At 43.0% G+C, this 1013278-nt stretch overlaps 8 protein-coding genes and 1 pseudogene across 20 annotated transcripts; 7 read left to right on the top strand and 2 right to left on the bottom strand.

The window, feature by feature from the left end:
• Positions 1-560: 560 nt before the first annotated feature.
• On the top strand, positions 561-59400 carry LOC144604853 (golgin subfamily B member 1-like). Its single transcript, XM_078419617.1, has 23 exons — positions 561-738; positions 8294-8403; positions 10650-10802; positions 13560-13715; positions 15729-15896; positions 16204-16326; positions 17722-17835; positions 18352-18637; positions 20313-20422; positions 25679-25793; positions 27142-27221; positions 30885-30969; positions 31578-31669; positions 33561-38950; positions 42195-44133; positions 45434-45612; positions 46097-46232; positions 48153-48293; positions 50062-50223; positions 51708-51802; positions 54723-54857; positions 56069-56177; positions 56617-59400. The coding sequence occupies exons 2-23, from the start codon at positions 8302-8304 to the stop codon at positions 56746-56748; spliced, it is 10002 nt and encodes a 3333-aa protein (XP_078275743.1). The 5' UTR covers positions 561-738; positions 8294-8301; the 3' UTR covers positions 56749-59400.
• Positions 59401-67769: 8369 nt separating this feature from the next.
• Positions 67770-114978, top strand: hcls1 (hematopoietic cell-specific Lyn substrate 1). Its single transcript, XM_078419613.1, has 16 exons — positions 67770-68161; positions 74231-74314; positions 78619-78692; positions 90754-90883; positions 92018-92128; positions 93262-93316; positions 94006-94116; positions 94523-94633; positions 100811-100921; positions 102418-102473; positions 103208-103277; positions 104560-104708; positions 105901-106161; positions 109175-109310; positions 110742-110810; positions 113625-114978. The coding sequence occupies exons 2-16, from the start codon at positions 74231-74233 to the stop codon at positions 113759-113761; spliced, it is 1665 nt and encodes a 554-aa protein (XP_078275739.1). The 5' UTR covers positions 67770-68161; the 3' UTR covers positions 113762-114978.
• Positions 114979-120716: 5738 nt separating this feature from the next.
• Positions 120717-140416, top strand: rabl2 (RAB, member of RAS oncogene family-like 2). 3 transcript variants are annotated; one of them, XM_078419616.1, is made up of 9 exons: positions 120717-120864; positions 122959-123158; positions 125387-125416; positions 126981-127060; positions 129265-129344; positions 130745-130856; positions 131747-131844; positions 133575-133658; positions 137189-140416. In XM_078419616.1, the coding sequence occupies exons 2-9, from the start codon at positions 123052-123054 to the stop codon at positions 137258-137260; spliced, it is 663 nt and encodes a 220-aa protein (XP_078275742.1). In that variant the 5' UTR covers positions 120717-120864; positions 122959-123051; the 3' UTR covers positions 137261-140416. The 3 variants fall into 3 exon arrangements, with proteins under 3 accessions (XP_078275742.1, XP_078275741.1, XP_078275740.1); XM_078419615.1 differs by lacking the exon at positions 120717-120864 and adding an exon at positions 121170-122055 and having other exon boundaries at positions 137189-140415; XM_078419614.1 differs by lacking the exon at positions 120717-120864 and adding an exon at positions 121170-122694 and having other exon boundaries at positions 137189-140415.
• Positions 140417-240804: 100388 nt separating this feature from the next.
• shank3a (SH3 and multiple ankyrin repeat domains 3a) lies at positions 240805-797833 on the top strand. Of its 8 annotated transcripts, none has more exons than XM_078419611.1 (24): positions 240805-240997; positions 357692-357941; positions 416836-417039; positions 420386-420457; positions 437791-437899; positions 443141-443292; positions 445902-446069; positions 449809-449925; positions 471078-471155; positions 487010-487076; positions 495866-496187; positions 533691-533854; positions 555297-555410; positions 588900-588975; positions 634422-634504; positions 663957-664081; positions 682738-682891; positions 713326-713406; positions 744398-744421; positions 752916-753043; positions 756549-756654; positions 758047-760381; positions 783171-783226; positions 784389-784409. In XM_078419611.1, exons 2-23 carry the CDS (start codon positions 357699-357701, stop codon positions 783196-783198), a joined length of 4950 nt encoding a protein of 1649 aa, XP_078275737.1. In that variant the 5' UTR covers positions 240805-240997; positions 357692-357698; the 3' UTR covers positions 783199-783226; positions 784389-784409. The 8 variants fall into 8 exon arrangements, with proteins under 8 accessions (XP_078275737.1, XP_078275736.1, XP_078275732.1 ...); XM_078419610.1 differs by lacking the exon at positions 784389-784409 and adding an exon at positions 781527-781561 and having other exon boundaries at positions 783179-783209; XM_078419606.1 differs by lacking the exon at positions 783171-783226 and having other exon boundaries at positions 588912-588975; positions 784389-797833.
• LOC144604744 (ATP synthase peripheral stalk subunit b, mitochondrial pseudogene) lies at positions 401478-416363 on the top strand (annotated as a pseudogene).
• Positions 797834-814466: 16633 nt separating the features above from the next.
• Positions 814467-843693, top strand: arsa (arylsulfatase A). The gene is made up of 12 exons (XM_078419603.1): positions 814467-814548; positions 817141-817444; positions 819468-819607; positions 820724-821027; positions 823051-823190; positions 824305-824608; positions 827051-827510; positions 828431-828600; positions 833885-834009; positions 834663-834790; positions 838220-838322; positions 838784-843693. Exons 6-12 carry the CDS (start codon positions 824373-824375, stop codon positions 839080-839082), a joined length of 1521 nt encoding a protein of 506 aa, XP_078275729.1. The 5' UTR covers positions 814467-814548; positions 817141-817444; positions 819468-819607; positions 820724-821027; positions 823051-823190; positions 824305-824372; the 3' UTR covers positions 839083-843693.
• A 14616-nt stretch (positions 843694-858309) lies between these two features.
• Positions 858310-892362, bottom strand: LOC144604759 (protein tyrosine phosphatase domain-containing protein 1). Its single transcript, XM_078419390.1, has 13 exons — positions 892184-892362; positions 890520-890600; positions 890066-890184; positions 886560-886697; positions 882269-882885; positions 880729-880962; positions 879502-879645; positions 876619-876720; positions 875460-875540; positions 871940-872050; positions 870771-870869; positions 870186-870239; positions 858310-858372 (listed from the first exon to the last, which is right to left on the bottom strand). Exons 1-13 carry the CDS (start codon positions 892360-892362, stop codon positions 858310-858312), a joined length of 2022 nt encoding a protein of 673 aa, XP_078275516.1.
• Positions 892363-909919: 17557 nt separating this feature from the next.
• Positions 909920-966946, bottom strand: LOC144604848 (inosine-5'-monophosphate dehydrogenase 1). 4 transcript variants are annotated; one of them, XM_078419599.1, is made up of 16 exons: positions 966851-966946; positions 950134-950232; positions 935405-935453; positions 934474-934575; positions 932728-932802; positions 932401-932607; positions 931495-931582; positions 930904-931103; positions 930483-930573; positions 924576-924671; positions 922020-922163; positions 918323-918467; positions 917703-917846; positions 917020-917103; positions 915513-915529; positions 909920-913372 (listed from the first exon to the last, which is right to left on the bottom strand). In XM_078419599.1, exons 2-16 carry the CDS (start codon positions 950229-950231, stop codon positions 913272-913274), a joined length of 1641 nt encoding a protein of 546 aa, XP_078275725.1. In that variant the 5' UTR covers position 950232; positions 966851-966946; the 3' UTR covers positions 909920-913271. The 4 variants fall into 4 exon arrangements, with proteins under 4 accessions (XP_078275725.1, XP_078275726.1, XP_078275728.1 ...); XM_078419600.1 differs by lacking the exon at positions 915513-915529 and having other exon boundaries at positions 966851-966944; XM_078419602.1 differs by lacking the exons at positions 915513-915529; positions 917020-917103.
• Positions 966947-986674: 19728 nt separating this feature from the next.
• cdhr5-rs (cadherin-related family member 5, related sequence) lies at positions 986675-1013049 on the top strand. Its single transcript, XM_078420131.1, has 17 exons — positions 986675-986755; positions 991296-991409; positions 992820-992990; positions 994594-994802; positions 995382-995444; positions 997844-997936; positions 998810-998896; positions 1000140-1000250; positions 1000464-1000634; positions 1003143-1003233; positions 1003860-1003966; positions 1004412-1004612; positions 1006238-1006369; positions 1006585-1006663; positions 1007815-1008002; positions 1010341-1010361; positions 1011331-1013049. The coding sequence occupies exons 3-17, from the start codon at positions 992924-992926 to the stop codon at positions 1012969-1012971; spliced, it is 3261 nt and encodes a 1086-aa protein (XP_078276257.1). The 5' UTR covers positions 986675-986755; positions 991296-991409; positions 992820-992923; the 3' UTR covers positions 1012972-1013049.
• The last annotated feature ends 229 nt before the right edge of the window (positions 1013050-1013278 follow it).

Genomic DNA, 1013278 nt, shown 5'->3' with positions numbered 1-1013278 from the left:
CAGTGACAAGGTATGAACATTGACTTCTCCAATTTTAGATAGTCTCTCTCTGTCCCTTCCCCAGATCTCCCACTGTCTTCCTGTCTCCACCTATATCCTTCCTTTGTCACGCCTCCCTGACATCAGTCTGAAAAAGGGTCTCGACCCGAAACGTCACCCATTCCTTCTCTCCTGAGATGCTGCCCGACCTGCTGAGTTACTCCAGCATTTTGTGAATAAATACCTTCGATTTGTACCAGCATCTGCAGTTATTTTCTTACACTACGCATTGAATGGTGAAGCGGGCTCGAAGGGCCTACTCCTGCACCTATTGTCTATTAATTGGCTTGATGTAAATGTAAAAATTGTCCCTAGTGTGGGGAGGGTGGTGTTAATGTGCGGCGATCGCAGGTCGGCGCCGACCCGGTAGGGCGAAGGGCCTGTTTCCGCGCTGTATCTTTATCTTTGCCAGTTTACTTTAGTTTAATTAAATTAGACTGGCCTACTCCCCGGGTTGCCATGGCGACGCTCCCGGAAGTAGAGCTGCATTTTGGTTCCGGGCCGCGGTGCTGATGTGGCTGCTGTTTGCTCGGAAGTGGCGGAGCCCGAGTGGCGGGCGGGCGGTCACTCGAGGGCGACTCGGACGGTCACCGCCGCGCCTTCTCCTCTGACCGGCAGCGTCCGACGCAGTCCTGCAAGCCGGCTTCCTGCCAGGGACGGAGCGGACACTTTGTGGCGGCCCAGAGAGAACAAGTCCGGGTAAAACATGAGAGACGCAGTGGGCCCACGACAGATCCCGATCCCTGCCTGATCCTGGCTGGAGAGGGCTGGATAGGGTAGGGGGGTCACCCAGTTACAGTCCAGGAGTGGAGATCGCCAAGATACAGTCTAGAGAGCCCAAGACAAGTGTGTGTGGTGGGTCAACCAGATACAGAATCCAAGAGTGGGGATCATCCAAGAACAGAACCAGAGAGACCATATCTTGTGGGATGGATGTTGGATCACTTTGATGGCTGAGTCAGGAACGAGGAAGAATATTTGATACTAAAACTGGGAGGGTTGGTTATTTGAGGGTGAGTCGCCTGAATAAACAATCTAGAGCTTGAACAGGAGAGATTCATCTTGAAGCTTGAGCTTTGACAGGGGCTGATCATCTTAACATCAGAGCCTGGAGCTGTGTACGGTTCTCAGAACGCAATGTGGTGGGTTGATGGTCATTTGGACAATTGGCATGGGTTGGGACTAGAATCTCAGATAGCGTCTGAGTAGTCCCTAGATAGCTAGTGGCTGCTGGTGAGGAGTGTGGGAGGAAAAGAGACATTGAAATGTGGGAAGGATGAAGTGGGTCACTCAGATACTTCTATCCCAGAGGGTGTTCCTCTAATGATTGTCCCTCTGTGTATGGCATAGGATCAAACAGATATCAGCAATTGGGAGGGTTAGGAGGGTCCTAAATTCCAGGGACTTGGAAGGTTGTGGGATCGCCCTAATATAAAACCTGGAAAGAGGAGATTGTAGAGTGTCCAGGAATGGGGAAGGCATCTTTGTGGAAGTTGGTCACTCAGATTCTCGAACCGGGGTAATGTTTTATTTTGGAGGGAGGAGGCGTAGGGTCACTGGGACACTGATGACAGGAGGATGGGGAGAATCACCTGACACCAAGGTTGGAGTGGGAGTGCAACTCCCACTCAGCCTTCCAGCCTGTATTTCTATTCCTTTCCTCATATTTTTGTCTACAGTGTTGTCCCAGTGACTTTAGTCAGTTGTGGGATCCAGGCTATAAGTACTCAGTAAAGTATTTACAAATGGGGTATATTAAACAACCTGTGAACAATCTATATAGAAAATACAGCATTTATTTGTCCTTGTTCCATTCTTGCAAAACTTCTTCCTTCCTCCCCCACTTTCTCCAGTGGAAGTGGGAGTGCAGGATTACTGGAGGCTTGGAGAATTCAAGTACTGGGTTTGTCATGCAGAGAGTACAATACAATACAATACAATACAATATATCTTTATTGTCATTGTACAGGGGTACAATGAGATTGGGAATGCGCCTTCCATACGATGCAATAAATGAATGAGCTAATCAGTATAAATTTATACAACCCAGTGAAACAAAATTAGAAACAGATTTAAAACAGTATAAAGTTCAAGTAGGTCTGTGCTAGTTCACTGCGATGTGACCATCCGGCTCAGCAGGACCAGTTCATAGCAGCTATTGCCCTGGGGATGAAGCTGTTCCTGAGTCTGGAGGTGCGGGCGTAGAAGGCCTTGTAGCGTCTGCCCGATGGTAGAATTTCGAACAGACTATTGCAGGGGTGTGAGGAGTCTTTGTGAATGCTGGTGGCTTTTCTGAGGCATTGTGTGTTGTAGATGTTCTCCAAGGCTGGTAGCTGTGTTCCGATAGTCTTCTGAGCTCTGTGGACTACCCGCTGAAGAGCTCTCCTCTCTGCCTCCGTGCAGCTGAGGTACCACACAGGGATGCCATGCGTTAGAATGCTCTCTATGGTGCAGCGGTAGAAGGTCATCAGCAGGTCTTGGTGCAGACCAGACTTTTTCAGTGTTCTCAGGTAGAACAGTCGTTGCTGTGCCTTCTTGACCAGCGCAGTGGTGTTAGTGGACCATGTGAGATCCTCCGAAATGTGAGTGCCCAGAAACTTGAAGCTGGACACTCTCTCCATACTGTCCCCATTGATAAAGATCGGAGCGTATTCCCCATTGTATGATCTACGGAAGTTGATGATCAGCTCCTTGGTCTTGGAGGTGTTTAGGGACAGGTTGTTAACTGAGCACCAGTCCGCCAGGTTCTGCACCTCCGCTCTGTAGTTTGTTTCATCACCGTTGGTGATCAGCCCGATCACCGTTGTGTCGTCTGCAAACTTGCCAATAGTGTTTGTGTCAAATGCAGGAACACAGTCGTGTGTGAATAGGGAGTAGAGCATGGGGCTCAAAACACAGCCCTGTGGTGTGCCAGTACTCAGGGTGATAGTGGAGGACAGGTGCGGGCCCATTCTCACTGCCTGCGGTCGCTCTGGACACAGAGAGGGTGCCCCCAGCCATACTGCATGGGGAGGGGATGTCAATCATTTGATTATCTGACACCGGCACTGTTGGAATGTTGGGCATCGGAAAAGCCAAGTGCTTGGGTATTGGAAAAGGGTGTTATGAGTTGGTACTGTAATGTAGGGTGAGGGAAAAGGAGCGATTGTGGTCTGTGCTACTTAGCTTTGTGCTCCTGCTGCTGGTCTATATTTAGGCTGGCATTGCTATTGGAGTTATTGATCTATGCTAGTTCTGACTAGCCCCGTGATATCAATCCTTACATGAACAGTGCACCTTTTTTCTACCAACCCAGCTCACCCCATTGATACATTGTCTTAATTAGAATTGCTTAAAATTCTAATAAGGAAGAAGGGAGAGCAGGTTTCTGCCTAGTTAGAGGTTGTGGGAATTGCTTGAACCTTCTATGTTTCAAGGGTGTTGTCACTTAGGTCAACATACATCAGATCAACACAAGCATTCACATCTTTGCTGGAATAGTACAATCTCTCTGGCTGTGTGCACCTCTGATGTGGATTGGTTTATTACAATATTTGTCATCTGTGCTGCAACAGATTCATGTTCAAAGTCCAGGAGTTTTATGATTCTTTTGGAGTCGCAGGGACTCGGAATTCGAATTCCATCACAGCAAACTGTTAAAATGCAATCAGTGATTTTGTTCATTTGTGAGTTGTAAACAGAAATTCTCATCAATCCCGTGGACCATAACAATGTGGATAGCAGCTGAATGAATACTGCTGCTTCTATTTATTATGCTTTATGATATATCCTTCCAGTTGATTCCAGTACCACAGTATTGAGTGGGTTCTAAATCGTCTGTGACATGGTCTAGTAGACTACTTGGTTGTAAAACATTCAGCAAATACTTTGGATGTTCTCCTAAGTTAAGCTGGATATCAGTGGTGCAGGCACAGTAAACTGAATGGGGTCCTCTGTGCCTCCATAATTCTAATAGACATAGAGACTGTAAAGTACTTTGTTTGCTGGGAATGCAGTTATCAAGAGATTTGTTTGCAAGGCAAGCGGTAGAAATCCACAGGATTTGTTCTGAAAGCTAAAGCAAGTCACTTGCCTTGAGTTATACTTTATCTTATTGCTTGAATTTTTGAATGGATTATTATTGCCATCAGGAGAATTTACAATTATATAACTAGAAACAGGCCGATTAGGCAGCATCTGTAGGAAGAAAAACAGGGTTAATGTTTTGGGGTGAAACCTCTACATCAGAATTAGAAAAGAGGGAAAATGGGTTAGTGCAGAGAGATAGGAATGGGATGAATAGGACAAAGGGAATATCTCTAATGGGGTGAAGCCAGAGTTGCCTTAATATGCTGTTTGCAACAGATATTGATTTGTAAAGACCAGAAGGGAAACTGCACTGAGCAAGGCCAAGGCAAAAGAGTAGGCCAAGGCAAAAGAGCAGGAGTGAAGGTTCTTCAAAGTGGGCTGTGCATTCATGAAAAAGAGGTGGCAGTGAAAATGATGGTAGTTATAAAACAAAAAACTGCAGATGCTGGAAATCAAAAATATAAACAAAAAATGTTGGAAACACTTAGCAAGTGATTCTACATCTTTGTTAAAAGAAACATAGTTAACGTTTCAGTTGAAGGCCAGACGTGTGTACATTATTCCAAATGTTGCTGACCAGAGCTCGAACAAGGTTTAACAGTATCACCACTTTAGACATGCACTTCCAGAAATAAATCTACATATGGTTAGCATTTCTATTGTTATGCCGACATACTGTACTATTTACATGATTTATTCATCGTCTCGCAAGAACCATTAACTATTCTAACCTACTGTATCTTATTTTCCATGGGAAAGCTAATGCTTCCAGTTTTCTGACCAAAGTGCATCACTTCACATTATAATTTATTTATCAATTAACCACCTAACACGAAGTTTTCTTTACTGTCATCTAATATCAATGCAGTCTAGGTTTCCATCATTAACTACAGTGGTATATAACACAGGCTTAAAATAAGTCACATATATAAAAATACATGTTCACCCAGCTCTTGGACCTAAATCTCTTATATTTAATCATAGATTTATATTTGTTCAGTTTTAATCAGTGAAAATTGTCTTTCTACTCTGTTGCATTCTTTTATAATATATAAATGCATGTTAAATAACTCCCTATGATCCACTATTCTAATAAAAGCAGCCTTGGATCTTGAAATCATCATTTTGTTACGTGTTGTTCTCTTGCACCAACTAACATAGAAACATAGAAAATAGGTGCAGGAGGAGGCCATTCGGCCCTTCGAGCCAGCACCGCCATTCATTGTGATCATGGCTGATCATCCACAATCAGTAACCCATGCCTGCCTTCTCCCCATATCCCCTGATTCCACTAGCCCCTCGAGCTCTATCTAACTCTCTATTAAATCCATCCAGTGATTTGGCCTCCACTGCCCTCTGGCAGAGAATTCCACAAATTCACAACTCTCTGGGTGAAAAAGTTCCTTCTCATCTCAGTTTTAAATGGCCTCCTCTTTATTCTAAGACTGTGGCCCCTGGTTCTGGACTCCCCCAACATTGAGAACATTTTTCCTGATATGTTTATGAATCCCTGCTGTCTGTCGCTTCATTGAGCCCAAAATTGCATGATCCATAGAGATGCGAGATTCTGTAATTTGGAGCAAAAAATAAACTTCTGGAAGAACTCAATGTGTCGAGCAGAATCTGTGGGGGTGGGGGTGGGGGTGGAGGGGAGGGGGTGGGGAAGAAAGGAAGTATTGACTTTTAAGGTCAAGACACTGCATCAGGACGGAGAATGCAGAAGGAAGATAGCCAGTATAAAGCGGAGAGCAAGAGAGATGAGACAGGGGCCATCTTGGAGACAACTGCTGAAGGTGCTGGTACTTTGTTGATAATTGAAATCTTGATTAACTATCCTATTTGGAATCTTATATTTTTGATATACTGCCAGAAAATCCATTTAATTGTTTTTTTATTGCAATGCAATGGTGATCTCATCAGGACGTTTGTAACTACGGCATAATTTCTACCACTTGCATATCAGCCCTCTGTTTTCTGACTGGAAGTCTGAAATCAGTGATGTGTTGTAGGGATCAATACAATGCTGTTATCACAAAATGCTGGAGTAACTCAGCAGGTCAGGCAGCATCTTGGAGAGAAGGAATGGGTGACGTTTTGGATCGAGGCCCTTCTTCAGACTGATGTCAGGGGGGGCGGGACAAAGAAAGGATATAGGTGGAGACAGTGGGAGATCTGGGAAGGGGAGGGGAAGAGAGAGACAGAGGAACTATCTAAAGTTAGAGAAGTCAATGTTCATACCGCTGGGCTGTAAGCTGTCCAAGCGAAATATGAGGTACATTGTTGAAAAGTCATTTATCAACCGCCTATTATATGTAAATGCAACATATTGCTGATTTTTTTATAGTTGTGCAAAGCATTTCAATTCTGAGTTTGAGCCTTCCGCTTTGGGCATTCCTTTACCTTGACTCTGAAGTCTCTGGATCTCTTATTCATTGCTTTTGGTAATTAAAGGAATACTTTGTTCAATTTTCTCTTGATTCAAAGTTGACGACCTCATATTTGCCTATATTGAAATTCATTTCCAGTATTGCCATTCACTGTGCCATAGACAAACTTGATTCATGAAATTGCAATATTATTTATAACTAGTGAATAGTTGCAACGTGGATAGATTTTCACCCATTTATCTGTCTTAAAAGTTGTTATAGTACCTGCTTCAACTACCTCCTCTGGCAGCTTGTTGCATCTACCACCACCCTCCACGAGAATCTTGGAATCTTTGCTAGAGTCTCGGTTGATTTATTGACAAATACCTGTTAAAGAAATATCTGTATATTGCACAGGAATTGCCTTTTCAATCACTTGAGCCCCAATTTCTCAGTAAGTTATGCTAATGTTGATTAGTATCTCAACTCCATCTACCTGCATTTACTTTACATTGCTTCAGACTTTTCATGTCTATTGCTCTGAACCTTGAAAACTCCTTTTTGAATGGTTTAATCTCTAGCTTTACTAGTTAGCCTGACATCAGCAGCAGAGTAAATGCTGAAATCTATGATTAAGAAAACTGTGACATCGTACTTGTAAAATAGTAATATGACTAGGCAAAGACAATATGGATTTCTGAAATGGAAATCACATTTGGAAATTCTGTTGGAATTAGTTGAGGTTGTAACTAGTAACTAGTTAAATTCATAAGTATGAACCAATTGATGAGGTGTATCTGGACTTCCAGAGCACCAGTGATAAGATGCACAGAAGAGATTATTATGTAAAATTAGTATGTGTAATTTTAGAGATAATATGTACAGATATGATTAAGAGTTAGCTTGTGGCACAAAAAGCAGGTTAGAAACAAGGTTCACTTTTGGATGGAGAGACTGTGACCACAGGCCCAGCTGTGGGTTGTCACCAGAATGGGTGCTACGGTCCTGACTATTTGTAATCTATATCAGTGAATTGGATGAGGGGCTCAAGTATAATATTTCAAAGTTTATTGACGATTAAGTGCTTAGCAGCAGTCTTTCCTGGTGAAATTGCAGAGACTTCAGGTGGGTAGAGACAGACTTAGAGAATGGACAAGCACATAACAGGTCGAATAAAATGTGGAATAAATTGAGGGCATCTACTTTGGTAAAAAAAAGTAGAAAGGCAGAATATTTTTAAATCGTGTGTGAGTGAAACGTGTTGCAGTTCTGAAGGACGTGAGTGTTCTATACAAATTACTGAAAGTCAATATACAAATTCTGAAAGCAATTAGAAAGGCAAACAGAAGACTGGTCTTTCATTGCAATTTTGAGGACATCTTGCCTTAATTGAATAGGGCCCCAGTGAAAACACATCTGGAGTATTGGGGTCTGGTCTCTCTACCTTAGGAAGGCTATATTTGTGATGGAGGGAATATGCATCACATTGATGGTAGGTTTGTCATGTGAGATGCAATTAAATAGTTCAGACATGAATGCTAAGTTTAGAATAAGAACTAATCTCAGTGAAAAAATCTTATTGAAGTTGTCAGGGTAGACACAAAGTTGATGTTTCCCCCAGCTGTGGTATAAGATTTAGATTATTGAATGGCAGAGCAGATGTAAGGGGCCAAAAAGCAAATTTCTGTTACTTTTTTTTTGCCCTAATTTTTTTAACTTTAATTATGCTAAGCTGGAACATCGCCATTTGCTTCCTACATCTTTACCCAGTCTTTTTGAGAGAGGAATAAGCGAATATTTTGTTTTTGTTTATCATGCAGCTCCCATCATGTTGAGTCGCCTGTCTGACCTGGCAAAAGGAGTCAACACTGTGCTGCAAGACCTCTCTGGGGAAGATGGTGGAAATGCGACTAATGCATCCCAAGGAGATGTGAGTAGTATGAACCCTGGGTAGATCAATAATGGAGGAGGCAGCTGCAGTTCCTCTGTCAAACAGGTGTTGGGATTGGGAGGTAACTTCTATGCTGTTGTGTGTCATAAAGTAATATTGAGGTATACAATGGGAATGTAAAGGAGCAGTAATTATCTCTTTGAATAGGTTTGTGTTAGAATTAACAGTAATGGATCCACCATGGATGAATCAGGATCAGTCTGGTAATAAGGTGAGAAATGGTTTTCAAAGTTACTGTCAGTTATGTTTGAAATGTCTGTTACCCTGGAGATGGAAAGGATTGTTGACAAAAATAAACAATAGACACCTGTAAATGGGTATTATCAGAAGCCATATTTGGATCAGAAGCAGAGCTGAAACCGTATGTTGCCTCAGTGTGACCAGCAAATATTTTTCATTAAATTCCTACACTGTGGACAGACAGATTGCTGTGTGAAACACAAGACCATTTACTCTGTAACAGTGCAACAACGGTTCATTAGATTCCTGGATTGGAAGACTATTCAATGAGGAGAGTTTATGTAAAATGCACTATACTCTGGAGTTTAGAACATTGAAAAAATATTTAATTGAAGCATGTTTGACTGTATAGATGCGGCAAGGCAGCTTACTTGCTGCAGAGTTCAAAACTAGAGTCAAGATCTCAAGAAAACAAATTGATTATTGATGGAAATTTATTTCACTGAGGTCATAAGGTCATAAGTGATAGGAATTGAATTAGACCATTCGGCCTATCAAGTCGACTCTGCCATTCAATCATGGCAGATCTATCTCTTCCTCCTAACTCCACTCTCCTGCCTTCTCCCCATAACCTCTGACACCTGTACTAATCAAGAATCTATCTCTGCCTTAAACAGTGAAGAAAGCTAATGGAATGTTGGCCTTCACAACAAGAGGATTTCAGTATAGGAGTAAAGAGGTTCTGCAGTTGTATAGGGCCCTGGAAAGACCACACCTGGAGTATTGTGTACAGTTTTGGTCTCCTAATTTGAGGAAGGACATCCTTGTAATTGAGGCAGTGCAGTGTCGGTTCACGAGATTGATCCCTGGGATGGCGGGACCGACATATGAGGAAAGATTGAAAAGACTAGACTTGTATTCACTGGAGTTAAGAAGGATGAGAGGGGATCTGATAGAAACATATAAAATTATAAAAGGACTGGACAAGCTAGATGCAGGAAAAATGTTCCCAATGTTGGGCGAGTCCAGAACCAGGGGCCACAGTCTTCGAATAAGGGGGAGGCCATTTAAAACTGAGTTGAGAAAAAACTTTTTCACCCAGAGAGTTGTGAATTTGTGGAATTCTCTGCCACAGAGGGCAGTGGAAGCCAAATCACTGGATAGTTTTAAGAGAGAGTTAGATAGAGCTCTAGGGGCTAGTGAAATCAAGGGATATGGGGAGAAGGCAGGCACGGGTTATCGATTGGGGACGATCACCCATGATCACAATGAATGGCGGTGCTGGCTGGAAGGGCCGAATGGCCTCCTCCTGCACCTAGTTTCTATGTTTCTAAACCCACTGACAACCTCCACAGCCTTCTGTGGCAAAGAATTTCACAGATTCACCACCCTCTAACGACAGAGATTTCTCCTCATCTGCTTCCAAAGAGAATGTCCTTTAATTCTGAGGCTAGACCGCTAGTCCTAGACTCACCCACTCGCGGAAAAGTCCTCTTCACATCCACTCTATCCAAGACTTTCACTATTCTGTATGTGTCAATGAGATCCCCCCTCATTCTTCTAAATGCCAACGTGTACAGACCCAGTGCCGACAAACGCTCATCTTAGGTTAGCCTACACATTCCTGGGCTCATTCTTGTAAACCTCCTCTGGATCCCGTCCAGAGCCCGAACATCCTTCCTCAAATATGGTGCCCAAAATTGCTCACAATTAAGGGTTGATATTGTTTGTAATTATTTATTCCTGAGACCTGTGGACGTTCGGTCAAAGAATATGTTGAGAAGAAGACAGATTTGGGGCGACTAAAGGAAATGAGAACCACAAGTGGGAAAGTAATGTAGATGTTCAACCATGCTTGTATTAAATGGCAGAGCAAACTTGGGGGGCCATTTCACTTGGCCTAATATTATTTTGTAATCTTACTGAGCTATATACAGGGCAGTGTTAAAGGGTAAAATTATTAACGGATTATCCAGTAGGCTACACCCATGTATTGACTGCTTGTCTGATTTCTTCCCATGTTTGAGCTGTTGTTTTGTGTGTAGGAGACCAGTCACCAGACTGAACTGGAGATCAGTGGTGAAGCATCAGAAGATGTGGTGGAGCGCCTGGCACACACTGAGCAGTTGGTCATTCAACTTAAGGAACTTATACGCGAGAAAGACTTGCAACTTCAGAGTAAAAATGTTGCATTAAAGGTATGTTATAGGACCAAATTTTGTCTGGAGTTTTAGCCCAAATCCTTTTTGGAACTAGCATGCCCATTATAATACCCCCCTCTTGTACCCATTGACAATTATATCAAACAATTGTGATTTAATCTCACTGTCAGACTGTCACACCCGCATTGGTCTCTTCAGCCACCTGCTCTAGCCGAGGTGTGGAGCAAGCAGCCAACTAGGATGCATCCCCCATGGTCAGCCATGACCGAGGGGGCCTAAGAAAGATGTGATTTGATAGAAGATGTTCTAAATAAACCAAAATGCTGGAAAATCTGGAAATATTCAGCAGGTCAGGCAGCATCTGTTTGAGGAGAAAAAAGGTTAATGCCTGAGGTCAAGGATCATTTATCATGAGATCAGGTCTGATATCACTCCTGTGCCAGATTATTTTTAAAAAAAGAGAAAAGCTGCAGAAAGCTCTGCACAAAAGGATTTGGGGTTGATCATGCATGAAGCACAGAAAATCAGCACATATATGCAGATAAAAGGGATGTTGATGCTTTTTTAAAAGGGGTTGCAGTATAGAAGTAGGGATATCTTGCAGCAACATTACAAGGCACTAGTGAAACGACATCTGCAATACTTGGATAGTTTTTTTGACTCATCATTGAAGAAAGGATATTATTTAATGAAGAGGTGGTTCTGAGAAGCTTTACTGAATGGTCTCAGGTATGGAGCAGATATTTCCTGGGAGAAGGGTTTAATGAGGTTGGAGCTCTATTCATTAAAATTTAGTTAAATGAGAGGTGATCTGATTTGAACCATATAACAGGTATAACAACAGGTATAACAGAGCTTTATTTGTCGTTCGGTACCGAAGTACCGAACGAAACTACATAGCAGTTATAGAAAAAAAAAAGAACACAAGACACATAACCCCAACACAAACGTCCATCACAGTGACTCCAAACACCCCCTCACTGTGATGGAGGCAACAAAACTTCCCCTCTCTTCCCCACGCCCACGGACAGACAGCTCGTCCCCGACCGACCCGCACAGTCCCTGCACCGTGCGCTGAAACGTCTCGCGGCCGAACCGGGCGATGAAAGGCCCGCGACCAAGCCTTGCGCAGCTAAGTCCCGCAGCCGAGCCGCACCAGCGGTGAAAAGTCCCGCAGCCGAGCCGCACCGGGCGGTGTTAAGTCCCGCAGCCGAGCTGCACCGGGCGGTGTTAAGTCCCGCAGCCGAGTTGCACCGGGCAGTGTTAAGTCCCGCAGCCGAGTTGCACCGGGCGGTGTTCAGCCCCGCAGCCGAGCTGCACCGGGCGGTGTTAAGCCCCGCAGCCGAGCTGCACCGGGCGGTGTTAAGCCCCGCAGCCGAGCTGCACCGGGCGATGTAAAGCCCCGCAGCCGAGCTGCACCGGGCGATGTTAAGCCCCGCAGCCGAGCTGCACCGGGCGATGTAAGTCCAGCGGCCAAGCCGCACCGGGATATAAAGTCCAGCGGCCAAGCCGCACCGGGATGTAAAGTCCAGCGGCCGAGCCGCACCGGGGGATGTTAGGCCCCGCAGCCGAGCCGCACCCCGCGCCGTGAGGAAGAGAAAAGTCCCACCCCCCACCCACCCCCCACACACCACCACCCCCTCCCACACATACACAACCAAAAAATATATATAAAAATCATCCCAACACCGACACTCAACAAAAAAAAGACGGACAGACTGCTAGTCAGCCGCTGCCGTTAGGCGCCGCCACCAGATATGGGATTCTTGGCTCGGTGAGGGTGGGGTAGAGGGCTTGGCAGAGTAAATACAAAGTGGATATTTCTTTGCATGGGAAAGGCCAAAACCAGAGGGCTTGATCGCAGAATAAGGGGGCACCACTTTAACAATGAGCTGAGATAGAATTTCTTCTTTTAGAGGGTTGTGAGTCTTTGGAACTACTTGCTACAGAAGCTGTGAGTGCAAGAGTCTTTGGGTATTTAAGGCTGAGAGAAATAGATTTCTAATCAGTAAAGGGATCAAAGGTCATGGAGAAAAGACCAGAAAGTGAACATTAGATCAGCTATGATGGGTGCGCCTCGAGGGACAGAATGATCTATGCAAGTTCCTGCTTTGTATGCCCCCACCTCTACCAATACAGTGTCATTTAATGCTGCAAGAGTCTTTCCATGATTACATCTCTCCCAATGTATCTCTCCACATCTTCTTCAACATTCCCAATTAGAATTAATATATTGAATTTTTTATGGCCCATAGCTTTATGTTTCCCCAAATGAAAAAAACTTGTTTTCTGACTCTAATATCTGAAACTTTTTTCCATCAAATTATTTCTAATATTTTCTGATATGTACTATTTATAAGCCTGCTATCATATTTCCAAATCTTATTTGCATCTTCATCAGAGCATTTATGAAAAATATATCTTTTATAATAGGGTCTGGAACTATCCACTGCACCCAAGTGTAATTTGGACCTGAACCGCTTCTCCCCCCCCCCCACCTTTTTCCCATCATCCATCTTGGTCTGTGTTATCCTACATAAAGCAGGACTTGTAATAAAAAGGAACTGCAGATGTTGGTTTACACCAAAGATAAATGCTGGAATAACTCAGTGGGTCAGGCAGCATCTCTGCAGAAAATGGATAGGTGATATTTCGGGTCAGGAATTATCCATTTTTTCCAGAGGTGCTGCCTGACCCGCTGACTTACTCCAACATTTTGTGTCTATCTGGAGCATGTCTTTACTGATCTAAGCAACGCCATTTAATAACAGTGAATATGGAATTATTTCACAGGAGGAAAAGGAGCTCTGTGATGCCAGACTATCAAAGCTAAAACTACAGGCAAAGGCAAAGGTTGCATCATTGAATACCCGGATTGTAGAGTTGCAGAAACAGTCAATTCCCACAACATCATCGCAACCACCAAGGACGGACGAGCATGGTGTTGAAGTAAGGAGGTGGATTTGAATGCATTTAAGAATGTGTTGTGATGGCTCTGTCCTTGTGAGTTAATACTTGTGCACAAGACATGAGTTAATGGAATCGGATTCATCATCAATATTTTGGAGTTTTCTGTTTTTCTAATCCCAAGCATAATCAATATATATTTTTAAGAATGCGACTTGAGAATCAGAGTGCAGGATTCCATAATGTTCAGACCAGGGAAAAGAGTGTGAGCAACATCAGAAATAAGTGATGAGAAATTAAAGTTGATACAATACAGCGCACCGACTAACCCCTGGTATATTATACACGTAACCTTCTAATGTGGTTTTGGAGGAGAGATAGGAGGTTGACTAGAAAGTATCCTATACTCTGTTTGGCAACAAAGGTCAACAAAAATGGCATTTTAATCTAAGATAGCCATCAGAGACCGTTTATGGACCCCAGGTCATGGAGTTGTACAGATACACACCCTTTTCAAAATGCTTCACCTTGTATTCTTCCTATTAGTAGCAACTGATTACTAAAATAACAAGCGGGTAAAGGTGGAATCAGAATGCGAGCAGATTTCCTTTTTAATTTTTGTACGTAACCTGCTCTGAAAGGATTAAAGCTTCTTGGATTCGGATCTATTTACTGTCAACTTCAGTTTGTTAATCCCTCCATCACTTTGGCCTGTGGCTCTTGACAGATGTTTGTCAAGATTAGGAGGCCGTTGGTTGCTGTGATTTAGTTAAAAAAAATTGTTGAGCAGGTGGCAGACTCAAAGATATCCTTATCATAAATATTCTGTTAGCTATGCCTCTAAAAAACAATTCAGCTCTCGACCTATCTTAGCCATCCCTAGTTTGGAAACCTCACTTCATGGCATACCATTCAAATGCACTAAATGCTTTATTTGTGCACTGTGAACACCTTGATTGTATTGTCTTTTCTTTGGGTAGCACAGAAGCAATTTTTTTTTAGTGTAATATACTAAGCTAAATTTAGATTTCATGTGAAGGTTATCAACATAGCATTGGTAAAAGTGGAATAAATCTAACTTGGAGTAAGCTAGAGCCATCACTGACTAAGCATGGTGCGATGCTGTGCAGGTGACCACTTATAAGGATAGCTGGTCTTGTTTAGTTCCCTGGTGACTAAATTAACAATTAACAATTGAGTAAAGGTAGAATCAGTGTGGGAGCAGATTTTTCTTTAATCTTTAATTTGACCTGCTTTGAGAGGATTAAGGTTTTTGGATTCTGCTCTATTTATAGTCTACTGGGATTTACTGAAACCCCCCCCCCCCCCATTTCACCTATTGGCTCTTGACTTGGAAACATTTGGAATTATTTGCTCTGGGTGGTCTAGTTTTATATTTCATAAATTAAACCACTAGCTGATACTTAGTAGAATGACTTTATCATAGAGTCATACAGGACGGAAATAGGCCCTTTCGCCCAACTTGTCCATGCAACTTGTCCATGCCAACCAAACTACAACCAAATGGGACATGAATGTACCCGCCCTCATCAGTAATAACCTGGGCCAGGATAGAGTGAGGGTGCTGCAATAAAATTTTATCTGTGATCATTATTTATCAACCTCACAGTAAACTAAATATTGCATGAAACTGCATAACTGTACCTTGATATAGCACAGGATAGATATGAAATAAAGATGCTTTTACAGTATCCCGCTAAACATTCTCAAGGCAAGTAGAGGAGTGTTAAGTATAAACTAATGCTCTCTCTTTTGAATTATCAACATTTCTGGGCAGACCATGATTTAAATAGAAATGACAATTTATGCATTGCTGCATTTCATAAGATGCCATTCTCCAATGTGCCGTTTTGGAATATACTGAAGTAAAATGGGGATTTGAATGAGGATTCTTAAAGCACATTTCACTTAATAATCCTGACCCACTGAAGTCATCTGCTAAGCCTTTTTAGAATTGATGTTAAATAATTATACGAACCTAAACCGCAGCTCATCTACGTTGAACTTGTTTTTCCTCTTAAACTACTTTGACAGGGGAATGTGGAGCATCCGTTGCATGATAAGATTGAGCAGCTCAAAGGTCAACTTCAGAAACAGGAAGAGAGTTATATGTCTCTGCAGGCAACTGCTGAGAGTATGAAGGAACAGCTTCAGGCTACCGATGAACTTCTGAAGCAGAAAGAAGCTGAACATGCACAAGAGGTAAGGGACTTAATTGCTGTGAAAGAAAAAGTAGAGCACTGGGTAATATATCCTCTCCATTCTGCCATTAAATATTCACAGGACAGGTGGAGCATTGGCCATTTCAATCTCAGGTAGTCATTTTGAAAATTTAGTGAATTATGAATTCAAAGGAATGTTATGGTGCAGGAATTAATTCAAAAAATAAAACATTCAGACAAATTTTATTCAGCACCTGTGCAGCTGACTTCTCGGCCCAGATAATATGTCTCTTTGATTCTTTCTGTAGCCCATGCCCAGCCTTTGATTGTGCTTTCATTCACAACAGCTGCTGTCACTTCGGGAGGTCATTCTGGAAAAGGATACACGATTTGAAGAATGCATTCAAAAACATGAGGAGGAGCTGGTACAACTAGCATCTGGCTCTGAGGTCAACAAAGATCTGCAACAAGTAAGTGTTGTTGTAGTAGTAATTAACTAATATTTACAGAACATTACTAGGAAGGAAAAAGACGAGATGAAAGAGTGAGAATTATCTTCAAACCGAAGACGGGTAACAATAAATAGAAATGATCAGCTGAACAAATATAGATGAGAGATGAGTCATCCCCCACCCCACAGTCTGAAGAAGGGTCTCGACCAGAAACGTCAGCCATTCCCTCTCTCCTAGATGCTGCCTGACCTGCTGAGTTACTCCAGCATTTTGTGATACCCCACCCCACATGATATTTACAATATTTGACATTTTAATTAGACTAAATTTGCTGATGCTACAAAATTTTGAACGTAGTTTTTGAAATAATTTGTATTCACAGGAAACCTGTCAGGATGTTGCAACCTTTTTCATAGCTTCTTCAAAAGTGTTAATCTTTAATGTAATGCGGGAGCCAATTTATGCTTGCTCCCACAAACACCAATGACCAGATAATCTGGTACATTTGTGTGGGTTGAAGTATAAATATTGATGAACACCAAGGCAAACTCCTACTGTTGAAAATGGCACAATGGTGTTCATCTGAAGGGCATGTGAGGCTTTTGGTTTAATATCCTATCCAAATGTCAGCACCTCAGACGGTGCAATGTATCTGTATTTTCTCACTGAAATTGTATTAGTATATTGCATATCAATTTGAACCCATGGTCAAGATGAAAGTCCAACTACAGAGCAACAGTTTGCAGGTTGAATATTTTCAAAAAAATTCAGACATTTGTCAATGGGCTGAGAGAGTACAATAGGGGAGCGTGAAGAGAAAGGGGTAACAGTAAATAGGTATAGAACAGGGAAGGTATCTTCTGACACCAAATTCAAAAGTTTGAAGTTATTATTTAGCTCCTTGTGCAGGCATTTATTCAGTGTGATACAATTAGGAATGAGACAGATTCAAGGTCTGTGGCATAATGAGAACAGACAAGGCCAGGGTTATACAGCTTTGGTTGCCTAGACTTTACGGGATAAGAGTGACAATGCTACTCTAGGTTTAAATTAACTGAATTTTGTAGAGATTCCAATAAAATCTGTTTATAATGTGATTTTCGGGAATCAGTTTATTATAGTATATGTGTATGGTGAACGCCTCAACGTGAGTGTGTGGCAGTGTGTGTACAATGTGGTGGTATGTGTTTTCATTCCACTCTTATAATCATTCCTCAACAAACTGTTGATCAGTAATACCAAGAAAAGAACAAATAGCTTAAACTTTTCTCTTCTGTCCACAATAACTGTATGATTTGCAATAATTTCTGGGTTTTGGTTCAGATTTGCACCACCTGCAGTATTTTATTGTTTGTGGTCTTTTCCTTTAAAACCCTCTTTGCTTCGTTTCTTATGTGTCATGTTTTACCTCAGACTATAAAATCTTTGCAACGAAAGCTGGAAGAGAAGGAGGAGGCCTTACTGGGACGGACCCTTGTGGTGGAGATGCTACAGCAAGAGATGAATAAATTTGATGGGGAGAAACAGGTATTGTAACCCACCAATCCGGAATGTGCAGCTTTATGCACAAGGGTGCCTTCAAACAATTATTTTCACTTTTTACTCAAACATTAGGTTCAGTTGTGAAAAAGCAAGAAGTACCAAGAGTATCAGGAATTGGGTTCACTCTCAAGACATCCTTAATTGACTTTACAACTGAGCATCGTAAAGTAGCATTCATCAGTTAGTTCAAAATTAGTCAGATTAATGGAAGACTGGAACTGCATTAAAACCAGGCTGTAAAACATGTAGGAATCCAACATCTTCAGTTAAGAGACCAACAATTTCATGGCCCCGATCTCCGTTATTTCTGTTAAGGATCCGCGTGTAAGGTATCTTTTCAAATTATCTTTTCAAATTATGGAGAGGAGGGAAGAATGAGTTCAGACACTCCAAAATCCCTATTTTGGATTTCGAGATCGAAGAATTGAGATCGAAGAATTGTTCTCATATTTGAAATTTTTGAAGCAGGAATTGAAAATCTTATCTGCCACTTGTTTTCAGGTTTTCAAAGAGAAGCTGCAAGATGCAGAAGTCAACTTTGAGACTTTGAAAACTGCATTAGATCTGGAGAAAGTGTCAGGCGAGACACGACTAAAAGAGGTGATGGAAAAACATGAGACGGAATTAACAGAGAAAGACTGTACGCTTAAGCACCTGGAGCAGGTCCTGCAAAGTGCACAAACGTCTTGTGCTGAACTGACAGCACAAAATCAGGAGCTGCAGAGTACAATTGAAGCTCGAGATAAAACCTGCAAAGACCTGGTTGATGAAGTGAAACAGTTACAAGGTAAGTAAGATCTTTCTTATGTTAGACACAAAATGCTGGAGTAACTCAGCAGGACAGGCAGCATCTCTGGAGAGAAGGAATGAGTGGGGTTTCGGGTCGAGACCCTTCAGACTGATGTCGGGAGTGGGTGGGACAGAGATAGAATGTAGTCTGGTGGAAGAACCGGTAAGGGGAGGGGTTGGAAAGAGAGGGAAAGCAAGGGCTATTTGAAGTTAGAGAAGTCAATGTTCATCCGCTGGGGTGTAGTCAGAGACAGTAAGACTGGTGGGAGAAGTCGGAGACAGTAAGACTGGTGGGAGATCTTTCTTATGATCTCTCTTTACAGAGGTGCTTACCATTTCCTTTGAATTAAGTACAACCTTGCATGCTTTGATGCTTTTATCAAATTTGATTTTCTACCTTGTAAACATAATATATTCACATTTAAATATGGATGAACAAGAACATTTAAAAATAGTTTAAGAGTGATGTTAATAAGCACATGCATATTGTCAGAATTCTGGCATTGATCAGTCACCGTATAAAAATTTCAGGTCTTAAAAGACAAAGACGTGAACTATTTGGCTGTGGATGTGGGAGGCATGATCAGTAAGTTAGCAGGTGATTGGTGAAGTTGTTGAGAGTGTGGAGGGCTGTCTTAGGCTGCAGGGTGATTTCAACCTGTGGGTGAAATGAAGTGAGAAATGGCAGACAGAGTTTAATCCAGATATGTGTGAGGTGATGCATTTCAGAACACCAAAGAGGCTAGAACACACATCATGAAGATAGACACAAAATGTTGGAGTAACTCAGCGGGACAGGCAGCATCTCTGGAGAGAAGGAATGGGTGACGTTTTGGGTCGAAACCCTTCTTCAGACTGAAGGGTCTCAACCCAAAACATCACCCATTCCTTCTCTCCAGAGATGCTGCCTGTCCTGCTGAGTTTCTCCAGCATTTTGTGTCTCCGGTTTAAACCAGCATCTGCAGTTCCATCCTACACATCATGAATGGTAGGTTCCTTGCAAGATAGAAAGGATGTAATAATGGTGAAGAAGATGCAGCGAAGATATACTGGGACGGATCTTTCCAGTTCTTGGGAGACGCTGGGTCTATTTTTCCTGGGGAGGAGGACGTTATGAGGGGATGTCATTGAGATGTATAAAATTCTGAGGGGTCAATGGCGAGTACTGTGATGCACTGCTTGAGAAAGTGAGGAGCAAAGTCACTGAGGATATAGGTAGTATCTTGAATTCATGAATTGTCTAGGCGTGGCAATTTACAGGCCAAATATTGGAATATGGATAAATACAGACAAGTGCACATTGGTTAGCGTAAACATGGTGAGCCGAATTATCTGATTTCTTGTAACATGACTCCGTGACCCTATTTGACCCGCTCAGTAGTCAGGTAGCATCTGTGGCAAGACTAACCAGATTTAATGTTTTAGGTTGAAAACTCTGTGTCAGAACTGGAAAAGAGGCAGAACAATTATTTTCAATTTGCAGAGAAGGTGGGATGGGTAGGCAAAAAGAATCTCTGCGGTATCCAGAAGTATTTTTGGCGTGTGGGATATATACTGTTTAAATAGCTGTGTAGCCCTGTATTTATATATTGTCATTTTATTTTAGAAGTAAGACCTGCAGGACAAAACGGAGAGAAGTAAAATTGAGGAAAAACTTTTTTTTTCTCCTGCAGATGGTCTGAAGAAAATTGAAGAAAGTGAACAATCTGAAGCTGACCTCGCATTGCAAAAGGAAGCATCTGTCAGAATTCATGAGCTTGAAGACAAAGTTCAATCACTAGAGGTCAGATACCTATAACCTGAAACAGGTTGGAAATGGTAGTGTGGGGAAAGGGGAGGGGGTAGGACTGATTAATTGCTATATTAGAAGTACTCATGGATTTGATTAATGGTGGTTACTTTGTGTGTTGTAATAATTCTATGATTCTGTAGATCGAGGAGAAAATAATTGATGTAAAGTAGATTCAGTGATCCGGTGTTAGGATTGTCTTGTTAGGTGCTTGGTGTACATGATTGTATACCAGCAAGTGGGATGTTTAGGGCTCATTCAACATTGAGGTACTTTAGATGCTGCCTCATCAATCTCTGTGAGCCCTCAGCAATAGCTGGCAACTGATTCAGTAATGATACACTGCCCAGTGTCAGAGATCAGGATGTCCAGTTTTGATCGCTGCTCTTTGTTGAGTTTGCACATCTCATGTTAAGAGTTGCTGGGATGTTGCAGCTGAACAGTAATAGCCTAGTCGGTGGTCTTGCTGGAAAAATATATTCATGTAAGTGTAGTAAAGCAGGCAAGATAGAATTGATCCAGCTTCTGTTTGTTTTACTTATACTTTCACATGCAGAGTGGACTTTGAGTTGCAGGATGGCATGAGTTGAATGTACTCCATGAGTGAGAGAGTGGAAAGAAGGATATCTGCTGATGGAACTAAAATAAAGGAGTTAAATATTTTCTATCAATATTGGCAGTATGTGACAGGAAAGATTGTGAGCTAATGTAATATGGTATTTTATGAATAATCGGTTGTAAATTAATCTGCAAACACCACGTGTCTTACTTACAGCTTTCACTCCCTTCTTTGATCTTTCTTTCTTCTGTCTCTATTTGTTGGGTTTGCCTATTGGAAAACAAATGTATACTCTTGACAATGAGGAAGATCTTTTCATTGTTCGTATAACCTTTGCTTTTCAAATGAAGCCTTGCAATTGCCATCTCCTCACACTGCATCCCTGCACCCTGTCCTTGCAGTGGGGTCTCGCCTGCATTCATTGTCAAATCCTTTCCCAACAGTACTGATACTAAGTGGAATATGACTACATGGCACTGACTGCAGTGTGGTACTTTACCAATGCTTTGTGCTAGAAGCTGCATTTTGGTTGGTTGTTGATGCAAAACATCACAACAGGGTTCAATGAAAGTGGTCAGAAATGGAAGCTCCATCGGAGCTGAACCTACTGTAGTATCCCATCCAAGCCTGCCAACCCAGGATAATTGAGGGCTTGAAGGCCTGCTGTGTGTATTAACATATTCTGGAGGGCTTTTGGATGCCATTTCATAGTACCTTGTTTCAGTCTGAAAATGAATGCACTGACCTTGCAAAGTATTGAGGCTTTATTAAGTTTCTCTTGTTTTGTGCCTTGCTGTGCATTGTCTTGGCATATTGTAAGGATAAATGCAATATAGATTTGAGTGTCTTAAATAAGGTAATAACAGCATTGACACCTAGATTACAGCCTCAGACCTGCAGCTGAGGAGTGATTTCAGTACCCCGATTAAACCGTAAGCAGCTTAAGTTGCAAATTGTTTCCACCATTTATATCTGTTAGGTTTCAATCTTGCTTAGGCAGTCTGTCTTCACTTGTTCTAGTTATTTCCAGCTGCTGAGTGAAACAGGAAGCGCTGCAGTATAGTGCAGGTCATTCCTGGGGTACAACAGGGATCTATCTGTTCCTGTGAATAGATTATACCTCGAACAGTTCGCATGTCGTAAATATTTCTGTGAATCATGTTCATGCAGCATTGCTTGCAGCCCCAGAGCAACTGGTAAATCCATCCAGCCAGTTTCCCAAACGTTTGCTTGTATGTACAGGCTTTGCGTGGGTTAGATGTTCTTAAGATGGGGAGGACCTGTAACCCTGTGGGATACCGAATCCACATATTTTATTGTAGCCTCTGCTATTTGTATGACTGCATTTGTCCTTATCATTCTCGTTAACATTCACCAAGTCCCTTTTTGTTTTCTTTCCCAATAAAGTGCATCTTCCAAATCTACTCCTTAACTTGGTCTTCGTTGCTCATCATTCCGAATGTCAGCTTCCATCTTCAAATGCTAATTCACGATGTTTTTTCTTGTTTGCACGTCATTCCATATCTGTTGCCTTACCTCTGAAATGTCCTTTCAGCCATTTCCCCCTTGATCTCTCTCAAATCTCTACATCTTTATTTCACTCTTAAAAGCCTTCTTGAAACTTGCATACTTAGTCCTCACTTCTGACCCTTCTACTGCATCTGTTCAAAGTTAGTTTTCTTCAATCATTGTAGAACTTTTCCTAAGAATTAGTGCTGGTGATGTAGGAAGTTTTCAGTGCTTTCATTACCACTTCTAATGTTATACGTGGTCTATCAAGCACAACAAAGTTCAAAATAAGTTCAAAAAGGTATGCAAATAAAACTTTAAATAAAACTCAAATGGCTGTTAGATGTATACCTCTAATTAGAAATAGAGGAAGATCCTGAGGTAAGTCTTAAATAGTTTATTTCTGCAATAAAAGGTTCCATATTTCTGTTTCTTGAGTCTTCTGCAAATTAGTGATTTTGGGACTCGACTTAAATTGTACTTTTTGAAACTATACCTTTTCTGCATTCTGGCTGAAGGTCTTGCTTTCCAATTACTCAATTTTAGTATTTAGGCACCAATATTGCCTGGAACTTCATTTTCTGATCCCAATAATATTTTTGAGCAGACCTCTTTGGCTGGTGAGTCCCAAGACCTCCATGTTTCATAAAACATACGACAATACAGCACAGGAACATGCTTGGCCCACAATGTCTGTGTTAACTTTTTTTTACGCTGACCAATTCTTATCTGTCAGATCTAATCTGTATCCCGCCATTTCTTGCATATCCATGTGCCTGTCCAAAAATATCTTTAAATACCACTATCGTATCTGCCTGCACGACCACCTGCATAAGCGTATTCCACACCCTTGCCGCCCACAGTGTAAAAAAAAACTTGGACCACACATATTCATAGAACTTTGGCCCTTTCACCTTAAAACTCTGCCCTCTAGTATTTGATGTTTCCATCCTGGGCAAATCAATGTGTACAATGTTAGCTCCCTCTTGGTTAAAGTCTCTTCACTGGTTAGATAAGGGAAACCTTTCAGTCTTTATTATAAGAACATTTAACATGGGATAGATTGACCTGGTCGCACCAAAGTTCGATGACTCCCAAACTCTATCTTACTCCCCTTTAAATCTTCTATCCTGAACACTACTCATTGCTATCATGAATGTGCAAAGACTTGCTCTCCAATCCCTTGAATAGTTGACCCACAGATTCATTACCCTTTGAACAAAGGTATTAAATCTAATTTTCTGATGATTGAGATTCCTCTTGACTTGATGCACCAGTTTATGCTATTTGCTGTTATGGGAAGCATTTTATTATCCTATTTTGTTATGACATAGAAGGAAGCTGTTGAGCTCATTGAGTCGAAACTTGCTCTCGGAACAATCCCATTTCCCCACCTATTTTCCTACACCTGTGATCCTTCATTCCCCTACCAGTCTGGTTCTCCTGCTACCCACATACATTAGCTTTAATGAACAATATATATTTAAGCTACCAGCATATCTTTGGGATGTAGAAGGAAACATACAGTGAAAATCCACGCAGAGCAAGCAAACCTCACAGCACCACTGATCTGGATTGAATTCAGAGAGCTGGAACTTCAAAACAGCATTACCAGCTGCTGTTCCAGTGTCGGGCCCAATTTGTTTGGGTTAATTTTATCTGCAACCCTCCCATTTCAAATATTCCAAAAGGTGAATTTCTGTCTTAAGTCTTTCAGTTGTCTCCCAAGTCTTCCTTCATTGATGTCATTGCCAGACTCAGAACAGCTTTTTCAATAATTATAATGCAAATCAAGCCATTGTTTTGATAGGTGCTCTCAACAAAGAACCTCCAAGTTAGTCAGGGACAGAGAGCTGTTTTCATCAGTAATTTTTCCTGGAATGTAAATGCAACTGCGGCACGGTGGCGTAGCGGTAGAGTTGCTGCGAATGCAGCGCCGGAGACCCGGGTTCGATCCCGACTATGGGTGCTGTCTGTACGGAGTTTGTACGTTCTCCCCGTGACCTGCATGGGTTTTCTCTGAGATCTTCGGTTACCTTCCACACTCCAAAGACATACAGGTTTGTAGGTTAATTGGCTCAGTGTATGCGTAAATTGTCCCTAGTGGGTGTATCTCTAAACTAAACTAAACGAAAAAGTCTTTCTTCTAATATTCAAAGTCTTACAATTGTATGTACTTCCTATAAAATATTCTGCTCCAAATCTGTAAGCCCACATTTATAACAGCGGTTGTAATCCTATTGTAACTTCTTGCTTTTCAGTTTCATATCCTAGTAAAATGTCATAAGACGACCACCCCTGTTTCTTTTCATGAACATTAGATCTAATTACCATTTTTTTTTTAAATCACTCAAGTGTGGATGTTACCAATAAATTCATAGCAAGTCCACAATTACCATTTCAGAGGGGAGGTCTGAGATAATCATAAAAACCAGATCAGGAATTGCATAAAAGCCAGATCCGGTCAAAACAATAGAATTACTTCCCAAAAAGCCATTTGTGAACAACCCAAATTCTGTGATAATCCAATAATTTCAGGTTATCCATTATGGGTAGAAATTTGTAATTAGTTTGTTTAATTAAATTTGAGTTTTGGGCTCCAGATCGTTTATTCAGATTTTTGAGATACTATTAGAATTTGACCTCACCCTTTGTGTAATGTAAATATATCATGTTAAAAATAGCACATGAATAAATAAATGGAAATTGTATTCCCTTAAATTGATCTCCTCAATACATTGTTGCAGAAGATGAATATGACAACATCAGATATGTCACCTAATTTCTGAATTTCCTGCTGTTGTAATTTCTGGCCAGAACTTTAAGCTAATATTCATCACTGAAGCTGCCTATGAAAATATTTTGAATGGAAAATCTACATGTAAACTGTTGGCTATCCTAATGCTGTTCATGGCTTTAGCCAAAAGATGGTCCCTGAGATGAATTTTATATAAGCATCATTGTATCTCACATAATCATCATTGCATCTCAAGTTAGGATCATTATAAATGTATATAAAGCAATCTCATTTGTTCAACTGCCGGGACCAATATATTTCTTTCCTAAAAAAAAATCCTAATGTAGATCTCTTAGATCATCTGATTTCAGATTATATCTCATCCCAAAATTATTGTTTATTTATTTTTTCTCCTATTCAAACCCACCCCTTCATCACCATCTAGACTGCTGCCGAAGAACAGTTCGTGACATCTCAGAACAGAATGGCTGAGTTAGAGGAGGAGAAGGGAAGCCTATTATGGAGGATAGTAGACTATGAGGAGGTCAAGATGGAAAATGGTAAATGTATTTAAAGTTTTAAAGTAGACGGATAGTTATATAATTATTTTGCTTTTGTTGGTTGAAGTAGGTTCGTTGCTTGGGCTTTGGGAGAGTGCCTTGCTCGTTTAATGGTCTCCTTCAATGAAACTAGGAGAGCATTCCAGCAACTGCGTGTTCTTTTGCCCAAAGGACCACAAGGCTCTCAAAATGTGAAGAGAGTGACTTTCTCCATATAGACTGTGAGATGTAGCACATACCTGCATTTTTCTATAGTGTGAGTGTAGCATGTGGTGCAGGAATGAATTCATCAATTTCAGAAATGACAGATGGAGGTGCAAGAAACTACACATTCTCGTTTACAAAACAAAAATACAAACTGTTGGAGTAACTCAGCAGGTCAGATAGCCTCTCTGGAGGACATGGATGGGTGAAGTTTTGGATCAGGAGGCTTCTTCAGGGATTGCAGTAGGAGGGAGAAAGCTCACTCAGAAATGTCACATGCTTGATGCTGCAAATCAGAATCTCATTTCCATAAATTAAAAAACCCCAGAATATGCTGGAAACACTCTGTGGGCCAGGCCACACCTGTGGAAGGAGAAAATTACTGCTATGCATTAGAAATCTTTCAGAACTGGGAAAGAGACAAAAAGAAGTTAGCTTTCAGTAGAAGAGAAAGTGGGGAAAAGATCTACCAAGCAAGTGGAATATCTCGGACAGGATGAATTCAAAGGGGTTCCAGGTTGCATCACCAGCACATTAAACTGTTTTATTTGCATAATATATTGTAAATGGCAAGAATATGGGATGTCTAGCAAACCAGACTATTCCACAAGCTAGCAATGGGCCTCATTGTTGCAAAGTACCCACATATGCAACACAGACAAAGAAAAACAATGTGCTGGTAACATTTGCTGCATTTACAAGCTCTATCAGAGATCTTCCCTTTGTTCTATCCATCTCTTCCCACATCTTTCCACCCACTGAAAATTAACTTTTTCTCTCTTTTCCAGTTCTGACAGAGTCCCTGAACTGAAAATTAACTGTTTCTCCTTCCACAGATTCTGCCTGACCAGTATTTTCTGTTCTTAGTCTCGTTCATTTTTGCACTTTATCTTGTGAAACAGATTTGCAATCTAACTATCATTCCTTGCATGCATCCCCTCCTTTCTGTATAGAATTGAGCAGAGGTGGGTCTGTTTCCTGCTTGTATATGGAGAACTGAAGACCTATCTTCTAATTATGCAGCATTATAAGTTGCATTAAGGCAGGGATTAATAATGCTTGAATTATAGTTTATTGAATCTTGATGTGAAATATGTCATTACTAGAGGCCAGAACTGAAGAGCTGTTTATTTGTTTTTCATAGAACATCTGCAAGCCAGGATGGAAGAACTTGAAGAGCATGGGGCTATGATTTTGGCTCAGCCCACTGAAACGTATACACAGGTATGGGCTGAAAATGGCAATTATGACATCCTTGTTCAAAAAGGGGTGTAAAACGTGTCTGGTGTCAACGGGCCGGTCAGTTTAACCTCAGCATCAGGAAGCTTTTAGAAACAATAATCAGTGTAAATATTCATAGATACCAGAAATTTAAGTTGACAATTGCAAGCTAGTGCAGATTTGTAAAATGCTAATTTTATTTCATTAATGATTCATTAATGATTATATTTTTGATGAGGTAATAGAAAAGAATTTTTAAGGGAGGTGCAGATAGGATATAGTGGTAAACCATAGGTAGACACAAAATGCTGGAGTAACTCAGCGGGTCAGGCAGCATCTCTGGAGAGAAGGAATGGGTGACGTTTCGGGTCGAGACCCTTTTTCAGACTGATGTCAGGGGAGGGGGCGGGACAAAGATAGGATGTAGTCGGAGACAGGAGACTAGTGGGAGAACTGCGAAGGGGGAGGGGATAGGGAGGGGAAGCAGGGACTACCTGAAGTTAGCGAAATCAATGTTCATACCGCTGGGGTGTAAACTGGCCAAGAGAAATATGAGGTACTGTTCCTCCAATTTGTGCTGGGCCTCACCCAGCGTCAGAGCCAATGGAGGAGGCCCAGGTCAGATTGGGAATGGGAGGGGGAATTGAAGTGCTGAGCCACCAGGAGATCAGGTTGGTTGAGACGGACTGAACGGAGGTGTTCAGCGAAACAATCGCCATTCTGTTTTACATTGGAGGATGGTGGATTGAAGGTTTGGTATTGGTATTGTTTTATTTTCATTTTAGTGCTGCGGCTTTAGGTGTGCAAACTTAGGTGTATACATTTGTGGATGATAGCTTGAAAATATGGTTAAAAAATAAGGGTGATGGTAATAGGTTGCAAAAAGACAAGCTGACTGAATGAAGGTTGGAAGATGAAATTTCATACAGTGAAGTGATATACTTTATATCAGAAAGAGTAAGAGAGATAGAATTGAAATGGCTCAATTCTAATGGACTAAATGGATCAATTAGCATCCATCTCTGCTACAGTATTCATCAGTGACTCCATGGATGCCAAATCAACTGCTTATCTCCAGGTAACTAGTGCTAGAACTATCATCTCTGCTCAGTGTTAATGATGATTCCACGATTGTAGGTATCATGAAGGGCAGGATAGTAACATCTGTTTGCACACTTTGGAGTCATGACATGGTGCAGATGTTTTCTTGGGTAGGTTAGGAGATCTGAAGCTCAGGAGTTCCTTGTGGCTCACTGTCAGTAGAACTTTGGGGTAAGAACAAAAAATGCTGGAAATGCTCAGCAGATCGGGGAGCATCAGTAGATAGAGAAACAGAGTTAATGTTTAAATCAGTGAATAAACAATTGGCAAAAGTTAGAAATAATAAAAATGTACGTTCCAGCGAAATGGGCACAGAAAGAACAGAAAAGATTTTAATTGCATGGAGACCAGGAATTATTTTGGAATTTTATCACTGTTATAAGGGAGTTGCAAGAGGTGATGATGTGAAATAAATGACCTGATAATTTAAATTTCATTGTTTGCAAGCTCTTTTTTTTCTCCTCTTTTCAAATGACAGTTTAACATCCAGAAAATGCCACCTTTAGCAGTTCAGTATTCCCAATTGCTGCACTATAATGCCAGCTTAAATTGTTGATTTCAATATTGGTGATTGGGCCATGAAATTAATACGTTATCTTTTTAATTGCATCCATTTGCTCAGTTGAGAGAGTGGGGATGAGAAGAAAGGATTTTGTATGGAAGAGTTAGAATATGAGATTTGGAACTTTAGAAGAGTTAGGGTACTGGAAGATTAGATTTCATTTAGAAGGATAGGGTGTATAGGCAATAGACAATAGGTGCAGGAGTAGGCCATTCGGCCCTTCGAGCCAGCACCACCATTCAATGTGATCATGGTTATATTCAAAACAAAATGTTCACAAGGAAATATTTTTTTTAAATTAGGGTGGAAGGAGTTGTAATAGCACCATATTTAGTTGGAGGATTGTAAATGATTGAATAAACCACAGTACAGCTGTGCAGTCATGTTCTCCGGTCAGCAGTGAGTTAACTTGTTATTATAGACAATAGGTGCAGGAGTAGGCCATTCGGGCCAACACCACCATTCAATGTGATCATGGCTGATCATTCTCAATCAGTACGCCGTTCCTGCCTTCTCCCCATACCTCCTGACTCTGCTATCCTTAAGAGCTCTATCTAGCTCTCTGTTGAATGCATTCAGAGAATTGGCCTCCACTGCCTTCTGAGGCAGAGAATTCCACCGATTCACAACTCTCTGACTGAAAAAGTGTAAAAGGAATGGATGTGCTGATCTTTCACTATCCTTGGAATTTCTTCTGGGCAGGGTGATGTGGGTCTTTAATGATAGTTAGCTGCATATTTTGAGACAGTGCCACCTGTAGATCCTTCCATGACAGGAAGATCAGTACCTGAGTTGGACTGGCCAATGTCTAACACTTTCTACAGCCGCTTTCAGTCCTGGTTGTTCGAGTTACTGAACCAGGCTGTGATGCAGCTGGTCAGTATACTGTCTGTCATACACCTGTAGAACTTTGATAGAGTATTAGGGGGCACACCAAATCTCTTCAAACATCTAAGGAAGTTGAGGCATTGATGAGCAACCTTTGTGATTGCATCAATGTGCTCAGCCCAAGACAGGTCTTCAGAGATATGCATGTCCAGTATCTTGAAGCTGTTGACTGTCTCCACCACCGCCCTGTTCATGGACATTTTTTGGATCCTTGGCTTTCCCTTCCTGAAGTAAACAATAGGCTCCTGGGCCTTGCTAATATTGAGAGCAAAATTGTTGCTCTGACACTGTTCAGATTATCAAATCAAAGTGCAGGAATAACTGCAGGTCGGGCAGCATCATTGGAGGATATGGATCTGCAACGTTTCAGATTGGGACCGTTCTTCAGTCCTCCCCCCTCCCCCCCCCAAAACGTTGCTTATCCATATCCTCCACAGATTCTGCTTGACCCTCCGAGTTACTCCAGCACGTTGTGTTTTACTCAAGATTCAAGCATGTGCAATTTGTTATGTCTCCATTTTACTGCTCCACTGCCAAATCTTGAAGAGGTTTTCTCCTCTCGCGCTTTAGGCTTCTCGCTACTCCCCTCTGAGAATTTAGTTGCTCTCCTAATCTTCAACCATGTTCTGTCTGAACTCGCTACCACGGCCATTGTGTTTGAGTCTGAAGAAGGGTCCCAATATGAAACGTCACCTATCCATGCCCTCCACAGATGCTGCCTGACTCAACCTTCCAGCATCTGCAGTTCTTTGTGCTTCAATCAGATTATCAATATCCTTTTTTTTTCTGATTAATCATTACTCCTTATTTGTCCAACAACGTTAATAAAAGATGGTGTAGGAGCTATGTCTGACTACACTGTCTTGGGTAAAATGAGATTACAGAAAGGGATTGAGTTCACAGACTTGAGATGCTCTTGTGTTGATGGTTATCGAGGAGGAATTGTTGTTGGCAATTCTTACTGATTGTGGTCTGCCAACGAGGAAGTTGAATATCCAATTGCTGAGCTGCATGGTGGGCTTCATTAATCTTATAAAATGAGATTATGTAATTTGATTGTCATCACTGCAAATCATTATTGAATATTACTTATGTTTGAAGTTTTCTTTGTTTAGGCTAAAGATACTGGCACCAAATTATTGGAAACTGTGGTACTGGACCAAGCAACCCAATCTGGAGACATTTCACAAAGGAACGCAGGTAATGATGGTGCTTGAATGATAATGGAGAAATTGTTAGCTGTACTTGAAGAAAAAAAATAGCTGTGAACAGTAAATACTTGAACAATACTTCTACTTGAAATCGCCTTCTAAGTCTATGAAAGAAGATCATGTGTTGCTTGGAGATGTTACGCATTCAGATTTCCAGATGAGTCCTCAACCTATAATCAATCACCCCAAAGACTTACAGGTATGTAGGTTAATTGACTGGGTAAATGTAAAAATTGTCCCTAGTGCGTGTAGGATAGTGTTAATGTGCGGGGATCGCTGGGCGGTGCAGACTCGGTGGGCCGAAGGGCCTGTTTCCGCGCTAAATCTATCTTGAAACAGGCCCTTCATCCCAACTTTCCCATACTGACCATAGCCAGGGGTCTGAGTGGGCATTGGCCTGGAGCCTCACTGGATGCTGATTTTTTTAAATCAGTTGACCTGATTTTCAAGCTGACATCTCCAACCTGACATTGAAAACTGGAGTCATTCCCGCTGCTGGCAGTGTGTAATGTCGCAAACATTCTAGTGGAAATTTAAAAATATATTCCAAATATCTAAACTCAGAGGTTGATTATAAACAAATATTTAACTTTTCAGAGCAGGCTGGCAACGTAGAGAATCTTCAGGATGTCCCAAAACCACATCTTTTGGATGTCCCAAAAGAAGCAGCAGAACTGATGGAAGTTCAGGTACAGGAACCTTGTGTTGTACCTTCCCTACTGTCATGATTTTCAATTTCAGCTTCATTTCGTGGCAGTCCTGTCTCTGAGAAGCTTCAGAGTGAGGAGATACATAAATACAAGTCTTGGACACACTAGGGACTGCAAATATTGGAATCGAGCAAAATACATTAGGAATCTAGCACATCAGGCAGCATCTGAGGATGGAAGTGGACAGATGACCATCTGGGGATGGAAGTGGATAGAAGTTGGATGGTCATGTTGCATTTGTAGCATAATGAATTCTGAAGTGTACAGACACATCCTAGAAATTGTGGACACATTGGTGATCATTTTCCAATTTTCTATAGATTAAGTGTTCTATAGATTCAGGATCAGTTCCTGTGGATTGGAGGGTAGCTAATGTTCGCCCACTTTTTAAGAAAGGAACAAGAGAGAAAATGGTGAATTATAGACCAGCTAGCCTGACATCAGTGGTGGGAAAGATGCTGGAGTCACTTATTAAAGAGGTAATAATGGCGCATTTGGATAGCAGTAAAAGGGTTGGTCCAAGTCAGCATGGATTTATGAAGGGCAAATCCTGCTTGACTAATTTTCTGGAATTTTTTGAGGATGTGACAAGTAAAATGGATGAAGGAGAGCCAGTGGATGTAGTGTATCTAGACTTTCAGAAAGCCTTTAATGAGGTCCCACACGGGAGATTGGTGAGCAAAATTAGAGCACATGGTGTTGGGGGTAGAGTGTTGACATGGATAGAGAATTGGTTGGCAGACAGGAAGCAAAGAGTAGGAGTAAATGGGTCCTTTTCAGAATGGCAGGCAGTGGCGAGTGAAGTGCCGCAAGGCTTGGTGCTGGGTCCACAACTATTTACAATATATATTAATGATTTGGATGATGGGATTAGAAGTGACACTAGCAAGTTTGCAGATGCCACAAAGCTGTGTGGCAGTGTGAACTGCAAAGAGAATGTAAGGAGGTTGCAGGGCGACTTGGACAGGTTGAGTGAGTGGGCAGTTGCATGGCAGATGCAGTTTAGTAGATAAATGCAAGGTTATCCACTTTGGCGGCAAAAACAAGGAGGCAGATTATTATCTCAATGGTGTCAGATTAGGTAAAGGGGAAGTACAAGGACACCTGGGTTTCCTTGTACACCAGTCACTGAAAGTAAGCGTGCAGGTACAGCAGGCAGTGAAGAAAGCTAATGGCATGTTGGCCTTCATAACAAGAGGATTTGAGTATAGGAGCAGGGAGGTCCTTCTGCATTGTACAGGGCCCTGGTGAGACCACATCTTGAGTATTGTGTGCAGTTTTGGTCTCCTAATTTGAGGAAGGACATCCTTGCTATTGAGACAGCTTAGGTTCACGAGGTTAATTTCTGGGGTGGCGGGACTGTCATATGAGGAAAGATTGGAAAGACTGGGCTTGTATTCATTGGAGTTTAGAAGGATGAGAGGGGATCTTATACAGATGTATAAAATTATAAAAGGACTGGACAAGCTAGATGCAGGAAAAATGTAGGCCATTTAGGATTGAGATGGAGTTGTGAATCTGTGGAAATCTCTGCCATACAAGAATATAGGAACTATATTTTACTTGTTCCCCTCGTGCCTAACTTTAGAATATAGTTCCATCTCACATGGAGAACTATAGCTTTATTGGGGGAAAATGCAGGGTGGTGGAATTGCAAGAAGTGTTCCTGAGTTTATTCCAGAATTCTGGCTGATGGTTTCTTTGCTAATGTGAAGACAAAGGAAATTGCAAATAGACAAGAAGTCTGAATTGTAATGTATCTGGCTATTTATATCCCCTGTCTGATTTAACCAAATATTCACCATTTCTGAACTTCTCCTTGTACAGCAGTAACTGAACATCTACTTTTACTTTTTTCTTTTTAATTCAGCACATTGAAGCAAAGACTGAGGAAAGCATTGAGGTTGATTCCCTGCTGAGGGCCAGTTCTGACAAAGACAAAGAGCCTGCTCCAGTTACACATCAACTGGCAGAAGCCCAAAAGAATCAGCAGGTGTTGGACAGGCAGCATTCACCATTGTCAGAAGAGGGGATTGTCTGCCAACAAAGTTTGGAGGATAGAAATCAACTTATACCTGAGCAACAAGAAGCTATGTTGGCCATAAATGAGAATTTTAACATAAATGCAGAGACGAAGGAAGGAATGAGTACCATCATGATGATGAAAGAAACGGCCAGTTCAGGTGAAGTGGAGAGCACGATGGTTTCTGTACAGCTGGAGGGGAAGACTACTTCTGTTGTTCAAGTAGAACAGAGGAGTACAACAGTTGTCCATCTAGAAGAGCATATCTATTCCACCACAGAAATGTACAGATCTGGGGAACAACTGGATCACAGCTCCACCACACACGAAGGATTACAAATGATCTTAGGAAATGAGCAGGATAGTGGAATTTCAGGAAGTATTCCTGAGTTTCATGTGGTTCAAAGCAAAGAATCTGAGAAACTGCAAGTGCGCATACAGGAACTTGAAAAGAACCTGGAAGAGGTGGAGGGCTCCTACAGCAAGCAGCTGGAGGATAAACATGAGGAATTGATGAGGTTAAATCAGGTCATTTTGGATTACAAGGAAGAGACAGTGAATGCAAAGGAAGCCATTAAGAACCTGAGTGAAGAGAAGAACGAGCTTCTCAGTCAGATTCAACATTATAGTGAAGAATTGTCCACATTACCTCAATTAAAAGAAAAACTGACAAAAATGGAGGAAGAGGCTGTTGATGAAGGGAAAAGGAGCCTTTTGGTTTTAGAAAACATGAGTATGCAGAATAGCTTATTGCAAGAGCAGTTTTGCAGTGCAGAAAATGAATCGAGGTCAAAGGATATGAAAATTGAAGCTCTGGAGCAGGAGATGGACATCATCCAGTGTCAGGTCACTGAGCAAGGGGTAGTCATTACAGGTTTGAGAGGTGAGTTACAAGAGAAGGAAGAAGCATCCTTGAACATGGAACAGCTTGTCAAAGATGATAAATCCAAAATTGAGGAGCTTCGACAGAAGGTGGCTTTCAAGGAGCAGGAATTGCTGTGTGCGCAGCAAAGTCTTTCTGAAAATGTAAGCAAAGTTCAGCAACTTCAGGTGAGTCTGTCAGAAAAGGATGGAGAAATAGCTGAGGTCACTATGCGTATGTCCGAGAAAATGGTAGAATTGAACGAAGATAAATTTTCATTGGGGAACCAACTGAAACAGTTGAAGGAGCAGCTGTTGTTGCTGCAAAGAGAACAGGAGAGTAAAGAAGAGGAGAAACCCATCAGTGAGCATGAGCGATCCACCAAGGATGAAGAACAGACTGACCTTTCACAAAGTAGCATCGACAGATTTGACCTGTTACAAAAGGAGAAAAATGGTTTACAGAAGCAAGTAGAAAACCTAACAAAGGAGAATGAGCAAGTAAAAAGAAAACTACAAGCAGCGTTGATAAAGAGGAAAGAGCTTTTAAAAAAGGTGGAAGAAATGAAACAGGAAGCACTGAATAAAAACTTTGAAACACAGGAAAGCTCTCCATCAGGAAACGAAGCGGGATGGAGTGACCTAAAATCTGCAGAGATAGTGATGCCATGTGAAGAAACTCAGATCCAGGATCAACATACAGTTGATCTAGTTAGGACGCTTTCAGAGAGAGAAGCAGATTTGCAGAATGTTAGGAAAGCTCTCCAAGATCAAGAGGATGCTGTTTGTCACCTTCAGAATTTGGTAGAGGATCTGCGACAAAAGCTCCAGGAAAAGGCAGATAAGGTGAATTCACTGGAAGGAACGACGTTGCCCAAGCAGTTGGCCATTCAACAGGCAACATTACAACATGAGATGGAAGAGAAGGATGGTAAGAACGAGGGCACAGAAATAGATTCTGAAACTGTACCTGAGCTCACTGCCTCAGTGGAAAGTTCAGTAAAAAGTAAGCAAAGTGAGCTTGAGACTAAGCTCTCCATTTTGGAACAAGAGAAGGATCAGCTGCAGAAGAAGCTTCAGGAAGCCGTCAGTTTGCGCAAGGACACAAGTAAAAAGGTTCAGGAGAAAAATAGACTCCTTAGGGAACAAGCGAAACAACAGAAGCAGGAATATAATGCTTTGCTTGAGAATTTCAATCAACAAAGTCAGGAGAAAGTAAGAATTTGTGAAGAACTTTTAAGAGTGAAAGAGCAGCTCCAGCTATTGGAAGAGGAGCCTCCTTCAGCTGGAGAATTGCATCCAGGAAAACTACCACGGAGGAAGTCTGAGGAAGCAAGTATCCCAAAGAAGGAATTGCTGGAGAGGGATCAGCATTTAGATTGGGGCTATGAGTTGGTGGAGTCTTCGAAAACAGAGGTGGTTCAGGCACATGGAGAAGTATTTGAACCAAGAAGTGAAGATCCTTTGAGGGCGCGATTGAGGGAAGAACTTGAGATGGTCGCCAATAAAAAATATGAACTTGAATTAAAAGTGCAGCTTTTGGCAGATCTTGAACAGAGAAATATGGAAGAAACAGCAATGTCTCAGGATAAAATCTCTGAGCTGCTAGAAACCCACCGTTTGGAGAAGGAAGAGTTACTTAAAGAAGTTGAACTTCTGAGAAAAAGATATCAGAACACAGAATCACATGCAGAAGCTTTAGAGACAACCACAGCAGAAAGTTATGTTTCTGAAGACACGGCCATTCTAAGTAAGCAATATGAGGAGTTAAAAGTAATTTTGCAGAAAAAAGATGAAGAAAGAGAATATTTCTATATTCAGCTGCAGGAAAAAAAAGCACTTTTAGATAACCTGGAACAGAAGCTCTCTGAGAAACAAGATTTTGTAAATACTCTACAGTCTCAAATGGAAGAGCAAGCTAAAGTGTTTGAAGACGAAAGAAGACTTCTTCAAACAGAGATCTTGGAAATTCGGCAAAAGCAAGAAGAAGATACTGAAGAAGCAAAGTCTAAACAACAAATGCAGAGGAAGCTACAAGCTGCCTTAATCTCACGCAAAGAAAATTTGAAGGCAAACAAATCACTAAAGGAAGAGCTGGACAATGTAACAACATTGAAAGAAGGATTAAGTTGGAAGCTGAGCGAAATGGAGCAGGCCGCAGAAGACCTGAGTCAGGATAAAGAAGACCTGTTGACAAAATTGTCAAATCTTAAGGAGCAAAAAGAAAAATTAATCATAGAAGTGGATAAGTTATTGGTAGAGAACCAAAATATCAGTGCTTCATGTGAGAGCTTAAAGCTGGTCATTGATGGCATAACACAAGAAAAAGATATATTGCAACAGGAAATTGAGGTCTTAAAAGGTGAACAAAAGGCAGAGAGCTCAGATTGGCAACAGAGACATGAAGAATTGCAGAAGGAGTATGAAACACTTCTGCAGTCCTATGAAAATGTTAGTGGTGAGATTGAGAAGATGCGTCATGTACTGGAGATTGGTAAACTGGAGAAGCAGGAATTGTTCGGTAGGATTAAATCGGCTGAAGCTGAGAAACTAGTGATTGAAAAGCAACTCGAGGAGGCAATACAAGAGCAGGGGGGAATGAAGGAGAAAATGAGGAAGTTTGCTAAATCAAAGCAGCAAAAAATCATGGAACTTGGAGAAGAAATTGAGAGACTTCAGTCAGAACAGCAGTCCGAACCAAGAATACAGATTATGCCAAGTGAATCCTCAGACTTAAAAGAAAGACATTCTCAGGAGGAACTTCAGAAAGCAAAATGGGAAACAGAAGAGGTGATGAAAGAACTTGTGACATTAAAAGTTCAAAGGGATTTTTTGGAGAGAGAGACCAATGTTTTGAAACTGGAGCTGAAAGAGATGGTTGAGAAGCTGGAAAATAGGGGAAAAGGTTTAGACCAATATCAAAGTAACATCAGTCACGAACAGGAAATTAAAATGCAAGAAGCTTTCGATACATCCATTGGAGTAGAAGTTAAACAAGAATTCAGCCGTAAATTAGGTTCTTCAGCAAAGTCAGCTGCAATCCATGCCTCTTCTGAGGGACCTCAAGATCTTAGCGACCATAATGAAATTACCAAAAGCAGACAAGAAGTGGCACGGTTGATGGAAGAACTAAGACAGCTGGAAAATGACAAGCAAACAACAGAGAATGTGATGCATGAATTGGAGAAAACAAACCAACTTGTGAAAAGTGAACAAGACAGTTTGGAAGAGCAACTTGTTAAAAGTAAGGACGAATGGAAACACATAAACAAGACTGTCTCTGAACTAGAGCTGGATAACCACCAATTAAAGCAGAAAGTCGATGAGGTAAAGAAGGAGAAAGCATCTGCAGATTTGGATAAAGATGATCTAGAAGAGCGACTGATGAATCAGTTGGCGGAGCTTAACAGTAGCATTGCCAATTATCAACAGGAATCAAAAGAGCATAATGACAAGATATCACATTTAGAACTAACCATGGGAGGGTATCAGAAACAGGTTGATGAACTGGAAGAAGAGGTGAGGCAACTTCAGAGAGACAAGGCAGAAGTTGCAGCCAAGTTGCAAAAGGACTTTGAGCAAAAAGTGAAGTCAATGCAAAAGGGAAAAGAAGGGAGTAAAATTCACAACAAAGAATTACAGGAGCTTCTTAAGGAAAAACACCACGAGGTCAAGCAGCTGCAGAGAGATTGCATTCGGTATCAGGAGAAGATCAGTGGTTTGGAAAAAACCATCAAGGCATTGGAATTTGTTCAGCAAGAGACCCAGAAGAGTTTGGATGCTGCAAGGAAGGAAACAACAACAAAATTGGATGAATGCAAGAAGGCCCAATCAGAGTTGCTTTCCTATAAAGTCCGATTCGATGACGCTCAAAGTGAGGCAGCTAGAATTCTGGCCGACAAGTTGAAACTTAAGGGAGAATTCCAAATTCTTGAGGATAAGACCAGGGAGCAAACCAACCAAATGGAAGAACAACAAATGAGAAGGCTTAATCTAGAAAAAGATCAACATAGAAAGGAATTGAAAAACATGCAGGAGAAAGTTGAAAGTTTGCAGCGTGAGAAGAAGCATGCTGAAGACTCTATTGAGACATTGCAGGGCACGTTGGAAAAGAAGAAAGAAGAAACCAATCAGAGTCAGGCAAATTTCAATCAAAGTCTGGCCCGGCTGGCAGCTTTCAGCCACAGTATGTCCTCTTTGCAGAATGACCGTGATAGAATCATTGATGAGTCGAAGAAGTGGGAAATCAAGTTCAATGAGGCGATATTGAAGAAAGAAGAAGAGGTCAGGGTAAAAGAAGACTATTGCAACAGGCTGAGGGATGAGCTACGGCAGGTTACCATTCATCATGAGGAACTGAAAATCAAGCTTTCGAGGTAAAGCAAAAGCAAATGTGTCACATTGGCTGCGTATGAAAAAAAAGATGGGTATTCCCTCTGGTTTCCCAGTATGTATGGCCGACAGACAAAGATATTTGATAGATGATCCTTTTGTTTTAGACCAAATACTAGTTGCTGGTTTATCTATATACTAAAACTCTCGTTTGTTATCTTGTTTGTGACTGAACTTCAGCCAAAACGGTACACGATTGCACGACAATTTCAGGCCCACCTTACTCACCATTGTCACTTTAGTGATAATGCAAGTAGTTTTATTCAAATCAGTGTTATATTTTTGCAGGGGTCAGTGCCGGGGCCACTACCCTTCACATTATATATGAATGATTTGGATGAGGTGATTGAGGCTTTGAGGCCAAGTTTGCGGATGATATGAAAATAGGTGGAAGGGCAGGTAATGTAGGGACTCTGCAGAAGGACTTGAACAGGTTGGGAGAGTAGGCAGAGAAGTGGCAGATGGAATATAATGTAGCAAAGTGTGGAGTCATGCATTTTGGTAATATGAATAAAGGTGTAGACAATTTTCTAAATGGAGAGAAACCAGAAATCGGAGGTGCAAAGGGACTTGGGAGTGTTGGTGCAGGATTCCCAAAAAGTTAATATGAAAGTCGAATCGGTAGTAAAGAAACCAAACTCAATGCGAGTATTTATTTCAAGAGGGATATAATCCTGAGGCTCTGTAAGGCGCTGGTAAGGCCGCATTTGGAATATTGTGAGCAATTTTGGGCACCTATCTGTGGAAGGATGTTCTAGCTTTGGAGATGGTCCAGAGGAGGTTTACAAGAATGATCCCAGGAATGAGTAGGTTAACCTATGATGAGCGTTTGTTGGCACTGGGCCTGTACTCGCTGGAGTTTGGAAGAATGAGGGGGGACCTCATTGAAACGTACAGAATAGTGAAAGGCTTGGATAGAGTGGATATGGAGAGGATGTTTCCTTGAGTGGGAGAGTCTAGGACTAGTGGTCATAGCTTCAGAATTAAAGAACGTTCTTTTAGGAAGGAGATGAGGAGAAATTTCTTTAGTCAGAGGGTGGTGAATCTGTAGAAATCTTTGCCAAAGAAGACTTTGGAGGCCAAATCATTTTGGAGACCAAATCATTGGTGATCATTTTCCAATGTTCAATAGATTCAGGATCAGTTCCTGTGGATTGGAGGATAGCTAATGTTATCCCACTTTTCAAAAAAGGAGCAAGAGAGAAAATGGGGAATTACAGACCAGTTAACCTGACTTCGGTGGTGGGAAAGATGCTGGTGTCAATTATTAAAGAGGTAATAATGGTGCATTTGGATAGCAGTAAAAGGATAAGTCCAAGTCAGCATGGATTTATGGAAGGGAAATCATGCTTGACTAATCTTCTAGAATTTTTTGAGGATGTGACAAGTAAAGTGGATGAAGGGGTGCCAGTGGATGTAGTGTATCTAGACTTTCAGAAAGCCTTTGATAAGGTCCCGCACGGGAGATTGGTGACTAAAATTAGAGCACATGGTATTGGGGGTAGGGTGTTGACATGGATAGAAAATTGGTTGGCAGACAGGAAGCAAAGAGTAGGAGTAAACGGGTCCTTTTCAGAATGGCAGGCAGTGGCGAGTGGAGTGCCGCAAGGCTCGGTGTTGGGGCCGCAACTGTTTACCATATATATTAATGATTTGGAAGCTGGAATTAGAAGCAACACTAGCAAGTTTGTGGATGACACAAAGCTGGGTGGTAGTGTAAACTGTGAAGAGGATATTAGGAGGTTGCAGGGTGACCTGGACAGGTTGAGTGAGTGGGCGGATGCATGGCAGATGCAGTATAATGTAGATAAATGTGAAGTTATCCACTTTGGCGGCAGAAACAAGGAGGCAGATTATTATCTCAATGGAGTTAGGTCGGGTAAGGGGGAGGTGCAGCGAGACATGTGTGTTCCTGTACACCAGTTACTGAAAGTTGATGTGCAGGTACAGCAGGCAGTGAAGAAAGCTAATGGAATGTTGGCCTTCATAACAAGAAGATTTCAGTATAGGAGTAAAAAGGTTCTTCTGCAGTTGTATAGAGCCCTGGTAAGACCACATCTGGAGTATTGTGTACAGTTTTGGTCTACTAATTTGAGGAAGGACATCCTTGTAATTGACGCAGTGCAGCGTAGGTTCACGAGATTGATCCATGGGATGTCGGGACTGACATATGAGGAAAGATTGAAAAGACTAGGCTTGTATTCACTGGAGTTTAGAAAGATGAGAGGGGATCTGATAGAAACATATAAAATTATAAAAGGACTGGACAAGCTAGATGCAGGAAAAATGTTCCCAATGTTGGGCGAGTTCAGAACCAGGGGCCACAGTCTTAGAATAAAGGGGAGGCCATTTAAAACTGAGGTGAGAAAAAACGTTTTCACCCAGAGAGTTGTGAATTTGTGGAATTCTCTGCCACAGAGGTCAGTGGAAGCCAAATCACTGGATGGATTTAAGAGAGAGTTAGATATAGCTCTAGGGGCTAGTGGAATCAAGGGATATGGGGAGAAGGCAGGCACGGGTTATTGATTGGGGACGATCACCCATGATCACAATGAATGGCGGTGCTGGCTCGAAGGGTCGAATGGCATCCTCCTGCACCTATGTTCTTTGTTTCTAAATCAGTAGACATTTTTAAGACATAGATAGATAGATTCTTGAATAGTACAGGTGTCAGAGGTTACGGGGAGAAGGCAGGAGAATGGGTTAGGAGGGAGAGATCTGCCATGATTGAATGGAGCAGTAGACTTGATGGGCTGACTGGCCTAATTCTACTATCACTCATGGCCTCATGACCTTGTATGAATTTTATGCCAAATGTAATGTATTCACATGTTAACCTAATGTTCTACGCTTAATTATCTGAAATGTCACCTTTTATGTCCTTAACTTTTATTATATAGATTATTTTTTTGTAATAATTGAGGCTCTATCAGAAAATTTCTTTCAAATGTCTTAATTTCACTGCCATACCTTAATACTGTGGAGCAAAATGCAAAAGTACTGCAAGTGGAAATTAGAAAATGAAAAATAGCAAATGACAGAAACACATAGCAGATCAAGTAACACTTATGGAGAGAGAAACAGTGTTAATGTTTTAGGTTGATGACCTTGGAACACGAAGGGCCTAAAACATTACTTCTCTCACCGCAAATGCTCACTGACCTGCTGAGTACTTCCAGTACTTTGCTTTTTTTAATGTATTATTAATTTTTCGGATCTATTTTTTAGGTTGGAGCACAGTGAGCAGGAATGGGAATCAAAGTTCAGGATTGAAGAAGAAAATCAGAGGCAACTGATGCAAAAGGTTCAAGATGAAAACCGGCTCCTCCTCTCAAAATCTGAAGAATTCCAGAAGCTACACAAGGATTCTCAGAATGAACAATTGAAATTATTAGAGGAAAATAAAAATCTGAGAGAACAAATTGCTGGTTTGAACAGTTCCCTGGAGAAGTTTGAGGTGACCAAGGGAAACATGGAGAAAGATTTAAGCGAGCGAGAGGCAGAGGTACAGAATTATATGCTCACCTGTGAGCAGCAGCAATCTGACCTCCAAAATTGCAAAGTTTTAATGGAGAGACTCCATGAAGAGACCGGAGAAAAAGAGGAAAAGATTGTTGCGCTTCTGGCAGCGAAAGAGGAGGCTGTTTCCAATGCTATTTCTGAAGCCCAGCAACAACATGCTGAAGAAATAAGGCACTGGGAGAAACAGGTTGAACAGTTGGAAAAGGAGAAATCAGAAGGACAGCAAGCAATCAGAACGTTGCGGAGGGAAAGTGAAGATCTAGATGCAAAGCTGAGACAAACTGAAGAGGAATTAAAGCAGCACAAGATGAAGCTGGAATCATTAACAAAGTCCATGGCATCTCTCCAGAATGACCGGGAGAGAGTGCTGAGTGACTACAAACAACTGGAGCAAAGACACATTGATGCAATTGTAGAAAAAGACCGGCTGATTCAGGAGGCTGCCACTGAGAACAATAAACTCAAGAACGAATTTCGGAGCCACCAAGGAGAGAGGGATGATTTGAATTCTGAAAATGCCAAACTCAATGCACAGCTTGTGAGATACAGAGAAGATCTCAATCAGGTGATTCTATTGAAGGATTCTCAGCACAAGGAGTTCCAACAAATTCAGCTTGAGAGAAATAAAGTATTGGAAAATGAGAAAACTGATGTGGAAAAGAAGTTACAAAAAGTGGAGAACGTTTCAAAAGAACTCGAGCAGGAAAATGACACACTGAAAGAAGGGAAGCAGAAACAAAATGAACATTTGCAGTTGACAGATAAAATCATTGATGGACTGAAGGAAGAAATAGAAAGGTTAACAAGTGGTGGGCCTGTTCAAGTACTCCAGCAACAGCTGGATGAAAAGGTAACCAAAGTGGAGGAACTGATGACCAATCTCTTCTCCGTAAAGGAAAAGGCAGCTGAGCTCGAGCTGAAAGTCGTGAGGGTTGAAGATGAAACAAGGCAGAAGCTCATTGACACTGAAGCCAAGTATGAGAAGGAATTTGAGAATTTGCAGCGTAATGATGGAATCATGAGAAATGAAACTGAAACAGCAGAGGAGAGAGTGGCTGAACTGGCAAGGGACCTAATGGACACCGAGCAGAGATTGCGAGAAGCGATCGAAAATATTGATCACCTCCAGGGACAGAACCAATCTTTTGGAAAAGCCATGAGTTCATTGCAAGACAACCGAGATGATCTCCTAGCTCAATTTGAGACGTTGCAGAGCAAATACATGTATGACTTAGAGATGGAGAAGGGCAGAAGCGACGAATTGCAGCAAGAGCTATCCCAATCTAAATCCCAATGCTGTGAGTTGGTGGAAGAGAATAACCGTCTCTCCACTGAGTTGACAGCTTGGAACAACAATACCATTGAAGACAGCCTGTTGGCCCGCATTGATGAACTGAACGCACTGCTTTCTTCCAAACAGCAAGTTGTTCATGACTTAACCTTAGAACTAGAAAGCTCAGACATTCAGTTAAATTCATTTTCCAAAACAGTGAATACCCTACAAGATGAGAGGGATAGACTGATGGATGAAGTGGCCAAAACCAAAAAGGTTTATGAAGTAAAGCAGGGGTTTTCTTCAAAGCCTGGCGAAGTGCAGAGTCTGAGAAATGCTTTGTCTTCATTGCAGAATGACCGCGATAGACTGGTAACTATAATTTCTGTCACTTTCAGCTTTAAGTGGACTTTCCTACATCTTCAAACTACATTTTTCTATTTCCTTTTCAACTGTCCTAACCTTGGGCTCAGCTATATATATCCCAACATACATTGCTCCTTTTACCTATCACTTTTGAATTTCTGGACTGTCATTGTTGCCTGGCCAGTAATGGTACAGTATTAACATTTCATCCTTGTGTTCAAATCCCTTTCCAATTGTTTTTCAATGTACAGTGTAGTAATATGTAGAGTTGGAGAGTATAGAGAAGAGATTCCAGCATTTGGAACATGAGTAGTGAAACTATAATTACCATGTTGGAACGATTGAAATTAGAGATAAGCAGGAAAAGGTATTCAAAATTAAGGTGGTTGAAGGATGGGAAACAAGGAGTAATGAAGCATGTTAGCTTCTTTTAACACTGAACATTGTAAAGATATTTTGAATATAAAAACAGATACATTGGAAACACCCAGCAGCTGAGGCTGCATCTGTGAGAATGGAACAGAGCTACTATTTCAGGTCTTCTCATCCTAATCTGGCACATATTCTTTGACCTATAACTTTAGCTGTGTTCTCTTTCTACACGTATACCTGACCTGTTAAGTATTTTCCTGTTTTTATTTTAGATTTTATTTTAGATTTCCAGCATCTGCTGGATTTTTTTCAGATTTTTAACTGATATTTGTAAGTCAATGGAAATTTCCATAAAGTATTTTCTTAGAAATATTTATTTGGAGTTGGAGATCTTAGCAAAGTTATTCTTTTATTTATTGTCCTACATTGTCAGAGATGGTGATAGAGACTTTTGCTGGTAAAATCTGAAAATGCAAAAATTATTTCATTCATGACCCAAAAAGAGACAATGGGACAAAATTCTGCTATTCCTCCCCCCCCCCCCCCCCCTCTCCAATTTGGGCATCTTTAGGAAAAAACAAAAAACTAAAAATTGACAACTATATCCACATAGTGCTAAAGGTGAGAGGGGTGGACTTGAAACCAGCTCAATGCAAACTTTAATTGTAACATTTGAGTTACAAGTCAAAGGGAAGGTGGTGCACCTTGGGGCCAAATCCCTGCAATGTCTTATCCATGCCTGCAATGTAAATGCTGTGTCCTTTATTCTGCTGGTGCTGTGTCCCCAATCTGCCCTGCCTGAATCAACATTCTACAGGGTTTGGCATGTCCCAAGGTGTCATGATCTCAGTTGTGTTGGTCATCTGCATTCTTGACACCTAACTGTTCGGTGCAGTATTTTGTGTTGTTCCATTTTTCCAATTTTCGGTTACAGCTGAGGGAGTTGAAAAGTCTCCAGCAGCAGTATGTGAGGATTGGGGAAGAGACAGCTGAAATATCTCAGCTCCAAATCCAACTGGAAGATCAAAAGCAACAGATAGCTAATTACCAAATGATGCAGGAACAACTGAAGCAAGAACACAGTGCCTGCCAAGAAGAATTAGGACACCTAAGGTAATTATTTGATTCTTTGCTTCTTTCATTTCTGGAGTTTCTTCTAACCCTCTCACCTTTTTGGTTTTATTTAGATCCCAAGCACAGTTTCATTGTTGCTTCCCCAAGATCATAGGCTTGAGCAACAAACATTCTACCAAGTGGTGGTCTTATTCAAGAAGTAGTAGCGTTTTTTTTTATCAACATGGCTGAGATGGACTGAATTATCTAATTTTGTTGATGAATCTCTGAAATGTTAACATTTATTTGGTTCACAAAGGTTCTCTTCAAAATCCACATTATTTTGTGGCAGTCAATATGGACTCTGAAGATCCCATTGGCAGTGAAGGAAGGGGAAGCCGATGATGGTCAATATTCTACAGATAACATTGTGAAAGGAAGTTGAAAATAGAATTCTATTAAAGCACTAGGAGAACCAAACAAGTTTGGATGCTATCCCATTGATCTTCTGCCATGTATAAAATTCTATTGCTATGTATTGCAGGTCCGAGAAGTTATCCTTTGTTGCACAGAGTGAAAGGCTGAAGGAACAGTATCTGATTGCTGTGTCAGATAAAGACAAACAGATCCACGAGCTTCAGAGCATGTGCCAGGAGATGAGGCTGAAGTTGATGCAGCAGGTACTGAACTGGGTCTAACCCTAAACCTGGGGTGTAAGCTGCCCAAGTGAAATATGAGATGCTATTCCTCCAATTTACCCAAGCGAAATATGAGGCGCTGTTCTTCCAATTTACCGAAGCGATATATGAGGTGCTGTTCCTCCAATTTCCCTAACATGCCAGCGCTATGAATATTAACTTCTCTAACTTCAAGTAACCCTTGCTTTCCCTCTCTCGCCATCCCTCCCCCTTCCCAGTTCTCCAACCAGCCTTACTGTCCCCCTGATTACATTCTGTCTGTGTTTGCTTTGTTGTCACCTTCTCCAAGCTAACAATGATCCGTTCTACATTTAAGTGATTTAAATGCTCATCTAGATACTTATTAGATATTGTCGGAGTCTCTGCCTTCACCATTGCTCAGGCACTAAGTTCCAAATGCCAATCATGCTCTGAAATAATTATTTCTTCCATCTCCTCTAAACCTCTTTCTTCTTCCTTGTACAAATGTCTCTCTGCTATGGGAAAATGTTTACTTCTGTCTACACTTCGTATACCCCTCAGAATTTTTGCAAAGCTCTATCAGGTCCATAAGAACTTTCCACTCCAAGGAAAACAAACCCACGCAATCCATTTTCATTTTCACTTCAATACCAAAATATTCCACCTCAAGCAATATCTTGATGAATCTCGGATTTTCTATACTATCATAACCAAAACTGTACTCAATATTCCAGAAGTGGCTTCACCAATTTTTCGATAAAGCTTGAACCATACATTTTCTGCTTTTACTCTCTGCCCCGAGTGTGAAGGCGAGCATCCTGTGTGCCATCTTTACCATGTTGTCTACTTGTGCTGCCACCTTCAGGTATCTTGAGACTTTTACATCAATGTTTTTCTGCTGCCCAATATTCCCAAGGGCCTTATCATTTGTGTATTTGTCTTATCCTTATTTGTTCTCCTAAATAGAATCACTTTGCACTTCTATTTCCTGTTGCTCTGCCCAACTTAGCAACTGATCAATACGTTTCTGCAGTCTGCGACGATCCTCCGCACTCTACTATTCCATCATTTATTTGTGTCATCTTGAAACTTGCCAATCACACCTCTTCCATTAGTATCTATATCGTAATCATATGTAGCAAACAATAAGGGCCAAAATGCTCATTTCTGTAGTACAACACTTGTGACAGGCTTCCATTCATAAAATCACCCTTCCACTTCTACCCTCTGCCTTCTTTTAGCCAGCCAGTTTTGCAACCAATTTAACATCGACTGTGGACTGCAGTGTTTGGGATCAGCCTCCCATGCGAGACATTGTCAAATGGCTGATAAAAGGAGTGAGGGGCAGGCTGTTCCGGCATCTATCCCAGGGCTGTGCTACATAGAAACATACAGCGTGCAAGTGCCAAATTTCTTAAATTCATATGAGTCAATTCTGACCATCTCCTCCACCTCCCAGCTGGTGGAATAGCCAATCTCAGCTGTGAAGCCCTTGGTGGCCACATTGAGTTGCACTGTCTGGACGTATTGCATATGATGATAGAGGCTTGCAGCGTGGAAACAGGACCTTCAGCCCAACTTGCCCATGCCCACACTTGCCAACATATCCTAGCTACACTAGTCTCACTTGCCTGCATTTGGCCCACATCCCTCTGAACTTGTCCTATCCATGTACCTGTCTAACTGTTTCTTAAATGTTGCAATAGTACCTGCCTCAATTATCTCCTCTGACAGCTTGTTCCATACACCCACCACCCTTTGTGTGAAAAGGATGCTATTAAACCCGTCAGGTTCCTATTAAATCTTTGCACCCTCACCTTAAACCTATGTCCTCTGGTTCTCAATTTCTGTACTCTGGGCAAGAGACTCTGTGCGCCTACCTGATCTATTCCTCTCATAATTTGTACACCTTCTGAATACATTATCACACCTGTCAAACAGGGATCTGCTGAGGCAGCTAACCTTGGGGAGACTCGTAAAGAAGACGTGCAGACTGAGAACAGACAGCTGAAGGACCAGTTGAATGACAGCCTGAAGGAGCTGCATCAGAAGGAGCATCGTATCCAGAAACTCAACAGCAAGGTGAGGCAGAGCACAGATTAACTACAGTGCCCTCCATCATGTTGGGACAAAGACCCATCATTTATTTATTTGCCTCTGTGCTCCACAATTTGAGATTTGTAATAGAAAAAAATCACATGTGGTTAAAGTGCATATTGTCAGATTTTAATAAAGGCCACTTTAATACATTTTGGTTTCACCATGTAGAAATTACAGCTGTGCTTATACATAGTCTCCCCGTTTCAGGGCACCATAATGTTTGGGACACAGCAATGTCATGCAAATGAAAGTAGTTATGTTTAGTATTTTGTTGCATATCTTTGCACGCAATGACGGCTTGAAGTCTGTGATTCTTGAACACCACCTGGGTGTCTTCTCTGGTGATACTCTGCCTGGCCTGTATTGCAGCCATCTTTAGCTTATGCATGTTTTGGGGGCTAGTCCCCTTCAGTTTTCTCTCATTTAAAAGGCATGCTCAATTGGGTTCAGATCAGGTGATTGACTTGGCCACTCAAGAATTGACCATTTTTTAACTTTGAAAAACTCCTTTGCTGCTTTAGAAGTATTTTTGGGATCATTGTCTTGCTGTAGAATAAACTCCCAGCCAATGAGTTTTGAGGCATTTGTTTGAACTTGAGCAGATAGGATGTGTCTATACACTTCGGAATTCATTATGCTACTACCATCAGCAGTTGTATCATCAATGAAGATAAGTGAGCCAGTACCTTCAGCAGCCATACATGCCCAGGCCATAACTCTCCCACCACTGTGTTTCACAAATGAGGTGGCATGCTTTGGATCTTGGGCAGTTCCTTCTCTCCTCCATACTTTGCTCTTGCCATTACTCTGATATAAGTCAATCTTTGTCTCATCCAGACAATCCTGGAGAACTGGCACAGGCGCTTGCACTCAAAATTCTGGATTAAGATCTAATGTGATCTTCATGCTTGCCAGGAGAGGTGGCTGAAAAAACACGATCAGCTTGCAAATACTTGCGCTAAATCAAAAACATTCTGAGTTACTTTTGCTGGATTCCTGGTACTTTGCAAGGACCTAGCTTTCTGAGATGCTGCCTGATCCACTGAGTTACTCCAGCATTCTGTGTCTATACCTGTCTTTATTGTATGAACTGGTTTGGCAGTGAGCCAAGTGATAGTATCTGGAAACTTGTTTTAGAAAGAGGTTATAATGTGTGACTAGTTGAGAGAGAAACTGTTCACTCCTGCTCAAAGGCATTAACTTGTCACTTCCTCTGATAGTTAGGCACCATTGAAAATATTGGCATTTCCCTTCCTTCCACCACTCCACTGCAGTGCTAACATTCCCACCCTTCCTACCCTCCCACTCAAGGGGTTGGCTCACTCCACACCCCTCTCCACGGAGGTGCCAAATCTTCACCTCCCTCACACTGAAAGTTGCTGACACTCTCCCCACCCCTCACACTGAAGGGGCTGGCTCTCTCTCCCCCCCCCCCCCCCCCCTCTGCATTGAAGATTCGGCTCCCCGCTCCTTCCTAAGAAGGAACCAGTTCTCTTAACCTCAAACCTTTTCCAAAGCTGCTAAATTTCAAGTGAGCTTGAGATTACTACTAAATACCAGGCTGATGGTATTTTCGTTATGCAAATGAACTACAGAAAAGGTGTGTTGCAGATTTTCATTTAGAAATTTTGGGAGTTGATTCTTGCTGAGATGGGATGAAACTGTTCTTACTCCTGATATCACATGTTAATTGAAATGTGTTCCTTGTTTTTACCTACCCTGACCACTGCTCTCTCCACTTGATCGGCAGATGTCCGTGGTGTTTGAGGAAAAGATTGCACTCTCTGCCCAGGTGCGGGCCACAACACAGAGCCTGCGTGACATGCAGCAACGACTGAACGAGTTCCAGTCCAATCATTCATCCCTTGAACGGCAACTGCATGTGGCCACGGGGCTGTTGAATGAGAAGAAGGTGAGTCTGATGGGATATTGAGTAAGGTAAGAGAGGAGATTGCAGGCGCCTTCAAAGGACAAAGGCCTTTGTATCCTCTCTATGAGATCGGCGGCACGGTGGCGCAGCGGTAGAGTTGCTGCCTTACAGCGAATGCAGCGCCGGAGACTCGGGTTCGATCCTGACTACGGGTGCTGTCTGTACGGAGTTTGTACGTTCTCCCCGTGACCTGCGTGGGTTTTCTCCGAGATATTCGGTTTCCTCCCACACTCCAAAGACATACAGGTTTGTAGGTTAATTGGCTGGGCAAATGTAAAAATTGTCCCTAGTGGGTGTAGGATGGTGTTAATGTGCGGGGATCGCTGGGCGGCGCGGACCCGGTGGGCCGAAGGGCCTGTTTCTGCGCTGTATCTCTAAAATCTTAAGATCTCAAAAAAATCTAAAAAATCTAAAAATCCCGAAGGACTGGAGAGGAGCCAATGTTGTTGTTCCATTGTTTAAGAAAGGTCATGGTAATCCAATAAATTATAGGCTGTTGAGCAACACATCCGTGGTAGGTATTTGAGAGGAATCTTTGTGAAATGATTTCTTGCATTTGGAAGAGGATGGAGCAGTTAGAGACAGTCAGCATGGCATTGTCTGCAGCTGGTCATGTACTCCATTAGTACGCTAACTTAATGGAGTTATTTGAGGATGTGTTGAATTGGTTGTTTAAGCTAGGACAGAGGGTTTGACTCCATGAATTTTAGTAAGACAAGGTCAAGGAAAATCCCAAGAGATTGTTCAAGTATATTATGAATAAAAACATGGCAGGGGACACAATAGTTATCCTTAAAGATCCGATTGGCTTACTATGTAGAACCACTATGTAAGAGATGGGAGAGATATAAAATGAATACTTCTCAAGTTTTTATTGAGAAGATCGTGGAAACTAATGAACTGGGGTTGATGAGTTTGATGTCTTAGGCATATTCAAATTATCAAAGAGGAGGTATTAAAGTGCATTAAGATGGATAAAGCCCCAGGATCTGACTGAGAACATCCACGGACATTGTGGGAAGCATGGGAGGTAATTGTGGAGGTCCTTGCAGAGATATTTGCCTGGTGTCAGGATGCTGGGTGATGATTAATGTGAGAAAAATGAAGCATGGGAAGAGTTGCAATATATAATTTTATTCCATATCTGATCCCTGCCCTTCCATATCCCTGTTAAAGTCTGGCTTGTAGAGCTGTTATTTTATGTTCATGCAATTCAAACACCTTTAACTGCAATCCGTACCTAAGAGCAAGACCATTTTACATTCATCATGTAAACTGAATGTTTTTGATTAGATTCAGATCTGAACTGCTCTCTTGTGTATCTATTGTCCTGTATAATATAACAAGATATCTTTGATTCATCGTGTAATGGTGTGATGGGTCTTGCTGCAGTGCAGTGACATTTTGAGTGCTGTATTGTCCTTGTTGAACCCTCTTGTGATTTTGTTTATTTCTCGGGCATTCAGACAGTCATGGTTGACACTGCACCTGGTGGCCCTCAGGAAAAGGACATGATTGAGATGCAGGATAAGGAAACAGAATTGAAACAGCTGAAACAAAGGTAAAAACGTGGGACAGAATCTTCTAATATTGTCTGCAAAGTAGCAGGTGGAGAACAATTCTGAAGAATGGTCAAAGTCCTGAAACATTACCAGTATGTCTCCACAGATACTGCATGGCTTGCTTGGTATCCCCAGTATTTGTTGATGTATTTCAGTTGTCCAGTTTTTTGTGCTTTTGGATGCAATGGTACAGCTGATTCCTGGAACACCATTTTTCTGCCCTTGACACTATAGAATATTGCTGCTCAGGGCAGAGACACCTGATATCTTGCCTATGCTTACTTGGGCATTTGTTTCACTTTGCCATTCCCAATTTTCCTTCTCTTACCCCTTTAGCTTTGTAATTTGTGATCAGAGTTTTCTGATGCCAATTAGTTACTCTGCATGCTAAAGCCGAGCTTTGTCAGACACCACAACTGTTCATATTTATCTGGAAAGCTGATTTTGCAGCACGTCATTGGGCAGTAAACGTGAATAGTAGCACAGCATACTGCTCCCTTGCAAATTCGAGGATGCAATAGTACATATCAGTGGTAGTGTCAATGTTCGTATTACAGCTAAAAATATAACATTTCTGTATAAACCATTATATTCCAGAAGAGAGCACAGATTCGGAAAGAAGAGGGTTTGACTGGCAGAGAACTGGGAGCAGGAACTTGAAAGATGTTCAAGTCATAGACCTATACAACACATAAACAGACCTTTCAGCTGAGGTTTCCATACGGACCGTTTCCTAACCAACCTAATCCCACTTGCCAGTGCCTGCCCTATGTCCCTCCAAACCTTTTCTTTCCATGTACCTACCCAAGTGTCTTTCAAATATCGTAATTATACTTGACGCTTCCTCTTGCAGCATGTTCCATTTATGCATCACCCACTGTGTGGAAAAGTTGCTCCTTGGGTCTCTTAAATCTTTCCCTCTCACCTTAAAATTGATGCCTTACAGTTTTTGACTCGCCCTATATTGTGGGAAAGACTGGCTGTTCATCTTATTCCCCTTATGTGCCATTCGTGGCTCCATTAACCCAGTTATAATCTTAGATGATCTTGGTTGTCCACTTGATCAGGTCCCTGATTGTAGGGCGGCACGGTGGCGCAGCGGTAGAATTGCTGCCTTACAGCGAATGCAGCGCCGGAGACTCGGGTTCGATCCTGACTACGGCGCCGTCTGTACAGATTTTGTACGTTCTCCCTGTGACCTGCGTGGGTTTTCTCCGAGATCTTCGGTTTCCTCCCACACTCCAAAGACGTACAGGTTTGTAGGTTAATTGGCTGGGCAAATGTAAAAAAAATTGTCCCTAGTGGGTGTAGGATAGTGTTAGTGTTCGGGGATCGCTGGGCGGCGTGGACCCGGTGGGCCGAAGGGCCTGTTTCTGCGCTGTATCTCTAAATCTAAAAAAATCTATACAAATTGTAGTGTCATCTGCAAACTCACGAACCATAAATAATGAACAACAGTGGACTCGGCACTAGTCTTCCAGCATTTCATCTGTGACAAATATCCCTACAATTTCTTTCTGAACTTCCTATACTGTCCTAGAACAAACTGGTTCAATTGCAGGTATTAATCTACCTTACATGGTTTGAGACCTCCAGCACCATCCCTTCTGTAATGTAGACTCTCTTTAAAACTATTTACTTCCCTGGGTTCCCTGGCATCTAAGTCTTTTTCTCTACAGTAAATGCTGATGAGAAATATTTGTTTAAGACATTGCCCATCTCCCATCACTCCACGCATGGATGACTGTTGATCTTTAAGAGCCCTATTCTCTCCCAAGTTGATCTTTTGCCCTTAATATTTTTGTAAAATCTTATAGGATTTTCATACCTTATCTGCCAAAGCTATCTCATGTTTCCTTTTTGACTTCCTAATTTTCCTCTTAGGAGTACTCCTCTACCTTTCAAGAGATTCACTTGATCCCTTCTGCCTATACCTGACATATGGCTCAGTTTTCTTGGCCAGAGACTCAATATCTCTTATCAGAGAGTCATCTCATCAATATCTGTTATCAAAGAGGCCCTTCAGCCCAACTTGCCCACATCGGCCAACATGTCCCACCTACACTAGTCCCACCTGCCTATGTTTGGCCCATATCCCTCTAAATCTGGCGCATCCAAATACCTGTCTAAGTGCTTCTTAAACGTTGCGATAGTAGATAGCTATCATCTAGAGTTCACCACTCCTGCCACCCTTGCCCTTCACTCACTATCACTCTCTCATTCTTTAGTCTCCCACTTACCAGACATCCCTTTCCTCACAGTCTTCTCCAATCAATTTTTGAAAGTTTCTAATACCATAAAAATTGGCCTTGCCTCAAGTTAGGGCTTTTCACTTGTGGACCAGTTCTATCCTTTTCCATAAGTATTTTAAAACAAATAGATTTATGGTCACTGGTCCCAAAGATTAGATACCTAACAGAAAAATTGTACTCCCTGTCTCTTAGTAGATGGGAAGTGATTATGGGGACCAAGCTCCTATCACTCGGGAAGCCGTTCAAGGCATGGGGGGGGGGGGGGGGGGGGGGGGGGGGAGAGTTGTGAGAAGATTAGAGAGATGGCATGAGCAGGTTATTAAAATTGGGGACCAATTGCATTCTTTGCCATGTGGGGGTTGAAGTGTTTTATGAAAATTATTACACGGGTGAGGAACTTTGATTAAATGGTTAAACTAGAGAATTTGGAGGTGAATTTCTTGAAACTGAAGAGGTTATGAGGAGACCTGATGTAGGTATTTTAAATCATGAAGTAAGTGTATTGATAGTAATTTATAGAAAATAGTGTGTTGCCATTTGGTCAAGAACTAGGGCACATCATCATGGTGATTGGCAAAAGCAGCAAAGGAGTAGAACATGAGGAAAAATGTTCTCCTCCTTATTCCATGTTGATATGAAAATTGTTCTCTCGGTTGGTGTTTCAAAGGCTAATTGAAGCTAAGCAGGAACAGGACAGAACTGAGCGGGAACTGAGCCAAGTGGAGGGCTTTCTGGCTGAAGAACAGGAAAAGAGATTGGCAGCTGAAGAAGCCCTTCTCTCTGCTGAACATCAACTGAAAAGGTAAGAAAAAAAGTGACCTTGAGCCTGTGAATAAAAGAAAGAAGGATCAGCAATTCTCTTATCCTCCTCTCCCAACCAACATCGTATTTTATAATCCGTTTGAAGAATGGTCAAGAGAAAAGTGTTTTTTATTTAGAGATGTAAGAAATTGTATTAATACAGATGTGCAAAAGTACCCATTTATAAATTCAGGTGCTAAGGGTTAAATTAAGCAATTTATTCTGTTTTTAGAGATTAATTCCACCCAGCCATCTTCATTCCATGTACCTACAGCCACTTAGTCAACTTGCATTATTATACCAACTGACCCAGCTTCCAGCCATCTCTTTCTGCTTCCCAAATCTCTCAACCCCTTTTCTCCCCAATATTCCTTGTCCCTTCCTATCTTATCTGTAGTAATCCCACATATCCACCTTGTTCTCATATCGTTCAAGTCCACCTTCCCCAAATCCCTTCACGGCACCATCCCACCTTTCCAAATTCCTCCGTTCTGCACACGTTCCCACAACTGTCTAATGCAGGTTTAATATTACAGCAGGTGATTTGGAATAAAATCTGGAGCTATGCCATCCCAAAACAGTTGGAAGTCTGGAGCTGTGTTAGGAGTCTTCGGAAGCCGAGATTGAGCTGGAAAAGTCAAGTCAGATATTGTACTATGTTTGTTAGATAAAAGGTGCAACGGTATAGAGGATGTGAAGTGAAAGTAAGTAAAACAGGGGCCACAGTCTAAGAATAAAGGGGAGGCCATTTAAAACTGAGGTGAGAAAAAACGTTTTCACCCAGAGAGTTGTGAATTTGTGGAATTCTCTGCCACAGAAGGCAGTGGAGGCCAATTGACTGGATGAATTTAAAAGAGAGTTAGATGGAGCTCTAGGGGCTAGCGGGATCTGGGGAGAAGGCAGGCACAGGTTACTGATTGTGGATCAATATGATCACAATGAATGGCGGTGCTGGCTTGAAGGGCAAAATAGCCTCCTCCTGCACCTATTTTCTACGTTTCTATGTAAGCCTAACTGAACAGACTGGAGGAGATGAACACCTACTACTATTACTGTGTGTCAGCTAACAGTGTGCATGTCTCAGGAATATTACAGGAGTAATATATCATGTTACACAGTGCTGTTTGCTATCAAGTAGGTGTATTGTGATCGTGAGATGGTAAGAAGCTGAGGAAGAGGTTTTAACAGTTCCTGGTGTCTGATGCTTTTCAGTGCGGAGCTGAGCGAGTGGGTCAGTGCCCAGGAGAGGAACCTCAATGCCTCAGGCTTGACAGAGCATTCCCTGTTGATAGATCTACCGGAGAGTGCCACTCCGAGTAAGGTAAGTACCCCTGCAAAGGAGACAAGTTGGCATTGATGCACATATTGTCAAGAATAGGTCCCCTTATTCCAGTACACCCGACTCTGTGGTCCCACAGTGATGAACATTTCCCCACAAGTCAACAATATGCCAATCCACACCCTTCACATCATCATACAATGCAGCCACTCGATACACTCACACTGCAGAGCCCCATGCTACCCCTCATAAGATTTGAATCTCCCTAATGACAGGCTCTTTCAGTACATTGCTGACCCAGTATTAATTGTGCAACATCCCCCCCCCCCTCCCCTGCTGGCCCATTGTGGGCACTGCGGCATGTCCACAGCCCCGAGCTGCCGAATGCCCAGCCCTGCCCTCCAGTTGGCTCAGTGTGGCCATTGCAGTATGTCCATTCTCTGGTATGTGCTAATTATTGTTCTGTACTTTTTGCCATCAGACGCGGAGGAGCTCCAATGTGAGGTCGTTTTGCTCTCTGTTCCACGCCCGATATCGGACCAAGTTGCTGTTTGCCGCATATTTTATCGTGCTGCATGTCCTGTTCCTCTTGTGCTTCACTGGGAACCTGTAAACTCCACGATGTCTGATGCTCTGGTCGGTCAGGACTGGCTGGCAGTCAGCTGATGGAAAGCAGTGACAGCTGTTCGCACCAGGAATACTAGCTTCACCTGTACTTGGAGATGAAGATTTCTTCTGTCTTCAATGGGAATTTCTACCTGTTTTCAACGGCCTTTATTTTGCTCCGAGTTTTCCTTTCTCTTTTTGACTGATGATGTTGTTCATTTTTGCAGTACTTTGGGGGATCTGATCATGAGGATTCACCCCCTGGATAGCAATGGGCATAGGAAAATATCATGGGCACCTAAAGCACAAATTGTGAATGGATGTTAGGCTGAACATTCAGGAGGGTATGACTGGCTTTTTCCTGATTTTTCTCTTCCACATATCTTCCATGAGTGAGAAGTGATTTGCTTACCTTCTTTACTTTTCCAATGAAGGAAAGTTTTCTCCAAAGAAATACAGACGCATTCCTTATTCTGTGCATGTTCATGCACTTTGATTCATTCTTGCTGTCATTTATATCAGTGCAATGCAGTCTGCAATGTCAGATTTGCTTCAGTAGATGGTGGTGTTGCTTAGCCATTAGCAGCACATGCCTACAGGGGAATTTGACAGCCCATGACAGAGGGAGGGGTGACCCTGAAGGGAAAAAGATAGTTTGCTAATAATGTTGCAGAATGTAATATACTATATAAGATGCTTTACAGTAATACATTAATTCGGATCTCTATCTTTTGGAAAGGAAAGAATGAAGCCGAGGGGAGAATAATCCAGCATGGGTTGCTGTAGTTTCAGGCACGAGAGAGAAATTGCAATTCATAGTTAAAAACAGGTTAGACCTTTGGGAAATGCAGATAAATCAGGGTAAGTATGCTGTGGTGTCAGGCAGGACATTTCACTTGTTTTAGGTAGTCTTTGATTGAACGGGACATGTGCTTACATATTGTTACCGGTTTCAGCTATTTCCTGTTGCCTTATGGGGCAATCCCATCATTCTGTCTATCGGCTGATTAACAAGTGCCTTCCTAAACGTGTTTACATGTTGGACTTTTAAACTCTTTGTGATTTTTATATTTATTTGGCTCATCCTTACAATCGTTTAGCTGCTGAAAACGCAACTCCAAAGCCTTTGCTTGAAAACAGTGGAGAGCAAGAGATTATCCCAATATCAAGGAAGGCCCATTGAGGTGGCATGAGGCTTGTAGTATTGGCTGGGTTTCTGTAATATGATGGGGTGGAGTATGAGTTGCTCCACCTGTAGGACAGATCAGTAGGTAAGCAATGATATTTTACTGTTCCTGTGGGAGAGAAGTTGTCAGACTGATTTGCATGCAAGTAGGATGTAATTCTGGCTAGGACATGACAAAGTGTGCAACAACAATACATGATACCAGGAACATAGCACCAAAATGTAATGAAGGGCTGTAACATGCAGTGAACTGCCAGTCTGGCGTGACCAGCAGGTGATGGGGGTTTATTGGCATGGAGAGATGGAAGTGGTGACAATTGAGGCCTACTGGATATAATTAATGCAGTGCAAACCAGCATGTTTTGAGGATGATGGTAAAGTATGCAGCAAAGTGAAGGCAGGATATGTCAATAAAAGCCTGTTGATTTGCATCTGGTGAGTGTGAGGTGCCTTATGGTGAATGTGGATTGTCACTTCCTCTCTTCTCGAGAGAAAAGAGGGAGAATATGCTGAAAATGTAAGGCAGGAGCATCATTGGGTTAAAAGTACTTCTGATGTAGAATTTAGTCAACTTGCCAAAATGTCGCAAACTGGCCCCAGACTATTCACTGCAGTACAAACATCTGCAGCTCACCAGGAGTGACTATCAGATATACAACTGGCCCCAGGTTCCTTAAAATAGAGAGGGTTTCTAGTCATCAATCAGCCCAGACATCGTCCCCAATCTAAAATCCCGAGTCCTCCAAGTTAAAAGCAAACCCAGCCCTCTGCTGCCCCTAACGGCCCATTCACCCTGAGACCTTACAATGGCCAAAGCAAGAGGGTCCCTCATCCCTGGAGATGCCCTCCCCGTCTCAACACAACCACACCCTCAATTGCAAGAACAATCCAGAACATCTGGATTTTGCTCATTTGGGCAAAAAAAGTGACACTACGGAATACAGGTTAGATTGTGGGTTGTCCCCTGCATAGTTTCTTGCATTTTTAATGAAAATCTTCATAAAATCACAAGGAGTTTAAAATATTTTTTATACATAAAATATATTTAAATATTCCATGATCTTTCTGGGGAGATATCCATTTCTTGTGTACAGTAAATGAGAGGTCCATAGGTGGTCTGCAGGTGGTCCTGTTTAATTTAAATTGTCTATTTATGATATGCAACTCAGATGAGTCGTGTGTTGCCTTTTCCTGGGAACTGTAGATAAAATGGTTGCCAGCGGTTCTTCTACAGTGAATGAAATGGCTGCTGACACTCAAATTTCTTTCACACTATTTGCTTCCATTATTCCACGTGACTGCATGCAAAGTGTTGGACTTAAATATTGAGGAAAGGGGCAATGAGCTGTCAGCAGCACTACTACAAACTAATGGAGGATCTGGCAATAGTTTGGGAGGAGCGGTTAAGATGGAGATGCACCAATGACCAAAGTATTCATGTATGGCTATGAATAAAGTATTTTTGAAAACAAACTGATGATGTCTCAATTCTTGCACTTACTGCTACAGAAGGACAGTAGAACACAGAGAGGCCCACTGGCAATTTGAGCCTGCTCTGCCATTTGATAAGATCATGGCTGATATTCTTCCTCAACACCAAATCCTGGTACTTTGCCTGTATCTCCTGTTTTCTTTCAGAGCCTCATTAACACAGAGAAAGATGTTTGCAAAGTTTCATTGTTGTCCGAGTAGAAACTTCTCATCATGTTCCTAAACAGCCGAACCACTACTCCAGGACTATAAACCCTGGTTGGAGCCTCCTTAGTCTGGGAAAACATAACTCCCACCAGCCTATCAAACTTTAAGAATTTAGTAGGTTTCAATGAAATCTCCTTTCATTTCTCAACTTTTGAGAATACAGGCCAGGTCTACTCATCTAATCAAATGGCAAACCAGTCATCTCTGGAAATAGTGGAGTGAATCTTTTTCTGCTCTCCCAAAGATGCTTCCTTCCTTGGTAAGGACACCTAAATTCTACACAGGACACAAGGTGCAATCTGACCAATGTCTGAAATAACTGCAGAAGGTTTCCTGAGTCCTGAATTTAAATCTTCCTTGAAACAGGAACATGTCAATTGCCTCTCCACTCACTGGCTGCAACAGCATGTTGTATTTAGTGACTTGTATACCAGGATCCATTGAATGTCAACAATCCTCAATCTTTCACTATTTTAAACACTTGTCTACTTTTCTGTTTTGTGTACCAAAGTGAATTACGTCACATTTTTCCCCATTATATTCCATCTTGTGTTTTGTCACCCATTTGCATGTTTGGCTATATCCCCTTGAAGCCTCTTCACATTCTCCTTGCAATTCTGACTTTATCTTGTATCATCAAAACACTGGGCAATATTGCAAATGATTCCTTTGGACCAATCACTGAAGTAGATTGTAACTAGCTCAGTCCCAAATACCAATCCCTGTGATAGTCCTTTGGTCACAGACTGCCAACCTGAGGAACATTAGCATTCCACTCTTGCTGTCAGATGATCAAATCTCAATCTATGGCAGTATATTAACCCCAATTCAGTGTGTGCACCAACTTTGCGAACCTATGTGCAGCATCGGTCAACAAGGTGCTTGGTTCTGTTCCAACCCCAAATGTACCTCCATTATAACCTTTCAGAACACCAAAAGATGACAAAAGAAGACCTTGCTGGAAAAAAAAGCAAAAACCATACAACAGACATCAAACAAGTTTACAATTATATCGGGGCAAATGAGTACAGGCTGACAGCGAAGGTTATGCAATGAGAATAGTTGCAACAGTAGAAAAATAGATCATAGAACCGTATAGCATTAGAACAGTCCACAATGTGCCAAACAAAATGCCAAAACCAACTCTTATTGGCCTGCACATAATCTATATCCCTCCATTTCTCTGCATACCCATGTGCCTATCTAAAAGCCTCTTAAATGCCACAATTGTATCTAATCGCATGCAAATACTCCCGAGTAAACAAATACTGAATCTTGATCAAGGACCGGCCAAAATTAATGAAAGCAGAGTTGAAGCCATGAAGAAAGTAATGGCAGTAAAGAGCGCCAACATCCCAGACTACTAGAGGATATAATTGGGAACACTGATGATACTTTGTTTTGGAACAGTTTTAGATTGTTTTTTAAAAGTGCACGGCACCCTGCAATTTTAAAATGGTGAGAGATTAAAAGTAGGTGTTTAGAAATTTGTTGAGAAACTTATGCAGTCTGTAACTAAGGATTGAGTAATAGCATTGAAATTGTTCAGTGGATCAGTAGGCCACCAAATGTTTGTGAAGGCTGGGCCATGCCCAACAAACCTGACCTAATCTTGAAGTGAAAGATGGAATTGCATTTGAATGTCACATAAGCAGCATTTTGTGAAATATCAGTCACTCATGAAATTGAAAGCAAATGACAGACCAGAAGAAAAACTTGGCTTAATGTCAGGAAGCTGAAAATAGGGGAAATGGGCAAGAAATTAAGCAAGCCAAGGCAAAGATTTCTGTGATGAAAATAGAAAATTCTGAGATAATCAGCAAGGCATCTGCCTGAAATCAGAGCTCCAGTTCAATCTTCACAGTTGTTATCTGATTACATGAGTATCTCCAGTATTTTCGGTTTTTATCTCAAATTCTAGCATCTGATGTAGTTGGATTGCTGCTGTTACCTCAGTTGCAGCCCAATTATTCTCAATCTATAAATGATTTGGACGATGGCATGGAAAGTCATCGACTGAGTATTTCCAACATTTTTCTTTACTTCAGATTTCCAGCAATATGTCTTAAAGTTCCAGATTTCTCTTCACTGCTCTCATTTATCTCCTCTCCTCTTCCAGATAGATCAACCAGATAGATCAACCATGATCAACTTCTCCTTTGACTCCTCCCACTTCCTCCGAACCAGAGGCGTAGCTATGGGCACTCGCATGGGCCCTAGCTACGCCTGCCTCTTTGTCGGGTACGTCGAACAATCCCTGTTCCAGACGTACACTGGCCCCATCCCCGAACTCTACCTCCGCTACATCGACGACTGCATTGGTGCTACCTCTTGCACCCATGCAGAACTCACTGACTTCATACACTTCACCTCCAATTTCCATCCTGCCCTTAAATATACCTGGACTATCTCCGACATCTCCCTCCCGTTTCTGGACCTCACCATCTCCATCACAGGAGACAGACTAGTGACGGACATTTACTATAAATCCACTGACTCGCACAGCTATCTGGACTACACTTCTTCCCACCCGGTCCCCTGCAAAAAGTCTATCCCCTACTCCCAATTCCTCCGTCTATGCCGCATCTGCGCCCGGAATGAGGTGTTTCACACTAAGGCTTCCGAGATGTCCTCGTTCTTCAGGAAACGGGGCTTCCCCTCCTCCATTATAGATGAGGCTCTCACTAGGGTCTCTTCTACATCCCACAGCTCCGCTCTTGCTCCCCCTCCCCCCACTCGCAACAAGGACATAATCCCCCTCGTTCTCACCTTCCACCCCACCATCCAGCGGATCCAACATATCATCCACCAACATTTCCGTCACCTACAACGGGACCCCACCACTGGCCATATCTTCCCATCCCCTCCCCTCTCTGCGTTCTGCAGAGACCGTTCCCTCCGTAACTCCCTGGTCCACTCGTCCCTTCCTACCCAAACCACCCCAACCCCGGGCACTTTCCCCTGCAACCGCACAAGATGCAACACCTGTCCCTTTACCTCCCCCCTCAACTCCATCCAAGGACCCAAACAGTCTTTCCAGGTGAGACAAAGGTTCACCTGCACCTCCTCCAACCTTATCTATTGCATCCGCTGCTCTAGATGTCAACTTATTTACATCGGCGAAACCAAGCGCAGGCTTGGCGATCGCTTCGCTGAACACCTGCGCTCGGTCCGCATTAACCAAACTGATCTCCCGGTGGCCGAGCACTTCAACTCCCCCTCCCATTCCCAGTCTGACCTTTCTGTCATGGACCTCCTCCAGTGCCATAGTGAGGCCCACCGGAAATTGGAGGAACAGCACCTCATATTTCGCCTGGGCAGTTTGCAGCCCAGTGGTATGAACATCGACTTCTCCAACTTTAGATAGTTCCTCTGTCCCTCCCTTCCCCTCCTCCTTCTCAGATCTCCCTCTACCTGTCTCCACCTATATCCTTCCTTTGTCCCGCCCCCCTGACATCAGTCTGAAGAAGGGTCTCGACCCGAAACATCACCCATTCTCCCGAGATGCTGCCTGACCTGCTGAGTTACTCCAGCATTTTGTGAATAAATCAACCATGATTAACATGCATCCATCTCCCCCTCTTGGATTCCATCCAATACATGTACCGCCAGAATCAGGAACAGCTTCCTCACCGCTAACAGACTACTGAATGCTTCTCCCTTTAGAATAGTGTGTCGTCTTGATTTTCCGACCTACCTCATTGTGAACCTTGCACTTTTTTTCTCTGTAACTGTGGCGCTATAATGCTGTAATACTATATTCTGCACTCTGCTGGTATTTTTCTCTTGGCACTTCTTCTTGTTCTTGTGTATGGCCTAATTATGAATAGTATGAGTGAATTGGATGGCATGCAAACAAAGCTTTTCACTGTAGCTCTGTATACGTGACAGTAATAAACCAATACCAAAGCTATTGTGTCAGCTGGACAATCTAGGTATCCATCCTATCATGGGCATTTCTTTTGTTCTCTTCACTCTTCCCCATCTCTGTCATTTAAAACATGTTAATTTTCTCACATCCCCAGCTGTGAGAATGGCCATTACAGAAAAATGTTAGTCTGGCTCCCCCTCCATATATGCTGCTGAACTTGCTGAGTAGCCACTGTATTATCAGTTTTTATTGCACATTTCCAGCATCTGACTTTTTTTTTCCTTTTCAAGCCATGGTTCCATGCTTACCAATCATAAAAATAGATGACATTGTAAATAGTGCAATCATTAAATTATGAAGATTTATTCATTAAAAAGAAAAGCAAATATGCAAATCTGTGCAAGTGTATCTATTTTGGAATGTTAAAGGATAAAATCATTGTTTCCGAATGGTGTTACAGCTAGAAGCTGTAGTTCAAAGAGGATTAAGGATCCATAAAGACATATTATTAAAATATCTTTTAGGTATCGAGGCGACGAGAATGCCAGCCTCAATATTGAAGAAGCAGAACGCAAGAGGGAAGAAGTTCTGCGATAAATAGAATTAGATTCTGCGAAGGTAGGGAGTACCCGGTTGCAGGATCTTCTGGATTATTTAAAAGAAGTTAAATTGTACAAAATAATTTATATTTGTTATGAGGCTCGAGAAAAGGGGTATGAAAAAAACTTAAGAGCTAGCCTTTCAGGAGTAAAGTTAGAAAATGCTTCTGCACCCAATGTAGGGTATGAGTTACTAATTGAGGTCAGAGGTGCGATTTGCTGTTGAGACATGGGGGTGGAAATGTGGATGTGAGTCCATTATGTGCACTGTTGAAGAGAACCAGGGCAATGAGTTTTGGAACAGAGGAGGCAGAGTTGAACTGACATTAATGCTCAGACAGTTGCTAGTTTAAGATCACAGACTAATAATTTTACAAACCAAAGGTATTGTGATATGAAGAAAAAGTGATGTCTGGAGTGTCAGAGATTAGCTAAATTTGTATGGAATAGAACAGATATGAGCTAAGTGGCTTATTTGCTCTTCTGTGCTTTGAATACTTTTTTAAAGTGTGACAGTTGTATTCACATTCCCCCTACCCTATCCCAACCACCCAGAATGCAGTCAACCAGGTCCAACCCTACCCCCCCTGTGTCAGTTCAACTCTGCCTCCTCTGTTCCAAAACTCAATGCCCTGGTTCTCTTCAACAATGCACATAATAATGGATTCACATCCACATTTTACCCCCATGTCTCAACAGCAAATCTCACCTCTGACCTCAATTACTCCTTGCGCGAGCAATATCTGAATTCACAACTCCCCTACTCCCTTTGAGAAAATGCCACATACCTCAATCTTACATACTCTGAGATGTTTATTTATTTCTTGCTCACTCTGGCTGCCCACCTACTACTTCACCTCTGCCTCAGACATTCTGTCAAAATTACCACCAGCACCCCCAAACTTCATGCTTCTTCTGGGAAAATGCTTCGTACAATAAAACCTCTGTACTTTGTGGCTGTCACTGCACTCTGCAGATTATGGCAGCAATCTGTAACAACCCATGTGTGGAGCTCCACTGAACATGTTTGAGCAGCAGAGTGAAGGGACTTCCAAGTAGAAGTATGCAGCAGCCTGTCTCTGCTTGTCGCACAAAGGCTTTTGTACTGTGCACTTGAAGAAGCTGGAGATTACTGATTTGTAATGATTAAGATAAAATTGATCTTTGCAATTTCAGGATTATGATTGGTGTTTTGAGCAAGAAAATCATAAGCTACTTCTTGCTTGATGGAGCTATGGGAAAGGATCTCAAATTCAAATGAGTGCTCCCACAGTGCTGTTGGAGAGACAATAATTATTTCTTTGAAGATAGACACAAAATTCTGGAGTTAGTCAGCAGGTATTTCCTTGGTTTTCTTGACGCTGTGGTTGATATGGCACCACTAAACCAGGCGTTCTACCTCTCTCCTATACACTCACCCAGCACCAGCTGCAATTCAGCCAAAAGCAGTAGAGTCATTGGCAAATTTATAGATGACATTGGAGCTGGTCACAGTCCTCACAGTCATGGATGTAAAGAGAATAGAACAGGGGGCTAAGCATGCAGTCAGGTGCGTGTGTATTGATGGTCAGTGAGGAAGATATGTTGTTACCAATCTGCACTGATTAATGTCTGCTGATGCAAAAGTTAACAATCCTTTTGCAAAGGGTAGTACAGAGGCTCAGATCTTGGAGCTTGATGACAAGTCTGGAGGAATCATGTGGGATTTAGGGGATTCCATAATTTGAGCGATTGAGTGTTCCGTGTGGTGCATTGCTTTCAGTTACCAGACTAAAGGAGATTTCAAGTCAGCCAGGGGGAAAAAGGGAGTAAAACAAAGATTTTGTTCAATATGGGCAGATATAACTGAGAGAGTGCAGGAATCCCTTTGGAGCTGTTTCCTTCCACAACAGGAATGCTCCTTTGGATACTGTTGAGGGGGAATAACCGGGGAGGTCAGGTCAGGGGAGAGGTGCTACAGCAGTAGTCCAGTCTGCAGTGTTGGGCTTGGCTGTGCAACACAGTGGGGAAGGGAAAGTCAGATAGAGCCATAGTGATAGGAGACTCGCTAGGAGGACAGACCGGAGATTCTGTGGCAACAAACGAGACTCCAGGATTGTGTGCTGCCTCCCTGGTGCCACGGTCCAAGACATCTCCAAGTGGTTGCAGAACATTGCCATAAATGACAAAGTAGGAAAAGGGATGATGAGGCCATCGTTTATAAAGCAAGACCCCAAGGGTAATAATCTGATTTCCCCCAGTGCAACATGCTATTGTATAGGGTAAGTATAGGAAGATAGGACAGATGAATGCATGGTACAGGATTCAGAGATTCAGATTTTTAGACTATTAGTATTTCTTCTGGGGCAGAGGTAAGGTATACAAGAGGGAGGGGTAGCATCTGAACTGGGAGGGGAACCAATTATCCTTGCAAGAAGGTTTACTAGTGCTATTTGGCAGGGTTTAAGCGAGAGAGGCAGGGGGTTGGGAACTGGGGTAATAGATCAGAAATTGGAAGAAGTGATGGGAAGATGGAGGTTAAGACCATTGAGTCTCAAAGGAGGACAGACATGGTGAAGGGATATGGTGACACTGCTGGGCTGAAGTGTGTATATTTCAATGCAAGGACTATTGTGAAAAAAGCAGATGAACTTGCAGCCTGGATCAGTATTTGGGACTAAGATATTGTGGTCATTGCGGAAATGTGGTTGGGCGAGGGAAATGACAGGCAGCTCAATGTTCCAGGGTTTCAATGTTTCAGCCATAACCGTGAAGGAGGCAAAAGTGATGGAGGAGATGCGCTACTGATCAGGAAGACTGTCATGGCGGCACTCAGTGAGGACAAAGTGGAGGATTCGTTTGCTGTGAAGATATGGGTGGAACTTAAAAATAAGAAAGGTGCAGGCACTCTAATGGATTGTACTGAAGGCCCACAATAGCATGCAGAAGACAGAGGAATAGATATGTAGGCAATTTCCAAAAGATGCCAAGGCAACAGTGTTGTCTTCGTGGGTCACTTGCACTTCCCCAATATTGACAGGGACTTGCTCAATGCAAAAGACTTAGATGGGGTAGAATTCCTATATGGTGCTCAAAATAGGAATTTGATTTCATTGGAAACTGGCTTCAGTTTTATGGTAGTGGATTCATCATGGGTCGAAGGGCCTGCTCCTGTGCTATACTGTTGAATATATCTTTGGGACCGATTCCATCTGAACTGGGCTGGAAGGAGGATCCACCGTAAAGAATAAGAAGCAAAGGGGCAGTGAACCTGTAATGAGAGGGAGGATTTGGGAGTTTGGATATAAAATTACTTGTTCCAAAACAAATGAAAAGTAAGAGAAGCAAATGGACAGAAATAGTTCTCGTTATTGGACAAAATGGGTAAATTAAACTTTAATTAAACACTGTTTAATACCTAGCTTTGGGGAAAAACTGATACTCCACATTGTAACCTGTGCAAATCTGGCACTGGGTAAAACTATAGTAGAGCCACACTTAGACCAGCCCGTTGAGGTGTGGTTGTACTTTGGGAGCCTTTCCCACGTTCTCTGGGATACGGTCCTGCACCGGATTCTGATACACACACCCTTTTCGGTTTCCAATTCCGATCCGGGACGTTGTCCCGTCTTCTGATTCTCATTTGGGTTGGATCAGTTGAGTTTTCAAGTCGCAGTCCGTCGCACGTTCGTGACCAGAGCGTGCCTGACGTGCACACGAGTTTTGGGGGAAACTTGCCTGAGCTGTTGCCTGCAGAAGGTTCGCGCCTCTTCCTGCTTTAAGTCAAGGCGCGGCATTGAGCCCTGCCTCCAGTGGAACAGGTAGCGAGCGAGCTGACCCGGGACCTGCAAACCAGCCCCCCGGGACCTGCAAACCAGCCCCCGGGACCTGCAAACCAGCCCCCGGGACCTGCAAACCAGCCCCCCGGGACCTGCAAACCAGCCCCCCGGGACCTGCAAACCAGCCCCCCGGGACCTGCAAACCAGCCCCCCGGGACCTGCAAACCAGCCCCCCGGGACCTGCAAACCAGCCCCCCGGGACCTGCAAACCAGCCCCCCGGGACCTGCAAACCAGCCCCGGACCAACGGTAAGTCAACTAACTACTCGCTTCTCGAAACGATCTGAACTCCCTCGCCCCTGAGTCCCGTTGTTAGTGATTCGCGGCAGAGGAACATTGGTCCCTGTTGGTCAATGTTCACACCATCCATCACCCAGTTAAACAGCCCTGAGACCTTACTCTGCCCCTCGTCCCAGAGGTGGCGAGGGATCTTTTGCCAGACTTGTCATTGGACCTGTAATATTTTTTATCCAGCAACAGAGACCTGGCAGGTTCGTGAGAGCGACGGGCGGGGAGGGAGGGGGGGGGGGGGGGGAAGGTGTCGATGAGTAAGAGGTCGGAGTCTAATCGGGGGCTACCAGGAAGTAGGGAAGAGATTGGAAGTTTGGGGGTTCGTGTGTAGAATAACCTGTCTATATCTGTAGGGATTGCGGGAGGAGCAGTATAATTTGTAGAATAACCCACCTGGAGCGAGTTGCAGACTGGAATCTGATATAGGCGTTTTGCTGTTGGAGTGGGATCCACAAACAGAATAATAGGTACCCGGGATCTCATCAAGGAATTTTGACTGTCGTCCTGGCCCACCAATGTGGTTGACTCTAAGTGAAGTATCCAATCAGTTCAGGGGATAGATCAAAATAAACAATAACCAACAACCTCGCCAGCAACTTTGACATCAAGAAAAAGAACAAATGAAATATACCAGTAATAGACTGAAATGTAATCGAACAGTTCAGCAGATCCATCTAATCCATCCAGGCTGAATCTAATTGTTGGGGTTTGTATATAAATGAATAGACACCGAGGACTAAATTGCTGGCTGGAATCTGATTTAAGGCAATAAGCTTATCATGTTTTTTTATAGGAATTAAACAAAGAATAACATATGTACAATACACATACAAATAATAAACGTAAAAAATGCAAGGTACAAAATCTGAAATTAAGAGAAAGAATGCTAGATGTTACAGATTAGGAGGAAAGCACAATAAACACTAGGAAGCTTGTTGCAAAAGTGGAATTAGCTGGAGATTTAACAGTCTTGAAGTGAGATAGGTGAAGTGGATGTGAGGTGAAGGGGAAAGGTTTGGCCTATGTTTGTGTGAAGTGCAGTAGAGATTAATAGTCAAATTAATTTCTACTGCACCATTAATGGAGATGAGAATGCAAGCAAAAGGTGTAGATAATAGACCAATGGAGGGAGTGCTAGTGGGCCTTCCAAGATGTTTACGGCAGCTTTTATCTGGAATAATGGAAACATTAATTACGATATGAAGTTGGTGAAACCAATATTCAGACTAAATGGTGTTGAATTGTTGAATTGGAAGATGGCAGTGTTCTTCAAGTTTAAGTTGAGTTTCATTGGAACAAATTGGAAACAGAGTATAGTGAGGTCAGAATGGGTATTTGCTTTTGCATTTGCTTTCCCCATTATGGAGAATAATGGATTGTGATTGTAAATATATTGTATTCAATTGAAAGAGATACGTAAATCAGTTTGATCTGGAAGGAGAGTTTGTGGCCCTGGCTGGTGGAAGGAAGAAAGTGAAGGACTGGTGTGGCTCCGAACTTTTTTTTTAGTTGGCGCTTTTAACGAAGAGAAGTGGTGTTGGTGGTAATGGAGGAGTGGACCAGGAGGTCATGGGGAGATTGGTAGTTGAGGGTGGGGGGAATGATGGGTGCGGGTTGGGGATGGATGTTGAGAAGAGGGTGGGATGATCTCAGCACTGAATCAACAAAGCAGAGGGTGAATTCTAAATGGTTGAGATTGCACAGTGAAATGGATGAGGGTGAGGATTTCAGGGAATGAGGGCACAAAATTGGAGGTAAAGACAGCCTAGCAAAGGGTGGCAAACATCGTCACCCATGATTTAAATCCATTGAAATCTTTATCCAGAGGCTTGTGCACTAAATCCAAGCCTGACACTCCCTTGTGACAAATGTGCCCTCTTCACATGGAATGTCAGGCTGTCAGCTACTTCATGAAACTGCATAAATACAAATCATCAATGTTCTGGAAAAGATATATTGGAGAGTTCCCAGTTCGACATGACAATAAATATTCCACAGCTCAAAAGATAGTTGGAGCTAGAATCAGCAGTAGTTCCCATAACATAACCTTTTATTAGAGGAAGTGAGTGATGTCAAAAGGGAAGTTGCTTAATCTCAGAACAAGTTCAGTCAGGCAGGGGGGCCTCTTTTCAAGGAAAAAATGAAGTGTGTGAGGGCAGAACTGGTGAATGCAGATCTAGTGAGGTTGAATACGCAAGGTGCAAAATATACTGGGATTGACGTATAGGTTGAAATCTAATTGAGGTGTTTGTTGGAGGTATATATAAAGTAACAGGCACCAGGAATGAGTTACAGGCTGAAATCTTATTGAGGGGTTTGGGAGGTTTAAACACCGAATACTAGATACTTGGGTGGCTTTAAACAGAGGATTGGTGGGTTTACATGTAAAATACAGATACCCTGGAATGGAAGATTGGTTGAAATCTAATCGAGGAGTTTAAATGAATCATAAACAGAATAACAGATAACCATACTTGAGTTTTGAATATTATAGGAAGGATACCAAATAATATCAAAGCTGCAGTGTATATTCGTTGGATGATTGCCAGCATTAGGAAAAACTGCGGTCTGGTGTAGCTTAAGCCGTTTGCCCTTCCATCAATTACAGAAGGAAATTTAAGATCATCTGAACCGGTCATTCGGGGAGAATCTGCCTGATTGTTTTTGACATGGCTGCCATTTTAATGAAAGATCCTGACCATGACAAAACTCTTCTGAACTCTCTCTAGAATCTAGACTGCGTTTGTGGGTAGCAAATTCAGGTTATCGGGAGCACCTTTTGTGGTATATTCCAGTCTCGGTCTGAAACTGGGTTTAACCAATGATCGACCCAGGGACAGACACAGAAAACTGGAGTAACTCAGTGTGTCAGGCAGCATGCCTGAGACTGGAGAAAAGAAATAAATGATGTTTTGGGTTGAGACCCTTCAGACTGAGAGTCAGGGGAAAAGGGAATGAGCGATATAGACAGTACTAAGAACAAAAGAATGGAAGATATGCAGAAAGCAATGATAATCAAGAAAATGTGGAGCCCACAATGGTGCATTTTTTGCTGTGGGATAGGTGACAACGACTTAATATAGACAGTGGAACTCAACAGGACGACAGTAAACCTGGTACGACTACGGTGTGGGGGGGGCGGGGGGGGGGGGGGGGTGGATGGAGAGAGAGGGGATGCAAGGGTTACTTGGTTAGAGCAACACTCATACCGCTGGGTTGTAAGCTTCCCAAGCAAAATATGAGATGCCGTTCCTCCAATTTAAATTTGGCCTCACTCTGACAATGGAGGAGGCCCTGGACAGAGAGGTCAGCATGGGAATAGGAAGGGGAGTTAAAGTGTTTTGCAACCGGGTGATCACCTATGCCGAAGCGGACTGAGCCAAGGAGGCAAGAACTGGTTGAAACAGAGCCACACCAAGAGGCAGAATTTACCATTTTTGAACAGGGAGGAATGCCCATGTTGGCACTGTTAACTTTCCTGTGAAAGGCAATCAAAAATCACTCAGTGTGTCAAATTACAATCGCCAAGTTCAGGGTTTTGTGGGAGCATCTTCAGCTTGCAGCTTCCAGAGAAAGGCCGGGCACTTTCTCAAGGCAAAACGGAATGGACATTAAATGCCAACAATGCTCAAATCTAAAAGACTGAGTCAATTTTCACTTACAAAATTGATTTTATAAACGCACACTTCAAGGCTCCATTTTTTGATTAATTTAAGTTGCATCTGTCCAGTTGGAATAAGAAATGTATAGTGACTGGTGTGCCTCAGGGTTAGGGGCTGGGCTCATTACAGTTTGTCATCTACATCAATGATTTGGATGAGAACATACAGGGCAAGATTAGCAAGTTTGCTGATGATACAAAAGTGAGTGGTTTTGCAGATAGTGAAGATGGTTGTGAAAGATTGCAGTAGGATCTGGATCGATTGGCCAGGTGGGCTGAGGAATGGTTGATGGAATTTAACACAGAGAAGTGTGAGGTGTTACATTTTGGAACGTCTAACAAGGGCAGGATCTACACAGTAAATGGTAGGCCTCTGGGGAGTAGAGCAGAGGGATCTAGAAGTGCAGGTGAATGGTTCCTTGAAGGTCGAGTCGCAGGTAGTTAAGGTGGTCAAAAAGGCTTTTGGCACATTGACTTTCATCAGTCAGAGTATTGAGTATTGAAGTTGGGAGGTCATGTTGCAGTTGTATAAGATGTTGGTGAGACCGCCTTTAGAATATTGTGTTCAGCTCTGGGCACCATGTTATAGGAAAGATATTGTCAAGCTTGAAAGGGTTCAGAAAAGATTTATGAGGATGTTACCAGGACGAGAGGTTGAGTAGGCTGGGTCTCTATTCCTTGGAGCGCAGGCAGATGAGGGGTGATCGTATAGAGGTGTACAAAATCATGAGAGGAATAGATCAGAGTCTCTTGCCCAGAGTAGGGGAATCGAGGACCTAGGTTCAAGGAGAAGGGGAAAAGATTTAATAGGAATCCGAGGGGTAACTTTTTCACACAAAGGGTGGTGGGTGTATGGAACAAGCTGCCAGAGGAGGTAGTTGAGGCTGGGACCATCCCATCGTTGAAGAAACAGTTAGACAGGTACATGGATAGGACAGGTTTGGAAGGATATGGACCAAGCGTAGGCAGGTGGGACTAGTGTAGCTGGGACATGTTGGCTGGTGTGGGCAAGTTGGGCCGATGGGCCTGTTTCCACACTGTATCACTCTGTGACTGATATAAAGGAGTGACGTAATAGGATAGACGACAGGAGTATTTGTCACTGAAATTATGAGATAGGGTACCAGGAGTCCTCCCATTTACCTCCATTTAGCACAATTGGGTGGTTCAATGAACTTGAATCTTAGTCGTTACTGTTGAACGGCATTTAATTTAAAATGTAGTTCACTTTTAAATGTAGTTCACTTTCTGATGGAAGTGAAGTTAAGGGCTGTGGGAGCCTGATTTTGGAAGTGTGAGAATTTCACGATCACTCAGCAACACAAACTTCTGCAATTTGAAATAGGCCGGGAGCTGGAGCTGAAGGCAAAAATAAATCAGTCAAATATATTCCATGTTTGTCTGAACTGAGGAATATTGACCCACATTGCAGAACTGGAAAAAGGATCCTGCAACTGAGGTACAGCAGGAGACGGCAGTGAAGGTACCCCTGGGTTCAGTCTAGTATGGCTGTAATTTGTTTGTGACGGGAACTCTCATTATCCATGTAGTTGGTGCAACAATAATTCATGGAATTCCATGGGGGCCTGTGGATGAACAAAATGGCATCCTTCACTGGAGAACCCTCAGGAAAAGTGAGACAGAGTTAGACATGCAGCAGCGGTGCCTAGTTCTTGTCAGTTTCACTAGGGGCAAGGTTTACAGCCTTGCTGGAACAAAAGGAGAAGGTAGGAGTAATGGTTCAATGATGCTTTATTTGTAACACGTGCAACTGCACAGTGATTTTTCTTGTGCATATTTACACATGCAGGCACTGACATGTTTTGGTGCCATTTACACAGTCCAACGTCTGGTACGCTCAAACTAGAGAAAGACAGGGAGGATTTGGATTGTGACTGGAGGTGAGAAGGAACCATCGATCAGCAGGGTAGGAGTTGTAATGGTCCAGAAACAATGCTTATTTAAGGTAACAATCGATCACCTTAACTGCATTCAATGGAGTAAGCATTACTTACCATCACCTGTGGGCTCAGGACAGTGAACATCATCAACAAAGTGGCACTCAAATAAAAAGGAATTGGAATAGGAAACAAATCGTGGGAGGCAAGTTGAATGAGAACCTTTGTAGAAATTGAAGCTATGACCTGCACCGCTGAAGGATGATGGCAAATATCAGTACAAAACCTATGTGAATAGAATGTAGCTGGAGTGGAGAGTCATTTGGAGGTTACAACTTAAATGGGATGTACAAGGAGATTGCATGTATAGAGTTGATTAAAGGTGTGGAGTATCCAAAGAATATGGGGAAGAGCAGCCAGTGCCAAGTTGGTGGTTTGTTTATTGAAACATCTTTTTATCTCTCATAGATGTGGAAATCAGCAGTAGGCCATAACGTTAAAGTGGAAGTGGAGAAGGATGGAGATGATTGGGAAACAGATCCTGACTTTGTTGTAAGTAATCATTTTTTTTGTCTGACCAGACTGGCCTAGAATGTTCTCCGAAGGAAGATTCAGACACTGGCGGGCACTGAGTGTCAATAGACAATGGACAATAGGTGCAGGAGGAGGCCATTCGGCCCTTCGAGCCAGCACCGCCATTCAATGTGATCATGGCTGATCATTCTCAATCAATACCCCGTTCCTGCCTTCTCCCCATACCCCCTAACTCCGCTATCCTTAAGAGCTCTATCTCGCTCTCTCTTGAATGCATTCAGAGAATTGGCCTCCACTGCCTTCTGAGGCAGAGAATTCCACAGATTCACAACTCTCTGACTGAAAAAGTTTTTCCTCATCTCAGTTCTAAATGGCCTACCCCTTATTCTTAAACTGTGGCCCCTTGTTCTGGACTCCCCCAACATTGGGAACATGTTTCCTGCCTCTAACGTGTCCAACCCCTTAATAATCTTATAGGTTTTGATAAGATCTCCTCTGATCCTGTCCCTTTACCCAAAATGTCTCTACATTTCAGGATTAACTGTTAAACCCTTCCCCCATTGTAATCAGAAAATCTGGACTGAAATTACCCAAATTAATTTCAGTTAGCACTTCAACATTGTTTGGAAAGAACATTCCATCCCTTTCTGCGTTTAAGGAGCCACAAGTATCCATTTCTCCACATTGAACTTTGTTCAATTATTTGGTTGAATATATCCAATCAGCAGATGAGACGTACAGATTAGAGGGAACCCAAAATTAATTCTTGGTTGATAAGGTATTTTTTTCTCAGTAAGGTTGATGTCTTTGGTTTTTCCACATTACTATCTCTACGAGAAATACATTGATGTAAGTCAGAGCACGGCCAGGCTTGCACTGTGCTCTTTCCGGTACCACATATCAAGGCACACTAGCTGGCCAAAGCATTGGATAGTGGTGAAGATCGACACTTGCTTAACTATCTACGCACACACTCAATGCTTATAAATGCAAGTTCTCCTGGTTAGGTTATTTCAAATTACATCGTTGTTATTTTTACTGATCTTGAGTGTCTAATCTGGTATTTGGATTTTAAACAAAAATAAATGGAATCTTTCTAATCCATTAAACTGCTGCTCGGGGAACTGAGCTCAAACTGCATGTCACTTTGGTTTATTAATAAATTCAGTGGAATATTTTAAACTCACTGATTCCAAAAAAAAAACTATTTTAAAGTATGTAGCACAAACATGAGTGAACTCATCAGTTACAATGACACTGAGTTTAAATTATAAAGCGTCAGACCAAGAAACAGGAAGTGGTCAACTGGCACTTCCCTTTATACGCTGCAATGCATTAAGTTTGTATTCATCTGCAACCATTTTCCGCTTGCACAGAAGGAGGTGGAGCTGTTGCAAATCAGACATTGTAAAATTCACCTACCCACTTGTTTACTCTCCTTTCCTTTTTTTTTAGCATTCCTTCCCTGTTGATCTATTCTTCTCTTTCCCCCCTATTGGCTTCCTCTATCCACCCCCCCCAATCTTTTCCCTACATCTCTTTCCCATCACCATTTCCGCCTTTGCCTGTTTCCTGCTCATTCTCACCATCTCCTTTGTCTCCTTGTTCAATGTATCCTTGATCCCTTCTATCTCCTCCAGCCCCTCGATCTCCTTCACGCTCTCGATCTCACTCTTCTTCAGCCTCACCGCTCTGCCTCTCATTCCTTTTCTTTCTTGCCCTCTGTTGTACACTGGATCCCGTGCCCTGGGTACCAAAGCCACCAGAAGAGTAGCATTTCAGATTTATCATGCCCATGGCAAACTTACAAGCCTGGCCTTTTCCTTGAGAATTTCAAAAAAACCTAGAAATGCTGGAAATCTAAAATTTAAGGCAAAAAAAGCTGGAAACACTCAGCAGGTTAAGCTATATATAAAGAAAGAAAACTATTGTCAGAATGATGAAGGGGCTTTGATCTGAAAATTTAACTTTGTTATTCTTTCCACAAGTGTTGCCTGACTTCCTAAGTGATTCTGTTTATACTTCTTTGACATTTCCTTTCATGTTTGAGAAGTCCAACTCGCTCCATAATTTTGATCTTTACCCAAAGCAATCTCACCCCATGTGTCTGAATCTCCCTCCTTTGGGACTGGAACTGGACACACTGGACTCGAGTCTATTTAATGAAGACCATGTAGACGTTGCTTTATCCATATCTAACTGCTTGTGAGAATTGATGGGATAATGCAGTTTGCTGTTTCTTGCGTGCAAGTTTGTTTAGTGGAACTGAGTTTGTCCTTTCAACCTCATGCCTCCATTCCTTGGTTCAGATGGTCAATTATGTGAGACACTACCAGGTCTACGACTTTACTCCACTTTGCAGGGACTTTCTATGAAGATTAATCAGATGATGGACTCCCATTTTCAAACAGCATCGCTGAGAAGGAACTCCAGCTGAATGTTTCAGGATCAGGAGTTTCTGAGACCAACTTGCATGTGAATATAAGAGAAATGATTAGTCAGTTTGTAGCTGGCACAAAAATGGTCTTGTGGACAGTGAGGAAGCCTAAAGGTACAGATGTTAGATGTAGATCAGATGAAATGTCGGGCTGAGCATTTCCTGGTGGAATTTAATCCTGACAAGTACAAGTTGATTTATTTTGGAAAGTCAAATAGGGGTATGTTATCTACAGTAATTGGCAGGGCATAAGGAACGTGCATGAGGGGTCCATAGTCCACGAAAGCAGCAACACAGATGGATGGGGTAATGAACAAAGCATACGGCACGCTTGCATTCATAGGTCATGGTGTAGAATATAAAATTGGGATGTTGTGTTGTAACTTTATAAAACAATGGTTGGGCTACACTTAAAGTGGGTGGTTCTGGGCAATGCAGTATAGGATGGCTTTGATTGTACTGGAGAGAGTGCAGAGAAGATTCATGAAAATGTTGCCTGCTTGGTGGACTTTAATTATGGGGAGAGATTGTATAGGCTGGGGTTGTTTTCCCACAGGAGGCTGAGGGATGAATTGCTAGAAGTATATGAGATTATGAGAGGCATACACAAGGTAGATAGTCAAAATCCTTACCCTATGGTAGAGGTATCAAAAAAAGAGATCATTTTTAAGATGAGAAAATATTTAATGGAAATCTGCATGCTAAGATTTTTACTTGGAGAGTGGTTGGTAACATGCTGACTGGAGTGGTGGTATAATTAGATACAACCACAACATTTAAGAGGCGTTTAGACAGGCATTAGAATAGAAGAATACGGTCCTGATGCAAGCAACAGGTACAAACCTGGTGGTTTGTGGTGATGGTCAAAAAGAACGGCATGGACATAGTGGGCTGACAGGCCTATTTTTTGTGCTATACTCTATTATTCTAAATTCAACATGGCTGTTGTTATGGCAAAATTCACCTCCCAACATTAAAATCCTCCAACTGCAGTGGGATTGGAAGCTGATTGAGATGCTTTGCCCAGTGCAGATGAAGATGCCTCTGCCTGTCCATTCCAATCCAAAGATTAGATTCTCCAATCGTACGGCTGTCCTTTAGTCCCGTCCCTCCGACATTGTGGTCTTCCCTCACTCCTGCCCATCCGAGATGAGCAATTCCACGGTGATATGCCATTGTTATTCCATTGACAGTGGTCACGCCTTCAGTGCTATCCCATTGACAGTGTGGTGAGAGTGTAGTGCTCCTTTAGCACTGCCCTTCTGCAAATGCAGTGCGTCTTCATTTCAACAAGAGGCTGCAGCCTCTCTGGCGATGCAGAGCTCCCTTCGTAAAATTCCAGTAATGGTGTGGTGTTTGCTCACTTCTGTCTATCTTATATACTGCCTTTCTAACAGTGTGGTGCACCCTCAGTACTGAGGTCCTGAGATTATTGCACTCCCTCTCTACTGCCCTTCAAATGGTGCATTCCTCTGTACAATTCCACTGACAGTGCAGTGCTCCTTAACAACAGCCCACTGACAGTTCACCACTTGCTCAGTACTGTCCTTTTGATCGTGTTGCATGGCCCCACTTGCAATGCAGCCCTCCCTCAACATTTTCCCTTGGACAGTGCAGTGCTTGTATGGTATTGCGTAGTATTGTCCATCTGATGGTGTAGTGTATTCTCACTGTGTTGTCCTATCTGATAATGCAGCTCTCTCTCTATATTGCTATGAAGTAGTCCCCTAGGTTCTGTCCCACTGACGGTGTGGAAGTCCATGAATCCTGCCCCTCTAATGTATATACCCCACTCAATTCCAAGAGGGAATGTTATCCTGAAACAAAGGTTCACTCAATTCTTAGCCATATCACTGATTGTTGTTCCTATTCTCTGCCATTTCAGAATGACATTTCAGAACAGGAGCAACGATGGGGAGCAAAATCTGTCGAGGGGTCTGGTCGGCCCCAGCACATCAAGTAGGTACTAGGGAAAGTCAGACACTGACGTGCAACGATTCTATGTTTACTGGGAAGTGTTGTAGTAGGGCAATAGATGAGACAATATCAGGCATGGTGGCATCATCAGGGATTATCCCCCTCACAAACATACCATATAAAGATAGGAAAAGCTTAGAGAAATATTGTTGGTGAATAGTGGGAGTCAAATCACATTTACAATAACCAGTGGTAGCAGGTCCAGAGGTGGATCTAATGAGGTGGACATACAGTATGTGGGTCTGTTGGCTCCTATTATGGTTTTATGGTTTTAGGTGGAAAAATAGATGTTGACCCATTGAAGTGTTGGACTCAGGAACTTCTTCTTTCGTGTCCATCATTCAAATGTTATATCACTATCATCGTTCGTCCTGAAAAGGACGCAAGCTTCCGGCGACATTCAGTGGGAGCCTCACTTGTACAGTAGATGGTGGTAGCAGAATTAGCTCAGGACACTTCCAGTTTCCAGCCCCGTGACGTGGACGCTTCTGCTATGGGGCCGGAGTCAGGATGGAATATGACAATAGACAATAGGTGCAGGAGGAGGCCATTCGGCCCTTCCAGCCAGCACCGCCATTCAATGTGATCATGGCTGATCATTCTCAATCAGTACCCCGTTCCTGCCTTCTCCCCATACCCCCTGACTCCGCTATCCTTAAGAGCTCTATCCAGCTCTCTCTCTATGCCTTTGAAAGGGTGCTAATGTTTCCATAACTACTTTCTTATCATTATTTATGGAGGAGGGAGGTGCTGCAAATTAAGAGAACTGATGACTATTCTCATCTCAACTGGGTGCCTTCTAATTTACAAAAATTAAAAGACCTCTGGGAAATTCTGGGCGACCACCAGGTCTTCGTTTCTCATATCTTGCTTTCTGTCACATGTTGGGAGCCCCTTGTGGTTGTAAAAGGTAGCTGGTGCATTGGCTCCAGGGAATACAGCAATCACCTCTCAGTGAGGGCACTGTGAATATATGGGGAGCAGGAGAGTGCAGGAAAAATGTGCTCAATGTTTTCTCATAGTTCTTGTATTTTACTTATACGGTTTGTGTGCTCAACATAAAATTACATAACTATCACATTACTAAAATGGAAGAATTATATTTAAGATATAATGTCAATGTCAGATGTAAGATTTGCCAAATTGTTTTTTAGAATATTGAAAATGGAAGCAATAGTCTTCAATAGAAGGCAATGTATGGACCGGAGTGCAATTTGTCGCCAGTGTTCTTATGTTTAGGACTACCAAATGAACAATTATGTCACAGTTGTACATATGGAGACCACATTTAGAGTATTGCATTCAATTGTGGTCACCTATTATAAGAAGGATGTCATTAAGCTGGAAAGAGTGATGTTGCAGGAACTCAAGGGCCTGAGCTGTAGGGAGGGATTGGACAAGCTAAGACTTTATTCCTTGGAGCACAGGAGGCAAAGGGGTATCTTATAGGGGTGTATAAAATTATGAGGGGAATAGATAGGGTGAATGTATTGAGTTCTTTACCCAAGGTAGAGGAATTAAGAACAGAGGATTTTGGTTAAAGGTGTGAGGGGAATGATTTAAAAGGAACCGATGAGGCACCTTTTTCACATGGAGGGTGGTGGGTTTGTGGAATGACCTGCCAGAGGAGGTAGTTGAAGCAGTTACAATAACAATATTTAAAGGACACTTGAGCTGACATAGTTAGGAAAGGTTTAGAGGGTAATGGACCAAATGTGAGCAAAAGTAACTAGATTAAATGGGGCATCTACTATGACTTTGCCTCTTTCCATTTGGCTGGAATGTTCTTGATCAAAACTGAGCATATTTTAAATGACAGAATAGTAACAACAGAGAATGATGTCATTCAGCCCATCACTTGCATGGTGGCTCTCTAACAGGGCAACTCATAACAGGGCAATTGCATACCCAAACTCCTTCTCTCTTGCAATTATTTCTTCACCATATGCTTCTCAGTTCCATCTGGTAGGCCATAGTGGAACCTGCTTCCATCACATCTGTAAACAATGCATTCCAGATTTCAACTGCACACTGCGTATGTTATTCATCTTCCTCTTTATTCCTGTGACTAAAGGGAACACCCTCCAACTAACCACTCTGTTCAGAAGCCCAGATTTTGTAGAGAACAATGAAATCACAGCTTCAGTGGCAGATAGATAATATTTTCAGAGTTTGCAAACTCTGTTAAACTCCAGTGATAAATGTCCTTCACTGAAAGGCATTTGGATTTATCAGACTTGGTGGAGGTGCTGCATTAATGAAGTCAAGTCAAGTCAATTTTGTTTGTTTAGCATATTTAAAAACAACCCACGTTGACCAAAGTGCTGTACATCAGTGCAGGTACTAAAAAAGAACATACAATGGCACACAAACCTAACAGCACATACATAAACAGTTTACAGAGTCCCCTCAGAGGGCCTCAAACACTAGGGAGTAGAAATAGGTTTTGAGCCTGGACTTAAAGGAGTCGATGGAGGGGGCAATTTTGATGGGGAGAGGGATGCTGTTCCACATTCTAATAATAATAATAATAATAATATTCATTTATTGTCATTGCAACGAGTACAACGAAATTAAAAAAACAGCCAATCCTGACGGTGCGTACAAACATATATGCAATAATGCAAAAACAAATAAATACATAAATACAATTAAATTAAGTACAAGATTTTTTAACGGTGTTGCCTAGTGCACAGGTAGTGTTCAGTTCTCGTATGGCCCTGGGGTAAAAACTGTTCTTAAGTCTGTTTGTTCGGGATTTGATTGACCTGAAACGTCGACCAGAGGGCAGATGAACAAACAGACGGTGGCCGGGGTGGGATGGATCTTTTATTATTTTGCCTGCTCTACTGAGGCAGCGCAGGCTGAACAGGTGCTCCAGGGAGGGCAGTGAGCAGCCGATGATTTTCTGGGCCGTCGTGATGACCCTCTGAAGGGCCTTCCTGTCCTTTTCTGAGCAGCTGGCATACCATGTGGTTATACAGTATGCCAGCACACTCTCGATGGAGCAGCGATAGAAGGACAACATGAGCTTCTCCTGCAGGTTGGTTTTCCTGAGGATCCTCAGGAAGTGGAGTCTCTGCTGTGCCTTCTTTACTGTGGTGATGGTGTTGGTAGACCAGGTGAGATCCTCTGCGATGTGCGTACCCAGGAACCTGAAAGCTGGTACCCTTTCCACGCAGACCCCATTGATGTAGAGTGGGTCGTAATCTCCACTGGTTTTTCTAAAGTCAATTATAAGTTCCTTTGTTTTGGAGGAGTTCAGGACCAGATTGTTCACTGAACACCATGCTGCCAGCCTTTGGATTTCATCCCTATAGGCTGTCTCATCTCCTTCTGAGATAAGTCCAACCACAGTCGTGTCATCCGCGAACTTGATGATGGTGTTGGTGGGATGGGTGGGGGCGCAGTCGTGAGTGTAGAGGGAGTAAAGGATGGGGCTCAACACACAGCCCTGTGGTGAGCCGGTGCTCAGTGTAATGGTGGAGGAGAGGTGAGGGCCTATTTTGACTGTCTGGGGGCGGTTGGTCAGGAAGTCCTTGATCCATTTGCAGATGGTTAGGGAAAATCCAAGGTCGGAAAGTTTGGTGACCAGTCTGCTCGGGATGACCGTGTTAAAGGCAGAGCTGAAGTCGAGAAAGAGCATCCTCACATAGCTCCCCTGGTGTTCAAGGTGGGTCAGTGCAGTGTGAAGAGCAGTGTCGATGGCATCCCCTGTAGACCTATTTGCTCTGTAGGCAAACTGGTATGGGTCGAAGGTGGGTGGGAGGCTGGCTTTGATGTGCTGCAGGACCAGTCTCTCGAAGCACTTTGTGATGACCGGTGTGAGTGCTACCGGACGGTAGTCGTTAAGACCGCTGATGACAGGCTTTTTCGGCAGTGGGATGATTATGGCGGACTTCAGGCAGGGAGGGATGGTGGATTTTAAAAGGGACAGGTTGAAGATTTTTGTGAAGACCTCAGATAATTGGTCTGCACATTCCCTCAGCACTCTGCCCGTCACACCATCGGGGCCTGCAGCTTTCCTGGGATTCACTGCTCTGAGCACTCGCTTAACGTCATACTCCTGCACAGTGCTGCAACCGCAAAAGCACGGTCCCTCTGAGCTTAAGCCTAGACCGCGGGATAGTCAGTAGCCCCAAGTCGGCCGGCCTCAGGGACCTGGAGATAGAGTGGTGGGTTAGAAGATTTTTGATATGGGGGGGGGGGGGCAAGTCCATTCAGGGCTTTGTATGCAAATAGGAGGAGCTTGAAGTTGATTCTGTATCGTACTGGGAGCCGGTGGAGAGAGGCCAGAATCGGGGTGATGTGGTCCCTTTTACGGGTACCCATCAGGAGTCTCGCTGCGGCGTTTTGGACCAATTGCAGGCGGGACAGGGATGATTGGCTGATCCCAGTGTATAGGGAGTTGCAGTAGTTTAGGCGGGAGGAAATGAAAGCGTGAATGATTTTTTCAACGTCGTCAAATTGGAGGAATGGTTTGATTTTAGCTATGGTACGAAGCTGGAAGAAACTGGCTTTTACTTGCTTGTTGACTTGCTTGTCAAACTTTAATGCGGAGTCAAATATCACGCCAAAGTTTTTGACATGCGGTTTGACTAGGGAGGATAGGCTTCCAAGACTGCCTGTTATCGTTTTGATGGAGTCAGGGGCGCCGAATAGGATGACTTCAGACTTGCTCTCGTTTAGTTGAAGGAAGTTCTGTGCCATCCAACATTTTATGTCCTCAAGGCAGTGCATGAGGCTGATTAAATTTGACTGGTTGTTGGGTTTCAGGGGGAGATAAAGCTGAGTGTCATCCGCATAGCAGTGGAAAGAAATGCCGTGCCTTTGAATGATTTGGCCGAGGGGGAGCATGTACAGCTGGAAGAGAATGGGGCCTAGGATGGAGCCTTGTGGAATCCTGCAGGAGAGGCTAGCTGGGGAAGAGGAAAAATTGCCTATGTTGATGGAGAAACTCCTATTTTTGAGGTAGGAAACGAACCAGCTCAGGGCAGTGCCATCAACGCCAACCCCGTAGGATGGTGTGGTCCACTGTATCGAACGCTGCGTTGAGGTCAAGAAGGAGCAAGAAGGTTGTTATTGTAGCCATGTTAATGAAGGTTGTTTTTGCAGCCAGTGTCTGTGATCTGTAGGGTCTCGGGGTCAACTAAGTAAAAAAGGTTGTGGGTGAGGAAGGAGTTGCGACAGGTTACTGCAATTTCCCACTACACTCCCACTCCAGCTACAGAGCGCTGGTAAGTGGACATCAGGTCCAATGGCAGGGACATTAATCAACCCAACTGCTCGACTGGAAAATGTTGAGCTTCTCGGGTATTGTTGGAAAGTAAGTCCAATAAATATTTATCTTTAAGAGGATTTACTTTATAGAAACTTGAGGACTGTCCAGTCCAAAGCAGAATTAATGAAGTGATACTCCAGCAGATAGATTGTAAATGATTCAGACACCGGGCTCTGATCAGTCCGGCATATTCTGCAGCTGTCACACTTTCAAAGTTTCCGTTTTTAGCTTGCTTATGTGGTTTCCTGGCTGGGGGTGGGGAAAACGTCATCTCCTCCGAATCACCAATCAAGGAGGCAGTGAGCAGTTCTTGCGTATCGCCAAATTAGGACATCGGTACAAAGCGCGTTGCATCTCACGTAGAAAGGACGCTTTCAGGCTCTCCAATTAGATCGAGATGTTACACTGTGTTACCTTTATTAATCAAAACATTGTCATTGAAATGCAAAAATGCAGTCACTTTATGCCCAAAATCCCAACAAAATCTAATTATGCCCATGTCCCATTACTGGCAGCTGATGGTGAACCCTGGCAAGCAGTGGAGGCTAGGCAGGGCAAAGTCACACCATCATTGGGAAGAATGATTGCAGCTGATACATAAAGCCGAGGTATCATCTTCCTGATCATGTGGTCTAGGAGATGTTGTGGAGGAGATCATGTGTGCTTTAATCGTCCCGACCAATATTCCTCCCACAGTTAATCCTACTGGTCATTTGTTTCATAGTAGTGTGTGGGAATTGTCTGACCTACTTGCCTGTACTGCTCTAGGTCATGAATTATTCTGGGGGTTCTGAGGATGTGAAAGTTGCAATATAAATGCAAGGGTGTTGTAATTTGAAAATTGAAATGTTGGTTGGATCCGTTGATTCAGACCTGGAATCAATTGTCCAATTCTTGAAGCTCTGGTGAATCACTTTGCCATCCTGCAGTGGTCCATGGTTGGGGCAGGTGGCATAAACATAAGTAATGTTATGCTGTACTGTGCCAATGCATCAGCCATCTATGTAATGTATAGATAAACTCACAGGTCCATTGTAGAAAGAATGAAAACTGCTGCCTTTGGAACCTGTATGGTGCCCATGTAACTGGTTTCATACTGTGCTGCATGGGGTTTTGCATTGCTGTTACTGGACATTCTGGGATAGGAGTGGTGCCAGGGTACATCAATGATGCTGGGGGCCTCAGGGTACTGGCCTGATAGGATGCTAGTTTCTGTATTGCTGGGGATTTTGGGGACATCAGTGTTTTGGGGTTTCCGTGATGCCAGATTCTGATGTGTCCATTTTTTGGCTGTGCTCAGATTTGTGGGCTGCCAATTTGTGGGGATTCTGAGCTTCTTGTGGGAATGAGAATTCAGCCATTCTGAGCTTCTGAGAGTCGAGGGGTTGTAGAAAATTGGTTTTGGGGCTTTCGGGATTCATGTGGTACTGGGACTTGTGTTGCAAGGGGTCCCTGGGCACCAGTTGCTGTGGGTCTGGGATTGGCGAGGTGTGGGGTTGGATGTTCCTGGAACACATGTTCCTGTGGTGTTGGGGTTGGTGAGGTGTGGGGTTGGATGTTCCTGGGACACATGTTCCTGTGATATTGGGGTTGGTGAGGTGTGGGGTAGCTGGTCCCTGGAATACCGGTTCGTGTGGTATTGGGGTTGGTGAGGTGTGGGGTCCATGGGATGCCAATTCCTGTGCTACTGGGGTTGGGTGGGGGCAGTTCACCAGGATCTGGCGTTTGTCTTCATGGTGTTCTTTCCAGTGTTTGGATTTCAGTGATGGTGAAATTTTACATTTTAACATTATTGAGGATGTCTCATACATTATTTCCACATTCTACCACTCTTTCAGGGAAGAAAGGTTCCCCAGTTCCTCTCTACTTCCTCTTCCAATACCTGAAGTTTGTGTCAGGTGGTGCTTGACCACCTCAACTAAGGGATTATAAATCTTAGTTACTCTTTCCAAGCACTTTGTAATTTTAAATACCTCGGCTAAATCTCCCCTCTGCCTCCTGTGTCCAAAGTAAACAATCCAGCTGAATCAATCTTTCTTCATACCTGTTCAGTACTGCCTTCAACCACTGAAGGTCACCTCACCTACTGTCTCCTTTCTCTGTTCATTTATTTATTTACTTATTTATCTATTTATTAATTTCCCTATGTTCTCAAAATCTCTGTAAAGCGTCTTTGAGTATATGAAAAGCGCTATATAAATAAAATGTATTATTATTATTATTATTATTATTATAATGAACATTTTCCAATCAGTGTCAATCTCTTTTGTCTCCTCTCCAGTTTGGTCACTGGTGACTGGTATTCACACTGACCTTGGCAACATTCTCTATCATTCTAAATTAATCCCTCTGCTCTAATTTTCAAGGCTTGTGTAATAAAGCAGAGCATCAAATATTGTTTTTTAAGCCACCTTAAGAGTCCTGCTATCTTTAAGGAGGTCATAAGTCATAAGTAATAGGAACAGAATTAGGCCATTAGACCCATCAAGTCAACTCTGCCATTCAATCATGGCTGATCTATCCCTCCCTCCTAACCCCATTCTCTTGCCTTCTCCCCACAACCCCTGACACCCATACGAATCAAGTATCTATCTATCTCTTAAACATATCCATTGATTTGGCCTCCACAGCCTTCTGTGGTAAAGAATTCCGCAGATTCACCACCCTCTGACCAAAGAAATTCCTTCTCATCTCCTTCCTAAAGGAACGTCCTTTAATTCTGAGGCTCTGATTTCTAGTCCTAAACTTTCCACCAGTAGAAACATCCTCTCCTCATCCATTCTATCAAAGCCTTTCACTATTCGGTAAGTTTCATTCTTCTAAGCTCCAGAAAGTATAGGCCGAGTGCCATCAAATCATAAGTTAACCCACTCATTCCTGGGATCACTCTTGTAAACCTCCTCTGGATCCTCTCCAGGGCTACACATCCTTCCTCAGATATGATGCCCAAAATCGCTCACAATACTCCAAATGCGGCCTGTCAAGCGCCTTACAGAGCTTCAGCATTACATCCCTGTTTTTGTATTTTAGCCTTCTTTAAATAAATGCTAGCATCACGTTTGCCTTTTCTTACTACTGATTCGACTTGCAGATTAACTTTTTGGGAATCCTACACCAGCACTCCCAAGTCCCTTTGCACCTCTGATTTCTGGATTCTCTCCCCATTTAGAAAATAGTCCACGCCTTTATTCCTACTAGCAAAATGCATGACTCCACATTTTGCTACACTATATTCCATCTGCACCTCTCTGCCCACTCTCCCAACCTGTCTAAGTCCTTCTGCAGAGTCCCTGCTTTCTCTGCACAACCTGCCCTTCCACCTAATTTCCTATCATCTGCAAACTTGATCACAAAGATTTCAATCCCCTCATCTAATTCATTAATATACAACGTGAAGAGTAGTGGCCCCAGCACCGACCCCTGTGGAACTCCGCTAGTCATTGGCAGCCAACCAGAAAAAGCCCACTTTATTGCCACTCTTTGTCTTCTGCCATCCAGTCAACCTGTTATCCATGCTGGTATCTGCCCTTTGATACTATGGGCTCTTATCTTTCTCAGCAGCCTCACATTGTGGCACCTTATCAAAGGCTTTCTGAAAATCTAGGTCAGCAATGTCCACTGACTCTCCTTTGTCTGTCCTACTATTTGCTTCTTCAAAGAATTCCAGCAGATTCATCAGGCAAGATCTCCCCTTCACAAAACCATGCTGACTTTGATCTATTTCATCATGAACTTCTAAGTACTTCGTAACTTCATCCTTTATAATAATGGACTCTAAAATCTTACCAACCACTGAAGACAAACTGACTGGCCTTTCGTTCCCACTATTCTGCATTGCTCCCCTCTCGTACAGCGGGGTTATATTGCTCTTTTATCCAATCATCTGGAACCACTCCTGACTCTAATGATTCTTGAAATATCATTATTAATGCCTTCATAATCTTTAAAGCCACCACTTTCAAAACCCTAGGGTGCAGTCCATCTGGTCCAGGTGACATCCACCTTCAGCCCTTTCATCTTCCCAAGTACCTTCTCCTTAGTAATAACCACTCCACTAATTTCCACCCCCCGACTCTCTTGAATTCCAGACACGTTGCTGATGTCTTCCTCTGTGAAGACTGATGCAAAAAAGTTATTCAACTCCTCTGGCATTTCTTTATTCCCCATTATCACTTCTCCTGCATTATTTTCCCGTGGTCCAATGTCCACTCTTGCCTCTTTCTTACTCTTTATATATCTGATGAAACTCTTGCTATCCCCTTTTATATTATTAGCTAGCTTACCCTCGTATTTCATCTTTTCTCCCTGTATTGTCTTTTTAGTTACTTTCTGTTGTTCTTTAAAAGCTTCCCAATCCTCCGGCTTCCCACTACTCTTTGCAATGTTATATGCCTTCTCTTTTAGTTTTATACTGGTCCTTGACTTCCCTTGTCAGCCTCATTCTCCCCCTTGAATCTTTCTTCCTCTTTGGAATGAAAAAATCCTGCATCTTCCGAATTATTCTCAGAAATTCTTGCCATTGCTGTTCCATCGTCATTCCTGCTAGAGTCCCTTTCCAGTCAACCTTGGCCAGCTCCTCCCTCATGCCTCTGTAGTCCCCTTTGCTCAGTAGTACTACCGACACATCCGATTTCACATTCTCTCTCTGAAATTTAAGGTTAAATCTGATCATATTGTGGGCCCTACCTCCTTGTGGTTCCTTTACCTTGAGTTCCCTCATCAAATCTGGTTCACCACACAACGCTAAATCCACAATTGCCTTTTCCCTGATAGGCTCCACTACAAGTTGCTGTAAGAAACCATCTCGGAGGCACTTTACAAATTCCCTTTCTTGGGGTCCAATACCAGATTTTCCCAGTCCTCCTACATATTGAAATCTCCCATGACCACCATATCATTTGCCTTTCCGACATGCCGATTGTATTTTCTGATGTAACTTGTACCCTATATCCTAGCCACTGTTTGGGGGCCTGTAAATAACTCCCTTTAGGGATTTTTTACCATTACAATTTCTCAGCTCTACCCACAATGACTCTACATCTTCTGATCCTATGTCACCCCTTGCTAAGGACTGAATTTCATTCCTTACCAACAGAGCTACCCCACCCCCTCTGCCCTCCTGTCTGTCTTTCCAAAAGAACATGTAACCGTGAATATTCATCTCCCAGTTCTGATCCTCTTACAACTGAAAGGTGCATGCCAAAATCCTCCTGCCCCTCCATAATTCCCTGTCTCCTCTCATTTTTTAACATGTTCCTTTATTTTCTGGCATCTCCCCAAACCTCACATTTCTCTGGATTAGATTTTGTTTGCCTTCTGTGATTGGTCTGATTAGATTTGTGGTTAGTATGTTGATGGTGGGGATTTGGCAATGAGAATGTTGCTGAACATCAAGGTTAGATTCTCTCTTATTTGTGATGGTTATTGTTTGACATTTATTTGGCATAAATACGATGTGTCATTGTGCCAGAATGCTGTCCATGACCTGCTGCATGCGACACAGACTGTTCTCTTACTTGAAGGCTTGATAATGTGATTGAACATTGTGTAAACATCAGTGAATAACCTAACGTCTGGCCTTAACATGGAAGGATATTCATTGATGATGTAGGTGGATGAAAGCAGTTTAGTGCTGCTTTGATGAACTCCTGCAATGATGTCCTGGGGCTGTTTCATGATCGCACAATTGCTTCCTTGTAACCAGGGGCAATCACTATTATCACACGCTCTTTTGTCCATGTTTGGACTATGGCTGTAATGTTTTTAAAGTCGTGGTCTGGGTTCAGCATCAGGAAAAAGGTTATTAGTGGGTATATTCACTTACTGGCACTGTTAATCTCACTACCCACTACTTTGCGTTGACCGAATATTTCCCTGGGTGAATGTTGGTCCAATCTACCTAAATAGCTTAGTGCCATGCAGATCAAAGTAATCCACTTCATTAATACTATGGCATTATTGAATGTATTGACACTGAGAATGTCTGAAGAGTTTTTGCACAATTTTCATTTTGTATATATACTTTATTCAGAATAAAAAATATATACAAAATGAAAATTGTGCAAAAACTCTTCAGACATTCTCAGTGTCAATACATTGGAATAAACTGGATTTACTTCCAGTTTACTAATAGCTGTATTAAAAATAATAATTTTAAGTGCTTAAGTGGATTTTTGTGAAAAGTGTGTGGGCATTCTTGGAAAATGTAAGGGAGATGCATATCTGGTTTCTGGGTTGCATATCTGGGTTGGGAGCCCACATTAAAAGTAATGGCTGATGGCCATAAACATCGCAAAAATTCCCACGCTTACCTGACCGTCACACTGTTGCCTCCAATCTACCTGTCAAATGTCCTGACGGTAAATAAATTGGTTAAACACACGCATTTTATGGTATTTTGAAATGACTTTACTTATTTTAATATTATGTGCTTCTAAAAGCATCTAAGAGAACCTATCAAACCTGGGGACAGCATGCAACAGCGCCCGCATTAAGCAACGATACCTGGCGACAAGCCAGCTGTGGCCGAGAAATTTCAAACCGGATGATTTCTGAGCGATGCGCTGAGATCCACTACGATTCTTGGAAGACTCCTCACGATCATGCCCGCGACACCATGGCGAACCGTCGGCGACAGCCTAGTCACTGGCAGTCGCCTTAAAATTACCTAAGTGGGACAGGCCCTTTACAATGGTTATGTCTCTTGCCAAAACATTAACCACTGCTCCAGTCCATAATAATGAGAATTCATGTTTCTCACAGTGTGCACGAGCTGAGGCAGAATGTCTCAAAAGATCACGACTCCTTGAAGAAGAAGGAAATGGAGGAGGGATCAAAAGCATCATATGGTTATGGTGGCAAGTTTGGGGTCCAGAAGGATCGTATGGACAAGGTAATTGTTATTCCAGATTTCTAATTTCTCAACTTGGTTTGTAATCTTTTTTCGCAGAAATATAGCGGATGAAATAACTGTACACTCCACACCCTGCTCATCCAGAAGCCCCTGGTGTGTGGCACAGCTCATCCGAGATGAGAAATAGAGCAAGCCACTACTGGGAAAAGGTGCTTGCTAGAATAAGACAGGCAACCTTGTTGGAAAAGATCAGAAGAGGAGTTGGGATAGAGAGCAAGACTGTTCTCGAGCTGGAGCTAGATTAGGTGCTAGAATAGGAGCAGAAACATGCTGGATCGTTGGAGGAAACCATCCAAACCAGGAGTTTGCTGGAACAAGAGTACGCCAGGCCAACCTGGACACGTGTTGGGACACGCAACATACCCTCACTTCCTGCAACCAAATATAGGGCAAGGGGCAGTGAGCAGCAGGGGGGTGCGGGGATTCTGAGTGAACGGGGCGCCAGGGTTATGGGCATGGGGACTGTTGGGGAGGGGGTGCAGGGGTTGTGCGTGTGGGGGTTGTTGGGGAGGGAGTGCGGGGATTGTGGGTGTGGGTTATTGGGGAGGGGTAGTGGGTGTGGGGGTTGTTGGGGAGGGGGTGCAGGGGAATGGGTGTTGGGGTTGTTGGGGAGGGGATTGTGGTTATTGGGGAGGACGTGCCATGTGTGTGGGTGTGGGGGTTGCTGAGAGAGGGTGTGGGGGTTGTGAGTTTGGGGCTGTTGGGGAGGGGGTTGAGGGTTGTGGGTGTGTGGGTTGTCAAGGAGAGGGTGTGATGGATGTTGGGATTGTGGTGAGTGGGAGGCCGGGATTGTAGACGAGCGGGGTGCCAGGATTGTGAATGCTGGAGCTGCAGGCAAGCAGGGTGCAGGGGTTGTGGGTGCCTGTAGTGTGGGGGTTGGCAGTGAGCAATGACCTGGCATTGATGAGGGATGGCGTCATCAGAAGTTGACGGGTGAACCAGGACCGGTGGAGTGGTTTGTCTCCTTGTTCCCAAAATTCACGATTTCACGGAGGTAACGGCAACAGATCTTTCCCACCGACTGGTTCATCCAGCGCCTGTGGAATGCTATCACTCTGTACTGCCGGACTTGGTGAGCACACTGTTCTAATCTCTGGTACATCTCTCTCCCAGTCTGCTTTAGGAAATGATTACGTGGCTGATGTGGCAAAGCATTCATCACAGACAGATGCGGCCAAAGGATTTGGAGGGAAGTATGGAGTTCAGACAGATCGGACAGACAAGGTCAGAGATGAGATTGGAGATGTCCTTATTTGTGGTCTGCTGGGGTTAGCTCAAATATGATATGAAAATAATGGTGTTGGATGAGGTAGTAACCTCTAATCAGTCGGATCGGCTTCGACCCAATCCAGAGTTGGGGTCTGCAGTCTTGGCATTGTTGAAATGGATCAATCGTCAGATTGGGTTATCTCGCTCCAGTATTTGAAGATTTCAGCCATTAGTCTGAGCGATTAAGGCTGGTGGAGATGAGAAATGGAAGACTAGTCAGCTCTGGGTTTGGTGTGAATGTTGACTGGTGATGGATTTTTGGGAGGCTTTATTCTGTTCCAAATCCATCCTCTAACTCTCCAGGAAGTGTTTGCTCGGACATTGTGGAGAAAGATTTACTCTACCTAAGTTTCCAACTTATTTTCAGTCAAGTATCCTCCAATCAATCGGCTGGTGCTAACCTAATCCTGAGGGTGTTTGACAGTACAGTGTAAAAGATGATCTACTGTGAATCTAATCATTGCTACATCTGCCCATGTCTTTAATGGGATATTTTGAGAGAGCTTTAATCTATAGGGGGGGAGGGGCGAGGGGGAGGAGACGGGAGGGTAGGGGGAGGAGGGAGGGAGGGGGTGAGGGGGGAGGGGGATGAGGGGAGGGAGGAGGAGAGGGTGCTAAACCAATGCAGGAGAGGTTTGGACCCAATGGGTCCACTTGGTCTCGTATGCCATTAAAAAGCTCTTGTCAATAGGTAGTTATCGCATTCATGGCTGGATCAGTGAGAGTAACAAATAAGGAAACCTGTTCTGTTATATCTCTCTGATACATTGGTTCGGCTTGCGGATTGATTGCATGTTTGATTGGCATTGTAGGGGACGTAGTCTGTATCTAATCCTCACTGTCCCTGCTCTGATATTGTTTGATGGAAAATCTAAGAATATAATCATGAGTAACAATAGTAACTATGGAAGATTTGCAAGGCAGTGATGTTATAGAGAGAAGGTGAGCATGTCAAGATGAAGGAGGGGTACTGAATGTGGAGAGTTATGGAGTCAATAGCACATTAACTTTCCTAAATGTTTGCTCATTTTAGGTTGACTTGAAACTGGATTTACCTGATAACTAAATTCTCTCACCTTTTCTTGCAGTCAGCTATGGGGTATAGATACAAAGGAGAAGTGGACAAGCACGCTTCACAAAAAGGTGAACCATAGCTTCTCTTCCGCTTAAAGGGGGAAGGAAAGAGCCTGGAAAGGGTCAACAAATTCCAGATAGGATTGGATTAATGTCAGCCACATTTTTATGTCACATGATCTTCTCTGTATTTACCTCAGGAGTAAATGACACTTTCTGTATTATCTAAGGATATGGCTACTCTCTCTGTTTACCTGATGGGGTGTGAACTCTATATAATCAGACATGAGTATTTTACTGTATATATACTGAGGTGTATGTGATGCATCCTTCATTTATCCAGTGGTGTGACATTTCTGCATTTATCCAGTGACGTGGGTAAATTCAGAGTGTGATACCCTCTATATTTACCTGGAATTGTAATGCTCTGAATTTATTTGGTGAAGTGATATTCTGTATTTATCCAGGAATGTGATACTCTTTGCATTTGCCATTAGCATGTGATATCTTTATTTGCCCAGCACATGTGACATTTACCAGTAATGGTGGTTGATACTCATGTGTAGGAAGGAACTGCAGATGCTGGTTTAAACCGAAGATAGAAGAAGGGTCTCGACCCAAAACGTCACCCATTCCTTCTCTCCAGAGATGCTGCCTGTCCCACTGTGTTACTCCAGCATTTTGTGCCTATCTTCGAGTCCGAGGAAGGTACTTGCTGTATTTGTCCAAATGATATCATGTAATATGTTATCTTATAGATTATGCCAAAGGATTTGGTGGCAAGTATGGAGTAGAAAAAGAGAAGGTGGATAAATCTGCTTTGGGATATGACTACAAGGGAGTGACGGAGAAACACGAGTCACAAAAAGGTATGTTTAATGTACAAGGTTGGGATACTTCCTGTATTTATTTGGCTGTGTAATATTCCATATTTAGCAAGAGATGTAATATAACTGGTATTTAACCAAGAAAGTCTGAGGAAGGGTTTGATTCTCTCTGTATTGAGCGTTTGAAACTCTGTATTTGCCTGGGGCTTGATACCATCTTTATTTTCGAGGTGTTGTGGTACTTGCTGTATTTATGGCTCTCCTCCCTCCCTCCTCCCCAAATCTTTGCACATCCCCAATCCTTTCCACTCGTTACTTTAATTTTACGTTTCATGTCTCTTGTGTTTAATGACTGTTGGCAGATCAATTTCCCTCCTGGGATCAATAAAGTTCTATCGTGTCATATTGTATTTGCCCTAACGATATCCTGCAATATGTTATCTTTTAGATTATGCCAAAGGATTTGGTGGCAAGTATGGAGTAGAAAAAGAGAAGGTGGATAAATCTGCTTTGGGATACGACTACAAGGCAGTGACGGAGAAACACGAGTCACAAAAAGGTATGTTTAATGTGCAACTCTCTGCCCTCTCACGCAGAATGGTTTATCCTGAGAATGCATGAGCAGGAGTGGGTCATTCATCCCCATGCCTGCTCCATAGGAACTTGAGTAGGCTCATCATTGTTAAGATCTTTCACGACTGATCTTAATCTTAACATTTTTTCTCTGAACTGATTCTGGTAATAGCAAAGAAAATCTGTCCATTTCAGTTTTGAAACTTTGAAGACTTCAACATATTTGGGGGTTGAGAGATTGCTAGATTCCCACTGCCCTTTGTGTGAAGAAATGTTTCCCAACATTCCCCCTCAGAGGCATTTTTGTGCTTTTTCCCACTTGATCTCCATTCACCCATCAGAGGAAATGTTTTTCTCAATCTACTTTATCAAATTCTTTAAGGACTTTAAACACATCAGTTGTATCATTACTTCATCTATACCTGAGGGAATAAACCTTGAGTTTATGCAGTGTAACCTCATAACTTAACCACTCAACCGTGAGTTCTGAGAACCGTGAATCATTCTGGTGAGTTTATGCAGTGTCCTAAAGCTAGTGTATCATTTGCTGGGCTATAGTTCTTGGAGCTGAATCCAATACCACAGCTTGGTTCCAACCAAACTCTCTGCAAAATTGATATAACTTACGCTTTTTTAGATCTTAACATTCAACGTAAAGGCCATTAGTCCACTAGCTCTTTTTAATGATTTGTATACCAATGCACTAACTTTTGTGTACATACATCATTATTTTATTTTGCTTCTTCATGTCTTTCAGTTCCTCACCATTTAGAAGCCAAATTGATACATTTTCCCGAGATCCACAGTGAATGGCCTCACATTTCCCAATTTAAACCAGATCTGCCACAGGTTTTTTCCCGCATCCAATCTATCAATTCCTCTTTTCAAATTTCTGCTCGCATCTACACTATTTACCTGCCATTTAACTTTGTGTTGGCAGGAAACTTGGATATATTACACTCTTGTGTTTTATCATAGTCTTTCCTAATATAATGAAAAGTTACATATCCCAAAGTGCCACATATTCCGAGAGACATCAGTCACACACTGTCGATTTGAACACACAATCATTAACCTACTCGCTGTTTACTACTCCCCGTAAAGAAATTCCTTATCCTAGCCAATAGAATAGCTTCCAGTTCCATTATTGCTAAAAGTCTCTGACTTGGAACCTTGTTAAACACGCCCTGGTATTCCATGTGAACAGCATCCATTGTTACTCAAAATCAAGAAACTTCATGCCTAAAAAAAACAGAAAATGCTGGAGGCACTCAGCAGATCAGGCAGCATCTGAAGAAATACAGAATTAATGTTTCAGGTTGATGATTTTGTTCAGTTACTACTTTTTCACTGCATTAGATACCTCTAAAAGATTCAACAGAATTCATTTATCCTTTCCAAGTCCTTTGTGATCAGTTCAATTTGTCTTACTGCTTACCTTACCATTAATAAGTCTCTAGTAACTTCCTTTCAACTGACATTAGACGAATATTCATGTCATTGACGAATTAATGTTTCTTACTCATTACATGTTGGAGTGACAATGGCAGCTTTCCATTATAAAAGTCCCTAAATCAATGGTATCCGAAGGTTATGAATAGTGCAGCAACTATTTCCTCACTCAACCATACCCCAACTCTTTCTTCGCTATATTTCTCTGGTAACAAATGGCATCTGAAACATGATGACTCTTATGTACTGACTCAGTGTGGTATACTGTCTTATATTCTTGTACTTGATATGATTGTGCCTAATGTATAGTAGGATTATCACTATGTACAAAAATGAATTTCACAGTACTTGGGGACACGTGACAATAACGCGCCATTGAACCATTAACGACAACAATGGGGCTGTCTTCTGCACACATGTAGAACTCATTGACTTCATCAACTTTATGACTAACTTCCACACTGCCGTCAAATTCACTTGGATTATCTGATGCCTTTCTTCTCTTTTTTGATCTCTGTCTCAGGCAACAGAAAACCGACTGATGTCTAGAACAAAGGCACTGACTCTCACAACTACCTTGACCACCCCTGCCTCTTGCAAGGATTCCCTCCATTACTCTCAATTTCTCCATCTCTATCCCATCTGCTCCGAGATGAGGCATTCCACTTTTGGACATCGGAGATGTCTTCTTTCTTCAGTACACATGGCTTTCCCTCTGTCGTTGTAGATGGAGCCCTCACTCATGCTTCCTCTGCGTCCCAGTTCTGTTCTCATTCCCTCTCTTCCCAGACGGAACAGAGTGCCGGTCCTCTAGTCCTCCCCTTTCAACCCACCAGCCTCTACATCCAACACGTCATTCTCTGACATTTCCGTCTCCTTCAACATGATCTCACCATCAGTCACGTCTTCCCGTACCCATCCTTTTCCGCTTTCCGTTAATTTCCTCAATGTCCCCATCACCACTACTTAATGTACTGAATTTAGTTAGTTCCTTCCTTTAATTTTTGGTTTCCATCATAATTTTTCTGATCCTCATCCTCTCCTGTGAAGTCAGATACAAAGTGGAGGTCCTAAGAGACTGAATTTATTTTCTTTTAAGTGCAATTTCACCTATCTATCTAAAAAAGGTCTACATTAATCTTGACCAACATTTTTAGTGAATGTGCTCATTATAGCCTTTGGGGTGCACAATATCACCCAGAAGCCTTTTCTTGATTCCATTTTGGCAACTCGTTCTCTCTTTGTATCCCTTTCATGTTGCTGACATCTCTCAACATGTATGATCAAGCTCTACATTCGCACAAAGGAAGAACAGTGGTGCTTGACAACACAGAGAGATAGAAAGCCATCAGAGATCAGAGTTGTTTAATTATTCAAGCAGAGTTCTTATTCTTTAGGCTTATATTCTCTCAAGTACTACATTTTCCTAAATGTGTTTGTTACAACCTTTAATATTATCCTTGATATGTTTCGTGCTTTTAAATTGTAGTATAATTAGTTGATGATTAAAAGGCACAAAAATGATGTAATTGGCAAATCAGGTAGAGGAGGAATGAGGAGAAATATCTTCATACCAAATGTTTTAATGACTTGGTATGAACTATCGGATAGATTGTTGAATCAGTTCCCAATGGAGAAATATTGTAACTTAGATGGTAATGACTGGTAAAATCATGGGGAAAAGGTTGGGATGTGGATACAGCTCTATTAGAGTTTGAATTTCAGCAGTAATTGACTGAACAGCTTATTTGCTGTGTAAGACACCCTCGGGCATAAATACTTCTCTATCCAGCAAGGGTAAAGTTTAGGCTGTTATATTTGTCTATGGGGGAGTTGGGATGGTAATCACTCACTTTCTCCAGGATGTCCTTTATCTATTCACCTGTGTGTGTGATCTTCATTTATTGGGGTGGAATCAGGAGATAAAATTGGCGTGTCAAAAATGTAATGCTACGGTGGTTATGGGAGATTTCAACATGCAGGTAGACTGGGAAAATCAGGTTGGAAATGGACCCCAGGAAAGAGAGTTTGTAGAGTGCCTTCGAGATGGATTCTTAGAACAGCTTGTACTGGAGCCTACCTGGGAGAAGGCAATTCTGGATTTAGTGTTGTGTAATGATCCTGATCTGATAAGGGGACTAGAGGTAAAAGAGCCATTAGGAGGCAGTGATCACAACATGATAAGTTTTACTCTGCAAATGGAAAGGCAGAATGGAAAATCGGAAGTGTCGGTATTACAGTATAGCAAAGGGGATTACAGAGGCATGAGGCAGGAGCTGGCCAAAATTGACTGGAAGGAGGCCCTAGCAGGGAAGACGGTAGAACAGCAATGGCAGGTATTCCTGGGAATAATGCAGAGGTTGCAGGATCAATTTATTCCAAAGAGGTGGAAAGACTCTAAGGGGAGTAAGAGACACCTGTGGCTGACAAGGGAAGTCAGGGACAGCATAAAAATTAAGGAGAGGAAGTATAACATAGCAAAGAAGAGTGGGAAGACAGAGGATTGGGACTCTTAAAGAGCAACAAAAGTTAACTAAAAAGGCAATACGGGGAGAAAAGATGAGGTACGAGGGTAAACTAGCCAATAATATAAAGGAGAATAGCAAAAGTTTTTTTAGGTACGTGAAGAGGAAAAAAATAGTCAAGGCAAATGTGGGTCCCTTGAAGACAGAAGCAGGGGAATTTATTATGGGGAACAAAGAAATGGCAGACGAGTTAAACCGTTACTTTGGATCTGTCTTCACTGAGGAAGATACACACAATCTCCCAAATGTTCTAGGGGCCGGAGAACCTAGGGTGATGGAGGAACTGAAGGAAATCCACATTAGGCAGGAAATGGTTTTGGGTAGACTGATGGGACTGAAGGCTGATAAATCCCCAGTGCCTGATGGTCTGCATCCCAGAGTACTTAAGGAGGTGGCTCTAGAAATAGTGGAAGCATTGGAGATCATTTTTCAATGTTCTATAGATTCAGGATCAGTTCCTGTGGATTGGAGGATAGCAAATGTTATCCCACTTTTTAAGAAAGGAGGGAGAGAGAAAACGGGTAATTATAGACCAGTTAGTCCGACATCAGTGGTGGGGAAGATGCTGGAGTCAATTATAAAAGACGAAATTGCTGAGCATTTGGATAGCAGTAACGGGATCATTCCGAGTCAGCATGGATTTACGAAGGGGAAATCATGCTTGACAAATCTACTGGAATTTTTTGAGGATGTAACTAGGAAAATTGACAAGGGAGAGTCAGTGGATGTGGTGTACCTCAACTTTCAGAAAGCCTTCGACAAGGTCCCACATAGGAGATTAGTGGGCAAAATTAGGGCACATGGTATTGGGGGTAGGGTACTGACATGGATAGAAAATTGGTTGACAGACAGAAAGCAAAGAGTGGGGATAAATGGGTCCCTTTCGGAATGGCAGGCAGTGACCAGTGGGGTACCGCAAGGTTCGGTGCTGGGACCCCAGCTATTTACGATATACATTAATGACTTAGACGAAGGGATTAAAAGTACCATTAGCAAATTTGCAGATGATACTAAGTTGGGGGGTAGTGTGAATTGTGAGGAAGATGCAATAAGGCTGCAGGGTGACTTGGACAGGTTGTGTGAGTGGGCGGATACATGGCAGATGCAGTTTAATGTAGATAAGTGTGAGGTTATTCACTTTGGAAGTAAGAATAGAAAGGCAGATTATTATCTGAATGGTGTCAAGTTAGGAGGAGGGGGAGTTCAACGAGATCTGGGTGTCCTAGTGCATCAGTCAATGAAAGGAAGCATGCAGGTACAGCAGGCAGTGAAGAAAGCCAATGGAATGTTGGCCTTCGTAACAAAAGGAGTTGAGTATAGGAGCAAAGAGGTCCTTCTACAGTTGTACCGGGCCCTGGTGAGACCGCACCTGGAGTACTGTGTGCAGTTTTGGTCTCCAAATTTGAGGAAGGATATTCTTGCTATGGAGGGCGTGCAGCGTAGGTTCACTAGGTTAATTCCCGGAATGGCGGGACTGTCGTATGTTGAAAGGCTGGAGCGATTGGGCTTGTATACACTGGAATTTAGAAGGATGAGGGGGGATCTTATTGAAACATATAAGATAATTAGGGGATTGGACACATTAGAGGCAGATAACATGTTCCCAATGTTGGGGGAGTCCAGAACAAGGGGCCACAGTTTAAGAATAAGGGGTAGGCCATTTAGAACGGAGATGAGGAAGAACTTTTTCAGTCAGAGGGTGGTGAAGGTGTGGAATTCTCTGCCTCAGAAGGCAGTGGAGGCCAGTTCGTTGGATGCTTTCAAGAGAGAGCTGGATAGAGCTCTTAAGGATAGCGGAGTGAGGAGGTATGGGGAGAAGGCAGGAACGGGGTACTGATTGAGAGTGATCAGCCATGATCGCATTGAATGGCGGTGCTGGCTCGAAGGGCTGAATGGCCTACTCCTGCACCTATTGTCTATTGTCTATTGTCTATAATAGGAATACTCTGTATTTCCTCACAGGTTGTGATACTTCCTGCATTTCTTTGGCTGACTATATTTAGCAGGAGGTGTAATATAGCTGGAATCTAACCAGGAGAGTCTTAGGAAGAGTTCCGACTTGAAACATCACCTATTGCTTGTCTCCAGAGATACTGCCGGACCCACTGAATTACTCCAGCATTTGGTGTCTACCTTTGGCATTTAACCAAGTTTAAAATCTTGTGTAAACTGTTCTTCTCCCTTAGATTATGCCAAAGGATTTGGTGGCAAATATGGAGTAGAAAAAGACAAGGTGGATAAATCTGCCATGGGATACGACTACAAGGGAGAGACAGAGAAACATGAGTCACAGAAAGGTATGTTGGTTAAATACGCTCGCTGCCCACTTATACAGGATGGGGACTGCCATTCTCACATGAGATGATAGTTTGCAATCCAGCTCCCCTTCCACCTACTTGCAGGAGGCCATCTTACAATCTTAATAACCCCCCGCCACCCCACACCTATATGCATGAACCTTGCACTCCCATTCTTTCCACCACTATCCAACCTACTCAGGATAGCATCTTGCAATCCTACCCACGCCCCCACTGTACTCGCTCAGGATGGCAGCTTGCAATTCCACTGCCCACTTACCCCACTGCCACATTGACATCCTGACACCCACTGCCTCTCCCTCACACAGGATGGCATCTTGCAATCTTACTCCCCAGCCCTCTACCCACCTACATGGAATGGTGACTTGCTAAGCCACTCTCCTCACCTTCATACAAGATAGTTCTCATTCCCCCTACCGATACAGAAATATTCCCTTCTTTCCCCCTTCTCTTTTTGTGTTCCACCCAGGTGCACACCCATTTCTCCCACTATCCCCTTCCCCCCTCCTCCCTTTACCCTTCTTCCTGTCAGCTTCTACTATATCCCTTCCTCTGGCTTCGTATTTTACTCCTCTCCTTACTGTACACCCATTTGTTTCCTTTTCAATTTTAGTCTTTGTGCACCCATCTGCTAATCTAAACCCCTCTCACCTGTATCCACCTATCACTTGCCAGATTTTGTCCCACCCCCATCTCTTTTCCAGTTTTCTCTCCCTCACCACAATCAGTCTGAAGAAGGGTCCTGACCCGAAGCTTCATCTATCCGTATCCTCCAGAGATGCCTGCTGACCCACTGAAGTACTTTTTGTTTTTCTTTGTAAACTAGCATCTGCAGTTTCTTGTGTCTCCTTTCTTTGACCTCCATACCCTCTGGACAGATCCCTTCCCTCTTTCTCCTGAAGATGTTTGTGCGTACCTGTATCAAACTAGAATTCTTTCCTTTGAGAAATTAATCTGTTTTATTGTCATTTTTAATTGTTATGCTTATGCAATCCTGTTAAATGGTTTATTCCTGTTTTTTATTTTCAAATGTATTTGTAATATTTCTATTTTTCCTACAAAAGGGCAAACAGCATCACAATCCTCCCCTCCCTCCCCTCCCTCCCCATCAACCCCTCCCTCTCCACTCGTTGCTTCCCCCGATCTATCCCCAGACTTCAACTGCCCAATCTGGTTAACCCATCTGTTTTTTCACCAAGGGGTTCTTGTCCCTTGTGACTGGTACGTGCACAGCAGTAGGCACTTGATAAGAACTGAATTAAGCTTTGGTGCATTTCATTTCTCCAGTCAAGTAGCTGTATTGCTTATCTGAAGTACCAGAGGGCTAATAATCATGGAACTGTTTCTAGTTAGGTTAGTGGCATTGGAGAGGAAAAATGGAACTTCATGCAAAAAAATTAGCTTGGTGTCATTACAGTGATTGCCTTCGTAACAGTTTTTTAAAAATGTGTCTCCTATCTATCTTTGTTTTGCAGATTATGCCAAAGGGTTTGGAGGGCGATATGGGGTGCAGCAGGACCGGATGGACAAGGTAAGTCCTTATAGATTCTAATCTCTATGATAATCTTCAAGGTCTGGGACAAAGCAAGGAATAGTCACAGACTGAAGCAATGCTATCCCTCCTTCCTAGCCCTGTGCACTATATACCTACATCCCAGCGTTGCAGTGAACTAAAACAGCCTGGTGCTGTCATGTTTGCTTGTCATGGATGTTCATGCTTACTTATACCTCTAATGCATGTCAATGTATTAATTTCACCTTTATTTTTATTGAAATGTACTTTTGACTGTTAGTTTGCCTCAGATGGTAGTACTCTTACCTCAGAAGATCATGGGTTCAAGCCCAATACTAAATGACCTGAGTGGACCGCCTCATGTTGTAGTCACAATCATAGAACGCAAGAATAATACATTACGGATGGGTGTCTCTGAAGGCAGCTGAGGACAGCTAATTTTGGATGGTTGTCCTGCCTAATTACCTGGCTAAGCCACGCACCATCTCCAAAACTGAGGCTGCCACTCTTGAGTTCATTGAGAAGTCGCTCTTACGTTGAGCGCGAGTGCACAATATCTCCACATTCCTTATCCCTCAGCTGACCGGGCAGATGGCAGAGACAGACGGTCCAACGCCTCCAGTAGCCTGAGCTTTCAGTTGGGGATAGACCCCACAGGCTGGTCCATGTCGCTGGGTATTTTGATTACCTGGATGTTTTTTTCCCCCTGTTGCGAGATCAACAGCTGATCACTTTAAAAATTCACATTGCAGAGTGCAGCCTCCTTCACTGAGATGGAGAGCCCAACCTCATCCTATCAAAAGACAACGCCAGTGGAAGCCGGTGAGTGACTCTCTATAGTCAGCCGAGATCAATGGCCATAGTCGAGAATCAAACAGAAAGTTACTGGCGGAATCCACAACCAGCGTATTTGTATGTTTGGTTTCCTCCCCCTTCTCTGCCCCTTCTCAACATTGACTAATAACCAGCAAGTGACTAAATTGGAGCCAAATGGGAAATGGTGGGGAAATTGTTATAAGCCAAGAGTAAAAAAGCCAAGAGTAAAACCAATTCAGCTGCCACAATCCCACCTGGAGGGGGTAAGGGTTAGATGTGGTCATTCGCCTACCCTGAAGAGGATCACTTGCAATCCTGTCCAGGGATGTGTCATTGGCAAAAGGTCTGCCTTGAGGAGCTGTGAAGTGGACAAGAGTTATCGTCCCGCCCCCTGCAGTCATTAGTCAGCAGCTGAAGTCATAGAGAATATTTTTACTTTCATTTCTCTCCATTCCCACTGAGACCAGGGGTGCTGTGTCTCCCTCCAAACCATATCAATCATGTGTTAAATAATGACACATGCAGGGGGCACATTTAATGTGACAGGTCATTTACAATCTGTCTCAGAGTTCATGGGGCAAAGTTCCTTCATCTTCCCTATCTAGGAATTATTCTTTGGTTTCCTTCTGCCTTATATCCATCTTCTCATTTCTCTCATTCAAAAAAATATTAATTCACTTTGCCTGATTAATTGTTTTGCATCATTTATCCCATTCTAGCTGAATACATTGTTGAAATTCTCACACAGCTGCCATGTGTACACTCATTCCCTTTATTCTTTTTACCTCACTTTGTTTACTTCTGACCATTTTTTCTCACCCTCTTTCCTTCTCTTTCCCCCCTCTCTTGTTCTATTCCTCTTTCATGCTCCCTTTATTTCTGTTTATTTTTCACCACCTCTCCCTTTCTCCTTTAATTCTCCTTACTGACTTGCTCCATCTGTCATCCTCTCTCTGTAACTTGCTGTTCCTCCCGCTCTCCCTCTACCTTCCCCTTTTCATTCAATCTCATTATTTTCCCTTCTACTTCACCATCTTACTCCATCTCCCCCTTTCCCTCAGTCTGTCATGCTCATTCTCCACATGACCCTGCTTTCCAGTTTCCTCTCCTTTCTTCCCCTTTCCTCTCCCTCACTCACTGTCTTGCTACTTTTCTTTCTCTCTGTTCATTCTGTCTCGTTCCTTCTCTCCTGCTCCCCTTGCTATATCTCATGCCCTCTATCCATCTCCCCTTGTCCTTCACTCTGCCTCACTCCCCCTGATTTCCTCTCTCTGCTGTGTGTCTGCAGCCAGCAGCAACGCCAAAAGCCTGAAGTCGAGGTTCGAGGGCATGGCCAGAGCTAGTGATGAAGCCAACAGAAAGAAAGCTGAGGAGGAACGTGCCCAGAGACAAGCCCGAGAGAGACTGGAGCGGGAGGAAGCATGCAAGAAGCAGCAGGTGAGCTAGGGAGAGAAAAGAGGTTGAGGGCAAGCAACTGTTGGCCAGCTGAGAACAAGCTGGACCACTCAGGATAATTTCCAGTCACCATGGTCATTCTGTTCTGGTATTGCACCATGACGGAGAACCATTCTGATGAGAGATTATTTTGCAAAAGAAATATAGGTCAGCACAATGGTGCAGCAAGTAGAGCCACTGCATTGCAGCACCAGAGAACCAGGTTCCATCCTAACCTTGCTTGTGGTCTGTGTGGAATTTGCACATTCTCCCTCTGACTGCATAATTACTTCTGCGTGCTTGGGTTTCTTCCCGCATCCACAAGTGATAAGGTTCAGTAGGTTTATTGACTGCTGTAAATTGCCCACATGGATAAGTGAGTAGTAAACTCTGGGGGTGTTGATGCGAATGTGGGGAGATTAAAAAACATGGGATTAATGTACAATTAATATAAATGGGTGGTTGATGGTATAACATACTGGGATAACATAGAGCTAGTGTATGGATGGGCGTTGGTCGGTGCATACTCAGTGCACTGAAGCGACTGTTTCCATGCTGTATCTCTAAAGTAAACTAAAGAGTCTGTTTTGAACACCACCAACAAAATTGGGCTCAATGGCTCTTTCAATGCTGTAACGTTCTCAGGTTCCATGTGCTGATTCGTGTTAATCACAGGAATGGGAGGGCTGTGGTGGGCATCGATACTGCTGATCTTAAGAGTCAGGGAGAGCCAGCCACAGACCCCACTTCTGTTGGACTTTCACTATCTTGCCGTGCAGTTATGAGGGGTCTCTGCTAAGCTCAATCGTCTGAGTATTTGATGTTAAGATGAAGTAATGCAGAGTGCTCAGGTTTATAAAGCACATACTTTATGTCCTTGTGTCCCTAGCAAGTATTTTAAGGGCTGATTACTTTGGGAGTGGTGGAGGTTGTTGAAGGAGGATAAGGAAGAATACATTAGGAGATGATTAGTAATGAATTGACGCCAACTGTGAGGGATCTGGCAGGAAGAGTACATAGGATTAAGCTATGGGCTCATGAAGAACTATACAGAAGTATATAACATGAATACACTAGAGGGGTAATGAATGAAGAGAAGCTTGGCAAAAGAGGACAGAATAGAATGTTGGAACTGACTGCTTGCCCAATGCAGTTGGGTTCATGTTGACCTGTGATTTATGATCTTTATCCACAGGAGCAGATGGAACAAGAGAAAGAGGCAGAAGTTACAGAACCTGAGGGAGTTGAACAAATCAAACCAACTCCTCGTCAGCGGAGTCAGAAACCAATGGAGGAGCCAGAATTGGAACCAGAACCGGAACGAGAACCGGAACAAGAACCGGAACGAGAACCGGAGCCAGAACCGGAGCCAGAACCGGAGTCAGAACTGGAGCCAGAACTGGAGCCAGAGCAAGAAGAAGCCCAAATCTATGATCATCCTGATTTTTCTCATGAGGTAATGAACTCCAAATGTGAACTATTGAAGCATTGAACAATTCACTGGAGATAACTGGATAACATATAAACTCCACACAGACAGTACCTGTAGTTAGGATCGAACCTCGTTTCTGGTGGTGTAAGGCAGCAGCTCTCCCTCTGCATCACTCCTTAATTACAGAATTAACTAATTACGGAATTTCAAGAAATGGGGAAACATAATCATCAAACAGATGTGTTTAATTTATGCAGTACTGGATAGAAGAGTTAAGAGAAAATTCTATGTATAATAACTTTTGTCTGCTCTGGGACATTGTAGATGGAATTTTATTTTATACTTAATGCTTTCTTGACCATCCGAGGAATGCTCAAAGTGAGTTTTATTGTATATCTAATGCTTCTTGCATCATTCCTGCGAGTGTTGTTGAAACAGTGTTGAGGGAGTGTTTACCCTGTACCTAATCTATACAGGGAGCTTTACCTAATCACTAACCCAAGGATGATCTCATCATGAAATTCCAGCAGGAAAAGGGCACGTGATTTTTTCATTGCCTTTGGATGCACAAGCTTGTCCTCTTGGTATAAGTTCGCTATTCTCTTGGGATGGGAGTGAGACATATCATAGTTCGGACTGACATACCCAGGCAGGAATTCATACATGTATGACGCAGCAATCAATTCCTGTGGTTAGATACATCGAACAGCACAGTACAGGAACAGACCATTTGGCTCACCATCTGTACTGAACCTGGTGCCAGGTTAAACTAATCTCCTATGCATGCACAAGATCCATACCCTTCCTTTCCCTGCATATCCATGTGCCTGCCTAAAAGCCACTTAAGTGTCTCTATCGTATCTGCCTCCATCACCTGGTAATACAATACAATACAATATATCTTTATTGTCATTGTACAGGGGTACAACGAGATTGTTAATATGACTTCCAAACGATGCAATAAATTAATGAACTAATCCACAGAAATTTAGACAACCCAGAGAAACAAAATTAGAAACAGTTAAAACAGAATAAAGTGCAAATAGGTCTGTGCCGGGTCGCTGTGCGACGTGACCATCCGACTCAGCAGGACCGGTTCAGAGCAGCTATGGCCCTGGGGATGAAGCTGTTCCTGAGTCTGGAGGTGCGGGCGTAGAAGGCCTTGTAGCGTCTACCAGATGGTAGAAGATCGAACAGATTATTGCAGGGGTGTGAGGAGTCTTTATGAATGCTGGTGGCTTTCCTGAGGTATCGTGTATTGTAGATGCCCTCCAAGGATGGTAGCTGTGTCCCGATAATCTTCTGAGCTCTGTAGACTACCCGCTGAAGAGCTCTCCTCTCTACCTCCGTGCAGTTGAGATACCACACAGGGATGTCATGCGTTAGGATGCTCTCAACGATGCAGCGGTAGAAGGCCTTCAGCAGCTGTTGGGGCAGACCAGTCTTTGTTCTTATGCGTTCTAGGCTTCCACCACTCGCCCTGCACATCTCCTTTATACTTTGTATTCGCACCTTAAACCTATACCCTCTCGTCTTTGACATTTCTACCCTGGGAAAAAGATTGTGTCTACACTGTCTGTGCCTCGCTTCATTTTATATACATCTGTCAGGTATCCCCTCAGCCTCTGACACTCCAGAGAAAACAATCCAATTTATTCCTCCTTTCCTTAGCAAGGAGGATATTCTTGCTATTGAGGGCGTGCAGCATAGGTTTACTAGGTTAATTCCCGGAATGACGGGACTGTCATATGTTGAAAGACTGGAGCGACTAGGCTTGTACACACTGGAATTTAGAAGGATGAGAGGAGATCTTATTGAAATGTATAAGATTATTAAGGGGTTGGACACATTAGAGGCGGGAAACATGTTCCCAATGTTGTGGTGAGTCCAGAACAAGGAGCCACAGTTTAAGAATAAGGGGTAGGCCATTTAGAACGGAGATGAGGAAAAACTTTTTCAGTCAGAGAGTTGTAAATCTGTGGAAGTCAATGCCTCAGAAGGCAGTGGGGGCCAATTCTCTGAATGCATCCAAGAGAGAGCTAGATGGAGCTCTTAAGGACAGCGGAGTCAGGGGGGATGGGGAGAAGGCAGGAACGGGGTACTGATTGAGAATGATCAGCCATGATCACATTGAATGGTGGTGCTGGTTTGAAGGGCCGAATGGCCTACTCTTGCACCTATTGTATATTGTCCTTATAGCTAATAGCCTCTAATCCAAGCAACATTCTGGTAAACCTCTTGTACACCTTCTCCAAACCTGCGGCGACCAGACCTGCACACAATACTCCAAATGCGGCCTTACCAAAGTCTTATAAAGCTGCAACATGACTCTGAGTCTCATACTCTATGCACTGAAGTATGAAGGCTAGCATACCATACGCCATCTTTACCACTCTATATATTATTAACACTTTCTGGGAGTATGGGCTTGCACCTCGAGATCTGTCTGTGTATCAATGCTGTTAAGGGTCTTGCCATTAACTGTATTAATTCTCTTACATTCATACTCCCAAAGTGCAATATCCCGGATACAGATACACTTGGATTAAACTCCGTCTGCCATTTCTCCACGCGTTTCTTTATCGGATCTATATTTCACAGTATAATCAACAAGCCTAAAATCAACTGCCCTGCCCTCACGGTTCACCTTTGTTACCTCTGCAAAAATACTCAATCAAGTTTGTGAGACACGATCCATTGACTGTCCCTGAATAGCCCATTCTCTTCCAAATGGTAGTCATTTTTTCCCCAAGGAACCCTCTCCAATAGCTTCCCTCCAACTGATATGAGGCTCACTCACCACGACCTATAATTTCCTGCATTATCGCTACTTTTATTTTTAAACAAAGTGACAATGGGAGCTACTCTCCAGTCCTCTGGGACCTTGCCCGTGACTTGAGAAGATATAAAGATCTGTGTCAAGGCTTTTGGTCCTTGCCGCTGGAGTCCAATTTAGCCCCTACCACCAATCTATCTGAGACAACTGACTGCAACATTTAAATTTCCTGACTGCCTATGGTTTTGTTTTTCATTACAGGAGCAGAATGTGGATCAGTATGAAGACATTCCTGAATATTCTCACCAACCAGTAACCAAGGAGGATTTAGATGACCAGGGCGACTATGAGAATTTGTTACCAATACCAGGAATGACAATGGAAACAGCCAATTCTGGTGATATGACCCTTTCAGCTGTGAAATGGGTCCTATTTATTTTGAATGATCATAACAATCATAATCATACTTTATTAGCCAAGTATATTTTGCAACATAGGAGGAATTTGATTTGCCATAGTCATACCAATAAAAAGCAACAAGACACACAAAATACATTTTAACATAAACATTCATCACAGTGACTCTTCCACATTCCTCACTGTGATGGAAGGCGAAAAAAAGTTCAATCTCTTCCTTTCTTTGTTCTCCCGCGGTCGGGGGCCTCGAGCCTTCCGTTGACGGGACGATCTTGGCCCCCGTAGCCAGCGGTCGGGCCCTCCGCGTCGGGGCGATCAAGCTCCCACATCGGGGGGATCTTAGCTCCCCAGCGCTGGGCGATCGGACTCCGAGTCTGGGCTGGTCGAACCTCTAGCGACTTTGGAGCTTCCCGACATCGGTCTCCACCCGAGACTGCGAGCTCCTCGATGTTGAAATCCGCAGGTCACGGTTGGAGCATCGATGCCAGGTTCCGATGGTAAGTCCACGGCCCCGCGGTGGGGCTCAAAGTCAGTCTTGAGCAAGGCCTCCAGATTCATGATGTTAGGCCGCAGAGCAACCGGAGATAAGATCCGGAAAATGATCGCATCTCCAGCAAGGTAAGAGATTGAGAAAGGTTTCCTCTGACCCCCTCTCCCACCCCCCACATAAAACAAACCAGAGACCATTAACACATACTTTTGAAAACACATTACAAATAAGAAAAAAGACGAAAAGACAGACCGTTGGCAAGGCTGCCATCGCTGATGGTGCCACCCGGTGGATAATGTGCTGCTAAGTTGTGCTATCATGGGCTTTAAGGTGATTTGGTGCTCATGGTCATTGGTGGTTCAGAATAAGATGATTCAGTTCTATAGATTATAATAGTTCCTGTGCTACTGGTTCAGGTGAGAGATTTGGGTGGCATGGACACTAGCGTTGGAGGGCAGCCGGTGGCAGTGGTTCAATAGTGAAAATGTAGATATCTTGTGAGTTGCGTCTTTCAAGGGATTTTACTGCAGAGTTTTTAAAATGATTGGGTAAAATGGATGGCCTGCAGAAGGAGATTAAATAGATGAGAAATGCAGTAGATTATATTGAGGGTGTTGAGGGCGAGTTGGAGATGGGGATTTGGGGAGAAAGATGGGGATGACAGTTGTTGAGGAAAAGATGCATTGAGGGCTGTCACAGAGAGGGTGATGATGGGGATGTGCGGAGAAGATGTGGTTATGAATGTGGGGAATGGGTGTAGATAGAAATCTTAGGGCAAAGTGTGGTTGGTCGATGTGGGGATAAGATAGGAAAGTAGGTCGTTTGACCAGATGGTGGGTATGAAAGGTCAAAATGGTCAAACGTTAAGTTGGTAAAACCTAGTGTATTCCTAAAAATCTTTGCTCTTTGATTTATCCATAGGTGTTGAGAATATTTACGACATTGCAGATGCTGGTGTGACTGCAACAGCTTTGTACGATTACCAAGGAGGTAGGTCAGCAATGAAAAATAAATGAAATTAATAGAAACATGTTTGAACAATTCTCTTCTCTTTAGATTCCACTATCCTGTCCCTAACAGAGAGTGAGAATAATAAACCCTTCCCTCTGGTCTGGCAAATGCCACTTCTCTGCAGAGGAGCATTAAATCAGCTCCCTTCACCTGTTCTATCTTTTTATTCTATAACAGTGCTCTGTTTCTCTATATTTTCTCCAGATTGCTCGTCAAAAACTAGCAGTCTAAATCATGTGCATTTCAAATGATCCCCAGAATCCCAAGTATTGTGCGAGAACAGGTTTGAGATTCCCATTTTTGAGTTATAAATTAGTTGCATAAATGGGTCTTTGAAAATAAAAGTTTGATCAGTGAGATGTTTATGATGTTTGAGACGTTCTGAAGAGTTGACAGTTTCTCTCTATCCCATTTCCTCGACTGGAACATTTCAGAACAACAGCATATTGTTAAAGTTACATTTATATCTTCAATTTGGTAAATTAGCTTTCAAATGGTCAAATCAGTACTTGAAAGAAAAATAAATTGTAGGCATGCAGGGAAAGAATGATCAATGCAGCAGGTTTAGATAGAAATTTAGGGCCAAGTGTGGTTGGTGGATGTGGGGATAAGATAGGACCAGTTGTATTAGTCTGCAGAATCCCGATACTGAGTGAAGGACTAAATGGCTTCCAAGTGTCAGCTACCATTCCATTATTGTGTCATCAAAATTCTAAGATATAGAGGGATCTGAATGTCCTGGTGCATGATTTGTAAAAGGCTAAAATGCTTATAAAATGTTATTGTTTATTGCTGGATAGTTAAATAGGACATTGATGATATTACCTCTGGAGTCTTGTGTGCAGTGTTGCTCTCTTTATTAAAGGAAGGGCGTTGATGAATTGGAAGCAGTTTGGTTATAGATTTAGAAAACTAATACATGGAATAGATTAGTTGTGTCTTAAAGAAGGATTGGACAGACTGGGCTTGCATCCACTGGAGTTTAGAAGAATGAGAGAGGATTTGGTAGAAATATATAGGATCTTGAGGGTCTTGATAATGGATTTGGGGAGATGTTTCCTCGTGGGAGAAACTAGAAGGAAGGATTGACTGTAGAAAAATAATCGGTGACTCATTGAAGACGGAAATTAGGTATATTTTTAATCTCATAACTCCATAAATCTGGAACTCTTTCTCAAAGGGCAGTGGAAGATAGAGGTGGACAAATTCTTGATTAGGGGGTGAAAGATTATTGTATGTAGATGGCCTCTCAAGTCTGCTCTGCTATTTTATATCATGATTGACATAATTGCAGCCTGAGCTCATTATTCTCATCTGAATGGGGTTTGTGGGCTAGAGGACCTACCTGCATTCATTTATCATTTCAAACACCACAAATTTTATTAACTTTCAGTCTTCTCTATTAAGTGAATAACAACAAGGTTTTGCATCTGACTCTCATAATGAACACCTTAACACATTAAGGTCTGGTGTCATTTTGGTGAATCCACACTACTCCAGTTTGAGGTTTGGTGCCCAGAGCTGAATATGGTATTCCAAATAAGGTCTGACCAACTTCTATTCAATTGAAATATGTTTTCCTGTCGTTATAATTACAGGACCAATATTTCATTTGTTTTCTGATTAGTTTTGTACCCCTCCACTAGATTTTGATGATTTAAATACATGGATACCGGATCTCTCTGTTTCTTCTCACTATTTAACTTCTAATGCATGGGAAACATTTCAGTTTGTCTTTTGTTTTGGATACAAGTATCAATTCAGTTCAATTTTCTGTGGTATTTCCTATCAGTTAATATGTTGGTGGTTCCTTGTGATTTGTTAATTGCAGTTGCAGAACTTGCTTTTCCACCTGACTTGAATATACAACTTATTTGTGTCCATGATAAATATGAAAAGCCAAGCCCCTGACATAAGTTCCGGTGAACATGACTGACCACTGTTGGATGCAGCATTTCACCCCTGCAAAATATGTCCACAACATAATTCCTGTATTTTTTATTACACTCCCAGCCATCATTTTTCTTCTTAAGCAGTTCCTCAGAATTGAGAATGACCAACTTCAGTGTTTTATAGGTTGTGGGATTTAATGGGGGAACCAGACACTTCCACAGATGGAAGAGAAGGTGACAGATTGATAGGTAGTTTGTCAGGTGATACAAACCTGCCACTCATGCAGGGATTTTGTCTGCTCCCATTGCAAGGTTTTGAAGTTCTCAATACCATCCTGTATTTCAACTCTAAGTGGTCAGGGACTGGAGATTCTCGGGAGACCTTGGGGATATTGTACTTCTACAAAGACAACTTGAGCAAATCCTTGTAATTTTTCTCTCTCTCTATCTGGTAATCCCATCATCTATTTTGGAAATCTGGTATCAAGAATGCAATAATTGGTCTGCCCAACAGAACCAACTGAAAATCGGTCTGCATAAATCCCTGTTGTTACACCTCTAGTCCCATGAAGGTGCTCTCTGGTGGTCTCTGCCATTGGGAACTTCTTCCGAAACAGCCCTCTTCAGAAGCGGGTATTACTCTCGCCTCAAGCCGTTAAAATCATTTTTTATGCCCGATCTGTTGCATTACTGAAACAGTTCTTCAGAGCAGATGTTAAACTGAGTCTCCATCAGCTCAGTTAGGGGGACAAATAGAGAAACTTTAAAAAAAAAATTGTTACTCAAGTCACAATATTTAATGCTTAAACCCCACTAACCCTCCCCACCATCAGAAAAAAATGGTAGTTTTTGGTAGCTTTCATCTTTGATATTAACCATTAATTCTCGTTTAATGTTTCAGAAGGCGACGATGAAATCTCCTTTGATCCTGATGACTTAATCACAAACATTGAGATGATTGACGAGGGCTGGTGGCAGGGTCATTGCAATGGAAAGCATGGCCTTTTCCCAGCCAATTATGTGCAGCTGTTAAAGTGAATGTGAACTAGCTCAATAGGACTCAAAATGTTGACCAACTCTTTGTCTCCTTGAATGCTGCTTGATCCATTGAGTTCCTCCAGCAATTTGTTTTTTTTGGCCTAGAATCCAGCATTTGCAGTCTCTTGTTTCTCTGACAGTGAATTTGATTGCTCACTTTCCATGGGACACCCAACATTTGGTGTCTGAAATGAAAACATTTCATGCCTATTGTGTACCTGCTAAGCATGTTTCCTTTCCTCCCATCGAAACATGAATCCTTTGGTTGCCCCAACTGACGCAGTTATCACATTAACAAGGCAACCATTCCACCTAATGTTCTATGCCAGTATTAACTCATGAACCAGTATGGCTTCATCTAATCCTTTTTCCTCTATTTTTTTCACGTTCCTCCTTTGCAAACCTTAATATAGTTACTGGAGAGCAACACCTTCATATTCTTCTATTTATTGGCTCACTCACCACTCTCTGGCCTCTCCCCTCCTGGTTTGCTTTCTCCTGTCCATTCCCTAGTCAATTGCCCGCAGTAAACTGGAGGATATATCTAGTGACAAATTCCCATTGCCAAATGATCCTGCCTTGTTGCAGCAGCCTCCACCTTTGTGATCCCATTGTCTCTGAACCTACATGCCACCAACTGGTCATATTTCACTTGGGTACTTCGCAGCTACTCTGGAGTTGGACTGTGACAGTGAGAATCAGACCCAGGGAACATTTGTGAGAATAACTCCTTGTGGACAGATGCAAACCACACCTTGTGTTGTTGAATTATGGTGACTGAACTCTCTGGGATCCTTTGCACTTGCTGTCACGATCAACTTTTTTAGTTAAATTTAGCTGTCAGGCTCATTGTTCGTATTACTCTCATTAAATAAAAGTCCATCCTTTCCAGTTGTGCTTTTTTTCCTCATACCAGCCACATCTTAATGAATCCAAATGCCTCAATATCCTTTCCATTTAACCTGATCCACCCCTTGCTTATTCTACCATATCATAGATTCTACTCATCCAAATTTAGTTTTCATAAAATAGCAATAACATGTGGCTCCATTGGAATATTATCAAAAAAATTATATTGAACCATGCACGCAGGCATAAAGGCAGCAGCATAATCCAGGAGGTGGGCTTTAGGGATCTGAAACAGGAGTTATAATTACATTCTTCTTCCATGGACAATCCAGACTCTACCTTACAACCTGTACCCACTTATATAATGTAGGAAAAATTATGTTCTATATTTTGGCAAAAGGAATAAAAATGACAACGCTGTTTTTAATGATGAGAAACTAGTTCATGTTTGAGTGTGGAGAGATCAGAAAGGCCTTTGATATGGTTCCGTATGGTAAGCTGGCCTGGATGGTTAGATTATTTGGGATCCAGGAAGAGCTAGCTAACTGGATCCAGAATTAGCTTCATGGAAGGAAGCAGAGAGGGTGGTGGTGCAAGGGTGTTTTTCAGACTGGAGGCCCATGACAAATAGTATGACTCAGGGATCAGTGCTAGGCCCATTGCTGTTTGTGGTTTACATCAATGATTTGGATGAAAAAATACAAGGCATGATTAGTAAGTTTGCAGATAACAGTAAAGCAAGTGGTATTGTAAACAATGAAGTTGGTTATCCGAAATTATAACAGGCTCTTGAACATCTGGGCAAGTGGGCTGAGGAATGTCTAATGAAGTTTAATGCAGATCAGTGCAAGGTATTGCATTTTGGTAAAGGTCACAGTGAATGGTAGGACCCTGGTAAATGTTGTAGAGCAAAGGGATCAAGGAGTACAGGTACATAGTTCCCTGAAAGTGGTGTCACAGGTAGAGAGGATAGTAAATAAGGCATTTAGTACATTGGCCTTCATCAGTCAGGGTATCGAGAATAGAGGTTGATACATTATGTTACAGTTCTACAAGATGCTGGAGAGGCCACATTTGAGTACAGTACCCTCTTTTTAACCGACCTCTTTGAAAATGGATTTGAGTTATAGCAAACGGATTTACCGATGGCTGCCTGCAACGCACCCGCCACCTCCCCAGCCGTCCACACCGCCTCCCCTGTCACTTGCAGCGATGGCCAGCCACTCGTGCCGCCTTCCCTTCCACTCGCAGCACCGGCTGTCCACGCCGCCTCCCTTTCCACCAGCAGCACTGGATGCCCGCGCTGCCCCCAACTCAGACACACGCACAAAAATGACTTATACATTAATTACACGTACAATTTCTATCAGAAAGAAGACTGCAAAAAAAAACAAAGACATTAGTGCAAAAACAAAATTAGAAAAATAATAAGTGCACGGTGGAACAGTACAGCACAGGAACTGGCCCTTTGGCCCTCCACAGTAATGAAAAAGGTGGGCCATAGAATTCTGTATTTGAGGTAGGGTTAGGGTTGTGTAGGTTGATTCAGGATCCTGATAATTGCAGGTGAGTAGCTGTTCCTAAAATTGGTAGTTCCAGACGTCAGGCTTTTGTACGACGATAACAGTCAGAAGAGGGCAAGATGATGGGAATCCTTGATGATAGATGCCACGTTCTTGAAGCAGGAACTCATGTAGATATTTTAGATGGGAAAAAAGGATTGGGCTGAGTCCATCCATTGTCTGCAGCCTCTTGCGTTCCTGTGCGCTGAATTACTGTACCAGGCATAATGCCACCGGTCAGTATAATTTCTGGAGCACATCTGTAAAAGTTTGTAGTATTTGAAGACATTGCAAACTTTCCTCTATGTAAAGGGCCCAAGACTAGTCATCCAATTTGTTGACTCCCAGGAATTTGAAGTTGCCAAGATTTCAAGATCAATTTATTGTCACATGTACCAATTAAGGTACAGTGAAATTTGAGTTACCATGCAGCCATACTAAGTGAAAAGCAACAAGCCACACAGCCACATAAACTAATTTAACATAAACATCCACCACAGCGGATTCCACATTCCTCACTGTGATGGAAGGTAATAAAGTCCAATCATCATCCTCTTTGTTCACCCGCGGTCGGGGCTGTTGAAGTCGACGGTCAATGTCCGAAGCCCTTGTGTCTGGATGATCGAATCTCCCCGCGTCGGGACGGTTGAAACACTCTCCGCAGCATGGAGCTCCCAAGTCGGCCTCTTCTTACCAGAGACCACCGGCTTCACGATGTTAAAGTCCACAGGCCCCGCCGCGGATGGAGCTCTCCACAGTCAATCATTGGCAAAGGATCGCGCCGCACTCGCGGCTTAAAGCGCCAGGCCGGAAAGGCCACCAGGAAAGGCCGCCAAATCCTCGATGTTAGGCCACTGAGAGAGTGGAGACACGATACGGAGAAAAATCGCATCTCCATCGAGGTAAGAGTTTGAAAAAAAAAATCCCCAATTCCCCCCCTCCCCCACCACACCCCACATAAAACAAACCAAGAAACACTAAAACATCCTTTTAACACAGACTTTATATAATAAAAACAATAGAAAGGACAGACAGACTGTTGGCGAGGCAGCCACTGTGGTGGTGCCACCCCATGGAGCAATCTTGACCAGTGACCCACTAATAACTGTTGCAGTCTCCGGACTTCTATCTGAATTATAGTGTGAGTGCCAGTGAGTTTCCAGAATCGCATTCTGGTTATTGCACTGAAAGAGGTTATTCTGCTTGTTTAGTCGACATGTATGAGCAGTCTAATAATCTGCAAATCTTTCTCCATTATCAGCTCAGGGAATGTATTCCTGATCTTATTCAAAAAAATGTCATATGTCATTTTTGACTGCCCTGCCAACATGTTTTCTCTTTATCTACTCCATCTGACCCCTTCATAGTTTAAATACCTGTTTAATCAGCTCGACCGCATGAAAGAGAACAACCTAAACGTCATTATATCCAGAAAACAAAATCTGTTTATTCTTGGAATTTTAGTTAATTTACCTGTAGCATAAAGGACTTCTCTGCAAGACATAAAATCACAAAATACTGGAACCATCAGCAGGTCAGGCAACATATGTGGAAAAACTTTAATGCCCAGCCTATGAATAATTTTAAATGGAAGTATATCACGCATCTATTTATTAACATAAATATTTAACCCATTTTCCAAAATCTTTGAAACCCATGACTTTCTTCACCAGGAAGGACAGGAGCAGCTGGACTGGAATATCATCCACTAAACCTCAAACCAAATACATTTCTCACATGAAGTACATCAGCGAATCACTTCACTGGCACAAGATTCTGGAACTCCCCACCCAACAGAATCATGCATACAGTAACATTTCAACAAGGCCCAACCATATGTCAAGGGATGGGCAATAAATGATCCAAGCCAGTGACACACATTTTGCCTAGTTGTCAGAGGAAACATTCCATTGAAAACCAAAGTTTACAAAAATGTATTTGTTGTTTCAGACATTAGTTAGATGATATTATCCATCAATAAAGGATATTTGGTTAGTTAGTTTGGTTGGTTCTTTGTTACTTGACCTACTGATTAGTGATACAGAAGAACCTACAGATGTCAGTGTTCTCTTAACTCTATATGGAATCTTGGCTTTATCCAGTTGGCCTTTAATTCATTCGTTCGGATCTAGGTAATGTATATATATTCCATTATTCGTCCCACACCGGGGAAATTTACAACACCGGGGAAATGCCGGCAACTCCAGCATTTATTGCCCACCCCACTTTCTTGTCATGTTCCCAATCAACTGTAATATGCTTTCAGATGCTTTTGAGTAAATAGTTCCACAATTTACATCCAACAATGATGAAGGACTGGTGATATATTTTCAAGTCAGAGAGTTGAGCTGCAAGGTAAGGAATTCTTATATACTTGAAGCCTTATCCTTCCTGGTAAGAGAGGTTGTGGGCTTCGGAGGTCTATTGAAGTAGCTTGAGTCCATTATTGGAGTGCATTTTGTAGATGGTAAATACTGTAGCCACTTGCATGGTTAGAACATAGAACAGTACAACAAAGGAACAAGTCCTTTGACCCACAATGTCCTTGCCAACTATGAGGCCAAGTTAAACTAATCTCCTCTGCCTGCACGTGATCCATATCCCTCCATTCCCTGCATATCCATGTGCATATCGAAAAGCCACTTAAATGCCACTATCATATCTGCTTCCATCACCAGCCTGACAGTGTGTTCCAGGCACCCATCACTTTCTGTGTAAAAAAAACTAGTCCTGCACATCTCCTTTAAACTTTGTCCCTCTCAGCTTAAACTTGTGTGTTCTAGTCTTTGACATTTCCATCCTGGGAAAAAGGTCCTGACTGTCTACCCTATCCATACCTCATAATTGTATATTCTATTCGGTTTCCCCTCAACATCTGACGTTCCAGAGAAAACAATCAAAGCTTGTCCAATGACTACTTATAGTTAATATCCTCGAATCCAGGCAGCATTCTGGTAAACCTCTTCTGCACCCTTTCTGAAGCTTTCACAAATGTGATAAAAATGAATGTATCTCTTGCTCCTTATAGGTGCTACCTTTGCATCAGTTGAAAACCATTGCCTGGGAAGGAACCTCGCTTTGACAAACCATCGCCTTGTCAAGGAACCATGCACTCCGAGATCCCTCTGCTCCACAACGCTCCCCAGAGCCCTACCATTCACTGTGTAGGTTTCTGCATTCAAATTGCAGCCTGGAGATTTGGCAACATGGTCATAGTCATAGAGCCATAGTCATAGAGTGATACAGCGTGGAAACAGGACCTTCGGCCCAACTTGCCCACACCGGCCAATAAGTCCCAGCTACACTAGTCCCACCTGCCCGCACTTGGCCCATATCCTTTCAAACATGTCCTATCCATGTATCTGTCTAACTGTTTCTTAAACGTTGCGATAGTCCTTGCCTCAACTACCTCCTCTGGCAGCTTGTTCCATACCTTCCATACCACCACCATGAAACAGTTACCCCTCGGATTCCAATTAAATATTTTACCTCTATAAGATCACCCCCCCATCCTCCTGCCCTCCAAGCCTACTCAACCTCTCCCGATAGTTCATACTCTCTAGTCCTGGCAACATCCTCGTAAATCTTCTCTGTACCCTTTCCAGCTTGACAACATCTTTCCAAAAATATGGTGTCCAGATCTGAACACAACACTCTAAATGTGGCCTCACCAACGTCTTATACAACTGCAACATGACCTCCCAACTTCTACAATCAATACTCTGACAGATGAAGGCCAATGTGTTTGACCACCCTATCTCCCTGCGACTCCACCTTCAAGGAACCATACACCTGCACTCCTCGATACCTCTGCTCTACAACACTCCCCAGAGCTCTACCATTCACTGTGTAGGTCCTGCCCATGTTAAGACTTCCCAAAATGCAACATCTCATATTTTGTTGTTAAATTCCTGGTCTAGAGTAACATTTCAATGCTACACTATTTTGGACAACATATTAAACATTGGTCCCAAATTTCCTGCTTGGTAAATATAAAATAATACAGCTCTAATTGGAGTAGTAAGCAAAAAAGTAAGTAACTACAAATTCTTGAAATTTCAAAGCTAGAAAACACTATAAATATTGATAAGGTTGGGTAGCAACTGTGGGGAGTGAAAAATGAAGTCTTCTTCCCCAATCATATTTTTAACTCAAGTAAAAAGAGATAGCCAAATCATGGAAATTGTCATTGAATTTCCAGAGCATGATGACTTAAAGCCGCAACTTGGGCATTACTTTACCATGTGCCATGTGCAACAAACTACACTTCAGAAAAGTATTATGTATTTGTTGCAAAGGGCCTTTGCTTGCCTTTGGGGTGTTGTACATGGTTACAGAAACAGGGATGTCAACTCTAATTGATCATTTACCTGAAGATTTTTGCCTCGTCCCTCCACAGAAGCGAACATGTTTTTCCCTTTATTTGTAACATTGTTTTAATCTAATAAATGAAATTGTTGAAAGGAACGTTTTTTTAATTAAAAAAGCTAATTATCTTGATCTTTTCCGCCTTTCCGTTTGTGGTTATCTTGCCGCGGTGACTGGTCTGGGAGATTCATCTTCATTTCCCGGAGGCTTGGCAACCCTGTGTAGAGATGCAAGCTTGTTTTGCTTTAATAAAATCAATCCCTGAGAGAATACGCTGAAATATATATTTTAAAAACTGGCCACAAGTGTAACAACAGCCACCAGGTAAGTGTAACACCAGTCCTTGCAACGCAACGCGCTGCACGCCGGCACTGGGCAGCGGTTTACATTTAAAATCAGCAGCGGGCGGGGGAGGCAGGCGCTGCCCGGACAGCCCCGCCGGGCCTGCGGGGTGCTGCCATCCCAGAATTGTTATCATTTGTTCCCTAATATTTGCTTATAATTTTTACTGTGTGTTTCTCAGTCGCTCTCGTTTATAGATTAATACTGGCAACAGAGTGTCCAGGCGGCGCTCGGACAGCCCCTTGATGGGGCCCTTCCTGGCGTCTGTTGCATAGCTGCAGGAAAACTGCAGGAGAGAGGGAGGGAGGAGAGAGAGAGAGAGAGGGAGAGGTGTGGAAGGAAAGAAGGACTGGAGGGAGAGAAGGAGAAAGAGTGAGGGAGAGGGAGAGAGAGAGGTGTGGAAGGAAAGAAGGTGTGGAGGGAGAGGAGAGAGTGTGGGGAAGGAGAGAGAGAGAAGGATAGAGGAGGGCGAGAAGGATAGTGAGAGGAGGAGAAGGAAGGCAGAGAGAGAGAGAGAGAGAGAGGGCTAAGGATAGAGAAAGTGAAGGGCCAGGCCAGACAGGGGTTGAGTGAGATGGAGAGAGAAATGGGGGTGGAATAGAATGAGTGACGGAGGGGGATACTGAAGGATAAAGGGAGAGAGGGTGAGGGATATAGAGAGTGAGGGATAGAGAGAACAAGGGACAGAGAAAAAAGGATAGAGTGAAGGATGAGGGCAGAGAAGGATTGATTGAGGTGGAGGGGGAAATGGGGAGAGCAAAAAAAAGTGAATGACAGAAGGGGAGAGAGAAAGAGTTCTCAAGGTGAGAAAGACGGAGGAAGAGATAGGGGTGGAAGGGGATAGGAAGAAGAAAGTTAGGAACAGTGAAGGCAGAAATAGGAAAAATAGAAAGATTGAGAGAGAAAAAGAAGTGTGATAAATATATGAGAGGGAGTGAGTGGGGGGAAATCCAAAGCTATTAAGTGATATCAGAGACAAATCTACACCAAAGGAAAGATCAGGAATAAAGATAAAGGGATAGAAATAGAATTAGAGTTGTTATAGGATAAAGCGAGGGAAATAGTTACAGTGAGGGCACAAGGAGAGAGAGAGAGGGTAGATAGAATCAAAGGAAATTACAGGGTTCAGGCTGAGTCAGACATATAGGGATAGAATCTAGTCTGGCTTACCTGGTGAGTTTTGTTTTAATGTATAGTTTCACAGGTGCTGAGAAAGATTGGAAGCTTTGGTGGTGAGAGAGATAGGGAAATAAACATAACTATAACAATTGAGAAAGATTGAGAGAGTGTCGTAAAGAAATATTGAGAGATCTACAGATGGAACCTGCCAGACAAATGGACCAACAGTAGGTTTAGGGGCAGATATATGTAGAAGAAACATAGTAATAGACAGAAACATTTAAAAAAAAACACTAATATACAAGGAAAACATACCCATGAGATAAAGAATAGGATCAGAAAAATATTTAAAACAGAATCAAGGAGCAGAGGCAACTGAAGGTCTGGGATGATGGGTTACATAGGGATAGGATCTACTGTGGCTGCGTCAGTGAAGATATTGATAGTAGGAGTCGCCACATAGTCTCAGACAAAAAGAGTAGACCATTGAACACAGACAAGGACAAAGGAAGGGAGAAACAGGAAGAGAAAACAGAAATACAGATACTGAGGAAAACAATAATTCATTTAGAAATCCTTTGAAAACAGCAGTGGGAAAGAGGGAATGGGCTGGACCTGGACCAAAATAAAAATCTAAAGAAACAGACACAAAGGAACTGAGTCAAAACAGGGACAGAAACAGTCAAGAATTGGGTAAGATTTGTAATGTCGGATACTGTAAATTCAGATTTTGAGATCAGCAATAAAGTGTACTATCAGTTTTTAGAATATACTGTTCATAAATTTACATTAGGCTCAGAATGAAGGCAGACTATATTTGTGAGTTCACAAAAGCAGCAGTGGCATGAAAATACTGGATGAAAGACTGTAAGAGTGGAAGATTTGGCAATGGTTGTTAGCAAATAAGTAGGATCTCTTGGGACTGCGCAGGAGTACTGAAGTCTATAATGTCTGCAGGGCCAGGAGGCAAGCTCAGGGAGCAACCAGTGGAAGAATCAACAGGCGAAGGTCAAGACAAACGCTCAAGTCTGTGTTGTTATCAGAAAGAACATGGCTGCTGAGAACAGTGCTCCACCTGAACTGAACCAGGACAAGTACGATGGCGATGAACACATCAAAATCATCTGTTTAGGAGACAGTGCTGTGGGTAAATCCAAGTAAGTAAAAATGCGCTGGGCACTGGGATTGGGTGAAATGCCTGTGGCTCATCACTGTAAAATACTATATTTCTCTCCTCCCCTCCGAAAAGGGTGGCTAATTGCTATGGAGATGGGATGGAGATCGCATTAGGTGTCAGCCTCCCTCCACTGTCCCTGTCAAATATCTGGGCCCACAAAGGAAGGGATTCTCACTTGGGCAGTACATCAAGTCAAGCCTAATCTGCTCTCAGCAGATGTGCACACTTGGCCTTCCAGAAGAACCTGCCGGATTGTGTTCAGAAGGGGAAGCTATTGTAGATATTTTCCCCATCCTTTTCCAGAGATTATTAAGTGAGGCTGATTTGGGGAGTTGAGCTAACTTCTCTGAATGCCCTCCTGTGACCTCTACCATCCAGAATGAGAGGGGAACAGGCAAACAAGAATACTACCATTTGCAAGTTCTCTTCTGATTTGAATATCAACCTCAGGAGCTGCCAGGCCTAAATTCTGGAATTTCCTACTCAATAACATTATGGGATCGCTTACACAGATGAATTATAACAGTTGAACAAAGGGGAAAACCAACCAACTCCATAATGAAAGTTTAGGGATGGGTGGGGTCATACGGCTTGGAAACAGGCCATTTAACGCACTGGGTCCATGCTGACCATCAAGCACTCATTTACACTAATTCCATTTTATTCTCCTCGTATTCCCATCAACTGCACACAGACTCCACCAGTCACGTACGCACAAGGGGCAGTTAGAGTGGCCGATGAACCAACCAACCAACCCACTAATCTTTGGAATGTGGGAGAAAACCAGAGTACCTGGAGAAAACCCATATAGTTACAGGGAAAAAATGCAAACTCCACAAACAGCACTGGAGGTCAGGACTGAACCCAGATTGCTAGAGCTGTAAGGTTGCCGATCTACCCACTGTGCGACTATACCAGTCACTTTGCAAGTTATAAATGCACAGCTGCCACACAAAATAAATAATGTTAGGACAGTCAAGACTTGTTTGTTGTTTTCTGGCACAGTGCAGATATTACAAACATGGTAGATTTTATCCATAAATTCAAAGTAGGAGTTAATAACAAATGGCAGGTCAATGACATCTTGCATTTACTACATAGAAATAAAACATTTGGCCCACCTGGTTTATATCTCCATATAACCTCCCATTATTTCTGTCTAACCCAATAAACAAAAGCTGCTGTTTCTTTTTCCTCATGCTTGTTTAGATGACATATCTATCAGATGTCAATATATTTGACCTTAAGGCTAAGATCTATGGGAGGCTCAGCAGCCTCTTATCAATTTTGGGAAGAAACAGTATTAGGATTTGATCGACAAGCTGAGTGGGATTATGGAAGAGAGCACTCTGGAATAGGAAGAAAGTGGGAAATAAATTTTTAAAAGCTAGGATTACATTTTTTTAATCGAGCTATCTTGATTGAAGAATGTGATGAAACATTAAAGCAGGAGAATTAAATTTGCTGACTTATGTCTGACTCGTGCACAATTACACAACAGCTCATGACACAAGCTAGCAAGGTCAGAAATATTCAGAGGTAACAGCAGAGTGGGACATGAAATTGGGAAGGAACTGGAAGTCTAAGACACAGATAAAAGAACAGCCATGTACCTGTCCACTTTTAAAGTTAAAAGACGCAACATCAGTTTGATGTATTCAATCTTGAAAGCCAATTTCCATCTCAGTTCAAAAGGAGGCTGAAGAAACCCGGGAGAAAAAATGTTGAATCTTAGGATTCCTAAAGTGGACAAAGTTTGGTTCCCAGATGAAGAATTTTCCAAGAGTGAATTTTGACATTAGGGCAGATTTCCTGTCAACTTTCAGCTCTGGAAATTATAAACTTGCTTCTTCGGATTCGGACCAGCAATGTCCTTCAGCGGGAGGGGGGGGGGAGGGAGGGGAGGGAGGGGAGGGAGGGAGGGAGGGAGGGAGGGAGGGAGGGGAGGGGGGGAGGGAGGGAGGGGAGGGGGGGAGGGAGGGAGGGAGGGAGGGGAGGGGGGGAGGGAGGGAGGGGGGGAGGGAGGGAGGGAGGGAGGGGAGGGAGGGGAGGGAGGGAGGGAGGGAGGGGAGGGGAGGGAGGAGGGGAGGGGAGGGAGGAGGGGAGGAGGGATTGATCCATTGGTAAATTGAGTTCAATGGGGAGTGGAAACTCAGTTCCTCAGTTCCTTGAGACCATGACTTTTTTTTGTTTGCTGTGTATTCGCAGGTTGATGGAAAGATTCCTGATGGATGGATAGTATCCTTTGCAAGGTCTGCATGTGATAACATTTTATTGGCCAAGGATGGGAAGCAAATCCTGTTTCTCTAAGCTCATCAGCTCTGATTTGTGTCATTTTGTATCACCGCATGGAACAGTACAGCACCGGAACAAGACCTTCAGCCCACAATGTCTGTGCCCACATCTGTCCCTACGAGGGAGGAATCCCCTACGATTAGTACCTTACTTCTTCAAGGGTTCCAACCCGAAACGTCACCTACCAATGTTCTCCAAGGATGCTGCCTGGCCCGCTGAGTTACTTCAGCATTGTGTGCCTGTCCGTGGTAAACCAGCATTCACAGTTCCTTGTTCCTACATTCTGCCTGCAGGGAGAGTCTAGGTTGGGTGGGAAGAGACGTGAACCATGGAGCTGCGGAGGGAGCAGTCTCTGCGGAAGGCAGTTGGGGATGGGAAGATGTGACTGGTGGTGGAATCACATTGAAGATGGCAAAATGTCAAAGGATGATATGTTGGATGCAGGAGGCTAGTGGGGAGAAAGGTGAGGAACTCTATCCTTGTTCTGTCTGGGGGGCAGCTGAGTGAGAGCAGGACTGCGGGACACATCTATGACCGCAGGGGAGAAACCACGTTTACTAAAGAAAGAGGACTTCAGCAGATGTTTAGATGGAGAGCAGGGGATAGCGTCTTTGCAAGAGGAATGGTGGAAGGAGGTGTAGTTAGATAACTGGGAATCGGTGGGTTTGTAGTAGACCTCATTCGGCAGTCTGTCCCTCGTCATGGAGAGAAAGGGAGATCAAGAAAGAGGATATCATACAGGACAGACTATTGCCCTATCTGTGATGCCTCTCTCCCCTTTCTTGATCTCCCTGTCTCCATCACCGGACAGACTATCAACTTATATCTGACACCTCTGTTCCCTTTCTTGACCTCTATGTCTCTATTACAGAGGGCAGACTATCGACTGATGTCTACTTTCAGCCTACACACTTCGCTTTTTCTTCCAAAAACAAATTAACTATAAAGATTATTTTTGAACTTGAAACAATTGATAGTGTATTGTCATCTAGCGGTACTATTAAATAGGACTAAACTAAGTGGACCCGTTGGGTTCAAACCTCTCCTGCATTGGTGCAGCACCCTCTCCTCCCTCCCTCCCCTCTCCCCCTCCCCCCTCCCCATTAACTCCTTCCCCTTCCCCTCCCCTCCACTCCATCCCCCTCAACCCTTACCCTCCCCCCTCCCACCCCACCCCACCCCATCCCCCTCAACCCTTACCCTCCCTCCTCCCCACCCCCTCCCTCCACTCCCTCCCTCCTCTCTCCCTAGGAGATAGATTTAAACTTTAAAATGTGAATAACTTAAAAATTATAACACCGATTTCAATGAAACTTCTTCCATTAGCACCAAAGGGACGACAGTGAGTAAGAGGGGCCTAAAATTGTTGCGCTATCGTGTACTATTTTGGCTGTAGTTCAGTCACAAACAAACAAACAAACGAGAGTTTTAGTATATAGATGGGTGTAACATTTAATTGCCAGGGTTTTATTCTTTCAGTTTTTTGTGCCTTAAACCTGTATTGCAGTCGTCCTCAACAGCTGTCCACTTATGCATTGACGTTGTACAAGTACACCACTAAAGTCAATGACAAGACTGTTCTAGTGGGTAAGTGCTAACATTCTTCATTTGCTCTTAATCGTTTGCAACAAACCAAAAACAAAATAAAGGGTGAATTCCAATAGTCTAGCAAAAACCTCTGTCACTAAAGCTGCGTTGGATTTAGATAACCTATCAATGTAGAACAGGACAGCACAGGAACAGGCCCATTGGCCCACGGTGTCTGTGCTGAACATGCTGCCCAGTTAACCTATTCTCGGCCTGCACGTGTTCCATATTCTTTCATTCCCTTCATATCATGTGCCTATCTAAAAGATTCCTACTCACCACTAATGTATTTGATTCCATTACCACTCCTGGCAGTCCATTCTAGGCACCTACCTCTCTCTATGTGTAATAAAAATGCTCTGCACATCTTTAAATTTTCCCCTTCTGTCTTTAAAATGATGTCCTTTGGTCTTTGACATTTCCACCCTGGGAGAAAAGCTCTGACTGTCTAACCTATCTATAAAATAACAATTTTGTATACTTCTCTCAGATCCACCCCCAGCCTCTGCCATTCCAAATACGTCCAACTTCTCGTAGCTAATACCTTTTAATCCAGATGTTATCTTGCTAAACCTCTTCTGCACCCTCTCCAAAGCTTCCACATCCTTCCTGTAATTGAGTGACTAGAACTACACACAATACTTCAATTGCAACCTAAGCAAAGTTTTATCAACTTACAACGTGATTCCTGAATCTTATATTCAATGCCCCAAACGATGAAGGCAAGCATTCCATATGCCTTTTTTACCATTCTCAAATTGGAGGAACAGCACCTCATATTTCGCTTCAGTTGCTTACACCCCAGCGGTATGAACATTGACTTCTCTAACTTCAAATAGCCCTTGCTTTCCCTCTCTCCACCCCTCCCCCTTCCCAGTTCTCTCACCAGTCTTACTGTCTCCGACTACATTCTATCTCTGTCCTGCCCACTCCCCTGACATCAGTCTGAAGAAGGGTCTCGACTTGAAATGTCACCCATTCATTCTCTCCAGAGATGCTGCCTGTCCTGCTGAGTTGCTCCCAACATTTTGTGTTCAATTTAAACCAGCATCTGCAGTTCTTTCCTACACATTATATCCTGCTGTATCCTTGAACAGCCTTCTTCACTATCCGCATCTGCACCAATTGATGTGTCATCTGCAAACTTACTCATTCTCAAATGACCATGTTTTTCATCAACATGGTAATCATTGTCTGTCTGTCAATCCAGGAGTGAAATTACAAATGAGTGCTCCATTCAAATCTTCAACACCCTCCTTCAAAGGCTGTAGGTACTGAGGCTGAATTAAAATGTATCAATGTGAGATTGAGATGCTTGTTTGGTATTAGAAAATGTATCCAAGTTGATCAAACATAACAAGATCTAACAAAATGGCAGAATAGAATTTCTATTGCACCTTTCATGTCTTCTGAATAAACCAATGTGCATCACAGCCAAGCATGCATTTTTGCTTTCTGGTCAATTTAGTCGGGTAGGAAATGTGACTATTTTGCATCTAACAAGATTCTAGACCAGCAGTGATATAAACGAAAAGGTAATCACTTTTAGTGATGCCATTTGAGAAATAAATATTGGTGGGATACCAGGGAAAATCAACAGTAGCAACTAGATGCATTATTACAAAATGGAAAATCTCAAGGCACCAAATAGTATTATTTAAACAAAAATTAAATCTGAGCCAAGTAAATGAGTAAAAGCTTGATCAAAGAGAGAGGGAACTTGAAAATGTTCTGCACTGCTTCAATTAGGTTTGAGAGTTTTTCTACATTCATCACAGAGAACAGTTGTGTCCTTAGTTCAATTACTCTGAGAATATGGCATTTCTGTCAGTCCAAGATATGATGTAGTCACTGAAATGGCAGCATAGGTTCTCAAATCTCTGGGGTCTGGCTTGAACACAATCCCTTTGGCTTAACTGAATTAATTGAATTCCCCCATTGAGCTACACCAGACATGAGAAGAGGTTTGAAGGGATAAATGCCCTGTTGAAGGAGCTTGAAGAAATAAGTATCGATAGCTTCAGAGTCCTTTTGGAGAGCAAAGAGTTTGAGACACGGGGAGAACGTTTACGGTGAAAAGCCAGATAGATTAGCCTTGGTGAGGGTGAAATAAATCTTGTTTACTGTAACTCTTTTATTATTCAAAATGTTAAAATATATTTTGAAAGTGCAAGAGTTGAAACTATGGTTATTTTGTTTCATAGATTTCTGGGACACAGCAGGACAGGAGCGTTTTCAGAGTATGCATCCATCCTATTATCATAAGGCACATGCCTGTATCATGGTGGGTCATTACAGATTCGACTTGAATGCAAAAGCTTATTTCAGTAACTAAGTGTGTTATTTTCACAATGTTTAATGCAGATAAATCCATCGAAATGTTACTGCCAACCCACAAACATCAAATAGATTCTGTTTGCCTGATGAAAGCGTAAACATCTACGCTGGAACTGTTGATCATTAAGGATATCATCGAGTATTACATGTACTGCCTGCTTCAAACATTGAGCCAGCAATAAAAGTTTGCTTGGTTTAATTGGGTTAGATTCAAGCTGCCTTACGCTCAAGGAGAGGCCACCTGGTTTTCAATTAATGTCTTTCCACTGCCATTTTATCCAGTGTCAAATACAGTTCTACCATTTCCATTAACTGTAGTACAGGTCCTCCCTGGGTTATGAACTCCCGGCTTATGGACATCCCTTATATACAAATAAGTCAGACACAAAAAGCTGGAGTAACTCAGCGGGTCAGGCAGCATCTCTGGGGAAAAGAATAGATGACATTTCAGGTCCAGACCCTTCTTCAGACTCTTCAAATGTCTAGTACAACGACTAGGGTGGGGGAGGTACGTACTAGTTTCACTGTCATCATGTTGAGTTTCAGTGCCTGTATAACTAATTATCACCTACCCTACAGCCAACAATGGACCATTATGGGCTCCACCTTTCCTTAATTATCTTTGCTTTTTGTATATCTTCCATTCATTTGTCCTATATCTCTTGTTTCCCTTTCCCCTGTCTCTCAGTCTGAAGAAGGGTCTCGACCCGAAACGTCACCTATTCCTTTTCTCCAGAGATGCTGCCTGATCCACTGAGTTACTACAGCTTTTTGTGTCTGCCTCCGGTTTAAAGCAGCATCTGCAGTTCCTCCCTACAAGTGTTTGGCCAACCAGCAGGATGGATGGCGACAGATTTGCCAGCTGCTGAGGGGCTGCAGGCCTCTTCTGCTGGAATGGGGCATTTGTGCAAGCTTTCTTGCCCCACCCTCTGCTCGAGCCACTACAATCAGGCTGGGTTGAGCAGAGCTGGGAGTGCTGAGCAGACTCACTTGCTCACTCAAAGAATCAGTGAGGCCGGCTGGCGACCGCTCTTCCCAGACCTGCTAGCTCTCCTGTCACATCTGTTTCTGTGCTCCAATCCCATACTCTTTTTGTTCATTTCCGCGTTAAGAATAGTTTGCATTACAAAATGTTCTCCAGAACAAAATCCTGGCATGATCTGGGGACTGGATACATCTACTTTGGGAATATTTAATTGGATTGTGTAGAGGGAGCTTGATGCTGTATCTTATCCTGCTGTACTAATACTCTAAAAGTGTTTGATTGGCGAGAATGAGGAAAGCTTTATGTTGTGGCTGCAAGAGCCCAGAGAAGAAAACTAATTTATTTTATAATTTGGACATTAGGTGTTTGATGTGCAGAGGAAGATAACTTACAAAAATCTGAGTAACTGGTACACTGAACTGAGGGAGTCTCGGCCTGAGATCCCCTGTGTGATTGTCGCAAATAAAATAGACGGTGAGTTCAAATGTTATATATTGGTCAAACTGAAACTCAAGCCCCAGATCCTTTTGACCTGTAATTTCCAGCTGAGGTTTCCAGTAAAGGAGATCATACACTGAATGCTGATGAGAAAGTCCATTTGGTGCATCTATCTTTTGGGAGAGATCTCACAGTTAATCTCATCACTGTAACCAACTGTTGCTTAAATAATTCCAGATATTTATCCCTATTTCCATAAATTGAAGTCAAATTTTACTGTTTCCAGAGGAATTTCCAGAATCAATCCTAAATTTACTTATTCCAGTGCTCATTTGCACTTTGGTTTGTTTAATTTGGTGAAGTCTCGTGGGGCAGCACACTGGCTGCCTTCCAATGCCGGAGACCGTGGTTCGATCCCGACTACGGGTGCTGTTTGCATGGAGTTTATACATTCTCGCTGTGACCACATGGGTTTTCACGGGTGCTCTGGTTTCCTCCCACATCCGAAAGACGTGCAGGTTTTCAGGTTCATTGGCTTTTGTAAATTGTCCCTAGTGGAAAGGATAGAGTTAGTGTGTGGGTGATTGTAGGTCGGGGTGGACTCAGTGGGATGAAGGGCTTGTTTCCGCGCTGTATCTCAAAATGACTCTAGTTTTATTTTCCCCATTGCTCAATGGTGGACCGGGAGTAGGAAAACACGGGCTTATGACTGATGAATGAAGGCATACAGAAAGAGTGCAAGACTGACGGATGGCCGCGGCTGGGTAGAGTGCAAATGATTTTGAGAGTCGAGTTTAAGATTTTGTGTCCGTTTGAGAATCTGTGTCAGATTTCTCAGTCGGAGTGGAGGATTTGTAGAGCTTCTCATTGGCACAGTGATCGCCAGCACACATCGAATGAAACGCACACTGTTTCCTATCTTCCAGCTGACCTGAAAATCACACAGAAAAGCTTCAACTTTGCCACGAAGCATGGGTTGCCCTTTTATTTTGTGTCAGCGGCGGATGGGACCAATGTGGTAAAGGTAGGTGCAACACTATGGGAAAATGCATTGAAGGAAGTCTGGATTCCTAATATGAATAGCGAAGAAAGGACATGATATATTATGAGAACTCAAGAGGTAGAACCGGTATAGTTATTGGTGGTATTCCAAGCCAAAGACTTTGGCAGTAATTGGAAGAAATAGTACAAATGCAAAAAAAGGAGGAAATAGAGAGAAAAGAATGACTTGCATAGAGAACAATTAGAACCCATTCTGAAAACCTGTGCAAAAGAGGTTATTTTAAATTTCCTCTGATTTATTAATCACTCTGGTTTTTGATAAGTTAAAATCTTATCTTCATTTACAAACTTAAGAAATAGAATCTGAAGTAAGCATTTGGCCCACTGAGAGTATTCTGACGTTATGGCCGAACTTACTCAGCAACTCTCTCCCAGGAAAATGAGCCCTACTTTGATCAGTCTTCCTATCAGGTGTATCCTCACATTTCCAGTATCCACATTTCCCAGTGCTCTGGTTTCCACTTTATAACATGGAGATTATGTTAAGGCACAGTAGTCCCAGTGTGATCTAATCAAGGTTCTGATCATTTGTCATGATAGTATAAGAAAATAACTGCAGATGCTGGTACAAATCGAAGGTATTTATTCACAAAATGCTGGAGTAACTCAGCGGGTCAGGCAGCATCTCAGGAGAGAAGGAATGGGTGACGTTTCGGGTCTAGACTCTTCTTCAGTCTGAAGAAGGGTCTCGACCCGAAACGTCACACATTCCTTCTCTCCTGAGATGCTGCCTGACCCGCTGAGTTACTCCTGCATTTTGTGAATAAATACCTTCGATTTGTCATAAGATGGAAGTTTGTCGATTCTATTCCACAAGAAATGATCCTAACACTGTATTTGATTTGCTATGGCCTTATTAACATGAAAGAAATGAAGAATTACTGCAGTAACCACTCAATGCACATAAGAGAAGGGTTGCAGTGGGAACTGGTGGTGATGATGAGAGACTGTCCAAGTACAGAAGAATAAGCTTCCGTTTATTATTTTATAATCTATTGGACCCTTTACCTTCATATATATATAGTGACACAGTGGATTATGTTGTAAATATAAAATATATACTAAATTTATTTGAACAAATTGTACACTTATTAAGTTAAAAATTTATTTTAGAAAAGGAAATCCAAGGATGCAGAGGTGGGATGGAAGCAGGTCATGAGCATGGGGGAAGTTTGTGTGGAATGGCTTCTATGCTATATAATTACCAGCGTGGACTGGCTGGAATAGAATATTTTGATCCTATACTGAAGATTCCATGTAATTCCTAGACTGAACAGAACAATGAGTGTCAGCCTAGATTTATTGTGCTCGGGTCACTTGGTGGGGTGATCAAAGCAACGATTTTATGACCCAAGGTGCAAAAGTGCTATTGCAGAACCACAACTGAAATTGAATACGTAACTGAGGGAATTTTATTACTGAGGATGAAATGTTAACCTAATGTTCTGCCTACCATCTTTAATGTGTGTCAAAGACCTCATGGCAGTACTTGGAGAAGAAAGGATATTTTTCTGGTATTTATCCTGAATCAATGTCACTTTTCCAAATGAAAGTAATCTGGTCATTCTGTCTTGTCTGCGAGATTGTGATGTGTGCAAAATGGCTGTCACGTTTTCTGCAGTGATTGTGCTTCAGAGGTCCTTGAGAAATGCACTACAGATATGCAAATTATCTTTCTTGTTCCTTCTGTAGCTTTTTCGTGACACAATAAAACTGGCAATGTCGTACAAGCAGAACTCGAGTGATTTCATGGATGAAGTTATGCGGGAGCTAGAGGTAAGCCTTCATTTACTAAACCATGAACTGGATGCAGTGGGACTGAAATTGTCAGTGTAATTATTATAATTCTTTCAGCCTTGAAAATTAATCGGAATGGCATTAAGGCCTCTTGTCAGGTTCCCTGGTTTCCCATTTTCCTTTTTGTAGGCTAAGATCCAGTGTTTCTTTCAGCTACATCACCTTCTTTTACTATCCCTCCCTATTGTAATGAGCATCCGCCTACATCTCACCATCGCCCTACCAAGCTCCTATTTCAACCACTCTTACCCTGTATCGTAGAACATAGAGCAGTACACCACAGCGACAGCCCCTTCGGCCCACAATCTGGAATTGCACATCACCCCATGACTGCCACCCACTGACCAGCTTGCAGTATTGCTGCTGTACTCAATGCAGCAAGCTTCATCCTCTTATATCCTCCACTCTCCCATACCACCAACCTTGCTACACCCTAATTCATCATTCCTTCTTCGTGTAATGGTGAATGACAATTCCAGCTGCTCTTCTGACTGTTCCAGATCACTGTCTTCTAATTTTTTTTCAGTTTGATGGAGGAAAATATCAATCACTAATCTAATTTACTGAGAGAATGCATCTAATTGTGAGCTTGTTGAGGCATAGGATAGATGCCAGAGTTTGAGATTAACTACTCTGTATTTACTGTTCTGTTCCATCACCTGCAACAGTTGTGTGCTGTATATATTGTTAATTGGAGTAGTTTCACAGATTTAGGAAGCCCAACCAATAAATTGGAGCTGAATTTTCCACGCTCCCTCTGCTGATGATTACTTTCCAATAAATCCCCTGGTCATCTTTTTCACATAGTCCCTCCTTCCTCCCAACCTCACATCTCCCCCACCCTTCAAACTGGCTGACTTAAATCCCTTGCTGCCCTAGCCATATACCTTGCTCACCCATCCCATGGCTGACAGCCTCTCTATAACCTTTTCTTGGATGTGTGTGTGTGTGTGTATGTGCCTGGGCTCGTGTATGTATGTGTATGCGTGTTTTCATTTATGTGTTCACACATGTGTGAGCTCATGCAAGTGTGTATGTATTTCCCCTCTCATATCACCTTTGTTTCAGCTGTGTTGTCTCTTGATGTACCTCACATATCATCTTTCATTAGTTGCAATCTGAGGTCACTCATTACTCCCATGACCAATCTGATAAATGGAGTGCTCTTCTGAATATGTCTTAAGTTAAAAGCTTCGACAATGCATACTCTTGGGCCTTTTGGAGTAGCTTGGCTATTGTTTCTTTGTTGGTTTTATCCAATGGAGCGCGGTGGTAAGCATTATTACAGAACCCAATTGATTAGGCAAGTTTCTGTTCTTTACTGTTGTTATCTAATGACAGATGCCAAAAAAATTCTCAGAGTCAACCCATCTCCGAGTCAACCCATGTGGTTGCAATAGGTGAGATCCCATTCTATCCTCCTGTATGTAGACAGCATTTCCTTTGTATTGGCCCCCATGAAACACCTCACAAATGATTATCAACTGCAATCATTCATTTTTATGAGGATTGCCAGATGAGCCATCTGCCATCCAGTTGCAGGTACTGACAGATTTATATTATATTGTTATGCAGAGTATAGAGTAGAATCAGCTTGACCAGGCTTCTGCTATCCATCATCTGACTTTCATTTGCCCAGACTTTGATCCAGTACCATTGATTTGCAATACTGGTATGAAATCAGCAGGTGGCAATGGTATGCTTTTGTGAGCTGGCCAAGATCTGCGGCCAACATTTCACTGCATTGGGAGCAGCTGTGAAAAGAAACTCAATTAATGCTGAAGCACAAACCATATGTGGCTCTGTACTCTGCCTTCTGCAAGCTTCTCCTCGAGGACATTGACAACTCTTTGATAGGTCATTGTCCACGGGATGACATTTCAACCAAGATTGATCCAAATGTACGTCAGCATTAATGTTTGTGACATGCATGCTTGTAAATGGGCAATGAGCTTTCAACACACTCTCCCAGAATCTCAATCACTGAAGTAGGATCCCTGGCTGATTTTCTTCTTTCATTTGACAGGTCCAGGAACATCAAGTGAATTAATTAAGTGACTTACCCTGGCTTCAACTACTTCAGATGCTTAAAACCTGACAATAAAAATCAAAAGGCTGTGGATGCTGGAAATCTGAAATAAAAGCAAAAATGCAAGAAACACTCAACATGTTCTGTAGCACCTCCCTCTCTATCCTTCCCACCTCTTAAGGCAGCAATTCTTCTGACTGTAACAGCATTGTGCTTGCAGTACTTCAAACATAGCAGCTCCCTAATCTCTAAGGAATTTGTGTCCAGTCTCCCAGAAACTCATTCCAGTCTCAGAGAACATGTTTCCACTGTTCCAGTCTCAGAGGAACCTGTTCCCTCCGTTCCAGTCTCCCAGGAACTTGTTCCTTCTGCTTTAGTGGACCAGATTTATTTCCCTCTGTTTCAATCAACCAGTATTCCATTCCTTTTCCTGTTATCCTGGAATTAATTTCTCCTTTTCTAGTATCTCAAGATTCCATTGCTTTTCTTTCCTTCTCTAAGGATTCCAGTTTTTCTCCAGGGTAATAGTCCTGGATTTTTTTTCTGTGGCCTTCAATTTCATTCATTTTTGGCATGCTTCCCCTACCGTTTCAGTAGTCAATAAATAGCAACATTCTTACTGCCAACATGAAGTCCTTCTGCTAATATTGACCAGGCTCTGCTTTCCATGACTTTTCTTCACAATGTTAATGGTTTAACTTCTCTTCACACCTTGGCTGCAGACAAGGGTTCCTTCTGCTAAATCTACTCACACTGTAGTAATCAGGAGCTTCTATGATGGTACATCCCCAACCCATGACCTCCATCATTCAGAAGGGCAGGTGTATTGAAGCACCACCATCTCCACGTTTTCTTCCAGCCATGCACCATCCTGACTTGGAAATAGATCTTCATTATATTTCCATTTCTCCATTGTCATTGGTCAAAATGTTGCTCAATGGAATGAGTTTGGCATGGATTCAAGAAATTAGCTTGGATTGAATTGTGACTGGAGGATTCAAGTAGCGTAATGGGGTCGGTTGAGGTTTGAAACAAGGGTCTGGAGAAAGCTGGGTATGAGAAGTATAAGAAAATAACTGCAGATGCTGGTACAAATCGATTTATTCACAAAATGCTGGAGTAACTCAGCAGGTCAGGCAGCATCTCGGGAGAGAAGGAATGGGTGACGTTTCGGGTCTGAAGAAGGGTCTCGACCCGAAACGTCGCCCATTCCTTCTCTCCCGAGATGCTGCCTGACCTGCTGAGTTACTCCAGCATTTTGTGAATAAGCTGGGTATGAGGATTAGTTTGCTACTATTACATAGTTATGATGAAATGCTGGAGCAGTGAGATCAGTATAGATTGTTGAAGGACTATGAGGAGATCGTGCAGTGGTGGGCTATGATTCTGTGACTTGAGCAGCACTGAGGAGGAGGATGTATGTATGCTTAGCGTGTTATCTATAACTGGGCTTATGCTGTCTTGTTCCTCTCTCCACCAGAACTTTGATCTTGAAGCAAACAAGGAGACCAGGGATGACGAGTCAAAAGAGGACCAATCTGAATCGCCATAACGGTATTTGTAAAAGGGAGAAGCCTCGGAGCAGAGTCTTGGACAAGCTCTGTTCTACTGTGCAAGATGTGACTTGGCTCTCCCCTTTCATCCTTAATGCACAACTACATAGACTGAATAAGGAAGTTACTTCATAGCTCGTCTGAAATACAAGGCTGACATTGGATTGGATTTCTGATTTGAGGAGGACATCTACTTCCCTGACCTCTTTGTAGCTGCTCAGTCTGTTCAGCAATTTGAAAAAGGAAGCTGATAAAGAAAGCACTGAAATTGTCCCCACACACCAAAATTATGAAGTGGGTACAAATGGAATGATCACAGTGTGTATCTCTGAAATTTATTTACAATGACATTTCTTTTCTCACACCAACAGATGAAGTTGAGCATCATTTAACGTCGCGTCACTATCTTTGTACCCTGTTTGTGTATTATTTTAGTGAACGTGACTGTGCACGTGACAATTGATTTTATGCTGCTGTCTATTGTGGACCTCTCGGTGGCTTTGTAATAGTTAATTGAACTGCTTTCATTCACACTGTATAGAAAATTGTGGCCATGTGCACCTGATATCAGTGAATCCATTCCTTGAGACAGACCAGGAAGATAAATACATGTAGATGAGGAAGTATTGTGCAGTCCCCCAGGCATTGAATAGGGACATGAAACGCGTGGTATATATTACTGGAGGTCCTGGCCACTTTTCACGGTTCAGCTCTGCCAAGACTGAATTCAGGACTTGCAATTAGCCTCAGTGCCCTTGCACTGTAGAGGGTGAAAGAAACCAGGGTGTTTATTCACAGATTTCCTGACAAGGAACACCGTGTGCAGTTTATCTGGAAAGTGCAGACTCAGTTTGGAATGCCTGCATCACATGGTGGAATAGTCAATGCATACTCTGCCTCAAGCTTCTCTGGACGAGTATTAGAAATAAGGTAATGACTATCAATCTTTATTCTGTTCCATCACGATGGCTGAGAGGATTCAAAAGAGCATGGTCCAAGTAGTTGGTATGTTTGCATTGTAGTTTGGAATTGGTATTGCTTATTTCTGCATACTGTAAATCAGCTTGATATAGCATTTATTATAAAATGATTGCTCTCTGAAGTTTATTCCTTGTGCGAGAAAGCATTTATACAGCAATGACTTGAATGTTGTTACAGTGAGCAGCTTGGCCTCTGAGTCTCTACTGGTACTCAGCCTAGGCAGCAATATGACTTGCCAGAACTCTGTGTTCCCTTCATCAAATAAGAAAATCCACAAAGCTTCAGATCCATGTATCTTATCTGTGATGGTTGAATTGGCTACTAGATTTGCTGAAAATTAGGAATACTGCAGATGGTAGAAATCTGAAAAAGAATACTGGAAACACTCATCAGACCAGGCAACATTTGTGGAAAAAGAAACAGAATAACTAGGAAAGAGAGTAATAAACAAGTTACTTTTAAATTGCAGAATGTTGGGTGTGATGGAAGAGACTAAAAGAGAATATCACTGATAGGGTGAGACCACATTATAAGCTGCTGATTATAATGTTACCTGGTTGATAGGTTAATGAGGAATACTGGGGTAAAAATAACATGAACAAAGGAACATAATAGCCGTGAAATGCAAAGCTGAAGGAAATGCCCAGAAGGTTCAGGCCACGCTATTAAAGTGAGAAAACTCAAGCCAACATTAGAAATGGATGACTTGCAGCAGAACTGGTGAGTACTGATCCAAACAGGAAAACCGAGAAATTGTTTAGTTTGTCATTGAATCTGGAAAGCTACAACATGCCCAGGCAGAAGATGAGGTGCATTCTTCGAGCCTCATCATAACAGTGCAAAAGGCCGCAGCAGACAGGTCAGTTTGGGAATGAGGTGGAGAATGAAAGTGGGAAACAATTGGAAGCTAAGTTCATCCCTGCAAACCTAGTACAAGTGCTGCTCTAAGTGCTGAGGATCACATCGAGAGGAACAACTTGGGTAGGACTGGAGAGAGTGTCTGCACACTTTACCCCAGAAGGAATGTTTACCGACAGCAGAAAGTGAAGCAAACAATATTGAAGAATTGTGCATCCTATACATCATCCGATTATCAGATAGATTTTGGACAAAAAACTCACCCACTGACTTCACTACACAGGATCTTTGAACTGATTTTGCTCATACATTGAAACATTGGGAGTAGAAGGCTCAGGCTTTCTTCGGTCTGGTTTTTACAGCCCTTTAGACAAATGGCCTTCGGTTGAGTCCTTGACTGGCTGATAGACACAATGAAATGCAAGGCCCTTTTGGCTTTCTATATGAGATGGGCTGCTTTCTACAGAAGATGAATCAGTGGCTTGTGTCTTTGATTTGACACTAAGAAAAGGCCTTGTCCAAAGAACAAGTATGACCTACTGAGTATGGCCAGAGAAAGTTAAAGAAGTATATCCATATTCTAGCGTAATTGCTCTCTAATGGCAGAGTGCTAAACTTATTCAGCCAGACAGCTATCGGCTTTCACGTGATTGCTTCTTTGTTAGTCTTCAGAGAGCCCTGTATCTTGATCATCAGAAACCAACAACATGTTTGGCTGGACAGTCTAAAATGATTTGTATCATTTGAGCTTTGGTATCATTGTGCAAGTGTTAATGATTATATAGATGTCAACAGAACCTTTCTGACCTTGTGTTTTTGTAGACCTTCCCCTTGAAAATGTGAGCTTTGCTCTTTATCCTGTTTGGATTGGTTGCTTTGTAGGCCCTGATCCAGAGTTTCATCTTTGTGCTCAAGTGTAATTTTTTAAAAACTTTATTGCCAGACAATTTCAGTTAACATGAGTAGTGTATCTGCCGAATCAGTAACTGTCTTGATTAAGGCAATTTTGCGGAGAAATAAATGTGTTTACGGAAAACCTAAAGTTGGAATATTGTGCAAGTGTTCTGCATTTACCTTTGCATCTACAAAGGGAACAATGAAGTAAATTAAATATTGACTCTCACTCATTTAAGTAATTTGAAGAACTCTGGTGGCATCACAGCTTGTTTTGGTTTTCAGCTTGCTTTGTAGCACTGCCCAAGACCGCAAGAAATTGCAGAGAGTTGTAGATGTAGCCCAATCAATTCTTGCCTTCTAATGCCAAGACTCTCCAGCTACGTAATGCAAGTTTCTCAGATCTAAACACAAAATGCTGGAGGAATTCAATGGGTCAGGCAGCTTCTGTGGAGGGAATGGACAGACAATGTTTCAGGTCAGAACACAGAAGGGTCCCGACCAGGAACATTGTCCATTTATTCCACCAATGCTGCCTGACCCGCTGAGTTCCTCCAGCACTTGGTGTTTTTGCTCAAGATTCCAGCATCTGCACATTCATGTCTCTCCATGTTTCTTGGGATCTATGCTGTCACGCTTGTTTTCTGTTTAAATTGGATCTCTCATCCTCCTACACTCCAGGGAAAACAGAGCCAGCCAATCTATTCTTTTTAATTGAAGTCCTCCCTCCAGGCAACATGCTTGTGATTCGTTTTGCACCCTCTCTAGCTTATCACATCTTTCCCGCAATGTGGGAATCAGAACTGCATGCTTTACTTCCAAGTGCAGCCTAACCACTGTTACGTACAATTGTAACTTGACGACCAGGCTATTGTACCGTTCCTTCTCTCCAGAGATGCTGCCTGTCCTGCTGAGTTACTCCAGCATTTTGTGTCTATCGTACTCATTGTTTGGCCAATGATGACAAGCATGCCACATACCTTTACCACCCTCCCTACCCATGTTACCATTTTCACAAAACAATGTAGTTTCCATCTGTTAAATTCTGTCTGCTATTCCCTTGCTCACTTTCCCAGTTGATCTATACTCTGTGTAACTTTAGACAATTTTCTCCATTGTTCGTTATACCACCAATTTCGGTGTAAAGTTATGGTGGGACATTCTCATCCAAAACATTAATATTAACAAGCAACAGAGGACTCAGCCCCAATCCCTGTGGTACGCTCCTAGTTACAGGCCTCCAATCTGATCTCCACACACACCCTCTTGTTATCTGCCACTAAACAATTTTGTATCCAATTTGCTAACTCATTGGTCTCATGTATTCTAACGTTTTGGTCCAGCCTACCCAGTGTGACCTTAAGAAAAGCTTTGCTAATGCCCATGTAGACAATGTCTACCACCCTGCCATCATCAATCCTCTTGGTCACCTCTGCAAAAAGCTTAAATCACATTCGTGAGAAATTATACACTGGAATTTAGAAGGATGAGGGGGGATCTTATTGAAACATATAAGATAATTAGGGGATTGGACACATTAGAGGCAGGAAACATGTTCCCAATGTTGGGGGAGTCCAGAACAAGGGGCCACAGTTTAAGAATAAGGGGTAGGCCATTTAGAACGGAGATGAGGAAGAACTTTTTCAGTCAGAGAGTGGTGAAGGTGTGGAATTCTCTGCCTCAGAAGGCAGTGGAGGCCAGTTCGTTGGATGCTTTCAAGAGAGAGCTGGATAGAGCTCTTAAGGATAGCGGAGTGAGGGGGTATGGGGAGAAGACAGGAACGGGGTACTGATTGAGAGTGATCAGCCATGATCGCATTGAATGGCGGTGCTGGCTCGAAGGGCTGAATGGCCTACTCCTGCACCTATTGTCTATTATTTCCCATACACAAAGCTCACTGACTGTCTCAAATCAGTCTTTCCCTATCCAAATGCAAAAAAAACCCTGACTATCAAAATCCCTCCACAAACGTTCCCATCACTGATGTAAGGCTCACGGCCTGTAGTTCCTGGCATTTCCCTGCTCCCCCTTCTTCAACAAAGCCACAACATAGGTATTCTCCATTCTTCCGATAGCTCACTTGTGGCTAACAAAGATACAAAAAACTCTCCTATAGCCGCAGCAATCTCCTTCCATGCTTTCTGCAACATCCATGGATGCACCAATCCAGGCCCCAGGGATTTATCCACCTTCAGACCTTTAAGATGTCCAACACTTTATTACATTGTTGATATGCTCTGGCTATCATTGTTCTGTTCCCTCAACTCACTAGATTCCATGTTCTCTCTATGGTGAATTCTGCCAATTAGTCGTTGTACCTACATATAAATGTGTGATTTGTCGTTAAAGATGTTCCCCTGGATACTAACGTTTATTAGCCTTTCACCTTTTCAAAATTATTTCACCATAGAATTCTTTCTATCAAAATATATAATTTCCTACTTTTATAGTTAAAGATTCTAGCTCTTCCCTATTGGTAACATCAGGCTATATGGCCTGTTTCGTTTCCTGTTTTCTCTCTCCCTTCATTATTTAGTAAGGGGGCTAATTTTGCATATTTTTCATTTTCGCAGACCATTCCAGAATCTGAATAAAAATGACGTGTCCACTTTCTTTGTCACACCTCTTTGCAGATCTTGCTTTGCTGCCTCCTGGAGTTGTTGCTTTCCTGTTAATTAGTTAGAATGTTGTTGAGGTTTAATTTGAATCAATGGATTTCTTTGCAAACTGCAGTAATACTGATTATCTGCTGCCTGACTGTTTGGAAATCCCGTTGGTTGGGCACCTGTTTCCCAAGCTCCCTTTGAACTTGTCAGGTTGTTTCCCAAGCTTCCTTTAAACTTTCTAGGGTCCTGTTTCTCAAGCTCTCTTACATTTCAACAGTTCTTTTGGAAAATTTATTGCACTTTATTGAAAATTTATTGTAACATCTATAAAGAAAAGTGAATTAAAATGCAGTAATATCCATTAGTGTCATACACTTCACCTCCAATTTCCATCCTGCCCTTAAATATACCTGGACTATCTCTGACATCTCCCTCCCGTTTCTGGACCTCACCATCTCCATCACAGGAGACAGACTAGTGACGGACATTTACTACAAGCCCACCGACTCGCACAGCTATCTGGACTACACTTCTTCCCACCCGGTCCCTTGCAAAAAGTCTATCCCCTACTCCCAATTCCTCCGTCTACGCCGCATCTGCGCCCGGGATGAGGTGTTTCAGACTAGGGCTTACGAGATGTCCTCGTTCTTCAGAAAACGGGGCTTCCCCTCCTCCATTATAGATGAGGCTCTCACTAGGGTCGCTTCTACATCCCGCAGCTCCGCTCTTGCTCCCCCTCCCCCCACTCGCAACAAGGACAGGATCCCCCTCGTTCTCACCTTCCACCCCACCAGCCAGCTGATCCAACATATCATCCACCAACATTTCCGTCACCTACAACGGGTCCCACCACTGGCCATATCTTCCCATCCCCTCCCCTCTCTGCGTTCCGCAGAGACCGTTCCTTCCGTAACTCCCTGGTCCACTCGTCCCTTCCTACCCAAACCACCCTAACCCCGGGCACTTTCCCTTGCAACCGCACGAGATGCAACACCTGTCCCTTTACCTCCCCCCTCAACTCCATCAAAGGACCCAAACAGTCTTTCCAGGTGAGACAGAGGTTCACCTGCACCTCCTCCAACCTGATCTATTGCATCCGCTGCTCTAGATGTCAACTTATTTATATCGGCGAAACCAAGCGCAGGCTCGGCGATCGCTTCGCTGAACACCTGCGCTCGGTCCGCATTAACGCAACTGATCTCCCGGTGGCCCAGCACTTTAACTCCCCCTCCCATTCCCAGTCTGACCTCTCTGTCATGGGCCTCCTCCAGTGCCATAGTGAGGCCCGCCGGAAATTGGAGGAGCAGCACCTCATATTTCGCCTGGGCAGTTTGCAGCCCGGTGGTATGAACGTCGACTTCTCCAACTTCAGATAGCTCCTCTGTCCCTCCCTTCCCCTCCTCCTTCCCAGATCTCCCTCTATCTTCCTGTCTCCACCTATATCCTTCCTTTGTCCCACCCCCGACATCAGTCTGAAGAAGGGTCTCGACCCGAAACGTCACCCATTCCTTCTCTCCCGAGATGCTGCCTGACCTGCTGAGTTACTCCAGCATTTTGTGAATAAACAGAAAGAAGCCCTTTGTGCCATCTTGCCAATGCTGACCATGATGCCCCATCTACACGACCCACCTGTGTTGGCCATATCCCTCTAAACCTTTCCTATCCAAGTGCGTGTCCAAATGTTGTTAACATTTTGTTACAGCACCTGCCTCATCTACCTTCTCTGGCAGCTTGTTCCATATACCCACCACCCTTTGTGTTGTCATGTGATCCATTTGATGCTGTTACATTCACCACAAAGATGATGTCAGGGGAGGGGGCAGGACGCCCCCTCCCCTGACATCAGTCTGAAGAAGGGTCTCGACCCAAAACATCACCCATTCCTTCTCTCCAGAATGCTGCCTGACCCGCCGAGTTACTCCAGCATTTTGTGTCTACCTGAGAAGGATGTTGTCTGGAATGGAGAGATGTTGTTAGAAAATGAGACTGAATAGGCAGGGTTTATTCTCACTGTAATGTAAAAGACTGAGGGGTGACCTGAAAGATTTACAAAACTATGTGTGGTCTTTATGTGTGGATAAATATAATATTTTTCTCATGGCAGGGGAGTCTAGAAAAAGAAGTTTAAGCTAAGAGGGATGAAATTTAAAAAACACTAGACCAAGTGGACCCATTGGGCCCAAACCTCTCCTGCATTGGTGCAGCACCCTGTCCTCCCCCACCTCCCCTCTCTCCTCAACCCCCCCCCCCCCTCCCCTCTCCCTTCTCCCCCACTCCCTCCCTCCTCCCCTCCTTTTAAACTTTAAAATGTGAATAACTAAAAATATACGACCGATTTCAATAAAACTACTTGCATTATCACTAAAGTGACAATGGTGAGTAAGGTGGGCCTAAAATTGCCGCGCTATCATGTACTGTTTTGGCTGAAGTTCAGTCACAAACAAGATAACAAGCGAGAGTTTTAGTATATAGATGTTCACAGTGAGGGTATTGGTTATCTAGAGCGAACTGTCAGTGGAGGAAGTAGAGGCAGATACAATTATAACAAAGGCATTTCGGCAAGCACTTACGTAAGAAAGGTATGGAGGGAAATAGCCTAATGCAGGCAAATGGGATTGGTGTAAATATGTACTGCGGTCAGCAAGGAAGGGTGGGCTGAAAAGGTTTGTTTCTGTGACGTACAATTCTACGATTCTATGTGTGAGTCTGGGAAATGAGGAGCAGTGGAATATTCCACTGATAGTACATTCAGTATTACCCTCAGTTAAACTAAGGACATTATGTTGAACTTGGAAGCAGGCGCTCAGTTGACTTTATATCCTCTTTGAGAATTATAAGGAAAGCCACAGAACTGCCCCTGGTGATCTGACAGCCTGCATAATTTAATGCTTTACTGGTGAAATAGCTGATTAGCTCAGAAAGGGAAGCAAAGGGTTAATTTCTCATCCATTTGCTGCTGTTACATTCACCATTTTGCCTGGGCCATCGGCTGCTGTGTTGATTTCACCTCGTTCACAGTCATGTTCAGTTTACAATTCATCATTGTGTTATATATTATATGGTGCTTTCTTTTAATGTCAGGTTAATGATCTCAAACTCTCATTTGTAGAAAAAATAAAATGTTAATGCCCTTCGAATTCCATCGCTCTAGGGTTGAATTCCCATTGCAACTCAGCAGCAATTCAAATATCTGCAATATCCTCTTTCTCCCACCCCTCCCTGACTGCCAGGTTATTCCAAGCTCCCAGATATGTCTCAAATTAAATTTTCACGTATGTAAATGCATTTCCTCTGATCTTTTCTTCCCAATTTTATTTGCTGTGATGGTTCTATATTTCATTTTCTACCCTAGTGGTGTTAGCAGGATTTTTCTCAGACAATGCTGGGTTATCAGCCCGGAACAATACTGAAGAGCGGGCAAATAAGAATTAATCATAAGAGGATTCAAATAAAAACATTATCATTTCCATTAATCTAACAATTCAAATGCAAGAAAATTATAGAGAGAAATCAGTTCACTCAGAACACGAGCACAACAATCTACAGCTCTGGTCTCTCAATTACATTATATTGCAACATCCTGCTGAACAATTAGAGCTGGAAGATCAACTGAGGGGATTTCATTGGTCCAGCTCAGGAAAAACATTTGTTATCGTGCTTCTCATTAGATAAACTGAATTTTCGACAAGAATGGTGGTGGTGGCGGGGGAGGTTGTGGGAGGTAATAATCTTGTTTGAGTAAAATCATATTTATATAATTTGGGGGGGGGGGGGGAATTGTGTTGAGGGAGTGGTTGGAGTGTGTAGACGAACATGTGCTGCTGTTTTGAGGCACGGTGGTTGAAAGTGTTCTTTATATGAGGAGGGGAGATGTTTGGGCTGTGTGTGGAAAAGGATTGAGCGTGTGGAGGTTTTAAGGCTCCTGTATAATATAGGGCAGTGTTAGTGTGGGGTGGGGGTAAAGAGATGGAGATAAGAGGAACTCGGTTTATGTTAATGGAGAGGTGAGGGTGCATGTTTGGAGATTAGTAGTTAGGGTTGTGTCATTTTCTGATTGAAATTAATGTCTTGAGATATGACGATTGGGAGTGTACGTTTAGAGAGAAGGTTTGCAAGCCTTCATGGTGATTGGAGTTGTTTACCTGCGGATTTGGAGTTAGTGCTACCTTCATAGGGATTAACCGGTTTGGGGTGCATGAGAATTGGGAGAATTTAGGAGATTTATGTTTTGGAATTGAAGGGGGTCTGTGGAGATTGGGCATTGGGAGTTTGTGTGCTGATTGGGGATTGGGAGCCCGTGTGGGTATAAGGAACCTCTATGTAGATTGGGGATTTGGGGGTCTTTATGAAGAGTAGATGCCCGTGGTGGGATGCACATTGGGGATTGTGGGTCTTTGCGGCATTTGGGTGCCTGACTGGAATTAGGAAATCTGTTTGGGGATTGGGTGTTGGGAACCTGCACAAGGATTGGGGATTGAGAATTGGGAATTTGTGTGGGGAAAGGGGATAGAGAGAGAACCTGTGTGGGGGATGGGGAACCTGTACAGGGAGTGGGAATTGGGAGCGTGCACAGGATTTGGGAATCTGGAAGCTCTGTGCGGGTTGTGAGGCAATGTGGGGATTGAGGCAGCTAGTTTGGCAGTGAGGTTGGCGGGAGCATGTTTGGAGGTGGGGTTTTGACCTATGTATTTGGAGATGGGGGACTTGTGCTCCTTCTTTGCATTTGGGAGAATTGGGGGATGTTGTGTTTTAAGTTAGTGAGGTGGCGCATTTCAGTCGATGGCAGTGTTGGGAAACACATGTTTGCAGGCTGGGAGATTAGGCATATGTTTCGATGTCATGGGTGCATATTTGGAGGTAGATGCATATTTGGGAGTGCAATTGGAGGAGGGAGTGTATTTGGTTGAATGTTGGGAGGTGAGTGCACTTGGATGCACGTTTGGATTTAGTGGCCTGTTGGGGGTTCATTTGGAAACAGTGATGTGTTTGGGTGTGGGTTTTGAGGTAGGGGTAGTATTTGGATTGCTTTTGAAGGTCAGGGGTGCTGTCTTTATAGGTGGGGGTGGGAATTGGTGTTTTCTGTACTTGGGAGCCTGATGGGTACAGCAGTGGGAATGAGGGAATGGAGGTGCAGTAGCAGGTAGGAAGGTATCTCAAAGGATTGACTATGTGTGAGTGTTGGTTGGCTGCGTGTGTGCATTTTCTGATTGTAGGCTAAGATGTGATGGTTTGATTTTGGTTTGGGGGTGATTTGAGCTGGGTTAGTGACCGGGGCTGGACGTGATGTGATGTGAGATGGGGGTGTATTTGAGTAGGTGTGGTTGGCGAGGCGGGTTAATACCACTGAATTGGTGGTCACACAAGCAGCATTTCTGACTTGGTTGACTGGGAACTGATGTACCTCTGCTTGTTATACCATGCTGAGCTCCCACGCTTTCCGCAGGCACTTGTTAATAAGCAATAAGACAGATTCAACCTAATTACACACAGCGCCTGAGCTGAGTGTCGGTGGCATCCCTCTGCGGACTGAGCAGAACAGCTGGCAGACCTGAATGTTGATTAAAAGATTGGGCTGACTATCCACTGTAGCAGGAAGGACATTCAGTGGTTACACTGCCCAGGGAGATTCAGGGCCAGGGGCAGATGTCTGTATCAGAAGATGTTTGGGATTTAAACACTACGGGTTAGATAAGTGCTAAAGATTTCTGCATAGTAAGCAGCTGCACAAATTATCGTCTGCGGCCCACTCTTTTACTCTCTCACCTTTGTCAAACAGCAATTTGCATTTATGTGGTGATTTGACACAGTAAAGAAACCTTACAGTGCTGAGAAACACGTTATCAAAGTAAAAAAATTAACACCGAGCTCTTAGATAAGGAGATGATAGAATAGTTTGTAGACACAAAATGCTGGAGTAACTCAGCGGGTCAGGCAGCATCTCAGGAGAGAAGGAATGGGTGACGTTTCGGGTTGAGACCCTTCGTCAGACTGATGTCAGGGGAGGGGGCGGGACAAAGATAGGATGTAGTTGGAGACAGGAAGCTAAGCTCTCGTCGAAGAGAGGAGGAGAACTTCTTCAAAGTAGACATACCTTGAGGAGAATAGTTTGGTCATAAAAAGGGATTTAAAGGAGCTTATTAAAGGAGGGAATTCCTGAACTTAGAGCTAGGCAGTTGAAGGCCTTTTGCAGAGTAAAGGAATTGGGGTGCTTAAAATGTCAAATATGAAGAGAGAGCTCTCTCTATAGAACCGCAGATGTTTATAGATAGGTTCAGCAGATGAACATGGTCATGGAGATGGGAGAGTGTGAAAACATGGAACAAATTGAAGTGTTACTGGACCAGGATAGAATGTAGGAACAGCAACACGAGGTGAATGGGGAATAGAACCTGTTGTGAGTTATGGCAAAGGAGTGAAATAATTTGTCTGGGTGAGAATCTGCGGGAATTCCTCCAAGGCAGGGAGAATGTGAGCACTGGAGGCAAGGGGGGCAAATTTGGGGAAGTGAGTGTGTGTGCCATGGATGGGGGGGAATGAGTCTTAAGGACTGGGAAAGAGAACATGAGTAACAGGGACTAAAAGTGTTGACCCGAGTGACAGGAGGAGTCTGAGGTGAATAGGCATCTCAGAGTCCTGGGTCTGAGGGAATATGTTCTGGATCCTGGAAATGGAAGATAGACACAAATAGCTGGAATAACTCAGCAGGACAGACAGCATCTCTGGAGAGAAGGAATGGGTGATGTTTCGCGTCAAGACCCTTCTTCAGACTCGTTAGGTATAAGGAAAACGAGAGATATAAAACAATGACAATAGACAATAAACAATAGGTGCGGGAGGAGGCCATTTGGCCCTTCGAGCCAGCACCGCCATTCAATGTGATCATGGCTGATCATTCTCAATCAGTACCCCGTTCCTGCCTTCTCCCCATACCCCCCTTCAATGAATGAAAGATATTCAAAAAAGTAACGATGATAAAGGAAACATTCCATTGTGAGCTGTTTGTAGGGTGAAAATAAGAAGCCAGTGCGACTTGGGTGGGGGAGGGATAGAGAGAGAGGGAATGCCGGGGCGACCTGAAGAGAGAGAAATCAATATTCATACCACTGGGCTGTAAACTGCCCAAGTGAAATATGAGATGCTGTTCCTCCAATTTGTGTTTAGCCTCACTCTGACAATGGAGGAGACCGAGGACAGAAAGGTCTGTGTTAGGAATGGGAAGGAGAATAAAAGTGGAAAGTTTCAGGTTGGTTCAGGCGGGCTGAGTGAAGGTGTTCCGCGAAACGATCGCCCAGTCTGCTTTTGGTCTCGCATATATATAAGAGTCCACATCTTGAACAACGAATACAGTAGATGAGGTTGGAGGAGGTACAAGTGAACCTCTGCCAAACCTGAAAGGACTGTTGGGGTCCCTGGACAGAGTCGAGGGAGGAGGTATAGCGACAGGTGTTGCATCTTCTGCGGTTGCAGGGGAAGGTACCTGGGGAGGGGGTGGTTTGGGTGGGAAGGGCTGAGTTAACCAGGGAGTTGTGGGGGGAACAGTCTCTGTGGAAGGCGGAAAAGGGTGGAGATGGGAAAATGTGGCTCGTGGTGGGATCCCGTTGGAGCTGGCAGAAATTTTGAAGGATTTTGTGTTGTATGCAATGGCTCTTGGGGTGGAAGGTAAGGACTTGGGGGACTCTGGCTCTGTTGCGACTGGGGGAAAGGGGAGCAAGGGTGGAGCTGCAGGGTACTGAGGAGACACGAGTGAGGGCCTCATCGATGATGGGAGAGGGGAACCTCCATTCCCTAAACCTGGTGTCAAGACAACAACCTTTCAATGTCAGCAAGTCAAAGGAGATAGTGATCGACCTCAGGAAGCACAGCCTGGTCCACATAACATGGTAGACATTGACAGAGCTGAAGTAGATATGTTTGAAAGCTTCATGTTCCCAGGAGTAAATATCACCAGCAACGTGACCATATCAAAGCAACGACCAAGAAAATACACCCACGCCTCTACTTCCTTAGGAAGCTGAGGAAGTCCAGCATGTCCCCAACAACTGTCACCAACTTCTACAGATGCGCCGTAGAAGCATTTTATTGGGGTTCATCACAGCGTGGTTTGGGAATAGCTCCATCCAAGAGCACAAGAAATTGCAAAGAATTGTGGACACAGCACAGGCCATCGCGCAAACCAACCTTGCTTCTATTGACTCCATCTATACTTCACGCTGCCTCGGCAAGGCAAGGCAAGTCACTCCTCAGAAACTCCCTCCTCCACTCTCCCATCAGGCAAGAGGTACAGAAGTGGGAAAATGTATACATTCAGATTCAGGGACAGTTTCTTCCCAGGTGTTATCAGGCACCTTAACCATCCTATCACCATTAGAGAGCGGCCCTGACCTACCATCCACCTCATTGGAGACCCTCGGACTATCTTTAATTGGACTTTCCCCGACTTTATCTTGCACTAAATGTTGTCCCCTTTATCCTGTATCTGTGGATGGCTCAATTATAATCATGTAGTATCTTTCCGCTGGCTGGATAGTACACCACAAAAAGCTTTTCACTGTACCTCGTTGTACGTGACAATAAACTAAACTGAACTAAACTCCGATCCTCCCCTGTCACCCTGCTCCATTTCCCTGCTCCCACATTTATCTCCCAAACCTGAGTTCCAAGCTTCCCTTTTATCCCTGCTATTTTCCCTCTAACACCCCCCCCCCCCGGTCTTTCCACACACATCCCTCCCTACAACTTTACATTTCACTCCCCATTCTCTTGTATTTTACACTTTTTTGTCTCCCTTTCACCTCCAGCCCTTATCATTTACTACAGCATTTGTCAATCCACACTTCACCTGTATCCACCTAACACTTGCCAGGCTTTGTCCTGCCTCCACTTCTCTTTTCCAGTTTCCCCCCCCCCTCTACTACAGTCAGTCTGAGGAAGAATCCTGACCAGAAACGTTGTCTGTCCATTTCCTCCACTGATGCTGCCTGGCTTGCTGAGTCCTTCCAACAACTTTGTATTTTGTTCAAGATTCTAACTTCTCCAGTCCCTTGTGTCCCCAAGATTAAATGTTTGTTATCTTTGGAGCAAGTGCAGAAGACAGTTCAGTTATATGCTTTTTCATTTCTTTATCTTTTGCAGTCAGTTTGTCCTGTTTAATTAGAGAATTTCCCTGTGGCTACAACGTGTCAGTAATTCTTTTTCATTCACTGGAGAATTACCAAAACTGCCTCTGTGATGATTATTAAGCATTACATTTTCCTTTTCAGTTTTTAAGCAACACCAAGGTGAACCTTGAAAGATTTCTCATTGAACAATAATATCCATCTGCATTTATATATTTGCTTTCATTTAGTAAGATGACCCAAGGTGTTGCTTCAGAGCTTAGTTTTGCACAATTTGACACCAAGCCATGGATTTCATGATGACTGAAAGGGTTTGAGAAATAGGTCTTTAGGAGCTTTTAGTAAAAGAGACGTAAAGAGTTATCGGAAAAAATGCCAGAGCAAGAGGTTCTTCATTGCCAGAGTGAGGCCACATGCAAACTGGAGGAAAAGCACCTCATGTGTAGGAAGGAACTGCAGACGCTGGTTTACACCAAAGATAGATACAAAATGCTGGAATAACTCGGCAAAACAGGCAGCATCTCTGGAGAGAAGGAATGGGTGAGGACTTGCATCGAGAACCATCTTCAGACTGAGAGCCTAGAGATATGGAAGGGTACGGTGTGAAAATGACAGATCAAAGCAGACGATGGTAAGGAAGTGTTCATTGTTAGCTGAGGGGAAGGTGACAAGAAGGCAGACAATCAGTAAAATTAATCAGAAGGACAGTGAAACTAGTCGGAGAACTAGGGTGGGGGAGGGACGGGGAGAGAGAGGGAGGGAAAGCAAGGGTTGTAAGCTGCGCAAGTGAATTATGAGGTGCTATTCCTCCAATTTGCATTGGGCCTCACTCTGACTCTGGAGGAGGCCCAGAACAGAAAGGTTAGTATGGATGGAGTTGAGGGAGGATGTATAGGGACAAGTGTTGCATCTCCTGCAGTTGCAGGGGAAAGTACCTGGGCAGTTTGGGTAGGAAGTGATGTTAACCTCGTATTCCACTGGGAAGCTTACAACCCAGCGGTATGAACATTGAATTCTCCAATGTTACGTAACCTATCACAACCACACACCCCTCTCCCAATACACCACCCCCCTCCGCCTTATTTCCCGCCCCATCTTCCCTCCCCTGTGGCCCACTCAGACTCCCACCTGTGTTTCTCCTTCACCCCACCCCCTCCTCCTGCTACTTTCAACCCTGGCTTTAAAATCCCCAACTCCAAACCTATCTCACACCTTCCTTTCTTACCTCTAGCCTTTGTTCTAACCATCTTCCTATAACCCCTCCCCCCCCCCCCCCCCCCTGGCCTATGTTGATGCTTTTCTCCTGACTCTCCCGTTTTCTTCACCCCAGAAATTGGGATATGGTTATCGGTGGCAGAGTTTTAGTTGAGCTCGTTAGGGCGGGAGGATGAGAAGCCAGCCAGATGAACATTGGAATCATCAAGCCCAAAGGAAAAGAGGCATTGATGAAGGTTGCAGCAGTCGATGAGCTGAGACTGGACACTTACAGAGCAGTGAGCAAGGCATCTCAATGAAGGACTGGACCTGGGCTCAACTAAAGGATTGCAAATGGTCTGGATCAACTACAGACAGTGAATAGTGAATGGCATAGAATTTGTCCTGGGGAACAAAGCCAATAATTAGCACCAGCCCTTTAATTAAATGCATGAAAGTTTTGCTTACTCCACATTAGTTTAAGGTAGACAGTGTGATTGAGGCAGTGCAGAGGAGTGGAAGCTGGGTGCCATCTCTCTACAACTTTGGGTGGTACAGGATATTGGGGGCAGGAAATGTGCTATTTTAAGCATTAAGGTTTCACATGTACTGAGGGACATCAAACATTGGCGGAATAGCCTTGATGGGTGGAATGACCTAATTCTGCTCCTGGAACTTATGTATTTATGAAAAGAAACCCAGTTCAATCTGGGTTTGCTTTCTATCATGATAATCAATTGAATAATCACAACATTTGGTCTCTAGTCTACAGACAAACTAGCATGAAGAAAATGACCAGTGATGATGAATTTTGGGAAGCATAGATTCAAAGTCCAATTATTCCTCCAAATCAATTTACACTCCCTTCATGCCAAATGTCAAATACAGTACCAAAATGTTATTTATTGAATTAAATGTATCAACTCCAGCAGAGTTCTCTATTTCCCCAAGTTCCATGGATTAGTCACTCACTTAATGTACACACTACATTTAGATTTGCAGCTCACCCCGTTTCCATCTCCCCTTCCCCACCGCCCAATTTCCTCTTCAAGCTCAGGCTACATGTCCAGGCTATGAACAAAAAGAAATATCTTATTGTGTGTGTGGGAAAGAACTGCAGATGCTGGTTTAATTAAGATGAGGTGGTGGGGGCCTGGAAAACAGAAGTAATTAAAGAGACATTTAAGATGAGGAAAGGTCTCGACCCGAACCATAACCCATTCCTTCTCTCCAGAGATGCTGCCTGTCCCACTGAGTTACTCCAGCATTTTGTAAATATCTGATCATGGACAGCATCTCGTCCTTTCTTGCCTCGCAAAGTACCTGGATTATATCTGATCCAGCATAAGGAATACACCACCTTTAAATCCACACGGTATTTAATACCACTTCCTGCCTGCTCCCATCTGAAGGTAATTTATTCTATGATTCTATAATCCCCCTCCCTGTATGTAATGTCCTTCTCCATGATGAATCCAGATGAGAAGCATTCATATAAGATCCCACCTGTATGCATCAGCTCGTAGTACCTATTGCCATGTTGATCTCTTGTAGGCTTACATTTTCATTGGTTGCCCTCTTGCTCTTAATGTGGTTGTAAAATGCTTTAGGATTTTGTAAAATTTTGTTTGCCATTGCCATTTTCTGCCACTCTATGTCTCCCTAATTGCTATTCCACATATCCACCCTTCCTTTCCCTATTGTTTCTATACACCTGTCAGGTTTCACCATTTAATTCTTTCTAAACTTGCCATGAGCTATCCTTTCTTTACCTATCAATATATGGCCAATCAAGCAGCGATATGCTTCCAATATCACTGTGAACTTAGCTTCAAGCTATTGGGATTCTTCTATAAATATACAAATCACCCTCAGCTGTAACACTAACCCTAAATCTAAAAAAATCTAAAGTCTTTCCAATAAAGACTACTTCTACTTCTACTTTTGGCTGTTTATCCCCCTCCATTGCCCTCTCCCTCTGTCATTCTCCGTTTTCTTTGCCTCTTCAACCTCCACCTCTGCTCTTCTTCCCAATCCCATTCTCCTCCTTATTACTCCTACCTTGTGTGCTGGTACTGCACGTTCTTCTGGGGAAGTGGCCCATGGGATTATGACAGGCCTTGACAAATGCCCTGGAGATTTTATTGATGATCATGATGTAACTCCTGATCTCCCCTCACTCCAATTACTGCTTGAAAACAGGTTGAAGCAGTTTCCTGGCCACTAGCTGTCTGAAGAGCAACTGGAGGCAGGCTGTCTCCTGGCAACCGCTGTGTTCTTTCTCAGATTTATGGATTTAATTTGCTTCAATTTACTGACACTTGCAATCCTTGCCTGAATGAGCCTTCTCAAATCATTTAGACAGTATCCGTGTGCTTTGTGCCTCTGAAGCAGACTGGCCTTTGATTGCTGGCCTGGACTTTGCTCAGTGTGGTGTGATGGGTGTTACTGCATAGGCTTCAGCTGGAGAAGATAATGTGATGATGCTTAAAGCCATTGCAGTTCATGCCCTGCGCAGTGATAGTCAGTGTCAAACTGGTGTGGCCATTGGAATTGTAATCTCCATGTGATCTCCATTGTTGACGGCCCAGTGGGTTTAACCACCTTTTAATTATAGTCTTTGTCATAATGTAGGTAAAACAGCAGCCAATCTATGCAATACAATCTCTTACTAATAGCAGTGTGATTGAAAACCAGTTAACTTATTCTAAAGATGCTGGTTAAAGGGTAAATATTGACAATTTGCCCAATTCTCATCCAAAATGGCACATGACAAAATGATTGCAGCACAAGAAAAGTGCAATCAGCTCCTTACATCCATACTGGCTCTATGTATGAGCATTCCAGCTAGTTCCATTGTCCTGACAATTTACTCAGACACTTATCCAGCTCCAAAAATAAATGGTACAATTGAATCTACCTCCACATGCATTGCATTCCAGGTCCTAAACACAATCTATGTCCATTAAATCGTGACCGCTCTACCGATGGGAATACTTCCCCTGCACATACTCTGTCTACACCTTTCAACATTTTTAATAACTTTTATCAGATCTGTTTCATTCCGCAGAGAACAATTGAAGATACGAAGCTGTGAGCTTGAAGATGAGGCCAAGATCATATTGAATAGTGGGGCAGGTATAAGGACCTGGGAGGCCGATTCCTGCTGCTTTTATCTTATGTTCTTATGTTCTATTAATATAACCAAAAACTCATTCCTGGAATAATTTGATAAATCACTTCTGCATCATCTTCCAACCTTTCATATCTTCACTAAAGCACGTCACTCGGAACTGAACATGGTATTACAACTGTGGCTGAATCATTGTTCTTTAAAGATTAATCGTAACGTCTTTGCTCGAGTACTCTATGCTTTTGTTTTCAAAGCCGTAGGTCTCAATTTCTCAATCTGACATGCCACTTTTGACAAATTGTGGACATAGATCCCCAGATATCACTGTTCCTGTCCCCTCTAATATATTCTGCTGCTTTTCATCCCTCTAACCAAAGTGTAACATTCACATTTCTCACCGTTAAATGTCACCTGCCATGAGCCTGTCCATTCGCTTGGCCTATCTATATCTGCCTGAAGTTTATTGCAATCCTCAAGGTTTACTGTGCCTCCAAGTCATGTTTTATTTGCAAATTTGGAAGTTTTGTTCAGCACACCCAAGTGAGGGGGGGGGGGGGGGGGGGGGGGGTGAGGGGAGAGGGAGGGGGGGGGGGGGGGGGGAGAGACTATGGGTGAAACAATTTCAAGTAATGTGGCAAAGCAGACTGCTAAGCTGCGGTTTTGAAGATCCATAAAAATAAATGATCATTCTACTGTCGAGAAACCTTCACTGTGGTTCTCTGTGGTACACTCCAACATTTCTTCTTCATTACAGCATGGTGTCACTGATGTGTTTATTGAACATTTCCAAACTGTTGCATGCTATCAAGTACCAAACCCAGCACCTGAATCACATTACTTGCCTCTTAAAAATAGACAATAGACAATAGGTGCAGGAGTATGCCATTCGGCCCTTCGAGCCAGCACCACCATTCAATGTGATCATGGCTGATCATTCTCAATCAGTACCCCGTTCCTGCCTTCTCCCCATACCCCTTGACTCCGCTATCCTTAAGAGCTCTATCTAGCTCTCTCTTGAATGCATTCAGAGAACTGGCCTCCACTGCCTTCTGAGGCAGAGAATTCCACAGATTTACAACTCTCTGACTGAAAAAGTTTTTCCTCATCTCCGTTCTAAATGGCCCACCCCTTATTCTCAAACTGTGGCCCCTGGTTCTGGACTTCCCCAACATTGGGAACATGTTTCCTGCCTCTAATGTGTCCAACCCTTTAATAATCTTATACGTTTCGATAAGATCCCCTCTCATCCTTCTAGATTCCAGTGTATACAAGCCTAGTCGCTCCAGTCTTTCAACATATGACATTCCTGTCATTCTGAGAATTAACCTAATAAACCTACGCTGCATGCCCTCAATAGCAAGAATATCCTTCCTCAAATTTGGAGACCAAAACTGCACACAGTACTCTAGGTGCGATCTCACTAGGGCCCTGTACAACTGCAGAAGGGCCTCTTTGCTCCTATACTCAACTCCTCTTGTTATGAAGGCCAACATTCCATTGGGTTTTTTCATTGCCTGCTCTACCTACATGCTTCCTTTCAGTGACTGATGCACTAGGACACCCAGATCTCGTTGTACGTTCCCTTTTCCTAACTTGACACCATTCAGATAATAATCTGCCTTCCTATTCTTACCACCGAAGTGGATAACCTCACACTTATCCACATTAAACTGCATCTGCCATGCATCTGTCCACTCATACAACCTGTCCAAGTCACCCTGCAACCTCATAGCATCTTACTCACAGTTCACACTACCACCAAGCTTTGTATCATCTGCAAATTTGCTAATGGTACTTCTAATCCCTTCATCCAAGTCATGAATGTATATTGTAAATAGCTGCGGTTCCAGCACCGAGCCTTGCGGTACCCCACTAGTCACTGCCTGCCATTCTGAAAGGGACCCATTTATCCCCACTCTTTGCTTTCTATCTGTCAACCAATGTTCTATCCATGTCAGTACCCTACCCCCAATATTATGTGCTCTAATTTTGCCCACTAATCTCCTATGTGGGACCTTGTCGAAGGCTTTCTGAAAGTCGAGGTACACCACATCCACCAGCTCTCCCCTGTCAATTTTCCTAGTTACATCCTCAAAGAATTCCAGAAGATTAGTCAAGCATGATTACCCCTTCGTAAATCCATGCTGACTCGGAACGATCCTGTTACTACTATCCAAATGCTCCGCAATTTCGTCTGCAATTTAAGGCAGTTTGCTTTAAACTGTGTCCTGGCAATAAGCTGTAGTACATTCTTTCACCTTGTGTGGCCCCTGATCAAGCTTGCTATGTATCTCATGCTGCACTCTGCCAATACTCACCTTCTAATGCTTGGTTTTGACCAAAGAGAAGGTTTCTATCACATTAAAAATTCGGATTATCTAATGCATGTTATATACTTTGTTTAGAATAATGTGAATGTTTCAGGAGTGCCCAATTCCACGTAAACCTTTATATCCTAATACATGAAAATATAGTGCTTAATTTGACCACACAATGCTCAATCCTGCCAAAATTGAGGTGTTTTATTGAAAAATCATTTAAAATTGTACTTTATTCAATGTAACAATGAAAGGAACTGGTTTGATTGTAAGCTGGTAAATTGAAGCTGGTGAACATTAAATGTGCAATGAAGGCTTGTTTGGATCTCATAGAGAAGAATTACATTGTGATATGCCACTTCCAACTGGCTTTTCATTGCCCCCTGGTGGAGCCTGCAGTCAATTGTATGCACACAGTTGGTGCTGTTAATAGTCATCCCCTTCTCCCAATTTATACATTCCCACCCTTGTTAGAGCCATTGGAACCAAAGATGTCATGATTCCAGTTACTAGGAATCTCAGTACTGGGTTTTCAGCTTTGAGATAATTTTAGGATGACCTGATTTTCAGGGTTTTGAGGGTAACTGGATCTGGGCAAAGTTTCTTTTGGTGAAGGGGTCAAACCCCAAGGAGTTTACAAAGGGAAATAGGATGACATTGGACGTTGAGAAAAGAAGCTCAAGGAGAATGTTGTCATCCAAAGTCATCCAACAGACATAATAACACCACACATTAGCCCAGTGTTGTTCTAGGTAGCATATCTTTGTCCAAGACCTTCTTGTCATTTCAGAAGGAACAACACAGTTTTCCTTTCTCCGATGCAAACCCACCCTTAATTTTAAACTCAATTCTTTGTACTTGAATAATAAATACGAAGATGAACTTACTTGTATCTAATTTTATAAAATCTTAACCCCCCCCCATTTAATATTTTATATAAATTCTTTATTCTTTTTAATGTCAAGATTTTGTATTACTGGTAAAGACCATCCTCTGAGAGTGGAAATAAGCACAAGAAATAACTAGATTAGTTTTGGTATGAAGAAGGTACTGAACTATATGGAGGGAGGTGGGATGGTTGGGATTATTACTTTTAATTCTTTTGAAGTAAGGCATTGATTCCATGGAAGTCTTTACGCTTTAAAATGGAAATACCTGGTTAAGGCAGCACAGATGTGTCTGTGTGGTTTCACCGTGACAGTGTGGGTTTCACTCAGGTGCTCCAGTTAATAGAATAAATGGCCACTGTAAATTACTCCTAGTCTGTAGGTGAGTGGCAGAATGTGGGGGGAATTAATGGGAATGTAGGGAGAATTAAATACGATTGGTGTAGGATTGGTGTAAAATGGATGTTCGATCGTTGGCACTGACATGTTTCTGTGCTCCTTTGAGGAATGAATTTGAGGCATAACTGAGCTTTGACCAAAGCTTTGACCAAAGCACAGTATCACAAAATGCTGGAGTAACTCAGCAGGTCAGGCAGCATCTAGGAGAGAGGGAATGGGTGACGTTTCGGGTCGAGACCCTTCTTCAGACTGAAGAAGGGTCTCGACCCGAAACGTCACCCATTCCCTCTCTCCTAGATGCTACCTGACCTGCTGAGTTACTCCAGCATTTCGTGATACCTTCGATTTGTTCCAGCATCTGCAGTTATTTTCCTGCAAAGCTTACATCATTCTCAACTATCTGTTGTTTAATGCAAAAACACTAAAAAATTGTATTAGATTCTGGCCCGTAACTTATTCTCAGCTGTCTGTTCCATAATCACAGAAAGGTTGTAGAAAAGAAGGAGAATGTTAAGCCCTCTCCATTTTCCAGCTCTTTGTAAGGGCAATACAACTTGTTCCATTTCCCTGTCCTACCCTCATTGCTCTGTAAACTCTTTCCTTTCATTTACCTCCCAAGCTCATTTTGAAGACAATTGTTGAATCCATTCTCACCTCTTTGGCTGTCCCCCGTCAATCTGTGTTATTCAATATAAATTTACCCAACCACCACCCAAATTTCAGACAACATTCACAGAAATCAGCTGGGATTTGCAAAGCATTTTCCACTCACAAAATATTAATAGCCTGAGAAGAACATTCATTACATTCGCCTTGGTGATTTGTCCCTATTCTTTCCTACCCTCCCAAAAGACTCAACTATATTGTAAATGTAATTGAAATGTCCTTTCCTGCAGCTGTTCACCTGATGTTGGCATTTCAAGTGAGTCCATTTATATTAACCAGGTCCAATGACGTTTTCAGGTTGCCATTTACTGGACATATTCGGGTGTGTATATCCTTAACATTAGCTGGAGGATTAATTATCATAGGTTCCAATTCTTCCAAAAGAATGCTCTCTTCTTTCACTTGCTCTCATGAACTCTCAAGAACTTTCTGTCACCTCCACAGTTACTCTCACTCATTCACACTGTCTCTTGGTAACCCTTAACCATAACCTTCCATTTATTTCTTCTTGAATTCTCCAACCTTTCTCGTGAACTCTTATTCTCCCATAAACAGTCTCAATCCCCCTCCCCTCCTCCCTCACCCACTCCACCCCCCTCAACCATCCTCCTCCCCTCACTCACTCACCCACTCTATCCCCCCTCAACCCCCCTCCCCTACCCGCCCCCCTCACCCACTCACCCTCTCCATCCCCCCTCAACCCCCCTTATCCCCCTCCCCTCCCCCGCCCCCTCACCCACTCACCCTCTCCATCCCCCCTCAACCCCCCTTATCCCCCCTCCCCTACCCGCCCCCCTCACTCACTCACCCACTCTATCCCCCCTCAACCCCCCTTATCCCCCCTCCCCTACCCCGCCCCCTCACCCACTCACCCTCTCCATCCCCCCTCAACCCCCCTTATCCCCCCTCCCCTACCCGCCCCCTCACTCACTCACCCACTCTATCCCCCCTCAACCCCCCTTATCCCCCCTCCCCTACCCGCCCCCCTCACTCACTCACCCACTCTATCCCCCCTCAACCCCCCTTATCCCCCCTCCCCTACCCGCCCCCCTCACCCACTCACCCTCTCCATCCCCCCTCAACCCCCCTTATCCCCCGCCTCCCCGCTCCTCCCTCACCCACTCCGTCCCCCGTCAACCCCCCTTATCCCTCCACTCCCCTCCCCCCCCCCTCAATCCCCCTTCAAAAATTCCCCCCGGAGCTGGGGGCGGGCGAGGGGGGAGAGGAAAGGGGAGAGTGAGCCTCTTACCCCCCCCCCCCCCCAGGTGGGCAGCAGCAGGAGAGCTCTCCTCACTCCCCCCCGATTGGTCGCCACTCCTGTCACTCGGGTGGGTCCCGTCCCCCTCCGAGCTCCCAACTGAGCTTGCGTGGACCTTCTCTCATTGTGACGGAGAAAACGGAGGCAGGTGCGGCTGATGGGCAGGAGCATTTATCTGAGTAGTGTATCTGACACTATTTGTAAATGCAAAGAATCTTCCTCGCATGTTATATTTCTCTGACCGTTGAAATAACTGCAGTCACAAGAAGGATAAGTAAACAGATTTTGTCCCTGTGGCAAGTTGTTGCTGACATAAATGGGGATTTGACGTGCATCTGGTTTGTGACTCAAGATCACTGTTTTATTCTATCGGCAAAATCTAAAATGATTCCACTGTGGTCAGTCAGAATAGATACTCTGCAGCTGACAAGCATTTGCCCAGATAATTTTTAAATGAAGAATTGTCAATCCAGGCTTCAGCATGTGTCCTCAGAGGATTAGGTCAGGCGTGAGGGGGTGAAAGTTGTGGAATTGTGACAGCTGCTGTCAAAGTCGATTGTTCAAAGAGAAAACAAGGGCCGATGGCAATAAAAATACACTCAGACCCGAATGTGGGGCAGGCTAGCTATTGATGATTAACCACAGTAAGAGAACAGAGATGGATGTCATCGGTAAAGAGAGAAAGTGTGCAAGGTGATGGATTTGATGGAAGGGTCAAGGCATGACGAGTGTGCAGATCTGGTGTAAACATCTACAATACAATACAATACAATATATCTTTATTGTCATTGTACAGGGGTACAACGAGATTGCGAATGCGCCTCCCATACGATGCAATAAATGAATTAGCTAGTTAGTATTAATTTAAACAACCCAATGAATCAAATTGTAACAGTTTTAAAACAGAATAAAGTGCAAGTAGGTCTGTGCCGGTTCACTGTGCGATGTGACCATCCGGCTCAGCAGGACCGGTTCATAGCAGCTATGGCCCTGGGGATGAAGCTGTTCCTGAGTCTGGAGGTGCGGGTGTAGAAGGCCTTGTATCGTCGGCCCGATGGTAGACGTTCGAACAGACTGTTGCAGGGGTGTGAAGAGTCTTTGTGGATGCTGGTGGCTTTTCTGAGGCATTGTGTGTTGTAGATGCCCTCCAAGGCTGGTAGCTGTGTTCCGATGGTCCTCTGAGCTCTATGGACTACCCGCTGAAGAGCTTTCCTCTCTGCCTCCGTGCAGCTGTGGTACCACACAGGGATGCCATGTGTTAGGATGCTCTCTATGGTGCAGCGGTAGAATGTCGTCAGCAGCTGTTGGGGCAGACCACCATCCTTTCCAGCAGTGAGTCCTGGAGAGAAAATATATATCCCATTTCTCATATAATCGTCTTACAGTTACAGTTTACAGTTTAGTTTATTGTCATATGTACCGAGGTGAAGCAAAAAGCTTTTGTTGCGTGCTATCCAGTCAGCAGAAAGACAATACATGATTACAATCGAGCCATTTACAGTGAAAAGGTAATAACGTTTAATGCAAGGTAGAGCCAGCAAAGTCCAATCAAGGATAGTTCGAGGGTCATCATTGAGGTAGATAGTAGTTCAGGATTGCTCTCTAGTTGTGATAGAATGATTCAGTTGTCTGATAACAGCTGGGAAGAAACTGTCCCTGAATCTCGAGGTGTGTGTTTTCACACCTACAGTATACCTTTCCCTGATGCGATAGGGGAGAAGAGGGAGTGTCCAGGATGTTACCTTAAACCTGTATAACCTTATCACTGATGTCTGCTAATGCAAATAGATCCTTCCTGTTGACCTTATCTGGGCTTCATAATTTTATGTCCCCTGCCTCCATTGTTCAATCCAGTCCAACCCACCTCTCTTCATAAAAAACGCTTGCAACCCTGACTTTGCAATCTTCTTTGCAACCTTTCTTGTGCAGAATCCCATGCAAGATTCAAGATTCAAGATAGCTTTATTTGTCATCCAATATTGGACGAAATTCAGTCTCTAGCAATACTCTCTCTAGCTCTGGCCTAGCTGTGCATTATACTTTCTGACATATAGAATAAGAAAATAACTGCAGATGCTGGTACAAATCGATTTATTCACAAAATGCTGGTGTAACTCAGCAGATCAGCAGCATCTCGGGAGAGAAGGAATGGGTGACGTTTCGGGTCGGATCTGAAGAAGGGTCTCGACCCAAAACGTCACCCATTCCTTCTCTCCCGAGATGCTGCCTGACCTGCTGAGTTACTCCAGCATTTTGTGAATAATACTTTCTGACATGACTTTGCTGACTTTGTATTCATTGCCTCAGCAAAAAGGGACATAATGATTTTTAAAAAAAATGCTGATACTGGAAATCTGAAATAAAATGAGAAAATTCTTGAAACACTCAGCAGACCAGACAGTATCTGATGAAGGATCAGTTCTGACAAAGAGTCTTTGGCCTGAAGTGTTAAATTTGTTTCTCTTTCACGAATACTAACTGAGTGTTACCAACATTTAAGGAACCCCATATGGATTCTTAACTACTTTATCCACCTGCTGCATTAAGGGACAAATGCACAGCAAGATTCCTTTATTTTTCTGTGATGTTCAGTACCCAAAACTCATTACATATCTCTGTTCTTGTTTGTTATCCCCAAATACATTACATATTCCTCTGGTTAAATTACATTTCTTACTTTTTGCACACTTGACCTGCCCATTTCTATCTAACTGCAGTCTGTAATTTTCTTCCTCGCTGTTAACAACAATGCCGATTGTAGTATCATCTGCAAACTACAAATATCCCACAGTTAAGTCCAAATACAGCAAGAGGCCTTACACTGGGGCAATGGAACAAAATTCTGTTTAACCACCTGGTAACTAAGATTTTACTAACCAATAGATTTTGTTTTCTGCCACAAACGTAATTCTGGATCTGACCTGTTACTTCCATTGTACCTGTGCATTTTTACTTTTCTGAACACCTCCCAGGTGGAATTTTGTCAAAAGCTTTCCAGACTCCATGTAGACGGCATTAAATTGGCTTCTTTCATTGTTCCAACCATTCCTGCCATTCCTCAAAAATCTAATTAGTGAGATATGAACTCCTTGTAACAATTCAATGCATCTGTCCTTGATTATTAACCTGTGCCTTTCTAAAAAATGATTCATGGAATCCTTCAGAACCTTTTCCACTAATTTGCCTACTATTGATGTTACGCTGACTGCCCTTAATTAATTGGTATCCTCTTTTAAACAGCAGTCTCGCATCCTCAGTCTTCCAGTACTCGGGCATTGTGGCTGCAGCTAAAGAAAATTTTTAAATAATTTATAATTTCCTTCCCAGCTAATTTTATGCTTGGGATACATTCTAACTGGTCCTGGCAATTATCCACATTGAAAGAAATTGCATCCCTTAATGTTTTCTCTCTTATTATTTTCAATATACCTTATTGTTCTTACTGTTCCTTCTTAATATCATTGTCTATGTACTACCCTTTCTATGATGATGGCGCAAAGTATTAAGTATGATCTTAAGAGTTGAAGTGAATATGCAGATAATAAAATGGGATAATATACTTGGGTGCTTAATGGTTGGCATGGATTGAGTGGGCAAAGGGCTTCTTTCCATGTTTTACACTATGACTATGTCTAGCAAAATGGTTAATATTTTGGTCTCCAATAGCTACTTTTAGCTATTTATTCCCTCTTCATTTTATATATTTATAAAACATCTTAAGGATTTATAACATTTTTTTAATGCACACTTTTTGTCTTACTGATTTTCTTTTTAGATTCGTTCCTGCATGGTTCACACTCCTCTAGGCTCCCTGTAAATTGGAACTGTCACAATTTTCCTTTTTTGTTTCATCCTACTCTGGATGGTCTTCAACATCCAGGCTGGGGGTGGAGAGGAGGAGGTGATGGCATGTTTGAGAGTTTCCTCTTATTTCATACTGAGAAGATATTTGCTTTAAGCCTTTTCTACTCTGACAGATTTACCTTAAAGTGGCAGTTTCCAGTTCGCCTTTGATAAATCTCAGCTTTGTCATTTCGCAATGTTCTCTCTTCATAACATCCTTTGGCCTTGCAATCCTCTGAGATCTCAGAGTTCTTGTAACGCTGGTCTTATTGGCATCGTCAAATTTAATTGCTCCATTGCTGACAGCCATGACTTTTAGCTGCTGAGACCCAAAAGCTTTGGAATATTCTTACTAAACCTATCTGCTGTTCCAGTATTCTTTGTGGCCATTTTACAGCCACCTTGTTCATCCAGCTTTTGGTCATTTTTCCTGATATCACTTTTCCTGGCCCTGCATCAAGTCTTGCTTGATTTTTACAAAAACGTAGTAGTGCCTTCCAATGGTTTACTTTATTGAATGTGCTGCAAAAATGCAATTCATGGTTTGTCAGGGAGAAGGCATCCAAGCGAGGAACTAAGAGAGAAGATTAGCTGCAGGAATTTAATGAACCCCTTAAGAGCACAGCAAGAGTCGTGCATGGCTGCAGTTATCACCAAGTAACAAGTTCCTGATGGACTCAATGGAATTAATTAAAGATTTCTCACTGAAGGTGTAGACAGTCACTTGCCTGCTGTTTTGTTCATTCCAGTTCTGTGTTTATTCTAACTCTTTGGTGTGTTGGTGTTTAATTTCACAGCTGATTGAGTTCAAATGCTTGTGTTATGCTGTACAGAACATTAATGTCATTGACTCTTAGCATTATGATCCAGTGTGTGATAGGAATGCAGAATTACCCCCATTTCATCTGCTTGGGGTGGGTGTTAAGTGCACTGTGTTGGTTTGCGATGGATATTCTACTGCTCTAGGTAGCCTGTTGTCTACACCCTGGAGCACACAGTTTCTTCTTGCTGGGTCCCGAGGGTGGACTTCCATTGGGAGGCCTGTTCTCAGCTCGTTGAAGCAGGCGCTGCACTAACAGAATGATGTTGATGGCTGCTGAGGCTATCCTCGTTCTGGCTGTCAAAGTTCCCACTGTTGTTAATGTTAAAAATGTATAAACTTTCTTTAAAATCTTGAAACTTTAGGATGAAAACAGTGACACGTGTGCAAACACTCTACAATCAATTAAAAAAACACTAAAACTAACTTAATTTAAACAAAAATTTTCGCCAGGCAGACAGTTGCTCGTATTCATTTAATGAGCCCACTGTACATGTAGCAGGTTAAGTTGGCATGGAATCAATGGACAAACTGCCCAGACGAGGTTCTATGATATCTGCAGACATTCTTGGGGTTGTAACTCCACTTTGACTTAAGCAGCACAGGTGTCCTGCAGCCAGTGGTTCTGATGCAAGGTGTAGTTGATGAGTTTTGGAGTTAGGAAATGAGTCTTTCACTGCAAGATGCCCAATCTCTGACCTGTTCTCTGGCCAAAGTAGTTATGCAACTGGTTCAGTTGAATTTTTAGGTTAATAGCGAGGTAATGATGTTGATGGTGATGGATTTTTCCCCAGTAATACTTTTGAATCTTAAACAAGCTGGTTGTGCCATCTTTAAATCAAGGTGCAGGAGTAAGCCATTTGATCTTTCAGGACCGGTTCAGAAGTTCATGGCCAATCTGATCTTTCGCCTCAACTCCACTTTCCTGCTCAATCCCAATAACTCCTGATTCTCCTGTGGTCTAAAAACCCCTCTCAGCCATAAATAATAATTATTTTTAGAGATGGTCCGTATTTGAAAGACTTCAATATTATTTAGCTTTTGTCACTCCAATCCTGGATGGCTTCAGGCCTTATTGTAAGCAGGAATGGACTACCTCAGTTGCTGCAGAATTGTGAATAAAGCTGAACACCATCCAATCTCAGTGATGATCTTTACTCCTGACCTTAAGGTGGGGTCAGGCCATCAATGAAGCAGTTGAAGATCATTAGGCCTTGAATGCTAACCACATAGTCCTATTTAATTGGATCCTAGTTGACAAGATTGAAACAAATATTAGCATTGAATGTTAACCCAAGATAAACACTGAAGTCTTGAATTTAACTAAAGACACCTGGTTCAAATTGGATCATTTTACTTTTGACTCATGTGTTAATATCGGGCACTAAAGATACCAAACCTAAGAGAAAGATTTAGTTCTGAGGATTATTACTAAGGTGCTGAAATGAGTGAAATGCACTGAAAATAAAACACATCTGCAGATCAGTAAGCCGAACATCTGTGGTAGGAAAGTTACTGGAAATGGTTAATCTGAGGGATAAGATATTCATGCATAGGGAAAGACAAGGGTTGATTTGGGATAGTTAGCATGGATTTGTGTGTAGGTGATCACAAATTTGATTGAGCTTTTAGAAGAAGCAACCAAGAAGGTTGATGAGGGCAGGATTACATGGAGTTCAGCAAAGCCTTTGATGAGGTTCCACAGGGGAAGTTTCTCTGGAAGGTTGGATTGCATGGGATTCGGGGAGAGCTAGCTAACTGGATGCAGAATTGGCTTAATCGTAGAAATCAGAGTATGGTGATGGAAAATTGTTTTCTGGACTGGATGCCTGTGACTAGTGGTGTGCCTCAGGAATTGGTGCTGGGCTCATTGTTGCTAGTGATTTATATGAACAATTTGGATGAGAATGTACAAGGCATGATTAATAACTTTGCAGATAATACTGAAATAGGTTGTGCAGTAGACTGTGAAGATTTCTGATTTTCTGAAAGCCTTTGAGGTATTCAGAAGGCCTTTGATAAGGTGCCGCACCTTATCAGAGAAGAAGATGATGAGAAGATGAGAGCCCATGGTATCAGAGGAAAGATACGAGCATTGATAGCAGGTTGGCTGGAAAGCAGAAGGCAAAGAGTGGCAATAAAGGGGGCTTTTTCTGGTTGGCTGCCAGTGACTAGTGGTGTTCCGCAGGGGTCGGCGCTGGGGCCATTATCTTCACGCTGTACATCAATGATTTGGATGAGGGAATTGAAGGCTTTGTGGCCAAGTTTGCAGATTACACGATGATAGGTGGAGGGTCAGGTAGTGTAGAGAAAACAGGAACTCTGCAGAAGGACTTGGACAGGTTGGAAGAGTGGGCAGAGAAGTGGCAGATGGAACATAGCGTAGCAAAGTGTGGAGTTATGCATTTTGGTAGTAGGAATAAAGGTGTAGACTATTTCCTAAATGGGGAGAGAATTCAGAAATCTGGGGTGCAAAGGGACTTGAAAGTGCAGGTGCAGGATCCCCAAAACGTTAACTTGCAAGTTAGAAGGCAAATGCAAAGCTAGCATTTATTTTGAAAGGACTAGAGTACAAAAACAGGGATATAATGCTGAGGCTTTATAAGGCACTGGTCAGACCACATTTGGGGTATTGTGAACAGTTTTGGGCCCCATATCTGAGCAAGGATGTGCTGGCGTTGGAGAGGGTCCAGAGGAGGTTTATGAGAATTATCCCAGGGATGATTGAGGGATGATTATCCCAGGGATGATGAGCATTTAACAGCATTGGGCCTGTACTCGCTGGAGTTTAGAAGGATAAGGGGGGACCTCATTGAAACTTACAGAATAGTGAGAGGCCTGGATAGAGTGGATGTGTAGAGGATGTTTCCACTAGTGGGAGTCCAGGACCAGAGGCCATAGCCTCAGAATAGACAATAGACAAAAGGTGCAGGAGTAGGCCATTCGGCCCTTCGAGCCAGCACCGCCATTCAATGTGATCATGGCTGATCATTCTCAATCAGTACCCCGTTCCTGCCTTCTCCCCATACACCCTGACTCCACTATCCTTAAGCGCTCTATCTAGCTTTAATAGCTCTAGAATAAAAGTATATACCTGTAGAAAGGAGACGAGGAAGAATTTCTTTGGCCAGAGATTGGTGAATGTGTGGAATTCATTGTAACAGAAGGTTGTGGAGGCCAAGTCAATGGATATTTTTAAGGTGGAGATTGATAGATTCTTGATTAATATGGGTGCCAGGGGTTATGGGAAGAAGGCAGGAGAATGGGGTTGGGAGGGAAGGATAGATCAGCCATGATTGAATAGCAGAATAGACTTGATGGGCCAAATGGGCTAATTCTGCTCCTACAACTTATGAACTTATGAAGATGGTTATCAAGAATTACAGTGAGGTCTTGATCAGCTGGACAAGTCAGCCGATAAATGGCGAATTAAGTTTAATTCAGATAAATGTGAGGTGTTAAATTTTGGGAAATCAAAGCAGGACAGGACCTCAGCGAACAGTAGGGCCATGGGAAGTGTTGTAGAACAAAGGGATCTCGGAATATATATACTAGGGCCCTGACAGTGGCATCACAGGCACATAGGGTGGCAAAGAAGGCTTTTGGAACTCTGGCATTCATGAGTTAGGGAATTAACTATAGAAATTGGGATGTGAAGGAAGTAACTGCAGATGCTGGTTTAAACTGAAGATAGACACAAAAAACTGGAGTAATGTTACATACAGCCACACAAGACATTACAAAAACACCCAATCACACTCTGACACACCAGCACACAATCACAAATGCACTGACACCCAGAGCAAATGATTCCAGGTTCCTTTCACATAGAACGATAACATCTTCGTAAGTGTCTGAAGAAGGGCCTCGACCCAAAAAGTCACCCATTCCTTCTCTCCTGAGATGCTGCCTGACCTGCTGAATTTACTCCAGCATTTTGTGAATAAATACCTTCGATTTGTACCAGCATCTGCAGTTATTTTCTCATTCTTCGTATAACAACACCTTTATTCTGTACATGGGTGTGCAACAGAACACACTTTGGCAAGCTGCAACTGGTTTTATGTTCACTGTATGTGCAAAGGGTGAGTGAGATTGACAGGCACTCTGGCGGTCTAACACCAGCCACCGTATGAATATGACACTTGTTCTGGTCCTTCTCACTAGGTTTTCTGACCTGCAATAACTGTTTGGTACAGTGCTGGAAACAACTTCTACAACTCAAGCTACTCCTTGCAAAATCTCAATATCGATTTTCTTTCACCAAAGGAAGCTTTTGACACATCACAGTCTCTCAAGCATTGAGCACTGCACTCACCTTCTCTGAATTCTCCTACTCATGGCCCCAGGCCATGCTGAATACAGTTTCACAGACTACTAGTGGCCCTCCTGAATATTGCAATGATGGTTATTCCTATGTGTATGTGCAGACAGAAAGACAGGAGGCAGGTTGCTGGGATTGAATGTAATGCAGAAAGCCACGTGTCTCTTATCAGTTCTTGGTCTGGGAGATTATACCTGGTATGAAAAGATCCTGATTTCCGGGTTATCTGTTGTGATGTCCCCTTGATATTCTGCATGCTTATCTACTAATCCAGATCTGTAACTCTTGCCCCTTGTGGCTAAAGACAAGTATATTGGTTTTTCTTGAGAAACACGTTTTTGTGTTTTAGCTTGAGGGTGTGTGCTGAGATAAAACAGAGAATGCTGGGAATACTCAGCAGGCCAGAAAGCATATCCTCAGAAAGAAACAAAGTTGATGTTTCAGGTTCATGTTCTTTCATTAGAATGATGTACTGAGACTTCTGTGGCTCCCCTGTAGCTTTGTCAGGTTGTAGATCAGTGTTAATTGCTGAGCTGGTGGATCTTATGTTGATCAGACACCAATCTAATGTCTTTTTCCTGCAATAATAACTAGCTCTTTAGAAACAGCCAATTTGATGATTTGAATCATGCCCTGTTTCTGCACTGCTGGCAGTTATATATTTGGAAGAAGAAGAATCTGTCCTCTGGTTCTTGCATTGTCAGAAATATTATGGCTGGAAGAAGAAGCTCCCATTCATCTCTTCCAACATTGCCAGAGTTGTTGTGGCAAAATTAAAAAAGGATCTGTCTGCTTGTTTCTGTACCGTCTGAGGTGTTGTGCTCGATTACATGAGGCCAGTTAGCCAGATCCTTTACTGCCTTATTTGACAAATGAGACCAACTGCCCAACTGTTTCTACTCTGTTTCTACTCTGGAGAAGTCCCTGCTCAATTAGCATCATCATTCTTCGATGAAGAAGGACCTGTATGATCTTGTCTATTTGTTCCTGATTTGTTGGTATTCACCACCAATTCATGTGTAGGCAGATTATTTGTACCTAGATAGCTAATGCCCTGTCTTCCTGTTGCTGTACTGTGGAAAATGTGTAGCTACATGAAGGAGGCCCTGCCCATCTGTTCCAACACTCAGAGTTCTTGCGCTTTAATGAAGGAGATCTAATCAGCTGCGCTTGCAGCGCCCCAGCTGTGTTCATCTATACTTGGATGAACGAGACCCTGACCACATGTTGTCCATTTGTTCCTGCACTGTTGCACGTGCTGTGTGCTGACGAAGAATGCTTTGTCCACCTGTTACTGTCTTGTTGGATGTGCCATTTACGGATGAGGAACATAGAACAGTACAGGGGCAGGAACAGGAACAGGCCCTTTGGCCCACAATGTCTGTGCTGAGCATGATGCCAAGACCAAATCTTACCTGTCTGCATATTATACATATCCTACATATCCCTGAATTCCCCCCTATATCCATTTGCGTATCCAAAATTCTCATAAAAGCTACAATCGTATCTGCCTCCACCACCAACCCCAGCAGCTCGTTCCAGGCACTCATTACACTGTGTAAAAAACTTGCCCTGCGCATCTCCTTTAAACGTTACCCCTTTCACCCTAAATTGCCTCTCTCACCTAAAAAGGCCCAGGGAATTTGGCCGTGCACTGTCAGACGTATTGTCACTCGGTGAAGGAGACTCTGCCTATCTGTGGCTGCACGACTGAAGTTGTTGAACTTGAATGAAGGAGAATCTATCCACCTGCTCTTGCACTGTAGTGATCATTTTACCCGAGTGAAGCAGGCCAATCTTGCTCCTTGCACTGTCAGATGTTTGTAGCCAGATAAAGAGGGATCTGTCCATCAGTTCGTGTGCAGGTGGAACTTGTATCTCGTGATGTCCTCCACCTGTTCCTGGAATCCTGGTCATGCTATCCCTGGATGTGGGAGCCCCTGCCCACCTGTCGCTGCTTTGTCAGAATGATTGCATCAGAATGCAAGAAGCCACAGCAAGAAGCCATGTTCCTGCTCTTTAAGAGGTGCTGTGCCGAGCTGAGGAAAGTCCTGTCAAGGTGTTCTTTTGCTGTAATAGCCACTGTGCCTATTTGGAAGAAGCTGCCCAGTGTCAAAAGCAGAATTGGTCCAACTGTCAATGTGATCATCTGTCTGCTCTCTAGTTGCACAGTTCAGTTACTGGACTAATAATTCTGCCATAGGAGTTCAGATCCCACTGTGACTATTTAAGAAATCAGGTAATTAAGATTTTGTCTCTGTACAAATGACCATGAAGCTGTTGGATTTTCTTTGGAAATCCAAATGTGATTCGTGCCTCTGTGTGAAGAAAAGGTGTCTTTCACCAATTCTGGCTTTCATTTAAGTACATTTATGCAGTATCTTACAATGTTCATTGTGACAAACCTGGGGAGCTAGCAATGCGCTTTTGCCAATGTTTCGAAGAAGAATGAAGCAATTGATTGTGTGAGACGCTATGAAATGTTTTTAAAATGCATTAGCTTATTTTCCCAGTGCAACAGTGCCTATCTTTCTCTGATAAATCTTGCCTGAGCTATTTTTAGCTGGGTGTTCCTCGGACTTGGAGCTGCAGCCTGCCTTTTAAGTGAGTACTTTGGCTATATTAATCAGCAGGTGATTAGGGATGATTAGGGAAACAATGAACCACAGCATGCCACTGAATACAATCGTGATGATATCTGAAATAGAAAGTAAAAATGCTGGATACACTCAGAGGCTCAGATGCCATTTGAGAGGATGGATATTGAGTTATTGTTTTTATACAATGGCCATTCATCAAAATAAATTAGGGCATCATTGACTTGATACATTAACTCTTATTCTCTCAATCATTCTTTCTCCCTCTCTCTCTCTCACTCTCTCTCTCTCTCACTCACTCTCACTTTCTCCACAAATTTTCCAGAGGAGGTAGTTGAGGCAAGGACTATCCCAACATTTAAGAAACAGTTAGACAGGTACCTGGATAGGATGGGTTTGGAGCGATATGGACCAAACAAGGGCAGGTGGGACTAGTGTAGCTGGGTCATGTTGGCCAGTGTGCGCAGGTTGGGCCGAAGGGCCTGTTTCCACACTGTATCACTCTGTGACTCTAAATGCTGCCTGACCTTTGGAGTATGTCTGGTCTTTATTCCAGGTATATTACATTGCTTTGCTATTCATCATGCTAATGCCATTCACCCTGGTAATTATGTGGCAATGGGAGTATTAACGTGGAGTATTAACATGATGACAAATTGAACCTCACGGTCATGACTACAGTCTGAATGAACATTTTGGACAAATTGGCCACCTATTATGCATTTTTTATTTCTTGACTGGAAGCTGATATTGCTGCCAATGCCATCCCTAAATGCTCCAAAAGTGAAGAGTCAAATACGTTGATGGGTGTAGAATCATAATTAAGGCAGACTAGATAGTTGAGGAAGGGAAATAGGTTTTAGTGGAGATTAAAAGTAAACCAGAGCATCTTGTTGGGAATAGACCCTTTAGAATGCTGAAAAGAGAGGGAAGTGTATCTAATGGGAGCATTGAATTGGGTATATAATTAGGATTATGGCTAATTTATATATCCTCAGTTAGAAATGTAAAGGTCGAAGAAGGGAAAGGTCAAAGATGCACAGTGTGAAGGTGGAAGAAATATGGAAATTGGCAACTAAATTGTGGGGTGAACATAGTTGGCGCAAATTTCTCCTCTGAAGAAGAGTGCAAGAGTTATGTTGAGTGCACAGTGGGATAGATTGAAGGGGATAAGAAAAAATGGTTGATATTTTCAAGTAAGTTATTTTATAGATGATTGCAGAGGTTATGTAATTTAGGAGCCGATCAACATACTTAATAGCGCTAAGATCCAAATTAGATAGTCTTTGGAGTTAGGTGGCACCAGTGTTAAGTATAAGCACATTGAGATCATACTGTTTATTAAAATAGATCTAGATGGGTTGGTGAATGCGGGAGTCACAAGGGGTCCACTGCAATTTTCTGTAATGCATGGCAATGAAATTCTATAGTGCGCGATGTCTAACACCTTGTACAAAGGTCTTTTCCTTCACACATACAACATTAATAGATGAAGTCAATTGGCTTGAACATTGTGGAAGATGGTGAATTAAGTGGATTGAGGTTTGGTGTAGGGAGAGATTTTGAGAAGAGCGAGAATTGACGGTTGCTGGGCTTCTAGGAGAGGCAGTGAAAGATTAAGCATTGGGTGAGAGGTGATATGGTGTAGGACCCTAGTCAGGCACCTGAGGCCATTGATAGGTAGGGCTGGGGAAGAGACGTCAGAGGGAAAAGTAGATGGAGAGAAAGACTGCGGGAGGAATAAGGAGGAGGGAGCACCTAACATTTAGAAAACGTTGGCACTGGACTAGAGCTGTTTTTAATGAAGATCAGTGAGTCAATTTAGATTTTTTTTTTTTTTAGATTTAGAGATACAGCGCGGAAACAGGCCCTTCGGCCCACCGAGTCTGCGCCGCCCAGCGATCCCCGCACATTAACACTATCCACACTAGGGACAATTTTTACATTTACCCAGTCAATTAACCTACATATCTGTACGTCTTTGGCGTGTGGGAGGAAAAGACCTTACACAAGAAGATCTCGGAGAAAACCCGCGCAGGTCACGGGGGAGAACGTACAAACTCCGTACAGACGGCGCCCGTAGTCAGGATCGAACCTGAGTCTCCGGCGCTGCATTCGCTGTAAGGCAGCAACTCTACCGCTGTGCCTCCGTGCCGCCGTTCAGTTCCTTGCTTCTTGTGTAAGGTCTTTTCTGTTTGTAGGCCTCTTAGACACACCGAACATCTAAGTGCGGGCAGCATATCATTTCACCCTGGAACTCCCATCGTCACCCTCTCCATTCACTCATTCCTTGGGTCTTCCCTTGCCAAGCCTCTCTTCCTTAGACATTCCACCCACTTCTATTTGCCCTCTCCCTCGGTCTCTTCTGGACACTCTCTCCATGCATTCCTCTTCCCTATATCTCCCTCAATATTCGTTCTCACGTCCTTACATGACTTTCTTCCATTCCTTGATAACTCTGCTTTGACATCTTGATTTCTCAGTCTTGCACTTCTTCAGCCCTTCTCCCTCTCTTGCACTTGATTTCACTTTCCCTTACACGGACTACCTCTCTGTCTCTTCTGCTCTGCCTGCCCCCGAACCTCCTACCTATTATTTATTTCATTACTCCCTCAGCCTCCCTCCATCTCCTTCTCCCTCCTACCCCCCTTCCTCAGCCTCCTCCTCAACATGTTATTGGTACTATCTCCCTCCTCACCATATCCTTGGCCCCTCTTTGCCTGACTCTCTTCCTGGCTTTTTTCTTGCTACATAACCTCAACCTTTTTCCCTCCCTGGATCCCTCCTGCAGCCTGTTCCTGCCCTCGCCAACCCTTGGAACCCCCTCAGGCACCCTGTGACATGCAAAATGAAACCTCAATTAACCTCAGCCAATAATCTGAGTCTTTATTTGTTGACAATATACATTCTGCAGGTTTCACCTCTTTTCACTGCAGGATCTCAGCATGTCTATAATTGGCCCTGTGCAGAACTGGTCAATAAACGGTGTCAAAATAAATAAAGGCTTGTCTGAATCAATCGAACAGCAGTTCTCAAGGGCATGTTGCAATGCCTCAACTAGCAGAACAGATTAATCAGAGTGAGTGTAAATATTGCCATCACTGCAGTTCCACTCAGCTAGAGGAGCCATTACTTTATGTAACTTTTTTTAAACTTGCCTTTAAATTAAAATATATTGTTATGCTTGAAGCAATTGGTTAATTCCATCCTGGATCTACATTGAATCATGCTGGGGTGATTAATTAACTCGTTGTAACGTTGCTGAATTGCACGATAGTTGAGCACTGACATTCGGTCTTTGGCTGGGTGGTTTCCTGGCATGTGGTTGCTAGCCATCTGCCATGTACTGCTGCAAAATACCCCAAATAACAGTGTGAAATATAACAACAAACGCACTAAAAGATCCACTTGAAATTCCTCTCAGAGCTGGTGACTTAAATGGTGACATTATCACGACAGGGCATCACCAGCTGAGGGGGCAGTCCCGGCCAGATGGACAAAAGGGCAGAGACATTGGAATGGGATGGAGTGGAAAACCATGCTAAAGACTGTAAATGGAGAAGCAAGAGAACAGGCAGTTTATAAGGTCACATTCACAGAGAATGTCATCTCTGAGCTTGACAAATGCTGTTTCTTTGTTCTGATTGGTGCAGACACCTGATTACAGAGGAGATGTTACATAGATGTGGGCATGTGTATAGCATAAGAATGAATCCTTTGGTATATAATATCTATGTTAAACATGATGCCGAAACTAATCCCTTCTGTCTGCACATGCTCCATATCGTTCCATTCCCTGCTTATCCATGTGCTACCTAAAAAACCCACATGCTTCCATCAAAATCTCCTACTCAAACCTTAAAGATATGTCCTCTAATATTCATTTCTACCTTGGGAAAAAGCTTCTGACTACCTACCCTATCTATGCCTCTCATAATTTTATAAAGTTCTATCAGGTCTTCCCTCAGCCTCCAGCTGTTTCCAGAGGAAACACTCCAAGTTTGTACAATCTCTCCTTTAGCCAATACTCCCTAATCCAAACATCAGTGTACTTTCCCTCACTTTTGACCTCTCAAAGTGCAATGCCTCACAATTGCCTTGATTAAACCCCATCTGTCATATCTCCAAACCCCATCTGTAACTCATCTATTCCCTTCTGTAAACTTTGACAACCTTATTCCGTGACCGCAACTGCACCAATTTTCCTCCAACCAAATTGACACCCTCTGTCTTATCTGGGTAAGACATCTTTGCATCAAAATTACCAAGTCGCCACTGATTCCATCCATCTTTATCTTCTGGATCATTAGCTATGATGAAGGATCTTGTCAAATGCCTTACTAAAGTTCACGTTAACAACATTTGCTGTCCTACCATCATCAATCACCTGCATCAACTCCTCAAAAAACTTAAGGCTGTAGGATGTGTTCTGTCCTATTCAAAGTAATACTAATTTGCCCATTCTTTCCCAAATACAAGTATATCCTATCCCTAAGAATTCTCTTCAATATCCTCCCTACTACTGAAATTAGGTTTACTGATCTATAATTTCATGTATTAATCATGTATTACCCCTATTTCCCTTCCTAAAGGCATAACATTAGCTACTCTCCAGTCCTCCGGGGCTTCCCCTGTGGCCAGAGAGGATACAAAGATCTTCATTGAGGCGCCTATAATCTCCTTTCTTGCCTCTCTCGATACCTTGGGGGTAGATACCATCAAGCCCCTTGGACATAGGCACCTTAAAGCTCTTCAAAAGATCCAACACCACTTTCCTCTTGATCTCTACATTCCCTAGCATATTAGTATACCCAACACTGGCGTCACTATGTGTAAGAAGGAGCTGCAGATGCTGGTTTAAGATGTGCACAATCTCTGGAGTGAAGGAACGGGTGACGTTTCGGGTCGGGTCTGAAGAAGGGTCTCAACCTGAAACCTCACCCATTCCTTCTCTGCAGAGATGCTGCCTGTCCAACTGAGTTTCTCCAGCTTTTTGTGTCTATCACGGGCTTCACTATGCTCCCCGGCCTTCTCCATGACGCCTTTGCAGAAAAAATGTTCCCAATGTTGGGGGAGTCCAGAACCAGGGGTCACAGTTTAAGAATAAAGGGTAGGCCATTTAGGACTGAGATGAGGAAACACTTTTTCACCCAGAGAGTTGTGAATCTGTGGAATTCTCTGCCACAGAAGGCAGTGGAGGCCAATTCACTGGATGTTTTCAAGAGAGAGTTAGATATAGCTCTTAGGGCCAATGTAATTAAGGGATATGGGGAGAAAGCAGGAACGGGGTGCTGATTTTGGGTGATCATATTGAATGGTGGTACTGCCTTGAAGAGCCGAATGGTCTACTCCTGCACTTATTTTCTATGTTTCTATACCAATGCAAAATAACTCGTTTTGTACCTTGCTTCGGATTCGAAAGTCCCTTCTTCAATCTTAAGTGGTCCTGCCCTCTCCCTATTTATCCTCTTTTTTTAATGTATGTATAATACATGGGTACTCTTTAATTTGACTTGATAATGATATTTCATAGCCCATTCTGACCCTCATAAATCCCTGATTGAGTTAGTTCGTGCTTTCTTCATATTTTTCAAATGCCATCATAATCATAATCATACTCAATTAGTCAAGTATGTTTTGCAACATACGAGGAATTTAATTTGCCATACAGTCATATCAATAAAAAGCAACAGAACACACAAAATACATTTTAACATGAACATCCACCACAGTGACTCCTCCACATTCTTCACTGTGTTGAAGGCGATAAAAAGTTCAATCTCTTCCCTTTTTTGTCCTCCAGCCGTCGGGGGCCTCTAACCTTCCGTTGATGGGACAATCTTGACTCCCATAGCCGGCGGTGGGCCTTCCTCGTCGGGGCCATCAGGGGGGTATCTCAGCTCCCCAGCGCTGGCCGATCTACCCCAGGTCGGGGCCATCGAACCCCGTGCGGCTTTGGAGCTTCCCGACATTGGTCTCAACCCGAGACTGCAAGCTCTTTGATGTTAAAGTCTGCAGGCCGTGGTTGGAGTGTCGATCTCAGGCAAGGAATCGGCTCCGATGGTAAGTCCACACCCCGCGGTGGAGCTCAAAGTCAGTCTCGAACAAGGCCCCCAGCTCCACAATATTAGGCCACAGAGCGACCGGAGATACGATCCGGAAAACAATCGCATCTCTGGCAAGGTAAAAGATTGAAACAAAGTGTCCCTGACCCCCCCGCCCATCCCCCACATAAAACAAACCAGAGAACATTAACACAAGCTTTCTAAACACAACAGAAAGAACAAAAAAAGACGAAAAAGACAGATAGACTGTAGGCGATGCTGCCATCGCAGCGCCACCCGGTGGACTATATGCCATGAGAATTAAAATTAAATATACTTTCTCTTTCTTTTTGACTAAATTTACAATCTCGCTTGTCATCAAAGGTTTACTACCTTGCTATTCTTGTTCCTCCTCCTTACTGGAACATACTGGTCCTGAACTTTGAGTAGGCGATCTTCAAAGGGTTCCCACATGTCAGATGTAGATTTATCCAGTAACAGCTGCTCTTAATTTACTCTTCTTAGCTTCTGCCTAATAATGTTATAATTTCCCCTATATCAATTTAGTACCTTCCTCCAAGGTTAAGAATTATTCTTGATCCTAACTATCTTAAAACCTAAAAGGTTGTAAACAATGTTCCCAATAATGCTCTCCCACAGCAACGTTAATCATCTGGCTAGGTTTGTTTCCCAAAGCAAGATCTGGTATCGTTCCTCCTCTGGTTGGATTATCCGCATATCATTTTAAGAAACCCTCTTGGATATACGTAACAAATTCTGCTCCATCGAAACCTCTTGCACAAAGGAATTCACAGTCAATATTGGGGAAGTTAAATTGACCCACTCTGACGACCCTATTGCTTTTACTTTTTTCCATCATCGATCCACATTTCTGTTCCTCTAATTTCCATTGGCTATTGGGAAGCCGATAGTATGATCCCATCAGATTGATGGCACCTTTCTTCATCTTGAGCTCTAGCCATTTTGCCTCAGTGGATGATCTCTCAAGCATGTCCTCTCTGAGTGCATCTGTGACATTCTCCCTGATTAGTAATGCAACACTTTCACCTATTTACTACCATCTCTATTATGTCAGAAACAATGCAATCATGGAACTTTGAGCTGTCAGTCCTTCCCCCTCTCGCAATCAAGTCTCTGTAATGAGCACAACATCATAGTTTCCATATGCTGATCCAAACTCTAAGCTCATCTGCTTTACCCCTAAAACCCCTTGCTTTAAAATAAACAAACTCAGCCCATCACTTACCATGTCATTAACCTGCCCTGCCTGTCCTTCCTTTGAGATGTACTTGTCAGAACCTCTATCTTCCCTTCACGCCCTCCACTTGTTGATCTGCAGCTATGATTCCCCCTCCCACCCCACTCCAGTTTAAACCCTCTGAGTAACATTCGTGAACCTTCCTGTGAGGATACACAGATTTATACAGAGTGTACATAATATTTAATTGTTCAGTCAGAACCAGTCTGTGTTGATGATTATGCCCCACTCATGCCTCTTCTCAGCTTTCCCAGATATTTTTAATTGCACAATTACAGCTGCCCTGCCCAGCAGAAACCAGTAAATTCACCTACCCCCAATGCACGGCAGGCTGGAAGCAAAACAGTGGGGAAATGGAGGCTCGGAACAACAGTCTGCAAACAGTCTGAGCAAGCAATGTACCGGCCATATGCTGCAGAGGCTAACTGGACCGTGGTTATAATACTGCTCTGCTCCCAGAGACATGGTCTGTCAAGACAGTCACTGTGGGCTCAGATCAAGGGTCACTTCATTGATGACTGCTTGCCTCTTGACCTCGGGGATTATCCATAAGTCACTCCTTCGGGAGATGAGAACCTTCAATGTGAAGGGGTGCATGGTCAAGAATCTGCTCCTGGGATCAGACCCAGCTCTGATGCCAATTGTAGTACCTGTTGCCCTGTTTGTAAGCTGGTCAAAGGGTCTGCACACTAGTTAAATCTTCCGTCACGCACATTCTCCTTCATGCCTCCAGAGGTACTTGAGATGATTAGCTCAACTTGGGAACCTCTACTCTATTCTTTTTTTCTCCTATGTGCTCATTCAATTCCCCTTAAATATATCTGTACTGCTCACACCAATTGCTGTCTATGGTAGTGATTACTCATATCTCTCTATGGTGGTGATTACTCATATCTCTCTAGGTAATGACTTTTTTTCAAAATCCTCTACAGGCTTTCTTGTGGATAATCTGATATTCATGGCTGTGGCCAATAAATCCACTTGTGTTATGCAAGGTTTTTTTTTGTGCATGAAGCAAGTGAATTTTGATGTTTTCATCTGCAGTATCTGTGATGTTTGGCGGACTGGGCTGCATTGACTGACATTCTTCTCTGATCCATGCTTACTGGAACATTCATTCTCCTGTCCTCTTTAATTCTACAGAAACAAAGAACTGCAGATGCTGGTTTACCAAAAAAAGACACAAAGTGCTGGAGTAAATCAGCAGGTCAGACAGCATGTCTGAGAGAATATGGATAAATGACCTTTCGGGTTGGGACCCTTCGAGACCCCAAGAAAAGTCCCGAACCAAAACGTCATGTATCTAGTTCTCCAGAGATGCTATCTGACCTGTTGAGTTAGTCCGGTACTTTGTGTCTTCTCTTCAGTTCCGTGTTTTGGGCGGAGATATTCATTTCTTTCCTGGTTGTTTAGGTTGATTATTACACGGTGCCACCTTCTGTCTTTACCTCTCTAATATTTTTTGCTGGCTTTTGTGCGGGGAGCCACTTGCTTTCTAAACATTCCTTCTGTCATTCCTAAGCTTTCCCGGGGATTTTCCTCATCCTCCTCAGGTGTCCAAACCACTTTATTTGTTTCCTCTTGACACAACGTAAAGATCATTAGATCACTATTGCTTGTTTGATGATTATTTTAAATGCAATCTCTTCTTATCACTCTCGGCACTCACCACAGACACTTTATTTCAGTCGTCATTACTTCTCTTTAGTGCTGTGATGTTAGGGTCTGTGATGTTAGGGTCTGACACTGATAGCAAAGAATGGGAAGGAAAAATTATTGTACAACTTTCAATGTAGCACTCCTCAGTATTGATCTTTTACAGTGTCAGCAGCTGAAAGTGGGTCATGCTTTTTCTACTTTGGAAACATTTGCTGCACTCACAGGGAACCAAGTTCCTATAGTATTCCTTTCAATAGAGAAATTAATGGAATTTACTTATTATTGGACAAAGACTCCATTCGATCCTTGGGTCTTTGCAAGTTCCCAACAGTGTGACTCCTGCCTCCTAATTTCCGTGCAGCCCTGCATCCTGTTCTTTCTCACAAGCTCAGGGTGAGTGCCCACCCAACACAGAATTAGGAAAATCCAGGAGACCTGCATTAGGATGAATGTCCACCAGTACCACCAGTACTGCAATTGAAGACTAGCGAGCTGTACTGTTACAAGAATATACAGCAGAACTGAATGATGTCTGAACATATGCTTGAAGTGTAAAAGGGTACCAAAACTATAACACGATGAATAGACTCCAGTGATGGGAACCGGGATTGTGGAACATGGAGTGATGAAGGTGAGTTGTGTTGAGGAGTAGAAGGAGGTGGGGAATAGTTAGCATTGGGGACAATTGGAAGGAGATGTGAAGTTGGGGTCAAGTTTTATCACAGCTTCCTGTCCTTTTCATATTGATGCTCATCTGAGGCTTAGCGGTGTCTACATGCCTTGCCCTCCTTATCCCTTCAACACATTGCTGATCTGCAGTATCCAGGTCTGAATTCATCAGTCTGAAGAAGGGTCTGGACCCGAAACGTCACCCATTCCCTCCTAGATGCTGCCTGACCTGCTGAGTTACTCCAGCATTTTGTGATACCTTCGATTTGTACCAGCATCTGCAGTTATTTTCCTGCAGTATCCAGGTGGCACTCTGTAGTATTCCACTGCAGCAACAATACTGTAACTCAAAGCAATATGGACTGATCGCCTTCCTGTAATTTTGTACCAATCTTCGTCTCTCAAAGGTGCTGGCTTCGGCATTTAGTGTAGGAAAGAACTACAGGTGCTGGTTTAAATCGAAGGTAGACACAAAATGCTGGAGTAACTCAGCGGGTCAGGCAGCATCTCTGGAGAGAAGGAATGGGTGACGTTTCGGGTCCAGACCCTTCTTCAGACTGATGTCAGGGGAGTGGGCGGGACAGAGATAGAATGTAAAAAATAATCAGATTTCCAACAATTGTAGTTTTAAAAAATCCTTCTATTTATCTCCTCTGGGCAGATGTGCCTAGATTAATAGATGCTTCCTCACCTCTCAACCAGCACCACCATCATTTGTGTCAGCCAGTCTCTCTTGTTCTCCATCCTTTCACAGGCATTCTCTTTGATACATCCACCATTTTCTCTGCTTTGTAACTTATAAACTATTTGATTTCAAACTCTTCCTATTTATCATGAAAGGTTATCAGCTCGAAACATGAACTGTTTTCTCTCTCGTCATATGTTGCCTCACTTGTTGATCACTTCCAGCACTTTCTGCTTTTATTTAAGATTTCTCACCCAAGCAGCGTTTTACTTTTTGATTACTTACAGTAGACAGACTGTTTGTTACTGTGAGAGGAGGAAGCATCTGAAAGTACCGTTTAGAATCTTATATGTTTACGTCACAGATGTATCTTAGCTCTAAATGGAGTGACAACTTTCGTAGCTGCAACATCCACTGGGAAGATGTTCTCCTGCAGTTTGGCAAGTCTTTGGGATTGAAGGGATTCACTTGCTGCCTCCCATACCCATCTGTATTTGTTGAACATGGGACGGCACAGTGGTGCAGTGGTAGAGTTGCTGCCTTACAGTGCCAGACCTGGGTTCGATCCTGTCTATGGGCGCTTGTCTGTACGGAATTTGTATATTCGCCCCGTGACCTGCGTGGGTTTTCTCCGGTATCTTCGGTTTCCTCCCACACTCCAAAGATGTACAGGTTTGTAGGTTAAATGGCTTGGTATCATTGTAAATTGTTCCTCGTGTGTGTAGAATAGTGTTAATGTACAGGGGTCGCTGGTCGGCACGGACTTGGTGGGCTGGGGGGCCTGTTTCCATGCTGTATCTCGAAACTAAATTTGTTGTGATAAGCTGTGACTACTCACAATGGTATTCTGCATAACCAAGAGGTAAGTTACATTGACATTATCACTACATGCTACAGTTAATTTGGGGGGATTATGTCTGTGTATGTGAGAGTGTGTTTGTGTTTATGTGTGTGTATGTGACTGTGTGTGTTTAGAAGGTGTGTATCTATATGTGCCGACTTTGTGTATTTGTATGAATACGGTGTGCAAGTGAGCCTGTGAAAAGAGTGTGTGTTTGGGTGTAGAGTGTGAGGGTCTTTCCATGTGTCTGTCTTAGTATGTGTGTCTTTGTGTGCGTGAAGAGAGTGTGTGTATAGTGTATGGGTGTGCATATGTGCCTGTTTTGTGAATGTGAAAAGGGTTTTGGTGGCTTTTGGCTCACTTCTTGCTTTTATTTTCATACCTGTTGCCCCCTTTAATCAATGGCCCAAACAACAAAATCCTCCAAACCCCACTCCCCACACCCCCTCATGCCCCACATCCCTTATGCAGAGCACATTGCTCAACCTGAATCCCACTGAACACACCTGTTGAACACAATCAGAATGTGATCGCACTTGTAATTCATGGAGCTCTGGGAATCCTTACTGAGATCAGCACATACCTCCTGGAATGACCCAGAGAATGATCATGTACTCTACAGGTACATGAAGCAAAAATCTTTTGAGGGATATTGTCTTAAGCGTGCAAATGGGACAAGCTTAGATGTCTCATTTTCACACCTTATACTTCCTTATATCTGTCTCCCTCTCCTCTAAAGGGCCTGTCCCACTTAGGCAATTTTTTAGGCGACTGCCGGCGACTGTCAAAGTCGTAGCAGATCGCCGAACTTTTCTTTTACCCGACGACAATGACCACGACAATGCCGAGTCAGGTCTAGATTACAGCGTCTTCGGAAACATCGCGAAAATTCCCACGCTGTCAATGCTTCTCCGGCGTCCTAATTTTAGCTGAAATCACTGACAAGTCGGTAAGTACTTGAGAGTTTTGAACTATAGCATCTTGTATGGGTTACTTAAAAACCAAGCTTCAGGGTAACAAGGCATAAACTGGATTGACTTCCAGTTTACTAATGGCAGTATTAAGAAATTTAATTTTAAAAGTGGTTAAATGGATTTTTGTGAAAAGTGTGTGGGCATTCTTTGAAAATGTACGGGAGATGCATATCTGGTTTCTGGGTTGCATATCTGGCTTGGGAGCCTACTTTAAATATGATCGCTGATGGCCATAAACATTGTGATAATTCCCACGCTTACTTGACTGTCAAACTGTCGCCTCCAATCTACCTGTCAAATGTCCTGGCGGTAAATAAATTGGTTAAACACAAGTATTTTATGGTATCTTGAAATGACTTTACTTATTTTAATATTATGTGCTTCTAAATGCATCTAAGAGAAACTAGCAAACCTGGGGACAGCTTGTGACAGCGCCCGCAATAAGCAATGATACCTGGCGACAAGCCAGCTGTCGCCGAGAAATTTCACTCCGGATGATTTCTCAGCGACGCGCTGAGATCCACTACGATTCTTGGAAGACTCCTCACGATCGTGCCCGCGACACCACGGCGAAGTGGGACAGGCCCTTAACTCTCAGTCGGAAGAAGGGTCTCGACCTGCAAAAATTCCTATTCCTTCTATCCAGAGGTGCTGCCTGTCCCACTGAGTTACTCCAGCATTTTGTGTCCAGCTGAGATGGGATCTTAGTCAGCATGGATGAGTTGGGCTGAAGGACCTGTTTCCATGCTGTATCACGCTATGACTGGAGTGTGTGTGGCTGGAGCTCCTCCTAGAGAGAGGTCCAAGAGAGAGGTCCAAGATCTCCATGACACCAACTTATAAAACCTTAGTCCCTGGATACATTTCACCTCAGGGAATTGGAGGTGGAGGAGTGACTCTGTTTGCGCACTTGGACAAGAAGCTCCATAAAGATGAGACCTCTACACTCTTCCTCAATGTCTGCCCTTCCTCTGAAACTTGCCTTTTAGATGGTTTGTGCGGTTCACCCAGTCAGACCACCACAGAAACACTTATGGCAAAGAGAGAATTATGAGGAAATTGCCAGTTTACCTCACCTGAGTGATAGCTAGTCTCCAGAGTTCCCTGCATCACTTGATGCAGTGCTGGGTGCTGTAAGTAGCTGAGTCATCCTTTAAATAGCTGGAGTGAGTGGAGCTTGGTTCCCCAAGAGTGCCCAACAGAGTTTCTGAGGCAGAAATACGTGAGCCTATTTCAGCTGCAGATTTTACCAATGATTGTTGCACAATAACTGATGGAGCTTCTAACATGTCCCCATGTGCCACATGCCTTAAGTACACAAGTGGATATCATGTCCGGAAGGGTCTAGTATTTTACAAACTGCATGATATGTTCATCATGTATCCTTTTCAAAAATGTATACATAAAACACAAAAAATGTATACATAAAAAACAAAAGCATTACCAAGAATATGTTGTACAATGTCTGAACCGAATATGATGCCGAGTTAAACTAATCTCCTCTGCCCGCACGTGATCCATGTTCCTCCATTCCCTGCATATTGAAGTTTCTATCTTAAACCCGCTTAAACACCACCACTGTTTCTGCTTCTACACCACCTCTACAACATCATCCAGGCACCCACCACTCTGTAAAAAACTTGCCGGAATGGCGGGACTGTCGTACGTTGAAAGACTGGAGCGACTGGGCTTGTATACTCTGGAATTTAGAAGGATGAAAGGGGATCTTATTGAAACATATTAGATTATTATGGGATTGGACATGCTAGAGGCAGGAAACATGTTCCCGATGTTGGGGGATTCCCGAACCAGAGGCCACAGTTTAAGAATAAGGGGTAGGCCATTTAGAACGGAGATGAGGAAACATTTTTTCACTCAGAGAGTTGTGAAGCTGTGGAATTCTCTGCCTCAGAAGGCAGTGGAGGCCAATTCTCAGGATGCTTTCAAGAGAGAGTTAGATAGAGCTCTAAATGATAGCGGAGTCAAGGGATATGGGGAGAAGGCAGGGACAGGGTACTGATTGTGGATGATCATGGTGAATGGCGATGCGGGCTCGAAGGGCCGAATGGCCTACTCCTGCACCTATTGTCTACTGTCTATTGTCCTTAACATTTCCTTTAAACAATGTTCCTCTCACCTTAAAGCTGTGCCCTTTAGTATTTGATATTTCCATCCTGGGGAAAAGGTTCTGACTATCTACCCTCTCTATGCCTCTCATTATTTTAGAGACTTTTAGCAGTTCTCCCCTTGATGATTTTTGAGGGTGAGCCATAGAGGAGGCTGTTGCAGTAGTCCAGACGGGAGGTGATGAAGGCGTGGATGAGGGTTTAAACAATGGTGGAGAAGTTGTTCTTCCCCTCCCCTGAGTTGCAGTCTCTTCAGACACTAGTGTTGTGTCTGGAGATCTTCTCGGGAACAACCCCATGGTGGAATAAATCTGATGTGCTAATCCAGTATCACGTGTGATTATTCAGACTGAAGGTAAAGAATTTGATTTAACACCCTCAGCCTCTGACACACCAGAGAAAACAATCCATGTTTATCCAACCTCCCCTTATAGGTCATACGGTTTGATCCAGGTAGCAACCAGGTAAACCTCTTCTGCACCCTCTCCAATACTTTCACATTCTTTCTGTATTGGAGCAGCCAGAATTACAGACAATACTCTAAATGCGATCTAACCAAAGTCTAAAGCTGCATCATGACTTCCTAACTCTTATACTCAATGTGTCGATTCATGATGACAAGCGTACCATATGCCTTCTTTACCACTCCATCTACGTGTTACCAATTTCAAGGAGCGATGGACATGCCCTAAGATCCCTTTGTACATCAATGTTGTTAAGGGTCTTGCCATTAACTGTATACTTTCCCCTTTCATTCATCCTCCCAAGTGCAACCCCTCACACTAACTTAGATTAAACTCCATCTGCCATTTCTATGCCCATCTCTGCAAATGTTCCATATCCTGATGTATCCTTTGATAGCCTTCTTCACCATCTACATCTTGTGTCATCTGCATACCAGCTAATAAACCCATTTACATTTTTGTGTAAGCCATTTGTATGCATATCGCACAAAACAGAGGTTCCAGCTCAGATCCATGCAGATCACTGCTGGTCACAGACCTCCAGCCAGAATACCACCCTTTCACCACTACGCTCTACCCTCTAAGGATAAGCCTGTTCACAATCCAAACCACCAAGTCACTGTGGATCCCATGCATCTTAACCTTCTGGTCAGCCTACCGTAAGGGTCTTTATCAAATGGCTTACTAAAATCCATGTAGACATATTTGGATTTCGGCTCTTATTGAAGAGCAACTACTACAAAGACAAACACACTACAGGTTAAATGCAGAATAAACCATCTTCTACACTCTCCCATCAAACTTGCCTGAAACAGAACTGCTGCCTCACAGCTCCAGTGACCTTGGTTCAAACTTGACCTCTGGTGCAGTCTGTGTGGAGTTTGCATGTTCTCCATGTGATTTCATGGGTTTCCCCCCATGCGCTCTGTTTCCTTCCATATCCCAAAGACATGCAGGCAGCAAGGTTAATTGGCTGTTGCACTATACCTACGGCAAGAGGGCAAGTGGTAGAATCTCGGGAGAATTCATGGGAATGTGGTGGACAGTAGGCTAAATAGGAAAATGGCAGGAAATTCAATTACTCTGAGAACCGCCATGGACTGATGAACTAAAATGGTCTCCTTCTCAGGCAGAAGGAAATATGGAGCATGGAAATGTGGACTGGCGCAGCATTGATTTGATATTGCGTAAAGCTTGCTCTATATTCTCCTGTCAATCATCGGGCAGATAAAAGATAGTTAGAAACTTTCTCATCAAATAATCCTAGCCCAGTAAGGCATGATACAGAGAAAAACTCATTCTGTATTGCCGAATGAAATGTTACATATTGCAATGAAATAAGACTGCTATTTATACAGTCTTTTAATGGAAGGAAACATTCGGAGGTGAAATACAAACTAGCCTAAATCTTGTGATATAAGCATTAAGTTTGGATTTCAGGTCACATGAAGTGTCATTCAGAGTGAATTAAAAATGGGTGAGAGAGGTTGGTTTCAGGAAGCACCTTAAAGTTGGATAGACAAGGAGGCTCCATTGAGTGTTCACAAACATGAAACACCACTTACTGCAAGGGAGTTATCACACAGCCTGAGGATATACACTAGTTAAATTAAACGAGTTTTGTCTCGCTGGCATTGCTGTTGGCACTGAAGCAAGAAATGGATTCTCAGTGTAAATGATTGCAAAATCTAATTCCTGCGTTTGGTCTGAAGGACAAACCTGTAAGTTATCAATTATTTACTGCCCTTTCAATGTTTGGTGACCTGTGTACGAACATGCCACCTCAACGGACTGACTCATTTCTGGCTTTTCTATGTCAAATTGTTGTGAGGAGTTTTTGAATGGCTGTGACACAGGAAGTGGAATGTGCAGAGTAACGGGGTAGCATCAAATCACCTTCCTGATTCCTAAATGAAAAGTATAGTCCCTTCAATCTTTTAACAAGATCGTCTGCAGCCTCCTAAAGCCCAGCTTTGGGAATCGTGAACACTATGAGTTGATGTGCCTCACCTCCTCTGCAACTCAAAGGTATTTATTCACAAAATGCTGGAGTAACTCAGCAGGTCAGGCAGCATCTCGGGAGAGAAGGAATGGGTGATGCTTCGGGTCGAGACCCTTCCTCAGACTCTGAGGAAGGGTCTCGACCCGAAGCAGGAAGGGTCTCGACCCGAAGCATCACCCATTCCTTCTCTCCCGAGATGCTGCCTGACCTGCTGAGTTACTCCAGCATTTTGTGAATAAATACCTTTGATTTGTACCAGCATCTGCAGTTATTTTCTTACACTCCTCTGCAACTCACATCATTGATGCCCTGATATGCCCTGTTGTGGGGTTGGCCTTCCTTATGATCAAATATACTTTAGGCCTCAAATTCTTGCCCAAGTTTCAAATTTTAGAAAAAAAAGTCAGAAGAAATCCAGCAAATAATAAAAATCTGATGAGTGAGGTTATATACTGCAAGCTTCAAGCCTTTGCTGTGTTTATATTTAAAAAAATAAACTTCGAGGAAAACTAGATAATTAAGGAAACTTGGTGACTTGTGTGGTTTGGTGAACCTGTGAGATATTTGTGAGTACAAAATATATAGGTAAAAGTGGCATCAAAAAGCAAAACACCACATATACTGGAGGCTGGAAATCTAAAATAAGAGAATTTAAGATATCTCAGCAGCTTAGGCAGTGTCTGTGGAAAACTAGCTTTCATAACCATATTTCTTTCCTAAACAAATATCTCCAGCTCAAACATTCCAAGTGGATTCCAGTTGAAATGCTACCCATCATAATTCATACCCTGCTATGTTTTTTATGTGTGTGCTTGTGTGTATACACATATATCACTTATGAACCTATGAACAATGCCCTGGAGAGTGTTGTAGAACAGAGAGACCTTGGGGTACAATACATAGTTACCTGAAAGTGGCAGCTGAGGTAGATGAAGTTGTGAAAAGGGCATGTAGCATGCTTGCCTTCCTTCGATAGCGCACTGAGTATAACAGTTGGAACGTAATGTTAAAGTTGTATAGGTCATTGGTGAGACTCCACCTGAGAAATTGTGTGATGTTCTGGTCACCATACTCTTGGGTATATCCCTCTGAATCAGTCCGAAGATGGGTCCTGAGCCAAAACATTATCTTTCTAATCTCTCCATAAATGCTGCCTGGCCCACTGAATTCCTCCAGCACTTGTTCTGCTCAATATTACAGCCTCCCTCCCTCCCTCCCTCCCTCCCTCCCTCCCTCCCTCCCTCCCTCCCTCCCTCCCTCCCTCCCTCCCTCCCTCCCTCCCTCCCTCCCTCCCTCCCTCCCTCCCTCCCTCCCTCCCTCCCTCCCTCCCTCCCTCCCTCCCTCCCTCCCTCCCTCCCTCCCTCCCTCCCTCCCTCCCTCCCTCCCTCCCTCCCTCCCTCCCTCCCTCCCTCCCTCCCTCCCTCCCTCCCTCCCTCCCTCCCTCCCTCCCTCCCTCCCTCCCTCCCTCCCTCCCTCCCTCCCTCCCTCCCTCCCTCCCTCCCCTTGCAGTTTGTTGGATCTTGTGTCAGCTGCAATGTTTCCCTATGGTACAGCACCCTCCCTCCCTCCCTCCCTCTCTTTAACTCCTTGCAGTTTGTTGGATCTTGTGTCAGCTGCAATGTTTCCCTATGGTACAGCAATGCCTACACTTCTAATACACTGAATAAGTTGTAAAACACTCTGGGAAGTTTTAATGTCATGCAAGGTGAACCAACACCCTGTAGTAGTTAAAAAATGCAGCTAACTGCCAAAAACCAAAAATCCACTTTGAACCATTACACTCCTGCAGTATGAAATCAAGGGCAAAAAACTATCTCAGCCGGAAACATCTCAGCTATGCACCAGTATTGCTTGGGGTGCTGAATACGTACACAAGGTCAGAGGTGTCAGAAGGTATAATTGAGACAATTCTGAATTCCCAAAGTATATTACAGACTCAAACATATTGCTTGCAGTTTGCTCTCAAAGCTGTACTGCTGGATGCATTTGCATTTACCTTTCATTCTCTTGTGAACAGTGTGTCCTTGTACATTGCAGAAAATGCCTTTCCTTCATTTAATGCTGAGTATGGAACAAGATAAGTAACGCATTCACACTTATTACATATTTAAAGCCCCCTGAAAACAGTATTTATGTAGCATCTTTAATGTATTATAGTTACCTAAAGTTACCTTTCATAGGAGCGCAATCATAATTGGATCCACTCATCATTTGTCAAGCTCTGCCCTACCACTATCTCCCTTTTCCAGCTCTATTCCCCCCCCCATTCCATCAGCCTGAAGAAGGGTCCCAATCCAAAACGTCATCTGTCAATTCCCTCCATGGATGCTGCCTGACCCGTGAGGTTACTCCAACACATTGTTTCTGCTGATAGTTTGAGCATCTGCATTCTCCTCTGTCTCCAATGTAATTGTCCAGGTTTTTCAGCAATTATCATTGCACTCTCACCTCAGCGGCAGATGGATGATCTTGTCAAGACTAAATGATGGTTCTTAAGTTTTAATTTTAACTCGAAAATCTTTTTCAGGGTGAAGTAAGAGTCAGATGAAGGCCCTTTATTGTAGTGTCCAAGATTTGTGCTCGTTGTTATTCGCTGCTATTTTGTTTATCTAACTTTTAAGTTACACTCCTCACTTTCAGGGGTTTTATCAATATTTGAAATAAAAATGGACATTCTCTCTGATTCCCTGCTGATTTGGTAGTCTGATTTTTGCCACGATTTTTTTTTTCATTTTACAGAATCGAAAGAAAATCTGAAGAAAGAGACATTTTAAAATTGGTAAAAGTTATTAATATTAATGGAAATATCCTGATGCACTGAGGGAAATGATATCTGTTGTTTTAACGATTCAAATATGAGGCAGAAAATGGGCAAGAGAGGAATAAAAAGAAAACAGTAGCAAAGAAACAAATGGAAGCAAGATGTTTAAAATATTTAAATATTTTTCCATTATTGAATATTCTATTAAATGTAATTGTTCATCACCTGGAAATAATTCCTAGCTGGATACTTGGGTAAATACATTAATGTAACATTAGTGTTGGTATCGTAAATTGTAAGCAAAATTTAAAAAAAAACATCTAACCAGAGAGAATAGGTTCCAGGAATTACTATTATTAACATATTCATAAGTAAGAAATTATAATCACATACATTTTTATTACTTCCATAATATTTCTGCCAATACATGCAAAATTGTTAAATCTGGCAAATGATATTCTTCAGCTTAAATCAGAGGGTATGCATAAATGAAATAAATTTAGAAAAGATTTGGGGAGATATTTTATTACATATTGTATGTCCAAATTCCTTTAAAAACAATTTTTATCTCCACTTAAAGGCTTGGAAGTTTTGGTTGGCATGAGGGTTTAACAGTCAGAGAGTGTTGTCAAAGAATATGAAAGATAAAGGATATTGTAGGATTCAGAGTATTAGGGAATAGGGTGGATTAAGGACGTAAAAGGTAGAGAATGAGGCGAAGATCAAATGTGTAAGAAATAGAGGAAGTTATAGGATTGAAAGTGTTAGAGAAAGAGAATGGAGCTCATGTGAGAATGTGAGTAGAGAAAGAGATTGAGAGAAGAGTGTGACACCTGAACCTTGTCAGCCTACTCTCCATAATGCACAGGTATTCTCTCCAGAGGAAAGAAGGTGCAGGAGAAACAGAAGCCTGTGTCTCTACTGAGGTTAAGACTGAATGGCTGGGGCAAGCCTGAGATGCCATTGTCCCTTCCAGTCCATGGACAATGAGGGACTGCATACACACACACACACACACACACACATGCAGGCAGGCAGAGACAGCCACCAGGATAACACAGAGACCGCCTGCTCTGCCTCTTGAAGCCCAAACCTGAGACTGCTGCGCCTCTTCTTCAACTGCAGGAAGAAGCCTGAGATTGCCAGGCCACCTCCTTCGAAGACTAGGTCTGAGCTGCTGGGACAAGCCCGAGATTGCCAGATGTGTCCTGGTAAGCACCCATGCGGTCGTGGACTTCCTTATAACTGTACATGAAAAAGGGTTCACCCTACACTGAGTGTCGGTGTGATCACTGCCGAACCTGGCGTCATCCCACAAGAGGTAGAGAATGGAGTGAAATTGAGGTTGCATAGAGCAGAAAACAGGATGGGATTGAAGGTAAGGAGTAGGGAATCTGATATTATTGAGAATGTAAATGGATAGAGTGGTAGGATGTAACTGTTATATGCAGTACCACATCACCTTGCCACACTCCAAGTAGCATATTAGATTGTCATGTCAAAAATCTCTCCATATCTCAGGACCTTCCACTTGAAAAAAGCCTTCAATCCCCTCATCCAAATCATTGAGATACAACATGAAGAGTTGGCCCCAGCACTGACCCCTGCGGAGCTTCGCTAGTCACTGGCAGCCAACCGGAAAAAGCCCTCTTTATTGCCTCTCTTTGCCTTCTGCCATCCAGCCAATATACTATACATGCTGGTATCTTCCCTTTGATACCATGGGCTCTCATCTTCATTAGTAGACTCGCGTGTGGCACCTTATCAATTGCTTTCTGAAAATCTAGGTAAATGACACTCACTGATTCTCCTCTGTCTGTCCTGCTATTTACTTCCTCAAAGAATTCCAACAGAAGAATTCCATCAGCACAGCACTGAAGTGTCCAACTAGGTTACTATGTCCAGCTTTGGAGGAGAATTTAGTCATTTCTGACTCAAAATAGAGTACCACCAATTGAGTCATGACTATACAGACACCATGCTTACTGGCTTGTATTCACATTCTTGTAGGATTTTTGTATATTCTGAGATAATTTACAATATAGGTCATGGACAACTTTATGTAAGATTTAATATCTCTGAAGAATGGATTAGGTCTGTTATTAGCAAGCAATAGCCTGATTAAAATGAGAGCTGGATGTCCTGCACTATTGTGTTATTGGGCCGTCAGTCCAGTGAGGATGTGTCCAGCGGAGGAACCTATTCTAATCCAGTGAGCGTTCTTGTGTGCTATCTATCTATGGATAGTTAAAGCTCCAATGAAGTAATGGGATGAACTTCAAACAATTGTAGCTGAGTTGCAAACAGGAAGCAAGAAGTAATATTTACTTTTATTAATTATGCTCATTTACAAAAGTCATGAGGCGTAACCATTTCTGGGAGAAAATAATTTAAACAGCATTGCAACACAAGTACTGTAGATAGGATGATATAGGTGGCATTTGGTATGCTTGCCTTCAGAGTATAGGAGTCAGAAACTCATGTTGCAGCTTTATAAAACTTTGATTATACTGCATTTGGAGGGTTATGTGCAGTTCTGGTCATCCCATTACAGGAAGGATGTGGAAGCTTTGAGGGCGGTGCAGAACTGGTTTACCAGGATACTGCCTAGCATAGAAGGTATTTGCTATAAGATGAGGTTGGACAAACTTGGATTGTTTTCTCTGGATCATTGGAGGCTGCGGGGCAATCTACTAGAAGTATATACAATTATGACAGGCTTGAATAGGGAAGACAGAACCTTTTACCCAAGGTGGAAATGTCAAGGACTAGAGGGCATAACTTTTCAGTCAGACCAGAAAAGGTTAAAGGACACATGCAGAGCAATTTTTTCACAAAATGGTAGGTTCCTGGAATGCAGCACCTGTCCCTTTACCTCCCCCCTCGACACCATCCAAGGACCCAAACAGTCTTTCCAGGTGAGACAGAGGTTCACCTGCACCTCCTCCAACCTCATCTATTGTATCCGTTGTTCCAGATGTCAACTTCTCTACATCGGCGAGACCAAACGCAGGCTCGGCGATCGTTTCGCTCAACACCTTCGCTCAGTCTGCCTAAACCAACCTGATCTCCCAGTGGCTGAGGACTTCAACTCCCCCTCCCACTCCCACTCCCAGTCTGACCTTTCTGTCATGGGCCTCCTCCAGTGTCTTAGTGAGGCCCACCGCAAATTGGAGGAACAGCACCTCATATTTCGCTTGGGCAGCTTGCAGCCCAGCGGTATGAAGATTGACTTCTCTAACTTTAGATAGTTCCTCTGTCCCTCTCTTCCCCTCCCCCTTCCCAGTTCTCCCACTGTCTTCCTGTCTCCACCTATATCCTTTCTTTGTCCCGCCCCCCCCCCCGACATCAGTCTGAAGAAGGGTCTCGACCCGAAACGTTACCCATTCCTTCTCTCCAGAGATGCTGCCTGACCTGCTGAATTACTCCAGCATTTTGTGATACCAGAGAAATGTTTAAGACAGTCTTGGATAGGCACATTAATATGCAGGTAATGGAGGGGTATGGTCCATATGCAGGCAGAATGGATTAGTTTAATTTGGCATCATGTTTGCACAGATATCATGGCCAGGAGACCTGTCCCTGTGCTGTACTGTTCTATATTCTATATAAAGTTCATAGATTTAAAAAAATGGTTAAATCACATTACTAAATCATGACTACTACCTTCACAACTACCATTTTCAGTTTCAAGACCTATCCCTTAATGCACTGCAGTAAATTTCTCCTGTATTTGCATGTGAATGCTTTAATTGATGGAGTTTTCTGCAGCTCGATGCGGTCGAAATGTGATATTTCGGAATGTAAACTTTCTACAATATTGCAATTGAAATAATACCTTATTGATATGTGTGCATCGGTATCTGCTCTTTGGGCTGTGAACTATGACGTATTTTCAGTTCTCGTTACTTTGCAGGCTGGGTTTGCTGCTTTATACCAATTCATCTGTGAGCTTGTGTCATAGTCTCTTAGCACATTACTAGAGTATATTACTCACATTTTGCTTACTCAGCCAGACCATGTTCAAGTTAATAAATGAGCCATCACATACTCTCCAAAATAGCATATATACACAAAGCCTTAATTTGCATGCACACAGCACCAATATATGGTCATTAATATATTAAATATATGGTGAATTAACCTGATTTTTGTTCATCTATACAGAAATATTATTATACGTTTTCTTTAAATTGACAGATTTATCTACAAATCAGATTGTTCAATGTACATACAGATTTACTAAAATATGGACATTCATTCATTTACAAGGGATATTCACTAATATATGAACAAATTGAAGGTATTTATTTCACAAAATGCTGGAGTAACTCAGCGGGTCAGGCAGCATCTCAGGAGAGAACGAATGGGTGACGTTTCGGGTCGAGACCCTTCTTCAGACTGATGTCAGGGGGGCGGGACAAAGGAAGGATATAGGTGGAGACAGGAAGATAGGGGAGAACTGGGAAGGGGGAGGGGAAGAGAGGGACAGAGGATCTATCTAAAGTTGGAGAAGTCAATGTTCATACCGCTGGGCTGCAAGCTGCCCAAGCGAAATATGTCGACTAAGGTATATGTAAGTATTCAGTCACATATCTAGTAGTTCACTAATGTACACATGGAGCCTCATAAATATAATCACTCTAGTGCATATCTTATCCTATTTATAATTCTTATGGAGGTGGGAAAGGAACAAGTTCTGTTTTTACAGATATTCATAAGATGACTTTGTCTATCAATCATAAAATTCACTTGATTATGGTAATTGTCTCATGGTATTGTAATGAATGGCATCAAAAGTATAACAATATTAACAATACAAAGTTAACAATATTATTAGAGCTGGCATGTATCGAGGGGTGTCCATATGTGGGGCATTCATAACCAGGGGGTAGGCAGTGCATGAATTCATCTTATACACGTGGTAGTTCATAATTGCTTCATACAGACTTGATAGTAACATGCAAGAAAATGTACTTATTTGCACATGCAATTCACTGATATATGGAAGGTTCACTATTATATATGACTACTGTGTGCATGTATGTATGGAGATTTGTAAATGTGCAAGTGGAAAGTCACCAATATAAACAAGACTGATCAATATATTCATAGGTGAAACAATGGTATGAACATGGAAATTCACAAATCTACACAAGGAAGGTTCTCTTACATACACATGAATATTTATTGGTATACCAGACCAAGTGGACCCGTTGGGCCCAAACCCCTCCTGCATTGGTGCAGCACCCTCTCCTCCCCCTCCCCTTCCCCTCCCCCTCCCCTCCCCCTCCCCTCCCCTCCCCCCCCTCCCCCTCCCCTCCCCCTCCAGCACCCAAGGTCAGGATCGAACCTTGAACTTTAGCACTGAGGTAGCAGCTGTGCCAATCCAAGTTTATTATTATCATGTGTAGCGAGATACAGTGAAAAGCTTAGTTTGTGTGCTATTCAGTCAAACCGTACCATACGCGAGTTCAATCAGCTATACACGAGTACCAAAGGTAGTGCAAAGAGAAAAATACCAGCGTGCAGAATATAGTGTCATAGCATTATAGAGTTGTACTGGCAGAGAAAATGTGAAGGTCTGAAATGATGTGGGTTGGGAGATTGGGTCTACATCCAAGCTTATGGGAGGACTGTTTAATAGTCTGATAATAGATGGGAAGAAGCTGTTGATGAATCTGGTGGTACATGCTTGCAAGTTCTTTTTCATCTTCTGTCTGTAGGAAGAAAGGAGAAGATGGAATGACCCAGGTGAAAATAGTCCTTGATTATGTTGACTGCTTTCATGAAGCTGCATGAAATGTAGACGGAGTTGATAGTGGGGAGGCTGAACTGTGTGATGGAATGGGCTACATCCACAACTCTGTAATTTCCTGCGGTCCTGAGAAGAGCTGCTTCCAAACCAAGCTGTGATTATCCTGATAAGACCCTTTCTGCAGTGCATCTGCAGAAGTCGGTAAGAGTCATTGGAGACCTGCTGAACTTCCTTAGTGAACTTCCCGAGGAAAGTGAAGCATTGGTGTGCTTTTTTGGCTGTAGCTTCAATGTAGTTGGTCCAGGACAAATTGTTGATGATATTTATGCCAAGGAACTTGACCAACGTCACCATTAAAGCCGATTGAGGATGTACACCACCAATAACTGATCAACAAAAAGTCAATAACTCGCTCTGTCATCTTGCTGATATTGAGGGAGAGTTTGTTGTCTTAGTACCATGTTACTAAGCTCTCTGTCTCTTTCTTGAACTCCATCACATCATTGCTTGAGATCCCACCCAATGCAGTGGTGTCATCTGCAAACTTAGAGATGCACTCACATGCACTGGAACATGCTAATCCCAGCATTTACTTTGCACGGGAAGATCACAAATATCGGTAAGAGACTTGCCAATATAGAGGTTTGCTTATCAACATATGGTTAAAGGACAGGTGTGAGAAGAAGTGTTTTTTTCATGGGAGCAGCAGCCAATCTGGGATTGGAAGTAGCTGTAACAATATAACCTGTTCCACCCAAACTTAGATGGGACCTGTACCCCAGCAGAAAAGTAAATGGGGAACTGGCAAATGCCAGAAGAAGCACTGGAGAGGAGAATAAAGTTCATTTATTTAACCCATTACACAAAAGGTCTAATAGGAAGCATATGCTATAGGAGTTAGCACTTGGGAACAATAAAACGTAGCAGAACATCCAAACAATCGTTGGACAATCCCTAAAATAATATAATTTAAGTTGATTACAGTGAAGGATGAAAGTATCACAAAAAGGTTGATTTTGACAGGTTGAAAGTAGAACAGAGGAAGATAAAATGTGAAACTATACGGCAAACAATGATCCATAAAAATAACATGAAACATTTAACAAGATGTTCAATTTGTTGAAAGAAAACATATTTTATTAAAAGAAAAGATAAAACTACACATTCCTGAGACTCCATGTGTGCTGTCCTCAAAATACAGTTGAGGATATCTTGACAGTCAGCTTAAACACCTTCCGTTATCAAGACTCTGAAGACGCAAACTCTTTTGTCCACAGATTTATTGAATCAGGAAAGTGTGAAACTACAAGTACAAAAAGGTGTAGAGATCAGAAGTACACTTATTGCAAACATACTACAATAACACTGTAAATAACGAATTGTAAAATAACGAATCCCAAACATAAGTGAACATTGCAACACACATCGGTGATGCTGTCAAAAGGCATAAGATGATTGCAGATGTTCACAAAATATATCAGGACCAAAAAATGTGCTGCTGCCTCCACTGTTCTGCATTCCAATCCCGCCAAAGGTCACATGACAAGGTCAACGTTACAAATTAGGTGTATTGCCCAACATGGCCACTAGGAGGCACTACATCGTCTCTGCGTTTAATACTGAAACTGTTCCAGAACACCATGAATGAGGACTGAGCAATGGGGGGGGGGGGGGGGAGGAGGAGGAGGGAGGGAGGGAGGGAGGGAGGGAGGGAGGGAGGAGGGAGGGAGGGGAGGGAGGGGTTAAGGAAATAGGCATAAATTAAATTATTAAATAATAAGTAGAAGATAGTATGATTTAAGAAACCACAAAGGGATTAGGAGGAGAATCAAGTTAGCAATGAGCAAGGTATGCAGAAACTTTAGAATTAACTTATCGAAGAAAACAAAATGTATATTTCGCTGAAATATTAAATGAAAAGAAATATTGTGATGGGAGCAGAGCCATTAAGAAACAGATAGTATTTATGACAGGGAGATAGCAGAAACATTGTATAATTATTTCACTTTGATAAATTATCAGGAGATAGAACATATGAACATGCCATCGGATGATGAAATGAATAATGAGATAAGTGCATTTAAAATATTTTTAAAAGGATAAATTAAATAAATGAATCAGACTGGTCCGGATGGATAACCTCCATGCATTTTAAAGGAAGAGATCATAGAGATATTACTTCAGATACATAATAATTCTTTAGAAAAAGATATAGTGCCTGAGAATCAATAAGATATATTTAACTGGGGAATAGAAAATATTGGGTGAATTATAGACATCTTAACAATGGTGGTAGGATCAATAGTGCAATCCAGACTAAGTGGGAGAATAGGAGAATATCTAGAACCAAAAGCATAATAATGAATTGTCAACATGGATTTCAAATGGAAAATTGTGCTTGAACAATCTTATTGAATGTTTTAGAGGTGAATGGGAAGTAAACAACAGAACTATAATTCAAGTGGATTTTTAAAATACTTTTGAGAAGGTATCCCAGAATCGATTATCAAATAAGATCAGAGAATGCTGACTCTGAGAACATTGCCTTCTGTCTTGAAGCTAGTTTGCAATCTATTCTGCTGTTTGGGTATAAAGGGGATCTATCTACAGTGAAATAAGATGAATGGTATTGAACCATAGCAATCCAAGCAGGGATCTCTATGGTTCACGTTGCATTAATGAAAGTATAGTTTCTAAATATGTTGATGATACAAAGTTACAGGAAGATAGTTAATGTCAAGAATGACTCCAACAAATTACAGGGTAATAAATTACAGGGCAAAAAGAGGATCAACACAAATAAACACAAGGTTCTACACATATTGTAGGAAAAATAGGAATATCAATTACTGTACCGAAAGTGCGAGTACATGTAGGTAGGTGGAACAAAGGGGTTCACAGGTTAGCACATCATTAAAAGAAGGAAACTATGCAGGAAGAATAGGATAGGATTGAAAAGTAGCATTGTTGTGGAAAAATAAATACAAATTCAATGTTCATAACATTGGGCTCCCAGATATCGTTCTAGTTTGTGCTTAGCCTCACCCTGGCAATGAAGAATCCCATTACCACACTGAGACAGATCAGTCAGTGTGGTAATGGGATGGAGAGTTGAAATAGTATGCAACCATAGGCTCAATATAGCTACTATGGACAGAGTGCAGGTGCTTGGCAAAGCAATCCTACCAATGTGGAGGAGGCCCCATCATGAGTACCGAATGCAATAGACAAGGTTCGGGGAGATGCATGGGAATCTTTGCCTGACATGGAAGAGCTGTTTAGGTCACTATATGGTAGTGAGGGAGGAGGTGTCACACCTTCTATGAATGGAAGAGATGTGTCAGCTAGAGGTGGGTGCAGACGGATGAGCGAACCATGGAGTGCTTCCTGTAGACAATAGACAATAGACAATAGGTGCAGGAGGAGGCCATTCGGCCCTTTGAGCCAGCACCACCATTCAATGTGATCATGGCTGATCATTCTCAATCAGTACCCCAATCCTGCCTTCTCCCCATACCCCCTGACTCCACTATCCTTAAGAGCTCTATCTAGCTCTCTTGAAAGCATTCAGAGAATTGGCCTCCACTGCCTTCTGAGGCAGAGAATTCCACAGATTTACAACTCTCTGACTGAAAAAGTTTTTCCTCATCTCCGTACTAAATGGCCTACCCCTTATTCTTAAACTGTGGCCCCTTGTTCTGGACTCCCCCAACATTGGAAACGTTTCCTGCCTCTAACGTGTTCAACCCCTTAATAATCTTACATGTTTCAATAAGATCCCCTCTCATCCTAAATTCCAGTGTATACAAGCCTAGTCGCTCCAGTCTTTCAACATACGACAGTCCCGCCATTCCGGGAATTAACCTAGTAAACCTACGCTGCACGCCCAGAATCGATTATCAAATAAGATCAGAGAATGCTGACTCTGAGAACATTGCCTTCTGTCTTGAAGCTAGTTTGCAATCTATTCTGCTGTTTGGGTATAAAGGGGATCTATCTACAGTGAAATAAGATGAATGGTATTGAACCATAGCAATCCAAGCAGGGATCTCTATGGTTCACGTTGCATTAATGAAAGTATAGTTTCTAAATATGTTGATGATACAAAGTTACAGGAAGATAGTTAATGTCAAGAATGACTCCAACAAATTACAGGGTAATAAATTACAGGGCAAAAAGAGGATCAACACAAATAAACACAAGGTTCTACACATATTGTAGGAAAAATAGGAATATCAATTACTGTACCGAAAGTGCGAGTACATGTAGGTAGGTGGAACAAAGGGGTTCACAGGTTAGCACATCATTAAAAGAAGGAAACTATGCAGGAAGAATAGGATAGGATTGAAAAGTAGCATTGTTGTGGAAAAATAAATACAAATTCAATGTTCATAACATTGGGCTCCCAGATATCATTCTAGTTTATGCTTAGCCTCACCCTGGCAATGAAGAATCCCATTACCACACTGAGACAGATCAGTCAGTGTGGTAATGGGATGGAGAGTTGAAATAGTATGCAACCATAGGCTCAATATAGCTACTATGGACAGAGTGCAGGTGCTTGGCAAAGCAATCCTACCAATGTGGAGGAGGCCCCATCATGAGTACCGAATGCAATAGACAAGGTTCGGGGAGATGCATGGGAATCTCTGCCTGACATGGAAGAGCTGTTTAGGTCACTATATGGTAGTGAGGGAGGAGGTGTCACACCTTCTATGAATGGAAGAGATGTGTCAGCTAGAGGTGGGTGCAGACGGATGAGCGAACCATGGAGTGCTTCCTGTAGACAATAGACAATAGACAATAGGTGCAGGAGGAGGCCATTCGGCCCTTTGAGCCAGCACCACCATTCAATGTGATCATGGCTGATCATTCTCAATCAGTACCCCAATCCTGCCTTCTCCCCATACCCCCTGACTCCACTATCCTTAAGAGCTCTATCTAGCTCTCTTGAAAGCATTCAGAGAATTGGCCTCCACTGCCTTCTGAGGCAGAGAATTCCACAGATTTACAACTCTCTGACTGAAAATGTTTTTCCTCATCTCCGTACTAAATGGCCTACCCCTTATTCTTAAACTGTGGCCCCTTGTTCTGGACTCCCCCAACATTGGAAACGTTTCCTGCCTCTAACGTGTTCAACCCCTTAATAATCTTACATGTTTCAATAAGATCCCCTCTCATCCTAAATTCCAGTGTATACAAGCCTAGTCGCTCCAGTCTTTCAACATACGACAGTCCCGCCATTCCGGGAATTAACCTAGTAAACCTACGCTGCACGCCCAGAATCGATTATCAAATAAGATCAGAGAATGCTGACTCTGAGAACATTGCCTTCTGTCTTGAAGCTAGTTTGCAATCTATTCTGCTGTTTGGGTATAAAGGGGATCTATCTACAGTGAAATAAGATGAATGGTATTGAACCATAGCAATCCAAGCAGGGATCTCTATGGTTCACGTTGCATTAATGAAAGTATAGTTTCTAAATATGTTGATGATACAAAGTTACAGGAAGATAGTTAATGTCAAGAATGACTCCAACAAATTACAGGGTAATAAATTACAGGGCAAAAAGAGGATCAACACAAATAAACACAAGGTTCTACACATATTGTAGGAAAAATAGGAATATCAATTACTGTACCGAAAGTGCGAGTACATGTAGGTAGGTGGAACAAAGGGGTTCACAGGTTAGCACATCATTAAAAGAAGGAAACTATGCAGGAAGAATAGGATAGGATTGAAAAGTAGCATTGTTGTGGAAAAATAAATACAAATTCAATGTTCATAACATTGGGCTCCCAGATATCGTTCTAGTTTATGCTTAGCCTCACCCTGGCAATGAAGAATCCCATTACCACACTGAGACAGATCAGTCAGTGTGGTAATGGGATGGAGAGTTGAAATAGTATGCAACCATAGGCTCAATATAGCTACTATGGACAGAGTGCAGGTGCTTGGCAAAGCAATCCTACCAATGTGGAGGAGGCCCCATCATGAGTACCGAATGCAATAGACAAGGTTCGGGGAGATGCATGGGAATCTCTGCCTGACATGGAAGAGCTGTTTAGGTCACTATATGGTAGTGAGGGAGGAGGTGTCACACCTTCTATGAATGGAAGAGATGTGTCAGCTAGAGGTGGGTGCAGACGGATGAGCGAACCATGGAGTGCTTCCTGTAGACAATAGACAATAGACAATAGGTGCAGGAGGAGGCCATTCGGCCCTTTGAGCCAGCACCACCATTCAATGTGATCATGGCTGATCATTCTCAATCAGTACCCCAATCCTGCCTTCTCCCCATACCCCCTGACTCCACTATCCTTAAGAGCTCTATCTAGCTCTCTTGAAAGCATTCAGAGAATTGGCCTCCACTGCCTTCTGAGGCAGAGAATTCCACAGATTTACAACTCTCTGACTGAAAAAGTTTTTCCTCATCTCCGTACTAAATGGCCTACCCCTTATTCTTAAACTGTGGCCCCTTGTTCTGGACTCCCCCAACATTGGAAACGTTTCCTGCCTCTAACGTGTTCAACCCCTTAATAATCTTACATGTTTCAATAAGATCCCCTCTCATCCTAAATTCCAGTGTATACAAGCCTAGTCGCTCCAGTCTTTCAACATACGACAGTCCCGCCATTCCGGGAATTAACCTAGTAAACCTACGCTGCACGCCCAGAATCGATTATCAAATAAGATCAGAGAATGCTGACTCTGAGAACATTGCCTTCTGTCTTGAAGCTAGTTTGCAATCTATTCTGCTGTTTGGGTATAAAGGGGATCTATCTACAGTGAAATAAGATGAATGGTATTGAACCATAGCAATCCAAGCAGGGATCTCTATGGTTCACGTTGCATTAATGAAAGTATAGTTTCTAAATATGTTGATGATACAAAGTTACAGGAAGATAGTTAATGTCAAGAATGACTCCAACAAATTACAGGGTAATAAATTACAGGGCAAAAAGAGGATCAACACAAATAAACACAAGGTTCTACACATATTGTAGGAAAAATAGGAATATCAATTACTGTACCGAAAGTGCGAGTACATGTAGGTAGGTGGAACAAAGGGGTTCACAGGTTAGCACATCATTAAAAGAAGGAAACTATGCAGGAAGAATAGGATAGGATTGAAAAGTAGCATTGTTGTGGAAAAATAAATACAAATTCAATGTTCATAACATTGGGCTCCCAGATATCGTTCTAGTTTATGCTTAGCCTCACCCTGGCAATGAAGAATCCCATTACCACACTGAGACAGATCAGTCAGTGTGGTAATGGGATGGAGAGTTGAAATAGTATGCAACCATAGGCTCAATATAGCTACTATGGACAGAGTGCAGGTGCTTGGCAAAGCAATCCTACCAATGTGGAGGAGGCCCCATCATGAGTACCGAATGCAATAGACAAGGTTCGGGGAGATGCATGGGAATCTCTGCCTGACATGGAAGAGCTGTTTAGGTCACTATATGGTAGTGAGGGAGGAGGTGTCACACCTTCTATGAATGGAAGAGATGTGTCAGCTAGAGGTGGGTGCAGACGGATGAGCGAACCATGGAGTGCTTCCTGTAGACAATAGACAATAGACAATAGGTGCAGGAGGAGGCCATTCGGCCCTTTGAGCCAGCACCACCATTCAATGTGATCATGGCTGATCATTCTCAATCAGTACCCCAATCCTGCCTTCTCCCCATACCCCCTGACTCCACTATCCTTAAGAGCTCTATCTAGCTCTCTTGAAAGCATTCAGAGAATTGGCCTCCACTGCCTTCTGAGGCAGAGAATTCCACAGATTTACAACTCTCTGACTGAAAAAGTTTTTCCTCATCTCCGTACTAAATGGCCTACCCCTTATTCTTAAACTGTGGCCCCTTGTTCTGGACTCCCCCAACATTGGAAACGTTTCCTGCCTCTAACGTGTTCAACCCCTTAATAATCTTACATGTTTCAATAAGATCCCCTCTCATCCTAAATTCCAGTGTATACAAGCCTAGTCGCTCCAGTCTTTCAACATACGACAGTCCCGCCATTCCGGGAATTAACCTAGTAAACCTACGCTGCACGCCCAGAATCGATTATCAAATAAGATCAGAGAATGCTGACTCTGAGAACATTGCCTTCTGTCTTGAAGCTAGTTTGCAATCTATTCTGCTGTTTGGGTATAAAGGGGATCTATCTACAGTGAAATAAGATGAATGGTATTGAACCATAGCAATCCAAGCAGGGATCTCTATGGTTCACGTTGCATTAATGAAAGTATAGTTTCTAAATATGTTGATGATACAAAGTTACAGGAAGATAGTTAATGTCAAGAATGACTCCAACAAATTACAGGGTAATAAATTACAGGGCAAAAAGAGGATCAACACAAATAAACACAAGGTTCTACACATATTGTAGGAAAAATAGGAATATCAATTACTGTACCGAAAGTGCGAGTACATGTAGGTAGGTGGAACAAAGGGGTTCACAGGTTAGCACATCATTAAAAGAAGGAAACTATGCAGGAAGAATAGGATAGGATTGAAAAGTAGCATTGTTGTGGAAAAATAAATACAAATTCAATGTTCATAACATTGGGCTCCCAGATATCGTTCTAGTTTATGCTTAGCCTCACCCTGGCAATGAAGAATCCCATTACCACACTGAGACAGATCAGTCAGTGTGGTAATGGGATGGAGAGTTGAAATAGTATGCAACCATAGGCTCAATATAGCTACTATGGACAGAGTGCAGGTGCTTGGCAAAGCAATCCTACCAATGTGGAGGAGGCCCCATCATGAGTACCGAATGCAATAGACAAGGTTCGGGGAGATGCATGGGAATCTCTGCCTGACATGGAAGAGCTGTTTAGGTCACTATATGGTAGTGAGGGAGGAGGTGTCACACCTTCTATGAATGGAAGAGATGTGTCAGCTAGAGGTGGGTGCAGACGGATGAGCGAACCATGGAGTGCTTCCTGTAGACAATAGACAATAGACAATAGGTGCAGGAGGAGGCCATTCGGCCCTTTGAGCCAGCACCACCATTCAATGTGATCATGGCTGATCATTCTCAATCAGTACCCCAATCCTGCCTTCTCCCCATACCCCCTGACTCCACTATCCTTAAGAGCTCTATCTAGCTCTCTTGAAAGCATTCAGAGAATTGGCCTCCACTGCCTTCTGAGGCAGAGAATTCCACAGATTTACAACTCTCTGACTGAAAAAGTTTTTCCTCATCTCCGTACTAAATGGCCTACCCCTTATTCTTAAACTGTGGCCCCTTGTTCTGGACTCCCCCAACATTGGAAACGTTTCCTGCCTCTAACGTGTTCAACCCCTTAATAATCTTACATGTTTCAATAAGATCCCCTCTCATCCTAAATTCCAGTGTATACAAGCCTAGTCGCTCCAGTCTTTCAACATACGACAGTCCCGCCATTCCGGGAATTAACCTAGTAAACCTACGCTGCACGCCCTCAATAGCAAGAATATCCTTCCTCAAATTTGGAGACCAAAACTGCACACAGTACTCCAGGTGCGGACTCACTAGGGCCCTATACAACTGCAGAAGGACCTCTTTGCTCCTATACTCAACTCCTCTTGTTATGAAGGCCAACATTCCATTGGCTTTCTTCACTGCCTGCTGTACCTGCATGCTTCCTTTCAGTGACTGATGCACTAGGACACCAAGATCTCGTTGTACGTCCCCTCTGCCCACCTGTCTGTCTTTTCTATACGTCGTATAATAATAATAATAATGCATTTTATTTATATAGCGCTTTTCATATACTCAAAGACGCTTTACAGAGATTTTGAGAACATAGGGAAATGAATAAATAGATAAATAAGTAAATAAATAAATGAACAGAGAAAGGAGACAGAAGGTGAGGTGACCTTCAGTGGTTGAAGGCAGTACTGAACAGGTGAGACTTCAGTGATGTTTTGAATGTATACTCCTGAATGTTCAGTTCCCAGCCCTGGTCCTCTTGTAGCCATGTCTCTGTAATTCCCACAACATCATACTTGCCAATGTCTAACTGAGCCTCAAACTCATCCACTTTATTTTTTATACTTCGCGCATTTAAATACAACACTTTAAATTCGGTATTCACCTCCCCTCTCAGACCGGTAACCATTGGCCCTGACCTTACTCTCTTATCCCATCTAGAACTTTCCATCCTATTTATTCGAGAGTCCTTTGCAATTTCTCCTGTATTCGCTTCCCTTTTAACTCCATCTTCATATTCCCAATTTGTCAACCCCTCCCACCCCCACACTACTTAGTTTAAATCCACAAAGCAGAAAGGTGTGGGGAAGATATGACTGGTGGTGGAATCACATAGTAGCTAATGGAAATGACAGTTAATGATGGTTCTATCTGCCCATCATTGTTCCATTTACTTATCAGATTTGAGATCTATAGCTCTTTGTGGTGTCTATTTGTTACTTTCCAGCCTCTGCCTCTATGTCCCCTCTCCCCACCCCCACCTGGCTCCATCTACCTAATATCCCCATATCACATGGTTTCACCCATCACTTGCCAGCTCCGCCCCTCCCCCTTACCTCTTTACATTGGCTGCCCCCCCCCCCCCCCCTCTCCATTCTCAGTCCCAATGCAGGGTCTTGATCCAAAACGTTGACTAGGCTTCTGCCTCCATAGCTGCTGCTTGACCTGTTGAATTCCACCAACAGTTTGTTTTTGCTCCAGTTTCCAGCATGTGCAGTCTCTTGTATCTCCGCACATACCTTTGGGATGTGGAATGTCACCAGAGAACCAGAACACCCCGGAAAAAAACCCCACACAGTCACAGAGAGAACCACACACAGACATCATCAGAAATCGGGATTGAACACGGGCTCCCGGTGTAGAGAGGCTGCGGCACTAGTAGATGCAAAGCAATAGTGAACAGAGAAGGAGCTGGGAATGGGGACAGAATTGAAGTTGATGGTGAATGGGATAGGATTGGATAAATATGAATTTTGACAAGATTAGCGGATGGGGATTATGGCAAAATATGGGGAGAAAGGTCAATTAAGTCAGGATTAGAGTAATTACATTTTTTAGGATTTAGAGGAGTCTATGTTTTTTAGAAACCATCATATCTAAAAGTACTTCTGGAGAATAATCTCAGATACCATTTTTAACAGATATCAGTATTTTAACAGAAAATAGACACAAATTGCTGGATTAACTCGGGGTGAGGCAACATCTCAGGAGAACTGCCTCTGGCCTGACCTGCTTAGTTACCCCAGCACTGTGTCTATTTTCGGTATAAATCAGCATCTGCAGTACCTTCCTACACAGTATTTTAACACATATTGATATCATCAGTGGTCAATTTTCCATCACGCAAAAATGTTGAAATTTATTTCTACAAGGACTGTTTGACAAACCATCAATGACAAGTTATTGTTTAGCAATTGATTGTGCCAGAAATGTATCCAGTTACTGAGGTATGAAGGACCACCTTGTAAGTACCCATATACCGTAAGAATTCATTGTTGTGGAAGAATATTATTTCAGTATATGTTCTCAAACGTTAGCGTTTACAGCCCATGACAAACATGGAATGGTTGCCAAGGTGCCTCTCAACTCAGGATGTCGAAAGGCTCGTTTGAAGTCAAAGGCCTGTCATTTTCAACTGGGTGAAAGCACAAGTTGTGGCATCCATCAACAAAAGGCAAGTTATATAAATAAAAGGTCGGCTTGCAAAATTAAAAGCACAGATATCAAACCTGACTGAACCAGACCATCGCACAGTCCATGCAATGTTGGCATAAAAACAGAAAATGCTGGATGCACTCAGCAGGGCTTGGACATCCATGGAAAGAGAAACAAAGTCTGAAAAGGTCTTCAATCTGAAACATTAACTTAATTTCTCTAGATATCGCCTGGCACGCTGAGGGTTTCCAGCATTTCTTGTTTTTATTTGTTTTCTGGGAACTCTTTGAATTTTATTTTGTGAATGGTGGTCCAGTCTGAGTTTGTGATAACTCTGTTTGGTTCAGGAAATGAAAACTATAAGTTTATCCTCCCAAAATCAACATTCAGTCACCCCCTCAGGTGAGTATAAAGACAAATTGTAGGCACATGAATAGATTGATCCATCTGTTCTGTTGTTCCTGGCTGCTTGTTCACTGAGTTTCACTCTTGGGCTTTTCAAAGGTCCCCATAAAATGATGGTGCTTGTCGAACCTGTATCCCTGTGAAAGCATACAATCGTACTCTCAGAACATATGCCCACCTACCTACACCAGAGAATGTCAGAGCCTGGGCAAATATCACACCATGGGTTAATATCAAAAGAACCCTAACCTTATTGAAAATTGTTGCCTGTGAAACTTCACTCAGATGAGAATCAGTTCTTGAGGTATTGGACCCCAGTAATTTACATTGTCAGTGGAGCCTCCAGTCTTGTACCATGGATCTTGTACCCCAATTAAACGCTGTGTCTATTAAACTCTTCCCAGTGAGAGTCAGTACTTGGGAAAGGTATTGAGAGTCAGTATTAATGGAGTTTGTACTTGAGTGAGAATGATGCCATTGGATCAGTAGTCCGGTGAGAGCCACTCTATAGAATTGTAACCCATTGAATGCTAACAGCAATGGAAGTGTACCTTAATGAGAGTCAATGTCCGTGAAACTCCCCCAGCAACAGTTACTTTGCTCCTTTGAAACTCGGTATTCATGGTTATATATCCCAATGAGAGGCATCACAGATGGGGCGGGATTGCAATGTCAGTTCCAGTGAAACATAGACCCAAGTAAGAATGTGTCCATGAACCCAGACTCCAGTGGAATCGGTACCTGTTGGCTCGTATGTTAGTGGTATAGTGCCCATAGAACTGTACCTCAGTGATTTAATACCTGTGGATCTGTGCCCTCATGGTCCCTTTCGGAATGGCAGGCAGTGACCAGTGGGGTACCGCAAGGTTCGGTGCTGGGACCCCAGCTATTTACGATATACATTAATGACTTAGATGAAGGGATTAAAAGTACCATTAGCAAATTTGCAGATGATACTAAGCTGGCGGGTAGTGTGAATTGTGAGGAAGATGCAATAAGGCTGCAGGGTGACTTGGACAGGTTGTGTGAGTGGGCGGATACATGGCAGATGCAGTTTAATGTAGATAAGTGTGAGGTTATTCACTTTGGAAGTAAGAATAGAAAGGCAGATTATTATCTGAATGGTGTCAAGTTAGGAAGAGGGGATGTTCAACGGGATCTGGGTGTCCTAGTGCATCAGTCACTGAAAGGAAGCATGCAGGTACAGTAGGCAGTGAAGAAAGCCAATGGAATGTTGGCCTTCATAACAAGAGGAGTTGAGTATAGGAGCAAAGAGGTCCTTCTACAGTTGTACCGGGCCCTGGTGAGACCGCACCTGGAGTACTGTGTGCAGTTTTGGTCTCCAAATTTGAGGAAGGATATTCTTGCTATTGAGGGCGTGCACTAGGTTCACTAGGTTAATTCCCGGAATGGCGGGACTGTCGTATGTTGAAAGGCTGGAGCAATTATGCTTGTATACACTGGAATTTAGAAGGATGAGGGGGGATCTTATTGAAGCATATAAGACAATTAGGGGATTGGACACAGTAGAGGCAGGAAACATGTTCCCAATGTTGGGGGAGTCCAGAACAAGGGGCCACAGTTTAAGAATAAGGGGTAGGCCATTTAGAACGGAGATGAGGAAGAACTTTTTCAGTCAGAGAGTGGTGAAGGTGTGGAATTCTCTGACTCAGAAGGCAGTGGAGGCCAGTTCGTTGGATGCTTTCAAGAGAGAGCTGGATAGAGCTCTTAAGGATAGCGGAGTAAGGGGGTATGGGGAGAAGGCAGGAACGGGGTACTGATTGAGAGTGATCAGCCATGATCGCATTGAATGGCGGTGCTGGCTCGAAGGGCTGAATGGCCTACTCCTGCACCTATTGTCTATTGTCTATTGAGAGTCGTGTGTGTCCATCTGTGCCTCTTTGAGAGTCAGAACTCTTGGATGTACAAATCAGCCCGTATTTCAATTGCAGTGGAACACATACTGAAATAGTGAAAATCAATGTTGTGGATCTAATGGGCCCACGAGTTTAACATCAGTACTGTAGACGGAAGCTTTGTGGGTTACAAAGGAGCACAGGAGTCTACATTCCCAGTGATTGTCCCCAATTAACAAGTGGCTTTCAAAATTTAGTTTATATTGTCCATGAGAATACATTCCAATAATTAGCCCAGCTTTGAAATTTACCTAGCCCGTAATAACTCTTTATAAGCAATAGTACATTAACACACAAAACCCTTAGCAGTGAGTGAGTGCCTGTGGTCAGCACCTCAGTTAGTCAGTAACCCTGGAATCCTTGGCCCAAAGTGTGAATCTATACATGTGATATTGCTTCCACGTGATAGTGTCTGTGGAACCATATTCCAGTGAGTCACAGGCTTTGATGTCTGTGCACTAGTGAGTGAGTAACAATGGACGACAGACCCCAGTTTAATTCCTTTGATGCCTTGTATTATTTTTAATGGATACAATGTTTTAGGACAACAAAAAAGTAAAAACTATGAAGAATCGGAAGATAACACTAGAAGCTAGAAGCAACACTAGCAAGTTTGCGGATGACACATAGCTGGGTAGCAGTGTGAACTGTGAAGAGGATGTTAGGAGGTTGTAGGGTGACCTGGACAGGTTCAGTGAGTGGGCAGATACATGGCTGATGCAGTATAATATAGATAAATGTGAGGTTATCCACTTTGGCGGCAAAAACAAGGAGGCAGATTATTATCTCAATGGTGTTAGGTTAGGTAAGGGGGAGGTGCAGCAAGACCTGGGTGTCCTTGTACACCACTCACTGAAAGTTGGCGTGCAGGTACAGCAGGCAGTGAAGAAAGCTAATGGCATATTGGCCTTCATAACAAGAAGATTTCAGTATAGGAGTAAAAAGGTTCTTCTGCAGTTGTATAGGGCCCTGGTAAGACCACATCTGGAGTGTTGTGTACAGTTTTGGTCTCCTAATTTGAGGAAGGACATCCTTGTAATTGAGGCAGTGCAGCATAGGTTCACGAGATTGATCCCTGGGATGGCGGGACTGTCATATGAGGAAAGATTGAAAAGACTAGGCTTGTATTCACTGGAGTTTAGAAGGATGAGAGGGGATCTTATAGAAACATATAAAATAATAAAAGGACTGGACAAGCTAGATGCAGGAAAAATGTTCCAATGTTGGGCGAGTCCAGAACCAGGGGCCACAGTCTTAGAATAAAGCGGAGGCCATTTAAAACTGAATTGAGAAGAAACTTTTTCACCCAGAGAGTTGTGAATTTGTGGAATTCTCTGCCACAGAAGGCAGTGGAAGTCAAATCACCGGATGGATTTAAGAGAGAGTTAGATAGAGCTCCAGGGGCTAGTGGAATCAAGAGATATGGGGAGAAAGCAGGCACGAGTTATTGATTGTGGACGATCAGCCATAATCACAATGAATGGCGGTGCTGGCTCAAGGGGCCGAATGGCCTCCTCCTGCACCTATTTTCTATGTTTCTATAATGTCAGACCTCAGGGAATAGTTCTACAATAGTGACCCCAAAACTACCAAACAAGCCTGGTTGCCTGAGGCTGGACAATCTAAGATATATCACATTTCAGACAAAGTAATACCGGATGGACGTGTTGATCACAAGCATGGACAACCTCCCTGTGTTTAACACAATGTAAGTTTCATGTCCAGTCCCAAAAGTTGATGCAATTTGGGGCCAAAAGATCTATGGCTAATGTCACAATCTAAAAGAGATGAAGCTTGGAACACACCAGAAGAATGATAAACAAGCCAGAAGGAATCTCCGCCCTGTTGTCCTTTCAGGTTAAGTAGTGTCTGTGATTAATTTTCATTGTTAATCAAGGTGAGACTTTTTTCATGAGATGTTAAGCATAAGATCATGAGTGGAGGAAGTGAGGACATTTCAGTCCAGGCCCTTCAATGTGATTTGCATGGGATGCAAAAATTCCAGTTGGGTCATGTGAGTGAGAGAGTTAGTAAGAAAGAGACACACAAACAACAGTCGCAGAATGTGGTTTCTCACTTACTGGCATACAAAGTTGGAGCTGGAGTAAGATATCCAGCCTTTCAAGCATGCTCTGCATTCAATAAATTCATGGTTGAGGTCCTGCCTTAAGTTCATGTTTCTTCTCTATTCCCATATTGTTTAATTCCCCAACATATTGTCCAGGACAGAGAACCACAGACAAGCAGTCTGGAATCACAGTATCTCTCTGGAGCGGTATTAAGCATGGGCAGTGTGGAGTCATGCCTCACATGGAACAAAGCCCCATGCGCACGAGTGGAAACACTGAGAGTGGTAGACATATAAAGATTTGCCATGAGAGTTCTGCAAATGCCTTGCACAAAATCTGGACATTCCTTGGTTTGAATAACGTTATGAACTTATTGAGACCATGGAATGGCACTGCACAGGAGGCTGTTGGGTGCAACCAACAATCGCATCCCCTCTCCCATTCTATTGAAGATGTTTCCAGATTCAGGGTTTAGTATTTTTCCCTTCAGCCAATGTAACAAGGTGTGCCAAAGTTTATTTAACCAGGTGTGGGTTAAGGATATTGTCATTCTGGTTGTGAAGGAAGGTTGGGGGGGATATCTCAAGTTGTACAAGAAGGGATATGGGCATTACGTTTGCGAAACAGATATAGTCATGTAGCGTTCAAATATTTACAGATGTACAAAAATGGAAGATCCCTGCCAGCTGTGCATAACAGAAAAGCCTTGTTGCAGATGTGCAATGCAGTGCATGTTCTTCCAGGATTCTGAGCAAGGGAATTGTTGCTTTCAACATACCCTTTCTTGGGGATGCTCGTGTGACTCAGAGCTTGCTGGTGGCTCTGGGCAAAGAAACCAGAGAAATGACAATCTACTTGAACGTGCCTTGTCAAATCCTTAGCACATCAAGGATCAACTAAAAAAAACAGCTGTTTAATTTAGACAGAATCCTGCATGTGCGTCAGCTGGGAAATCTGAATGCCTGGCAGCGTGCTTATTTTGATGGAATATTTTGCAAACATCATTTCCTCCTATCATGAAGACATGGGGTGATTGTTGGTACACTTGGCTGTAGCATTCTTCTTGTGATATTAGATTTCCCAGTTTGGCTATAAGAGGCAGCAAAGAAATTTGAGTGGAAACTCCTTCTGCTAAATGAGATAATGACCCTCAGCAAAATCTGGCTACTTCCAAGATCTCCAATTTGATTATATTTTTCTCCAGTCTAACAAATCTTTGTCAGTCGCACTGTTTTATTGATACCAAATATTGAAAACAACAGGCAGCAAAACATTCAATGTCCAAACAGCCTGTCTCACACATGTGATACTTTATGCATTGCTATCAAGGCACACTTAATCTATCCGAAAGCCATGTAATTTCCTGGGAGAGGGGAATTATAGATTAAAATCCAGGCCAGTTGGGGATAAAAAGGAAAATATCTTTCTTCCCCTCCAAGGCAATTTGCCTCTGCCAGATATGGGCTCAGTTCTCATTTGTAACAATTCAGACAATGGGCATGCAAAACACAACCCTCCAGACTATTCTACAGGTCCAATATTTTCCAGGAAAACAATCGGCTCCAAACCAACTGACTCTGAAATAACTTGATATTATCATCCCTGTCCTTGCCAACCTACTGTTTCAACTTTTTTTTCAGTGAAATACAATTTTGTGCTTGCTATATTTTATAGCCCTTAATAAAATTAACACCATCTACCTTTCATTGGCACATGAAGTCCTCTATCCTCTCAGGCGAAACAAGATATTTAAAACCAGAATTTAGTTTTGGGTCCTACTTTCTTAGAGCATTAATCACCACACCAATAAACCAGGACATAGAAATTGCTCCAAAAATAATGTAAAGCGAAAATAAATTAGACCACTATTTAAGGAATTTTCTGTTAGTCACTGTGCTGATCTCCAAGCACCTCTTATGGTCACAGCTGCCCAATTAGATTCAGACAATTGATAACTGAATTTTGTTTTATTTATTGAGTCAATTCATCATCCAATATACAACATCCTCCTTTAATCTCAAAAACTGTCACTTGTTGTGAGTAGAATGGCAATCAAAACCTATCAGATACGGACTTCACAATTTATTCAAAAAGGAGGAAGATGCCCAGAATAAAGAGAAACGTCCATCCTGTAACTACTGAGCTGAACAGAATTGAAAACAGCTCAGAAAACTGGGAAACAGAAATAAAAGAAACCCCAAACTTGCAGTTTGCAATCCTGGGGGATGCAAGCTTCAGGATACTTCAAACCTAGAGGGTGGAAACAGGCCCTTCGGCTCACCAAATCCGCACTGACCAGCTGACCATTATCCTACACCCTGGGGATAATTTACTACTTTTACCAAAGCCAATTAACCTGCAAATCGGTACGTCTTTGGAGTGTGGGTGGAAACCGGAGCACTTGGAGAAACCCACGTTTCACAGGGCGAATATACAAACTCTGTGCAGACAGCACCTGTAGTTAGGATCAAACCCGGGTCTCCGGTGCTGTAAGGCAGCAATTCTACTGCTGCGCCCTTGTGCCGCCCAAGGCTGTGCCAATACGATCACTCACTGACTCTGCAATGCATGTGTGAGGTTGTTCGTGGGAAATTAGGGCTGTGGAATTGAGTCCATAGTGGGTGTTGATTTGGCATGAATGTCTTTGGCAAACTATGCATATTATTAGCTTATTCATAACAAATCAACACGCACTGGCATATTGAGAAGGTTAGTAATGCACAAGTTATTTACATGTGCTGTTTGTGGTGCTAGTCCCTAAGACTCATTTTACACCCATATTGCTTGCATTCTCATCATCCTGACGTTGTTTGTGGAAATCAAATTTAAAGTGGAGATGTTAGTTGTGAGATTCACAGAAATGTATTTTTGCATTTCCATTTGTAAGATTGCCCTGAGGCTGCATTTCCCTATGATGTGCGTGAGTTCTCAGCAGATTTGACCTGTAAGCCCAGCTCTTCAAAGCACCTACTGCAATGCATGCACCACAATTCCATTTACAGGGAGTGTCGCCTACTAACTATGAATAGATGCAGCAATGCAGGCGAATACTGACTGAGGGATCTGAGCAGAATGAAGATGAATAGTGCTCTCAGGAGACATGTTCTTTGTTCATGGGGAACAGTGAAGGCCATTCAGGACCTCAGCCCGGCAAGAGGTTGCTAGGGAGGTATCTGTCAGCAGTCTGAGTTCTTGTACTTAAGGAAAATCTGCAATGACTGTGTTTACTCTGCCTGCTCCTCCAGAAGAAGGAGATGTATGTATATGGTCTGATGTGCTCAAGTATGCAGCTTGAGTGACGAGCTGAAAATATCCTTGAATCAGACCTACAAACCAGTCCACACACATGTGGATTGCACATGGGCGGCACGGTAGCGCAGCGGTAGAGTTGCTGCTTTACAGCGAATGCACCGCCGGAGACTCAGGTTCGATCCTGACTACGGGCGCCGTCTGTACGGAGTTTGCACGTTCTCCCCGTGACCTGCGTGGGTTTTCTCCGAGATCTTCGGTTTCCTCCCACACTCCAAAGACGTACAGGTATGTAGGTTAATTGGCTGGGTAAATGTAAAAATTGTCCCTAGTGGGTGTAGGATAGTGTTAATGTACGGGGATCGCTGGGCGGCACGGACTTGGTGGGCCGAAAAGGCCTGTTTCCGGCTGTATATATATGATATGATATGTGACTGTTTTGGGGCTTGTTGGAGGTCAGATATCTCAATGTGGGCAAATAATGCAGTTTGATTATTGGTCATTGAAACAGCATGCATTGTTCGGTAAATATATAGAATGTAGACATGAGGAACTGCAAATGCTGGTTTAAAAAAATACACTAAGTGTTGAGTTAGCTCAGCGGGTCAGGCAGCATCTTGGGAGAACATGGATAGGTGATGTTTTGGGTCGGGATCCTATTTCAGTCTGATTGTGGTGAGGGGTGGGGGGGGGGGAAGCTGGAAGAGAGGAGGGCAGGACAAAGCCTGGCGAGTTATAGGTAGATACAGGTGAAAGGGTTTTGATGGACAGGTGATTAAACAAAGGCCAGAAATGAAAACCCAAAAGGTGTGGGATAAGGATAGAAGAGGTGTGAATTTTGAAGCCAGAGGAAGGAATACATGAGTGAAGGAGAGAGTGATGTCCTGGTGCTCTGGCTGATCCAGAGACCTGGAGTAGTGAGGTTCTTGCAGCTGTCGAGCTAACAGTACTGGTCCCCATACCCCACACACGCATACACATGCCCAGTAAAGAGGAAGGCACCTTGGATGTGAACAATTGAAAAAAATGAACACAGCAGAAAGCACAACGATTACATTGAGACCTGGGGTAAATCCTGATTTTTGATACTTTGATGCCTGGTGTTTAACTTTTCTTCAAACTGGAAACACTTTGAGTTGCAAGCAAGGCAAAGCATAACTTCATGTGAAGATAGTCCCAAATTCATTACTTTGGCACCTAGAAAGCTTTCCTGATGTTGACAGTAATCATGGTTACATCTCATCCACATACTGCAGCAGCTGCATGAAGCAGCAGTGGAAGAAGCCAATGGCATCACACTGAATCAGGCGGACTCCTTCATTGATGCAGTGCCACCTGGATGCTGAGAGTTAAAGTGAGAACACAAGAAATTGCGTATCTCCTTGGGGCAAGATCAAACTTTTCAGCGACTTGGAAGTTGCAATTATCAGAATATGGTGCATCGTATGATTGGACTGGGTAGGATGAAGAACACTATCTCTGTACACATGACGATCAATAAACCAAAATAAGATAACAACAATCGACTGCAGAAGAAACATTTAAGCAATAGATAAAATTGAATACAAAGAAATATGAAACAACGGCTTTTGGCAGAAGGAATGGAGAGAGGCAATGTACATCTAATGCTACAAACCAAACAATGTATAGCAACAGAGGGAGCTGTGGGTGGGGGTCATGTGCATAATCTTTTAAAGATGGGCAGTGACATTAATAAAGTAGTTAACTAAGGATAAAGGATCATGGGCTTTGTAAGTAGCAGTATTAAGTGCAAAAGCAAAAAGATTATGCTGAACCTTCCTAACGCTCTGGTCTATGCCACAACGAAAGCAGAATGCGCGTTTCCTGTCACAGAGAACAGGTATGGGTACAGAGGAGATTTTATAGAATGGTCCCAAGGATGAGGAATTGTAGCTGCAAGGTGGCGCAGTGGAGACTCAAGTTATTCTTAGAGCAAAGGACGTTGCAGCGAGATTGGACAGAAGCAAACAGGATTGTGGAGTTATTGGTACACTGGATAAAGAAAAGCTGTTCATATTGGCTGATGGTGTAAGGACCAGAGTAGACAAATTTAAAGTTTTGCGGCAAAGAGTTGAGATTTGTGAAGGAGAACTTTATTATGAAGCAAGTGGGTATGATCTGGAATTTGCTGCTGACAAAAGTGGTGGACTTGAAAAAATCTATGATTTCAAAAGGGAATTCCTCGGGTACTTGAGGCAAATACATTTGTAGGGTAATAGAAGTAGACCAGAGAAATAAGTCTGAGCAGAATGTTTCACAGTGCTGACAGTAAGTCAATGTTCTGAAAGGGCTGCTTCTGTGCCATCAGGGCTACATGAGTGCATGACACTTGCAGACTGCCATTCTGTGGGAGGCCACGATTTGATGATGTTACTGCTGTTTGTGACCGCATGAATCATTATCTTTAATATCAAAGTTAATATTTTCATCCTCTGACCTTGCTGACAAGCATTTAGAAGGTTAACGACTTTCATGGATTATGTAATGGTACAGCACAGGAGGTGCCTATGTGCAACATCCTGCTGGTCATCTCTGCTATGCTGTAGTCTTTCACTTAATTGATCATTGCATTGGTGATGCTGCCTGTCCCGCTGAGTTACTCCAGCTTTTTGTGTCTATATCGGTTTAAACCAGCATCTGCAGTTCCTTCCTCCACATTGATTGCTGTCTCATCTCATTTCTAAATGCTATTCATAGAATTTAGTGTGTCTCAGGTTAGCAGGGTTATCCATAATGGAGGGATATTATTATTGTGACAGGAAGTCTATAAGCTGAGGAATGATACAGCGTTGGGACATATTATTTGTGACATTGGATGAAAATGTAGATGGATGATTAGTTCGTTTGCAGATGATACAAAATTGGTGGAGTTGTGAATAGAGAAGGAAATTATTGAAGGATACAGCAGGATTTAGAAATATGGGTGGAGAAATGGGAGATGGAATTTACTCCATGTAAGTATGAGGTATTGCACTTTGCAAGAGAATGTATACAGTTAATGGCACAATTCCTAGGAGCAGTGATTACAGAGAGATCTTGGGGTATGTTTATGAGAGGTGTTAATAGGGTAGATAATCAGAGACTTTTTCCCAAGATGGAAATGTCAAATACCAGAGGTATCTCAATTTAAGGTGCGAGGGAGAAAGTTGAAAATAAATTTGTGAGGCAAGTTTTTCATACAGAGAATGATACATGTCTGGAGCATGCTGCCAGGAGAGATGGTGGAAACAGATAAAATAGCAACACTTAAGAGGCATTTAACAGTCACATGAACAGGCTACAGATAAATATGGACCATGTGCCAGCAGATGAGATGAGTTTAAGTTGGCATTATAATTGTCACAAGCATCACTGCCTGCTCCTATGCCATACTCTTCTATGTTCCATGTTCCATGGAAGAACAGAAAGAAGGAAACAAGGAATGGAGAAAGGCAGGAAGTAATCATGGAAGGATTTGCATCTTTCTTGTGCCTCTCACAATCTCTAAATTGCAGTGAAAGTCACAACTGGAGGGCAAAGTGTGACAAGAAGAAGAATATCCGTACATTTGAACAAAAAGCAAGGATTGTGACAGAGCACTGGTCAGTGACAGCTTTTATGAGATCTGAGAGAGGCAGCATCTGTCTTGTGACACATGCCACCAGAGACTACCGTACGAAATGCCACTTCTGCAAAATCTTCCATTCGTTTCCCAGTGCAGGTGTCCTATTTATCACTGGATATAAATAACTACAAAGTGCCATCAAATTAAATAGTAAGTCAGTTTAATTACTATTCAAAGGATAATAAATCACAACCTGTCACTCATTCAGCAGTTGATTAATTGTGATATATTACTTGAAAATATGGCAGCAGGCAAATAGTTTTTCACTGGCGGGGAGGGCAGATCCAAACTCAGAGGCCCTGCCAATTGGGCCTGAAGGCCTGATTAAAATATTCATCTGAATGAGTAGTGTTTGCCTTTTGAACCTGTCCTGTTCCCTCAGGTGGCTGTTAAAGATTCAATGCCCCAGCTAATCAAAGGAAGGCTTTGACATGGGAATTGTCCTACAAAGGGAAGAACAGGAGTATAAAACAGACCAGTTTGCTCAATTAGCAACAAGCACAAACTCAGTGGGTGAAATGGCCTCCGTCTGTGCAGTAATAGTTCACAGGAACTCAAGGAAATAGGTGTAATAGTAAACCACTTGTTCCCACAAGGCAGCTCAAAATGATCATGGCCAATCTACCCCAGGCCTAAACTCCTCCTCTGCACCAGTTCCCCATTGTCCTCAATTCCCCAATTGTTCAAAAAACAATCTACTTCCTCTGTAAAAGCTCTCAATGATCTCAAGTCAAGTCAAGTCAAGTCAATTTTATTTGTATAGCACATTTAAAAACAACCCACGTTGACCAAAGTGCTGTACATCTGATTAGGTACTAAGGAAAAAAATGAAACATACAGTAGCACGCAAACAGTTCACAGCGCCTCCTCAATGAGCCTCCAACGCTAGGGAGTAGAAATAGGTTTTGAGCCTGGACTTAAAGGAGTCGATGGAGGGGGCAGTTCTGATGGGGAGAGGGATGCTGTTCCACAGTCTAGGAGCTGCAACCGCAAAAGCGCGGTCACCCCTGAGCTTAAGCCTAGACCGCGGGATAGTGAGTAGCCCCAAGTCGGCCGACCTGAGGGACCTGGAGTTAGAGAGGGGGGGTTAGAAGATTTTTGATGTGGGGGGGGAATGTCCATTTAGGGCTTTATACGTGAATAGGAGGAGCTTGAAGTTGATTCTGTACCGTACAGGGAGCCAGATCTGAACTCAACTGCACTCTAGGGTAGAGAATTTCAGAGATTCATCATCACCCTCTGCAGAAAGAACTTCCTCTGCACCTCGTTTTTAAATGACCAATCCTTTGCAAGTGCTTTCGTTCAAGTCTCTCCCACAGATGGAAACACCTCAATGTCTAACTTGTCATGCCCCAGGATTCAACATCCTAGCGAATATTTGTTTTTCAATCTCAAGATAATGGCAAGGTAGTTAGTTCATCTTTATCACATTGTTGTTTAAGGGTGCCTTTGAGGACAAATTCACTGCTGTGTTTCCTCCAATACAAAAGTGAATGTACTTCAAACGTGCATCATTTCCCATAGGAGTGGTGGTAATAGTAATACTTTTCTATGTCAAAGTGATGTATTTCCAAGAAGACAAGGTGCAGTGCAGTATTTGAGTGTGCCTTCTACTCTCACTTTCATGGTTGTAGAGGACGGTGCTTTGAGAGGTACTGTTGAAGTGGCCTGGTGGAATAATTGTGGAACATTTTGAAAAAGGCTCACATCGCAGCCATAAGAAACCAGTGGTGGAAGGAGAGAATGCTTTTACTGATGGATACATAACAATTAAGCAGGTTGCTTTGCCCTAGTGGTGTTGTTAATGTGTCGTTTATGCGGCTAGTCCAGTTAAGTTTCAGTTAAAAAGATGGTAGGCAGAACAAGGATGATTGTTGGAAATAGCTGTGCAGTTCCCTTGAATATCATGACTTTCCCTTGTTGGAGATATCGATTGCCTGGTTCTTGTACAGCTACATTTCTTATCATTTGTCTGCCAATCCCCAAATGTCTCGGTCCCAGTGTCGGGGACATGAGCTGTGTCATTATTTGAAGAATTGCATATGTAATTGAACATCATGTAAAAATCAGTAAACATTGCCATTTCTGACCTTGTGATTGTCATAAAGTCATTACTTTGGTATACGCTTCTCCTTGAGCCCCATTGACTGCAGCTTTATCGAGGCTTCCTGATGCCATATTCATTTGAATGGGGTTTCACCCTCATTTTGACTTTGGAATAAAGCTTCTTTAAACATGATTGGACCAAGACTGCAATGAAGTCATGAACCAATCACTTTGGGCAAAACCAAAATGGAGCATTGGTGAACAGATTAGAGGTGGGTTCGTTCTACTTATACATACTGTCAACAACATTTTCCATCACTTTGCTGTTGATTGCGAGGAGAGTTAAAATGAACTTCAAAGGATGTTTCCTATTTGTGCATATAACTGCAATTTCCCGCATTGCTCATGCCTTAACTATACCAGAACAATGGCCAGTGCAAGTTTTCCATATTAAAGCCAGGATGTGGTCTACTTTAATAGCCTATGTGGTGTTCAGTGAACACAAATGTGGAGTGAATTAATGTGGCTGAGGATAAGCTTGTGTAATGCTGGGACTTCAAGAATTGCTGGACATAGAGTCTGGATTCCTGCTGTACAAATAACAAGCCATACTCACTGGGCAGATGCGAGTGCAGATGCTGGATAATACACATAAAGACACAAGTGCTGAAGTGGAATTCTCTGCCTCAGAAGGCAGTGGAGGCCAATTTTCTGAATGCATTCAAGAGAGAGCTAGATAGAGCTCTTAGGGATAGCGGAGTCAGGGGGTATGGGGAGAAGGCAGGATTGGGGTACTGATTGAGAATGATCAGCCATGATCACATTGAATGGCGGTACTGGCTCGAAGGGCCAAATGGCCTACTCCTGCACCTATTGTCTATTGTCTAACTCAACAGGTCAGGCAGCATCTCTGGAGAACTTGGATAGGTGACGTTTTGGATTGGGTCCCCTCTTCATACTGATACTGATGGGAGTGGCGGGAGGGGAAAGAAAACTGGAAGACATGATGGACAGGACGAAGCCTGGTGAGTGATAGGTGGATACTGCTAGGGAGGGGGGTGGGAGGTTGTTGATAGGCAGATGGTTGGACAAAGGCCGGAGATGAAAAGACAAAAGGTGTGAGATAAGGATATAAGAGGTGCGGATTGTGGAGCCAGAAGAAAGAATGTAGGTGGAAGAGAAGGGGGAAAAGCAGAAATGGATGCTAGTCCAGGTAGGCCACAGGGGAGGGGGGTGGGGGAAGTAACAACAAAAGGGTTGTTTGTAGGTTAGTTGCCTAAAAATTGAGAATTCAATGTTCATATTCCCAGAGAATTAATCCCCAATGCAACTACTTGGCATTAACCTACTTACATCAAATCCTTGTCTGTGAATCTTAGATGAACACAGTGGGTGACAAGCAAAGATTCTGAATAATGACTCTCTTTATTCGAAATTTATCGCTCCCTAACATTTGGCAAGAATCACTCTATGAAAATATCTGAAGCCCATTTTCTTTTGTCTGAAGCGTTCAGCAGAAATGAAAAATAAAACATTTGAAGGTTAGCTGTGCAGTTTTATTGCACCTTGCCACACCTCAGTGGCACATAAAGTGCTTCAATAAATGACTTTACAAATCTCCAATCGTCGTTAAGAACAAATACAAGAGCTATTTTGTGCATATGGCAATACTATAAATAACAATGAGATGAATGACCAGTGAGTCCAGGGTTTCCATAGGTACTTAACCAATACATAGGCCGATAATCAAGAGGATCCCATACTAATAAAAGACAGAGGATCCCACAGAAATAAATAACCAAGTTTTAGAAATCCAAGCTTGACATGACATGATAATTTGCTTCTTGATGTATTCCCTCTTTCGTCCTCTTCCTCATTTTACACTTCACGGTGTTCCTGCTACTGGGTTTCTCAGTAGTAAAAGGAAGTTCAATTTCAAAATAATTCAGAAATTGGGTCAGACAATGAGGAGAGATCATTCAAATGGCATGGCACGGCTTTAAAGTGGGTACAATAGCAGAGTAATCTGAGGTTGTCTGAACACAAATATTTGAAGGTAGGCCAGTTCAAAAAGTGATTTTTAAAGCATTTTGGATCCAACTCAGAGAATGAAACAAAACAATTACTCTGAACCCATAAAGACTATGTAGGAACATTAAAACATAAAAAAAGGTGAAAGAGTGGATGCTTTAGTCTGCTGAATGGATCCGGCTTATATGATCCTGGCCTTCACTTTTCACTCAGCTGGCATCTTCCAAACCAATACTCTTCCTTAATAAAGAAGAGCAGTAGGTGCATGGGAATACCGCCATCTGCAGTTTCCCATTCATGTCACACACCGTCCTAACGTCCTTTTCCCACTGCGGAGTATTGACCCAACTTATCCACCCACACCAGATATTATTTCAGAGAACAATGAATCAACCATGAAGTTACCAAATCTAAATGTCCAAATCTCACAGATGTCCCCACAGGTCATCTCTCTAAACTCTGAGATTTTGGGATGGTTGCTTTTTGTTTCTGAATGGGTGTCATAGCCCCATTGTGTCGAGCCAAATGGTAGCTCATATCCTACCATTAGTTTACTTTGCAAAAAACATTCTAAACAGTATTCAGACTGACTCAAGCACAGAATTCTTGCAGGCAGCTGGGCCAGATGCCTTTTGTAGAAAGACTCGATGCATTGCACATTCTTAAAGTGTGCATCGATTATTTGAATTCCAATTTAGCCTTCTGCTATTTACAATTAGTGAGGAAAAGTAAGAATGGAGTTTTTTAATTATTTGATTACTTTTGGAATCTGTGGCTTCTGAGGCTTTTAACATCTGTTCACAATTGTATGAGGTTTATGAAAACGGAGAGGATGAGACGGAGTTTCTTCCCACAGGCCATCAGGACTGTCAACTTTTATAACTCCAGAGACTAAATTTTTGTCTACACTATAGTAACTTATTAACTTTATTTATATGCTGTAACTGTAATTCTTTTTTGTGCACAATCCGCAGGCATTGCCACTTTCATTTCACTGCACATCGTGTATGTGTATGTGACAAATAAACTTGACTTGACTTGATTGGCTTTATGATCCTGTCCCAAGTGCTTTTGACAGGTTTTGATGCCTTTGTATGGCAGGCATGTAGTTTGCTAAAGATCATCTCACAGTGAACAAAGCCTTGTGAAAATTTCATTCTCCTACAGTAATTCTCCCCCTCAACCGTCAAACCTTTGCTGAAAGTGAAATGGTAAATATCTCTCTTAATCTTGCACACGTACACAAACACACACAAAATCCTCTCATTGGCATTGCGTGGAATCTGAGTAATGAGGGAAGACTGGATAGGCCTGGGAAAGACATAAGGTCTTCTATGTGCGATGAGGAAAAAAAAAAGCATAGAATGGCATTTAAACCAAACTATAGGACACAGGTTCAAACTATTTTCAAAATCTCTTTTTCCACCATAGTTCAGTTGTCCAGGCCTTAGGCTATTTAAACCTCTCATATTTCTACCTGTTTTTAAATATCGGTGACCTTTCAATAATTAAGCCTTGAGGTGGTTGTCAGCCTTTTAACAGCAACTGGCACCATGTAATGACCTTTTTGCTTTTCATAGTGTATTGAGGGAGCTCCAATATTTTGTGATGGCCTTAAGTACCAATGTTGCCTGACATGATTGTGTTGTTTTATTCACAAAATGCTGGAGTAACTCAGCAGGTCAGGCAGCATCTCGGGAGAGAAGGAATGGGTGACGTTTCGGGTCGAGACTCTCCCGAGATGCTGCCTGACCTGCTGAGTTACTCCAACATTTTGTGAATAAATCGATTTGTACCAGCATCTGCAGTTATTTTCTTATACTAATGATTGTGTTGTTGTTTCCTCTAATCCCAGTGCATTTCCCTTGGCATTGCTCTTGGCCAAGAGCAATATTCTATTGTTCATTAACTGGGTCATTGAATAAATCACGTAACAATTTTACTAAAAAACTCCAAGAATGTTTTTCTATTGTTTCCATAACAATTAAAATAGTACATGGTTACAGCATTGAATCATCCCAATTGTCCCACTGTGGCAGTGTTTCCACTCCAAATGCGCTTGCTCCGTCTATACCTGTGACATTGAATATTTGAGGAAGATATAATCTTGCATTTTTGGTATTATTCTAGCAATTGTTCTTGCATCTCCTCATGCCCATGGTATTTTTCCCATGTGGAGGCAAGTTGAATGGTTGTCTAACCACAGTTCATAGAATCATAGAAATGTACAGCATAGGGACAAGTCGTCTTAGCCAACCTCATCCATGCTGACCACGAAAGCTATCTATACTGATCCCATTTGCCTGATTAGGCCTATAATCCTCTTCCTCTTTCCTGCCAAAGTACCTGTTCAAAAGCCTTTTCAATGTTGTAATTGTATCTATCTTACCACCTCCACTGGCAGCTCTGTCCAGATATCCATCACCCAGTATGTGTAAAATCTCCCTCTCAGGTCTCTTAAATGTCGTGTGTCTTTTAGTCCCAGACTACCCACCCTAGAAAAATGTGTGATATGGAAATGATTGGGGAGTTGGTTAATTTGAATGATCTGCAGAAGAGTCAACATGAATCAATTGAGCTAAATAACTACGTTCTATCAATTGTTGGATGGGACACATTTCGGTATCTCTTACTTTAAATGTAAGAATCACATTTGTTGTTGAATCGATGTCTATTCCTCTTTCTTTTTATATTTTGATATGAATAGAATGTGAATATAAAAATCTCCCTGCTATCTCTTCACCAATGTAATGTTCATATATGTAATGCGCCCAGGCCTGGGATTATTTTATCATTTAATTCTCCACTGTCACTTTTTTATTTTATTTTAACTGCCATTTCATCATTTATTCCATGTTCATCACATTAGTTTCCCGGTAGATACCAAGGTAGTGTCATTGTTCAATATTTCTATCATTTTGTGATCATTGTCTGTGTGTCTATTGTATATTTCCTTTCTGATCCTGATATGCCTGTAGAATACATCAATAATTTATTTTATATTCAATTTTGCTCTAAGCTCACTGTTTATCTTTTCCTTTTCTGATTGTTTTGTACATTTCCTTAATTCAGTCCATAATTCTATTAAAAATGTGAATCGACAACATTGATAATAATAGCTTATTAGTTTATGTAATTATGAAATCTGAACATCAAGACTGATGGACACAACAGCAGACAGTCAGTGAGAATGTAGCGAGCAAACTATAAAGAATTGGATAACAGTTGGACCAGGGCCATGTTCTCCAGAGGTACTGCCAGACCTGCTGTATTATTCCAGCACTCTGTGTCTTTTCTTGTAAAACAGCATATGGAGTTCCTTGTGTCTACACTGTCCTCAAATTTGCTGACACTACAAAGCCAGGTGGGAGAGTAAGTTGTGAGGACACAGAGTCTGCAAATAAATGTGGATAGATCTCATGAATAGGCAAAAATTTGGCAGCTGAAATATAATGTGGGAAAATGTGATGTTATCCACTTTGGTAGTTAGAATTTTGTTTAAGAGAGACTACTGAATGTTGCTATACAGAGAGATCTGGTCGTCCCTGTATATGAAACATAAAATTACCATATAGGCAGAGTAGTTAATTAGGAAGGTAAATAGATAGTGGATTTATTGCAAGAGGGGTGGCGTACAAAAATAGGGAAATCAGTCCAGGCCATCGGTTTGTCCTGGAATTACAGATTTAGGTTGTGTTTCATTATTGGAAGAAGAATTTATTTGCAATGGAGAGAGCTCAGAGAATGTTTGGTAGATTGAATCTGTGGTAGGGGGTAATATTATGAGAAGTGATCGAGCAGATTGTGTCTATAGACTCACAGAGCTATATAATCATGGAGTCAAGCAACATAGAAACGGGTCCTTTTGCCTACTCTGCTAATGCCAAGCATTAAGCACCTCTCTATACTAATCCTCTTTCCCAGCAATCAGTCTGTAGCCTTCTATGCCATGATATTTCATGTTCATCGAAAAGGTTTGTAAATATCATGAGAGTATCTGCTTCCACAACACCCTCAGGAAATTCCAAGTTTCAACCATCCCCTCGGTAGAAAACAATTCTTCAAATCCCCTCTAAACATCCATTCCTTAGATACTTCTGGTAAAGAGGAACATTTCTCACTATCTACCATATCATTCCCCCCTTTAATTGTATGTACCTCAATTCGATCACCCCTCAGTCTTCCCTTTAGTTTTCAGTTTTAGTTCTGGTTATGCAGCATGGAAACAGGCCTTTTGGTCCACTGAGTCTGCGCCGACCAATGATTACCTGTACAGTAATTCTATCCTACACACTCGGGACAATTTACAGAAGCCAAGTAACCTACAAACCTGCATCTCTTTGGGATGTGGAAGGAAGGATGTGGCACGGTGGCACAGCGGTAGAGTTGCTGCCTTACAGCGAATGTAGCGCCGGAGACTCAGGTTTGATCCTGACTACGGGTGCTGTACTGTACGGAGTTTGTACGTTCTCCCCGTGACCTGCGTGGGTTTTCTCCGAGATCTTCGCTTCCTCCCACACTCCAAAGACGTACAAAAATGTAGATTAATTGGCTGGGCAAATGTAAAAATTGTCCCTAATGGGTGTAGGATAGTGTTAATGTGCGGGGATCGCTGGGCAGCGCGGACCCGGTGGGCCGAAGGGCCTGTTTCTGCGCTGTATCTCTAAAAAAAAAGAAACCGGAGCACTCTGAGAAACCCCATGTGGTCACAGGGAGAATGTACAAATTCCGTACAGACAACACCTGTAGTCTTGATCAAACTTGGGTCTCTGCGCTGCAAGGCAACAACTGTACCGCTCCTCCGCTGTGCCACTCTTCTGGAATGAAAATAAATCCAACCAACCTGACCTGCTGTCTTTAGGGATGTGTGGACATGCTCACACACATCCCTCTGTTCCTTAGTACTTCCTAGCATTCCACTATCCATTTTGTTCATCCTAGTCTTACTAGTTTCTCAAAATGTATCACCTCATTGGAAGTTAGAAGAATGGATATGCAACTTTATTAAAACTTAAGATTCTGAAGGGAATTGCACATTGAGAGGATATGTCCCTCCATGTGCAAATCAAGAATAAGAAGGCATAATTACAGAATAAGAATATGTCCAATTAAGATGATGGTAAAAATGAATTTCTTCTCTCAAAGGATTCTAAATCGCTGCAACTCCAGGGAGCTGTAAAGATCATAGAATATATTCATGACAGAGATGGAACACGAGGGAAAACAAATGTTAGTTTCTTTTAACAAATAAGCAAGAAAGTAGAGTTAATGCCAGACATCAACCCTGAACTTATTGAATGGTGAAGGGTTGATGGTCTTAGTGCTTCCTTTATTTAACATCTTATGTTCAACACACTGTCTGTCCCACCATCTATCAACCCATTTGCCTGACCTCTCTCTTCCTCCCTCCATACTCTCTTCCTCTCCGATTTCTGCTCTTGCAGTCTTTCTCTCTGAATCTTTTTCAGACACATTTTCAATGACACAATCATGGTGAGTAGATTAAATGATAATTATGCTTTCCCTCACAACACGATTGTCTTTCTTCTCCATTCTCATTATCTCCCATTTAGTATGTTTATCCCTCATGGTGGTTTGTCCACTTGCTGGCATTAATTTAATCTGTCAACCATATCCGTGAGGACACAGCCAGCCTGGTCAGTGATAGTGCTACCAAACCATATTGTGTTTAAAATTATTTAATGCTCCCCACCTGAATACATTTTCGCTCTTGTGACTTTTGTGTTTCTTCGCAGCAATGCTCAATCTGCAGCAGCGATGAATCATTAACTGAGGGTAGAAAATAGGTGTAATCGGGGTGAGGTTTCATTGCCCATATTAGACGATGCCATGGTTATGTCAAGGATACCACCTCCTGTGGTTCACTGTGTCACCCCTTCTGATGGGTCTGTCTTGCCAGTGGAACAGTGTATATTCAACTGCAATGGAACAGCTTAACATATTGTCTATGAGGTATAGTTCTATGGGTGTGACTATGTAAGGCTATTGCATAACTAGTTTGTCTGTGGGATATGCCTCCCAGTTTAGATATCATTCTCCAGGTATTTAACAGGAAGGGATGGTGAGGTCCACTTTGATAATATTCTGCATGCCAGGCTGCTCTGGAAGGTTAGATTGTATGAAATCCAGGGAGAGCTAGCTAACTGGATACAGGATTAGCTTCATGGGAGGAAGCAGAGGGTGGTGGTGGAAGAGTGCTTTTTGGATTGGTGGCCTGTGACCAGTGGTGTGCCACACGGAATGGCACTGGCTCCATTGCTGTTTGTGGTTTATATCAACGACTTAAATGAGAATGTAAAGGCAATGATTAGTAAATTCGCATATGACACAAAAGTGGGTGGCAGCAAAGACAGTGAAGATGGTTATTAAACATTACAGCAGGATCTTGATCAGTGGGGCAAGTGGACTGAGGAATAGTGTTTAAAGCAGATGTTGCACTTTGAGAAGTCAAACCAGGGCAGTACATTCACAGTGATTTGTAGGACCCTGGGATATGTTATAGAGCAGAAGAATCTTGGAGTACAGGAACAAAGTTCCCTGATAGTGGCATCACAGGGTGATAGGGTGGTAGAGAAGGCTTTTGGTGCATTAACCTGCATCTGTCAGGATACTGAATATAGAAGATAGGACATTATGTTACAGTTGTTCAAGATGTTGGAGAGGCCACGTTTGAAGTACTTTCTTCAGCTTTGGTCATCCTGCTGTAGGTAGGATGTCATTAAGCTGGAGAAAGTGCAGAGAAGATTTACGAGGATGTTGCCAGGACTCAAGGGCCTGAGCTATAGGGAGAGGTTAAGCAGGCTAGGACTTGACTTCTTGGAGCGCAATGGTAAATTGTGCATATAAAATCACGAGAGGAATATATGGGGTGATAGCACGGAGTCTTTGACCCAGAGTAAGGGAATCAAAAACAAGAAGACAGATGAGAATGGCAAGATGTATTCAAAATATCTTTATTGCTGGACTTTATTCTTTTTCTGCTTTAGTGCAGTGGTTATGATACAAATGAATGGATTGTGAGGTCATTTCATAGGGCAATTGGCAGTCAGCCAAGACAGTAGGCCACATTGGACAATTTGTTGTGGATTTAGATTCAGATAAGATGGAAGGTTTCCACACTGAAGGGCATTCACAAACCTGTTCGTTTCTTACAACAATCCAATTGTTTCCTGGTCATGAAAACTAAGATGAATGTATCTATTTAAGCAGTTAAAGTTAAAAGCTCACAGGTGAAGTTAAAATCATTGTAAGCTAGTGAAGAAAAGGAAATATTTCTCAAAATGTTACTATTTAGTTTAAGAAAGGCATTTGAACATTGTTTTCAGCCTCCCATTATGTGCAAATTTAGTGAATTTTGCATTCAATAAATGAAAGGGGTGTCATTAAGCAAATATTTATTATATTTAATTTCTACATGTACAACATTCTCCATCTGATCATGTAGTGCAAAGCCATTTAACCCTTTATGTTGAAAGTATTAAACATTTTAATAAAGATATATTTTACAGTTGTAGAGTTACATCATCAAAAAGCACCTGAAACAGGTCTTTCTGCCCTTCATGGGTGTGCTGGTCTTCAAATGGCAATCCATATTAATTCCATTTCCCAGCAGTCAGCCCAATGCTCTCTGTATCATGGTGTTTCAAATGTTCATCTGAATGCGAGAATACCTGGATCTAGCATTATTTCAAGCAGCGAGTTACAAATTTCAACCGCTCTTTGGGTGTAAATATTCTGCTTCAAGACCCCTGTAAACCTATTCTTTACTTTAAACCAATACACTCCGATCATAAACATTTCTGCTTCTCAGAATGTTCTATACCTCAATCAGTTTACTTCTCAACCATCTCAATTCCAAGGAAAACAGAACTTTTCCAATCTCTCGTCTCAACTGAAAGGATTTGCCTTCGACACTATCTTGCCTTCGACACTATCTTGATGACTCTTTGCAGTTCCCCATCCTTCCGAATGTGTCATGACTAGAGCTGTGTAGAGTGCTCTAGCTGTGGCCCATTTGATAATCTGCATAGATGTACCATAATTTTCTTGCTTGTATTCTATGCCCTGGCTAATGAATGCATTCATCTCATTTCTCTCTTCAACTACCTTACCTTCATAAGCTACTGCCTTCAGGGCCACTAGGACATGTACATTGAGTTCCCTTTGTTCCTCAGTTCTGCCTAGAACCCTATGCATTATGCAGATATAACAAAGAACATAGAATAGTACAACATAAGAACAGGTTGTTTGGCTCACAATGTCTGCACCGAACATGATGTCAGGACCAGCTTCTATCTACCCGCACATAATCCATATCATTCCGTTCCCTGCATATCCTTATGTCTATCCAAAAGTCTCTTAAATTCCACTATTGTGTCTACCTCAATCACCACTGCACGTTCCAGGCATTCACCGCCCTCTGTGGGGGAAAAATAGTTGCCCTGCACGTCCCCTTTAAACTTTGCCCTCTTAATGCTATGTTCTCTATCCTAGGAAAAAGGTTTTGACTGTCTACTCTATCTATGTCTCTCACAATTTTATATCAGACTTCTATCAGGTCTCCCCGCAACCTCTGCCATTCCAGGGAAAACAATCAAAGTTTGTCCAACCTCTCCTTGTAGCTAATATCTCCGAATCCAAGCAGCATTCTGGTAAGCCTACTATGCAACCTCTCTGCTCCTGTAATGGAGTGACCAGAAATGTACACAATACTGCAAATGTGGCCTAACCAGAATCCTCTAAAGCTGCATCATGACTCTTATACTCCATGCCCCGACCTTTGGAAGCAAGCATACCATGTGCCTTCTTCACCACTGTATCTACTTGTGTGGCCCCCAAGATTCATCTGTACTTCAATAGTTTTAAGAATCGTGCCATTAATTGTATACTTTCCCTTTACATTCATCCTCCCAAAGCCAACAGCTCATACTTGCTTGGTTTAAATTCCATCTACCATTTCTCCACCCATTTCTGTAGCTGATTTACATCCCACTGTATACCTTGACATCCTCCCTCTCAGCCTGCAACCACTGCAATCTTGGTATCATCCACAAACTTACTAACCAACCCATGTACGTTTATATCCAAGTCATTTATATGTGTAACAAACAGCAGAGGTCCCAGCACAGATCCCTGCGGAACTCCACTGGTCACAGACTTCCAGCCTGAATATTGTCCTTCCACCACAACCCTCTGCCTTCTATCAGTGGGCCAATTTTGAATCCATACGACCAAGTCACTGTTAATCCTGTGCATCTTAATCTTCCGAATCAGTCTACCATAGGGACTTTATTAAATGCTGTGTTAAAATCTATACGGACAACATCCATCACCTTACCCTCATTGATCACTCTTGTCACCTGATAGAATATCGAACAATAGTTGCCCTGCACGTCTCCTTTAAACTTTGGCCCTCTTAATGCTATATTCTCTGGGTTTTGATTTTTCTATCCTACCAATACAGCTCGGGAATGGACCCTTTGGCCCACAGTATTTATGCTGAACATGATGCCGAGTTATGTTCTCAAAAAGCTCAATCAAGTTAGCAAGACACACCCTGCTGTGTACAAAGCCATGCCGACTGTCCTTAATTAACCCACTGTTTCTTAAACGATGAGATAGTCCCAGCCTCAACTACCTCCTCTGGCAGCTTGTTCCATACACCCACCACTATTTGTGTGAAAAAGTTACCCCTCAGATTCCTGTTAAGTCTTTTCCCCTTCACCCTGAACCTATGGCCTCTCGCCCTCGATTCCCCTACTCTGGGCAAGAGACACTGTGTATCTACCTGATCTATTCCTCTCATGATTTAGTACACCTCTATAAGATTCCCCCTCATCCTCCTGCGCTCCGTGAAATAGAGACCCAGCCTACTCAACCTCCCCCTAAAGCTCACACCCACTAGTCGTTGGCAACATCCTCGTAAATCTTTTCTGAACCCTTTCAAGCTTGACAATATCTTTCCCATAACATGGTGCCCAGAACTGAACACAATATTCTAAATGTGGTCTCACCAACAACTACAACATGACCTCCCAACTTCTCCACTCAATACTCTGACTGATGAAGGCTAAAGTGCCAAAAGCCTTTTTGACCACCTTATCTACCTGCAACTCGACCTTCAAGGAACCATGCACCTGTATCCCTAAATCCATTCTCCAACAAATGGGAGTAAATCCTATCTGAAAGAATTCTCTCTAATAGTTTCCCTATCACTGACCTAACAGCCTGCTTAGCAGCCTAGCATTACCTGGATTCTCTCTACTTTTCTTAAATAGAGGAGTTCCCTTACTTTGCCATCATTGTGTCCCCCCCCCTTACTGGAACATGTTGGTTATGATCAACTGGTCTTTAAGTGACTCATATGCCTTATTAGTTATCCCAAAATATATCACCTCTCATTTTTCAACATCAAATTTCATCTGCCATTTCTTTCTCCATCTTATGTATGGATCAATATTGTGTAGTTGAAAACTGTCCACCTCACTATCAACAATAAACACCAATCTTTTTTAGTTGAGGAGGCACAAGAAATTGCTGGAATCTGGAGAAAAAGCAAATAGCTGGAGGAACGCAGTGGGTCAGACAGTGTGTGTGTGTGTGTGTGTGTGTGTGCGTGCGTGTGTGCGTGCGTGTGTGCGTGCAGGCGAAGGGGGGAGGGAATTCTCCATGCTTTGTGATGTGACCCTGCCTCAGGACTAAGAGTGGAGAGGGAAGATAGCTGTTATGAAGAGGATAGATGGAGAGGTCAGATAGGGGGCAATTGGTGATAACTGTTTGATAAAGGGATGAAGATTGATGGGCACATGAAGCAAGATGGGTTGGGAGCAGTGAGGTTGCACTAAACTATGACTAAATAAAGGAGGAATGAAAAATGTTCTTTTTTCGACTGCAACAATTTGGAGAATTTTATTTGTTCTCAGTCAACAGCTTTTATCAAACATTTTGTCCGACTCCTTTGGAACCCTGATAACAGTCCACCCTCTTTTTTTGTACGAGCATGTTGGAAAATTGATTTCATTGTGAAAGCTGATCTTTCCATTGATTATATTCAATATTTTTGCAGAGATTTTCTTTTCTAAAAATGTTAGATTTCTTTTTCATTTTATTTGTTCAGTATTGTATTTGATTAATTAAATATTGGCCCATCTTAAATCAGAATTTTTTGAGCCATGTCTCATTGAAACTGGAAACAATTCTTTATTGAGGTTGCAGTAATATTCCAGATTGTTTATTTCATTCTTTATTTCTAAATATTTGACATTTGAGCAACAGCAAGGATTTTCTTCTTGGATTTGAAGATTCCTTGCAGGTGAATTATACTACAGAGCTGTTCCACACTTAGCAAGTAGTGATGTTGCCAATGCACCTTTTGATAAACATCCAAACCTTTCTTTAATCCATCAACCTTTCTTTCACGGCGTGTAACTTTATCAGTTGGGCTACATTTGATTACACCATTGCAATTAATAAGATAAATTATGACGGATTCAAGCACTCAAGAAAGGAAAATATATTTAGCTGGAGTATTATTGATAATTACTTTCGGACCACCTGGGTTCACTTGATGATTTTCAATTTGATGGGTGTTTGATTAGGACTCTGTACCGTAGGATTTTTGTTTGATAATCAGAGTTATTTGAAAGTTGAGAGCCACAGAGGTCTGTTTTATGCTCTACATATTGTGGACATATGGTCTGAGTCAGAAATTAATTGGAGATTTTGCAGTAAGTTAGATTAGTATTTGTTTTAACATCCATCAGGGTAATTATAATTTAGCATCCTGTGTGGAACAATCTAGTTCACATATTGTTGAAATTTCCATGGTTCAATTAACCTGTGATTGTAGATGTGTGCTTTGGATTCCCGTGTAAACATAACGTTTTTCCTTCATTGTCATAACTCTCTGCATTAGCATAACATGTCAGGGTAACAAGGTAACCTCAGAGTAACAAAGCAGTCCAGCCTCTGTCACCCTGTTCATATTGGCAAGTAAATTAAATGCCCTCTTCTGATTGTTGCATTCTATCTCCACACAGATAGCAATCCTTTCAAAAAATGAAGACAGTACAAAGGCCTATGACACAATGCCACTTACACTTGAGCTGAACTCACCCTATCTCTTTGCAATCATGTACCATGCTGCTTGGACACTTGCCAGTAAATTATATATCTGTCTGCTATACTAGAAGGATCGTGTTCATTGACAGTCTGAAGATGCAGCATTTATAAAAGACCATAAAAAGCAGGTAAATCATTCATCCCCGTGCCCATTCTGCCATTCTTTAAAAATAATGGTTGAGTTTTTTTCACCTTAACACCATTTTCCTGCAGGAATCCTATATCCATCAATGCCCTTAATAATTAAACATTTATTGGCCTCTTCCTCAAATGACATCAACATCTGAACCTTCAAAGCCCCCTTGGGGAGAGAATTTCCATACTCTCTGGAAGAATTTTTTTCTTATAATCTATCCTGACTGGCAGACCCTTCATTTTGAAATTGTAAATATCTCAGCCGCAAAAAAAACAATTTCTGCGCATATGCTGTCATGTCCTGGAACCAAGTTCAGGTCTCCAATAGATACATTCCACTGCAGGCTCTCTTTCTACCACCAGCTGAAAATGTTTCTTACTGGACCTGCTGAAGTACGAGTTTGGCAATGAACATGGTAAGCTTGAGTACCATGAAATCACAACCTCTGATAGGTTTCGGTTTATCATCGTTTACACACAGTCCTTTCACAATCAACCACCACTCCACTCACCCTGCTCCTTTCTCCTCCATATGCTCACCTCCATCCCTGAATCCCACAGTTCCCTTTTATCCCCCCTCTTTTGCCACCTCCCTTTTGCCACTTCCACCCATATCTCTCCTCTGGCTTCACATTTCACTCCTTTCCATATATGACAACCTTTTGTCTCATTTCACTCCATCCATCTGCCAATCAAACACCCCTCACCAGTATCCGTCTATCACTTGCCGGGATTTGTCCCACCTCCAACTTTCTTTTTTAGTTTTCGCCCCCTACTCTAATCAATCCGAAGAACGGTCCAGACCCGAAATGTTGTCTTTCCATTCTCTTCACAGATGCTGCCTAACTCACTGTGTTCCTCCAGCACTTTGTTTTCTGCTCAATATTCCTTCAGTGTCCTTAGGCAAGCAGTTTCAGGATTCAGATCAGGTGATGATGATATGGTCACATCTTTCCAAATTAAGATTGCATTGCCATTTGTAGGGATTCGACAGGTGAGCTTCTTGGTGGAAGAAGTGAGAGATCTGGATGGCCTACTTCATCAGCCACTGAAAGGAAACATGCAGGTACAGCAGGCAGTGAAGAAAGCCAATGGAATGTTGGCCTTCATAACAAGAGGAGTTGAGTATAGGAGCAGAGAGGTCCTTCTGCAGTTGTACAGGGCCCTAGTGAGACCACACCTGCAGTATTGTGTGCAGTTTTGGTCTCCAAACTTGAGGAAGGACATTCTTGCTATTGAGGGAGTGCAGCATAGGTTCACAAAGTTAATTCCTGGAATGGCGGGACTGTCGTATGTTGAAAGACTGGAGCGACTGCGCTTGCATACTCTGGAATTTAGAAGGATGAGAGGGGATCTTATTGAAACATATATTATTAAGGGATTGGACACGCTAGAGGCAGGAAACATGTTCCCGATGTTGGGGGAGTCCCGAACAAGGGGCCACAGTTTAAGAATAAGGGGTAGGCCATTTAGAACGGAGATGAGGAAAAACTTTTTCACTCAGAGAGTTGTGAAGCTGTGGAATTCTCTGCCTCAGAAGGCAGTGGAGGCCAATTCTCTGGATGCTTTCAAGAGAGAGTTAGATAGAGCTCTTAATGATAGCGGAGTCAAGGGAAATGGAGAGAAGGGAGGAACGGGGTACTGATTGTGCATGCTCAGCCATGATCACAGTGAATGGCGGTACTGGCTCGAAGGGCTGAATGGCCTCATCCTGCACCTATTGTCTATTTAGGTGAGCTGTTGAAGGAGCCATGGTGAGTTGTATTTTCCAGCGGGCGCATACTGTAAAATGGTGCAGCAGTGATGGAGATACTGAATGTTTATGGTAACAATACGATAGAACTTTATCTATCCCAGGAAGGAAATCGATCTGCCAACAGTCACAAAACAGAAGATACATGAAACATGACATTAAAGTGACGAGTGGAAAAGATTGGTGATGTGCAAAGATTGGGGAGGGTGAGGGAGTCAGTCTACCCCACGACAGAAGGGGAATGAGTGGTAAAGTTTGATAGCCACAAGGGGGAAAAGGATCGCCTGTGGGGATCTGTAGTGCATCTTGGTGGAACCAGTCAGTTGCTGAAGGTGCACCTCGGGGCTGCCTGGCCTTGGATGTTGTTGTGCTTCTTTAATGTTGTTGAGGCTGTTCTCCAGGCAAATGGAGAGCAGTCCAAGATACACCTGATTGGTGTGTTGCAGGTGGTAGAAAGTCTTTGGGATGTCAGGATGCCTGAGTCTAATCCAGACAAACCCAGCCTGGTAAAGTTTGCATGTCATGGTTCAGCATCAGGCTGATTCAGATACCCACTCAACACATTGTTTCTCTTACACGCATATATTCTCTCACCCTCTCTCTCTCTCACCCTCTCTCTCACCCTCTCTCTCACCCCCTCTCTCATCCCCTCTCTCACTCTCTCTCTCCCTCTCTCTCTCTCTCTCCCCCTCTCTCTCCCCCCCCCCCCTCTCCCCCCTCTCCCCCCCCCAGTCTAAGTAAGATATGTATTTGACCAAAATATCCCCTTGAATAGATCTGGTTGAAATCCATTACCCCGGGACAAACACGTTTACCAGTTGGGTGATGATGAATTGGGTCATTCCGTTTCACAGCCAGCCTCCAGGTGACATTGATATGTGACTGCACCGCCATTAGAGGAGGCTGTTGTTGGCTCCGGGGACAGTCAAGTGGCCGGACGTTGTGGTACAGACCTCAGGCGGCACATTTAGCCCTTGCCGCCACGTTCTCTGAACTCCGTGCTCTGGTTCCGACAGGATAACTGGCGAAGGGAAGAAGACCTCTGCTCCGAGTCCGACCCTCCGTCTCTTCCCCACTGCGGCCAGTGTGGATGGTCCCAGAAGTGACCCGGGAAGTTTGCTGGGGGCGACAGGGTTGGTGAGCGGTGATGTCCAGCTCTCAGCTGTGGGGACTCGTTGTCTCATCGCCCGTGACTGTCTCCAGGACTCCGCCGTGTTAAACAGAGTTTGGGTCTTCAGTGTCACTGTGTGAGGGAGGGGAGGGGAGGGAGGGGAGGGGAGGGAGGGGAGGACAGGACCTCTCACCTCCGAGCCGGGACCGCAGAGTCTCCTTGCCTTGCCTTGCCTTGCCTTGCCCTACCTTGGGGCTCGGTTGTCGGCAAAAGGTGGGCTTGGAAAAGAAACATTTGCCTGAGTAAACGGAGTAAACACCGATGCTGTCCGATCCAATTCTCTTTTCGGGGAGCAGCTGGGACTTCGCATGAAGTGTTCCTGGAGACCTTCAGTCAAGCAGGACAACCCGAAAGATGCGTGGAGAGCTGGAGTGAGGGGGGAGCCGGGGGTTGGTAAGTCAGTGTGTGTTGCTCTGCTGCGGGGAACATGTCGCTGGCGTGTTCTCCATTATTTACCTGGCTCTCAGAGTTCGCAGGTATTTGGAAACTCTCCACTCTTGCCGAAAGGATTCTCGCCTAGGTCTAAAACGCATGTCTGGCCCATTAGTTTAAATGTTTGTGTGGTCTCACTTCACTTACTCCGCCGATGGTCGCCCGTTAAAAAGGGAGCATCTCTCTCGGGGAACTTCTTGGAGAGAGAGAGAGAGAGAGAGAGAGAGAGAGAGAGAGACAGCCAACCTCCTCCATCCCGGGATTGCATTTAAAGAGGGAGTTCCCGCAAGCGTCACGTTAGAGAAGCCCTCACTGTCAAGGACCTCTCCAAAGGGGAGTCTCTCATCATCACGATGCACTCAAATGGGCCGATCGTTATCTCAGTTGCAATCTTACCGGGAAGAAACCGATAACAATCGAAGCCAATTCTCTGAACGCACTCAAGAGAGAGGTAGATAGAGCTCTTAAGGATAAAGGAGTCAGGGGGGTATGGGGAGAAGGCAGGAACGGGGTACTGATTGAGAATGATCAGCCACGGTCACATTGAATGGCGGTGCTGGCTCGAAGGGCCGAATGGCCTCCTCCTGCACCTATTGTTTATTGTCTAACACGGAAAGGAAATCGTCGTTAGTGAGCGAGTTGTGGCTTTAGAGGGACTTAGGTGAGTTAAAAAAAAATATTATCCATCTATGTGTCACTTGAGAAGACAGCCATTTGGTTGGGCCACTACCTTGAACTGCGCATTCGTTCTGTAGAAGGAGTCCCGCAGGGCTGTTGGATAGTGAGTTCCAGGAATTTATCCGAATTGTGAGGAATTGGCAATATGTTTGTACATCAGGATGCCGTGGACCTTGGCGGGGAGCCCACGGGTGGTGGTGACCCCATGCGCCTACTGCTCTTTGCCTCACGATGGTGGAGGTCACAGGTTTCCGAATGATCAGAAAAGTATTGGCGGTAGATTTTGTACATGGTGTACAGCACAACCACTCTTACCAGCGGAGGGAAAGAATATTTATGGTGATTGAGTGCCAGTGGAGTGTGCAACTTTGTCCCAGACAGTGTTAAGATTCTTGAGAGTTGCTGGCACTGCATTCATCCAGTCATATAGAGAGTATTTCATTAGATCCTTGACTTGCACCTTCCAGATTGTGGCCTTGATGAAGGAGGCTAGTTAGTTATTAGCGAATCTTCATACTCTGACAGCACCGTATAAATTCAGTTGTTTCAACTAAATGGTGCCCTAACAAGTTGTTACAGGTTACACAATCGTAAAGGAAATTGATAAAGTGAATGTTCAGTCTTTTTCCAAGAGTGGATAATTCTAAAATTAGAGGACATGAGCTTAAGATGAGAGAGGAGAGATACAAGAGGAACCCCAGGGGCAACCTTTCACTCAGATAGTAGTCAGTATCTGGAACAAGCAGTCAAAGGATTTGGAGAAATATAGGCCAAATGCAGGCATATGGGAACACTCCAGAAAACCACTTGGTTCATGGGCAAACTGAGCCGAAGGGCTTGTTTCTGTTTTACATATCGGTGCAGGAGTAGGCCTTTCGGCCCTTTGAGCCAGCACCGCCATTCAATATGATCATGGCTGATCATCGAAAATCAGTACCCCATTCCTGCTTTTTCCCCATATCCCTTGATTCTGTTAGCCCAAAGAGCTATATCTAACTTTCTTGAAAACATCCAGTGAATTGGCCTCCACTGCCTTCTGTGGCAGAGAATTCCACAGATGCACAACTCTCTGGGTGAAAAAGTTTTTCCTCATCTCAGTCCTAAATGCACTACCCCTTATTCTTAAACTGTGACCCCTGGTTCTGTACTCTCTCACCATCGGGAACATTTTCTCTGCATCTAGCCTGTCCAACCCCCAAAGAATTGTATATATTTCTATAAGATCCCCTCTCATCCTTCTAAATTCTAGTGAATATAAACCCAGTCGATCCATTCTTTCATCATATGTCAGTCCCGCCATCCCGGGAATTAACCTGGTGAACCTACGCTGCACTCCCTCAACAGCAAGATTGTCCTTCCTCAAATTAGGAGACCAAAACTGCGCACAATACTCCAGGTGTCGTCTCACCAGGGTCCTGTACAACTGCAGTAGGACCTCCTTGCTCCTATACTCAAATTCTCTTGCTATGAAGGCCAACATGCCATTAGCTTTCTTCACTGCCTTCAGAACCTGCATGCTTACTTTCAGTGACTGACTTACAGGGACACCCAGGTCTCGTTGCACCTCCCATTTTCCTAATCTGACACCATTCAGGTAATAATCTGTCTTCTTGTTCTTGCCACCAACGTGGATAACCTCACATTTATCCACATTATACTGCATCCACTATTATACTGCTTCTGCCATGCATCTGCCCACTCACCTAACATCCTCCTCGCAGCTCACACTGCCACCCAGCTTTGTGTCATCCGCAAACTTGGAGATGTTACATTTAATTCCTTCGTCTAAATCATTAATATATATTGTAAATAACTGGGGTGCCAGCACTGAGCCTTGCGGCACCCCACTAGTCACTGCCTGCCATTCTGAAAAGGACCCGTTAATTCCTACTCTTTGCTTCCTGTCTGCCAACCAGTTCTCTATCCATGTCAATACCCTAGACATTTTACTATGGAGATGTTTGTGACCTGACACATTTGTGGTGTCAATGTTACTTGCTATCTATCAACGCATGCCTGACGATTGGACGGATCTTGCTGCATTGTAGATTTGGCCTGCCTAATTTTACAAGGAATTCCCAATGGAATTGATCATTCTGCTGTAATTTTAGGTAAGTTTCTTTACTGTTCACTATGCTCTGAACTTTAGTGTCATCCACAAACTTACTAATCATGTCACCTACATTAACATCCAAATTGATGATATAAATAATGCCCAACACTGTTCCCTTTTGGCACACCATTTGGTACAGACCTCCAATATGAGAAACAATCCTCTACCACCACCCTCTGTCTCCTGCCTTCAAGCCAATTTTGTATCCAATTGGCTAGTTCACCCTGGATACCATGTGTTCTAGTCTTCCAGGGCAGCCTGCTATATGGTACCTTATTAAAGGTCTTGCTAAAATCCATGTGGACAATACCTACCAAGGTACCTTCATCAACTTTCTTTGTCACCTCTTCAATAGACTGAATCAAATTTGTGAGACACAATATCCCCACACACAAAGCCATGCTGACTATTCTTAATCAGTTCTTGCCTTTCCAAATGTCAGTAGATCCTTAGCCACCCTCCAGTCTTCTCAAATTTCAATTGTGGCTGTGGATGATACAAATATCTCTGCCAGGTCTCCTGAAAGTGCTTCCCTACCTTCCCACAATATTCTTAATATCACACTTAATCAGGTTCCTGAAATTTATCTATCGTTATGGGTTTAAAGACCTCCAGCACTCCCCTCCACAGCATCACTATTAACCTCCCCTCATTCCCCAACATCCATGGCTTTCTCCACGATAAATACAGACAAAAAATATTCATTTGACAACTCGCCCATCTCCTGTGGCTCTACACATAGACAAAGTCACGATGAAGCAACTGTTCTGCATTTTTGGCTGATCATAATTGCGAATGCCTTCGGGTTTTTTTAGCACTCATGTGCTGGGCCCTACCACAGCAGAAGGTCAACCCTACCTGTGGGAAAGGAAATATCATTGTAATGAAGAGGTTTGGTACATCACCCCTGAGTGTGACTATCAGATTGTTGCCCTAATAATCTGAAGATGAGGATATTCCTAATGACTGCTCCATCTATTATCTATTTAATTGTCCATTACCATTTATAATTGGAGGTGGTTGTGGATATTGGACATTGTCGGGGGAATGATGAGTACATTTACAAATGACATTAAAATTGATGGTGCTGTGGACAATGAAGAAAGTTGCGTCAGGTTGCAGCAGGATATAGATCCGACAGAATGTTACGTGGAATATATTCCCAACTAGTTCAAATTATTGCATTTTGGCAAATCAAATAGGGATAAAACATATATTGTAAATTTTAAGGCACCAAGAAATATTGAACAATGATAGTGGCAACACAGATAAGTAGGCCATGTGGCATGCTTGCCTTCATAGGTTGGGGCATAGAATATAGAAATTGGTACATTATGTTGCAATTTTACAAAACACGGGCAGGATTTGGAATATTGTGTGCAGTTCTGATCACCACACTGTTGGAAGGATGTAATTGTGCTGGAGAGTGCAGAGGAGAATCACGAGGATGTTTTAATTTAATTGGAGGTCTTTAGTTCTGAGGAGAAATTGGACAGGCTCGGTTTGTTTTTCTTAGTGAAGGAGACTGAGGGATGACCTCATAAAGAGGTAGGTGGCGCAGCGGTAGAGTTGCTGCCTTACAGCGAATGCAGCGCCGGAGACTCGGGTTCGATCCTGACTACAGGCGCCGTCTGTACGGAGTTTGTACGTTCTCCCCGTGACCTGCGTGGGTTTTCTCCGAGATCTTCGGTTTCCTTCCAAACTCCAAAGACGTACAGGTATGTTGGTTAATTGACTGGGTAAAATGTAAAAATTGTTCCTAATTGTGTGTAATAGGGACAATTAGTGTTAATGTGCGGGGATCGTTGGGCGGAGCGGACTCGGTGGGCCGAAGGGCCTGTTTCCACGCTGTATCTCTAAAACTAAAATATAATCTAAAAATTATAAGAGGCATATATAATAGGCAGAATTGTGTCCCCTTGGTAGGATATCAAAAAATAGAAGCCAGAGGGTTAAGGTGAGACAAAAGAATTTAAAAGGGGATGCAAAGGATTTTTTAAAATATAGAGAGGTTGCTATCTGGATTGTGCTGCCAAAGTAAATGGTGGAATCCGATACAATCATGACATTTAACAAGCATTTTTATAAGGCATAAAAGGATATAGACCTTTTGTCGGGAAATGGGATTTCTGTAGGCCCTGAGAAAGGCTGGCATGGAGGGTGTGCCCAAGTGCCTGTTTCTACGCTGTCCTACTCTTGCTATATGATGCTGGATACTGGGGGCAAGGTTGGATTGTTGCTTGGATAATGGAGGCCCAGTGGATGTGTACCTGGATATTGGGGCCAAGATGGATACTAGATGAACAAGTGGATGTGACCCTGATTACTAGGACCCACTTGGATCAATGTCCAGATGCTAGGGCCTAGATGGATGTGTGCCTGGGTACACTGGGTGAGGTGGATCAGGGCCTGGAACCTGGGGGCTGAGGAGGATGTGTGGCTGGATATTGGGAGCTCAGGAGGATGTATACGTGGATACATGGAGTCCAGCTGGAGTTGTGCATCTATACTGGGGCCCAGATGGATGTGTACCTAGATGCTGGGGGCCCAAGTTGGTTAGGTGTCTGGGTACACAGAGTTGGTTGATCAGCACTTGGATTGAGATGGAGGGGCATCAATAGAGAGAGAGAGAGATGCAGCGTGCAAGAGAGAGAGAGTTTGATGTGGAGTTGACATTGCGCCAAGCTCTGCTTAGCCAGGATGTTGGACAAAGTAACAATTCCACGCAAGAGGTGTGATTTGAAAGTAACTGCAAAGATGAGGTCTGGATTCAAAGTGGCAACGAAGCAACAAATGAGGAGTTTCAGAGGAGCAAGGTTTCCAAGGTAGAGGATGGCAAGGAGGGAGCAGGAAAACAAGAAATTCTTTTTACAGGAATTTTGACAGAGTAACTTAAGTAAAACCTTCCTCTAATACAGGGGTTCCCAACCTTTTTCGTCCTGTTTACCCCATTGCAACTTTTCAAAAGTAAATTTACCCCCACCCTGTTTTGTTCAGTAATTTGAGTTTACACTTCTACCATAATAAAGCAACCTACAAAGGGGAAATGTTAAAATACTGTTGTCAACAGTATTATTTTAAGTTCAAATAACAATAATGATAGTACATAACAATGTTATTTCACTTATTTATGAACAACTAATGATGAACAGATACTGGTATACCAGAACCAAACACAGACAGTCAATATGTACAAATCCAGAATCAACAAATTTACCTCCTGGGTTGGCGAAATTTACTCCCTGGGAGTAAATTTACCCCAGGTTGGGAACCCTTGCTCTAATAGCTGCAGGTCAGTTTCTTAACCACATTTAACGAAAGTGGCAAAAGAAGCAGGGTTGATGAAAGGAGAAACTGTTGTGATTTAGAGTGCACTTTCTTAAATTGATGGTTGCAGTTTCAATGATAACTTTTGAAAGGGAATGGATGGATCGTAGCAACGAGCAAAGCGGTCAAACTTGGTGTTTCAATCCTACAAAGAGATTCCCAAGTATTGTAAAGAAAGTGGGCTCCTCCTGTTCGCTACCATTTTGTGATTCCAAACAATAATGGAGAGTTTCAAGTTTGGGAGAGCGAACTAGCGAAAGGTATGCTTCCACTGTTGGTGAGAAATGACAATCGTATTTTTCATAAAGACGTTAAAAATATTTAAAATCTATAATTTCAAATGTGGACCTAAATGTTCTTAATGGAAGAAAGTTAACAAATATGGACAGTGTACAGGGGAGTAGGATTATATGAGATAAACTATTAAAAGCTGATGGATCTTGAGGTGAAGAGTGGGATTCAGTTGGATGAGATATTAAAGGATAATTGGGAGAATAGGGAATGAGTAGAAAAGGCAGTGTGGGTGGTGGAATATTAAAGAATAATAAGGATTGAGTCAGCGAATGAGATTAGACAGTGGGTATTAAAATGTAATGAAGAGTGAGTAGGAAAGTGTGATTAACATATATAACATATAACATATAACAACTACAGCATGGAAACAGGCCTGTCCGGCCCTACCAGTCCACGCCGACCATTCTCCCTGACCTAGTCTCATCTACCTGCACTCAGACCATAACCCTCTAATCCCCTCTCATCCATATACCTATCCAATTTACTCTTAAATAATAAAATCAAGCCAGCCTCCACCACTTCCACCGGAAGCCCATTCCATACAGCCACAACCCTCTGAGTAAAGAAGTTCCCCCTCATGTTACCCCTAAACCTTTGTCCCTCAATTCTGAAGCTATGTCCCCTTGTTGGAATCTTCCCCACTCTCAAAGGGAAAAGCCTATCCACGTCAACTCTGTCCGTCCCTCTCAGAATTTTAAAAACCTCTATCAAGTCCCCCCTCAACCTTCTACGCTCCAAAGAATAAAGACCCAACCTGTTCAACCTCTCTCTGTAGCCTAAGTGCTGAAACCCAGGCAACATTCTAGTAAATCTCCTCTGTACCCTCTCCATTTTGTCGATATCCTTCCTATAATTTGGCGACCAGAACTGCACACCATACTCCAGATTCGGCCTCACCAATGCCCTGTACAATTTCAACATTACATCCCAACTTCTATACTCGATGCTCTGATTTATAAAGGCAAGCATACCAAACGCCTTCTTCACCACCCTATCCACATGAGATTCCACCTTCAGGGAACAATGCACAGTTATTCCCAGATCCCTCTGTTCCACTGCATTCCTCAATTCCCTACCATTTACCCTGTACGTCCTATTTTGATTTGTCCTACCAAAATGCAGCACCTCACACTTATCAGCATTAAACTCCATCTGCCATCTTTCAGCCCACCCTTCCAAAAGGCCCAAGTCTCTCTGTAGACTTTGAAAATCTACCTCACTATCAACTACTCCACCTATCTTAGTATCATCTGCATATTTACTAATCCAATTTGCCACACCATCATCCAGATCATTAATGTAAATGACAAACAACAGTGGACCCAACACAGATCCTTGGGGCACTCCACTAGACACTGGCCTCCAACCTGACATACAATTGTCAACCGTTGCCCTCTGGTATCTCCCATTCAGCCATTGTTGAATCCATCTTGCAACCTCACTATTAATACCCAACGATTTAACCTTCTTAATCAACCTTCCATGTGGAACCTTGTCAAATGCCTTACTGAAGTCCATATAGACAACATCCACAGCCTTGCCCTTATCAATTTCCCTGGTAACCTCTTCAAAAAATTCAAGAAGATTAGTCAAACATGACCTTCCAGGCACAAATCCATGTGGACTGTTTCTAATCAGGCCTTGATTATCCAAATAATTATATATATTGTCCCTAAGTATCTTTTCCATTAATTTTCCCACCACAGACGTCAAACTAATAGGTCTATAATTGCTAGGTTTACTTTTAGAACCTTTTTTAAACAAAGGCACAACATGCGCAATGCGCCAATCTTCCGGCACCATCCCTGTTTCTAATGACGTTTGAAATATTTCCGTCATAGCCCCTGCTATTTTTGCACTAACTTCCCTCAATGTCCTAGGGAATATCCTATCAGGACCTGGAGACTTATCCACTTTGATATTCTTCAAAAGTGTCCGTACCTCCTCTTCTTTAATCCTCCTATTTAGATTAGATTAGATTCTGTTGGATGTGGAACTAAAATTGCAGCTGAGTAGGAGAGTGAGATTATATGATGGGTTAGTAAGGGGTTACTGGGAGAATGGAAAGTTAGATTAGATAGATTGATGGGTAGTAAAGCTTGCACAAACCCTGATTTTGCTGATGTGGGTCTGAGGGATTATGAAGAAGTAGACTGCATCATGAAGGACTGCAACAAGAAGTAGACTGCAACATGAAGGACTTTAGATTGCACAAAGAATGCTGCTCCCCATCTGTTCTTGGTTCTGTAATCAGCACTGTTTCTCTGTTGCTGCTGGCTCTCTTTCATGATTATTGAGATAGATACACAAGCAAATAACCCATTATTCCATAGGGGAAAGCTTCCCAAGGAATATATTAGAGTTGCTATAAATAATGTATAACTTGGACCAAGAACTAATGAGGAAAAGAGATGAATGACCCTTAATTACAGCCAAACTCTGCTCCTATGTGGGTAGAGGAGCTGAATTGTTGAAAATTGGCAACTGGCCATCACGCTGAAAATGACTGACTAAACAGAAAAAGCTGGAACACTCATCAGGTCAGGCAGCAATTGTGGAGAAAGAAATCAAAGTATTTTCCAGGCAATTGATGTTCAGTCAGAGATACTGCTGCATGAGCATTCTTTTTTAAATTTTGGATAGATAGATTTGGCAACATCTAATTAATCCAACATATTGAACCTTATTAGGATCTAGAATCCATTGGGGCCCCAATAATGCCACTAAGTTGAAGATGAGTCATAGTCATATATCACAGAAACAGGCCCTTCAGCCCACATGGTCCCTGCTAACAACTAATCACTCAATCCAAAAACTTACACAAAATAGTGAATGGGAATTATCAACGGGAGAAAACTCTCGCATAAAAATTGTGATGAGGTATGAAAACATTAGTAAACAGGAGAACAGTGTATGGCAGGGGAATTGCTGAGATATTGTTCTACATTTTTACTTCGATATTAAACCAATGTTTTGAGTTGCCCCTGCGCTGTTTGTGAAAGTTGCATTGACTGAGAACTTCAATTGCATGGGTACCCTGTGGAGCATTGTGCTGTCCAGCCATTATCTGCATCAGTGTGATGTTCCCTAATGATGCAATGCAATTTTTTGCAGTTCTCAGCACATAGCATGACTGGTGCAATCTCTGTAGGCAGCTTTTAAAGGAGAGTATTTGAGTTTAGTTTATTGTCACGTGTACCGAGATACAGTGAAAAGCATGTTCAGTCAGCAGAAAGACAATACATGATTACACCCAACAGTGTACAGATACAGATGTTTGCTGCTGGTTGTTTGAATGATGGCTGGGAGATTTCTCCCAAGGAATTGGAAGAGGCCAGGACAGGCTAGAGAAGAATAATGTCTGCGGGAATCATGTTCTTTGTACATGGGAACCACCGAGTTCCATCATCTGGGGGGACAGGGCTTTCTCCATCGCTGCTCCCACCCTATGGAACTCACTACCCCAAACCGTTAGAGACTCCCCCACACTCACCACATTCAAAACATCGCTGAAGTCTCACCTGTTCAGTACTGCCTTCAACCACTGAAGGTCACCTCACCTTCTGTCTCCTTTCTCTGTTCATTTATTTATTTACTTATTTATCTGTTTATTCATTTCCCCTATGTTCTCAAAATCTCTGTAAAGCGTCTTTGAGTATATGAAAAGCGCTATATAAATAAAATGTATTATTATTATTATTATCTATAATGATGCCTACTGTCTTTGAATGGCAATGTTTGGGCAATGCAGGCAAATGCATAAGATCACGTGATAGGAGCAGAATTAGGCCATTCAGCCCATCAAGTCTATTCCGCCATTCAATCATGGCTGATCTATCTCTCCCTCCTAACCCCATTCTCCTGCCTTCTCCTCATAGCCCCCATTGCCTATGCTGACTATGCCTGCTCTTGAGGTTTGCGCAAAAAGTAGATGGAATCTTCTCTTCCTAAGTATGAGGTTTGGGTGACCTCTCTTCCAGCGAGAGCACAAAGCCTTGAGATGTGGCAGAGAGCAGAAGCAGCCTGGAATGGTTCTGAGGCTTGGTAGTTGAGATGACCATAACCCTGGCCCCCCAAGAACAAAGCAGTTGAAGTACATGCAAGAGTATATTCGAGGCTGTATGATATCAGATATCTTGTGAAGATTAAGAATTAATTTCCCCCAATAAATGGCATGGTTGTTCTGAAAATTATTTTCCAATCTTGTGAGGTTAAACATAAATTTTATGTGTTGAATTATTGCCTCTGTCATTTGGTGAATCTTTACTGTGAACAAGGAGTGCCATGGAGAATGAAGATCCTGTCAAAATGCGAGGAAAGACATTTTCTGACAGGTATCAAGGGGCCCAAAAATGTGCACAATATTGCTTTACTCTGGGTTAACCCAATCTTCAATTTAGTGATAATGGTATGATTCGTTTTTGGAAAGAATGACCAAGAGAATGTTCCTGCCCTTCTCTTGGGCCTCCGTTGAACGTTTTTCTATTTTTTATTCACCTCGCAGAACAACCAGGTTTTACTAAACCTGCTTCCCATATAGGAAGCTATTCCATGCTATTTATAGGAGTGAAGACAAAAAGCAATCTCTTTGTCCTCATTGAGATTTCTGATGTCAAACAGCCTCAAATACATTTCTATCAGTACAGCAAATCATTACTACACTGGAATGGTCACCTGGACCATAATGCCCAAATCTCTGGAGTGAGATGGTTTCTAAAATTCACACCACCTATGTCACAGCTGAGGAAGCTGGAGCAGAAAATGATGCTCCATGAAAAGAAGTGTGGGACAGGCAGAGAGTCTGGCAAAGGGGAATATGGGGAGAAATAATTTAAAGCATCGAATTGTTATGACTTGGAAACCATCACCCAGAAAGGCAATGGAAATGGATTTAATAGTTACTTCTGAAGGGGCCTTGAACATGCACCATACAGTAAACCCTCGTTATTATGGACCTCCTTATAATGGATTTTGGTTATAACTGATGGACCTACCAACCTTCATCGCCAAGCCGGACTGCCAACGCCACCACAGGTCCGCACCACCTCCCTGGCTGCTTCCAGTCCGGGCTGCCCTGCCACCACCAACCCTTGCCTGTACTCCCACCACCTGTGGGCTGCAACCAATAACTCCGCTGATCATTGCCTTGACTCACCTGGATTCCAGGCCCAGTTCCAGACTAAGAGTCTGAAGAAGGGTTTCAACCCGAAACGTCACCTATCCATGTTTTCTAGACATGCTGGCTGACCTGCTGAATGATACTAGCACTTTGTGTCTTTTTGTGTATTAACCAGCATCTGCAGTTGTTTGTTTTGCCTACCTATACAATAATAATCCCTGACTCAGTTATAGTGGGCAATCGGTAGTAACATTCCACTCCCCACTATTGTCTATTATAATGAGGATTTACTATATATAGTGGAACAACGTGTAGGGCAATGCTGAAAGAAAGTGGAATAGCTTCCATAGCATCAGGAGTGAAAGTGAAGGAGGTATGTGAATGCCATTATCTGCCATCTCCTTGCATTCCCACAAATGTCTCCTCAGCAGAGGTTGAAATTCTCCTTCTCCAGATGTTACACCCTGAACTGAGAGGAAAGCAATATGTTTGCACCCTGTCTGTGATGGTCAGTTGGTCCACATGTGTCAATTGTTCAATCACCCCATGTGTCAGTCAGTTGGTCCACTTGTGTGGGTTGGTCAGATTGTCTGTAATGAAAGGTTTGTGTTGGTCTGTCAAATCATGTGAATTGGTCCATCCATGTTGGATGGTGATCTGTCAGTTGGTCCACGTAGGAAAATAACTGCAGATGCTGGTACAAATCGAAGGTATCACAAAATGCTGGAGTAACAGTTGGTTCATGTCAGCTCGGTGTCTGTTGGTCCATGTCTTGGTCTGTCTGTCAATCAGCCTGTGTCTGTCAAAGTTCATGGAAATGTGAAAAGTGGAAATGTAAAACGTGCTTTCAGATTAGTTTGCTTTCATGTACGCCAAAGTGCACAGACATTTCTTGTTCACATGAAGCTCAGAGTATGTAGTGGACAAACAGTAACGATAAATATAACAATGAATACAGCAACAAATGCAATACTGCAGAATAGTGCAAGATTGTCGTACAAAATCAGAAAGTGCAAAAGAATAATGAAGTCCAATAATGGAATAACTGGATGAGACAATTAAAATTAAGAGAATATGGCAGCACATAGGATTTACACCCATTTGGAAAAGAATGGGTTAATTCGGTACAGTCAGTGAGGCTTAAAATGTGGCAGGTCATATCTTGTTAACGATAAAGGATATTGAGAAGGTGACGAAGGTGATCGATGAGCGTAGGATGGTGGATGTTGTCTACTTGGACATGGTAAGGCCTTTGAAATTCCTCATGGTAGATTGATCCACAAAATTAAAACGCACCAGATTAACAGTGACTTGGTTGTATGGCTTCATAATTGGCTGAAGTCAGAAGGCTGTGGTGGAAGTACGATATTTAGGCTGGAGGTTTGTGACCGGTGGAGTTCTGCAGGGATCTGTTCTGTGATCTCTGTTGTTTGTGATATGTATAAAATGACTTGGATGCAAATTTGGATGGGTTTGTTAGTAAGTTTGCAGATGACTGCAAGACTGCTGCAGTCATGGATTGTGAGGAAGGCTGTCAAAGTATACAGCGGGTCGTAGATCAGCTACAGAAATGGGCAGGGAAATGGTAGATGGAGTTTAATCCGAGCAAGTGTGAGTTGCTGCCTTTGGGAGGTCAAATGTAAGGGGAAAATATACAACGAATGGCAAGATTCTTAAAGTCATTGATCTACAGGGAGTTATTAGGGTCCAAGTCCATAACTCCCTGAAAGTGGCAACAACAAGTAGATAGAGTGGAGTGAAGGATGTGGTATGCTTGCCTTAATTGGTCGGGGCATTGAGTATAAGAATCACTGGCTTTGGTATTGGTTTTAGTTTATTTTTTATTTTATTATTATTATTATTTTGGTCCATTAGCTGAGGAACTGACCCCCAGGCCAGAAGTCGCATGACTCTGGCTGGTAGCATTCACCTTGACTCTCAATAACATGAACAATGTCCAGACTTCAGTGTGTTAGCAATTGGAAGGAACATTACGACCAAGCAATGACATGGACAGATACTGTTGTCTAGTTTTCACAACCAGAGATGGAATTTTGCCAAGTTAACACTGATAACACCACACTTGGAACTTGTTAAGTATCATTATCAAAGAGACACATGGTTGCAATGTAATCCAGGTATTGGCAACAATCAAAGATAATAGAGCTGAGCAAGATGGACCACTCCATCAAAATCGTGTATACTGAAGTGTAGTACACAACAGAGCGGAATGTCTGCCATTTTAGTAAGCAAAACCCGCCGTCCGTTATGCCTCTCGCAGTGTAATCAGTGTTGTGGGGGAACAGTATATGTGATGATACCATAAAAATGCAGAATATATCTCATCTATTAATTCACAGATTTTTGTTATTTTTCTTTTAAAATGTTTCCCCCCTGCTTAATCTCTCTGATTTTATTCTTTCTTACTGTTTCTGCCCATTTTCCTCCCATCCTTCCTCCCCAGCTCCCTCTTTTGAGCAGTTTCCCTTGTATTGGTCGAACACACACTATGCACAAATTTAACTTTACATAAATGAGCGTGCCTGTGTGTGAGAGGCAAGATAGAGATAAAAAGATCTATATGGTGCTAACCCTCACTAATCCTCACTTTTGTGAAAAATGAGTTACATGCATTAACAAGACCCTTACCCACTACCTTACAACCTGTAAAAAAATCATATTTAAATTCAACCAATAAGTTGGTCAAACAACATCTTTTTTTGGTAATTTATGAATTTTTCAAATGTGAATATCTCATAACGACACATTTGTGGGTAGTATAGCAGTATATTGCGCCAACCCCCTCAATTTTAAATCATTCAAAATTGAACTTCATAAACAAGGATAATACTTTTTATTTCTGACATTCATGGTAAGATTTACATCATTTTGTGTGTGAGATACACAGGGTTGCACTATTTCGCATATCAGCTAACCAATGAAAAGATCAGGTCCTGATTTATACCAACTCTTAACCTTGCCCCGTCCCCCCCTTGTCTGAAGAAGGGTCCCAACCTGAAACATCACCCATCCTTTTTCTCCAGAGATGCTGCCTGACCCGGTGATTTACTCTACCACTGTGTCTATTTGAATTGGATTCATGCTTCTGTACCACGTCAGGCAGCATTGGTCATTTTAGTGGCTGTCAAGGGTTTTTAACTAATCAATTCACCAATTCAAATTTTCTTGGCTCAAAGTATAACGTTAAATGTCTTTTCAATTATATTGTGGATACAGCAGAGTTCTATTGTTTGCAAATGCCTAGTCTCTGCTTCCATGACTTTTAAAAATAAAACAAAAAGAGATACAGCATGTGGAAATAAAATTAAAATTAACAGAGAAAGCAAAGAAGAACAGTTCATTAAATAAGATCAATTGGCCTGATACAGACAGAGTGGATCTCTAGTGCAAATATTAAATCAGTAACATCCAAAGTTTGAAGATCACGAAGCAGCAGCTTTTCAAGACATAGTTATAAATGTCAACTGTGTAGTGGCCTGAAGTTGAACAAAAATAATTGTTTGCAAACATTTTATATACGAAGAAATTGCAGAGTTGTGAACATTGTCCAGCCAAGCACACAGAATCTGCTTACCAAAATGGGGCTGAAATTCACCCATGACCTACTATGGTTTTTAGGGTCGAGTGGTCTAACTTGCTCCTCTATTATCTTTGGCAACAATCAAGGAAGAAGGTTGAGGTTGTGACCACTGCTCCCACCATAAAAAAAACTAGCAACATTTGGTATCCTTTGGCACATTTCTTAGTGTGCTTCAGTGAAATGGATAAAAATCTCAATCTGCTGATGGCAGCATGGGGATAAATGGGTCCCTTTCAGAATGGCAGGCAGTGACTAGTGGGGTACCGCAAGGCTCGGTGTTGGGACCGCAGCTATTTACAATATACATCAATGATTTGTCATCTCATTGCAACCCATCGTTAACCCTATTGAGTGCCTCTACATTCTCGAAAGAGCCTAGGCCTTGTGGAAGATTGAGTACTATTGCAATAAGACCCTTCTAATTGGTGAGGCTTTTAACCAGGTATCCAAACATCACCTGTGTAAATGGGAGAGTAGAAGATCTCGGAGTCATGTATCTATCACAGTGGTATGACCTACACCAATGAGCCAAAACATTATGACCACTGACAGTTGATTATCTTGTTACAATGGCACCTGTCAAGGGTGGGATATATTAGGCAGCAAGTGAACAGTCAGTTCTTGAAGTTGATGTGTTGGATGCAGGAGAAATGGGCAGGAGTAAAGACCTGAGCGACTTTGACAAGGGCCAAATTGTTATGGCCAGACAAATGGGTCAGAGCATCTCTGAAACGGCAAGGCTTGTGGGGTGCTCCCGGTCAGCAGTGGTGAGTGCCTACCAACAGTGGTCGGAGGAGGGACAGACTACAAACTGGGGACAGGGTGTTGGGTGCTCAAATACTCATCGATGCACGAGGGCAACGAAGGCTACCCCGTCTTGTCCGAACCGACAGAAGGTCTACTGTGGCACAAGTCACAGAAAATTTTAATGGTGGTCACGGGAGGATTGTGTCACAATACACAGTACATCGCACCCTGCTGCGTATGGTCAGAGTACCCATGATGACCCCTGTCCACCATTGAAACGCCTACATTGGGCACACGAGCGTCGGAACTGGACCTTGGAGCAGTGGAAGAAGGTCGCCTGGTCCGATGAGTCCCGTTTTCTTTTAGATCACGTGGATGGCCGTGTACGTGTGTGCCGTTTACCTGGGGAAGTGATGGCACCAGGATGCACTGTGGGAAGACGACAAGCCGGTGGAGGGGGTGTGATGCTCTGGGCAATGTTCTGCTGGGAAACCCTGGATCTGGCCATTCATGTGAACGTCATTTTGACACGTGTCACCTACCTAAACATCGTTGCAGACCAGGTACACCCCTTCATGGCAATGGTATTCCCTGATGGCAGTCACCTCTTTCAGCAGGATAATGCGCCCTGCCACACTGCACACATTGTTCGGGAATGGTTTGTGGAACATGATGAAGTGTTCACGGTGTTGCCCTGGCCTCCTAATTCTCCAGATCTCCATCAGATTGAGCATCTCTGGGATGGGCTGGATCGACAAGTCCGATCCGCGGCAGCTCCACCTCACAACTTACAGGACTTGAAGGATCTGCTGCTAATGTTTTGGTGCCAGATACCACAGGACACCTTCAGGGGTCTTGTAGAGTCTATGCCTCGGCGGCACATGGAGAACCAACCGCATATCAGGCAGGTGGTCATAATGCTTTGGCTCATCAGTGCATGTCCCTGTGCAAATGCCAAAGTATGTGTCATTGGTCATGAGCTTTCATTTTGTTCAACCATGGAGGAATGGATGAAAATTTATGATCACTATCATTCATAAGTGATAGGCACAGAATTAGGCCATTCGGCCCATCAAGTCTACTCTGCCATTCGATCATGGCTGATCTATCTTTCCCTTTTAACCCCATTCTCCTATCTTCTCCCCATAACCCCTGACACCCATACAAATCAAGAATCTATCTTTCTCTGCCTTAAAAATATCCATTGACGGCCTCCACAGCAATGAATTTCACAGAATCACCACCCTGACTAAAGAAATTCCTCCTCATGTCCTTCTTAAAGGAACATCCTTTAATTCTGTGACCTCTGGTTCTAGACTAACTCACTAGTGGAAACATCCTCTCCACATCCACTCTATCCAGGCTTTATCTTCATTTTAGCTATAATCACAGCAATGTAATTATTGTCGCAGGCAAGGTGAAACAAAACACTTGACAAAGAAAAAAACATCCCACCTTATGCCATCCTCTTTGTTGTGGTGTTAATTGCTCTGAAAATTGTAGAACAGTTCATTAAAACCATTTGTCAGGTTTTAAGTGATAATTTAATTGTTAAATCTGAAAGCCACAGAACCCTCTGCTTATTACACAGGTCATGTTCTCAAATCGCCTTTCTTCCTTTCTTTAGTAATTGCTTTCCAAGTTAGTTGCGAGGCCTACCACGACTACATTTCTTCCCCCAGCCAAGCTGGTGCAATGCCGCAACCTTAAAGAGATATGAAAGTCTGCTGTGAGCATTGCTTGGGCTGGTGAACCAGCTGGAAACAGCACCTTCATAGCAGGAATGTCTGTGGTCAATAGACAATAGACAATAGATGCAGGAGTAGGCCGTTCAGCCCTTCGAGCCAGCACCGCCATTCAATGCGATCATGGCTGATCACTCTCAATCAGTACCCCGTTCCTGCCTTCTCCCCATACCCCCCTGACTCCTCTATCCTTAAGAGCTCTATCTAGCTCTCTCTTGAATGCATTCAGAGAATTGGCCTCCACTGCCTTCTGAGGCAGAGAATTCCACAGATTCACAACTCTCTGACTGAAAAAGTTTTTCCTCATCTCAGTTCTAAATGGCCTACCCCTTATTCTTAAACTGTGGCCCCTTGTTCTGGACTCCCCCAACATTGGGAACATGTTTCCTGCCTCTAACGTGTCCAACCCCTCAATAATTTTATACGTTTCGATAAGATCTCCTCTCACCCTTCTAAATTCCAGTGTATATAGCAATTGTATAGGACAGCTTAATTCCTTCCGAGCTACTATGTACCTCCTATCTCCCTCTATATCTACACATTTAAATAATGTGCTTCTCATAGACATGTGCATCCCCCGTTCCTGCCTTCTCCCCATACCCCCTCACTCCGCTATCCTTAAGAGCTCTATCCAGCTCTCTCTTGAAAGCATCCAACGAACTGGCCTCCACTGCCTTCTGAGGCAGAGAATTCCACACCTTCACCACTCTCTGACTGAAAAAGTTCTTCCTCATCTCCGTTCTAAATGGCCTACCCCTTATTCTTAAACTGTGGCCCCTTGTTCTGAACTCCCCCAACATTGGGAACATGTTTCCTGCCTCTAATGTGTCCAATCCCCTAATTATCTTATATGTTTCAATAAGATCCCCCCTCATCCTTCTAAATTCCAGTGTATACATGCCTAATTGCTCCAGCCTTTCAACATACGACAGTCCCGCCATTCCGGGAATTAACCTAGTGAACCTACGCTGCACGCCCTCAATAGCAAGAATATCCTTCCTCAACTGGGCGAACTGAATCTTAGGTGAATGCAAGGACTGCCAGATTATCAATGGCTTCAGCTAATAAATCTGCTGGGAGCTCTTGCAAATTTGATTGTGAAAAAGATTGAAAGATATAGCATGGAAACAGATCCTTTGGCCCAGTATACAACCATACTACTATATTATTCCACTTTCTCATTCACTTCCTTCACACTCTGGGCAATTTACAGAGGCTAGTTAACCTACAAACCCACACTTCTTGGGATATGGGAGTGCACCTGGAGGAAACCCACTTGGTCACAGGGAAACGTGTCAACTCCACATAGACAGCACCTGAGGTCAGGATCAAGCCCATGTTTCTGGTGCTGTGAGGCAGCAGCTCGACCAGGCCTTTCGTTGCCATCCTGATATAATACATCAAAAGGATATGGTCAAGGATATGGTCATGGTGAAGTAGGGAAGGAGGTGTAGGTAAGCGATGCGCGGATTGTACAGAACTGAGGCCGAAAATACTGTGCAGTGAGTGGAAATGGGATTTGAAAGGCCAGTTCCGCCGCATGTTAATTATCACCTACAATGAACTTGGACTCTGTGTAGATTACTGGCTGTGAAACAACAAGCTTACATTTGCTAGCAACAAAGCACCTCCAAAGGAGTACATCATTGGGCTCTTCTGTGTGTTCTTTTCTTTGGAGATGTTTTTGCGAGGTGAAGAAAATGACTGTGTTGACACCATGATGGAGTCTGTGACTGTGGGTGGTGGGGTGGAATGAGGAAGCCTCTTTAACCAGATTATTGACATTATTGCAGTGAAATTTTGGATACACTACTTGCTTGGTTGAGGATCCACAGTGACAGTCAAGTCAAGTCAAATTTATTTGTCACATACACATACACGATGTGCAGTGAAATGAAAGTGGCTATGCCTGAGGATTGTGCATAAAAAATAATTACAGTTACAGCATATAAATAAAGTTAATATAGAGAAGACAAAATTTAGTCCCTGGAGTTATAAAAGTTGACAGTCCTGATGGCCTGTGGGAAGAAACTCCGTCTCATCCTCTCCGTTTTCACAGCGTGACAGTGGAGGCGTTTGCCTGACCGTATCATCTGGAACAGTCCGTTGCTGGGGTGACAGTGGTCCCTCATAATCTTGCTTGCTCTGGATCTGCACCTCCTGATGTATAGATCCTGCAGGGGGGCGAGTGTAGTTCCCATGGTGCGTTCTGCTGAACGCACTACTCTCTGCAGGGCCATCCTGTCCTGGGCAGAGCTGTTCCCAAACCAGACTGTAATGTTGCCGGACAGGATGCTCTCTGCAGCCCCAGAGTAGAAGCAATGAAGGATCCTCAGAGACACTCTGAATTTCCTCAGCTGTCTAAGGTGGTAAAGGCGCTGCTTTGCCTTACCCACCAGTGCGGCAATGTGCGTTGCCCATGTCAGATCCTCTGTGATGTGGACTCCCAAGTATTTAAAACTGCTCACCCTATCCACAGTAGACCCATTTATCTCCAGTGGCGTGTACGTCCTTGGATGATAGAAACATAGAAACATAGAAACATCTAAAGTCCACAATCAGCTCCTTAGTTTTTTTGACATTCAAGAGGAGGCTATTGTCCTGACACCAGAGTGCCAGATCAGCCACCTCCTCCCGGTAGGCCTTCTCATCGTTGTCGGAGATCTGGCCCACCACTACAGTATCTTCAGCAAACTTGATAATGGAGTTTGAGCTGAACCTGGCCACACAGTCATGTGTGTACAGGGAGTACAGTAGGGGGCTAAGGACGCAACCCTGGGGGGATCTTATGTTCAGGGTGAGGGAGCTAGATGTGTGTTCCCCCATCCTGACCACTTGGGGCCTGGCGGTGAGAAAGTCCAGGACCCAGGCACACAGAGGGGTGCTAAGCCCCAGTTCCAGCAGCTTCTCAGCCAGTCTGCTGGGGACTATTGTGTTGAAAGCTGAACTAAAGTCAATGAACAGCATCCTCACATAGCCCCCCTTCTGGCTGTCCAGATGAGAGAGAGCGGTGTGCAGAACCTGGGAGACCGCATCATCCGTGGACCTGTTCGGACGGTATGCGAACTGTAGTGGGTCCATGTTGCGAGGAAGGAGGGCACAGATGTGCTTCATGATTAGTCTCTCGAAGCATTTCATGACAACCGAGGTGAGGGCCACTGGTCGGTAGTTGTTTAAACACGCTGGAGAGGCATTCTTTGGCACCGGTACAATGATGGATCTTTTGAAGCATGCAGGGACCACGGACTTTGCCAAGGAGAGGTTGAATATTGTGGTGAGCACTGGAGCAAGCTGAGTAGCACAAGACTTTAGTACTCGCCCAGATATACCATCTGGGCCTCCAGCTTTCCTCGTGTTCACACGCGTCAGAGCCCTCCTCACGTCATGCTCGGACACCGAGAATGTGTGCACATCCCCAGCGGTGGATGTCCCTCCAGCGTCGCTAGCCAGCGCCCCTTCGGTGCTGTTTTTAGACGGCGAGCTAGGCGTGATGTTACCCGTCTCCAACCGTGCATAAAAAGAGTTCAGATCATCAGCTAAGGAGGAGCCGGTACTTCCGGTTGAGGCGGTGCTGGACCGGTAGCTAGTTATAGTCTGTAGCCCCTGCCAAAGGCGCCTGGTGTCCTGCTGCTCCATCTGTGACTCCATCCTGTCCCTGGGTTTATGCTTCTGATCATAGACCTGGTTCTGCTCATAGACCTGAAACCTAATGTCAATTAATCCAAGATTGGTTTTCTGGCTGCATGATGGTCAATAAATAGTAAGTACTTAGCATGCAGAGAAGGGGAAATGAAAGTAGAAACATAGAAAATTGGCGCAGGAGTAGGCCATTCAGCCCTTCAAACCAACATCGCCATTCAATATGATCATGGCTGATCATCCAAAATCAGTAACCCATTCCTGCCTTTTCCCCATATCCCTTGATTCCATCAGCCCTAAGAATGATATCGAACCTTCTATTGAAAAGACAATAGACAATGGGTGCAGGAGTAGACCATTCGGTCCTTCGAGCCAGCACCACCATTCAATATGATCATGGCTAATCATTCTCAATCAGTACCCCGTTCCTGCCTTCTCCCCATACCCCCTGACTCCGCTATCCTTAAGAGCTCTATCTAGCTCTCCCTTGAAAGCATTCAGAGAACTGGCCTACACTGCCTTCTGAGGCAGAGAATTCCACAGATTTACAACTCTCTGACTGAAAAAGATTTTCCTCATCTCATTCCTAAATGGACTCCCCCAACACCAGGAACATTTTTTCCTGCATGTAGCCTGTCCAATCCCTTAAGAATTTTATATGTTTCTATTAGATCCCCTCTCATTCTTCTGAATTCCAATATAAGCCCAGTCGATCCATTCTTTCGTCATATGTCAGTTCTGCCATCGCAGGAATTAACCTGGTAAACCTAAGCTGCACTCCCTCAATAGCAAGAATGTCCTTCTTCAAATTAGTCAAATTAGTAGACCAAAACTGCACACAATACTCCAGGTGTGTCTCACTTGGGCCCTGTCCATCTGCAGTAGAACCTCCTTGCTCCTATACTCAAATCCTCTCGCTATGAAGGCCAATGTGCCATTAGCTTTCTTCACTGCCTTCTGTGCCTGCATGCTTACTTTCAGTGACTGATGTACAAGGACACCCTGGTCTGATTGCACCTCCCCTTTTCCTAATCTGACACCATTCGGTTGTTCCACACTGCATCTTTGGTCACTAAAACAGCACTGTGCTTCATCGTTATGCTGTTTGTGGAAGTCGCAGGAACAGCGAGTAGTTCATTTGCAAGGTTCACTGAACAGGTTTGTCGGGTTTACCTGCGTAACACCACAGTTGGTTTCAGTGTAGCATTCCCTATTGTGTTGTCTCAGTTACTACAATGTAACACAGCTGGTGCAATCATTACACTGGGCTCTTAAATTGACTTGCTACAGTACAAGCACGCTCTGCTACTGGTGCGTATGAATGGATGCTGCAATGTTGGGGGCTGGTGGGGGGGGGGGGGGGGTTGTAGATGATCAAGTCTGAGAGATCTCCATGAATATGAATTGTTAATGACTTCCTTGGTGCAACAGTGAGCAGCAGTCTCTGACATATGGCAATAGTAGCCGCTTGCAATGGTGCTGTGGCAAGGAAGCAGAGAGTGACTGTGATCCTGACATTGAGGGCCAAGCCACATCAGGCATCTGATGTATATTTGACAGGTTCTACATTTGGTAAGGAATTACAAATGCTGGAATCTTTATCAAAATACAGAGTGCTTGAGTAACCCTTCTTCAGTCTGATTGTAATTGAGGCGAAAAAGTTGGGAAAGAGATGGGGGCAAGAAAAAGCCTGGCAAGTGATGGTTACATACATATAAGGGGGGGGGGGGTTGACAAACAGATGGGTAGAGTAAGTGACAAAGAATGAAGATGAAAAGGAGACAAAGGGTGGTCAGATGAGGAGAAGTGGAATGAAATGTAAAGCCAGAGGGAGGTATATAGGTGGTAAGCAGTGAGGTTGGGGTTGGAGTTGGGAAGAGGATCAGGACAGAAAGTGAGGGTGTAAGCTACCCAAACGAAATATGAGGTGCTGTTCCCCCCAGTTGGCTTCACTCTGGCAATGGAGGAGGCCAAGGCCAACAGATTGTTGTGGGGATGGGAATGGATGTTAAAATGGGAGATCCAACAGGCCTTGGCAGACAGAGCGTAAGTGTTCGGCAAAACAGTCGCCTATTCTACGCTTGGTCTCAATGTAAAGAAGGCCACATTGGGAGCACCGAGTGCAATAGATGTGCATGTCAATCCATGATTCACCTGGATGTACTGCGGGGGGCCCTGGGTGGAGTTGAGGGAGGAGGTGTAGGAACAGGTGTAGCACCTCCTGTGGTTGTAGGGGAATGTGTTGGGGAGGAGGAGGTGGCTAGGGTGGGAAGGGATGAGTGAACAAAGAAGTTGTGAGGGTCACTGTGGAATGTGCAAATGAGTGATAATGGGAAGATGTGACTTGTGGTGAGATTACGTTGAAGGTGGAAGAAATATCAGAGAATGATGTATAAGAAAATAACTGCAGATGCTGGTACAAATCGATTTATTCACAAAATGCTGGAGTAACTCAGCAGGTCAGGCAGCATCTCGGGAGAGAAGGAATGGGTGACGTTTCGGGTCGAGACCCTTCTTCAGACTGATTAATACTGGATTAATCCCTCCTCCCTCGACTCTGTCCAGGGACCCCAACAGTCCATTCAGGTTAGGCAGTGGTTCACTTGAACCTCCTCCACCTCATCTACTGTATCCGTTGTTCAAGATGTGGACTCTTATGCATCGGCAAGACCAAACGTAGACCGGCCGATCGTTTCGCTGAACACCTTCGCTCAGTCCGCCTGGACTTACCTGATCTCCCGGTCTGAAGAAGGGTCTCGACCCGAAACGTCAGAGAATGATGTGTTGGATGCGGAGGTTTGTGGAGTCAAAGGTGACTATCAGGTGAATTCTATCCTTCTGTCTGAGGGAAGAGCGTAAGAGCATGTTACACAACTGTTGATGTGTGTTGGGAGAATTTTTACACTGAAAAAGACATGAGTAATCACAAAAATCCTGGTGATTAATGAGACAAGTTACCAGATGAATTACCACAGGGTTACTGTATGCACAATTAACCCAATTTTCAATAGCTTTGGAATTGTGTGAATAGATTTCTAGCTCAGCCCATTTTCAACATGTACATGTGATTGCACAAGAAGGGCAATAGAAATCCAAGCCACAACTCAACTGCCTGTCCCCCTCCCAGCCCATGTCCATACCCACGTGTCCTTGGAGAGGGAGCACATGAGGTCCACTGAGACTTTGGAGGCCTTCCATGAATGCTGGTCAGTGCGGATGCTCGAGTTGTTGTTACGTCTGACAATGTTGTAACCTGATTGTCAGTGTTTGCAAACTGCATGAATAGCAGTTTTGATGAATGCGATATTTTGTAAACTGTGTATTTGTTAAGGGAAAAAAAAATAGAAATCCAAGGTCCAGCAAGACAAATGAGCAAAGGTTCCTCACACTATGTATAAAGTTCTATCATATTGTATCGTAAGGGAAGGAGCATTTCTTGCCTGATGTGTTCTCTTTCATTTTCTTTGAATGGATTTCTCTGATAATGTTTGTGAAAATGTTTTTTTTCAAAAGGATGGAGAAGCTATTTGATTAAACAGACAGAGAAGATGAGAGGTGATGTGAGCAAAGCACCACTGCTGGGTTTTCAACCAAAGCTGGTAACCATGCCCATCAAACACTAATTATTAAAACCCAGTAAGCAATCTTGCCCTTTTATTTTGTGGTTTCCATGGCAACACCAGAACACAGAGAGACCAGCCTTTGAGATTTATTTTGCTCTTATTTTACATTTTATCTTTGTAGATTTTGAACACCCAACTAATAGCATCCCAAATCCTTTAGTGTTCTCACTGATAAAGCCACACCCACACAGCTAATTGTGCAGAATGCAAGGCCCTAGGAGTCCAATACTAACCGATAATGTCAGCAACCTTTCAAATAACTGCTTTTTTAATGTGTGCTGGCTACCTGCAAATCGCAGAGTATGTTTATTTATGAGGTGTGATCTCACTGTTAGAAAGATTGGTGTGCAGGTCCACTTGTGTGCATTAAAGTGCAGCATGCGATAGTTGGATTTCAGCAGCATAACCCTCATTTCTACATCCAGACCCTTATGCCTGCCCTGTGGGACAGCCTTGAGCCCTGTCCTGGAGCCACGGGCTTGTCCTGAGTTGTGGCGCCGTGATTGGAACCATATTCACAACATGGGTATATACGATGCAACATCAGGGTTTGTGGAGTAAAACTGTAATGCAAAGCAAATAGAGAGGAAGATTATAACAGGTTTCAAGAAGGAAATGAGCAGACAAATATGAGATGTAATTTAAATCAGAAATTGTGAAATAATAACAGATATTGATGTGCACAGTAAAGTTACACTTTGAGGTCATTGCGCCAGTGATCAGTTTGGATTTGGGTCTCCCAGAACACATCTCTGGCTCTGATACATTTCCTCTTATGTTGAGCGTAAAGCACGATGTTAAGATCATGATGCTACTCACTCCAGATAGCAAAAATCTTGGATTGCAGTTGTCAGGGAACTCAGGCACAAATGCTTTTCCACCAGAGGCAAGATGCAGACCTTGTGGATGGGAGGGAAAATAATATGGGGGGGAAATAAGTAATCAGCAGAGTGGCACAGCCGGTCTGAGCAGCACTATGAAATATGCCAAGGCGACACCATGTTGCTCGTGTCTCGCAGCTCAACTGACTGGTTCAAATCCGACTTCTGGTGCTGTTTATGTGAAGTTTGTGCATTCTCCTTGTGATGACATGGATTTCTTCTGGGTGGACTGTTTTCTTTCCACTTTAGTTTAGAGATAAAGCACGGAAACTGACCATTCAGCCCATTGAGTCCGCGCCAACTAGCGACCCCCAAACACTTGCACTATCCTACACACACGAGGGACAATTTACAATTCCACCAAGCCATTAACCTACAAACCTGTATGTCTTTGGAGTGTGGGAGGAAACCGGAGATCCTGGAGAAAACCCACGCATGTCACAGGGAGAACGTACAAACTCCATACAGACAGCACCTGTAGTCAGGATTAAACCCGATCGCTGGTGCTGTAAGGCAGCTACTCTACTGCTGCACCACCTTGCCACACACATCTAAAAGACATGCAAGTTAGTAGTGTAGTTGTCGAATGTAATTGCCCCAAGAGTATAAATGAGTGGCAGAATGCGAAGGAGAAAATTAAATGGATTAGTGTAAATTGGTGCTTGATGGCTGGTACAAACATGGTGGGTCAGAGAGCCTTTTTTATGTGTATGGTTTTGACTATGATTTTGCAGTCTCATACGGAGCAGTCATGTTGCTGCTTTATAATAAGATATTTGAGGAAAGGTGCTGACCATTTCACTTGCAGCAGATCTAGCGTAAACATGCCACACTCCAGTTGACACTGTCGATGTGCAGCTCTGATTAAGCTGAGTTTAAATTGGATATGTGCCAGTGACTGGAATGAGCCTCGCAACAGGCTTTGCATGGCCGTTTTGGCAACATTTCAGATCAGCCTCTCCACGCTTTATATCATTGGGTAGTCAGCTGGTGTCACTGATAAATATTCATATCATTTCTTTCTGAACTCTGCCTCTTACACAACAAAGAGCAGCTTGTTCTCAGTTGAATTCTTTCCCAGAGATTGCTGTCACCCTCTGTACAGCAGGGGAATTGTCAGATCTGAAGAAACTGCTTGTCATCTAGTACCTCAAACAGCCGTTCCTAATGTGCCAATTTTTGCAGAGTGTTTCAGCAGGATATTTAACCATTAACCCTCACAGGGGAGCTGGATCCTTTACAAAATATCCCACAACATTAGCGAGGAGAATATATGCCCTTGCAGTTTCCCCACCACTAATACTTACAACACTGGCTGAATCGAGGTCAGCATGTTTGTACCAGTTAAACAGCTGGAGTTGCTCATTCATCGACCAGCTGAGCGTTTCTTGAAACGTAACTTTAATTTTTCAAGCCAGTAGTAAATTCTAAGGACAGATGAGAAAGTGAGTGTGTGGGTCATGAAGAATTAGGGAGTGCGATGGAACTACATAGAGTTCTACATTATACTAGATGAGAAAATGTAAATCTCTGTCTCACCTAAAGGGTTGCTGGGATCCCTGGATGGATGTGAAGGAGGAGGTGTAGGGACAGGTATTATATTTCTTGCAATTGGAGGGGAAAGTACCTGGGTAGGGGATGGTTTGGGAAGGAATGAGTGAACCAAGACATTGTGGATGGGAATGCCTTCCAGGGGCCCTAGCAGCCTTTCCAGATGAGACGGAGGCTCATATGCATCTCCTTTAACCTCATCCACTGCATTCAGTACACTGGATGTGTCCTCCTTCACATCAGCGAGACCAAGCATAGACTGGGTGATTGTTTCACTGAACACGTGCTCAGTCCGCCAACGCCTGCTGGATATCCTGTTGCTAATCATTTTCATACCGTTTCCTATTCTCATACTGACCTTTCTGTCCTCTGCTACCTCCATTGCCAGAGTGAGGCCATAAGCAAACTGGACGAACAGCACTTCATTTTCCGTTTGGGTAGCTTAAACCCAACAGTGCGAACATTGAATTCTCTAATTTTAGGCGACCTACTAACAAACACCCCCTCCACCTTTTCCCCCCCTCTCTTCCCTATGTTTCACCTGGGTGCATACCCATTTCTCCCACAAACCCATCCCCCCTTTCCTCTCCTCCCATCCCCCCAACTATATTCCTTTCTCTGGCTTCACGTTTTGCACCACTTCTCCTTATTTCCATATCTCAAGGCCTTTTCATCTTGAGCCTTTGTCCAACCATCTGTCAATCAAACCTTCTTCATCTGTATCCATTTATCTTTTGCCTGGCTTTGTTCCATCCCCACCCACCTTCCCGCTGTACCCAACCTATTACAGTCAGTGTGAAGAAGGGTCCCCATGTTCTCCACAAGTGCGTGTGTGCATGTATGTGTGTGTGCCTGTGCATATGTGTAGAGGGGTAATCTCATTTATCTACTTAATTGAGGTCGCTTTCAATGAGGAGAGCAAGGAGCTGAAAGGGACAGCATCATATTACCTGGAATGCACTGTGGATTCACAGCTTGTGATATTTTACCATGGCCTTTTGTCCCTTCTATTGCAAGTGGTGCTGTGATGGTACAACCACCTCAACTTCATTTCACATGAAAAATATTTTGAATGAAACTGGCGGTGTGCTTCTGATTAAGATATGTAGGTTAATTGGCTGGGTAAATGTAAAAATTGTCCCTAGTGGGTGTAGGATAGTGTTAATGTACGGGGATCACTGGGCGGCACGGACTTGGAGGGCCGAAAAGGCCTGTTTCCGGCTGTATATATATGATATGATGATATGATGATATGAAGATGGGCGCTCAGTGAGAGAATATAACGGTTTCAATGAAGCTCCAGTTTTGCTCCGTTAATGTTGATGCAGGATGCATTCTTTTTGGCGTAGAATCTTTACCTGTCCTATTTACAGTTCGAAAGCATTTGTCACTGTCATACTTGTGCTCCCGTTAATGCTATTTCTATTTATATTTATCCCTGCTCTAAAGAAGAGCAAAATGTTAAAATGATCTTTTTGTGCAGTTAACTAAGTCCTTTAATTACTATTAGAGAAAGGAATAAGTTCTTAGTTTGGATGTTACAGCAAGACTCATGGATAGGAAAATTTGACTGGGGCTCGATCAGGAGTGATTTTTGATGAGGTGGCTGACAGTCAGCTGTTTGACAGTAGTCAGCAGGGTAAGGGTTCATGAAACTCACAACTGAACCTTGAAACAGCTAAAATGGTAGAATTTGGAGAACCGTTAAGGGCCAAAATGAAGAGCATCTCTGCGAATAGGGTTAAAATCCTGGAACTCCCTTCCTAACAGCATTACAATGTCCACAGCAGTTCATTGAAGAATTTTCCAAACAGGAGCATGGAAATTTGGAATTCTCATCTAAAGGTTTGTGGATATTTGGTCTCCATGGAGTTTTGCCAAGACTGATAAATTTGTCGTGGCTAAAGGTATCAAAGAATAAGGAGCAAAGGCAGATATGCAGGATGAAGATGAAAATCAGCACTGATTGAGTGGTCCAGTAAAGAGGTCTGGAAAAACGAGTTGCAGTTGAATATACTTATTCTGCTGTGGAGTTGCATTATTTCAATGCATTCAAGAGAGAGCTAGATAGAGCTCTTAAGGATAGCAAAGTCAGGGGGTATGGGGAGAAGGCAGGAACGGGGTACTGATTGAGAATAATCAGCCATGATCACATTGAATGGTGGTGCTGGCTCGAAGGGCCGAATGGCCTACTCCTGCACCTATTGTCTAAATTTTTTTTAAAAAATTGTCTAATGCTGTGACTTGTGAAGCTCAGTTGTTTACTATCTAGTTGTACATCAGTGTTCAGTTTTTAGCGTTGAGCTGTTGGCTCTTGTCCGGGCATTGTTCTGTGTTCATCTGTGGATTAACATGTAACTCAGGCATTGGAAGAAACAGCAAGATGTCCTAGATAATGTCCCACTGGCATTGGCAATGGTGCCTTAACTTTTTGTAACTTATACAAATGACATGGCTAAATTTGGTAGTAACACAAAGGTGGGCAGGAAACTAAATTGCAAAGAGGCTATAAATGGATATAGATAGGGGAGTGAGCAAAGATCTGACAAATTACATTACAGGAAAATGGGGGATCATCCATCTTGGTTTGAAAAAATAAAAGGGAACCATTTATCTAAATAGTGAGAGAATGTCATCATCTAGTCAATGATAACAATAGCGACGTTAATTATGGCCAGGGGAAATTTAATATAAAAGTAGGGAGTTTATGGTTCCATTATGTAGGACATTGTTAAGTTCCTATCCTCAATGCTGCATGTAGTATGGGTTACCACATTTAACAAAGAATAAAGGAGCTCCCAGATTTGTTATGGAAATGAGTGGGCTCTTTTGAGGAAATGTTGGACTGTGAAGTATCCGTTGTAGCTCAGGAGAGCGTGAAGGGACTTAATGAAAGGGACTTAATAAGGCCTTTGAAGGGTGGATGTGGAGAGGATTCTTCTTATGAAAGAATCTCGAACGAGGAGTCCTGTTATTAATAAGTGATGAGGTGATTTCCTTTCCCTCGGTCATTTTTCTTTGGAACTCTGGTGAAGTGATGGTGGAAGCAGTGTCTTCGAATATTTTAATGGCAGAAGTAGTTGATAAGCAAAGGCTAAAGGTTACCACAGGTAAATGAAAATGGGGGGTTGAGGTTACAATCAAATCAACAAAGATCTTATTAAATAACAGAATGGGCTTGACAGGATAGGTGGCCTTACCCTGCTCCTAATTTGGCTCTAAGTGTTCAGCTGTTTTCCAGCTGCAAATTGTTCTGGCAGGGACCTAGTTCATATTGCAGTTTACATTTATGTTTGTGGAGAGTGGGGATGCCTCTCAAAGCCAAATTATTGATCAATGCTGAATTACTTGAAAAATTCTCTTAATTTCCTTCTCTCATGTGGAGTGTTTTGACATTCCACCCTGGGAAAAGACTCTGACTATCTTGTTTATACAATACAATACAATACAATATATCTTTATTGTCATTGTACAGGGGGGTACAACGAGATTGGGAATGCGCCTCCCATACGATGCAATAAATTAATTAGCTCAGTATTAATTTAAACAACCCAATGAAACAATTTAGAACAGTTTTAAAACAGAATAAAGTGCAAGTAGATCTGTGCCAGTTCGTTGTGCGATGTGACCATCCGGCTCAGCAGGACCGGTTCATAGCAGCTATGGCCCTGGGGATGAAGCTGTTCCTGAGTCTGAAGGTGCGGGCGTAGAAGGCCTTGTATCGTCTGCCCGATGGTAGATGGTACATGCTTCCATCAAGTCACCCTTCTGCCTTCCAGGCTCCAAAGAAAACTATCCAATTTTGTCCAACCTCTCATTTTGGCTAGAACTCTCTAATCAAGGCTGCAATCTGCACACAATACTGCAAATGTGGCCAATCTAATGTTTCATACATCTGCAACATGATTTTCTGCATTCAGTGCCCCAACTGATAAAGGCACCTTTATCACTCTATCTACCTTTGTTACCATTTTGAGGGAGCTATGAATTTGCACTCCAAGATCCCTCTGTGCCAAAGGGTCCTGCCATTTATTTCATCTTACATTTGCAGACCTGACACTTGTACAGGTTAAACTCCTCCCACATTTCCAACTGGTCTATGTTCCTCTGCATCATTTTACAACCTTCCTTACATTCTACAACACAAATAATTTGTGAGTTGTGTGCAAACTTGCCAATTAACCCATCTACTTTCAAAAAAAAATATATATATATATATATATATATATATATAAGCGCTTGCACATGCCAAATGGAGTATAGTACTGGAAAATGGGAGATTATCCATCTTGGTTTGGAAAAAAAGGGGAACACCTTATCTGAATAGTGAGAGAATGTCATAATCTAGTCAATGAACTGGATAACAATGGTAACAATAGCAACATTGATTTTTGAATTGAATGCAAAAGTAGGGAGTTTATGATTCAGTTATATCGGACATTGCCCACCTGCAATGCTGCATCTAGTAACCCTATTTCAGGAAGAATAAAAGTAGCTCCCAGATTTGCTATGGGAATGAGTGGGTTCTTTTGAGGAAAGGTTGGACATTAAAAGTATTGACTGTAGCTTAGGAGAGTGTGAAGGGAAGGGAGTGCATAGATCCCTTCCAAGGATCCAACAATCTCCCCTCTTGCCTCTCTTAATTACTTGGGATAGATCCTTTCAAGACCTGGGACTGATCCACCTTAACATTCATTAAAGGACCCAACACTTCCTCCTCCTGATATCAACTTGCCGGGCAACATCAGCAAAACCCTCCATGATCCCACAAGCCTTCCATGTTCTTTCCTTTGATGCCCACTGATACAAAGTACACATTTAAGCCCTCTTCATCTGGCTTCTGGCATAAATTCCTTTCTTTGTCCTTGAATGGTCCAAACCCCCCCCCCCAGTCACATCTTGCTTTTAATGTATGTACAACGTGTGTTGGGATTCTCCTCTTAATCCTACTCACCAAGGACATTTAATGGAGTTATTGAGGAGTCTGAGAAGTGCTGTAGGGGGGAATCCCACTGTCAGGACAGAGCGGTAATGGCTTGGGGATCTTGCAGATTGATTCCACTGTTGAGGTCTGAAGATCCTACTGTCTGAGCAGTGTTGAAGGCATTCAATATCCTATAATCTGAACAAGACTCTGGGGTTAAGTAGACCACAGCTTATGCAGCGTTTTATTGTCTGTTGAGAATAGCATGGGACAGAAAAGTGCAAGAGTTCAAATTGAGGAAGGAAAATATAACAAGTTTAAAGAGAGTACCTGTTCTTTTGAGTCCTGAGATCCTGCTCTTCTTCCTGAGCTGCTTCCTATTGCCACTCCATCTGTTTTATTTTTCCTGTCCCAAAAATTCGAAGTCAGTGTTTGTAGACAAAGAGAGGGTTAATTTCCATCTCTGATGCTGCCAATTGCATCCAGTTCACGGGGGAGCAGGCCCCTTCTGCATGGGAGCCAGTTTCTCCCTGTTTAAGGCAAGTTCCTCATAGATGAGTGAAGCCGGCCGGTGGAGTCGGTACACAATGTGTTGTTATCTCAGAGCCTGCAGCTGGCAGGTATTCTTCTCTAAGACCCCACTGGTTTCCTGACTGTTCACATGTCTCCATCCTGTGATTCTGAGTTTGAGAATTAGTGCACGCCTCGCAAGGTGTTTCCTCCCTGACTGATTGGTTTCATATCCTGATTTGTTTTCCCTCCTGATTTGAGCAGTTGTTGCAAGCAAGAGACAGAGAGCAGGCACTGCCGGAGCTGGAAACCTCTCCCACTCTTTCTTCTTGTGTGAGTTGTATCCGGAGTTAGCATCAACATGTTTTCAGAGAGCAGCAGGGATGTCCTGTTGATCTGAAGCAAGTTTGGTCTCATTGATGTTGGATGTGATTTTTACAAGGCTGCCAGTGGATTTCGCTGTGAGTTTCTGTGGTTCTGATCTGTGAGTTTGGATTTTCCTCTGGTCCCTGCTGATCTGCAGGGGAGGCTCCCCTCTGTGGCCAAGAACACACGGTAAGCAGGAACTCCGGGTTAGCTCTCGTGCTCAAACAATTGGCCTGTGATTCGATAAGCATTCCCTAAAGAGGGCACTATCCACCTACTGCGTCCTATTCACTCTGTCACCTGCTTGCTCCTGGATTCTCAGAGAATTTCGTGTAAGAATAAGTCAGATCTTTTTCTTTTTTCTAGATTTTTTATTTTCTGCAGGTTTTGTTCTTTTCTCCACAAGGTTGATGTTCAGCATTCTTGCACCTCGTAAGAGTGAAATCTGAAGCCCTATCCACAATACATCAAGATTCATCTGTTGTAGGCAAATGCTACTGACAGCCTCAACTCTTGTACGTGATCTTAGTGCTGCTTGCAAACTTGCCCATCAGCTAGCTGCCCAATTAGCCTCAAACAGATTCCAGCTTCTAACCTTGAGGTGGTTTTCACCTTCCTGGGCCACGGGAGCAATCAGTCAAAATGACTGCCTATCCCCACTAATGACTATTTAAGTCAGATAGAGCAGCATCAGACATGTGGACCTCAAGATATATGTATGGCTATACATTCTTCGGATACGAACTAAAGGCTTGAAACTGCTTCATTAGTTCATGTGCATTAAAGATCTAGGGGACTATTTACAGAAGGTGAAGGGAGTTCTCCCAGTATCCTTGTAGGTTAATTGGCTGGGTAAATGTAAAAAAAATTGTCCCTAGTGGGTGTAGGATAGTGTTAATGTACGGGGATCACTGGGCGGCACGGACTTGGAGGGCCGAAAAGGCCTGTTTCCGGCTGTAGATATATGATATGATATGATAACCTTGCATTTTTGGTTTGCATTGATAAATTACCCAATTATTTTCCTGATTTTGGGATAAAGCTGTACACAAATGCCTGCTGCATATTTTGTATAACAATGGTGTCCACGTAGGAAAGTAATTTTGTGTACCTTGAACACATTGCAATGTTTATGGACGGGGCATAATGAAAGAATACTTGGAAGGATTTCTTGGATTGTTTTGTTATGTGGAACAGGGACCTGGGTGCGGAAAGAATATGGGAGATTGGGGAGAAAAGATCAAAACGTATGGTGTACCTCTATTTGTGCTGACAAAACCAATCTTCTTACACTGATTGTACTGGAGATTTGCGGAAAATATGTAACATTTGCCATCAAGTGACAATTGCAAATAGAAATGTTTCTGTGTGGCTTGGATTAGATGCTGAACTATCACAGCAGATGGGGCTGGTACTCGTTGGGCTTTGCGACTCTTTAATGGCACAGGGTGAGGAGAGCTTCTCTCTGTATTGAAACTTCCGTACCTGCCCTGGAAACATTTGAAAGCTAATGGAGAGATATCTTTCATCTGCTTCTGACCTATGCTGTATGTACATGGTCTAAAAAGTGTTGATTGGTTAGTCATAGAGTTGGACAGCACAGAAAAGTATCCTTCAGCCCGCTATGCCCATGCCAATCGTTTAGCCATTTAATCCCATTTGCACTAATTTTTATACCTTGCTTATCTAAGTTCCTGTCTAAATGTTTCTTAAATGTTGTCTGGTAGTGAGTTCCAGATATCAACCATATGTAAAATAAAACTTTCTGTCTATGTACTCTATTTATGCTTCTTGCATAGAACACTACAGCACAGGAACTGGTCATTCGATCCACCACATATGCCCCGACCATGATGCCAACCTAACTGAGTCCATCTTGCTACACATGATTTGCATGCTCACCTGCTGCTCACGTGTTTATAACTTAATGTTTCCCTATTAGGTTACCCCTCAGCTTCCTTCACTCCAGAATAAACAAGCCTAGACTATACAAACTTTCCCCATAACTAAATCTTCTCCACACCCTCTCCAGTGCAATCAGATCCACCCAATTGTGTGGCGACCACTACTGCACACAATACCACAGTTGTGGACTGACCAGTATTTTATTAAGTTGCAACATAACACCCCATCTTTTATATTCTATATCTTGACCTATGATTGCAAACATGTCACATGCTTCCTTCATCACCCTGTTTTTTTTTAATGTCCAAAGTGAATCACCCGGATTTGACTGACAACCAATTGGAGACTAAGGCCTTTCATCATAGTCAGTGGATCATTTTGCTTTTAAGATAGAGGGAGACCAAACTTTTTGAATCTGCACTGGACATTGATCTTTCAACGCAGGTTATGGGTTTAAATGAAGCCCAGAATTGCTAGAATGAAGAACACATTTTTTGCCAGTCCAAACCTCATGAAATCAAACCAAGGAACTATCCATAAGTTTATCAATGGTTCTACCAGTAACGTCAGATTGACATTTGTTCATGATTGTAGGCTTGGCTGTCATGAAAGACATCTTGTATGTTACAGAAAGCTTGTATGTTATGCAGTCTTAATGGAGTAAGGATTATTGGAGGTGATGTCCTTCAGATTGATGCTTAAGCCAAGGCCAAGGAAGCAGAACAAGGGAATTGCCCAACCAATTTACTTTTTCTGGTTTATTGTTTGTTGAAAATGACAGCTACATTTTTTGAGCAACATAATTTTCATTATCGCACTTTGAAGTAATTCATTTTGCTTTAAAAAGAAAAAAAATCAAAAAGTAGAAAGCATCTTTGGACAATTGATGCTTCAGCATATTGTGAGGGCAGAATAGAGAGAGTTCTGTGTTTCCAAGGTGGCGCCATGGAAACCGAGAAAAAAACGAAAGTGGTAGCACGACATTTGCTTTAAAATCTCTCATTGCCATAACTCTGACTGGTATTCAGCACAACTCCTTAACATTTCCATGGTAACTATGTAATGATTGGTAACAGGAAATAGCCCAAAGACGGTTGAAGGTTCCACTGGTATCCATCTCTGAACCCCATACCCAGAGTGTCACCGTGCCTGGCAGCCCACTGCCCAAGACAGGTAAGGAAGAGTTAAATTGGAAATTAATGAGTTCAACTTGTTACTGATCATTGTCTGATTAGGGTGGGATAAGAAGGCTTCTCTGATTCTGAAATGGAGCTCAAATGGTAAGCATTTCACATTTAAAGATTTTTGAAATGTTGGAACTGTATGTATCAAATCAGAGGAGATGAGAGATGGACCAGGGGAGGGATCAATGGTGGTAATGATCAGTGAGGGCAATGAATGAATGGGATTCAAGGTCAATTGGGATTGGTCATTTGTGGAGGACACCGTGAAAGGTGTCAGTGAGAGGTTTGAGAGGAAGGAGAGGCCAACAACGGAGGTCAGTGACTGCAATGTGTGGAGGTGTGTGAATTATTAATAATCTATATGTAGATCTCAATGTGTTGTGATGGGATCTGGAACAGTGTCAATCCTTTCCTCTCCCCAGTTTGGAGGTCAATTGAACTTATTTCATGCTTCGGTTGATCTTGTGAAGCTATTTAAGATTTTCCACGGGAATGCTGCTTCCAGTGGAGTTTCCTATTGTGAGATGGCTTTGTTCTGCAAGCTTTTGTGTATCACCATCCATCTTTCCTCCAGCTTCTGTGGGAGAAAGATGGTCCACATACAAATTAATTAGTATTACGTTCAATTGAAACTGAATGTAGTCGGAGCTGCTGTACAGGGATCCAGTTCAATAATGTAATTTTGCCCAAAGCAGGAAAAGGAAGTGTCCGATGTAAAAGGACTGGCTGTTCACTCGACAGGAATTGGCAGAGTATCCCTGTCTGGATCCTGTCATTGAGGGGAAACTGAGCAGGAACGAGAAGACATTCTCACGCTATGTATTGGGAAAGAACAGGTTTGGGCTGGAAACAGTCATCAATAGGTTGTGGGTTGTTTCTTAATTTATTCCATCAAGAGACACGGTTACCCCAGGCAATGCCAGCTTTAGATGTCCGCCCCAAATTATTCCTGCGTTGAGAGGTATTTAAAAGTCTGCCAGTGTGGTTCTGGAACCACAAAAGGGCCCAGCAAGGTAAATATGGCAGATTTCATTCCTTGAAGGAAATTAGTGAAGTAAATGGATTTCTAGGACAATCCAATAGTTTCAAGATTACTATTAATATTGAAACTGCCTTTTTCTAAATATTCCTGATTTATTTAACTACTTTAATTTTAAATTCCCTACATGGCGAGACTCAAACCCATGGCTCTGGATCTTTGGCCAGATCTCCTGCTGCTAGCCCCCTGAAGGGATCAGGTTCGGGCTGGCAGAGGGTCACCAATTCATCCTGCCTGAGGTGGAGAGGAGAATAGAGTAAAATGGAAGAATCGAGCAGAGGTCCCTGGCTCTGGTAATAGGGCCAGAGTAATGCTTACACATACCTCAGTTATGGCTGTTTCAATCAGTGTTTATTGAGGATTGATTAGTTTGGTCACTCTAAACTAAAAATGTAATGCAGAGCTTCATAAAGGCTATCAGTGTCCTGCTTCTGACCAGTTTAGGAAAGAATCCTGGGCAACAAATGTGTCTGGCATTTCAGCTACAGAAGGAATTATTCCTAATTTGTGATTTATGCCCAGAAAATATCCTGTTGCTACCTCTGGGGACAGAAATAGGTGGGCCAGGTACATAACATTCTTTGGGAAATGGACAGATATTTAAATTAGCTGTAGCTTTAGCTTGCTGTGTTGATTAATTCCCCCTCCCTTGCATTCAAAATGCTCAGGAAATTCTCCGAACTGCCTTCACCGAATGATGTCATCAGCACTTAAAGAAAATAGTCAAAATAACAAAGGCCAGCCAAAGAAAGGAAAAAGAGCAAATAATTAGAAGAATGATTCTCTTTGATATTTGTCAAACAATAGGGTTAAGGTGAACTTGGGTCCGGGGGGGATATTGTTCTCAGTGTGCACTTCAAATGTATTTTAATCGCAGCTTTTCTGAGTCAGGGAGAATGAATTGTTAGTCATCCACTCCTGTCATATCCTGTTGTGTGGGATTTGATGTACATGCTGACGGGCGTGCAGCGACCACACAAAATACATTCTGAAAAGGGGGAGGGAGTGAGAGAGAAGTGTGGGTGGGGTAGAGATTCTTACAAGTAAATGTGGACCATGCCCAGCACCTTCAATGCCCTCAATAAACCTTCAGTGAATGTATGCAACTTTACTTTATTTCATTTGATGACTCTGACCAATTATGTCTGTGCAACATGGCTCTGATGGTATCTCTAGAGATGGTGTGAGTGAGTGAGTGTGTGTGTGTGTGTGTCTGTGTGTGTGTGTCTGTGTGTGTGTGTGTGTGTGTGTGTGTGTGTGTGTCTGTGTGTGTCTGTCTGTCTGTCTGTCTGTCTGTCTGTCTGTCTGTCTGTCTGTCTGTCTGTCTGTCTGTCTGTCTGTCTGTCTGTCTGTCTGTCTGTCTGTCTGTCTGTCTGTCTGTCTGTCTGTCTGTCTGTCTGTCTGTCTGTCTGTCTGTCTGTCTGTCTGTCTGTCTGTCTGTCTGTCTGTCTGTCTGTCTGTCTGTCTGTCTGTCTGTCTGTCTGTCTGTCTGTCTGTCTGTCTGTCTGTCTGTCTGTCTGTCTGTCTGTCTGTCTGTCTGTCTGTCTGTCTGTCTGTCTGTCTGTCTGTCTGTCTGTCTGTCTGTCTGTGTGTCTGTCTGTGTGTCCAGTAACCCCCATTTCATTATTCCTCTTCTGACCATGTTGAGTTGCAGAGGAGTAAACTTCTCTCCAGAATTTGCCAACCCTCCCTCGGGGTATTAGGTTTCCTGAACTGTCTCGCTCTCACTGGGGAAAAAGCAGCTTCCATGTATCTCTGACTTTCATTGGGATTCATACTTTATCTTCAGAAGATGATGACTCTTTTCTCCTGAAGGCAGTGATTCTCACTGAAGTACTGCCCCCCCCCCTGCCTCTTCAGAAGCTATCAATTCTTGGTGGGTAAGATTCACTCCTCTCCTGAAGATATTTATTTTCTGCAGGTTGTGTGTTGTTTCACAGCAGCTGTCTGATGATTTGATGCATGTTTACGCAATGATTCTCAAGATATAGTAATCTGTGAAAGAATTCTCCCCATAAACTCTTGGAAACAAGTTTGGGCACAATTAATATGGACCAGGTATCTCACCTGTGACCTGTTTGGTGTTTATTGGTCAGCATCCTAAGTGTGGGTATATAAATGTGCAACATTTGATGAATATAGATTGCTAGGTGAACTTGGAGAAACAGATGTCTTTGTGCAGTTGTTTAGGGAAATGTGCCCATTTGCCTTTCTCTTCTGGTACTGGTATGATCTTCTTGATAATTTCCTCAAATTGTTACTTTACTCTGTTGGACAGTTTCCTGGTTCTCTGAACCTGCAGGGTATTTTTTTTCCCATTGTCTATCTCCAAGTATTACCAGAGTTTGAGAAGCAGGATGCTGGCTCAAGCTTCTGGCTTAATATGATTGGTCTGAGTATGTCCCAAGGTGCAAAATGACTTCTGGCAGTGGTTGTAGTTAATGATTACTCGCCCTTTAGGAAGTTCAGGCATTGTTAACTTGTGGCTGATACACAGAATTCCAAACATTCCTGCTCGTTTTTGTGTGCCAAAGCTGCTAATGAAATGGGCAAATCATTGCATGACAAGCACACACAAATTTGTGAGTGGCACCAGGAAACACAGGCAGGGGTTCCCTGTACATCACCATTTTGTTTCAGGCGTGAACAAATTTCAAGCCCATTAATATTTCTCCTGCCCAGATGCTCTTGGGTTGCTTATTGGAAAAGCAGCAGAGCTGTGGGAGGAAATAACTGGCTGAGTTTTTGGGATTGAATCCTGGAGGAGGGGGAGGAATCTATACACGCACCCGGCTGACTGCCACCAGAATAACTTCACCAAGTATCAAGCATATTGTACACAGAAGGTGCACTCCCACAGGTCTGAGTCATTCCCCTCCTGGTTTCATTGTTGTTGCAGTCAGGGAGTCTTTGGTATTTATATTGGGATCAAAATCATTAAGATGGAAATGAAGAAAGTCTTTTGCATCTACATTGACCTACGTAGGCCTGTCCAATATAGGGGGAGTTGCATCCTGGACAAGGGAAGTGTCTTAAACTTGCCACGTGGCACAGAATGCAAATTCCACATCTTGACTTTTTCGTTTAACTCTCACCAGATTAAAAACTAGTAAAAATAGTAATTAATTTTTAAATAAGAATACATTTTTTACCCCCGTATACTTTTTTAATTTCCCAGATCTTTGTTTAAACCGAATATTTGTTTAAATCATGGCCTGTTTCCTGTCTCTCTTTAAATTCATCAGGCCTGTTTCCCTTTGCATTCTCTGAGCCTGTTTCCTGTGCTATTTTCGAAATTCCATATTGGCTTTCTTTGGGTGACATTCTGCACACATAAATGGTAACAAATAGGGACCATTATTCTAGGCAGGGCGAGGAAGTTGGAGAGCTATGAGATTTGATAGTTTAAAAAGAATGAAAGGTTTCAATAAGTAAAGTGAAACCTAAATTGTGTTCTCTGGTTACTGTTTGCTGCTACTTGTTCAAGTGGCAAGGAATAGTAACTAGAGGATTCCGATTTTATGGTAATTGAGAACTTGGCAAAAATTAAGTTATTTTTATGTTGCAGGTAACGTTTGAGAGGAGTAGGAAAGAACAAAGAGTTATCTGGGTCAGATAGTCACTCTCTGTGCCGTAGAAAATAAATAAGTAGTTGTTCACAAAATGCTGGAGTAACTCAGCAGGTCAGGTAGCATCTCGGGAGAGAAGGAATGGGTGACGTTTTGGGTCGAGACCCTTCTTCAGACTGAAGAAGGGTCTTGACCCGAAACGTCACCCATTCCTTCTCTCCCGAGGTGCTGCCTGACCTGCTGAGTTACTCCAGCATTTTGTGAATAAATAACTTCGATTTGTACCAGCATCTGCAGTTATCTTCTTTTACAAATAAGTAGTTGTAATGCCCAGATCAGTATAGTGCCAGCATCGCCCTAAATATGATTATCCAACATGGAGACATTATCAGCATTTCAAAACTGCATGATTGAACAGCATGGTTGTTATTATCACTTCTCCCATCAAACTGACAGAGATAAGCAATGACAAGCGATTAGCAGCCCCATCCCCTCGAAGTGGCAGATTCAATAGCTAATTTAGTGTCACCACTGGAATTATTTTCTGATTTTTTTTTTCATTCAACAGGCCTCATAAACTGACTGCATAAAAATTTATAGACTTGGAGAGAGTATTCAATAGCCAGGAACACTAACTTTATAGCACTCCCTTTTCACCTTCAAGCTCCTGCAATGATAAAGTATTCAAAACATTTATGGCTTCTTAATGTAAATGAGTGGTAATGTTGTATACAAATGTGTGGTAAAATATACATGATAGGCATGATTTAAAGATTTTGGAAGGTATTTGATGGGAATATTATGAAACTTGTGTTCTACTGCACTTCTGGGAAACATAGCAAATATCATGTCAGTGCAAGTTAAGGATAATATTAGCATAGGACTGTACAAGTAGGAAAATAATTTCCAAAGCCCTATTGAGCAAATGCTTAAACTCTTGTTGGAAGAGTGAATGATCGGGATTGTGACTCTAGACAGGAATTGGGACAGAGCGGGAAGCCTGAGATAAAATGAACAAAAAGTTTAATACATCAGATTTATTGGTTCCCATGATGAATTTCCACTACTTTTGAGGCACATGAAAATTTTGACCTGCTTTGGTGAGATAAATGAGGCATTATGATAGAGAAGCTCTGCCTTTCAGCCTTTCCTCACCATGAAGACTGGAGGACAGCTAATGTTGTGGCTTTATCAAAGAATGAGAACAGAGACAGACCAGGGAATTTCCTCTGCTGAGCCTTGCATGTGGTGGTTAGGGCATGTGATAGGGGATGAATTAGACCATTCTGCCCATTAGGTCTACTCTGCCATTCAATCATGGCTGATCTAATTCTCCCTCCTAACCCCATTCTCCTGCCTTCTCCCCATAACCCCTGACACCCGTTATCGGAAGGAATTCTGAGGGAAGGTATTATTGCATTTGGAAAGGAAAAAAATTGATTAGCAATAGTTGGGTTATTTCATTGGGAAGTCGTGTGTCATAAATTTGAGTTCCGTGTAGAGTTAACCAAGAGGATTGATGAAGGTAGGATGGTAGATGTTGTTTACGTGGAATTTAGCAAAGCCTTTGACAAGGTCCTGCATGGTAGGCTTGTCCGGATGGTTAGAATCATGGAATCTAGGACGATCTGGCCAATCAAATACAAAATTGGCTCATTGGTTTGAATTAGAGTGTTGTCGTGGAGGATTGCTTTTCATTTGGAAATCTGTGACCAGTGTTGTGGTGCAGCATGCAGTAAGTTTGTACATGGCACCAAAATTGGTGGTGTAATGAACAATGAACAAAGTTACAAGATATTGATCAACTGCGTAAGTTGGGGAAAGGAATTTAACTCGGACAAGTGAAAAGTGATGAATTTCGGAAAATCAAACCAGGGCAGGACGTACAGGAGGCAGGAACAGTAACAACATTTGAGAGGTATCTAGACAGCTATTTGAGTATGCAAGGCATGGAGGGAATCAGAATTCATGCAAGCAAGTGGGATTAGTATCGTTGGCATGATAGTCAGTATATATGGGTTGGGCTAAGGGACCTCTTTCTATGCTGTACAACTTTATGACACTACTAGACCAGGTGGACCCGTTGGCCCAAACCTCTGCATTGATGCCGCACCCTCTCCTCCTCTCCTCCTCCCCCCCTCCCCCCACCCCTCACCCCCTCCCTCCCCCCTCCCCCTCCCCCCTCCCCCCTCCCCCTCCCCCCTACCCCCCTACCCCCCTCCCCCCCCTCCCTGCCCCCTCCCCGCTCTCCCCTCCTCCCCTCCCCCCGATGAGGATGAGATCTACCGCCTCACCTGGCCTAGGAGCCACTTTTTCTCAGGAGGGATTTTAAGTGCGCTCTCTGGATTAAAGGAGGTGCCAGACCACCAGTTGCCGGAAAATCGGTGGTGGACCTACACCTCCTTCCAAGCCGGTTCACTGAATCTGGTCAAATGTTATACAATTCTTAAACCCAATACTGTGTAGACATCAGTGAGTAAAAAAAAAATTGAGTGAACTATGTGGAGCATCCTTTACACCTGTGGGTAGATTATGTCCAGGGGTCGAACTTCATTATATTGTTTCTGTTATACTGCAATAGTATTAATATAATACTAATAATGTGGTATGTTAAGTACATTATGAATATAACATTATAATATCTATGGTAAAGTCTATTGACCATCTCATCCTCAGTATATTAACTGCATTGGTATATCATCTGTATCAATCAGGATGTCACACTTGATAACTCATTTTAAAATTGCTTTTCATTTCTCGTCAAACTGAGCCTCAAGTTGATAATCTGATTCCAGTTTAAAGTTAACCAATCAAACCAAAACTAATCTCTAATTGACTGGGGGCCATATTTACTTAACAACATTAGGCTTGTGAGGCTGTAAATAGATATGGCTTCAGATTAACTGAAGAATTCCCTTGGTTCTTTCAGACAGACTCCAGTTCTGAAAGGAGATTCAACTTGATATGAGCCATAGATGATCCAATCTTGCTAATTACTGTTTCTGACCCACTACTAAAATAGATGTCCATTTATGGATGGCACTGTTTTAAAATGCTTCAATATTGGATAGGTATGAGGATCTTTAAAAGAAAATAGTATGGTAATAGTACTCAATGTGTTATGGATGTGTACAGCAATATGGATGGACTATTTTCTTAAACAAAATCTCCATAAGGAATAACCCTCTCTCTAAACTATCTGGATCAAGATTGTACCTGCCAGTATTCATTTCTCCAACAATAAATAATAATATTCTGTTAATTTTCCAAATCACTTGGCCTTTTGCAACTCATCAGGACACCCATGTACCACTGCACCTCAAAGGTTTGCAGTCTCAGCATTTAGATATTATACATGCCAGTTTTTCAGCCAAAATTGTTAATATCCTATTTTCATATAATTTATTCAGTTTATCACATCTTGTCCATTCACATAATTTATCTATATCCCTCTTCGGATCAAATTTAGACCCCAGCCCGTTTTTTAGAATTGAAGAATAAAACCTAACAGCAAGTTTTAAAAAAAAGGGATGTTTGGACAGAGGAGGGTGAGGCACCTGAACGAACATAATTTACAAAGCTATTTAGAAAGTTCTAATAGGTTCTAAGTTCTAAGTTCGAATAGGGAGATTGCACAGACTTTTTAATGGAGTATTCTGAATGAGAATGAGTATCTGATTCTGCAACCAAAAAAATCAATTGAAATAGTAGATACTGAGCATCTTAAATAAGGGAAAAGGGGTGGAAGGTTTTTGAAATAATTCCAATCATAGGAGTAGCTGAAGGCAAGATTGCTGAAGAGATGGGAATTGGAGGAGTGTAGAGATTTCAAAGGGAGGTAGGGAAAAATTACTTCTCATTAACTGATAATAAAAGAATCCGTTTAACAGCACTTTTATTTAATTGAGGATTTGAGGTGAAGAGTGAAGATCCAAAATATAGTACACCAAGGAAAATGATCACAAAAATTGGGGAGAAGTGAAATTAAGCATTGGTTTTGAAATGCAACAGATTGGAAAAAGATGCTGGAAATAGTCAGTCATGCTTGAGGATCACCTGACGTTTTGAACTTCTGCACCATGAGAAGGCAGACTGGGATTTTTTTTAACTCATTCTTGTGGAGTGTATAAAGCGAGCATTTATTTTGTATATTTCTTGTTACTCAGATACTCAGGAAGGGCTGTAAATTGAAGATTTTGCACATCTTGTGGTTTTCAAATCATTTCTTGTATTCGAAGCAATTTGACAAAATAGAGTGGCTCAGATATTTCAGAGGGCAGATAAAAGTTAAATGTTTCAGGGCCACGAGGAAAGAGCTGGAGATTGGTAATGACTGGATTACATTTACAGATTCAATAGCTGAATGCATTATATGGATGGTGCAATTCTATTCCAGGCATCAGTTTTCATCATGCAAATAGTGTTAAAACAGAGTGAGTGGACCGTGACCAGCTGGTAGAGGTGCTTCCTCACATTTTCAGAGCTCTGGATTAAATCTGATCTTGGGTGCTGTCTATGTGGAGTTTCTGCGTACTCCTCATGATTGAGTGGGTTTTCTCTGGGAGCACCAGTTTCCTTCCACATCCCAAAGATGTGCAGGTTGGTTGGTTGATTGGCCAGAGTCTACTGCCTTTGGCGTGTTGGTGTGCAATAGAATCTCATGGAGTCATAGGCTTGTACGGTATCGAGAAAGATCCTTTGACTCAACTCATCCATGATGACCAAGGTGGCTTCCTGAGCAGGTCCTATTTTCCTGTGTTTGACCCATATCCCTTGAAATGCTTTGTATTCATGCACTTTTACAAATGTCTTTTAAATGTTGCAATTACAATCAATCAATCAAAAAAGACTATATTGCAGTCCATCTTTTCTATGCCCCCTTGGCGTTATAATCCTCTGTAATCCTTCTTTAATAAAGGCACATTATCCCCTTCCAGTCTTTCTGTGCTTCATCTGTGGCAGAGACTCACAGCGTCCCAGCAGAGGCTCGCACGTCGGCAGTCAGCGTTGAACGCACGGGCACTGGTAAGTGCCTTTCGCAGCCAACGGCTCCACGGAGGGAGTGGGCGTGGCGGCCGACTGGGTGGAGGGGAGGGTGGGGGGAGGAGGGGGAGAGTGGGGGCAGCAGGAGGGTGGGGGGAGGAGGAGGAGAGTGGGGTGGGGGAGGAGAGTGGGGGTGGGGGGAGAGTGGGGGTGGGGGAGGGGGTCGGGGTGAGTGTGGGTGGGGTGTGGGGGGAGGGGACAGTGGGGGTGGGGGAACAGTGGGGGTGGGGGGGAAGGGGACAGTGGGGGGCAGGAGAGGGTGGGGAGGGGAGGTGGGGGTCAGGAGAGGGATGGGGGGAATAGGGGTGGGGAGGGGGGAATGGGGGTGGAGGCAGGGATGGGGGAGTGGGGGTGGGGGCAGGGGTTGGACAAGTGGGGGTGGGGTAGAGGGGATGGAGTGGGTCAGTGGGGGGAGGAGGGGGGGATAAGGGGGATTGAGTGGGGGGGGGGGGGGGTTGAGGGTGCTAGACCAATACAGGAGAGCCTTTGAGTCCAGGGCTCACTCAGTGACGACACCCTCTCCCCTTCCTTGTTCCCCCTCTACGAGGAATGGGCCCAACGGGTCCACTTGGTCTAGTACCTTATAAAGATCAACAGATCTCCCTCAGTATGCTGTGAGAGAACCGAGTCGCTGGAGTCTACTTTGCAGATTTTTTAACGGATTTACCACCTACAGATTTTGTGTTTTTTTCCCGACTAATGAATATGTCCAGGCAGCAGGGTAATGGAACTGGCGAGGAAAGGCAGCAGCATGAAAATGCAGGAGCTAAAAACTGGCCACACAGGAAGAGGTGTTTTGGATGAGAAACAAAGAGAAGCTACCATTTTCTTTGGGCATAAACAAAACATGGAGATTCAGGCTTATCCAAATTCACAGCTGTTGGGTATCATACTCTAGTTTCCATAAGTTAAATATGGTGCACGTCACCTGGCCTTTAGCATTATATATCTGCTGGCTCTTTTATATTGCTATTTGCATAAACAAAGTCCCTCTCAACTTGCCAATAATGCAGCTGCAGGAGAGCCCTGCATTTCAGGGGGTACAGTTGGCAAAGCTGTCATCTGCACATGCATCAAGAAATGTCAGTTGAAGAAAAAAATGTTTATTTCCTTTATTTCCACATTTTTTCAGTGAGAGGATAATTTTTTTCACGCCTCTAAAATGTTTGGGTAGCGATTTGAGAATTTTGTAAGGGCAAATTTCTGTTATCCAAACGGTCAGAACGTGTGTGTGTGTGTGTGTGTGTGTGTGTGTGTGTGTGTGTGTGTGTGTGTGTGTGTGTGTGTGTGTGTGTGTGTGTGTGTGTGTGTGTGTGTGTGTAGCATTTGACTTGTCACATGGTGCACTCAGTTCCACCAATTTCACAATGTAGTTCATTATTATTAACAGTATACAATTGTGAATTCTACCAATTATAAAATTCACTTGATCACATGGTCTTTTCATTCACAGAGTGCTTCACTGCGTGCTTCAGTTGATATTGCTGAAAAATCCACTACGCGGTAATCCATAACATACAGAGAACAGTTACTATTCATATGTATCACATTAGGGTGGAGTTGTCACTTTACAACACCAGAGACCTGGGTTTGATTCTGACCTCGGGTGCTGTATGTATGGTATTTGTATGTTCTCCCTGTGGCTGCATGGGTTTTCTATGGGTGGTTTGGTTTCATTTCACACTCCAAAGATGTACAAGTTGTAGGTTAATTGGCTCTGTAAAAAAAATTTTTTTTAAAAATTGTCCCTAGTGTCGCTGGTCAGCGTGGTCTCAGTGGCCCAAATGACCTGTTTCTGTGCTGTATCTCCAAAGAAAAGTAAAGTATTGTCAGCATGAAAACAAACTGGATGAGGGCTTGACATTGGCTGAATGTTACTTTAGTTGAGATCTTAGACTATGTTTCGGCTCTGTATGCTTTCCTGGGAGAGGGTATGTGTACAATTTCAGGAAGGGAATAGCACTAAATCCAGGTCAGTCCATAACTGCACACCTCGCACAGGAAAGAAATACTTTGTGAGTGGATTAAACAACAGTTTTCTGTGTCTTTGGGTTTAGGTCGTGTGCAAAGCATAATGAAAATGGGTTTACAACCATGTGAACATGAGGTTTTGAGGACAAAAGATAGAATAATTGATCTATACAAGCCCCTCAGCAAAACTCGTCCATGCCAACCAAGATGGTAGGGTTAATTTACAGGTCTCATCAGGGCAAGCTCAATTTCCTCATGAACTCCATTAACACAAATGAGAATAACATTGCATGAATAGGGGAGGAACTTGGGGATGTGAGAGGAAGGTGAATAGGTGGAGATGAAAAAAAGGCAGATAAGCAAATAGAGTTGTGAATGATTGTGTAGAGAGAGACTTTTTGGCTCAAGTGACACATTTCTATTTGTAATTTTCAGTTTCTTTTGTGGCCTGCATTCTACTCCACAATTTGAGATTTGTAATAGAAAAAAACTTGCATGTGGTTAAAGTGCACATTGCCAGATTTTAATAAAGGCCATTTTTATGCATTTTGGTTTCACCATGTAGAAATCACATGAGTGTTTATACATAGTCCCCCCATTTCAGGGCACCATAATGTTTGGGACACAGCAATGTCATGTAAATGAAAGTAGTCATGTTTGGTACTTTGTTGCATATCCTTTGCATGCAATGACTGCTTCAAGTCTGCGATTCATGGATATCGCCAGTTGCTGGGTGTCTTCTCTGGTGATGCTCTGCCAGGCCTGTATTGTAGCCATCTTTAGCTCATGCTTGTTTTGAGGGCTAGTCCCCTTCAGTTTTCTCTTCAGCATATAAAAGGCATGCTCAATTGGTTCAAATGGGGTGATTGACTTGGCCACTCAAGAATTGACCATTTTTTAGCTTTGAAAAACTTCTTTGTTGCTTTAGCAGTATGTTTGGGATCATTGTCTTGCTGTAGAATGAACCGCCGGCCAATGAGTTTTGAGGTATTCGTTTGAACTTGAGCAGATAGGATGTGTCTATACACTTCAGAATTCATTATGTTACTACCATCAGCAGTTGTATCATCAATGAAGATAAGTGAGCCAGTACCTTCAGCAGCCATACATGCCCAGGCCTTAACATCCCCACCACTGTGTTTCACAGATGAGATGGTATGCTTTGGATCTTGGGCAGTTCCTTCTCTCCTCCATACTTTGCTCTTGCCATCACTCTGATATAAGTTAATCTTTGTCTCATCTGTCCACAAGACCTTTTTCCAGAACTGTGGTTGCTCTTTTAAGTACTTCTTGGCAAACTGTAACCCGGCCATCCTATTTTTGTGGCTAACCAGTGGTTTGCATCTTGCATTGTAGCCTCTGTATTTCTGTTTGTGAAGTCTTCTGTGGGCAGTGTTCATTGATAAATCCACACCTGACTCCTGAAGAGTGTTTCTGATCTGTCGAACAGGTATTTGGGGATTTTTCTTTATTAAAGAGAATTCTTCTATCATCAGCTGTGGAAGTCTACCTTGGTCTGCCAGTCCCTTTACGATTAGTAAGCTCTCTTTCTTCTTAATGGTGTTCCAAACAGTTGATTTTGGTAAGCCTAAGGTTTGGCTGGTGCCTCTAACAGTTATATACTTGTTTCTGTCTCATAATGGCTTCTTTAACTTTCATTGACACAACTTTGTTGATAAACAGCAATAAAGGTTGCCAAAGGTGATGGAAAGACTGGAGGAAAGACTAGGTGCTGATAGCTCTCTTACCTGTACACCTGCATTAAGGAGGCATTTAAACATACCTGAGCAACTCCAAACACCTGTGAAGCCATGTGTCCCAAATATTACGGTGCCCTGAAATGGGGGGGACTATGTACACACACAGCTGTAATTTCTACATGGTGAAACCAAAATGTATAAAAATGGCCTTTATTAAAATCTGACAATGTGCACTTTAACCATATGTGATTTTTTTTCTATTACATATCTTAAATTTTGGAGTACAGAGGCAAATAAATAACTGATGGGTATTTGTCCCAAACATTATGGAGGGCACTGTATGTATCTGGGTCTCTCTGTACACAACATTCCCCAGTGTCCTGCTATTTACTGTGTAAGTTCTTTCTTGGTTTTGCAAAGGCTGTAAATTTGATAATGAATCTGCATCTATTGGTCAATTGTAAATGCATGAGACCTGTTAGGATGATTCCAGAAGGATTGTGAAGAAAATTGTCATGTCTGGTTTCTGTATGTATGTACAGTATTGGCTCTTTGTTTTATAATTTTAACAAAAGACTACAAAGTAGCAGAAATGCACGACCTCTTCTGGAACTGAAACAAATGAAGTAATTGCGTTTATGTAACATCTTCCATTTTGAGCATTTCAAAGTCCCTAACATCAATGGATTAGTGAAAGAAATAAATGAACTTCCTTTCATATGTAACCTTTGGCAATATTACAAGCTGTGCAATATCTTCTGAAGGGCAGTAAATATGGTTATGTAGCCAAAAGGTGACATTAAAAAAACCTTTATAAATGATGAGTGGTTAGACTCTTGAACAGATTAGCAGAGTCAGGGGTTATGGGGAGAAGGCAGAAACGGGGGAACTGATTGTGAATGATCAGCCATGATCACATTGAATGGCGTTGCTGGCTTGAAGGGCCGAATGGCCTACTCCTGCACCTATTGTCTATTAATGCCCTCCCAGTGGTAAATGTGGAGACAGATTCAATTAAAGCATTCACCAGGAATCTGGATTACTGTCTGAAATGTAAAGACTGCAAGAGGGAAGGGATAATGGGATGAAATAGGTTGCTCTTAAGTACCACAAGTATGGATGTTTGGGATGAATAGCCTCCTTCTGTGGTGTAACTGTTTTGCGGGCTATAATTCTGTGTGTAATGTAGTCGAGAGCAAATATAGTGGGAGAAATGTATTTACAAAGCAGTATACTTGTATCTACATGTAGTATCTCTAAATACTTCCTTCAAACTGAGTATCTTTGAAGCTCTTAGATTGTTTTAAAGACAGGCATGCCAATTTGCTCTCCAAAAGGAACATAATATGGGCAATATTTAGATACACAGAATGCTTAACAATTTATAGCAGCATTCACATTCAAACCCTCCAGGAGATGAATGATTTATAATTGTGTTGTAGGGTTAAGGGAGCAGTATTGTTCTGGAACTGGGGAAACTTGGCCGTATACTTCCAGTAGTGCAGTTCGCTGTTACATGACGGGAGTGGATCAGTGCAGTTTTGTACTGAGTAGAATAGCATTTGGAATCCACAGTCTTCTGAGTCAGAGTTGAGAGCACAACACGCTGAGCCAGATAAAATGGAAAACATGATTAGACAGTTTAAGGCTTTGACTGCTGAGCCGATGTGAGTTGACGTTTCAGCTGATTGTCGATGGTCATAAACTGTATTTTCCTATTTTTTAACTTAAACAAGTAAAGCTGAACAGACTAATTATCTTTTTCTCGATTTAAGAAACTTGGACCATCCTACCTACTGGTGATGTTCATATTTGGAATTGTTACAGCCATTTATATTTTACAGGTTAGGATGCAGATCAATGATCTCACTGAATACAAATGGCAGTCAACAACAGGAGTAAGAATGGGTTAATACATCACAGATTTTCTTTAGCCCCTCTGGAAAATGGATGTTTACTAAAGATTTAAATGGGCTGGTGGACCCTTTGATAGGTTTGAGTGTATATGGGCTATGATTAAAAAGATGAATGAAAACTAATATATTTATTCAAGGAAATTGAACATTGCAAGCAAAACCTCACTGGTCAATCCTCGATGCAATTGATATGCTTGGTGATGATAGCTGGTTTCCACCACTCATTGGATTCAATATATTTGTTGGTCAAATTTCTTTGCATCCATCAACTCGTTGGATTAAGGCTGTCGCCCCTGGTTGGTTTTTTTCCGGAGAACCAACCCAGTAACATAACTACAATGCTAACTTTTTCCTTTTCTGAACTATGCTAGACCATAGTTTTCTGGGAACTACGGACAGATTAAATGGGTGTACATGGAGCATATGAGCTGTGGAAGGAGATTTAATGGATGGGCCGACCATGTTTGGAGAGAATGTGAAGACAATGGATGTAGGAAGAGATTTAAATAATTGGGCTCTTGTCCTGAAGGTGAAAAACTAAGCAAATAACATCTGTATTATTTGGATTAGAAAGTTCTCTGAGCTCCTTTCCCTCTAATTTTATTGACAGTATCGTGGAAACCTTGTTTACGTGTTATGGTATGGTATACTTTTCAGGCAGTTATGATGATTGAGTGGGATCAGCATCTATTTGGTTGCTAATATCTCCACCAAGTTCTTCGAGAAAGTGGAATTGTACAAAATAAACCAATACAACAAAATAATTAAAAGGACTGTATTTTTAGTATTTAACCATCCAGATTTTCAGCTGAGTCTCTTGCACTGCGTTCTTTCAGTTGGAATGTTTTCCATGTTCAGCCCTTGCCAATTACAGTATTATGTTCAAAGTTGCTGCAGGGATTCAGACAGTTCGACTATTTTAAAATATTTTTCATGCTTGATTTAAACAAATACAAATATGAAACAAATACAATAAACGATTTGTTATAGCCACTACATATCCACTGTAAAAGTACTGGGGGGCAAAACATTGAATAATTTGCATCTTTACACAAAGATAAACTTTACAGCATAGTTGGCAAGATCAGCATTTATTTTGCCCATTCCTAAGTGCTGTTGAGAAAGCATAAGCCGTGATCTGTTGTTGTCATCCTGGTAAAGGTATTTCCACTATGCAATTGGGGAGGGAGATCTAGGATGGAGACCTAGTAATGAAGGACTGATGATATATTTCCAATGAGGAATGGTGTGCATCTTGAAGGGGGTGGAGATCCCTTGCACCTGCTTCCTTTATCCTGCTGATGGTAGAGGGCATGGGTTTGGCAGCTGCTATCAGTGTAGCCTGGGCGAGTAACTGAAAATTAACAGGACCCCAGGACCAGGTGGCAGTCCTGCCGAAATGACAAAGCCTAGCTGAAAATAACTTAAGTTACAAATTTGTAGCCTTATCTCCTGTGTCTGGGCGAGGAGTATTTGTGAAGGAACCTTGGATAATCCCTAGGTGACCTTCCTCAAGTGAGGAGACTAATCCGATTGCAGTAATTACTGAGTGGTTTCCTGTTATCTGTCATAAGAAAAGTCATCAGTGGAGCCATCCTGAACCAGTATCTCATTGTTGCCAACCAGCTGCTCCCCAAACTACGCTGTGAATTCTAGTCACCTAGGGGCACACTGAAAGCAATCATCACTGCATGCCAACTTCATGAAAATAAAGGGAGCAGCATTAACATTCCTACACAACCTTATTTGACCTCAAAAAAGTTTTTAACTCTATGAAACCCCTCAGAAATCTAATGTCGCAGAAAGTTCTCTCCATCATAAGATGGAGTGTCAGAATAGAATACAATATGTTGTAATCTTAATCCATTGGGTACAGAATATACCATATGTATGGTGCAAAGAATAACTTTGTTAATGATGTAACACTTTTCCCAATCCTTTTTGTGCCAACAATCTTTCCACTGAAGTGAAGTTAATCTACCAAACAAAAGTAAAATTATTCATCCGACTGCATTTCCACTGCAGAACCCAGGTCCCTCTAAGTTCAGTCGTCGGACTGCAATCTGCAGATGGAGGGAATGATCCAAGAATGTTCCCAAAGACTGCTCGCAAAAAGTGTAATGTCATAGGAATTCCTGGTCTCCTACCTCTCGAAATAGGAAAGGAGCTTTCAGGAAGACCTTTAGATATCTTCATGTTTTCAGAAGGCCAATGTAAATGGCAAAAGAAGACTACCACCTCCCAAACTACTCAAATGTTCACTCCTTTAAACATTTTCTGCACTACATGTGTCAAGAGCCTGCAGGTGCTTCATTAATCACTGTTGGATCTACAGGACTGGAGAGGAAGCATGACCTTCTCAACGTCTGGAGATCATTAGCTACTCAGCTCTCAATACTGTTGAACAGTTCAACACTCAATTTCCTACAATCATAATCACAATTCACTCAGTGGTCCTGCGGGCTTGTATTCAGTATCTGTAGTGGCTCAACAGGAGTCCTTCACAGAATTTATCATATAACATATAACATATAACAACTACAGCATGGAAACAGGCCTGTCCGGCCCTACCAGTCCACGCCGACCATTCTCCCTGACCTAGTCTCATCTACCTGCACTCAGACCATAACCCTCCAATCCCCTCCTATCCATATACCTATCCAATTTACTCTTAAATAATAAAATCGAGCCAGCCTCCACCACTTCCACCGGAAGCCCATTCCATACAGCCACAACCCTCTGAGTAAAGAAGTTCCCCCTCATGTTACCCCTAAACCTTTGTCCCTCAATTCTGAAGCTATGTCCCCTTGTTGGAATCTTCCCCACTCTCAAAGGGAAAAGCCTACCCACGTCAACTCTGTCCGTCCCTCTCAAAATTTAAAAAACCTCTATCAAGTCCCCCCTCAACCTTCTACGCTCCAAAGAATAAAGACCCAACCTGTTCAACCTCTCTCTGTAGCCTAAGTGCTGAAACCCAGGCAACATTCTAGTAAATCTCCTCTGTACCCTCTCCATTTTGTCGACATCCTTCCTATAATTTGGCGACCAGAACTGCACACCATACTCCAGATTTGGCCTCACCAATGCCCTGTACAATTTCAACATTACATCCCAACTTCTATACTCGATGCTCTGATTTATAAAGGCAAGCATACCAAACGCCTTCTTCACCACCCTATCCACATGAGATTCCACCTTCAGGGAACAATGCACAGTTATTCCCAGATCCCTCTGTTCCACTGCATTCCTCAATTCCCTACCATTTACCCTGTACGTCCTATTTTGATTTGTCCTACCAAAATGCAGCACCTCACACTTATCAGCATTAAACTCCATCTGCCATCTTTCAGCCCACCCTTCCAAAAGGCCCAAGTCTCTCTGTAGACTTTGAAAATCTACCTCACTATCAACTACTCCACCTATCTTAGTATCATCTGCATATTTACTAATCCAATTTGCCACACCATCATCCAGATCATTAATGTAAATGACAAACAACAGTGGACCCAACACAGATCCTTGGGGCACTCCACTAGACACTGGCCTCCAACCTGACATACAATTGTCAACCGTTACCCTCTGGTATCTCCCATTCAGCCATTGTTGAATCCATCTTGCAACCTCACTATTAATACCCAACGATTTAACCTTCTTAATCAACCTTCCATGTGGAACCTTGTCAAATGCCTTACTGAAGTCCATATAGACAACATCCACAGCCTTGCCCTTATCAATTTCCCTGGTAACCTCTTCAAAAAATTCAAGAAGATTAGTCAAACATGACCTTCCAGGCACAAATCCATGTTGACTGTTTCTAATCAGGCCTTGATTATCCAAATAATTATATATATTGTCCCTAAGTATCTTTTCCATTAATTTTCCCACCACAGACGTCAAACTAATTGGTCCATAATTGCTAGGTTTACTTTTAGAACCTTTTTTAAACAAAGGCACAACATGCGCAATGCGCCAATCTTCCGGCACCATCCCTGTTTCTAATGACGTTTGAAATATTTCCGTCATAGCCCCTGCTATTTCTGCACTAACTTCCCTCAATGTCCTAGGGAATATCCTATCAGGACCTGGAGACTTATCCACTTTTATACTCTTCAAAAGTGTCCGTACCTCCTCTTCTTTAATCCTCCTAATTTCCATCACTACTCTACTTGTTTCGCTTACCTCACATAATTCAATATCCTTCTCCTCGGTAAATACCGAAGAAAAGAAATTGTTTAATATCTCCCCCATTTCTTCCGGCTCAGCACATAGCTGTCCACTCTGACTCTCTAATGGACCAATTTTATCCCTCACTATCCTTTTGCTATTGACATATCTGTAGAACCCCTTGGGGTTTACTTTTACATTACTTGCCAAAGCAGCCTCATATCTTTTTTTCGCTTTTCTAATTTCCTTTTTAAGATTCCTTTTACATTCTTTATATTCCTCAAGAACCTCATTTACTCCCTGCCGCTTATATTTATTGTATATCTCCCTCTTTTTCCGAACCAAGTGTCCAATTTCCCTGGAAAACCATGGCTCTTTCAAATTATTATTCTTTCCTTTCCACCGAACAGGGACATAAAGACTCTGTACTCTCAAAATTTCACCTTTAAATATCCTCCATTTCTCTATTATATCCTTTTCATAAAACAACAATTTCCATTTCACTCCTTTTAAATCCTTTCTCATCTCCTCAAAATTAGCCTTTCTCCAATCCAAAATCTCAACCCTTGGTCCAGATTTGACCTTCTCCATAATGATATTGAAACTAATGGCATTATGATCACTAGACCCAAAGTGCTCCTCAACACATACCTCCGTCACCTGACCCATCTCATTTCCTAACAGGAGGTCCAACACTGCCCCTTCTCTGGTAGGCACCTCTACGTATTGCTGCAAAAAACTATCCTGCACACATTTTACAAACTCCAAACCATCCAGCCCTTTAACAGAATGTGATTCCCAGTCTATATACGGAAAATTGAAATCACCCACAATCACCACTCTGTGCTTACTACTAATATCTGCTATCTCCTTACATATTTGCTCTTCCAATTCTCGTTCCCTATTTGGCGGTCTATAATACACCCCTATAAGTGTTGCTAAACCTTTCTCATTTCTGAGTTCCACCCAAACAGCCTCCTTAATCGAGCCTTCTAGTCTGTCCTGCCAAAGCACTGCTGTGATATCCTCCCTGACAAGCAATGCAACACCCCCACCTCTTGCCCCTCCGATTCTATCACATCTGAAACAATGAAATCCTGGAATATTTAATTGCCAATCGCAACCCTCCTGCAACCATGTTTCACTGATCGCCACAACATCATACTTCCAGATGTCAATCCAGGCTCTAAGCTCATCCACCTTTCTTACAATGCTCCTAGCATTAAAATATACACATTTAAGGGACCCATCATTTCTTATTCTCAGTTTATTTCTTTTCCCTTCTTTCTCTCCTACATATTGGGTCTGAGTGTTTCCCTTTTCTGCCTCCTGCCTCACACACTGCCTATTAGCTATCTGTGTTTGAGTCCCTCCCCCCAACCGTACTAGTTTAAAGTCTCCGCAGTTATTTTAGCAAATCTCCCCGCCAGGATATTGGTTCCCCTCGGGTTCAGATGCAACCCGTCCTTTTTGTACAGGTCATACTTCCCCCAGAAGAGGTCCCAATGATCCAGAAACTTGAAACCCTGCTCCCTGCACCAGTTCCTCAGCCACGTATTTATCCTCCACCTCACTCCATTCCTATTCTCACTATCGCGTGGCACAGGCAGTAAGCCTGAGATTATTACTTTGGAAGTCCTTTTTTTTAACTCTCTTCCTAGCCCCCTAAATTCTCCTTTCAGGACCTCTTCCCTTATCCTACCTATATTGTTGGTACCTATATGTACCACGACCTCTGGCTCCTCTCCCTCCCCTTTCAGGATATCCTGGACACGCTCAGACACATCCCGGACACCGGCACCAGGGAGGCAAACCACCATCCGGGTCTCCCGACTGCGTCTACAGAAACGCCTATCTGACCCCCTCACTATAGAGTCCCCTATTACTACTGCTCTCCTCTTCCTTTCCCTACCCTTCTGAGCAACAGGGCCGGACTCCTTGCCAGAGGCCCGGGCACCGTCGTTGCCCCCAGGTAGGCTGTCCCCCCCAACAGTACTTAAACAGGAGTACTTATTTCCAAGGGGTACAGCCACCGGGGTACTCCCTAGTCCCTGCCTCTGTTCCTTGCCCCCCCTAACAGTGACCCACTTGTCTACCTCCCGTGGTCTAGGAGTGACCACCTCCCTGTAACTCCTATCTATAACCTCCTCACTCTCCCTGATCAGACGGAGGTCATCAATCTGCCGCTCCAGGTTCCTAATACGGTCCCTTAGGAGCCCCATCTCATCACACCTGGCGCAGATGTGGATGTCTGGAAGACTATCAGACTCCCAGATTCCCCACATCTGACACCCAGAACAAAAAACTGCCCTGGCAGTCATACTCTCCAAACAAAGCCCCGCGCTCGGTTACTAAACCTACCGCCCGGCCGCTACTCCAACCGCTCCAACCACCCACCCAAAAGAACTGAGTGATCTCCTGGGAGAGGCGAAAAACCGGATAAAAAACCCAGACCAATTTGGGAAAAAATCTGGGAAATTCCTCTCCGACCCCAAGCTAGGCGATCGAAACTAGTCCGGGAGATCACACAGGTCTTACTCCTTACTATCCCCACACAATCCCCACACAATCCCCACACACTACTTCCCAAGCAACACAGCTAGGTGCTGCTTGCTACTGCTGCTTGCTGCTGCTGCTACTGCTGATTATCCCAATGATTTCCCTCAGTGTGAAGACTGCAGCTTACAAATTGGATCATGTGGTGAATTTTTTACTAAGTGCATTGCAATCTAAAGTTGATCTTGCCCGAGTGTATCCTTTTGGTGCAATATGACGTAGAAATTATTCCTAGTCATAAAACTCGGCCAAACACGGTCATAATGCACATTAATATATTGGACTTTCTTCTCGCAATCACCTGCTAACATCACTGATCACACAAATTGGAATTCAAAGCTCCACTTAATTACTGTTTTGGAACAATGTTACAAGGAACAAATTATTTTTTTTCCATTACATTGTTACTTAAGGGAATGTCCCGGTGGCATTAGGTGACTGGAATGGGTAGTTTCAGAGCTAATGGTAGACTGCATACACACCTTGCAAAACTAAATGAGTAGTTATTGTTTTGCCTGGCAATTAGCTGCTGAGGATTCATTCATTGGGTGCCTTTGACTTGACGGAATTGGCAATGTTGTATTCCCGGAGGATTTGGACATCATGCCACACAAGGAGGATCAGGGACCTCAGGGAGAAGAAGAAGTCTACTCTTAATGCCTCTTTCAAGACAACCCATCTATTTGGTGCTGTGTGAATAGCAGTATTTTTATAGGATCAGAATTTCAAAGTTTTTTGTTAGAGTTTTTTTTAAGGTACTTGAGCCATGTTCTTGTGGCTGAAAAGCTCTCTCAACGGAGGTTAAGATTGATAATGACTCTGGATCATCCAAGGCAGAAGCATTGGATCAATAGCTTTTTATGGTTTTAAATTTGATAGTCACCACAGCATGGGAGAAGTGACCTGGTTTCTCTACACTCAGCAATAAAGTTGTGTTACTGGGAGTAAGAGTGCTCGAAAATGTTATTCTTTCCATTTTCTCTATTCGAGTAAAATATTCTTCCATTAAACCAAGAGCATTGTAATGGACCAGCACTTGAGGTGTTGTGCTGAGTGATGTGCACCTGTGATATAAGTGTCTCTTTTTTCTGGATTCGGTGAAGATAGTGGGCAACCTGAGCACCGGGAATGACCACTATTTCTGATCCAAGTGGTTGTTTCTCCTTATGTACAAGATCAACCCATTGGCCCTAATATCACCAGTGCATTGTTTAGGGTAGGCCCTGTAATGGTTGCTTTTTCCCCCACGCAGCTTGCAATACTTGCTTTCTTTGCAGTTCTTGGTATGGTGGCTTTCATGTTTGCTGTTCTTGCAGCCCAATACAGCACATGATTTGTTGCATTTGATTTTAGATTTAGATTTAGAGATACAGCGCGGAAACAGGCCCTTCGGCCCCACCGAGTCCGTGCCGCCCAGCGATCCCCGCACATTAACACTATCCTACACACACTAGGGACAATTTTTACATTTACCCAGTCAATTAACCTACATACCTGTACGCCTTTGGAGTGTGGGAGGAAACCGAAGATCTCGGAGAAAACCCACGCAGGTCATGGGGAGAACGTACAAACTCCGTACAGACGGCGCCCGTAGTCAGGATCGAACCTGAGTCTCCGGCGCTGCATTCGCTGTAAGGCAGCAACTCTACCGCTGTGCCACTGTAAACCCTCAGGTTCCACCGAGGAGGGGAGGTGGAAGATGGAGGATGGCTCTTTTGGCATCCACCCTCAACTTGACCTTCACCTGGCGCTTGCTGGTCCAGATCCCAATCAGATCATTTCTGTCAACGTAGCTTCACGCTCCTTCAATGTTCCTCGGCTAGGAAGGTGAGGACATCCATGACCGGCATATGTGGGTTAAACATATGCACACACATCACTCATTACTTCTGGGTGGGAAAGGTGAAGAGCGGCTGCACCTTCAGCGACAGCAGAACTTCATTCCCCTTCTCTTGGGTGTCCTTGAGCAATTTCTGCCATCCTGTCGGGTGTTTGATAGTAACACTGAAGTATCCGTTACCCCGGTAGTCCTTGAGGCAGTAGATGTCCTTGGCCTCAAACCTGCAGGTCTCCAGCAGAACCTTCTTGATGAAGAGGTCCCTGGTGAAGACGGTAGAATTAAGTCTTTATTCTGTTTTAAAACTGTTCTAATTTGTTTCATTGGGTTGTTTAAATTAATACTGACTAGCTAATTAAATTATTGCATCGTATGGAAGGCGCATTCCCAATCTCGTTGTACCCCTGTACAATGACAATAAAGATATATTGTATTGTATTGTATCAGGATTGGAGCCTACAGGGTTGACCAAAACCCCTTTGTAGTTAAGTAAATCTCAGAGATTAAAAGATTGTCAGAAGAATAATATATGCAGATAGTTGGTAAGCATATGGGGTTGGTAAGCATATAGGGGGAAGCAAAATAGTTTTTTTAAGATTGCGCATGTGATTTTAAGAATTGTAGGTACAATTTGATATGATTTTTGATACAGTTGTACCAAAAATATATGTTAGTGGTTCTATCCTTATTATTTGTCTTTGTGAACAATAACATGAGGCAGCCCAGGAAAAAGGCTGTCATCATAGATTTTCACAGTTGTTTGCTTTCCAGCTAAGTGCTGATACAGTGTCATTAAAGTACTAGGATAGTTATGGAAAGATGAGATTCTATTTCTGACATCCTTCTAAGGCAACCCTGCAGAATACACCAAACAGATACAGAGTTCAGCATGCTCCACAGTAAGCTGTGTGGCCCTATGAACTGCAGACTGCAATGATTGATGCCAGAAGAGGAGCAGCATCTCCTAACATAAATAAATATATAATAAACAAAACTACATTAAATGATCAGAACTATCAGGGAACCAGATCACAATATTGCATACCGAAGTACCATGTGCATGCTACACAAACTCATTAGTAGTTTGTTGCCATGGGTGGGATGTGATTAGGGTTGTGCAGGTAGTTCAAGAGCCTGATGGTTGACTGAAAGTAGCTGTTCTTGAAGTAGGAGGTTATGATTCTCAGGCTCCTGTACCTTCTTCCTGATGATAGCCGTGAAATGAGGGTGTGCCCAGGGTGGTATGGGGTGGATAATATTAGCTGCCAGCTCAGCAGAGGGAAATATTGTCTGCATAGGTATCTTCATTGTAGAAAACTGCTTCTCATAAGGAGCTTTCAAGATCATAGTATCCAGTGCAAAACAAGTCTCCACACTTCAGTCTTTACCATTGATATTGTGCACCAGCAAAAAGGCAGGGACATAGATTTGATGACACAAACAGTCCCTCACATCTGTTGTGCAGATCCATCTGTGCTGATTATAACACATCAATGATCTAATTACCTAAATGGCTAATTGCAATATGTCAGTATTTTCTGTACACTTTCTCCCTCTGAATAGTTCTACTCTGCAGGTGTAAATAATGATGGAGAACAAGTTGGTCCGTCATTCAAAATCGATGGTGGTTATTCACAATTTTAGCCAATCTAGTAAAAAATAATGCATGGTCAGGTGATGGCACAGCAATTAGGTTATCTGGCAGGTAACCCGGAACTAATAATGCAGACGCATTTCATCATGGCAGTGAGGAATTTAAATTCACATAATAATGTGGAATTGAAACTAAAAAGTGCTCGTCCTAATGATTTATCTGAATCAATTGAAGGATGTCATGTACCTTGAGTGAGAATGCAGCTGAGAACACGACTATGAGTAGCAGCAGTGTAATTTGAAAGTTTCCAGTGTCTTGAGAATTCTTTAACACAAAGCAGAATCAAAAAATACATAAATGAAAAATTATTACATCTGACTCTAAAATAAAAAATGCTTGTGACTTTCCCATTTCACAAAGTGGTAGATAACCATGTTGCAGTAACCTTGTGTGACATGTTTGACTGCCCTCGTGAACCCAGCATTTCATCAGGATGTCTTCACTGAACAGTAGGATGCCATTCATGGGGAGACGGCTGTTCTCAGTGGATGCAACAATGCAAGTGCTGACCAGTTCGCAGTTCTACAGGATCAAAGGGATGTTGTCTGAGAGCAGCTGGCAGTTTTATAAGAATGGAGTCAACAGAGTGCTGTCCTCCATCAGCAGAGAGATCCCACTCGTATGCAAAACAAGCAGAAGGCATCCAGCTGCCCCAGATGGCATCCAGTGCTTTGTATGGGCTTTAATTTGTTCCAACATGACTGAAGCAAAAGGTACCCATGACCCCGAGAGTGACAGTCATGTGGTAAGTTACTACATCACCATCTATTCAGAGACACTTCATGCTTCTCCGTGCTTCTTATTTCTTGCATTTGCTCTTGAAGGCCTGACAATGTGCTGGCCATCTCTATCAATAAAGGTTCCTGATCATGCAGATGTATGTTTGGTCTTCTCCCCTCTTATGGTAAGTTACCACAACAGATTCCCTAATCTCATACTGGACCTTGCACCTCTAATTTATCTTGCTCATCCCTTGTCTTTAAGATTATACCATGGGGTGCAATAATACACATATTGTCACTGTTGTCCACCTCAACTTTGTGCCTCATCATCATCTCTCTCCATTTCCCCCCCTGCACCTTGATCACCCCAAGCTGCTTCTGTTCCTTCTACACTGATTTATACTGCACTGATTTGGAGAAAAGAGAAGAAATCTTCTCATATCTTTTGGGAAGACAAAATGGAAGACTTTGAAGCTGCTCCTAAAAAGTATTATAACAATACAACATATATCCATGACCTGCCTGCAACCCAGTCAAAGAAGTATGGCTATGCTGATGACCTGGCCATTCTACTCAGTAAGCCATCCTGGGAAGCAGCAGAAGAGGGCCTCTCTGAAGACATGAACATCTTGTCTTCATATTTGAGGAACTGGCGTCTTAAGCTCAGCACGGGTAAGACAACATCCTCAATGTTCCATCTTAACAACAGGGAAGCGACTCGTGAGATGAACGTCATGGTGGATAACGCCCGGTTACAGTCCCAGCCCGCCCCCACGTACCTCGGAGTGAAGCTCGACAGAACGCTGTCATTCAAACAACACCTGGAAGGTGCCATGGTAAAGATACGTGCCCGTGCCGCGCTGATACGCCGCCTAGCCGGCACCACATGGGGAGCCACGACGAAGACACTGCGCATGTCCACAGTGGCCCTGGTGTTCTCAGCCACCGAGTACTGCGCCCCGGTCTGGTGCTGTAGCCCTCACGCTAAGAAGCTGGATGGTGCCCTCAACAGCGCCCTGCGGACTGTCTCTGGATGCCTATGAGCTACCCCAGTAAACCAACTCCCCATCCTTGCCGGCATCGCCACGGCCAACATCAGATGAGAAGCAGCCATGCTGGCCCTTTCTCGAAAGGCACAGACTAGTGATTTCCACCTTCTCCATCAGATCGTCACGGAGACACCACGACATGTGCGCCTCAAGTCTCGGCGCCCTTTTGCCATGCAAGCCCACGAGCTGCACTGTACAACACCGGTTGACACTTCCAGGGCCACCTGGGTCAAGACGAGATGGAGAGACCAGTGGAAGTCAGCAGAACCATCCAGGCTACACCGCTACATTGGTGAACCCATGGACGTCCCTGGCCAGGACTTGCCCCGAAAGCAATGGATAACCCTCAATCGCTTGAGGTCAGGCGTCGGACGCTATGGAGTAGCGATGAAGGGGTGGGTTCTCGTGGACAGTGCCTTCTGCGAGTGTGGGGACCCAACACAGACAGTGGAGCACATAGTCACCAGTTGCCTCAAATACCGGCCACCGAATGGTGAACGAGGTCTGATTGACCTGGACGATGACACATTGGCTTGGCTCGCCTCAACGGAGCTGCAGGTCTAAAAGACATACGACAGAAGAGAAGAAGCAATACAACAGCATACATTGTGATGAAAACATCCACGATTGATCATTTCAAAGGGGATTTCACCATCACAATGAACCAATGTAAATGGCTATTTGTGACAGATTTCATTTAACCACTCTTCATGATAACCACTCTTTGCACCTCTGTGGCTTCCTGCCAAGGCGAAAGCAGATTGCCCCTTCCAGCCTGATGAAATGTTGGGTTCATGAGAGGCTTGTCCCCCATCCTCCCATGTAGGGGGCTTCTTCCCATTCTGCACTGTTTTAGTTTAAATGACGATGAAGGATATTGACTAAAATCAGTACAGCATACTGATTTTGCAAAAGAATATCAGCTCTACTTGTAGGGTTGGTTGGGGGAATGGTGCTAGTGCAGGAGAATGTGGAGTGTGGATGGAGTAAATGTCTGTATGTCAGCTTGTGTGTCCATGAGACAACAGTTTTCTTGGTCATTTGCAACTCAATGTTGACATTTTTTTGCATTGCTCCAATGTCCAAGGATTTTCAGTCCCAGAGGAGACCATTTCAAGACTTCACAAGTCAGGTTCTTCTTACTTAGCTTCTTGAGTATTTAAAAAAATAAGTTTATAATCCCATGAATTTGATTTAAATGTGGAATACAATTTTGCCTAAATGCAATGATGTCTTAGTGCATCAAAATTAGATGCAATCTAATTTCTCGGCTTGGGTACCTTCAGTAAGGAAAAGCTTCACTTGAAAAGGTTTTAGGACACAATAGAACTTGACTCATTCTTCATTGAATCCTTTGCAGCAATTATATTTCAAGGAATTTCTTTAAGTACTTTTGCTGAGGGTGGAAAAGGAATTATTAAGGAAGAGAACAATTATTTGGTAGGCCATTAGCTAAAGTTCATTAAAGTAGACTGTAATTGCTTGCATAATCTCATTTCTAAATTATCTTTTAGTTTCTAGGCTGAGGGACAACGGACCAAGAAGATCAATTTAACTTGTCGCTTGTTGTTCTGAGGTAAGAACAAACAAAATTAACTTGTTAGTGGTGTTGCACCTGAGCCCAAAGTTGCTGGTAATTCAATCAAAGAATGAAATTACCCGGTTGACTGAGTTTGGCTTGCTTACCACCTGGTCAGTTTGACTTCATCTAGGAAATGCTTAGAGGGATATGCGCCAAAGGTAGGCAGGCGGTACATCTTGGTGGTATATCTAGATGGGGCAGCTTGGTCAGCATGGGCCAGTTGGGCTGAAGGGCCTGTTTCCATGATTCTATCTCAGATGTTGTTTGAAGATACAAGGGTCCCAGAACAATGACAAATCTGCAAAGTGGACAAAAAACAATACTATTAAATAAAGGAGCAGAAACAAATTGATATGTAGCACCAGCAAACGAAGGCAACAAATGCTTTGATGAGAAGAATTTGAGGACCATCAGAAAGTGTATTTTTCATCTATGCCAGTTTATAACTTAGTTGCAGATAAGCTGATGAACTCCAATTAACCTTTGATTGAGCTGTACAATGCTGGGCCTTTTGGTTTTGTGAATGTTTAGAAAAGGCAAAATAGGATTTTGTCCTTTATCTTAAGAGGACTGAACACAGAGTGCAAGAAGCTTTTCTGCAGAGCCTTGGTCAAAATCCATCCAGGGTATGGCTTTCAGTTTGGGTAACACACACCTTGAAAAATATATTGGCCTTGGAGAACATCCAGCATTGATTCACAAGAACAACATTGGAGTTTTAAATGTTAAATTATGAATATGTTATTTAAATTGTGAAGATAATGTGCATTAGCTAGCTGTGTGTTCCTTTGAATACTTGAGAGTTAAGGGTGAAAATAGTGATATGTTAAAAATGTTAAATTAATTTACGATAAAATTGTGGGTGAATTGAGAGCACAGAAACATAATGGGGCAGATGTTTTGTTGCTCAAAATAGTTGGGCAGCTGCCCCTGTGCACACTGGTTGTTACATGTTGTCTTTAACTGGGTGTCAGGTTGCCAGCAGTTCAGTGTGACCAAGTGCATTCTAGGAACACTCCCACATGAAACCCAATGCAATCATAGCACTGCAATGTAGTTAAAACATCTCACCTTGAAAGTCAATTGAATCATTAATTAATTTAAATAGATAAAATGGGTACTAACTAATTACTTTCTCCTGGGATGCGATCTCATTTATTTGAATGTGGCTTATCATGCTCATGGAGAGAATTCCCAGGCCAATAACTGGGAAGGTTGTAAATTTGATTCCATAAGGAGTCCATCAGAACATCTCAAGCAGGACAGAAAATCCCACCATTCACTTGGGCTGATCTCACAGTGGGAATCAAGAATTTTGTGGGGAATGACAAGTCCTAAAGTTAATGCTGGCATCTCAATGGACTAATTTGCTCAATTCATTAAAATGAGGATATGGGTTTTCAGCAGCAAAATCAGGTCCTAAAGGACGTAGAAATTTGGGCGAGAGGAAAAAAGACACAAAATGCGTGTGTAATTCAGCGGGTCGGGCAGCATCTCTGGAGAACATGCATATGTGACATTTCAGGTTGGGGCCTTTCTTCAGACTGATTGTGTGGTGGGGTGTGATGGGGTGGGGTGGGGTAGAAAATGGGAAGAGAGATGGGGCAGAACAAAGTCTGGCAAGTGATAGGTGGATACAGGTGAGGGGTGATTTTGATTGGCGGATAAAGGCCAGAGATGAAAAAACAAAAAGTGTGAGATAACGCTAGAAGGTGAGATAAGGAATATAGGTGGAAGAGGACATGGCGAAGAGGAATGAGAGAAATGGGTGTGCATCAAGGTGGGTCATGGAGTGGTGGGGGGGGGGGGGGGGGGGGGTGGTGGTATTTGAAAGTTAGTTACGTAAAATTACGTAAAGAATTCCATGTTCATACCATTATCATATCATATCATATATATACAGCCGGAAACAGGCCTTTCCGGCCCACCAAGTCCATGCCGCCCAGCGATCCCCGCACATTAACACTATCCTACACCCACTAGGGACAATTTTTACATTTACCCAGCCAATTAACCTACATACCTGTACGTCTTTGGAGTGTGGGAGGAAACCGAAGATCTCGGAGAAAACCCACGCAGGTCACGGGGAGAACGTACAAACTCCTTACAGTGCAGCACCCGTAGTCAGGATCGAACCTGAGTCTCCGGCGCTGCATTCGCTGTAAAGCAGCAACTCTACCGCTGCGCTACCGCTGCATTATGTTGTAAGCCACCCAAGCGGAATATGAGGTGCTGTTCCTCCAGTTTATGTGCGGCCTCATTCAGGCAATGGGGCAGGCATAGGACAGAAACATCAGTATGGGGATGGGAAGGTGAGTTAAAATAAAAAGTTAAAGCGGGAGATCCAGCAGGCTTTGGCAGACCGAGTGCATGTGTTCGGCAAAATGGTCAACTAGTTTATACTTGGGATAGACACAAAATGCTGCAGTAACTCAGCGGGACAGGCAGCATCTCTGAAGAGAAGGAATGGGTGACGTTTTGGGTCGAGACCCTTCTGCACGGTCTACAATTGGTCTTGATGTAAATGTTGGGAACACTAAATGCACTAGATAAGGTTAAAGAAGGTGCACAAGAACCTCTTTCTCATCCGGAAGGTTTGCTGGGGTCCCTGGATTGATGTAAGAAAGGAGATATGAGGACAAGTGTTTCATGTCCTGCAGTTACAAGGACCAGTACCTGGGATGGGGTGGTTTGGGTGGAAAGTGATCGGTGAACCAAGGAGTTGCGGAAGGAGCATTCTCTGCGAAAGGTGGAAAGGTGGAAAGGGGTGGGGATGGAAAGATGTGACTGGACTGGTGGTGGGATCACGTCAAGTTTATGGAACTGTGGGATAAATATGTGTTGGATGCGGATGTTGGTGGGGTGAATGCTAAGGACCAGGAGAACTCCATCCTTGTTCTATCTACAGGGGTGGTGGAATGGATTCAAGAGAGTTAGATTTAGCTCAGAGCTAAAGTAATTAAGGGATATGAAGCAGGAACAGGGTACTGATTTGAATCGAAGGCCCGAATGGACTACTCCTGCACCTGTTTTTCTATGTTTCTATAGTCCATTGTTAATGATGAGATTTCCGAGTACTTAGAAGCACGTGATAAAACAGGTCGAAGTCAACATGGTTTTTTGAATGAAGATCTTGCCCGCCAAATCTGTTGGAATTCTTTGTGGAAGTAAATAACAATGTAGACAAAGAAGAGTCAGTGGATGTTTTTTTACCTGGATTTTCAGAAGGCCTGTGATAATGTGCTGCACCTGAGGCAGTTAAAGAAGATGAAAGCCCATGGTATTAATGGCAAGATACTAACACGGATAGAAGGTTGGCTGAATGGCAGAAGGCAAAGAGTGGGAATAAAGGAGGCTTTCAATAATGGACTTCCAGTGACTACCGGTATTCTACAGAGGTCGGTGTTGGGGCTGCTACTCTTCCATGAATGACTGTATTTTGTCATTACCAGAAGAACCATTCACTTGCTTGTGGACTATCTCGAGTGATTGATCAGTTTTGAAATATTCACAAGTGGGAGTTAGATTTATTTTGTGCTCTGTTCAAAATTGCTCTGCTGTATTTTCTAGCATGATTGTGAGAAGGGTATTTTCCCCTACTCCCAAGTTTTAAAATACGGCGAGTCTTAACAATCTCAATCTCAGAAGATAACACATCTAGAGAGAATTTTCAATCAAAAGGTTCTGAATTTTTCCAAGCCAGAGGTTTATCTTTGCTCCGTCATTACGTGCATTAAAGATTGATATTAGTCATTTTTTTTACACTAAACATACCAGGGGACATGTGAAATGTGAGGTACATGATTTGTTTTGAGCTTATTGAAGGGCTGATGACTATGTGACATGGAGCTTCAATTTTATGCGCGCTTACATTCATCATTATGAATGTACGACTTGGTACCATTGGACTTGCAATTGTAAGTCCACACCTCAGAAATATTTGAGAGTTCATTGTGATCTCAGTCTTATCTGTTAACTATGTGAAATTTGCACAAAACTCAAGTACTCCCTGCTTTTGCTGGCACTGATGTTGTTATTTACATTGAAAATCCCAGAGGTTCCCTTTGGAACATCAATTACCAACAGTTTTTGGCAGAACAGCTCGCAGCTTCACCAAGTCTTGTCATTACCGTCAGAACTATTGACACTTTGAAGCTAGCCTATGAGAAGTACTCACTGACAGTAACAGTTCTCAACATAAAAGGCTAAACATTTAAAAAAAAACATGGAAGGTATAGGCTGCTAGGATCATGGGAGGCTCTTGTAGAAGAGTACTTAGAAAGAAATTTGGAGAGCAAAAAAGAGCCATGAAATATCCTTGGCATGTAAGATTAAAGACATTCTTTAAGTATATCAGGTGTAAGATGATAGCCAGGGAAAGAGTGAGTTGTCTTCAGGACCAAAGGGTTAATTTTGAGCGGAACCACGTTTTGTGCATGAGCTCCTAAATGAATACTTCTCAACTGTATTCAATAAGGAAATGGACATTGGAAGATAGTGAGTTCAGGAAAGGGTAGATGGATAATCTGGAGCAGATCAGTGTGAAGAAAGAGGAGGTGTTAGACATTATGAAAATGCACAAGGTCTGATAAATATCCAGGTCTGGATGAGATCTATGTCAGGTTATTGTGGGATAACTGGGGTCCCAAAGGAGATTTTTATTAGTCACAGTTAAGATGCCAGACTGGAAGGTAGATAATGTCAAGACAGGCAGCAGGGATAATCATAATCATAATAGTGCTTTATTAACCAAGTATGTTTTGCAACATACGAGGAATTTGATTTGCCATAGTCATACCAATAAAGAGTAACAAGACACCCAAATGCGGTTGAGCCCTCCGCATTAGGGCGATCAAGCTCCGGCATCGGGGGGGGATCTCAGCTCCCCCACACCGGGCGATCGGACTCCCGGGTCGGGGCTAGTCAAACCTTCTGCGACTTGGAGCTTCCCGACATCAGTCGCTACCTGAGACTGCGAGCTCCTCGATGTTGAAGCGTCGATCCCAGGCAAGGGATCGCAGGCTTCGATGGTAAGTCCATGGCCTGGCAGTGGAGCTCAAAGACAGTCTCGAGCAAGGCCGCCAGCTCCATGATGTTAGGCCGCAGAGCGACCGGAGATACGATCCGTAAAACAATCGCATCTCCGGCACGGTAAGAGATTGAAAAAAGTTTCCCCCGACCCTCTCTCCCACCGCCCACATAAAACAAACCAGAGAACATTAACACATACTTTTAAAACACATAAAAATTACAAAAAAGACGAAAAGACAGACAGACTGTTGGCGAGGCTGCCATCGCTGATGGCGCCACCCATTGGGATAAGACAGGTAACTACAACCGGAGAGCCTTACGTCAGTGATGGGGAATTTTTTAGATTTTAGAGATACAGCTTGGGAAGAGGCCCTTCAGCCCATCGAGTTCATGCCAACCATCAATCACCCGTACACTAGTTCTATGTTGTCCGACTTTTATAGATACATAGATACATAGAAAATAGTTGCAGGAGTAGGCCATTCGGCCCTTCAAGCCAGCACCACCATTCAATGTGATCATGGCTGATCATCCACAATCAGTACCCTGTTCCTGCCTTCTCCCCATACCCCTAGATTCAGCTAGCCCTAAGAGCTCTATCGAACTCTCTTTTGAATGCATCCAGTGAATCGGCCTTCACTGCCTTCTGAGGCAGAGAATTCCACAAATTCACAACTCTCTGGGTGAAAAAGTGTTTCCTCATCTCTACAATTTGCATCCTACACACTAGAGGCAATTAATAGAAGTCAATTAACCTACAAAACCTGCACATCTTTGGAATATGGGGGGAAACCGGAACACCCAGAGAAAACTCACATGGTCACAGGAAGAACGTACAAAACTCCACACTGATAGCACTTGTAGTCAGGATTGAGCTCAGGACTCTGGCACAGTGACACATCAGTTCTACCACTATGCCCCATTATGCCATCCATCTTCATCTTAATTATTGGGGAAAATCCTAAGAGAGAGGATTTATGTATATTTGAAAAAGCTGGGGCTGATCAGAGATAGCTTGGAAGTTAATCTCCACAAGTGCAAAGTGTTGCATTTTGCAAATAGGGGTAGGATATGTACAGGAAAAGATTAGTTACAAATGGATGTTGATGGACAAAGGGACCTTGTTATTTAAGTCTCTAGTTCCTTGAACGTGACAAGAAGGAATATGACATACTTGACTTCATAGGTATAAAAAGTGGTCATTGAGACATTAGGGGGGGTGGGTGTGGAGGGGAGAAATACATCGGTCAGGTGGGGCACAGGAGAGGGAGGGGGGGGGGAGAAGGTTCACAAGTTCTAGGAGCAGAATTAGGCCATTCGGCCCATCAAGTCTACTCCGCCATTCGATCATAGTTGATCTATCTTTCCCTCTCAACCCCATTCTTCGGCATTCTCCCTATAATCCCTGACACCCTTGCTAATCAAGAATCTGTCAACCTCTGCCTTAAAAATATCTATTGACGGCCTCCACAGTCTTCTATGACAATGAATTCCACAGAAGTGGGAATGAGTTAAGGGGTATAAAATATATAAGGGGTATATTGTTCTGATCCTAGCATATGATGAAGTTTGGAGTTTGTACGTTCTCCCCGTGACCTGCGTGGGTTTTCTCCGAGATCTTCGGTTTCCTCCCACACTCCAAAGACGTACAGGTATGTAGGTTAATTGGCTGGGTAAATGTAAAAATTGTCCCTAGTGGGTGTAGGATAGTGTTAATGTACGGGGATCGCTGGGCGGCACGGACTTGGTGGGCCGAAAAGGCCTGTTTCCGGCTGTATATATATGATATGATGATATGATATGATATAAGTTGTGATCTTCATCCACGGATGCATGAAAACATCTGTTTGTGTGAAGAAAGTTCTGAGCTGTTCACATTGCCTGTTCCTGGGTTTGTATATGCATCGCCTGTTTCTTAAGTGTTTGTGTCTGTGTATGTGTGCGTGTAATCCATTGCCCAGTCTCTCTCACTCGTTTTACAGTTAATTGAGATTTATACTGCTGCAACTGACATTGCCCCAGCCACGTGAAACGAGCAGTGAAGCGAACTACTGAAGCTTCAACAAGGCGGCATTTGAAATGAATGCCCAATTAACAAGGGATGGTACTGTCCGCACTGATTTTAGTTGCCGATTGGGCACTATTAAGCCAAATTTCTGATGAAATAAACCCAGGAACCAACTGCTATTAATTGAGTGCTATTAAGTTTGCTGTCTGTACCGCTGATCCAACAAGACTTCAGCATATGGGAAGCATTTTCAAACTGAGTGATTAGATTTTTAAGGGCACTGTAACTGAGCTATTAGATTAGACTTTGCACGACGGCCAATCTCAAGAAGCAGATACTTGTCATCTGTCAAATTTAATTGTTGCCTACACAATTGGTTGCCAATGTATCTCAATGGTATATAATACTAAATTTTATCATTGGCCTGCGAGATGCACTGGCTGAGCTTAGCAGTAGTAGCATTGTACTGTGCCATAATGTCAAAGACACATATAGCACGGAAACAGGCCCCTAAGTCAGGGGGTCTGGGGAGAAGGCAGGAACGGGGTACTGACTGAGAATGATCAGCCATGATCACATTGAATGGTGGTGCTGGCTCGAAGGGCCGAATGGCCTACTCCTGCACCTATTGTCTATTGTCTATTGTCTATAAATCCTACCATCAAGTAGTCATTTACACTAATCCCATTTTATTCTCTCCATAACCCACAAACTCTTTCCTCTCTCCCAGACGCACTCACTTATGCACTTGTGCTAAGTAACCAACTGACCTGCATATTTTTAGGATGTGAGAGGAAACCAAAACACTGGGAGATCTGCCATGAAATGGAATGTGAAGGAGGTGGGGGATGGGGGGGGGGAATGATTGTTAATGCATCGGCAGAGAGAATGTGGTAGACAGTGGATTGAGGAACATAAGAACATTTACCCCTTTGTTAGACAAGTGGCAAGAGAATCAAAGGAGATTTGATGGGCATGTGGGAGAGAGAATAAGTTACAAGGAAATCAGTGGAGGGGGAAATTAAATGAATGGCTTTTCTTTGTTCAGAGCTGACATGGTGTGCAGACCAAATGTCCTGCTTTTGTGCCACCATGAGGAAGTAAGTAACAAACAGACATATTTTAACATATTTTAAGCATGAAATTATGTCTGAAAACATTGGAAAATATTATTTTTTGATTATATTGATTGGTGAGATGACAAAGATATTAGTGGTGAATTATGTGTGATTGACACATTTGTGGGATTAAAAATCAGTGAAATTAACACCCAGAATGGTGGAATGACATGGAGAAGTCTGAGGGTGGAGTGCAGAAAATGATAAAAATGTAAAAGTAGGTAACGAAGACCATCTTTGTTCCCCAATATTCACTAAGAAGGACATTAATATGAAAGCAAGGAAATTATATTTATGTTTCCTAGAATTTTGCTTCAGGGTAGTACCCAATTGTAAAACTACAAGTAGTTCTGAGCAAAACATGACATTCAGTCCATGATCCTACTTCCAGACCCATGGGAGTGTCTGGTACACAAACACACACAAACTGATAGACGTATGCTGCAGTATTCACCATCATGCAGTTGACACCTGTCACACCCCAAACATTCATCTCCCATATAGAAGCCATTCATGCAGAAGCAAGTCATGAGAACATATGTAGGAGCTTGATAGGTTCCCAGCCTGTGGGGTCCAGTGCAGGGAAAACCTTTTCAGGTAGGTCCTGAGGTTAAATACATACCTCTCACAATCAGACTTGGATTGTTTTCCCTTGAATGCTGCAGGTTGCAGGGAGCCCTGTTAGAAGTATATATAATTATGAGAGGCGTAGATAAGGTAGTCAGTGAGAATCTCTTTCCCAGAATGGAACAATCAAATACTAGAGAGCATAGCTTTAGGGTGAAAGGCGCAAAATTTTAAGGAAATGTGCCAGGCAGATTTTTTCACACAGAGGGTGGTGGGTGCCTGGAACATGTGCCAAGGGTAGTGGTTGAAGCAGATACATTAGTGGCATTTAAAACACTTTTGGATAGGCGAATGAACATGGAGGGAATGGAGGGATATAGGTTATGTACAGTTAAACAAGTGGTGATCTTGGTATCATATTCGGCACGAACATTGTGGGCGGAAGGGCTGTTCTTGTGCTGTGCTGTTCTCTCCTAGCAACTCCTCTATTTGGATCCCCAACTATTTCCCCAGGAGTGATTCCCAACTCTTCCCCTCTCCTGAATCACTGCATTCCAGAACAACCCCTAAAATCCCCTTCCAGCAGCCAGTTGTGACTGCCAATCTAATGTCCTATCATGACCCTTGACTTCCTATTCCCAATGTCTGACGGTAGCCTCTTCTCGGGTCCTTCTCTTCCATGACCTCTCTGCTTGACCTTTCTATGACCCATCTGCTCCTCTTTGTACATACTGCGATTTTCGACCCTGTAAAGAATTTGCTTTTCCATTTGGCAATTGTACAAGACCAAGATTATAAATTATAATGCCCTGGGGCTTGTGCACTATGGAATTCTGCTAAAATGGACACTTAGCAAAAAAGAAACAATTTCATACAACTGTCTAGGCTCCAAAGACTTATAAAAAGAAGTATGAATGAGGGAATTCAATGGATAAATGTTTGTAAAAATGGGATTAGATTTGGAAAGAAGTGACATAATCAGTGATATGAGATGAAAGGCCTACAATTTTTTTGTTGTTGTCAGGATTAGGTTCACAGATCATGTGTGATTATTGATGGTATTACAATTTTGCCCATGATCACACACAGATTTCTGTATTTCTACCATTTATCAGCATTCCCATAGGTGTGAGTAGTTGCTAGGGTGACAAGAAAGTGTGTTGGTATTTGTTGCAGATACACTAGGAGCATTGTTATTACTCAGGCATTCGTTGGAGATGTCACTATATAATACTTCAAAGAATTCCTCAACCATATCCCTGGCCTTGACATGCATCCTTGACATAATCCTGAAACTGTCACAAATCCACAATCGATCGTCCTTATGTAAGAGGAGGACTAGAGTTGCTCATTCATGACCATCTTCAAGAAAGTAGAAAGTCCAATCATCAGGATCCTTCTCAACCACCACCTCCCATTGACCTAAATCATGGATCCATTTGACCCAGTTTGCAACAGAATGATGTGCCCGGTGGCTTCTTGGTAAAATCGTGTGCGTGGATGACAATGTGACCATTGACTTTGTGTAGATGACCAATCACTGGTAGGTGCAGCCCAATATGTTGCTCCCAATTTCTTGAAATCCCTTTAGAAAATCCAGGCATCCTATATACATCAGTTTACTTTATCTATCTATCTTGGGGTGTAGTTGCCATCTACACCCCAAAAAATATAAGGTCAATCACCGATCTCCTTCTATGAAAGTATGTTGACTGGCTAATGGTATAATCAAAAGGGAGAGTCAGAGACAAGAGTGTGTTATTGACATTTGACCCGAAACAGAACCATGAAATTTCGAAGTGTTTTGTTACCATTTTCTAACAATGGATTGCAGCAATTTTCTGATATTTCGAAGGTAATGTTCGGCTAAAATATGCTTCATTTTTTCTTCGAGATCACTGTCAATGTGTCTGCATTCACCTATTTTACAACCCAAGGATGCAGATCTTCGGGTCCAATAGATTTGTTGGTTGTTATTCCTCCTAGTTTCTCTTGTATTTCATCGTTATTGATATTCATTATTTTGAGTTTGTCACTCATTCATTTTTGTAATAATCGACTTAAAACATTTGTTTCATGTCAGATATTTCTTTAATTTTCTGCATAATTTCCCCCTTTTACAACATCTGAGGAATGTTTATATCTCTCTTTTTTGCATAATTGTAGATATGTTTACTATTTAGTTATAATTCTTGCTTGATAAGTAATGTATTTTCTTCTTCAGTGCTTGGTTAACAGTTATTTATTTCAACGGTTTTCTCAAATTTCAGGTTTACTTTGGCCACATTGTAAGTCTTTGAATCTCTGAATACATATTAAAATGCGTCACTTTGTTCATCTTATCTCATACTCTTTAAATCTAATTTTCGAAAACTTTAACAAACTTTAAGAGAAGTAATATTTGGTGGGTGTGTATCAGTATTTTTAGTGTCCCTGCTTTTGTGCCAGTATTTCCAGAAGGTCCTAAGGAATATGTTAGCATTTGCAGGGGGCCAGGAAATGTGTCAGTATTTGTAATTTCTCCCTAAAAGATTGTCATTATTTGTAGCATTTAACTGGGAACATGTTAGTGTTTCCTTAATGTGCCTATAATGTAGCGGGAGATATCTGGACCAATGTGAGTAATACTGGGAGTTCCTTGGCAATGTCAGTATTTGCAACGTATTCCTGAAAGCATGCCACCAGTTAATTGAGGTCCCGGAGTAAGTTATTGTCTGAATGCGGCTATCGAGAGCCAGAGTTGCAGGGAGAGGTTGGGAAAGCTAGGACCTTAATCTTTAGAACATAGGAGGCCAATGGGTGATCCTACAGAGGTGTAGAAAATCATGAGTATGAATGCATAGAATCATTTTCCCAGAGTAGGGGAAACAAAGACTAGAGGGCAGAGGTTTAAAGTGAGAGTGGAAAGATGTAATAGAAACATTAGGTTCAACTTTTTTCATATAGAGTATGATGGTATATGTAATGAGCTGCCAGAAGAAGTAGTATAAGAAGATAACTGCAGATGCTGGTACAAATCGAAGGTTTTTATTCACAAAATGCTGGAGTAACTCAGCAGGTCAGGCAGCATCTCGGGAGAGAAGGAATGGGCTTTCTCTCCCGAGATGCTGCCTGACCTGCTGAGTTACTCCAGCATTTTGTGCCAGAAGAAGTAGTTGAGCCAGGTACAATAGCATCATTTAAAAGCCATTTGGACAGGTACATGGATAGAAAAGATTTAGAGGGATATAGCCAGAAGCAAGCATATGGGACTAGCTTTTATGGGGCATCTTGGTCAACATCAATGGTTTGGGCCACGTGGCCTGTTTCAGTGTTCTGGCTCTATGGTTCTATGACAAATTACATGAGGAGCTATCCTTCTACAATTGATTGATATTCATTCTGATCTTCCAGTGTTTGTGAACAGTGATAGAATGCAATGATAACGCTCATGAAAACTCCAGGGAATTGAAAATCAGATACTTAATCATGGAGATGAGCATCTTAATTATTTTTCTTTCATTGTTGGGAATCATGGTTGATTTCCAAATCAAACAGCTTGCTTAAGAAAGTAAGAAATTCAATCTCTGTCACTCAATAACACTTGCCCCATTGTCCCACATTACTCCAGACTGTTGTTAATGAAAATACCTCAGAATGTCACTTAGAAATCTTTCCACCAAAGCCCTCTATTACAGACTGCTTTTCTCCACTGATAATCTAAAATACTTTGTTATATCTCACAAAGCCCACTGTCGACATTCCCGTGTGTACTGTTCCTGTACCGATATTAACCAAATAATTCACAATGGCATTCGGTAAACTTCCTCTACACCCTTTGATACTAGCCTTATCTCTCCTGTTGTCAATCCAACTTCTTCACACTGGCAATCAATAACTCCATTCCCAGCACCGTCCCATAGAACGTGCTCAATGCCACCTGTTTTATCGACCGATTTAGTAAAACAGTGTTGTGGCTCACCTTGATGCTCTTTGTGAAAGTCATATAAAAAGTGAGAATTTCAATTGTGAGTCTCATAAAACAATGTTCACTGAACAGTTTGTATAACTGTAGCTGATATGGTTCTATGATGTGTTACACACTCATGCAGTTCCGAGTATGTAACTAATCAGGTGTGATTTTTGCAGCTGTTCTTAGTACTCCTTGAGCTAAAGAGTTTTCTAGTAAATGAACACACGCTGCAAAGGTACTGGTGCTGGGAGAGTGCTGCCACAGCATCAGAAAGGTCAGGATAAGCTGGAGAAGAAAAAATACCTGCAGGATACATGTCCTTTAAGCAAGGAGGTCACAGAAATCCTCCCAAGGCTACAAGCAGGCAAGGTCTCTGTAAGGACATAAGTGCAGTTTAGAAATGTTTGCTTACGGAGCAGCCAAATACTCAAGCCCACTCTGTCCGTCACTGTGATCAGAGTGGCCTTGAGCATTCTGAATATTGAAATGAGCAAGCACCATGGTGCAGCAGTGAACAGTGTACTGAGTGTAATGGCAGAGATCAACAGCCTGGAATAAACCTGGGACTAGGAATCCAAGACTGCGCAGGACCCTGACCATAAAAGAAAATGGTGGAACCATTATTTACTCAACATGCCAACGAAAATTGGATCCATTTGTGTGCATTTTGTTTGCATTGTCGGCACTGATTAGATTATGCTATAAATCATTTAGAAATTGGCTTTGGTGTAAGTCACCACTGTGCAGCTGATATTTGTCCAGCATCAGTTGCATACCTAAGGATATCATAAGTTCACACAGTGCATGTTTGCTCAACTGCTGGTAGAAATTATGGGAAAGCATTCTTAATTAACTTGCTACAGAAAAACAGGAGCACTGCAGAGAAATTTCAAGAAAACAACAGCAAGGTAATACTTTGACGTGATCCAGGTCCTGGAGTACTGTGTGTAGTTTTGGTCTCCAAATTTGAGGAAGGATATTCTCGCTATTGAGGGCATGCAGCGTAGGTTTACTAGGTTAATTCCCGGAATGGTGGGACTGTCATATGTTGAAAGACTGGAGCGACTAGGCTTGTATACACTGGAATTTAGAAGGATGAGAGGGGATCGTATCGAAACGTATAAGATTATTAAGGGGTTGGACACGTTAGAGGCAGGAAACATGTTCCCAATTTTGGGGGAGTCCAGAACCAGGGGCCACAGTTTAAGAATAAGGGGTAGGCCATTTAGAAAACTTTTTCAGTCAGAGAGTTGTGAATCTGTGGAATTCTCTGCCTCAGAAGGCAGTGGAGGCCAATTCTCTGAATGCATTCAAGAGAGAGCTAGATAGAGCTCTTGAGGATAGCGGAGTCTGTGGGTATGGGGAGAAGGCAGGAACGGGGTACTGATTGCGAATGATCAGCCATGATCACATTGAATGGCGGTGCTGTCTCGAAGGGCCGAATGGCCTACTCCTGCACCTATTGTCTATTGTCTATTGTCTATACCTACTGCACCTTCCAGATTCATTTTCAATGGCCAACACCAGTGAGCTATGTGCTGTGATCACTGGTTCTTGATGTATGACTTGAACCATTTGTAGCATTGGAGTCCGTTGAGCCAATCCATTACATAGGAGGTCCCCAGAACATTAGAGATCTCTGTGTTTCCAATTCAATCAATCCACCCCCAGCTGCAGCTGCCATTTCAAATCTTGCAGGCAATGTTTTTTCAGATGATTCAGACTGAAAGCTACCAAGGGATTTTATTTTTAACTTTTTTCCATTGATTTTGTAAATATATTTATGTGTTAATCAATGAAGTGCCAGCACTAAACTTAATATCTGTTTAACACACAAATTCTACTCCAATTTTTAATTTGCAAGGCCTGTGTGTTTCAAAATCAATTTTACCTGGAGTAGATCGCACTAACAATCATGTCATGGTAAAGTTGCATCAAATAGATCATTCCAGGATTTTAAAAACATAATTTGAGATGAGCAAGTTTCAGTGCCAAAATTGAGTTATTTCTGCTGAGCCCGTGTATATATAATTGCCCAGCAGCAAATTTCAGAAGATTTTTTTAAAAATCCCATTGGGTTGGAAAGGTGAGGACATTAAGACACCAAAAGAAAATCGCTCGAAAGTGAAAGGCATGGGTGTGACACTCAATGAGTACCTTACATTAGTCTTTACCAAGGCAGAAAATGCTGGTTAAACTTGGGAAAAGAAGATGTAATCGAAATTCTGAGTGGGGTAAACATTGATTAAAAGGAACAATTGGAAAGGCTTAAAGTGGATGTCATCTGATACAGATGGGAAGCATCTTTTCTTGTCGAAGGCAATTAGCAAGACAATTTTAGAGGCTGCCACAATTTTCTAAACATCTGCAAATTCAGAAGCAATGTTTCACATTGGTAAATTACGAATGTTATATTCTTGTTCAAAGAAAGGTACCAGAGCACATTTGTTAAGTATAGATTAGTCACTTTTACCTCGGACATAAGAAAGTTCTACAGCGATTATCAGTGATGAAGATGGCCCATCACTTGGGCAAGTGTGGATTAATTAGAGAATGGTAGCAAAGATTGGCAAAAGGTAATTTATATTGACTTGACTTGATAGTTTCTGTGATGAAGAGTGTCAACCCATCGAGTTCCTCCAGCAGATTGTTTGTTTATAGAGAAATGCAGTAGATGTGTCATCTTACGTCATCCAAAAGGTGTATGATTAAGTGCCACGCAATAGACCTGTTGATGAGATTGAAGCCCATGGAATAAAAAGGTTAGGGCAACGTGGACAAAAAGATTGGCTGAGTAATAAGAAACAGAGGTTTGTCCTGATTCAGTCTGAAGAAGGGTCTCGACCCGGAACGTCACCCATTCCTTCTCTCCCGAGATGTTGCCTGACCTGCTGAGTTACTCCAGCATTTTGTGAATAAATACCTTCGATTTGTCCTGATAGCTTATTTTCTGTTCTGGAGGGAACAATACAGTGATGTCATATGTCCTAGAACCATTGCTTTTCTTAATACATGTTACTGATTTGGACTTTGGTGTACTTGTGACAAGTCTCCAATTTCCAGATGAGATCATGCTTAGAGACATGTAAATTTGAAAGGGAAATTAATAGACTTCAAAAAGACATAAGAAGCTGGAGTAACTCACCGGGACAGGCAGCATCACTGGAGAGAAGGCATGGGTGATGTTTCGGGTCGAGGCCCTTCTTCAGAAAGACATAGGTAGGCTAATGGCATGGGTGGATGGATGATGGATGTCATTTAATGGGGTAAATGTAAAGTATTAAATGTTGATGGGAAGAATGAAAAAAGGTAATATAAACCAGAGGGAACATTTCAAAAATAGATAGAGTATGAAGAGATCTTGTGCTATTTGCGCATAGTTCATTGAAGGTGGCACGTCATAACGAGAAAGTGTTTTTTTAGAAAACCATAGAGGGTACTGGAATTTATCAACAGAGAGAAAGAGTATTAGAGCAAGGAATCCAGAAAAGATACCTTTTGGAATTCCTGTGGTGGTGCTGACAGGTCTCCTACCACAGACCCTTCCCAGATGCCACGTAACCCATGGATCAGGCTCCCTCTCAGTGAATCATGAGGCTTTGTCCCTCTTGTCACAACCTCTCCCTGTGGCAACCAAAATGTGTGTTACGCATGTGTGGCTGCTATGGGGAATGTGGCATGACCCTCCTTTTCTAAGCACTGCACAACCAATTATTGGCATTTGTGCTTAATTGAGTGTGACGTTTAAGTGCAAGTTTTTGGATGTAAGCCACCCTATTGCCATTTCAGATGTCTGTTAGACTAATTTTGTGTTAGTTTGAGGGTGATCCTACTTGGTGATAATGTTAAATGCACCAAAGATGGATGAAATGCAATGTCTAGGGGAAAGCCCTACCTACCCCTGTGCTTTATGGTATCTGTATTGATGTTAATCCAAGTATTTTTCATTATCACTCAATGACCCCTATTCCAGTGTTCTGTGCTTTTGATTATATCTTTACTAGTATTGTACGTCATTCAGCAACAATTCTTCCAACAACCTCTGTTACTCCGATCTCTACTGTTGTTCATATCACTCTCTCAAACTTTCCCTGTAATCCCTCTTCCAGCATACTATGCTATTGATTGCATTTCTGTTTATGCCAAACTATCTCCCTCACATTCTCACTTGGTAACCCCTCTGCCAGTGTTTCTGAGTTTATCTTTCCATTGATGTTAATCCAGTACACACACACTGTTGAGTTCAGACATTCCTTATTCCATTCAGTTACTTAAGATTTGCTTATTCCTTTTGTGAGCGGCAGAGATCTGCTGACCAAGTTAAAGAATGTTAACAAGGGGAATGTTGATTCTTTGACATTTTTGTCAGAACACATAGCATTGAGTTCTCTCTGGCTAAAGGGCTGCAAGCTTTCAACAAGCGAGGCGTTAGGGGCAGCATGCTGCTTTTGTTCGCTGCACTTGTGCCCTGATGAGCTTTTAGTAGCCATGGAAACAGAGAACCACACCTTAAAAGGAGTCATGAGGCAAATGCGTTGGTGTTATTACCTCAGGAGCCTGATTAGAATGTTTAACCCATCATTAGTCCATGCAGTGCAACCTGTGAATCATAGATTGTATTTGGTACTCTTACTCTGAGGCTGGATGGTATAGCTGTCAAGAAAGAAAGATCTGTCTTACAAGAAATAACAGGCGATTATGAAGTGCAGTAGTTAAATACTCAGTAATCCTGCACAGAGGAAGCTCCCTTACAGAGAAATGCAACATTTTTCTTCTCTGTTATCAACACTTAAAAATCCACATATGAGGGCCTATGACTTTGCCAATCACTACCTTGGGGAATCAAGAACTACAGGATTTAAGGTGAGAGGGGAAAGGTTCAAACTGAATTTGAGGGGCAACCTTTTCAAACAGAGCATGGTATGTATATGAAACAAGATACCAGAGGAAGTTGAGGCAGGTACAATAACAACATTTAAAGGCCGTGTGAACAAGTACATAAATAGGAAAGGCATAGAGGGATATGAGTCAAACGTGGGCAAATGGGACTTGTGTAGATGGGCATGTCTTGTACATTCTCACTCAAACCATTTATATAAATGACAAACAAAAATGGGCCCAACATGATCCATGTGACACACCACAAGTCACAGGCCTCCAGTCCAAGAAATAACCTTTCACCATCACTCTCTGCTTCCCTCAATCACACTAATTATACACCCAATTAGGTATTCCTGGCTCCCATGTGATCTAACCTTCCAGATGAGCCTGCCATGTTGGATTTTGCAAAAGGTCTTGCTGAAGTCCACACAGCCAATATCCACTGTGCTGCCAACATGAGACCTCTTGGTTACTTCTTCAAAAAACACTAACAGATTTGTTGACTACCCCTAATCAGTTCTTTTCTATCCAAAAACACATACCCTGTTCCTCAGAAACCCCTCCAGTAACTTACCCACTAGTGATGATAGATTCATTTGTCTGTATTTCCCTGGCCTCCCTTTGCAACCCTTTTAAAAACCAATACAACATTAGCTGCCTCCAGTCTTCCAGAACTTAAATTCTTCAAGGATGATGCAAATATTTGTGAAAGGGTTTTCACAATTTTCACCCTAGCTTTGGTCAAGCCAAAGAATGCACTTGGTTAGGCCCTGGGGAATGATCCACCTTAATGTGATACAAGATCACTAACGCCTCCTCTTTGATAATTTGTGTATGATTGAAGACTGCACAATTCATTTGCCACAACTTCTCGGCTTCCATGATCATCACAATGAAAATTGATGAGATATATTTATTAAAAATCTTTCCCATCCCCTGCGGATCTACACAAGGACAGTAAAGCTGGTCTTTAAAGGGATCAATTTTCTCACCAGCCACTCTTTTACTCTAATATACCTGTAGAATCTCTTGGGATTTACCTTTACCATCACCTACTAAATACATGTCATGCCCTCTTTTTGCTCGTACACTTCTTGTACTCATTCAGGGATTTGTTTGATCCTGACTGTCTTAGCACCCTTTTTCCTATTCAGAGATCTTTGATTAATCAGGGTTCCCTAAACTTGCCAGCTTTGCCCATCACCTTTATAGGATCACGCTGTCTTAAACTCTTGTTATTACATGTTTAAAAGCCTCCTACTTACTGGAAGTGCCGTTACCTGCACGCAGTCTCACCCAGTTGAGCTCTGCAAGTTCCCACCTAATGCCACTTGTTTAGGATCGTAACTTGTGGACCATTCTATCTTTTTTCAAAACTGTTTAAAATAAAATTAGGGTAACTGGTTCCAAAGTTTTCCCAACTTGACAATGGAGATTCTTGCCCTGCGTGTTCCCTCAGATGAGGTCCAGGTTGGTTTGTGTGGTGTACATTGTTGTGTTCACAACACACTGCAATTTCTTAAATTCTTGGGCAGACCAGTTGCCGAACTAAACTGTGATTAATCCAGACAGTGCATCATTGAAGACATACAGCAAATCTTTAGCCTTCTGAGGATGTAGAGCCATTGATGTGCTTTCTTGGTTGTAGCATCAGTCTGGTTGGAGCAGAACGAATTATTGGTTATATTCACACTTTGTTACTTGAAACTCTCATCGCTGTTGATTCAGATTGAGACATGTACTCAATCTGAAGTTCCTCAATCCGCTTCCTGAAGTCAAGTGACCAGGTCCATGATTTGCTGACATTGAAGAAGAGGTTGTTGTCTTAACACCATGCTATAAAGCTCCTTATTTCCTTCCTGTTCTCAATTTCATCATTGTTGGAGAGCCAGCTCAATATGCTAGGATCATCTGCAAACTTATAAATTGAGTTAATAGATATTGGCTGCATAGGCATAACTGTATAGGGAGTAGAGTAACAGGTCTGCCATAGACCTGGTATGGCAGGAACCAAATTGCTGTGGATCGAGACTGTCATGGAGGCTGGAGTTGATGTACATTATGAACAGTCTCTCAAAGCACTTTAATACTTTATGATGATGGATGTCAGGGGCACAGGGCATTAGTGTTTAAAGTATGTAACCTTGTTTTTCTTTGGCACCAGGATGATAGTGGTTTTCTCAAGGCAGTCGGTTCAATGACTCTTTATTGTCATGTATGCACAGCACAATGAAATTATTTTGTACAGCCCGTAAATGCTTGGTAACAGAAGGGAAGAAGCTGTTCCTGAGCCTGGTGGTGCTCCTTTTCAAGCTTCTGTACTTTCTGCCGGACAGTAGCAGAGAGTAAAAGGAATGACCGGTTGGGACAAGTCTTTGATTATGTTGGCTGCTTTTCCGAGGCAGTGTAAAGTGTAGATGAAGTGAATGGTGGGAAGTCAGGTCATTGTGATGGGCTGGGCTACATCTATAACTCTCTGCAATTTCTTGCGGTCTTGGGCAAAGCATTGCTTGCTTTGCTTCCAAACAACTCTGTGAGACAACTTGATGGTGTGCTTTCTGTGGTGCATCTGTAGAGGTTTGTAAGAGTCATTGGAGACATACCGAATCGCCTCAGTCTGTTCAGGCTGCTAAGCCTATCATGAGTTCACTCTCACGAAGGCCATTCCAATGTCCGCAACAGTGACAGTGTTGCACCCAAGGCTATTGGACCAGGCACCATCATTTACTGATAAAGACCATAAGCACATTGTGCAGGACTTTTTCTGTTGTCTGCATTCCTCCTGCAGCTGCTCAACGATAAAATCTCGTCAATGGTTGCTGCTCAACGATAAAATCTCGTCAATGGTTGCTGCTCTGCTCAGAAACTAATACAACTTAGGCTAAAAAATAACTGCGAGTATATGTTGTTTATTGAGGATAACAAATGCCAGGATTTTGCCAGTGATGCTGAGATGGGATTGCTGAGATAATTAGTTAAATTGCTCCTGACACTTTTTTTTCTTATACCATATGACAATAATGGAGTCCCTTCCAGCCGAGGCAAAAAAAGATTCAGAGGTGATACAGCAAGATGTGATTTGGACTTGAAAATATAGGGCACATTTTAAATGTTGGAAACATGGTAATCCTTGAGGATGATAGAGGTTGGAAAGTATATAGATAAGATGGAGGATTGTGTGGACAAATGGGAGGTGGAATTTAATACAGGAATATGGGGTTGAGAGGGAAAGATAGATCAGCCATGATTGAATGGCGGAGGAGACTTGATGGGCCGAATGTCCTAATTCTGCTCCAATTACATAAACCATTTAAAAGACCATACAGCCTGCTCCTACAATTTTTTGTTTTTACTTGCTTATGGTTCTATATCAGCACAACAGAATGAAAAAGAGAAAGTGAAAGATATACAGGAGAGGAAGGGATGTTGTTCTGCTGACAGGTGCTGCCTTTCTGAGTCTATGTGTGCAATGGACTAATGAGAATTAGCAGTGAACTCAAACGTGTCTCCACATTCACCGGGAGTCCTACACTATTTGCCATTCCTCTTTCAGTAACCATCGTATCATCCAGTTTCCTACAACACAAAACTAAACACCAAATACTTTTGGGATAATCTGTAGTACTTCGTGGTCCGATATCTGTTATACCTTTGTTATGACTCTGGACGGATCACAAGTACACGTGTTTAAAAGGTTATAATGCTGGAGCTTAAATCCAGGCTGTTTATTCCAAGGCCATCTGGAACCAGAGTGGCCACCTAATCACCTCATTCTCTTATATAGACATTATTACACAGGCAAACAAAGTAGTCCTTGTGATACAACAAAGTAGTCCCTGCAATATCACAACATAATCCAGCAAATTATAGGTGGGGGATCTTTACATCGCTGTTGTGGAAGCTATTAGAGAGGATTCTTAGGGAGAGGAATTATTTGCAGTTGCAAAAGCACAAGCTTATTAGGGGTAGTCAACATGGCTTTGTGTGGGTCAGGTCAAGTTTTATAAACTTGATTATGTTTTTAAGAAGGTAATGAAGATGATTCATGGGCATTGGAAGTTGTCCGCATGGACTTTAGTAAGGCATTTTACAAGGTTCTTCATAGTAGGCTGATCCAAAAGATTAAGATGCATGACATGTATTTAGCTCTTTAACAACAGTTAATCTATGCTTCAATTAATGCATCAGCTGTGATACTGCTCTGAATCTGAAATACTTAACGGGCAAAAGCATTTGAACTATTCTGTCATTAGTTTAAGGTTGCCCTCTTTTGTTATAAAAGCCGCTTCATGACGTAATCAAAATTTAAATTGAAATAATTTTTGATCTAGCTGTCGATGGGATAAGATGAAGTAAGGAGGAGTGTGGACCAATGGGCCTGAATGGTCTGTTTCTGTATTGTATATTTTCAGTTAACTTTAAGGGTAAATCAATATGGTAGTGCACTATATTTAGGTGCATCAAATTGGGAGACAAATATTTGAATATTCCGAAAAAGAAATAAAGTGCTGGAGTAACTCAATGGGTCAAGTAGCACCTCTGGAGAACATGGATAGGTGATGTTTTGGGTCAGGGCCATCATTCAGTCTGAAGAAGAATCCTGACCCAAAACATCACCAAATGATGTGCTCCAGAAATGCCGCCTGCCCTCTGAGTTACTCCAGCATGTTGTGTCATTTTATTGTACATCAGCATCCGCAGTTTCTCGTTTCTACATTTGAATATTCCAAGCAAGATTCCAAGACTTCTCCCACCTCACACTTTCTGAAGAATGAAGCTGAAAAACAATCTTAATAAAACTGAATAATTAATAAAAAACAATGCCAATTCTATGACAAGGTCCCAAGATCAAATCCACTTTACTGGTGATTTTAGATTACCGAGCATAATTAACCTATATATTCCATGAGTTCAAAACCCATAGGCCTCAACCAAAATATGTAGTTTCAGTGGGATGAGAAATAAAAGTTTATCTTATACCATCTGCAGCTTCTCAAACCAGCCTGATCTCCCGGTGGCTGAGCACTTCAACTCCCCCTCCCACTCCCAGTCTGACCTTTCTGTCATGGGCCTCCTCCAGTGCCATAGTGAGGCCCACTGGAAATTGGAGGAACAGTACCTCATATTTCGCTTGGGCAGCTTGCAGCCCAGCGGCATGAACATTGACTTCTCCAACTTTAGATAGTTCCTCTGTCCCTCTCTTCTTCCCCCCCCCTCCTTCCCAGTTCTCCCTCTAACTTCCTGTCTTCCACCTATATCCTTCCTTTGTCCCGTCCCCCTGACATCAGTCTGAAGAAGGGTCTCGACCCGAAACGTCACCCATTCCTTCTCTCCTGAGATGCTGCCTGACCTGCTGAGTTACTCCAGCATTTTGTGAATAAATACCTCAAATTACTGATATCCCTTTCTTTTTCATTAGAAATTATGGCGTGCAATGTGCGACTAATTCAGAAACGTAGGCCAAAGTCATGACCACAGATGCAGCGATTTATTTATTGCTGGGGGAGTGAGTGGAAGACAAGTGATTCTGTGTCTGTGCTAGACACCCCTGCTCCACACCAGGCACCCCAACCCTAACCACTATTCACAACAGATACTTCAGTGTTTGACATACTGGTGTACTTAAATCTAAATCAGCAAACATGAAACTCCCAGGTCAGAATGAAACTCCAATTCTACACTTATCCACTGTTCCACTTTTCCAGACAGGATGTAAAATTAGTGTTACATGCAATTTTGTCCTTTTTGCAACAAAAAAAAAGTTAAAATTGCATCTGATGTGGCTCTCACCTTGTGGAGCTTTTACTATATTTCTGAAGAAGGACTGATAATTAAATTATTTTAATATAGCCTTTGCTACAAATTGGCATTGATTCTTGTAGTGTCAGCGGTTAGTATACTGGAACTGCAACACAGCAGATTTATAGTCTATTTGGCATTGAGCCAGAGAGCACACATGCACACCAAAACCAATTATTTCTTAGATCCATTTCAACCGATACATTGATATGCACTAATGTAGATGAAACCATCAAGATACAAGAAGAACATCGCTTATTTGGAACTTTGCAGAAAAAGGAGTGGTTATCAGGAACACTCTCCCAAAGGTAGTGGAGATCTTGACAATGGAAGCTTTCAGGACTAAGATCAATAGATTTCTGTGAGGTAAATGTGTGAGCCTTTGGGAGCTGTGAAGATACAAATCTTTCATGATGAAAATCCAGTTGAAATAGTTGGGACTGAAAATGCAGTGTTTCAGAAGGAAAGGGATTCCAAAAGAGGAGAACAAAACTTGCATTTAAACAGTATTTGAATTCCCCAGCTGCAATTGTGGAACTGCATTGAATTCAGCAGAAAATTCCAAAGACAATTTAAATTACTGCTAAAGGCTATAATCAGGAAAATATAGACTTCTCAGGCAGACTGGAGGAGCTGTGATGTAATTCTGCTCTAATTTGTATGTTCATATGTTATATTCTTCAGCAAAAATGTAAACTGTCTTTGGATTTTCCTTCTGTGGTTCCTCTTTGGATATTCAGGCCAATTACCAGGAACAGAATGCAATCACTGGAGGCAGAGATCAGTTTAGTTTAATTTGGAGATACAGCATACCCCATTTATCTGGGAATTATCTGGAAGGAAGCATTATCAGGGAGGTAATTATCCCAGACACACGGGTATTATTTCCCTACATATGGATGATATTGCCATAAGGTCATGTGATAGGAGCAGATTAGGCCTTTCAGCCCATCAAGTCTACTGCACCATTCAATCATGACTCATCTATCTCTCCCACCTAACCCCATTCTCCTGCCTTCTCCCCATAACCCTTGACATCGGTACTAATTGAGAATCTATCTATCTCTGCCTTAAAATTATCCATTGACTTGGCCTTCCCAGCTTCCTGTGGCAAAGAATTCCATAGATTCACTACCCTCGGAATGTCCTTTAATTCTGAAGCTATTGCCTCTGGTCCTATGCTCCCCCACTAGTGGAAACGTCCTCCCTACATCCACTCTATCCAGGTCTTTCACTATTCGGTAAGTTCCAATGAGGTCCCCCTTCATCCTTCTATACTCCGTGTACAGGCCCAGTGCCGTAAAGTGCTCATCATATGTTAATCCACTCATTCCTGGGATCATTCTTGTAAACCTGCTCTGGACCCTCTTCAGAGCCAACATCCTTCCTCGGATATGGCGCCCAGAATTGTTCACAATACTCCAAATGCCTACTCTGATTAACAGTTTCTGCCCACAGGCTCAAAGACGTAAGTGAATGGTTTGCACTAGTCTCAGAAGCTGGGGTAGAATAGAACTTGAGTGATACCATGTTTTTTGGAAGGCTGATGACTCTGAGTACAATCGAGTCTGACTAGTTGAAGTTTCTGGAGATCTGGATTACAGGGTCCATGTCTGAAAAACTGCAATGCAGGAATCATCAAGGTTAAATGAGCAGTTTAGGCAAGTTGGATGCACCACGCTTTAATCAGTGGGACTGACAAGGTTCATTATACTTACAGTATTGCCCCATGTGTTCTAAGTCTAATCTGTTTCCCATAACACTGAGCTATCTTCCACTTTAGAGGTTGATGGTAGAAACTAGGGACAGGAAAGCATCCACACATAGAGATCATTGAAGACTGGTTGTGTAAGCTGCATTGGGGCCCCAGTGAATTTCATGAGAGTGAAGGAACTGCAACCTCAATGAGTCTAAAGGATTTGGAGGAGCTTGGATCCATTGAGTTTCAGTAGAGTTTGGGAACCAAGACCCCCTTCAGTGCAGCATGGGAACCAGAGGCCTGTTGAGTTTCAGGGAACTTGGAGCCAGGGCCCCATTGAGTTTAAAGGATTTGTGGGAGCTGTGGGAACTAAAGCCCTGGTGAGTTTCAAGAGAGAGCAAGAAAGGTTGTCCGTGAGCCAGATGCCAAAATATTGCGATTTCCAAATAGTCGCAATTCAAGTGTTGTTTTCAATAAAATTCTCTTGAGATGGAACTATTTATTGGGGACAGAAGTCATACATTGTGGACAGTGGTTATCACTCAGAGAAGAATTTGGAAACAGAGATCAGTCATTGGGGAGAGAACCACTCAAAGCAATTGCTGGATGGCTGATGTTTTCCCCTTTTCCCAGTCATAAATTCACAGTGATTCCTTTATTACCCAGGAAATGCAAGTTTGAATGATGTTCGGATTTTCTACCATTCAGACGAAGAAATTGGCTGATAGCCAAAAGAGATTGAATCTAAGCAGCGGGATTATACAGATCAATGAATGCTTTCATCTGGGCAGAGTTTCCCTCTGCTGTGTATCCCAGTGGTAAAAGGACTGGTCCCTTTTGATTAGCTTGCCATAAATCAACAATATAAATTTGCAGAACCTTTAACATTACAAAACACTACAAGGCAATTCTCAGAAGTTTTATCTTACAATATCTGACACCAAGCGAGGAGTCAGAATTCTTTCAAATCTTCCATCTGCCAATGCACCCCACACTTTTCCCTTCTGATTTCCACCAATGACAAGAAGACATGATGGCACTGACAGCAGAATTTTTGAAGGAATTAGCTCAGAATCCATTGAGGAGATCTTCAGGTGATATACATCAACAGCAACCACGATTCTTTGAGCTGGAAGGTTTCATGGAGAAACCCACTAATGCTTCGATTGTGGGTTCTCCGTAAATGGTTGACCACTTAAAGACATTTCGAAAAATATGCTGCAGAAGCCAGTTATTCACAGAATAGATGTTCTCAGTTCAATGTATAGTGTAATTTTTACATCATGGATGTTCGAATGAGGATCAGTCGATTCCTGTTAAATCAGCCTTTTGTAGCTTTCAGAGCTAATTTTGTTTTTAAATTAGAATCTATTCTGCCCTATCTCTATTTCCATATTGGGTTTTTTTACCAAAGTGCCTCTGTACATGTTCTTTCTTACATCTGTGTAAGTGTTGTCCTATGCCTCGATATTTCCTGTCAAGTCCCATTTCCAATTCAGTGCCGAGATTAGTTTAACTTGGCATCTTGTCCGGCTTAGTATTGTAAGCCAACAGGCCTGATCCTGTACTGTTCCATTTTCTACGTTCGAGGTCAAAAATCAAAAGTAGTGCTCATGATGGTGTCCATACTGTTGACACAATGCCCAGTATAGAAAAATAAGTAGCTTGGTTGCCAGAGTGCCATCAATGAGCTGCTTTCTCCTAGATTGTGCTGTTTCTTGGGAGCTGCTGGCACTGCTCTCGGCTGGGCAATTGGGCAGTACTCCATTGTGCTTCTGACTTGTGCTTTATAAGTTATGCTTTGAGGTGTCATAAGGGAGTCACGTTGTAGGGACCTAGCCTCTAAGTTGGTCTTGGAGCCAAGTGGCTGGTCCAGTTGAACTACTGGTCAATGGTGGGGTCTTGGCAAAGGTAATGTGATTGAGTGTCACGGGTGGTTAGATAATCTAATTTTTGAAGATGGTAATTGACCGGTACTTTTGAGGTATAAATATTGTGTGGCACTGGGGATGATGCCGGGGTTGGCAGTGACCACACCAACTCTAGCAGTAAGGTGAACTCATGTGTTATCTTTTATTTATATTGGTAAGAAAGTCCAAGAGAAGCATGGGACATTGAACCTTGCCATCAGGTCGCATGTGCGGGAGTGCTGCCGATCTCAGGGTTGTCCCAGTAACTCAATCCTGGTTTTCGAAGGAGGAGGCGTGGTGATCTCTGGCTTCTCCCTGCAGTTCACTCTAGCCTCAAGAAGAGATGCTGGCGGTCTCAGGTTTATCCTGGTGATCTCCCATTTATCATGGCGGCTCAGCTTTGGACTTGAGGCGATACTGGCGATCGCTGGATTATCCTGGCGGCTCAGTCTTTGCCTTTGTGTGTAGGCGTAGTCCCTCGTTGTCCGTGGGCAGGAAAGACTCTGGCGTCTCAGGCTTTCACCGGCCACTCAGTTTTAGCTTGAGAAGAGGTGCTGACTGTCTTGGGCATCTTCCTGGCAGACCACTCTTGAACACACGGTGGCGTTGGTGGGTTTGGGTTTGTCCCAGTGGCTCAGTCTTCCTCAAAAACCTGTGATGGGAACACAAGTAGCAGGGAGGCATCCCACATTGACCACTGACCATTGACTTTTGCCCTTTGCCCTCTGCCATCTGCCCTCCCCTTGGCTAGAAGGCCTAGATTTTATAGAACTGACAAGGTTCAAGTGGCCAATTAATTGGACCAAGCTGTTGCCAATAAAGCTTGGGGTTGGCCTCTCCTGGCCAGTCAGCCAATGATAGGGATCAGAGCGACATCAACAGGAGGGGGCGCTGTCACAGTTATTAACTACTAACCCAAGGCAGAATAGAATGTTGTGCTGCTTCATCTGCTGATGATCTGCAAATGGAATTAAATGTTGTGTGTAAATATCCCCCATAGAAATAAAATGGAAGGAAAATAGTTGATGAATCAGGTGAAGATGATTGGGTGTAGAACTTTGCCCAGTGGAACTCCTACAGTGTTCTTAGGGCTGGGATAATTAACCTGACAATCATGGTAATTTTCCTTTTGGCGAGATATGATACCGACCATTGGAATGTTTTCTTGCTCATGTCCATTGACTTCAGTTATACCAAATTTCTTGACGCCATACTTGATCAAATGCTGCTTTGACATCAAACCTGGCTACTGTAAACTCTTTTGGCCATGTTTGAACCAAGGTTGTAATGACGTCTGGAGCCAAATGATCCTGATAAAATATAAACTGGGTGTTGGTGGGTAGATTATCCGCCAGTCAGTAGCCACCTAACAGTACTGTCATTAATAGGTTCTATCACTTTGCTGCTGATTGAGAACTGACTGGATGATAATTAGTCAGATTAGATTGGAATAGGTTTTTGGAACGAAAAGGATCTCAGGAAAGTGGAGTGTTTTTAAAAGTGTGCTGACAAGAGCTCAGGACATGCACGTCCCTGTGAGAGTGAAGGGCAAGGAAAGCAAATGTAAGGGAGTCTGGATGACGAGGGAAATTGAGGCTTTGGTCAAGAGTAAGAAGGAGGCATGGAAAAGCTTTTGGCAGCTGGGATCAAGTATATCCCTGGAGGAGTTTTTTGAACAAAGGAGTAAGCTAAAAAAGGGAAATCAGAAGGACAAAAAGGGGACAAGAGAAAGCTCGAGCAAATTGCATTAAGGATAATCCCAAGAGATTTTATGTACATAAAGGGAAAAAGGGTAACGGGAGAGAGGGTGGGACCCCTCAGAATCAAAGTGTTCAACTCTGTATGATGGGCAAGGTCCTCACTGAGTATTTCTCCTCTATTTTCACCAGAAAGAAACGCAGGAGGACGGAGGAACTTGGGGTAATCATTGGAAGTGCCTGAGAGCAGTCCGTGTTATGGTCGCAGAGGTGTTGAAGGTCGTGACGCGTATAAAGATAGACAAATCTCCTGGGCCTGCTCAGATAAATATGAGGACACTAGGAAGCTAGAGAGAAAATTGCAGGATCTCTAGCTGAGATTTATGAGTCGTCATTAAATACAGGCGATGTGCCGGAAGATGTTGTGCACTAATCCCATGGGATTCAAGGAGATATAGCTAAATGGATAGAAAATTGGCTTAATGGAAGGAAGCAGAGGGTTGATGGTGGAAGGTTGCTTATTGGACTGGGTACCTGTAATAGTGGTGGGCCTCAGGGTTCTGTGCTGGCCCCGTTACTGAGTGCCACTATATGATTCGTTTTATTGGTCATCCAGACCCATATCACCTTTCTCATTAATGTTTTCAAGGTGTAGGTTCTTTGAGAACCCGTGAGCATGTACATGCAATGCATTAATTCAATGAGGGAATCCCAGTGACTATAAAACATCTATTTTGTGGATAAAGTTACAAGTCTCTTGTCCAAATCCATTGATCAGTCTCTGAGCAATGTCTGCGGAATTTGGTTATACATTTATTTAAGTCTTTGAATGTATCATTCAGTGTTTCCCTGCCTGAGTTTAGATCTTCTGATCGTCTTGTCATTTGACATATCTGTTGTGATCTCTCCCAGTGGCTAATTAAGTTGCTCCAATGAGTTGCTGAGATGTGCAGAACAGAGTAGTTCTAGTAAAAGAATCACAGGAGAGATGTGGAGAAATATATTTTATGCTGCAGTTTGATATGATCTGGAAGATGTGCCTGAATGGCTGATGGAAGCAGATTGGATAATAGCTTTCAAAAGGGAATTGAATATGTAATTAAAAAGGATAAAAAATGAAATGTTATTGGGAATACACACCACTGGCTCTCCCTTATCCATTCTATTTGTTAAAACTAACACAATACTACAAAATGTGCCCCCTCCAATGTGTTGTACAACTGTAACAAAACATGCCAACTTCTATATTCGCACACCGACTGATAAAGGCCAATGTACCAAAAGTCTTCACTACCACCCTATCTACCTGTGACACCACTTTCAGGGAACTATGTATTTGTACTCCTAGAACCCTCTGTTCCTCAACACTCCCCAGGACCCTACCATTCACTGTGCAGGTACTGCCCTGGTTCAACTTTCTGAAATGCAATACCTAACACTTATCTGCATTCAACTTTATTTGCCATTATCAGCCCACATTTCTAGTTGCTCAAGATCCCTCTGGAATTTTTGATAACCATTTTAATATCTATGATATCACCTACTTTAGTATCATCTACAATTATACTAATCTTGCCCTGTACATTCTCAACTAAATCATTGATATGAACCACAAACAGCAATAGGCCCAGCACCAATTCCTGAGGCACACTACTAGTCAGAGGCCTCCAGTCCAATAAATAATCTTCTACCATCACCCTCTGCCTCCTACGATCAACTTAATTATGTACCCAATTAGGTCTTCCTAGTTCCCATGTAATCTAACCTTCCAGACAAGCCTGTCATGTGGGAATTTGTTAAAGGCCTTGTTGAACTCCATCTAGACAATGTCACCATCTTCCTATTTCTCCCATGAAGGCAATTCTCCATCCAGTCAGTTCCTGCAATTTATTTGTGGATTCCATGCGATCTAACTTTCCAGAGCAGTATATCTCTTGCTGACGTCCACATAGACAATGTCTGCAGCTTTGCCCTCTTCAAACATTTTGATTATTTTATTAAAAAACTCAACAGATTCAATCTGGACACAATCTCCCACCTACAAAGTCATGCTCACTATCTAATCATCCCCTGCTTATCCAAATGCCTATCCTATTTCTTATAATCCTCTCGAATAATCACAGATGTTAGGCTCACTGGTTTATAGTTCCCATACTTTTCCTTGAAGCCCTTCTTAAATGAAGGCACACCATGAGCTCCATCCAGTGTTCCGGCATCTCACCTGTGCCCAATGATGATTTGCATATCTCAGCCAACACTCCTGCAATTTCTTCTCTCGCTTCCCAAAGTGTCCTCAGATATATCTGATCAGGCCCAAGTGATTTATCTACCTTCATATGCCTTAGGGCATCCAGTAGCCCCTCAACTATATTACAGATTGGCCTCGAGATCTTCATTAATTGTCCCAAGTTCATGTCTTTCTCCACAGTAAAAACAGAGCAGCATTACTTATTGAGAACCTTGGCCATCTCATGTGGCTCTACACAGAAATGACTGTTTCAGAGGAGCCCTTTTCTTTCTCTAGTTACCCTCTTTTCCCTTAATGTACTCTTAATCTTTTAAATTCCTCCAGCTAAACACTTGTTTCCAGCTGCCTACACCTGGTCTATGTCTCCTTTTTTTCCTGATCAGAGCCTTAATTTCTCTCATCTTGGCTTCCTTCCTCCCCCCTGCCTTGCCTTTCAATCTAACAGGTACATGTATGCCTTGAACCTTCGCCACCACACTTAAAAACACACACCATATGTCCCTTTGCCCACAAACAACGTACTCTAATCGACGTAGGCAAGTTTCTGTCTAATACCAACAGTGTTGGTCTTACCCCAATTCAGAATTTTAATTTGTGGGCCCTCAATGTCTTTATCATAACTATTTTGAAGCTAATAGAACTGTGGTCGCTAGTTACAAGCTCACGTACTGACATTTCAGTCACTTGCCATTCCCAATTTCCTAAGAGTAGGTCAAGGTTTGCCTTCTCGCTTGTAGGATTTTCTACATATTGCCTAAGGAAACTTTCCTGAATACATTTGACAAAGTTCACCCTATCTATGCCCTTGAACCTATGGCAGTGCCAGTCTATATAGGAAAAGTTAATATTCTCTACCATGATAACCCTATTAATCTTGCAGTTCTGCAACCTGCAATCTCCCTGCATATTTGTTCTTCTAATTCCCGTTGATTATTTAGGGGCCTAAATAGTTGATTGCGGACATTGGACTGTGTCTCTGGAACTGTTGAGAACTATAATCTGCGCACTATTATCTTTCCCTTCGCTCTGCCTATTGTATTTGAGTTTGGCTTATTTGAATTTATGTATAATTATTAACTGATTAGATTGGATAGCATGCAAAGCTTTTTACTGTACCGCAGTGCAGATGACAATAATAAACCAAAACCTAAAAATGCAATTTCATTATAGGATTAAAGAGGTAATTTGATGGTCTACCCTATCTATCAACCTGAACTCGCAGTCCAGGATCCAGATGTAGCAATAGAGTGTGTGATTCCTCTGGATCCTATGCATGAATAAGCACCTTGATAATATTGGGAGGTAGGAGGCATGAGGTTATGAGAAGAAGAGGAGCATGTGACAGCTCTGAATTTAAATTCTTTCATTTGACTTTGTTCAGAATACAAGACACAAGAAGCCAAGAAGATTGAAATAGAAACCAGGAGTACATCTTTGAGGTAGTCCTACAGATTCTCTCAAGATTTGTATCTCATCCAAAAGGAAATGTTATAGAGTCATAGAGTGATAAGGTGTGGAAACAGGCCTTTCGGCCCAACTTGTCCACACCAGCCAATATGTCTCAGCTACACTAGTCCCACCTGCCTGCGCTTGGTCCATATCCCTCCAAACCTGTCTTATCCATGTACCTGTCTAACTGTTTCTTTAACATTGGGATAGTCCCAGCCTCAACTACCTCCTCTGGCAGCTTGTTCCATACACCCACCACTCTGTGTGAAAAAGTTACCCCACAGATTATATTACATCTTTTCCCCTTCACCTTAAACCTATGTCCTCTGAAACTTGATTCACCTAATCTGGGCAAGAGACTCTGTGCATCTACCCAATCTATTCCTCTCATGCTTTTATACACCTGAATAAGATCACCCCTCATCCTCCTCCGCTCCAGGGAATAGAGTCCCAGCCTACTCAACCTCTACCCATAGCTCTGATCCCCTAGTCCTGGCAACATCCACGTAAATCTTCTTTGTACTCTTTCCAGCTTGACAACATCTTTCCAATAACATGGTGCCTGGCACTGAACACAATACTCTAAATGCGGTCTCCCCAACATCTTACACAACTGCAACGTGACCTCCCAACTTCTATACTCAATACTCTGACAGATGAAGGCCATGTACCAAAAGCCTTTTTGACCACCTTATCTACCTGTGACTCGATCTTCAAGGAACCATGCACCTACACTCCTAGATCCCTCTGCTGTACAACACTCCCCAGAGACCTATCATTCACTGTGTAGCTGCTGCCCTTGTTAGACTTTCCAACAGAATGCAACACCTCACATTTCTCTGTATTCAATTCAATCAACCATTCCTCCGCCCATCTGGCCAATCGATCAAGATCCTGCTGCAATTTTTCACAACCATCTTCATTATCTGCAAAACCACCCACTTTTGTATCATCAGCAAACTTGATAATCTTGCCATGCATGTCCTCATCCAAATCATTCATGCAGATGACAAACAGTAACTGGCCCAGCACCGAACCCTGTGGCACACCACTAGTCACAGGCTTCCAGTCCGAGAAGCAACCTTCCACCAGCCCTTTTGATCGATTCAGCTATCTTTCCTTGGATTCCATGCGATCTAACCTTCCAGAGCAGCCTACCATGCAGAACCTTGTCGAATGCCTCACTGAAATCCATGTATACAACATCTACAGCTCTAACCTCATCGATCTTTTTAGTCACATTTTCAAAAAGCTCAATCAGATTTGTGAGATACGACCGCACACGGACAAAACCATGCTGGCTATCCCCGTGCCCATCCAAATGCCTGTATAACCTATCCCTCAGAATACCCTCTAGTTACTTTCCAACTACAGATATTAAGCTCGCTGGCCTATCGTTCCCAGCATTTTCCCTGCAGCCTTTCTTGAATAGAGGCACAACTTTTGCCACCCTCCAGTCTTCTATGAAAATTCACCATTCCCTTAGTATTGTAGGTAATCTTCTGAAAGGGAGTGTTTGAAATTCTATCAAGGAGTGTGAAGTGCTTTTGGATGTTAACTGGTCCTAGAGGGGAAAGATTTCTTACCTGGAGATAGTTTCCAGAGGTTACCTGGACCAAAGTTCTCTTGGCGCAAGCCGGGCAGAACTTTATAAGAGATATGGATGTTTAATTATTGACAATTATTGCTGCAGCTGTTATGACAATGTGGTGTTGATAGATGTTTATTTAGATGTCAGTTTGAACCACTGCCATGAATAATGTGAACATATTCTCTCAAGCTTCACTTTGTGGCAGTTTGACACAACTGCCTGTTTAGCTAGGCAATTTCAGGCAGCATCTGAGAGACAATTATAATGATGTAGACCTACAATCAGCGGTACAGACTGGGTAAAGATGATAGGTTTCCTACCCTAAAGGAGAGAAATTGCTAACCTTTTACAATAATACAACAGGTGTTTGATCACTTTTATTCACATCAGCTCTCTTCATTTACAAATTTATTTTCAACTTAATTTCAAATTTTCGATAAATTATGGTTGCATTTGGCCTTGCATGTGGATTATTATTTCTGTATGATTTGTTACTCTCAACCAATAATAATAATAATAAGGATGTGCATTGCGATTGCTTGTGATAAATTTGTAATGCTGAGTATTGTCCTAGATAATAAAATTCAAAACATCCGTTCTGTGTCTCGTAGATCCCCATGCAGGCAAAAGCCGTGGATCAATGGTGCACAGTTCAAATGCAGCATTGTTTACTGTGCGCAAGTGTGTCTGTGTGCATGGGTTGTGCCTCCAAATATGAACAGATGCCTGCACATGTATGTGTGTGCATGACTTTGTGTGATATATCAGCACCTCCCTTTCACAGGTGGTTTGTGTGTGAATATTCAAGTGATAGTTGAAACCTTGTTACCTTGAATGTCAGTTACAATTCCCTGACTGTCTTCATCAAATGACCTACTCATCCACATCACAAATTGACTTCCTAATAATCCTTCACACAGATTTTGTCATTATACTGAAACGCTGATGCAAACAGAAAACTCCCAGAAATTCCCCACTGGAAACATTGCCTTTTCTGTTCCCACAATTGCCCACAGTTCGGAATTTAATCTATGACTGCCATCACCCTTGTTCGCATCTTTGGTCCAGTGAGACAATATAAGAACACCAAAAAAAATAAGAACAGGCCTAAGCTACACAGCCTCTAAACCTACGCCACCATTCAATATGATCATGGCTGATCTATGCTGGCCTCAACTATTTTTCTGTGCCAATTCATTATAAACTTCTATTCCTCAAGTTTTCAAATACAGGCACTCCTCAACTTACATAATAGGCGACTTATGTGAGCTTACCCTTACGTAAGCAATTCTGTAACCTCACTGCTTTATTTCTGCATTGTGCATCTCGGTAGTCTTGGTAGCAGTGCATTAATGTCGTCACATGCAGCCGTTTCCGCTAGCCAGTCAGCTGTTCTCATGGATGCTCCCACATGGTCTTCCCGTCGGAGCACCCAAGTGGTCTGTGCGTCAGAGCTCCCACCTGGTCTCCGCATCAGAGCTCTCACCTGGTGTCCGCGTCAGAGCTCCCACGTGGTCTCCGCATTGGAACTCCCATCTGGTTTTTCCATTGAAGCTCCCATGTGGTCTCCGCATCTAAGCATCCACAAGGTCTTCCTGTCAGAGCTCCCATGTAGTCTCTGCGCTGGAGCTCCCACGTAGTCTCTGTGCTGGAGCTCCCATGTCGTCTCTGCGCTGGAGCTTCCACGTAGTCTCTGTGCTGGAGCTCCCATGTAGACTCTGTGCTGGAGTTCCCATGTAGTCTCTGCGCTGGAGCTCCCACGTAGTCTCTGTGCTGGAGTTCCCATGTAGTCTCTGCGCTGGAGCTCCCATGTGGTCTCCGCGTTGGAGCTCCCAAGTGGTCTCCCACTGACATATCCCCTCAAGACTCACTGTGATAAACAGTTCCTGGATTAATGTATAGATGGAAGGTAGACACAAAATGCTGGAGTAACTCAGCAGGACTGAAGAAGGGTCTTGACCTGAAATGTCACCCATTCCTTCTCTCCAGAGATGCTGCCTGACCTGCTGAGTTACATAGAAACATAGAAAATAGGTGCAGGAGTAGGCCATTCGGCCCTTCGAGCCTGCACCATCATTCAATATGATCATGGCTGATCATCCAACTCAGTATCCCATATCTGCCTTCTCTCCATACCCCCTGATCCCTTTAGCCACAGTTACTCCAGCAGTGTCTTCCTTCGTTTTAAACCAGCAATCTGCAGTTCTTTCCAACACATAATGCATAGATGGAGTTGGGCAAGGGGCTTTTATCATTACCTCACAGAAATCAGATATTTGGAATAGCAGAGACCTTGAGTATAAAAGTAATGACGATTGAGAATCTTGTGATCCTGCTTCAGCATAAGACTATGACAGAGGAGGATTGCTGAATGTCTTTTGCCTTTAATAAAGCTTTCTTCCAGCAGGTTTCTTCCCCTCCCCCTTCTCTGCCCAGAATCCACCAGGGACACCAAGCAGACTTCACAGACTTAATATACTTCAATGGAAAAAAAGCCTGAGCTTCCCTATCTGCTCATCTGCCTTTTTAATGAGTATGTTGAAAAAACATTTCTCTCCCGCTTTTTCTCTCTCTCCGCATTGATAAAAGCATTCACACTGGATTTTCTGCTTTTAATCTTTTCCAATTGGGTTATTAGAAGTTTTGGAATACAAATCTGTGCAAGAAACTCAAAGGTTGACAAAGTGAGTTTGTGATAATTACTGAGATTTTTTTTTCTGCATTGCTCTCTGGGGTACTGCAGTATGTCATGGGAATAAATTCACTAAGATATCACAAGCTTTGGGGTAGAAACCTCACTGTGCCATTTTTCAGGAATTATGCTGTGCAGCAGAGGTTTGTTCTATCCTATATCTCATGCATTGCAAATGCTGGTCGCTGTCCAAAATGCATTCCAGTGGGAAGGTTGGCATGGGGAGAAAAATGGGATTGGAGCACACAGCAGGATACAAATACAATAGATCCAGGAGTTATTCCTTTTCTCTTACAGCATTATAATGTGTAATTTGTTAAGTTAAATGATCAACTTAAACCCAACTCTCCCAAATTGGGTATGCCCATTGCCTCCATTCATATCCAGTTAGTTTTACAGGGGTATTCAATAGCTTTCAGGCCTAAGGATAACATGTACAAAACCAGATCAGAAATGGTCTCAGAGAACGCTTCTAAAGCTATGTAAACCAATATGGCAGCATTCATTCCACAAAGGTTCCACAGGGTGTCAATGCTACCTGTTGTTGAGAAATGGTGCCACCTGATGACTTGGATGAAAGGACTAAGTGCCTTATGGCCACATATACTGATAATAGAATGAAAAATGAGAAAACAAATGACGAGGAGGGTGCAAAGAGATTGCAGATAGATGAAGAAAGATTGCAAAAATTAGGGATATGGAGTGTAACATGGGAAAATATGAGGTTATTCACTTGGCAAGAAAAGAAAAGCTGAATATTATTTAAATGTAGAAAGGGAATAGAATGCCCCCATATAGAGGGATCTGGTGACCTCAAGCCCAGAAATGTATAATTGGGAAATAAATAATATGTTGATCTTTATTACAAGGGAATTGGAATACATGTGCAGAAACAAAAATATTGCTGCTGTACAGGATACTAGTAAATCCACAATGAGTCTATTGCATGCAGCTATGGTCTTCTCGATTAATTCTTGCTTTGAAACCGATTCAGACACACATTTGGTTGATTCCTGGGATGGTTGTCATTTGGTCATGGAGTTAAGAAAAATTAAAGAAATCTTATTGTAACAGATACAATTCTATCTGACCCAAAGATGGGCATAAAATGCTGGAGTAACTCAACAGGTTCTCCAGTATTTTGTGTCTGTCTTAGGTGTAAACCAGCATCTGCAGTTCCTTCCTACACATTCAATCTGTCTCAAGTTGGGCATGTCTTCTACCTCTATTCATTGCACATGAATTTTATCAAGTGTTTTTCAGCGGTTATACCCCCAGTTCATAAGATGATAAGTCGTAGGAGCCAAAGTAGCCCATTCAGTCCATTTGAGTCTACTCCACCATTCAATCATGGTGGATCTATCTGTGCCTCTCAATCTTATTCTCCTGCCTGCTCTACATGACCATTGACACCCTTACTAATCAAGAATTTGTCAATCTCTGCCTTAAAAATACCCAATAACTTGAGAGTAAGTTTTGTCTCATGGATTAATCTAAAATTAGGGGACACCATTTTAGAGTAAGGTGGATGTTGGCAGAGAAAGTAATTGCACAAACAACATTTTAAGGATATTTGGACAGGTACATGGATAGGAAATGTTTAGAGGGATATATATTGACCCACAGTGGGCCAACTTAGATGGGGCATCTTGGTCAGCATGGGAAAGTTGGGCTGAATAGCCTATTTCCCTGTGGTATGACTGTGACTGTAGGAGTTAATAGAAATTTCTTCTTTGACGGAAGTAGATCATTGGAATTCTCTTTTCTCATTGAGCTGTGAACACTGAATCAGTGAATATACTTAAATCCCAAAATAGCCTAAATTTGGGATTTTAGACTACAGTAGACTCAAGGGTCATGGAGGCAATCAGTCAATTGGAGCAAAGGCAAATGTTAGATGAGACTTGATCCTATTGAATGGCAAGCCATCTGATGTACTCCTGCTACTAATCATATATTCTTATGTTTCCACCTCATTTCAATAGTGCCACTTAGTGTCAAGACACTATGTCTTCTAGTGGCAAAGTTGTAATGCCACACAGTGTCAATGTAGGGTTTGAGAGAGCGATTGAAAATGAAGAAAAGTTAAAGCAGATAGCCACGTGGAGAAAGATGGACAAAAAAAATGGTGGAGTGGGCTTAAAGGAATATTTGGCCTACCCCTACCCCAAATTACACTCAGATGAATACTGAATGCCATTTTATATGATTGTTTGTGTCCAGTTGCCACTGTGCCCTCGCATGTCTTTGGATACGTATCAGCATTAATACCTAAATTTGACTTGAAAATGGCATTCCAAGCTCAAATGTTTGAGCACTCGTTTTCCACCACAGCATCATGCATTCACCGAGCAGATAAAGCTTGCATTAAGCCCACTGTAAAGTTCATTTTGCTTGTAACATCAAAACCTCATTTTCATTCTTTCCAATTACTCACTGCCTATGTGAATTGACAAGTGAATAATGAAAATCTCCAGTACAATAATTTCATTATTTAGGTAATCTGACTGAATTTTTTTCTTTTCTATCCTACTATTTAAAGGTGTATAATGAATTGTTACAACTGTAAAAAAAAAAAAGATTATTTAAATCTTTGAGTTTTACTCTGCTTGTATCTCTTTCAGGCATTTACTAGCCTTGTCTGTAAATCTTTTCTCTCTCACTGCTCTACTATTCATAATGAAGGTCCTGCCCTGGTTTAACTTCCCAAAATGCAACAGCTTGCCCTTACCTGCATTAAATTCCATTAGCCATTCCTCAGCCCATTTGCCTAGCTGATCAAGATCCTTATATTATTTCTAACAACCATCGTCACTGTCTGTGATACCACCTACCTTAGTGTAATCTGTAAACTTATTAAAATGCCGTACATTCTTGTCAAATTGTTGCTATAAACCATAAATAGCAATGGGCCCAGCACTGATCCCTGAGGCACACCACCAGTTCTGTATCCAGGCAGCTTGCTCTCCCTGGATTCAATTTAACCCTCTAGAGGCTGGCTTGAAGTCCATATAGACAACAACTAAGATAGACACAGAAAGCTGGAGTAACTCAGCGAGACAGACAGCATCTCTGGATAGAAGGAATGGGTGACGCTTTGGGTCGAGACCCTTCTTCAGACTGTCAGGGGAGAGGGCAACAAGAGATATGGAAGGTTAAGGTGTGAAAACGAGAGATCAATGGGGATGAAGGTCAAGGTAAATGTAGAATAGATCACTGTTAGCTAAGGGAAGGTGACAATGAGGCCTACAAAGTTAAATTTAATCAGGAGGACAGTCAAACTAGATGGAGAACTAGGATGGGGGAGGGATGGAGAGAGAGGGAAAGCAAGGATGACTTGAAGTTAGAGAAATCAATATTCATATCACTGTGTTATAAGCTGCCCAAGCAAAATATGAGATGCAGCTGCAGACAAAATGCAGATTAAAAAATATGAGGGCCAAATTGCGGTAGACTGGAAGATTGGGAAGATATTCTTGTAGATTGGCTGCTTTCCATCCTATGTCACATCGTTGGCCATATTTTTAAAAGTGTTCACTTGCGCACAGTGCTTTTAGAATCGTGAGACTGAAATATCAAATGTAAAGACATGGCTTTTTGATTTCATTTCTTTGTTCCATATCAGATATAAGAGTGACTATAAGCTGCAAGCACAGTTTACCTAAGAATACTTGACTTCTGTTCTCCTTAGAATAATTAGGTTCTGAGGATTAGATCGGTGGCATAACATGGTTCTTAATACGATACAAAGCATTGTTCTGAGCACTGCAGCACTCTGTACAATCCTCGAGACTTGCCACCACCTGATAAAAAGCCAATGGAAAAATAACAAAGCCCTGTTGAAGTTCAATATATGGAAACTATTTAATGATGCTCCTGATTTGTCCTATATTTGGGAGACAGCCTTTGGGGTGTAAATCCTGAGCCACATACCAAAACATATATAGCTTCTAAACTGTTCTTTTAGTGACTGTATTTATAGAGCTCTCCCAATTACTGCTGACCTCCAATATCACTAGCTCACACCCCATTCCCATCGGCCCAGAATGTTGACGGTGGGGACTTGATGGCGGCATTGGTAGAGACTATTACCATTGGTGATGGTAATAGCAAATGTCAAAAGAGAGGTTGGAATAAAAAGGAACTGCAGATGCTTGTTTATACCAAAGAAAGGCATAAACTGTTGGAGTGACTCAGTGGGTGTCAGGCAGCATCTCTGGAGAAAATGGATAGGTGAGATTTTGCGTTGGGACTCTTCTTTGAACCAGAAAGACCAAGTAGATCTTTGGTCTATCAAAAGAGAGATTGTTGGTTCGACTCACTTTTGCCAACAAATATATTTGCTGTCACTTATGAACCCAAGGTGGAATATTGACCAGGTCTTGCGCAAACAAACTGCAATGTTACCTGTTGAGTTCTAAATGAAACTCAATGTTATGCAAACTTAAGCAAGTATGTTAATTTCTGATTGTATGTCAGACAAAGGTCAGGGTCGCAGAATCATGAAGCATGGCCCACTGAAGCTGACCTTGAAGTGTTCATTTACATAAAGTGTAGGAAGGAACTACAGATGCTGGTTTAAACCGAAGATAGACACAAAAAGCTGAAGTAACTCAGCGGGTCAGAGAGCCTCTCTGGAGAAAATACATAAATCCTATGATAATTCTCCCCACATTCCCATTAACTTAGGATTTGCCAGGATGAATCAGAGGGCTGGAGTTATAAGGAGAGATTGGATTGGTTGGGTTTATTTTTAGTGGAATGAAGGAGGCTGAAAGGACATTACTGAGATGATTCTGTTCTTATCTACCCAGTTATGTCCAATCACACACAACAACTTCTCTTTGAATTTCTGCAACTTTTACTTCTGGTATTCTAAAGAGATTCATTTTTTGGCACTCCTACTTCTTATCTATCAATGGCCCAGCAGAAACATCTTCCTAGAACTTGACAGGTTCCATGCATTTACTGATAACAAGCAACGTACCTCAAATCCTTCTATTGTCCCCACCACTATGCCAAAATTGTCCTGCATCCAGTTATGAATGAGCTAAAAATGTCTGGGATGACCATATCCATCGCCGTTCACCTGGAACATTAATTCTCTCCCTCTCTGCAGATCCTGCTTGACCCATTGAGCATTCCCAGTAATATCTGCTTTTATTTCAGATTTCAGCATCTACCAGCACATTTTGCCATTTTTTTATTGATGCTGATTGTCCTCAAGCAGCAGATTGTGTATTACTGCAATTGATCAGTACACTGTGTACACCTATTGATTGCTTCAGAGTGAGTTTCAGCGTGATAAATTAGACTAGACTGATTTTCACTGTAATTGGCACAAGGTTCAATATAATTGATGGACACCATCCCTAAAGTGATTGATTAATGGGTTTTACCATGACTTATGTGGCACAGTTCACCAAAAGTGATAGGCATGCATTTTACCAGGATTTATTGGCACAATTTGCTGTAACTAATGGACATGAATTTCACTGCAATTGGGAGTCATGTTTTCCATCTTAATGGATCAGCACATGTTTCACAAACATCATCTATTCCTTTTCTCCAGAGATGCTGCCTGACCTGCTGAGTTACTCCAGCATTTTCTGTCTATTTTCGGTGTAAAGCAGCATCTGCAGTTCCTTCTTACACATGTCTTTTAAATGTTATCGTATCTGTCTCAACTACGTTCTCTGGAACTTCGATCCTTATACCCACCAACCTCTGTGTGAAAAGGTTGCCCCTATTATATCATTCAGGGCAACCAGGAGATCGGGTAAGTCCTGGCGGACTGAGCGAAGGTGATGAAGAAGGTGCCAGGTCTACCCCCCCCCTCACACACACACAAGCCACTGTCCACACTGTCCACACTGTCAAATTAGGAGACCAAAATGGCACACAATACTCAAGGTGTGGTCTCACCAGGGCCCTGTACAACTGCAGTAGGACCTCCTTGCTCCTAAACTCAAATCCTCTCTCATTGAAGGCCAACATGCCTTAGCTTTCTTCACTGCCTGGTGTACCCGCATGCTTGCTTTCAGTGACTGATGTACAAGCACACCCAGGTCTCGCTGCACCTCCCTTATCCTACTAACTTCAAATAGCCCTTGTTTCCCTCTCTCTCCATCCCCTCCAGATGCTGGTTTAAATCGAAGGTAATTTCGCTTGGGTAGTTTACACCCCAGCGGTATGAACATTGACCTCGAACTTCAGATAGTCCCTGCTTTCCCCCTCTATCCACTCCCCCTTCCCAGTTCTCCCTCTAGTCTTCCTGTCTCCGACTACATCCTATCTTTGTCCCATCCCTGACATCAGTCTGAAGAAGGGTCTCGATCCGAAACGTTACCCATTCCTTCTCTCCAGAGATGCTGCCTGACCCGCTGAGTTACTCCAGCATTTTGTGTCTACTTTACATTCTATCTCTGTCCCACCCACTCCCCTGACATCAGTCTGAAGAAGGGTCTCGACCCAAAACGTCACCATTTCCTTCTCTCCAGAGATGCTGCCCGTCCCGCTGTTACTCCAGCATTTTGTGTCGGTCTACCATTCAGAATCTGCTTTCCTGTTCTAGCCACCAAAGTGGATAACCTCACATTTATCCACATTATATTGCATCTGCAATGCATCTGCCCACTCATTCAATCTATCCAAGTCACCCTGCAGCCTCATAACATCCTCATCGCAGCTCAAACTGCCACCCAGCTTAAGATCATCTGCAAACTTGGAGATGTCACATTTAATTTCCTTGTCTAAATTGTTAATATATATTGTAAATAATTGGGTCCCAGCACCGAGCCTTGCGGCACCCCACTAATCACTGCCTACCATTCTGAAAAGGATCCGTTAATTCCTACTCTTTGCTTCCTGTCTGCCACCAGTTGTCTATCCATGTCAATACCTTATCCCCATTAACATGTGGTCTAATTTTGCACACAAATTTCTTGTGTGGGATCTAGTCAAAGGCTTTTTGAAAGTCCAGATACACCACATCCACTGGCTCTCCCTTATCCATTCTACTTGTTACATCCTCAAAAAATTCCAGAAGATTAGTCAAGCATGATTTCCCTTTCATGAATTCATGCTGACTTTGACCGATCCTGTCACTGCTTTCCAAATGCGCTGCTATCACATCTTTAATAATTGACTCAAGCATCTTCCCCAGTACCGATGTAAGGCTAACTGGTCTATAATTCCCCATTTTATCTCTCCCTCCTTTCTTAAAAAGTGGAGTTACATTAGCCACCCTCCAGTCCACAGGAACTGATCCAGTCGAGAAAACATTGGAAAATGATCACCAATGCATCCACGATTTCTAGGGCCACCTCCTTGAGTACTCTGGGATGCAGACCATCAGGCCCTGGGGATTTATCTGCCTTCAGTCCCAACAATTTACCTAACACCATTTCCTGACTAATGTGGATTCCCATCAGTTCCTCCCTCCCACTAGATCATCGGTCCCCTAGTATTTCTGGAAGATTATGTCTTCCTCAGAGAAGACAGAACCAAAGTACTCGTTTAACTGTTCTGCCATTTTCTTGTTTCCCATTATAAATTCACCTGATTATAATAGACGTACACTCTTCTTCATTCATCTTTTCCTTTTTACATAACTAAAGAAGCTTTTTCAGTCAGTCTTTATATTCCCAGCAAGCTTTCTTTCGTGCTTTTTCTTCCCCCTCTTAATTAACTACTTTGTCCTCCTCTGTTGAGTTCTAACTTTCTCCCAGTCCTCCAGTTTGCTGCTTCCTCTGGCCAATTTGTATGCCTTTTCCTTGGATTTAACACTATCCTTGATTTCCCTCGTTAGCCACGGTTGAGCCGTCTTCCCCGTTTTATTTTTTTCGCCAGATAGGGATGAACAACTTTTGGAGTTCATCCTTGCAGTCTTTAAATATTTGCCATTGCATCTCCAACGTTAACCTTTTAAGTATAATTTGCCAGTCTATCCTAGCTAATTCCCATCTCACACCTTCAAAGCCTCCTTTCTTTAAGTTCAGGACCCTAGTCTCTGAATTAATTGTGTCACTTTCCATCCTAATGCAGAATTCCACAATATTATGGTCACTGTTGCCCAAAGGGCTTTGCACAACAAGATCGCTAACTAATCCTTCCACATTACACAATACCCAGTCTCGGATGGCCTGCCTTCCAGTCGGTTCTTCTACATATTGGTTTAAAAAACCATCCCGTATACATTCCAGGAGATCCTCTTCAGCATTGCTACTAATTTGGTTGGCCCAATCTATATGTAGATTAAAGTCACCCATGATAACTGCTGTACCATTGCTACACACATCCCTAATTTCCTGCTTGATGCTATCCCCAACCTCCTTATTGCTGTTGGTGGTCTGTATACAACTCCAACAAGCGTTTTCTGCCCTTGGCTATTTCACAGTTCTACCCATTCCGATTCTACAGCATCCATGCTAATGTCTCTACTTGCTATTGCATTAATCTCCTCTTTAACCAGTACCAACAATGGAACAATGAAATTCTTACTTGCGGCAGCATTGCAAACCTGTAAACACAATATGCAGAGATAATATAATATATAATAAATATATCAATAAATTAATAACTATAATACTAGTGCAAAAACTCAAAGTCTTTAGTGCAACTAAACACGGCCCATAGAAGTTCATTGTTGAGGTTAGTGTTGTGTTGTGTTCTCGAACCTGATGATTGTTGGGAAGAATATATTCTTGAACCTGGAGGTCATGTTTTTTCAGGCTCCTTTTCCACCTTCTCAATGGTATGAGTGATATGAGAGTGTGGCTATGGTGATGTGGGTCTTTGATGATATTGGCTGCCTTTTTGAGGCCATTCCTCCGATGGATCCCTTTGATAATGTGGAGTTCAGTGCCTGTGATGGACCAGGCAGTGCCTACCACGCTGTGTAATCTCCTTTGTTCCTGGGTATTCAAGTTGCCGAACCAGGCCATGATGCAACCAGTCAGTATGCTCTCTACTTGTAGAACTTTAAGAGAGCTTGAAGCTATCTCTCTCCACTACCATCCCACCAATGAAGATAGGTTCATGAAACCTTGGCTTTCCCCTTCTGAAGTCAACAACCAACTACTTGGTCTTGCTGGCTTTGAAAGGAGGATTGTTGTTATGGCATAACTCAATCATATTTTCAACCTTCCTCCTCTGCTCTGATTCATTATTACCTGTTATTCATACAGTGGTACCATCAGCAAATTTAAAGATGGAATTCGAACTGTGTCTAGCTACAGTATAGAATGAGTAGAGTAGTGAACACATAGCCTTGAGGTGCTCCTATGCTGATGGATACCAAAGAAGAAGTGTTATTGCTAATTCACACTGATTATGTTCTGTCGATGAGGAAGAGTCTGTTTAAAGAGGTAGATTTAAAACGCTCATCTTATAAGTAGAGAGAGTTAGAAGGGTGGAGAGGTTTAAGGCTAGAATTCCAGAGCTTAACATCTAAGCAGCTTCAGGCATAGCAACCAACAGTGGAGTAATGAAATTCCAGGATGTATAAAAAGCCAACGCAGGAAGAATGCATATGTCTTGGGAGAAGTATGGGGCTTGAATAATGGATTAAGAAGAGATAAGAAGGCGTTGGGAAAGATAGTATTGTTAGACAGAGGATTGGGGGAACGGAACCTGATCTAAGTTCCAACAATGGATGTCCAGGTTTTCTCACTTCCTGCACCTGTATTGAATTTAAATTTATTTTCACTTCAATGGCAATTTACCAGAAGGTTTGCTGAAAAGGATTAGTTCAACTCTTCACTGTAAAATCTTCTGTGGCTTCTTAGCCTAGAAGCTGTTCAGGGATCAGTGAGCAGCTTTCAAAGAAGCGTCATAACACATCCTTCCAGACCTGTTTTTCTGATGATGGTTTCTTTACATTGGTAAATCACAGATTTTTCAATGCCAGTTTCTTCTCCACATGTTTTTTTTTTTGGATTATGAGGTAAAGTATCTGTGGAAATGATGTGGGACATAATGTATTAACCGGTTATTGGATAGCAATTGGGAGCAATCAGATATGAATAAGGAACTATTGAATGGTGATCAAGGGTCGGTCATTGGCTAACAATTAAGAGATATCAGAAAGTGAAAAGGGTGATTGGATAGTGAGCAGGGTCTACTTTATTATTGATCATGTGCTTTTGAGTGGTGATTGGCTGTCAAATAGTTTTATAAGCCAATAGATAGTGATCAGGAGCCATTAGATAGTGACAATCAATCATCAGATTGCCAATATCAACCATCAGATTGCGATCAGGATTTATCGAAGAGTATTGAATGAAGTCATATAACATCAGATAGAGAACAGAAACAGTCTGATAGTGACAGGGACCATTGAACGGTGATCTGGTACCACCATACAGCAATCAGTTGTCATCAATAATCAGCATTGACTACTGCGGTTCAGTTGCCAATGATAAGCAGATCATGTTCTGATACCACTGCTGGTCATTATGGACTGTTAATTGGTACCAAAGGACTGACATCCACAGTCTTGCGTCTTTAAATAGTGAAACATGCCGAAGCATAGAAGCATTTCAAACACAAAATGTTGCTGAGCTGTATACTAAAGCAAGTGACAAAACACTTGGTCAAAATATTTGGTTGTAAGGCGGAGATTAAATCCTAAATCTTAGGTTTTCAGCAACTAATGACAATGGTGAAGCATTTAAACAGAGAGATAAGGAAGAGCCAAGAATTAGAACAGCTCAAAAAACTTGGTACAAGAATTGTAGGGTTGGAAAAGATTACAGAAAAAGCAAGTGGCAATTCCATGAATGGATTAGAAAGCAAGGATGATAATTTTAAAATCAAGGCATTGCTAAACAGGAAACCAAAAAAGGGTGGCGCTCATAGTAGTGATGAATGAACAGAATAATAGCCTGACTGGCTGGTTTAGTTTAGAGATACAGCATGGAAACAGGTCTTTTGGCCAACTATGCCCACACCAACTATTGATCATCTGTTCACACTTGTTCTGGTATCCCCTTTTCTCATCCTCTTGCTACACACTGGGGAGCAAGAGGTCTATTACCCTACAGATCCACATGTCTTTGGGATGTAGGAGCAAACCGGAGCACCTGGAGGAGAAACATGCAGTCACAGGGAGAACGTGCAAACTTCAAATAGACAGTATCCAAGGTCAGGATTAAACCTGGGTTTCTGGCACAGTGAGACAGCAGCTCACCAAGCTGTGCAAGTGGTGTCTTGAGTTGTAGGCATACTAAATGGGTTTGAGGAAGGTTCTGAATCTCTACCCTATTTATATCTCATAATTTTATGTACTTCTGTCAAGTTTCCCCGCAGCCTCTGATGATTCAGAGAAAATGATACAAGTCTGTTCAACCTCTTGACTTCCTGACTCTTATACTCAATGCCCCAACCTCTGAAAGCAAGCATACCATATGCCTTTTTTACTACTCCATCTACTTTCAGGGAGCTATGGACTTGGATCCCGAGATCCATCTGTATATCAATGCTGCTAAGGGTCATGCCATTAATTGTAGATAGACACAAAAGGCTGGAGTAACTCAGCGGGACAGGCAGCATCTCTGGAGAGAAGGAATGGAAGACGTTTCGGGTCGAGACCCTTCTTCAGACTGTCTCAACCTGAAACGTCACCCATTCCTTCTCTCCAGAGATGCTGCCTGTCCCACTGAGTTACTCCAACTTTTTGTGTCTATCTTCGCTTTACACCAGCATCTGCAGATCCTTCTCACACAATAGACAATAGACAATAGGCGCAGGAGTAGGCCATTCGGCCCTTCGAGCCAGCACCGCCATTCAATGTGATCATGGCTGATCATTCTCAATCAGTACCCCGTTCCTGCCTTCTCCCCATACCTCCTGACTCCGCTATCCTTAAGAGCTCGTACCATTAATTGTATATTTTCCCCTTACATTTGACCTCCCAAAGTGCAACACCTCGCAATTGCTTGAATTAAACTCCATCCACCATTCTACCCTCATCGAATACCTTCATCATTGCCTCAAAAAACTTGATCAGGTCAGTAAGATACGACATGCCATGCTTACACCTTTCTCATTTCTAAGCTCGACCCATGTAGCATCAGTGGATCAACCATTGAGATTCCCTGATTATAGAGCAATTCCTCCATGTCCTTTGCCTCCCTCCCAAAAAGGTTGATAAGGACAGAGCTGTAGATGTCTATGTAGATTTCAGCAAGGCATTTGACAAGATTCTGTGTGGTAGACTGCTCTGGAAGGTTAGATCGCATGGGATCTAAGAAGAGTTAGGCGTCAGGATAGAAGCAGAGAGTGATGGTCGAAGGTTGTTTTTCGGATTGCTAGCCTGTGACTCGTGATGTGCCTCACTGCTCAGTGCTGGGCCCATTGCTGTTTCTCATCTACATCAATGATTTGGACGAGAACATACAAGGCATGATTAGTAAGTTTGTAGATGACACTAACGTGGGTGGTATTGTGGTTGGATGGATTATGGATGGATGAATGTCAAAAATTGAGAGTGGTTGCATCAAAAGAAAGCATTTCCGTCTATGTTTTAGTCAAAATTAGACCTAATAAAGAAGTTCGAGTCTGGTGCTCCAGTAGCACACGTATGTGAAGGCTATTTTGTGAACTGTGTCTGACATATGAAAAGTAAAGGACAAGCTTGCTGCATTTTCGTAAAAGTTCAGCGTAGATTCTGCATCTAAAACTTCCTCTGTTGGTAGAAAGAAGCATATGAGAGTTGCACAAGATAAAAATCTTAAGGAAGCCGTCATGCAGGATATGTCTGTGTGAGCCTTCATAAGGAGAAAGTTAGTTTTAGTATGCATTTCATATGCTTATCGACTTTGAAACAGTGTTTGATGAAATGTGGCAATATAGATTAAAAATTAAGTATACACATCGGTGCTGCAAGGGTCTGTGTTTGGACCATTGTTCCTTTTGAGGACAAAACATTGCCTGGATTTGGTGCAGGTGCTGACTTACAAAATATACACAGTGCTGGATTAATTCAGTGGGTCAAGTAGCTTCTCTGGAGAACATGGATAGGTAATGTTTCGGTTCGGGACCCATCCCCAGATTTTCCGTTTTATGCCAAAACATAAAAGTCTGAAGAAGGGTCCTGACCTGAAACATCACCTATCCATGTTCTCCAGATTAGCTACCTGACCCGCTGAGTTACTCCAGCACTTTGTGTAATTTCTCGCAAAATGTCAAAATTTGCAGATAGCTTAAAAAATAGAAAAGTAGTAAACAGAAGAGGATAACAACAAAATTGATCTCATTGGTGCAATGCTAAAGGAGGTGGGAATAAAAATAACCCTGATGACATCAGTTGATTTAATGGGGGAGGGTGGGGGAATCTTTGCTGAGAGGTTGTTTCCTTGGCTAAAGAAGCAAGAACAAGAGGATAAAATGAGTTTGACAATTAGGAACGAATTAAGAATTTTATACTCATGTATTTTTGGAAATCTGAGCTCCAGATGGATTTGGATATTCAGTCATTGAATATGTTCACTCTGGGATTGTTTTTTTTTGGAATCCAGGATAATCAAAGATTTGGTGATAGGATAAGAAAGTGAAGGTGATGTAAAAAATACCATTATTTTGTTAAATGTTTGAGAAAGCTCAAGGGCCCACATAGACTATGACTACTCATGTTTCTTATGGTAGACACAAGGTGCTGGAGTAACTCAGCGGGTCAGGTAGCATCTCTGGAGAGAAGGAATGGGTGATGTTTCGGGTCGAGACCCTGGACAGAAACACAGCAACGTTTTTGCCCAAACATAAAGTAATATACTTACGTAGGAGGAATGAAAAGGTATGGAGAAACTGGAGTAACTGGAGCAGGGGAGATTTGAAAGAGCTATTCGCTATCATTGAAATGTTTTGACCTAATAAGTTGGAAGAAATTGTGACAATGGATCAATATCTAGAAAACATAAGTTATGAGGATTTTCTAAAAGACCAAAGACAGCATCAGGAAACGTTTTCATTTCTTAATGGGATGTTTAAACTTACAATGCACTACCTGCAGATAGAAGCAGGTTTAAAAAGGAAAGGAATAAATACTTCAAAGGTAAGACATTTCAGACAAGGTACTAATTGGCTGTCTTTCAAAGAACTGGCTTCAGGAGCACAGTCAAATGATTTCTTTTCATCCTGTAATATAGTCTTTAAGTGTTTGTAAACATTGTGTTATGTAAATGTGCTTATATGCATAGGTATTCTGTGTGTATAGGTATGTGTACGTATACAAACAAATCTATAAATGTGCGTATTATATAATTAATCATGTTTTCAAATTTCCTCATGTATTCAGTTCTTTCTGTTACTTTAAACTTTCCAACCTTCCGATCTTTAAACATCTTTGCATTTTTGCAATAATTCCTGTCCCTTACACGTCCCTTGTTTTAATCACTCAACCATTGGTAGCTCTGCCTTGAGCAGCCTGGGCTGGAGCCATTAGAATTCTCTCTGAATCTCTGCTTTAGCTTTACTTCCTCCTCCAGGAGGCTTTGTAAATAGGCATTGCTTCTTTGAATAAGCATTTGGCCACCTACCTGATATGACTTCATAAAGCTTTGAAGCATGGAAAAAAGCAAGCAAACCCCTCCCCATAATCATCGAAAGAATGTATGTAACAATGTTATATACACGTGCACAAATATTCGCCCTCGTAATTTATGGATGGATATACGTGAAAAGCCCAATCAATAACGAGTAAATGCTAAATTACGGGCAACCACCTATGTACTACCGATTCTTGTTCGATAATCGCTCATATGAAGCCCCTTGGGTAACTACCGTTTTAGGAACTACAGTATATAAATGCTAGTTGCTGTCACGATTATGATTATGCCTATACTTATACACAAGCGTGTGTTTGAACTTGTATCATCTATATGTATCTATAGATTAATGTGCGTGGATTGTGTGCATGCGAGGGTATCCGTGTGTGTGTGTGGATGTGTGTGTGTGCGCGGGTTTCCAAAAGGTTTGAGTTTTTTCTCTCTATGTCTCCCCCCAGTGATGTGATGTCGATGGTTAGTGCACGGAGCATGCCTCTCAGTCCGACATCCAGGAAACATGAGGAGCAGCAGCAGCAGCAGAACCCTTGCAACTGCAGCGAGGGTGAAGAGGAGGAGAGTTTCAGCAGAGAGGACACGATCTACCACACCATTAGAACAAGTACAGCAGCTAAAACCGGCAACCAAATGGACAATCCTGCGCCCAGCACTATAATCATTCGCATTGGGGTACCGGACTTGGAGCAGACGGTCAGTATGTGTGATTTCGATGTACAAATTCCCCTGAAATTGATGCAGTTGAAAGGGTGGGTCTTACATTACACTTGCGATATAAAGTAGCGTTCAGGTTGCTCGCTGTTCATTGAACTGGAAGCCGGAGTTTAACCCATAGCTTGCTGGATTGCCTTGTAATTGAATTCGGCATGTGCATACGTGTGTGTAATAAACCCCATGTTGGGCTCAGAGAGGGCAAAGTCCAAATAGGGTGTCGTGATAATGGGAGCGATCCATCATTTGTGTATGGGGAGAAGGAGGATGGCGAAGAAAATGTAAGGTATCGTTTGGGAAATCATGTTTAATCAACATTTACTGCAGTCAGAGTTCCTGACAGTCAGTTGCTGCTATGACCTGGTTTGAGGGGATTGCCTCATTTTCTTGTGAAACTGTCCACCCGGGCATGAGGACCACTTCAAGTTTGAAATCCCTTGGTTGGACAGCTAGCTCGCACGTGATGTGAGATCAGTGGGAGAAGGTTATTACCCCCGATGTCAGCAAGGCCATTACAATACTAGAATAGGATTGTATAGAATAGGAAATGTTCAATCTGAAATATAAAAGCATATATAAATATAGCACATTGATAGGGTATCCATGCTGCAGTGTATTGTTTCATGTTATCCCGATTGCTTCAATCATTGATCAGGTTATTCTTGGGATTGAATTATAGAGACCAAAGTGCCACTCTCCACATATTATCTGTTTGTAATTTATTTATTTTCTTACTCCATTTTATCAATAGTTCTGGCAGGTGAGAGTGTCAGTGGGGTCCTTCACACAATGTAGTTGTAACCTCCAAAGGCAAATATTTAAGAGTGGAGTATTGGATTTTGTTGGCGAGGACTCTTTATTCCAATTATTTGGACGTAATTTGGTGTAACTTTCGTCTATTTGTGATTCATCTACTGCCTTTCTGGATGGTCTCCCATCTTCAGAATATAGGCTGAATCCATAGAAACGTTGTCGTCCAATAACAGGACAAATATAAATTCCTGTTTATTGTTATTGTTCACTGACCTGCATTAGTTCCAATCTGATAGGGCTCCAACTAAAAACAAATCCTTTTCTTAAAGGCTTTTTATATGGTATTGCCCTCCCTATCTCTGTAACCTTCACTGGCTCTTGAACCTGCTTTGATCTGTTAATGTTTCTAATGTGGACCTTGTTTATACACCTTCTCCTTTTTTCCATGCATGGGTAGCTGTGGCTGAAGCAGCTATGACCCTTTCTATTCTATTTTCCCCTCTACATCTCACTTGCCTTCACCGTGCTCTTTAACACTTACTCTGACACGATTTTCATATCTGTAAAATGCATTGAGATGTTTTACTATGTCAAGGCTATGTAGGTATTGAGTAGCTCCAGCACAAAAGAGGCTAATCATACAGGTGTTTGGATGAAGGATAAAGGAATTGAAAGGATAGAGAAATGGGAAGTCTAACCTGAAGAATTCTTTCTGGTCTGGAAACTACAAACAGTTATAATCCATCCTCTCCACCGACATGATTTCCCATATCTATTAAACAATAAGTTAAAAACTGAAGATGCTGGAATTTGTATATTAAAAATATAATGTTGGAAATACTAAGCAGGTCAGTCCACATCTGTGGGAAGAGAAAAGGAGTCAACTTTTCAGGGCAGCCACCTACGTCATTGGTTCGGTCATTTGCTTTGCCTGACCTCCCTGAAAATTCAGATCATTGGGATTTAAAGATCAAGAGATTGATCCCTATCCAATGCAACTTGCATCTTCTCTTCACGGAGAAGTTTAGTGACAAAATTCTATTCGAAGTTCACAGGAAAAGGATGCAGCAGACAAAAAGTATCACAATGAAGCAGGACTACACGATTGAAGTTGGATCTGAGGTATTTGGCAGGTAGTGCTGAGGAAGCTTTACTATATATCACCTGCAATGTACTGCTTCTGGGTAATCTTCAAAAAAGGTGCCATTGAAGGTCCCTTATTGTGCATTTTGGGTGAAATACCTTATTTTGGAGGGTCTAAATGAACAATGTGGATGAAATATCATTCTCTGCCTAACCTGTTTGTTACCTCAAGACTTGGCTGATGAAATATTGACCCCGACCATTCTCTCAGTTTGAGATCAAGAAGAAAGTAGTGTTGGAGCTCTTGAAGAACATTAAGGTGGATATCTTCCAAGAGATTGTTGAGATCTATCCCAGGTTATTTAGAGAGGCAAAGGGAGGAGATTTCAAGGGCCTTGAGCAAGATCTTTGCATAGAAGTGAGAAAGAAATAATCCAGGAAATTATAGGCTGGTGAGCCTCACATAGGTGGTAGGGAAGCTACTGGAGATGATTTTTCAAGATAGCATTTACTCATATTGGGAAGAGAATGGACCAATTAAGGACAGACTTAAATATTATGTTCACAGCGGGTTTTACAAACTTGATTGAGTTTTTTTGAGAAGGTGACGACGGTAATCAATGAGGGTAGTGGATATTGTTGATGTCGATTTTATTAATGTACTAGACCAAGTTGACCCATTGGGCCCAAACCTCTCCTGCATTGGTGCAGCACCCTCTCCTCCCTCTCCCCCACTCCCCCTCCCCTTCCCCCTCCCCCTCCTCCTGCCCCTGCCCCTCCCCCTCCTCCTCCCCCTGCCCCTCCCCCTCCTCCTGCCCCTCCCCCTCTCTTCCCCCTCTCCCTCTCCCTCACACCCCCCTCCCCCTCTCCTCCCCCTCACCCTCCCTTCCTCCCCTCAGTTTTCCTTGCTCGCACTTCACCAGTTTTTCCTCATCTCAGTTCTAAATGGCCTACCCCTCATTCTTAAACTGTGACCCCTGGTTCTGGACTCCCCCAACATTGGGAACATGTTTCCTGTCTCTAACGTGTCCAACCCCTTAATAATCTTATATGTTTCGATAAGATCCCCTCTCATCCTTCTAAATTCCTATGTATACAAGCCTAGTCGCTCCAGTCTTTCAACATAATCCATGCCTCAAGTGGTTCCCCCTATATCCTCTGTGCTTTCTCACCTTTTCTGCCTCTCAAGCAAACATTACAATGCACTTTAAAACCTGCCTCTTCAATCAGTCTTCTAGTCATCTGTCTTAGTGTGTAGCATGGTACCAACTATTTGTTGGAATGGTTCTTTACAATGCCTTGGTGTATCTTACCATGTCAACGCACTGTATTATTGCAACTTGTTGTTGACGTATCTGAAGTTCAGTTGCTCTGGTGGAAAATAATGGACGATGTCAAGAGAACCTATTCGTCATCTATGCCAAGTTGTAACTGACCTGCAATGATGTGCTTCATCCAACTCAATGTATCCATGCCGCAGCCCCATCTTGTACTGATAACAGGAGCTTTGCACAGTATCTGAATAACTATCATTAAATAGATACTATACTTGATGGCAGCCACTGATTTCCCATATATCTTCATATTGGGATTCTATGTCAGAAATGGAATGGAGAGAAGATTTATTTTAAGTTGTAGAGAAGGTGAAGGTGGGATGGAAATGAAAAAGAAAGTATCTCTGATAGGGTGAGACCAATAGTCATAGAGTGATACGGTGTGGAAACAGACCCTTTGGCCCAACTAGCCCACACTGGCCAACATATCCCAGCTACACTAATCCCACCTGCCCGCATTTGCTCCATATCCCTTCAAACCTGTGCTATCCATGCACCTGTCCAGGACTGTTTCTCAAATGTTTGGATCGTCCCTGCCTCAACTACCTCCTCTGGCAGCTTGTTCCATACACCCGCCACACTTTGTGTGAAAAAGTTATACCTCAGATTCCGGACAGACTTTAAATCTTTTCCCCTTCACATTAAACCTATGTCCTCTGGTCCTCGATTCACCTAGTCTGGGCAAGAGATTCTGTGCATCTACCCGATCTGTTCCTCTCACGATTTTATACACCTCAATAATATTTTCTATTTTTTTCTAATAAGGTCACCCCTCATCCTCCTGTGCTCCAAGGAATAGAGTCCCAGCCTACTCAACCTCTCCCTATAGCCCAGACCCTCCAGTCCTGGCAACATCCTTGTAAATCTTCTCTGTACCCTTTCCAGGTTGACAACATCTTTCCTATAGCATGGTTCCCAGAACTGAACACAATGCTCTAAATGCGGCCTCACCAACGTCTTGCACAACAGCAATCAATGTTGCCTTCACTTCCACTCGCCTTCCACTATGTAAACGCACTATATTATTGCAAATTGTTGTTGACGTATCTGGAGTTCAGTTGCTCTGGTAGAAGATAATGGACAATATCAAGAGAACTTATTCTTCATCTCTGCCAAGTTGTAACTGACCTCCAGTGATGTGCTTCATCTAACTCAATGCCTCCTTGTTGCAGTCCCATCTTTACGAGCTGGTCCCATTTGCCTGCATCTGGCTGATCTCCCTCTAAACCTTGCTTATCCATGGGCCTGTTCAAGTGTCTTTTAAACGCTGTTATGGTAACTCAATCCACACTCACACCACCTTCTGAGTGAAAATGTTTCCCCAAAGGTTCCTATTACATTTTGCCCCTTACCTTAATCCTATGTCTCCTGGTGCTTGATTCCCCTACCCTGTATAAAGCTCTGGATTCTCCATATCTATTCACTTCATAATTTTATTCATCTCCATCATATCACCCCTCACCCTTCTGTGCTCCAAGGAATAAAGTCGTAGCCATCTTCACTATCTATGATACCACCTTTTTTAGTATTATCTCCAAATTTACTAATTACGCCTTGTACATTCTCATCCAAATTGCAAAGATAAGCCACAACCAGCACCAAACCATGAGTCACACCACAAGTCACAGGTCTCCAGTCCCAAAAACAACCTTACACCACTATCCTCTACTTCCTTCTATGAAGCCAATTCTGAGAAAATAGGAAATTAAGGAAGAATTTCTTAAGAGAAGTAGAGGGATCTGTGTTCCCAGCAATTAGCAAAAGACCAATATGCAGGCATAGCAAGTAATTAGGAAAGTTATGAATGTTATTATTTATTGCAAGAGAAATGGAATATGATGTAGAGAGTTCATGCTTCAGCTGTGTAGGGTATTGGTGAGACCACCTCTGGGAATCCGTGAGAAGTATTAGTCTCATGTAATGAAGGATGTACATATGTTGCAAGCAGTTCCGAGACGTGTTACTGGTCCGAAATATGGAATGGGTAGGCTGTCTTATGAGGAGCTGTTAGTTAGGCTAACCTTTCACCCACTGGCATTGAAAGGAGTGAAAAGTAATGATTGAAAGGTGTAAGATTGTGAGAGTCTTGATAGGGTGGTTGGTGGGGAAGCTTTGAAAATAAGAGATCATCCATCTAAGGCAAGGATGAGGCAAAACATTCTTTGAAAATTAGGCCTTAAATCGCTCAAAGGGCAGTGGAAACAGAATCTTTGAATATTTTTAAGGCAGAGATAGGCAAATTCTTGTAAAGCAAAGAAATAAAACATTATTTGGATAGATTAGAATGGTCAAGTTGAGATAAACCATGATTTTTTTGAATGGTAGGACATAATCCCACTTCTGCTTTGTATGCTTGATTACAAAGACTGAAGAGTTGTTTTGGGTTTGAAATTCAATCATGGATTGGCAACTTTGCCACTTACAGAGGTTTTGAGTAGGATCTCCATTTTCATGCTCCTTGACAGTGCTTTTTCAGCTTCCCCAATTCCTATATTGGCTATGGTAGAAGATTAAAAAAAAACGTGTGTGCAGACAGGCCACTTCTTCAGTGTTGCTTTGTCAGAGTTTCTGGGCGACTATTGAAAGGGTTGGGTACTGACATGGATAGAAAATTGGTTGGCAGACAGAAAGCAAAGAGTGGGGATAAATGGGTCCCTTTCAGAATGGCAGGCAGTGACTAGTGGGGTACCGCAAGGCTCGGTGCTGGGACCGCAGCTATTTACAATATACATTAATGACTTGGATGAAGGGATTAAAAGTACCATTAGCAAATTTGCAGATGATACAAAGCTGGGTGGTAGTGTGAACTGTGAGAAGGATGGTACGAGGTTGCAGGGTGACTTGGACAGGTTGTGTGAGTGGACGGATACATGACAGATGCAGTTTAATGTGGATAAGTGTGAGGTTATCCACTTTGGTGGTAAGAATAGGAAGGCAGATAGGGGTACTGATTGAGAATGATCAGCCATGATCACATTGAATGGTGGTGCTGGCTCGAAGGGCCGAATGGCCTACTCCTGCACCTATTGTCTATTGTCTATTGTCTAAAATCTAGCCTCTAGGTTTGTTCAGGTGAGTGGAAATGGTCCTATGACACAATTCAAAGAGCAAGAGGGCACTCTGAAAAATCAGTTTTCCTTGCTTGGACTACACCAGTTATGATATTACCATAGTGTGCGTATTGCAGGCAGAGTGTAGAGGAAACAAGGCTATGGATACATCCAGTATATTTTAAAAACAACATGTTAGGAAATGACCATCCGTGTTCTATACATCTAGACAGGGTGTGGAGGGGATACAGCTATGATTTATTTTAAAGCCTATTGCAGGGAGGATGTGGAGGGGAGGTGAATGTGATTTACCAAGCAAAATTCATCACAACAGACAATGATTTTCGGTCCAATCACCATTTGGAGCACTATAATAGAAACATAGAAAATAGGTGCAGGAGTAGGCCATTTGGCCCTTCGAGCCAGCACCGCCATTCAATATGATCATGGCTGATCATCCAAAATCAGTACACCGTTCCTGCTTTTCCCCCAGATCCCATGATTCCCTTAGCCCTAAGAGCTAAATTTAACTCTCTTAAAAACATTCAGTGAATTGGCCTCCACTGCCTTCTGTGGCAGAGAATTCCATAGATTCACAACTCTCTGGGTGAAAAGGTTTTTCCTCATCTCAGTCCTAAATGGCCTATCCCTTATTCTTAAACTGTGACCCCTTGTGCTGGACTCCTCCAACATCGGGAACATTTTTCCTGCATCTACCTTGTCCAATGCTCCAAGAATGTTATATGTTTCTATAATACACTAAACTGCTTCAGGAGTATTAAGAATCAACCAGGAATATTTGTTCTGATAAAAAGAGAATATTGCTGTAAAGCTAATGTCAAGTGAGGACAAATTCGTTCTTTCAATTTCTCTTTACTCTTTACAGCTGTTGACGTGATGGCTTAAATACAGAAAATGGGATTGGGCTGCAGAATATGATATAAATGCAGGGAAAAAAAAGTGTTGATCTGAAGGCACATTTACACAAGTGACATGGAACAGATACAAGATCTGACCCCATTTTACCCCATTTTACCCCATTTGTAAACAATTGTTCTGTGGATTCAAATAGGTCCAGATTTACCAAGCAAACTGTTCAAGCGCTTTTGATTGCAACATGCGCCTTAATTCTTGCTCAACAAAGAAACTGACAAGTTACTAAAGAACCGAGTTCTGAAATAATTAAAATAACCCAAGAATGATTTATTGTATGAAATTTGATGTATGATACTCGAGTACATTAATATATTATTGAAGATCCAAGTAATTTATATTTAGCATAATAGATGACTGGAAATGATTTTTTTAAATGTATTCATTTTTCAGAATGATAGCTTTGCTGTTATGGCCAACAATGTTGCTCATTCTTAGGTGCTCTTAAATAATTGCCACCTACTTGAATCAATGCAGATTTTCTCCTTGAGATACTCTAACAATGTTGTCTGGTCGTCAATGCTTGTATTTAAACCAAGTCAGTATGTTGTGTGACTTGGAGGGAAACCTGTAGATAGTTGTGGTTAACATGTTCTGTTAGCCCTTTTCCAACAAAGGCCATGGGTTTGGAAAGTGTAGTTGAGATAACCTGAAAGACTCACTGCCATATTTTGCAGATGTTACACACAACATATGGTGCTTTTGGTAGTGGAGAAAATGACGTTTTGGATAGGATGTGTTCTAAACATGGTTTGCTTTGTTTTGGATGATGTTAGCTGCTTGAATGTAGTTGGAGCTGCACTTATCCAAGCATGTGGACAATATTCCATCACACTTCTGTAAAGGGTGAAAAGGCTCTGAATGAGTTAGGAGGTGAGTGAGTCATCAAGGAATGCATATAATCTGATCTGTTCTTATAGCCAATGCGACTATATGGCTGGGCAGTAGAGATCTTCTATTTAATTATTTCAACAGTTTTCTTGTGCTGAAGTGATTGGCCTCCAATACCAACAGCCACCAACCTTTGGAAAAGGCTGTGGATGTGAAATAATTATCACTGCAAGATACTCAACACCTTTTATTGTGCTTAAATGTCTGGGGGGGTCCACTTGAATTTCTGGTTAGTGATGATCCACCTCTGAAGTCCATGGTGGGGGGCCTGACAATGGTAAGTAATATCAAGAGTAGGTGCTGTACCCTTGAGCTGTGAAGATAGATTGAATACAATATTGAAAGGTTCCAATGGTTTATTTGCAGAATAACAGATAGGTAATTGTGGTTAGAATCTGATGGAGGAATTTGGCTAATTTATATAGAGTCATCGAGTCGTAGAGTTATACAGAGTGGAAACAGGCCAGTCAGCCCAACTTGCCCACACTGGCCAACATGTCCCAACTACATTAGTCCCCCCTGCCTGCATTTGGTCCATATCCCTCCAAACCTGTCCTAACCATGTACCTGTCTAACTGTTTCTTAAACGTTGGGATAGTCCCAGCCTCAACTACCTCCTCTGGCAACTTACTCCATACACCCACCACCCTTTGTGTGAAAAAGTTACCCCTCAGGTTCTGATTAAATCTTTTCCCCTTCACCTGAAACCTCTGTTCTTTGGTCCTCGATTCACCTACTCTGGGCAAGAGACTCTGTACATCTACCCAATCTATTCCGCTCATATGATTTTGTACACCTCTACAAGATCACCCCTCATCCTCCTGCGCACCAGGGAATAGAGTCCCAGCATACTCAACCTTTTCCGATAGCTCAGACACTCTAGTCCTGGCAACATCCTCGTAAATCTTCTCCGTATCCTTTCCAGCTTGACAACATCTTTCCTATGACATGGTGCCCAGAACTGAACACAATACTCTAAATGCGGTCTCACCAATGTCTTATACAACTGCAACAAGACCTCCCAACTTCTATACTGAATACTCTGACTGATGAAGGCCAATGTACCAAAAACCTTTTTGAAAACCTTATCTACCTGTGACTTGACCTTCAAGGAACCATGCACCTGCACTCCTAGATCCCTCTGCTCTACAACACTCCCCAGAGCCCTACCATTCAATGTGTAGGTCCTGCCCATGTTCGACTTCCCAAAATGCAACACCTCACATTTCATAAATCCATTCCTCGGCCCGCCTGGCTAATTGATCATGTTCCTGCTGCAATTTTTCACAACCATCTTCACTATTTGTAAAACCACCCACTTTTGTATTATCAGCAAACTTGCTAATCTTGCCATGTATGTTCTCATCGAAATCATTGATGCAGATGACAAACAGTAAAGGGGCCCAGCACCGAACCCTGAGACACACCACTCGTCGCAGGTCTCCGGTCCGAGAAGCAACCTTCCACCATCACCCTCTGCTTCCTTCCATGAAGTAGATATAAAGTAGAACACATATTTGTTAAGACTGGAATCTAACTGTGGAGTTCAAATGGTTCATAGAACAACAGATGCCATGGAATGTGAGTTATAGACTAAACTCCTATTGATTGATTCATTGGTTCATATTTGGAGTTTTGGATACCAAACAGTGAGTCACTGGCTGGAATCCAATTGAAAAGTTTATCTAGGCAATAACAGATCCCCAAGAATAATTTGCTTGATACAACCTACTTGCAAAATTCTGGTAAATTAATTATATGTACCCTAATAAGTAAATATAAGAAGGGTGAGTTAAACTAGAATTTTATTGAGTTGTACGGAATGTTGAGATAAAATTTAGAAACATAAAAACATAGAAAAATCGGTGCAGGAGTGGACCATTCGGCCTTCGAGCCAGCACCGCCATTCAATAAGATCATGGCTGATCATCTAAAACCCGTACCTGCTTTTTCCCCATATCCCTTTAGCTAAATCTAACTCTCTCTTGAAAACATCCAGTGAATTGCCTTCTGTGGCAGAGAATTCCACAGATTCACAACTCTCTGGGTCAAAAAAGTTTTTCCTCATCTCAGTCTTAAATGGCCTACCCCTTATTCTTAAACTGTGGCCCCTGGTTCTGAACTCCCCCAACATCGGGAACATTTTTCCTGCATCCAGCCTGTCCAATCCTTTGAGAATGTTATGTGTTTCTATAGGAAGCACTCTCATCCTTCTTAATTCCAGTGAATACAAGCCCAGTCGACCCATTCTTTCATCATATGTCAGTCCTGCCATACCGTGAATTAACCTGGTGAACCTACGCTTCACTCCCTCAATAGCAAGAATGTCCTTCCTCAAATTAGGAGACCAAAATTGCACACAATACTCCAGGTGCAGTCTCACTAGGGCCCTGTACAACTGCAGTAGGACCTCCTTGCTCCTAAACTCAAATCCTCTCGCAATGAAGGCCAACATGCCATTACCTTTCTTCACTGCCTGCTGTACCTGTATGCTGACTTTCAGTGACTGATGTGCAAGCACACCCAGGTCACGTTGCACCTCCCCTTTTCCTAATTTGACACCATTCTGATAAGAATCTGCCTTCCTGTTCTTGCCACTCACATTTGTCCACATTATACTGCATCTGCCCACGCACCCAACCTATCCAAGTCACCCTGCAGCCTCATCGCATTCTCCTCGCAACTCACACTGCCACACAGCTTTGTGTCATCCGCGTACTTGGAGATGTTACATTTAATTCCCTCATCTAAATTGTTAACATATATTGTAAATAACTGGGGTCCCAGTACCGAGCCTTGCGGCACCCCACTAGTCACTGCCTGCCATTCTGAAAAGAACCTGTTAGTTCCTACTCTTTGCTTCCTGTCTGCCAACCAGTTCTCTATCCATGTCAATACCCTACCCCCAATACCATGTGCTCTAATTTTGCAAACTAATCTCTTGTGCGGGACCTTGTCAAAGGCTTTTTGAAAGTCCAGATACACCATGTCTACTGGCTCTCCCTTATCCATTCTACTTGTTACATCCTCAATTTTTCAAAAGATTAGTCAAGCATGATTTCCCCTTCATAAATCCATGCTGACTGACAGGTCCTATCACTGCTTGCTAAATGCGCTGCTATTGCACCTTTAATAATCGACTCAAGCATTTTCCCCACGACTAAGGCTAACTAGTCTATAATTCCACGTTTTCTCTCTCCCTCCTTTCTAAAAAAGTGTCGTTACATTAGCCACCCTCCAGTCCACGGGAACTGATCCAGAGTCTATAGAACATTGGAAAATGATCACCAATGCATCCACGATTTCTGGGGCCACCTCCTTGAGTACTCTGGGATGCAGAGCATCAGGCCCTGGGGATTATATCTGCCTTCAGCCCCAACAGTTTACCGAACACCATTTCCTTGCGAATTTGGATTCCCTTCAGTTTCTCCCTCCCACTAGATCCTACACCCCGTAGTATTTCTGGGAGATTGTGTCTTCCTTAGTAAAGACAGAACCAAAGTACTCGTTTAACTGTTCTGCTGTTTCCTTGTTTCCCATTATAAATTCACCTGTCTCTGATTGTAAGGGACCTACATTTGTCTTCACTAATCTTTTCCTTTTTGCATATCTAAAGAAGCTTTTAGTCTGTTTTTGTATTCCCCACAAGCTATCTTTCATGCTCTTTTTTCCCCCCTCTTAATGAACCCCTTTGTCCTCCTCTGTTGAATTCTAAATTTCTCCCAGTCCTCCGGTTTGCTGCTTCCTCTGGCCAATTTATAGGCTTCCTTGGATTTAACACTATCCTTGATTTCCCTCGTTAACCATGGTTGAGCCGCCTTCCCCGTTTTATTTTTTCGCCAGATAGGGATGAAAACGTTTTGGAGTTCATCCGTGCAGTCTTTAAATCTTTGCCATTGCATCTTCACCGTTAACCCTTTAAGTATAATTTGCCCGTCTATCCTAGCCAATTCCCATCTCATACCTTCAAAGACTCCTTTCTTTAAGTTTAGGACCCTAGTCTCTGAATTGACTGTGTCACTCTCCATCCTAATGCAGAATTCCACCATATTATGGTCACTGTTGCTTTGCACAACAAGATCGCTAACTAATCCTAACACAATACCCAGTCTAGGATAGCCTGTTCTCTAGTCGGTTCTTGTACATATTGGCTTAAAATCATTCCGTATACATTCCAGGAAATCCTCCTCAGCGCTGCTACCATTTGGTTGGCCCAATCTATATGGCGATTAAGTCACCCATGATAACTGCTACACACATCCCTAATTTCCTGCTTGATGCTATCCCCAACCTCCCAACTGCTGTTTGGTGGTCACTATGCAACTCCAACCAGCGTTTTCTGCCCTTGGTTATTTCACAGTTCTACTCATACCGATTCTACAATCCAAGCTAATGTCTCTCCTTACTATAGCATTAATCTCCGCTTTAACCAGCAATGCCACCCCACCTCCGCTGTCTTTCTGTCTATACTTCCTGAATATTGAATATCCCTGCATGTTTAGCTCCCAGCCTTGGTCACCCTGGAGCCATGTCTCTGTAATTCCAACTATATCATATTCCTTAACTACCAACTGCGCATTCAATTCATCCACCTTATTACGAATGCTCCTCGTATTTAAGGCATAAAGCTTTCAGGTTTGTTTTTCTTTTCTCCCTTCTACCTTTTGCTTCTGTCCTCCTCTTATGGGCGTCTGCCTCATTGCATTGGTTCCCACCCCCCTGCCCTGTTAGTTTAAACGTGACCATTCCTGCACTCTTTTTCCCATTAACTGCACATATAAGCTTCCACATTGTTGATCCCCCCCCCCCCCCACTCTTTAGTTTAAACCCACCCATGTAGCACGAGCAAACCTGCCTGCCAGAATGTCGGTCCCCCTCCAAATAAGGTGCAACCTGTCCCTTTTGTGCAGGTCACCGCTGCCCCAGAAGAGATCCCAGTGGTCCAGAAATCTAAATCCCTGCCCCTTGCACCAACTCCTCAGCCACACATTCAGATCCCACAGAGTGGGCAGAATTTATGCAGAGTGTGACTATGTTACGTAGTGACACGGTGGCGTAACGGTAGAACTACTGCCTTACAGTGGCAGGGACCTGGGTTAGATCCTGACTATGGGTGCTTGTCTGTACAGAGTTTATACGTTCTCCTCTTGACCCGAGTGAGTTTTTCTCCGAGATCTTCGGTTTTCTCTCACACTCTAAAGATATAGAAACATAGAAAATAGGTGCAGGAGTAGGCCATTCGGCCCTTCGAGCCGGCACCGTCATTCAATATGATCATGGCTGATCATCCTAAATCAGTACTCCTTTCCTGCTTTCTCCCCATATCCCTTGATTCCATTAGCCCCAAGAGCTATATCTAACTCTTTCTTGAAAACATCCTGTGAATTGGCCTCCACGGCCTTCTGTGGCAGAGAATTCCACAGATTCACGTACAGGTTTGCAGGTTAACTCACTTGGTAGAAATATAAAATTGTCCCTAGTGTGTGCAGTGTAGTGTTAATATGCGGGGATCGCTGGTCGGTGCCGACTCCGTGGGCCAAAGGGACTGTTTCCGCACTGTATCTCTAAACTAAACTAAACTACAGGCTGGAACATAATTATGGGGTCCTTTTGTTCCTTATTTATGGAGTAACATAGATTGATAGCGTTACAAATTGGAATCTAATTCAAGAAATTTAGAAGGAAGGCTTAGTCATACATCTCATCCTAATACATATGTCCCACCACAATCTGCTTCTAATTGTTAAGGGACTCCTATCACACTGGAGTTGGACAATAAAGTCTTTGCTCACATTTCCCTGTGCAGCTTCAAAATGTGAGTAGTAGGTCTAATCAGCAGTCATGGGATATTCCAGTTGAACCATATACTGTCCTTAACTTGATGTGTTCCTAAGAGGTGCCTTAGGGTGGCAATCTTATTGTTTTTTTTTGCTCTTTTGTCCTGGAGATACTGAGGGCTACTCAAGGATACCATTCAATAATCAATGCACAAAGTCACAATGGTTTAGGGCTGTGGACAGACCACTTTCCATCTATGAGCCCCTTTGAGTTTCACGTGCCGGGTGAACCTCCGTTATCGGTTGGCAGCAAATAAAATTGTGAAATGAATAACTAAATTTACTGAGTACTACCATCAAAAGTTTTACTTATTCAATTCTCTTGCCTTCCATGGACTCATTAAGATGTTCAATTTTACCATTTTAAGTAGTTGACCCATTTTGCTCTTTGCAACCGCTTCGGAATGCAGAAGCAACTGTTTTTTACCCCATATCTGCATCACAATCCAGCTGAAAAAGAGTTGACTCACAAGGAGTCCTCTGAAAATGGTGCCATATGGAATGAATCGCTCCCTATCACCAACCAATTACAACAAATATATATTTTTTATATCTCATGTTTCATCTGGAATGCTTGAATCTGCATTGGTAAATATGATCTACTACAAATATGAACTACTATCTGCCCCATTGGAGACACTCAAACTATCTTTGATTGGACTTTACTGGCTTTATCTTGCACTAAATGTTATTCACGTTATTCCCTTGATCTAGTCTCTATACTATGGATGGCATAATTATAATCATGTATTGTCTTTCCAATAAAATCTTTTCACTGTACCTCGGTACATGTGACAATAAAACTAATCTCATCTGCTTCTTTCTCAGGCTAGTGGGCTAATGTTATTTTATAACTTATGAAAGAGATGCAAATTCAACAATACATGCAGAAAATTATTAATTATTGAAGGAAGAAAAACTTCGACTTACATACAGCCTTGGCATCCTTATTGACTCATAGCTATTTAAATACATTTGAAGTGAATTAATTGTGATAATGCAGGATATGCATTGGCAAACCTTGTACAGCAAATTTCCACAAACATTAATGTAATAATATGGCAATCTGTATGTGTAATGTTGATTGAGGGATAAATATTGGCAGTAAACTAGGATTCTTCGTTGAAATAGTACCACAGAATGTTTCACATCCACTTGAGAGGGCAGAGAAAACCTTAGACAATAGACAATAGGTGCAGGAGGAGGCCATTCGGCCCTTCGCGCCAGCACCACCATTCACTGTGATCATGGCTGATCATCCACAATCAGTACCCCGTTCCTGCCTTCTCCCCATATCCCTTGACTCCGCTATCTTTAAGAGCTCTATCTATTTCTTGAAAGCATACAGAGAATTGGCCCCCACTGCCTTCTGAGGCAGAGAATTCCACAAATTCACAACTCTCTGGGTGAAAATATTTTTGGGTATCTCACAAACCTTAGTTTATATCTTGCCTGAAAGTCAACTCTGATAATGTAGCATGCCTCTGTTACATGTTGCAGTATTAGTCATTGGTTTATAAGTGATATTTAAACACAAAACCTTTTGACTCAAAGGAAAAAATGTCCCCAGCTGTGCTATGGCAGGTGCTCAATTAGTCATTTGTAATTAACTAAAAATCAGTAATTAATGGATATGTCACATGCCAAACAATTCTACAAAGGTAGATTCTTGAAATTAAGGATTCCATTGTCGGCCCTGAACATGGTCTCACCTTTTGCAACCTTGGCTTTACGATTGTAATCTTTGCTTAAGATTCTGGCTCCATATCATTTCTGTCAGAAGCTTGCAAACTACCAACTCCCTCTACCTTTAACTTCCTCTGCAGCAACATCTCTCCAAATGTTAATGCTCCAAGTTCTGGCCTCTTGTGCATCTCCAAGTGTCATAGACACAACATTGAAGCTCTACATTGGCGAAACCATGCGTAGAGTCAATAAATGTTGCGCAAAAACTTGCTCTATCCACCAAGGCCTGCTTAAGTCGTGCTTGCTAACCGTTGCAACTCCTCTGTGCGTTCCCATACTGACCTTCCTGTCTTTTACCTCCTTCATTGTCAGAGGCCACACGCAAACTCCACATCATATTCCACTTGGGTATCTCACAACCCAATGGTATGAATATTGAATTCCCCAATTTACAGTCTGACCTGCACCACCTCTAGTAGACATTTCTTCCGCAATTCCCCAAACACCCAATTCCAGAGTCCCATATTTTATTTTTATCCCTCTTCTCATCCCCTAGTCCTCTTCCACCCACACCACTGCTGCCTCAGAGTTCATTCAGCACTCTGTTTCTTTTGCTCCAGATTCCAGCATGTGCAGTTTCTTGTGTTTCCTTTGAACCAATTTCATTTGTCCAAGCTTTTAGTTATTTGGCCTTTTATCCTCTCATGTGGTGCGGATACAATTATCCAATTTTGTTTGATATTGTTCCTATAAAGAGCCTTGCAATCTTTTATAATAGAAAAAACATAACTCTTAATATTTCTGAAATGTTGTGATTGTGATACAATGCCCTTTTAGTGCTTTTAATCCCTGTTTCGATAATGTCAAAAAAACTGTACTTCTATTGTTGCCTTCCTGATTCAGTAGATCAATATATTGCCGTATAATAAAGTTTCTAGTTGTCTGTCCTAAATTAGATGATCGGCAGTGCAATTATCCTCAAGACCCACTTCTCCGACGGAAGAGAGGGGGTAACAAAAGTAGAAATCTTGCACCCAATTGCCACCTGCCAACTTCCATTTTCAGTTGATATCAGTTAATGACAGAATTGGCTGCGATGGTCTCCATGATCAAATAGTGGACTATAATTATAAGAAAATAACTGCAGATGCTGGTACAAATCGAAGGTATTTATTCACAAAGTGCTGGAGTAACTCAGCAGGTCGGGCAGCATCTCGGGAGAGAAGGAATGGGTGACGTTTCGGGTCGAGACCCTTCTTCAGACTGATGTCAGGGGGAGCGGGACAAAGGAAGGATATAGTGGACTATAATTCACTGTCCCGCCTCAAATATGAAAAACAAGCACACTGAGTGAGGTGATTCAGGTACTCGTGTTTTTAGGGAATCATAAATAGGTGAGGAAATTTGCTATCAGACGTCAGGGATAAATGGCAGTTGGCAGCAGTAACGTGCTTGCAGAAAGGAAGGGTTGGCATGTCTAGGATTAAATGGATTTTCCTGCCAGTAGCCAGCTTTCCTTTCCAGGAAAGAATCTCCCAAAGCTTTTTCAGTGTGTCCTTGAGCCAGTTGCATTTCATTATCCCATGACTAAATCTAAAAACATGAGCTGCCTGTTGTCAGGAACCAGAGTGAAATTGATTGAAGGCATATTAGAACTAGCAAGGAATCTGAATGAGGCTCACAACTGTTGCACCATGGCAGCATGTTCTCCGAGTATAAAAATAGCTTCAAATCAATTAGCAAAGCCTATATATTTGTTTGATGGATTGCAAAAGTGAATGAAATTTGTAGCACTGCCTGAATACTGATGAGAGAATATAGTGAAAAAATGGTCAGAGCCCATATACAGCCAGCTGTTTTCAGGGAATACTTTACTTGGCTATGAAATTATAGGCATCTATTACTCAATACTGCGAGGGTTTCACCTGAATAAATTACCATATTATCTATTAAAGAAATGTGCATTTAGCATAAAGTTTCATCTCTTAGCCTTTATCATGGAGCAATGAAAATCTTGTTTAGAGAACATATAGCTTTGCGATATTCAAAGGTTTTTGAAGGGATCTGAGCAGATACTTAAGCTCAGACCTGATTTCTATATGTAATTAATTGGTGATTTTGAATTAATTGTACAGTTTAGTCAGGTGATTATGTGACTAAAGCAATGGCATCGGAAGGAGGGTTTTATACTTTTGGATCATTGGTACCTTTCTGGTGGAGTTGGAACAAGTACAGTCAGGATGGGTAGCACCAGAATTGGCTCAATATCCTTGCTTGGAGTTTTACATGCTTTTGATGAGGTCTTAAACTAATTTGGCCGGGGCATGGGACATAGAGTAAATGAACAGTTTGGGGTGAGTTTCAGTTAAATGGGGAAGCAGAGGTGGGCCTGATAAGATATAGATGAGGATTGGAAGGTTAAATGTAACCTATTTTAATGCATGGAGCCTGGCTAGTAAGGCAGAAGAACTCAGAGTGTTGATGAGCCCATGGGAATATGATTTAGATTTAGATTTTTTAGATTTAGAGATACAGCGCAGAAACAGGACCTTCGGCCCACCGGGTCCGCGCCGCCCAGCGATCCCCGCACACTAACACTATCCTACACCCACTAGGAACAATTTTTACATTTGCCCAGCCAATTAACCTACATACCTGCACGTCTTTGGAGTGTGGGAGAAAACCGAAGATCTCGGAGAAACCCACACAGGTTAAGGGGAGAACGTACAAACTCCGTACAGACGGCGCCCGTAGTCAGGATTGAACCTGAGTCTCCGGCGCTGCATTCGCTGTAAGGCAGCAACTCTACCGCTGCGCCACCGTGCCGCCCATGATAAAGTATCAATTACCATGACATGGATGAAAAAAAGAGCAGGAAAGCTTGATTTGAGGGGGGAGGGTATGGGAGGGTTTGACCTACATTTAGGGGATGAAGCAGGCAAGTAGATGAACTGTCAGTGGGATGAGCACTTTGGGACTAGTAACTATAATTCTGTAAGTTTGAAAGTAGTTCTGGAAAGGGATGAGGACAGTCCAGAAGTGAAGGCAGAATCATGGAAACGGGCCCATTGGTCCAACTCATCCATGCCAACTAAGCTGCCGACCGAGCCCAGGATAAATTGCTTACATTTGGTCCATATCCTTCTAAACATTTCTGCTCCATGTACCTGTCTAAATTTACTTGAACATTGTAATTGTTCCTGCCTCTACCAATAGCAGTTGGACAGAAAGCCTTCGACAAGGTCCCACATAGGGGATTAGTGGGCAAAATTAGAGCACATGGTATTGGAGGTAGGGTACTGACATGATAGAAAATTGGTTGGCAGACAGAAAGCAAAGAGTGGGGATAAATGGGTCCCTTTCAGAATGGCAGGCAGTGACTAGTGGGGTACCGCAAGGCTCGGTGCTGGGACCGCAGCTATTTACAATATACATTAATGACTTGGATGAAGGGATTAAAAGTAACATTAGCAAATTTGCAGATGACACAAAGCTGGGTGGCAGTGTGAACTGTGAGGAAGATGCTATGAGGTTGCAGGGTGACTTGGACAGGCTGTGTGAGTGGGCGGATGCATGGCAGATTCAGTTTAATGTGGATAAGTGTGAGGTTATCCACTTTGGTGGTAAGAATAGGAAGGCAGATTATTATCTGAATGGTGTCAAGTTAGGAAAAGGGGACGTACAACGAGATCTGGGTGTCCTAGTACATCAGTCACTGAAAGGAAGCATGCAGGTACAGTAGGCAGTGAAGAAAGCCAATGGAATGTTGGCCTTCATAACAAGAGGAGTTGAGTATAGGAGCAAAGAGGTCCTTCTGCAGTTGTACAGGGCCCTAGTGAGACCGCACCTGGAGATGTGATGCCAGATGACTGAAAGACAGCCAATCTGTACATTTATTCAAGAAGGACAGCCAGATAATTACAGGCATGTAAGTCTAATGTCAGTGGTATGAAAGTTATTGAGAAAAAGCTCTGAGGCACAGGATTAATCTAGATTTGGAAAGGCTTTGGATAGTTAAATATAATCAGCAAATACTTGTGGGCTAGCAAATCCTGTCTGACTAGTTTAGTTGAAGATTTTGCAGCGATAACCAAATATTTCAATGAAGGCAGAGTGGTTGATCTATTTAACATGGAGTTCAGTGAGGCTTTTCACAATGTTCCACATGGAAAGGTGGTTTAAAGATTAGAGCTTTTTCAAATTGCTGTAGGACTGTGGGAAAGATACTTCCTACATGGTGCCAGGCAACGAGTTCCATTACTTAGAAATATCACCAATGAAGGAACATTGATATATTTTCGTCAGAATTATGTGCAATTTAGATGGGAATATGTAGAACCCATGAAACATTATTTACTATGTGGATTATGGGAGGAGAATAAAAGGGTGTGTACATAGGATCTAGAGGAGATTTATAGATAAACTTTATAATTCTGTTCTTCCTCATTCTCTGCTTCTGGGCTTCTTTTGCTCTATCATTTTTATTCAACCATTACTATCTTTTTCTATTTGTGCATGGGACTTATTTATCTCTGGTGGTTTTGATAGTGGGAGGAGTCGAATGACAAGTTGTTAAGGGTGAGGACCAGCTGTGCTAGGTGAAGGAGAACTATTAAATATAATTTACTTGTTCCACCACTTTTCTGATGATTGAAACAAGATTGATTGAGCATTTATTAACTGCATTGGATTTACTTTTCTTATTGTGAACGGGATATTATTGCTTCAATTCCAGTGCAGTGACAAGTTGCATAGCAGTCAGTTATTCAGTACTAAGGTTGGGATGTTGGCAGATCCCCAATCCTTTGTTGTGTCAATGCTCATTGCATTTTCTGATTTCACAGGGAGTGAATAGAATTGACTGAAGGTTGGCTTCTGTGATAGCAAGAATCTCACAAGGAAGCCAAGGAGGATAATCTGAAGTTGTTTGTGGCATTTTGAGTGTCTACTCACCATACCTTATATAGCTCAGGTTACATCATGTTCCATTCTCTGTGCAAAAAAGGTCACCATTTCCTTCCCTTCCTAATTGCTTGCTTACCTGCACATTAGTTTTCTGTGTTGTAAATATGAATGCAACCAGATCCCTCTGAGGGTGAACATTCTATAGTCTGTGTATGTCATCAACATCTGCTTTTCCATTAGAGTCATAGCATCATAGCATCACACAGCATGGAAGCTGGCCATTCACCACAACTTGATCATGTCAACCAAGATTACATTTGCCAGTGTTTGGCCCATATCCCTCTAAACTTTAGATAGACACAAAATGCCAGACTAACTCAACAGGTTTGGCAGCATGGAGAAAATGGATGGGCAATGTTTCAGGTCAGGACCCTTTTTCATACTGAAAGATGAGGGGAGGGAATGCTTTTTCTTACCTCCAGTTCCCTCCCCTCCGCTTTCAGTCTGAAGAAAGGGTCCCGACTTGAAACATCACCCATCCTTTTTCTCCAGAAATGGGGCCTGACCTGCTAGGTTACTCCAGCACTCTGTGTCCATCTTTGGTATATACCAACATCTGCACTTCCTTTCTACACTGCCTCCAAACCTTTCCTATCCATGTACCTGTCCTGGTATATTAAAAATGCTGATATAGTACCTGTCTCAACTCTCTTCTGCAGCTCATTCTACATAGCCACCAGCTTCTGTGAAAAAAGATTGCTCCCAATGTTCTTATTAAATCTTTTACTAGTCACCTTAACCATTGTTCTCTGGTTCTTGATTCCCCAACTCTGGGTAAAATACTCTGTGAATCCACCCAATCTATTCCCCTCATGATTTTATATATTTCTATATGATTACCATCCAACTCCTTCACTACAAGGTCTACCCAGCCTGCTCAATCCCTCTGCAGCTCAAACCCTTGAGTCCTGGCAACATCCTTGTAAATCTTCTGTGCACTGTTTCCAGCTTAAGGACACTGTCCTTTTGCAGGGTGAGTAAATCTGAACACAATACCCAAAATGTGGCCTTAACAAAGTCTTGTATTACTGTAAAAAAAAATCCCAGTTTCTAGACTTAATATTCCAACTGATGAAGACTTATATAGCTCATACAACTTAAATAACGGTACATAGTCTTATTAGGAAATGGATAAATTCACTTTTCCCCACATTATACTCCATCCACAAAATATTTTAATAATTTACTTCATTTACTTGACTCTGCATTTATAGAGTCATAGAGTGATACAGCATGGAAACACGCCCTAAGGCCCAACTTGCCCACATGTCCCAGCTACAGTAGTCCCACCTGCCTGCATTTGGTCCATATCCCTCCAAACCTGTCCTATCCATGTACCTGTATAACTGTATAACTGTTTTTTAAATGTTGAGATGTTGAGATAATCCCAGCCTCCTCCTTTTGTGTGAAAAGTTACCCCTCAGATTTCTATTAAATCTTTTCCACTTCACCTTAAACCTATGTCGTCTGGTCATGGATTCAGCTACTTTGGGCAAGAGACTCTGTGCATCTACCTGATCTATTCCTCTCATGATTTTATACACCTCGAGAAGATCACCCCTCATCCTCCAGTGCTCCAAGGAATAGAGTCCAAGCCTACTCAACCCTCTCCCTATAGCTCAGACCCTCTAGTTCTGGCAACATCCTCTTAAATCTTCTCTGTACCCTTTCCAGCTTGACAACATCTTTCCTATAACATGGTGTCCAGAACTGAACACAATACTCTAAATGCGGCCTCACCAACACCTGCAACATGACCTCACAACCTCTATACTCAATACTCTGACTGATGAAGGCCAATGTGCCGAAACCCTTTTTGACCACCCTATCCACCTGTGCCTGTACCTTCAAGAAACCTTGCTCCTGCACATTTAGATCCATCTGCTCTACAACACTCCCCAGAGCCCTACCATTAACTGTGTAGGTCCTGCCCATGTTAGACTTCCCAAAATGCAACACCTCACATTTCTCTGTCATTCCTTAAATTTTATCAACCATTCGTCAGCCCACCCGGCCAATCGATCAAGATCCTGCTGCAATTTTTCACAACCATCTTCACAATCTGCAAAACCACCCACTTTTATATCATCAACAAACTTGCTAAAATTGCCATGTATGTTCTTATCTATTCTCCTCATAGCTTGCTTTCCACACAATCTTTGTATTAATGGCGTATTTGGCCAAGCTGCATTCAAGTTCCTTTCTCAACTTTATTATACAAATAGCCAGTAGTTGGGGTCCAGCATTGAAATTTAAGGTGTTTCAATAGACAACCTGAAATGAGTGACACTATTTAATTTTACGGTGATTCTCTTAATGCCTTGCTATTATTTTCTAACTAATGGATTCTCGCAATGTTCGATATTAGGCTAAAAGGCCAGTTGTTTTCAGTATTGTCTCTCTTAGCTCTTGAATAGGCTTGGTACATTTATGGTTTTCAATATGCCAAAAACCATTCCCGAATCTAGGTAACTTTAGAAGATCTTGAATTATGTATTCACTATATTTGCATTCATTTCTTTTAGACCCCAATGACACAAATCACCAGGTCAAGGGGAAGTAACAGCCTTTATATCCATTGTTTTGCCTCATTCCTTTTCTTTTGCAAAAGCAATAATTTTAACTTGCTCTGACCCTTTTGTTCCTGGACTATGTCCTAGTATTAGGATGATTTTGTCATGTAATACCATGAAGAGAGGAACAAAATATATTTTCAAAGTCCCTGCCAGCTCCATAAATCCCATTATTGATTCTCCAGACTGTTCCTCTAAGGGATTAACATTTATGTTTATTTTAACTAATCTCTTTTATTTTGCATAATTATAGAAGGTCTTACTGATTGATCCCATTTTATATTTCTTGGGCTACTCAAAATTTATTTTCTTCCTTTATTTTTTTCCACAAAATGTATATGATGAGTGAAAGAATTGATTAGTGAGTGAAGATCTCTATCATTATACTACATTAATCTGCCACACTAAAAATTTGATGGTGGTGGATTAGCGGATTTGAGTCCATTAGATATCATTCATAGAATAATGCAGCACACAAATGGGCCCTTGAATGCCAACCATAAGAACCTATCTATACTTATCCCATTTACCAACACGCGATACGTTGAATCATGTCTTCTATGTGAGAACACCACCCCCTCATGCAGTGAACTCGAGATAGCAGGCACTTTCAGGGTTTCTTTTTCTCTCGGATCCCCTCTGCCTTCCCACTGCTTGTTTTAAAACACCATCCTTGGTTTTTATCTGTTACAGGGAAGGGTTTCTCTCTATCCGCCCTTCATAATATTCTTCAGAATTTATTCTATTTCTATCAGGTCCTGCCTTGGCCTCTTCTGCTCCAAAAAAATACAAACCCAGCCAATTCAGTCTCTCCTCACGTCAAACTTTCCGTCCCAGGCAACATCCTGGCAAATCTTCTTTGTGTTTTCTTCAGCGCATTCATGTCTTTCTTATACTGTGAAGACCAAAATTGCATACAAGATGCCAGCCGTGGCCACACAAAAGATTTACAAAGATGTACCAGAGAACCAGAGAAAATACAATACAATACAATATATCTTTATTGTCATTGTACAGGGGTACAATGAGATTAGGAATGCGACTTCCATTCGATGCAATAAATTAATTAGCTAATCTTTAGACAGTCCAGAGAAACAAAAGTCCAGAGAAACAAAATTAGAAACAGTTAAAACAGTATAAAGTGCAATTGTCGCTGTGCGACGTGACCATTCGAAGGAGACAGTTCATAGGGGGTGCACTCAGCCGTACCGGGTCAGAGCAGCTATAGTTCTGGGGATGAAGCTGTTCCTAAGTCTGGAGGTGCGGGCGTAGAAGGCCTTGTAACGTCTTCCGGATGGTAGAAGTTCGAACAGACAAGGGTGTGAGGAGTCTTTATGAATGCTGGTGGCTTTCCTGAGGCATGGTGTATTGTAGATGCCCTCCAAGGCTGGAAGCTGTGTCCCGATGATCTTCTGAGCTCTGTAGACTACCCACTGAAGAGCTCTCCTCTCCGCCTCCGTGCAGCTGAGATACCACACAGAGATGCCATAGGTTAGGATGCTCTCTGTGGTGCAGCTGTAGAAGGTCTTCAGCAGCTGTTGGGGCAGACCAGTCTTTTTCAGTGTTCTTAGGAAAAACAGTCATTGCTGTGCCTTCTTGACCAGCGCAGCAGTGTTAGTGGACCATGTCAGGTCCTCCGAAATGTGTGTGTCCAGAAACCTGAAGCTGGGCACTCTCTCCACACTGTCCCTGTTGATAAAGATCGGGGTGTGTCCCCCATTATGTGGCCTCCTGAAGTTGATGATCAGCTCCTTGGTCTTAGAGGTGTTTAGGGACAGGTTGTTATCTGAGTACCAGTCCGCCAGGTTCTGCCCCTCTGCTCTGTAGTGTGTTTCATCACCGTTGGTGACCAGCCCGATCACTGTTGTGTCGTCTGCAAACTTAACAATGGTGTTGGTGGTGAATGCAGGAACACTAAAGATCCTGGTGAATACCTCAGCCAGCTGTTCAGCACAGTCACCAAGTACCTTTCCTTGAACTCCGTCCGGGCCTGCAGCCTTGCGTGGCCCTTAACAGATTCTGTACCTCCTTGTTCATCCATGGTTTCCGGTTTGGGAACATCTTTATTTCCTTGTCCACTGTGACATTCTCCACACAGCAGTTGATGTCACACTGGCGAACGAACTGTCGTGTGTGAAGAGGGAGTAGAGCATGGGGCTCAATACACAGCCCTCCCAGTCTCACTGCCTGCGGTTGCTCCGTCAGGAGATCCAGTCGCATAACGACGAGCTGAGGCTTAGCAGGTGGAGTTTGGTGTTGAGCTTGGTGGGGATGACCGTGTTGAAGGCAGAGCTATAGTCTATGAATAGCATCCTCACGTACGTGCCCTGTCTCTCCAGGTGAGTCAGGACAGTGTGAAGAGCCAGAGAGATGGCGTCCACTGTGGATCTGTTTGCCCTGTATGCAAATTGATGCGAGTCCAGTGAGGCAAGGATGCTGGATTTGATGTGTGAGAGGACCAGCCTTTCAAAGCACTTCATGATTATAGGAGTTAGGGCAACCGGACGGTAGTCGTTCAGGTTGGTGATTTTTGTTTTTTTCGGCACCGGCACTATGATAGCCGACTTCAGGCACTTGGGGACCGTTGCCAGAGATAACGACAGGTTAAAGATCCTGGTGACTACCTCAGCCAGCTGTTCAGCACAGTCCCTAAGTACCCTTCCTTGAACTCCGTCCGGGCCTGCAGCCTTGCGTGGGTTGACCCTTTGCAGAGCGTGCTGTACTTCCTGTGTGCTCAATGTTAAGACCTGTCCCTCCGCCTTGGCTGGGGTTCTTACACTCATGGTGGTGTTGCCAGTTTCGAAGCGGGCAAAGAAGGATGTTAAGTTCGTTGGCCAGTGTGACATCACCGTGTGGGCAGGCAGGGCTGCTCTTGTAGTCGGTGATGTCCCTGACACCCTGCCACATGCTTCTGGTGTCCGTGGTATTGAAGTGGTCTTCCACCCATTGCCTGTGGGTGTCTTTGGCCCATTTTATACCTTTGTTCAGGTTTGATCTGGCAACACTCTATGCTGAAGTGTCACCGGATTTAAAGGCATTGTTACGTGCCCTTAACAGATTCTGTACCTCCTTGTTCATCCATGGTTTCCGGTTTGGGAACATCTTTATTTCCTTGTCCACTGTGACATTCTCCACACAGCAGTTGATGTAGGAGAGCACAGTGGATGTGTACTCCTCCAAGTCTACCTCTGAACCACAGGTCGCCTGTTCTGCAAACAGGTCCCAGTCGGTGCGATCAATGCAGTCCTGGAGTTGTAGGGTGGCTTCCTCAGGCCATATTTTGACCGTCTTTATTGCAGGTTTGGTCTTGCGGATGAGGGGTTTGTATGCGGGCAGTAGAAACAGTGAGAGGTGATCGGATTGTCCCAGGGGTGGGCAGGGGAGTGCTCTGTATGCATCCTTTACGTTGGTGTACACTTTATCCAGCGTGTTTGAGCCCCTGGTAGGGCACTGCACATGCTGGTGGAATTTGCGGAGCACAGCTCGTAGGTCGACCTGATTAAAGTCCCCTGCAACAATGAAGGCGCCGTCGGGGTGGGCATCCTGCTGCTTACTGATGGCCGAGTGCAACTGGATGCCCAGGTACAGGAGTAGGCCATTCGGCCCTTCGAACCAGCACTCTCTTGAAAACATCCAGTGAATTGGCCTCCACTGCCTTCTGTGGCAGAGAATTACCATAATATTCCTGCCCTTAAAGTATATGCCTCAGCTGATAAAGATCAACTTCTCCACCTGTGCTGCCACTTTAAGGCACTTTAAGCTTTATGGACCTATACTCTGAGGTGTCTTTTTTCTCAACCCTCCATGGGGTTCTACCATTCATGATGTATATGCTACACGTATTAGAACAACCAAACTGCATCACGTAACACTCAGAATTCCACCAACCAATGCTCCATTCAAATTGATCAGTGATCAGTATTTTTCTATAATCTAAGATGATGTTGCTTGCTATCAACCACATCAATTTTCTGTCTAATCTGCAAATTTACTAATCAAACTTCCTACATCCATATCCAAATCATAATGCATATGTCAAACAGCAAGATCACAGCACCACTATTTTCAGGTTTACAATTAAAAAAAGGAAGTCCACCGTCATCTTCAATCTCACATTTTCCAACGGACCCCTTGGGGTCTAACCTTTAGGGTCTGCCTTCCATATTGAACTTGTCAAAGGCCCTACTGAGGTTGAAATACATGACATCAAGCATCAATATAATTTGATAGTGTTTTATGAATTATAAAAATATTCAGACAGGATCTCCTACTAATCTCCTCTACAAAGCCATGCTGACTATTCATGATCTACCTCTGCCATTCCAAGTGTAGATTAATCCTGTGTCTCGATTTTTTAATAACTGTGTCACCACTTACATTGTTTTGTCTTGTAATTTCCTCATTTATCCTGCTGTCCTTATTGAATAAAGGGATTCAAAATGTTATTATTATGAAAAATACTTTCAGTTCTCCAACACGGTTGTATTTTACTTTAAAAGAAATTAACAAAATAATATGTTTTCCAGTGATAGGTTTCAAGGGAAGCATAGGAAACTGGGCTAAGTGAGCTTCAAGGAAGTGTGGTCTTTCAAGGGAGGATGGGAAACAGAGTTTCAAGGAATCACGATATTCCAGAGAGTTTCAAGGGAATAGATGAATTAGCACATTCATATCATCATATCATATATATACAGCCGGAAACAGGCCTTTTCGGCCCACCAAGTCCGTGCCGCCCAGCGATCCCCGCACATTAACACTATCCTACACCCACTAGGGACAATTTTTTTTACATTTACCCAGCCAATTAACCTACATACCTGTACGTCTTTGGAGTGTGGGAGGAAACCGAAGATCTCGGAGAAAACCCACGCAGGTCACGGGGAGAACGTACAAACTCCTTACAGTGCAGCACCCGTAGTCAGGATCGAACCTGAGTCTCCGGCGCTGCATTCGCTGTAAAGCAGCAACTCTACCGCTGCGCTACCGTGCCGCATTGTGAAGCAGATCGTGAATTATCAGGATGTCTGAATAGTCGGATAGAATATTATTGGATTTTTACTGTAGATGTACCAAGTTAAGGTATTGGTGGTTTTGAGCTAACTGATGGCTCCTGGGCAAAAGAAAGAAAGCTCGACAAGCTGCAGAACTGGCGGAGCTAGTAGAGGGCTGCCTCTTAGCGTCTGAGACCCAGGTTCGATCCTGATCTCAGGTGCTGTCTGTGCAGAGTTTGCACGTTCTCCCTCAGAGTGCTCAGGTTTCCTCCCACATCCCAAAGATATACAGGCTTGTAGGTTAATTGGGCTCTGCAAAATTGCCCCGATTGATGAGAAAGTGTGATTATATGGACTAATGTGCATGGGTTATCTATGGTTGGCATGGTCTCGGTGGGCCAAACGGCCTGTTTCCGCACTATATCTATAAACCAAAACTAAATCCATTGCTTGTATAGGAAGAGCAAAGATATGCACAATTTGAGAAGAAGCTCTAAACTATTTTGAGAATTGAGAATTTTCATCATTTTGTATCTCAGTAGATCTTGTAATATAATAACAGTTCATTAGATGATGAGCTACTACTGGCAATATTTGATCCCAAATCAATGAAACTAAGCATGGTGGCTTCAAGGATTTATCTTCTATTTTACCATGGCAATTCACTCAAGTGCAGCATGACCAAGCAGAAAACATTTGTGAATGCTCTGTTGAGGCTAATATATGTGATTTCATCTGAAATTGTAGACAAGACCTAGAAAAACCCAGTTAGAAAAGGGTTGATTGACAGAATCAGACAGAATATAACTAATGTGCAGACGAAGACCTGAAACCATTCCACATTTGTCACAATGATTTTATAGTAAGCCAGGGTGCAACAAGTGGACTCACCTACTGCTCCAAAGAAAAGATTTTGGCCATGAGCCATACTGAACACAGAAGAGTCAGCATGAAAGCAATTGCAAGGAGGTTTGTTTACTGGTTCTATTTGGATATTGAACTCGCATCACTAGTAAGCACTTACCGTACTTTCAAAGGTTGTAGGAACAAGCCACCAAAAAACAAATGTCCTATCATATCATATCATATATATACAGCCGGAAACAGGCCTTTTCGGCCCTCCAAGTCCGTGCCGCCCAGCGATCCCCGCACATTAACACTATCCTACACCCACTAGGGACAATTTTTACATTTACCCAGCCAATTAACCTACATACCTGTACGTCTTTGGAGTGTGGGAGGAAACCGAAGATCTCGGAGAAAACCCACGCAGGTCACGGGGAGAACGTACAAACTCCTTACAGTGCAGCACCCGTAGTCAGGATCGAACCTGAGTCTCCGGCGCTGCATTCGCTGTAAAGCAGCAACTCTACCGCTGCGCTACCATGCCGCTCCTAATCAGAGAGTACCTGTAAACTTGTGTGAAAGGGAATGACAGTTTCCTAGTTCTGATCATTAATCAATCAAAATGGATCAAAGTGAAATATATTAGTTCATACCTTCCACTGAACATACTTTAAATAATTTCAGAAGTACATGTATACATTGTTGCTTACCTGATGAGTTTGCTTTCGATAGTAGCCAGCTTTGATCTTAATTGTCCAGCAGAAATGAAATGCAAGTACTAAATATGCTCGTATTTCTTCATTTTGTCTATTTTCAATTGAAACCATGGAAGTATGATTCAAAATAGTTGCAGCAAGCTTTCAAGTTGTACGTTTTGTAGAAACATTCAAACCCAGAATAAAATATTGTTTGGAAAATTCCTTGAAGTGCAGAACATCTCTGCACATTATCATAGGAAGGATGTCGACAAAATGGAGAGGGTACAGAGGAGATTTACTAGAATGTTGCCTGGGTTTCAGCACTTAAGCTACAGAGAGAGGTTGAACAGGTTGGGTCTTTATTCTTTGGAGCGTAGAAGGTTGAGGGGGGACTTGATAGAGGTTTTTTAAATTTTAAGAGGGACGGACAGAGTTGACGTGGGTAGGCTTTTCCCTTTGAGAGTGGGGAAGATTCCAACAAGGGGACATAACTTCAGAATTAAGGGACAAAAGTTTAGGGGTAACATGAGGGGTAACTTCTTTACTCAGAGGGTGGTGGCTGTGTAGAATGAGCTTCCGGTGGAACTGGTGGAGGCAGGCTCGATTTTATTATTTAAGAGTAAATTGGATAGGTATATGGATGGGAGGGGATTGGAGGGTTATGGTCTGAGAGCAGGTAGATGAGACTAGGTCAGAGAAAGTGGTCGGCGTGGACTGGTAGGGCCGAACGGGCCTGTTTCCGTGCTGTAATTGTTATATGGTTATATGGTTATAGGGTACACATCTGCAGGATACTTGAAGAGAAGAGTGAAAACATGCCTGAAACATATGCAACCAAATTTGGCTGTGTGGCATCAGGGCATGACACCAGGTTCATCAGTGAGCAAACCAACACTCGCTGTAGGGTGAACTCACGTGATACATTTTATTTAATGGTAAGAAAGTCTAGGACCACATGGGGGCACTGTCCCTCACCAACAGAGCACATGTGCAATGACACTGGTGATCTCAGGGTTGTTCCAGCAGCTGAGTCCTGGTCTTCGAAGGAAGAGTGGCGATTTCAGTCTTCTTCCTGCGTTTTACCCTTGCCTCGCCTCAAGAGCAGATGCTGACAGTACGGGCTTCTTTTGTGAAGAAGGGTCTCGACCCAAATCGTCACCCATTCCTTCTCTCCAAAGATGCTGCCTGCTCCGCTGAGTTGCTCCAGCATTTTGTGTCTTTCTTCCTGACATTACAGCTTTGGCCTTGAAGAGGCAACACTGACAGTGTCTGGATTATCCTGGCTGCCAGCCTTTGCCCATTTGTGTGTGGGCATTGTCCCTCATTGTCTGTGGGCAGGCAGAGGTTCTGGCATCTCAGGCTTGCCCCAACCACTTCATCTTAGCCTCTGGTCGAGGCAATGGCTGCCTAAGTTTTGGTCTGTTTACAGTAAACCCACATTATAATGGAACATAGCAGCAGGAGTGGTGTCTGTTATTGCGGAGACTGCAAATGATGGTTGATAAACAAAAGGACACAAAGTGCTGGAGTAATTCAGTGGGTCAGGATTTCTGGAGAACATGGGTAGATATTCGTCTGAACCCTTCCGCAGATTGATTCAGTTGGCTGAGTTACTCCAGCACTTTGTGTTGTTTCACTTTAAAACTAGGCCTGTAATGAGTGTAATGTGGAATATATTGGCAACTCCAGGCGAGAAGGAAGGTGGCGGAGGGAGTTTCGAGTGGAAGAGGCCTATTATGCAGGGCAGCAGGAGAAGCAGGTGGCGATGTTCGAGCAGGTAGCAGATAAAGGCAGAGCCGACAACAAGAAAGAGCAGCAGGTGGGAGCGGCTCACTGGTGCACCTTGTGAGCCAGGGGTGGAGTCAGAAGCCAGGGCTCTAAATGGACAGAAAGACAGTGCGAGCCAGGGATGGGTAGGAAGGTCACTCCATTCACATGCAGTTTACAATGCCAGATGTGGCTGCTCAGGAATTTCAACTGAGCTCTCTTAATTTTGTCAAGATGAAAGGAGGTGGGTGGGGGGGGGGGGGCAGACTATCATTTTCCTGAAAATCAGTGTTCAACCTGTAGCAGCTCATGTTTAATTAATATTTTTTTAATTAATTAGTTGCCGTGTTAATGTTAAATTAATTCTTTATAAAATATCAACAAAGTTTTTGTTGGAATAATCTACCATGCGCTCAAAGAGAAAGTGTTGCAGACCAAATGGAAAGTTTGGATTATAATGAGTGAATAAAGTTTGGGTTAAGGGGAATTGTCAAATAGGAAAAATATTAGAGAAGTTCCCAAATGGTCCATGCTGGATCAATTATTGTTCTGTATGCACTCACCTCCGACAGAAAAAGTTGTGTAAATGCAGAAGTAACATGTTCCTGAGAGGAATAATACAATCATGAGTGATTTTAATGCTGATGAAGAACTGTATAGATATAGCAGCAGAATCTGGTTATGGAATGTATTGAGGGTAACTTCCACACAGAGTTGGTTTGTAGTTATAGACAACAGACAACAAATAATAGGCAATAGGTGCAGGAGTAGGCCATTTGGCCCTTCGAGCCAGCATCGCCATTCACTGTGATCATGGCTGATCATCCACAATCAGTACCCCGTTCCTGCCTTCTCCCCATATCCCTTGACTCCGCTATCTTTAAGAGCTCTATCTAATTCTCTCTTGAAAGCATCCATAGAATTGGCCTCCACTACCTTGTGAGGCAGAGAATTCCACAGATTCACAACACGGAGTGAAAAGTTATTTCCTCATCTCCGTTCTAAATGACCTACCCGTTATTCTTAAACTGTGGCCCCTGGTTCTGGACTCCCTCTATAATCGGGAACATGTTTCCTGCCTCTAGCGTGTCCAATCCCTTAATAATCTTATATTTTTCAATGTTTCAATGATCCCCTCTCATCCTTCTAAATTCCAGTGTATCACAGAATCTCCTGTCCGCACCTCGGACAATGGAGTCACCCACCACTATGGTTTTGCCTGACGTCGGTCTCGCCGGTCGAGTCTCATTGCTAGCATTTGAGCCACCGACCTGTCCGCCATTCCGACTGGAAGCATCTTCTGTCCCGACAGCTCCCAAGAGGGCGTACCTGTCTGCTACACTCCACTTTGACTCCCCTTTCTCACAGTCACCCACCTTCGCTCTTCCTGTATCATTGGCATGACAACCTCACTGTGGGTCCTGTCCAGGAAACTCTTGTTTTCCCGGATGGCCTTGAGGTCATCCAGCTGCTTCTCCAGTTCCCCAACACATTCATTCAGCAGCTGCACCTGGGCACAATTTCTGCAGGTGTCGCTTCCAGAAGCTCCAGCGGTGTCCCTGACTTACCACACCGTTCAGGAAACACACTGCGCCAACTTGCCTGCCATTTCTTCAGTGACAAAAATCGCAAATTTTAATCAATTGTAGTCTCCTTGCCGAAGACTCTTGAGCCAAAGACTCACACTTTACTCACCAAGGTACTTCACCTCAACAAGGCTGCTCTGCTACAGCTGCATTTCGATTTATTCACAAAATGCTGGAGTAACTCAGCAGGTCAGGCAACATCTCGGGAGAGAAGGAATGGGTGACGTTTCGGGTCGAGACCCTTCTTCTGCTACAGCTGCACTTCTTTATCTGTTACCTAATCAACTACTTTAGGGCTGATTAGTAAATTACCTGATCCTGGGTCTTGGCGCTCTTTTTAAACTGTCTTTCCCTGTGACTCACCTTCTTTGTCACGGACTTTCAAGCCAATGGCCTCTTCTCTCTGCTTCTGCTTGCTGCTTCCTGGAGCTCCATGTAAGGACCAGGACCGGGTCTTGGCACTCTTTTTAAACTGTCTTTCCCTGTGACTCACCTTCTTTGTCACGGACTATCAAGCCAATGGTCTCTTCTTTCTGCTTCTGTTCGCTGCTTCTCTGAGCTCCATGTAACAGACAATAGTCCATTTAGTAAACAGCAGTGAATAGGAGAAAATGAATGACCTGTCCTTTATGGAAACTTTTGACAATTGTTACTGGAATATAATTAGGTTGACTACAATAAATCCCCAGGGCCTGATGGTCTGCATCCCAGAGTACTTAAGGAGGTGGCTCTAGAAATAGTGGAAGCATTGGAGATCATTTTTCAATGTTCTATAGATTCAGGATCAGTTCCTGTGGATTGGAGAATAGCAAATGTTATCCCACTTTTTAAGAAAGGAGGGAGAGAGAAAACGGGTAATTATAGACCAGTTAGTCTGACATCAGTGGTGGGGAAAATGCTGGAGTCAATTATAAAAGACGAAATTGCTGAGCATTTGGATAGCAGTAACGGGATCGTTCCGAGTCAGCATGGATTTACGAAGGGGAAATCATGCTTGACAAATCTACTGGAATTTTTTGAGGATGTAACTAGGAAAATTGACAAGGGAGAGTCAGTGGATGTGGTGTACCTCGACTTTCAGAAAGCCTTCGACAAGGTCCCACATAGGAGATTAGTGGGCAAAATTAGGGCACATGGTATTGGGGGTAGGGTACTGACATGGATAGAAAATTGGTTAACAGACAGAAAGCAAAGAGTGGGGATAAATGGGTCCCTTTCGGAATGGCAGGCAGTGACCAGTGGGGTACCGCAAGGTTCGGTGCTGGGACCCCAGCTATTTACGATATACATTAATGACTTAGACGAAGGGATTAAAAGTACCATTAGCAAATTTGCAGATGATACTAAGTTGGGGGGTAGTGTGAATTGTGAGGAAGATGCAATAAGGCTGCAGGGTGACCTGGACAGGTTGTGTGAGTGGGCGGATACATGGCAGATGCAGTTTAATGTAGATAAGTGTGAGGTTATTCACTTTGGAAGTAAGAATAGAAAGGCAGATTATTATCTGAATGGTGTCAAGTTAGGAGGAGGGGGAGTTCAACGAGATCTGGGTGTCCTAGTGCATCAGTCAATGAAAGGAAGCATGCAGGTTCAGCAGGCAGTGAAGAAAGCCAATGGAATGTTGGCCTTCGTAACAAGAGGAGTTGAGTATAGGAGCAAAGAGGTCCTTCTACAGTTGTACCGGGCCCTGGTGAGACCGCACCTGGAGTACTGTGTGCAGTTTTGGTCTCCAAATTTGAGGAAGGATATTCTTGCTATGGAGGGCGTGCAGCGTAGGTTCACTAGATTAATTCCCGGAATGGCGGGACTGTCGTATGTTGAAAGGCTGGAGCGATTGGGCTTGTATACACTGGAATTTAGAAGGATGAGGGGGGATCTTATTGAAACATATAAGATAATTAGGGGATTGGACACATTAGAGGCAGGAAACATGTTCCCAATGTTGGGGGAGTCCAGAACAAGGGGCCACAGTTTGAGAATAAGGGGTAGGCCATTTAGAACGGAGATGAGGAAGAACTTTTTCAGTCAGAGGGTGGTGAAGGTGTGGAATTCTCTGCCTCAGAAGGCAGTGGAGGCCAGTTCGTTGGATGCTTTCAAGAGAGAGCTGGATAGAGCTCTTAAGGATAGCGGAGTGAGGGGGTATGGGGAGAAGGCAGGAACGGGGTACTGATTGATAGTGATCAGCCATGATCGCATTGAATGGCGGTGCTGGCTCGAAGGGCTGAATGGCCTACTCCTGCACCTATTGTCTATTGTCTATATTGTGCCTTTCCTGTACGAAAGCATTCTGACAAAATCCAAGTACAGTGTGTAAACTGTTTACTTAATTGCAGATCCTTCATTGTTGGATTGGTTGGAATGAGGATTGCTCAAGAACCTTGATTGGAAAAATATAATTATGAATGAGTTTCATGGTGAGGAAAGAAAACACCGAGGCTCTGTGGAGCAAAGCTTTTGATTGATTTGAATATACAGATAGTCTCTATTCGGAGTGAATAAATTGGGTCTGAATTATTCTTCCAAATATAATTACAGAGTTCACGAATCTGTGAGTAATATAGCAGAAATGGTTAGGAGGAAACATTGCTCATTTATTTTAAAATAATGTGTAAATATAAGTAAGGGCAAATCTGTGAGTTTGCTGATGGTCCATGTCAATTTTATTCTCAGGATGTGGGCGTTATTAGCAAGGCCAACATGCATTGCTCAGCTCGAATTATCCTTGAGACGATGGTAATGGGCTGCCTTTTTGAACTGCTGCAGTTGTGAAAATTCTTCATTGCGTAATTTGCCATTTTTGAATTTCGATCAGCATTAAAGAAACAGTTGACATGCCAAAGTTGGGGCAATGTATGACTTTCGGGAATTGAGGATGTTACTTTGTTCCCATGGTCTATTTTGGTCCTACGTTCTTGATCTTCCCAGCTGCAACCCTTCAGTAAATGAACAACAGGAAAATTGTGAGATGAAAGCTGGGTCAGAAATAATGAAATAAGGAAGATTAATAAATGTCAAAATGTGGGTTTTCATATGATCAATTCCCAAGCAAGAGATTGCTAACTAAATGTGTGAAATTGGAGACAATATGTTAGTTGAAGATGAGAAAACAATAGAAACAAAGGCGATGCATAACATTCTTGGATTAGTAATATGTATACATTCAGTTCTGAGTTTGTGACTAATAATGCATGGCCTTGACCAAGTTCATGATGGTTTTTAATGGAAAAGGTTTCATAAAATCAGGTTTCCCACTGCTAGAAAATGTTGTGCAAGAGGTGTATATGGTATTTTTTTTTAAACCTTTGATAACATGGTATAGAGGAGATTATTGAAAAAGATTATGAATCTGGAACTAGTTTCAAGGTATTAAAAAAATTGAAGAGAGAATGGCAATTTTTTTTTTCTGTGGTTGGCAGTAGGATGCATATTCCAGAGGCTCCTAACTTGGGATGCATCAGTTCACAATGAGCAATAGTGATTGAGGTTTGGAATAAGAATGGCTGGCAGCCAAAATTGAAGAACAGTGTTAATATTGATGTTGGAACTAGAACTCGGTGGCGCAGCGGTAGAGTTGCTGCCTTACAGTGAATGCAACACCGGAGACTCAGGTTCAATCCTGACTATGGGCTCCATCTGCACGGAGTTTGTACGTTCTCCCCGTGACCTGCGTGGGTTTTCTCCGAGATCTTCGGTTTCCTCCCACACTCCAAAGACGTACAGGTATGTAGGTTAATTGACTGGGTAATATGTAAAAATTGGCCCTAGTGGATGTAGGATAGTGTTAATGTGCGGGGATCGCTGGGCGGCGCGGACTCGGTGGACCGAAGGGCCTGTTTCCGCACTGTATCTCTAAATCTAAAAAAAAACTGATCAAAGGAATCGAAAAGGAATTGTATTGTATTGTATTGTATTCTTTTATTGTCATTCGATACCGAGATACCGAACGAAATTACATTTTCCAGCAGTCACAGAACACAAAAAAAAAAGAACACAAGACACACGACCCCAACACAAACATCCATCACAGTGACTCCAAACACCCCCTCACTGTGATGGAAGGCAACAAAACTTCCCCTCTCTACCCCCATGCCCACGGACAGACAGCTCGACCCCTACCGAGGCGACTGACCCGCACAGCCCCCGCAAGGGGATGGAAGTCCCCGTGGCCGAGCCGCACCGAGCGATGAAACGTCCCGCGGCCGTACCGGGCGATGGAATGCCCCGCGGTCGAGCCGCCCTGGGCGCTGTTAAGTCCTGCAGCCAAGCCGCGCCGGGCGATGTTAAGTCCCGCGGCCGAGCCGACCCGGGCGATGTTAAGTCCCGCGGCCGAGCCGCCCCGGGCGATGTTATGTCCCGCGGCCGAGCTGCGCCAGGCGATGGAAGGCCCCGCAGCCGAGCCGCCCCGGGCGATGTTAAGTCCCGTGGCCGAGCCACGCCGGGCGTTGGAAGACCCTGCGGTTGGGCCGCCCCGGGCGAGGTTAAGTCCCCTGGCCGAGCCACGCCGGGCGTTGGAAGGCCCCGCTGCCGAGCCTCACCCCGACCTAAAAAAAGAAAGGTTTCCCCCACCCCACACCCCCACACCCCCACACATATACAGCCAAAAACAAAAACAAAAAAACCCCACCCCAACACCAACACACAACCAAAAGGGAAAAAAGACAACAGACTGCCAGCGAGCCCGCAGCCGTTAGGCGCCACTCCCACTCAATTGGGAATATTACTAGGATAGTGGAATAGTAAGAAATTATAGATTTTAGTGCAAATCTGAAGTGGCACACTGAATTAGTAGTTAGGAAGGTGAATGGGTAAAGAAATTTAGGGGTGACAATTTACAAGACATTTGAAGTAACACCTGAAGTAGATTAGGTCATGAAAACAATGCAATTATGTATTTTATGATGTGAGAAATAGAACAAAAAAGAAAAAGAGAATGTTTATATAAAATTTCAGTAAGTCTACAATTGCAGTTTTGGGTTACATATTATTTACAAAGGCATTGAAGCAAATGAAGACATAGCATTTATTCACAAGCATTATGTTTATAAAAATGAAATACAAATATTTTAAAAATAAACTGAAAGTTTGGAGTTTTTTTCAACATTGATGTAAGTTTTCAAAATTATTATGACACGGTGGATTGAAATAGGATAATTTCCAATGATTGCAAATGTAAGATTAAATGTGAAAATCTAGCAGAGGAGATGAAACATTTCACCCAGAGAAACAGTAATTGAAGAGGTTGTATTTTCGAGAAATTAATCCCAGGCAAGAAGTGAAGATGTACTATGTCACAGCAGTTGTATATTCATTCAATTCTGTTTTTGAAATTCAGTTCTATCAATGTTAACCCAGCATGGTGGCACAGCAGTAGAGTTGCTGCCTTTCAGTGCTCACAGCACTGGAGACCCGGGTTCGATCCCGACTACGGGCGCTGTCTGTACAGAGTTTGTACATTCTCCCCGTGACCTGCGTGGGTTTTCTCCGAGATCTTTGGTTTCCTCCAACACTCCAAAAATGTACAGGTTTGTAGGTTAATTGGCTTGGGTTTGTGTACTTGACATAAGTGTAAATTTTCCCTAGTGTGTGCAAGCTTGTGTTGATGTGCAGGGATCACTGGTTGGTACGGAATCGGTGGCCCGAAGGGCCTGTTTCCGCACTGTAACTCTAAACTAAACTAAGCTAAAACTAAGAAGTCTGCAGGAAAGGAAAATAATAAGGTATTGGAATAAGCAGGCCACATGAGATGTTGAATACAGCTCCAAAGAAGAAAAACCTCAACACACAAAAAACGATCTGTGCTTCCACCTTGTGAATGTTTGTCAGTTAGCAAGGTAGCAATTAATGGAAATTGTTAACACAATTTAAAATGAATAAATAATTATTGCGAAGAGTAAAAGGAAAGTAAATTTTGTGCACAATAACCCTGCACTCTCTTCAGGAATTATACAATTTCTATCCATCTGTGAACTGACATCTACTTTCTGTGACAAACTTATTCATTACCATATCAGATTGATTAGTAGGACTACATGTTACAATCCCTAAGGTTTGCACTACAATTGACTGGTTTGCACTACAATTGACTCTGTTCAATAACCTTTCTATAAATAGCAGAATATACTCATGATAGGCCTGACATTGTACATGTAGTCCAAGAACTAGACTGTTGAAAGTAATAGTCGTTTTCACACATGAATGTAGCACAACGCATAGGCACATTTGGCGTGCATATTTTTTTAAAGTTACAGACATTTTAAAGTTCAAATATCTCCTTTCTCAACACCTTTTTCCAAGGGCTGCTGTGCGTATGACGTCACCATACGGCACACACGGACTCTCTCTTCACTCGCACAAACAAGATGGACGCCGTTAGCGGAGCCACCCGCCCGCATTCACGGCCTCCCCTCTCCTCCCCTCGCTTCTCTCTCTCCCCTTGCTTCTCTCCTCTCTCCCCTCGCTTTTCTCCTCTCTCCCCTCGCTTCCCCACTTTTGTATCATCAAGATTAGCAAGTTTGCTGATGACGCAATAGAGAGTGGTTTTGCAAATAGTGAAGATGGTTGTGAAAGATTGCAGCAGGATCTTGATTGATTGGCCATGTGGGCTGAGGAATGGTTGATGGAATTTAATACAGTGAAATGCGAGGTGTTGCATTTTAGGACGTCTAACATGGGCAGGACCTACACAGTGAATGGTAGGCCTCCGGGGAGTGTTGTAGAGTAGTGGGATCTAGGAGTGCAGGTGCATGGTTCCTTGAAAGTTGAGTTGCAGGTAGATAAGATGGACAAAAAGGCTTTTGGCACATTGGCCTTCATCAGTCAGAGTATTGAGTATAGAAGTTGCGACGTCATGTTGCAATTGTATAAGACGATGGTGAGACCGCATTTAGAGTATTGTGTTCAGTTCCATGTTATAGGAAAGATATTGTCAAGCTTGAAAGGGTTCATAGAAGATTTACGAGGATGTTGCCAGGAGTAGATGGTCTGAGTTATAGGGAGAGGTTGAGTAGACTGGGTCTCTATTCCTTGGAGCGCAAGAGGATGAGGGGTGAACTTATAGTGGTGTACAAGATCATGAGAGGAATAAATCGGGTAGAATCGCTTGTCCAGGGTAGGGGAATCGAGGAGCAGAGGACATTGGTTCAAGGTGAAGGGGGAAAAGATTTAATAGGAATCTGAGGGGTAACTTTTTCACACAAAGGGTGGTGGGTGTATGGAACAAGCTGCCAGAGGAGGTCATTGTGGCTGGGACTATCCCAACGTTTAAGAAACAGTTAGATAGGTACATGGATAGGACAAGTTTGGAGGGATATGGACCAAACGCAGGCAGGTGGAACTAGTGCAGCTGGAACCAATTGGCCGGTGTGGACATATTGGGCAGAAGGGCCTGTTTCCACACTGTATCACTCAATGACTCTATGTCAGTAATTCATTGTCAGAAATGTTGATATTAATATTCATGATGTAAATCAGTTGCTATCTTAATTATGCACATTGTTATAAGAAAAGGGAAATCTTTTTCTCCAATATAGTTTTCCTTCTTTTGTAGAAAAATCAATGTCATCTGTTTTCAATGTATGTGCCTGTAGTTTATAGGTAATAACCTTTGAGGCAGTCCGATATGTCTACATAACAGATTGGGAGTGCAAATTCAAATAATGCAATGCCTTCTGGATAAGAATGGCAGACAGTCTGACCTATTCTCACTCTACCAAGATTGCTTATGTGTTCAATTCACGTTTTGAGTCAAACGATGAGAACATTAAAAAACTAAACAGTTGGATATGACAGATTAAAATAGGATCTTTATAATGAGGTACCATAAATATAGGATTAAATGGGGGAAAAAGGAATTCAGGAAAAAGTTGTTTGCAGAGTTCTTTTGAGGCAGTGACATTCTCATTCAGATTTTGGACACTAAGTCTAGCAAGTAGTTTTCCTGTTTATGTTCATTTTTGGCCTAGACCCAGTTATTTGTTCAAAATGCTGTTGCGTTGATTTCTCTCAGAAGTGAACGATTTAAATACAACTTGTGTTGATGAGCAACAACCTTCTTTGCAACAGGATCCTTGACTTCCTGACCCAAACACATCAATCAGTAAGGATCGGTGACAAAACATCCCCCATGATAACTCTTAACAATGGTGCCCCACAAGCCTGTCCACAGCCTCTTGCTATATCCCTGTACACTCGTGATCATACAAGCGAGTTCGGTATTCCAACTGAGCATGTACAGGTCATAGGTCGCGGGGGCAAAGAATGGTCGCTAGCTCATTGCTCCATGTAAACAAATCTTCGTATCATCTGGTTTTTCCAGTTTTTCTCCGTATAGGTAAGAAAATACTGTTTTCAAAACTGTTAATTTGATGTATATATGGTTAATTAGTAAAAACTACAATACAATATATTTTTATTGTCATTGTACAGGGGTACAACGAGAATTTGGAATGCGCCTTCCATTCGATGCAATAAATTAATTAGCTAATCAGTATACATTTATACAACCCAGTGAAACAAAATTAGAAACAGTTTTAAAACAGTATAAAGTTCAAGTAGGTCTGTGCCGGTTCACTGTGCGATGTGACCATCCGGCTCAGCAGGACCGGTTCATAGCAGCTATGGCCCTGGGGATGAAGCTGTTCCTGAGTCTGGAGGTGCGGGCGTAGAAGGCCTTGTAGCGTCTACCCGATGGTAGACTTTCGAACAGACTATTGCAGGGGTGTGAGGAGTCTTTGTGGATGCTGGTGGCTTTTCTGAGGCATCGCGTGTTGTAGATGTCCTCCAAGGCTGGTAGCTGTGTTATTCGATAGTCTTCTGAGCTCTATGGACTACCCGCAATGAGCTCTCCTCTCTGCCTCCGTGCAGTTGAGGTACCACACAGGGATTTGAGTAGGTTTTTTTGCTTTATGCGGCGAGTTCCCATCAACTCTCCCCGACTCTTTAACTTGTCTTGGAGCCGTGGAACCATGGCGGTGGCTGCGGGGACTGGAGGCAGAAGCTGCCGGCGAAGGTTCACTGGAGAGCGGATCGCCACCGACCCAGAGCCGGGGCAAGGCGAGAGATCGCAGCGCCCCCTCGCAAACAACAAACTCAAGGAAACTTCCCTCAGTCGGAATACCAAACTCGCTTATTCTGCTTGGACTCAATTTATAAGTTTGCAAATGACACCACTGCAGAGGGCCAGATCTCAAAGAATGATGAGGTGGAGCGCAGAAAGAGATAGTGAGTTTAGTAGCATGGTGTCAAGACCTCTCTCTTAATATCAGCTAAACGAAAGAGCTGGTCATCGACATCGGGAATGGAGGTTGAGTCTGTTTTCAATGGTACTGAAATGAAGATGGTTGAGAACTTCAAGTTCCAAGGAGTAAATATCATTAATATAACCGATTTGTCCAGGTCCGACCATATTAGCTACACCCAAGAAAGCACAACAATGGTTCTACTTCCTTAGAAGGCAAAGAGTATGTTGCAGTCCTTGCATTATTTTTTAATCTGGTCTTTACCTTATAGATATATAGATATAACATTATATTTCGCACTGTTTATTTTCTCTTTTGCACCATCTGATGTACTCATGTGGTGTGATATTCCTGGATAGTGTGCAAAACAAAGTTTTTCACAGTATCTCTGCAGGTGTGACAATAATAAACAGGTACCAATACAATACCAAATTTAAGTGAAATTGCCTTTATAGTTTTTCATCATCACCTTATATTTTAATGCTTCTTGCTGAATATGGCGCATGTCAAGTCCTAGGATGGCTGAAGATGCCCTCTCCTGGAAACGGGTTTCTAAGCTATTGATTTAGATGAAAGTATATTCGCTATAAGACACAAGGAACGACCGATGCTGGTTTACAAAACAAAAACACAAAGTGCTGGAGTAACTCAACGGGTCAGTCTGCATCTCTGGAAGACATGGAAGAAGTTTGAAGAAGAGTCCCAACCCAAAACACCACCTGTCCTCCAGAGATGCTGCCTGACACACTGAATTATTCCAGCTCTTTGTGTTTTCATCCCCCTATAAGAGCTGGATGTTTAGGGCACAGATCTGAAATGCTCAGTGACACAGATTTGAGCCGCTACAATAGTGCCATCCAGTGGGACAGGTCGCCCTGTCAACTAATGGTATAGCGTCATAATGCATGGAAACAGGCCTTTGGCCTGCACTGACTTTCAAGTGTCCATTTGCACCAATCCTACACTAATACCGTTTTACTTTAATTTATTATTTTATTTTTGAAGACCTTTAAAAAATCAGGCTCTGGCAATTCCCTACAATATATCATTTGAAGTGAAGCACAACAGTAAATTTTACATTGGTTACAGTTAAGGATCAATATCTATATACAAAAACTCGTTTGTTTGTTTGTCACGATAGCGCGACAATTTTAGGCCCACCTTACCCGTTGTCCCATGGCCCTATGGAAGAAGTTTCCTTGAAATCGTTGTTATATTTTTAACGTTATTCATATTTTAAAGTTTAAAACACCGCGCGTGGGGCCCCGTTGATCTGGTACCTACATAAGATGACCACCGCATGCACAGAACAAATGCGTTCGCGCCTGCGCAGTTCGGGCCTGTTGATCTCGGGACGAGCAGGGTTCGGCCGCCTGTCTCTTGGGTGCGGGTTTGCCGGCTCCGAAGCGGGGGGGAGCCAGGCCTGGTGCTGGGGGAAGCAGCCTGGGCCTGGGTCTGGACGTGACCGGCTAACCGCGAGCCTGAGGTGGGTCAAGAGCAAAAGGGGCAGCAGCGGCGGTGAGGCCGGACGTTGGTGGAGGCCGAGGCCTGGGCCTGGCGCTGGGTCTGCCCTTGGCTCCCCCGTCTCCCCTCCTCTCCCTGGCCAGCTCAGCGCCTTCCCCACACCGCCCAGAATCCAGCGGCATCGTCGGTTGTTCGGGCCGGGAAGCGGGGGGGAAGAGCAGCGGCATCGACCGGAGGGTAATCAGTGGAAGAGGTGCTGCCATCTACCCACCGCACTGAATCCCCACACCAGGACGGGACGGGAAGGGACAGGACTCTTTGCCACTCCCCTGCACCTGCTGCACTAATGGCGGCCGCCCGGGCCAGGAGGCGGGTTTCTATGCAAACTCTGTTAGGTGGCGTTCAGGGAAGGGAGGGGGGAGGGAGAGGGAGAGGGAGGAGGGGGGAGGGGGGAGGGGGAGTGAGGAATGGGGGAGGAGAGGGTGCTGCACCAATGCAGGAGAGGTTTGTGCCCAATGGGTCCACTTGGTCAAGTTGTATTCTAAACTTCATATCTGGATCAAAAATCCCCCGTTTTATTTCAAGTCATTCTTTCTCAGCTCATGGATATCTGACCCGAGATGATGTCAGTATGCTGTTTTGTTCCAATCCTTACTCAGTTGAATGCATATTTGATTTACTGAGTGTGCTCTAGATGGTGGACAGCAGAATAAAATGTGGGTCATTTCGTGCACACGATAACCGAGAGGCACGGAGATTAATGGCAGCATCTCTGTGAGAATTGCTAACCCTTACCGTGCAAAAAGACCATACAAGGGCCCTGTGATCTTTGTGTTCTAGTTCTCCTTGTATTGTGGCAGATTGTGCAAATGTGCCCTCATCTTATAACCATGTTTATTAATTATTCATAATTATTTCATGAATTCCTTCATTAAACACATTAAACATGCAAATGATTACATTTGGAGCTGCAGTAATAGCTCGTAAAGCCTGAAGTCCATCAGCCAGATATAGTATCCTCTTTGGATGGAGTAGGGGAAAGAAAATGCAAGTTTCAAGGTATCATTTCATGACAACAAAGTGGATCAAGTTTCATGCATTCAGAAAACCGAAGAACATTCGTATAATGAGGGAATTCAATTTATCAGTGAAGTTTCTGTTCGTTGAGGACCATTCTATTGTTTAGTTTAGTTTAGAGATACAGCGCGAAAACAGGCTATTCGGCCCATCAAGTCCACGATGACCAGTGATTGCCATACGCCAGCACAATCCTACACTCTGGGAACAATTTACATACTTTACCAAAGTCAATTAACCTACAGAACAAAGGTATTTATTCACAAAATGCTGGAGTAACTCAGCAGGTCAGGCAGCATCTCGGGAGAGAAGGAATGGGTGACGTTTCGGGTCGAGACCCTTCTTAGTGTGAGAGGTACCTGGAACACCTGGGGAAACCCAGTCAGTCATGGGAGAACATACAAACTCGATACAGACAGCGCCCGTAGTCAGGATTGAACCCAGGTCTCTGGCGCTGTAAGGCACCAAACCTTTCACTGTGCCACCATGCTGCCACTAAGTCGGGTTGCTCTTCCTGACAAAAAGCATTTGCCTGTCCTTCCACTTCAATGTTTAAGCAATTTGTAAATGAGTTAGTAGCTATGGGAGTAGATGTAAGAGAGGAGAATCCAAGATAAAGTAATATTTATATGGGGTTGCAGTAGGAAACAATATAAATAGAAAGAAGAATATGTCTATGGTAAGGTAAAGTATACATGTGCTACTGCAGGACATGAAATATATTGGCAGAATATTGGCAGAATCATCTACCCCCCATATACTTTTGGGAATCATGTATAAAATTAAACTGATAATTTCAGTCACGTATTTTGCAGGATGAAACAGGGGAAATTGGGGATTGGCTCTGGTGAAATTAATTCTGGCTAAAGTAGAGGAAGTTTTACTCTGAAGTTAGCATATTTTGTATGCCCTTTGGGATGGTTTGATGCGATAATATGAATGAAATTTATTCTATGTATAAACCAATTTGAACTTGACTTGGGTCTGCCTGATATGTTTATGGCTGCAAGATGGAGTTTGTACATGACATGTGACCTAAATGTGTTCCTCATTATGATCGTATTTTTTTGTTGATCATAAACCTGAACACAAATAATGTATAATGGAAACAGGCACACTATTGTTCTGAGTCAGGATAGACAACCTTCACATTAACCTGTTGCAAACTTGTCTAGTTGATGTAATTCGTGGTGCTGAATCGATTGGAAACGTTTATTTGGTTGTACAGGCGCAGTAGCGTTCTGAGTCACCTAGCATTCAGACTGATGTAGTTATTGAAACAAGGCATGTTCTTTGATTTCCTCCTCCTTTACCTTCCAAAGGAATGCACCCTTTAAGTTTCCAAATGAGGAATGGAGGGCTGATGTTTTGGGCGTCTGTAGGAACCATACCTGTTGACAATGACTTGTGAATGAACTGGCATTAAAAGATACTGCAAACTACAACTAATTATATTTTTAACCATGATGTTGTGCTGTAACAGCTGTGTGTTGTGACTGTTACAATCAGACTTGGGGAAATGGAACAAGGCTGAGCTAATGTTAACAGTTTTTAACAGAAAATTACTGTTAATGGCAGCCAGCATTTGTGCCCCCAAAGGAATCTTTGCAACTTACCAATTAAAGCTCATGAAAATGACTGGTATTATTTCCGTTGGCAATTACAATTAGGAGGCTGACAATTAAAACTGCAGGTATAGTCTTTATTAAACATTCACACTCCAAACCACAAACATGTTAACCCTGTGCTTACTCCTACCTCGCTTTCTCCTTTACACAAGCATTACTGTCTCTTTTCTTGCAAGTGCTGGCTATCTGGTCATTTTTGGTTTACTCTGGATGGTCTTCACCCTGTAATTCTAGCAAGGAGTGAGCTCCTGAAATTCTCAAATGTCATGGACCTCGTACAGCCCCATTCCTGCCTGCTGCAAAGAGTCAGTTAAGGTTCAGTACAAGAATCTCGCCACCTTCCCACTCCTTCTCATCTGCAACCATCCTTCAGAATTTGGTTCCGCTGTTCACCTTGCTTTCTCACCAGATTCAAAAATCTTCAGCCTTTTATTCTCCACTTATCACATCCCTGCCTCTGTCGCTATCTCCCCCCCTTCCCACTCCCATCTGATTTACCTACTTACCCCACCCTCCTCCATTGTATCCACCTACCACTTGCCAGCTTTTGTCCCACTCATCCCCCCCCCCCCCACACACCTTGTTTTCCATTTACTCTTTCAGTCCAGATGAAGAATCTCAACCCAAAATGTTGAGTGTCTATTTCCAACTACAGATGGTAACTAACCATGGTAACAGGTATGTAGGTTAATTGGCTGGGTAAATGTAAAAATTGTCCCTAGTGGGTGTAGGATAGTGTTAATGTATGGGGATCGCTGGGCGGCACGGACTTGGAGGGCCGAAAAGGCCTGTTTCCGGCTGTATGATATGATGATGATGATGATGATAACCGACTCAGTTCCTCCAGCAGATTGCTTGTTGCATCTATTTTAATTATTTGTTCCTCAAAATTTGCTATTGCTGGCAGAGCAGACATTCATAACTCATCCCTGGCTCAGTTGGAGTACTATGTGCAATTCATATCCCCCACATTCTAGCAAGGGTGTGATTTTAACATACAAATTACAAACAGTATAAGACGGGCCTCACAAGCCAGCTCTACCATTTAATATTGTGATGAATCTGATTGTAATCTTAAGTTTACATTCGTGTCTAACCATGGAAAACTTTCATCAAATAAAATATCTGCCTACCTCTACCGTAAAAAATATTAAAAGACTCTGTTTCCATCACTTTTTAAGAAAGACCATTCTAAAGACCCAAATCTGAGAGAGAAAAAAAATCTGATTTGTCTTAATTGGGCTTCTAAAAAATGTCCCCAGATACTTATTTCTCCCACATACTCCAAACCATCCTATCAAGACCTGAGGATCTTGTATGTTTCAATAAAGTCAGCTCACACCGTTCTGAACTGTAGCAGATACAAATGTAGCCTGTCCAACTTTTCCTCATGAGCTGATCCATCCATTCCAAGTATTAGTATAGGAAACTGAACTGCTTTCTTGCCCTTCTGTAAATACTACATTCCACAAACTCCAAATGTGGTATCAATAATGGCCTATATAACTGAAAAATTGACCCCTACTTTTGTATTCAATTCAATTACATAGGATTTTTATTTAATTGAGATACATTTTTTTGTTTAAAGCTATTTATTTTGAAGAAAAAATGTGATTTTCCAAGGTGTGTGTGTATATATATATTATATATATTTATATATATTATATATTATATATATAAGATCAAGAGTTTTAATAATATACCAGACCAAGTGGACCCGTTGGGCCCATTCCTCATAGAGGGGGGGCAGGGAAGGGGAGAGGGTGTGATTGAGTGAGCCCTGGACCCAAAGCCTCTCCTGTATTGTAGCACCCTCAACCCCCCCCACTCAATCCCCCATTTCCCCCCTCCTCCCCGCACTGACCCACTCCATGGAGGAATTGAAGGAAATTCACATTAATTATGAAATGGTGTTGGGTAAACTGTTGGGACTGAAGGAAGATAAATCACCAGGGCCTGATGGTCTGCATCCCAGAGTACTCAAGCAGGTGGCCTGAGAAATCATGGATGCATTGATGATTATTTTCCAATGTTCTATAGACTCTGGATCTGTTCCTGTGGACCAAAGGGTAGCTAATGTAACCTGATTTTTTAAGAAAGGAGGGAGAGAGAAAACACCTGACATCAGTAGTGGGGAAGATGATTGGATCGATTATTAAAGATGTAATATCAGCGCATTTGGAAAGCAGTGACAGGATCGGTCAAAGTTAGCATGTATTTATGAAGGGGAAATCATGCTTGACTAATCTTATGGAATTTTTTGAGGATGTAACAAGGAGAATGGATAAGGGCAAGCCAGTGGATGTGGTGTATCTGGACTTTCAAAAAGCCTTTGACAAGGTCCCACACAAGAGATTAGTGTGCAAAATTAGAGCACATGGTCTTGAGGGTAGGGTATTGACATAGATAGAGAACTGGTTAGCAGACGGGAAGCAAAGAGTAGGAATTAAAGGGTCCTTTTCAGAATGGCAGGCAGTGACTAGTGGGGTGCTGCAAGGCTCAGTGCTGGACCCCAAATTATTTACAATATAAACGATTTAGACGAAGGAATTAAATGTAACATCTCCAAGTTTGCGGATGACACAAAGCTGAGTGGCAGGATGTGAGGCTGGGTGTGAGCTGCGAGGAGGATGCTATGAGGCTGCAGGGTGACTTGGATAGGTTGGGTGAGTGGGCAGATGCATGCAGATACAGTATAATATGGATAAATATGAGGTTGTCCACTCTAGTGGCAAGTACAAGAAGGCAGATTATTATCTGAATTATGTCAGATTAGGAAAAGGGAAGGTGTAACGAGACCTAGGTGTCCTTGTACATTAGTCTCTGAAAGTAAGCATGCAGGTACAGCAGGCAGTGAAGAAAGCTAATGGCATGTTGGCCTTCATAGCAAGAGGATTTGAGTATAGGAGCAAGGAGGTCCTACTGCAGATGTACAGGACCCTGGTGAGACCATACCTGGAGTATTGTATAGTCAAGAAGATAACTGCAGATGCTGGTACAAATCGAAGGTATTTATTCACAAAATGCTGGAGTAACTCAGCAGGTCAGGCAGCATCTCGGGAGAGAAGGAATGGGTGACGTTTTGGGTCGAGACCCTTCTTCAGACTGATGACAACGGTCCCGCCCCCCTGACATCAGTCTGAAGAAGGGTCTCGACCCTGAAACGTCACCCATTCTCTCCCGAGATGTTGCTTGACCTGCTGAGTTACGCCAGCATTTTGTGAATAAATACCTTCGTATTGTATAGCCAGGTGGGTACCTGGAATACTGTATCAGGTGGAGGCCGATTTTATAATGGCATTTAAGAAGCTTTTAGATAGGCACATTGCTATGCAGGAAATGGAGGGATCTGCATCATGTGCAGATGGATGCGATTAGTTTATCTCGGCATTATGTTTGCAGACATTGTGGGTGGAAGGGCCCGTTCCTGTTTTTTTTTAATGTTCAATGTCAAATCCAGATAATGTGGAACTTGTGCCTGATGTCCTTGACTTTCTTGACTTTCTTGTTGCGGGTTTAGAAGATACCTTCAGAATATTCGATGTGAAATACTGCAATGTACTGTGTACACACAATGACCACTGGTCACTGGTGGCAGAAGGAATAAATAGTTGATGGTGCACCAATCAAGTATGCTGCTCTGTACGGGATTATGTTTAGTTTCTTAAGAGTTGTTTGGGCTTCATTCATGCAGGTGCAGAGGTTTTGGGGTGTCAGGGGGTGAGTCACTTGCCACAAGATACCAGGTCTCTGACTATCCTTGCAGCCACAATGTTTATGTACCAGGTCCAGATAATTTCTGGTTAATTGTGATCCCCTGGCTTGTTGATGATGAGGGACTTGATGTTGGCCCTCCCAATTCATCAGCAGAGGAAAGACAGTAAGTGGTAACCAACAGAAGGATCCCTTGCCCATAGTTGACCTAACTATCCAAGACTTCATGACCTGACTGACAACTTTTCTATACAGTAGGTACTTGGTATATGGTACTAGAGGAAATAGTTGAGGCAACTATAGAAGGTGCCACTTTGTGGGTGCTGAGGACTTGCACGCCAAGTTCCCTCTGTACATCAATGCTCTTTAGGGTTTTGCCATTTACAGACAACTTTCCTCTTGCATTTGACCTCTCAAAGTGCACCATTTTTCCAGATTAAGCACCATCTGCTATTTATCCGCTCTTATTTCCAACCAAGCTCTATCCTGCTGGTATCATAGACAAGCTTCCTCACTATCCACTATACTGTCAATTTTTGTGTCATCTGCAAACTTGCAAACTTACTAGTCAACCAACCTGCATTTTCTTCCGCATCATGTGTATCGCAAACAGCAGAGGTCCTTATACTGATCCTCGTGGAACACTACTGACAAGAACCCCCTGTCAGAGTATAATAGTTTTACATTTTATTTACATATGATTGTTTTGCTTCAATAGATTTTCAGCCACAATTACATCACAATAAGCACTTAAAATGTGCTAATGTTGAATTGAAAAATAAATTCATGAATAAATAAAAAGGCATTGCATTTCAAAAGTGTTCAAACACCATGGCAATAATTATTTTGCACATCCGTTTAACTGACCTGTGGAATCTTTCCTAAACCTAGCAATGCAATGGCTTGTGGAACTTGAGTAAGGGAAAAGCAGATTTGTTCCCTTTTATTAATTTGTGTCTAATGCATTTTTTTCATTTTACGTGATGCATGATTACAGATACTACAAGTCAGCTTTTACACTGTGTTAGCCTTGGGGTTGATGAATAATGTATTTGTATTTCACTGCTTGAATTTCAAGTCAGAAGAAGATAAATTCAAATAAGATTAAAAGCTCTGAAATATTAACTTCACCAGTCACGAGTCTAAGCATCTTTATTAGGTATGCCCATACCTTTATTCTGCTCCTTAGTAGAGTAACAGGAGACATGGTTGATACCAGAATTACAGTTCATCGCTCCTGCATATATAAATATATATATATATTTCCTTTACATTGTAACCGTAGATTACTCCTACAATTTACATAGGCAGGAGGGTGGGAATATTTCCAGCAATAGCCGTTTGGTGGTTCCATCTACAGGCTGAGAATAGATTGCAATTTTAGTTTGCTGTCTGGCTTTATTGAGCCAATGTCTATCATCTCTGCCTTGTGAAGATCAAGCCTCCTTAATGTTCTTTATTGTAGTTGATCGAGCTTTAACCTCATCTTCACAATGTTCTCTTCATTTTCTTTCCATCTTTGCCCCAACCACCGAATAGCAGCAACTTGCATCTTTTGGAGTGTAAAACAGAGGGCAAAAGCTCTGCTAGTTCTGCCCATTACAATTGCACGTTTTCATTGTCTCTTACCTACTTGACTTCACCACACCATTTTCAGCCACCATTATCAATAAACTTAGTCATAGAATCACAAAGACATACAGTACAGAAGCAGGCCCTCAGACCCAACTCGTGCAGGTACCTCAGGTGCCCCTTCTAAACCAGTTCCATTTGTTCGCATTTAGTCCATATCCCTCAACACCTTTCTTATCCATATACTTGTCAGAAACTGCAATTAACCTTTTTCTTTGCATTCCCTTTTCTCTGTTTGGTGCCACTTTTAGCTCCGCAAGCATTATCTGCAAATTATTGCTGCTTCACAGTTGTCCTTTTACTTTTTCTGTGCATGCCCTGCAGCCAGACCAGTTCCAGTATCAAAATTAAATTGACTAAACTTACCGATGACATCTGTATTTTTTGCCTTCTTTGCTAATTATGACCCCAGGCTCCCTAAACAATTCTCCACCATGTAATATTCTGTCAAGCATCAGTTGTAACTTGCTATAAATTAATAACTAATATTAATTCCAATAGTTACTGCTTTGCCCACAGCATCAACTCTTCCATGTCCTAGTATTCAAACCATGGCCTTTGTTCATTATTTTATTGCTTCTGATTTACAGATGATATTCAGAAACAATATTTATATTGACCAATTGCTCAGATGAGCCAAAGCAGATCAGTAGTGGCAAAATGGCCTTCAGTCGTACAGGACCTATAACAACTTTTTTCTCTCCAACTATAAGTTGAGATTTGGCGTACATGAAGAGCATAAAGCAAGACCTTTCAAAATCTTAGAATGTCTCAAAGTGCACTAAAACTTTTGAAACATATTTGAAGTACGGTCACTGTGGCAGTATTGAAAAAAAATAGTTTGTACCATTTAGGATCCCACAAACAATGATGAAACAATTAATCTATTCTTACGACATTGGGGAAAACTCTTTGGCTCATCTTGAAAATATAAAATCCTTTATGACCACATGACAGGTTTAACAGCTTATTTGTAGGCCAGTGGATCACCAGATTGTCACCAACGTGTATGGAATGGCAGTCAAAACCATGACCTCCAACTCTTGAGAAAGAATCTTATTAACGACCCATGACCAATAATCAAGGATGTTTCCTGCATGCTCTAAATTTTGGAGTTGTGGATGATGTTCAATGCTTCCTACACTTTCTCCAGAGATACACTGAGAATAATCAGAGTAAACAATTGACATCAAAAATTAACCATAATTTTTTTGTTGTACACTACGAATTGTGAAGCTACAGAGCAATTGTAGAATTCTGGAAATTCATGGCACAAAGAGGATATTTGGCTGATGGTCTCTTGACTGATCAAAAATAACTTTGTTTTAAGTGATACCCAATAAGCTACGGAAAGGCAAGAATGAAATGCTCGGAGAAGGAGAAAGAGGTGCAGCGCACAGGCCTTGAACCTGGTGAGACGCAGGAGGAGCTCGGCCAGGACTCATCCCACAGAGCCCAGTCCCTCCACGCACCAGAGTCTCCCAACCCCAGCAGAGTAGTTATTAAGAGGGCTGATCCGTGGGCGGTTGCTGCTGGGACGCAAGTTGGGGCCTGATCAACCCCGGCTGGGTTGCCTGGGCGAGGGTGTCTGATGTTGTGAGACCCCAAACACCCCATGACCCCAGGTCACATCACTGAGGATGCGTCCCAGCGCATGCAGAAGATGTATCTTTCACGCTGCAGTCATGTTGGTTTGCATCCTTGTAGGTTACTATGCTTTAGGTGCACACAAGTTTATTTTGCATATATGGAAGACTTCTGTTTCCAATTACAAGAAGTAACTTTGTCACTTAAATGGAAAACCACACAAAAGCAATTTTTCTGCATGGGTACAACCAGAATGAAACTGGCCAACAAACAGTCTATACCTGTCCGGTTGACATATTCCCAAATCAAGATAGTGCATTAGATGGAAGGGGCATACAGGATGTAGCATTGCCATGTGCCTGCTGCTTTTTCTGCTTCAAGATGATAAAAGCTGGAGTTTTGCAACGTACTGTTAGAGAAGTGTTGACGAATTTATTGCAATGTTTTATTAACACAGCAATAACATGATTGGATAAATTAATGTTTAGGGTGGTGAAAAGGTGTGAGTAAAGTTTGCTGCTTTGTCCTGCACAAAATCGAAAATACCTGGATGACTGCAGCGTCAAGTAATGGAGTGTAATCCATTGCACTACTTACGTCTGGCTTGCAGGTGGTGAAAAGGAATATCATCATTTGCAGGATACCCAGCTTCTGGCTTGCTCTTGTTGTCAAAGTGTTATGTGGCTGATTGAAAAAATTCATGATTAATGATGACATCTTAGAATAATAGAGTAATATAACTTGACAGAAGCCCTTTGGCCCAACTCGTTCGTACCAACAAAGCTGCCTCGGCAAGGCCAGCAGCATAATCAAAGATAAGTCGCACCCTGGCCACTCCCTCTTCTCCCCTCTCCCATCAGGCAAATGGTACCGAAGTATGAAAACGCACATCACCAGATTCAGGGACAGTTTCTTCCCATCTGTTTTCAGGCAACTGAATCATCCTGCCAGAACCAGAGGGCTGTCCTGAACTACTATCTACCTCTTTGGTGACCGTCAGACTATCCTTGATTAGACTTTGCTGGCTTTACCTTGCACTAAACGTTATTCCCTTATCATGTATCTATGCATTGTAAATGGATCGATTGTAATCATGTACTGTCTGCTGACTGGTTAGCATGCAACAAAAGCTTTTCACGGTGGCTGATCGGACGATTCCCCAAAAATATTGTCTCTAGGCATTCTTGTTAAATCCGCCCTCATCAACAACAACCTTCCTCCCCCCTGTCTTACCTATACCTCTATCAAACCTGCAGCTTCTGCACACTGGAACATTGAGCTATCAGTCCTACCCTTTTCTCGGCAATCTTTCTGATATGGCTATAATATGGGATGCTCAGAGAGAGGAGGAAAACTTAGTCAGCACAGAGACTTCACTGACAAACAATTGTGTCTCCATTTTACTATGCTTGTATCCCCATTTTACTAATGTAACTGTATGGCATACACAATGAATGACAAGGTCCTGGGGAGTGATGTCGAACAGTGATGTAGAAATACATAATATGATAAAAAGAAACTGCAGGTACTGGTTTATACCGGACACAAATGGTGGAGTAACTCAGCGGGTCAGGCAGCATCCCTGGAAAAAATGGACAAGTGACGTTTTGGGTCGGGGCTCTTCTTCAGAAGTTCTGAAGAAGGGTCCCAAGCATTCTCCAGCATTTTGTGTCTATCTCTGGTAGAAATACATAGTTTCCTTGTAACAAGTAGACAAGGTGGTGAAGAATGTGTATGGCATTCTTGTTTTCGTGGGCTGTGGCTTTTGAGTGCAAGGTTTGGGACATCATGTTATGGTTATGGAAGATGCTGAGGCTTTGGGGTTTATGCAGAGGAGGTTTACCACAATGCAGCCCGGATTAGGGGATATTAGTTATCAGGGGTGGTTGGACAAGCTGGGATTGTTTCCTCTGTGGTATAGAAAGGGCTGAGGTAAGGCCTGATAGAAGGAGATACAATAATGAGAGGCATTGATGCGGCATACGGTCAAAAGCTTTCTCCCAGGATGGAAATGTCAAAGAATCGAGGGCATATCTATAGGGTCTTGGGGGTAAAATTGAAAAGAGATGTGCGAAGCAAGATTTTTACACCGAGAATGGTTGGTGCTTGGAATAGGCTGCTGGGGGTGGTAGTGGAAACAGTACAGTGACATTTAAGAGGCGCTTAGTTAGGCACATGGGTACGCAGGGAATCATGCATCATGTTTTCGGCATGGACATTGTGGGCTGTACTGTTTTGTTCTATGTTCTAGTTGTACAAAAAATTTTTTTTGGCTATACTTGAAATATTGCGAGGACTTCTGGTTGCCATGCAACAGGAAAGATGTGCTTACGCTGGTGAGGGTAGAGAAAAGATTCACATAAATGTTGCCTGGAATTAAGGACTTGAGTTATGTGGAAAGATTGGACAGGCTGTTCTGGTTTCTCTGGAGAGAAGGACTCTGAGAAGTAACATGGAAGAAGTACAGTAAACCCTCATTTTAATGGACCCTTTTATAACAGATTTCAGTTATAGCGGACGGACCACTGACTTGCAATTTTAAGGTGAGAGGAAGGAGATCTAAAATGCAAAGCTGATGGAGGCAGGAAAATTAACATAATTTGAGAGGATAGACAATAAATGCTGGAGTAACAATGGGTCAGACAGTATCTCTGGAGAAAAGGGATAGGTGACGTTTCTGAGTCAGGACCCTTCTTCAGACTTTCAAGAGGAATTTGACAGGTACTTGAATGAGCAAGGTGCAAAGGGATATGGAATTAATGCAGACAAACATAGTAATGATGATGGGAAAGATGAGGTGGGTTGGACTTTTGTGTGAAAAAGTTACCCCTCAGATTCCTATTAAATCTTTTCCCCTTCACCTTGAACCTATGTCCTCTGCTCCTCGATTCCCCTACTCTGGACAAGAGACTGTGCATCTACCCGATCTATTCCTCTCTTGATTTTGTACACCTCTATATCACCCCTCATCCTCCTGTGCTCCAAGGAATAGAGACTCAGCCTACTCAACCTCTCCCTATAGCTCAGACCATCTAGTCCTGGCAACATCCTCGTAAATCTTCTCAGAAACCCTTTCAAGCTTGACAATTCTTTCCTATAACATGGTGCCCAGAATTGAACACAATATTCTAAATGCAGTCTCACCAACGTCTTCCAGAACTGCAAAATGACCTCCCAACTTCTATACTCTATACTCTGACTGATGAAGACCACTTTATCTACCTGCGACTCGACCTTCAAGGAACCATGCACCTGCACTTCTAGATCCCTTTGCTCTACAACACTCCCCAGAGGTCTACCATTCACTGTATAAGTCCTGCCCTTGTTAGACATCCCAAAATGCAATACTTCACACTTCTCTGTATTAAATTCCATCAACCATTCCTCAGCCCACCTGGCCAATCGATCCAATTCCAGCTGCAATCTTTCACAACCATCTTCACTATCTGCAAAACTACCCACTTTTGTATCATCAGCAAACTTGCTAATCTTGCCCAGTATGTTCTGATCCAAATCATTGATGTTGATGACAAACAGTAATGGGCCCAGCACCGAACCCTGAGGCACACCACTAGTCACAGGCTTTCAGTGCAAGAAGCAACCTTGCACCATCACCCTCTGCTTCCTTCCATAGACCCAATTTTCCATCTATTCAGCTATCTCTCCTATGATCCCATGCGGTCTAACCTTCCAGAGCAGCCTACCATACCTCCAAAAAACAATGGTTATGGAAAAGATAGTTATTAAGGGAGAAGACCAGTATTTCTATGATTGCAGGCATGGTCCCAGGATGATATGTTGCCTCTCAGTTGCGAGAGTTAAGGAGGCCGCTGAACAGTTGCAGAAAGTTCTGGGAGGTCAGAGGTCATGATCCATGTCAGTACTAATGTCTCAAATAAAAAATTGGATGAGGATGTGCAGGGAAATTGTAAGGAGTTGAGAAGGAAAATAACATCAAGCTGGATCACAGAGATAGTAATCACCTTGACCTTGGAACCAGTGCATATAGAAATAGGATGGCATAGATAAATGTGTGGTTAGAGAGATTGTGCAGGAACAAGGGCTTTGGAGTTCAAGTATGTTTGGGCCATTTCTGGTGCGTGACACCCGGACAAACCAGACAGATTGCATCTCCAAATACACAATGTCAGCAGATAATGAAGCAATCCTCAACCAAATGCAGCAAGTCTACTCCTACTACTGGAAACATCTCCATTTCCACTATCTAGGCCTTTCATCATCCAGTAGGTTTCAATGAGATACTCCAGATACTCCACACCCCACCCGGAGACCCTGCCCAAGCCGCCGGACCACCGGCGACATGTTGGCCCATTGCCGCCATCGCCTCCGGGTCTTTTCTGAAGACATCCGCCCCTGTCAGCACATGTTTGGTGCTGATATGCAGGAGTTTCCATGCCAGCAGTCAGACCCGGGCACCGGTGCCCCCCCTTGCTGAGGAGGGAGGCAGGGTGCGCTTTGGTCTCATTCCAGAGGAATTCTTCCACTTCCTTTACCTCAAAACAGGAGTGACAGGCCCGTACATGTTCGGCACTGGGCTACTGACTTACCCCCTGTCAAAGGAGATTTATGTCATTAACCAGGAGCCATTTTCTGCCAAGTCCATTGGCATTCTTATCCTCTACGATATGAAGAAGTTTGGGAAGGATGTGGCAACATTTGCTGACAAGTTGAATGAGGGGAAAAGTACAAACGGCCCAAGAAGTGAAGGAGCTTGCTCTAACCGGCCTGGCAGATGCTATTGAACAGAAGAACAAAGAGCAGTGGAGAATAGACGGGCGCCATCACCTCTTCGATTGCAAGCAGAATAACGTCGCGATGATGCTGGAAACCAACTACTGCGAGCGTCTGCACAGGGTGTACGATACAGTGAAGACACGGCTGGACTACCAGGTGGGCCTGCAGCATCTAGAGCGCAGGCTTGCACAGGAATACATGGTCAACTGGGTGGAGAAGAGTGTGATCCACAGAATCACATCACAGCAGAAGGAGAGCATTGCCAAGTACATCGCTGATCTCAAAGTGCTGTCGATGAGTGCTCCAGCGATCGCCTAAGCCCGTTCACAATTACTATCCATACAGTAAACCTATTCCATACTTGTAACCTTGAAAACAATCTAATGTCCCAATGAGCCACATTGGCTGAAATATTCTCATAACCCACAGAAGAAACATTAAATGCAATGTATCTGGTAGATAAATCTGTAAAAATAAATTAAAAAAAATTAAAAATACACGTGCATGTATTTTTGCTTATGTGCACATACCTTTGTAATGAGGATGCGATCAAGTTCAACTAACTTACCCAATGTGGACCAGACAGACCACATTCACTTTCTGGACGTGAGATGTAATGTGCTATTGGAAATCTTCTGGTTCTCAAGACTCGGGAATGGGTGGTTAAATCACATGGGGCAGTTTTCTTATTTCTGGAGTGGGGAGGGAGTGAGGACAATATTGTGGGGATGATGTCCGGTAGCGAAACTGAACAGGAAATAAATCGTTTCATCAATTTTTTGTTTTACAGAAATGTATGCGGTTCAATCTTGACGCCCCCGTATGGCTGTCCAAGCAACGGATTCTGTGCACTCTCAACCAGACTCTAAAGGATGTGCTAAACTATGGGCTGTTTCAACCTGCACACAATGGGAGGGTGGGGAAGTTTCTGGATGAGGAACGACTACTCCGAGAATACCCAACGTCCCCTGATACCCCTGTGCCATATCTGGAGGTATTTGGTTTATTCTGTATCTATGTACTTAGGGAACATTTTAAATGTTTCTGAAATCATTCATTATGGATCTGTTGCTTATCATCTTTCATAAGGTCGGGATGTTCCTAAGCAATTCACAACCAATGAAACACCTTTGAAATGTTGTCACCATGGTAATGTTATAAATTGATGCAATGTTCCATAAACACCAATGAGATATGTAAGGAATGAACCCTTTTAAGTTTTGGTTGATAAAAAGATAAATGTTGATCAAGACATCAGGATGAGCTTTCCTATTTTTATTTCGTGTGGATCTTTTATGTGCACCAGAAAGAAAAAGATTGGGTTTATTTTAAGATATGCACAAAAAGCTGGAGTAACTTAGCGGGTCAGGCAGCATCTCTGGAGAAAAGAAATAGGTGAGGTTTTAGGTCGAGACCCTTCTTCAGACTGAGAGTCAGGAGAGAGGGAAGTGATAGATATGAAAAGGTATACCTCCTCCCTCGACTTTCTCCAGGGACCCTGGCAGTCCTTTCAGGTGGCAGAGTTTCACTTGCACCTCCTCGAACCTCATCTACTGTATTCGCTGTTCCAGGTGTGGACTCCTAAATATTAGCGAGACCAAGTGCTGGCTGCGCGATTGTTCCACTGAACACCTTTGCTCAGTCCGACTTGGCCTATGCAATCTTCCGGTTGCCAAACACTTTAGCTCCCCTTCCCATTCTCGTTCTGAGCTCTCTGTCCTGGGCCTCCTCCACTATCAGAGTGAGGCCAAACGAGGGCGGGATAACTTGAGTATATTGCTACTATTTTCAATGCAAGATCAGTACCAAACCAATTCAAATCCACACATGGGACTGCCTAACAGACCCTTTGTTTCTGCCTGCTCCAGCCCCACTGAACTCATCTCCAAATACCTTGATTCCATGCTATTTCCTCTTGTTCAGTCCTTTCCGACCTACATCCGAGACCACCTCACATGCCCTTCAACTCTTCAATAACCTTCAGTTTCCTGGCCTGCATTACATCTCCATCCACCACCAGGAAGGTCTCAAGGCCCTCTGTTTCTTCTTTGAACAAAGGCCCATCCATTTCCCCCGACTAACAATCTCCTCTGCGTGGTGGAACTTGTACTCACCCTGAACAACTTCCTTGACTCCTCTCACTTTCTTCAAGTTAAAGGTGTAGCCATGGGCCCCAAATATTCCTGTCTTTGTTGGTTATGTTAAACAGTCCTTGTTACAAATATATACCAGCACCATTCCCCAAACCTTTCATTGCTACATCGACCACTGCATTGGGGTGGCCTACTGTGCCCATGTAGAACTCATTGATTACGTTAACTTTACCACTAGCTTTGACCCTGCCCTCAAATTTACTTAGACTAAATCTGACTAAATCTTTATTGATCTCTCTGTCTCCATCACAGGTAACAGACTATCAACTGACATCTACTACACCCTCATTTCCTTAGACTAGTCTTCCCATCTTGCCTCTTGCGAAGGCCCTATCCCCTGCTCTTAATTTCTCTTCCGCTTAATGTCTCTGCCGCGTTCAAGACGAGGCTTTCCATTCTAGAAAATCTGAGACATCTTCCTTAGTAAACAGGGATTTCCCCTGTTGTTACAGATGGATCCCTCAATCGCTTCAGCCTTGTGGGGCTGTGACCCATAGTTCTGCTCTCACTCCCGCTCCCCCCAAACGGAACATGGATGGAGTTCCCCTTGTCCCCTCTCTTTGCCCGACCAGCCTCCGTGTATAACGCATCATCATCCGGTTTGGGGAGAAGGCAGGAACGGGGTACTGATTGAGAATGATCAGCCATGATCACATTGAATGGTGGTGCTGGCTCGAAGGGCCGAATGGCCTACTCCTGCACCTATTGTCTATTAATCTACACCGATCAGCCAAAACATTATGACTTGATGAGCCAAAACATTATGACCACCTGCCTAATATGCTGTTGGTCCTCCGTGTGCAGCCCCATACGTAGCAGGGTGCGATGCACTGTGTATTGTGACATATTCCTCCCGTGACCACAATTAAATTTTTCTGTGACTTGTGTCACAGTAGACTGTCGGTTCGGACCAGACGGGATAGCCTTCGTTGCCCTCGCGCATCGATGAGCCTTGGGCACTCAACATCCTGTCACAGGTTTGTGGTTTGTCCCTCATCGGACCACTGTCGGTAGGTACTCACCACTGCTGACCGGGAGCACCCTGCAAGCCTTGCTGTTTCAGAGATGCTCTGACCCAGTCATCTGGCCATAACAATTTGGCCCTTGTCAAAGTCGCTCAGGTCTTTACTCCTGCAAATTTCTCCTGCATCCAACACATCAAATTCAAGAACTGGCTGTTCACTTGTTGCCTAATATATCCCACCCCTTGACAGGTGCCATTGTAACAAGATAATCAATGTTATTCACTTCTCCTGTCAGTGGTCAGAATGTTTTGGCTGATCGATGTATATCCTGCTGTATACTTTGACAGCCTTTCTCACAGTCTGTGACCTCAACAATCTTGGTGGCATTTGAAAACGTATTGACCAACCCATCCACGTTATGCCAGAGTCATTAATATTAATCACAAACAGCAGAGGTCCCAACACAGATATCTGCGGAACCCAACTGGTCATATACCTCCAGCATGAATATTGTCTCCTCTACAACCCTTTGCCTTCTATCAATAAGCCAATTCGGAATCCAAACGACCAAGTCACTGTTAATCCCGTGCATCTTGATCTTCTTGATCAGCCTACCATGGAGGACTTTATCAAATGCCTTATTAAAATCCATTCTTCATGGTAATTTCTGTTCATTTTTTTTGCTTGATTCCCACCCACAAACATCTCTACTTCCTGCTACCCAGGCAGTTGGATGATGCCCATATCCAAGCTGTCAATTGAACAAAAATCTGCTCCAATTTGGTTGCATTAATTCAGTAGGTAGTTTCTATTAAGAACTGACCCTTTAAGAGCTTCTCCCCTAGCATTAGGTAGTGGGGCCCATCATACCATTTGTGGGATTGTTAATTCTCATGTGTTCAATCCTTTGCAGAAAGTGTGCACGATAATTTGCTTCTGACTCCTCACACCAATCTTCAATCTTTGTTTTCATCCTTTGAAGGATTTCTCAAAATATGTGTTTTAGTCAAGGATGAATGACTTTTATGAATGTTCATTTTAATTAACCACTATGTCATCAGAGTATACGTTCACAATGTTTGTTGAACTGAATATATCACCAAGGAGCCTGCTTAATTTGCAGTTAATTTCACCAAGGAGACTGCTTAAGGTTAAAAGGTCTTGATTCATTTACCCCACAACTCCCTTAATGGTGTAAATTCCTCCATTCTTCTCTTTACAGTTCCGATATAAGAAGCGAGTGTACACACAAAGTCACGTAGAAGACAAGCAACTGTCCAAACTCCACACAAAGGTAGGTGCTGTCCATGTTCAGTAATGGACTGAGGTATTTTGAATATCAAATAGATTGATGGCTGTCACTGTATTTGCCAAATTTCCTAAACTGCACTACCAAATCCATAACAAGGTAAGTGTGCAACTTTTTCTTGCAACTGTTTTGTCTTTGCAGCCAGTTCATTATTTTCAGTAAAGTATCCAATGTCACATTATGTGGGTTCTTAGAGAGTCATAGAGTGATACAGTGTGGAAACAGGCCCTTCGGCCCAACTTGCCCACACCGGCCAACAATGTCCCAGCTACACTAGTCCCACTTGCCTGCGCTTGATCCATATCCCTCCAAACGTGGCCTATCCATGTACCTGTCTAAGGGTCTCTTAAACGATGGGATAGTCTCCTCTGGCAGCTTGTTCCATGCACCCACTACCTTTTGTGTGAAAATGTTATCCCTCTGATTCCTATTAAATCTTTTCCCCATCACCTTGAGCCTATGTCCTCTGGTCCTCGATTCCCCTACTCTGGGCAAGAGACTGTGCATCTACATGATCTAATCCTCTCATGATTTTGTACACCTCTATAAGATCTCCCTTCAATGTCCTGTGCTCCATGGAATAGAGACTCAACCTCGTAAATCTTTTCTGAACCCTTTCAAGCTTGACAATATCTTTCCTATAACATGGTGCCATCTCACCAACATTTTATACAACTGCAACAAGACCTCCCAACTTCTATAATACTCTGACTATGAAGGCCAAAATGCCAAAAACCTTTTTGGCCACCTTATCTACCAGGGACTCGACCTTCAAGGAACAATACACCTGCACTCCTAGATCCCTCTGCACTTCAACTCTACCCAGAGGCCTACCATTTACTGTGTAGGTCTTGCCGTTGTCTGACGTCCCAAAATGCAACACTTCACACTTCTCTGTATTAAATTCCATCAACCATTCCTCCGCCCACCTGGCCAATCGATCCAGATCCTGCTGCAATCTTTCACAACCATCTTCACTATCTGCAAAACCACTCTCTTTTGTGTCATCAGCAAACTTGCTAATCTTGTCCTGTATGTTCTCATCCAAATCATTGATGGAGATGACAAACAGTAACTGGCCCAGCACCGAACCCTGAGGCACACCACAGGCCTCCAGTCCGAAAAGCAACCTTCCACCATCACCCTCCGCTTCCTTCCATTGAGCCAATTTGCTATCCATTCAGCTATCTCTCCTTGGATCCCATGCGATCTAACCTTCCAGAGCAGCCTACCATGTGGAACCTTGTTGAATGCCTTACTGAAATCCATGCACACAACATCTATGGCTCTGCCCTTTTTGGTCATGTCTTCAAAAAAATCAATCAGATTTGTGAGACACGACCTCCCACATACAAAACCATGCTGAATATCCCTAATCGACCCTTGCCCATCCAAATGCCTGTATAACCTATTCCTCAGAATACTCTAGTAACTTTCCAACTACAGATGTTAAGCTCACCGGCCTATAATTCCCAGCATTTTTCCTGCAGCTCTTCTTAAAACGAGAACAACATTTGTCACCCTCCAGTCTTCCGGCACCTCTCCTGTACTTAAGGACGACTCATAATTTTCAACCAGCTCTCCTGCAATTTCCTCTCTAGTTTCCCGCAAAGTCCTAGGATATATCTGATCAGGCCCTGGATATTTGTCTACCTTCATACACGAAAGTACCTTCAGTACCTCTTCGACGGTAACACTGACTGCTCTCAAGACACTTCCATTGACTGCCCCAGATCCGTCAGTCCTACTGTCTTTCCCCTTGGTTAATGCAGAGGAGAAATACTCATTGAATACAGAGGAAAAACACTCGTTGAGAAATATTCATTGAATACAGAGGAGATATACTCATGCACTCAGATGTCTGTGAACTACTCGCACACCGATAAATTGGTCATTCCTCAACTCAGTAACACCCTGACCTCAAAATACCTAATGTTTAATATTTTTATATTATCTTCAGATGGGTTGCACTTCTTGCAATCTTTCTCTGACTTTGTTCATGAATATTCTGATTTCAATGGAGACTCCATTTTCCTGGTGTCTCAACAGATGCAAATAAATGTTTATACATTAACATTTGTGCAATTTAAACTATTTGCAAAACGCGTATAAATGCACCTGCACGAAATCCATGTTCATCAGCTTACCAAGATACGTTTCCACTGGTTACTATTCATTATGGCTTTGTGTTATGTCCTCTGGTTTTTGATTCCCATACTCTGGGTAAAAGATTCTGTATTCACCCTATCTATTATCCTCATGGCCTTATACACCTCTATAAAATCGCCCCTCAGCTTCCTGCATTCCAAGAAATAAAATCCTCGTCTGCCCAACTATAGCTCAGGCCCTCAAGTCCACATCCTCGTAAATCTTCTCTGCTCTCTTTCCAGTTTAACAACATCCTTCCTATAGCAGGGTGACCAAAACTGAATACAATACTCCAAATACTGACTTACCAATGTCGTGTGCAATTGTAACATAACATTCCAACTTCTATACTCAGTACCCTGATAAATGATGGCCAATATACCAAAAGCTTTTTTGACCACCCTACCTACTTGTGATGCCACTTTCAGGGAACCATGAGGCACAGCACCTGACACAGGCCTCCAGTCACATTAATAACCTTCCACCATTACCCCCAGCTGCCTTCCATGAAGCCAATTCTCTAACCAGTCAGCCAGCTCTCTTTGGATCCCATGCGTTCAAATCTACCTGCACTCCTAGATCCCTCATGTTCCACAACACTCCCAGTGCCTTGCCGTTCACTATCAATGTCCTGCCCTGGTTTGACTTCCCAAATTGCAGCACCTCTCACCTATCTGCATTAAACTCCATTAAATTAAACTGCATTAAATTCCTCACCCCACTTGTACAGCTAATTAAGATCCTGCTGTAACCATCTTTGGTATGTATGATACCACCCACTCTAGTGTTATCTTCACACTCACTAAACATGCCTTCCACATTTTCATCCAAATCGTTGTTAGAAACCACAAACCACAAAGGGTCCCGTTGCTGTTTGTGGTTTATAACTGGACTTTATCTTGCACTATATGTTGTACCCTTAATCCTCTTATCTGTACAATGTGGATGGCTTGATTGTAATCATGTATGTATGGTCTTTTTGCTAACTGGATAGCACGCAACTAAAAAGCTTTTCACTGTACCTCAGTACACAAGAGAACAATAAATAAACTAAACTGTATATCTTATCCTTCAGAATCCTCTCCGATAACTTGCCGATAACTTAGGTTCACTGGTCTGCAGTTCCCAAGATTTTCCTTGAAGCTTTTCTTAAATAGAGGCACAACATTAACCACCCTCCAATCTTACTGCCCATCTCCCATGTCTTATGCTTCATATATCTCAGACTGGGTTCCTGCAATTTCTTCTCTAGCTTCCCACCGTGTCCTCTGATTTATCTGATCATGTTCGGGAGATTTATCCGCTTTAATATGCCCGAGGATGTCCAGTACCTCCTTGATTGTAATACATTCTGTCCTCAAGACATTTCCATTAACTGTCCTAAGTTCCCCAGTCTCCATGTCTTTCTTCACGGTAAAAACTAAGAAATACCCATCCTGCGGCTCCACACAGGGATGACCATTTTGGTTTCTGAGGGGCCTTACTCTCTCTTTAGTTACCCTCTTACCCTCAATGTATTTATAAAATCTCAGAGGATTTTCCCTAATACTTTCCCCCAGAGCAATCTCCTGCCCCTTTTTTGACCTGATGTCCTTCTGATTTATGCTCCCCAGTTTCTGAAACTCCTCCTGGGATGCACTTGATTCCAACTGCCTATAACTGGCCCACGCCTTCTTTTTCCTGACCAGAGCCTTATTTTCTCTCATCATCCAATCGTCCTCACTGCCTTGCCATTCTCCCTAACCAGAGCATGCATGCCCTAAACTGTTGTCATCCCACTTTTAAAAGCATCCCACCTTCTGGATGTTCCTCTGTCCACAAACAACTGACTCCAATTAAATTTAGTACGTTCCTTATAAAGGTAAACTTCTGAATTGGGGTAAGGCCAACTTTGATCACAAGTATAAAAAAAATAATATAAAGGAGAATCCAAAGAGACTTTATAAGTACATTAAAGGAAAGAGGGTGAATATGCCCCCTCAGAAACCAAAGCAGTCATCTATATGTGGAGGTGCAGGTGATGAGCAATATCCTCAATAAGTTTTTCTCCTCAGTTTTTACCATGGAGAATATCATAGAGGCGAGTGAACGTGGGACAGTTAATGGAGATGTCCTGAGGACAGCTAGTATTACTGATAAGGTGTTACAAGATGTCTAAGGCATATTAAGGTAGTTAAATCTGCTGGGCCTGATCAGATATATCCAAGGACACCATGGGAAGCAATAGAAGAAATTACAGGAGCCCTGCCTGAGATATATGAATCATCGTTAGACATGAATGAGATACCAGATGACTGAAGATGTGTCAAAAAGGTCGATGAAGGCAGAACTGTAGACATTCTATACATGGATTTTAGTAAGGCATTTGATAAGGTTCTGTATGGTAAGGTGCTCTGGAAGGTTAGATCCCATGGGATTCAAGGAGAGATAGCTGAATAGATAGAAAATTGGCTTCAAGGAAGGAAGGTGATGGTGGAAGTTTGCTTTTCGGACTGGAGGCCTGTGACTAATGGTGTGCCTCAGGGTTTGGTGCTGGGCCCATTGCTCTTTGTCATCGATATCAATGATTTGGATAAGAATGAATATGACATAGTTCGCAAGTTTGCAGATGACATAAAAGTAGGTGGTATTGTTGCTAGTAAAGATGGTTGTCATAAATTGCAACAGGATCTTGAATGGTTGGGCAGGTGGGCTGAGGAATGGTTGATGGAATTTAATGCAGAGAAATGTGAGGCATTGCATTTTGGGAGCATTAACATGGAATCATCTAGGAGTACAGGCACATTGTTTGTTGAAAGTGACATCACAGACAGATAGGGAGGTCAAAAATGCTTTTGGCACATTGGCCTTCATCAGTCAGAGCATTGAGTAAAGAAGTTGGGATGTCATGACGCAGTTGTATAAGACATTTGAGAGGCCACATTTAGAGTATTGTGTTCAGTTTTGGGCATCATGTTATAGGAAAGATGTTGTCAAGCTGGAAAGGGTGCAGAGAAGATTTACGAGGATGTTGCCAGGACTCAAAGGCCTGAACTATGGAGAGAGGTTGAGCAAGATGGGACTCTATTCCTTGGAGCGCAGGAGGATGAGGTGTGATCTTATAGAGGTGGATAAAATCATGAGAGGAATAGTTTGGGTAGACGCACAGAGTCTCTTGCCCAGAGTAGGGAAATTGAGAACCAGAGGACATAGGTTTATGGTGAGGGGGGAAAGATTTATTAAGAATCTAAGGGATATCTTTTTCACAGAAGGGGTCGATAGGTGTATGAAACAAACTGCCAGAGGAGGTGGTTGAGGCAAGTGCTATCTCAATGTTTAAGAAACATTTAGACAGGTACATGGATAAGACAGGTTTAGAGGGATATGGGCCAAACGCAGGTAGGTGGAAGTAGTGTAGATGGGACATCTGATGAACCGGATTTGATAAGGGAACTCAAGGTCAAGGAACCACTAGGAGGTAGCGATAAGTTTAATCTGCAATTTGAGAGGGAGAAGGTGAAATCGGATGTGTCGGTATTGCAGGTTAGGAAAGGGGACTACAGAGGCATGAGGGAAGATCTGGCCAAAGTTGACTGGAAAGGGACCATTGCAGAGATAACATTGGAACAGCAATGGCAGGAATTTCTGGGAATACAGTGCCCTCCATAAGGTTTGGGACAAAGACCCAGAATTTATTTATTTGTCTCTGTACTCCAAAATTTGAGATTTGTAATAGAAAAAATCACATGTAGTTAAAGTGCACATTGTTAGATTTTATGAAAGGCCATTTTTATACATTTTTGTTTCACCATGTAGAAATTATAGCTGTTGTTTATACATAGTTGCCCCATTTCAGGGCAGCATAATGTTTGAGATACATGGCTTCACAGGCGTTTATAATTGCTCAGGTGTGTTTAATTGCCTCCTTAATGCAGGAGAGCTCTCAGCACCTAGTCTTTCCTCTAGCCTTTCCATCATCTTTGTAAACTTTTATTGCTGTTTATCAACATGAGGACCAAAGTTGTGCCAATGAAAGTCAAAGAAGCCATTATGAGACTGAGAAACAAGAATAAAACTGTTAGAGACATCAGCCAAACCTTAGGCTTACCAAAATCAACTGTTTGGAACATCATTAAGAAGAAAGAGAGCACTGGTGAGCTGACTAATCGCAAAGGAACTGGCAGGCCAAGAAAGACCTCCACTGCTGATAACAGAAGAATTTTCTCTATAATAAAGAAAAATCCCCAAACACCTGTCCGACAGATCAGAAACACTCTTCAAGGGTCAGGTGTGGATTTGTCAATGACCGCTGTCCGCAGTACTTCATGAACTGAAATACAGAGGCTACACTGCAAGATGCAAACCACTGGTTTGCTACAAAAATAGGATGGCCAGGTTACAGTTTGCCAAGAAGTACTTAAAAGAGCAACTGCAGTTCAGGAAAAAGGTGGACAGATGAGACGAAGATTAACTTTTTCAGAGTGATGGCAAGAGCAAAGTATGGAGGAGAGAAGGAACTGCCCAAGATCCAAAGTATACCATCTCATCTGTGAAACATGGTGGTGGGGGTGTTGTGGCCTGGGCATGTATGGCTGCTGAAGGTACTGGCTCACTTATCTTCATTGATGATACAACTGCTGATGGTCGAAGTATAATGAATTCTGAAGTATATAGACACATCCTATCTGCTCATATTCTTCACCCCCCCCCCCCCCCCCCCCCCACCGCGTTGTATCATAAAACAACTGGAAGGTTTAAATTAAGATGATTTCAGGAATTGCTCTTCTGCAGAAAGGTCAAGAACATTGTTTTGGCAATCCAGTTGTATTTGCAGATTCTAAAACTAATTGAGGAATCTGTTCCAGGAAAATTGGATTAATAGTTTAAATTCTAGCCCACACAAATGAAAAATCATTATGTGAGGGAAAGAATAGAAATTAGAATCATAGAATCATAAAGCACAATAACTGGCCCTTTCATTCCATCTTGCCATTGCTAACTGTGGTGCCTATTTAAACTAATCCCAGTTGCTTGGATGAGTCCCATATCCCTCTAAGCCTTTCCTACCTAAATACCTGTCAAGAGTCAAAAGTGTTTAAGTGGGCATATGTATCAAAAACAAAACAAAGAAATTCTTACTTGCAGCAGCATGGTAGGGCTTTAAACGCAGTACTCATCGATAACATAAACAATAGACAATAGGTGCAGGAGTAGGCCATTCGGCCCTTCGAGCCAGCACCGCTATTCAATGTGATCATGGCTGATCATTCTCAATCAGTACCCCGTTCCTACTTTCTCCCCATACCCCCTGACTCCGCTATCCTTAAGAGCTCTATCTAGCTCTCTCTTGAATGTATTCAGAGAATTGGCCTCCACTGCCCTCTGAGGCAGAGAATTCCACAGATTCACAACTCTCTAACTGAAAATGTTTTTCCTCATCTCTGTTCTAAATGGCCTACCCCTTATTCTTAAACTGTGGCCCCTTGTTCTGGAACAACCACTCTGCAAGCACTCTCAGACCTATTATGTTGAGGGAGGGGGGAGAGAGCTGGAAAGGAAGAGGGTCACGACAAAGCATGGCAAGTTCTAGGTGGATACAGGTGAGGGGAGTTATTGATAGGCCGATGAACAAAAGCCAGATATAAAAAGACAAAAGGTGTGAGATAACAATAGAAAAAGTGCGAATTGTGAAGGTAGAGGAAGGAAGGTTGGTGATAGGTGAGGGGAACAAAGAGAAATGGATGCATAACAACATGGGGTAGAAGGGGGGATAGCTTTGTGGTTAGTTCCCTAAAATTGAAGAATTCAGTGTTAATACTATTAAGTTGTAAGTTACCAAGTGGAACATGAGGTGCTGTTTCTCCAGTTTGTGTATGGCCTTGCCGTGGCAATGTCGGCCCAGGACGGAAAGCTCAGTATATGAATGGAAAGGGGAGTTAAAAGGGCTGGTGACTAGAAGATCCAGAAGCCCTTGGAGGATCGAGCGCAAATGTTCGGCAAACACTAACACTAATGGTAACAGTAACACGTGATTATGATTCCCAGCAAGATTGGAATGAAATATGTAGATTTTCTGGAGACTCGTGTAAAAGGTCAGCAACGTTTTACAACTCTCTGTCAGGCAATGATTAGACTGGAATATTAGATTAATGCACCCACTACTTGTGTATAATTAACTTGTAATCCCACGTGCTGCAAAAATGCTGCAAAAAATCAATTACTGTTATTCTGACTGATGACTGATTAGTGTGCAGACACACTAATAACTCAAGCTGGAAAAACAGACAACCAATATCCAAGAGCATCGGTGTGGAGAATGCTGTTTACCGTGTACCACATGAAAGCTTTAGTGTTCTGTTTTGTCCAACAGGAGCAGAGAGAGAAGAAAACAGTTGCATGTTTTTATCTAAGCAGATTTGGTGCTGAATAACTGAGGGGTCACGTTATCTAGCAGGCATCTAATCATATGGATGAAATGTTTTTTTTGTTCTGTCAGGACAATGCTTCCATTTGTGCATTGACAGGATCTGCACAATGTGCCCTTTGTAGCCCACATCTCTAAAGTGCTAATACGAACTCAGAGTGCTTAGCAATTTATTTGGGGATGTGGCTGAGACTGAGGGACGCACAAGTCAAGGAGGTCAGATGGGAATAAATCACAATTCATGTTACGGGTCTCAGAAACTTCACACAGAGCTCCATCACTTCGAAAATTGCACTATTCAATTTCAAGAATGCGTTGCTATTCTGACACCAAATATGTATTCCGAGCTGATTTATTTCACAATATTTGCTCAACGCAACTCCCCTTGTACCCTTTCTCCTTCCTTTTATAACAGCTTTCTTCAGCTAGGGTAGCCAACCGTCCAGTATTGCAAGTGAATCCACACACACAAATAGAGAAATAAAAATCTGTACATAGAGTTGCCAATATTTTGAGTGTAAGTTGTGACTGTCGCATTTTTCTTACTGCTGGCATCGTTGAATCACATGTTTGACGGAAATATGCAGAACATGAAGCAGTTTCTTCAGTAGTTGTGCTGTAATTTGCCATCTGTTTCACAACATTAAGCTTTATGTAAGCACCCAACAAACATTATGAGGTCTTTTAGGAAATCTGGTCTGAATTTTCAGAACTGTATTGTCAAAAGGGATCGTGATTTATTTATTTATTTGCACATTGGCTTTGAGTTGGAGAAGTGCTTGTTGGATTCAGTCGGTCTGAAAATAGAACTAAGAAAGCTGAGAGATAAATATAATGAATTAAATGTTTGCATACCAGTTTGCCTAGATAATATGCTTCCGGGTATTGCTTTATCATTGCCATGTACAGTGAAAAACATGATTTCCATGCTACCCAGTCAAATCATAGTACATGAATACAATCAAACTATATACAAGTATAATAGGTAGACATAGAGGAAAAATACCAGAATACAGAATATAGTGTTATAGCGTTATGTTGTTATAATTACAGACAAAGTACCGATTAAAAAGGGTACAAAGTCCACAATGAGGTAGGTTGGAAGATTGGGATGACACCTTAGTTTATGAGAAGACTGTTCGGTAATCTGATAACAGATTTAAAGAAGCAGTTGCTGAACCTGGTGGTATGTTTTATCCAGCCTGTTTATCTTTTGCCTGATGGACGAATGAAGATGGAATGACTGGGATATAAATGATCCATGATTATGTTGGCTGCTTTTCTGAGGCTGTGTGAAGTGTAGATGGAGTTGATAGGGGAGAGGGGCGCTGGTAAAAGAGAGGTGATTAAGATGAGACAATAAAACAAAGCCCGATCTGCCAGTCACACAGAAAAGGTCATGCTCTTTATTTGAAGAAAAATGCATAAGGACTCTATTTTAAAGGTTTTTCACACTGCTGCATGGATGTGAAAGTATGGATGTGAGATGTCGAACCCACATTATCAGCAATCATTTTCTTTGATATGTGTCGGACTATGATTATTCCAGAACTGCTGAACATTGCAACTGCAGTCTACCTCAAACAAATACTCTGGAGGATGGGTGCCACAAGCTCACATAAAGTTGACCATGTATTTAGGACTTTTTTTGGTTTCTAATGCATTTTCTCTCTCAGGCATCTTCTCACACAAGAGTCAAGAGTCGAGTGTTTAATTGTCATATGCACCGGGAATGAAACAGTTAAATTCTTATTTGCTGCAGCTTTACAGACAATTTAACACAATACAATAAATAAATATACAACAAGCAATAATACAGTAAATTATTAGTGATACAAGGTAATCAAACTATAATAGTGCAAACCAAAGTACATAGTGTGACCTATACATCTTCCATAATAGTTTGCTGCTGAGGTAAGGTTGTGGTTAGGTATGTGAGTGTTGTTAATGAGCTTGGTAGTTAGAAAATAGGTGCAGGAGGAGGCCATTTGGCCCTTCGAGTTGATGGGAAGAAGCTGTTCTTGAAACTGGAGGTAATCGTTCCCAGGAATCTGTACCCTCTTCCTGGTGGTAGTAGCGAGGTGAGAATGTGACCATAGTGGTATGGGTCTTTGATGTCCACCACTTTCTGCAGCCTCCTTCGTTCTTGGGTGTTCGAGTTACCGAACCTTACTGTGATGCACCCAATCATACACATGAAGAAGTTAGAGCACTCGATAATATGCTGAATCTCCTCAAACTTCTGAGGAAATAGAGGCGGTGGTGAACTTTTTGTTTGCATCAATGTACTAGGCTCAGGAAATATCATCAGAGATATGTATGCCAAGGTACTTGAAGTTGTTAACTCTCTCCACTGTAGGCACAGGAAGTTCAGTACCTGGACATGTTGTGTTTTCTTTGGTTCTAATCTGAACCATTAACAAATGTTTCCCTCCATAGATGCTATTATTAGGAATACATAATATGGACAAAGAAATATAGTTCGATCTTTGATTCCGATGACCCACCACCACATTAAGTCATTGGATCTCACGAATGAGATATTCTTTGTTCTACCCACCCCACTCTTTATGCTACTCAGAGTTAAGTTGTTTACTCCCTTCTCTGATTGAATGATGAAGTAGACTAGATGGGCTGAATGGCCTAATTCTGTTCCTATCACTTATGACCTGATGACCACCCTATTTACCTATGTTGCTACTTTCAACAAACTATGTTCTTGTACTCCTATTTATTCACAAAGTGCTGGAGTAACTCAGCAGGTCGGGCAGCATCTCGGGAGAGAAGGAATGGGCCTCCTCCAGTGCCATAGTGAGGCCCACCGGAAATTGGAGGAACAGCACCTCATATTTCGCCTGGGCAGTTTGCAGCCCCTTGGTATGAACATCGACTTCTCCAACTATAGATTGTTCCTCTGTCCCTCTCTTCCCCATCTCCTTCCCAGATCTCCCTCTATCTTCCTGTCTCCACCTATATCCTTCCTTTGTCCCGCCCCCCTGACCTCAGTCTGAAGTAGGGTCTCGACCCGAAACTTCACCCATTCCTTCTCTCCCGAGATGCTGCCCGACCTGCGGAGTTACTCCAGCACTTTGTGAATAAATACCTTCGATTTGTACCAGCATCTGCAGTTATTTTCTTATACTTCTTGTACTCCTAGATCTCTCTGCTCTACAGTACACCCCAGAATCCTACCATTCACTGTGTTGGTTCTGCCCATGTTCGTGCTCCCAAAATGCAACACCTCACATTTCTCTGTATTAAATTCCATCAACCATTCTCAGCCCAACTGATCAAGATCCTGCTGCAATTTTCACTATGTCCAATACCACCCACTTTTGTGTCATCTGCAATCTTGCTAACCATGCCATATACGTTCTTGTCCAACTCATTGATCTAGATGACAAACAGCAATGGCCCAGCACCGAACCCTGAGGTGCACCACTAGTCACAGGTCTCCAGTCCGAAAAGCAACCTTCCAACCATAAACCCTCTGCTTCCTTCCTTGAATGGAGGCACAACATTTGCCTCCCTCCAATCTTCCAGCAGCTCACTTGTATTTAATGGTCTTGTAAAAAATCCAACCCCCCGACCAATCTAGTTTAAACCTACCCATGTAACACTAGTGAACCTGCCTGCCAGGATATTGGATCCCTCCAATTAAGGTGCAATCCATCCCACTTGCATAGGTCACCTCTGCCCCAGAAGAGATCCCATTGATCTCGAAATCTGAACCCCTGGCCCCTGCCTGATCCACTGTGATACTCCAGCTTTTTGTGTCTATTTTCGTCTATGTTTATAATTTAGTTTAGAATTACAGTGCGTAGCAGGCCCTTCGGCCCACCGGGTCGGCGCCAACCAGTGATCCCTGCATGGTGTTCCCAACACGTTCCAACACACACTGGGGACAATTTACAATTTCACCAACCAATTTACCTACAAACCTGTATGTCTTTAGAGTGTGGGAGGAAACCGGGGCTCCTGGAGAAAACCCACGCAGGTCACAAGGAGAACGTATAACTCCGTACTGACAGCACCTATAATCAGGATCAAACTTGGGTCTCTGGCACTGTTAGGCTGCAAATCTACTGATGCACCTCCGTGCTGACCTTGTGTCCAAGCCATGTATACATGCTGTAAAAGAGCAGAGGTTCCAGCGCAGATTGTTACAGAACTCCACTGGTCACAGACCTCCAATCTGAATATTGTCCTTCCACCACAACCTTCTGTCTCCCATGCACCTTAATCTTCTGGACCAGCCTACCTTGGGGATCTTTATCAAATGCATTACTAAAATCCATATCATAAGTTCATAGGATCCAGAAGCAGAATAAGGCCATTCGGCTCATCGGGGCGGCACGGTGGCGCAACGGTAGAGTTGCTGCCTTACAGCGAATGCAGCGCCGGAGACTCAGGTTCGATCCTGACTACGGGTGCTGTACTGTAAGGAGTTTGTACGTTCTCCCCGTGACCTGCGTGGGTTTTCGCCGAGATCTTCGGTTTCCTCCCACACTCCAAAGACGTACAGGTATGTAGGTTAATTGACTGGGTAAATGTAAAAAAAAAAAATTAAAAAAATTGTCCCTAGTGTGTGTAGGATAGTATTAATGTGCGGGGATCGCTGGGCGGTGCGGACTTGGTGGGCCGAAAAGGCCTGTTTCCGCGCTGTATCTGAAATATGAAAATATGAAAATAAAATAAGTCTACTCCGCCTTTCAATCATGGCTGATCTATCTTTCCCTCTCAGCTTCATTCTCCTGCCTTCGCCCCATAACCCCTCACACCCTTACTAATCAATGCCTTAAAAATCCACCGCCCTACCCTTATCAATCTCCTTCGTCGCCTCCTCAAAAAACTCGATCAAGTTAGTAAGACACGGCCTGCCTTCTATCAAATGAAAGTCACAGGAAAAGGAAACCAGAGATATAGACGATGATGTAGAGAGATATAGAACAATTATCTAGATGAAAAAGAATAAACGAGAAGCTGATGTGACTTTTGTGTGGGAGGGATGGAGAGAGAGGGAATGCCGGGGTTACTTGAAGTTAGAGAAATCATAATTCACCCGAAGCATCACCCATTCCTTTTCTCCAGAGATGCTGCCTGTCCCACTGAGTTACTCCAGCTTTTTGGGTCTATCTTCGGTTTAAACCAGCATCTGCAGTTCATTCCTGCACACTGACGTGTATAAACCCATGCTGATTGTCCCTAATTAACCCATTCTCTTCTAAATGAGAATAAATCTTATCCCAAAGAGTTATAGTACCCTAGCATTGATGAGAGTGAGGCTCACTGGCTTATAATTCCCTGGATTCTCTCTGCTTCCCTCCTTAAGTAAAGGAACATTCGCTTGTCTCCAGTCCTCCGTGACTCAACTGATGCTCGAGAAGATGCAGAAGTTCTTTGTCAAGGCCCCGGTAACCTCCTCTCTTGCCTCACTCAATAACCTGGGATAGATCCCATTAGGTCCTAGGGATTTATCCACTTTAATGCTCTTCAAGAGCCCTAACTCCTCCTCCTCCTTAATTTGAACAGCCCTTGCATATTCTCCACACTGATCTCACTGTCCTCATGGACTTCTCCTTGGTGCAAACAGTTGAACAGTCCTACCTTCTCCATGATTACCCTAATATTTTTAATGTAAGTCTAAAAGACGTACTCCAAAAAATGTACTCCAAAGACGTACAGGTATGTAGGTTAATTGGCTGGGTAAATGTAAAAATTGTCCCTAGTGTTAATGTACGGGGATCGCTGGGCGGCACGGACTTGGTGGGCCGAAAGGGCCTGTTTCCGGCTGTATATATATGATATGATATGATAAAAAGCCTTGGGAATTTCTTTAATCTGACTCACCAAAGCCCTTTTTGGCTTTTCTACTTACCGGTTTAAGTTCTTCATTGGAGAAACCAAACCAAAAGTAGATTAGATTATTGCTTTGCAGTGGACCTGTGATCAATTTACAGAAGTTACTCTGATTGCTGTCACTTTCATTCCCTATCCAACTCCCACTCAGATATAGTTATCTGTGCGTCCCATTACAACGAGGTTCAATGCAAGCTTGAGGAATAGTGTAGCGACCATAGAGAGTGATCCTAGATGTCGAACCCTCAGATTGGTCAGCAAGGTCACGTGTGGGCGCGACCGTAAGGATTGGTCCAGGGAGTGAGACCACTGATTGGACAGCGTCGTCACGTGCGGTTTTGGCGCCCAAAAGAGTCAGTTGGTAGACTTCTTCGAAGTGAACAGTTAGTTTTAATGGTTGTCTGCAATCTCGTTAAGTAAACTTTGTGATCGAATATTGCTGTCGCAATAAACTTCTTCAACAAAGAACGAGCCTCCAGACTCGCCATAATAGCATCTTATCTTCTGCATGGGCATCTTACAGACTCTACATTGCATTCTCTAACTTGCTGTGATAATAAAGGAAGACATAGAAAAAAATGCACAATTTCAATCGTGAGGCCACAGCATCCCTTACACTGTGATTCGGGTTCTCCTCATGGACATCATTAGCTGATATAGTAGTACTTGTTTCCTGTATACTATTTTCTAAATGGTGCTCAGACCTATAGTTTCCAAATGTGTCACATGGATATATAGCCATTCAAAATTTTTATACCTTTGTGGTCTCACAGGATCTCTCTATGTAGCAGTGCCACTGAATGCATCCTTTGAGATCTGAGATGGGAGCTTCTCTCTTTTGATTGCACAGACTGTAATTCAGCAGTACCAAGACTCACGGGGATCTCCATGTGATGCTTGGGTAAATAAGTAAGCTAGTAGAACAAAGCTTGTTTTGACAATTATGGGTGTTTGTTTCACTGATAGCTAGTTAGAGAATGATTGCATTCAATCCAAATTGTGGAAAGGAGCCTGTCAATATGATAGGCAAATGTGGTAAAGGCTGTCGCTGACGAGAGAGAGAGAGAGAGAGAGAGCGAGAGAGAGAGAGAGAGAGCCATTTGTGACAGAAATCCCACTAAGTCCGGAATATTTTAAACTAAAAGCTGTTCGAATAAAAGCAGCATGTGTATGCCCAAGTCTCTGTGAGAGTGGATAAGTCTGCTGAGAGGATGGGATCTGTACTGGGCAGGAAGATAACTCCAGAAGAATTAGAGCAACAAACACTGAAGCACTATATCACCAACATCAATAGTAAGGTATCCTTCATTCTATGCCAGTGAATATCTGATAATTCTAAGTGTATTGCAGGCTGGCAGGGATTCGTAAAGAATGTAATTGGGCCATGTCTGATCTGGCAGGCAGTCTCTTTATTGGTTATTCAATAGGTATCTTTCTCAGTTTTATTCCATGTATTTGTGACGGGATATCAAACGGTTTATTTCCTGTGCCAGTTGGTCAGTGGTACATCGCTTTCCAGCATCGGTGATTTTCTGGAATTTGAGTAAAAGTGGTCGACTTTTACGAGGATAGACACAAAAACCTGGAGTAACTCAGCAGGATAGGCAGCATATCTGGAGCGAAGTAATGGGTGACGTTACTTCTTCAGACAGAGAATCGACAAATATAGGCGATGATGTAGCGAGATATAGAACAATGAATGAAAGATTTGCAAAAAAGTAATGATGATAAAGGAAACAGGCCATTGTCAGCTGTTTGTTAGGTGAAAACGAGAAGCTGGTGCAACTTGGATGGGGGAGGGATAGAGAGAGAGGAAATGCCGGGGCTTCCTGAAGTTAGAGAAATCAATATTCATACCACTGAGCTGTAAGCTGCCCAAGCGAAATATGAGATGCTGTTCCTCCAATTTGCGTTTAGCCTCACTCTGACAATGGAGGAGACCGAGGACAGAAAGGTCTTTGTGGCGATGGGAAGGAGAATGACAGTGATTAGCAACCGGGAGATCAGGTAGGTCCAGGCGATTGAGCGATGGTGTTCAGCGAAACGATCGCCCAGTCTATGTTTGGTCTTGCCGATGTAGAAGACTCCACATCTTGAACAAAGGATACAGTAGATGAGGTTGGAGGAGGTGCAAGTGAACCTAAAAGGATTTGTGTGCATTCGAAAGTACATTTCGCATTCTGCTGCAGTTGTTTGCACAATTGGAGCAAAGAATACGCAGTGTTAGCACATGCTCTGCATTTTTGATTGACATTAGCACAACATTGATACTGTTGCAATAAGCTGAACTTGATTGATTTCAAGCACATTGTTGCGGTGTGTGAGGGTGAATGCTGAACATTTTAATATCTGACGTGTAACTAAACACCAACTGGAGGCATATGATAGCAGTAATAAGAAAAATGTGGCAAATAGTTTATGTGCCGGAATACTATTCTGTTTGACCTTGCTGCAAATCTCATTAAGCTCAAATGGTGCCTATTGCAACTGTTCTTATGTCCTGAAGGGAATAGATCACACTGATCAGCATTGGCTAATAGACCACTGTCTTCCCTAGTTTGGATTAATAACTGCTACTCACATAATCAAATGCCTTGATGGTATTGGTAAAGGCAATATATTACGCTCCTCTTTATTCAGAGCATTTCTCTCACAGCTGCCAAGCTGAGAAATCCATTGCGATCCTCACGGTTCCAAACCGACTCTGGGATTTGGGCAAAACACATTCAACTAATGTCTTCTCCAGTCCACTCTCAAGTGCAAAACAGTCAACTACTATTTCGACCATATTTAAAAGGGAAGTGTCTCAGTATTTGTTACAACCACTACCTTGTTCCTGCTCAATTTTCACCTTTTTGTTTATAGTTTCATTGTGTGGTATTTGTTGTTTTTTTGTCTCCTTTTCTAGGCGAATCTTAAGAAGTTTATGGAATACATCCAGTATCATCATGTAGAGAAAATTGGAAAAATGTTAGAGAAAGGATTGGATCCGAATTTCCATGATCCTGACAGTGGAGGTGAGGCGATTCTATTATTCTTATATTGAGACAAGTGCCAAACATTTTTGCATCTACTTTTTCAAAAAAGATAAATTGTAATTCCAGTCTGAGCAGTTTGAGTGACATTTCATATCAACGCTCACATGACAGACTTCCAGAAATTAAAGATTTATACAACATTAACCAAAAGGTTTGTTATTTCCTAAATTTTACTTCAGTCTCCAATCATTTTCTCCTTTTTTTTCTGCTTCTATGTCATTGGTCTTTTGCAAAATTCTGTCCCCCTTTCTTTCAAATATCTCCTGCCTCCTCTTTTAGAAGCAGCTCACCCGGCTCCTTGGTATTGATTTATTATTGCCATGTGTAGTGAAATACAACAGGAAAAACTTTGGTTAGTGTGCCCTGCAGGCAAATCATGCCATGCAGCAGTACATCAGGTCGTGCAAAAGAGAAAATAAATACAGAATATAGTGTTGTAATTATAGACAAAGTGCAGGTGAAAATAATGCTTGGTCCGCAACGAGGTAGATTGGAAGATTGGGAATTCATCCCAAGCAGTTCAAGTCTGATAACAGCAAGGAGGAAGCTGTTCTTGAATCTGGTGGTATGTGCTTCTAAGATTTTTAACCTTCTGACCACTGGGAAAGGGGAGCAGAGTGACCTAATTCTGCCTTAGAAGCACATACCACCAGATTCAAGAACAGCTTCGTCCTTGCTGTTTTATGGATTCCACTCATATGTATTTTACTCATTTTACAGGATATGGGTTTCATTGTTGATGTCGGTGAGGACGCATTTAGTGTATTGTGTTCAGTTCTGGCCACCATGTTATAGGAGTGATGTTGTCAAGCTGGAAAGCATACAGAGAAAATTTACGAGTATGTTGCCAGGACTAAAGGGTCTAAGCTATAGGGAGAGGTTGAGTAGGCTGGGACCCTATTCCTTGGAGCGCTGGAGGATGAGGGGTGATCTTATAGAGGTGTACAAAATCATGAGAGGAATAGATGCACAGAGTCTCGTGCCCAGAGTAGATGAATCGAGGACCAGAGGACATAGGTTTAGGGTGGAGGGAAAAGATTTAATAGAAATCTGAGGAGTAACTTTTTCACACAAAGGTTGGTTGGTGTATCGAACAAGCTGTCAAAGGAGGTAGTTGAGGCTGGAACTATCCCAACGTTTAAGAAATAGTTAGACAGGTACATGAATAGGACAGGTTTGGAGGAATATGGACCAAACACAGATAGGTGGGACTAGTGTAGCTGGGACATGTTGGCCGATGTGGGCAAGTTGGGCCGAAGGGCCTGTTTCCATGCTGTATCATTCCATGACTCTCTGACTCTATGTTAGCAGAATGGCTAAGGTAAATAGGTGACATGCCCAACAAACCCCCCACCCACCTGCATCCCAATTACAATTGTTTGCGTAACAGAAATTGACCCTTAACCAAACAAAGTGAGATAGGATTAAAATTCACTTTCATGAATTTTTTGAGGGAAATAAAGAAAATGAATTTACACAAAATTTATATATTTTACAACTTGCACTTCTTGACGCATATGCAGATGATGCAGCGTTGCCTTACGGAAATCATGATATTGACCATTGTTTAGGAGCACAACACCCTCAAGAGAGTCAAGAATATTTAATTACCATGGAACAATGAAATTCCTACTTGCTATTGTTTTTACAGGCCTATTACTACAATAACACAACAAACAAGGGTGGCACAATTTGTAATGCTGCTGCCTTACAGCCTTGGAGACCCAGTTTCGATCTGACCTTGGGTGCCCCCCTGTGTGGAATTAGCGCAATCTCCCTGGGGCTGGATTTCCACTGGGTCTTCTGGTTTCTTGACACATCCCAAAGACGTGTGGATTGATAGGTTAATTGGCCTCTGTAAATTGCATCTAATGTGCAGGGAGTGGATGTGAAAATGGGGTAACATTGAACTCGTGAATGAGTAATCGATGATCGGCATTGACTCGATGGGATGAAGGGTTTGTTCCCATGATGTATCTTTCAGTCAATCAATCAATAACATATACTTTGTTGTGAGAGGGACACGGCCCACAGCTCAAGGTTCCAGGGCTTAGATGTTTCAACCGTGAAAGTGGAGGGAGGGAAAAGAGGTCAAGGAGTTGCTCTACTAATCAAGGAGAATTTCACGGCAACACTCAGATAGGACAATCTAGAGGATAAGATAGGACAGTCTGAAATGAGAATGGTGTAATCAGCACCCTCCCCCCACCCTCCCCCCCCCCCTCCCACCCCCCCTCCATCACCCTCCATAGCCAGCAGGAGATAGAGTAACAGATATATAGACAGATTACAGAAAGATGCAAAATGAACAGGGTTGTCGTGGTAGACAACGTTAACTTCCCCAATATTGTGCAAAAGGGTTTGACAGGCAGGGATTGCTAGGAATATTCAAGAGGGGTTCTGAAAACATTATGTGGGCAGTCCTATTTAAGGATTGATCATATTAGACGTGGTATTGGGGAATGAGCCAGCCCAAGTGACTGGTGCTTCAGTGGGAGAGGGTTTTGGGGATAGTGATCAGAACTCCATAGGTGTTAAGACTATTTCAAATAGAGATAACTCTGGACCTGGGGGAAGGTACTAAATTGGAGTGTGGCAGATTACAATATTATTATGCAGGAGCTAGTGAGAGTAAATTGGGAGCAATTGTTGCTGGGAAGAATGCATCAGACATGTGGGAATCGTTGAAAGGCCAATTGACCATAGTTCAGGTCTGCCATGTTCCTGTAAGGAGGAACGTTAGGGCTGGCAAGGTCTGGTGAGTTTAGAAGACCAAAGAGGTAATAATCTTGGTCAAAAAATTAGGAAGTGTGTGGCTTAAGAAAATGAAATCATACAGAGCCTTTGAGGAACATTTTAAAAAATGAAAGAACCAGAGCAGGAGATTAGAAGAGCCAAAATGAGTTTTGAAATATTTTTGATGAGTTGTTTTAAAGAAAATGCCAAGGCTTTTTATACCTACAATAAAAGCAAGAGGGCGTCCATGGAGAAGGTAGGATCATTTAAGGATAAAGGGAGGAATTGTACTTGGAATCACAGGGTGTAGTAGATGTACTAAATGAGTACTTTGCGTCTGTATTCACAAAGGAGAAGGGGATGGGATACAGTGAGACCAGCGTGGAGGTTACTTAAATGCAAGGGCAGTTTGAGATCATTGAAGGGCATTAAGGTCAGCATTAAGGTGAACCTTATTGAGCATATTTGAAGGGCTTTAAGGTGGGTAAATCCCCAAGGCTTGATAAGATTTGTCTAAGATTATTAAGAGAAGCAAGAGAAGAGATTGCAGAGGCCTTGACGGAGATCTTCGCAACTTCTGTAGCCACAGACGAGGTCCCGAAATACTAGCCGATGTTGAGAAGGCAATGTTCTTTCTTTGTTTAAAAAGGGAAGTAGAAATAATTCAGCAAATTATAGGCTGGTGAGCCTCACATGACTGACAGGGAAACTATTGGAGAGGATTCATCCAGATATATTCCTATTTATAAGGGAATAGGCTGATTAGGCACAGAGCATGGCGTTGTATGCAGCAGGTTGTGTGTAATTAACGCCATAGAGTGTTTTGATGAGGATGCAGATGCTCAATGAGGGTAGGTCATGGATGTTATCTACATGGATTTTAGCAGGGCATTTGACAAAGTTCCCCATGGGAGGCTAATCCGGATGATTAAGTTAGTAAATTTGCAGATATCTCCACGATTGCTGGAGTTGCGGACAGTGAGGAAGGTAGTCCAACAATGCCGTTGGATCTAGATCAACTACCGAAATGGGCAGAAGAATGGCAGATAAAGTTTCATCTGAGCAAGTGTGAGGTGTTGCAATTTGAGATGTTGAGTATAGGGGAAGATATATGGTTGATGGCAAGACCCTGAAAGGGGCAACACAATTAGATAGAGTTGTAAAGAATATGCATGGAATGCCCAGTCAGATATAGTCGTGTTTAAGAGGCTTTTGGATAGGCACATGGACTTGCAAGGAATGGAGGGGTATGGATCATGTCTAGCCAGGTAAGGTTACATTGTGGGCTGAAGGGCCTCTTCCTGTGCTGTACTTTTCTGTTCTATATATTATTTATATCAAGAACAGTGACTTGCTTCACCTTGAAATTTAACTTTTATTCTTGTTTGAACGAAAGCCATATTTATTTCCGGAGATCAGTAGACCTGACAAGCTAGGCTGTACAAGTTATTGGTGAGCAAATACTACTAGATGGTAATGATATTGGCATTTTCCATCTGCTTACTGGTTAAGAACAGGCACAGGTGACAGTAGAAACAAAGAGTTGCAGGTGCAAAGAACACAAAGAAGGGTCTCGATCCGAAATGTCGCCAAAACATGTTCCCCAGGGATGCTGCATGACCCGTTGAGTTATTCCAGCACTTAGTGTCCACAGGAAACCATAATAAGGCAGATTCCTGTTTTTTGTGGATCGGGCATACCTGGACCTGAGAGCATGCGGTGTAGCAATAGATAATAGACAATAGGTGCAGGAGGAGGCCATTCGGCCCTTCGAGCCAGCACCACCATTCAATGTGATCATGGCTGATCATTCTCAATCAGTACCCCGTTCCTGCCTTCTCCCCATACCCCCTGACTCCGCTATCCTTAAGAGCTCTATCTAGCTCTGTCTTGAATGCATTCAGAGAATTGGCCTCCACTGCCTTCTGAGGCAGAGAATTCCACAGATTCACAACTCTCTGACTGAAAAAGTTTTTCCTCATCTCAGTTCTAAATGGCCTACCCCTTATTCTTAAACTGTGGCCCCTTGTTCTGGACTCCCCCAACATTGGGAACATGTTTCCTGCCTCTAACGTGTCCAACCCCTTAATAATTTTATACGTTTCGATAAGATCTCCTCTCACCCTTCTAAATTCCAGTGTATATAGCAATTGTATTGGACAGCTTAATTCCTTCCGAGCTACTATGTACCTCCTATCTCCCTCTATATCTACACATTTAAATAATGTGCTTCTCATAGACGTGTGCATCCCCACCCTTGCATGGATGTTAGCCATTTCTTCCTACACTAATTTACACATTTTAATCTTATAGGAGAAAAATGCTGGATCATTTATAGCTGCATCAGCAATGAATTTATGAGAACTGGTCATTGACTTAATTTTATACCCTGCTTTAATTACATTAATACATTTATTTTTGGTTTTGATTTTGACAGAATAATTTACTGATGTAATTCACATATTACCTGTCACTTGCTATCAGATTGTCCATTAACATTGGCTGCACAATTGGAGAACACATCTGAAATCATCAAGTTGCTGAAAAGTGGGGGAGCTCATTTGGACTTTAGGACCCGGGATGGATTAACAGCTTTACACAAGGCCGTACGATGTCAGAATCATGCAGCACTAATAGTAAGTAGATAATTCTACCATTACACCATTAATGGTTACCTGATTTCATGCTTAAGGATACTTTGATTATGGTTCGAGCTGTATTGACAATGCGTACACAATTTCACACTAACATTTTTTATAGTGTAACACCAGTGAGTGCATGGCAATAGGGTGCAATTAATCACACTTTGAAGTGAATGTAGAAAAATCACATGCTAATGGTAATAATGAGCAAAGAGCCCCGATCTTGCTTTGTCCTCTCCATCTCCCTCCACTATCCCCTCAATATGAAACTCGTTTGATGGATAAGCACGTTTGATTCATCAGCTTCGGCCCAACCCATTCATGCTGACCAAGTTGCCATTCTGGGCTAGTTCCATTTGTCTGCATTTGACCCATAGCCCTCTAAACCCTTCCTATCCATTTATCTGTCCAAATATCTTATAAAAGTTGTAATGATATTCGCTTCTACACTGAGCGAAAAGGTTGCCTCTGAATTCCCTCTAAAATATCCTCCCTCTCACCTTAAGCCTATGCCCTGGAAAAAACCGATTGTGAGCATTCATTTTATCCATACCTGTTGTGATCTCAATAAGGTCACCCGTCAGCCTCCTCTGCTCCAATCCTCCCAATACCTGGGTAACCAGAACTGCACACAGCACTCCAAGTGTGATCTTACCAACAACTTGTAGAGTTGCACCATGATGTCATAACTTTTGTACTCAGCACCCCTCCCAATGAAGGCAAGTGTTTGAACAGCCTTTTTCTCCACACTGTCCACCTGACTACCCACTTTCAGGAAACCATGCACCGGTACTCCCAGATCTCTCTGTTCTGCAACACTCTCTGGGTTCTACCATTTACTGTGTAAGCCCTGCCCTAGTTTGACACAGTAAAAAATTACACACCTTACACTTGTCAGATTAATATTTCACTTGTCATTCTTTGTTCCACCTTCTGAACTGATCTAAATCTTGTTGTAAACTTAGATATCCTTCCTCATTGTCTACTATATCAATGTTGGTGACATCTACAAATTTACCAACAATTTGTGCCTTTCATCTGTTCATTCCCCAGCGAATTTGTCCCGTAATCCTCAAAATTGCATGTAATGCAATCCTAGTTTCAGTTGTCTGACCTCCATGGGAGTCCAGCAATCATTGTAGTAAACAAGTGGTTACTTTCTATTTCTCCCCTTGACATTTAATGGACTGAATAATGCTCACTTGAATCAGCTGACCCATTTAGCTATATGATGTCCACTCGGTCTCCTGCTGTTCTGCCAGTGAACTAGCCTTAAACTATTTATTCACAAAATGCTGGAGTAACTCAGCAGGTCAGGCAGCATCTCGGGAGAGAAGGAATGGGTGACGTTTCGGGTCGAGACCCTTCTTCAGACTGATGTCGGGGGTGGGACAAAGGAAGGATATAGGTGGAGACAGGAAGATAGAGGGAGATCTGGGAAGGAGGAGGGGAAGGGAGGGACAGAGGAGCTATCTGAAGTTGGCTCCTCTGTCCCTCCCTTCCCCTCCTCCTTCCCAGATCTCCCTCTATCTTCCTGTCTCCACCTATATCCTTCCTTTGTCCCACCCCCGACATCAGTCTGAAGAAGGGTCTCGACCCGAAACGTCACCCATTCCTTCTCTCCCGAGATGCTGCCTGACCTGCTGAGTTACTCCAGCATTTTGTGAATAAATCGATTTGTACCAGCATCTGCAGTTATTTTCTTATAGCCTTAAACTATGTTACTCACAAAAAAAGTCGCTCCTTGGCAAAAGCATTGGCTGGAAATGTGAAACTATGCACAGTGTTAGTTAAAACATGCAAGAAGTAAAGGAGCTGAATTGGGGCACTATACTTCTTATAGTCGTAACTCAGAAATGACGCATGTGTGAAGGGTGTGTCTGTATATGTACATGAGACACACTGATGGCATTCTGATGAGTCTAAAGGTAATGGATTTGATCACCACTCCAGATCTTGTGCCCATTTTGGAGTCTGACTCCTTGGTGCAGTATTGAAGAATGGCTGCACTGTCAGAACTGTCATCATTCAAACTAGATAATAAACAAGGCTTTGCCTCTCATAATTGGAACTGTCAGATCCCAAACTGTATTCAGAGAAAAGTTGAGGAATTGTTCCTGTTGTCTGGGCAATATTGATCATAGTCAACCAGCAAAATAGATAATATCTTATAGACCTTTCAACCTTGAAACCTTTACGAAATTTTCTTTTGGATGCAAATAAATATGTGTAATTTTGAAAGCAGAAACTTACTTTTGGTCTAAAAGGTAAGAGAGTTCCAGAATACTTCTATCTGTTCTGTGAAAGAATGCTTACTGATGTTACTCTTAAACAGCATACTTCGAATTTTAAGATTGTGGTCCTTCTTTATAGAATACTTCAATGGAAGAAAATGTTTCTCTGAATCTTCTCTGTTTAATTCCTTTTTTAACATTATAAAACAATGACTGCATTGTTTGCGCTTCTCTCACCATTAATGGAATTTGAGTGCCTATTGTAATAACTGCATTGTGTTGAACATCCTGAAATAACCATTCTCTATGACTGTATATCGTATATTGGTACATCCTTTAGCAACCATCTTTTCTGTCTCTTTTGTACAGACCCTATTAGATCTGGGTGCTTCCCCAGATTACAAGGACAGCCGGGGGTTAACACCTTTGTACCATACTTCAATGGTGGGCGGAGACCCTTATTGTTGTGAACTGATTCTGCATGACCGTGCCAATGTGGGCTGTATGGATGAAAATGGCTGGCAGGAAATCCATCAGGTAAAACTATCTTTTGGCAAATGTTTGACAGGGACAGAATGTACTGACTTGAACTAGGACACTATTACATGAATGAGTGATGTAATAATAGTTGGAGATTACACAGAAACATAGAAAATAGGTGCAGGAGTAGGCCATTCGGCCCTAATTACAGAATGTAACCTGTTCATTCCCCTTGATTTCTCATAGCAGGAGCTTATCCATTTTGCTGGGGCTGTGGAACTGGGAGGGAGCTATAGATGTTACCAAATGCCATGTGACCAATTTAGGTGGAGGATTCTAGAAGCAACTGAGCCACCCGATGCAAATTTCAGCCATTATCAATGTTCTGATATACATCCAACATGCCTTGAACGGAATTGCAATAAAAAATATTGAGGCTTCATTGTTCACTGTCTTCAAGATCTTATGGCAACACAAAGCAGCTGGAAGGCATCATGCCTTTATGACACTGAAAAAAGCCGTGAGGAAGTTGGCAACTTCTTTGTATGCAATCCATACTAAGATTCTGGAATCAATCTTGAGAGCTCTCACCTGGTTCTGACTGTAAGGGACTCACATTTTTCTTCACTAATCTTTTCCTCTTCACATATCTATGGAAGCTTTTACAGTCAGTTTTTATATTCCCCACAAGCTTTCTTTCATACTCTATTTCCCCCCTCTTGATTAACCCCTTTGTCCTCCTCTGTTGAATTCTAAATTTCTCCCACTCCTTCGGTTTGCTGCTTCCTCTGGCCAATTTATATTGCCTCTTCCTTGGATTTAACACTATCCCTATTTTCCCTCATTATCCGCTGTTGAGCGACCTTCCCTGTTTTATTTTTACGCCAGACAGGGATGAACAATTGTCGTCATTCATCCACGCGATCTTTAAATCTTTGCCATTGCATATCCACCGTCAACCCTTTATGTATGATTTGCCAGTCTATCCTAGCCAATTCCCATCTCATACCATCAAAATCACCTTTCTTTTGGTTCAGGAGCCTTGTCTCTGAATTAACTGTGCCACTCTCTATCTTACTGCAGATTCTACTATATTATGGTCACTGTTGCTCAAGGGGCTTTGCAGAACAAAATTGCTAACTAATCCTTCCTCATTACACAATACCCAGTCTAGTATGGCCTGCCCTCTAGTTGGTTCCTCTACATATTGGCTTAGAAAACTATCCCGTATACACTCCAGGAAATCCTCCTCCTCAGTGTTGTTACCGACCTTCACAACCTGGGATGACCATCTTTCTCTTTGTCAGACATGACGCTATCCAATGGAGACATTCCCCCTTTATTTTCATTTACTTCATTTTTATCAAGCTTCTTGGTTCTCTGTTTGTTCAAATGTTCAGAGCAAGGGCAGTCACATCAAACACCTAGATTTTAAAATCACTCCATTGCTGGTTTTCCTCCTGCTTTCTATACCTTAGCAGAGCACAGCAGTCCTATGAGAACTCAGTTTTTCTGGCCTTGGTCCAACTTCCTTAATCACAGTTTAGACAGTTAGTTACAGTTTTTTAGACTGACAGTTTTTTCAACTAGCTCCAAACTTTAGTATTCTTTCCCTATACTAACCTATTTCTATACCTCAATCTCTTTTGATAAGTTCCTTAAAAAACTCCTTCTTTAACTAAACTTTTAATTATCTTGCTTTTTACCACATGCTTTGCTTCAATACCAGCTTTTGTGTGGGAAGTTTAACTATGTTGAAGATACTATGCAAATGCAAGTTGAATTTGCACTCTGAAGTCACCGAGCAAAATACAATGCCCTCCATAATGTTTGGAACAAAGACCCATCATTCACTTATTTGCCTCTGTACTCCACAATTTGAGATTTGTAATAGAAAAAAATCACGTGGTTAAAGTGCACATTGTCAGATTTTATTAGAGGGTAGTTTTATACATTTTGGTTTCACCATGTAGAAATTACAGCTGTGTTTCCCCCCATTTCAGGGCACCATAATGTTTGGGACACATGGTTTCCCAGGTGTTTCTAATTGTTCAGGTGCATTTAGTTGCCTCCTTAATGCAGGTATAAGAGATCTCTCAGCACCTAGTCTTTCCTCCGGTCTTTCCATCACCTTTGGAAACTTTTATTGCTGTTTATCAACATGAGGACCGAAGTTGTGCCAATGAAAGTCAAAGAAGTCATTATGAGACTGAGAAACAAGAATAAAACTGTTAGAGACATCAGCCAAACCTTAGGCTTACCAAAATCAACTGTTTGGAACATCATTAAGAAGAAAGAGAGCACTCTTCAGGAGACAGGTGTGGATTTGTCAATGAACACTGTCTGCAGAAGACTTCATGAACAGAAATACAGAGGCTACACTGCAAGATGCAAAACCACTGGTTAGCCGCAAAAATGGGATGGCCAGGTTACAGTTTGCCAGGAAGTACTTAAAAGAGCAACCACAGTTCTGGAAAAAGGTCTTGTGGACAGATGAGACGATGATTGACTTATATCAGAGTGATGGCAAGAGTAACGTATGGAGGAGAGAAGGAACTGCCCAAGATCCAAAGCTTACCACTTCATCTGTGAAACGTGAAAAATGGGCGGCACGGTAGCGCAGCGGTAGAGTTGCTGCTTTACAGCGAATGCAGCACCGGAGACTCAGGTTCGATCCTGACTACGGGTGCTGCACTGTAAGGAGTTTGTACGTTCTCCCCGTGACCTGCATGGGTTTTCTCCGAGATCTTCGGTTTCCTCCCACACTCCAAAGACGTACAGGTATGTAGGTTAATTGGCTGGGTAAATGTAAAAAAAAATTGTCCCTAGTGGGTGTAGGATAGTGTTAATGTACGAGGATCGCTGGGCGGCGCGGACTTGGAGGGCCGAAAAGGCCTGTTTCCGGCTGTATATATATGATATGATATGATATGATATGATGGTGGTGAGGGTGTTATGGCCTGGGCATGTATGGCTGCTGAAGGAACTGGCTCACTTTTCATTGATGATACAACTGCTGATGGCAGCAGCATAATGAATTCTGAAGTGTAGACACATCCTATCTGCTCAAGTTCAAACAAATGCCCCAAAACGCATTGGCCGGCAGTTCATTCTACAGCGAGACAATGATCCGAAACATACTGCTAAAGCAACAAAGGAGATTTTCAAAGCTAAAAAATAGTAAATTCTTGAGTGGCCAAGTCAATCACCCGATCTGAACCGAATTGAGCATGCCTTTTAAATGCTGAAGAGAAAACTGAAGGGGACCAGCCCCCAAAACAAGCATTAGCTAAAGATGGCTGCAATACAGGCGTGGCAGAGCATCATCAGAGAAGACACCCAGCAACTGGTGATGTCCATGAATCGCAGACTTCAAGCAGTCATTGGATATGCAACAAAATACTAAACATGACTACTTTCATTTACATGACATTGCTGTGACCCAAACATTATGGTGCCCTGAAATGGGGGAACTATGTATAAACTCTGCTGTAATTTCTACATGGTAAAACCAAAATGTATAAAAATGGCCTTTATTAAAATCTGACAATGTGCACTTTAACCACATGCGATTTTTTCTATTACAAATCTCAAATTGTGGAGTACAGAGGCAAATAAATAAATGATGGGTCTTTGTCCCAAACATTATGGAGGGCACTGTATTTGTTGTGTGAGGAAATTGCAAGAAGACAAATAAATGCTATACTTTTCAGTGATACTCACAGGTGGAAGGATTGATTGTAAATAAACTAGTGATGGCCTATTGCAATTCTAATCATTGACTGTTTTAATTCAGGCTTGCCGGTATGGGCATGTGCAACATCTAGAACACCTGCTGTTTTATGGAGCGGACATGAGCACACAGAATGCCTCGGGGAACACTGCTCTGCATATCTGTGCACTCTATAATCAGGTCAGTAATTGGTGGGAGGTTGCCTGGGATAGGGCAGTGATTGGATTAAGAAGTGAACTGCAGAATGCAGGAATGGTGAGGACTCTAGAAACGCGACTTATTTGTGGTCATGCCAGAATGGGAGAGTGAAGGCAGGAGGATGAGAGTGTTGTGGATAGACTGTTAGGAAGACCATAGGATGATGTCATAGAATGTAAGTGGGAATGTTGAGAGGATAGGTGAAGAACAAAATGGGAAAGGGAATGGAAGGTTCAGGTGTCAAAACAAGTACAAAGGTTATGAGGGTTAGGTGAGAATGGAGGCTGGGAGGATGAAGAGTTTAGGAGAAGAATGTAAGTTGAAAGCAGAGTGCAAGTAGGAAGAAAGAGGGAGTTGTGATTATGGAAATAGAAAGATGGAATTAATAGAGCCTGTAGTTGAAATTATGGGAATGCATATGTAGGAAGAGAGGTTTAGAGGCATGTGGCCTGTAGTACCTGTTCCTGTGAAGGGAGCGTTTGTGTATTTTTACAATACTGGCACACAATAATGCAGGCATGTGAATTTTCCGCGTTTGCGCGGATTTCCGCATTTTTTAATCCATTTTCTGCGCTTTTTGCATGGTTTCCGCGTTTTTCACTTTGAGAAATAAACGGAGAAATCGGATCGAAAAAAGAAAGAAAAAAAAACGATTGTAGACTTGTAATGAACACTAGGTTCTGCTAGGTTCTGCTAGAGGTCGCTAGGGGTTCCGCGAGAAATCGCTTCCCAGGAAATGTGGCACCTAGGCTGGGCAAGGCAGCCAATCTCGACCTCATCGGGACTTCCATGGCCAATTTGTCAATTCGGCCATTAGAGGTCACTAGAGGTTCCGCGAGAAATCCCCTGGCGCCCTGGAAGTCTACCCGAAAATGTGGCACATTGGCTGGGCAAGGCAGCCAATCTCGATCTCATCAGGACTTCCACGGCCGATCGGTGGGTTGAATTTGCAATCTGCGGCCGGGGCTCTGGAACTCCAGCCCAGCTGGAGCCAGCAAATCTATCCCCATAGCTGTCTTCCACGGCCTGCTGGATAAACCAGCAAAGCTCTGGAACCAAGAGTGCCAGAAAATCAGTAGTGGAACTGTAATGAGTAAATATTAAATTTAAGTGCAAGATTATGTAACTAACTTAATTAAAACAGGGTTAAAATATAAAACACAGCAGAAAAGCCAATTACCACCTTTTTGGGCTGATTATCAATTAATGTGCGAATTTACTTCAAAATGTTATTAGTGTACAGTGACATATTCACATTATTTTGTAATGTCTGTTTTTACTTTGAAATGCACTAAAAGAGGCTTGAAACTGGTAATTTTGTGTGTAAATTTTCAAAAAATGTCCAATTTTTTGACCCCCGTTCTACGCCTCGCACAAACGGTCGGCTCTTTTACTCTTTTCTTTACCTCACTCACACGCCTCATAATGTGACATAGGGGGGCAAATTTCAAAATTCCTTCAAAAAAGTTGACAAGCACATTATTGGGTTCATGACTAACATAGTATGAACAAAAAATATAAGAAAAGATAGCAAGAAAAGATGGCAAGTTTCCGAAAATGGCATCGGAATACACAAATACATTTTGTGTAATGGTTGTCACGTGGTATCCACCAGTGACCTGGTTGGCGCAGTAAGTGCACGTATTTCTTATTCCTTTCTATGTCTATGAATACCACACGGAACAATAAAATTGCAAACACCGTTTCCACTTCATTCACCTGACCATGTAGTAGAATACTGTATCCATCTGAATGCGTTACATAAGAAAAACATACCTTACAATACATTGTATCTTTGGCTTCATTTGTAAGTAGAGGCAAATTTCATTGGCACAACTTTGGTCCTCATGTTGATAAACAGCAATAAAAGTTTCAAAAGGTGAAAGACTGGAGGAAAGACTCGGTGCTGAAGGCTCCCTTATACCTGCATTAAGGAGGCAATTAAACACACCTGAGCAATTACAGATGCCTGTGAAGCCATGTGTCCCAAACATTATGGTGCCCTGAAATGGGGGGGGGGGGGGGGGGGGCATGTATAAACATGGATAGGTGACATTTCACAGAGTGTTGGAGTAACTCAGCAGAACATGCAGCATCTCTGGAGGACATGGATAGGTGATGTTTCACAGAGTGCTGGAGTAACTCATCGGATCAGGCAGCATCTCTGGAGAACATGGATAGGTGACGTTTCATAGAGTGCTGGAGTGGCTCGGTGGCTCAGGCAGCATCTCTGGAGAACATGGATAGATGACGTTTCACAGAGTGCTGGAGTAACTCAGCAGCTCAGGCAGCATCTCCAGAGAACATGGATAGGTGACGTTTCATAGAGTGCTGGAGTAACTCAGCGGCTCAGGCAGCATCTCTGGAGAACATGGATAGATGACGTTTCACAGAGTGCTGGAGTGGCTCGGTGGCTCGGGCAGCATCTCTGGAGGACATGGATAAGTGACGTTTCGTGGGGTGCTGGAGTGGCTCGGCGGGTCGGGCAGCGTCTCTGAAGAGCGTGGGTAGGTCATGTTTCCTAGAGTACTGGAGCGGCTTGGCGGGTCGGGCAGCATCTCTGGAGAACATGGATTGGTGACGTTTCACAGAGTGCTGGAGTAACTCAGCGGCTCAGGCAGCATCTCTGGAGAACATGGATAGGTGACATTTCACGGGGTGCTGGAGTGGCTTGGTGGGTCGGGCAGCATCTCTAGAGAACATGGTAGGTGAAGTTTCGCAGGGTGCTGGGGTGGCCCGGCGGGTCGGGCAGTGCCTCTGGAGAGCGTGGGTAGGTGATGTTTCACAGAGTGCTGGGGTGGCTCGGCGGGTCAGGCAGCGCCTCTGGAGAGCATGGATGGGTGGCGTTTTGCAGAGTGATGGAGTGGCTCGACAGGTCGGGCAGCGTCTCTGGAGAGCTTGGATAGGTGATGTTTCACAGAGTGCTGTAATGGCTCAGCGGGTCGGGCAGCATCTCTGGGGGACATGGATGGGTGCGTTTCACAGTGCTGGAGTGGCTGGGCGGGTCAGGCAGCGTCTCTGGCGAGGGTGGATAGGTGATGTTTCACAGAGTGCTGGAGTGGCTCTGTTGAGAGTTGAGACCCTTCTTTAGTCTGAAGAAAAGACTGAAATAAATTACCAAGTCGTATTTGATACATATATTTAACAAAAATACCTTGTTCTTCAGAGTGTTGTTGTGAACTAACTTGAAGGCATTTCATGTTCAGGGACTGCAGGAGAAAGTTTATATTCACACAGTATTTACACAGACACTAACATCTTTGTAAGCTGACATGGGTCTGATGATTTTTGTCTCCGTCACGGTCGTTGTGGAGCTTCTGGAGGTTGACAGGAAGGAATGAAGTTAGCGACTTGGTCCGTACGAAAGGTAAACAAGAGACAGTCTGTTGCCAAACTGAAGATTGGCTCAGTTTCTTAGTTTTAATGACCAATTTATGCCCCCAAAATGTTTTTTATTGACTTTAAAAAGTCGGAGAATATATCATAAACGGTCATTGTGTTTTTGACACCACAATGTTTTTGATATATAAAATTTGAATATAAGAAAAAATAATTAACTCACCCCAAAGTCACTACTACCACAGGATACCTCGTTGAGGTTTGTGAAAAGCAGTGGAGGTTTGGAGCCTCAGTGGTTTAACTTACGGAGGTGCCGACCCCGATAACGGTCGTTGTGACAATAGACAATGGCACAACGACCATTACCGGGTCGTTGCTAGGCTGAATACCAGACATGTTACTGTATTTTTCTCCTGGTATTGATGAAGACATTTCCCTAGATCATTATAAAAATGTATATGTATGACGGGCCATATGAAGTTTATTTATGAATTAAATATTCATGGATAAATGTGGCAGAGTTTTTATGTCACATTTTTGGTGTCCTAAATGGTGGTAAAACGATGAAAATTTGTCTCATGAAAAACGTTTTTGACTTTCGGTCTTGAAGTTATCTAATTTATATCTGTTATTTATAAGGTTTCACATGATGGGTAGATTTTTGTTAAGAACAGTGTATTGGTGTAAAAACCTGAATAATAATCTTGTTCCTCAAAATCTCTCCAGTATTGTAAAAATATACATATAACATATATGTTTGAAGTTGAGGGAGGAGTCTGCCAATACATCCATCATGTTGGTTTGAACAAACTTTGGAGAATTTGTGGTGCTACATTAAAGAATAGGATATTAAGGAGTACAATCTCTGGATTATTTCCCTGTCCATATGCATGTTAAAATAAGGTAAACTGAGGTGAATATTTGGTTTAAGAAGTGATGAACAAAAGAGGATTCCATTTCATTGTACAGTAAAGAACCATACTCCTACGTTCCATATAAAAATGGTTGAGACCAGGGCCCCTCTGATAACCATGTGTGGTGTGGTCCAAAACGACCTTAAGCTATTAAATGGGATTGGGAAAATGATGGTTCAAAAGAAAAAGAGAATTTGAATAAAAATTGCAACAAGAAAGAAAAATTAGGGAGAATTAAATAAATCAATAGTCAGAAATTATGTTTAAGGTACCACACGGGATGGAAAATTCAAAAATAATTCAAGTAGAAGGAATTAAGAAATGTTTGAGTTGGCATTGAAGAAGAACCAATGTGTGTGTTTCCCCGAATAAACATAATTTACACAAACATATAAAGTGGAAAAGTGTAAAGTATAAATAATAATTTGAATGAATTGCAAGCACAAATTCAGCTTCCATGATACAATCGTGTTGATCATTATTGCAACGGTGATAAGATGGTAAGGACTTGGAATTAAATATACCAGGTGATCAGGTAAAATACAAAAAGTTTTGAAGGGTTGGGAGTGGCAAGTTGGTGTGCAGTGGCCTTAATGAATTAGAATGAAATAATTTCACGTTGAGAGATGGTATAACAAGAGATGAGCTGACATGGAGTTAACTTGTGAATTTAGTTAAGCTGTTGGCTGAGCATTTGTTGTGCAAAAATTATCATAGAAATAGTGCAATTGATTCAACATCTTGGAACTTTTCTGTTGATCAGTGGAAATGGCAGCATGTCTTTGTAAAGGGTGGGGTCATGCCTGTTTCATCTGACTGGATTTTCTGAAATGATCTCTTTTCATGTCCAGCAACATGACTCATTGAACTTTTAATTGATGGGCACAATGCAAAATTTGTAAATTGACCTCAGCAAGATTCCAAAACATACATGGCACATCCTTGAGCAGTGGAGAAACCAATAGGCTTTAGTCTTTCTCTCATCGCAGTTACAAGTATTAGTATTAGTTTAGTTTGGTTTATTATTGCCACGTGTTTTCAGGTACAGTGAAACGCTTTTTTGTTGCATGCTATGCGGTCGGCGAAAGGACTTTACATGATTAGAATCAAGCCGTCCACAATGTAGAGATACAGGATAAAGGGTATAACATTTAGTGCAAGATGAAGTCCAATAAATTCTGATTAAAGATAGTTCAAAGGTCTCCAATGAAGTAAATGGAAAGTCAGGACCGCCGTCTAGCTGGTGAGAGAACAGTTCAGATGTCTGATAACAACTGGGAAGAAAATGTCCCCGAATGACCAGGGCTTCAGGATGTTTTGTCTCGAGGCTATTGGTAGCAGAGTACAGTTCATTCAGAATAAGCTTGACATCTGCATGGGGAGAGATGTAGACTGTTGACAGGATAGCTTCTTGATTAACATGTTGAGGAATGTCAAAGGTTTAAGGTTTGCTTTTGAAAGGATAACTATTGTAATGGGCAGTGGAATATCCATAAATTATTTACATGGACATCCACAGGTTATGAATTAAACTTGAAACTCGAGGAAATTTACTTAATTATTGACATGGATAGGAAATGGACTAATTAGAAGGAGGTAATGAATGATTGGAAAGTGTGTGGAATAAATGTTTTGATGTCACACAATTTATGTTGGCCATCACCATGCAAAGCATTTGTAAATGGCTTTGATGTTAAGGAGTGACATAATCGGAGGACCAATGGAGAGGATAAACTATTTCTGCTGACATGAGAGTCTAGGATCAAGGAGCTTGGTCTTAAAATTAGAACCAGGTCTTTCAAAGTTCCAGAACACAAATGCGCATAATGTTTGTTCCACATAGTCAGCCAATGAACTTGGCGGAAATTGCAGTGCCATGAAAATATGAAAACTTGAACTGGCCTGTAGTAACTTTTCAGGATGAATATTCCTCTTGCCTTTATAAAAGGTATGGCGGGATGGCAGGACTGTCATATGAGAAAAGATTGGAAAGACTGGGATTGTATTCACTGGAGCTTAGAAGGTTGAGAGGGGATCTTATAGAAACGTATAAAATTATAAAAGTTCTGGACAAGCTAGATGCAGGAAAAAAATTCCCAAAGTGGGGGAGTCTAGAACCAGGGGCCACAGTCTAAGAATAAAGAGGAGGCCATTTAAAACTAAGATGAGAAGAAACTTTTTCACCCAGAGAGTTGTGAATTTGTGGAATTCTCTGCCACAGAATTGGACATTTGATTGGACATGATTTGAAAAGGCACACATCTGTCTATATAAGGTCCCACAGTTGACAGTGCATGTCAGAGCAAAAACCAAGCCATGAAGACGGAATTGTCCGTAGACATCCGAGACAGCATTGTGTTGAAACACAGATCTGAGGAAGGGTATCAAACAATTTCTGCAGTATTGCAGGTCCTGAAGAGCACAGTGGCCTCCGCCATTCTCAAATGGAAGAACTTTGGAACCACCAGGACTCTTCATAGAGCTGGCCGCCCGGCCAAATTGAGCAATCGGGGAAGAAGGGCCTTGGTCAGGGAAGTAACCAAGAAACCGAATGGTTACGCTGACAGAGCTCCAGAGTTCCTCTGTGAACATGGGAGAACCTTCCAGAAGGTTCCTTCTTCCAGAAGGACAACTATATCTGCAGCACTCCACCAATCAGGCCTTTATGGTAGAATGGCCAGACGGAAGCCACTCCTCAGTAAAAGGCACATGACAGCCCACTTGGAGTTTTACAAAAGGCATCTAAAGGACTCTCAGACCATGAGAAACAAGATTCTCCAGTGTGATGAAACCAAGATTAAACTCTTTGGCCTGAATGGAGGAAACCAGACACCGCTCATCACCTGGCCAATAACATACCTATGGTGAAGCATGGTGGTGGCAGCATCATGCAGTGAGGATGTTTTTCATCGGTAGGAACTGGGAGACTAGTCAGGATTGAGGGAAAGATGAACGGAGCAAAGTACAGGGAGATCCTTGATGAAAACCTGCTCCAGAGCTTTCTGGACCTGGCAGCGGTTCACCTTCCAACAGGACAATGACCCTAAGGACACAGCCAAGACAACACAGGAGTGGCCGTGACAAGTCTGTGAATGTCCTTGAGTGGCCCAGCCAGAGCCCGGACTTGAACCCGATCGAACATCTCTGGAGGGACCTGAAAAAAGCTGTGCATCGACACTCCCCATCCAAGCTGACAGAGCTTGAGAGGATCTGCAGAGAAGAATGGGAGAAATTACCCAAATACTGGTATGCCAAGCTTGTAGCGTCATACCCAAGAAGACTTGAGGCTGTAATCGCTGCCAAAGGTGCCTCACAAAGTACTAAGTAAAGGGTCTGAATACTGATGTAAATGTGTTATTTCAGTTATTTATTTTTGTAATTGCTTTGCAAAAATGTTTAAACACCCGTTTTCACTTTTTTATATGGGGTGTTGTGTGTAGATTGATGATTAATTTTTTTTTTTTAATCCATTTTAAATTAAGGCTGTAACGTAACAAAATGTGGAAAATGGGAAGGGGTCTGAATACTTTCTGAATGCACTGTAGATAGGGTAGTCAAAAAGGCTTTTGGCACAATGGCCTTCATCAGTCAGAGCTTTGAGCATAGAAGTTGGGAGGTCACGTTGCAGTTGCGTAGCTGCGTTCTGCAGCTGTGGCTCACCGGCAGTCTCTCTGTCTTTTTTTTGTTTTTTGTCTATTGTTATCGTTTAAATGTATCTTTTGATTTATTTTTAACTCAGTATATATGGGGGGTGGTGGGGGGGTGGGGGAAACCTTTTTTTCCAATCTCCTCCTCAACGGAGATGCAACCTTTACCGTGTCGTATCTCCGTTCGCGCTACGGCCTAACACTGTGGAGTCGGCGGCCTCCAGCTGGGATTGACCTTGAAGACTCCGGTCGCAGGGCCTGGACTTACCATCTCGGAGGCTTCGGCCGTGGGCCCTGCAGACCGCAACATCGGGAGTTCGTAGGTCCCTGGCTGCCGACTGGCTTTCGGGAGCTCCAGCCGTAGCAGCTTCGACCGCCCCGAAGCGCGAGGTTTGATCGACCCGCTCGCAGGCCCCTCATCGCCCTGCGTGGCCAGGCCGCGACACTTTCCATCGCCCGGTGGGGGCTCAGGACCTTCATCCGCCTGCTCGGCTCGGCCCTGGGACTTTCCATCGCCCGGTGGGGGCTTCAAAAGTCGGGAGCCTCGATCGCCTCGTGGCACCACCGGAGAAGAATGAGAAGGAGATAAGACTTTTCTTTGCCTTCCATCATAGTGAGGGTGTGCCTGGAGCAATCACTGTGATGGCTGTTTGTGTTAAAATTGTAATTGTGTCCCGTCAGGACAGTTCGTTTATTTGTTTTTATGTCTTGACTGTGTTGTAAAGCGTCTTTGAGCATTTGGAAAAGCGCTATAAAAAATAAATGTTTATTATTATTATTATAGTTGTACGGTCTCCACCTTAACCAGAGGGGGACCAATATCCTGGCGGGGAGGTTTGCTAGCATTGTTGGGGAGGGTTTAAATTAATTTGGCAGGGGGTTGGGATACAGCATGGAGCTAGTATAGGGGGTGAGGAGAAGGAAAATATAGAGGAAAAAACTGGTCAGATTGGGAGGCAGAACAAGAATGCCCCAGCACAATGGGGTAGGGCAAGTCTGAACGGCATTTATTTTAATGCAAGGAGTATTGGAAGCAAGGGGGATGAATTAAAGGTGTTACTGAACACATGGGAGTACGACATTGTTGCCATTACGGAAACATGGTTGAAGGAAGGGCAGGACTGGCAGCTCAATATTCCAGGGTATAGAATCTTCAGGAGAGACAGAGAGCAGGGAAAAAGGGGAGGGGGTGTTGCAGTATTAATCAAAGAATCTATTTCTGCTGTAAGAAGGGATGACATATTAGCGGGTTCCTCAAATGAGGCTATTTGGGTGGAATTGAGAAATAGAAAAGGGGCATGCACCTTACTGGGTGTATACTACAGACCCCCAAACAGTCAGAGGGAAATAGAAGAACATATTTGTAGGCAAATCTCGGGGGGGGGGGGGGTGTGAAAACAACAGGGTAGTAATAGTAGGGGATTTCAACTTCCCGAATATTGATTGGGATAGCCAAAGTGTCAAGGGCCCTGAGGGTGCAGAGTTCCTAAGGGTCATCCAGGAGGGCTTTTTGAGCCAATATGTTGAAAGTCCAACAAGGGAGGGGGCGGTATTGGACTTAATCTTGGGAAATGAGGCCGGACAGGTGGCTGAAGTGTCAGTGACAGAGCATTTTGGTGACAGTGATCACAATTCAGTGATATTTAAGGTGGTAATGGAAAAGGATAAAGAGGGACCAGAGGAAAGAGGAAAATTTCTAAATTGGGGCAAGGCCGATTTTAATCTGATAAGGCAGAAGTTGGCCCCGGTGGACTGGGATCAGCTTCGCGTGGGGAGGACCGCATCAGAACAGTGGGAGTCATTCAAAGGAATAATTGAAAAAGTACAGAGGAAGCATGTTCCCCTAAAGTTTAAGGGTGGGACAAACAAGTCCAAAGAACCTTTGATGTCGAACGATATAGTAGGATTGATTCGAAAAAAAAGGGGGGCTTTTGGAAGGCATAAAGAACTTAAGGCACAGACATCATTAGAGGAATACAGAAGGTGTAGGGCGGTTCTTAAAAAATAAATTAGGAGAGCAAAAAGGGGCCATGAGATAGCACTAGCGGGCAAAATAAAAGAAAATCCCAAAGTGTTCTATAAGTATATCAAGGGTAAGAGGATAACGAGGGAAAGAGTGGGGCCCATCAGGGACCATAGTGGAAAGCTGTGTGTGGAGCCAGAGGATGCAGGAGATGTTTTAAATGAATTTTTTGCATCTGTTTTTACGAGGGAGGAGGGCGATGCGGACTTAGAAATGGAGCAGGAGGGTTGTGATGTTCTTGAGCATATTGCTATTGATAGGGAGGCGGTGCTGGAGGCTCTGGCAGGCTTAAAAGTGGATAAGTCTCCGGGCCCTGACGAGATGTATCCCAGGATGCTGAGAGATGCAAGGGAGGAGATTGCGGGGGCTCTGGCACAAATTTTCAGAGCCTCTCTTGCAACAGGGGATGTACCGGAGGACTGGAGGATAGCTAATGTGGTGCCATTATTTAAAAAGGGCAGTAGGGATAAACCTGGGAACTACAGGCCGATGAGTCTGACATCGGTGGTGGGGAAGCTGCTAGAAAAGATTCTGAGGGACAGAATCGATCTTCACTTGGAGGATCGAGGGTTAATTAAGGATAGTCAACATGGCTTTGTTAAGGGAAGGTCGTGTCTGACTAACTTGATTTAATTTTTTGAAGGGGTGACCAAGGAGGTAGATGGGGGTAGTGCAGTGGATGTGGTATACATGGATTTCAGTAAGGCTTTTGACAAGGTCCCACACAGGAGACTAGTCAAGAAGGTAAGAGCCCATGGGATCCAGGGCACCTTGGCAAAATGGATAAAAAACTGGCTTAGTGACAGAAGGCAGAGGGTGATGGTAGAAGGGTGTTTCTGTGACTGGAGGCCGGTGTCCAGTGGGGTGCCGCAGGGATCGGTGTTGGGTCCCTTACTGTTTGTAATCTACATAAATGATCTGGATGTCAACGTACAGGGCATGATCAGCAAGTTTGCAGATGACACAAAGGTAGGGGGGGTGGTGAATAGCGAGGAAGGGATCTGCAAGCTGCGGGAAGATATAGATGAGATGGTCAGATGGGCGGAGCAGTGGCAGATGGAATTTAATCCTGAAAAGTGCGAGGTGATGCACTTTGGCAGAAATAACTTGGAGAGGGAGTACACCATGAATGGAAGGACCCTAGGGAAGACAGGGGTACAGAGGGACCTTGGAGTACAGGTACACAAGTCCTTGAAGGCAGCAGGACATGTGGACAGGGTGGTCAAAAAGGCATATGGGTTACTGGCCTTCATTAGCCGGGGCATCGAATATAAAAGTAGGGGGGTAATGATGGAATTGTACAGAACACTGGTGAGGCCACAGCTGGAGTATTGTGTACAGTTCTGGTCACCACATTATAGAAAGGATGTGATAGCTTTGGAGAGGGTGCAGAGGAGATTCACCAGGATGCTGTCAGGGATGAAGGGCCTCGGCTATGAGGAGAGACTGAGCAGACTGGGGTTGTTTTCCCTGGAGCAGAGAAGGCTGAGAGGGGACATGATCGAGGTGCACAAGATCATGAGGGGCATAGATAAGGTAGATGGCGGGGAACTTCTTCCACTGGTGGAAGGTTCAACAACGAGGGGACATAGATACAGGGTAAGGGGAGGGAGGTTTCGGGGGGATGTGAGAAAGAACTTTTTCACCCAGAGGGTGGTTGGAGTCTGGAACTCACTGCCTGGGGTGGTGGTGGAGGCGGGAACACTCACAACGTTTAAGAGGCATTTGGATGGGCACTTGAAATGCTACAACATTCAGGGCTACGGTCCAAATGCGGGAAAATGGGATTGAAATTAGACTGTGTTTGGTAACGGGCGGTGCGGCCACGATGGGCCGAAGGGCCTTTTTCTGTGCTGTAGGACTCTATGACTCTATGACTCTAAGAATTTGGTGAATCTGCATTTAGAGTATGCCAGAGGAGGTAGTTGAGGCAGGTACTATTGCAACATTTAAGAAACATTTAGATATGCACATACAGATTTAGAGGGATTGAGCCACATGCAGGCAGGTGGGACTACTGTATTTTGGCCAGTATGGGCATGTTGGCTAGAAGTGCCTGTTTCCAAGCTGTAAGACTCTATGACTATATAAAGAGTAAATGAGTGCACATTGAACCGCTGGAAATGAAGCTGGAGAAGTTGTAATGGGGAATAACGAAATGGCGGATTAAATTAATACATTTTTGTTGCATTAGTCTTCACGGCATAAAACACCAGCAACATGATGGAAATTCAAGGGAGTCAGGGGGTAGAAGTTAGTGGAGTTGCTATTATTAAGGTGATTGGGAAGCTGAGGGGAGGGGGGAGGAGGGGGGGAGGGGAGGGGGGAGGTTGAGGAGAGAGGGGAGGGGGTGGGGGGAAGGACAGGGTGCTGCACCAATGCAGGAGAGGTTTGGGCCCAACGGGTCCACTTGGTCTAGTGATTCCTAAAAAGCTAATTTGCGGGTTGAATTGGTTGTAAGGAAAGCAAATACCATGTTAGGATTCATTTCGAGAGGACCAGAATATAAAACAGGGATGTACTGTAATGTTGAGGCATTATAGCCAGGTGAATTCAGGTAAACAACATTCACTGACTCTCATTTGTCTATCTGCTATTAACTTCCTAAAATAATATTATCAGGTTCATCAGGGAAGATCTCCTTTTCACAGAATCATGCTGACCTCTAAGAAACCATCTTGTAGGCACTCTACAAATTCCCTCTCTTGGGGTCCAGTACCAATTTGATTTTCCCAGTCCACCTGCATATCGAAATCCCCCTTGACCATTGTAAAATTGCCTTTCTTCCATGCCGATGGTATCTCCTGATGTAATTTGTACCCTAATTCCTGGCTACTGTTTGGATACCTGTAAATAACTCGTGTTAGGGTCTTTTTACCCTTCCAGTTATTTACCTCTACCCACGAGGATTCTGCATCTTCTGATCCTATGTCACCTTGAATTGAATTCCTATCAAAAGAGCTGCCCCAACTCTGCCCACCTGTCAGGAGGCCATGTAACCTTGGATATTCAGTTCCGAGCTTTGATTCTCTCTCAGACATGTCTCCGTAATGCCCACAATGTCGTACCTACCAATTTCTAACTGTGCTATAAGCTCATCCATTTTGTTCCGTACACGACGTACATTCAAACATAACATCTTTAGTCTGGTATTCAGTACCCCTCTTCTCACATTGGTCTCAATTTACCTGACGGTCTCTCTTATCCCTTCTGCACTCTCCTTCCCTTTAACATCATCCATACATTTCCAATTTGTTGACCCCCATCCCCTACTATTTAGTTTAAATCCCTATCCTACGGCCCTGGCAATGGATTTTGCCATGACCCTAGCCCCAGCTGGGTTCAAGTGGAGTCTGTTCCGTCAGAACAGCTCCATCCTTCCCCAACACTGGTGCCAATGTTCCATGGATTTAAATCCACTTCTTCCACACTAATCTTTGAGCCACACGTTCAACTCTTTAATCTTCTCAACCCCCATGCCAATTTGCAGGTGGTTCAGGTAGCATTCCAGAGATTATTACCTTTTTGGTTCTGCTTTTCAGTTTAGTGCTTAGTTGCTCAAATTCCCGTAGCAGAACCTCTCTCCGTGTTCAACCTACGTCATTGGTGCCACATATACTACAACGACTGGATCTTGCCCTTCCCGCTTCAAGTCCCTCTACAGGCCGGACGAGATGTCCCGTACCCGGGCACCAGGCAGGCAACACAACTTTTAGGACTCTCGATCCTCGTGACAGATAACAGCGTCTATTCCCCTAACTAGACTATCCTCAATGACAACATCGATTTTCTTTTCTCCCCTCTTGAGTGCCCCCCTGAACCACAGTGCACTGGTCAGGTTGTTAATCTGTCCTACAGCCCCCACATCCATCTGCACAAGGAGCGCAAATCTCAGACCTGCTTGACAAGCTCAAGGGTTGAGGTTCCTCTAGACAATAGACAATAGGTGCAGGAGGAGGCCATTCAGCCCTTCGAGCCAGCACCCCCATTCAATGTGATCATGGCTGATCATTCTCAATCAGTACCCCGTTCCTGCCTTCTCCCCATACCCCCTGACTCCGCTATCCTTAAGAGCTCTATCTAGCTCTCTCTTGAATGCATTCAGAGAATTGGCCTCCACTGCCTTCTGAGTCAGAGAATTCCACAGATTCACAACTCTCTGACTGAAAACGTTTTTCCTCATCTCCGTTCTAAATGGCCTACCTCTTATTCTTAAACTGTGGCCCCTTGTTCTGGACTCCCCCAACTCTACTCATACCTTAATTCCCCTGCTTGCCTCACTTTGCAGTCACACCTTCCTCCTGACCACGGGCCTATTTGGAAACAATTACTCTAACTGGCGTGACTGCCTCCAGAAACAAACTCTCAAGCCAAAGCTTCAAGTTGCACTTTTCCTTAAAATAGCCGCTCCGCCAGACCTTGTCTTCCTTTTATTCACCTCTCCGCCTCTAGCTCAGCCAATCGGACTCCTGCTTCAATCCAAGTCCCACCTCCTTAATTCGCAACACACTAGACTCACAGTAAAAAAACAACATGCGTCCACTTTTTCCCGCTGGTCTTTTAAAGTTGATTTTTTTCTCTCTCGCAAGATGGCTACTCTCCCACTGTCTTCAGCTTCTCAAGGTAAAAAAAAAACCTGTGGTTTTATGTATGGATTAAAAAATAATTAAGTTTCCCAGAAGAATGAAGAAGTAAGTGGAAAATATATCTTTGTCTTTCTTAGATTCTACACAGATTGACCACTAAAGTGATAGTTCAGCAACTTAATGTGGTAGTTACGTACAGAATTAAGATCAAGTATTATAGGGCTGATATTTTCACACCCGATCTGTTGTTTCTGCAGTGACATAGAAACAGAGAAACATAGAAAATAGGTGCAGGAGTAGGCCATTCGGCCCCGAGCCTGCACCACCATTCAATATGATCATGGCTGATCATCCAGCTCAGTAACCTGTACCTGCCTTCTCTCCATACCCCCTGATCCCTTTAGCAAAAAGGGCCACATCTAACTCCCTCTTAAATATAGCCAATGAACTGGCCTCAACTACCTTCTGTGGCAGAGAATTCCACAGACTCACCACTCTCTGTGTGAAAATGTTTTCTCATCTCGACACTGTGTTCTGCCAAGCTGTATGTTACCTGCATTATCTACCATCAATCCAATCATTTTCTTTCTCCAATATAATGATAGACGTTTAAAATCTTCCATTTGTATTGTAAATTTGCAGTGTATTTAGAAGCAATAGAGAAGCTAGTCACATGGGCATCTCCAGTGCATTTGCAGTGCAGTGCTTCCCACAGACATCATATCTTGTGACAACCCTTGTTCCCTGAAATTTATGCCAAGTGTGGGTTGATTTTATGAAAAAAGTGATTATATAAGGTTGCTATGGTTTTCTTCTTCAGCAATGCTAGTGTATCAACAGTCTGTGTTAGCAGTGTAGCGTGACCGTATTTAATTTGGAGAAAGAGACTGACTGATTTAGAAGGCTTAGTGTCAGTTGTGACTTTCCTCCATTCTATTCTCCTCTGTGTATGTGCTTTCTATGAGTTGAAGGACATTAGTGCTTTTATCTTTATATGTATATCCCAAGTTTTATGGCATTTATGGAAGGATATTTCTGCTATTGAGGGCGTGCAGCGTAGGTTTACTAGGTTAATACCTGGAATAGCGGGACTGTCATATGTTGAAAGATTGGAGTGGCTAGGCTTGTATACACTGGAATTTAGAAGGATGAGAGGGGATCTTATCGAAACATATAAGATTATTAAGGGGTTGGACACGTTAGAGGTAGGAAACATGTTCCCAAAGTTGGGGGAGTCCAGAACCAGGGCCCACAGTTTAAGAATAAGGGGTAGGCCATTTAGAATGGAGATGAGGAAAAACTTTTTCACACAGAGAGTTGTGAAGCTGTGGAATTCTCTGCCTCAGAAGGCAGTGGAGGCCAATTCTCTGGATACTTTCAAGAGAGAGTTACATAGAGGTCTTAATGATAGCGGAGTCAGGGGATATGGGGAGAAGGCAGTAACGAGGTACTGATTGTGGATGATCAGCAATTATCACGGTGAATGGCAGTGCTGGCTCGAAGGGCCGAATGGCCTACTCCTGCACCTATTGTCTAATGTCTATTAGTCTATATCATGCCATTAGGAGTAAAATCTCATTAAGTATTTAATTCTTATGAAAATTTGACATTTTATGTAAATTATTGCACCTTAAATTTTTTTAATGATTTAAACTCCACATTCTGAAGCCAAGGTTATCTGTTTTATACTTGTGAAGCAATGATGTCCATGTCTTAAAATTTAACATAATAAGTGGGAACTGTAGTTTTGGGAAATTGGCAAAGAATTAATGATCTAGTAGGTGAGGAGGAGAAATAAATTCACAGTTATTAAATCATCTTAATGCTCATTTTTAATAAAAATCCCTACTCTTATCTTAATCCCTTCTTTTCAAACCCCTTAATCCCAGAAATGTTTATTTTACACTTGTGAAGGATTAATTTTCTGTAGGAAAACAAGTAAAATATAGATGCCTTACCATTTAAAACAGAGATCGTTTAATGCAAAGAGTGCCCAGTATAAATTCACTAGTATGATGTCAAGTATGGTTTCCATTGAAATATAAAGATTAAATAAAGGTCTTTAGAAAGTTAAAATTATCATTGAATCATTAGTAAAAATGAATGCACAGAGTATATATGTGAATCATTGCAAGCTTTACTAAAAGAATTAGCCAAGTCTTACACCCTTTAAATGTTTCAAGGAATATTAGTTGAGTATGTGACTTTAGGGAGAAGCTCGGGAGTTGCCAAATCTATGCCTGAAAAATGTGCAGTTGCTACATTCCAAGAGTTGGGCAGTTGAGAACATGATGGACAGCCAACCCTCCTACACATTTGGCTGCAGATTGAGCAAATTGAGATTCTGGTTGTAGGGACCCTGGCTTGAGCCTCACATAATTTATGGGTGCACACAGCTGGCAATGGTGTGTCAGTAGTGAAATAAGTTAAAATTAAGGATGACAAATGGGGTGCCAGGCAGGTTGATAGACACTCTCAGGCTTCTTGAGTCTTGGAGCTGCATTAATCCAGGTAAATGGGAAGTATTACATTTCTGACAAGTGTCATGTAAGGTTTAAAAAGGCTTTGGGGAGATGAGTGACTTACTTCAAGATACATTACTCTTCTGGCACTGTATTAATATGGTTGATCTTGTTATATTTGTTACCTTATGTTATTGCCTACAAGTAGCTGGTAAAGAACTTTGCAATAACAATGTTATTGAATGTCAAGGGGAGATGGTTTCCTGTTGTTTACCTATTGTTGTGCATACGTGTCATACAGATGCAACCTCGCAGTTCATACCTGAATGTTGCCTGCTATATGCTGCCATAAGGTACTTCATTTTTTGATGAGTTATGAATGCCATTGAATCTTCTGCAACTGTCACCAGCAACCCATTTGACCTTGTCCTGGAGAATAGTTCACTGATGAAGCAATGTTTTTCGCAAAGCTGGTTAAGACACTGCCATGAGGAATTCGTGTGGCAAAAAACTAGGCTGAGATTTTGTAGCTCTAACAGTCATCCTTCTTTATCCTTGAAATGACTTCAGCTAGTAAGAACATGCAACATTTATTGAAATAGGAAAAATTATTTTTTAAGGATTTAATATATATTAAGCCATTTCTAATGGCTTCTTGTATTGTGCAGATAGTGCTGTATTTTTCATATAGTTCAATACATCAATATTTATAACATGCTATCGGTTTGCATTTTATTTCTGTGCTTATAGTATCCCAAGAATGTATGCTGTATCCCAATATGTTTGTCATAGAGGCCAATGTATTAATATGTGTAGTGATGTATTTCTGCATTTACAATATACTCGTGTACTGTTTTTCTTGATGCACAATGTACCTCCTTCTCTGTCTCCTATGTTTATAAGGAACAAATAGGTAATAACATAAGGTAACAAATATAACAAGATCAACTATATTAACTATATTAACCGGAAATTGGAGGAACAGCACCTCATATTTCGCTTGGGCAGCTTGCAGCCCAGTGGTATGAACATCGACTTCTCCAACTTTAGATAGTTCCTCTGTCCCTCTCTTCCCCTCCCCCTTCCCAGTTCTGCCTCTATCTTCCTGTCTCCACCTATATCCTTCCTTTGTCCCGCCCCCCTGACATCAGTCTGAAGAAGGGTCTCGACCCGAAACGTCACCCATTCCTTCTCTCCTGAGATGCTGCCTGACCTGCTGAGTTACTCCAGCATTTTGTGAATATATTAATACAATATAATATAAGTGATAGGGGCACACATAGTGCTTTGTTTCTGTACTTATAAACATGTTCCTACATATCCACAGGATAACCACTTGTATTTCACTCCTTACAGTAAGCATGTGATTCTGTATTTATAATGCTTTTAGTACATACTAGTAAAGGGTGCACCTGTTGGGCCCAAACCTCGTTGGGTTCCCATTGCGACGTGGGAAAATCGCGTTTTTTCTTTAAAATAAATGGCTTTTTTTTTAGAAATGAAATAAATCTCAATGAAAATCGTGTTTTCTAAAAAACGATGGTGGTTTAAATAAATAAATCTCAATAAAAATGAAGTTTTTTCTTGAAAATAAATGGTCTTTTTAAAAAATTAAAAAAGAAATCTCAATGAAAATGGAGATCTTTAAAAAAAATTTTAGAAAAATCTTATCTTTAACGTTGTGGCTTTTTATCGTGAAAATTCTCTCTTTAAGTTCCTCAAGATTGTCCCCTCATTCAGTAGGAGGAGCAGCTCGACTGCGACGGCCGTTGCTTTGAGCGGGAACACCCGGTGGATAACCAGCGCGTTTTGAGCGGGAAGAGGTGGTGACCAATCAGAGCGGCGGCTGCGCTCCTCCCACGTGGGACCCGGACCAATTGGGTGTCAAGCGGGAGGTCGGAGCCAATCAATCGACCCCACATGGGAAAATTATGTTTTTTCTTTAAAATAAATGGCGTTTTTTAAAAATAAAATAAATCTCAATGAATAATCACGTTTTTTCTTTAAAATAAATGGTAGGTTTTTTTTTGCATTGGTCTAGCACCCTCCCCTTCACCCCCTCCCCTCCCCCCCCCCCCCCCCCCTCCTCACCCCATCGCAAAGTCGAAATATCGTAAGTCAAAGCATCATAAGTCAGGGAGCATCTGTATTAGATCAACGGGCAAATACAGGCGCGGACCCGTTGGGTTCCCATTGTCAAGTCAAGTCAATTTTATTTGTATAGCACATTTAAAAACAACCCACGTTGACCAAAGTGCTGTACATCTGATTAGGTTTGTGACGTCAAACACGGCTGATGGGCAGAGCAAGTGGAAAAGGGATTTATTAAAGTTTAAAAAGTGATTTATTAAAGTTTTAAAAGTGAAAAACGTTTAAAATATAACAACCATTTGAAACGCAGGACAATGGTGAGTAAAGTGTTCCTTTGTTGCCGTTTTGAAGGTATTTCGGGTACGTACAAAATACAATGAAATATATATATATATATATGTACAAGATGAGAGTTTTAGTAATATTAATAATATATATATATATATATATACTAGACCAAGTGGACCCGTTGGGCCCATTCCTCGTAGAAGGGGGACAGGGAAAGGAAGAGGGTGTCACTGAGTGAGCCCTGGACTCAAAGCCTCTCCTGTATTGGTGCAGCACCCTCAACCCCCCCCCACTCAATCCCCCTTATCCCCCCCTCCTCCCCCCACTGACCCACTCCAGCTCCCCTACCTCACCCCCACTTGCCCCTCCCCTGCCCCCACTTGCCCCTCCCCTGCCCCCACTCCCACTCCCTCCCCCCCAGCTCTGCCTCCACCCCCATTCCCCCCTCCCCACCCCTATTCCCCCCTCCCCCTCCCCTCGCCCCCACCACCCTCCCCACCCCACTCTCCTTGCCCGCACCCCACTCTCCCCCACCCCCAATCTTCCCTCCTCCCCACCCCTACTCTCCCCCACTCCCACTCTCCCCCACTCCCACTCTTCCCTCCTCCCCACACACACCCTGCTCTCCTCGCCAGCCCCACTCTCCATCCGTCTGATGGTGGTGTAAATATTCCTTGATTATATTGGCTGCTTTAACGAGGATGTATGCGTTGTAGATGGAGTCGGTTGGGTTAGGTGGTGTGGGGTGGGAGGCTGGTTTGCAAAATGGACTGAGCTGCACTCATAACTCTCTAGAATTTATTGTGGTTTGGGGAGAGTGCCACTGTAGAAATTGGTAGCAGTTATTGGAGACATGCCAAATTTCTTTTGTCTTCTCAATAAGTAGAGGTGTTGGTTTGCTTTCTTGGCCATGCTTCAATGTGGTTGGACCAGAACAAGTTCCTGGTCATATTTACGCCTTGGAACTTGAAACTGTTGACCATCAGCACCATTGATGCTGGCTGGGGCGTGTACTCCAATTCATCTATCTTAGTAATTTGGAAGATAGGTTAGTTGGCATGGCTAATAGGTTTGTGGATGACCCCAAAATTGGTGATATAGTGGACTGTGAAGAAGGTTATCTAAGATTACAACAGGATCTGTATCAACTGGGATATGGGCCAAAGACTGAAAGATGGATAAATTCTTTATATTGAGATGAATTCAGATATTTTTAGTTGAGTACTCTTTTGCCAAACCTTTGGTTCCCATTGTAAATTTCAACCAAAATGAACCAAATCAACCAAAATTGTTAATATCACAAAATATATTACCAATACATATTTATTTTGTTTTAAAAATGTTGGGAACGTTTACATTTTTGGGATAGATAGCCTGAGGGAATACTGAAAAAATCCTAATTTTAATTACTGTATTTCTGTTTTCATGGTAATACCACATTACTCTCTTAAAATATATACCATGCCAAACAGTATCCCTCTTTCTATATTATACACATATAGAGTATATACCACTATATCTTCAAGAGTTTGTAATATATAAAGAGTGCACCATTCATGCAGTTATAATCTCAACGATATGTTACGATAGAACTTTATTTATCCCAGGATGGCAATTTTGGCTTTAAGACATGTTTATTTATGGCTTTAAGATATTTATTTGTTAATTTATTTATTACATTTATTTAATTTATTTGTTAAAAAAAAAAAATATTTACAATAATATTTATAACTTTAAGACATGTTCTTGAAGTGTGTTAAACTGTCCTCATCATTCATTTGCAGGAAAGTTGTGCAAGGGTCCTTTTATTTCGAGGAGCAAACAAAGAAGTTAAGAATTACAACAGCCAATCAGCATTCCAGGTAGGGATGTATCAACTGTTCATATTTATTCCATCCTTCTGTAGGCTAAGATGTTGAATTTCAGATGCTTTTTTAGGAAGTTTTTTTTCTTCAAACTTTATATAAAAACTATCGAATTCTCTGTACAATGCAGCACATGGTGGTAGTTTTTGCAACGTGCAATTCTGTGTGCGGATGTTTATGGTTTGTCATTTTTGTTACATCAAAATAAACTGGTACCAGGTATAATATTCTCTACATTTAATATTTTCTGTTTAATAAAGAGTATTAAGAGTAATAATAATTAGAGCAGCTTTCAGCTGGCACAGTGGTGCTGTGGTAGAGTTGTTGGCTTACAGTGCCAGAAGCCCAGGTTCGATCCTGAATATGGGTGCTGTGCGTATGGAGTTTGTGTGTTCTCCCTGCAGCCGAGTGGGTTTTCCTCCCACATTCCAAAGACGTGGAGATTTGTAGATGAATTGGCTTCTGTAAATTGTCCCTAGTGTGCAGAATAGAACAAGTGTGTGGGAGATCGCTGGTCGGTGTGGACTCAGTGGTCCAAGGAGCCTGTTCCCATGCCGTATCACTAAACTAAACGAAGAGCTTTATAGTTTCTATAAGATGTTGAAAGAGAATAATACGACAGCTCGATATTCTTTTGCAATATCTTGGAAAAGAGAATGAATTAATGCGGTTCGGTATTCTCTGTAATATGACTTGGGATAACAGCTGTTTGATATCTTGTGGAGATGTAATCTTTCTGCAGTCTCGGTATTCTCTGTGTAGTTCATCCAGGAATGTAATTATTATAGAGGCTTCAGATGAGGAACAACTTTTTCACCCAGAGAGTTGTGAATCTGTGGAATTCTCTGCCATAGAAGGCTGTGGAGGCCAATTGACTGGATGTTTTCAAGAGAGAGTTAGATTTAACTCTTTGGGCTAATGGAATCAAGGGATATGGGGGAAAAGCGGGAACGGGGTACTGATTTTGGATGATCACCAAGATCATATTGAATGGCCTAATGCTGCACCTAGTGTCTATGTTTCTATCCTCTATGTGATATGGAAATTAATAATTGCTATAGTTTCTAGTAACATTTTATTCATTTGTGGGATGTGGTATTGTTGCAAAAGTCAGGATTTATTGTTTATCCCTAATAGTATTGAGAAGATATTGCCTGAATGGTCATGGGGTGAATATACTACCACTATTTGTGGTATCCTGTTTAAATGTACGATGCATTCACAGAAATAAGAACGCTATTCTGAGCCATTATAGCATTACATGTAGAGATATGTTAGTGATAGCACAGCTGGACCTCTGCCCATTCCATCGCTGTAAACCTGCCCTCTACTGCCATTCTCACAACAGGAATTGCTTGGTAGAAAGAGGCTGCCTGTGCAGGCTGGTATTGGGCAGGTTGGAGTAAGTGGTGCAGCAACTCTACGGTGAGATGTCGGTCTCAAGGCTGCACGTGCTGGCGTGGTGAATTTTCTCCATTGCAGTGACATTGTCATCTGTTCAAAGACCAACTGTGTCTGACAATCTCATAGGCCGTTAGATTAGATGGGGGCTGCTGTCTCTCTCTTCCTGCTTTCACAGCTCTCCCAACCCAGAGTCTTCTCTGTGGTAACGAGCTCAAAGGTCATTAAATTATGCAAGTTAAAATAATCTCTGGGCTCGGGAGTGTTGTGCAGGCAGACAAAGTGGGGCCGACAGCAGCTTCCATCACATTCAAAAGATGATGAGAGTGACTATATGCGGAAGTGGCGGCGCCTAACGGCTGCGGCTCGCTAGCAGTCTGTTCTTCTTTTTTCCTTTTTTTTTTTTGTTGTGTGTCGGTGTTGGGATGGTTTTTGTATTTTTTTGGTTGTGTATCTGTGGGGGGTGGTGGTGTGGGTGGTGTGGGTGGTGTGGGTGGGGGGGTGGTGGGGGGGGTGGGGGAAACTTTTCTCTTCCTCACGGCGCGGGGTGCGGCTCGGCCGCGGGGCCTAACATCGCCCGGTGCGGCTCGGCCGCTGGACTTTACATCGCCCGGTGCGGCTTGGCCGCTGGACTTAACAGTGCCCGGTGCGGCTCGGCCGCGGGACTATTCATCACCCGGTGCGGCTTGGCCGCGGGACTTTACATCGCTGGTGCGGCTCGGCCACTGGACTTAACAGTGCCCGGTGCAGCACGGCTGCGGGGCCTAACATCGCCCGGTGCGGCTCGGCCGCGGGACTTTACATCGCCCGGTGCAGCTCGGCCGCGGGACTTTTCATCGCTGGTGCGGCTCGGCCGCGGGACTTAACATCGCCTGGTGCGGCTCGGCCGCGGGGCTTTACATCGCCCGGTGCGGCTTGGCCGCGGGGCCTTTCATCGCCTGGTGCGGCTCGGCCGCGGGACTTTTCATCGCTGGTGCGGCTCGGCCGCAGGACTTAACATCGCCCGGTGCGGCTCGGCCACGGGACTTAGCTGCACAAGGCTTGGTCGCGGGGCCTTCCATCGCCCGGCTCGGCCGCGAGACGTTTCAGCACCCGGTGCGACTCGGCCGCGGGGACTTCCATCCCCTTGCGGGGACTGTGCGGGTCGGTCGGGGACGAGCTGTCTGTCCGTGGGCGTGGGGAAGAGAGTGGAAGTTTTGTTGCCTCCATCACAGTGAGGGGGTGTTTGGAGTCACTGTGATGGACGTTTGTGTTGGGGTTATGTGTCTTGTGTTCTTTTTTGTATGACTGCTATGTAGTTTCGTTCGGTACCTTGGTACCGAATGACAAATAAAGCTGTTATACTGTTATACTGTTATATGGTGCAGGCTCTCTCTCAACCCATGAGTAGCCACTTTCAGTCCCTAGCAATGGCATGCACTCGCCATGCTAGTAGGGAACATCTCTGAGCCTCACATCTCAGTGCTGTGCAGCTGCAGCAATGTTCACCCCAGTCTACCCCAAACCATTCATAACCAGCAGCCTCCCCATTTTGGGCTGTGGGTCATCACTACTGGGAGAGCACCAGCAGATGGCAGTCTCCAGTTTCCAGGCACAGTAGTGTGCCGCAGTTCTTAAGAAGTTCACAACCCAGCCAAAACATGTAACTCAAGTGGATGTTTTTTAAAGTAGATTGGATTACATGGAGCACTATAATTAATCAACACTCCATGAGGCATCGACAAGTGGACTCTAGGATTTTAAGCAAGCAAGCAAATTAGGAATGTGGTTGATTTAGAGGGGAGTTTACTGGAGGTTATGTTCCTAAGCACCTGCTGCTTTTATAGAGTCAAAGAGCCAAAGGCCCTAGACCCTTCGGCCCAACATGCCCCATCTACACCAGTCCCACCTGCCTGCATTTGGCCCATAACCCTCTAAGGCTATCCTATCCAGGATCCTGTCTAAATGCTTCTTAAACCTCCTCTGGCAGCTCGTTCCTTACACCACCACTCTGTGTAAAACAACTTACCCCTTGGGTTCCTATTAAATCATTCCACCCTCACTTTAAACCTATGACCTCTGGTTCTCGATTCCCCTAATCTGGGCAAAGGACTCTGTGCATTTACACGATGCATATCCTCCCTCGATTGTTTACACCTCTATAAGATCACCCCGCATCCTCCAACACTCCAAGGAATACAGTCCCAGCCTGCTCAACCTTGGATTACCAAACTCGAGACCACCATTGTCACCGTGTGGTCAAGACTGGGCTGCCGGGAAGAAGTCCTAGACAGCCACTGAAGTCTCTACTGAAGTTATGACCGAGTGTCCGGGGCAAGCCTGAGATGCCTGTACCTCTTCCTTTCCATGGACAATGAGGGACTATGCCAGGTTAATCCAGAGACCGCCGGGGCTGCCTCTTCAAGCACAAAGCTGAGCCAACCGGGGAAGCCAGAGACCGCCAGTGCCTCTTCTTGAGGCAAGGGTGAACTGCAGGATGAAGCCTGATATCACCATGGTTCCCGCTTCGAGACCAGGACTGAGCTGCTGAAACAATCCTCTTGCTGTGAAGGCCAACATGTCATTTGCTTTCTTCACTGCCTGCTGTACCTGCATGCTTACTTTCAGTGACTGATGTACAAGGACACCCAGTTCTCATTGCACCTCCCCTTTTCCTAATCTGATACCATTCAGATAATAATCTGCCTTCTTGTTCTTGCCATCAAAGTGGTAACCTCACATTTATCCACATTATACTGCATCTGTCATGTATCTGCCCACTTGCCCAACCAATCCATGTCACCCTGCAGCCTCATCGTAGCTCACACTGCCTCCCAGCTTTGCGTCATCCGCAAATTTGGAGATGTTACATTTAATTCCTTCGTCTAAATCGTTAATATATATATTGTAAATAACGGGTCCCAGCACTGCGCCCTGTGGCACCCCACTAGTCACTGCCTATCATTCTGAAAAGGACCCGTTAATTCCTACTCTTTGCTCCCTATCTGCCAAACAGTTCTCTATCCGTGTCATTACCCTACCCCCAATAACATGTGCTCTAGATTTGCACACTAATCTCTTGTGTGGAACCTTGTCAAAGGCTTTTTGAAATTTCAGATACACCACATCCACTGGCTCTCCCTTATACATTCTACGAGTCAAAGAGTCATACAGTGTGAAAACAGGTCCTTCGGCCCAACTTGCTCACACTGGCCAATATGTCCCAGCTACACTAGTCCCACCTACATGCGCCTGGTTCATATCACTCCAAACCTGTCCTGTCCATGTACTGGTCCAACTGCTTCTTAAACGATGGGATAGTCCCAGCCTCAATTACCTCCTGTGGCAGCTTGTTCCATACACCTACCACCCTCTGTGTGGAAAAAGTTACCCCTCGGATTCCTATTAAATCATTTTCCTTTCACCTCGATCCTCTGGTCCTCGATTCCCCTACTCTGGGCAAGAGACTCTGTGCATCTACCCGATCAATTCCTCTCATGATTTTGTACACCTATATAGGATCACCCCTCATCCTTCTGCGCTCTAAGGGATAGGATCCCAGCCTACGCAACCTCTCCCTATAGCTCAGACCCCCTAGTCCTGGCAAACCAAACACGACATCCGGAGGCTGCAACGGATCGTTCACACAGCTGAGAAGGTTGTTGGCTGCAACCTTCCCCCCATTGACGAACTGGACACTGCAAGGGCCAGGAAACGAGCGGGCAAGATCATCTCTGACCCCTCTCACCCTGGCCACAAACTCCTTGAAGCACTTCCCTCTGGAAGACGAGTCCGGACTGTCGAAGCAGCCACAGCCAGACATAAAAACAGCTTTTTTCCACGAGTGATAGTTCTACTCAATAACCAAAGTCTGTAGTCTCTTTTTTGCTCTGGTTTATTTTCACCCACATGTTTAGACCGTAATGGTGTATCCTTATTGTTATGTTGTGTTTATGCTTTATTCTTAATTGTTAACTATATGTTTGTGTTGTCATTTTGTGAGCGGAGCACCAAGGCACATTCCTTATATATGCACATACTTGGCCAATAAACTTATTCATTCATTCATTCATTACTGTGTAGTTCTTGCCCTTGTTAGACGAACCAAAATGTAACACCTCACACTTCTCTGTATTAAATTCCACCAATTCCACCAGAAAGCCTTCGACAAGGTCCCACATAGGAGATTAGTGGGCAAAATTAGAGCACATGGTATTGGGGGTAGGGTACTGACATGGATAGAAAATTGGTTGACAGACAGAAAGCAAAGAGTGGGGATAAATGGGTCCCTTTCGGAATGGCAGGCAGTGACCAGTGGGGTACCGCAAGGTTCGGTGATGGGACCCCAGCTATTTACGATATACATTAATGACTTAGATGAAGGGATTAAAAGTACCATTAGCAAATTTGCAGATGATACTAAGCTGGGGGGTAGTGTGAATTGTGAGGAAGATGCAATAAGGCTGCAGGGTGACTTGGACAGGTTGTGTGAGTGGGCGGATACATGGCAGATGCAGTTTAATGTAGATAAGTGTGAGGTTATTCACTTTGGAAGTAAGAATAGAAAGGCAGATTATTATCTGAATGGTGTCAAGTTAGGAAGAGGGGATGTTCAACGAGATCTGGGTGTCCTAGTGCATCAGTCACTGAAAGGAAGCATGCAGGTACAGCAGGCAGTGAAGAAAGCCAATGGAATGTTGGCCTTCATAACAAGAGGAGTTGAGTATAGGAGCAAAGAGGTCCTTCTACAGTTGTACCGGCCCTGGTGAGACCGCACCTGGAGTACTGTGTGCAGTTTTGGTCTCCAAATTTGAGGAAGGATATTCTTGCTATTGAGGGCGTGCAGCGTAGGTTCACTAGGTTAATTCCCGGAATGGCGGGACTGTGGTATGTTGAAAGGCTGGAGCAATTAGGCTTGTATACACTGGAATTTAGAAGGATGAGGGGGGATCTTATTGAAACATATAAGATAATTAGGGGATTGGACACGTTAGAGGCAGGAAACATGTTTCCAATGTTGGGGGAGTCCAGAACAAGGGGCCACAGTTTAAGAATAAGGGGTAGGCCATTTAGAACGGAGATGAGGAAGAACTTTTTCAGTCAGAGAGTGGTGAAGGTGTGGAATTCTCTGCCTCAGAAGGCAGTGGAGGCCAGTTCGTTGGATGCTTTCAAGAGAGAGCTGGATAGAGCTCTTAAGGATAGCGGAGTGAGGGGGTATGGGGAGAAGGCAGGAACGGGGTACTGATTGAGAGTGATCAGCCATGATCGCATTGAATGGCGGTGCTGGCTCGAAGGGCTGAATGGCCTACTCCTGCACCTATTGTCTATTGTCTATACTCATTCCTCAGCCCACCTGGCCAATTGATCCAGATCCTGCTGCAATCTTTCACAACCATCTTCACTATCTACAAAACCACTCACTTTTATATCATCAGCAGGGGGGCATGAGGACTATTGTGTGGGTGGGGAGTAGCTGGGGCCAGCCACCTGGTTAAAAGGGGAAGGGGGTTGGAGCAGTAGGACCCAGCAGAGTCAGACCATGTGGTGTCGGAGTCTGTATCATGGAGACTGTGGGCCCGGTGCTGAGCCTGGGACTCGGGTAAGATAATGGTTCCAGCCTGCTGGTGGGCGGTGGAGTGTTGAGGGTCGGCGGAGTCGCTGGTGAAGGCCCGCGGGGGACTGGAGTCCGGGTCAGCGGACGAATCGTCGGTGGTCCAGGTCAGCGGATGGCTGGGGTGGCGACGAGGGTCGGTGACAGCGGTGGCATCGGGGAGGCGGTGATGGTCGGCAGTCCCAATAAGGCGGTGGGAGTCGGTGACAGTGGCGGTTGTGGCCCCGGTGAGGCCATGAAGGTCTGTGTGTTCCTTCGACAATGCTCTTTCCGACAATGCTCTACTGCGAAATCTCCTCAAGATAATGTCTACTTTGAAGAAGTTCTCCTCCTCTCTCTGACGAGAGTTCAGCCACATCCTCTCTCACTGCTCCCCCTCTGTGATTCCTCTTTCCCTCCAACTCTACAACCACGTCTAAACCCAGACTCGCTACCACAGCCACGTTTGTTTTCTCGGGACTTGCCTGCGCCTCCATCTTTTACCTCGTGGATTCCCCCTCTTCCTTCTAAACTCCATCAAGTACAGGCCCAGTTCCCTCAAATGCTCATCATATGTTAACCCAATCATTCCTAGGATCATTCTCATAAACATCCTCTGAACTCTCTCCAGTGTCAACACATCCTTCCTCAGATATGGGGCCCAGAATTGCTCACAATACTCCAAATGTGATCTGATCAGAGCCTTATGAAGCTTCAACATTTCATCCTTGTTATTATCTTCTAGTTCTCTCAAAGTAAATGTCAGCCCGGCTTGCATCACCACCCCAGCCCTGGATTCTACCACTACCCTCACATCTCCAGGTGCCCTTCTTCACCCACTGCACCGTCCGTTTGATGTGGCTCTTGTTGCAGCTCACGTTATGGAGGTCAGCGGGGCCACTGCCCTCGAACAGGACGCACTCTGTCACCATGGCCTCTCCCCTCCTCCACTGCCTCCACCTTTTCCCTCTGGAATCACCGGCACACTCCACCTTGGAAGATGTCGGCGACTGTGGGAGAGGAGGTGGAGGAGGCGGCGGTGGAACAGGCAGTGGGCAAAGCGACGGATGAGAGGGACGGACCCCCACGCTAACCGAGAGCTTCCTGTCAGTAGCGGGGGCCTGAAGAATGCATGTCCTGTCGTGGGCGACAACATGAATGACGGGGCTGCATTGGTGCAGACCCGCAGCGTTGGTGCCTCGTATTAAAGTGTAACGACACAAAATTCTGGAGTAACTCAGAATTTGTTGCTGTCATCACACATCTGGGAGTGCAAAGAAATGGGAGGAATCCCACCACTTCATCAGCTGATTCAGCAACTCTTGCATAATTATCTGGAGGTTTGCCCACGGTTAGAGGAAAGTGATATGTTCAACAAAGATCAAATGCTCATTGAGGAAAAACGGCAAAAACTATTTTGTTGGAGAACATTACACATTTCAACAGTTAAATAATTTAAAGAATTGCTATCACTGTGAAAAATGAAGGGTGATGGTGCAGAATAAGTACGATGATCCTTTTGCAACCACATCATTATTCTACAGATCAAAATGGAGAATATACAGATCCAAATGAAGCAGATTCTTACATTGCACAATTGATATTTCAAAAATAATATCCCTCTCTTTGGAAGCTGGTGCTCCCCAATTATCTGCTGTGCAGATGGAAAATGTGATGGAAAATGTGATCTCACAATGACTGTTTATGACATAAAGCCCACCACAGTTTTTGTCTGTGGAATGTCTCCATGGTTAGCCACTACAGAGTGCATGATCCACATTCATGACCATATGTCTCAATCTTTCCAATCCTCAAGTAACATGAAGTAAACAGAATATTGTGTAAAAGATCAGAAACAACAATAAGGCCGCAGGTAGCTAATTAAACAACCAAAAGGAAGACAGTACCTTTCAGTTTTGTGAATGGAAGAGTCAAGGGTGAGCCATCTGCACAGAAAACACTCTGGCTTTCTCAGGTTGGCTGCCAGTGACTAGCAGTGTTCCGCAGGGGTCAGTGCTGAGGGCCGCTCCTTTTCACCCATGTATATCAATGGTTTGGATGAGGGAATTGAAGGCTTTGTGGCCAAGTTAGCAGATGATAGGAAGATAGGGGCAGGTTGTGTAGAGAAAGCAGGGACTCTGCAGAAGGACTTGGACAGGTTGGGAGAGTGGGTAAATAAGTGGAAGATGGAATACAGCTTAGCAAAGTGTGAAGTCATGCATTTTGGTATCAGGAATAAAATAGAATGCAGATATGAGCTCTTGCCCGATCTGATTGAGGGGGTTGGGTAATTTATTTATAGACTATAAATTTTCCTCCATAACGGGCCGTGAAACTACTGGATAGTTGAATAAACCCTTCTGGTTCACTGATATACTCGGACCCAATATTTGCATTCTTGCCCAGTTTGACTTGTATGGATCACATGGAGGCAGAAGGGATTAGTTTAATTTGGCATCATGTTCAGCACAAATGTCATGGACTGAAGGTCCCGTACATGTGCTGTACTGTTCTATTTTCGAAAAACACTGGGGGGCAGTGTTAGCTGTGAGGAGGATGCTAGGAGGCTGCAACGTGACTTGGATAGGTTAGGTGAGTGGGCAAATGCATGGCAGATGCAGTATAATGTGGATAAATGTGAGGTTATCCACTTTGGTGGCAAGAACAGGAAAGCAGACTATTATCTGAATGGTGGCCAATTAGGAGAAGGGGAGATGCAACGAGACCTGGGTGTTGTGGTACACCAGTCATTGAAAGTAGGCATGCAGGTGCAGCAGGCAGTGAAGAAAGCGAATGGTATGTTGGCATTCATAGCGAGGGGATTTGAGTATAGGAGCAGGGAGGTTCTGCTGCAGTTGTACCGGGCATTGGTGAGACCACACCTGGAGTATTGCGTACAGTTTTGGTCTCCTAATCTGAGGAAAGACATTCTTGCCATAGAGGGAGTACAGAGAAGATTCACCATATTGATTCCTGGGATGGCAGGACTTTCATATGAAGAAAGACTGGATAGACTCGGCTTGTACTCGCTGGAATTTAGAAGATTGAGGGGGGATCTTATAGAAACTTACAAAATTCTTAAGGGGTTGGACAGGCTAGATGCAGGAAGATTGTTCCCGATGTTGGGGAAGTCCAGAACAAGGGGTCACAGTTTAAGGATAAGGGGGAAGTCTTTTAGGACCGAGATGAGAAAGTTTTTTTTCACACAGAGTGGTGAATCTGTGGAATTCTCTGCCACAGAAGGTAGTTGAGGCCAGTTCATTGGCTATATTTAAGAGGGAGTTAGATGTGGCCCTTGTGGCTAAAGGGATCAGGGGGTATGGAGAGAAGGCAGGTACGGGATACTGAATTGGATGATCAGCCATGATCATATTGAATGGTGGTGCAGGCTCGAAGGGCCGAATGGCCTACTCCTGCACCTATATTCTATGTTTCTATGTTTCTATATCAATTACAGACTGCAATCTAATTAAAGGGCCTTAAACTCTACAGAAACCTCATGCTGATGGTTTTATTGTCAGGTACATCAAACATTTAATTTATCACATAATTCTCTGTAAAGACAGTAATGATTAGACAGGTTTTTGCAAGTAACTGGTGCTGAGAATAAGGTTGACTGGAGCCTAATCCCACTTTGGGGGAAATAAACCTTACCATGAGCCGATGTGTTTTCAGCCAAGAAGTGGAGCAGAATTGTGCAGTTTGGATAAAAATGGAAACAAGCCCTTCTGTCCTCAGAGTCCAAGCCAGCCGTCAATCACCCATACATACAGTATTAGCTCTATGTTATCTCATTTCGCATGTTATCTCATTTCACATCCACTCCCTGCACATGAGGGGAAACCGACAAACCTGCATGTCTTTGGGATGTGGGAGAAAACTGGAACTCATGGAGGAAACCCATGCAGTCACAGGGAGAATGTGCAAACAGCACTCAGACAGCACTCAAATGCAGGACGTAACCCGGATCTCTGGCACTGTGAGGTTTAAAAGAGAACCATAAGAATAGTTGAGATATGTGTGTGTTTTTAACCAGGAGATGGAGCAGTGTGGTTTAAAAGAGGGCTGTGAAACTGCTGAGATGACATCTTTCCAGCCAGGAGGTGGAGCTGTACAGAGCAGCAGCGGGAAGTTTTAAATGAGCCACTTGATTGACTTATTGAGAGGCACAGCAGCCAATACAGACTGTTGGGGGCAGCTGTGCTTAAGCTCCAAGTGCTGTGTTTTGAGGAACTTCAGCGAGGAGGCTGGGTAGTGGTTGATGGCACGATAAGGTGAAGTCTTTTTTTGTAACTCCTTTGTAGTCAGGATGGTGATTAAGGCAACGCTATGCTCCTCCAGTATCTCTGATTGATGGAACGAGGGAAACCAGAGCCGCAGCTCGATGACCCCAAAACAGTCTGGGAGACTGAAGGTTTTATAGATGAGAGTTTCGGGGGTAATCACACCTCATGTGCAGGCAGAAAGTACCTTGGTAACTACCAGGAAGGGTAGAGGAATTAGGCAGAATGGGTAGGAATTCTTGTGGCCATTCCCCATGAAACAAGTATACTTTTGGGAGGGGGAGGGAATGACTGTTCACGAACAACCAGATCTGTCTCAGAGGCATGTTTTGAATGTTAAAGCCTTATTGTGGCACTAACATGCTAGCCCTAACATCACTGAGGATGTGGATGTTTAATTGTGCGCTGCCATTCATGAATCAGTGAAATAAACTTTACCATTTGAAACCTTATATACTTTACTCCATTTTTACAATCAACTCTGGGGAGTAATCCTGGCTCAATGAAGAGTGCAGACCAGCAAGTTAGGAACAGCATCAAGCATTTCTAAAAATGAGTCATCAGTTTGGCAAAGCTGCAATTCAAGATTAGGTGCTGTACTGCTGCATTACAGAACCAGTATGCAGGAACACACATTCTCTTGTTGCAAGACTCAGAACTTTATCTTATTTGTTGGTTGTGGAATTACTGAACTCTGTCTATTGCATGCTGGTTATACAGGTTTCCATGCATGTAATTCTTTATTGCAGCTTTTCTAAATTAATGGTTCATTTTTAAACATGCTTGATGCTGTTCCCCACATGCTGGTCTGAACTCTTCATTGAACCAAGATTATTTCCCTTAAATTGTTAGTAAAGATACAGTAAAGAATATGCAAAACCATGACGTTACATGTGTTGGTTGACAAATCATTTGGTTTTGCCTGTTATGTGCTCTCAGGTGTGGTTCTATATTGCAGTTTTGCCAGATTAATACCTCACTTTCGGGTATGTTACGAGGACATACCAAATCTAATATGCATCATCAAATTGGTCAATGGATTGAAATCAAGGTACACTTTAGTTTCAAAAGGCTAAGTCTATTTCAGGATATAAGATACAGAAAAGAAAGATTTTGTCTAATCATGATCCATCTTGGGGATTTGCCTGATGACTGGGTGCGACAGATATGGGGATATTGGATGGAGATTACTTGCCTCTGAAAAAGCTGGCTCACAACTTTTGTGCAATTAAGTTCATTTATGTCATTAATCAACTGTTCTAATATCTGTTCAAGTCTGCTGATCTTGCATTGTTCAATTTGAAATAGGGCAGTAAAATCAGACCTTATCGTGAATATAGGCATCTTCAAAAGAACAAGGATGAAATGAAGAGCCTGACTTTGTTGTGCCCTGAGGACAGGCATTCATCTAGTACTTGTCAGGAAAATTTTGTTGGCATCCGTGGCACTGCTGAAAATCTGAAAATAGTCATGGAGCACCCTACATATGTAAATTATGGGCTTAATGTGATTGACTATGATGGAGGTTTCATAGCACTGGAGCAATGAAACCCATGGCACTGAGGATTCAAAAGTTTGAATAGCTAGGTGGCCTGAGGTGGGTTGATACCAGTTAGGAGCATATCTAAATCAGATAAATGTGGCCCACGACCTGAATTTGTCTCGTTTTGTGCATCTGCAGATTTGAAAATAGATGTTAACTCTTTCTCGGCTAGAAACCGAGGAACACTCATTCTATTCCACTCAATAGACAATAGACAATAGACAATAGACAATAGGTGCAGGAGTAGGCCATTCAGCCCTTCGAGCCAGCACCGCCATTCAATGCGATCATGGCTGATCACTATCAATCAGTACCCCGTTCCTGCCTTCTCCCCATACCCCCTCACTCCGCTATCCTTAAGAGCTCTATCCAGCTCTCTCTTGAAAGCATCCAACGAACTGGCCTCCACTGCCTTCTGAGGCAGAGAATTCCACACCTTCACCACCCTCAGATGAAGCAGCTGTAATTTCAATGTCATTTGCAACTTTATTGATTCAGCTTGAGGAAATTGTTAATCCTCTCCTTGCTAGTTGTTGCTAGTGTTAATCATTTCCGTTGTGGTCAATGTGAGAAAAAAACCTCTTCATTTTATTGCTTTATGCTTTGAAAGCATTTTTTGTGAATGTAACTATTTCACAATACATGACTTGTGAGAGTGGGAATAGCAAAACAGAACAGTCTTAAGGTTTAGGTTTATTATTGTCATGTGTATCGAGGAACGTGAAAAGCTTTCTGTTGTATGCTATCCAGTCAATGAAAAGGCAATGCATGATTACAATCAAGCCGCCCACAGTGGACAGATACAGAACATAGGGTATAACATTTAGGCAAAATAAAGTCTGATTAAAGATGGTTAAAAGGTCTCCAATGAGATGCAGGAGTAGGCACTTCGAGCCAGCACCGCCATTCAATATGATCATGGCTGATCATCCCAAATCAGTACCCCGTTCCTGCTTTTTTCCCATATCCCTTGGTTCCATTAGCCCTGAGAGCTAAGTTTAACTTGCTCTTGAAAACATCCAGTGAATTGGCCTCCATTGCCTTCTGTGACAGAGAACTCCACAGATTCACAACTCTCTGGGTGAAATAGTTTTTCTTCATCTCGGTCCAAAATGGCCTACCCTTTATTCTTAAACTGTGACGCCTGGTTCTGGACTCCCCCAACATCGGGAACATTTTGCCTAAATCTAGCCTGTCCGATCCCTTAAGAATTTTAAATGTTTCTATAAGATCCTCTCTCATCCTAAATTCCAGTGAAGTCCAGTCGACCCATTCTTTCATCATATGTCAGTCCCGCCATCCCGGGAATTAACCTGGTAAACCTATGCTGCAGTCCCTCAGCAGCAAGAATGCCCTTCCTCAAATTAGGAGACCAAAACTGCACACAATACTCCAGGTGTGGTCTCACCAGGGCCCTGTACAACTGCAGTAGTACTTCCGTGTTCCTATACACAAATCCTCTCACTATGAAGGCCAACATGCCATTAGTTTTCTTCACTGCCTGCTGTACCTGCATTCTTACTTCAGTGACAAGAACACCCAGGTCTCGTTGCACCTCCCCTTTTCCAAATCTGACACCATTCAGACAATAATCTGCCTTCTTGTTCTTGCCACCAAAGTGAATAACCTCACATTTATCCACATTATACTGCATCTGCCATGCATCTGCCCACTCACCCAACCTATCCAAATCACCCTGCAGCCTCATAGCATCCTCCTCGCCGCTCACACTACCATCCAGCTTTGTGTCATCCGCAAACTTGGAAATGTTACATTTAATTCCCTACCCTAAATCGTTGATATATATTGTAAATAACTGGGGTCCCAGCACTGAGGCTTGTAGCACCCCACTACCCACTACCTGCCATTCTGATAAGGACCTGTTAATTTCTACTCTTAGCTTCCTGTCTGTCAACCAGTTCTCTATCCATGCCAATACCCTACCCCCAATACCATGTGCTCTAATTTTGCAAACAAATCTCTTGTGTTGGACTTTGTCAAAAGTTTTTATGAAAGTCCAGATACACCACATCCACTGGCTCTCCCTTATCCATTCTACTTGTTACATCCTCAAAAAATTCCAGAAGATTAGTCATGCATGATTTCCCCTTCATAAATACATGCTGACTTTGACCGATCCTGTCACTGCTTTCCAAATGCGTTGCTATTACATCTTTAATAATCGACTCGAGCATCTTCCCCACTACCGATGTAAGGCTAACTGGTCTATAATTCCCCGTTTTCTCTCTCCCTCCTTTCTTAAAAAGTGGGGTTACATTAGCTACCCTCCAGTCCACAGGAACTGATCCATAGTCTACAGAACATCCTAAGAGTTCCCCTTAGGATGTCTTTCAGACAGCATCCAGACCCATATCAAATCTCTGTCCCAAGCTGGCCTGACTTGTGACGAATGAGTGATGTAGCCAATGGTAATGTACATAGCATGAGTTAGCTCGCTTGGGACAGCGCATGGGAAAGTAGATTACGTTTTTTTTTGGGGTCAGATTTGAAATTCCCGGTGTAAATAAGTTGGAACTGTTTTCAATATATATTGCAAAATAAAAATAAATTGAAACCTAGAATTGCAAGAGGCTATTTGTGTTAAATCTTTGGCATTGTTGGCCATTTATGCTGGATTTATGTTAATCTTTATGCTCCATGCATGTTTCCTCTCTCCCTGATTCATTAGGCCTCATCATTATCATCCAATTTCCTACGTTGATCCAGCTTCCTCTTAAATATATCCATGTTGGTCACTTCACCAGTCTTACTTATCTGATTGTTTTACATTCTTCTGGTCTCTGTCATAATGCAGTGGTCTGCATATCCAGCCAAGGCAAACAACTAAGGAAGAATTTCTACCTAATTGTAACCAACTGTTTCCGATCAGCTGGAAATTTCTAAAAGCTTTAAAGAGCAAAATTAAAAATGACGGATTCTTGACTCATTGCCAAGTGAATGATATTGAACGAATGCGGCTCAATAATATATATATATATTTTAAATGGACTGAGGGTCATTGTAAAATGATTGCTGTGTTCTTTTTTTGCTTTAGGTTGCCATTATAGCTGGGAACTTTGAATTGGCCGAGATTATTAAGAACCACAAAGAATCAGATGTTGGTGAGTTTATAACTTGTTTCCATTAACCTAAGTAAGGATTGAATTTAAAACAAAAGGTGTCTCAACTATTATACTTTTTTAGTGAGTTCAGAAATTCTCTTTTCAATAAAACACCTGTAGTCTTTTCATGTCCTGTCCTTTCATAAATTCCATCCTCCGTATCAACTTAAGCAACTCCTGCGACTTTCATTGGCATCATTTAGCATATCCTTCTACTTACTCTTTATCCACAATCCAAGTGCTTGCTACCGTATATGAACTTCATCCTTTTCAAACATAGAAGAACGACAGGAATAGAAATTCTGCTTTGATAGCACAAAATTTGCTGACAAACCAACGGTTACATATTGTATTATGAGCTTGAACCTCTATTGCATTATTTTCCCCATTTATTTTCAGTCATAAGTATTACTGACAAGATTGCCATGTATTTCCCAGTCCAATGTCAGCAAGACAATCCCATCCCATTGTCTTGCTGACATTCAGGGGGAGGTTGCTGTCATGGCGGCAGGTTATCTGGTTCCTGTACTCCGTCTTGTCATTATTTGATATCCGGCCTACTTCTGTGGTGCCATCTGCAAAATAGTAAATGTTGTTGGATTGGTATTTGGCTGTATAGTCATGACTGTATAGGCGTGTAGTAGAGGGCTGAGAACGCGTCATTGCAGGGCACCATTGTTGAGAGTTATCATAGAGGATGATTTGCCACTTATCCTTGCTGATTGTGGTCTATTGGTCAGGAATTTGAGAATCCAGTCATAGAGGGAAGTGCTGACTCCAAGTTCCACAAGTTTGGAGATGAGCTTGGTTGGGATAATGATATTGAAAGAAGAGCTGTAGTCTATTAATAGGAGTCTGACGTAGGAGTAACATACTGGGTTTACCATTTGCCTGCATTTGGCCCTTGGCCCTCTAAACCCTTTCTATTCATATATCTGTCCAAATGCCTTTTAAAAGTTGTTATTGTGTCTGCTTCTATAGCTCCTTCTGATAGCTCATTGCAGATATGGACTAACTTATAAATGAAAAATGTGCTCCTCGGGTCTCCCTTAAATCTCCTGCCTCTCACCTTTAAGTCTGTGGCCTTTAGTTTTGGAATCTGAGAAAAAGATTGCGAGCATTTAATTTATCCATGCCCCTTATGATTTTGTATACCCCTCATGATCTGGTGACCGTTCAGCCTCCCTTACCCCAAAGGAAAAAGGTTCCAGGCTATCCAATCTCTTCCCTACAGCTCAATCCTACAAGTCTAGGTAACATCCTGTGAATCATATCTGCATCATCTCCAAATTAAATGAATCCTTCCTGCAGCTGGGCACCCAGATGTGTGTTCACACTAAAGATTTGTGTTGCTGTATCGTGATATTCCAACTTTTATACTCAATTGCTGTCCCCTTGAAGGCAAGCCTGCCAAATGCCTTCCACACTACCCTGTACCGGACTCACCACTTTCAGGGAACCATGCTCCTGTGCTTTCCAGGAGAGCGCTTTTTCATATATGCAAGTAGTAGTCAATAATGCCAAGGCTTTGAGCATTCACCAAATTGTTACCTGGACTTGCTAGCTTCATTATAAGGAAAGTCATAAAATCATATAGCACAGAAACAGGCTAATCAGCCCAACTCGTTCATGCTGACCTAGATCCCCATCTAAGCTTGTCCCATGTGTCTGCATTTGGCCAATAACCCTCCAAATCTTTCCTCTCCATGTACCTGTCCAAGTGTATTTTAAATGCTGTTACAGTACCTGTCTCAACTACCTTCTCTGGCAGCCTGTTCCATATACCCACCTCTCTCTCAGAATTGAGCATTTATTCTTCAGACTTTGTAGATCTTCAGGTGGTTTTACCCACCTCTGTTGTTTATTTCAACATCAAATTATTACACTCAAACTGAAATGCAGCTTGATGGACAAAATTATACCATACTGAGAATTTACCAGCTTTCTCCTCTTCAAAGGAAAAGTTACCAGCTTTCTACTCTTCAAAGGAAAAGTTGTTGAGACTTCATGAATAGATTCTATACATTCATTTTAAGGACAGATTTGAGTGCATCTGTGTACTATCTCAATTGGCTACATTTTGAGCCAACAGAGTTGGGAGAAGAGCATTTGTCAAGGGACAATTCTTTGGATTTGAATACAGTCACACAAGTATCAGACACAACACCACTCATTGAAACCCCTCAAGATTGTCAATGTAGTACTGACAGTTCCAACATTTGCTGCAGTGGAGGAGGATAGACAAAAGAGGAGTTGCGCTTCTGATTCGGAAGACAGGTGGCACTTGGGGACGGCATGCCAGAGGGTTTGTTTACTGAGGGTGGTATAGGTGGAGCAGAGAAATAAGAAAGATGCAAGCACTCTAATGGGATTGTACTATAGGTCCCCCAATAGCAAGCGGGAGATGGAGGAAAAGATATGTAGACAGATTAATGAAAAATGCCAAAGCTTAGTGATGATTTTAACTTTCTCAATATTGACTGGAACTTGCCCAGTGTCAAAGGCAAAATTTGTGAGGTGTATCCAAGAGGGTTTCTTGAAACAGAATGTGGATACAACCTGAGAAGGAATCATACTGGACATAGGGGGAGGGAGGAGTGAATGGGGGAGAGGGGAGGGGGGAAGGGAGGGGAGGAGAGGGGAGGAGGGAGGGGAGGGGGAGGGGAGGAAAGGGGAGGGAGGAGGAGGGAGGGGGAAGGGGGGAGTGGGAGAGGGGGGAGTGGGGGAGGAGAAGGTGCTGCACCAATGCAGGAGAGGTTTGGGCCCAACGGGTCCATTTGGTCTAGTTTACTTTTAAAGCTCTCCTTTTATTAAGTCACCATTCTGTTTCTCGACTACACTAAAAGCCTGACAATTATCTTAAACAACTGAAATCTCAAATCATAAGAAGCTTGCACTAATGCAGTTTTGTGGCAGCAAATATTTTCTCATCTTCCTTTATTAACTATCACAAAATAATTAGTATTCTGCCTGGAGCCCTATTGCAGTTGAAAACTGCTTTGTTGTTGCTGAACTCTCCATTAGAGGGCCTCAGTGAGGACCCAGCTTTCAACACCCTCTCTTCCCTCCCCCACCCTCAGTTGCCCTCTAGTGGCAAGGCAGGGCCCATATTGTATATTGGTAATAAGGAAATCATTTTAGTTTTTGGATTCAGTCAGAAAATTGGTTTAAAATGCATTTAAACGGGGTGACCAAAACTAATCACAATATTCTAAATGTGGCCTCACCAATGTCTTGTACAACTGTAACATAACCTCCCAACTGACAGATGCAAACCAGAGTATTGAGTGTAGAAGTTATGAGGTTATGTGTGGGAAATAAACTGCAGATGCTGGTTAAAATCGAAGGTAGACACAAAAAGCTGGAGTAACTCAGCCGGTCAGGCAGCATCTCTGGAGAGAAGGAATGAGTGATGTGAAGAAGGGTCTCGACCCGAAACGCCACCCATTCCTTCTCTCCAGAGATGCTGCCTGACCCACTGAGTTACTCAAGCTTTTTGTGTCTACCTTGGGAGGTTATGTTATAGTTGTACAAGACTTTGGAGGAGCCACATTTAGAGGTTGAGTTCACCTCGTTGCTTTCATAGGATCAACTCTTTTGTCTTGATAACAGTAATGGCAAGGTTGAAGTCCTGACAGCGTGGCACAAAGTTCTTGATCCTTTTCCTGTACTTTATCTTATCTTTGTTGTTGATCTCGCTGACAACAGTAGTATCATCTACAAACCTAAAGATTGGCTTGACGTTGTACCTGGCCACTAACCCATGGATAAACAGGGAGTAGAGCAAGGTACTGAGCACACAACTGTGAGGGACACCATTATTGAGGGTTAGTGTGGAAGAATGTTATGACCAATTTTCACCTGCTAGTCAGAAGTCAATTGCAGATGGAAACCCCGGAGGCCAATGTCCAGAGGTTTGAGGATGAGTTCATTCTGTATTCTGCTGTTGAAATGTGAGCTGTCGTCAATGAATAGCATTGTAATATGTGAGTTCTTATTGTCAAATTGAATGTAGATGGCGTCCTCCATTGATCTATATGAATGAATGAATGAATAAGTTTATTGACCAAGTATGTGCATATACAAGGAATGTGCCTTGGTGCTCCGCTCACAAATGACAACACAAACATACAGTTAACAATTAAGAATAAAGCATAACCACATCAAAACAATAAAGATACAACATTACGGTCTAAACATGTGGGTGAAAATAAACCAGAGCAAAAAAGAGACTACAGACTTTAGTTATTGAGTAGAACTATCACTCGTGGGGAAAAAAAGCTGTTTTTATGTCTGGCTGTGGCTGCTTTGACAGTCCGGAGTCGCCTTCCAGAGGGAAGTGCTTCGAAGAGTTTGTGACCAGGGTGAGAGGGGTCAGAGATGATCTTGCCCGCTCGCTTCCTGGCCCTTGCAGTTCGTCATTGGGGGGAAGGTTGTAGCCAACAACATTCTCAGCTGTGCGAACGATCCGTTGCAGCCTCCGGATGTCGTGCTTGGTGGCTGAGCCAAACAAGACCATGATGGAGAAGGTGAGGACGGACTCAATGATAGCAGTATAGAATTGGACCATCATTGCCTGTGGCAGATTGTGTTTCTTCAGTTGCCACAGGAAGTACATCCTCTGTTGGGCCTTTTTGACTGTGGAGTCGATGGTGGCCCCCCATTTAAGGTCCCTGGAGATGATGGTTCCAAGGAACTTAAATGACTCCACATATGTGACTATGGTGTTGTTGATGGTGAGTGGGGGGAGGGGTGGGGGATCTCTTCGAAAGTCTACAATTAGTTCCACTATCTTGAGAGCATTGAGCTCCATGTTGTTGCGATGGCACTAGGACGCCAGCTGTGTCACTTCCCCTCTGTAGGCAGATTCCTCCCTATCCTGGATCAGTCCAATCAGGGTAGTGCCATCCGCAAACTTGAGGAGCTTGACAGAGGATTCTGTGGAGGTGCAGTCGTTGGTGTAGAGAGAGCAAAGGAGAGGGGAGAGTACGCAGCCTTGCGGTGCTCCTATGCTGAGGGTCTGCGGGTCCGAGATGTGCTTTCCCAGCCTCACATGCTGCTTCCGGTCCATCAGGAAGTTGATGATCCACTGACAGGGGGGTTCAGGCACAGTCAGCTGGGAGAGTTTGGAGTGTAGTAGCTCTGGCGCAATGGTGTTTGCTCTACGTAAATTGCAAGGAGTGTAAATTGTATAGAAGACTGCTGCAGATGTTGGGCATTACCAAGCTCTACGTAATTGATTGATACTTAAGGGTGTCTAGGGTATACAATGGTCAGAGTTGAGGTGCTCAGAAATTGCAGGGTTGGGGCCAGGACTGAGATAGTGGTCTGCTGATAAGGCCTGGAGTGGGAGATGAAAGCTAACACTGAACCGCAGTGGAGACCCATTTCACAGGAAGGAGATTAAAAGATTAGCAACATGATGTCAATCCAACATCAGCAAGAGAAAAAAGATATTTATTGACTTTAGAAAGTGATGTGATGAACAAGTGCTGATTAGCATCAATGGTGCTGAAGTGAAATTGATTGAGAGCTCCCGGGTCTTGGAGGTATATATAACCAACAATTTGACCTGGATCAGGCACATTGAAGTTACAGCCAAACAAGCACACCAATGCTTCTACTTACTCGGAAGATAAAGGAAATTTAGCATATCTCCCAGGAATCTTACCAACTTCGATAGAGTGTAGAAAGCATCCCATCAGGATGATTCATAGCTTAGATTGGCAATAGCTCTGCCCAGGAGGAATTGCACAGTTGTGGATATACCCCAGTCCATCACACAAACCAGCTGTAGACTCCATCCACATTTGATGTTGCCTCGGGAAAGCAGCCAACATAAATAAGGAATATTTTCACCCAGGCATTACCTCTTCTTCCCTCTCCCATTAATACTAAAGCTTGAAAGCATGTACTACCATATTTCAGATCAGCTTCTTCCCCACTGTTATCAGACTACCAAAAGGTCTTCCAATAAACTAAGGTGTAGTCCTGATCTTCCAGCCTACCTCATTGCTGACCTTGCTCTTTTTTTTCTGCATTTTCTCTGCAACTCTAAGATGCTGTAACACTATATTCTGCACTTTGGTAATTTTCTCTTTATATATATATATGTGTGTGTGTGTATAAGTATATATATACATACTGACCTTTTTTGGTGCTTATTATAATGCTTACAGTGGGCTATGTTTACCTATCTGTTGCGCTTTCACTCATAAGAATTTCATTGTTCTGTTAAAACACCTTTGATGGGGATTTGGTGGGCCAAAGGGCATGTTTCTCTGCTGTATCTTTCAATCAAAAAACAATAGACAATAGACAATAGGTGCAGGAGTAGGCTATTCGGCCCTTCGAGCCAGCACCACCATTCAATGTGGTCATGGTTGATCATTCTCAATCAGTACCCTGTTCCTGCCTTCTCCCCATACCCCCTGACTCCACTATCCTTAGCTCTATCTAGCCCTCTCTTGAATGCATTCAGAGAATTGGCCTCCACTGCCTTCTGAGGCAGAGAGTTCCACAGATTTACAACTCTCTGACTGAAAAGGTTTTTCCTCATCTCTGTTCAAAATGGCTACCCCTTATTTTTTAAACTGTGGCCCCTGGTTCTGGACTCCCCCAACATTGGGAACATGCTTCCTGCCTCTAACGTGTCCAATCCCTTAATAATCTTATATGTTTCGATAAAATCCCCTCTCATCCTTCTAAATTCCAGTGTATACAAGCCTAGTCGCTCCAGTCTTTCAACATACGACAGTCCCGCCATTCCGGGAATTAACCTAGTAATACGCCCGCAATAGCAAGAATATCCTTCCTCAAATTTTGATACCAAAACTGCACACAGTACTCCAGGTGCGGTCTCACTAGGGCCCTGTACAACTGCAGAAGGACCTCTTTGCTCCTATACTCCACTCCTCTTGTTATGAAGGCCAACAATTCCATTGGCTTTCTTCACTGCCTGCTGTACCTGCATGCTTCCTTTCAGTGACTGATGCACTAGGACAATTGTGGAGAACTAGGCTGTCTTGGCAGTTGCAAATTGATGGTTGCTCCAGGGATTTCCTCCTCAAGGCTTCAGAATGTATATACACAGAATGTTGCATAGTTTGATGGACATCTATCCACAGAAATCACGTCAGACGTGAGAAAATCACCTAGCGATTTCTGCCAGGAAGTGCAAAGTTAAATTTACAAAGTGGCAGAAATTATTTTAAATGCCCATTGTTGTATTTTCCTCAAGATACATTTATTTTGATTATCTAGTGTTGACCTAAATTGTGGTATGCAACTTAAAGTTTAGATTAAAAATAACTCAGAACTTAAATGGGCCCTGAAAGGAGATAAACTGTTGCATGGGATAAAATGTAGTTGAGTTTAATTTATTATTGTCATGTGTACATTTGTTTGCATACTATCCAGTCAAAGAAAAGAATACACATAAATACAATCAAGCTGTCCACAGATAAAGAATAAAGGGTACAACATTTAATGCGATATCTCATAGAAGTCTGATAAAGTCCATTTAAAGATGGTACAATGATTTCCCATGAGGTAGATGGGAGGTCAGGACCTAGTTGATGTGCGATGTGGTAACTGTAGAGCAATTGTCTGAAAGATTGTCCTCTGTATTCTCCTAGTCACAGTGTGAAAGGCAATGATAATTTAACAACAACGACATAATTAGCCACAGTAATTAATGTTATCTTGGAATTATAAATCGGAAGGAAACAGCATGAATTGAATGAAGGCAGTGCACAAACGAAGGACTAGGATAAGCGGCGATGCCTAGTTTTCTTGGAAGTTATGACTGATTGAGACTGAATTGCTTGGTCTTGAAGAGTTCACTGGCTTGGTACAGTATATGAACCCTGTTGCAAGCTGTGCACATGGATGCTGGTGAAGAAAGATTCAGGCCTGGAATGATCTCTACCTTAGTCACAAAATGCTGGAGTAACTCAGCAGGTTAGGCAGCATCTCAGGAGAGAAGGAATGGGTGACGTTTCGAGTCGAGGCCCTTCTTCAGACTGATGTCAGGGGGGCGGGACAAAGGAAGGATATAGGTGGAGACAGGAAGACACTGGGAGATCTGGGAAGGGGGAGGGAAAGAGAGAGACAGAGGAATTATCTAAAGTTGGAGAAGTCAATGTTCATACCACTGGGCTGCAAGCTGCCCAGGCGAAATATGAGGTGCTGTTCCTCCAATTTCCGGTGGGACTCACTATGGCACTGGAGGAGGCCCAAGACAGAAAGGTCAGACTGGGAATGCTCTACCTTGGTCAAATGACTTGAGCCACTCTATTGCACACAAGAATGTTCACTTGACCACTGAAGCTTGGTGCAGCCAACGCCAAGGCCCTGTGGGGGAGGACCACAGTCTAGGGTCCTTCCGCTGCTGGACATGGGGGGCAGGGTGTGGTGGAGAGAGACGCCCCTCCAAATAAGGGATACTGGGTTAATGTAAGTAAATGTCTGTAAATTTGGAAGTAAATGCCTGTATCGAATGTGTAACCTCTGGAAATGTCGGATGGGTTTGTTAAAAAAGATGTTTTGTAAGCGATATTTATTACTTGAATAAAGTATTTTTTGATATAATTTTTTTTTTTTTTTAAATGTTCACTTGGTCAAGTAAGTTGCGGAATAGTGTTTGAGCACCATTCAGTAAACTGTGTGTCAAAAGGGTGGGTGAAAGTGGGAGCTGGTGGTCATGACGGATGTACAAGAAGTCTGTCATAGTGATCTGTTCACAACAATCAAATGTTAGCAAGCACTAACATGTTTGTAAATTTCAGTGCCTTTCAGAGAAACCCCAAGCTATACTGATAGGCGAAGAGGTGGAGGAAGTGCCCTCTCATCCCCACGTACGCTGCTACGATCCACCAGTGACAACAACATCAACAACTTTGCAAGCCGTACCACCCATTCACCTGTGCCATCTGTCAGAAGCCTACCCCCTCAGTTACTGGCACAGATGCAGGAGGGTACCGAGGGAGGCCAGCAGAGTACAGCAAGCTCACGAAGCTCACACAGCCGATCGCCCTCGCTGCAGTGTGTCCAGGAGGAAAGTGAGGCCAACACCCCCATTCTCAGGAGGCAGACGAAAGCCAGGCTCGGGTAAGATGGTTCAATCGGTTTTATCTCCAAGGGAAAATAAGACACTACTAAACGTTGCCATTTCTTTCCAAATTATAAATTTGATCAAAATTCCTATGCAATACTTTCACGACGTCAAATGCTTGGAGGAATGACTTTCAGACAAATTTAAAATCGATAGATACAAATTGCAGTTTCAATTTCCTCTGAAGTGGTCATTTAAACAAGGCCATAAAGATTAGATCATTCGGCCATCAGATCATTGCTGTCCCTCACCAAATATCGGTCTGCACTAAGTTATTCATCCAAGTGCAACATGTGTTAGTCTAATTCCTTCAACAGCTTCCTCCCCATGTTGACCGTGTGCCACAGAATTCTCTCCCAGTAATCTTTGCACTGGGCCAAGGCTCAAGCTGATTGTGTCCTTGGTGCAACCAGCTGTCTGACTAATATTTTGACAGCCTTGGGAGGTGTGCAATGAAGGGAGAAAGGTAAATTGGCATTATTATTGTAGCAGCTTGTACCTACAAGTATCTCTCATGTCAGAGGAAAGATCAAGGCAGATTGTTTGGGCAGATTAGCTGCTTGAGGCCCTTTCTATTTGTGTTTGCATTGGCATGAGATGTCAGATTTTTAAAAATCTGGTTAGAGGTCTCAGATAACAATATAAAGGTAGATGCTTGGATGTCAATCAATCATCTCTTCTATACTGCCAATCCTTATTGGAATTCATAGTTTTTTTCTGAAGTAGTACACAGTACAGTCAAGACAATTATCATTTCAGTACGTAAATTTCAGCAGAATATTCAACTGTGAACTGGTTCCCATCTGCTGTTAATTCCAATGTGAATAGGTGACAAGTTGGGACACAGAACAACAAACAGCACCAGCAGCAGACTGGGTTAATTTCATTCCTGACTATCCAGAAAAGCCAGGATTATTGGGAATATTAGTACATTTGTCAAATGCATGTTTCAGAAAATGTTAACCTCAAAGTGGTCCCTGGTGCTGAAGCCCAAGCTGGATCCAGTGCTCAGGCTCATCCCTATTTCACTGGCCAGGCTGATCCCTAATGTCCACATAATCAACTCGGTAAATAGGTAAAAAGTGGAAGTTGGCATGGATGTAACATAGGCTAGCTAACAAGAAGCAGAGAAAGCATCAATGGATCTTCTGGGTACCCCAGATGTGGTTAAAATCAATGCTGATGCCTCAACTTTATACAAGTTACGTTGAAGGAATGTGGTTGAAGGAATTAAAGATGCAGGTACTAAATTTGTTAATGAGATAAAGTATGGTAGGTTGTGAAGAGGACAGAATGAGTTTATAGACATTTAGATGGTTTAAGAGAGTTGTCAAAGGAAAGTAATGCTAAAAAATGTGTGGAATTGCCCATTTTTTGCAGGAAATGTGAAAAAGAGCATGCTTTCTAAAAGGCCAGATATGGAAGTGCTATGAAATGCAAAGGGATCTGGATGTCTGGATGCTCTTAAAAGACTAGTGTAGATAGAAATGAACTAACTAGGTAAATTAATGGACTATTATTTGTTATTGAATGGAATATTGAATACAAAAGTTGAGAAGTTTAGTGATCTTGCATGGAAACAGTCCCTCTGGCCTATTGAGTCCACACGGTCCATCGATCACCCGTTCACAATAGTTCTATGTTAACCTTCTTTCGTGATTACTTCAATGTGCTGGGCTCAGAACAGATCATCAGAGATCTCTCTGCACAGAAACTTGAAAATGTTGATGTTCTCCAATCCCATCCCACCAATACTCATACTTTATTAGCCAAGTATGTTATGCAACATATGAGGAATTTGATTGGCCTTACAGTCGTACCAATAAAAAGCAACAAATCACCCAAAATACATTTTAACATAAACATCCACCATAGTGACTCCTCCACATTCCTCACGGTGATGGAAGGCAAAAAAAAAGTTAAAACTTCTTCCCTTCTTTGTTCTCCCGTGATCTCGAGCCTTCCATTGACGGGACGATCTTGGCTCCCATAGCTGGCGGTCGGGGTGATAAAGTTCCCGCGATGGGGGGAATCTCAGCTCCCCCTTGCCGGGTGATCAGACCCCGGGTCAGGTTTGGTCGAACCTTCTGCGACTTTGGAGCTTCCCGACATCAGCCTCATCCCGAGACTGGGAGTTCCTCGGTTGAAATCCCTGGCTGCGTTTGGAGTGTAGATCCCAGGCAAGAGATCGCAGGCTCCGATGGTAAGTCCACGGCCCCATGATGGGGCTCAAAGTCAGCCTTGAGATTCCATTCCCATCCCTATTCTCTGTTATAATGAGGGATCACTATAGTTTAAAAACAAAGGAAAAAGAAAATAAACTAAATAGTCCATTTTATTTTAAAGAATTATTTTTCTTTAAGAATCTTTACAAATATCTGAAAACCCTTAAAAAAAGAAGAAATCTCTACAATGAAATAAAAGTTTATCAGTCATGCCAAAGGCAGAGACCAAACTAATAGGGCCTCACTCAGCTCTCAGATTTGCATAGCTTCATTAGGTTGAGGTTTAAGTTTAGGATTGTTGTGGTCACGTGTACTGAGGTACGATGAAAAGCTTTGCTTTGCATGCTATCCAAACAGATCAGATATACCATTCTGTAAATAAATACAATCAAGTCAAACGAGAGTTCAATAGATAGAGCAAAGGGGAAGATACAGAGTGCAAAATACAGTTCTCAGCATTGTAGCACATCAAGTCCATAGACAAAGTCCAATGTCTTCAATGGAGTAGAATTAAAACAAACAGTACTCTTATGGAAGGACTGTCCATGGATTTTGTTTGCTGTGGTTTAGATTTTAGATTTAGAGATACAGCGCAGAAACAGGCCCTTCGGCCCACCGGGTCTGTGCCGCCCAGCGATCCCCGCACACTAACACTATCCTACACCCACTAGTGACAATTTTTTTTTTTTACATTTGCCCAGCCAATTAACCTACATACCTGTACGTCTTTGGAGTGTTCCAGTTGCAAAGACTGTTACCATCAGGATTTTCAAACCAAAGTGACGATGTCTCCAGAAGGAGTGATCTTTGTCACCATGCGACTTGGCCAATGCTCGGAATCTTTACGATCATATAAATTGTTATATTCAAGTAGAATCATTATTTTTATTGTCAGTCCTGCCTGTCATTTGTCCAATCTCCACATTAGTTCTGAAACCCTAAGGTACATAAAGAATGATTCCTCTCTTATTTACGTTGATGGATGGCTTCTCAGTTCTACTCTTGTGTACTACCACTTGTTAAAGGACTGATTTATCAGTCTGGATTTATTTCAATGCATCTTCTACATCTCATTGTTCTTGAAAAAGGCCAGCAGTCTGCAGAGCTTTTGCACTCTATGGCTACATAACAGCTGTGAAATATTCGACTTCCATGTCTCAGGGAATAGATTTGCTTGTTTAAATTCTCAATTTCTTCCTGTTGTTTTTTTATGATAGTTATCTCCTTGAGCAGATTAATAATTTGCACGATAGGTTATATGCTTTAATCTTTTTTTCCTGCTGAATAAAATCTACTACTTTAAGGGAACTTTGCCTCTTTTTGTTTACTGCTGTGGTTAACATCTTTATGCAAAGTTAAAATAATGTTATCCAATGCCCCTTAATTTTTTGGCAGTCATTGAACATTAAAATTATTGGTGCATAGAATTCCACCCTAAACTTTCCCATTTATGGTAATTAAAAATACTGGAATACAGGAAGGAGATTGAGGACCTCGTGACCAGGTGTCAAGACAACAACTTTTCTCTCAATTTCAGCAAGAGAAAGGAGATAGTGATCGACTTCAGGAAGCAAAGTGGTACACATACCCCAGTATGCACTGATGGCACTAAAGTAGATATGGTTGAAAGCTTTAAGTTCCTCGGTGTAAATATCACCAGCAACTTGTCTTAGAACGCCCATATCGAAGCAATCCCAAGAAAGCACACCAATGCTTCTACTTCCTTAGAAGGCTTAGGAAGTTAAGCATGTCCCCAATAGCTCTTAGAGGCGCCATAGAAAGCATTTTATCAGGATGTGTCGCAACATGGTTTAGAAACTGCTCCATCCAAGACCGCAAGAAATTCAGAGAATTGTGGACGCAGCCCAGACCATCACACAAACCAACCTCCCTTCCATTGACTCAATTTGCACTTTATGCTGCCTCAGCAAGGCCACCAGCATAATCAAGTACAAGTCTCTTCCCAGTCACTCCCTCTTCTCCCCTCTCCCATCAGGCAAGAGGTGCAGAAATGTGAAAAAGCTCACCTCCAGATTCAGGGACAGTTTCTTTCCAGCTGTTATCAGGCAACTGAACCATCCTATCAACAACTGAATAGCAGTCTTGAGCTACTATCTACCTCATTGGAGACCCTCGGACTGTTTTTAACCTGACTTACTGGAACTTATCTTGCATTAAACGTTATTCCCTTGATCGTGTATCTGTTCACTGTGAATGTCTCAATTGAAATCATATATAGTCTTTCTGATGACTGGTTAGCATGCAACAAAAGCTTTTGACTGTACCTCGGTACTCATGAAAATAAACTAATCTAACTAACTTGTAAGATATTACGGTAGTGGCAGAAACAGACATAGATTTCAGTCAAACAATTGCCAGCGAGGGCTGTGGCTCTGAATAAGAGTCATTTTGTGGCTCTGAGAGAGAGTCAGGTTCTGGATCATTTACCATTGTTTCCACTTTCTTTAGAGAATCTGATCTTCTGAACTAGGAATAATACTAAAGTCCGATGGATCTGCCTCGTCTTTGTTTTGTTCTTGAACTAGTTCATCCGTTACTGGGATCATATGGTTGTGTGTACACTTCTTGAACATCCTCTAATTTCTACTATGTACCTCCTGGTACCACACACTTCAACTATTGTTCCCGTTTCCCCTTTGTTTCCTTTTGAGGGGGGCTGAGAATACAAATCCGATTATGTGTATTAAACCTACATTCTTTTTTACTTCTGCCATAATGACGTTATTGATCAGATTGTTTGCATTTATGTAACCTTAGCAGACAGGTTAGGTATAACCAAACTCAGTCGAGTTCTGAGCCTTCTTTTCATGAGAAGTTCAGCTGTGGTAGATTGTGGAATATTTCAGTAAGAAACTAGCTAGCCGCTGTGACATACTGAATTTTGAATTCCCATCAAGAACTTGTTTCCTAAGAGGTTACTTGACAAACCAACCTGATTGACATTTTACAAAAGTTAACACAAATACTGTGATTATTCTCACACATATTCATGAGACTAATAAGATATGAATACATCAGATGCCTCGAATCACACCATCTGATCTCAGTTCTTAAAGGTCTAGTTATCATTTTATACACACCCACAGTCACCCTTTTCTGAGTGTGGATATTGTTTCAGCAAATAAAGTCTGAACTTATTACACAGAGATAGCCAACTAAAAGACCAAGTGAACACCAGAAGTAGTTTGTTTCAATAATGGAGAGTTCAATATCAAAGGACAAGCGACAGTGACAAGTAGTTCACAACCCTTCTGATGCTAACAAAATGACGCTGAAAAGTCATGTTTGGAAATGGTGATCTATCTTTCCTTTTCAACCCCATTCTCCTGCCTTCTCCCCATAACCTTAGACACCCTTACTAATTAAGAACCTATCAATCTCTGCTTTAATAATACACAAAGACTTGGCCCCCACAGCTGTCTGTGGCAATAAACTCCACAGATTCACACCCATCTGGCTAAAGAAATTCCTCGGCATCTCTTTGCTAAAGGTACTGTATGTCCTTTTATTCCGAGGCTGTGCTCTCTGGTCATAGATTCTCCCAGTCGTGGATACATCCATTCTATCTGGGCTTTTCATTATTCGGTAAGTTTCAATGAAATCCCCTTCATCCTTCTAAACTCACGTAAGCACAGACCCAGAGCCTTCAAACTCTCATTGTCATAAATCTCCTCCAATGCCAGCATAACCTTCTTCAAATATAGGGACAAAAACTGCTCACAATACTCCAACTGCCCAGTGCCCTGTAAAGCCTCAGCATGGGCGGCACGGTAGCGCAGCGGTAGAGTTGCTGCTTTACAGCGAATGCAGCGCCGGAGACTCAGGTTCGATCCTGACTACGGGTGCTGCACTGTAAGGAGTTTGTACGTTCTCCCCGTGACCTGCGTGGGTTTTCTCCGAGATCTTCGGTTTCCTCCCACACTCCAAAGACGTACAGGTATGTAGGTTAATTGGCTGGGTAAATGTTAAAAAAAAATTGTCCCTAGTGGGTGTAGGATAGTGTTAATGTACGGGGATCGCTGGGCGGCACGGACTTGGAGGGCCGAAAAGGCCTGTTTCCGGCTGTATATATATGATATGATATGATACATCTCTACTTTTGTATTCTGGTCCTCTCGAAATGAATGCTAACATTGCATTTGCCTTCCTTACGACCGATACAACCTGCAAATTAACCTGCCTCATGCGGCCCTTGCACCTTTATTATCCACACTTCCTCTGAAATTGTAACATTAACAATTAAAACTATATTCTGGTATTTTTTTCTTTGCATTATCTGTTTTACTCATGTATGGCTTGATTGTACTCATATATAGTGTGAATATAGTATATACATTGTGTAAAGATTTGCACAGATTTACCCATATCTACATAGTGTAAGAAAATAACTGCAGTCTGAAGAAGGGTCTCGACCCGAAACATCACCCATTCCTTCTCTCCTGAGATGCTGCCTGACCTGCTGAGTTACTCCAGCATTTTGTGAATAAATACCCATAGCTAGATAGTAATTAATGCAGGTTAGTTTCAACTAGTGCACAAAATTCCTGAAAATACTTAAACTTAATATGCTCATGAGGAGCAATGTGATTAGCACCAACTTTGTGCTCAAACTACAGAAAATATGCTCATGCGCTAATATTTTAGTGTATGTTTTCATGTGCAGTTGAATTTCTAGGATAGGATTTCTGATGGTAGGTCCTTATCTGGGAATAGAGTCTGTAGTGTTAATGCATTTATATGGAATCCCTATTACATAGTTCCATGTTACACCGATTCACGTATACGGGTCGTATATAATGTGACCAATATTTCACCATAAATGATACCCTGCTTAATGGGCAGGTGGGTATAAATCTGCTGTGTCAGAAAATTAGATGTTGAGAGCCGAGTGCGAACTCTTGCACTCCCTATTACTTCATGCAGTTGTGCGAGGTATAAACCTGGTATAAACCCTTTCTTTCTGAGCTGCTGTGAGTAAGGGGAGTCAAGGGTTAATCTCTTCCCTCCCTGTTGCTGTGCTTTGGTGGGGGCCTCAGGAGTCAAGAGTGTTTAATTGTCAAATCAGCTACAGAATAATGAAGTTCTTACTTGTCTTACAGTCTTATGAATGAAAACACGTAGATAATACATAATAAAAAGATTTATTAAGTGAATAACGATAAAACTAGTGCAAAAAAATTCCAAAGTCCTTCGTGCAACCAAAAGCAGTCCACTGAGGTCCATAGAAATTCCAGGTTGTTTGGAGTCTATTGCTGAAGTGAACTTCAGACAGTGGCATGAGTGTTCAGTGCTGAGCTGTGGGGCTCAGGGCAGAACCCGAGCTGGCACAACAAATGAGAGTGATTGCTGTGGATTAGCAATGGGTCATCCACAGCTACTTAATGAATCTGATGGAAGCTGCCCTCTACCTCTCTCGTGTTTGGCTGCAAGAGTTATTCCTAGCCCAGAGATTTCTTTATGGTATTGATCTCAACAGCCAGCAAACACCATTGTGAATAAATATTTTTATTTAAAAAATGGAATTAAGAGGCTTGTATTTAAACAACCTCTTATTATGGAATAGGGTTATCCAATCGTGATACCAGGACCATATTCTCCTATTTTTCCATAGATTTAATGCCTTCAGTTGCATGCTTTCAACTTACACATTAATTTTCATGAATGTATTCCCTGCATAATTCAGGATTTCCCTGATATTAAAGCCTCGTCTGCAAATAATATTCATGATGTTAAGGGATTTCTTTTAAAACGTCTCCATTTAATGCAACTCCCCGTTTGATATTGACTTTGCACTGACTTATGTAGATTTCCCTACTCTGAATGCACATGGCCCCCTGAGGCTCTCGAGTAAATCCTTTCAATCTTATAGCTACATTTCTGTTCTGTGCAAGAAAGCTCAATTACCCAATTGCACAGCCCTTCAGCCAAATGGATGCTATTCATAGTTCACTATCGATCAGTTGATGCTGATTTACAACCACTATGTAAGTTGTTGGTACCTTCCTGCAGGCATGGAAATCACTGCTTTTGCTTCTCTCAGCTCTATCGACTGACTCATGGCCAATTGCTGCAAGTTAGAAGGTGCTTCCAGAATAAATAAGCAGGAACTGGAACAAATGATTAGGATTTCTTTCTCCACCCAATAATACCCCCTACCCCCATCCTGCCAATTACTTACATTTATCTCACCTTTTGAAAATACTAGGTGCTTCTTTTGATTTTGTTCCAAGGCCAGATTCCTGACAGTTTTTTAAATGGGCATTTCTTATATAATGACTTTGACCAATTGAGATAATATGGGAACAGCTGCTTGAGTGGCAGTTATTTTGTTAGCTATCCTTTATCTCGGCTCCGTTTACCATGCTGGGACCAAGACTACACACCATCAATACTTCTTCATGCAGCCCAGTAGCAAATCCCTCTATTCCTTAATGTTATAAAAAGGAACTGCAAATGCTGGTTTATTTTCTTTTAGACACAAAATGCTGGAATAACCTTCTAGGAGCAGAATTAGGCAATTTAGCCATCAAGTCCACTCCGCCATTCAATCATGGCTAATCTATTTTTCCCTCTCAGCCCCATTCTCCTGCCCATAAGCCCTGATACCCTTACTAATCAAGAATCTGTCAATCTCCGTCTTCAAAAAATATCCATTAACGGCCTCCAGAGCTGTCAGTGGTAATGAATTCCGCAGATTCATCACCCTCTGACTTAAGAAATCCCCCCTCATCTCCATTCTAAAGGTACATACTTTTATTCTGAGGCTATGGCCTCTGGTCCTAGACTCTCCCACTAGTGGAAACATCCTCTCCACATTCACCATATCCAGGCCTTTCACTATTTGGTAAGTTTCAAGGAGGTCCCCCCTCATCCTTCTAAATTCCATCGAGTAACGGCCCAGTGTCATCAAACGCTCATCATATGTTAACCCAACCTCCTCTGGGCCCTCTCCACGTCCTTCCTCAGATATAAAATCCTTTTATATTAAAAACATATAATTTTGTTTTATATTCTAGTCCTCTCGAAATAAATGCAAGTGTTGTATTTGCCTTCCTTACTACTGATTTGACTTGTAAATTAACTATTTGGGAATCCTGCACCAGCACTCCAAGACACTTTGCATATCCGATTTCTGAATTTTCTCCCTATTTAGCAAATAGACTGTGCCTTTATTCCCACTACCAAAATGCATGACTCCACACTTTGCTCCGCTGTATTCCATCTGCCATTTCTCTGCCCACTCTCCCAACCTGTCCACGTCATTTTGCCGAATCCCTGGTTTCTCTACACTACCTACCTCCTCCCCCCCCCCCCCCCCCCCACACCTATCTTTGTATCATCTACAAACTTGGCCACAAAGCTTTCAATTCCCTCATCCAAATCATTGATGTACAGCGTGAAGAGTAGTGGCCCAAGCACCGACTGTCACTGGCAGACAACCAGAAAAAGCCTCCTTTATTCCCAATATTTGCCTTCTATCATTCAGCAAACCTGATACCCATGCTAGTGTCTTCCCTCTGATTCCATGGGCTCTCTTCTTCTGTAGCAGCCTCACTTGCGGCACCTTATCAAAGGCCTTCTAAAAATCCAGGTAAACCACATCCTCTGACTCTTTGTCTATCCTGGTATTTCCTCAAAGAATTCCAACAGGTTCGTCGGGCAATATCTCCCTTTCACAAAACCATGCTGACTTTGGCCTACTCTATTGTGTGCTTCTAAGTACTCGGAAACCTAATCCGTTATAATAGACTGTAAAAATCTTACCAACCACTGAAGCCTATAGTTTCCGCTCTTCTGCGTCGCTCCCTTTTTGAACAGCAGTGATATTTGAAATTTGCCAATCATTTTGAACCACTCCTGACTAATGATTCTTGAAAAATCACATCTAATACCTCCATAATCTCTAAAGCCGCCTCTTTCAGAACTCTGGGGTGCAGTCCATCCATCATAAAGGTGACTTATCCACCTTTAGGCCTTTCAGCATTCCAAACACCTTCTCCTTAGTAATAGCCACTACACTGACTTCCACCCATTGACTCTTTTGAATTTCCGGCAAGCTGCTGGTATCTTCCACTGCAAAGACTGATGCAAAAAAACGTATTCAATTAATCTACCATTTCTTTATTACTTATTAGCACATCACCAGCATCATTTCCCAGCAGTCCAATATCTGCTCTTGGCTCTTTCCTACTCTTTATATATCTGAAGAAACCTTTGCTATTCTCTTTTGTATTATTGGCTAGCTTCTCCCCATATTGCCTTTTTATTTACCTGTTGTATTTTATAAGCTTCCCAATCCTCTAGCTTCCCACTAATCTTTGCAATATTGATGTTTTCACTTTTAGTTTTATGCTGTCTTTGACTCATGGGAGGAATAGATCGGGACTCTATTCCTTGGAGCGCAGGAGGATGAGGGGTGATCTTATAGAATTGTATAAAATCATGAGAGGAATACATCGGGTAGATGCACAGAGTCTCTTGCCCAGACTGGGGAAATCAAGAACCAGACGACATAGGTTGAAGGCGAATGGGGAAAGATTTAATAGGAATCTGAGGGGTAGTTTTTTCACACAGAGGATAGTGGGTGTACGGAACGAGCTGCCGAAGGAGGTAGTTGAGGCAGGTAGTATTGCAACGTTTAAGAAACTTTTGGACAGGTACGTAGATAGGACAGGTTCAGAGGGATATGGGCCAAATCCAGGCAGATGCGACTCGTGTAGATGGGGCATGTGGTCAGTGTGAGCAAGTTAGGCTGAAGGGCCTGTTTCCACACTGTACGACTATGACACTTAACTCAGCAGGACAGGCAGTATCTTTGGAGAAAATGGATGTGACATTTCAGGTCAGGACTCTTTCTCAGACTGATTGTAATCGGGAGAGCAGGAAACATACTGGAAACAAAAAAAGACATATCAGGGCTGGCAACAGGTAGCCGCAGGTGAGGAGGTTCTCTGATAACCTCCCAGGGAATCAAGGAACCTCCTCCCCTGAGATCATCTGTTGCCGGCCTTGATTTGTCCTGTTTTCTTTCGCATCCAGTTTTTCTCCCGTTCTCCCGACTATAATTAGTTTGAAGAAGGGTCCTGATCCGAAAAGTCACATCCATTTTCTTCGGAGATGCTGCTTGGCCCGCTGAGTTACCCAGCATTTTGTGTCTAACCCTCTACTCCTTTCTCCCTCATGTACTTGGGAACCTTCCTTTTCAATATTATGTTTCTCAAATACTTCCTATAACAATTTTTCCCCATTTTAATCATTCTTTGGATAAAAATGGCTGCCCTTAGTTCTTTGTCCAATTTATTTGTACCTATTTTATGATCATAACACCTAGGTCTGGTCTCCCTAACAAATAGAAATATAATTGTGATTATTCAATCAAGGTGCACTTCAAGGATTATACTCCACAATTATCCACAAAAAGAGACACATAAAATTAAATTATCTATTGACAATATGTTTGTAATTTACCCCTGTTTGTTCTGTGATGCTATGTAGATCTGTATGTAGTTATATGGAATAAATCATAGGCTGAGTACTTGGCATAGTGTGGGAAACAAAACCAGAAAGACTCAATTATCCATCTGTGCCTTGACCCCTTCTACGGTATCTTAAGGCTTTAGACATAATTAATAATAACTAGACCAAGTGGACCCGTTGGGTCCAAACCTCTCCTGCATTGGTGCAGCACCCCCTCCTCCCCTTCACCCCTCCCCATCCCCTTCACCCCTCCCAATCCCCTTCACCCCTCCCTCCCCTCTCCCCCCCACCCACTCCCCCATCCCCTTCACCTCTTCCCCATCCCTCCCCCTCCCCTCCTCCCCCCTCTCCCATCCCCTTAAAGCCGAAGCGTCTCTTGCAGCTCGGCTGGGATCGGCTGCAAGCGGCGAGGACGGCCATCTTTTTATATCCTCTGTCGCCGCCTCTGCGGCGCGCTGCACCATGGGAGGAGGTTCAGGCGCGGGGCACGACGGTACGGGCGCCGGTCCTTCCGCTGGTCCTCCTGGGGGGGGGGGAGAGGGAGAGCGCATTTATTAGGTAAATTGTTTTTAAAAGGTAACAAAAGTGGGTTTATTCACACCACAGGGGAATGGTGAGTCGGGTGGGCCTAAAATTGCCGCGCTGTCCTGTACCGTTTTGGCTGTGTAGAGGGTATGGTACACACGTAAACACGTAAACACATACATACAAACAAACTGAGAGCTTTAGAGATAGATAGATAGAGAGATAGAGAGATAGAGAGATAGAGAGATAGAGATAGAGAGATAGATAGATAGATAGATAGATAGATAGATAGATAGATAGATAGATAGATAGATAGATAGATAGATAGATAGATAGATAGATAGATAGATAGATAGATAGATAGATAGATAGAGAGAGAGAGAGAGAGAGAGATAGAGATAGAGATAGAGAGAGAGAGAGAGAGAGAGAGAGAGAGAGAGAGAGAGAGAGAGAGAGAGAGAGAGAGAGAGAGAGAGAGAGAGAGAGAGAGAGAGAGAGAGAGAGAGAGAGAGAGATAGAGAGAGAGATAGATAGATAGATAGATAGCTGCAATTTCGGGAAAATAGTAGGGTCTACTGCTTGGTTGAATTATGTCAAAAAAGAGCTTGGTGGCTGACAGAAATAAAAGATGAAAAGCAGTGAGACTTCCACAGCTGATGCAACCTGTCAATCCTTTTGGTCTCTCTTCAGTTTGCCTGTCCATTGCCTCCATTGAAATGATTGACAGGTGAAAGAGCCCTCTTGAGCAGTCATCCTTTTTGCAATCAAAAATATTGGGTCAATCCCCCACTGACACATGTCCTATTCATTCTCATTAATGTGTTTTATCTGGGTCACATTCTGGAAGTGAAATCAGGAGAAATGCTTAATTCCTGAAGGAATTTAATGACAAATTTAAATGATATATTTAAACACTATAAAATTGAGATTTTTGCTTAAGTGGAGTTTTTCACATTAATTCTCGCTAGATAAATGCATTTTAGAACTTTTATCCTGTGTGATTCGAAGGCTTCAACCACACAAAAGGACTATCATCATATATTTTAGAATTGTGAGTGATAAACCCATCTATGTTTGCAAAATGCAGAAATAGATTGAGAAAAATAAGCAAAACTATAGAACAAAATCACCTATAGATCACAGTTATGAAATATGTGCAGGTCACATTGCAAAATGGAGGGAAATGTTGGGATACAGAAGAATAATAGGGAGTAATAGAACATGGTACGTATGAGGAATACACTGGGTATCAGAGGATTATAAAATTACACATCGACAACATTGAATGTTGATGAATACAGAAAATATTAAATGTGCATGCTGCCACACAAATTGGACAAACTGGACATACCAAAGATGCAGAAGGGTCTCGACCTGAAACGTCACCCATTCCTTCTCTCCCGAGATGCTGCCTGACCTGCTGAGTTACTCCAGCATTTTGTGAATAAATCGATTTGTACCAGCATCTGCAGTTATTTTCTTATACCAAAGATGCAGATGGATCATGTGGAGAATTTTGAGAAGTATGAAAGGCTGTATGGAACAGTGAGATATTGGGACACACTAGGAAACAGTGAAAGGTAGAAGGGATGTAACATGGAACAGTGAGATTGAAAGGAGATACACATAAACAATATGATACAGTGAAGACACCATGCGGAAGAGTAGGAGGTTAAGGAACTCACGGGAAAAAGTGAGATGGAGAGCAAATATTCTAGGGAATAAATTACTGAACTTGTTATCTAGAGGACTAGATTAATAGAACAGAGATGTGAATTCATAAGGCTACCATGACAGAAAAGCAATTTAAATTAATTTAATTAAATAAACTGGAATTGCAGAAAATATCTAACAGCAGCAATTGCTGTGAAAACAAGTTTTTCACAAAATATGGAGTGGAACTTATGGATAATTAGGAAGGTGTTGAGAACATTGACTTGAGAACAATGTTAAACATTAACTTATAGAAGGGATACTCTGGGGAGTAGTGGGACATTGAATATGCTTATTTGTGGGGACAGATTCTTACCAACTATGATGATAACTTAGATATGATAAGAATCCCTTAAACAAATAACCAAATAACTTTATTCAGGTTGAATATTATGTTTGTACTCTCTACAAATACTATCAATATTTTACCACTACTCTAGATCACAATTACCATTTCTAGATTACCATTATCATTCTCAGATCCTCAACTTAGCTTATAATTATTGTGTACAAATATTTCTCAGTCAGGCCTGTGCTCACTTTCTCGAGTCACTTAACCAGATCCACAACACCTTTGAATTTAGCATGCCTGCCTCTGATTGTATCAGTGATGTTCATACCTCTCATCCCTTATCTTCATTTTTCACTGGCGTGAACACATTAACTAGTCACATGACCCGTTTCTGTTTGGCCACTGAAGCTGTGCTCTCCTTATTGATTGGCCATCGGCACCATATTTTTATTGTGTTCTTATCATGTCGGCCTTGGCTACCAGCTTCCAATGTGCACAATTTGTCTTAGATACTCGTGTTTATTAATCTGATATTTCATTCCAAATTGCTCCTCAAGAAGATGTCATAATCTTTTTCAGCTGTAATTTTAATTGTATTTTAATTATTTGAGGGTTCGGAGGAGACTACAAAGTAGAGCAGATGGAGCAGTAGACATTGCATTTGAATAGACCACCTTGGGAAATGGAAAAATGTAGGCATCCCAGTTTCAGGATAGAGAGATTAAGTGAGGGGACACAAAGCAACCATGGGATATATAGAAAGGATACTCTTGGGAATATTGAGAAATAGTTCTCAACATATTTCTCAAAACTGATTTGTAACTATATTCTTACACCTCAGCTTTCCATGTTATTCAAGAGTCCAGATTACTCAATCACATCTACCTCATACATCATCAAATCCCAACGATCCACCTTTTCACCATATATCTATTTTTTTTTCTCTCTGTGTGTAATTATTCCTTGGGCATTCTCTAAAGCTCTCCTCGATTGCTTTCTTTACTAGGTAACTTATTTCCCAACTTGAGTCACTTTCAGATGCCAAAGCTTCCGTTGATTTATTACTTAGTCACTTGTTATTGCTAGAGAATATTTTGACATAGGTTAATAGTTTGACCAGTTCAGTTCAGTTAATTCCTTTCTGATGGGAGAAATGCTACTCAACATATCTGGCAAACTTGCAGCTTGTTTCAGTATTCAGGTCATTTAATGTAGATCAGTGAAAACAGAAGGCCCACAGGTTGATCCTTTTACTGCCCACTGAGATATGCCCCTTGGTATCATAATCCACTCATCAATATAAAGAACATTGTGATGTCAGATTTTTGGAACGTATTGACTCCTGCAGGGAATGGTTGATTGGATCCCTGTTGCCTTTAAACCACGTCAGGTGCCCTAAATCCCCAAATTAACTGTAAAATTTATTGTCACGTGTACCAAAGTATGGTGAAAAGCACTTGTTGCGTGCTAACCAGTCAGCAGAAAGACGAAACATGATTACAATCGAGCCATTTACAGTGTTTTGATACATGATAAGGGAATAGCGTTTAGTACAAGGTAAAGCCAGCAAAGTACGATCCAAGATAGTCCGAGGGTCACCAATGAGGTAAATAGTAGTTCAGCACTGCTCTCTGGTTATCGATTCAGTTGCCTGATAACAGCTGGGAAGAAACTGTCCCTGAATTTGGAAGTGTGTGTTTTCACACTTCTATGCCTTTTCCCTGATGAAAGAGGGGAGTGGCCAGGGTGCAAGTCATCCTTGATTATGCTGCTGGCCTTGCTGAGACAGCATAATGACCTCTACCTATGGTCCCCTCTAACTATAGTTTGTCTAGTTTTCTTATGTAGTTTTCGCATGTTCTATTTTCATATGCCTCTGCTAATAAAGGTAAGTGTCCTATATGCCTTAATAACTTGGCCTATCTGATCTTCTACTCTGACCTTCTGATCCTTTTGTTACTCTACACTTCCTTGTATTCTGCTAAGTAGCGTGTCTTCCTTTCCTTTGTTTGCCCAGAGCTTTGCCTTTCACTTCACAAGACAAAATTTAATATTCCACTCTTATGCTGAACTAGCCAATTAATTCCTCTCTTTCTAGCCTAGAACTTTGATCTTTACGACCAAACACATTGCAAATTGTGATGTTTTTCATAGGTCTGAGGCAGGGTATTCTGACTGCTTCGTGTTTCCCTTCATCTACAAGGCATAAGGCAGGAGCCTGATGAAATACTGTCCACCAGCCAGATTGAGTGCATCTCCAATATCTCTCAAGAAGCTCAACATTAAGGTCAAAGCAGTCCGTTATATTAGTACACCATCTTTCACCCTAAATATTCAGTTCCTTCAACACTCATGTACTATGGCTGCAATATATGTTATCTATAAAATGTACTGCAACCACCTGCACAGAAGACAAGGATTTTAGATTTTAGATTTAGAGATACAGCGCACCGATACAGATACAGATACAGATACACCTTTCGGCCCACCGGGTCCGCGCCGCCCAGCGATCCCCGCACACTAACACTATCCTACACCCACTAGGGACAATTTTTACATTTGCCCAGCCAATTAACCTACATACCTGTACGTCTTTGGATGATGGATGCAAGGGAGAAAATCCATCAGCAAGTTTCCCTCTAAGTTAAAAATCATCTTGGCTTATTAGTCTAACATGGGCAGGACCTACACAATGAATGGTAGGGCTCTGGAGAGTGTTGTAGAGCAGAGCAATCTAGGAGAGCAGGTACATATGTGTAGTTCCTTGAAAGTGGTATCACAGTTAGATAGAGTGGTCAAAAAAGCTTTTGGCACATTGGCCTTCGTCAGTCAGAATATTTTAGTATAGAAGTTGGGAGTTCAAATTGCAGTTATATAAGCCGCTGGTGAAGCTGCATTTAGAGTATTGTGTACAGTTCTGGGCACCATGCTATAAGAAAGATGTTGTCAAGTTGGAAAGGGTGCAGAGCAGATTAACGAAGATTTCAATCTCATACGGTTCAAAAATAGTCTTATATCTCACATGTTTCCAAAGAACTTTGCGATTTTGTTTTATTTATAAAGTAAACATCAGCCAGAATTCCCATTCCTGACCACTGCTCATGCTTCAATATATACTTCTGTGGAGAAAACAAACCAAGTTTGTCCAACCTGTCCTTGTTGTTAATACCCTCTGATCCAGGCAACATTCTGGTAAACTTCCTTTGCACCCTTTCTAAAACTTTCACATCCTTCCTTTATTGGCGTGACCAATTTGCATGCATTACTCCAAATGCAGTCTAACCAAACTCCTGTAAAGCAGCATCAGAACTTCTGATTCTTATACTCACTTCTGATTCTTATACTCACTGTCCTACCGATGATGGCACCTATGCCTTTTTTACCACTCCATACACTTGCAACTTTCAGGGAGTTATGGTCTTGGACCTCGAGATCCCACTGAACCTAGACAAGAGCTCAGTGTCTTCAGGATGGATAGAACAATTGATGTTAATATTAGTTCATTGAAATAGTTGATGTTTAGTGCAAATTATATCAAATTTACACATGTAAATTCCACTAATTAAAAAATAAACCTTAATTCTATCAATCATGAGGAAGGTGCAGTTGGGAATAATATAAAAATAAAGTAATCAATTCACACAGTATTAATATATGTAAATTTAAACTGTTAGCATTACACTTAGCATCATCATGACAGAAAAGATCCATATTAGCAATAGTAATTCACCCATTCCACCGATTCCTGTGCAAGGACATGAATTGGAAAGCAAAAAACTATAGTACTGGAATGTGAAATAAAAACAAACATATTGTGGCGGATCAGGCCACTCCTTGGGTCAGCCCCCTCGTTACGTGACGGACAGGCGAAAGGGGTTAAAAGCCAGACCAAGGGAAGGCGTATCTTATCCCTAGGCGAACTACGCTGTGGGCAGGAGCTCACAGCCTAATAAAATAATCTTACTAAACACTGCCTGGCGTCTTGCCTTTTCTCTGGCCTCCGCCAGGCCACTACATTGGTGACCCCGACGTGATTTGAACACGCAGCCTTCTGATCTGGAGTCACAGCTGGGGGACGAGGAGATGGCCGCCTATCGTACAGCCGTGTCCGGCCTGCAGCTGGAGGACATTGTCTGTGGCCCCGGGGATACAACACTGTTGTGCGACACCTCCACTGGCCTGCCTCGGCCCATCGTCCCTGTCGTCTGGCGTCGCAGGGTATTCGAGGTGCTCCACGAGCTGTCTCACCCCTCCATTCGGGCGACGGTGGCCCTTGTATCCTCCCGTTTCATGTGGCACGGGCTGCGTAAGCAGGTCGCACACTGGGCACGCACCTGCATCCCGTGCCAAACTTCAAAAATCCAGCGACACGTGCGTGCGCCTCTACAAGAGTTTCGTGTCCCTCGGCAGCGCTTCGACCACATTCATGTGGACATCGTGGGGCCGCTGCCGCCGTCCCGGGGCATGACCCACCTCTTCACTGTGGTAGATCGCTTCACGCGGTGGCCGGAGGCCATTCCGCTGGCAGACACCTCGACGGCCACCTGCGCGCGGGCCTTGGCGGCGCACTGGATCGCCTGGTTCGGGGTGCCACTGGACATTACATCCGACCGGGGGCCACAGTTCACTTCGGAACTGTGGTCGGCCATGGCAAGACTCTTGGGTGTCAGCCTACACCACACTACGGCGTACCATCCACAGTCGAACGGGTTGGTGGAACGCTTTCACCGCCAGCTGAAAGCTGCCCTGAAGGCTCGGCTCACGGGCCCAGACTGGGTGGACGCCCTGCCGTGGGTTTTGCTGGGGATCCGCACCGCACCCAAGGAGGACTTGGCCTCCTCCTCCGCCGAGTTGGTGTACGGGGCCCCCTTGACGGTTCCCGGGGAGTTCATCCCACCAGCGCAGGGTCGAGTGGAGCAGCCTTCTGACGCCCTGCAACGTCTTCGGCAGACGGTGGGCAGGCTGGCACCTGTGCCCACGTCACGTCATGGGACATTCCAGCCACACGTCCCTGCCGCTCTGGAGGACTGCCAGTTTGTGTTCTTGCGCAGGGACGCACACCGATCACTTCTCCAGCGGCCGTACGAGGGCCCCTTCCGGGTCCTGCAACACGGCTCGGCCACATTCGTTCTGGACATGGGGGGTCGCAGAGAGACTGTTTCGGTCGCACGGCTGAAGCCGGCACACGTGGACATTGATCGGCCGGTGCCGGTTGCACAGCCCCGCCTGCGCGGTCGCCCCCCGTCCAAGCTACCCCCTCCAGTGTCTGCTACGACCCCTCCACCTGTCGGTCAGTCGCCGGTCCCTGCGCCGGTCATGGTGCGCACCCGGGCTGGTCGCCTCGTGCGCCCTCCTGTCCGTTTTGTACCTCCGGTTCTTGGGGGGGGTCCTGTGGCGGATCAGGCCACTCCTTGGGTCAGCCCCCTCGTTACGTGATGGACAGGCGAAAGGGGTTAAAAGCCAGACCAAGGGAAGGCGTATCTTATCCCTAGGCGAACTACGCTGTGGGCAGGAGCTCACAGCCTAATAAAAGAATCTTACTAAACACTGCCTGGCGTCTTGCCTTTTCTCTGGCCTCCGCCAGGCCACTACAATATACTGGAAACACTCAGCAGGTCAGAGAGCATCAAAAGAAAGAAAAATAATGTTAATGTTTCAGATTGAGTTTCTGTTTGCATAATGCAAGGACATGAAGTGTCTTTGCGCCGATCCCAAAACAATCAAATCTTCTTTAACATTATGTCAGAACTCATCCAGTTGACTCTTGAACTAATAGCCAACTGTCTGTCCATTTACTGTCTCCTACCTCTATTAAATTCTTAAATAAGTTTCTAACTTGCTTGTTTGCACTTCATTAACTATCCTCAGCTCATTGCTTGATGGTTAGTCTGAATTCATAACCAGTCAAAACTGGTGTCTAATTTAATATCAAAATAAAACAACCAAAGATTCCTCACCTACAACATAACAAGTCTCTTGTACATAACAAGTAACAAGGGTGAAGTAGTGCACAGCGGGAGAGTTGCTGCCTGGTTGCGCCAGAAACCCAGGTTTGATCCTAACTATGATTGCTGTCTATATGGAGTTTGTACATCCTCCCGGTGGCCGCATGGGTTTTCTCCAGGTGCCCCGGTTTCTCCCATACTCCAAAGACGTGCAGGTTTATGGGTTAATTGGCTTTGGTAAAAAATTGTAAATTGTCCCAAGTGTGTAGGATAGTTTTAGTGTACGGGGTGATTGCTGGTCGATGGGCCGAAGGGCCTGTTCCTGCAACTGCATCTCTCAAGTCTAAAGTCCCTTCAGCATCCAGAATAGATGGAAATTGGACGTCCTTTTGTGCTACTTCCTTTGTGCTTTGGTTTACAATGCTTTTTCAAGGATATTCTGAAGAATATCAAGACATTTTTGTTGCAGGATATGCCAGATTGCTTAACATTCAAGTATGCATTCGGTGTTATTTTATTCCCATTTTGCATTGAATAGACTTTTTACTAGTGATATCAACAACAAAGCATCATCTTTCAACTACATTGCGTTCTTTTTGTTTCAGTGTTCTTTCTGCAACCTCTTTGCTTCAATATATGCAAAACCTCAAGTTCCTGAACCATTGTGAGATTCTAGGACTTCTGATACCAATAACACCTCAAATATTTGTTTGACCCTCTCCTGCATTACCTTGTATTGATTTTTGATGCACAATGTTCTGTGATTCTATTGTTTTCTGTTGCCCGAATATGTTTTCCTTTCTGATGCTTTGACACATTTGAGTGCCTGTCCTAACTTCATGTTCTCATTGGGCCCAATGATTTTCCAGTTATTCCTCATTTTAAAAGTACATACAAAACAAAATTTCCAGTGAGACCTCATCCTCATGTCAACAACTGAAAATTTATTTTCAATTAATAAATCATTTAGTGGTTTCTAAAATTTCTGGATTTCAGGATCCCAACAAATAGCAAGGACAGACCCTCTGTCAGGTTTCTACCATTTGTTTGCTAACACGAGATTCACTGCAGTTCTTTCAGAAGTTCTCTCAGAAAATAATCTGTCAATACTCCTGATCAGGTTCTTAAACTGAAAAGCTGTTGTCCAGATCGGCTATTTTAATGGATCTTCCTCAGTAAAAAGGATGTTGGTCAATCAGAGTCCTCTGGCACACAGTTATCTTCATAGATAATTTTGCTGAGACTATGTGATCATAGGATGATCACATAGTCTCAGCAAAGGATGATTCAACAGTGCAGTGAACAAAGTACCCTTTCTTGATGAAAAGATCTTTCATTTAATATGGTGAATAAAAAAATCAGCATTTGATTTGAATAATTGTCACATATAAATCAAGACATTACATAGAATTTGCAGTATAGTAAAAGGCTGTTTACAGACTTTAAAAAAAGAAAACAAAAGAGATTGCTGGAATCTAGAACAAAAAACAGAATACTGGAAGTGGGTCAAGCAGCTCATCTGTGGTGGCAAAAGATGTAAGTCGATGCTTCGGGATGGAGCCAGCAGCAGAACTGAGAGGGAAGAGGAAAGGATGTGTAATCCGTACAAGGAGAGTTGTGGGAGGGATAGAAGCTAATGGGTTACAGGTAGAACCAGATGCAGAGTGGATGATAGGCAGATGGAGCAAGGTGGGGGAGGGACATGGGACAGAGGCTAATAGTTGATAATGGATGGGAAGATGGTGATGGGCAGATGGAACCAGTTTCGGAGGAATGAGAAAAGTTGATCAAAGGGAGAAAGGAGAAGAAAAGTAGAGATAGCGGAGACTGCAGATGTTGGAATCTTGAGCAAAACACTAAGTCCTGGAGGAATTCAGCGGGCCAGACAGCATCCCGGAATGGAATGCACAAGTGACATTTCAGGTTGGGTCCCTAATTCAGATAACTGGGTGCAGCAGTAGATGGGTGAGTGAATATGCGGCGATCCGGGAGGCATCGAGACCACGGCGCCTCGATAAAGGCCTCCGGCTGTATTCCCAGTCCATAGTCTGTGTGACGTTTGCACATTCTCCCTGTGACCCTGTGGGTTTTCTCTGAGTCTGCCAGTTTTCTTCCACATTTCAAAAATATGCAGGTTGGTAGGTAATTGGGTTCTGTAAATTGCCCCTAGTGTGTAGGATGCGAAACTAGGATACAGAGAACTAGTGTACGGGTGATCGATGGTTGGCATGGGCTCAGTGGGTCGAAGGGCTTATTTCCACACTGAATTTCTAAACTAAACTAAAGTAGCTAGTCTTCCAATACCTTACCTCTGCCCATAATCCCATTCCCATGCACTTATCACCTACCAACCCCACATTTCAATATACTGGTAATCTTTCCTCTCCCCTGCCCCCCCCCCCCCCCCCCCCTTTCCGATGCATGGTCTCAAACTGACATGTTGATGACACCTTTTCATTTATAGGTGTTGCCTGACTCATTGAGTTCTACCAGAAATTTTGTTTAAGTTCTGCTAAATCCATCTTCCACCCTGCTTCATTTCACTGTATCACCTGTACTCCACTCGTCCACATAAACTGATTTCCTCAAATGCTTCCATGTGAACTGCTCAGATCATTCCACATGTTAGCCAATTCCACATTCTAACCAGTCTCAAGATAAGAAGCTTCATAAGTGGAAACAAGAGTGTAGGATTAGTAGCTTACACTCAGATAGTACAAAAGAGTCGCCACGTTTCCGGCACCATTGATTCAAGTCCAAAGTTGTTAAAAATGTAGAGTCTTAATTTGGCCATTAAGGCTCGTGGTCATGGCAGTGGCACTGGATTGGAGTTGCAGGGTCGGTCTGGCCAGGAGATGTTGTCAGTGTCCTCCGCTGCAGCTCCATCGCTTCATGCCACTGCATGCCGCTTCGGAGTCACGCACTTGTCGTCTTCGAGCAGCGTCTAATCCAGGTAAACCCCAGGCTGCCTCCACCAGCACACTTCACCAATGTATCAATACGAACACATCAACCCGTGAATGCCTCCATGGATGCTGCACTTTTCCAGTGTTTTGTCCTTGTTCATTTTTAAATTCTGTTCAATTAAAACGTAACAGCATGATTAATTTTGATTTTGAGTATCAGATATTCAAGAAATCAAGAATGATTTCAGGAATGAGTGGGTTAGCATATGATGAACGTTTGACAGCACTGGGCCTCTACTCGCTGGAGTTTAGAAGGTTGAGGGGAGACTTCATTGAAACTTACAGAATAATGACAGGCATAGATAGAGTGGATGTGGAAAGGATGTTTCCACTGATGGGAGAGTCCAGGACCAGAGGTCATAGCCTCAGAATTAAAGGACGCTCTTTTAGAAAGGAGGTGAGGAGGAACTTCTTTAGTCAGAGGGTAGGTAATCTGTGGAACTCATTGCCACAGAGGGCTGTGGAGGCCAAGTCAGTGGAGATTTGTAAGGCAGAGATAGACATATTCTTGATTAATGACAAATTCCTCCTCATCGCCGTTCTAAAGGTAGATCCTTCTATTCTGTGGCTGTGCCCTCTGGTCCTAGACTCTCCCACTAGTAGAAACAACCTCTCCACATCCTCTCTATCCAGGCCTTTTACGATTTGGTAAGTTTCATCCTTCTATACTCCAATGAGTACAGTCCCAGAGCCACCAAATGGTCTTCAATTCTCATGCTTGGTCATCTTGGAGCCATGCCTCCAAATATATTTGCACTGTTAATGTATCTCTCTTATTATGAAAGATTCTTGCATTAAAGCACAATGCCATTATTTTTTTTCTTTTTACCATTATTAACCTTCTTAGTTTGTTTTTCCACTTTGGATCTATTTGCCTCTTGCCCTTGTATCCTTGCCTTCCACTTTTGCTTCCTTCTTTATTGTATTTCAATTGTATTGGTTTATTATTGGCAGGTGTAATGAAATACAGTAAATAACTACAAGACAATGGTACATCAAGATAGTGCAAGAGAGAAAAATAAATAGAATGTAGAATACGGTGTTACAGTTACAAAGAGAGTGCATAAAAACAGTGCAAGGGTGACAACAAGGTAGATTCGGAGTTCAGGAATTCTTTCTTAGCAGATGAGAGGTCCATGCAAGAGTTTGATAACAGTGGGAACAACGTTTTTCTTGAATCTGGTGCTACATGCTCTTTGTGTCTCCTGCCCAACAGGAGAGGGGAGAAGAATTCTGTTTGACAATCTGAGGCACCTTTTCTAACGGAAGGCTACTAGTTCACTGGAGAAAGTATAAAAGAGATGTCTTTCTGGGTAATATATGGTAAGAATTAAAAGAAAAAAAATTGAAGTTTAGGACACTTTTGTGGAAAAATAGATTCTATATGATGCACTTGAAGTTTCTGAAAACTTAAACAACTAATCATTTCTAATTTATACCATGGAATGATCCAAAGTACTGGCCTTAAATAAAGCATATTTGAAATATAGCCATAATTGTAATGTAAGATATGCAACAATGAATTTGTGTACAGCAAACTCCTATTAACTAATGCCATATCACCAGATAATGAGGTTGATAGAAGAATAATTACTGGCCTGGTCATCAGAGACAAATGGCATGCACTTCTGCCAAACAATACCTGGAGCTCTGTTGCATTCATCTTGGACATCTTTAACATCACTGAATTATATTAAATAGGAAGGTCAGGTTTAATCACTGGTCTGTAGTGATATGGTTGATCATAGCCAAGGAAGCAGGAACTATCAATGCTACCACTAAATATCTAAATCAAGTTACAATTCCATCCGGACGAATTTATCAATACTAATTAAATTGATCGAATTAGGAGTCGGAAGGTAAATCAATAGGTGGATTTTCATTCAAAGGAGAATCAGGTTGTGGAATAATATCTCCAGCATATGCATTGAAATGGATAATACGTCATCAAGGGAGAATTAGATGTGTTTTTCTGGGCTGAGGGGTATTGAATGATATTGTCAGAAAATGCATAAAAAGGTTTGAAGAATATCAAATGAGAATGAGTAGTTGGGGATGAGCTTTGAAGAGAAGGTAGATAGCTGGAGTTAGAGAATGTGATGAAAGTTGAGCAAATGGAGCTGAGAGAGAAATGGATTTCGGATTATCTATTAAACTGGTTCTTCAGTTCCCCTTTCGAAGGTGCAAATAAGTTCAAAAGGCATTATTTGTGAGAAGGACAACCAAGTATTCTCAGGTAATCTGCCCAAAATTGATTTCTCAACCAATGTTATCTTATTCAAAAATATTGCTGCATGCAGAGTATATAACCTTGCCGGCATAAATTTGCCAGTGCATTTTCTACATTAGAAGTAAACCACTTTAGGGTGTCCGAAGGTTTTGAGAAGAGCCCTGCATATGAATTTTACCTGTTTATTACAAATTGTTGATCAGAGATAAACTAATTCCATGTCAGAGGTTTCTTCTTAGTGGAAAGATCAATTTAATATAAATTAGATCCACTTGAGCTTCCCTGACTCATTCACCAATTAAATTAAACAGTTTAAATGATCCAGATGTCACTCTTGTCCCTTACCCTGACATCGACATTATAACGCTCTCTACCTCTTCCATAGACAACAGAGGTCCTTTAAATGACATTTCCTTCTTTCCATCTTCCTGCTCGCATCATTTGTTTCACGGTAATACACTTTTACTCATTATTGCTCTTTCTTGAGTTGCAATATCTTCTGAATTTGTGAACAATGACAGGAAAAGATCCAACAGTCCATCCAACTTGTTTCGCACAGTTGTGTTGCCTTGACTATCAAAATATTCACACCTAAAGAAAGTCATGTAATTTTCTGAGGAAATGCCTCTGAGAATACAGAATCCATCAAGCCTGCTTGTGATAGAATGCCCTGATCAAAATTTTCGATTAATATATTGGAGTTCTCTGAAGATGTATCTCGTTGAGGAAAAGAGGGAAATGCATTGTATAGAGATGTTCAGGACGCTTTAACTAATGTCCTACACAAGAGACTGGTAAACAACTTCATAGCACATGGAAATGTGTATGGTATATCAGTGTGGAATAAAAGTCGGTTAACACAGAGAAAACACTGAATGGAATAAAGGATCTTTTTCAAATTGACAGGCAGGGGCTTGCATGTACTATAATTGGTGTTCAGGCCCGACTATCTCATTCCATTTTGACAGTTTGCAGAAGGGACTAAATGTAACATTTTCAAGTTAACAGATGACCCCAAACTATGTATCAGTATTGGGTTACTTTTGTGAAAAACTGGGACTGTAAATAGTGATGAACATAAGAACAGCAGTATGCCATCTGACACTTCGAGTCTTCTCTGTCATTCATAAAGATCACGTCTGATTTTCACTTCAGTTCCATTGTACCAGACTATCCCCATATCCATTAATTATCGTAATATCCAGGAACCTATCAATCTTTGTTTCCAAAACCTCGATGATTGAGCCTCCACAATCCTCGGGGGCAGAAAATTCCAAAGGTTCACCACCAAAAAAATAATTCTCACCTCAGTTCTAAAGAGCCTAACCATTATTCACAGACTGTATCCTCTGGTTTTTTTAAAACTCCTCACAGGGAACATCCTGCATCTAGTCTGTGAATGACTATACGAATTTTGTAAGTTTCAGTGAGATCCAGAGAATGAGGATGCAAAGGTTTAAATGGGTATAAATGAGTCAAGTGGTCGAGCAACAACATGGCAGGTGGAGTGGAATGTGGAATATGTGAGGTTATCCACTTTGGTGAAAAAAGTTGAAATATGTGAATAGTAGGCTGTGATGTTCAAAAGGAACATTTGTGTGTCAGACGTAAGTATATGAAAGTTAACATGGAGGTACAGCAGGCAGTTTGAAAGACAAATTATATGTGAGCACTCCTTGAAAGAACATTTAAGATGTTTCACTGCAGATATATAGAACTATTTGTGATGGGATCACATGTTGAGTACGGGGGAGGCAGAGGTTCACTTGCACCTCCTCCAACCTCATCTATTGTATCCGCTGATCCAGATGTCAACTTCTCTACATCGGTGAGACCAAACAGGCTCGGCAATCGTTTCGCTCAACATCTTCGCTCAGTCCGCCTTAACCAACCTGATCTCTCAGTGGCTCAGCGTTTCAACTCCCACTCCCAGTCTGACATTTCTGTCATGGGCCTCCTCCATTGTCATAGTGAGGCCCACTGCAAATTGGAGGAACAGCATCTCATATTTTGCTTGGGCAGCTTACACCCCAGCAGTATGAACATTGATTTCTCTAACTTCAGATAGTTCCTCTGTCCCTCTCTTTCCCCTCCCTCTTCCCAGTTCTCCCACTGTCTTCCTGTCTCCAACTACATCCTATCTTTGTCCCGCCCCCTCCCCTGACATCAGTCTGAAGAAGGGTCTCGACCCGAAATGTCACCCATTCCTTCTCTCTTGAGATGCTGCCTGACCCGCTGAGTTACTCCAGCATTTTGTGATACCTTCAACATGTTGAGCATAGATTATCACTGAGTAACGCCAGGATTTTCTTTTTACGGGCATCTCCAAGGTAATTTTGTCTGTAAATCAGAAAATACACAAAAATCACATGAGAAAATAGCCATATCTCTACAATATTGTAATGAATGGCATTAAAAGCATAAACCACTGATAAGAAAGAACAATTACGAAAAGTGGTATCCCAGAGTCAATAATCAAAGAAGAAATAGCTGCCAATTTAGGAAATATTAATATAATTAAATCTTGTTTTTAAGTAAGAAAAATCATGTTAAATTGCTTAACTTCTTTGAGGATTATTGGGGAAAGTTTATAAAAGGGGAGTCTGTAGATGGTGGTGGATTTAGATTTCCAAAAGGCATTTGACAAGGTGCCATAGAGAAGCCTAGAACATAAATTAAAATAGAGTCCTTTTCAGAATGGAAGGGGTAATTTGTGGAGTACCACGGGATTAGTTCTTGGCCTGCAATTATTCACTGTATTAATAATAATAATAATAATAATAATGCATTACATTTATATAGCGCTTTTCATACACTCAAAGACGCTTTACAGGGATTTAAAGAACAGGGAAGTGAATAAATAGATAAATAAGTAAACGAACAGAGAAAGGAGACAGAAGGTGAGGTGACCTTCAGTGGTTGAAGGCAGTACTGAACAGGTGAGACTTCAGTGATGTTTTGAATGTGGTGAGTGAGGAGGAGTCTCTGACGATTTGGGGTAGTGAGTTCCATAGGGTGGGAGCAGCGATGGAAAAGGATCTGAGTTTGGTCCGGATGGGGGGGGATAGGAGATTGGCAGCAGCAGAGCGGAGGGTGCAGGTGGGAGTGTGCCTGTGGAGGAGGTCAGTCAGGTAGGATGGGGCCAGGTTATGGAGGGCTTTGTAGGTCATGAGGAGGATTTTGTGCTGGATTCTCTGGGGGATGGGGAGCCAGTGGATTTTGTAAAGGACGGGGGTGATATGGTCACGGATCGGGGTGTGGGTGAGTAGACGGGCAGCGGAGTTTTGAATGTATTGAAGTTTACTGATGATTTTTGAGGGTGCGCCATAGAGGAGGCTGTTGCAGTAGTCCAGACGGGAGGTGATGAAGGCGTGGATGAGGGTTTCTGCAGCTGTGGAGGAGAGGGATGGACGGAGACGGGCAATGTTTTTGAGGTGGAAGAAGGCTGTCTTTGTGATGTGTTTGATGTGTTTGTCGAAGGAGAGGGTTTGATCAAAGATGATTCCAAGATTCCGGATGTGAGGGGAGGTGGATACTGGGAGACCATCAATATTGAGGATGAAGTTTTGGGTGGATTTGGTGAGCGTTTTTGGACCAATGATGATGATTTCAGATTTGTTGCAGTTGAGTTTGAGGAAATTTGATTGAAGCCAAGATTTTATTTCAGTGATGCAGTTTGTCAGTGTAGAGTGTGTGGTGGTGGAGATTGACTTGGTGGAGATGAGGAGCTGGATATCATCGGCGAAGCAGTGGAAGTTGAGACCATGGCGGCGGATTAATTGAACAAGGGGGAACAGGTAGAGGATGAAGAGGAGGGGGCCAAGGACTGAGCCTTGGGGGACACCTTGGGGGAGGGGAGCGGTGGGGGATTTACAGTTGTTAATGGAGATGAACTGGTGTGGAAAAACAAACAGTATGTTAGATTTCCAAGTTTGCTAATGGGGCAACAATATTTTGAAGGGCATGTTGTGATAATGATACCGTGATTATGCAATGGAATATAGGTAGATTAAGTGAGTGGACAAAAAACGGACAAATGGAGTTTAATGTGGGAACGTGTACTTCAGTAAGAGAAATGAAAAGGCAGATTTATTATCTAAATGGACAGAAGCTGCAAGTGAGTGAAGTACAAAGTGATCTGGATGTTCAGGTACATGAATCATGAAAAGCTAGCTGGCAGCTACAAGAAGTAATTAATAAGGCAAACAGCTTTTTGCAAATGCGTTAGAGTTTAAAAATAGGGAAATTTTGTCTCAATTGGAAAAGATGTTTGTGAAGCCTAACCTGGATTACTGCTTATATTTTATATCGTTCAACCAAAAAAACGATATAGCATTGGAAGCTGTGCAAAGGAGATTTCATCAGGCTAATTCTAGGGATGAGAAGGTTGATTTACCTAGAGAGACTAAATAGTTTGGCTTGCATGCCTTAGGAGTTTAGAAGAATGAGGGGTGACCTTATTTAAACATACACAGCGCCCTCCGTAATGTTTGGGACAAAGACCCATTGTTTATTTATTTGCCTCAGTACTCCACAATTTGAGATTTGTAATGGAAAAAAATCACATGTGCTTAAAGTGCACATTGTCAGATTTTATTAAAGGGTATTTTTATACATTTTGGTTTCACTGTGTAGAAATTACAACTGTGTCTATACATAGTCCCCCCATTTCAGGGCACCATAATGTTTGGGTCACATGGATTCGCAGGTCTTTGTAATTGTTCACGTGTGTTTAATTGCCTTCTTAATGCAGGTATAAGAGAGCTCTCAGCACCCTGTCTTTCCTCCAGTCTTTCCATCACCTTTGGAAACTTTTATTGCTGTTTATCAACATGAGGACCAAAGTTGTGTCAATGAAAGTCAAAGAAGCCATTATGAGACTGAGAAACAAGAATAAAACTGTTAGAGACATCAGCCAAACCTTAGGCTTACCGAAATCAACTGATCGGAACATCATTAAGACGAAAGAGAGAACTGGTGAGCTTACTAATCGCAAAGGGCAAGGAAGACCTCCACAGCTGATGACAGAAAAATACTCACTACAATAAAGAAAACTCCCCAAACACCTGTCCAACAGATCAGAAACTGCCCAAGATCCAAAGCATACCACCTCATCTGTGAAACATGGTGGTGGGGGTGTTAAGGCCTGGGCATGTATGGCTGCTGAAGGTACTGGCTCACTTATCTTCATTGATGATACAACTGCTGATGGTAGTAGCATAATGAATTCTGAAGTGTATAGACACATCCTAGAAATTGTGGACGCATTGGTGATCATTTTCCAATGTTCTATAGATTCAGGATCAGTTCCTGTGGATTTTAGAGTAGCTAATGTTATCCCACTTTTCAAGAAAGGAGCAACGCGATCTGGCTGTCCTTGTACACCAGTCACTGAAAGTAGACATGCAGGTACAGCAGGCAGTGAAGAAAGCTAATGGCATGTTGGTCTTCATAATGAGAGGATTTGAGTATAGGAGCAGAGATCCTTCTGCAGTTGTATGGGGCCCTGGTGAGACCACATCTGGAGTATTGTGTTCAGTTTTGGTCTCCTAATTTGAGGAAGGACACCCTTGCTATTGAGGCAGTGCAGCGCAGGTTCACGAGGTTAATCCCCGGGATGGCAGGACTGTCATATGAGGAAAGGTTGGAAAGACTGGCCTGTATTCACTGGAATTTAGAAGGATGTGAGGGGATCTTATAGAAACGTATAAAATTATAAAAGGACTGGACAAGCTAGATGCAGGAAAAATGTTCCCAATGTTGGGGGAGTCCAGAACCAGGGGCCACAATCTAAGAATAAAGGGGAGGCCATTTAAAACTAAGGTGAGAAAAAACGTTTTCACACAGAGAGTTGTGAATTTGTGGAATTCCCTGCCACAGAAGGCAGTGGAGGCCAATTCACTGGATGAATTTAAAAGAGAGTTAGAGCTCTAGGGGCTAGTGGAATCAAGGGATATGGGAAGAAGGCTGATTTTGGACGATCAGCCATGAGCACAATGAATGGCGGTGCTGGCTCGAAGGGCCAAAAGGTCTCCTCCTGCACTTATTTTCTATGTTTCTATCTGCTCAAGTTCAAACAAATGCCTCAAAACTCATTGGCCGGCGGTTTATTCTACAGCAAGTCAATGATCCCAAACATACTGCTAAAGCAACAAAGGAGTTTTTCAAAGCTAAAAAATGGTCAATTCTTGAATGGCCAAATCACCCGATCTGAACCCAATTGAGCATGCCTTTTATATGCTGAAGAGAAAACTGAAGGGGACTCGCCCCCAAAACAAGCATTAGCTAAAGATGGCTGCAATACACAGGCCTGGCAGAGCATCACCAGAGAAGACACCCAGCAACTGGTGATGTCCATGAATCGCAGACTTCAAGCAGTCATCGCATGCCAAGGATTTGTAACAAAGTACTAAACATGACTACTTTCATTTACATGACACTGCTGCGTCCCAATCATTATGAAATAGGGGGACTGCCTGAAATAGGGGGACTATGTATAAACACTGATGTAATTTCTACATGGTGAAACCAAAATGTATAAAAATGGCCTTTATTAAAATCTGGCAATGTGCACTTTAACCACATGTAATTTTTTCTATTACAAATCTCAAATTGTGGAGTACAGAGGCAAATAAATAATTGATGGATCTTTGTCCCAAACATTATGGTGGGCACTGTTAGATCCTAAGGGGGGTTGACAGGGTAGAGGTTGGGATATTTTCACTTGTGGAAAAGTCTCAAACAAGAGGACATTATTGCAAGATAAATGACCGGTCATTTAAAACTGAGGTGTGTAGAAATTTCTTCTCGTGGAGGGTAGTAATTCTCTGGAATTCTTGCATTTTACTGTTCTCTGTGAGCTTTTGTATTTTGGGACCCAACGCAAAATGTCATCTGTTCATTCCCTCCACAGATGTTGCCTGACCCACTGAGTTCCTCCAGCACTTTATTTTCTTCCTCGAGCTTCCGTATTGGCTTTGTCTGAGATGATATGCTTTGTAATCTTGGTCTCGTAGGAATAAGTCCAGATGTTGCTTGTTTGCTCATTTGCTAGCAACCAAATAAGCTGTGGCTGCATGTGAAATATGACAGTTTACATCAGGCACTGTTGTTTAAATCGAATTTTACATCAGTCCATTGTGTTTTTGTCTCTACTGTGCACTGCTATGCATGCTGGGTGAGGACAGGATTAGGTATAGCAATTTTTCCTTCATTCTTCATTGTAAATTACCAATCCTGCCTTTATTTTTGTTATCATTTCTAAGTCCTGGCAAGTTTTATTTGTTACCAATTGAAAGTTGCTCAAGAGAAAGTTAATTATGTAATTTGTAAGTTAATGGTGTACAAAATCATGAGTGGAATAGATCGGGTAGACGCACAGAGTTTCTTGCCCAGAGTAGGGGAATCGAAAACCAGAGGGTGGGAGATGTGTGGAACGAGTTGCCAGAGGAGGTAGTTGAGGCAAGTACTATCGTAACATTTAAAAAACATTTAGACGAACATGGAAAGGACAGGTTTGGAGGGATATGGGCCAAATGCAGGCAGGTGGGACTAGTGTAGATGGGACATGTTGGTCGGTGTGAACAAGTTGGGCCGAAGGGCCTGTTCCCATGCTGTAAGACTATGACTCTGACTTCTTGGACGTTTTTACTCATTGTGGTCTGGGTAATGTAGGTTCTTCTACTGTGCTATTAGGAAGAACTTCCAAGAAACCAACTTCCAAGATTTTCTCTGAACAACAGTAAAGGAAATGCATGAATCAGAAATATATAACATTTAGAGTGTTGTGAAGCAGCTGTACCTTTTGTTCTTTTAAGTATTGGAGGCAAGACTTTGGAAAGAAGCAATGCATTCCAAACATAAAGCCATGGTGCATTTACATGTGGAGGGAATGCATGATTAAACTGTATTTTCCTCATTGCTTTTATTGGCCGGAAGCCCTAAGCTGATGTTATTGTTCTTCCAATTTGGGCATTGCTGACTCTTTCCTGCCCATTCCTGAATGAAAAGATGGTTAAGTTGTACACAGTGGGCCACATTGAGTAAAGATGGTGATTTCATTTCCTCAAGATGATTGGTGAACCATATAGACTTTTATAACAAACCAATAGTTTCATGGTTAGTCAGCTAGAAATCAATGGCCTCCTCTACAATATGGTGAACTCGATATGGCTTCCTCTGCATCGATGAGATAAAGTGAATATTGCATTTTCCAGTTTCAAGGTAAATGTCCCTCCGACGAGTTCCCCCCCTCACCCCTCCAAAACTTCCAGTCCTCATATTTTATCCCCTTTTCCACACTCCCACTTCCAGATCCTATCATTGTTATGAGTCACCCTCCCCCTGGTTCCATTGATCTACTATCCACATATTTCACCTATCTGCTGCCCCACTGCCATGTGCTCCCCCCCCCCCCCATCTAGTTCTGGTTCCAGCTACCCTTCACCTCTTCCCTAATGGTTTTCACTATCAATTTACTTACCTACCACATTCCAGCACTGGTACCCTTCATATATTCTTGCACATCATCCACTCAGTGGTCTCCACCTTCACCCTTCCCGCCCACAACTGGCTCCAGCTATTTTTATTTTGTCAGTCTCCACATATCATTCACATGCCTCTGACTCATAGCTCAACTCCTACCCCTTACCTGCCTGGCTCGATCTGCTCATCATTGTCCTCCCTTCCTCAGTCCACCATTGACCTTGTCCTATTTTTACTGGCATCTCTCTCAACTCAGTCCGGATGTAGGGTATCAACTTAAAACGTAAACAATTTCTTTCCCCGCAACATGAATTCAGTAAATTGTTTGTTGTCTCTTGTGCCTCATGGAACATACAGCGCAAGAACAGGCCCTTTGGCCGTCAATGTCTGTGCTGGACATGATGATGATGATGATGATAATTTATTGTTCACGGCAGTCCCCACCCCACGCCGGATCCCCGTTTGTTTTCGGTGCCCCCCCCCCCCCCACACCAGGTCCCATTTGTTTTCTCTGGCTCCCTCAGGCCGGGTCCCCTTTTGTTCTCAGCAGTCCCCCACAGCGGGTCCCCTTTCTTCTCAGCGCCCCACACCAGCCCCCACCCCCTCTTTGTTCTCGGCAGCTCCCCCATGTCGCCGGGTCCCACTTGGTTCTCGGCTTTTCCCACGCTGGGTCCACCTTTGTTCTCGTCTACACGGCTCGCCCACCACGGCCCGACCTCGTCCTCGAGCCACTGTCCCCGTCCTCGAGGCTCAGTCCTCGGCCCGACTCCGTTCGAGGCTCCAACCTGACCTCGTCCGCTGGGGCTCCGACTCGACATCAAGGTTCCGACTCGTCCTCGGCCTGACCTGACCTCGCCCTCAGCCCAACTCGATCTCGGGGCTCCAACCTGACCGCTGGGACTTTGACTACTCGCTCAGCACTGGCTTCTCTGTAGGCCACGGCACCCTGTGGAGTAAGTCCCCCTCCATCGTCTGACCACGGCGGGTGAGTCAGGCCTGCTCGAGTGCCCTGACCCACTGCTCGCCGGGAGTGCCCTGGCCCACTGCTCACCGGGAGTGCCCTGGCCCACTGCTCGCCGGGAGTGCCCTGGCTCACTGCTCGCCGGGAGTGCCCTGGCTCACTGCTCGCCGGGAGTGCCCTGGCTCACTGCTCGCCGGGAGTGCCCTGACCCACTGCTCGCCGGGAGTGCCCTGGCCCACTGCTCACCGGGAGTGCCCTGGCCCACTGCTCGCCGGGAGTGCCCTGGCCCAATGCTCGCCAGGAGGGCCCAAGACCGTTGCTCACCGGCAGATGCCAAGGCCATCACTTATCTACCTGCAAATAACTCATGTCCCTCCATATCCATATGCCTATCCAAAAGTCTTTTAAACGCCACTAACATATTGGCCTCAACCACCACTCCCAGCAGCACATTTTGTGGACAAACCACCCTCGGTGTAAAAAAACTTGCCCTGCATATATCCATTAAACTTTGCCCCTCTAACCTTAAAGCTATGCATTCTAGTATTTTGATTTTTTTAAATCCTGGGATAAATATTCTGACTGTTTAGCCTATCTGTGCCTATCATACCTCTATTGGGTCTCCCCAAAACCTCTGCCATTCCAGAGAAAACAAACCAAGTCTCTCCAACCTCTTCCTGTATCTAATACCCCCTGATCCAGGCATCATTCTGGGGCCATTCTGCACCCTTTCCAAAGCCTCCACATCCTTCCTGTAATGGGCCAACCAGATCTGCACATAAAGTCCTGTAAAGCTGCATCATGATTTCCTGACTCTTATATTCAATGCCCAGACCTACGAAAGCAAACATACCATATGCCTTCTTTTCCACTCTTATCGACTGGTGTTCCTACTTTCAGGAAGTTATGCACTTGGATCCCAAGATACCTCTGTACACCAATGCCATTAAGGGTGCCATTGATTGTATATTTTCCCCTTACATTTGACCTCTCAAATTGCATCCCTGTTGGAGATCTGTACCTAAAATGATTTGCAGCTAGAATGATTTTCATTGCATCTTTAAAGTGAGAATGGCTTTGCTAGGACCGTTAAAACAGAAGGTTTCAACATAAAAGTTGCCCTCTGAGGGTTTATTCCATCTTTTTTTAAAAAAATTAAACCATTTTATCTCTCGGCCCGAATCTGATTTGGTTGAAATTGTGAAAGGGGGGCATCGGATGGGAGGGCATGAGCGCATGGAGAAGAAATGCACATCCCTGAGCAAAATCAGTGTTGATTGTGCAGACCCCGTGAGCCAAATGCCCAATGGGTGCGATGAAAGACCTATTGGATGAGATTATGGTTGAATGGAAAGAGATCAAAGTTTTGATGCGCCGTTTCTGTCAGTCAACATGGGATGTTTTAGAGCAAGATTAAGGATTCAATAGATTTATCCTAGTCAGCCATTGAGAGCAGGCTCAAATATTTATAGGCTGAATGAATGTAAACAGCGGGGAATTCACGACATCTGCAATGAAAACAGAAAATGCTGAAAACACTCAAGGATAGCGGAGTCAGGGGGGGGGGGGGGAATATGGGGAGAAGGCAGGAACGGGGCACTGATTGAGAATGATCAGCCATGATCACATTGAATGGTGGATCAGTCTGAAGAAGGGTCTCGACCCGAAACGTCACCCATTCCTTCTCTCCCGAGATGCTGCCTGACCTGCTGAGTTACTCCAGCATTTTGTGAATAAATACCTTCGATTTGTACCAGCATCTGCAGTTATTTTCTTATGCATTGAATGGTGGTGCTGGCTCGAAGGGCCGAATGGCTTACTCCTGCACCTATTGTCTATAACATCAGGGGGTATGGAGAGAAGGCAGGTACAGGTTACTGAGCTGGATGATCAGCCATGATCATATTGAATGGCGGTGAAGGCACCTATTGTCTATTGTCTATGACACCTCAGGCGGTATCTGTCACGAGAAACAATTAGCGTTACAATTAGAGCTGTGGCATCAATCCGGTATGATTCCAGCCAGCCCGTGAAGCCCGAGTTCCCATTTACCTTTTGGCATTAGAAACCACAATTTAGCAGACGTGACTTGGGAAGGCATCAAAATTTAAATTTAAAAAAAAAATCGATGGGCTGTTGTGCGACTTCTGGAGGCAGGAGCAATGATTGAGTGGGCGGATGCACTGAGCTGATGGGCGTTACCTTTGAAGCGGCTCTTGCATTGCATTGCCCAGCCCAGCCCAGCCCAGGGACCGGACCGTGGTGTGAATGGAAGGCGGGGCGACACAACACGGTCCGGTACTGAGAGGGCAACCAGCACTGGGCTGGAGCTCCAACCGGGACAGGGACAGGGACAGGGACAGGGACGGGGACAGGGGAGGGGATGGATCACCCTCGGCCAAGGCTGCGGCCAGCAGAACCATAGCACTCTCCAGGTTGACGATGAGCCCGGACCCGGCGGCGCTCGGCTCCCGGTCGGTGTCCGAGCGCTTGCCTTCTTCCATCGGCCTGGAGCAGCCGAGCTGAGTGAGACCGTGGTGGTGGTGGAGGAGGAGGAGGAGGAGGAGGAGGAGGAGGAGGAGGATGATGGAAGGGGTTGTCCCCGAGCCCGGTCCCGGGTCCACTGGAAGAACCACTGTCACCTATGTTTTTGTTTACAGTCCAAGCACCGAACCCAACCCAACTCCATCGGCAGCCGCGGTTCACAGAGGACCCAAGCGCAAACTGTACAGTGCGGTCCCGGGACGGACCTTCATCGTGGTCAAGCCCTACCAGCCCCAGGGAGAGGGCGAGATCCAGCTGCACCGAGGGGAACGAGTCAAAGGTAAGACAAGTCGCCTTCCAACTCGTGCTGGTGATTGTCCACAAAAAGTGCTGGAGTAACTCAGCAGGTCGGGCAGCATCTCGGGAGAGAAGGAATGGGTGGGTGACGTTTCGGGTCGAGACCCTTCTTCAGTCTGAAGGGTCTGTCTGTCTGTTGGAGTGTACCTGAAAGCAATTGGGATTCTCCTTCAGATGAACGTCAATGCATTTGGTCAGTCTGAAGAAGGGTCTCGACCCGAAACGTCACCCACCCATTCCTTCTCTCCTGAGATGCTGCCTGACCTGCTGAGTTACTCCAGCACTTTGTGAATAAATACCTTCGATTTGTACCAGCATCTGCAGCTATTGTCTTACACTAATGCTGGTAATTGTTCGAGCTTCTTTGGCCTTTCTCCTTCACTCCATCATCACCAGGGTCAAGCTCCAACTCCTAGGTTCAGACTGAGCACCTACGAGGACCTGACCTCCCTCTCATTTTCTCTGTGTGTTTGTGTGGGTCGTTCTCTGCTTCATTCCTCCCGTCTCCCCGTCATTCGCCAGCCTCCACCATGTTGTCACTCTTGCCTCTCTACTGTGTTCTTGGCCCCGTCCAACTCTGTTCTTACCCCTGCGTTCTCGCCCCCTTCTCACCTGCTTGCCATGTGTTTCCACCGCGGCCCCCACTAGTTCTCACCTCTACCCTGCTCTGTGTCCTCGAATACTCCTGCACTATTTCACCACTCTCCACTACACTACTGTCACCCCCCCCACTACTGTCACCCCCCCACTACTGTCACCCCCCCCACTACTGTCACCCCCCCACTACTGTCACCCCCCCACTACTGTCACCCCCCACTACTGTCACCCCCCACTACTGTCACCCCCCCACTACTGTCACCACCCCCCACTACTGTCACCCCCCCCACTACTGTCACCCCCCCACTACTGTCACCCCCCCACTACTGTCACCCCCCACTACTGTCACCCCCCACTACTGTCACCCCCCCACTACTGTCACCACCCCCCACTACTGTCACCCCCCCCACTACTGTCACCCCCCCACTACTGTCACCCCCCCACTACTGTCACCCCCCCCACTACTGTCACCCCCCCCACTACTGTCATCCCCCCCCACTACTGTCACCACCCCCCCCACTACTGTCACCACCCCCCCCACTACTGTCACCACCCCCCCCACTACTGTCACCACCCCCCCCACTACTGTCACCCCCCCCACTACTGTCATCCCCCACTACTGTCACCCCCCCCCACTACTGTCACCCCCCCCACTGCTGTCACCCCCCCACTACTGTCACCCACCCCACTACTGTCACCCCCCCCACTACTGTCACCCCCCCCACTACTGTCACCCCCCCCCACTACTGTCACCCCCCCCACTACTGTCACCCCCCCCACTACTGTAACTCCCACCAATACTGTCACCCCCCCCACTACTGTCACCCCCCCCACTACTGTCGCCCCCCCCACTACTGTCACCCCCCCACTACTGTCACCCCCCCCACTAATGTCACCCCCCCCACTAATGTCACCCCCCCCCACTACTGTCGCCCCCCCCACTACTGTCGCCCCCCCCACTACTGTCGCCCCCCCACTACTGTCGCCCCCCCCACTACTGTCGCCCCCCCCACTACTGTCGCCCCCCCCACTACTGTCGCCCCCCCCACTACTGTCACCCCCCCACTACTGTCACCCCCCCACTACTGTCACCCCCCCACTACTGTCGCCCCCCCCACTACTATCGCCCCCCCCACTACTGTCACCACCCCACTACTGTCACCCCCCCACTACTGTCACCCCCCCCACTACTGTCACCCCCCCACTACTGTCGCCCCCCCACTACTGTCGCCCCCCCCACTACTATCGCCCCCCCCACTACTGTCACCCCTCCACTACTGTCACCCCCCCACTACTGTCACCCCCCCCACTACTGTCACCCCCCCACTACTGTCACCCCCCCACTACTGTCACCCCCCCCACTACTGTCGCCCCCCACACTACTGTCACCCCCCCCTCCCCCCCTACTGTCACCCCCCCTCCCCCCCTACTGTCACCCCCCCCTCCCCCTCTACTGTCACCCCCCCCCCCCAGTCTTGCCCTGATCCACTCTCACTCATTTCAACCTCATTGCTCTTGCGCTGTTTCATATCTTTCCAGTTGTGCTGACATCCCTTCTGGCAGAGCTGAAATTCCCCCCACTATAGTCCCGCCCATTCCCACAACTGACTCCCAGTATCCTTGGGTCATCTTTGTGATTGACCCTCCATCCTGCCCAACTCCCAACTCACTCCTCCTGCCTTTTTGTTTTCTGCCCTACTTTTCCAGCCTCTCCCCTAGCCCCCTTCCCTCCTGCACCCCTTCTGCCCCTAACCACTCCTCTCCCCACCAATGCTCTCTCTCTCCTCCCAATTGCCCCTCCCCCTTCGTCCCTCATTCTCAACCAACCCACTTACCCCCTTGCATTCCTGCCCCCTTGCATTCCTGCCCCCTTGCATTCCTGCCCCCTTGCATTCCTGCCCCCTTGCATTCCTGCCCCCTTGCATTCCTGCCCCCTTGCATTCCTGCCCCCATCCCCTTCCTTCTGCCCTGCCGCACCTCTCCCTCCTACCCCCTTCACTCTCACCACCATATCCTCACTTCCCTCCCTCCTCCCCAGCATCTACCATCTCAAATTGCAACAACAGCTAGCTGTACCAACCCTTCATACTCCATTCTCTCTCAGCAGAACCATCCACCTGCCTGTGTTCCACTGTGCGTCTCTCTCTTGTTCCTTCTGTTTCTGCACCTTTTTAAATCACGATAATTTGGCAAATCCATTCTTTGGTCATGTTATATTTATCAGGTCTCCATTTCTACATCCGTCTTGTTTTCCATATGTAGATGTTCACTTTTGTTGAAACGGCAGACTTGCTGAAATTTCTGAGATTTCTTGTATTTCTGCCCGGTTGACCCTTTAGAGTCTTTGAGATTTAATTTCAAGATTCCAGTTGCTCTATTCCTCCCTCTTTCTGCATGCATATTTGACATTAAGAGCAGCAGAGGCCATCCATGTGTGAGTTGTTCCAAGTACCTGGTTTCCAGCAACAAGAATAATCCTGTTCACAGAAGTGTGTGGCAAGGGGCAGCCTTGCCTTGGAGTTCAGGCCCCTCTTTCTGAAATGGTTTTCCAGCAACAAGTGCAGAGTTGACTATTTACTCATTCTGAATGTTGGACTGTTTCTTCATTTTTGTCAGTTAGTGACATGAAATAAGTGATTCCTGTGGTTTGTAGCTTGTTTGTTAATTTAAGGTTGCTAGTTTTTGGCATCGTTAATGTCTGCTTCCATTTAAAACATAAGAAAGAGGTACAAAAGTAGACCATTGGGCCTCTCAAAAACTGCTCTTCCATTTAATAAGATCATGACAGACTTATCTTAACATAATCTTCCTGCCCTATCACCACACATCGTAATGCCTTTATTATCCAGACCCTGGCACCCTTTTGAATATTCAGTGGAGAAGAGTGTCCTTCAAGTTCACGTTTAATCCTTTATGCAAATACCAGTCTGAGAAGATATTAATTAATTTGTATTTCCTAATTGGAATTAATTATGTATACTTTATTCTGTAGATAAATCCATGGCAAGGATTTTGCTCTGTGTAAATTGAAAGATGGGTGAGGCTGTAGTTCCAGATATATTCACATCACTTGAATGCAAGGTGCAAACTAGGGGTTCTTGAATTAAAATTATATGAGGTGAACCAATTGTGTAATAATTGATTCTCAAATTTTTTTAACATTTTGAGCATCTTTAGGTATATCACAAAATGCAAAAACTATTCTCGTGCAGCAAAGAACTCTGGAATCCAACTAGGAGCAGCTCTATCTAACACGGAATCTTGCATTTAAAAAACATATGAGGAAAAAAAAGAACAGTCATTACCAGTCCTGTATCTTTTCCTCCACCTCAGTCTTTCCAGAAAAGTTAGCCCAGTGTTCAGGGCTAATAGTTATCTCTTGCTCTATATATATATTTTTTTAATTGATTGTTTGGCATTGTTTGACACTGTAATTTATGGGATGTGGTTAACACATCAGCTGCTGTTTCTTGCATTATGAAAATGACTATGCCTCAGAATTATTTAATTGGCTGTAAAGTACTATTATCTTTAAATGTGGTATGAACGGTGCTTTTGTCTTCCCTTCCCATACTTTGTTCCTTCCCTCAGATCCACATTTCCTTCCACTTTGCCTCCCAAACTATTTCTTGCACAATGTTTAGACTTTAAAGATACAGCATGGAAACGGGTCCTTCGGCCCACTGAGTCCATGCCAATTACCGATCACCGTATACCCCATACACTAGCATTATCCTACACACTAGGGACAATTTAAAGAAGCCAATTGACCTACAAACCTTTATGCCTTTGGAATGTGGGAGGAAACCAAAGCACCCATAGAAAATCCACATGGTCACAGAGAGAACGTACAAACTCCGTAGTCATAATAAAACTGGGTCTTTGGCGCTGTAAGGCAGCATCTCTACTGCTGCGCCACGATGCCACCTGTCCTGTATCTGTCCATTCATCTTTATCTCAGTCTGTGATGTTTACGTTTATTGTCACGTGTACTGAGGTGCAGTGAAAAGCTTTGTTTTGCATGCTATCCAATCGGATCAGATAATACTACATATACAATTAAAACAAACTCGAGTACAATAGATATTGCAAAATACAAGATGCAGAGTGAAGAATATAGTTCTATATTTACAGGTGGAAAAGAGATATAAAAGGGTAGACTGATTGTAATAGATGATGGTCTATCCTCTGGGAAGAGCACACTAAGATGCCACAATACGGCACCATCTTTTCATTATCTCTCATTGTTTCAGTCTAGCATGTGCATTTTGTCTGCCTATAATTCAGTTTTTTCATATTGTCTCTCCCTGTGACTCTGTCGTTCCTGCATTCTCCCATCTGGCCTCTGTTTTCACATCACTCCCTTTTCTAATTCCCTGGCCAACAATGTTGGGGAAGATAGATAGGGAGTACCACAACAGGCAAAAAGACATAAGAATGGGGAGTTTGAAGGAGGTTATAGATGGGAAGAAATTTTCAGAATTGTGGCGTGATGAGACTTTTCAATGATTTAAATATTAGAAATGCATATGAATGGTATTTGGCACAGGAATTTCAAATGCCTCGTGTTTGTGATTCTGTGGGTTGCTCTTTCCTTAGCCGAATTAAATTAAACTTTAAATATATAGTTTTGAGGAGAAGCTTGTGAAAATGTGCTCGGGACGGCATAGATGGAATTGTTGCAGGACCAGCAAGGAGTAGGGTGTTTTAGATATGCTCACGTGTAATGAAACAGGTTTAATGAATGGTTTTCTAGTGGAAGATGCCTGCTACTGGGTGATCATAACATGACAGAATATTGTGAATGAATGATGAATGAAAACTTTATTGTCACAGTGAATTTCTTTGCTTGCATATCTGGCACTTACAAAGTTACAAATCCTCCCTCCCCCCACGGCAGTTCCACCTTTGTTCTTCCCCCCCCCTCCTTCACGGCGGCCTCCCAAGCCGGGTTGTCCATTGCTCTCCTCCCCCTCCCTCACAGCCGTCCCCCCCAAGCCGGCTCCCCATTGTCCATTAAGAGATTGGACACGTTAGAGGCAGGAAACATGTTCCAAACGTTGGGGGAGTCCAGAACCAGGGGCCACAGTTTAAGAACAGGGTAGGCCATTTAGAACGGAGATGAGGAAAAAAAAATTCAGTCAGAGAGTTGTAAATCTGTGGAATTCTCTGCCTCAGAAGGCAGTGGAGGCCAATTCTCTGGATGCTTTCAAGAGAGAGAGCTAGATAGAGCTCTTAAAGATAGTGTGGTCAGGGGGGATGGGGAGAAGGCAGGAACAGGGTACTGATTGTGAAGGATCAGCCATGATCACATTGAATGGCGGTGCTGGCTCGAGGGGCTGAATGGCCTACACCTGCACCTATTGTCTATTGTCTTATTTGGCTCCTACCATCAGAATTCAATTATTTTCCTCATCATAAAATTATATTTAATTTGTTTCCATTCAGAAGTTTGAAAGTAGTGTATACAATAACTGAACTATGGAAGGAAAACTGCAATATTAAAGTGTGAATGCAACAAACACAAAATCAAGTATTAGCAAATTTAAAGTAGTCAGACAGTTCAGTGACCCCTACTGCAAATAAAGATTTTTTTCCCCCCAGGGTTTCAAACATTACTGTGCAATCATTAAATGATCAGAAATCTTAAAACTAAATTTTACTCTGTTACTCTGTTTGAAATAATGAACTTTTAGCCTTGGGATTTAAAAGAAAATCAAACCAGACTGACTTAATCAGTATCTAAGGTCGGCACAAAATGCTGGAGTAACTCAACGGGGCAGGCAGCATCTCTGGAGAGAATAAATGGGTGACGTTTCGGGTCGAGACCCTTCTTCAGACTGATGTCTGGGGAGTGGGAGAGACAGAGATAGAATGTAGTGGAGAGTAGACCATAGGTAGAAGTCATTATGCTGCCTCGGCAAGGCCAGCAGCATAATCAAGGACGAGTCGCACCCTGGCCACTCTCTCTTCTCCCCTCCCATCAGGCAAAAAGTATAGAAGTGTGAAAACGCACACCTCCAGATTCAGGGACAGTTTCTTCCCAGCTGTGATCAGGCAACTGAATCGTCCTACCACAACCAGAGCAGTGCTGAACAACTATCTACCTCATTGGTGATTCTCGGACTATCCTTGATCAAACTCTGCTGGCTTTACCTTGCATTAAACGTTATCATGTATCTACACACTGTAAATAGTTTGTTTGTAATCATATATTGTCTTTCTGCTGACTGGTTAGCACGCAACAAAGGCTTCTCACTGTTCCTCGGTACACGTGACAATAAACTAAACACGTTGACTGTCCCAGAATTAATCGAGAAAGTTAAAATCCCCTACCATGACCACCCTATTAGTCTGGCAGCTGCTTGCAACCACCTGCCTTATTTATTCTTTTAATTCCCCTTGACTACAGTACATTCCATCACTTTTTTAAATTCTCAGCTCCATCTGTATTGCCTCACGGGACGAACCATCAGTAATGCGCTCCACGCACCACTTTCCCTCCACACAACACCTCTCCAAACACATCTGTTTTCATAGGCTGCTCCACTACATCATGCCTCGTTTTCATTGCCTGTTCCATTGGTCAGTTTGACCCTTCAATCAATCCGACGGCTAACTTTCAAATTTTCCTGCTGCTTCTCCGACACTGAAATAAACTGAATGCACCGTTCCAAGTACTGGCCTTTGAATTCACCCATTGCTGCTCTGACAATGAAATAGACTAATTCCACATATCTGACTTCTGCTTTCTGAGCCCCCACTCCCTCATCTTTACTATGGACGTTCAGTCTCTACACCTCCGTCCCTCACCAGGAAGGCCTTAAAGCCCTCCGTTTCTTCCTCGATCGCAGAACCATCCAATTTCCCTCTACTGACGCTCTACTACGCTGGGAGGAGCTGGTCCTCACCCTTAATAACTGCTCCGACTCCTCCCACTTCCTTCGTTCATGGAGTAGCTATGCCTGCTTCTTTGTAGGGTACGTTGAACAATCCCTGTTCCAGGCGTACTCTGGCACTATCCCTGAACTCTATCTCCGTTACATTGATGACTGCATCGGTGCTACCTCCTGCACCATGCAGAACTCATGGACTTCATCAACTTCACCACCAATTTCCATCCTGCACTCAAATTTACTTGGACCATCTCCGACCCCTCCCTCCCCTTTCTTGATCTCACAGTCTCCATCACAGGAAATAGACTATCGACTGACATCTATTACAAACCCACTGACTCCCACAACTATCTCGACTGCACTTCTTCCCACCCTGCTTCCTGCAAATTCTCTATCCCCATTCCCAATTCCTCTGTCTATGCAGCATCTGCTCCAAAGATGAGGTGTTCTATACCATGACATCCGAGATGTAATCATTCTTTAGGGTATGGGGGTTCCCCTCTCTCACCATACATGCGGATTGAAGTGAGGGAAATCAATATTCATGCTACTGGGCTGTAAGCTGCCCAAGGGAAATATGAGATGCTGTTCCTCCAATATTGACTTCTCTAACTTCAGGTGGCCCTGGCATTCCCTCTCTCTCTATCCCTCCCCCACCCAAATCGCACTAGCTTCTCGTTTTCACCTAACAAGCAGCTAACAATGGCCTGTTTCCTTTATCATCGTTACTTTTTGCATATCTTTCATTCATTGTTCTTTATCTCTCTACATCATCGCCTATATCTCTCGTTTCCCTTATCCCTAACCAGTATGAAGAAGGGTCTCGACTTTGCTCCAGAGATGCTGCCTGCCCTGCTGAGTTACTCCAGCGTTTTGTGTCTATCATCGGTTTGAACCAGCATCTGCAGTTCTTTCCAAAACAATACCACTTGTTGGGCAAATAACAGTAATGCTGAGTGAGATTACAAGAGTGAGGTTGAAAATCTGATCAAATGGCACCAGAACAAGTCTTGTTCTTATCACCAAGATCAAGGAGCTGATTGTTGACTTAAGGGGAGGAAAGCTGAGGATTCATGAATATGTTTTGATTGATGGGATGGTGGTGAGACAAGTTGCTGTGTGCGCATATTACTCCTACCATTCTTGAGCACTAGTTTTATTGGTGTCCTTTTAAAGCAGATGGGAGCCATGGACCATAGTACTGAAAGATTAAATTAGTTGGGCCACACAGGTTTTAAGAACACAGTGATAAATACCCTGGCACTCTCTGAGAGTTCACTCTCATGATGATTTTTCTGACTTCGCCCTTTGACTAAAATTACAATGTCATTGGTTATTATGGTGGCCCGATAAGGTACATTAAAGTTCTGCCTTTCGAAGCAAGCACAGAAAGCATTGAGCTCATCGGGGAGTAATGCCCCCCAGTTGCTTGTGCTGGATTTGCCTTGAATGAAATTATAGTGTGCTCAGTGGGAAAGCTCCATTCCTCAAAGTGGCTTTGAACACATTCTTCAATCTTTTCAACTGTTCATCTGGTAATCTTTTCCTATGACAGGTCAGAATAAAATGTCTATTTTTGGAGAGTGCACTTGGCATGTGAACAGTGTGACTTGATCAATGTAGCCAATGGATTTAATAGAGGCTGCTAATGAATCTGCAGGATTTTGTGGAGGAAATGTTGGTGATATCTTTTCAGTGCCTAGAGGTGCCTGTTGCAGACCATGCGTTTTGTGTCAGGCCTGAGGACTTGATCTTCATATAGCCTTTTCCTCAATTGACCAAAGACTTTGCTGGCACAGAGGTGAATTTCATCAATGACAAGTTTTGCCAAGGGGTGGTTCACAAATGATGTCCATGTTTGTCAGGTCTTGGCGTGAACATTTCTTGCTGGCGAGTGGCATAAGTTGACAGAGGACCTTTGCCCTGCCCCAGCCCAGGGGTTTCAAATCCATCTTTTATTCTTCAGTGAATGAGCTCACAATAGCTTCGTGCTTGGCCTTGGGTGGAGAGTGGATAATCTCATGCAATGTCTGTACAGTACAGCTTGACTACTGAAATTTGGGTGATCCTTCATCTGGAGTGTAGTCATCATAGGTTGAATAGTTTCCTATTAGTTCTAAAGTTAGCTTCAATCCCCGAGGTTGTTCAGTTTATTGTTAAGTGTACCGAGATACAGTAAAACAACTAGTGCAAAAGGGAAAATAAAATGTGTTAAGTAGTATTGAAGGCATAAATTTTATTCTGACGTAGGCATCTTGCTTTTCAGATACTGCGTGTAGGGACAGGGAGATGGCGTTGGTCATGGAACTGTTGTGGCGTTAGGCGAATTTTAATGGATCACTGGTACCTCAGAGGTTAAAGTTAATGTGTGCCGTGACTGTCCTTTCAAAGCATTCCATGATGGTGGATGTCAGAGCCACTAAGTGTTTGTCATTAAGGCACATTATCTTGCTGTTCTTTGGCACCCAGATAATAGGAGTCATCTTAAAATAGGTGGAACCTCTCATTGGAGTTGGGGGAGGCTAAACATGTCCGTGATTACTCCTGCTAGCTGGACCATTCGAGGACTTTATCTGGACCAAGTATCACATCATGACACAGCCTTGTTTGACACTTCTCCATTAACACTTCTTCATTGAGACTACCTCTGTTGGAGACCTATTTTTAGTATTATGAATTGCATTTCACTATAGAACACTCATAAACCAGCAAAACATTTCTTATGGCAACTGAATTTGAGGAATTGGTGGCAATAGTGAGGTTAAAAAAAAGTTTACGTTAATGCTAGTGCTGTTCTTTACACAGGTGCATAGCTGGAACAGGTGTGTAGAAATGTGGCTTGGTGTGTGAAAAATACCTAGAATGTGGATGGGTGTGTAGCTGCAATTGGAGGTCGAGAATGTGAATAATTTTGTAGCTGGAGCAAGGGTCTTGGAACAAGGCCAGCTATGTATCCCGATTCGGGAGCTAGTGTCTGGAATATGATTGGGAGACTGGATGAGGGAATAAAAAATTATGAGGAAGGTTAGTGTTCCATTGTACAAGAACACACTAATCTGTGTGTGTGTGCGCGCACAACTGAGCAAATGTGTACTACCTATGCCATAGATCCTGGTTTCTCCAGCTGTCTGGGTCTGTCTTACCACTGGATCAAGATCTTACCCACGATAACATTATATGAATATCAGGGCCCGGAATATCAGGATTCTTGAGGACAATATCAACAAAGACCAGATTGCTGCGCTATCAACCTAGCTTTAGAACTCGGCTGCTTTATCATTTACATAATTTTACCGAGTGAGACACAGTGAGCAGGCGATGGCCTGTTTAAATACCAAGAGAATGGGAAGAATAAATTGGAAAAGGAATGTTGTCTTCACAGTGTGAGCTTTGCCAAAAGAATAAGATATTTTAATCTCAGTGCCTCACTCTAATGTAGAACCAACACAAAGCGGTCATGTATCTATTCCTCAAACCTGGAAGCTTCAGGTGTGGCCAAGGAGGATTTTTACTTTGACCTTGAAGAGATTCTGATCCACATCCAAAGGGAGACAGACTCATTTCCTGGATAATTTCAACGATAGTTTGAGAAAGGATTCACTCGTAGGCTTGATCACCAAGAAAGGTGATGGGAAAACTAACTTTTATGGAGTACCTTTCTAGATAAAATGCTTGGAACACAGCTTTGACATGGGAACAATCACCAGATCCCATGGTAGCACTCAGTCTAACCACTGGTACCTGTTACATGATATCATTGTCCAACCGACGAACCACAAAGATGTCCACATCACCGATACCAATGACTATTGAACTGACCCCTGCACAATCCACTCTGATACACTGGTACCTTGTTTAGTTCTCGGGATGCTTTCACATGAATGAGTGCGCAAGTGGCGTCAGCACTAAATGTTATAATTTTTATTTATTTAGTTTATATGTCATTCCACTCCTGACAGGTCATGCAACGAATGGGACAAAACAGAGTGCCTCCGGGGTTGTCATAGTGCAATACAAATGCAAAACATATAGACAGGGGATGACAGTGCAGTACAATACGATACAGTACAATACAATTAGACAGTGCAATACAATACAATAAATATAGACAAGGGATTAAAGCACGTAAATGGTAAAGCATTTAACCTAGAGTTTAAAGCATGTAAACAGTGAATTTAAAACCATCAATGAGAGCAGGTAAATTATTGATTGCACATTAAATCCCCCCCCCCCCCCCCCCCCCGAATCAGATGGGGCAGTTCAGTAGACGAACAGCCTGAGGGAAAAACAGGTCATTATAGCAATGTATTCAGAGATACGTGTTCCTGATGGTGCTGGTGTAGTAGGAGCCTGGTGCTACCTCCAGCCTCTCCACCCCATCCATTCCCAGCTACTACACCAGAAGGCTGGTGTAAATCTAGAAATAAATCATAGCTTAGTCAGCAAAGACTGCTTGCTAAGGTTAGGGTGAGTGCTCTGGAGGTGCAGTGCTGAGGTGTGAGGCCCAGATATGCACTTTCCTATTCAGTGAGTGCGTCATTTCTAGGGATATGCAGCAGCTGCCCCATGTGATGAAAGATTGCCCAGATCCTCCAGTTTGTTCATCAGGCTCTTGAACCTTGCTGCACAACCCTACCTCAGCACTGAACTACTATAGACTTTGCATAAGATTACACTGCGTGCTTTGGCTTCTACTATTATGGTCCAGTTACATAATGACTCATTTATTCTTTTATAGTATATTTACTGTACTATATTGTACAGTGGTGCTGGCTCGAAGGGCCGAATGGCCTCCTCCTGCACCTATTGTCTATTGTGTTGTTACGTTAATGTGCCTGCATAGCTCTAGCAAGTGAAGATTTAATTGATCAGGTCCTAGTGGCTATGACAATTAATCTATCGTGACTATCAAATCTTGACTCTTGAAATGTGGTTGACATCTCTGCTGATGTCTGTTTTATAACTACCGTGGCATTACTTGATAGTATGGAACAGAGAAAGCTTTACCCTGTATCTAACCAATCTGTATGTGTCCTGAGAGCATTTAATGTGATATTGTAGATGTTTAATTGAGTGCATCATGGATAATAGATATGCATGAGTCCAGCTTGAGGGAAATGGCATTTAAGAGATGGGATCCAAGTAAACTGAAGAACCATGCTCTTGCCCTCAAGATTGGTCATATGCACTGGATATGAAACAGAACAATGAAAGTCTTATTTATTACTTCACAGGCATATTAGATGCAGCAACAACAAATAAATATGCAATCAATTATCCATTATTTAAAGTATACTGGACCATGGTGCCTAAAACAAAGTACAAAGAGCAATTGTAGTAGTCCATAGCGGTTCAGGGTTGAGGTGGTTGTGGTTAAGATTGTGCAGGGTAGTTCTGGAATTTGGTGGTTGATGGAAGCTGTTCTTGAACCTGGAGATTAAAGTTATCAGGCACTTGTATCATCTTTCCTCTGGCTCCGAGTGCAGATCTGGGTCTGAAGTTAGTCCAGATCCAGAGCATATGTCTGTTACTAAATTTCAGGTACAAAACAAACATGTACCAGTTTTGTAGTATAATGCTATGGTAAAGGACTGATTGGTACAAGTCTGCCACTATATGATATTCGGGAGTAACTCAGCGGGTCAGGCAGCATCTCGGGAGAGAAGGAATGGGTGACGTTTCGGGTCGAGATCCTTCTTCAGACTGAATCCCTTCGATTTGTACCAGCATCTGCAGTTATTGCCTTACACTATATGATATTAGCAAGCACAGACTTCTCAATGGCACTAACAGCAGTTTCAGAGATGTCTTGTAAGTAATGTTGGGTCAGTTAGCTGTAAGATTATTTATTTTGAATTGCCAAAATTCTCTCCGAAACTTAACCCAATTACAGATAGACATTTGTACAAGAATTAATAGGGGGGGGGGGGGGGGGGGGGGGGGGTTAGGATTTTCCAGATAAAGCTGATCATGAAAAAGGGTGGACAAGAAAAAAAGTGCCTACAGTCCTGACCAAGAGAAGTGCAAAATTATCTCCGTCTGAGAAGGGACTCATTCTTGTTTTTAGCCTTTTCTCTGAATGGCCTGTAATATTGCATTTGAGTTTTCATTGAGCACAACATCAAAGTACTGTGGCGATTTCACCATATGGTCGACTTTTAAATGATTGGAAGATCCTGTTTACAAGCCATATGCAGTAAGAATATACGAACATAAGGAGCAAGAGCAGGGCATCTAACTCATCAAAAATATCTGGCAGTTAAATGCCGACTGTTCCACCTACCGAGAGAGTTCTCTGCTGTCATCCTGCCTCAGTCGACATCATCCCTCGGACAGACATCGAGCTAATACTTGGAGAATTAAGCACCACAATAAATAAGCTCTAAATGGCATACCCTGATTCCTTCCACGTCATCGCTGAGGGGTACAACCTGGCTCGCTTGAAGAGATAGCTGCCAAATTACCATCAACATGTCAATTCAACACCAGAGGATCCCACACAGTTAACCACTGTTGTAGCAACATCGGAAACGCCTACTACTCCATCCCCTGCTTGCACTTTGGAAAATCAGACTGTCTGGCTGCACTTCTTCTTCCTGTGTATAGACAGAGGCTGAGAAGAGGACCAGCAATGTGGACCATGAGCTGATCAGGGGAGAAACTCATTTACACAACTATTCTGAATTGATGGACTGGGCCATATTCAAAGATTTGGCTGTGGACCTATTGAAAATGCCACAGTTGATATCTTAAAGAAATCCATTAACAAGTGTGTACCTACAAAACCATGTAGAGTCTTCTCCAATCAGAAACCCTAGATGGACCAGAAGGTTCACGTTTAGAACTGACGATCTGGAGTCATACAAGAAGTCCTAGTACAACCTCCAGAAAGCTATCGTGAGGACAAAAGACAGTCTGTCAAAAGTCATAGATGGTCAATCGATGGCTGCGATAGGGCTTGCACGCCATTATTTCCGAGAAGGCGAAACTGGGTACTCTCAGTAGCAATGATACATTACCTCCTGATGAGCACCAGGGCCGTTTTTACAGCATTATGGGCCCCCGGGCAAAGCAGTGTACTGGGGCCCCTACCGTTACTCTCCCCCACCCCCTTTCCCTACCAGCCCCTCCCTGTCTTGCCGGCGAAAAGCACTTACCGAAAAGGACTTAGCGATGGACTTAGGGTGCTACATTGTTGCGAAAAGCACTTACAGATCGCTGTGAGAAGCACTTAGTGACCGAAAATGTTGCGAAAAAAGCACTTATTGAACCTACATTTTAAAAGTAGTATTTATTTATTGCAAGTCACTTAACATACACAGATCAGCATGGCGCCCCTATGCTCGTGGGCCCCCAGGCAAGTGCCCATCAGGCCCATGCGTTAAGACGGCCCTGATGAGCACAATGGCTTTTATGCATGTTTTGAAAGGGAGAACACTGACATACCTACAGGAGACCCCATAGTCCCTGACGACCTGGTGATCTATCTCCAAGGCTGATGTCAGACCATACTTCAAAAGGGTAATTCCTGCAATGCATTTGGCCAGATGCTAAGACTTGTGCGTATCTTGTGGTTGGCTGGACTATTGTAGGACATTTGCAACCTCTCGCTTCTGTGGTTTGAAGTTCCCACCTGTTTCAAAAAGGCCATCTATCATTCTGTTTGTGCCAAAGAAGAGCATGGTGATATGCTAAATGAATACTACCCGTAGCACTTACATCCACTGTAATGAAGTGCTTTAAGAGGTTGGTTGTGATGCAAATCAACTTTTGCCTCAAATGACCTGGATCCACTTCAATGTGTAACAGGTCAACAGCAGATGCTATTTCACTAGATCTCCACAGAAGCACAGTGTGACCTTAATCAGTAATCGGTGACAGTATCTCCTCCTCAATGACCATCAACACAAGTGTATCTCACGACTCCACGCTTAACCCACCACAGATTTGCTGATGACACCACTGTTGTTGGTTAAATCACAGGTGGTATACAATCACCATACAGGAGTGAGGTAGAACACCTAGTTGAATGGTGCCACAACAAACTTGCACTTAACATCAACAAAGCCATGGAACTAACTGTTCCCATCAGAAAAGGTAAGTTGGGAGACAATGCACCAGTTTTCATGAGAAGGTTGGCAATGGAGAAAGTTAGCAGTTTCATATTCCTGACCGTTAACATCTCGGATGACCTGTCCTGGGCCCCGCATATAGGTTTATTCACAGAAGTGCACCAGCACCTCTGTCTTCTTAGAAAATTCAGGAGATTTGGCATGTCTCCAAATGCTCTAACAAAATTCTAGAATCATGGAGTCAGAGAATGAAGAAGCGAAAACAGGTGTTTAGAATTTTTTTCAAAGTAATTAAAAAGAAATGACTGAAATATCCCATTTACATATGTATTCAGGCTCTTTGCTGTGACACTCAAATTGAGCTTAGGTTCATCCTGTTTCCATTGATTATCCTTGATGTTTCTACAACTCGATTGGAGTCCACAGTGGTAAATTAAATTGATTGGACATGATTTGGAAAGGCACACACCTGTCTATATAAGGTCCCACAGTTGACAGTGCATGTGACAGCAAAAACTAAGCCATGAAAACGAAGGAATTGTTCGTAGACCTCAGAGACAGGATTGTATCAAGACACAGATCTGGGGAAGGGTATCAAACAATTTCTGCAGCATTGCAGGTCCCGAAGAGCACAGTGGCCTCCGTCATTCTTAAATGGAAGAACTTAGGAACCACCAGGACTCTTCATAGAGCTGGCCGCCCGGCCAAACTGAGCAATCGGGTGAGAAAGACCTTGGTCAGGGAGGTGATCAAGAACCCGATGGTCACTCTGACAGAGCTCCAGAGTTCCTCTGTAAAGATGGGAGAACCTTCCAGAAGGACAACTATATCTGCAGAGCACCACCAATCAGGACTTTATGATAAAATGGCCAAACGGAAGCCACTCCTCAGTAAAAGGTACATGACAGCCTGCTTGGAGTTTGCCAAAAGGCACCTAAAGGACTCCCAGACCATGAGAAGCAAGATTCTCTGGTATGATGAAACCAAGATTGAAATCTTTGACCTGAATGCCAAGTGTCACGTCTGGAGGAAACCAGGCACCGCTCATCACCTGGCCAATACCATACCTACGGTGAAGCATGGTGGTGGCAGCATCATGCTGTGGGGATGTTTTTCAGCGGCAGGAACTAGGAGACGAGTCAGGATCGGGGGAAAGATGAACAGAGCAAAGTACAGAGAGATCCTTGATGAAAACCTGCTCCAGGGCGTTCTGGACCTCAGACTGGGGCGGAGGTTCACCCTCCAACACGACAATGATCCTAAGCACACAGCCAAGACAACGCAGGAGTGGCTTCGTGAGAAGTCTGTGAATGTCCTTGAGTGCCCCAGCCAGAGCCCGGACTTGAACCCGATAGAACATCTCTGGAGAGACCTGAAAATAGCAGTGCATCGACGCTCCCCATCCAACCTGACAGAGCTTGAGAGGATCTGCAGAGAAGAATGGGAGAAATTACCCAAATACAGATGTGCCAAGCTTGTAGCGTCATACACAAGAAGACTTGAGGCTGTAATCGCTGCCAAATGTGCCTCAACAAAGTACTAAGGGTCTGAATACTTATGTAAATGTGATATTTCAGTTATTTATTTTTAATTACTTGGAAAAAATCCACTTTTTTTATTATGGGATGTTGTGTGTAGATTGATGATTTTAAAAAAAAGAATTTAATCCGTTTTAAAATAAGGGTGCAACATATGATCTTATGGTGGTGTATAAAATCATGAGGGGAATTAATAGGGTGAATACAGAGTCTTTTACCCAAAGCTAGGGGAACCAAGAACCAGCGGCACGGTAGCGCAGCGGTAGAGTTGCTGCTTTACAGCGAATGCAGCGCCGGAGACTCAGGTTCGATCCTGACTACGGGTGCTGCACTATCATATCATATCATATATCATATATATACAGCCGGAAACAGGCCTTTTCGGCCCTCCAAGTCCGTGCCGCCCAGCGATCCCCATACATTAACATTATCCTACACCCACTAGGGACAATTTTTACATTTACCCAGCCAATTAACCTACATACCTGTACGTCTTTGGAGTGTGGGAGGAAACCGAAGATCTCGGAGAAAACCCACGCAGGTCACGGGGAGAACGTACAAACTCCTTACAGTGCAGCACTCCACTGTAAGGAGTTTGTACGTTCTCCCCGTGACCTGCGTGGGTTTTCTCCGAGATCTTCGGTTTCCTCCCACACTCCAAAGACGTACAGGTATGTAGGTTAATTGGCTGGATAAATGTAAAAATTGTCCCTAGTGGGTGTAGGATAGTGTTAATGTACGGGGATCGCTGGGCGGCACGGACTTGGAGGGCCGAAAAGGCCTGTTTCTGGCTGTATATATATGATGATATGATGATGATATGATGACATGGGTATAAGGTGTGAGAGGAAAGATTTAATAGGAACTTGAGAAACAACCCTTATTCACACAGGGGGTTACAGATATATGAAAATAGCTGCCATAGGAGGTGGTTGAACCACTATAACAACATTTAAAAGGCATTTGTTTAGGTTCATGATTACTGCTGAAATAAAACCTCATGGTTGGACAACTATTCAAGTCTGTCCAACCTTTCCCAATGGTTAATGCTCTCTAATCCAGACATCATTCTGGTAAGCTTCCTCTGCAGCCTTTTCAAAGCCTCTACATCTATCCTGTAACAGGATGACCAGAACTCCAAGCAACACACCAAATAGTTCAGAGAAAGTTTAAAACCCCATATCTGGAATAGGCAGAGCCATTTTATGAGAAAATGGTGGACGTGCTAGGCATTCAAAGGTTACTGCTGAAATGAAAGGCTCGTGGTGGAGGAGGTGATGGCATGAAAAGGTTTTGGCATGAAAAATACTTTACATTTTATTTGGCTATCTATTTTTAATGTGTGGTGTACCACAGGGATCAGTGCTGGAGCCACAATCATTCTCAATTTGAATCAATGACTTGGATGAAGACATAAAAGATGTGATTACTAAATTGGCTCACAGCGCAAAGATAGGTAGGAGAGGAAGTTGTGAAGAATGCAAAAAAGGGATATCATGGTGAATAACCAAATGGAGTATCAAAAATGTAAATGTTCATTTTGACAGGAAAGGGCAATGTTATCTACACAAGATGATAGAACTTTGAAAGGCAGAGGGATCTAGATATGCCTGTCCCTGATTCATAAACATATTTTATAGTTGGCAAGTAATTGGAAACGCTAAAAGAATGTTGGTATTTACACTCAAGGAATGAAATACAAAATTATGGAGGTTGTGGTTCACTTTTAAAAAGTACATTACATAGTTGTGTGTGCATCTGGATTGCTAAGTACAGGATTATTTTGTTTTGAGGAAAGATGCTAATACATTAAAGTAGAACATGGAACAGTACAACACAAAAGGCCTTCCAGCCCACATGACACCAAGATCATCCCATACCTGCTTGCGATATAATCCATATCCCTTCATTCCCTGCATTTCCATGTGCTTATCTAAATGCCACTCTGGTATCTCTTTCCACCATCACCCCAGACAGCATGTTCCATGTGCTCAACACACTCTGTCTGGAGGAACATCTGCAACGAAGGGTAAAATGATTTGCCTCCAGCCACAGCAATAACTTGGTGTTGCCCTAGATGTGGCTGATTCCTAAAAGGGATATGGGCCAGTCATTGGTAAATGGGGCCAGCTTAGTGGGGATATCTTGGTTGGCATGGACCAGTTGGCTGAAGGGACTATTTCTGTGTTGTATGACTCTAACTCCTGTTGACAATTGAAAACAGATTGGGGGCTATTTAGCAAGATGGATTTGTTCTACTTTTTGTAGGCAGGAATTTTATAGTTGGTCAGGCAGATAACAATGTTGTTGCTATACTAGGAACAGCTGTGCAAGAGGTTTGACTAATTCTGGAGAACAGGCAAGTCTGCTCCACAACCATTATTGAGTACATATTGTTGTCAAGGGGTATGCTTATGCCCAGATAAATGATTGCTTAATACAGTGCCCTCCATAATGTTTGGGCCAAAGACCCATCATTTATTTATTTGCCAACACTTTGAGATTTGTAATAGAAAAAATCACGTGTGGTTAAAGTGCACATCGTCAGATTTTATTAAAGGGTATTTTTATACGTTTTGGTTTCACCGTGTAGAAATTACAGCTGTCCCCCATTTCAGGGCACCATTATGTTTGGGATACATGCTTCACAGGTGTTTGTAATTGCTCAGGTATGTTTAATTGCCTCCTTAATGCAGGTATAAGAGAGCTCTCAGCACCTTGTCTTTTCTCCAGTCTTTCCATCACCTTTGGAAACTTTTATTGCTGTTACCAACATGAGGACCAAAGTTGGGCCAATGAAAGTCATTATGAGACTGAGAAACAAGAATAAAACTGTTAGAGACATCAGCCAAACCTTAGGCTTACCAAAATCAACTGTTTGGAACATCATTAAGAAGAAAGAGAGCACTGGTGAGCTTACTAATCGCAAAGGGATTGGCAGGCCAAGGAAGACCTCCACAGCTGATGACAGAAGAATTCTCTCTATAATAAAGAAACATCCTCAAACACGGGTGTGGATTTGTCAATGACCACCGTCCGCAGAAGACTTCATGAACAGAAATACAGAGGCTACACTGGTTAGCTGCAAAAATAGGTCGGCCAGGTTACAGTTTGCCGAGAAGTACTTAAAAGAGCAACCACAGTTCTGGAAAAATGTCTTGTGGACAGATGAGATGAAGATTAACTTCTATCAGAGTGATGGCAAGAGCAAAGTATGCAGGAGAGAAGGAACTGCCCAAGATCCAAAGCGAACCATCTCATCTGTGAAACACGGTGGTGGGGGCGTTATGGCCTGGGCATGTATGGCTGCTGAAGGTACTGGCTCACTTATCTTCATTGATGATACAACTGCTGGTGATTGCAGCATAATGAATTCTGAAGTGTATAGACACATCATATCTGCTCAGGTTCAAACAAATACCTCAAAACCCATTGGCCAGCGGTTCATTCCACAGCCAGACAATGATCCCAAACATACTGCTAAAGCAACAAAGGAGTTTTTTCAAGCTAAAAAAATTGTCAATTCTTGAGTGGCCAAGTCAATCACCTGATCTGAACCCATTTGAGCATGCCTTTTATATGCTGAAGAGAAAACTGAAGGGGACTAGCCCCAAAACATGAAATACAGGCCTGGCAGGGCATCACCAGAGAAGACACCCAGCAACTGGTGATGTCCATGAATCGCAGACTTCAAGCAGTCATTGCATGCAAAGGATATTGAACAAAATAGTAAAAATGACTACATTCATTTCCATGACATTTCTGTATCCCAAACATTATGGTGCCCTGAAATTGGGGGGTGGGGGGGGGGGGGAGGGGAGGGGAGGGGGATTGGGATTGGGATTGGGACTATGTATTAACACTGCTGTAATTTCTACATGGTGAAACCAAAATGTATAAAAATGGCCTTTATTAAAATTTGACTGTGCACTTTAACGACATGTGATTTTTTTTCTATTACAAATCTCAAATTGTGGAGTACAGAGGCAATAAATGACGGGTCTTTGTCCCAAACATTATGGTGGGCACTGTATCGCCGACTAGCTTTTGCAATGACCACCGATCTAACATGCATAATTCAGAAAATCAACTACTGATATTTTATGTTAATTATTTGTCTATATATGTGTACAAGTGGGTGGGTGACAATTTTAAACTGTTCTATGTGTGTATATGCCTCAGTGATAAGCTGCAATTTGCATTTGCAAACCTTGCTGTCTGTGACTGGCAGAGAGATTCACATAATAATTTTATGATCCCACTTTAGACTACCTGGTTCAAGATTTGCCTAATCTTTGTCATTTTACCTTTTTCTTTTGCAGTTCTGAGCATTGGCGAGGGAGGCTTCTGGGAAGGGGCAGTAAAAGGTCGCACTGGGTGGTTTGCAGCAGAATGTGTGGAAGAGGTACAAATGAGACAGTACAACACGCGGCCAGGTAAGGATGGCTGTTTCAATTTGGGGCAATTGATGTGATGAAAATGGTGCATTGATTTGCTATGAAGGGAATTACATTAGCTGCTTGTCGCTATGTCAGGCACATTTCTTTCATCTTCACATGGATTTTCTCTGCTGACAGGAGATGTGATTCTTAACCTTGTAACTCTGACACAGAGCATGAGAGTTCCATAGGATGGGACCAGTCAACTTTCCACTAAACCTAATAGAGTCATAAAGAGTGGAAACAATCCCTTCAGCCCAACTTGTCCATGCCGACCAACATGCCGACCTGCCTGCCTTTGATTTGTGTTCTTTTAAACCATTCCTATCCATGTAGCTTTCCAAATATGTTTTAAATGTGGTGTTAGTACCTGCCTCACTACCTCACTGGTGGCTTGTTCAATATACCTACTACCCTTTGTGTAAATAAAAATATGAAATTGCCCCTTAGGTTCCTATTCAATCTTTCCCCCTTCATCATAAACCTATGTGCTCAGGCTCTTGCATTTACCCTATCTATTCCTCTCATGATCTTGCATACCTCTAAGATTACTGCTCATCCCCCGGCACTCCAAAAAATAAAGTCCAAGTCTGCTCAACCTCTCCCTATAGCTCAGCTTGTCGAGTCCTGGTAACATCCCCGTCAATCTTCTCTGCACCCTTTCAGTTTAACACCAGCTTTCCTATACAGGATAACCAAAACTGAACGCAATACTCTAAATGCAGCCTCACCAATTTCTTGTGCAATCACCAATATCTTCTACAAATATGTTGTAATGAGAAACTGTTCCACAACTGTTTATTCACTGGAGTTGCAGATGAAGAAAATTAGCATTGAAGCCAATTATTTTGAACAATTCAAAAATAATTGCTCACACTCTCTTTAATGAATTCACCTCCACTAGTTAGTTGCCCATTCACCGAAACCTCACCGTGCCCCTTGCAATCTTTTGCCCCTTTTCTGTTTGCTACTGCCTCCTCTCTCTGGGATGCCCACCTACCTTGCTCGTAACCCCACTACATAAGCTAGCAATATTATCACGAATACCTTCAGTGACCTCCTAGATCTTCCAGGCCCGACTGCTGATGCCACCCCTGGCCCACATCGCCAGCAGGCCACATCTAGCCTGACCTTCACTGCCAGGCCAGGCTGCCGATGATGGCCCACACCACTTCCCCAGCAATTTTCACACCGGACCTAGTGCTGCCACCACGGACCCACATAACTGACGATGAAAATTATGATGAAAGAATGGAGCGACTGGGCTTGTATTCATTAGAATTTAGAAGGATGAGAGGGGATCTTATAGAAACATATAAAATTATTAAGGGATTGGACACAGGGACTAAATGCAGGAAACATGTTTTTCCGATGTTGGGGGAGTCCAGAACCAGGGGCCACAGTTTAAGAAAAAAGGGTAGGCCATTCAGAACTGAGATGAGGAAAAAAAAAATTGCCCAGAGGGTTGTGAATTTGGGGAATTCTCTGCCTCAGAAGGCAGTGGAGGCCGATTCACTGGATGCATTCAAAAGAGAGTTGGATAGAGCTCATGCGGCTAGCGGAATCAAGGGATATGAGGAGGCAGGAACGGGTTTCTGATTGTGGATGATCAGCCATGATCACATTGAATAGCGGTGCTGGCTCGAAGGGCCGATTGGCTTACTCCTGCACCTATTGTCTATGTATCTAACTTCCTTGGCTGCTGCCACCACCGCCGACCGTTGCTTGCACTCCGGCCACCAGCAGGCTGCGTCCAAGACTCGACCGATCCTCTCCTCTCTCCCAGCCTCCAGCAGGCTGGGGTTGTTAAAGCACCTGGATTCCAGGTGGAGTTTCAGACAGTCTGAAGAAGGATCTCGACCCAAATTGTATCTAGCCATATTCTCCAAAGATGCTGCCTGACCTGCTGTGTTCCTCCAGCACCTTGTGTACTTTTGTGTGTAAACCTACATCTGCCATTCTATTACTCAGCTTAGTTTAGAGATACAGCACAGAAACTGGACCCCCCCCCCCCCCCCCGAGTCCACGCCGACTAGTGATCCCCCCACACTAGCACTATCCTACACACACTACAGATAAGGTCCCACATAGGAGATTAGTGGGCAAGATTAGAGCACATGGTATTGGGGGTAGGGTGCTGACATGGATAGAAAATTGGTTGGCAGACAGGAAACAAAGAGTAGGGATTAACGGGTCCCTTTCAGAATGGCAGGCAGTGACTAGTGGGATACCGCAAGGCACGGTGCTGGGACCGTAGCTATTTACAATATACATTAATGACTTAGATGAAGGGATTAAAAGTAACATTAGCAAATTAGTGGATGACACAAAGCTGGGTGGCAGTGTGAACTGTGAGGAGGATGCTACGAGGATGCAGGGTGACTTGGACAGGTTGTGTGAGTGGGCGGATGCATGGCAGATGCAGTTTAATGTGGATAAATGTGAGGTTATCCACTTTGGTGGTAAGAGCAGGAAGGCAGATTATTAATCGAATGGTGTCAAGTTAGGAAATGGGGAAATACAAAGAGGTCTGGGTGTCCTTGTTCATCATTCACTTAAAGTGTTAGCATGCAAGTACATTAGGCAGTGAAGAAAGCTAATGGCATGTTGGCCTTTATGACAAGAGGAGTTAAGTTTAGGAGCAAAGAGGTCCTTCTGTAGTTGCACAGGGCCCTAGTGAGACTGCACCTGGAGTACTATGTGCAGGTTTGGTCTCCAAATTTGAGGAAGAACATTCTTGCTATTGAGTGAGTGCAGTGTAGGTTCACAAGGTTAATTCCCGGAATGTCATATGTTGAAAGACTGGAGCGACTAGGCTTGTATACACTGGAATTTAGAAGGATAAGAGAGGATCTTATTGAAACATAAGATTATTAAGGGATTGGACACATTAGAGGCAAGAAACATGTTCCCAATGTTGGGGGAGTCCAGAACCAGGGCCACAGTTTAAGAATAAGGGGTAGACCATTTAGAACGAAGATGAGGAAAAACTTTTTCAGTCAGAGAGTTATAAATCTGTGGAATTCTCTGCCTCAGAAGGCAGTGGAGGCCAATTCTCTGGATGCTTTCAAGAGAGAGCTAGATAGAGCTCTTGATGATAGTGGAGCCAGGGGGTATGGGGAGAAGGCAGGAACGGGGTACTGATTGTGAATGATCAGCCATGATCACATTGAATGGCGGTGCTGGCTCAAAGGGCCGAATGGCCTACTCCTGCATCTATTGTCTATTGTGGCCAAGTTTGAGATGATATGAAGACAGGTGGAGGGGCAGGTAATGTTGAGGAAGCATTGAGGAAGGACTTGGACAGGTTGGGAAAGTGGGCAAAGAAGTGGCAGATGCCTTTTCAGTTATCTTCTGTTACTCTTTAAAAGAGTCCCAATCCTCTGGCTTCCCACTCATCTTTGCTATGTTATACTTTTTTTATTTTTATACTGCCATCAAATTCCTCATTCATATAATTGAAATACAACATGGTGTAGCGGTCCCAGCACCCATCCCTGTGAAACACCACTAGTAGCAGGCAACCACTAAAAGCACACTTCATTCCCACTCTTTACCTTCTGCCATTCAGCCAGCTTTCTATCTGTGCTAGTATCTTTCCTCTAATACCATGGGCTCTCATCTTGTTTAGCAGCCACATGTGTACACTTTAGCAAAGACCTTGTGAAAATCCAGGTAAACATAATCCACTGGCTCCTTTGTCCATCCTGCTAATATGTGCAGTACTGTTGGAAAAACGGCCAATAAACAATAAAGGACACAAAATGCACAATGCCTTGGGAGAGCACAGTGTACCTAACAGCACCAGAGACCAGAGTTCGGTCCTGACCTCGGGTGCTGTCTCTGGCAGCATGGGTTTCTCCTGCATTCTAGTGATTCTTGAAAGATCACTACTAATGCCTCCACAATCTCCAAAACTACCTTTCTCAGAATCCTGGGGTGTAGTTCATCATGTCAAGTCAAGTCAAGTCAAGTCAAATTTATTTGTCACATACACATACTCGATGTGCAGTGAAATGAAAGTGGCAATGCCTGCGGGTTGTGCACAAAAATAATTACAGTTACAGCATATAAATAAAGTTAATAAGTTACTAAACATAGCACAAAAAGTGTCGACAAAAATTTAGTCTCTGGGGTTATCAAAGTTGACAGTCCTGATGGCCTGTGGGAAGAAGCTCCGTCTCATCCTCTCCGTTTTCACAGCATGACAGCGGAGGCGTTTGCCTGACCGTAGCATCTGGAACAGTCCGTTACTGGGGTGGCAGGGGTCCCTCATGATCTTGCTTGCTCTGGATCTGCACCTCCTGATGTATAGGTCCTGCAGGGGGACGAGTGTAGTTCCCATGGTGCGTTCTGCCGAACGCACTACTCTCTGCAGGGCCATCCTGTCCTGGGCAGAGCTGTTCCCAAACCAGACTGTAATGTTGCCGGACAGGATGCTCTCTACAGCCCCAGAGTAGAAGCAATGAAGGATCCTCAGCGACACTCTGAATTTCCTCAGTTGTCTAAGGTGGTAAAGGCGCTGCTTAGCCTTACCCACCAGTGCGGCAATGTGCGTTGCCCACGTCAGATCCTCTGCGATGCGGACTCCCAAGTATTTGAAACTGCTCACCCTATCCACAATAGACCCATTTATCTCCAGTGGCGTGTACGTCCTTGGATGTAAGGGGTTTCTGCGCCGAGCTTTCGCCCGACCTAAGGTCCCCGTGCCTTGCTCTGATCCCTTGACCAGGCCGTGCACACTGGTTCCCCGTGAGTGGTTCGACCCACTCACCCCTTACGGTTCTAGACACTGGACTTAGGTGCAGGAGCTCTTATAGTGCAGAAAAATTCAACCAGACCAGATTTTAAAACCAGGGTTTAAATGAAAAAGGCTCTTATTCAGCACTTGGGACTATTGTCCCAGGTGACTTGTCTATCTTCAGACCTTTCAGCTTCCCAAGCACCTTCTCCTTTGTAATAGTAACTCCCCTTCCAGGTGAGTTACTCTGCCCCTTCCAGGTGAGACAAATTTTCAAGTGGATCTATTCCAAACTTGTCTACTGCGTTTGGTGCTCCCAGTGCAGCAATCTTTACATCGGCAAGTCCAAGAGTAGATTAGGTAACCATTTCACCGCTCTCTGTTCGCCAAGAGCTGCTAGTCCCACCAGTCCCACCTGCCTGCCTACACGAGTCCCACCAGCCTGCATTTGGCCCTTATCGCACTAAACCTGTCCTATCCATGTATCTGCCCAAATGTTTCTTAAACAATGCAATGCGACCAGCCTCAACGACCTCCTCTGGCAGCTCGTTCCATACACACATGTACCTGCTCTCCTAGATTCCTCTGCTCTACAACACTCTCCAGAGCCCTACCATTCATTGTGTAGGTCCTGCCCATGTTAGACTAATAATTCAAGATAATGTGCGGGAATCGTTGGTCGGTGCGGACTCGGTGGGCCGAAGGGCCTGTTTGTGTGCTGTATCTCTTTTGTGTGAAAAAATTACCCTTCAGATTCCTCTGGTTCTTGATTTCACCGCCAAGAGACTGTGTGTCTACCCGATCCATTCCTCTCATGATTTTGTACACATCTATAAGATCACCCCTTATCCTCCTGCGCTCCAAGGAATAGAGACCTAACCTGCTCACCTCTCTCTATAGCTCAGGCCCTCGAGTCCTGGAAACATCCTTGTAAATCTTCTCAACACTCTTTCCAACTTACGATACGATAGAACTTTATTTATCCCAGGAGGGAAATTGATCTGCCGACAGTCACAAAAACACAAAATACAGGAAATTAGACGTTGACAACGTCTATCCAATAACATAGTGCCCAGTGTTAAAGACAATACATTGAATGCAGCCTCACCAACATCTTCTATAACTGCAACATGAAATCACAACATGTGTACTCAATACTCTGACTGATGACGGCCAATGTGCCAAAAGTACTTTTGGCCACTGTGTCTACCTGTGATGCCAATTTCAATGAACTATGTACCTGCACTCCTCAATCCCTCTGCTTTCAACACGCCCCAGAGCCCGACCATTCACTGTGTAAGTCCTGCCCATGTTAGTCTTACCAAAATGCAACATCTCACATTTCTCTGTATTAAATTCCATCAACCATTCCTCTGCCCGAGTGCCCAACCAACCAAGATCCTACTGCAATTATTGACAACTATCCTCACTATCTACTATACCACCCCATTTAGTGTCATCTGCAAACTTGCTAATCATGCCTTGTACTTCCTCATCCATATCATTGATATATTTTTCCCCTCCCCCACTATTGCATCCCTCCCTCTGGCTTCACATTTTGCTCCTCCTCTTCAGTTCTTATCTGACACCCTTTTGTCGCCTTTTCACCGCTAGTCTTTGTCACTTACTCCATCCATCAACAAATCACCCCCTCGCCTTTCTTCACTTTCACTTGCCAACTGTTGCCCCATCCCCAGTTCCCTTTTCCAGTTTTCTTTCCCCGACTCTATCAATCTGAGGAAGGTTCCTGACCCAAATCATTGTCTGACCTTTCTCTCCACATACGCAGACTGGCCCATTGATTTCCTCCAACCTTTTGACTTTGCTACTTAATCTTTTGTATAACTACACACCCACCTTCCCAGGACTTATCTTTCAAAGAATTGTGCATCAAAAGAGTATTGCAAGATTATGATCGCCCACACAATATCCTCCAATACTCCATCAAAATCTAAGGATGCATCCCATTTTGTCCTGTAAGAAAATAACTGCAGATACTGGTACAAATCGAAGGTATTTATTCACAAAATGCTGGAGTAACTCAGCAGGTCAGGCATCATCTCAGGAGAGAAGGAATGGGTGACGTTTCGGGTCGAGACCCTTCTTCACACTGATGTCAGGGGGGCGGGACAAAGGAAGGATATACGTGGAGACAGGAAGATATGGGAGAACTGGGAAGGGGAGGGGAAGAGAGGGACAGAGGAACTATCTAAAGTTGGAGAAGTCAATGTTCATACCGCTGGGCTGCAAGCTGCCCAAGTGAAATATGAGGTGCTGTTCCTCCAATTTCCGGTGGGCATCACTATGGCACTGGAGGAGTCCCATGGCAGAAAGGTCAGACTGGGAGGGGGAGTTGAAGTGCTCAGCCACTGGGAGATTAGGTTGGTTAAGGTGGACTGAGCGAAGGTGTTGAGTGAAACGATCGCCGAGCCTGTGTTTGGTTTCGTCGATGTAAAGAAGTTGACATCTAGAGCAGCGGATACAATAGATGAGGTTGGAGGAGGTGTAGGTGAACCTCTGTCTCACCTGGAAAGACTGTTTGGGTCCTTGGATGGATTTGAGGGGGGAGGTAAAGGGACAGGTGTTGCATCTTCCTCGGTTGCAGGGGAAAGTGCCCGGGGATGGGATAGGGTGGTTTAGGTAGGTAGTGTTGAACAGGGAGGGAACGGTCTCTGCGGAACGTAGAAAGGGGAGGGGATGGGAAGATGTGGCCAGTAGTGGGGTCCCGTTGTAGGTGATGGAAATGTTGGAGGATGATTTGTTGGATACGCTGGCTGATGGGGTGGAAGGTGAAAACGAGGAGGATTCTGTCTTTGTTTTGAATGGGGGTATTTAGAGTGTTAGTAGATGGGGATTGGCTGGTTCTACGGTCGAGGAAAAAACGGAGGGCTTCAAGACCATCCTTGTGGGGGATGGAAGTGTAGAGTGACTGGCCCTTATGGCTAAAGGGATCAGGGGGTATGGAGAGAAGGCAGGTACGGGTTACTGAGCTGGATGATCAGCCATTATCATATTGAATGGCGGTGCAGGCTCAAAGGGCCGAATGGCCTACTCCTGCACCTATTTTCTATGTTTCTATGGACAACCATGGTAAAGATGAGGGAGTGGGGGCCTGGAAACCGGAAGTTATCGAGGAGATGGAGAGCATGTGAGGTGTCTTGGACGTAGGTGGGGAGGGATTTGACCAGGGGGGAATAGGATGGAGTATTTAGAGTGTTAGTAGATGGGGGATTGGCTGGTTATTTAGAGTGTTAGTCCTGGTGACTTACCCACTTTAAAACTTCAACCAACTTTTTTAATACCTCTGTGCTATCAAATTTGAACATATCCAGTGTCTCAACGACATTCTCTTTTATTTTTTATCTCGACTATTATTTTTGAAACATCTTTATTCCTGGATTCATTTAATATCTTTACAGTGCTTTCAGTGTACGTGCAAGTTTCCATTTTTAACCTTAAGAACCACTCTTCCATCTCCTATCATTTTACCAATTATATGCTAAATGAACACTTTGGTGTCGACATAAATAAAAATCCAATCTTTTCTCATTAGCTCTCATGCTTCATTAATTTTAATATCTTCTTTAATCTTATTCTTCCTTTGTCTGTCAATTGGAATGTGCCTTAACAAAATATAACAGAACTATCTTTTTGTGATTGTGAGTGTTCTTTGTTACATTACAATTTTGTCTATCAGTTTTGCGTCCACTTTACCAGATACTTCTCATCCCATTGAAGTTGGTCTTCCCCCAATTATTTAATTGTATTTTGGATTGTTCTCTCTCCTTTTATAGCTAACCTAAATCTTAAAAATGTTACGAACACTATCTCTGAAAAATTCTTCTTTTTGAATAGCTTACCTTTTTTAATTTGAGTCTCTGCATCTTTTTTGGAATATTCCCTCTCTCCCCCTTAAGTCCTTCTTTGCTACATCCTCAAGTTTTTCTCCATCCAAATATTTCTCTGGTTCACTTTTTGCTCCACCATTTTTGACTTTTTTTCCTGTCCTCCTTGGGTCTCCTGCAATTCCTCCTTGGATCTCTCTGTTTCCTCCTGTTTCTGAGGTCCCCATTCCTCCTGTTTCTGTTTCTATTCTCTTTCATCATCTTGTGTCTCCCTCTGTCTTCTCTTCTATCTCCTCCATAATACTCCCTCTTTACCTTGGTCTCCATCCTTCTCACACTCTCCTCTTGGATTATTTTTGTTAGGTCCACACTCTTTTTCCTCTTCTTATTTTGTTTCCCCCTGTTCCTCCTCGGTCCCATTCTCCTTTCACTTTCCTCCTCCTCCATATTTCTGTCTCACACTTTTGGTGTCTGCTGTGTGGGGCTACTTGTTTCTTTTCTCCCTCTATCTTTCTTTCAAACAAAAGCTAGTTTAAAGAGATTTTTAAAAATTCAAAATAAATTTTATTCAGAATAAAAAATATATACAAAACAAGAAATGTGCAAAGTTTCTTCTGACATTTTCAGAGGCGATACATACATTCATTAGCATTGTAGTGTTCACAGAAATATTATTATACCCAGCCCCCTTGCTACTCTTTTGGTCACCTGGGGTGATATCACTTCCCCCATTTGATGGGCGTCTCCAACATACTTGCCCCCAAATGTCCAGTAGAAGAACCCTAGACTGTGGTCCTCCCCCATAGAAACTAGGCATTGGCTGCACCAAGCTTCAGTGCGTCCCTCAGCAAGTACTCCCGCAGTCGGGAGCGGACCAGTCGGCAACATTCCCTGATGGACATCTCGCTCTGCTGGGAGGACAACAGGTTTTGGGCAGACCAAAGAGCGTCTTTCACCGAGTTGATGACCTTCCAGCTGCACGTGACGTCTGTCTCCAAATGAGTTCCTGCGATAAGTCTGTAAATCAGAGAGTCCTCTGTTACAGAGCTGTTCAGGATAAACAGTGACAAGGACCCTTGCATTCTTCTCCAGAATCTCTTGGCAAATCCACACTTTGTGAAGAGGTGGGTAACTGTCTCTTCTCCGCAGCAGCCGTCCCGAGGGCAGCATGCGCTGGTAGTAGGATCCCAATGATGCAGGAAGGATCTGACTGAGAGGACCACTCTCGCCACCTGCCAAGCAAGGTCTTGGTGCCTGTTGGTGAGCTCTGGCAATGAGGAATCTCACCAGACAAGCTGAGCAGTCTGCTCAGGGACCCACTCCACAGGATCCATCAACTACGAAGGAGAAGGAGCTCGGAAAACTGAATGGTCTGAGGGTGGACAAATCCCCTGGACCGGATGGACTGCACCCCAGGGTTCTGAAGGAGGTGGTCTCAGAGATTCTGGAGGCATTAATTAGTTGTGATATTTCAAGAATCACTAGAGTTAGGAGTGGTTCCTGAAGATTGGAAAATTGCGCTGTACGAGAATGGAGCAAAGCAGAAGAGTGGAGACTATAGGCCGGTTAGCATGACTTCGGTTGTTGGTAAGATTTTAGTGTCAACTCGATGGGCGTGGACCCGTTGGCAACCCTCCGTGCAAACCTCTCCTGCGGGCCCGGCAACCCTCCCCCAAGTGACGACCCATTGCCGGCCGGGGAGTCTCCCCCCAGGGCCGGGGGCGAGCGAGGGGAGCCACTCACCCCGGCCCCGGTCAGCCATCGCGGTGGCCAGCAGCAGGAGAGCGGGCACAAGGCGCCGTGGCATGTTTGTCCTGCCGGCGGCCATCTTCTTTGACCCTCTGCCGCCACGCTGCACCACGGGAGGATGGTCAGGCGCAGGGCACGCCAGGAGGGATGCCTGGCCTCCCTGCAGGGAGCGCATTTATTAAAGTTTATTAAGTTAATTGCTTATAAAATGTAAGAGAACTTGATCAATCAAGACAGCAGGCAAATGGTGAGTAGGGTGGGCCTAAAATTGTTGCGCTATCATGTACCATTTTGGCTGTATTTTGGGTAGGTACAATCAAACTAACAAACTGACAAATAAACAAGATGATAGTTTCAGTGATATATATAGATTATAAAGGATGAGGTTACGTAGCACTTAGAAGTTCACGATAAAATAGGCCGAAATCAGCATGGTTTTGTGAAGGGAAGATCTTGCCTGGCAAAAGGGAAGATCTTGCCTGGAGTCCTTTGAGGAAGTTAATAGCAGGACCGACAGAGGGGATGCTGCAGATGTTGTTTAACCTAGATTTTCAGAAGGCCTTCGATAAGGCGCACACATCAGGCCGCGAGGGATGATGCGAGCCTATGGTATTAAATGGAAGATACTAGCATGGATAACGGGTTGGTTGAATGGTAAATGCAAAGAGTTGCAATAGAAGGCGCTTTTTTCAGGTTGGCTGCCAGTGACTAGTGGAGTTCCGCAAGGGTTGGTGCTGGGGCCACTTCACGTTGTATAGTAATGATTTGGATAAGGGAATTGAAGGCTTTGTGGCCAAGTTTGCAGATGTTTGAAGATCAAAGACTCTGGTTGTCCTTTCATGTGAGGCAGAGGTCCACTTGCGCCTCCAACATCATCTACTGTAACCGCTGTTCCAAGTGTGGACTCCTATATATCAGCAAGACCAAGGGCAGTGGGCGGTCGTTTTTCTGAACACCTTTGCTTAATCGGCCTTGGTCTATGTGATCTCCAGGTTGCCAAACACTTTAACTCCCCTTCCCATTCCCATACTGACCTTCCTGTCCTCGGCTTCCTCCGTTGTCAGAGTGAGGCCAAACGCAAATTGGAGGAACAGCACCTCATATTTCGCTTGCACATTTATTTTCATTGGTGAAGTGAAAGGTCTTTAGGAGGTGCTGTCATGAAATTAATTAGCACTAATTAATTTCAGATGTAGTGTGACATTTCTGAAAATACTGAGAAAATCCTCACAATTAGCACCTCCTATGAGTATATTGAATCTTCTGGAATCTGCACCCCAGAGAGCTATGGTTATTGATAAAATTAAAGGTGCTAGAACCAAATGTTACGGGGAATGGATAGTCAGGCAAATCCAATATCAGGTTAGCCATGATCTTACCGAATTTAAGAGTGGGTTTGAATGATCAAATGACCAATTCCAACACCTATTTCTTCATCCCATTGTTTTCCTTTTTCATCTGAGTACATGCCTTCATCTGACCCTTTGTCTAAAGTTGATTATGAAGAATTGGTGATCAATTGGATACAGTAAACCAGATCCTGAGAAATGTGCCACGGTGCTAGGCATCCAGAAACCCACAAGTTACATCTATCACAGAATGTTGATCCAGTTTACATGGACTATCACATTCATCCAATACAAGGAGGAGTTTGGTCAGTGTGTAGTTTTGATTTCAGTACAATCGGCAGTTTATGGTCAAGTCAAGTTTATTTGTCACATACATATACAAGATGTGCAGGTAAGTAGTCTTAATACTGAGCTGCAGTAAGTTTCGCAGAAAATCATCATTTGTGATTTTACTTAAACTTGTGGATTGGAGCCAAAATAATTCAATTTAGCACAACTGACCAGGGCAAAATTTGGGGATAATGCTGAGTAAGAATGGTACTGACCACAAATTAAGGGAAAATCCTCATTACAGCAATCAATTATCCAATCAAACCACACTGAAAGCACCAATGACCCCAAAATTAGTGGATTAATTACCTAGTTTATAAAGTAAAATTATTAGAGTACTGAGTATTTCATCCTGCCTGCTCCATATGGACATGATTCAAGGACAAAAAAAGTTGTCTGTTTTATTGACCGAAACGTTATCAGTCTAGGGCTGTTGATTAAATAGCTATAATGCTGTAGTATCCAAATTATTCAAACAGTTATTGCAAGGACCAAAGAAATGGGGAAAACCCCATGTTAAGTCAGTTATGAAAATTATGAAAAAAGACCAGGAGAATCTTATTAAAATAGTTCACCCCCACCCTTGATATTCAATCCTTTTTTTCATGGAATCTTGGTCTGCTTTGACATATAAAACGTTTATATTTATGCAGAACATTTTATGTGTCAAAGTGTTGTTGAAACCCAACTGATTTTCTAATGTTTTGGAGGGATGTTTTCCTGCAGTCCCTTTGTCTGGCTTAGCTGGTCACTAAGTTGTTAAAATAGGCAAGATTGGTCCTTGGCAGTTGTAATACATCTCAGGAAATAATTTATTGAGCTAGTTCAATTATTGATTGAGAACAGTTAGTGAACTCAGAGTTTCATTTATTTCAATGAATTTAATGGGTGATTTCAATGAATTTAATGGGTGATTTCAATCATCATTTACCATCAGTAAATGATTTTGTAAATATTATCATCACAGAAACAGGCCCTTGTATCTTTTCCCTGCCTTTTCAAATACCGATCCAAATGTCTCTTAAATGTTCTTACTTCCAATACCATCTCTGACAGGTCGTTTTAGATACCAACTACTCTGAAAACCACTCTCACCTCAGATCCACTTTAAACCTCCTTCCTCCTACCCATACCCTCTTAGATCTTAGACTCTTATTATCTACCCCATCTATGCCTCATACTTTTATATGCCTTTGTCGTGTCACTTCTTGACTTCCCTCACTCCAGGAAAAACAGGCCTGGTTTATCCAATCTCTTGATAAATAAAACCTTCAATCCAGGTCATATACTTGTGAATCCTTTCTGCCCATTTTGCAGCTGAATCATATTGTGTGGTTACCAGAACAGCACACAATATTGCAAGTGCGACTAACTAACGTCTTGAACAACTACAACACGACAACCAACTCAGACTCGGTGCCTCAGCTGATGAAGGCAAGCATGCTGTATATCATCTTCATCGCCCTGTCTATCCATGTTCCCATTTTCACTTCATTTGCACATTTACTGTGCATGTTAAATGTCCCAATTTCCTAGCTGATCTTGTTCCATCTGTAGACAATCCTCTTCACTGTCCATTATACCACCAGTTTTGCTGTCATCTGCAAACTTACTAATTACAAATGTATGATGAACCGCAGAGGACCCAGCATTGATTCCTTTAACACATCAGTGATCTGAAGGCTCAAATCTGAACATAATCCTCCACGAGTTCCCTTTTATCCTACCATTTTCCAATTTTATATCCAGTTTGCCATCTCGGCCTGGATCCCATGTGTTCTAACCTTGCTGGCCAACCTACACTGTAGGATTCTGTCAAAGTCCATGCAGACATCTATCACCCTGCCCTTATCAATCATTTTGGTCATCCCTTCTCACATGCAAAGCTATGCTGACAATTTCCAATCACATCTAAAGCCATGCCAACTAGCCAAATATAAATAAATAAATTCTGTCCCCCAGAATCCCGTCCAGTAATGTTCCCATCACTGATTGTTAAACTCACCAGCCTGCTGTTGCCTTGCTTATCCCTGCTGCACTTCTTAAATAGAGGCACATTAGCTATCCTCCATTCTTCTAATACCTCACCTGTAGCTAACAAACATACAAAAAAACGATTTTTTGCTTCCAGAAGAACTGATCGGTCCAACAATTTATCCACCATTATGTCTCAAGACTGTTCCTATCTCCTACTTTGCTTTGTTGATATGCCCCAGGATATCATTTTTCCTTCCTTGAATTCACTTGTTTTTATGGCAGTCTCCATGATAACACAGACAAGAAATGGTCATACAAGACTTCCTTTTGTTCTTAATATTACTTAATATAATCTTTTAGGATTCTTCTTTATCTTTCTGCAAGGGATATCTCGCATCCCTTTTCTCTGCCAAACTTGTTTCTTAAGTGTACAATAATTAAGCCCAATATCAAACTTAATCAATTATTGAAGAAATGGTTCTTCAACTGTCAATTATTAAGGGAGTTATTTAGAAAACCAGGAGTACCTGTATAATAAACCCAATCAATGATCCAATTGTCAAATAGTTCAACTGAATCATTTCATTAAATAAAATGATAATTAAACTGGGTCAGTTACTGAATTAATCTAAAACTGGGTTAATTCTTGAGAGGCCCCATTTACTGTATTGGTGACACAGAAATGCATCACTAGTTGAATGACTCTGATTAAACGGGATAAATGAATTGGCAAGTTTAGTCATAAAAATAAATATTAATTGAGTCCAATAGTTGAACTGGATAAATAGGACCAATTAATAATTGAATCATTGAATGGAACCTGATGAACAAGACCAATTTTTAATCTTGATAATCATTCTAATTAAACAGGATTAAGGTATTAATTTGAGCCGTCATCAAACTAGATACATTAGGTGAGAACTTTATTGTTTAATTTAATGTAAATTATTGTAAATTATGTTTTATCATGTAACCAAATAAAATTAAATTGTATAAATTATGAACGTGTTCAATTAAAGATCAGCAAATATGTGAGGCAATCCAATAATTAAACTGAATCAGTTTATTGCCCAAGTTCAACAGTTAATTAACATTTTCAAGCATTACAAATTGAATTGTTGAAGAAATCCAGTTATATATTTTGGCTAATGAATAAGACAAATGTTTAAATTGCATCAATTAATTTCATGCCTAATCATTAAACTTCGATGAATTCACAAGCAAGTGAAATGAAATCGGGTGAACATTTAGAAGCCCAATTGTCAAATAGCGTTAGTCATTGAAATAATCATATCAGCTGTTGGTTTAATTGCTTTTTGAATCCTTACTGAGGTGCAAAGGTTGTAGAATGAATCAGATTAAATAGAATCATTAATTGCATGAATGTGATCATTAGAACATTAGAACTGTATAGCACAGGAATGGGTGCTTCGGCTAGGGTTGCCAACTGCCCTGTATTAGCCGGGACATCCCGTATTTTGGGCTAAATTGGTTTGTACGGGACCGTCCTTGTCCTGTTTTTAGGCCCGGGGGACGCTGTAGGCCCGGACGCTGTAGGCCCGGAGCCCCGGACACTGCCTACGCAGGTTGCGTAACAACCCACCTCCCGGACCGGGCGGCAGCCATTGGTGGAGCGGGAGCACGTGCCCCGTTGGCTGGGTGAGGTCACATGGGGCGCGGGACGGTGATGTCACCTTGTTCCTTATTTGGGAGTGAAATAGTTGGCACCCCTAGCTTCAGCCCCAATGTTTGTGCCAAACATGATGCCAAGTTAAACACTGATCTCATTTGGGCGTACATGATCCATATCCCTCTTTTCCCTGCACATGATCACATGATCCATATCCCTCTTTTCCCTGCACATGATCACATGATCCATATCCCTCTTTTCCCTGCACATGATCACATGATCCATATCCCTCGTTTCCCTGCACTTCCATGTGCCTATCTGAAAGCCTCTTAAACACCACTATCGTATCTGCCTCCACCACCACCCCTTGCAATGCATTCCAGGCCCCCACTACTCTCTGTGTAAAAAACACTTGCCCTGCATATCTCATAGAAACAGAAAATAGGTGCAGGAGGAGGCCATTCTGCCCATCAAGCCAACACCATTCGCCCCTTCGAGCCAGCACCAGTATGGCTGATCGTCCCCAATCAATACCCCGTGCCTGCCTTCTCCCCATATCCCTTGATTCCACTAGCCCCTAGAGCTCTATCTAACTCTCTCTTAAATCCATCCAGTTATTTGGCTTCCACTGCCCTCTGTGGCAAAGAATTCCACAAATTCACAACTCTCTGGGTGAAAAAGTTTTTTTCTCACCTCAGTTTTAAATGGCCTCCCCTTTATTCTAAGTCTGTGGCCCCTGGTTCTGGACTCGCCCAACATTGGGATTTTTTTTCCTGCATCTAGCTTGTCCAGTCCTTTTATAATTTTATATGTTTCTACAAGATCCCCTCTCATCCTTTTAAACTCCAATGAATACAAGCCTAGTCTTTTCAATCTTTCCTCATATGTCAGTCCCGCCATCCCAGGGATCAATCTTGTGAACCTACGCTGCACTGCCTCAATTACAAGGATGTCCTTCCTCAAATTAGGAGACCAAAACTGTACACAATACTCCAGATGTGGTCTTACCAGGGCCCTATACAACTGCAGAAGAACCTATACTGAAATTCTCTTGTTATGAAGGCCAACATTCCATTAGCTTTCTTCACTGCCTGCTGTACCTGCACGCCAACTTTCAGTGACTGGTGTACAAGGACACCCAGGCCTTGCTGCACCTCCCCCTTACCTAACCTAACTCCATTGAGATAATAATCTGCCTCCTTGTTTCTGCCGCCAAAGTGGATAACCTCACATTTATCTATATTATACTGCATCTGCCACGCATCTGCCCACTCACTCAACCTGTCCCTGCAACCTCCTAACATCCCCTTCACAGTTTACACTGCCACCCAGCTTTGTGTCATCCACAAACTTGCTAGTGTTGCTTCTTCCAAATCATTAATATATATGGTAAACAGTTGCGGCCCCAACGCCGAGCCTTGCGGTACTCCACTCGCCACTGCCTGCCATTCTGAAAAGGACCCGTTTACTCCTACTCTTTGCTTCCTGTCTGCTAACCAATTTTCTATCCAAAGTATTTATTCACAAAGTGCTGGAGTAACTCAGCAGGTCGGGCAGCATCTCGGGAGAGAAGGAATGGTTGACGTTTCGGGTCGAGACCCTTCTTCAGACTTCTCGACCCGAAACGTCACCCATTCCTTCTCTCCCGAGATGCTGCCCGACCTGCTGAGTTACTCCAGCACTTTGTGAATAAATACCTTCGATTTGTACCAGCATCTGCAGTTATTTTCTTATACTAATTTTCTATCCATGTCAACACCCTACCCCCAATACCATGTGATCTAATTTTGCTCACCAATCTCCCGTGCGAGACCTTATCAAAGGCTTTCTGGATGTCTAGATACACTACATCCATTGGCTCCCCTACATCCATTTTACTTGTCACGTCCTCAAAAAAATCCAGAAGATTAGTCAAGCATGGTCTCCCTTTCATAAATCCATGCTGACTTGGACTTATCCTTTTACTGCTATCCAAATGCACTGTTATTACCTCTTTAATAATTAACTCCAGCATCTTTCCCATCACGGAAGTCTGGGCTAACTGGTCTGTAATTCTCCGTTTTCTCTCTCGCTCCTTTCTTGAAAAGTGGGATAACATTAGCTATCCTCCAATCCACAGGAGCTGATCCTGAATCTATTGAACATTGGAAAATGATCACCAATGTGTCCACAAAATGCTGGAGTAACTCAGCAGATCAGGCAGCATCTCAGGAGAGAAGGAATGGGTGACGTTTCGGGTCGAGACCCTTCTTCAGACTGATGTCAGGGGGGCGGGACAAAGGAAGGATATAGGTGGAGACAAGAAGATAGAGGGAGATCTGGGAAGGAGAAGAGGAAGAGAGGGACAGAGGAACTATCTAAAATTGGAGAAGTCGATGTTCATACCACTGGGCTGCAAGCTGCCCAGGCGAAATATGAGGTGCTGTTCCTCCAATTTCCGGTGGGCCTCACTATGGCACTGGAGGAGGCCCATGACAGAAAGGTCAGACTGGGAGGGGGAGTTGAAGTGCTCGGCCACCGGGAGATCAGTTTGGCCAACGCGGACCGAGCGCAGGTGTTGAGCGAAGCGATCGCCGAGCCTGCGCTTAGTTTCGCCGATGTAAATAAGTTGACATCTAGAGCAGCGGATGCAATAGATGAGGTTGGAGGAGGTGCAGGTGAACCTCTGTCTCACCTGGAAAGACTGTTTGGGTCCTTGGATGGAGGTGACGGGGGGAGGTAAAGGGACAGGTGTTGCATCTCGTGCGGTTGTAGGGGAAAGTGCCCGGGGATGGGGTGGTTTGGGTAGGAAGGGACGAGTGGACCAGGGAGTTACGGAGGGAACGGTCTCTGCGGAACGCAGAGAGGGGAGGGGATGGGAAGATATGGCCAGTGGTGGGGTCCCGTTATAGGTGACGGAAATGTTGGCGGATGATTTGTTGGCTGGTGGGGTAGAAGGTGAGAACGAGGGGGATTCTGTCCCTGTTTCGAGTGGGGGGATGGGGAGCAAGAGTGGAGCTAGGGGATGTAGAAGAGACCCTAGTGAGAGCCTCATCTATAATGGAAGAGGGGAAGCCCCATTTCCTGAAGAATGAGGACATCTCTGACGCCCTAGTGTGAAACACCTCATCCCGGGCGCAGGTGCGGCGTAGACGGAGGAATTGGGAGTAGGGGATAGACTTTTTGCAGGGGACCGGGTGAGAAAAAGTGTAGTCCAGATAGTTGTGCGAGTCAGTGGGTTTATAGTAAATGTCCGTCACTAGTCTGTCTCCTGTGATGGAGATGGTGAGGTCCAGAAACGGGAGGGAGATGTCGGAGATAGTCCAGGTATATTTAAGGGCAGGATGGAAATTGGAAGTGAAGTGTATGAAGTCAGTGAGTTCTGCATGGGTACAAGAGGTAGCACCAATGCAGTCGTCGATGTAGCGGAGGTAGAGTTCGGGGATGGGGCCAGTGTACGCCCGGAACTGGGATTGTTCGACGTACCCGACAAAGAGGCAGGCATAGCTAGTGCCCATGCGAGTGCCCATAGCTACGCCTCTGGTTTGGAGGAAGTGGGAGGAGTCAAAGGAGACTCTCAAAGTCTGAACATCGACTTCTCTAACTTTAGATAGTTCCTCTGTCCCTCTCTTCCCCTCCTCCTTCCCAGATCTCCTTCTATCTTCCTGTCTCCACCTATATCCTTCCTTTGTCCCGCCCCCCTGACATCAGTCTGAAGAAGGGTCTCGACCCGAAACGTTACCCATTCCTTCTCTCCTGAGATGCTGCCTGACCTGCTGAGTTACTCCAGCATTTTGTGAAATAAATACCTTCGATTTGTACCAGCATCTGCAGTTATTTTCTTATACCAATGTGTCCACTATTTCTAGAGCCACCTCCCTGAGGACCCTGGGATGCAGACCATCAGGCCCAGGGGATTTATCATCCTTCAGTCCCATTAGTCTACCCAATTCTATTTCTCGCCTAATGAAAATTTATTTCAGTTCCTCTACCCCCCTAGATCCTCTGTCCTCCAGTACATCTGCAAGATTGTTTGTGTCTTCCTTAGAGAAGACAGATCCGAAGCACCTGTTCAACTCTTCTGCCATTTCCTTGTTACCCATAATAATTTAACCCGTGGACCCACATTTGACTTTGCTACTCTTTTTCTCTTAACATATCTAAAGAAGCTTTTACTATCCTTCTTTATATTCTTGGCCAGCTTCCCCTCGTACTTCATCTTTCCAGCCCGTATTGCCCGTTTTGTTACCTTCTGTATCTCCATTGAACTTTCCTCCTCTCATTTTACAGTGATGCCCTCTAGTGTTGGAAATTTCAATTCTGAGAAAAAGATTCTGTTTCAATTTAATCTAAAACTGGATTAATTTATGGAAGTACCAGATATTTGTCTGGATCAGGGTAGAATAGGTCCAGTTATTAAACTAATTGTTACACAGTCCAGTCATTAAAATATAGGTTCATTAAACTAGGTGAAATGTTGAGGGAAACCAATCTTTCTGCGCCTCTCTTCGATGAATCTTTATACATGGTTAGTGAACAAGAAAATCTGATTGTTGAAGCCTTGACCATTTCCAAATTCCATTAGTATAACTGCTTAAATAAAATTATTCAACAATAAGAGGTGACTTTACTCCCAGCACTCAAGCTGTGCTATGCCAATGAAACAAAATGTCAGGCATTTCACATCTGCCACATGGAGCCATTTCCCCCCTTTGAATTGATTTTTCTTTTTATCAGGAATACAATTTAAAAGACATTTTAAACGTGATCATCATTCCAAAATCTTCCATTGCTTACTATTGCAACCCCTTCTACACTCAAGAGCTGCTGGAAGCTATAACTTACAAATGGATGCTACAAAATTGAAAATGTTGCTTTTATAGTTATCTATATTAGACTGATGGATTACCAATCGCTTCAATTTCAACTGGCCATCACTGGTTTGGTTGTTAGCTTTCCTCTGTGCACCAAACTTAAAAACACAGTATTTGGACAATGCACATTCAGGATGGTGCCCAGTAATGGAGATCGAAGGGATCTACATTACAAGCCCATAAAAAAAGAACTACTCCTATAACTGCGCAAAAGAAATAGAATTTCAATTCATTGGCCAAGAATGTGATATGGCATGCCCTCAGGTTAGATTGAATATTTCATATGTTAACTATTTTGAATTAATTTGACTGAAGGAAATCATTGCTATGAATGAAAGAAATGGTTTGGTCACAATAAATGTCCTTCTGCACTTTTAATTGAGCACTCTAAAGTCAGAATCTCCATATATTTGATACAGTCAATCTTTAACATGTTATTAATCGGGACAGAACTTGTCATTAATTTAGGATGATGTTTTAGACCCGGGGGATGATGAAGAATGGGGCCTATATTTCCGAGTCAGTGTGGTGTGAGGCTTGACAAGGAACTTGCAGGAGTAGTGTTCCCACCCATCTGCTGCCCTGGGTGATAGAGGTCACAGGTTGGGGAGCTGCAACTGAAGTTCATTTTGTAAATGATGAACATTACAGCCACGGAGTGGCTATGGTGAAAAAAATAAATGTTTATGGCAATTGAAGGGGTGCATTTGTCCTTGATAGTGTTTAAACTTGAGTGTCGGCAGTACAAGTAAATAGAGAGTATTTCCATCCCACTCCTGACCATTGTCTTGGAGATAGTGGGAAAGACTTGGGCTTCCCTTTGCTCATTAACTTCACTTTTTTTCTAAGGTTCTTTGGGGCCACATTTTGGTCACTCTGCTATTGGAAGGATGTCATTGGAAAGAGTGCAGAGAATATTTATGAGGATGATGCTAGGATGAGGGGCTCAGCTATAGGGAGAGGTTGGGGAGGCTAGGTCTCCCTTGCAGCACAGGAGGCTGAGGGGTGATCTTATGGAGGTCTATAAAGCCATGAGAGGAAAATATAGGGTGAACGCACAGAGTCTTTTACCCCAGGGTAGAGGATCAAAAACAAGAGGACATATGTTAAAGGTGAGAGGGGCAACCTTTTCACTCAGAGGATGGTGGATGTATGGAAAGAGCTGCCAAGGAGGTAGGTGAGGTGCCAGTGACAGCATTTAAAAGACATTTGGACAGGTATATGGAAAGGAAAGGTTTAAAGCGATAAACGGCGAATGCGAGCAAATGGGACTAGATTTATGATATTATGACTCTGAGTCTATTTAGTTATGATGTGAGTTACTTGTTGCTGGATACACAGTTGTCATAGTGTGTATATGGCTGGTAAAGTGACTCTGGCCAATAGTGTTTCCAAGGATATCACAAGTGGGGGACTCAGCAATTAATCTTATGAGTTGGTGGTTTAATTGTATCCAGATGGAAATGGTCATTACTTGACACTTTTGTACTATGAATGTTACTTGCAGGTGGCGTCAGCCAATACCTGAATGTCTAGATTTTGCCGCTTGCAGGTATGGACTGCTTCATTTGTTGAAGAATAGCAAATGGAATTGTGCGGTCATGAGCTTCCCCAGTTGTAAACATGATGGAAGGAAGATAATTGATGAAGTATCTGAAGATGGTTCGGCCTAAGACACTACTGTGAGAAACTCCTGCAGTGAAGTTCTTGCACTAGAATCTTGCTTTGTGTCAGGTATGACTCCAACCACGAGAGCATTTTTACCTCTGATGCTCATTTTTCAGTTTTTTTTCCAAGGTTCCTTGACGTCACATTTAGTTAATTTCTGCCTTCATGTCAAGGGCAGGTCAATCTCAGCTGACCTTTGGAATTCAGCTCTTTGGTCCATTTTGAACTAGAAATGTGTGGTTCTGGTGATACCTAAATTGGGAGGCAGTGATAGCATTGTTGATGACAACTTCAGTCACGTTGCCGATGGTTGGCTGATTGAGCAGTAATTATCTTGATTACATTGGTCTGTTTTACTGAACAGGCCATATGTTGTCAGGTAAATTACTCATGCTGTAACTCTACTGGAACAGCTTTGCTAGAGATGCAGCTAATTTTGAACCACAGGTTTGTAATAATAGTTATTATTGTTATGTAGTCCCCAAAACGTTTGCCCTGATGTAACTTCATTGAGTGGCGTTGTAGGCATGTTAAGCTATTTGGCATATGGCATACTACTGTGTTTGTTTCTCAGATTGTTGCATTCTTATAAATCTCAGTTTTTGTGAGCCACATAAATGAATTTTATCTTAATGGCAATCACTAAATGCTGTGAAGTCCCACATAACCACAGACTAATTCTGAAAATTCGGCCTGAAACCTCAGTCCATGCACAGTGAAACCTAAGCACGTGCTATATGATGTGAAACATCAAACAACACACATCTTGATTTTGCTTGCTCAAATTGCTTTTCTGCATTCAAGATGCACAAAAGTCCAATACTCCAGTGGTTTGAGACCTGCTTTGGCTTTAATTATTGTGGACAAACTTACCTGTCTGCTGCCAAGGACTCCAGGGGGGCATCTTTTTCATTGATATACCTGGATTTAATTCGAAATTAAAAATGGAAAATGCTAGAAAAGCTTAACAACTCACAACATGAGTCTATTACCTAGATTTGTTATTTATTTAATTTTCACTCCCACTACTCCTGCCACTCCTCATAATGTCGCTGATGAATATCAGGCCCTCAATTTCTTATCTCATTTTCTCAAGATCCCTGGCCAATTGCATCTGATTATCGATGGAAGCTGTCTTGATTATTTGCACAACCTTTGTTCTGTCTCTGGATGTTGCCCTTCTTCCAATGTTGACCTTTCCCAATCCCACATCATTTTATTTCTCAATTACCTACCCTCATTCCCCTATCCTCGCCCATGATCTGAAGCCACAGTGATTTCCTGGTCGAGGTTTTAGTGCTGTGTGAGGTAGAATTTGGCTCCTGGAAGGCTGTCCAGTTGCACTGCCTAAATGTGCTTTTTTTAGATGTATTCGGTTGGTAGATCAGGGTGATCCTGACTCTTAGTGCGGACCTGGGACTCTTCTGAGAGGTCTGTGTATTTGTCAAGAAGTATGTCTAAAAGGTGGCCATATGGACCCTTTAGTCTGCTGTGAAATTCATGACACATCTATTATTTCAACTCCACTTCCCCTCTATCTCTTTATACTGAATGTACTATTCAGTGACAATCCCATAACCAATAAAGTTAAACAAAGCTCTGCTGTCCTGCTAGTAATGGTGTTAAATGATTTTAAAACTGTAGGGAAGAAGTAGAATTACAGTGATCCCATATTAAATAATAACATAATGCATTATGTGGATGCAGAAGGCAAAGATGAAGCATTCACAACCATCTTTAATTAAAAGTGAGAGGTAGATGTTTCACCATTACAGAATGCAGTCTTCAATGGTCATCAAAGGAATGGCCATTCAACAGTTGGAATCATTCAGTACATCACATATAGGACGATTAATTGTCCCAGCATGTGAATTCCTCAGATCAATTTCCTGGGCCTACTCGTATTCCTTCCATCATAAGGTCACAAATGGGGACATGCACTGATGCTTGCACAAAGTTCAATTCCATTTGCAAGTTCTCAGCAAATAGACAATATTTAGGCATTGGCATTCAGTAATATTTGTGCCACAAAGGTGCTAGGCAGGTTAGATTTATTATTGTCATGTGTACCAAGGTAAAGTGAAAAAACTTTGGTTTGCATGCTTTTCAATCAAATCAGATAATATTGTACATGAATATAAACAAGCCAAACTCAAGTACAATAGGTAGACCAAAGGAAAAGATACAGAATGCAGAATATAGTTCTATGTATTGTGGCGCACCAGTTCCTGAGATGAAGTCCAATGTCTGTTTGGGGTATGGGTGAATCAGTTATTGCCCTAGATTATGGAAGAACCATTCAAAAGCCTGAGTACTACTGAGGGGAAGAAGCTGTTCCTGAGTCTGGTGGTGGTACACTGTAAAGCTTCTGTATCTTCTGCCAGACAAGAGCGGGTAGAAAAAGAAATGACCATAATGGGGCAAGTCTTTGATTATGTTAGCTTTTTTACCAGGGCAATGTGAAGTATAGATGGAGTCAAGGGTAGCGTGTCGGGGATAATGGACAGATCAACATCTACAACTCTCTGCAATTTCTTGCAATCTTGGCCGAAACTATTCCCAAACTAAGCTGTGATGCAACCCAATAGTAGGCTTTGAATTGTGCCTCTGTAGATGTTTGTAAGAGTCATTGGGTGTCATTGGAGACATGCCAAACTTCCTCAGTCTCCTGAGGAAGTAGAGCTATCGGTTGCCTTCCTGACTGTCGCTTCAACATGGTTAGTCCACTAGAGATTGTTGGTAAAATTTATGCCAAGGAACTTGAACCTTTGAAGCATGTCCACTTCAGCTCCATTGAAGCTAATTGGGGCATGAACTCCACCACGCTTCCTGGAGTCGATAACTAGCTCCGTTGTCTTGCTGACATTGACAGAAAGATTGTTGTCCTGGCACCATGTTACTGTGTTTTCTATCTCCTTCCTGTCTTACCCTTGTTCGTGATATGACCCACCACAGCGGTGTCATCTGCAAATGTGTAGATGGAGTTAGAGCTGAATTTGGTTGCACATTTGTGAGGGTATAGGAAGTATAGTAGTGGCTGAGAACACAACCTTGCAGGGCACCAGTGTTGAGAATTATTGTGGGGGAAGTGTTCTTACCTATCCTCCCTGTTTGTGGTTTGTGGGTCTGATAATCGAGGATTCAGTGGTAGAAGGGGATGCTTACTCCAAGGTCCAGTCATTTGGGAATGAGTTTGGATGGGATTATGGTGTTGAAGGCAGAGCTCTATTCAATAAAGAGGAATCTGACGTTGGTGTCATTGCTGTATAGGTGTTCCAGAGGTGAGTTTAAGGCAAGGAAGATGGCATCTGCTTTGGACCTATTGCGATGATAGGCATACTGCAGTGGATTGAGACTGCCTACAAGGCTGGTGTTAATGTGCAACATCACCAGTCTCTTGAAGAACTTCATGATCATGGATGTCAGAGTCACAGCACTCTGTGCTTAATTTAGTAGCTTAAAGCATGCTACTAAAGAATCCTGGGGCAATTAATATCTCCTGACTATCAAAGCATTTTCCCCATCAACAAGGCCCAAGTCACGAACAGGTAAGTGTGGCTCCAAATTTCAGGATGCTTGATGCCATCCTGACAACCCTATCCACCTGTGACTAGACCCCCCATCCATTATCTTAAATATCCATACACCACCTGCAAACAGAATCTACATATGCCTGCAATTATTCACCTCGGGAACTCCTGCTTCTAGAACCAAAAATGACATGGGCACCAAGAAATGGGAACACCACTGCTTGCAGCTTCCTCTCCAGATTGAACACCGTTCTGAAAAACATTCCATTTCATCGTCATTGCTGTGTCTAAATTTGGAGACTCATTCCCCCTAAACATTTCTCCAGAAAGAGTGGAGTTATTGAGAAGATTGTTCGCCATCTCCTTCTCAAGAGCAGTTACCCGTGGGCAATATAATCAAACCTTGACAATGACATTCATATATTGAAAAATGCATAGATAAAAGAACTGAGTGTGCCAGACACAGCAAAATCCATGAGCAATAAAAATATCTGTAGTGCTAAAGACCAATGCTTCAGAATTGATTGTGCCTCAAGAAAGGAATGTAACACAGCAACAAAAAAGCTAACAATTTGATAGTCAACTTGCCTCAAGTCAAAAGATTCTGAGTAATTAATTGCCGATAAAAGCTTTAGAACCTTTTGATGGTGTGAAAGGCACCATACAAATCTAAATATTTTCCATTTGCATCTCTTTCATATATTTTCAATTCACAAACAGTTCAAATCCAATTCAGCTCATTTTTACACCCCCAGTCCTCCATCGATTATCACCACTATGATCTCGGATGCGGTCAACAGTGCTTTTAAGATTGTATTTTGAACACTGTTCAGGAATCCTGCCTGCCAAGCACACATTTAATCTTAATTTTCCTGTGAGATACGAGAGACCACAGATTCTAGAATCCAGCAAAAACAAATTGCTGGAGGAACTCAAAGCATTTGTCGGGGGAAAGGATTCATCAACATTTTGGGGCAAATATCGACAATTCCTGTCCCCCCCCCAGAGAAGCTGCTTGATTCATAGAATGCTTCAGCAGTTTCTTTTTTAAATTTTCTGTAATACTGTTACTTGGTGAAATAATACTTTAACAATGTATCCAGGCAATTGGTGGAACATTTTAACTTTAAACATTTCAGTTATAAACTGTTTCATCAACAAGTAAAACTGTTATGATTTGGACCTATATCATTTCTCCTTTGTCTTTGCTGAATCAAGGTTTGGAATTCTCTGTTTAATCTCTCAACACATTTGAAAATTAACAATATAGTAATACCTGTATACCAGAAACAAAAATGGCAAAGATGGAAGATACGAGCATGGAAAGCAGGTTGGCTGGATGACAGAAGGCAAAGAATGGCAATAAAGGGGACGTTTTCGGGTTGGCTGCCAGTGACTAGCTGTTTTCCGCTGGGTTCGGTGCTGAGCCCGTTGTTCTTCACATTCAATATCAATGATTTCGATTAGACAATAGACAATAGGTGCATTCGGCCCTTCGAACCAGCACCACCATTCAATGTGATCATGGCTGATCATTCTCAATTAGTACCCCCGTTCCTGCCTTCTCCCCATATCCCATACCCAATATCCTTAAGAGCTCTATCTAGCTCTCTCTTGAATGCATTCAGAGAATTGGTCTCCACTGCCTTCTGAGGCAGAGAATTCCACAGATTTACAACTCTCTGACTGAAAAAGTTTTTCCTCATCTCAGTTCTAAATGGCCTACCCCTTATTCTTAAACTGTGGCCCCTGGTTCTGGACTCACCCAACATTGGGAACATTTTTCCTGCCTCTAAGTGTCCAACCCCTTAATAATCGTATATATTTCGATAAGATCCCCTCTCATCCTTCTAAATTCCAGTGTATACAAGCCTAATCGCTCCAGTCTTTCAACATACGACAGTCCCGCCATTCCAGGAATTAACCTAGTAAACCTACGCTGCACGCCCTCAATAGCAAGAATATCCTTCCTCAAATTTGGAGACCAAAACTGCACACGGTACTCCAGGTGCGGTCTCACTAGGGCCCTGTACAACTGCAGAAGGACCTCTTTGTACCTATACTCAACTCCTCTTGTTATGAAGGCCAACATTCCATTGGCTTTCTTCACTGCCTGCTGTACCTGCATGCTTCCTTTCAGTGACTGATGCACTAGGACACCCAGATCTCGTTGTACGTCCCCTTTTCCCAACTTGACACCATTCAGATAATACTCTGCCTTCCTATTCTTACCACCAAAGTGGATAACCTCACACTTATCCACATTAAACTGCATCCGCCCATTCACACAACCTGTCCAAGTCACCCTGCAACCTCATAGCATCTGACTGAATGGTGTCAGAACAACAACCTTGCTCAATGTCAGTAAAACTAAGGAACCTTTTGTTGACTTTAAAAGAGGATCGACAAATCTGTCTTCATCGATGGGTCAGTAGTGGAGAGAGTTAACAACTTCATATTCCATGATGTGCATATCTCTGAAGATCTGTCCTGGACCCAACACATTGATGCAATCATAAAAAAAAGCCCATTAATGCCTCTACCTCCTTAGAAGATTGTCGAGGTTCGGTTTGTCGACGAACACTCTCTTGAACCTCTACAGGTGTACAGTAGAGAGCATATTGACTGGTTGCATCATGGCCTGGTTTGGCAACTTGAACGTCCAGGAACCAAGGAGATTACAAGGAGATACTTCCTGATCCTCATGGGTACACTCCACCCCACCATCGAAGGGATCTATAGGAGGTGCTGAAGTCAAGGATACACACCACCCTGGCCATGCTCTCATTTCATTCCTACCATCAGGAAGAATTTCCTTAAGCTGACTAACCAAAACTATATTGCGCCCCCTTTTTGCCCTTCTAATCACCTGCTTGAATTCTTTCCTCCCCTTTCTTTATCATCCTGAATAATCCCCCATTGTCTGATTCCTTCTCTTAAACCTTGCATGTGTTCCATCACAATTATGGCAGCAACTGGGATATTCTCTCCTTACTATTTGCAGCAACAAGCAGAATCTACTGAGGTTTACAGCAAGAAACCATGTAGGAAACATTTATGACCCAACACGACCAGAAAGAGGTAGTGATGAAGGCACTGAGTCATTCATTGATTATGAGCTTTCCTTATTTTCCATTCATCCTGAGCCAATATTTCGTTTAAAGAACAACATTTTAATATTGCCGTCCAGGTGGAAAATCTGCTGTACCCAATTTCTGAGAATTAACTGAAACTCGATGCTTGTGATATTTGATGCTACTGAAGCAAAATACAATGGAAACAGGAAATCTGAAGCAAAAGCAGAAAATACTTAAAATACTTAAACATTTTACTTATGATAAAGACTGTCAACCTGAAACATTTCTCACTACAAATAACACCTGGGCTGCCGAGTATATCCAATATGTTTTGTTGCTAATTGGCATTTAATGCTATTATATTAGGAAGTTGGCTTGTTTGATTTCAAATTGTGTTTGAGTCCTATTGGTCACTACAATTTCTGACTCTACATTTGGAATTGGGACCAAGATTTAAATGGTAATGGAGATTTGATTTAAGACCTGGATTAGGATTCTGGCTAGACAGTGTGGTCCTGGTATCATAACTGTAATTAAAATTGGAATAGGAAATTGATCGGTACGGACGGTGGGCAGAAGGGCCTGTTTCGCGCTGCATCTCTAAACTAAACCCCTCCATCACATGCTCTCCGAGAGACCCGTATTAGGCCCGCGGGCCGCTGTAGGCCCCGACACTGTAGGCCTGGACAGTGTAGGCTAACGGAGTTCATTAATGTTAACGGAGTTCGTTAATGTTAACGGAGTTCGGGGAGCGGGGCCGAGTATGTTCGCCGAATGGAGGTTGCAACCCGCCTCCCGGCCTGGGCGGCCATCATCGGTGGAGCGGGAGCACGTGGCCGCTGGCTGAGTGAGGTCACGTGGGGCTCAGGCAGTGACATCACCTTGTCCAGTATCTAAGGCCCTTTTATAACATACTAGACCAAGTGGACCTGTTGGGCCCAAACCTCTCCTGCTTTGGTGCAGCACTCTCTGCCCCCCTCCCCTCTTCCCCCCTCCCCTCTTCCCCCCTCCCCTCTTCCCCCCTCCCCTCTTCCCCCCTCCCCTCTTCCCCCCTCCCCTCTTCCCCCTCCCCTCTTCCCCCTCCCCTCTTCCCCCTCCCCTCTTCCCCCTCCCCTCTTCCCCCTCCCCTCTTCCCCCTCCCCTCTTCCCCCTCCCCTCTTCCCCCTCCCCTCTTCCCCCTCCCCTCTTCCCCCTCCCCTCTTCCCCCTCCCCTCTTCCCCCTCCCCTCTTCCCCCTCCCCTCTTCCCCCTCCCCTCTTCCCCCTCCCCTCTTCCCCCTCCCCTCTTCCCCCTCCCCTCTTCCCCCTCCCCTCTTCCCCCTCCCCTCTTCCCCCTCCCCTCTTCCCCCTCCCCTCTTCCCCCTCCCCTCTTCCCCCTCCCCTCTTCCCCCTCCCCTCTTCCCCCTCCCCTCTTCCCCCTCCCCCTTCCCCCTCCCCCTTACCCCTCCCCTCTTCCCCCTCCCCTCTTCCCCCTCCCCTCTTCCCCCCTCCCCTCTTCCCCCCTCCCCTCTTCCCCCCTCCCCTCTTCCCCCCTCCCCTCTTCCCCCCTCCCCTCTTCCCCCTCCCCTCTTCCCCCTCCCCTCTTCCCCCCTCCCCTCTTCCCCCCTCCCCTCTTCCCCCTCCCCTCTTCCCCCTCCCCTCTTCCCCCTCCCCTCTTCCCCCTCCCCTCTTCCCCCTCCCCTCTTCCCCCTCCCCTCTTCCCCCTCCCCTCTTCCCCCTCCCCTCTTCCCCCCTCCCCTCTTCCCCCCTCCCCTCTTCCCCCTCCCCTCTTCCCCCCTCCCCTCTTCCCCCTCCCCTCTTCCCCCCTCCCCTCTTCCCCCCTCCCCTCTTCCCCCCTCCCCTCTTCCCCCCTCCCCTCTTCCCCCCTCCCCTCTTCCCCCCCTCCCCTCTTCCCCCCTCCCCTCTTCCCCCCTCCCCTCTCCCGCCCCCCCTCCCCTCCCAAAGCAGGAGAGGTTTGGGCCCAACAGGTCCACTTGGTCTAGTATGTTATAAAAGGGCCTTAGATACTGGACAAGGTGACGTCATGCCTGCGCCTACATTCGAGAAATAATTTATCTGTCATGCTGAATTTTGGATCTGTTCAATTTAGCATGTTCCTGAGTATTTTCTTGACAGAGTAGATACAAAGTTGATGTTTCCACGAGCTGGGATGTTTAGAACTAGGCATGACACTCTCGAGAGAAGATACATTTATTCACCTAGAGGGTAGAGAATTTTTAGAATTCACTACTCAAGACGGCTGTGGAAATCTCAAACTTCATACTGAAGATAGAGACCAGTAGATATTAAGGGAACCATGAGATGCAGTTAGTGCCAGGCATGTGCATTTTCCATGGATTTCCACGTTTTAAAAATCAATTTACCGCGCTTTTTGCATGATTTCCGTGTTTTTCACTTTGCAAGTAAATGGAGAAATCGGATCGAAAAAAAGAAAGAAAAAAAAAACGTTGTATCGACTTGTAATGAACACTAGGGTTCCGCTGGAGGTCGCTAGGGGTTCCGCGAGAAATCCACCCCGCCCTGGATGTCTCCCCGAAAATGTGGCACCTAGGCTGGGCAAGGCAGCCAATCCCGACCTCATCGGGACTTCCACAGCCAATTTGTAAATTCGGTCGCTAGGGGTTCTGCGAGAAATCCCCCGGCGCCCTGGAAGTCTCCCCGAAAATGTGGCACCTAGGCTGGGCAACGCAGCCAATCCCGACCTGATTGGGACTTCCATGGCCGATCGGTGGGTTGAATTTGCAACCTGCGGCCGGGGCTCTGGAACTCCAGCCCAGCTGGAGCCAGCATATCTATCCCCATAGCCAACTTCCTTGGCCAGCTGGATAAACCAGCAAAGCTCTGGAACCAAGAGTGCCAGAAAATCAGTGGTGGAACTGTAATGAGTAAATATTAAATTTAAGTGCAAGATTATATAACTAACTTAATTAAGACAGGGTTAAAATATAAAACACAGAAAAGCCAATTACCACCTTTTGGGCTGATTATCAATTAATGTGCGAATTTACTTCAAAATGTCATTAGTATACAGTGATATATTCAGATTATTTTGTAATGTCTATTTTTACTTTGAAATGCACTAAAAGAGGCTTGGAACTGGTAATTTTGTGTGTACATTTTTTTAAACTTTCTAATTTTTTTAACCCCGTTGTACGCCTTGCACAAGTGCTCAGCTCTTTTCCTCTTTTTAAAAATCTCACTCACATGCCTGTAATGCAGACAAGTAACACTAAAATATCTTATTGGATGGTGAAGGAGGCATGAGAGTATGATGGTCTACCACCGCCTAGTTTTGGTTAGAGGCACAGCACGAAACAGGTCCTTCGGCGCACCGAGTCCGTGCCAACCAACGATACCCGCACATTAACACTATCCTCCACACACTGGGGACAATTTACACATACACCGAGCAAATTAATCGACATACCTGTACGTATTTGGAGTGTGGGAGGAAACCGAAGATCTCGGAGAAAACCCACGCGGTCGCAGGGAGAACGTACAAACTCCGTACAGATAGCACCCGTATTCAGGTTGGAACTTGGGTCTCTGGCGCTGCAAGCGCTATAAGGCACCAACTCTACCGCTGCACCAGTTCTATTTCTATTCTTCTATACTTCTATTCCTTTTTTTTATTGAATCAGGTTGAGAGAATACAATGAGGTTGAACTGACTTTGCACTGAATATTGCTGGCATTCAGCTGATCCCTCTGGAATCAGAGCTTTGATAAAATTCATCTCTTTAGGCATACTTCAGGCAGAATATATATAGGATTTACAGAATTTCCAAGATGGTTTAAGCACGTGCAATATTTACAATTCACTAAACATACTGACAAAAGATCTCAAATGCATTTGGCCAAATCAGTACACACAATAAGCACAATGAATTTCCTCAGCAAATTTCCAGACTCTGAAATTCCTGATGAATGTTACTGATGGAATGAAAGAATAATATCCTGATTTAGCAAATATTCAGATTCAACAAATATTCAAAGGAATCATTTGTGATAGGTTAACTTCCTCAAGCAGTAAAATTCTGACAAAATAACTTTCTTGCAAAACAGTGCTGTTGGAATTTGAATGATAAAGAAGGAAATTAAATTGTATATTATATTTAATGTTACTTAAGAATATATTTTAGATTTATTCCTGTTAACTCAGCCACTACCTGACTTTCCATTATTTTCTGTCTTTCTGTTCCTATATGACATTGTGCAGTCTCTCTTCAACTATTGAGACTGAATTCTTGTCATTCAGTAAGGAGCATACACTTTTGCCATGCAAACCACCAGCTTTTCTGTTTTTCTATGTTACTGTGCTATTCAATTCCTGTATTTGGCTTATTTTGTTTCCCTTTTTAACTTTGTTTACATTTTCTAGTCTCTTTTTTTGTATTTTACTGTACACTGTTTTCATTATGGTTCATGTATTTTCCTCTACCTCCAATTTACATGGTCTATTGGCCTTTGTTTTTACCCTCTTTTTTTTAATACCCTGCTGTTTCATTGGGTCAATTTTCCTCTTGTTTCACTGTATTGTATTTTCTCATTCTTGCTATTTATGTATGTAGATCCTTCACTCTTAGTATTATTGTAGGGTCTGCTTTCTCCATTTTTCATAGGTTTATTAAGAGCTGCAATATTACAAATGCTTTCTGTGTTGATATTCTCAATATATCACCACTGTTCCTTTGCTTTCCACTATCCCATTCCCAATTTAAGTCTTCAACTTTTTTCCAGAAACTCGTGAAGACCGGACAAAGCGACTCTTCAGGCATTACACAGTTGGATCCTATGATAACTTTTCATCTCACAGGTAGAAATTTTCATTGACATTTTAGCCTTGAGCAAAGTGAAAAAAATGATACTGTGGAGTTTTAGCTGGTCAGTGATGATTTGTCTGTGCTATAGAAACATCTCTAGAGTTGCTGCCTTACAACGAATGCAGCGCTAGAGACCCGGGTTCGATCCCGACTGCTGTCTGTACGGAGTTTGTACGTTCTCCCCGTGACCTGCGTGGGTTTTCTCCGGGATCTTCGGTTTCCTCCCACACTTCAAAGACGTGCAGGTTTGTAGGTTAATTGGCTTGGTAAATGTAAAAATTGTCCCTAGTGAGTGTAGGATAGTGTTAATGTGCGGGGATCGCTGGTCGGCGTGGACCCGGTGGGCTGAAGGGCCTGTTTCCGTGCTGTATCTCTAAACTAAACTAAATCCAGTATTTACATAATTCTGGTGATGCTGAACTAGCAGATTTTCTGGACTATTGGATATTAATCCTATTAATATCCTCACATACTTTTAATTCATTTTTATTTTCAAATTTGGCAGTGTAGTATAATAATCTTTCAAGGGAACCCAGTAAATTTAAAGGAAGCATGGGAAACAGATACCCAATGAGTTTAAAACAAATGTGAGATACAAGGCCCTATGAGCCAGATGCCAAACCATCAAGAATTCTAAACAATCAGATACTAGATTGTCAGAATGTTATTGGGCTGGTAAATTGCCCAATAGGGCTGGTAAATTGCCATTAACGCATAATGGATGTTAAATTGCCAGTTTTTACAGCATTTGCAGTGTTTCTCTTCTCATGGTTTGAGATATATTAACACGTCATGGCACTGGTTTTGGTTTTATCTGTGTTTATCGAGTTTCCATCAAAGGCATTTCTGGATATTGAAATGGATAGTGGCATTTAAAAGGCTTTTAAATTGGCAAAGAACAGAGAATTAAGAATCATGTGCAGACACATGGAATTCATTTAATTTGGCATCACATTCGGCACAGACATCATGGGCTGCAAGGCCTTTTCCTGTGATGTACTGTTCTATGATTTGTTTAATTCCCATTCTGACCCAGGGGGTTGATATAGAGCAGGGATCTCCAAACTATGGCCCGCGGGCCACATCCGGCCCGCCACGAGATTTTATCCGGCCCGCAGCAAGCTCTTAGGCGGCGGGGACTGGAGGCAGAAGCTGCCGGCGAAGGTTCGCCGGAGAGCGGATCGCCACCGACCCAGAGCCGGGACAAGGCGAGAGATCGCAGCGCCCCCTCGCAAACAACAAACCCAAGGAAACTTCCCTCCTCGCCCCCGCCGCCACTCACCCCGGGGGGAGAGAGGAGGGGGGGAAGAGAGTCGGGGTAGAGGGAGCAGCGGGTGAGAGCGGGAGCGTGGGGAGGGGGAGGGTGTCAGAGGGCCCGGTGAAGGAGCGCCGCCACTTGCGGGGGCTACTCCTTCCCTCTCCTCTCTCCCAGCGCCAGCGAGACCTGTGTCGCTCCTCCATTCACTTCCCCGGCCCCGTCTCCCTCTAACGCAGCGAAATAAGAACAAACAAGTGAAACTTCCCTCCTCGCCACCGCCGCTGCCGCTCACCCGGGGGATGCGGGGGTTCTGAACAACAACTACACTTGTGTTTGTTCTTATTTCGCTGCGTTAGAGGGAGACAGGGCCGGGGAAGAGTGTGGAGCAGCGGTGCAGATCTCGCTGGCTCTGGGAGAGAGGGGGAGGGGAGAGAGAGGGAGGTGTTGTGTTCTTTAAAAAGATACAGTGAGTCCGACTGTGTTTTTACGCGAGTGTTTATTCAACCGCCATCTGCTCCGCCGGGCTCCTCCCTGTCGCTCTCTGATGACCCCCTACCAATAGACCTGTGTAGTCTTAAAGGCACATTGCAATAACACCACATCTCCCCTTTCTAGAATCAATCGGTCGACTGCGGTTGATTCACCAGACCTTAGAGGATTATTCTGCCTCTTTAGCTGGAAGGTCTGTTCCTATCTGAACTAAATTAATTCAACATAAGTACATGTAAACACATTGTCTTAGTGAAAAGGATTTTACCCTTTTCACTAAATTAGAAAAACATTTTTCTTTAGAAACTCTCTTTTTTTTCCACTTATAGTTCGACCTATCTGGTCTCACCACTCTTCTCCCAAACCTGGTTCTGGGAGTGGATGGCAGTTCTGGAATGTTCTCTTTTGGTGGCTCTGCTGAGCTCTGCTCTGGAATGTTCTCTTTTGGTGGTTCTGCTGAGCTCTGCTCTGGAATGCAACCCGGGAGTTGCTCTTTCATACCACCCCCACTCTGGTCCGGCAAGGGTTTCATGGGAATTAGATGGCGACGGTTTCGCCTGACCGTCCCGTGAGGTCCCTCCACGATGTAAGAGCGGGGGGCGGTGTGGCTGCCGATCACAGCTCCAGCTTCGCCTTGATCCGTGACCCACACTTCTTGTCCGGGAAAGAGCCTGTCGAGGCTCCGTGCACGATGCCGCAGGCAGGTTGTACCGTTGTGCATCTCTGATTCTCTTCTCCTTTTCCTTCCACGCAACCACTTCATTGTCGGGAAGAGCAGGATTCAGCAGGGCTGGAAGTGTTGGTACCGTAGTGCGAAGCCTTCTCCCCATAAGGAGTTGGGCTGGGCTGTACCCGTTTTGCAGTGGGGTCGCTCTATATGCAAGTAAAGCGAGGTAGGGATCCGCCGCTTTCTTCAGGAGACCCTTCACTGTCTTGACTGCACGTTCGGCCTCCCCGTTACTCTGAGGATATCTCGGGCTGCTTGTGACATGGCGGAAACCATACGACTTTGCAAACGCAGCAAAGGCGGTTCCGGCAAACTGAGACCTATTGTCTGTGACCAATGTCTCCGGAATGCCGTGACGTGCAAACATTGATTTGAGGTGGTGGATTACATCTGTCGACTTTGTGGGGCTGAGTGGAGCGATTTCCACGTATCTCGATGCATAATCCACTACCAGCAGGTAGTTCTTGCTTCCCAGCATGAACAAGTCAGCTCCCAGCTTTTGCCATGGTCGGCCTGGGCATTGTGATGGCATCAGCGGCTCTGTGTGGTTCTGTCTCTCTTTGCTGCATGTCCGGCAGTTGAGGACCAATTCGTTCAGCTGCTGACTTAGTCCAGGCCACCACACTGACCGTCATGCACGCTCTCTACACTTCACCACTCCCTGGTGACCTTCATGTAGTCTGGTCAGCACGTCGTTCCTCATAGTTGAGGGTATGACTAATCTGTCCCCTTTGAGTAACAGTCCGTCATTTACCGTGAGCAATGCTTGTTCTGCCCAGTACAGCCTGAGTGCCGGTTCACTGTTGCTATTCGTTGGCCATCCTTCCTGACACAGCTGCATTACACGTGCGCACACACTGTCCCTTTTTAGCTCCGCTCTCAACTCATCCAGGTAGGCAGTGCTTGCCAGCAGGTTCTCTATTATCATGTCCACATAGATGTTTGTATTCTCAAACAACTCCTTTTCGTCAGGCGTTTCCCCCATTTTCACAGGAGCACGCGACAGCGTATCAGCTGTCCACAGACACTTTCCTGGCACATGAGAAATAGAGTAAGAATAGCGCATGAGGCGCATCCGGAAACGCTGAATCCGTGGAGGGAGAGCATCCAGTGCCTGTGACCCCAGCAGACTCAGGAGAGGCTTATGATCCGTCTCCATCTGGAAGTGTTTACCGATGAGAAAGTTGCGGAACCTTTCACAAGCCCAGGTCAGGCCCAAGGCCTCTTTCTCCACCTGCGCGTATCTCTGCTCCGTCTGTGTGAGAGATCGCGACACCGGTCGGTCTCCACTCCTCATCCCATTTTTGGAGAAGTACACTTCCCAGGCCGTAAGATGACGCATCTGCTGAGACTTTGCATTCACAGTTCGTGTCGTACTTGGCTAGTACAGGTGGGGATACCAGTGCATTTTTCAAATCTTGAAACGCTCTTGCCTGGTCGACGCCCCACAGCCAGCAGTTCCTCTTTGACAGGAGGTCTCGCAGAGCCTTGTCTCTCTCTGCTAGTTGCGGGATGAACTTCCCCAGCTGGTTAACCATTCCGAGAAAGCTCCTCAGCTCACTCACATTGGTCGGCTCCTCCATCTTCCTTACAGCCTCAGTCTTGCTCGGGTCAGGACTAATGCCACTGGAGGAGAGGACATGACCAAGAAAGGTCACCTTTTCCTTCGACAGGTCACATTTGTCAATGTTAAGCGTAATGCCCGACTTTTGGATCCTCGCCAGCACAGTATGCAGACGAGTGTCGTGCTCCTCTCGTGTTTGGCCCCAGACCAGTACATCATCCATGTGGCAGACGATTCCCTCGAGGCCCTCCGTGACCTCTGACACCATCCTATTTTGAAAGTGTTCGGGGGCAGAGGCAATGCCGAAGGGCAGCCGCTTGAAGTAGTAACGACCGAAGGGTGTGATGAATGTTGTGTATTTTGCTGAGTCTTCGGTCAGGGGTATTTGCCAAAACCCCGTGTTGGCATCCAACTTGCTGAATATTCTGGCTCCAGCCAGCATCCCCAGTGTTTCCTCCACCGATGGCAGGATGTACTTTTCTCGACACACCGACTCGTTGAGGTTAGTGAGATCGACGCATATGCGTACGGCTCCTGTCTTTTTCGGCACCACCACCATGCCTGAACACCAGTCAGTAGGCTCTTCAACCCTGGTGATCACCCCCAGGACTTCCATGCGGGACAGTTCTCGCTCGACTTTACCCATCAGCGGCAACGGAATCCTTCTGGGTGTCTTCAATGAGAACGGTTGGGCCCCTGGTTTCAGCTTGATGGCATACTGCTGTCGTACCTCCCCGAGACCGCTGCATAGCTTCGGGTAGCTAGTCTTAAGTGTCTCTATGGTGATGCTGTCTAGCCGAACCACAAGCTCCAGCTTGCCGATAGCAGGCCTCCCCAGCAATGCAGTGTGCAGGTGTCGTGTGACGTACACATCCTCCATCACCCTTTTCTCTCCTTTCACCAGGAACAGCCCAGCGACGCCCACAACTTCTAGTGGACTCCTCCCGGGTCCCAGCAGTGGCTTGGTTGCTTTACGGAGGGTAGGTGGATCGCTGTCTCTATAGATCTCTTTAAACACGGTGTGGGGTAGGACTGTATCATCGGCGCCGGTGTCAGTTTTGAATGACACGTTTTTATCATTTATGTCGATGTTTACCATCCATGGCTCTCCATCGGCTGTGACGCTGCCTAGGAACATAACATCCTCGTCCTCTTCAACTTCCTGCACGGTTTTGGGTGATCTACACACACGCTTGTGGTGTCCCTTTCTCCCACATAAATGGCATTTCGCATCCTTTGCCGGGCAATCCTGCCTTGGATGGGACGGAGAGCTGCCACATTTATGGCACTGTACACTTTCCCCCCTGCTGTGTTGGGCGCTGTGTGTTTTGAGTTGGTGGCCATAAGCCTGGTGAGGTTTGTTTTTGGCACCTTTACTACTGCTCTTATACACTCTGTCCACAGATTTAGCATCACTTGTCTCTGTCCTGGTGTCACCTCGCAGAGAAGATTGTTGCCGTTTCACCTCCTCACTCTGCCTCGCCATATTGACGGCCTTTTCGAGCGTCAATTCTGCGTCAAGCTGCATACGTTCGGACAGCCGCTTATCCATCAGTCCGACAACAAGCCTGTCGCGTATCAGCTCGTCGTGTAGCACCCCGTAGTTACAGTGCTCTGCCAGCGCATATAACGCAGTGACAAAGGCATCCACTGTTTCATGTTCTCCCTGCCTGCGCATGTTGAACTTGGCACGCTCATAGATTATATTTTTCTTTACTATGAAAAATCATTGGAAGCCATCGGGCACCCCTATGTACGTTCCGCTTTGCGCTACTGTCAGGTTTAACCCGCGCAGAACATCGTCCGCCTCATCTCCCATGCAATAAATCAGCGTGTTAACTCGATTATCTTCGGAGCTGGCATTCAAGTTACCTGCCAGACGGAACCTTTCGAACCTCCGTATCCATTTGGCCCACTCTTGCGGCTTTGAAAAGTCGAAGGACTCTGGAGGCTGGATGCTAAATGTAGCATTTGGTCCTACCGGGGCTCTCTGTGCGTTGTCGTCTTGCATGTCGCACTCTTCTTTCTCTTTTGCCGTCAACGAGCTCCAAACGATAGTTGTTCGACTCAAAGTACACTTCACGCACCCTACAGGACTTCTGACACCATGTTGTGTTCTTTAAAAAGATACAGTGAGTCCGACTGTGTTTTTACGCGAGTGTTTATTCAACCGCCATCTGCTCCGCCGGGCTCCTCCCTGTCGCCCTCTGATGACCCCCTACCAATAGACCTGTGTAGTCTTAAAGGCACATTGCAATAACACCACAGGAGGGACCAGCACCCGCAAGTGGCGGCGCCCCTTCACCAAACCCTCTAACACCCTCCCGCTCTCACCCGCTGCTCCCTCTACCCCAACTCTCTCCCCCTCTCTCTCACTCTCCCCCTCCCAACTCTCTCTCTTCCCCCCTCCCTCTCTCTCTCCCCCAGTATTTTTTCTGTTTTATAATTAATTGTATACCTACAGTGTATATATATATATACCAATATTTCAAGCTCATTTTTAAAATTGAATATTATTTATTTGTTGCCATATAAACCTAATGTAAACTAACCTAATCTAACCTTACCTAGATTAACCTTTCCTAATCTAATCTAACGTAACCTAGTCTAAACTTTTTTGAGTTCATTAAATTTATAAAGCTCACACTTCTTTATTTATTCCTCTGGCCAGCAAAAATGTGCCAAATATATAATGTGGCCCTCTTGCTGAAAAGTTTGGAGGCCCCTGATATAGAGGATGTAGGAGTTAAAGAATAGGAAGAAATTGGGCAAGAGGCTGCATAGTTAACACTGCCTAATCTGAGTCTATTTACAAATAAACTCAATGAGTTATCAGGGGAGGGTTTCATTTATCTGTAATATAATTTGCATTCAAGATTTGTTAGAATTCTGGTTGATACTTCATTGCAGTACTGAGGAAGTAGTGCATTGTCAGAGGTTATGTGTTTTAGGAAAATATTTAAATTGAGGTCTTAAGTGGATGCAGTAGATCCCAAGGCACTATTTGAAGAAGAATAGAAATGTTCTTGCCAATATTCTGGCCATTATTAATCCTCAACAGTCTTCCTTGCTCAGAAACTCCAGCATGCAAACTGGCTGCTATGTATATTTTTGGAAGAATGTTATATAAATGTAAGTTAGTGCTATAACTTAGGTACAGTATACTTGAAATCAGAAGACGATTTTAGATGCTAGAAATATGAAATGAAAACAAAGTGCTGGAAGCACTCAGAAAATTAGGCAGTGTTAGTGGAAATCATTACAGGTCGAAAACCCTTTGTCAAAACTGGGAAAGACAGGAAAAAGGGTCTGTTTCAAGTTGCAGAGAAGTTGGAGGGAGCAATTAATGAGTCAAGTGAGAATATCTGCGATTAAGATCAGGGACAGCACAGTGGCATGCCTGTTAGTGTTGCTGCCTCACAGTGCTGGAGACCCGGGTTTGAGCCTAACCTGGGTGTGTATGCAGAATTTGCACGTTCTCCCCGTGACCGCATATGTTTCTGCTGGGTGCTCCGATTTCCAGTCACATCCCAAAGATGTGTGGATATGTTGGTTAATTGTCCTCTGTAAATTGCCTCTGGTGTGGATGGGTGATCGATATTCGGCATGGACTCGATGGGCTGAAGGGCCTGTTTCCATGCTCCAAATTAAACTAAACAGGGTTGTCCTAAAGAAAAGTAATGATTAAAGAATTGATGGTGGCAGTTAGAGAATGAAACAAAGGAACGGAAAAAAGATGGAATTACAGCTTTCAGACATGCCTAGCAGGTCAGGTTGTGCTCATAGAGATTAAAAATTATGAGCCAGTGTCACAGATGGCTGAGTTCTATTACAAACATAGTATCTAATACAAACACAGATAGTAAGTGACCAAGTTAACTGACATTGTAGTTAATGAATCCAGAAGGCGATAATGGGTCAGGCAGAATCTCTGGAGAAAAGGAATAGGAGACGTATCGGGTCAAGACTCTTCAGACTGAGAGTCATGGGGAAGAGAAACTAGAAGTATGAAAAGGTACAGAACAGATCAGAGCCAGCCCCAATGACTCTGGAAAGGAGGAGCCTTATGTCAGATAACACGATCCATAAATACGATCAAGTCAAAATCAAGTGCAATAGATAGAGAAAAGTACAAGATACATAATCTAGAATATAGTCCTCTGCATTGTCGTGCTAGGGTGAAGCTAAGGTTCAGGGTGGCACAGTGGCATAGCGGTAGAGTTGTTGCCTTATAGCACTTGCCGTGCCGCAGACCCAGGTTCGATCCTAACTACGAGCACTGTCTGTACGGTGTTTACGTTCTCCCCATGGATTTTCTCCGAGATCTTCGGTTTCCTCCCACACTCCAAAGAAATACAGGTACGTAGGTAAATTGGCTTGGTATAAGTGTAAATTGCCCCCAGTGTGTATAGTGTTAGTGTGCGGGGATCGCCGGTCGGTGCGGACTCGGTGGGCCGAAGGGCCGGTTTCCGCGTTGTTTCTCTAAAAGTAAAGAAGAAGAAAGACATCTCAGAATCGCCAGTGTGAAAAGTCTCGTCGTTAGGCGAATACAATTGAGATGGAGGGATCTGGGAGAATGGAATGGAGGTACAGAGTGCAGCCCATACCTGTGAACTCAAAAATGTTTTCTTCTGAAAACTATTGTGTTTGTTTGGTCAAAAGTGTGTAATCTCATCACACTACATATTGTGCCCTGCCCAATCATTTTACTTAGCTCCTGCGTGTTTGCGCCCTCTGTCGGTACCATTTAGCCATTGATAACAAAATACTCCATTTTCAAAGCTTACTCTGCTGGAAGGAACATAAAGGAATGATCACTCTCTGTGGGGAAAGAACAATTTGAAAACCACCTCAAACAAGATTTTCTTTGATGCAAAATTTACTTTTCACTTTTGCAATGCTTCAAATCTCCCGAAAGTTCAGAAACCTTGCACCTATTTAAAAATAAATAATTTGTAATTTGTTGACAAAGCACAGAAGCTACAAGCAGGTTTCTGTCGCAAATGTTGGGATACTTCATGCAATATAATGCATGGGAACAGCTTCAACAGCTGGAATCTGTCAGGGATTTGTGATTTTCAAGCTTTGCTACACATGTACCAGAGTTCTCAACTGGCGAGCATTTCCTCTTTGTAAATGTCAGTTATTCTGTTTTGAGCATCTACCATTTGGCAGCATTCTGGGACATTTAGCTAAATAAAATTTCCTCCCATTCTTTGTCGCATGGTAAACTTTACTGTTCTTTAAATGCAGTAAACATGTGGGAGCAGTTTTAATATTATTGCACCTTATTGTACTTTTTTTAAAACTTGGATGTCCATCCTCTGAGGAATACAGAATTTAGCATATCAAAAAAGATATCTTCAGTCAAAATCGATTTTATGTCAACCAGACCATTTACTTCTTGCCTCAATGCTTTTAAATTGATTAATATAAATGACTTGGAGCTAAATATAGCTGGGTTGGTTAGTAAGTTTGCATAGGGCAACACAATTGGTGGTGGTGCATTTAATGAGGGAGGCTGCCAAAGTATACAGTGGCATCTAGATCAGCTACTGAAATGGGTGTAGAAATGACAGTTGGAGTTTAATCTGAACATGTTTAAGATGTCAGAGGCTAAGGAAAAACCTGATTAAAGTTCATAAAATTATGAGAGGCATTGGTAGGGTTGACAGTCAGAACCTTTCCCTCAGGATGGAAATGTGGAACAATACTTTTAAAGTGAAGGGTGAAAAAAATAATTAAAGGATTTCACAGAGTGGGTGCCTAGAATGTGGAATTCTCTGCCTCAGAAGGCAGCGGAGGCCAATTCTCTGAATGCATTCAAGAGAGAGCTCGATAGAGGATAGCGGAGTCAGGGGGTATGGGGGGAAGGCAGGAACGGGGTACTGATTGAGAATGATCAGCCATGATCACATTGAATGGCGGTGCTGGCTCGAAGGGCCGAATGGCCTCCTCCTGCACCTATTGTCTATTGTCTATAATGCGCTGCCAGGAGTCGTGATGGCGGCAATTATGTTAGTAGTATCTAAGAGCGTTTCAGATAGGCACATGAATACGCAGAGATTGGAGGGAAATGGATCATGTATAAGCAGAGGAGAACTTGGCGTCAAATCTCAGCACAAACATTGTGGGCTGAAGGTCTTGTTCCTTTGCTGTACTGTTCTATGTAATTAGCATTCCAAATTCATGCTGCAGTGATTTTAATACACATAGGTGTTAATCGCTGTGCACATGAAGAGTGATATGATCGTGTGCCCTGGGTGAATGTGAATGATTCCTCAGCAGATCTAGATTTCCTTGTATTACTTCAGATATTAAGTTGCTGTCGACTAAATCTGCAACAAAGCCCTTTTTAAAAAAAATTTGTCTTGGATCTTATTGTCATTAGATCTGGATCTCTGCCATGCATTATGTTGTGGCTGGTGTAAAATTGTCTTCCCACACTGAAATAATTATCATACAGGTATCCTCCACTTCTCCAAACCGGAGTGGAAGGAAGCAAGCCAGTCTTGATCTTGAAGGACGAGGAAGCACGGTTCGAGACGGGTAACATCACCCCTAGCTCGCCGTCTAAAAACAACACCGATAGGGCACTGACTAACGAGGCTGGAGGGGGATCCACCGCTGGGGATGTGCACACATTCTCGGTGTCCGAACATGACGTGAGGAGGGCTCTGACGCGTGTGAACACAAGGAAAGCTGGAGGCCCAGATGGTATAGCTGGGCGAGTACTAAAGTCTTGTGCTACTCAGCTTGCTCCAGTGCTCACCACAATATTCAACCTCTCCTTGGCCAAGTCCGTGGTCCCTGCATGCTTCAAAAGATCCATTATTGTACCGGTGCCAAAGAATGCCTCTCCAGCTTGTTTGAACGACTACCGACCGGTGGCCCTCACCTCGGTTGTCATGAAATGCTTTGAGAGATTAATCAAGAACCACATCTGTGCCCTCCTTCCTCGCAACATGGTCCCACCACAGTTCGCATATCGTCCGAACAGATCCACGGATGATGCGGTCTCCCAGGTTCTGCACACCGCTCTCTCTCATCTGGACAGCCAGAAGGGGGGCTATGTGAGGATGCTGTTCATTGACTTTAGTTCAGCTTTCAATACCATAGTCCCCACCAGACTTGCTGAGAAGCTGCTGGAACTTGGGCTCAACACTCCCCTGTGTGCCTGGGTCCTGGACTTTCTCACCGCCAGGCCCCAAGTGGTCAAGATGGGGGAACACACATCTAGCCCCCTCACCCTGAACACAGGATCCCCCCCGGGTTGCGTCCTTAGCCCCCTACTGTACTCCCTGTACACACATGGCTGTGTGGCCAGGTTCAGCTCAAACTCCATCATCAAGTTTGCTGATGACACTGTGGTGGTGGGCCGGATCTCTGACAATGATGAGAAGGCCTACCGGGAGGAGGTGGCTGATCTGGCACTCTGGTGTCAGGACAATAGCCTCCTCTTGAATGTCAAAAAAACTAAGGAGCTGATTGTGGACTTTAGAAGGGCTCAACATCCAAGGACGTACACGCCACTGGAAATAAATGGGTCTACTGTGGATAGGGTGAGCAGCTTTAAATACCTGGGAGTCCACATCAAAGAGGATCTGACATGGACAACACACATTGCCGCACTGGTGGGTAAGGCAAAGCAGCGCCTTTACCACCTCAGACAGCTGAGGAAATTCAAAGTGTCTCTGAGGATCCTTCATTGTTTCTACTCTGGGGCTGTAGAGAGCATCCTGTCCGGCAACATCACAGTCTGGTTTGGGAACAGCTCTGCCCAGGACAGGATGGCCCTGCAGAGAGTAGTGCGTTCGGCAGAACGCACCATGGGAACTACACTCGCCCCCCTGCAGGACCTTTACATCAGGAGGTGCAGATCAAGAGCAAGCAAGATTATGAGGGACCCCTACCACCCCAGCAACGGACTGTTCCAGCTGCTACGGTCAGGCAAACGCCTCCACTGTCATGCTGTGAAAACGGAGAGGATGGTACAGAGTTTCTTCCCACAGGCCATCAGGACTGTTAACTATTATAACTCCAGGGACTAAATTTTATTTTCTGTATTAATTTTAATTTATATGCTGTAATTGTAACTTTTTTTTGCACAATCTGCAGGCATTGCCACTTTCATTTCACTGCACATCGTGTATGTGTATGTGACAAATAAATTCGACTTGACTTGAAAGAAGTTATGTGCTCTATCAGCAAATTGGTTGTTGCCAGTGGTGTACTTATTTTGATCATAGATTTGCAGTTGCAATTGTTGTGTAACTATCCTGATCATATAAGTCTGAAAATTGTTGGTGTAACATTACCAGCTGCTGAACCTTATGGCAACCTTCAATCCTATTTACACTTCATACAGAATTGGTTGTATCTACACTTAAAGCACCTTCAGCATTCATCAAAATATATTTTTGTACATGATGGCTACACTCTGTATTGTACTTGTAATACTGCAGCAGCACTTTTCAGTCTGTGCCATGATATGGTTGACAAATATTTAATGTATTAATGAATCGAGACGTATGGGGAGAAGGCAGGCATGGGTTACTGATTGCGGATGATCAGCCATGATCACAATAAATGGCAGTGCTGGCTCGAAGGGCTGAATGGCCTCCTCCTGCACCTATTTTCTATGTATTTCCTTCTTACAACTTGGGCTCCCAGCTGGCTTTGTGTTCAGATTCAGGTCATTGCACGAGGGTACGATGAAATTCCTTGTTTACGTAAAGCTCACAGAGCAAACAAATGATAAATGCAATGACAAGTGCAGAGCAGCAGAATGAGGCAAGACTGCTGAGCAAAATTGGAGGATGTTACCAGGACTTGAGAGCCTGAGCTGCATGGAGAAGTTGGGCAGGTGAGGACTTGATATTCTTGGATGCAGGAGGATGAAGAGAGATGAAGAGGTGTATATGATTGTGAGGGGAATAGATGGGATAACAGCACTGTTGTTTACCCAAAGTAGGGGAATCAAGAACCAGGGGACATAGGTTTAAGCAGGAAAGGGAACGATTAATAGGAACCTGAGAGATAACCTTTTCACAGTGTGGTAGGTATATGGAACAAGCTGCCATTGGGGATATTTGAAGAAACTACTATAATAACATTTAAAAGGCATTTGGACAGCTTTATGGATAGGAATGATTTAGAGGGATATGGGCCTAACACGGCCAGGTGGCTCTAGAGTAGATGGGGCATCTTGGTTGGCATGGGCAATTTGGGCTGAAGGGCCATGCTGTATGATTCTATAACGCTAGGTGCACAAGAGTATTAAAGTACAATAACAGAATGAGGTAGAGTTCCGAATAAGAGTTCACGGTGGCACCTTTGAGAATAGGGTATAAAGGAGGTGGTATGTTCAGGAGTCGGATAGCTATTTTTAAGTCTGGAAACTTTCAAACTCCTGTATATTCTCCTTGAAAAGAGGCAAAGGCGGCAGGCATCCTTGACAATACTAGCAACTTTCCTGATGCATGAAGATGGACAGGATGAAAGGATGTGACAAGTCTGTGATGGTCTGGGCTGTGTTTACCAGTCGGCAGGTTTAGGGGGGGTCAAGAGCAGAGCAGTTCCCACAACAGGCTGAAATGTATCCCATCAGAAGACTTTTCTAGAGTGCATCTCAGGAATGAGTAGGTTACCTATGATTGCAACAAATCTGAAATCATCATCATTGGTCCAAAAATGCTCACCAAATCCACCCAAAACTTCATCCTCAACATTGATGGTCTCCCAGTATCCACCTCACCTCACATCCGGAATCTTGGAATCATCCTTGATCAAACCCTCTCCTTCGACAAACACATCAAACACATCACAAAGACAGCCTTCTTCCACCTCAAAAACATTGCCCGTCTCCGTCCATCCCTCTCCTCCACAGCTGCAGAAACCCTCATCCACGCCTTCATCACCTCCCGTCTGGACTACTGCAACAGCCTCCTCTATGGCGCACCCTCAAAAATCATCAATAAACTTCAATACATTCAAAACTCCGCTGCCCGTCTACTCACACACACCTCGATCCGTGACCATATCACCCCCGTCCTTTATAAACTCCACTGGCTCCCCATCCCCCAGAGAATCCAGTACAAAATCCTCCTCATAACCTACAAAGCCCTCCATAACCTGGCCCCATCCTACCTGACCGACCTCCTCCACAGGCACACTCCCACCTGCACCCTCCGCTCTGCCGCTGCCAATCTCCTATCCCCCCACATCCGGACTAAACTCAGATCCTGGGGGGACAGGGCTTTCTCCATCGCTGCTCCCACCCTATGGAACTCACTACCCCAAACCGTTAGAGACTCCCCCACACTCACCACATTCAAAACATCGCTGAAGTCTCACCTGTTCAGTACTGCCTTCAACCACTGAAGGTCACCTCACCTACTGTCTCCTTTCTCTGTTCATTTATTTATTTACTTATTTATCTATTAATTTCCCTATGTTCTCAAAATCTCTGTAAAGCGTCTTTGAGTATATGAAAAGCGCTATATAAATAAAATGTATTATTATTATTATTATGATGAGCATTTGTTGGCACTGAGCCTGTACTCGCTGGAGTTTAGAAGAATGAGTGAGGGGGGGGGGGGGAGTGCAGCCCTCTCCATAGAGCTGATCAGGAGCTTCAACTTGCTTGGCATTCATATCATGAATTGAAACATGCAGAATAGTGAAAGGCTTGGATAGAGTGGATGTGGAGAGGATGTTTCCACTAGTGGGAGAGTCTAGGACTAAAGGCCAGCCTCAGAATTAAAGGACGTTCTTTTAGGAAGGAGATGAGGAGAAATTTCTTTAGTCAAAGGGTGGCGAATCTGTGGAATTCTTTGCCACAGAAGGCTGTGGAGGCCAAATCAGTGGATATACCTGCACCCTCCGCTCTGCTGCTGCCAATCTCCTATCCCCCCCATCCGGACCAAACTCAGATCCTGGGGGGACAGGGCTTTCTCCATCGCTGCTCCCACCCTATGGAGCTCACTACCCCAAATCGTCAGAGACTCCTCCTCACTCACCACATTCAAAACATCACTGAAGTCTCACCTGTTCAGTACTGCCTTCAACCACTGAAGGTCACCTCACCTTCTGTCTCCTTTCTTTGTTCGTCTACTTATTTATCTATTTATTCACTTCCCTATGTTCTTTAAATCCCTGTAAAGCGTCTTTGAGTGTATGAAAAGCGCTATATAAATGTAATGCATTATTATTATTATTATTATTATTATATTTAAGGCAGAGATAGATTCTTGATTAGTACAGGTGTCAGAAGTTATGAGGAGAAGGTAGGAGAATAGGATAAGGAGGGAGAGATAGAGCAGCCATGATTGAATGGCAGAGTAGACTTGATGGGCAGAATGGGCAAATAACTGTTGGATTTATCAATAGGAAATGAACCAGAATACAAAATTAAAAGTAGAAGTAAGCCTAGAGGAATATCTATGCAGTTGTGATCACAGTGCAATAAACTTCAAGAAAATGATTGAGAACATTATATAAATAGGGGAAATTTATTAGAGTAAGGAAATCTTACAAAGTTTGAGAGTATCAAATTTGAACCAGGAGAGATAAATAGAACAATATTACTGATTTTACTCGATATTCTCAGATTTGACTAAGAATGTGGTTCTGCCGAAAGAATATGCGAAAGAGCTTGGATTAAAATTAAAATTCATTCTCTCATGAGCAATAATTTCTGGTCTTTTAATCATAATCGTAACCATAATCATACTTTATTAGCCAAGTATGTTTTGCAACATACTTGCAACAAAAAGAAAGACAGACTGTTGGCGAGGCTGCCATCACGGCACCACCCGGTGGCAATTTGCACTTTATCTGAGCCATGTGCAAATTGACAGTGAGATAACCAAATCAAAAAGTTGCTTGTACATGCAAGAATGGAGAAAAGAGAGAGGGAAGGAAATGTTCTATGGGGTCAGATTCCAGCTAAATCGGCAAAGCATCAGTTTCCCAGTAGAACAGATAACTGGCCTGCAGATGATTTTTTAAAGTAGAGTAAAAAAGTGTGCAAAAGGAAAGTTCAGGTTAAGTGAAAATTAAACAAAGGAAAGTCAAGGGAATAGTACAAAATAGCAATTTGAATAATGATAAGCAGCATGTAACAGGAATTGAGAGTCAATTAAAGATAGTGAAAGAGAGAGAAAAAAACTACTGCATTTCAAAAGAATCCCAAAGCACTTTAAAGCTGATGACCTACTTTTCAAGGGGAAATAGACAGGCTTAGTGAGTGGGCAAGAACATAGTGGATGGAATATGTCATATGAATCCACATTGATGCACAAAATTGGAAAGCAGAGTGTTGTTTAATATATTGAGCAATGTTTTTTAATTTATCTCGATGCCCTACTGCACATTAATTCTGCTCCTATGATTTATGAACAATACCAGCATTGCCGACAATACCAGCATTGTTGGACAAATAATGAGTTAGGATGGGACAGTCTAGGAGGGAGATTGAAATGGTGGCTTTAGAAAGAAAAAGACGAGGATCTATGAACCTGTCTTCATCGATGGGTTGACGGTAGAGGGAGTCAACAATTTTGTAATGTGCATTCTCTGACGATCTGTCCTGGACCCAGCACATTGATGCAATCATAAAGAAAGCCCATGAACACCTCTACTTCCTCAAAACATTGAGGAGATTTGGTATGTTGGTGAATACTCACAGTGTATGGTAAAGAGCATGTTGACTGGTTGCACCATAACTTGGTTTGGCAACTTGAACCCCCAGGAACAAAGATTACACAAAATGCTGGACACTGCCCAGTCCATCACAGGTACTGACCTCCCCACCATCAAAGGGATCTAGAGGAGGTGCTGTCTCAAAAATGCAGCCAATATCATCAAGGACTCGCATCACCCTGGCCACGGTTCAATTTCACTCTTACCATCGGGAAGAAGGTATAGGTGTCTGAAAACTGTGACCACCAGGTTCAAGAATAGTTTATTCCCAACAATCATCTGTTTCTTGAACACGACACACTAGTCTCACTCTACACTTCAATGGGCTGTCTTTGGTTGCTCTAAGAACGTTGTTTATTTTGCACTAGAATTGTGGTTATTAATTGATTGAATTTTTGCTTATATATTATCTATGTGTATTGCATTTACAGTTCTGTTATGCTGTTGCAAGTAAGTCATGTCAATTATTAGGTCCATGGGATATATCAGCTTTCTATCTCAGTGACATCTTTAGTAGTACTTTAATGTTCATAAATCATAGGAGCAGAATTAGGCCATTCAGCCCATTGACTGTACTCCACCATGCTATCATGGCTGATCTATCTTTCCCTCCCAACCCCATTCTTCTGCCTTGTCCCCATTACCTTTACACCCTTAAGAATCTGTCAATCTCCACTTTAAAAATCTCCTTTTAAATATTTTGATTTATATTTCGACCGTACAGTTCTCATTCTTACTAGATCCCGATTCTCTAATATAACTAACAAGACTTACAGCAGGATTTTGAACAGCTAGGCAAGTGGGCTGAGGAATGACCAGTAGAGTTGAATGCAGATAAGTATGAGTTGTTGCATTCGTGAAACTAGGGCAGGACCTTCACAGTAAATGTTAGGGCCCGGGGGGAGTGTTGTAGAACAGAGAGACCTAGGAGTATGGGTACATCTTCTATATACTAAAACTCTCGTTTGTTTGTTTGTTTGTTTGTTTGTTCCTGAACTACAGCCAAAACGGTACACGACGTTTTTAGGCCCACCTTACTCACCGTTGTCCCCTTGATGCTAATGGAAGAAGTTTAATTGAAATTGGTGTTATATTTTAAAAGTTATTCACATTTTAAAGTTTAAATCTATCTCCTAGGGAAGGAAGGGGGAGGGAGGGTGGAGATAGGGAGGGAGGAGGAAGGATAAGGGGGGATGGGGGGGGGAGGTGAGGGAGTGGGGGGAGAGGAGACGGGTGCTGCACCAATGCAGGATAGGTTTGGGCCCAATGGGTCCACTTGGTCAAGTCATTTCGATGCTGTCACAGGAACGGAACGTGGTAACCAAGACTTTTGGCACATTGACCTTCTTCAGTTAAGATATTGATTATATAAGTTGGGGCATTATATTACAGTTGTACAAGACGTCATTGAGGCACATTTGGAGTATTGTGATCAGTTTTAGTCACCCTGCTATAGGAAGGATGCCATTAAGCTTGAAAGAGTGTTGAGAAAATTTACAAGGATGTTGCCAGGACCCAAGAGCCTGAGCAATGGGAACAGGTTAGGCAGGCTAGAACTAGGCAAATCTGCAGATGACACAAAGCTGGGTGGCAGTGTGAACTGCGAAGAGGAAGTTAGGAGGTTGCGGGGTGACTTGGACAGGTTGAGTGAGTGGGCAGATGCATGGCAGATGCAGTATAATGTAGATAAATGCGAGGTTATCCACTTTGGCAGCAAAAACAAGGAGGCAGATTATTATCTCAATGGTGTCAGATTAGGTAAAGGGGAAGAACAAAGAGACCTGGGTGTCGTTGTACACCAGTCACTGAAAGTAAGCGTGCAGGTACAGCAAGCAGTGAAGAAAGCTAATGGCATGTTGGCCTTCATAACAAGAGGATTTGAGTATAGGAGTAAAGAGGTCCTTCTGCAGTTGTATAGGGCCCTGGTGAGACCACATCTGGAGTATTGTGTGCAGTTTTGGTCTCCTAATTTGAGGAAGGAAATCCTTGCTATTGAGGCAGTGCAGCATATCTTCATGAGGTTAATCCCCGGGATGGCGGGACTGTCATATGAGGAAAGATTGGAAAGACTGGGCTTGTATTCACTGGAGTTTAGAAGGATGAGAGGGGATCTTATAGAGATGTACAAAATTATAAAAGAACTGGTCAAGCTAGATGCAGGAAAAATGTCCCCAATGCTGGGGGAGTCCAGAACCAGGGGCCACAGTCTAAGAATAAAGGGGAGGCCATTTAAAACTGAGGAGAGAAGAAACTTTTTCACCCAGAGAGTTGTGAATTTGTGGAATTCTCTGCCACAGAAGGCAGTGGAGGCCAATTCACTGGATGAATTTAATGGAGTTAGATAGAGCTCTTGGGGCTAGTGGAATCAAGGGATATGGGGTGAAGGCAGGCACAGGTTACTGATTGTGGATGATCAGCCATGATCACAATGAATGGTGATGCTGGCTCGAAGGGCCAAATGGCCTCCTGCACTTATTTTCTATGTTTCTATGTTTATTCCTTGAAGTGCAGGATGCAGAGGCGTGATCTTATGGAGGTGTATAATATCATGAGGAGAATAAATAGGGTGAATGCACAGAGTCTTACCCAGGGTAGAAGAATCAAGAACCAGAGGATATAGGGTTAAGTTGAGAGTAGAAAGATTTAATAGGAATGTGAAAGGCAATAGTTTCATTCAGAAGTCATTGCATATATAGAATGAGCTGCCAGAGGAGGTAGTTGAGGCAGCTACTACAACAGCATATAAAATATACTTGGACAGGTACATGGATAAGACAGGTTTAGAGGGATACAGGCTAAATGTAGGCAACTGGGGCTAGCTTAGTCACCTTAGGCACCTTGGTCAGCATGGACAAATTGGACTGAAGAGCCTGTTTCGTGCTGTGTGACTCTTTGACTCTATGACTTGTGTGTCTTCCTCCGTGAAGATAGATGAAAATAATTATTAAATTCTTCTGCTATTTCCTTATTATGCTTTATAAATGTTCCTGTAAGGGACCCCCACATACCTCACTAAGTGAAAGATGCACAGAGTTAATCAACAAACAATATTTTAAAACAAGTATTTGCCTTGCTAGTGAAGTATGCAGAAATGTGGAATAATGTTGATCCAGAAGAACAGAAATGAGAATCAGCACACATTGTGAAAGAGAAAAAAACACTGGAATAATTTACAAGCTGCCTAATAAAAGTAATGCCATTAGAAAGACAGAGGAAAAAAAGAAAAAGAAAAGCTTGTAGCAAAGGTAATATAATAATTATAAGAAAATTTAATTTCACATGGAATGGGAAAATCGCAGTGGCAGAAGTAATTTGGATGATACATTTATTGAATAAATTTGTAACAATTTCCTGGAACAATATGTGACAGGATCAACAAGGGAATAGATTATTTCAGACCTCATCTTTTGCAATAAGGCAAGGTTAATTAGTAATCTTATAATGATATCCTTAAGGGGAATGTGATCCCAATATGATAATATTTTGAGTGCAATTAAAGAGAGAGACATCAGTGAGTAACTAGAATCTTAAAAACCAGGTCAGTTAAGGTATATGGGTTGAATTAGAGAGCTAGACCAGGGAATAGAATATAGAACATTAAACAGTAGAGCACAGGAACATGCCCTTTGGCCCACAATGTCTTTCCCGGCCAAATTAAATTAACCCCACCTGCATGTGATCCATATCCCTCCATTCCTTGCATGTTCATGTGACTATCTCAATGCCTCTCAGATAAGATTAGAAAGTTTTCTGGTGAATATCTAATGACAAACATTTGAAGAAATATTTTTAAAATTCTCATTCCGCTGAGAAATTAAATAAAAACTATCAATGAAGGTAGAGAAAACTGAGGTAAAAACAAACGACTGGATGAAGTCAGCGCATCAGGTAGCATCTCTGGAGGGAACTGTACGGATGACATTTCATGTCAGAGCCCTTTTTCAAAGCCAATCCACCAATCCACTGTATGTTGACAAAGTGTTGTTGTATTAAAAAGAGCATTATAACGTTGCCAAGAAGAATAATAAGACTGAAAAACTAAATATTATTTTTGGAATAAGCAATATATGACCAAAACAATAAAGAGGTGATATGAAAATTGATGCTAAATCAGCAAGCAAAATTAAGGCAATTTTAAAGAGGCTCTACACTTTATGAAATGGAGGAGAGCAACAAATTCATATGGGTCCTGAAGAGGCAAAAAGAAGGTAGATTATAATGGAAAATAAAGAACTTGCAAAATTATTAAACAAATATTTTTTATTTGCCGTCGTTTCGAAAAAAAAAGTAGCACAAATGGAAGAAGCAAAGATTAAGAAATGATTAGTAGTGCACACCGATTTAGTGAGAGAAATGTATAGTCAGATTGTTAAATTATTATGACATTTCCATAACAAATGGTTAAGCAAAGCAGACATATGACCCGTGGCAACTATGACTTTGTGTGGTAGCCAAAGCTATACAATCTGTGACAGATTTGACATTCCCTGTTAGAGCAATCAACTGGTGGCATATATTCATATCTTTCTTCATTTTTTCTTAATGAATGATGCCATGATTTGGAGGACTGTTACATTTTGGTCTCCTTATCTAAAGAAGAATAAAAGCCATGGAATGAAGCATTGATTTGCTAGATTAATTCTTGGGGATGAGGAGGGTTGGTCTCTGATGAGAGATCTTAAGATTAACCTGCCCTTACGACAACTGAAAAGCATGAGAGTTGATCTTAGTGAGGCAAAAGGCTCTGAGAAAGAGTAGGTGTTCAGAGACTGTTTTCTCTTGCTGGAATTACAGGGTATAATCTCTAGATGCGATGTCACCCGTTTGCGAAGAAGATGAGAAAGAATTAATCAAATGGCAAACATTCTTTTGATTTTTTTACTTTGGGTTAGGATTAGGGATAGGAAATTAAAGGAAGTGGGAATCATTTGGGAAAATGGACTAGAGGTGTAATGTTATTGAATGGTGGAACATGCTTAAGAAGCCATATGGCCCATGAATACTGTTTGTTAAGCTCTTCTATCTACTTTTCTTAAATTGAAAGAAACGTGTGAAAGTTGGTACAGATTGTATGCATATATCTGTCTATGCATATGAATGCTTCTACATATGAATGTGTTGATGTGTCTGTCTGCATTTATGACTAAATTACACTCTGACCTACATTGCTTCAAAATCCAACAATGAATTTTAGAATTCTGATTTGGACGAGAATGGAGGTGGCGTTATTAGTAAGTTTGCAAATGACACCAATATTGGTGTAGAAGGTTGTATAAAGTTACAACACGATCTAGTGGGCAAAGGAATGGCAGATGGAATTCAACTCAAACAAGTGTGAAGTGATTCATTTGGGGACATTAAACCAGGGCAGGACAGACACTATGAAAGATAATGCCCTGGGAAGTATTATGGAACAGAAAGACCTAAAAGTATATGGTTCCCTAAAATGGTAACACAGGTTGACACTGGTAAAGAATGTGTATGTCACGCTTGCCTTCATTGGATGGATAGTAAGTACAAGAGTTGGGATGTTATATTGCAGCTGCATATGACGTTGTTGACACTGCACTTGGAACATTGTGTATATTTTTGATTGCCATACGAGAGGAAGGATGTGAATAAGTTAGATTTTCTTAAATTTAGCATGATGATCATGATATTAGAAGAATTTTTTTTTTAAGATGTTGACATTTAAGACAGCATGAGACTGTAACTGATAAAATTATCAATCCTGGACAGAATCAAACTCATATTGTTGCTCAATTAGATTGCATATGGTGGGCAAGAGATTGCAATGAAAATGTATATGAAAAGAAAATAGTTCAAGAAGAGTGGGCAGTTCCTATTTTTCCATCATCTATGAAAGGAAATATACCAATCAATTTAGTTTTGGTAGTAGGAAGAATAATGGAATCTTTATTCAGGTACATGACAAAGATTTTAAAATAGAAATTATAATAAATGTTTAGCATGGATATCAAAAGTAATAGGCATGTTTGACTAAACTTATTAAATGAACTTATTAAAGAAAGAAAAGAATAGTAATAATGTGACAGATGTAATATGTTTGGATTTTCAAAAGGCCTGATGTTATTGCATAAATGGCTTTTTGCTGGCTGTTCCTGGACCTGGAGTTCACAGTTTTCAGGCTCCTGGACATTCTTTCCAATGGTAGAAACGAGATGAGAGCATGGCCATAATGGTGTGGGTCTTTTGAGGTAACACCTCTTGCTGATTGATCCCTTAAATGGTCAATACTTGTGATGTCTACTATTTTCTGCAGCCTCCTTCGGTCGTGGGCGTTCAAACTACCGAACCAGGCTGTGATGTGACCAGTGCTGTCTAATGTGCACATGCTGAATCACCACAATCTTCTAAAGAAGTAAAGGCGTTTATGCGCTTTGTTTGTAATTGCATCGATTTGCTGTGTCCAAGACAGATCTTCAGAGATAAGCATTCCCAAGAACCTGAAACCGCTGACACCCTCCACTGCATCCCATCAATATGGACAGCATCCCGCTCCTGAATATAATAATCAGTCTTGCTGACATTGAGAGCATGATTTTTGTTCTGCCACCATTCAATTAGATTATCAATTTCCCTCCTGTACTCTGACTCATTGTTATCCATTATTTGTCCATCAACGGTGGTATCGCCTGCGAATCTAAAGGTAGTGTTGAAATTGTGTCTCGCTGCGCAGCCATGTACATAGAGGGAGTAGAGGCAGGGACTGGGCATACAACCTTGAGGGTGTTCCTGTGTTGTTGGTTATCGAAGAGGAAGTGTCATTGCTAGTTCATAATGATTGTGGCCCGCTGATGAGGAAGTGTAGGATCCAACTTGTTTGGGAATGCAGTGTTCCCTGTTTCACAGAGACGTGCCTTATCATCAGATCTCCGTACTCAGCTCTTCAGCCGATGGTTTCTCAACTCATCACATGGCCTGGACAGCGTAATCGGGAAAAGGGATACGCAGTGGCATCTGCCTCCCGGTAAACTCTTCACGGTGCTCAGAGGTAGTGGTCCTGTTCAACTCCTGCTCCCCAGATCTGCAACATCTGGCAATGAAGTGCTATCTATGGGAATTCACCTCCGTCGACCTGACTGAGGTCCACATCCTGCCCTAGGGAGACCTTCAGCTAACACTAGAAGAGCTGCGATCGGGCTGAAGGGCTGAGTATGGAGATCTGAGGTTAAGGCATTGTCTCTGTGAAACACAGAACACTGCATTCCCAAAGACTAGAATAGCACAATGGTCCACAAACACTAGGTGGCATAGTCTTCATCATTACTTGTTTTAGAAAATCACTTCCAAACTACCTGCAGCACCAAAGGGTCTTGACGATCAAATCAAATATCTACTCCACGATCAAGAAGGGTCTCGACCCGAAACGTCGCCCATTCCTTCTCTCCTGAGATGCTGCCTGACCTGCTGAGTTACTCCAGCATTTTGTGAATAAATAACTCCACGATCAAATATGTATATCGTTCTATCCCTCACCCTCACTTTGGAAAGTCAGACCACCTGACGTGTTGGAATCAACTGAAGAACCCAGCTCCAGTGGTGAGCATTGCAGAGCTGGGCAGGGAGGTAGGGGAATTACTTTGCAACTGCTTGTATTCGGTAGTCTGAGGATCGACTTAGCAACGAATCTGAACAAATACGCAACAGTCCGAAGAAGGCTCCCGACCTGAAACGTTACCCATCCATGTTCTCCAGGGAAGCTGCCTGGCACGCTGAGTTACTCCAGCACTTTGTGTCCTTCTTTGTAAACCAGAAGCTGCAGCTCCTTGTTTCTACCGTTGTTACCTGCTTCAAAAAGAAATGTGTAGAGAATCATGTTCCCACAGCTTAAGGATAAGGGGGAAGTCTTTTAGGATCGAGATGAGAAAACATTTCTTCACACAGAGAGTGGCGAGTCTGTGGAATTCTCTGCCACAGAAGGTAGTTGAGGCCAGTTCATTGGCTATATTTAAGAGGGAGTTGGATGTGGCCCTTGTGGCTAAAGAGATCAGGGGGTATGGAGAGAAGGCAGGTACAGGTTACTGAGCTGGATGATCAGCCATGATCATATTGAATGGCGGTGCAGGCTCGAAGGGCCAAATGGCCTACTCCTGCACCTATTTTCTATGTTTCTAAGACCATCGGAGTATTCCTAATCTAAAGCTTTGGATGAACCAAGATGTCTGGCAGTATAGGCCCATAAAAGAAGTCCTTGACATGGCCATTGGGAAAGCGAAGAGACACTTTTGGTCTAACCTGGAGGAGTCGATGGACATTTGGCAATTGTGGCAAGGCTTGCTCTCCAGTACTTTTTAGAAGGTGAAACCAAGTATTTGCTCAAGTGACGGTGATGCATCCCTCACGGATGAGCTCAATGCTTTATCTGCTGGCTTTGAAAGGGAGAACATCGATGTACCTTCTTGAGCCCAACAGCCCCCCGATGACATTGTCATTTCAGTCACTCAGGCCAATGTCAGAAGATTCTTCACAAAGCGAAACCTCAGACAGCGTCCAGCCCTAATGGTGTATGTGGTTGTGTTCCTAAAATCTGAGCAGACCAACTGGCTAGAGTTTTTGTGGAGATCTTCAACCTCATATCTTTCTAGAAAGGGTTGATTAGGGTGTAGTTCTTTTCTCTTGCTTTGAAGGATCAAGTAAACTAAACAGTAACCTGTTAAAGCCAAACAATACATTGTAAGAAGCACACAGTCTGGTTCCATGGACTGGACGCCTGTGATGAGCTGAGTGCCTTAGGGTTCGGTGCTGGGCCCGTTACTGTTTGTCATCTACATCAATGAACATACAGGGAAAGATTAGCAAGTTTGCTGATGATACAAAATATAGTGGATTTGCAGATAGTGAAGATGGTTGTGAAAGATTGCAGCAGGATCTGAATCGATTGGCCAGGTGGGCGGAGGAATGATTGATGGAATTTAATACAGAAAAGTTTGAGATGTTACATTTTGGGACATCGAACAAGGGCAGGACCTACACAGTAAATGCTAGGCCTCTGGGTAGTGTTGTAGAGCAGAGGGCTCTAGGAGTACAGGTGCATGATTCCTTGAAGGTCGAGTCGCGGGTAGATAAGGTGATCAAAAAGGCTTTTGGCATTTTAGCCTTCATCAGTCAGAGTATTGAGTATAGAAGTAGGGAGGTCATGTTGCAGTTGTATAAGACTTTGGTGAGACCGCATTTAGAATATTGTGTTCAGTTCTGGGCACCATGTTATAGGAAAGATATTGTCAAACTTGAACGGGTTCAGAAAAGATGTTATGAGGGTGTTGCCAGGACTAGAGGGTGTGAGCTATAGGGAGAGATTGAGTAGGCTGAGTCTCTATTCCATGGAGTGCAGGAGGATGAGGGGAGATCTTATAGAGGTATACAACATTATGAGAGGAATAGATCGGGTGGATGCACAGAGTCTTTTGCCCAGAGTAGGGGTATCGAGGACCAGAGGACATAGGTTCAAGGTGACGGGGAAAAGATTTAATAGGAATCCGAGGGGTAACTTTTTCACACAAAGGGTGTTGGGTGTATGGAACAACCTGCCAGAGGAGGTAGTTGAGGCTGAGACTATCCCATCGTTTAAGAAACAGTTAGACAGGTACATGTAGAGGACGGGATTGGAGGGATAGGGACCATGTGCAGGCAAGTGGGACTAGTGTAGCTGAGATATTGTTGGCTGGTGTGGGCACATTGGGCCAAAGAGCCTGTTTCCAATCATGTATCACTCTATGACCCTATAACCGTTATGCAAAGTACAGAATTTAATTTTTTGTGAGTGATGAATTTCATTGACTAAGGGGCAGAAATACTGTTCTGATACTTTATTTCTGCTCAGTAAGTTTATCTACTAAATAGAGGCATGGCAGACCACCTGAAATCCACGGGATGCTCGTTTTTTCCATGTGGAGATTGTAGCATGTTTCTTCTGATAGCGGGAAGTATTGTCAACTGGAAATACTGACTTCACTCCCGTCCGTCTGTGAGGCCATGTATTTTATGGACAGTATGTTTCAGAATGGGGGCACTCTGTAGCTGCACAATTTGCAGAAGGTGAAGGAATTTCCTCACAGGCAAAATGGATGAAGGGTCTTCAACCAGAAGCATTGACTGCCTTAATCTTGCCACAGATGCTTCCTGACCTGCTGAGTGTTTCCAACATTTTCCGTTTTTATTTTAGAATTACAACTTCTATTGACATAGGAGGATATTGCAAATAAATATGTGGGTGAAGAAATATGCAAGTGGGAGGACTTCAGCTTCTTGAGGCGTTATGACTAGCTTTGGAGGGGTGTGAGATCTGTACATGTCTAACGGGGTGCCTCTCAAGAGCTAGACCCATACCCTCATGGACAGGTTTGTTACTGCTGTTGGGAAGGGTTTAAACCAGATTAGCCATGGGGTGAAAAACTGGGCATTCATTCAGATGGGGAAAAACAGAAATGGAAATGGAAAGCGGTAAATTTGTGAGAAATTTGGAAAGCAGAGCAAGCAAAAGTTAGATAATAGGCAAAAAATGCTTAATGGTTTAAATCTAAATGCAGGCAGAGGGTTTAGTGAATGGAAAAGATGGAATGAAGACTCTGAGATACATTTGAAAGTATGATACTTTAGCCATGACTGAAACATGTCATTAAGAGGTCCAAAACTAGTAGCTTCCATTCCCGGCTACAGGATTTGCAGTTGAGACAAAGAAGGATAAAATAGAAGGGAGATTGGCAAGAAGGGTTAAAGATACAAGCATAGCTGTGACCAAAGGATCAAATTAATATTTTACTGGTAGTAGAAAGGTAGTAACACGTTTGGGAGTGTGGCATATATCTCCAAATAGAGAATAACGAGCATATTTATAACCAAAATTCTGACAATTGCACGTATTAGAACAATAATGATGGCTTATTTTAATTGTTATAATAATCAGATACAGTCAATATAAAAGGTTCAGAGGACAGATTTCAAAATTGCAATCAGGAAAACTACTGTTAGCCCAAAGGGGAGGGTATAATTCTGGATATAGTTTTGGAGAATGATGCTGGGCATGTGGAAGAAGAATCAGCGAGGGAACATACTTGTGCTATTAATCAAGATTCAGTTAAAATTAGTGTAGTGGTGGAGAAAGGTAAAGACAAAATATGTTCCAAATTATGTTAAGACCAATAGGAAAAGGGGACTGGACTTAGAATCTCAAAGCGAAATCAGTCTCGGAACAATGGGAGAGATTCTATAAGGAGATTCAAAGGATTCAGAGAAAGCATATACCAACAAAGAGAAAGGGTGGAACTGCCAAAACTACAACCTCGTGGGTTGCATGGAGCATAAGATCATAGAATAGATACAGCACAGAAAGAGACTAGAGCCACACACTAGTTACACCTCCAGTCCTTTCCCCCAGGCTTTTGAAAGTCACAGTGGAAGCTGCCTCCACCATACCTGCAAGCAGTGGATTCCAAATTACCTAAGAAAGCTGTGGTGGCAAGCATTCTCACTACATTTAAGAAGCATCTGGGTAAGCATTTGAATGCCATGGTAGGCTATTAATCAAGTGCTGGTAAATGTAACTAGTGTATTTTTTTATTTGATGGTCAGCATGGCTGTGATGGGGCAAAGAGCCTGAATGTGTGCTGCATGACACTTTGATTATCATCCCAGAATAATTCTCATAGATATTCCCTGGACATTCGCTAACATCTTCACATCCTTCCTATACCAAAATTGAACAATATGTCAGTTAGTTGAGGCCAAACCATCTATATTACGAAAACTCTTGTTTGTTTGTTTGTTTGTTCCTGAACTACAGCCAAAACGGTACACGATCGTGGGACAATTTTAGGCCCACCGTACTCACCGCCATCCCTTTGGTGCTAATGGAAGAGGTTTCATTGAAATCGGTGTTATATTTTTAAAGTTATTCACATTTTAAAGTTTAAATCTATCTCCTAGGGAGGGAGGGGGTGGAGGGAGGGGGGGAGGAGGATAAGGGGGGGGGAGGGGGAGAAGAGGGGAAGGGGGGAGGGAGGGAGGAGGGAAGGGGAGTGAGGGGGAGGAAGGGGGGAGGGGAAGAGGAGAGGGGGAGGAGGAGAGGGGGAGGGGGGGGGGAAGGAGAGGGTGCTGCACCAATGCAGGAGAGGTTTGGGCCCAACGGGTCTACTTGGTCTGGTTACTTTATAAAAGGATTCGCATAACGTCCCTTCTTTAAATGTACAACTTATAAAGCCCTGAATTGTGTGTGCCATGACACTTTCAATAATTGTGCACAAATATTCCCAAGTCATTCTTTTCTTAGACCACTTTTAGAACCGTATCGTTTAAACTACATTGCCTCTCCCTACCAAAATTCATCACCTCAAATTTCTCCATTTTAAGCTTCACCTACCATGTGCTTCTGTCCATTCAAACAGACTATCTACAATCATATCATATCATATCATATATATTCAGCCGGAAACAGGCCTTTTCGGCCCTCCAAGTCCGTGCCGCCCAGCGATCCCCGCACATTAACACTATCCTACACCCACTAGGGACAATTTTTACATTACCCAGCCAATTAACCTACATACCTGTACGTCTTTGGAGTGTGGGAGGAAACCGAAGATCTCGGAGAAAACCCACGCAGGTCACGGGGAGAACGTACAAACTCCTTACAGTGCAGCACCCGTAGTCAGGATCGAACCTGAGTCTCCGGCGCTGCATTCGCTGTAAAGCAGCAACTCTACCACTGCGCTACCGTGCCGCCTGCTGCAATCAGTCACTATCCCCTTTGCCATTCAGAATACTAACAAGCTTTGTGTCATCTGTAACTGTAGTACTTGTAGCTTGCCCTTTCCCAGAGTCTAAATCATTGATATGGATCATAAAAAGCCCCCACACTGATTCCAGGGGAAAGCCACTGTTTAGCTTCCTGCAATCTGAAATATAACCAACCAACATAATGCTCTACTGTCTTTTACTTAGCTCAAGAGTTAAGAGAGTTAATTTGTCGCATGCACCGGGACTGGAACAATAAAATTCTTACTTGCTGCGGCCTTGCAGTGCATTAAATGCAACAACACGACAAATAAATGTAAAATAAATTATCACTTATTCTAGGTAAACCAGACCACGATAGTGCAAGCCAAAGTATTTAGAGCATCTTTAATTGTGCGAAGTCCATAATAGTTTGGTGATGAAATAGGTTTGTGGTTAGGGTTACACAGGGTGATTCAAGAGCTTAATAGTTGATGGGAATAAGCCGTTTTTGAACTTGGTAACGATTCGCAGACTCCTGTATCTTCTTCCCGATGGTAGCAGCAAGAGAGAGAGAGAGTGTGACCAGGATTGTGTGGGTTATTGATGATATTATCTGTCTGCTTGATGCAGTACTTTCTGTAGATCCCTTTGATGGTGGGAGATGTAATTGTCCTGGCATTTCTCTGCGGCCCCCCTCATTCTTGGACATTTGAATTACTGAACCAATCCATAATACAACCATTCAGTATACTCTCCAACACACAGTGCATTCAGAAAGTATTCAGACCCCTTCACTTTTCCACATTTTGTTACGTTACAGCCTTATTTTAAAACGGATTAAATTCTTTTTTTTTTATCATCAATCTACATACAATACCCCAGAATTAAGAAGTGAAAACAGGTGTTTAGAAACTTGTGCCAATTAAAAAGAAATAACTGAAATATCACATATACATAAGTATTCAGACCCTCTGCTATGACACTCAAAATTGAGCTTAGGTTCATCCTGTTTCCATTGATTATCCTTGAGATGTTTCTACAACTTGATTGTTAAATTAATAACAATTGATAAATTAAATTGATAAATTAAATTGATTGGACATGATTTGGAAAGGCACACACCTCTCTATTTAAGGTCCCACAGTTGACAGTGCATGTCAGAGCAAAAACCACGCCATGAAGATGAAGGAATTGTCCATAGACCTCCGAGACAGGATTGTTTCGAGACACAGATCTGGGGAAGGGTATAAAACAATTTCTGCAGCATTGCAGGTCCTGAAGTGCACAGTGGCCTCCGTCAATCTTTAATGGAAGAACTTTGGAACCACCAGGACTCTTCAAAGAGCTGGCCGCCCGGCCAAACTGAGCAATCGGGGGTGAAAGGCCTTGGTCAGGGAGTTGACCAAGAACCCGATGGTCACTCTGACAGAGCTCCAGAGTTCCTCTATGAAGATGGGAGAATCTTCTACAAGGACAACTATATCTGCAGCACTCCACCAATCAGGCCTTTATGGTAGAGTGGCCAGATGGAAGCCACTCCTCAGTAAAAGGCACATGACAGTCAGCTTGGAATTTGCCAAAAGGCACCTAAAGGACTCTCGGACCATGAGAAACAAATTTCTCTGGTCTGATGAAACCAAGATTGAACTCTGGCCTGAATGCCAAGCGTCACGTCTGGAGGTAACCAGCCACCGCTCATCACCTGGCCAATACCATACCTACGGTGAAGCATGGTGGTGGCAGCATCATGCTGTGGGGATGTTTTTCAGCGGCAGGGACTGGGAGACTAAGAGACTGAAGAAGGGTCTCGACCTGAAATGTCACCCATTCCTTCTCTCCTGAGATGCTGCCTGACCCGCTGAGTTACTCCAGCATTTTGTGATACCTGCGATTTGTACCAGCATCTGCAGTTATTTTCCTACATTTCTTTCTCAATGCATCGATGTGCTGAGCAGAGGACAGATCATCAGAGATGTGTATGCCCAGGAACCTGAAGCTGTTGACCCTGTCCACCGCCTTCCTGCCAATGAAACATTATCCATTGCCTTTCCCTTCCTGAAGGAAACGGTCAGCTCTTTTGACTTTTTAATGTTGAGAGAAATATTATTATTCCGGCACCATTCAACCAGATCTTCCTTCTGTACCCATTAATGGTCCAACAACATTGTTGCCAAATTTAAAACTAGAGCTTTGTTTAGCTACACAGTGAGTATATAGAGTGTAAAACATCCGACTGACCATGCAGCCTTGAGGTGCTCCACGCAGATGGCCAGTGAGGAGGAGATATTCTTGCGATTTCATACTGATTGAGGTCTGTCCATGAGGAAGATGCATCGGGAGGAGCAGAGACCCAATTACCTGAATGTGCCAAGAACAAAACCCTGACATGTGTTCCAGTTATTCAGGTGATCCAGCGCAGGATGAAAAGCCTGCAAAATTGCTTCCTCTGTCAATATGTTGTTTAGTTAAGTTTACTTTAGTTTAGAGACAGGACCTGTTTCCATGCTCTTTGGCCCACCGACTTCACGCTGACCCGTGCACTAGTTCTATGTCCTACACACCAGGGGCAATTTACAGAAGCCAATTAACCTACAAACATGCATGTCTTTGGAATGTGGGAGGAAACCAGAGCACCCGGAGAACAAGCAAATTCCGCACAGACAGCACTCATGGTCAGGATTAAACCCAAGCCTTGGGCTGTGTGGCAGCAGCTCTCCCACTGCGCCACTGTTCTGCCATGGCAGTAGGCAAATTGAAGAGGCTCCAGGTTATTACTGAGGTAGGAGTTGATTTGATTTGAGGGGGAAGAGCAACCAGGACCCAGCGTGGGGGGAGCGGGGTAGAACAAAGGACAATGGGAACTCGGTGTGGGGGGACCGATGATGCGTGACGGAGGGGGAAGAACAATGGACAATGGAGGACCTGGCGTGGGGGGACCACCGTGAGGGAAGGGGGAGGAGGGGAAGTATAAAGGGGGAACTGGCGCGGGTGGGTGGGGGGGGGGGATTGTAACTTTGTAAACGCCCGTTTGGCCGACTATTTGCATAACTTGGCATGGTATGCAAGCAAAGAATTTCACGGTGACACATTTGACAATAAAGTATTCAATTCAATCAATTCAATTCAATTTAATTCCGCAGAGACCGTTCCCACCGCAACTCCCTGGTTAACTCATCCCTTCCCACCCAAACCACCCACTCCCCAGGTACTTTCCCCTGCATCTGCAAGAGATGCAACACCTGTCCCTATACCTCCTCCCTCTGTCCAAGGATCCCAACTGTCTTTACAGGTGAGGAAGAGGTTCACTTGCACCTCCTCCAACCTCATCTACTGTATCCGCTGTTCCAGGTGTGGACTCCTTTCTATCGGTGAGACCAAGCGCAGGATCGGCGATCGTTTCGCTGAACATCTACGCTCAGTCTGCTTAATCCTACCTGATCTCTCAATTGCTTAACACTTTAACTCCCCCTCCCATTCCCACACTGACCTTTCTGTCCTGGGCCTCCTCCATTGTCAGAGAGAGGCCAAACGCAAATTGGAGGAACAGCACCTCATATTTCACTTGGGCATCTTACACATATTGAATATTGACTTCTCTAACTTCAAGTAACCCTTGCATTCCCTCTCTCTCCATCCCTCCCCCTTCCAAGTCTCCAGCCAGTCTGACTGACCCCTTGATTCCATTGTATCTCTGTTTGCTTTGTTGTCACTTCTCCTAGCTAACAATGAACTAGTCTACATTTTCCTTGATCTCCATCTCTTTTGATCTCTTACACTTCCCTATCCCTGTAACTCCCTCTCCCTTGACGCCCAGTCTGAAGAAGGATCTCAATCCGAAACGTCACCCATTCCTTCCATCCAGAGATGCTGCCTGAGTTACTCCATCATTTTGTGTCTATCTTTGGTTAAAGATGTCTATTCCAGTCATCTAGTTAGTCTGCGCAAGGTTTAATTTTGCGATCAGAAAAACCATGAAGGCTGGACACTTTCCAAAGGTTCTGATATCACAGTGTCATTGGAGGCTGTGGGGGCTCATGAAGTTACATTATTGTACAGTTTTTCTTCAAAGCATGCATAGAAACCATTGTGTTCATCATGGGGGTGATGCATCATTGTCATTTGAGCTACTCAATTTCACTTTGTAAATAATGATGGCGTGCAATCTCTGCCTCAGTTTCGAAACGTCTATCTGAGCCTCCAGTTTAGACTAGAAGTGTTTCTTCGTATTCTTGATGCCTTCTGGAGATTGTACATGGGCTTCTTGTATGACCTCTTTTGTGATATTCCTTATTTTATATCCACACAATCATTGTCTCTTTTATTATTTTTATAATTGCTGTTTTTTCTGTGCCGGGAAGACTATTATCAATAGTGTTCCCCAGTGCTGTGTTTGTATTCAATTCCTTATGATGTGGAAGAGATGCAAATATCACAAATGTGACATGTATTTGAGAGTAAAGAGAAAATATATAATCTGCAGAAGATATAAATTATCTGGTGATTTGGACAAACAAGTATAATCCAGAGAAATGTAAAATCATGCACTTGGAAGATGCAATAAGGCAAGGGAATATACAGTAAACAAGAAAATATTTAATGCAATGAAGAAATAATGGGACTCTGGAGTGCAAGCCACAAATTCTTAAAGATAGCAGGATGCGCTGGCCCAGCTGAAAAACATCACAAACCCCCAGCTGGACCCCCTGCAGTTTGCAAACAGAGCCAATAGATTGGTGGATGACGCAGTCAACCTAGGCCTGCACTTCATCCTCCAGCACCTAGACCGCAAGGGGACCTATCTCAGGATTCTGTTTGTGGACTTTGGCTCTGCATTTAACACCATTGTGCCAGAGCTACCACACTCCAAACTCCCCACTCCAAGCACATCTCGGACCCGCAGACCCTCAGCATAGGAGCACCGCAAGGCTGCGTACTCTTCCCTCTCCTTTACTCTCTCTACACCAACGACTGCACCTCCACAGTCTCCTCTGTCAAGCTCCTCAAGTTTGCGGATGACACAACCCTGATTGGACTGATCCAGGATGGGGAGGAATCTGCCTACAGATGGGAAGTGATACAGCTGGCGTCCTGGTGCCATCGCAACAACCTGGAGCTCAATGCTCTTAAGACAGTGGAACTAATTGTAGACTTTCAAAGAGCTGCCCCTCCCCTCTCCCCACTCACCATCAACAACACCATAGTCACATCTGTGGAGTCATTTAAGTTCCTTGGAACCATCATCTCCAGGGACCTTAAATGGACGGCCACCATCGACTCCACAGTCAAAGAGGCCCAACAAAGGATGTACTGCCTGCGGCAGCTGAGGAAACACAATCTGCCACAGGCAATGATGGTCCAATTCTATACTGCTATCATTGAGTCCGTCCTCACCTTCTCCATCATGGTCTGGTTTGGCTCAGCCACCAAGCACGACATCCGGAGGCTGCAAACAGATCGATCGCACAGCTGAGAAGGTTGTTGGCTGCAACCTTCCCCCCATTGACGAACTGTACACAGCAAGGGCCTGGAAGCGAGCGGGCAAGATCATCTCTGACCCTTCTCACCCTGGCCACAAACTCGTTGAAGCACTTCCCTCTGGAAGGCGACTCCGGACTGTCAACGCAGCCACAGCCAGACATAAAAACAGCTTTTTTCCACGAGTGATAGTTCTACTCAATAACCAAAGTCGGTAGTTTCTTTTTTGCTCTGGTTTAGTTTCACCCACATGTTCAGACTGTAATGTTGTATCCTTATTGTTTTGATGTGTTTATGCTTTATTCTTAATTGTTAACTGTATGTTTGTGTTGTCATTTGTGAGCGGAGCACCAAGGCACATTCCTTGTATATGCACATACTTGGCCAATAAACTTATTCATTCATTCATTCATTCATTCATTCATTCATGTGTCAGTAAGATAGTTTTTAAAAAGCATATGAGCTGCTTTCCTTTATTTATTGAGGCAACAATTATAATCTAATTGGTATTGGATACAATTCCACAGCATAAAATAATTTATTTTGGAAAAGAGGAGGATGGATGAAAACTTTCCATCATTGTGTCCCATGGTGTATCAATATCACGCCCAGTGAAGGCGAGGATGCCATATGCCTTCTTCATCATCATGTGGGTCCTTGTCAAAGTCCTTGTTAAGGTCCACGTGGACAATGACTACTGCCCTGCTCTCGTCAATCCTCTAGGTCATCTCTTCAAAAAACTCAATCAGACTTATGGGTTTTCTACACACAAAGTGTCTTAACTATCCCTAGTCAGTCCTGGAATTTGGGAGCAGATTGGGTAATAGCCAAGTATGATGAACAAATGTGGTACGTTTGTTACAATACCAAGAAACAGCTGAAAGCACTGACTAAAACAAGGGCAATGTGATTGGCTGTAAATCTGAAGACAAGCTGCAGAACTGCAGGTCTCTTGGTAAATTGTTCCAATATAAGCACAATACTGCCATCTATTTGATAATGTAAGGTCATACAGGTCCACATCCATAAAAAAAGGACAAATCCATTGTGGTTAAATAATACTGCCTTTCTTAACTAATCGATCAGCAAAATTATGGAAAGCAGAGGGGACAATAATAACAATTGGAGCTCATTCACCAATAACTCGTTCACTGATGCTCAGTTTGAATTTCAATTGTACCGTTTGGCACCAGGCCTCAGCACCTTGGACATTCCAGCATCATTTGGCTCAATGTGGTATCAAATGACCCCACTAAACCTGAAGTCAATGAAGTTGTGCTTAGCATAAAGGAAGGAAGTTTATGGTTACTCAAAATTGTATACTTCAGCCCTTGGACATTGTTCAGGAATCCCTTAGGGCAATTTTTTTGAGATCCAACAAACTTAATCAACAATCATCCCTCATCGAAGAGGCCAAATGTGGTCATAAGATATTCAGTTCTATTTCCCATTCCTTAGCTAAAATGGCCTCCAATATTTGCAGCAAGAACTAAATAATATTCAGGCATGGCTGATAACTGTCAAGTAACATTTGTGCCACATAAGTGCCAGTAAATTGCCCCAGTTTGGATGGTAGCAGGAGAATCAGAGAAAGTTGATAGATGTGTGAAGAAGAATTTCAGGGGAAATAAGTGGGAAGTGTGGAACTGTAGGTGTATGCTCTGACTGCAAACACAGACGTATTGGCCAAATGGTCTCCTTTAGTTTCAGGAATGGTATTACGTTTGCTTGTCTCCATTGAACAGAACATTCAGTTGACCAGTTACATATGTAATATGGCAATACCTGCAGGTCAGAAGCTGGCTATCTTATATTGATTGAGTGACTCACCTCTGACTCTACAAAACATTCCACAATCTACAACAGTCTGATGAAATACTCTCTCCTTGCCAGAATGAATTGACAGCATCCAAAACAAAGCAACCACATCCATCAACTATGAATGACAGCCATATACTAAACATAAAATGCACTAACTCATCAAAACTTCTTCAGCATATTCCAAACGCATGACCTCTAGAATTTAGAGTTACAAGGGATGCAGTCACATTAGAACACTATCACCTAAACCTTTTTACAACTTGCACAGTAGCCCTTGGAAATAATTCACAAATTTGTCATAGCTATTGGGTCTAAACTCTAAAATTCCTTATACTAAAGCAATGTTGTAGTCCTTTCATCAGATGGACTATAATTATTCAAGATTGCAGCTCACTGCTACCTGAGAATATAAGAACAATACAGCACAAGAACGGGGCCTCTGGTACCATGATGCAAAGTTAAACTAACCTCATTTGCGTGCACACGATGCATAACCCTCCATCCCTGCATTTTCATGTGTTTGCCCAAAAGCTTCTTAAATGTTACTATCACATCTGCTTCCACAACCTCTCTGGCTAGTGTGTACTAAGCACCTCCATTCTCTGTAATAGCTTTGTTAAACTTACACATCTTTTAAAACTTTCTTTCTCTTCTTCTACCCTCTCGTAGATGATATTTCCACTCTAGACAAAATGGGTCTGACCATCTACCTTAACCATGTGTCCCTCATAGTTTTATAAACTTCTAGGAGGACTCCCTTCAGTATCCAGAACTCCGGAATAAAAAACAATCTAGGTTTGTCCAATCTCTCCTTTATTGTAGAGAATATTCTCTAATCCAGGAAACATCTTGGTAAGGAAAGGACTGCTGATTCTGGTTTAAACCGAAGATAGACACAAAAAGCTGGAGTAACTCAGCAGGACAGAGAGCATCTCTGGAGAAAAGGAATGACGTTTCGGGTCGAGGCCCTACCTCAGACTGAGGGACCCAAAACGTCATTCTTTTTCTCCAGAGGTGCTGTCTGACCCGCTGAGTTACTCCAGCTTTTGTGTCCTTCCTGTAATGTGGCAGCAGAACTTTTCACAATTTTAGGGGTGGCACAATGGCACATGAGTTGCTGCCTTGTGGCACCAGAGTCCAGGGTTCGATCCTGACCTCAGGTGCTGTCCGTACAGAGTGTGTACATTCTCACTGTGAGGGTTTTCTCTGGGTGTTTCCTCTAAGGAAATTAAAGCTCTCACTTTGACATCATTGAGTTGATTGAGGCATGTATTCCACCGCACATCCTGAAGTCGATAACTAGCTCCTTCGTCTTGCTGACATTGGGGGAGAGGTTGTTGTCCAGTTACTAGGTTTTCTATCTCCTTTCTGTATTCTGTCTCAACATTATTTGTTATACAATCCATCACAGTGGTGTCACGTCCAGACTTATAGATGGAGTTAGAGCCAAATTTGGCTGCAAAGACGTGCACATATAGGGAGTATAGTAGGGGACTGAAATGCATTCTTGCAAGGCACTGGTATATGAGAATTACTGTGGGGGAGATGTCACCTATGGTCACCGATTGTAGTCTGTCGTTCAGAAAGTCGGACCTAGTGGGGGGTGAGGGGGTGAGATGCTGGGAGGTAGTCATTAAGGCATGGTATCTTACTTTTCTTTAACACCAAGATACTTTTCCTTGGCAATAAGATGATAGAGATCGTCTTGAAAGTGAGGACCTCAGAATAGATTATCAAGAAGTTAAAGATTAATGTAAATATCTCTGCCAGTTGATAAGCACTCATCCTGAGGATGTGGCCAGTAACTTTCCACGGATTCACTATCAGAAAGGCAGATCTTTCGACTGCCTTGGGTACAGGCACACCCACGACTGGTGGGCAAGGTGATGTTCCTCCATTGACCTTCTGTTCAAAGCATGTGTAGAATGCATTGAGCTCATCAGGGGGGCACCCATTGTTGCCAGCCCGTCTTCGCTTCGTAGCTCATTAGAGCGTACAAGTGTTGTGACAATCTAAGGGCTATCTATGTGATTACCTCAGGACTCCAAGTTGGTCCAGAATTCCCTCTTGGCATCCTTAATGGCTATGCAAAGATTTCTTACAGCTCAGGGTTATTTGATTTAAATGCTGCAGACTTGGACTTTACCTAGGAATGGACCACGGTTTATCCATAATTTCCAGTTGGGGAATGCGCGTATCGTCTTCTGTGGTACACATTCTTCCACTCACTTGCTGATGAAGCCTGTGACAGCAGTAGCATATTGATCTAGGTTAACTGCAAAGTTCTTGAATATGGACCAGTCCACCAACTGAAAGCATTTGCGAAGGATCTCGTCTGTTTCCACAGACCAGCACCGCAAAACCTTGTAAGCAGGGGTTAGAAGCACAGCCATGTGATCAGAATTACCAAAGTGTGGTCTGGAAATGAAGTGGTGTGCATTTTTGATAGTTGTGTAGCAGGAGTAGAGGGTATTTTGGGCTCTGGTTGGGCAAGAGATGTACTGATAGTATTTTGGCAGCACCTTGAGTTTGGTGTAATTGAAGTCCCCAGCGATTATGAATAAGGTCTTGGGATATTTTGTTTCAAGGCTATTTGTGATGATGTGCAGTTCTTCAAATGCAAGCATAGCATCAGCCTAGGGTGTGATGTAGACTGTTGTCAGGATAGCCAAAGTAAGTTCCTGTGGCATGTAGCAGAGACAACATTTCATAAGAAATTGTAGTTCTGGAGAGCAGGAGCTTGCACATTTGAGTACCTTGCGGAGTTCTTTAGAAAGAAAACCCCCCTCCACCATTAACCTCACCCGAGGACTCCATGCGGTTCAAAGACAGAATCTTTCTGCTTGAACGACACAGTCAGGTAAGGCGTGGGTGAGCCATGTTTCTGTAAAACAGAGCACATAGCAGTTCCTCAATTCTCTAAGGTAGGTAGGTCTAGCTTTAAATTCATCCAGTTTGTTCTCAATAGCTTGTATATTTACCAACAGTAAGGCTCACTGGCTTAAAAAATTCTGGCTTATCCATACGGCCCTTCCAAAAATGAATAAACAACGGTCTATTCCTCCGTCCTCTGGGACTTCAAATGTTGCTAGAGAGAATCCAGCGATCTCCGACAAGGCTCCAGCAATCTCCTCACTTGTCTTTCTCACTAGCCTGGGATTGATCCCATCAGACGTTGAACATTTATGTATCTTAATGTTCTTCAATATACCCAATACCTCCTCCTTGATATCAGCATGCCCTACAATCTTGTGCCATCTTATGCTGATCTCATTATTCTCCAAGTCCTTCTCCTTGGAGAATACCAATATAAAGCAGAATCTCATTTAGAACCTCAGTCACTTTCTCAAGCCTCAGACACAAATTCCATCTTTTGTTCTTGAGTGGTCGTACCCACTCCCTAGCTACACTCTTGATTTTAGTGTTAATCTTCTCAGGTTCAGGATTTGCAGCTTTTCCAACAACTCTACAAACCAAAAATGGATGGAACGAACACCAAGTTCCCACATCATAGTGTAAAAGGTTTGGAACAGTCCTCACCCATCACACTAGTACCACACTTCCAAATCAATCTCTGGTATCCTACATCTCCCTCATCCACAATCTAATATATCCTGATATACTGTGGCATTCACTACAGGACACTGCCACATTCATCACTATAAAACATTTATATTCTATAATATATAAATTATCTCACCCATTAATTTCCCCATTATATACCGATTCACCACACAACCTCACTAACTCTTTAATGTATACTTCGTTTAAACTTGTGTTTATCCGAGACCACCTTATAATTTACACATTTCAGTCCAACACTGAATACCCAACCACTCATAATAATGTTCTCTGACTTAACCATCTCTAGTACTGAGATGGCCACAGATAGGCACTCTACTGACACTCTGATATTTAGCATACCACTTAATATACTGTTGTCTAATATATCCACACCCCGTTCTTTCACACTCACTGTAATACTGCAATCTTGCTTTGAGCAGAAGGCCAACAGGACAATGACATCTGTCTCGTCAGACTCGAGTGTGCTTTTCCCAGGCTCACTATTGCACATGCAAGAATGGAGGGATATGCCATCTTGATGCTAAGAAAGCACACCAACACCTCTACTTCCTGAGAAAGATTAGGAAGTTGGGCATGTCCACAATAATTCTCACCAATTTCTACAGATGCACCATAGAATGCATTTTATCGGGATACATCATAGTATGGTTTGGGAGCTGATCCATCCAAGACCGCAAGAAATTGCAGAGTTGTGAACATAGCCCAAACCATCACCCAAACCAACCTCCCTTCCATTGACTCTATCTACACCATGCTGCCTCGACTAGGCCACCAGCATAATCAAAAACCATTCTCACCTGGTCGTTCCCTTTTCTCCCCTCTCCCATCAGGCAAAGAGGTACAGAGTTTGAAACTGCATATTTCCAGATTCAGGGACAGTTTCTTTCCAACTGTTATCAGGCAATTGAACCATCCTCTCACCAGCTACAGCTGACCTCCCACCTAACTCAGTTTTAGTTTATTGTCACGTGTACGGAAGTACAGGGAAAAGTTTTTTGTTGCTAACCAGTCAGCAGAAAGACAATACATGATTACAATCAAGCCATTTATGGTGTATAGATACATGATAGGGGAATAACTTTTAGTGCAAGTAAAGTCCGATCAAAGATAGTCCGAGGGTCACCAATGAGGTAGATAGGTCAGGACTGCTCTCTAGTTATGGTAGGATGGTTCAGTTCCCTGATAACAGTTGGGAAGAAACTGTTTTCATTGCAACCTACGAACTATATTTTATCGGACTTTGGCGTGCATTAAATATTGTACCCTTTATGCTTTGTCATGGTGGACGGCTTCTTTGACTGGATAGCACACAACTATAAGCTTTTTCACTGTACCTTGGTACACGTAATAATGATAAACTAAACTAAACTGTACATCTTTCATTGTGGTGGGAATAATAATATAGTGGTTAGGTTACTATAGATCTGAGCTATTAATCTGGGAACAACAGTGGAATTTAAATTATGATGGATAAATCAGGATCTGAAAGGTTGTATTGGTAATGGTAACCATAAACCCATGAGTATTAGATTGTCACATCTAGTTCACATCTATTAGTATTACCCATGAGTATTAGATTGTCACATCTAGTCCATCTGGTTCACTTATGCCCTATGATGAATGAAATCTACCATCATTGCTGAATCTGGTGATTGCAGCTGTGTCTTAGCTGCCCTGTTCTCTAGCCTACAATAAATGCTGGCTTATGTGATACCGACATAATGCCAATAAATGATTGAAAAATGTGCTGATATAATGCACAAAGCTCAAATCGATGTATATTACTAAAACTCTCATCTTGTGCTTATATATATTGCATTTTAGTACGTGCCCGAAATACAGCCAAAACGGTACACGATAGCGCAACAATCTTCCTCACCATTGTCCTGCGGTTCAAATGGTTGTTATATTTTTAAAGTTTTTCACATTTTAAACTTTAAAAATCACCTTTTAAAAACTTTAATAAATCCCTTTTCCACCTGCCCTGCCCGTCAGCCGTGTTCGACGTCACAATGGGAACCCAATAGCTCTGCGTCTGCGCAGTTGGGGCCCGTTGATCTAATACAGATGCTCCCCGACTTACGATGCTTCGACTTACGATATTTTGACTTTGCGCTGGTGCAGACGACAACGACCCGTAGTGATCATGCATGCGTGCTACAGAGAAGAGCTTGCAGATTTTTTTAAAGTGCAAGGGCCACAATGAGATTTATAGGAAGATCCTGAGTATATGTCTAGTGTAGATTGTAGCATTTAAAGAAGTAAGATCCCACAGAAAACAATGAAATAATGACTGAGTAATATATTTTAGGTGTTGGTTGAGGGATAAATATTGACTAGCATGTCAATGTGCACTCTTCAAATATAATGATATTTGATCTTTTACATCAATATGAAATATTAGACAATCCACAGTTATTAGCTCAAAGTAAAGATTCTGACGATGCATGCTTCCTTGGTACTCAAGAAAGTAGCTTGTCCCACTTAGGTGATTTTTTTGGCGACTGCCGGCAACTGTCAAAGACGTAGCAGATCGCCAAACTTTTATTTTACCCGACGACAATGACCACGACAATGCCGAGTCAGGTCGAGATTACAGCGTCTTCGGAAACATCGCGAAATTCCCACGCTGTCAATGCTTCTCCGGCGTCCTAATTTTCGCTGAAATCACTGACAAGTCGGTAAGTACTTGAGAGTTTTGAACTATAACATCTTGTATGGGTTACTTAAAAACCAAGCATCACTGTACCAAGGCATAAACTGGATTTACTTCCAGTTTACTAATAGCTGTATTAAAAAAAAAAATTTTTTTAAGTGGTTCAGTGAATTTTTGTGAAAAGTGTGTGGGCATTCTTTGAAAATGTAAGGGAGATGCATATCTGGTTTCTGTGTTGCATATCTGGGTTTGGAGCTCACTTTAAATGTAATGGCTGATGGCCAAAAACATCGCGAAAATTCCCACGCTTACCTGACCGTCAAACTGTCGCCTCCAATCTACCTGTCAAATGTCCTGACGGTAAATAAATTGGTTAAACACAAGCATTTTATGGTATTTTGAAATGACTTTACTTATTTTAATATTATGTGCTTCTAAATGCATCTTAAGAGAACCTATCAAACCTGGGGACAGCATGCAACAGCAACCACAATAAGCTACGATACCTGGTGACAAGCCAGCTGTCGCCGAGAGATTTCAAACCGTTTGATTTCTCGGTGACGCGCCGAGATCCACTACGATCCACAACGATCTTTGGAAGACTCCTCACGATCGTGCTCGCGACACCCCGGCGAACTGTCGGCGACAGCCTAGTCGCCGGCAGTCGCCTTAAAATCGCTTCAGTGGAACAGGCCCTTCAGTCTGAACCTTCAAACAGATAATTTCTTGAAAGAAAGTATTACACATGGAACCAAGGCGATATTTGTTAATAATTTTTAGGATAAACTCGTGCGAATAAAAAGGACAATTAATATGCTGCTTAGTAATTTATATGTTAACATTTTTACCTATTTACTAGACCAAGTGGACCCGTTGGGCCCAAACCTGCATTGGTGCAGCACCCTCTCCCCCCCGCCTCCATCTCCCCTCCCCCACCCTCCCTTCCCCGCTCACCCTCCCTTCCCCCTCCCCCTCCCTCCCTCATCCCCCCTCCTCCCCTCCCCCCCTCCCTCCACCCCCTCCCCCGCTCAACCCCCCTTATCCTCCCTCCACCCCCCTCCCTCCACCCCCCTCCCCTTCCCCTCCCCCCGCTCAACCCCCCTTATCCTCCCTCCACCCCCCTCCCTCCACCCCCCTCCACCCCCTCAACCCCCTCAACCCCCCTTATCCTCGCTCCACCCCCCTTCCCTCCCTCCCTTCCTTCCCTCCTCCCTCCCTAGGAGATAGATTTAATCTCTAAAATGTGAATAACTTTAAAAATATAACACCAATTTCAATGAAACCTCCATTAGCACCAAAGGGATGATGGTGAGTAAGGTGGGCCTAAAATTGTCGCACTATTGTGTACTGTTTTGGCTGTAGTTTAGGAACAAACAAACAAACAAACGAGGATTTTAGTGTATAGATATTCTTGTTCATGAAGGAAGGCATGTGGATTTACTCAGTGAACAAAAATAATTTGCTGAATATCTTTTAGGGGACCTGGGTTCTCGTAGGTCTCTTATTTGTTGAATGTTGTTACAGGGGGTTTATATATCATTTTGAGATGCACAATTAATTTATTTACTGTCTTATTTCTGTACTAAATATAAATATTTACTATAAAGTGATGTAAATCTCAAGGTTGGCTTATGTTAGATTTTGTTGGCAAAATCTATCCAGATTTCTCCTGCTTACTTGCTAATTGTTCACACACACTTATGCTTGCAGCAGACAAGAAACACATTATTTTTCCCTCTAGCAGCAAGTGTGTATCAGTGTCCCCTAGATCCCATAGAGGTTACATTGCATATAATTAATGCCCAGCTGCTGGCTTATGTGAGAAACGTCAACTGGAATGTTAGATCAGCGCTAGCTTGATTTCTTCCCAGCAACCCCTGATCTCCCTCCCAACTATGTTTAATGCAAGAGCCCATATAGATGGGAGAGAAAAGAGGCTAGGGGTGGGGTTTGTGTGGAGGAGGGAGAATAAGACATGCATGCTGCTTGAGTGACTGAGGGGTGTGTGCGTGTGTATGTGTTTGTGTGTGTGGTGTGAAAATGTGCGTGTGCTTGCGTGTTAGTGATTTCAGCAGCTAAGACCAGTTTTAATTTATCAGCTGGAATATCTGAGAAGAGAAAAAAAGCGCGCGCCACACACACACACACACACACACACACACACACACACACACACACACACACACACACACACACACACACACACACACACACACACACACACACTGCTGGAGTAATACACACACACACACATAGACACTCATACACACATACATACACACACACACACACACACACACACACACACACACACACACGCATACACACATACACAGTCAAGATTTTGCTGCTGCTGAATGCTGGTAATCACCTTTTGAAGATGGTTGTGAAAAGTAATCCAGCACCCCTCTTCTCTTTCTCTCACAGTGATTATGTCATCGAAGAGAAGACGGCACTGCTTCAGAAAAAAGAAAACGAGGGATATGGCTTTGTCCTCCGAGGAGCTAAAGGTGGGATTTGCTGCATTACTGATTCCTTTTTTTCCCTTTGTTAAGTACCCAGACACATACTGAGCTGAAATCTTAATAGTACTCCTCTGGATGGGAATTTGATTTTTGTCTTGAGAATTTTCCACACTGCTACTGTAATCTCTTGCAAATGCATTTCAGTTTAATAGCTCGTGTCAGAATTGTTAGGTTGGTTTCTGCATCTTCAAGCTTTGTCATTCTTGCAACATGATCAGGAACCATTGTTATAGCCGTATGTTAGAGAGATGGGCAGAATAAATGCATGCTTTACTATAGACAACGTTCTATTCATCTCATTCTTCATCATTGCAGGCTGCATTGTACACTGCAGCTGGGTACAGACAACAGAATATTTAAATGTATCATTGTTAAATACTTGCTATTGTAGCGAAAAATTATGTTTGCCACTTCCCTCTGTATTGAAAATATTTCAATGCAAACCTTTGAACTAAGTAAATGAAGGTCTATTTGAAAAAGTCGATCTCTGTTAAAATCTCTGTTGTGCCTGAGGCACAACAGCCTTTCTTCCCTGACTGGAATGGACTGTACTTCCTCTGGACTGGTACTATAACATATCTGCAAATCAAGCTGTGTCCATATAATCATGGCAGCCATCACCACTTAACTTTGAAAGTGTGTGTTTGTGTGTGCGTTCTTTCCTGTGTGTGCTTGTGTGCATCTGACGCTGCAAATGTGTGTGTTTGTGACTGTAAGTGCATATATATATATGTTTTATGTTTTTGCCCACTTATGTATAAATAGGTGCACATATATATATACAATATGTTCAGCTGGCATTTGTCAAAAAAATGTTTCTGTCACAATATCCATAACCCTATCCAGGTACAACATGAATCCCTTTATAATGTCCAGTCTCTGTTCATTATCAAATTTCATGCAACCAAATTAACCTGTACTTTAATGTTTTATCTCTGCCTCCATAGTATGTAAGATGATTCACTGTCCATCCCTATATCGAACACAAGATTAACCACCACCCTCCGTGTAAAACATTTCCCCCTCATGTTCCTATTAAATCTTTCCCCTCTCACCTTAAACACATGTCTTGACCTTTTTTTGGACAATTTAGAATTTAATACCTGTGCCTCAGTTATATCTTCCTGGACATCCTTTAATATTTTCTGTAAACGCTGCCCAGTCCTCTTTGGTATGCAATAGTTTGTTCTCCCCATTCCTTACTTTGTATATATCAAGCTTAAATGCTATTTATTGTCATCGATGGGAGTTATTGCCCTTTATTTTGTTTTACTTAATACAATTTATTGTATCTTTCTGTTGTTCAAACTACTCATCATGTTCCTTTAACAGAATCTGTGCTTTTTCAGATAATGAGATTAATTGTTTGCAACTCTAATGTATGTAATGAAATTCACTGTACTTTGTTAAATTATAGTTAATACCCTCGGTCATTCACTATCTGTGCTCTATTGCATATAGTGGGATTCTACTGTACAAATAGCGATTTTTTCACTTGTCTTCTTAATATTGTAAATAACTGGATTCATTAAGGAACTCTCTATTTGAATGAGGGTGTACTCCATCCATTCCTTATTGTACCAAGGGAATTCCCTATCAATATCACTGAAAGCTTAATATTCAATGACTACCTCTCTGTTGTATTCATCAAAATTCACTATTCATCCCAAATAATAATAGTGAATTTAATTCATCTATTGTCTTAAATAGGATGGCCAATCTATTCCTTATAATATATAAATGGATGTGGTATCTGTTCCTGTTCCTCTATTGTAAACAACAAGACTAGATTTTTATCCATTGATTGAGTGTTAGCAAAATTCACAGTTCATCCATCCATTGTATGAGGTAGAGTTCATTCTCTGTCCCTCTGTTGCATCCAACAAGGTCAGCTGTTCATTTCTATACTGTACGAAATAGAATTCACTTTGAATCATTCTATTGTATTCCATTCACTACTTTCATTATTTATAACCAACACCCTTTCTTTTTATTATATAAAATGTAATATCTGTCACAGTAGCGTTTACATTAGACTTTCCGCCTATCATCTTGTGCATGACAACGTTAAATGCTTAATCCTCTGACTTATGTTAAATTATTTACAGTCCATATCTTTGTTACTTATAGTTAACCTCAATGTCCACCTATCCATTATATATAAATATATATATATATATATATATATATATATATATATAGGATTTTATTATTTAATATATATAACAAGATAAATTATCCATTCCTCATTTTCAGATAAATGGGGTTTACTGCAAGTCCACTGTTTGGTTAGAACCAGATTCATCATCATTCTCTCTGCTCTAGGTATCACCATCCATCCCTTTATGGTAAAAACATGGATTCAGTGTTTGTCCCTCTATATTATATATCATGATTCACTACCTATGCCTCTATTGCATTAAAAAATCTCACTTTTCTTATCTGTATCGTGTGAAGATTCACTTTATTTCCTTCTATTTTATATAATGAGTCATTCCTGCTCTTTAATCCATCTATTGTATGAAAAATGATTCATCAACCATCACCTTTTAACAGTAAGATTCACCATCCATACTGCTGCTCCATATAGAGTCATATCTGTCCCTCTGTTGTACTAACTAGATACACTATCAGTACCTCAGTTGTGAGTAATGAGAATTATCATCCATCCGACCACATTACATGATCCACTGTTGCACATGATGTGATTCATTGTTGATCCCTCTTAACATGATTCACAGTCCATCATTAGCTTTTAGTTTAGATTAGAGATAGAGCATGAAAACAGGCCCTTCGGCCCACCGTTCGCATTGACCAATGATCTCCCATACACTAGTTCTATCCTACACCACTCGGGACAATTCGCAGAAGCCAATCAACCTACAAACCTGCACATCATTGAAATGTGGGAGGAAACCAGAGCACCCAGAGAAAACCCCCGTTATCACAGGGAGAATATTCAAACTCTGTACAGACAACACTCGTAGTCAGGATCAAACCCGGGTCTCTGGTGCTGTAAGTCAGTAACTCTACTTTTTGCACCATTACGACAGGGTAAACTAATAATGTATAGCATTTTCTTTGACTGGATCGCACGTAAGCAGAATCTTTTCACTGTACTTCGGTACACGTGACAATAATAAACTAAACTAACTCAATTATGTATAACAGATTTCACTTTTGGTCATATCAATGTTTAAGCCTTTCTGTCTATCCCCCATATTGTTTTCTTTCTTTTATTTGATGAGATTCTATTTATATATGACATTAATTTGTTCCCTTCAGTGAATTTGAAGGATTTTGTAAATACACCGTTGGTGATGTCTTTCCACTGCCTTGAGGCACCCGTGGTAGATTGTTCAAAGTTTAAAAGCATATAAGTGGGCAATGATCGCTAGTGCCTGTTAGACCAGATTCGATGTTGTGATATTTTCTTAGTTGACCAAAGGCTTGGCTGTTGCTTAAGGATTAAATGCCTATCTTGGGCCAACATGTTGAAAGACTGGAGCGACTAGGCTTGTATACACTGGAATTTAGAAGGATGAGAGGAGATCTTATCGAAACGTATAAGATTATTAAGGGGTTGGACACGTTAGAGGCAGGAAACATGTTCCCAATGTTGGGGGAGTCCAGAACAAGGGGCCACAGTTTACGAATAAGGGGTAGGCCATTTAGAAAGGAGATGAGGAAAAACTTTTTCAGTCAGAGAGTTGTGAATCTGTGGAATTCTCTGCCTCAGAAGGCAATGGAGGCCAATTCTCTGAATGCATTCAAGAGAGAGCTAGATAGAGCTCTTAAAGATAGCAGAGTCAGGGGGTATGGGGAGAAGGCAGGAACGGGGTACTGATTGAGAATGATCAGCCATGATCACATTGAATGGCGGTGCTGGCTCGAAGGGCCGAATGGCCTCCTCCTGCACCTATTGTCTATTGTCTAACATTCTCAGCATTGTCCTAACTACACTCAGTTGGTTCCAATGGGCTGTTCACATTAATCACTCCGACAATGGATTTCTGAAATAGATATCCTTTTTTTTGCACTGTGCTCAGAAGGTTACCAAGTGGACAGAGACAAAGATTGATGGTTTTCTCAGCCACCTTGAAAAGACTCCCAAGAGTCCTTGATCCATGACCACTCAGAGGGACCGGCTAATAAGAAGTAGATTTCTGAAAAACAAAGTTCACATTAGTTCATCTTTTTTTAGATTTAGCAGCCTTTCAGTTCTGCATCAGACATTGATTCGGAAATGATTAACTGGGTGAACAGGAAAATTCTCTATCTGCTTTAGCTAAGAAATACAAATGTAAATACGCCACTGAGAATGCTCTATAAATGCAGGTTGTTATGTTAATTGGCCAATTTAAATTGTCCATAGTCAAGGTGGGGAAGCAAAATCTGGGAAGAGTTGATGGGAATGAGGGGAAATTAATGGGCTGGTGGAATCGCACTGTGAGCTGGTTTAGATTCAATGGACTGAATGGCCTCCTGTGTTGAAGAGAAATATGAAATGGGAAGTTGAAAGTAAAGTATTTAATTAGACTTCCAGAAAGTACAGAATTAACGCCCCACAATAGCTTGAATTCACCTTATTGAACTGAAGCCAAGTTACTGACTTGGCTAGATAATTGACTGAGAAGTAAGAAGCAGAGAGTGTGGATGATAAAAAAAGACATACAGTGCTGGAGCAACTCAGCGAGTCAGGCATCATCCCTGAAGAACATGGATAGGTAACATTTTGCGTTTAAAGATGCTTCTTATAGACAATAGACAATAGGTGCAGAAGTAGGCCATTCGGCCCTTCGAGCAAACACCGCCATTCAATGTGATCATGGCTGATCATTCTCAGTCAGTACCCCGTTCCTGCCTTCTCCCCATACCCCCTGACTCCGCTGTCCTTAAGAACTCTATCTAGCTCTCTCTTGAATGCATTCAGAGAATTGACCTCCACTGCCTTCTGAGGCAGAGAATTCCACAGATTCACAACTCTCTGACTGAAAAAGTTTTTCCTCATCTCCTTTCTAAATGGCTTACCCCTTATTCGTAAACTGTGGCCCCTTGTTCTGGACTCCCCCAACATTGGGAACATGTTTCCTGCCTCTAACATGTACAACCCTTTAATAATCTTATACGTTTCGATAAGATCCCCTCTTACCCTTCTAAATTCCAGTGTATGCCAGCCTAGTCGCTCCAGTCTTTGGAATTCCGGGAATTAACCTAGTAAACCTACGCTGCACGCCCTCAATAGCAAGAATATCCTTCCTCAAATTTGGAGACCAAAACTGCACACAGTACTCCAGGTGCGGTGTCACTAGGGCCTGGTACAACTGCAGAAGGACCTCTTTGCTCCTATACTCAACTCCTCTTGTTATGAAGGCCAACATTCCATCAGACATATCATCTACAGTGTAGATGATAGACAGATATTCGTAAATAGTCAAGATGATTAAATATAAAACCATGTTCCCAAGTTTGCCAAGAACCCAGAGATGAAAGTATTACAGACAAACAGATATTGACAGATTGAGAGAATGGGTATCTGCACCAAACAGATTAAAATGTTGGCAAAACTAAGATCATCAAATTTGAAGCTAAAAAACACAGAACATGACTTTTTTAAATGACATGATAGAAGCAGTGGGGTGTAGGGACATAGGGATTGGCCAGGTAATAGAACCCTCGGATTGGGTTACGGTCACGGGGTGAGGAAGCGCGGGGTATTTAAATGCTTGGCGCCAAACGTTAGATTAGAGATTAGATTAGTGAGTGAAGTTAGTGTTCGTCCAGAAAGAAGTCTGTTGCGTTTGTCACGGGTTTTATACCAATAAAGTATTTGGATAATACCACTCGTCTGGACTCACTACATTGGTGACCTCGAACGTAGGAAAAAAGCAGCAGCATGTCGCAGGCGGGAGCGAGCGCGGGCGAAATCCATCTACCGCCGTTCTGGGCCCATCAGCCGCACCTGTGGTTTGTGCAGGCAGAATCACAGTTCCATCTTAAAAAGGTGGAGGAAGACCAGGAGAAGTACCACCACCTGGTGAGCTGTCTGCAGGCGGAGGTGGCTGCGCGGGTCAGCCGATACCTGACCAGTCCACCCCAAACGGACCAGTACGTGGGGCTCAAGAAGCTCCTGCTGCGGACCTTCGGCTGGGCCCAGAGCCAGCGGGCTCTGAAGCTCCTCCATTTGCCAGACCTGGGGCAGCGGCTGCCGTCGGAGCTGATGTCCGAGATGCTGGCTTTGGCGGGCGACCATCAGCCGTGCATGATATTCGAAGCGGCCTTTCGGGAGAAGCTACCTGGGGACGTCAGGTTGGTGTTGGCAGACGTCCCTTTTGAAGATCCGGTAGCGTTTGCCGAGAAGGCCGACACGCTCGTGAGGGAGCGCAACGCCCGAGACGGCTCCGTTAACCGGGTCTCGAGGCCCAGCGGCAGTCGGGGGTGCGGCCGGGAGAGCGACGCATCGGCCGCTATTTCGCAGCCGGCCCGCCAAGAGAGGGCGGCGGCGCCTGTTCATTGGCAGCGGGCTCGACCAACAGAGCCGGATAGGCGTGGCTGGTGCTCTTTCCATCGGCGGTGGGGCAGCGAGGCACGAAGCTGTAGATCCCCGTGTTCGTTTCCGGGAAACGCCTGGGCCGATCGACTGTAGAGGCAGTCTCGGTTGGCCGTAACCACCGCCTCTACGCTACGGATCAGAGTACCGGGATCGTTTTCCTAGTGGATACGGGAGCGGTCGTAAGTATTGTGCCCCCCTATGACTGTCCATCAGGGCGACTTCAGCCATGGTGGCTGACCGGTTTGTCTGGCATGGCCTGCGAAAGCAGGTGGCAGCCTGGGCACGCGCCTGCATTCCGTGCCAGACCTCCAAAGTCCATCGTCATGTCCAGCCCCCATACCAGAGATTCGAGGTTCCCCCCGCCCGTTTTTTCCACATCCATGTGGATTTGGTGGGTCCATTGCCCTATTCTAGGGGTTACACTCATCTACTGACGGTGGTTGATCGGTTCACTCGTAGGCCGGAGGCGCTCCCGTTGTCGGACACCTCGGTGGCCTCCTGTGCACGGGCCCTGGCGTTGCATTGGGTGGCTCGTTTCGGGGTCCCGGCTATCATCACTACAGATCGGGGAGCCCAGTTCACCTCGTCCCTCTGGGCCGCGCTGGCGCAGCTGGATGGTGCTCGATTACAGCAGACCACCGCCTATCATCCCCAAGCCAACGGGATGGTTGAGCGTTTCCATCGGCAGCTGAAGGCGTCCCTCTGTGCTCGCCTGACTGGCTACGATTGGGCTGACCAGCTGCCTTGGGTCCTTCTCGGCATTCGTACGGCCCCGCGGGCTGAGCTGGGCACATCTTCGGCCGAGCTCGTCTACGGTTCGCCCCTGCGGGTGCCGGGCGACATTCTCCCTTCCACTCCCGCCTTGCCGCCATCCGTCACGTCAGTCTTGGGCTCCCTCCGGGAACGGGTGGGTTCTCTGGCTCCAGTCCCCACCTCTAGTCACGGAAGCACAGCAGTTCACGTTCCTTCGGAATTGCGGAGCTGTGATTTCGTGTTTCTTCGGAAAGATTGCCACCGCCCCCCTCTCCAGCCGGTTTACCAGGGCCCGTTCCAGGTGCTCAAAAGAGGGACTGTAACCTTCACCTTGCAGGTAGGAAATCGTCAGGAGCTGGTTTCAGTGTCCCGTCTCAAGCCGGCCCATTTGGACCAGGACCTCCCCGTGTCGGTGGCTCAGCCGCCGCGCCGGGGCCGGCCTGTGGCTGCTCGACTGGTCCCGTCAGCGGCGCCCAGTTTACCACCTCTTGGGCCTCCGCCGCCTATGGTTGGTCCCGGGCTGCCGTTGTTCATCAAGTGCCCCCCGTCACCTACACCCTCCGCTCCAGTGGACCCCCCATCGCCTCCAGCGGCGGCGTCCACCCCGCCTCCTGTCACGCTGGGGGTATCGGTTTCCCCCATCCGTACACGTTCTGGGCGGGAGGTTCGGCCGCCCGTGAGGTATGGTTTCGAGGGTTCTGGGGGGGGTCATGTAGGGACATAGGGATTGGCCAGGTAATAGAACCCTCGGATTGGGTTACGGTCACGGGGTGAGGAAGCGCGGGGTATTTAAATGCTTGGTGCCAAACGTTAGATTAGAGATTAGATTAGTGAGTGAAGTTAGTGTTCGTCCAGAAAGAAGTCTGTTGCGTTTGTCACGGGTTTTATACCAATAAAGTATTTGGATAATACCACTCGTCTGGACTCACTACAGGGGTATCAAAAAAGACGCAATGAAGTAACTATACATGGATCATTAAAATTTTGTGACAATTTCAGAAAATAAAAACCTATTGGAATACAGGCAAACAGTAAAAAGACAGAAGATATACTATAACAATATAAACTGACGGTATTTATTCACAAATTGCTGGAGTAACTCAGCAGGTCGGGCAGCATCTCGGGAGAGAAGGAATGGGTGACGTTTCGGGTCGAGACCCTTCTTCAGACTGATGTCAGGGGGGGCGTGACAAAGGAAGGATGTAGATGGAGACAGGAAGATAGAGGGAGATCTGGGAAGGAGGAGGGGAAGAGAGGGACAGAGAAACTATCTAAAGTTGGAGAAGTCGATGTTCATACCAAGGGGCTGCAAACTGCCCAGGCGAAATATGAGGTGCTGTTCCTCCAATTTCCGGTGGGCCTCACTATGGCACTGGAGGAGGCCCATGACAGAAAGGTCAGACTGGGAATGGGAGGGGGAGTTGAAGTGCTCGGCCACCGGGAGATCAGTTTGGTTAATGCGGACCGAGCGCAGGTGTTCAGTGAAGCGATCGCCGAGCCTGCGCTTGGTTTCGCCGATGTAAATAAGTTGGCAACTAGAGCAGCGGATGCAATAGATGAGGTTGGAGGAGGTGCAGGTGAACCTTTGTCTCACCCGGAAAGACTGTTTGGGTCCTTGGATGGAGTTGAGGGGGGAGGTAAAGGGACAGGTGTTGCATCTCGTGCGGTTGCAGGGGAAAGTGCCCGGGATTGGGGTGGTTTGGGTAGGAAGGGATGAGTGGACCAGGGAGTGGTTTATAACAATATAAACCATTGGTTAGATCACAAACAGAGTTTTATGTGCAGTTCCGGGCACATGTTGTGACTTTGGGGGGAGTACTGTGCCAGTATGATACTTTTGCCAGTTTGGCAATATGATACTTTTTGATAGGAATTATTTGATACTCGTTTAAAATGTTAAAGAGAGTTGATACGGTACAGGCATATGTTTATTATAGCCATGTGTACTGAGATAATGAAAAACATTCTTTTGCTATTCAGTCAAATTATACCACATATAAATATAATCAAACCTAACTTTAGCACAACAGATAGTGCTACGGGAAAAATAAACAGAGTGCAGGGTATAATGTTAAAGCTACAGAGAATGTGAAGGTTGAAGAAAGAAAGTACAAGGGCCACAACAGGGTAGATTGGGAGATTGGATCTACACCCTTGGCTTAGACAATAGACAATAGACAATAGGTGCAGGAGTAGGCCATTCAGCCCTTCGAGCCAGCACCGCCATTCAATGCGAGCATGGCTGATCACTCTCAATCAGTACCCCGTTCCTGCCTTCTCCCCATACCCCCTCACTCCGCTATCCTTAAGAGCTCTATCCAGCTCTCTCTTGAAAGCATCCAACGAACTGGCCTCCACTGCCTTCTGAGGCAGAGAATTCTACACCTTCACCACTCTCTGACTGAAAAAGTTCTTCCTCATCTCTGTTCTAAATGGCCTACCCCTTATTCTTAAACTGTGGCCCCTTGTTCTGGCCCCAACATTAGGAACATGTTTCCTGCCTCTAATGTGTCCAATCCCCTAATTATCTTATATGTTTCAATAAGATCCCCCCTCATCAGGTAACAAAGGAGAAGCTGTTCCAAAATCTGGTGCCCAATGGGAAAGGGAGAAAAGAGAATGACCAGGCTGTAAAGCTGTTTTCCCTAAACAGTATGAAATGTTGAGAGGGGGAGGCTGGTTTACACAAAGGACGAGCTGTTTCTCCAACATTGCAGTTTCTTGCAATCTTGGGGAGAGCACTTGCTGAGCTACGTTTTGAAGCATCTAGATAGGGTGATTTCTTGTGGTGCTTCTGTACACATTGGTAAGATTCACTAGAAACAAACCGAATTTCCTGAGAATTCTGAGGAAGTGGATGCGTCAATGTACTGAGATGATAATTATTTCCGCTGATTGGAAGTTAGGACAAGGCGAGAGCATCAACAAAAAATTACAACCAGGCCTCAAGAGCATCATTAGGAAACATTACTACACACTGAGTGGTGTAGAAATTTGGAACCCTTTTCTGCAAGTAACAGTTAGTTATTGCCAGTCATTTGTTAATTTTAAGTCTGTTTATTGCTTGACTTTTGAAAACAAAGCTGTTTTAGAAATGTGTATATGGAGTGAGTTATATAGGGAAAAACTGCAGCTGCTGGTTTAAATCGAAGGTAGACACAAAATGCTGGAGTAACTCAGTCTGAAGAAGGGACTCGACCCGAAACGTCACCCATTCCTTCTCTCCCGAGATGCTGCCTGAGCCGCTGAGTTACTCCAGCATTTTGTGTGTACCTTGGAGTGAGTTAAAGATCAGCTATAGTTTTTCTAAATGGTGGAATAAGATTGAAGGACTGATGACACTGCTCCTTTTCCCGAGTTCCATAACAGGATTCACTCAACATGTCTGAATCACGTTTACACAGTTAGGTTCTTTCCCTCTTTCTATAAAGAGATTCAGCATTTATCCCTCAGTGTCTCCCCTTCAGATACATGAACACCTGTCGCATTGTTTCATCTCAGTTTCACCTTTTATGGCTTGCAGTGAAAATTCATCATCCATATCTCAATTGGATCTAATAAAATTTTACTTAATGGATTCACTGTATATAAAAGGATTTCATGTCTGACCTAATGAATACGACAAAATTCAATATTCTACCCACTTTTTTTATAATACTGTTCACCACTGTTCTTTCTATTGAATATAATGAGACATCTTTATTTACTCATATATAACTGGATTCAATGCATTATTCTGATGAATATAAGAATTGTCTTCATTATATGAAATAGAATATAATACCCTACCCTTCACATATATAAATTGATTCAATATCCATCCCTCTTCATCCCTCTTCAGTCTGAAGAAGGGTCTCGACCTGAAACGTCACCCATTCCTTCTCTCCCGTGATGCTGCCTGACCCGCTGAGTTACTCCAGCATTTTGTGTCTACCTTCGATTTAAACCAGCATCCGCAGGTTTTTTTTCCTCCTCTTCATCCTAGCAGGATTTGCCTTTGTTATACATCATGAAATTTATTATAAGAAAATAACTGCAGATGCTGGTACAAATCGAAGGTATTTATTCACAAAATGCTGGAGTAACTCAGCAGGTCAGGCAGCATCTCGGGAGAGAAGGAATGGGTGACGTTTCGGGTCGAGACCCTTCTTCAGACTGGAGAAGGGTCTCGACCCGAAACGTCACCCATTCCTTCTCTCCTGAGATGCTGCCTGAGCCGCTGAGTTACTCCAGCATTTTGTGTGTACCTTGGAGTGAGTTAAAGATCAGCTATAGTTTTTCTAAATGGTGGAATAAGATTGAAGGACTGATGACACTGCTCCTTTTCCCGAGTTCCATAACAGGATTCACTCAACATGTCTGAATCACGTTTACACAGTTAGGTTCTTTCCCTCTTTCTATAAAGAGATTCAGCATTTATCCCTCAGTGTCTCCCCTTCAGATACATGAACACCTGTCGCATTGTTTCATCTCAGTTTCACCTTTTATGGCTTGCAGTGAAAATTCATCATCCATATCTCAATTGGATCTAATAAAATTTTACTTAATGGATTCACTGTATATAAAAGGATTTCATGTCTGACCTAATGAATACGACAAAATTCAATATTCTACCCACTTTTTTTATAATACTGTTCACCACTGTTCTTTCTATTGAATATAATGAGACATCTTTATTTACTCATATATAACTGGATTCAATGCATTATTCTGATGAATATAAGAATTGTCTTCATTATATGAAATAGAATATAATACCCTACCCTTCACATATATAAATTGATTCAATATCCATCCCTCTTCATCCCTCTTCAGTCTGAAGAAGGGTCTCGACCTGAAACGTCACCCATTCCTTCTCTCCCGTGATGCTGCCTGACCCGCTGAGTTACTCCAGCATTTTGTGTCTACCTTCGATTTAAACCAGCATCCGCAGGTTTTTTTTCCTCCTCTTCATCCTAGCAGGATTTGCCTTTGTTATACATCATGAAATTTATTATAAGAAAATAACTGCAGATGCTGGTACAAATCGAAGGTATTTATTCACAAAATGCTGGAGTAACTCAGCAGGTCAGGCAGCATCTCGGGAGAGAAGGAATGGGTGACGTTTCGGGTCGAGACCCTTCTTCAGACTGGAGAAGGGTCTCGACCCGAAACGTCACCCATTCCTTCTCTCCCGAGATGCTGCCTGACCTGCTGAGTTACTCCAGCATTTTGTGAATGAAATTTATTATGTTTCTTAGTTTTGTATGTTGAGATAAAATGCCACCCCTCAATTATATGATGATATTTGCCATATAAAACTATCCACTCGTTGTAGAAAAAAGGTTTGCCATCTTTCCTCTACAGTGCATTAAACTTCATTTTCTCTGCTGTACATAACAGGATTCACTGTGTTACTCATTTGCATGTCACACGAATTCATTATCTGTCATGATTTTCACTATTCACTAAATCCTAATCATTTTCACCATTTACCCCTGTGTAGTACAAAACTAGGGTCTCTTTCTGGCCCTCATTATACAGTTGTACAGGGCATTGGTGAGACCACACCTGGAGTATTGCGTACAGTTTTGGTCTCCTAATCTGAGGAAAGACATTCTTGCCATAGAGGGAGTACAGAGAAGGTTCACCAGATTGATTTCTGGGATGGCAGGACTTTCATATGAAGAAAGACTGGATAGACTCGGCTTGTACTCGCTGGAATTTAGAAGATTGAGGGGGGATCTTATAGAAACTTACAAAATTCTTAAGGGGTTGGACAGGCTAGATGCAGGAAGATTGTTCCCGATGTTGGGGAAGTCCAGAATAAGGGGTCACAGTTTAAGGATAAGGGGGAAGTCTTTTAGGACCGAGATGAGAAAGTTTTTTTTCACACAGAGTGGTGAATCTGTGGAATTCTCTGCCACAGAAGGTAGTTGAGGCCAGTTCATTGGCTATATTTAAGAGGGAGTTAGACGTGGCCCTTGTGGCTAAAGGGATCAGGGGGTATGGAGAGAAGGCAGGTACGGGATACTGAGTTGGATGATCAGCCATGATCATATTGAATGGCGGTGCAGGCTCGAAGGGCCGAACGGCCTACTCCTGCACCTATTTTCTATGTTTCTATAATGGAATTTACCACTCCTACACTATGTAGTGTGAAATATACTGTCAATCCTTCTGGTGCACATAATGAGATTAATCATTATTGTTTATAGCGGGTTTGGGATTCTCTGTTAGAATAGGCGTCCGCATGAAATAGCGCATCAGACATATGGAGAAAGTATCTGCAGAAAGCCATACAGTTATCTGCTTAGATTATGTCAGCAGCATTTCCAAATCCACGACCTGTACCACCAAGGGGATTAAGAGCAACAGCCGTAAGGAACCAATGTGAGTTCCCATCTGAGTTCCACACCATCCCCACTTAAATAATATCATTGCTCAAAAAAGTCGCACACACCCATGTTCTCATGTAGAATCACAGATGGGTGATAAACACTGATCTTGTCAGTGATGCTACATCATGAAAAATGAATTAAAAGAAGAAGAAAAATCAGATTTCATAATCAGTCCATGATTTTCAATGACGTTTAACTTTGCATTGTAATTGAATTGAACACTTATGAAAAGCACCACAAATTGGAAGTATAAGGATGGAGTTAAAGGGAAGAGAGTACAGGAAAAGTTACGAAAGACACCAGAATTAATGGGACAGAAAGTTCAAGAAGGGATAAGAGAGTGAGAGTAAGGTCAGGTGAAATAGGAACTGGTGTGAGAGGGGAGGTAAACACCAAATTAAAAGTGTTATATATGAATGCACAGTATAAGAAATAAAGTGGATGAGCTTGGGGCTCAGTTAGAGATTGGTTGGTATGATGTGGGAATTACAGAGACATGGCTGCAAGAGGATCGGAGCTGGGAACTGAATATTCAGGGTTATACGTCCTATCAAAAAGGTAGACGGGTAGGCAGAGAGGGTGGGGTAGCTCTGTTGGTAAGGAATGAAATTCAGTCCTTTGCGAGGGGTGACATAGAATCAGAAGATGTAGAATCATTGTGGATAGAAATGAGAAATTGCAAGGGCAAAAAGACCTTAATGGGAGTTATCTACAGGCCCCCAAATAGTAGCCTGGATATAGTGCAAGTTGCATCAGGAGTTAAAATTGGCATGTAACAAAGGTAATGTTACGGTGGTTATGGGAGATTTCAATATGCAGATAGACTGGGAAAATTAGGTTGGTACTGGACCTCAAGAAAGGGAGTTTGTAGAGTGCCTCGAAGATGGATTCTTAGAACAGCTTGTACTGGAGCCTACCAGGAAGAAGGCAATTCTAGATTTTGTGTTGTGTAATGAACTGGATTTGATAAGGGAACTCAAGGTAAATGAACCATTAGGAGGTAGTGACCATATATGGTAAGTTTAAATCTGCAATTTGCGAGGGAGAAGGTAAAATCAGAAGTGTCAGTATTGCAGCTGAACAAAGGGGACGATGGAGGCATGAGGGAGGAGCTGGCTAAAGTTGACTGGAAAGGGACTCTAGCGTGGATGATGGTGGAACGGGAATGGTAGGAATTTCTGGGAATATTCCAGAAGATGCAGGATCATTTCATTCCAAAGAGGTGGAAAGATTTTAAGGGGAGTACGAGGCAACCGTCGCTGACAAGGGAAGTCAAGGACAGTATAAACCAAAAAGAGAAGCCGTATGACATAATAAAGGACCAGGAGGATTGGGAAAACTTTTTTAAAACAACAGAAGGTAACTAAAAGGCAAAACGGGGAGAAAATATGAAGTACGAAGGTAGGCTAGCCAAGAATATAAAGGAGGATAGTGAAAGCTTCTTTAAGTATGGGAAAAGGAAAAGATTAGTTAAGACAAATGTGGGTCGCTTGAAGACAGAAACAGGTGAATTTATTATGGGGAACAAGGAAATGGCAGACGAGTTGAACAGGTACTTTGGTTCTGTCTTCACTAAGGAATGTATAGCGAAGGAGTTCAGACAAACAAATGCGTGTGTTGGCGTAAGGGAACTATTTGAGTCTGTTCAAGGAAGAAGCAAATTACTCTTGCATAATCCTGTTGTGAGGTGGAACTGAGAACGATTGTACATCTATTGTACATCTATGGTCTAGAGCAGGAAACTGGAAAATATCAATATTTACACTACTTTCTGTCTTTCTCTTAATTTTCTGGCACCTGAGGTTTTTGATTTTTATGAGCAATGGAGTAGACTGGGGTTTGAACAATGCATAATAACATTGAATTCCTTAATGTCATCCACATAATTTCACACCATATCCATACACCTAACTAACAGCTGCTGCACTGCTTCCGATGTCTCCAGATGACTATAAAATTGCTCAACGAGCATGTGTGTATGCATAATTTCCATGAGGGGTGTTGTGTGTTCATCTGGACCTTTCTAGTTCAAAAAAATGCCTCTTTTCCTTATTCTATCTGATTCAACAAGGAATCTAGCCAAACTTGAGAGTTTTAGCCCTGTTTCACCATTCACATTTTTGTCTCAATAAGAAGGCCCAGGGTTCAAACGCCACCTCAGGAAATTCAGCACATTTTCTCATCTCTTTTTTTTGTGCAGTGTGGCACAACATTAAAAATACAATTTTTAGGATGAATGGTAATGCAAGCATTTTCTCTTTGTGCCATGGCCAGTATTTATCTTTCATGAACATTATTGAAACAGATTGAAGGTATTTATTCACAAAATGCTGGAGTAACTCAGCAGGTCAGGCAGACCTGCTGAGTTTCTCCAGCATTTTGTGAATAAATACCTTCAATTTGTACCAGCATCTGCAGTTATTTTCTTACACTTATTGAAACAGATGTTCATTTTGCTCTCTGGGATTCTGCTGAATACAAATTGGCTTCTACGTTCGGCAAGTTCCAACAGTGACTAAACTTTAAAAATACAATTGTTTTGGAACATAACAGGTCATGAAAGACAACCATATAAGTCCCTTTTCCTGGTCATCATAAGAGTTTGGTATTTTTGCCTTGATTAGCTAACTACTGAACAATGGGAAGTGCTTGTGTAGTGTTTTGTGACTTCTCTGGGCCCCTAGCCACAAATCAGTCACATGAGATGAATAATCAGTACCGAAAAAGGCAAAAGACTGCAGGACCTCAAGTAGAGGCTGAGCTTAAAAACAAAAATCCAAGCATTAGTCAGAATCTGGGATAATCATCTTGATGCTCAGCCAACTTGGATTGGCGCTGACTTAGGTTCACTTAGTTTGAATTCAGCTGAGAAAATTACACAGCGTACCAAATACTGCTCATTCAGTTACACAAAATCTCTGAGAAAGCAATACCATCAGCTGGTGAAAGGCAAGAAAAACTTTTTTTCTTCCTGAATGGCTGAAATTGGATAGAAGATCATGCAACTGGAGTCTATGTTCACAATCTACATTTTGGTGAGAATTGAAGGGATTTTATGTGTTTTTTTTACATAGAATAATGGCAGAGAAGAAGTGTCTACATATACAGTGTACATTCAGATAATCTATAGATACAATCCAAAAGCATGTTGGGGTTCATAACAAAAACGGTGGAGCACAAATTCATACGAGTTATTCTGGCTATTAATAATGACTTTATGCATTTATTTTTATAGAATATCTTCCAGGTAGTAAAATGATCAAGGCAATTCAGGGGAGCTGAGCTATGTAAAGGTATTTTAGGAGCATTTTAAGGATAGCAGAGAGGTAGAGAAGCAATTTTAGGGTGGAAAGTTAAGAGCTGTTTTGTCCCAGCAGCTGAAAATGCAGCCGTGCATGATGAAGTAATTAAAAACAGGGATGTAAAAAAAAGAAAATTTGGAAGAGTTCAGATTTTGGAGTTTTGTAAAATGTAAAGAATAGCAGAAAGAAATGTTTTGTTTTTCCCACCACAAGCATGACTTTCATATTTAATAATGGGACATATTTTGTATATTTTTAAGTTTCTGAAGCTACAGAGATAAGGAGTTGAGGCCATGATATATAAATCAGACTGAAATTTTTTAAACCAAGGCATTATTATGTTAGGATACAATGTCGGCCAGCAAGTGTAGGATGAAGGTAAATAAGGACTTATTCTGTTAGGATTTGGACACTAGAGTTTTGGGTGAGGTCAAGCTTATGCTGGATGAAAGGATATCAGCTGGATCGGCAATGGGATTATCAGGTCTTGTTGTAATCAAGAAACAGAAGCAGAAAGGATATAAGTGACATTACAGAGTTATAATAGCTGAACTTCTTGATTGAAGCGGTATATGGGAAAAACTCTATCTCAAAGTCAAATGTAAAGTCAAGTTTAAAATATATAGTGAACAAGGCACATCTAACATGTGAAAGGATTAGCTAACGTTAGAGAAGCTTAAACTCACAGCATCACAATGGTGCAGTGAAATTTGTTTCTATGTCATAGCTCTATAGCTCCATTGATTCAAGCATTGGATGATATCTGTGCAGAGTTTGTTTGTTCTCCCTGACACTATGGGTTTTCTCCAGGTGCTCCAGTTTCTTCTTGTGATTAAGTTACTTCACGGTGCCATTTTGCATAGTGTTCAAAGGACAACCTTGATTGATGAGAGATCTTTAAGAGTGTTCAAGAAAATAAGGTGGTGTATATCAGATATAGGCAGTTAGAATCCAAAAAGTCCCCTAAGGAGGAGAGGGGATGCAGGAGTACAGAAGAAGGAAATTAGGAGGGGCGAAAGGGGATATGAGATAAAGGAAGGAACGGTAGCGCAGCGGTAGAGTTGCTGCTTTACAGCGAATGCAGCGCCGGAGACTCAGGTTCGATCCTGACTATGGGTGCTGCACTGTAAGGAGTTTGTACGTTCTCCCCGTGACCTGCGTGGGTTTTCTCCGAGATCTTCGGTTTCCTCCCACACTCCAAAGACGTACAGGTATGTAGGTTAATTGGCTGGGTAAATGTAAAAATTGTCCCTAGTGGGTGTAGGATAGTGTTAATGTACGGGGATCGCTGGGCGGCACGGACTTGGAGGGCCGAAAAGGCCTGTTTCCGGCTGTATATATATGATATGATGAACCTAAAAAAAAATTATATATTAAGAGCAAAAGGCTAGTTGGGGCAAGAATAAGTCGCCTTGATGTTCAGTGTGTTAATCTTTATGTGGAGCCAAGGAAAATGGGTGTGGTCTTGAATGAATACGAGAAGCTAGTGAGTTCAAGAGCTAAGAGTCAAGTTAAGATTGTTTAATTGTCATATATATTAGTAAAGGAATAATGAAATTCTTCCTTGCAGCAGCATAACAAGACTGCAAACACATTACTGATAGAAAATATATAATAAAGAAAGATTCAATAAATTATTATCCCCAATACCTATTGCAAAAAAAACCAAAGTCCTTAATGCAACCAACAACAGTTCATAGTTGAAGTGTTTTTATAGAGCCTAATGGTTGTTGAGAAGAAGCTATTCTTGAATATGGTGATCATGGTTTTCAGATTCCTGCACTCTGATGATAGGAGTGAAATGAGAGCGTGGCTAGGGTGGTGAGGGTCTTTGATGATAATGGCTGGTGTTTGGAGGCTTCAATGATGGGGAGGTCAGTACTTGTGATTGACTGGGTAATGTTAATCATTCTCTGCAATCTCCATTCCTGGGCGAGTTGCCGAACAAGGCCACAATGCAACGAGTCAATATACTCTCTATCATGGCTGTGTAGAAGTTCAAGAGAGTGTTCATCAACATACCAAATCTCCTCAATCTTCTAAGGAAGTAGAGGCATTGATGGCTTTTCTTTATGTTTGCATCAATGTGCTGGGCACAGGACAGATCTTCAGAGATACCCATGCCCAGGAACTTTAAGTTCTTGACTCTCTCCACTGCCAACTCATTGATGATGACAGGTTTGTGGATCCTCAGCTTTTCCCTTCCAAAGTCGCCAATCAGCTCTTTGGGCTTGCTGATGTTGAGGACAAGATTGTTGTTCTGCCACCATTCAACCCGATTTTTAATCTTTCTCCTATACTACGACTCATCTACTCGTTCTTCGCCCAATAATAGTGGTATCGTCGGTGAAATTAAAAATGGCATTGGAACTGTATTTGACTATATAGTCATGTGTGTAGAGTGCATAGAGCAGGGGACTGAGCATAGAGCCCTGGGGTGCTCCTGTGCTGATGGTTATCGAGAAGGAAGTGTTGTTACCAATTTCATATTGATTGTGGTCAACCAAGAATTAGATCAAGGATCCAATTGCAGAGGGATGAGCAAAGACCCAGTTCCCTTAGTTTGATTATAAGTTTAAAGAGGATGATGGAGTTGAATGTTGAGCTGTAGTCAATGAACAACCTCTTGACGGACATGTTCTTTTTGTCCAAGTGCAAAGAGGAGAGCTAGTAAGATTGCATCCCCCGTTGATCTAATATGATGGTAGGCAAATTGCAGTTGGTCCAAGTAGTGCTAAGGTAGGAGTTAATAGGCATAATAGCCAACCTCTCAAAGAACTACATCACCATGGACATTAATGCCACTGCTCCGTAGTCATTGCGGCATGTTACCTTAATCTTATTATGCACTGGTATTATAGATGCACTTTTGAACCAGGTGGGAACCTTGTACCTGAGTAATGAGAAGTAAAAACTCCAGCCAGTCTGTGCAGGTTTTAAGAATGTGCCAGGTACACAATCAGGCCAGATGCCTTCTGAGGGTTCACCCGCATGAATGATTTTCTGACATCAGCCTCGGTGACTGAGATTATAATGCTATCGGGAGATATGGTGACCCAATAAAGGCACATCCTTGCTCTCCCTTTCCAAGGGTAGAACAGTGTCATCCAGAAGTATATCAACATTACAAAGGAATTTGAAGGTCCTGAAATGCACAAAGGTGGATAAATTCACAGGGCCTGACCAGGTGAATCCTAGGATGTTATGGGAAATATAAGGGAAGTGAGTACTACAGCTCCGACAGAATTTTTGTGTATTTATTAGTCAAAGATGAGGAACTGGAAGAATGGTGGATAGCTAATATTGTTCCTTTATTTAAGTAGGGATAAGCCAGGGAAATACAGGCCAGTGAGCCTAGATCATAGTTGGGAAACTTATTGAAAAGAGTTCCGCGTAATAGGTTTTATTTGTATTTGGAAAGACAGGGACTGATTAAGGACAGTTACCATGGCCTTCAGCAAGAGAACTGGCAGCTCAATGTTCCGGGGTACAGGAGCTTCAGGAGAGACAGGGGTGAGCGAAAAAGAGGAGGGGGGGGGTTGCATTATTGGTTAAGGAGGATGTCACGGCAGTGGTCAGAGGTGACATTATGGGCTGTTCGTCTAGTGAGGCTATATGGGTGGAGCTGAGGAACAAGGGATGATCACCTTGTTGGGGCTATTTATTCACAAAATGCTGGAGTAACTCAGCAGGTCAGGCAGCATCTCAGGAGAGAAGGAATGGGTGACGTTTCGGGTCGAGACCCTTCTTCAGATGGATGTCAGGAGGGCGGGACAAAAGAAGGATATAGCTGGAGACAGGAAGATAGAGGGAGATCTGGGAAGGGGGAGGGGAAGAGAGGGACAGAGGAACTATCTAAAGTGGGAGAAGTCGATGTTCATACCACTGGGCTGTCAGCTGCCCAGGCGAAATATGAGGTGCTGTTCCTCCAATTTCCGGTGGGCCTCACTATGGCACTGGAGGAGGCCCATGACAGAAAGGTCAGACTGGGAATGGGAGGGGGAGTTGAAGTGCTCGGCCACCGGGAGACCAGTTTGGCCAACGCGGACCGAGCGCAGGTGTTGAGCGAATCGATCGCCGAGCCTGCGCTTGGTTTCGCCGATGTAAATAAGTTGACATCTGGAGCAGCGGATGCAGCAGGGTGTACTACATGCTCCCGAATAGTCAATGGGAATTAGAACAAATATGCCAGGAGGTTGCAGACAGCTGCAGGGGATTTTAACTTTCCCAATATTGACTGGGAAAATCATAATGTGAAGGGTTTAAATGGGGTGCAATTCCTCAAAAGAGATCAGGAGAGTTTTCTTGAGCAGTATGTAGAGGCCCCCACAGGTGAGAGGGCAACACTGGATCTAGTATTGGGAAATTGGGAAGGGCAAGTTAATGAAGTGTTTGTGGAGGAGCCTTTTGCGGCCAGTGACCACAGTTTGATTAGGTTTAAGATAGTTATGGATAGGGATAGAGAGGGTTCACATGTTAAAATGCTCAACTGGGGTAAGGCCAACTTTGAGGGTATGAGAGAAGGTCTCGCTCAAGTTGACTGGAGCAGGTTATTTGAGGGGAAACGAACATCAGCCAAGTGGGATTTTTTTTTAAAGTGTGCTGACAAAAGCTCAGAATATGTACGTCCCCATTAGAGTGAAGGGCAAAACAGGCCAACTTAAGGAAACGTAATGAAAGGAAGCAGAGGGTGATGGTGGAAGCTTGCTTCTCGGACTGGAGGCCTGTAACTAGTGGTGTGCTTCAGGGTTAGGTGCTGGGCCTGTTACCGTTTGTCATCTACATCAATGATTTGGATGAGAACATACAAGGCAAGATTAGCAAGTTTGCTGATGACACAAAAGTGAGTGGTTTTGCAGAGGAATGGTTATTGGAATTTAATATAGAGAAGTGTGAGGTGTTGTATTTTGGAATGTCTAACAAGGGCAGGACCTACACAGTAAATGGTAGGCCTCTGGGGAGTGTTATGGAGCAGAGGGATCTAGGAGTGCAAGTGCATGGTTCCTTGAATGTCAAGTCGCAGGTAGGTAAGGTGGTCAAAAAAGGCTTTTGACACATTGGCCTTCATCAGCCAGAATATTGAGCATAGAAGTTCATGTTGCAGTTATATAAGACGTTGGTGAGACCGCATTTAGAATATTGTGTTCAGATAATTAAAATTCTCCAAGTTTATGATGAGATCATAACTATTTTTGTTCCACTTCATAGGTGACTTAGTATGGGGTTTTCCACACTCCATACAAACAGTCAAGGGTCTGCATGCAGACAGATAAGAGTTTCATTTCCATCATAACTGCTGAGGAATCTATGTTTAATTCATGAATCTATGTTTAATTCATGAATACCATGTAACTAACCAATGTAATAGTAATTCATTTGCTTCACTAATGTCCTTTAGAGAAGGAAATCTGACAGTCTGAGCAGTCTAAATTCTGGGTGTACAACAAAGTTTCGCTGTGTGTCCATCCCATCTGTAAATTCTGTAAATTTCCCCGGTGTGGGACGAATAAAGGAATATATTATATTATTATCTGTAATATCGACTCAGTTGTTCTCTCTCCATTGGCATGGCCTGTCCTAGCTTTCACATTTCTTGTTCATATTTTTTCTAATCTTCCTTGTTAACGAATCACATAACTTCATCAACACTTGGCCTCACCCTATCACAAACATTCCCTTTGGTCTACCCTGCACATATTTTCTATGCTTCTATACCCGGTGCCCAGAAGGGCATGGTAACATGCTTCACAGTAACACTGCGACTCTGGGTCAGCGGCATTTATATCTATTGTGATTAAGTGATTTGAGCAATGGAGTATGCTTAAATTAACTGCCTCCTACGGATTCAATTCACCTACACCCACAATAGATAGACAGTGGATGTGAACTTTCTGGCTCTCTTCTCTGAGCTGGACCACCGGGACAACAGAAACATGTTGTTCTTCGACTACAGATCAGCTTTCAACACCATCGTCAAATCCAAATGCTCCATCAAGCTCAGGGAATTTGGTCTCTGTTTGTCTCAATGCAAGTAGATTCTTGACTTCCTAATCACCGGACCTGAATCAGTACAAATTGGCAACAACGCCTCCTCCTTTTGCATCAGCACTGAGGCACTTGAAGATTGCACACTCGGTTCGCTGCTCATCTTTGTCTGGACCCATGATTCTGTAGCCAGTCACAGCTACAACGACAGCTTCAAGTTTGCTAATGATACTATGTCATTATTACTGGAGAAATAACAGATAATGCATGTCAGAGTAAAGGAGGAAGATCGATCATAGAACTTTGAACAGTACAGCACAGGAGCAGGCCCTTCAGCACAAACTTACAAGTGACTGCGGCTCACCGGCAGTCTGTCTGTCTTTATTTTTCTTTCTTTGTCTATTGTTAGCGTTTAGATGTATGTAATGACCTATTTTTAGCTGTGTATACGTGGGGGGGGGGGGGGGGGGGGTGGGGGAAACCTTTTTTTTAAATCTCTTCCTCAACGGAGATGCGACCTTGAAGGCTCCAGTCGCAGGGCCTGGAGTTCCCATCTTCACCTTCGGAGGATTCGGCCGCGAGCTCTGTGGACCGCAACATCGGGAGCTTGCAGGTCCCTGGCTGGCGACCGGCTTTCGGTAGTTCCAGCCGTAGCAGCTTCGACCGCCCCGAATCGTAAGGCTCGATCGACCCGTTCGCAAGACCTTCATCGCCCTGCGTGGCTCGGCCACGGCACCTTCCATCGCCCGGTGGGGGCTCAGGACCTTAATCGGCCTGCTCGGCTCAGCCCTGGGACCTTCCATCGCCCGGCGGGGGTTTCAAAAGTTGGGAGCCTCGATCGCCTCAAAGCAGCAGTCTGACTGCCTGACTGCGGGAGAAGAATGTGGAGGAGATAAAACTTTTCTTTGCCTTCCATCACAGTGAGGGTGTGCCAGGAGGAATCACTGTGATGGTTGTCTGTGTTAAACTTATGTAACGGGCGGCACGGTAGCGCAGCGGTAGAGTTGCTGCTTTACAGCGAATGCAGCGCCGGAGACTCAGGTTCGATGCTGACTACGGGTGCTGCACTGTACGGAGTTTGTACGTTCTCCCCGTGACCTGCGTGGGTTTTCTCCGAGATCTTCGGTTTCCTCCCACACTCCAAAGACGTACAGGTATGTAGGTTAATTTGACTGGGTATATGTAAAAATTGTCCCTAGTGTGTGTAGGATAGTGTTAGTGTTCGGGGATCACTGGGCGGTGCGGACTTGGTGGGCCGAAAAGGCCTGTTTCCGCGCTGTATCTGAAATATGAAAAAATAATAGTAATTGTGTGTCTTGTGTTCTTTATTGTTTATGACTGCATGGTAACGACAATTTCATTCAAGTCTATTTTTGAATGACAATAAAAGCAATTTGATTTGATTTGATTTGATTTGACATTGTCAGTGCCGAACATAATGCTAAGACCAACTCTTATTTGCTGGCGCATTATCCATTTCCTGCTTATTCATGTGCCTATCCAAAAGTCTCTTAAATTGCACTATGGTATATCTGCCTCCAACCCCACCCCCTGCAGTGCACCCCAGGCACTCACCACCCCCCGTATAAAAAACTTACCCTGGACATATCCTTTAATCTTTGCCCCTCTCACCTTAAGCTATGCCCTCTGGTAGTTTACATCCTAGGATAAAGGTTATGACTGTCTACCCTATCCATACCTCTCATCATTTTTTTACCTCGATCAGTTTCCACTCAACTTCCAGCATTCCAAAGAAAAAGTCCAAGTCTACCCAACCTCTCCATGTTGCTACTACATGTTGCTAATAATAGGCATCACTTTGATAAATCTCCTCTGTGCCCGTTTCAAATCATTGGCATCCTTATTGTAAAGTGGCGACTAACAAAAGTCTTGCAAGGCGGCATGGTGACTTCCTCACTCTTAAACTCAATGCCCTGACTAATAAAAGCAAGATACCATACTATACTTGAACCCTGTTAATTATATATTTTCCCCTTAAATTCAACCTCCCAAAGTGCAACACCTCCCATTTACTTGGATTAAACTCCGTCTGCCATTTCTCCGCACATTTCTGTACGTGATCTAGCATATTTTGACAGCCTTCCTCACAATCTGCAACCACAGCAATCTTGGTCATCTGGTTGAATGGTGTCAGAACAACAGTCTTGGTAAATGTAAAAATTGTCCCTAGTGGGTATAGGATAGTTAATGTGCGGGGATCGCTGTCTAGGCGGACCCGGTGGGGCGAAAGGGCCTGTTTCCGCGCTGTATCGCTAAACTAAATATCAATGACCTCTTTCCTCTCCCAGCTACTATCGGGGAGAAGATATAGGAGTTTGGAATCCATTACTTTCAGGTTCAAGAAGAGCTTCTTCCCTGCATGACACTAACCACAACTCTCCTTCAGCACCAAACTACTGTGGACTTTGTAGTAATTGTTACACTATGTACCTTGGCTTGCACTATCATTGCCTGGTTTACCTTGAATATCTGATCATTTAGATTCATAGAGTCATTCGGTCCAACTTATCAGTGCCAACTAAGATCCCCATCTACGCTAGTCCCACCTGCCCGTGTTTGGCCCATGTCCCTCTAAACCTTTCCTATTCATACCTGTCTAAATATCTTTGGTCAATTTGTCAATGTTGTCATTGTACCTGCCTCTGCCAGCTTGTTCCTTATACCCACCACCCTCTGTAATACCCTTATCTATTCACCCTATCTCTTCCACTCATGACTTTATACACCTCTATACGATTACTCCTTAGCCTCTTGTGCTCCAAGGAATAAAGTTCCAGCCTGATCAATCTCTCCCTGTAGCTCAGGCCCTCGAGTCCTGGCAACATCCTCGTAAATATTTTCTGCACTCTTCCTGGCTTAACAACATCTTGCCCATAGCAGGATGACCAAAACTGAACACTACACTGCAAATATGGCCTTACCATCATGTTGCTCAACTGTAACATAACATCCCAACTTCCATACTCAGCAAGCGTGCAGGTGCAGCAGGCAGTGAAGAAAGCGAATGGTATGTTAGCATTCATAACAAGAGGATTTGAGTATAGGAGCAGGGAGGTTCTGCTGCAGTTGTACAGGGCCTTGGTGAGACCGCACCTGGAGTATTGTGTACAGTTGTGGTCTCCTAATCTGAGGAAAGACATTCTAGCCTTAGAGGGAGTACAGAGAAGGTTCACCAGATTGATCCCTGGGATGGCAGGACTTTCATATGAAGAAAGACTGGATAGACTAGGCTTATACTCGCTGGAATTTAGAAGACTGAGGGGGGATCTTATGGAAACATATAAAATTCTTAAGGGGTTGGAGAGGCTAGATGCGGGAAGATTGTTCCCGATGTTGGGGAAGTCCAGAACCAGGGGTCACAGCTTAAGGATAAGGGGGAAGTCTTTTAGGACCGAGATGAGAAAACATTTCTTCACACAGAGAGTGGTGAGTCTGTGGAATTCTCTGCCACAGAAGGTAGTTGAGGCCAGTTCATTGGCTATATTTAAGAGGGAGTTAGATGTGGCCCTTGTGGCTAAAGGGATCAGGGGGTATGGAGAGAAGGCAGGTACAGGTTACTGAGCTGGATGATCAGCCATGATCATATTGAATGGCGGTGCAGGCTCGAATGGCCGAATGGCCTACTCCTGCACCTATTTTCTATGTTTCTATGTTTCTACCCTGATTGATGAAGGGCAATGAACCAAAAGCCATCTTGACCACCCTATCTACCTATGACGCCACTTTCAGGGAACTGTGTACGTGCATTCCTAGATCTCTCTGCTCCACAACACCTTCCAGGGTCCTGCCATTCACTGTGAAGGTCTGTCCTGGTTTGATTTCCCAAAATGCAACACCTCGCACTTATCTAGATTGAACTGCATTAGTTCAATCTAGATTCCATTACTTTCAAGTTCAAGAAGAGCTTCTTCTCTGCATGACAGCTGATCAAAATCCTGCTGTAATTTTTGATAACCATCTTCACTGTCTACGGTACCACCCACTTTTGTATCATCTGCCCACAATCATGCCTTGTATATTGTTATTCGTTGAAATAAACCGTAAACAGCAATGAGTCTAGCACCAATCCCTGAGGCAGACCACTACGTGTATATTTTAAAGTGCATTTATTTGTTATAATGTTGCATATAATGTGCCTGTGAAGCTGCAGCAATTAAGAATTTCAATGTTCCAGTTCCAGTTACTATGACTATTAAACACTTTTGACTTTTGAAATAGGTTTGCACGTGAAATAGAGCTAGGATTGGCTGATTTGGAATGAGCCAAATGTTTGAAATGGTCATGTGTTTGTATTATCGCACTCCTCCTTGGAGCACGGTAGCGCAGCGGTAGAGTTGCTGCTTTACAGCGAATGCAGCGCCGGAGACTCAGGTTCGATCCTGACTACGGGTGCTGCACTGTAAGGAGTTTGTACGTTCTCCCCGTGACCTGCGTGGGTTTTCTCCGAGATCTTCGGTTTCCTCCCACACTCCAAAGACGTACAGGTATGTAGGTTAATTGGCTGGGTAAATGTAAAAAAATTGTCCCTAGTGGGTGTAGGATAGTGTTAATGTACGGGGATCGCTGGGCGGCACGGACTTGGTGGGCCGAAAGGGCCTGTTTCCGGCTGTATATATATGATATGATATGATAAGAGCATGAAGTATTTAAAGAGTTTGCAGGATAATTAAAATTCTCCAAGTTTATGATGAGATCATAACTATATTTGGTCCACTTCATAGGTGACTTAATATGGGGTTTCCCCCAATCCATACAAACAGTCAAGGGTCTGCATGCAGACAGATAAGAGTTTCATTTCCATCATAACTGCTGAGGAATCTATGTTTAATTCATGAATACTGATGATATTAGCCATGTAACTAACCAGTGTAATAGTAATTCATTTGCTTCACTAATGTCCTTTAGAGAAGGAAATCTGACAGTCTGAGCAGTCTAAATTCTGGGTCTACAACAAAGTTTCGCTGTGTGCCCATCCCTCCTGTAAATTCTGTAAATTTCCCCGGTGTGGGACGAATAAAGGAATATAGTATATTATTATCTGTAATATCGACTCAGTTGTTCTCTCTCCATTGGCAAGGCCTGTCCTAGCTTTCACATTTCTTCTTCATATTTTTTCTAATCTTCCTTGTTAACGAATCACATAACTTCATCAACACTTGGCCCCACCCTATCACAAACATTCCCTTTGGTCTCCCCATCCCCCAATCCCCGCTCCATCTCTGCAACTGAAAACTATATTTTCTCTTTCCAATTTCTAACATGGTCTTTCCACTGAAACATTAACTTGGTTACTTTCCACGGGTGATGCCTGACCTGCTGAGCAATTCAGCATTTTCTGTTATTATTTAAAAAATGTAACTCATGAGAAGTATGATCATGGCCCTATTTGATGGAGAGGGTGGAGGAAGTGGATTGGGATGAAACGCAAAAAGAATCTGATAAGGGTGGCCATGCTGCAAATGAAGTGTAGAAAATTACATAATAAGGAGAAAAATCTGGTGCACGAGTTAAGAATTCGATTTGAAGTTAAGCTTCCTTTGCAATTGTTCTGATCTGTTTTGTAACACCAAACAGTATGTATTATCCTTTCCAAGGTACCCAAAAAGCATTGATTTTCAATCATCCTTTATGGGACAGGAGTTCCTCTAACAACATTTCATTTGTATCCTTGGTGTTAAGTTATCTTATTTTATTATTTCTACCAAAAAATATCAGATTTCTATTTAATTTAATTTGATGCACGAAACTTTTCTATTTTCTCTTACTCTGTCACTATCTTTGTCATTGTTTTTGCACTACAAGTTTTGAAACATGCCTAGTAAACGCAGGTCCAAGTCATTAGTATAGACTAGGAAGATTAATTAAGCTAGTGCTGACCTTTGGGTAACACCACTGAATACCTGGGGACAGAAGAGACTGCTGATGCTGTAATTTGGGAATCTTGACCCAAAACATTGACCATGCCTCTGCCTCCACAGGTATTACCTGACCTGCAGAGTTCCTTCACGATAGATTTTTGCACCATTGCATACCTTCCTCCTGAAAGGCAGCTGTTGACCACAACTATATTTCCTGTCCCAAAGTGAGTTTTGCATCAGTTCTTAAATTTGATGAATTTAACCTTTGCTGACAACCTTATAAGCGGCATTTCATCAAATGCCTTATCAAAGCCCATATCAGTTCAAATGAGTTACCTTTATCAATAAATTGTTACTTTATCAGGAAACGCATTCCAGCCCTTAAACAAATAAATTTTCTCCTTAATTGTCCAAATGTTCCCAGCAGCTTTTCCTTAACTGACAGTAAACCACCTAAGCCAGAGTCTTAGATGCTTCAAATTTACAGCACAGGGGATAACGTACTCATTGCAGGACTCAGCGAGAATGAGTGTGAGAATGGGGTGAGCGTGAGTGATTCACGGAGACTGTTTTCTTTTTCCGTAGCTGAGACTCCAATTGAAGAGTTCACTCCCACGCCAGCGTTCCCAGCTTTGCAATACCTGGAATCAGTTGACGTGGAGGGAGTGGCATGGAAAGCTGGGCTCAGGACAGGAGACTTCCTGATTGAGGTAACAATGCATTATTTATTGAACGGGTAATAGTCATTGAAAACAAATCCTAAGCAAAATTATTTCTGTCTGGAGAAGAGTAGGAGTAATAACTACAAATACTAACGGTCTGGAGATTGTTAAGTGAGTTAGAAAGCTGAAGCGGACAGATTATCATCTCTAGCCTGGTTTGTAGTTTTAGTCCTTTGTTAGCCTGGATATTGGCCTCCTCTGTTTTCTGGCGTATATCCTCTGTCCATGTGCTTTATTGTATTGTCCCATCTACCTACTCACTCTGATGTTGCGTCGTATTGGCTTTTGATTTCGTTATGCCTTGATTTTCTAATTATTATACTTATTTTCAATTTTTTGTGGTCTTTTTCTGAAATCCATTGCAGCCTAAGAAACATTCAAGCTTTAGGCAATTCTGGTTTCTTAATCGTCCCCGATTTTCATTGCTCCTCCATTGGCTGCAGTTCTGCAGTTCTTTTGGGAAGATATGCTCTGCTCACCTGGAGTGTACCTGCTCTCCTGTCTGATATCCTTTTAGCTTTGGGCTGGGTTTCTTCACAAGAACTGTATGACTGAACAGTTAGTCTAGTGTGTTATTGAACAAGGTTATCCATATGGTATTTTTCCTCTAATATAAAAGCGTAAAATGCTCAAATACGCAGAAGGTCAGGCCGCACCTGCGGGCAGAGAAACAGAGTCAACATTTCAAATGAAAGATCCTTCGTCAGACATGGCGGCATGGTAGCGCAGCGGTAGAGTTGCTGCTTTACAGCGAATGCAGCGCCGGAGACACAGGTTCGATCCTGACTACGGGTGCTGCACTGTAAGGAGTTTGTACGTTCTCCCCGTGACCTGCGTGGGTTTTCTCCGAGATCTTCGGTTTCCTCCCACACTCCAAAGACGTACAGGTATGTAGGTTAATTGGCTGGGTAAATGTAAAAATTGTCCCTAGTGGGTGTAGGATAGTGTTAATGTACGGGGATCACTGGGCGGCACGGACTTGGAGGGCCGAAAAGGCCTGTTTCCGGCTGTAGATATATGATATGATATGATATGATAAAACTAGGTTATAAAGCTGCAGGAAAGAAGCCTCCAACCTTCCTGCAAGTTAACAAGCATCTTTTCTCTCCTTCCCAGTTTGGACGAAGGGTCTTTGAGTGGAAATTTTAACTCAATCTCTTCCTATTGACGCACCCTTACTTGGTGAATGTTTCCAGCAATTTCAGTTTTTATTGTAGATTTCCTACATTTCCAGTGTTTTTGTTCTCATGTTTTCTTTTGTATTTTGCACTGAAGTCTCAGTTTTGGAGAGCTGATGCTGTTTACTTTCTGTACTGGAGTATATGCCCAGAATCATCTACTCAGAAGTTTGAGCCTGGTGTGTTTCTCTGCTGTCCCTCTGTATTCCATTGTGGGATTGGCATCTCTCCGTTCCTGGAATATGGGTTTGGCGCCTTGCTGTCCTGGGCAGTGTGTTTGCTGCACATCTGTGTGGGGTATGATGGCACGCTGGTGACTTGCAGACAACATTCACTGTCCTATCCTCAATCATCTTTGTCACTCCCGCCAAAAAATCAATTAAATTTGCGAGATCGGAACCCGCACAAAGCCATGCTGACTCTTCTTAAAAAGTCCATTCTTTTCCAAAGCATCTAAATCTACATTAACATCCAAGTCATTTATATATATCACAAAGAACAGCAGTCCCAGCACAGATCCATGCAGACCTCCAGCCTGAATATTGTCCTTCCACCACAACCCTCTGTCTTCTATTATTAAGTCATATCGGAATCCAAAAGACTAAATTCACTATTAACCCCTGCATCACCTTCTGGGTCAGCCTACCAAAGGGCACTTTATCAAATGCCGTACTAAAATACATGTATACACCATCCACCACCCTACCCTCATCGATCACCTTTGTCACATCCTTTTTGTCCTGGGCATCCTCCACTGCCACATGAGGCCACATGCAAACTGAAAGAATAGCACCTCTTATTCCAGTCGGGTAGCTTACAGCCCAACAGTCTGATCATTGAATTCTCCAATTTAAGATTAATAAACTGACTTCCTTCCTCTGCCCCTTTTTTCCCCCACTTTTAATTGTGCCCCATCTGGATGCACTTCTATTCCTCCTTTTCCCCTTCCCATTTCATCTACATTCCTTCCACTGGTTTCACACTTCATGCCTCTTCATATCTTCTAATGTCTCAGTTTTTGTCTTATCAACTGTTCTTTACCTAACCATCTGCCAATCAACCCTCCCCTGTATCTACCTATCACTTGCTAGACTGTCCTGCCCCCACCTCTCTTCCAGCTTTCTACCCCCTACTTCAATTAGTCTGAAGTGGGTCTCAACCCAAAATGTCACCTATCCATGTTCTCCAGAGATGTCGCCTGGCCTGATAAGCTACTCCAGCACTTTGTCTCTTACATGGAAAGTACATCTTAAATTTACATCTTAATTTACTTAATAACACAATACTAAGGCTTCCTTGATTGCACTTCCCAAAAGCACAAACTCCATGACCTCAAAGGCTACTTCCCCTGAATGCTACCATTTCTAAACTCTCATCCAAGTCAAGGACCATTCTGACTTAGAACTGTGTCTCTATTCCCCTGGTTTTGCTGAATTAAAATCCTGGAACTATAGCCAATGATATTTGTGACTATTCCTTGACTTTATGGATTGCAGCATTTCTAAAACAGCACAGTGACGCAGCTGGTAGACCTGCTGCCTCACAGCACCAGAGACCCTGGTTCAATCCTGACCCTAGGTGCTTTGAGTGGAGTTTGCATGTTCTCACTACTGTGACCAGGTGGGTTTCCTCTGGGTGCTTCAATTCCCTCATATATTCCAAAGACGTGTAGGTTAATTGTAGGTTAATTGACCTCTCTAGTGTGCAAGGAGTGAATGAGAAAGTGGGATAACTTAGAACTAGTATGAATCACTGATCAATGGTGGTGTGGATACGGTGTCCTGAAGGGCCTGTTTCCATGTTGTATCTCTAAATTAAAAAGGTGGCGCACTAATAATTTATCAAGGGATACCATTGATAATTTGTATATTGTTCTTGCACATAATGTTAACATTCTGTAAAATAATGCATTTTTAAAAAAGAAATCTATATTTGTTTGAATATCACTGGAAGTCGGTCTCATGGAAATATTGCAGACATTCAAAAAATGTTTGGGGAAAAAAAAAATTAATTAAGGCATGTGCAAAGTTCCAACTCAAAGCAAGAGAGCTGCATTGAGCTAGACTGATGGTTCCAGTTTGGATACGATAAATGCATTGGGCATGCTACAGGATTCCATTTTGGAGTATGAAATCTGCATCATCTGATATATGGTTTCAGCCAAGATTTTGCTAGCTTCTGTGGTGTTCTGTTTGTGCACCTGACCTGGCGCCTGCTGACTGCCCCTTCCACCAGCATTCCCACGTCCTTTCCGTCTTCTGTATCGTCCTTGTACTCTAGCAGTGATCCTCTTTCGGCCATGGCACCCGCAACTGGCATTATCCGAACCATCATGACTTTACAGCAGGTGTTACATCACCCGAAGACCAATAAACCTGCCATAAAAATTACAATAATTATGATTAGCCCATGTGCCAAGTATGCTCCCCAAGATCCTCCCAGAAAAAACAATCTAACCATCCACCTCCCTATGTCTGGTGCAACCTCTTAACCTCAGTGCGAATATGATCCGCAAGGTTAGTGATGCTTTCTGAGCTATCAGGGATATGTGCAGCACTCAGAGCCGATCATGGCAAAAGTCCCACCTTTGCTCGTCAGAACGTATCTATTATAGTCATTCAATTCTGTAAGGCCACTGTCCTCATAGCCACCATTTCGGCATTAATCTCATACAGCACTTCCGCTGTGTCATTTGCCACGTTCTAATATTGAGCCCTTTGCCTTAACCTCTTTAGCCAAATGAGGGAAATAGGATGGCAAAGAATCGTTCGGTCTCCGTTATGGCTCGCTTAAGGCAGTGTGTGATTCCAGACCTAGGAAGAGAGGCGGTGTGACGCACATATGGTACCACATACCCCAAGTGGCATGACCCAGTCTAGTTCACAGGCACCGATGGATATGCCCTGTGGCTGCAGATGAAATTGGTGCCATTGAGGGGGCCTATAGGTGCAACTGGGATGTTGTGGAACAACTTGTATGCAAAGGTACAAAAATGACCAATTATCAGTACTCTTCCCCAAGCTCTTACCAAAAAAAGCAAATGAGGGTCTGTAGGACCTCTCTGATTTGCTGTTATTTGTGCAAAATCTGGCCAGCATCTCACTGGTATTGAGCGGGACTGGTCTTAGGGGTATCCCTCCCTTTGAATGTATGGGAACGTGGGAACACACCCAACAGCTGGATACATTTATGTCTTTCGCATACATAGTGTATAAAGACATGTACAAAAAAGTATTTACATACAGTTCGCGGTGCTTTCGGTCTGCAAGACCCTTAGTGCTGACAACATAGTGCTAACACAAACAGTAATATTTTAATCGTCTCTGGTCGGATCCACTCTCTGGGTCTTTATTACCTGCGGTAAAGCACATTTTATTCTTCATACACCTTTAATTGGGTCCAGTGTTTCCACTGTCCCATACTTTCCATGTCTACACAAGCACATGTATCGCTGCTAACTAGGACTTGTTGGGAGTTTGACCATCTAGGTGCGAAGCCAGGTTTCTCAGGCAGTACCTTTACCTTAGTTCCTGCTGGGGGAACATCGGGTAATGCATTATCCTCCAACCATCTACCCATTTCTTCGTGTCTCTCCCGCACTTGCTGTCTCATTCCCTTTAACTGACTGCTAAGTTCCAGTACATACAGTGCCCTCCATAATGTTTCGGACAAAGACCCATCATTTATTTATTTGTCTCTCTACTCCACAATTTGAGATTTGTAATAGAAAAAAAATCACATGTGGTTAAAGTGCACATTGTCAGATTTCAATAAAGGCCATTTTTATACATTTTGGTTTCACCATGTAGAAATTACAGCTATGTTTATACATAGTCCCCCCATTTCAGGGCACCATAATGTTTGGGACACAGCAATGTCATGTAAATGAAAGTAGTCATGTTTAATATTTTGTTGCATATCCTTTGCATGCAATGGCTGCTTGAAGTCTGCAATTCATGGACATCACCAGTTGCTGGGTGTCTTCTCTGGTGATGCTCTGCCAGGCCTGTATTGCAGCCATCTTTAGCTTATGCTTGTTTTGGGGGCTAGTCCCCTTCAGTTTTCTCTTCAGCATTTAAAAGGCTTGCTCAATTGGGTTCAGGTCAGGTGATTGTCTTGGCAGTATGTTTGGGATCATTGTCTTGCTGTAGAATGAACCGCCGGCCAATGAGTTTTGAGGCATTTGTTTGAACTTGAGCAGATAGGATGCGTCTATACACGTCAGAATTCATTATGCTACTACCATCAGCAGTTGTATCATCAGTGAAGATAAGTGAGACAGAAACTTCAGCAGCCATACATCCCCAGGCCATAACACCCCCACCACCATGTTTCACAGATGAGGTGGTATGCTTTGGATCTTGGGCAGTTCCTTCTCTCCTCCATACTTTGCTCTTGCCATCACTCTGACATAAGTTAATCTTCGTCTCATCTGTCCACAATGCATTTTTCCAGAACTGTGGTTGCTCTTTTAAGTACATCTTGGCAAACTGTAACTTGGCCATCCTATTTTTGCTGCTGACCAGTGGTTTGCATCTTGCAGTGTAGCCTCTGTATTTCTGTTCATGAAGTCTTCTGCAGACAGTGGTCATTGACAAATCCACACCTGACTCCTGAAGAGTGTTTCCGATCTGTCGGACAGGTGTTTGGGGATTTTTCTTTATTATAGAGATAATTCTTCTATCATCACCTGTGGAGGTCTTCCTTGGCCTGCCAGTCCCTTTGCGATTAATAAGCTCACCAGTGCTCTCTTTTTTTTAAATGATAGACAATAGACAATAGGTACAAGAGTAGGGCATTTGGCCCTTCGAGCAAGCACTGCCATTCAATGTGATCCTGATGTTCCTAACAGTTGATTTTGATAAGCCTCAGGTTTGGCTGATGTCTCTAACAGTTTTATTCTTGTTTCAGTCTCATAATGGCTTCTTTACTTTCATTGGCACAACTTTGGTCCTCATGTTGATAAACAGCAATAAAAGTTTCCAAAGATGATGGAAGGACTGGAGGAAAGACTAGGTGCTGAGAGATCTCTTATACCTGCATTAAAGAGGCATTTAAACACACCTGAGCAATTACAAACGCCTGTGAAGCCATGTGTCACAAACATTACGGTGCCCTGAAATGGGGGGACTATGTATAAACACAGCCATAATTTCTACATGGTGAAACCAAAATGTATAAAAATACCCTTTAATAAAATATGACAATGTGCACTTTGACCACATGTGATTTTTTATATTACAAATCTCAAATTGTGGAGTACAGAAGCAAATAAATAAATGATGGGTCTTTGTCCCAAACATTATGGAGGGCACTGTGCTTGCGTATCCAGTCCCTTACTGGTCCTACTTCCTCTCCCCCCGCACCTATCCCAAGTGGTAATTGTATTGCTCGTCCCGTCATTAGTTCATAGGGTGATAGTTCGGTAGTCCGGTTGGGGGTTGCTCGTAATTTTATCAAGACCTTTGTTGCTGCTTCTCCACGAGGGCCTTGGCTAATGCAGTTTTAAGGGATCTATTCATCCTCTCTACCATCCCCGAACTCTGCTGATGGTATGGGATGTGGCATTTCTGTTTAATTCCCATCCATTCACAGGTTCGCTAGACCACTGTCCTGGTGAAGTGGGTGCCCTGGTCCGAGTCTATCTGAGTTGGTAACCCCCATCGTGGAATGACGCCTTCAGCTAATATTCGTGCTTTGGTGGCTGCCGTGCAATCCCGAGTTGTGAAAGCTTCCACCCATCGGGTGAACTGGTCTACTATTTCTAAACAATATTTCTTTCCTCGTGACGTGGGATGGGGTCCTGTGAAATCTCTCTGGGTATTTTCCCAGGGTCCCCTTGGCCTTGGCTGGTGTGCCATATGGATTTTCACTGGGCACCCAGGATTGTACTGTGCGCACGTGATACACCATTGGCTATGTCTCTTTGTACCCCTGGCCACCATCAATCCTTCTTGATTAGGTGGGCCATGGCCTGCCTTCCAGCATGGGCCATTCCACAGTGGAGTTCCATCAGGGTCTGCCTCATGCACCAGGTGGCTACCACCTTTCCATTGTTTCTCCATATCCCCTCATGATCAGGGCTGGTTCCCTTTCCTTCTCACTTGTATCCTGATGCAACTGTTTGACACTAATATCCTCCACTTGGGTACATGCAACGGGTAGTTCTTGTTCAAACGCAACTTGGGCTGCCTTGTCGGTGACCTCATTACCTTTTTGTTGATGAATTTCTATCTTTTGATGTGCTTTAATTTTTATTACGGCGACCTCTTTGGGTAATCTGGCGGCCTTTCATCAGATTCTTTATGCTTTGCTGATGCTTTATCCAGTCCCCCCCCCCTGAGGTGACGAACCCTTTCCTATCCCATGCCATCAGGTAATCATGTACGACCCAATAGTCAATAGTCAATAGTCGTTTATTTGTTACATACACATAAATGTGTAGTGAAATGAAACATTACCCGCAGTTGAACAATAAGACCAATAAGATTAATCAATAAAAATGCAATAACACATACAATCACAACTAACACCAAACAAAAAGAAACATCCATCACAGTGAGTCTCCTCCAGTCCCTCCTCACTGTGATGGAAGGCCAGAATGTCTTTTTCTCTTCCCTGCCGTCTTGTCCCGCGGTCAGGCTGTTGGAGTTGCCACGTCGGGGCGGTCGGGGCTCCCGATATTGAAGCCCCCGCTGGGCGGTGAAAAATCCCGCGGCCTATTCCAGGCCGCGCCGGATGGTGAAAGGTCCGTGGCGGGCCGACCCAAGCCCCGCGATTCGGGGGCGGGCGAACACGCTGCCTCTGCCGCTGCCGGAGCTCCCGATGTCGGCCCCCATCCAGGGGCCTGCGGGCTTCCGACGTCCACGCGGCCCGCGCCGGAGCCTCCGAAGACGAATCGCAGCCGTTCCCGCAGCATCCGCAGGCAGCCAGCGCCGCAGGTGGTGAGTCCGGGCCGCGGGCTCTGCGAACCAGAGCCCCAGGTGGTCCCAGGTGCATGGCCGGTGGTAGGCCGCAACGGGAACGGAGACACGACACAGAACAAAGTTCGCGTCTCCGTTCGGGAGAGAGAATGTTACAGTTCCCGTTCCCTCCCACCCCCCCCCCCCCCCCCAAAACATAACATACAACACTACATCATATTAAAACTACAATTCAGACAAAAACAACAAAAAACACAAAAGACAGACGGACTGCAGGCAAGCCGCAGCTGCGACGGCATCGCTGGCTCCTCCCCCACAGGCGTACCTACGATCTGTGTAGACGATTACCGCCTTTTCCACTGCTAGTTGCAAAGCATTAGTGAGGGCCACCAACTCTGCCACTTCAGCTGAGAGGGCCCCAGCCAATCTCCCTGATTGGACCATCCCACCTGTGCCATCTACTAAGCCCCATCCGGTCCAAGGAGATTCGTCTATATATTTCCGCGACTCATCTACAAATAGGGACTTCTTCTTATCGAGTCCACATCACAAGATTAGACATTGTTCTGCCAGAGCTGAACACACTTCTCGACATCTTAATTGTAGGCAGCGAGATCGGCAGCAGTGCATTGGTTTTCCAGTTGAGGGCATTTCAGCAAGTGTTCGATTGTTTGTGGTTCAATACCACATTCGCAGGTGACATCGTTGGAGTTATATCCCCACTTGTTTAGAGACACCTTGGCTCTGCCAACACCAGTTCTCAATCGATTGAGGCATTTCCATCTGGCCCAACTTGCGTCTGCACCAGGAGGGAGTGGCCCACTTGCCGTTAGTCCCATTAGTTGAGGGATGTAAAGTGGATATTGTATCATCCCATATGGAGACTCGTGCTTCACTTGTAATGCCACAGTTAAGAAAACTTTTCCTCAACTTTAGGCGGCTCGGAAATGGTGTCTGGCCAAACATTGGATGTCGTTCATCTGTTATCTGCCACTGGTGCTCCTTCATGCTGGCTCCTGCTCTTCTGATGTCTGGTGGGATTATGCCTGCCAGGAGGCAGTGGCTGTCAGTACTTGTTGGCTTGAAACAACCTGTGACAAGTCTGCAGGAAGCATTGATGGCTGGGTCCAGCTTCTTGGGTGGATCTTTCCTCTACTGGGCATGCATACTTAGCAGTAGAAGAGCAAAGGGCTAAGGCAGTGGAACGTAGCGTCAGTGGGCTAGCACCCCATCTTGTGTCGGTGAGCTTACTAACAACATTGTTGCGTGCGCTCACGTTCGTCTTTGTCTTCTCAATATGGGTCTTGAAGGTAAGACATCGGTCAAGGGTTACACCAAGGTAAACCGGATGCTCACAGTGCTCCAATGTTGTTCCAGACCAGTTCACTTGAAGTTATCTCTTGGCTTCTCGGTTTCTCAAGTGGAAGACATACATCTGGGTCTTAGATGGGTTTGCCCGTAGGTGGTTCTCCTCATAATATGGTGTTAGTTGATTGAGAGAATCTTGGGCGGCAACAGCCAGGTCATCAGCACATGCAAAGCGCCGAGTTCCATCACTTCTTGGTTTGTCATTAGTGTGGATGGTGAAGAGTAAGGGAGCAAGCATGCTCCCTTGAGGGCGACCATTCTTCAGCCTACGCCATCTGCTTCGTTTGCCACACAACTCCACAAAGAACATTCTGTTCTCCAGCATACTTTCAATCAGCTCTGTGAGCTGAATGTCCTTCGTCAAATCCAAAATCTTTCTAAGCAGGCATCTGTGGTTGACTGTGTCATATGCTGCAGATAGGTCAACTAACACTATGCCTGACACCATCCCTTTCTCGAATCCATCCTCAATGTGTTGTGTGAGGTTGAGAACTTGGTTTGCGGTTGACTTTCCAGGGAGGAATCCTGCTTGCTCAGGGATGAGGCATTCATCCACTGTTGGAGCTATTGTGTTTAGGATCAGGCATTCAAACAGCTTGTAGGTGTGACTAAGAAGTGAGATCGGCCTGTAGCTCTTTGGTGTTGATGGATCTTTCCCTGGTTTTAACAGTGTTATCACATGTACTTTCTTCCAGACCTTGGGCAGCTTGTTGGTTGCTGGGCAGTGATTGTATAGTTGTAATAACCACTTCCTCGCGTCAGGTCTGAAGTATTTGATCTGCTCAGTTGCGATGTTATCCATGCCAATTGCCTTTCCTGGTTTAAGACTTGAAATGGCAGTTTCCAGCTCTTCCATGGTAAATGCCCGGGTCTTCGCTGTACTTGCTATGGTCTAGCTTGGTCTTCTTTTGCCGCTTCCACTTTTACTATTCAAGAGCAATTGATGAGCAACTTGATTTGCAGTGACCTTGGGATGTTGAGGACCAACTTTAGGGTCACCACAAAGCTTGCGGATTAGAGACCATGCCTTCTTGCTGTTCTTTGACATGTCTGTAGACTCAACCAGTGCGTTCCAGGTCTTTTGGCGCTCTTTGGAGATACTTTCCATTATCCCTCTGGTGTAATGTTCTCTGAGAAGGGATCAGTTTCAAACATGGTGACATAGTCATCGTAGAGGGCAGCTGTCCCCTGAGAGAGACCGGGTACCTACTCCACCCTGCAGCCTCGGGGAATGTGCCTTCGTGCTGTTTTTGTAACAAGTTCGCTGAACTTTTCGTAGTTTCCTGGTGTTGTTTTGATCTTTTTGATCTTCTGTTCCAGTTCAAGTCTGAACCCATTCCAGTCAGCTTTCTTGAAGTTAAAGCGCCTTTTAAAAGGCACGATAGTAGGTATTACTGCCGCATTGACTTGGATACCAATAGGACAATGTTGGGTCTGTGGTACTGGATCCATCACAATCTTCTTACACAGAACTGCAATATCATTGGTAACAGCAGCCAAGTCTGGATTGTATCCATGTCTCCAACGAGCACATGGAATGAAGGAGGTAGTTTGGCATCACGAATGCGACTAAGTTGGTTGGCGTCCATCCATTCTTCTACCCATATAGGGTGATATCAGGATCTTCTTTAACCGGGGATGTCCTCTACTTCGTTCTCTACCTCGTCCTCTACTTCAGGACAGACACGGGGTTTTCCTGTTCCCAGGATTCCTTTGGCTGAGTTTTCCCCTGTGTCTTGCACGATTACTACAGTTCTATCTTTGGGGATGAGCACTGTCTCCCAGCGTGCCCGCCGCAGATGTGAGACAGATCGCAGCTTGCTGTTATTCAGCATCTCCACAATCGTGTGCCATGTGTGCAAAGTTATGTCGTTGGTCATGACCGTAGATTCACTAGCCCTGACGGCCCATGCTGCACAGTCCAAGGCTGTCACACACCGGGATAACTTGGTGGCGATGGGTGATTGCCTAGTGGAATAATAGGCGACTGGCCTCTGCCTGTCTCTGTCAGTTTGAGTAACTACCGCGGCGTAAAACCCTCCTTCGTTTTCACAATGTATGTGGAATGGTTTCCTTCGGTCATGGAGTCCTGGACCAGGCACTGAGATTAATGCCTGTTTCAATTTGCAATAGGCTTCCTCTTGTTCAGGTCCCCAATTAATTGGCTGATTCCACGGGTTTCCCCCTTTCACTAATCTCTGGATGGGCTCTGCTATAGCTGCAAGGTTGGGTATAAAACTCCTACTAAAGTTGAATAGTCCCAGGACCTCTCTTACCCCTCAGAGGGACACCAGACGAGGGATCTCTTGGATCGCCTTTCGTCGGTCAAGGGGCATCGTCTGGGTCCCTTGCGATATTTGCTGTCCCAAATAGATGACTGTCTTCTGCCCAATCTGTGCCTTCTTGGGGCTAACCTTTTTCCCTACCTCCTTTAGGACCTGCAATTTGTCTACCAGAGGATGTCCTGCCTCATCTTCTGAGGCAATCAGAAGGCCGTCTACATGTTGCTGTATGTTCAAGAAGAAAATGTATTTTATTACTGTGTGACATGGAGAATGAGCGAAATAAAAGTGTGTTTAGGTATTAATAGAAGTAATATTCAAAAATCATAGTTATTCATCGTGGAAACAGGCCCTTTGATCCAACTTGTCTATGTCCATCAAGATATCTATCTGAGCTAGTCCCATTTGCATGCATTTGGCCCATCTTACTCTGAACTTTTATATCCATGTACTTGTCAAAACATAATTTAAACAATGTAATTCTACTCCCTCTGCAGCTTCCTCTTGCAGCTCATTCCATATATCCTCATTAGTCTGTGTAGGAAAACGTTGCCCCTCATGTCCTTTTAAAATCTTTCCCCTCTCAACTTAAGTCCATTCCCTTTACTTTTAGACTTCCTAATCCTGCGAAAAAAGACTATGATCATCCACCTTATCTATGGCACTCATGATTTTGTATACCTCTATAAGGTCACCCCTCAACCTCTTACGCTCTAGGGAAGCCTTGCAGTCCGTGTAACATGCTCATGAATATTTTCTGCACACTTTCCACCTTAATGACATCTTTTCTATAGCAAGGTAATGATCATTTCTCACAATGCTCCAAGTGTGGTCTCACCAATGACGTACAGTGTACATATGATATTTAACTCCTATACTCAGTGAAAAAAAGTGCTGGAATAATAGCGGGTCAGGCATCGGCTGTGGAGAATATGGATGGGTGGGTGGGGAAGGAAACTGGAAGAGAGAGATGGGGGCAGGACAAAGCTTAGCAAGTGGTTGGTGGGTACAGGTGAGGATGAGAATTGATAGGCAGATGTTTGGACAAAGGCCAAAGACAAAAAGCGTGAGATAAGGATTGAAGAGTTGCGAATTGTGAAGCAAAAGGAAGGAATGTAGGTGGAAGGGAGGGAGAGGGGAGAAATAGGTATGAGTTCAGGTTGGGAACAAAGAGAGGGGGGGTTTGCTTAGTTATTTAAATATGGAGAATTCAACGTTCATACAATTGGGTTGTACGTTACCCAAGTGGAATATGAAGTGCTGTTACTTCAGTTTGCGTGTGTCCTCACTCTGGCAATGGGGGAACCCCAGGCAGAAAGACTATAAAGTCCTGTCCCTCTCTGAACCAGGTTTCTGTAATACCTACAATGTCCCAATCGCACGTATCTCTCCACGCCCCAAGTTCATCTGCCTTACCCGTCAGGCCTCTCACAATAAAATACAGTAAACCCTTGCTATAATGGACCACATGGAGCTGGACGGTGTCCGTTATCACCCATTGTCCGCTACAACTTAATAAGGGGTTAATATGTTCAGTACTAGTGGAAACATAGCCAATAAACATACACTACACAATAAACAGTAAAGGACACAAAATACACAATACCTTGGACAACACAGTGGCACCATGGTAGAGTTGCTACCTCACTGCGCCAGACAGCCGGTTTTGATTCTGACCTCATGTGTGGCAGCGTGCATTTCCTCCGGGTGCCTGGGATTCCTCCCACCTTGTGGAGACATGCAGGTTTGTGGTTTGGTTAGCTTCTGTGCATTGTGTAGGTTCTGTGGATCACTGGTGGAGCCAAGGGCCTGGGTTTAATTTTGGCCTCGAGTGCTCCCTGCGGCCGCATGGGTTTCCTCCGGGAGCTCCCGTGCACTGGTTCTATCATAGTTGTCTCTAGTGTCTGGGGTGGAGCTGGTGTACTGGGGCGCCTGGGAGGAGGGGCGCCCACACGATCAGAGGGGGCACTTGGGATCGGGCCCCAGTCTCTTGCGCTGTGGGGCCGCGGCTCTGCCGGCCATTCACAGGGGCCGCGCAGTTCGCAGAGCTTAATTGGAGTCCAGGTCTGCACGTCTTTACGGTGTGTGGGGGAAACATAGAAAAATAGGTGCAGGAGTAGGCCATTCGGCCCTTCGAGCCTGCACCGCCATTCAATATGATCATGGCTGATCATCCAACTCAGGACCCCCTGATCCCTTTAGCCACAAGGGCCACATCTAACTCCCTCTTAAATATAGCCAATGAACTGGCCTCAACTACCCTCTGTGGCAGAGAATTCCACAGACTCACCACTCCCTGTGTGAAAAGAAACTTTCTCATCTTGGTCCTAAAAGACTTCCCCCTTATCCTTAAACTGTGACCCCTTGTTCTGGACTTCCCCAACATCGGGAACAATCTTCCTGCATCTAGCCTGTCCAACCCCTTAAGAATTTTGTACGTTTCTATAAGATCCCCCCTCAATCTTCTAAATTCCAGCGAGTACAAGCCGAGTCTATCCAGTCTTTCTTCATATGAAAATCCTGCCATCCCAGGAATCAATCTGGTGAACCTTCTCTGTACTCCCTCTATGGCAAGGGGGCACCCAGGGGAAACCTACGCTGTCACAATGTCTTTGTCTTTGCAATGAGGAAGGAAAGGTAGAACCACTACAGTAGTTATGTGTGAGGGAGGATAGAACCACTGCGGTAGTACTATCCTAAACACTAGGGGCACTTTGCGGTGTGTTGGATAGTAGATGTACTGTAGTGGTTCTATCTTTCCACCCACATAACTACTGGAATGGTTCTATCTTAACTCCCACATGGCAAAGACACTGTGGAAGGAAAGATAGAACCAGTACGGTATTTCTGTCCTACATACTGTGAATTGTGCCTGATGTGTAGGTTAGAACTAATGTACAGGTGATCGCTGGTCAGCTCAAACTCAGTGTTTCCATGCTGGATCACTAAACTAAACCAAGCTAAAATGGTTCAAAAACACTATTCGAGTGTAGAATTCTACAAAGTATTCAAAACACATTTATTTGTACAATAGTAGGGAGTGTAGAAGAAGCAGAGCTACAATACATAGTACCTGTACCTGTAAAACTAAATTAAAGCTAGCATCGCTCCAACCACCTAGTGGTCATTCCAATAAACAACTAACTCTGTCTACAACAAATTTGGTCCGCTTTAACCAAAATCCATCATAAAGAGGTCTGTTAAAATGAGGTTTACGAAAAAGTGCAATTCAACACAACAGTCGTCCCTTGCTCCCTGCCTTTCGCCAGCCTATTCTGTCCACTAAACTTTCTTTCATCACCATCCATACTGCCTTCCAGTCTTTCACCTGCTTTGGTCCTACACAGGATCCCACCCTCCTGCCAATCTGTTCCTCCAATTTGCTTTGGGCCTCACTCTGACAGTGGAGGAGACCCAGGACTGAAAGGTCAGTGTGGGAATGGGAGGGAAAGTTAAAGTGTTTAGCAGCCAGGAGATTGCGTAGGCCTAGCCAGACTGAACAGAGGTGTTTATCTAAATGATCACCGAGCCTGCACTTGGTCTCGCCAAAATATAGGCGTCCACACCTGGAACAGCGGATACAGCAGATGTGGTTGGAGGAGGTGCAAGTGAACCTCTGCCTCACTTGAAAGGACTGTCTGGGTTGTTGGACGAAGTTGAGGGAGGAGGTATAGGGACAGGTGTTGCATCTCCTGCGGTTGCTGGGGAAAGTACTGGGGCGAGAGGGTGGTTTAGGTGGGAAGTAATGAGTTAACCAAGGAGTGGCGAAGGGAACAGTCTCTGAAAAGTGGAAAGGGGTGGAGATGGGAACATGTGGCTAGTATGGGGATCCCATTGGAGGTGACGAGGATTAGGTGCTGTATGCGACGGCTGATGGGGTGAAAGGTGAGGACTAGGGGGATTCTGTCCCTGTTGCAAATGGGGATGGGGGGAGAGGGGGAGCAAGAGCGGAGCTGCAGGATACCAAGGAGACACATGTGAGGGCCTCATCTGACATCTCCCTTCCCTTTCTTGATCTCTCCATCTCTGTCAGGAGATAGACAAGATCTTTCCCATTTTCTCTTGTTCTACCAATTTTTGTGCAAATTTACGGATTAGACCACCTGTGTTTTCATCCAAATTATTTACACATATTGCAAGCCACAAAGCTCCAAGTCCTGATCCTTATAGAATAACATTCACTACATAGTACAGTGATAATAACAAAACTATACCAATACCAATACTAACACCTGCAGTTACGGAACTCCAGTCAGAATAAAGCCCATCCACCTCTTCCCTCGGTCTTCTAAGACCAAGCTAATTTTGAATCCAACCTGCCAAGTCACTGTAGAATCTATGTAACTTAATCTTCTGAATCAGCCTACCATGAATAGATTTTAGATTTAGATTTAGAGATACAGCGCGGAAACAGGCCCTTCGGCCCACCGAGTCCGCGCCGCCCAGCGATCCCCGCACATTAACACTATCCTACACACACTAAGGACAATTTTTACATTTTACCCAGTCAATTAACCTATATACCTGTATGTCTTTGGAGTGTGGGAGGAAACCGAAGATCTCGGAGAAAACCCACGCAGGTCACTGGGGGGAACGTGCAAACTCCGTACAGACGGCGCCCGTAGTCAGGATCGAACCTGAGTCTCCGGCGCTGCATTCGCTGTAAGGCAGCAACTCTACCGCTGCGCCACCGTGCAGGGGCTTGTCAGCTGCTTTACTAAAATCTACATAGACACCATCCACTGTCCTCATCAATCGTCTTGGTCTCTCCAAACTCTCAATATATTTATGAGACAGGGCATAAAACCACACAAAACCATATTGACTCTGCCTAATATGTCTGTGCTTTTCCAAACATGAATAAATCCTGTTCTGAAGAATCGTGCCCAAAAAATTCCCTACCATTGAAGTAATGCTCACTGGTCTATACTTTGCTCGATTATTCAAGGATTACTCGAGGAGGTGGCCCCAGAAACTGTGGATGTATTGATTATCATTTTCCAAAGTTCTATAGACTCTGGATCAGTTCCTGTGGTCTGGAGGGTAGCTAATGTAACCCCACTTTTTAAGAAAGGAGGGAGCGAGAAAACGGGGAATTATAGACCAGTTAGCCTTACATCGGTAGTGAGGAAGATGCTCGAGTCGATTATTAAAGATGTAATAGCAACGCATTTGGAAAGCAGTGACAGGTTCGGTCAAAGTCAGCATGTATTTATGAAGGGGAAATCATGCTTGACTAATCTTCTGCAATTTTTTGAGGATGTAACAAGTAGAATGGATAAGGGAGAGCCAGTGGATGTGGTGTATCTGGACTTTCAAAAAGCCTTTGTCAAGGTCCCACACAAGTGCAACATTAGAGCACATGGTATTGGGGATAGGGTATTGACATGGATAGAGAACTGGTTGGCAGACAGGAAGCAAAGAGTAAGAATTAACAGGTCCTTTCCAGAATGGCAGGCAGTGATTAGTAGGGTGCCGCAAGACTCATTGCTGGAACCCCAGCTATTTACAATATATATTAAGATTTAGACGAGGGATTTAAATGTAACATCTCCAAGTTAGCGAATGACACAAAGCTGGGTGGCAGTGTGAGCTGCGAGGAGGATGCTATGAGGCTGCAGGGTGACTTGGATAGGTTGGCTGAGTGGGTAGATGCATGGCAGATGCAGTATAATGTGGATAAATGTGAGGTTATCCTTGTATGTCAGTCACTGAAAGTAAGCATGCTGGTACAGCAGGCAGTGAAGAAAGCTAATGGCATGTTCTGTTGTTCTTCATTTTGAGAGGATTTAGGTTTAGGAGCAAGGAGGTCCTACTGCTGTTGTAAGGGGCACCTGGAGTATTGTGTGCAGTTTTTGTCTCTTAATTTGAGGAAGGACATTATTGCTATTGAGGGACTGCAGCGTAGGTTCACCAGGTTAATTCCCGGGATGGCGGGACTGACATATGATGAAAGAATAGGTCGACTGGGCTTGTATTCACTGGAATTTAGAAGGATGAGAGGGGATCTTTCCATCTCATAGAAACATATAAATTCTTAAAAGATTGGACATGCTAGATGCAGGAAAAATTGTCCCGATGTTGGAGGAGCCCAGACTGGGGGGTCATAGTTTAAGAATAAGGGGTAGGCCATTTAGGACTGAGATGAGGAAAAACTTTTTCAGACAGAGAGTTGTAAATCTGTGGAATTCTCTGCCTCAGAAGGCAGTGGAGGCCAATTCTCTGGATGCTTTCGAGAGAGAGCTAGATAGAGCTCTTAAAGATAGCGGTCAGGGGGTATGGGGAGAAGGCAGGAACAGGATACTGATTGTGAATGATCAGCCATGATCACATTGAATGGCAGTGCTGGCTCGAAGGGCCGAATGGCCTACTCCTGCACCTATTGTCTATTTTCTATATCTTGTGATATTCAATAAGATTTCAGTTAGATTCTGATATCTTCTGTATTTTCAAGTGATTGATATGTGGGGAAGCCAGATATCTTTGTTTTTTGATGATAATAAGCAATGTTGTATACAGTATAGAGAAAGCATTAAATTATAAAAACGTTTAGTAGATTAAGTAAATAGAGTAAAAGCAAATATATTCACTGTGACCAAGGGAAAGGTCAAATACTTTGGACTCATGACGAAAAGCCCAAGGCAGTGGAGCCGAAAAAAGATTTACATTTCCCTTCTTTGAAATATTTTGATCAGATGCAGAACTTAATATTTTGGAACTATACATTTTACACATATAAATTGGCTTAGTCTCTTTTCTGGTAGCAACAAAAATGGGGTGGTATTCCTGAGTGTGTTGTGACATTTTTCTTAAACTTTTATCTGTTTCCCCTCTAATATACATTACCCAGCCTTCAAAGAATTTCTGAACTGAACAGTATTTGTATTTTGCAGGTCAACAACATCAATGTGGTGAAGGTTGGACACAAACAAGTGGTCTCCATGATCCGACAGGGAGGAAATAACCTGCTGATGAAGGTGGTGACAGTCAGTCGAAAGCCAGAACTGGAAGATGGAATGAGGAAAAAAGGTCAGGCGATAGTTAATGGTAATTACAGAACTTTGTTGGAATTAACCTTATTATCAATTGAATGTTTTTTTTGTCCTGTTTACGGAGAATGTGTCAGAATTATTGATATTTGTATGCAGCATGGGAATTGAAGAGGGTATTGAATTATGCTATCTTGAGATACCAGGGACTCAAGCCAAGTGGCTGGCGCTCAATTACCAAATGAGAAGGAATGATCCATTATGAGTTTTAGATTGCCATTATTCAGTTGCAGACATTGTCTGTCTTTCCCACAGTTGCTTGGAGACAGACTCTATGAGTTTCTAACCTCAATAATTTAAGGATTTCCCCTCATTTTACTTAGCTAGGGTGCAGAGCCTTCACCTTTATGGATAAACACTTTTTAAATGTTCCCTCTCCCAAGTAAATTAGAAAAATAATCAATCCCTTTCCACACCAAGTTAAAGAGCGAACTGAAACATTTGTTTTTCTCAAATTATTTAAAGGACTTCCCAGAAATGCCACCAATTCTAAGTTGGGATACAAATCAATTTCCACTCTCCTATATAGACTAGGAATTAAGCAATACTCTGAATTGAAGCTATCTCCTCTCTGACATGATGGAGAGCATTGATGCTCCCACCATACAATCACCCTCGATTTTTCAATCAACTTTTAATGTTTTGAAGCATCATCTTTTCATTTGCTTAACAAATAAAATAATCTTTCCCACCTATCCAGTATGCAGTGAATTGACTGATGCCAGATAGGATGTGGCACTTCCCCCTCACTCTCATTTGCTGGAGGAGAAAACGTAGACTTATAAACAAATGTCCTAACAGGAAGTGTAAATATGTAGACATCAATGAAGATAAAATTAGACTCACCTATGAAAGGAGCCAACACTTTCAAGCAAGATGGGAAAGGGATGGAAATTGAGGGGATAGGCAGAGAGAAAAAGATGCCAGGCAAAATGTAGTTTATTTATCTATGGGATGTCTTGATATATGTATGGGTGCAACCTGCCGTGGATGCACACTCAAGTGTATTATCATTGCATGTCTTATTAATTTATTTAGCAAAGTGTTTAAGTTTAATTAATGTATGCTGGTAAAATAAGGTAATATACAAGTGAAATGACTAACAGTGGTTCTGTTGATGTAATAGTCCATTTATAATGAATTTTAGATTGGAGTTGAAGGCTACTTTATTCTGTTGGGACCTGGTTGAAATCTCATAGTCCTTTGACATTAAGATTCCTTGTTGGACAACCAGTTGAGCATCATGTCAAGATACAATTATTTTAGGGGATTTGGATGATGTCAATTCTGCTTAGCAGCTTCATGACCAGTTTGCAGTAAACATTAGTTAAAAAGTTATTGCTTCTTTCAAGTTGTCAGATGGTAGATACAAAAAATTGCGTATTTTGTGGATCTTACAGAAGAACCGTGCATACAGACTGAGGTAGCTCTGTTCTACTGAGTAGGATAGATTATAGAAATCAAAACATTGACCTTTAAAAATCTGTTGACTGCTGAAAAAAGGGAATGCTTTAGTTAATCAAGGGCTTTGGCAGTTTGAAGTATCGAGAAAGATTTAGAGTAGGAAATTAAATACATGTAAAGTTTTATCCAGTGTTTAAATGATGTAAGTTGGCTGCAGAGTAAAGGTTCTTTCACTGGGCCCCATCCATCATAAATGTTTCTTTATTTGCCATTAATTTTATATAAAATCAATATTTCATTATTCTCATGCCAGTTCAGTGTTAATTTGTGCTGACTATTTCTGTGAACTTACATGTAATGACTGCAGAGCTCTAAACTTAGTTCATGTTGGCACCTTATTGCATAATACAGTTGCTGAGGTTGGAGTGGAAGTCTGCATGAATATTTCCACAGCATGCAAGACAAACACTGACAATCTGCAAAGAATTCAAGATACTATACTTGGAAGATTGAGAGTAAATTCATTTAGATAAAAGTAAGGCTGGAGAATTACAGCCTGTCTACTTGGTTATTTTTATCAAGATCACTAAAAGTGAATGTTTATTTTTTTTAAACAAAGCAATGGAGATTGAATGTTAGAACGGAAGAGCAGAGAAGTTATGATAAACTTGCATTAAATCGGTTAGATCACACTTGGGAAATTCTGAATTATTCAGTCTCAACGTCATCATAAGGACGTTGAAGCACTTGGAATGATTCAAAACATTTATCAGAATGAAACCAATATCATGATGTTATACCTATGTGTTAGGAACATTTGAATCGTGTGCAGATTTTATTTTTCTCTTGAAAGAAGGGGTGAATGTATAATTCTTTTAACATTCTGAATATATTTTAGAGTAAATACAAAAATAAAATATTTCCACAAGATTTTCAAAATTCCAAATTTAAAGTTCAGAAATATCATGTAATATCAATATTAGACAAATCCAGTCAGGAATTCAGAAGAAGACTGGTAACAGTGTGAACTGTTTCATTGAGTCAAAACAAAACGAGTCAAACAATACAAATGATGCAATAATAAACATTCAAGGGAAAAGGGATTTGGAGAATATCTTGATGAAGGGTAGTTGAAAAAGGATGAGAGGAGACTTGGAAGGTAAAAGTATAGCTGGCGACCAGTTGGAAACTCCATGGCCTACTTTTCCACCACATAGTCTATGTAAATCATCTCATGTTCAGTTTTGGTTGGCAATCATGAAAAGAACCATTGAAAGTTATTGTTTTTCGAAGGAAAATGATCATATAGGTTCTTTAATGAGCAACTGAGTTTCAGAAGTTTAATTGGATAAAATTAACTGTAGCGTATCGATACATGAAATGCTCAAGGAAATTGGTGGGTTTATTTCAATTCATTCTTCAAATGTGGGCATCACATTAAAATCCAGAATACTTCCATTGCGAATTGTCTCATTGGTAAACCGCACCTCGAACTGCGATATGTTTTATGTTGTGCAATCCAAGATACAGAAAACATGAAAAATCAATGTCCAGATGTGTATAATTTTTGGGGGGGACTGGGAGGGGGAACTGCAGTTCTGTTCTGTAAATTTGGAAGTGCTCATTATTTTGGGAGATGCTGCTGAAGAAACTTTGGTGCGCTGAGGCAGAACGCCATGCAGATTGTACCATTTGATGTTTTAAATGTATCTGTGTGAATGGGGACGGAACTAAGCAACTTGAGTACATGGTGAAGTCAGAGCAAGTAACATATGGAGTTGTTAAGGTAATGGAATAATTAGCTGTAGCCTAGAGAGTGTTGAAGCAATGAGCAAAGTGTGGATAAATTTATGGTGCAATAGAGCTAAGGAAGGCAATTAATGACATTAGAAAGAAAATGAAATGATTCATCTGCAGGGATTGGGATTTTTGAAATATCAAATATGAGAGTTTCTGGAACGTTTGGATTCAATTTCTACCCTAAAGGAACATCTCATCTATGGTAAATTATAATCATCATTATTTTCAAAAGAGGTAATTTATTATAATGGTTGAAGTTAAAAAAAAACAGCACAAAGGCAACGTTTTGATAAAAATGTAACTTTCAAATAATGGTTTACATTGTACATAAGAATGAAGCATGCATTTCCTTGGCACCAAGACTTTGTTAACGACAACAGAGGACCATCAAGAGGCCACTGGGCCATCACTGTCAGGAGAGTTAATAAATTTGTGCAAAAAAGTGCCCCAAACTGCAAACGGCTGTCGCAAACGAGATAATGAACTAATAAAAAAAAACCAAAAAAAGGGTTGCGAGACTAAGCAGCACCACACTAGAAAACGCAAACCAACTGCACAGAACAGCAGGGCACCTAGCGAAATATCTCCCTTGAACCGAGAAACTGCTAGTTCAACAGTTCAACAAGGCACCGATGAGACAACCTCCACGCCAGAGCCTATCACCGAATCTGGTAAGTCATGTGAATAATGTCTGCTGTCTGTTTTAGTTAGAAATAAATAAATACTAACAACAGAGCCCTGTCCATTAGTCTTCTCTAATATGCATGCTAGCAATGCTCCCACAGAGACCAGTAGCTCCATAGACATAGTGCTCCATAGACATAATGCACCAAGTCCATAATCGTTTGCAGTGCCTGCAGTAAGTTTTATTGAGAAGTGGCACTTTGATGCTGTCCTGATGGCTCAGTGGGTGAATACACCTCTCAATGTGGTTTCAAACCACACAGACCAGGAAAACCCCAGGTTCAATCCTTGGTCTGTGCTAAGTTACCTGATTTCAGCCAAGGGTAGCAAGTGGGAGTTGGGTATGATGGTGTGGGTGGTAGGGTGGGAGTGATTTTATTATAATTGGCCTTAGGATCCCTGGTTTAGGGACAGATAAAAATTTAAAAGTCAGCCAGGATTCCCACTCCTGATCGATATCTAGTGACTCCTGCTGAGAATCGTGCCTGTATGTGGAATTTGGGGTGAGGATGAATTGGGCTTGGTTGTGATGTTTCCTCGGTCAAATTACCTTCCAATGAAGGCTGACTGGTCTCATGTGGAAAATAGGCCGGTCGGCATGGTACTCGAGGGATGCCTGTGTTTGTTGGACGGTTACTTGGCAGGAGTCACTGCTTTCAGGAGAGGAGAGGATAGGAAAGGGAAAAACAATTGGAGATACTTCAGTGGTACTCTGTCGTCTGCAACAGTCTGATTGTAAAAAAAAAATCTCAAGTTGTTACAAAACCCCAAACCCACCATTAAAGGTGACTTCTTATGTCTCCACAGATGAATCTCTCATTTCAACCAGCACTGAGTCACTCGAAGGACTCATCAATATTTTCAAAGATGACGATGTTTCTGATGAAAATGATGTCAAGTCTGATCGGGGGGATACTGTCACAACCCCACAAGACCTGGGATCTGCACTCCATGCCTGTGACAGTGCTCTGGATTTGCAGGAGGACCTGGTGCAGGACCTGCTTCCTGCAGCTGGAGCTTCCAAAGAGCCTCTCTTGGATGGTGGCGTAAAAGCCAGAGGGTCCACCATAGAAGACCAAGGGTCACATCAGCCACAGCTGACAGGTGCTGCCCCTGAAGCATCCACAACCCACACCCAGCAGATGCTGGAGCAGACCATTCGCCTCCTTCATGAGGCAGTACAGAACTTCCATGTCACTGTGCAGTCTGGATACACCCAGATGCATAGCGACATGACAAGATCGCACACTATAATGCAGTTTGGTTGGACACAGTTCACTGAGCAGGTTGGATGTCTGGTCAGTCTGCTAAGGACCCTGGTACAAGATCACCATGCCCCCACCCCACAGCTGCGAGACGTTGCTGTTCAGAGCTCTGTCAAGTCCCCTGAAGGCCAGTCTACTGGGGTGGTGCTGCCAGCAGCCAACTCTCCTGTGGCTGACGTAGTTTCAAATGTACAGTGCAACCCAGTGGAGGCTCACTTGAATGATGAGTCATCCCAAAGCTCAGCCACTTGTCCTTCTGTAAATAGAACACATGTACATAGTTTTAATATATAATCATGTAAATAATTTAACTGCATTGACACAATTTGGGTTTCACCATTGTTAAGTTTGCACATCTTCTACATGAGTCAACAAGACTACCTCAACACTACCAATTGAAAAGAACTGCTCTGTAATTTTGTTTTACTTTGTATGTTCATCGGTACAGCTACTTTGTGTAGACATCTACACTATTACAATGGAACAAAACATAACTGTTCATTATCTGTACTGTTCATCAAAGCATTTGACTAAACAATTTCTATTTCATCACTTCTTTGTCGGTGTCTTCTTTCTTCTTCCTGACAGTTTTTGTTTTAAAACATGCTGGCTCTGATTTTCCCCTGTGTATTTCTTAACTACAGTTTCACATCCATAGATTCATTCTGGTAAACCGTTGTCTGCCCTCAAGGGCACAAATGTCTTTTCTATGATGTGATGCTTAAAATTCACACAGCTCTATAACTGTTTAAAAAAAAGAGACACAAAATGCTGGAGTAACTCAGCAGATCGGGCAACATCTTTAAAGAACATAGGTGATGTTTCGAGCTGGGACCTTTCTTCAACTGATTTGGTGGGGGGAGGGGGGGGGATCAAAAGTTGGAAGAGACAAGGAGCAGGATAAAGCCTGGTAAGTACTAGGTAGATACAGATGAGGAGGGGTTTTGAGAGGCCGATGGTTGGACAAAGGCCAGAGATGAAAAGACAGAAGGTGTGAACAAAAGGTTTGAAGAGTTGCAAATTGTGAAACGAGTGGAAGGAATATAGGTGGATGGGGAGGGGAAGAGAAATAGGTGCGAATCCAGGTGGTGCACAGGGGACAGAGGGGCTGAAAAAGAAAACAGGTGGGGAAAAGATGTTGAGGGGGATTTGAAATTACCTAACATTGGAGAATTCAGTGCTCATACCGTTGTATCATTGTAAGCTAAACAGGCGAAATATGAGGTGCTGGTCATCCAGTTTGCATGTGGCCTCACTCTGGCAACGTAGGAGGCAAATGACAGAAAAGTCAGTATGGGAATGGGAAGAGGAGTTGAAATAGTTAGCAACCAGGAGATCTAGTAGGTCTTGGGGGACCGTGGTCTCACTGATGTGCAGCAGGCCACGTCGGCAACACTAGATGCAGTAGATGAAGTTGGAGGAGGTACATGTAAACCTCTGTCCCATCTGGATGAACTGCTGGATGAAGATGAGGAATCGGTGTTACTTCTCCTGCAGGTGCAGGGGAAAGTATCTCAGGAGGGGGTGTTTGGATGGGAAGGGATGAGTGAACCAAGGATTGCAGAGAGAGTGGTCTATATGTAAAGTGGAAAGGAAAGGGAATGGAAAGATGTGACTGGTGGTGGGATTACGTTGGCGGAGACCAAATGTCGGAGAATGATGTGTTAGATGTGGACTCTGGTGGGGTCAAAGGTGAAGACCAGGGGAGCTCTATCCTTGTTCCATCTGGGGGGGGAGGGGGAATGAGAGAACTATGGGACAGGGGAGACACAGGTTGTAAAGGGACTAACACAGTTATCTGGACTACACTTCTTTCCACACTGCCTCATACAATAACGCTATCCCCTAGAGTCACGTCCACCTCCTTCAACCTTATCTACTGCATCCGATGTTCCCGATGTGGCCTCCTGCACATGTGCAAAACCAAGCATAGAGTCAGCGACCATTTTGCCAAATACTTGCGTCGGTCCACCAAGGCCGATGGAATCTCCCGATTGCTAACCATTTTAACTCCTCTTCCCATTCCCATACTGACCTCTCAGTCCGTAGACACAGTGAGGCCACATGCTAACTGAAGAAACAGCATACAATCTAATGATGTGAACATTGAATTCTCCAATTTTAGGTTACTTCAAAACCCACCCCCCCCTCTCTCTTCTTCCCCCAATCCCCTCAATCACATGTGCCCAATTGGACTTGCACCTATTTCTCCCCTCCCTTCTACCTACATTCTTTCCTCGAGCTTCACAATTCACAACTCTTCAATCCTTTTATCTCACATCTTCTGCCTTTTTATCTCTGGCTATTGTCCAATCATCTGCCTATCAAAACCCCCCCTCAACTGTATCCACCTATCATTTGCCAGGCTTGGTCCTGCCCCTCCTCTTTTCCAGATTTATTTCCCTCACCCCCACACAATCAGTCTGATAAAGGGTCCTGACCTGCAAGACCGTCCATCTCTGGTCTCCAGAGATGTGGCTTGACCTGCTGAGTTACTCTAGTACTCGAGTACTTTGTGTCCTTTTTTTTGTAAAGCAGCATAACAGCATCTGCTGTTCCTTGTTTCTACTCTATAACTGTAGCTTGGCCATTGATTTGTGCAACTTTAGCTTTACTCATTTATTCCATTGTTTAATAAGCTATTTATCACTGCAGGCATATTGTTAATACTGCACTAACTAACTAGGTTGTGTGCTTAGGCCCTGGAATGGTATTGAAGCCACATATTTTTCTTTGCATTTTCTTTTCAATTGTATTCAAAGATGTACATATCACAGTTTCTGAATTAATTTATTTCTATTGATATTTCAGAAAGTGACTTGACTCCCACAATATATAGCTTCTGTCTGCTGTGAAACAACAAAAACAGTGATATCTACAGCCAGTTCCTATTTGAAATACTGTACAGTGACTGTACAGTAATTTTGTATCAGAAATGTTCTATTTACGTTCATGGATGAATATGGGATGCTGGCTGGGGAGGAACATTGACCACACCAACAGAACACTGTTTATGCTCAGTGAGTTCAGTCACAAATCTTTAATTAAAAAATCATAAAACCATATTTTTTCAGCACAAAAGAAAGCAATTTGTCACAGTAAGCCTGAGTTAGCTAGTTGTTAGAGTAGTGCTATGCTAACTGTGTTATTTTGCCCATTTTCCACTGCCATGTTTTTGAACAACTTTTCACAATTGGCTATTTTTTGCTTAAAATGTGACTGTCTTCTGTTTCAGTTCTTCCAAGTTCTGCATGAAGACATTTCTTCTTGTCAGTTTAGCCTCAGGCTGATTTATATGATGACCCTTTCTCACTGACTACAAAGCCAGTGGAAATAAAATTCTGTGTGCACAGCATCAAGCCTCTTCATAGCATTAAAATCACTCCATAATTTTGAGACAAAGAGTACACTCTATAGAAATGTGATGAAAAAAAATATCTTCAGAGAGAGAGTAGTAAGCATTTGAAATTCTCTACCCCTGTGGTCTGTGGAGGTTCAATCATTGAGTTTCCTCAAAACAAGGCCAATAGATTGTTGAATATTAAGGGAATCAAAGAAGATGGTGATGGTGCTAGAAAATGGTGGCGAGGTTGAAGATCAGTCATGACCTTGATGATTGATAAAGGTGGCTTGAAGGACCAGATGGTCTAATACTGTATCTTATCGAAATGTATAAGATTATTAAGGGGTTGGACACGTTAGAGGCAGGAAATATGTTCCCAATGTTGGGGGAGTCCAGAACAAGGGGCCACAGTTTAAGAATAAGGGGTAGTCCATTTAGATCTGAGATGAGGAAAAACTTTTTCAGTCAGAGAGTTGTGAATCTGTGGAATTCCCTGCCTCAGAAGGCAGTGGAGGCCAATTCTCTGAATGCATTCAAGAGAGAGCTGGATAGAGCTCTTAAGGATAGTGGAGTCAGGGGGTATGGGGAGAAGGCAGGAACGGGGCACTGATTGAGAATGATCAGCCATGATCACATTGAATGGTGGTGTTGGCTCGAAGGGCCGAATGGCCTCCTCCTGCACCTATTGTCTATTGTCTATTGTATTATTTCTTACATTTTTATGATTTGGACCAGAAAAATGCAGATTCAGAGCCATTTTAAAGACCTCCTTCTAACCATCTGCGTATTAATTTATATATTGGGTGACCTGGCCAACAGTCTAGACCAAGAGCGCCTTGACAAACTCTTACACAGAGAATTATAACTTTCAGTCAATGTTCTAGAGCACCAACCCCAAGTATATTCTATTCCCTGGCAAGACCGATCAACCTGAGGAGGCTGTACTGTGCAGACAATCGGGAAGAATTAGTCTTGGAAAAAAACATTTTTAAGGCAAGATCACATCAGATCTCATGTCCTTAAGTCAACACGGACAAGGAAATGTTCTACTGGTTACCACCTTCCTCAGCTAATGAATCATTCTCCATGCAGATCATTAGACAAAGTACTGACAGCAACAGATATAGAATTTATTCTGGATGAAGGACTTAAATATCCTTAAACAAGAATATCAATAGCACCCATCATTGAGTTCTGAATAGCATAGCTATTTGACTGGGCCTGAAGTAGGAGGTGAGCAAACCAAAAGAAAGATATCGTGGTTGTAGGAAGCCATTCATCTCTGCACCAGAACATTGGTGCAGATGATTATCAAGGAAGCCAACTGCTTCATCACTGATACTGCATCCAACTTTCAAACTTTAGCAAGATCTTTCTGATGAAAGATCAGAATTAATTATGCTTCTCTATCTTGACCCGTTGAGTATTCCCACGACTTTTTGGTTTTATTTCAGATTTCCTGTTTTTTCATCACTTTGTTTTTGGACATCAGATGTAATTTGTGTGCTGATGATTGCAAAGTGTGATTAAGTACCAGGAAATGGCCAAAGGCAATATAAAGCAATTCTATAACTCCTTCCTCTTGATATGTGGGTATTATCTTTGTCAAATCTTCCAAAATCTAAATCCTGAGGTCGCCATTGACCAGAGGTTAGGGCTAAATTGCTAATCAGATCCAGTAATTAATGTATCACCTCTTGAATTCCCAAATCCTCTCTGGCATCTACAGGGAAAAGATTGAGCACATGATGGAATGTTTCCCACTTGCCTGGATGAGTCTTGAAGAAGCACTATAGGTTACAAAGATGCAGATTGTGCCTGGGTGGGAGATTTCAATGTCCAACACCAATAGAGAATCAGTATGATCATCACTTACTGATTTGACTGAATCCTGAAATCCATAGCTCCCAAACAGGTTCTACAGCTTCTATCATAACCTGTATGATGTGGTCTGGGATATTCCTCAATTTACCACTACTTTAAAGTTAAGAAATCAAACCTGGTTCAAAGCAGAATACTGACCTTACCAGACGTATCTAAAATTGGAATTCCAAACTGGAAAAGCTGGAACATTAGATTACCTGTGTGCATTAAAAGACGACCGTGATCCTAGATCTAAGGGATCAGATCAAAGCCCCAGCAGTTGTGCCACATGCAATTGTGAATGCTGGTGGACAAATAAACAGCTATTGGGAAAATGGAGCTCCAAGTATGTCTCCATCGGAAAAGACAGCAGGATTTGCCTGTGAGTGCCAAAGACAAAGCTGAAGCATTGGCAGCCAGATTCCACTACGTTACATACCATTCTGACTTGGAAATACATTGTGTAACTGCAGATGCTGGTACAAATCGAAGGTATTTATTCACAAAATGCTGGAGTGACTCAGCAGGTCAGGCAGCATCTCGGGAGAGAAGGAATGGGTGACGTTTCGGGTTGAGACCCTTCTTCCGACCCGAAATGTCACCCATTCCTTCTCTCCCGAGATGCTGCCTGACCTGCTGAGTCACTCCAGCATTTTGTGAATAAATACCTTGGAAATACATTGTGGTTCCTTCGTCATTACTTCGTCCAAATATTCACATCCTGAAAAAAAAGAATATATGAAAAGAAAAGAAACACCTGTGGGATTAGGCACCATCTATTATAAATCAACTCTATTGGCACCTCATCAACCAATTTAATATTTGCCCCCTCAGCTACTGGTGTATCACATCCACACTGTATCACTTTGCAAGAAGCATTACAGCTGCATGGCCAGTTTCTTCAATGAAAAATATGAACCTCTAACACTTAGAAGGAATTCAGCTCCTCTGGCCTTCTCCGCCATCGAGTTGTGAATCATTTATCTCAGTGGCACTTTACTGCAGTAGAACTAAATTTCTTCATACATTATACATCCAAATATCCATTGATATCTGTCTTTTAGGCACACAGCAATTGAGCCTCCACAGCCATAAATAAATTCTAAAGATTCACCACCTTCCGGTTAGGAAATTTCTTCTCACCTCAATCTTAAATGGCTGACTCTAAAGGCTAGTTCCAAATTCTCTATCCTGATTCCCTGCATTTGCTCTGACAAGCAGTATAATAATTTTGTATGTATTAATAAGATCACCAGCAGGTGAACCAACCCACACAACATAGTGACTTGGATAGGTTAGGTGAGTGGGCAAAGGCATGGCAGATGCAGTATAATGTGGATAAATGTGAGGTTATCCACTTTGGTGGCAAGAACAGGAAAGCAGACTATTATCTGAATGGTGGCTGATTAGGAGAAGGGGAGATGCAACGAGACCTGGGTGTCGTGGTACACCAGTCATTGAAAGTAGGCATGCAGGTGCAGTAGGCAGTGAAGAAAGCGAATGGTATGTTGGCATTCATAGCGAGGGGATTTGAGTGTTGGAGCAGGGAGGTTCTGCTGCAGTTGTACAGGGCATTGGTGAGACCACACCTGGAGTATTGCGTAGAGTTTTGGTCTCCTAATCTGAGGAAAGACATTCTTGCCATAGAGGAATTATAGAGAAGGTTCCCCAGATTGATTCCTGGGATGGCAGGACTTTCATATGAAGAAAGACTGGATAGACTCGGCTTGTACTCGCTGGAATTTAAAAGATTGAGGGGGGATCTTATAGAAACTTACAAAATTCTTAAGGGGTTGGACAGGCTAGATGCAGGAAGATTGTTCCCGATGTTGGGGAAGTCCAGAACAAGGGGTCACAGTTTAAGGATAAGGGGGACGTCTTTTAGGACCGAGATGAGAAAGTTTTTTTTCACACAGAGAGTGGTGAATCTGTGGAATTCTCTGCCACAGAAGATAGTTGAGGCCAGTTCATTGGCTATATTTAAGAGGGAGTTAGATGTGGCCCTTGTGGCTAAAGGGATCAGGGGGTATGGAGAGAAGGCAGGTATGGGATACTGAGTTAGATGATCAGCCATGATCATATTGAATGGCGGTGCAGGCTCGAAGGGCCAAATGGCCTACTCTTGCACCTATTTTCTATGTTTCTATGGAACAACATAGTAAGTCTGAAGAAGGGTCTCGACCTGAAATGTTACCCATTCCTTCTCTCCTGAGATGCTGCCTTACCCGCTGAGTTACTCCAGCATTTTGTGTCTACCATCGATTTTAACCAGCATCTACAGTTTTTTCCCTACAATTAGTAACTTGGAATTACGTTGCTTGTCATAGTTGTTGTATCAAAATGATAGATCACTTCACCAGTCAAGAGCTTTGGAATATCTTGACCACAAACATCAAAATTATCATCAGTTTGTCAAAGGCAATAAAGAATGAAAATTAAATACTCACACATGTAATGCTGTACACATCCTGCGGTAGATAAACTATGTTCAAAGGAGTATTTCATATGATTACCTAATAATTAATAGGGTTTAGGTTTTATTGGATACCGTATGCAATGGAAGGAAAGCACGGCATTTGAGTGGCATATTCACAGATGGAGGAGTTTAGATGTTTTCCCTTTTTTCTGCCACTAGGTGCTGTCAACATGCTGTTAATTTGACCTTCAATTTGATAAGCAAATAATCTTTACATTAGGTCTTCCAATACTTACGTAATATCCTTTAGACTGTCTGGTCTTAAAGTTCATATAGATAGCTCTACAAGGTGCATGCATATTTTGTTTAATATTGTGCAAATTACCTGGCTTAATAAAGCAGAAAAGCAGGTGTTGTTGGTGCATTGTAATTGATGCATTTCATATGTCTGCGTGATATTAAAGCAAGGAAAGCAATCAATTAAAAAGAAAGTCATTCAGCAATTGAAAAGTTACTTGAAATAGGAACCATAATGTATTTGCACTTCATGAATTATATAGAAAAGCAAAGTATGAGCTTACCATGTGATCTCCTGTCAACAAAAACTCTGAAGTCATCCAGAACTTACAAACAATAACACTAATGCTTGAAGAGAACCTCTACAGTAATTTTGGGTTTTATGATTTTCAACATTCCTTTATAATGCTAACTGTGGTAAATGCCACCAGGAAGTGCCTAATATGACAGTCCTGACCACGAGGTCCAAGATTTCAGGAGCAATACTTTAATTTGACTGTTTTTTTAACTGCCAAACTGAAAGGTTGGTGTCTTGACACCATGTTACTAAGCTCTCTGTCTCCTTCCTGTACTCCAACTTATCATTGCTTGAGAATCAAGCCCACTATGGTGGTATCATCTGCAATTTTGAGAGCAGAATTAGGCTGCACAGTCATGAGTTATATAGGGACCACAGTAAGGGGTTGAGAACACATCCGGTGTTGAGAATTATCGAGGTGGATGTTTTGTCACCTATCCTCACTGATTGTGGTCTATAGATCAGCAAGTTGAGGATCCAGTTTCAGAGTAGAGTGACGGCTATGAGATCCAGGATTTAGGAGAAGAGTTTGATTGGGATTATGGTGTTGAAAGCAGAGCTAGAGCCAATAAATAGCAGCAAAACTTGGACAATACCCAGACTAAGGTTAACAAGCAGCAAATAATATGAGGTATCACAAAATGCTGGAGTAACTCAGCGGGTCAGGCAGCATCTCTGGAGAGAAGGAATGGGTGACGTTTCGAGTTGAGACCCTTCTATCTTTAATCGGACTTTACTGGATTTGTCTTGCACTAACGTTAGTCCCTTGTCACGTATATGTACATTGTGAATGGCTGGATTGTAATCATGTATTGTCTTTCGTCTGGCTGGTTATCATTCAACAAACGTTTTTCACTGTACCTCGGTACACGTGACAATAAACGAAACTAAACTAGATGTATTATGTTGAGGGATGCCCTCATACTTAAGATTGGATTCATCCACTACAAGAACTGTGCAGTAATCATTCCTACATGTACAGCAAAAAACAATTGTATCTCCAACAAGTTAATTGATGAAGACTATTAAGTATATTCCTCTTGAGTTTGGTTGGTGGTGGTTCTACCAAACCACTCCAGGTAGCAATGTCCACCATCCAGAGTACACTCTGTTCCTTTGCTATGCTCAGTAGTTCTAAGGATTGTTTTACATGGATAATTACTAACCATCTGTATATATATGATATGATATGATATGAAATCAGATTACCAATAATTTCTTCTAAACATATTTTAACATGGAGAGCTACAAATTATCTGATAAATCAGATACAAACAAATCAGGCAAACAGTGCCACTCAGCAGGAGATTTCTTCTCACACGTTTAACTTGATACCATGTGATATTGCGGTGAGAGGGATCAATGCTTAAGGTATTCTGGGCCACTTCCTTCTAATTCTATCCACTGAAACACTTCTGAGAGGTCTCTCTTGCCATATCCAGGGATTGTGATGGAAATTGCTGGGACATTGGCGAAATATATGATGGTGTGAATCTGTCAATGTCAGGTTGTGGCTTGATTTACCATTGGAATAATTCCTCTGGTTTAGATGCCAATTCCAGGCTTTGTAAGGAGCACTCTGCAAGTTCAACTAAGCTGGAATTGACAATGCCATGATCAAATCTGGTACTTGGGTTAAAGTATAGTTATGATTTTATTCTTATTGCACTTCAATTTAGTGCCTTTGATGTAACCAAGTGACTTTCTTAGCTAATTCAGAGGCTAATGGAGGTACACCAAAATAGCTGGGGATATGGAGATGAGACATGAGACATGAGACAGACAAGGTTAAAAAAAAGTCCATTTTTTTCCCTGATGGAAATTAATGGGCCAGATGGATTTTTACAATATTCAGGTAGCTTTATGGCCACTGCTACTGTGAATACTTTTAATTTTCGTGTTTGTAACTCAATTTAAGATTTAAATATGCCATCGTGGGATTTGTACGCAGTTCTTTAGGTCATTGGTCCAAGTCGTTGGAAAACTAGTACTGTAAGAAGATGACCAGAAACAACCTTGTGGATACGTCAGTCCAAAAAGCAGGCATCCCAGGATTCTCTGGATGTCTCGAACATACCAGCATGATTTGGCACCAAATCCAGACTGCAAGAAAAGAAAAGAGAGATCTGCATGTCGTTTTCCTTGACCTTGCCAATGCGTTCGGAACTGTCCCTCACAGTTTCCTGTGGGCATCCTTTGACTTCTTCAGGATACCAGAGACCATCGCAAGCCTTGTCAAGGCTTATTTTCAGGATCTGCAGCTGTGTTTCACCACGCCAGACTTTACCACCACATGGCACTGCATGGAGATTGGCATAATGGCAGGGTGTACCTTCTCCCCATTGATTTTTACAATGGCTATGGAAGTCATCATAAGGGCCTCCCAAGGGTGGTGGGTGGCAAGCGGCTGAAGTCTGGAGTCCGTCTTCCACCCATCAGGGCCTACATGGATGACATGACAATCATAACAACAACAGCACCTTGCACCAGCCGCCTTTTAGGGCAGCTTCAAGAGAACATCACTGGGGTTAGAATGAAATTTAAGCCATCCAAATCAAGAAGCATTTCTATAATCAAAGGCAAACTGACGGATCAAAGGTTTTTCATTGATCAAGAACCAATCCCAACTGTGTCAGAGAAGCCAATCAAAAGTCTGGGGAGATGGTATGACTCTAAACTGAAGGACACTGATCAGGCAAATGAGCTGAGGCAAGAAATCATCAAAGGTCTAGCAAACATCGACCGATCCATGTTGCCTGGAAAGCTGAAAATTTGGTGCCTGCAGTTTGGGTTACTACCTCACCTTATGTGGCCACTAACCATGAATGACATCACCCTCACAAGAGTTGAGAAGATGGAAAGAACAATCAGCTCTTTTGTGAGAAAGTGGTTAGGTGTTCCTCAATGTCTGAGCAGTGTAGGCCTGTACGGTCAGGGGGTACTTCAGCTGCCTCTCTCTAGCCTCACAGAGGAGTTCAAGTGCACTAAAGTCAGACTAGAGATGACCCTGGCAGAATCGAGGGACACTGTCATCCGAGCTGCTGCCCCAACCCTGGCAACAGGAAGGAAGTGGACGGCTAAGAATGCGACACAGCAGGCAAAACCTGTTCTCCACCAAGGCGACATGATTGGGCAAGTCCAACACGGATGAAGTGGCTTGGGGCTTGGCGGAAAGCGACCTTGCTGGAACAAGGCATCCTCACTGGAGCGCCGGAAGTTGGTCACGGCCGAAGTCCGCCGACAGGAGGAGTCGAGTAGGTGTGCCAAGGCTGTGTCGCAAGCTAAACAGGGCCAGTGGATGAGATGGGAGAGTGTGGAAAAGCGGAAGATCAGCTGGAAGGACATGTGGGAGATGGAGGCGAGCAGGATAAGCTTCCTCATTCGGGCAACCTATGATGTCCTTCCTAGCCAAAAAGATCTCAACCAATGGCTGGGCGAAGATCCATCATGCCCCCTGTGTTCAACACCAGCCACGCTTAAGCACATCCTCACTGGGTGTAAAGTAAGCCTCTCCCAAGGACGGTACACCTGGAGACATAATCATAATCAAGTGCTCAAATGCCTGGTCTCCCAAATAAGCCGGCTAGGCAGATGCAGAGGGGGGTGGTTCTAGGACGCCAGAATGCACTGCTGAGCCTACTGGAGACGTCGTGGGTCCAATCAGCGAAACGTCAATGAAAGTAGGTGCCCACTTGATAACCCCAATGACGTGTCTGCCTAGCCTTTCTCAACATCGGAGGAGCATAGGTGAGTGCATAAGCCTCCCATTACACCGGGAGCAAGTTGACATTTGGCACTTTGGATTTCTAACATCTTGTCCTGTGTATTTGGAAACATGTAAGAAGGGTCCAAAGAAGAGTCCCGACCAGAAAAGTCACCATCCATTTTCTCCAGTGATGCTGCCTGACCCGCTGAGTTATTCCAGCACTTTGTGTCCATCTTCTGAAGATGGGTGTCGACCCAAAATGTCACCTATCCATGTTTCCCCAAGGAACTCCAGCACTTTGTGTCTTTTTTGTAAACCAGCAACTGCAGTTCCTTGTTTCTACTCTAGTCCAGTAATTTACCACTGCTATACCATTTCCTTGGCATGAAGTGAAACATGTGAATTCTTGCTATTGAGGGCGTGCAGCGTAGGTTCACTAGGTTGATTCCCGGAATGGCGGGACTGTCGTATGTTGAAAGGCTGGAGCAATTAGGCTTGTATACACTGGAATTTAGAAGGATGAGGGGGGATCTTATTGAAACATATAAGATAATTAGGGGATTGGACACATTAGAGGCAGGAAACATGTTCCCAATGTTGGGGGAGTCCAGAACAAGGGGCCACAGTTTAAGAATAAGGGGTAGGCCATTTAGAACGGAGATGAGGAAGAACTTTTTCAGTCAGAGAGTGGCGAAGGTGTGGAATTCTCTGCCTCAGAAGGCAGTGGAGGCCAGTTCGTTGGATGCTTTCAAGAGAGAGCTGGATAGAGCTCTTAAGGATAGCGGAGTGAGGGGGTATGGGGAGAAGGCAGGAACGGGGTACTGATTGAGAGTGATCAGCCATGATCGCATTGAATGGCGGTGCTGGCTCGAAGGGCTGAATGGCCTACTCCTGCACCTATTGTCTATTGTCTATTGTCTATTGATGCAACATACTGAAATTATATAGTTCAGCATAAATGTGTTCGGGCCCAAAGCTTATATCGTCACTTTTGTGATTGAGTTTCCTTCAAATGTTATGTCTTCCCTCTTGAATGTAATCTCAGTGACTCTATTAATTAAATACCTAATTTTAATAAACCAGTAATGTTCATCCCTGCTGGATAGCTCTATACTACTATGTTGCAATACTCCCTTAATTCCATGCAGAGCTGAACTCAAAAGACCATAAAATCTATATGATTGAATAAAATGTTTATGGTATCATGAGTCACTGTCTCCAGCAATGAAATAGCATAGGAAACAACAAAACACGAATGTAAACCACCTACACAATTCACTCACCACTCATACGTATATTGGCAGATACATCCAAATCTCCACTGTCTGGCACATGCATGCACATTTGAAGCCCATTAATCAAAGACATGCATAGTTCATCACTTATGCAAACAGATTGCTCTGATTCAAAATCCATGCTTTATTATCACATTCATACATTCTGATGTATAGTGCCCACTATCGACCATATTCTCAATCACATTTCTTCACAAGACAATGTCAGAATATTATTGTACATCCGTTCTCACACACACTCACACATGCTATGTCACCTTTGCTATAATGCGCTCCTTGGGGACTTTCGTGTATTTACATTCTCTGACAGACTCTCATACTCTTTTATATGCTTTCCTGCAACTTGCAAATATGTTGTACATATTCTCTCATTACCAAATACATATTCCCGAGCATTCAACTTACACAATCTCAAATACTTATATTCTTGAGCACACTCACGTACACTCACAGACTACACTATTACACATATCCTTCATTCACACATACCGTCTCAATTGCACTCTTTCAATGTAAATTTCCTTGCACAACTCATGTATTCTTCCCCCAACACATGTATCATATCATATCATATATATACAGCCGGAAACAGGCCTTTTCGGCCCTCCAAGTCCATGCCGCCCAGTGATCCCCGTACATTAACACTATCCTACACCCACTAGGGACAATTTTTACATTTACCCAGCCAATTAACCTACAAACCTGTACGTCTATGTACACATTGCCTATGAAATAACATCTATCATATATTATTCTCACACTATGATTTCTCACCCAGTCTTTGCTGCCCACACACTCTCCCCACAATCTTAAAGAAACAAGCTGACCCTTATTAACTAAGTTTGTGGGTTGCCATGCGAATCTGGGTGTTCACGCGCTCTGTCATCAGTTCCTGTGGGCTGGAGGGTAACTAATGTAACCCCACATTTTAAGAAAGGAGGGAGAGAGAAAACAGGGAATTATAGACTCATTAAGTTGACATCGGTAGTGGGGAAGATGCTTGAGTCGATTATTAAAGATGTAATAGCCGAGCATTTGAAAGGCGGTGACAGGATCGGTCAAAGTCAGCATGGATTTATGAAGGGGAAATCATGGTCGACTAATCTTCTGGAATTTTTTGAGGATGTAACAAGTAGAATGGATAAGGGAGAGCCAGTGGATGTGGTGTATCTGGACTTTCAAAAAGCCTTTGACAAAGTCCCACACAAGAGATTAGTGTGCAAAATTAGAGCACATGGTATTTGGGGGTAGGGTAATGACATGGATAGAGAACTGGTTAGCAGACAGGAAGCAACGCGTAGGAATTAACGGGTCCTTTTCAGAATGGCAGGCAGTGACTAGTGGAGTGCTGCAAGGCTCAGTGCTGGGACCCCAGTTATTTACAATATATATTAATGATTTAGACGAAGGAATTAAATGTAACATCCCCATGTTTGCGGATGACACAAAGCTGGGTGGCAGTGTGAGCTGCGAGGAGGATGCTATGAGGCTGCAGGATGGACTTGGTTAGGTTGGGTGAGTGGGCAGATGCTTGGCAGATGCAGTATAATGTGGATAAATATGAGGTTATCCACTTTGGTGGCAAGAACAAGAAGGCAGATTATTATCTGAATGGTGTCAGATTAGGAAAAGGGGAAGTGCAATGAGGCCTGGGTGTCCTTGTACATCAGTCACTGAAAGTAAGCATGCAGTAGAGCAGGCAGTGAAGGAATGTTGGTCTTCATAGTGAGAGGATTTAGGTATAGGAGCAAGGAGGTCCTACTGCAGTTGTATGGGGCCTCGGTAAGACCGCACCTATAGTATTGTGTGCAGTTTTGGTCTCCTAATTTGAGGAAGGACATTATTGCTATTGAGGGACTGCAGCGTAGGTTCACCAGATTAATTCCCATGATGGCAGGACTGACATATGATGAAAGAATGGATCGACTGGGCTTATATTCATTGGAATTTAGAAGGATGAGAGGGGATTTTATAGAAATATATTAAATTATTAAGGGATTGGACAGGCTAGATGCAGGAAAAATGTTCCCAATATTGGGGGAGTCCAGAACCAGTGGTCACAATTTAAGAATAAGGGGTAGACCATTTAGGACTGAGATGAGTACAGTAAAAGTAGATAGTAGTTCAGCAATGCTATCTGATTGTGGTAGGATGATTCTATTGCCTGATAACAGCTGGGTAGAAACTGTCCCTGGATCTGGAGGTGTGCATTTGCACATTTCCATCCCTTTTGCATGATGGAAGAGGGGAGAGGCAGGAGTGTTGGTTTGGGTGATGGGCTGGTCTGCATCCACAATTTGCTGCAATTTCTTGCTGCCTTGGATGGAACTGTTCCCAAACCAAGCTGCATCCTGATATAATGTTATGGGGGACATTCGAACTTCCTGTGCTTTCTTGGTTGTTGCTTCAATATGGGTGGTCCAGGAGAAGTTGTTGGTGATATTGACTCCTATGAATTTAAAGTTTTCAACCATCTCTACTTTGGCGCCGTCAATGCAAACTGGGGTATGTGGTATGGGTATGGGTATGGGTATGTGTTCGCTGTCTGAAGTCAATTACTATCTCTTTTGAGATATTGAGAGAAAGGTTGTTGTCTCGACACCAGGACATGAGGTTCTCGATCTCCTTCCTATACTCTCATCATTATTTGATATCCGGCCCATAATGGTGGTGTCACCTGCGAATTTGAAAATTGAATTAGATTTGCACATGGCTGCACAGTCGTGGGTATACAGGGAGTAAAGAAGGGGGCTGAGAGCACATCCTTACAGAGCCCCCATGTTGAGGATTATCGTCGAGGATGATTTGTCCCCTATCTTTACTGCTTGGGGTCTGTTGGTCAGGAAGTCGAGGATCCAGTTGCAGAGATTAGTGCTGACAAGTCCCGCTAGTTTTGTGTTAAGCTTGGATGGTATAATGGTATTAAAGGCAGAGCTGTGGTCAATGAATAGGAGTCTAACGTAGGTGTCTCTCTTATCCAGGTGTTCCAGGGATGAGTGTTGGGCTAGGGCAGTGGCATCGTCTGTGGACCTGTTGTGGTGGTAGGCGAATTGCAGTGGGTCAAGGCCGCTGGGTATACTGGATTGAATGCATTCCATAACTAGCCTCTCAAAACATTTCATGATGGTGGATGTCAAGGCCACTGGACGGTAGTCGCTTATAATAATAATAATAATAATGTATTACATTTATATAGCGCTTTTCATACACTCAAAGACGCTTTACAGGGATTTAAAGAACATAGGGAAGTGAATAAATAGATAAATAAGTAAACGAACAGAGAAAGGAGACAGAAGGTGAGGTGACCTTCAGTGGTTGAAGGCAGTACTGAACAGGTGAGACTTCAGTGATGTTTTGAATGTGGTGAGTGAGGAGGAGTCTCTGACGGTTTGGGGTAGTGAGTTCCATAGGGTGGGAGCAGCGATGGAGAAAGCCCTGCATGAGGCCTTGCTTTTCTTTGACACTGGGTGATGGTGATCTTCTTGAAGCAGGTGGGTACCTCAGAACGGAGTAGGGAGAGATTAATGATGTCCACGAATACTCCCGATAGCTGGTCTGGGCAGCGACTAAGGACACGGCCAGAAACTCCATCTGGGCAGGATATCTGTCTGTGCCAGGAAATCCATCTGGGTTTACCCTCAGGAAGACAGATCTAACCTCTGCTACAGTCACCCTGGGGAGAGGCACACTGGAGTCTGAAGGGCCAGGTGTCACTGCCCTGTTGACCTTCTGCCTGAAGTGAGCATAGAAAGCATTCAGTTCTCAGGTAGTGTCACACTATCACCAATGATGTCGCCTGACCTTGCTTTACAGCCAGTTATCTTATTCAGATCTTGCCACAATCTCCGTGTGTCCGAGTGATTGTACTGAGACTCAAGTTTGTACCGGTATTGGCTCTCGGCATCCTTGATGGCTTTGCAGAGATCATAGCAGGCCTTTTGAACCGCTTGGGGTTGTTTGACGTATGCAGCATACCTGGCCATAACCTGTGAATATACCTTGTGGTTAATCCATGGTTTCCGCTTGGGGAACAAGCGGATTGACTTTGTCAGCACACAGTCTTCATTGGCAATCTTCCTTGACTTCCACGGCACACATAATACTCAAAATTATCTCAGTGACAGAAAGCAAGTTTAATGGCCAATAGGAGCTTTAGAAACTAGATGATAAAATGCAGTGAGGTCTCAAAGTTAGGGCCTTTGTACATTTTGGTATGTGTCAATTCTTTCAATGCTCACTTCAAAAGGAAGAACATTGATGTACCTTCATGAGCCCCCATGGCCCCCAGTGACACTGTGAACTCAGTCTCTCAGGTTGGCATCTGAAGATCCTTCATGAAGAAAAAACCTCGAAAAGCCTTTGGCTTGGATGGTATATCTGTCCGCGTTCCTAAAACCGACTGGTGTTTGGCAATGTTTTTGGTGGCACAATGGTCCACAATTGTAGAGCTGGTGCCTCACAGTCCCAGAGACCTGGGTTCAATCCTGACCTTGGGTGCTGTGTGTGTGGAGTTTGGGCATTTTTTCTGGGACCACGTGGTTTTCCTCTGGCTTCCACTCACATCCCAAAGCCATGCAGGTTTGTAGGCTAATTGGCCTTTGCAAATTGCTCCTTGTGTGTAGGGAATGTTGTGTGAATGGGCAAAATTTCAATGAGACCACAGGTAGAGTACAGTGTGCAATTTTGCTCACCACATTACAGTGATGATGTGCAGTCGAGGGAAGTAGAGGAGGTTTGCAAAACAACTACCAGAGCTGAAGAAATTTATTTAGGCGAAGGGATTGGAAAGGCTGGAATCCAGAAGGATGGAACATGCCCAGATATAAGGTGAAGCATTGTGTTGGGCTTCATTGTCATAGTGCAGAACCAGGGTCACTGTCTCAAAATAAGGAGTCGATCTAGTTTTGCCACCCCCAAATTGAAATAGGTAGATATTTCTTCACATAGAAGGGAGTGAGGGAGTGACTCAAGGGAAATTAGCACTGAGGTAACATATCAGATGGATTTTATTGAATTGTACAATGGACACAAAGGAGAAGGCCATCAGAATATTGCCAGTAACATCTCTAATATGGTGCATCGACTTGCAGCTGGGCCTTTCAAGGTTGATATCAATGAGGACCTTTTAACAAAAAGGATTGCATAAATCTCAAACTCTCCCCACAAAAGGCCGTGGATAATTGGGGCAAAATGAATGATTTGTTAGATTATTAATTTTAGAGATTTGAACTAATGAAAGATGAAGGCAAGAAATCTGAAGATCAACCATAAAAATATAAGAATTGGGAGGAGATTCTCACAAGCACATGAAACTAGCTCTATACTAAATACATATTTATACAATAGACAATAGGTGCAGGAGGAGGCCATTCGGCCCTTCGAGCCAGCACCGCCATTCAATGTGATCATGGCTGATCATTCTCAATCAGTACCCCGTTCCTGCCTTCTCCCCATACCCCCTATTTAATCTACTTTATATCCAATTGCCTGACCAAATTCCATCGCTCTATTTCCATTGTTGTCAAGTATCTATGGAGGATCTTGGTAACATTTAATTATGTTGCATCTACTACCTGGTGAGTTAGAAAAATTCAAAGATTCACAGTTTCCTTCTTCTTGAGTGAAGAAGATTTTCTTTATTCCTGTTTGAATTGGCTGACCGCTAATTCCAAGACATGAGTCTTTATTCTATACTCTTCAGCCAGGATAAACAGCTTCCTAGCACCTATACTGTCAAGCTCCCAAACATTCCTCTAAATAGCAATGCATTGACATACCGGTTCATCTGCCTTTGGAGTGGTTACCACATTTCTATTGTTTTTCAATACTCCAGGAGAATTATTTGTTTTTCTTGGGCTTCTCATCTTCCAAGGCAGTTTTTTGGGGATCTCGGATAACTTACTTGTACTTAGGTCTTGTGACTCCTGTGGTGGCTAAAGTAGAACTTCAGAAAGAAACCTGTACCATCAGCCACTCCCCTCTTGGCAAGGGCAAACTGTAGGAAGAAGCCTGAGATTGCCACACCTCCTCCTTTGAAGACTAGGACTAAGATGCTGGGATAAGCCCAAGATAAGCAACGTTATTGCACATGCACTCCGACAATGAGGGTCAGAGCCCCCATGTGGTCCTGGACTTTTTCACCACTGTAATTAGAATAAACTATGTGAGTTCATCGTGTTGCGAGTGTCTGTGTAATCATTGCCGAACCTGGCGCCATCCCCTGATACCACACTGATGAAGAATGCGGGCAAGACCACGCTGGCTAATCGCATGATGGGAGTGCCTATTGGTTGGCCACTTGAACTTTGTCAGCCAACTCTCTATAAAACCCAGGCATCCAAGCCATAGATGGAGGCTGGGAAAAGGGAGACAACAAGAGAAGAAGTGGAAGAAAGAAGTGAGCGAGGAAGGGAGACAAAGTGAGCTGCCTCCCTCCTAGTTGTGTTCCCCTGTTGCTGGTATGAGGAAAAATGAGCCACTGGGACAACCCCGAGACCATCAGTGCCACCAAGTGGTCAAGACTGGACTGTTGGGAAAAGAAACCCAAGAAAGCCAGTGACTAAACCTGAGGCTGTCCCACTTTAGGCGATTTTAAGGCGACTGCCGGCGACTAGGCTGTCGCCAACAGTTCGCCAGGTGTCGCGGGCACGACCGTGAGGAGTCTTCCAAGAATCGTAGTGGATCTCAGCGCGTCGCTGAGAAATAATCCGGAGTGAAATTTCTCGGCGACAGCTGGCTTGTCGCCAGGTATCGTAGCTTATTGCGGGCGCTGTCGCCGGCTGTCCCCAAGTTTGATAGGTTCTCTTAGATGTATTTAGAAGCACATAATATTAAAATAAGTAAAGTCATTTCAAAATACCACAAAAAGCGTGTTTAACCAATTTATTTACCGTCGGGGCATTTGACAGGTAGATTGGAGGCGAAGTGTTTGACGGTCAGGTAAGCATGGGAATTTTGCGATGTTTATGGCCATCAGCCATTACATTTAAAGTGGGCTCCCAACCCAGATAGGCAACCCAGAAACCAGATATGCATCTCCCGTACATTTTCAAAGAATGCCCACACACTTTTCACAAAAATCCACTTAACCACTTTTACAATTATTTTTTTAACTGGAAGTAAATCAAGTTTATGCCTTGGTACGGTGATGCTTGGTTTTTAAGTAACCCATACAAGATGTTATAGTTCAAAACTCTCAAGTACTTACCGACTTGTCAGTGATTTCAGCGAAAATTAGGACGCCGGAGAAGCATTGACAGCGTGGGAATTTCGCGATGTTTCCGAAGACGCTGTAATCTCGACCTGACTCGGCATTGTCATGGTCATTGTCGTCGGGTAAAAGAAAATTTCGGCGATCTGCTACGACTTTGACTGTTGCCTAAAAATTCGCCTAAGTGGGACAGGCCCTTAAGACTGTGGCCGGGGCAAGCCTGAGATGCCAGAACCTCTTCCACCCCAGACAATGAGGGACTGCTCCCACACACACAAAGGCAAATACTAGCCGCAAGGATAACAAGAGATCGCCTGCGTCGCTTCTCCAACCCAAAGCTGAGCTGCCAGGAAGAAAACTGTACCATCAGCCGCTCCTTTTGAGGCAAGGGCGAACTGCAGGAAGAAGCCAAAGATCACCAGACCTCATTCGAAGACTAAGCTGCTGGGACAAGCCCAATATCCCCAACATTATCCACATATGCTGTGACGACGAGGGACAGTGCGCTCATGTGGACCTGAACTTTCTTACCGCTATAAATAGCATAAACCATGAGTTCACCTGATTGAGAGTGTCGGTGTAGTCACTGTCAAACTGCGGCATCCGTCCCCGATAGCCACACTCCCTTTGCCAGGAGATAGCACCTGAGAGATGGGTAGCAATCCATGCTTTCCATTGCTTTGCTCTTTTCAGGGGACATTGTGTTTCTGTGGGGTAGGTTGGTAGTGACTTTTTGCCTTGCAGATTAAAAGAAGATAAATGTTGGAAACACTCAACTCGTCAGGCAGCATCTATGAAAAGTAGTGCTAATGGGTAGGGGAGAGGACTAGGACAAAGGGAGTGGAATGGGGCAACTTTTTCCTTGGTAATAAACTCTACATTGAGTCATCTAGTTGATAGGTTGATGAGGACAGTTAGGGAGGGGGAGAAAGAGCATGAACAAAAACATAGAAACTATTAAATGGGCAAATTTAGAGTGAGAGATCATGCACAAAGTGAAGTAAAAGCTTCAAAATGCAGAGTGAGTTGAAGGAAATGCCCACTGTGCTCCTGGAGAGAGAAAACCTGAGCCAATATTGCAGATAAATGACAGAGCGAATTATATGACATTGTTAGAATTCAATGTTGAGTCTGACGGACTGCAAACATGACTAGAAGAAAGTTGAGCTGGTGTTCCTCAAATTTACAAATGCTAGATGTTTACAACATTTTTGTTTATTCCAAATTTCCAGCATCTGTATCATTTTGAGTTATCGTGTAGATAATGTATGTCATGCCCGTTCTTGTATATTGCCGTGCAAGTCCCCACCATGGCTTGGAGCTCAGCTCTGAGCGTGTACAAACAGAAACATCAATTGCATACTGTCGGTTGCATACTGAGCTTTGGGTAAACTTGATTCTGGAATTTAGTTACCGTTTGTTGAACGGCTTTTCATTAGTTCTGATGACTGGCTTAATTTCCAGAAGATTAGTAATTGAGGCACAGTGAACTTGATCTTTACCAAGCCGCAGCTCCAAACAAAGGTAAGGGAACACCGCTAGTCAATATACTTGCCTTTTTCAACCTCACCAATTCCTTTGACTCCATCAGTTGGAAGGGACCATGGAATATTCAAACTGTCAATTTAACAACCTGATCATTCTGCAACCAATTTTAGTGAACCATGTAGTGTTAGATCACTATCATTCACCTGAACAAACAGATGTTTCACTGGTTTAATGGTCTCATGCTGACAGCATAATTCCTTTCATTACAGACCTTCATTCCAAAGTCCTCTAATTGCCAAATGGGGCAAAGCAATGTGCCTTGTGCTTATGACTCACCTGTGTTATTCTACATATGCAGCTCGGCTTCAAAAATAGTCAGACATGGGAATATGGATGTACGTTTACGGAAGCAATATGTTTCCTGATTTAAAGACATCAAATCTCTTCATATTGAAAGATCAATTCACGATTGTTTGAAAGATTGCAGTATAGAAAGAGGCTTTTCAGACCACTGAGTCCAAACCGACCATCGATCATCCACTCACAGTAGTTTTATGTTATCCCACTTTCGCAACCATTCCCTGCATACTAGGGACAATTTACAGGGGCTAATTCACCTACAACATGCACATCTTTGGGATGTGGAAGGAAACTAGAGCACCCGGAGGAAACGTGTAGTCCCAGTGAGAACATGCAAACTCCACAGAGACAGTAGCCGAGGTTAGGATCAAACCCAGGTCTCTGGCGCTGTGAGGCAGCAGCTCTTCCAGCTACACCATTGTGTTGTCCAATATTATATAATTACTTTATTTATATAATGAAAGTTGTCTGTATAAACTTGTTTTACTGTAATTACTACCTGTCACTTTTAATAGTAATACAGCACCTCCATTGAGGTAGTATGAAATCACAATATGAAATCTATATGCCATGGATATGATATGATATGATATGATATGATATTTATACATTATATATATATATATATATATATATATATATGTGTGTGTGTGTATGTGTGTGTGTGTGTGTATGTATACGATGTGTATATATATATATGTATGATGTGTTATATATGTGATGGAAATATATATATGTTGTATATATATATATGTTGTTCCAGCTATAAGTAATGTGACAGAAACCTACAACAGAAACAGCCAATAGGTGTTACGCACAGACATATGGCTTTTCATATATTTATAACACTTCATTATTTTAAACTTTATTCGGTTTATTGTGCTGAATTCCATAATAAATTTCAGAATATAACTCCTTTAAGGATTTCAAGATTTTTACTGCATAAATTAGCAATATTTCAACTACTGCTCCTACATAATTTATACTTAGCACATTTAACGTTTTTAGTACTGTAATATTGAATAAACAGCTCTTGTAGTGATAACATCAGTCACCAGTTCCATCTCTTTGATAGCTGATCTGAGTAGAGGCAGCCATGAAGCAAATAGTGGAAAGAGGAGTGTGGAATGAGACAATGCAGTATTTAGCTGCCATAGAAACAATTAAAGTGTTTGGCTACCGGGAGATCAGGTAGGCCCAGGTGGACTGAGCAAAGTTGTTCAGCGAAACAATCGCCCAGTCTATGTTTGGTCTCGCTGAGAGAAAGAGTCCACACCTTGAACAACGGATACAGTAGATTAGGTTGGAGGAGGTGCAGGTGAACCTCTGCCTCACCTGAAAAGGTTAATAATACCCCTTAATTCCCCTTCCCATTCCCACACTGACCTTTCTGCCCGGGGTCTCCTCCGTTGTCAGAGTGAGGCCAAATGCAAATGGATGAACAGCACCTCATATTTTGCTCAGCCAGTTTACAACCCAGCAGTATGAACATTGATTTCTCTAACTTAAAGCTAACCCTTGCCATCCCTCTCTCTCCATTTCCCCCCCTCCCCATCCTAGTCGTTGTACTAGCTTCAATGTCGGCCCGCTGGGTTACTCCAGCTTTTTGTGTCTATCTTCGGTTTAAACCAGCATCTGCAATTCCTTCCTTCACAATTCATACGCTTAACAATGGTTTGTGATCTTTACAACCAACTCTAAATTCCCAGTTCTGCAACACCAAGGCGACAGCATGTTCGCTCATAGAGTCAAGTTAATTTTTAGCAAGGTTGAACTTTGTGCCTACTTTATGCCTCCCACTGAAGCAGCTTCATTTAAAAAGCAAAAATAACGTCACCCCCAGTATTGAATGGTAGATGAAGGTGATCTAGATAATGAAGAGGAAGTAAAGGAAAAGAGAAAGAATAGTTTGGAGAGAAGACATGACTGCAGATGGAATGAAAGAACAGCCAGAGAAAGTGAGCAAGGAGAGTAGAAGAACATCGAGGCCAGTTGGTGCTGTGTGCAACCTATATTGTTGTCGAGATTAAACCGAATATGTGTTACTTCTGGAGCTCTGTCAGCCTCTCTACTCACCCCCAGAGAAGGAACATCGACAAGCCTGTCTGATGAAGCGGCAAACTGGGCTGTTATCTGTTTAGAAGAAAGCAGTTTACCCACCATCTGAAATATTTTTTTCATGTGTGCTGATGCCGTTGTTCTTCGATCCAGCTCTCAGTGACATTCTGCGTCCCTCTCACCGATAATAACCCGAGCCCGGATGTGAATCTCTTATTCCTGCATTTTAAATCTTTGCTAGCTCATTGAAAGCTTGTTTTCTTTCCATACATAGTAGCTATTTACAAATGGATGCGTCCGAAAAACTTACATTCACACTTCGTACGTATCACAGGGCTTCTGAAGCACGACTATAGAGCGAGGGAGGATGGGAGGAGGAGGAGGAAGAGGAGGAAGGGGGTTGCCTGCTGGCCTTGTTTCCATGGTATTCCCTGTTGAACATTTGAATACCGTATTGTTCATATGCAAGCCTGAGCCTGGAAAAATCTCGGCACACCTGAGGCTGAGAACAGACTGAATTCCTTTACGCTCTTGAGTTGGATGTTTTAAGGAGAGGAACATCAAAATATATTTTTTTTCCTCTCAATATCTATGTTCTTGTGTGGTGAAAAGTAACTTAAAATGATTGTACTGCTGCAGGCTGACACTGCTACATTCTGGGATGAATAGTACTATTTAAGGAAATATGCAGGCAACACTCAGCAAAGGATATATGTGGTGCACTTCACATCTCCAAACCCACTAGGCCCAAGCTTTCTTCCACGAGGGATAGCATGAAGAAGTTTGCTTCCACGCGCAGTTTGAACAAGATCCTTCAGCAATGTGATGACTCCTGTCAGGATTACGACGAGATTCAGGCAGTGGAGAAAAAATGGCATCTGCATATCGGAGGTGCTAGAAAGGTCCTGGGAAGAAAGTCAAATCTCTCATCTCTTTTTATTTCAGCCCCGCCACCCCCAAAGAGGGCACCAAGTACTACACTGACACTCCGCTCCAAATCCATGACTGCTGAACTCGAGGAGCTAGGTAAGATATTGTTTATTTATTAATATAATGTATTTTCTAATTGATAAATTAACCAACTGCATAATCATTTCATGAGGCACTGTACAACACGTGTATGTCTTTATTTCAATGGCTATACATGTGTAATGCATGCAGGACAAAAGTAAATCATTCGCTTCTGTCTAGTACTGTATAGCCCATGAGCCTCTCAGTATCAGAAACTATATATGTGCGGTATACATTGAGTTAAGAAATTAAATAGCTCCTTTCTCGTATTATAAGGTCCATATGTGCAGTGATAGCTCCTGCATCCATGGTACGCAAAGTGTAAAATTGTTTGATTAGTTTCCATTTAGTACTTTACAGTCACATGTAGCTAAGTATTGGGTACATTTGTGTATTTTAAGATGGGATGTGGATGTTGTAAAAAAGATGGAATTTATTGCCTAGCTCTGCCATTCTGAAAAATGGCACTTTGTATCTTTCCTTGAATTGCCATATATTTTCAAGTCAATTTGATGAATGAGATGGAGGGGAGTGAGATTGATAGTGTTCAGTTGTGCTGATGCACTTTTACTGCCTGGGAAGAGAATTTATAGGTTTGAGAGGATTTGTCAAGGAGCCCAGTTGAGTTCCATGGTGCATCATAATCCCATTTAAAAGATGGTGCAAACTGTACTCATGCTTCATCTCTGAAATTCAGCTTTGTATTTGGATCAAAACTCAAACGAGGTCTTATGAAACTCAGACTGAACATGACTAGAAAGATTATTGATGAGTGTCTTTTGACATCATCGTTCATATAATTTTCTATCACGTTGTTTATGTATGGAATAGGAATTGTCCAAACTGTATTTTGCCAACTTTTTAAACAGGATATACATTTCAATATATAATTCTCTAGAAGGTCTTAACCCTTGTTCTTTGTTCCTGTACTACCCAGAGGAATCATCTCCTGCATTAGAACTCTGAACTGACATGTAGGAGAGCAAGATTCCCTCTTGAGCAATCTGCCTGCACTTTTCTATCTGGCAGTCATCCATTTCCTCTCACCTACATTCGATTGGGAAATGGACTGATAAAATCCTGAAATGTTACCAATGTTGGAACAAGATTATAGGCACGATTAGATTTTGGTCAAGCAATCTGCTTCACAGCTGGGACTTTGTCAGATTTCAGAGTTTCGCTGACTCCAGTGTATCACATATAAACTGAATCAGATTCATTCAAATGATTTTGTTTAGTTCAGATTGATTTACTACTAGTCTATTAATATTAATAGGAAGAGCATTTTATATATATTCTTCACCTATTAATTGAATTCATTTTATAACAAGGCATGTCAGACGTGTGAGATGTGCGTCCTGCACCACTTTGGAACCTCTGGATCATTCCTTTGCTCCAGATAATCACAGTACAGGAAGTGTTGTCAACCAGAGAGCCTCAAGTTCCAGGTTTGGGAACTTAAGCAAATGCTGACTTCACCATCTTCCATTAATGGGACTGAATGATTGGAGGATAACACATTTCAGAAACGTAACAAGATAACAAACTGGAGTAGTAGGCTAATTAGCTCTTTGAATCTGCTCCATCATTCAATAAGGGCTTGGCTTGAACACTGGTATTTTTCTCTTTTCCATTTCCCTTGACTCCCTTGTAAGTTCCTCACAACTAACCTAGAAACATAGAAAAATATGTGCAGGAGTAGTCAATTCAGCCCTTCCGGCCAACAGACCACTCAATATGATCATGGCTGACCATCTAAAATCAGTACCCCGTTCCTGCTTTTTCCCCATATCCCTTGATTCTTTTAGCCCGAAGAGCGAAACCTAACTCTCTCTTGAAAACATCCAGTGAATTGGCCTCCACTGCTTTCTGTGGCAGAGAATTCCACAGATTCACAACTCTCTGGGTGAAAAGGTTTTTCTGCATCTCAGTCCTAAATGGCTTACCATATCATATCATATCATATCATATCATATATATACAGCCGGAAACAGGCCTTTTCGGCCCTCCAAGTCCGTGCCGCCCAGTGATCCCCGTACATTAACACTATCCTACACCCACTAGGGACAATTTTTTACATTTACCCAGCCAATTAACCTACATACCCTGTACGTCTTTGTACAGCCAATTGTACAGCCAATTAACCTACATACCCTTGTACCCTTTATTCTTAAAATGTGACCCCCTAGTTCTGGACTCCCGCAACATTGGGAACATTTTTCCTGCATCTAGTCTGCCCATTTGTTTAAGAATTTTATATGTTTCTATAAGATGCCCTCTCATCCTTCTAAATTCCAGTGAATATAAATTGAGGCATCGTACCCATGCCAGACGTGTGAGATGTGCATCCTGCACCACTTTGGAACCTCTGGATCGTTCCTTTGTTCTAGATAATCACAGTACAGAGACTAAAGAGAGTAAAGGCAAGAATGAATGGATTACTTCCAGAAAGATGAAAAAAGTACAGGCAGGTGATATAGAGGACTTGTGTGTCCAACCATCTTCTTTGACTTATAGTCAGTTCAGAATATTGATTAGGTAGCACTTTTCCCAGTTGGGGACAGACAACGTCAAGACCATGGTTAGTGCAAGAGACCAATAGTTACAAGGGATTCTATTATTAGGGCTGTGGGTGGAGATTTCTGTGATTGAACACATGATTCTCGAATAGTATGTGCCTCCCCGGTACCAGGATTTGTGCCTCCCTGGTGCCAGGAGCTAAGATATCGCTAAACATCCACAGAAAATTCTGGAAGAGGAGGATGGACATCATATGGATCTTGATCCATGTGGATCTTAATCCATATGGATCTTGATCCATATCAGTACCAAAGATGCAAGCAAGAAAATGAGGACCTACTGGCAAATTTTAGGAGTTAGGGTAAAGGTAAGAAGAGCCTCAAAAGTCGTAATCTCCAAATTACAATCTGTGCTACCTTCCAGAGAATGTAACAATAAGAGGATCACACATATAAAGCCTGAAGATTTTGTGCAGCATGGGGAGTTTTCAATTCCTAGGATATCCACACCAGTGCTGAGCGAGATTAATCTGGAAAGGCCAGATGTATTACATCTCAATAGAGTTGGCACAAATGTCAGAACTGGCACAAATGCACAGAACTGAGATGAGGAAAAACTTTTTCAGTCAGAGAGTTGTGAATCTGTGGAATCCTCTGCCTCAGAAGGCAGTGGAGGCCAATTCTCTGAATGCATTCACGAGAGAGCTAGATAGAGCTCTTAAGGATAGCGGAGTCAGGGGGTATGGGGAGAAGGCAGAAACGGGGTACTGATTGAGAATGATCAGCCATGATCAAATTGAATGGCGGTGCTGGCTCAAAGGGCCGAATGGCCTCCTCCTGCATCTATTGTCTTCCTGAGGAGGTTTACTGTGCTGTGGAATGTTCTGAGCAAATTTGAGAGGAATCAGACTAAAGCCAATGTTAAAAAACTCTTTAGCCAATCCTTAGGATCAGGAATACCTGGCTTCCACTCCAGTTTTGTGGATTCTGATGTGACTTACAAAACCAGCGTGGGGAAAACAGAGTCTTGCACACATGTGAGAGAATGGGCCAATTGAATATGTGTGGAAGTCTGTAAAATAGTGCAATCCTGCCACCACACACACAAAGCATCTGTGTGCTCCCAGTGCATGGCCATAAGGGTCTCAATTTCATCCCACATGCCTAGTCCAGATCTTAGAACTATTTAGAAGGGCAGGGATGACTGCTGATCATTGCAGGCCATTTTCTGCCACGTCTGAGGTCTTAATCTTCAATTACCCTTTTTCCAAGTTGACCAAAGGTTGAGCTGGCACATTGAAGGTTCTGGTTCTGAACGTTTTCATACCATCGGTGGCGGCTCTGATTTGTTCTGAACCTTTTCATACCTCTAGTTTCCTTCCCCCAGACTCTCAATCTGACAAAGGGTCACGACCCAAAACATCACCTATTTGTTTTCTCCAGAGATGCTGCCTGACCCGCTGAGTTGCTGCAGCATTTTGTGTTTGTCTTTGGTGTAAACCAGCATCTACGCTGTACCTACACATTGAAAGCAGTGTTGATTTTCATCACTGACATCTGCTTCATCAAGAGGTAGCTTCCAAAATATGGGAAGTGTTCCATGTTTCTCAGGCTTTTGTTGGAAACTTTTATTATCAGAGGACAGTGTGATGCAGCTGGAACAGATTAATAGAGGACCTTGGTTTTGCAGATGATAGGGCAATTGTTTCTGATGATTGGGAACTCAAGAGGAAGGAACATCCACGCTGTGAAAGTAGAGCCAGGCTGTAAGGAAGTGAAGTTAGGAAATCTTCCTACTTGCTGATGGTGCTGAAATATTGGAACACGGTTCTGCAAAAAGAAATGTTATGCCATTTGCCAAGCTGGTATCTGAGAAATTAGTCTTTGATAACGAGCGTTTACAAAAAGGTTTGGCTCAATGAAGTCAAGTCACATATCAACCATGATTTTATTGAAAGGTGGAACAAGAGAGCATCACCTTGGAGCAGCTAGTAGAGATGCTGCCTTATGGCTCCAACAATCTGGGTTCAATCCTGACTCATGGTGCTGTCTGTGTGGAGTTTGCATGTTGTTCCTGTGACCTTGTTCTTTCATCCAGATGGCCAAGAAGTTATAAGATGGTGATGAAGTTTCTAGACTGCTTGAGCTTTTAAACAGTTGCATACTGAACTGTGAAAAAAAATCAGTAAAGATCCTCTGATCAGTGTTTAGAGGGATATGGAACAAACATAGGTAAATGTTGCCTAGGTATTGCTCTGCATCATTTACTGAGGAGATAGAAGTAGAATTAAAAATGTTGCAATCATCAGCAAACATGCCCTTGAACCTACCTCTTTACAGCCCTTGCACTTTTTTAAAATCTGCACTTTCGCTGTTGCTGTAATGTTATAATGCTATGACACTCTTCTGCATGCAGATAATTTTCACTTAGTTGAAGATTCAACTTGTGTTTGTGTACACCTAGATTGTTTGGTGTGATTTAGCTGGATTGCACATTAAGTTTTTCACTGTATCTCAGTACACATGACAATAATAAACCAATACCAATAACAACGATGAAAGGAAGGTCATTAATGAAGCAGCCAAAGGTAGTTGGGCCTCAGACTCTGTCCTGACAAACGTCCGCAGAGATGTCCTGGGGCAGGAATGATTAACCTCCAACAACCACAACAATACTCCTTTGTGTGATGTCTGGCTTCAATCATGGGAATGTTTTCCCCTTGATACCGATTTACTTTAATGAGAGTTCATTGAAGTTTTATAACATTTTATAAAATATTGTTAGACCACAGCTTAATTAAGTATTGCATCCATTTCTGGTCAGGAAGGATGTGAATGTCATAGACTAGTTTCAGGGATCAGGCATTTTAGCTGCAAGATATATCGGAGGTATGAGTAGGAGCAAAGAAGGTTGGAGGCAATTTGATAGATCTATACAAGATAATAGATATTAGATTAGGGTAAATAGCTATTCCCATTAGAGAATTGTTCAAGAATCAGGGATACAGATACAAAGTGAAGGGCGAAAAGCACAGGTGTGGTGTAGAAAACCCTTTCTCACTCACACAGAGAGTGGTTATAATCTGGAAATTTAGTTTGTGGAAGAGATGAAAATAGAATCAAATGGGTCATAGCAAAGGCAATTGATGATGATGATGATGATGATGATGATGATGATGATATTTTATTATCACATGTGACATGTTACAGTGAGATTCTTTGTTTTGCATACATAAGTATGTTTGCAAAGAGTCACCCCAACGGGCGGCAGTAGAGTTGCTGCCTTGCAACGGTAGCGTGGCTGTACAGTTGCTGCCTTACAGCGCCAGAGTGCCGGGTCCGTTCCTGAAGACGGGTGCTGGCTGTACGAAGGTTACACGTTCTCCCCGTGACCTGGGTGGGTTTCCTCCCACTCTCCAAAGTCATACAGGTTTGTAGGTTAATTGGCTTGGTAAAATTGTAAATTGTCCATATTGTGTAGGATAGTGTTAGTGTGTGGTGATAGCTGGTCAGGGTGGACTTGGTAGGCCGAAGGACCTGTTTCCACGTATTATCTCTAAATTAAACAAAACTAAAATGTAGGGTGTCGACAAAGTTACAAAATATTCCATTTAGTCCCCAATGGCCTCTCTTTGTTCTTGGTGGCCACCCCATGCCAGGTCCCCCTTTATTCTCTCGGCAGCCCCCCACCCATTGTTCTCTTGGCGGCCCTCCTACGCCGAGTCCCCTTTCTTCTCTCTGAGGTTCCTTCCCCCCACACTGGGTTTCCGTTTGTTCTCAGCGGCGCCCCTGGGCACCCACCTCGAGCCTGTCCAACCTCAGGCACTCACACTGGCTCGTCCCTGTCCAGTCTCCGGTACCCTCCACCGACCCCTGTCCTCAGCCGCCAGCCCCTTCCTTTTTTTAATCAAAACTAATTTATTCATTTATTATAAAAATAATATTTACAACCCAAAATAGTGATAACACACCCACCACCATAATACAAAATCACCACATTATCTAATCAGGAAAAAAACTGCAGATTTGCTGGTTTAAATCGAAGGTAGACACAAAATGCTGGAGTAACAATGGATAGAAAATTGGTTGACAGACAGAAAGCAAAGAGTGGGGATAAATGGGTCCCTTACGGAATGGCAGGCAGTGACCAGTGGGGTACCGCAAGGTTCGGTGCTGGGACCCCAGCTATTTACGATATACATTAATGACTTAGACGAAGGGATTAAAAGTACCATTAGCAAATTTGCAGATGATACTAAGCTGGGGGGTAGTGTGAATTGTGAGGAAGATGCAATAAGGCTGCAGGGTGACTTGGACAGGTTGTGTGAGTGGGCGGATACATGGCAGATGCAGTTTAATGTAGATAAGTGTGAGGTTATTCACTTTGGAAGTAAGAATAGAAAGGCAGATTATTATCTGAATGGTGTCAAGTTAGGAGGAGGGGGAGTTCAACGAGATCTGGGTGTCCTAGTGCATCAGTCAATGAAAGGAAGCATGCAAGTACAGCAGGCAGTGAAGAAAGCCAATGGAATGTTGGCCTTCGTAACAAGAGGAGTTGAGTATAGGAGCAAAGAGGTCCTTCTACAGTTGTACCGGGCCCTGGTGAGACCGCACCTGGAGTACTGTGTGCAGTTTTGGTCTCCAAATTTGAGGAAGGATATTATTGCTATGGAGGGCGTGCAGCGTAGGTTCACTAGGTTAATTCCCGGAATGGCGGGACTGTCGTATGTTGAAAGGCTGGAGCGATTGGGCTTGTATACACTGGAATTTAGAAGGATGAGGGGGGATCTTATTGAAACATATAAGATAATTAGGGGATTGGACACATTAGAGGCAGCAAACATGTTCCCAATGTTGGGGGAGTCCAGAACAAGGGGCCACAGTTTAAGAATAAGGGGTAGGCCATTTAGAACGGAGATGAGGAAGAACTTTTTCAGTCAGAGAGTGGTGAAGGTGTGGAATTCTCTGCCTCAGAAGGCAGTGGAGGCCAGTTCGTTGGATGCTTTCAAGAGAGAGCTGGATAGAGCTCTTAAGGATAGCGGAGTGAGGGGGTATGGGGAGAAGGCAGGAACGGGGTACTGATTGAGAGTGATCAGCCATGATCGCATTGAATGGCGGTGCTGGCTCGAAGGGCTGAATGGCCTACTCCTGCACCTATTGTCTATTGTCTATTGTCTAACTCAGCGGGGCAGGCAGCATCTCGGGAGAGAAGGAATGGGTGTCGTTTCGGGTCGAGGCCCTTCTTCAAATTGATGTCAGGGGAGGGGGCTGGACAAAGATAGGATGTAGTAGGAGACAGGAAGACTAGTGGGAGAACTGGGAAGGGGAGGGGATAGAGAGGGAAAGCAGGGACTACCTTGCTGGAGAAGTCAACGTTCATACCACTGGGGTGTAAACTGCCCAAGCGAAATATGAGGTGCTGTTCCTCCAATTTGCGCTGGGCATCACTCTGACAATGGAGGAAGCCCAGGACAGAAAGGTCAGATTGGGAATGGGAGGGGGAGTTGAAGTGCTGAGCCACCGGGAGATCAGGTTGGTTAAGGCGGACTGAGCGGAGGTGTTGAGCGAAACGATCGCCGAGCCTGCGTTTGGTCTCACTGATGTAGTGAAGATGACATCTGGAACAGTGGTTACAATAGATGAGGTTGGAGGAGTTGCAGATAAACCTCTGCCTCACCTGCCACTCTTCCCTTCCCACCCAAACCACCCCCTCCCCTGGTACTTTCCCCTGCAACCGCAGGAGATGCAACACCTGTCCCTTTATCTCCCCCCTTGACTCCATCCAAGGAAATTGTCTTTCCAGGTGAAACGTCACCCATTCTTTCTCTCCCAAGATGCTGCCTGACCCACTGAGTTACTCCAGCATTTTGTGTCTATCTAATCACTTTATTTTCAAATATCTATATCACCATCCTTGTTAAGGATACATTCCACCCCCCCACCATACCCAGCGGACCCGGAACTCCCCCAGGATGCCTATGGATGGCACATATTCTCTCTCAATACCACGCGGGCGTAGACATAACCCCGGAAAAGGGACAGGCAGCCGGTTTGGTCGGAGCCCTCTTCCGCCTAGCGCCGTGACTCACAGATGAGCAGCTTGGCCAGGCCCAGGAGCAACCAGGACATCCTCGGTTCTACCTACTCCCCAAGCACAAGGTGTCCAAAGATGAGGATGGTGGGTGTGAAGTGCAGCCAGAAGGCAAGGAGCAGCCCCTTTAGATATTGGAACAAAGGCTGCAACCTTACACACTCCATATATACATGGACCACAGACTCACACACTCCATATACACGTGGAACACAGACTCACACACTCCATATACACGTGGAACACAGACTCACACACTCCATATACACGTGGAACACAGACTCGTCCAACCCGCAGACTCGTCCATTGGAGGGCCCTCTCGGGACCAGATGGCAACACTGCCTGCCACTTTGTGTGCAGGAGGTAGACGAGGGCAAGGAATTGTAGGGTGTGGAGGAGAAGTCCGGGCAGGAAACGCCTCCCTGTGCCGGAAGGGGATGAAAGGTGTCGAGGGAAGGCGGCTCATGTTATGTATGACAGGCTCCTGAGAAGGATTCCAGGGCCTGGGTCCAACGAGTACCTCCGGCTGAGCGAGGGTTAGATCGGACGGAACCGGCGCCTTGACCGCCGGCCATACTCGACCGCCAGCGCCCTCCTCAACTACCGGCGCATCCTCAACCGCCAGCCCATCCTCGACTGTCAGCCCACCTTCAACCACCAGTGCTCTCCTCGACCGCTGACCCATTGTCGACGCCGGCCAATCCTCGATCGCCGGCCCATCCTCGACCGCAGGCCAATCCTTGACCAATGGCCCATCCTCGACCACCAGCGCCCTCCTCGACCTCCAGCCCATCCTCGACCGCCAGCGCCTTACTCGACTGCCAGCCCATCCTCGACCGCCAGCCCATCCTCGACTGCCAGCCCATCCTTGACCGATGGCCCATCCTCGACCACCAGCATCCTCCTCGACTGCCAGCCCATCCTCGACCGCCAGCGCCCTCCTCGACTGCCAGCCCATCTTCGACTGCCAGCCCATCCTTAACCGATGGCCCATCCTCGACCACCGGCATCCTCCTCGACTGCCAGCCCATCCTCGACCGATGGCCAATCCTTGACCGATGGCCCATCCTCGACCGCTGACCCATCCTCGACCACTGGCACAATCCATCCGTCCTCGACCGTCACCAGGTCCTCACCCGCAGCACTTAATCACTTAAGCGCCTATAATATAACAATGCAAGGAAAGAGAATAGATCAACGTACAATAAACTAGCATAGATTTAATAGACTGAATTGTTTTCTACTGAGCTGTAATGATCATGTGACCGATGGCCCTGTTTGTCATTACTCCGTACAGAGACACAAAGATCATAGTTCTTTGACTGTCTAACTGCACTGACATTGTTGTTTGCTTTCCCTTGAATTAAAGAACTAGTGAATCTGACTAGCGTTGCCATTCCTCTTTGCTACCAGAGGACTGTTGTGGTAAAAAATGTTGATGCAGAAGATTAGTTGCCACAGATTGATTCCTTTCCTTGAAGAATCCACCGTTTAATTGAAAATAACTAAGAAGGAAAGTAACAAAGAAAACTCAGAATGATTGTATTCTGGAGGCTCAGCGTCATCTCTAACCCACAGTGACTCACCCACTCCATCAAATTCACAGATTCAAATTCTGTTGATTTAAAGATATTATCAAAGTAATTGTGACTCATGAAGGCAGGGATTTTGGCTGGCATTGAAACAAATGATTAAGTTATGCTATTTCAGGATTTAGTGTCAGGCATTGAGTGGAGTGAGATATTAGTCAGCACCCTAGTCTTGAATAAATCATGCAAATATTCACTATTGAATAGGAGCATATTTAAAGGTTTCATACCCCCACATGAAGCACACACAGTGCATATATCGGATGTTAGAGTACAGTGGAGGTAGCACAAGTTATGAATCTGCAGCACAATCAAGTGTTTAATAGGGATTCAATCAGAGCTTGATCTCAAGAGAAGGTGCAAGTTTCCCAGTTCTTTACATCCACAATGATTGGAAACAAATAATATCACAGTCTTTTTTACACCTTGTTCTTCGTTTTCTACTCTTGGTGTCGGAAATCGCTTGATTGTTCAAAAGAAATGAGATGGAAAGAAACTTGTGCTGCAATTCATCTCATCAACTTCCAGCAGTTGTTTGCAACCAGCCTGACTGTGAATGCAGGCAAACTGACACTCTCACGCTTTGTACACGTGGCTGTGAGCACTCCCCACATCTCTGCTCCAGATTGATTAGTAGGACTAGATGTTACAATCCCTAAGGTTTGCACTACAATTGACTGGTGTTGTTCTTGGGGGTGACCACTAGGTGATGTTGCTACCATTCAGACACATCTTCAGTTGTGTACCTCAACGTCACTGGGTGTTTCGGCCTTTTATCACAAGACACCCTCAGTCGAGGCAGGCCCACCGCAGGGTGATCAGACCTGGGTGTGTGTCTTATGGTTAGCCTCTAGATGGTCACGTGGCAGCCCAGACAGGAACAGTCACGCTGAAGATGGGAACTGCTGAAGGAGATTAATTTATTATTGATAACGTACTTTGTAATTTGGAGGAGCCAGATTACTTTGTGAAACTGAATAGGCCATGACATCAAGGATAGAATATAACGTGGAAAACATGTGAGGTCATCCACATTTGTAGAAAAATAGAAAGCAGCATATATTTTAAATGGGAAGAGATAGAACAGTGTTCAGCCATCGCATACAGCACATAATCCTCCGTAATTTCTGCCTCCTCCAACGGGATCCCACCACTAGCCATATTTTCCCATCTCCACCCCTTTCCACCTTCCGCAGAGACCGTTCCCCCCGCAATTCCCAGGTTAACTCATCCCTTCCTACCGGATCACCTGGTTGACGGGACACTTTAATTCTCCTTCCAATTCCTACGCAGACCTTTCTGTCCTAGGTCTCCTCCATTGTCAGAGTGAGGCTAAACGCAAATTGGAGGAGCAGCATCTCATATTTCGCTTGGGCAGCTTACAGCTCAGTGGTATGAGTATTGATTTCTCTCACTTCAGGTAGCCCCGGCATTCCCTTTCTCTCGATCCCTCTCCCACCCAAGTCACACCAGCTTCTCGTTTTCACCCTACAAACAGCTAACAGTGGTTTGTTTCCTTTATCATCGTTACTTTTTTGCAATATCTTTCATTCATTGTTCTTTATCTCTCCACATCATTGTCTATATCTCTCGTTTCCCTTATCCCTAACCAGTCTGAAGAAGGGTCTCGACCCGAAACGAAACACATTCCTTCTTTAGAACATAGAACATAGAACATAGAAAACAGGTGCAGGAGGAGGCCATTCGGCCCTTCGGCTCTTCGAGCCAGCATCGCCATTCATTGTGATCATGGCTGATCGTCCTCAATCAATACCCCGTGCCTGCCTTCTCCCCATATCCCTTGATTCCACTAGCCCCTAGAGCTCTATCTAACTCTCTTTTAAATCCATCCAGTGATTTGGCTTCCACTGCCCTCTGTGGCAGAGAGTTCCACAAATTCACAACTCTCTGGGTGAAAATGTTTTTCCTCACCTCAGTTTTAAATGGCCTCCCCTTTATTCTAAGACTGTGGCCCCTGGTTCTGGACTCGCCCAACATTGGGAAAGTTTTTCCTGCATCTAGCTTGTCCAGAACTTATAGAATTTTATATGTTTCTATAAGATCCCCTCTCATCCTTCTAAACTCCAGTGAATACAAACCTAGTCTTTTCGATCTTTCTTCATATGTCAGTCCCGCCATCCCCGGGATCAATTTCGTGAACCTTCGCTGCACTGCCTCAATTACAAGGATGTCCTTCCTCAAATTAGGAGACCAAAACTGTACACAATACTCCAGATGTGATCTTACCAGGGCCCTATACAACTGCAGAAGAACCTCTTTACTCCAATACTGAAATCCTCTTGTTATGAAGGCCAACATTCCATTAGCTTTCTTCACTGCCTGCTGTACCTGCACGCCAACTTTCAGTGACTGGTGTACAAGGACACCCAGGTCTCGCTGCACCTCACCCTTACCTAACCTAACTCCATTGAGATAATAATCTGCTTCCTTGTTTCTGCCGCCAAAGTGGATAACCTCACATTTATCTATATTATACTGCATCTGTCACGCATCTGCCCACTCACTCAACCTGTCCAGGTCACCCTGCAACCTCCTAACATCCTCTTCACAGTTTACACTACCACCCAGCTTTGTGTCATCCGCAAACTTGCTAGTGTTGCTTCTAATTCCCTCTTCCAAATCATTAATATATATGGTAAACAGTTGCGGACCCAACACCGAGCCTTGCGGCACTCCACTCGCCACTATCTGCCATTCTGAAAAGGACCCGTTTACTCCTACTCTTTGCTCCCTGTCTGGTAACCAATTTCCTGAGATGCTGCCTGTCCCATTGAGTTACTCCAGCTTCTTGTGACCAGCATTCTTGTGTTGGTTTCCAATGTTAACAATACCCCTTGCCTGCATTTTGTGGGTTTAACCTGTTGCTTTGTTTGTTTTGCTATATTAATCTATAATCAGTGGTTCTATTCTTTGGAATTAACTACCCGACAGGGCTGTAGACACGCAGTTGCTATCCTTGGGGCTTGACTTCTGATGCTGACCTCCCCTGGAACCTCCTCTGCCTACCTTTCACTATATGTTTAGGGAACACTGGGATGTTCAAATCATCATCGGGATATGCACAGGACAAATTAGATAGTCATGAGGAACTGAAAAATGCAGGAATCTTGAGTAAAACAGAAACCAATGGAGGAAATCATACAGCATCTGTGGAGTGAATGGACAGGTTGGCTTTTGAGTCGGGATCCTTCTTAATTATGTAGCTTGTTTTAAATTTAGCGTAGAGCCATGGATTTTAATATTTGACTGACCAGCTAGCTAGCATTCAGCCACAGTAGCACCTGGTGCTCCTGGTCTTTAGTATTGAACTAGGACTTGGGAACAAGGAGACAGGTTGAAGCTGGCCATGGGTCGTTCTTAAGTTGAGTTTGAGTTACTGTCATCTGTACCGAAGTGCAGTGAAAAGCTTTTGTTGCGTGCTATTCATTCTGAAGTTCTGGTCTACATAGGCTGTGCAGAAGTGATGGGAATGACTAAGGTTTAAAGGGCTCACCTAATCTCTTCTTACCTAAGATACTTATATCCCTCTCAGCCAACCCACAGTTGATCCATAGTTTAATATCATATCATATCATATCATCATATCATATATATACAGCCGGAAACAGGCCTTTTCGGCCCTCCAAGTCCGTGCCGCCCAGCGATCCCCGTACATTAACACTATCCTACACCCACTAGGGACAATTTTTACATTTACCCAGCCAATTAACCTACATACCTACAATGCACAGGTAGTGATCGGGAGAGTCCAGAATACTGTTCTTATTAGAAATAGTCGCTGTCACTGGCTGTGTGTTTAGCACTGGTATACATTGTGGGCCCAAGGGGTCATCTTTTGAGGCAATTGGCCTTTCTGCCGTTCTGTTCTGCAGCCACTCCAACTGCAGCTGCCATAGGATATGGCCCATGTGCTGCCTGAAGGCATTGTTTGATTTCCTTCTGTCTCTCTCCCCACAAGTCTTAACTTTCCAACCGTTATTCTTGAGCTAATGAGGCTGGCCAATGTTGGCATTCTGCTACAGCCTAAGTTGTTCCATGCCAATGTAAGCAGTTAGAATTACCCCAGCAGCTAGAAGAAAATAAGCAATAAGACAAATTTGGATACCTCTTCACGAGAATGACAGTCCTTACAAGTGTAATGGAAATAGGCCCCAGTGTTTGTTGGAAGAAATTGTAGGTCTTTTGTATGATGTGCGTGATTTGTGGAGAATAGCAGAAATGTAGTATATTTTAAGAAAATTCTAGCTATTGAAAGTTACAGGAATAAGAAGACCCGCTTGACACCATGGACTGCAGTTATTACGAAATAAAGTAATCTTTGTTGGATTAACCCAGAGCTGAGCAATTTTGCATGTATTTTTGTGTCCTTAGAAACCAGAAAATTGAGAAATAATCTCCTCATTTTAACGTGGATTTTTTTCTGCCTCACTGGTATGAAAATGACATTTTTACTTCACTCACATAGAATACAGGTTATAATAACTTACATGAGGTAAAGGAAAACATGCTGAAAACACTCTCCAGATTAATAAAACAGTTAACATTTCAGATCAAAGTCCTTTTGTCAGAACTGGAAAGGAGAGAGAACAAGTTAATATCAAGCTCCAGAGTGGGTGAGGAAGGAATGACGAGGACAAAGGAAGTATGTCTAATAGAATGAGCTCAGGGTTGCCCTGGGTGGTAAGCTCTAAATGAGGTCAGCTGGCTGCTGGGTTAATGGAAGCAGTTAGGGAGGGCAAACATGACCATTTGTTCATAAAAGCTATGAAATGTGGGCAATTGATGAGTGAAAACTCACACAAAGGAATGACAGAATTGCAAAATGCAAAGTGCAGAATCTACCCAGCAGATCTGGCTGGGCTAATGGATCTTCATTTTGCACGGCAGAAAGACTGCCTTAACCTTTCTCTATTGGGTTTAGTACTCATGCTTCTTATCACCTGATTTGTCCTAATGTATCTCCATATTGTTTTATGTTGCTTCATGTTGCTTCCTGCTCTCGTTTGCAAACTGTGAACACTCCACTCTGACGAAGGATCACTGACCTGAAATGGTGGCTGCTTTTTCTTTCCAGAGATGCTGCTTGACTGCCCGAGTTTGTTTAGCATTTCTGTTATGATATAGATTCCAGCATTTGCAGCTTTATTTGTTTTCCAACCTACCCAACATATCAGGATCTGTAAATGGAGCCCTGCACTTTGCAACCCTCCACTTTGTTTCCGCTTCTCCTCCCATTCCAGAGACTAATCACATGTGTGCAAACAAAACATTTTCTTTGTGTCAAATTTTGACTCTTACCCCAATTATCTGCATGGTATGAAGCTTAGTTTATGATCTGCCCTCCAATAGAGGAACAGTTTGTCTATCTCCTCTATCTGTACCTTTGATGACTTTTAGTATCTTTATCAGATACCTTCACAACCTCCTCTGTTCCAAGAGGCCAACCCTCTCAACTCAGAGCAGATCCCGAATACATAAGGGAATTAGAATCTCTCTCTCTGTTGAGAAAATAGCAGTTTCTGAGCATGTTGGAAGAAATGATAATCCCTCTGTATATTATGTAATAATCCTTTCGAAGGAATAGCAGTTTCTGAGCAGAGTATAGAAAGCAATGGCCTCGTTGCACAATGTAGAGAATAGCAGACCCTTTGTATGTTATGGAAAACAGCTGATCCTAAATATATTTCAGGAAGAGCAACATCTTTTTATATTAGGGTGAACAGCAGTCACATCATTTATAATAAAGCATAACAGTACGTGTACAGTTAAACAGAAATGTTGTCACATTTATACTATGTGGAATATGAAATAGGATATGAAAATGGTAGGTAAACACAAAATGCTGGAGTAACTAAGTGGGAGAGGCAGCATCTCTGGAGAGAAGGAATGGGTGATGTTTCGGGTCGAGACCCTGATGTCAGGGGAGTGGTTGGTACAGAGATAAAATGTTGTCGGAGACAGTAAGACTGGTGGGAGAACTGGGAAGGGGGAGGGGATGGAGAGAGAGGGAAAGCAAGGGCTACTTGAAGTTAGAGAAGTTCATGTTCATACCGCTGGGGTGTAAACTACCCAAGCAGAATATGAGGTGCTGTTCCTCCAATTTGCTCTGGGCCTCACTCTGACAATGGAGGAAGCCCAGGACAGAAAGGTCAGATTGGGAATGGGAGGGGGAGTTAAAGTGCTGAGCAACCAGAAGATCAGGTAGGTTTAGGCGGACTGAGTGGAGGGGTTCGGCAAAACGATCGCCGAGCCTGCGCATGGTCTTGCCGATATGCACGAGTCGACACCTTGAACAGCGGATACAGTAGATGAGTTTGGAGGAGGTGCAAGTGAACTTCTGCCTCACCTGAAAAGACTGTCGGGGTCCTTGGACGGAGTCGAGGGGGGAGGTGAAGGGACAGCTGTTGCATCTCCTGCGATTGCAGGGGAAAGTACCTGGGGAGGAAATGGTTTGGGTGGGAAGGGACGAGTTGATCAGGGATTGTGGAGGGAACGGTCTCTGCGGAAAACAGAAAGGGGTGGCGATGGGAAGATGTGGTTAGTAGTGGGATCCCGTTGGAGGTGACAAAAATGTCGGAGGATTATGTGCTGTATGCAACGGCTGATGGGGTGGAAGGTGAGGACGGGGGGGACTCTGTCCTTGTTACGAATGGGGGAGGGGTAGCGAGAGCGGAGCTGCGGGATATCGAGGAGACCCTAATGAGAGCCTCATCTACAATGGAAGGGGGGAACCCCCATTCCCTAAAGAATGAGGACATCTCCGATGGCCTGGTATGGAACACCTCATCCTGGGCGCAGATGCGGCATAGACGGAGGAATGGCTAGTAGTGGGATCCCGTTGGAGGTGGAAAATGGTAGCCCCAGTGTACAGTCTAAGACATTAGTCAACTGCAGACCTCCAGATATGGTTGCCTTTGAAATGGCCACTCAGTTGAAGCATAATTAGGGATAGGCAATAAATGACACCCTTGCCCACAGATTTTACAGCAATTACCTGCTTATTTATAATAGGGTTTTTTTAGTAACTGCTTTTATACATATGAAACTTAATCCACATAATGAAAGAATGGTAATATTGGAGATGGCTTTTGTCCGTTACAAAGATTAGCCGGCATTTTCATTGGAATAGAAAACAATGGTTCAATGGTCCTTTATTGTCACGCGTACCATTTAAGGTACAGTGAAATTTGATTTACCAGTCATACCAGAAAAAAGCAACAAGACATACAACTATATCAAAGTTAACATAAACATCCACCCACGGCTGCTCCCCCATATTCCACACTGTGATGGAAGGCAATAAAGTCTTATCTTCTTTCCACCTTTTATGGAAACACTTGTATCGTAGAAACATTTACAGACTCATAAATGGTGCAGAGAATAGAATTTCCTGTTATATAATGGGAAATAACTATCCTTAAATATCTTATTGGATATATCATTGAGAATAGTTTCAATGATTATTTGGGCCACATTTAGTCCATTTTAACCCATTTAATAATACATCCTAGGATGTGCAAATATATTGAGTTTCAGCGCCATGATAAGTAATATACAAAAATTATTTGATTGAAATGCTGAAACTATTGGTATAACTTGTTGCATTTTCAAATCTCCTTCTTCCATGATTAAGATTGTTACATGATTAAGATTGAGGTGGGATTGCTGGGGGAAAGATTGAAAGGGGCAACTTTTTTACACAAATGTTGGTGGGTGTTTGGAACGAGCTGCCAGAGGAGGTAATTGAGGCAGGTCCCATCACAACGTTTAAAAGGACATTTGGACAGGTACATGGGTAGGTCAGGTTTAGAAGGATATGGGCCAAACGCAGGCAGGTGGAACTAGCGTAGATGGGGCATGTTGGCCGGTGGTGGGCAGGTTGCACTGAAGGGCCTGTTTCCACACTGCATGACTCTATGACTCGGATACCTCTACAAAGTTTGCTGGACTGCTTTTTGTCAATAAATTTGCAAATTTAAACATGCAGTAGGTAGAAGAGGTTGATTAAAGCAATAAAATCTAACTTACCAACATATATTTTTGTAACATTATAAAACATTAAAAACATTATAAGGACAAAATATTTCCATTGGCAATCCTTTATAATTGAAACTAACTTGCTTCAGTTCTGAGGCACCCGATGAGACCAATGTGGGGCTTGCAAACTTTGTCATGGATGGGACAGGTGATGCTACATGGGCTAGGAGACTGGTTGGGAGCGTGTCCTTTCTGCTATTTATGCCGACTTTAGGTTTGATTATCCTGCCTTTGATTCGCAGCAACAGGGTTGGTGTATCTCCCTAGCACTTGAGGTCCTACTATGGGTCTTCCTTGTCTCAAAAGCAAACAGGAGAGCAGCAATGAGTGCTTTTGGTAGACCATGAGCTTTGGGCCAGGTTTGATGTCTTAATCTTTAATTATTTTTTTCCTCATATTTCCAAAGGTAATGAAGGCGATAATGACTTTCATTAGCGATGTCTATCTTTATTGTCACATAGCTTTCAAGGTGCGAAAAATTACACACGTTTTCCAGGGCCTCATAATGGACTTTTATTATCAGAGGCTAGTGTTGTACAATGCTGCAAGAGGATGTTTGTTTTGTGAAGATTAAGGGTAATGTACGTTCCCTTTTTTGTTTCAGTGAACAAGTTTACAGAGACTTGGAGCATGGCCTGTGAATGTACACTTACACGGTGTTGTCTGCATACTGCAGCACCGTGACTGCAGTTGGAATGAATCTGTTTCTGAAATAAGGACGACCTAGTTCAAACAGTTCCCCATTTATCCTGTGTATTAGCTCAATTCCAGCCGAAAGCTTATTAAAGTTGGAGAAGTTGTTGCAGTCAAAAACATTGAAGAAAGTGTTGGGGTGGTGACACAGCATTGTTTAATGCTAATCTACAGAAAGGATGGGTCTGCAGTGAACTACCTGTTAGTTGAGATTACTGCTAGAATGCAATCAGTTAGCAGACTTAAGATGGAGACAGTTTTCTGAAGACAGCCAAATTTGAGAAGTGTACAAGGTCCCGCTCGATTGGCATAGTCAACGTACTTTTACGATTCAAAAAAGGCCAAGTAGAGTGTTTGTTGCATTATGAAGTGAAGCATGATGAAAATCACGACCATTGTGCCTTCAGGTAGACGGAATCCATTCCATGATTCTCATCACTGGAGGAGGAGGTTCAGAAGGACCATTATGATGCCGTCAGACATCAAAGAACCCTTTATGGTTACCACAATCAAATTTGTCTTCGACCTTGAAGATGGCTGTGGCATCTCTGAGTTCCCCTTTTAAATCTTTCTCTTCCCAGAACTAGAAGGTGAGGTTGCGAATTTGTAACCAATGTTTCTCTCTGTTGAGTTTTAGAACTCCAGCAGGAATACTGTCTGCTCCAAAGGCCACGTTATTTTCCGAATGGCCTTTTCAACTTCAATCCAATCAGGAGTCCCAGTGCATCTGAAAATCATTGTTTGGTATGGAAAGGAATCACGCCATTCATATTGAGCACAGTTAAAGTATTCCTACCTCCTTCCTTCCTTCATGGCGCTTTACTGGTGGGCCATGATGTGTTTGTGTCATATATGGCTGATAGTGCTGTGGAATCCACAGATAGTGTTATTTTGTTGCTGGATCTCATGTCTGCCATCTGTTCTTTAGACTATGAGTTGGCTGTTGAACCTCAATCTTCAGGTACCTACAAAAGCTTTTCCACATGAAGAGCTCAAATCTAGAACTCACAGCATCTTATTGATTTCATTTTCAGAAATGGATGATATCAATTCGTAAATTTACATCTGGCAAAATAAATTTTGATGATTGGTCAGTTGAATATCAGTAAGGGTTAACTTGTTAATAAATTAAAAGAATTCAGGTAGCACAGTGCACAGCTGGTAGAACGGCTGCCTCACAGCACCAGAGACCCGGATTTAATCTTGACCTCGGGTGCTGTCTGTGTGGAGTTTGCATGTTCTCCCTGTGACTGCATGGATTTCTTTCAGGTGCTCTGGTTTCCTTCCACATCATAAATACATGTGAGTTTTCAGGTTAATTGGTCTCTGTCAATTGCCCCTAGTTTGGAGTGGATGTGAAAGTGGGATAACATAGAACTAGTGTGTGCTGGTGATTGATGGTCAGCGTGGACTCAGTGGGCCAATGGGCGTGTTTTCCAGGCTGTATCTCTAAGCAAAACTCAACTGCATGTAGATTAGCAATACCAGATTTCAACATGATGTGAAACAATTGTACAGTACAATACAAACATAAGATGTCCTCAGATTATGGTACTACTTTTCGATAAGAGTGAGGATTCCCCCTTTATGTCATGAAAGACTGTCAAATGATCCGAACCACTTCACATCACCAAATAATTGGAACCAGTTTAAAATCTACACAAAATAAATTGTTTCACACCATCAGAAAAGTTAGGTTTACACAATTTTGAGGTTAGTTAATCTCAGTTATTTGAATTTAATTAGGACCTATTGATTAACTATGCACAAAATACAACACATAAAGTAATCCAAATTACATGCGATTGCAAATTAATGTATACTGGGCAGACTTTACTTAGGAATTGGGAATTACCAGCTTATCTTTGTGGAAGTCCCAGAGTGCATCACTGATGCTTTCATTCTTTTGTTGGTGCTGCCAGTCCCATGATGCAGGTCAAATCCTTCACGATCCTACACTGAAATGAAGGCATTCTGGTTGTGTACCCTGCTTTGCTCACTCATGTGGAAACACAATAAAGTACAGATGCTGGAGTGCTGATGCAGGATCTCAACCTAAAATGTGGACCATCCCTTTACCTCCAAGCATGCTGCTTGACCAACTGAGTTCCTTCAGCAATTTGTTTTTGCCAACTCACGAGCTATTTTTCCAAGGCTATCCAGAGTTGGCAGAACAAGGCTTCTTTTTCCATACATTCAAGATTTCCAGGCTCTAGATAGTGGTAGTGTGGGTGGGGGGTCACAACACAGAGCTGATGTGAGTGGGCTATTGGGAGCTGGGCCAGCTTGACACATCTGTGAAGAAAGCAGCAAGGGAGACAGCTGGTCCCTGAACTGAAGCTCTATTGTTGCAGAGACCCTTAGATCAACCTTAGCAGTCCAACCTTTGAAGAGCACATTGCACATATGGCACATTGGGAGAGGAATCATGGGAGAGTTAGAGAGGTCTGACAAGGGCAGTACCTGCACAGTAAATGGTAGTGCTCTGGGGATTGTCGTAGAGCAGAGGGATCTAGAAGTGCAGGTACATAGTTCCTTGAAAGTGGCATCACAGATAGATAGGATGGTCTAAAAGGCTTTTGTCACTGGCTTTCATCAGTTTGAGTATTGAGTATAGAAGATAGGCACAAAGTGCTGGAGTAACTCAGGGGGTCAGGCAGCATCTCTGGAGAAAAAGGATGGGTGACGTTTTGGACCAGGTCCCTTCTTCAGACTCTGCACACTTTATCTAAACCAGAATCTGCAGTTACTTTCTATACACAATGGAGTATAGAAGTTGGTGGCTCATGTTTCAGTTGTATAAGACATTGGTGAGGCCACATTTAGAGTATTTGTTTTCAGTTTTGGTCACTGTGTTATCGGAAAGATATTGTCAAGCTGCAAAGGTTGCCAAGAAGATTTATAATGATGTTGCCAGGACTCAAGGGTCTGGGCAAGAGGGAGAGGTTGACCAGACTAGGACTTTGTTCTTTGGAGTGCAGGAGGATGAGGGGTGATCATATAGATGTGTTCCAAATTATGAATTGAATTCAATTGAATTGAATACTTTATTGTCATGTGTGACAAGTCGCAATGAAATCTTTTGCTTGTATAACCAAGGTGAGAGTAGATTGAGGTGAGGTGGATTGGGTAAATGCACAGTCTTTTGCCCAGAGTAGGGGAATCAAGAACCAGAGGACATAGGTTTAAGGTGAGGGGGGAAAGATCTAACCTGAGCCAGAGGCATAAAGTCATTACACAAAGGGTGGTAGGTAAATGGAATGAGTTGCCGGAGGAGATAGCTGAGGCAGGTATTATCAAAACATTTAAGAGACAATTGGATAGATACTGGTTTAAAAGGTTATGGGCCAAGCATGGGCAGGTGGGACTAGTGTAGATGAGGCATGTTGGTCAGTGTGGGCAAGTTGGGCTAAAGGGCATATTTCACACTGCATGACTCTATGTCTTTCTATGAGAGGGTAATTTGAGAGAGGCAGAGAGGAGGCAATGAGGAGAGGGTGGAGTGAAGGAACAGTTAAATTAAAATAAATTAATTCCTGATAAATGATCATGTGGAGGAACCACTTTTGCAATGCAAATTTGCATTACTCCATACAGAGTACTATATCAGCTGGATATGCCAGTTCTTGCCCCACTCCTTTCCCTCACCGCACTGAGGTGGGCACAATTACAACATTTAATAGACACATAGATAAGTATATGGATGAGAAAGGTTTGGAGGGATGTAGGCCAGGCACAGGCAAGTGGAGCTATCTGAATGAGCAGAATACTGTGCTGGAGAGTAGGTGACTAGCAGAGGTTAGTTGTGGGTACATTGAGATCTGAACAGGAAAACTTAAAACATTGAATTAACTTTCTCTTCAAGTGTTTTTTCCAAATGCTGAATAAAACTAAAGTGAAGATTAGCTTTCATAGTGATATAAAACTTTTACCATTCTTATGCTTTGAAACATTCATACAAATGTTTTAAAGATACTTCATTGACAACAAAAGATTCTTTCAATTATTAACAACAGGAATAAAATAATTTTCTAACTCTGTGCCATTGGAGGTTAGTTAATTTGTTATCTCTCCAGCCAATATGCATTGCTGATTCCTTCTTTGTCAACATCATATGGGAGAAAGTTAGTGGCTTCAGATTTGTGGCAGCAGTGTTTCATCATCAGTGCATTTAAAATAAGATTGCATATTTTTAATTTTAGCCACATGAAACAATAACACACGGTTGCATACGAAAAGTTTGTGAACCAAAAGTTGATATAATTTTTATTTTTACAGTTACAAGAGTAAGCTTTAATAAAAATTAAATTCACAGCCAAAAATTAGCTTGAGCTAATATAATTCTTCCCCAATTCTGAGTCTACAATATTAGATTAAAATTAAATTATCTATAAATGTATTTTCTTATTTCTATAATGCTTAGAATACTCACTTTCTGTACGGGTTATGAACTCAGAAGTACATTTCCAGTTTACATGCCAACATATAGAGTTAAAGAGCAAATGCATGATTTGTTTCTCAAAAATATATGTGTATGTATTTTGATAAATTAAACAGCATGTACTTGTAAAAAAAGTACCATAGTTATAATGCTTAATGATTTCAACATCAAAGCAAGAGCAGAGATTTTAAAAATTTCATTTAATGAATGGAACAAAGTTTCAATGCAAACAAAACGGACACTTGTTTTTTAAAACAGTTTTTGTATCTTTTATCTAATGCAGTTAGAACCATAGGGGAGGGAATGATGTTCGTTATTACTGATTGTCCCTTATAACCAAGTAAAGTGTGTAATTGAGACAAAGAACTGCAGATGATGGTTAATGAACAAAAGAGACACAAAGTACTGGTGTAACTCAGCGGGTCGGTCGGATAGCTGGAGAACATGGATAGGTGACGCCAGACCCTTCTTCAAACTGATTTGGTCTGCTGAATTACTGTCGTATCACTTTAAAACTAGGCGCCAATGACCTTAAAACTAGGCGCCAATGCCGCTGGTCTGCACCAGTGAGCCCTTCTTCATTGGTTCACGGGGCGGTTGTTGCGGCTCACGTTGTAGCCCCTGGGGGCAGCTCTTTCTTTTGGCCACTGCCAACGACCAGATGCATTAAGTCATCGTAGGACTCCCTCCCCTGTCACCTGCTGCTGCTGCTTCGAAGGTGGCGTATTTCGTCGACGGGGGTAGAAGGAGGAGGAGACTGGGAGTTGGGGGAATAGGCTGAGTGGACAGTGTCAGAAGAAAGAGGAGGCAGCGGTTGAGGGGGGGGGGGGACAGAGCAATGGGAAGAGGAGGCAGCCAGTTGAGTGGGGAGCAGACAAAGCCACCACCGACAGCAAGCAACAGCAGCAGGTGAGAGGGAGGGAACCCCACGGTGACCGAACGTGTCTTGTCAGTTGGGCCCAAAGAAAACATCCCCAGGGCCTACAATGCGAGCCACAACAGCAGCTGTGTCACCAGTCCGTGTGGTGGGTGAAGAAGGGCTCGCTGGTGCACCTTGTGAGTTGGGGGTGGGGTCAGAAGCCGGGGTTCTATACAGCCAGGGGTGGCATCGGCAAATCCATCTGCTATATCCATAATCCTTTATAAAGGGTTCCATTAAAATAAGGGTTTACTGTATGTATGTTAATATAGAGAGAAAGCATAATCCAGGCTGCTTTATCTATTTGTTAATTGAAACAGCACAGGTCACCTATTTCTTTCTCAAGGCAAGTGTAACATTTGCAGTGGATTTTTACCTCTTTTTCGAAACCTTCTCTTACACCTAAAGTGTCGAAGCCTGTGAACTATGAAACTTTTAAGGAACTCATTACAATAGTAGTATATTATGAAATATCTGATTGTAATGCCTTTGATATTAATTTCACAACATTCAGCACAATCTCTTTTCTTTCAGCCATGAAATGTAACCCCAACACTTTTTTTCATTATAAAAATCTTAATAAGTTACTGAAGCAATGTCTTTTTTGGGGAGTGGAACATTTAATGGGCTGTTCTCTCTAACATGCTTCTCCCACTGTCCCCATTAGTAGAAAGTTTGCATTCAGCATTGAATGTACGACAGCATTGGGTTTGAAGGTCTAAAGTAATTAAAGGGGAAAAAAGGCCACAGAAGGAAGTCGTGGCCATGGTTTCACTCTCTGATTCTCCTTTATAACGTTTGAGCCTGTGGAATCTTCCAGACATTGTTGGCCTTTTTTACAATAGACAATAGACAATAGGTGCAGGAGCCAGCACCGCCATTCAATGCGATCATGGCTGATCACTCTCAATCAGTACCCCGTTCCTGCCTTCTCCCCATACCCCCTCACTCCGCTATCCTTAAGAGCTCTATCCAGCTCTCTCTTGAAAGCATCCAACGAACTGGCCTCCACTGCCTTCTGAGGCAGAGAATTCCACACCTTCACCACTCTCTGACTGAAAAAGTTCTTCCTCATCTCCGTTCTAAATGGCCTACCCCTTATTCTTAAACTGTGGCCCCTTGTTCTGGACTCCCCCAACATTGGGAACATGTATCCTGCCTCTAATGTGTCCAATCCCCTAATTATCTTATATGTTTCAATAAGATCCCCCCTCATCCTTCTAAATTCCAGTGTATACAAGCCTAATTGCTCCAGCCTTTCAACATACGACAGTCCTGCCATTCCGGGAATTAACCTAGTGAACCTACGCTGCACGCCCTCAATAGCAGGAATATCCTTCCTCAAATTTGGAGACCAAAACTGCACACAGTACTCCAGGTGCGGTCTCACCAGGGCCCGGTACAACTGTAGAAGGACCTCTTTGCTCCTATACTCAACTCCTCTTGTTACGAAGGCCAACATTCCATTGGCTTTCTTCACTGCCTGCTGTACCTGCATGCTTCCTTTCAGTGACTGATGCACTAGGACACCCAGATCTCGTTGAACATCCCCTCTTCCTAACTTGACACCATTCAGATAATAATCTGCCTTTCTATTCTTACTTCCAAAGTGAATAACCTCACACTTATCTACATTAAACTGCATCTGCCATGTATCCGCCCACTCACACAACCTGTCCAAGTCACCCTGCAGCCTTATTGCATCTTCCTCACAATTCACACTACCCCCCAGCTTAGTATCATCTGCAAATTTGCTAATGGTACTTTTAATCCCTTCATCTAAGTCATTAATGTATATCGTAAATAGCTGGGGTCCCAGCACCGAACCTTGCGGTACCCCACTGGTCACTGCCTGCCATTCCGAAAGGGACCCATTTATCCCCACTCTTTGCTTACTTCTCTATATACTAAGCAAGTTGAAACTGCTACCTGGTGCCATCTGTATTTACATCTCATTATCACATCTGCACATAGTGTTCCTTCAATTAAATTGTGATCCCTCTACTTCTCTTGTGCTTACCGTTAAGATCTGAATAGAGTCAAGAGTCTAGAGTCCGACAACGGAACAATGAGATTCTTACACGCTGCAGCAAAACTGTCACGGTGGCGCAGCAGTAGAGCTGCTGCCTAAGAGCAAATGCAGCGCCGGAGACCCAGGTTCGATCCGGACCACGAGTACTGTCTCCACGGCGTTTGTACGTTCTCCCCGTGACCTGCGTGGGTTTTCTCCGAGATCTTTGGTTTTCCCCCACACTCCAAAGACGTACAGGTTTGCAGGTTAATTGGCTTGGGGGATGGTAAATGTAAAAATTGTCACTAGTGTGTGGAGATAGTGTTAGTGTGCGGGGATTGCTGGTCAGCGCGGACCCGGTGGGTCAAAGGGGTCTGTTTCCACGCTGTATCTCTAAACTAAAAACTAAAACTAACATGTAATTTGCTTTGAGCATCTGTATCACCAACCCAGTTGCTATTAGCTATAAATTCTGAAACTTTTTTTTTTGGTCAACCTCTTCACATTTTTTGACTACCATATGTAATGTCAATGACAAGCTCCTCATCAATTTTGAATGTGTTAAACTTTTTATTGTGTCCTAATTTTTTCCCCAAAATATACTTTTTTCTTAAAATAATTTAATCAACAATACCAAGAAAGATCATTATATTTGTTTACAATATTTATATTATGTCCATTTTTCATTCTCAAGTACTGCATCAGCAATAGCTTTGAGGGGTTATTATGCAGAACTAGGTCCCTTAGTGATTAGTGGCAGGAGGACACTAAACTATGGCTTATCCCCATAGAATTTTGCAACGTACACCAGGTTTCAGTATGTTCCACAGCATGTAGCCCTTCTCCTTGGTATGTGCTGGTCTGCAGCATTCAGTTTCATCTTCAACCAAGATGATGTATCTCTTTCTAGGTAAAGAGATGGATGGTAGTCTCATCAGCAGCAAGGCCACTTTGAGGGGAAAAGATTTTTTTAGATTTAGATTTAGAGATACAGCGCAGAAACAGGCCCTTCGGCCCACCGGGTCCGCGCCGCCCAGCGATCCCCGCACACTAACACTATCCCACACCCACTATGGACAATTTTTACATTTGCCCAGCCAATTAAAATACATTAAAACCCTCTCCTTCGACAAACACATCAAACACATCACAAAGACAGCCTTCTTCCACCTCAAAAACATTGCCCGTCTCCGTCCATGCCTCTCCTCCACAGCTGCAGAAACCCTCATCCACGCCTTCATCACCTCCCGTCTGGACTACTGCAACAGCCTCCTCATGGCGCACCCTCAAAAATCATCAGTAAACTTCAATACATTCAAAACTCCGCTGCCCGTCTACTCACCCACACCCCGATCCGTGACCATATCACCCCCGTCCTTTACAAACTCCACTGGCTCCCCATCCCCCAGAGAATCCAGTACAAAATCCTCCTCATGACCTACAAAGCCCTCCATAACCTGGCCCCATCCTACCTGACCGACCTCCTCCACAGGCACACTCCCACCTGCACCCTCCGCTCTGCTGCTGCCAATCTCCTATCCCCCCACATCCGGACCAAACTCAGATCCTGGGGGGACAGGGCTTTCTCCATCGCTGCTCCCACCCTATGGAACTCACTACCTCAAACCGTCAGAGACTCCTCCACACTCACCACATTCAAAACATCACTGAAGTCTCACCTATTCAGTACTGCCTTCAACCACTGAAGGTCACCCCACCCTCTGTCTCCTTTCTCTGTTCGTTTACTTATTTATCTATTTATTCACTTCCCTATGTTCTCTAAATCCCTGTAAAGCGTCTTTGAGTATATGAAAAGCGCTATATAAATGTAATGTATTATTATTATTATTATACCTGTACGTCTTTGGAGTGTGGGAGGAAACCGAAGATCTCGGAGAAAACCCACGCAGGTCACAGGGAGAACGTACAAACTCCGTACAGACGGCGCCCGTAGTCAGGGTCGAACCTGAGTCTCCGGCGCTGCATTCGCTGTAAGGCAGCAACTCTACCGCTGCGCCACCGTGCCGTGCAGTGGGATTGAGATTCCGTGCTTTTAGATTTCCCAAAAGTTACACAAAAGCTACTAGAAATATCCAGATATTTCCTTCTTGCTTTTAGTTGGTAGAAACTGAATGTACTGCAGGGAACAGTAGTCCCTGACTGTCAGTTACGATGAATTGTACTCTCTGTCTTTTATAGAAAATAGCTGCTTAGTTTTGAAATTCCTTTATTTATTGAGGCATCTCTTTGGACTTAACTTCACAAGCAAGGCCAGCATTTATTATCCTTGTAAAGTTGATGAGTCATCTTCTTGAACCACTGCAGTCCTTCTGATGAAGGGACAACCATTGTGCTGTTGAAGGAGAATTCAAAATTTAGATCCAGTGATGATGAAGGAATGGCGCAACATTTTCATGACAGGCCACTGTGCAACTGGAGGGGAACTTAATTGTGGTGGTGTTCCCCTATGCTTGCTTCCCTGTCCGATTTGGTAGTAGATGCTCTGGTTTGAGAGGTGCTGACAGAGTAGCTAGGTGAGTATCTCCATTTTGTAGATGGTACACACATTACGACCTCAGAGGGTTAAAAATTGAATCTTTAAATTGGTGGTTGGGATGCAAGCTACTTTGTTTTGAATGATATTGAACTTTCTCAGTTTTTGACTAGGCAAGCAGTTACCTGTGCTTCATAGATAGTGGAATGGATCTGAGATGTCAGGGAGTGAGCTGCATGACATCCATGTTTCTCACTCTTGAGGTTCTGGTCATTGGTGACCCTCTCAGTCGATTGTGTGGTAATGAGGGATGGTAATGCCACTGAATATCAACGATAGGTGCTCAGTCTCTCTTTATTGATGGAGGTGCTCATTTGCCTGACACATTTGTGGTTCTGCATTGATATGCATCACATGACTAAATTTTAATTAAAATCTAAATTGTAGAGGAAACACACTCCAAATATCTGTTCTGGATCCTCAAGCATATGATACGATTCATGCATGGAAACTACTGATAATCTGCAGTGATTAAGTTAGATTCTGGCAGGGCATCTTAGCGTGTCCTAAAATAATCATGATGTGGGGTGCCCCATGAAGAAACGTTTTTTTTAAAATAACTAACTGGAAATAATTAATGTCTCTGACATGGTATTGTACATTGTATTTTATGATAATCAATTGAAGCCTTACACTCAGAAGAATATCTCAACCATTGTACTAAACACTTCTCTGGCATTATTTAAAGGGTGGCTGATCTTACCTAGTTTGCTGTCAGGGTGTCAGAGACATTAATTATTTCCAGTTTGTTATTTTTGGGAAGCTTTTCATAACCAACAGAGGGCAACGAAAAAAGGCAATAAGGTGAGAAAAGATGAAATACGAAGTTAGGCTAGCCAATAATATAAAAGAGGATGCCAAAAGTATTTCAGATATATAAAAAGTAAAAAAGAGAGGCAAGAGTGGACATTGGACTGCTGGAAAGTGATGCTGGAGAAGTAGTAATGGGGAAGAAAGAAATGGCAGAAAAAGTGAACATGTTTTTTGCGTCAATCTTCACAGTGGAAGGCACCAACGATGCGCCAAAAATTCACCAGAATCAGGGGGCAGATGTGAGTGCAGTCGCTATTACTGAGGAGAAAGCGCGAGGGAAGCTGAAAGGTCTGAAGGTGGAAAAGTCACTTGCACCAAATGGACTACACCCCAGGGTTCGGCAAGAGGTAGCTGTAGAGAAGATGGAGGCATTAAGTAGCGATCGTTCAAGAATCACTGAAGTCAGGAAAGGTTCCAGAGGACAGGACATTTTTAAATGTAACTCCACTGTTTAAGAAGGAAGCAAGGCAAGAGAAATAAATTATTTCTCTTTCAGTTAGTCTGATTTCTGTGGTTGATAAAATTTTACATTATTAAGGATGAGGTTTTGGGATACTTGGAATTATCTGATAAAAAATAGGCCGAAGTCAGCATGGTTTTGTTTAGGGGAAATCTTGCCTGACAAATCTATTGGATTTTTTTGAGGAGGGGCTGAATGGCCTAATTCTGCTCCTATGTCGTATGGTCTTATGGACTACAAGAAAGTTGTGGTGGGATGATTGCAAGTTTAACTCAACCAAGTCAAAGCAAATGTTGCAGCAAACTAATTAAGAGAGTGAGATGAAAGAAAGTTTTACTTTGATTATATTATTCTCCAATGTATTCCGCCAGCACCTCCTCGAAATAGATGAGTTGAAGTGCAGATATGATAACATGCCTTTTTTTAAACTATGATCAAACAGATGTCAATTATGCAGTCTGTGTGTCACTGACATTATCCTATAGAGGATCTTTTTTTTAAATTTACATTTCCTGTCATTTCCTTTTCCATGAAACACGACAGACATCGGATTCAAATTCTGTGAAGTTAATAGTTTTGAACCAGATTTTGTCTCTGAGGGACACCAAGAAATTCTTTGGTGTTTCACTTCACCAATATGACATGATGCACCATGAGGCAGTAAGCACCACATTCCAAGATCTCCTGTTGTTTCTAGCCCTTTTAACACCGTTTTCTGTCCAGCCTCTGTTTGTCTCTTTAACTGAGAGTTCTGTGTTCTGGAATGGACTACTAACCCTTTCCTCAGAATTCAGACTTGTATTTGTTGTCATTCATTTCTCCATTCCAGCCTAACACGTCAATTCTTTTCTTTCCAAGCCTCTGTACGCAGAAGGAAAACAGGTAAGTCGTTCTCTTAAAACCTGACAATGCCATTTTATTTCTCATGGGTTTTTTGTGTCGATACTGTCTTAAGCCACCATGCTTCAATGAATGGTAAATTTGCAGTTTTAAGAGAACAATAATCACCCTGCCACAACTATATGAATGCGGAGAGGGAAGAAAAAATTACCAGTGAAGTATTTTAAATGAAAATTATAAACATGTTTTACTGTGATGTTCAAGACGTAATCAGCTATTCTTAAGAAGTTTAAATAGATGGTTAGAATCCAGGACATGGTAGAATGTACATGGGAGGAAGGGGGAGGGGGAGGGGGGGAGTGTTTAAAGGAGATTAAATTGTTAAGTAGACCCTTAATAGTGGAGAGTTTACAGGAACTCTGGAAAGAGGTTGAATAGCTAGGGTGAGTTCATTAAAGATGGGATGTATATGAATCATGGATGAAGTTTCACTTGGTGGGTTGAGTCCAGGATTGGAAAAAAGTGGTCATGGAATGCGTGCAACGAGAATGTAATGAGTTAAAACAGTCTTCCCTTGTTCAGTACTCCAAAAAGGCAAACACTTTCATCCTTCTCATTTAACATAAGTCATAGAAACTAAGTGCAGAGAGTTACAAAAGAAGTGTATGCAAGATATTTTCACTGCAGCTCAAGTACTGTGCACAGCATGCAGAACTCCCCATACAAGAGGAAAGATACAATTGCCTGCAAGATATAGAGATTGAAGAGCATGGGGGCCAGTACCGAGCCTTGGGGGACTCCGTTTCTTAGGCGTCGCAGTCGGCTAGATTGTCCGTCGCTGGTCTTGAGTACAAAACTGTGGTTGGCAAGGATGTTGGCAAGGAACCGCACTAAATGACGGTCAGGGATGGTTCGGAGGAACTTCAAGATCAAACCGTGGTGCCAGACAGTATCATAAGCAGCGGTGAGGTCCACCAGTATGATGCCCGCCTTGTGACCCTGTTCGAAACTGTCTTCGATGTCATTGGTCAGCTTGACTATTTGGTGGGTGGTGCAGCGTCCACGTCGAAATCCGGCTTGTTCAGCGGGTAGTTGAGGGTCAACGATTGGATCGAACCGGGCCAGGAGAAGCCGTTCGAGGAGCTTGTACGGGACACAGAGGAGTGAGACGGGCCGATAGTTCCTTGGGTCGTCCGCAGGCTTGTTTAGTTTTGGTAGCGCAATGACGGTGGCTTCCCGCCAGATCTTCGGAATGGACTGACCAATGAGGCAAGAGGAGTAAAACTCACGGAGCAAGGCCAGGCATTTAGGACCGCAGTGTTTCAGGAATTCTGGGGGGATGTTATCAGGACCCTGGGCTTTTCCACATTTCAGTTGAGAGATGACAGAAGAAAGTTCTGCAGAGGAAAAGGGTGCTGACAGGTGCCCATCAGCACCTGGAGCTTTCCAAAGATTAGTGGATTCCTGTTTGACAGAATGAGTATGGTTCTTGGAGTGTCTTTGGAGTGGCCATTGGCCAGGAACTGGTGGGCGATGGTCTTGGCCGTGACAGGGCAATGCTTTGGGCGGGTACTTCGACCGGTGAGGTGATTGAAGGTCTTCCACGCCACCCTACTGGAGTGTGTGAAGCCGATTCCTTGGGCTGTCTCTTCCCACCGCTCTCTGCGCTTCTTGTCAAGGCAGTTTGTCAGTTCCACAGCCTTGGAGGCAGCCTCTTCGCCAGGTTCAGCGTACAGGAATGCGTGGTACCATGCGTCACACTCTTCGTCCCATGTGGGGATGTACCGGCGATGATAGCCGCGAGGAATGGAACTCTTTGCTGCCCTGATGAAGAGTTTGCAGAGGGCTGAGTAGGCATTGTCCGGGTTGGTGGGGGTGGGGGTGGGGATGAGGAGTTTGGAGAGGGCGGAGTAGGCATGGCCCAGCTTGGTTGGGGTGGGGGTGGGGATGAGGAGTTTGCAGACGGCTGAGTAGGCATGGTCCAGCTTGGTTGGGGTGGGGGTGGGAAGGCTGTCGATCCAGAGGTCCACCACACTTGTCAACTGGTCCCACCTGGCCTTGCGGAAATTCCACCTCTTCGCAGGTTTGATTGGGACCGGCTCGATGGGGTTGTCCGGGATAATCAGAGATAGATGATGTTGTGATTTCGGGAAGTGATCCAGGGTGATCCGGTGTGGGGATGGTCTATTCAGGTTTGCAAAACCCAAGTCAGGGTTGGTAGTGGTGTTCCACCTGCCAGAGCGGAAGCTGTCAGGTTGTTTTGGGTCGTACAGGAGTTGAACGCCAGTGGCTGAGGCCCAGTCTTCTAGTGCAGCGCCATCTGGGTTAGTTGAACGGTAGCCCCAGGTGGTGCTGTGGCAATTAAAGTCTCCAGCGTACATGCAGGGCCAACCAAAGGCGGGGAAGGAGTCTTTGTGAAGCCTGGTAGAAGGTGGCTTGTATACATTGATGACAGTGACACCTTCGACTCGCGTTACCGCCCATTCCACGTCGGAGTCAGGAGGGGACGTTGCAATCGCTTTCCATTTTGCTGTGTTCCTTACAAAAGTGGCAATCCCGTGGGTGTGGCTCTCGGTGTAGGCGGCCAGGGTATAACCAGGGACCTTCAGGTGGGAGCTGTCACTTTTGTGGGTCTCTTGGAGCAGGATTGTAATGACTTTGTGGGTCTGTAGCAGATGTTCAATGATGGTGGTCTTTGCCTTGGTGAGGCCTTCCGCATTCAACTGCAGCAGGGTGATGCCATCGGGTTCGGCATCCGTAGGTGCCCGTCCTAAGAAGGGCGCATGCTCCGGGTTGGCACCAAGCTACAGCGACTGAGGTTGCATTTGGACTGCAAGCTGTTCTGCGCCCTTCAGCGATCTGCCACGCACGACCTCGCGCCAGGTGACTTGGCCCTACTGCAGTCGGACAAGAGCTGGTCAAATGTTGAGGATGTGCTCTCAGCGGATATGGAACTTGTCGCGGGCTACCTTAAGACCTGGAGACTAAAACTGAGTATGGCAAAAACCACCACAACGGCCATTCACCTGAACAATAAGGAAGCTCAACGCCAGCTAACCGTCACCCTCAATGGGTCACCCCTACCCTACAACCCATTTCCTACATACCTCGGGGTGAAACTAGATCGGCAGCTGACCTACAAGCAACACCTTGAAGCTCTCCGTGCTAACGTCTTGGCACGGAACAACCTCCTGCGTTGCTTGGCCGGATCGTCATGGGGCGCTAGGACATCTACTCTTCGAACCAGTGCTCTTGCACTCGTGTACAGCGCCGCTGAGTACGCCGCCCCAGCATGGTGCCGCAGCGCTCATACCAGCAAGCTAGACGCCACCCTCAACAACACCATGCGGATCATCACTGGCTGCCTACGCCCATCTCCCATGGATCTCCTGCCGGTGCTCGCAGGTATCGCACCCGCCAAGCTTCGCAGAGAGTTCTTCACTCATAGGCTGGTGGGCAAGGCCCCATCGGACGCCAAACATCCTTTGCACCACCTCGCCCCGGATTCACAGCAACTGGGACCTCAACGCCTGCCATCTCGTCGCCCTTTCTCCCGTCATGCAGCGACCCTCTGTGGCTCCGGTTTCAACATACTAGGAGCATGGAGAACTAGCTGGGAACAGACATCGCAACCACCTCAATTCAATGTCGCATCGAACACCACAGCCCCACCCGGCTCGGACACGCCCCGCAAAGAGTGGGTCGCCCTGAACCAGCTCTGCACAGGGGTTGGCTGGTTCAACGCCAACATGCATCGTCCATCAGTAGCCTGCGTGTGTTGAGCAGACCAGCAAACAGCGCAGCACGTCATTTTCGACACCACTGTCCTCCGTCTCCCTGGTGGAGGGGTAGACCTCACGGCCCTTGACAACAGCACATTGCACTGGCTACAGCGCCTGGAGGGCATTACATAATTTCTGCTGCCTCAAACGCAAGAAGAAGAAGCCTGCAAGATGGTGCAGAGGAAATTGATGAGGATCTTGGGTAGACACAAAATGCTATCAGGACTGGAACATTTTAAATATAAAGTAACTTTGGAGAAAATAAAAGCAGATTGGGTAACATTGCAGAACTAGCATTCAGTTGGATAGAACACTTCGAGGAAAGTTTACTTCCTTTCATTTTAATTCTTATTGACCTCTCTGTCTTCAACTTCCCACATTGCTTCTTTAATGGCCAATGTAAACTGAAGGAACAGTACCTCCTCTTCTATTTGTGTATGTTGTAGCTTTCAGAACTAAATATGGACTTTAATAATGTCAAATAACCTCTCCATTTCGTCTCTCCCTCGCTCTCTCCAAAGATGTGATTGTATCTATCACATGTTTCCTTTTTTCTTTCCATCTCTAATTCTGTTTTTTGAAGTAAATATCATCTTGACTACTTTGATCTGCACCCTGTCTCCGATATTATTTCTATTACCTCCACACCTATGGACAGTGGACGTGATCTTACTCATGTGATAACTCCAAAAGACGGCACCAGACACCATGCATGTCCATGATCAACGTTACCAAAACCTTTTACTCCCACCAATCGAGAAAGACTGGGGAAACCTCTTCTCAGATTAAATGGCCCACAAAAAAATGTCTCCACCTTATGCTTGCTCCACATGAGTGTGATATTAACCAATAGGTCTACAACAAAACCCTTCCCAAAGAAGAATGGTGGCACCCAAGGCTACATCGTTTCCCCAACACTTTCTCAAAATGTCATGCTTCAATGTTGCATCTCACCTGCAACAAATTTCCCATAGAAGTTGGGCTAATCTTATTATTCAGCCAATAGCAACCACACACCTGAACTAAGCTTACCCAACAATGCCCTGAGAACATTTATATGTCTGCATGCTCAGAAGCCAAGCTCTAAGCCATCATTTACCCTTCCACTGGGGCACATGAGAGGATAGTTCTTAAACTCATGGTGAGAGGATAGTTCTTGCAACATTTGCAAGATATTGTATAACACTGCCCTCTGACAATAAAGGTTCATAGCAAGAACTGACAAAGGTCAGAAGCCACCTTCTGGTGAAAAGCTACATAACAACATTGACTACTAAATTGTTAACATGGATAATAAATAACAATGGCCACAGCACTGACCCATTGGTCACAGGCCTTCAATCAAAACAACAACCCTCCACCACTTTGTAAGAAGGAACTGCAGATGCTAGTTTACACCAAAGATAGTCACAAAATGTAGGAGTAACTCAGCGGGTCAGGCAGCATCTCGGGAGAAAGGGAATAGGTGACGTTTTGGGTCGAGACCCTTCAGCAGAATCAGGTCTGATGAAGGGTCTCGATCCGAAACGTCACCAATCCTTTTCTCCAGAGATGTTGCCTGACCCGCTTAGTTACTCCAGCATTTGTGTCAACCTTCCACAACTACCCTTTAACTCCTTCCTTCAAGCCAATTTTGAATCCATATGGCTGGCCTAGCTAGCTTGGATTCTGTGTGATCTAACTTTCCAAAGCGGCCTACCATGCAGGACATTGACAAAAGCCTTATTAAAATCCATATAGAAAACATCCACTGCCGTGCCTTCATCAATCCTCTTGGTGACCTCTTCAAAATACTGTGTCAGTTTTGTGAGGCATGATATTCCATGCACAAACCTATGATGACTATTCCTAAGCAGTCCTTATTTATCCAACTTAAGGCGGCACGGTGGTGTAGCGGTTGAGCTACTGCCTCACCAGAGACCCGGGTTCGATACTGACTACAGGTGTTTGTCTGTATGGAGTTTGTACATTCTCCGCGTGATCTTCTGTTTTCCTCACACACTCCAAAGAAGTACAGGTTTGTAGGTTAATTGGCTCAGTATAAATGTAAAATTGACCCTAATGCATATAGGATAGTGTTAATGTGTGGGGATCACTGGTCACTTTGGATCCGGTGGGCCGAAGGACATGGCTGTATGTCTAAATTAAACTAAATAAATGCTGGTGGATCTGTCCCTTAGAATCTCCTTCAACAACTATCCCACCAGTTCCTCGACTTTTTCTTGCTGCCCTTCTTAAATAATGGTAAACATTTCCCCACCCTCCTGTCTTGCCGAGCTTCATCTGTGACTAAACATGATGGATATACCTCTATTAGTACCTCCATAATTTCTTCCTTAGCTTCCCACAAGACACAATGGTGCACTTGGGGACTCATCCCTGGGGATGTATCCACCTTAATGCATTTAAAACTACCAATATCGTCTCTTTGGTAATTTATACATGATCTAAGATATCACAACTCAATGGCCTTAGACATCATAACTCACATGTCTGCGGTATGGGAATATGTACGTAGAGGTAAAGCCTGTGAACTAGCAAATCCCTTGCCCTAAAATCAAGGCTTCTCTCCATGAATAAGGAGCTTGGGTGACATCCCAAATATATAAGTGAACCACAGACTATTGTAAAGATCAGTGGCAACAGCCTGAGAAATGATGGTAACTGTAGCCTCCATATGGAATGCAATCAGGCAGTCTGTATTTGGGAGAGCAAAGAGGCAACAGAGAAGTCTGGCTTGGTGAAGTTCAGTCTGTGCAGAAGTTGCTCCCAGAGGCTGCTAGCTATGAACTTATGTAACTCTGAGTGTACAGGTATATGATCTTGGGTGATCAACCATTCTCGGCATTCTCTCACATGGTCACCTGTGATGTCTATTGCCTGTGATCAATCACCATAACATCCAGTAAGGAGGAGTTAGGTCTATAGAAATCATTTTTGGAAGTCAGCTTGAAGTCCAAGAAAATCATTGAAATGTAAGGAAGGGGCCAGACTTCAGCAATGTGCAGAGTAAGCACTGCGGCTGCAATGTTATAGAGCAGCCTCGCTAAATATACAGGTTGCTTGCTGACATTTAAGAGCATAGTTCAGGGATAACAGGGTTAACAAAACTTGTTCTTTTGTGAACAAGTAAGGAATGTCATTTATCAGATTCAATATCATGCTGGAGACAAATTTTGCACTGAATTTTGACTTTTTCAATATATTACATGATTGTGCCTGATGAGGTTCATAAAAACATTTTATTTAAAATAAATATAACACTACTCCATCAAACAGCTTTATGCTGCAAGTCTTGACCCTCAAATAGGTGCCATCTACATCGTAAACTGCTCCCTGAGAAAATTAGTTAAACGAAGCATTAGAATCTCCCCCATATTAACCTTTTAATTTCTTTAAGTTGCCCTAACGAAACTAAACCTGATGATCTGTTGTTACATAGTCTGTAATTTTTTATTTTTCAGTGTTCTCAATTGAAACATTGTAATTTAACAAGCCATTCAGTTCCACATTACAACACTCCCCCTCTCCTCTGGCCCCATCTGCTCACAGATTTCTCTCACTATCTGGTCACTCTGCTCCTTTCTCCTCCAAATGCTCATCTTCCATCCCCTTGCACCATATTTACTTTTTATCCCCCCCTCTCTTGCCTCACCTCTGCCCCCTTCTCCCTTTATGTCTCCTGCTGGCTTTACATTTGGATTTTTTTTTAGATTTAGAGATACAGCGCAGAAACAGGCCCTTCGGCCCACTGGGTCCGCGCTGCCCAGCGATCCCCGCACACTAACGCTATCCTACACCCACTAGGGACAATTTTTACATTTGCCCAGCCAATTAACCTACAAACCTGTGTCTTTTACACTAGTCTGCTTTCCTTATCTCACATTCTTTTACCTCCTTTTCATCTCTAGCCTTAATCATTTTCTCCATCCATTTGTCCGCTCACCGACCCACCAGATTTTGCCTTATCCCTACCTCTTTTTTCCAGTTTTCCCTCTCTCACTCCATCAGTTTGATGAAGGGTCCCAACCCCAAATGCCATCTATCCCTTCTCTTTGGAGAACTCCATTGAGTTCTTCTCGCATGCAATTTTTTTCTCAAGATTCCAGCGTCTGTGGTTTCTTGTGCCTCCAATTTATTTAATAATTAGCCATTCAGTCACCTAAGCAAATCAGGGATATGTAAAATGTGATGTTTGGTGTACTGTGTGGGGTGGGAGGACCCGTTGCTCCTCCCGTGCAGCAGGTGGCGCTGCACAGAACAAAGGGAGATGTTTTGTATAGTTATCTTGGCTGTACACAGTGTGGAGTGTGCAGCCAGATTGTGGGGTTGCAGCCATTTTAGTTGTCTTGCTGCCAGCATTGAGTTACTGTAATAAAGACTTCTGTTGTACCTTGAAGACTTGCAAAGTTTCATACAGGCATAGAACAAGAATACGAAATAAAAGGCCAGAATTGAAGCTGGAGAGAGCATAGATAGGGAGGAACAAGTCCACAGAGCAATTGGAACAAAGTGTGTTTTAAATTAAATTTAAAATGTTAAAGGCAAAGTAATTTATATTGGGACATTATATTGGAAGATTGCCATTTTATTCAGTATGGTGAATAAATTTTTTAATAACTTACGATTAATTTTTAATCGCACAATTATGTTGTTTTTAATCACTCAGCCTGAGCAATATCCTGTATTTCATATATAATAACAATGATATAACATTTTGCCCATTTGGATGAAATATTTTAATTCTGTTGCAGAAAAATTGGACGAGATCCTCGCAGCAGCTGATCGTTCAGTTAGGCCAGAGAACGTGGCGGCAGACTCTCGAGCTGCAACAGTCAAGCAACGACCCACAAGCAGACGCATCACATCAGCAGAAATCAGTGTGAGAAAATTATGCATGTTTCAAACTATATTGAGCTGTGAGCACAGAATTCTGAGCATTGCAAAGAATGGTAGTGCATTGTTTAAATTACTGAACTCATAATCTAAAGACTAACAAACAATCTAAGGAAATCCCAACAACAAAGATGGTAATTTAAATTCAGTTAAATACATTATCTATAATTAAGAAACAAGGAATTGCAAATGCAGGTTTACAAAAAAAAAAGCATAAAGTGCTGGAGTATCTCAGCAGGTTAGGCAGCATCTCTGGAGAATGTAGATAGGTGACCTTTTGGCTCAGGACCTTTCTACAATAACTCCTGCACTTTATGTCTTTTTTATCTATAATTCTATTACGTTTATGAAAAATCTGAAGGAAATTTCTCATCCTTACCTGTTCTTCTTTCTTGTGAATGAATGAATGAATAAGTTTATTGGCCAAGTATGTACACATACAAGGAATGTGCCTTGATGCTCCGCTCGCAAGTAACAACATGAACATGGATTGTGGGGAAAAGGTAAAACCAGGCTGTGCAGGGCTGGGGAACAATAAGGTTGGAGGCTGTGGAGGGCAGATAGCCAGAAGTGATAAAATCAGAGATGGTCTGTGAAATGATGGTGTGGTGCTCATTTGTGGGGTCAAGGTGCAGGGGTAAGTAGGAAGAAATGTCCGAGTGATGGCGCCTGGCAGTGCAGTGGAGGTCAGTTTGCCAAGGCACCTCCCTTGTCGGCGGGTTGATGATAATGTCAGGGTTGCTACAGAGTGATTGGAGGGCTGTACGTTCAGAGGGGGTGAGCTTAGAGTAGGTAAGTGGAATGGAAAAGTTGAGATGGTTGATGTCACTCTGTTAGAAATGAAAAGGTGTAAAGAAGGTTGAACGCCATCCGAGGGAGTCCAAGAAAGAGGAGGGGGACCATGGAGACGGGAGATGGGGCCATCACAGGGTGGTACGGTCTCCTTCCCATTGGAGTCCCACAATGATATTCTTACTTGCAGCAGCACAACAGGTTTGTAACATTATACTCAATAGATCATAGTGTTCAATAGCCTGATGAGTGTTGAGAAGAAGCTGTTCTTGAACCTGGACGTTACAGTTTGCAAATATCTCTACCTTACTCCCGATGGCAGGAGTGAAATAAGAGCGCAGCTGGGGTAATGTGGGTAGGAAAGAACTGCAGATGCAGGTTTAAATCGAAGGTGGACAAAAAATGCTGGAGTAACTCAGCAGGACAGGCAGCATCTCTGGAAAGAAGGAATGGGTGACGTTTCGGGTCGAGACCCTTCTTCAGACTTATCTGATGTTCTTGGTGATTTTTGAGGCAGCACCTTCTATAGATCCCTTCGATGGTGGAGACATCACTACCCATGACGGACCACGCACCATCCACCACTTTTCGTAATCTCCTTTATCCCTGGGTGTTCAGGTGCCGAACCAGGTCGTGATGCAACCAGTCACGAACCTGCTGTAGAAGTTCAAGAGAGTATTTGTCAACATACTAAATCTCATCAATCTTCTAAGGAAGTAGAGGTGTGAATGGGTTTTCTTTATGATTGCATCAATGTGCAGGATCTAGGAGAGATATTCAAAGATATCCATGCCCAGGAACTTGAAGTTGTTGACTCTCTCCACTACCAAACCGAAGATGAAGATGGGTTGGTGGATCCCCGGCCTTCATCTTCTAAAGTCAACATTCACTCCTTGGTTTTACTGGCATTGAGAGTAAGGTTGTTGGTCTGGCACTATTCAGGAGACCAATTTCCCTCCTTTGTTCTGACTCGGCATTATCCATAAATCATCCAATAACAGTGGTCGCTGGTGAATTTAAAGATGTGGTTGGAACTATGTATGGCGACAGTTATGGGTATAGAGTAAATAGAGTAGGAGACTGAGCACACAGCCTTGATGTGCCCCTGGTTATCAAGAAGGAAGTGTTGTTGCTAATTCATCCAGATTGCATTCTGTTAAGAGAAAGTCGAGGATCTAGTCGCCATGGGATGTACAGAGGCCCAGTTCTCTGAGCTTGGTAACAAGTTTGGAGGAGATGATGGTGTTGAACACCAAGCTTGAACAACAGCCCATCGTATATATTTTTAGTGGTCAAATGGTGCAGTGCAGAGTGGACAGCCAGCGAGATTGGATCCCCCGTTGATCTATTGTAGTGGTAGGCCAATTGTAACAGGTCCAGATTCTTGCTAAGTTAAGAGATGATGCCATAACCAACCTCTCAAAGTACTTAATCATCACAGACATTAGTGCCATTGGTTGGTAATCATTGAGGCATGCCACCAAACTCTTCTTGGGCACCTTTCAATCCATATGATGAATGGAGAAACCTTTGGGCTGAAGGGCCGAGCCACTTTGTTGTAAAGCAGAGCACACGACAATAGCTCATCTCTCTCTCTGCTAAAGCAGCCTGGCTCTTAAGTCCTCAGCTTTATTTTCTAGGAGCTGTACATTAGCCAGTAGAATAGCAGGGAGTGCGGAGGGCATAGTCCCCTGCTTGCAAGCCGCCCTATTGACCATGTTTCCGGGCGCAATGGAGGCCTCCCTGGTGTTTCCTGACACTGTGCTTGCTGCATGTACGATCGTCTTCAAGGTCATGGATTCCCCTGCCATCGGGGATTTCCTTATAGTCGGAATGTCTGTTGCTATCGGGAGATGGCATTTGCCCTAATCCATTTAAATGGACTAGCTTGTCAATTACAGCACTAATTTTGTGCTAATTCTATTATCCAAATAAGTTCAGAACTGTTATATTTGATCGAAGATAGACACAAAAAGCTGGAGTAACTCAGCAGGACAGGCAGCATCTCTGGAGAGAAGGAATGGGTGATGTTTCGGGTCGAGACCCTTCTTCAGACTGGTTAGGGATAAGGGAAATGAGAGATATAGATGGTGATGTGGAGAGATAAAGAACAATGAATGAAAGATATACAAAAAAGTAACAATGATAAAGAAAACATTGTCAGCAGTTTGTAGGGTGATAATGAGAAGCTAGTGCGACTTGGGTGGGGGAGGGATAGAGAGAGAGGGAATGCCGAGGCTACCTGAAGTGAGAGAAATCAATATTCATACCACTGGGCTGTAAACTGCCCAAGCAAAATATGAGATGCTATTCCTCCAATTTGTGTTTAGCCTCACTCTGACAATGGAGGAGACCGAGGACAGAAAGATCTGTGTAGGAATGGGAAGGAGAATTAAAGTGTCCAGCAACCGGGAGATCAGGTTGGTTCACGCGGGCTGAGCGAAGGTGTTCCGCGAAACGATCGCCCAGTCTGCTTTTGGTCTCACCAATGTATAAGAGTCCACAGACACAAAAAGCTGGGACAGGCAACAGCATCTATGGAGAGAAGGAATGGGTGAAGGGTATTAGATCCTTTGGTGTTGTGCTGCTGGCAAAATGTCACCACAGTATGGCACTGTTCCTGCTCGGTCCTGTGTTCAATGTTCAATTAATTCCAACATTCATTGCCCTTCTGTAAATATTTCTGTATTTTCTTTCAGTCATTATTTGAGCGTCAAGGAATGCCCTCAAAGTCAACCCCACCATCTGTACCAGAAAAGCCACACCACCCAATGCCTAGAGGAATGTCAAGGACAAAGTCTATAGGTAAAATAACCATTCTCACACAGAATTTGTGGATCTTTTGATCTTTAATCTCCATTGGTTCAATTGTCCATCATGTGTTGGATCGGTGCAGGATAATTAAGTTCTCAAGAATCAATATCCAGAGTGTGATGCATTAACTCATCCCCACCAGAGGGGGTGTTACAGCAAAGAGAGAGGGAACAGGGATCCTGTTGCTTCCAAGGTAATATCAGGGATCCTTTAGCTACTCGGCTGGATGGAAGGATCCTAATGTCTTGCCATGGCAAAGGAGACAGAATTGCCAACCCATTGCCATCTATCTTTCTAACAATGTATACATTTTTAACAATGTACACATTGTCAAACCCACTGCCTAGTCTTGTATATAATTGAACAGAAAAAAAGAGAGAAAAGTAAAACAGATATTCTAACTGAGTTTAAAGCCGTTCTGAAGCAAGGTTTGATTTGACCTCTTGTGTTGTTTATTCTGTCCTATTCGCATCAGTTAATCCTCACATTGATATTTGGAATTTATTTATTTGCATTCCGTTTTCTCCACCTTTCTGGTGGAAGAGTTGCACGTCCTGCAATAATCCAATACATTTAATGCCAGCCTTGATATGAGCGTGGACAGCCAAAGTCAGCCATGTGTTCAGCTATGAAAGTTATCACCTCCTGAGGAAGGATATTCTTGCTATTGAGGGCGTGCAGCGTAGGTTTACTAGGTTAATTCCCGGAATGGCGGGACTATCATATGTTGAAAGACTGGAGCGACTAGGCTTGTATACGTGGAAGGATGAGAGGAGATCTTATCGAAACGTATAAGATTATTAAGGGGTTGGACACGTTAGAGACAGGAAACATGTTCCCAATGTTGGGGGAGTCCAGAACAAGGGGCCACAGTTTAAGAATAAGGGGTAGGCCATTTAGAACTGAGATGAGGAAAAACTTTTTCAGTCAGAGAGTTGTGAATCTGTGGAATTCTCTGCCTCAGAAGGCAGTGGAGGCCAATTCTCTGAATGCATTCAAGAGAGAACTGGATAGAGCTCTTAAAGATAGCGGAGTCAGGGGGTATGGGGAGAAGGCAGGAACGGGGTACCGATTGAGAATGATCAGCCATGATCACATTGAATGGCGGTGCTGGCTCGAAGGGCCGAATGGCCTTCTCCTGCACCTATTGTCTATTGTCTATTGTCTTGTTCTCATTCAGAATCCAGACATGGATTTTCAAGGAGAAAACGTTCATATACAAAAGCATGGGAATAGGCCCTTTGAACCTTGGGTCATTCTGTCCACTGGATATCAATCCATGATTTTAAGACCAGAACCCAATATCCACTACCATTTACTTCAATTAATTTTTAAGTCATTCATTGCTTGCAAATTACTATGTTTTTTCACTATGTATTACAGGAGCCTCTGAGGATGATAAACTTTCAGTTTCAGCAATGGAAGGAAGGTTTATACGCAGCACATCGATGCAAGATACTCTCCGGGAAGGACTAGGCATACCCCCACCTCCACAGATTGCCCCACCACCCCCACCCTCTCCTTACCTTTTAGACACAGGTCCTCCACCTCCTTTCTCACCACCCCCACCCCCTGGAAGAAGTTACGATAATGTGCGGTCCAGCTTTAAGCCCAACACAGAAGCGAAAATTCATGGAAGCCAGCAGATAACAACAACAGCAGAGGTCTACGAACCGAATCGGTCTCCTGTGCCTCCGGTAGAGAGGCAGAAAAGGGCCAGGTCAATGATAATCCTGCAGGATTCTTCCTACTATCCTGTGGAGGCAACTGACATCCCATGGCCAAGTCCCTCACCAACTCCTCAAGAAAAAAGCAAACGAAAGGCAAAGGTAGTTGATAATCCGTATGCAAATGTGGGCCAGTTCAACATGGGACTTTTTGCACCAACAAAACCACTTCGTAAGAAAAGCCCTCTGGTCAAGCAATTCCAGGTTGAAGACGCTATAGAGAGAGCATCAGCAGTTGGCTCGTCTGGGGCCAGTAAAGAGTTATTAGCCAGAAGGATAGCCCAGCAGTCTGGCAAAGAATATGAGCAGCTGCAGAGAGAAGGAATCAGTAAAGCACAGGACGAAGGGCAAGATCTGGCCAGTCCCTTTGCTGTTGCTATCGCAGGAGCAGTACGGGAACGAGAAAAAAGGTTGGAAGAAAAGAGGAAATCAACAGTCTTCCTTTCTGTGGGTGCCATTGAAAGCGAAACAGCACCCACCATCCCAGCCCTGCAACAGTCCAGGTCAGTCGACGAGAGACTGCTGAGTAGCAGCGATAGGTCTCTCCGATCACCAATCCCTTCCCCTATTCCTTCCTCAAGACCACCAGCAAACACGCCTGTGACTTTTATACATCCTCTCACAGGGAAACCGCTGGATCCTAACTCACCACTGGCACTTGCGCTGGCCGCAAGGCAGCGGGCACTAGTCGCTGAAACACAGCATCAGCGAACAACCGGAAGCAATGAAACTGTAAAAACCCAAGAAAGCAAAACTCCAGTCTACATGGAGAGCCACGTCAAGGAGGCAAAGAAAACAGAAGTTGAAACACTCATATCACCACCTTTCTCACCAGAGGACAAAGCGAGCTATAGTCCAACATCCGGAGTGACTGCAAAGCACCAGTGGGGAACCTCTGCTGCACTGAGGAAAGAAGCAGAGTCAAGGCAGGGTCAAATGGAGAAAGCTGAGAGAGAAGAAAAGAAAGTGGAAGAGAAGAAAAGTATGCTAATCAACATTGTAGATACATCACAACAGAAAACAGCAGGCCTACTGATGGTCCATGCAACAAGTAATGGCCAAGAGTCAGAACTTCAAGATACTTCAACAACTGCCTTGAAGCCATCGTCACCACAGCCTCAACCATTCCTTTCAGAGCCACAAGCTTCCCAGCCACTTTGTGCTGTTTCTGAGCCTCCAGCTACTGAAGCACCTGGGAAAACACAAACTCAAGGAAGCTCTGATGAAGATAATGAACCATTTGCTGTTTCCCTCCCTCCAATTCTCTCCTCAAGTGATGAGGAAACGAGAGAGGAACTTGCAAAGATTGGGCTTGTACCACCTCCTGATGAATTCGCAAATGGCATCTTCATCCAAGCCAAGGCTGAGAAAACTGCCATCCATCCCAGTGGACCCCCAACTACAGCACCTTCAGCTACTGGCGTTTCACCCTCAGGGAAGCCAACAGATGCCCCACCTTCAGAAGCAAGTGTGGATTCGGGTGTAGAAATAGATACAAGAAGCAGTAGTGACCATCACCTGGAAACCACAAGCACGATTTCAACCGTCTCGAGTATGTCAACATTGTCATCTGAGAGCGGGGAGCCCTTGGATACCTACACATCATTTGCTGATGGACAGACCTTCATACTCGAGAAGCCTCCAGTGCCTCCAAAGCCAAAGCTAAAGTCCCAACTTAACAAAGGGCCAGTTACATTCAGGGACCCTCTCTTGAAGCAGACCTCAGACAGTGAGCTTGTTGCCCAACACCAGCCGTCTGCGTTACCCCCCGGCGTCGGACGGTCTCGCTACCTCATACAGAGAAAATCCAAGTTGTGGGGGGATCCAATTGAGCCCAGGCCTATTCAGATGGTGGAGGGCAGCAAACCCACTGTGATAAGTGAGCTGAGCTCCAGGCTGCAACAATTGTCTAAGGATACTCATTCACTCGGGGATGAGCCTACAGCGGCCTCTCTAGAAGTAGGAAAGAGATCTCCTGTTGTCACTGCAAGGTAAGGCTTTATTACCAAACACCCGTTATAGAAGTACTAGTGTTTTCTCACTGACATAAAATATCATCACTTTTCTCAGTTTCAACTCCAGAGCATATTTTTAAAAGTGAACTGCTTTCCAATATGTCTACAGTTAATAAAGATTGTTGTTTTCTGATGTGAAGCCAATTTCTGATGCATTCAGATCATCAACTACAGCATTTTGGTTAATAAAAACAGACAATAATTGCAATAATTTCACCCTCTGTTTCTACATTATCCCAACTGGCAAGTTTCAGCGGATTTCTAGCTAATATCTTGAAAATAAATTAATTGCATTTCTCGTACTCGTGTCAAAGAATCTTGCCATAGACAGTGAAAGAAAAGTTAATTGAGATGCTGGATGTGGTAAAATTGCAAAAATGTAGGTTCTTGCTGGGCTTGCTTTTTTTCAGATCTGAATGGACTATATGCTAGGTTACTGGGAGAAGTAAGGGTAAACCATTGTGGCAATACAAACCATGATCTTACGATTCTCCAGAGAAACAGGAGCGATGCCAGAAGATTGGAGAATAGCAAATTACTCTTAATCAAATGCACTCTTATTCAAATATGGAAGTAAGGATAACCTAGCAACTACAAACCAGTCAATATAAGTTTCGCAAATAATTATCGAGGGTGAAATTAATCAAACAAATGTGGATTAATCTGTTAATAAAAGCCAAATTATTTTTAAATAATTGAATATTTGATGAATAGTTGGGAAGGTTGATGCAGGTGGTGTGGTCGCTGTGCATATAAACTTAAAGTCATACATAGACTCATAAATAGGTCTCTTGGCTCATCATGTCCACACTATCCATGTTACCCATCTACTTTAATCCTAGTGGCTCAAATTCGGTCCATATATTTTTATCTCTGGCCTATTTAAATGCCGAAACAAGAAACTGCAGATGCTGGTTAACACACAAAAGGACGCAGTGCGAGAGTAACTCAGCAGGTGGCATCTCTGGAGAAGGTGGATAGGTGATATTTCAGGTTGAGATCCTGCCGTCACCATCTTGACCGAAAAAAATCACCTATCCGTGTTCTCCAGAGATGCTGCTTGACTATTTAGATGCTTGTCTAAATGTCTCTTAAGCATACTGATTATATTTGATTCCACCATTCCCTCTTGCAGTCAGATCCAGATATCAACCACTTCTTTGTAAAAAAAAACTTCTCCCTCAAATCCTCTTTAAACATTTTCTGACCTTAAAGGGCCTGTCCCAATTTAGGCGACTAGGCTGTCGCCGACAGTTCGCCGTGGTGTCGCGGGCACGATCGTGAGGAGTCTTCCAAGAATCGTTGTGGATCTCAGTGCGTCGCTGAGAAATCATTCGGAGTGAAATTTCTCGGCGACAGCTGGCTTGTCGCCATGTATCGTTGCTTATTGCGGGCGCTGTCGCCTGCTGTCCCCAGGTTTGCTAGGTTCTCTTAGATGCATTTAGAAGCACATTAAATTAAAATAAGTAAAGTAATTTCAAAATACCATAAAAAGCGTGTTTAACCAATTTATTTACCGTCAGGACATTTGACAGGTAGATTGGAGGCAACAGTTTGACGGTCAGGTAAGCGTGGGAATTTCGCAATGTTTATGGCCATCAGCCATTACATTTAAAGTGGGCTCCCAAGTCTATCCAGTTTATGCCTTGTTACAGTGATGCTTGGTTTTTAAGTAACCCATACAAGATGTTATAGTTCAAAACTCTCAAGTACTTACAAGATGTTATAGTTCAAAACTCTCAAGTACTTACCGACTTGTCAGTAATTTCAGCGTAAATTAGGACGCCGGAGAAGCATTGACAGCGTGGGAATTTCGCGATGTTTCCAAAGACGCTGTAATCTCGACCTGACCTGGCATTGTCGTGGTCATTGTCGTCGGGTAAAAGAAAAGTTCGACGATCTGCTACGACTTTGACAGTCGCCGACTGTCGCCTAAAGTGGGACAGGCCCTTAAAGCTATGTCCTCATGTTTTAGCTACAACTAGCGTGGGAAAATGATTTAGAGCATCTACCCTACTATCTATGTCACTTGTAATTGTATATACCTTTATCAGGTGACCCATCAGTTTACTTCACTTCCAGGGAAAATAAGCCCAGTCTATCTAATCTTTCCTCATAACTAAAGTTCTCCAATCCAGGCAATAGACTGGTGAATCTCCCCTGCACTCCTTCTGGAGAAACCATAGACTATTTAGATGCTTGTCTAAATGTCTCTTAAGCATACTGATTATATTAGATTCCACCATCCCCTCTTAGAGTAAATCTAACTCTCTCTTGAAAACATCCAGTGAATTGGACTCCACTGCCTTCTGTGGCAGAGAATTCCACAGATTCACAACTCTGGGTGAAAAAAAAAAACCTCATCTCAGTCCTAAATGGCCTACCCCTTATTCTTAAACTGCGACCCCTGGTTCTGGACTCCCCCAACATCGGGAACATTTTTCCTGCATCTAGCCTGTCCAATCCTTTAATAATTGTATATGTTTCTGTAAGATCCCCTCTCATCCTAAATTCCAGTGAATACAAGCCCAGTCGACCCATTCTTTCACCATTCTCCTCACCCGACTTGAAACCTCCTTTAACATCACCGGCACAGCCCTATCCTGGTTCAAATCTTACCTATGTGACAGACACCAGTTCATCTCCATTAACAACTGTAAATCCCCCACCGCTCCCCTCCCCCAAGGTGTCCCCCAAGGCTCAGTCCTTGGCCCCCTCCTCTTCATCCTCTACCTGTTCCCCCTTGGTCAATTAATCTGCCGTCATGGTCTCAACTTCCACTGCTTCGCCGATGATATCCAGCTCCTCATCTCCACCAAGTCAATCTCCCCCACCACACACTCTACACTGACAAACTGCATCACTGAAATAAAATCTTGGCTTCAATCAAATTTCCTCAAACTCAATTGCAACAAATCTGAAATCATCATCATTGGTCCAAAAACGCTCACCAAATCCACCCAAAACTTCATCCTCAATATTGATGGTCTCCCAGTATCCACCTCCCCTCACATCCGGAATCTTGGAATCATCTTTGATCAAACCCTCTCCTTCGACAAACACATCAAACACATCACAAAGGCAGCCTTCTTCCACCTCAAAAACATTGCCCGTCTCCGTCCATGCCTCTCCTCCACAGCTGCAGAAACCCTCATCCACGCCTTCATCACCTCCCGTCTGGACTACTGCAACAGCCTTCTCTATGGCGCACCCTCAAAAATCATCAGTAAACTTCAATACATTCAAAACTCCACTGCCCGTCTACTCACCCACACCCCGATCCGTGACCATATCACCCCCGTCCTTTACAAACTCCACTGGCTCCCCATCCCCCAGAGAATCCAGTACAAAATCCTCCTCATGACCTACAAAGCCCTCCATAACCTGGCCCCATCCTACCTGACCGACCTCCTCCACAGGCACACTCCCACCTGCACCCTCCGCTCTGCTGCTGCCAATTTCCTATCCCCCCACATCCTATCCCCCCACATCCGGACCAAACTCAGATCAAACCAAACCCAGATCCAGACCAAACTCAAACTCCATCGCTGCTCCCACCCTATGGAACTCACTACCTCAAACCGTCAGAGACTCCTCCACACTCACCACATTCAAAACATCACTGAAGTCTCACCTATTCAGTACTGCCTTCAACCACTGAAGGTCACCCCACCCTCTGTCTCCTTTCTCTGTTCGTTTACTTATTTATCTATTTATTCACTTCCTTATGTTCTCTAAATCCCTGTAAAGCGTCTTTGAGTATATGAAAAGCGCTATATAAATGTAATGTATTATTATTATTATTATTATTATTATATGTCTGTCCTGCCATCCCGGGAATTAACTTGGTGAACCTACGCTGCACGCTCTCAACAGCAATAATATCCTTCCTCAAATTAGGAGACCAAAATTGCAAACAATACTCCAGGTGCAGTCTCACCAGGGTCCTGCACAACTGCAGGAGGACCTCCTTGCAGCATGCAACACCTCACACTTGCTTGGATTAAACTCCATCTGCCATTTCTCCACCCATTTCTGTAGCTGTTCTATATCCCACTGTATATTTTGACAGTCTTCCTCACGGTCCAGGACCCCGGCAATCTTGGTGTCATCTGCAAATGTACTTTTCTAAATATACACAAATACAATCCCTCAAGATTTTCTCCAGGAATTTTCTTTCCACTGACTTAAGGCACATCCGGCTTATCCCTGCTGGCCTTTTTAAATAAAGGAACATCTTTAGCTATCCTCCAGTTTTCTCACATGATGATGCAAAAATCTTTAACAGGCCCCTAGTTATCTGCTCCTTTGCTTCCCATAACAACCTGAGATAAACCTGCATCTACCCTAAGAAGCCATACATTGTACTTCCAATTATGTCATGAGATCTTTAAGGTAGATATGATAGGGCAATGAGATCTTCTTTAAAGGTGGTCCATCATTATTGTGCTGGAGAGCCAGTCCAGATTGATTAATAGATCTATTTGCCCACCGAGTCTATGCCACCTAGCGATCACCTGTCTATCGGTTTCTTCCCACATCACCTACCAGATTCTGACACAATCAACACATTCCTAATTGGAAACCGAAAAGCACCAGTGTACATAAGCTCAGTAGATTTGCAGTCAATTGTCTGGTATGTAAACAGTAATGTCACTTTTAGTCACCTTATCTAAATACAATGATGAATGCATGATGTCCAATTGTAGAGGAAGGAAGACAGAATATGATCTGTGAATTTCTGGCCGGCAATTAGATCTCCAGATTTACCTTTTCTAGTAATGTGAAGCAAGTTAATCCAACATACTGGCAATCTTCAGGATGTACTGCTTAAATTTTAGATTTCCAATTTTTTATTTTCTTTTAAACTCTTTGATGTTTACTAAGGGATCCTTTCTATCCATCAGTAAACATACATTAAATCATAAAATTGTCACTGCCATTGAATCTATGCCAACTCTTACTAGAGTAATTGTGCAGGTCGATCTTGTAACTGCATCAAAAAATCCATGTCAGCCAAATGCACACACACAGTTTGCCTTTAATAAATCTGTGCTGATTTCCTTTTTCAATCCAAACTTCTCCATGTGTCTATTAAATATTTTCTCTGATTATTAGTTCTGAACCAAGCTTACTTGTTTACTTAAAGTACATTCAGCCTTTCTAGTACATCCTAGATATTATTTTTTACCACACTCGCTTTCTCTACAACCTCTCGTGTTGAGATTATAACAGAATCTTTTTCTGTCCATTTCTTAGTTCTCTTTCTTTCTTCTCAACTGAGGAGTGCAAAAGGGCATGTCAGAAGTGGCACCAGGTATAACTAAATATGATGAGAAGCTAAACATGAAATAGTTGAGGAACTCAGCTAAAGGGGGGAACCTCATTGAAACTTACCAAATAGTGAGAGGCCTGGATAGAGTGAATGTGGAGAGGATGTTTCCATTAGTGATAGAGGCCATAGCCTCAGAATATAAGGATGTACCATTCGAAAGAAGATGAAAAAGAATTTCTTTAGTCAAAGGGTGGTGAATGTGTGGAATTAATTGCCTCAGACAGCTGTGGAGGCCGAGTCAATTGATATATTTATGGCGGAGATTGACAGTTTATTGATGCGTACATGTGTCAGGGGTTGTGGGGAGAAGGCAGGAGAATGGAGTTGAGAAGGAAAGATAGATCAGCCATGATTGAATGGCAAAGTAGATTTGATAGGTTGAATAGCTTCATCCTGATTCTATTTTTCTATATCTTTTCTATACTTCCAAATGAACATGGACAGACATTTATGGAAACTGAGGAAGGTATTAAATTAAAAGAATTCATGGGGTTTGGGGTAAAGTATTGGCATTGATAGGATGACATTAAATTCTTCAATTTTAGGTTACAAAACCCTCTCCCTCTCTCCTCTTCCCTTCTAACCATGTCTACCTTCTACCTATTGAAAGCCCCCTCACCTGTGCAAAACTATTATCTGCCAGGCTTTGTCCTGTCCCTACATTCTTTCAGTTTCTTTCCTCCCCTATAATCAGTCTGAAAAAGGGTCCTGGCCTGAAACGTTGCCAATCCTTTTTCTCCAGAGATGCTGTCTGACCGGTTGACTTACTCCAGACCTTTGCGTCATTTTTTGTAAACCGTCATCTGCAGTTCCTTGTATCGGCATTGATAGGGTACTGGCTAACTGACGCAAAACAGAGTCATGCTAACTGAATAATTTTCAATTTGACAATCATTAGCCAGTGGGATGCTACAGAAAGACAATCCTGGGACCTAGACTATTTACAATCTATGTCAATGTCATGGATGAACGGTACTGTTAGCTAATTTGATGATGAAACATAGATTGATACCTCACCAACCTGTGAGAAGGACATAAAGAGCCTGCAAAAAAAAAAAATAATGGAGTTTGGAGATGGAATTTAATTGGGGAAAAGATGAGGATATCTACTTGCAGAATCATTGAATATATTCAAGGTGGAATTCATCAGATATTTGGAAGCCAAATAGCATGAGTATGAAATGTATAAGTGATGCTAAAGCTAAGATTGGATTAGTTATGATTTTATTGAATGACAGATCAGTCTTGAGTCTATTCCTGCTCCTCTTTCTTATCTTCTTATGTTTATGTGATTTCCTCTTATCCTCAGATTCTCAATGTCAGAACATTTTTCTGGTTCCTTCTCATTCCCAGCAGCTTAAGGGACCCTTCCATTCTCAGTCTCACTTCCTGTTTTATTCTTGCTACCTTACGCCCTGCCATTTTAAACTGTCTCCATAAATTTTCTTTTCCCCAGAGATCTTTTCTGATAAAATGTTATAAATCTTGTCTGTCTTAATCTGTTTACATGATGCTCTATCTCGCTAGGTGTTTCATTCAATTTCTGTTTCTCTCCACCTCTGTTCCATTCTCCATCTCTTCCTATTTCCCTCTTTAAATTTCCTTCGGACATATTTGCCATCTCAATTTATCAATCTGTCTCTCTCATGTATTAATCTTTCACATATTTATTGTTCACTCTCTATCTTTCTCCATTTTTCAATATACCAATCTCTTTGTCCCCCCCCCCCCCCCCCCCCCTCTCCTCTCTCTGTTTCTCTGTCTTCACCTTATATTGCTCTCCATAATTTAATCACTTTGATTTATTGGCTGTGCAGTGCATCGCCTCTGATTCTTTGTATATTTCCTGATAACTCACATGTCCCTGCATTGGCCTTGCTTCTCAAGCTCAGCTCAGCTGGTTCCACTCAGCTTCTACCCTTCATTATTCATATGCATGGTCTCCACTACCAATCAAACAACTAATAAACCCGTTTTGTGGTGGTGTTTAAGGCTGGGCTTCACAATGAATCTGAAAATTCCATTAAATACTCTGAATCTTTGGCAAAGTTATTCCTCTTTCAGTCTAATATAGTATGAGCAGAGAGGAAACCACATCAACCTTCTTAATTCCACTTCACAGTCATTGGCCTCCCCTTACATTGCGATGATTTAGGAATTGGCATGACACTTTCTAACGTTATGATGTTTCTTTTCATAACTCTGCCAAAGAAAGACTAATCGGACTTGCCTTCATTAAATATATTTTTGAAATTATTTTTAGTTGTCGTGTTAACATTCCTTCTCAGTTAACACATAAATAGTTATGCAGACTGTCACAGCGCTCTCTCCCTTGGAGATCGTTCTGATCCCTATTATTGGCTGACTGACCAGGAGAGGCCAATCCCCAGCATTATTGGTAACAACTGGGTCCAATTAGCTGATATTGATTGGCCACGTGAACCTTGTCAGCCTACTCCCTATAAAACCCAGGCAATTTTAGCAGAAGGAGGGAGATAAAGGGTGATGCCTGGCTGCTAGGTGTGCTCCTGTGTCATGGGTTTAAGGAACACTGAGTCACTGGGACAAACCCAGACCACGAGAGCCATTGTGCGGTTAAGATTGGGTTGCCAAGAAGAAACTCTGGACACCCAGTGCCTCTACTAAGACTGAGTGGCTGGGACAATCCTAAGTTGTCAGTACCTCTTCTTGCCCATGGTCAATGAGGGACTGTGCCCACATATAGAGGCAAAGACTGAACTGTCAGGATAATCCAGAGACTGCCAGTGACTCCTCTGAAAGCCCCAAAGCTGAGCTGCCAGGATAAACCTGAGTCCGCCAGTGCCTCCGCTCGAGGCAAGGGTGACTGTAGGGAAAAGCTTGAGATTGCCACACCTCCTCCTTCAAAGACCAGGACTGAGCTTCTGGGACATGCCCAATCACCAGGCAACCACTTGTGTACCTGATGATGAGGGACAGTGCCCCATGCGGTCCTGGACATTCTTACCACTGTAAATAAAATATATCACATGAGTTCACCCTACTGCGAGTGTCGGTATGGTCACCGGTGAACCCAGCGTCATCCCTGACACCATAAGACATGCTATTGTCGTCCGCCTGTCTTTATTTTCTTTCAGCAAAGTAGCACAATTGTGAAACAAAATTGAACAGAAAAATGCCTTTATCAATGATCATGCAGGAGCCTATTTCTGCCACTTACTCTGCCTACTAGGGATTAAACAAAATACTACTAGAATCCATTTGGTTTGCTTTAAAGTCCACTGTTAACCTTCTCCACAATCTCTCTGTGTCCTAGACTTTCATTAATGAAAGTTGTTAGTTTCCTCTTGAATGTGCTGAACCATATCTGTCTTCACAGGCACCTGCTCTCCCATAAGTTCCCACACCATTACATCAGAGAAACCAAATGCATATTGGGTGACCACGTTGCAAAGCATATGTATTCAGTCAGTAGCGGTAACTCAGCGCTCCTGTGTCTGTCAAGTGCCTGTCACTTTAATTCCTCAACTCAATCTCACTCTGACTTATTTGTCTGTGGCTTCCTGCACTGTTCTAAACTGAGAAACAGTACTTCCACCTTGACCAAGTTGCAAGCCCCCAGACTCAATACTGAATTCTACAAAGGCAAGTGCTTTGCTTTCTTGGGCTGGTTCAGAACCTTTCATTATCTGTGACAATTGCTCAGTAGTTCACGAGCACAGCCTGAACTGTTGGGTGTGTTTGGGACAGTCTGCAATATGGAACTTTTGTGTTCCTTTGTTCATACACTTAGTCTCTAACTGCCTGTTTCATTGCCTTTTTTCTCTGTAACTACCACCGTTAACCCATTAATCATACATCCTCTGCAGCATTTCTCTATAGCAACCCTGGCCTCACCCTATCAGAGATCTTTCTTTTGACCTATTTATCATTCCCTCATTTCCCCTGCAACTTAAAACTAACCTGCTGAGTTTTTGCAGCATTTTCTGTTTTTGTTTCAGATTTCCTGAATCTGCAGTTTTTCCAGTTTTCATTCCATGTAACCTGATAAACAGCATGGACATGGTGAGCCGAAGCATCTATTTCTGTGTTATTTGCCTCTGTGACTCTATTTTACATTAACACTGTCGGTATCTTTAATTAAATCTTTCCCTAAATCTTTCTCTTTTAGGTTTTAAACATTCTCAGTTCCCTCCAACCCTCCTCATTCCTGTGGTTAAACAAAAATAAATTGCTGGAGGAACTTCTGTGGCCAGGCAGCATCTGTGGAAGAAAATACACAGGTGATAGTGGAAGGTTGCTTCTCGGACTGGATGCCTGTGACTAGTGGTGTTCCTCAGGGTTCGGTGCTGGGCCTGTTACTGTTTGTCATCTATATCAATAGTTTGGATGAGGACATACACGGCAAGATTAGTAAGTTTGCAGGTGATACAAAAGTGGGTGGTTTTACAAATAGTGAAGATGGTTGTGAAAAATTGCAGCAAGATCTTGATCAAATGGCCAGGTGGGCTGAGGAATGTGAAGTGTTGCATTTGGGAAGTCTAACATGCGCAGGACCTACACGGTGCATGGTAGGGCTCTGGGGAGTGTTGTGGAGCAGAGGGATCTAGGAGTGCAGGTACATGGTTCGTTGAAGGTGGAGTCACAGGTAGATAAGGTGGTCAAAAAGGTGTTTGGCACATTGGCCTTTACTGGTCAGAGTATTGAGTATAGAGGTTGGGAGGTCATGTTGCAGTTGTATAAAATGTTGGTGAGGCTGCATTTAGAGTATTGTGTTCAGTTCTGGGCACCATGTTATACATGTTATAGGAAAGATGTTGTCAAGCTGGAAAGGGGACAGAGAGGGATGTTGCCAGGGCTAGAGGGTCTGAGCTATAGGGAGAGTTTGTGTGGGCTGGGACATATCACAAGAGGATGAGGTGTGATCTTATTGAGGTGAATAAAATCAGGAGGAATAGATTAGGTAGATGCACAGAGTCCCTTGCCCAGAGTCGGTGAATTGAGGACCAAGGGACATAGGTTTAAGGTGAAGGGCAAATGATTTAATAGGAATCTGAGGGATAATTTTTTCACACAAAGGATGATGGGTGTATGGAACAAGCTGCCAGAGATGGTAGTTGAGGCAGGGACTATCCCAACATTTAAGAAACAGTTAGACAGGTACATGGATAGGACAAGTTTGGAGTGACATGGACCACACGCGGGCAGGTGGGACTAGTGTAGCTGGAACATGTTGGCTGGTGTGGGCTATGATTCTATGACATTTTGGGTTAGGACCTTTCCTTAGATTGACCTCTACCAATGCTGAGGCCAGGCATCACCTCTAGGACATTTTCTCCTACCTAACCTTTCAGCATGATTCCACCAATAAATGGCAGGCCACCATCCCCCAAACCTTCACGTATTTTTCAGGAATCTCTTCTTCTCAGCCTATATTCCCCATATCCACGACTGAAGAAGGGTCTCGACCCGAAACGTCACGCATTCCTTCTCTCCTGAGATGCTGCCTGACCTGCTGAGTTACTCCAGCATTTTGTGAATAAATACCTTTGATTTGTACCAGCATCTGCAGTTATTTTCTTACGCTTTCTGTAACTCTTGGACATTAGTAACTTTGCACTATCCCCGTTTTTCTGACTTGGGAATGATTTTTTAAAATGTTATTTTTAGTTACATTCAAGGATATTTTATTCATATTCATAAAATCACATATTTAGTGATGAAAAGAGTGAAATTCATAATTAATGTTTTATATCAATAACAGACATCAAAATCAGCATTAAGATAATAATAATTAGTGCCTAATTCAGGTATTATCTCAATTATTCTTTGAAAAAAAATCATTTTTCTTTTATGTATTTTTGAACACTGTTTTTGCCCCACTTTCAGCAATTGAAAATATTAAACTCCTATGTACCTTCCCAAGTCCCTGGATTTTAAAATATTATCTTTTATTAAATCCTTCCATCGTCTCACCACTTTCCATCCTTACCATGATCTTCCTTCTTTTTTAACTTCCTCTATTCTATTAGCCCATCCCTTCCCTGTGATTTTCAGTACTAGTCATGATAGTACCTTTGGTTGCTTGCACTAGGAAGTACTTGTGATAACAATTCTTCCACGTTTCTTTCTTTTCTTTTAACAGGGGTGTCAGAACATTTATACAGACAAGCTTCTGATTATACTTCCTAAAAACCTCTTTTCCCTGGCTAAAGTCTATTTTTTGTTTTTCAGTTTGTGAGATGCTTTAGGGTGATCTACAAACAAAGATGCTATATCAATGCAAACAGGAAATGCTCTGTAGCTGACAGCTGCATTTGTGGAGGAAGAAACAAAATTAAGACTTAAGACAGGATTTAATTCCTTGGAGTGCAGGAGGCTAAAGGGTAATCTTATAGAGGTGTATAAAATTATGAGAATAGTGAGGGTGAATGCACAGTGCTTTTCCCAGGATAAAGGATTCTAGAACAAGATGGCATTGGGTTAAGGTGAGAGGAGAAAGATTTCAAAGGAAATTGAGGGGCAACTTTTTCATAGAGGGCAGTGGGTATATTGACAAAGCTGCCAGAGGAAGTCATTGAAGGAGGTACAATAATGGGCAGCACGGTGGCGCAGCGGTAAAGTTGCTGCCTTACAGTGAATGCAGCGCCGGAGACTCGGGTTCGATCCTGACTACAGGCGCCATCTGAACGGAGTTTGTACGTTCCCCCCATGACCTGCGTGGGTTTTCTCCGAGATCTTCGGTTTCCTCCCACACTCCAAAGACGTACAGGTATGTAGGTTAATTGACTGGGTAAATGTAAAAATTGTCCCTAGTGTGTGTAGGATAGTGTTAATGTGCGGGGATCGCTGGGCGGCGCGGACTCGGTGGGCCGAAGGGCCTGTTTCCGTGCTGTATCTCTAAATCTAAATCTAAACAGTTGTATAAGACATTCGGTTAAGAAAGATTCAGAGGGAAATGGGCCAAAGGCAGTTAAATGGGACCAGCTTAGATGGTGCATCTTATTTGGCATGGAAGGGTTGGGCCATAGGGCTTGTTTCCTTGCAGTATGACCGTGACTCTAAAAGATTTAACGAGGTACTAAGCCCATTAACCTTGGTATTCAGAATTAAATAACATCTTGTAAGAGGCTGGGGGTGGGAGGATGTGAAGTCAAGGTGACTGTGAAAGTCAGTAGGTTTTTAGTAGAGATCAGTCAATAGTCTGTCCCTGAGATGGAGGCAGAGAGATCGCGAAATGGGAGGGAGGTGTTGAAGATGCTCCAAGTAAATTTAAGAGCAGGGTCTGATCTTTGATATTTCCACTGTGGGAAAAAGGTTCTGATTGATTATGCCTCTCATAACTTCTATATCTCCTCAACCTTGGACATTCCAGAGAAAATAATCCACGTTTGTCCACGCCTATTATTGCTAATACCCTTTAAACCAAGCAGCATTTTGGAAGACTCTTCTGCACCCTCTCCAAGTCTCCATCCATCGTGTAATGGGACAACCATTGCAAGCAATACTCCAAATGTGGCTTAAGCAAAGTCTTATAATGCTGTAACTCGTCTACTCAATGTCCCAACTGATGAAGGCAAGCATACAGTACACCTTCTTTACCCCTCCATCTACTGGCATTGTCACGTTCAGGGAGCTAAGGACCTGGAACCCATGATCCCTCTGTACACCAATACTGCCAAGGGTCTTGCAATTAACTATACACTTTCTCTATACATGTGACCACCCACTGTGCAATACCTCACACTTGCTCAGGTTAAACTCCATCTGCCATTTCTCCACCCATTTCTGCAGCTGATCTATATCCCGCTTCATACTTCGTCAGCCTTCCTCACTGTCCACAACACCAATTTTGGTGTTGTCTGCAAACATAATAATAACCAACCCATGTACATTTAAATCCAATCTATATCCCTTCTTAAACAAAACAAAAACATTGACTACTTTCCATTCCTCCATTCTTCTCAGATAGAGAAGATCCGAAGATTTTTTGTCAATGCCCCTGCTATCTCCTCTCTTTACACTCTGATAGGTCCCATCTGGCCCTGTGGATTTCTCTACAATGCTCCTCAAGAGCCCCAACACCACCGCCTTGTGTAGGAAAGAACTGCAGATGCTGGTTTACATCGAAGATGGGCACTTCTCAGAGTCTGCAACCCCAGCAAGCTTGCTGTCATCTCTGCAAACTTACTAACCAACCCGTCCACATTTACGTCCAAGTCATTGATATATATATCACAAACAGCAGAGGTCCCAGCACAGATCCCTATGGAACTCCACACCTCCTGTCTGAATATTCTCCTCCCACCACAACCCACTGTCTTCTATCAGCAAGCCAGTTCTGAATCCATATGACCACAGTACTGTTAATCTCTTGCATCTTAATCTTCTAGACCAGCCTACCATGGGGGACTTTGTCAAATGTCTTACTAAAATCCATCTAGATAATCTCCCTACCCTTATTTATTACCTTTGTCACCTCTTCAAAAAACTCGATCAAGTTAGCGAGACAGAAACCGCCATGTACAAAGACATGCTGACTGTTCCTAATTAATCCATCCTTTTCCAAATGGGAATAAATCCAATCCCGAAGAATCCTTTCCAATAGCTTCCCTACCACTGACATGAAAATCACCGGCCTATAATTCCCTGGATTCTATCTTCTTCCCTTCTTAAATAAAGAAACAACATTAGCTACTCTCTAGTCCTCCAGCCCGTGACTAGAGAGGACACAAAGAACTTTGTCCCGCATTCTCCTCTATTCCTTCTCTCAATAACCTGGGATTGACCCCATCAGGTCCTGGAGATTGATCCACCTTAATGTTTTTCAAGAGGCCCAATACCTCCTCCTCCTAAATCTCAGGCTGCCCTTGCATATTCGTATTCTCCACACTGATCTTACTGTCCACCATGTCCATCTCCTTGGTGACTAAAGATACGCAGTACTTGTTTAGTATTTCACCTACATCCCCACACTTCAAGCACAAATTCCTTTCTTGATCCTAGAGAGTCCTACCTTCTTCCTTGGTTACCCTTTTGTTTTTACTATAGGTATAAAATACCGTGGGATTTTCTTTAACCTGACCCATCAAAGTCTTGGCTCCTTTAGGCCCTTCTAATCACCCACTTGAGTTCTTTCCTCTTTCCTATATGTTTCTCAAAAGCCCTGCCTGATTCCATCCTCTTTGAACTTGCACGTGCTTGCTTTTTCTATTTGAACAAATTAACAACCTCTTTGGTCATCCAAGGTTCCCTTACTTTACCATCCTCATCCTTCCTCCTTACTGAACATGCTGGTTCTGAACATTGATCAATTTGTCTTTAAACAACTCCCACATGTCCTATGTGGACTTACCCAATAACAATTGCTGCCAGTGTACCTTTCCAAACTCCTGCCTAATAAAGTTGTAGTTTGCCTTACTCCAATTTAGTACTTTCCCGCAAGGTCCAGCCTTCTATTCAAAACAATCTTAAAACTTATGGAGTTGTGATCGCTATCCCCAAAATGCTCTTTCACTGAAACACCAGTCACCTGGCTAGGCTCATTTCCCAACACAAGGCCCAGTATGTTTCCTTCTCAGTTTGGACTATCCATATACTGTTTCTTGGTAGATTTGAAGGAAAATTTTATATGGTGAGAAACAAATATGAGAAAAACAGAGTTGGCAAGAAGAATGAAACAGTGGGTTTGTTGTTAGTATTGAGAAGGGCGATTTGAAGAATTTGGTGAATTTATAGTTGATGGAATTAGTGGGAAATTGTGGGCCAAAGTGCCAATTGAGTTGTGAGGGAGATTTTGAAGGTAAAGTTGAGGATAAGAGTGAGAAGAAATGTTTGAAAGACATTGTGAGAAAGTGGAATTTAGGGGCATGGTGAGCCCAATGGACTGGAAATTATGTGAGTCACAAATAGGGTGAGTAAGTTTAATTACGTTGTGAAAATAAACTGCAAGGTACATGGTGTAAAAGTGGGTTAAAATGGGACAATGAGCAAATCAGATTGAAACATGTCATGAGAAAAATTCCACAGTTTGAGGAAGACTTAGGGACATTGGGTGTTCTATAGTCTGAGGGAGAGGAGGTGTTCCAATGTGAGAATGGAACAAAGTGGAATGAGGAGTTCCGTATTTTATGGAGACTATTCAGCCAATGTCAATACCCTGAGGAGCAGTGCCCTGAGTCCCATTCCCTTCTCCATATTTCCTTTTAATCTACAACTTACGTTTTTCTTTCTCTCTCTCTAACATTGCTAATCAATTTCTCTTTACAGTAAATAAATATGATAATTTATAGTAGCCAATTTACCTCCTGATACAGTTTGGCATGTTGGAGAAAGCTGGAGGAAACCCATGGGGTCTCAGAAAGAACACACAAATTGAGTGAGAGCTTTCAATTAGATTGATAAATAAACCTTTAATTTTCCTGTCTTTAATCTAGTAAAGCAGTTCAATGTGCTTCAATTGAGCTTTATCCAACAAAATATTACAGATTTAGGCCAAGTGGAGTTCATAGAGTTCAGTTTTAAGGAATGACTGAAAGGTGTAAAAGAAGAAGAGAGGCACAGAGATTTTGAGAGATAAATGCAGAGTTTACACCTTATATCCAAAGACCCTAATCATTAATGGTGTTTTGATTAGAGTTACAAATAGGCAAAGCCAGAAATAGGGGAGAACAGAGTACAGAAGGATTACAGCTTCGGAGAATTTTACCGAAAGCTGAAGAATAATTTGGGGAATTCTAAACCTGATTTCGTAGAAGGCAGTAATATATATAGACCACAGAGCAAAATTCATAGCGGGCGGGTCAGCAAGCTGAGTCAATGGATCAGTGATATACTTTTTATTTATTGCGTCTATTTGTGGTTGGTGTTAGTGTTTTTTGTTTTGAGATTCACTGTCGCTCCAAATCCCATGTTCTCAGCAATCCCAGAAGCCCGGCAAAACTACAGTCTGCATTTACAATTTTCCCAGAAGAGGAAAGGACTAATAACCCCATCATTGTTTTCGGCATTCTCAATTTACTGGGTCTTCACTTAAACAAAGAACAGCAATGATTCGTGTGATAGTTAAATAATTCACAACTGAGAATGACCTTGAATGGCATTGATCTGTGCACAGTGCAGTCAGTAACCCAGATCAGGCAAGGCCCTGAATGGCATTCTCCAAATTCAGTGATGTGGAGCAAAAATCTACCAACTACAAAGGGAGGGCAGGGTGCAACTGATCCCAAGTTAGAACAGGTATTAATGATTTTGCTGCATATTAAGCCAAAGATACTGAATTCAGTTTTAAAAAAATAATAAAGATACTGATTAAATGATAATGTCACATATCTCATCACAATCATGGCCATCATCTTGATAATGGTTCATCTGAAAGAAATTAAACTTCAACATAAGTGGTGGAAAAGGAACGGCTGGTAATATATTTGAGATTTGTTTATTGAGTAGTAAATCTTTACATAAATCCTTCCATTTTAATGTGTAACTATTTGCATCTGTGTGTGAAATGTTTAGCATGACCTTCTCTTTATGGGATGCACCATTCACCGAGAACATACCATGGCTTTGGCTGTTTAAGAGTTTTGGCTGCTAACATTGTCTCATTTGCCACCACAGAATTTTAGGATCAAATTAGACTTGTTTCAAAATTTCTTCAGATCTCAACTACTTTTTTTAACATCAACACATTGGAAACAGTACTTGGTATTCAACTGCTGAAACCAACATATTTGGATTCCCTGTGTTACATGGGCTACATGGTCCAACTTAGTGCCAGGCACAAAGTTAAAACAGTTTTGACAGTTGTCAATGCCATAGTGTGCCGGATGAATGGATGGAAAATTAATTCCTTAATTTGTAAAGAGTTTTGTTAGTGTTAGAAGTCTTTCTTACAAATAAAAGTAAACTGTTTAATTTGTTCTTCTATAGAGCATTTTACTTGAAAAAACAAAGACAGACAGTATCAACTAAATAGCACAATTCCAAAGGGATTGTGTACATTTTTGAAAGTAGCATGATATATTGATCAAATGTTTAATAAAACAAATGGGATTGGGATTTCAGAGAACCTTAGAGTACTTAAATCTGATGCTTATATTGAACCACATTAAAACACTTAATAAGCCATAATGGCAATTCTGCATTTACTTCCAGTCACTGTATTTTAGGGAAGACATGAACGTTTTTAGACAACACAAAAAAGATTTACTAGAAAGTTCCAGCCTGAGGGATCTCAGCTTCAAGATTACACTGGAAATGCTCGATTTGTTCTGAAACATTGGTTAAGAGTGGATTATGCAAACCTATACAAGAATCATGATGGTTTTGAATAAGCCTTTCCAATTAGTAGATTGTTCAAGAGCCAGAGGCATTTGTTTAAAGTAATGGGAAAAGATATAGTGAGAAACGTTTTCAACACGAGTGGTTATGATCTGGAACTCACTGCAATAGATTCACTGAGAGCTTTCAAAATAGAATTCAATTGGCATTTGAAGAAACATCTCGAGAAATGGAACTGACAGGATGCAAAGAGCCTGAACTGATTACGAATTTTAGGCTAAATGACCGTCTGTGCAGTGGAAATTCTGTGAGAATCTCCATTACTTCAATGCCATTTATATTGCCATACTAAGTTCCCATTCAAAGAACTACTTGCATATTAGTCGATGAATCGTGTGGTTTACGGCAGGATTTCAATTAAATACTTTAATTGCATTTCCCAATAGTTGCAGCTGCACAACATTTAGCTTGAAATGCCCTGCTTGTTTCTGAAAACTAAGGCACATTGTTCGACTAGAGACATACAGCATGGAAACTGGCACGTAGGTCCAACTTATCCATGTCAACCAAGATGCCCCATCTTAGCGAGTCCTATTTACCCGCATTTAGCCCATACCTCTCTAAACCTTTCCTATCCATGTACCTGTCCAAATGGATTTTAAATGTTGCTCTTGTACCTGCCTCAACTACTTCCTCTGGTAGCACATTCCTCTGTATGAAAAAGCCAGCCTATTAAATCTTTCCCCTCTCACCTTAAGCCTATGTCCTCTGGTTTTGATTCCCCCATCCAGGGTAAAAGACTATGCATTCACCCTATCTATTCCCTTCATGATTTTATTTATGTCTATAAGATGGCCACTCAATCTCCTGCGCTCCAAGGAATAAAGTCCTAGCCTGCAAAATCTCTCCCCAAAGCTCAGACCCTTGAGTTCTGGCAACATCCATGTAAACCTTCTCTGTGCCCTTTCCAGCTTAATGGCATCTTTCTTTTGGCAGGGTGTCCAAAACTGAACACAATACTCTAGGTGCGGCCTCACCAACATCTTGTACAATAATAACATAACTTTTCAACCTCTATACTCAATTCGCTGACAGATGGCCGGCGTGCCAAAAGCCTCTTCACCACCCTATCGACCTGAAACACCACTTTCAAAGAATTATGTACTTCTACTTCCTGAACCCTGTGCTTTACAACTCTCCACAGGGCCCTACCTTTCACTGTGAAGGTCTGCCTAGTTCAACTAACCAAATACATCACCTATGCAAAAACCTATGTGAATTAAACACCATTAGCCAGTCCTTGTCCACTTGACCAGCTGCTCAAGATCCTGTTGTAATTCTTGATAACCATCTTCACTATCTACAATACCAGCTATTTTAGGTATAAAACAATACCATCTATTTTAGGTACAATAGAATATGATGTACAAGTGCAACAGAATTTGAGGTATACACGAATGAAGAAACTAAATATTCTTGGATGTGACTTATTGTCCCGATTCCTCACTCTGAGCCCAGAAATATGTCCCAAGTAAATTATGTATTAATTCTTTGTATATATTTCCAAGCTTTCACATGATCAAAAAGTATAAAAGAAAATAATTTGGCCATGATATCAAATAAACTATTCAGTTAATATCAATTCCCTCCTCTTTATTTTTAGCTCTGCAATGTTTTTTCCTTTGCAATTATGGAACCAGTTCCCCTTTGAAAAACTTCTATGGGAAACCTCTTCCAACACTTTTACAAACATTGCATTTCAGATTGTAATAATTTTCTGCTTGGAAAAACTTATCGTCCTCTCTCTGATTCCCTCATGAATTCTCCTAAATCTGCTCCTTCTCATGATCAACTCTTCTGCCATGAAAATGTTGCTGAGAGATCCAACTGAATGTCACATTTTTTTGGGAACTTCAACAAGACAGTTTTGAGAGCTAGTCACTCTTGTGCCACTGACATAATGTTTGCTTTTGAACACATGGCATGATGTCACTCAGGAGGCATTGCTCTGTCAGACCATCGCAGGGAAGTTTGGCCGATGTCCCCCTGAAAGTCCATTTCCAGGGACATCCAAAACAAATAATTGGGTTAGAACTTCCCGTAATCATTTCGGCGCTCAGCTTCACACTGCTAATCACACTCCATCCTCCTAATATTGGTCAAAATACCACAATCCACCAATGTGGTCCAGTTACCCTTTCTCACATTCTTTGAAGCCCTCGACTGAGGTCTTGCTCTCCAATCCCCTGCTAGCTTATTGATTGCTTCATTGTCAGCAGAATCCTTGTTATGATTCTCTCCTTCCCTCATTTATGCATTCAATTCAGGCACTAGGCTATGAATCTTATCTCTACCTGCCCACAACTCAAGGCACAGGAATATAGGCATCCTGTTGGGCTTATGAGTGCAACTTAAGTTGGAACTAAACTAAGTCAAAAACTAAAATGTTCATAATGTGACATTAATTTGTAAAAATCTCCTATTAACTCTCAAAAGTCAACAACACTAATCCAGTCCTTCAATATAACTGAAGTCACACATCCCTTGCTCTATTGTATAAATATCCTCTGTACCCTCTCGAGGCCTTGACCATATGGTGTTCATTAATGGGCACAAAACACCACGAGGTGGTTAACTAATGAATTATGAAGGTACAGCATAATATACTGCTTTTGTACTCTGCTTCTATTTATAAAGTTCAGGATGCCATCTCTTTTTTTGACATCCTTTTGACAACGTGCTGTGCCATTTTCATGTGATTGGCTAGGCCTCTGCATTCCCGTATTCTCTTTACAATTGATTTGAAGCTGTTCTGTTTGTTTTCAATACAAATGTCCTTCAATCTCTAAAGTCAATTCCAGAACCTGGCAAACTCTGTGATGGAATATACTGTCTTCAAATTCAAAATTTTAAGTGACAACTGGGTGAATACAGTTCAAAACCACTGCAATCAAGTTTCCTCGGCAGGAGAATTCAAAAACCTGGCATATAAAATTAACATAAGGCATATATCTAGGACGTGGCCTCCATAGCAATAACGTTGACACGTGACCACCTGAGAAGTTACTGCAAATTCTAAAACCTAGATTTTTTTGGCCTGTAAAGAATTCAACAGAGAGTTCTTCACACAGCAATTAGTTCAATTTTTTTAAATCCCATCATAACCTTCCATTCCCTGAACAGAGTATTGCACTGGAAGATAACACACCAGATTGAGTTAAAGTTCATAAATCCCTGCAGTCGCTCAGTTATTTAAATCGCTCTTACATCACATTCTGAGTTAGGACTAAACCCACTACAGGCTGATTATTGCAAGTCTTTGTGGGGCATTGCAACCAAGGGATTGGCAGGAAGGGGAGTCGAGTCTCAGAATCTGAAGTGATGTGAAGCAAGTCTATTATGGAAAATGTTTACTGTTAGTGGTTGTAGTGGAAATGTCCAGTCATATTCATGGATTGATGCTAACATTTCTCTCTCATTGCCTCTTTTTTTCCGCTCACTGTGCATGCGTTGTGGTGCTCTGTCTAGAATCACCTCGAGCCTCAGGAGGGTGAGCAAATTGTGTAAGTGCTCACAACCATTCACCACATCAAAATTCCCTACTTAGATTTTATTTTGTCTAGATTCATTTAATTTTGCTCTACCATAAACTGTGAATGCACCCCTTGGTGAAGTTGAAATATTGACTGCTCCTTTTGTGCGTGTGTAGATGTATGTGTGTATGTGCATGGCGTGTGTGTGTGTGTTTTGTGTATTTTTTTTTCTTTGTGAGCCATGGGCTGCCCTCCACCAAGTCAGTCAGCCTCTGGTTCCACTCTCTGGTTGGATCAAGAGGAGGATAGTTAATATATACTTAAGATCAAACCATTACAAGTACCTGGACTATCTCTGACATCTCCCTCCCGTTTCTGGACCTCACCATCTCCATCACAGGAGAAAAACTAGTGACGGACATTTACTACAAACTCGCTACCACACCTGGAATCTCCCTTCCATTACTCTGTCACTGACATATTTTGCAAAATAGCTTTATTCTGTACCTATTCTTTCCATACTTGCCCTTCGAGTGATTTTTTAAGACATTGCAGAGTGAATTTTATTCTCCAAGTATTGCCGCATCCGGCCTGGAAAGGTTTGATGACACTTTTGATTAGCATGTTAAGCATTTTCATAAGTTCAAAGAAACAAAGCTTATACATGTGAGATCCGCACTTTAGACCTGTTCGTGCTAGAAAATTAGACAGATTATATCAACATCTGTTAAAAAGAACTGTACATTAGTTGGGACTTGGAGGAGGTCAAACCCATTGCATTTTTTTTATTTGTATGGTGGAAGCATCACTGGCATTCTGACTCATTAATTCATTCCTTCCATCTGTTCACCTTTTAGTAACCTAGAAGTAATTAGATCACTGGCAAAATCTTATTTTCCCAGATTCAAACATCCATCTTTTATCTCAAGTAGTATTAATATGACTGACTTTTTTTTCGATTTGGGGATCATTTTCTGAATACAAACTGGCATTGATTTTCAGTCAAAAGGTAAAATTGGGAAATCCACACAAAGTCAGACAATTTCCCCATATTGGTCAAAAGTTAACTCTAATATCTCAAGCATGAAACAACATTATTATTGTACTTTAACACTAATGAGCATCTTATTTTTTAACATAAATGTGATTCTAATCAAGGTCTCAACCAAGTATAAATGTTTGAGGAGTGAAATTTTCTCTCAAACATTTTGGGGTTTTATGCAATATTGTCAATTAGTGAAATAAAATAACTAATAATCATCAAGAAGATATAGATAAATAGGTGGATAGTTGTGCAGTGCCCCCTCTATGAATTTGAACATTTATATATTTTAGCTGTACTTGTGAGTACTGAGTACAAAGCTTGAATTATTGGATGTGCGTGTGTTGAATGCATTATTCTAGCATGAATTCTAGCAGGATATACTAAGTATTAGTGTTTAGTCTCTTTAAAATAACACGAAAACATAAAGTGGAAGTGAATGGATAAAATGGACTCAGAATGTTTGGCACAATATCCTGAACGTTTGATGACAATCTCCTCAATCTTGAAATATGATCGTTGGGGAAAGCAAACTGATTTGGACATAATCCTTTTCTAGTCATCAGCCTCACTAAATACTCTCCTGTATTCTTTAAGGAGTTCAGAAGTCAATCATCTCATTTGACTGTTCTCTTGGATGGATATGCAGTGAGGTGAGGATTAAATGGTGTGTGAAAAAGGTGACTATACACTAAATTAAGTTTTAACATGTCAGATGTTTGGATCTTCCTTGATCACATTTTAAATGGTAAGGATCCATGCTTATCTTCCACAAACTAATCCCCTAAAATTAGCTCTAACATCAGATTCCTTAAACCTAGTATCTATATCTCCCCACTAACACAGTCTTTCACACAATGCACCTCACAAATCAAACTAACACAATCGCTCACAAACCTCCACAACATTCAAAACTCCGCACTCAAACTTTCCACACTCAAACATTTCCATTGCTGACTGTCCCCATTTTCACTAAACTCACATAACTGGTGCACCCCTACCCATGACATACCGTGCCCAATTTCCCACTTCTCAAACTGCCTTCACATTCAACAGCCCTACATTTTTACACAGCAGCATCATGGTTAAGATATTGTATTTATATTTGCAAGTATGAACTATTGAGTCAGGACCATGATTACATATCCTACTGGGACAATGGGGGAACTTAAATTTAAATAAATATGCTGCAAGTGATCATCTGCCAAACATTGTAACTATTAAATGACTTGATTGATGTTTAAAAACCCATCAGATTCACCCCATCAGGGAAAGATATCTACCTATATGTGACTCCAGTCCCCCCACCCTCCCAATGTGATTACCTGTTGATTGCTTTCTGAAATGGCCCAGCAAGTCATCCAGTTCCAAGAGGCGTATAAGGATGGACAATAAATGCTGTCCTTGCCAGCAGTGTCCATATCCTATTAACAAGAACATGCCCATTGCCAAACCCAGTCAGTCAACTATAGTCACTTTTTTTCCACACTTAGATACTCCCAGCTCAGACATCCTGCGCCATATCCCTTAATACACTTGTGCAGCAAAGATCTATTGACATCAACATGTTTTTTGGATAAAGAAGTTCTGTATTTCCAGGTAGGACTTCAAATTCAAGCTCTCTTTAGCAGGTGTTTTCTGACAAATGTGAAAATCCTGTGAAAGTTTCCTCATACGGGATAGTGAAACAGTGAAGGCAACATCATGGTGTAGCCTGATGGATGTTCAAACTTGAGCATGTTGCCTTGGGTAAGTCACTAAGGTGAACCCCAGGATACCAACTCCTAATTCTCTATTTTCTCTTTTTGTTTACAGACTGTTCAGTAGTTTAGGAGAGCTGAACACGATATCCCAGCGGAGCTTCGGGGCAACATTCACCATCCGTCCTGGCTCCAGGCACCCAGTTACCCGAAGGGCTCCTAGTCCTGGGAAACCTGGCATCGATTCAAGGACAGAAGCCGGCATCAGTTCACCAAGGCCCTCGCCACTCTCCACCCCGACACAGACCCCTCCCACCATCCTGAAATCTTCTAGCCTCAACATTCCTCATGAGCCCAAGGAGGTGCGGTTTGTGGTGCGGAGTTCTAGTGCCCGTAGCCGATCCCCATCTCCATCTGGTATCCCCATGCATTCTTTACTCCCCCCCAAACCCTTCTGCCAAAAGCCTATGGTGATGTGGAACAAGTATGACGTAGCAGACTGGCTCGACAGTCTTAACCTATCGGAACACAGAGAGAGCTTCTTACATAATGAGATTGAAGGCTCTCATCTACCTGCCTTGACAAAAGAAGACTATGTGGAACTTGGAGTTACAAGAGTGGGTCATCGAATGAACATTGAACGTGCTTTAAAACATTTTATTGATAGCTAGCTTGACTGGTGGGGGAGATGGGAAATTGGGAGGGTAGGGCGGGTCTCAACTGGTCTGGGTCTTCAAGGAGAGGAGGAGGGGTTATTTTTTAAAAAAGAAAAACATTACACTGCACTGAATGGTGGAAAAGGGCAGAGCTAAATCTGAGTGGCGTTGCTATGGTTAATGTTGCATGAATATTATGGGATGTTGCTTGGTGTTGTTCCCACTGAAGCTCGACCAAGGTTCAAATGAGAATCACAATTTTTTGTTTTCGTAGAAAAAGATAAACGAGAAAAAAAAATCTGCAAATATTTCATTCCGTTGCCTTTGAATAACAGTTGCTTGGGAAGGGATTCTCTGGCTTTCTTCTTTTAGACTGCAAATTTTTGCATAAACCAGAAGCAATCAGAAATTCCCTTCGGACTTTGGATGAGTTGTGTTATCTTCAGGAGAATGTTTAAAAGTAAATCAAACCCAGTGTTTTTGGAATTGTACAATTTTATTTCAAAGTCCCCTATATTCTGAGGCAGGAGGAAGGGTTCTATGTTCAATTAAAAATAAGAAAACAAATCAGAGAAGCTTCCCCTCCAAGTGCTAGTTTGAGATATAGGGAAACATCCTGGATCTAGTCCATCAACAAAGAATACTCATCTTTTTACCAATTATATATTTGAACAAAAATAATATTAAAATGTTTTTATGTTTCAATTTTGCTAGAACTATATACATATACTACTATAAGAAAATGTTAAATTGAATCTTCCAAATAACTTGATTATTAAGATTTAATTTTCCCTCTTTCTCTTGCACATGGTAATAATCAAGATAAGAGTTTTCAGGCTTTTGCGACATGGTAGGAGTAAGGAAACTTGGACATTTTAGCGCTTTTAACTCATTATTCATCCATAAACTTATGGATGAAAAATTTATTTTTGTTGTCATAGCAACAGATTTAAGCAGAAATCCATGGATTAGACTCACACGGCTGACGTGTATCCATATGACTGCTTTAGACCCACATCACCGGCAATCAGGTTTTGAAGTCGCCTTTACCTAACCATACCATTTGAAAGCAGCGCTACTCAGCTGCGGGTCAGTCCCAAACCATGGTAATGTTGGACATATTTTTTAATTTTATGTACAGTGGTGGGACAAACTAAAGAATCAATATGACCCTTTCACTGTGTAGATACCCTTTATTGAAATGTACTGAACCTTTGAGCGTTACCAGAATTTTAAGAAGTTGCTTTTCAAACTGTGCTATTCCAAAAGGGTACCAAGAAACCACAGCATACACATGTTCATAGTTAAGCACACATGTAAACATAATATTTTTCATTCGCCTCAGTCTACACAAATTTGCTGAGGCATTGTCTCATCCTCCCACATTCACATTCACACTCACTCATGAATACTGCCGCAGACTATCGCTCATGAATTAGGTTCAATATTACTGTTGCACATTTATATATTTGTTTTCACAGATGCTCTGGAAATGTTTGTAACACTGCAATTCATTACATCGCAGATCGGTGTTATAAATGAGACATTACTGAAGGAAGTTTATCTATTCTCCAAGGCAGCAGATTAGGAAAGAATTGTGAAAGGGAGATTGCCAATCTTATCGATCAGTAAATATTACAAAGATATGTTGACATCTTCTTTTGTTAATATTCAGCTGTGGCAGTGGGTGCCAAGGATATGTCAGGGATTTTTTTGATTGCGCAAGATCAAATAGGCTCGTCTGAGGGTCCAAAGCAATTGGAAAACATTGTTCTCCTATTTTCATCTATTCTTGGGTAACAAACTGAGAAAGAGAAAGTCAGTTATTTCCTGATCCAGAACCAATGATTAGTATTTTTTTAAATTAAAGGAACCATTATTAAAAAGGAAACTCAAAGAAGAAAATGATTAAAGGGTATGGGCAAGAGAGAGTAAAATCAGATTGAGAAAATTGAGACAGGAATTGGGTAGCAACGCCAGTTTAGTTTGTGTTAATTGACTCCAATAGACGAATTCAGTCAAACAGATCAACAAAACTAATATTTCTTTTTTGCAGTCATTATCATTATTTTAACCCAGTTCAATTTGGTCACTACCCTATGCCACAAAATTACACTTAATTCTTTATTATTTAAAACTAAATGAGCAGTTTTACTCTGTAACTTCACTTCAACAAAAAGGAAAAAGAAAATGCTAGAAATATTCAGCAGGTCAGACAGCATCAATTGAGAAACAGAGTTAACCTTTCAGGCCAAGATTAGAAAGGGATTTCCTATATGGATTTTTTTTTAAATGCACTCAGCAATACAGAAACTATTCTGAGGTTGAGACCTGAATACATAGTACAGTGTAAAGAAAGTTTACTCTATCCCTAATTTGTATTGTACATAGTGCAAGAGTGTTTGATGGGATAGCAGAAAGATATTTTCCTACCTTTCCTGTGCTTTACCAGGATACTGGATGAGTTACCCAAAATCTTGAGGATCTGAAATGTTATAACAAGGAACCTTTCCAACAGAAAGGAAGTTAATTTAAAATGAGATTATGTATAGAATAAAGACTGAAACTCAAACAAGAAAATGAGACAAAAATAAATTACAGTACGTGAATAATGGAAAAGAGGACCGAAGAGTCAATTGAAATTGGAAACGAGAGTTGAGACTTTAAGAGGTGACAGATACCTGTATAAGAGACGTAGTGACAATTGAAGTGAGACATTACTTATCAGGAGGATTTAACAAAACCAACTGTGTGTCCCACTCTGTAGAATTGTGGCACTTTATGAATTCCCAACGGCCCACTCCTTACATGTGCCTCTCCTGCTTGGAGATTCGGAGACAAGGAGTGGAAGCCAAAGTTTGCAAGCCAGCATTGCACTCAGGATCCACAGTTTGCTTCAGGATCCATGGGTTAAGAAGCAGGAAAAATATTATCCAGGTTCCTCAGCCTGATCAATATCTGTTTTACATCCTTTCCCTGACTTGTTTCGGGCATTTCAGGATGCTGAGGAGGGCAGGATCAGGCTTACCTGAGATGTTGCCTGGAATGGCAAATAGCCTGTCGGCATTCATGCCAATGCTCACATTTGAAACATGGCCACTTGGGTAAACATGGCCACAAGGGCTACCAGTGACCATTGATGTTGAGCTGAAACCCAAAACAAAGCAATGCCATCAAAATGGGACATTAAGAAATAGGTGAAAAGTTGGAAGCGAGTGAAGGTTCAATATGAAGTAGGAAACTGAGAATTGACCAAAAATGAAGTGGGAAATTAGTACACTAGGGGTGGACATGAGGCATGTCCAGTGAAATCCACACCAGAACCAGTTTTCTGGGGCGTGAGGGAGGAGCAGGTTTGATACAATGGTAAAAACAGACCTTCTCAATATTCAAGGTCTAACCTAAAATTTAAAAAGCTGAGTTATTTACAAAAATGTCAGTGGACCAAGAAACACTTTTATACATCACCTTTACCATCTCAGCACATGCATAGCTCCCTCTCTCCTCCTCACTATTACCCTATCTTAATTTGACAACCTCTGTCATCACTATCAAACCATTTTCTCACCATTTTCCTCAAACTATTCATCACTCTGTATTACAATCCGACCCATTCACTTCACATATTACTCACCCCAACCCATCCTTCTTGCTATTCCTGTTCACTTTCTCCCCATATTCCTCAAAACCATACGTCTTCACATCATACCACTGAAGCAACCCAGATTCTCCACATTCTTCAATCCTATTAATTTTCTCCCCGTATCACTAAACGCCACTTCAGCAAATTTTGATCATTGTTTGGATGCACTTGTCCACTTCTCCCACAATTCAATAGTTTTTATTTGTCATTTGGACCTGATATGAACCAGATTAATGAGAGTTCTACTTGCTGCAGCTTTACAGGCACATTAGATGCAGCAACAACAGAATAAATATACAATGAGTTATCAATTATTCCAAGTTGTTCCAGCACATAAAAGGACAACAAAACAAAATATTTAGAGCACCCATAGTAGTGTAAAGTCTATATTGGTTTGGTGTTGCATTAGGTTTGTGGTTATGATTATGCAGGTGGTTCCAGAACTTGATGGGAAGAAGCTGTTCTTGAACCTGAAGATAACAGTTCTCAGGCTCATGTACCTTTACCTGATAGCAACAGCAAGAAGAGAGAATGGCCAGTGTGGTATGGGTCTTTGATGATATTGACTGCTTTTTTGAGGCAATGCTTCATGGGGATTCCTTTGATGAAGCAGTGGTCAGAACCTGTTGTGGGTAATGACCACCACATTCTGCAGCCTCTTTTATACTTGAGCATATGAATTTCCAAACCAGGCCGTGATGCAACCAGCCTGTATGCTCTCCACTAGTTTGATAAGATTATTCCGCGACGTGCCAAATCTTCTCAAACCTCTAAGGAAGTTGAGGCATTGGTTAGCTTTCTTTGTGATTGCATCAATGTACTGGCCCCAGGACAGATCATCAGAGATGCATACGCCCAGGCACTTGAAGCTGTCAAGTTTCTCTACTGCCATCCTGATAGGTGAAGATAAAGTTAAGTGAATGCTCCCTCTGCTTTCCATTCCTGAAGTTAACAAACAGGTCCTTGGTCTTGCTAACATTGAGAGTACGATTATGGTTTTGGCACCAATCAATCTCCCCTCCGTACTCTGAGTCATCTTTGCCCGAATATGTTGCCGAATTTAACATTGGAGCTATATCTGGCTACATAGCCATGAGTATAGACGAAGTGGAACAGGAACTGAGTACATAGTGCGAGGATTTTCCTGTGCGGACTGTCAGTGAAGAGGAGGTGTTGTTGCCAATTTGTACAGATTGTGGTCTGCTGATGAGGAAGACAAGGATCCAGTTGCATAGAGAGGAACAGAGACCCATTTTTCTGAGTTTGTGGAAGGGATGATGGTGCGGAATGGCAAGCTGGAGTCAATAAACAACAGCCTGATGTGCGTATTCCTGTTGTCCAAGTGGTCCTGAGCATAGTGGAGAGGTTGTAGCTGCTATCAATCTTTTGTGGTAGTAAGCGAACTGAAGTGGATCCAGGTCATTACGTTGACATCAGATGATTTGTAACATTACCATCCCCTCAACGCAACTCATCACAATGGACGTGAGAGCCACTGGTCGGTAGTTGTTGAGGCATGTCAGCTTGCTCGTCTTGGGCACTGGTATTCTAGATGTCATTTTAAAACAGGTGGGATCCTCGGATCAGAATAGTAGGAGGTCAAAGATATCTGGAGAATTCAGCCACTTTGTTCATGCAGATTTTGAGAATTTAGTCAGGTACAGCACGAGGGCCAAATACTTTCCACCCATTTTTAACCGTATCTATCAACCCCACATATCCACTTTCATTTTATGTTCCTCAATCCCACTTTGTATCTCCCCATATTACTCAACCATAACTACTCATCTTGCCCCCACCTTTCTGCACTCCATGTAGACGTACATCTCTCCAGTTGTTCCGTTCCTGCAGTTTTAATGTACACATCAATTTCCCAAAAAAGATATTCCATAATTTGGCTAATTTTGCAGACAACATCGTCCCAAACTCACCTTTAACTCCTTCAAAATTCAAAATCTTCGGCATCACGAAATTTGCACAATCATTTTTGACACTTTCCCTCAGTAGTCATCTGATTATCATAACATTACATCCTTCACTACAAGGTGAGAGCTACTAAACATGACGATCACTTATACTCATTTCCTGACTCAATCAGCATTTATACACCTGATGATATGTTGAAAGACTAACATTTGTTGGAGTGTGGGCTATCGCACCAGAAACAAAGCTGTGAGATTTTGAATCAAGATACTGCTGTGTAAGCGAAACGTCTGGTACACAGTTTTCCCAGTGTTCTCTCGCTGTCAGTACAGTACATTTCTTAAAGGGTATTTAACATTTCTTACATGTTCTGCCTTGTACAGATGGACCAATCCATTAACTCCTGTTGGTTATTTTTATGACAGTCACTCCTGGTTAAAAAAAACAAGCAGTGCTACCATCTTTCAGGATGAGCAGATAAGTATGAGAGCCGAATGGAAAGGCACATAACGGAGGTAACTGTAACTTTGAAATCAACAGGAAAATTAACTGTGTTTACAGATTGTTGATTAAATATTTTATACCATCAGCCAAAGTTTAAATTATCCCAAAGTACAATCACACAACCGACCAGAGTTTTAATACAACCGTACACAACAAGTGGTTAGAAAAGCTGTTGAGGCATGATTCCTTCACTCCAGCATTGGTTGAGGCATGGTTCCTTTACAATCTAACATGAAGCCACTCTGCAGACTCCTACTTGAAGGAGTTTAGCTGTTATAACTGTGCCCAATGTAAGTGTGCCCCAGTGATGCATCCTGTTGATTTTGATGAAAGCAGGGTGAGTTGGTTTAAAATCAGGGTCTCCTTTGCTTTCAGGGAAACCTTTTTTCCCCACAGAAAGCACATCCATTTTGGGGATTTTATGGGTTGTTGGGATCTAAGATTTTTGCACTTCATTTACGAAATAACTATTAATGTCTTCTGTATATTTATTTCCGTGAAACGGAAACCGAATGGTCAGATCTGAGCTGCTTCATCACGACTGAATGTAACTTTCCCATATTCCCAGAATAACTTCACCCTATGATAATATGAATCTGACAATATCTCCGTGGGGATACACATTTAGCAGCAGAGAACTGCTGTGATTCTGCAGTGAGATAGGGAATCTATTGTAAAGAGAGAGTCGCAGGGACTTTTGCAGAGCACTCTACCCATTGCTTGTGGCTTTGGCTTAGGGACCACAGAAAAACATGAACAAATGTTCTGACCATTCAGTGTCTCTTCCACCAAAACTACAGCAAAAGTGAGTGAAGAAGTGCATCCTCTCTTCAGCACAAAACAAAATGAAATCTGGAGGTTTAATTTAATTTAGAGATACAGCATGGAATCAGGCCCTTCAAGTCACCAAATCACATTGATTACCAATCACCCTTTCACACTTGTATGTTATCCCACTTTCTCATCCATTCCCTACACATTAAGGACAATTTGTAGATACTAATTAATCTACAAAACCATATGTGTTTGGAATGTGGGAAGAAACCAGAGGAAATCCATGCAATCACAGGGAGAATGTGCAACTCCACACGGACATCGCCCAAGGTCAGAATTGAAATCGGGTCTCTGGAGCTGTGAGGCATCAGCTGTGCCACTGTGCTTCCCTCGTGTCAATTGAATTTTTCAGGATTGAGATGAATGAATTTTTAATAATTGATCTTTGGAAAAGGAGCTGAGGTAAAATTTAACCAATATCTGACACAATGGTAAAAACAGGTTTTGGGGCTGAGTGGCCCACTCTTGTTCATATATTCCGAAGATTAGTCCATGTCTTTCGGTCTCAGTTACTCACCATTTGTTTGTTTCCCATGCGATTCATATCATTAGATGGTTTAGTTCAGGCAGAAAAATCTAAAGAAATCACTATTGCTATTGAGTATTGGGAGTCCTCCTGATGTGTCGAGATCAGAAAAAAAGAATGTCTCTTGGATCTCATTGATAACCAACAATAGTCTATTTTAATCTGTTCATCATACAATTTAAAATCCACACTTTATGAAAAACATCACACCTTAGTTTTCACCAACCCAAGACAAGATCACAAAACGATCAAAAGAATTTGAGACCATGTACTGTTTTTTACCACCTCTTTTGAAGGAGGGAACCAAATCCATTAGAATTCAATGTGAATACCAACACCTGCAGGTATCCTTCCAAATCATACATTATACTGTCTTAGAAATATAGTTTCACTACTTTTTTGGACACAAATCCTGCAATTCCCTTCCCATGAGCATTGTATAAGATTCTGGATTATATGGCTATAATAGTTCAAGAATGCAGTTTATCATGATCATCTTAACAGCAATCAGGGTGAGAAATAAACACTGACCCTTTTCATATCCTGTATAAGAATAAAAAAATACTGACAAGGTTTACTCCTGTGGCAGGATGAAGGCAGGATAATTTCAATTAAGACCCATAGCTGAAACATCCTCTTGCTAGATCAAATGCTCTAAATACTAGAACGGGAAGTATCATCAATCTCAGCACAAACCCTGGAATAGACCTGGAGCCTCGATCGTGCCTGTGTCAGGGTCACTTGGGGGGCCACAGTTTAAGAATAAGGGGTAGGCCATTTAGAACGGAGATGAGGAAAAACTTTTTCAGTCAGAGAGTTGTAAATCTGTGGAATTCACTGCCTCAGAAGGCAGTGGAGGCCAAGTCTCTGAATGCATTCAAGAGAGAGCTAGATAGAGCTCTTAAGGATAGCGCAGTCAGGGGGTATGGGGAGAAGGCAGGAATGGGGTACTGATTGAGAATGATCAGCCATGATCACATTGAATGGGTGGTGCTGGCTCGAAGGGCCGAATGGCCTCCTCCTGCACCCATTGTCTATTGTCTATTGGGCAATCAATGAAGAAATTAAGACATTTCAAAACTCTGATATGTTGAGTGGCTGAAGAATGAACCTGGAAACTGCATTGACTATTAAACAATGAGGAGGACTCATTAGAAACTAATGACAGCAATAATCCTGAAAGATTGATCTTGGTGAGAGCTGAGTTAGCTGTTCACATTCAGGCAGTAATTAGTCGAAAAACCAGAAGGCTTTCTCGAAGCAAAATTATAGATCAACAATGCCATTCAGCCTTATAAAAATGCATCCTTCTTTGTTTCAGCATGTTCCCTGTCGATTTTAACTCACCCCTTTGGTACCCTCATTGCACATTGAAACTTGTCTAATTAGAACCCCCACTAATGTTTTATATCTTCCATTAGTACACACTGTATGTCAATTTAATGGCCTTGCAATCCCTTCAGAAGTAATTGCCTCATTATCTTCATTTACCATTATAACACATCCCTTTAGTTTCCTCACTATTGCATCGTAATTTGGTGCTTTAGTGTGCTTTCCATCCCATTATAACGCATCCCTTTATTTTGCTCACGGTCCCATTGTAACTTGGCTATTCAGTGTCTAAACAACTGCATCAAAAATTGTTCATTTTGTTCTCATGCAATCCCACCTGCCACCTCTTTATTCATCTGCATCAAAGAACATCCCTTTATCACTCTTGATGCCATTGTTACTTGTCCGTTTTATATGTTTGTTGGCCCATCACAACTAGTCTATTTATGAACCCTCATTGTCCCATCTTATGTAATTCTTGGGTATCTTTTCCGGTTCATTTTTCTCATCCCATCCTGCTCATTGCATCATTGTAACATTATTTTATGATGCTATTACATCATAAGTTACCATTACCTCCTTGTAACTCTTTTAGTATCTCCATTGTTTCATTAAAACTTGGGCCTTCAGTATTCTTATTAATTAATCATAACTCCTTTCTTTAGTTTTCTCATGACGTCTTGAAAGGTCTTTAAGAACATGCTCTTTTGAGTGTTGTCATACCTTCCCCACCATTCTCCCACTGTCGAATTAAAACTTTATTCTTTAATACCTTAATTGTTTCAATGTAACTTCTTCATTATGTATTCATAGAAATCCAACTAATAGAAGCGGAAGTAGATCTGGCTGAGGAAGTGGTTAAGAAAGCATATGGGATCCTCGGCCTTTAAGCTGACAAGGAATGCAAGAACAAAACAAATTAATCTTTATCAAATAATAATTTCACCTCATCTGTAGTATTGTGTCCATTTCAAGGTGTTACAGTTTTGTACAGGTATAAAGGCCTCAGAGCGCATGCAGGGTAGTTTTACTGAAATGATTCAAGTTATGTGGATTAATTATTGAAATTGTTCCCCTTAGAATAAGAGAATATTAGTTGATTGGATGATGATACCTAAAAACCATGAAGGATATATTGATTCCATTTTCCCAGTGGCGTAAGTGTCTGAAATGCAGTCTTGGAGGTAGCAGCAGAGGCAGATTCAACTATAGGTTTCAAGAACCTATTTGTCATTTGCACTTGATATGAACGAAACAATGAAATTCTTACTTGCTGCTACAGTGCCCTCCATAATGTTGGGACAAAGACCCATTGTTTATTTATTTGCCTCTGTACTACACACATTTGAGATTTGTAATAGGAAAAAAAATCACATGTGGTTAAAGTGCATATTGTCAGGTTTTAATAAATTTTGGTTTCACCATGTAGAAATTACAGCAGTGTGTATACATGGTCCCCCCATTTCAGGACACCATGATGTTTGGGACACAGAAATGTCATGTAAATGAAAGTAGTCATGTTTAGTATTTTGTTGCATATCCTTTGCATGCAATGACTGCTTGAAGTCTACAATTCATGGACATCACCAGTTGCTGGGTGGATTCCCTGGTGATGCTCTGCCAGGCCTGTATTGCAGCCATCTTTAGTGTATGCTGATTTTGGGGCTAATCCCCTTCAGTTTTCTCTTCAGCATATAAAAGGCATGCTCAATTGGGTTCAGATCGGATGATTGACTTGGCCACTCAAGAATTGACCATATTTTAGCTTTAAAAAACTCCTTTGTTGCTTTAGCAGTATGTTTGGGATCATTGTCTTGCTGTAGAATGAACCACCAGTCAATGATTTTTGAGGCATTTGTTTGAACTTGAGCAGATTGGATGTGTCTATACACTTCAGAATTCATTATGCTACTACCATCAGCAAATTCATTATGCTACTACCATTCTTATGAAGATAAGTGAACCAATACCTTCAGCAGCCATACATGCCCAGGCCATAACACACCCACCACCATGTTTCACAGATGCTTTGGATCTTGGGCAGTTCCTTCTCTCCTCCATACTTTTCTCTTGCCATCACTCTGATATAGGTTAATCTTCATCTCATCTGTCCACAAGACCTTTTTCCAGGACTGTGGTTGCTCTTTTAAGTACTTCCTGGCAAACTGTAACCTGGCCATCCTATTTTTGCAGCTAACCAGTGGTTTGCATCTTGCAATGTAGCCTCTGTATTTCTGTTCATGAAGTCTTCTGCGGACAGTGGTCATTGACAAATCCACACCTGACTCCTGAAGACCGTTTCTGATCTGTCGGACAGGTGTTTGGGGATTTTTCTTTTTTATAGAGAGAATTCTGTCATCAGCTGTGGAGGTCTTCCTTGGAACTGCCAGTCCCTTTGCGATTAGTAAACTCACCAGTACTCTCTTTCTTCTTAATGATGTTCCAAACATTGATTTTGGTAAGCCTAAGGTTTAGCTGATGTCTCCAACAGTTTTATTCGTGTTTCTCAGTCTCATAATGGCTTCTTTGACTTTCATTGGCACAACTTTGGTTCTCGTGTGATAAACAGCAATAAAAGTTTCCAAAGGTGATGGAAAGACTGGAGGAAAGACTAGGTGCTGAGAGCTCTCTGAAACCTGCATTAAGGCGGCATTGTAACACCTGAGCGATTACAAACACCTGTGAAGCCATGTGTCCTGAAATGGGGAAACTATGTATAAACACTGCTGTAATTTCTACATGGTGAAACTACTATTCATTCTTCATATATTTTGTACAAAAAATATCAGACTCAGCCTTCAACATACTCAAATGCAGAGCATCAACAACTATCTGAGAACTCTCACGATTTATAATGATTTATAATTTATAACGATTTATAATTTATAATGTCTCTGCTGCAGGTACATAAAGTATCCTCATTTCAGCACTCAACAGATGATTCCTTATCCTGAGGCTTTGCCCCCTAGTTCTGCAGTTCAAGTCAGTGGAAACTGCCTTTTGGCATTAACCCCATGATATTGCTGCCCCAACCATACTCATTCATTAGCATGCAAATCCCCTCATCCTCTTCGGGACTATCACCATCCCATTAAAGTTCGTCCCTTCTAAACCCTTACTGTCTCATCTTATTAATTGAGAGCGTTCAATGTCCCTTTGTAACTAACTCTCATCAGTTCACCTGTCATCCGAATTCTCTTGTTGTACTATATTCATCCCATCAACACATACCCTTGCAATAACTTGTTCCCTTAGTGTCTATCCCCATATGATCTTTTGATTCGCCACCATTTGCAAATCTGATATAATCAGCCCTGAGAAATATTTCACTCATCTCTTGCCCATTCATGGCTAATTTTATTATTCCAGTGATTCAGACTAGCAGTCTGAAAAAGGGTCCCGACCCTAAACATCACTCATTGCTTCTCTCCAGAGATGCTGCCTGTCCCGCTGAGTTACTCCAGCATTTTGTGTCGATCTTCAGTTTAAACCAGCATCTGCAATTCCTCCCTACACATTTATTATTCAAGTTACCCCCCCTCTGTATAAGGATATTTCTTATGATCTCTTCTGCTTTTCTCTTGTTTATATGCCTTTCTTAGGTTTATCTTCACTTCAAATATAATAATTTATATTTTCTCATGGCCTCATTTAGAACATAGAAGAAGACAACACAGGAACAAGCTCTCCAGACCACTATATCCGTGCTGAATACAATATCAAGACCAGCTCTTACCTGCCTGCACATAATCCTTATCCCTTCATTCCCTGCATATCCATGTGCTTAACCAAACGTCTCTTAGATGCCACTATCATATCTGCACCCCAGGCAGAACGTTCAAGGGGCTCAGCAACCCTCTGTATAAAAAACTTGCCCCACATATCTTCTTTAAACTTTGCCCTTCTCACCTTAAAGCTATGCCCTCTAATATTTGATATTTCCAATCTGTGAAAATTATTATGACTGTCTACCTATTTATACCTCTTTTTTTTTTTACACTGCAATCAGGTTTCCCCTCAACATCCGGCGTTCCAGTGAAAATAATCCGTCTGTTCAACCACTCCTTGTGCTAATATGCCCTATTCCAGACATCATTCCAAACTTCCTCAGCACCCTTTACAATGTCTACCCATTCTTCCTGTGTTGGGGGGGGGGGTTGGGGGGGGGGGGGGGGGGGGGAGGCGTGACAAGAATGGCTCCAAATGCAACCAAACAAAGGCCGAAAAAGCTTCTCTCCAGATTGGACATTTTGATCATACTAAAGAAGAGTCCCGATCCAGAACATCGTCCATCCATTTTCCTCCACAGATGCTGCCTGACCCACTGAACTCCATCAGCACTTTGTTTTTTGCTGGACATTTTCTCCCTTTCCTCACAGTCATATCAAAGCAAATATTTAATATTAGCAGTCTTCCAATCTTCTGGCACCCCTCCTAGGATTAGGAAATTATATTCAGAGCCTCCTTAATTTCTTACCCTGCTTTTTTAAGCAACCTTGAATGTGTATCATCCAGGTTTAGCAAACTATTAATATTCAAAGATTCTAAAACTCTTAATATGCCTTCCCTTTCACATATGTCCTCTTATAGCTGCAATATCAAGATCTATGTAGACAGCCACAAATTATTCACTGTGAACCGTGTCTCTCTTGATGCAGAGCTTTTCTTTTTGGTCCATAATAACCGATAATGTTCCTCTCTTATCCCCTTGCTCTTCATGTAAATGATATATTTGATTTTCTTTGGATTTTACCTACCAGTACTTTTTCCATGAATACTCTTTACTTTGATGTATTCTCGTTTAATTTCAGCACCAGACTCCATACACTCTTCCATGAGGTGGTAACATTGTGCTCTCAATTTGTGACATAAACCTTACTCTGTTGCCTTACCTCTATGCATCTTGAGAAGGTTCTACATTTGATTTCCAAATCTTTTTACATTATGGCAGCATACCTTTCTAGAAACCATGTGAAGCACCTCCTTGAAGGCTTTCAATTGCTCTGATTGTTCTTGATTTATCTCTATGGAGTTGTTTCCTGACCAATATTGTATAATTGCATTACAGCAATAAAATTTGCTTCCCCTAATTTCTACTTTATCTTAGACCTTCTCCATAATTATGTTGCTTAACAGAGTTTGGCAGAGTATGTGCAGAGATGATGTTTTCTAAAGGCTGGGTCACCTTATTTCATGAGTCACAGTCTCAAAATAAGGGGTTGATCAGACAGGACTGAGATAAAAAAGAAGTGTCTTCATCCAAATAGCAGTGAATCTTTGGATCTCTCTACCCAAGTGGGATGCAGGGGGTCAATCATTGACTATGTTCAAGATGGAGATCACAGATTCTTAAATATTGAGGGAATCATGGGATAGGAGGTCAGTGTAGGAAAATTGCACTGAGGTAAAAAATAAACTTTGATCTTATTGAATCACGGAGCAAGGGCTAAAGGCTAAATGGCTACTTCTGCTTCTATTTCTGTTATTCCAATGCTAAATCTAACCAAATCATGATCACCATTATAAATTGTTCTCCCACTGATGTGACTTTCATTTAATCAATTGCATTCCCCAGAACCAAATCTAGAATTATCCCCCTTTATTGAACTTGCTACATTCTAATTAGACAAGTTATTCTGATGGGGTTTAGGAACTTTGTACTCTATATGCTCTTTACATTGATCATATCCTGCTAATGTCAAGGTAATTGAAATTTTACACATCAGAAATTTGTCTACAAATTTGCTGAATGGACTTCCTAGGACTCATTGTAGGTCTGCATTGTATTCATTCAAGGTCAACAGTCCATCTATCTAGTCTGGTACCTGAAACCTTTCATGCACATGCATGTTGTTCCTACTCTCTGATGCCCAGCGCCATATTTAGTAGCCAGATCATTGTGGAGGCCAGAGTGTCCATTGCAGAATAACACTTCATTTTTCTGTACATCTATCCCAGGACTGTATTTGATGTTCTTCCTATTCATGACACCTACAGTCAAATATCTTTCTGACACAAATGGTTAAGGCTAAGATATGAAAAGTGGTCATTCGGGAATTAAAACTGAAGGACATTTCTGGATGTATGTTCCAACAATGCCTCGAAAATACCAATAGGGTGAGAAATTATTAAACCGTAAAACAAATGGTCACTCAACCCACATATATTCGGCCAGGTTTGATGAAATCAGATCAGAGTATTTTGGATTGTGAGGTAGGATCAGTTGAGGCCATGTCATAGGGATCTGGCCAGATAGGAACTGGCCAAATCCTCTGTGCCTTTCTGTACAGTTTATGCTGTATAATCCTCAGAATTAAATTCTACAAAAAAAGAAACATGAGGGTCTTTAGTTCACATAAATAAAAGTTATTCTGAAAATATTTAATAATGTGAATAAGAAAATTGATTATCCATCCATTAATCACACCAAAACAATTAAGAGACAGTTTATATGCAATTCTCTGTGAAACTGAGGAAATTCAGTTTTAATAGCTGTTACAGAGTATAGGACTACTGTACTACTTTGGGTATTACTGGGATATCTTCAATCTAGTTAGAGGGTTTGCATGATTTATTTATATAGCAATGTAACCTGACAGTGAGAAATAGGCTGGGATCTAATCCAAGGTTTTGGGGTTTTATACATAGAATTCATACCCAGGAATGTTACAGGCTGGACCTAAGTGAGTGGTTCTAGAGTTTATATATAGAATAATAGATATCTGATAATGAGGTGCACAGAGGAATCTAATCGATGAATTTAAGTGACACATTTTGAACCCTAATTTCACTTACTTCTACAATATTAACCTACGATGTTATTTTATATTCATGTCGACAATATTTTGCTCACTGGTTGCCCCGGCGGCAGTATTTTACTGCCAGCACTAACCAATTGTATCCCTTCACCTCAGCCATAAGGTGGTAACTGTCACAATAGAGAGTTATTGACTATGGTTTCATTGGCATATATTTCCAAAACATGTGATCCTTATGTCCATTTATTTCTACATTCTATGTAACAGTATTTTTTGATTGTCAGTAATCATGCTAGTCAGAGGTTTCTGGATTGAAATGCCTGGGCTCATTAGTAATGGCAAGTGCGTGGATAAAATTACTGAGGAATGTAGACAGTAGTGGAGGATAGCGTTCCACGAGCGAATCCCCAATACTATCAAATTTATTTTAATCAGTTACACATTGTAAAATCTAGGGAGAGGTGCCCTGACCATTAACACCCAAACTGCTGACACACTGTATTTCTAAGCAAAGCTATGTCAAAGGTGCCAGTGTGCTGATTATGACCAGCTATTTCAGCAATCATTATTATCTTTAGATGGACATTTTTAAGAGACTGAACTGATTAAAGCTAAAAAGGCAAGTGAGCGAAGAGACTGAGTAGTGACTTTGTGCCATCAGGAGCCACAACAGGTTGCTTGCCCAGACCACTTCACATCTCTTTGTACTAAGGTGATGCTCCACATTCTTTTCTAAGAATTATCATTTGAGAGATTCACAAAATAGAAGTATAAAGGGTTACTTTAATCTTCTTGTTGTGATACTGCACCACAGAGAATCTATGTTTGTTATATAATGTAATAAATTTCTAAGTAAAAGTTTATCATCTTTTATCAGACTGACTGTTTGTTTGAATTTGAAAAGAAAATGGTTTGTTTGCTCTGAAGATCCAGACGAAAAGGCAAGTCTTTTCCTAGTTTAGCATCAATCACATCATACCAGGTTTGTTTTCCATTGCGATTTTCCACCTCAAAGAAAACTATTTTAATCTTCAATCTTAATAACTCAATGAAGGCCTACATATCATTCTATCCTTGATCTCTACTAATAATTATCCTCAGACAGAACAATAGGACTACATTTCTGTTGGCACTTTTTATTCTTATGACCACCACCCAGTGCGTAGATGCCTGTAGCCATTGGACAAGGTTATTATCCAACTGTGATGTTTGCAGAGATCCACTGCCTGCCAACACACACCAGCCTCACCTTTATAAGTATCAGATGTATGGCTATGATGTATGGTTATACCCAGGTACATTATAACAAAATGAAATAATGCCAAGTCAGTTACGGTCAGTTGATTATGGATTGTGCTTATTTATTAATGGTGTAACTGGTTTTAAGCAATATTTTGTCTATTTTACACCAAAACATGCAAACAGAAATTCAGTTTATGTATGAATCACCAGAGTTGTAAAATGGACGGGTTTAGATAAGGTGAACCAAAAATGTGAATGTGCAGGGGATAAAACAATCAAACATATGTAAGCCAATTTAATTTGAGTAAAGAAAGTAAATAGGTGGGTCAAATCAGACAACAAATTTGCTTTCATCCTACATTTCACTACATTTTCGTTGGAGATCTGTAGATTGCCAGTTGCCATTACTACACAGTGATAAATTTGCAGATACGCCTGTTGTATGATCTATTCACCAATTAAAAGATATGAACCATAATTATGCATAAGTCATATTGGTGTCCCTATCAACAGTTAACATGTGCCCCAGACTGGCTAAAATATTGCCCTCCCCCCCCCCCCCCCCCCCCCCCCCATGTACTTTAAGGAGCTGATAGGAGAGGGATATGAGAAATGCGGAGTTGGACAGAAGTGTTGTGAGGCTGGTGGATGCAGGGTGTGGAGAAATAACAGAATGAAGGGATGTTTTTGTGTACTAGAAGGGATGACCAAGGTTTCATAGGAGAGATGCTATTGCAAGTTGTGTCACAGAACAAATAGTGCTCCGAATTCTTAATGCTTTTCCAAAAAATCCAACCTTCATTTTTTCTCAATTTTATCATTTGGTAAAAGTTCTGCATTTTTAATCTATTCTCCCCATTATCCCCACCCCAGGCTTCTTTCCTCACCCATGCTGCATTATGCTTTATTTCATTCTGCTCTTTATTTTTTAGTGCTTCACATTTCCATATTCCCTTTTCCTGCCATATTTCCTCTTCCCAAGTCCCCAATCCCTTCAACATTAACCTCACCATTTCTAGTTCCCTATTTCTAACCCCTGATTCCTTTTTCTTATCCTGTCAACATCTGGAAATTAGACTAGATTCGGCCAACCTATAATCTGATATGTGAGATAATGTGCTGCAGGTTCATGTTTCTGCATCAAATTCATTCAGAAGAGTAATGTAAAGATATTTATTTTCCAAAGTGAACCAAATGTCTGGAATTCTCTATCAGTCTCTGGGTGTATGCAAAACAAGAATTGATAGAATTTGGATATTGCACAAATCAAGGAATATGGAGTTAGTGCAGGGTGATTGGTTAGAAGTCAGCCACAGTCTTATTAAATGACAGAGCTGGCCCAGGAGGTTGAGTGGCTTACTCCTGCATCCATTTCTTATGTTTCATGTGTGCACCAAGGGTGTTGAAATAGGTGTACTGTAGTCAGCTCCCAAAATAAAATATTGCAACTATTGGAAATCTAAAGTTACAACAAAATTTGAAAATAATCAGAAGCAAGAGTTGACATTTTGGATCATTGTAGAACTGGGAAACATTAGAAATGGAACAACCTTTACATAGCAGAGAGAATCAAATGAAACATCCGTGACAGGATGAAGACAAGGAGAGGTAAATGATACAAGTGGTAGTGGTGGCAGCTAAAAGAAGGCGGTAAAGAGAATGGAGGTAAAATGGTTGTGAGAGTCTAGCATTTTGCAGTGGATATCTGTTACTAACTTATCCCTTGAAATAGAGATATGGATGGTGTGAAAAGAAAGGGAAGAGTCTAAGATGAACCAACTGGAAGTGATAGCAGGATGGAAAATGGCTATCGGGGCAGGGAAGCATTTGAATTGTTAATGTACTGGAAAAAAAGATGATGGAGTTGTCCTAATTACCAAGAATGTTCAAGGAATGAAACAGGAATGGTCCAAATATCTTACAAAGAGACAGTTGTATGAGAACCTTATCAGAAACCTCATGGGTTTTCACAGTTATGCCTTTTATTTGAAAGAAGTGTGGAGTTAAAGGAGAAGTTATGTAAGAACAAATTCAGCTCGGTGAAAGATGGTGGTGATTGAAGGAAACTGAATAGCCTTTATAAAAAGAACAAGCAAAGGGCCCTGAGGATTTCCTGGCATAGCTTAGAGATATGGAGGAATAGAATATTCCTGGTGAAAATGACCCACTGAGGACCAGGGGTGATTGAGTGGCAGAGAGGACTATTGGTGGTAGGAAGAGACTGGTCAAGGGGAGATAAAGTAGTCAAGGTGGGAAGAAATCTGGGACAAAAACAGGCTGAAATAACAGGTCTCCCAGGACAATCCTGCTTGTGATCCAAAGGGGAGGTAAACTTTGTGGAATACAGTACATCTTTGAGGAAAGATCTCCAGAGGAAATGAGATTAGTGACTGTCCAGGAAATTATGTACTCTGTGGAATATGGATTTGGATTTTAAATCAATCTACGATCACAGATAACATAAAAGTTATCCCCTGCTCCTAATGTTAGTGTTCTCAAAGCCCGAGATCCACACCTAATGCAAAGTGATGGTCATGCATGCGCACAAGTCCAAAGTTGCTCGACCGTTCCATTTCATCCCAAAGGACACAAAGAAATGCTTGTGTTCAAAGACCATACTCATCCCGAAACGTCACCCATTCCTTCTCTCCTGAGATGCTGCCTGACCTGCTGAGTTACTCCAGCATTTTGTGAATAAATACTCACTATAGAGATCATTTTTCCAATATCATTGCCATCTCAAGCTCGGGTTTAACATGCCAGTTGTGACAAGATAAATGACATTTTGCAGGGAATCTTTAATTCCCAATGAGAACCCCTTTCCTGAAAGAGGATTATCCCCACACAAGGCTGTGGAAGATCTGTCAAGAGAGTTATTTTTTTTAAATGCTCCAGTTAATGACAGCTGACAGCATAATGGGCACCCATTGATTTCGTTCAAAGACCATTCTTTATAATGGTCTTCTCCCACCAGTCCATCAGAATATCCAGGTTGTATAAGAATATTGAGAAATAGAACCTCTTTGAACAATGCCCGTCTGATTACTGAGTTCACCATCAGCCAGCATTCAAAACTGTAGTGGTCCATTTATTCCAGTGCAAGGAAAAACATATAGCCATGCTCACCAAGTCTCACGCAATGCATATAAACCTCCCTGGTAATTCATTGTTAATTTTACAGTATTTTTCCAAGATTACATTTTTTTTGCGGTAATGTAGCTGGTTAACATGACTATAGTAAATTGAAATCATAACTAAAGGATTATAACACTTTGAATCTTAGATACTTAAACATTGCAAAAATCCATTGTAGCTATTTTCAGTTAATATAGTCCCAGTGTGATAGTGTATAGACCAATGGTCAGATTAACCATTTGCTGAATGTACTGCAGATCGATGTTCCTATTGTGGTAACATAAACTCAAATTAAATCTACACATGCTTTTTCTATAAAAAGATTAAAAAATAAATCAACTATGAGTAAACTACCACTGGCATCTACTTTCATTTGTATATAACGGTGTGAATGCTAATAGGGTATAATATTATAAGATAATGAGCAGTTGCACAACCCCCTATTGCAGTGGAGACTAAAAATATGATTTGCGCATGACCTATACAACACTGCGTGGTCTCATTATATTTGGAAAGCACTAAATTCTGTTTCCTGGTTTTCAAAGATTATCTCCAAAGTTGTAAACATTTATTCAAATAAAGCATTACAATGATAGAAAATGTGACGTACTGTGGAGGTGCCGTACCCATCTAGTCTGACTAATATTTTCTTTATTCTGGACAATGCCTTCCTAATCCCACCATATTGGAATAAATGTGATACAACATTTATGAAAGACATAATTAACTAAAATGAAAATAAACGTGACAAGATGGAAAGAAACTCAACATATGACATTATTCAAATATGCCTTATTGAAGTCTTATCACCTGAGTGCCGATCCCTCATGTTTTCCAGCTCATCTTTGAAGGACGTTTTATTTTATAGTGCCCAGTCACCCCACAATTCCGAAGCATCTACAATGCACGATGGACTTCCACAAAAAAATCTGAAAAAATGTCCTGACCCAAAACATCATCCGTCCATTTCCCTCCACAGATGCTGTGTGACCTGCTGAGTTCCTTCTGCAGTTTGTTGTCTGTTCAAGACTCCAGTATTTGTGGTCTCTTATGTCTGCACAAAAATCAGTTGTTCTTGATGAGTATGTTTCAGACTGCTGCATTTCACAGTCAATGCCATCATCTAGGGAAGTTGGGTGTGGGGCAATGGTGAACCTTCTGGCTGAGAGCCTGTGGCAGGAGGAGAAAGGGAGATCTCCTTAGGGAGAACTACAACCTGATGGTCCAAAATGGCAATGGATTCTCAATGCTTTACAATACCCAGAATGCAGTTTCATTGTTACAACGTTTGTACCTACCCACATTCAGCTAACACATCGCACACCCTAGCTTTCTGTTGCTTGTATTCTTAGAATTCCTAGGAATCAATTATTTGCTCTAACTAGACAACAATCTCTTCTTTCTGCAGACTGATTATACCCTTAGAGGACCATCTGCCAGCTACAGGATAAGATTACATAGGGTGAGGCCAGAGACACCATAGTTATAAGATGTAAATAAAGTAATTTGGTCAAATGGATTAATGGTGTCAGAGCGAGAAAGAACTTGAATAATGGAACATGAAAGCTAATGAAATAAGGGCAGTCATGGAGTGGGAACACAAATGAAGGAATGTAAAAGTGATGAAAAACTGGAACAGTTTCACTGCAGGAATGGGCATTTCTGATAGAGACAGTGAAAGCCATTATCTGAATCTTACGGCCAATGAAAGCAAAGAACCCACATGCCAACTTCGCCACCTTATCCGTCCGTGATGCCACTTTCAGGGATCCATGTACTTGCATCCAAGGTGCATCTGAACTGGAGGGGGACCAATATCCTTACAGGGAAGTTCGCTAGTGCTACGTGTGAGGGTTTAAACTAGAGACAGGGAAGTGGGAACGAGAGTAGTACATCAGAAATTAGAAGGAGTGATAAGAAGGTAGAGGTAGGATTATTGCTATTGAGGGAATGCAGCGTAGGTTCAACAGGTTAATTCCTGGGATGGCGGGACTGACATATGATGAAAGAATGGGTCGACTGGGCTTGTCTTCACTGGAATTTAGGATGAGAGGGGATCTTATAGAAACATAAAATTCTTAAAGGATTGGACAGGCTAGATGCAGGAAAATGTTTCCGATATTGGGGGAGTCCAGAACCAGGGGTCACAGTTTAAGAATAAGGGGTAGGCCATTTAGGACTGAGATGAGGAAAATCTTTTTCACCCAGAGAGTTGTGAATCTGAAATTCTCTGCCACAGAAGGCAGTGGAGGCTAATTCACTGGATGTTTTCAAGAGAGAGTTAGATTTAGCTCTTAGGGCTAAATGAATGAATGGATATGGGGAAAAATCAGGAATGGGGTACTGATTTTATATGATCAGCCATGGTGAATGGTGATGCTGGCTCAAAGGGCTGAATGGCCTACTCCTGCACCTATTTTTCTATGTTTCTACCTCTATAAGATCATCCTCCTGCACTCCTAGGAATAAAGTCCTAGCCTGCTCAACCTCTCCCTATTGCTCAGGCCCTCAAGTCCTGGTAACATCCTCGTTAATCTTCACTGCACCCTTTCCAGCTTTACTACCTCTCTCCTATAACATGGTGACCAAAACAGAACACAATACTCTAAATGTGACCGCACCAACATCTTATACAACTGTAACATGACTTCTTAACTTCTATACTAAATACTTTGACGGATGATGGCCAATGTGCCAAAAGTCTTTTTGACCACCCTATCTACCTGTCACTTTCAAGGAACTTTATATCTGCACTCCTAGATTCCTCTGTTCAACACTTCCCAGAGCCCTACCATTCACTGTGTAAGTCCTGCCCTTGTTAGATGTCCCAAAAGGCACCGAATCCTGAGGCACACCACTAGTTACAAGCCTATAGTCCGAAAAACAATCTTCCACCATCACCCGCTGCTTCCTTCCATGAAGCTAATTTTCTATCCTGTCAGCTAGTTCTCCTTGGATATCATGGGATCTAACCTTCCAGAGCCGCCTACCATGCAGAACCTTGTTGAATGCCATTTTGAAATCGATATATGCAACGTCTACAACTCTGCCCTCATCAAACTTTTTAGTCACATCTGCAAAATATCAATCAAATTTGTGAGACACAATCTCCTACGTACAAACTCACATACTGTGCTGACTATCCCTTATCAGCCTTTGTCTATCTAAATGCATGTATATTTTATCCCAGTTGTATATTTTAGTATTGTTTCTATTTAAAAAGGGGATTAAAGAGAACCCAGGGAATTATAGGCCGGTAATTTTCATGTCGATGGTAGGGAAGCTATTGAAGAGGATTCTTCGGGATAGGATTTATTCCCATTTGGAAGAGAATGGGTTAATTAGGGACTGTCAGCATGGCTTTGTACACAGCACGTCTTGTCTTACTAATGTCTTGTCTTACTTTTGAACATGGCAAAGGTGATCAATGAAAGCAGGGCTATATGGCACTTGATAAAGTACCCCACGGTAGGCTGTTCTATAAGATGCAAGGGACTAACAGTGACTTCATTGTATGTATTCAGAACTGGCTTACTGATAGAAGACAGAGGGTGTGGTGCAAGGACACCATTCAGACTGGAGGTCTGTGACCTGTAGAGTTCCATAGGGATCTGCGCTGGGACCTCTGCTGTTTGTGATATATATAAATGACGTAGACTTAAATGTGGACAGGTGGACAGATGACAGCAAGCTAAGCCGTCAAAGTATACGGCAAGATATAGATCAGTTACAGAAATAGGCAGAGAAATGGCAGATCGTGTTTAATCCGAGCAAGTGTGAGGTGTAGCGCTTTGGGATGTCAAATGTAAGGGGAAAATGTACATTTAAATGCATGACCCTTATCAGCATTGATGTATAGAGGGATCTTGGGGTCCAAATCCATAACTCCCTGAAAGTTGAGAGGGGTAAAGTTTAAAGGAGATGTGTGTGGCAAGTTTTTTACACAGAGCGTGATACGTGCCTGCAAAGTGCCGTCAGGCGGTTGAGGCAGATACAATAGTGGAATTTAAGAGACTTTTGGATAGGCATTTCAATATGCAGGGAATGGAAGAGTATGGGTTATGTACAGGTAGATAAGAGATGCAAACATTGTGGGATGAAGTATAAAATAATAACTGCAGATGCTGGTACAAATCGATTTATTCACAAAATGCTGGAGTAACTCAGCAGGTCAGGCAGCATCTCGGGTCGAGACCCTTCTTCGGGCTGATGTCAGGGGGGCCGTGTTCTTGTGATATACTGTTCTATGTTCTATATCAATACGTTGGCAATGAAACCTCCTCACTCACTCACTATCACCACAGTGGCAACTCAGCACTGCTTCTCAATCTCCTGCTCTACTCTTTCTATACCCATGGCTATGTAGCCAGAAATACTTCCAATGCCATCTTTAAATTTGTCAATGATACTACCATCATTGAACAAGTAATTGGTAACAACAAGTCAAAGTACAAGAGGGAGAATAATAATTTGGTTGGTTTGTGCCAGAATAACAATCTTGCTCTCAACATTAGCAAGGAATGATTGTTGGCTTAAGGAACTGAAAGCCAAAGCATCATGTTTCTGACTTCATTAGTGGTGCAGTGGTGGAGAGTCAGCAGCTTCAAGTTCCTGGGCATATACATCTCTGATGATCTGTCTTTAGCCCAGCACAAAGATACAATTGCAAAAAAAGTACACCAAACACCTTTTACTTCCTCAAAAGATTGAGAAGATTCAGTGTGTCACAAATACTTTATGGCGCCACTACAAGTTTATAGTGAAGAGCATATTGACTGGTTGCATCAGAGCCTGGTTTGGACATTTGAATGTTCAAGTCTGAAGGAGGCTTTAAAAAGGGATAGACATTGCCCTGACCATCAGGGGCATTGACTTCCCCACCATCAAAGGTATGTACAGGAAGCACTTCCTTAAGAAGGCAGCTAATCCTATTGAAGACCGGCACCACCCTACCCATGCTCTCCTTTATGCTGCTACCATAAGAAGAAGATACAGGAGCCTGGAAACTGTTACCTCCACGTTCAAGATTTAATCATCAGGTTCTTGAACCACCCTGCACAACACTACCTCAGCACTGATCCACTACGGACTTTTCACTTCTATGACTGCTCTACTGACATATTCTTTACACTATCGTAGTCTAGTTTACTTGAAAGAAATGATAATTTATGAAATATTTATATTTTTGTTGTAGTTGTGTCTCATGGTGCATATAGACAATAGACAATAGGTGCAGGAGTAGGCCATTCAGCCCTTCGAGCCAGCACCGCCATTCAATGCGATCATGGCTGATCACTCTCAATCAGTACCCCGTTCCTGCCTTCTCCCCATACCCCCTCACTCCGCTATCCTTAAGAGCTCTATCCAGCTCTCTCTTGAAAGCATCCAACGAACTGGCCTCCACTGCCTTCTGAGGCAGAGAATTCCACACCACCACTCTCTGACTGAAAAAGTTCTTCCTCATCTCCGTTCTAAATGGCCTACCCCTTATTCTTAAACTGTGGCCCCTTGTTCTGGACTCCCCCAACATTGGGAACATGTTTCCTGACTCTAATGTGTCCAATCCCCTAATTATCTTATATGTTTCAATAAGATCCCCCCTCATCCTTCTAAATTCCAGTGTATACAAGCCCAATCGCTCCAGCCTTTCAACATACGACAGTCCCGCCATTCCGGGAATTAACCTAGTGAACCTACGCTGCACGCCCTCCATAGCAAGAATATCCTTCCTCAAATTTGGAGACCAAAACTGCACACAGTACTCCAGGTGCGGTCTCACCAGGGCCCGGTACAACTGTAGAAGGACCTCTTTGCTCCTATACTCAACTCCTCTTGTTACGAAGGCCAACATTCCATTGGCTTTCTTCACCGCCTGCTTATATGACAAATAAGCACTCTTGATTGTTGAGTTACAGTACGAGAGGAGAAGGAAGGTAAGGAGTTTCACTACTTTGGATACTCTGCACAACATGAGAGTTGCCCTGCCAAAGGTCGGAAGTGTTCAGTCTGCAGCAGTCTGCAGACAGAGAAAGCAGCAGCTTCCTATCCTCCAGACTCTTCCGCAGACGAAGATGGTGAGGACGGCTATGAATATGCACACATGCATGCTGTACATGACAAGTCATTCACTCAGTCAGGGGATGACTGGTATGAAACTCTGCATGTCAATGGACAGGAGATGAGAGTACAGATAGACACAGGATGCTCGTACTCAATAATGCCAGCGCATATCTTCAAAAAGATGGAGAACAAACCAAAACTGCACAAACCAAAGAGGCGGTTTGTGTCCTACTCCAACCACACACTGTAACACATTGGGTGTGTGAAATTGACCACAACATATAAAGACTACACCCTTGACGTTGAGTATCATGTGGTCGAGGCTGGTGGCTAGCCAGTGCCGATGTCAGGGGCAGACAGTGCCAGATTGAACCTGATACAAAGGCTCCACAACATCGATGAGTATCCAGAATTGATGCACACGACTGGCACACTCCCTGGGACGTACACATTGAAAATCGACCCAACTCACCAACCGGTTGTGCATGCACCAAGACGACAACCGCAAGCCCTGGCCAAGAAAATCTCAGCAAAGCTACAGGAGATGGAGAGAAATGGGCACATTGTCAGAGTGCAAGAGCCAACAGACTGGGTCAACTCGATGGTGACGGTAGTGAAGAACGGAAAGGTACAGAACACAGCATTCAGAATAGCTTTATTGTCATTCGTTTTACCGAACGAAATTAATTCGCATCTGCAAAGACCCGAAAGACCTCAACAAAGCGATCAGATGAGAACACTACCCCATACCAACCGTAGAGGAGGTAGTGGCATCGATGCCAGACGCCAAAGTCTTCTCCGTCATGGATGCAAAATCAGGATTTCTCCAGATCAAACTGGATTAGGAGTGGAGTTTGCTGACGACCTTCGATACCCCTCGTGGACGCTACCCCTGGCTCCGCCTCCCATTTGGGAGCAAGAGCGCCCCAGAAATCTTCCAGAGGATCATGGATGGAATGTTGGAAGGGATCCATGGGGCAAGAGCGATCATGGACGACATCCTGATATCGGGAAAAGACAGCAAAGAGCATGATGAAGTGCTCCGGAAAGTGTCGCAACAGGCAAAGCTGTACAACCTGAAGCTAAACATGGAGAAGTGTCAGATCAGGAAGTCTGGGGTGCGGTATAGACAATAGGTGCAGGAGTAGGCCATTCGGCCCTTCGATCCAGCACCACCATTCAATGTGATCATGGCTAATCATTCTCAATCAGTACCCCGTCCCTGCCTTCTCCCCATACCCCCTGACTCCGCTATCCTTAAGAGCTCTATCTAGCTCTCTCTTGAATGCATTCAGAGAACTGGCCTCCACTGCCTTCTGAGGCAGAGAATTCCACAGATTTACAACTCTCTGACTGAAAAAGTTTTTCCTCATCTCCGTTCTAAATGGCCTACCTATTATTCTTAAACTGTGGCCACTGGTTCTGGACTCCCCCAACAGTGGGAACATGTTTCCTGCCTCTAACGTGTCCAACCCCTTAATAATCTTATATGTTTCGATAAGATCCCCCTCTCACGTTGGACATCTTATCACAGCAGCAGGACTCAGGCCTGATCCGGCAAAGATTGAAGCTGTTAAGCGGATGCCTGCACCTACGAACAAGAAAGTAGTGCAACCATTCCCTGGCTTCGTACAGTATCTGTCTAAGTTCATTCCACACCTCAGCTAGGTTGATGAACCACTTCGAGCCCTGACCTTGAGGGATGCACATTTCCAGTGGGATCATGCCCAGCAGCGAAGCTTCGACAAGCTCAAAGACCTGTGCACCGCTTCCCCTGTACTAGCGTACTACGATGTGACAAAGAGCGTGGTAATACAGTGTGACGCTAGTAGCTACGCTCTGGGAGGAGTGCTACACCAAGAAGGCCACCCCAGACCATATACATCAAGGGCAATGACAGAGACTGAAGCATCATACGCCCAGATCGAAAAAGAGATGTTAGCGACCGTACACAGTTGCCACAAATTCCACACTACACCTTCGGAAGGTCAGTGCCAGTGGAATCAGATCACAAGCCCCTACCGGCAATCTTCCTCAAGCCTTTGCTGTCAGCACCAATGAGACTGCAAAGGATGCTCCTCAGGTTGCAACCCTATGACTTGACTGTCATGTACAAGCCGGGAAAGGAGGTTCCTATCGGTGATGCATTGAGCAGAGCCAATCTACCGGAAAGTGAACCGGATCTGGAACCAATCATGGTCAACATGATGGATCACATCGCCGTGTCACCAAAGAGGTACGCACAGTTCCAGACCTGCACGGCCATGGAATTGAATGAGCTCTATGGTATGATCATGAAGGGCTGGCCTGCCACAAAGCAAGAAGTACCACACTCCATCAGAGAGTACTGGACGGTGAGAGATGAGCTTTCTATACTGGATGGCATCGTATACAAAGGAATGTGCATAGTGGTGCCACCATCCATGAGACGACAACTGCTTGAGAAAGTGCACGAGTCAAACCTCGGCATCGTGAAATGCAAACAGAGAGCCAGAGAAGCCTTGTACTGGCCATCAATGAACCAGCAGATAGAAGAGCTGATCGAGGGTTGCCCTGAATGCAACACACTCCAGGCAGCTCAACACACTGAGACGATGCACGCTACTCAACATCCTGATCTACCATGGGCAGAGGTAGCATCTGACCTGTTTGAGTGGGAAGGGTCCCACTACATCGTGACAGTTGATTACTATTCCAAATTCATTGAAGTAAATCAACTCTTCAACAGTACATCAGTCATTGATGCCCTGAAAGAACAATTCAGCAGCCATGGCATATCGGAAACGTTGAGGACGGACAACGGATCACAGTATGTCTCATCTGAATTTGAAGCATTCTGTGCAGAATACCAGATAACTCACCAGAAGTCTTCCCCGCATTACCCTCAGTCCAATGGGGAAGCCGAGCAGGCTGTACGAACGGTGAAGTGTCTCTGGAAGAAATGCAAAGACAGGCATCTTGCATTACTGGACTACCGTACCACCCCCCTTGCCAGCTGTAACCTGTCACCTTCACAGCTACTGATGGGACGCAGGCCGAGGAACAAGCTCCCAACTGCAAGGAAGCTCCTTCAGCCAAGGCCCTACAACCCAGCAGAGGTCAAGCAACGTTTGGACAAAGAGAAGGCCAGGCAAGCCTACTACTACAACCAGAAGGCTGGTCAGAACTTCCCAGTCTTGAAGCCAGGCGATCAAGTCAGGATGACACCGCTACCGGGAAATAAGCAGTGGTTGCCGCCCACTGTTCTGGAACATCATGGTACTCCCAGGTCATACGTTGTTGACCGTAACGGCCGGAAGTACAGGAGAAATCGCAAACACTTGCGGCTGGCTACTCACAAGGCTAACCGCAGACCCAGCCAGTCTACTGACTGCATGACCACCCCATGGCCTACTGTCAGACCGGAGTCATCGGCACAGGTGAAGTCACCGCCCCAGCCAGGACCAGATCATGCACTGCGTACATCAGCTGAAATTCAACCGAGTCCAGGGCTAGGACGCGATTCACCATGTCGGTCGTCAGCTACTAGCCAGGCCAGGTCTGCACAGCTGACCGCATCAGAAGGAAGTCGCATCCAGCTCGGCCAGTAATTCCACAAGCTGAATACACTTCCAGGAGTGGACGCGTTAGCAAGAAACCTAACCGTTTGGACTTGTAAATATGTAACAAGCTTGCTATGTTGTGTTTAGACAAAAGAAATGTTGGTTGAAATATTTAAAATTGGAAGCACAGGAAAAGTGATTCATTTCTTTCAATTGTTTGGTTAATGTTTATTAATAGTATGGAAAAGGAATCCATTTGAAGTTGTTGTGCCTTGTTAAAATACGTTATGTTTTATAGATGTATTTTTCTTATATGAAAGAAGGGAGATGTAAGATATTGTACCTGTTGTAAGAGGATATGACATCACGGCTAGGCCTCGGGAATTAAAGGAGTACAACACAGGACAGAGTGTGCGACTCGAATATGTGACATAGGAGTTTGTGCATTCTCCCCATGACCTTCGTAGGGTTTCTCCGGGTGCTCCAGTTTTCTCCCACACTCCAAAGACATACAGGTTTGTAGATTCAAAATGCTGGAGTAACTCAGCGGGTCAGGCAGCATCTTAGGAGAGAAGGAATGGGTGACGTTTCGAGTCGTGACCCTTCTTCAGACTGAAGGGTCTCGACCCGAAACTCACCCATTCCTTCTCTCCTGTGATGATGCCTGACCCGCTGAGTTACTCCAGCATTTTGTGTCTACCATTGATTTAAACCAGCATCTGCTGGGTTTTTTCCTACAGGTTTGTAGATTAATTGGCTTGGTAAAATTAAAAAAATTGTCCCTAGTGTGTGTAGGATAGTTGTGTGCGGGGGTCGCTGGTCGGCGTGGACTTGGTGGGAAGAGCCTGTTTTGCTAAACTAAACTAAACTAAACTAATGAGATGAAAGTGAATGTAGGTGGCATGATTAGTAAATGTGCAGATGACACTAAAATTCATAGCTAAGTGGACAGTGAAGTAGGTTGACTAAGGTTACAACAGGATATTTATTAACTCAGATAAGTGTGAAATGAAACATTTTAGGAAGTTAAACCAGTCCGGGCCTTACACGGTGAATTGCAAGATCCTGGGGAGTGTTGTTGAACAGAAAGAACGAGTGGTACAAGTACATAGTTCCCTGAAAATTGGAACACAGGTAGAAAAAGGTGAAAGGCATGTTTGCCTTGTTGGGTCATGACGTTGATTAAAAGAGTTGAGACGTAATCTTGTACATAATGTTGGCGAGTCTGCACTTGAAGTATAATGTACAATTCTGATTGTCACACTATAGGAAAATGTGATTAAGTTGGAGGTTGCAGAAAGGATTCAATAGACAATAGGTGCAGGAGGAGGCCATTCGGCCCTTCGAGCCAGGACTGCCATTCAATGTGATCATGGCTGATCATTCTCAATCAGTACCCCGTTCCTGCCTTCTCCCCTTACCCCCTGACTCCGCTATCCTTAAGAGCTCTATCCAGCTCTCTCTTGAATGCATTCAGAGAATTGGCCTCCACTGCCTTCTGAGGCAGAGAATTCCACAGATTCACAACTCTCTGTGAAAAAGTTTTTCCTCATCTCAGTTCTAAATGGCCTACCCCTTATTCTTAAACTATGGCATCTTGTTCTGGACTCCCCCAACATTGGGAACATGTTTCCTGCCTCTAACGTGTCCAACCCCTTAATAATCTTATACGTTTCGATAAGATCTCCTCTCATCCTTCTAAATTCCAGCGTATACAAGCCTAGTCGCTCCAGTCTTTCAACATACGATAGTCCCGCCATTCCGGGAATTAACCTAGTAAACCTACGCTGCACGCCCTCAATAGCAAGAATATCCTTCCTCAGATTCACAAGGATGTCGCTTGGGCAGAGGTGTTTGAGTTATAAGGGAAGGATTGGATAGGTTGGGACTGCTTTCCCTGCCTCATCCAATAATGTTTCCAGTATTTTCAGTTTTTATTGGTCGTGCACCATTACCCAAGATCACCATGAGAACCTCGAGGCTACATGTCAGGACAACGCCTTCCCCCCCCCCCCCCCCCCCCACCCAAAACTTTACTTGTTTGATTTCTGATGTTTCTTGATCTGATGATAGATCGTTGATCTGAAATATTGACTTTTGTTTTTCTCCCACAAATAATGCCCGACCTGCTGAATATGCTGACTGCTGTTGGTTGACCTGCTGAATATGCTGACTGCTGTTGGTTGACCTGCTGAATATTTCGAACAGAGAGTGGTGAGTCTGTGGAATTCTCTGCCACAGAAGGTAGTCGAGGCCAGTTCATTGGCTATATTTAAGAGGGAGTTAGATGTGGCCCTTTTTGCTAAAGGGATCAGGGGGTATGGAGAGAAGGCACAGGTACAGGCTACTGAGCTGAACGATCAGCCATGATCATATTGAATGGCGGTGCGTACAGGCTCGAAGGGCCGAATGGCCTACTCCTGCACCTATTTTCTATGTTTCTATGTTTCTAATCTCTGCTTCATCTCAGATTTCCAGCTAAATTGTAGGCTGGAAACATGAGAGACTGCAAGAGGCCGGAATCTTGAACAGAAATACAAACTGCTTGACTGACTGTATAATTGCCACGTCCCTTAATTGCCAGTAATATTATCCCTTTACTGTTTCCACTCTCTATTGTTGCTACTTAGTCACGAGCTTTATCCCAGTGAATCTCCGCCAGCACATTACTTTCTCCGTCCCTCCCTCTCTCTCTGTGTGCTCCTTGTACAGCTCCCCGCACGTCAATCTCTCTAACTACAGTGCAATATCATTTGAGTCTGTTGTTTGCGGCGGGTCCGATGGCGTCGCTCTGTTCGCTGCTACTGGCTCTGAGTCTCACCCTCACCCTCACCCTCACCCTGGCCGTCGCCAGCAGCCCCGGAGTGGTGCTCCTCCTGGCCGATGACCTTGGATACGCAGACCTGGGTTGCTACGGCCATCCAAGCTCACGAACTCCCAACCTAGACCGGCTGGCAGCTTCGGGCAGGAGGTTCAGCGACTTCTACAGTGCGTGCAGCGTCTGCAGCCCATCGCGGTGAGAGGGAAGCCCGCGGTCTGGCAGTGGGGTTAGGCCGGGACTTGGAAGCGAGTTGGGTTGGTCTTGGAAGCGAGTTGGGCCGGGTCTTGGAAGCGAGATGGGTCATGTCTTGGAAGCAAGTTGGGCTGGTCTTGAAACGAGTTGGGTCAGGTCTTGGAAGTGAGTTGGGCTGGTCTTGGAAGCGAGTTGGGCTGGTCTTGGAAGCGAGTTGGGTTGGGTCTTGGAAGCGATTTGGGCTGGTCTTGGAAGCGAGTTGGGCTGGTCTTGGAAGCGAGATGGGCTGGGTCTTGGAAGCGAGTTGGGTCATGTCTTGGAAGCAAGTTGGGCTGGGTCTTGGAAGCGAGATGGGTCGGGTCTTGGAAGCGAGATGGGCTGGGTCTTGGAAGCGAGATGGGTCATGTCTTGGAAGCAAGTTGGGCTGGTCTTGAAGCGAGTTGGGTCAGGTCTTGGAAGTGAGTTGGGCTGGTCTTGGAAGCGAGTTGGGCTGGTCTTGGAAGCGAGTTGGGTTGGGTCTTGGAAGCAAGTTGGGCTGGTCTTGGAAGCGAGTTGGGCTGGTCTTGGAAGCGAGATGGGCTGGGTCTTGGAAGCGAGATGGGCTGGGTCTTGGAAGCGAGTTGGGTCGGGTCCTGGAAGCGAGATGGGCCGGGACTTGGAAGCGAGTTGGGTCGGGTCTTGGAAGCGAGTTGGGCCGGGACCTGGAAGCAAGATGGGTCGGGATTTGGAAGCGAGATGGGTCAGGTCTTGGAAGCGAGATGGGTCAGGTCTTGGAAGCGAGATGGGTCAGGTCTTGAAGCGAGTTGGGTTGGGTCTTGGAAGCGAGTTGGGCTGGTCTTGGAAGCGAGATGGGCTGGGTCTTGGAAGCGAGATGGGTCGGGTCTTGGAAACGCGGTGTGGATCAGGTCTTGGAAGCGAGTTGGGTCAGGTCCTGGAAGCGAGATGGGCCGGGACTTGGAACCGAGTTGGGTCGGGTCTTGGAAGCGAGTTGGGCCGGGACCTGGAAGCAAGATGGGTCGGGATTTGGAAGCGAGATGGGTCAGGTCTTGGAAGCGAGATGGGTCAGGTCTTGGAAGTGAGATGGGTCAGGTCTTGGAAGCGAGATGGGTCAGGTCTTGGAAGCGAGATGGGTCAGGTCTTGAAGCGAGTTGGGTTGGGTCTTAGCAGCGAGTTGGGCTGGTCTTGAAGCGAGTTGGGTCAGGTCTTGGAAGCGAGATGGGTCAGGTCTTGGAAGCGAGATGGGTCAGGTCTTGGAAGCGAGTTGGGGGGGTCTTGGAAGCGAGATGGGTCAGGTCTTGGAAGCGAGATGGGTCAGGTCTTGGAAGCGAGATGGGTCGGGTCTTGGAAGCGAGTTGGGCTTGGTCTTAGAAGCGAGTTGGGCTGGTCTTGAAGCGAGTTGGGTCGGGTCTTGGAAGCGAGATGGGCTGGGTCTTGGAAGCGAGATGGGTCATGTCTTGGAAGCGAGTTGGGCTGGGCTTGAAGCGAGTTGGGTCAGGTCTTGGAAGCGAGATGGGCCGGGACTTGGAAGCGAGTTGGGTCGGGTCTTGGAAGCGAGTTGGGCCGGGACTTGGAAGCAAGATGGGTTGGGATTTGGAAGCGAGATGGGTCAGGTCTTGGAAGCGAGATGGGTCAGGTCTTGGAAGCGAGATGGGTCAGGTCTTGGAAGCGAGTTGGGGGGGTCTTGGAAGCGAGATGGGTCAGGTCTTGGAAGCGAGATGGGTCAGGTCTTGGAAGCGAGATGGGTCGGGTCTTGGAAGCGAGTTGGGCTGGGTCTTAGAAGCGAGATGGGTCGGTTCTTGGAAGCGAGTTGGGTCAGGTCTTGGAAGCGAGTTGGGCCGAGATTTGGAAGTGAGATCTGGGGAAATTGTCACAGTTTAAATAATTTCAGCACTACCTATTGCAACAGTGTAGTATTAGCTTTGCTGCATTGTCATGTGACAGACTATAACGATGAATCAGTAAAACTGCGAACTTATAAAAGTCCATTGATCTGCTCTCAACTTCTGAAACCCATGTCGGTCGTCAGCTACTAGCCAGGCCAGGTCTGCACAGCTGACCGCATCAGAAGGAAGTCGCATCCAGCTCGGCCAGTAATTCCACAAGCTGAATACACTTCCAGGAGTGGACGCGTTAGCAAGAAACCTAACCGTTTGGACTTGTAAATATGTAACAAGCTTGCTATGTTGTGTTTAGACAAAAGAAATGTTGGTTGAAATATTTAAAATTGGAAGCACAGGAAAAGTGATTCATTTCTTTCAATTGTTTGGTTAATGTTTATTAATAGTATGGAAAAGGAATCCATTTGAAGTTGTTGTGCCTTGTTAAAATACGTTATGTTTTATAGATGTATTTTTCTTATATGAAAGAAGGGAGATGTAAGATATTGTGTTGTAAGAGGATACGACATCACGGCTAGGCCTCGGGAATTAAAGGAGTACAACACAGGACAGAGTGTGCGACTCGAATATGTGACATAGGAGTTTGTGCATTTCCAGTATTTTCAGTTTTTATTGGTCGTGCACCATTACCCAAGATCACCATGAGAACCTCGAGGCTACATGTCAGGACAACGCCTTCCCCCCCCCCCCCCCCCACCCAAAACTTTACTTGTTTGATTTCTGATGTTTCTTGATCTGATGATAGATCGTTGATCTGAAATATTGACTTTTGTTTTTCTCCCACAAATAATGCCCGACCTGCTGAATATGCTGACTGCTGTTGGTTGACCTGCTGAATATGCTGACTGCTGTTGGTTGACCTGCTGAATATTTCGAACAGAGAGTGGTGAGTCTGTGGAATTCTCTGCCACAGAAGGTAGTCGAGGCCAGTTCATTGGCTATATTTAAGAGGGAGTTCGATGTGGCCCTTTTTGCTAAAGGGATCAGGGGGTATGGAGAGAAGGCACAGGTACAGGCTACTGAGCTGAATGATCAGCCATGATCATATTGAATGGCGGTGCGTACAGGCTCGAAGGGCCGAATGGCCTACTCCTGCACCTATTTTCTATGTTTCTATGTTTCTAATCTCTGCTTCATCTCAGATTTCCAGCTAAATTGTAGGTTGGAAACATGAGAGACTGCAAGAGGCCGGAATCTTGAACAGAAATACAAACTGCTTGACTGACTGTATAATTGCCACGTCCCTTAATTGCCAGTAATATTATCCCTTTACTGTTTCCACTCTCTATTGTTGCTACTTAGTCACGAGCTTTATCCCAGTGAATCTCCGCCAGCACATTACTTTCTCCGTCCCTCCCTCTCTCTCTGTGTGCTCCTTGTACAGCTCCCCGCACGTCAATCTCTCTAACTACAGTGCAATATCATTTGAGTCTGTTGTTTGCGGCGGGTCCGATGGCGTCGCTCTGTTCGCTGCTACTGGCTCTGAGTCTCACCCTCACCCTCACCCTCACCCTGGCCGTCGCCAGCAGCCCCGGAGTGGTGCTCCTCCTGGCCGATGACCTTGGATACGCAGACCTGGGTTGCTACGGCCATCCAAGCTCACGAACTCCCAACCTAGACCGGCTGGCAGCTTCGGGCAGGAGGTTCAGCGACTTCTACAGTGCGTGCAGCGTCTGCAGCCCATCGCGGTGAGAGGGAAGCCCGCGGTCTGGCAGTGGGGTTAGGCCGGGACTTGGAAGCGAGTTGGGTTGGTCTTGGAAGCGAGTTGGGCCGGGTCTTGGAAGCGAGATGGGTCATGTCTTGGAAGCAAGTTGGGCTGGTCTTGAAACGAGTTGGGTCAGGTCTTGGAAGTGAGTTGGGCTGGTCTTGGAAGCGAGTTGGGCTGGTCTTGGAAGCGAGTTGGGTTGGGTCTTGGAAGCGATTTGGGCTGGTCTTGGAAGCGAGTTGGGCTGGTCTTGGAAGCGAGATGGGCTGGGTCTTGGAAGCGAGTTGGGTCATGTCTTGGAAGCAAGTTGGGCTGGGTCTTGGAAGCGAGATGGGTCGGGTCTTGGAAGCGAGATGGGCTGGGTCTTGGAAGCGAGATGGGTCATGTCTTGGAAGCAAGTTGGGCTGGTCTTGAAGCGAGTTGGGTCAGGTCTTGGAAGTGAGTTGGGCTGGTCTTGGAAGCGAGTTGGGCTGGTCTTGGAAGCGAGTTGGGTTGGGTCTTGGAAGCAAGTTGGGCTGGTCTTGGAAGCGAGTTGGGCTGGTCTTGGAAGCGAGATGGGCTGGGTCTTGGAAGCGAGATGGGCTGGGTCTTGGAAGCGAGTTGGGTCGGGTCCTGGAAGCGAGATGGGCCGGGACTTGGAAGCGAGTTGGGTCGGGTCTTGGAAGCGAGTTGGGCCGGGACCTGGAAGCAAGATGGGTCGGGATTTGGAAGCGAGATGGGTCAGGTCTTGGAAGCGAGATGGGTCAGGTCTTGGAAGCGAGATGGGTCAGGTCTTGAAGCGAGTTGGGTTGGGTCTTGGAAGCGAGTTGGGCTGGTCTTGGAAGCGAGATGGGCTGGGTCTTGGAAGCGAGATGGGTCGGGTCTTGGAAACGCGGTGTGGATCAGGTCTTGGAAGCGAGTTGGGTCAGGTCCTGGAAGCGAGATGGGCCGGGACTTGGAACCGAGTTGGGTCGGGTCTTGGAAGCGAGTTGGGCCGGGACCTGGAAGCAAGATGGGTCGGGATTTGGAAGCGAGATGGGTCAGGTCTTGGAAGCGAGATGGGTCAGGTCTTGGAAGTGAGATGGGTCAGGTCTTGGAAGCGAGATGGGTCAGGTCTTGGAAGCGAGATGGGTCAGGTCTTGAAGCGAGTTGGGTTGGGTCTTAGCAGCGAGTTGGGCTGGTCTTGAAGCGAGTTGGGTCAGGTCTTGGAAGCGAGATGGGTCAGGTCTTGGAAGCGAGATGGGTCAGGTCTTGGAAGCGAGTTGGGGGGGTCTTGGAAGCGAGATGGGTCAGGTCTTGGAAGCGAGATGGGTCAGGTCTTGGAAGCGAGATGGGTCGGGTCTTGGAAGCGAGTTGGGCTTGGTCTTAGAAGCGAGTTGGGCTGGTCTTGAAGCGAGTTGGGTCGGGTCTTGGAAGCGAGATGGGCTGGGTCTTGGAAGCGAGATGGGTCATGTCTTGGAAGCGAGTTGGGCTGGGCTTGAAGCGAGTTGGGTCAGGTCTTGGAAGCGAGATGGGCCGGGACTTGGAAGCGAGTTGGGTCGGGTCTTGGAAGCGAGTTGGGCCGGGACTTGGAAGCAAGATGGGTTGGGATTTGGAAGCGAGATGGGTCAGGTCTTGGAAGCGAGATGGGTCAGGTCTTGGAAGCGAGATGGGTCAGGTCTTGGAAGCGAGTTGGGGGGGTCTTGGAAGCGAGATGGGTCAGGTCTTGGAAGCGAGATGGGTCAGGTCTTGGAAGCGAGATGGGTCGGGTCTTGGAAGCGAGTTGGGCTGGGTCTTAGAAGCGAGATGGGTCGGTTCTTGGAAGCGAGTTGGGTCAGGTCTTGGAAGCGAGTTGGGCCGAGATTTGGAAGTGAGATCTGGGGAAATTGTCACAGTTTAAATAATTTCAGCACTACCTATTGCAACAGTGTAGTATTAGCTTTGCTGCATTGTCATGTGACAGACTATAACGATGAATCAGTAAAACTGCGAACTTATAAAAGTCCATTGATCTGCTCTCAACTTCTGAAACCCATGTCGGTCGTCAGCTACTAGCCAGGCCAGGTCTGCACAGCTGACCGCATCAGAAGGAAGTCGCATCCAGCTCGGCCAGTAATTCCACAAGCTGAATACACTTCCAGGAGTGGACGCGTTAGCAAGAAACCTAACCGTTTGGACTTGTAAATATGTAACAAGCTTGCTATGTTGTGTTTAGACAAAAGAAATGTTGGTTGAAATATTTAAAATTGGAAGCACAGGAAAAGTGATTCATTTCTTTCAATTGTTTGGTTAATGTTTATTAATAGTATGGAAAAGGAATCCATTTGAAGTTGTTGTGCCTTGTTAAAATACGTTATGTTTTATAGATGTATTTTTCTTATATGAAAGAAGGGAGATGTAAGATATTGTGTTGTAAGAGGATACGACATCACGGCTAGGCCTCGGGAATTAAAGGAGTACAACACAGGACAGAGTGTGCGACTCGAATATGTGACATAGGAGTTTGTGCATTTCCAGTATTTTCAGTTTTTATTGGTCGTGCACCATTACCCAAGATCACCATGAGAACCTCGAGGCTACATGTCAGGACAACGCCTTCCCCCCCCCCCCCCCACCCAAAACTTTACTTGTTTGATTTCTGATGTTTCTTGATCTGATGATAGATCGTTGATCTGAAATATTGACTTTTGTTTTTCTCCCACAAATAATGCCCGACCTGCTGAATATGCTGACTGCTGTTGGTTGACCTGCTGAATATGCTGACTGCTGTTGGTTGACCTGCTGAATATTTCGAACAGAGAGTGGTGAGTCTGTGGAATTCTCTGCCACAGAAGGTAGTCGAGGCCAGTTCATTGGCTATATTTAAGAGGGAGTTAGATGTGGCCCTTTTTGCTAAAGGGATCAGGGGGTATGGAGAGAAGGCACAGGTACAGGCTACTGAGCTGAATGATCAGCCATGATCATATTGAATGGCGGTGCGTACAGGCTCGAAGGGCCGAATGGCCTACTCCTGCACCTATTTTCTATGTTTCTATGTTTCTAATCTCTGCTTCATCTCAGATTTCCAGCTAAATTGTAGGTTGGAAACATGAGAGACTGCAAGAGGCCGGAATCTTGAACAGAAATACAAACTGCTTGACTGACTGTATAATTGCCACGTCCCTTAATTGCCAGTAATATTATCCCTTTACTGTTTCCACTCTCTATTGTTGCTACTTAGTCACGAGCTTTATCCCAGTGAATCTCCGCCAGCACATTACTTTCTCCGTCCCTCCCTCTCTCTCTGTGTGCTCCTTGTACAGCTCCCCGCACGTCAATCTCTCTAACTACAGTGCAATATCATTTGAGTCTGTTGTTTGCGGCGGGTCCGATGGCGTCGCTCTGTTCGCTGCTACTGGCTCTGAGTCTCACCCTCACCCTCACCCTCACCCTGGCCGTCGCCAGCAGCCCCGGAGTGGTGCTCCTCCTGGCCGATGACCTTGGATACGCAGACCTGGGTTGCTACGGCCATCCAAGCTCACGAACTCCCAACCTAGACCGGCTGGCAGCTTCGGGCAGGAGGTTCAGCGACTTCTACAGTGCGTGCAGCGTCTGCAGCCCATCGCGGTGAGAGGGAAGCCCGCGGTCTGGCAGCGGGGTTAGGCCGGGACTTGGAAGCGAGTTGGGCCGGGTCTTGGAAGCGAAATGGGTCAGGTCTTGGAAGCAAGTTGGGCTGGTCTTGAAGCGAGTTGGGTCAGGTCTTGGAAGTGAGTTGGGCTGGTCTTGGAAGCGAGTTGGGTTGGGTCTTGGAAGCGAGTTGGGCTGGTCTTGGAAGCGAGTTGGGCTGGTCTTGGAAGCGAGTTGGGCTGGTCTTGGAAGCGAGTTGGGCTGGTCTTGGAAGCGAGATGGGCTGGGTCTTGGAAGCGAGATGGGCTGGGTCTTGGAAGCGAGTTGGGTCGGGTCCTGGAAGCGAGATGGGCCGGGACTTGGAAGCGAGTTGGGTCGGGTCTTGGAAGCGAGTTGGGCCGGGACCTGGAAGCAAGATGGGTCGGGATTTGGAAGCGAGATGGGTCAGGTCTTGGAAGCGAGATGGGTCAGGTCTTGGAAGCGAGATGGGTCAGGTCTTGAAGCGAGTTGGGTTGGGTCTTGGAAGCGAGTTGGGCTGGTCTTGGAAGCGAGATGGGCTGGGTCTTGGAAGCGAGATGGGTCGGGTCTTGGAAACGCGGTGTGGATCAGGTCTTGGAAGCGAGTTGGGTCAGGTCCTGGAAGCGAGATGGGCTGGGACTTGGAAGCGAGTTGGGTCGGGTCTTGGAAGCGAGTTGGGCCGGGACCTGGAAGCAAGATGGGTCGGGATTTGGAAGCGAGATGGGTCAGGTCTTGGAAGCGAGATGGGTCAGGTCTTGGAAGTGAGATGGGTCAGGTCTTGGAAGCGAGATGGGTCAGGTCTTGGAAGCGAGATGGGTCAGGTCTTGAAGCGAGTTGGGTTGGGTCTTAGAAGCGAGTTGGGCTGGTCTTGAAGCGAGTTGGGTCAGGTCTTGGAAGCGAGATGGGTCAGGTCTTGGAAGCGAGATGGGTCAGGTCTTGGAAGCGAGTTGGGGGGGTCTTGGAAGCGAGATGGGTCAGGTCTTGGAAGCGAGATGGGTCAGGTCTTGGAAGCGAGATGGGTCGGGTCTTGGAAGCGAGTTGGGCTTGGTCTTAGAAGCGAGTTGGGCTGGTCTTGAAGCGAGTTGGGTCGGGTCTTGGAAGCGAGATGGGCTGGGTCTTGGAAGCGAGATGGGTCATGTCTTGGAAGCGAGTTGGGCTGGGCTTGAAGCGAGTTGGGTCAGGTCTTGGAAGCGAGATGGGCCGGGACTTGGAAGCGAGTTGGGTCGGGTCTTGGAAGCGAGTTGGGCCAGGACTTGGAAGCAAGATGGGTTGGGATTTGGAAGCGAGATGGGTCAGGTCTTGGAAGCGAGATGGGTCAGGTCTTGGAAGCGAGTTGGGCCGGGACTTGGAAGCGAGATGGGTCAGGTCTTGGAAGCGAGATGGGTCAGGTCTTGGAAGCGAGATGGGTCAGGTCTTGGAAGCGAGTTGGGGGGGGTCTTGGAAGCGAGATGGGTCAGGTCTTGGAAGCGAGATGGGTCAGGTCTTGGAAGCGAGATGGGTCGGGTCTTGGAAGCGAGTTGGGCTGGGTCTTAGAAGCGAGATGGGTCGGTTCTTGGAAGCGAGTTGGGTCAGGTCTTGGAAGCGAGTTGGGCCGAGATTTGGAAGTGAGATCTGGGGAAATTGTCACAGTTTAAATAATTTCCGCACTACCTATTGCAACAGTGTAGTATTAGCTTTGCTGCATTGTCATGTGACAGACTATAACGATGAATCAGTAAAACTGCGAACTTATAAAAGTCCATTGATCTGCTCTCAACTTCTGAAACCCAAGGAGATGATTCTTTGCAAATGGGAACTGCCCACTGAGCCTCATCGCAGAATTAAGGACAGGAACTCGATAGGACTGTTAAGCCAAGTTGCATTTTTGAGCATGTGGCAGAGTCTGATTCCTTTTTTTCCATCTCTTGAAGTAAATTTTAAGTCCACTGGACTAAAAATTTACTTCAAGAGATGGAAAAAAAGGAATCAGACTCTGCCACATGCTCAAAAATGCAACTTGGCTTAACCCAGTCTTTAAAAGACAAATGGATGACTTAAGATGACACAAAATGCTGGAGTAACTCAATGGAACAGGCAGCATCTCTGGATAGGAATGGATGACATTTCAGGTTGAGACCCTTCTTCAGACTCCAGTCTCGGGTCGAAACCCTTCTTTAGACTCCAGTCTGAAGAAGGGTCTCGATCCGAAACGTCACCCATTTCTTCTATCCAGAGATCCTGCCTGTCCCGCTGGGTTTCTCCAGCATCTATCTTCGGTGTAAACCAACATCTGCAGTTCGTTCCTGCACAAATATATTAATTATGCTCTCCACCATTGTTGGGGACTTTACCATGGGCCCAAATAAAGGTTTCTCAATATTTTAAAAGAAAAATCTCAGTTTTGACACTAAGTGCTAATTGTCTTGTTTTGCTTTCTCCTTTTAGCGCAGCCTTGCTCACGGGCCGTTACCCGACGCGGTCTGGAATTTTCCCAGGCGTGTTCTTTCCAGGGTCAAGGGGGGGACTTCCTCTGAATGAAACTACGATTGCTGAATTGTTGAAGCAGCAAGGATATGTCACTGCAATGGTGGGGAAGTGGCACTTGGGCAACGGACTAAATGGGAGCTACCTACCCATCCACCAGGGTTTTGATGAATTCCTGGGCGTTCCATACTCCCATGACCAGGGTCCCTGCCAGAACCTGACCTGTTTCCCACCGGATACCAAGTGTTATGGAAAGTGTGACCAAGGTGTGGTCCTCTTGCCCTTGATCAAGAATGACAAGGTGGTCCAGCAGCCAATCAACTTTACCAAGCTCACTCCAAAGTACAATCGATTTGCAAGAGACTTCATTCTAAGAGCAACAAAACAGGGGAAACCATTCTTCCTTTATTATGCATCACATGTGAGTAGTTTGCCGTTTGTAGCTTTTTGGCAACATTTCAGCCAAACCTGCGTGGGCATGCGTGGGTTTTCTCTATCCATCAACATCTTACAGTTTATAATGCTTACCATTCATGGTCTTCTCAACCAGCTTTGCAACCCTCTGAGATCTTTGGAATGCACTAGTTCTGTTATCTTGTGCATTCCCATACCACTGGTTTCTCTGCTTTCAATTGCTAAGGCCCAAAACTTTGGAATTCTTTCCCACCCACTTCACCTGCCATCGCCTTTTTTTTCACCTTTTTTTTTAATACTCCTGTAAAACACTGATTAAACCTTCTTTGACCACATGTTTAATTCCTCTCCAATATCTCCCGGCTTTTGCAATATTAGAAATGTGCAATAGAGAATGAATAGTGTTTTGAATTAAATCCAAGTGTATACCTGTGATTCACTACTATCCTAAATTCATTTACATGGACAGTGTGGAACAAATATCATGTGTTGAAACCTTCAGTTCTTTATATCAGGCTGTGGGGTAAAGGTCGATCAGCCTACAAGGATTTTTACTCTGCACGTAGCCTGTGTTCTACTAAATGCTGCACAGACTGGCATTTTGTAATTAGAAAATAAATTCTAAAATCATGACTGCTCAGTCTTACATCGATCATTATACATTTCTGATACTACTTTGAGCTGCTCTGGAGGTATTCACCACATGAATTACGTGCGGCACGGTGGCGCAGCGGTAGAGTTGCTGCCTTGCAGCGAATGCAGCGCCGGAGACTCAGGTTCGATCCTGACTACGGGCGCCGTCTGTACGGAGTTTGTACGATCTCCCCGTGACCTGCGTGGGTTTTCTCCGAGATCTTCGGTTTCCTCCCACAGTGATCTAAACAGCATCTGTAATGGCAATGTTAATTTTCCACTCCTCTGTTTCAGCACACTCATTATCCACAGTTCGCAAGCGCAGGCTTTACAAGGCAATCTAAGAGGGGTCCTTTGGGGGATGCACTGATGGAATTTGATGGTTCAGTGGGGCAGATAATGAAGACTTTACGTGATGCCGGAGTGGAGAATAACACATTAATCTTCTTCACCAGTGATAATGGGTATGTTGATTCAGTGTTGTGATATGTCTGAAATATGCAACTTCTATGTATTTATTCTAGGGATTGCTGGCAAAACCAGAATTTATTCCCATTGATAGTTGCACATGAAACTGGTATTGAGTTTTTAAAAGCTGTTGCAGTCAAGCAGTTTGATACACTTGACAATCCTGCTGGGCTGCTACTGGGATAGTCAGTGGTTAAGCACATTGTTGTGACAATGGAATTAATACTGCCTGACCAATGTCATTGCCTTCTTCCAGGCGAACATCTTCAGCATTGAATTCTTCATAGTCAATCAGCTCCACAGGGTAGGCCAATTACTCATGTCCCTGACACCAAATGCTGGAAACAGACATCCTGTCCCAAGCTTTGTCACGGGGAAAAAATAGCAAGTGGACAGAGAGAAAGATTTAAGGATGTGGTTAAAGTCTCCTTGAAAGAATGCAAAATCGCCACTAACAACATGGAATCTCTGGCCTACGACCATTCAAAGTGGGAGTGGCACTGGGAATTTCTTTGCATTGGGAGCACATAGAAGTTCAATGGACCAGCAACTAATTCCCCATCTGCAGCAGGTCTTTGAATCCCACCTTGGTCCCATCCATCACCTCCAAATCTGCAAAATGGGAGAGGGACCTGATCACCCTCAATCCCAAGGGACTGCCCAACAAAGTTAAGAGTGTACAGGAAGACAGGTTGCCTTCTCTAACAGATGATCAAATGGTTTCAAACCATTCACTCGGAAGATACCTGGACTAGAGTGCTTGAGTTACAAGGAGAGATTAGATAGGCTGGAGTTTTTATCCCTCGACATAGAAGGTTTAGAGGTGACCTAATAGAGGTATGTAAAACCATGAGGGGCATAGATATAGTGAATGATCACGGCCTTTTCCCAGGATGCAGTGGCTAAAACTAGAGGGCACATGGAACAAGCTGCCAGATGAACTGCAGTTAGAAGCAAGTACAATTAGAACGTATAAAAGACATTTGGACAGGTAAATGGATGTGAGCCAAATACAGGCAAATGGAACTAGCTCAAGTAGGCAACTTGGCCAGCATGCGAGTTGGGCTGAAGGACCTGTTTTCATGCTGCATAAGTATAACTCTCAAGTTCAATTGAGACGTTACAAAAATCCAACAATATCCGAGTTACTTTTGCTGATAATAGCTCTTCATTTGCTGGCTTCTTAAACAGACTTCATGTTCTTCAAATGGCTTGATTGAATCTGAACAGGTGTTCTCTGCATTATTGGCTCCATGATGAACCCAGCACTTTTATATCCCAGTACAACCATGGGTTTCTTGTGTTAATCTTTTGGGGCTTCAAAGTAGCATTTTATATTTTGAAGGCACAGTTGCTATGACAGCTAATGGCCAATACACAGAGACCTGGAGTATCATGCTGGAGACGTTGAAATTCCATCATGACAGTATTTAAATTCAACAAATTAAGGAATAGAAATGAAAAAATGCTATCAATATTGATGACCTTGAAAATGTGACAACAAAACCATATTTTGTTTTTAATATTCTTCAGGGGAAAAATATGCCACCTCTACCCAGACTAGCCTTGGAAATGCCGAATGACCAAGTAAACCTTTAACCTGAGCAAACAACTGGTGGATGTCCAGATCCTACGAATTAATAAAGCGTAGAGGAGCTTTCCTTTGTATTGGCCCAACATGGTACTTGCCTTGGCAGGATTAGATGGGGTAGTTTAAAGGGAGCTTAACTTTGCATCAAACTATTGGCCTTAGTTAGTGTTGCGAGAACCCTGGCTAATGTGGTTTGATGGGATTTGGTGGTTTGCTGTGGTTCCGACCCTCACGAGGAATAGGAAGGGTTATGGCAGCTGGGGTGAGTTCTCCCATTTGTTTCTCTAGGGAAACATTATTTATGCAATATATCCTGAAAGGAATCCTGGGGAAATTCCTGACCTAGTTCAATAGAACAGAGCTCCAATAGTTTTCAATGTCAATTTCTTCTTAGAGTCATAGAGTCCTACAGCACAGAAAGAGGCCCTTCGGCCCATCGTGTCCATGCCGCCCGTTACCAAACACAGTCTAATTTTAATCCCATTTTCCCGCATTTGGACCGTAGCCCTGAATGTTGTAGCATTTCAAGTGCCCATCCAAATGCCTCTTAAACGTTGTGAGTGTTCCCGCCTCCACCATCACCCCAGGCAGTGAGTTCCAGACTCCAACCACCCTCTGGGTGAAAAAGTTCTTTCTCACATCCCCCCGAAACCTCCCTCCCCTTACCCGGTATCTTCTACCCTTTGGACCTGTACCTTTACTAGTGTTTGGCTACATAAGCTGTTTAGTTTTAATTAAAACTCCAGATGTTGCCCTGTGAATAATTGATAGACCCTAACTCCTGTCAACTCAATGGAAACCTACCTGTCAGCTGATGAGACCAGGTGGAGGAGATGGGGAGTTTGAAGCTGGGACAAGTGTACAGTTGATCAGACACAGAATATTTGACATACAGAATTCACAGCAGCTTGATTTGGAATCTCTTAATGTTGACAGTTTGTTTGTGGTCAGAATCCAATAAACAAGAAACCACAGGTATCACAAAATGCTGGAGTACCTGAGCAGATCAGGCAGCATCTCTGGAGAGAAGGAATGGGTGACGTTTTGGGTCAAGACCCTTCTTCAGACTGATGTCAGGGGGGGGCGGGACAAAGAAAGGATATAGGTGGGGACAGGAAGACAGTGGGAGAACTGGGAAGAGGGTGGGGAAGAGAGGGACAGAGGAACTATCTAAAGTTAGAGAAGTCAATATTCATACCGCTGGGCTGCAAGCTGCCCAAGCGAAATATGAGGTGCTGTTCCTCCAATTTTCAGTGGGCCTCACTATGGCCCTGGAGGAGGCCCATGACAGAAAGGTCAGACTGGGAGTGGGAGGGGTAGTTGAAGTGCTGAGCCACCGGGAGATCAGGTTGGTTAAGGCGGACTGAGCGAAGGTGTTGTGCAAAACGATCGTCGAGCCTGCGATTGGTCTCACCGATGTAGAGAAGTTGACATCTGGAACAGCAGATACAATAGATGAGGGTGGAGGAGGTGCAGGTGAACCTCTGCCTCACTTGGAAAGACTGTTGGGTTCTTGGATGGAGTCGAGGGGGGAGGTAAAGGGACAGGTGTTGCATCTCCTGCGGTTGCAGGGGAAAGTGCCTGGGGAGGGGGTGGTTTGGGTAGGAAGGGACGAGTGGACCAGGGAGTTGCGGAGGGAATGGTCTCTGCAGAAAGCAGAAAGGGGAGGAGATGGGAAGATGTGGCCAGTAGTGGGATCCCGTTGGAGGTGACGGAAATGTTGGAGGATAATTTGTTGGATACGCTGGCTGATGGGGTGGAAGGTGAGGACAAGGGAGATTCTGTCCTTGTTATGAATGGGGGGAGGGGGAGTAAGAGTGGAGCTGTGGGATATAGAGGAGGCCCTTGTGGGAGCCTCATCTATAATGGAAGAGGGGAAGCCCCGTTTCCTAAAGAAGGAGGACATCTCTGATGCCCGAGTGTGAAACACCTCATCCTGGGCGCAGATGCGGCGTAGACGGAGGAATTGGGAATAGGGGATAGACTTTTTGCAGGAGACAGGGTGGGAAGAAGTGTAGTCCAGATAGCTGTGGGAGTCAGTGGGTTTGTAGCAGATGTCAGCCACTTGTCTGTCTCCTTTGATGGTATGTAGGTTAATTGGCTGGGTAAATGTAAAAATTGTCCCTAGTGGGTGTAGGATAGTGTTAATGTACGGGGATCGCTGGGCGGCACGGACTTGGAGGGCCGAAAAGGCCTGTTTCCGGCTGTATATATATGATATGATATGAAATGGTGAGATCCAGAACTGGTAGGGAGATGTCGGAGATGGTCCAAGTATATTTAAGAGCAGGATGGAAATTATTGGTGAAATGTATGAAGTCAGTGAGTTCTGCATGGGTACAAGAGGTAGCACCAATGCAATCATCAATGTAGCAGAGGTAGAGTTCGGGGATGGGGCCAGTGTACGTCTGGAACAGGGATTGTTCGACGTACCCGACAAAGAGGCAGGTGTAGCTAGAGCCCATGCGAGTGCTCATAGCTACGCCTCGGGTTTGGAGGAAGTGGGAGGAGTCAAAGGGGATGTTGTTGAGGGTAAGAACCAGCTCTGCTAGGCGGAGGGGAGCGTTAGTAGATGGAGATTGGCTGGTTCTACGGTCGAGGAAGAATCGCAGGGCTTCAAGACCATCCTTGTGGGGGATGGAGGTGTAGAGTGACTGGACATCCATGGTAAAGATGAGGGAGTGGGGGCCTGGAAACCGGAAGTTATTGAGGAGACGGAGAGCATATGAGGTGTCTTGGACATAGGTGGGGAGGGATTTGACCAGGAGGGATAGGATGGAGTCGAGGTAGGTGGAAAGTAATTTGGTGTACCAGGGGGATAAGAAACCACAATTATTCAGCATCGAGTATGAAGGTTGGTGAGAGATATATTTTATTGTCTTAATAGATAAAATTTCATGAAAAACAGTGAATATGGTAGGATATTGACTGGATCAGTAATCCAATTTTTAGCATTGGGTAAGGGCTTAAAAATGATTTCAAGCAAATAATGTCAAACACATAAATAACACCATCCGTAATTTACTGTTTTTAGATAAGGAAGTCCTTCTGTCTTGTTACTTAATATCTGAGCTGAAGCCATGCTATCAGTCAACTCTACTATTTCTGTCTTTACATACATAACCTAAAATTATCAGGGAGAGATCAGTCTTGCACAGTTAAACTAAAACAAATTTTATAAGAATGATATTCAGAAGTGATCCGATTTGTCAAGCTGTCACTTGCAACAAAATCATTGTTCTTTGCTGTAGAGAGAGCCTTACTATACCTGTAATTCGTGTTTTACCTGTTTTGAGAATGTGTATCAAGACCCGAAACGTCACCCATTCCTTCTCTCCTGAGATGCCGCCTGACCTGCTGAGTTACTCCAGCATTTTGTGAATAAATACCTTCGATTTGTACCAGCATCTGCAGTTATTTTCCTACACTAATCTACTTTGAAGAGGGAGGCGAAGGAATGGAAATTAGTGGTGAAATGTATGAAGTCAGTGAGTTCTACAAGAGTACAAGAGGTAGCACCAATGCAGTCAGATAGAAATTAGGGGTGAAATGTATGAAGTCAGTGAGTTCTACTTTGAACCTGCCTTGAAAGCGCTGGCAGCTGTGAAAACTATGAAAAGCACAAGTTGCTTTATGAGAATTGTTATTGTGGGATAAAACGATTTATAACTGACCTGTTCTATTTTCAGCCCTGAGCTGATGCGAAGATCACGTGGTGGAAACGCAGGGCTGCTAAAGTGTGGCAAAGGCACCACATATGAAGGAGGAATGAGGGAACCTGCAATTGCCTACTGGCCTGGCAAGATTACTCCAGGTCTGCAATTCTTGGGCATCCAGCTGCTTAAATATTGGTTACGTTCCAAGCTTGAACATGCAGTTTGAGATTGGCTCAGTCAGGATTCCATTCAAATATACACAGATCCCTTGGGCAAGTCATTGGCCAGAGCACCGTTACCAGTTCAGGGATTCATCTACATCTTGACTCCGCTTCCAGAAAATGTAAACATTGATTCAACTTCAGTTGACTTCTGGCATATTCTTCTTCTGGATGGAAGTGATTTCAAAATTTTAATTAATTGTCAGCATCTTGATTTCACTTGACTTGTCTCTAATTCTAAAATGAGTTTTTCTTGGATCCTCCACCTAAACATATATTTTTCAGAACTGTACCTTACTATTTACTCCTTTTATCAATTTGATAAATTGATTCAATTAGCACCCATCCATTTTCTCAATAGATTTTCCTCTAGCTTATTTCTTGGGAAGCACTCATTTTATTTTTTGTGTTCCTTAATATACATACGAAATGCTCCTCTACAAATTATGAACAGAAGTGTTATCATAATTAATTTAACTGGGGAGTTTGGGATTGTATTAAATATTTTGCAGAAATAGTTCTTGGCCTTTATTGATGCATCACAGGAATGATATTCCTTTTAGAAAGTGTTGACTTTCTTTGCTCTGCAGGTTTGACCCATGAGCTGGCCAGTACCCTTGACGTCCTGCCAACAATTGCCAGCCTCACAGGTGCAAAGCTTCCACAAGTCAAAATGGATGGATATGACATGAGTGATATCCTCTTCAATAATGGGAAGGTACTATTGTTGTATCTCAATCTGTAAACTTATCCCAGGTCTCAATATTTAAACTGTAGCTCATTTGTCTCTTTTTATCTTTGTTGCAAATTGTGCTTACTTTCCTAAGTTCCCCTTGTAAGTACTTTAAATTGAGATTCTGCCCTCTTAAATCAAGATAAAAGAACCTACTACACTCTTTTATAGAAGATATGAAGATAGGATTATTGCTTGCTGTAAATTGCCCCTAGTGTAGATGGAAGCTAGGAGAACCACCAGGAGAAAGTTACTGAAAAAGAAGTAGGGGAATGAGGTAAGGAATGACAGCCACAATGGCCTCGATCGGCCTTCTTCCTATATTGTAAGAAAATATGAAAAGTAAAGACAACACCTAGGTCTTTTTGAATATCAACAAATCTCAATCTCTTGCCATCAATAAAATACAGCATTTTGAATTTTCAGGCTCTCTCTTTTCCATGTTCAACTTTGTCTCTTGTGTCTTTGTCCACTCACTTAGCTTGTGTGTATCTCCTTGAAGACTCTGCATCCTCGTCACTGTTTACGCAGTTTCCTGCCATCTGCAAACTCAGAAATACTGCTTTTGGTTTACTCAGCCAAATTGATGATATCAAGTTTGAGCAATTGGTGCCCAAGCATTGATCACCACAGTTCATCAATTGCCACATTGTGGTCCCCTGAGAAGAACCCATTTACTCCTATTCATTATTTTCTATCTATTAATCATCTTTAACCCATACTAGCATACAACACCCAATTCCATGGGCTCTAATCTTGTTTATCAACTTCCAGTGTGGGTCCTTATCAAAAGCTGTCTACAAATCCACTTTCACTGGTTCCCCTTCAACTAGTTCAGTAGACACATCCTCAAAGAACTCCAATAGATTAGTAAATCATGATGTGGCTTTCATAAAACTAACTTGATTCTGCTCTTTCATTTCTTTTTTTGAGTGGCTTGATTTTTTAGATTTAGAGATACAGCGCGGAAACAGGCCCTTCGGCCCACCGGGTCCGCGCCGCCCAGCGATCCCCGCACATTAACACTATCCTACGCACACTAGGAACAATTTTTTTTAACATTTGCTCAGCCAATTAACCTACATACCTGTACGTCTTTGGAGTGTGGGAGGAAACCGAAGATCTCGGAGAAAACCCACGCAGGTCACGGGGAGAACGTACAAACTCCGTACAGACGGCGCCTGTAGTCAAGATCGAACCTGAGTCTCCGGCGCTGCATTCGCTGTAAGGCAGCAACTCTACTGCTGCGCCACCGTGCCGCCCTTGTGTCCTTGATAATCATGGTAGATGGACACAAAAATCTGGAGTAACTCAGCAGGTCAGACAGCATCTCTGGAGAAAAGGAATTGGTGAAGTTTCGGGTCAAGACCCTTCATAATCATGTACTTCATGATAGATATCAGCAAATTGTTAGTTTATTGTCTTATCTCTCCCTTTTTTCTTAAATGACAGGGTTTTATTTACAATCTTCAGGAACTATCCCAGAACCCATCAAATTGTGCAAGGTGCAGACTGTTATTTCTGTGAAATTTGGAATTTTTCAGGTTTATTAACTTTGCTGGTAGTTTGTTTAACTATTACTACTTTCCTTTATTTCCTGGTTATTAGTGGACCATTGGTCCTCCAATATTTCTGGCAGATTTTCCGTGCCTGTGAAGACGTACAGGTATGTAGGTTAATTGGCTGGGTAAATGTAAAAAAAATTGTCCCTAGTGGGTGTAGGATTGTGTTAATGTGCGGGGATCGCTGGGCGGCACGGACTTGGAGGGCCGAAAAAGGCCTGTTTCCGGCTGTATATATATGATATGATATGATATGATAAGACAGACATAAAATATTTCTTGTATTTCTCTCTTTTCCTTATTCCTCATTATAAATGTTTTAATTTCTGTCTAATTTGCACACATTTGCCTTTGCTACTCTTATACTTTTTATATACCAAAAGAAGCTTTTGCAGTTATTTTTCATCTCTTGCTAGTTTAGCAAGAAGCTGGGAGTTTTTGCTGTACGCTATGGGCAGTATAAGGCCCATTATTTCACTCAAGGTAAGGCAACTCGAAGAGGGCAAGCACAAAATGGGCATCAGTGATGCAAACTTAGGCAGCTGAATGTTTTATTGCCCTGTGAGTCGAAGGCTGACACTGAGTGTGGGTTATATTCTATTTTCCCTTTATCAGTTTCTCAGTTACCCTTTGCTAATTTCTTCTCCTTTTTTAGACAACTTTGTAAGCCCTTTCTTTTGATTTAGACTATCATTAATTTCCATTGTTGTATCGCTTTTCATGTTGCATTTTTGTGTCATAAAGAAATTGATATTTTTTGCAAATTATGCTTTTATTTTCTTAAATGGTAGCCTTTGCTATCCATTATCCTACTCTTTAATGAGGTTTGTTTAAGCTGTAAACCTCGGTTTCAGAATCATTTTAATCTTTAAGTTCTAACATGTCATGGTCACTCTTAAGATACTTTTTACGCCCAGCATATTTCATTGCGCTAGAACTAATGTTGCCTGAAGCCAGTTCCTTGACATTCTCATCATGACATACAACTGGTATGGGTTCCAGCCATTCATCTCCAGCATTGTTTATATTACTGCAATTTGATTTGTCCAACCTCTTTGAACATTAAAGCCCCCTGTGTACAAGTACTTTTTATTTCCTTATTTGTGTTGTGCCCTATATACAGAGACTTCTAAATAACTCCCAATTATATTTTCTGCCTCCTGATGCTTCTTAGCTCCACCCAAACCATTTAAAATTTGTTATCATGATCCGTTGAGCAAAGATTCCTTTTAATTACTGTAATGATGTGATATTTTATTAGCAATCTCCTTTTCCTTTTGTTTCCTTTCCTTCCTTAATACTGAATTGCTTGGAATATTTAGTTCCTAACTTAGATCATTATGCAACCTAATTTCTGTAACACCAATTGGTTCATGTCTATTTTTTATTATTTGTACCCTGAATTCATCCACCTTATTGAAGACGTGATGTGCATTTAGAAATATTGCCTTTGAATCAGGGAAGTGCTCTCTGATGTCCAAGCCAATAGTTAATCCCATAACCAAAATCAGATTATCTTGTTTCTGTTTCGTTATTGTTTGTAGGGTCTCACTGTGTCCAGATCGGCTGCTGTAGTTCCCCAAATCACAATTGCTTCATTGGCTGAAAAAATCGTTGGATGTCTGAGGTGATGCAAAGTTGCCCGGGGATGAGCTTCCATTTACCACTGACCACTGGGGCTGGTGCTAACAGGCTCAGCCTTGCAAGTTGCAGTCAAGTTTATTTCAATGCGGTGCCTCATTGCACTCAGACTACAAAAAGAGAATCAGTACTGGTGATTGCATTGAAAAAGACATGACCTTCAACATAAGTTCCAGTTAAATTCCTGTTTGTGTCCATTAATGTTTTGCAGAGCAAACGGGACACCATGTTTTACTATCCCTTTGCCCCGAGCAAGAAGCTGGGAGTTTTTGCTGTACGCTATGGGCAGTACAAGGCCCATTATTTCACTCAAGGTAAGGCAAGCACAAAATGGGCATCAGTGATGCAGACATAGGCAGCTGAATGTTTTATTGCCCTGTGAGTCGAAGGCTGACATTGAGTGTGGGTGACTGACCTGTGAGAAAGAAAGGAGCATTGTGTGAGAAAAGGCATTGTGTGTGAGAAGAGAATGCCAGTGTAATTGAAAGTGTCAGCATGTGACATAACAGGCACAATGGCTGTGAAGGAGGATGGAATATTAGAGATAGGTGCGTGAGCAAAAGTGGTGCTAAAGGCCTGAGCAAGCAAGGAGGACTGAATAAGTGAGTGAGATTGACTACTAAAGATGAAACTGGCACTTTAGATGAGAGAATGCACTATTTCATGAAGCTCCAAGTGACAGGTGTTTGTGTTGTGACCAGTTGGACCAGTTTACTTATTTTTCAAGGTATTAAATGAAAAACCTGACACGTATTTTTATTCATTCTTCCACTAGGTTCCACCCACAGTGACAGCACTCCTGACCATGACTGTCATTGGACCGCACTACTCACCTTTCATGACCCTCCACTGCTTTTTGACTTGGAAGCTGATCCGTCTGAGAACTATCCACTTCGCAGCTCTGACTTTCCCAATTATAGCAGGATCATCGATCAGATACATAAGGAAAGGTTGATATTTGAACAGGGAATGGAGTTTGGGGAAAGCCAAATGGCGAAGGGACTTGACCCAAATCTTGAACCTTGCATTAAACCTGGTTGCAGCCCCAGGCCTGCCTGCTGTGCAATGAATTAGAATGGATGAAGGAAAGGAGATAAAACGCAGCCTAACATTACTTTCGAAAAACTAATAACTAATCTCAACAAGGGCCTCTGGGACATTGTTGACTTGGAGAAGAGAGAAGGGTTGGATTATGTAACTAGTATTCTCTTGGTAATTGGAATTCAAGGTCAGGACCTTTTTATCTGGGTGGAAATGTCAAAGATTATATGGCATAGCTTTGAGGTGAGTAGGGCAAAGCTCTAGATGTGCGGGGGCACTTTATTACACAGATGATGGTGGGTGCCTAGAATGCGTTGCCAGGGATGGTGGTAGCCTAATTATTGACCAGATACACAAGGAAAAGTTGTTGTTTGAACTGGGAATGGAGTTTGAGGAAGGCCAAATTGAGATGGCAGTTGACCCAAATCTTGAACCTTGCACCAAAGCCTGGCTGCAGCCCCTGGCCTGCCTGCTGTGGAACGAATTAGAATGGAAGAAGGAAAGGAGAGCAGACATGATGGTGTGATTTGAGACATTTTTAGGTGGCCACATGGATTTACAGGGATTGGAGGGATATTTATGAGGAGAAATCAACACACGTGGCTGTGGTAGCGAGTCTGGGTTAAACGTGGCAGTGGAGCCACAGGAGGGGACGCAGCAAGAACTGATGTTGCAGAACTCTCGTCAGGGAGAGGAGGAGAACCTCTTCAAAGTAAGCCTACCTTGAGGAGAAATCTCATCAGATATTTATCACGTGCATGCAGATTAGATTTTCTTGGCATCATGTTTGGCACAAACATTATGGGATGGCAATGTAGAACTATGTATAGTTCTGTGGTCTAAGATGCAATCTTAAGTATTCCAGAACAATCTTAAGTATTCCAGAACAATTTTGATGATGAAGTCATGAGGTTTTGAAAAATCAACTGGACCCATAGAATTCTGATTAATCACAGCATTCCTTTACCCATTCTGACTATATTTTTGATGTTCATTTTATTTAACCAGTCAGTATTGTGATGGTTCTCACCTCAACTAATATAACGTATGTATTTAATTGATCTTGCACACCTTCAACTCTGAGCTGTGATTTGAATGATCCTGCACTTCCCTCTGACTTGCCCTGACAGTAATCCTGTGATCACTAGAAGAAGCTTGTATACCTATCTGCAGTTCCACGGTCAGTTGCCATTTGTCCTCAAATCCCCATTTTATGCAAAGATCACGTGTGTCAATATCATTGAAGCTTTCTCAAACCCTTCTCATTTGATGGTCCTATTTGTGTTCAAATACGTTTATACTTGCCCAAGAATAGTTTCTTCTAATTAGTCTTGAAAGTAATCATTGCCGGAAAGTTGGTTTGAGCTTATCAGGATCTGCAAAAGCTATTGCTTTGCAGAATTTTTCTCTATTCTTTCAATCTCACAAACAGCAAGGCTGAATAAGACCTATGTTAAAAGGAGATGCACAGATTCTACAGGAGACCATACGACGCTAGGTTAGTTCTGCTTTCCAAAAGCTTTAGTTAGTTCTGCTTTACCACTCTACAAACAATCACAGCATTGGTCTAACAACCTACTTTTAAAGGTTGACTTCGAAGTCCTTGAAATTCCTGGGGTAGAAGATTTTGTGAATTTTGCATGTGAAGGCCGACAAGTATCTTTACAGTACAATCACTCAATATCCATTATGTTGACTTGCCCTGGGTTAAATACATTTTTGTTGTACTCTTGGCTATAGCAGTGTATATTTTATTATGATCCCAAGTGGCAAATGGCCTGTTACACACTCTCCAGTTGAACTGCAAATCCATAACTTATTATTTTTCTCATCTCCAGACCTTTGTGTCATCTGAGCAATACTTTATACCTCCTCTTCCTCACTTCCTCTAGACGTCTACTTGCCTTAATGGTTTTTGTTTTAGATAAGGCCATTCAGGGGGTATGGGGAGAAGGCAAGAACGGGGTACTGATTGTGAATGATCAGCCATGATCACATTGAATGGCGGTGCTGACTCAAAGGGTCGAATGGCCTACTCTTGCGCCTATTGTTTCTTGTCTATTCCTGATATTTCTTAGTTGGAAGGAGAGTTGAATAGTAATGTGGCCATTCTGCCATCTCCTTTAACCTTGACGGCTATTTCCCCAACTTTGTTTCCAACTTTGTTTCATATCCCTGAATTTGTTTTGAATGCTCCATTCCCATTGCCAGTGTCTTCGAACCATTAATGAAGAGAGTACAGAAGAGAGTACAGATTTCTACTTGTTTGTATGAATGTGAAATTTTGAGTTCCATTCTGGAATATGCTGCCATCTCATGCTTTCTCATTCTTGTTTTCTTCACCCAAGGGTATGGTTCGACTGTTATCTAAACTATTGAATCAAATAACCACTGTAAATAGTAACCACTGTATGTTCTCTGTGTAACCGTGTGGATTGTCTCTGGGTGCTGTGGTTCCATCCTATGTTCCAAAGATGTGCGGGCTTGTAAGTTAATTAGCATCTGTAAATCACCCTTGGTGTGTAGGATGCAGAAGTGGCATTACAAAGAACTAGTGTACAGGTGATCAATGGTCGGCGTGGATTCAGTGGGCTGAAGGACCTGTCTCCACACTGTATCTCTAAACTGATCTGAGCTCAACCATTCAAATGCAAAGGAATCCAAATGAGAGGAAATGTTATTTTTAGCAGGCAGGTTTTTAACATGGACAAATGTTGAACGTTATGCATCTGATCGTTATTTTTGCTTCCTCTCAAAGGAAGCAACTTGGAAAACTATAATTGAGTGAGTACATTGCTGAATTCAGCAAAGCTTTGTGAGTGGAAAATTAACGTCACTAATCACTTACTGTATGATTTTTTTGTATGTTCAGGGTGTTTATTTTCCCCATATTAAACTGGATTATTGTCCCCTCGATCTTTCCTCGGTAAATATACTGAACCACCACACCGTTCTTGCTTCAACAAGTTTATTCGTCACCCCAGGGGACTTACTCTGGTCCACAGCCTCTGACTCCCAAGGAATGTGAAGTGTTCCCCAGAAGTAAGTGATTTACAATAGTACAAGTATACACTGATGAGCCAAACCATTATGACCACTGACAGGTGAAGTGAATAACATTGATTATCTTGTTGCAATGGCACATGTCAAGGGGTGGGATATAATAGGCAGCAAGTGAAGTCAGTTTTTGAAGTTGATGTGTTGGATGCAGAGAAATGAGCAGGAGTAAAGACCTGAGCGACTTACACAGTAAGTGCATCGCACTCTGCTGCGTATGGGGCTGCATAGCCGCAGAGTGTCCATGATGACCCCTGTCCACCGTCGAAAGCGCCTACATTGGGCACGCGAGCATTGGAACTGGACCTTGGAGCAGTGGAAGAAGGTCGCCTGGTCCGATGTGTCCTGTTTTCTTTTAGATCACGTGGATGGCCGTGTACGTGTGTGCCGTTTACCTGGGGAAGTGATGGCACCAGGATGCACTGTGGCAAGACGACAAGCCGGTGGAGGGAGTGTGATGCTCTGGGCAATGTTCTGTTGGGAAACCCTGGGTTCGGCCATTCATGTGGACGTCAATTTGACACGTGTCACCTACCTAAACATCGTTGCAGACCAGGTACACCCCTTCATGGCAATGGTATTTCCTGATGGCAGTCGCCTCTTTCAGCAGGATAATGCTCCCTGCCACACTGCACACATTGTTCGGGAATGGTTTGAGGAACATGATGAATTGTTCACAGTGTTGCCCTGGCCTCCAAATTCTCCATATCTCAATCCGATTGAGCATCCGGGATGGGCTGGATCGACAAGTCCGATCCACGGCGGCTCCACCTTGCAACTTACAGGACTTGAAGGATCTGCTGCTAATGTTTTGATGCCAGGTACCACAGGACACCTTCAGGGATCTTGTAGAGTTCATGCCTCGGCTGGTCGGCGCTGTTTTGGCGGCACACAGAGGACCAACAGCGTATTAGGCAGGTGGTCATAATGTTTTGGCTCATCAGTGTGTAAGCAGTAGCAAGCAAGAAACAAATCTGGCACGCTTTCTTGGTCCGCAAATCATATACGTAAACACAGTATACGTGTAAAGGCAAAGGTCAGGTTCCTCAAGACAATTGACCCGCAAGCGCATTATCTCATTATCGCAAACAATCAGATTCCTCAAAATGAGTGACTAACTTCGTCATCACAGCTGCAACAGAACCTAATATTTTCCCACTCAACGCTGTAAATTTCCACTAACTTACAAAGCAAAAACCAAACTCGTCAGGAGAAGCGCTTTTTGTGAACACTGATTAAAGGAATCGGAATACACTAATTGGCATGATTACCAATTGTCACTGAGGCTTGTGAAGCAGTATGATTGAGGTATGTTGGATTTGTCATTCACACCTGCCGATGTTATTCGTATCTGGGTTATGGACGATCCCTGATTTTTAATTGCAATCCACATGACATTGCTAGAAAGCTTATGTTTGATTTACCATCCCATCAACCTTCAAATATCCTGGTGCTGCCAATCACCAAAGAAATGGTCTTCCATGTGAGGCATCAGCATATCCCAGGATCTGTGGAACGAGACCCTATGAGTCAATTACAGTAAAAGAGGAAACTTGATATGAGACACCTCCGTTAGGACGAGAGAAAGAAAGCCTTTACGTGAAATAAAATGAAATATTTCTGTCTTCATGCCTCAGTAGTCCGTTGCATTTTTGATTTTTCTCCAAATAAGAATGTTGGGAAAATAACTGATGCCCTCCGGATAACAGCTCCATCTAGTGACTTTAGTTCATATTCAGCCACTGAAGCTGACAATGTTTTGGGATGTAGACTAGCACTTACAACAATCTCCAGGTGCAATGTGAAACTGATTGGCAAGTTTGGACCACTGCAGTCTTTTTAGAACTGGTACACCAGCAATGGTTTTGGGTAAGAAATTACAAAAAGCAGATCTTTTTACTTTCAGAATTATTTTCAAGACTAATTAGAGTAAACTATTCATGGGCAAGTACCCTCTAGAATAAATAATTTCTGGCCTTTATTTATCTAAGTAATTCAATTAAATCATCCCTTCATCTTTTACACTTAATTCAGGCAATGATAAGTAATCTGTACTTGTGGTTTAATCATAACTCACTTTGGTGAATCTGTGCTGCCCACGAAGACCACAATCCATCCTGAACTGTTCTCTGAACTGAACACAGTTCTCTACAATCTAACTAGATTCTCCATGGCTATGAAATTACTTTATATTTCAAACCCCTTGAGGTAAATTAAATTTTGGATATTCCAGAGACTTGTGCCTAGACCAACTATCAGAACAATTATTGAATCTCTTTCACACACTTCCTAATTTTTTTTTGCCATTTTGAACATACTCCAGTGTAATTTTTTTGGCCCACAATAATACCCTTACTACTTATTTTATTTTTCAACTTTGATGTACCTACTTACTTTATCAATGGCCATATATAATTTTGTGGCCATCTGCACTGCTGATACAAGCATGATGGGTAAAATGGTCTCTTGTGCCAACTCTGTTTTTGAAGGATTAATACAGTGATTAGAGCTAATGGAGAGTTCCTCGAATAAGTCAACATCCTTTTGTCCTTGGATTATGATTTCTCAGTCTAAGCAAAAACGATTAGACCAACTATTAAACAAATACAATGAACAGTTTAATTGCTTTAAAATTTTATTGACATAGAGACTATCATCAAGGAAATCAAACAGCAAAAATATCTGTGTAAATCTGTGGGTGCAGATCAGATGTGTGTCATTAGATAAAGAGAAACACCAGTCCAACCACTGTGAGAAAGCCAAAGGTTTGTGAATGGATTCCAATGTTTATGTTGTGCGATGATGATGCCGTGCGTGCACCTCCTTGCAAATCACCTATCTTTGATGTCTTCCACTGAATCCACTCGATATATTTCCGGACAGAAGTGTAGATGCCAGGGTGAACTTTCTGGCCACAGCCCAAGCCCCAGTTTGTGATACCCAACTGGTAGAATTTTCCTGCACCGAGCACCTTGCAAACCAAAGGGCCTCCGCTATCTGTCTGCAATAGAAAGAAATATTGATAGTAATGCCCAATATCCCCGCTTGACAGTAGTAAAGAGGATATCCTTTCTGCCTGGCCTGGTTTGAACTCAAGCCCCAGTGGTATGATGGAGAGCAGGATCATCTTTATTTGGATTGGTTTTGATCCCGTCCCATTGGCACAAGGTTGGCATAATTGTACTTCCTCATTCAATTCACCTCAACATTGACGAGTTTTAATTCTAATTACAGTAAGTGTTTACCTGGCATCTGTCTGGTCCTGCCCATTTAAATCCAGCACACAAGACTTGATCCGAGAGTGAGCCATTGTACCAGTCGCCTTGGTTACAAATTGCAGTTGGGATGATACTAATCTCTTGTTCCTGTAAAATATCTGTCCGTTTACCTAAATTAAACAAAAAACAAGTTGTAAATTAGATCGCTATATAATGGCACTGAATAAGAGTCACTGGACCCCTCAACCTCGCACCATTAAGATCACAACTGTTTCCAATTGTTACATCTGCAATTCTGCAATCCCACTTTGCTTAAGGAGCATCTAGTTGCCTTGGATTTTTTCAACAACTAAAAGATTTACAAAGATTCATGACCCTTTAAAAGAAAAATAAATGCCTCATCTCTATTTTAAATGCGCAATCCTATAATTAAGAGTTTGCCCATTTCATAATGTCTGGACTGGGGTTTTATCCTGTGTCGTTATTCATCCACTGGTGATCGTGGCTTTGATCAGGTGCACCTTGAGTCCAATAATAAAACAGAACAGTCTGGCATAAGAACAAGCTCGTCGACCTTCAATGGTTGTGCTAATAAACATGATGCCAAAACCATCACTTATCCACCTGCCCATAACCCATATTCCTCCTTTCCCTGCATATGTATATCCAAAGGTTGTTTATATGCCACTAACGTATCTGCTTTAGCTACCACCCCTGGCAGGGCATTCCAGTTACTCACCACCTTCCATATAATAAACTTGCCCGGCATATCTCCTTTAAATTTTGCCCCTCTCACTATAAAGCTAGACGCTCCAGTATTTGAGGATTTACTCTATTTAAAAAATCCTCTTTACAGATTGAAATCAAGTCAATTGTTATTTTCCTGGCATCCAGCGCATTACAAGGGGGTGTTTCCATTTAAAATCCATTGATTGTATTGATTGTTCAATGACATGACAATTTTCTAACTGTTGAGAAGGGAATTGGAGATTGCCTGTCTCCTTAAAAATTATCTGTCTCCTTTAATTAATTATTTGCGAATCTTGAGGAAATGAAAACATTTTCAGTAAAAATGTCAGGTAAACATTTTCAGTAAAATTTTCAGTATTAAGGGTTCAGACATGTCGCAAAGGTATACGGGGATTTGAATCTAGTCTCGGCCTGGGAATGCTTGATGGGACAAGGCAGAGAGAGCTTTATTTCAGTGTTATAATTCAGTTAAAATAGCTTGAAAAGACAGTACTATCATCCACCACCCGCACCAGGATAAAGACAGCTCAATGATAATGTTGACCACTGCAATCAAGAGTGTCATTCTATAATTCATAGCAGGCATTGGACCTAATTCATAAGGGAATATTCAACGTTCTGCTACTCCATACTGATGTCAAGATTATCTAAAATTGAATTATAATTTCAAATTGAGTTCTTAATAAGTTAATGACACTGCCTTGGTTTTTACGAGTTGTTTGATTTTATGGAAAATGATTTAATACTTCCAAGGCCTCATGCTTCATTTGGTTGAACAGCCATTACCTGTGGCTAAGAATGCTGCCTCCAAGGCTCAGCCTCCAGCTTCCAATGCGCTGTGAATGGCAATAATTTCTTCTTTTTTTTGGCACTTGATGTTTTGAGGGGCTGACTAGGACATTCCAGATTAAACAGGAGACTGGAGTGGCTTATCAGGAAGAATGGAGAAGCTCCCATCCTGAGGGATATGGGGAACCAACTGACTTTAGCAGGATTCTGGCAGGATTGGGTGCCCTTGACCTTTAGTTACCATCACTAATAATGCAACATGTCAATGTGAACCTTTTAGAAACCTGAACCTTATGTTGAGCAGTTTAGCAAGAAAACATATGTGGGAGAAATTTACCTTTTCTTTCTGCCATGCCCCATCCAGCAGTGACACATGGCTTGAGTTCAGCAATATCAAGTCTCTGGTTCTGAAGACACACTGGTTGCACAAAGTCGGTGAACAAAATAGGGTCTGTAACCTTGATGAGAGCAATGTCGTTAGATTCTGTATCTGGATTGTAATTTTCGTGCTTGATGACTTCTGCCACTGGTCTGGCGTAGGTATTTTTACTGAACCTCGAGATCTGTTCTAATCCAAACACCAGCATAATTTTCTCCACGTTGCTTAAGGAGGGTGGACATAAGGAGATTAAGATAAATTAGAAGGACATGCTTAGCAGTTGTTTGGCCAAACCACAGATTATTTGTAAATACCTTGTAACACAACAGTATCTGAGATTTAGAAATTCCATCATTTCACTCTCAGTCTCTAATTGAACTAATCCCAATTTGACTCGAGAATTAAAGCCAGAACATGCTGGGAACACTCAGCAGGGCAGGCAGCATCACTGGAGAGAGAAACAGAGTCAGTGTTTCAGGTCCAAGCACTTCTGCTGATGCTGCGTGACCCGTGTGTTTCTAGCACGCTCTTTTCAGATTGCCAGCATCTGTCATTTTTTTTTCATGTTTTGGTTGGAAAATTCTTGAGCCTGCAGGAGCAGAAAGAATTAACTTGGCTTCCTACTCATGAAGCCTTTCAGTGACCTGTGGGGAAGTTGGGAAGCAGATTAAGAGATTAATATAGGTAGCATAGTGCTTAGATGATTGATGACTGTCATGTTTCTGACTAGTAGTTACGGAAGCACAATCACAATAGGACTGTCAAGTTTTTCAAATTGCAAATTAACACCCAAATCAATCACACGTGAGGATTAAATATGAACACCCCATTATTTGCACATGTCTCAACTTGATGAAACTAACTAATGGGGTTGTTCTGGTGTAGGACCAGTAGTTGGACAGCAGTCCTTCCCAACACAAAGTCCAAAATATACATATTTTTAATCATGACATTTCCATACAATGACACAAACCATACATATCCTTTCCACATCACTTAATGCGGCTGCTGTTTTTAGTCAGTTAATTAATTGACTCAGACTCATTTGAATGGAACACAAGGTTCCTTCACACTATGGCCATCTCATCAGCACAATATCCCTAGTGCTCTTCCCAATGTATTGGCAATATGAATACCTTGGTAAAAAAAAATCACATAAAAGGAGATCTTTTCCTTCATCTATTGCCATCTGGTGTTGTGTATTTGAGTTTGCTGTCTCGTGATGAATGTCTAATATTAAAGGGCATTGTTCAAGGTGATTGAGGGAAAGTTTAAAGATTTTCAAGGCAAGTTTTTACTTTGCGAGAGTGCTCGGTGCCTGGAATATGCTGCCAAGGTAAATAGTGATAGCAGATCTGTTGGCAATGTTTAAGAGGCATTACGACAGACACATTTGCATGCAGGGAATGGAGGAATATTGATAGGCAGATGCACAGTATAAATTGGCATCGTGGTTGGCACAGAGCTGTGATGTTCTGTGTTCTCCAGGTTGCAAGAGTGCAGAAAGTTGTAACATCCGCTAGGGTGTCCTGGAAATGTGTAAGATGCTCTCTTAATGCAAATGAATCCAAATAAATGGAAGAAGATGGACTGTGGTGTGTCAATCTGCTCAAATCATTGTGTGCGTTCACTTCTGATTGAGAACAAAATTAATCATGCTGACAAACCCCAGAACCCTAAATGAACCAGCTACTGGCACTTGTTGCCTGAGCTCATACGATCTGTCTCATGGGCAAGGCACCTAGAGCATAGGTTGGCTTGTGGAAGCTTCATTCTGCAACAAAAGGCAGAATGTCGGGGAAAGTTGAAAACTGGAAGAGAAACAAGGGATGAAAACTCTTGTTACAGGGATCAGTCTTGGTGTAGCTCCCAATCAGGTTCACATCTCAAGTGAGGGACAGTACACTTGCAGCTCCCAGACAAGGATACAGTTGCCACCTCTTTAAATATATGACCTCTGGGATAATACTGGTACAGCTAGAAATCCCTTGGCTCATGGAGGTTCTAACTAAGTACTAATGTTGCTTTTTTAATTCTGAATTTTCAGTCTGGTGCACAAATTACTGACTTAGTAAACAGATGAATCTGGTCATGTCCTTACTTGGCCACCTTGGCTTTGAAGCAGTGAGCTGCAGTCAGCACCCAGGAGTTATCGATGATGGATCCACTACAGGTGTGGCCATAAGTCCCATCCTTCGAGGCTATCTGCACACTGACCAACCAAGGCCATGCGCCTTCATCAGCGTCGTGATTCCCCAGAATCTCCGAGCTCAGGTCTTCCTCTTCCTCGTTCACCGCTGGACGGTGGCTACATTCTACAAATGGAAATGAAACATTACTTTTGAGGGGATTACTGTGGCCATTGTAGATTTACTGTACTCCCCCACCGCTAGAAGAGACCCTCCAACAGAGACTTGTTCATAGAGTCAGCCATGGTGTAGTGGTTCGGGGGGGGGGGGGGCCTGCCCTGAGGCAAAAGGCAAAGGGTTTCAAGCCCATTCTAGAACCTTCAGACATCATACTACATTTAACCGTCAACAGCTCTACTTTCAATACCATTATCCCATCCAAGGTCATCTCCAAACTCATGGAACTTGGAGTCAGCAATCCTCTCTGCAACTAGAACCTTGACTTCCTGACCAACAGAACATAATCAATGATGGCAAAACACCCTCTGCAATAATCCTCAACACTGTTGCTCTGCAAGAATGTGTTCTCGACCCCATTCTTTATTTCTTATACACCCACGACTATGCAGCCAAGTCAAATCCAATTCAATTTACAAACACCACCATAGTGGGCCAGATATCAAAAACAATTACAAGAAGGAGATTGAGAATCTCTTTGCCTGGTGTCAAGACAACAACCTCCCTGCATCAGCAAGCCAAAGTAGGTAGTGATCAACTTCAAGAAACAAAGCAGTACACATACCCTGGTATATATTGAAGGCACTTAAGTAGGGATGGTTGAAAGATTCAAGTTCCTAGAGTTAATATCATCAGTGACTTATCCTGGACTAACCATATCAAAGCAATGGCCAAGTAAGCACACCAACGCCTCTGCTTCCTTAGAAGGCTTAGAAAGTTCAGCATTACCCCAACAACTCTCACCAACTTCTACAGATGTGCCATTGAAAATATTTTATCAGGATGAATCAGAGCATGCTTTGTGAGCAGCTCCATCCAAGACCACAAGAAATTGCAGAGAATTGTGGTCGCAGCCCAGGCCATCACGCAAACAAACCTCCCTTCCATTGTCTCCATCTGCACTTCATGTTGCCTCGGCAAGGCCACCTGCATAAACAAGGACGAGTCTCTACCCAAACACTCCCTCTTCTCCCCCCTCTGGCAAGAGGAAAAGAAGTGTGAAAATGGATATCTCCAGATTCAGGGACAGTTTTTTCCCAGCTGTTATTGGGCAACTGAATCATCTATCACCAACAAGAAGTATAAGAAAATAACTGCAGATGCTGGTACAATATCAAAGGTATTTCCACCACACAGAGATCGGTCCTGAGCTACCATCTACCTCATTGTAGACCCTCAGACTATTTTTAATTGGACTTAATGAAACCAACCCACAAGTGAAATTGCTCAGTGCATTATTATTATACTGTTCTAAATATCATATCATTCATGTACAATAACAGCCCATTTTAAACCCAATGCATGTCTATCCTCTCTGGCCTTTTGAAGTGATCCCACTAATACCCCTTGAAGCCCAGCTCTCTGGACCCTAACACTCAGTGAAGTCCAGCTCTCTGGTGACTGTCACCCAGTGAAGCCCAGCTCTCTGGAGTCCAGTACCCAGTGAAGCCCACCTCTCTGGTGTCTATCACACAGTGAAACCCAGCTCTTCAGTATCTCTGGACCATGAAGTTCAAAGAAAATTAGTTTCATGACACAGAAGTGTTGATGTTGGTTCACTCCTGTTTCGAGAGAACATTGAGTTAAAAGTGAACCAATGATGGACGGATGAAAATCAAGATCCAATTTAGTGCAAGGAAATCTCACAGTGAAGTTCAGAGTGAGTTATGTTTCTTCTCAGATATAACATGTCCCATTACAGTTACCATTTCCAAATACAGTTATTAAAATTTTCAAAATCCTTCCATTAAAATGAATTTTTAAATATAAAATATACTCTCTGTCAGGGCTGTAGCTTTGGGGAAATAAAATGTGATCCTGCTGATATTATATATTCTTTAGTACCACTGAGACTCTAATAAGTGCTTTCTGAATAAAACCCTGGGGAAAATTGATTGTATGTCCCTGAACCTCAAACTTGATCGTCAGTGAATAAATAATTCTGCCCCTATTAGTCTAAACAGATACCGTTCTTGTTATTTGATTTTGACAAGTAATAGCCTGAAGAGGAAAGGAACATAGGAAATCAAAGCTGGAGTTGGCATTCAAGTCTTTGATTTACCTCAACATTAAACTCCCTTAATATCTGAAAAACTATTGATCTCCATCTTGAATATATTCAGCGACTGAACATCCACTGTTTATTTGGCCAGTGAATTCCAAAGATTCAGCACCCTCTCAGTGCTGACATTTCTTTTCATCTGTGTCCTGAATATCTGTCTTGCGAACTGCGCCCCTAGGCATTTAAAGCTTTCTCCTCACAGCCAGCTTTGTACTTTGAAAACTTGGATATATTACATTTGACCCACTCATCAAATGACATGGATTGTGAACGGCCGAGGGCCTCATGCCATTGTGTCATCCCATTAATTTCTCCAATACTAACCTTTTTCATAATGCTAATTTATTTGAGCTCCTTGTTCATTCTAAACCTGTAGGTCTCACTATTTTCAAGAGTTTTTCTGTCTTCGTCCATGAAGACAAACACAAAATATTTGTTTAATTTCCCTGACATTTTTTAATCTCTAATATCATATTAAACCCATAATTATATTTGCTAATATTTTCCTTTTAAATATCCATGGAAACTGGATTTTATGTATCCTTACAACCTGCTCTCTTGCACTCTACTTTCCCTAATCTTATCAACGTCTTGGTCCTTTGTTTGCAGAATCCTGAAGTGTCCCCAAACCTTTAGCTTTCTGCATTCTTTAGCAGTATTAAAAGTCCCGATCTTTAATTTCTATGGAGAGCAATGGCTGGGCTACCATTCCAGTTTTATTTGATTTGATAAGGATATATGTTGTAATTTATGTATTAATTTTCCTGAGTTAGCCTCTGATAAATTATTAATAACTGTGGGTTTCAAGTGATATTAGAAAATAACAAAATGACAGGGAAAATAAATAATATATTTTGTATTTAAGATGTAGAAAACCTAAAAATAGTGAGACCTTCAGGTTTTAAGTGAACGAGGAGCTCATATGTCTTAACTAAGTTTCCCAACCTACTTTAACCAACACATACCTAATGCATTCATAGTTTGCTATATTCAGAATTAGGACATTGGTTTCATATTGAAGTAACTCACCGTGTCTTTATATAAAATTTTGTTATACTATGATCACTGTTCCAAAAAAAGCTTGTTTAACTACAAGGTTATCAATTAAATCTTTTTCAGTACACAACGCTCAATCAAAATTGTCTGATCTCTTATTGGATCCTCAACATACTGATCTAGAAGACATATTTTATACATTCCATGCATTCACTGTTGTAGCTAACTTGGTTTGCCCAATATATGTGTAAGTTAAAGTCACACTTGATTATTGTATTCATATGTCACATGCGCATCTAACTTCTAAATGTATACCTTACTCTAATAGACCCCCTAATGCCTACTATTAGGCCCAGGGGGTCGATATCGAACTCCTTCCAATATTTTCTGCTCCTTAACGTTTCTTATCTCCATTCAAACCAAATCTGTGTTGTAATGTTCTGAACCAAGATCCTTTCTCTCTACTATCTTTATGCCATTCTTTGATATGGAGAGAAGGCAGGAATGGAGTACTGATTGCGGATGATCAGCCATGATCACAGTGAATGGGGTGCTGGCTCTAAGGGCCGAATGACCTACTCCTGCACCTATTGTCTATTGTCTATTGTCTTTAGTCTTATCTGTCTCCATTTTCATTTTGCTTTACGGTTAAATATCCCAGAATACTTAATTTACGACTGTTGCAACTTTATCTTTGCCATGGTTGTTGGATTATGCTCATTTGTTACTCTTTGTATCGTTAATTCACGAACTTTGTTATGAATGCTACTTGTGCTAATTGGAAGTATGCTCTTAAGCTTGTGGACACTATCTCTTCCTGGCAAATTCTGGATACCCTTACTGCCTGACATTATCATTTTATCCTTTCCCCTTAATTTTCTACATTATTCCTTTTCAAAACTTTCCTATCCCAGTTCCTCCTCCTCATCCCACATAGCCTACATGTTACTTAGTTTAAAGCCTTATATACATTGCTAGTTATATAAATTAATGATCCATAATCAATTCAATTGCATCTATTCTAAAAGAACTGCTCCCTCTTTCTCCAGTGTTGTTACCAGTGCCTGATGTATTGAAACTGATTTTGCCCACACCAGTATTTGAGCCACACATTCCATTCCCTGACCTTATTCACCTTCCACCAATTTACATGTATCATGGATACTCATCCAGAGATTATAACCTTTGTAGTTCTAATTTTTAATTTAGACCCTAGCTGATCATAATCCTTCAACAAAACCTTTTTCCTAGTCTTGTTTATGTCACTGGTTCCCACGTGAACTAGGTCAACAGAATATTTTCCCTGCCACATCATACCTCTTTCCCCAAAAGATCTTAAACTGGCTCTGTGTAGGCAACACAGCCTTGGCAATTCATGCTCTTGACTGCAGAGAACAGTATCCACCCTCTGAATATCTTGCCCCCCTCCCCCATCATTATCATTGCAATACTCTTCACTTCGTCAACTTGAATGGATTCCTCTGCCATGGGACATTCTGCAGTCTTTGTTCTCATCCTCACAGGTTTGCGCAGACCTTGTGCCTGTAGGACAACTGCAACATAAGCTTCAAGATCCCTATATCTGTTTCACCCATCGTCACACCATCCACCATTCTTGACCAATGAATCGAACAAATTGTTGAGATAAGCTTTCCCTTTCTTGATACATTGTAGTACCTGAATCTTGGACACCAGCTCATCAATTCTGAGCCAAACTTCCTTGAGCTACAGACATTTGCTGCAGATATAGTCATCATAAACCTCAATTAATTCCATCAGAATGTACATGCTACAGCTGCAACATATCATCTACCCTGCCATGTTTCTATCACAAGCTAAGACACCCGCTCAAGGTTAATCAAATCAGATTTCGATAAGGAAAGAAAGTTATGCTGCAAAGCCATTGGTCATTCCAGTTCTCTCTTCCCTGGATCCCAATATTCCACTTCCCTCGTTTCCCACTTACCAATGTTTTTATGCTCAGCTGCTTTAGCAACACAGCTCAAGGTCAGAAGGAAAAGATGAAAGATGGCAGATCTCAATAATTGCATGCTTTCGATCTCTTGTAGAAACTGCAAAGCCCACCCGACTGGGCTTATCGTGTGACACATAGGCATGTATTGTTCACCTGAGGGAGATGGCTTTCTGCCCATGCTAATTGTTACACTAAGTGATGTAAGAGCCGCCATTGTTACACTGAGTGACATCAAGGCTGTCTGTACTCCTTGACTGATGTCATAGCACAATAATATCCAATTCAGGGATTATTCCATTGCTATAAAGTCTAAGGGTTATTGGCAGCATGGCTTCAACACAAGCCTGAACTAATGACCTGAAGGTCTCCTCACAGTGATTCCAGTACCAGATTATCACAGCAGCACCTCTCTCAACTCCATCAATATCGTTAAAGATAGAGGAATGGGAGGATCATCACCTCGAAAGTGACATGCCATAATGACCTAAAGATTTCTCTCTATTTTCCTATCACTGGATCAAAGTCTGGAACTGCCTACCTAAAGGGTCAGAAGACTTTCACCAAAAAGACTACAACAATTCATGAACATAAATCATCATCTTCTCATACCAAGTAGTAATGAAGCAATACATTCTGTGCCTGCATTCACAAAATTATTTTTGTTTGGAAAACCAGATGGAATATGCAAAGCTGCAATGAAAGTGCCAAGGATTTTACCGTATGAATATCTCTCTCCTTAGTAAGCAGAACATTTCAAAGAAGAGTGTTTTGCTGGGAATTGAATTGGAAAAACAGCTTGAGACCATTTTGTAAAATTATTGTCTCTTCCAGGATTCAATTTACTTGGAAATAAGCTTCCCACTGGTTACCAATACCTTGCTGTGTGGGCCATCTGGTCCTTGGTGTCAACCATGGTTCAATTGGTATAACTTGAGACTCCCCTGAGTCAAACCACATCAGGAATCAGAGCATAAAATTGCACTAGGAAACTGAGGGATTGCTATGTAATCAAAGTGCAATCATTCAGAGATGTTAAACTAAAGCCCTATCCTCCCACAATGGATCCCGCTACACTGCTTCAAGAAGAGCAGGTAAGCTTCCCCTGAGATGGAGACCTATATTCATCCGTCAAACTGGGTCAACCAAATGGTAATCTACTTGCTGTTTTAAAAGCTTGCTATGGTTCAGTTGAACGTACATTCATGTAGACCGTTATCTCTTACCCAACTTCAAATTATGACTCTTCTGGTTAAACCAGGTAAATGGCAATCCAATTCAAAGCCAGAATCCAAAGTGCCTGCCATGATACAAACTTGGGAACTCCTGGTGTGAACTGATCCAATAACATGGGGGAGGAATATGGGTTGGGAATAGTAAGACTGAACAATTTACAGGTCAGAAATAGTCCAAGTTCCATTCGTAAAAACTGGGGGATTCATAGTTGGATGTTCAGTTCTTTGAGCTAGTTCCCATATTCAGATAGATTGTTATTTGTAACATTGATTCATTTAATCACTTTAATTCCATGTCCCTCAATATTATGGCCAACAATTAACTCATTTTATCTCAGCTCCTTATGATTTTATATAAACCTTTAAGATCACCCCTCAGCTTTCTTTGTTCCAAGGAAAAAAGACACAGTCTATCCAGTCTCTCCTCATAAATGAAACCCTCCAACCTGAGTAATATCCTCGTAAATCTTTCTTGCACCATAGTATCTATTCCACTGAGATCTAGAATGTTAAAATTATCCCTTCATTTACTCCTCAATTCATAAGGATGAGCCTATTTAATGCAAGTTATCCTTTTTATTTAAAGTTTTATTTCCCAGTGATCGTACGTTAATCTTCATCAGTGACGAATAGCTAGTTCAAACCTAGGGCTAACTGAGTATAATTACTCATATTTACACTAGTCCCACAGCTGGAATCAGTAAGCTTGGATCAGATTGTATTCAACCCAGAGGTTTATAGCCCAAATATCTGGAGATCATACTGAGCCATCAGGAAAATCTCACACCTGCAAATATGTCATAATATCAACCTCCAGTGCACAGGTTGTCGAACCTCTTCAGTAATAAATCAATTCATTTCGCACATGCATCTGGGGACAGCTTTCCTTTCACATCACAAGGATTTAAGCACATCAGTTGCATGGAAACTGATGCAGGAAAGTGTTGCAATTCAACACATCACAAGTCTCCTTTAAACATTTCTCCTCTTCCTCAACGGGCCTCTAGTATTTGATTCTTTATTTTCTTAAGTTTTAATGATCCCTCCGTCATATAACTTTGAGAACTCAGCCACGTGGCATTGGTAGCGTCCGGAACCCTCCATTCTATTCCTCTTGCTCTCTTATTATATCTCCCAATTTATCGACATTTCTCATTCACACTTCACAGTTCACGTGGAAATGTTTTGCTGGAGAGTAATAGAGGAACAGTGATAGAGCAACAGAGGAACTGTTGATAGCCCAGCATCAGTGGCAGTTGTGAAAATTTTCCATTGAAATCATAACCATTTCCTAAATCTACTTTGTTCTGGTCACCCCATTACAGGAGGGATGTGGGGGGTATGGAACGTGCAGAAGAGATTTACCAGAATGCCATTTGTTATTCTATGTTTAAAACTTCAAAATGACATTGCTAATAGAAATTTATTCTCAGGTGGTTGGGTTTATTTTGAGTTATTCATTTACTATTGATTTTATTCGCTTGGGTTTATCCTGAGGTTAAATTCTTCCAAACCTAACTTTCATTCCCTGATTCATTTTTTTCCACACATCATCTCACCCCTTCTATACCATCACAACCTCCTCTCCAACTCCACCCTCCACCCCAACTCCCCCATCACAATGCAAATCCACTCCACTATCTTCTAGATTAAATTTGATTTACAGGTTCTTGTTATTTCATATTTAATCTAAACTGTCTATCCACCCCCCCCCCTCCCCCCACCCCCCAGAGCCACATCAACCTTTCCCAGAGACTCTCCAGTCCACAGTTCACTCCCTGCTCTAATTGTATATAGAAAATACCTAAACCCATTGATTAACATTGCTTCATTTAAGATTGAAAACTCAGTTTTATTTATTCTCAAGAAACAGCCAGAAATTATTGTGGCTGTATTGTACTATTTATTTTATGAATTGCGTTTATTCATAATGAAGTTCTTCATGGATCATTGGTCTGTTATTCAAAAACCCACTGACTGGCCAGAAGCAGGATAGGCCAGTACACAGTAATGTGCTGATCAGATTTATAGCCCACATGTTCTCCACCAGAGGGAAGAGTGCCTTGATTATTTTCCCAATGGAATTCTCAATCAGCACATTCTCTGTTTCATTGACCGAGTCCTCAGCATCAAGTTCTTTGCTCAGTCTTGTACATCCTGTGCCGTTATCCAGGTAGTTTTCTTTTAGCATTTTGTTCCCAATGTTGAGTGTATCCTTCTGCTTAGTCCCTCCCATCTTTTCACTGAAGTCTTCTTGATACTCATCACTTGCTTTTATATTCCGAGTGTTGTTCTCCTCCATGCTGTTCCGAACACTCACTTCCAGTTCTACATCAATCTTCATTTTTTTTCGGTTAATTCATGCAGTCTTCTTCATTTCACTTCCTAATCAGTAATGGCCGTAGTGGGCATTGAGGCCCAACTCTGGATCTATCTTCAGGTACCAACAATACAATAACTGTCTTCAAGCTGTTGCTGCAAAACTTCAGTGGGCTCCACCTGAAACAAAGAGTTTTCAGTTTTGAACTTACAGTTGTAATACCATCTACCTCCACACAAAACTCAACCTCAGTCAAGTCTTAGGCAGTCTCAATCCAGTTGATGTTTTGGCACTGTTACAGTGCAAAGAATGGGCAGGAACCAGCACTGAATTGCCAATCTTATGCAGAAAGATCACTGACATGACATGATATTCTAACAGGAGGTGTTCTGTGATGGATCAATGATAAACTATCAATGGGATAATGGAGAGGGAGCTTTTGTTCAGCATCTTCCATAACTGGTACCTGAAGGAGATTGATGGAACAAATAAGACAAGCTTCATCGATAATCCCTCCTGTTAGTTCACAGGAAATGTTTGATGAGCGGTGTGAATGGAGGTTTGCTCTGCATCTAATTGTGACGTCCCTGCCCAGGGATGCAATATTAGGCCAGACCTGGAGTTGGAGTTGGAGTAATACTCTGCATCCTAACCATGCTGTGCCACTCTAGGAGTGTTAGTTGGTGGAGTGTAGCGTGAGCTTCACACTGCATCTAATCATGTTGCTAAACTGTACCTGGCCTGGGTGTGCTTGATGGGACATTGTTGAGGCAGATTTACTTGACATCCAATCCATGCTGTGCTAAGCCCCCCCCTGCCCAGCCTCCCTTTCCTTCAACACCCTAGCGGGGAGCTTTCCTTGAAGCAGTATGGAGGAAAGATCTAATTTTTGCTCAAAAACGCTGAGAAGGGAGATCTGTCATCCCTTATCTGAGCTTAGGGTGAAAGATTTAAGGATGACGTACAGCTCACAATAGTTGTGTTAAACATTAGGTTCATGCAATCAATTCTTACCTGTGACTGTCATTTATGAGAACTGAGAATAACACGAATCCTAGCACTTAGCAGTGGCTCATTCTTGGCTCCTCATCCAATCTCTGGTTGGAATATAGAAGCAGAACAAGTGAGACTAGTAACCTTTGTGATATCATCTGACCAGCAACCATCATAATGAGACTGCATAGGTCATTATCTGCTGCTTGATTACAATACTCGTGCATAAATATCACTTTTTTACAGAATGTTACTCTCTGGCATATATTTTGTTATTACATCCAGCAAATATTTCATTATAGCACGCATTGTGTTACACAGTGTAATACTCAGAGTGATAGAGTCAGTACAGCACAGAATGGGCCCCTTGGCACACAATGTTAGTGCCAAACATGATGTGTAGCTGAACCAATCATAAGATCATAAGTGAATTAGGCCATTCGGCCCATCGTCTACTCCACCATTCAATCATGGCTGATCTATCTCTCACTCTTAACCCCATTCTCCTGCCTTCTCCCCATAACCTCAAGACACCCATACTAATCAATCTCATCTGCCTCTACATGATCCATATCCATATCCCTCTATTCCCTGCACTTCCATGATCTGTCTAAATGCTTCTTAAACGCCGCTATTGCATCTGCCTCTCCCGGCACCCCTGGCAATGCCTTCCAAAGCCCACCACCCTCCGTGTAAAATAATTGTCCCACACATCGCCATTAAACTTCCTCCCTCTCACCTTATAGCTAAGCCCTATAATGTTGGACATTTCCACCCTGAGACAAAGGTTCTGACTGTCCACCTATTCAGAGAAAACAATCCAAGTCTAACCAAACTCCCCCTGTTGCCAAAACCCTCTAATCCAGGCAGCATTCGGATAAACCTCCTCTGCACCCTCTCCAAAGGTTCCACATCTTTCCTGTAATGGGGTGACCAGAGGTTTTTATTCACAAAATGCTGGAGTAACTCAGCAGGTCAGGCAGCATCTCGGGAGAGAAGGAATGGGTGACGTTTCGGGTCGAGACCCTTCTTCAGACTGAGTCTGAAGAAGGGTCTCGACCCGAAACGTCACCCATTCCTTCTCTCCCGAGATGCTGCCTGACCTGCTGAGTTACTCCAGCATTTTGTGAATAAAAATATTCGATTTGTAGCAGCATCTGCAGTTATCTTCTTATAATACATGGAGTGACCAGAACTCCACGCAATATTCCAAATGCAGCCTAACCAAAGTCCTATAGAGCTGCATCATCTCTTACTGACTCTTATATTCAATGCGCCGAGCAATGAAGGCAAGCATACCATATGCCTTTTTTACCACTCTGTCTAATTGTGCTGCTACCTTTAGTATGCTATGCGAGCAAGATCCCTCTGCACATCAATGCTGTTAACTAAGCATCTTGCCATTTAACTGTCTATTCTGTTAAGGGTCTTGCCATCATAGAAGTTGAAAGACTTATTCTGTCCCAGGCCTCGACAATTAAAAATTCCTACAGCATAAAAACACATACCAGTGTCCTACAGATTCCCACACCAATTCCCCACTGTGCCATTAATGAATGCTCTTCATTCCCACAGCCTGCTCAATGATTACATGTGGTGCTTGTTCAACAAGCATCAATCACGATGTTCCTCTGGAGTTGAGGAAGATCTGTTTCTACTACATTTTGGAAAGCAAAAGATGCCTCTGTGTGATTTCATTAACATGGTATAATCATTGCATAGCACCTCAAGTCAAGTCAATAGACAATAGACAATAGGTGCAGGAGTAGGCCATTCAGCCCTTCGAGCCAGCACCGCCATTCAATGCGATCATGGCTGATCACTCTCAATCAGTACCCCGTTCCTGCCTTCTCCCCATACCCCCTCACTCCGCTATCCTTAAGAGCTCTATCCAGCTCTCTCTTGAAAGCATCCAACGAACTGGCCTCCACTGCCTTCTGAGGCAGAGAATTTCACACCTTCACCACTCTCTGACTGAAAAAGTTCTTCCTCATCTCCGTTCTAAATGGCCTACCCCTTATTCTTAAACTGTGGCCCCTTGTTCTGGACTCCCCCAACATTGGGAACATGTTTCCTGCCTCTAATGTGTCCAATCCCCTAATTATCTTATATGTTTCAATAAGATCCCCCCTCAAATCGAGTTACTTTCATATGCACGAGTGAGGTATAGGTACAATGAACATCTTGCTTGCAACAATATCACAGGCACATCGATTCAGATCACACATAAAAACATAAATTATACTTAAATTACTTTAAAATTCTATAAGACAGTGAAAAGAGAAAGGACCATGCAATAAAACAAGACTCTAATGCAAAACACTAGTAGAAAACATTTTCATGGTAGTGCAAAGGGTGGTGCCTCAAGTTCCGTTGCTGAGGTAGGGTTGCAGGTTGTTAAAGAGCCAGATGGTTGTGGGAAAGTAGTTATTCCTGGACCAGGTGGTGTGGAACTTCAGGCTTATCAGTAGCAGCGAGACGAGGGTACAGCCCAGATTTTCATTGTATGGCCCGGATGGTGGGGATCCTTGATGATAGATGCTGCCTTCTTGAGGCAGTACTTCATGTAGATGCTTTCAATGGTGGAGAGAGCTGTGCCCATAATGGATCAGATTGTACTCTCTGCAGCCTCTTGAGTTCCTATGTCTTGGAATTGCTATACCAGGCCATGATGCATTCAGTCAAGCTACTTTCTATAGTGCATCAGCAGAGGTATGTTGGCATATTCAGTAACCTGCTGGATTTCTTTATACTTCGAAGAAAGTAGGGACAATGACTCACCTTCTTCATTCCTTCTACCACTGTCTTGACAGAGCATGATTTTGGTCAAGTTGTAAGGAGATGTACTGAACCAAGATGCATCTGGTAGAGCTGCTGCCTCACAGTGCCAGAGACCCACGTTTTGTGGGTCACCCCAGGTCGCCAATTAGCCTCCTGTTTCCCATTGAATACGAGTTATTTCAGGATTTGTATGCAGCAGCCAAAATCACCCTGCACTACTTCCAATTAGGCCTGAAACTTGAAAGGGGATACAACTTAAGGTGCACTTTGCAAAGCCACAAGACATGGGAGAGGCAATTCAGTGCTATGCACCTCCATATTTCACTCCAAGAAATGAACAGAAGATAAAATATTTAGTCTAGAATTTGAAGCCATTAAGGAACACATTTTATGTGTACAAGGTGTATCACATGATAGACCCATGATAGGAACAGAAGCAGGAGTTACTCCAGCTATTTGTGTCTGTGTATCACATGATGGCATTTGTATTTCCAGGTGAAACTGGCCCATCGGAAAATCAGACACACTTAATGATGTCACAACTTTTACACACCTAGTAAAGTCACAAGTTGTACACAAGTCAGGGGCAATATCATCCATCCCTTGAAACTTTGTGCTATCTATGCTTTTTCTTATACAAAAATGATGGAGATTCATGATTTAGGAAGCTTATTTATTTTATTTTAGCCTGTGAAAAGCACAAACACAATTCTTACTGAATCCGCAAAAATGTAATTTGCTAAAGAGCTTGATGGTGTGTCTGTGACAGATACACCCTTGAATGCACAAAGACCCCTGCTGGCTTGGAGCTGCACAACATCAAACATTCAATGATTACATATATCTTACTGCGTAAATTATACTCGGGATTACAGTCCTCACTTCCCATCAGCTTCGTTATACCTGCCCCTTGATGCCACACTTGGTCAAATGTTGCCATGGCATCAAGGGCACTCTGACCTCACCTCTGGAATTCAGGTCAGTCTGAAGAAGGGTCTCGACCCGAAACGTCACCCATTCCTTCTCTTCTGAGATGCTGCCTGACCTGCTGAGTTCCTCCAGCATTTTGTGAATATATACTCTGGAATTCAGCTATTCATCCACATTTGGAGCAAGCTGTGATGTGACTAAAGGTCCTAAAGAAGCCTAAAATTAGTATCAGTGATTAGCATTAATAATTGGTAAATAAATACAGACTCACCAATGCATTCCATATTTTTTCTGCTGCTGATTGGTAGACTAATTAACAACAGTGTTAATTTTGTGGATTTGTGGGCAGTATTTGCCAAGCAGCATCTACTTGATTACTAACTGCTCTGGAGAAGGTGGTTTGAATGATGATTCAAAGTGGCTTGAAGATCAGATACTGAGAAATAAGTGTTAGAAGCCGAGGTAATAATACTTTATCAGTGCTGCTGAGTGTGTTGAAGTATTATCTCTCATTTTCACATACATCTTTCAATCTGGGCTTCTTAAACTTTTCCTTGATCAAACAATCTGCCTATTGATCTCTTAATTTTTCTTTGTAATCTACAAACATTTATTTGCAATTTCTGACCCTGCAGGGATTCCTTGTTCCTACTCTAACTGTTACTTGGAATTACAAAACATTTACAACGCAGAAAAACTATTTAATCTGGCAGGTGTAAGCGGGGTTTATGCTCATCTGAGTCAATACCAACTCTTCTCCATCTAACCCTATCTTCCATATCCTTCCATTGCATTCTCCCTAATCTAACTCTCCTCCCCTTCACCGCTCCAGGTGGTGATGTGCTTTCCATTACTCTCTGGGTAAATATGTTTCTCCTGAATTCCCTATGAAATTCTATTAGTCGCCTATCAATTTATAACTGTTTGTTTTGGTATTCGCACAAGGCTAAATATCTCAACATTTTCTGTATATAAACCTAACATAACCTTAATAACCTTAATAACCTCTGTAATCAAAAAGTCTTCCATTTGCTAAACAGCGTCGCCTGTTCATTCTTTCTAACAAATTCGTCACAGTATTTATGAAAGAGTCTCATTAAGGTAAGTTAAAATAAATTAAAAAGGATTAAAGTCAAATGTATTACTACCTCGTCCACAATGGCTAAGATCAGTTCATTTAGTACCTACTCAGAATAAACAATCACTCTCCACCATCTATATACTAAAAGTCTCATTTGTTTGTTTGTTTGTTCCTGAACTACAGCCAAAACGGTACACGATAGCGTGACAATTTTAGGCCCATCTTACTCACCATCATCCCTTTGGTGCTAATGGAAGATGTTTAATTAAAATCGGTTATATTTTTTAAGTTTTTCAAAATTTTAAGTTTAAATCTATCTCCAAGGGAGGGAGGGGGGTGGAGGGAGGGGGGAGGAAAAGGGGGTTGAGGGGGATGGAGTAGAGGGGGAGGGGAAGGAGGGAGGGGAAGGGGGAGGGGGAGGGGAGGGGAGGGTGGAGGGAGGGGGAGGGGTGGAGGGAGAGGAAGGGAGGGGTAGGAGGGGAGGAAGGGAGGGGGAAGGGGAGGGGGGTGGGGGGAGGGGGGAAAGGGGGGACAGGGGAGGGAGAAGGGAGGAGTGGAAGGGGAGGGTGGGAGGGGGAGGGGAGGGTGAGGGGTAGGGGGGGAGGGGAGGGGAGGGGGTGCTGCTCCAATGCAGGAGAGGTTTGGGCCCAACGCGCCCAACTTGGTCTAGTTTACAATAATCCTTTGCCCGCTGGAACATATCACACAAAAACGGATAAAACAGGATAAAACCCATACAATTTATTTCTACTGAAATATTTTGTATAAACAAAGGTATTAGCCAGTTTAAAAAAACACAATTAGAAGGTCCTTTGAATAATTATTTGTACTCATGATAAATTCTTAGTCTCTACTGGAATTAAAAATAAACTTTTCAAGAAGGGAGTTTCTCCTGAAATCATTTCTCATTAAGTGATTTTCTCAAGTTTAGTAAGAGTTACAGAACCACAGAAGAATCCTGTTTTTTGTTCCATTTATTTCTTTAAAACAAACACCTCCTATTAAAATAAAAATTGTGACCTACAATGATACTACGCAAGGAAATGGGAAGCCACTATTTTGTAAAATCAGACCCATCACTCAAAGGTATTGTCATTTTAACAAAAGGTAAAAATAGAGATGATCTCATTGCCACCTGTCTTCTTACTCCAACAATTGCTGAGCGCTCGACTGAATGTAATTCACAAAACCCCATGAACTGAATGGATTCAGCAATCAATGTCTCATGCAATACTTAAATTTGACCCATATCACAGCAGGACCAGATTCATGTGCGTACGAGAGGTCTTTTGTGATACATGCAATGTTTGCACTAAGACTAACAGCAACTTTGACAATTTAGGAATGTTGTCTTCAACATTTTGTCTCTCTTACTAATTGCACATATTAAAAATGAGCGTCATGCCTGTTAAATTAAAGATTGTAAATTTCAGAATGTTCAACCCATTCCCTCTCTTAACCTCACTGATACGTTCTACTCAATATCATTCTCAAAAGCACGCATTAAGTTGGAGATCAAAACAGGACACGTCTGGACACAAGATCGCCATTTTAACTCTCTGTGTATTTTCGCAATGCGCCGGCGCAGCTTTACCATATTGTTGCATGTATCCATCACAAGCAGCTTTACCATATTGTTGCATGTATCCATCACACGCAGCTTTACCATATTGTTGCATGTGTCCATCCAATGCAATACATCACACTCACCATCCTCCATCTCTCCTTGCCTCAGAAAAGGCTTAATTTGTGTTTTTAAGCATGAGTGAACTTTCATCCTACTCCTGAAATGCTGAATATGTAAATTAGTTGTTTCCTTAAAAATCGCACAACAGCCTATTTGGCACGGTGGCGCATCGGTAGAGTTGCTGCCTTACAGCGAATGCAGCGCTGGAGACCCGAGTTCGATCCCAACTATAGACTAAGAAAATAACTGCAGATGCTGGTACAAATCGATTTATTCACAAAATGCTGAAGTAACTCAGCAGGTCAGGCAGCATCTCGGGAGAGAAGGAATGGGTGACGTTTCGGGTCGAGACCCTTCTTCGTAGAGTAGGAGGGCAGGAGAAATCACAGAGGGGGAGCAGCGAGAGAGCATGTTGCTAAACTCTCGTCGAAGAGAGGAGGAGAACTTCTTCAAAGTGGACATACCTTGAAGAGAAATCGCAGTGTAGCAACAAGTAGTATAAGAAAATAACTGCAGATGCTGGTACAAATCGATTTATTCACAAAATGCTGGAGTAACTCAGCAGGTCAGGCAGCATCTCGGGAGAGAAGGAATGGGTGACGTATCGTGTCTCGACCCGAAACGTCACCCATTCCTTCTCTCCCGATATGCTGCCTGACCTGCTGAGTTACTCCAGCATTTTGTGAATAAACCCAATTATAGACTGCTGTCTGTACGGAGTTTGTACGTTCTCCCCGTGACCTGCGTGGGTTTTCTCCGAAATTTTCGGTTTCTTCCCACACTCCAAAGACGTACAGGTATGTAGGGAAATTGGTTTGGTATAAATGTAAATTGTCCCTAGTGGGTGTAGGATAGTGTTAATGTGCGGGGATTGCCGGTCGGCGCGGACCCGGGGTCCGAAGGGCCTGTTTCTGCGCTCTGTCTCTAAACTCGACTAAACTAAAAATTTGATATCTAATGGTACAAATACCCTCTAGTATTTGATGTGAGCCACTGAGAAGGTTGAGCAGTGGTCAGAATAGAGGGACGTTATTAATAGAGTCATAGCATTATACAGCATCGAAATGAGCCCTTCAGCCCAACTTATTCATGCTGACCATGGAGCATATCTACACTGATCCCACTCGCCTGCATGAGGCCTTGATCTCTGTACTCCTTTTTACAAAGTGAAGGTAGACACAAAATGCTGGAGTAACTCAGCGGGACAGGCAGCATCTCGGGAGAGAAGGAATGGGTGACGTTTCGGGTCGAAACCCTTCTTCAGACTCGGGTCTCGACCCGAAACGTCACCCATTCCTTCAGGTCAGGTCAGGTCAGATGCTGCCTGACCTGCTGAGTTACTCCAGCATTTTGTGTCTACCTTCGATTTAAACCAGCATCTGCAGTTTTTGCCTACACTTTCTACAAAGTGAAGTCATCTATATGGATAGCGAAGTCAGGGGTTATGGGGAGAAGGTAGGAACGGGGTACTGATTGAGAATGATCAGCCATGATCACATTGAATGGCGGTGCTGGCTCGAAGGGCCGAATGGCCTCCTCCTGCACCTATTGTTTATTGTCTATTGAATGTGTGAGGTTGCAGCCTCTGTTCCAATACCTAAAGGGGCTGCTTCTTGCCCTCTGGCTGCGCTTCATCCTCATCTTTGGACACCCTGTGTGCAGGGGAGAGTGTAGGGCTGAAGATGTCCTGGTCAGGTTGCTCCTAGGCCTGGCCAAGCTGGCCATCCGTGTATCACGGCGCCAGGGGGAAGAGAGCTCTGCCCGAGCCGGCTGCCTGCCCCTTTTCCGGGGTTATGTTCGCGCCCGAGTGGTATTAGAAAGGGACTATGCATTGTCCACAGGCATTTCCAGGTGATTTCTGGGACCGCTGGACACCGCGGGAGGCGGAATGCATCCTTGACAAGGATTGTAATATAGTTGTTTAAGAGTGTAAATGTAGGAATACTTGTTTAGATAATTGGGTGATTTTGTATTATGTTGGTGGGTTTGTTTGGTATTGTATATATTATTTGCAATAATTGATTACATTTATTTTTGTTTAGAAAAAAAACCAAAGTGAAGTCAGGCACGATTTCTTGCAACAACCTGTTTCTCCCTGATGAGTTCAATGTATTCTATGCTCATTTTGAACAACAGGCCAATGGAAAGATATCATCCGCCCCACCGCCTCAGGGGCATCTGTACTCACAGTCACTGCCGCAGATGTCAGAGCAGCCTTTGTGAGCGTGAGCCCATGGAGTGCCCGGAGTCACTGCAATTTGTCTACTGTTGCAACAGATCTACGACAGATGCTGTCTTCCTGGCCCTACACTCATCACTGGAATATTTGGATATCAAGCCACCTATGTCAGATTCCCATTTATTGACTATAATTTCAATCGCCTGAGGACAGGCGTCGGACGCTATGGAGTAGCGATGAAGAGGTGGGGTCTCGTGGACAGTGACTTCTGCGAGTGTGGGGACCCAACATAGACAGTGGAGCACATAGTCACCAGTTGCCCCAAATACCGGCCACCGAATGGTGAACGAGGTCTGATTGACCTGGACGATGACACGTTGGCCTGGCTCGCCTCAACGGAGCTGCGGGTCTAAAAGACATACGACAGAAGAAGAAGAAGACTTCAATTCAATTTCAATTTCAGCTCCATAGTACCAACCAAGCTTATCTCCAAACGTCTGGACCCAGGACTCAGCACACTATCTGCAACTGGATCCTTGACTTCCCAACCCATAGACCACAATCAGCAAGGACAGGATACAGAACATCCTCCATGATCATTTCCAATTCTGTGCCCTGCAGGTTTGCGTTCTCAGCCCTTTAATCCTCATTCTACACTCAGGACACTGCGGCTAGGTTTTGCTCTATTTCCAGAGTCAAGACAATGACCTTTCTCTCAATGTCATTTGGACAAAGGAGCTAGTTATTGATTTCAGGAAACAGAGTGGTATACATGCCCCAGTCAGCATCGATGGTGCTGAAGTGAAAATGATCAGGGCTTCAAGTCCCTGCGTGTCAATCCAATCAACAATTTGGCTTGGTCTATCCACATTGAAACTGTGGCCAAGAAAGTACACCAATGCCTCTACTTCCTCAGAAGACTGAGAAAACTCTGCATGGCTCGATTGACACTTATCAATGCCGACAGATGCAGCAGAGAAGGCATCCGACTGAGATGCATTATAGCTGTGCCCAAGACTGCAAGAAATTGCAGAGTTGTGGATGCAGACCAGATCAACACAGTCCCCCATAAACCAGCCTCCCCCCATCGATTTCATGCAACCTTGGGAAAGCAGCAACATAATTAAAGACCACTTATACCCCGGTCATTCCCTCTTCCCCCCCTACCCACAGGGCAGAAGATGCTATAGCTGGAAAGCATGCCTTACTATATGCAGGAACAGCTTCTTCTGCACTGTTTTCAGACTACTAAATGGACTGCTCCTAAATGAAGGGTATAGTTCACATCTCCCGGTCTATATATTGCGGCCTCTGCACTTTTCTTTCTCTGTTGCTGTAACACTGTAATCCTGGAACACTATATTCTCAGCTCTGGATATTTTTCTCTTTGCACAATCTGCAGTACTTGTGTATGGCTGGATTGTACTCATGTACAGCATGATTTGACTGGATCGCACACAAATGTTTTCACTGTTTATTGGTACACATGACATTAGTAAACCAATATCAATTCAGTAGTAGACCAGCAGAGAATTTTGTATTTTATTTAAAGGCAAGGTTTATTGATTGAACATAATGAATCTAAACATAATCCAAGCAATACTTGTGCGCAGTATGAATATCTGATGCAGATGGTGAATAGATAATTTTGTTACAACTTTGGCTATCTTATTCTACAAATAGATATTTATCTTAAACAGAAGTAGGTCAGTCACCCTATGGGATGTGATTAAAGCAATACAGGAACCCAGTTTTCATTTATTCAGGAAGGCAAAGATTACTCACAGTGTAACTTTACAGATTCATCGATTATTCAGGATAATAATTAACTCTGAAGAGGTGAGGCAGTGACATGTTGTTATGACAGATTTAATTGACAGTATACTTTAGCATAATTGAATAAATTACTACAAAGTAGGAATATAAAATGCATCAATGGTGCCGAATTCTTTCTTACAACAATACACAAAATAACCGGATGTATATATATATATTAAACTTGTTACTTGTTATACCCTCAGCATTACCTCAGTAACAGGAGCAGGAAAATGAACAGAAATCCACGTTTGTCACTGATTCTCTCCTTGCAATGCAAGGTGAATTAAAAAACTGTAGGATTGGTGTCAATGGGTGATTGATGGTTGGTGGACATCTGATGAGCCAAAGGGCCTATTTTTGTGCCATATCTCTGGCTCTACAACTCAATTCCAGGTGAAGCAAGGGTTAAATGTAGAATAAAGTGCCCTCAAATACCCCAAGGGCAAGTATAAATACAGAGTAAAGCGCTCAAGTGAGACAAGTAATAAATTCCTATGGAATATTCATCTCTTTTCGAACTAACCATCGACTCTGCAATCATGCTTCTTCTACTATCTTTATCCAAGCAGTCCTTGCACTGCAATGGTGAGGAGCAGGAGTAGTGTTTTATAGGCTTCTGCAACTTACAAGATGTTGGGTGAAAGATGGACATCAAGCACATGATATATAGTTGCTTGTAGCCTGAAATCCCAGCACTCAGAATGGGAGATATAGTCCCAGGCCATGTGAACCACTGGGAAGGGGTTTGCACCCTATACGTTCTGATCCAGAGATTCAAACCCTCCCACTATGCCAAAGGGTTACACATTGGAAACATGACAAGATGACTAGTTTAGGGAAATTAAAACAACTCTGCCAATGTCTTTCCTTATCTGTATCCAACCTGGGTATGGCTTCTACTTCGAGAAATTATCTGCCACATTTCAGTAAACCTTTATTTGTAACTGCCAACGTTTCCTCTGCCTCCACCTTGTGCTCTTAAATACCTGCAACATCCCCACTTTATTTGGCAGCAATTAAAGATTGTAAGAACCAGGGAAACCAGGAAATGTTGTTTTCACTTGTTCTTCCCATGGGAGGATAGCTTCACAACAGTTGTTGTCTTTACCATGCCCCGAGTGAAAAGGAAATGTGAGCGTTTTTCCCTGATAACTGTTTTCAGTTTCCGCGACAACGCAGCAAAATGCATCACGTTCTCTTCCCCACTCTGCAACAAAAAAAGCCAGTTAATACATGTATTTCGTAAAGAAGAAGACCTGTGGCTCACATTGAAGGGTTTTGGTAATGGGGCACGACTTATGACACAGCAAGCAAAAGGTCAAACAGTCATATAAAATACCTCAGGTAAAAGGTCAAAGACCATTGTGAAGGACAGGAAATGAAGAGTCAATGGGTCAGATTGAAGAATTCCAGGTGAGTTACAGAGAAAGAATGGTATTTATTCACAAAACGCTGGAGTAACTCAGCAGGTCAGGCAGCATCTCGGGAGAGAAGGAATGGGTGACGTTTCGGGTCGAGACCCTTCTCCAGAAAGAATGGTAAATCAGGTGATAGTTTGATTTTGCTAGATTTTGATTTTAAAACACCACAGATTGAAGGGGTAAGGCAAACCTGGAAAATATCAATACCTCCAAGATCTGTGGGACAATGAATTAGAGGACAAAATGCAATGTCTATTTTGACTCTAGAAGTCAAATGAGGATGCTGTGTTGCCAGAATATTCAGCATTAATAGAGAGAAAGATCAAACAAATGCGAGGGTATATTAGACAGGTTGACTATTCTAATTCTTTGTTTTAAGAAATAGCTTGATCACTGCCACTTCTGCTTACAGGAAAACATAACAATCAGTTTGCGGACAGCACCAGGATAAATCACTAGCTAGTCTGTTTTAGGCAGGTTGGTTGAGGGCAACATGTTCATTTCGGACAACAGACAGGATTCTATGGCTCTTCACCAAAATATTTGTGAATAAACCCAATTATAGACAAAAATGGGTCAACTGTGTTTATAGGCTTACATCTCTGAAGCTGCATTTGAAACCATGACTGAGAGAGCAATCATCAAGCCATAAGTGGAATCAAAAGTTCAAGCCTTGACAGTCATGGGCATTAGAGGAGCAGACAAGTGCATTCTGTATATGCACATGGACACATGTAACTCCCCAGTACATGGATGTGAATGAACGTGAGGAAAGATCACAGAGTTGAAATGTCAAGGCTTACCCCACTGGGCTCCAGGCCCCATCAGACCTGTGATGGTGATCAAAGGTTCCTACCTGAGTTAGTGCGTGGATCAACCGGTGAATTATGGCATCTTCCAATAAAGAGGGCAAACCAGTGAGTTTGCAGATGTAATCCAAGATGCCGTTTATTGTCCCATCCTGGCACTGAGAGACAAAAGAGAATGTGTTGGAAAAACATTGATGCAGAAATAATTTAAACCCATATTTCCAGAACTAGGTATAAAAACAATGGGCCCAAAAATGCATGATAAATTCCTCACAATTCCGATCTGTAACTATTGTTCCCAAGTATTTGCACATAGCCTACATAGGGTGCAACCTCAACTCTCCCCAGCCTCCACATGGTGAGGTAGTGAGATTGAGGGTGAAGTCATACAATTAGATGCCACACTCTGGACCAGAAACCAGCCAGGGTCAGCCTAGAAGACAACAAGTCAAAGCATACAAGCCTTAACCAGGCTAAAGGCATAGCTTAAACTAAAGAATAAGTCTTCAGCACTACAGTTGGAACATTGCCTTGGCCCACTACCTTTGTTGTATTTAGTGTATGCAGCCTCTTAATATCCTATTGAGTAAAATTTGCTGAAGACTGTTCCCTATGATGGTGGAGACACCGGAAGGAGCCTGTGGTGGATCATTCGCTCTGCTGAAGCTGGTTGCAAATGCTTCCATCTCAGCTTCTGCACACACGTGTGCTTCCGTCATCACAGGCCTGAGGGTCTTCATGGACGGTCCTGCTCATTATTACACCACCAGGATATGGCCTAGTTGACGAGTCTTCATCTGATCCGAAGGTTGTAAGATTTATTTGTTCCACACGTGGCGAACTGCATCTGTAATTTGGTATGTATTGAGTCATGTGTTGTTTCTTCACTGTGGATCTCCAGCTACTTAGAAAAGACATTGTGGGGGAAATATATAGGGTGATGCTGCATGGAAACAGGCCCTTGAGCCCAATTCTTCCATTTTCTATGTCACCCTAGTTGCCTAAACAAGCTAATCCCACTTGCTTTCACTTGGCCCACATCCCTCCAAACTCTTCCTATCCATGAACCTGTTGAAGTGTCTTTTCAATGCCACCATTGTACCCATCTCCACCACTTTCTCTGGAAGCTCATTCCATAACAGCACCACTCTCTGTGTGAAAAAAGTTACCCTCAGATCTCTTTTCAATCTTTCCCCTCTCACCTCAAGCTGTAGACTCCCCTAAACTGGAAAGAAGACTGCGGTTATTCACATTATCTATGCCCCTCATGATTTTATAAATTCCTATGTTCTCCCTCAGCCTCCTACACTCCAGGGATGCACTCTATCCAGACTCTCTTTTTAACTCAGACGGTGACATCATTCATAAGTCTTTTTTGCACTCTTTCCAATTTAATAACATCGGTCCTATAGCAGGGTGAGCAGAAATGTAGCAAGTATTTCAAACGTGGCTTTGTCAACATCTTATAAAGCTTTAACATGATGTCCCAACTCCTGTACTCAACATTCAGATTGATGAAGCCAAGCGTGCCAAATATCTTGTTCATCACCCTGTTCACTTTTGTCTCCAACTTCATTTAATAATGTACCAGCATCCCTTGGTCTCTCTATTCTACAAGGCTCCCCCAGAGCCACACTATTCATTGTGTAAAGTCCTGCCCTGGTTTGCCTTACCAATATGCAATACCATGTATTAGTCTGAATTAAATTCCATCTGACATTACTCAGCCAATTGGCTCAATTGAAAAAAATATCCCATTGTAATCGTAGATGACCTTCTTCATTCACCATCATGCCATCAAATTTAGCGACATCCACAGACTTACTAACCATGCCACCTACATTCACATCCAATTTGTTAATATTAATCATGAATAACAGTGGATCACCACTGATTACCACTTGCTGCAGGCCTGCAGTCTGAAAAACAACCACCCTCTACCTCCACCCTCTGTTTCCGACCTTCAAGCCAATTTTGTATCCAATTGGCTGGCTTGTCCTGGAAACCATGTGATCTAACTTTATAGATCAGCCTAACATATGGTACCTTGTAATAGTATGTTACTTTTGCTAATTCCATGTAGATAACAACTAACGTACTGACTTTATCAATCAAATGTTGAGGTTATAAATTGTGGTGGATACAATGCCTCTGCTTTGATGCTCACACAACCTTGAAAATGCCCAGCTTGAATGGATGTTTGTTTCTTTCTGTTTCTTTTTGTTTGATTGTGTGTGTTATTGCTTATTTTTATTGCTCTTTTATTGCTTTTAGTGCTCTTGTTGTTGGACTGTGGGTAATCTTTCATTTCACTGCACATTTATGTGTGTGTGACAAATAAACTTGACTTGACTTGTTCAGTCTGTCCGAGATCCATTCCACTTAGCACAGGGGTAGTACCATATTATATGATCAAGAGTGTCCTCTAAAGGTAAATGGAATTTGGCCTGGTGCTCTCAGGAACATTGCAAACATAATCAATAAATTAGGGAGAATAAGTACATTTTCCCCTAAAATTGATTCTATAAGCACCCGCCAGAGACCAGGTCCAGTAGTGGGACTTAGAGACCTTGCCAGCTGTGGTGATGGTCATCGTAGCCTTCCCTTCAAATAACACTCTCTGCCTCTGCACGCTCAGTGCTACTTCCAAGTTATGGTCAATGTAAAGAAATATTAATGAATCAACCCAGGGAGAGTGACAGTCATTGTGATTTCCTGATATTTCTCACACTGGACATGAGAATATGAAATTTTGTGTGGTCCAGAGTAAATGTTGAGGACATCCAGGGCCAGCCAACCTAACAAAATTCCAATGTCTCATCACCACGGATGGGTCTGTCCCAGTGGTTCGAAAAGGCATTGCCAGAGATACCAAACACTGGGTAAAAGAACCCAGGGTTTTTATGAGAATCCCATAGTTCCATGGTCACCGTTACTCATGCAAGCTTTTTATTCCAGATTCAGTCAATGTACCAAATTCAAATTCCTTGGTACTGTGGTGAGAATTAAACCTGTGTCTCCAAATTGTTAGTCCAGGCTTCTGGCCGACTATATTGGAATCATAACTGTTCTGCAACCAGAATTGTCTTCATTGAATCTCAGTGGAGAAATCAATCGACTATCCTTCCTACCTAACCTGCCTGTTGCTTATGCTGTCACAGTTATCGGAAGGGGGTTGGGGAGAAACCAACAAACATCCCCAAACATTCAAGAGAGAGCTGGATAGAGCTCTTAAGGATAGCGGAGTGAGGGGGTATGGGGAGAAGGCAGGAACGGGGTACTGATTGAGAGTGATCAGCCATGATCGCATTGAATGGCGGTGCTGGCTCGAAGGGCTGAATGGCCTACTCCTGCACCTATTGTCTATTGTCTATTGTCTATTGTCCCATGTCACACTGTAGCCTCACACTGCAATCCATGGGACTAGGATGGGAGCTGTGTGATCCCATCCTATGCAGTGTCTGGGGTTCAAATAATCTTAGGCAAGTTAACTTCATGGTCAATAAATGTCATGTGCACAAAGTCAGCACCACGAGGTGCGTTAACCCAATTTTAAGAAGCACCCACCTTCTCCAAGCCCACAAGGTTATGCTTTTCTGTTGGTTTTGCCAACAGTATCACTACATCCTCTGATTTCAACACCGGCTCCTGCAGAGGGAATAAAGATGATTTAATTGCCAGCAAATGCATAGCCTGAACCAAACATATCTATTTACTAAAACTCTCGTTTGTTACCTTGTTTGTGACTGAACTTCAGCCAAAACGGTACAAGATAGCACGACAATTTTAGGACCACCTTACTCGCCATTGTGACTTTAGTGATAATGCAAGTAGTTTTATTGAAATCGGAGTTATATTTTTTAAGTTATTCACATTTTAAAGTTTAAAAGGAGGGGAGGGGAGAAGGAGGGAGGGAGGGGGAATGGGGGAGTGGGGGAGAAGGGAGAGGGGAGGGGGGTTGAGGAGAGAGGGGATGGGGGAGGACAGGGTGCTGCACCAATGCAGGAGAGGTTTGGGCCCAACAGGTCCACTTGGTCTAGTACTTCTCTATAATTCTCCCTCCCTTTGACACAAATTTTTTCCCTCCTATGCACATAGTTCAAAGCTATGTGCAGGTTCACCAGATTAAATCTTCACAGAACCAAACGGAAATTTCAAGAAGTGATGATGCCCACAAAACTATGTAGCTTCCTCCTAGCATAGGCCGCCCGGTTATAATGTTTTGTAACACTAGACAAGAAACATTGCGGCCTGCACTAATGACCCAGAAAACAAGAACTCAAATTCCACCATTTGTTCTTTGAGAACTCGAGTTCAATTTCAAATAAAATTTCAGGAAATAGAAAAATCAGTAAACATTTGCTGACTGCTGTAAAATCAATAGACACACCCATGTTTGCTCAAGAAAGGAAACTGCTGCCATTACTGGGTCTGGACCTTCATGTGACTCCAGACTCCACCCCCACAGCTGCCCCTGAACCATATTTGGAGGCAGGCCAAGACCAGCACCACTTCTTAAACCAGGTAAAAATGGTCAATAAATGCCAGCACTTTTCATCAAGGGAAACATTAAAATGAAATATGGGATTTTCTTCTCGACCATCGAGTGTAAAATTTAGGGAAAATGTACACATTGTAGAAGCGATATGTAAAATCCAGAGCAACGTTGACATGTTGCAGTCATATTGGAGTTCTGAGTTGTCTTTTACTTAAATAGATGAATGACCTTGAGATGTTCAAGCCAGCACCACATCAGCGCACTGAGAATCCGGGGGTCTTCCTCTGCACCTAGTCGGCCCCAAGCCCCTTCATTCTCATTTAGATCCACCTTGAAGAGAAAGAGAAAGAACAGACACACTAAATCTCTACCTGACAAGATGGCTGGAAGGAATTCAGAGAGAGGCAGAAGGAAAGTCTGAAACAGAAATAATGATACAAAGAGAGGCATTCAGACCAGTAGAGAACAAATGGAAAGTGAGACAGAAGGATTGGCAGAATGAGTTTTCCAGTTCTGATGAATAGTTTTTGACCTGAAACATTAATTCTGTGTTTCTTTGCAAAGATGCTGCTTGACCTGCTGAGTGTTTCCAACACTCTATTTTCATTAGCAGAATGTGGGGGACAGAATTCAACCCAGAAAGAGAGAATGACTGAGAAATGCCCATCGGGAGGGAAGGAGGGAGGAAGGGAGGAAGGGAGGAAGGGAGGGAGGGAGGGAGGGAGGGAGGGAGGGAGGGAGGGAGGGAGGGAGGGAGGGAGGGAGGGAGGGAGGGAGGGAGGGAGGGAGGGAGAAGGTGCATGTGAGAGGGGGGGGACTGTGGGGAGAGAAAAATACGAAAGACAGAAAGAGAAAAAATAAGTAGTTTTGGTGTAATTAACACTGTAAAGTGAAAATTGGAGCGGCAAATCTGTGGTCAAAACAATGAAGTAAATGAGCAAACATTGCTTTTTAAGGAGCAGGTTGAGGGTTGGATATTGGGTGATATTAGAGTCGGGAGTCGGGAGTCGGGAGTCGGGGGTCGGGGGTCGGAGATCGGGGTGGGGGTGGGGGTAAGCGAAACTGTTCTACTCTTTTCAACAACTGACATTGAATCTTTTATACCCATGAGATAGCAAATATGACTCAGTTTAATATTACATGTAAAATATGACACCTCCCACAACCATTGGATGAGATGAATGTCCTGCAGACATGCGTATCAAAACACAGATGGTGATGGACAATTAAACAACCAACAGGAGGGATAACTCCAAGGTCATCGTTAACGATGACCAGCTTAATCTTATTGATTAAGCTAAAGCAGTCTCCACATTGGCAGTAAAAAGCATTTGGTTGATGATTCATCTTGGTTTCCTCCTGAGATCACTGCCAATACAGAAATCATTCTTTGGACGGTCAGAATTGGGGATGTTCACTGGTATTATTTCATTCATAACTTACCAGCAATTGAAGCATTCCATGCCTGCAGACAGAAACAACATTCAGGCGTGGTATGTAACATTTGCACTTCAAAACTGCCGGGATATTCAACAACATTCCTATCGCCATGTCCCCCACCAGTATCCTCAGGATCACCATTGGAACACCACCACCTGCAGGTTCTCTACCAAGTCACGCACCATCCTGATCAAGAAATATATACCATCAGCATTTCATCATCGCTGGTGCCAAATCATGGGCAGCAATGTTGGAGAACTTTCATCATAAGGACTGCTGTTGTTCCAGAAAGCAGCTCACTGTCACCTTCACAGGGAAACTTGGGGATGGGCAAGAACCACTTTACCAGTGATCCTCACATCCTGATATGTAAATGCATTTAAAAGGTTCGGCACTCCCTCAGGACTATCTTTTCAAATCTCTTGAGACATGACTTTAATGAATTCCAGAGTCTTCTATCTGTCCCAGGGGCTAGAATCCTTCAGTGATCATGCTTGTAAAGGGAAATGCATGGTCCAAAGATGTAAAATGCAGAGTGTAGCTGCAAAGCTTTGCTTCTGCAGCTCAAACAAAGGCTAGGAAGTGCTTTACTGGGTATGTTTACAAGGACAAGGTTTGATGTTTGGGAGGTGTGCGGCCAAGTGTGCAGCCTCTCTATCTCAACTACTCCCACCGCGATTTTCAGGCAATTTAAAATGTCCTCATTGGCTTATAGTGAACATTGGAGTGGCCAGTAGAGGGCACTCTCCCCAGGGAAAGGCTTTAGTTTTGAGGGGAAGAAGTATAAAATGTCCATCATCCTGGCCTGGTCTACACCCTTAAAAAAAGTGATCCTTGTTTGAAAAAGAAAGATTTACTTATGTGGTACCTTTCACAGATCTTTCAGGGCATCCAAAGGGATTTTACGTCCAATGAGGTGCTTTTGAAGCATGGTCATTGCTGAAATGACCTCCATTCTGTCTTCACCAGTTATTCATCAAATGTACTGAGCAATGGGTCAGCTGCATTCGTTGATGGTCTGCATCGGTTAATATTGGTACTGAAATTCTTGGGGCCCCTTCATCCGTAGCCCTAATCTCTATGAGTACAAATACAACCACGTTTCCCTTCCAATGTATGCTTTACATATCTGTTACAATGAACAATACTGGAGTTGTGTGCTAATCACACCAATCAAGCAATCTTTATCAGCCCAATACAGAGCAGGTGGGGAGGAATTTATTTCAACAAAATGCTGGAGTAACTCAGCAGGTCAGGCAGCATCTCAGGAGAGAAGGAATGGGCGATGTTTCGGGTCGAGACCCTTCTTCAGACTGATGTCAGGGGGAGCGGGACAAAGGAAGGATATAGGTGGAGACAGGAAGATAGAGGGAGAACTGGGAAGGGGGAGGGGAAGAGAGGGACAGAGGAACTATCTAAAGTTGGAGAAGTCAATGTTCGTACCGCTGGGCTGCAAGCTGCCCAAGCGAAATATGTGAAATATAAGCGAAAGCTCTACCGACCAAGTCCTGGAGCCAAAGTCACTTAATACTCCAGAGCTGCTAAAATAAGAAACCTAATGTCTCAAATTACTCATTCACTAGATTCTAAAATATTATTTTCTAAAAAAAACTGGTTTTCCTTTAAACGAATGAACAATTCCAGAGCTGAGATCATCCAACAGTTCATTACCTGCCAAAGGTGGACTTTGGACAATAAGTCATTGTCTATCTCTGGTCCCTCTGACATTGCCTTGGCAACCATTTCCAGAAGAGACCCATAACCATCTGTTTTTTTGACACGTTCTTTAACTGAGACATTTCCATAGACTTTACCCTAAAGAATAAAACTAAAAGTAAAAAGCAGGCACTAAATGTTACATGTTACAGTATATTCAACAGAATTGTAAGCAGTATTTGGAATCCAACATTGGAACTAAAATGGACCTGATAATATGGGATCGTGTCCCCCTTGCCCCTTCCCTTGTGACCTCCCAATCTATCACTCTGCCACTTCTTTGAACGTTATCTGGAGCATACATTGAAACAGACATGGGCTTGATCCTTAATCAACGGAAACATCCTAAAGGTGCATTTTCCCCACTCCCCTAGACAAAATTTATCTCCTATCTATCATTCCTAAAACAATTATCGGGTCATTTGTTTTACTGTTGTCAGTGAACAAATAGGTGATGTAATTTGCAGTATTTTGAAATGTAAGAAATTGGCTGGTTGAGGGGCATTCCACATTTCTATTTAAAGGCAAATACTTATATTATATTTTGATCAAAGATGAATCGGAAATATACAAAATTTACCAGTGTCGATTAAACATATTTATCCATTGACTGCAAGAGTCCAGGATTGATCTCAGGTCTATGCTGTGTTTGTTGAATATAAATGACCAACAAAAGGGACTACAAAGAGGATTGGAATTCCTCGTGAGGTGGAGAGATATTGTCCAATGTCCACAGCTGCAAAGGATGCAACTTGTGGTACCATCACACATTTTGTTATGTTCTTTATAACCTCAGGTTATCCCAATATCCATTTCAGCCAATGACATACTTTAGAATGGCAATCCAACACAAACGGCAATGCAATAACAGAACGGATAATTTTTTTTAAATTATATTATTTTGGGCAAAAATTTTTTGAAGAGGGTACCACGAAAAACGTATTTGAAACAATTCTGTGGGCCTTTTGCATCCACCTTAGATGGGTTAGCAACTTATGAGTTTTGCCGCTCGTACTGAGTAACCTCAGCTGGAGATAGATGGCCTCAATGAGGAGGTATTGAAATAACTGGCAAATGTGGCATCTTTCGGAAAGGCATTTGAAGTGGGGAGGGGAGATGCAGGCTGCCATGTTACACAGCGTGGGAATCAGTCTGACCACTACACCTGGATTCAGTCCTTACCTTCTTGTCAGTTGTGAGTGCCAGGCTACCGGGGTTCAAGAGAGAGTTTGCTCGTCGAGGGAGGATGAGTTGTGCTGCCTGGTCAGTCTGTGTCTGGCTCCTGTCCCCAGCAAAGTAGCTCCTCCCTTCACAGCTGATGGCGTATCTCAACGGATTGTTTGGCCCACTGAAGAACTGTTCCGAAGTGTCCGTTTGATTTTGACCCACCGATATAGTCCATTGACCAAGGAGATCCTTAAAGTAGAATTTACGCCACTTTAGTCACTCACTGCGGTAGCACTGTGATGCTGGGAAAATTCAACCATCTGCACCATTCATATCTCTGCTAACGTCAAACTAAATCACCACAGAAGCTGCACCACAGAATCTGCACACTTCCAGCTATTGGAACTGGTCACTGCTAACCTCAACAAAAATGACTCCGAAAATCTACAATGCATGTCACTGCACTAGAGGAAAATGGAATGAAAATGAAAATTATCAAAAAGCAGAATGCAAAAGATGCTGGGAACCTTAAATGATCTTTTGAGAGACGTTTCAATTTCTATAGACAATAGACAATAGACAATAGGTGCAGGAGTAGGCCATTCGGCCCTTCGAGCCAGCACCTCCATTCAATGTGATCATGGCTGATCATTCTCAGTCAGTACCCCGTTCCTGCCTTCTCCCCATACCCACTGACTCCGCTATCCTTTCTCTTACAACAGACCCTGTCTGACCTACTGAGTATCTCCAGAATTTTATGAAAATGCTGGAAATGTTGAGTGGGTTAGGCAGAATCTGTTGTGAGAGAAATAGAAAAGTCTCTCAAAAGATAATTGACCTGAAATGTTAACTCTGCTTCTCTCTCCACATTACCTTGTCTGTTGAGGATTTTAACCATTTCCTGTTGTTGCTTTTCGTCATTATTACTGCAACTCCTGTGTACTCTATCCAGAGATGGACTCTGCCCTCCCATTTATCCCATTGCACAGGCCATGTGTACTTAACTCGATCACAGACTCAACCTAAACATTTAATTTTCTTCCTCAGCCCCAACCAATCTATTGTGACTGGCTATCACAATTAAATTGTCTTCCACAGCCCATATACATCCACATTTTCTCTCCAACACTCATTCAATTAGTCTCCTGCCTTAGCCTATGTACCTTAACATGTCTGAGAAAGAGTTTCGACCTGAAAAGTCACCCATTCCTTCTCTCCAGACATGCTGCCTGTCCCGCTGAGTTGCTCCAGCATTTTGTGTCTATGTTCAGTTTAAACTAGCACCTGCAGTTCCTTCCTATACTGAACATGTACTCGACTATATTCAGTGTTCCCCTCAGTCTAATCCTAGTCTGCACTTACTCTGAGGTATGGCCCACTTTTAACTCCCCATCGAATGTTTGCACATTTTACTGTCCTACAAGTGCCATCTGAACCCATGGATCAGGTCCCAGCTTGTAACTCACTCTCTAACTGTGTCCCAGACCCATTCCTTGCAGCTCAGTACAGACCCTGCTTGCTGATGCTGACCAAGCTGTGCCATATCCCAGTTTACCTGTGCTCGACGCCTCCAAGAGGGTGTGGAGAGATTGGAGTCACTGAGGGATCGTGATAACCTGGCAAATTTGCTGGATTGAATCTGGGGATGGAATCCATCTGAGGAAGCGCCCGGTTTAAATGAACCAGTTGTGCCCAAGGGAGGTCTCAGCACATTGTCGGGATCCACATGTCCGTGGTTTGCCAGGTGAGACTCTGGCAAGGAAATGAAGGCAGTGATGGTCTCTCTGATGACTAGAGTCATGATACGGTTGTTTGTCTCCTTTTGCTTCTCCACCTGCACTGCTGCACCATCCTGCTTATCGAATGCTATCTGCAGAAGCCTCTTGCAGACGTAGTCCACTATTTTGGGCACATACTTGAGATGCCGTGCCTCGTAACCATGAAGGAGGTGCTGCTGGCGGTAAAGATGCTGCTGCAGGGTGATGGGCTGAGCATGCAAGCTCGCATTTGTGATGATTGTTCTTTGAGCATCTACAAACTGGGCAAAATCAAAAACCAGGTCAATTTGAGTGCGGGTCTGGATGGAGAAGGGACGCTTGATCCGGATAAACTGGACGGCTTCACTGGGGCTGACCCTTGTGGCATAGATCAGGTAACATGCAATCAGAACCCCTGCCGAAGAGCAACAGAACAGACAGTTAACATTTTCCTTGATTCAGATGGGAAAATACTAATGAATACTTTTTATTATTTAGAATGCTCAGTGCTGCTAGGATTTAAACAAGAAAAAAAACATTTATCTAGTGCCTTTAATCTTACAAGATGAGTTCACCATTGCACGGGAGCTTTACAATAGACAATAGACAATAGGTGCAGGAGTAGGCCATTCGGCCCTTCGAGCCAGCACCACCATTCAATGTGATCATGGCTTATCAAAGAAATATTAACACCAAGCCACATAAAGCAATGAAATGGTGTGTCTGATAGTTATAGGGAAGGATCCATCTAAAAGCCATGCCTTTAATTACTAGCATCAAGACAACAGCTCTTATCAAAAAGCAGAATACAAAAGATGCTGGGAACCTTAAATGATCTTTTGAGAGACTTTTCTATTTCTCTCACAACAAATCCTGTCTGACCCACTGAGTATTTCCAGCATTTTATGAATGGATCTGTCGTGATAGAAATAGAAAAGTCTCTCAAATCTTGGCAACCTAGATCTTGGCAACCTGTAATGGTGTAAAAGGAACCAGGAATGAGGAGTGGAACATGAGAAATTGATTTTCTTCACAACTGGTGAAAGGCCACAAAACATTTCTGTATATTTCTTCTATTTGCGTTTATCCAGTGCTGAGTTAAATGCTGCCTGGGTGAACAAAATGAGTGTCAGTTCTTATCTGGGTGGAAATTGTCCTGAATTTAATCATATAAATTTATCTAATTGCTCACATCTTCAAAAGGCAGAGATTTGTTCAATATTAACTTGCATTGTACTGTGCTGAGTCCTTCTGAGTAATGTTACTTTGAATTGAAATGTCATAGTGAATCATATAAAACTTCAGTAACACCTCGGTGAGAGGGAGGATCGCGTGCAGGCTTGGAGTCCAGACTGTAGGAGGGATGTTGAGGCAACAGAGGCTTGTGTGCACATGGGAGGAGTAAGAAGAAATTAAAGTTTCTGAAAGGATTGGATAGGCTAGATGCAGGAAAAATGTTCCCGATGTTGGGGGAGTCCAGAACCAGGGGTCACAGTTTAAGAATAAGGAGTGGGCCATTTAGGACTAAGATGAGGAAAAACCTCTTCACCCAGAGAGTTGTGAATCTGTGGAATTCTCTGCTACAGAAGGCAGTGGAGGCTGGATGTTTCTTGAAAACATTCACTGGATGTTTTCAAGAGAGAGTTAGATTTAGCTCTTAGGGCTGAAGGAATCAAGGGATTATGGGGAAAAAGCAGGAACGGGGTACTGATTTTAGATGAACAGCCATGATCATATTGAATGACGGCGCTGGCTCAAAGGGCCGAAGGGCCTATTCCTGCACCTATTTTTCTATGTTTCTATATTTCTATGTTTCTAATTGCTCAAAGAATGAGAGATATTTCTGTTAAGACTGAGAGGAATTTGAAGCAAAATGATAGACCTGTATAAAATTATAAAGCATGCATCAGGGTTATGGTCATTTCCTGTGGTTGAATGCTGTGGAAGAGGAAACTAACGCATGGGATTAAATGCAGAATGCATAAGGTTCAGTATGAAAATAAGGAGAATTATAATTTCATTCCGGACAGAGGTTAGTGAGATTGTGAATTCGCCAGTGAAGTCAGTGGCAGCAGGCCCCAGGCAGAGTAATCCATGTTGACAACCATTGACCAGGTGTATGTGTGGTGTGTGAGGGGGAATGGAGAGTCTGGTGCAAGTGGGGGTGCAAGATGTCTCAATAACATATAGGGAGGCTCAGGGCAAGCCAGCGTGCCTGTGTGTACCCATACGATGTGTGTATTCAGTCTGACCAAATTGAAAATATTACGCAGACTCATCATTAGCCATTAACATTTCTCCTCGTCTCTACAGATTTGCTACCAATGATTTTAATCTCTGGCATCTGGTTACAAATGTATTAGCTACAGAGAATAGATTTTCTCTATTTAACAAACATTGCACTGAATGGCTTGATTACGTATTATAATTTCAAGGTATTTATTCACAAAATGCTGGAGTAACTCAGCAGGTCAGGCAGCATCTCAGGAGAGAAGGAATCTGTGACCTTTCGGGTCGAGACCCTTCTTCAGTCTGAAGAAGGGTCTCGACCCGAAACATCGCCCATTCCTTCTCTCCTGAGATGCTGCCTGACCTGCTGAGTTACTCCAGCATTTTGTGAATAAATACCTTCGATTTGTACCAGCATCTGTAGTTATTTTCTTACACCACATATTATAATTTCAATGTAATGTATGAACCACAGATTCTTTACCTTCATCGAACATTAGACTAACAAATCTATGATCATCCAATTCATCCTTATGCCTCAGTGCCTCTCTGTCTAACAACCTGAGGTTGAGGGGAGGCCTGATAGAAGTATATATAAAGTTATGGAGGCATCAATAGGATAGACAGTCAGAACTATTTCCCCAGGGTGGAAATGTCAAAGACGAGAGGGCATAGCTTTAAGATAGAGAGACAAAGTTTAAAGGTAATGTTCAAGTAAGTTATTTTTACACAAAGGGTGGTGGGTGCTAGGAATATGTTGCCAGGGGTAGTGGTGACGGCAGATAAGCTGGTGGCATTTAAGAGGTTTTTAGACAGGTACAAGGATAAACAGACAATGGAAGGATATGTGCAGTCAATTGAGATTCATTTATTTTAGCATCAAGTTCAGCACAGACATTGTGGGCCGAAGGGCCTGTTATCATGCTGTACTTCTCTACGTTCTATGTTCTTTCATTAACTGAGTCACCAGAGCCCAGTGACTGATTTGCCATCTTTGCTCGGTGTTTCAGAACACATTAAAGCAGCAGGTAGAAGCAGGGTTATTCAGCGTTTGCATCACACGGGGCTGACAGGACCTGCACTGTGAAATTTGATCGACTTGCATTTTCAGTGACCATAGAAATAAAATCACCAAATCTGTTGATTCTGTTATGCAGAGCAAGTGAACCTATAACACCTTGTTGGTAATATATCAAAGGGCATGGACTCGTCAATGCGATTAGATGCTAACATTTTTATTTGGCTGTTGCATCCCCAAGGTACCCCTTAGCAAAGGTTCCTTCTGCAATAACATTTCCAGTTTGAGTACAACAAGGTTGTGCAGACAGATGATGCCATACAAGCCACTGATAACGTTAAAGAATAAGCAGTGACTATGACATTGGGATAATGCTTGGACAGACCATTCAGTATTTTACATCAGCAGAAGAGGGCCAAATATTAATATCACTTCAAATGCTGGCACTTCCAGCAGTTTAGCACTCCCTGCACACTGCACAGTAGAGTCTCAGCCCAGATTTTTGTGCTCAGGTTGCTGGAAGTTGAATTCACAGATGAGAATGATACCAACTGAGTTAGAATTGATGCAAGGAAAATAGAATAGGGTTTCCATATCTGTGTGCAGATAAACAAAAGCAAACCATTCAGCCCTTGAATCAATTCCTCATCTGCATCACAGCTCATCTATATCTCAGCTCATTCCAACCACTATTGCTGCACATCTCCCCATGGCCTTGCTCAATAGGAGTCCACAGACACTATGCTCAATTTCCCTCCTCCGGTACCCACAGTCTTTTGTTTTGAAAGAACTAGCTGCATGTCTCCCATGACCTTATTAGAGGAATAGTTCTGCTGACCGACCTGTTCTCCCGAGTCCTGCGTGGCAGTGTATAGCCACCCTGCCCTCCTGCACTGCGAACGATATCACTTTCACCACATCCAGCAAACGCACCAGCGTAGAGACTCCAAAATCTGTCATTCCAAAGTTAAAAAAGTAAACTGCAAAGGGGAAAAGAGAGTATAAATTAACGGCCTACTAATTGGGAATTGCTAATTCCTTCCACGATCCAGCGGCTGGATGTCAGGCTCCTAACACAGTGATTATCCTTGCAGCACTCAGTTAATGAAGTGGGGTTTGGCTCTGCCATAGTGCCACAATACCCACTTGAACAGCAGCAGCCCAGCTCTTAGCCTCCATCATATGGGGCCTCACACACTGCTGCTCAGATCCCCATGGTAACTCATCCCATCAGCAGCCAAAATCACTCATGCACCTGTCTAATATAGGCCAGCCTAACCATGAACACATTAACAAACACAGTGGCTGGCACGGTGGCGCAGTGGTAGAGTTGCAGTCCTATATCGCCAGAGACCCGAGTTTGATCCTGACTACTGGTGCTATCTATACGGAGTTTGTACGTTCTCCCCCTGATTTCATAGGTTTTCGCTGGATACTCTGGTTTCCTCCCACACTCCAAAGATGTAGGACACGTCAGCATGAACTTGATGGGCTGAAGGGCCTGTTTCCATGCCGCACCTTCAAACATGTCCAAAGTCAAGACAAGCAAACAATTTTTATATGACATCATACACTTAGTCACAGTTCAGTGATAGCACATTCACAAACTCCCAGTCACAAGGGGCTGTATGGTGGCACAGCGGTAGAGTTGTTCCCTTACAGCGTCAGAGACCCAGGTTCAATCCTGACTACAGGTGCTGTGTGTAATGAGTTTGTCCGTTCTCCCCGTGACCCGCCTGGGCTTTCTTCGGCTCCTCCCACACTCTAAAGATGTACAAGTTTGTAGGTTAATTGGTTTGGTAAAATGGTAAATTGTCCCTCGTGTGTGTCGGATAGTGATCGCTGATCGACGTGGACTCAGTGGGCCGAAGGGCCTGTTTCTGGGCTGTGTCTCTAAACTAAACTAAACCACAACCAATATCACCAAAAAGAAATGAACCGATCATGTGGAATTGATGTACGTACAATTGATGTAGAATTGATGGTTGGTGCAGATTCAAGGGGCTGAAAGGCCTGTTTCCATGCTGCAACATTCTATGACTACTTATCTCATTATTGCTTGTGATATTTTGATGCATATTACATGTATAATTTCAGTACATTAAATACTTTGAGATATCTCTTGCAGATTTGATGAGATTCTGTCAGGGGCCTGTATCATTTTTTCTCTCTCTCTTTATCTTTCTCACTTTTTTTCTCTTTATCTTTTTGCTTCTCTATTACTTTCTCCCCTTTTCTTTTTTTTTTCCAGAACTGAACTGAACAGCCCGGAAACCCGATAAGATTCAGATGCAGCGGCAATATAGCAGCAAATTCAGAGTAATTTAATCTGGGAGGCCTCTTCCAATAAACCACTGAATTGTCTTGATATTCTATACACAGCGCAAAATTAAAATAATCATTTATAAAACATGAGTTTTACAGTCCTTGTAATTAGTGTCAACCAGAATCTCCAGGCACCAGCCTGACCTCAGTCCCCAACTCCCATACATGTGGCAAAGTGATAGCTAGCTTTGTGCATTCAATCCCTCAGACATGGTACCATTCTGCTGAGCCAGGTGTAAATAGAAACGGAGATTCTTAATTACAGGCAGGGACGTCACACGTCATCCATTCACTGCAGACAGCACAACCTGTTTGCTGTGTGACACAAGTAACGTTGAGAATTGGAACTTCTTTTTAAGATCAGCAAATTGAACACTTCCCAATCCAACTATCCAGCACCAACAGTGATTACAGCGCAGGTTAGATGCAATGGGCCAGAAATTATTCAACACTCCCTCTGTGACTCCAGTATGATTTTAATCAGGCAATGCAATGTTGCCCATTTGGTACAGTCATCCAACTGGGGTGTCCATGGCCCATATCTGAAACAGGTAGTAGGTGCCTGTCATTTGTGTGGAATGGGCCTAATCCATCACGAGACTGGAGTTGAAGGCATTGGAAATCTCAGGCTTACTTATTCCAGCCCAGGAATTGCGCTGCAGTGATCATTTCCATGCCACAAACTATTTACACTCTCTTCATCAAAAACTTGGACAATATAATCCATTAAAGTAAAAATTGCACATACTGGAATTCTGCCATCTGCAACTGAATGGTCCCCTCATCAGCCAGAGGGCGGTCCTGACCTCCCATCTACCAGATTCGATACCTTTGAACCTTCGGATCTCAATGTTGTATCTTGCACTACATTTTGTACCATTGACCATTTATCTGCGCTCTATGGATGGCTTGATTGTATTCATGTATAGTCTTTTCTTTGACTTGATAGCATGCAAACAAAAGCTTTTCATTGTACCTCGGTATTCGTGACAATAATATTGAACTAAACTAAACTAAAAAAAACATACAACGCTGAAAAAGCTCAACAGGTTAGGCAGCATCATAGATTTTATTCCAATATGATGCATCCCTGCAAGGTCTCAACAACTAAACTTCAGGAGATTGTTGATTTAGCACTGGTGATAAATAGATGTGTTGTGTTCTACATCCTCAGGGCTTTGCTTCACAAGCAATGAATGAATTACTGGTGAACCACAGTCACAGTTGTAATGTAGGCAAAAAATACACCAATTGGTGTGGAAGCGTAAGATGGATGGCCAAAGATATCTGCTGAGGGTGGGGAACATTGGCCGGCTCTCAGGAGTGGTTTGCTTTTCTCCCAAATAACGCCTGGGATCTGCTGCCCTCACCTAAATGTGCAGGTAGGGCTCACTTTAATCTCATCGAAAAGGCACTATTTCCAACATCTCGGTACCACACTAATGGTTTAGGCCCAGGTTGTATAATCAGATCTCTGGTAAGAGGCTGAAATGAAGGCTTCACTCAAAGGTGAGAATGCTTTCAACTGAATCAAGCTTACATTAAAGATGCTTCTGAACCTGAGTTGAAGCCCAAGTTCAAGAAATGGGCTGTGGCTAAATGCATTTCCCCTCCAGTTCTCAAAGGGGAATTAAAGTGAATCTGACATTCCCTGCATTAAATCCAAACTAAAATTAAAAGAAGTGAAAGTTTTCTACCAGAATATTTTTTGTTTTGTATAATCATGCAGGATAAAGCCCTTGTTGCTGTGTGGAGCTGCAGTATGCAATATCCCAGATCTCAAGGTTACTGGCTTGGTTACCAAAAGGGAGTCTCACCAGAAATGAGGGTGGGTTGGAGAGTCTGGGTCCAGGGTCCGTGGGTACTAATCAAACCAGGACTGGCTTCATGATCCATGTAAGCAGTTTCAGGGCTAATATATGCTAATCAATGTGCTAATCATCATTATATCTGTCCCCACCTGAAAGTTAGTAACAACAATTTCCAGATTCAGAGGCCTGAAAGCGTGTGTAGTAAAACTTACTATCATTCGCCATGAAGATTTCAGGTAAATATGAAAACCCACTCTTTAACTCCAAGGGGTCTCCACAATGATTATGCTCTCCAGGTACCTGCAGATTTATCACAGACTTGATATGTAACCTGTGGGAAGAAAGGAAACAATTTTGGTTCCTATAGTCTGTAGCTAATTGGAATCACATCTTTGTGACAGGGAGGCCACAATTTACTTTAGGCCCTTAAAACAGGAAAATGACCCAAGGATATTGTCACCGGGAACAATGAGACTAGAATTGTCATTCACAGTCCAAAGACTTGGGTCACAAGGAGCAATTAAAGGGAAAGCAATGGGATTTTGGGAAGGGTAACTAGAGGGTGGGCTAGGTTCCCGAGGGGCCAGGAACTGGGTGTGAAGTAAATGGCAGAGGGTAAGGAGATGGAGATGGAACATGCACAGCCCTCCATTTGTTAACACCTACCCTTTGAACTGGTTGATGATGCTGAACTTCTCAATGAGGTGTGTGGATGGTCTTGCCATAGCTAGGATCTTATCAGTAATCCTGTGGGGGGAGGGAGAGAGAGAGAGGGAGAGAGAGAGAGGGAGAGAGAGAGAGGGAGAGAGAGAGAGGGAGAGAGAGAGAGGGAGAGAGAGAGAGGGAGAGAGAGAGAGGGAGAGAGAGAGAGGGAGAGAGAGAGAGGGAGAGAGAGAGAGGGAGAGGGAGAGAGGGAGAGGGAGAGAGGGAGAGAGAGAGAGGGGGAGAGAGAGAGGGGGAGAGAGAGAGAGGGGGAGAGAGAGAGAGGGAGAGAGAGAGAAGGGGAGAGAGAGAGGGGGAGAGAGAGAGGGGGAGAGAGAGAGGGGGAGAGAGAGAGGGGGAGAGAGAGAGGGGGAGAGAGAGAGGGGGAGAGAGAGAGGGGGAGAGTGAGAGGGGGAGAGAGAGAGGGAGAGGGAGAGGGGGAGAGGGAGAGGGGGAGAGGGAGAGGGGGAGAGGGGAGAGGGAGAGGGGGAGAGGGAGAGGGGGAGAGGGAGAGGGGGAGAGGGAGAGGGGGAGAGGGAGAGGGGGAGAGGGAGAGGGGGAGAGGGAGAGGGGGAGAGGGAGAGGGGGAGAGGGAGAGGGGGAGGGAGGGAGGGAGAGAGAGGGAGAGAGAGAGAGGGAGAGAGAGAGGGAGAGAGAGAGAGGGAGAGAGAGAGAGGGAGAGAGAGAGAGAGATTAACAATTTTTATTTTATTATCATCCATTCTTAGAATGTGACTCTCCTCTGACTCAGTCTGAAGGCTCTTGACCCAAAATGTCACCCATTCCTTCTATCCAGAGATCTGCCTGCCCGCTGAATTACTCCAGCATTTTGTGTCTATCTTAGCATGTGACTGTCAAGTTCAGCACTAATTTCCCTGGATGAGGAGCCACCTTCTTGAACCACTGCAGTCCACATGATAAAGGTGCTCCCACATTTATAAACCACGCTGGGGTTATTGTCCTTTGTGCAGTGGTTGTGGAGTTGAGGAATGCAGAGCCAGATCTATCTTATTTGTTTGTTTGGGCAGTGGAAATTTGGAGGTAAAGTGGAGATTTAATAGATTTGCTTAAAATAATAAATGGTTTTGATAAAGAAGGAACACCTGTTCCCACAGAGCCAGTCATGAGGACAGACAGTAAACTGCCGCAAAAAGCAGAACTGATCTGAGCAAACAAAATGTAGCAGTTTGTTGGAATTTGGAATATATACCTTAACAAAAGCATATTCAAAGCAACTTTCAAAATGGAATTGGATGTTTGAATGAACCTATTCATAGAGCTACAGGGAACGAGCAAAAGGATTGCTCTCAAAGAGTTGGCATGGGCCTATCTGGCAAATGGCTGCTTTCTCTCATTCCATGAGCATATTGACAAAGAACCCATCCCTTTAATGGTTCCCTTTTTTTACCCCCACATTTTGATTATTCCCTGCACTTACCAAGCACATTTATGCAACTGTATTTCTTTTGCCACATAATAAAACAATCACTCTCAATGCACACTTACACTTAGCACCTTTCTCTGGAAGGCTAATGCCAAGCTGGGATCCTTCTGGTCACTTCCTACTTTCAGCTCACTTGCTATCTGACCGATGCTTGTGGGGATATACTTTCCTGTGATTGACCTACCATGCTGAGAACACACCCCGGATTGCTTGTTGTTGCAAGGTCCAGTCACCAGGTCCCTCGTATCGACATTCCTTCCCTCCACACACCAGCGAGCAGATCAAATGGGGCGGCACTGCCTTGATAAGATTCTCTCGAGCTGGGGAGTAAGTGGGGCGTGGGATGGGGATTTGCAGGGTCATGCCAGGATGAAAGTGGAAAGTTCCAAACAGTTCTAAACTAGAATGAGCAGACGAAGGAGGACATTCAGAATTAGAGATGCACAGGTGGAAGATAGGACACTGGTGATGCGTAGCAACAGCTTGACACCAGAAGTGTAAATAGATAAGTTTTCAATCAACTATTAGCCAAGGGAAAAGAGAAGAGATGAGGAGCCACGAGGGTCCATGAGGAGAGTTGAGGAGAAGGGATGGAATTGGGGAACAAAGACAGAGGGAAGCAAAAGAGAAAAGTTTAAATTCACATGTTACATTATTATATTTGAATTTCTACATAATATCTGCTGGATTAATTTAACGTAACAGAGAAGCTAATCAGCAAAACAGTTGCCCAGTCCATGTTAATTATCACCAATGTAGACGAGGCCACAATAGACAATAGGTGCAGGAGGAGGCCATTCGGCCCTTCGAGCCAGCACCGCCATTCAATGTGATCATGGCTGATCATTCTCAATCAGTACCCCGTTCCTGCCTTCTCCCCATACCCCCTGACTCCGCTGTCCTTAAGAGCTCTATCTAGCTCTCTCTTGAATGCATTCAGAGAATTGGCCTCCACTGCCTTCTGAGGCAGAGAATTCCACAGATTTACAACTCTCTGACTGAAAAGGTTTTTCCTCATCTCAGTTCTAAATGGCCTACCCCTTATTCTTAAACTGTGGCTCCTTGTTCTGGACTCCCCCAACATTGGGAACATGTTTCCTGCCTCTAACGTGTTCAACCCCTTAATAATCTTATACGTTTCGATAAGATCTCCTCTCATCCTTCTAAATTCCAGTGTCTACAAGCCTAGTCGATCCAGTCTTTCAACATACGACAGTCCCGCCATTCCGGGAATTAACCTAGTAAACCTACGCTGCACGCCCTCAATAGCAAGAATATCCTTCCTCAATGGGAGCACCAAATGCAATAGACGAGTTTAGAGGAGGTTCTAGAACGAGAGCATCCTGAAGGTGTGACAGGTGCCAAAATAGAACCGTGTCTCTTTGGTGCAACGCTGTGACAGAGTAGACTTTCTCAGACACTAGTGTATCTAGTCACAGTATTGAGTACTCTTTCACTGAAATACATTGTTTAACTGAAAGAGGGCAAACACCACTTTTGTAAATGTCCTAGAGATTGTTGGGGTGCCTGATAGAATAATAGAATAGAATACATCGTCTGCATTCTCTGCCAGCTACAAGGAATACAATCAGCATTGGCCCTTGCAGGTAACACACAACAGTGCAGAGTGATTGGATACCAGGCTATCCGATGATGAGCCAGGTGGAGCAGAGATGGCCATGGCTTGGTTATTTATTGGTATTCAACTGATTGCATGAGTGTCTTCTTGTATTTGGTCTGTGGTGGGAAAAGAATCCAGTAGGATTTCTAGGACATGCTAAGTATGGTTTTAAATGCAGTCAGGATGCAGACGAACACTGAGATATTGAACCTTCAGATGATACTTTAAACTCATGTATTTCCTGCCCACTCCTCTCTAGTCTTCTCTTTGACTTTTTGTGTGGTTGCAAGATACACAACAGCATTATTCGAACAAGGCTAGGGGATTCGCTTAGTAATTTGGCCAATATTTGGCCTTCAATGAACGCGATAAAACAACTTATTGGTCATTTATGTTGTTGCTGTTTGTGGGACCTTCGTGAGCTGAAATGGGCTGCAGTATTTCCCATACTGCATCAGGAAGAGCACATCAAAAGCAAGGCTGTGAAAGCTGTGACTTAAATACATCAATTTCTATTTTGCCTCCTTGAGTAAAGGACACTGTAAACACTGATCTATTGGTCTGGAGAGGTGCTGCACTGTTCTATGTCTGAGATCCAACATCGTGGAGCTGTATCCATCAAGAATCATCACCTCTCAGACGATATGCAGATAGGAACAAGGGTCCAAATTTATGCCTGTTAATGAAATGTCAATCTGCGGACTGGAAGCTGGGCAGCTGGAAGAGTTCACGAAGAACATTTCAGTTCCAGACAGCAGAATAATCCACCCTGCACCTGCTGACCATGTAAAAATTGCACATTTTTTTGTTTAACAGCAAATGGCAGAAGGAACACAAAAGGTAGAAGACCCTTCCTCAGCAGAATGATTTTGGTGAAGGTGGTAATGTTAATCAAGATGCAATAATATGGAAATCCTGTTGTAAGAAGTAAGGGGTCCAGATGTTCCAAATGCCCAAATCAAATGGAAAATCTAATTTGCATGAGACAAAATGGATACTGATCTGTAAATAAAAGTGAACATTAGATATTGCCATTAAGATTCTGGTGTCAGTACCCATTTTTAATTGTGCAGGAATCAGGTAAGATTCTGAACCACTTGTTGCCCCTCTATAGTATTTCACGTCTCCCTGTCCTCGGTAGTCTCTTGAGAAGTAATTCCCAGGCCCCTGCGAATCCAGAACTTGAAATATTTAATCATCTAATCACTCTTAATCCTGGCACAAACTGTGGACATACACAGTTCTGATAAAGGAATGCATTGGCTTAGCATTATGTGGAGTGAGTGGGCAGTGAGTTCAGGATAGGGTACATGCTGGAGTAGGTGAGTTAGGGTTCATGACTTAATGGGGCTGAGCTTAGTTCAGTATAATTTAGTTTTGTTCTGTTTATTGTTATACGCACCAAGGTACAATGAGTTGGACTGCCATCCAGGGCCGTCTTAACGCATGGGCCTGATGGGCACTTGCCTGGGGCCCCACGAGCATAGGGGCCCCATGCTGATCTGTGTATGTTAAATGACTTGCAATAAATAAATACTACTTTAAAAATGTAGGTTCAATAAGTGCTTTTTTCGCAACATTTTCCATCCCTAAGTGCTTCTCACAGCGATCTGTAAGTGCTTTTCGCAACAATGTAGCACCCTAAGTCCATCGCTAAGTGCTTTTCGGTAAGTGCTTTTCGCCGGCACGACGGGGGGGGGGGGGGGCTGGTAGGGAAAGGGGGGTGGGGGAGAGTAACGGTGGGGGCGACGGAAGGGGGTGGGAGGAGGAGAGAGTGGGGGTGGGAGGAGGAGAGAGTGGGGGTGGGGGAGAGTAACGGTAGGGGCCCCAGTACACTGCTTTGCCCGGGGGCCCATAATGTAAAAAAGGCCCTGGTGCCATCACGAGCTAGAATAGGTACATTGAAATGTCTGGATAGTCATAAGATGGATGACCATTTTAGTGCGTATGTGGTTGGAAATCATTGGTCACCTAACATTGTTCAAAGTGCTAATTATTAGCCACCTTGGACAAGTTGCATTTCGGATTAGCGATTTAAAAAGGTAAGGAATAGGCTGCAAGTCCTGCGATCTCAATACTCTTACTCGCACACAGAAGTATGCAATCTATAATCTTTTAAAGTGTTTGTAGGCAAAATGATTAGATCAAAAAAATGTTTTTTTATCACGTGGGTTTTATTTCCTCGGTTGCTGAATTTTGATTGATGTTTATTCAGTGAGTTTACAGATGGACTGGAAGAAAAGGTTAGCAGCTAATGTGGTCATTGAGCATGGAAAAGTTAGATTACAGAGTAAACACATTCACAGGAAACAAAAGGAGGTAGAGTCACGGTTGGACAAAAGAATTGTAAATAAAACAAAAGCAAAATACATATTACATGAACAGTTTATAACACAGTGGTGAATCATGCAGGATAAAGCACAGAAGGGAAGTGAGTCTGAAATAAGAGGCAATGGGAGAGTGATTAGATAAGAAAACAAAATAAAATATAAATGATAAAATGGTCTACAAAGGAAGGATGTGCTGCCGAGGGACCGACTGGGAGAGTCAAAGGCCATGGCTAAGCTGAGTGCCTTACTTCTGCCTCTGTTATAGAAGAGGATATTGCCAAAATAGCCACAAAAAAAGATAATACAATTATGGATAGAATAAAGAGAAAATAAGCTGCCTAGAAGATTGGCCATTTTTAAAGACAACTAATAAGTGAAAATGAATTGAACAAGTGAATCCAACAAGTAAGGTATTTACTCACAAAATGCTGGAGTAACTCAGCAGGTCAGGCAGCATCTCAGGAGAGAAGGAATGGGTGACGTTTCGGGTCGAGACCCTTCTTCAGACTAAAGAAGGGTCTCGCCCCAAAACGTCACCCATTCCTTCTCTCCCGAGATGCTGCCTGACCTGCTGAGTTACTCCAGCATTTTGTGAATAAATACCTTCGATTTGTACCAGCATCTGCAGTTATTTTCTTATATAATCCAACAAGTAAAGTCACCAGATGTCAAAGATCATTACTTCCAAAGCTGCAATAGATTACTTATCTCCTACCTTTCAGATGCTAATGATCGTAAACTCCAAATGTTTTTGATTAAAGACAATTAGCATGAATCAGACACATCTCAAATTTTGGATGGAGGATGGCTAGAATCTAGGACACACTGCCTGAGAGAGTGGTGAAGACAGGTACTCTGACAACATTTTATAAATATCTGGAAAAGTACACAAATCCCTAAGGCATGGAACATTATGGACCAAGTACTAGTAAATAGGATTAGTATGAATAGGTGCTAATTATTCAGTATGGACATAATTGTCTGAAACTCCTATGTCTGTGCTGTGTGACTCTATGGCTGTTAGTTGCTCAAGTAAATAAGCATGGAAATTTTGGTGGTGCTGGTGAAACTATTTTACTCTCCCCTGAGGAAGGGGGGGAAGCCAGAGAATAGGTTAGTTATGAATATCATGGAAATGTTCTTAAATGGGAGAGAGAGCTAAACCTGCCTTTTGTGACATTTAACCTAATACTGGTGGTACAGACAATAATTGGGGACAAAATTAATACTCATTTTAAAGAACACAGGCTCATAAATAAAAGCCTACAGAGATTTGGCAAGGGCATAACCGGCCTGACTAAAATTAAATGAGTCCTTTGATGAAATGAAGAAAGATAGGGGTAATAAAGTTGTATTACACATATGATCTTTCAAAAACAACTTGACAAAATATCACATAATAGACTCAGCAACAGGTGTGACTGCCAAGTTTGCTGACGACAGAAAAGTAGATAGGAAACAATATGAGTCATTTTAAAAGTAAGAGATGAGGTGAATTCTTTTAGAAGGTTGAAAGTCTGGGCAACTCGCTTCCTCAAAGTATAATGGAAACAAAGTCTGTGAATAGTTTTAAGGCAGAGGTATATAGATTCAGAGGTATATAGATACACTGTCTATGGTCTACGACTCCATGAAATGTACATTATTTTACTGTGCTCAAGATATTGAGTGTTGTATTCATGTGTGTGACTGGCAGTTATTACCATGTTTACCATGTTTAGTCAGTGATTTCTATTCAACAACACAATGTTAGATTTAGCATGGTTAACGTTACTAAAGGAAATTAGGTTGAAGTCACTAATTAGAGTACATGAGGACTGATCCAGGTTTCTTCAGAGGATGGAGAGTCGTCAGCTTGAGTTGATGATAATGACAGTGACTTACATGAGTTGGTGGTACTGGGAGATACTAGTTACAATCTGTTGTGTTGAGAGTTACTAGCTAAAGCTCTTGGTTTTGAGGCCACTCGTTAAGATTTGGCAGGATGAGCATCTATGGCGTTGGAATTTCTTATAAAAACAAGGGTGAAGTGAGGAATTAATTCTTAAGGTCTATAGGACTGTAGGTTACTAGTTAGAGATCATGGGTTGGGGGATATGAATTAGGCGTAAAGTTAGGAATTACTGTTGCATGGAGCTGCAGTTACTAGTTAGAGTACATAGAGGAGGTTGTCCTGGTGAGATGATTTGGCAGGGTTGGGAAGGATTTTTAAATTTAATTTTTTAATTTTTTAATATCAGGTTCAATCAATTGCAGTTTTCCAATAGTTGGAATGAAACAATATATTTTTTAATAAAATCACGTGGATTGGTGAAAATGTGTTTAAGATCCAAATAGTAAGATCAGACTGCATTAAATCAAAGGCTGAATAAAAACCGACATCAAGTACTTGCTTCGGTAGTGCCTGATAGTTGATAGAGAAAGTCAGACTCACCTGTTGCAAAAACAATCTCCTGTAGCACAGAGCTCCCAGCTTCCTGACGATTCAAAACATTCCCATCCGTAGTATTGAATTTCTGATCGGGTGCATCGATGCCGTCTTTGAGGTGAGGGTCCAACAATGAGTCTGTGCCTACAGCACCCTCCACAACTCACACAGGGAACTCTACGCTGCCAACGCAGTAGCATCAGGTAACTATGGTGTCTTTGCTTTACCAGGCACTTGCAACCGATTCAGTAGTAAGGTTACGGTGTCTGCAGGGTCCTAGTGCACAGCCTGACCAAGATTCTAGAGATGCTGCCTGTACCGCTGAGTTACTCCAGCATTTTGTGTCTATCTTCGGTATAAACCAGCATCTGCAGTTGCTTCCTACACAATATTCTATTGGGTTCCATTTCAAGAGGTTTTCTGTTTATGCTTGCACCCCGCATTTAAGCCTCACTACCGACTGCCTGTTTTTTTTTGCAGGAGAGCTTCAACTATTCACTTTAGTGGGGACTATCTCGAACCCGCTTCTCTCTCTACCCTTCCCAAATCCTGCATGAGATTTTTGAGAGTTCATATTGTTGAGAGTTTCGGCTATGAGATGCAAATTTAAAAAAATGGTGAACAGAGTGAGGATCTCAGCAATGAGAATAAGAGCAGGATGCCTGGAAAGATAGAATAAAGGGAATGGAGACAATGAGAGTGAAGACAAAGTGGGAGGTGGGGAAATAAGAACATGGGAAATCATCATTCAGGGTGTGGGATAAGAGGAAAGACATAAAAGGAAATTAGGTGAGAAAAATCAAATTCTATTTTCAAAGGCTCACAGCACAGCACATCAATTCTGTGCAGATTATTTCACAAATAGTTCCGCTTCTGGCTTTCTTTTCCCGTGAACCTGTTTTTTTTATTTTATAAGGATATATACAGTACACCAATGAAAGTTACTGCTGAATCTCTTTCCATCAGCTGCCCAGGCAATGTACGACTAATGTACGGCCACAGCGAAGCACGTTCCCTCCTCACTAGTTATCTTAAACCTGTGACCCCTGGTTACTGACAGGCTTGTATTGGAAATAATTTTACCTTATTTGCTCCATCAATACCTTTCCTAATGCCTCTACTTTTAGAGTAATACATTTGGGAATTACTAGTATGTAGAGTTGGGGTTACTAGACAGGGTACATGGAGTTTCCAACACAAGCTAGTTTATGGCAGTCTTTGGGTGTTAAATTGGCAGGATTTGTTTCATTTTTCTACAGTTTAAATTTGGCAGGTTTCCACCATTTGAACGGAAAGAAGACATTGTAAAAGTGTGTCGAGTGAAGAATAATTTGTTTTAAAATGGAAGAATGGAATCAGACTGCGCTGGTATAGAAGCAGTTACACATCAGTCAATCAGACAATCCGATAGAGAAAATCAGATTATAATTGCATAAGACTCTCTCAAAAGGAAAAAAATCATGACAACAATAATTCAGTAGAGTTCTGCAACTTTGATGAGGATCTACTATAACAGGCTGGAACTGTAACATCTCAACATCAATTCAGTATAAAATCTGTTGCAACTGGTAGTTGGATGTTTTATAATTGAGGCAGAGTTCTAATGTCACTTTGACTAGAATGTTTGCAACTCAAAGTCTGGCTCACTGTAACTAGGTGTGGCACCAGAATGCATAAGTTATTGGTGAGCAGCTGATGTTCTGGCACACTGACCACATGAAAATAATATTAGGGCAAGTGAACAAAGTTATGAACAAATTAATAGGTTCTAAGGAGTATGTAAAGAGTAAGAAGGAGAAACAGAGAGGTGGAGAGGTTCAGGAAAGAGAGCACTGATTCTATGGCCTTGGCAGGTTAAGATATTGAATGACCAGGAGCCGATATAGGTAACAAGTGGGTGAGCATGAATTGACTTTGAATTAGGACATTGGCAGAGAAATCATTGGTGGTCTCAAGTTTACGGAGGCAGCAGAAAATGGACCATAGATGAATAAATTGCAATGGTAAAGAACAGAGCTAGCAAAAGTGCTGATGACAATTTCAGCAGCTGATATGCTAAGGTAGGAGTGGAGAAAATGGTTGTTGCAGAAATAGAAATAGGTGGTCTTAATGATGGTACAGATTAAGCGCTCTGAAATATTAGGAGCAGCATGACCTGATGAAGTAACTCATTGAGAGGTGCACCCAGAAACAGACCCTTTGAATCTGCACTGGCAATCAGCCACCCTTTTACATTAATCCTACATTAATCCCATTTCTTTTATTACCATCAACTCCCTCCAACTTTATGAACCTACTACCAGCTATGCATCTTTTGGATTGTGGGGACATCGGCGTACCCAGGGGAAACTCGCACGGTCACAGGGAGACTGTGCAAACTCCTCAAAGGCAGCACCCAAGGTCAGGATTGAACCTGGCGATGTGACGCAGCAGTTCTACCAGCTGCACCACTGTGTTGTCGCAGTCTGGAAACAGTTCATTCTCAGTGTTCACTCTTTTCTTTTTGTCTCTGTGCACAAATCAGAGAAGATGGTGGATTATGTGCAGAAGGTCAGGCCAGTGTCTCTTCGATGGATGTTGGGAGCAACTCTGTGCAACAAAGAGGTAATTCTCCTCAGAATTGCCTTTCCTCCTGTCCTTTGTTCCCATCTCCTTGCACAAAGGGGGTGCAAGATTTGGCTTGAAGGGGGGCTGTATGTCAATGCTCTGTGGCATTGTTGACTGCTTTGCAAGGAGAAGAATAAGACCAGTTCATGTTTGGGTGGACGCACTTGGAAGACAGAGAGGGGTGAAGATAGGTCAAAGAGTAGTTTTATCATATTGGGAATCCAAATATCAATGGCTCAAGTTACAACTCAAGTAATAATCAAACGTATTGTACACACTTTAGGTTTCAAATGTCATCACTCATCAGCTGTTAGGGAAATAAATCCTTAGGAAGAAAATGAAGTGGTGCCCCCCCCTGCAGGGTTAACTAGAACAGTCCTCCTTTAAGAAACAATGACCTGACCTAATTTTTAAATAGTGTGACAAGGGATTAGCTTCAGCCAAAACACACTGAATCAGCAGAGGCACTGATCCAATAGATTGTGCATTTGAAAGTGATGGAGCAATTGAACAAGCGACAGCATCATCATGGTTTAAACATGGATACACAACATCCTGCCCTAAACATACAGATTCAAACACAAAGGCTCTTTAAACACGGATACACACAGACATACACACTGGAGTCATTTACAAGAAGTTTTGGTCATTCTGCCAATATCAACATTTTATTTGATAATTGTTCCTGTGTAGCACCGTGGGACAATTTATTACATTAAATGAACTACATAAATGCAATTTGTTACTAATCATTGCTTACTTTCCTCTTTATGATGGTGTTTAATGTACTCCATTGTCTGCACCTCTCCACATTAACAAGATATAATTGGGTTTGTAAGCGGCCTTTGTGAAATCTCAGGGAAAAAATCAGTAGTTTAGATTAGAGATATAGAGTGGAAATAGGCCCTTCGGCCTACTGAGTCTGTGTCAACCAGCGAACCCCGTACACTAGCACTATCCTACACATTAGGGACAATTTTCAATCTTTACCAAAGCCAGTTAACCTACAAACCTGTACGTTTTTGGAATGTGAGGGTAAACCGGAGCACCCAGGGAAAATCTATGCGGTCACTTAGAACGGAGATGAAGAGGGACTTTTTCAGTCAGAGAGTGGTGAAGGTGTGGAATTCTCTGCCTCAGAAGGCAGTGGAGGCCAGTTCGTTGGATGCTTTCAAGAGAGAGCTGGATAGAGCTCTTAAGGATAGCGGAGTGAGGGGGTATGGGGAGAAGGCAGGAACGGGGTACTGATTGAGAGTGATCAGCCATGATCGCATTGAATGGCGGTGCTGGCTCGAAGGGCTGAATGGCCTACTCCTGCACCTGTTGTCTATTGTCTATTGTCTATTGTCTATTGTCACGGGGAGAACTTACAAGCTCCGTACAGACAACACCCATGGTCAGGATTGAACCCGGGTCTCTGGCGCTGTAAAGCAGCAACTCTACCACTGTGTCACCGTGCCACCCGAATTTAGAGAGAGAGAGAGAACAAATTCAAGTTCCATAAAAATCTTTAATTAAAGATCTCATTACTTTATTTGTTACAGCCCGCTACAGTGCAAATTGAGGTACCACAAATAGAGAAAGATTTTAGGCTGCCGACAGCGAGATCCAAAGAGCTGGGATTGTTCCCCTTAGAGCATAAAAGTACAGTGTCCATGGGCTGTTTAGTATTTCTGTTCATCGTGAAAAAATAACAAATGACAGAACTACCACATCTTTTGTTAAAGAGAGAAAATACTTAAATATTTGCATCAAAACTCACACCACATAGCAAACAAAGTTCTTAAAGGTATATACAGCATTAATGACCCTTTGTGATGAGTAAGAAGCCATTGCAAATCAACACTATCTACATGTTTTACAATGTTACACTCAATAACCATTTGTACATAGGTTACATAAACATTTACATGATCATCAACTATGAATTTGGTAGATATACAGATTTTCTTAACCTCTGAGACCTCTTTAACGTTTGCAAGGTAACATGAAATCTGCCATGGTCCCTCCTCTGGTAGGCTTAGTTTCATCTACTTGGTAGACACAAAATGCTGGAGTAACTCAGTGGACAAGCATCTCTGGATATAGGGAATGGGTGACGTTTCGAGTCGAGACAATTCTTCAGACTCATCTACTTGGTTTCATGTCCCCTACGCTTCCTGACCCAATCCTTATCCTTTGTATGGGAGCATCATCAGCTCAGAAACAGAGGGATATTGGTGCCCAAATGCATGATTCAAACAGCTAGTATACAGGTAGAGCAAGTAATTAGTGATGCTAGAAGCATGCTAACATTTATTGGATGTTGAAATGGAATATAAAAGTAGGGAGGTGTGTTTCTGTTTACATGGGATATTAGTGAAAATTCATCTGGAGTACTGGTGAGCAGTATTGGGCTCCATATTTAAGGAAGAATGTTGAAATGTTGAAAGCATTTCAAAGAAGATTTACAAGACATGGGATACATTAATACATGAGATGGGGAGGGTGGACAGGCCGAGTTTATATGTGACGGAACTTGGAAGAGTAAGAGGTGACTTGATTGAAACATATCAGATTCTCTGAGGTTTTTGAAAGTGAAGGTGGAGAGGGTATTTCTTCATGTGGAGAATCTAGCACTAGGGGGTTCACTGTTTAAAAACAAGGGGGTTGCCTATTAAGACAGAAGGGACAGATAGTGACAAGCAAAAGGGTAAAAGGTTATTGGGAAATGCAGAGCTGAGGTTACAGTCAAATTAGTCATGATCTTATTAAATGATGGGGCAGGCTTGAGTGGCTGAGTGGCCTTCTTTCTTTCCTGCTTCGTAAGTTTGTATCATGGAACGAATCCTGTGATTCAATACAATACAATACAATACAATACAATACAATATATCTTTATTGTCATTGTACCCAGTGGTACAACGAGATTGGGAATGCGCCTCCCATACGATGCAATAATGTAAGTAATTTAGACAGCAGTAACCCAACGAAACGAAACAGTTGTAACAGTTTTGGACAGGGTAAAGTGCAAGTTGATCTATGCGATGTGGCCATCCGGCTCAGCAGGACCGGTTCATAGCAGCTATGGCCCTGGGGATGAAGCTGTTCCTGAGTCTGGAGGTGCAGGCGTAGAAGGCCTTGTATCGTCTGCCCGATGGAAGGAGTTCGAACAGACTGTTGCAGGGGTGTGAAGAGTCTTTGTGGATGCTGGTGGCTTTTCTGAGGCATCGTGTGTTGTAGATGCCCTCCAAGTCTGGTAGCTGTGTTCTGATGGCCCTCTGAGCTCTATGGACTACCCGCTGTAGAGCTTTCCTTTCTGCCTCCGTGCAGCTGAGGTACCACACAGGGATGCCATGCGTTAGGATGCTCTCTATGGTGCAGCGGTAGAAGGTCGTCAGCAGCTGTTGGGGTAGACCAGACTTTTTCAGTGTTCTTAAGTAGAACAGTCTTTGTTGTGCCTTCTTGACCAGCATAGCAGTGTTATTGGACCATGTTAGGTCCTCCGAAATGTGAGTGCCCAGAAACTTGAAGCTGGACACTCTCTCCACACTGTCCCCGTTGATAGAGATCGGGGCATATTCCCCGTTATGTGACCTACGGAAGTTGATGATCAGCTCCTTTTCTTGGCTCATTTTCTTGATAACTATCTGCACGTAAGTCCAAACTAATCTAAAAACCTATCACTGATCTAGGTCGTAACTCGTAACACTTCCAAAATCATGGCTTCATTTTGCCAATCCCCTGTAGCAAGCTCAGAGAACCCACACCCCGATAAGTTGCAGTCATCTCCTGCCTATGTAGTAACTATCACCTCTTCTAGATCATCCTTCCTTTGTCTTCCACCAGGGCTTCCTCAAGCTTAGTCATGTGTACAGCCAGCATGGACTAACCTGTGATGAAAATAAAATTCTGTATATAATAGTCCTCATTGAACATTGCTCCTCTGTTTTCACTGGAGAAAGATGTGGATGAGGAAACATTGGAAATGTAATGCCGACATCTTGATAACAGTCCATATTACAGTCGAAGAAATGCTGGATGTCCTAAAACCTATGAAGGTAAATAAAACTCTCTAGCCTGATCAGGTATATCCAAGGACATTGTGGAAAACAAGAAAAGAAATTGCAGGAAACCTGGACAAGATATCTGCATTATCTTTAACCATGGGTGAGGTTCCGGAAGACTGCGAGGTGACTAATGTTGGGTCTCTATTTAAAGGCTGAAAAGTAAAACCTGGGAACTATGATACATGAATGAGCCTGACATCCATGGTAGGAAAGTTACTGAAAGTTAAAGGATTCCGAGGGATAACATACATTTGTGTTTGGAAAGACAGGGGTTGCTTAGGGATAACCAGCATGATTTTGTGCATGGAAGATCTTTTCTTGCCTCACGAATTTAAGTTTTTTGAAGAAGATTGATGAGCGATGGTGGTAGACATAGTCTACATGGACTTCACCTAGTCCTTTGATAATGTTACACATGGTAGGCTGTTCTGGGTTAGATTGCAGGGGATCCAGTGAGAGCTGGCTAACTGGATACAGAGGGGAAAACAATGAAGTGCTGTAGGAGCTTAGCGGTCAGGAGGGAATGGCCAGATGATGTTTCAGGTTGGGATCTTTCTTCAAACTGATTCGTCTAAAAGATGGCCCCAACCCAAAACGTTGTCTGTCCATTCCATCCACACATCCTGCCTGACCCGCTGAGTTTCCCCCAACACTTTGTTTTTTTTTTGTTCAAGATTCCAGCATCTGCAGTTTCTTCTGACGCCATCTAACAACATTCTCTTAATGGTAGAAACATAGAATGGTACAGCACAAGAAAAGGCCCTTGAGCCCACAATGTCTATGCTGAACGTGTTGCTAAGACCAACCATTATCTGCCTACACATGATCTTTCTCCCTCCATTCCCTGCATATCCATATGCCTATCCAAAAATCTCTTTGCCTCAACCATCAGCCCCAACAGAAAGTGGTGGTGGAAGCTTGTTTTTCAGACTGGAACCCCGTGCCTATTGGTGTGGCTCAGGGCTTAGCGTTGGGCCCATTGCTGTTTGTCACCTATATTAATGATTTGCATGAAAATGTACAAGGCATATTTTGTAACTTTGCAGATGACACAGTAGTACAGTGGAATCTCGATCAGCTAGGCAAGTGGGCCAAGGAATGGCAAATGGAGTATAATTCAGATAAGTGTGAGGTGTATTTTCAAAAGTCACACCAGGGCAGGATCGTCACAGTGACAGTCGGGTCCTATTGTAGAGCAGAGAGATTTAGGAGTACAAGTACATAGTCCCTTGAAAGTGGTGTTGTAGGTAGATATGGTGGTGAAGGTGACCTTTGGCACATTGGCCTTCATCAATGGAAATTGAGTAGACATTGGGATGTTATGTTACTGTTGTACAAGGTGTTGGTGGTGCCGCACTTGCAGAGGTGTATTCACTTTTGGTCACCCTGCTATAGGAAAGATGCAATTAAGCTAGGAAGAGTGCAGTGGTAGATTTACAAGGATGCATTCAAGCGCCTGAGGGAGAGGTTGGGCAGGAATATGCACTCCATATTCCTTGGAGTGCAGGAGGTTGAGGGGTGATCTTATAGAGGTCTATGAAATCATAAGGGGAATAGATAGGTTGAATGCACAGAATCATTTTTCTCGGGAATCAAGAACTCGAGGGCATATGTTTATGTTGAGAAGGGAAAGTTTTAATGGGAACCCGGGGGACATTTTTTTCAGAGAGTGGTGAATATATGGAACGAGCTGCCAAATGAAGTAGTTGAGCCAGGTACAATAACAACAATTAAAGTACATTTTGGCAGGTACGTGAATAGGAAAGGGTTAGAGGGATATGGGCCATGCACAAGCAAACTGGCTAAGTTGAGATGGTGTACTTTGGGTGGCATGAACGAGTTATGTCAAAGGCCTGTTTCCGTGCTGTATGACTGAGCAGAAACTAAGTGATAGTACTTGCCACTTGATTGTTTCCTCTCTACCTGAACATTCAACCTCTCCATTAGACACTAGATATTGTGGGAATGTTTAGATATGTTTAATTCATTTAAAGTAAAAAAATATTACAAAAAAGAAATTATATTGAAAAAACTGCAGATGCTGGAAAAACTCACCAATTCAGCCAGCACCTGCGAAAGAGGTACAGTCAACCATTCAAGTTTGCAACTCTACATCAGAATTGAATATTACAAATTGTGTGGACCTGAAGGTAATGCATCAGAAGGAAATTTGCTTGAAAGCCTTTATGGTCCTTCTGTTGTGCTAAACTCAAATAATAACACTTCAAATGATGCTCCAACCAATATAAGGGTCACTCCAAACAACCTAAGGAAATGGTCCATCTCCACCTGAAAAATGTCAATGTGTGGCCATTGGAAAGAAGTTGACCACTTTTATTCTGCATTAGGTAAGGGAGTAACTTCGATCTGCATTCCTGACACACGGGGGTCTTCAGAGATCTTCAATTTCCTGATCATCTCCAGTCTAATGCATTTGATTTCATATGAATTCCCACATGCTGAAGATAGTTGTCCTTCAGAATGCACCTTGAAATATCTGCAGGATTACTATGCTATTGTCCACTCAGTGCACTAGGCTTCTGTTGCCTTCTCTATAGAGGTCTAATCTCTGCAGTCCCATCTTCAATGCAATTAAAAAAGAAACAATGCTGGAGAAACTGAAAGGGTCAGGCAGCATCTGGAGAGGTAAATGGATGATCCATGCTTTGTCATGACTATGCATTGGGATCAATATGAGCCCAATATTTACATTGGGGAAATGACCTGTAGTTCTGACACATTAAGCAGCACCTAGTTATCTCCTGATAAGTTTAATTTAGTTTGGTTTATTGTCAGGTGTACCGAGATACAATGATAAGCTTTTGTTCTCTACTAACAAGTCAGTGGAAAGGCAATACATGATCACAATCAAGGCATCACCAGTCTTTAGATATATGATAAATGGGAAAATGTATAGTGCAAGATGAAGTCCAGTAAAGTCCAATTAGAGATAGTCCAAGCGTCTCCAATGAGGTAGATAGCAGTTTAGGACTGCTCTCTAGTTGTTGGCAGGATGGTTCAGTTGCCTGATAACAGCTGCAAAGAAACTGCCCCTGAATTTGGAGGATGTTTGTGTTTTCACACTTCTATACTTCTTGCCTGATGGGAGAGGGGAGGAGTGGCCGGGTTGAGACTCGTCCTTGAGTATGGTGGTGACCTTGCTGAGGTAGCGTAAGGTGTAAATGGAGTCAGTGCAAGGGAGGTTGGTTTGTGTGATGCTGTGCTGTATCCACAATTCTCTGCCATTTCTTGTGGTCTTGGATGGAGCTGTTCCCAAACCATGCTGTGATGCATCCCGATAAAATGCATTCTACAGCGCATCTGTAGAAGTTGGTGAAAGTTGTGGGGGACATGCCGAACTTCTTAAGCCTTCTAAGGAAGTTGAGGTGTAGCTAATAAGGTAGCTGAGTTAGTTCACCCAGAGTATTATTCCATTTTAACATTGAATAATGCAGCTGCAAAAACACAACAACCCCCTATCGCAGTGATGCAGCTGTCATGATCAAAATGGCTAATTTTGGTCCAAAGATTCCTGGTGATTTTTAGTCCATGCCGAGGGTAAAATGTGTGCCAGCATGAAAGTTATTAAGGGTGGTATCTTCAGAAGTGATGGTCAAAGTGTCTTTTTCAATAAATACATCACAAGCGAAGCTGTCATCAATTTTTAAATGTTATCTCCACAGAAAAACAATTCGGCATACACTTCAAAGGACAGGGCCCCCATATCAAACTTTTATCAGTGTTCCGTCAAAAACAGGCAGCACAGTGGTACAGCTGGTAGAGCTGCTGCCTTGCAACGCCAGACCAGTGTTCCATCCTGACCTCTGGTGCTGTCTGTGTGGAGTTTGCACTTTCTTCCTGTGACCGCATGGGTTTCCCCCAGGTGCTCTCACATCCCAAAGATGTGCGGGCTTGTAGGTTAATTGGCCTCTGTAACTTGCCCTCAGTGTGTAAGGAGTGGGTGAGATATTGGGATTACATAGAATTAATGTGAATGGGTGATCGATGGTCAACTTGGACTCAGTGGGCTGAATGCTTGTTTCCATGTTGTATCTCCAAACTGCTCTGCAAATCATCGCATAACACCTGCTCTGAAAAGGGTCTTGAAGTTTTGCCAGTGCCCTTAGCAGGACAAGGTATCAACTTGGCCACATATATAGCTTGTGTCTATCTTCGGTTTATGAACCTGAAAATCTTTTAAAGTATTAAGTTATGGTGTCTCCTTGACATTCTCAGAATGGGAGGCCTCTTCTATGCTTCACTCTGCTAATACATTTAGTCTTGTATGTTGCTGACTCTACTTGCCCCCCTACTCTGAGCAACAGTACAACCTTGTAGACACAAGGAAATGCAGATGCTGGTAAAAAAAAAAAAAGGGTCCTGATCCAAAACATTGCATTTCCATGTTCTTTCGAGATGCTGCCTGAACCAGTTCTTACAGCACTTCATGTCTTTTTTATTAAAAAAAACAGTATTCCTTTTGTGCACGACTGCGTTTCTTGGTTCTGTCCTCTCTCTCTCTGGATCTCAATGATATTGTTCATGTTCAGGAACATCTTCCATTTACAGAACAAATGGCTGAGACCTCTCAAGGACACAAATCTATCCACCTCTGCTGCCTGCATTCATTACCAATTATCTAGTGAATTCCCTGTGCTATTGCCTCACACTTGATTAACACCCTGAAACTCTCTCAAGTAGCAATTAATCATGTATTGTCTTTCCGTTGACTGGTTAGCACGCAACAAAAGCTTTTCACTGTACCTTTATACGCATGAGAATAAACTAAACTCAAACTTCAAATTTCAATGACAAAATAAGCTTTTGTGTTGCTCTTCAAAGAGGCAAGTAGCAAGGACAGAGCTACCAACAAAGTATCCTTTATTGAAGGTTGTCAACTACTGGCAGTGACTGATAACAATATATCAACATACATATCACATGCACAATATAGAAAGGTATACTCACATTCATATACACTACAAAATGTTGGAGGAAGATTTAAAGTAAGGGTTCATGATAATGGGGAAATATTTTCAGTGGCACGAAGCACACCTTCAAGTTACATATTTGGCAAAAAAAAAAACTATCAATTGTTACAACCTGGGATGTACTGACCTAAAGGGTAGTAGAAGGGTGCAGCAAATTCTTGATAGGGTAGACTTTGGTGGGCTATGGGAAAACATAGGGATTGACTCCAAATGGTTCCTTCTGAGAACTGTTGGGTGAAGGGCTTCATTCTGGATTAATCTATAATTTCCTCTACCTCCCTGTTCTATATAGATGCCAACTTGATTTAATAGGGCCAGCTATGCCCGTGGGTTACAAAATATGACTTCAAATCCCATAAGAAAATTGAACTCACACTTTGGATTGACCTTCCCCATGCAAGTTCTTTCCCATTAACCCAAGGATTAAGTGTGTCACTCCACACTCTAGATTAGTAGTACAGACTCTACTACTAATATTCTTGATTATCCTATTACCTGAATGAAGATATCTGAATAAGGAGTCACTGGGGAAGAGGTGTTAACACACCTTAAGCATCTTTGTCAGGACAATTCATCATATTTCAGTAATAAAAGGGTGAAAAAAATGAGAATATGAATTTACAAAATGAATCTCAGACCCAGAACATCCTAGGTACAACTCTGTATTGAAAGTACATGTGCGCTTAGCAAGCAACCAGCTCATCTATTTGTTTAGTGATGTTACCTGAATGATAAATACTGGCCAGGATACCAGAAACCCTTCTTTCTTTCAAATGTTGCTCAACCCTACGTCTTGCTGGCACAACAGGTGGGTACTCTCATCTGAAACATCACCTGATGGGCACATTTTACCGCATCTCCAGACTCCAACGCCTGGCGATAATTATCCATCACTTATAAAAATATCCTTAATAAATAGCACATAAAGACTGACACCAGTGGCACCACTGGTGCTTATGTATAAAGACAGTGAGAGCTTGCCACTTTATTCTTTGGTTCTCCTGATTGCAAAATTTCCTACGATTACATAATTCATTTGGAGTTTCGTACTGACATTTTAACATTGGACTAAACTCCCCTTGTCCACTATTTCTTGGAATCAGAACCCATATTATTGCCTTAAAACTCCAATGGCAACAATTTCAAACATTTAAAAAAAAACAAATTTCTATTGCAATCCCTCGCAATCCCTCACTTTCTTCGCATTCTTTTTCAATCCTGCAGCCTTCCGACCCATGCACCTCACACGTTTGGCCTGCAGTGCATCTTTGAATGTAACATCTGCATTAGCAGCCTGCCTTTTTGGTTGTTTGGGCCCCCAGCTCCAAAATTTGCACACTAAACCTTCACCTCTTAAGATTCATCTTTTGGTCAGTCACAACATTCCCTTAAAATTGTTTAATGTCAAATTTTGTCTGGTTGCACTCCTTTTAGAGTACCTTGGTTTATTTTGCTGGCTTTTAAAAGGCTTTACCCAAAAGGGAGTAGAGCTTCCTATCTCAAGGGCTATAGGGAAAACTATACCAGCTGTCCCATGTTAAGGTGGTGACGGGATTAATGTACTAAGAATTTAGACGAATTGAGCTCCAAACAATGGCCTTTCCTCCAGCTACAAGCTGTAGGCGACAGGTTAGAGTGTGTGGAAGAAAACACCACATTTTGCTTCCACTTACACCTGTTATAGGTTAAGCACCTTCTACATTTGCCCATAGTTTCCCTATTGCAATATACTTATCCTACATAAGCTGCCTGTGACTCCTCCAAACAAGACTGTTGATTTAAATGGAATTCGGCTGCAAAAGGTGCTGGATCCAACAGAATCTGGAAACATAAGTACTTTAACATTTCTCTACAGTAACTGCTTATACTTCTTAAATTTCCAGAGCTCTGTTTCTATTTCTCGTGCAGAATTAGAAATGCAATGCTGTGAACTAAAATTTCCAGAATAAGGGCTCAGCAACCAAAGGGATTTTCAGCATTAAGATTTGGCTGGATTTACTGAAAGGCTAATGACAAATAAAAATTTCTCAAAACCAAAAGCATTTATTCCATTTTGCTCCACCTCAGATTTTGTTTTATACAGGCATTGATTTGCAAAATAATTTTCATGAAGCTTTGTCCAACAGTAAGCATCAGGAATGGAGTTCTTCCTCCTAGCCACGGCCTAGATTGCCATACCCGGACTTGTGGATAATACACTGATGTATCCTGACTTTTGGCATGAGCATTTGTAACTGAGTGGAAGATTGTTAGTCGGTGGACAAAGGATGGGGAAGAGAGAAGTTGAATGAACAACGCGTCAATTTATCTGATGGATTTTCCTACAGTTCAAGTAAACAAAACGGGGACATGCCCCATGAGGTCGTCCGGGATCATCATAGGAAATAGCCACACAAGTGTAGCCGAGCCAAACGATGGCATGCTATGTGAGGAGTAGAGCCCGTTCACAACTCCCCTTTTCCGCACTGTGTGATGTGACTTCAAATACTTAATGGAATTCTATGTTGGAAGCTCACCAAGCCTTCAGAAAGCAGATATAATCAACAGTTTCCAACTCCCATCCAAGGCCCACAATCCCCTCCTATCCCACCAACCATGTCATGTTTTGCTGTGCAGCAGGGAGGTGCTTAAACATAAATCATTTCTAGCAATTGCAGTAATGCATGAACCATTGAGTATTAAATGACAAAGAGAATGTAAAACACAAAACTGCCGATGCTGGAATTTGAAACAAAATCAGATGTTCTGGCAGAACTCTGCCATCATGTGCTGCTTGACTGGCTAAGTTCTTGCTGCATTGGTGTTTTTGACAAGGATAAAATGTTAACCACTCTCTCTGTATCCACCTCTTGACAACACTGGTCATTTCGACGGAACACAAATTTTGTTTATCCCCATCAAAATTATTATTTTTAAATTAAAGCAGAAATGAACAATTCTGGTGACAAAAACAAAATTATAGTCCGATTGTTGAGTGAAACGATAGAAGTGAAATCTTGCTGCAAAAGCTAGGTGCCAGAATTGTATCTAGACCATGGATAAATAACAAGCACATAGGAGCCCATCACGCCAGTAACTTAATCTTGTTGGTGAGGCAGCTGTTGTGTTGCTCTTTTCCTCTCTGACTATATTCTTCACAGTTTAAGTTACAAAAGTCCAAACACAAAAGTGAAAAAAATTGTGCGTCACAAGCCAGGAGGTGCAAAACAGGACAGCTAGTTCAGTTCAACAGGCAGAGGAAGATGGTCAAGGGTGCCTTTGCTGTTTGACGGCCAGCGGGGAGGGAACGTTGGGAGCCGTGGTCTGGTGAGCAACACTCCCTTCTTCAGTAAAGCCGCTTCTCGTAACTGAAAGAGAAAAAGCAATGTATCATATCATCGTATCATATCATCATATCATATATATACAGCCGGAAACAGGCCTTTTCGGCCCACCAAGTCGTGCCGCCCAGCGATCCCCGTACATTAACACTATCCTACACCCACTAGGGACAATTTTTACATTTATCCAGCCAATTAACCTACATACCTGTACGTCTTTGGAGTGTGGGAGGAAACCGAAGATCTCGGAGAAAACCCACGCAGGTCACGGGGAGAACGTACAAACTCCTTACAGTGCAGCACCCGTAGTCAGGATCGAACTGAGTCTCCGGCGCTGCATTCGCTGTAAAGCAGCAACTCTACCGCTGCGCTACCGTGCCGCCCTATGTAATTGCTAAATGTAATCATGGGATCCCTGGAAAATCAGCACACCACAATTCCAGTCAGGAGGAAAGGCCACTTATCCTCTAATCTTTCTTCTATTGACCATTCGATAGTTTTCAGTTATTCACCCGTCAACTGCAACACTTTGTCAACCAACTAGTTGTTCATTGCACTGCCATCTGCAGGACTTCATTGTATCTGCCTTCACCACAGTGACTGCAATTGATAGTGATCCGATAGCTTTGAAACAGTGAGATGATCCAAGGATGTCAAAAAGCATAATTTACACAAGTTCTTTCATCCTTTCTCTTTTGTTCCAGCAGTCAGCATAAGTATGATACTGGGCACCTTTAAACAGACATAGTAAAAATGGCAAATTCTAACACACTTAAATGTATACCAATGTATAAGACTGACTTTGTGGTACGTGTCACTGTTTGTTTTGGTCAAAGGGTATCCTACTGCAAGCTTTAGTTGCACTGGAAGTAACTCATGGACATTGCACAGTTTTGCTAAATGTCTAGAAATGGAGAACAAGGATGAGTTCAGAATAGACTGTGACCATAGACCTAAACAGGTTTGTAGTGTGTTCAGTGCAAGGGATGGAGGGACCTGGGGGAAGTAGGATTATGGCTGAGGTTTAGGGCCCAAGATCACGGTCAGGAATCTTGGCTGAACATTGGGTTAATGGCAGTTGGGGGAAGGACACCAGTGGTTGGAGCTCAAGTGCTCCACTGGGTGTCTCAGAGAATTAAAGGGTTGGGACAGAATGAAAGTAGAATTGGGGCTTGTGCTGCGAGTAAAATAGGAGGACCTTGGTCAAGGATTGGTGGGGGAGGGCAAGTTCAGGAATTGGTAGGCATTGAATGAAATGTGAGATGGGGTGAAAGTGATCAAGGTCACCATCAATAGTTTTGATGGATTAGAGAGCAATCAGGTCAGCAATGAAAGAGGATTGATAGGAGATAGGTGAAGGAGGAAGACTGGATCAGCATCAGAGAGTTGCAGAGGACCAGAAAGAGACTTACCTGTTCTTATTCCAGCTTTGCAATGGGCAGACCTAATTGCCCTGAGAATAACCAGGGCCAGAGCAGTCACTGCTCTGGCAACATTTTATGTTCCCCCAACTGCTGCAAAGGAAGTAAGATTATCCCACGTGTTCAAGAAATAGAAGTCACTTCAGAGACACGAGAATAATCTACTCTTCAGGGTTATACAAAGGCACCATGTTTGCCAGAACACCACCTTGAAAAGGTGCCACTGAATTTTTCCAGTGGTCACATAGGTACAATTTGAAAATTTCATAAAACACAATGCTGAATTCTCAATGGGTACTCACTGATATTCCAGATCTTAAAACCTCTCAGTATATGAAAAAACACAGTGGAGGACAGTTTAAAAAAGAGACAAAATGCTGAAGTAACCCAGTTAGTCAGGCAGCATCACTGGAGAACATGAATAGATAACATTTCCAGTCAAGACTCTTCTTCAGGCTCACATTTCTTCAAACATTTAAAGTTAAACTCCATTGTCTTGTAGGTACTGAGACCATTTGATAAACTCCCCATTGACGAAGCAACCCAGACCAAGGGCCGAGGCCAGAGTGTGGCAAGTCCAGAGGCATAACCCCATATTCCATGCGGCCAAACTTCAAGCTGGGGACTTGTTGCGTCACCAAACATTCAAATACAGGGTAGAAAAAATCTTCAATAACGTTCTGTGGCAGACACTATTTAGGATGCAGGTAATCTATTAATCAGTTTGGTTATGATGGTTTACTTACATGGCAAAAATGTGTATCTGATATGTGATTGCATGAGCAAAAGAGAGAAAGAAATATAAAAATGCGTGGATAATATTGCCTTTATGGCAAAATACAGCTCTAGCTTAACATGTAACTGCCAGATACAGTATATCAGGTGAGAACAGCACATGCCCCATAGCTCCTTTCATATTATAATCAAGGCCACTGGTTTGTAAGGTTTCAAAGAGAGGAGACTGCAGCACCTGACGCACTCATACCAAAAATAAATTTATCAATTCACGAAGCTGGAGAATGTAAAACTATTGACACCCCACAGAGCAGTGACCCTGACTTACTATGCGTATGAGCAGAAGATGGTTGCCAGGCAATGTACATGCACTTTAGGTGATCCCAGAGATAGCATCATTTGCTGTTAAGGGAAAGGGTGGTTGGTGTGCGGGTGATCCTGAATAATTTCCATTCCTTCCTTGCAGTGTACCTTCCTCGACTCAAAAAGACACTACACCTGTCAAGACTGGTGTCTCCACCATACACCAGGACTGTCCACCTATTCACATAAACCATCCACCTTCCCAAAATTAAATACACCAAGGGATCTTCACGTTGAATGAACCAGCTCCAATAAGCAAAGTGCTTCCTTTATAAATACTGACTCAGATAAATAAAGTACCCAGAAGATTATTCAGTAGTAGCCACTGAATCGGGTCAGAACAATTGTTTGTATGATCATATTTTGCTCATTGCTCTGCTTGACGTATTCTGATAGGAACCAGATGAAGGTTCATTTTAGAGGGATACACATTATTTAAGCCTATGCATCGGAGCAGAAAAGATGTTATGCTGAGACTCATTCTGCTCTGGTAAATGGATCTAACCAACTCCAAAGATCTAAACTATTCCATGACACTATCTGAAGGGAACCAGGAGCATTCCTTCAAAGTTCTGATCAATATGTTTTTCAGTCAGCATTACAACATTATATTTTGCCAATGACATTGGTATACACTGGGTTCCCAAGTGCTCAAATTGACGGCCACATTTCTGGTTATTACATTGAAAAACATTTCAAAACATGGAAGGTGGGCTGAATGTGGGCATGCACACAGCGAGAGGACAGTTGTGCCGGGGAGTAAAGGGCGAGGTTGGCATGCCTGGGTGGGCAGCTGGCACCTACTAGTAGAGAAAAGGTATGCAGGGGTACTAAGAAGGGAAAATGAGAAACAAGTGAAATGACGTCACACTGAGGGAGGAGAACTGCTGAAGTTTACTTCTTCTCTATCAACGACAAGGTGAACAAGGTCAAACTGGTGCCTGACAATGGGTTAAATGTTTGTACTGCCCCTCAAGTTAGTCAGAGGACACATTCCTCCCCTATCTCAATTGGTGCTGGAACGAAGGGATCAACTCTGTAAATCTGCCATTCTGGCTAAGGTTACATGATCATGAGGGTGGGCTGCAACTAATCCACCACTAAAAGCAGAAATGAATGCAGATAGAAAGAATGGAGACATGTTGGAAGACTTACGAATGCAGACCATGTACACCTCCTTCTACCTGAGCGGAGATGGTTCTCTTCTCAAATTTCAACTCCCCTGAGTACATCATTGACCTGAAAAACAGGCAACAGGGTGAAGAGATTATGAAGCGTTGGTGGTGTTATGAGATCAGAAGAGCAAAGAGGTATTGAAGGTGTATTGCCCAACTTTTCAGAACAGAATCATCCAAAGCAGGAGGTATCACAAAATGCTTGAGTAACTCAGCAGGTCAGGCAGCACCTGGGAGAGGGAATGGGTGACGTTTCGGGTCGAGACCCTTCTTCAGACTGAAGCAGGAGTGTTGTGACAACAAGTCTTCCTTTTCTTCCGCACTGTCCCAGTCGACTGCCCCACTATATTAAACGTAATCACCATCAAATGGGAAGATGTCTGTTTGGAAGACCGACGCCCATCAAGCCAGCCCACACTCACGTAGGTTTGTTACATCATGAATAAACCTTCCCATCATCTTCTGCAGCCAAGCAAGCTTCCAAAAGATTCAAATTATTAGAGAAAATCTAGGAAAATTGGGGGTTTTACCTGGGGCCTTAAAATTAGTACTTCTCATTAGTTTTTTTTCCTAATTTGAATCAATTGTTTCTTTCTATTTTAACAGTGAAACAATGATGAATATGCTAAAGATATGGAGAAAACACAGGTAAGGCGAACTCACCGAAGGATGGAGAGGCTCTTGGCTCCAATATCCTGGCATCCATGTTGTATTCCTGCAATCAAGTAAGGTGCAAACTTGTGGATTGATCCTTTGTCCTGAATTGATCCCGAAACTCCTTGGGCCACCTTCACCTTATCACCTTCACTGAACACAAGAAGACAGAATTAGTATTAAGGACAAGTATGGGATTGAAAGGAGGCAAAATTTCTCCAGCCTTCTATGACCAGCCTCTGCTGAATAAGGGCTCTGCAAGGATGTAACACTATTTTCCGCAGTAACTCAGGGGTTAAAAAAATGAACGTAACATCAAATTTAACTTAATGTTTCTTTAACGATCACAAGGCAGGTCATTCACTCTAAGGGTGAGTGGATCTGGCAGATATGGCTTGATCTAACTTACCTAGGTCATATCTGTCAGGCGTGAGGGTTTTGGAGTCAAAGATCACTGTGTGTTTTTTTAATTGAATCATACTTAACAATGAAGTTAAAATAAATCCGTACAGATACAGACTGCAGCTACTTTCAGACAGGATGGGACTTGGGAATCAACCTGACCTCAGCAAACAAAGATATCACCCTGCCACAGCCTCCTGCTCCATGACAGTTGGTCCCAAACTTACCTGAAGTATCGTTTCTGACTGTTTGTGCTTTTCTCCATTGCGTCCAGTGACCCCATGCCACGATATTTCTTCAACCTCACTCCATCGGAGAAAAAATACTCGCCTGGGGCCTCCGTGGTAGCTGCCAGCAATGAACCCATCATCACTGAGAGGGGAGGGTGAGAGAGAAGGGTTGGAAAAAGTGAAAGAGAGGAGGTGGAAACAAAGAAAAGTAAAGAAAGAGCTGACATGAACTTATTGAGGCATTGAGCTTTCCCTGGTAAGTTAATTTCTATCTATATCCCACCTTAACTGTGATGCATGTGAAAAGCAATGGTACAGGACAAGTTAAATACTGAGGAACGGGAAGAGGAAAGGCCATTTTCAACCTCGAATCAAATGTACTTAAGACTTAACTCCACATTGCTCTCAGTTCGGCACACCTCTTTTACAGTGCCCTCCATAATGTTTGGGACAAAGACCCATCATTTATTTATTTGTCTCTGTTACTCCACAATTTGAGATTTGTAATAGAAAAAAATCACATGTGGTTAAAGTGCACAATGTCAGATTTTATTAAAGGGTATTTTCATACATTTTGGTTTCACCATGTAGAAATTACAGCTATATTTATATAGTCCCCCCATTTCAGGGCACCATAATGTTTGGGACACATGACTTCACAGGTGATTGTAATTGCTCAGGTGTGTTTAAAAGCCTCCTTAATCCAGGTATGAGAGCTCTCAGCACCCAGAATTTCCATCACCTTTGGAAACTTTTATCACTGTTTATCAACATGAGGATCAAAGTTGTGCCAATGAAAGTCAAAGAAGCCACTATGAGATTGAGAAATAAGAATAAAACTGTTAGAGACATCAGCCAAACCCCAGGCTTACCAAAATCAACTGTTTGGAACATCATTAAGAAGAAAGAGAGCACTAGTGAGCTTACTAATCGCAAAGGGACTGGCAGGCCAAGGAAGACTTCCACAGCTGATGACAGAAGAATTCTCTCTATAATAAACAAAAATCCCTAATCACCTTTCTGACAAATCAGAAACACTCTTCAGGAGTCAAATGCAGATTTGTCAATGAACACTCATGAAGTGTCTGCAGAAGACTTCATGAACAGAAATAGAGGCTACACTGCAAGATGCAAACCACTGGTTAGCTGCAAAAATATATGGTGGCCAGGTTACAGTTTGCCAAGAAGTACTTAAAAGAGCAACCACAATTCTGGAAAAAGGTCTTGTGGACAGATGAGACGAAGATTAACTTATATCAGAGTGATGGCAAGAGCAAAGTATGGAGGAGAGAAGGAACTGCCCAAGATCCAAAGCATACCACCTCATCTGTGAAACACATTGGTGGGGGTGTTAAGGCCTGGGCATGTCTGGCTGCTGAAGGTACTGGCTCACTTATCTTCATTGATGCACAACTGCTGATGGTAGTAGCCTAATGAATTCTGAAGTGTATAGACACATCCTATCTGCTCAAGTTCAATTGCTTCAAAGCTCATTAGCCAGCGGTTCATTCTCTAGCAAGACAATGATCCCAAACATACTGCTAAAGCAACAAAGGAGTTTTTCAAAACTAACAAATGGTCAATTCCTGTAATTTCTACATGGTGAAACCAAAATGTATAAAAATGGCCTTTATTAAAATCTGACAATGTGCACTTTAACCATATGTGATTTTTTCTATTACAAATCTCAAATTGTGGAGTACAGAGGCAAATAAATAAACGATGAGTCTTTGTCCCAAGCATTATGGAGGGCACTTGACATCTTTGGGTAAAATTATCAAACACAAATTTGAAATTATGAAATGAAATTTGACCGGTCAACTGCAAATCAGGATTTCAAAATCAAATACTCAAGTATCCCAGAGCAGAAATGAGTTAGCAAGTAAATCATTTACACGATCTGCCAAATCCAGAAGATAGATCTTGTATGTTATAAATGATGTAAAGTTGTTTCAATACTGCAGGGTCACCTGGTGTACAAACCACTGACTTTTCACCTCTAGTTTTCTTAGACCTATCCCTGAAGCTCCTTCCGCCCTCTCCAACAGATGGCCAAAATGAATGACACCATCCGTTTGTGCGCTCTTGGTACTTCTCTCTCTACTGTCAGGCCGAGTGTGCCCCAATGCTTCCCCACTGCTGTGGTACTGAATGCATCATAACTAGTTTCTTTCAAAGCTCATCTTGTCCTAGAGGTGACCCCTCTTCTCTCGATCCCATTTCCTAAGCAGTCTTTCTAGCCCAAACTTAACTGGTACGATTAACAATTTCCTTTATTCAAATATCATGCCTGCTTTTAATACACCATCATCTGCCCCTGAAAACTCAGCCCATCGCCCTTATTATTCCACTTCCAAACATCTTTTCCTCTTGGAAGACCTTGAATGTATTCTCACAAATATCTGGGGAATGGTGTTTAAATTTAGAAAATTGAATCACAGGCTAGCCAAACAATTATTTGACAATATCTTTAAGGTATAATCTAGTATAACTATGTGCCAGAAGTATCCATCACACTCCCTGTCTCTGCAGCAGAACATATCCACCAGAGGAGATGGCAGATAAAGACGAAGGAGTGACTAGCTCTAGACCCCATGCGGTCTCATGGCATCAAGTCAAACCGGGAAAGGGAAACCTTCCTGATTATCACTTATCTCTCCGATGATGAGACAGTGTTCCTCCATGTTGAACAATACTTGAAAGGACAGAACATGGCAATGGCACGGTTTGGTACTTTGGGTGGGGACTTCAATGTTCATCACCTAGCATGGCCTATTTACACCATTACCTACTGAGTAGGCCAAATGCTGATGACATATCATCGAGATTGGGTCTGTGGCAAGTGGAGAGTGAACCAACACAAGGAATGTCAACTTAATCCAGTCCTCATCCATCCACCTCGGGCAGATGTTTAGTTTGGATATAAGTATGGATGCATCCATACTTGATAAAGTGACCACTGCATAGTCATTGTGGTCACATCTTGACATTGAGAAAACCCTCCATTGTATTGAATGGCACACCATTGACCAAACACATATCTGGCTGCTCAAAACTGGGCATCCACGATGAGCATTGCCATCCAGGGCAAAGCACTTTGATTGATGCTCTTGTAAATTTCTCCAAAATATAATTCCCACCGTCATTGGTATACACTGTATACCATCTACAAAATGCATAGCAATTGCTCACACAACTCACACAACACCTATATCACCTACACAAGGGCTTCATGGATGTTGAAAATCAGCAGCTGCATGCTACCCCCAAGATGCACATCGTCTCCACTTGGAAGTCCATCACCTTACTACCACTGTTGGATGCAAACCTTGAAACTACCTCCCAATAATCTGACACCCCTTCAGAGGAACTACAGCACCACTTGTTCAAGGGCATTTAGGGATAGACAATAAATAGCAACCTTGCAAGCAACCTCCTTGGTGAAAACAAGTACAAAGTACTTGTTTAGTACACAAAGTGCTGGAATTTCTTACTCGGTTCGTACCTCCCCTACACCTCGACTCAGCTAAAAAGCCCTCCTTTATCCTTGAGCAGTACTACCTTCTCCCTGGTTACCCTCGTTTTTAATATAGGCATAAAAAGCCTTGTGAAATTTAAACATTGCAAAATGTCCAAATTTGTTTTAACTGCATGCCTTGACAAAGCATGGGCAAGTTGAATAATGAGTAGATACCTGTTGAGGCTCCTAAGGCCAGAGCCTTCACCACATGCCCGACCGTCTGGATTCCACCATCTGCGATGACCGGGACACCAAACCGACGAGCATATTCAGCCACTTTGTACACTGCAGTACCCTGAGGTCTCCCACATGCCATAACTGCAATGGAAACAAATCATGCTTATTTCATCAGACTCTAGCCCTATTGGATCACACACGACCTGAGCTGAATCATGGCTGGCCTCCTAGATCAATTGCAACTCAAGTAATGCCTATTGCACTAGGACAAGCAGAGAGAGAAAGTTCTTGCCTCTCCTGTCTGACCCCACCTAAAAGAATCACCATTTCATCAGCAGGATAATGGAAGAGAGATAACCAAGCTGAACTGCCACCCAACTCTCTGGCCCTGGGATTGGTAATACTTTACATAAATGCAAGATGATGTTAAACAATCACAAGCTTGACACTATCTAGAGCAAGGATCTCCAAACTATGGCCCGCGGCAAGCTCTACGGCGGCGGGGACTGGAGGCAGAAGCTCAACCCAGAGCTGGGACAAGGCGAGAGATCGCAGCGCCCCCTCGCAAACAACAAACCCAAGGAAACTTCCCTCCTCGCCACCGCCGCTCAACCAGGGGAGAGAGAGAGAGAGAGATGGGGGGAGGGGAAGAGTCGGGGTAGAGGGAGCAGCGGGTGAGACCGGGAGCGCGGGGAGGGTGTCAGAGGGTCCGGTGAAGGAGCGCCGCCACTTGCGGGGGCTGCTCCTTCCCTCTCTCCTCTCTCTCTCTCTCTCCCAGCGCCAGCGAGATCTGTGCCGCCCCCGTCTCCCTCGAACGCAGTGAAGTAAGAACAAACACAAGTGAAACTTCCCTCCTCGCCGCCGCCGCTCACCCCGGGGATGCGGGGGTTCTGAACAACAACTACACTTGTGGTTGTTCTTATTTTGTTGCGTTAGAGGGAGACGGGGCCGAGGAAGTGAGTGAAGGAGCGGCGCAGTTCTCGCTGGCTCTGGGAGAGAGGAAGAGAGGGAAAGAGAGAGAGGGGAGAGAGAGAGAGGGGAGAGAGGGGGGGGGAGAGAGAGAGGGAGGGACCAGCACCTGCAAGTGGCGGCGCTCCCGGACCCTCTAACTGTTAACTGTCAAACAAAACACCATTGGAGAAGAAAAGCTGAGAATTCTCAATCATAAGCATCGATCTGTAATGCTGAGAACCACCAGCGGGCAGCAGCACATCCCTCAACATAACTGCAGTCCTGCCCTAGAACAGCATTGCACCCACTTCCTCAATTTGTTAATTGTAGCCAAAGGAATGGGGCTTCTACAGGAAATGTTATTTACATCCCCAACAGACTCTCCTCACACCAAATCGTACCAGTTATTGTTCTCATTCTGTGCTAGCATTTATTGCAAGCCCCAAATCAGCCTTCAAAATGGTGGTTTTGCATCTTCTTGGACCATTGCACTATGCAATTACAGCGTAGCTAAAATATAGGGAGTTCTGAAGTTGGGATGGCCAGGTTAGGGTGGTGCACACTTCAATGAATTACTGCACAATAAGAGCGTAGAGAGAACTGAGAGTTGCTGCAGGGGAAGGGACCTATGCTCCAGAACCAGTTACACCTTCAGCTCATTATCACACTGGCATCTGCCCAATAATGTAGAAAATTACCATGTACATGAAACCACTGCTCTCGAAAAACAGGCAAATCCAATCCAAGTATTTGCCAGCCAAATTGAATTCAAAGTGATGGAAAGCATTATTAACATATTCAATTATGACTATACTACTATAGTACTGTATCGTATATACACCATTAATAAACACGATAGTACTATATACAACATAGTATGATAACAACATAAAGACAATTGGACAGGTACATGGATAGGAAAGGTTTAGAGGGATATGGGCAGATGCAGCCAGTTTGGACTAGTGTAAATCGGACATCTTGTTTGGCATGGCTGTGGTTGGTGGTGATCAATAATTCCACCTACAAGACATCACTGCAGGAGCTCCTTGAGACATGACTAGGCCCAAACAATATTTTCATCAAAGATGTCCTTCCATAATAAGATCTATGGGGACGTTCTCTGCTGATTGTGCAATGACCAATTCGATTTGAAATCCTTAACAAATGCCTTGTGTGTAGTAAGACCTAGGCAATATTTCAGCAATTCCCTAAGGAGTCATTTGAATATTCCTAAACAGATTGACAGATTTTTTATGAATTTAAGAATATCAAAGAACATGGAGTAAATAATGGAGTGAATAATGGGAGTTTTTTGGCAGAATAGCCACATGATGGTGGAGCAGGCTGAATTTCCACCTCCTCCCCATTAATCAACTAACACCAGTTTTTTCTTCCACATTAGGAATATTAAATTATGCCTGGCTGTTTGCTGTGGTAGAAACCAGTGGGAACGGAACCTTCAAGCACAGAACAACCCTTGTATCCGGTACGTGCACATTAATTTATTTAATCCTGGATTGTGTTTGGATTCCTATTTAAGATGAAGGCGGATTTGTTCTGATACCCCACCAATGTACCTGTACATAACTTCACCAAACGCACCTTCCTGAGTGATGCAGATTGAACCGCACCCCATGCCAACCCGTAGAGCGTCCACACCTGCGTCAATCAAGTTTTTGGCTTGTGCTGCAGTTACCACTGTAAAGACAGAAAGAAGCAATGCGGTCAACAGTAAAGGAAGCATCGGTTCTCCCAAAGGCCTGCGATCCTCATCAGTAACCCTCAACAGTGGCATCATAATAGAGAGGGGAGATCAGGGAAAAGGAGAGTAAAAATCTGGGGGGGAGTGAAACTAAAAGAGAAAGCGTATAACATAGCAGATTAGTGGGAAGCCAGATGATTGGGAAGCTTTTAAAGAACAACAGAAGGCAACTAAAAAGACAATAAGGGGAGAAAAGATGAAATACGAAGCTAAGCTGGCCAATAATATAAAAGAGGATAGCAAGAGTTTCTTCAGTTATATAAAGAGCAAAAAAGAGGCAAGAGTGGATGTTGGACCACTGGAGAATGATGTAGGAAAAGTGATAATGGGGAATAAAGAAATGGCAGAGGAGTTAAATAGCTTTTTTGCATCAGTCTTCACAGCTGAAGACACCAGCAATGTATCTGAAATTCAAGAGTCAGGGGGTGGAAGTTAGTGGAGTGGCTATTACCAGGGAGAAGGTGCTTGGGAAGCTGAAACGGCTGAAGGTGGATAAGTCACTTGGGCCAGATGGTCTGCACCCTAGGGTTCTGAATGAGGTAGCTTTAGAGATTGTGGAGGCCTTGATAGTGATATTTCAGGAATCACTCGTCAGGAGTTATCCCAGATATTTGGAAAATTGCCAATATCACCCCGCTGCACAAAAAGTGAGCAAGGCAGAATAGTGGGAACTATAGGCCAGTTAGTCTGACTTCAGTGGTTGGTAAGATTTTAGAGTCATAGAAACATAGAAAATTGGTGCAGGAGGAGGCCATTTGGCCCTTCGAGCCAGCACCACCATTCATTGTGATCATGGCTGATCATCCACAATCAGTAACATGTACCTGCCTTCTCCCCATATCCCTTGATTCCGCTAGCCCCTAGAGCTCTAACTTTCCTTTAAATTCATCCAGTGAATTGGCCTCTAGTGCCTTCTGTGGCAGAGAATTCCACATATTCACAACTCTCTGGGTGAAAAGGTTTTTTCTCATCTCAGTTTTAAATGGCCTCCCCTTTATTCTTAGACTGTGGCCCCTAGTTCTGGACTCACCCAATATTGGGAACATTTTCCCTGCATCTAGCTTGTCCAGTCCTTTTATAATTGTATATGTTTCTATAAGATCCCCTCTCATCCTTCTAAATTCCAGTGAGTACAAGCCCAATCTTTCCAATCTTTCCTCATATGACAGTCCTACCTTCCCAGGGATTAACCTCGTGAACCCACACTGCACTGCCTCAATAGCAAGGATGTCCTTCCACAAATTAGGAGACCAAAACTGCATACAATACTCCAGATGTGGTCTCACCAGGGCCCTGTATAGCTGCAGAAGGACTTCTTTACTCCTCTACTCAAATCCTCTCGTATGAAGGCCAACTTGCCTTCCATTATAAAGGATAACGTTACGGGGTACAGATGCTCCCCAACTTACGATATTTCGACATTGTGATGGTGCAAATGGCAGCGAACCGCAGCTTGCTTCCGGCCACGTGATTCGGTGTATTAAATGCATTTTGACTTACAATATTTTCGGTTTGCGATGGGTTTCTCAGAACATAACCCCATCGTACGTTGAGGAGCAACCTGAACTTAGAAGTTTACGATAAAATAAGCTGAAAACAGCATGGCTTTGTGAAGCGGAGGTCTTGCTTGACAAATTTGCTGGAATTCTTTGAAGAAGTAAATAGCAGGACAGACAAAGGATAGTCAGTAGATGCGATTTACTTCGATTTTCAGAAAGCCTTTGATAAGGTACCACACATTAGGCTGCTTAGGACGATGAGAGTCCACGGTATCAAAGGGCAGATATTAGCATGGATAATGGTTGGCTAGATGGCAGAAGACAAAGAGTGGCAATAAAGGGGGCTTTTTCTGGTTGGCTGCCAGTGACTCGTAGAGTTCCGCAACAGACGGTGCTGGGGCCGCTACTCTTCACGTTACAGTGCCCTCCATAGTGTTTGGGACAAAGACCCATCATTTATATATTTGCCTCTGTACTCAACAATTTGAGATTTGTAATGGAAGAAAATCACATGTGATTGAAGTGCACATTGTCAGATTTTATTAAAGGGTATTTTTATACATTTTGGTTTCACCATGTAGAAATTACAGCTGTGTTTATACATAGTCCCCCCCATTCCAGGGCACCATAATGTTTGGGACACAGGGCTTCACAGGTGTTTGTAATTGCTCAGGTGTGTTTAAATGCCTCCTTTTTGCAGGGAAAAGAGAGCTCTCAGCACCTAGTCTTTCCTCCAGTATTTCCATCACCGTTGGAAACTTTTATTGGTGTTTATCAACATGAGGACCAAAGTTGTGCTAATGAAGGTCAAAGAAGCCATTGTGAGACTGAGAAACAAGAATAAAACTGTTAGAGACATCAGCCAAACCTTAGGCTTACCAAAATCAACTGTTTGGAACATCTTTAAGAAGAGAGAACTGGTGAGCTTACTAATCGCAAAGGGACTGGCAGGCCAAGGAAGACCTCCACAGCTGATGACAGAAGAATTCTCTCTATAATAAAGAAAAATCCCCAAACACCTGTCCGACAGATCAGAAACATTCTTCAGGAGTCAGGTATGGATTTGTGAATGACCACTGTCCGCAGAAGACTTCATGAACAGAAATACAGAGGCTGCACTGCAAGATGCAAACCACTGGTTAACCGCAAAACTAGGTTACAGTTTGCCAAGAAGTACTTAAAAGAGCAAACACAGTTCTGGAAAAAAGGTCTTGTGGACAGATGAGACGCAGATTAACTTATATCAGAGTGATGGCAAGAGCAAAGTATGGAGGAGAGAAGGAACTGCTCAAGATCAAAGCATACCATCTCATCTGTGAAACACGGTGGTGGGGGTGTTATGGCCTGGGCATGTCTGGCTGCTGTAGGTACTGTCTCACTTATCTTCATTGATGACACAACTGCTGATGGTAGTAGCATATTGAATTCTGAAGTGTATAGACATATCCTATCTGCTCAAGTTCAAACAAATGCCTCAAAACTCATTGGCCGGTGGTTCATTTTACAGCAAGACAATGATCCCAAGCATACTGCGAAAGCAACAAAGGAGTATTTCAAAGCTACAAAATGGTCAATTTTTGAGTGGCCAAGTCAATCACCCAATCTGAACCCAAATGAGCATGCCTTTTATATGCTGAAGAGAAAACTGAAGGGGACTAGCCCCCAAAAACAAGCATAAGCTAAAGATGGCTGCAATACAGGCCTGGCAGAGCATCACCAGAGAAGACACCCAGCAATTGGTGATGTCCATGAATCAAAGACTTCAAGCAGTCATTGCATGCAAAGGATATGCAACAAAATACTAAACATTACTACTTTCATAGAAACATAGAAAATAGGTGCAGGATGAGGTCATTCGACCCTTCAAGCCAGCACCGACATTTACATGACATTGCTGTGTCCCAAACATTATGGTGCCCTGAAATGGGGGGACGATGTATACACTGCTGTAATTTCTATACGATGAAACCAAAATGTATAAAAATACCCTTTATTAAAATCTGACAATGTGCACTTTAACCACATGTGATTTTTTTCTATTACAAATCTCAAGTTGTGGAGTACAGAGGCAAATAAATAAATGATGGGTCTTTGTCCCAAACATCAGGGCACTGTATATATTAATGATTTGGACGAGGGGATTGAAGGCTTTGTGGCAAAGTTTGCGGATGATATAAAAGGTGGAGGAGCAGGTAGTGTAGAGAAAGCATAGACTCTGCAGAAGGACTTGGACAGGTTGGAAGAGTGGGCAGAGAAGTGGCAGATGGAATATTGTGTAGCAAAGTGGAGTCATGCATTTTGGTAATAGGAATAAAGGTGTAGACTATTTTCTAAATGGGGTGAGAATCCAGAATTCAGTGCAAAGGGACTTGGGAGTGCTGGTGCAGGATTCCCAAAAGGTTAATCTGCAAGTTGAATTGGTAGTAAAGAAAGCAAACTCAATGCTAGCACTTATTTCAAGAGGGCTTGTATACAAAAACAGGGATGTAATGTTGAGGCTCTATAAGGCACTGGTCAGGCCGCATTTGGAATATTGTGAGCAATTTTGGGCACCATATCTGTAGAAAGTTGTGCTGGCTCTGGAGAGGGTCCAGAGGTGGTTTACAAGAATGATCCCAGAACTTAGTAGGTTAACCTATGATGACCGTTTGTTGGCACTGGGCCTGTACTCGCTGGCGTTTAGAAGAATGAGGTGGGACCTCATTGAAACATACAGAATAGTGAAATGCTTGGATAGAGTGGATGTGGAGAGGATGTTTCCACTAGTGGGAGAGTCTAGGTCTCCTCCAAACTCCACCAGCTAGGCCTCAGCTCGTCAATATGCAATTGGATCCTGAATTTCCTGATGGAACGCATTCGGGCAGCGAGAATGGGCCTCGACCTGTCCTCCAATACCACTCTGAGTACTGGCACACCACAGGGTTGTGTTCCGAGCCCCATCCTCTACTCCCTCTTCACACACGACTGTGTTCCTGCATTCGCCACCAACACCATCGTCAAATTTGCGGATGGCATAACGGTGATCGGGCTGATCTCCAACAGCGATGAATCAGCCTACAGCGCTGAGGTGCAGAACCTGGCGAGCTGGTGCTCAGAGAACAACCTGTCCCTAAACACAACTAAGACCAAGGAGCTAATTAGCAACTTTAGAAGGCCACAGAATGCGGAATACACTCCAGTCTTCATCAACTGGGACAGTGTGGAGAGAGTGTCCAGCTTCAGGTTTCTGGGCACAAACATTTCAGAGGAACTCACATGGTCCACTAACACCGCTGCGCTAGTCAAGAAAGCACAGCAACGGCTGTTTTTCCTGAGAATGCTGAAAAAGGCTGGTCTGCCCCAACAGTTGCTGATGACCTTCTACCGCTGCACCACAGAGAGCTTACTAACATACGGCATCTATGTGTGGTATCTCAGCTGCACGGCAGCATATAGGAGAGCTCTTCAGCGGGTCGTCTGCCTAGCGCAGAGGACCATTGGGATACAGCTACCAGCCCTGGAGAACATCTACAACGCACGCTGCCTCAGGAAAGCCACCAGCATCTACAAGGGCTCCACACACCCATGCCACCGTCTGTTTGAACTTCTTCCATCTGGCAGACGTTACAAGGCCTTCTACGCCCGCACCTCCAGACTAAGAAACAGCTTTATTCCTAGAGCTATAGCTGCTCTGAATCTGACCTGCTGAGTGCCCCCCATGATCTATGATGTCTCTGCCCCCATGGTCATCTGGCACAACTGACCCTGCATGAACCTTTTTGCACTTTACCTTGTTCTTTTTTTCCCCCTTATTTTGTTGTTTTTGTTTTTGCCGTGTTTTATTTATTTTAGAGCATCGAGATGGAAGTGGCATTCTTAATCTCGTTGTACTTGTACAATGACAATAAAGATATTGTATTGTACTGTATTTTTAAGGTAGATAGATGGATTCTTGATTAGTACGGAGGTTATGGGGAGGGCAGGAGAATGGGTTTAGGAGGGAGAGATATATCAGCCACGATTGGATGGCAGAGTAGATTTGATGGACCTTATGAAATTGGAGGAGTGGGAGGATCAAGTCATTTTGCTGTTGTGAAATAGAGAGGGGCAAAGAAAGGATATTTGGTCCAAAGAAACAATCTGGCCATATCCAAGCACAATCTTCCTCGGCGGAGCAACGAAATGTTATTCTGAATAAAGGATTAAAGTGGAGCTTGAACTAATGACTTTCGAAGGTCAAAAGGGGATAAAGTGTTGATCTTCACTTACCATTCCCACCAACCACTTGCAACTCTGGATATTTCTGTTTAATGTATCGAATCATGTTTATCTGGAAAACTGAGTTTCCTTGGGAGGAATCCTGAAAGCGATAGCAAATAAAGATTACAAAACTCTGTGTTTAACATCGCCTCCTTCAATCTCCTTCAACAAAATAAAATGTTTACAGTCACGAGGAAGTGAAAACGGGCTGTGGTTTTAACAGTTCATCTGAAGGAGGACATTTGCAAGAGTGCAGCACTCCGAGTGGAATGACAACAGTGAAGCTTCACCTATGACCTTTGAATTCAGAAGGCAGAGAGCAACTCACTGAGTCAACGTGTCATTGTCAAGGAGTGGACATGAAAGGAGTTTGCTGACCACTTAGCGCCAGCTGACATCTCTCCACAACAAATCCCTGCTTTGTTCTTACCAACACAACAACATCCACTCCTGCCTGCATCAACAGGTCCAGTCGATATTTGTCATCCTCCCGTGTTCCGATTGCTGCGCCGCAGAGCAGCTGCTTCCTCGAGTCTTTCGATGCCAATGGGTAATCTCGGTTCTTCTTCAAGTCTGTCCGTGCAATAATTGAGATCAGCTCATCCATGTCGTTAACGATTGGCAACTTCCCTGAAAGAAAGGAATAAGACCTTTAAGCCACCCCAGGGCCTGGTGTTCACAGTTGTTTATGTTTTGCCTAAATGGTTCTTAAATGCTACTATCATATCTGCTTCAACCACCACCCCTGCCAGAATGTTCCAGACCCACCACTCTCTGCAGAAAAAAACTTGCACATCTCCTTTAAACTTTCTCCACACATCACCCTTAAACATTCATCCCTCTATAGCTATGCCCTCTAGAGGGGTGAAGTTTGCACCCCGGCAAAAGATAATCTATCCTATCTATGCTACGTTTCCCCGGAAGTTTCCTCTCCCACAAAAGAATCCACCCACCCCCCAATCCCAGAGCACTCCCACGGCCCCATCCCCACCCAACACAAAAATCATTACAGCATTGTGACCTTTCTTGCTACGTTGTAGAATTTCATTAGCCTCCTTGAGAGTTACACCAGCTGGAGCAACAACCAGGTCTTCCCGCTTTGTCATCACCTGGATACAGAAAAGGTAGCACGAGTGAGCACATAACCCTTATCGTACCCTCCACCTCATGCACATCCCACTCACTTTGTGTACAATGGCACAGCTTCATGTCAACATCAAAAAGCCTGCACATGACTGCTTTCGTATTCACTGCACATCCTATAATACCCTCCAGCTAATTAAGTCCTGTCCAAACACATTTACTCCTGAAATGTGTGAGGAACAGCACCTAATTTGCACACAAGCTTCTACAATGAGCAGTATGAAGATGACCAGATAATTGGTTTACATATTTTTAAATGAAGATAGAATCCTGCAGCCCCGAAATAGACCCGATGGCCCACCGAGTCCATGGTAACCATCCAGCTTCCACTTGCATTGATTCAAATTTATTCTCTCCACATTCCTATCAACTCCCCCCTCAGGTTCCACCACTCGCCAAGATACCCAGAGTAAGTTATTATGGTGAATATTAACCAAGTAACCACGTGTCATTGAGACATACATGGTCACAGGGAGAACTCCGTACAGACGGCACTAGAGGTCAGGATTGAACTCAGGTTGCTGGAGCTATGCAGAAGCAGCTCCACTAGCTGATGAACAAATATAGACTTCAACCACCAGGGATAATGCATTGCTTGTCTTTTATGTCCAGCTGAGTGAGCAATCTGGGTCTCCGTTTAAGGGGAGGAGAAAATAACTCTGCTGTGGGAATTGAACCCACAACCTTCTGACTTAAAAGGCAATTGAAGCACAGTTAATACTTTACTTTCAACATTACTGGATTGCTAATAATCCAAGCTTTTAAGTCACTGCACATTTTATACCTCATTCAAGGTTGTGTTATAATCCTTCTCTGAAAGGAAGTCAATATCTCGCGAGGTGACAATTCCCATTAGCTTGCTTCCCATTTTGCCAGTTTCTGTGATTGGAATTCCAGAGAAGCCGTGCTGTGATTTGGCTTCAAAAACATTCCCGACTGTGTGGTGGAGGCTCATGACCACAGGGTCAGTGATAAAGCCCTGCTCAAACTTCTACAAGAGACGAGACAAAGATGTCATAATTTAGAGATACTTTGCCATTAATTTCAAATCTTCTAAATCGCAAGTCAGTCACAATAAAGAGAACCAAACAAGCATGCAAATGGAACCCACCTTAACCTTGCGGACCTCATTAGCTTGAAACTCTGGGGTGCAGTTGTGATGGATGAATCCTATTCCGCCCATTAACTAGAGAGAGGACAGAATATAAAACATAATATCAAATGTATCTTGTGTCAAGCAGCCCTACGATGCAGTCTGCATCTCCATCTGGAAAGGAGTTGTGTGCAAATTTATAGAGAAAATACACTCTACACTTCTCTGTGAGGCACTCCATCAAACACTCAAATGACAGAAAGAGCAGATGTTAGATGCACACTAAAACACCCCTCACAATATCTCAAATATTCCTGATCCCGGCATCATGCCCTGTGCAGCATTTCCATCTCTTCCTGCACCAGCCGAGCATAAGAGTCCAGGACAGATCACAGCCTACTGGTGTGGAAGAGGAATTATACAACCATTGGGAGGCCTGGATTTATTTCGAAGCCCAAAGCCAAGAGGTACCATGTACTTTCTCCCAATTTTCATAGAGCTATACAGCACATGAATAGTTCCTTCGCCTATTGAATTCACTCTGTTCATCATGGTCCCACTTAATATTAATGCTGCACTAACACTATTTTATGTTCTCCACATTCCCAATAACTCCCTTCAGATTTTCCCACTCACCTCTGTACCAGTGGAAATTTGCAGTGGTCATTAATTAGTGGTAAATTCCTCTAACACTTAACTTTACAAAACTGGCATTACAAGAAACAATCGTAGAATGTTTCTTGTATGTTCACATTACATTAATGTTACTTTAATTAATGTCACATCACATTAATTAGTTCACATTAATGTAAACTATCAGTGCAAGGCAGACAATTATTGAAAGGTCTCAAGCCTTGGTTAGAATATACTTGGCGTACTGTGCGCAGTTTTGGTCATCATATTATATGAACAACGTCATGGCACTGGAGAGATGTAAGAAAGATACAAGAGTGATATTCAAACAGGTTAAAATTTCTTAAGATTGAACAAACTGGGAAACTTTTCTCTGGATTGAGAATGATTTCAATAGAAGACATGTTTCAATTGCGCAAGAGACCAAAACTATGAGTCACGATAGATGCACATTCATAAATCCTAAAGGGAACTCAGGAGAAACATTTCTAGCCAAAGGGTTGTTTAACCAACTTATGGGAAGCTGGCTGAGCATACAACAAAATGTACGACTGAAATACTAATAAGAATGAGATGTAACGGGGTAGGAGGGTGCTTGTCCAAAGCTGAAAGACCAGTATGTTCCAGAAGATCTGTTTCTGCACAAATTCTGAGTAATTGACACGTTTGAAAGGTTATAAGTACATTTTCAGTTGGAACAGTCGCAAAGCATTCCTCGTTGTTTCTAAATCTAAAGCAGAAGTAACACACCTCTTTGTTGCTAGCTGAAAGTCCAGCAAATTTCTGTTTGAGTCAAAGTGGAGTGACTGGATCCTCAAATAAATGTTGTCACACAGCATCATAGAATGACAGGGTTTAAAAGACCATTTGGCACATCACACCCGAAATATCATTGTGGTCAAGCTACCCAATTAAGATCACTCCCCTACTTTTTCACTATAGCGATGGAATTTTTTTCCTTCATCCAATTTTATTTTGAATGGGATTGACTCTGATTCCACCCGCCATTCAGGAATTGCATTCCACATCGCAATTTCATGCATAAAAATATGTTGCCTCTGGCTACCACTGGTTCTAAAAGCTAATGTAACATTCATGAAAGTACTGCAATCTTGCTTTCTCGATACTCACCCCCATAGCAATTGCCATGCTGGATTCTGTCACAGTATCCATGGGAGAGGAGACAAGAGGAGTCTTCAGGGTAATTTTCTTAGTGAGAGCAGAGGTCAGGTCCTATTGGTGGGGAAAATGCTTCTGGTGAGATACAACTCATCTGAGTCAAAATAAATTAGCTTTATTTGTTTTGGAATGCATTCTAAATCCCATACACTATTGAACTAAACACCTGAGATGGCCCAGTTATGGTCCAAATTTTAAATTTAGCGATTTGGGATTTTATGCACAGGATAACATATATTCAGGAGTGAATCTAATCAAGGGGTTGGGAGTCAGGAAATGGCTTATACATACAAAAATGTCCACCCAGGAAACAGGGTACAAGATAGAATTATGCAATCCAGGAGTGAGTTACAAGCTGAAAGTTATTAGAGATTTGTCTTGTGTTATATTTGGAAATGTCAATTTCTCCACGATATAGAAAGGAAGTATTTTCTCCCCACAGGAAAAGGGTGCTCAGCTAAAAACTAAATATATCTAATCTCATACTGCATAGAGGTTGAATGTGAAAATCACCTCAACCGCATTCTCACTGCAAGATCACTGACAAACCAGACTTCTTTCCTCAGTTGGTTGAATGCTGTATGTTGCAAGGTGTAAAATTAGGAACCGGATTGCCCAATAAAAGACTTCCAGACATTTTAGGAAACCATCTCCAACCAGGCAGAGATGGGGGAGTTGTGATGGAAGGGAAATGAGGCAGATTAAAAGAACCAAGAGAAGGGGAGACAGGAGGAAGCTAATACAGTGGGTACAGAGGGCCACAGGGACACCCTTTAATCTGGCACTTTAATGGTGTCCTGCAGATCTGACATTAGCTGGCTTAATTTATACCTCAATTCTGCTCTCTGCACCTGATTGGAAACGAAGGACTTTCTTAACTCACCACTTCATCAGCAGCGAAGTCAATGAAACCGGGAAGAATCAGGAAGTCACTATATAGAGAACGTGGGGGAAAAAAAACCAACAATGAATTAAACCAGTCAGACATCATAAGTAGTGAGTATTCCTGAGGGCCTGTGTAGGGAGTTTGCCCCCAGTATCAACAGCCCAGTACAAACAAAGCAAGGTTTTAGGTTTTAAGAAGAGCCTTAAATGGAGCAGAGAAAAGTAGCAGAAAGAGAAGTGGGGACGAAAACCTGATCTGACAGCTAAAAGCATGGCAGTTAAACACAAGTAATGAAGGAGCTGGAGGAGATAACAGCAGTAGGGAGATTGGGAGGGGTGGGGGGAAATAGGCTGTGGGCAGATTTGAAAACAAGTTTGCACATTTGAAATCAAGGACCATCTTATCCAAAACCCAAGGTAGGTCAGCTTCTTGTAACAGAGACGAGTGCAGGATGTGAAGGAGCACATTCATTCTGCAAAGACAGTGCAGTACCCCACCCTGTATACCATTATACCAAACATATGATATAATTGCCTCCCAATTCAGACTATAAATTTAATCCTTCCTCCAGACCCAAGTATACAATCCAAGCTAATATATTGTAGTTTAATAGCGAGGGAGCACTGAATTCTTCCAACTGTTATCTGCTCTCTGAAAAGAATGCTAAAAATTCCATGAATCTATTCAAAAGAGCAGCAAATTTTGATGGGTTCCACATTTATCCTTCAACCAGATTAATCAGTACCTCATCTAATTGCATCTTCTGGGTTACTGCTGTAGGCAGACCAGATGCAAGGTTTGCTTGCATACAGTCACTGACTACAGGTTTTGTGAAGTACAAACCAAACTTATAGATTTGAAGTATATAGTTGCTAGAAATTCTGATGCACTCAGATGGCGTGCCCGATGGTCATTACATCAGGGTGCCACAGCTGTCTCCATGGGCCAGTCACTGCAACTTTAGCAGTGCCTGAACACCAGATCTTTGAGTGATAACAGAAGAGCGATGCACTCTTTTATAGAATACAATTTATTGTCATGGTATTGTATTGATTGGGTGTAGGTCTGGAAACACTCCCTCAGGTCAGTCATTCAGAGTGCATCGCTCCCTCAAGACTGCTGTTCAAACAGTGCAGCATTTCCACAGTTCTGTGTTCAAACAGTGGAATGTCCTCAATCCTTCATTGACTTCCAGCCTGGATTTGGTGCTGAACTCTTTGAAGCAGGACAAGATCCTTCTGTGCCTATAACAGGTTGGAATTCACAGCATATGATTCAGCACACTACCCAGACACAAACACAAAACTTTCAGCCCAAGGCCGAGTCCGGAGCCAAAATAAAACCTACATTTTGTTTGTTGGGTTTGTGTTTTATAAAGTCTAAAAATAACATGCAGTTCCACTTCCCGGTGTACACTGTGAGAATCTCTGTGGCCAGGCAACAAACCCACAGCAGATAACACCCCATTAATAAGATCAAATCATAGCTGCCTGCTTCTGAAATGGGTTTTCCACAAGCTTCTCAAACATTTGTGAACATTTGTGCTTACTGCAGACTGAAGCTATGCATCAGTATTCTCAACATTCATTACCCAATAAATCACAATTGAAAGGATGACTTGGGACAAATAAGTGTTAATGTCAAGCCTGCCCTATACTGGCATCTACAGGAGACAGCCCTCTCTTACTGACGCCTTTCAGCCCAAATGGTTAATTGTGGTATTCATGTTTCACACAAGGCTCTCATTATCTCTTTCTATCCAGTCCATGATGTACCTGCCCTGGGAGTATTTGGGAAGAAAGTTAAGAGTGAAAAGATCAAGAAGAATGAGGATGATTATCATGTTCATCACAAGGCTGTCGTTTATGATCCAAGCAGGGGCAGTATATTTGTGACGTAGGTAGAAACACAACTGGATGTACTCAGAGATTGCTCCTGTTCCAGGGAAACTGTAGGAGGAATTGATGTCAGTTAGGGTAGGACTAGAAGAAATTGCTTCTTTTCTGCCTGATTACAACTGAGTGCTGAGAGCAAAGGATCATGTTCTGTGATACTACCCAGGGTCTGACAACTCAAGGAGAAAGGATAAGTCAAGTCAAATTAAAAAAAAAAAATTTTAAGCCTGTTAATTGTAATCAATAAGGAAGGCCAGAGGGAGAAATTTCCAACGAGGTCCAGGGATATGAAGCAGCATTGCACTCAGAGTTCAGTTCAACAGTGAAGAAGCAGAAATAATGTTTTATAAAGTATCATGTTACATTGCTTAAAAACTTCAAGAAACTCAGGGACATCTTACAAAAACCCTTAACTTATAGCATGTGTTAGACACTTCTTGCTAAGTGGAACATTCAATAACTAAAATCAAATTAACTGAAGAATCTTCCCATACTGTAAAAATCTGTAAAGAGAGCAATTGTGGGGAGGCAAGGAGGAATTAGCATTACTCATGAAGTTCTGATGACCTGGAATGCATTGTCTGAAGGATCATGGAAGAAGATTGAAATGCAACTTTCTAGAGTAAAATGTGTCTTTAAAGAAGTTTTCAGCTTGTGACGGCTACATTGTTTCGAAAAGTTTCCAGAAAAGCACTGATTGTTTTGTTATTGCAAGTCAAGTCAAGTCAAGTCAAGTCAATTATATTTGTATAGCACATTTAAAAACAACCCATGTTGACCAAAGTGCTGCACATCTGATTAGGAAAAAAAAAAAAAAAGAAGGTTATAGTGGTCACTTGACATACACAGATCAGGAGGACGGGCCCAACGGGCACACCTTCAAAATGGCGGCACTGCCCTAGCAGCTGCCGCTCACCTGCGGTCCATTTGTCTTTGTGTTTTTGTTGGTTTTTTTGGTCTTAATTGTAGTTGTGATGTGGTGTTTTTGTGTTTGTGTACTATGTGTGTATGTGGGGGGGAGGGGGGAAACTGTAACACTATAAATATGTGTCCCTTCAGAACGGAGACCCGACCTTTGTTTTCTGGGCCGTGTCTCCGTTCCTGCTGCGGCCTACCATCGGCCCAACTCCTGGAGCTGTCGGCCTCCAGGGCTCTGGTTCGCAGAGCCCGCGGATCGGACTTACCACCACCGGAGCCGGCCGTCTTCGGAGGCTGCGGGTGCGGCTGCGACTCGCCTTAGGCTCGGGCCGCGTGGATGCCGACATCGGGAGCTCCGGCAGCGGCAGCGTGTTCGCCCGCCCCGGATCGTGGGGCTTGGGGCGCGGACATTTCACCGTCCGGCGCGGCCTAAGATGGCCGCGGGATATTTCTCTGCTGGGCGGGGGCTTCAATGTCGGGAGCCACGACCGCCCCGACGTGCAACAACAGCGGCAGCGACAGCGTGTTCGCCCGCCCCGGATCGGACTTATCATCGGCGGAGCCGGCCGTCTTCGGAGGCTGCGGGAGTGGCTGCGACGCGACGCGCCTTGGGCTTGGCCCGCTGTGGACCGTCCGGTGCGGCCTGCAACCACAACAACCTGACTGCGGGCGAGGACAGCGGGAGAAGGGAAAGACATTGTGGCCTTCCATCACAGTGAGGAGAGAGAGGACTGGAGGAGACTCACTGTGATGGATGTTTCTTTGATGGATGTTTCTTTTTTGTGTGTTTTTTTGGGGTTGGGTGGTTTGAGTGCCTGTTTGATGTTTTTATTGTTGGACTGTGTTTTTGGGGGTTTTAGGGTGTGTGATTTGAATGCCTATTTAATGCTATTGTTGGACTGTGTTTTGGGGGGTTTTGGGGGTTGGGTAATTTGGGTGCCTGTTTAGTGCTTTTATTGTTGGACTGTGGGTGATTGAATTAACATTTTGTTCAAGATGGCCGCGCCGTTGTGTTTGGCTGCCTGCCACTGTATGTTTCTTTTTTTCCTAGTCAGATGTGCAGCACTTTGGTCAACGTGGGTTGTTTTTAAATGTGCTATACAAATAAATTGACTTGACTTGACTTGACTTGACTTGACCAAAGTGCTGCACATCTGATTAGGAAAAAAAAAAAAAAAGAAGGTTATAGTGGTCACTTGACATACACAGATCAGGAGGACGGGCCCAACGGGCACACTTGGAGAGTAAGAGTGGGGCTGGGGGAGGAGAGAATGGGGGGTGTGGGGACGGGCCCAACGGGCCCGCTTTGAACGGGCACACTTGTTCTAGTATAATACTAAAACTCAGATCTTGTGTATATTTTTTTTTGTGGTTTGGCCTGATATATTCGTAACAGCGATTGCAGCAAAACGGCGGACCCTAGCGCGACGGTTTTCGCACCGCCTCAATCGCCAATCTCGCGCTCGCTCGGCCGTGATATTTTCATTTAATTTGGTCGCGTGTTTTTTAAGTTACAGAGGTTTTAAAGCGCTGCCCCCCCCCCCTTTTTCAGGGGGGCGCTGCGGTGCAGATTTAGTTTTCAGCTTGTGGCTTGTGACGGCTACATTGTTTCGAAAAGTTTCCAGAAAAGGATTTAGTTTTCAGCTTGTGACGGCTACATTGTTTCGAAAAGTTTCCAGAAAAGCACTGATTGTTTTGTTATTGCAAGTCAAGTCAAGTCAAGTCAATTATATTTGTATAGCACATTTAAAAACAACCCATGTTGACCAAAGTGCTGCACATCTGATTAGGAAAAAAAAAAAAAAAGGTTATAGTGGTCACTTGACATACACAGATCAGGAGGACGGGCCCAACGGGCACACTTGGAGAGTAAGAGTGGGGCTGGGGGAGGAGAGAATGGGGGGTGTGGGGACGGGCCCAACGGGCCCGCTTTGAACGGGCACACTTGTTCTAGTATAATACTAAAACTCAGATCTTGTGTATATATTTTTTTGAGGTTTGGCCTGATATATTCGTAACAGCGATTGCAGCAAAACGGCGGACCGTAGCGCGACGGTTTTGGCACCGCCTCAATCGCCAATCTCACTCTATAACTCAGATCTTGTGTATATTTTTTTTTGAGGTTTGGCCTGATATATTCGTAACAGCGATTGCAGCAAAACGGCAAACCGTAGCGCGACGGTTTTCGCACCGCCTCAATCGCCAATCTCGCGCTCGCTCGGCCGTGATATTTTCATTTAATTTGGTCGCGTGTTTTTTAAGTTACAGAGGTTTTAAAGCACTGCCCCCCCCTTTTTCAGGGGGGCGCTGCGGTGCATTTAGTTTTCAGCTTGTGACGGATACATTGTTTCGAAAAGTTTCCAGAAAGGCACTGATTGTTTTAAAGTGGTTTTTTTTGTTATTGCAAGTCAAGTCAAGTCAATTTTATTTGTATAGCACATTTAAAAACAACCCACGTTGACCAAAGTGCTGCACATCTGATTAGGAGAAAAAAAAAAGACAAAGTTATAGTGGTCACTTGACATACACAGATCAGGTGTTTTCCAGTAAAGCACTGATTGTTTTGTTATTGCAAGTCAAGTCAAGTCAAGTCAAGTAAATTATATTTGTATAGCACATTTAAAAACAACCCATGTTGACCAAAGTGCTGCACATCTGATTAGGAAAAAAAGAAAGTTATAGTGGTCACTTGACATACACAGATCAGGAGGACGGGCCCAACGGGCACACTTGGAGAGTAAGAGTGGGGCTGGGGGAGGAGAGAATGGGGGGTGTGGGGACGGGCCCAACGGGCCCGCTTTGCTAGTTTTCACTTAAAATTCCAACATCTGCAGTCTCTTGCATCTGTTAATGTGCCAGCACGTGACTCCACCCACGATCTCTGATCAGTAGAACTTCAAAATGCGAAAAAAGCCACAATCCAGACATTCATGTGATCCGGACAGCAGCTTGGGAGGGAATGGGATGACAAAGATTGAAGCTCCCAATAGGAAGTAACTTGCTCAGATTTTAATCAAACAGCTTAACACCTTCCAGGTATCAAAGTATTCCTGTATTTGTCTTAAAGACAGAACTTTGTTGGTTAATGTGCCATACAAGGAAGGAGTACAAACATTTGATTCAACAGTGCAGCTTTTAGAAAGCAGGCATCTTTTAGAACTGTTGGCAGGCATCTTTTAGAACTGTTAAATTGAGGCTTAAGCTATTTTAGTGAATGCCAGAAATCTCATTGTACTATAACTTAGCCAATATTTATTCTTCAATCCAGCACACTATAAACAAATTTGCTGTCCAGCAGCATAATGTTATTTTTGAAAGCTTGCTGTGCTTAAATAGGTTGCTATATTTTCCACATTATAACCAAGTTCAAAAGTTTCAAACATTATAAAGTTGTGAAAGATGACATACTAATGCTGGTCTTTCTTTCACAATGGTTACATTGGAAAGAACAAGATTAGAGAAGGGATGACAAATTAGCAGAACAGGGGACTCAAGAGACTTATTAAGGGAATAATTGAGAGTGCACAGTGAAAGAGAGCTCTGGCGTTAACTTGTGGGAGATTTGAGAATGTGCTATTGCAACTATTAATTTCATGAAATACTCTAACCAGATTACTAAAAGTTCATTCATTCTTTTTCTAAATCTATCTTCAACCTTTTCGTCACGTGTACTGTGCCTCAGTACACTTGACAATAAACTAAACTCAAAAGTAATGTTTGACATTCTTTCCAACCTCTTCCGCAGGCTACATTTGTCACATTAAAGTGCCCTGCCCTTCACCAACTACACCCACGATCTCTGATCAGTAGAATTTCATGTGAGTCTAATTTAACTACTTACAGCAAAAGATAATTCTTTAATTAATTAAATTTTCCATCATTTTAATCAAATGAAAAAGGAATCTTTCAACATTTAACATGTGATGAACATTTCCCAATAAAGAATGTTTGCAAGATACTCAATTAGTAGCACGCGCATCCAAGTCACAATGTTGAGAGTTCAAGACCAATCCAAGACTTGAATTGTGGATGACACTCCATGTAAGCAGAGGGAGCAAGAACTGTCAGATGTGCTCTCTCTTTGGGATAGGAATTACTCTCCTTTGGAAGACACTGGGCTAATTAGGGACAGTCAGCATGGCTTCATCCATGGCAGGTCATGTCAAACAAACTTGAGTTTTTTGACAAGGTTACAAAGGTGATCGATGGGGGAAGGGTGGTGGATGTTGTCTACATGAATTTTAGTATGGTATTTGATAAACTCCCTTATAGTAGACTGATCCAAAGATTAAGATGCAGGGATTTCAGTGACTTGATCGGTTGTGATGGAAGGGTTTTACACCCTCTGGAGGTCTGTGCACAGCAGAGTTTCGTATGGATCTGTGCTGGGACCTTTGGATGTACAGTGCCCTCCATAATGTTTGGGACAAAGACCCATCATTTATTTATTTGCCTCTGTACTCCACAATTTAATAAAGGCCATTTTTATACATTTTGGTTTCACCATGTAGAAATTACAGCAGTGTTTATATAGTCCCACCATTTCAGGGCACCATAATGTTTGGGACACAGCAATGTCATGCAATTGAAAGTAGTCATGTTTAGTACTTTGTTGCATATCTTTCGCATCCAATGATTGCTTGAAGTCTGCAATTCATAGACATCAACAGTTGCTGGGTGTCTTCTCTGGTGATGCTCTGCCAGGCCTGTATTGCAGCCATCTTTAGCTTACGCTTGTTTTGGGGGCTAGTCCCCTTCAGTTTTCTCTTCAGCATATAAAAGACATGCTCAATTGGGTTCAGGTCGGGTGATTGACTTGGCCACTCAAGGATTGACAATTTTTTAGCTTTGAAAAACTCCTTTGTTGCTTTAGCAGTATGTTTGGGATCATTGTCTTGCTGTAGAATGAACCGCCGGCCAATGAGTTTTGAGGCATTTGTTTGAACTTGAGCAGACAGGATGTGTCTATACACTTCAGAATTCATTATGCTACTCCCACCAGCAGTTGTATCATCAATAAAGATAAGTGAGCCAGTACCTTCAGCAGCCATACATTGTGCCAGGCCATAACACTCCCACCACCGTGTTTCACAGATGAGGTGCTATGCTTTGGATCTTGGCCAGTTCCTTCTCTCCTCCATACTTTGCTCTTGCCACCACTCTGATATAAGTTAATTTGCGTCTCATCTGTCCACAAGACCCTTTTCCAGAACTGTGGTTGCTCTTTTTCCAGAACTGTGGTTGCTTCTTGGCAAACTGTAACCCGGCCATCCTATTTTTGCAGCTAACCAGTGGTTTGCATCTTGCAGTGTAGCCTCTGTATTTCTGTTCATGAAATCATCTGCGGACAGTGTTCATTGACAAATCCACACCCGACTCCTGAAGAGTGTTTCTGATCTGTCGGACAGGTGTGTGGGGATTTTTCTTTATTATCATAATCACAATGATACTATATTAGCTAAGTATGTTTTGCAACATACGAGAAACTTCATTTTCCAGTCATAACAATAAAAAGCAACAGGACACACAGAATCCATTTTAACATGAACATCCACCACAGTGACTCCTCCACATTCCTCAGTGTGATGGAAGGCGAAAAAAAGTTCAATCTCTCCAAGCGGTCGGGGGACTCTAAACTTCCATTGACGGGACGATCTTGATTCCCTTAGCCGGCGGCAGATCTTCCTCGTCGGGGTGATCCAGCTCCTGCATCGGGGGGGGGGGGGGGATTTCAGTTCCCCCGAGTCGGGCGATCTACCCCTGGTCGGAACCAGTCGAACGTTGTACGGCTTCGGAGCACCCGACCGGTCTCAACCCGAGACTGCGAGCTCTGCAATGTTAAAGTCCTCAGGCCGTGTGCGGTTGGAGCATCGATCCAGGCAAGGAATCGCACGCTCAGATGGTAAATCACGGCCCGCGGGAGCTCAAAGTCAGTCCCAGGGAAGGACTCCAGCTCCACGATGTTAGGCTGCAGAGCAACTGGAGATACGACCCGCAAAATAATTGCATCTCCGACAAGGTAAAAGATGGAAAAAAAGTTTCCCCTGATCCCCTCCCCCACCCCCACATAAAACAAACCAGAGAACATTTACACAAACTTTTAAAACTTACCAAAAATAACAAAAGAAATTCGAAAAAGACAGACAGACTGTAGGCAAGACAGCCATCGTGCGGCACCCCCTGGTGGTTCTCCTGTCATCAGCTGAGGAGATCTTCCTTGGCCTGCCAGTCCCTTTGCGATTAGTACTCTCAGTGCTCTTTCTTATTAATGATGATCCAAACAGTTGATTTTGGTAAGCCTATGGTTTGGCTGATGTCTCTAACAGTTTTATTCTTGTTTCTCAGTCTCATAATGGCTTCTTTGACTTTCATCGCCACAACTTCGGTCCTCATGTTGATAAACAGCAATAAAAGTTTCCAAAGGTGATGGAAAGACTGGAGGAAAGACTAGGTACTGAGAGCTCTCTTATACCTGCATTAAAGAGGCAATTAAACACACCTGAGCAATTACAAATGCCTGTGAAGCCATGGTGCTCTGAAATGGGGGATTACATATAAACACAGCTGTAATTTCTACATGGTGAAACCAAAATGTATAAAAATGGCCTTTATTAAAATCTGACAATGTGCACTTTAACCACGTGATTTTTTCTATTACAAATCTCAAATTGTGGAGTACAGAGGCAAATAAATAAATGATGGGTCTTTGTCCCAAGCATTATGGAGGGCACTGTAAATATAGTTGGGTTGGTTAATATGTGTACAGATAACACCAAAATTGGTGAAGTTACAAACAGTGAGAAAGGTTGTCAAAGTATGTCGTGGGACATGGATCCGACAAAAAAATGGGCGGAGAAATTGTAAATGGGAGTTTAATCCGAGGAAATGTGTCCTGTTGCATTTTGGCCAGATGCAAGGGAAAAGAATATAATTAATGGCAAGAGCTTTAAAAGCATTGTTGTACAAGGATCATGGGGTCCAAGACCATAGTTCCCTAAAATTGCCAACACAAGTAGATAGTGGTAAAGAATGCATATGGTGTGCTTGACTTCATCACTGAGCAAGTCATGTGGCATCGGACTTTGGTTTGGCCGCATTTGGGGTATTGTGGGCAGTTCTGGTCACCCCTTGGCAGGATGGCTCTCCACCCTAGGAGAGGTTGCAGAAGTAGTTTACCAAAATGTTGCCTTGATGAGAGGATATTACCTACAGAGAAGGGTTGGTCAAACCTGGATTGTTTTCTTTGTAGCATCAGAGGCTTAGAGAATTATATATAAAATTACGAGAGGGTAAACAGAACCTTTTTGATGTGCCAGGTAAGTATTTTTTCCTCCACAGAGAGTGAATAGTGCTTGGAACAAGCTGCAAGTGGTGGTGGTGAAGGCAGATACTATAGTGGCATGAAGAGACCTTTAGATAGGCACAAGCATTTGGAGAGAACAGAGGGATATGAATCACATGCAGGCAGAGATTAGTTTAATTCGGCATAATGTTCGGCACAGGCCTGTTCCTGTGCTATACTGTTCTATGTCCTTAGTTGAGGTATTAAAGTGAAATTTCCTTTGTGTTTATGCTGAATGTCAGAGACATTTACACCCAGCAAAAATCCTTGACAGATCTGAAAGAAAACAAAGCGCTAGGCAGAGTGCTAGAGTAATTCAGGAGGCATCACTGGAGGACGGATAGCTGACATTTCGGATCAAGATCGTTCTTCAGACCCTAAACATCGCCTGTTCATGTCCACCAGAGATACTGCCTGACCCGCTGAGTTATCCCAGTACTTTGCATTTACTCAAGATTAGAGCAACTGCAATTCCTTGCAACTACAATTCTAGACACACTGTCTACAGTGTAGACAGTGTTGACTCCGCTTTTAAGTTTGACAAGCAAGTCAACTCTGTGGTAAAAGCCAGTTTCTTCCAGCTTCGTACCATAGCTAAAATCAAACCATTCCTCCAATTTGACGATCTAGAAAAAAATCATCCACGCATTTATTTCCTCCCGCCTGGACTACTGCAACTCCCTATACACTGGGATCAGCCAATCATCCCTCTCTCGCCTGCAATTGGTCCAAAACGCCGCAGCAAGACTCCCGACGGGTACCCGTAAAAGGGACATCACCCCGATTCTGGCCTCTCTCTACTGGCTCCCAGTACGGTACAGAATCGATTTCAAGCTCCTCCTATTTGCATACAAAGCCCTAAACGGGATTGCCCCCCTCCCCATATCAAAAATCTTCTAACCCACCACTCAAACTCCAGGTCCCTCAGGTCGGCCGACTTGGGGCTACTGACTGTCCCGCGGCCTAGGCTTAAGCTCAGGGGTGACCGCGCTTTTGCAGTTGCAGCTCCTAGACTGTGGAACAGCAACCCACTCCCCATCAGAACTGCCCCCTCCATCGACTCCTTTAAGTTCAGGCTCAAAACCTTTCTATTCCCTAGCGTTTGAGGCCCTCTGAGGGGGCGCTGTAAATTGTTTATATCTGTGTTGTCGGGTTTGTGTGCTATTGTATGTTCTTTTTTAGTATCTGCTCTGATGTACAGCACTTTGGTCAACGTGGGTTGTGTTTAAATGTGCTATACAAATAAAATTGACTTGACTTAAATTGACTTGACTAGAGCCTCATGTGTGTATTACACATTTGCAATCGAGGCCATGTTACAATCGACACCTACACCCGTCAACTTACTTAAAGTTTAGGAGACACCATAACGACAAAGTTAACAGAGGATTGAGATAAAATTCAGGAAAACAGAAATAAACCAAAATAGGCAAACAATTGGCAAATCAATTTCAACAAAGTAATATATAAAATGTTAAAATATTTGGGATATGTAGGGCCATAATGGTTCCATTTTTCAAAAACCAGTAACACAAGGTGAAGGGTTTATGAAGGGAGCAAAAAGAGCCAGAGAAGCAGTGTGGGAGGAAGAAGAGCCAGATGGAGGGGGGGGGGGGAGGAAGAGGGAGATGGCTGGATGGAGGGGTGGGGGGAGAAGGATGGGGGCGGCGAGATGACTGGGGAGGGGGGGCGCCGACACGGCTGGGGAGTGTGTGATGGAGGGGAGGGAGGGTGTGATGGAGGGGAGAGGGAGTGATGGAGGGGAGGGAGGGAGTGATGGAGGGGAGTGAGGGTGTGATGGAGGGGAGGGAGGGTGTGATGGAGGGGAGGGAGGGTGTGATGTAGGGGAGGGAGGGTGTGATGGAGGGGAGGGTGCGTGTGATGGAGGGAGGGTGTGATGGAGGGGAAGGTGTGAGGGAGGGTGTGATGGAGGGGAGAGGGAGTGATGGAGGGGAGGGAGGGTGTGATGGAGGGGAGGGAGGGTGTGATGGAGGGGAGGGAGGGTGTGATGGAGGGGAGGGAGGGTGTGATGTAGGGGAGGGTGCGTGTGATGGAGGGAGGGTGTGATGGAGGGGAGGGTGTGAGGGAGTGGTGGGAGGGTGTGAGGGAGGGGAGAGGGAGTGATGGAGGGGAGGGAGGGTGTGATGTAGGGGAGGGAGGGTGTGATGTAGGGGAGGGAGGGTGTGATGTAGGGGAGGGTGCGTGTGATGGAAGGAGGGTGTGATGGAGGGGAGGGAGGGTGTGATGGAGGGGAGGGTGTGATGGAGGGGTGGGAGGGTGTGATGGAGGGGAGGGTGCATGTGATGGAAGGAGGGTGTGATGGAGGGAGGGTGTGATGGAGGGGTGGGAGGGTGTGAGGGAGGGGTGGGAGGGTGTGAGGGAGGGGTGGGAGGGTGTGATGGAGGGGAGGGAGAGTGTGATGGAGGGGAGTGAGGGTGTGATGGAGGGGAGGGAGGGTGTGATGGAGGGGAGGGAGGGTGTGATGGAGGGGAGGGAGGGTGTGATGTAGGGGAGGGAGGGTGTGATGGAGGGGAGGGTGCGTGTGATGGAGGGAGGGTGTGATGGAGGGGAGGGTGTGAGGGAGGGGTGGGAGGGTGTGAGGGAGGGGAGAGGGAGTGATGGAGGGGAGGGAGGGTGTGATGTAGGGGAGGGAGGGTGTGATGTAGGGGAGGGTGCGTGTGATGGAAGGAGGGTGTGATGGAGGGGAGGGAGGGTGTGATGGAGGGGTGGGAGGGTGTGATGGAGGGGAGGGTGCATGTGATGGAAGGAGGGTGTGATGGAGGGGAGGGTGTGATAGAGGGGGGGAGGGTGTGAGGGAGGGGGGGAGGGTGTGAGGGAGGGGTGGGAGGGTGTGAGGGAGGGGTGGGAGGGTGTGATGGAGGGGAGGGAGGGTGTGATGGAGGGGAGGGAGGGTGTGATGGAGGGGTGGGAGGATGTGATGGAGGGGTGGGAGGGTGTGATGGAGGGGAGGGTGGGTGTGATGGAAGGAGGGTGCGATGGAGGGGAGGGTGTGATGGAGGGGAGGGAGGGTGCGATGGAGGGGGAGGGTGCGAAGGAGGGGGAGGGTGCGATGGAGGGGAGAGAGGGTGTGATGGAGGGGAGGGAGGGGAGGGAGGGTGTGATGGAGGGGAGCGATGGTGTGATGGAGGGAGGGTGTAAAGGAGGGGAGGGAGGGTGTGATGGAGGGGAGGGATGGTGTGATGCAGGGAGGGTGAGATGGAGGGGAGGGATGGTGTGAGGGAGGGATGGTGTGGTGGAGGGAGGGTGTGATGGAGGGGAGGGATGGTGTGATGGAGGGGAGGGGTGATGGAGGGGAGGGAGGGTGTGATGGAGGGGAGGGTGCGATGGAGGGGAGGAATGGGTGTGATGAATGGGAGGAATGGGTGTGATGGAGGGGAGGGAGGGTGTGATGGAGGGAGTGGGATGGTGTGATGGAGGAGGGGGTGTGATGGAGGGGCGGTGTAATGGAGGGGAGGGTGGGTGTGATGGAGGGAAGAGTGGGTGTGAAGGAGGGGAGGAATGGGTGTGATGGAGGAGAGGGTGGGGCGAGGTGGAGGTGAGGTGGTGGTGGGAGAGTGGACAGGATGAGTGTTGGAGGGGAGGGTGGGTGTGATGTAGGGTAGGGTGGGTGTGATGGAGGGGAGGAATGGGTGTGATGGAGGAGAGGGTGGGGCGAGGTGGAGGGAGTGGACAGGATGAGTGTTGGAGGGGAGGGTGGGTGTGATGTAGGGTAGGGTGGGTGTGGTGGAGGGTAGGGGGTGAGGTGCAGGGTAGGGGGTGAGGTGCAGGGTAGGGGGGGTGAGCGAGTGGACAGGGTGTGATGTAGGGGAGGGTGGGCGAGGTGGAGGGTAGGGGTGAGGTGGAGGGTAGGGGGGCAGGTGGAGGAAGGGTGGTGAGCGAGTGGATATGGTGTAATGGAGGGGAGGATGGGTGTGATGTAGGGGAGGGTGGGCGAGGTGGAGGGTAGGGGGTGAGGTGGAGGGTAGGGGGTGAGGTGGAGGGTAGGGGGTGAGGTGGAGGGTAGGGGGGTGAGCGAGTGGACAGGGTGTGATGTAGGGGAGGGTGGGCGAGGTGAAGGGTAGGGGGTAGGGGGGTAAGGTGCAGGGTAGGGTGGTGAGCGAGTGGACAGGGTGTGATGTAGGGGAGGGAAGGGGTGAGGTGCAGGAGGGTAGGGAGTGAGGTGGAGGGGGGGTGTTGAGCGAGTGGACAGGGTGTGATGGAGGGGAGGGTGGGCGAGGTAGGGGGTAGGGGGTAAGGTGCAGGGAAGGGTGGTGAGCGAGTGGACAGGGTGAGTGATGGAGGGGTGGAGAGAGCTGGTTGAAGGATCGGTCGATCGGAGGGGGATGTGCCCGTGGCTTCAGCCCCTGCTCCCTCCTCTCTGCTCTGCCCTGCCATGTCCCATGTCCTGAGTCAGGGGAAGGTCGGTGTGGCCGGCCGTGCTGTCTGTGCGCCGCGGGGCCGGGAGTGACGGGGGGGGGGGGGGGGGGCATCCGCTGCATGGTGGAGCACAGCCGGCTGCGAGCAACGTGTCCCAGCGGGAGGCGCTCAAGGGCGGGCGCCACGACTCTTACTTGTAGGTGAGGCCGTCGGCTGAGGCGAAGAGTATCTGCGCGGTGAGGCCGTCCTCGGGCACGTAGCCGGTGCCGCCGCTGATCAGGTAGTCGGCCATGCTGCGGAGAGAGGATACGAGCTGTGAGTGGTGTGGTGTGGGTGTGTGGGGAGAGAGAGAGAGAGAGAGAGGGAGTGAGTGAATGAACACAGCCCAGGCAGGGGCCGAGGGCGGGCGCCGGGCCGCGGGCTCGGGCACGCGCGTGTGCACGTGCGCGCGCATCGCAGCCGGCCACGCTCGTCCCCGCGGCCTCGTGTGCGCGCGACTAACCGCCGTTTTCCTGGCGCGCCCTCGACGTGCTCGCGGTGCTGACGCGTGGCGCGCGGTGCCGGCAGTCCCCGCTCGTGGGTTATGGAACAAAATGCAGGCGGGTGTCTGGTTCGTGTGTCACCCTTCTTTGGTCAGTTCCTTCCCGCATTCATGATCTTCCTGTTCATTGATTAGACTAAACTAGAAAATGTGCTGGAGGTTAGGTGACGTGTAGGAAGGTACTGGTTAAACCCGTAGTAGATGGACACAAAGAGCTGAAGTGGGGGAAACATCTATGGAGAATCAGGATGGGTGATGTTTCAGCTTCATCCCAAGGGTTTTGTTCATGGATTTTAGCTCTGCATTCAACACCGTTGACAACGGTTTACACCACCGACGGCGTTGTGCCGGAGCTACTTCACTCCAAATTCCCCCAGTTGACTGTGTGCCTGAATCCCTCCGCTCTGTCAGTGGATCACCAACTTCCCATGTGAGGCTGGGAAAGCACATCTCGGACCCGCGGACCCTCAGCATAGGAGCACCGCAAGGCCGCGCACTCTCCTTTGCTCTCTCTACACCAACGACTGCACCTCCACAGACTCCTCTGTCAAGCTTCTCAAGTTTGCGGTTGACACTACCCTGATTGGACTGATCCAGGATGGGGAGGAATCTGCCTACAGACAGGAAGTGACACAGCTGGCATCAAGGTGCCTTAGCATCAAACTGGAGCACAATGCTCTTAAGATGGTGGAATTGTTTGTAGACTTTAGGAGAGCTCTCCCCACTCACCATCAACAGCACCACATTTAAGTGGAGTCATTTAAGCTCCTTGGAACCATCATCTCTAGGGACTTTAAATGGGAGGCCACCATGGGCTCCACAGTCAAAAAGACCCAACAGAGGATGTACTTCCGGCGGCTGTTGAGAAAACACAATCTGCCACAGGCAATGATGGTCCAGGTTTATACTACCATCATAGTCTGTCCTCACATTTTCCATCATCGTCTGGTTTGGCTCAGCCACCAAGCACGACATCCGGAGGCTGCAGCGCATCGTTCGATCAGCCGAGAAGGTTGTTGGCTGCAACCTTCCCCCCATTGACGAACTGTACACTGCAAGGGCCAGGAAGCGAGGGGGTAAGATCATCTCTGACCCCTCTCACCCTGGCCACTAACTCTTTGAAGCACTTCCCTCTGGAAGGCAACTCCGCCGGACTGTTAAAACCGCCACAGCCAGACATAAAAACAGCTTTTTTCCACAAGCAGTAGCTCTGCTCAACAACCAAAAGTCTGTAGCCTCCCTTTGCTCTGGTATTTTATGTCATTCTTACCATATGTAAATTATAATGTTTTATTCTTAATTGTTTACTGTATGTCATGTTGTTACTTGTGAGCAAAGCATCAAGGCAAATTCCTTGTATGTATACATACTTGGCTAATAAAATTTATTCAATTCAATTCAGTCTGAAGAAGTCTAAACGTCACCCATCCTTTTCCTCCGCTGATGCTGCCCGACCCGCTGAGTTACTCCAGCACTTTGTGTCTATCTACAGCTAGGTACCGATTTGGGTCGGCCCCTTCTTCAGATTCACTTTGTGTCGGTTTTTTTGTAAACCAGCATCCGCAGTTCCTTGTGTCTTCATCAAAGTACCTGTTAGTGTTTCATGGCATCGGTCAATGGCTAGAAATTGGGCACTGTCGTCAAATTCGCTGCGCCTGTTCAAATCCAGTCCACCAGGGAAAGCAGACAGAGCCCAGGTTTCTTGAATATGATTCCTCCTCAGAGTATAGCAGTGTACCGTTTTATATGATCTACTCAAGTGTCTGAGGTGAGACTTGAACTCTTCGTATTTTAACTCGAGGTATCACATATGTTTCCAAGAGAGGGTTAGATATAGCTCTTAGGGCTAACGGAATCAAGGGATATGGGGAGAAAGCAGGAACGATGTACTGATTTTGGATGATCTGCCATGATCATCTCGAAGGGCCGAATGGCCTACTCCTGCATCTGTTTCTATGTAAGTTTGAAAAAAATGTATGGAAGATTTGAATCATCTTTTCTGAAGAAATGGAACAGGTTTTTGTCAAATGTAAGCGGGATAGAGCATGGAATGTGGCTACATCTAGCAATTTACATTGGGAAGATGACTAATGGAGAAATGCCAAATGGCCTACTCCTACACCTATTTTCTATGTCCATGTTTCTTTATGACACCAGATTAGAACTCTCAGGTACATGCAACCGTTGATCAATTTCATCACAAATTAATCTCAACCAACTCACCAAAATTCTACAAAGCTTTAACAAGAGGATGTTTTTTAAAATAACTTGGGGTGGTGGAGAAAGAGCAAAATAGTAAGAAGCAAAAAAAATCATTGATGAATCTTCATTGATTTCAAAAGAACAAGTTTTGTTTGAATATCGTGGCCTTCCTTGACTCCTGTGAACAGCTAAAAACAGTAGAAAAAAATTATGGGTGTCATACATTTAAACTTCCAAAGGGCCTTCCTTAAAGTACACCATAATTGGCTAATGGAAGTCACAATGTAGTCAGGCTGAAAAATAGAAACCAGAAAGTTTAGATAAATACATCTATTCAGTAACAGTAGGTTCGTGGGGCAAATGCTGTAAATTTGTATTAGTGATTTGCACTTTGATTGAAAACCGCAGCTTCTAAATTTACAATACAATACAATATATCTTTATTGTCATTGTACCCAGGGGTACAATGAGATTGGGAATGCGCCTCCCATACGATGCAATAATTTAAGTAATTTAGACAACAGCAACCCAACGAAACAAATAATGACAAATTAGGAGGGGTAAGATAATGGAGGACTTCAACATATTAAAGTAATGCATTGATAAGCTTGCAATATGATACTATAGTAGGTGATTAAATACCTGCACAAATATTCTTGGTTATTATGAAACATGAGCTTTTAACAGGCAGATGGTTGGAAGAAAAGACCAAAGATAAGAACAGAAAGTGCGAGGTTTGAAGAGTTGTGGATTCTGAAGCCATAGCAGGAGGGGGAGGGGAGGAAAGAAATAGATAGAGGTGGGTTACCTGGACAAGGACAAGATGCAAATTCCACACAGGCACCACCTGAACTAAGAGTCATAGCCAATCCAGCCTCTGCTTATAACTTAAGATCGCCAGTCTCAATACATCATTGTGATTATCTATGCACCGTACATTGTATATATGGTTGTACGATTATTCATGCACATAGCAGCTAAACCAGTTCTTGGCAAAGTGACAGATAATGAGGCTGCACCTGAGAAACCAAGTTAAAGTTTTAACTTTATACCGTTATAAAAAAGGACACAAAACGTAGTAGGAACTCGGCAGGTCAGGCAGCATTTGTGGAGGGAATGGATAGATGATATTTTGGCATGGGACCTTTCTTCAGACTGATAGGAATAGAGGGGAGAAAGCTGGAAACGAGATGGGGATGGGACAAAGCCTGGCAAGTAATAAGTGGATACATGTGAGGGAGGGTTTGATTGGCAGATGGATGGATTAAGTGACAAAGTCTAGAGAGGAAAAGGAAACAATAGGGTGTCAGATCAGGAGAGTAGAGTAAAATGTAAAGCCAGAGGAAGGTGAATGAGTGGAAGAGGACAAGGAGTGGGAAAGAGGGAGGGAATAAAAGGGTACAACAGAAGGGGAAGGAACAGGGAACAGTGAAATGGGAAAGAGAGAAGGGTATGACTTGAAATTGAAGAAGTCAATCTTCATACCATTGGGTTTTAATCTACCCAAGCAGAATAAGAGATGCTGTTCCTCTAGTTTGCTCTATGGAGGAGGCCAATGACAGAAAGAGGGATCAGTAGAGGGAGAGATAGAGAACAATATATTTTCTTATAGTTATTACAAGGACATCACTCTGGCAATGGAGGAGGCCAAGGACAGAAAGGTCAGTATGGGAAGTAACTGGGGGATCCTGTAGATCTTGGTGGACAAAGGGCAAGTGTTTGTCAAGGCGGTAGAGTTGCTGCCTTACAGGGAATGCAACGCCGGAGACTCAGGTTCGATCCTGACTACGGGCGCCGTCTGTACGGAGTTTGTACGTTCTCCCCGTGACCTGCGTGGGTTTTCTCCGAGATCTTCGGTTTCCTCCCACACTCCAAAGGCGTACAGGTATGTAGGTTAATTGGCTGGGCAAATGTAAAAAAAATTGTCCCTAGTGTGTGTAGAATAGTGTTAATGTGCGGGGATCGCTGGGCGGCGCGGACCCAGTGGGCCTAAGGGCTTGTTTCCGCACTGAATCTCTAAATCTAAAACAAAATCTAGTCAAATTTACACAAGAAGAGATGATCTTCTTGAGTGTTTTTATCATATGCAACACTTGAATTTTTTGCAGTAACTTTAGTATCTTTCTACCATTAAGTAACTATGACTATTGGTATCTTTTAATATCAGAAAGGCTTGTTTTCAGGTGAGAAGTTAATCAGAGGGTCTATCCTCTTGGTAGATGTGAACGATGCCTTAAACTATCCCAAAGAAGAGGAGCAAAATTCCTTTTTAATGATTAGCCCCTTGCTAATTGTAGAATTTGGTTGTGCACAAATAGGTTCTATATTTTTTACAGTGGGGGCTTCATTTCAAAAGTATTTCATTAGCAGTGAATATGTTAGAGGTTGAGAAATGTGCTTTATATTTTCTTTTTGATGTGATTACAGGATTACTGCAAAATAATTTGAAGTAATTACTGCTCAGCATAGCTGGATTGGAAAAGGTCACAAATAATGACTGGCCATCTGTTGCTCAGCAGTTCGGAATTGTTCAAGAGTATACTGGTAGGAACGCAGCATGGTCTGGCTTTAACCACGTTACAGGCATCACCCAAAGCCAGGCTACACAGTGAGGAAGAACTGTCGCTGCAGCTTCAACTCCAAACCAAACCAAAATAATTGGTCGTCAGAAAGAAAAATGCTGGCAGTATCAGATTAAGCACGAGAGTAGAAAAGATTGATTAAAGGAAAGGGAGTGACTTTGCTGGATAGAGAGAGGGAGGGATAGAGAACAATATCTTATACCTATAACAAAACGAAGAAACAGATGGAGAACACGGGAAGATAAGAGAAAAGAATAGGAAGAAAGACAAATAGATTAATATTAAAAGAAGTATAAATAGTCAAAAACATATTTTGTATGCTGGTGTGAGAGTGAGAGAGAGCAGGAGGCAGATAACTAAAGAAACCAGATAGAGAAATTGTTGAGCTAGGTGGGAAATAATCAAAGGTAGAGGGAGTGGCTGATGTTCGCAAACATAAATAGAGATATGCCCTAAAGTGATTTTAAAAACGTATGTAGAAGGTGACCAGGATTTTTTTAAAGAATGACCGGCAAATGAGAATCCTGACAGATGGACAGAGAGAGTGTTGGAAACGAACTGAAACAGACAGCTGCTCCTCTGTTAGTAGCACTATAAAATCAAAGATAATATTGTTCTTTTTATGTTTACAGTATATTAAGGAGCTGAAAATAAATCTCAGACAATGGAAACTCCCAGACCTTTGGACAGAATATCAATGAGATACCTGCCAATCAGTACAGATTAGGACAAATATATTTTTTACAAAGAAAACTTCCAATGAGCAAGACACAAAATACAAATTAAAATTCCTCAAGAATTTGGAATTGATAAGAAATCAATAATACCAAGTTTACAGAAATAACACACAGTAACGATCATCAAATGGAGAAACAGGATATATCAAACAGAAAGATGCATTGTACCTGTATCTTAAAAATATTTCAAAAAACTTCACCTACAATGACTTACATAATGTATTCAAAATATTGCTATCGATGAGAACAATCATTCAGCATGCTTGAATCATCCAACAATGTGATTCTATATCGCTGGTACACTGTAAAATCAGTGCCTGAATGACACTTCCAGTACTTAATCTGGCCAATTTTAGTTAGATTCTTAGATTTAGTTAGTCGTTGGCAGGCGTAAGAGCAACTCTACTATCCTTGTAATGTGGCCTTTTTGGGGTAACTGGTGCTTTACTTTCAGTCTTTCACAAAGGTCTATAGGAAAAAAACATCATTAAACTAAAAACAAAGAGAAAAAGGGAGTAAAGGGGAAACACAGAGAAGGCAAGAAAGGGAAGGATGGTGAAAGAAAGAAGAAAGGAAGGCAAGAAGTGGTTCAAGGAAGAAGAAAATAAAGTGCAGGGAAAAAAGGATGAAGGACATTCATATTTATATTTTATCACAACTCAGGGCATCCGTAAGTACTTTACAGACATGAAAGGACTTTGAAGCACAGTCACATGTGAATTTATTCCACATGTTGGATATTATAGAAATCAATAGATACTGTATTGACTTAGGACAGAAAAGTGACACAAAGGGAAAAGATCATGGACGATTTTAATGAAAGGTGGTGGTGGACCAATGAACTGTTCGTACTTCTATTATATACACTCACAGTAAGCTCCTAGGAATGTGATAATGATGAGATAATCTGCTTTATTGATGGTGTTTAACAAATAAATAAAATACTTTGATGAATGGTCATCAATGAAATGGCAGAGAATGGAACTGTATAATAACTTGGTTAAAATATTAGAAAACATAGCAATGATGAGAGACCCAATGACTAGAACAAGCTTGTTGATGTGATTTTACAAAGTGTTTGCAATTGAGTTCATTATTTTTCTAGGTTTGAGTAAGATTTGGAATCCAAATATTCCTCTGTTAAATTTCCCTTATAACATTTGACATTGATGGGCTTCAAAAGATTAATGAATCCATCAAACCTTACGATGGTGGGCCTCTTGAAATCATACTTGTTTCCTTTGTCTCCCTGCCATCTCCACCACAGAACGCCCACCCAAAACATTCAATGCCATGTAATTTGAGGGGAGAGGGGAAAAGTGGAGAAAATACAATGGATGAATGAAATCAGATTAGTGTATAAGAATACAGAATGACATCTGGCAGTGTGACACTGGCACCTGGGAACACAACACATTCAATTGTCAGATGAGTAGTAAATACATGGTCAGAGCCCACACTGTGGAAGACAAGCATGCATTTTCAAGATGTACATTAAAAACTTCCTCACATTGAAAAATGATGTTAATCCATGCAAACATATGTGACAATCACAGGAGGAATATTGAATTCTTGTAATGATTCCCCTGCTACAATAATTTTTGAATTATACCACCACACCAACATTAAGTTTAAAATCAACCTTGACCTTCTTGGTCCACAATTTACTTATTTCTCATGTTGGTTTGGTTTAACCTGCATTTTGGCTTGATAAGCAAGATATTCTACAAAAAAATTAATGACAACTAAACAAAATGTACCATAACTATCACCACCTTTAGACACAATTGACATAAAACACATCAAAATCAACTGTCAGATTTATCTGGATGAGATGCCGTAGAAGAATAATTGCTTTGAAAACTTAGCTGGGAAAGCTACACCAAAAATCAACTCACCCTGATTCATCTGTGGGAGCCAACATCATAACTATCAGCTTTCCTAGACTTAGCTAGAATAGCCCAGTATAACAGTCTCTCCTGGACTCCACTGGGAGAGCCAAACCAGAACGTTTTGTCCTAGACTCAGACCCACCGGCTGTCTTGTACTCAGATGGAACGATCATTCCAAAAACCACCAGCCCTCTTAGCATCAGCTGTGACAGCCAAACCAATCCAGGACCTATTTTAGATTCAGTTGGAAGTAGGTATCTTGACAATCAGCTATGTTCATTCTCACAGTTAATATTTCTTCCCATTACTCAGAGACATGTCCAGATTGTCTCCCTGAAACTGCTGTGGGGGTTGGTTTATCCTCAGTAGTACAATTTCCAATTTCTGCTGATCAAGTAGAGCTTGATCACATGAGATAGAAACAAGCCATAGTTTCCAAGGTAGAGGCAACTCCACATTTTCTATTTCTGTACAAGTAGCTGACATTGTTGTTTGTGTAGGAAGGAACTGCAGATGTTGGTTTACACCGAAAATAGACACAAAATGGTGGCGTAACTCAGCGGGTCAGACAGCATCTTATGAGAAAAGGAATAGGTAAGGTTTCGGGTCTGAAGAAGGGTCTGAACCCGAAATGTCACCTATTCCTTTTCTCTAGATGCTGCCTGACCCACAGAGTTACTCCAGCATTTTGTGTCTATCTTTAACATTGTTGTTTGTTGGTTTCCATAAAGTATATCTCAGCAACTTAGCATGGCAACAAGAGTAAACTAATTACTATAATCCATAGAACTTCACAGGGGTTACTATTTACTATCAATTAGCCAGCTGTTGCCTGCAATTTTAGCTTGTTGTTCAGAAGGGGAATCCAGTGAGGGAGAACAACACCTGGTGGAGGAAGGCAAGTCAATGGCTTTAAATTAATTAGGTGCGGGAAAGGTTCCATTTTGTGAGAAGTTTGAAGTGAGGAGAGAATGAAAACCAAACTGTGACATGAAAGAGCAGACTGTTTAGTGGAAATAGGAATAACAGGTGAATAACAAAATAATCTTAGGCCCCCAAAGTGTTGAATCCCAATGAGATATTAGTGAAATTGCTTTGGCAATAATAATTTGATCAGACTAATCAAACTGGCTTGGGTACAGTGGAAGCCGAATACATGAATTATCAGGGATTGTTTGTTAGAGAGGTTTATTACATAACCTACCTTGAAACAGGCTATCTGTTCATGTGTAATGAAGGAGGTATAATAAGAGAGCGTGGCACAGTGGAGCGGCGGTAGAGTTGCTGCCTTACAGCACCGGAGACTCGGGTTCGATTGTGACTTCGGGTGCTGTCTGTATGGAGTTTGCACGTTATCCATGTGACTGCGTGGGTTTCCTCCGGTGCTCCAGTTTCCTCCTACATTCCAAAGACGTGCAGGTTTGTAGGTTAATTGGCTTCTGTAAATTGCCCTTAGTGCATAGGATAGAACTAGTGTACAGGTGATCATTAGTCAGCGTGGACTCGGTGGGTCAAAGAGCCTGTTCCCACACTGAATCACTAAACTAAATTAAAGATCCCTTATGAATTAGTGACCTCAAAATGATAGATTTTCAAATACAATTTTAAGGCAAACACACTGGTCCAAAACCCGAGTCCTCAAATTAAATATGGCATTGAAAAGATATGAAGATAGGATTGCCTAGAAAGGACATGGTAAATAGACAAAAAAATACTGGATGCACAGCGGAGGGATTTTAAACTAGTTGATAATGCTGAGCAGAAATGTATCCCGTTTAGAAAGAGGGATCTCATGAGAAAGATGACCTCCATGGTTAACAAAGGAGCTCAAAAAAATATTAATTAGTAATTTAGAAAAGTTTATTGTAATCAAATAAAGTCAACATGGCTTTATGAAAGGTAAACCAGGTTTGACAAATTGCTAGTTTCTCGAAGTTGTAAGAAACTGAGTTGATAGAGAACCTAGAGACGTGACATATTTGGATTTCCAGAAGGCACTTGATAAGGTGCGACGTAAAAGGCTAGTGCACAACATAAGAGCTCACAGCTCATAAGCACCCAATTCTTTCTTCAAGATATTGGTTCTTCCTCACCATAGCATTTCTATCTGTCTTCATACTTGCTACATCCCAGAATAACTGTTCCATCTCTTCTACATCTTTCCACACACACCTGTTCCATCTCGCACACATGATCTATCTCTTTAACTTGCATGTTCCAAACTGACCACACACTTGCCCAATTTTCCTCACACAGCTCTTACAATTCTCTTGCAAACCTATTCCATATTTCTAACATACCGATCCTATCTTTCCCACTCAGCTATTCCCTTTTCGCCACAACACTGGCAATTCACCCACTCCTGTTTTATCTTTCTCAAACCTGTGCTACCTTTTGCATGCCTGACCTCTCTTAATTTAATCTTATTCTACACATCTATCCCACGTAGACCTGTAGACCTGCTCAACTGTCAACTGCCCTGTGTGCCACATCTATTTCTCCTGCACCTCACACAGCCCATCTCTCATTAACTCCTTCCACCCTTCCCATATACTGCCATGTCTCCATCTCTCGCACGTTTGTTACATCTTTGGCAAACTCCACCTCGACCAGATGTCCCATCACAACACCAATCCATTCCATCTCACCTCAAACATTGTTCCTTCCCTCCCACAACTGCTCCAGCTCTTATGGGTTAAGTCTATTTTTCCCAAACACTTGTCCCACCACATCCCATGCCTGTTCCATTTCCTTCAGAGCTGTAACAATCCTCATTGACACTTACATGTTCTTTCTCAGGTAATTATTCTTCCGTTGGAGAAAGTGCAGAAGAGATTTACCAAAATGCTTTCTAGTTTAGAGGGTATTGGCTATAAGGAGATGTTGGGCAAACTTAGATTGTTTTCGCTGAAGCATCGGTGATAGAGGGGAGACCTGATAGATGTATATAAAAATACAAGAGACATAAATAGACAGTCAGGACCTTTTTCCCCCAGAGTGGAAATGTCGAAGACCAGAGGGCATAGCTTTAAGATTAGATGAGCAAAGTTTGAAGGAGATGTACGGGACATCCATTTTACACAGAGAGTGGTGGGTGCCCAGAATAGGCTGTCAGGTTTGGTGGTGGTGGTGGTGGTGGTGGCAGATACAATAGTGGCATTTATGAAATTATTTGGTAGGAACATGGATACACAGGGAATGGAGAAATTATGGATCGGGTGCAGGTCAGAGGGGATTAGTCAACTTGGCACCTTGTTCGGCACAGAGATTATGGGTCAAGGGCCTGTTCCTGTGTTGTACTGTTCTACGTTCCTCACCACATTTGTTCTATCTCAACTGTGCTTCTGTTCCAGGTTTCATCTCTCTCCACAGTTATTCCATCTCTCACACAATTCATTTATCACCAAAAACATATGGGATCCCCTCATGCACTTGCTCCACATCACCTCATTTGATGCCTTTTCCACCTCACTTGACGCCTGTTCCATCTCTCCCGCATCTGTTTCTTCTTTCTCCTACACCTTGTCCATCTATTGCACATTGCACTCCTATTCCAATGTACCTCACACGTATTGCAAAAAAAAAAGTGCTGGAGCAACTGAGTGGGTCAGGCAGCATCTGTGAAAGAAATGAACGTTTAAAGAAGGGTCCCGATTTGAAACATTTTTTGTCCATTTCTGCCCAAAGATGCTAAATAAACCAATTGAGTTCCTCCAGCACTTTGTTTTTTGATTATAGTTCCAGCATCTGCAGTCACTTGTGTCTCTAGTTCAAACCTATTTTCTTGCATATCGGAGAACCCGGCGTGGGGGGAACCACCATGTGGGGAGAGGGGGAGAGGGGGAGAACAATGGAGGACCCGGCATGGGGGGAACCACCATGAGGGAGGTGGGGGGAGAACTATGGAGGACCCGGCGTGGGGGAACCACCATGTGGGGAGAGGGGGAGAACTATGGAGGACCCAGCGTAGGGGGACCACCGTGATGGAGGTGGGGGGAGAACAATGGACAATTGGGGAGGGGGGGGAGAACAAAGGACAATGGGGACCCGGCATGGGGGAACCGCTGTGGAGGGGGGGGGTGGAGAACAAATGGAGGGGCCGCCGTGCTTTGTCAGCACCGTAGGTGGCGGCTATTTGTATATGTTGGGTATGCAGCAAAGAATTTCACTGCGCCTAGTCACATGGCAATAAAGTATTCCATTCCCATTCATTAGTCATCTCCACAATGTAGATTTCTAGATGTAGTCACATTCCATGATCTATCCCTCTTACATTTCTTCTATCTCTGACAAAAACCTGTTTCATTTCTTCTGAAGAGATGATTCAAAGCATCCATACATCTTTTCAATCTTCCTCACTGAGTTGTCCATTTTTTGGATTTTTCCTGCATAACTTCCATCACTTCAGCATTCCTATTTAAACTCTATTCTATACAGCCCATCCCTCTTGTATGCTCCAGCCCTACCTTGCCCATATTCCATATGTACTTTCCTATTCCATTCCTCCTTTATGCTTGTTTTCCTTTTCTGTCTTGATCCTGATCCAGATCATTTGTTTGCGATAAATAGAAGTGACTTGGACATAAATGGAGATGGATTGGTTAGTACGCTTACTGCCAACATCAAGATTGCTAGAATTGTGGACATTGAGAAAGGCAGTCAAAGTATACAGTGGCGTATAGATCAGCTGCAGAAATGGGCAGAGAAATGGCAGAGGGCGTTTACTCAGTATACAAGAGAAGAGACAGTTAATGGCAAAACCCTTAAAAGCATTTAAATACGGAGGGATATTGGAGTCCATGTACATCCTGACAATGGCAACACAAGTAGATAAAGTAGTAAAGAACACACATATGGGATGCTTGTCTTCATTGGTCAGGGCATTGAGTGTAAAGGTCAGGAAGGTCAGAATGATGTAACTTTGTAGGACTTTGGCTAGGTTCCATATCGAGTATTGCACGCAATTCTGGTGGTTCCATTACAGAAAGGATGTGGAGGCTGTGGTGAGGAAGTTTACCACAATGTTGCCTGGATTAGAGAGTATTAGCCATAAGGAGAGTTTGGACAGACTTGGATTCTTTTCTCTGGAATGCGGAGGTTGAGGGAGACTTGACAGAACTATGTAAAATCATGAGAGGCATAGGTAGGGTAGACAGTCTCAGGGTGGAAATGACAAGGACTAGAGGGCATTGCTTTAAGGTGAAAGGAGGAACTTTAAAGGAGATGCATGGGGGCAAGCTTTTTAACACAGAAGGTGGTGGGTGCCTGCAACACTCTGCCAGGCAACATGCTGCCAGGGCCAGCCGGGGAGGTGGAGGTAGCTACGATAATGACATTTAAGAGGCTTTTAGAAAGGCACATGGATATGCAGGGAATTGAGCGATACGGAGAATGTGCAGGCAGATTAAATTAGTTTATTTTGGCATCACGTTCAGCATCAACATTGTGGATGGAAGGGATGGTTCTTGTGCTGTACCATTCTATATTCTACACATCCTCTCATCTAATTAGCGCTTCCATACACTTGTTCCAACTCTCCAGTATTTCCATTGTTTCCACACACATCTGTTCCATATCTTCACAAATCTGATCCATTATTCCCACATTCGTATTCCATACCCAAAACACAACTTTCTTTTTTTTTGTATGTGCTCCACCTCACTTTTGCCAACAACTTTGCCTAACCGAGCTAATCCCACTTACCTGCGCCTGGCCCAGATTCATCCAAACCCGACCAAGTGCCTTTTAAATATCGTAATTGTACCTATCATTACCACTTCCTCTGGCAGCTCATTATATATATGCACCGCCTTCATGTGAAAAAGTTGCTTTTAAATCTTTCCCTTCCCACCTTAAGCCTAAGGGAAAAGATTGTGGCTATTCCTTTTATCTACAGTATGTCCCTCAGAGTTTTATAAACCACTATAAGGTCACCCTTATTCAGCTTCCTGTGCTCCAAGGATAAAAGACCCAGCCTATCCATTGTTTCTTTCTAATTCAAATCCTCCAGACTTGATAACATGGTAATCGTTTTTCCACTCTTTCCAATTTAATGTCATCCTTCCTCTAGCAGGGCGACCAGAACCGTATGCAGTATTCCAAAGAAGGAAGAGCTATAAGATGATATCTCAATTCCTTACTCAACAGTATTCTCTGTTCTAAAACACTCCCCAAATACGTATCATTTACTGCGTAAGCCCTGCCCTGGTTTGTCTTATTAAAAGCAAAACACCTCACGTTTATCCGAATTTAACTCAATCTGCATTCATCGGCCCATTGGCCCAGTCGATCAAGATGCCATTGTAATTTTAGATAATCTTTTCCACTGACAACTATATTACCACAGTTAGTGTCATTCACAAACATATGAATCATGCCACCTACATTCACATCCAAATTGTTAATATAAATAATTAACAACTGTGGACCCACCATTTGTTACAGATCTCCAGTCTAAAAAAAACCCTCTACAACCGTTCTCTGTCAAGCCAGTTTTATATCCAATTGGCTGGCCTCTTGTGAATTCCATGTAATTTAACCTTCAAGACTGGCCTAGCTTGTGATCCTTCTCAAATACTTTGATGATGTCCACGTAGATAATGTCTTCCGCACTCCCCTTATCAATCTTCTTGGTCACTTCTTCAAAAAATTTGTGAAAATAATTTCCCACACACAAAACCATACTGGCTATCCCTAATCAGCTCTTGTCTTTGCAAGCGCTTGTAGATCTGGTCACTCTGAACCCCTCTCCTATAACTTACAAACTGATGATGTTACTGGTCTGTAGTTCCCAGATTTTTCCTTGAAGCCTTTCTTAAATAAAGGTGCAACAACAACTAACCTCCTCCACTCTTCTGGCACAGTCCCCATGGTTATTGATGATAGTAAACCCTCTTTATAACAGACCATAAGGAGAGAATGGTGTCTGTTATTGCTGATTGTCTGCTATAATCGAATAATCCAAGGGGTGGATTTGGAAGATGTGTGAAGATCCTCAAAACCAGTGCTCAAAGCAGAAATGGGAGAGAAAGTCGTGTTCTTAGATTTAGCTTAGAGATACAGTATGGTAACAGGCCCTTCGGTCCATTTGGTCCATGCCGACAATCAAACACCCATTCACATAGATCTATGTTATCCCACATCGGCATGCACTCCGACATACTAGATAAATAGGCTCCCGACACACAGAGGCCAATTAACTTACAAACCTGCACCTCTTCGGGATGTGCGAGGAAACCACAGCAGTCACAGCAGCACACAGACAGCACCCGAGGTCAGGATCGAACCTATATCTCTGGTGCTAGGAGGCTGCAGCTCTACCTGCTGTGCCACTGTGTCACCCCACAAATCTCCTTAATCATCAAGCCCCAGACACAAGAATTAACGCAGAATCAATGCCTTTATTCTGTCACTCCCTGCTTCAGGGTAGAGAGGCCACGTGACAACTTTAAGATTAAAAGACGATCAGCCAACATGAGTTCATCAAACTGCAAGCAAGCCTGAAATATTGATTGTTTCCAAACGTTCAGGCTGAGCGATCAGCCGTGGGGAGGGAATCCTTTCAGTCCATCCTCCCCATCCACCCACCCCACCCCAGAGTACCAACCCATTCACTGGTCCCGAGTCTTGGTCCCCCTCTCCATTCCTCCTGACTGGATTTCTGATATTCTGCTGGCACTGGTTACCATCACAGTAAATCTTCATTTCATATTTCAGACAATTTCCAATTCTGGAGTTCTCGTAACCTTATAAAATGCCAATGTTTTCAGAAAGAGATTGTAAAAATGGCACAGCCCAAGGCCAGGCCTGGCATGTCCAATACCAACAGGCACAGAACAGTCCGCTATAACTGAAATCCGTTGTAAAAAGGTCTGTAAAAACAAGGGTTTACTGCACAAATATCTCTGCCAGGGGCACCTGTGTTTTCTTCTCTAGCCTCCCACAATGTACAAAGAAGCATTTGATCTGGTCCCAGGGATTTATCTACTTTTATGCATTCTAAGACCCCCCAGCACCTCCTCTTCCATAGTGTAAACTCTCTTCAAAATGTAATTGAAACAGAATCACGAATTATTCAATCATCACAGTGACACAGTAGCATTTAAGACGGAACATTGGAAGACTCCTGGTGGCCAGTTACTGTTACTGCTTCAACAGCAATTGGATCGTTTTGACCACCCCAAGGGGGAAACGAAGCCACAAAAACAAGCTGAAGCAAAATATCCAAAACAGTGCTTTGTGGCATGTGCACTGCTATACTTGAATGTACAATTTCTCCAGTTACAATGAGAGATTGTCAAAGTGTACAATTACTGATTCTACAATCCCAATATCTTATTTTCTGATATATACTGCAATGCACATTCTCTTACAAAAGGTACATTACTATCTGGTGACTAAGCAAACGGTACTGCTTCATGCAACAATGTTTATTTTTAATGGAAATGATTGTCTCAAAACTGTAATGATATGAGTAGAATTTAATGATAAAGGTGATAACTGTGTCTTGAAACTTCTCAGTTAGTATCCAAATACCTATGGTTTTAATGATAACAGACCACTGGACGTTAATCAAACACTTGGAATCTTTGGACTTTGCTCACCTCATTGATCAAGTGATTAGACAGTAAGAAGTTTAGTACAAGACCAGAAATGTCCCAGGTTTGACCGAATTATTTCATCTTGGTCAAGATACAGGAGTACTCTGACCGACATCAAAAGCCTGGAGTTAGAAAGGGAAGAATTGCCAGGGTACCTACTCTTGCAAAACCCCTCCTGACTGTCCTTCAAAGCTAGTTCTCTATTTGGTTCAGCACCTCATTCTCCAAACTCCTAATCAAATTCTGCGGACTTTGTAAAGCAGTTTCAGTTAACTTATCATCTGCACATACAGTATGTGGTGTGTTTTCTGTGGTGTGATTACTTCCACTAAAGATGCAATATCCATTCTTCCTTACCTCTCAGGCTCAAAGCCAGCTTGAATTCTGGTGGCAATGTAGCGTTGTGCTGCGGTCTCATGCCCATGCCCATGATGATACCCACTCAGAGATCCCACTCCAGGAGGCAACTGATCTCCAGTGGGCCGAGTCAGCTCCATTTCTCCCACAATTGTTCGATAGTCGATCTGGTAAAGGTCTTGCTCCGAACTGTTAAATCCACTGTAATTCTGCCCATCCATTCTCTTTCTCTCAGAAAAGCGTCTTCCGAAATCGTCCAAGTGTCTCTTCTCGAGCACAAGTCACCAGGAATGCGTGGGTGGAGATGGGAGGATTCTTTCTCAGACTGTGTACTGGCTGCCGGGGTGAATACACATCCTGGCAGGGTGAACATGCATCAAAACAAAGCACCAAAAGTTACTAGTCAAACTGTTCAGGGAACAAAACCTTCTTCACGCTGCCCTGAAGTCTGCAAAGGACAGCATCAATCTCCAAACATACAGAAGGGATTTAGAAATTCATTTTTAGTAAAATTTGTTTTCCAAATGTAACGTTGATGCAAAATATTTTTAAATAGGTTACGTTCAATTGTAAATCTAAGTCCGTGTAAGCTGCTGCTCGTTTCTCCCTCCCTCCCTCTCCCTCTCCCTCTCCCCCATTCGCTCTCTCTCACTATATCACTGATACTCAGCTGATGTACATTGGAGAATATTTTTGTTCCATAGCCCAGCCGTGCAGCTCCAGATTAGCCTTATTCTGACAATGCCAGACGTCACTTTGTAAAAGAGGATTGGAGACTCGAGCAATACTGGTAGTTCCCGCCCCTTGCCAAACACACACTTATGTCAACTGTTCCCCTTGGTGGCCTAGCTATTTCCCCTAGGTGCAATATAGCAACAAGCGTGAGCATTTAATAAACACTGGCATAACAACTGAACGGGGAAACATTCATTGAATTGTTATAGAGTTGCTAAATGTTATTGCCACATCTTCTCTTCCCACTTACTACCTATGGTCCAGTCCTACATCTAGAATTCCAGACATTCAGCTAATACATTTAATCAATTAGACTTAGTCTATGTTATTTCTCTCATTTCATGTTACTCCTACAATACACATTACTTGTTAATATGAACCTCTTCATAATGGATTTGAGTTATGGCAGACAGACCTACTGACCGTCACTGCCAGGCCAGGCTGCCGACGCCATCGCCATCCCCGCTGATTCCAGGCCGGACCGATCAACCTTCAGCACCAGGCCGGGCTGCTGATGCCGGACCGCACCACCTTCCCGACTGTTTCCTGGCCAGACCTGCTGCTGCCACCGCAGGCTCACACAGGTTCCTTGGCGGCCTCCAGGCCATGCCAGCCCCTGCCACTGCCGACCCTTGCCTGCACTCCAGCCGCCCGCAGGCCGTGATGAATGATTCCGTTGCTCCTCACCTCTCCCCTTGCCGCCAGCAGGTCGGGGCCATCAACTCATCAGGCCCACCAGGTCGGGGCCATCAACTCACCCAGATTTCAGGCCCATTTCCAGACCGAGAGTCTGAAGAAGGGTCTCGACCCAAAACGTCACCTATCCATGTTCTCCAGAGATGCTGCCTGACCCACTGAATTATTCCGGCACTTGTGTCCTTTTGTGTATTAACCAGCATCTGCAGTTCTTTGTCTCTACTACTTGTGCAATGATATTCGATTATAACGGACAATCAGCAATAGCGGACAACATTCCCCCCCCCCAACGTCCCATAGTCCATTATAATGAGGGTTTTTCTGTATTGCTCTTTCTCCAGTAGAAGGGAAACTGTAATTGTTGGAATCTCTTATTAAGGAAGTGATATCTAGAGACTTAGAAAAAATTATAGGATGGGGTAAAGTCAACATAGATATATAAAAGGGAAATCATGTTTGACATAATCATGTTTCACAACCTTTTGAAATATTAAATACCAAGTTAGGTGAACCAGTGGATATAGTAATTTGGACACATAAGGCTTTCAATATGGTATCACACAATAGATTATTAAAGAAAATGATGGCAACATATGCTGGTTGTATATTGGCATGGATTACGGATTGGTTAAAAAACAGGGAGCTGGAATTAAAAAGTCATTTTCGGGTTGGGAGGATGCATCCAGTAGGGTGCTTTAGGAATCGGTGCTGGAGGGGGAGGGGAGGGTGGAGGAGGAGGAGGGGGAGGAGGGGGGAGGAGGGGGGAGAGGGGAGGGAGGGGGGGAGGAGAGGGTACTGCACCAATGCAGGAGAAGTTTGGGCCCAACGGGTCCACTTGGTCTAGTCTTCTACAAAATTTTGCTTTTCACTGCTATAACACAAATTGAAGGTTAAGTATGTTTGTGGCAGTACACGGGATATTTAGATTATCGCAAGTCCTTGTTCCTGAGAACATACTTTTAAGCATAGCTCAATTTTGCATTTGTTTGCCAGGATTGATGAATACACTATTTGATACTTTCTGGAGAAACACTGATGCACAGTGGTGCATCAGCCTGCTTCTCAGAAGTAGATGATACAGTGTCAGACCAAATCTGCTGATTAGTTGCAGATTAGTGGTCCGCAGGTCAAAGCTCAGTGAGATATGTAAACAGCATGACCCTTAAAGGCATTATTAGGCCATAAACAATCAGTGTTTACTGAACTTCTAGGCATTTATAGTACAGAAGGAAGCCATTTGGGCCATCAGGTTCTACCTCCCTGCTCTCTCCCCGTAATCCTGCAAACTCTTTACTTTAAGATACTTACATAGGTCTCTAGATGCTGCAGTTGAATCTGCCTCCAGGACTACACTAGACAGTAAATTCCAGATCCTAATCACGTGTAAATATTTCCCCATGTTATTTATTTTACTAATCACCTTCCCCATTTCTTGACCTGTCCAGCTGACAGGCAGAAACGTTAGAACAGTTGGTCTCTAAAGTCTTCATGATTTTCATCAGATTTTCTCTCAACATCTTCTGTTGCACGGAAAACAATCCCAGCTTCTCCATCCGCATAACTAAAGCCCTTGTGTGCGAAAGACCTGTTTCTGTGCTGTAATGGAGTTGTATGATTTAGTTGCAGCCAATCCATATTTTTCAAAGATTGGCCATGAATCCCTCGTCCATGCTTTGTATTCCTCCGTTTATAAAACCCAGCAATAAATATCCTTTTGTAACCACTTAGTCCGGTCACTTTTCCATGTCTGCCTGTTCCCACATCCTTTTAAAAATACGACTTTAGGCTTACATTGCATCTTCTCAGTCTTCCTATACAAATGTAAAACTTCACCAAGATCAGAATTAGACTACACCCATTCCATCATGTTTCCTTGAAATCCAACAGTATCCTCCATGTTCATTTCACCTCTGGGTTTTGTATCCTGTGGAAATTGAGTCTTGTACTCCCAAGTCAGTCACTAATACATATCAAAATATGTTATTGGCCCTGGGGAATACCACTGTGCACATGCCCTTAGACTGATAAGCAACCATTCATTGCTACTGTCTGTTTCCGTTTACTTGGTCAATTTTCAATCCATGTTGCTTTAGGCTCTTTTATTCCATGGCTTCTAATCTGGGTCAGTTATATGGCCTTTTCATGGTGCATGAAAACCCATGCACTATTTTATTTCCATCCTTGATCCCCTAAGTTCCTTCATCAAAAATTCTTCCCAAGTTACTTAATCATGATTTGCCTTTAACAAATCCATTCTATCTTTATCTAATCAATCCATACCAGTCTGAAGAAGGGTCTCGACCCGAAACGTCACCCATTCCTTCTCTCCTGAGATGCTACCTGTCCCGCTGAGTTACTCCAGCTTTTCGTGTCTATCTTCGGTTTAAACCAGCATCTGCAGTTCCTTCCTATACTATACCTGTACCACCAGCAGACAGAATGCTAGCCATTATTGCAGTGGCCTCATAGAGTTTGTGTCCAGCATCTGTCAGGGGCCATTGAAAGTGACAGCGTGTTTACATCTTATCCTCCCCCTCACTACCTACATCCAACAACAGTTCTAATTTAGAAACAGCAGGTGATGGAGGTGTGGACTTCACTGTACCTCATCTCTGCATTTGTCCATTTCCTCTTCAGAACACTTGGACCTTCCAGCTGGCTAGGCAGCAACAGAATGATTAAGAAGCCACCCTGTCACTCGGTCTGACGTAAACACTTTTCATGCTGTAGATTTCAGCTTCGAGCCGGGATCTGCTGTAGGGCATCACGAGTTGACAGGACTTACTGGCAAAAGAGTGGAGCATGTACTTATTGTCATCTCTTGGGATAATGACATCTGAGATTTCTCCACTGTGTTCCTGATGTCTTTGCTGTTACATGCTAATTGCTATGATCAGCTCAGGCTGAAATATTGTACAAATCTCACTCTGTTCAGCTGATGGGCAGAAGAGTTAGAACAGTTTCTCTCTCTCCCATCTCTAAATTCATCATGATTTTAAATCTGATTTTCTCTCAACATCTTCTGTTGCAGGGGAAACAATCCCAGCTTCTCCATCCTCATAACTAAAGCCCTTTAGTGCGAAAGACCTGTTTCTGTGCTGTAATGGAGTTGCTGCTTATTCCCTGAGGAAATTGAAATTAGATTCATTTTATTTAAATCTCAATGTCATCATTCTCTCCCAAATCCCCAACCTGTAAGGGCTCGTGACTTTGCAATCTCCCTTCCTCTTCCTCCTTGTTTTGTTCATCTTTGTTTTCCTTTTTCTCCAAACTTCTGCCTTCTTGTTGTTGACAAGGAAAGATTCATATGATTCCTACATTGTGGCAACTGGGAATTATGACAATTGCCCATTACAATATTGCAAAGCATTTCCACATAAAATAATCTAGGCGAGTTGTGAATGTCAATGGTTTGGCTTCTAGGATTTCAGTTACAACACGACGCTTCTCATTGTCGCATTCAAAACTGCTGCATATGCTGGCAGGAAGAGCTCAGCAATTCAGGGTGCATTCCTCGCTCCCAAGGAACCTTTTGGCCTGGGGTGAATGTTTAACATCTATGTTTTAGGAGTGGTTGTAGACCAGCTGCAGATATGATCAAAGCATGGTGTTAGCTGTAATGTTAAGATCGCATTTGGCTCTGTGGGTACAATCAACACACATGCTATCATCCTGGCCAAAATAGTGGAAGATTTCTGTCTCTTTTAAAATGTGTAGGGATTGATGCAAGTTGTCTGAGTCAAACTGGCAATCTTGTGTGCAAACAGCAGGCATCATTTTAAGCATCCCCAAATTCCGCTATGCTAAGCTGTACGATTTGAGGCCTCAGACAGTTCAGCCTCACAAGTACGCTGCCCTCTCCCTGGGAGGTTCTGGATGACAGTATGCAGAAGACTCAGAAACCCCACTAACTTGGGATGAGCAGATGAGATCTGTTTCCACCAGAAAAGTAAAGTCACTGCAAGCAGTGGCTCCTTGGCTTAGTTGAACATGGCTCTGCAAGAGCAATTCCACTCAAACCTGCTGGTTGCCCAAGGCGTTGTGTTTCTAGTTGGCAGCATGACAGAATCCATGAAGAAGACAGAGACGGAAGAATTCAGAAATTGGCAATCAATCTAATGCATAATATGGTTGACAAAATTCTATGTAAGGTCAGGGCCAAGTGTGCTCTGGGACTGCTGATTCACCTGGATCAACTTGACCAGGAGACTTCTGACAGCTTTGTGCTATTCAGGGATACAATCAATTTCACACTGGCAGATGTATGGTGCTTCTCTAATCAACTTGATGAGTGGACAGTCTTTGGCAGAATATCATCACACACGCACATGCGCACACACATGATTAATTTGCTCTCCAAAGTGGGAGAGAAACTGCAATTTTATTACTGCTCTTCAATGAGGCAGTGCTAATTAATTAAAAATTTCCTGATCAAATCTATTGCATGGTTATTCTCTGTCTTGTTCCATGATGTCTCAAGCCTTTTGCCTTCAACGATGATCTGGGTATAAAGTGGGGGACATTCCCAGGTAGCAGAGGGGTCCCGTTCAAAGCCTCCATGAACATGGATAATGTTGCTGTTTTCAGCTCACTGTCGAAACACAGACTGATAAGCACTTGATTATTTTCTCTCTTCATCATCAGGTCCAATTACTTGAAAGAGCAGGGCAGATGGCTTGGAGGGGGAAGGGCAGCCATTTGTAACTAGGTGAAGCACTGCCAAGTTGAAGTGGAAAATGGGTCATGGGAGCAGTACCACCACTCAACAATGTAAATATCCTAAATATGAAATGCTCTCAGTATTACTGAACATGGTCCACCTACACTGGTGCTGCATTGAGCTGTTTTCCACAATCTAACGATCAAAATCTACAAAGTCCCAATGTAGAGGTCCTTCGTGTATTGCTAAAATCTCCTTCGTGTATTGTTTGCTTCCTGCAAGCCAGCTGAAGTGGGGGGTGAGGTTAGGGTCCTTCTCCTTTGGCAATCTGCATTTCCCAAGAAAATGTGGAAACTAAAGCAACGGTCTCTGTCGTGGTCCATCGTGTTCAGTTGAGACTCTGTGCTCAATGGGCTGTTCCCAGCAACACACACTGACACTAGCATCAGTTCTTGCTGTAAGAATATCATTTGGTCTCCCTGAAACTTGCTGAACTTCCAAAGCAACAAGGACATGTTACGGACCTGCATATACCAAGGTCCAGGACTACAAGGTGCAGCTACCCACATGTTCTATGGAGAAAGGTAATCTTTCCATTGCTCCTTGAGGGGTTAGAACCTGAAAGCCCTTTGCATCGTTTAGTCATAGATGTCATGGTAATATAATACGTTGTATTCATTAATTTTGTAAGTGAAATTATTTTGTAAGTGTAATTATTTGTCTTCAGTGAATATATATAAACTATTAAAATGCTTTCTCTTTAAAGCAAAATGGCAATAGCATCATAGAGCCAAATTTCATATTTCTTGTTTTGGATTCTTGCACAAATTTTCATTCTGTCAACGTACTACATTAGACCCCAGCATGTCAGCTGCCAGTGTATCTGCACCGGCACAAATGCTGGGCTAAAATGTGTAATGTATCAAACTCCCAAAGGTCAATCTTGTCAGTTTTTGACACAATAAATATCAAACGGAAAATTCATAAATTCAGTTAATTATTAAATGAAAATCACGTTTAACCAATCTACTACAGTTCTGTGAGAATACGATTGGTGAAATAAATAACAATGAACTGGGGGATGTGGTGTATTTCGATTTGGAGTTCTGTGAAGATTCACCAGACTGATTCTTGGGATGTCAAGCTTGCTATATGAAGAGGGTTTTATTTTCAGATATTTAGACGAATGAGAGGAGATCTCATCTAAATCATTAAGAGGCCTTGACAGGATGGATACAGAAAGGATCTTTTCCTTGGCTGAAGAGTTTAGATCCAAGGGTCGCAATCTCAGTATAAGTGGTAGACCAGTTAGAAGAATGAGGGGAAATGACACCATGCAATGTGTAGAGAATGATTGCAGGGTGGCATGGTGGGGCAGTGGTAAAGTTGCTGCCCTACAGCGCTTGTAGCACCGGAGACCCGTGTTCAATCCCAACTATGGGTGTTGTCTGTACGTAGTTTGTACATTCTTCCCGTGACCGCGTGGGTTTTCTCCAAGATCTTCGGTTTCCTCCCACACTCCAAAGACGTACAGGTTTGTAGGTTAATTGGCTTGGTATAAATGTAAATTAATTGTCTCGGTGTGTGTGTGTAAGATAGTGTTTATGTGCGGGGATCGCTGGTTGGCTTGGACTCAGTGGGCCGAAGGGGTCTATTTCTGCGCTGTATCTCTAAACTAAATTAAAATTTCCCTGTCTAGAGGCTGCAGAAGTTCAGTTATAAAGTTGATAATTCAGGGAATCGGGGCCTTTAGGGATAGTGAAGGTGAATAGAATGAAGGTAGAAGATCAACCATGATCTTTATGAATAGTGGACAAAGCACAAATAGTCTGTTCCTGCTCAAGTTCCTGATATTCTTCTCTCATTAAATAAATTTCGAGCAAAAAGCTAGTAGACATCAAACCACTGGATTGTGGTAAAACTGTTTCCAGTTCACTATTGTAGAGTAAGTCTGCCATCGTTAGTCGATACTCAGTGCAATGTCAGATCCACAACATATTTGACCTTTAACTGCCCTTTCAAAGCACAGCTCAATAATGACCTCCCCTGACTTCCATATTTTCAAAGAGGAAAAACATTGACAATGGACAATAGGCTTATCCTTCTGCACATTTTTTGCTGTCCAGAATAAACCTTTGAGTTGCAGGAGGGGGAAATGATCAGTTATAATTCTTAATTCCAACAAGCTTCTCATGATGAACATAAAAGTGCTGGAGGAACTGAATGGGCCAGGCAGCGTATGTGGAGGGAAATGGGCAGAAGATCTTTCTCGTCTTCTGCAGACTTTAGACTGATCCCTCATTAGTCTGAGCAAGGGTCCCGAACTGAAACGTCGCCTGTCCATTTCCCTCCACATCTGCTACTTGACTACTCAGTTCCTTCAGCAGTTTCTTTTTTGCTCAATATTACAAAATCTGCAGTCTCTTGTGTCGCTCCTTATTCTGAACAGGATGTGATCAGACAATTTTGAAGTCTGAAAATTGCTAGATACTTATAAAATCAGAAAGAGAGAGGGAGATGAGCCTGGGAACATTTCCTAATTGATAGAATTCTCTGAATTAAGTATAAATAAATGAGTACAATCCAAATCTTATGAAAGTGTGTCTCATTTTGTGTGAGTGCCGTTCCACTGGCATATAAACAGCTGCTGCACTCCCCCACCTCTCACCTGGTGTTATTCCATCTCTCTCAACTCCCTATCTTGATGACCAGCTTGTTGTTAGGGGAACATTCTCGCATGACCTGCTGCTAGCTTGTTATACATCTCCTTGATAGTTTCATCTGCAGCTGACTGACTGCTGCTGGGAGTGGTTGGGGATTAACAATAGCAACCTTCTTACACACTGCAATGCCCTGTCAAATGACTCCCCCCCTCCATCCCTCTTCCCCTCTCCCCCTCTCTCTCTCTCTCCCCCTCTCTCTCTCTCCCCCTCTCTCTCTCCCCCTCTCTCTCTCCCCCTCTCTCTGTCTCTCTCTCCCCCTCTCTCTCTCCCCCTCTCTCTCTCCCCCTCTCTCTCTCCCCCTCTCTCTCTCCCCCTCTCTCTCTCCCCCTCTCTCCTCCTCTCTCCTCCTCTCTCTCTCTCCGTCTCTCTCTCTCTCTCTCTCTCTCTCTCTCTCTCTCTCTCTCTCTCTCTCTCTCTCTCTCTCTCTCTCTCTCTCTCTCTCTCTCTTATGAATTTAAGTGTACCATCTTACACTCCTGTAAAATACCATCTTACTTTTGGATATATACAAAATGTATATCTTCAGATGTGTCGGTTTAACGTGAGTTTATTCATGATCGGATCAGTGTGTGCATGTTCAGTCTAGTGTTTTTTTATTCATGTTTCGGGAACTTGGGAAGACAAATGTAGGTCCCTTACAATCATGTAGCAGAGCAATTAAACAAATACTTTCAATCCGTCTTCTTGGAAGAAGACATAAATAACTTCCAAGAAATGGGAGCCAACCAAGAATAGATTCTAAAGGAAATTAGTAGGTTAAAACATAGCGCTGAACGAGTTAATGGGATGGAAAACTGTAGAATCCCCTGGGTCTGATAGTCAGCACCTCAGAGAAATAAAAGAGTCAGCTATGGAAATAGTGGGGGCATTGATGGTCACCTTCCAAAATGCTGTAGATTATGGAATGTTTCCTGCAGGTTGGCAAATATAATGTCAATAGAGAGTAAATGTGTGACGAAGGGTTGTTTAGCTTGATATCGGTTGTACATTTGTAAGAAAATTGCCAGCATATTATAAATAAAGTGACAACAGGATACTTAGAAACCATCAACAGGATTAGACTAAGCCATTGTGGATTTATAAAAGGGAAATTGCATTTGCAAACCAATTGGTTTGCGTTGGGGTGTAACTGGTAGAAAAGAATAGGAAAAATCAGTGAAAATGCCACATTGGATTTTCAGATGGCCTTAAGTAATGTGGTACATAGAAGGCTATAAAATCATAAGAGTAGTAGATCGGGTAGATGCACAGAGTATCTTGCCCAGTGTAGGAGAATCGAGAACCAGAGGACATAGGTTTAAGGTGAGGGGCGAACGATTTAATAGGAGTAACTTTTTCACACAAAGGGTGGTAGGTGTATGGAACAAGCTGCCAGAGGAGTTGGTTGAGGCAGCCACTATCACAACGTTCAAGGTACATTTACACAGGTACATGGATAAGACAGGTTTAGAGGGATATGGGCCAAACGCAGGCAGGTGAAACTAGTGTAGATGGGACATGTTGGCCGGTTTGGGTAAGTTGGGTCAAAGGACCTGCTTCCACACTTTATGACTCTATGACTATCGCTGCTATGCAAAATTAAAGTTGGGGGGATCTCGATTGAAGATGGGCTGATACAGTTAACTGTGAGAACGAATTAATAGGTCTTTTGGGGGGTCGTGGGCAGTGATTCTAGCATGCCACAGTGTCAGTGCTTGAGGCTCCACCTATTCACAATATTTAGCAATGACTTAGATGAGGGAACCGATTGTAATATTCCTAAAGCTGGGAGAGGTATACTGTGCTGGGGGCTATACATGAGGCTAGGAGCGTAACACTGGGCTTAGGAGGACGTACTGGGCTGGAAGGGTAAAAACTTGGCTGGGGATGTTACATGACACAGTAATGGGAACCCAGCTGGGAGGGATACATTAGACTGGGAGGGGTAAACAGGAGTGGGAGGGCTACATATCGGATGGGAATACCTAACTCAGAGGGGTACATGGGGCTTGGATGGGGTAAATAGAGTTGGGAGGGGTACACCAGCAGGGTGAGGAACTTTGCAGAAGGATACACCTGGACAGATGTGTACACTGGGATGGGGGGAAGAATCATGGGACTGGGAGGGTGCATGGTGATCAGATGGGTATACAGGCATGGCAGATACATGAGACTGGAAGTCGAACATGGTAGATAAACAGGAAATTAAATGATTCATGGCAGGTGATCATGCAAACAAGGTGGCAAGACAAGTCTGGACACATACCTCCCTCCAGTAAAATCATTTGTTTACCCCGAGGGGACTGCTGCTGTTTTGATCTGTTATTGTTTTTACAGGATCCGACTCCCATCTCTCCTGATTAGGATGGAACATTAAGAATTGGCAGGTCAGCAAGTCAGAGAAAGGACACTTCTGGCAATGGGAACAGACAGGGATGACAAAAGGTTTTTCAGGAATCAGGGACTTGTGCTTTGGGAAAACAGATTAGCAGAGTTAGGGAAAAATAATTGGGCATTTGCTTTCATTGAATAATGCGAAGCAACAAGTTAACCCAATGAAGATTTTTGACTATAAAAGGAAGTGGCAAAATTGATCTAAACAAAATTTTCCCCAGTGTTGATGGGACCAAATCCCAAGTAGACAGGAGAAGGTAGGGAAATAGTATTGAGGGCTATCAAATATACAGACCATCTGAAAAGAAGATTTCAGGCAGCAACTCACCTGTATAGCACTTTATTTTCCCTATACATCACTTATTAGGTTCCATCCTGTTAATCTAGAATGACCAATTTCAGAAATGAGCTGAAGCATGCCATCTGCTAGATTTGATTCCAACGAGCAAGTCACTCCACATGACAGGGATTTGCATGTGGTGAAAGTTGCAAATAATAATTTTTTAGAAACTGTAAGCTTCATCCTCATTGTTCATCCCAACAAGAAAACTGTAGTCTGGATAAACAATTTCAATAAAGTCATAGAGACATAGTACACAGAAACAGGCCCTTCGGCTCAGTGTTTCTGCACTCAACACCAACCACCTATTTGCTGTTTTCCTTTCTAACTCAAATCAGTCATTCTAATTACCAATTAATTTACAATACAAATACAGCTTTGGGGGCTAATAAATGTGGATGTCAACAATTGCATGAAATGAAGTGTGTTGCCCTTAGGGGGACAAATAATCCAGTAACTTTTCGGATTTTGGAGGCCTCTTGTTTTCATTGATTTGGGCAGATTGACATGAGTAAATTCTGGAAATTATGTTCAACTGTTAGAGATTAAAGGACTAAGTGAAGATCTAAGAAAAATAAGGAAATTAAAACAAAAAATATTGGTGAATTTATTTAAGAACATGGTTTTGTAATATATTGTCTAGAAGCTTATTTCTACACCCTCATTGTGAAATACAAAATTTTTATAACGTTTTTATTTGAAGTTTTCTTGTTAATTTGATTATCCCATAATAAAATATTACAGTGAAATGTTTCCCTTTGTAAACTGTTTACAGTGCGATTGTACATTATGCCATTTTGCTTTTCTTTTTTCCATAATTAAAGCATAAGAATGTGAAAGAAGGTCAAAAAGTGTTATGTTTAATAATATAAAAAGAGATTAAGATTGAGCATATTAGCTGTTGTGTTAAAAAATACAAATGGTAATCCAAAATATAAACAGAGAATGCTAGTCCAAACAGCATCTGTGGAAAGACTTACCTGACCTGCTGAATGTTTCAAGTCTTTTTGGTTTTTATTTCTATCATTGAGTTTTTGTACTGAGGAAAAGGAGGAATGCCATTGCAAAATGAGACTCTTCTTAAGGCCAATATTAATCTTGAGAATGCTCAGGTCAGAAATAGCACAGTTATAAAGTGAGCAAAGACCAGTTTACACGTCCCAAAATAGGATTTTTCTTCAACATCTGAAGTGCACACCTGAGTACAAAATTATTCAAATTACAGTGCCCTCCATAATGCTTGGGACAAAGATTTATGTATTTATTTGCCTCTGTAGTCCACAATTTGAGATTTGTAGTAGAACAAAATCACATGTGGTTAAAGTGCACATTGTCAGATTTTAATAAAGGCCATTTTTATACATTTTGGTTTCACCATGTAGAAATTACAACAGTGTTTATACATAGTCCCCCCCATTTCAGGGCACCATAATGTTTGGGACACATGGCTTCACAGGTGTTTGTAATTGCTCAGGGGGGGTTAATTAACGTTTTTTTCTTGGATAATGCAATAATGGGGTAGCAGGAAAAAAATAAATTATAAATTTACTAGAATGGCTTAATGGGCTGAAAGGCCTCCTCGCATTTCTATGCCAAGAACGTCTCGTGTCTGAGAGCAATTCCTTTGCACCTCACAAAGTCACTGTGTATTTGGAAAATGTCACTCATAATCCTCAAAGGGTTTGTTTCACAGATGTGTCAGGAGCTTGAAGCTTCAGGCTGTGATACATAACACATTGCTTGTGTATGCTCAGCTCTGCTGAGTTCCTCTGTGATTATAATTCTAATCATTTCACAGTGATTGTCCCAGTTATTAATGGAACACTGGTTAATATTATCCTCTTAGAACAAGGCTCGTAATCTGTCAGGGCAGATGGCCTCGCACGACAGATTGCTCCAACACTCATTTGCAAAGTAATTATTAGCCTCTTATTTGTGTTCCTTGAAATTCACTGCTTAAAACGCTTCAGGTGTAACACATCCTTGGCACTCTGCTGCCCCCAAGTGGTATCAAATATATATGCTTAAATCTGGCTAGGATTCATTTCAGTATCTTTGCATGTCAGTGTGTCTATGTGTAAAGATAGGTGCATTTGTGAGTGTTCTATGTATGTGTGCATATATGTGTTTGTATATGCCAGTTTGCATTCCTTTAACTGACAGCGTTGTTGAACTATTGCATTTTATGTGCCTGTAAAACTGCAGCAAGTACAAATTTCATTGTCCTAGTCCCGGTTCATATACTGATTAAACACTCTTGTCTCTTGATATCTAAACAGTTCTTACAGTTCAGCCCCTTCAGCCCATACCAGCTTTCAGCAAAGCATGTCCATTTGTCCAGTTCTTCTTACTTCCTGTACTCCGCAACTTACTTTCTCTTGCATTCTCAAACTTTTTTAATTCTTTTGCCCACTATAGGGTAATTTACAGTAAACAATTAACCTGCCGCATGTCTTTGGATAGTGGGAGGAAATCAGAGCACCCTGGGGAATATTCATACAGTTACAGCAAGAATATTCATCTCCATACAGAACGCACTGGATGTCATGATTTAACCCAGCTGTGAGGCAGCAGCAACAAATATTGCAATACTCCACTGCCCTTGCCACTGCAACGTTAATAGATTTGAAAGGAAAAGGAAACTAACTTTTAATTCATTGGTGACTCTGACTTCATTTGTGTTTCTTAAGTGGAACTTGGGAAGCCTTGACTCAGAGGAACATTTACCTGTTGTGCAGCATAAATACACAAGAAGTTCAACAGCATCCGAGCCAGAACAGTTCACGTGACATCACTGTACACATTCCCATCCTCCATACTGCTCCAAGGCTGCTGCATTTACAAATTGCAGAATACAGTGCAGGATCTCAGCAAGGTCACTTCAGCTCCTGTCCTTGCACCTGTGACAATCATGGAACCAGCATCAGTTCCAGGTTTCCTTGAATTCACGTACCGTTCTGATTTTGGCATATACTGACATATCTTCATTGTCGCCGCATCGTTGCAATTGTGGGCGCTTCTGAAGCACTGAAGCAGATTTGAAACAAAAGGCACATCCCCAAACCAAGGATGTGCCAGGTTTGTTCACATCACACTTTCTTTTTTTGTTTTGTGTTGGTTTGTGGTTGTGTGTGTAATTGCTTATTTTATTGCTCTTATTGTTGGACTGTGGTTGACGAAATCTTGTCCAAAAGACTTGGTTTTTTTTGGATGACAATAAAGGTAATTCTGATTCTGATTCTAAAAGCAAATTAAAAATCCTGTCTTCACAAGTACTGATATACAGTATACACATGTAAAGTAAGTCAGCAAACTCACCTCTCCACCGCATAGATGCAAGAGGTCAATCTCAGCTGGAATTCTCCATCATAGCTTTTGCAGAAACTCCATGAAACCCCATAAAAATAAAGTGATTCTTGGTCCTTCAATAATATCCTTTCTTTTATTCAGTGAATCTTTATTCAGTCCAGTGGAAGTTTACATTGTTGCGAGAAACTTAACACGTTACTGTGGCTCTTCCATTTAAGGAGTGGACAATTTCTTTTAGATTGTGGCCTTATTCTGTGGATCCAGACCCTACCCAATGTACTCAGGGGACTGAGTACACTGTACTCAAGGCAAAGTGGACCGTGACCTTATAATGTGTATCCTGAATCCATTTAGTGAGCCTTGACCTGATCCTGTGGTCATTTAACCCATGAGGCTTGACCCTAACCTGTGGTGTATGCTGGCAGCCTGCGGGCCTTTCCGTTCTCCTGTGAACCTTGACAGATGTTGTGGATTTTGACTCCATACAATGGATCTTTCTCCTGCCCTATGGAACCTCACACCATCCTTTATTTTGTCCAAGTCCTGCTGTTCTCAACACTAATATGTGCGCCTGAACCTATTCCTTGGACATCAGCTCTTTGTCTTTGGGTGTTGATCAAGAATCAAACATTTATGCAATGGTTCAGGTATAGCAGCGTGTTCTCAATCCTCCACAAGCTTGCCCAAATACACATTATGGAGATACCAACATGCTTTTATTTAGTTTTGTAAGTTTTTATAAATTAATCATTTATAAAGGCCAAGGGGTCCATTGGCCGTTACTACTGCAGTACTGCCTCCCCTGCCTCAGCTCTCAAATCACTTTCCAACTATTATTATCAGCCAAATTATCCTCACCTAGTCTCCAGCTCTCCACTGAGGCATGTGCAACATGGGTTGTTGCTTTATATCTGGTGCTTCCTTACCGATTGTGTCATATGACTACGTGCTATCTGGGTTTCAGCAATGTGTGGAGAAAGTTTCAGCGCAGCAGTGTCTGTGAGGAGCCCTCGAAAGAAGAAAGAGACACCTTGTATCAATCTCCTCATGTCTCATGAACATTTGCTTGCAAGCTCTGTATATAGACTCCATTGTTATGTAAGGAAGCAAAATACACTTACCAGACCCAGATTCCCATTTCTACCATATCTTTTGATCTCACCTCCATATCAAATTGCTTGATCTCAACCCCACCAAACCCTTTGATCTCCTCCCCCTTTGCATTCCTTCATCCACTCCGTTAATGTTGTTCCGACATCTCCAACATAATCCCTCAATCCTCCACTCCACTATGTATACCAATCCCACCTCCCCCCACATCCTAAAAAGCACCTCCCACGCTAACAAAAGATCTTCCTGCCTTATTCCTCAGCTCACTTCAAACCTCACTATTTCTCAGTCAAAGGTAGGAAATTTGAAGCAAGGAATGGACTTGCTCCAAAATAAACACTTCTAACCCTTGTTCTTAAGGGTACTGGAATATAGGCAGCATAGTGGCAACCAAATATAGAAAAAAAAGATGAGACAGATGGTTGCAAATAATGAAACACTCAGCAGGTTATGCAGATCTGTGGAAAGGAAAGCAGACTTAATGTTTCGGGTCAAGGACTCTTCATCAGAACTGGGAATTTGAGAAAACAAGTTGTTTTTTAGTGGCAGAGAGGGTGGAGAAGGATGAATGCATGAAGGGAATATTTCCAAAATGGTAAAGCCAAGATTGCGGTGGCAAAAAGTTTGAATTAATATTATAAATGCTTCATGTTGTAGTCTGAGAACAGGTGCCAATGGAGTGTTTGGTTTTGGAGACACAAGAGATTACAGATGATGGAATCGACAGCAAGAAAACAAACCGCTAGAGGAACTCGCCGGCTCAGGCAGCATCTGTGGAAGGAAGTGACAGATGATGTTTCAGGTCGGTATCCTGTTTGAATAATCATTGGTCATTTGGTTTTGATACCTCTCACTCAATTTAGACTTGGAGCAAGTTTCCCCTTGCTCAAACCTGATTACAATTTATCAAAAAGGTCAATGTGAACTGGAAACAATGTTGCTGGATCTGAAACCATCTGGAATGACGTCAAAGATTAACAACCTCCACCACACCAAATTCTCTTACAGCACATCAGCTGAGGTTAAATCAAGTAATGATGTCAAATCACCTGTGTGATCCCATAACATAACTGGCCTACAAAATTAAGATTCATTGTGCAATTTTTTTTCAGTACTAAGGACTTTAAGGACAAAATCAATTGTAAATTGTCATCTGTTGATATCACCTTACCTTTATAACGGAGGACAGTATGGAATGTGGGGAAATGGGGCAAGTGGGAGGAGGGTTAAACATAAGGACATTGTGATGTGACTGTTGATCATCTGCTGGGCAATGGCTGTGTATAAACTGACCCTGTCGTCACCAGCATCCTGCCAATGGTCACCCTGCTGACCATCTCCAAAGGTGCCAGAGCGCGCGTGTGTGTGTGTGTGTGTGTGTGTGCATGTGCGCACGCACAAGTGTGCATGCGTGCATGTATGTACATGTGTGCATGCGTGAGTGTGCGTGCATGCGTGAGTGCGTGCGCATGCGTGAATGTGCATGTACGCTGTGTGTGTGCGTGTGCATGTGCTTGTGTGTGTGTGTGGAGGTGAATCATGAGGTTAGCTATACTGTGGCGCTTGATCAGGTTTTTCATGTCCCTTGACATGTCCTCCTCTCCCCAAGGGAGGAAGATGAGATTGTGAATTTGTAACGGAGTGTTTTGGAACTCCAGCAGGGATGCTGTTTGCCCCAAATGCCTGTTTATTTTTGAATTGTCACCTGGCTTTTTTGACTTCTTAACTGTGGCAGTGAAGTTGAAGCGTGAAGTTTGCTGTAGAATGGAGGTAAAGGTGCTCACACGAAGAGCAGAATCACCATTGAGAAATTCTTCCACATGTCCTTTGGACACTATCTAGTCCTCTGCCCTTGATAAGTTTACGTTTGTTCTTGCGACACAATGGGCCCATCATCTGCTCTTTAGATCAAAGGTTTTCCGGAGTGAGTCTGTACAGCTGCATGTTTCACCTTAAGTTGCAGTAATCAGCTCCAGGCTCTCCTGATCACTTTCACTATTCTCAATCAGCTCCTATGGGCAAGCTAAGCCATTTGAATTCTGTAATGTTCTACTTCAAATTCCACCTACAAAAGAAATGACCGAGTTGACAGTGAACATAATTCAAAGATGTTTCCAAAGCTTGCATGACAGATTCCACAACAAGTCGTTGAAATCCTGGGCCCATGATCTCTCAAAATGGAACATTAGGAGTGGCACTGAGAAACTTGAGTTCATTTGTTAAGAAGTCCTGTCTAAATGGCAATAAGGTCGCATCACCTTCCAAACCACCCACCTGGCCACCCCATCAATTATGCCTTATCCCACTTGTGGCAGAGCCTGCGGGTCTCCTCAACCACGTCAGAGTCCAAAGAACAAGAATGAAACCTCGTCATTCTCGACAGTTGGTAACTGTCGAGAAGGGGAAGATGCTGCATAGAGCGGTGTGTAAGTGCAGTGCTGAATCTCTTGTAGATGGACTTTGTTGTTTCTTTCATTGACCTTACTTGTGCAAGTAGAGTCATTAAAGTTCTTGATACACCAATACTATATTCCTATGGGCATTTCATTCCCTTCCCACCTCCTCTTAGTAGCAGCTTGCGCGGTTCTTCAAACTTCAGGCTTTTGTAGGTCAATGTACATACATTCAAAATGGGAACAGACAATCACATTCATGTGCATCCATAACCTCACCAGATTATTGGAGGGTTCACAATCCTGTCTCCCCAACCCTACCTCGAGTTGATTTTTCATTTTTCCATGTTCTCATACATACAAGGAGGCCATTTATCTATGCCAGAGTAATCCAATTTCCTAGATTCTACCACTTGCTCCACACCAGGTCAATTTACAGTACACAATTAATCAGCTAATCAGCACATCTTTCGGGTGTGGGAGGAAATCGGTGCATCCAAAGGGAGATCAAGAGAGTTCAAGGAGAACATGCAGACTCCACACAAACAGCACACAGTCATACTGGGGCAACAAGCCTATGTTAGAACCAGCCCTCGTTAGAACCCTCCCTTTGAGATCCACCTCTTTAACCAGGATGTTTCGCTCAGTGTCAGTGAAATGGAGCAACTACTGGAGCTGTGCCCAAACATTAACTGCACAATGACCTTCAGCAATGTTCTGTTCATCTTTAAGTGGCAGTGATTAGTTGCAGCTACAGCTGATATTACACAAGCTTAGTGTGTGCAAATGCAGATAGCACCGTGTTACATGCATCTTTGCACAAGGCGCACATATAAATCTTGTGTGAACAGGTTTGAGAAATTTAGAGCTAGTTTATGTGTGCAGTTAAATTTCTACTCCAATTGGTTTAAAGTGAAATCTTGCTGCAAAATGTAAGGCCAAATATAAATTCAAAGATAAATTGTTGCAAAATGCCAGACCAATGATAAAATCCTAGGTCAAATCTGCTGCAGGTGTTTTCACCTCTTATGTAATCTGTTCATTGAGCAGATAAAAATATATCCTTTGTGTTAGCAACATTACTCAATCGCATTATTGCTCTGACATTAAGTTTGAAATGGCCAACATTTTCTCCTCAAACGTTAACAAATAAAACCTTATGATTCATCGCACTGCAATTTAGAAGAAGTTAATGCTCCGTTTACTCAAGCAAAAGAAGTAATTGGCCTCAAAATCCATTCTCCTCTCAATAAGTACGCAAAAGTAAATCCTTTTCTACTGGCTTAGTTAGACACTATTGCTGAAATCTTATCCCTCATTAAGTTCCCTCTAAGCCCTTTCTACAGTAGAGATTTCTCTTCCAAACACCAGGCACGTGACAATCTTATTGCAGTTGGCCCAAAAAGGCAACTTAATCTTTAAATGCTCAGCAAATGGAGGAAGTGAAAGAAAAATATCTTCCTTTTAAACATTCAAAATATTTGCTAATTGTTAAGAGCCAGGGATATCCACAAATTTCTGCTGAATAGCAACTCAACAGTGTTTCTCCAGGAGTGATTGTGAGGGGTAAGTGAACTTTTTGTTTGATTGCAGCAGATTGAATTTTAAAGCTGGAACTGATTTAACTCACTAATTATTTCTGATTGTTGTTAATGTGAGAGCTGCATAAATTATTCATTCAGCTGGGATTGTGAGTTAATTTCGACGAGAATGTATTATAAACACGTAAAAAGGTAATCACGGAATTCTCAGCAACTAAAAATGGAAATTCTGACCCTGATTCTTCTCAGTCACATCTGTCCCCACAAAACAGTTGTGAACATGAGAGACTTGCGTGTCGGTATTCCACAGGAGGGTGTGGAGGAGGTGTTGTGCAAGGAAGGTCCCTGGAATATGCTAGTAATAACAATTTTCCTGGCTTTGTTTCTGTGATCACAAAAAGATCCAGCAATGATTTGGTATTTAAACAGGTTCCCGGGAGTGTGTCACCAGAATCTGACTATTTATGAAAGGGTCCATTGCACTATCATCAGTACAAGGGTTCACACGAATGTATCTATACATGCAGGGGGTCCCAGAATAGAATTAATATTCACACAGGGTCCTGGGTTGCATCAGTTTGCACAGAGGGTCCATGTGTGTATCGACATTCACAGGGGGCCTCAGAAGTATATTTGTATTCCCAGAGGGCCCCGAGTGTGTATTCAAGTATCTCAATAAGATTTCACATGTGTATCAGTATTCACCGAGGATCATGGAAATGTATTAGTATTCACAGATTGTCAAAAAAAAATATCACTATTCACAAAATGTCCTGGGATAGAATCTGTATTCACAGTGTGTCTCAGGTGTAAATCAGTAATCACAGACTTCCCAAAGTCAGTTTTCACAGGCGATTTTGTGAATTATTCCGAGAACCCTGAGCATGTATCAGCATTCACAGATTGCCTCAGGAGTCTTTCAATATCCACGGAAGGTCCTAGAGGCATCCAAATTCATAATGGATTCTGGCATTGTATGAGTATATTACTACTCACAGAAGGTCATGGAAACATTTCCATATTCTCAGGGAGTCTCAGGTGTACAACAGTATTCACAGAAGGTCTCCGGAGTATATAAGTCCATAGGGTCCTTTCAGGATATCTCTAGTCACAGTGAGTCTAAGTAGAACGGGTAGTCTAAGTCTAAGTAGGACTGCCTCAATATTCTCAAAGTGTCCCAAGTGAATCAGTGTTCTCAGAGGCTCCCAGTATTAGTGGCGGGCTCCAGATGTGAATCGGTATTCGCAGAAGGGCCAAGTGTGCTCCATGTTCAGAGGGGGGCCTGGGAACATGTTGGTATGCAGAGGGTTCCGGTAGAACTCATATCAGTACAGGAGGTTACCGGCACTCACAGGGATTCAGGGCAGTATCAGTCTCCACAGCAAGTTCTAGAAGAATCCCAGAAAGATATCAGCTTTCACAGAGCATTACTGGAGTCTATCAGCATTCACAGAGGATGCTCGAGGTAGTTCGATATTCAAAACGGGGTCCTGGAATGAATCAGCATCCACCATGTGTTCTGGGAGAATAATCAATATTCACAGAGGATTTTGGTATGCATCAGTTTTCACAGAAGTGTGACAGTATCTCCCGACCTGTAACAGTATTCACACATGGCCCTGGGATCATGTCAGTGTTCACAGCGGCCTCTGGGTCAGTTCGTTTTCACAATGGGTCCTTCATGTATCAACATCCTTAAAGGGTCTCAACAACATATCTGTAATCACAGAAGTTCTGGAGTGTATCTATGTCTGTGTTATGGCAGATCGGGTAATGGAAAATCACAAATCACCACCAAACTCTTCAGATACAGATTAAAAATTCGCTCTTTCTCTTATGTGGGAAAAAAGAAGCAATTAAATACAACATGTGAAAGTAACAACAAATGTCAATTTTTGGCAAGAGTCCATTTTGTAGAAAATTGCAATACGGAGAGTTGGATTGGAAAGCAAGCCCTCCATGAAGCAGGGGTGTTCTGTACTCACACAGCCTGTAAGTTATCAGTTTCTCAGGCATCTTGGCCGTGTGTCAATGTTCAGAGTGGCCAGGCCTGTAGCGGTACCACAGGGGAGGGAGACATGAGTGTATTCCCAGGAGGGTGTCAGTATTTACAGGGAGTTCCGAGAGTGTGTCAGTATTCACAGGAGATTGAGGAGGGTGTCAGTATTCATAGTGGGTCCTGGGAGGATGTTAGCAGGAGATCCTGGGTTGCTGGGAAGTAATTAGTTTTCATGGTGAGCAGCGAGAGTGAATTCACAGGGGTCCAGGTATATTTCAGTACATTGACCATCATGAATGTATGTCAGCTTTCAGAAAGTGCCTCAGGGGTGCAACAATAGTCATAGAGGGTTCTCTCATTTTTAGAGAATCCTGGGAATTAATCAGTGTTCCCAGGCCCTAGGTGATCTCAGTATTCTCAGATAAGTACATGAGTCTTTCTCAGGGAGTGTATCGTTGGAGTGTGTCAATAGTCATTGAGGTCCCGATGTTTCCATCTATATGCGCGCTGAGTCCCAGGACTACATCCAGATTCACAGAGTCCTGGCTGCTTATCTGTGTTCAGCAAGAGTTCTGGAAGAATATTGGTATTTACTGAGTGATCTCTCCCCCAGTGAGTATTAATACCTGTGAAACCAGTGAATACTGATACAGAGTAGCTGTGAATATTAGTATACCTACAAGAAACATCATGAATGCTGATAAAGCTGGTGGGTCACTTTGTGAAAGTAGATACTCTCGGGGAACCACTGTGAATGTGAGGAATGAAGAGAAGCTTCAGTGGTGTTTATTCCATATGGTACAATAGAACTTTATTTATCCCAGCAGGGAAATTGATCTGCCAACAGTCATAAAAACACAAAATACATGAAACATGAAATTAAAGTAACGACTGGAAAGGATTGGGGATGTGCAAAGATTTGGGGGGGGGGGGGGGGGGGGGGAGCGGGGGGGCGGAGGGCGGGAGGAAGTCAGTCTCAGTCTACATCACGGCAAGGAGGTGGCTCAAGAAATCGTGGACGCATTGGTGATTATTTTCCAATGTTCAATAGATTCAGGATCAGTTCCTGTGGATTGGAGGGTAGCTAATGTTATCCAACTTTTCAAGAAAGGAGCGAGAGAGAGAGAAAATGGGGAATTATAGACCAGGTAGCCTGACATCGTTGGTGGGGAAGATGCTGGAATCAATTATTAAAGAGGCACATTTGGATAGCGGTAAAAGGATTGGTCCAAGTCAGCATGGATTTATGAAGGGGAAATCATGCTTGACTAATCTTCTGGAATTTTTTGAGGACGTGACAAGTAAAATCGATGAAGGAGAGGCAGTGGATGTAGTGTATCTAGACTTTCAGAAAGTTTTTGATAAGGTCCCACACGGGAGGTTGGTGAGCAAAATTAGAGCACATGGTATTGGGGGTAGGGTGTTGACGTGGATAGCAGACAGGAAGCAAAAAATAGAAATAAACGGGTCCTTTTCAGAATGGCAGGCAGTGGAGAGTGGAGTGCCGCAAGGCTCGGTGTTGGGGCCGCAACTGTTTACAATATATATTAATGATTTGGATGATGGAATTAGAAGAAGCAAGTATGCGGATGACACAAAGCTGGGTGGCAGTGTGAGCTGCGAAGAGGATGTTAGGAGGTTGCAGGGTGACTTGGGCAGGGTGACTTGGACAGGTTGAGTGAGTGGGCAGATGCATGGCAGATGCAGTTTAATGTAGATAAATGTGAGGTTATCCACTTTGGCGGCAAAAATAAGAAGGCAAATTATTATCTCAATGGTGTCAGATTAGGTAAAGGGAAAGTGCAACGAGACCTTGGTGTCCTTGTACACCAGTCATTGAAAGTAAGCGTGCCGGTACAGCAGGCAATGAAGAAAGCTAATGGAATGTTGGCCTTCACTACAAGAGGATTTGAGTACAGGAGCAAAGAAGTCCGTCTGCAGTTGTATATGGCCTTGGTGAGACCACATCTGGAGTATTGTGTGCAGTTTTGGTCTCCTAATTTGAGGAAGGACGTACTTGCTATTGAGGCAGTGCTGCGTAGGTTCACAAGGTTAATCCCTGGGATGGAGGGACTGTCATATGAGGAATGATTGGAAAGACTAGGCTTGTATTCACTGGAGTTTAGAAGGATGAGAGGGGATTTTATAGAGTTGTATAAAATCATGAAAGGACTAGGCAAGCTTGATGCAGGAAAAATGTTCCCAATGTTGGGAGGGTCCAGAACTAGGGGACACAGTCTAAGAATAAAAGGGAGGCCATTTAAAACTGAGGTGAGAAGAAACTTTTTCACCCAGAGAGTTGTGAATTTGTGGAATTATCTGCCCTAGAAGGCACTGGAGGCCAATTCACTGGATGAATTTAAAAGAGAGTTGGATAGAGCTCCAGGGGCTAGTGGTATCAAGGGATATGGGGAGAAGGCAGGCACAGATTACTGATGATCAGCCATGATCACAATGAATGGCGGTGCTGGCTCGAAGGGCCAAATGGCCTCCTCCTGCACCTATTTTCTATGTTTCTATGACAGAAGGGGGAGGAGTTGTACAGTGACGTGAACATTCTGAACAGGAATTTTACGATGGAGCACATGGAGAAATACACAGAAGTTGCTCCGAAAGAGCCCACATGGCACAAGTTGAACATGATAGCATTTACCCTCCACAGTTGCTCTCCTCGCAATTGGTAAATACCTTTTTCTAATGCATTATCAACAAACATCAGCCATCTTCCATCTGGAGTCGTTGCACCCTGTAATGCAAAGAGCCCATTCCGCCCATTATACCTGGACCAGCCCCTTGAACAACACTTATTTGTCCAATCCCTCAGTTCTTCCCTATAAATGCACTAATTATTCCCTTTAAGTCCCATCCTTTCGATTCTTGCCACATTTTAATTCTCCAATGTTCCACAGAGAAATGCATAAAGCTCACAGCACAATGACTCAACTCAATTGCATTGCCTTAATGTCCACCCTCACTGCCCACTGACCATCCATCACTGCCCACTCACACTGCCCAGGCAAACTATCCAGCACTGTTCACCCTTCATTTCCATTCTGACCATCCATCACTGTCACCTTCACAACCCATCCCTCCCTGTCTACCCTCACTGCCCATTCTGACCATCCATCATTGTCCACTCTGACTATCCATCACTGTTCAACGTCAGTGCCCACCCTGACTGGCAGTCTTTACTGTCTGCCCAAATACCCTCCAAAGCTAGACCTCTCTGCCTGTGTCATTCATAGTAGGATTAAGATGTGAAACCTCTATTGTGCCTAAGAAACTGGAAATACCCTTGCAAAACTGTACTCTGCTTAGAACACTGTGTGGGGCTGTGAAAACAGCTCACCAAAAGACTCCACAACAAAAATAAACAGAGAAAGTGAGCTGGGGCACGTACAGGTGATCAGGAGGATGCTAACACATTTAGCAGTGTCATTGGAGGCCACATAGCAACCAGGAAATTGTCCATGGTGTATTTGCATCTAAATAAGTCATGCATTAAGACAATAGACAATAGGTGCAGGAGCAGGCCATTCGGCCCTTCGAGCCAGCACCGCCATTCAATGTGATCATGGCTGATCATTCTCAATCAGTACCCCGTTCCTGCCTTCTCCCCATACCCCCTGACTCTGCTATCCTTAAGAGCTCTATCTAGCTCTCTCTTGCAGAATTCCACATATTCACAACTCTCTGACTGAAAAAGTTTTTCCTCATCTCCGTTCTAAATGGCCTACCCCTTATTCTTAAACTGTGGCCCCTGGTTCTGGACTCCCCCAACATTGGGAACATGTTTCCTGCCGCTAACGTGTCCAACCCCTTAATAATCTTATACATTTCGATAAGATCCCCTCTCATCCTTCTTGATGATGTCATTGAATGATGTCATCACACATGTGACATAAACATCCTACCTTCCAAATTGTAGTCATTGTTGTTGGCCTGTAAGAAAGTACATACATGTTCTGAAAGTGTCTCCTTGAGATAATTAGGGTTAAACCCACCACCTCTGGGCATCTCCAAACATGCTTCACCTTCTTCATCCCACAGATATATTTTAATAAACTGGTCTTTTTTTCTCTCTTTCCAGATTGAGGTGTGCGTGGCCAGGTTTGGCAGTGATTCTGAGAAGAGAGCAACAAAGGATATCTATACACTGCCACATTTCAACCCCAACCCTTGGATCGGGTCACTATGCTGAAGCTATGGATGTTTATTATGGGCATATTGTTTTCTAGGCTTGCATCAATCCTCATGGAAGGTAAAAGAGACTCTCCGCTTCACTTAGAATGTTTTAGAAAAGAACATAAATGAAGAAATCACCTGCGTTTATCCGAAGACACCAGGAACTGTAGATGCTGGAATCCTGAGCAAAACACAAAGTGCTGGAGGAACTCAGCGGGTCAGGAAGCATGTGTGGAGCGAATGGACAGGTGATATTTTGGGTCGGGACCTTTTCAATACGTCATCAGTCCATTCCCTCCATAGATGCTGCCTGTTTTCGTAAGCTCCTCCAGCACTTTGTGTTTTGATCTGCATTAATACAGAACTTGGCTTGGCTTATACAGATGTGGCTTTTGTAACTCCTGAGCCATTGAATTGCAGTTTCTATTGTAATGCTGAAAATACAGCAATTTGTGTAGAATAATATACATGAACAATGAAAACATGAGCAAATCTCCTGTTCAGTGAAGATGTTTGAAGGATAAACATTATCCAGGATTGTGGGGAAAATCCCCTGCTTGTTTTCAAACATGTCACAATCTTTTCCACCTGGAATAGAAGAAAGGGACAACTTTTAATATCTATATTGAAAATTTTGAATTCTGGAGGGATGGTTAATGTTACAAATGCAACAAAGATTGTAGCTATGGAGTTGTTTGACAATAAGGATGAACATTTTAAGTTGAGGCAAGCTCATAAAATGCACAACCTTTTATTTGCTAACCTACCTTCAAATCTTACCCTGTCCAATGGGATGAAAGTGAAACCCAGAACTATGAGAAGCCCCTTCAACCTGTTGAATCCATTCCATCACCCAGAGATCATGGGGTTGTCACTGCAGCCCTTCATTTCATCTCCTTTAATAGATTTGTCTTGCTAACAGCTGTCCATTCAGATTTTGAAAAGTTAATGAAGCTTAGCAGCCATTGAATTTCACTCTTCTACCAATCTCTTCATTAAAGAAGGTTTCCCGACTCTCTCTTGAATGTCCTGGATCTTATTTAAGGGTTATGTTCCCTTATCTAACTCTCTTCCACCAGCAGAAATGTTTATTTCTCTCTACCCTTCAAATTCTTTCAAAATCTTGGAATTTCAAATAGACTATCAATGAACTCTCTCCCTTCTGGGTTTACCAAGCCTGCTTTATGAAATAATATAAACTTTGCAGTTTTGACATTGTATCAATATATTCTTACTAAGGTATTGTACACTGTAGATATGAAATTCTCTCCCCAAAGCTGCCTGGTTAGTTCTTTAGTGAAATTACTTATCACCAGTCTGCATCAGCCAGCAATTTTCCCAGGATCATTGGTCAAATTATGAGGTCACTCGTTAGCTATTAATTTCCAGTGTCTGCCCAAATCAGAAAACTAATCACTGATCTCCTGGTAAAGATGGGACACATTTTTACTCATCTCCACTTTATAAAACACTCATAAATGTTACAATGGTTTATCAAGGATTGCAAGACTAATGGTAATCTCCGCCAGTTACTGCCCACTATTCAATGCCAATCACTGGCCATTAAAGCCACTCAAATCATCAACCACAATACATCATCTGTCACGGGCCACTAATCTCACCCAGCAGGTAGCTGAATGCTGTAATGTGAATTGTGAATTTATTGTCATTTACACCAGGTGACCTGTGCTCTGGTGGGCACGATCTTTCCATTGATATTCAAGAGAATAGTCCGGATGGAACATTCATCGCAAGACTCGACGTGAATGGCAACCTGTCCACTGAAGAAATACACTTGAATTTAACAGGAACAGATTTGGAGTGGTTTCGAATGGAAGAGAAAATCATCAAGTTAAATGTGCTGCCCACCAAACCTTTGGATCGAGAGGTACAGATGGGGGATGGATGGAGGACTCTGGGAATCCCGGCACGGGAGATTTGAAGTTTCGAGAGTAACTGATCCAGTCAAATTATGCAGGCAAATCATTGGTGAAGGTAGAAGATCTTGGAAGTATACAGTAATACATTGACCAGTTAAAGAAAGGTGTCATTGTTGGTATTGTTGTTTTATTTTTTCCCCCTTCTCTGTGACTGGATTGAAATCTATGAATTCCTTGACCACGGTAAAGGTATTGCGTGTAATTCACATGGACTGCAACAGTTTACGTAGGCAGACCGCCACCTTCTCAACAATATGTAATAATAGGGAATAAATGGTGGCCTTGCTGTTAGTGCCTCATCTCATGAATAAATAAACTTAAAAGATATTGCATGAGCAATATAACTGAGATTACACAAGGCCTGACCTCCAGAGGCATCATAACTCCTGATAGGGACCATTGGTTATGATTTTGAGAAAGGGACACAAGCAATTTGTACTCAGTCTCCGGAACAGTGAATATGTTGGTTTCTGAATGTGAATCCTCCTCTTACCCTAATATTCAGCATCTTGTGTTTCTTTTAACAGCTACTGACCACACCTCTTCTCTTTGCCACAATAACCTGCACTGATGTTATTTCTTCAGCTCAGGTATATGGATGTCTGCTACCTTATATTAAACTTGTAAATACAGAATATTTTTTCTGTATTTATGCCTGTTGCTTTGAATAAAATAATTGGTATGAGATTTGGTGTGATGTGATTAAGTTATAAAAAACGATTGGCATTTTTTAATTTGACCTAGACGAGAAGAGCAATTTATGTCTCTTTCTTCCAAACTAATGATGCTCTGTATCAATAATACAAGTTGAGACCTGTAACTATTGGCTGCGAAATAGGCATTTTATGCAGCTACCACTGCTTAATTCATTAGTTGAAAATAGTGAAGTTCTAGAAACTGGTTACCAATTTCTAAATACATTAACCTAATTGGAACCTAGTGGAAATGCTTAACTTGTTTCACATTCATTTGAATTCTGCTGCACCTGATGTATGGGAAGTATCAAGTGCTGGGAATCTGCTTGTCATAAGGATCAAGTAATATACATCAACTTTTCTGCTCTGTGTAAATCTCTTTCTGAGATGTCTATTGTCTTTCAAGCAACATCTGCTTTTTTCCCTTTTCTCTCATGTGTCATAAATACACCTATATTAAGCACTTTATCTACTCCTGACAGTGGTGAGCTGCTTTCTGACTAGACCGGATAAAGGAGTGTCTCCTGGCTTTCACTTCGATTGATCCTTCATTTCAGTATCCCCAGCATATGATCTTTTTTTCTCAATTCTCAGATGTTGTTTTCCCTTGTGACCGCAATGCACTCCTTCCACTCTGAATTGGTAGTAGCTCCATTCGTACAAATTGATGGCATGACTGCCTTATAGAATACAGAATATGGGTTCGCTTGAAGCAACCAAAGATACTATTGAAAAGATAGGACAATTAGATAAACAACTAGTGGATCTGTGGCTGCGACTCGCCTGCAGTCTGTCTCTCTTTCTTCTTTGTCTTATCGTTAATGTTAGATGTATGTAATAGTCTATTTTTAGTTGTGTATTAAGTGGGGGGGGGGGGTGGGAGAAACTTTTTTAAATTTCTTTCTTCAACGGAGGCGCGACTTTTTTTCCATGTCGTATCTCTGTTCGCGCTGCGGCCTAACATCGAGGAGCTGGGCAACCTGCAGCTGGGATGGACCTCAAGGGCTCCGGTCACAGAGCCTGTGGACTCGCGGAGCTGGCTGGCTTTTGGGGGCTGTGGTGGCACAGCAATTGTAGCTGCGACTCGACTTTTGGAGGCTTCGGCTGTGGGGCCTGTGGTCTGTAACATTGGGAGCTCACATGTCCCTGGTTGGCGACCGACATTTCGGGAGCTCCAGCCACAGCAGCTTCATCCGCCCCGAATCGCAAGGCTTGAATCGGCCCGTTCGCAGGACCTTTCATCGCTCGGCACGGCTCAGCTGTGGGATCTTCCATCGCCCGGCGGGGGCTTCAATATCGGGAGCATCGATCGCCTCGATGCAGCAGTTTGACTGCCTGAAGAAGCAAGGAAGAGATAAGGCTTTTTTACCTTCCACCACAGTGAGGAGGTGCCTGGAGGTGCACTTTGATGGATGTTTATGTTAAATTTATGTGTAATTGTGAGTTTTGTTTGCTTTTTATTATGACTGTATGGTAACGACATTTTGTTCAAACTTTTTTTTGAATGACAAATAAATTCAATTCAATGAGGAAATTTCTTTTTAATGCATAACGTCAATACATTCTGGATGCAGTGGCTGAAAGTGTAAGGGGCAAAGAGGAACTGAACAAGTATTTAAAAATAAAATATTGATAGTGATTCTGAGAAAACTAGTGAAATGCAGTTGATTAGATAGGGCTCCCAATGAACCAGCACTGCGACAGTGGGCTGAATGGCCAACCTCTGAGGTGTATGATTTCCTGTTGTTTTCATTGCCAGTGCACTTCTTACTTCCTCTTGTTCCTGTATTTCATTCTACAACTTTCCTCCTCCTCTCTTTGTAACTTCTTACCCATTACTACACCACAAACCTTCCTCGCTTCATTAGTCAGTCTTTCTCACACTTTTAATGCCCAAACTTTTAAAACATGAGGTAGATATTTTAAAAAGCATTACCTAATCTTCTCTCGTTTTAAATCAACCATGACTTTTGTGTCTTGGAATTGTGAAAACTTACAGATGAGAAGTCGGGAATGGTGCCGACATTGGTTCTTAGAAAGGCGATATTGCTTGGTGTCACATGTCTGCATTTTGTCCACAAACCTGCTACTTCTTTCATCTTCCATCACTTGCCCAACTTTTTTAAATAATTAATTTAATTAGTTTCTACCACCTTATCAGGTATGATGTTTCCAATCCCAACAACTCACAACTTGAACAAAGGAAAAGAGGAAGATGGGTAGAATAGCAGTGAAATTCATTCTGAAGTGGTATTTTATTTATAGAGTCAATAAATGTTTCTGTATTTTTGAAGATTCATCACAGGTTAATGGTACAAGTCCTTAACGAAAATGATAACTCGCCGGTTTTCCTGAAAGAAAGTGTTCAACCACTCAACATTAGTGAGGTGAGGAACTGACCTTGTCTTAAAACCTCTGTTTTATTGCTCGTTAAAAAATAAAGCACTTTCATAACATCCCAAAGTACTTTATAGCTAATGTGCTACGTATTGAAATGTAGTCACTGCAACTTCACTGCACTGCATAACTTCAACAGATAATTTATGTGGATCAAAATTCTATAACCAATATGTTTTTTGAAGAAGAACCATTATTTTATTTTGTCAACCTGCAACCTGCAACCTGTAAGGGCACTCTTCAGAGACTGAGAACACAGTTTGATCTAACTCTCTAGTGTAGCATTGAGCCAACTTTCAGGTTAAAGTTAAATCAAATATTTGTTCACCTAACACAGCTGGATATAAAAGATGCTGCAGCAATATTAGAAGTGGGGTGAGAGAGTTTTCCCTGGTGTCATGGCCAATACTGATCTCTCAATGAAAGTACATGAAATAATCTGGTCATTATCACATTGCACACTATATTTCCAACATTACAAAAGAATATGTTTCAAAAAGTATTTTTTGGCTCCAATGCACTTGGAAATCCCCGAGGTTGTGAAAGACCGTACATAAATGCATATTTCTCTTTGAAATCAAAAGAAAATTCCAAATGCTGGAAATCTAAAATAAAAAACATAAAGTACAGGAAATATTCAGCAGGCCACATCTTTGGGAAGAGAAATAGAGTTAATACTTCAAGTCTGCTGAGTATTTCCAGTATTTTCTATTTTTAGTTATTTTTGTATTCTTCAAGCCTATGGCATCAAGTTTCACTTCAGAATAACTACTCCTTAAAAATTGTCATTTCAATGTCCCAAAGTTTTGAAATCATCTTTAAACTGTGTTTTTTGCTCCTCCTTCTCCTTCCCCTTCACACAGCTGACACCTATTGGCGAGATTCTCTTCAGGTTGCAGGCTCATGATAAGGATGGTGATGGCCTCATCTACATGGTTGACAGAGCATCGGTAGGTAAAAGTTTACGCCAGTTGAGACTGACACAACTACCTTGCAAAGTAGCAAAATAGGTCCCTATATGGGAGTAGTAGTTATTTAGCATTAATAAGCACAGAATGCTATTTGGCCTATTAAGCATATACTGGCTCTTTGTAGTTACCAATTAGTACCATTCCCCTGGCTTTTCTTGTGTTCCCTTTTAAACTATTTATTTAATTTCCTTTTGGAAGTTACTAGTCTACGTACTTGCTTTGACTATAGTCAGATTTTAACTATTTGCTTTGCTCTTGATCTCTCTGAATGCTTTGGAAATTGTCTCAAATTTGTATATCTGTTAGCTAATGCTCCAAATGATAAAATGTATCCTTATTTAGTCCATCAAAACTCTTCATTATTTCAAATATTCACAATTACGTCTCCTGTTAACCTAATCAGTTCTGAGGATGATAATCCCAATTTTTACTTTTTTTTTTCCATAATCAAATGCCCTCATTGCACACATGGCAAATTGATCTTTAGAAGACAATAAACTCGAATGTTGCTGAGGCTTTTAAATGTGATGAGGTAATAATGAAGGTTTGAAAGCAAGGATGTGAGGCTGGATGTTTTGCTTCAGATCACAGGTGCAGAGTATGCAATAGAATAGTGTGCGTTCAATTGTCAGCAGGTTCACTATTGTTTGAAAGCTGCACTTCAAAACAATCAAAGTTGTGCCAACAGATTAAAGCTTGTTTTAGAATAAGTGCAGAGAATAACTTGAAGTTGGATCTTGTCACTTGAGACATAAATGCAGGTGCAGAGGTCATTTTCAAGGTCCAGCACAGTACTGCTGAAAGATGTCTAGCCGACTGCTGGAAAAGCCCATTTTATGTGTCCCCACAAGCATTTTACTTAAATTGGAGAAAGGAGAATCCACATTTGCTCCTGTCTATTTGATGGCCTTGGCCTGTTGTTACTGGAAGGATCGTTCCAACAAGATAATAATTTCAATAAATTGCTGTTGAGGAGTAGGAATGTATCCTTCAATTCTACAGATTCGCCAGCATGCGATCACTATCCATTCAAAGTGGAAGGGGGAAAAAAGGCCACAATAATCTCAAAGCAGAAGAGACAAGAAAGGTTGCAATGGAAAAGGAGAACAAGATCCAGTTCAGAGGCCAGCAGGTTGGGAATCTAATGGGTAGGTTTTCTGTGTCTACCTGCACGCAGGCGGACAACTGATGTCTTTCATTTTATCAATGTCTAACTTTGTAGAAAGATGCAGAATTCTTCAAGATTGACCTACCAAACAGTGGGAACATCCTTCTGGCCCAACGCCTCGATTATGAGAGCAAGAAAGAGTTGGATCTAAAGGTTTATGCTATGGTATGAAAACTCATTTACCTCATATTATCTTTGTTCCAATGTGATTTTGCCCAGTTTGCTAATGTAGAGTGAGCACAACTAGTGCATTGAGCTCTGTAGTTTCTTCTCGAAAAACTCCAGTAATTCCTAAGAATGTACCTCCTGACTTAGTTGTACTAACTGTCTTCGCACTGAAAATGTTTCTTTACCCTCCTAATAGTATCTTTCACACAGGAAATGAATACCGAGGAGAAATACAACGCAACAGCAAAAGTGACCATTAGTGTGTTGGATGGGGATGACCAATATCCAAGATTTCTTCCATGCAAGTTTGTGTCACACGGGAAGACCAGAGTCTGCGTCAATCCAACCTACACAGGAAATGTCACGGAAGCAAAGCTACCAGTAAGGGGGAAATAATGCCAATGGGGAAAGGGTCACAATGAATGTTGAAATTTTGAAATCTCGTCACAGGATCATCAGGACTTCCAGTTTAAATAACCATAATCTTAGCAGTTTCCTTTATCGTCTAGAGATACAGCATGAAAATAGATCCTTCAGTCCGTGCCGACCAGCGATCCCCAATATACTAGGGACAATTTACAATTTTTATCGAAGCCAAGTAACCTACAAACCTCTCTGGGTTTGGAGTGTTGGAGGAAACCGGAACACCCGGAGAAAACCCATGCAGTCATGGGGGGAATGTACAAACTCTGTGCATACACCTGTAATCAGAATCGAACCTGGATCTCTGGCGCAGTAAGGCAGCAACTCAACCGCTGCGCCACCATGCCGCCCCTCAATATTCCTCCTCAACATATTCCTCCTCAATACCCGCGTGAGGTTTACAGAATTTCATGTCCATAATCTCCCAGTTAGTGCTATCAGCAGAACAGTCATAAGAATAAAACTTATGCACAACTTCTTAACTTTTTTTGAATACTTATTAATTAACTAACATCATTTTGAGTAAAACAATCTCTAATAATAGACAATCATCCAATTGGATAACAAGGAGCCTGTTTATTTTCCACCTCCTGTGAGAAGGCAGGAGAGGGAATGTTTCATGACCACATTTCAAGTGACCAACTGCAGTTCTGCAGTGCAGTGGTTCATAGCAGGTCTTGTACTGAGATCTCCAGGAATATATCTTACTGGAGTAAAGACCTCAAGTAGAAATGTCTATATGAAGTTTCTATCACCGAGGTAGTCTACTGCTGCAGATTGTTGGGTTGCTGTGGTCTGATATAAGTTGGTGCTGCAGAAGCCCATCAACAACAAAAATTCTAATTTAAAAACAAATCCCATTAAGAAGGCAACAATTCAAAAAGGTGTCAAATTAAGAGAAAGAAGTATTGTTAGTTGTATTGTATTATTGGACTATTTCTAGCTATATTTTCACGGTCCATTAACATCCATTACAACTATAAATATTTGTAAATGTATACTCCCAGATTCCTGTTGCTCCTCAAATTAACTTTAAATTTTTTTTTTCCAAATAATATGATCTATTTTTCTGATCTAAACACACAATGTTTGATGTCTCTGGATGCTTTCAAGAGAGAGTTAGATAGAGCTCTTAATGATAGTGGAGTCATGGGGTATGGGGAGAGGGCAGGAACGGGGTACTGATTGTGGATGATTGGCCATGATCACATTGAATGGCGGTGCTGGCTCGAAGGGCTGAATGGCCTCCTCCTGCACCTATTGTCTATTGACTTTCCAAAATATTAATGGTGGGGGTAGGAGGGGATTGGGGGGTGGGGGGGAGGGGTGTTTGCACAGTTAGCAGTGCCATCTTTCAGAACAAATATTAAACCAAAGTACTGTGTACTCCCTTGGTGAACTCAGTAGTTCTATGGCATTATTTCAAAGAGCAGTATTCTGATTAATGTACACTGATGAGCCAAAACATTATGACCTGATGAGCCAAAACATTATGACCACCTGCATAATATGCTGTTGGTCCTCCGTGTGCAGCTCCATACACAGCAGGGTGCGATGCACTGTGTATTATGACACATTCCTCCCATGGCCACCATTAAAATTTTCTGTGACACAGTAGACCTTTGGTCGGTTTGGACCAGACGGGATAGGCTTCGTTGCCCTCGCGCATCGATGAGCCTTGGGCACCCAACACCCTGTCGCCAGTTTGTGGTTTGTCCCTCCTCGGACCACTGTCGGTAGGTACTCACCACTGCTGACCGGGAGCACCCCATAAGCCTTGCTGTTTCAGAGATGCTCTGACCCAGTCGTCTGGCCATAACAACTTGGCCCTTGTCAAAGTCACTCAGGTCTTTACTGCTGCCCATTTCTCCTGCATCCAACACATCAACTTCAAGAACTCGCTGTTCACTTGCTGCCTAATATATCTCACCCCTTGACAGGTGCCATTGTAACAAGATAATCAATGCTATTCTCTTCACCTGTCAGTGGTCATAATGTTTTGGCTGATCGGTGTATCTCTCTCAATATTGACATGCAGCATGTGGGAGGTTGCTGCGCAAAATGCTATTTTATGAGTAATGGAAATTATGACCTTCAAATATTATTTAGTAAGCGGATTTTGGAACATTGAGGTTATAAAAATAGTTCTATAAATGAAATTGAATGTTTATTCTTATTTTGCATAAAACATACAATCTCATTCAGAGCCAGATGGGTATGTGAACTGGGCAATGCAACTGGGATGCAATACAAGCTGCTGTTGCAACGATGGATTTAAGATAAGGTGTTGGGATTCAGCAGAGGCAGGTTACCTCGCACATACATGCTGGAGTTCACCGAACAAAAAGGTCATAAAATGGGAATTGTCCAATTCCGAATATTGATTGGTTGGATGTTGACTAAAGTCTTATCAGCAAGACAAGTATTCACTTTCTTTGCGGACTTCAATTTTTTTGTGTGTTACAGTATCATGCTCTCCAGCTCTCCCCAGGACCCTTATCAGCAGAAGATGGAGACAAGGGACTTCGGACACAAGTTGCATATTCAATTCTCACAGGTCTGAACTCTGAAAGACAATCAAATCAGTCTAAGTGACGACTCTTTTGCTTGAAATAAATCTGAAAATCATGTCATAGTTTGGAAGGCAGGAAGTCTAACAGGGAATGCTATAAATGCAAGCGTTTGGGTGAGGATGGGGCGAGGTCCAACAGAGGTGTGCAGGGGTGAAGTCAGGTGGAGTGCTCAAGTGGTTACAGCTGAATGTAAAGCTGTGATAGCATTGGGTCGGTGGAAGAGCTTGGATCTGGGAATGGGAACACTTGGATCTGACATCAGTGGTCCAATCTCAGCAGGTGTGCTCAGGTCTAATCTCAGCGAGCATTTAATGAGTTCTGGCATTGGGGGGATTCGGGTAAGATCTCAATGAGTCAGCTTGGTCTAGCAAAAAGAGGGAGAGCTGGAGTCTGGCCTCTGTTCAGCAAAGAGAGTTGAGGTCCAGTCTGAAGGATAACTGAGATTCAGCAATGGGAGAGATGGGGTCCAGTCTTGGTGGTTGAAATTGGGACTAACAATGAGGAAGATAGGAAACCTCAGCAGGAAAGCCTGGCCACACACACAGTACATTTAGTGGAACAGGACCAGTTAGAGACTGGGCTAGTTCTCACTGTTCCTTCTATTCTTCAGGTGGCGATAATGGTAGATTTGAAGTCAACAATGTTACTGGAGCGATAATGATGAGGTGGCCAGTTCGGAGCTTGATAAAGACCCCCTTGTTCTCTCTGACTGTCATGGTAAAGAAAATATAATTAATGATTATTTCTGGCTTTAAACAGAATCAATGTGACAATGAACAATTAGCCTTTTTTGCAGTTGTTTTTCTTGAACACTGGCACAGTATTGTAGTAACTCAACAGCTCAGGTAGCATCCCTGGCGATTTTTGGGGTTGTCACCTTTCTTTAGTCTGACCCACTGAGTTATTCCAGCTCTTTGCGTATTTGTGAGGCACTAAATAGTCACTGGCTATTCCAGCACAAAAGAAGACAGTTGTGGTTCTGGAAGCCAATCATCTCAGGTGCAGGACATCTCTGCAGGGCTGGCAGCATCTGTGAGTCGGATCAAAATGATTGAGTGTGAAGGGAGAAACATAGGTAATATAGTTAAGAGTAAGTGGAGGCTGTAAGTAACAAGAGAGACAGAACCTCCACAACATTACATGAATGTTGTTTTATTTCCAGGCCTCCCAAGTTGATGATCCTACAAAGTACACAGTGACAACAGTGCAAATTCGTGTTTTGGCCCAGAATCGCTATCGGCCACAGTTTAATGCCACCAAGTATGAGGGATTCATTCAGGAGCAACCAAACCCATTTGCCGTGGTAGTTACTTACGGCAATAAGCTCTTACTGCTGGAAGCAATAGACCAGGATTTTAAAAATGTGAGTTAAATTATATTTTTGTTGAATATACTTCTTCACTCATGATGAAGTGTTGGTATTTAAACGAAACATTAAATTTTCCTGCTGTCAGAGGACATGTTTAAGATTGCAAGGCAGTTTTAAAAGACTGTAAGGAATCTCTCCAAGTCTTATATCCAACGTTCACCTGCAGGGGACTGGGATACTAGAGGGGAGGAAACAATTATTCAATTGAATGGAACCGTTATCATATTCAATCTCACAGAAAGATAGCTAATGTGAACAGATCTTTGAAAAAGCCACCCATTAGGCAAATTCACCTGCCTTTCCCAGAGATTTCGTTTTGGATTCCATGGGTAAATTGGCCTGTTTCCGTGCTGTATGACTCCATGATCCTAGTGGAGAAAAGTTTTAAAAATAAATGGATTTAACATGCTGTCACCTCAATACACTGTAGACTGTGTGTTAACTAACTTCACCCTTTCTCACATTCTCATGTTAAGATACCTCACGATGAATCTTTCATCCTGACCCAATACCAAGCCACTTTAAAAAAATCAATCATCTCATTACCATCTATGGGAGTTTATTGTCCACCTATCACCTTAACACCTGTCACTGAAAGGAAGCATGCAGGTACAGCAGGCAGTGAAGAAAGCCAATGGAATGTTGGCCTTCATACAAGGGGAGTTGAGTATAGGAGCAAAGAGGTCCTTCTGCAGTTGTACAGGGCGCTAGTGAGACCACACCTGGAGTACTGTGTGCAGTTTTGGTCTCCAAATTTGAGGAAGGATATTCTTGCTATTGAAGGCCGGCAGCATAGGTTTACTTGGTTAATTCCCAGAATGGCGGGACTGTCATATGTTGAAAGGCTGGAGCAATTAGGCTTGTATACACTGGAATTTAGAAGGATGAGAGGGGATCTTATCGAAACGTATAAGATTATTAAGGGGTTGGACACGTTAGAGGCAGGAAACATGTTCCCAATGTTGGGGGAGTCCAGAACAAGGGGCCACAGTTTAAGAATAAGGGGTAGGCCATTTAGAACTGAGATGAGGAAAAACTTTTTCAGTCAGAGAGTTGTGAATCTGTGGAATTCTCTGCCTCAGAAGGCAGAGGAGGCCAATTCTCTGAATGCATTCAAGAGAGCTAGATAGAGCTCTCAAGGATAGCAGAGTCAGGGGGTATGGGGAGAAGGCAGGAACGGGGTACTGATTGAGAATGATCAGCCATAATCACATTGAATGGCGGTGCTGGCTCGAAGGGCCGAATGGCCTCCTCCTGCACCTATTGTCCATAACACATTCCAACACTGAGATACTTCAAGGATTTATAATCTTAATTTCTTAGACCCTTTGCAATGCTGAGTTACATGATCATGAACCTTTCACTTCAACTGAACTGCTGCAGTGTTGAGATACATAAGCGTAGACTTATCAGTTATCACCATGACCCATTTCAATTATAAGATAGTTCTCCAAAACACATCACATTGAGGTAGTGACCAGAGATGTTCACAGCCCAGAATTTACTGTCCAGGACTCAGTGAGTGGATTATGGAATGGCAGCAGTGGGGAAATTCAACTATTCACTCTATATCAGTGTGAATGCTTATTGTTTGATTTTGTGCCCATGTATTACCCCAGGGGAGGAATCCAAATATTGTCTACACCCTGACATATCGCTCCAATCACACACAGCTGTTCCAAGTCACACAGGAAGGACTCTTACTAGCTCGAACAGATCAGCTGCATGCACCTGAGAAATACATGTTGCAGGTAAGGGTTCAGTCCAGCCTCAGCACTGAGGTTAAGACATAGAACATTCTTTCTCTACCCCCTTTTAATGCTATTCTTTAGTGTCCTCAGTTTGCATTCATTTATTACTTGTATGCAACTCAACTCAGTGGGGAGAATGGCAATTTGCTCTCTCTCCGACTCTTTTCATAAATCGTTACAAGGACAATAAACTTTGGTTTAACTTGTCTGTACAGCTTGTTGGATCTGACAAACAATCAGGGGACATGGTCAGCACAAGAGTCAAAGTTGAGATTCTTCATTCAAGTCAGCCAGGTAGGCCTGTCAATAAAATTATAGATCAAACCTGCTCTATCAATATATTCGTATATTTCCAGGACCTCATAGCTGGGTTGTTAAACTGGCAAATGTTTAAGTTGTGCTGGTGTTTAGATCGATTTGAATTAACATTTGTTGGAAATAATTCATGTTATTCAATACCAAGGAGCACAGATAATAAGAACCACTCTTTAGGTGAGAAACATACAGAAGGAACTAGTTGCATGTCCTTGCACTACGAAAATTATAGTCAATCTGACCAGGTTTTTTGTGATAGAATAACAGGATGGCATAAAAACTAGAGCTACGAGAGAGAGATGCCAGAGAGGGTAGAACAGAGGGAAGGCAAGCAAGATGGTTAATACAGGAATACAGAGAGAGATCAAGTGTAGAAATATTTTTAATTGTAATTATGCACTGTTCTAAATAAGCACTTAGCGTGCCTACTTTGGACAAGGGCGCATGGAATGTCTTCCCCCTTCCATTTATATTGTTTCGACCAGTTGTACAACTCACTATCAATAATGAAAGAGATAATTCCAGAGTATTTCAAAAAAGCTGTCCAAGATTTCATGGTATAGGTGGTCACTGAAATATGTCAGGATAACTTCATGATCTTGGCTGATCGATGCAATCAGGACGAAAGGAGGTGCTTCAATATTGTGAATGCAAACAATGTTGATTTGAGATTTTCTGGCTAATTCAGATGAAAATAAAAGATTCCAATGTAATACTTGATAAAAAGCAGAATGATTGTCTACAGTCATCATTACACAAAGAATGTTCAACTGCTTCACATGGAATATATTTGCTTGCATAAGAGAATCTTACTTTTACAAGTAAGAGCCCCAAAGTTTTGAAATGTGAAGTGACACGAAAATTGTTATAAGAAAACCTACAAGACTTTCAAATCTTGTCTCTAACAATCTTAACCAAGAAAACTTCACGGAAAATTTGAATAATGGTGATGTTCAGCACTTTTAAAAAAATACAATAATAAGTTTGTTTCTAGAGCAAGATATTACTTTGCTTGCAAGTATTAGAAAACACACAACCTTCACAAAATAAACTCTAGCATTTCTCCCTGGACTTTAGACACATCTTTTATTTTTTATTATATAATGCATGATTTTTCCGTTGATATGCAGTTCCAACTGGACTTGCCAAGGAAAGCAGGAAGTACAGTTCGAAGGAAATGGGGCTTGTGGGAGGAATCACGACAGTATTAGTTATTTTCCTTATTTTTGCACTTGTTCTACTCATACATAATGGAAGAGAATGGCACAGGCAACGCAGACATGGGGGCACAATCGCCATTGAACAAAACACCAATGTGGTAAGATATCTAGATTAAGTGTATCTGCGAGTCTTCTATTAAATGGTACTGACACATGAAAGTCTGAACAATATAGGATGGAGGGACAATTAAGGGAGATCAAGAATTCCTCAGTTCAAGCAAATATTGCACTTGAGTTGGAGATGACATGATGACCCTTGCTTGGTTTCAACACAATGAGGCTGAATGCTATGGACTTTTTGGAGGAATAAGAGAATGTTCAAAAGAGAACTAGCCATTGCAGTATCAAAATTAACAGAGCGTAATTATTTTAATTTTTTTAACAGGACCATTATTTTAATTTTATTTTTAACAGGACGAGAGCATACAGCACCCCAAGTTTTAATATGATCATAACTGAACTTCCACAGAATTCCCAACCTTTTAAATAACGATTTTTTTGGATGTGAGCATCATTGTCAAGGTTTTGCTTTCAGATAGTAGCGAGGATCCTAAAAAATTGCTACATTCCTTCTGGTGAAGATATTTGTGAACTAGATACCCCATTACTTCCTAATTCATATAAGCCACCCAAAAATGATCAATCTACAACTTGAATATTATTTAATGACTGCATTTCTGCAGCATTTAGAATTCCTGTGAATTAAAAAAAAATCTTAATCCAAATAGCTGACTCGTTATCCAGTGAGTGCAAGCACCAGTTCCCTATATGCATCAAATGGGAAAACATCCTCTTAAGATATATTCTGTCAAGCTCACTAAAAAAAATAATGTGACATAGAGATCCCGTTTCATCCTTCTAAACTCCAGAGCATATAGATAGGCCTACATTTCTTTCTGTGAATCACATACAAAACCTTCAGAATATTATTTAACTTTCAACTTTAAACTGTTTTTCCTTGGGTTCCTAATAGAGTGGATAATTTCATACTTCTTTACATTAATGGTCTGCCGTTTCAACTGATCTGTGTCCTTCGTGGTCTCATAACATTTCCTTAAGCTTAACATATCAATAATGTTTGTACAGTCAGCAATATTGGAAAATGTACATTTATTTATAGTATCATGAAAGGCTGTCAAAATGGCAGATTAAAGACAAAAGGAAAGAGAAAATTTGTCAATCAGATTCCAATCCAATATTGTGGCTTTTTGCTCTGAAAAAGATTGTGAGGTGATCTGATTAAGGGCTTTAAAATAATAAAACAGTTTGAATATTTCTACGTGGTGTAACAATGATAATCACTAATGAATGAATTCATAATGGGATTAGGGAGAAACTTCTTTGCCTGGATAATGGTCAGAATATTGAATGTGGCACTATAAAAATTCGTTAAGGCCAGTAGGATACATGCATTTAAGGGAAACATACATAAGCTAATAAGGAACAAAGTAAAGAGAAATTGGGAACATTTAAGACTCAAACAAAACTGTAGAGCTAAATGATCTGCTTCTATGCAGTACACTAGATGTTTCCTGAATGATTGCCCTTTGATTTGTGGAATCCGACTCCAATCTAATCCATATTAATTGGATGAATCATTTCTTTACAACAATTCATTACCTCCAAGGAATCATTTGGATCTCATTTGCCCATGGCATCACATTGTCCACATTATATTCTATCTACCATGAGTTTACCCATTCATATAATCTGATTAATTCCACTGAAGCACAACCTTTTCAGTCAACAATGCCACCGCTTTTGTTTCATTGGCAAGCATGAATATATCATTCTGTGGACATTACTGTAGTTTTACTTATTTAAAATTCTCACCTGCCAGAGAACTAGAATATTAATATATAATTTATTAGGAAATTAGGTATTAGAAAAGTAACCAGAGTCCAGGATGATCTACAGACAGGGATTTCACTCCACATATATCAAAGAATAAGCAGTTATCAATTACCATATTTCACGAGACATAAATTTCATAGTTACTCTAAAGTTGCAATCTATTAATTAGTCAAACTAAGAAAAATGCCTACTACTGAATCCAGAAAATAACTAGAAGCATTTGAGTATCAATGATTAAGTTAACTAAGGTTTAGGTGAACCAATAACTCAGGATAGTTGAGGTGCTTTAAATCGTGGTAGGGAAATGCAATTGTTTTTCATGCAATCATCCCAGACTGGAAAATAGTTAAGTCTGTGATTTATGCTACCTCTGTCATTAACTATGAATTGCCAATGTAGAATGTGCTATTTGGAAACACAAGGCTTAGTGAGAACCAAATTCCATATTTGTGCAGGATCAAACAATCCTTTGTCCAAGAATTACTGAAAGTGCAACAATTCATCTGATTGGAAAATATGACTTACTTTCTCTTTTTCTGTCTCGGCTCATTTTCTTTTCTGTTCACAACTCGGTGTCCTCAGAGCTTAAAGTGGTTCCAGATGGTGAGTGTGTATTTATTCTCTATTCTTCCAGAGTGTGACAATTATTAGTGACTGATTATTTAGAGGATGTAGTACGTTAGATATCTACGTATAATTCACCAAATCCAGTGGGGCTCTGTGTGGGTTTGGAGATTGCCCATAATCAAGGTTGCTGTCTCGAATGGACTGCAAAGGTTCTAATCCTCATCTAATCAAAGGATTCAACAGAACACAAGTCAGAATCAAATTAATTTATGGTGTGTTGTTTTTGAAATTATCATCTTCAACAAAATTGTGAACCAAAATGAATCCAAAATAAGACAAGGCCTCACCCTCATCAATGAAATGAATGCTTGAGGGGATATAATTGAGAATAAAAGAATCACCAATAGTGAGTTGGAATTGCAGAGGCGCTTGCAGAGAAAAATTATCTGGGCATTATGTATTGTTTATTTTATTGGGGTTGATATGCTGCAGCAAATTCTCTTCTATGGTTAAAAAAGTACCAAATGGGAAATGTCCATTTGATACACTAATCCTGCTCTCTCCACTGTCTTTTGTATTTATGTACAACGATTGCTTTTCCCTATAAGAATTCTACAATTTTTCAAATCTCCGGATGATTAATTTTTCATCAGATTTCTTGATCTATTCTCTTTATTCATGAGATTCTATGACTATTTCACAATGATTTCATATTCATGGAGCTCTGTACAGAAACCGTTAATCTGCAACTGACTCATTCCATAATGGTTGAATGTTGAGGAAACATTTATGTTGAGCCGGTGCTGTGTATGATCAAGGTAATTTTTACAGAATGGAGCTCATGGATATTGTGAATCTAACTTGGACATAACAGTGAGTCATATACCTGTCAATTTCCAAGATAAGAATGTTTTTTTTAAATTACAAATGGCAGGAAAAAGATAAAATATTCTCACTTGACTTACTTTACCAGCATTTCTCCTTTGTTTTCTCTCTGCGATTCAGAATAACACCAGCAAGACCTTATCATCTTACAGTAATCTGGCCTACACAGATGAAATGTACAGTATTGGCAAAGAGGAATCCAATAATGAACGTGCCACAAATAATCTGGGGAGAATCCCAAACGCACCACTTGATGCTGCACAAGAACCAGACAGTGTGATCAAATCTGTATTCACTAATGGAAAACTAGTGCAAACTGCTGACTGCGAGTCCATGTGTATCAAAAGTAATTTATTGGCTAAAGAAAGTCATACCAATACAAAACATCAATGTTTGGAATGTACGAGTGAACAGCACAGTGTACTTGGGGATTTCTCATTAGGAATTGATCTGCAATCAGCAACCAGTGTCGAGAAGGAGTCAGGAAGGGATAACATGGAGAAGGGGACACAAAATGAAAATAAGGCAGATGTTTCTGAATTCATAAAGGAAACAGCTTTTGAAGAAGCAAGACATTTGCAGGCTATGCTAGGAGAAATTGAATGTTCAATAGAAGAGGAAGACTGGCCATCAAATTCAGCTGGAGAATCTAACCATGTAACCTGTACAGCAGAAGGACAAGAGAACCAAGTAACTGCAAAGCAGAAAAAAGTAATGTCCCCACCAGAACAAGAAAACCTAGTGACCACACAAGGACAAGCACACATAATATGTTCAGAAACAGCAGGTTCAGTGGATCAAAAGGTACAAAATGTAATCACAGATCATGTAATAGGCACAGATTACACAACAGCCATAGTGCAGCCATTAATTGCAAGGCAACCACCAGCCAATGTGCAACTGGGGAATCCATTGGTGGTTCAGCATCCAATATCAGAGAACCCAGTGGAACATGATGTCGTGTCAGTGGAGCATCCATTAACAATACAGCACCCAGAGGAAGTAATGTCTCAAGAGTCAACAGACTATCTGCTGGAAACGAACTGTCCAGAGACAGTGGAACATATAACAATTACAGAGAAGCCAATGACAGGTGAAATAGCAGTTTGGAATCCTGCAGCCATGGTGATAGGATTAATATTTCAGTGTCCAACAACAGGAGTGACCATAGAGATGCAAGAGGGTGGAATGGAAGGCACGGTAGTAAGAAAAACATCCAATGAGACTGCAAATGTTACTGCAGAAGATCCAGTAGCCACAGCCACAAAATGTTCATTACCAGAGGTGGCTACAGATTGCCCGACTGTAGAAGTGGCCAAAAACAGACTAACAGAAGGACTGGTTATTGAAGGCCAGTCATCAAGACAAGTGATTGCAGAGGATACAGCTGCAGGAGGGTTGACCATGATGGGTACAGAGGAAAGAGTACCTGTTGAGGATCAAATGAAATCCAAAGACAGTTCAGCAACAGCAAGAAAAGAGGATGTTTCAGTGACGGCTCACAATGACCAGCCTGCAGGAAGAACAGGTACAGAAATGTCAGTGATAGCCAGCATTCATTCATCAGCAGAGGAAATTAATGCAGAAGCTCGAGAGCCAGCAGTCAAAGCAGCCAGACGTGGTTCAGTAGTTACAAGTCCAGCAGTCATGGATTACTCAATAGATGCTGCAAGAGAAAGCACTTCTGCAACTCCATCAGAGAATACTCCCGATATTTTTTTCCATTTTAACCAGCCTACAATGAGGAAACAAGAACTCTAAGACCTTGTTCTTCATTGGACAACATTCAGAGTGATGCTGAATCAGCTACTTTATATAGAGAGAGCATTGTAGAAATGACTTAATGGTGATTAAACAACAAAACAAAAACAATTGAGTAACTTTGAAGTATGACAACACTTAGGATTTCCATTTATTTTGTTTTTTTTAATCAATACATTTAGCCTTCAGATTAAAACTAGTTGATTCACAAGCTTGTATTGGGTTTGGTGGGAAAAGACGAGAGAATAAAATTGTGCATATTACATAAGGATATTACTTACATATTACTTACAATTCTGAAATAAAT

Source organism: Rhinoraja longicauda, chromosome 23 (genome assembly GCF_053455715.1).
Source record: "Rhinoraja longicauda isolate Sanriku21f chromosome 23, sRhiLon1.1, whole genome shotgun sequence".
Lineage (NCBI taxonomy): Eukaryota > Metazoa > Chordata > Chondrichthyes > Rajiformes > Arhynchobatidae > Rhinoraja > Rhinoraja longicauda.
The sequence above is the reverse complement of the archived record's forward strand: the minus strand, read 5'-3'. Positions and strand labels throughout refer to the sequence as shown.

Excerpts from the sequence above, each read along its gene's own strand:
- LOC144604853 (XM_078419617.1), top strand. The coding sequence starts at position 8,302 with ATGTTGAGTCGCCTGTCTGACCTGGCAAAAGGAGTCAACACTGTGCTG. Across the intron at positions 20,423-25,678 it reads ACAAAGTTCAATCACTAGAG|ACTGCTGCCGAAGAACAGTT; the intron begins GTCAGATACCTA and ends ATCACCATCTAG. Across the intron at positions 44,134-45,433 it reads AGAATGACCGCGATAGACTG|CTGAGGGAGTTGAAAAGTCT; the intron begins GTAACTATAATT and ends TTTCGGTTACAG.
- hcls1 (XM_078419613.1), top strand. The coding sequence starts at position 74,231 with ATGTGGAAATCAGCAGTAGGCCATAACGTTAAAGTGGAAGTGGAGAAG. Across the intron at positions 94,117-94,522 it reads GAAACACGAGTCACAAAAAG|ATTATGCCAAAGGATTTGGT; the intron begins GTATGTTTAATG and ends GTTATCTTTTAG. Across the intron at positions 104,709-105,900 it reads AAGCATGCAAGAAGCAGCAG|GAGCAGATGGAACAAGAGAA; the intron begins GTGAGCTAGGGA and ends CTTTATCCACAG.
- rabl2 (XM_078419616.1), top strand. The coding sequence starts at position 123,052 with ATGGCTGCTGAGAACAGTGCTCCACCTGAACTGAACCAGGACAAGTAC. Across the intron at positions 123,159-125,386 it reads AGTGCTGTGGGTAAATCCAA|GTTGATGGAAAGATTCCTGA; the intron begins GTAAGTAAAAAT and ends GTGTATTCGCAG. Across the intron at positions 129,345-130,744 it reads AGGCACATGCCTGTATCATG|GTGTTTGATGTGCAGAGGAA; the intron begins GTGGGTCATTAC and ends TTTGGACATTAG.
- shank3a (XM_078419604.1), top strand. The coding sequence starts at position 357,699 with ATGTCGATGGTTAGTGCACGGAGCATGCCTCTCAGTCCGACATCCAGG. Across the intron at positions 487,077-495,865 it reads CCACAAAGAATCAGATGTTG|TGCCTTTCAGAGAAACCCCA; the intron begins GTGAGTTTATAA and ends TGTAAATTTCAG. Across the intron at positions 760,382-784,388 it reads TCTCCTGTTGTCACTGCAAG|ACTGTTCAGTAGTTTAGGAG; the intron begins GTAAGGCTTTAT and ends TTTTGTTTACAG.
- arsa (XM_078419603.1), top strand. The coding sequence starts at position 824,373 with ATGGCGTCGCTCTGTTCGCTGCTACTGGCTCTGAGTCTCACCCTCACC. Across the intron at positions 824,609-827,050 it reads AGCGTCTGCAGCCCATCGCG|CGCAGCCTTGCTCACGGGCC; the intron begins GTGAGAGGGAAG and ends TTCTCCTTTTAG. Across the intron at positions 827,511-828,430 it reads TCCTTTATTATGCATCACAT|CACACTCATTATCCACAGTT; the intron begins GTGAGTAGTTTG and ends CCTCTGTTTCAG.
- LOC144604759 (XM_078419390.1), bottom strand. The coding sequence starts at position 892,362 with ATGACCCTGCAAATCCCCATCCCACGCCCCACTTACTCCCCAGCTCGA. Across the intron at positions 870,870-871,939 it reads TGATCCACGCACTAACTCAG|AGTGGGGAAGAGAACGTGAT; the intron begins GTAGGAACCTTT and ends TTTTTGTTGCAG. Across the intron at positions 858,373-870,185 it reads GCATGATTGCAGAGTCGATG|GTGGAGCCCACTGAAGTTTT; the intron begins GTTAGTTCGAAA and ends TCTTTGTTTCAG.
- LOC144604848 (XM_078419601.1), bottom strand. The coding sequence starts at position 950,393 with ATGCGCGCGCACGTGCACACGCGCGTGCCCGAGCCCGCGGCCCGGCGC. Across the intron at positions 931,104-931,494 it reads TCTACAACGTAGCAAGAAAG|GGAAGTTGCCAATCGTTAAC; the intron begins GTCACAATGCTG and ends CCTTTCTTTCAG. Across the intron at positions 918,468-922,019 it reads GGCCTTAGGAGCCTCAACAG|TGATGATGGGTTCATTGCTG; the intron begins GTATCTACTCAT and ends CTCCCCTCTCAG.
- cdhr5-rs (XM_078420131.1), top strand. The coding sequence starts at position 992,924 with ATGCTGAAGCTATGGATGTTTATTATGGGCATATTGTTTTCTAGGCTT. Across the intron at positions 1,000,251-1,000,463 it reads ATCTAAAGGTTTATGCTATG|GAAATGAATACCGAGGAGAA; the intron begins GTATGAAAACTC and ends TCTTTCACACAG. Across the intron at positions 1,006,664-1,007,814 it reads TCTTCATTCAAGTCAGCCAG|TTCCAACTGGACTTGCCAAG; the intron begins GTAGGCCTGTCA and ends GTTGATATGCAG.